Raw genomic sequence first — 1,047,724 nt, forward strand, 5'->3', positions numbered from 1 at the left:
CCCGGGACAGTTGATCCCCCGGACAGTTGATCCCCAGGACTGTTGACATACTTAAATGTGCAGTCGGCTTATGGAACATACACACTATACCTACCTACACATAATGTAACTGTATGTAATAGTGTCCCCTAAGGGGTATTCAGAGAAAATATACCGCCGAATAACAAAGGATGACATACTTCTATTTGCAGTCGACTTTGATAAAATATACTTTAGTTTAACATTTTTAGAATACATAGCGTCAATTACTGAGTTTGTGCTCATCGCAAAAATTTGTCCTTTCTTACGAATAGTTCACAATAGTCCCAACTGAACCGAGCTAGTGGGATTCGGGTATCCGGGGAATGTTGTGAGAATAAAGGGAGTGAGGATAGGAAGCAATTTAAAAAAATTATGTTTGAGAAGGACCTCGTCACCAAACACGACTGCCATTTAGAGTATTTCTAAGGACGGTTGTTTCTGTGTTCTGTTATTATATTGTATTGGCCAGTTGTTTTACAAAACTGAAATGATGAAAGAATTTGAATAGAACATTCACAGAACTTGAAAATTTACTTTGAAATTTGATGAATTGTTCAATTTCTGTGAAACAACCCGTCCTAAATGGTGTTCTTTCACAGGGCGATAAAGTATCTACCAATTAACTCACCCCAACTCAAACATCACGGGACCCACCTCGTCACTTAAGGGTTAAAGACATAAAAATAACCTATAAATAAATATACACAGCCTACATGGATATATATTTTTTTACATTTAAATAATTAATTTTAACTCTTGACAGGCCAAGATGCCAAACCAAACGTCTGTAACCAAGTGGGTCTTCCGACAATCCCATGCAATTTTCGTCTTATGGGCTTTTAAACTAGAAATCCCAATAATTCAGTCAATTATTAATGGTAACTTATGTATTTGCGCAGAAATACGTAAAATGCTAAAATGTTAGTCAAGTATTTAAGCTAATATAAGGAGGATAGTAATTTTGGGTACTACCTACTCCCCCACATGGCTGTGGGATAGTTAAAATCATTTTATGTACCAAACTTTTGTTTTTTTTTCAAATTTATTATTTCAACTAAAATTTATTATTTCAAACTCTATTTTTAATGTTACTAACTTTAATTTGTCGAACTTCATTTTAAATTTGGGTTTTTTCAATAATATTATCATTCAATTTTTAAAAAAATCTGCTGGGTTATTATTATTACACGTTAAAGCTATTTCATCTTCTGCATTGTGACGAAGGAAATCGAAATAATTAATAATATTATTAATAATAATAAAACTTTTTTACATTAAACTATTGACTATAAATTGAATAGTAATGTTATGAAGTAAAAGAAAAAATTTAAATTAAAAGTACCCTTGTCAATTTTTGTGAAATCCTCTCTGCATATCTCAACCATAGTGGAAATACAAAAAAAATATTCTAAGTAGTGTCCAAGGGATTAACTGTTAGAGAGATCAAATTTCGGGGGGATTAACTGACCAGGGGATCAACAGTCTATCTAACGTCATAGAATCGTGTTTTTCATAACCGTAGAATGAAAATTAACATGGTTATTCTTGTCAATAATACATGACAGAGAGTCAGGCGTTTTGCTGCAAAAAGCAAGATCAAGCTCAACTGCGCTGAGAAACCTTCAGGAAACGTATAATAGGAACGTAGGATGTGAATACATCAATGAAAGGTTATGTGTCACCTAATGAGAAGTGTTTTTACTTTCGAAGTTCCCTGAGCAGATTCGCTTGGACGATATTTATTTACGTTGGTTGTTTTGCCAACTTTAAGTGTACAGGTCAATTTTTTAGTCCAACAGTCAGATCTGCCAGGATGAATAATAATGTACGAAGAAAATATCGTAGACTGAAGGTATATTCGGGAGTGAAGAAATGAGGTCAATACAAATTTGGAATGCTTGCACCGAAATATCCGATTTAAATGTTGCAACCCAAGAATAATAAACTGTACAGACGAGAATCTATGTCATCCTGGAATCTAAGACAGGAAATGTGGTGTCAGTTCAACATTCCCAAGAATTTATTTTTTAAAGTTTTAATGAGCCCTCTATAAAGTATATTATATTAAATATTAATATAAATTCATTGGACCGTATTCAGATGCTAGATAAAGGAATCAATGTCTTTTTTCAAGCAACAAAAGTCAATATAATGGTTACCATTATTGCGACCATATGCAGGTCTCTTAAACTATTTTATTTCGGCCTTAAATTTTAGGGGGTCAGAAGATTCTTACTAACATGTTAGCAATTATATCACAAACAGTGTTATTACGGACCGACGCCTAGAACGTATTTTGCAGTTACATCCACCAATCATTTACAGTATTCCTAAAAACCGTTATCAGAATTTTATTCAATTGATAATCTACCGTGCATGTGAAAACATAACTAATATAGAAACTGACATAAAGTAGGTAATGGAAATATATATACATTGTTTTATACGGTCAAAGAGGGTTGTTTATCTGTTTTCAAAACTTGAAATTTCTCATTGAATTTCGGAGTATTTCCAAAGTGTTTTAAATGGATACCCATTTCTTCTTTTTGAAAATGTCGTAAAAACAAATAACGTTTTAAGTAACTAGATAAAATTACGTTTAAGATTTTGTATTTATAATATACTTTGATAATAATGTATAAATTGGAATATTTTAATTTCAAACATGAAAAAAGCTGAAAAAAAACGTAAGTATTTTTACTCTTAACGTCGAAAAACTGTATAGAATGCGAAATTTTGAATACACATTCCTTTTATATAGGGAACCTGCAAGAAAAATGTCACCTCATTTTTTATCAAAAACAAAAAATCAGATTTTCAATTCTTTGTTAGCGCAATACAAACGTTAATTTATATTTACCTACAAAGTACATACAGTACTTATGTTATTAAAAAGTACCATTATCATAAAATTATTATATAATTCACGCGGTTACAGTCAAGTAAAAAATAATATGTCAGAAACAACCTTACTTTATCAAGACGGGAATTTCACGAAACAACGTTGTCAGTTCTTTCGAAGCTGTGTTAAAGATATATTTTATTAGTACCAACTCGAATTTATACTTTTACAGTCTTTGTACATTGTGTAACAAGAGCACCGTTAAACGATTGTAAAGTATGTAAAAGTAAAAGGAACATATGATACCGTCTAACATTATGATACAAATAATCTTGGTTCAAATACTTATATATTTTCACATTTAATCTTTTAACGTCTTGTTCATATGGTACATAACTCCGTGATATCTATGATTATGTTGAATTTGGGTTACATGCACACTTATGGAAAGAAATATTTTAACAGGTGAGTACTTAGGTACTTACTTCTACTTATTTTCTGGCGTCTATTTGTGCCAATCTCTAAATTTTTCACTTACTAACCTTCCTCTTGTCTTGCTCCTTCAATTCTCGCTAGCATGACAAAACACCTCATCAATTGGGATACCATAATCCTACTGGCTCTGGACAGTTGGGACTCTAGTGCGGTATTTAAATAAAGTAAAATAAACTGAAATTTGCTTCGAATATAAACAAAAAAAAACTGTCAGAATAGTTTCCGCTAATAAATCATTCAAAGAAAAAAACATTAATGTTTCCGGTATAATTTTGGGACTATTTCTGTCAGTCAGGGCTTGAAATATTCATAATTTAATTTCTATTTCAATCACCTAGGAAAACTCGCAAAATGTGAGACTGTCATACTTATTTTGAAGGATCCATTCCAATTATTTAATGCCGGAGAAAGATTAGTAACTGCCCGCTGAGAAATTTATAACGGATAGAAGGCATCTTAAATGTTTTTATCGAATATTGGACGTCCATTTTTCAGAGTTATTGCGGGATTAAAACGATAAACATTTATTTATTTTTCAAGGTAGATAGGAAAAATACCGTACATAGCTTTCAGGATGTAATCGTAGATTTTTGGATGATGTGGAAATCATACATTCTTCATTCTTTGTTCATAACCATAACCTTTTTAATGCAATGGCGGAACACGTTTTCACAAATTTGGAAGTACGAAAAAAAAAACATAGCACCGCTTACGAATGAATAGCTATATGAATGAGCAGCTAAATTATGTCCACTCGTCACTTATCACGGGCTTTGTACCAGTAACGAATCTTCTCTCTTTTACTCCAAAGAAAGTAGACAGGGATATAAAAGGGAAGAATATAGGGCAGTATAAAAAAAAGTAGAAGAGGTAGTAGAAGTGGGGGTAGGTAGAAAAGTAGAGAGAAACTAGAACGAGAAGTAGATAGAAAATAGAAGGTGGGAAGTAGAAAGGCAAGTAAAAAAGTAAGTAAAAAAGTAAGTAAATAGGGGGGGGAAGTAGAAGGGGAAGTAGAAGAGTTCATAGGGATAGGGAAGTAGAAATTAAATAAGATAGGGAAGTAGAAGGAGAAGTAGAAGGGGAGGTAGAAAAGGAAGTAGAAGGGAAGTAGAAGGGGGAAAAGATGGGAAAATTGATAGAAAAGTAGAAGGAGAAGTAAAATAGAAAAAATACTATGTAATTAAAAGGGAAAGAAGAGAGGAAAGTATACGGGAAAAATGATAGGGGAGATGAAGGGAAAGTAAATAGGGACCTAAGAGGGCTAGTAGATGGGGACGTAGATATGGAAGTAGAAGCAGAAGTAGATAAGGAAGTAGAAGGGAAAGTAAAAGAGGAGGTAGATAAGAAAATAGTTGGAGAGTAGATAGGGAAGTAGAAGGGGAAGTAGAAAGGTAAGAAGTAAGGAAGTAGATAGGGAAATAAAAGGGATACTACACTAATACACACAGTCCTTTTTGTGGGTTGCTTGGGCAACTATAATTGATTAAAATTGCAACATTCATCCTATAATTTTTGCTATAATATTGTTTTTGTAATCAAAAGTTTTATTATTTCTCGAGCTGGTCGGTGCTGTGCCTTGACATTTCAGCTAAATAAAAGTGCGAAATGTAATAAAGCTCCCAAAATTTCCATATTTATTAACTGTTATGTTGACGGTCTCCATGGTCGAGGGGTAAGACTCTTGGCTCCGGAGTTCACGGGCTCAAATCCCGCCGTGCGCAGGTAATTTTTTTATTTTTTATTTCTGTTACTTGAGAACTTGTTCAATAAAAATAATAAATAGTATATTTACGACGCGTTCCAGAGTGGAACATACTCTCAGTATCGCCTTAGTGTAGGACCACCATTCGGAATTGAAACGTTTTATGATATGGTTTTCGTGTTTAGTGACCAGATCTGAATATCCAGGTACTTCCCCACGTCATCTTCCCCATCTTCTAACCCTCCTTACTTCCTTCAGCCTCACAACATACTCCAATTGGGGATGCTATAGTGTCACAGACACCAGACAGTTGGGAGCAGTTGGGTTTCTTGTGTGGAATTCACATAAAAAACTAGCTGTAACAAACGTATGTCGGTGATTGCCTTTTGACGATGAACGTGGTGATGGATGTTGGAATGTGAAAGAAGGTAAAAAAAGCCTGTAAGCGTGTTCGAAAGTCTACACATTTTTAACCACTATTCAAACCCTTTTCCATCCCGGGGCCTTTAGGGAGCCAAGGAGGAGTGACGAGGAGAGATGAGTCTCTCTTCCCTTTTGGGACCTTCAGGGAACCAAGGGGGATTGGAGAGGAGAAATGAGACCTGGGAATAAACATTGTGGAACCAGAAGACATAGCCAAATATCCAAAAACAACCCAGGTGAACTTTATAAAAGGGACCGGGTGATTGTTAAATGAATGAGGTAAAATGGGAGAAAGCAGAAAGGGCCTATGGCCTAAGTGCTCACGGGAACTATATGTAAACCGTCTCCGCTATAAAAAAACAACATTCAGTTTGTGCTTATTATTACTGATTACTATCGGAATATATATTTAATTGTATCAGTCGGGAAGGAAACAGCAAAACACTACATTAACAGGCAAATCGTTAGCGTTATTTGATTTTTGCTGGTAAGTGTTGAGAAACTGACGTAACAGCATTTCCAGCGATATTATAATATGTTGGAAAACTGGTAACAAGTTCGTGGAATATAGGTAATGGACCTCTGCCTTAGAGTTGTTCAACCTTAAAATTGTTACGGTGTAATTAACTGCTAACACTCATTATTTCTAAAAACTCGACAGTCAATCAACGATAGTGGGTGCCTACAATTCTATTGGCCGGTTTCAAAAAATGCAACATCTTGATAAAGTGATAATGAGAATAATATTTATTTTTATTTTTTCACGTGTTTGTGCATCGGGCGTTTTATGCCGTAATAATTTCTCATCTCTCACGTCCATATACATATCAACCAGAAACCCTGTGCACTGTAGGTATATGTGTTTTTATTCATAACTTAATTAATCAACTCAGAAATCTCTTATCAAAGGAGTGTTATTGAAGTGAAACTTCTTTACGCGCGTCATGCAATTTCGAGGACCGGAGTAAAACCGACTCATAACCGTCACGAAAAACCGTGATCATTTCGCTATAGGAGCCTAGCTAATATTATATACCTAGTTTAGGTCACTCTCCAAACTCAGCTTCGCGGTATATAGGCAGAGCGCCCGACTGTCGTCGTGAAGAACCGAGGTTCGATCCCCGCTTTAACTATTTTTTTTTTCTTTTTGTGATTTTTTTAATACGAGGAAAAGTGATAAAATGCTTTCGTGCTGCGAATTTTAGATATTTTGACTATATGATATTTTGGTCGAAATATAGCTTACAAATCGAGTCGGTAGAGTCGCTCGGTATTTTGATTAATTATCTTGATTTTGAATCATTAAAATTACTAATCAAGGCCGATAACGCGACTAATTACCCTCGCAGACGTGCGTGACAAGTTTTTTTAGTAAAAAACACAGCCGTAAGTGAGTTTTTCAAAATTTAGAAATGTTTTTCAAATTCAGACTCCATACGGGTATGAGACTGTTAAAACACGATAGATCTTTTCCAAAACGGACAAATATACGGAAATATTTTGAAAAACGACAGATATGACTTCACACTGCCGATATATCTTCAATTCGACCCTTTATAAAGCGTTAACGAGACTTTATGTGATATTATTCATTTGCCGTGTTTGAAAACGAAAATTTGCGCAAGACAAGTCAATTGAGGAGTACACATTGTATACGCGGTTCTCGTCGCGCGAGATACCTCTCCTCGCGGTCTAGAGGCAGAGCGTTCGACACTCGTTATGCAGGACCCGTGTTCGAATCCCATATTTTTATAACTTTTAATTTTTTTTTATCACATGCTTCTTATAAATATGTCAATAGACAGAAAAAAAGAGAGAATGAAATAAAAAGAGAGAGAGAAGAATACTAAAAGTTTCACTTCCGTCGTGCCACACCTTGCCACACACTGTATTTTTTTTAACGCTTTATACGTACACGACGTAAATTTAAGAATTAGGTAGGGATGTTTCATCACCGTCACACTTTGGTTGACGATAAGCACCATTATGAGTTTTTAACATTTCATCGGTCTCTGTTAAATGTAATGGACGTCGTTTAACGATGTCTGTTCAATGTTTAAAATTTGAAATGGCGCTGATCGTCGATTTGATCATTAATCAAATGCGACGGAGTTTTAAACAGCCTAACATAAGAAATTGAAAAACTTAAAATAAAAACAGTATAATTTTATATTTATGTTGATACTTTGCAGTAACACAAGTCTGCGTTGAAAACCGCGCCAATAAATTGTCTCCACGCTTCTGCGTCAATCAATTAGTCTGTGGTTTATAGTATTTATTTCTCCAGCGATAGTAGTTCCAGTTACGTACTAAATTTAATTCAAAATATTGAATGCTGATCTGCGTTCCCCGAGAGGCCTGGATTAGTGCCAGACATCTCCGCGATTCCCGCAGATTGTAAATCAGTAGGATGTTTAGTATAAAATGAAAGTATTTCACCTAAGTTAATAAATATATCCTACAGATAGAGGACCAAAAATATGACGTCAGCCTTATTTGTCTAAGATAAATGAGATTCTAAATTTTTTGACAGAAATTCTTATTTGAGAGATATCTTGCGTTACCGGAAAATCAATATTTTTTCTAAAACCTTGAGAAATCTTTTATTTTAATTTTAAGTTGTAAGCTCAAGAAGAAGATTTTAGTCATTAATGGTTTTATATACCAGACCAGTTAGTGGCAGAGTTGGCATCGCATCTGGTTCACACGCATGCATCGTGAGTAAAATTGATTGGCTGACTGAATCCTCCACCACAAGACAAACAACATATTGCACATACTATAGTGGTAGGAGATTTTCAAATTATTGAGAAGTTATTCATAATGTTTGTCAAAAAAGTAAAGACAAATTATTTATTTGCGCCCGTATATACGCAATATGAATATGAATAAATAGTTTTTCTCCGTAAAAAAACTCAATTCTTAAGACAGGCATACGAATACAATATTGTATTGAATCATCCATATAATAATGCATTTGTGTGCCTTTCTCGAAACACTCGAGTTATGTTTACGGGCCTAACTAATAATTTGTCTTAATATTTTAAAGCAATACCTTGCAAAAAGCGTATTTTAATATAATTTAATTAATTAGCGCCATCTATGAACACATAGAATATAACTAGCGTCGCGTTCAACCTTAAGGGAAACGTAACATACGAACGAACATACTTTTAAAAACTTAATTCCTTCAAGAAAAGATACAATAGTACAATTGGTGATTCAATCCGATATTGTATTTGTATCCATTTCTAGAAAAAAATTGATTTTTTATACGGACAAAAATATTCATCTGTATTCATATGGCGTTTTTACGGGCGCAAAAAATAATTCGTACTACTATTTGAAAGCATAACTTGCAAACAGTGTATTTTCATTAAATAATTTAATTGACGTCATCTATGATTTATAGAAAATTAACCTAGCTAAAAATTGACCGATGAGTGCTATTAAAATTTATTTGATGTAGTGTGTTATATTTCACACATAGTTAATGTTAATTAATATTTAAACAGTATAACTACGTTCCAGGGTGGTTGGTAGAACTCATTGCGGCGTGGTCGCCCTAAAATCGAAACTTTGCTTGAAATGGCTTCTTTTAGGGGTGCTTTATGACAGGATTTGATAAGCCAGGTACTACCAAAACTTCTTCTTCACCTCCAACTATCTTTAGACACCATACCACAATTAGGAAATAAAATACCCCATTTAGGAAATAAAATACCCCAATTGGGAAATAAAATACCTCAATTGGGAAATAAAATACCCCAAATGAGAAATAACCCATCAACCACGCACTGGCAATCTGGACTCCTGTGAGGTAGGCATATAGTAAAAATGTTTTTCGACAACGAAACGCTAAACGTTTAAAATTTAGAGGCATATTATATTACCGCTTATTATTTCAGCACTTGAGCCTGGTTCCGAACTCAGCGCTTGGGTTATTGATTAAAGTGGGTCGGGCGACGTAGTGGATGCATGCTTAGCACCCATTCAAACGCTGAGGCATCTCAGGAGGAGGGATGTGAAGCATTATCTACAATGTCAAGGGAGTTTGACGACCGTTTTGAGAACTGACATTAAAAGACCTAATACTGGGTTTAAGATTACACAATTTTATTTTTAGAAATTTCCATCTCTAAAATCGTTTTTTTGGTGTTTTTCCCCTGGACTTTTTTAACAATTGGAGATTTTTTGTTTCTCTTCCATAAAATTGCAATATACCTACATCGTTCATAATATAATACAACACCAGGTAAGTTTAGATTTTCACGGCCATAAGCATTTTTGTTGTTTGTTTTTGGGGTGTTATGCCGTGTTGTGCTAACTCCTTCTTTAGCCGACGTTTCGGACAGCGTTGCTTGGTGTTCCGTTCTATCTGCCAACCCCTGCGGGGAAACGGCGTGATGGTTAGTTAGTTAGATAATATTATTTTAGGCGCATCTTGTTTGATTTCTGCTGAACCGTCATGGTGCACATCTATTCTGCTGAACCGTCATGGTGCTCATCTATTCTGCTGAACTGTCATGGTGCACATCTATTCTGCTGAACCGTCATGGTGCTCATCTATTCTGCTGAACTGTCATGGTGCACATCTATTCTGCTGAACCGTCATGGTGCTCATCTATTCTGCTGAACTGTCATGGTGCACATCTATTCTGCTGAACCGTCATGGTGCTCATCTATTCTGCTGAACCGTCATGGTGCTCATCTATTCTGCTGAACTGTCATGGTGCACATCTATTCTGATGAACTGTCATGGTGCACATCTACTTAGACCTGTAGATATTATTACTCTTTCAAATTTGGAAGGGTAAATACTCTCTTCATCGCCCTTCACCAATATTCCTCTTCCTCATCCTTCTTTTCTCTCCTTTCAGATGACATTATTCCACTGGCTCTCGACATTTGCGAGCAGTATTGTGCGGTATTCAATACCTTGATTTTTTTTTTAATATGTTATATTTTCCAAAAGTGGGAACATCTAAAACTTTGAAGTAGTTCATTTTGTGAGTAAGCATGTGTGTGGTTACATTTTCTTATATAATACTAATAATATTTGGATAATTTTTATAGCGCCGTTTTTGTGCAAAAACATCTCAAGGGCGCTGTACAAGTATATAATACATTTCTACCATGTTATTACTAATTTTGTATAGAGATAATAGACAGTACAATACTTACCTGGTAGGTCACTTGAGATTACTCAATTAATACAATTAAAAAATGTATCACGTAATAAAGTCAACATTTTTTTATACTGAACTTTGTAGAATGAAAATAATAAACTTTTTTTCAATATTTACTAAATTGCTCAGTGGCTATTAAACAAAAATAACCACCTTTGTTTACAACAACATTTTTAGTAAAATTTATCACGTAAAACCTCTATTTTAATAAATTTACAAAAATTGATCAATTAAATTTCATCATTAGTTATGTGATGAAAAAAAAATTAAATCACTCGATATATTTGAAGCTGTACGTTTTGGACACTTCATGTTATTTACATAAATAGTAGCATTCAGCGGCGTAGAATAGCTGTGCCAGTGGGAATCTCGAAGAATATTTTCCTAGATCTGTGTAAAAAAGTGTTCTTGGGAATAAATCAAATTTCATAAATCAGCATTTTCTAAAAGATGACAAATAAAAATGATTTTTTATTCTTGGTTGGGTATGGGAATACATACAAAATTTCACGGTTGTGAAGAATATTTATTTTCTGATACGGAAGTTGTAGGATTTTTTTAGGCGTCACGTCGCGTCGTAACACGTCATCATCAGTTCAACGAAATTTCTGTCAATACATGAGATATAAGTCTGTTCAAGGCAATTGCTCTCCCAGTGTGGTAAATACTCTCAGTATTGCCCTTGGGATACGCCACCGTCCAACATCAACACATTGCTTGAAATGTCTTTAACCACATTTGGACATTTGGTGGCCAGATTTGAATAGCCCTCTATACTACTCCCTAACCTTCCTATGGCCGATTCTTTATTTTTCTTCAGCATTACAATATACCCTAATTGTAATGCCATATTGCCAATGGCTCCAGATAATGGGATAGCAGTTGAAACTCTTATGCGCCAATCACAAAAAAAAAATATTTCATTTTTTCCTCAATAACACAAATAATTTATGTAGGCGTGGTGAAGGTTAATTTCATGGGACAAATTAGTTCACAAAAAATCCGGATGCATCGACCAACTCTTAAATTTTAAATTGGAACCTAGAGTGGTTTATCGACATAGTGCACTATAGAGCTTTTAAATATAAATAAACAAATGTTTAATAAAGTTATTTTTCTTGTGATTCTCTTCAAAAACCTTTCAATTACTTACAAGTTTGCAATTCCTTCCACTATGATGCGCATATTGTCCCACTCCGTCTGACAACAAAAATATTTTTCTAAACAACATTGCGCAATGTTGCGAAGGGGGTGTGGCAAGGGACAATACATATTTGGTCTAATGTTACCGATGCAAAATTCAAGGTTGCGCAAAAGTCCTCACACGATTTCTTAAGTCAGTAACTTCGTAAACAAATGGTTTTTGTTATTTTTTTTAATGTGTATTATTAAAAAAATTTTTTTTTGAGTTTTTCAAAATTTCATGCAGACAGTGAACTTCTTCTTGTTTTAAAGGTAAAGTGTGCAAAATTTCTCTCGATGTCTCGGAATAAAAGTACATACCACTTTCTACAAATATATAGCTAGATTCTTATTTCCGATTTTTTTTTCTCCATTGTTATATCTATTTTCTTCTATATTCTTTCTTCTATTCTATAGTTAGTATCTACTACCTGCATTTTATATATTCATGTACTTGCATAACAAACGTGATTTACTTATAATAAAATGTTTACATTGTAACCCAAATAAATAGTCTACTCGCCAAAGTATATAATCATTTTCAAGACCATTTTTGTTTTAAATGATAAAAATAAAAGTTAAAAAAAAAAATATCGAAAACACACTTTTTTTTTGTATTAGGCAATTCACCCTAAAAAGAGTGCTATGTGGAAAACACACTTTTAGCTTAGACTTTTCTAAAATTCAGATCGATTTCAAATTCACATGTTTTCTTCGGTTTTTTTACTAAACCTAATAGTAGGTTTCACAAATTACGGTCCAGCATTCCAGAAGCTGAACCAGAATTGAGTTAGAATTTTCTACTCGTTTACTTGCAGAAGGTGGCCTGACCTCAGTGGCGTGTTTTGCTCTACGATCAAAGCTTGACTGTGTAGTTTTCAAGTTCAGGTTAGAACATTGTGGATTGAATATATATTTTTACATGACCGCTGATTATTGTGGCCACCTGAATAAATGGGTATAGTTTATTGTTTCATTTTTCTTGAGGTTGGGGGAGCTTTTCAACCTTTATGAAAAGCACGCCACTGCCCGAACTACTGCTTGCCGGTTATTCTAGCTTGTGAACTTATTTTTAAACGTGAAAACTTTCGTCAGTCAAGCTTCAACTAAAATGTCTTTGTAGAAGAATGTTTAGTTAGAAAACTGTTAATTATTTCAAGAGAGTTTTACTGAATTCATTCGTTAAGTAATGCTTCTTTTGATTGAAAAAGTTTGTTTTTAAATCAGTTATTTAAAAGAAAACAGTTATCGTTGATTTTTAATGATCATTAATTTTCTACCTCTTTTGGATTTCCTTTAAAAACTATATTATTCAGTATAACATTTGGATAACTACAAGCATCAATATCTGACGCTGGTGGCCTCGGTCCATCATAAACCTAATTAAGGCATTTTAATTTTTTTATAACTTGTATGAGCAGTCGATTATAATTCAGTAGTCACTGAGTGAGACACAACTAAAGCAGTTCCAGTAAACTAACTCAATTTCTGCATTATTACAAATTGATTCTAACTCAACATGCCACTAACGTCTCTGCCGTACACTCTCTTTGTTGACAATTTGTAATTTGAGAAATGTATTTGTCACTAGTTCAGTTTGTGAATATAAAGTGGTGTAAGAACCTTCTATTTTCTAATATTAAAAACAAATTACAATGTAGTTATGTATGTGTTTGTTTATGTAGATAATCTCAACCTATCTCAAAAAATACTTAGCTCTCGGTCTCTCATAGCGTTTCCTCTATAGATCGTTATTAAATAACTAAGTTCGTTATTACTAACAAAATTTTAGAACTATGCCTTCGCAAATAAAATGATCAAATAAATATAATGAAAAAAAAATTTCATTCCGTTTTTAGATAGTAGAAATTGTACGGTATAAAATTACAAATAAAAAAGAAGAAAAACAAAAATCGTTCGATAGATTTTGATATTAAATGAATCAAACCTTTTCATCCAACCATCTAATCCACAGACCAAGGCAATTGCAAGAAGATTGAACGGGGCAGGGATTAGGTAATCAAATTTGAAAGATTCGTTTTTTCCATATCTTCAAAGACAATTTCGCTGCAAAATTCTATTTCTTTTAGAAAACGAAGAGTAATTTATCTGCTGATTTAAATGGTAAAGGGTATCTGAAAGTTGAACGAGTTTTTATTGAATTTGATTAAGAGGGGAGAAAAATTACTATTCAATCAACGTCTACAAAAATAAAACTCTATGAAAAAAAGCTCTGTGACGCAGCGAAATATTTTTAAATCTTCCAAAAAAATAGTATTCCAGAGGGACAGGGAAGAAAAAGTAAGAAAGTACCTGGAAATTCAGATATGATATTCAAACACGGCTAAAGCCAGCAAGTAACTTCCTATATGCTGCCATACATAATTCAAATTTAAATATGATAAAGTAGTCATTTTCATTTCTGAAGAAGACAGGAGAAAAAATTTGTATGTGGTTTGATTTTGTCATGGATTCGCACTGAAATTTCAGCACCAGCAAAGGATCTTTCAAATATGCATTCAACGGATTTTTTGCTAAGTATTTTTATGTCAACTTATTTTTGATGTTGCATTTTAACACATCAGTAGTCCAGCTTTGAAATAAATATTAAATTTAAAAAAAATCGGCAATAAGCCGCATTGCGCGTTCCATATTTAAAATTAATGTAAAAACACGCATGATAATATTTATAAATCGGGGCAAATGTTTAAACATCTGCCGTGATGTCTTCATCTAAACTGTAATGCTGTCCGAAATGTTGGCTAAAGGAGGAGGTAGCGCAACACGGCATAGTACCCCCAAATAAACCACTATCATATTTATTATTAATTATTCTCGTATAACCGCGGAAGCCACGTAGTTAATATTAGTAAAATTAAATAATATACGAAGACCGTGCTTAGAGAAAAAAGTGTCAAAGATAAAATGAACGTAATGCCTATTGAGAATGGTGATTACTACCCTTATCAATTGCTCGTCACTTCTCTTTTCACATTTGCGATCAGGCTGAAATCATTTTCACATTACCTTATAATATTAAATTCCTCTCTGACGTCCCTTACCCTCATTTCCCATCATAAAACGATGTGTTTGGGTTCCCGGAGCCAATATGGGTAGCCACGTCTATTGGGAAAATCGGTTCGTTCACATGACAAGACCGTACGGATGAGAGCTTCGACGACCCTGTTTTATTGGATATTTTAGAGATATTTTATCAGCCACGATGTGAAAATGATTGGTATCGTGAAACAATTACTGACATTGAATATCTGATGTATTGTCAGCCGTGAGTGATTATTTAGGATGATTGTTTGTATACAAATGTACAGTTTTATTCAGAGGTTGATGAAAATTTACACACTTGACCTTCAACACAAGAGGAAAGTCGCTGTATAAATTGAATTATGAAAAATTTTGTATGAAACCTTAGGAACGTCGAGATGTTCCGCTAGATATATGAATAAAATGTTGACGATTGCATCGTCATAAGTTACTGTTTTATTTAATTCTAGATTTAGTCTGTCTATGCATCACTCAAAACAGCTCAAAAATTTTTTAAACTATTTTTTCACGGTCGATGTGTAATTGTTTACCCTCATTAGAATAATCTTAAGCAATAATAACGTAATAACAATGTTAAAAATCTTTAAGCTTCTGATATATTAGTATATATTAACTACTATTGACGACTATAGTCGGAATGATTAAAAGGCTATTTCATTTGTATTTTTTGTTAAATAATAAATTCAGTAAACACGTCCGAGTAATAAACGGTTGTGAATATGTTTACATTTACCTACCATGAAAATGATTTAGTGATAGTATAATATTTGTGAAATCATGATTTTTAATTAAAACAATGACCTTCGATGGCCGTTAAAGACTTTGGTCTACGAATCCAGAGGTCAAGGGCTCAATTCCGAAGTGCGCAAGCAATTTATTAAATAATTTGTGTTGTTTCGCAAATAATTCATTGGAAATAATATGTTATATATTTGCGGCACGTTCCAGAGTGGAAGGTACTCTTGTATCGCCCTGATGAAATATAATGTTTTATATTTTCGGCACTTCCCAGAGTGGAAGGTACTCATGTATCGCCCTGATGAAATAATATGTTGTATTTTTGCGGCACGTTCCAGAGTCGAAGGTAGTTTTGTATCGCCTTGGTGAAAAACACCCATTTAGAATTGAAACGTTGCTTAAAATGGCTTTAGATGTGTTTAGTGAGCAAATTCTGATAGACGGATACTACCTCCTTATCTCCATCCCCTCCCAACTACCTTTGGCCGCACACCATACTCCGATTATTGGGAATGCCATCTCACTGGATCCAGACGGATGGAAGCAGTTGTGACTTTTGTGCATCATTCACATAAAACAAAAAATGAGATTTATGGGTTCTAGAGCTCATAAGACACTTATCTGCATATAATTGAATGTAAATTTTAATGGGTGTTTACGAAATTCAAAATATATACTATGCTGTCTCTCCCATCTACCACTAGAGGCGCAGCTAGATATCTGGCCTCTCATACAAGCGATGTTGCATCAACTATAGGTTAAACCTAGTCTCACATGAGAGATATATCCTCACAATGCATAATATGGGCTTAACCTATATCATATATTATGATATAGGCCCAGAGCATGAATATTATGATGTATATCTCCCCTCATAACGGTATATGAAATAGGCCAAACCTACATATATTATGAGGTTATATCTGTCGTGTGTGCCTAGCTTAACTTGGTTTCATGCTTTGCGCTTCCACGCGATTCCGCCCAACTTGTTAATCATTTATCTCGTTGATCCAACGGGCTTAAGGCGGCACTAAGCCTCTTGGTTCCTCTTGGCTGCCGCTGAAATACGAAAATAGTCTACTGGTTCCCCGCCCTTCGTGAGCTGTGTCCTACTCTTAGCTATTCGTTTATTGTAATTAATTAGATCTATTAGTTTCGATTGTTTGCTTTGCTATGCAAAATGCAAATTTCAATGTCACGAAAGCAATATTGACTATAAAGCAATAAACTGTAATAATTGTCAATCAACAAGCTCTGGTAAAACAGCTTCTTTTGCCTGAATCATCTAGACTCTAAACCAAGGCTGCCCAACCCCAGGCCCGCGGGCCACATTGTGGCCCGCGAACGAATTATAAGTGGCCCGCGTGAACCATTTTCAAAAAACTTGCCAATTTGAAAAAGTGTCGCGGGCCCGCGGTAAAACAAACAATGCAGCCTGCGCGCGGTCACCAGTGTTGCCAACGAAGGCGATTTATCGCTATTTAGGCTACTCAGAACGAGAATCAGCGACGAAAAAATCTAACCCGTTGAACTTACTTTTTAAACAAAAATACACCAGTTTTTGATATAATATTGCGTCCGAAATGGAATCTTGTAGCCACCCCTCCCCCCATGGAATTCGAAAAATTGCTGTGGGGAATCACATATGATGTTTTTGGATGCGCGGAATTTTTTCTCAGCGAAGTTCCGTAACAACCCCCCCCCCCTATGGATTTCAAATATTTTGTGGGGAGCACTCATTTTGAATTTTTGTGGGGAATTATGTTTTATAGAAATTCTCTCACAACCCCCCCCCCCCCCTCCCATGGAAATAGAAACTGTCAGGTATTCAGTGGCCCGCCAGTGATTCAAAATCGTCAATTTCGCCCAACTGTTAAAAAGGTTGGGCAGCCTTGCTCTAAACCAATGTTACGATAATTTATCAGCTGAAATCATTAGGCTTATATTTATTTCTATAAGTTTTACAAACATTACGACACAACACAAGATTTCTGAAAAAAATACTCGTGTTTGTGGTTACAAGTTAAAACGTAATTCCGGATTATTTTTTGTAGGGATGAAATGATCAATGATTCTTATGCTCCATAGTTAAAGATAACAAGAATCTTCATGCTGAATAAATATGCGGATTTTTGTGAAAAATACTTTATCTTACTACAAGTAAAAGTTTCTGATTTTGATTTCATCAATAAAACCGTATAAAATAACAAATTCTCAAATTCCCTCGAGATGCGAAAATTCACTATCTAAACCCGACCGCTGGCAAAGTTAGCTTTGCCTTTTGCAGTTTTTTTCTGTACGCTTTATATTTTACTTTTTTAATGTATTTGTTATTTGATTTCAGATCACTTTTTTCATTACTTTTAAATTACTAAACAAAACAGATTTACTTCCATCTAAACGTAATTTGATTGAACTCTCATGCGATTATCGATTAAAAAATTCTAAGCTGTCATTGTTTTCATTAATAAATATATTGCACATAATAAATCATACACATATAAATCGGTAAACGGGTTTTATAACATTTGATTTTATTACTCTAAATTATGCGTTTTTCAATACAAAATTTATGACTGCCATTTATCAATGCATTATTACTAGCTGAAGTCCCCGGCGTTGCCCGGGTTTTACTTGAAAACAGAGTTTTGAAATTAGGGACAGTAATTTTTCTCTTATTTCGTACGTAAAGTGTGCAAAATTTCATCAAGAAGCATCAACACTCTGCTATGGCGGGAAAAGGAGATGGGGTGGTGTTTCCACTTGTTGTGAAGGGCAAGTGTGCCAAATTTTATCTCGGAATAAAACTGTAGATTTGTATAAAAATCAATTATACAAATATCTCCTTTATATAAATAGATAGATGGATAATATTACACAAAACAATCACTTTGTATGAATAAAAGTAAAGCGTTATTTAACATAATGCATTGTTTCGATTTTTCATTTATATTTTCAATAAAACAATTTTCAAATTTACAAAAAAAAGGTTTATTTGTGAACAAGTTCTGCTATGTAATAATCAATACGCGTGGCAGCTGTTCTGCCCTCTGAAGACATCATCAAACTGCGGCGAAGCCACTTACAGGCGTTATTTATATTATTTCCATATAGGTAGGTACTTAAAATGAATATATTTCATTTTTATTGCCGAGTAAAATATCAGAAAATGGTTATTATTGTCTTGTTTAAATTTGAATAAAGGACGTTAAAGTAAATAAATAAGAAACATACCTCTAAGAGTGGCAAGCGAAATATATTTTTTGTTCATTTATCAAACTAGCTCTTGGAATTTTTTGAATTTTTATTGATTTCCAGCTACTTTAAAAGACTGGGCTTACTGCTTTTATTTTGTATATCTTACCTGAGTTGGGTGATTATTATCATTGAGTGAATAATTTTTATCTAGGAGATGTTTGGCAAATTCTGTCTGTATTGATTGTGTAATTGAGACTATTCCAAAGTTTCTCTTGTACGCATGCACCTCCATACACATTAATGTATTTTTATGCCCACAACTGCAATCTCTCGTCTGCGGGCGCCCTAAATTATTTTTTTTAGTATCTTTAATTGGGGTGCTTCTATGGCCAAATTTGGTCTTTTCTGATGGCCAGGGTAGAGAAAAAAATTCGGAAAAAATATACCTCTTTGAACGTAATAGGCCATTTAGTTTTACATCTCGGATTTATTATTCCGTATTGTGATTTATTACATTTTCTTATGCATGTGTGAAGATAATACTTTCACGCATTAATTTATTACCCTAAACGTGAATGTAACCACATTTATAGCAATAAGCGTGAATGCCGTATAAATTTTGTGCTTTTAGTACGTGTTTTTATAACGACAAAAAACATTTACATTCTATTATACAATACAAAAATAATAAACGAAAACAGCACGCACGCATGAGGAAAATTGTAATTCTGTTATATTAAAAATAATATTTCTTGACTTTGGCATAAAGTATCAAAAGCTGTCCCGCAGGGGTGGAAATATTTATTTTTGAATCTTAGTATTGAATATTCACCATTAACAAAAATATCAGTAACATCCCTTTTCGTCGAAGTTTTGCATTGTAGCTTATGTGATAAAATTATTAAAGACGCTTTGCTCCATTGTTGTCTATACATAAAAAAATGTGAAGGAGTGTTTTTTTTCTTTTCTTCTGAATTCCATATTATTCAAAGCATATTTACATTCTTCCTTCTGCAAATCTATGCTTATTGGAACAGCGCCTCCATACCTGAACCTGAACTCTGGTTTTTGAAGTTTTTTATGTTGCCCTTTGAAGATTCTCGAAGCATCTATTGATAAAGTCTTTTTCTTGCATAATGAACCACGTCGGCTGAGTAGTCATTTATGTGGTACACAAACCAATACAAGTTAAAATCCGTATTCATAAAAAAGTAGGTACCTACACCTTAAAATAATATAAATTAATGCTAGCGATCTTCAGTTTATTAGTTTAACAACCACTTATAAACACATCAATCTAGTGATGAAGATAAATTCACCAGGGACAGTATAATTGCGTATCAGTCCAAATTATAACATTGCTGGGACTACAATATATGGAATATGACACAATATAAATTCCTTTTTAAAGATTTTTTTTTGCATTAACCTCACATAGGTGGCCCTGTGGAGAATAATTTTTCCCAGGGCCTACGTCATCTTTGGAGATTCTGTGTTTATGGTCTTTTTTAAGAAAAGGAAGAAGAAGATGTTCTAGAAGGTAAAAGGTATGTGGGTTGAGTAGGAATCTAGGGATCAGCGTGTCCAGGATTGACGGACGTACGAATATATCCCTCTCACTGCGGCGCAAGGCGATGGGTCGAGAGACCAGTTGAAGAGATCAGAGGGTCACATCAAACCAGCCTCTCCCGATCTATCATGCCACGCAGCTGGTAGGCAGGAGCATCCTGAACACACTTTATCCGATGAACCCGTGCACCCCTGCTAAATTATCAAACGTCTCGAACCGCCTGGAGTGACCTATGTTGGGGGTGTTGGTTATCCAATAAATGGTTCCCGGGTCAACTGTACAAATTGTTTAAATCACTAATTAAAACACACAGGACAACCTAAGTACTTATTATTCCTATAATGTGAAATATTTGGGGTTGTAATAACCTCACAACATTCTTGATGGACAATTCAATACAATTTTTACCATTTACAAATATTATTACATATCTACTGCTGCTACTATTTACTTTGCTTGGTATTTCCCACCCCGTTAAAGATAAAAGCAGATAGCTTGTTGGCTAGTTAAAATGAACTTGAATGTTTTAAAGTAGTTTTGAGTCGCATTTGGCAATATAAGTAGGTTCATATTGGTTTTTCGAACAACTCTGGCTCGGATCTCCGGGTTGGGATGCTAATATTTCAACAAAGGAGACTCCACGGTCATATATATATAAATATGTATACAGTCAGATGTAGTAGATGTGCAATCGTAATGGTCAATTGGTGCCAAGCCCATTTATCTCGCCATTCAAATATCGCCACATTGGCTGTTGGAATCAAGGATCATATTGGTATGCCAATACGATTAATATCAACCGTTTCAATAGTTTTGAAGTATATAGAACTGTAATGGAACATTAAATGACTAAATGGTGCATGCGAATGCTTGAAGAAAATAACCTAAAAAAAGATTTCAATGGAAGCAACTATTATTGCCGATACTATTTGTCATTGGTGCAAATATTTATTTATATGAATACCGCACAAGAGTCACAACCCTCTAGAGACAGTGAGACAATGGCATCCCCAATCGGGGTATGTTGTGAGGCTGAAGCTAGTGAGGGGAGAAAGCAGGAGATGGGGAAGAAATAAGTGAAAACTGGCTATTTAGATATGGTAATCAAATACGGCTAAAGCCATTTCAAGTAACGTTTCAATTCTGAATAATGGTCTTAAACTATGTTTATACTGAGTATATTCCCCTCTAGAACTTGCCACAAATATACCTTTTATTATGTAAATGATTAAATTGTGAAGTGACATAAATCAAATAAAATAAAATTTACTTACGCACGCCGGGATTTGAACCCGCCGAGACCTTAAGATTGCTAGTCAAAAGCCTTACCCATTGACCACCGAGTCCGTCAATACTAAGCATGCACATTAAATGAATGTTTCGCTTTTAAAAGAAAATAATGTTTTTGGACCATTGACAAGATCCTTTGTATTGGCAGTTATGCCAAATAATTTGTCATAATTCATATTTTTTTGCCTAACTTCATATCACGTAAATAACGTATCTTCATATATATATTATGGCTTGTGTGTATATTTATCTGATTATTTACCACGCCAAAACTAATGTTTAAAATATAATAACATTGAAAAAAACTATCTAGATACGGTCGTTCATATTATAATTATCGTAGGGCCCCACCTTGTTTACAACCAAACAAAAATATTTTTATATAAGCCGCATGAACACCACACATTTGAACTATAGAACGGTAAACTTTTCAATTAATTTTTAATCTTCTTTTCATCAGTTAGTTGTTAAGTCCCTAAGATTATTAAAATATTTCTTTCGTTGAACCGTTGATTCCGTACGAGTTAGCGTTGCACAAATAATAATGTAGTAAATCTAATCTGAACAAGTAAATAATGAAATTTCAACATTGGTAGAAAGGCAATTTAAAGTCTTTGTATCGACGTTAAAATAAAACCCCACAAACAGACCTTAAACAAATATGTTCCGACTAATGGGACCTTACTCAAACTAAATGCTACCCTTAGATTTAATATGTTCTTATTTGTGCGGCGTTGAGTTTTATTCACAGCCAGTAATGATTTATTCGAAAAATAACAAGTAAGAAACAAACATTCCCTGAAACCACTTTATTTCTCCGGAACTTTAGATAGGCGGCTATTTCCCAGTGCTCATGTTACATACAAACACAAGAAACCACCATTGAAGAGAATTCACTTTTAGAACGTTTCGCTATTGTAAAACGAGAGTTATAATATTATTTTTTACTAAATTTTAGCTGAAAAGACTGTTCTTTGCCTGATAAAAATCTCACCTTCCGAAAGTTATATCATAGTTATCTCAAACAAAATTATGTTTTTGAATGTTTTAAAATAATTAACAGTTTTCTCTGTGTGGTTGAACCATATAGTAATGAAATATAATATGTCAGTTGGTTTGGCCATAGAATAAAGAATAAACACTTTATCAAAAATTAAGATGTTTAGATATAGTTAAAACTGGTTAGCAACTATTATAATTTTAAAATAATGTTGTCTTATGTAAATTGCTTAGTTAAAAAAAACTTTTTTCATATTGGCAATTTATTAAGTCCGTTGTTACGGAGCAGTCAGACTTCATTAAATATTGTATACATACATAATATTATCATCGTATGAAGGTATCGGTAATTATGGTGTGTAAATAATTTCGGAAATGTTGTGTTTTTTTGCGAAACTGGATGATCTTTGTGAGGTGTTTTTTAAGTACCGCAAAGGCTCATCTTGTTTACAGTATTAATGCTTGTAAAGGGACATGATATGCCATGCATAAATAAAACATTTATATTTTCTTCGAAAAATATACACAAAGCTTACGATATTTTTATATACGTCTGTCAGAGGTATTTTTCATAATTGAATTGGATTTATTATATTATTCTGATGTGGAAGTATATACCCCCCGAAACACAAACCGTTCTTCAATATTTTTTCAGACACAATACAGAAAAAGCTCTTAAAGCGAACTCATCCCCTTGAAACAACTATACCTCAGTAAAAATGACAAATTCCAAATATGTTGGAATTTAATACAAATGATTCTATTATTAGTGAAGCAAAAAATGATTCCAAGTTATTAAAAAAACGTGTACTACCCCTTTACCTTTAGCGTAAATGTTTATGATATATATATATATATATATTGTAGATTTTCTAACCTAAAGCTCACCTCAGACGTTTTCTTCTTGACATGTGAGCAATGTTATAATTTTTTTTAACTAAAGTATTAATATTGGCGGGTGGACCATACTGAATATGTATTCAAATAAACGGTTTTGACAGTATGATAATTCTTTTAAGAAACGAATACAAATACATTATTGAATTGAATCATCAAAACAATATTGTATTTGTATTCGTTTCTTGAAAGAATTGAGTTTTGATATGAACAACACTATTTATTAATGTTCAAATCCTTATGGTACACCTGCCGAAAAACGATAAATTCATGTTAATATTTTAAAGATAACATGTAAATGTGTGTTTTTGTTCCAAAATATTTTAATTTGCGCAATCTATGAACGCGAAAAATATAGATTATATTACTTTTAAACTTCATATTTGTAGCGATGAGCTACTAGAATATTCGGGAATCGGGCATCGAAGGTACTGCGCATCTACCTACTCGCTGGATTATTCTCAATGCACGCGCACCTATAAAATCGGCTAGGCAAGTGAGCAATCTGCGAGCCCTGCGAGCGCCCGCTGTCAACTGATCGGCCGCTCGTCTGGCTCTCGCGCCACGCCCCGGCTTCTACCTCACCGCTCCGTCATCAGCTACGGACTCACTTACTACGCCTGGCGCTGCTCAAACCTTAAAGGGAAGGCTACGGATAATCATCAACTCCGAGGGATTAGATCAGCGCCCTGGCCTTGGATATCATCCCTTTCCTGCGCTCCCCAAGCGCCGAGACTCTGCGACATCTTCGCCGGTCTGCGCCTTGGCCTGGCGATATCTTCTTCGGCCTGATTCTCCCGCGCATCTGCCGACTAGGTCAATTACAACTTCGGCTATCCTGCGCTTCACACTACAGTACCCAGAAGACTCAACGTCTTCGCGAGTGCTGAATACATGCACATATTTATCCAGAATCGATTTGAAATAGTTTCATCATTTAACAATTTTACTAACAAAGCATTGACTTGAAAATGTTTCTGTGTAAATATTGACACAAAACGGTAATGCTTCTAATTTCTTGGATATTTTAAATTGAAAAGCGAGTACATTTAATTGTTTAATAAGCCCCAAAATTAAGATAATTAATTTTATTCAAAGCTTTTCTTGCTTTTATAGATTATAATCGAAAAACTTTGGAAGAAGAAAAATCGTGTTTCCAAGCTTTTTATGAAACTGGGATTAATGATTACATAACTTCATTATTTCGAGCGAGAATTGTATGTTCTTTTGAATATTGTTTTCATAAGATATGTTTTTCCCCTTTTTAAAGTTGTGTAAGCCTGAATGAGTTGTTTATTGGGAAAAGTTTTAAAATTCTGGGGCCACCTCGAACCTTCTGCAATAAAATATGATTTTATGACTCCCTTATCTGGTTAATTTCCCCTCAAATGCACTAAAATTATAAAATGTGTTGCGACCCCGTCAGTAATGAAAGGGAATAATAAATCATAATAATAAAAAGTGTAGGCCATGCCGATTCGAAGGTCGCGGGTTCAAATTCCGGCGTGCGCAAGTAAATTTTATTTGCTTATTTTGTGTTCTTTCAAAATTTATTAATTTAAATTAATATATATTAGACTTGCGGTACGTTCCAGAGTGGAAAATACTCTTAGTATCACCCTGGTGTAATATTACTATTCGGAATAGAAACGTTGTTTGAAATGGCTTTAGCCATGTTTGGTGACCAGATCTGAATATTCAGGTATTTCCCACCTTCCTCTTCCCCATCTCCTTCTCCTTCCCACTACCTTCAGCCTCACAACATACCCCAAATGGGGACGTCATAGTGTTACTGACTCCAGACAATTTCTTTTCTTCACAAATCCTACAATTATAATATCCTGTGAGTCTGCGCTAGTAATCAATAATTATCAATGTGTAATATTCAAAATAAATAGGCTACGGGATAAAGGGAACCGCTTCTTATTAAAATCTTTTAGCTAATTCCTAAATAAAAGTAATCAATAGTTTTATTATATCAATGAGGCAGGACATCAAGATCTGTCATTAAACATTTCATCGTTTAAACAAAGTCTCTAACTTAATAATGTTGTTTTCTTTCAAATTATATTATTTATTTAACTTGAGGCTAACTTTCAGTTGTACACTTTTTTTCTTATGATTGAAAATGTGTATTATATTAATATATGTGATATTCCGTTTTCTGGTGTGTTATTTACTTACTTTGAATAGCTTCTCTATCATTATTCTGAAACATTGTACTGTGTACGCGGCTGTTCACTTCAATTGATTGCGGGCCGCTGGAATTGTAGTTCGTCTGTTGTTGATTTTAATTAAAGTTTCCACCATTGTGATTAACGAATTAATTTACTGTCGGGGATATCACGTCTGTTATTTTATAAGCCCATACAAATTACTGAAAACTTCACAGGCTCGAAAAAGTAGTTATTATGATTTTAATCTAAAAATCATACGTCACGAATATTTGGTAACAATAATAATAACCAAAAATAAACGAATGTTCCAAATGTAGGTATCAATCAAAGAGATAAAGCTGTGCTTTAAACAAAAGTTATTAATAACTGTTCGGTAATGTTTTGAGGGAAAATAAACCATTTGAAACTGGATTTTTGTTTCGTCATCACTAAGCTGACGGAATTGTCCAAGCATAAAACCGAGTTTCGTATTAGAAAATGAATATTGATAATTGCATCTTTTTGTTTTCATATTTTCTATTGCTCATGAGTAAATGCGTAGCTATGTCCTACTCATTCTCACTATTTGAAAACGTTCTATTTTTGATAACGATCAAAATGTCTGTTGTATGTGAAAAAAAAATCGTGCCGAAGTTAATAGCAATTAACTGGCAATAATCGTTTGGCTGTTCGCATTGGTAAATGAATGCGTTCTCGCCTTACAAATAGATCTCGATCAGTTCGTGCTGATTAGGAAACGTAATGAATAGGTTGAAGGAAATTGAAAGAAATTGGTTGAAGTTCCACATATATTATTATAATAACCTAACCTTAAACTTACCCATTAACCTGATTAATATAAAACGAATTGGAGACGTCGTGGAGTAGTCTCGAATTTGAAAAGATTTTAGCAATTTTTTATGGAGTCTACGAACATAAATACAATAATAATAAATATCTTTCATTAAGTGTACCCAAAGTCAAATAATCTCACAAAAAAATGTGGAATACTCCTATTAAAAGTACTATAAAATGTACTACCATTAAAATACCAATTCAGTTTCAGTGTGATATTGTAAAAATAAAATATTTTTAAAGCTCTTGTTAAGTTAATACAGAAAATTAATTATTCTGTACCAACCAATTACTTATGAATATTACTGTTGAAGTATTATAATTCAATTCTAAAACCACGGTTAAATATGTGTGCTCGCTTCTAGGCGAGATGAGATTTAATTATTTTAGCTGCTAACCAGAAATAAAGTATTGATTGCTTATCCAGCTGGGTTGAAAGAAGTAATTCACAATTTTATATAGCACTTCTATCTCTGTCTAGATTTATAAATAAACCGGGTGGGTATCTGAAAGCCTCCCTGTTTCTGAAAGTACCTCTGTTGTATTTTTTCAAATGTCTAAATTCTTAAGCATTGTAGAGATAGGAATGAAATCTTGGCAATTTGGAATAAAATGTGCTTCTCTTTTTTAGTTTTTTTTATTCCTGTTTTATGTTATTTGACGTAAAACTCGATTTATTAAAATGATATTTCCAATATGGAAAATACGTACAAAATAATCATTAAATCATATAAAACAGGTAGAGAAACACATAAAGACGTTTTTGGTCCTACAGAGACTTGATCTGGGTTATTTTTGTGTCGTATAACTTTAAGGAACTACCATCGAAGCAATCTTCAGACCTGCCGTATTTCCGGCTACGTATTTTTTACCCCGACAGTACATATCGGGGTTTTATTTTGCTTTGAACCCTTAGCTACATTAATAAAAGTGAATATGTAAATAATTTGAAATACTAAATATTTAGAACACGGAAGGTCTGAAGGTAAGTTCAATAGTTCAATTGATTAGGGTGTACGCCCAAAAATCAAGAGGCCCTGAGTTCAAGTCATTGCCGTACCAATTATCATTTTTGTTTGAGTAAACATAATATTTGGTCTAATCTTTGAACAGAGCCACCCGGACCAATAGTCAGCTCACCGCGACCTCTCAGCCAACAGTCTCCTTTGCCGGAGATAGAGGAAGAGGACGACTTCGAGGAATCCCCTTCGGACGAAACTCCGACCCCATCCTGCAGATCCAATAAGAGTTCGAGTGGGAGCAACAGCCAACCGTCAACGCGTACGACCAGTGCCAATCCGAACAAAAAGCGAGCGTTCTTATCCGGTAGTGTCTTTTCAAATTCGCCTTCGCCCATCAAGCTGTGCACCACCTCCTCTACCAAGTGTAGGAAGGATCGGAGCAACGGGCGGCAGACCAGATCTGTACAGTCGAGTGTCTCCAGTGAGGGTAGCGGAGAAGGTGCCACTAGGGGGGGACAGCCGAAGATGCAGGCGGAGCAGGGCAGTATAGGAGAGTTGCAGAAGTATCATGGAAGATACCTGAAGAACAGAAGACACACGCTCGCGAATGTCCGGTAAGTACACCTTTATCATTTTAAAATTTACACCTATGTATTTTTATCAAATTATCGTAGGTACTAGATGCTTTTAGAACTTTCTGGAACCAGTGTAACTAAGATGTTACTATTAATTTTACTGTTAGTAAATATTATCAGAATCGGAGGCCACTTGATAACTGAGAAGACTGTAAAATCAATGACAGCCGTGGGTGTGGGTGCGCTTCAGTCACGGAAAGTTTTGACGGTTTCTGGAAAAAAAATATTAAGGTATTTTATAATTTAAAACTAAAAGCTGAAAATGAAAAGGATGAAGAAATATTATTTAACCTATGGTGTTAACGTCTCACCAATAGTCGAATAACCAATGATAATCCTAATAAATTTAAAAATGACTTGAATACGGCCAGAGGAATAAGGAAAAATGGTAGCACAATTATAGGCCTGAAGCGCGCTCTACACTCGCGGCGCGAACGGCCGCGAAGGCTGCGAAACACGAGTGTGGATCTTGTTCACGCCTTCGCAATCTTCGCATTCGCGCTTCGCGCCATTCCCCAATTTTTGTCAGTTTTTTGGTCCGCGACAAAGGGTTTGCGGCGAACAAGACTGAAGCTTTGCGAATGTGGATGTACACAGTTCACGCGCGGATCGCGGCTTATATTCACGGCGTGAATTCACGGCGCGACTTCGCGCGCGAGTGTAGAGCCAGCTTATGGTCTGAGTGCTTACGGGAGTAATAGAAAACGAATTGTTCGTGAATTTTGACGTGTAGTTGACATGAGATTTCCTGCAAATTTATCTATAAAATGATATTACATTTGTGGTAAAATCAATGAAAAGTATTATTATCGTTTACAACACAAAACTAATGAATAAATATAATCATTTTTTATAAAACTAATTGAATCTCGAGTTAGTGATCAATAATGATAAAATTTAATTAAAACATTTCCCGGTTTATTTGTTTTCGATCGTAATTCAATTTATGTCTTTTGGTTTCATGTAATTTACTAACCGCATTTCAGTTGGATTAAAATATTATTTTAGACTTTGAAATGGAACCGATTATTCAGAAACATAAAAATTTTATTATTCGGGAAACGTTTTATTTGAGTTAAATGACATTGAATTATTTTAAAATTAAGTTATTATTTCACAATGGACACATATCAGCGAATATTGAACTTGTTTGGGAAGGTTCATTTCAAATTTTCGAATGCAAAGAGTTGAGATGAAAAAATAAAGGGATTTAGTTTTAGGAATCGCAAGTCCTTCAAATGTGTATTGATCTGAAAATATCCTAACACATTTCTTGAAGTTTGATTGTTGTAATTTGAAGAAAATAAAATTATTAACGAGTTTGTAAACCGACTCTTTTAAACACAACTGAAAAGGTTGAGTTGATTTTCAAAACTGCTTTAGATTTTTTTATCAATACAAGCCTTAGTTACCACAACGTTTCATCAAGCATTATTTAATTTCTTGAACACACAATTCTTAATACAAAAATATATAGTGATATTACATAACATGTTACAAATTGAAATTTCTCTTCTAGATTTTTGATCTGTAACTATAAGCCATGTTTTGACAATGTAAGCCAATTGAACACGCAGCGAACTTCGTTTAATTTTAAAAAGACATTTAAATTCTTTCGTTCTGTTTGAGGAACATCATTCGCAGTTTGAGTTCAACCCTTACTACAAATATCTAATAACGTCTATTTCTCAAGTGTTCCCGGCCGGTTACTGCTCTTGCCAAGTATTAGGATTCCTACTAGTTATTGGTAGATGGTATTTTTTTCTGAAGCGAAATGAAACTAACCACATAATCTTGCTTATCCCTTATTAAGAATTCATTCCAAGTATTGGGATTTCAACTAGCTATCAGTAGATGGTATTTTTTCCTGAAGCGAAAAGAAACTAACCACATAATCTTGCTTATTCCCTACTAAGAATTCTTTCCAAGTCTTAGGATTCTTACTAGCCATCAGTAGATGGTATTTTTTCCTAAAGAAAAATGAAACTAAGCATATAATCTTGTTTATTCCTTATTAATGAAATGTTATTGTCTTTTCGATGCTATTTGTGTTTGTTTTCGATTCACCGATGAAATAATTTGTGTTGCATTAATCAATGAATTTGGGCTTATTACGCTTAATTTCGATGGTGTGATAAATTCCCTGGAAACTTGAATGGAAAGCTGTGATAAAAGATAACATAATACTATCTTATCTCATTAAGTGCTTGAAAATGATTTAAGCTTTTATTTTCAAATAGTAGCTTATCATTATTATTATCGTGTACAAAAAATAAAATAACTTCTGGAATCACGATAAGATTTTGAAGATTACCCAGCCACATAGTGATTTATTTCTCAATAAAACGGTTACACACTAATATATTATGGAGAAGATAAAAGTAAGTATAAAAGGATCATGGGGGCAGTTTTAATATTTTAAGCATGCGTCAAAAGATAGTTGCTGTGCTGTCTGTAAATGAATAGTATCCTAGATTCGGTGTAGAAACAGGTAGTACTTTTGATAGATTATCCTACTAATTGTAATCTTTAGAGCACAGGTATCGGGTTGGAATGCGGTCCTTGTTCTACCTTTATTACAATGGAAGATTCTCCAAAGAACCAGCGTCATTGATCCCTTTGGCACCGGTGCATAATTGGTAAACACGCCAAACACGCGACCAATATGTGTAGACGGTAGACATTTGTCACAGGTCGTTGCAAAGACTTGTTCTTGAGTTTAAAAGCTCAGCTGCGGAACGATTTGCCAGCCTCTGTGTTTCCTTCCTGCAACAACATGGGTGTCTTCAAGACCCAGATTCTCTCCTTTCTTCCTACAAAAGATCCTCCAAACAGCATCCCCAAAGATAACATAGGCCCTGAAAGAAATTTACACATTATTATTATAAAACCGATCACGTGAATTGGCAATGCATACGCCCATTGACCATTTAAGGCGAAACTCACATAATTATTGAATCACCCTGATTACAGCGCTATGTCCCAGGATTTTTTTTGCTTGACCCATATTAACGACAAATTTTCAAAATATTCTTCGGTTCTAGCCACTTTCAGTCTTCAGTTTTTCTATTCAGTTCCTATCTTCTTCCACACAGTCTTCCTCGGTCTACCTCTGTCTACCTCTGTGGCTCCATGTCGTTTTCATTTATCAATGATTTTCGGAATTCTTTTCACGTGACCATCGCAATCTTTGGGACCTTCAGCATCATACGTCAGTTTCCCACTAAACACAGGTTGATTTTATAGTTATTATATTTTTTTTTAAATAAAAATTTTGAGTTGTCGCTACCTTCTAAACACAAACTTTACACTGAGTGCTACCACTAAATAAAATAACTGTCAAGCGAAAAATAAAATATCCTCTATCTTCAACATAACTCTCAAATTAATGTCAGTAATAAACAGAAAATAACTTTCGCGTTAAAGTCTCGAGCTGCGCAAATTCAACACGAATAAAATTCGGATAGTTTATTTCTCATTCATTCAATTTGCGGAATCATGTTGACACAGGAATTGAGAATTCCATCAACATCGCCAACGCAATCAATGGAGCCATGTAATATCTGAGTCCTCAGTCACGCGTTTCGCCTTCGATCCAAAACATTATTGATTGGAAAGAATACACCAAGGACTTAGATAAAAATAAACTCCCGCCGCGCGGCTCGGTGTGGTGATAGAATATTTAGATCACGACCATCAAAAATAAATAAATTGTATTCTCCAGGAATTATTCGTCCAATTATTTAATATATGCGTGAGGTAAATTAGTTGGTGGGTAAGTTGTTGTGATTATTTATTGATATCGGAGAGCATATTTTAGAAATCTTTATTTATGAAACCGCCTTGTTTGTCTGTGTCTACAAACTCTCAAAAATGAGCTTTGGCGGTCTGCAATTTTCATTTCTAGGTCAACGCTACTATCATTTCAACTGTATTTGAGCTGTAGAGATGCAAAACAGGATCTGGATTTCTACTGGTTTTGTTACATTCACAAAGAGTAAATATAAAAGGTACATAATTTAATTTTTTTTCTAAAAATATCAATTGTTTATAATTATTTTTACTTTTGACATAAAATGTTACGTAACCTTTTATATTCAGAGTGCTCCGAACAGTTTTTTGTCCAGATTTCGAGTATTGCTCCACGACTCATTCTTACTCCACGACTCATTCTAACAAGAGTTTCAAAATGTTTTTTTTTTCTAGGAAAAATGAGATAATACGCCAAATTTCTTGTTCCATATTTTTCAATTGCATAAATAGAAAAAAATGTTTTAAAAACTAGTGTTGAACTCGCGGGAAACCGGGTAGTAAAAGCTAGTTTATTTAAACTTTTCAGAAACTCATCATCACAAAATATTTCACACCGCAGTATGGTAACTAGATATCCAGTTTATAACACGATGATAAATCTGGTGGAGCACTTAGGTACAATATTATGTATGGCTAGTAAATTTAATTAAACGTATTAATGCTTAGCTTGTTGGCGTCCAATCAAATGCGAAACACTCATATTGTATTATATTACATGCGTTACTACCCGGCTTCGCCCAGGAAGTTATTTTTTTCTCTAGGTCAATTTAAAAAATCCTGAAAAAAAAAGTTTTCTGTTTTTGTATAGGTTAACTTCTGAACATTCATTGCAAAACTTCAGTTGTAACATAGTAAGGACGGGTTGTTTCACAGAATTTGAACAATTCTTCAAATTTCAACGTTAATTTTCAAGTTCTGTTATTGTATTATTATAGGTCATTTGCTTTACAGAAATGAAATTAAAACAGAAAATTAATCGAACTTTCACATAACTTGAAAAACAACTTGATGAATTTTTCAAATTCTGTGAAACAACTCGTCATAACAGTCATAGAAGAAATAACAATCTATTCAGTTGCAAGAGTAAATTCATTTGATCTGGATATACTTTTTAAATTATCAATTTATTATTATTATTAACTACATATTTTTTATTTTATCCTCTTTTCGTCTTAATCGCTTCATTGTTTGCTTCAAGTAGTATCTTTTTTCTTAACTACATTAATACTTTTTTTTTTTAAAGAAGGACAAACATTCTCGGGTTATGAATAACCGTACAATATTTGAAAATCTCCTACTACCACCACAGTAAGCGGATAATGTTGTTTTTGTTATGATGGAGGACTTAGCCAGTCGAGGAATTGAATACACTATGCCTGGGTGGGACCCAAACGCGATATAAACTCAGCCACCGGCCGGTTACAATTGTTTTTTATTTTATTTTTATTTTACTTAATACAATACACAATAGTCCCTGAGGGACTATTTGAATAATGTCCCTTGGGGCCTGTGTCGTCTTCGGAGATGCTATGTGGAGGGTCTTTTTAGGAGAGGAAGGAGTGAACAAGGGTCTTGAAGAAACACAGAGGCCGGCAAATCGTTCCACAGCCGAGAAAATGTTAACGGTGACCAAATGTTGTTTTATGTATATATATATATATATATATATATATATACTATGATGATGTAATAACCTAATATACAACAATACTTTATCTAAACCATGCTAACACCTCAGCACAGGTGGTCCTATGAGGTGTTTTCACAAAACAGTACGTTTTCAAACCATTTACATGATTATTTTAGACTTTTTTACCATGTTTCATATAAGGATTTTTTTTACTTGCACTTATCATTTATTCAACACGATCGTATAAAAATATTACAAAAATACATAATAAAATATGCCTACAACATGTCACATCAAAGCTCCAACGCTGTTTTGTATTATGTATTATATTAGGTATTGTTATATTGTCTGTTCAGAGCGGTGCGACTGAGTAGGGACGCCATATATTTATACGATTTCGATTTTGACATGAATTTGAACATTTCAGGACTCCTCTTTTACGATCATATATACTCGAAACAATAAATATTTGATCACATCGTATTATTGAGTAATGATGGTATAGATTTGAATAATTCATCACTGGTCGAGGTTGGGAGAGGTTGGGAGAGGTTCGGAGAGGTTGGGAGAGGTTGGAAAATAAAAGGCATCCCACTAAACTAATCCCTCCCTTAACACAATTCCAGATATTGATTTTTCATTCAAGAGTTTGTTTCTTTATTAATTGTGAGTTTGAGGATTCTTTTGAAATATGGCCAACGCAAATGTTATGAGGCGTTGTAACAGGTTCCCAAGAACTCAACTCTAACTTTTTTCGTAACTGTTTTTTTGCTGTTGTATGTGATAAAAAAATATTGTTTCTTTTAGGTCAACAAATTATTCAATATGTTTCCATAGGACAAGAAATTATTGAATATTTCCGTAGGTCAACAAATTATTCAATAAATTTCCGTAGGTCAAAAAATTATTCAATATATTTCTATAGGTCAAAAAATTATTCAATATATTTCCTCCAATTTTTCTACTGTTTTTTATTTGTGTGCCATCTTCATTGTTAGTAGCCAAACTTCTATTGGAGGAATTAATTTTTTTATTATTATAATTTTTCCTTCGGAAATTAAATAAGTATTCTATAAGGCCCATAAAGAAAGTATTTACTTTGGACTATTTAATTACATTGGCGTTATTATGGCTTCCGTCTGACGGTAAAGATGGCGTAAATAAAGCTTAAGTACGCAGTAAATAATTTCCCAAAATAGCGCCGAATTTATTATTTAAGGTTTATTTTAAGCCTACTTATAAATATTATAGTTAATATTAATATCACATTATTCTCTTAAAAGGATTTGATGTGCTGTCAGTAAAAAGTTATTTAAAAAATCCAAAACAATAATGACAGCATCCGAAGGGTAGTCTACCCATTAATATGAGTGAGGAGATTGCGGGTTCAATCCCCAAACAGCGCGCATGGAGAAAAATAAGTACGGATTTTTTTATCAAGATACTGGTTCGACCATGTACGGTGTACCATGTATGACATGTGCGTGACCATTTTATAATAATATACTAGTCATCGGAATATATCTGAACACGTATTCACGCAGGTGTCCTTCTCCGAATAAATATTATATTATTATTTTTAAGAACACGGGTTCCAGCTTCCCCATAATATATTCGTGCTTTACTGATAGTTTGTTATGAAAATTTCCAAATCATTCGTTATGGGCCTCCAGTCCCGTTTTTAACAGGAAACGAATAATTTGACCAGATTTTTTGTTTATGAATAATATTTCATATCATTAAGTTTTATCCGTGCAGTAATGTAACAAGGCCGTGGAGCTTTTTTGCACATATTCAGGCGACATCAGTATGGGTGTTATGTGTGTATTGTGGTGATTTATTTTTGGGGTATTATGCCGTGTTGCGTTACTTCCTTCTTTAGCCAACGTTTTGGACAGCATAACAGTATCCATTATCAGGGCAGATGTGACAACTAACGTATGCATTACTGTAATTATGGGTGTTGTTATTTTGTTTACACAAGTTTATGGTAGCTTTATAAGCGTTCAAGAAGAAAACTGAAGATGGTTTGAAAATGAGTGAGCGATACGAACAATAGAGGGAGCGCGCTTATGTTAAAAATGATTATTACGCATATATGACTGTTGTGAAAATAGTTTAAACAAAAAACGTGACTTATTTAAAATGGTGTAAAATCTCCTGATATCTGAAAAGTAGCATTTATGGAATTTGTTTTGTGAATCTGGAATTTTTTTTTTTTTTAATATTTAGAAGCATATTTGGAGCAAGGAAATTTCATATTATTACTTCTTTTACTCGATTTTAGAGGTCATCTTAAAAATAACAGATATATTTTTAGGAGCTTAAAAAATGCATGGTATATTTTTGTAGATATTCGTAATGCAGAGTTGAAATAGATCCCAAAAAAAGCTTTACAAGGTGCGTTTCGAAATAAATATCTTATATACTACTAAAAAATATTTGATTTCTCCATAAACAAGCAACCATACGTTATTGGGAATGTTGAACAAAATTATATAATATTAATGTGAACTATCGAAATTGAATCTAACAAACTTTGTCATCTGACTCATGTAATAGCAGTGATTCGTTGGGCGTTGATGATATTTTTGTTCCAAACTTTGTAAGTGCGGTCGAATAATTTATGGGTGTGCTCCATTTAATTATAAAAATAAGAGATTTATTTATTTTTCTCTGTTTACTATAGCGTGTTTGATTTGTGTTTCCCTGAAAAGCTGCGATAGTTGTCCGTATCACCTACGTGTGACATCATCTTAAGGCGAAGCTTATTGCCAAATCACTATTTTGATTAATCTTTATAACAAATTGGTGTACATTATGAATACAAAAAAATATGTTGTAGATAAATTGAAGGTTTTACTATCGTTTCGCTTGAGTAGAATACAAATATATATATAAATTACTCAAAAAAAATATAAATGAAAACTACTAAAAAATATTTTTTTTCAATATCTGAACGCATTAACGAAACAACTTTAAAAAAATATAGTATTAAAGCTAAGAAGATCTGTGACAGTTTCACTCGATTAACTTTCTTGCTTTCTTATAAAATTATTTACAAAATAAATAAAATCCAGTTTGCTGTATGAAATCAAACGTTTCTAGACTCCGTTTGTCAAGCGATTTTAATTCCTAATACCTACGATATAAGGTATACCAAGAATATACACATTTTTGGCTTGTAGCTTCCTCTTAAGTATTATACAGGCATAAAAAAGGAAAAATGAATAAAAAATTAACGTATTAAAAAAAATGGTTTCCTCATTAGGTGATTTTTAACCTGTACTGTACTAACAAAATGGAAATAGCCAATCATATTTATTGGTTCCTTGTATTTTATTCTTGTCGGCAGGTTCACGTTTTTAAGATAATTATTATTAATTTTTATATTATATGAATATTTTTTTTTGAATGACCAAAAACTATCCTATAACATTTTTATTTGATTCCCAACTTTTTTTTCAATACAAAAATATTTTTCCACTCAAGAATATTGGTTTTGGGTTTCAACTTTATTTCCTAAAGATTACCTTAAAACGTTAGAATTCCGAAAAAAATCATACGTCTTTTTTACAAATTAATCGACTACGGATATAGCTGACTTTTTATAAATTAGTCCAATTCGATAACAATGGAAATAAGAGGCCTACATTTCGCAATGTGTTCTTCTTTTATACCGGATTATTTTACTAATTGAAAAAACCTTTCGGTCCTGATTAATAACTGTTATTTGGTTACTAAATTTACCACTTAAAAAAAAAAAAAAATTTAACACGAAAATAAAAGTGAGTTCCCTGTTTATTGAGACTCGAAAAATTAAGACTTTAAAAAAATATATATTCTAACACAAAAATGAAAATGGACCCTCAATAATTTAATATTTATGACAATTTATGTCCTTGATGCAATTGACAATTGCTAATTGATCATTTAAGGAGGCAATGGTAGCAGTTGAAGATTGGGACTTCCGATTGACAGGGGGAATGGTGGGTATTTTGATTAAGTATTGACAATCGCCATTGACGCAGCGCGTGGTTTGACCGTTACGCTGTACGATTAATAATCGTTCGGATCAATCGAGCCCTTGCATATATCGTATCTGCCTAATTCTGCTACCAGCGTAAAGACAAAATAGATTACTGAAAGTTATTTTCAAATTTAAGCTCAATCGGCCAATTGGTCATTGAGATATTTTGGTCGTCGATTTGTGTAAAAAAAACTGCCTTTCAAGTTTTTTGTATGATTTGTTGAGACTTAAATGAAATTATTGATACTCACCATTCAAATCTTGGCCATGAAAAGTTTCTAACTCTCTTTCTAAACTTGGTTTTTTGTCAGATTGGGATTCTCAAAACTTCTGAGTGGGAGCGCACATATTATGCATCTCGGCTGCGCTCCTCGGCCATATTTCTTATAAATTCAATAACTAAGCTTAATTTATGTATATCAGTTGTGGGTTTGGACAGGCGTAACAAAGTATACAGTAGGTATAATAAAATCTACAGCATTCAAAACGATTTTGTAAAATTCCTGCACAACAATAAGGTCTTAGGACGTATTATGTGAAAAATTGGCACTCTATTCTCGTATTGATCGTGATTTTATGACCGTATTCTTCACAAGAGGGTGTGCCAACTGCCTTTAAACGGCATTATGTTTGTAACTCAATCTAGTAAATGATATCAAAATTTGCTACGACCGGTATACTCTCAAAACTGCCTTGAAGTATATGTCTTTCACAGTGTAACAGATTGCCGTACGAATACGATCCATAGAAAACACTTTCGATATTTTTTATTTAATTTTTAATTCATATCATTTCAAAAAATGAAAATTCTTAATTGATAATGGATAAAAATCAAATTTTATAAATGAGGTGAAAAAAGATTGATTCTTAAATCTAAAAAATATTGTTGTTTTAAATTATAGTAATGAACTTTAATTTAATGTCGTGCGATTAGTGAGCAATATTTTTTGTCAATCCGTATTTTGCCGATATGAATAGATAAAGCGTAGACAGCTAAAAATGAATTACTACCTTTTTAAAAAAAAAACTTAACATCGCATTAAATAGTTAAAAGTTCTGATTTTATGTATTTTTTGATGATAATGCTGAAAAAAAAACTAAATTCGACGAAAAATTAAAAATGATCTCAACAACAGCGCCACCAGTTGCAACCATCCATACACATTCACAAAATTTCATTGAAATCGGTTAGGCGGTTTCGGAGATTAGCGTGACACGTAATTTTTATATATTTAGATATATATTATTTTATGTGATGCGAATATTTTGATATAAGTATTTTGGAATGCTAATACATGATCTACAAATGCTCATCCACAAAAACAATATTTCAACCACTTTAATTCCAAAATACTTTGGACACTGCGTCAAGAGAGCTGAATTGATAAATATCCACGAAGTTAAATGTGTATTTATCGCTAAAGATTATGTATTAGTATCTCGACATGGTTTGTTACATAATATAACACGAAGGAAACTCAAAGGAATTGAGAAAAATAAACTTAATTTGAATTATTATTTTTCGGAATAACTTATTGAGTAAAACCTCAAATTATAATATTTAAATACTGAAGACAATATTAGTGATTTTTTCAAACGAAAATCTGAAACAGAAAAATCAGAAAAGGAAACGGTCTCATCTGGGACTCGAACCCAGGACCCTTGTCTTTCCGGGACAATGCTCTACCAACTGCGCTAATGGGACCCTATCCTATTCGGTCACTTTTAACTGTATCATACTTCGAATAAGAACTACCAACGTTGTCTTCATTTTTTCACCGCACATTTTTATTGGCAACTATCTTTATGTATGATCGCAAGATTCAACCCGAACTAAATGCAATCCTAGACAGCGTTTTTCTGATTTTTCTGTTTCAGATTTTCGTTTGAAAAAATCACTAATATTGTCTTCAGTATTTAAACTTAATTCGGTTTAATTAAGCCTTAAGTTACGCATGCCAGCCCCTTGAATTAAATTCTCTGTAAGAAACAGGTCTTAAATTTTGTAAAATAACCCCCACTTTGTTCCAAGTAAATTAATGGACTAAATATAACTTTAATTTTCTTTATTTATTATATTTATGGTGTCCGGAAACTTATGTAAAAAATAATACACAAAATCTGTAAAAAATATTAAAAAATAAACTTTTTAATACATTTTGAGTAATTTTGTGATGTTACTTTTTGATTTGAGCTTTCGTTTTCAAGAAAATCGGGACCGAAATTGGATTTTTTTACGTCAAATTTGAGAAAAATCAGTTACTACACGGTTACTTTCAGCTGTTAATTGTCTTTTAAAATGCGTGAATCGTAGACCCGACTTCAATGTTTACTGACCCTACATAAAAATGTTGAAACGTTAAAAAATTGAATTGCTCAGATCGATTTCTTTTGTTCCCGCTTGTACCTCTAGTTTCCAAACACAAAGCTTCTTTTCATTTTCAGTGTGCACCTTTTACAATCAAAAATTGTTTTCAATTTTGTGCTTGAAATTAAGCATTTAAAACAAGGAAAAACCTTTTGGGGGATTGTAAAATAAATACTTATCTAACAATAACGTAATACCTTTTAAATTTTTTTAATACTTGCTTAATGCGTTTTGTTATTATTTTATTTTACCCCTATTAAGAGTTTTGATCCAAGATCTTAGTACAAAACATTGTAAGATTTATTAATAGAAAAAAGGCATTCAATAATCACTACATTATTTATTAAGCTTGGATCCTGCCTGAACTCTTAAATGATTTATTTCTTTGAATGAACCGTTTGAAAATGGAAAGGAATTGTCAAGCGTTTACACTTGCTCTATTTCTTTTATATTTGACATAACAATATGCCTTTCACACGGCTCTATTATAAGGCCGAAAACGAAAATTGAAGTTGATTCAACATTGGGTTTCTTTTTCTATCGGGCGTTATATTCAATAAAAAAACCTGCTCTCATCAGTCTATAATCTTTTATCCATTTTACTGATCTATTTCTAGAATAGGTAAAGTAGCAATGCGCCATAACGGAAATTAAAAATTATTAAGCAACAATTTGATTTTTAACCTAAAATTTTAATTTAGTTAGTTCTCCCATCGAAGGTCGACAATTACTACAATAATTACAATTTGGAGAGAGCTTTATAGAGCTGTACCTAATTGATATATATTTAAAAAAAAACAACAACAAAAAAATCTTAAAATTTCAGCGTTTGCGGTGCCGTGAATTTTTACATGAATTTTGTTATTTTTAAACTAAATAATTTTTGACGAGAACGCGAAATTTGCAATTTTCGGCAAAATAACTCGAAAGTAAGCATTTTTTTGAGGATTTTCTGACAATTGAAAATAGGATAATTGCAATCTAAATATTTATTTGTCAATGCATTTGACCTGCTTAAACGGCCATAAACTAGAACGCAGCTGACTTCACGTGGGAAACGCCGCTTACTATTAAAAAATGGCACTTATTTCCATAAAATACCCAAAAGTTAAGGCTGAAAAATAGCATAACTTTTCCCTAATTCGAAAAACGAGAATTTCGCCAAAAATAACACGAACTTTTTAAGGTGTTTCGTAATTTTGTATCGATTTTAAACTGGTATTTGAGTTAGACGTTCCATTTTGGAAGATAGTTACATCTTAAAAAGGATTAAGTGCAATCCTCTCCAGCGTAAATAAGTCTGTACTGGTTAGATTTGTATGCTTCAGCGGTCGTCAGGCGCAACTAACGGCTCTAAGCTGGTACGGGATGGAATAAAACTCTTCTTTGAAACGAGCAACAAACCAGCCCAAGCCACCTACCTAAGGGATAAAAGCCTGGATGAATTAAATAATACATTAAAAAAATGTACAGAATTTTTGTGTACTTATGTTCTAGTTTTAAAAAAATGCTATCGAAAACGTTGACAAATATATTTCAGTGCAATCCACAATTTTGGAGAATGTTGTGAAACTGAGTGACATGAGGTCCTAGCTAATCAAATCCTGCCAAAACAATGAAAAATCTTGTTCATTTGACCGAGGAACAGTACTTTTTAATTTAAATTCAAAGAAAATCATTTGAATATATGTTGAAATTACCGTATTATCCGCATTTTCCTAAAGCCAACGATCTACTTCTTTACAACATAGCTCCAAGTAACTACTTGTTATTATAATTTTATGATTGGCCATGGACCAAACTTTCGTATAATTCATTTAGCTATAGGTAAAACAAAAATCGGTTATTATGTGTATGGTATTCGTTATTGCATCAAATGAGAGGATACTATTATTTAAGTTCAACGCACTTAACGATCAACAATCAGGTCGGCCAGGGGAATACTAAATTGTCGAAGAGCTTTCATGAATGTTTTGATTCGAACAGAATAGTGAATATCATGACAAATATTAAATTGGGTGTAAAAAAAATTCGGGTTGTTAAATTCGCGTGTATCTTTGACCTTTTCCACTGAGCTTGAAGTAGTAGAAAAACTTGTAAAGAAAACTTGTGGGTATTTTTAGACGATTTACCCGATATTGAACCATATTTAGCGATCATGCTTAGCAGTTAAAAGGTGATTTTATTGATCAATGATCAAAGTTTCCTTTCTGATAGGTTTTCCTAGAAACATTATGTTTATGTTTAGTATCTGGATATGCACAACCAGGTATCTCAAATATTTCCTGTTCTCACTTCTTTTATCGTCTTTCTAGAGATTTCAAAGCCTTACTGGCTCCGAGGTGCTATCGGAAATTTTGTGCGGCAACAAGCATCTAGAAAATTAGGTATAAAATAATTTTTTGTTTGATTATTGAAAGGATATTAACAATTCTCAAAGAATATGAAAATAGAAGACACAGAAAATCGTAAGATTTTGTTGTGACTGAAACTCGAAAAGGGGTCATTTTCTTTCTCAGGGGTTTTAATAATTTTCTTAATCAACCAAGATGTTTAAATTTAGCTGTTTTTAAAAACAGTTTTCTTAAGTAGTCCGTTTCGGTTAAACGTATCCACGAACATTTACGCAACAGATACATAAATATATGTATACAGCTCTGAAAAGAGTAAATTGATTGGGTGAGAATTTACTTTTGCATGATGGATTTTCTCGGTCAAATAGATTTGCCTTATCAAATAATAATTACTGTTAGAAAGGCTTAGCGAAAAGTTGATGTATTATGTACGACCGGATTTACTTAAATTACTAAACAAGATTTAATCAGGAACTTCAAGGCGTTTATCTGGAGGATTTTCATTAATTCTGAAATGTATATTTGTGTTTTTTTACAATAACTACTAAGAAACGATAGAATTAAGAAATAACTAAAAGATCATTCCTTTTACAATTTTGTAGAAGTTCGCTCTAAAATATCATCTGGTGTTTCTACAGGATATCATTAATTGTACTGTATATATAGTGCGATTAAGAACGAGTGGCGTTTTTTAAGAAAATATTAATTTAAAAAAGTTAAATTTTGGGTACCTTCTTTAAAATACAGCCGTCAATTATCGACATTCATACTTTTTATTTATATGCTAAATTTGTAATTAACTACTAGTTATTGCCCATTAGTTTTAAGGGTTATGATATGTAGGTAAGCAATTTACTATAAACTTTTATTTATTCTTTATATAATTTATGTAGGCACATAATATAAGCCGCGTACTTAGTAAAATATATTTAGTAAGGTATATTCTTGATACTGAGACAATTTTTGGCCAGATATCATACATCTGCCTCATCGGTGTAATGTTTTACAATATAATGTAAGAAAAATATAACGATGATGTAAACGTCCGCCCTCCGGCGTGGTTTCCAGTTTCCGCGTTTTCTATTATATTAATTTTGATATTTTCCATTTGTCTTACTGTTATCTTATTTTTCATTCAATTTGTTATACCTACATTTCTTTATTAATATGTTTATATTTATTTTTAGTATTAATCTCACTTTTTCATAGGCAAAAGATTTTTGACTAGTTTTTTTTTATATATTGTACAACGCCTATGAAACGACACGCTAGCTCACTAGGTAATATTGCCTTTATCGCATGATTGGTTTCTCCAAGACCCATTCTTATTAAAAAAAATATCCTTTGCAGATCATCATTGGATGAATAATGTCCTTAGTGAAACTCCGGGGTATTCTAAGTAGTATTTTCTATTTCTATTCTAAGTAGTATTCCACAAAAAAATGATTTCCATCCCATCTTACCAAATTATGTTCGAGTTTTCGATTTATTAAAATAGTTCGAAAAAGCAGAAAGCAAATACAAAATAATAATGGTTATATCAGTTCATTTCCAACATAATTTTTTTAAATATGAAGATTATCAAAGCCAGTCTGAAAATGTTCCAAGACGTGTTACTAAATTTGACGACATTGCATTTTGCAACATTAAAAATCAATATTATTTTTAACAGAAGCAAGGATATTATTGTATTTGGTGCATTATTTACACTAGTTGCTTTTATCCTGTGTTTCGCCTGAATCACTCGCACGCCATTAAACCGAGTACTGACTGTAGATCATATCAGCCGAGTACTCAGCGGAATGCACTGACCGATTGGAGAGCTAGTGTAAAACCGAGTTAAGTATGCAGGTGGAAGGGGTACTCATTCGACGGAGTCATTAGGCCTTGCTTCTATCCTGTGTCTCGTGTGAATCACTCGCACGCCACTAAACCGACTACTGACTGTAGATCATATCAGCCGAGTACTCAGCCGAATGCACTGACCGATTGGAGAGTCAGTGAAATACCGAGTTGAGTATGCAGGTGGAAGGGGTACTCATTCGACGGAGTCATTAGGCCTTGCTTCTATCCTGTGTCTCGTGTGAATCACTCGCACGCCACTAAACCGACTACTGACTGTAGATCATATCAGCCGAGTACTCAGCCGAATGCACTGACCGATTGGAGAGTCAGTGAAATACCGAGTTGAGTATGCAGGTGGAAGGGGTACTTATTCGATGGAGTCATTAGGCCTTGCTTCTATCCTGTGTCTCGTGTGAATCACTCGCACGCCACTAAACCGACTACTGACTGTAGATCATATCAGCCGAATGCAATGACCGATTGGAGAGCTAGTGTAAAACTGAGTTAAGTATGCAGGTGGAAGGGGTACTCATTCGACGGAGTCATTAGGCCTTGCTTCTATCCTGTGTCTCGCCTGCAAAATACACAAAAAGTAAACATATTTTCATTTCAGAAACTAATAAATTTTTTTCATGGAAATCAAAAAAGATTTGGAAACCAAATAAAAAAAGAATAACCTAGCTACATTTAGAGGTTATACGTGGAAATATATTAAACCGTAGTATACATATTAATGTAGTATTTACTATGAGCATATGTGCATTTTCAAACAATAAAACACTATCACAACGTAAACAACGGATGCATGTCTTATGGGAAACTATGAATGACTAGGAGTTATAGGTTCAACGACAACGTTGTCAAACTGACTATATATAACATGACTAGGAATGGAGTCGGCTTTGGATTAACCCATTTATCGTTAAAATATAATAAAATGTTTCTTTTTTTAATGCTGTCCGCGCATTGTTAATTCACGATTCAGAAAGGTTACAGCATCTAGGATCATGAATCAAACTCTTTCCCTTCTCTTTAAAATAAATCAAGACTGTTAGATAAAACGATGGGACAACGATTGCATGTCGGATGCAAAGGTCAAGTTATCTTTTACGTCATACGATTAAAAACTTCCTAAACAATTGTTTTTTAATTACGATTTTATTGATTTGTACGTTTTTATTGTTCTTTGACGTTCAAGTACTACAAACATTAATATTAATACAGCATTGCAAGTAATTCAATTACCCGTAACAAAGCCATTCGAATTTAAACACACAGATGCTTTGAAAAATATTTACATTTATAACAAAGTAAAAATATAAAGAATTTCAAAAGTATACGTAATTAAGTTTCCACAACTCTAGCGGACTCTTGCTTAAAAGTTAAGAAACATGAGACTTCGTATCCCTGCAAAGAATATGTTGTATTACAAAAAAAAGGATATTTTGTCTACAGCGATGTATATGTTTTAATACTATATAATAATATTAAAGCTGTATTAGTATGGTAAAGATATTTCACTCAGTCTATTATAAAATTGTTCATAAATACGATAATGTACATTATTTGTACGTATGTGCTGCGCAATCCTCTATAATATTTATTAGATTCGGTAAAAAATAATTTTGTGTTACGGTAATTAATCAAAAACGGTAGTTTTAAAAAGAAAACTAAAAACTCCACTTCATTCATAAATACGAAAATTCAAGAAATAACAGCTAAAACATGTCCAAGAAACAACTACGTAACTACGAATACAATATTTGAACAAAAATACTCTTATACTGTACTAAACTATTTGAACAAAATCCGACTCTCATTCAAAAATCACAGCAACATTAAAATATTTAAAGCTCAAAAAGCTGAATACAAAACGAAGGGACATCAGATATATACGCCAAATACAGACTCCACTAAACAACATAACTTTTTTTCAGGAAAACACTACATAACTCCACTTGTTACACAAAAGGCAATAGGAAAACGTTTAATAGTATAATTAATTTTTATATATTTTAAACATAGGGGAATATATGTAGATGCGATTTGAGATTTTCACTACTAAAAGTATAATAGCGAATTATTTTTGGGGTATCATGCCATCAGATTATATCAGACAGTGTTCAGATCATAAACTGTTCATCATCAGGGCAGACGTATAAACGAAGATTGTGGTGAAGGGCGTGCGTTCGGTATGTAGATTTGTAGATATAATTCAAATAACCAAATAAAATAAAATTCAATGTTCCAATCCCCTGAGAGCTAGTATTACGGTATAATTTAAAATGGTTTTCTGCATTTAGTTACTTATTTAGGACTTCAGGAACAAATCCAAATTAATGGCCGGTTGCTGTATTTTTGTCGTTGTTCCGAAGACAGTCACGTTTGGAATGGATGCATGGATTTTGAAGGGCTGCTGTAGGAATGAATGTATCAATGCGGGTCCTGAAGAGGTCCGGATTTTATGAAGGAGGAACAATAGAAGCCGGTAGCACGTTTCACATATACAAACCGACTTACACAAAAACGAGTGGAAGAAAAGACCCGTTCTCATGAGGCCAACATCAACTGTGACTGGATGTTATATTGCTCAAGCCCAGAGGTGGGTCCAAAATTTGTGTGGCTAAACAAATAAATCTTACTTGAGATTTGAACTGGATTTGCAGCTGCTCAGTATTGAAGAATCTACAGACAATATAAATATACAAGAATAAAATATCATATTATTATGCTGGGTTCTTCGTCAGAGTGCATATCAGAACAAAGATCTGTGTATAATAGATATCAGGACAGGCTTTTTTATTTTTATGTGACACCTCACAAGAGAGCCCCTGACTGTATATCGCCACCCGGTTGGGCAGCGTTGCGAGGCGGGTTAAGAAAGGTGCTGTGGGAAGAGATTTATTAATGTGGGTCTTTAATAGGCCCTTATTTTATGAAGGAGCCAAAACAAAACGAAGGAGGAGAAAACAGATGCCTGTAACTCGTTCCACATTCGAGCCGCTCACATAAAAACGAGTCGAAGAAGGGGCCCGTTCTCATGAAGTCAACATCAACTGTGAACGGGTGCTCCGCTCATGTACGTCGAGTTTCATGCACGTGCACCGGTGCACTGGGGATCAATGCTGCTAGCTCCTTAGAACAGGCTCCATTAAAATACTTGTAGAACAGACTCACAATTCCCACATTGCGTCTGTGCATTAGAGATGGCAATCGGTCTGTTACCAATGGATTGTCAATCAGACTGACTGACCTCCTTTGCACAGAATCAAGTATGTTTATCAAATATTGTGGGGCTCCAGCCCAGAGGTGGCTCTTAAATTCAATTACTGGGCGAACTTGAGATTTGTATAGGATGCCCAGTTTCATGTGCGCCAGATTTACTCTGGCTTCTATAGAACCCCGATACTTGAGCCGGTCAGATATACTTACCAGAAAGCACTTCAATGGTGTCTTTAAAGAGCTTACTCAGGTTGTTGCAAGTAATTTAGGTTCATGAAGAGAAGCTATGGGTCGGTGAAAATACAACAAATGTTGCGTATTCGGTTTAATTTAACAAACCTTGACTTTTAGTCGTATCTTGCTAAGCCTGATAAAACTACTTTGAAGTTGTAAACTATATATAAGTTTTTTGGGGAATCTACTGAAGAAGGGGATGTAAATAATTAAAAAATATATTAAATTGGTTAGGTTATCGAGAATTAACTATTTTAATCAATATTTAGTATTTTAAATGTAAATATCGCACACCAGTCCTATCTGCTCCCAACCGTACAGCTATGTTTCAATTTTGAATGCTGGTCTCACACCAGGGCTATGCTGTGACTATATTCCACACAAGAAACGTGCCACAAATATACCTTTTATATTTTTTAATGTATAATTTGTGAAATAACACAAATTAATCAAATAAAATTTATTTGAACACTCCGGGATTTGAACACGCGATCTTCAGATTGAGCCTTACCCTTCGACCACGTTGGCCGTCAATGTTTAAATGAGCTTCGCGATATAGGTACACTGGATATAATAGGATAAAAACAAACTCCAATAATAATAATTTATGAAGTTGAAATACTTAAATTCCTTGTTGTGAGATATTTTTAGTCCCAGGGAATATTGTATACAATTTTGTTTAACCCTCTCGAACACGAGATACTCATATGAGGCCACAAAATTAGTCATATTTGGTAAGTTGCCATTTGATGATTCCAAAGATTTTTTGAAATACAACTGTGCCATAGACCATTTTAGATCTTTTTTCAGATACATTGATATTCCAAAAACTCACCACTATATGAAAACTTTAACCCATGTTGATTTTTAATTTCATTGTCAAAGTTTTTGTTGTTTTTTCTTCGTTTTATTTTTCTCCTTTGTACAACATACAATAAAGTATTAAAATTAGACCATTATAAACTGCAACTAAATACATGTATTTGCGTGTTATGTGTGAAATTATGAGATCAAATATTTTTTCGGTTTTATATTGGTATCTTTGCAAAAACTATTCGACCTCAAATGAGGTCTATGTGTTCCAAGGGATGCCAATATCAACCAATAATATGCAGTGGGCAGTGGTTATTGAAAATATTTGAAGGTTTGTTATTTTTAATTATATTTTATATAATTTCTATAGTACAGGCCTAAAATGAGTTTATGAATTCATAAGGATTGAAATCTCGATGAATGTCTAACTTTGATTTTGCCAGATTGTAATTCTGGGCCGGAAAACGATCATCGGTGATGGTGTACATACATAATATATGAAATAGTTCACGGCAAAAAATCAGAGTCTTTTTATTTTCACCACAATCGAAAAGTTGCACAGTGGTTGCATATAAAAGCATCAGTTATAATGCGCACTAACAGGTTGCGTGGTGCGGCAACTAAATAAAATAAATAAATTAAGAGGTAACCTCGAGGTTCTTTTTATTTCTCTGGCAATTTCGTGATTCAATATAACAGTAACTTGATGGATTGACAATAATCTTGTCCACTTGTTTTAATTTTTACTGGTGTTCAGCCAAATCTATAAAGCTAAGAGGTGGTCCAGGCAAGGTACGGCTAAGATAGACATATATTATGTTGAAATATACAAATACATGGGAGGAGTTAATCTGATGGACTCTTTGATATGCCTGTATCCACATCGAATACGCCACAGGAGATAGTATTTCGGATTTTTTTTCTACCTTCTCAATGTCGCAATAGTAAACTATTATATTTTATGTCGAATGAACGCCAACAACGAGCCATTAGACGTATTAGATTTCAATTTATCTCTTGCTTCATCTCTCGTATACGCTGGATGCAGTTATTCAGTAAAAAAAAGGTAGTCGAACATCCGACAGCCCAATAGGTGGCAAGAAAAAAATGGGAATTTAGGCTCGCTGAAAAAGTTGAGCTTAGACGAGATGTAGGGGCTTATTGGCTGAAAAAACTGACAAGTCATACAATGCTTCCAAATATGATCTTAAGTCTTGTAAAAAGGAGAAAATATATAATTTTCTCGAATATTTTGAAGATCTTCATGCACGCCGCTAAACCACTTTTATGAACGTGTGTTTTTAAGATTTTTAGATTCTCAAATATATTATTTACTTGAAAGATGCAATAAATTAATTTTTATGCCAAAGTTATAGCTCCTGTACCCTTTGATCACTTTAAACCTCATTGGAGCCCGTACATGTAATTACTTTGTAATAAAGATCCTAAAACATTTGAATTTAACCATATTTAATAATTCATGTTCGAGAGGGTTAAAAACGGTTCCACTACCCCGACGACAATACATTCCGTCCAATTATGGTGGTACCCGGAATCAAAAGAATTTCCAGGATCATTTACATTCTTTTTAGTGGAAAAATAAATGTCGACATCTCGTCAGATGTCTGTATTGTTTGCTCCAGTCGGCGTTTGCAAACAGATCTGACGAATTCAAAGTGTTTTGGCGTTCCATAATGTCAACTTTTTAAAATAAATTTATTTATTTCTTTAGGTACTTAATAATAATGATAACCTAAGCGCGCTGTAAAAAATTATAAGCCACAATTCCTCATTGTACTCATTTTTGTACGCTGTATTACATATTTATTTCGTCGCTGGAGATACTTTTTATTTGTTTTCTAGTAGAAGAAAGATTTTTAGAATGACAGTGTTATCCGTTTGAAAAAAGGTCGGATAAGCTCATTCAAGCTTGAAAGATAACAATAAACAAGCAACGTCAAACAACAAAAGTAATAATAAAAAGAAAATCAAATATGCCGAATATTTGTTTTCACAATGAAATTCTTCAAAAATCGATGAGCAAAGTATTGAATAACGCACAAGTCTTAAATATTGCTTAGGATTTGGTTACTAACCCTACAAGCCTTAAAAGCTCGAAAAATCGCTAGAGAAACAGCGATTCTGTATTCAATATTAAGGCGTACTAGACTGAAACAAAGTTCGTTATAGCGCAGCTTTATGAGGACAATATTATATATATTATGTTTATTTTACAATAGATGATTTGAGCAAAGTTAAATCTTCTTATGAATAAAAAAAATAAACAAATTCTGGAGCAATCAATTCCAAATAAGACTCTGCATTTAAATATCTGCTAACGTATTTTAACATACTTTCCTTGAGTAACTACTGAATAAGTTTTTAATGTCTTAAAAAGGCCTTTTTTATTTTTGAAGATAATCTCTATTTGGGTGCCGAGTTGAAAAATTAAATATATTGAATTCTTTCGTGGAAAAGAAATACCAATTTATGCTCGGAAAAAAAAATCTGGTTCTGTTATTTATCATGTAAAAGGTATGAAAAAAACACTGTGTTTATTTGCTACTTAACGCAGTTGTCGATATTTGTTTACTTTTCTTTTAAATGATAATAATTTAAAAAAAAAACACATTTATTTGTCAATAGATAAATTACATAACATATTTCTAAATCATTCTTGGCTTTATAACATTGACAAAAGGGTTACTGCTCAGCTGTACATTCTGGACCCGGAATGCAGCTGATTTTTATGAATAATTAAAATAAATTAACAATTCTGATTAAATTGAAAAATTATCTTTGTAATGAAATTCAAATAAAAAACATAATCAGAATATCATTGACACGAATTGGTAGGTATCCCTTTCAACAGACGTTTATAAATAAATGTCTGTCAACTGTGTAGTAGTGCGGCTGACTGCAGTTAACGACCAGTCGCTGCAGAGTTTCTTTAAGCGCTGCAACGATAACGATAATCGAATGGACAGTGGAAATTCATTCCAAGTTTTGATGTGGAATAGCTGTAACTACACTCAAATACAGCAGTTTTGTCTAGGGAGAACGTGAAAATGGTCTCTTTGGCGTGTACTGTGTAAAACACTGCAGTCTGTCAAACAGATAGGCAGGAACCTTCGAATTCATCAAACTGTACACATGACCCATTTAACAATAAATATTAATAAAACCGGCTACATGATCCTAAGCTCACCTAAAATAATAATACCGTCGCATGAACCTTTACAAATAGAAGAAAGGGACCTCCTAATCCTAGAGAGCGAAAAATGCCTTGGCTTACATATTGATAAACATCTGTCATTTAAACAATACGTACAAAAATTGTAAGCAAAAATCATCCCGCTAATTGGTGTATTTGGTAAAATTGCCCATCTGCTACCAACAGATGTTAAGAGGGGCTTATACTTTAGTTTAATCCAGTCCCATCTAAATTATTTAATAGAAATATGGGGAACCACATACATAACATACCTAAATGATTTACAAACACTACAGAATAAAGTTATTAAAAAAACTCTTCAATTTTAACCCGGACACTCCCACAAAAAAACCTTATCAGGAAATGAAACTCTTGAAAATAAGAAAATTGTTCGAATACAACATATGCCTCCTAATCTACATAATCCGAAATGGACTTATACACACAAACACAACATTTAAGCAAACGTACACGAACATTATACTATGCAACATAACAAATTGTTCACAAATACTGTAAGGACTGAAAGTGGCAAAAGAGGCATTGGCCACGAGGGTGTACAAATATACAATCTCCTTCCAGGTAACCTTAAAACGGAGAGTATAAATGTATTAAAAAAAAACTTTTTAATCTTAAGTTATCAGAACAAAATCAGAAAACTTCTCGTATGTACTTATTTAAGTTAAGAAAGTGAAATGTAAAATTTCTTTTAACTTAATAAATAAATAAATCATAAGTTAATGTAAATTCTAACTTCCTTCCGTTCGAAATATTATTAAGTAGGTAAATAGCAATATGGGACAAATTTATTTTGGATACTTCGCACTTTTTTTTCAATAATATTGGACCATGTACCATGTCTCTTCATAGTCCAATATTGTTTTATTTAATACTTTCGCTTACTCCTATAAATTAATACAACTAACTAACTAACTAACCATCTCGCCGTTTCCCCACAAGGGTAGGCGGAGAGGACGAACCGCCAAACAACTCGGTCTTGGCACACACTTCTTGCCTCATTCACATTCATAAATCGGCTCATACATACTCTTCTATTATTCTGATTTTTGCCATGGCCCGACTCGAGTATCTAATTCACTTGATCACGCCATGTCTTCTCGGGCTCATTCGCATTCGCATGATATATTCTCTTTACACTCCTTTCTTCACACATTCGCTTTACATTCCCAAACCATCTAAGCGTCCTTTTCTTAATATTACGCATTAAGCTTACATAAGCCTTGCACTCTTTGCGGATCTCCACATTTCTCACACGATCATACATGGTATTAGTACACACACGCCTCAGGGATCTCATTTCAACAGCATTCAGTATACTTTAATCCTTTCTGTGCCGGTTCCATGCCTCACTTCCATACATCAGGGTAGGTACCAGTACTCCATTGTGGACTGCTAACTTCGCTTCTTTGGACAAACATAGTTTTTAATATTAGCTCGCCCCCTTTATCACTTGTATATACATAGGTATCTATCTACCTTTCTAACCGTCTTCAGTAATCTTCATATTTTTTTAACGCTTATAACGGAGCCTTAAAGCCAATCATATATAAGTAAAGTTAATTATTAAAAATAAATTAATTTGCACTCGCGAGGGTTATCCGTTTATAGATTCACAAGGAGCAAGATCAGAAGCATATTTGGTTTGGTTCGGAAAAAATAATTTTTACGGTACTTCCATAAATGTAGTAACTTTGTGCTGTAAATATACTCACGAAAAACAAGTCGGTTAGATCAGGGTGGGGTACATACTAGAGGATATTCATTAAAGTTAGCATTTATATACTTCATATATGCTCCCAATTATGAAATTAATAATTAAGCAGCCAAAGGGGCAACGCAAAGTCTATGAAATCAATTATTGTTACTATAATGGTGTATTCAATTATATTGCGATCAAAGTATCAGCAATTTTAACGGCATTACTGTTTCCTAGAATGATATTATCCGTGAATGAAATTATTATTATGATTATTTTCGCCAGAAAACTCGAACTTCGTTTTTAAAAATTAATTCATGCGCCAAGTAATTAATTGCGCAATTATAAAAAAAAACAAAAGAAATATGTCGCCCGGATCTTATCGAAAAAACAATACAGAAGCGACGAAGTATGTTTGTTTATTTAAAGTAACTACGTACGTTCACGGCAAAGGGCCAAAAAAATATTGTTTTTGTTTTTAATATTGCCTGGCGCAGGTAATATTTTTTATAATGAATGTGGCTGGGGTTTCCTTATCGAAATAGTGATAATAATATCATTATTGCTATTTCGGTATTATTATTAATAACTGGTTGAATGACATCATAGGGGCTAATCCATTGATGGGAATGATCGAATACACTATGCAAGTCACAATTGATTTCATACACTTTATTTTCATAGTTTTGCTTAATTTCATTATTTATTCATAAGCTGAGAGCGGCCGAAATTGATTGAAGCATGGGTTAGCCAATGATCAATCCGTTCTTATTTCTTATGTCATGAAACGCTTTATAAAACTGAATTACTCTATAAAAAATTATTTTGTGTTTGCGGAACTCTGGAATATTTCAGAATTCACTTAAGTAAATTGCAATGCGACCTTGTAAAAAGTGGTGGAGTTAAAATTATAACTTTTTCATTAATTGGCTGAGCTACAAGCCCTGACTGTTGGAATATTAAAGCAGTCTACAATAATGAAAAAACCTGTGTCACTTATGACCATATGTGACATTGCTGGAATGGAAACAGATTGAAGTGTTTCTTTAGGTTGCTGTCATATCCCTTCGATAATAATTTATTCTTTGTCAGTTTCGAATACATACTCTCAGTATCACCCTGGTGAAAGATCACCATTCACAATTGAAACGTTTCTTGAAACGGCATAATTCATGTTTGGATATATCTCATATTCAAGTCATATACTTCGCCATCTTCCTTTTCCTCGTCTTATTCCCGTAATCACTACCATAAACCATACAAAAAACTCTTATTTTTCGAGTCTCATAATTAATCAAGCTTCGCAGGGAATTTGGACTTTTCTTAAACTAAGTTTAAGAAAAGTCTTGTTCGGACCAAAAATCCATGTTAATAATATAGTGGATTGTTGTCGACCATATAACTTTACCGTACTTCATAACTAAAAATAGAAAATTCCCCGACTGCACGAACCGAAATAAATATGTGAAAGCATACCCAAGCTCGTAAATTCAAATAAACTTAATTTTATTTCCCATTTCAGACACATATAAAACTTCGTTTTTACGAACGTGCTTAGCTAAAGTAACCCAAAAAAATTAAGAATTTATTCATTTTTTAGTTAATTTATTAATGCCCGATCTTATTCCCCACAGTAAATCGGCTAATTTTAATGCAATGACACGGCAATTTTAATAGCGGTTTGAAAATCTATTGAGCATGCTACGTCGCACCCCCCAGTGTGTGTGGTTCTGCGAAGTGCATACCAATAATAGGATTCTTGGCATTGATGTATTATACTAGATTATCCCTGTCTAGTTAAATTCATTTAAAAATGACACCACATGGCGTACGTCACAAATATGGAGAGGAACTTAACAACCCAACTCTGTTTAAACTCTTTGTACAAGTACACATCTTCGGATCTACCGGATCTGCCCTGATGATGGACACTGCAACGCTGTCCGAAACGTCGGCTAAAGAAGGAGTTAGCGCAACACGACATAACACCCCAAAAACAAACAACAAAAATGCTTTTGGCCGTGAAAATCTAAAAACTTACCTCTTTGTACAAGCGTTCAAACTCGTAAGCGAAACCGAGGAACAGCGTTCATATTGTAACCGAGGTGTTGTTGTAATTTGAATACAAAGCCGTCACCAAACCAATTTTTTTTGCTAAACCAGGTCTGAATCAAGTAAAGGACTAATAAATAACACAAAATGATTTTTATTTTCACATTTTTACTTGAACCATAACGGGAAACGTACACATATTTACTATTGAGCAGAAGTTTTATGAATTTAAAAAAATTATTTATATAAAATAGTATATAATTATCAAAGAAAGCGTTTACTTTGTGGCTTGACACTTTAATAAAATTAAAAGTTATTTTGTTTTTAACCACTTTGTTAGGTTTATAAGACAGCATTATAGAAAACTAGTCTAGGTACAAACATTAATTATGTACAAAATTTAATATTAAAATAAAGCGAGAGAAATCATATTAGACGAGGACAGGGCTTCAGAGAGGGTGTTGTGGGGTGGGACAAGGGAGGGTGGGGGTTACATGGTTATAATATTAATTTATTTATGCCAATTAAAAAAGCTTTTACATTGTATTTTTTGTTGTTGTGTCAGTTTCCTTTTTTCGAATATAGACACAACTTTACATATCTACGGAAAAAACTATGATTGTACCTTCCTTCCCAGGGACTGGAGTCAACCACGCCAACAACCTTGTCAAATGCATACCGATTGGGTAGGACTGACATTTATTTCTTATATTAACTGCTGTAATGTCATACGATTTAAGAGAAATTCCTATTCGGTTTATTTTTGTGGTGCTATTTTTGTGAAATATATAGATGGTGCTTAATCAAAGCTAGACAATAACAACCAGTAATTAAAATAACCTTTCTCAGATTAAGCAACGATACTTAATTTGTAGGTATATTAAATTCTCTCTTCCACACAGCATGCTCAGAGATTATAAAGGACCTGAAGGAAATTGCAGTCTAAACGTTTGGGATGAAAATGATTTGAGCACACATGGTTTCCTGATGATGGTACGGTCAACGTGTTCCGACATCGTGATAATTAATGAATTCGAAATTTATTAAAAATTTAACAGGAAACCTGTTAATTCATTCGTTTAGGGCCTGCAATCCCTTTTTTAAATAAATTAGTGAAACTCTGATCCGACATCGTGATAATTAATGTATTTGAAAATTACTAAAAGTTCAACCAGAAACCTGTTCATTCATTCGTTTAAGGCAGCAATCCGTTTTTTTTAAATAAATTAGCAAATACTTCTTTCCGTATTTGTAACTCTACAATAAATAATAAATATTACCCAGTTATTTTCACATAATTGAATCTGGATTGCTTATATCCATTTCTCAACTTTTTTTCGGTTTGTAGGGAAACCTAAGCGAAAATAAGACATTTTAAGAATAATTATCGGAATATATATAGAAAATACTTATTAACCAAACCAAAAGTGTGTTCGGGTTATTTTTCAATGGATAGGTATGCCGGGTCTAGTCTAATATTAGTCTATGATTCTTGGTAATAATGTTACATGTAACAACGTTCCCTGTCAAAATATTCCCAGTAAAAGTGTACCCAGTTAAAATAACTAACGTAGTAATTAACGAATTCTAACATAACATATTAATACATTTATTTATTGTTATTATGTAATCAATTTGAGTTCTTTCCACCGTGGAACTAGGAACTATATTAACTAGGAACGTTTTGGTGAGGAACCTTTATGATCGGGCACATTTTGGTAAAGAATATTTTAACATGGGATATTTTTACTGGGAACATTTTGACTGGTTTGGATTATTGATTTGGAGAATAGAGCTTTATGTGTATTTAAATTAGTGAGGGGTTATTATTCATTACATGAAAAGCTTTATTAGCTGGTAAACTACCCAGGACACTTATTTCTAACAGTTATAAGACAAGATTATTTGACTACGATAGAATATACGAGTATTCAGAGAGCTAGTTTTCAGGATAATAAATTTGGGTTTAATTGAAAAATAACTTTAATACCCATATAAAGTGATTTGTTTTGGGGGTATTATGCCGTGTTGCGCTACCTCCTTCTTTAGCCAACGTTTCAAACAGCATTGCAGTATCTATCATCAGGGAAGATGTGTGATGGACACTGCAATGCTGTCCGAAACGTTGGCGAAATAAGGAGGTAGCCCAACACTGCATAATACTCCAAAAACAAATCACTTTAATACTTTTGACCCTGAAAATTTAAAATCATACTTCAAAACCCATTATTTTTGTACAATCGAACTAGCTTAAATTATAGAATTTCTTTGAGAGACTATGGAACATTTAAAATATTCCAGGAGAGAAAGTATTATATTTGAATGAATAAGTCTCTTTGGAAAACCACATAATGTTTTATATATTCGGAACTTCCTCTAACACTGAAATAAATAAAAGAAATAAAAAAAATACACGAGAAACAAGGAAAAGAGCTCAGGAATAAATTCCTTCCACTGTGAAAATAATATCTTCTATAAACTAAAAAGTACCATATTTATATTGAATATATCACGGACTCAGTGGTCGAGGGGTAAGGCTATCGACTTGCAAGCTGGAGATCACGAGTTAAAATCCCGGCGTGCCCAAGTAAATTTTGTTTGATTTGTGGTATTTCACAACTATTACTCATTGAAAATAACATGTAGTATATTTGCGGCACGTTACAGAGTTGAAGATACTTTCAGTAGCGCCCTGGTGTAAGACCACCATACAGAATTGAAACGTTGTTTGAAATGGCTTAAGCCATGTTATTTAACCAGTTCTGAATAGCCAGTTACTTCCCCACTTCCCTCTTCCATCAATATTAATTAGTTCTTGACTTGGATATTTAAATGAAGAAGGCATTTTTGTAATATAGTTTTGATAAATGTGGAAAATGGGTTGTACAACCAAGAAATCGTGATGTAACACAGGACTATTACGAATAGGGAACACAGTAGGTACCTACACACGTTCACATAAATAGAAATAGCAATAATGTGGGTTAGTTTCTTTTTACTTCTGCTATATAGGTACTAATATTGTGAACATTACGTCGTAGAAGAGATTCCTCGAAGGTTTTTAAGGGGGAGTGAAGGATTTCATGATTCAGAATGGTAAATATTAGAACCTGAAAAGATTTAATCATGTGTGCGTGGGGGCAAAAAACCAAAACTTTTTATGAATACCTAGTAGTTCTGTAAACAGAAGATTTCGCGTTCAAAAAAGTATGTTTCTACATGAATCTGATGTCACGTGTAATAATAACTAAACGGCAAAACTTGTTTATAAAAAAACAATTTTTTTATAACTTGAATAAAAATATGGTGGAATATTTAAAAGAAAAACTTTAAATTAAAAAGGAGTTCTACAAATCAAACGTAAAATAAGAAATTGGGTACTTTCCAATGCAGGCGTCTTGAGTGGAAAAAAAATAATACCTTTGGTACATAAAATTACCTTAAAATATGATATTTAAAAGTTAATAAAAATAATATATATTTGTAAGACATGCATATTCATGTAATGCACCTGTACTAAAATGCTCTTTGAAGTGACACCCTTTTACCTCTGAACCATCTTGGCGTTGCCAAAGTCATTTTAAATAATAGCATCGCCCTACATTTTTTATTTTTTGTCGGACGTTAGTTAGTTAGGAAGTTAGTCGACAATTCGATGATATTATGAACCGTTTTACGTAGACATGTGATTTATTTAAACAGCTCTGTAATATTAAAGGTTACTCATTCATGCATGACCATATCTGTTTAAAAAATGTTTTTAAAATTTACAAAAAAATGTCTACTAATGCCAATATACAGCATGTCCTCCATTTCTTCATATACATGAAGAAGAACCCACTTAAAATAAATCTAAAGTAGAACGAAATACTTTCTACACAGCAAAATGGGATAAGACGGCGATCAAATACGAAATGTGCAGCTTTTGACTTCAATCCGACGACGTTTCGCGATTTTCCAGCAGAAATATTGGGTGAAATAAGGAATTGTTTTATCTTTTTTCTTCTTTCAGACTTGACATTCTATCCCACCAATCTGAACCTGTTCCCGGAGACACAGTCTGCGACGGCTGTAAATATGTAATGCCAGTTTCCGTTAAGGCATTTATAACAATAGAAGGAAATGAAATTTTATTTTGTTAGAAATTTTTAGTATGTTAGGTATCCAGATTTTACCAACCAAAAAGATTTAACCAGGTACTTCCCAATACTCTTCTTCCTTTCTCGCTCCAGAACGATGGAAACATATGAACGCCTATTTTAGCCCACTGACCCAAATGTGTCGACTGTATAATAAGTTCTAGTGTACTGAAGTAGATATTTTTGTCGATAATTTATTTGGATTCAGAAAAAAAATTCTGCTATTGTTAAATAATATGTTGTACTGTTTATATTATGTATTACTTACGTCTCTTACTTTTCTGTAATATTTGAATTTCATATATATTTTTATTTATGAATTTTAATTTTAATTTGTTTTATATTTCAATCTTTATTTAGGTAAATGAAAATTAATGTGTCCTATGGCTGAGTAGATTTTGGTAATTATTGTACCTATTTGTATGTTAACTGATTTTTATAACTGGATTGTTATCACGTAAGTGAGATCGTCTGTAAAAACCAGTATAAATAAATAAATAAACTGCGGTTTAAATGCAACGAATCCACCCATATTTCGCCGTTTTTTCCATATTTTAGGTTTTATAAATTTGGCACATTATGACAAGCAATAATTTGCCAAAAAACGTTCAAGTGATTAAGTGAGCTAAATGAAATTTTAAACTTTTTTCCAACCACGTAATGAATTTTTATAATGACGCACGTAATGATCAGAGAATTTTTCAATTTTTTTGTTGTAACATTGAATTAAGCCTTTTGTTAAGTGTAATTGTGTTCTCCCCCACGCAGCGTAACAGTTACTTTTAGGCGTACACAAAAATGTACTTTTTAGACCATTTTATCATATATTTACGTTAAGGCTTCCCTTTGGTGCAATAATAATTATACTAAAGTCACAAAATTGTAAGTGGTATCAATTTGAAAAGACCTTTCCGTAGGGAAGTATTATTGTATTTAAAAAACGGTGGTTTGTTTTTTTAATCGTTATTTAGTTGCTCAAATAGGTGGGTACTTATATAAAAATCGCAACCAGGAATGCGATTTATGTCCCTTAAATTAGAAGTAAAAGATTTCGACATGAACAATTTTTCTTTGAGATAAATAATTTTTGAAGTCAGTTGAACTTTTATTTTAAAATTATTTTCCGTGTAACAAGAACCATTTTTATCGTTTTGAACTAATTGTAATAAAACGTTAAAGCTCTCTGTCTTGATTCATATCAGATTCTGAAATCAATTTGCCGGAAGGAAAGTTGGCTGGGAAGTAAAGCTCCCTGGAAAGTTCTTATTTTAGAAAATGGTATTCATATTTCTTACAAAATGATAAATTCGCGATTGAGGCAGAGACAGCTCGTGACTGAAATTACCAGCAGTGCATTTCACTTTTAAATGTACCTAATATATAATATAAGTTTATCAAATTTACTAAAGGGTTTCTGCAATTTATTCACTCTACTAAGGTACAGTTGTAAAATAATTGAAAAAATAATATTGCAGAGTCAGTGTTCGCAAAATCATCTCGATACGCAATTTAACGTTGAAAATCTCGCGTTTAAATTCACCACGCACGAGTGCCAATATGTGAATGTTGTAGCACTAACATTGTAACATTCCTAAACGAATTCCTTTCAGACGCATTGGATTACGCATAACCAAAGTAGTGGAAAATTCAAGCACCACTTTGGTTCATTCATGTGCATGAGTTGATAGTGCACGGGATGAATTATATATCTGCACTACTCCAACACGTAATCCGTCGCTATGAGTGTAATTCGTTTTGATCATGTCACCGATTTGGTGGGCCAAGCTGTCTCGATACCGCCCGATGGTGTCCCCGTGTATTATGGTAAAATGAGGTTTTGTGAACAAAGAAATATGCACGACTCGTTTGCGTTTGCGCGTTTGTAATAGAATACCATAGGATAGCTCAAATAATGACCCGGCGGGAATTATGTCTAGAGCACAATTTGGATATCGATTACTGGGGCACAGTATCGTTGTACGTTTTGTGAAGAGAAGACTGAAGACGAGCAGTGCAATGCATAAATGCAGATATTAAGAAACCGCCCCTGGTTGAGGTAGAGAAACCTGAGATCTTATTGTTGGATTATTTCTTCTATTCCGCGTTTCGATTATTTTATCTCTTAAATCCGGACTCAAATTTGTAAGGTTGAATTTGATGATAATGGGTCATGGCGTTTCGTTACTTCAGTAAGTTTCAGTTAGTGTTTGCAATGTTTTATTTAAAAAAAAAGAAATATATTCATATTTGTGTTACCTTTGATTGATTATTATCTACTTCTGTTTTGTTTTATTCTATTTTGTCTTAACTGCATCTTTAACTACATTTTATGTAGTCTTCTTTTCTTTCACAAAACTACATATTAACCTATTATGTATACATTACTGCCGCCATGGATGGAACCATAGCATCCTCCTTAAGTACCTCAAGGAGAATGATGTGTTTTTACTTATGACGTCATAATAATACTTCCCAATACATGCAAACACCTTAGCATAGGTTGCCCCAGTGAGGTATTAACAAAAAATATGTAAAATGAATATAAAATAGAATAGAAATAAATACATAAGAGCGTCTGTGACCCGTGGCGTACGAGCGGCATGGATTTGATTTTTTTTATAAATCTTCGATTTTATTCCGAGACTGATGAAATTTTGCACACTTGACCTAAAAGCAATATAGAGGTTACTGTCACAAAACGAGTCTAGAATAATATTATGATACATCATCTAGACAAATAAAAAAATACTTGAGAATGTCATTATGTTACAAAATACAAAATATAAAGTACGGTTAACCACTAGCTATCCACGATTCGTCGGCACACTACGAGTACAAACGTCAAAAAAATCCATGCTTTCTCAGTATATTAACGGTGAACTCACAGAAATTTGTCATCTGTCAATATCCTCAATTCATTTGGCCAGGTAGGAACTTAACATTTCTGCACAATCTATCTACCAAAGATAGCATATAGCATTTTATTTATAATTTACAACCTCCTTCGCTCCACTATTGTCCATCAGACACGTAAACCTTCATTGGTAAACTTTACTATGTTTAGGTGATGTGAATAAAAAAAACAGCTAGAAAAGCTGTGAGTCGTAGTTTAAGCCTTAAAACCATTTCCTCGTAGATGAAGGTTTATCGAAGAGAGACGTATTAATAAATGATTCAGTGCGCGTCGGAGCCACCCTTGAGAATTCTACTTCTACCTTATTAAATGAAGAAATATGATAGAATTGGATTATTTTCAAAATAACGTTTTGAAATAGCGAACTGAGTAGGCGTAATAAATCAGAGTACGCGATAGAGGCGTAAAGGCAAAGGTCAATACGTTTTGGGGTGACTTATTTGAGAGTATAAATTTCATTTTTTGGTACATTAGAGACGACACGTGTAAATTTTACTTACTCCCCAAGTCCAACAGCGATTATAACAATGTATATATTTAATTATTGTTATTGGAACAACTTTTTGTTGATTTTTGAACATTATATCCAGCAATGTAATATTCCGTTAAAGAAGAAGATAATACCAATAACTGTAAATGAATCATGAAACAGAACAAGACACAAAAAAACGTGTGAGGTATTGTAATTAAGTGTGCGGTTAGGTTTTATCCAGATCTTTAATTGGGAACAGATATTTTTTTATTTATTTTTATATTGTACAACAGATTGTTAATTCAATTACAGTACAATCTTCTCATTCTGACGCTGTTAACATCTGGGAATATAATTGTACAAAAAAAAGTTTAAATTTTTTTTAAATTTATTGTTTTTGTGTTTAATTCGTAGAACTCCATTTAATTTTTATAAATTTAATTTAGATAAAATTTGATAATATTATTATTAAGTTCTGCAAGTGTTTTAGTTTTTTATTATTGTGACAGCTGTTTCGGCTTACAAGGCCATTTTCAAACTGTGGTTAGTCCACATTGAGACGACGTATTTAAACTATTTCAAATGTAAATTTTGAAGGTGCATACATTGATTTATTACTGGTTAAACCGATGACATGATCTATTGTTGGTTAAACCAATCTATGTTTTCCCCTCAGTAAATGGTAATGAGTTCTTAATTATTTACTAATGACTTTATTGCTATGAACCATTTGGGTGCATTATACTGCTTGGGTTTTGTGAAAATACTGAGAAGTGGTGAGTACATTATTTTCCGTACTTTATTACCAAATTTAACACTAATTAATAAAGTACGGAAAATAATTTACTCACCACTTCTCAGTATTTTCACAAAACCCAAGCAGTAAAATGACCCTCCTACCTCAATTGTAAAGCGCCCCTGAGGTGATATCTCACAAAAGCGGCGCTATACAAATTGTCCAATAAATAAATACATTTTGACGGCGAAAACAAGGGCTTGCAGCGAGGGAGGCGAAGATGTCACGAGGCTAAAGCGCAGGACGGCGAAGTGGTCGCCAAGCCTAGGCGCAACTCTTAGTTCCCGCGGGGTACACTTAGTGTTGCAGTGCTGAGGACTAAGAGACTAAGTCAATCCGTGAGAAATATTTGGGATGCAGGCGAATTTTCAAGTTATTGTTTTATAAAATAATCTTTTAATTACTGTCTGTATCTGTGTTTTCTCCTTAAATAAATAAATAAATAAAGAGAAGACGTCACTGGGCTGTCTGGAAATGATAATGCTGCGTAGATGTTTCTTTACCGAATGCTGAAATGTTCCGCGTGTAATCAGTGACATGTCGCCACAGATATATATATATTATAGAGATTCCAGGAAAAGTAAAATATTAAGGGTAGATACATAAAAAAAATCTTTACTCTCTGAAAAATTTTTGAATGACACAAATCGACGGCCAATTTTAAAACTTTTCGTTGTATGTTAAAACTTAGAATTCGATGCAGGGGTCAGCAGAGAAGAAAGGTTGCCACATAACTCTATCTTGGCACACAGTTCTTCCATTATGCATTGATTTAAAAAAAAAAACCATTTTAATTTTAAGCTGCGGAAATTTATAACAGAATTCGCCAGAAATTTGTAAAAAATAACGAACAACGCATTATAAGCATTTAGATGATTCGATTGAATTAATTGACGACAACGACGTGTATGCTAACAAGTTGAATTGGACGCGATAAAGCCAGATTATATGGGGCGCTTCCGCTTGCCGGGGATGAAGCATGGTAGCTAGAAATACCAGAAAGGCCTGAAATACCTACTCGTACATAAACCGCTATTGATCCTGAATAGGTGGCGGCGGTTTCATCAGTGCCTAAATTATTTTAGTACAAAGGTCATGCTCAGTGACCTGGATTTGCGATTTGGGGAGAACTACACCAACCTTTAGCAAACATTAAATAATAATTTCCACCTTTACCGGCGGCGGGTACCTGTTTCTAAACCAGTATGATGATGAGTTCTATGACGAGTCCTCGCATCACCACCCTGAAATGAAACTTAGCTTCAAATGGCTTTAGTTGCGTTTGGCGACCAAATATAAATAGCTAGGTACCTCTCCACCTTCATCTCCTCCTCCTCCCCATCTTCATTAGTGGTAGATACTTTCAGTCTTGCCCCGGTGATGGACCATTATGCAGAATCGAAACGTTACTTTGAATGTTACTTTGAATCGTCTTCATTTTCTACATTCATTCTTGAATTGTATAATTTAAAAATAAACAAAAAAATACTGATTTTATTTTATCTGACATTTTCACAATATTGTATGATCTAAAACCGAGTTAACTGTATGTAAATTGCCATCTCAACACAGGCGTTACACACCTAGTGAGATGGGCAATACGTCACTATTGTAACTAAATGTAATATTGCAATAAAATAAATAAATAAATAATGGCTTTGGTCGTGTTTTGTTACCAGATCTGAATAGCCAGGTACTTTTCAAACTCTCTCTCTCTCTCTCCAATATCTAAAATTAACACAAAAATAACAATAAATATAATTGTAAAATTTGTATAGCGTCGTTGTCATAGTGAATCGTCCCAAGGGCGCAGTAATATTAATAGTAACGAATTTTCTATATTATGAAATAATCTTCTAGGACCACTCAGCCGTTTTTATTGAACGGTTATTTGGCATATTGTTACAACCGTTCTTACCATTTCTGAATTTCATCCATAAATGAACAGTAAATGTCTCCGTTTGTTTTAAAATAAAGGCATGTAAAAGCCATATTGTTTTTCAATTATAGAGTGATCGTTTTCCACACAAATTAACGATATTATTAATTATTGTATCAAGGGATCGTTTTAATTTATGTTCGTGTGTTGTCATGTGAGTATATGTCTAGAAGCAGGAGTATGAATTCCCCACATCTCCGACATTTCTCATTACTGCTATCCGGCTTTACGGAAACGGAGCAGAAAAGTTGTGCTGGCTTAGAAATTCAAGTTAAAAAACATCTCGCCATTTCTTTAACCTTAGAACTCGCCGTTTGTGAGTTTTTTCGCTCCAGTTAAACATATTTTGTGCTTAAGTTTAATGTATTCCGGTTTGATATAACAGAATCAGAGATATTTTTTTATGTTTGATGTATACTGTTACCTCTATCAATTTCACGTGAAATGTACTCTAAGAATTTCTCGAGTTTTTTTACAAACGCAGTAATCTCACTTTCACATAAGCCAGTTATGCGATACGCCATCGTCAGATGTGCTCATTATAATAATATTATTCCAAAGACCGTTATATAATAAACAGACAAAGCTCGTAATGGAATTTTTTTTATTGCTTTTCCGTTCATTCCTTATCCGCTTTATTCCTCTATTAAGCTTTTAACGTTGTTGTTCGTATCCCCATAAAACTGAACAAAAGATTTCTGAAAGCTGTTAAAGATTTGCTATTAATGCAGGTGTCGATTGCTAGATTTGCACTCGCTTATCGGTGGAAGATGTGGGAAAGAAAAGCGCGGCTCACAGTATGCCGGCTTACATTTTATTAATTATTCAGCGTTATTATCCTCGTTGAATAATTGTTTTATGGTATTATGGTTACTAGAAAAGATGGTACACTAAAAAATCGAAACAATACAATCCATAGAGAAGTCATTTTCACGTTCCTCTTTGAATTGAAGGAGTCATTAGCTGTGACAAATTCTAACATATACTCTATTCCTCATCACAAGTTGAGGTATTTTAAATAAAGTTGATATTTACTTATTTATTTATTCACTTTCCGGAAATCGACATATCTTTAAAACGCGTAAAATAGCATATAATTTAATAGAAGACACGGAAAATCCGACCAAAATCGAGTCGTGTCGTACGTTTTCAATTCATGTCATTTTTAAATTGAAAAATGAGACAACTCCTCCCTATCTGTATGCTTTCCCTGCGGGAAGTCTCGAAGTAGTAAGAATGTAGGAAATATCACGCTCCTTGTGGTATGTTATTATCGATGTATACAAACATAATACCGATTTCAGTTTGAAACCGTATTGCCATGTCAACTAGCATTGGTTTACGACCGCTGGTTCTTGAACCAGTTGTGTAGAAATTTCTTTCCGTTTTGCAAAATAGGCATTATCGTGAATTACATTATTTTTAAACATACAAAAACTTATTGAAAGCATTTTAAATATAATTTTTTCCACATATTTTCTTGAATTTGTGTGCTCTGCATTTACTGGTTATAGGTATACGGCTTAGAATCGATTGTGTAGCATAAATGTGCAACAATTAAAAAGCAGTAGTTTATGCTAACAGATTTTTTAATACCTAAAACAGTTGGCGATTCTTTTTTCACTGGTACGATGGTATAAAAATGATCAAGAATTATTCTACAATACCATTTTGTACCAATTCATAATATCTTGATGAAAAAATCTGATCTCACACCTGAATCAAAAGCTTTACGACCTGTTCACGGTTGACAGATATATATTATGATAGTAAATTCATTGATTCAAACCTAAATAATTACTTAGTATATTACAAGCATGTCCACAAGCAGAAATGTATATTTTATTTACTAGACGGACGCCATCAAGTGAAACAAATTCTTGTTCGGAAAATCGAAAAAACAGTGGAAATAATTTAAACACGTGAAAAATCGGTTAACACAAAAGAATATTATTATGATTCTGACAAAATGCTATATAATTTCATACCTTTTGCTCGGGCCAGTTATTGTTGCAAAGTATTTGGTTCTGTTGTTTCCCACCCGCGTTCCGCGCCTTTTACCTACATGAGTCAGTTGTTTAAGTAACCGCGCCGCAAGTACAACCGCTTTCCGCATAACCTATCTTGAGTTATTAAAACCACCGCACCGCGCTATAAACGGCAAATGTTATACCGCAAAGAACGCCGTGAAAAGTGCATAAAAATAGCAATCTATAACGCATTGAACCATTTCGCAAATCCAATATCACTATTCCCTTTCCTTGACCTCCTCAAATACTAACAATTACCTTACCGGTGATTAAAGCAGAGCAAAGTGGAAGGTGCCGACAGCTAGGAGATATTGGTAAGTCAATCAAACAATATCACAAATACCGCAATTACAGTCCAATCACGCCGCAACATTTGGTCCTATTCGAGTCGCATTATTTAAATTGAGAATTACATTTTGGTAATTCTAGAACCATATTTGTTCCTATTCAATCGCAAATTACATTCATTTTGTGTAAGAATTCAGTTAGCAATACTCGTCCGCTATTTGAAATTACATGCCTAGGTATAGGTACTCCTTGATATCTTGGGTAATTAAATTATTTATCGATGTTGTTGTAGCAAATTTATTCGGTGCAAATCGCAAAGATACTACAGTGTAATATATTCGTCTATATGTATTAATGCCAACCTAAGTACGTACGTAAACATCGCTTTGAGTATCGCTCAATATATTTAATTATTTGGAAAATAACTTCTCCACTATAATTCGTCAGTACAAATTGTCGCCCAGTACACTTGTGTTTCTTGCGCATTATTTTATTAATAATTAAATTTTTAGTTTGCAAATAATTCTAAAAATGGAAGACAAACTAAAAAGACAATTAGTTTTACTAAAAGGTAAAAGAGATATTATTCTAAAAAGGGTTCAAAATTTAGTTTTGCTTGCAAATAATTTGCCAATCAATTTCGAAGCGTCACGCTCAGGTGAAGCATTTATGTCCGAATCTGAAAGTATTTTAGAAATTAAAAATAAATTTGAATTAATTATTGATCAAATTAACGAGAATACTCTTACGTCAGACCTGAATTCCGAACCAGATTATTCAAGCTGGGAACAGTTTGAAGAATTATACACACGTATTATTCGCGCACGAAATAATTTAAAACCAAATTTAGCTACAAAACCGCAAACATCTACATCTGCGTGTGCTGCTACGACTAATAATAATAATTTTATTAAGTTACCCGCTATAGAATTACCTACGTTTGATGGACGGATGGAAAATTGGCACCTATTTTATGAAACATTCAAAACAAATGTTCATTTAAATTCACAACTATCCGATTCGCAACGCGTACAATATTTAATTGGAAAATTAACTGGAACCGCGAAAAATGTTACGTCAGGTTTAGTGCCAACTGGAGACACATATAAAATAATCTGGGATACGCTAGTCAATAAATATCAAGATAAGCGATCTCTTGCCACTTATTACCTGAATAACATATTTCATTCAAAAACCGTAGCTCACAACGCAAACAATCTGACAGTTTTTATAGAAAAATATTCAGCATCTATCGCCGCTTTAAAACAATTGGGAATAGAAGACCTTTCGGATTTTATATTACTACAATGCGCTTTGCAGAAGTTAGAGTCGCAAACTGCACAAGCATTTGAGCTCTCAGTTCGAGAAATTGAGATTCCCACCTGCAAGCAATTGGTGTCGTTTGTGCAAGATCAGGTCAAAATTCTGCAACGAACTTCAACAACTCGTGGACCTAACACCGCCAACACACATTCAACCAGTTCCGGTGGAACTGGCCGCACAGCTCAACTCCGCACACATCATACTTACACGAGTACGCAATCAAAATGCCTTTATTGTCAAAATGAGAACCACACGCAACTGTACACTTGTACACAATTTTTAAAATTATCACCAAAGGAAAGGTTTTCCTTCGCAAAGGAAAAATCTTTGTGTTTTAATTGCTTGAGCCCGCAACATACATCTACAAAATGTAAATCAAAAGGCACTTGTCACTTGTTGTACAACTTATCACTCTCATCTGGAACATTTGCTGATTCATGGAAAATTTCATATATTCGACCCATTTTTAAGTCCGGGAACAAGTCAAACATTGAAAATTACAGACCAATATCAATTATATATTGTATTTCAAAAATATTTGAGTCGATAATTACAAAGAAAATCACTCCTATATTCAAAAATGTTCTGATTGATGAACAGCATGGATTTAGATCGGCGAAATCTACAACAACTAATTTATTGTCCTTTACAAATACCATTGTTAAAGCCTTGGAAGACAACACTCAGGTTGACGTACTCTATACTGATTTCTCCAAAGCCTTTGATAAAGTAAATCACTCGATTCTCATGGCCAAACTTTATGCTATAGGCATTAGAAACCCGTTGTTATCATTCTTTCGCTCTTACTTGAGCGATAGAAAACAAAGGGTTAAAATAAACAACTTTGAATCCTTTAACATTGACGTAACGTCCGGCGTTCCCCAAGGAGCTCATTTGGCCCCGCTTCTCTTCAACCTTTTTATTAACGATATCACCAAAGTTTTTTCTCATACACGCTTCTGGCTTTTTGCGGATGATAATAAGATTCTTCAGATAATTAAATCCTACCTTGACTGCTTACATTTTCAACGTGATATTGACTCGTTTAATAATTGGTGCAAAATAAACTGCATGGAACTTAATGTTGATAAATGTAAAATTTTGTCCTTTTATAGAACCAAAAAACCTATTCAGTTTGATTATAAATTAAACAATGTTTGTTTATCTACTGTAACATCTATCAAGGATCTTGGGGTCACTCTAGTGACCCCAAGAAACTTAGGTCAAACTTTCTTTCCGTGAGCACATTAACAACATTGTTAACAAATCACTTAAACTACTTGGCTTCGTTCATAGAATAACCTCTGACTTTAAACATATAAGTACCCTTAAAACTCTTTACTGCTCGTTAGTTCGCCCTCACCTTGAATACGCTAGTGTTATTTGGTCTCCTTTCTATGCTGTCCACATCTGTCACATAGAATCCGTACAACATCGCTTCCTACGAGGAATCGCTTGGAGGTTGGGTCTTGAAAGAGGAGAGTACTCATATGATGAAGTTGAACAAATTTTAAACATTTCTTCTTTGGAGAAACGTAGAAGGGACACTGATCTGATTTGCATATTCAAGATTATCAATGGTATTACAGACTCACCTGCTTTGTTGCAACTTATCCAATTCAACATCCCTTCCCGTAGACTCCGAAATAATGAATTGCTGTTCGTCAATCAACATTCTACCAATTATGGATACCATTCTCCTTTGTCCAGAATGTCGAGACTTGTCAACTCACTGTCAAGTCAAAGCATTGAATTTTGTGGTATATGCCTAAATGACTTTCGACAGTCAATACGCAATGTCTAATTTCTAATGCCCTTTGAACCATCTTCATGCTTTGACTTATTATTATCTCCCATTCTTACTTTTATATTATTATTGTCATTGTTATTGTCTTCGCTCCTCATTTATATATGCCCTCCTTTCACTGTCATCTCTGTTTATAAAACTTATTCGTGTAATTAATATGTTGTTAATGGACTATTTGTCCGTAAATAAATAAATAAATAAATAAATAAGTGTCATGGCAAGCACCATACTTTTCTTCATTTTGATAAACCCAATCAAGCAAACGCCTCCACATCCAATGGAAAAACTCAACCTAACGATGCAGAACCGCCGATATGTACTATGTCAGCAACCACGCGACAAGGGGCAACCACTGAAGTTCTTGCTACCGCCAAAGTTCACACTGTTGATCGAAACGGTGAAGAGAATACCGTCCGCTGTCTTCTAGACCCAGGCTCACAAAAACATTATATAACTTCACAATGTTGTGAAAAATTAGGCCTGGCAGTCAGTTCAGGAACGCGCTTCGCAGTCCAGGGTTTAGGTGGCAAAACGCAATCAATAAGAGGAAGTGTCACATTGACAATTCAATCTAGGATTGATCCCTACTTCAAATACTCCATAACCGCTCTAGTTTTAGAAAAAATTACCGCTCATTTACCTACTTGCAAGGTGGACTTGACGTCATATAAATTTATAAATGTTCCGCTGGCAGACGACACCTGGTCAATGCCAGGCCCAATCGATTTGCTAATTGGCGTCAGTCTGTTCTCTCAACTGTTGCTACCAAATAAGATAATCACCCCCGGTTTTCCAGTCGCGATTCAAACCACATTAGGTTATGTTTTTATGGGTGACGCCCCAGTAAATTCTCAACCAAACACCGCATTAACTTTCTGCGCTACGCACGAAATTGAGAACTTAATGCAAAAATTCTGGGAAATCGAAGATATTGGTTTGGAACCAGTTCACAGCCTGGAAGAAAAAGAAGCTGAAGACATTTTTAAAGGCACCACAACTCGCCTCGAGGACGGTTCTTATAAAGTGGCTTTGCCATTCAAAAGCAACCCTTGTGACTTAGGTGATTCATTGCAAGCTGCTCAAAATCGGTTTTATGCACTAGAAAGAAAATTTAATCATCTGCCAGAACTAAAACCGCTTTATGATGAAGTGATAAGAGAACATATTCATAAAGGTTATCTGTCCCAGGTGGAAGCCTTACCGTCAGAAAACGCATACTACATCCCGCATCACGCAGTTAGGCGTGAAGATAAAATGAAAACAAAGGTGAGAGTGGTTCTGGACGCAAGCGCAAAGAGAAAAACTGGTTTATCTTTGAACGATATTTTACACACGGGACCAAGCCTACAGAATGATTTATTTTGCATTCTTCTGAATTTACGCCTTTTTCCTATCGCAATATACGCAGACGTTCGTCAAATGTATTTATGTATAAATGTTCGCAAAGAAGATCGTCGTTATCAACGAATTTTATATAGATTCGATCCGCAAAAGCCGCTTCAGGCTTACCAATACAATTGCGTAACATTCGGTCTTAAATGTGGTCCGTTCTTAGCCCTTCGAGCAATCAAACAATTAATGTTAGATGAAGGCGCTCGCTTCCCTCTTGCAAAGGATATTATTAATAGAGATGTTTATGTAGACGACATCGCTAGCTCTGCTTTAAATGAGCAAGAAGCTATCCGCGCGGCTGAAGAGTTGATTGAGCTCTTCCAGTCAGGAGGTTTTCAACTCGCTAAGTGGGCATCCAATTCCAGCACAGTTTTAGAAAACGTTCCATTGGAACTTCGCCTGTCGCAAAGTGTAACTTTCGATAATGATGCATCGCTAAAAATCCTTGGGCTACGATGGCATCCTTCGGATGACATTTTCGCATTTGAAGTTACTCCAGACAATCGAACTTGTACGAAACGCAATATTTTATCATCTGTCGCTAGACTCTTTGACGTGATGGGTCTGGTAGCACCTATAATTGTAAATCCCACCCGCAAGCATATCACAACAGTGGCAGCAGTTCAACGCGGAATTGCCGTCAATATCGTCGATTCGTATTCAACGTCATATAGGAGTCACGGAAGGATGCACGTTAATACTTGTTGGATTTGCGGATGCCAGCGAAAAGGCATATGGAGGAGTGGTATACGCTCATGTGACCACTCCTGATAACCGAATTAAGGTTCAATTAGTTTGCGCAAAATCAAAGGTAGCAGTAAAGTTACAGGCAAAAGATTCGACTGTAACTTTAAGTTGGATTCATTCATCACCTCACCGCTGGCAAACCTTTGTTGCCAATCGTGTAGCAAAAATACACGAAAATTTAAACAGTAGTCATTTTTATCATGTCGCAGGTGCTGATAACCCTAGCGACTGCCTGTCAAGAGGTATGCTACCATCGCAATTGATAGCAAATGACATTTGGTGGAATGGTCCAAAATGGCTTTGCCAGCCGCATTTCGAGTGGCCTATTTCACCATTTAAGCACGCAAATTCAGAACAGTTACCGGAATTGAAACCCAATCAGTATGAACAGCCAACTACTTTTGGCTTGTGCTCTCGTGTAGCTGATCCACCCGAAATGAAACCTAAAACCGATAATCGCCTCAAAACAATCGTGTCACCTTTATTATGCACATTGGCTTCTCGCATTCATTCGTGGTCGAAATTGATTCGAATTGTCATTTACGTGTTTCGCTTCACTAGGAAATTGCCGCGTAAATTTGAGTTAAGCCATATTGACATTGCAGAAATCGCTATTATAAAGGCAGTTCAGCAAGTACATTTTTCCGATGATATGAAGTCAGTGAACGACGGCAAGAAAGTACGGCAAGTTCTTGCTAAATTAAATCCATTTATTCAGGACGGTCTCCTAAGAGTAGGAGGCAGATTGAGAAACGCCGAACTTGAATTTGATAGTCGTCATCCTATTTTATTACCCGCTCATGATCATATAGCTGATTTAATAGTAGATTATTACCACACTAAGAACTTGCATACGGGACCCACCTTACTTATGTCTCTGTTGAGGCAAAGGTTTTGGATACTTTCTTCGCGCAATTTGATTCGGAAACGCGTGCATCAGTGCAATACATGCTTTAAAGTCAATCCCAAACCGCAATTCCCAATAATGGGAGATTTACCCGCTTGCCGCGTCCGCGAAGCTAAGGCCTTTATGCACACGGGGGTCGACTACGCTGGGCCGCTTCAAATAATCCAGCATAGACGTCGGGGTGTTAGAAGCCAAAAGGCATACATTTGCTTATTTATCTGTCTGGTGACCCGCGCGGTTCACATTGAACTCGCTTCAGACCTCTCGACCGAAGTCTTTCTCAACGCGTTCAAACGTTTTCTATCCCGTCGAGGGCCTGTAAATGTAATGTATTCTGATAATGGGACAAATTTCGTAGGAGCTAAATCGCATTTGAAGGCTTTATTCGAACTTTTAGAGTCACCGGACTACAAGAAAGAATTCTCAGAAAATTTGTTGGAAAACCGTATCGAGTGGAAGATGAATCCTCCACAAGCACCCCACTTCGGTGGGATCTGGGAGAGTAACATTAAGTGCATTAAATATTACTTAAATAAAGTTGTGGGTACATCTCTTCTCACGTACGAAGAGATGCAAACGGTTCTTCATCAGATTAAAGCTATTCTAAATTCACGCCCATTATCAGTGCTCAGCGTTACCGATGTTTCGGCTCCATTGCCTTTAACACCCGCGCATTTTTTAACGCTCACTCCATTACAATCTTTACCCGCTGCTGATTTGTCAGATGCGCCAGTAAATTTGCTGCAACGAAAACATCTTGTCGATCGTCTCGTCCAGACTTTCTGGAATCGATGGCGAATGGAGTATCTGAACACGCTGCAATCGCGTCAGAAATGGAATACAAATTCGAATCCAATAACGAAAGGCACCGTAGTAATAATTAAGAGTGACAATATCGCACCACTACAATGGCCTATTGGCGTAGTGGTAAACGTCCACCCCGGCGTAGATGGGGTGATCCGCGTTGCGGACGTTAAGACTAACTCCGGAACATATCGCAGGGCAGTCGTTAAACTCTGTCCCCTGCCTACACAATAACTTTAACGTTATCTTAGATTTAGTTAATTTAGAATTTAGTTCTACCGCGGGTTCAGTATTGTTTATTGAATCCTTTCATAACGTGTTTCTTTTGTTGCATTAGTGACTTTGACCATTGGTCAAGGCGGGGGGCATGCTCGGGCCAGTTATTGTTGCAAAGTATTTGGTTCTGTTGTTTCCCACCCGCGTTCTGCGCCTTTTACCTACATGAGTCAGTTGTTTAAGTAACCGCGCCGCAAGTACAACCGCTTTCCGCATAACCTATCTTGAGTTATTAAAACCACCGCGCCGCGCTATAGACGGCAAATGTTATACCGCAAAGAACGCCGTGAAAAGTGCATAAAAATAGCAATCTATAACGCATTGAACCATTTCGCAAATCCAATATCACTATTCCCTTTCCTTGACCTCCTCAAATACTAACAATTACCTTACCGGTGATTAAAGCAGAGCAAAGTGGAAGGTGCCGACAGCTAGGAGATATTGGTAAGTCAATCAAACAATATCACAAATACCGCAATTACAGTCCAATCACGCCGCAACACCTTTCTTTTTTCTCGTGAAACAAATGCCGCTAGCCGGGTCCATATGTATTATATTACGGTATCTCGGAAGCACAACAAAATGTTCCTGGAATTGCGAGTAACATAGAAATACATTGATTAAATAACAATACATTATAATGAAAGAAATATTTGTAAATAGATGAAGCAAAAAGTATCCATAGGGAGGTATGTATTTGGTGTTTCACCCTATTGACCCAACCCTGCGGGAATATGCAAGTTGGTTAGTTTTTGTAGATCTCCCTCAATTCAAGTTATTAGTTTGGAATTTTATTTTTATTTTTGTGGTTAGAACACTATAGTATATATTGGATGAAATGTTCTTCCCGTATTTTATAAAATAACATCACCAAACAAGAAACAGTAACATGTCAAACTCAAATAAAATCTCTGTTCAATTTATTTTATTTTCCTCAAAACCGAACATTTGGAGCTACGTGATATATACCGCCGTAAAGTATACTAATTTTATTTTCCCCAAGACCGAACATTTGGAGCTACATGGGTTTCTATGTACCACGGTAAAGTATATTTTTTTTATTTTTTATTTTTTAAAAAGAAAGACAAACATTCCCAGGTTACGAATAACCCAACAATGTTTGAAAATCTCCTACTACCACCACAGAAAGCCGAAAATGTTGCTTGTGTTGTGATGGAGGACTTAGCCAGCCGAGGAATCGAACACGCGACGCTCGGGTGAGACCCAAGCGCTATGCCCACTCAACCACTGACCGGTCAAACGTCGAACATTTGGAGCTACGTGATATATACCGCCGTAAAGTATATCAATTTTATTTCCCCCAAGACCGAACATTTGGAGCTACATGGGTTGCTTTGTACCGCGGTAAAGTATATAAATTTTATTTTACCCAAGACCGAACATTTGGAGCTACATGGCTTGCTATATACCGCCGTAAAGTATATTAATTTTATTTTCCCCAAGACCGAAAATTTGGTGCTACATGGTTTGCTATATACCGCCGAAAGTATATTCATTTTTGTCGACAGCATTATATTATGTTTATATGAAAATAGTGGTTACGGTAAAAAAAATTATGAGTATTCTACTTTTTGCAACGTTGCTTCATATGCGCCTTTCGCTCGAATCACAGCATAAAGCTTATAAGAGAAGTAGTTCTGAGTATTTTATATTAAAAATAAAGTTAGATAGAGGATTTTTGTGATACTTTCTTGTCTTCAATATTGCATTACAATATATTGAGGTATGTAAAATGTGCTACATATTCCTTATTTTTGAAGTTGTCGTTAAAAGAAATATCATTTAAGAAACAAGATAAAATTTTCTTCAAAATGTTTGTATTTGAAATAAACACTGGTATTTCTAAAAAATAAATTATTAATATCAAACATGAAAATGTTAGCAAAAAAAATTATCAAGGCATTTTGAAAGATTTGTCCATAATCTTAAAAGAATTCTATATTAAATTATCGAAGGAAGCAAACACTTTATGGCTTGACATTATTACACAAATGAAAGAATATCTTCTTATATAACATTCTTATATTTTTAAAGATGTTTCCTTTCTCCCTGGGTAATTCCCACCCCTCCCCGACCCCACTACCTACTCCGCTGCCCTGATGCTCTCTCCCTCACATTTATATACTTTCTCTTTCTTTATTGTTTACTTAATAATCTTCCTCTATATTATATTTTAGTTTATATTTGTACTGTCCTGATGAAGGTTGAGTTCAACCGAAACCGGTCGACGTATATAAATTTAATAAAGTGGTTTAAAACAAAGATATTCTTTCATTTGTGTAAGAATTCTATATTTATAAACCACATCCCTTTTGTATAGGTAATTAGTAAGAAAATTGTCACTTCACTTGTTATGCTTTTTGTACAATAAAAAGAAACTGTCAGCGAAAGAATACCGCCAATATATAGGTAAGAACTTCCATGTAATCCATGTAATTAGGTACAAATATCTTAAACAAACTGAGAAGAATAATTAATAATAATTTTTTCTTTCCAATGATGAAAAAAATCATATTTATTAGCAATACAGAAAAATACATTTACCTGGTCTGTCCTTTAGCGCCTCCTATGGAATATGATGTTAGTGGCTAGTAACAAATAAAACCCCTTTTATTTTTAAATGTTTTATTTTTGTAGTTATTATGAAAGACTTAAACTTTGTGGAGACTAAATGAGATAAAATTACAAATTGAAACGAAATAAGGAAGATAGTTAAATAGAATAAATATGTATTCCCAGGTTACGAATATCCTTACAATTTTAAAAAATCTTCTATAACCATCACAGTAAGCGGAAAAAAATTACATATGCCTTGATGGAGACAGACGAGAAATTAAACTCACTACGCGCGATGCCAACTTAGCGACTGATCGGTCAGTGTCATAATATGTATGTTATTTTTATCTAGGTACTAATATAGAAAAATAATTATGTAGAAACGTGATTTGCGGTAAATTCCAGAGTAGTGTGTTTGGTGACCAGATTGGAATAACCAGATACTCACCTACCTTTCTTTTCCACATCTCCTTCCCTCCTCCGTTCCTTTTAGCCTCGCAAAATTGTCTCGGGACCGTTATGATCAGACTTGAGATAATACTGCTATGCATCGGTAACAAGATAACTCCATCCGTTTAAAAATACTGCCACACCTTTCGAGGAGGTGGTTGGAATATCACGCACTACCTATTTAATATTCCATTACGTGATTTTAGTATACTGTAATTTCACAAGAAGCATATTGGTTGTGTCTTGGAAGCACGTCAGACTGCGCGCATAGATATACTTTGGCCACAAAATGAATGATTACAAATTTAATTTGGGATATATTGAATGGAAAACGTGTTATGAAGTGTCAACAATATTATTCAATCCTGAAACGTGCAACTCCTCGGTTCTGCCTTGTATTGTGGCAATGTGTTAGAAATATCAACATAATTTGAATGTTTTTGAATATTTATGAGTTTGGTGGTTGGTGTACTTGAATCTTTAATCCTAGTTGTGTACTAATATTCGTATTTCAAGAGTAGATTTGACTGGTAAATGAATTTCAGCTGTATTTCAAAATACTGGGTCGTTTTGATGATAAATTACCACCTTTCATCCCCAGGAGCTCACGCGTTTTCTAAAACTTTCAATATAATTCTCCGGATTTCCAGTTATAACCCATAACGGTACAAAAATGGTCGTTTTTATTATTCCTACCATTACGACACGGCAACGCCACAAATAAAGCATTAAACGTACGTTCTTCACCCCAAAAATGCTGCAGATTTTTCTTACACACTAAATAATATAGTAAGAAAGATTTGTTGAAAATGAGATAAACGATGTACGACATGTACGTATGTCTGTTTCCAAAAAAAAAAAGCAATCATTATCATACGTTTGTGAGAGAGATAAAAGCGCCCAATGATTTTTGTTAAACTGTTTTCATTCAATACAAGGTGTTTTAAATGCTTCAATCAATAAGATAAATAATAATAATAATAACATTTATTTGTCAATAGATTATTACATTTTTTATGTACAAAAAACTAATCGGTAAGAAAATAGAAAGGAAAAAATAAAACAAATCGTAATAGTAATTTATTTTTATTTTATGTTAAGCATTTTGTTACAGAAGTTATTCCATAATTAGTTATCTAACTACTCCATTCAAACGTGAGTCCAGTTTATACTATAAATCATTATAGCTCTTAAATTCTAAATATTCCGTGATGTGCCCGAATTCAAAATATATAACAACTACAGCTCTGAATAGTCTTTGAAGAGGCCTTTATGTGCACTCTTATATTTCTTGTGATTAAGGCCCGTAGTAAGCGTTCAAAGATGGTTTGAAAGAGAGATATGTAAATACGAATGTTAAAGAGAGCGCGCTAATATAAAAAAAAAAACGATAAAAAAATCTATTGAATGCAAAAGCAAATTAGCAATAGATTGTGAATGTTTGTTTGTTTTTTTATTTACTCTATTTGTTTTCTGTTGCTTTTGTTTTTTGGATCATATATTGATCTGTATGTTTTGTTTTTGATATCTCTTTTTTTGCCTTTACTCACGTTTTGCTATTTATATTTTTTTGTTAATACATAGTGTATAATGACACTTAAAATGTGCACGATGTGAACATTTTTAAGTGGACTGTTGACATTATACGTTTTTTGCAGCGCTTATCTTATTAAGCTAACTGAAAATGTTCCTAAACAATAAATAAATAATAAATAAATAAATAATAACTAAGCGAAAATGGTAAAAAATATTTAATAAAAATATAAGTTTGAAATGGCGCAAAAAATCTCACGACAAATGCTAAAGTTGCATTTAAAGATACACTTTACATGCCTATAATAAAATAATAATAATAATTGGATGACTTGTATAGCGCCGTTTTCGTGCAAAATCACCTCAAGGGCGCACATATTAAATAACAGAACCAAAGAGGTTTTAAATAATTTTCGGACTTACTGTGCGATTTTTTCAAAAAATCTCACGACAAATGCTTAAGTTCCATTTAAAGATACACTTTCCATGCCTTTCCATGCCATGCTTTCCATTTCCATATTAAATAACAGAACCAAACATGTTTTAAATAATTTTTGCACTTACTGTGCGATTTTTTTCTATCGAGAGAATTTCATATGATTGACGTTTCGGCAAAACAAATGTAATTAAAGCTTCAAAAATATTTTTTTTTTCAACTTAAAAACTTAAAGAGTTTACGAGAAACTTGTTATTAATTGGTAGAAATTGGTTATGCGGAGGCTTAAGGCGTTGCTTTGAGATACGGAGCGCGACAAAACATCATTCACGATGTTAAAGTAATCATTCATGACCTATTTAAAAGATTTTTAAAAATATGAAGGAGTAAAATAAAAATAAACAGTACTTGTGCCCATGCCTCTATTTTTTATAAGCACGAAAGCAAATGTAAGTTATGTTATGGGCCTTCAGCATTTTCAGCAGTATAATACGTATGATACCCACTTAAAAATAAGTCCACCTACGTTTTCTCTGAACTACGGAATTCACCGACCACTTTGAAATTCCAACATTTTACCAAGACAAACGATACGAATGAGATGAGGGACTCGAGATTTCTTTCCCCCGAAAAATGTTTGCAGATGTGTTTTAATAATGCAACACAAGAACACACGAGTCGTTCTTATTCAAAATGGCCGAGAAAAACAAAAACATTAGGAAACACGCCAGTCCGAGATATATTTTCTTTTCGTGCTTGAGAACGTATCCAATAAATCAATGGGTACAACTGCGCAGCAGTGGGAAATATTATAATAAGCTTCTCTTTAATCGAGCTTGCTTGGTTATGGTGCATAACATGATAAAAAAAACTGCATACATAGCTGCAGTTTCTCTCTGTGTTGCGTTCTAACTAATTTATATCAGTTGAATATATTAGAAACAATGGAATAAATTAATCAAGATAAGATGCAAAGTTTCAGTTGCATCAGCACTATGAATTTATACGTCACTTTAAAACAAAACTCGATTACTATTCTACACTATAAACTTTGCTTGTCTGAAACGCTAAATTTTAAACGTTAAATTTACACTGAAATTTCTAGATCAACACAAGAATACACATGCTTTTCAAGGCAGCGTAATGTAAATTTGACTTTATGCACACCTGATGTGGCAAGCAATCTATTACCTGCGAAGGGGCTAATTATATAATAATAAATTGCCTTAAAAATAAAATAACTAGCTATTTCTATTGTTTTGAAGTTAAGTGATCCAAAAAATAAGTTCAATGCTGAAATATCTTCTTAAATAATTGCAAGTTCACGTTGTGGCATCATTTAACTTTAATGAAAAATAAACTTTGTATATACCACTATTTAAACAAAATAATTGACATGTTTGGAAACCTGTTTAAAAACAACAAAAAAACTTCATTTGTTTTAATAATAATAATTATTCTATAATATATCAACCACATTTTGGAAACAAATCAATCATTTGATTCAAATACAGAATTACAATTTTACATTCGAATTCAATGGGTTTATAATTAGATAATTATGAAATTTCGGAAAATTAGAAAAAGTGTCAATTAAATATTTTTAAAAACCAAATGTTTTTTTTTTTAATTAGGCGCCTCTAAAATTTATTTTCACATTAAATTTTATGTTGATAATGATTTATTCTTTATTTATATTTAGTTTTTTTATTTACTCCTTGTGTTGTGTTAATTTTTAAAAGTACATAAAGGCAATAATTACTTATTGAATAAAAAAATAATTAATTATTCATGAAATTGTGTTTTTTTTTTAATTACTACTAATGAATTGCATCTCATTTTAATATTTTTGTTTATAGCTACTTATTTGTCTATACTTGTTTGTCTATTCTTATATTTGTTAAGTTTCGTTTATTACATTTTATACTGACAAATAAACCATTGGTTTCGAAACTTGTTGATTATTTTATTAACTTGTGGTGTATACAAAGTTATTTGTTTTCATTATATTGTAAATTCTTGCCATAAATGAAAATGAAATGATCTTTTTTTCTGAAATAAAAATCCGTTTTTAAGATGTGTTTTAGTTTTCGTTCAATAATTATCTTCCGGGATCTTTATAGATTACATATTTTTGAAGTTTGAAAGTAAATCTTTATTTAATTTTTTACTTAATTTTAGTGACAAAATCTGAGGCGAAGCCGGAATATAGTTATAAAGCTAATGTGTACTCATTTACCAACAACAATAATTGCGGTTTAAAATTTTTTTATCAAATCATTTCGCCAATTATTTTTAGAGAAAAAATATTTTAACTTACCTACTGTTTAATGTTTAGTTACGTCAAATATGCGATGAAATTGTCTCTTTATTTTTTTTTTCATTTTTATTACAATATATATTTTTACATATGTACCATTAGAATTTTTTGTTTGAAAATCGCTGAAATATTCACTGTTGCTTGTTTATTTTCCGTCCTTTATTATTTTTCGCTACAAAATAAGCGCCATCCTAATGGATTTTGTATTCACGTCCATGATGCAGAATCGCTTTATTGAAAACCTTGAATCAATTTTATGTTTCAACGGTACATATTTATTTACAAAACAAAATGAGAATATCGTATTGGGTTTTTTCTTATACACTTATTTTTGTTATTGATTAATTATTACAGCTCACTTAGATCCATGTTATAAAAAAACTGTAACTTTAGTTTTGTCTGTAACATAGATTCAATGAACTCTGGAAAATTTTCATTGAATTTAAGTTTCATTTTTTAAATAAAAACCGATTATTCAGACAAGCGATAAATTAGGTACCTATAATCATAAAATAATTTTATTTTTATTAATTGCAAGAATTCTTCTGAAATTTTCCAAGCAAATCATTCTTTCAAATCTGACATATCTAACATCGTAATGCGATATCATTTAATAACGGATTCAAAATACGGAGACCATATGAAACCCTTGTTTACAGAATCCTGGAACACAGCTCCATTATTTGGGCACTTCTGAACCAAACCATATCCTAGAAATAAAAAAGTACAAAAGAGGTTTCTGCGTTATCTGTACGTGAGAGAACATACGTACTATCCATTCCTGTATCCATCCTCAGGAATGCTTGATTTAAACACCTTAGAAGCATGCCGAAAAATATTTTGTAGGTAAATTGTATAAAAACTGGAACTATACTTAATCCACCTATATAGGGATACATAAGTGAATTCATTTTTCATTCAATTTATTGTTTTCGCTGTGTTATTTTAAAGCTCGATCCTGTATTGTGCTTTTAGGCATTTTATAAATACTTTGAGTTTCACAAATTCTCCAATTAAAATATCCCGTGACTATTGACTGATCTGTGCTAGTGTGATTAGTAAAAACTTTAATTTAATATTATTTAAAAACACTTTGTGTCACACAACTTAAAACATATTTTCTTCAAAGCTTTTCATTTATGGCAGTTCAATCAAAATATGGGTTGTGCAGTTTGAGGAATTTGGTTTCGTTTTGAACTTCGAGTAATAGTGAGTAATGGTAATAACCAAGTAATGAACTTGAATTAAATTAATATCCGTTGTTGTTTTAATTTATTCCAAATTCAAATTTAAAATAAAAAAAATTAACTACTAAATATGTAAGTACATTACATTGAATTTTACGTTTGTTTTCGTGAATGAATGCAAATATTGGATGTGGAAATTAACGCACTTCCCGATATGCGATCAAGCTGACCCTCAGAAGATATACTCGTTGTCGATGATAATGCAATACATAAATATTGGTAGCAATCACGTATACACACGCGGACATAATATTACAGCAGATAATATACGCAATAAGTATCGGTTTTGTTATTCGGTATTCGGATCGGTTCAATCCTCAGTCAAACCAAATTACCCTTTGAAAGGTGATTTATTGATGAGTTGATTTTTTTATTGTTTCTTTAATATATTTTATTATAATCTGTTACTAACTTTTTATTTTGATTTTACTCTTATTTTTAATCTAGACATGTACCCACCTGTATATTTTGTTCCTTTCGTATTTTTTTTGTATTACATATACACTAACTTGTATTATGTAAACTTGTATTATGTAAAAACCAGTCTGAAGATGGCCCTAACCGGCTGAAACCGGTCACGGTCAAATAAAAACAATTGGAAAAAAGTTTAAAATTGTGTTCTTATAATATATATTTATGTAAAAACCCCTAAGTGTAGTAAAAAAATTATATAAAATAGACATCCAAAATACTTCATAAAAGCTGCTATGAAAGTGTGCGCAGTTTCGTAATAAAAATGAGTGACCTCGTGTATTGGCAGCTTTATTTATCTCACACTATTTTTTCCAAACAACCAGTTGTAAGCTCAAAGCATCGGTACATAAACAAGATTCTCGCATTCATGCTCCCGATGACGCACTCCAATCTGTTAGCGGCAATAAAATAATTAGGTTATATTTAATCTTCTGAGAGCAATGTCACTGCGACGTCACGTCTATAAATGCATTGGTTAATGAAATGTTTCTGGCAACCAGATTAATTCAGATATATTTGCAGTGAGAGTTCAGCTACTTATAGTACATACCTACGTACTTAATGCAGAAACCAAAGCCAAAAGTAGCTGTAATTTTGATCGAAATTGCAGCGTAGTGCATTATAGTGGGCCGATTGTTTTCTTTACAATTCCATTGCGTGCTAGTAACCAAAAATTGTATTTGTATCATAACATAAAAAAATTCCTGAAAATTTTTTTTTATCAGTTTCAATTGCAAAGTTTGTAGCATAAAATATAATATAATAATAAATTCAAACATTTTTTCACAGTCCTCACTAGTAAGTATTTCCGGCGGCCTGTAGTTTTTAAACTTTTGTATTTAGTTTCAAGTTTTCTTTACATCGTCTTCATAATGCTGTGTAAGTTGAATATCAATTTGTTCACTAACCATGTTTTCACTTCTCTGTCCAAAAGTTGACTTCAAACTGGGAGTAACTACTCGTAGTATATTTTGGTGTATTGCTCTGGTTAAGTATTTGTGTTGAGCAGTGGAGTGCTATATAGTTATGTTTTTTTTGTATTTTAGATAAAATATTTTGTGAATAAATAGTTTGTACATTGTAGACATGAAAGTTTTTATCTATTTTGTCGGATTTCTAACAGGAACTTTCAGAATTGTCTTTAGTACTCCTTTTTGGGCTATGTTGAGCAGCTCGGTGTATGTGCTCAAGGCAGACCCCCAACCAGTTATTCCCTACTCTATTAGTGATTTAAACAAAGCGTATTACACAAGTTTAATGTCGTATTTAAAATATTTGGAATGTGTGTGAAAATATGAAAAATATAAGATTTTTCCAGTCTCTTTATAAAATATTCTGGAAAATTTAAATAATGTTTATTTATGAGATTTTGTTTAGTAAAATCTTTAGCTTTGCTAGATACAACTACCATTTTTTAATTTTAATTTTATATGACACTAATATCTTCATCTTTTACGGTTCTCTCCAAGATTTAGGACAGGTATCTGGTCGAGCTGGTGTGACATTCGTGTTATGATATTAACATAATACGAATAAAACAACACAAGTATCTACCAGATATGAACTCATAAAAGAAAAGACCTGGGATACAGTAATTGGATTATTTTGTGTGGTCAAAAGTACAAAACGAAAGGACTTACAAATATTATAAAAGCACGGTAGTTGGAAAACATGTATACTTCGTTCTACCAGGATCTCTTTCTGGACGCATGTTATCGCTAAATAACACATACAATACCGTTAACATAACCAATGCAATGATAACATATTTTGCTCGTAAAAATATTTCACTTGACCATTTAAAAGCAATTGGTTGTGATGGGTAATACAGGAATAACTAACTGGTAGTGTGACTTAAACGATGGATAAACATTTAATTCGTCCAGTACAGTGGCTGTTCTGAATTTTTATTAAGACATTTGAAAAGTTCCACTTAATACGTTGGATAGTACAGCAACTGCACTTCGGCTTTTCATAATTACTGTTATAATCTGCCAGTATAATAATTTTTAAAAATAAATGTGGAGTACACGACCGATTTCCTGAATTCTAAGGCACCGATTACAAATACTTAATTGATATAATCAACAGTTTCCAGCAGATGTTGTTATCCTGATCTTGCCATAAGAAACTCAGAAATCCAGAGTGGTGTCACAAGCACCGTGGCTTACTCCATCGTGTCGTATCATACGACCTTCTTTTGGTAGTATAACGCCATCAGAAAATTTAGCCACGATTGTCATGAGGGCATACGTTCCATGTGGCATGAAGGCATGTGGTCTGATATGAAACTACTTGAGTCGTTTACATGATCACGATTATTTTTACGTTTGCCCTGCTTAATTGTTTAATATGGTGGCAAACCATTCTCCCTATTTTCCGGATGGATTAAAAATTTATAATACTATCTGTGATAAAGCAAAATGCTTACTACGATCATCCTGAAAATGTACTCTTGACGATGATAACCGATGAATCGCCTACCACCAAAGAACTTTGGATTAAGCGTTTATTGAGAGCCAGAGATTTAGCCCATCGCTCCACGGGTCTGTAGGCAATTGACTTAAACCGAGTGCTGTAAGACTCTGCGCAGAAAATTAAGTTCCTTAAAGTAAGGTAACGGTCTTCAGAGCACTTTCGCGTGAAACTTTTCTGCGCAGGATCTGACAGTACTTGGTTTTTATCGATTGCTTACCAATTCGTGTGACGAGGGGCTTTGTTGTCCCGGAGAGGACATTTAAAGTGCCGTAATAGAATTTTGATGCACAAACATACATTGAAATAATATCTTGGCAAGATCACATATCCACGCTAATCACATATCCATCCATTTCGAAAGATGGAACGAAAGACGAATTACAGGTATACCTAACATCAGAAGTAAGCTCTTTTTTCATTCAATTTGACAGGTTACCTTGTTACACATATATGGTTGAACGTTGTGTGAAAGTTGTGACTGAATCATCTTAGAAAGTGTGGCAAGAAGAACAGGAAAACTATTAAAAAGTCAAAAATTGAAACATAACGTTCTTTTATACATTTATTTAATTGAAAACATTTATTCATTCTTTATGACTCGATTCTTAGTGTTGTAACTGTTTTCGATTGTAAAATATTTTTTATTGTAATTACCTCGCTTTCCTCATATGCTTCTTGGAAATAATTCACAAAAATCGTTTTTTAACAAATTTTCAAATCCCTTGGGGAATCTAAGAACGATATCAGTAATTCCTTTTATTTTATTTTTTATATCATTAAAGACCTAAGACAACTTTTTATCGGTAGCGCGTATTGAAATAGCACCTTTTTCGCCATAATTTAGCGGCTCGCACTGTTATTGAACACACCTTTTTTTAAAGGGTTTAAATTAGTGCTCAAGTTGTTAGTAGTGTTTCTGTGAACAGTGTAGACCTAATTTTCTGTTATTTAAAAATCACTACAAAAATTTCCTATGAAATCTTTATATAAGTAGGTGGCTACTTAAAAACCTTTCTATTTAATTACTAGCCACAAATATTTTCATAAGATTTTTTTTAAATAAGTACTTATACAGTTTGTTCAAACAAATGTCACATAAATAACAATCCTTTTTTAGAACCTTTTCATGCCGGTAAGCACAATGATATTGATTATTACGATTTGACAGCACTTAGTAGAAAAATGATAGTGCAAAAAAGGTAGAATCCGACACGGCTACCATCTTGAACCGGAACCGGAACGTAACAAACAAATTTACACATAAGTGATATGCCAAATGGTCGAGTTAAAATAGGACTTCACTTCTCTCAGTAAATTAAGAACACTGTTTAATATTTAATTATTTTAATACTTCATAACATTATAACAAAATGTCATTTAAAGATTGCAAAAATAAAATAATACATGTTGTCGGTATATGACGTGAATATTATTACATAACAATAATTAATTTGTTTTCTTGTTCACCGTGTTGTCTGAAGTCAAATAAACTGGTGAGTTAGCTACTATGTGGAGCATATTATTTTTCATGACTGTTGTTGATAGTATCTCGAAGATAGTATCGGGGTTGAATATTTAGCTTAAGTGCTAGAAAATACACAAAAGGATTTATGAGACCTGAGAAAACAACGCGGCCAGAAATAAACGCGCGAGTATGAGAAGCGTGTATTATCGTTTGTGCTAGAAATACACCTGATCTATGATCCTAAATGGCTCCAGTCCGATATGCAGCGGGCCTTCTAGCTTTGTGAATCGTAATTGTGTTGATCCTACATTTAGCCCGACCATGCCAACCAACAACTTGAATAATCATTCGCCCTGGAATCGTGGATTCAGGGACATTTATTGCGACAGTGCTCGGTTTTATTAATCTCCAATCCCGTTGTAATAATTTTGTGAAACTAGGTTGACCATGTCAACACGATTCATTATTTACAGGACATGTGACATTAGATACTCTGTATCAAAGAAAATGCAGAGATGAGATGGTATTTTCGCGTTCAGGCGAGCATTTTTGACATTAAATCAAAAGGCAACGTACATGAATACAAACCAATTAGGTGTTTTAAACGAGTTCAGCCTTTTGCGTCATCATAAAATAATGGTTTCACGTGTAGTGTGTAAATTCTCATTAAAACACGTTGATTTTTAACAAATAAAACCAATTGAAAGATGATGTTAATCTTAAATTTATTAAATTATTCTTTGAAATTCATCAGTCTTGGGATTCATAATTATAATTTAATCACGTAATTATCAAAATATTACGATAGCTTGTTTTTAAACGCTTATAGTTCATTTATCGTTAAAGAATAAGATGATACTAATACATTAATAACATAATAAACAACTACAAGATACAGAAAATAAAAATTTAACGGTCACAACTAGGAATCGAACCCAGAAGCTCATGACTTACAGCGACAGGCGTTATGGTTAGACTTATTTAAAACAAGTATTGTCCTGTATGAATACATAGTGATATTTTACAAGACACCTTAGATAAATATTTTCTTTTTTTCAGCGTTAACTGAGAAGTTAACAAAGTTCTAATAAAGGATAACTTTAATAATGCGAAATTCCAAATACATTATGCAAAAACCGACAAATATTACAGCACGTGTTCACAGTGGTATTCACAGAGATGGAATGATATTTTGTGAGTTATGATCCCAATTGCTTAGCGCCTAAAGTGTACCTACAAAGTTAAAGTTATTCATAGCGTTAGTTTAATTAAATTGTCTGCATTGCCTAAAACAACTATTGGATATGACATGGACGGCTTACAACACGTTGAAAGGAACTTGGTGAAAGATTTGGAAAATTTCCACAAAACTCAATTAACTTGCATCAACCACTGCGGTATTTAATTTTCCAGCCGTTACCGGGAAATAGCATTTCCACTTATTATGACCCAAGCGTTGACTTCGGAATTTAAATCCTACTAACCTCGAGAAGAGCACGAAATATAAAGTCGAAGGCGCCTTTCAATTTCTTGCTAAGGAAAACCGATGTTAAATATCGCTTCACCGGGTCAATGCAGAGTTTTTTTTAAATTATATGAAAAATTCATTGTTTTGTTATTGATCACTTTGCCAAACCAAAGCAAACAACAGTTGTTACTTTTATTGATCTTATCACACCATGCAGAATTATAACATGGTTTATGGCTGCGTTTAAAAAGAGTAGGTGAAATAAAAGTTCTGTTAACGGGTGTTACACAAACATGAGTTTGTGTAGGTTTTATTGGATTTAAAATTTTCGTTGGAAATAAACAAATTACTTACATATTTGATCTATTACTCGTACATGTATTTTCCTGCAATAGCGGCACAAGAGCACTTCAATAGTACTCTGCACGAGAAACAATTAAACAAATAAACAAAAAGAAAGCTTAAACAAATGGAAAATTAAAAACTTGTTATCTAAAGAAATGTTCCTTTAGCACCTTTGATTTGGAAATAAAACGCATGCAGTTATTCATAAAACGTGATTTTTATCCATATTTTTTTTTTTCCCATTATTTTTGGCTTTCACCCTTCAAGGGTGTTCTTGGCCATCATTTAAAATTATTGAGAAATGAAAGGTGAATTTAAATATTAATTTTATTTAAATAGGCAAATTTCAAAATTATAATAAAAATTGGAGTCGAGTTCAGACTTATTATGTTGATACGTGATAAAATTACGAACTTTTACCGCTAATTTTATTTATATCTAAGCGTAAGTTTATAATTTTAATGGCAATTTGACAAATAAACAAGTAGAAATGAGTTATGAAACCTAATATTGGATTTTTACCATGAGTTGACATATTTTAAAAAATTAGATAACGTAATAACAACGTAATGTTTGTAATTAAAATCCAAATGCCTAATAATTGCGTATAATAAAGATGAACAAAATTACACACGGACCTTTTTTATATTTTGTCAATTGGGTACAAGTCATTTAATTAATAATCTTTTCATCAACTTTTAAAGCAATATTTTATAAGCTTGGGAAAGTTTTGCGTCAAACTCAACTTGTTAACGCATTAGAGGAAACATAATTTTTTAAACTTTTTTTAATGTTTCCTTTAAAGCTACACTTTTGGCAAAACGAAATAAGCTTTATCATGCGTACACATGTAGAACACTGCTTAGAGTAAGTAAGTTTACCTTTTGCAAATTATTTTCTATAAAAAAAACAACTCCACGTATTGTTTTTTTTTTAATCTAATAATTAAGGCAAAACACAATTATTATTAAAATTAGTTATTCAAAATTATGTATCCTTGGTTTGAAAATAATATCGATAAGAAATATTGTAGGGTTCCATGATAACTCAACACAATGACAATTCAACACACTTTTAAAAAGTGATTCAAGTCATTAGAAACGATGAAATTTTTTTTCTTAACCTAACCTTCACTTTCCATGACTTTATATAACTTTTTAAAGATGTGATGAATTATCATTGTTATGATTTATCCGGTCACCATATTGTAGATATTTTAATTAAAGAATTCGAAATAATCAAACATTTTTTTGATAATTAAGTCTTTAAAAAAGTATCAAGCCTATGAAAACTGTTTTATAGTTTAAAATCTTCTACTCATTATCCTCTTTTGGTGGTGGTTTTATTGTATAATTGACAAATTAAGTTCTTTACTTCTGAATTTCGCATAGTAAAATAAAATACACATTTTGCGTTGTTTTTTTCTTGTATAAATCAAAACTAACGACTGATATTGAGCAGAACTTACATAAGGAGTATTAATTTTAGCGGCAATTCCAAATTTTACACGACGTTGTAGTCGCCTGTAAGTGTAATTCACTGTATGAAAAAAAACGGCAAACAAAAGCTAGCAAAACGTACTACAACTTTTAACTGTAAAACAGTCACCCCCTCCATCGTGAGCCAAAAGGGACGAAATTGTAATCGAATTACTAAACGGAACAAAGAAAATATTCCTCGATTTTATTGCATGTGGTTTTTTAAGTACAGTCAGCAGTCTTTTATACACAGTCAGTTGTATAAAAGACTGCTCTTGTAGATGTGTTACACATAAATATATCGTTATATACTATTTTTTCACGTCATTTTATATTTATTTAGTGCTGTACACCTGTTTTCGTGAATATTTTAAATAATTATTGAAATTACCCGTTTGAAGGAGTTTTAGATGTGTGTATTATTTAGATCTTATAAATTCAATGAGTTAATAGTAAAAACATTTTACTCATTGAAAATGGCTTGCATTCCGTTTATTTATACCAAATTTTATATATAAATTTAAAAATGTAAAATCTGATCCTATATTATGTATATATATTATATAAAGTGAATTCAATGTAGACGATGAATGTGAGTTATTTGTGAATTATTTTGTAAAAGTATGTTTCACTCTGCTTGGCTCTCATATTGTTAATTAAAATTACTATTTAATCTATGGATTCTCCGAAAGTTCAGCGTGTGTTTTGTAAAAGCTGTTTTATTGCTGTCTGTCGTGAAACTGAGTCTGTTTTCTAAACAGATTTTATTTTTGTATGGATATGAACTTTTATGTTCATATAATCCACGTGTTCGTTAGTTTCAGTGCGTCACGATATTTTTACTGTTTCTAAAAACAGGAATTTCAATTAGGGTGGTACTATTTCAAGAGACATATATTATATTATATATTAACTCCTGGTTAAAAAAAGTTAAAATGTAACTTTCAGGTGTAGTTTTAACCTTGTGTGTGTATTATTATGTAAGCCTTTTATAATATTGTGATTTACTGGTAATGGCTTCATAAAAAAATCTGTAATTGAATTAGAATAAAATTGTTCTTCAATTTTGTAAATACGTTTGATTAACATATCATATTTTTAGCGAGTGTCTCAAATCCATATAATTTCAATATATTATATATTAACCCCTGGTTAAAAAAAGTTAAAATGTTACTTTCAGCTGTAGTTTTAACCTTGTGTGTGTATTAGTATGTAAGCCTTTTATAATATTGTGATTTACTGGTAATGGCTTCATAAAAAATCTGGAATAGAATTAGAATAAAATTGTTCTTCAATTTTGTAAATACGTTTGATTAACATATCAATTTTTCAGCGAGTGTCTCAAATCCGTATAATTTCAATAAATTTAAAGTTAGATGTTTTGTAGCATTCTAAATCAACGCATTGTTCTAAGAGTACCACCTGCTTAGGAACCACTTTAATTAAACAGGTGGAAAATCTGTACGGCCAACCTTGAATATCAATGAATGGAAAGCAAAATGATACAGATTTTCGTGTCTATCTCTTTACATATGTACGTAGGTATTTACCTACAAAATTCCAAATTATCATTTTACTGTACTTGCGCATCGTTGAATTCAACTTTTTTCTGTAAGTGAAGAAATACCTAAATGCATCTATTAATCACTTCAAAATTGGAAAATAAATTAAATAGGTCATTAGAAATAGAATAAAAGATATCATTGAAGAATAAGATAATACAAATTAATCTAAACGAAGCAGAATACGACACAGAAAATTTAAAAAAAAGATTATGTTCTCAACTAGAAAAGACTCTGTTGGTTGATGTGGTTGAAACTATTAAAAAATCCATTAATTTGACGGTTATTATACTGCCAGGTATATTTTCCAACGTTTCTTCTTCCCATCTCTTTCCATTCCCCTTTCTTTTCAGTCACACAACATACCACAAAATGGATATGCCATTATTCCACTGCCTCCGGAGAGTCAGGAATATTTGTGTATTTACATAAAAATTAAAAAAAAAACGTCAATTTGATTTGGTTGCGAGAAAATGCCGCCTGGCAAAAAGCCTGTCTCTTTTAAAGTATCTAATAAAGTTTTCACAAAAAAATAAGAACAAATGATAAAATTGATTGATCTCTAAAAAAATACTTGGAAACTATGTTGTAATTCTATTTCCAACATTTAAGCCAGCCTTATAGAATATGGCAGCTGATGGCATTCATAATTTATTTATCAATGTATTGATCGCCCTTAGGACTTTTATAGAGATAATTTAAGTCGAATAAGAATTAAGTCTCGCTGAGGTAGACTTGTCAAATATAATAAGTGTACCATGGAGACAGACAGTGTAGACGTCGATTGATACCACCCAGAAGTGGGCCAGCATCAATGGAGTGGAAGAAAAGTGCTTAGGATGAAAGGGAGTTTTCACTGATCATGCAACTCGGCAACTGTCACGGGTTATATATATTTGACATTCCTTCTTCCGTATTTTCAAATAAATTCTTCTCGTATGCCAGCTTTTAATTTCAACACAGTAGGTGTATCAGCTACTATTACAAAATAGGATCACAAAACGAAATTCACTTATTATTAGCGACATTACTGGGTACATTGCATATTATATTTTTTTTTTTTTTTTTTTTTTTTACAGTGAATACCTCACAAGAGTCCCAACTGCTCCCGTCTGGAGCCAGTGAGACTATGGCATCCCCAATTGGGGGATGTTGTGAGGCTGAAGGTAAGTGGGGAAGGGAAAGAGGAAGGTGGGGAAGTACCTGGCTATTCAGATCTAGTCACTAAACACGGCAAAAGCCATTTGGAGCAACGTTTCAATTCTGAATGGTGGTCTTACACCAGGGCGATACTGGTAGTATCTTCCACTCTGGAACGTGCCGCAAATATACTATATATTATTTTAATTAATTAATTGTGAAATAACACAAATTAATCAAATAAAATTTATTTGCGCACGCCGGGTTCGAACCCGCGACCTTCGGAATGGCAGTCCAATGCGTTACCACTGGACTATGCCGGCCGTCAAAACAACGTAGAACGTAGAGTGTAAACATACAATGCAACGTAGGTAGTGAACACCAACTTCCAGAAACTGATAAAAAAATATAAATATAAATATTATATAAAACTGATTTAAAACTAACCATTACGCCGTTTCACCGCAGGAATAGAAAGAGTGGACTGCCGAACAACTCGATCTTGTTTTCCCTAAATTCGTAAAAGTGCGAATATCTCGAAAACTACCGACTTTTTTCTGAGGTCATCTTGAGAAATTCTGATTAGTTGTGAGCTGGTTTATTACCCCTTGAAAGTTGGGCATCAAAATTTGGGACACGTTCTATATATGTATATTTTTTATGGGATATGTTGTGATGCTGAAGATTGTGAGGAGAGAAATGAGATTGAGAAGAGGAAGGTGGGGAATTTCCTGGCTATTCAGATCTGGTCACCAAGCACGGCTTACGCAATTTCAAGCAACGTTTCAATACTGAATGTTGGTCTTACACCAGGGCTACACCGAGAGTATATTCTACTCTGTAACGCAAATATACCTTCTATTATTTTAAATAATTTTATCATAAAATAACACAACTTAAAAAGAAAATTTATTTTTGGAGGCCCTGAGGAAAATAATTTACCTCAGGGCCTATGTCATCTTTTGTGATGAGGAGAGTCTTTTTTAAAGGAAAGGAAGAATAGAAAGATAAGTAAGGTAAAGGGTGTGAGGGTTGAGTAGGAATGTAGGGATCAGTTTGTCCATGAGTATGAATATAAATATGAATTTATCCCTCCCACCGGGGCGCATGGCGACGGGTCGAGAGCTCAGTTGGAAAGGTCAAAGGGTCTCCCCAAACCAGCCTCTCCCGATCAACACGCTACGCAGCTGGGGGGTAGGCCCATCCTGAAAACACCTCACCCGATGATTTTGGAACATATTTGGATCTCATTGTTAAAAATATAATTAAATATTAAAAAGTATTTAATTTTCAACGTGTTTATTTTTTTTATTTATTTTTCGTTTTATAAAATAAATCAAAAGCCCGTGCTATTTCTAATTTAAACTGTCTCAAAAATAGCATATTTTTCAGTTAAATGGATAAAAATTTATTGTATTAATTTATTTATATTTATAATAAATTTAAAAAAAGAAAGCTCACATTTTTTTATAAAATTCAACGCTAAAAATTACTCCGCTGTTTTTACACAAAATTAAAAAAACTAAAAACTTTTTATTAATAAATATCTCAAAGTAAGCACAACTTATTAAGAATATATTCAAAACGCTTCATTAGAATTCTGTAAGAATATATTATTATGCCACCTTCACGTTTATTGAATTATTTATTCAAAATTCAGGCCTCTGGCATATTAAGAGTTATATTTAATAATAAAAAAGCTCTCAGAAAGCCAGGGAATATTTGTTTATTTTCGTTTCTTAATAAACACCAAATGAAAGGAATATTTCAGAACGTATCCAAAAACTAAAAACTGTTTTTAAAAGGTGATGAAATATTTCATTTTTGAAATGTATTTTTTTTTAATGCACACACAAAAAAGTTTTCAAAAAGTCCACCTTACACTGTTTTTCTAAACACTGAACTAAAATTAATGATGACAAAAAACACGTATTTTAATATATTCTAAACATTATAGTCAGCTCGATTTTTGTCACTTGATATAAAAATAAACAGTAAAAAAATCACAAAATTTCCTCATTTTTTCTCAAATTGCGGTCGGAATCTTTGGTATGATAAAAATGTATATTTTAATTAACCTCTGGTTACCTTCTATATTTGAATATAAAGCTTATTGTTTTCTCTTTTTAACACCGCCTAGTTCATATTTCTTACGATGACGGTATAGGAAACACCACGATTTCTATAAAACCAAGGGGCCTACTCTGTATCTTTCGGGTCAACAAACCAGTAAGTTCGTGGTTTAACCTTTCCTTGCCGGTACTGTCAACTGAGTGAACATCGTCTCTAATTAATAAAATATCTCTCTAAATATATTTAATACAGAGTTTAAATTTTAGGTATTCCTCCGCACTACATTTATGTATTGCATTAAGTAATTACAATATATAAATATTTACCGAGTGTATAGCACAAGAGAACGAGGAATTTTTGAATACCGTAAGGGAAGGGTTAATACGGGTTTGTGATTTGGCTAAACCGGCGGCAGAAAAGTTTCGAAATATCAGATGGTTGTTCAACAAAGCGAACAAATTAGCCTGATGAGTTAATAAATATTGATCTGAGAGCTATTTAATTAAAATAACTCAAAATTAAGTTTTCTTTATTTATCGTATTCGATAATATGATAGCTAGTAGACAAAATATGATTATTCTGAAAAACGAAGTTTTACATTCATGTTTTATAAATTTCTAGTAGATATAGAGTCTCTGGTTCCCTTGAATTTGTTTTTCCATAATTGTATGAAAATTCAATGGATGCACTCTTGGGGTAACATTTCCGTCGACTACCTGTGATATTTTTGTAAAGGGGAATTTAAGTCATTAAAAACTTTTTTAGTCACATAAATCAAATAATCAATAATATTACCAATACGTCCAAGGGTAATAGTGGCAATATCAACAACTCTGGCCGCTAGGGGCGCAGGTGTGGCATATTGACTTTGACATGGCGGCAGATTGCATTTATTTAGTACTACTAGTAGCGACTTTGTGTGCAATAAACGGATGTGATAATTACAAACAACAAAAATAATTCAAGTAATTTTTCAGGATGCCAAAAAAACATTGTCAGATAAGTTTGTTATATTTACTACGAGTTCGTTAAATCTTTACAAATATTAAAGTATTTTAAGGTAAATTCAGAAAAGCTGTGTTTGTTGAGTTCCATATAGCATTCTGTGCTCATGTTAATAAATCATCGTCAATGATGATGTTCTGATATTAGCATTGAAAATGTTAAATATATTAACATATAATAAGTTTTTAAACATTCAAAGAATTTTATTACCTTTCTGAATCATCAATAACAGAGTTAATAGCTGCTTTAATATTTTTATGTGTGAGAAAAAAAGCAGTAACTTCGTATGTGGGTTATCTAATTATTTCGTTTCCGATTTCTATAATTTACTAACGTAAAACACAGAATATGTTACACATAAAATCTATTAAAATTTCATGTTCCCGAGACAAAATTTTCATTAACACCCACGACTTTATTACAGTTTATATTATATAAACGTATCTACCTTTATCGAATATCTATTTTTTTATAATATTCTTATAATAGCCTTCCTCTCTCAAAATTGCAGCTCTTCTGGTCTCAACTTAATAATATTATTATAAACAGATTTCACTTTATTGGGCGGTGTGCAAATTTTCTTTCCTTCGTTTTCCCCATCATTCCCTTCACCATCTCAACGTTCACTAAAATGGTGGACACAGTACCTGTGGCTCTTGGCGATTATTTTACGGTAGTTTGTTTCTTGCAGTTTTTTGGATACGACCGCCCCGGGAACCATTCATTAGATAACATCCCTGCCAAGAGTCACTTCAAGTGGTTCGCTAAGTTTTATAAATTAGAAATCAGTAAGTTAGTTGAGTTGATCATGTGTCATTTGTCCAAGTCTTGGCAGCGGATGAATCAGCATGGGATGAATTCATACGTCCATCACTTCTGAATTATTGACCCCCACATTTCCACCCACCTATCATACCTTTTTCTTTCCCAAAACTTCCAATCCTTCTAAAAAGACCCTCCACACAGCATCTCTAAGGGTTCTTCTTTAAAATCTTTACTTTTTTTCAAATTCATTTCACAATTCACATATTTTAAAATGAATAAAAAAGGTGGCATGGACCTTGAGGTAAAATTATTTTCCCCGTGACCTGTGGAGCTTATGTAAAAAAATATCTAAAAATTATATAAAAAAATCAAAATTAGAAAATTTTATGATGACTATGTTTTTCTTCATTCTTAGAGATCTCCAACCCTGAATCTAGCATCAGCAGCAATCATACCACTGGACTACAAAGGAACTTTCAATTGTAAAAAAATGTATCATTACCTTCTTCCGACATTCTCACAAAGCAATGGCTGTTTTTGTTGCCGTCATAACGAGTACCTAGAACGTAAAAATCGATATTGTGAACTTAATATGTAAAGCTCAACAAATTGTATAGTTACGTAGGTACATACATTTGAAAAGGAGACTCCTGTCGGTGTAAGTACATCTTCGAGCGTAAAGAAAATCGATCCCACCGTGCAAGAATATATGGTCTAAAATCGCGTAGCTATTAAAGGCAACTTTGGGTTTTCGGGTCGATGAGATAGGTAGAACAAGGAGAATACTTTAGCTGCCATCGTTGCCCGTGGGAGCGCACTTTGGGTGAGCGTTCTGGCCGAACGAGGGGCCTATGACGTCATGCCGCGAACTTCAGAATTCCTTCAAATCTACTGGATGAGGAATATAATATTATTATTATATATATTATACATTGGGCGGGAATAAGGTGCATTCAGAATGATACGTGCTCAGCCGGTTGCACCTGTGCTGAGGAGGAGTGCCGGCAGATTAGATCGGTTACAGATGATTAGGTATACCCACGTTATATCATAATTACAAAGATAACCTACAAGTCAATTATTAAAAAATTTTAAGCCCGCCATTTCCCAAAATGGAATAGGTACTTGTCTTATTGTAATTGATAAGATAATTTAAAAAATTACAATACCGCTATTCGTCTGTTTTTTTATTGATAGCTTAGTAGCTCATGATGGAAATTACATATAGAGCTGATAATGGTTATGGCGACCTAGAAAACCAAATAAAAAAATAACAAATTTCATAATGCCAGAACTCACCGTAGGATGGCGGTTAGTGGGACTCGCAGACAGATTATCTGCTTTGTAAGTAGTTAATTTAAGGGTGATTGGAGGTGTCACAGGTCATCATTGTATTACATTTAAAATGTGTGACCTTGAGACAGTTAATATCTTTATTCCCTTATGTGTCTACAAAGTATATTAGTCTCTATCCATATCAAAATAGAAACCCCGTTTATTTCAATCTGTATTGCATGTTTGCAATGCACTAATCCACGTTTAATTTATCTCCCCCATATATTTTTCACAAATTATCATTTGTAAAAAAAAACATTTTCACTTACTCTGGCTTCCAACCAATCTCTTTGCCACATTCTTTCTAACGATAGTCACTTTTAAAATGTGCTTCCCCTACCAAAACCTACCTGTCAAAAGCAAACCCCTTTTTTGTAAAATTTAAAAATAGAACACTTCCAAAGCATTAAGAAAATTTACGTACCCAAAAGAAAGTACCCACTAGTTTCAAACTTGGCAGATTATTAAAATATTACCCTTTGTCATACTGCCTCCGTGGTCGAGGGGTAAATCTCTCGACTAACAATCGTCATGTAGCGGGTTCAAATTCTGGCGTGTGAAAATAAATTGTATTTGATTAATGTGAGTTATTTCACAACATACGTAAACAATATATAGTATGTTTTAGAACATTTTTTTTCACTTCTAGAGTGGAAGAAACCACCACAATTCAGAATTTAAACTGCTTGAAATGGCTTTAGCTATGTTTGCAGATCAGATTTGTATATTCGTGTACTTCCTCATCGTCTTCTTTCTTTGCCCCCCCCTCACTACCTTCAACTTAACAACATACCCCAATTGGGGGTGACATAGTATCACTAGCTCAAGGCGGTTTGAACTATTGTGCGGTATTAGCATGTAAAAAAATCCGATTTTCATAAAATAGGTATTCCATACACGTAGAAAAGTGAGCAGTGCTAATTAGTCTGCTAAAAACATTTAAGAATCTCTTAAATTTTTTGGTAATCCGGTTAAAAACGAGATTGCAGACTGTTTGCTGAAAAACTTTTAGTAATTTCGTAATAAGAATGATATGGTGATGTACTAGAAGTTTAACAGGAAACCTATCAATTCATTAGTTAAGGGCCTTCAATCCCATTTTAACTGGATTGCGAATAATTTGAAGAGATTCTTAATAAATGAGCAATATTTTTACTAGTAATTTCCTCGTGTACGTCATGAATTACACAATTATTTCCTTTTAATTTTCATATAAAAATGTTAATCTCATAACAACCACATATCTATCAGTTTATTTTTCTCTTTCTTCAGTGACAACAACACATAATAAATTCAAACGTCTTTTGTTTTTGTTATTATGTGTATTTCCCACTCCACATTTTAACCCCCACCATCCAACAGTTTTATTAATTTAATTTCATTGCGAATCTGTGTACAAACGTTTAAGTAGTATGTACATCGATGGATAAGCATAATCATGAATAAGGATTTGAACAAATACATTAGTAAGATTTTGAATAACTTTAAGATGTTTACTTACATATTGAGTAGGAACACACGGACGTGATGAAAGCACTTCGGTATTTCAATAATATAGCAGAAATCTGTATTCTGAATAACCATACTTTCCCACTGAAATGAATTTCCCACCACCTTTTCGATTTCAGAGTAAATGCCACTTTTTCAGCTCTAAACCTATTTCATTTCATTTTTAAAATAACAAAGATATTCATTAATTTCAAAATTAAACAATTTTTTTTTAATCAAGCCGCAATAACAAAGTTTTATTAACAAATTGTTATGTCTGAAACGCAAATATAAATTTCATTCCAATATTATTGATTTTTTTTCACCTGAAAACAATGAAAATATATATATCTCTACGCTACCTAGTGAGAAATGAAATATTCAACAATAACTTACCTACAAACAAAGAGTTTTTTTTTTTACCAATAATTTATTATATCAAAAAAAATTAAATATCTTGTAAAACATAATAAAAATGGTTTGACTGGTTATTGAAGCGTCCTACCTAGGAACTGGAGTTGGCAACTCGAACTTGCCGAGTGACGATCGGAAAGGACCGACATTTATTTTGAATATTAACTGCCGTAAACTCTTAAAATCATAATTCTAAAATTTAACAATTATAATGATACATCCCAAAGTGTCTGCTTCATATCAACTTTTCCTTATCTGTGGTGTGTATTTACTACATATTGCTTCTAATAACTTTAATAACTCTATAAATATAATAAATTCTGGGTTAAGATTTTAGGTATTCTTCCGTTATACATTTATGCACTGAATTGAAAAATAATATTTTACATAGTTTTTAAATTCAATTAAAAAGAGATTTTTGTTAAAAATCGGAAACAAATACACCATAAAATCAACCATGTGATACTGCTACGCGAAGAGTGTGCGAGGAAATGACACGCTATTGATGACCCGCTTTAGTTCGCTACGCGGGAACATGAGAAATCCACACGTCCGCAGTTGTATTTTGATTTAGACCATCGATACCTACGACCGCACAGCTGTGTGTATGCCAGCCGCCAGCTGCCAGCCAGTCGGATACGGACCGTCTTTAGATGTGAACCCCTCGCTTTTTTAGCATCTGCCGTTGGTTTTTTCATGTTTTCAGCAATTAAGTTACAATTATTATCACTTTTGGTATAAAATATAATAAACATAAGCGATTAGCTATGAATATTCATATTTTTCCGATATTAAATGGCTTATTTTGAGATGTTTATTGACTACACAGCACAAAGGTTTAAAAATACGTTATTATTAGAAATTGGATATTATAACTGTAGGATTTGTGAAACAAAACATATTTTTAAAAGAAAATAAATAATTTTTTTGAAAAATTGTGACGTCTATCCAATAATATTATAAAAATACAAGACACGTTATATTCATACTGATAGATATAAACATGTAGTTAAGTAAAACCATGCACGTTGTCTTAATAACATATCTTCACTATATTCATTCAATTAGGCATCTGTCAAGCATTTGAACCAAAGTAACACGCACTTCGAAAGAGAATTATTAATTCATAAAATGATTTCGTTATTTACTTTCAAGTAAGTTCCAATAATGTTTAAAATTAAATGTAGGTTGAAGTTCGATGGTATTACGCTTAAGCAGAAGTATTTCACATTACTTACTCACCCATGCACCAACCTACCGAAATTAGTATGTTTAGTAATAAATAGTGTTCATAAAATAAATTAATTTTTTCCATAATTTTGCGATCGATTTTCAGAATAACATGGATTTTGCATTATAATGAAAACATTTTAGTAATTAACCACTTGCAGAACAATCGATATTTTTTACAGCTTAAATTTATTTGGGTACAGCTTTAATCCTACCTCCCTCTAAAGAAACCTCATACATTCAAGTGCCAATAAATTTAGCTCAATACAAAATTACGTAACTTTGATGATTAGAAACTAAAGACCGTTCCTAAATTGCTTCTAGGATTAAGTTGATTGATTTTTGGAGTAATAAGCTGTGTTGAGTAACCGTCTCATTGTTGAGTCGCCGTTTCGGACCGATTTGTGTCCAACATCTACCAAGGTGATGGACACTGCAAGGATGCTCGAAAAAATGACTCACGAAGAATGGGGAGCGCTACGCGGCTCATTACCCTAAAAATCGAATCGACACGAGAATCTTAAATAACGTCTGCTTCCAGATTGTAGAATACAATTTTATACACTCTTGAATACTTAAAACTGTTAACGTATTAAATCGTATATTTGTAAATAATCTGTTAAATTTTAGCTCCTCCTGAACGGCCGACCCGAATACATGAGATCTAACACCATTATGAAAGTTATATATACTCTTAGTATCGCCACGTTAAAAGACCAACGTTCACGAGAAAACTTACTGACATGATATACTGTTCATTAATTAAAAATTTTGGTCAAATTATTCGTCTTCCTGTTAAAAATAGAACTGCGGTCCTATAACGAATGAATTGAAAGAGTTCGTAACAAATTATCAGTCAAAAGCAAATGTTTTATGCTGACGGCGAAACACGTGTTCATACAAATACAGATATTGATACTGACGTTGTATTGTATCATGCGGTCATGATGTCTATTTGGAATAGAACACGTATTCTCGATTAATCTCTCACTTTGTTAAAAGGATCATTTATAGTGAAATATTGCGCTTGAAAGGGCGTTAGCCGTGTTTGGTGACCCGATCTGAAAATTGAGTTACTTCCCAACCTTCTTCTTTCCGGCTACCTTCAGCCACACAATATACCCCAATTATGGATGGCATAGTCTCCTTTGGCTCAGGATAGTAGGGAGCATTTCGAACGTCGTCTATACATATGTGGATGCCAACAGATTTGGCCCCGATAAATACGCCAACTTGCTTTTCGAGTTAATAATTCCTGGGAGTGCTATACTTGAGTCACTATTGTATGTTTTCTAAATACCTAGGTATTTATGTAATATGACAATACCAACGTTTTATTTTTTCTCTTTTCATTTTTTTTTCTCTAAAATAAGTAATATGGTAGGTTTTTGTAGATTTGACATCAAAATAATACATCGTTTACTTATTTTAGATACTAAACAAGGAAATTCTTGCCACATGACCGGTCTTCGATCATCTGACTTCGTTGTATTTCGGAAAACCCCACCACTCGTGTTTTTGTTATGTTTCTTTTCCTTTACATAGTAACTTTGGGCGGTTTGAGCCAGTTAAAGATGGTTTGCGTGTTTCATCATTTATTTTAAACAGTTTTCCTGCTGAGCAATATATTTCACACCGCCCGTATTTCTCTGCTTTAAAACGAGTGTTGTTCTGTATTATTTTAACCTATTAATTTCGTATGGTCACATTAGCTTATAGGCGCTAATCATCGTTCTGTTTTTTCTTGCCGAAAATTTAAAAAAAAAAATCAGCCGCTAAATAACTTTTTCAAAATTTATTTTAAAACTTTAATATATATTTTTTAATTGTTTTAATTGAGGATTGAAAGTTCCTACCCAGTAACTAGAGTCAACAACTCTACCAAACTCGCCTCTACCAAATACCGATCGGGTAGGAGTTTCATGTTCATAATTGCTGTACAACGGGTCTATATTTATTGTTTCTTTACATTGTATTTTTTTTGCGTTAGAATTTTTAACTTCACTAAAAGAAGCCTGTGTTGAGGTTAATAATTTTACAAAATAATATAAATACAATATTGTTAAGTTAACTTTTCTACGAATTGGGTACCTACATGGTACCTATTAATCTGATTCCAGCCAATTCACTACAGTATAATGTAGTAAAAATGGTGACCATGATATATATTCATATTTAATTGCAAGAAAAAATATAAAAAAATATTATTTTAAAAATAATTAAAATTAAATTCATCATTAAGACATAAATATAATATCCAAATTCCTCTATTTTCTGCACAACAAATACAAAATTATTATATTTACAAAGGAATAAAATATTTTAATAGTCTTCCCGAAGAGTTAAAAAAAAATAACAGAATTGTTATTATTATTTAATAAAAAAGTGTAATAATTTTAAAAACAACGTTATCAAAATGCAGAAACTTAATTTCAAACCATATTTATATTTTATAATGTTCTCACGTCCTGCATTATTATGTACTCTATGATATACTTTTTATTCCTACACCAAACTCAAGAACTAGTTCTATTCATTTGTGTAGAAATACAAAATACGTATATTTCACTATTTGTTATACATATAAAAAATATAATAAAATAAAATAGTGGCGTAATAACGTCAACGCCTCGTTTCACTGTTGACATTGATTTTCGTTTTTATAATATGTTAATTTTATTCGTTTCCCTGATTGTCCATTCGGTTTTATTTGAGTCCGCTTCTCTTATTCTCTTTATGTTGTTTTAAATGTAGGTATTTATACAAAATATAAGCATTGTATTCCCAATCCATTTTGAGGCTTCTTGTATTAAAGCTAATTTTGCCATGGAATTTTAATCACTTCGATCTACCCACTCAATTTCAACCATTCTGTGTTCAGCAAATTATATTCGCGTAGTTGGTAGTCGTATTTAAGTTTGCATTTATTGTCGATACATGAAACAAAATATATCGTTGAAAGTCTTCACCAAAATCTTAGTTACAGCATCACAATCTCCACACTTAAGTAAGACTATGGGCAGACCTAAAATTTCACTTTGACCCCCACCACACGAAAATAGTAGAAGCGAATGAATGGCTAACAGATAACTAAGATTTCAAATATCATGGGATGATGTCCTTGGTTAGACGAGGTTAAGCTTTGGTTGTCAAGGTACGTGAAAGGATATAAATTGCTATTGTATCGGGCATAAATCGTGGGTACAGCTGATGTGTCAATTATAATGATTGTATTTGTTATGGTGACGTATGAACGTCAGACTGACCTACTGTCTGCCGTTTACTCGTGATGGTTTCGAAGTAGATAAATTCTAAAATTTTTTTTTTTACTTCTCTAAATATGACAAAATCAATAGTTTTTCTTTAAAAATCGATATCGATAAATAAATATTACCTTCAACTGTCTACGTTTACTATAGTCCGATAATTGAGGATCGTTTTTAAAATATCCACGAAAGTAGTTATTGTGGTTCAGTCTTATAATTATTGCTTAAAAATAATTTAATAATTACTCATTTACGTTATTTACCTACCTAATTATTTGACTAAAATATATGTTATTAGATGTTTCGAAATGGAAAATTTTCTATTAAACTAAAACAGTTAAATAAAAACAATTTTTAAAATCTGAATAAGCCATTTTATTGATACATATATAAATAATAAGAATTAAAAAAAAACTCTTTTAAGGGGACTACATTACGACTATCTTACGACTTCTGATAATGGTCGTAATTAATCGTGTCTTTTTGCTTTTCCTCAGAAGATGAATGTGTACGACGGTGTTTAACCGCCTACATTTCATTATTGTATCAAAATGAATGAAAAATAGATACTTTTGGAGTTTCCACTTAAAATCCATATGTGTAGTGAAATAATACGGCTAACCACGTGAAATACATACATCACGAAGTTACACCTCTCAGCGACGCACGCTTGCATGGGAGCGCCTCCCTCGTTACGCAATCATTAACGTTTTAGGATAGGTACCAAGAACAATAAGCTATTAAGGCCGTTACAGACAAAGGATATAATATATAAAAATATATGGGAGCGTGGTTATTGCACAATATCGCTCGCCATACAATCCATTCATATAACATTAAATATTCCCTCCCTAAACACAAGTTATTCACAATTAGGAAGGTGTTAATTAAATTAACAACTTAGAACTGTTTTTTTTTAATTGCTTAGATGTCTTGCATTTTCGTTTTGTATTATTTTATTTCATTTTATATAACCTAATCGTTGATAATTACTTATGGTAACTTTAAATAATATTAATCTCTTTTTTGTTCGAAAATATAAGAATTCTATTTCAATAAACGAAAAAAAACATTAAAAGAAATACATGAATATATTATAATAAATACGTAGAGGCGTGACCTAGATTATATTCCTTGATCTGCTACTCGAGCGAATGTTGTATTAAATAATGTATCTTTCCCCCTTTCTGCGGTACAGTCTAGGGTTAGGAGTCATACCACGCTCCTCTCCAACCATTAAGTGCTCCACTCCCCCATCAACCTGTGTCAGACCACGATATTCGCATCAAGTGTCTTTTCGGACGTAACCTACGGCAGGAGATGGGGCACATCAATTGGGTAGCTACCGCGGAATATTATTTCTTTGTACGGGATCTGTCACCTTGACAGCTCACAGCCGCATGATCACACCAGCTCCCTAATTGATCTGAGCCATCATATTCATCGCTTGGGTAGCAGATCACGGCATATCATCACCACGCCAACACTTATAACATATAATCTAATTTAGTTTGTCAGGTCTTAATGGAATTGTTTGGCGAGTCACACCCAAAAAACGATTGATGCGTAAGTCATAGTGTGACAGTGCCATTGAATTGAATAGCATCCGTGTGTGGCTGGAACATAATAAAATCTATATTGTACACGCCTACTTATATTAACATATTATATTCGCCGTGTGTAACTACCTTTAGGCGTGCGTATGTTGCGCGACCTTATAACTGTATAATTATTGCTATCGTAAGTGGTTTGACCCCCAGCGGGGAGATAAAGGTTAAATCCACATGGTCTTATGTAAACAAACAAAGGTTATTATGAAACCAGAAAAAATAAATGTTTACCAAATAATTTACTTGTAAGATAAACAAAAATATCCGGATTAAGAATATTTGAAAATCTCCAACTACCATAACCATCACGATAAGCGTAATGTATTGCTTGTGCAATGATGATGGACTTAGCTAGGACATGAGCTCACCACGCATGGTGGGAACTCAGCTGCTGACCAGAATTTCTAATAATAATATATTTTTAAATTTTAGTTTTATCTAATATCGCTCTTACATTACCTGTTAAATATCGGTTTATTTAAATTCATTAAAATCTCTACTTTTCTCTTTGCTATTTAGATTACCGCCCTCTTCAAAGCATTTTGATTTGGCCATGAATTAATTAATACACGAGTAAAATTTCGTCAATTTCATCGCAAAATTATAATTTTCTTTAAGCAGCTTTAACGAAAAGTATAACAAGTTGTTTTAACACGCGTCGTTAACATCTATTTTTTTTAAGAACACGCTGGAAAAATAAACTGTTGACAGCGGCGCTGTAGAAATCTGGCAGGGGCTATGATGAACACACATTTATACCGTATTTACAATAAAAAATTATAACTGAATAATGAAGTAGACCACATCTGCCATCGGTTTTTCTCTTTGATGTTTTTTTTAAGTGGGTAATTTGTAGTACAGCCGTAGCATGCTTAAGTACTTTTATGAATATTAATCGTATAAGATTATATTGTTAGAATTTTATTGGAAAATTTACTTATTAATTTCGTTGAACACGAGATAAGATTTTCCAAACAATCAATTTATTGGATTCACACATCTTATGTTTGCATAAATTATGAGATTTGAGTGGTGGCGTCAAGAAATATGCGTTGTTTTTTTAATATGATATTATCAATGGACCCAAAATACTGGACGTTATTTCTTACTATGAACACTGACGGCCGGTATAGTCCAGTGGTAACGCATTGGACTGCCATTCCGAAGGTCGCGGGTTCGAACCCGGCGTGCGCAAATAAATTTTATTTGATTAATTTGTGTTATTTCACAATTAATTAATTAAAATAATATATAGTATATTTGCGGCACGTTCCAGAGTGGAAGATACTACCAGTATCGCCCTGGTGTAAGACCACCATTCAGAATTGAAACGTTGCTCCAAATGGCTTTAGCCGTGTTTAGTGACTAGATCTGAATAGCCAGGTACTTCCCCACCTTCCTCTTTCCCTTCCCCACTTACCTTCAGCCTCACAACATCCCCCAATTGGGGATGCCATAGTCTCACTGGCTCCATACGGGAGCAGTTGGGACTCTTGTGAGGTATTCACTATAAAAAAAAAAAAAAAAAAAAAAAAACTGAACCATTGCCTCTCAAAAGGTTGTTAGATGGATTATTTTTCCAATTTTTTTCCACAAAAAGATTTCACAACTAACTGTTGAAACGATGACCACATTAAACTAACCGGTTAGGTGCTTACCAACCTTCCTCTTCTTATCCTTTTCCCTTCCTGATTCCTTTCTGCTTCAAAACGTACCTCTATTGAGAATGCTATATTCCCGCTGGCTCCGGACAGTTTGGACTTTTGTGCTGTATTAACATAAAATAAATTTAAACAAATCTTACTTTCTAGTATTACCATTTCTGATACGAGGTGGTAATATGGTATTTACCAAACCACTGCTACGAAATTATTAGCAAATCATCGATAATTCCCAAAACTACCAAACCGCTTTCAGGTTTGATATTATTAACCACATCAAATAACACCACGAGCATCTTCTTCACAGGACCGCAGAAACGTTCCAGAAGAGTATTTTTTGGTTTCTAGTTCGATGATGAGCTGATGATAATGCGAGATGTGTTTAAATATTATTAGCCACATCAAATAACACCACGAGCATCTTATTCACAGAACCGGAAAAACGTTCCAGAAGAGTATTTTTATGATTCTAGTTTGGCGATGAACTGATCATAATGCGAGATGTATTTAAAAATTATTGGCCACATCAAATAACACCACGAGCATCTTATTTACAGGACCGGAAAAACGTTCCAGAAGAGTATTTTTAAGATTCTAGTTCAGTGACGAACTGATGATAATGCGAGATGTGTTTAAAAATTATTCGCCACACCAAATAACACCACGAGCATTCTTCTCAGGACCGCAGAAACGTTCCAGAAGAGTATTTTTTAGATTCTAGTTCGGTGATGAACTGATGATAATGCGAGATGTGTTTAAACATTATTAGCTACATCAAATAACACCACGAGCAATCTTCTTCACAGGAACGCAGAAACGTTACAGAAGAGTATTTTTGAGATTCTAGTTCGGTTATGAACTGATGATAATGCGAGATGTGTTTAAACATTATTAGCCACATCAAATAACACCACAAGCATCTTCTTCACAGGACCGCAGAAACGTTCCAGAAGAGTATTTTTTAGACTCTAGTTCGGTTATGAACTGATGATAATGCGTGATGTGTATTTATATTACTATCCAAATTAAGTAACACAACAAGTTACTTCTTCACAGCACATCAGAAACATTCCAAAAGTATTTATTTTAGATTTTAGTCCGGTGGTGAACTGATGTTAATGTGAGATGTGTGTCTATATTATTAGCCACATCAAATAAGACTGAGAGTAACTTCTGCAAAAGCGCGATCAAAACGCAAAGGTGAATATGAACTGATAATAATGTAAGATGTGTGTTTATAATGTTAAGCCACGTCAAGCAACGCCTCGCGTTACTCCTTGGGACAACCGCAGAGATGATACCAAAACATGAAGGTGTTTCGTTCCGGAAGAGTATTTTCGATTGTAGTCTGGTGATGAACTGATGATAATACGATATGAATGTTTATAATATTATTAGCCACTCTCGCCACGGTGGTTCTGCGAGCACACTACTCATTGACCTTCACCGGTGGCATCTATAATGGCGCATTTCCTGTTCTTTATTGGCTCTTTATTATCAAATAAAGTGGCCCACAGACCTTCATTCCGAACCGATCGCTTGAAACTGAAGCCGCTTTGACTTGATACATGCATCATCCATCGCAAGAGAGAAAAATTGCAATAAATGCAGCCTAATTTAATAAATTGAGAAAGTGGGTATTTGAACCCAGGGGCATCCATTCCAAAGATAATCAGTGTAAGAATTTTTCTTTCTCTCAACTAACGAAACGACCTTCGTAGGGTTGTGTTTTATGCAATTGGCATTGAATCGGAAGGTCGTGGGTTTGATTCCCACACTGTGTTAAAATACGTATGTATTTTTTTAAATTTATGCATTGATTTGTGATGTCAGTGGGTACGATTGATAGACCTTTCGAAAATGTATTTACGGTGGTGGTAAGCAAAATTGACACAGACATTATTATAAAAACATATATTATAATTTCTATATCCACGTTTTTTTCTCCAGTATAATTAACAAACACTTTCTATGTTATTTTTAAATATTTTTTTTGTAATTTAAAATTTACTAAAATTGTTTGTAGTTTTATATTTTTTGTAAATAAATAATAAAAAATAAAATAAAAAGTCATCCTATTTTTCTTGTTTAATTTTTTGATAGCTTACTAGATATTTTCTGTTTTAAAATGCGTGTTAAAGCCCGGCTGGGCGTAAAACCAAATAAAATAAAAAATTTTTTTTTTTTTTTTTGACACGAACGACCGAACAACTTAATTACCACGTAAAATGTGCAAAAAACTCTTTTTCCTTAGGCGTTAATATGCACATAGTTTGATTAATTTTTTTTATTTTTTTTTATTTTTATTATTTATATTGGCTTTCACCCATTAAGAGTGATCTTGGCCATACATTACAAAATTTTTCTTATTAATAAATACAACAAATTACAGGATAAAATTGACATGATTGACAAAACAACATTGATAAAGCAACATAACATAACATAACGTAACATAAATAAACCAAACATAAATATAACATAACATAAACATAAACATAACATAACATAAGCATAACATAACATAAACATAACATCATCATCAAGTTATACCTATCATAACATATTAGGTGTACATAATCTGTCTATGCCATTTTGTCCAAGCAAGAAAACTTAATAACAAAAATATGAAATGGTCTTCATTTGGTACGTTAGTGAATTTCTCGGGCTTGAATATTGTCAACTATTATACCACATATCCTGACGACGAACATTTCTTTTCATTGTAAATGAGACTTAAGTGATTTTACTGCGCATTCTGTCAGTTAAACAAAAATCCATCTAGTTTCATCAGATCAGTATATATCGGATGTGTATATTGTGTATGGGACGCTTTAGAACTTTACTTTTACCGCTTCACTGGCCGGCGATAAAGATCACTGAATAGTGACGTGGGTGGTCACTTTTATGGATGCGTCGATAAAGATTTTTATTGATTTTCACAAAAGTCTGATAAGACTTTCATTCAGCTGTAAAATATACTGTAATTTTTAGGTATACCTAATATTTTTTTCATTTCAACCATTCTAAAAGATGAACCCAAGATTGAACTTAAAAATGTTTTATTTTGATTGGTACATAATTAAAATACTCAATCTTATGTGTTAGAAAAACAATATTTTATTTCAGATCTTCCGTTATCCGGGCTGCTGACATAATAACTATTCAGCAATCGCATTAAACCTACTAAAATTATAATTAAGTGTTTTTTGATTTCAATATTAAAATAATAGCCTAATAGGTTTTTAAACGTAACACGCATTTTAGGTAAATTTCACATTACCAGGGTCCCTTAAAAAGTTTCAGAATCTTAGATATTTTATTATATTCTGATTTTACCAAGTAACAATTTTATTTTTATACCACACCTGACAAGAATTTTTCTAATGAAAAATTGAAAATGTGTGACCAAACGTCATGTTCACAAATAAATTTCTTGTAGTAGACCCTACAAGAAATTTAAAACTGCACTCAGAACGCTAGAATGGTTTCCCTTGAGTTGCCTCTACAACTTGCGTTTACTGAAAATCATTTAAAAAAAGTTACGTTCAAAACACAAGATTGGTAACTCTGCCTAAAAGTCCACGAGCTTATGTAATCGTTGTGCGCGGAATAAGCAACTGGTTTTCCTCTAAGTTTTCCAGCATTTGCTGTGAAATTAGAATTTAAACTTGATGGATTTAAATTTCCCGCCCTTTTGTAGGAACTCTAACTTGACCTTGTTGTAGGTAGAATATATGTACTCCTTTTCTCTTCTGTGACATTGCAAAGCGAGTGTATAACAAATGTACTTCTTATTAGTTAATAAAAGCAAATCATACAGAATGAGAGTTTATTTCTGTTTAAATCATTAGGTTATGGGCCCAAATAGCCCAGAGGCATTCAGTGAAAGTTTTTTCTAATAAACTAGCAGTGAAAAAAGGACTATTAGTAAAACATAACCTCCGCAGTGAAAACATAACCTCTACTCCAAAAAAAAAAAAAACAAAATAGTGACTTTCTCGAATCATATTCCAAAGTGTTTTCGTGTTTGAAACTATGCGACATGGCAATTCGCAGTGAAAACCTACCTACAACACGAGGAATTGTGGGATTGTATTAAAACAGCTGACACATTTACAGTGATTGATACGAAAAAAGACACAAAAGCAAAAACAAAAATTATTCTTCTTGTCGATCCTATTAATTATGTACACATAGAAGAAGAAAGTACGGCAAAAGGAGTATGGGATAAATTGGCAGCGGCATTTGATGATTCCGGGTTGACACGCCGGGTTGGTCTTCTGCGTGATTTGTGTAATACCTCGCTCAGTGCATGTAAAAGTATTGAAGAATATGTGAGCAAAATAATGTCGACAGCTCACAAGCTCCGCAATATTGGCTTCAAAGTGGACGATGAGTGGCTCGGGACTTTGCTGCTCTCCGGTCTGCCCGACTCATATCAGCCAATGATTATAGCAATTGAAAGCTCTGGAACGAAGATAACTGCAGATTCTGTTAAAGCAAAATTGTTGCAAGATGTGAGAAATTATGAAAACAACACAACAGCCTTCGCAGTAAATAAAAGGTTTCATAACAATGACAAGAAACAAACCAAGGGTCCGAGATGTTATTCCTGTAACAAATATGGCCACAAGAGCCCTGAATGTAAATCAAAACCCAAAAACAAGGTACAGAAACCTACCTCATCCTATGCTGCTGTGTTTATCGCATCGTCTAATTATGATGACGCCTGGTACATAGACTCAGGCGCCTCAGCTCATATGACGAAGAACAAGAATCTCTTTCAAAAGGAATCAACTCCTGTAATAAAGAACATTAGAGTTGCAGACAATAAAGTGTTATCTGTGCAAAGCTCGGGAGAAGTGAGTTTAGATGTTTATAATGACAAAGGCCAAGAAAATAAGATTCTATTTACAAATGTTCTACATGTCCATGGACTAGCAACTAACCTGCTATCTGTGAGTCAAATTATTCGAAATGGTGGCCAAGTAAAATTTGATAACTCTGGCTGTGTCATCTTGAACAGCAAGCATCAAATAGTAGCAACTGCAAATATTGTTAACAACATGTACCGGCTGAACATGCCTGGAGGGCATGCTCACATGACTAATGTTGAAGAACAAAATGCTTACCTGTGGCACCAAAGAATGGGGCATCTGAATTTTCACAGTTTAATGAAAATGGCTGAAAATACTAAACATGTAACTTTTCTAAACAAAATAGAAAATCTGACATGTATAATAGGGCGGAGTGAAACAACTTTTTTTCAAATTTCGTGTTTCCTATATTACCAATGGGTGCCTTGGTAGTACCCTATAAAGTACACAAAATATCATCAAATTCCAACTTCATCTTCAGGTGGCGCACTGACCCTAAAGTTCTACAAAAAAATGTGTTTTTTCAGATTTTGTTAGTAAACAAGCACATCATCTAATCCAGCTTAAACGTCACGAAATGTATTTTAGTTTTAGCCATCTAACATACCCCTCTTCTCCCCACCCTTTGACACTATTTTGCGTAACAACAGCTGCAGTCAATCATTAATTAACAGACATTAGCGCGGAGTGCACGTTCGTTGGAACAACTGCTAAAACTTGATTGTGATTTCTTTGAAATATGCCTAAAACAAGAAAAAATTCAATGTGTTCTATGTTTGGTGGCCCAGAAAAATTAAAAGACAATGTGTTGCCAACTTATTCGGATGTAATAAAGTATTATTTGTGGATTAGAATGACTTGCAGTGGTTATCAAATGGAAAAGATCCTCTCTGAAAGATATATGTGAAATAATTGCAATTGATCTAATTACGTTGTGGAATAAAGCGTCTATTCCTATTGTAACTGAACGTCAAATTGTAACTAAACTAGCCCGGTATTATCACAAGTACAAATGCTTAAAGAAATGTCGAGTACCTAAAAAGAAAACTGAATTTTATGAAGAGGCAACCAAAAATCTCTTTGATATTGCTGTTTGCAAGTGCATTTGTGTCGATTTTTGTAAATGTTTAGTGAAAATACCCAAAAAAGAGCTAGAATTCCTGCAAGATCAGAGAAGTAGACGCAAAATGTATGTATATCGGCTCAAAAGATAAAGTGGCAACCAAGGCTTTGGAGCGTAGGCAATTACGACTGATGAGGCAAAATAAATTACTTTCTAAAAAAGACTGTTGAAAAACCTCTGAGCCCCTCACCAGAGACTTCAGAGACCTCGGATGAAAGTGTAAGATTATCAGACAGCAATCAAGATCCAGACTTTTATACACTTTTTCCGGCATACTCCACGCCATCCACATCGAAATCACAAACAAATCAGATGAGGCATCGATCAAAAAAATCTTGCCACTACCTGTGACAGGACTGGTGTCTCCGACAGATCAGCATCAACCATTGCCAGTGCAGTTCTTCAAGATATTGGTTTTATTTCTAAACAAGATTTCTCAAAAGTAATAGATAGAAGTAAATTACGACGCGAGCGCCGAAAAGTTCGAGAAGAGTTGCAAAGAAGGCAGATTTCGAGCTTCGGGAGTTGTGACGGTAAAATAAGTGGGTTATATTTTGATGGTCGGAAAGACAAGACCATTATGCAGGAAAAACATGATAACAAGTAACCACAGGAGAACCATTACTGAAGAACATATTGTTTTGTTCTCCGAGCCAGATTCTCAGTACATTGGCCACGTCGCGCCTCCTTCAGGAACCGCTAATTCTATTGAGGATTCAATTGTAGAATTTTTAAATTTGCACTTCGGAGATTTATCAACCATTGTAGCCATTGGATGCGATGGAACGGCTCTAAACACGGGCTTCAAGAATGGAACAAACGCATTGATTGAAAGACATTTAAATAGACCATTACACTGGTTTATATGTTTGTTGCATGCCAACGAATTACAACTGCGTCATCTTTTTAATACTTTGGATGGCAGTACTTCAGGTCCCAATACGTTCGCAGGAGTCATTGAAAAGATGTTACAGCACTGTGAAGACCTCCCTGTGGTGAAATTTGATAAAATTAAGTCTTACCCGATATCGACGTGAAAATTCTAAGCAATGATCAAAAATATCTGTATGAAATTTGTCAAGCTGTAACACAAGGCAGCGTAAAAACTGATTTGGCTAATAAGCAACCAGAAAAACTGGCACACTCTCGTTGGCTAACCTGTGCAAATAGAATATTGAGACTATATGTAGCAACAAAATTTCCAACTCATAGTCTGGTTGAGATTGCTACGTTTGTGATAAAAGTGTATGCGCCAATATGGTTCACCATAAAAACAAAACCTTCATGTAAAGATGGTCCGAAACATGTCCTTAGTATGATAAAAAGACGCTCCTATTTAAATAGGAACTCTTTCTTCGCTCATTCTGAAAATATTTTATTAGCGATGCTACAAGACGAAAGACAGCATATAAAAGAATTAGCAGTAAGAACAATTCTTAAAGCCCGACAAAATGCAAAGGAGAACAATGTAAGGACATTCTTGACTCCAAAACTAAACTTCGAAGCCAACGATTATTATGATTTGATAAACTGGAAGACAAAAAAAATATTCGAGCCACCATTCACAAAAAAATACGGTGACAGTGAATTATGGGACAAAATTATGAGCGAAGATATAAATATCCGGATTGAAAATTTACCCTGTCACACACAGGCTTTCGAGAGAGGTGTGAAGCTGGTCACTGAAGCAAGCTTGGCTGTTTGCGGAAGAACAGCACGCGATGGATATATTCGAGCAAGAATAAAATCGAGAAAAGAAATGCCGAAATTCGAAACAAAATTACACTTTTCCTCTGGAATTCAGGTAGCTACCCCATACGCATACGACATGACTGAAGGCTGAAATGATTAAAAAGTATATATTTTCTTAATGTTATTTATATTTTAATGCAAATAATAATGTTAAAAAAATTTATATATAAAGATGCAAAAGTCGGTCATTTTGAATACATGTAGGATAACAAAAGATTTTTTAAATATTTATGTTGAGGGATCAGTAGGATTTATAGGCCCTGTTAGAAGTTCTACCGAGCCGAACCCTCTGATATGAAAATATCTGGAGACGGTGAATTTTTTTTTCCCATTTGATATCTGGTGATTTGACGTGTTGTTGTTCTTGTATTGTTTTGTATTTATTTTACTTATATAATGCACTTACATTGTGTTGATTGACTAGCTGATCATTTGTGGAAAAGTGAGTGGAAGGGTTAAGTTTTTCCTTTGGGGAAGACTTAACCCGGACAACTAAATCGGAAGTTTAAAAAAAAAATAAATAATAATTTTGTTTTAAATTTTTAAAAAATTTCTAGAATCGATCATTTTTTCAAAATTTCAGGTCCTCTGCGCCACCTGAAGATCATATGTCAAAAAAAAATAAAAAATATTTTTCAACAGCTATTTATCTACAGCAACATTAAATGATATAGGGTTTTTGAAATTCGAAGAAAAAAATTTTTCGACCTCTTTCACTCCGGGCTAATGTATAACCTGCAAGGAAGGTAAACAGACACGATTACCTTTTAAAAGTGAAGGATCAAAGGTTAGCAAACCCCTAGAATTGATTCACTCTGACATATGTAGGTCAATGGAAACCCAATCTCTTGGTGGTGCAAGATACTTTATAACTTTTCTCGATGACTACTCAAAGAAAATTTTTGTATACTTCCTCCACAACAAATCTGAAGCTCTTGGAAAATTTAAAGAATTTAAACAAGAAGTTGAGAATCAACTGGATACTCATATAAAGATTCTTCGGACAGACAATGGCCTAGAATATGATAACAAAAATTTTTCCGATTTCCTGAAAAGTGCTGGAATCATACACCAGACAACCACACCATACACACCTGAACAGAATGGTACAGCGGAACGCATGAATAGAACACTGGTGGAAAGAGCAAAGTGTATGCTTCTCAATGCTGAACTGCCAAAGTTATATTGGGCTGATGCAATACACACTGCCTCTTATATCATCAATCGTTCTCCAACGAGATCCTTCTTGTTCAAAACTCCCATGGAAAAATGGTTTGGCTTGAAACCAAATGTGAATCATATGCGTATATTTGGATGTGAGGCAATGGTTCACCTGCCTAAAGAAAAGCGCAAGAAATGGGATCCAAAAGTACAAAAGATGATCTTCATCGGATACTGTGACCACACAAAAGGTTATAGATTCATACTGCCGAATTCCAGAAAAGTAATAAAAAGTAGAGATGCTACATTTCTTGAATCTTCTGTGAAAAGAGACTTTGTTCCTTTAGAATTATCCATGAACAAAATTGAAACAGAAGAGGAAAGTTCAAAAGATGAAGATTGTGCCTCAGAAAGTTCAAATGAATCTGTAAAAGAAAACAAATCCACTTCTGGCCAGTGGCGGCCAGCTAATATGTGCTCCCGAGCGCCGAACAACCAACAAGATTTCCGACATGACTAATCACAATACGAAACTCGGTTCGGTTATAATATCTCATTCAAAAGGTACCTACTTATTAAGCGCGCTTATCTTGCAGACCGACTTTGACTTGTGCCTTTGTTCGTAGCAGTTCGTTTTCGATTGCGATCCAAAATTTAACTGCTTTGTCGCATATTCTGTGGAACAATCGAAAGCGTGGGTACATACCAGTTCATACTATTCTTTGCAAATAATACCACATCAAGGACGGCGTTCGGGGTTTTACCACCACATCAGAAGGAACGGTTTATTCAGTAGACAGTTAAACTAAAACGCGTATGTTTGATATTATTGTCGATATCGTGGTTTCAATTTACGATCTGCTATTTTTCAGCGAATGTTCCGCTTCTTCGATACAAGCATACAGGATAAAACATGTCATTAAGAGATGAGTGATGGTCAGATTACTTATTATCAGTTTAGTCAGTACTCGCCGTTGCCGGGCATTGTATTGTCTGTTGAATTTAAAACTTTTCTTACTCTGCGAAAGTTTTGAAGTTTAATTGCAGGTTATATCGATCTTGTATATCAATTATTAATAAGGCATATCAATTGCAGGTTATACTAATTTATGATTACTTTTGTGTTTGTTCAAAGTTTAAATTAAGAATGAGTTTGAATGTGGAATACATTAAGAACAATAGGTCGAGTTTTGAAAACAAAGTGATAATAAAAAATGCCGGTCCACCTAAAACCTGAACTGATAATAAAACAAGAGTGAAAATCTGGATCGAAGAAGTTTAGTTTACTCGATCATTTAACAAAACAATGTATAACAAAGCTTCGTAGCTCTGTGCATGTGATCAATTGAATAGTTTATTTTGTTTTACGTGTTTAATTTACGATGTTGATTCAGTTTGGAAAATCAGCGGTGTTACTGATGTAACTCACCTTTCTGAAAAAATCAAAAAACATAATTCTTGTCATTTACATTTACAAAAAGTTTTGAGCTTAAAGGTTTTAGGAAAAGTTGACATCAGAATGCAATTGGATTCAGGCTACCGTGCCTAAGTTAAACACCATAATGAGCTATTTAATAAAAATCGATACAGGTCAAATTTCCCAGAACATGATTTCAAAGTGACGCTTAAAACTTCCTAAATAAAGTTCAGTAAAAGGTGAACTCTGTGCAATTTACGCCCGCGACGATTTTTCAAAAGCTAACGGCGTTTTATCAATTTTACAACTTTTTTATAGTACTTGATTATTAGAAGACTTTCCCGAGACTGTGAAATTACTAAAACTTTTGTCCACCATTCATGACCTTTGGAATGACCTCGGTTGAAAGCTAAAGATGTTTCTCAACGTTAAAAAGAATAAAATCTTATTAAACACGTTGAGCCAGGACAGACTGAACGCACTATCAGTGTTAAGCATTGATAGAGGTCTTCGCTAAACAAAAGGAGCAGAGAATAGAACTTCTTTATAAATAGGTATGTACCTTTATTTAATTTATTTTATGACTTAATGTTGTAATCCGGTGAACCCCCACATATTTTGACCACCGGCCGCCACTGCTTCTGACAGTGAATACATACCAGACACCAGTATTGAATCACCTGAAGTAAGTAGTGTGAAATTGAGACCTAGAAACAAAAACAAAAACTTGCCTGAAGAAAGTACTTACCTATGTTCATTTATTCCTGATGTTCCGGAAACATATGAAGAAGCAATTAATTCAGAAAATAAAGAAAAATGGATAAAATCAATTGATGAAGATTGTTACATTAGCGCCTGATAACGTAACTTATAGTTATAAGTTGTTACATTAGCATTCCAGCCATGTAATATGCTACGGGTGAGTACACAGCTGAGCTGGTACTCCAATCTCCAGGGTGTGGATTATATATAGTCAATTTCCCAAATGAAACAAGTCTCTTGGTATGAGTGTTTATTTTACAGGTATTACAGGTAATACAGGTTATCAAACAGTTCTACAAAGGTACATGGCTGTTTAAGGCCTAACGTGATACTTAGGCAATCTATTGACTCTAAGGGCTCTGATTGGCAAAGGTATAATAATAGCTCACGTGTAGATTACGGCGGATGCGGTGAGACGGTCGGCAGGGGCCATAGGCAGGGGCCTAGGCAGGGTGCAGGACGGAAGCCGAAGGACTGCCACGTGGGCACGCCACGCTGGACGACAAAGGGGACGCCAGGGCGGCGGCGGGAGGCGCAGAGACGATGGAGCAGGGCGGGGGCACTGATTGGAGGGCCAAGGGGCTCTTCACGACCCGGCTGTGGTGGGCCGCGGTGTCTGGGCCGTAGACTGCATGGGGCGGATCCGACGTGGACCGAGACATGACCCAGTTATTATAATGTAACGGGCTGGTGGCCATCGGCAGATGGAGACAGGACACAGCTCTATAACAAGTGGGCTGTGGTTTCGGGGGTCCTTTTGAAGCTGAGAACTTGTACTCGAGCAGCGGCCCGCGAGATGAAACAACACTCCCGAACCATATTTACGGCGTCACAGATTTGAGCGGCAAAAGTTAACTCGGAACCAACACAGCATGTTGCAATCCACGCGCTTCCCAGGGAACTGACGCGTGGGTAGCTGGCCGCGAGTACTTGACCTGCTTTGGTCGCTCGCGGGGGGGGGCTTGTCCCACTCTTTGGCGCGTGCCTCATGCCCTTATAAGGACACGTTTTGCATCTTAGCCATATGATTGGTTGTAGGTACTTATAGGCCTACGTGACCACTATCAGGTCGGAGACATCGCGGATGTACGTGTATGTATTGGTGTTCACCCGATTGTAGACATGCCGAGATGCGTATATATTAGTGTGTTTACACGCTCTAGGTGCATGTTTGATTTCCGGCAACGCGTGAGCATATACTTAACTTTGCAGTTAGCTCTTGCAAGCTTTGTGCAAACATAACACTACCCTCCTTGTCGATGAAACAAGATCCCAGGCAACGTGGCTGAAGCAGGGCAACGTCCTCTTGTTTGCCGTACGAGAGGTACAAAGCTACCTTATTTCACAAAGATTTAAACACTCCCTAACGAGCCAAAACAAAAATTTAACTACCTGAGAGCCAAGTTGAACAATCCTAACAAGTACACTGAACAAGGGTTGCCAAACCTCTTTCAAAAATAATTGCAGAAATGATCTCCAAGGCGCGATACAAAACACGCTATGATTTACATACACAACTTTTTTCCAAACAAAAGAAAACACATGGCCTTCTTCCCAAACAGAAAAGAATACATACGATTTTTCCAAACAGAAAAGACTACACATCACCTTCTTTCCAAACAAAAAGAATACACCTGGCTTCCTTTTTTTTTTCTTAAAAAAAAGACAATACCAAAACAACCAATGTAGCATACAATGTGGTATTACCGAATGGATGTACACAATTTACCACCAGGCCTACACTTTCCATCAAACCACAAAAGAAGAACAATTAACAATGTTCACAATTGTACAATGTTATACAAAATGATATTCTGGTTAGAGAATATTATACGCTTATGCGATTGACCAAAATCAACCCATATTTCGCGTTTTTTACAATGAAATTCTTAAACTAGACATGTTTTTTTTATACACAAAATTCCTGTTATGGAATGTGTACGCTGATTATATCATGCGATTGATCGAAATCAACCCATATTTGCGTCTTTAACAATGAAATTCTTGACACTATACAACACAAGTATCAATACACATGTTATGTTATTTCATATTATCCATTGATAATTTTGAAAAACGGAAAACAACAAAAATTCTACTCAAGATTTTAACAATATATTCTCATTTAGTCATGGTTTGTCTGGTTGCTAATAATTCTTAGGCATATAGACCAATCCTCTCGTATCGCATATTGATTATACAGGTCAACGCTACCAAGACCTACCATGTAATTAATTATAAGGCTAATATTATCCTATGACATTTAACGATTTATTTCCTATAAACCGTACAGCGCTGTACCAGGTGTTAACAAGAAACACCAGCACGTCGTAACGAAAACGTTCGACAAAATTTTCAGAACACTCATAAAGTGTTCTCACCAAATGACCAGACAAAACCCAAAATGACCTTAAGTGCAATTATTAACCCAATTCATTGGTTAAGATTCAATAATGTCCCAAAATGACATAAATATGCAACCACCATTTGTCCTTAATGACCAACAATTTTAGATTTCCAAATCTAAGACATAATTACGTTATCTTTACAAAAACTATTTCTTCTTACCGGGTATATATTATAATTCATCTTCCTATGAGAACATACACACCACACTTGACATGGCGTAACACATATTACAATTACACAATTTTATTTCGTCTCAACTTTATGAAGGACTTTACACGCTGGTTTTTTTTCATTGATACCGAGGCAATCAAATACGTGTTTACAATTAAAAAAAATTTACACCATAATTGACATGGCATAACATATAATACAATTACACAATTTTATTTCGTCTCAACTTTATGAAGGACTTTACACGCTGGTTTTTTTTTTATTGATACCGAGGCAATCGAATACGTGTTTACAAAAAAAAATTCACACCATAATTGACATGGTGTAGCATATAATACAAAAACACAATTTTATTTTGTCTCAACTTTATGAAGGACTTTACACGCTGGTTTTTTACCATATTGATACCGAGGCAATCAATTACGTGTTTACAAGAAATTACAATACACAACCCATAACTAATTAATAATTAGTTAGGGAACAATTACACAATTATAATTTACAAACATATTACATACCACTCAACAACTACTGTGTGTGATAATTCAATTTCTGTTATATAAGACTTATTCGAGTCTTTTTAATTTAAAAATCGAGAACTACATAATCCGATTTCTAGAGATTGACTTCCTTAAAAATAACGACACGTATTCACTACGCAAGAAGGAGAAGAGAAAAAAAATTCCAGAAAAAAAACAAATAATTGGTATGTAACCAATTAAATACAAAAACATTTGACATAATTTTCTATATAAGAGAATGTCTGAACAAAAACCACATACGGGGTTTCTCATTTGAACTATACAATTTATAACACAAGATATTTGAGTTATATTTACAAAATGGGTTCCTAATCTACCACTGATAACTTTAAGTGATGAAGAACGAAATCATCACTTCAAAAGTACAGGACATTTCTTACGCCGTTTCCTGTCAACGAAAAGAAGATTATATTTACAAATATAACCTTAATTTGTACTAAAAATTGGTATATATTCTTAGTACAATAATTCCACGAAATATAAATTAAGTTTATTTTTCGGTCCCGGGCAGGATATTGAATACTTAAGGCGGTTTTTTCCTTACTAACATAAAAAAAATTCCACTAAAACTTAAGGTTCTTGAATTTAACCCTCAATCAATGTAACGTGTCGTGTTTCGTAACGAAATATATACAAAAATGTATATTTTTAAATATAATTTTATATAACTTATGTAGTTACTTCATAACTACAACTTATATCTCCTATATCACAATACTGACTTACTGTGATATAAATGTCTGAGTTTTGATTTATTGTTATTATTACTTTAAAACGAGTTATAGTTATGGAAGAGAGAGATGAAAAGAGAGGAAAAAAAAAAAAATTATATATTGTATTTCTATAAGATGTCTGCTAGCTAGTCAGAATCTCACAGAAACATAATAAAATAAACAGAGTGGCTACTATGTCAGCCAAAATAAATGCACTCAAAGATTCATGACGTCTTTGAGTTATAAACATTGGATGACACATAGCACCTCGTTTATTTAAATAATATTATTAGAAATGCACGAAATATGTATTATAGTTTACGTATTATATCGCCTTAAACTGGGTGCGAGAATAAACAAATATATGTAACAACATGAAAGCGGCGACCTTTGACGAATTCATATTTATTATTATTATGCGTAAATATTGTCTGTTGCGACGCGGGAATGGATCCTTTGTCGGTATTTTTAATAGTCGTGAATTATTAAGATATATCAAGTTACTGCTCGTAGCGTGTTTTATTTTTGACCAAACATTTATTTTCTGTGTAATATTTTTCTGTTGCGAGTTTTTATTCTGATCAATGATTTTATTTTCTGTAATATAACAACAAATTCAGCCCGATTAGTGACACGTATTAAGTGACATTGTTACCTAGTTTTATTATGTCTTTAATGTGAAACCTTCCTACAGTTTTTCCGTTTAAATCTTCTAGCTGGTACACCGTGCTAGAGATTTTTTGTTTCACCCGATTTTCTACAAAACGAGGCGCTAGTTTATTTGAGAAGTACGTCCCAGCTTTCGACTGTGCAAAGTTACGCCTCCATACGATGTCACCAATTCCGTAAGAAGCCAACTTGTGTCTTGTATTGTACCGAGCGGCACTCTGTTTATATGCTTCCGCCATAGAATCACTCACTTTGTCATAAATAGCTATTAGTTCTTGTAATTTTTCCGCGTATTCTGCTACTGTATCTGGTTGTTCGTCATTTCGACTACCAGACGAGATACGCCAATGTGAAGTTCCGTGTACTGTCTTCTCGAACCCGTGCATAAGAAAAAATGGGGTGAAACCAGTCGTAAGATTGACAGTATTGTTTATCGCCGCTTGAACCGTTTTGACGTGTTTTGACCACTGACGGTGATCATTGCCTACTAGAATAGCCAATGTAGTACCGATTGTTTGGTTATAGCGTTCCACTACATTATTCATAGGCGTATAGAATGTGTTGTAATAAATATCTGGGACGCCGTACTGAGATAAGAAGGCTTTAAAGGTGTTTGATATGAACTGTCGACCGTTGTCCATTATCAGTGTTCTAGGGACAGAGATTGGTAAGAAAATATTATATTCTAAAACTTCTATTATGGCTTTAGCCGTAGCATGGCGTAGTGGGAATAACCAACAGTATTTAGTGAAAACGTCTACCACACTTAGAATGTGAAAGTTACCGTCATAACCCTTCGGGTATGGACCTATCAAATCTATGCTTAAACTCTGCATTGGTCGGTCGACGTTCTTGGGATGCGACATGTACCCTAAAGCTGGTTTCGTTGAATGTTTATAAGCCTTACAAGTATTACAACGAGACACTAACTTCTTCACATCATTATACATACCGGGCCAAAAATTTCTTAATGATAATTTTTTAAAGGTTTTAAACACGCCTGGATGTATTGACGTGGAAGAATCATGACAATCCGATATTATAGCTTGCCGATCTTCTACAGGGGACACTAATTTCCATTCGTAATCTTCTTGTAAAGAAAAATCAGCTTTGCAATGTTTAAACAACTTATTTTCTTTTATCAGGAAGTTAGGACAATTTTGTGGGGTATCAACGCATTTTTTATAAAGTTCTGTGTACCATTTGTCTTTAGTATTAGGCGCGCTTAATAATGAGTCTAGCTGAGTAATTTCTATACGTGAAAGTGCGTCCGGTACTATATGCAGAGAACCTTTACGGTGAATAATATTAAAATCGAATTGAGACAAACGAGTTGCCCATCTGGCAAGTCTTCCTGAAGGATTTTCTAGTGACATCAACCACCTTAAACTCGAGTGGTCTGTGACTACTGTGAACTTTGACCCTTCTACGTATGAACGAAAGTTGTACACGGCGTCAAGAATGGCTAATAATTCGCGCTCTGTGGTGCTATAATTTTTTTCCGCTTTTGATAATACTCTCGAGTAATATGCTACAGGGTGTTCTGCGTCTTCGAACTGTTGAGAGAGACATGCTCCGATTGCAAAATTTGAGCTATCGCATTGTATTATAAAAGGTAATTTAAAATCAGGACAACTTAATACCGGTGCCGAGATCAATGCATTCTTCAAAGTGGTAAATGACTTTTCTACTTCATAATTCCATGTATAATTAGGTAGGTTCTTCTTACCCCCAGTTATATGAGTTAAAGGTGCGGCAATGTTTGAAAAATTGTCAATAAAACGTCTGTAATAACTACACAAACCTAAGAATGATTTCACCTGTTTTGTATTCTGAGGACGGGGAAAATTCTTAATAGTTTCAATTTTCGCCGGGTCTGTGCGGAGACCTTCCCTGTCTATAACAAAACCTAAGTATTTTAGTCTTGATTTACAAAATTCAGATTTCTCTATATTTAATGTTAATCCCGCATTCTTAAGTATACCACATACTTTTTTAAGAAGTTCAATGTGTTCTTCAAAAGTTTGCGAAATAATAATTAAGTCATCTAAATATGCAAAAAGGTTTGGTTCAAATTCTGGACCGAAAAGAGTGTCTACCAGACGTTGTAACTCACTTGGAGCATTTCGTAAACCAAAAGGAAGTCTTACAAACATAAATGTACCTCTACCTGGTACTACAAAACTGGTTTTTTCGCGTGACGACATGTGTAATGGAATCTGCCAGAAGGCTTTAAGTAAGTCTAGCGATGTTATGAAATTTGCATGACGAAGATTGTCCAAAATACGATGCACATTTGGAAGTGGGTAAACCTGGGCTTTGGTAGCCATATTAAGTCGTCTACTATCAAGGCAAAACCTTGCAGTTCCATCCTTCTTGGGTACCAGTATCACTGGATTTGACCAAGGAGATTTACTTTTTACGATCACGCCTAATTCTAACATTTTGTCAACTTCGTTTTCTAGCTGCTTCAACCTCACAGGAGATAAGGGGTAATAGCGTTGTTTAATTGGTAAACCTTCGGTTTCAATAACATGTTCGATTAAATTCGTTTTACCCAAACCGCGTTTAGCAAAAGATATGGATTGAAATTCCTCCATTACATCACTAAGTGATTTCATTTGTTCCGGTGTAAGATCGTTTTTAGATTTTACAACATTAACCTCTGAGATAGAAGTGTACGAAATATTTTTTTCCGACGTGAATAAATTCGGAGCAATGTTAAATTTCTTCCAGAAATCGATACCTAAAATGATTTTTTGACCCAGTGAGGGAATTATTACGAACTCTATAGTTTGTGATATACCATTATAAGTTATTGGAAGTGATATTTTTCCCAACACTTCCTGTCTCTTGTTATCTGCCGTTGTAATTAACAAGTTGCAGGGTGACAACGTATAAGAAGAGAAATGTTTGTGTAAATCGCCTCCAATACAAGACAAAGATGCTCCCGAATCTAATAAACCTGATAACATTCGATTTTTGACATAAAATGTTACATGCGGGCGACCATCACCGCTGCAAGTTACATTCCAAGCTTCTAGGGAATCAGTATACGAAAATAATTTTACATAATTTAGCCAGTCATTCCATTCTTTTTTCCTAGTGTTTAAAGATGGCTTTGAATTAGAATGACCGTCTACCAGTTTTTTTGATTCCTATTACATTGAAACGGGGGTGGTTTTGACAAATCCGGCATAACATTTGCTCTGTTGTCATCCGGCTTTTTCCATCGCGGGCTACGGCGCGGGACACTACTATTGCTAACTGCATTACAATATTTTGCAAAATGGCCATTTTGATTGCATCTGAAACAAGCACGGTTAGCTAAGTCAGTCGACCTTTGTGTAATCATTGCTAACTGAGAGTTTTTATTCTGGCCAAACAATCTATTTTTGTTACGTAGTTGAGAATTATCATGATGAGTTTCATCCATGAGCTCACAACTTTTAACTAAATCGTTACAAGAGCTAGGTGCATTGTACGAGAAAAGTTTATTATATTTGTGTAATAAACCATTTTTAACTGTTAAAGCCAAGTCTTCCTCGGACAATGGAGATGTTAATTTATTATTCAAAGACGACATTAAATTTACATATTGTCTAACAGATACATTATATAACTGTTTGTAATGGTGTAATTTAGATTTAATTCTGGAATCACCTTCGAGAATTTTAGAGCCCGAGGCAGTATCGGTCTCAACATAACTCGAGACGGAATTGAATTTAATCTTGTCCATCTCGTCACATAACGACTGCAATTCCGTAACATTAGAGATTTCACGACCGATTTTTAATTGCGCATATACCGGCAGGAGACCTTTTGTGATTAATGATAGAAGTTCCGATTCCGGAAGAGGTATATTTAGTTTAGAATTTATCGCTAATGCCTCCAGAATGTAGTCTGACGCCCTCTCATGAACTTTCTGACTTAAATTAAATAACTTCGACTTCTCAGTTATTTGGAATGACGGGTTTTCAAATCTTTTTAAAAAAGCTATCTTAATTTCTTCCCATTTCAGGTTAGTCTTAAAAATTTTCCTGTAAAATAATAAAGCGGAACCGGTCAGCAAGTCAATGAACCCTCTAGCTAGGTCTTCCCAATCCACGCCTCTGGCATATTGTAACTCAGTAACTCTATCCAAAAAAACACGAACGTCCGTATTGCCATCAAAAGAAATTTTCCAGTTCGTTAAATTACTGATTTTCTTCTCGACGTATCTTAAATTGGTTCTATCAACGTTATGGTGCACCACAATCGGGTTTATCACATCGTGGGAACCGGAACTGCTTGTTTTAGGTGTCGTACTAACTTCTGGCGAACTTAAGGAAATAATTGGAGTTTCTGTGTTCAAATTAAGAGATGCATTATATGCCACACATTGTTCTCTTAGAGATGACACGGCCCTTTTTGGAACAATCCCTCTTTCTATTAACCATTTTTTAATTGATGACGCCGTCGCTTTTTCAAAATTTAAAATTCTACCACTATTGGGAGGATCCATGATTTAATAATGGGAACGACCGGTAAAGTCTATGGATCTTAATTTAAAAACAACCAATACGATATTTATTAAAGAATGTGAAATAAACAATAACTGTATTTAATCCTATCGCAAATTGACACTTGGAAGTTCTTTATAGTATTTGAATTATTTCAACTTATTATAATGAAACAGATAAGCAAAGCTTAACCTGACAAAAAGAATTATTTCTATACGAAACAATTAAATTGCATTTCAAAATTGAAATAACACCTCTATCTCTTGGAAACAACCACATTTAATGTTTATTACGCCGTAATTTCTCGTATTTGTTTATTGCGTATTTAGAAATTGGAACTGCGCATTACGTACATGCGTAACCCGGCGGACAAAGCGCGTATTACTACGTATGTGTACCGGTCGACGGAACAAACACTCCCGGATCAGAAATGAATTATTACACACAGCTGTGGATAAAAACATTAATAGACAAGAATATTACAGTAACACATTACAAGAAAAGACACATTCCATCGGGTAATTGACTATCCAGTTGTGGCGCCAGTGTTACATTAGCGCCTGATAACGTAACTTATAGTTATAAGTTGTTACATTAGCATTCCAGCCATGTAATATGCTACGGGTGAGTACACAGCTGAGCTGGTACTCCAATCTCCAGGGTGTGGATTATATATAGTCAATTTCCCAAATGAAACAAGTCTCTTGGTATGAGTGTTTATTTTACAGGTATTACAGGTAATACAGGTTATCAAACAGTTCTACAAAGGTACATGGCTGTTTAAGGCCTAACGTGATACTTAGGCAATCTATTGACTCTAAGGGCTCTGATTGGCAAAGGTATAATAATAGCTCACGTGTAGATTACGGCGGATGCGGTGAGACGGTCGGCAGGGGCCATAGGCAGGGGCCTAGGCAGGGTGCAGGACGGAAGCCGAAGGACTGCCACGTGGGCACGCCACGCTGGACGACAAAGGGGACGCCAGGGCGGCGGCGGGAGGCGCAGAGACGATGGAGCAGGGCGGGGGCACTGATTGGAGGGCCAAGGGGCTCTTCACGACCCGGCTGTGGTGGGCCGCGGTGTCTGGGCCGTAGACTGCATGGGGCGGATCCGACGTGGACCGAGACATGACCCAGTTATTATAATGTAACGGGCTGGTGGCCATCGGCAGATGGAGACAGGACACAGCTCTATAACAAGTGGGCTGTGGTTTCGGGGGTCCTTTTGAAGCTGAGAACTTGTACTCGAGCAGCGGCCCGCGAGATGAAACAACACTCCCGAACCATATTTACGGCGTCACAGATTTGAGCGGCAAAAGTTAACTCGGAACCAACACAGCATGTTGCAATCCACGCGCTTCCCAGGGAACTGACGCGTGGGTAGCTGGCCGCGAGTACTTGACCTGCTTTGGTCGCTCGCGGGGGGGGGCTTGTCCCACTCTTTGGCGCGTGCCTCATGCCCTTATAAGGACACGTTTTGCATCTTAGCCATATGATTGGTTGTAGGTACTTATAGGCCTACGTGACCACTATCAGGTCGGAGACATCGCGGATGTACGTGTATGTATTGGTGTTCACCCGATTGTAGACATGCCGAGATGCGTATATATTAGTGTGTTTACACGCTCTAGGTGCATGTTTGATTTCCGGCAACGCGTGAGCATATACTTAACTTTGCAGTTAGCTCTTGCAAGCTTTGTGCAAACATAACAAGATGCACATAAGAAGAATGAAACCTGGATATTGATAGAAAAACCTCCAAATGCCAAAGTGATAGGATGCAAATGGGTGTTCGGAATAAAGGAGGAGTCAACGAGTCCACGGTTCAAGGCACGACTTTCGATTTGCACAAACAGCAGGTATCGACTACACCGAAACCTTTGCACCAACTGTAAGGTATGATTCGATACGTTTATTATTATCCATGGCTGTCCAGTATAACCTTAAAATCATCCAACTTGACATCAAAACCGCATTCGTATACGGTGAGCTTGAAGAGACTATATTAATGACTCCACCTGAAGGTCTGCCTAGTGAAGGCAATATGGTATGTAAGCTCAACAAGTCTCTGTATGGCTTGAAGCAATCTCCCCGTTGCTAGAATAAGAAGTTTGACTCGATTTTAAAGAAATTTGGTTTCGTCAACAGCAAAGCTGATCAATGTGTTTATTTTGGTCAAGTCAATTGTTACAATAAAACACACTGGAATGCCGTGATGAAAATCTTCAAATATCTGAAAGATACAAAAGAGTGCGGACTGTATTACTCATCCACATCACAGCCACTAGTAGTGACTGGTTATAGTGATGCTGACTATGCCAATGATCCTGATACAAGACGTTCAATCACGGGCTATGTTTTCATCAAAAATGGAGCAGCTGTAACATGGTCTAGCCAAAGACAACAAACAGTTGCCCTGTCAACAACAGAAGCAGAATTTATGGCAGCCTGTGCTGCAACCAAAGAAGCTATGTGGATAAAACAGCTGTTATGTGATATTCAGGAATATAAACAAGATACAATGTGCTTACATTTAGACAGTCAAAGTGCGATCAGTGTTATCAAAAATGTAAACTTCCATAAACGCTGTAAACATATCGACATCAAGTACCACTTTGTTAAAGAAAAATATTATCAAAAAATTATTGATCTAAAATTTGTAAGTAGTGATAATCAATATGCAGATATATTTACCAAAGCATTGCCAAAGGATAAATTTCAATTTTTAAGATCTAAACTTGGAATGCACAATTAAAAACTCTACAAATAATATTATGTAAGAATTCTTAACAGCAGCGTGTACAAATGTTAACTAAACCAGGCAATTTGGCTGTCCTAAAACGGGAAAATTTCCTAGTTGGACAGCCAAAGCTTCCTTAATATGTATGTAATTATTTGTATCTAATAAATAAATAAATAAATAAATAAAATAAATAAATTTTGAAAGTTGTATAATATCTAGTTTCAGAGGGTAATTAATATCCAGATATTTTTTTTTAATATTATAAGGCTCGAATTTAGAGGGAGTGATGGATTTAAATTTCCCGCCCTTTTGTAGTAACTCTAACTTGACCTTGTTGTAGGTAGAATATATGTACTCCTTTTCTCTTCTGTGACATTGCAAAGCGAGTGTATAACAAATGTACTTCTTATCAGTTAATAAAAGCAAATCATACAAAATGAGAGTTTATTTCTGTTTAAATCATTAAAACTCGAATGGTTTTTTCAGATATTAAGAAATAAAAGGGGATGATGGATCGTCTATCTATTTGTATCTAAACTGCTTTCTAGTAATCTAGGTGCATTTGTAAGTACATGTCAACTAAGTAATGTCTTACTGTGGGTTTTGTAATACAAAAAGAAGAAAGAAAGAAAAGAAGAAAAGAGAATTTATTATTATACTCTTTTTGTGGTCAGCAGGCCGCACCAAAAGAGTTTGTGGGTCACACCAAAAAGTCTCGCGGATCGATGGTTCCCACCCCTGAAATAAGCCATCAAAGAACTAAGGTAATCGCAAAGATTCTGTATGATTGATGAGTGATTTCTACATATTAAGCTATTTATTTTTCGAAGAATAGTTCTTCTAAAGGTATGTTGTGATGATTTAATTCACAAATAAAAGTTAAATGTCTTTATTAACATCCTTCATTAGATACAACTCTTCATGATTTGTTACTTCCACACGATTTTGGTTTGCCCTTCCACACCATGCCTTTTAACCCCTTTCCCAATGTTGAAACATATTTTTAAAACTTTTGTATACGACTCTTCCTTATAAAGAAAGCGCTGTTCCTTAAACCTTTAGATTTTGTATCTTAAAAAGTTGTGTAAACAAGGTAAGACTACGATCAGAACAAAGCATAATAGTATAAAAATGAATACATCGTTTGGAAAACTTTTGTATGTATTCCTGGCTCCTAAGTTGTATAATGGGTTCAAGCAGCAATGCAGTAAGGTTAAAACAGGCTCTCTTCAAATACACATTACTGTATGGTTGATAGAATGTGGCAGAATTAAATCGGAAAGCTTCCTGAAAGAAATTATTGTCTGACTGAAGAAAGACCATTAAGTAAATTCATTCCGACTTTATCCCTATATTTTATTATTTTTGTATATTTATTATCATTTGTATTACGATATATGTTCAAAATTGTATTATTGTTTTTATATGTTTTTTATATTTTCTTATTTATGTTACCACCATAATACGGGTATGAGTAAAAAAGTTTAAAAAAATACTTCAATTCACAAGCTGCTTACATTATTGAAGCATTTCGCGATTAGATCTTGGACAGTCAAGCTTGGCAGCTCCCCTGTAGTAGGTACCTACTAAAAATACTTCGCTAAATAATAGTTGCTGTTCAGTCCATTCAAGGATTCAAGACCTTCCTTGCCATTGCCAGTAGTACCAATTTGATGCTAAAAAAATATATCGTTAATTTTATTTAATATATAGGAAATTTTATTTTCGATGTAGAAAGTTCGTACTGGGGAGGATGGGTGACAATTCCGAAAGTGTCTTAGAGATAAAGATCTGTGAGCCACTTCCAAAGTTATTGGAATTTTATGCTTTATTTCGTAAGTAAAGCACGATTTTTATGTTTTATTTATGATATAAAATAAAATCAATTCAAAACAAAATTGTCTCTGAATCATGAAATCACTCTGAGGCGCCAAATGAAGTTTAGTATTAACAGCTTGTTAACATTTTTGTTGAACGCAATATAAAACAAAAATTCATACTTTTTTGGAAAAATATTTATGATCTCGTAAAGTATTGTGTATAAACAGTGCATTGGCAAATTTCCCTTTATTTTAAGATTTAAAGACTAGGCACCCCTGTCATACAAATTCTGTTTATGATTTAAGGCTATAATTTATTTTACATACATTGTAACCTCTCTTTCTGATCAATAGTCATTTTTGAGAGAGGGGGAGGGGGAGAGGTTAAAACGGATGTATCAGCGGTATGCCTTTAGCACGTGATCTAATCATTCCCTTCACTCAGCTAGCTAAAACGGTGCGACTTTTGGGCATATAGTGGTTGCGAATATAGACTCCATTAATTATAGTTCCTTGGTGACAGTCGAAACTAGTTCTGACGAGAAATGATGTAGTCGTGGCTGTGAATATTCAACATTAGAAATTTAATTATTATGTTGACTATATTTGAAGGCTTTCATTTCCAATTGAAACAACTTTATACTCGTATATGTTTGTTTGAAAATTAGTAAAATGAATAATTATTAAGTAAAACACTGCTACTTGGAGATGATTTGAGCTTTTCACGGTAAAAAGTATTAACGTGATTATATATTTGGTTTTTATGGCGTGCTGCGCTTCCTCCTTCTCTAGCGAATGTTTCTTACAACGTTACAGAGTTTTTACCAGGGCAGATGGGTAAAGGAGAAAACGAAATACATTATAATAACCCGAAAACTTAATAAGTTATACATAATACGTAATAACACTGTTCCTTTGTTCGCATTGCATTATTCATAAGAACACCCCGACGGACTCCTTTTAATTAAAAACTCCGCATGATATGAATGTTAAAATGAATTAATTAAGTATATTTACAAATGCTTTCCACGAAAACTGCTAATCTTCACAGACGTTTCGTAAATTAGATGGCTTGGACATGTACTAGAATATGAATTTCAAAAGCCCGACTTCCACTTACAATGCTGGCGGCATTTCTAAAGAAAAGTCGACCAGTGGGCGTCCGACGAGCAAATCCGCCGAGCAAATCCGCCAACGGCAACACAATCGCGGACATCCGGACATTCGAGCGGCGAGCATCTGACATTACAGTGATGGTATGTCTAGGGAAATTTCCTTAGATCTAGAGAAAAAAAATAGGAAAGGGAAAAAGAAAATTTAGGGAAATTAACACATTTTTGTTTTTGATCAAAATTCTTCAGCCAATCATTGGAAAAATGCAAAATTCTGAAACTATAAAATTCACCTCATACAAGGTCATTCTGAAATCTAGGGAAAAAAAATATTGGGCATACCGTATGACGTCATGCTCATCGACTGCAAATGAGGTCATACTCGGCGAGCTGATCAGTTGCTACTAAGCCTTGATTAAAGGTATATCCCATCAAAACCGTGGTTTTAACATATCCCCTATTTTTCGACAAAAAAACATTATGAGTTCCATTCTCTCTCACATTTTTTAACTGGTTCTATGCCAATAACTCCCATGGGTAGACCAAAGCTCTTGGCGGCAAATGTGTTAAAACTTACGTGCTTGACTCCCCAGATTGTGTTTTCTGTCGTCTAGAAGTCGGAACTTTAGATCATACATATATTGTTTCCCCTTTTTAAACAAATATCATCTTTCCTACCATTTAAATCAAATTATCATTTTACGATTTCCTTCTTTCTCTCTTTATAATTGGAAATGATGGCCTAGACCTTAAGTACCTGAAGGGTGAAAGTTGGAATCATAGAAAAAAAACTCGGAGGCTGCACCAGGAAAGATGTCTGAAATGAACAGGGGCAGCTCAAGCAGTCCAGGACAAGACGTTTTGTCGAAGTGGTCCCCGGACCGAATTGAATAAAGAAAAAAAGAGATGGTGAGATTTTAATGAAAACACTCAACACTAAGATAAATCAATTGCGTACAGAGATCGGGGTAAACAAATGTATCTTTTTAAATTAAATCAAAAAGAATGGAAATTAATTTTTTTATTACAATCTATTCCAAATTATTCATTATATTACAAATTAATTATTTTATGATAAATCATTTATCATATTACAACTTATTTATTATATTACAAATTATTTATTATATTAAAAAATAATAACAATACTATTTATAATATATTATTCCCAGTAAGAAAAAAGAACAAATTTCGTGAAAGAAAACATTAATTAACATTATTTAAATAAAACAGACTTATTTGTACATTAGAAAACGAATTTAATGAACTATTTGTCGTGGCGGAATTTGGTTTGTGGCGCCACATGTGAATGCTAACTTTTGCGGGGTAAACTAGACATGGTTGGGCTCAGCCATGCCGTGCCTATTACCTACCACTATTTGCATATTTATCGTAGAAAACCGCGAGGTTTAATTTCATTCTAGGATCCTTATCCTGATTCCTAAAGCTTCAGGAAAGCTTTTTCAAAACGATGCGTTTTCCTTTAATTTTTTAAAATTCGAGATGGGTTGAAGTTGCGTCGACCGCTTGTCTGTTTTCCGATCAGAATTTTAAAATCAATATTCTTCACAATGAATATCTAAATATCTGAAATATGTGAATATGTGGATATCTGAAATTCGGAATCTGAGAATATGATACAGCTGAAAGAATTTTAACGAGACTGTTAAAATAGTTCGGTTTATTGTCTTCGATTTTGTCTCCGCCAAAGTATTGGCCAGTAATATGTGTTGCATTCACAGCATCATCGTAAATTACCTGGATTTATCCCACATTCCTGGAATTTCGATCGATCTAAGAATCTAATTTTACTGTCTAACAAAGCACTCGCTTCGAAGAAATAAATATTATTCAAATCCGTCAGAAAATCTGTATTCAAATTATGAATAGCTGTAAAAAATGATTGTGTAAATTAGTGAGTTTCCGTATTTCGAAAGTGCGTAACGTACCATTGGGTTTCGTAATCAATCTCTCAGTAATTGCTGTAAGCTGGGTGTGCCATGTGGGGCTAATTGAATCAAAATTTTACTATGTTACGCACAAACCAACCAACCACCGTCGGTTTAAAAAAATAAATCAATTCGTTTAAATTATTTACGAAATAACAAATTATCTATTCCAATTCATTTCTAAGAAGCCTAGAAATGCTTTGTAACACGAGAAGATTTTTTAACGAACTCTACAAGATTTTCAGCATAAAATAATTTCAAAGAACCATATCCAACATTAAAAGCATTTCAAATTATGTGTCAATATATTACATAATATTTACTAATCATTAGTTTTAGTTTCGTCTTGCACTAGTAATAATAAAGTTGAGATAAAGGCACTGAAAACTTTTGCGAAATTAAAAAAAAAACGTTGTTTGTCTCACTCAGAATATTAACTATTTATATTTATTAGAAATTAAGGAGCAAATGGTAAAAAAATACATCATGTTTATTTTTGCAACATGTTACGTACGGAAATATTTTTTCATGCGAAAAGCACGGAAAGCAGTCAAATCATTTTTGTTTACATTATCTTAACACAGAAGGCCACGAGTAAAATAAAAACCCTCAGAGCCATGTCATCTTTGGGGATGCTGTGTGAAGAGTCTTTTTCTATAAAGAAAGAAGAACAGGTGGGTAATAATCCTGGGATCTGTGTGTCCATGAGTAATGTATAAATCAATCCATTCCACCGCGATGCAAGGTGTTGGGTCGAGATAGTCCAGCGGGATAGGACAAAGGGTATATCTCATTCGGCCTCTCATCTGTTGATAAATAACGATTTAGCAAAAAGTCGAACTTTGCATGCTGTGGGTTGGTTGGTTACTGCATAAGCTGGTCAATTTATTGATGCTAATGAGAATTGTGTGTTTGGTGAATTATTTTTTTCTCCCACGGAACTGACAGGGGGTGCAGTTAAAATAGTATGTCAAAGAGTAAAAAACTGCAAACATCATCGGTTCGTGTAGTTGTAACACGGAAAAAAAATTAATATTAATAATTTTTGAGTTTGGCAGCCACATTTGATCTGGAGCACCCAGACCAGTAGGTCTGGCACGGACGATCAATAAAGCTCTATATTGACTAAATTTTTCATCTATAATTACTTAGCGATATTTGCGAGCACGGGTGACAATTGATAAGAAATGTTCGAACCGCCGTTAGAAAAATATATAGCGCGGTCTCCATAGCATTAGATAAGCTTCGGTGAACTGTAAATATACACATATTTACAATAATCTCGTTCGTTATTCAAAATAACTGGCTTATTTATAAACTTGGTTGCACAAACGAAGTTCTTAGAATTGAAAGAAGTCGTATACGTCGCGATTTGAATCTGTTCAGGCCAATAATGCTACATTAGTTCGGGCTTGCAGAAGCGAAATTTGTTCCAATCTCATTAACTTATTAACTGTTTGTTTAAAATGCCTCTGTCAAAAAGTATATGCGAACCTCCAATGCACATTAAGGTTAGTACATCAATTCAAAAGTGTCAATTTATTAATATTTTTACATAACCGTATGACGTTTGACGTTTCGGAATGTCAATTCAGATATACTACCTCCAGTGTGGCCAGCGCATATCAATTTCTTATTTATTGCATTATCATTACCAGTTTGGCTATCAACAGCGTGACCGTGTTCGGGGAATCAGTGTAAAATCAGCGGTAGTTACACCTATTGATCCGATATTGTAAAGTTATCGATTTCACTGATTCTCTTATCTCATTTTTCTTAAAGTCTTAATTACTATTTCTGGTGTAGATATTTGATTTGATAAGTTGTGTGACACAACCCGCGAAACCATGTTGAAATAATATGTTTTTTTATTTTTCTTTGTATTTGTATTAATATGACTGTTTTCTTTGTTTCAGGTAAGTGTTCAGGTGTTTGGTAAAAATCAAAATTTGTATCCATCGGTGAAGGGTAAGATAAAAACTAATTGGTTTAATTGGTCCTACTTTTATAAGACTATACAATATACCTACTTAAGATATACCTCCACTTTTTAAAGGTGTGTTGAATCATCATTTTGATGAGTTATTTGGTCACCATTTTTAGCCATTTTTTTGGTAAACAAAAGTATTCATCGAAAAAACTGAAATAGAATAAACATGACCGGAACGGTTATAGTAATAATTTACGTACTATGTCATAAAAGGTGAAACAGAATAAATTGATCTGATAATTTGAGACTAACCCAATTTCAGTGATGATTTAAAAGCTTAAATTTTGAATGATTAAGCTAATGTGAACTGACATTCATTGGTTCCGTCCACACAAAGTGCTGAGCTGATTTCAACTAGCAAAAGGACAAAAAGTGCTCCGGCCTTCCCATCGATCGTCAAGAATTTATTAACTACTGACTTTTATTTATTAGACCGGTCAGTGGTTGAGTGGGCATAGCGCTTGGGTCTCACCCGAGCGTCGCGTGTTCGATTCCTCGGCTGGCTAAGTCCTCCATCACAACACAAGCAACATTTTCGGCTTTCTGTGGTGGTAGTAGGAAATTTTCAAACATTGGTGGGTTATTCATAACCCGGGAATGTTTGTCTTTCTTTAAAAAACTGAGCGAGAACTTGCTATTTCTCGCGGCTCAGCGCGTTGTGTGGGCGCCGCGCGTAATGTGGACCATACCATTAAATTCCAAACTTGTATTACTGATATTGAGTAACTTGACATAAGCAATGAGATGAATACTAGCCAAAATTCAATTTTTTACATTAGCTCTACACAGGAGAGATCTTGAGGGATGATCTGTGGAGGGTTTCTTTACAAAAAGGAAGAATATGAAGTTCTGGAAAGGAAAAGGTATGAGGGGTGGGTAGGAATCTGGGGATCAGTGTGTCCAGGAGTGTTTTCTTAGGAGAATCTTTACCTCCAACTCCGGTGCAGGCGATGTTTAGATAGAGTCCGGCCTTAAAGGCGTTCCTCAACCAGTTTCATAAACCCGGGCCCCCGACTAAGTCACCAAACATAACGAACCGTTTTTGGCGACCTGTGGCAGAGATTTTGGCTCTCCAATAAATGGTTCCCGGGAAGGCGTTACCCTTAGCCACCTCCTAAATTGTAAAAGAGTTATCCCACCATAACCATGGTTTCACAAACTCCCACCACGTAAACTAAACACACTGTAAACTTCAAGCACTCGTTTTTTTCCGAAAAATCAGTTGGATTATAATCAGTTGTTCCAATTATCTTACTATTTATTTATATTTTGTTTTACAATACAGAGTATTGAAGTAAACCCTATAATATTCAGTTCTAATAAGTCCTAATTATAAAGTCGATAACAATAAAACGTTAGTTTTTAAGATTTTAACTTATTAATTCCTTGCTATCAAATCTATTCCAATATAAAACATGCATCCAAGAAGGAAGTCAACTGATTAAAAGTTATCTTTGGTATTGCAAGGTGTATAAAATAATTCCATATAAGGAACGAGCCGGGGACAAGGTTGCAGTGTTCCCCATCGCGCAATTTATTAGGTTAACTTGGAGGAACTTTATTTCCTAGTTTTATATCGTGGCGCAAGGTGCACTTAACTCTACCGGGAATTTAAATACATCTCGCAGGTGGCACTAAACCGTTTATTTGGATATTCATACAATGTTGTTTAATTTCATCTGAGTTCTTTAACTGCAATGTCGGTGCATCACAAATGTTTTTAAGGTGTTGTAACAGCATATTATTCAAAATAGTGTGTGGTTAAAAAGGATTGTCATGCAATACTGTTCGTGAAAAGAATCAGATTAATTTGTTTATCCTCTAACTACCCCTTCCTCTTGGTTCGCCTTTCGTTCCAACACCTAAATATGAATCAGTATGGCTGCCAGCATTCTACTCTAGTTAATTTTATATGTTATATTGTAATATAATAATGCCGAGAAAGGGTCCTTCGAAAACATGTCGATAATTATATTAAATTGGCTGAAGTGTCGGAGCTTTCAAAACCACATGTAAAGTTATGTAGATAGTAATTTTAATTTTATTTTGAACATTAAGCGTGCAAAAAATCCTTGAGAAGTATCACAATTCTGTTTTAGGGGATGGGAAAGGGAATGGGGTGATCCTTCGAAATCTCATATAGACAGTCTTCGTCTTGTTTAGAAAGTCAAGAGTGCAAAATTTCATCGGTCTAGAAATGAAACTGTAAAATTGTAAAAATCAAATCTATGTCACCCGCTACACAAATATTTAACTCTTCATTTAGGAAAAGGTTTTAAAAACGTTCTAAATTTTATAATAAACATATTTGTGTTGAGGATAGAGTTTAATCTGCTGTTTCGTGAATATCAATTAAAATGTGAGGACTTTTCCGCTTTAGATAATCCTTTACGTTGGTTTTGAAAACGGTTCTTCTATTAGCTTCATTGCGGTCCTGTACTGCCTGTTATAAGTGCAAAAGGCGTCCTCTTTAAATAGGTTTTATGCCCAATGGCGCTGTAGCTTTATGCGAATTTTAAATTACCTGCTTTATTCAGCCGGCATTATTTTCAAGTAAACAATGTTACCCAGAGTTAGACATAATAATTATAAAGTTTTTCAAGCTTGCGTTTAAAGTTAGGTAATATGCATAACAATGTGTTTAATATCTTATAAGTATCTCTACCTACGAATTCAGCTTATCTCAATACTACCGGAGCTCATGAACATTTGAAATCACCTGCTTTATTCAGTCTTTCTCCGTTCTGTGCAAAACCTGCAAATACGTAAGCTACGTGACGTTCTCGAAGTTTTATTATACATTGTATTAAAATTGAATATATGTATGTTAAACAAGGTGACACGCCGAACACACTGTATTAAATTTTGTACTATGGATTCAAAATCAATCACGATATTTTACTTACCCGATGTGGAAATCTCATTAATTATGGTTCGAAACATATTTTTGTTTATGTTTATTCAGGAACAACTTTTTTGTTTTTTTTTTTTAAATTTATTTTGAAGGCTGTACCCATCAATGTAATATAAATGAACCCAAAACTCTTGTCATACTTTAGTTAATATTCTTCTTATTCCTAGTTGTGACCGATATCTTTTTTGTATCTTTTTTGCATCTTTTTCTGTTTCATGTTTCATTTATGTTTTTGTTTAAAATATAAATAATTAGCAAAATGGAACAGTTTTTATATTAGTGTAATATTTATTATAAACGTTTTAATATCCTATGTTTTGTAACAAATAGAGATAATGACATCCTCACTGGGATCTCCCATGCAGAGGTTATTATTTACATCTTATTTAAAAATATAGTTGTATGAATAAAATTAAGTAATTATATGTATTGCGTAGTGTTTTTTATAAAATAATTATAAATATATTACATGGTGTTTTTAATGCAGTTTTCGGTTTCAATCTGTATTTGGTGACAATAAATTTTCTATTTCTTATCTCACTATCTTGTGTATCTAGCTTTTTATTTGAGGTTTAAATGTTATGATATTGTTGTGAGTTTTTAATGAGAGCGGGATTTTGTTGTAGAGTTTATTACCACATTATTTTTTTCCCAAATGCTGTATTTGTAGTTGCTTGTTAAATATGTATGTTATGTATGTAAAATAGTAAGTTTTTTGTATATCCTTTTTGAGTATCTGCTATAGGTTAAAAAACGTGGTTCGCTACGTTTGATGACTTAGCAGTAGTGCCCTGGTTCAGGGGATGAGGTTTTTCTAGATATTGACGATAGATGCCACCAAATGCCGATTTATACTTTAGATCTCTGAATAGTATAAAATAAAGTCGCTCTCCGTGTCTGTCTGTTTGTGCGCTTAGTTCTTCTAAACTACGCATCGGATTTTGATAAGGTTTTCATTATCATTTTAAAAATAATTTCAAAAGGTTTATTTATTAAAAAAATGGATATTATATTTATAGAAAGGAGAATGTATAAGTCGATGTGTACCAAAGAATTCAAAACCTCAATACTTTACTCCAAATCATTGGCATCCCCGAGTAACGCCGGGTACACGTCAGCTAGTACAGAATAAAAAAGAAAAAATTATGCAGAAATAATTATTTTGAATGAATCGTCTCGTAATCCTGGTAAAAGGAGACCACCTGTGACATCAATGCTTATTTAATGTTATCAAATGTTCTCTCTCTTACCGTGAAAAATCGATATCGTTTTCGTTACCGTTTATCAATGTATATTTTTTTCATTCTAAAAAATGTTGGCTGTATTTTATTAAAGGCATTATTGTTTTGTTAAATGGGCATTTAATAAATAACAACGCAAAGTTTTTAAAAACTAATAATCATGAGATTAATAATAAATTGTAACAAAATTTTATTTAACTTAGGTTAGTCACAATAAATTTATCGCGTGTTCGCTTAAGAGAATCTAACAATAAATTGTATTTTAGATAAATCTACTGGTTAGGGTCTTACCCTCCCCTTGGCCTTCTCTCTCATTCCCTGGATATAAATGCTCAGTTACACTAAACGACTTTGGAGAAAATATTACCTCCCAACCACCTTCTGGACGTCTTAAACCCCCAGTCTCTACCAAATTTTGCATACGTACGCGTCGTTACTCTTTGGGACTTGCGCAAACCAATGGCTAAAATTCTGATTCAGGTTTGTTAAGAACCGAAAAGAACCAATGTCAGATATAGATACTATTTTTTTGCGATTTCGCCTCTAAATTGGATTATCTTCCAAATTCTATAAGATTCTTTCAATTTTGAGAAAGTATTTTTAGATAATCTGAGGCCAATCAAATTACAAAATCATCTGTTATTCAAACTCTTGGCATGACCCAAAGATATTAGAAGAACGAGATGTGCTATGAGCAGTTGTGAAATTGTTGTGCCCAGTGTCGCCGGTTTTGTTCACCAATACTACTGCACACCTTCGCTTACGCTAAGGTATCCGCACTAATAGGTACATAGAACAGATTTCTGTGCGTACACGTCCCGATACCGTTCAAAGTACCCTAATTAGGTAGTACTCCGCCTACGGTCCGGCGGACAACATAGCATATCTCGTTCTTCTAATATCTTTGGCATGACCCGACTACCATTTGACGGCCTCCGTGGTCATTCAAATCCTGGAAGAAATGTAACGGAAATGTATGCAAGTAAATTTTGTTTGATTCATTTGTAATTTACTAATTTAAAATAGTTTATAGTATATTTGCGACATGTTCCAGAGTGAAAGATACTCTTAGTATCGATCTGTTGTAGGACCACCATTCAGAATTGAAACGTTGCTTGAAATGGATTTGGCCGTGTTTTATGACCAGATCTGAATGGCCAGGTACTTATCCATCTTATTCTTTCCATCTCCTTCCCCTCCCAACTACCTTCAGGCTTACAACATACCCCAAGAGAAGATACCATAGTCTCACTGGCTCCAGGCGGTTGGGAGCAGTTGGGACTCTTCTGCGGTTTCAAATATGAAAAAAATGGTGTTATCATGGGTTCATCTTATGCATCTTATTTTTACAGAATCAATTAATCTAATTTCATTATTTATCTGCCACGCCAGTCCGTCCCATACTGCCATAATACCTGATATAAATGACCATCTATCTATTTTATATCTGAGCTGCATCTGAATCATTGACAACGTCTTTCGTGAAAACCAGTCGACGACCTTTGTGGCATAAGTGATGTGGGTTCAGTTGATGACCTCTGTGACAGAGTGGTAAGCCCTTACTCTGGCTATGATGATCTGAAATTCGGTAGGTAAAAAAAATAAGTTTTAGGGCTTTTGTTCGATAGTATATATGTATATACAAAGAAGCGCCAATTTTCGTGTAAAATTCGATTATTTTTCATTTGAGTAAACTGAAAAAAACACTCCAAAATTCGATTCGATTGTTTTTAAAACTGGCGAAGTAATTTAATCATTAATCAGTCAGTGACCCATTTTTATGTTAGTTTTAGGTAAAGAACAGAGAAAAATATGACTAATATAATTCTAAGAGACAAATAATATAAGTAAGGCATGTATACAAATTTGATAGTAAAATAATATCGTAAATAGAAGAAAAAATATTTCAGGACATGAAAAATGTTATTTTCAACGTATTTCCTAAAATTCAATCATAACCCTTTTATTCAAGAGGTCTTTGTTACGACTTCCTTTTCATCCGTAAACCTCTTACTGAAGAAAAATTCAATTAGTCTTGTTAAAAAAAATCTTTTGATATCGGAAGTGTGTTCAAAATATACTGCAAACTATACATTATATAAAATACACTGCGAACTATACATTATTCAATTCAATTTAGGTTAACTATTATGATATTATGAACCAATTTTCGCTCAAAACAACTCTTAATCCATTTGATACCTAAACCATTCTAAAAATATTTTTCTTCTTTACTGTACGGATTATTTTAAATATGAAAATAAATCACTTTGGAAACACCATAATTTAATAAAAACTATCAACCACAATTATATAAAGTGATTTATTTTATTTAATCAAAATGGCGCCACAAAGTGAATTTTAGATTATTGAAAAAATAATATTTATTTATTTATTTATTTATTGTTTGTAAATATTACATAATACAATTAATGAACTTAAAATGTCCAACTAGGCGATTGCCCGTTTTAGGACATTCCAATATGATAATGTTTTTACATGTAAAATTATAGTAAATTATAGTGTTGACTATTCTGTTGTTAAAAAAAATACATATGTATATTCATATTCTAGAATACTTTCAGTTATATCACGACATATTTTACTATTGTTTAGCTGACATAATAAACTAAAGAAATATTAATAGATAAAAACAAGAAAATGAATTTGAAAATGAAACTGAATTGAAGAAATTCTGTTGGTAAAGTAATACAAATGTATATTCATAATCTAGTATACTTTCAGTTATACCACGACATTTTTTTTTTTTTTTTTACTATTGTTTAGCTGATATAATAAACTAAAGAAATATTAAAAGATAAAACAAGGAAATGAAAAATAACAAAAAATAAAAAATGAAAGTAAAGAAGGAACTTTTCCTTTAAGGAAAAATATCACGAAGAATTGAACAATTTTCGAACTTTCTTTATGTAAAAATACAGTTCCTGTAATGCTAATATAATACCAATATAAGTTAAAATGTAAAGAAGAATGTAAAGAAAACAAAATTTACAATTCAATTACTGTTTTTTAGCATATTCTCGCATTCAGCTCTCCCCAAGACCAGAAGCCAATTGTTTACCTGCATACGCAGAATATTAGTACTCTTTGCCTTCCATGCATCAGGTATGAGATTGAGCAGTTTAGGGCCTAAGTATGAGAATTGTCTCTGTGCTAAAGATGAGGAAGTGGTGGGCGGAACTGTTGGGTTTTTTTTTGCATGTCTTGTATTATGACAGTGGTTTACGGAAGCTAAGTAGTGCCTCTGTTTTTGAGTATGTAATATGATTTTCCTCATATATAATTGTCTTACATCAAGAACACGAAACTCTGCGAACAATGAATCGCTGGGGTACCTGAAAGGTTTTTTCAGTATGACTCTTATAAGCGATTTCTGGGATTTAGCTAAGGGATCGAGTATGGTTTTAGCACAACCTCCCCAACCTAAGGAAGCATAGTCTAGTATGGAATTGCACATTGCAAAGTAAATTCGTTTCAAATCATTTAGACATAGAATATTTCTTATTGCTATAAACAGATGTGTAAGTTTCCTGACCTTTGTGGAAGTAAAGGCTATGTGTCCCATCTCAGAAATTTATCAATGATAATTCCTAGGTATCTTATATTGTCCACACATTCTAAGGTATTGCATTTACATGTAATAGTGTCGTAACAATGGTGTATTCTAATGTTAATAATTTATTGTGGTTGACCCGCTTGAGTTGAACTGAAGCAGATGAATTTCGTTTTATCCGAGTTTAGAGTGAGGAGATTACTATCTAGCCACTGTTTAACTTTGTTTATGCCAAATTCAGCTTTAATGCAAGACTCATTCCAGGTTTTGCCTTCGAATAAAAGTACTGTATCGTCAGCAAATGTAATAATGTGGTCTGCAAATGAAGTATTACATAAGTCATTTATATAAACATTAAACAATATGGGACCTAGTGTACTTCCTTGCGGTACGCCATATTTAATATTGGCTGGATCACTTAGAGTACCGTTAATATCCACTCTTTGGCTCCTGTTTTCTAGGTAACTAACAAACCACTTGAAAATTTGACCCTGTATCCCAATTCGCTGTAGTTTATTCAGCAGAATTTTGTGCGAGAAAGTGTCGAACGCTTTAGCTAGATCTAAAAAAAGTGCAATGCATTTATTACCTTTATCTAGATTATTAGAGATGATTTTTGTCAAATTAGCGATGGCGTTTTCAGTGCTTAAACCTTTGCGAAAGCCGAATTGTCTACTAGAAAGGATGTTGTTATTTTCGAGATAGAGGATGAGACGGTTCTTTATAATTTTCTCCATAATTTTAGAGACAGAGTTGAGCAAGGAAACAGGCCGGTAATTATGTATCAGTGATTTGTCCCCACTTTTATGCAGTAAAATGACGATTGACTGCTTTAAATGGTTAGGGAATTTCCCTGATTTAAAGCTTAGATTCGCAATGAACGCAATCGGTATGGCTATGTATACTTTAATGATTTTTAGAAGATTTGATGAAATCTTATCGGGACCACATGCATTTGATGACTTAAGGTCGTCAATTATCTTCATGACTTCGTTAGTTGAAGTTGTGATTGAGTCTATTTTGTGACCGATCCTAGGGATAGTTAAATTGGCGAGAGCGGTTTCTGATTTCTTACACTTATCGAGAATTTTTTTCGCAAGTGTGTCACCCACAGATGAAAAGTAACTGTTTGCAAAGTTTGCCATATCTTTGGGGACTTCAGAGTTTGATGTGTTAATGTATAGCGATTTTATTTCAGAAGATTTATTGATTTTGGATTTGGTTATGTTGCGAAAGGTATCCCAAAAACGTTTTGGATTGCAGTTGTTTTCGTAAATGAGTTTTTTATAATAATTTTCTTTCGCCGATGTAATTAATTTCTTACACAAATTCTATTGTAATAAAATAAAATATATAACTAGTAATCAAATGAATATACTTGCCCTAACATGGGTATCGTTTGGACGAGCTGGAGGCAAACCACGTGACCATATTTTTGGCACCAGGAGGTTGGAGAATGTTTTGACGATGACATCAGTCGTACATTGACCACCGAAGAGCTTACTTACATTGAAATAACTAGAGCATGCACAGAAACGTATAGTTCGTTAAAGTAAGGCGAAGGTTTGTAGCGCTCTACATTGTGGGACTTTTCTGCGCAGGATCAGAATATCTTCTCTTAAACGTATATGGTGTGCCAACGCTTAAATTGAGTGCGGTGGCTAAATTAAAACTCATTTGTAAAAGTGTCTAACTGTAACTACAGTAAGAATATATTAAATTTTGTAAACAAGCCCGAAATTTAGTTAACCCGATTTGGGATACGTAGTTAACTTTATACACAGCCAACAATTTAGGCGAAATTTTAAAATGGACTAGTAATTTGTAAGCAGATTTTATTTTAGAAGACCGAATGGTTATATTACAATGCGAGTTGCCTGTATACTGTCAGATTCACTTATTGACAAATTACCGAAAGTAGAACGGTCACGACGCCTCCCGTTGGTTTGTTTCCTTTTCCCCCGATTAGCTCGTCTAATAATCTAAACGTCAATGACTCATGCTTAATTATTTACAGGAGGGAGACTGTTGTGTTCCTCAGGTCGCAACCAGGTACAGGCAAGTATTTTGAAATTAAAAAAATCAATACTACATATTGACACATTAAAAATGATGGATGTTATGAAAATTGTTTACTGAAGGAATATGTCATTGAGGAAGAAGATAATACTAATAAATAAAACGAAACACGAAACAGAACAAGATATGGAAAAACAAAATGATTACGGTCACAACTAGAAATTGAACCCAGGATCTCTTGTCTTACCGGGACAAATTGATTATTTATATATTTTGATATTTTTCTTGGATTTTTCTTGTCATTTGTAATTTTTAAAGATAATTTTAAGTTATGATAAATCGCTTTCAGAACGTTTTGGAGAGAGTTTGCTTACTTTCTTTGGGGCCGACTCCTTTGTTGATATTCTGGATCCGGGATCATTAATTAAAAATAATATAATTTTTAGCAGCAATCTTCATTTTATGACAATATTCTAAAAAATTAAATTGCAATCATTTGTAAATTAATTTATTTTATTTTAATAAATATTACATACCCGGGATCGATGAAGAACTAGACGCCATTTTTAAAAATATTTTTTTCAAAACTTCGGAATGCTTTTAAATAATAGTATGCTGAAAAAAATGTGCAAAGCACTTAAAATAATAGCACACAAGTACCAGCGAGAGGTCAAACGTAAAGTCTTCGTTTTAGTATCTTCTGAGTTTTTCGTTTTCATACTAGAAATGTGAAAATGAAGACGACTATCTTCGATGACTTACGTACGAGCTCTCAATGGGACTAGTATACATATATTTTCGAAATTAATTGATAGCATCGTAAATACTTTGATAATAAAGTAAAGAAATACTATAACTGAGGGGCAATATAGTCAGTATCATCAGGTTCTTAAAACGTTATTTTCCAACTTCAAGTAAGAAATAGTGTAGTTGAAGCAGAAAAGACAGTCGAACGGTGAGTTTTGGCGTTAGGAAAGTTTCGAGTTAAACGCAACTTAATTCTTTCATTTTATAGCCAAAAACCTACACCGCCTTAAAAAAGAAAAAAATTAAATATTGATTGTTCTGAACGTAAAGATATTTAGTCATTCGGATTGATAATCTCTTCTTTTTTATTTATAAAAAATCAGCCTGCTTAAATACATCTTACTTTTTGTGCCCGCAAAACTCGGAAAGTAATCGAACGATATCAAAAAAAAAGAAAATTTCAAAACGTGTTTTTATGTATGCCAGGAGTATTTGGAGAGTGGTTAGGAGAAGTCGGGGATACATAAAGCAAAATCTCTGCACTGGAATGAGATACGAAGTCGAATTATAGTCGACGTAATGTAGTTTTTTAACAGTAACATTGTGGTATATAGTAGTTGGTTGTGCGCAACTCTTTCGTACGCAATTGTGCGGGGGGTTGCGGTATTGCGGATGCGATATAGACTAAGCCAAACAAGAACGAATTGAATTGCCTTAGTGTTTGCAAGAGGAAAATGAGTAGGAAAGGCCAAAGACTTACCCTGGTCTCGTTCTCTTTAAGCCGCTGGTTTTTTTCTCTTATCAGTTTGCATACAATTAACATTAACACTTAACACAAAACAAAAACACAGTGACATTCACTGCGGCGGGTAAAAATGTACTGGACGATTGTGCTCCAAAATAATCACAGCCGAGTTCAAACATATGCGGGTTTCAATATGACACGAAATGTTGGCGGGTAAGATGCAACGATAACAACTGATAACAATACTCCTTGTCTCTGGCTCGGATCACGGAAAGGGGACAAGGGGCAAAGGGGGGTGAAGGGTACACATTTAAGGCTATTCAATTTTAAACCTAACGCGCAACTATCCCCCCCGCCTTGAAAGGGTGCGAAATCACCCCTTTTAAAACCGCATTGTCATGGCATTTATCATATAAACAAATTAACATAACCTACAGTTATCCTAAATTTCCTAACCTACATTGACTAAACCTAATGCTACTAGACTACTATTGAGTTGGCAAAGGGTATAGCCGTATTACTGGGCGAATATAAGATCCCAGCACTGTTCTGACACGAGCAACACGAATTACTCCATCTTTTGCGGGGAAAACTTCTTCAATAATAGCTAACGGCCAATATAATGGTGGGGCGTTTTCAGTTCCCACTATTACTACTAAGCCGACCTTTACTGGATTAGTAGGAGTATTCCATTTTGGACGTACTTGCAAAGTATGCAAGTAATCTAATCTCCATCGCTTCAAGAATGATTGAATTAATTTATCGAGTAAATCATGACGCGATAGAAGGTTTAAATTATCCTTCTGGATTTCCATGGCGGGCAGGTGTTTTAAGGGAGTTGTCGTCAAGAAGTGAGCTGGCGTTAACGCAAGGGGCTCGGAGGGGTCTGAAGAGAGCGTTCTACACAATGGCCTCGTATTCAGAATGGTTTCTACTTGTGCAAGTACTGTAGTTGCCTCTTCAAACGATAGAATCTGATCTCCTATTACCCGAAAAAGATGAGTCTTCATACTTTTAATATTGGATTCCCAATTTCCTCCAAAGTGGGGTGCTATTGGCGCATTCAAATGCCAGCTTATTCTATTATTGGCCAAAATACTTGCGAATTCTTCACCAAAATGTGAAGATGACGAAAATGCGTGCAATTCATTCAATTTTCTCTTGGCTCCTACAAAGTTAGTTCCGTTGTCTGAGTATAAATTTGACACAGGACCACGCCTAGAAAGAAATCGTTTGAATGCGTTCAGAAAAAAATCGGTGCTCAAACTTGACGCCAATTCAAGGTGTATAGCTCTTGTTGTCAAACACACGAATAAGCAAATATACGCCTTTTGAGAACGAATTCCACGTCCACGTGATACGGTTACCCTTAAAGGCCCGGCAAAGTCTATACCCACATGCGTAAATGGTTTTATAGACTGAATGACACGACAATCTCTATGATCCGCCATTAAAGGTGCAATTGTTTTAGGGCGTAGCCGAAAACACGAATTGCATTTATGTACTCGATTTCGAATCAAACTACGGGCTGACAGTATCCAATATTTTTGCCTCAAAATAGACATTAATAATGCGGGACCCGAGTGACAATGAATTTTATGATAATGATCAACCAACAAATTTAAAACGTGATCCTTTCGCGGGAGAACTATTGGGTGCTTTTGATCATAATTTAAATCCGAATTAACTAAACGACCTCCCAACCTTATGATTCCGTCATTCAAGAACGGTCTCAAACGTTGAAATACGGGTTTACACGTCTTTCCTTGTTGTAGATTTATCAATTCCCCGGGAAAGTACGCTCGTTGTATTTCGCGCAATATTTTAAGCTCAACGAACTCTAAATCTGACCCACGTATATATTTTCGATATGGCAACACCTTAAGAAAACGAAATACGTAAACCAAACATCGTAATAATTTATTCCACGAGGAAAAGCGCTTTGACAGGGTTAGAATATCATATTCTTCTAAACCAGAAGTCATTACTAACGAAATAGACTTCTGTTCGGGTGGTTCTGTGACCATGTTGACATCAAATGTGGTAATGGGCCACCGTTCAGGCCTAAATTTCATCCACGGTGGGCCATGAAACCATAGCGGGTGATCTAAAATTTGATTGGGGGTAAGCCCTCGTAACAGACAATCAGCGGGATTATCTGTGCCTGCTATATGATTAAAACAGGTAGCCGATAATTCAGATTGAATTTTAGCAACTCTATTAGCCACGAATGTCCCCCAACGGTGCGGAGAAGACTGAATCCAACAAAGTGCTACAGTGGAATCAGTAAATGCGTATATATTTTCAATTTTCAAGCGTTTTTCTAAGGTTTCTACTACGTTATGCATTAATTTTGCAAGTATTAATGCAGCGCAAAGTTCTAATCGTGCGAGAGAAACAATTTTCACAGGAGAAACCTTCGATTTTGCACAAGCAACATGTACTGAAATTGTTTCATGATTTTGGACATGGAAATACACTATACCTCCATATGCCTTTTCGCTGGCATCTGCGAAACCAACAATGGTTACGATGCTACTGGACGTGATGCCAGTATGGCGCGGAATTTGTATTCTATTCAGTGAGGAAAGTTCCTCACAGAATTGCGTCCATATCCTTACAATATCGTCGGGAGGCTCATCATCCCAATCGCATTTGTGTAGCCACAATTGTTTAATTAAAAGCTTGGCATATAAAACGACAGGCGCGATGAAGCCCATAATATCCCATATTTTTGCGACACAATACAATATATTTCGTTTTGTACAACCTGTTTTAGGTGTAGAAGTGACGAACGAGAATAAATCGGAATTTGGTGACCAGTATAAGCCCAATATTTTATGCATGCTTACTTCATCAAATTCCTTTATCGCTGATAAGCGATGCGAATCTGGAATAGATTCCAGAACATTTTGCGAATTGCTGGTCCACTTGACAAGGTCAAATTGGCCAGTCTTCAATAATGCGATTAACTGAGAGGACGTTTCCTTTGCACCCTCTTCAGTTTCCATACTATATACAAAATCATCCATATATAAAAATTCTTCAATAATTTTCTTAGCCTCAGGAAAAGCTTCTCCTTCATCGGAGGCCAATTGCCTGATAGTGCGTAAAGCTTGAAATGGGCTGGATGTAAGACCAAAACAAACGCGGTTAAACTCATAAGTTTTAATATCTTCGCTGGGCGAGAAGCGATACAAGATTCGTTGATATCTCCGATCACTATCTTTCACTCCTATACACAAAAACATTTTGCGTATATCAGCTGAAAGAGCTATTGGGAATACACGAAAATTCATAATTATATTAAATAAATTTCCCTGTAAATTTTCCCCAATATATAAAATATTATTCAATGACACGGAAGTGCTTGTTTTTGCGCTAGCGTCCAGGACTATTCTCAAACTGGTCGTGATTTTATCCTCTCGTACAACTCCATGGTGCGGAATTATGTATGAAGGCATCTCATTTCCTTCATTTGAAGTGCTGAGAGTCAAATAATCCTTCTCTAAATATTCATTGATAATATTATTATAAGCTTTTCTTAATTTTGGAGAGGCTTCCAATTTACGTTCAAGGCATAAAAAACGTTTCTTTGCCATTGCAAATGAATCCCCAAGGGTTGAAACATCCCCTTTAAATGGCAAAGTTACTATATATCTTCCATTTTCAGGGTCTCTTGTGGTTGTTCTTTGATATATTTCCTCACATTCACGATCTTCAGGACTTTTAATAGACGGTACGTTTACCTCTTCTAATTCCCAAAATCTTTTGAGAAAAATATCATCTGGTTCTTCTAGCATGGCACAACAAGATACGCTAACATTATCCTCAACCCGAGTTGGTGCTGATCCCAAAATAACGTATCCTAGAACTGTTTCTAAAGCATGCAGATTATGCCTCTGAAAAGGGTCTTGAACCCTTTTTGACAACAGGAGATGCGGGAAGAGCTGGGCTCCTAGCAACATGTCAATTTCTCCTGGTTCTCCATATGACTCATCCGCCAACGGTAAGTCATTCAAATATGACAATGAAGGTACATCAACTTTGGCGGTAGGTAAGCGCTCTGTAACTTTATTCACAATCAATGAAGTAATGTTATAATTTATTGCTCGATTGAAACGAGAGTAAATTTCGGTCTGTATGGAGCCTGTAATGGGCTTAGACGATCCTCCAATACCCTTAACGGTGGAACAAGACGGGCGTTGATATTCAAAAAATCCTAATTTTCTACAACAATCCCGAGTAATAAAATTGCTTTGAGATGCGCTGTCCAATAAACACCTAACGAGATGTTCATTTCCCTGTGCGTCTATTATTCCCACTCGTGCGGTAGCCAGCAATACAGTACAATGAGTCTTTAGATTATGAGATCGAACAGTTGAAAAAGTACACAAAGCTACATCAGAATTGGAGCAGCCCGGTTTTGGATCATTCAATTGATCAGCTTTCTGGTTTTCAATTCTTTGGGCATTTTGAGAGTCTGACTGCCCCTTGTGTGATGCACCCTGTTCTTCAAAATGTAACATTGTATGATGAAACTTGTCATTACACTTATGACAATTTTGATATGAATTGCAAGTCCTAGCCTTATGTCTATCACTAAGGCACCTAAAACAGAATCCCTTGCTTTTGATAAAATTGAACCGTTCCCTTACAGTCAATTTTTTAAATTCTGAACATTTAAACAAATTTCCATGCGATAGATTATTGCAAAGTAAACATTTAATAGGCTGACGATTTTCCTCACTACCAGCGCTCATATAGGCTTGCGTCGATCTTTGTGACCGTTTTAACGTTTCACTTTTATTTTCCACCGATTTCCTTGAAGAACCGGTTCTTTGCAAGATCTTAACTTGTTCACGCACAAATTTCACCAAGTCTTCAAACGAGGGGAATTCATTTTCCCGATTGTATGTTTCGAATCCTTTCACCGAGTCCATATCAAGTTTTTTCAATGCAATGTGTAAGAAAATAAAGTCACACAAATTATCTAAATTTACATTTTTAACGGCTGCCACAGCTGACGCAAAATGATCAATGAAGGAATCCAGATTATTAATATTTGCAACAGCAAAGGATTTAAAATCCAAAATTTGATCGATGTATGCAGAAGATATTACTCTTTTGTCGTTATATTTATTGATCAACGAGTTAAAAATAATTTCGTAATTTTCCGGCGATAAAATGATCCCGGCGAACGTTGATTTAACACGGTTACTAATTTTTCCCAACAAATAATATAACTTTTCTGAATTCGAAAGTGTATCGTTATTGTGTACGGTGTTAATAAAACTTGAATAAAATATGGGCCAATTTTTTATTTCCCCATCGAAATATGCCAATTCAATCGGTGGGAGTTTTACACTACATTTTTTCTGTTCACTAACCACCCGCGAAGTGTTTTCCCGATTTAACGATATTTTTCTTTTGATATGTCCGTACATATCGTCGAACTTGAACCATCTTTCAAAATCAGGTTCAAAGTTTGAATCGATTTCCAAATTTAATATATTTATTTGTTGAGATATGTCCTCATACTTACTTCTAGTCAAGTCTAGAGTTTCAACTAACGAAAGAAACTCCTCTAGAATACTCAAGTCGGAAATTTTATTTGATAGTTCAAATAACTTAGTAAGACGTGCATCTAACGCATCTCGCTGAGCCGTCAGTAATCTCAACTTTTTTTCTTTAGTGGCCATTATGTATTTAGCAATAAATAATTAACCCAAATAATTAATTATAATTTAAATAACGCTATAATTTAATTAACGCTAGCGTAATTGATCAAAGTAAACAATTCTTCTGATATGTGTTTCCAAATTAAACTCAATAACAACTGAATATTATTATTCTGTTTACTATCTATTATTAGCGGTCGTTAATACATACCTAAGTACTTAACGCTAGCGAAGTATGTACTCGTATTAGAATTGAGTATTGAATACAAGTACCTACTTAGAATACGATTCCTTGCGTTAAACCAGGTACCTACATACACGATTAAATTATTGTCAACCTATAATTTGCCACGAGGAATTAAATGTAATTCGTTTTTAATATAGCTATTTGACGAACTAAATTTTAACTCATTTATAATGCAAATGCCATGATTTTGGTACAAATAATGATTATTGCAATTGCGAACGAAAGTAATACAATATAATCCGGTTCGAAATTGGACCAATTTGATGGTTGTGCGCAACTCTTTCGTACGCAATTGTGCGGGGGGTTGCGGTATTGCGGATGCGATATAGACTAAGCCAAACAAGAACGAATTGAATTGCCTTAGTGTTTGCAAGAGGAAAATGAGTAGGAAAGGCCAAAGACTTACCCTGGTCTCGTTCTCCTTAAGCCGCTGGTTTTTTTCTCTTATCAGTTTGCATACAATTAACATTAACACTTAACACAAAACAAAAACACAGTGACATTCACTGCGGCGGGTAAAAATGTTTCACTGGACGATTGTGCTCCAAAATAATCACTGCCGAGTTCAAACATATGCGGGTTTCAATATGACACGAAATGTTGGCGGGTAAGATGCAACGATAACAACTGATAACAATACTCCTTGTCTCTGGCCCGGATCACGGAAAGGGGACAAGGGGCAAAGGGGGGTGAAGGGTACACATTTAAGGCTATTCAATTTTAAACCTAACGCGCAACTAGTAGTGAATGGTGAAAGAAGTCAGAGACGCCCTAGAAAGACATTAGCAATAGCGAAGTATTACGGGGTCTACTATTTATCTATAATTAAATCAATCATCAACAGATTCCACCAATCTTTTAATTAAAATGTGAAAACTTATTTTTAAAATTGCCTTTGCCTTCCAGCTTATCCAACATTATATTATACGAATTTGAAATTCAGATTATTAGATATTTCAATGGAACTTTGGAAAGTAAATAATTCTTTTTTTTTAAAGCGGAGACGGTTGACACGTAGTTCCCGTGAGCACTTAGGCCATAGACCCATTGTGCTGTCCCCCATTTTACCTCAATCTTTTAACAACAACCCTAGTTCCTTTAATAAAGTTCACCAGGGTTGTCATTGGGTATGTGGCTATGTCTTCTGGTTCTACTGTATGTCTCCCCAGGTATCTGAGCCTAGTTCCCACCAGGGCAGGACATTGGCACAATAGGTGAATTGGAGTCTATTCATCTTCTTCACATTTCCTGCATCTGTTTTCCACTCCCAATATTTGCAAGTGTCTTCTTAGATGGCAGTGTCCTGTTAGTAGTCCTACCAGTTCCCTCAGCGAGTTTCTGTCCATATCGAGTAGTTTCTTGGTTCTTCTAGGATCTGGTTCTTTTATGAGTACTTTGGATTCTCTCATTCCAGGTGCCCTCTCCCATTCATTGCGGTGCTGGGATTTGACCCAATTATAAATATCTAATTTTGTGAGGCAAGCTGCTACTCCTACGGCAGGCTCGGATCATACAAATGGTGCTTTCGTTTCTTGCTAGTTCGTCAGCCCACTCGTTGCCCTCAATACCTTTATTTCCTGGTACCCAGATTGGGGTTATTTTATTGATGGTAACGAGTTTTTTAAGAACAGTCCTGCATACCATCACCAGTCTGGAGTCACATCGGTTACTTCCCAGTGCCATTATGGCTGCCTGGCTATCAGAACATATGCTTATGTTTTTATTCCTGTACCCAATATGTATATTCTCCTGTGCGCAGGCCAAGATGGCTTTCATATTTTTTTTTTGAAACACAGTACAGTGTGTTCCTAGAGGTATACTGAGTTTCCTCTTGGATTTCTGCAGACAAACTCCGGCCCCTGTTCCCTCCTCCATCTTGGACCCATCTGTGAACCAGATTAGTTCCTGTTTGGAGGTAGGACCTTAAACCGTGTCCCATTTGTCCCTTGTGACATAACGAAGTACTTATTTTAAGTTATTAGTTAAAAAAATTTTTTAACATAATATAAGAACAAAACCAAATGACATTTTTTGTTTATGAACTACTGGCCGAGTGGCAATCGTCACTATTATTAAATGCTAATTTTCCAACAGTGGCTTTCTTTACAGTCTTCTGTATTTTCTTCGCTTCTTTTTCTTAACTTCTGGAATCGATAGTAATTTTAAGACATTACGAGGTAAGACATCGGAATGGTATGTTGATATTTTGGCAGCATCCCGCTTTCCATGTGACCTCAAGCTGATTTGAGAAGCATGAGAGGGTTCTTGTGGACTTTGAGAATTCAGAAGACATTTAATTTTTCTTGTTTTGCTTTTTGACGATCACAAACCAAATTCTTTTTCTAAGTACTTCTTCCGACTTCAATCCATTTTCTGTGAAATATTAATAAAAACGAAGCCATGTTTTTCTTAAGTAAACTATCCTCAAGAATTGTAAAACTGTTTTTCTTCAATAAATGTTTTATATGTACAAAAACACACTTCCATGTTGCAGCACAATTTAACTTTGATGTGCCCTTTACTTGTAGAATCTCCAAAATATCCAAACGATAGATTGTAGGTACATGCTCTGTAAAAGACAAATGAGTAACTTTGAGCAAACAAATTTTATAAGATATTATACATAAAGAATGGTTTAATATGAAACTATAGTTTGGGTGGTACAAATTGGTACACGATTTTGAAAGTTTAATCAAACTTTGGCAAATAATTGTAAATATTGATACTTTTTTCACGATTTTTAATTAATAATGAAAGTAATGTTCAATGTTTTGAGAATATTTTTTAACGTAAATAAAAACATCGTTGAAATCTTTTTGTCTAGCTAGTTTCCTCTAAGGGGACCATAGTGCGACAGTCCAATTTTAAAGTTGTTCCTTTCTCCCCATGCAACCCCCACCCTTTCCCTACCCCTCTACCGACCCTTCCACCAGCCTGTCTTTAATGCTCTTCCCCTCTCGCACGTGCCTTCTCTTTTTCGCGCTTACCTTGTAATTGTCCTCTATATTTTAATTTAGTTTATATTTCCATGTCACGAAGAAAGTTGAGTGCAAACAAAACCGGTCGACCTATGTAAGTAACTCAATAAAGTAATTTATAACAAGATTTTTTTAAATTTATTTATTTTATATCAAGCCGCAAACTGTTTGTTTTCTTTGATAGTAAATAAAATGGTATTTTAAAATCATCTTTGTATCAGTTAAAAGACAAATTTTTGCTTCGTGAAATAATATTTTATAGTGTCCCTTTTACATTAAAAAGCGTTGATTATTTTTCTGTAATGGCTAGAAACAATTTTGTTTATCATACTTATACGAATACGCCCTTATTTGGTTACCTGTTATATAATATTTTGCTTAGGTATTATTCTATATTTCATTCTAAATCGTAAAGTTGCTTTACGTAGTATTAGTTTGTTAGCTAAGCAAAATGTTATTACTTCAAAGGACCTGAGGTTGAAGGTTAAATATCTCCCAGGAGGCTTATGTATTCTTAATGCCCTTTCATTGTAAAATCTTGCTCCAGGCGATAAGGAATAGCTTAATAACATGATTTATGAACCTTCGTTTAACTTAAAATTACAATTTACCTTAATATAACATAAAATATTTTGAGAGAGATGACTGAAATAGTACTAGTGCGAAACTAAACTTTGGTTTTATTACCACATTAACAAATAAGTACTTTTTATTTCTACCAGGGATTAAATCAGTCAATCAGTAATCTGTCTTTACTGAATTATCACTGCCAACTACGGAGGCATTTATCATAATATTTTCAAATATAATTTTCGCATATTATTATTATAAGCGATATTATTTGTGATTCAACAATTGTGAATTGGAGGGAATTCATTTTTCCTTTTTTAAAATAATTCTTATTAAAAAGGATAGACAGCTGAAAGTTAATATTTACTGGAATTCCGGTAGAAAATACTTGAAAGGGGTTCACGTCTAACGAGAACTTGAGGAGAATAATAAAATTGTTGATTGCTATATGTACGTCATTTAATATAGTAATACCGGCAGAACTTGGAAAAGGATCAATATCAGGAAAATTATATTTGATATTTTGCTTTACTGAAAAGTTAGTTGTGCACATTATTTAAACTGATAGTGGTTTGACTGGTCTAATAACTGAAAGGTGATTTTTTTTTCAAGGGTGTATGCGAATTATGATTACTTACCCCTCCTTTCTTTATAGGTAGTAAGAGATTTTCAAATATTGTCAGGTTATTCGTAACCCGGGAATTTTTGTCTTTCTTTTATTAAAAAAAAAAATAAAAAAATAAAAATTTCGATCACGTTCAAACTATTATTAGTTTTGTTAAGTGATAATAATGAAACTAACTTGACTTTGGCTTAGTGTTCTGTGAATCAGTGTGCTTGGGTTCTCCGTCAATAATAATATTTTGTTCATATCCCTTGTGAAGTAATTATGTTACTTTACTCCAATCTGTAGTGTTTGTTCTGTTAATGAAGAGTTGCTGAGATACTCTGAGACGAGTTTCGTATTAGATGAAGAGAGAGAAGTTGTTACATTTACATGAAATGCACCCCCTTACTTGCACATTAAGTAACATCTAAATATTTTAAAAATACGTAAATATTTTTTTCACAAATACCAACAATAAATACTGTATCGAACATGAAAACACGAATTTATTGCATTTAATATTATAAAATTTACGAGTTGAAAAATGCACCACAATAATCGGTTACTAGGCGAATCGAGCCGGAGAAAAATCAAAATATTGACAAACCAGTCGCTGTGCGAAATTATTATTCTCACCTAAAAACACCTGCGTCTGAATCGAAAACAAGTTGTGGTAAAGATATTGACGTCACAAGAGGGCTTGCTAGAGAAATTATAAATAGCTAAAAACACTACAATATTCGGTCAGTCAAATTTCAAAAATTAACACGAGTGGATGGAAAACCTCCAGTTAAAACGCGATCTGTTAATTATAATTATAAATTCCCGAGTGTTAACTGAAATCTGTAGTTGCTTCTGTTCCTCCATCACGGCACAATCATTTTAAAGATTACAACTATTTCTAACGAGCTGTTTACGGCCGGCACTCTATCAGCTGAGCCAGATGCATCTGTCATCATTACAAAAATGGGGCGTCTCCGTGTGCCGGCTCTTATAATCAAACCACTGAACTGCCCACTGCCGGTGATTACCTAGAGGCTGGCCAATCCCTGGTGCATTAATGTTGACAAACTCGAGGCTGATAAATTCCTCCTGGCTACCGACTGAACCAGCCACAGATGCTGACAACCTAAAGGCTGACGAATATCTGCTGGCTACCGGCTGAACTGCCCACTGCCGGTGATCACCTAGAGGCTGGCCAATCCCTGCTGCATTGATGATAACCTAGTAGCTGACCAATTCTTCCTGGCTACCAACTGAATTGGCCATTGATGCTGAAAACCTAGAAGCCGGCCAATTCTTCCTGGCTACCAACTGAATTAGCCATTGATGCTGAAAACCTAGAGGCTGGCCAATTCTTCCTGGCTACCAACTGAATTGGCCATTGATGCTGAAACCCTAGAAGCTGGCCAATTCTTCCTGGCTACCAACTGAATTAGCCATTGATGCTGAAAACCTAGAGGCTGTTCAATTCTTCCTGGCTACCAACTGAATTAGCCATTGATGCTGAAACCCTAGAAGACGGCCAATTCTTCCTGGCTACCAACTGAATTAGCCATTGATACTGAAAACCTAGAAGCCGGCCAATTCTTCCTGGCTACCGACTAAATTAGCCATTGATGCTGAAAACCATCATGCTTAAAATGATAATTTGTACAGTTTACTATAATGACTCTGATATAAATATTTTTTTTGAACAACTTGAACTATTATTAAACAAAATTTGCAAAAACAACAAAAAACAAATAATACTCTGCGGTGACTTAAATATTGATACAAGCTACAAGAACAAAAACGCAGATTCACTCAAAAACACACTAAAATCTCACAACATACGCTTGATTATTGATAAACCTACTCGTATACAAGGAAATAAAAAAAGTATAATTGATCATATAGGTACAAATATATCAAAAAGCTCTTACACATGGGAAGTCATAGAATTAGCTGTATCAGATCATATGGCACAGTTAATGCACGTAAAAACAGAATATAATATAAACCAAACGTGGTATACAAAAAAACAATTATTTAACACAGAAAACACAAACATTTTTAACAATTACTTATCGTGTATATGTTGGGAACCACTGAAATCCTTTGAATCCATTAATGACAGCTACGAATACTTCATTAATGAAATAAATAGTGGTATGAAGCTTTGTTTTCCCTTTAAACAGTATAAATATCCCCAAAAACGCAAAATAAATTGGGTAACGACTGGTATTAAGATATCTATTAAACAAAAAAGACATCTGTACATGAAACAAAAAAATACAAATGACCTCACAATCATAAACAATTACAAACAATACAAAAAAATTCTCAGTAAAGTAAAACAGGTAGCTAAACGGAATTACAATAGTAAACGAATTCAAAACGCGCAAAATAAAACCAAAACATCGTGGAACATAATAAAAGAGAACTCAAATAATTCTAATTCTAAAAGTAAACCAAAAATCTGTCTTAAAATAAATGATAACCTGGTATCAGAACCAAAAAACATTGCAAATGAATTTAACATTTTCTTTGCACCACCGCCACCACCACAAAACACATCTCTACATTCACAATCTGCCAAAACAGTCAAAAACAAACAGTCGCGATCATTCTTTATAACGCCTGTAAACAGGGAGGAAATTATTAAAATCATCGTAAAACTGAAAAATAAAAGCAGTGTCGGCACTGACAAAATCCCTATAAAAATTATAAAAGCATGTGCAGAAGCGTTAAGTTACCCGTTGGAAATATTAATTAACAAATCTTTTGAATCAGGAACCTTCCCAGAACAATTAAAACAATCTATTATTGTACCTTTGTATAAGAAGGGTCCTAAACAGGAAATCTCAAACTACAGACCGATATCCTTATTACCAAACTTTTCAAAAATATTTGAAAGAGCCATGTACAATCGCATTTATAACTTTCTCGAAAACTTTGAGATAATATGTCCACAACAATTTGGATTCCGTAAAGGCCGTTCAACAACACAGGCAGTTTTCAATTTTTTGAACAAAATTCTAGAAAATATTAATATTAGTAAAAAAACTGTAGGTATCTTTCTCGACCTCTCAAAAGCATTCGACAATGTTGATCATGAGCTTCTTCTAACTAAACTTGAACATGTGGGTATTAGAGGTCTAGCATTAAAATGGTTTGAATCGTACTTAAAAAATCGTCAGCAGAAAGTTCAAATTTCAAATATCAATGAAAAAATGGTCCAGTACATGGTAGAATCTAAATGGAGAACAATAAACAAGGGTGTGCCACAAGGAAGCATTCTTGGGCCTCTCCTCTTCCTTATCTATATAAACGAACTTCCAATAATTGCTGGCACAGAATGTTCAATGTTTGCTGATGACACCGCTTTGTTGTTTGAATGTAATGGAGACGTTGACGAATTTAACAAACAAGTTAACGAGACTTGCCAATTAATTGCAAACTGGCTGTTATCGCAACACCTATCACTCAACACAAACAAAACCCAAATTTTAAAATTTTGTCCAGTGCAAGCTACACCGATAAATATAAATGTAAACATTAATAATAATATTATCGAACCTTCCCAAACCTGTTCACTACTGGGAATGGAATTAGATATAAACATAAACTGGAAAGAACATGTCTCAAAAATTGTAGCAAAAATCAGTAGTTTTTCTTATGTTCTGGGTACCTTAAGAAAAATATTAAACACCGAATCAGTAATAGCCGCATACTATGGTTATGTATACTCAATAATAAAATACGGTATTATTTTTTGGGGAAACTCGGTAAACGCTAAAGATGTTTTCATCATACAAAAGAGATGCATAAGAAAAATTACAAACTCTGATCGTTTAGACTCATGTAGACCTATGTTTAAAAATCTGAAAATACTGACAGTCACAGACATATATATATTGGAGTTATGCATGTTAGTGCGATCATCTACAGACAAGTTCCCACTAAAAAACTCAACACATAAATACGCTACAAGGCTCACAGAAAACTTACTAATACCAAAAGCAAACAAAACAATATTCCAAAAAGGACCATACTACATGGCCATTAAAGTATATAACAACCTTCCACATAACATTAAACAAATACAAGATACACACAAATTCAAAACGTTACTAAACACTTTCCTTGTTAATAAATGTCACTACACGTTGAGTGAATACCTCACGTAAATGAAACACCTATTTTTATTGGTATATATATTTGTATTTTTTTTATTTTTTCATTGGTATATTGTTATTTTATGTGTATAAACATTGTAATTAAATAAATGTGGTTAGCTGGAAGAAATGGGGTCTACCCATAAGCTATACCTTTTGTAATTTTAATTTTACAATAAATAATTTTTGATTTGATTTGATTTGAAAAAAAAAAAAAAACCTAGAAGCCGGCCAATTCTTCCTAGCTACCAACTAAATTAGCCATTGATGCTGAAAACCTAGAAGCCGGCCAATTCTTCCTGGCTACCAACTGAATTAGCCATTGATGCTGAAACCCTAGAAGCCGGCCAATTCTTCCTGGCTACCAACTGAATTAGCCATTGATGCTGAAAACCTAGAGGCTGGCCAATTCTTCCTGGCTACCAACTGAATTAGCCATTGATGCTGAAAACCTAGAAGCCGGCCAATTCTTCCTGGCTACTGACTGAATTAGCCATTGATGCTGAAACCCTAGAAGCCGGCCAATTCTTCCTGGCTACCAACTGAATTAGCCATTGATGCTGAACACCTAGAGGCTGGCCAATTCTTCCTGGCTACCGACTAAATTAGCCATTGATGCTGACAACCTAGAAGCTGGCCGATTCCTGCTGGCTACCAATTGAACTGGCCACTGCTGCAGCAGTCGCCCACGCCATTTACTGTATCGTATGGCGCAATGATGCACAATGTGCTCCAATCTGAAATTATCGCTGAAAAGATTCCGGTTGTATCAGTTTTCTATCTGTGTTTTAAATCCCAGTTGTATTGAAATACATATAACTTTTTCTTGTGAATTGGGCTGGCTGTAAAAAATAGGAAGTACCTATAAGCTACACCCCTTTGTATGTTTTGTATACCAATACAATACTTGTAATTAAAATGTGAATTTCGATTCGAATCGTCTTTCTTTTATGATGGTTTGGATAGAACACCTCACGGTGTTTTACTTAAATCATTACCCAGGTTGAGGACTGATATGTGCCGGTGCTTATTATTTACAGTCTTTTCTTGTGCAGGCAAACACGTCCCGTACAAATACCATAAATTGACCCACTATAATATTAAAATAAATTTTAAATAGATTAATTTTGTTTTTGGAAAAAACGAGTAAATTTGACATTAGGATTAAAGAACATGTGAGATGACTTATTTTAATATACTAAATAATGAAATGGACACATGTCAAAACTATTTGCGATTTATTTTAATTAAGTAAAAAAATTACGTTTATTGTAATTCTTCAAAAAACAAAATGTCTAAAACGTGTTTAATGATCAAGAAATACAAATATTTTGAATGTTTTTTTTTTGCAAAAATATTATGATAAGCATTTTCAGGTTGGTGCACATAAAAAATGTTATTTCAATTATTATGTGACACAAAACTGCATTATTTGTAATACCTGTTCCTGTTTTTCAGGGTGGGCCGTCATTATTTAATTCGCCGATATTATTCTCTCAAGGGTAGCAAAAGTTTGGTTTGACTATTTGGATTATAAACTCATTTTCAGTTTTCAGTTTTCTAGTATGATAAACTAGAAGTTTCCACAAAATTTTCACGGATGCTCAAACTGTCTAATCACCGGCCGCTAACAAAATTTAAAACTTAAAACTGAATTCTAATGTTCTCCAAAAGACATTCCCAGAACTTGTACATTTTGTCAATTGGTTACGTAGAATTTTAGGTATTTAATATAATGTGATGTTGTGAGTTGTCCGTAAATAATTGTATAATTTTAATAGGTAAAAAAAGTATGGTATTGAACGATTTGCACTGGGGTAGAGTACTAAAAGTGATACGAAATTCAATTGCATAACTTTTAAGCAGTGTCGGCTTGTGACTTTGAGTTTACTGGAGTGCTTTCAGAAAATCGTTTTTAGTATAAAACATCGGTGCTGCGCACTGCCTTACTAAATTCTTCATTCGAATAAAAAATATGAATAGTGTCGAAATTTTCAAACATAGCACTCCATCACACTCAAAAGTCACGCCACTACTTTTAAGACCCCTGACGAATCCAATTTCATTAAAAATAAGTTTTCGCCCCCCCATACTGCATACAGACTGATGTGACTACTAGCTGTAGCTAGGTATAAACGTGCTAGACATACTGCATTTTTTAAACTTGTTCTCCTTCAATGTCCACTATGAACAGATACATCCGTGGGTCGGACATATCAACATTATTTGTTTCAGATAGATAGTTTGTTTAGCGCACGCTATTCTCGTTGCACAGAAATTCTATTAGTTTCGTGTAACATTAATTTAGAAATGTACGTTTTAATGTCAGTCAGTGTGGATTTGCCCCACTTTACCTATATAAGGGAAGTTTGGTAACGTATGTGTAATAACAGAGTAAATCACTTGAAAGTAAATAAGTGTCCATTTAAAAAAAGTCTCTACAAAAGATATTGATTTCTTCTTGTGTTTGTTAATACATAAAAAATAAAAGATTCTAAAGAATTGAATTTTAAAACTATAAACAAATAGCTTACGTAAACTCAAAAATGTTTGTCATTCTTTATGAAAAACCGAAACACACTTTACAACAGAGCTCTTAGCAGCAGGACTACACCGCAAACACTCCAAATGTTACAACACGATGCCCGCAAATAGCGTAGCAAGTACTGAAATATAATAAAAAGTTAAAAATGTAATAAAATGTATTTACCTCAGAACAGGTTACACTTAGTGAAAAATATTAAATTATATAGCGAACTATCGTAAATACTTAGGTTACATTGAATACAACTGTTAACAATATTTCAATGAACGCCGATTTATCGGCACTGAAACTCTCCAATGTTATGTTCCACATTTTCTTCTTCAGTTTACATATTTATTTGTATAAAACCCGCGGGTCACAAAAGCAATTTTCCTCGATTGTTTACCATTGGCTCTGAAAGTTCTCTTCACAACACTTTGAATACATGACACACGTAGTCATGAAAGTACAAAAGACGTGAAAGTTAATTAATTTCATTATAAATTGTACAATATAAGGGTATTCAAAATCCAATTATTAAGAAATCATGGTCAAAAAAGCCCGCCATTAGATAAAAAAAAAAAAAAAAAAAAGGTAGAAAATAAACTTAACTTCAATATTAAAAAATGCGTTGTTATGACTTATAGTCGTTCACAAAATCCGGTATTCTGCCAGTATAGAATGAATGGTGAAGTACTTACACGAGTAAACATCATCAAGGACCTTGGGGTGATCTTTGATCCCAAGCTGACATTTTCAAACCACATAGTCCATCTTACCTCGGCTTGCTCCAAAACTCTTGGTTTTGTAATTAGAACTTGCAAACAATTCAATAACATAGAAGCAATGACCTCCATGTTCAACGGAGTGGTCAGAAGCAAGCTGGAGTACGCCAGTACTGTCTGGATACCTTATCAACTTAAATACATAAATATGATTGAACAAATTAAAAAAAATATTCCTAAGGTATGTTTACATGCGATCATACGGAATATATCCGAAATTCATGCATCACGTGGAACTGCTAAAGGAGACAAATTACCAAAGCCTGGAGACTAGGCGTAATGCCGGACTCATGGTATTTGAATTAAAGTTACTAAAAAACCTTATCGATTGCCCATATCTCCTGTCATGCTGTGGATTATTCGTTCCTGATAAATACTGTCGAAATCGTAGCCACGACCTATTCTGTATACCGCAGGGTCGGACAGATGTCATTGCCCAACATAGCATGACAAGAGGTATGACCTTGCTAAATGCCCTACCAGCGGATATAGATGTGTTTAATATCACTATACCATGTTTTAAAAAATATATGTAAATGTATTGTTAGTTTTAATAAAATTGTACCATAATTGGACTTACCTGTCTGTCGTACAATAATAAAAAATAAAAAATAAAAATAAAAATAAAAAAATACAAAGTGCTCATACGAGAATAAAAACACCAGGAATTCCTTGCAAAAGCCATGATTATTTATTAGGCTTCCAAATTGTCCGTGATTTGAATTTTTGTTTATTTTTTTCATATTTCTTAATACATAAAAAACACGTGTCACTGTGTTCGTACACGCTTATCTTAGACACCGCCCAACCGATTTCAATTAAATTTTATGACTGTTTCCAGCTTGAAACATAGGATAGTTTTGGACCCAATAGGAGGCGCTATTGTCGAGATCTAAAAAAAAATTCTCGATTTTTATTTTCAGATTTCTCATACAAAAACTTTTATCACATATTTTAACTTCCCTACGTAGAAGGTGATCTGAGGCAGGACAGCGTCTTATATTATAAAATGCATTCCAAATGGTTAAGTAAAATTCTAACTGGTTTCTAATCTTAACATGCAAAAATTCTACCATTTGTTGTTATCCAATACCAAATTGTTATTATCAGTGCTAGGAGGGTAGAAATGTTTATATAGTAGAAGAAGTCAGAGAGGCCCGATGAATACTCGCAATATCTCTGCATCGTATTAAGATTCGGAGTTGATGTCGATGTAAAGTAGTTTTTTAATAGTAACATTGTGGTATACAGTAGTGAATGGTGAAAGAAGTCAGAGGCGCCTGAGAAAGAAATTAGAAATAGTGAAGTAGGATCTAATGGTATAACTATATATTACGATAATATTTCAAAGGTAAGCATGAAAAAAATATTAATTCTTACTTACGTATTTTCACTTATTTAAATTAAATTAATTAATTACATGTGATAACATGACGAAACCCGTCATCACAGTGTAAATAAGCATAATATTCATTTTTTGTATGTTTTCCGATTCAAAAGTCACGCCACTACTTTTAAGACCCCTGACGAATCCAATTTCATTAAAAATAAGTTTTCGCCCCCCCATACTGCATACAGACTGATGTGACTACTAGCTGTAGCTAGGTATAAACGTGCTAGACATACTGCATTTTTTAAACTTGTTCTCCTTCAATGTCCACTATGAACAGATACATCCGTGGGTCGGACATATCAACATTATTTGTTTCAGATAGATAGTTTGTTTAGCGCACGCTATTCTCGTTGCACAGAAATTCTATTAGTTTCGTGTAACATTAATTTAGAAATGTACGTTTTAATGTCAGTCAGTGTGGATTTGCCCCACTTTACCTATATAAGGGAAGTTTGGTAACGTATGTGTAATAACAGAGTAAATCACTTGAAAGTAAATAAGTGTCCATTTAAAAAAAGTCTCTACAAAAGATATTGATTTCTTCTTGTGTTTGTTAATACATAAAAAATAAAAGATTCTAAAGAATTGAATTTTAAAACTATAAACAAATAGCTTACGTAAACTCAAAAATGTTTGTCATTCTTTATGAAAAACCGAAACACACTTTACAACAGAGCTCTTAGCAGCAGGACTACACCGCAAACACTCCAAATGTTACAACACGATGCCCGCAAATAGCGTAGCAAGTACTGAAATATAATAAAAAGTTAAAAATGTAATAAAATGTATTTACCTCAGAACAGGTTACACTTAGTGAAAAATATTAAATTATATAGCGAACTATCGTAAATACTTAGGTTACATTGAATACAACTGTTAACAATATTTCAATGAACGCCGATTTATCGGCACTGAAACTCTCCAATGTTATGTTCCACATTTTCTTCTTCAGTTTACATATTTATTTGTATAAAACCCGCGGGTCACAAAAGCAATTTTCCTCGATTGTTTACCATTGGCTCTGAAAGTTCTCTTCACAACACTTTGAATACATGACACACGTAGTCATGAAAGTACAAAAGACGTGAAAGTTAATTAATTTCATTATAAATTGTACAATATAAGGGTATTCAAAATCCAATTATTAAGAAATCATGGTCAAAAAAGCCCGCCATTAGATAAAAAAAAAAAAAAAAAAAAAGGTAGAAAATAAACTTAACTTCAATATTAAAAAATGCGTTGTTATGACTTATAGTCGTTCACAAAATCCGGTATTCTGCCAGTATAGAATGAATGGTGAAGTACTTACACGAGTAAACATCATCAAGGACCTTGGGGTGATCTTTGATCCCAAGCTGACATTTTCAAACCACATAGTCCATCTTACCTCGGCTTGCTCCAAAACTCTTGGTTTTGTAATTAGAACTTGCAAACAATTCAATAACATAGAAGCAATGACCTCCATGTTCAACGGAGTGGTCAGAAGCAAGCTGGAGTACGCCAGTACTGTCTGGATACCTTATCAACTTAAATACATAAATATGATTGAACAAATTAAAAAAAATATTCCTAAGGTATGTTTACATGCGATCATACGGAATATATCCGAAATTCATGCATCACGTGGAACTGCTAAAGGAGACAAATTACCAAAGCCTGGAGACTAGGCGTAATGCCGGACTCATGGTATTTGAATTAAAGTTACTAAAAAACCTTATCGATTGCCCATATCTCCTGTCATGCTGTGGATTATTCGTTCCTGATAAATACTGTCGAAATCGTAGCCACGACCTATTCTGTATACCGCAGGGTCGGACAGATGTCATTGCCCAACATAGCATGACAAGAGGTATGACCTTGCTAAATGCCCTACCAGCGGATATAGATGTGTTTAATATCACTATACCATGTTTTAAAAAATATATGTACATGTATTTTTAGTTTTAATAAAATTGTACCATAATTGGACTTACCTGTCTGTCGTACAATAATAAAAAAAAAAATAAAAAAAAAATACAAAGTGCTCATACGAGAATAAAAACACCAGGAATTCCTTGCAAAAGCCATGATTATTTATTAGGCTTCCAAATTGTCCGTGATTTGAATTTTTGTTTATTTTTTTCATATTTCTTAATACATTAATTTTTTATTTCTTATTGACCGGTCAGTGGTTGAGTGGGCATAGCGCTTGGGTCTCACCCGAGCGTCGCGTGTTCGATTCTTCGGCTGGCTAAGTCCTCCATCACAACACAAGCAACATTTTCGGCTTTCGGTGGTGGTAGTAGGAGATTTTCAAACATTGTTGGGTTATCCGTGACCCGGGAATGTTTGTCTTTCTTTTAAAAAAAAAAAAAAATAAATAAAAAACACGTGTCACTGTGTTCGTACACGCTAATCTTAGACACCGCCCAACCGATTTCAATTAAATTTTATGACTGTTTCCAGCTTGAAACATAGGATAGTTTTGGACCCAATAGGAGGCGCTATTGTCGAGATCTAAAAAAAAAATTCTCGATTTTTATTTTCAGATTTCTCATACAAAAACTTTTATCACATATTTTAACTTCCCTACGTAGAAGGTGATCTGAGGCAGGACAGCGTCTTATATTATAAAATGCATTCCAAGTGGTTAAGTAAAATTCTAACTGGTTTCTAATCTTAACATGCAAAAATTCTACCTACGCATATTTGTGCTCGCAAAATCGTAATGTAGTCAACCGATGTCATTGAAAATTTCAGTTGTTGTTATTATCAGTGCTAGGAGGGTAGAAATGTTTATATAGTAGAAGAAGTCAGGGAGGCCCGATGAATACTCGCAATATCTCTGCATCGTATTAAGATTCGGAGTTGATGTCGATGTAAAGTAGTTTTTTAACAGTAACATTGTGGTATACAGTAGTGAATGGTGAAAGAAGTCAGAGGCGCCTGAGAAAGAAATTAGAAATAGTGAAGTAGGATCTAATGGTATAACTATATATTACGATAATATTTCAAAGGTAAGCATGAAAAAAATATTAATTCTTACTTACGTATTTTCACTTAATTAAATTAAATTAATTAATTACATGTGATCACATGACGAAACCCGTCATCACAGTGTAACTAAGCATAATATTCATTTTTTGTATGTTTTCCGATGTTTTGTAATGCAGTACATGTTATGTAATAATAATAATATAATAACATTCAACAGTATAACACTTGAAATTAAAATTGAGGAAAACAAAAATAAATTCACACGCAAAATTACAAAATGGATTAAAGAACAAAAAATACAATATTACCAAAATTTCATAGCATAAAATAAAAAAAAAACCTACAGGTTACACAAGATTATATTTTAAATGTATTATGTAGATTATAGTTTTATATTATAAAATGAAGGCCTCAGCACGGGAAAGCCACCCATTGAAGCCAACATTACTAGATAACTTTGAAATGTAAAAAAATATTGTACAAAAATAAAAAAAATGTCTTCTTAAAGTTATTATTTATTTATTTTATTTTCTCTCTTTTAAAATTAGGTTGTAAGCTTAGTTTTTTTAGTAAGTAAGTTTGTGTTGTGATAGATGAAAAGATTATCAATTGCATAGCGAAGATATATTTACTAGAATGTTAAATTTTCTTCACTATTTGAATTTTTTTTAATTATGCTGTTTTTATTCCAAAATGGTCTTCAATTTTTGATACCTTTCATTAATTTCCGGATATGCATACTTGTTGCTTTGTATTGAAATATCTATATTCTGATTTCCTCACCTTTGGAAAGATGAACAACCTCAGTAAAATCAGGTCAGATAGACAAACTCGATCATTTTACAAAATTTGTATTAAGTTGACTGTAAAAAATCTCATTTGTCTGCAAAAAATGCTGTGTTATATTAGTATGTTATGTATGTATGTTTGATTTATCATTAAAAATATTTTTTTAATTGAACGAAATGTTATATTTCAGGGCGGTTTATGTTTTCCTGAAGCAATTAAATAATATCGATGGAACCATTATTTCCAATGCATCTGCGTGTAAACAGGTACTGAAAAGGTACAACTCGTAATCAAATAAAAGACAGTAGACTTGATAAACTTCTTGGTTTTACAAGAATTACTTACTTTACTATTTTTGCGAGCAGGCCAGAGGACCTGTTGCCTATTGAAACAGATTTAATATCTCGACGTATGCGGTAGAAAGCGCCCAAGATGGCTGCCGCACGCACAGTAGAGATGTCTGAATTATTAATCGTCAGTATCAGTATGGTTTTAGTCACTGAACAGGCAATTCCTAGAAATGTGACCAATACCTTCCCATCAACATAATATATTCGTGCTTTTAGTAAAAATCTTCGTACTTTAAAATTGATTCATTAAGTGTACGAAGGCATCATGCAAATGCTCTATTCCTATATAAATTAATTAATAATAATATTCAATGCCCAGAGTTGCTAAATAATATTAAATTTAATGTGCCTGCACGTCACGGTCTTCTATCCTGTTTAAAATCGATCAAAGCAAAACGAACTGTAGACAAAATTCTTGCCTGAACAGAATATGTAATAATTACAATAACATATCGTCGCATTAATTCGTAGACTGCGTAACTCCAAATTTTTCGAAAATACGTTTTTAATGCCATCTGGTGTTAAAATTAGACCCGCATCGACTAGTAAAACTCGAAAATTAAAAAAAAATTAACCTTTTAGATAAACACAAATTAGAAAACTGCGTAAAATTATGGTGCCATTTTTACTCGCGAATACTTCGTAACTCCTTAATTCAGTATTGGCCGGTGAGCCGTGCACGCTGGTTGTGTTTTCGACTGAGGAAATTTATTTACGGTGTAATAGTTTTACCGTGAAATTAACTGAGATAAGTTGATTAATCAATTTTGAGCATTTTATAACCTTAATTTTAATTGTGAAGTCACGAATAGTGTTTTGTATCTGTAGTCTACACTGACGTCTTCTGCACCGTGTGACGCTCTGCCGTAGCTCTCTTGTTTTATGTGCCTCTGCGGTTTCGTAAATACCTAATAGGTCCTTGTTCTGTGATTATCTCTTCTTCAAGGTCACCATCTCTTTGCAAGTGGATCTCCTCCTGATGCATATTCGGATCCGGTTCTTCACTGTCCTCTTCAAACAAATCCAAAATATTTACGGTGGAACGTGCGGCAATTCCATCTCGTCTCTCCTCAGACACAGTCCGTTCTCTGTCAGGCATCTTCCGCGGGTCAAGCACATGTCTTGGTATGCCATCTACTTCGATGTTGTTGACTGAAGTAAGTCCTGTCACCCTTCCATGCACGATGTGCATCTCCCATCTACTGATTTAACCGCAAGAAGATCGCCCACTTAGAGCTCAGTCAATACTTCTTCCTCTATATTCACTTGCGCAGAAGGGTGTCTCCACGAGTGTGAAGTGTGAACTATACTAGACAGCGCAATACCTCTATCATCCTGACTTTTTGCAGCCAAAGATTGTACCGAAACACTGCCTGCAGGGGATCGCTTCCACTTCTGGCTACAGTTCTCTTTATTGTTTGATGATGTCGTTCAACTATACCGTTTCCAGCTGGTCGGTATGCCGCGCAAAATCTTTGACAAACATTCCATCTCTTACACTTATCTGTAACACTGTAGGAACAAAATGCAGTACCATTGTCCATGAGAACTACTTTGGGCGGGCCTCTTTCCCGAAACACTTCTTCCAAATGTCTGATAATCGAAGCTGCATTATCTGACTCGATTTCCCGCCACACGGCAAATCTAATTGGACCGCAATCGATAAATGTGAGTAAACATTTCCTACCGAAATGAGTAACATCAACTGCCAAGCAACTCCAGGTTGTCACAACATTAAGATTACCCGCTTCATGGGATGATGGTGGAGGGTCAATTGTCCTGCATTGTACGCAGGAACGCACGCATCTATCGACGTCCTTTCTTCTCGCCTCGGGATCGACCAGCCGGGCAAGATGAAGCGTTCACTTTACTCCAAAGTGATGCTGAGCATGAAGAGTTTCTACGCTTAAAACACATGTTTGCTCACCAGTTCCACTTTCAAGTCTCTCCCGCCTATCTTCACACTCTGAGGAGTCTCTTTTACAACGTTTTCTGTCATGGCTACTCTTTGCCCGGGTCTTGCAAACCCTAGTAAGTACATCAGTTTTATTTCTACAGGACAACAAGGGTGATCGACAATGTCAGATCAAATTCTTCTACTATCTCCTTCATCAACTCCAAGCGTCACTTAACGATCATCTCTGACACGACTATTCCCGGTCAGTGTAGATCTCACCCAGCACAAAACCGTCGCCGAATCTGTAATGATCTCCAGAGTTTGAAGATTTCACTTGAGAGTCAGATTTAATCCCTTAAGGAAGGAAAAGTACCAGCATTTACAAGACTTAAAACAGACATTAGAAAAGGATTACCACTCCTTTAACGATAACCTTCCGCATCATTAAAATCATTAAAATGCATCTAAATAGACTGCCTCGACATACACATACATTGTTGTGTTTTATTTTGTAAATGTCAAATTCCTATCTCCCAAATTTTCCGCTAGGTTGTTCATAAAACTGTTCGCAGAAAAGTATGTATTTTTTGTAAAATGCGTATTTCCATTCTCGGTTTTTACGTAAACTTCCTAACTCCGATTTGAAATAGAAAGCCTTAACTTACAAAAGTTTAATGATTGAAAATAAATTTCCAAATATATTATTTGTTCGAAACATAAATAAAATAAATAAATAATAATGGTTATGGTTAGGATATGATTTATATGCACAATATTGTTTGTATTCTTATGGTTACCAATGTATCGATAATCCTTTATTTTATATAAATTTTAGTTTTTTTTTTCCCCTTTATTTTTATTATTTTTGTTGTATTATTTTGTTCTATTATTTTATACAATTCTTTTATTTTATATAATTATAACTTCACATTTCTCATGAATTTAATTATTTCTTCTAATGCTGTCTTACGTAAAGTCACAAGGAGGAAATCTGTAATTGGTTTTATTTTGGCTATTTCACTTATGTACAATCTGTAAAAATATAAACTGTTGATTTCCCAAAAAATGAATAAGTAAATAAATAAATAAATAAAAAATAGAAGGACATTCCATGATTCACTCCATTGTACCTACGTAAAATGCAATCTTTGTGCAAAATGGTATTTTTCTCCTTTTTTGTCTTTCCTGTATTATTAGTAGAGTAATCTTGCATTTGTCACATCTAATGAAAGGATCAATGTATTAATCTTCTTTTATGTAATGTACAATTCGACAACTTTTCAACGAAAAATAGAAAATAATAAAACCACACAAGTATGAAGTGACAGACATGTCTTCCTCGGGGTGCTTGACATCTTCTCCTATTCTTTCCTACGTCATATATATTTATTTTTCCACCCCTTTCTTCTTTCACCACATACGCCTCATTCTACCACATATAAGTATTTGATTCGCTTAATTGTTTCATGTCTTTTACGGAAGTTCCTGATTTTTCGAACCTTTATATACAAATAAAGTTATTTAAAAATAAACTATAATAATTGAACTACGCTTACGTTAAAAGTTTTAAAATTGTCTTTATCGTGCCCTAAATCAGTGCTCCGCAACCGGTGTGCCGTGGCACACTGGTGTGCCGTGAGCCGGACAAAGGTGTGCCGCGGTCAAATTTAATGTATTTGACATTTTACATAATTTCGTTATGTATTTAATACACAATGACAAATTATTTTTCATAATATTGTCTTTTTTTCAAAATAGAGAATAGAATATTTATTATAAATAAATAATTTTTCAATGTTCCTCCAGGCCTGGTTCCAACTTTTGAAAACTGCAATGTGCTTTGTACACACCATGGTCGCACCAAATTAGTCGTACACAGAGAAAAATTACCCTTATGAGCGTCTCTAAAAACCCATGCCCATGCGCATGCGTTATACCGCATTTGCACGCGTTACATCACGTTATGATCACGTTCACTCGTCCGTCATTCCTTATTAACGATAATTACTATTAATTGTGTGTGGTTAGCGTTCTTCGTGTGATACATATTTAGTTTTATACACCTTTAAATATGGATAAAAGATCCAGAAGACTATTTTAAATATACATTTCCGACGAGGCAATCGTAACACTACTTCCATTTTCAACGACATATTTATGTGAGCAAAGTTCCAAGAACTTCGGGTGGCGCTGTTCGAAAATCGAGCCAAATATAAAACTTTTGTGTTCATTGAAATAAGCGCAGATATCACATTAATTTATTATTATTTTAAAACAATTATTAAGATTGCGTAAAAATAAATATGTTATAGTTATATGAATGTATACTTTTCAAATAAAAAACAAAAAATATTGTTAAATTTGTGTATCAATTTATACCTATATATTTTAGCTTTTGGTGTGCCGCGGAATTCTAGAAAGAATTTTGTTGTGTCGTGTCGTAGTTACGTAGTAGTAGAAAAGGTTGCGGAGCACTGCCTTTAATCACTTGAAATGTAAAAATCATATAAAAGTTCACCAGGGCGGGCGTTCCCAAATACACAAACTCATTCACTTGATCCACGGCTGAAAATTGAATTTTTCATGAAAATTAACTTTATATACACATACATAGTTTAATAGTTTGTGCTCAGCAAATATTTCATTTTGTCACTAATTTACTCGAAACCCCAACTCGAAACTGCTAAACACGAATAAGGAGTATCAATGTTTAACACGTGATATATCACAGGTCGCAACTGATCCCAAAACAGTGAGTGACCCACATCAAATAACGTTTTTGTTATAATTATCATCGTTTCTGACATAAATCAGAATATAATATGACGCAGTTTTGATAGAAGAATGTCCTCGAAAATCTAGCACGGGGTCAAATTCAACAAAAAATCCAATCCCATTTTTTTGTTGACTGCTACATTTATTATTGTCCTAATTAATTATTAGGACAACAATAAAACACAGTAATTAATATTTTTTTTTTTCATTCTACCTTCTTTGTGTTGAAAATTTTTTTTTGGTTTGATGTATTGAAAATTTTTTGTACGGCTAATTAAATATTCATGTTTTTTTACATAAACCCCACATAGTAGGTACTTCGAAAATAATTTACCTCAGGGCTTATGTCATATTTTGGGATGCATTGTGGAGGGTCTTTTATTAAGAAGATGAAGGATTAAGGATGAAGGATGATTATGGGAAGGTACGAGGTATGAGTGCTGGGTAGGAATCTAATGATTAGTGTGTCCAGGAGTGACGGACATATGAATATATTCCTCCAAACGCGGCGCAAGGCGGTGGGTCGAGAGACCAGTTGGAGAAGTTAAAGGGTCTCGACAAACCAGCCTCTCCCGATCTGGCATGCCACGCAGGAGTGAGCAGGGGTGTAATGAACACACCACACCCGATGAACCCGTGCACCCCTGCTAAACACTAAACGTAGCAAACCATATGGTGACCTATGTTGGAGGTGTTGGTTATCCAATAAATAGTTCCCGGGGCGGTGGTACCCAAAACCGCTTCTTATATAGGTATTAGAAAGAAATAAAAGAAAAATAATACATATAAATGAATGATAAGTCCATTATTATTTTAAAATTACCTTTTACTTCGATAAGTAAAAGGTAATGCCACGTTGAGCGATTTAAAGGCCATTCTAAAAGGTTGGTTGGCCCAGAAGCATGGAAAATACACCCAATAAACCTGCTGGAAAACAAAACTAGGTGCCTATTTCCTCGGTTAAAATAATGTGTGAGCATTAATGAAATCAATTGTTTATTTTTTTTACTTTGTATTAATAAATTGCATATTACTAAATGGTCTTGTTTTCTTATATCTTGCCGAATAATCATTATAGTTATGAACGTGCCAATAATATAACGTAACCAATAATATTTTAGTAAAAATAAAATCATAAGAGGAAAAGTTTTGTAATATTTTTATCATACAAATTAAATTTCGATGTATATATAAATATCATTATTTTAATATATCGGTATTTTATCATCAAAGCCCTCCTGCTGGGATTACCACACATATTTAAACATGATTGTTCTTATAAATGCCCAATATTCTCGTAAGTAATTACGGAACTTTTTGAATTAAAACCACGTAGCAGCCTCTTTTTATTTTCATTTTTAGTATACAAGAGGGAAACACGACATGTGAAAGCGTAACATCAATTGATATATGTGTAACATAGAAAGCATCATAAGAACGAAACGATGTACCCATTCGTTAGTTTGTATGAAATTGAATGTCTGATATTTTCTGGAAAGATTTTAATAATCCTAATCCCTTTTGAGTTGTTTTTATCCTATGGTAATATGTATGGTTATGAACCTTGGAAGTTTATAGGTCATGTAACAGATTGGTTTTGTGTACAAACCGAAAGTTTCCCTATTTCTCTTATGTAGCTACTTTCCAACTAAACTACATTGATTTTAAAGTGAAATAGTGTAGATTTCTGTGACTGATTTCTGATTTCGGGTTATTAATTTAAAAATAATCCTCAATTTTTATAAATTGTTTTACCCATTTTTGATAAAAATTCTAATTCTAGAATTTGCCTATACAAAAGCAGTCTCAGATGGGATCCTTCAAGAATTCCTGAAATATTATGAATAACTTAGAAGAACTTTTTCGCTTTCAACTACTTGACCTATTTTTGTGACATCGGATTATATTATTTTTCTCAGAAGGTCACGATTAATCTGGATACAGTAAGTACTTTATATAATAAGCATCCCGATACAGAAGCCGTTCAATCTTGGATTTATCACCAGCGTTTGAGATTTTTTTGCACTTACTGTATTGATAAATCGGACCAAAGTAGAAGCTTAACTGATGTGTTATCACAGATTATCATTTCAGTAGAAATGTCAGTTTCAATTCATGGAAGTTTGATTGTATGTCATAAGCTGGTTGTACTGAAATTCAAACAAAAAGAAGAAACCCCCACAAAATCTCTATATTTGCATCTATTCAAGCCACAATGAGTGTATAATTAGCTTTGAACGGGCTACTTTAGTATAAATAATAAGTATCTTGACTTATTTAAACTTATTACTAATTTTGTGTTTAATTTTAAACATGCATGTGATGAAAAACATTGTCACTGGTAAATTAGTTCAAATAAAATGAAATAATATCTAATCATATCTCAGCTCATATCATCAGGTGATAACATTTTAGTGCGATGATAAACTTCAGGCACATAGCCAAATAAAATACTGCTAAAAATAATACATATTTCCTGGCTGGACTTCTGTTATATTTCGCCAGATATAATATATCAAAACATGCTCATGTAGAATGCAATGATCAAAAGGTATTTTGTCATTCGTCTCATCGAGATGCTTCCGCAATTTTCGGCTAACGAACCGAAATCATTTCTGTAAGCAAACCCAATTAATTGCAAACACATTTTTTACATAATATTATGTTGGTTTTGTGATGGTTCAGGATAGGGGTATCCAACGTCTGTTGGTGGTGGGCTAGGTGAAAAATATTTTTGGTTTCGGGAGCAAAAAACAGATAGAAGAATATGACGAAGTTGAGATTTGCATCGTACATACTATGTATTCTTTAAAACAGTTTGGTAACACCCTCTCTGTTTCGTTAAATTGGGTAGGGGTTATGAGTAACTTCTTCGTCATTTTTTTATTCCTTTTTGTGTAAAATTTTTTGAATTATTGGTGAAAAGGATTATATCTGGCATGGTGAACGAAACATTCTTAAAATATCTCCAATTTACAATTTTGTTCTATAACGAATGTATTATTTATGAACATGACAGAAAGGAATGAACACATGATGAGTTAGAGACATACCGATCACTCAACAAAGTAAACAAGTACGTAATTTTTTTAATGAGCGCGAATTTCAAAAGCCATTATAAGCACATATGTCCTGATAAGTTTAAAACGGTTTAAAAGGTTTTAAGGGTCATAGCAAATATCGTTTTTAAAGCTTAATATATTTATTTTTTAAGAAGAAGGTAATACTAACAAACTAAACGAAACGTGGATTAGAACACAAAATAGAAAAATAAAAAGGTAACGGTCTCAATTGGCTATTGAAACCGGGATCTCTGATTTACTAGGACAACGCCAACTATTTCAAATATTTTTTTCCAAATTTTTGGCTGCTATCTTTTTGAATAGTTACAGATTTCTAAAGAATTTCCTTGTAACATATATGGTGTTTCGGATAAATATATTCGAGTTTTATTAATATGGGATATGTATTGAGTTTTTTTAGAAGTCTTTAAATTTTATTGGGATAACATTTCTTTTAATAACTTTGAAGGTTATTCCTACTCATCAATGTAATATACCACTAATATTATTCCCGTTACCCCTGTAAGACAGAGATCCTAACTCTTTGCACACTCTCTATTTGAGAGTTTTTTAGATTATTTCATTTTCTGTTTCATGTTTCACTTAGATTTATTATCTACTTATGAGATTATCTACTTCATCAATGATATATTACGTTGGTGGATAAAACATTCAAAAGTTATTAAAATAATAGTTACTTTCTGAAAACGGAGTGTTTCGTTTATTATTATAAAATCTCTATCCTATCCGTGTTGTTAAACTAGTGTAGCGATGCTACGAGGTTTATCTAGAAAACTCTAGACGCAATGCGAAGCGGTCGGCGTTTCTACATTCCTACCTACGGCCTACAAGTACTTGCCGCTGAGAGAACTACCTAAGTCAATACATTGGGAGTTTGGCTAGGTACATTTCGCGCATTCGCTAGAAAGTTCTAGCCATTTGCCTAGGCGTACTCCCAGTACGATAGAAGAATCGAGATTGCACGAACAACCTCCAGTTTACCAGCGGTCTCGCGTAGTTACCACCGCCGTCGGCTGGACTATATAAATAGGCCTGACGCAGCGAGCAGTCAGTCAGTCATTAGTCGTTCAACAATTTGCAAGTATCACGAGTGTAAACCTGCGCACCTCCGCTGCGCACAGGACGATACACCCGGCTTTGCACGGTTCATCCACGAACTCCAACGGGATCATCTCAGCACCCTGGCCCCAGCATTTCTGGCCAGCGCTATATCGGATCATCACAGCGCCCTGGTTCCAGCACATCTGACCAGCGATAAATAAACCCACCTAGACCCCGCGGCATGCTCGCCGGTCTATGCATCTCCCGCACAACTGCCGACCAGATCTTCATAATTGGTCCTGAAATCAAATCATATACCGGATCCTGACTCAATAAAAACACTGTGACCTTCACGACTTCTTTCATTGTGTATCCTCATCAGATCCCCAAACTAGTAATATTTATAATTATAGTAGTGTTTTTTATTAAAAAACATATAATACTAATTGTTATGCGTTGCATTGGAACAACGACATAAAACAGTAGAACGTAGATGACTCTCGATATTTATACTTTAATTTATCGCTATCATCAACTAGAATATTGTTTATTTACTTAAATGATTGATTGACAAGTAGCCACGGGGCATGGATCAAAGTAAGTTTTTGCTCTCCAATCTGTCAAGTCTCTGTTGATAATACTTTATCCCAAAAGTTTCCCGTTTTGGGTTAAATGTTACGGAGAAACTTGACCGATTTAGGGATGGAGGATGTATTGATGGCAAACACCGTACGCCTGAGGTTTGAACGAGTAGAGAACCCTCATCACAAAGTTATTTTATTAACACTAAGGGTTGATGATGCATGTTAAATAGTTGGGAATATTAATGAAATGTATTAAAACGTAAGTACTATTCTTGAAGACATGTTCCCAGAAAGAAAACACTTTGTGGTGATACTCGTATATAAAATAATAACGCATTAATTTTTATGGCACCCAGACTTTGCTTTGGCTCAAACTTCATCACGCTCGATGCATCGCAATGACTTATATATGGCAATAATAGATACCTAAATATTTATAAAAAATTAAATTTTATTTTATTTGCTATGTCACATCCATTCTTGCAAAAATTTTAATTGTAGAAATGTTCTTTTTTTTAATTACATGAATATATAAATCCGTTCAGAAAGTTTAAAATCGATTGGTATTTTTTCTTTTTGTTAGTAAATTAATTACATATTGATAAGATTTCTGTCGCAAATCGAGAAATGGGTACTGGAAAAAGTAAGATTATATGCATAAATTGAAAAAATTACCTTGTCCATGTCAGTTTAGTAACAACAAGAACTAAACAAATTTAGCTGAGTAGAATTCTGCGAATGTTGGCTTTAATATCACAGTTATTCGAGTTGGGAAGATATTTTGTGAAGGGTGGGTTGCTTTCCAAATTCGAGGAATATGGGCACATAACTGCTTTGATAGAATTGTACAGTAGATTAGTTAATAATTTATATTACCTCTATTGGAATGCTACTACCCCATCTTACCTTTAACAGTAATCCATATTATTGCTTATGCAGAATAAGATGGGACAACTGACTACATTTTACCATTTTTTTTATTTTCTCCCCAATTTATAAATGCTGTTAAGAGGGTTAAATAAAGAGGAAAGGCTTAGTTTAAAGAGAAGATAATAATAGATGGTCGGAAAGTTCATCACAACATGATTTTATAAAATAAATGTTTAGATTTAATGTACCTAGGTAACAAAAAAAATAAGGATAAAACTAGATCAATGCATTAAAAAATGAATGCTTGCTCTAACTTTGATAATTATTTTCCCTATCCCGCCATGCTCTAAATACGCAAGTAACATTATTTATTCATCCGATGAGCAATGTATTTTTACCCTTTTGGTTGGGCAATGTTGCCTAGTCAGACTATATAAGAGTTGTGGGCTATTAAACTATTTTTAGATGAAGGCATGTGTCAATATGTTGTATATGTGTATATAATAGGATAGCCCGTTTGCTCGTACAGTACCAACGATGGCAAGTCCTTTTTCCTTCAGAATTCTGGCCAAATCAAGTGACAGTGAGAAAAGTTATGGCAACATACTGTTCGGCCGGTATAGCGATACTTATCGACTAAATCCAACACCACTTGTGAACTTTGATTCACTTCACGATCAGCATCTGGAAGATTTTCGGTGTAAATTTTACCTCAGAGCGGGTAGTTGGTATCCGAATTGCAGACCCGCCAGATCTTGACGCCATATGCCATGGCCTGTCCAGGACATGTGGTACAGTCCTTGAAGTTTTTGCCTTAATTTTTTTCACTCTACCAACTAAACGTAAACTCATCGGCAATTGCATCACTCCACGCAGTTTGCCGAGTTGTAAAGTTTATTGGATACTGCTAGCCTAAAAATCAATGGGAAAAAAATATCACTGATATAATAAGATTGTCTGAAACGATACTGCTACGGTATTCCTGATTTTCAAAAGAGGCAGGCCTGACAGTTTATAGAGATAGTGTTTGCATAATGTGACTCAGTGAAGGTTGGCGTCATCATGCGGGTGTATGCGGTTTTTATTGAGATTTCTTGTACTGGACTTCTGTAGTAGAAGTGTAAGTCTTTCACAAAAGACTAAGTCGAAAGAAACACTGGTTTGGGGAATGTAAAATGTCGAAGAGGAGTTTTGAACGATAAATTGAATTAAGTGGTGCTCAAAATATAAATGTCGCATTGTCGAATTTTCCAACAGTGTCGTTATATTGAAAATATAATATAATGAATAAAGTTTGCTTTATATTAAAATTTAACTTTAACATAAAATATAATAATTATGTGATGCTAGGAAATGATAATAATAATAATTAGGATCATCGTCATCGGTGAATTTTTTTTCCCATTTGATCTCTGGTGAGTTGACGTGTTGTTGTTCCTGTATTGTTTTTTATTTATTTTACTTATATAATGCACTTGCAAAGTGTTGATTGACTAGCTGATCATTTGTGGAAAATTGAGTGGAAGGGTTTAGTTTTTCCTATGGGGAAGATTTAACCCAGACAACAAAATCGGAAGCATAACAAAAAAAAGGATCATCATAAATTAAAAACATAAATAAATCTGTAGCCTCTCTGTAATGGGCTGGATTTTGATGATTAATTCCCATTTATGTCGTTAAATAGATTACAGGGATGTGCCACCGTACTGAGCTGGGAGGATAATGTTTCCCTGAATAAAATATGCGTAATTTCCTGTCTCAGCGCACAGGAATCAATGTAGCAAAAGTTACTCAGCCCTTGGTAGCCTTTCTCATAATTTATTTAATTCCCGTACAAAAGACGGTCTGTGAGGGTATAATATACGCTGCCAAAAAGCTCGAGAGCCTGATATAATACAAACTAAAGTTTTTAAAGTCTGCCCAGATTCACTTTGCTCTTAGTAATACAGAATGTATTACCAAATCAAACCTCGCAGATAAAAGTCAAGTATTCGAAATTAGTTACGTGAAACTGAATATGAATTGTTTGACTCTGAGTGAGATGTAAATATTGGCAGAGATGAAACACTGATCTGCTGTGAAACCGATATGATCTCCGAAGTAAAGAACGTATCACTAACTGTTCGCTGGGTACAAGGAGTTCCCATTTCACAATTCCTCTTAATCTTCTGTTTCCCGTTTCGGTTTTTCCTTTCTTTTTTATCGTTTCTTTTGATAAAGCGCGTTCGTATACAGAACAACAACGAAATAAAATATATTTATTCAATCACTCTAGCTGGAAGCTTTCAAACTTTATTTTCCTTACTGAGGAGATTGAAAAGAAAAATAAAAGTATGAATAAGTTACAAAGAGTGCTCCACCATACAAAGTACAAGGGAGTCTGAGAAGTATTTTAGCTACATTTCTTAAAAAAATAGTATTGGATACAATTAGTGCATTTTTTTCTATGTAATTATCTGTTTATCCCCGAATGAAGGTGAAGCGCAATACCATACGATTGCACGGTAAATAAATTTGTTGCAATGAATATTAGTATTAGATAAAAAAGTTAATATCAATAGGTAGGTACATAGTAGTAAAAATGTTTCAGCCAATGACGTTGCAATTTGTATGGGCTTGTTATTGTCACAAAGTGAAAACTTAATGTGGAAATTAAGCAAGACTTTTAATATGTTTCGAGAAAATTCTCACTTCAAACATCGTTTCTGGACAAAGATACACATTCAAACAATATGTGCGCAAGAACGAAATAAATGCGGCGTTTTTGTATTTAAAAGTTGCGTTAAATTAAGCATAAGACAAGTTAAGCATACTCGTTTTTGCTAAGACGATTACGCCGTACGAGACTAACAGCAGGTTGTCCTTTTTATACTTACGTGTTGCTACGTTCATTGTCTCGCTTTCTCTAATGGCACTTAAAATCTTCGGGATACATCGATACAAATGTATTATTGTTAAAATGTCATCTGCGTGTATTTGCGAACGAAATGTTATTCTTTGGCTTTAACTGGTGTTTGCCGAGTAAGGCAAACATTTTTTCATCACACACGAAGACATTTTGGCATTCTTAATGCAATTTACTTAGAGGTATCATTTAAGTTATAACTGTGAAATCGGAAGTAGACAATTAACGTTTTTTTTGCTTGCCACTTTGAGAGCTTTATTAAAAAGTCTTTGATTTAGTACATTCACTGGGCTGGTTCCACTAGACCGCAATAATTATCATCTAATCCAGTCATATATAACAAAATAGCTAGCCATTCACGGACTGCGTGTCCATACTGTAACTAAGTGAATGCGTATGCGGTGCGGAGCGGGGCGGAGCAAACGGTATGACATTTTTGCGCGAATCAAATGCGGGGTGCAAAAAATAATAATGATTGTCTATTGAGTAGGTAATACATTAACAGCCTTACTTATATAAAAATCACTTCACAACTGTTAAACTATGTTTTTCTTCTACATTGTACAAAGACTTTACAATTTATAATTAAAAATGATCCCCAACATTAATTTTTTTATTTTTTTATTACGTACAATATTTTTTACAATTCAGGTTTTCCAGTAATGTAGGCCTCACTAGGTGGCTTGCCCGTGCTGAGGCCTTCATTGCATTTTCGCAGACTGGCGTATTTGTAATACTCATTACATGACAGTTTTGATTTGTGGTTTGAGATGTGTGATTTAAAGCATGTTTTTGTTCATAATTCAGATTATATTTAGACTAACTTTAGTAAGACCGTAAGTATATTTTAAGTTTGATTTTTTTTTAATTCTTGTTAATTTTGTACTTTAGTCCATCATCAATCTTTCTTCAACACAACAGAAGATTAAAACCACCAGAAGCTGAAAATTGCAACGCGGAAGCGGGCGGTGGGTACCTACATTCGACAGCGTTGTCGCTTCGCTTTATATCGCTAAACACCGCTTCGCAATCGACCTCGTCTACGTAAGCTCTACAATAAAGAACTATATTTTTTTATCAGAACAGAATTTTATCAATTTTATTAATAGGATTATTAAATTAGGTTTTCCACCAGAGAGCAAATTAAAAAGCTACTGAAATACCGGTCCTTGGTGTAACGACTGTGTGACTGACGTCTAAACTTTTCAAATCTATTAAAAGTCACATCGATTCCATTATTCTGCAGAATGATCGTGATTCTCTTGTCAAATGATCGGAATTGAACAATTCAAGCCCCAATCGTGTCAATCGTAGCCGTGGACTTCGTGCGCAGCTATCTGTGGCTCGCTTTAACTGCATGAATGTTACTTATTGTTTTAGAAACGTTTGCGCCTTGGTCCAAAACCGCAACCGCAGACATTTAGGATCTGCAACTAGATACTTTTTTGTTAAAACCCAGCAGTTGCAGACAAAGTAAACTTTTAATGTAAGGAATAAACATGCGCAAAAAAGACTACTATGCGATTTGCATACATGTATTCCAATTTTACTGATGAAACCTTCTATTTACCAACTTTTATTATTCATTAACGAATTTCTATTCAACATTGGTTCTAATGAAACATGGGGGGAACACTACGGTTCTTCATTTGGATATACCCGAAAAACTGTAAATAATATTTATAATTTTTAAATTACTAAATTACATCATGGACTCCCCTCAAATGTTAAATGTTATAAATATCCATGTCCCTGTAAAATCTACTCGATTTCACTTTATTTGAATATATTGTGACAATCATAGATAGCATCGAAACAAAGATATATATATATATATATATGGGAAAAGAGGGGAAAAAGTTGGGAAAAGGTTGAAAGCGGAGAAGTCCTGGCTATTAAAATCCGGTCACCAAACTCGTCCAAAGTCATTCCAAGCAAGGTTTCATTTCTGAATGGTGTTCTTAAACCTGGGCGATAACGAGAGAATTTTCCATTCAGAAACGTACCACATATATAAAGTATATTATTTTAATAGAGTATTTTGTGAAATAAAACAAATTAAACAGTTAAAATGTTCTTGCCCACGCCGGGATTTGAACTCGCGATTTCCAGATTTGCTAGTCGAAAACCATTATTGAATAAATGTAAAAAAAAAATAAGAAAAATAATTACCGGAATTTATAGATAACTTTTACACTAGACTTTTGAAACACTAGGCTTATGTTGTTGGTCGAACTATGGATTGCGTTTTCTTTTCTTGTGGAATAAAACGTCAGATAGAAATACTATCAGAACTATAGTTTAACTTTTTCATTCACTGTAAATTATGTCGTTTTTACTTACTGGGGTATGTTTTGAGATGGGAGAAACGTATACTATATTCTTCTTCTTCGCTAATTAATCGCGTCTACAACACATACCAACTACGGAAAATTACCACAGTTGTACATTTTATATGAATCATTGCTAACATACAAAATAATTTTTTCATCGTTTTTTAAATTATTTTAAAACCACTTAATTTTATTAATAGTCAATAAATTCAATTCGTAAGCGTGTAATTCATAATATCAAACATTCTCTTCATCGCCACAGACTTTCTTCCGATTTATAATTTTTTGGTTGTTATTACCCACATTACCTAAAATCATTATAATCATTCTCATCCCGGACGAAATTACTAAGATATTGAATGGACGTACGTAAAAGTATCTACTTTAACTGTACAATTAATAAACCTACCTTATCACTTGTAATAAAATGTACCGTGTAAAACGCAGCGTGTACCTACGTCAAAGCCATTATTTTTTTATTATTTTAAAACGTCTGTAGTTTTTATTCTGTGTCACTTTGTAAATGTAAATAAAATTCTTATTCAAAATAAACCTCACATAAGAAGCCTTGAAGAAAATAATTTCTCTCAAGGTCTATGTCATCTTTTGGGATGTGGTGTGGAGTTCCTTTTTTACGAAAAGGAAGGAGAGGGAGTTTTGGGAAGGTAAAAAATATCTGAAACATCGAGTCAGTAATCACCGCGTACTAGGGATACGTATACTCAATGATAAAATACGGAATAGTTTTTTGGGGAAACTCAGTAAACGCCAAAGATGTTTTTATCATCCAAAAGAGGTGCCTACCAAAAATTACAAACTCACCGGGAGTCATGTAGACCAATTTTCAAAAATCTCAAACTTCTGACAGTGACGGACATATATATAATGGAGTTATGCCTGTTAGTACGATCATCTTCAGAAAAGTTCCCACAAAAAACTCAACACATAAACACTTCACAAGGTTCACAGAAAATTTTTTAATCCCTAAAGCAAACAAAACTATTTTTCAAAAAGGACCACACTACATGGCCATTAAAGTATATAACAACCTTCCACGTAGCATCAAACAAATAACCGACATACTTAAATTTAAATCAACACTAAAAACATTTTTTTAAAAACAAATGTCACTACACCTTAAATGAATACCTTAAATAAATTAAATACCTCTGTTTTTTTATGCATTTGTTTTTTTCATTATTTTCAGTTTCATTATTTACATGCATCTGTTAACATGTAATTGTTGGGTTATGTAATATAATGTGTATTTGTTGGGTTAGCTGGAAGAAATAGAATAACACCTATAAGCTATACCCTTTGTACTCTTTTTGTGCAATAAATATTTTTTTGAATTTTGAATTTTGGTAAAAGGTATGAGGGTTGGATAGAAATCTAGGGATGAGTGAGGCCAGGAGTGACGGAAATATGAATATATCCCTCCCACTTTGGCCAAGGTAATGGGCCGAGAGACAAGTTGGAGAGGTCAAAGGGTATCCCCAAACCAGCCTCTTGATTCAGCATGCCACGCAGCCGGTGAGCTGGCGCACCCTGAATACATCTCACACGATCAACCCGAGCACCCCTTCTAAAGAACTAAATGTAGAAAACACCTTGGGATGACTTACGGTGACTTTGGTTGTCTAATAAATGGCTCCCCAGGTAGCGGTACCTAAAGCACCTTCCCCAATTGTAATTTGTACTCGTAATATCCTCTAAATAAATTAACACTTATCGGCAAAAGTCCAAAACATACGCGTTCACGAGTTTTTTATAATTTTTCACAACCTTTTGGCAAATGCTTAAATTAGGTTAGCTATGAAATTTTCGAACATGTTAGAAGGAACCTGCATTCAACGCAGGTTCAGACAGACTCGTCATAATTTCACCATTTGTGTTAGTCAATGCAAGGATTTACAGGTAAAATCCGAACAAAACAGTAAACTTTATAACAGTGGCACTTGTTATTTGGCTGGCTTACTATAATGAAACATGGTGGTCGGCTATCTGTTTCTGTAATCCACCATGATTCGTGCTAAATGAAGAAGATAAATCTAATAGTTTGATAACAAATACGAAATTTTCATGAAGTTAAACATTACATTTCTTTGCTATTTAAAAACTTTTTGTAGGGTAAAAAGTAAGTTTTCCGATAAGAGATTTTTTATCCGTCGGTTTAATATTGTCAATTGAAAATTTATTTAGTTTCGTACCATGATTCCTAATCCTTTCCAATCCTTTCAAGGTAGATATTGAGAATTTGGAATGTGTAAAATTTACAGCCTATGCAAATCATTAGATGTATGGTTTAATAACAAAAATTCAGATATTTCCACAGGTAGATATATTATGCATATATTGAGTAAAAGTAATTTGCGAAACATGAAAACCGCATTAGCACGTAACCGGTGGGGTGCATTGCTAATTAGAATAATGGTATTTCTCCGAAGGAAGAAAAGCTTTAAAAATATATTTCAAGCAGAATATTAGATTAGCATTTTATTCTCTTATCCGGAATAAAGTTGGTAACTTGGTGCTTCGGCACGTAAAAACCACAAAGTTTTCGGGAAAATTTGTTTTGAAAGGTTCTCATAACAATGCGCAGTTCTTATCGACACTCGCAAGAAATACTTGCAGACTTTTCAGCTTTGTAGAAGATTTTGAATTTTATTAAAAATAATAATTACCATGCTGTGTCTCTGTTTATATATGTAACACGGGTTCAGTGAATTCTAGAACTGGGATTTTATATTTATTTTAAAAATTGGAATTAATTTGGGAACGATTCAGACAAGCTGAATTAAGTAACAAGTGGGTACCGACCATAATTAAATAATAAAATAAAATAATTTCAATGGTGTGTACGTTTCTGTACCTCTGTGTTTGTTTGTAACTCGACTTCAGTAAACTGTAGAAATGGCATTTACTTTGCATTTCAAAATTCGAACTGATTTTGGGAACGATTCAGAAGAGCGATAAAGTAGGTAACAAACTTAGTAAATTCTGTATTTGAAATGTGTTTTTTTTTTGTTCAAATTGTAATTGTTTAGTTGTAGTTGTAATTTTTCCAGTTAGAGCCAAATATTTTTTTTATGTAAAACACATTTACTTTCACAAATTCTTCAATGATAATATTGCGTGATATATAAATACAATTTTTGTAGTTTATATTGAGCTAAGTCAAAACGATCAATTTTTTTCGGTGTTTAGTTTAAATGCATATGTGTTATTTTATTAAGTCTAGCTGCATATCATTCCTGATGAGTAATTACAACATAAAAACTACTTATTTTCTTATAATCATTCATGTGTACGGTTTTAACTTCCTTAATATTTAAAAAAAATTGACAAAATCAAAAACATAGAACTGTTCACCGCATAAAGATATTTAAATGTACAACTTATTTCCCGGTGAAATAAAAAAATAAGCGTGTTTAGAGAAAATGTAAAAATTATGCAAGTAAATAAATAAAATTGAGGAAAGGCTATTTTAATTTCTATTGTGTTATATCTTGTTAATATCCTGTATTTATCTATGTAAAAAAATATTTTTTTCAAATATTAAATAATAATAAAAAAATAAAATAAAATAAAATATATAGTAGTAACAAGCAAAGTAAAAATGTATGTTTAAATTAGACCACATGAAGTGGAATAATTTTAAGTATAATGTAAAAAAATATTCCGTTTCCAATTAATTGTTTTTATTTGTGATTACCGCACAAGAGTCAAAAATGCTACCAACGATCTTGATACAATGGGATTATGGCATCCTCGTTAGGGTGGTGTGTTGTGAGGATGAAGAGAGTGGTGAGGAGAAGGGGGTGGAGAAACGGAAGGTTGGGTTAGGTTAGGTTCCTACTGGCCTACTGGCTCTTCCGATCTTCCGATCGTCAATACGATATTGATGGAATCCATCATCTATGGTGAGTTATTCATATTAGCGAACACGGTCAGAATGTGATTACGACAGCCGGTAGACAACAGCCGGTGCTTTTAGCGTAGCCGCCAAGGTGTCGGATAATCTGTCAGTATGCACAACTTCTTGGATAATATAGTTCATTATTCAAAATAACAAAATTCATGAATGGACGTGAAGTAACTAAGCTCTTAGAATTGAAAGAAATCGTATACACGATCCACAGACTTGATTAATTCATCTGACACACGATTAATTGATTCCGTTCCAACTCCGAGAAACAAGAGTCGTTGGCTTGGCCTAAGACCTCATGAACTAATTGATTACCTTTTTAGTGTCAAAAAATCATGCGGACTGCCAATGTAAATTAAAGTTATTATTTCAATTCGACATTGTCAATTTATATTTTTACTTTAACGTGGCCGTCTGACGTTTAGGAATTAAATACGAGCGCAAGTATTGCCAGCGAATGTCGATTTAAATTATTAATTACTACCCGTCAGTAGGAAATTGGTTTAAAATCATCGGTAGTTAAGTCTAACGATTCGATATCGTTAAGTTATCGATTTTATATGCTAGACCCACTGGTCACCAAACGCTACTAAAGCCATGTCAAGCAACCAACCGATTCTGAATACTGAGAGTATCCACCACTTTGTGAGGTTATTTAAGAATCATGTTTAAATCTTAGCTATATAGTTGTCTTTTCTTAATATTTTGTCTGTAAATGTAATTAAAATCCTCATCAAAAGCACTGTTAATATTCATCAACCATCTCTATCTTCTGTTTTAAATAATAGTAAATTAAAATCATTCGCTGTTCAGTCTGACAGAAAATAATCACATTGCGTCGCGATTAAATTCTTGGTATTTTCGCTATGTTAAATAAAGTCATTCGTTACAAAAGGGTGTTGTTAATTTTCCAGAAGCTCCTGAATGGAATAGCCTTATGACAAAAAATAGTAGGTAATTAGTTTGTCAGAGGGGTAGGTTATTTCTTCCTTCTTTTTTTAATGAGAATACTGCACAAGAGTCCCTACTGCTCCTAAGAGTCCAAAGTTAATGAACCTATGGAATCCCAAACTTGGCACCTTTGTAGCGTATTATATACTCGTACGTTCAAACTTAAGTGAAGTTACTGTTCAAACGGCGACAGAAATAATGTCAGAAAAAAAATCTTTAAAACTTATTTTGTTTCCGTCTCAAAGAGATTACGATTTTTTTATGTAAGTTTCATCAAAGTTTCCAAAGCCCTAGTGATAGCGTTTATAATATAATGTTGTCGTGTTTGATCAAAAAAAAAAATTACGGAGGTCGCTTGGTTTAGGGCAGCCACTATATCTATAGGTACCTACTACGGTATTAGATAAGGTTTTCAATAAAGAATTCCTTTTAAAATAAACTGATTAATTTCTTAAAAGGATTTTGTGTAAGGGTCAGGTAATATTTTTGTTAGGCCTCAGATATTTTTAAATATTTTTCATGACAATTTTTTCAACCAGTCAATGTTTTTGATTATCCAGAAAGTCGAACACGATTATGTTATTAGCAAAGATAATTTCAAATTAAAAACCAAAATCGCCAATCTCTAATTTTCATGAGTGCATTAATAATATTTGTAAAAGAGCGGTAGATACTCTCAGTATCGCCCTGTTGAAAGACCACCATTCAGAACTTACTTTATATCACTTTAGCCTTGCTTGGGGATCCGATCTGCAGCCAAATACTTCCCTTCCTTCCTCTTACCTTCCTTCAGTTTCACAACATACTCTAATCGGGTATGCCATAGTCGCACTGGCTCCGGGCAGTTGGTACTCTTTTCCGGTATTACAACCAGAGCAATGAAAAGGTTTAATCTTCCGAATTGATTATTCCTGCACGGTCAGTGGACAGATAATATTGCAACCCCTAAAAGCCATCACTGAATTATTCGTGTGAAGCTCTCCCAGAAGACGCGGAGCTTTTAAAGTCAAAGAAAAAAGATTTTGTAATAGTTCTATAAACATTTATTTAGAATCCATAAGATAAAATTACATTAAATTTTTCTGGTCCTCTGCTATGCTTATGATAACCATGTAATTGTCACTTAAGTATCTACTATGTAAATATCGATTATTATCTCACAAAATGATACTAGTTTTGTGGTAGCGTAAGCATTTGACTTTGAATGTGTGGTTATTAGGAATTGCTGGTTCGTATTCAACATTTATTTGTTTAATATGTGAACGTTACAAAGTCTGGGAGTTTTGTGGTAGTTTGGAGATCAGGTGGAGGCACGAAATGAAAGGCGGTGTCGTGAAGGTCACAGTGTTTATTGAGTTGTCATGCCGTGATGAAGAGTTGACGTAGGAAAGATAAATTCACCGGATGCTGGCTGTGATGACAGGTCAAGCGCGGGTCAGTGAGTCGACGCCGGGCGCTGGTGACCGGGACTCGATGACTGTCAGGCACTGGCGATCTGGGGAATCAATACTCCAGTGCTGACGGGAAAGGCCGAAGGTGCGGCGGACCTTGTAGACGGTTGAGCGGGAGCTGCGTAGACCAGTGAAGATGCTGCGTGTTCTCGTGGTGGTCATGATGCGTAGATGAAGCGCTGGTCAGAGAAGCTGGAACCAGGGCGCTGTAATCCGTGTAGCGCTGGCCAGGGATGGCGATCTGGGCCAAAGCGCTAAGATGATGTCCCGATAGAGTCTATGATTGTACGGGCGAAGCCGGGTATATTGTCCGTTTGCGGGGGGCGCGGGACACACCGATCGTCACTCGTGAGATTTGTCCACTGACGGCAGATTGATGACTGACTGACTGACTCGCTGCGTCGGGCTTATTTATACTGTTCGGCCGGTGGCAACAGTAGGTAGATGAATGGCAACTAAATCGAAGCCACTCGCTCAGTCTGGGCCTTTCGCGAAGTTTCGGCGGCGCGGCAATTATGCATAGGCGGTAGACTCGAACCTTCTGGCGAGTTGTCGTAGTGTGCCAGACCGACTGCGACGTAGGTAGGTTGCTTTGTTTTGATTTCGGCTGCAAGTACGTACCTGTAAGTATGTACCTAAGTAGCGTCGAGCTGTCTATTATTAATGAGACATTCTGGATGTTCTCTTGACGCTACAGTAGTAATGGACTGCAATGGGTTTAAAAAAATCGTTTGAAGGTTACAGAAATACCGCTAAGAATATGCTTAAACATGGCCTCCTCTTATTTCACCGTAATTTTATGAAAATCGCATAAATGCAAATATTCTGGCTCAGTTTGTATGAAAAAATGCACTGCACTGGAAATAACGCATCTTGGGTTCAGGCATTAAGCCAAGCCCATCTCGAGTCCAACTTACATAATGAAAACACAGTGTCACTGAATTCTTACCTTTATTTACATCGCGAGTGATTCCGACAGAAGCCGTTCTAGCATTCAAGTGAAAACCACATCGCTCGCATTTCCAAAATGCCGCCGTGCATCGCTCCCAGCGCCATATTTTGGTCACTGCATCCGTGTCCAGCTGATGCGATCTGCGTTACCAAATTCTAAGTTACTTTTGACCTTCCCATAATGTTACGGTGGGATTAAGTGGCAACAAATAAAATTAAGGATGGGTTTATTATCTAGAAATAAAAAAATATTTAAGAATACTAAAATGTATAGCCACAAAAAAGACATAATAAAAAAGAAATTAATTAACATCCTACTATTAAATCTGTCTGGCAAAGGGCTTGCATAGGTAAAATGAAGGTGTGATACCAGTTCGTTCTTGATGCGAAGTAGTAGATTCCGGTTCTTCACAGCAACTGTCCCAGTTTATAATTTATCCAAAAAATAAAACTGTACTCCAAAAGGATCCCTTTTAACCAATCAGGATTGGTAGATGTCATCCGACTCCATCAATCCAATGGTCAATGCTCCATATACAAAACTAATGCTCACGAAATTGGCGAATGTGTTCGTCGAACCTTAGCCAAGAGAAATGCTCGCTGCTCTGGGCTGGTGATCAAAGAATGGCCACTACTTCCAATGCAAATCACAGATTCTTGCTCCCTCAGGTTTGGCAACTCTCCAAGTCAAAATTCCAGGGCTGTCAATTTGACCAATAGCAAAATGACAATGTGTAGGTACTTAAAAGTCCCACACACCAAGACCATAGATGCGATGTAAGTAAAATGATGCACACACCTTGTTACAAGTTTATAGGTAACAATACAGTGTACTCGTGTTTAACTGTTATGAAACATGACAGAGAGAGAGTTAATTCATTCCCGTAGCGTCCTTAACTTAGGGCATTCTATTTATGTGAATTCTGCCAATATGTTCTTAATTAAATGTGTTTTGTTTATGTAACCTTGAAAGAACTTCCAATCTACTAAGGTTTAAGCTACAAACCCTGAGGGCGCATGAGCCCATGCTTCTACCATCTTGACCTAGCAAAACCATGTTCGTCCCCAGCGGGGGTGCCCATTCAAAACCATGCCACCCACGGGCGCCCCCTTCATAACTGACGATTGGTACTGGTAATATTACTGATTCCCAAGACCATAAATTTAAACTCCTAGACTCGTCAGATTTGTCAAATATTTTAGATTGAACTACATTATGAAAGTGTTTTGCAAAAAGCTTGAGTTCTGTTTCCATAAATTTTGTGTTTCATATTTTTTTACTATTGAAGTATAAAAATAACGGGTTACCTTTCATGCAAAACTTTTTTTTAATTCTTTGTTCATTATTACTGCATAGCAATGTGCCTTACAAGGATAAAAGGTTGGTAAGTGAATTAAAATTTTTCATTGAAATTATAAAGAAAGAGTAAAAATTATTAATTATAATTTTTTTTTTTTTGGTAGACTAATGTTGAAGACAAGATTTTTTCAGCATAGCACAAAGGGTAACAATTATTTTATAAGCAATAATTATTAGCCTGAAATACTCATCCACATTGAAAAATCTCCTGATAAAAGATACATCCCGTTGGCGTCATGTATCTTTTATCAGGAGATTTTTCAATGTGGATGAGTGTTTCAGGCTAATAATTATTGCTTATAAAATAAAAATTATTGATAATATGTTACATATCATTCTTATTTACTAATTTATTTACCCAGTTAGTAGAAATATATTCTCGGGTCTAACTGGGCAACTAGTGAATAATAAAGGTGTATATACATGAATTACCATCTAAAATATTAAACATATTGGACAATAAAAGAATCAGTAATAATAAACACAAAAGAATATAATAGTTAATTTATGGAATGATTTTTTTACTATTCAAATATTGTATAATAAATCCGAAATCTGTTTTCTGAAGAAGCACACACCCGCCTTCGAACAGTGAAGGAAGAAAAGCATATTCATTAAATAAATGAAACTTTTCTACCTGGAATGCCATCTCCATACGCCATGCCAATGCCATAATATGCTAGGGAGATGGAAAAGTTGCATATTTAATTGCCAAAAATAGGACAAGAAGCCAAACCTTTTTTCCTGATTTTGGATTTTCCTGACAGCAGTGAACAATGATCTCGTATATCAATTTTCACTTTATTTCATATACGAAAAATTCAACCCTTAAAACTCTTAACTCAGGAGTAGTTTCTGGTTAGATTTTTCCTTCGAATAAAGTATTGAAGGTGCTTCGCAGGTAATGCTTTCAGAATTGGAAAGTATAGCATTACCATAACAGATGTGTGCATTCCTGGATTGAAGTTTTTCCTTCTTAAAGGGATGGAAAACCCAACTTGTAGCAACCATCGGGTAAAAATGTCTAAGACTCTTGGTCAATGTACGATTTTTTTAACATACCCTTCCAAGATCCTGAAGCTCTTCCATATGTTTTTTTATTTCTGTATCCAGTTCGTGAAGTATATTGCAAACACTTTGAAAAACACACAAACCCACAGATTTCACTCTTCACTTTCTGAAGTTAATACTTTACGGTGCCTTTTGAAGTTAACTTCGATAACTCAAACCTAAGCTTGACCCGGTTGGGTTTCGATTGAATCTAGTTGCCGAGTGCATTCTACACAAACTGAAAGCCATGCAATGTGAAAGCTTTCTCATTTGTATATTTAAGTATTTGTATAACACAAACCATTCAATTGCGATGTGGAAACAGAATGTTATCTCCATTATTTGCGATGAACGTATTGTATTTCCTTAATAATCCACAAACTTGTGATTCACATTGATTATCTTGAATTTGAATGATTAATTTATTTAATTATTTCACACTTAAAAAGCAGTTAATATAATGATTGCAATTTTATGTTGGTGTTTTATTTGTAACAATAATATATAACATCTATTGTATTGTTTTGTGTTAATACTATCAGACGTTGGCGAATGCCAATATAAGTTACATAAGACTACTAGCCATTAACTTCCACTTTTTACCAAAAGGAATATTATTTTTGAAAAGTTGAAAATTAACGTTATTGTGGCTTCATTTAAAAATAAATATTTGGAATTTTAAAAGCAGCACTGTCAAAGGAAATTGAGAGATTTCTGTACAATTTATTTATGAATCCACTTCGCCAGATAAAGTCAGATTTCTTACGGTCCCTGAGTGGAAAATACTTCAACGTTTCAGTAAAGAACAATAACTTTAATTCAAAGTCCAAAAAAAACAAACGAAATTCTTATCCTAGTTCACGTTTAAGCTTTAAAATATTAATGTTTATAATAATATAATACTAAATGATTTCAGTAAATAGCCAAAATGCGTAATTTAAACAAACCCAATGATTTCATTTTGTGGTCTCACTTCAATAAATTCTGAATTATTTTCATTGAGTGGATTTCTTACCTTTGACAAACCAAAGATAATAATTAGTATATTTCTCCGTAGAATCAGTTCTGCTTTCGATTAAATGACAGTCGATTATTAGTAATTCTGCTTATGGTGTAGATAAACCGTTTAACATTTACTGTTATAGGAATAAAAAAAGTAATTTTGTAATAAAAAAACAAAAATGTTCAACATAATCTTTAGGCCGTGTTTCTTTCATTAACTTCATACTCACGGACCGCGCCAAGCACTTGAGCATCTAACCATTTTAAATAATTAAGCATTCACATATAGTGCGTGAAATCAATTATTGTTCATAAAATGGATATATTTGGCCCCTCTTATTAAACGATCAGCTCTTTTGACATATCATTGTTTCATACAATGATTTTACTTTCATTTGGAAATTCAAGCTGCGGAATTAATAAAAAATATTGGCTGCGCCAAGCAATCATCAGCACATTTATAAAAAAAGCTAAGCGAATATATTATCGGTCATGAATTATTTAATATGTAGCTACTTTACTGAAACAAATAATATACCTTTCTTGTAAACATAATTGAATTATTTATTTGCAAGTTGGGAGTGGCTAGGTGCGTTGCACGGACATCATGAGAACGTGAGTACGTGAGGCACCCGATTTATTTCCGGACTATTTGAATTTTTTTGATAGTTTCCCTAAGTAAAGCGTAATGTCTGCCCCTGTGTCTCCAAAGGAGACCAAGTACCTTAAATATTATATATACAAGTACAGTATCCTTTTACTTTCATATCACGCTATGTCCGCGTTCGCCCATTACCAGTAACATTATCCCATACACAGTTGACTTTTAAATTTTCCATCCGTAGGCAAAACTCAAAAAAATTAAACCGACTTGATGCGGAGCACAAAGTGAGACAAGATGAGCTATTTCACATACGATCTCGCCCTTGTGTTCCTTCGGGTAGTCTCGTTGAGAGTGCAGACGAGGCATTACTTTATTATCATTTATCCAAACTAGAAAACCTTACCTAATATTACCTGACCGTTCCGGGTCCTTTTTGGGATCAAAACACAGCATTTTAATTTGCTCTAAGTATTTCTTGACTGTACATACTTGTCGTTGTTGCTTTTATTATTCATTAAATTATTGCTAAAATTGATTGATTTTAATATATCATCTATTTTACTTAAATAGCTTCCTTTGTCGATTGTCACATTGGTAAATGTTATATTGCATAATACACTGAGACGTAATTAATAACTGTAATGTTTAAACACAAAACATACATTGAAAGCTTTATTAGGTGTCTTAATAGTAAACAAACGAGCAGAAGATGCAATGCAGACCACATATTTTGTTTTCTTACCGCAAAAAGCATTAATTCCTATGGTACCGGTGCAACAGCCTCTGCAATTTTGGCACTGATGCAATAGCTAGACTCCGCAACTTTGGTACTGGTGAATAGGCTCTACAACTTTTTGTACTGGTGGAACAGGCTCTGCAACTTTGGTACATGTTCAACAGCTAAGCTCTGCAATTTTGGTACTGGTGCGACAGCTAGGCTCTGCAACTTTGGTACTGGTGCAACGGCTAGACTCTGCAACTTTGGCACTGGTGCGACAGCTAGGCTCTGAAACTTTGGTACTGGTGGAACAGCTAGACTCTGCAACTTTGGCACTGATGCAACAACTAAGCTCTGCAACTTTGGTACTGGTGCAATAGGCTCTGCAACTTTGTTACAGGTGCAATTGCGAACATCTTCGTTCTTCAGATAATATCTCTTTTAGACCCAGTTTCTGTGGTTCCTCTTCTTACAGAGGTTCTTCACAGAGTATCCAGAAACATGTAGCAGAAGACATGAGAGAAACCTTTAGTCTCGGGTGTAGATACAATAATATTGTTTTAATAATGCTAATAATAAATTTTTTAATCGTTTTGATCAATTTTGATAGTAAAATGTGAGAAAGTAGTTTCTTTCGAAGTATTTTACCGTGACATTCTTAGTTGATATGATAAAGTAATAATAAAAGTAATTCTTGTAATAAAGCTACCACCCACGTAGTTCTGTAACCCAGCAAAATGTACGAAAATCTTTGATTTATACGTTGTGTCTGGGGGTAAAGTACATTTTCTTCGATAAGTGATTCTACATTTCTACGTAAAGTAAAAAAATGTGTATATATATATCGAAATTTTATTCCATTCCACAGAAAAATTAAAAACTATATCTTAAAATTAAAAAGTTAAAAATTATATTAAAAAAAAAATTGGATTTAAAAAAAAAGTCATTCATCGTTTTCACTTACGCTAATCAAGTTGAATCACCTCCCGAAGTTAGTTCACATTATCTTCGGACGCATCAAAACCGTGATAAATGTTTTAAATTTCATTAGCAAAAATGATGAATCACTGAACAAAACAAAATGAAATTTTCAACTTTTCGGTACACAAACCTACAATTAACATTTCACTGTTTTACGCACTGGTATGAAAATATCTACATATTTTGGTGAATATGTAGATATATTCTGTAAACCAAAACAATTTTTTTTGTACGGGTAAATGTTCAAAGGTGATTAATAATCTAGCCAGAGGGTTCGAACTAAGCTTTTATTAGGAAATCTTTTGTTCCGAATTAAAGTCAATTAATTGTATACGCAGATGTTCTACTTTAAAATAAATCCCCTCCCGAACGTATATCTTTGTCTCTCTTATTATTTTATGTATAGTAAGAGAGACAAAGATATATACCCCTGCGTCATATATTATTATTAATTTCAACCCAATTTGTCGGTTTCCAGTAATAAACAGAATTGTATATTTTGTCTACCCACAATAAATTATGTTAAAATACGCAATAATACTTCCTCAATATAGTAATTCAAAAAGCTCTCCTTCAGGGTTATATTAGTTTTCTATATTCCAGTAAATTTATTTACAAAGTAATTTAATAGATAAACCACAAGAATATTCTACTGCATATGAAATGAAAGAAATCAATGCTCGGTATGTCATGTCGATGAGTCTACTTTAATATAATATATTTTGTGCATCTTACAATATCGAACCGACCAGTTTTTAACTGAGTTTTTGGTATTCATTAATCAATAACTAAGATTTGTATCTATTTGTGAAATTTTCGGCCGCACAATAAAAATTTTCACAGGTTTAATATATATACCTGCGTATATATATTATTTTCAGTGGCATAAATATCGCTCAGGTCCGAATGGACTTAAAAATAACATTTTAATCACTGATTATTTATCATAAATAATTGACCCGGAAAAATTCATGGGATATTAAAATTGCAGCATGTTTGAAGCTGAGAGTAATTATAAAATATTTTCCTCCGATAAATGAACACCGTTAGTAACTTTAAAACATTCGAAAAGTCAATTTTCGGCAGATTGAGATATTTCAAAACAAAAATTCACATATTGACTTATTATTAAAAATTTGAATCACAGACAGCTTAAATTAGGATTGGTGATGATAAACTAAATACAATTTGAATTTTATTGATTGTTTTCTTTTCAATTTGTTATTGCTGCTCAAAAACGAAAGCGTTTTCGTTATTATAAATATTTCCAAATATTTTATGTTCAAGGGTTAATGTCGAAAATCGCTTTGTAACATCATCGACGATTAAACTCGGCAAGTAGATTTAAAAAAAAAAAGAATGAATTTTTATTATCTTTGTGAGATTATAGTTTTTATTTGGACTAAGCGGCTTTAACGAGTGCAATCAAAACATCATTTACCTATTTTAAGAGGAAGCTACAAGCCAAAAATGTGTATATTTTCGGTATACCTTATATTGTAGATAATAGGCATTAAAATCGCTTGACAAACGGAGTCTAGAAACGTTCGATTTCAAGCACAAAACTGGTTTTTATTTATTTTGTAAATAATTTTATAAGAGAGCAAAAAGTTAATCAAGTGAAACTGTCACAGATAATCTTAGCTATAATACTGTATTTTTTTTAATTTGTTCTCGTTGTGACGTTTCTATTGAAAAAAAAATTTGTAGCTTACATTTATATTTTTTATTGAGTAATTTATTTTATTATTTGTATTCTACTCAAAAAAAACGATAGGAAAACTTCAATTTATTCAAATAATATTTGATAGTATTCATAATGTACACCAATTCTTTATAAAGATTAATTAAAATATTAATTTGGCATTGAGCTTCGCCTTAATATGTAGAGACATATATGCTCCGGCAAAATATTTTTGTAGCACGTCTTAATTTCCTTAACCTGAAATATTAGCAAAAATCCTTAGCATTATTTAAGTTTTCACAAGTACATTTTATTAATTAAAAAAAACAAATCTGAAAATAAATTCGGTCGCAGGAAGTATTAAAGACTGGCTGACGTCACTGGTTTCTCGGTCTCATAAATAAGCGCAGTGAGTTTAGTCGTTCGTTTCATTAATTTTTATGAATTAATGAAAGTAAATCTTGGAAACTCTCCACTAAATAAATTCAAGTACTACCGGTTTTCCGTGGAATGGGGTTGTTATTTTTCTATTATTTATTTATCTTATGATGTTTTAGTATTTTTCTATCGGTATGTTAAACTCTTTATAGTTTTTTAAATGTCTTTGTGGCTTATTTGTACCTTTGTAGTTTATTAATTTCATGCTTTTAGGCCTTAAAATCTCAATTAATATACTTAGTATTTCCATGAGTTTTATATTGTTTCAATAGTTGAATACCCGATAGTTGATACTTTCTGTTTTTAGGTTGAGTGTTATGAATAAGTATTTAACAAGTATGGTGTACAAAATGCTGGTTTAGTTAGTTGTATGAAGTAATTCAATTGATGAAGAAATCTAACAGAACTCTACGTGAATGATCTTAAAGCAGTAGTGTGAACATTTCGGATAATATCTGATGTACACTAATATTTGGGCAGAAAAATAACATGGATACTTTGTGCTGTCGTCTGAAAATTTAATTGAAACTAATTAGTTTTGTATGTACAAAGATCTATTGCACTTTAAGTCAAGGCAATATATGCGTGAAAAAATATACAATTTTACCACTATTCGCCTTTGTTGGAAGGCTTCTTCACTCCAATTATAGTGAACTCAAGTGAAGGAGTCGTCGGGTCTGATTTCCCGTCCTGTTTTGTGGGTAACTTCCCTTCCTTAATTCCTTACCTTCTTTAATTTCTTCCTTATCTTCTTTAATCATATCTCTTTCCCACAAGCTGTAAAATGTAGCTATTAAAAAAATTGAAAACATTTCACAAAAAACATATTAATCTTTTTTACCTAACGCCAAAGAATTTCATAATTTTTTCTGGAGAAATGTTTCAGATATATTATGGTATTCAATGGAGGCCAACTATTTGTTGAATTTCATTAATATAAATGTATATTAATATTAATATAAATGTATATTAATATTAATATAAATGAAATTCAACTAATAGTTGGCCTCCATTGAATACCTTAATATATCTGAAACATTTCTCCAGAAAAATTATGGAGAAATGTTTCAGATATATTATGGTATTCAATGGAGGCCAACTATTTGTTGAATTTCATTTATATAAATCAAGGATTCCAAGAAACTGGGCGTCTTATGGGGCTAACAGATTCTTTAATAGTAACCAGCTGCTAGCCCTATGCAAATCTCAAGTACGCTCAACAATGGAATTTGGGAGCCACCTCTGGCTGGATCCCTACATAATTGATAAACCTACTTGATTCTGTGCAAAAGAGGGCGGTCCGTGTGATTGTAAATCCATTGTTTACAAGCCTTTTGCCATCTCTAATGCATGTACAAATGGGCGTCTGTTCTAAAGGTATTTTAATGGAGCCTGCTCTAAAGAGCTAGTACCATTGATCCCCAGTGAACCGGTGCACTAGTGTGAAACTTGACGTACACGAGCGGAACACTCGTTCACAGTTGAAGTTGGCTCGTACGTGGAATGATCTAGCGGTATCTGTGTATTGTTAACCAAACCCTTCCTACAGTTAAGGTAGGCTTTAATATCAGGTTGCGACATACACTGTACGGAAGCTCTCGTGAAGAAAATAAAAATAAAAGCTCATGGATCAGGTTTCTTATCGAGTCCTGAATAATATTATAAAAAATATGTTTTTATTTGTTGGTATTTAGCAGTAACTTTGTGGCTTGACACATCGAAGAAAATAAAACAATTACTTTTTTGATAACCGTGAATTTTTATTTATTTTATTTTCTTAAAAAATTTAAAATTTTTTATAAAATAAACAAAATGTCGTAGTTATAAACAAAGCAATTGTTTTATTTTCATGAATAATTTTGTTAATTGAAAAAAAACGTGCTCACTTTTTCACCAATCCTTAACACAATTACAACCAAAGTAATCATAATTTTCTGCTCGCCGCTTTGATTTAATAATGTAAATTATTCTGCTAATAAATGTTATATTTTTTCTTAATATTAAGCACAGAAAAATACAAAATATCCCCACATATTACATTATAGCAAGTGAGTGGATTTTTACAATATGCAGTTTTATCCCATTAATTGGCGTCAGCGATCTGATTAAACACGTCTGGGAAATTTGGCCTAGGGCCCGTGGGGTGAGTAAAGCAATTATAAAACTAATGAAATCAGCGGTAACAGGTAAGCGGCTAAAATTGAGGTAAATTTACCCTTTCGGAACTAGATGGGTCGCGCCTTTCAGTGTGCACTTTACTAATGACTATGACTGGCTGGTTACCACCACAGATGTATATCGCTTAGCCAAATAATATTATCTTTTATCAGTATGAACGCGTGACGGGTTAAACGCGACGTTCGTTTTAATCTATCCATTCAGAGATGGCGTTAGTAGAATTTTTTTTAATAATATACGCTTTTTGCAAGTTATGCTTTACAATATCAAAAACTCATTTTTTTCAAGGGAAGTATACAAATAAAATATTGGATTAAAGTAATTGAGTTTTTGTACCGACAAAACTATTGATTCGTATTAATATTGCGTATGTATGGGCGCATCAAATAATCAATTTAATGACTTGTATTTTGATAAAAATAATTAAATTAACCCCATCTATGAAATTGTAGATTATAACGAACGTCGTGTTTAACTTTAACATAAAAATTTCCGTTTATTTTATGACGATTTTTATGTAGCCATTTTATTATAATATACTAGTATCGCCTTGATGAAACACCACGATTAAGAGTTGAAACGTTGCTTGTAATGACTTTATCCGTTTTTAACAACAAATTATAGCCGAAATTTAACACGATATCAATGTCAATGGCACACCACATTGTATTATTTGTACTTACTGATTGAATGCAGTTCCGATATCAAGAGACAGAACTAAATACAAATTTTGAAGATTACCTCCTGAATTAATATATTTCTATCAAAATTTTTACGACTGGATGAAACGGGTTTAATTTGCGTTTAATTTTAACAATCATTAATAATTCTGACGTCCTCGTTATGGGAAGCACAATCATTCAATTGAATTTTGGCAGCAATGTGGCGAGGTCCACATAATCTTTATGACATAATTCTTGAATATACAGCGTTGCAAGTATAAATATGAAAAAGATTGTGATGGAATTACTCATTAATTTGCCCATTTACAAGACGTTGATATTTCTGTTGCTCAAAACAAAAATAATATTTGTTTGGCCTGTTGTCCAAATCTTAGAATGTATTATGTCAAATAGTGGCTAGACAAAATGTTTGTTTGGCCTGTTGTCCAAATCTTAGAATGTATTATGACAAATAGTAGCTATAAAATTGTTTGTTTGGCCTGTTGTCCAAATCTTTGAATGTATTATGTCAAATGGTGGCTAGACAATTGAATTGTAAGTGATACTGTAAATCAGAGTATCGAAGGAAAGTTTCTAATACAATTCTTAGTCAAAGTTTTTTTGGGAGGGTGTTTGTTATTTTTGTGATTTTGTTCACTTCATTTTGCTGCAAGTTATACAATTATGTATATAATATGCAATTAAAAAAAATTACGACATGTGACATAAAACATTTTTTATATCCCTGTATAAAAAAATACATATGAATTGAAGCGTTTATCAAAAAACACTATCATCCTCCTCAATATTTTTTTTCCTCTATTTTTATCAGGTCAGTGCTTTGAGGGTTCGGTTTATAACTATGAAAAGGTATAATTCTTAATGAAGTAAAACACGTTGAAATTTCTCCAGGAGATTAGTTTTACAGGGAATAATTTTTTTAATTAAGAACAAAGAAAATGAGATTTGACCAGAGATCCGCGTATAACTATGTGGTGACTACATTCCATTGTAAGCGTGAAGAAACCTTCAATAACCGAAATAATGCTAGCGAGACTATAAGCAACAATGTAACAACAGAATATTTAAAAAAAAAAATTTATAATATATTTTTCTTTGTTTCAGGTAAGTGTCAGACGTTCCGGTAGATATGTTATTCTCCATTCGCATCCAAAAGGTAAGTTTTTTGCCGTTGAAGTATTGTATGGAGCTCTTAAAAACGTTAATGAAAGCTGAATTGTGCAATAGCGAGCAATTCCTGTATTTAATGCGAACTTTAGAGTCCAGCCGACACACTATGGTTTTACCAGTATGGGAGCATTGGAAACAATTCAAAATTTCAAATTACAGGGACCACTAAATTTTGTTGCTATATCTTGACGACACATCCTAGCGCATCTTTCCCCCCACCACCGAACTCGGCAAAATGTTTCGTCGCTGCGTACCACGTCAGTAAAGATCGGCTTCCCGAGCAGGCAAGACGTTTGTGTGAAAGTGCAACATTTATAATACAATATATAGGGAGTGATAACTTTGTATAACGCTTGCTGGCATATTTTTTTCAACATGGATCCAATACCTTCAGGTATGTACTAAATACGGAATGTTTTTTTTTTTCATTTTCTAATGTGACAAATTTGCGATATATTTTTTAAAAATATCTGGTGAAATTTGAAAAAAAATACGATAAATTCTTAAACAGTTAAGGTTATAGTTACATATTTCCTAGAATTTCGTAAAAGTGCTGATACACTTTTGTAGCTAAACTATTTTAGAATCATATTAAGGAAAAAAATCTTGCTACTTTTATGCCCCTTTTCGGTCCAGTAATTTTTCCATAATTTACTTACTATTAAATTTTTGTGCTTCATAAATATTATTTTTGTCACAGGTTCGGTTTCAAGGGATTTGTTCCTGAGACAAAAGGAGTTATTTGACATACTGATGAATTCAAAGTGCCAACAGATGGACAGACGATTTTTATATTTGAAAAAAAAACTTATAAACCTCACCAATTGCCCTAAAGAAGGGTTGGATAAACTCGGTAAAAAGATCGCGGGCTTCAAATTTCGCTTTAAAACAAGATGGATAATTGCTCTTCGAATTAATGCTAAATTTGTGATGCAAAATAAAAAATGGATTGAGACGCCTATCAGTTTTACATTATATGGGAAACAACATAGAAGCGGTCGCCCGGAAATACAATTTGAACAGAGTTCTGACCGATCCAAACGCTTAAAAACTAAAGATCTTCGGAAAAATTCACCTCTTTCTCATTTGGCGTTTGCAACAAAAATGAATTTGAGAGCTTCTGGACAACCGGTTGCATCAAAATTATTAGAAGACATCATTCGTTCACCTAGGCTTGCATCTAAGTACAGACATTCTAGTGCATCTAAGTACAGACAAGTACGAAGTATTCGAAGATACTCACTCTAGACGGATGTCTGGGGAGGAAGCCCTCTCAACCATGGTGGAAGCCAAGCTTACAAAGCACCAGTACAGTGTCATAAGATCCAAAGATCCTGAAAGGTTTCCACCATACAATATAGTACTTGAAGCAAAAAAAGCGTGCTATCCAAAAAAAGAAGACTTAACAATCACTGCTACATCTGAAGAAGTAACTGTTCAAGCTCTTTTGAATCACACTTCTGAACGTGTGATCAATGTGCAAAAAGAAATCATTTGTGGTTTAAAAAGTAAACAATCAAAAAATTTGCGGTTGATTTCAAAGTGGGGCTTTGATGGCAGTTCAGGGCATAGTTCTTACAAACAGATGTTCATTGGGACGCAAGCGGATGCGGATGATTCAAGCGTTTTTATATCTTCGATCGTAACCATACGTTTAGTATGCGGGAACTCTGACAATACAAACGTTGTGTGGCAGAATCCTCGCCCATCGTCCACCAGATATTGCCGCCCAATTAAGATAAGCTTTGCCAAAGAGTCGACACAACTTGCGATTGCTGAAAAGAATAGAATAAGTTAACTTGAACAAATAAAAAATCTTACGAGTTCACCCGTGGCACTTAATGGAAAAATTATAATGGTGTCGCATGAACTCATCTTAACAATGGTTGATGAGAAAATTTGTAACGCCTTGACAGATACAGCTTCTACACAACGTTGCTACATTTGTGGTGCCAGTTCTAAAGAGTTTAATTCTATAGATAAAATGTTAACAAGACCACATAAACCTTCAACCTTAGAGTTTGGTTTGTCAGTGTTACACTGTTGGATTAGACTGTTCGAATGTCTTTTGCATGTGGGTTATAAACTTCCAATAAAAAAAATGGCAAGCCCGAAATCAAGACAAGGAAATTGTGGCGAAACATAAAGCCAATATACAAAAGGAATTCAAAAATCGAATGGGGTTAATAGTCGATCAGCCTAAGCCTGGTTTTGGAAATTCCAATGACGGCAATACAGCCAGGCGATTTTTCCGCAACGCAGATTTGGCATCAGAGATCACAGGCGTAGATAAAAAAATTATAGAAAGAATGCATGTCATTTTAGTAACAATATCAAGTGGTTACGACATTAATATTGACAATTTAATGAAGTTTTCTCTAAGTATTTCGTTAAATTGTATGCGTGGTATTATATGCCCCCTACTGTGCATAAGTTATTAATCCACGGGCCAGACGTAATATCGAATGCATTGCTGCCGATTGGCCGATTATCAGAAGAGGCTCAGGAAGCTCGGAACAAAGATTTTAAAAAATATCGCGAAAACTATTCTCGAAAATGTTCTCGAGAGAAATTTAATGAAGATATTTTTAATTTAATGTTAGTAACATCTGACCCTGTCATAGCTAGTTACAGGAAACTCCCAAAAAAACAGTTAAATCGTTTTCCTAAGGAAGTTTACGACTTAATAATTCCTCCGAATATTCATTCTTCAAGTATTTTTAACACCGATGATGATGATGATGATGATGATTGTTCATCGTCTGCATCAGAATGTTAAAAAGAAAAATTAAACATTACTCGGCCTGTATTTTCCAAGGATGTGGACTTTTATATTTTTAATTTAATTTTATCATTTTAAATTTTATATTTTTGTTAATAAAATGCAGAAATCACAGTAAAACTTACTAAAACCGAATATTTTTATTTTTTTTACCCATACCAAAAAATAATATCACCTTTTATTTCCTGTAAATCCGTTCTGTGAATTGTTTCCAAGTTTTGGGGTATTTGGAACCACTGTGGCGACATGTGGGAACAACGTGTTTATTTTACCTGTATTAAGTTGGAAGGTGCTCGTGTCTTGTTTTGCATGTCATTATGACATGATCGTTAAAAACTCTAAACGAGAACAGGGGGCCCACTCTGTATCTTTCGGGTTAACAAACCAGTAATTTCGTAGTTTAACCTTTCCTTGCCGGTCCTATTAACTGAGTGAACATCGTCTCTAATTAATAAAATATCTCTGTAAATATGCTAAACACAGAGTTCAAATTTTAGGCATTCTTCCGCAATACACATAATAATTAATACGGGTTTGTGACGTGGCTAAAACGATCGAAAGATACAGAGTAGGCCCCCAGGTCGTTTTCCTTTCCTTGCCAGTGCTGTCAACAGATTTGAAATGTCATTAATTATTTCATTTTCATTGTAAATATAGTAAACACAGATTTCATATTTTTCGCTATTCGATAAAACAATGAAGTGTTTGATTTCAGATTTTCACCTATCTTAGTGTTTATTTTTAGTGTATTATGCCGTGTCGTGCTACCTTCTTCTTTAGCTAACGTTTCGGAAAGAATTACAGTGTCCATCATCAGGGCAGGTTTGTGTAAGATGACAGAGAGGTGTGTCTGCTTATGTATGTAGATGTTATACCTTGTCGTCAACTCCAATCCTCTAAGAACTGGTACATTAAATATGGTTGAAGTTAAAGAAGGTTAAAATTAAATAAGATTTTTTTCCTTTAGTTTTGATGTAACCGTCATCTATCATAACACATCTTCCTTGATGATGAATACTGTAATGCTGTCCAAAACGCTGGCTAAAGAAAGAGGAAACGCAACAAGGCATAGTACCTAAATATAATTTTTTTAAATTTATTACTTATTATTCTTCGCTCTTAAAAAGGTTAAATAAAGGTTGTCTCATACTCGTGTGCTCAATCACTACATATACATCTCACAGCGATTATATTTTTTCTTTACTTATTTCTTTCTTCCATGATAAAACTTATTATTCGAATATCTAATTTATAATAACAAAAAATATTCTAAGATTAAAAATGTTTTGTTTTTTACTAAAAAATTAGACTTTAATAATTTATAAGATATAATTATTAGCCTGAAACACCAATATAAATTGAATATCAGAAGGCTGCGGGTTCAATTCCCGTCGGCAGCTAGTATTTTTTCTTGGATTTTTTAAAAATTTATGTAGCTGTTTCAGGCTATTAAGTAATGCTTATGAATAATATGTTTACCTTTGTGCTTTGCATCAAAAAATATTGTCTCTTATAATAAAATAAAACATTTATATATTTAGTTTATGATAAAATATTAATTATATTTTATTTAAATAGCTCTGCTAAAAAAATGTGTTCTATAATTCGTTCCAATATATTCGAGAATTATTTAACCAAGTACTATTAAAATTTCCATGAAATTTCGGTAGCTGTTGCATATTCCGCTACATAGCCGAGACTCACACCTCTTTTCTTCAAAGGGAGGCTTAACGCCATCTGTGGACCAATAGTAATACCATTTGAACGAAGAGTTTGGAAAGATTACGTTGTAGAACTAAAGGCGTGGGGAAAATATTTCCCATAATTTTCTTCTGGAGAGCTTTCCATTTTCTAAAAGCTTTACCTTTTTGTCGCAAGATGGCTAAATGGATAGAAACAGCGAAAAATATTTTTAATTTAAAAGCCAGGGCAAATAACGAATAATTTTGTAATGGCAGTTTTGTGAAGCAGAATGTAATTAAAAAATATTTGCCCCGTGAACATTTCCAATTTAAAAACAAATATTATCAATTTTATTTCTTTCGAATGAACACCGTTGGTAAATATTGTTAGTTAAAAATCATTACTGATCAACATTTAGACCGGTTATTCTTTTACCGTGTGTCAAACAATACAAAAGAAAAACACATTTCAAATAATGAATTATTAATAAATAAAATACTATTGGTAATTAATTTATTGATTGTCTGATATTGTTTACATTGATGAGTTCGAATTTTGAAAAATAAAGTTCATTGAACTTGAATTATTTAATGCATTACTCAGGAATACAATTTAAAATTACGCACGCAACCATGCACCGACAGCAGAAATTAACACACTATGAGCGGGAATGGTATTTTTACCAGCGCGGCCGACTGGTGCTTATCGGCGGGACGGGTAAAAATACCCTTTACGCCGGCTCCACTTCAAAGGCGAGGAAGGAAAATTATTATTATTATTTCCCGTGACTATTTAATCTAAACGCTTGAAGACATTACAAACTACACACACATATAACAAAAAAAGATAAGCCGTTGTTTCTTTTATGTACACACATACTCTTGCAATAATTAGGCAATTTTATCGTGTTAAATTTCAAAGATTGTTTTTTAGTTGTACTGGGAATATGAGTACCTATTATATTTTTATGACGTGTTATAAATTCATTGGACCTCTCTTATGAGATAATCCCGAGGATGTTATTACAATAATCATTTCCTGAATGACTTTTCCCGGCACTCGTTACTTGTGAAGAGTGGCGCTAATATACACGTGCTTTAGTTATGATATACAGAATTACAAAACAGACGTGTTTTTTTAGTGGAATTTATTTAATTGATATTTTCTTTTACCCTTCAAAATGTCTTCAGATAATAACGAAAGTCACGAGGAAATATTCGCCGATAATTTGTCTTCTCATTCTGGTGAAGATTTAGCTGAAGCGATATATTTTTGCGCTATTCGCGAAAAACACCCGCTATAGGCTAGAGTCTATTGTTTGAAGCGCCCGACTACAATGTGTTAATATATTGAATAATTAATTTGATAGAAATCCTTAATCGTATTATTATTTTATATGGGCCTGGAAACCGACGTATTCTAGCTTCCAATATTTATTTACAATTTAAGAGTTGTTTTCAAATTGAAGAAGTAGATAATACTAATAAATCTAAATTAAACATGAAACAAAACAAGAAGCAGAAAAATAAAAAAAGGTGGACGGTCCTAACTGGGAATCGAAAACTGGACCTCTGTCTTACCAGGGCAAAGTGAATTTGATTTATGACACTGACAAAATTACTTTTAATTATAAGGTTCCAATAGGCCATGCCAGATTGGGAAAGACTGGTCAGGGGAGACCGTTTGACCTCATTAACTGGTCTCTCGACTCTCGAACCATCGCCTTGCGCCACAGTGCGAGAGATATATTTATAAGTCCATCATTTGTCACAACTGATCCCTTGATTCCCATCCAACCCTCATTCCTTTTTCATTCTCAGAACTTCCATTCCTTCTTTTCCTTAAAAAATACCCTATAGACAGTATCCCAAATGATGACATAGGCCCTGAAGAAAATTATTTACATTAATATTAAACGCGACGTACTTTATAATATACGCGTTCATAGTTGGCGTTTATTTGATTAAAATACACTTTTTTCAAGTTATTACTTAAAATATTAAGACGCATTATTTGTTTGCGCCCGAATATACGCAATTTCTTCCGTATAAAAACACTATTTTTTCAAATACAATTTGGATTGAATACGCCTTTCTCGAAAGAATTGAGTTTTAAAACGAACTAAAGTATTTATTCATATTCCTATTTCATATGTACGGGGGCAAACAATATTAATATTGCAAGGCCATATCTTGCAAAAAGCGTATTTGAATAAAACGATTGAATTAACGCCATCTATGAACATGTTCAATATAACAAGTGTCGTGTTTAACCTTAAGGCCTCCTGTGTGGGATTAATGTTAAAAAATGAACCTTCAAAATTTATCTAGTTTAAGAAAAGTTGTTCCATTAAAAAGTTGATTTATAAATTTATTACCGTAAATATTTTTCAGTGTCAACATATTTCACCCTATTTATCTTATATTAGTGCTGACGCAATTTTTTTAAAATTTCCATAAAGTTGATAAAATCAGAATCTTTCTTAACAGAGAGATGTCAGAATATTTTTTTCATGTTTTAAAGAGATATTTACGCCTTAAAAATCTAACCAACGTATTCAGTACTGCGTTGTGACTTTGCACCGTAGAACGTAAGGGTGGGGTTTTAATTTAAAACGAGAAAATGCTCTTACGCCGGGATGTGGCGGTTTTTCGAATGGCTTTGACAACGGGCATAAAGAAAAACCTTGGCCCATAAAACAGAATTGAAAGAAGGTTCATAGCACATCTATTTTCACCAAAATGTTGAAAGCCTCACAATTATTTAAAAAAATGCTTTTCTTTGTTCGATTGATATCCATAAAATAATAGTGAAATTGCATTTCTTGGGAAATGTCAAACATCATACAATCGGTAGGCGGCAACATTTTTTTAATGCCAAATTTAAAAGCTGTTTGTTTTTACATAATTTTTCCAAGAATAAGATATTTTTGTAACGCTCAATAAGCTGGCACCAAACAATAGCAAAATGATAAATTTTTTTCTTTTAAAAAACACACTTAATTTCCAAACATGATATAATTGACAGGTCAATAATTTTTATAAATGCCAGATATAAAAACAGTAATTTTTCCAATAAGTAGCTGTTGGTAAATTATAGGGAGTTTACATCTCCTGAAAATAATTACAACATTACTTGTACCTAAATTCATGTGAGACTGGTATCACTGTGAGCCTGCGCGTGATACCTCGCGCGGCACATAATTTATTCTGTTTCCAGCGGTCTAGCCGTCGGTTTAGCCCTAAATCTCCTCCAGCGTACGCGATCTGTTTTGTTCATAAAATTATTTTTACGAGAGTTTTGTTAAAATAAAAACTAAATTGGAAATATCCGAATTCTCAATATTACACACCGAGAGTAATCACGCAACCTTGGATTATGCGGATTGGAGAACCACAGAATCATTCCGCCAACAACCCATTTAAATTGGCGATAATCACAATCTTCCAAACTGTTTTGTTACAAAAACCACGCACCACCCGTTAATGTTTTTTTTTACAAATGTTTATTTAATTCAATCAATTACCTGCGCCATAGAATCTATCGATTTATATTCCGAATATCAAATATTTACGCACAATATATATAGATATCGCAGGCACGTTTCCGATGTAGTTCCATTTGGAAAATAATTTAAGTTTCTCAAGATGAAAAGAAGATGATGCTGTAATAAAAGACCATGCATCAAATTTACCTTTTTGAACAGCTCTTGAATCAGAAATAAGAAAAAAAAAATAAAGTTTAAAATTCGATGTAAAATAGTCGATCATTAAAACAAAAGTCAAAATCACAAAAATGACTCAAGTCTATCAAAATCAAAATAACGTGAAAATTTTAGATATTCCTTTTACGAATATTTTATCCATCTCTCAATGTGATATTGTTACATAATTATTTCTGCGGAAAATTTCCATTTTCCAACGTTGAAGTAAAGTAGATTCACCACGTAGTCGGTTTTCAGCTATTGAAATTTCTTGTATGAGTCACTTAGAAATGTGAACTATGGATATGGAGTACGGGGTAACGGGTTGGGGTCTGCCTTGAGCACTCACACAGAGCGCCTCAACATAGCCCAAAAGGAGTACAAAAGACAACTATAAAAGTTCCGGTTAGAATGCGGACAGAAGGAATATTTAAAAACTTCCAAGTCTTCCATGTAAAAAATATAAAAACATATTTTGCTTAAAATTTAAAAAAATATATATCTGAATACTCCACTGCCCAACATAAACACGCCACTAGAGCAATAAGCCAAAATATTCTGGTTGCTCTTAGTTAGAATACATCATTTGGACAGGAAATAAAAAAATTAAACGAAAATACTTGGTTTTAAGTCACTTTATTGGTAAATTTTATTGTCTTCCGGTTTCGGTACCTCCGTACCATCATCAGGACAGTTATAAAAATTATGATATTAAATACAGAAGAACACACATATATATATACACATATTACCAAAAAAGAAAGAGACAGTATACTAGAGGGGGACAGAGTATCAGTTTTGGGAGGGAGGTGGGGGAGGAGAGTGTGGGATAAGTGAAGTAATGGGGAACATACTTATAATTGGGCTGACAGTTAAATTTAATTGGATATAAATGATTTCAACCTTTGAATTTACCGATTTTTTTTATTTTCAAAGCTTCTAAATTTTTTAGTGTAAAATCTATTCGATTTTTATATAGTACTTCAATTCCGGTATCACGGTTAAAAGTATGGTCGCGATACAGGAATTAAATTAAAGTAAGTATTACCCTTAACGAGAATCGTCATTTTGACCATCGTATATTGAATCGTGGATGCAAATAGACCCAGCATTAAAGACTATCTTTTCTTTTTGTTCTATAGTAAGAGTAGGTTACCCTTTTCATGATGTATCGTTCAAATCATGTCATTGTGTTACGCACCAAAACACTCCCCTAATAGTGTACTCCTCGTACGCGTTCGCACTTTTATTGTCAAACAAAGATTTACGTGTCGTAGGCACTAAGGGTTGCAATTAGTCCGGGGTGTTGGCAGCCGATTATGTACATAGCGCTTGATGGGCGAAACGTGTCTGTGAAGTAATGTCTGCATTATCGAAACACTCGTCAAGACACTCACGCGTGTCCTTCGGGAGCGACCCGTCATTAGAAAAAAACGACTATTTTACAAAAAGAGACAATTTTCTATGTAACCTAAAATAAAACAATCAATACGATTTTGTTGTTTGTTTTTGGGGTGTTATGCCGTGTTGCGCTAACTCCTTCTTTAGCCGACGTTTCGGACAGCGTTGCAGTGTCCATCATCAGGGCAGATCCGGTAGATCCGAAGATGTGTAACAAATGAAACGTCGGCTAAAAAAGCAGTTAGCGCAACACGGCATAACACCCCAAAAACAAACAACAAAAATGCTTTTGGCCGTGAGAATCTAAAAACTTACCTGAATACGATTTTGATTCGTAAATGAAATTATTTTAATGCCAAACCATTTATTTTTTCTTTCCGCAATATTTCACAAAGAGAAATAACTCTATAACCATAAAACCTAATCTTACCTTTGCAAGAAGTAGATAATTGTTTGTTTTTCTAAACATTTAAAAAACGATGATAATAACAAAAAAATTGTTATTTCTTAATTGATAGTTGTGTTCGTACTTAAATTTACAAAAGGAAACTTTTATTAATTTAAAATATTTACAATTCCTGTGAGGCAGTCTAACCTAACAGGCAAGCCTTCCCAGGGGCTTTGGCAGTGTTAAGTTATCTTTGCACCTTACATACATATTGTGTGCAATGTATAAACACTTCCACTAAGACTTAGTTGGTTTAAATTGCCACCAGACATTAACCTACTCGTAATAAATATTAGGTGTATGTATTTATGTATTTTTATTATATTATGAAGGATTAATAAAAAAGGCCATCTAATAATCTCTGATACAGAGGCTAAAAAATATGTGTCCACGTTGAGTTGGTTACAATGCACAGGTACAATCAGAACAAATAAAGTAAGGCAGGCACATTACGATACCTGCACGAGTTGGGCCAGATCTTAGCACGCTAGGTGCTTTCAGTGTTCAAGCTCAGATAGGGCATTTACTTTGGAGTCTTAAAGGATCGTGACTAGACCTTAGTCGGGAATTAGGAATGTCTCAAATTACCCAAATAAAATATTGTATACGATGCAGTCAATTTTAAAGGAAAACGATTCTCTCTGTCGTAAAATTTACATTGTTAAACTAGAGGCACATGATGGGAAGGAAAAAAGGGTAGAAACTTACAGATCGCCTTCCATGGGGTTCAGTGGTGCCTTCACGCATTGATATTGTGGCATCAGTTGGAGGGTCTCAAATTTGAATTAAGGCCAAATAAGACCCCAAAAAATATCAGTTATGGGCGTTTCCGACCATTGTTTTTAAGAGTTGACGCCCTTACAGTGAGAGGAGCTAGAGACCGCAACATTTCATTTACGCGCCATTAGCACACAGTGTGACATGGTTCGATTTCACACGGACAAGTTTTATAAATATAAATTTCAAATGATAATAATAATTATGATTATTTTTGGCATAAGTTAATGAATCGCATAATTTGCATGGTGTTTTGAAATTCGTTATATCTACGTACAGTATATATTCATCTGCAACGTGTATGAGTGCCAAATAATCATAAATCACAAATCCTTTTTTGTTTATTATTTTTTTTCTTGCTAGAGCAATCTCGATGAGTTAAAAAACTCATTGTAGGACGGAAGGAACTTACAATACGTAGGTGGGATTTAATAAGTTGAATTTAACATTGGTATTTTGATGTCGAAATTATAAGTTTCACATACGAAACAGTACAAAAATATAATATTTTTTACGAATAAGACTTTTACATAAAAAATAGTTTTAACATTACAGTTAATTTTACATCTCAGATTTTAGATTTAATTCATTTTCTTTTTTTTCTTGCTAAAGCAATCCGGATGAGTTACATAACTTATTGTAGAACGGGAAGAACTTACAATACATAGGTTGGAGTTAATGGGTAAAATTTTATATCAGTATTTTGCTAAAAAAATTATAAGTTTTTGATCTTCGGCGACGCCCGCCCAGACCTTCACCGTCCAATGCTTTGTTTTTCTTGAAGTGGAAAAAAAATGCTGTCGGAAACCAAAATGAAATATCATCAAAGAGATTTACTATTACTTCGTTAAATTTTACATTAAATTTGAAAATCATTTTACCCTAAGTGCAGTAACTAAGAAGATAATTGTAAAATTCTATCTACAATAAATGATCTAACAATCTACACGATTGTAAAATTTTCAAATTGAATAAATCCTTTTAAAATTCGAATGACTTAAGGTGCTTTACAGGTAATATATGTCTAATTGTCTGTATGGTGAAAAACTTTCGATGTAGAATTTTTGTTTTATGGAAAAAAAACTTTCCAATTTCTAAAATTTTATGCCGGTTACTTTGTGAAATTTCTTATTCTATTGCAGACCAGTGTGAATGCTTGAAAAATCAGCTCCAATTTTGCAATTTAAAGTAAAGAATTTTTTTGTTTAACTATTATATTAGGTAAAGACAGGTATCTACTTTATGACATGTCTGAATTCTTCACAATACGTTACAATTTTTCAATACTTAAAAATTGGCGTGACTTCCAGTCAAATAACAATATGTAAAAAGTAAATGTGTACATTATTTAAATACTTTTTATATGAAAACAAGTTAACAGTTTTATACAATTACAAATAACAATCATACATAAGAGCGGATCTATTTAATGAAAAATATATTTAAGAACAATATTTAACTATTAAAAAAAGAAACTTAAGAATTAAAATAAATTGTACAAAAGAAACTGTATCGAACGTCATCAGCATCATCAATATAAAATGTACATCAATTATAAAAAACACAACAAAATGCCATCATATTTACCACTGTCGAAAACTATGTAAAACCTTCCATAAAACTAATGTTGATAAACCTGCCTTACATATAGGTAACTCATGTTTAAAAACCTGCCCTGCCGTTTAACGGTAAATTTTATCGCTCGGACCTAAAAGGCAGTTGTCTCGCTTCAACTCAAGCAACCATCTTACTCTGGCTAGGCAGCCGCTGATTGGCTAAGCACAAAACCTGCTTGAACGGCCCACGTGTATCCAAGAGATTTGTAAAAAAATACAAATTTGCAAGCCCTTCCTGTAATAATAGGAAACAATGTTAACTAAATAATTATATACAAAGATACTTATATGTTAATTAAATAAGCTCGAATAGAAATAAAATATGTTACACGTAAGATAATTATGTAATCAGCGAAACTCTGAAAATGTTACAGAGATTTGACCACTTATCTTGTAGAATATGTCTTATTATAACTAAATAAACAATATTGCGACGATGTGGTTTTGGCAGGGCGACAGAGGCAGATAAGGTCTAATATTATAAAATATTCCTATATTTCTGAGATAAACAGATTTTATCCTACAAACGTGGCGAGCTTCATAGCAAGAAAAAAGCAAGCTCGTTACGGGAATTTCATAATACAATCAAGGGTCGGAGGCGCGGTCCTATAGAATCTTATAAAGGCGCCGCAAAAACCGGTCCCTGCCCATTCCGCCATAAGCCCTGGACCGAGCAACACCTACCGCTGTCCGCTCTGCCTGACCCGCTTCGCTACCTGAGACCAACACGCTGCGTTTGATTTCAACCCGGTTCCCCCCCCCGCTCCACTTCCGCTGTCTACTGCAACTGCCTGCTGCTGAGCTCGCTGCTCACCGACAAGCCAACGACGCCCCGACGTCGCGGCGCCTCTGCCTCGGGCTTCACTGAGCCTTCCCAACAGCCAGCCTCGGAGAGGGGATCTGCCACTGCCTACTGAACCAGCCAGCGCCCCGCAGAGCCGTTACCGACTGAGCCTGGAAGGATACAAGAAGTTGCACCCGCAATAAAAACCAACCGCTTTTATAAAAGCGTTCTTTTCAATATGCAAATTACAAATGTCGAATATATCGTCTTTCTCAAGACGCATTCATTGAGGCAAACATATTACAATAGTCGATATTCCCTGGATCGAGGGGACTGAACGTTGCCGACTGAGCCAGCCCGCCTGCCAGCCCGCCTGCCAGCCAGTCCCGGAGAGCCTTCCCTCCAGCGTGCGGTCCTGCTCACTGGCCCCGATGTCACAGAGCCGTTACTGACTGAGCCTGGAGGGATACAAGAAGTTGCACCCGCAATAAAAACCAACCGCTTTTATAAAAGCGTTCTTTTCAAAAGCAAATTACAAATTTCGAATATATCGTCTTTCTCAAGACGCATTCATTGAGGCAAACATATTATAATAGTCGATATTCCCTGCATTTTTATGATATTTTAAATAACTCTGTAATGGTTCAAATGAAATACCTCAAGTGCTTTATTTGAATCATTACACAGGACAAAGGTAAATGTGTGCCGGTGCTTATATTTTACAGTTTTTTCTTGTGCAGGCAAACACGTCCCGTACAGAAACTGTATTCTAATTTTTTTAATAAATATCCAAATTTCTCTGAAACGTGACCACTGTGCACATTCAAATTACAAATTATTTCTAAAAAATAATGTATTCTTTTATGTTGGTGAAACATACAAAAAACCTTTACTTATGTGTGGAAGAAGTCATATAATAAAAAAAAAAACACTAATAGATTTAAAAGTAATCGTTTGATTAAATAAAAAAAAATACGTAAAAGATGTCACTGTACATACGAGCTGGGAGTCGCACAACCTTTACGGCTGAAGCTGTGGCCATGACTGAAGTAAAAGGCAAGTACTTGAGGACCTGCAGACAAATACAGTTACGTGCGCCGCGAGTATTGAAGTAACGTACAGCAGAGTTTGTTTTAGCGGGACAGAAATTGGATATTTCCGAGTGGTATAGTTTAATTAATTCTTATGAATACATTTATAAAATCTCAATTTTTTCTAGAGGGATTCCTCGGGAAGTAACTAATTCATCATCTACAAAAATAAAAACTGTTGCTTCCCGCTCATCTTATATTTGAAAAACGTTTTATAAAATTTGATAACCGTTTTACAGTGATATTTAATGATAAGGTCCTATTTTTATTAATCTTAAATATAAATAACTTGCATCCCTGGGAATCCCTCTAGAAATATTTAAGAATTTAGTAATACGTACATCAGAAATAATTAAAATGTGAGCGTCGGGGCAAATCCCGTTATTAGGGTACTGTGTCACCTTAACAAACAATAACTGTAAGAAACATACATGTAATTTTAATTTAAAGGTTATTAATACAAAAATAGTAAAAAAAACATACAAATAACGACAGTTTTATTTTATGTTTCCATGATGAAGTACCATCAAATTTAAAATATGTATCCCTAGTACATCGTTGCTGTTCTGACTCAACGTCGAATCTACAAAAACATGTTTTCTTAGACGATGAAAGAACCTGTATGTTTTCCTTATTTTAATTAAATTTAAAGGTATTTAACATAGAATCCAGTTTTTAACACAGATTTATGCTTTTTTTAACTGAAGAATGTGAATATTTCCAAATAACAAAATAATCCGATATTTTGAAATATTTAATGAGATGTGTAAGAATTAAATAATACGCGTATTGTAGGTATATATATTTTAAATCTCGAATAGCCGGGTAGTAACTTATAGTCTTTACTATAAAACCAATATTAGGGATGCTGCACCCAAAAAATAACGTAAATATTTTGAAAATCTTATGTTTTCTTATTAAATATGACAACGTAAGCAATTTCTACGGAAGAAGATGATTCTGGTTTCTAAAGCCGAGCGGTAGAATTCGTGTAATCTTTTCGGAGATCATGAACGTGTTTTACTCGAGTTGCGTACTCTATGTGATTTTTATGTCAAAAGTTTGTCAACAATACAAGTAAGACGTATTCAGTCAGATGATGACTAAGGAAATACGTCTATTTAAGGATCTAAGTCAATTTAAGGATATAAGTCAATTTAAAGAAAAAATCGTTTTGACTAGCGAATTTTCATCACACATGTAAGATATGAAAGAATATGTAGGTGTTCACAGAACGGGATATTAATTTGTAAGTAGCACTTATTTTCACCCACGAATATATCAATGACAAAGATGACGTTATGATGTAATTCCAGATGATTTGTTTCGATCAGTTTCCTCTTTTTCCCAAATTGTAAAATTTAAATTAAATTAAATTTTTAATCAAAATATAATATATTACGAACAAAGGTAATTTAAACTTTATCATTTAAAAATATTTCTCCTAATATTTATAATTCTGTCAGTAAACTATACTTTCAAGGCTCACACCAAATTTTTCAGAAGGACATTTAATATATTTTGACGAGCTTTTCACCAACATTTTTATCATAATATATTTACTAATGAAATAGACAAAGGTGTTGTTAACTATCTCATTTAAGATAGTATGCCAGATTTTGTACAGTCGGGATAGTTTTATTTGTGGCAACGTTGTGTAGCAACAGAAAGCATTGCCACAGCTTGCGGGAAAGCTGTATTTGTTTTGAACTCTCTCGGAGTTTTATGTGCCTGTTATTGCTGGCACAGTGATGGGTATCTTATTATTTGAATAGATTATCAGAAGAAGTAATATTCAGTATTTCATTCACGGTTTAATTTTTGGTAAAGAAATTATTGTGTCGAATTCGAACACTAAATGTACTTGGAAACCACTTTTTCAACGTAAAACTGCACGAGAGTCCCAACTGCTTTCATCCGTCTGGAGCCAGTGAGACCATGGCATCCCCAATTGTGTTATGTTGTGAGGCTGAAAGTAGTGAGAAGCGGAAGAGAATGGGCAAGAGGAAGGAAGGGGAAATACCTGGCTATTCAGACCTAGTCAACAAACACGGCCAAAGCTATTTCAAGCAATGTTTTAATTCAGAATGGTGGTCTTAGAATATGGTGATACTGAGAGTATCTTCCACCCAGGAACGTGGAGCAAATATACCCCTATTATTTTTAATTTTGTGAAATAGCACAAATTAATTAAATTAAATTTACTTACGCACGCCGCTAATTGAACCTGTGACTTCCGGCTTGCTAGTTGAGAGCCTTACCATCATAGGCCATCATAATCACTGATCAATACTGATTTCGGCCCCCAAAGATACTGGTGATTTCCACAAATGATTTGAATTAATAAGAAGTTGGTTAACAGGGTTTTGTTCGTATAAACAATATGTTGCAATAATTTTTTATAATATTATCGATTTGATTAATGTTTTGTCATTGCAGTTAAAAGAAAAACTAATAAGTTTTTTCGCAATTTTACAGTAGCCAACCCCAGATTGACTGCACGTGTACGTTTATTTGCACATGATTTTTAGAGATCTTTGAGTTAACAGTATAAAAAAGCCAAAAAAATAGTATCTCAAGGTACATTGGCAGGTGTTTTGAATTATTGGGTTCTCTGGCCAAATGAACTCGTGTCGAATGATTGATGCTAAAAATAATGCAGATGTCATATCTAGGACATGGTAAATTGCAATAAATTATATCACATTGGACAAATTTTACAGGAAAACAGATACACTGAGCCTGTGCCCGCAGACCGGAAATGGAAAGTGGACATGCGATAGTTCACATAAAGTTTTTTTCATCCAACGACGGTGGATTATGTTATATAGAAACTATTTAACCCACAAATCGATAAGCTTAAATAGTCGTATTTGAATGTTAGCAGAATTTAAAAAAAAACATATTAAATCACTGTGTTAAAAATAGTACAATTTGGTTTGTTTAAATATTCTATATATTTAAGTAGCACTATTTATTGCGTGTATTCTAAATCTTAATTATTTCGACAAAAAAGTTAGATTTCGTAAATAAGATGGTTTTTGCAAACTAAAAAATATATTTTTTCAAAGTTCTTCAAAATTCATACTTCGTATGGCTTAGATTTTTCGTTGGGTGGTTTCGCTGGTATTAAGGACATGTGCCTAGTTTGGTAGTCAAGAGAGCACAATAACAATTACTAAAAAATAATTCAGTTACAATTTGAATTTGCGTCATCAGCATCGGCGCTACAGCCTTCGGAAAGTTCTATAAAACGATAACTGCTTTTTATCACTATACTGTTGTAAATGTGACTGCATTACCATTTTCTAATGAAATATTATTCATTCAGAATATATCTGACCACATCTTCATAGTAAGTCGCCTTGTGCGAATAAATATAATGGACGAAATGCGAAATTATTATTATTTTAATGAACACTTGAACATTTTAATGTTCCGACTTCCTCATAACATATTCGTGCTGTACTGTTATTTTGTTATGAAATTTCATTGTTCATTTGTAAAGTCCCGTTTTTAACAAGAAAACGAATAATTTTACCAGATTTTAAATAAATTAACAATATTTCATATCAGTAAGTTTTTTCCGTGTCCGCTCCTGCTCCTGCCGCTCTCCCCACACCAACCCTTACAATCCCATACGCCCCAAGCTATTTACAACAATTCCACAATACACCATGTACATTATATTCACTATGGCAATATTATCCTCGAACATGTTCGATGTTGTAGTACATATTTGAATTTTAGATACTTGTCAATTCATACACGTGCAAGCTCAATGATAAGGTTGAGATGCTTTATGATCAACCTGTTAAATGTTATATTACTTTATCGTTAAAGTTTTATTGTGAATTTTGTACAACAGCTCAAATAAAATATGTTTTTTTCATAAAATGAAGCAGATACTTTATGATGTGACATACTTAATAAAAACAAAATAAACCGCTTTTCTTTTATACTTAATGCCGACCGGGTTTCGCAACAACCATTTTTGAAGATATTGTTTCATTTGGTTTTTTTTTGGTTGTTTAATCTAATGTCAATCTATTTTTAGTAAAAACAACCAATCTTTCTAAGCTAATAAGCAAAAAAATCTGTTTGTGTTTCTCACTAACCTTTCCGTTACCAACAGGTACCTACACAAAATCTTCGGGTACATAAAATTTCTGAATTTAATATAATTTATAAAATTTCAAATTCTAAATGAAGACTGTTTAGTTGTTGTTGTTTTTCTATATATTTCTGCAAAACCAACAAACTGGGGATTTTTTTGTGTTTTATACACTTTTCATATGAATATATTTTTTTTCTTTTTCTTTATTAATTATCATCTAGTGGCCGACCGAAACTAGATTTTCAACCGAAGCCGAGACAGAAACCATTTTTTAGCAGAAACCAAAAGTTTGGCTTCTGTTCAAGTTTAGGCCGAAACCGAGACGGGAACTGAAACTTTTTTTAAATTTATTTTTATTATTCTATAGGTGTTATGCACTAAAATGCACAGTTAAATGGAACGCATCAATTCAATGAGTACAAAAATTTGTTCAGTTCTAGCTCTTTTTGGTTTCATTGTTAAGTAACCGTACTTCAATGTAGATTATACGTACTTAAACTTTAAATAAATTAAAAAAAAACACGAAAGATCTCAGAACTATTGAATAAAGTTAGCAAATCAATCCAGTATTTTTTATATCTCAGACGAAAACTAATTATTATTTAAACGATGAACTTCGACAATCATGAATAATATTTTAAAAAGACTAACATATTCAACTTTGAACTTTTAAACAATTTTCGATATGACAGATTCTCTTAAAATAATATTGAAGTTATTCTGGCGCAGTGGTTACAAACCGGTGTTCCATGGCCATAGGTGGTCTAATGTTTTACATATTTATTTATTTATGTTACATATTTATTTAAGAAAAAAAAAAAAAACTGAAAATTATTTATTCCACGTAAAGTGCCTAACTAACTAAAGAGCATAGTGTTTAATTTTCAATATCACAGGTCTATTTCACGTTAATTAAAGTATATTTTCTAAATAAATTTTGAAGGTATTAATAATTAAAACCGCCCAGCAATCTTTTTGAATTTGATGAATTATTTAAACCACTTAATAAATTCATAATTTTTCCTAATTAAACCACTAACAAATTCGCTGAAAACATTTTAATATTTTGATATGTCAAATAGCACGTCTAAATAAACCATAAATTATTAATTTTATAATATCTTTCATCGTCTAATGTAATCTACTTGTGCAAACATTTTCTTTGAATAAATGTCTCTGATGTTTTTTTTAATTAGCAACGTCCGTGGTTTTTCAGAGATCCTTCAAACCGTTATTTTTAAATGAGTTTTTGCGGTAATTTGAATTCTTACAAAATTAAAATACGACGTGAAATTTCAGTCGAGTTGAAGTGCATTTCATTGTATTGTATAAATATAACCATACAACACAATTTTCGGGATATACAGTAGACTCCCGCTTTACAGAAATAATCTAGTAATAATAATTATTCTAGGTACGATTCTCCTGAAAAACATTTCAAAACTTACTTGACTTTTATAAACACTTTTAGACACATTAACCTCGCGGATGCCACGCTTTTTTAATCGGTGTGTAAACCAACTTTAAAAACAATAATATTTGACAAGACAAAATATTTCACCAACAAATGTATTTATAATGTCTCGACGTCATCTAGTGGGAAATTTAGCACTTACAAAGCTTTTACACTTTTTTTACTTTTTCCTACAAAAATAAAGGTGTTTGTTTGCATTTGCTAAAATATAATAAGAAGTAATTTTTAATTGAAGTACTAGTACATATTGAATTATTTGGCGTGTTGGAAATAAGCCGACGTGGCTCAGTGGTCTAGAGCACCTGACCGGACATCAGAAGGTGCGGGTTCAATTCTCGTTGGCGGAATTTATTTCTACTCGGGAGATATTTTCAATTTGGATAGATATTTCAGGCGACTAGTTATTGCTTATAATAATTTGTTATCCTTTGTGCTATGCATAAAAAACCATGTCTTATTAACATTTTTTTATCATCAAAAAATAATAAACGATTATGTTGCATATTATAATATGATTATTATATTTTTTTTCCAATTTTTAGTTTTATTTTTAAATAAAATACAAAACTAATACAAAGAAATATAATGAAATTTAGTTATCTTAAAGAACTTCCCGGTTTCGTTATTTGAATCGTTTCGCCGAGATTCTGCTGTATAATATTCACCAGTTTGCACTCGGCAGTGGAAACGAATCTATTTCCATAATACTATGGATATGCCGCTTCTCCTAGAAAGGTACCGAGCATAGAATATACGAATCCAATAAAATTTTATGTGAATACGTATGTAGCATAGCGTCAGCAAAATTTGCGGGCCGCATAGTGAAAGACTTTTAAGAAGATGGAAAATGAATAAAGTTAAGGTAAGCGCACAGTTGGCTTTCTATTTGTATTCGAACACTATAATAGTTAGACTTTTATTGTTAGTTTATTCTTTCTTCAAAACTAGCTATACATTTAAAATGAGTATTGCTTATTACATTTATTTAAAATGAGGGGTATTTCTCAGAACAATTTAAAATCTCCACTATAATACCAATTCACAAATCGGGTGACACGCACATATTAGACAATTACAGACCGATCTCCTTAGTTTCAAACCTTTCAAAAATATTTGAAAAATGTATCAAAAATAGAGTTATGAAACACCTAGAACAAAACAATATTCTGTCCGAAAATCAATATGGCTTCAGAAGTAAATTAAGCACTGAAGATGCAATATTCGACCTTACAAAATTTATACACATCTGTTGATCAAAATAAAAAAGTCTAGCTATATTTTTAGACTTAAGAAAAGCGTTTGATACTGTAAATCACAATCTAATCATAAACAAAGTTAATCAAATAGGTTTAAAAAAAGATACAATAAAAATTCTCACTAACTATCTCAAAGACAGATTACAAAAAACAAAAATAGGGAATTTTTATAGCACAGAAACAGTGATAAAAAATGGAGTACCACAGGGGACTGTGCTTGGCCCAATTCTGTTTCTAATATATATTAATGATTTATGTAATGTTGTAATCCCTGGTAAAATTGTATCTTACGGTGATGATACAGCAATAATAGTAAATAGAAAATCCTGGCCTGAAACCTCTTTAAATGCAAAAAAATGTATTTCATATGTCTTATCATGGCTAACCTGTAAAAGACTTTTCTTTAACTATAGTAAAACATTTTACCAAACTTTTCATAAAAACAGTAAAAAAAACCTCCCAATAACCTTAAAATTAGATTACATAATGCTAACTGTAGTAAAGTAACATGCACCTTTTGCTTTGAACTTGGAAAAATCGAAAAGATCAAATATTTAGGTATATATATTGACACAAATTTAAACTGGCAACCAAAAATTAATTACACCGTTTCTAAATTAAGATATCTGACGTACATATTTTATAGACTTAAGGAAGTACTCAATGTTGACAAATTGAAAATGATTTATTTTTCTCTAGTGCAATCCTCAATTATGTACGGTATATTAGGATGGGGTGGCGCACTAGATACATTTATAAAACCACTACAAATAGTACAAAATCATATTATCAAGGTTATATAGGTATAATAAAAACAGGACATTTTCGACTGATCAATTGTACAAGGAATCTCAACTATTCAATCTCCGTAAACTATTTTTACTTCAAAGCCTGAAATATGTCTTGAAAAACCAAAACAAATTTCAAAAATATGAACCCAAAATCAACTTTAGAAGAAATCATGTATTTTATACCCCACAAACCAATACCAAACTAATGCAAACTCACAGTAGCTTTATTGGACCTATCACTTTTAATCTATTACCAAAAAACATTCAAGTAACAACTAAACTAGCGCAATACCAAAAAGAATTAAATTTGTGGCTGTACAATGCAAATGTTGAAGCATTATTGATTTAATTTTTACTTTTTCTATTTTTCTATTTGTTTCTGTATATTTACTATTATTTTATTTTGTGTTCTTTTACTTCATATATATTATCTTATAATCTTTATTTTTACTTTGATTTATTTTTAATATGCACCTATTGCACAATCTTTTAGACTAACTTTAATTATAATCCAACCGTTTTTCTTTATATGCTTACTGTTATTTTTAGGTATAAAAATATAATGTATACCTACACTTATATTACCCACGCACAGGCTGCGCCTTAGTGGGTTCCCTTTCTTATTATTATAAAACTGTAATGTCAAATGTATAAATTGGGAAAAAATAAAGGAAATAAAAAATAATTAAAAATCCCTTCAAATTATTGATAATCCGGTTTAAAACGAGATTGCACGTCTTTAACGAATGAATTAACAAGTTTCTGATAAATTTTAAAGTGTTCCGACATTATGTTAATGAAATATAGAAGTTTACTGAAAAGCTACTTCTTGCACTATGGACATAAATTCCGATTGTACGAGGAATTTTTTTTATTATGATTTCTTCAAACAAATAGAAAATTATATTGCGGGTCATTTTGTTTTTCGGCCATAACTAGTAAATATGATGTGTATTGATTTTTTTATGAATTCAGTGTAAAATTTGGCTTTCTTACAAAATCAAATGTTTTGAATTTTTCGATTAAAAGACATTATTTATGAAGAACATATCTTTGTACCTTAAAAAAAATTGTCGTTGTATTTTTTATGAATGATTGCTAAATTTAAATAAGTTACCACTGTGAGTAAATATGATTTCGTTAAGGCGAAATCTCATGCGATTAATATTAAAATACTCCGATATTCCCGAGAAGTTTGAGTAAAATGTCGTGAACGAAATTAAATTTTCTTCGCTTATATTGTTTAATATTTCTACCAACTACCCCCGAGCCAATTGGGGGTACTTTGCAAGCAACGTCATATTTAATATAGTGTATGGAAATGGGCTCAAATGCCGAATTTAATTAATTAAATGAAATTAATATTTCTGGTAAAAACGGAATCCTTTTTCATGGATGGGGGATGGAGGGCTACCACACCATATAATTCCCTTGATTGTACCGGGAATCGTTTCTGAGTTTTAGCGGCACGCATATTATACACTTACTTTTATAATATATACTGATTATAACTAGATAACAAGCCGAATCAGCAAAGGCAAGTAAGGCATGTAAGTTATAGGTAAAAACCTTTTGAAAAAGATAAATGATATGAGGTAACTACTCTTCTCTGGGTCCTGGGCGGCGTGGTGGGCGACGGATTTACCTGGACATACCCACAAGCTCGTCTCGGACTGTGGCACAGGCGATATGAGTGTAACTGTAGAAATCCAAACGGTCCAGCTTTGCTGAACGTAACTACGTGACCTCAGGTACAATCTTATTACGCACACGAAGGGTCAGGGAGCGGGTGAGCGGGATGCTAGAAGAGCTTGAAAGGAGTCGGTCTCTCATTGGCCGCTGCGCAAGGCGGAATAGTGGGTGTACCCCTCTTTTCGGACAATTCCGTTGTTCGCTGATAGGGTCTGTGGGTCTTATGCCTGCTTTAAACTCTCGGCCCGAAATTTCCGGAGGTGAAAGCTCGAGTGTTTCAATTTAATTTTTTTTACTCTTATAACGCGCAGGTGTTGCTTATATTGTGATTGGTTGGGCACTTGTAGTGATGGCGTTTGCCCATTAGTTGTACATCAAACACGCAATTATCCCCTTCAGGGTGATGTTTTGCCTCGCGTCTATGATTAGAGCACAAACCCCGTTTGAAACCGAGCAACCGGTGTGAAGAGAGTGAACGGGTCGTCTCACTAAGGGAGTTTAAACCAGAATCTAGTCTTAGGCTAGGTATACGTATACGTATACGCTAGTCTATTCCTTGACGCAATCTATCCACTTTTGTCTTCATTGTGCTCTCCCTTAAGGATAAACTTTTCAAGTGCACAATAGTCAATATTTGCGGGTGTCTGAAGAAGAGAGCCTTTTGTGTTCATGATGAATACGGTCAGATTTTTTAACCTTTTATGCAAAATTGGCATTCATGCAGGTTGCTGTTTTATAAAACATACACTAAATTGTGCGGGCTGATATTACATAAGAATTTGATTCGGCTTTTTACATTTTATTCGGACACACTTTTAATTCTAGACGTTGCTATTTATGGAGACCTTTTCATGGGAGGATGCTCATGGAGAACGATACTTCTATAAAATTTCTTAAATTATCAGCTTTAGTTTGTAGTAGTTTACCTAGCCCAATACTTAAACAGTGTACTCGTACTATCCCAGAAATGATTTGAGATTTTCTTGGCCAAAAGTATTATGGTAATATATTTTTGTGTACAGTGTCCATCGTCAGGGCAGATGTGTAATCAATTACACATTATTAACTCATCTACCCTGATGATGGACGCTGTAATGATGTCCGATACGTTGGCTAAAGAAGGCGTAACACCACATAATGCCCCAAAAATATGTCACCGAGGACCGGGTGTTTTAAAAACTTTCTATTATCACCAATCGCATATTTTTTGTCATTTAAAAAGGGTTTTTCTTTGTGTCGATGTCTCCTGGGGATTATTCATAAAAATGTGGATAAACTCAACCTCTTCGAATGTCGGTGCTCAAAATAAATATTTTTGATGGATGTTCCCGATATTCAAGTTTGACCCACTTTTGTAAATCGGTGTGTAAACGGGATGCACTTTGTAACTAATTTACAACAAGCCATTGAAACGAAATGGAGCAACAGACATGGGAGGAGTGTTACGGACACTGTAAATAAATACAATCGGGGATTTTAAGCCATTCAACGCTTTATTTAATTATCACCGTAATAAATTCTTTTTCTTAGAATAGGTAACTAAATTATAATGTTTTATTTTTGAGGTATTGTGCCGTATTGCATTACATCCTTCGTTAACCAACGTTTTGGACAGAATTACTGTTCCCATCATCAGGGCAGATGTGTAGTCACATGCAGTGATAGATTAGATATCTACCCTGATGATAGACACACTGTAATGCCGTCCGAAATGTTTGCTAAAGAAGGAGGTAGCGCAACACGGCATAAAACACGACAAATAAATAAATTTTATACTTTAGGCAGTGAAAATCTCAAATCATATTTAGTGTATCTTTAATGTTCATCGGTATAACAAATAATGGCAAACCAAAATTACAATTTTTAACGGTTTGGATAAAAATTACATTGAATTTTTCAAGTGGTTTTAAATTCAAAATTTTAGTCTCTTTTCAAATTTGTACATATGCTTACTTTTAAATTATTTTGAAGATATTGAGTACCTACGTACATGTAAAATAAACCTACTTTTAAATTTTATGTTTTCCTAATGATATACAAATTAACATAAAAAAACACATAATTTAGTAATTGCAAACGAAAATCTAAAACAGAAAAATCAGAAAAAGATACGGTCACATCTAGGATTCGAACCCAGGATCCTTGCCTTGCCGGGGCCCGCTCTACCAACTGAGCTAATGGGACCCTATCTCATTCGGTCACATTTAACTGTATCATACTTCGAATAAGAACTACCAACATTGTCTTCATTTTTTCACCGCACATTTTTTACTGGCAACCATCTTTTTGTATGATCGCAAGATTCAACCCGAACCAAATGCAATCTAGACAGCGTCTTTTAGATAAACCTTTCTTATTATATTAATTTTAATGTGGGACATCTATTGACTTTTCTGCAAGTCTAGGATGAATTGTTGACTTTGGTTAAATTTACTCAATTTCGTCGATAAAGTTTAGTTTTTATATTACGAGTATGTAGGTATTGTAATAAACGTGTGACTGAAGTCTTGATAAAATTGTTGTGAAAGCCAAACAACTGTGCATATAAAATAGAACGCATGATTGTCCGTTCTCTCTTTTTTACCACCTGTTATCTGAGATAATATCCATATAGTTAATTTGATGCGTTCTACTGACTATTATTCTGCCATCCCAATAAGAATTTAAAGGGCCATTCTAAAGAAGGCAAGAAATTACATGTATCTACAATAAATTTATTGACCATGATATTATTCCGGAAATAACACGCGGCTAAAAAGGTTACAGGTAGAGATAAAGCTTAAATGTTTGCTATAACACTATTTCGTGGCTAATACATACAATAAATCTACCAGTGAAACTGCGCTGAACCTTGAGTACTCCCCAATTAATGATGCTTTATCGTGCAATGCAATTATTACACTCGACGGGAGTCACAGACTAATTAATTGGAATTATGATTACAAAATTATTACGGTAGTATGGTGTATGTTTTGATAAATATTACGAGTATCGTGAACAAATGACTTACGCTGGAAAATAAATCAAATTTCTGGATAGTCATATGTTTTCAAACCATTCACAATAAATAATTTGAATTTTTTTTAAATGAAACCAAATCACTATAACAAAGTTTTCTTTGCACTGTTTTGCAGAAATTATCAGTCAAGAACCAACAATTTGGACTTTTGGGATGTGTTGTGCATCTTCATACTTCTTAAGTGAACCCTTAGGAGGCGAAACTCTGCAATTACAGTGTTGAAGAATTGTGCCCAAGCATATCACGAAACACTGCACTTGCAGTGTCAACCTTATATATTCATTTAACCTTAGGATATTATTTCTATTGGGTTTGTTAAATACAAACATGAAATTGTCGCTTTATCAGGTATTGTATTGTCTCCATGTTGAACCTAAGAAAAATTTACTTTTATTTATTGAATATTCTTGCCGGCTATTGCTATGCAAGGCATTCCCCTTCTGCGTGACTTTTTTACAATACACTGCACATATTTTGCTCCGATGATGAACACTGTAAGGCTATCCAAAATATTAGATAAGTAGGAGGAAGCGCCGTTCAGCCCGATACCACAATTGTTAAACAGCGTAATACAATTTTTGGCTGTGATATTTATAGAGATCATAATTTCTCAGTTGGCACTATTTCGTCGGATTGTTTTGATATTGATCGATAAATTACTTGTCCGTATTTATTTATTTATTTATTTATTTATTTATTTATTTATTTGGAAAAGTTGACAGCAAATCTTTAATTATATAATGATACAATAATAATATTATTAATTATGCCAATTATGAACTTTCCACTGATGAATATTTAATGGTATACAATGTCATGGAAATGTTCTCTTAAATTAATTTCTTTTTTAGTTAGAAAATATTAAAATAAAGGAGGGTGGGGGGGAGGAGGGGGAAATATAGGATAAGGATTAAGAGGCAAAGGACGGGAATATATAGGAATTGAACTTCTAGTTTGAGTTTTGTTGAGTTTTTGTTTTATGTCGCGTAAAGTCGAGTTAAATATGTCAATATGATTATAATTTAAGTTAAAAGAGTGTGTGGATCTGTAGATAAATGAGTTTTGTTTGGAATTCGTCTTACAATGAGGGAGATTAAAAGTAAGCGACTGTCTGCTGTTGCGATTGGGAACATGGAATAATAGGCGTTGAAGAAGATCAGGACTATCGATTAAATTGTGTGTAATTTTGAATAACATTACCGAATCTGCTATATTTCTACGGAAAATTAACGTCTGTATATTGAAGAACTTTTCAGAGTCTTCATTACTGATATGAGATCGAAAAGAGCGGAAATTAAGGTACCTTAAAAATCTATTTTGAACACTTTCAATTCTATTTTTATGTATTGCATAGCCTGGGTTCCACACTTGTGATGCGTATTCAAGGATACTACGAACGTATGAGAAATACAGTGTTTTGAAAGTAGCAATGTCTTTGAATTGTTTACAGGAACGGATTATGAAACCCAGCATAGAAGATGCGTTAGTGACTACGTGGTCAATATGTTTATTGAAATTCAGTTTACTATCAAGTATAACCCCAAGGTCCTTAATTTCTGATTTGGTAGATAAAGGTTGATGATTAATTGAGTATTCGTGTATAAATATGTTTTTGTTTCTAGTAAAGCGTACGATGAAGCATTTGGATATATTTAATTCCAGACAATGGGCATTAACATACGCGTTTAAACGTTGTAAATCCTTTTGCAGCTTGTGACAGTCTTCGATTGATTTTATAGGTGAGAAGATTTTCATGTCATCGGCATATAGGATGGTCTGCGAGTGTAAGAAGCAGTGACCAATATCATTGATATAGATATTAAATAGTAACGGTCCTAACAGGCTGCCTTGAGGAACTCCCGATGTTACAGCAACAGAGTCGGATTTAAATCCAGCAACCACTACTATTTGACTACGGTTGGAGATATAAGAAGAGAGCCAACGATAAAGATTGCCGTGAATACCAATCTTTAAAAGCTTGTTCAACAAGGTTGAGTGATCGACCTTGTCAAACGCCTTACTATAGTCGGTATAGACAGTGTCCACTTGTATTCTGTTATCCAAATTATCCTGCAGGTACTCTGTGAAGGTTAAAAGATTTGTGGTTGTAGATTTACCACTAATGAAACCTATCTTGATAAACTAACTAACTAACTAACCAACCTTCACGCCGCTTCCCCGTAGGGATAGACAGAGGACGGACCACCAAAAAACTCCGTTTTGGCACACACTCCTTGCCTCATTCATACATCGTCTCGTACTTATTCTTCTATTATTTTGACTCTTGACATAGCCCGGCTCAAGTATATGATTCACTTGGTTGCGTCATGTTTTCCTCAGGCGTACTTCTTCTACCATTCACGTGTTCATAATATACTGATAATAAAATACTTAATAAACTCTTCGAAAGTACAGATTGGTATTTTTTAGACAATACATTTTTATTTAAAGATAATCTTGAAACTTTTTACTCCACCATAAACACGGCTATCGAAAAAATACGTCCTCCCAACTCAAATCAAACCATCAAAGTTTCCCAAATGGTTTAATAATGACTAAAAGCACATAAATTTCAAGAACAGCAACTCTATCTCAGACAACAAAATGTTTCACAAATATAGAAATGACTGTAAAATACTCGCTAGTAAATTATATTAAACACACATACTTAACACGGAAAAGTCTATTTAATCAGAAATTCACTAAGAACAATAAACCCTGCCTACCTACATAAACGTATTTTGAAGTGAAAAGTAGTAGTGACCCTGATGACATTGTTAACTTCTTTGTTGATTTCTTCAAAAATGTTTACGAAGAAGACAACCCAAATGATCAAATTCCATCTTTTTAATCGAAGGAATCGGTTCATATTCCTGCTTTTCATAAAAATCTTTCTGATGTTTTACGCAAAATATGATCACTCGACATAAAGAATAAAGCGGGCTCTGGCTAAGTTACTCCTGCTTTTTTAATTCATTGTGTATCAATCCTCGCCAACAACTATGTCAAATATTTAACCAATCACTGTATTCTGGCTGCTTTCCTGATCAATGGAAAATCTGTCTGTATTTAAAAAAGTCGATACTCTTGATGTTATGAATTACCGACCCATTTGCATAGTCTTTAAAACCCCTAAATTTTTTGGTAAACTTATGCTTGATAGAATCTCTATACATATTAATAACATCATTGTACCTAATCTACATAGCTTTATGCCGGGCGGATCCACTCTAACAAATTCTTCTTTATATGGACATTTTATATCATCTTCACTTGGAAATAAATCCCAAGTCGACTCAATGACTTCGTAAAAGCATTTGACAAAGTAAACTATACAAGTCTTCTCAATAAACTTAGCAAAATTTAAATAGTTGTTAAGTTATGAGAATGGATAAAGTATATAATTAAAATTTACAGAAAACAATTTTAAACAAATTTACAGTAAATATAATTCTTCTATTTGGTCCCCTCACTTTAAAACCTACTCGAATTCCATTGAAAAAATCATAATTAACTTTTAACTCGGTCTACCAATAGAAACGATAAATGACAACCACTTGAAGAATGAATTAAATTTATTAAAACTCTATGTTAGAAGACTTGTTTCTGTGTAGTTATTATTATAATTGTTGATGGACTTGTAGACAGCCCTGATTTATTGAGCCTAATCACCTTCCACATACCAACTAGAATTACTCAAAAGAAATTGTTTTTTATTACAACAACAATATCAGGACTGAATTATTTAGATGCTTACTTGTAGCTATATTACAAGCAGTTGGCAATAATTTTGCAGAAATTGTAGATGTGTTCAACTGCACGGAATAAAGTTACAAGAAGGCTACAGAAACATACTTCAATAATATAATTAACTAGGCTTAGATTAGAATACTATTCTTCTACATTGAATGTCTGGATAACTAATAGCAAACTTTTATTTCTTGATTACGGTTTCACAAACCTATTATGTACATCAAATGTTTGTAAAAAGCCCGTATGTGCGTTGAGTATGTAAATAAATAAATATATTCTTCTTACACTCCTGTCTTAGTTAATTCGCTCTACATGCCCATTCTTTCGTCCCTTTCATCTCTGTATCATGATAAAAGTTTAAATTTGAAAAAAGTACGTCTTCTACAAAACAATACATGAAACGTCAAAGACAATTTTTTGTCAAAATCATTAATGTTTTTTTTTTGTTTTTAATATATCTTCCAAACAACATCATCATTAATACTTAACTGGTTTACCTACATATTTCAAAGTACATGTGCGGGTTTAATTGGACATGAATTCAATTATATAGTGTAAACATGGTATTTGGTATTTTTAAAATTTATTGTTATATTTTAGTTTACACCAAGTGATAAAATTATTCAATAATAAGGTTATTCATATAATAACACACAGGTGTAAAAGAAGGCACACTTTTTTTGATATGGACTCATTAATTTATTATTTTTTAATAAAATATTTGAAATTCGAAATTGCTTCTCCTTTTATAACATAAAATCATTTATTTTATCTTAGTTGATAACGAGAGAAAAATAACGATCATCGATCATTCTTTGAATACAAGACATAACTTAAAAAAATAGGAAGTTACAAACAAAGTTTGCAAGTTGCAAGCATACTGTAGTGAACTTTACATAATATTTCACATTTTGTGCAGATAATGTTAGTTTTATATTTATTTTTTGAGGGAAAAATTTACACTTTGGGTGTACGTGGGTCAAATCTGACCTGAGAGAGGACGTAATTCCGAAAATACAAGTACATAGACTGGACGCGCGTGAACCTACATTACACTGTTCTGTGGCATTACGTGCGACTGAAGAATACTTTGGCGTGGCATATGCGAATGTTGAGTTACAGCATCATAGTTTTGTCAGGGTCTATTTTTATGTAAAGTTTTAATATAATCTTTACTCAAATTAAAATGCCAATAACACCACGCCACGGAGATTGAGCCAATTATTGTGTAATGTATTATATTCTACAAAGTTATACAACGAAGGCTGGAATCTGAGAAAATACTTTTTTAACCTTTTCCAAAATATATAGCAGGTGGTTTTGTTCCTAATTATCTCTGGCTTGTACGTCCCGGGGCAAGTAAATGTTCAGGTGGATTTTGTGGGAAGGATAGGCGGCCATGCGGCAAGCTTACAGTCTGTCAAAATAAATAAGACGAAAATGAAGGGCGCCGCCATCCTTTAATGGTTTTAAATGGCAACGCCGAGTTGGTTGAACAGAAAAGTAATGTCATTTAAAAAAAGTTGGTTATGATCGAAATGAATATTTTTGTCGTGAATATCAAACAGTGTTCATAAATTACTGATAATTTGAGGAATTTAAGAAAAAAATAATAGTTGAACTTGTAGGTGATTTTTTATACTTAAAGTTTTGAAAAGCACATACTATCACATAAGACATTTATTGGATGTTTTTTTTAAACTATATGAACAGCGCGCACTTTTGGCAATAAAAAAATAAAAACGTTGAGAAAATTTAAGGAATGTAATTTTTCTCGCCCAGTCAACATTTCAGATTCGGATGTCAAACATAACCTCACATTTGAACCTAAAAAAAATATATTTTATAATTGGTGTTACTTGAACTTGAAATAATAATAAAAAAGTTCCATTATATTAAATTTCTAGGTTTTCTTGACACACTGTACATTTATTTCGGGTACTTTTTTAAGAGCAACATTGAACCTTATTAAGCCCGGGTATTATCCGACATTTTAATGTTTCGGGTTCCATGCAAAGTCATTTTCCGCGTAATGCGCGGAGTTTGCGTTGCTGGGCTACATTTTCATCGCATAAAAAATTTCCCACATTTTTTTATTGTACCGAGTACTCAGAGAAGTAATTTTGTTTTTCGTCATCATAAAGGGTAAATAAGACAATTAATAATTTAGTAAAGATAACCTCACTTTAATAAATTTCAAACCATCATGATTAATTCAAATCGCAAAAGAAAAAGACAAGTACCAATTTTTAACTGAAAACCTAACTTGACTTAAAAATATTTTTTCATGCCCAAAATTAAAAATACTTGATTTGCCCATTATTATTATACTTACCACGGAAAAGCTTTCTTGAATCTATTACCTGAAGATATTAGAAGTAAAAATGACAATATACAAACATTGAACACAGTGAAAAAATATTTTAAGTACAAACTTATCAAAAAAACATATAATATTACTATTTTTTTACTTTCTCACTGCAATGTACTCACTACAACACGCATTACCTATCATATTATTAATTACTTATACTAATAGCTACAATAACGTACTGTACACTTCTCTTCCAAACACAACTTAACGCTTCTATGGAAGAGCAGTTTTCAAATCTCTTTATATATAGAAACCCAATGAAAATATAATTTTGTGTGTTATTACATTATTTCTGGAATAAAAAAAATAAAAAAATAATACGTATTATATTATTTTACTAAACAATTCAATTGGGTATGTTTTGTTTAAAAAAATATAATAAAATTCAGTCTTTGGCTGTATCCGTAATCCGACTCCATCTTATGTTTTTTCAGAATGTAAGCGTAATTTTTTATAGGATGTATGTATATGTTAAGTGATGTACATAGTTACATGTGTATTGTGTATCCACAATTAATAACAGAACAAGAATATCTTACTTTATGGCTACTCGGTACAAAATGTTAATAGGTAGGTACATAGTAGCTAACTTTTTGCGTTAATTTGCATATTCCATGTTCATTTTTAATTATTATTTGTTTTTACTGGCAATAAATAACCTTAATGAAGTCAGCAATCCAACCAATTACCATTTTAGTGAGATTTATAAATCCACGAAAAAACTCAAGTATATTTTAGCTACCTACCTATTTTCATGGTTTTGTGATTTGCTTGCCTTTTATAGCGCTCTTGAGCTAATAAATTTCCTGAAAATATGGCCCTACGAAAAAATTCCTAGCGTTTTCATCTTAGAGGCATTTGAGTGGACCATACCTTAATATACTTACACTACGGGTATTTCTATATCGAGTAATAGTTTAACGTTGTCTGGGGAAAGAGTAATTAAAATCGATAAGCATATACGGGCGAGAGAAGGTATAACACATATAGGTAAGCATATAAAAATATATTTTGCTGAGCTGAAATTATTCGCAACCAATCGCTCTTGTAATTGAGGTTCATCAAAAAAGGTTAAAAAATGGGTACCGGAATTATTGAAATATCGTTTATTTAAAAGTGGTTAATGTTTATTTATTTTTTCTTAATGTTCTCCATAAAACGGTAACACAACAATATAATATCGAGAAGGTTATAAATTTGAGGTAATAGTAAAAAAATAAAGGCCATGGGGGCTGTTTTACTATTTTGTGATATTATTGTTAAACATTGGAAATTTCGATGGTCAATGCAGAATCTTTAAGCAGTTGAACCCGCTCTGTTGTTAATTGGCGCCTTCTGATAAGCAAAAGTCTTCATGGGAAATTCATGGGATCTCCCACGAACGTACTTGTTAGGCACATATAAGTGAACCTCTTTCAAAATAGGTAGATAAAGTTAGGTTCCAGAGATTATTTAAAAAAGGGTTGAAATTTAAATATATTTGGGTGGGCTAACAAGGTGTGGATATCGAGCATTCCTGGTAAGAAAAAAGATGGATACCGACATAGATAGTTTGTATATTTCCTCAAATCAATCACCGGTCAATCTCGTTTTTGATTAAAAAATCACATCGAACAAGAGTGGCTTCTTTTACAATTTTTTTTAATTTTCGTGAAATCCCAAAAATGTTATATGTATGAGAAATTTCGTCGAATGCCAAAAAACGAATTACACAACATTATTCTGACTACATAATAATATATAGTCTTATTCGAAATTCAGACAAAAGCAGGTATTCTACTTAAATAAGTTTATTGAGTTAGATAAAAGTGTATATAAAGCATGTTACACAAAAGTAGATAAGTTGAAAACTCTATGGATATTCAAATACTTTTTACATACGAATTTGCTCTCCTCGTGCCTCTTTAAGTAATCGACAGCATTTTTAACATAATTTTATAAAACCACCCATGTGCCACACGCCTGGGATCGGGATCAGGGTCGTCTCTAACCGATAAGCAAGAAACCTAGCCTAAGGGCTGTACTTTCGAGGGGTGGCAAATTTAAGTAAAAACGCCTTTACAAAAGTACTTTTACTTCCAAACCAGTGAAGATGCAATGCGATAAATTTTTGAAAACAGATTTTTTAAGACAAATTGTTAACAGTATGAAGTATCAAAGAAATGCAAACAAACCATAATGAATTTTGTAGACTACTAAATTTTAAAGATTATCTATATCTACTGCTTAAAAAGTAGTGTAAAATTTCGTTTAATTTGTTGGTGTTTCACTGGGTATAAATTGTTTCCCCTTTTTATCAAAGGCCAGATTTTATAATCATAATCATAATATAATAATAATCTTATCAGAGCACGAATGATCAATTTTTGGAAATATTTAATTCATATTAAATAATGTCTAAAGTATAAAATTTACGTTTAGATAGATAAATCATTTTCAGTTGCATGTAATGTTGTTCGATAAATACCGAACCAAGTACACATATAAACAGTATATTTAACCCTCCTACAACCAATTCTTAACTCATGTTGAAAGAGAAAGGGGCCTTTTTGGCCCGGAGCTCTGTATGCCATTATTTCAAAAAGTCAGTATATTTAATATGTATTTTACAATTAACTCAAAAGATGCAAGTTTCAAGTAGTAATATTTGAAATAACATTCAATATCAACGAGATCCAGCTTACTAAAAATTGTTAAAACTTATTAAAACGGAGAAAGTTACTAGTATGGAATATTGCTAATTTATTTAAAAAATTGTAAATTAATCGTAATCCGGTTATATACGGGATTGCAGGTCATTAACGTGTGAATTGATAGGTTTCCTAAAAAACTATATAAACACGGGTTCATAAAAATCCTAATATTTCAAATTCAAGTCCATGAACACGTGTTCCAGCATATTGGGAATGTACTAAAAGTTTTCAGAAAACTCACTGCAATCCCGTTTTTAACCGGATTAAGAATAATTTGAAGAGATTTTAAATAAATAAGCAATAATTGTTTTTCTCCATTCATTCTTATCCGTGCTCATTTTTAATCGTGTCCTACTTAATAATAATTGTTAGGGTAGATACAAAAAAAAAAAATATAATTTCCTAAAATTTATTCTTTAAATTTAAAATAATAATATAACACATCTCAAGCGTTAAAAATCAACAAAAGGCGTTCTAAAAATCGTAATTTCTAGGGTAAAGCAGTATATCAAAGTCATTTGCTATAAAATTGTGAAATATAATTTGCAAAAAAAATATATGTATATATTAATCAAAGTTATGCATTAAAATATTAAGACGAACTATTTGTTTGCTCCCGTACAAACGCAATAAGAATAGATTAGTTCGTATAAAACTCATTTACTATCAAGGTGGACATACGAATACAATATTGTATAGGTGATTAAATCTAATATAGTATTTGCATAGGCTTTTCTTCGGAAAAAAATATTGCGTATGTACGGGCGCAATCAAATAATTCGTCTTATTTTTTTAAAGCATAACTTGCACTGGGTGGATTTTATTAAATTAATTAAATGAACGCCCTCTATTAGCGCATAGATAATAACGTACGTCGCGTTTAACCTTAAGTGGTGCGATAATCTCATCATTAAATGTCATATTCAGTTGTATCATTTTTTTACAGCCTGGTGTTTACAAATTCGCTGATAGCTTTTACTGTTTGCGTAAATAAACTAAACGAAACATCCATGGAAGATAAATAGGTACGATTTGAAGAAATAATTTCATTCCATTGGCAAAAAATATAAATGAAGAGATTAGATACCTCAATGAGAAAAGACGTCTGTGGAACTCAAAAAAATGTATTCTTCAGATTCTCTATAATGTGGTTTTTCGTGATCAAATTAATTATAAATTCTCTATTTTATTGTATTAAATAATGCCTGATTTTTTTACATGGTCAAAAGACGACACTGTGTCTATGAATGGCCCTGGTTTAACCCTCATGTCGTGTAATAGGATGTTTTCAAGTAATCCTATGCCGAAAAATAATTTTGTTTGTGGTGGTGCTACGTGCGGGAACTTTTTTGGAAAAACACGTTAGTATTTTTTAATCTGTATTATTATTTACAATATATGTATATACTGTGAGCATATTCAGAGGAACTGGACGGACAGTAAAACAAGGAAAAAATAGTTATAAATGTTTTGTTTTGGTTGATTTGTTTGTACCTACGCCCAAACTTACATAAAATAGTTACAAATCATAATTTAACTATTAAATTTTATAACATTATAAGTATGAAATTGCTATTTTAACACTGTTACGGGAAATACAAAATACCGGCCCAGAATGAGGTTTTGCAAACTAAGCTGTGATGGCCTTTGACACTGAAAAGCATTTTTATTTTCTTTCTTTTTTGTCATACATTTCAAATAGAGATGATAAAACATGCGTGAAACTCGAAACATAACGACTCAACTAATGAGGAATTAATTTCTAAGGTTAAATAGAATTAATATTGATGGTAAAATGTTAAAATTGCCCTGTTGTGAGATTCTAAATGGTGAATTGAAATGGCTTTAGCCGAGTTTGATAACCAGATATGAATATCCAGGTACTTCTCCACCTTTCTCTTTCCCATCTTTCTCTTTTCCATCTCTTTTCCCTCTCCACTACCTTCAACCTCACAATGTACCCCAATTGGGGATGCCTTAGTCTCACTGGCTCAAGACGGTTGGAAGCAGTTCAGATTCTTGTGTGGTTTCACAAAAATTTTTTTTAAAGTTGTATGAGTGTTCGGTTATCGCCTTTTTAACCCCTAAAGTGGTGATTTTCTACGTAGGCTAGGACACAGGTGAGTGGTGTCATGAGTTATGATAGTAATATGTCAAATTTGAGGGGAAGAAACTGCCGAAGGGTGGCACGGAAAGTTCGCCCCTGGAACAAAATGTTGAATTTAATTTTTGCTACTTTTTCACTTCAACACAGACATGCTATTCGTTATATGAAATGCATGAAAATTTAAACAGAAATATTAATTTTGTGGAATGCAAATGCATTTGAATGGAATGCATTTCTATCCAACCGTCTTTTTTGCAGTGCTTCATTATTGCAAGTAATAATTTACCAACTCAAAAAAGCACATTATATTTTCGATTATAGTGCTCGTGTTTCGTACCTTGTAAATGGGTCTTAACCAGGATGGGTGTAGTTCAATTTTTAGCTACGATTAAGATGCAAGCATTAAAAATGCTAAAAACCTCCTTATGTCGATATTTTCCATCCACAACAAAAAAAAATCTAAAAATTTCTAATGTCAAGTTTTTTTTGCTTAAGACTTAAATGCAGATCAAAACAATTTTCTTCTTTTATTTACGGTATAAGAACCTTTAGATACGCTGAATAAAGGCTTTAGGAATCAAAATATAAACTAATAATTGTTTGTGAAAAAATGTTAAATGCTTTGAAAATCTGCTATTTCTGAATATTGGTTACCTAAGCTGTTTACTGTGCGTGTTACAGGGATCTTTAAAGAATTGTTATTTACACTATTGTCGCAGTGAAAGAGTTAAAAAAATGAAATCTTTTACTCTAAGTGATACGAAATAAGAGCTTTGATTTGTATAATGAATAACAAGATAAATCAATAATTCAAAATAGAAATGAAATTTAATTCATATTTTTAATAAAGCCTGATATTATTTTTGATGATCAATTTAGAATGAAATAGACCCATCGGAAGAATATTTTCAATGAGATGCACTATGAACAATAGACTCGTACGTAGTTTATATCATAAATCGTCCAAAAAACGAATTATTTATTCCGGTCTCAACACTGTGGAGTCGGTACATTAAACGGAGTTGAGTGCAATCGAGCGGAGTGAGCGATATCGAGAAATGAATTCAGAATTTATATGTTTGGCTTCTGACGTCTTTCCCGAGTGTGAAATAAAGTTGGCGTTCTTATTACCACTGCCTCAACTTCCAATTCAAAGCTTTCACAGAATTTTGCCAACGTACCTACCGAATCCGCTAGCAATATGAGATAGATACTTAACGAAAACAATGTTTTTTTCATCTTTAGATAATAAGTACGGTTTCTTTGAATGAAATAATGATTCCATGTTTTATATTCAATATGGATTTACTATCCGTAAATAACATGTATTTACATCATTTTCAAACCACAATCACGGCTTACCTCTAACCAAGCTCAAAACTTGCTAACCCCACTGTTGTCAAGTACCTTTCCAACTTTGTTTTCATTACAGTAATCCATTAGTCAAAGGGATTTGCTTTGTTTGGCATGCGTTATATTTGGAAGTTATTCAATATCGAGAAGTTTCTTCTAAGAAATTAAATAAACGAACAAAATAATAAAGCGCTATTGTAGTTATAACATTATCAGCGAGGGGCTCAATCCTGATTTGTTTGTATTTGTGATTTTTAATATATTTGTACTTGCCATACTTGATTTTTAATATATGAATCTGTATCAACTGAAACTGGTCATGCTCCATTATTTTTCCACTAAGTCTACACTTTCCATGGTCTGCCCATGTTTTGATTCTACTAAAAACCTACTTGGTTTTAATTATTTGGTGTCTTGTAATCTATTTTTCCCACATGAACTATCGAAGTCTTTGGGACTTACCAAACGGTATTACGATGGTTGGTGTGCAATTTGAGGTAATTATGTTTAGATCGAAGGACCGTCTGATAATGAAAGTTTGCGTGTGAGTAAACCACTACACGTATGAGAAATATATCACAAAGGAAAGCTTTCGGTACCGGTCACAAACAGTTTTACACGTTCTGTCGCGTCTCGAGATCTGATGAATGCAGCGGATCGCGGTAGTTTTGTTCTGCGGAAAGCGGCTGACGAACTGCCGAGTAGTGAGATATGGACAAGAGACGATAGGTAGATTTTTATTATAATATTCAATTACAACGGTTATGTAATTATATGTAAATGAGAAGTGTAATGCGTAAATGAAGTATCCAATGGCTTCATGTTCACTATGTTCTCAATTGTTTTGTAAAATTCTGCAAAATACACAGTCTGCACAGTAAAAATATCAAGTATTTGAATTCAATAGCACTAATTTGATTTTTATTAATATTGGTTTAATTGGTCTACATTGTTCACTAAATAAATTTTTGGTTGTTTTCCTGAAAATTTCACATAAATGCCAAAAGATCGAGATGAAGGCATCATTTTTTTTTAACTATCCATATTTTTTAATACGGCTTCATTACATTTTACTAACATTAAATAAACGAACGCTTCGCTCGCAACCCTTATAAACTTACGAGTTAAAACAATATCCTAATACTACCTAAGGGAATGTAAAATCTAATGATGCTTGTGTTCAACATTTTACAAGACGAAAACCTTCCGAGAAATTACTCTTTGGCCATTTTATGTTTTAATTAAAATTATGTTAACGTTGTTTATTTGAGACAAATACACTTTATGTGGTTCAAATCTTAACTTATTTAGTAACTATTTCTAAAGTAACCGTGTTGCATGGTACATTATTCCATATCCTTATAGTTCTATTGGGCATTGTACCATATACATACAGTCTAAAAAGTATATAGTGAATATTTAATTATGATTCAATAATTATATTAATACTATGATTAAATCGAAAAATGGATTAGCTCGTACTTTTTAGAATTTTTTTAGAAATTAATTTAAGCGAATGGGTGACTGAAGGGAAAACACACTGCAAGCAAGAAAATGTTGATTTTAGGTTATTTTGAGATCATAGTTAATTATCATGTAAAATTGCCCATATACGTAGTTAAAGCTAGATATAGGGATAGTTAATATCGATTACAATACGTTTAAGGAGTTCCTGTAAATAATTTTTACAGCGTTTTTTCAAAGGAAATTTTTAAAACAAAATTCATTAAACAGGTACCTAGAGCTTTTGCATCAAATGACATCACCAATACTTGAATAATCGTGTTGAAATTCTCATAAAATAGAAACCTCTACAACAGGGGTCACCAATTACTTTCATACATATCCGTCGCGGTCCGGAAGGGAAAAAGCTTAACAACCTCTCCCCCCCGGCTTGGAAATTGAAATAATAAACTGTAATATTTAAAAATGTGTAGATACAATATCGATGAAAGAATAAAACGAATGGGTTCCGGGACATTATTTTATTAACTAATAAACAAATGTTATGAATAAAAAGAAGTTTAAAGAGAAAAATGACATTTTTTGCTTTGGACTAGCCGTCTTATGTTTGGACTATCCGTCTGAAGTTTGTGAAGGCTATTGTTATTAAATCTTAGAGATGTTAATCGGTAAGTCTGCTCTGGAATTTATTTTTAATGAAGTTTATCTTGGAAAATGATGCTTCACAAACATACGTTGACCCAAACAAAGTAAGAAGTTTCAAGGCTATTCCTTTTAATTCTGGATATTTATTACCACAAACAAATTTTATCTAAAACTCTTGACTAGAAACATCCTGTTTTTGGTGTTTAAAAGTTGTATTTTCTTGGAAATCGATCATTTCCATCTGGAGAGCAGCTTTATTACCCTCGAAAATATTTGCACCTTAATTGCTTCATTCATCACCGGGATGCAGTGAGTAAATGTTACTGAGGATTTCGACGACATTCTCAATTTTCTTAAAATCTGTGAATCTATTTTGTGCGGACCTGTTAACACAAAGTCCGCACAAAATAAGTCGGCGGTCCGGATCCGGACCGCGGTCCGCCATTTGGTGATCCCTGCTCTACAATATTCAGAAAGCTGTCATTTACAATTGCATTTATTTTTTAAATCAAATTTATAATACAATTGTGTACGTTCATTTTAAATCTATTTTTCAGGATTCCTGACTGTCTCATTGTTGTATTAGATTTTTCATCTTGTTTGCCTCAAAAACCAATTTGTATTCTGAATTTGTGATATTTTATACACATCATATCTGAGATAACAATTCACAATCCCAAAATGGTACTCCGATCTAAACCTCACTTTTCTTTTTTTTCACCTAACATGTAGACATGCAGGTAAATCCAGATATGTAGGTGCGGCAGGACCACCTACCTGAAAAGGATGCACTCCAATGATGAAAAAATGAAAAAAATTACATTCGGTAAAACATAATAGTAAAATTGAGTGAAAAGTTCAGAACTTTAATTTTTACTGTCTTCTTCTTTTTTATTTCTTTTTCTTGTCATTTGTATAAGGTTTGTATCCAGTAAAGATTTTTTTCTAATAAAACATATTAATGTTACGTAAAATAAGTATCGACTTGGTATAAGACAACCATCTAGAATTGAAAAATTGCTTGAAATGGCTTTGGACGTGTTTTGTGACCAGATCTGAATAGCCAGGTACTTTTATATTTTCTTCTTCCCTATTTTCCTCTCATCCCCATTACCTTTAACCTCACAATAAACCCCAAATGTGGATGCCATAGTCACTGACTACAGGCGGTTGGGAGCAGTTGGGACTCTTGTACAGTTTCACATATTTTGTTTTGTTTAGATGGTAATAGCAATAAGGCCAAATGAGCCGCAGTACTAGTTAGTTAGACACATGAAAAGGTATTGTTATAAGCCCTAGCTAGTTAGAGGATTACGAAAGAATCCATAAAATCAAATATATAAAAAAGATTCTAACTTGTAGTGTAATTTTTAAAATAGTGTCGATTTAGGAATGAGAGGAATTCACTGGGCTTGCATTCTAGAGTGGGTAATGTAGTAGTTATACACTCCAATAAAACATATGGATTTAGAGAAAACTTTGTTTTCCTGTTGTCTATCCATTGAAAAAAAGTGCCCGTTTTCCTTTGTGATCTAAAATCTACAGTGTAATTCAAAACCTTCTCTATTTGAACTACAAATTAAGCTAACATGTTTCCAGTAATACGACCCTTGCAGGGCTAATTCCTCTTTCATTGAAAAGCTGTGGATATATTCATATATAATCGAAATAACCTGGTGGAAAACATTTTATTTTCTTCAGTCTTTCGACGACGTAAAGCCATGTAATACTGTGAAAACTTGAAACTAAAAGATACCTTGATATTAAATATATATTGGTAATTAATTAATTAAAACGGGACAGTATCCTGAAATAAAGTCGGAATACTAACGATGACGTAAGTGAAAAAGCCATATACAAGAATAAGCAATGCGCGCCTTGGTGTATTGGACAGACCAAATGTTGAAGTCAACCTTGCAAATCTTTAAAATAAAGTACGAATCTTAACAACATAAGTGAACAAGTCGTGTCAAAAAATTTTCGGTTCGTGGCACGGCGTTATGGACGGACCTAAGAATGGTAAAATTTGCTTTAGCAGGCCAAGAAAAATTGATCTTCCCGTGGGGTATATTTTAATTATATCTGATGAGCGTATTACTTAAAACTCAGATATTTATTTCGGGAACTAACTAATTCATCGTCTATAAAAATAAAATTTAGTGCTTACTGCTAATTTATAGTTGAATAATGTTTTATAAAATTTACGATGCATTTTTCCTTTAACCATAAATATAAATAACTTACATCCGCAATTACCGTTCTAAAAAATATATTTTATCATTACGAATTGGTTGGAATTAATTAAAATGGGAGCCTCGGGTAAACCCTCTTTATTAGAGTGTCGCTTAATACCTAAAGGTATATCCTAAAGGTTTATCATTTCGTTTTCAGTGGAATTTATAAACATAACTATAAAGTAAAGGAAATGGTGAGGGGGAGGTAATGAGCAAGAAAAAAGGTTGGGAAGTAGTATATGCATCAGCTAAAAACGTATAGATTTTATTTGATATCGGGTTCTGTCAGTAGCATCCCTGCTGTTCAGTATTCAACGTGCATACGGTCGCTTGTCCCCCTCGCACACTGAAGAAATACCGATAGGAGTGTATTTATTGTGGGTATGTGCGTATGTCCGAAGTGAGCTCAGTTTTTCCTTACCACTCGTGAAATCGATCTAAGTTAATGGATTTATAGTACATAAAGATCTCACATTATGCTATCTGTGGAGTGCGTGAGGAACAATAATCAGAATTAACCTAATTCAGAGGGTGGTTTATTATAAGTAATATATACTCGTATGTACAAATTATTTTACAAATTTTAAGATCAAGATAAATTATTCACGATGTAGATATACACACGGTATACAAGAAAGTAGACAAGGTGAAGAAATGAAACTCGTCCAAATCTATATTCGCGAATGCCATTGTAAATATTGACGAAATACGCATCTATGTTCATTCAGCGATATTTGCAAGCACGGTCAGAATATGATTCCGACAGTCGGTTCACAAAAAGCTAAAAGTCAATATTCACAACTTTTTAGATAATTTCGTTCGTTATACAAAATAACTAACTTATTAATGAATGGAGGTGAAATAACTAGGCTCCTAGAGTTAAAAAAATCATGTACAAGATCCATAGACTTAATGAAATCACCTAAGATGCGATCAATATATTCCGTTCCAGCTTCGAGAGACAAAATATGTTAGTTTTGACTAATAACCACATCAACTAATTAACTCTATGTTTAACGTCAAAAAGTATGTGCAGACATCCAATATTCATTTAAGTTGGAATTTCAATTCGAAATTGTCAATTTATTTAACCTGCAGACAAGCAGCCATGTGGCAGCTTCGTGGGACTATCTATACATTGTCTTAAAAAAAAATAATAATTGTAAAATTTTCAGTCAATAAAGAATATATTAACATGAAAAAAAAAAAGAAGTTTTTTATCTTTTAGGTAGCTGTCTGATATTTAGGAATGTCAGCTCACAGAGAAATGCGCCAGTATATATCGAGTCTGATTTAATGCGTTACCACCATCGGTCTGAATATCTTAACTATGCTCTGGAAATCAGTATAAAATCATCAGTAGTTACACTTCTCGATCCGATGTTATAAAGTTTTTGAGTTCACTGTGCTAGACCCCAAGGAGCGCCTAAAAAACATTTTCAATTATCGAAATTCTTTCGTGAATAGTTAATCAATTTAGTCTGCCTGTCTCGGGCCCATGAGTCCATAGGTAGTATGTGTAATGGTGACCACCGTTTTTTGTAGATCATACAACTAAGGATTGTCTATTCAGTACCTCCGATTCTCGCGATCGATTCCCCTTGGCGCGGCTGCGATGTCTTCGTTCCGGGTAAGCCGCGTCACCGGGAATAAAAAATGGATAAACTTCTTTCTACGGCTGTAAAAAGTGCTCTTTACCGCGTACCTTTAGCGTACCACTGTCTCGGAAGATCTTCTTGGCAGCTTTTCACAAAGATCAGCCTAATTATGGGCTCGAGTGTTGCCAAAGAAAATTAGAACAAACATCTTGTTTTATGCAGCAATTTTGCTATCTATATCGTTTAAATTAATGTATGAAAGCTTTTGGCATTTAAGGTTAAACGCAACGTTCGTTGTATTCTACGTGTTCACAGATGGCGTTAATTAATTAATTTTGTTTAAATACGCTTTGCAAGGTATTGCTTTACAGTATTAAGACAAATTATTTGTTTGCGCCCTCATATACGCAATATGAATATGAATAAATAGTTTTGTCTATATAAAAACTCAATTCTATCGAGAAAGGCATACAAATACAATATTGGATTGAATCATCGGTAAAATATTGTATTTGTGTGCCTTTCTCGAAAGAATTAAGTCTTTAAACGAACAAAACTATTGATTCATATTCATATTGCGTATATACGGGCGCAAACAAATGATTTGTCTTAATATTGTAAAGCAATACCTTGCAAAAGCGTATTTAAACAAAATTAATTAATTAACGCCATCTGTGAACACGTAGAATACAACGAGCGTTGCGTTTAACCTTAAGAAGTTCATAATAATGTGGTAATGGTAGGTAAATCCGTGAATAAAGGAATGGTACATATCTGTTATAAAAATATTACATATTCAGAAAACTTTTCAAAAATACCTGAATTCATCATTATGTTGTTACCCACGGGTATTTATATTAACACTTGCTTTGAGCGAAAAATCTTTGCGCAAAACGCACACAACAGCGTTATACAATTGCTTTTGCTGTCTAGGTTTTGAGTTTTACCATGCCTTACTAGTTTTTCTTTTCTTGGAGTTTGAAATATATAAAAATTATTGAAATGTGCACCGTAATCGCTTAATTTTTCGGTCGTTTTTCCATCTTTTTTCAGCGAAATGATTTTTTGTGATATATTGTAATAAAGTTGAGTATTTAAGATATAGATGGCGCTAGTCATAAAGCTTACTCCAGAGTCCGACAGATGTCACTAGAGTGTAACAATTACTTGTGTGATGAGATTGACAGGGAACAAGCTTCTCGAACCAGAGAATTACCAACCCTCTGGTAATGAACAGTGTAGCTAAATCCAGACCTATTATTTATAACGTAAATAAACACAATTATAAGTAGAACCTTTTAATTTTTAACAAAGAGTTCCCAACACTTTAATCTGCAAAGTAAGGCAGATAAAACCCTATAATACATAATATGTATTTAAATCTAGTACATTTAAATAAAAACAACGCGGATTACGTCAGGTATCTATAATAAATCAGCGATCCCGATTTTTAAAATGACAACTTTCATTCATACGGAGTGTTTGATTGCAAAATTAGCGCGTATTGAAAAGTCAAGAGTAACAAAGTTATTTAGTTTTCACTATTTAGGTACTGCAGCTTTCTGTTTATATTGAAATATATTACTAAGTTGTATCAATTAATTTATTTATTTACTAACGGGTCAAGTCCAATTAAAACATTACATATAACGAAGTTAATAAAACATAAATGTTACATTAAAAAATGCGGTGACAAAAATATGGCACAAAAACAATAAAGATAATTTCAAGTCAAGACAAGATTAAGGTTTCGATGGAGTTCACGACTTCAGCCATAGCAATACAAAATAATACTTGCGTAATAACTGACAAAAGTCATTTAGGCTAACACCAAAAAGTTCAAGGTCCTGACTTGAGTTGATATGTCTGGACATTTTGGACATTTGTGAATGATATCCATAATTTGTGGAGTTATTTCTGAGTTAAAATTATGTCCTTGGGAATATGTTGAAATCATGTTGCTGAAATTTATTATCGCACTCCCCAAAAACTATAACCATGTGACCAACCTCGAGGTATTTCGAAGGTAGAAACTAATGATCCATTATTTTGGGGTTTTATCGCGAATTCATGTCCTAAATCAATATTCAGGAATTACTAGTAAAAGTTCTTATGGATAGTTTTAAAAAAACAAATTCACGCACACGGAACAAAAATTGGAAAATTTATTGGTATATTTGGAAAAATTATTCAAATCTTGATAAATATTATCCGTATATTTTGTGCTTCTTGAAGAAAGTTTTTCGTAATCAAACGTGCAAAGTAAATTAGTTAGAAAATAAAAGTAAATTGAAAGTTAAAACGTGAGGGTATACGTATACGGAGTGAGTGATTAAAAATCCAATATTGATACAAGCTTTTTTCACCACGATGGCATGTAGTTGAAATATTACAAAATTTGTACAATTTACTCTTTGTGTGATCGATGACTGTAAACTTTATGTTGAATACCCATGTTTACCTTTAAAGGCGACGTAAGGCTCTAATCATGAGGGTTTGCTCGACGCTCACATTTTGATTATTTCTGATAAACGCATTGCTAAAATCTCAAATGTTTCAAGAGGGATCCCTACAGATGTAAGATATTTAAATTTAAGATTGATAAAAACAAGACCTTATCATCAAAATATTTTATGTAAAATTTTATAAAACGTTTTTCAATTATAAAAAATAAGCACCAAATTTTATTTTTCGAGAAGATGAATTAGTATCTTCCCAAGGGATCCCTCTAAAAACATTTAACATTTTAGTAATACGTTCATCAGAAAAAAATAAAATAAACCCCACGTTAAGATCGATTTTCTAGACCTGCTAGGGCAAAGTCGACCGTATTGCGTCGGGCCGCACGCCGAATATTGTTTTTACATGACTTCATCACTTATGTCGTTAAGATTCCCACTTTATTTTACAGATTTGATAGGGAAAATTCAACCGCGGGAATATCGAACGTGAAAGTCTGTTATTATGTATTCAAATAATATGAATACATAAAATACATCATTTAAAATGCTAGGATAGATAAAACCTCATCACAGGTTGCTCAAATTAACACCTGTGAGTTGGACGACCTCCTTTTCCAGAACAAAATCATAATATTAATATGGAATTTAAGACAAAAACCTAATAGATCGCCGTAAAAATCGAATACAATAGCGAAGCGAAGACATCTCTATCGAGACATTACAACAGTCAGTCCCCTCCATGTGCCTGTCCTTATTGAAAGCTGCGTCACCTGCCACAGCCACCGTTAACGTCCTGAACAACTGAACCGGACCGCCCGCTACTTGACTACGTGCAACGAGCTACCTGCCAGCACTCCGATAGCTGATATAGCAAAGGCTTTTCGGAAAACACAGTAGTATTGAAAAAAATTCTCTACTTTTTGCAAATTGGGTTGACTGTAAGTAATAGGAAGTACCTGTAGGCTATACTTTTTTGTACTTTCTGTAACAAGTACAAAAATGTATTTACAATGTGAATTTTAATTTGAACATCTTTAATTTTACAGGGTTTTCTAATAAGAGGTGTTATTTTGAATAGCCCGTTATTTCGGTAGATGTTACTTTTGAAGCTGTCATTTTTTAACGTTTGACAAGTAAAAACTACGTCATTAATAAAAATGGAACGATACACGCTTCAACAATGCATTGAAATTATTTAAATTCACTTGAGTGAATCAAATGGAAATCATCTTGAGTGATGAGGCCCATTTCCACCTTGGTGGCTTCGTCAACAAACGAAATTGTCGCATCTGGGGCTCGGAAAACCCAAGAGTTATTGTTGAAAAGCCTATCTATCTTCAACGTGTGACTGTTTGGTGCGGTTTATTGTCCGGCGGAGTCATTGGACCTTACTTTTTTAAAAATGAGGCTGGAGAAACAGTTACGGTGAATGGATTGCGCTATCGAGAGATGATGAATGATTTTTTATGGTCGGAGTTGGATGGTATTGATCTGGACAACGTTTACTTTTAGCAAAACGGCGCTACGTGCCACACAAGCAACGAAATCATTGATCTTTTACGATTGAATATCAAAATAACACATCTTATTTGAAAACCTTGTATAATGATTTGGAAAGAACGCCTCAAGATGTTTTATTTAAATCATTACACAGGTCGACTGTTGATGTGTGCCGGTGCTTATTATTTACAGTTTTTATCTTGTACAGGCCCAATCGTCTCGCACAGCAGGTCTGTCTAATACACCAGTTTTGTGCACGGCTGCTTCATTTACGTCGTTAAGTTGCTGGCTTTATTTTAGGGTATGATTTCGTCTTAATGTGTTTGAATAAAGCTCTACGGACACTGACTAATTTTGGAGCAATTAATTGGTTTAGATTTTTTTGATAATTATAAGTGTATATTCAACTGTATTATATTGGACAAGGAAAAAAAAACTGCATTGCATTATGTAGTTATGTAAGATGCAAAAAATATATATTTCTTTAACAATAAATAATAAATAAATAAATCCACTTACTTAATTTCTGACCGTCAAAGGTGTTAACCTATCGTGACCATCTTCAGACTCGTATTTAATCTGTCGCATATATACAGAATATTTGGGGAAGGCAGATGTGATAAGGAAGGATATTACTAAAATTATATGGGTTTTCCCATCTTCGTTGATAATTTCGTCACAGTAAAGTTCTTTGTTCTGTTATTTGTATTAACTTTAAACATTGTTTTACAACACAGGCTTAGTCTTAATCCTAAAAACTATAATGTAAGCAATAAATTTACAATTTGAAGTAACAATGAACGAAAATAAACTTCATACTTTGTTAATATTATTTATTATTTATTTTAATAATTTGGCGGTCAAAAAAGCCTAATCACTTGACTGCACATGCGTATAAAACATGATTTATATAAATATATTTTTATACTGTTAATGAAACTTTTAGGTAGGTACTATTTCTGTACAATGCTGTGCCGGTCTCACGGTTGGTCTTGTTTTAATACGATGTCGGTACAATAGATGTTTGAAACAATAATACTATATCTCTATTCCAGTTCAGACGGTTAATATATTACTTATGTGAATAGTATGAATAGTGCTAAGAAAATTAGATGCAATGAAATAATAAAAAAAGACTACCTCTACCAAATTATTAATATTGTGAAACTAGCTGACGTGTACCCGGCATTGTTCTACTTTTCTATATTTTCAATAAATATAATATTCATATATTAAATATATAAACCTTCTGGAAAAAAATCGAAATGATATCGAACTTCCTATCAAACTCTATTGCATAGTTTAGAAGAACTAGGCCCACAAACAGACAGACGCGGCTAGTGACTTTGTTTTATACTATTGAGAGATAGCGATGTATTGTCGCGATGTTGGAACACGTGTTAGTAATAAATCTTTTCGTATTTCGTCATCATATATTATCTGGTTATTTAGCAGGTAAATAAACACGAGTTCTATTATATTATTACGAATTTACTAAAAGTTCCGTAATCCCGTTTTTAGTTCACTATGATCTAGGGTGTTCCGGTATGTTCTCGAACGTTCCAGACTATTCCCGAACATTTTGCAACATTCCAGATTGTTCTGGGATGTTCTAGGAGTTTTGAGGAATGCTCTCAAATTGTCTGGACTGTATTGAGAGAATTTTCTCGAGGGCAAAACTTCCAGCCCTTATATCTTCAAAAGCACACCCGTCAGGGAAAAACGGGAACTTTCTTTATGGATGGAGGATAGAGGGCTACCACGCCATATACCACCCTTGATCATACCGGGACAGGTTTCTGAGTTTTAGTGGCACGCAAATTGTACACTTAATTCTATAATATTTTGATTACTATAGAAATACCGTCGAGTAACTTATATTAAGTTTCAATCAACTGATTAATCAACCATTATTTTATTTTTAAATGAAACCATACCAGTTATTTCTTCTTTAACGATACCATAATATACCTAACTACCTTTTCACGACGTACTAGATTTGACGGAAAACATTATGCTGCGTATATATTTGCGAACCGAGCGCCAGCCGAACTACGACTTATAGAAAAAGAAAGCGACCGAAAGCGGTGTTTTGCACCATTTGAGGTTACTTCCTTCATGTCGTAATTCGTGGTTCTGTACCACGCAAAAAAATTACATACTCATATTTACGAGAATTTTTAGTAAAACATTAAAAGGTAATCAAAGCTCACGAGTAATTCACAAATATTGCTTTCATAATTTTTTTCTATATATGTAAAATATTGTCTATAATCTATTTATTCATACAATATGAAAATATGACATATTTAATTTTTGATAAAAAAATTTTTTCCAAAATATTCGTTTAGTAATTAGTTCTGCCTTTTCTACAAAAAAGTGAATGTAGTCATTTTTTACTTTAATCGTATTTTCTTAGATATCCATTGTTGTTCAACAATTGCTTGATACTTTAACATTTGTCTTTCTCTTGCGTCGCACGCCTCTCGGAGTCTGGACGAAGCTATTGATGCACCTGTAACGTGCTGATTGCAAACTTTTCGATAAAGTTATTATTTCTTGACCTCATTATCTTATCTATTTGAATATGTATACATGTTGTAGAACGTATTGTATATATTTTTTAACGGATTAAAATTATTGAATCTTTTATTATTCGCTCCCGTAAAATAATCATTTTGTGACATATTCTCAAAAGTGGTATTTGATTTTTCAAAATAGAGTTTTTTTTTAAATCGCGCCATCAGTGAACGAACAGTTTATTAATAATTTTAAGTTCACGCTACGCGACCTTTTCCAAACAATACTTTAATTTGGATTTGAGGACAAAATACTTAAAAATACAACAAAACTGAAAAGATACTTTTTAATCAATAGGTATAGCAAATATTTTATTTTATTATTTTTGTCATAAATTATAAAATGTAGGCCATTAAAAAATTCAATTAATCAGGACTTTAGAGGTACCGTAGACAATTTTTTGTGTGATATTGGTAAAAATACAAAATAAAATGTGGATTTTTTTGGAAATTTTAAATTTATGTAACAATTTATGTAACAAATTTATGTAATCGATGGTTTGTAATTTACATTTCGGCCTTTAAAAATGCTTTTTTTAAACATCTAAATTTTATATTCTGTGTAACTATATAAATAAATATGTTTTTTACGTTAACCTCACACTGAAGGCGCTGAAGAAAACGCCTCTTTGGGCATATGTGTGGAGGGTATTTTTGAGGAAAAGAAGAAGAGAAAGTTCTGGGACGGAAAAAGTATGTGGGTTGGCTAGGAATTTAGGAGTAACGGACGTAGAATCCATCCCTCCTGATGTGGTGTAAAACGACGGGTTGAGAGAGACCAGCTGGAAAGATAAAAAGCATCTCCCCAAACCGGCCTCTCAGGTTTACAATTACTTTTAAAAAAGTCAAAAGTTTCCTCAAAATCATGCGAAATGGATTTTTTTATGGCCTATACCATCATGATCGAAAACACGAATAAATAAAGTAGCAAATACCCGTATTAAATATTTGCTTTGATAAAAAGTATAATTTTTAGTTTTGTTGGGTATTTTGGTCTCAAATTCTAATTTAAATTTTGTATGAAAAAAGGCAGCGCAGCCGTTCCTCTTAAGGCTTTAAATTTGAGTGAAATATTTTCAATTGGTCAAAATCAACTGATTATTAGCTTTTCTTTAATTTATCAACATTAGTTTGGCAAAGTTTTTCTTTAGTGGTTCTAAGAATCATCACATAAAGTATCGAAAAATCAATTTTCCAAGAGTTAAAAACCGAATGGCCATTTTCGAAGTAAACAAAATCCTAATTTTCCTTATAAGAGTGCTGAGATGTATTTTTCTTGTATAAGAATAAACATATAATTTAAGATTTTCATGGCCTAAAATACTACGGTGATTTATTTTTGGGGTATTATGCCGTGATACCAACACGGCAGCCCAAAAAATAAATAATTATCAAGAATAAGCACAGCTCAAAGGGTAACAATTATTTTATAAGCAATAATTATTAGCCTGAAGCACTCATCCACATTGAAAAATCTCCTGATAAAAGATACATGACGCCAACGGGACTCGAACCCGTGTCCTTTCGATTTCCGGTGACAGATCTGACCACTGAGCTATGACGGCTTATCTCTTATCCGCGAAATAATTCAATATATACTAGTGTTTCATTCAACAATTACTGCTTGTTACATTTGTTCACCTGAAACAACTGACTTTATTTTAAATGAGAAAGGCATTGTAAGTGCTCACTCTCTCACTAGATGGCGTCGAGACAAATTGTCTACATTTTTTGGTAAAGATACTAGAACTTGTCAAATATTATTTTTTTTTTGTGTGAACTAATGATTGATTTTTCAATGTAGACGAGTGCTTCAGGCTAATAATTATTGCTTATAAAATAATTGTTACCCTTTGTGTTATGCATAAAAAATCTTGTCTTAAACATTAGTTTACCAAAAAAAAAAAATAATAAGAATAAGCACGTTGAAAATTATAATACATTACCCCAATTTTGAATTGAGCAGGGAATTAAAAAAAATAGCTAAACTAGGTGAGATTAGATATAATAGGTATAGTCTATCTAAAAAACCTTTCGAAGTCCATTAGCGAAGAAGACGAGTTTCACCGATATCCATTTTCGAATAATTAAGTTTGACAGTTGGCCGGCCTGCTTTAGTATACTATGAAATTGGTTAGATAAATTAAGATCGTTAGATTTGGATAGACTAAGCGAGGTTAAAGTTAGGTTAGGAGAGATAAAAATCTTGTATTTTGGGGTTGGGTACTTATAATAGAGTACTTCCTGAGTCACGAGTTAAGACGCACACAGTTTCGTCGCGCGTATTTTGTTAACGAATAATAATAATAAATATGTCTAATAAGCAAAGCATCGCAGTACTGGATGATTGCTACACGCAACTATCGTCAATGAAAACTAAAAATCTCGAACAGGAGCGAATAATTCGGCAATTATCGAATGAAATAATCACTCAAAATAATATCATTTCGCGGCTCGTTACGAGTATTGAAGTCTTTCGGAGTACCTACAGTGCGAATGACAAGGTGATTACAACGCGATCGAAAACAAAAATCAACCAAAATTCAAACTCAGGTGAGAATATTGATACCATCTCTCTCACACCTGCAGTCAGCCAGCCTCGTTTGGCAAACAGCAGTGAACCAGTTACCGTTTCCCCTGCGCCCGCCCCCGCCTCCGAGTCGGTTACACCGGCTGAGAGCAGCGGCGTTAACGTCAAGCAAACCCCCCGCACCGAGCCGCCCTCCTGCCCATTGTTATCATACAGTGCCGCCTTACGCAATAAAAACAAAATTTTAGTCGTAGGAACCAATGACTCGAGTAAGATTAAAGTAATACCCAAACAAAAATTTATTATCGTTTCACGCTTAGATCCCGACACGACGACGGAGGAAGTCATTTCCCATGTCAAAACGAATACAGCTCTCAGCTGTAATGCTGAAAAGTTTATGGCGTTTTCTAAAGAATACTCATCCTTTAAAATAGGAGTCGACGAGCAGAACATAGATTTACTACTAAAAGAAGAACTATGGCCCCGAGGAGTGGTTGTCCGTCATTTTAGATATTATAATAAACGCATTTCAGGTCAAGAAAACGCGAAAAAGCCGACCGAATCAAAATGACTGCTACTATACCAGAACGTGCGAGGACTCAGGTCTAAGATGAATCAATTTCTAGAAAATGTTCTTAACCAAGAACATAAATTCATCGTGATTACGGAGTCTTGGCTAAACGATTCGATATTTAACGCGCAAATTTTCGACAGCAGATACACAGTTTTCCGAAAAGACAGAAGCACTCAACAAACACGAGGTGGTGGACTACTGCTCGCTTTACTAAACGAAGAAAACATGCGAGCCGAACGACTTTCCCATCTGGAAACGGGAGACGAAAATTTATGGGTCAAAGTCACAATTCAAGGCTTATGTTTATTTATTTGTTCTGTTTATATCCCACCCAGTTCAAAAACGCATATTTACACGACTTTTTTCGAAACTTTAATTAGTAACTTAACTTACCTTGTTGATAAAAAAATCTTAGTGATTGGTGATTTTAACATTAATTCTTCACAAAATCCACGTGCAGTGAACACTGAGCTTTTATATGTTATGGAACTTTTTCAATTGAAGCAGTTTAATACAGTACTTAACTCATGTAATCGTACTTTGGATCTAGTATTAAGTAACTTTAGTATGTTTACAAAAAAATCCGATTTCTGTCTTGTTCAAGAAGATAATTATCACCCGACACTTGTGTCAGAAATTAGTCTTGATCATGACAGACCGTTGAAAAGTCGTTGTTTACATTCAGAAAATAACTTTCGTGGTTGGAATTTCCGCAAAGGAGACTTTGAGAAGCTGTACAGCCAATTGCGTGACCACAATTGGCTGGCTATCTTGGAGATCTCCGATGTTGACGAAGCAGTTAAGTACTTCTACGATACCCTATACGCGTATTTTGACAAATGTTTTCTAAGAAAAAAAGCGCCGCGAAATGAAAACTATCCTAGATGGTTTTCGCGTGAGATTATCGGGGACATAAAGACGAAGCTTGTATACCATCGACGGTGGAAACGATCAGGTTTGGATAGTGAACACGAGTTATTCAAATCCTATCGTACAAAAATTAAACATAGCATTTCAATAGCACACAAAAAATATATTGTGGAGGTAGAGAATAATGTTAAACACGATCCAAAGTCATTTTGGAAATATGTTTCTGACAAAAAAAATGACAGAGGCCTCTTAAACCATATTATTCTGAATGATTGTACTTACAAAGGAACTGACGTACCGGAAGCTTTCGCAAAATATTTCCAATCTGTCTATAATCCAGAAAAAGCTGATTTTGATTCTTACGTACCAGGACAGATTGGATTGACAAAAGCTCAAAACATATCTATAGAAAACGTTAATAACATGGATTTCAGTTTAGCAATAAGAAAATTGAAACCAAAAACATCATTTGGCCCTGATTTCATTCCACCCTTCGTCATTAAGGGTTGTTCTGAACCACTGTCTAATCCACTTCTACATATATTTAATCTTACGATTAAAAACGGAATTTTTCCTAAACTGTGGAAGCTGTCAAAAGTTACCCCTCTACATAAAGATGGTGACAAGTGTCAGGCAACCAATTACCGTCCTATAGCAATTCTTTCCGCACCTGCCAAGTTATTCGAAATAATTATTCATAAATATGTATATGCCAAGGTTGAACCATTCTTGATCGAACAACAACACGGATTTCGACGTGGCCGTTCAACCACTACAAACTTGATGGCATATACTGATTACGTGGCGAGAGCGCTCGATAATAATGAGCAAGTTGACACGTCATACCATGACTTTGCGAAAGCTTTCGATAAGGTTGATCACTTAGTGCTCTTAAGTAGGCTTGAAGAAATTGGTTTTTCCGAAAACTTAATTAAACTCTTTGCTAACTATTTAAAAGAAAGGGAACAATTCGTTTCCTATGGTGGTTTTAACTCTAACGCGTATCCTACAAACTCTGGTGTGCCGCAGGGTTCCAATTTAGGACCCTTATTGTTTCTAATTTTTATAAATAATATTCGGGGAAAAATCAAATTCGTCCGTTTTTTACTTTTTGCAGATGATATTAAACTGTTCTTAAGAATAAGATCATTAGAAGACTGTAAAAAGCTCCAGGAAGATATAAATGCAATTATTGACTGGAGTATTGACAGCAAACTCGGTTTCAACTTCCAAAAATGCTCAGTTATGTGTTTTACGAGGTCACAAAAGATCGTATATTTTAATTACAAAATGAAAGATACATCACTAAAGCATACGGTGACTTATAAGGACTTAGGAATTGTGTATGACGCTCGCTTAACATTTCACGCTCACATTGAAAAGATCTGTAAATCAGCTACAAGAATGTTAGGTTTTGTCATACACAATTCAAAGGAACTGACAAACCTTGCAGTCATTAGGCTGCTTTACTTTAGCTTAGTGCGTAGCATTCTCGAGAGTGGATCTCAGGTATGGGGGCCAGAGGACACTGTCTATGTACTAATGGTCGAGAAAATTCAAAAGAAATTTTTACGATACCTCTATATGAGAGAGTTTGGTTTTTACCCATGGCTGTTTCCAACAGCATTTATCTCGGGAATGCTGAATATCTGCAGCCTTAGTTCCAGACGGGACGTCGCATTATTGATGATGGCTTACAAGCTTCTGAATGGTTTAGTATCAATTCCAGACATTCTGTCAAAAATAGGACTTTATGTCCCGGATAATTTCACGAGAGGCCGCCAACACAGGCTTTTAATTCTTCCCAGGTCCAGAACTAACTTACCAATGGTGATGCCCCTGGGAAGACTCACTAGGTTAATTAACTCCCTTCCAGCTAACTTGGATATTTTCCATATGTCCTACAACGACTTTAAGCGCAAAATATTGTATTTGTTTTAACTGTATACTTATGTATAATTTTTTTTCCATATTTTGTTTACCGCTTTTGCATATGTTTTAACTGTATACTTATGTATAAAATTTTCTTCAATAATTTGTTTACCGCTTTTGCAATGTATTGGTTTTTGTACTGTTTTTGCAAATAAATAAAATAAATAAATAAATAAATAAATAAAATAAATAAATAATTTGTATGTTTATCTTTCCAGTAATAATTCCAAAAGAGTCTCTAATTCAACAAAACATCCGTGGATAATTTATTTTATGCAATTTGTGTACCGCCGCCCGAATACCATTTATTGGATAACCAACACCTCCGCCACATGTCACCTCAAGTGGTTTGCTACGTTTGGTGATTTAGCAGGGGTGCCTGGGTTCATCAGGTGAGGTGTGTTCAAAATGCGCCTACCCATCAGCCTATCCAACCCTTACCTTTTACCTTAACAGAACTTTCTGTCTTTCCTTTCTTTAAAAATAACCTCCATACAGCACCTCCAAAGTTGACATAGGCCCTGAGAAAAATTATTTTCCTCATGGCCTCCTGTGTGGGGTTAATGAAAATAAATATATTTTTAGTATTTGTTTGCCCAGTTTGCCCAGTACTAACTGAAGCCACAATGTCTAAGGGCTCGGCCGTCTGACCGTCCTTTCCTTAAGTCAAGTCCATTGTTCGATCCCTTCCCGCGTGGTGGCTGCAATTTAGTTTTTAAATAAAAGTTTATGAACTTTTGCATTCTTTATCCAAATATGGTTATTAAAAGCTTGAACGCATGCAATTTTTTCGGTGCAAATAACAGTATTTTTATGGAATGATTGCTTCTATTGTGATCAAGCAATTTTATGGTAATTTTTGTATTTTAGTTTATTTAATTTACGCTAAATAACCAAAAAAAGGTTCTCGTGCGTAAAAAACTCATCAGTAAAACATATCGCGTGCTGAACATTTGATGAGGTATAACATCACACAAGCTTATACTTTCGTATAAAATGTCCAGTTTTAATAGGCAGATTTTATTCTAACTACTATAAAAATCTATCATACTACTCTGTAATGCATATGAAATCATGGCTGTTCGAAATATTGTACTGTCTCTCAGAGCGCCGTTTGAACTTCTATTTCTGTAACATGGATATAAAGGTTATAAGAAAGACAAAGAGGTTTCAACGGAGCTATCAGCGGTATGTCTTTACACGCGAGGCGTGCGGTATCGCTACTTTAGCAATATCTATTCTAGTGAAATCGTCTTGAATTGATTATGCCCCAATGTGAAACTCAAATGAACACGAACGTAGAATCGCAAAAATAAATTAGATGATATTGTAAAAAAATCTGATGTCTTACTTTTCGTTTTTATTACGTTTTAGAGACGGTACCAATATTTTTTAATTATTTTTATATCGACTTCATCAAATTCGTCAACTTCAATAGCACAGATGTAACCTTCTTGACTCTGGACTCAAATTATGAATTAGAAACCTTTCGTGGGAACAATATTTTTTTCTCAATTATAATAAAACTTTTATGCATATCATTAATGAGTAGCACGGGTAAGCCACCCAGTGAGGCTAACATTACTGGATAACTCTGAAATGTAAAAAATATTGTACCAAAAAAAAATTTATTTATTTTTATTTTTATGTGAAATCCCATTAAAGTCCCAACTATCCCCAACCGTCTGGATCCATTGACACTATGGCAGAACCAATTGGGGTATGTTTTGAGGCTGAAGATAGTAAGGTAAGAGAAGGAGATAGGGTGGAAAATGTGGAGATTTACTTATCTATTCAGATCCGGTCACCATACACGGCCAAAGCCATTTCAAGCAACGTTTCAATTTTGAATGATAGTCTTACACCAGGGCGTTACTGAAAGTATCTTTCACTCTAGAACGTACCTCAAATATGCTATACATCGAGAGCCTTACCCCTCAACAACGCAGGCCGCCGTTTATATGAGTAATAATTAGTACATTTATACTGCTTCTACTGCCTTTAGCTATGTTTTGTGATGAATCTAATCTTAATCTGGATTCTGAGGTACTTTCCAAACAACCTATTTCTATCCTCAACGCTTTCTGAACGGAGTTCCGCTAGCAAAAAATGAAAGTCTCTGGCACTGTTTTCCGTGCAGTCCGAACTCTTGTGCGGTATATTATGAAGACAATAAACAAAAAAAATATTTCAAAAATTATGAATGACAGAAAATGTGTGGTTTTTGTGTATTATTTTACCGGTCCTTTTACACAGTTTTCACAGACCTTTTCTGTCACAAATAGTTTCTTGAATCACAGTTAATCGAAATGCCAGAAAAAATACGACAACATTAAATGATTTCCAATGTTTCCCACGTTGGTTTTCCCGATATACTTAAATAATCTTTATTTTTCTTGAGGCTTCTTTCAAACATTTTTCTATAAGCTCTTTAACTTCTAGTGGATTCCTTTTATCTGGTTTCTTCTTAGCACTCGATATTTTCAATCTTTGATTACGGCAAACGACATTGCTACCTACCAAGACTTTGTTGTATATTTCACCTCATATTGCGACATTAAAGGTTATGTGATTTCTTCCGAAAAATCACAACTTTTATCAAAAAACGTATATTTTTTTTATATACTAATATTTTACTCTACGTTCTGAAATAAGTTAATCGTTCTTTAAATACCAACCGAAGTACAATCAATTTTTTATTTATTTTTATATTATATACATTTGAAAAATGTTTTATTTGTCCAACTAGAAATTTTCGTATAAATACACATTTACACGGGTGAACTAAACATAAGTTATAATCTTGGCGTTTAAAGATGGTGCTAATTACAATGTTTAAAAAAAAAACGTTGTGCCCAACATATTTGAAAAAACTTGCGGGTGCACAAACTAGTATGAGCCTATTTTTTTCTTCAGAATTCCATGTGATGCTAGTAACAAAAAGTTGTATTTATATCTATAAAAATTCTATGTGGTCCTTGTAACGAAAAGTTGTTTTTGTATCTAAAACAATTTCATGTGGTGTGAGTAACGAAAATATGTCTTGCTATCGAAAAGAATTCTATGTTATGCTAGTAACAAAAAGTTGTCTTTGTATCTAAAACAATTCCATGTGGTGCTTGTAACGAAAAATGTCTTCGCATCTAAAACATCAAAATAATAAAGTTTTAAAATAATATCTTTAAGCTCCGAGGGTTCTTTTAAGTTTTAGAAAATATTCTTAATAATCGATGTTTTCAGTCTCTTTGCAAAATATTCCAGTTCAGTTAAACGATGTTTATTTATGAGATCTTGTTCATAATCTATAGTTTCGGTAAATACAACTACCATTTATTATTCTTGTATTTACATGCCACTAAACACGTCCGCCCGCAGTAACCAACCCTGCTATTGCCTGTATTTGCGTTAGTCGACCAAGGCTACTAAGACGCTGCCTCTCCGATGATCATCAGATTTCCATATTTTACAGTTCTCTCCAAGATCTATGAAATATGACAAGTATCGGGTCAAGTTGGTGTAGCAATCGCTCCTGCCGTCTCCTGATTTCAACATAACCACAAAGACTAATACAAATAAAGTAATAGACAAAAATAGACTGCGTGGCGCATAATTACCTACCCGATCTAAATACATGAAAACAGAGACTTTGGATAAAGTAAGTGGATTCTTGGATAAAAATGACACAAATATCATACAAAAGCATGGTGGTTGAAAAAAACATGTCTATCATTAATCGTATAATCAGACTCTTATTTTTTGACACATGTTTCTCCTAGGTCAGGTACTTAAACAAGGTACAGTAGCATAAACAAGGCAATAATAGCATTTTTTGCTTATCAAAACATTTCACTTAACCAATTAAATGCAATTGGTCGTGAAGGTTAATACAGGAATAACTTGTTGTGTGATTCAAACGATGGAGAAGTGGCTGTACAGTGTATGTTTTTTCTTTTTTATAGTACAACTATTGCACACTTTTCTGCTCTTGATAATTATTTAAATTTTTTTCCAGTGGAACACTTTTTTAAAAATAGATGTGGAGTTCACGACCGACGTCCTGTATTCTTATTTAAGCACCGATAAAGAAAACTTGCTTGATATTTTCAAAACCGTTTCCAGTGGACTTATTATCCTAATCTTGTCATGAGTATAAAAGTGGTGTCACAAGCATGGTGGTTTACTCCATCGAGTCGTATCCTACGACTTTATATTGGAAGCGTAATACCATCATAAAATTTGGTCATAATACCATGTTTGTCATAAGGGCATACGTTCCTGCATATGTGGTTTGAGTCGTTCAAAGATGGAGCAAGGCATATTTTCAATTTGATAAACCATTCTCATCCTAAAAATGTACTCTTGGTGATGATAACCGATGAATCGCCTACCACCAAAGAATTCAGTGAGGAATTTTTCTGCGCATGGTCTTTCAGCAATTGGTTCATTTCGATTGCTTACCGATCCATTGGATGACGGGCTTAGTTATCCCGGAGAGAAAATTTAAAGTGCCGTCATAGAATATTGATGCACAAACCTACCTTTATATGATATCGTGGCAAGACATATCTTTCTATTTTGAAAGATGTAACGAAATAAGAACTAAATGAATGCCTAACATCAGAAGTCAGTTCCATTTCCATCAAATTTGACAGGTTGCCATATTAAACACAGTCAGGTGAACTTGTGTAAAGGTTGTGACAGAATATGTGTGGCAAGAATAACAGGGATGGCATTATTACTACCAACATAAACTCTTGGAAAAATACGCCAAAAATTGTAACATGCGATATTTCATATCGAAATAATTGATAATATATTTTTTTTTTTTTAACTTCCGATTTATTTGTCCGGGTTAAGTCTTCCCCAAAGGAAAAACTTAACCCTTCCACTCACTTTTCCACAAATGATCATCTAGTCAATCAACATTATGTAAGTGCATTATATAAGCAAAATAAATACAAAACAATACAAGAACAACACGTCAACTCACCAGAGATCAAATGGGAAAATAATTCACCGACTCCAGATATTTTCATATCAGAGGGTTCGGCTCGGTAGAACTTCTAACAGGGCCTATAAATCCTACTGATCCCTCAACATAAATATTTAAAAAATCTTTTGTTATCCTACATGTATTCAAAATGACCGACTTTTGCATCTTTATATATAATTTTTTTGATAGATCTAATACGCCTAAATTTTTAATTAGAGAGCTAGGTATAATGCCAGTAGCCGAAATAACGAATGGTAATATTTTTATAGTCTGAGAATGCCAAATTCTTTTTATTTCATTTCCTAAATCTGTGTATTTTCTTATTTTTTCACTAACAGATTTTTGAATATTACAGGAATTTGGAATGGCGACATCAATGATATAAGTTATTTTTTTAATTTTGTTTTGTAAAACTATATCGGGTCTATTATGACTAATCGCTCGATCTGTTAGTAAAGTTTTATCATAATATATTTTGTAAAATTCGTTTTCTAAAAATGAATTTGGTTCGTATTCATAATATGGTACTACATTACGGCAGTCAATCAAGTTATGTTTAATTACCAAATTTTGGTGAATTATTTTTAAAACTTGATTGTGCCTAAATGTATACTCGGACGGTGCTAATATAGAACATCCCGATATAATATGTTCTATAGTTTCCGGAAAAGCCAAACATTTTCTACACAAATCATCAATTTGATTTGTATCTTTGATTATATGCTTTCTATAATGCTTATATATTATAATTATATTATGCTTTCTATATATATAATTTCTATCTTTCTATATTTTTCTATGCATTCTGCAATAGTAATACTAATAATTATTGTGAATACAATTGTTTTTTTTATTATAAAAATAAATAGTTATTTTAATTTGTAGTTATTTAATTATATCTTTTCTCACATGTTACTAACTAATTTGCAAACGCTTGGAGGAACCGAAGGATGATAATTTTAATTAACTTAAATTTTTTTTATTAATTTTTAAGACTCATGACAACTTTTTATTACTAGCACTTATTGAAATAAGACAAAAAAAATTTCACCATACTATTGCGGCCCGCTCCAACACAAATGGAATATGAATATGAATAAATAGTTTTGTCCTTATAAACTGAATTATTTCCAGAAAGGAATACAAATACAATATTGTATTGATCACCAATACAATAGTTAGAGCCATCTATGAAAGTGAAGATTATATTTTGTGATTCCAAAATACTATGTTACGATCTCATTATAGAATTCCGTTTCTTTTGGATTGCCTGGGTTAGTTAAAAAAATTCTTAACCCCCATATTTTCATTTCATTTTCAAAATCCGGGATAACACAGCCTCTTCGGGCATTTGTAACTCTAAGTTACTTTGGGAGATTTCAAAAACATAAAATGAACAGTTTCTATTTTACTTGCGTGTTTATACATTTTTTGAAAAAATCGATTCATGGAAATGTAATGATAATGGTAACATTTAAATGCGTTGTTGCGATGTAGGACGCACGTAGGTACTACATTTTAATATCAGAACAATAGAAAACGATAAACACCTACTAATAGCAATTAAAGAAAAGTTCAATGTAAAAATACCAAAATGATGAAACCATCTTTTTAATTAATTATAAATTTTAATATTCATAATTACAAACACTATATATTCTTAATCTTGATGCTCACCACTCTTCTAGACACAAGCGCCAGCTTCTATAGAAGATTAATATTAAAAAATCAAAAGCAGTGAAAACTAATTGAATGAATTATTTTAGTTAACATTATTGATTTTATTCTGTAATACTATTATACTGTAAATTGATTAATTATTTAATAAATAAATACATTGTCAATTAATAATTTTGCGTTTATAAAACAAATTTAATTAGCAAAATCAAGCTAGAAAAGTTGTCTGATTCATTAAAAGAAATATTGACGACGACGCTTTATTTTTTTGTTTTTTGTGTGAAACGGCACAAGAGTTCCAACTGCTTCCAACCGTCTGAAGCCAGTTATATTATGGAATCCCCAATTGGAGTATGTTGTGAGGCTTTAGGAAGTGGGATATGAAGAAGAAGAAGGTGAAAAAGTACCTGGCTATTTAGATCTGGTCACCTGGTGTAAGACATTCAAGCCATGTCTTACACCAGGGCGACACTGAAAGTATCTTCCGCTCTGGAACGTGTCGAAAATATACCATGCATTTTTTTAAATGAGTAAGTTGTGAAATAACTCAAATTAATCAAATAAAATTTACTTGCGCACACCGGGATTTGAACCCGCGACCTCCAGCTTGCTAGTCGAGAGCCTTACCCTTCGACCTCGGAGGCCTATTCGCCAATCTCAAATCACTATTATCACGTTCAACAAGATTTCTTTCAGAACGGATAATACCAGATAAGTGCGTCATTGTGTTACAATCACAATCCTGTCAAAGTCAGTCGGCAAAAAAATGAAATGAATGGTAAACCCCAAAGGCGAAAGTGACGTTTTGTTTATTGGGCGTTTAATTCGGAGCGGATGGGAAGCTCGTTACTTTTGATTATAGATTGTTGGATTCTCTTGCAGTAGTTTGAATGTAACGGTCGGTTTGCTTGTAGCGGGGAAACACACCGGAATGGCTGCTCAGTGAGGCCGCGACGCTCCTTCCGGTCGCAGGCTCCGCGGGAACGGTCGCCATGTTGTTTTTCTCGCTCGAATGTCCGAAACACGCGGGAAAATAATTTTATCAAAATTCAAACTTAGATTTGCCGGTACGTTATCAAATTAATATGTCTATGAATTAAACACAAACTACGCCAGTCATTTTTATAGTTGTAAAATATATTATGTAAAAGTTGTACGTGAGTTATAATTGGTTACATTTGCTACAAATGTATTGTTTTCGGTTACCACATTGCTTTTGTCATGCATTGTGTTTTGTGATGTTTGGTGTAACCGTGAAAAGAAAGTGAATGTGAAGATATATTTAAGTCGTGTTAAAAAATCTTTATATTGGATTATTTTAAGGTAAGGTCAGAAAAATATTCTACGTCATGCTTTTTTAGGCATATTCTATACGTGAGAATTATTAGAAGACTGATAAAAACACAAATTACGTCAATTTTCCCTACTACAAACATTATCGGTTATCTGTAAAATTTGATTTTATTACGAGAATAATTACAATCGTTGCCAAAATATTTACCTACCAACGAAAGATTTTTGTAAATAATTCCTTAAATTTTGCAACAAGTTATTTTTAATCCTATATAGAGTTGTGTGATATAAATATGCTTTTGCAAATACATTTATTTGATCGAAACATTTTTTCTCACAAACAGTATAACACATGTGTTAAACTGTTGTACTCCGTAAATTATTAAATAACGTAAATTATTAAATAACGCTTGGTTTTGGCTTGATTAGGTACCACAAGAAACAACTATTTACTTTGGTGGTTAAAGATGCATTAGAAATATTATTCAAATAATATTCAGAACGTGTTTAACCAACGATATTTGTCATTTTTGATTTTGTTAGTATGATGTGACGTTTTTCGGAAGGTTTCGCGTCAATTTAAATAGGGCTAATTATTTAAATAACTCAAACTTAGAAGGTAATATACTGTTTTGTACATGCTTTTTCATCTTCCCCGTAACTGTCTCTTGTTCGAATTAAATTGAAACGAAGTGTTATTTCAATTATTTGGGCGTTTTTATTTATTTATTGTTTAGGAACATTCAAAATCATTAAATAAGCGCTGCAAAAAAACGTATATGTCAACAGTCCACTTAAAAATGTTCACATCATGCACAGTTTAAGTGTCATTATACACTATGTATTAACAAAAAAAAATATAAACAGAAGTAAGTGAAGTACGGAAAACTTACCAAAAATATCATGTTTTATTTCATCGATACAAACCTAAAACATAAGAATAAATAATGTAAATACAACATAAAAAGTGATTATATTAAAATACTTAAATCATAAAGAAAAACTGTAATTGTTAGAATTTACCAGGCAATCTGGTAATGAAACAAAAAATTAATTTATGTAAATTCGCGTTCCACCGTTCTACTGGTTGTTTCGACTTGAGAACAACAAAACGTGCCAGAAGTACCAAAATTACATGCATAAACATGAACATTAACAAAAATATGCAACGTTCAACACGCCGTAATGAAGTTTTACAACCGCACGGTTTTCTTGTTATAAAGAGACACGCCGCGTTGAGGAATAAAGGTAAGATATAAATTGGCTGTGCTGTTAAAATTTTCGCCTCGCTCTGAACACTTACTTACCTATCTCTAATTATTCTGACACCACTCGTCAAAGTGATTCTTCTCTGAAAGGATGAGAAACAATGGTCTAATTAGCCACCACTCGGTAAAATAAGTTCACTAGAAGAATAATATAACTAGCATTGTCTGCGGTACTCGGAAGTGAGCACTTCATTTTAAGACCGGCCAGAAAAAAAACTGTGAATATTAACTACCTTAAAATTCATGCGGTTAGTATTTGGACAGTTCGTGATAGTCCAATTTGAGGCTGGCAGTCGTTCTTAGACTAAATTTCTTAAACATACTCATTCAATTTTTGTTTACTCGCATTATATCTGAGTTATAAAAATAAAGAACATGTCATGCTTTTTGTAAAATAGCGCTAGATTCACAAAAAACGTGGATTAAATCATAATTAGCTTTATCCGTGCATATTGCCGAATACAATAACAATACGTTTTCTCTTTGAAAGCATTTGGTTCAGCAAATACATTCACGCCTTTGTTGGTCTAATAATGTCAGATATGATTATATTTGTTGCATTACTTAAAATTAATTCTTATCGGTTTAGGATTATTATGCAATTTTATCTCGTTTCGCGTGAATCGCAGCTTGTATTATTAAACGATGTAACGGGTCACCGTTATGATTTCAAATGGACACAGCTAGGCACCAGCCTCTACTGATCGTATCGCAGTTAACAGAAAACTGTGTCTATTTAAAGGCATACCGCTGATAGCTCCGCTGCAATCTCTCACTCTTTCGAGCGAATGACTGAGCTCTCGGTGGAAGGAACGTATTGAGGTTGGTGCAATAATGTAATGCATTCTAAAAGGGACAACTTATATTGAAAAACATAAGTTGATAGTCTAATTTTATTTGCACAAGCCTTTGTGCGTTCTGTTTCACAAGCTCGGTCAAACGAATATTATATTCAGGCTTATACTAGTTTGCTATGTATATGGGCTGCTGTGTACTTGATTCGGCATAATTAAAACCAGTTTGCATTCCCTGTTTAGTGTAAGGCTTGCGAATAATGATGTTTAGAACGGTTCTAAGCAATTGAATGCCAATTGTGAATAATTTTAAGTACTGAAGCGGGCCATAAGTACCTAGTCGCTTATCAGCGCATAAACAAACCTGGCTAATAAAATGTGCTAAGGAATTTTAATAGTAAGTACTCGTACATGATAATATCTTAGCGAAGGTACTTATATGACTCCAAATAAAATAGCAAAAGAAAAAATAAATCAGTCGGCATCAAGATCTGTTATATGATAGTCAAAAGGTGCCGCTTTCAACTTCTAGATAATTTTTACTATCACTCGTAAATCTTCATCAGATCGTATCATTCATAAAAATTACGACTACCTACATATCTAACAAAAACACTGAAGTGATAAGAACTAGAAATGTTGTACCTAAAATTTAATAATGGTTCAAAAACACATTGAAAAATGAAATAGACAATATTTCAACACGACCCGGTCCCACGCTGACATTAAAGGCGCGACAGTTACCTTTTACAGCTAATGTGAAAGGAAATTGGCATCTTCCTAGTCTTGGACGGACACGGAACGCAAACTGTTCGCGCAGAAGAGGCGTGACGTTATTTACCTGTGAAAGGTTGAATTTTTAGAATTCTATTATGGATTGTTCGATTTTACAATTGTTACGACATTATAATATTAGTATCAAATTATTCAACCAGTGCGTAAATTGACATTTTCATGAACGAAAAACATAAAAACACAATTTTTATTTTTCTTATAATCTACAATATTAGACGAAACAAGTTATAATACGTGGATATTAATAAAATCTGCAAAATGAAACATAAAATAATTAAACTTATCGTAGGTCATCTACATGATCACTAAATACGGTTTAACACACACAGGGTCCGGAAATTGGTGGTACAAGCGAAATATCTGAATCTACAGAGCGAACCCACAAAACTTTTCATTTTCGATCTGAGCATTTCGATTTTTTATTAATTTCTTAACTGCAACAAATGATTAAAAAAACAATTAGCCAGATGTGTTTTAAAATAGTACTTGTCCTTAAAATTCCATCTCCGGACTTGATTTACTTGAAAGTGAAAACTCAAAGTTATACTGCAACATCGACCACAATAATCAGTTTCCCGCTTGTACCACTAGTTTCCTGACACCGTATATTAAAATGATTTACATTTATGATAATGATTCAGCCAAGATTTCTGATATTGAACTGGTTAAATACCGAAACATTATAATTTTAACTAGTAGTTCTGTGAAACATCTTGATTACTCCGACTCAACAGTCGCACCGCTCATGTACCTTGACAGGATCCGGTCAATCACGGAACTCACAAACAAATTTACAGACAGACAAAATGCAAAGCGGTAGAGTCAAAACAGGATTTGCTTCTCTTAGTCAAAAATATATATCTTCTGGTTAAAAAGGTTTTTTTAATGAGGTGAACATTTTCATTGATATGTTACTAGCATTTTATCACCATCTCTCATACCTATATTGATTTATATCATTAGAATCGTGAAACATAGAAGATATTTGAAAGTGAATAGATATATATAATATATATATATATCTATTCACTTTCAAATATTTTCTATGTTTCACGATTCTAATGATATATTATTTTGTATATATTATATACAAAAACACAGACCGCCTTCTATGTAGACCGCATTTTATATAAACCTCATTTTATGTAGACTGTATTTTATATAGACCTCATTTTATGTAGACTGTATTTTATATATACCTTATTTTATATAGACTGTATTTTATATAGACCTCATTTTATGTAGACTGTATTTTATATATACCTCATTTTATATAGACTGTATTTTATATAGACCTCATTTTATGCAGACTGCCTTTTGTCTGTTGTTGGATATTTTATGATATTGACACACATAAAATACATGCGCAAGTGACATCCATCGTAGATATTGTTTTGACGTTTCATTTGATATCGATCATTTCAGCAGATTGTGATTATTGTTCAGAACGATAAAACATAAGTAAAAATGCGACCAGTGCCGTTCTATACTCTTAAAACTTCCTTGAAGTATATGTCTTTCACAGTTTGATAGATTACCGTATGAATACGATCCATAGAAAACACTTCCGATAAACATTTTTTTCTTAATTTTTTTTTCATCTCATATTCAAGTGTTATAAATAAAATGTCAATTCTTAACTGATAATTAATAAAAATCAAATGTTATAAATGAGGTAAATGAAGATTGATTCTTTACAATAGTGTTGTTTTAAATTGTAGTAATGAATTTTAATTGAAATTTTTAATTTGTGAACAATATTTTTTGTTAATTTTCTTTTGCCAATATAAATACATAAACATGAATTACGACCTTAAAGAAATCATTAAAATCGCTTAAATAAATATTGAGGGGGGCGTAGAGAAGTTAAAATGTGTAGTTGTATGTATTTTTGGATGATAAAGCTGAACAAAAAAATTATCGTTGAAAAAATTAAAAGAAAATAATTTAGATCTCAACAACAACGCCACATATCGGGTACAAAATTATCTTACGTTTGGGCGGTTTCGGAGATTAGCGTGTACGAACACAGTGACACGTGATTTATATATATATATATATTTCAGTGAAATTTTGTTAATGTGTATAGTTGGTTTCAGCTTGAAACGTAGGATAATTTTGTACCCGATATGTGGCGTATATAATATATATGTAATAAATATATTTTGATAGCGTACGTGGCTATGACATCTTGCTCGTATTATATAATTCACATTCTTAAAAAGTATATATTTTAATGCTAAATAAACTAGAAGAACATCGATAGCACAATTTTCGTAATTGTAAAATTCTTTCGGAAATTTTTATTTTTCCAAACAAGGTCACAACAATTTAAAATGATTGTAAGCGTGTTGTGAAGCCATCTTCGACGAAATTGACAATTTAAATTCATTTTTCGAAATATGGTAGGGTATTTAAAATATCTGTATTTTATGCCACGTCTGAAATGTTAGAGTTTGCATTTGGATTATTCCGCATACTTATGTTATGGCAGATACACAAAACATAGTAACAGAACAATAGAAAGGTATCCCCAAAGCCGAAACCCGTAAACTGAAATCCCGAACTTTCCAAATTATCGTATTTTTGTAAACCTTTTTCTGAGACTCAAATTGGGTCAGAACACGTTTCAATTCATTTTAAAGATACAAAATAAACATCATACCTAGTTATCCCAACATGTCTTCCATTGATATGCTTGGTGTAACTCTAAGCGGCCAGATTAGGCCCTGGGGGTTCCATCGAAGCCATAATGAAGTCGGAGCTTGGCGTACTGTACAGTAGGCTGGAGTGACATTGCAAAAATCAAAGTCCTCATTGTAATACTCGTAGTAAAAAAAATACCTATATAGCATTATTATAAAAAAAATCTATTTAAATGTCTTTATACGGCAACTTGTCGAATTATGAATGGATAATCATAAATTTAGAATTTTTTTCACGAAATAAGTCAAAAGTGTCAAAAATTACTGAAAATATTATGTTCTTAAAATGTAAGTAAGTACCTTGATTTAACATTTGTACGTGTTATAAAACCCTTTTTTTAGATTTGCCTGCATAATATTGATTGAAAAGATTTTTGAAGTGAAACTTCTTTACGCGCGTCATGCAATTTCGAGGACCGGAGTAAAACCGACTCATGACCGAAACGAAAATGCGGGACCACCGATTAAAGTTCATTTGATCTAGTCAAAGTTTTGAAGTAACATATAAATGCTTCTTAGCTCATCCCGACAACTGGCGTTGGTGGTGTAATGGTCAGCATAGATGCCTTCCAAGCAGTTGATCCGAGTTCGATTCTCGGCCATCGCACATTATTTTTTTGTTTTTAACGCCTTTTTCATTCAATATCTTATTTTTTAGTAGGTCAGAACATTTTTTAAAAGAAAATAATATTGCAAAATAATAAAAACACTTATCTCACTGTGATAAAACATTACTCCGCTAGAGCGCGCTTTGCGTTATTGTGTTGGATTAAAATTATTATCTAATCCGTATATTATGATAATTGTATTACATTTATTTAATTAATTTATTTATTTTGATAATATGTAATAATTTACAGAAAAAAAAATTAAAACTATCTCCCTCTGATAAAATATCCGTTCGCTAGAGCGCACTACGCGATCTTGTGTGGGATTCTATTTCTGTACATTGTACATTATTTTTAAAAATATATTATATTTTGGGTGTGATGTAGGTAACATTATAAAACATAACAAGCTCTCATATTTTCAGAACCTACATAATATAATCAATTTATGCGGCTTTGCTTACAGTTGGTGCTCAGCGTGGTTGGCTTTCAATCAGTTAAGCGAGGTTCGATTCTCGGCTGTGGCATTTTTGAAGTGAAACCTTGTTGAGGTGGGGGAGCCGCTCACGAACGTTCTCTCTCTTCTCTTCTTTCCTCTCTCTCAGACACCAGCGAACTGCGCCACGCCAAGCATCAGCTGAAACTAGAAGTTTCACTTCTGTCTTGCGTAGGCTTGACACACCCACTTTTTTTTTTTCGGAGCTTCTTCTGAAATATTTAGGATAAATTTAGCGAAGTTACGATTTTCTTTGGATTTTTTGGGCCAAGAAGATGCTTAAAACATTATTATCAAAGTTTTTTTTAAAACATAAACGCAAAGAGGCATTCAAATTTCGTTGTTTGTAGGTGGATAAATGGCAAAACATTATTACAAAAATACAACTGCTGCTATGAATAAAAGCTACTATGAAACAGAAAAGTCTAAACATTTCACTAATAATTAGTTTTCATACCTTTTTTGTATTGATAAGTAGCATTCTGTTTCAAATAAATTAATATTTGCCTTAAATTTATAGTTGGGCGAATAAATTCATTTCTGACTACAGGCCTAACTATAGACAGTGATTTCTCTGCATTTTAAACTAATTAAGTTCACATTTAAACTGCTGAATGTGGCAGGGAACCTGGGATATAAAATGTTGAACCTTTATTAATTACATTTGTTCCAATAATCTGCTGTAGGTTGTCATAACTAATGATCAGTGTAATAGACTTTCTGGTGTTTTTACCTCACATTCCTGCCAGATAATCTTTAAAGCACATGCGTCAGGTAGGTATTCTGTCCTTGTTATAGCGGTATTACAATGGAAGATGCTCCGGTGAACTAGCGTCATTGATTCATACCGCACCAGGTGCACAGTCAGGAAACGCGCAAAACGCGCGCCCAACATTCTAATTGCATAAGGTTGACGTTTGTCAATTGAGAACGGGTCTTGAGTTCAACAGCTCGGCTGTTGAACGATTTGCTGGAATCTGTGTTCCTCCCTCCTACAACATAGATCTCTCCGATCCCATGTTCCCTTATTTATTAAATACCTTCCACACAGCATTCCCAAATGAAGTTAACCTAAAAATAAATGTTGGATTTGCGTTGATTATTAAGGTATCGGTTTTTTTTTTACGTTCGGTCTTTCAAAAATGCATTGAGCTTGCGTATTTTTAAGTCGATGTTGTAACTTAGCAAGCGAATTGAACGCAATGTGACTACGGGGCGGTGGCGATGAAATGCCTCGACTCGCGTGCCGCTGGCGCGAGCAATTCAAAGGTAGCCCGCGGGGGGCGACGCTCGTGGATGACAACGTGCCGACTTTTGAGAATCTAGAATTCAAGGTGCTCATTTTTACGATAGTTTACTGAAGCAGGGTTAAATATATTTTTTGTGATTACGTATTGTTTGATAGCATATAAAAGAATAATTATTTATTAACACCATTTTTAGTGACTTTTAAAATACATGAATAGTAAAAATTATAAACTGCCTCAGTAACAACCTTTTGTATTTGTTGTGTGATAAATTGAAGATGTCCACTGACTGTAATTATGTCCCTCCATAAATATTATAGGTAGTGAGGAATTCGCATGGTATTTAGTCACAGAATTTCTGCACTGAAATAAATCACTATTTCTAGTTTTGACGGCCGGCATAGTCCAGTGGTAACGCATTGGACTGCCATTCCGAAGGACGCGGGTTCGAACCCGGCGTGCGCAAATAAATTTTATTTGATTAATTTGTGTTATTTCACAATTTATTAATTAAAATAATATATAGTATATTTGCGGCACGTTCCAGAGTGGAAGATACTACCAGTATCGCCCTGGTGTAAGACCACCATTCAGAATTGAAACGTTGCTCCAAATGGCTTTAGCCGTGTTTAGTGACTAGATCTGAATAGCCAGGTACTTCCCCACCTTCCTCTTTCCCTTCCCCACTTACCTTCAGCCTCACAACATCCCCCAATTGGGGATGCCATAGTCTCACTGGCTCCAGAGGGGAGCAGTTGGGACTCTTGTGAGGTATTCACTATAAAAAAAATAAAAAAAATGGAATCCGAAAGCTTATCAACGCAAGCAATTCTGGACAAATTCATCGTTTAGTTAATTGTAAATAGAAAAACCAAGTCAGTGAAAATTGGTTTTGATTTAAATTCATTTTAAAAAGTGTTGTATTGCAACAAAATTGCTGGAATACTCATTTTGAATATTAGGAAAAAAAATCTACTCTTTCAATAGTTTGGTTTGAATATTATAATTTGGGTTACAGACGGAAGAATTGTGCTCTAACAAAGGCAAAATAAAAATAAATTGATTCACTTAATATTAGTTATAAGCATTTGTTTAAAATCTCCGTTATTTGGTTGACGAATTAAATATTTTATTGATTATTATCTATTTTATGATGAATGAAATACTTACATAAGAAATGAATTACATAAGAGTTTATGTAAGTAAATATTTTTTCAATAGAAATGTATGAACGCATAAAGGAAACAACTTTTAAAAAATACAGTTTTATAGCTATGATTATCTGTGACAGTTTCACTTGATTAACTTTTTTGCTTTCTTATAAAATTATTTACACAATAACTAAAAAGCAGTTTTTTTGCTTGAAATCGAACGTTTCTAAACTCCGTTTGTCAAGCAATTTTAATGCCTATTACCTTCGATATAAGGTATACCAAGATTATACACATTTTTGACCTGTAGTTTTTTCTTAAAACTATTAAATTTTTGCTTAAAAACTATTTAAGTACTTGCTAATTTGTGATTATACTACCCATACAAAGGTAAATATTTACTCGGTTTCCATAAATGCTTTTTGTTTTATATTTATTTGTTTTGTACTGATGTAAAAAACTGTATGTACATACTTACCCATGTAGAAATAATCTCAGCGGCAGAACGATCAATAATAATATGTATACACTAGCTGACATCTAATATGATTGGATATTATTAGATGTCAGCTAGTCTATACAATAATAATATGTATACACTAGCTGACATCTAATATGATTGGATATTATTAGATGTCAGCTAGTCTATACAATAATAATATGTATACACTAGCTGACATCTAATATGATTGGATATTATTAGATGTCAGCTAGTGTATACAATAATAATATGTATACACTAGCTGACATCTAATATGATTGGATATTATTAGATGTCAGCTAGTCTATACAATAATAATATGTATACACTAGCTGACATCTAATATGATTGGATATTATTAGATGTCAGCTAGTGTATACAATAATAATATGTATACACTAGCTGACATCTAATATGATTGGATATTATTCAACATGTGTCTTCTCGATATTTCCATAAAAAAGTGACAATATTAGGAAAAAGTAAGATATTCAGAGAAGGTTCCAACAACTTGTTCCTCAACTTTTAAAGGGTTGTAAATAACTTCGCGTTTTCTAATAAATCCCTCACATCGTTTTTCTCCTGTTGAACTTTTCGATTAGTACCTACCTATATACTTGAAGTTTGAAAACTCGCTCCGCATTACCCCAAGCAATAATAATATTTTCCACGTTTCTTGTAATATTAGGACGCATAATTTGGCTGGAAGGTTTTTTCATTTTTTTGGAGGAGTAAGTCATGAAACTTGTCGTATTAATCTGGCCAATTTATACAGGGTATCCGGGGTAAAGTGCACAAACATCAGGAGGTGATTCTACATGATAGTATAGAGGGGAATAATATGTGTTTGGAATTCAGTTGGATAAAGGGAAAATTGTAAATGGGAACACTGTAGCATCACACCTGAATTACTGCACAAGTGTAATTTTTTTGAGCAGTAAAACACAACATAATAGAATGGAAATAATTCAGAACGAAGGCATCAGGTCTATATTGTGCTGTAGCAGATACACTAGGATAAAAAAAAACAATGCAACGCTTACTCAACCTTCTAAGTGTGTGGAAAAGTTTACCCTAGTACCCTAGTATATGTAAAATATATTTGTTAAAAAATAAAATGTTGCCAGATTATATGTTTAAAAGTGTTAGTATTAATAGTAGAGTCCGTGGCAATCCTACGAGAAGCTGCAACCATTTTAGGCTTCCTTGGACAAATTTATCTGCAACATAAAACAATATTTTTTAAGGGTTTTAATATTTTCAATATCAAAGAAACTAATAGTAGATGTTAAAAAAATAAAAATGCAGCTTTTTGTGTTTTAAAAGTCCAAATATTAGGTCGTAGGCAATATAATATTATTATAGTAGTTTTAAAATAGGTCTGTATTAGATATAACATTTTATAGTTAAATAAAATATACAAAAAAACATATATTGTGTAAGTTATTTTTTTTCTTCTTTAGTTTATAATAAGTTGTATTATTTTAGTGATATAAATATTTAATTATAATTTATGTTTTATATATAATAACCTCTTGAAGTTTGTGCACTTTACCCTTGGATACCCTGTAAAATTTGGCTTGTTTTGCAATTTTTTTAAAATAAAGACAGGCACTCCCGGGTTACGAATAACCGGATACTATTTGAAAATCTCCTACTACCACCACAGTAAGCGGAAAATGTTGCTTGTGTTGTGGTGGAGGATTTAGCCAGCCGAGGAATTGAACACACTACGCCTGGGTGGGACCGAAATGCGATGTCAACTGAGCCACCGACCGGTCAATTTGTACTAAGATATTTATATTGTTGGATGTTATGAACTATTAAACTTTTAATTATTGCAAAATAATACTTAAGAATGCACCTACACAAATACACATAACTATCAAAACGTCGTAGCACTTGTAGTAGGTGGATCATTATTCAACGATTTCAGCAATCACAGCACTTCATATGCAATAATAAACAAATAAAATAATACTTTGGGAATCTCCCTACAGTCTAAATTTAAAAGAAGACATAAATTGATGCAGCTGCGATCTTTAAAAAGGTTTTAAGCACCGGGATGACTCACAGTAAGTTTAAAAAAGCGCAATTTCAGTCCAAGTGCAAGCTCAATTTTAACCTTAAAAAAACGGTGTTTTTAAATTAGTGGTATTTTCCGAGAACACAATATTATGTTTAAACTGTTTATTATCTAATGCTTCTTAAGAAAGTTAAGTAGGCGAGTCAAAAGGCAATTGTTTCGTGCTTGTGAAATTTATGCATCAAAATGGCCGTTTGTTAAATTCTAGAAATAACACAAAATCTAATTCACAGATGAAAATTTAAAAAAAAAAATAAAAAAGGGAAAAAAAGAAATTTTTGTTGTCTCTTTTGTAAAACAAACTGTCAAACTAGAATGTGAAGAATTCAAAGACAAAGAGAATAGCTTAGTGTTGACGTAGTAATGAGTTTATAGTTCTGCTTGAATGAATTTCTACAAAGTATTGCTAAACTATACATTTTCATTACAATTTTTTTTATAATCGGAAAAAAACTTGAACAATCATTCTGGGTGCGAAATGAAGAAGTCTGAAAAAGTTGATTCATAGTTTCACATTTTTTGAGGAAAAAATATATTCCTACTATGGTCTTTCGTAAAACAAAGTGACTTGTATTATTATACAATTAATTAAAAAAAACAATGCAAGGAGAAAAAGTTGAGGGAACTAATTCAATTGGAATAATTTTGATTAATTTCGCGAATAGAATTTCTAATGATATATCTTTCTATTATATTTGCGTGTAATTTACTTGAACTTCTTTGAAACCTACTTGTGAATAATTTAAGAAAGAAAAATAATATTGCAATCAAAGAGACGAATATCGGAAAATCATGAGCTTCCTTCCGTTCTGATAAAGTAATCGTCATTCGATTTTCTTAAAGTATCGAAACTGTGTTTCATTTCGATAAAGCACACTTTTCAACAAGCCTACCTTCATCCTCAGTCGATTACACCCCACTTCCACGGGTTGCTCATCCTTGTATGAAATCGCATCAATTTGAGACCGGCCTTACCTGAATATTTGATGGCGGCACGTGAGAATCTGTCACCGGCCACACGATGTGGTCCCCAAACCTACTGATTACCCGTGGCTACTGGTTCAGTCGCAAGTGTTTTATTTCGCATGAAAGGTAATTTATTATCATTCGGGTCTCCGAGCTGGGATAATAATTAAATAAAACCCCGGTTATCTTGGTGGAAGTGCGTACTAGGTATCTCAGTGGGTATATTTTCTTCTGTAGGCAGTGATGAAACCCAGCGGTTTTCTAAGGGTTTGCGGAAACCTTTTGTTCGAAATGAAAAAAATCCCGGAAGCTCATTTTAAAATATTTATAAACGGACTCTCGCTTGCCAGAAAGCTGTTGAAAATGAACTATTTCAATTTACACACCTAACTGTATCGACAGACCAACATAGTAACAAACGGACGATTTTTTTAGCAAAGGTAAATAAAGTAAGAACACCTTGACTTCAATAAATAACTGTGTTTGCAATCAGTAGGGCATTTTATTCATTAGTATGGTTCATTAATGTATTCCATCCAATCACATTGTGCTCTAGCCTCATATATATATATAAGCAGTGTTGAGAGACGTATCTGACTTAATTTAGCCAATGATTAGTCGACGATTACTCGGCTGAGAGACTGGTCGACATGCGAAAGGTTTTTATTGTTATATTTAATTTTTGAAGACAATATTAGAGATTCCTAAACAAAAATCTGAAACAGAAAAATCAGAAAAAGACACGGTCATATCTAGAACGCGTTTAGGAATCGCTAATATTGTCTTCAATAATTAAATATTACAATTTGAGGCATTACTCGCAAAGTTATTCCAAAAAATACATTTTTATTGTTGTTTCTTTTTGGAAAGAGAATGTCACCGGAGACCATAACTAAGTTAGAATTTTCAAGACATAACCAGTGAGTCCTGTCAAGTAGTATCAGGAAACACTGGTTATGTCCATCCGCTCACGAGGCAACTGAAAAAAAACCAGTTGGCAACTCAAGTTGCTATCCTATTTATTCGACGGTCCGCACAAAGCGACGCAATCAGTCACTTGCAACTCCAGTTGCACATATATATGGCAGTTTTCAAGAAATTCGCTATTTTTTCATTCAGATTGTCCAAGCAGGAAAACATTAAATTTGTTCAGCAGGTTGAAAATGATTACGATGTATTTATGATTATTAAAAAAATGGCGGCTTCATCATCACTTGATTCTGCGGATATTTTTTAACGCAATATGATAGTGATAGATGAAAGCCGAAGTGTTCTTCTTTATTGAATGGTTAAACAAGCATTGATAATTATTGAAATCATTAACTTGAGTTGCGCCGTGAAAAAGCTCGATTGCCAACCAGTTTCAGTTTAGTTTCAGTTGCCCTATGAGCGTGAAGTCAGGTATGTCGCTTAACACCCCGTATACACATAGCCCGAATACCTCGTAGACACTTTTATGATAAATTCCACCCGGTTAAAATTATATCTATACAACAATCTAGTTGCCTGGCATATTAAGACAGTATGATTATATGCATTTTAAGTTTAACGTTATATGTTAGTATTCCTCCAAATGGTTTTTGTAACAATATTTATTGGTTGACAGCACTTTGTACAAATAACCTGGCACAAAGTTTAAATTCTACTTCATATTTTGACTTTGCTTGGTACAGGTGTAAACTGTTCACCTCGGATATAAAACTCACTCGCCGTATTTCTTTGTTGAAAAATACGAAACTTTAGTGCAATTAGAAAAAACAATTAACATTTTTTAAGAATCCGAAAATTTCTCTAATTTGAAAATGTATTCACAGTTACACGCTGTTCTAAAATTAAAATCCATTAAATTGATATTTTTTAACAAAAGGATTATCCAACAAACTTATTTTATGATGAATTTAAAGTAGGTATAAAATATTATGATGTAGTAAGGAAAATACATAAATAAAAAAACATGTTTTTTTAACTTAAGGTTGCTCACGAAAAAAACACGTTTCCCATCACTTAATAGTAACACCTCATTATTTGCACATCATTATGCATCGAGTAAAGAGCAAACTAGAAGCGCCTTCAGTATAAATTTGAATAGAAACGAGTATGCCACTGACGTAGTGCCTTTTGGTTCCAAACCATTTAGCACGCAGTCTGTCTCTCTGACTTCTGAAATTGTATATCACCATCCTATTTGGACTTCATGGAAACAAAGTTTTATGTGGAAATATCAGCCCAAATAGATATTTTATTTGGATTACGGAACACGCCCACTGGACACTTCTTGTGTTATTCTATATTCTATGATTATAATATCAAGACAAAAAATATTTAAACGGCCCACCTGTCAAAATAAGAACAATTAAAGACGATAAATGCCTAGTAAAATATATTGAAGACAAATTCAATGTATAAAAAGAATTAACTGCATTACCTTTATCTAAAACTTTTCTACCAAATTATAGTGATTTATTTTTGGGGTACTATAGGGCTGATGATGGACACTGTAATGCTGTACAAAACGTTTGCTTAAGAATTAGGTAGCGCAACATGGCATAATACCCCAAAAATATATCACTGTAATACTTTTGGCTCTAAAATCTGAAATCATATATTTCCTACCAAAGATTGAATTTGGTATCTTCTTAATGTATATGACAACTTAAAAATTAACTGCGTTACTCTTATCCAAAACTTTCCTACCAGAGATAAAATAAGGTATCTTCTCAATATTATATGAAAATTAAAGATGTCTGTAATTAATTAAAGCCTACATAATTAAGATCCAATAATACTATTTGTCATAATAATTACTTCTCTTTCACAAGCGTTTGCTTTTATGGGAGATTTATAAAAAATTATAATTTTTAATATTATTAAGTATTTAATTGAAATCTACGTATTTAATTTTAATTTAAATTTAAAGCAACGGGAGCGTTCTGCTATATAATCAATTTCAGCCTGAGCGCTAGGAAATTTTTAAGTGTTTATTTGGAAATCTCCTACCCTCTTTCAATAAATTATATCTTCAAATTTTAATATTGAGAAATAAAAACTGATTATAATGCTAGAGAGCCGCATTGAATGCACCTACATTTGATTGTTTATCTTATATGTTTATGATTCGTGAAAAAAGTATTAAAAAATCGTTAAATTTATAAAGCGTGTATTTTGCTTATTATTTACATTAAAATTGCCGTTTGTAGTGCCTACTTGGAGCAATATTAAATATAATGACTTTGGTATATTATCTGTGGCCTAGTTGATAAGCACTGCTATAAATTTAAATTCTAACATCAATTATTTTATTAGGATTTATAAGATAAAAATATTTCAATATTTTCGGTTCATGGAATGTCAATAGCAAATAAGTCAGAAGAGATGCCAGACACCTTTTATTAGAATGTGAAACTGGTAAATTAATTTTATTAATAATCGAAGATTATAAGGGAGCTTATAAAATAATTCCAATAAATGTTTTAAAATATATCTTCAAATTGCCCATATTTTGATCAGCATGAGCTCGCGGTTGTTTGCGAATTGAGCAAAATATGGCCACATAAGGTTCTGCGGTTATAAGTCATGTTACATTTTGGAAAGTAGCATTTTTATATTTAAAAGTTATAGATAAAAAAATACATAAAAAACCTTATTTAACTGTAACTAACCGATCCAGTTTTAATGGAACTTGGTTCGAATTTTCAACATTTCCTGATTTTTTTCCCTTTATTCTCTTCAGCAGTCTGCGATCGGACTAAGCGCATATAACCAATGGGGCAATAAATCCTTATCATGGAATCTCTAAGCAAGTTTTTATCATACCATTACACGAAATATTATGATTGCATATTTGAGTTGAATAAATGCAAAGGTGACATTTTCCAAAAGCACAACATTTTGCAAAAACTTCTTGGTAAAATTCCACATAAAAATTTTGAAATTGACTTTGGAACACTAATTTTAATACCAAGTAAATAATTAGTGATTAAAATAATATAGATTATTATAAGTTTAAATTAACAGACATATTCTGGAGCGAGGCAACTTACGCAGGGTGAGAGGCGTGTTTGTTTCTCCATTATTAATGTATGTCAAGTACTGGGTGAGATTTATTATGATGCATTTATTTTACAGGTCAGAAAGCCGCTTTTGTGTATATATTTGTAAATAAAAATATGATTATCGTCCCGTAAAACAATGTGAAAATTCCTTATCCGGCCTTTTATCGGTAGATCGTTTGTTAATTAAAAATAACACGGGTTTTGTTGGGAAGTTGTAAATATCTTCATACATTGTGTCACTAAATAATTAAATGCATTTAGATGACAAATTATCTAATATAGTTACTGATTTTATTTAGGTTTTATATCAAACCTATATATCACTTACTTTTCAGATGCCATGGAAACCTCGTGAAATTCAGTGATTAATAAAAATATATTTTGTCCGGTTTTCCGAAGAAAGAGCTATTAAACCTGTAAAGTCAAATTATTGGCTTTTGTAATCAGCATGGTGTCATAGAAATCATTGTATGTCATTTACTGTCATGGTGAGAAATACGAACTAAACAGTGCAATAAAAGTTAACCACAGGAGAATGTATACCTCTACAAAACCAATGGTTCCGACCTCGATTAAAGAAAAAAAAGTATTTTTTTTATTAATTATTTTTATGTGAAACGGAAAAAAAATTAAGAAAAACAGAAATAATTTTTTTACAAGTAGCTTTATATTTTATCATTTATTTGTTTAACAAAATATTTTTTTTGTTATTAGTAGTTTAAGTTCAGTGTTTAGATGAAAACACTTAAGGTGAACCATTATTAAAACATTATATCTGTTTAAAAAAAATTAACATGTTTATTCCTAATTATAACATTTGAAAGCGTATTTTATCACCTTACCAAAACAGTTTATAGTTTTCCGTTAAATCCAGAAATATTCCGTCTATTTGGATTTTAATTCGAAGCGGAAATTCACACAAATTGTCTGACTTCTGACAGCGTCTTTGAAAAATAACCATCACTATGCCGGAGGTTTGAGGTGTCAAAGAATATTCACTTCAATTTAAAATTTATGTTTTTTTATTATACAGAAATTCAAATAGAGTATTATGTATTGTTTGAGATACTTGTATTATTAAATGTATCATTATGTGGAATGAATAATAATTTACTATTACAAAATCGAAACTCTTGTGATTTTAGTACTTTTACTTAAATTTGCTCTGCTCGTGTGGATTGTTAAAAAATAATTATTTTTTGCACAAAATGACAGCACAAAAATATCATTGCTTTTGATACGTAATGTGATATTACATCAGACATGTCCATTCATCAAGATCAAAAGCAAAAAATATGTTACTTAGTTAATATTGGGTTATGAAAAACCTGTGTAACTATGTATGTCGAATTTAATTCTATCGAAAGAAGTTTTATAAGCTCTATTATATACATCCTATATTGGTAGTCAGCATAGCGAATTCCTGTTTTAACTCGACCATTTTGCATTTGGTCTCTCTGTAAATTTGTTCGTACGTTCCGTTTCAAGATGGTGGCTTTAATGGTTCGGTTAAGATCATTTTTTCAAATGTGAAATCGTGGTATTTATTTGGAGTTTTTTTATTTCATTTTTGTTTTACTGAAGATAATTTGTATTGAGGTAGTGACGTTTCTTTGCACAAATTGTATAATTATAAATATCATTTTTTAATGTTTCAAAAGATATAATATGGTTTATAGTTAAATAAGTAGGTATTTAATTACTTACTAACAAGTGTTATGATTTCAGAGAAAAAAAATGGTTTTGATTTATTAAACAAACGAAAATTAGAGTATTTTTTTTGTTTTTTCTACTGTTCACAGAACTTCATATTTATTTAGTACAAAACACATATTATGTGATCTTTATTCCCTGAACTGGTTAAAAAAATCACGTTCTATCCATTTCTTAATATAATTTAAATTTTATTCCCGAGCGAAGGAGTTAAAATATTATAGGGTATATGGTTAAACACTTTTTGTTGAAGTCTGGTCAATTCGAGTTTTCGAGTCTGTTATGAAATCAGTTGGGCTTTACCGTTAACTTTTTACTATTGTATCAAATGTTGCAGGATAAAGAAAAGTAAATCATTATGACATAAGTCTTACGGCCAATACGCTTACTCGGTATGTACGGTATACGATAAAGTAATGTGAAGTTTTCTCGTAACATTTTTCCAAATCAGGATCCTTGCTGGCTGGCTGGGTGGGTGTGAGGGGTATGAGGTTTCCCTGAACAGGAATTGATCGCGTGCTCCGTCCTGCTCTCGCCACTGTTCATCTCGTTCTCGGCTGGCAAAACGAAAGCTTTCAAAGTTTTCCAATATGGAGAATGCTCATGCTGAAAAAATGCACGACCTTGCTCATTTTTCATTTAATCTCGCCGCCAAATTAGATCGCAAAACCGATTTGATTTCGCAGGCTTACGAGATAAGTGGTTAAAATTCATTGTTAGATTCGTGAAATGAAAATTTTTCCTTTTAACTACAGTCTTCCTAAATGGATGGTGCTGTGATTGTTGTGTAAATGATTTTAACTGGCAACAATAAAACGGCTACTAGGAAACAGATACAACATCAAACGGTGTTAAGGAATTCATTACTCTTGTTTGAAATTAATTTTAAATTAAATATCAAGAAGTAATTTATAATATATTTAACCGAAATAACCACGTGGTTAAAAAAATAATTACAAAAGCTTCAAGATATATTGAGTAAAATATTTTTTCATGTCAACTTCCATCGATCAGATTCAGATGTGATAGATAACCTCACATTTGGATTTACTTTAATTTGTTTTTAAATCGGTGTTGCCACAGTAATTAAAAGATTAAATTTTATTCTATTTCTTGAATTCGTGGTAGAGGTACTGTACATTGGTACCTACTGATATTATGTCGTAGAGATTATGAAAATTATGATTTTTTCTCACCATGAAAAAAACTGAACCCAACCAAGACGTTACGCAGCATTTCGAAATTGGCATTTAAGCTATCAATAATTTGATAACAATAATATAATAAAGTAATGTGGTAATTTTTATAATTATTCTATTTTTATTAATTTTTTGTCTAAACCCCGAATATAGAAGTACTTAAATAAATAGATAAAATGAAAATTTTAAAAATCTGTAAATGAAATAATATTAGCAAAACACCATATTTCCGGTAATACGGTTTCAAAATTTTATTATATGCACAGATGTGGGTGAGCGGAAAATTCCAAAATTAATTTGGGCTCTCATCTTAGTCTATACTATCGAGTAACAATTATGATACCTACTTTAAATCATAAAAAATAAATCATGTAGGTGATAGGTTAATAAATCAGATTGGGTACCGTGGACGATCAAACTAACGAAATCCAGTGCAACCAACCACCGCCACAGTGGGCGAGATGTTATCGAGCTCTGAACAATGCGGAGGGAAATAACATTATTTTTAATAGAAGTTTGTAGGATTCTTAAATACAATAACTTTTCAAATAATCTTTATTTACATGCTTATAATATTATCAAAAAATAAAATTTCTATTAAATGTGAAATAACTCTCTCGCTGAGGGTACTCATTAAAATTTTATGTAGGTATCGTATCGCTTTGCGGGAACGTATTTAATTAATTAAGATCTATATCATGCAATTAATTTCATACCAATACACGTTCTTTGTAACTTTTGTGGTTTTGCAAACATAACACATTTTTATCTTGATTAATTGCTGGGTTTTCATGTCGCGTTGTGCTTCCATCTTCTTTAGCCAACGTTTCGCACAACTGTACAATTACGACATGATAACCCAAAAATTAATCACCATAATATTTTTGGCCGTGAAATAATCAAATCATATAAATGATATAATAATAATAATTTTTATTTCAGGATGTGGGGAGGTTAGTTCAATCCCACACGTCCCATATAGATATTCACATTTTTGTAGAAAAAAAAATAAATGCAAAAATATATGAAAAAAAAATAAAATTTTGCAATTAAGGACAACTACGAGTATGTAGGTCGTGGTCTTGAGTGAGCTTGGGTCCAGCGCTCACTGAGGAGTGGCGCTTGGTGCTGGTAGGCTGCGGTCACCACCGTGTTGTTGGAGGCTAGTAGCGTCATCTTGGCTCTAGTGATCCAGCATAACTCACCGTTTTCAATAATTTTATTGCATGCAACTTTTTTCGACATTAGTAAAGTAATAAGCTTTCAAATGATGCTCCCTACACATGAATTCAAAGTGGAATCTCCATACCAATATCTATTGGTATGGATTGCTATGGATGGATATGCTATTGGTATACAAATCATGAAAATTAAACAAAAGAGAATTTTAATTAAACGTAATTTTATTATTAAACATCGGTTACGCTACATTCTTTGCAATAGTTCCTTCCCTTTACCAATAGCCAATTCTGAATATTTTTTAGAAAAAGATGTCCAGTTTCCGCTTATCTGGTATCTATATTGAGTGAATTGAATATCTTGGAAGCATTATATAAGAAAATTGTTGCTGGACAAATGCTGTTTTTGTTGGAGGAATTACACATTTTAGGTGTGACGAGTAACGCGTATGAATATTATTAGAAAAGTCTTAATGTATAATTGACGAATATCTAGGATTATAATTATTTTGAAAAGTGGCTCTGATGGGTGTGACGGGTGACATTTGAATATTATCCTTAGCAATAGTATTTGAGTTAAAATAAAGGGACGGAGAATTGAAGATGCACAACCTCCCCATCCCACAATCCCAGTTAGCAATTAGCAGGTAGCAATTGCTTGAAAGAGTGCAAAGTAGACACATTTTAATGTTTTTAGGTTAAGGATAGATCTGAAAATGAGTATTTTTGTAGTATAATTGATATGTGACTCCCAGCGCAGTTGATCATCTATAATAACACATAAGTACTTGATTTCGTTAGCTATTTTTATGTTCTCGCATGAGCAATTATTGTGAGGTGACGTAGGCATGGTGAGATCTTGTGAGCATGAATGGATGGTAAGTTTTTGACAGTTTTGAGGGAGATTGGGCTTACGTATGGAAAAAAGTATGTATTTTGTTTTATCAATATTGAGAGTGAGGAGGTTTGCATCTAGCCATTGTTTTACTTTATTTATTCCATAGTTTTTCATCTTCAAACACGATAACCGTATCATCGTCAAATGATAGTATAGTGCCACCAGTATCTAAATTGCATAGTGTGTTAATATATATAAGAAAGAAAAGTGGGCCTAAAAACTGCTTTGGGAAACACCATAGATGATTGGTAAACTAGTACTTCTATGTTTGTTATTTGTTTTGGGGTGTTATGTCGTGTTGCGCCTATTTAGCCAACGTTTCGGACATCATTGCAGTGTCTATCTTCAGGGCAGATGTGTTATTTAATAACACAAATTAACACATATTATAACACACATTAACACATATTATATAATAACACTTCTGACTTGATGATGGAGACTGCAATGCTGTCCAAAACGTTGGCTAAAGAAGGAGTTAGTGCAACACGGCATAACACTCCAAAAACAAATAACAAAAATACTTTTGGCCGTGAAAATCTTAAATCATATTAGTACTTCTATGCTCTTTGGCGGAGTTGATGATAGTTGACTGTATATATTATGTTTATGTTGTATAATCATCAGCATATTTATATAATCCCATTTGCTGTATTTGGTTATAAGTTTGTCTATTTCATATTTCTGTATAAAAAAATACTACTGATTTTTAAAAAATCTGTTTTGTTTGTCTGTTTTTGCACTTAGTTCTTCTAAAATACGCAATGGATTTTGATAGGGTTTTTACTAGCACTTAGAGAATTTCTTTCGAAAGGTTTATAGAATGCATGAATTTTATATTTATAGAAAGTAGATAAAAGTCGATGTTTTGTAATTAAGTCGTAAAAAATACTTTTGGCGCTTACATTGCTAATGCTGGCTAAACCTTATGAGATACATCAAAATAATGTACTACGGAATTGTATATCTTGAAAAGGCCTACAGAATTTTTTGGTATATGTCTATATCCTAAGGATAACTCACAGCAACGCCGTGTACAAATCAGCTAGTAATAAATATGTCAAAGATAATATGGCTATTAACAGTTGTAATAAATACCAAATAAAAAATATTGATGTTGCATCTGATTTTTTTTTATTAAAATTTTTGGATGAAGATTTTTCAGTATGGGGAAACTTTTAATTAAACTTTTCATAAAAGACAAGTTATGGGAAAATTCTTAACTCAATTTAGTCAAATAAAATGGATTGGTTTTAGACAACCCACTCATGACATTATTTCTAACACCGGGAATGATGTATTGTTGTAATATATTGCCATGGTCAGAGATTAGATAACATACGGCACTAAATTTCATTGGCGTGCAGTGACTGTTCAATATTCGAGAACAAAATGATTTTGGTAGGTATTCTTAAATCTTTTTATTTTAAATTATGAACTGAAAGAGAAATTCATTTCTTATTACAGTTGGTATGATTCCTGGTTTAGCAGCACATATTGATGATTTATTAATCATTATATTAACACGTTGTTTTGTAACTAGTCATATTTAATTATAATTAAAAAATATACTATAATTTCTTCACCTTCACGAGGTTAGATACCAACTCAACTGTCGTTTAAAGACGAGTCACGTTTACTAGAATAGTTAGCTCCCTAAAAGCCTTGAAATTACTCAGAAGTATTGTTTTGCTGTCAATTAATTAGTCTTCGGTTGGGTAGGGACAAGATTAATTAAGTATACTTAGCCTTATTATCACAAAAACGCTTTATAGATTTTTTAAATAATATTTGTATTGCATCAACAACAAGCTCTGTGGTGAACTTTTTTTATTTTTTTTTTTTTTTTATTTATTGAAACATATAAACAAGGTTACAATTTTTTTAACAATATAAACAAAAATATATCAATCACTCTCCTAATAAAGCAGCTGCTTGTGTTTAGGAGAGGACAACAAAAATATTTTTACATTTGTTTAAATTAAACAAAAAAAATATTAGTAATAAAACAAAAAATAACACAAAAAATAACAATAAAAGTAATAAAAATATAGGTTAGTTAATAAATGATTCAAAGAATTTAAAAGGCAAAAACATATTTCTAAACAATAAGTAAAGTTATGAGGTGGTACAAGAGTATTTTAATTTAATTTTTTTTTTATATTTTTCGTACTTTTCTTCCGATCGTATATCAAGGGGTAATTTATTAAATAATTTTACACCCTTGAATATATAGTGATGTTGTGCTGTTGTGGTTCGTGCTAGTGGCACGGTTAGTCCTCCAACAGATATTATTCTTTTGCTAATATTCAATTGTGGTAAATTATTTTGACTAAAGAAATCTTTATGTATTTGTAGGAGTGCAATTTTGTCATAAATTTTTGTAAGTGGGGGAACCGGGAAATCTTGAAAAACATTTATAGTTGGGTAGTAATATGGCTTTTTTAAGATGATTTTTATTAGTATTTTTTGAATAGTTTCCAGTGGGAGTAGGGATGATTTATATGCACCCCCCCAAGCCACGATTCCATATTGTAGGACAGAGTGCGCCAATGCATAATAAATATCTTTTAGTATTTTTAATGATACAATATTTCTTAGTCTAAAAAATATATAGATTAGTTTTCTCATTCTGTCTACTGTGGAATTTATTTGACTTTTCCATTTAATGTTATTATCAATAATTATTCCAAGATATTTTATTTCTTTTTTACTACTAATGTTTATACAGTTTGAATTACAGGGTGCGAATTTAAGGAGGCAATTTCTTTCGTGAATTTTTATGTTTAGATTTACATTTGAGTTATTCCCTGTTAGGCTATAAGGTATAAAATGGGTTTTTTCGACATTCAGTGTCAATAAATTTTCGTCAAACCATAGTTTAACGATATTTATTGCATTATTAGCTGATACTACGACCTCATTCCATGAATTTCCTTCAATAGTTATAACTGTATCATCTGCGTAAGATATGATGTTTCCAATGATTGGGAGTTGAAAAAGTTCATTAACATATAATATAAAAAGTAAAGGTCCCAAAACAGTTCCTTGTGGAATTCCAAAATCTATATTTTCTATTTCACTTAATTCGTTGTTTACTTTAACCTGTTGAGTTCTTTGATAGAGATAACTTTTTAACCATGTTTTAGCTTTGCCAGTAATTCCTATATTATTTACTTTATTAATTAATTTTGAATGTGAGACACTATCAAAAGCTTTACTGAGGTCAATGAATATACTTAAGCATTTTTTGCCTCTATCTAATGTTTTGTAAATAATCTTAGTTAATTCTGCAATTGCGTCTTGTGTGCTAAGTTTATCTCTAAAACCGTATTGACTAGGGTTAATACTTTTTTGGTTATCTGTATAATCAGTAATTTGTTTTTTTATTACTTTTTCGTGTATTTTTGCAATGTTGGATAATAAGGATATTGGGCGGTAATTGTTTACTTCTTTTGGATCTCCGGATTTATATACTGGGATTATAATGGCTTTTTTGTAGTTAGACGGGAATATTCCGTGTTTAGTACTTACATTAATTATATGCGTAATCGGTTTGGTTAGAAAATTGCAGTATTTTTTCAAGATTTCTGTAGTTATACCGTCGTATCCTGGCGCACTACCATTTTTAAGTGATTGTATTATGTTTTCAATATTTTTTTCTGAAGTCGGTTTAAAATTTGAAAGATTGCTATTTGTTATTTTATCTTCATGTATGTCATCAGGTTGATAATTTTGGTCAATTTTATATGCAAGTTTTTGACCGACGGTAGCGAAAAATTTGTTGAAAATATTTGCGCACATTTTTGGTTCACGGATAGCATTTATGTTAGTTCCATTATTGTTTATGACATTTATTGTAGACTTATTTTTATTATTTTTATTCATTATTTCATTTATAGTGTTCCATGTTTTTTTAGGGTTTTCTTTTGTGAGGATTATTTTCTCCCTGTAATATTTTTCTTTTGTGTCTTTGATAATTTTAATGAGTTTGTTCCGGAATATTTTGTATTCGTTTTTTACTTGGCTACTGGTAGGGTTTTTTTTTGTGTCTATGAAAAGTTTTTCTTTTTTCCGGATAGATATGAGTAATCCTTGCGTAATCCATGGTTTGATTTGCCTTAATTTAGAACTTGGTTGATTATTTATAAAGGTTGTACAGTCTGCGATATGAGCATTTAAAGTTTCTTCAAAGAAGTTTGCGCACATGTCTGGGTTTTGGCAATTTAGTATTGAGGACCAAGATTCGTTACTTAATTTATTGTTTAATTTTACATTGTTCAATTTGGAAATTATGTTAATATTTTTTCTAGAGTCATTTAATCCTAAGTTTTTATTGAAATCATAAATAAAAATATTTGTATGGTGATCTGTTATATCATTTTTCCATATAATAGATTTAATTTTTTCTGTGTGTTTAATATTGCTCCATATGTGGTCCAGGCATGATGGCGATTGGTTTGCAAATTCTCTTGTGAAATTATTTACACATGATATAAAGTTCATTTCATTCATAGCATTTATATAATCTAATTTATTTTTACAGTGGTTATTAGGACCAATATTAATATTTAAATCACCTATTACGATACAATTTAGATGGTTTTTGTTACATAGTATTTTTTTTAATTCTTCTATAAATAAAGGTACATCAGAACTGTGTGTTCGATATATTGCGATTATATTGAATGGCATATTATTTAAAACAAAATTTAATGACAAACAGTTTGCTTTGCATATGTGTATTTCGGTAATATTGATATCAGTAATTTTTTCTTTAGCGTATACTACAATTCCACTATTTTTATTAATCTGATAATTTGTATTGTAATTTTTGTAGTTTGGGATGATTGGTATATTTATGTTTGCATGTATGTGCGCCTCGGATAGTATTATGAAATCTGGCTGTGAACATAATGTATTTAGGGATACCAAAAGTTCATCCATGTTTTTATTTATACTTCTAATGTTTAGGTGCAAGATTGTTAGTCTATTTATTATATTGTCATAGATCTTATTGCATTCACTGGCTGCTTCACATACGTATTCTTCTATATTTAGATTTTTATCAATTTCGCTTAAGTTAAAATTTTCCATTGTATTTATTTAGGTGTGATAAAATATGTATATAAAATTCTACGAGTAAATGAATAAGTAATAATGCTCATAATTAGTGTAACACTATTCTTGCTCGATTTCAGTTCATATCTAAAATTGTAGGTTTTGATTTTTTCTATAAGATTTATTTTATGTCTAGATAATACTCGGAGACATAGTGAGTGTTTGTTTAATTGACAGAAATAATTAATTTGATTCGTTCTTCTTTTTATAATAATTACAATAAAAAAAAGCGTTTGTAAGAATATATCAATAGTACAAGTGAACATATAGTGTAGAGATTTATTGCATATAGAATATTGGCAGCATGATATATGGATTAGTAATGTATATAATAATAATTTTGACAAATTAATATATCTATAATTAGACTTTAGTATTCTGTAATTTACTAGCATTCGATAAATGCAGTTGTGGATTGTTATTGTATTTTCTATTTTCTGGTAGGAATATACAAATGTAGAACGTAGATGTAATGAATTGTAAAAATAAACATAAAAGTGTAGTAAGTAGAGATGTGTTATCATGAAGAAAATATTTAGGTTTTTTATCTTATATATAGAGAATGATTTAAATTTTTTGGTTTTAAATACATATATCCTGACTTTAAAGTATGTAGAATGATGAAAGATTTGTCGGTTTTTTAATGTATAGACTATATTATTATTATTTTTTATAGCTTGTGGATATTCAAAAGTACATGCGTATTTGTAAGACATTGAGAATAGATATGAAATATTTTTATAGACATCTTTAAAATTTATAACAATATTCCAGTTTTTGTTCCGTGAGAGCAAGTATTTTTTTGTAATATTGACAGTTCGTTTGATTATGGACATTTTTTTTTAAATTGTTAGTATCATTTTTGAATATTTCTTAGAATTTTCAGTTTTAATAGTAAGTATACTTGTTTTATATACTGGAGATTGATAGGGAACATCATGTTTTTTTAAAGAATATGTCATAGCATTATTAATTTTGTTAGTTTTTAAAATTTTGAAAGTGCAGGTACATGCATAATATATTGACAATAAACATGAGTTACTATGAAAAATATACCTTGAATCCAAATTAGTATTCAATTTTCTGTTGTGCGAATGCCAGCATTTTTTTATAATATAAACAGTTGGTTTTATCATTCGCATTATGATTGGTAGGAAATGACAGTTGAAACCTGTCATTTTGAAAAGTGCAGTTTACACACCTCGGTTGATTTGTTGAGGCACATTCTTTGAACAAGTGAGCAGCACCACAGTGCGAGCAGGAAGGCGAATTGTTTTTCTCTTTCTGGTTGCAGTTTCTTGATGTATGTCCGTAACGTAGACAGAAGTAGCATTGTATTACTGGGCAGGCGTCGCCAACCGTAACTCGCTGGTAGCCAATGTTTATTTTTTCTTTATTTAATAGAATCTTCCTGGTTGTGCTGTCTACTTCTACTATGTAGTTAGCGGTGTCATTGTATTTGTTTTTAATTATTGCTTTTATGTTAAAAATAGAATTTTTTTCTGTTTCTTGCGTTACAATTTTGATATCCTCATTTTTGTTCAAGATATCGTCAGTAAAATCTTCTTTGATAAAGTCGTTGAAAATTCCCTTGAATATCATTGTTGGTTTTTTCTTTGTTAATTCTTTGCAGTCAATATCATGTAGATCTTTAGTAATTAAAGTTTGTAGTTTTTTAGCGTCTTCTTTATTAACACAATCGATTACAATTCGATTTTGGGAGATTTTTTTAATGCCTTCAATGCATATTCCTAATTGGCTGGTTTTAAAGTGCCTTTGAATTTTATTTTGTATTTCTGTTGATGTATCTTTATTTTTTGGAGTAATTAAGATACTGTACTTGTTTTTTATATTTTTTTGTTTTTTTATATCAGCAGGTTGATTATTCTCCAGAAAGCCCATTTTGGTAGCAACAAGGCTTATATTCCCTAGCAGTTCTGTGAGTTTTGGTGACAATTTCCCCATTTGTTCTTTTGTAAACTTATTGCTTGGGTCCATTATAGTATTTTGTAAGGAATTTATAATTTGGTTTGCCGCAGAGATGAAAGAAAAGGTGTCACTGGTGTCCATGGTACTGCTTCGAAATGTAGAGCGGTAAAAGGTTTAGCGGCCCTGCGTGGACGATGTTGGTCGGCGGTCGAACGTCGTAGCACGTACACACACACACACACAAACTGAGTTCAACACTGGCCTATTACCGAGTAAATCGCTGTTTATCAAATGTTTTGAGAGCAAACTTTTTTTTCAAAAATTCGGATTTAGGTTATTACAGATGTACTAGTACAGCTTGACACTTCTTTACTACACTGCTACTGCAATTCCGCATATATTAGTGCACTATTTTTTGTCAAATACGTTTAGAATATTTACTTGTTTGATTTTAAACAGGAACGAAATTCACAGCGTGTTTCTGTACAGCGGTATTATTGTTGTCGATAAACTTTGTGGCGATTCACACAAAATCTTTATTTGATATAAGAATTCATTTGTATCAGTCTCCATTTATATTTAATAGCCTTCCAAAACATATTAAGTCATTTTATATTATCCGTGTGCACTTAAAAAAAATATTAAATTATTTGTGTTATCCGAGGATTTTTTTTTTTTTTTCAAAATTGTCTTTTTTAAATTGGTGGCATAACATTTTTTCCTCCCTGTCCTTTTCAAATTAATCGCATACTATATAACACTTGTTTCTACTTTTCATCTTTGTCCTTTTTTAAACTAATTGCGAAATATATTATTTACAATCAAATATCAACACATGATCACCCTGCATATTGACTACATTATCGAATTAGCATACTTCAACTTTAGGTACCCGTTACTTCTAAGAAACGTAAATGCAACAATATTATTCTTTCAATATATTGTTTTGTGTTATTTATATAATTTTATAAAATTATTAACCTAACCACAGGTTGTGGTAGTGAGGTTAAAAATTGAAATGTAAAAAAATAATACCCTTTGAAGAAACAATAAACAAAACAAATAGTTTAGAGACAGCGAGTGTTTCTATATTTTACAATAATTAATGTTTCACTGTCTTCGTTTCTGATTTGTTGCTCTATTGACGACAAATGTATCCCATTTTCAATTGATCTAGATACGCTAAGTATCGTCTCATTGTCTTGATGAAATAACATATTCAATTCACCAATGGTGCTACCTGTGTATGTTAACACCTCTTAGAGTGTTCATTTGTTGTAATTTTTATAGCCATCAATTTTCGATCCTTACGGACAAAATGAAATAGTTTGTTGCAGTACGTAATGACCGTAGGTAGTTGGGCTCATACATTTTGCGCTGATATGCTTGTATAACCAAAAATTTTGACTGCAAATTGTGCATTAATATAATTTTTAAGACTATGTCATTTTTCCATATTTCGGGAATGTCATTTTATACAGTAACATGTTTTCCGTCGATTATAAAGAACCTTTTATACATTTCAAAAAATTTGATCTGGACAATTAGTTAATATATGAAAAACAAAATTTATTTCTCAAAAATCTGTACTGAATTATGAACTAAAACATAAACGTATTTCCTTTAACTAGCCATTGGAAATAATATCTAGATAAAGTCGAAAACATTCGTCATCAGTGTTGGATTTATTTGACTAGTTGAACTTCGCGACGTTGCCCGGGCTTTAGATAGAGTTTTTAGAAATAAGATGTATACAGTAATTTTCCTCTTATTTTTAACATCAAGGAAGCAAAGGTTTAGAAGAAGTATAGAAATTCTGATTTAAGGGATGGGAAAAGAGGGTGGGCATGGTTTTTAAGTCTCATGTAGACTGTTCCCTACCTCTTATTTTGAAGGCCAAGTTTGCAAATTTCTCCAAAAGGTGTCAATAAATCATATTGCAACATATTACTTATTGTTTTGGCTGTCAAAATCGTGACAGAGAAAATAATAATTATTTTAATCATAATAATGTAAATTTGGATTCATATAACGAGAAACCACAACATAGAAATTAGTCATAGAAGAATAACATTTTAAGTGATTACAATACAAAACCATAAAAACATAGACAGATAGATAAAGTTTCATGCACACAATCAATGGATATTATTACTATATTTTGATCTCTTAACCATTTTTTAAAAATCAGTGGTACAATTGGATTCTCTTTCTATATGCATCTTTCTACATGCATTGGCATCTTATTAAATATAGTAGTTACATGATAAGTGAGTGTTCGTTGCCCGTTTGGTTTTTGTTAACTTAATATTTGGCTCTTCTTATGAAAAAGTCTGCCGACTCCTTCCTGTGCAAGGGTGATGTGTTCAACAGACATTTTTGGCAGATACATGCAACTGGTATTAAATATTACACGATCCCTACAAATAAATTCGGTAAATATTGCTATAAGCTGCAAACCACAACATTCACATTAAACGTCCATTGTGGTAACATTATTTCTAATCGGCGGCGCTATGTGCAATGTGTTTTTATCCACGGAAAAGATATGGCTGACTTCTGGAATATTACAATAAACATTGGTGGGTACTATCTACAAATTATTAATGCTATAATGTATATTTTCTCAAAATGAACCTACACACTTTTTTATATGTTTTGTACAGTTTTGGATTGGAAACATTTTGCTTGTGGTATTATTTTGATATGATGTGTCGCCATGTATTTCTACGTCTTATCTCATTAATTTAGGAGAGTGAATAATTAAGCTTATCTATATGCGCAGGAATCCAATTTCCACAATCCTAATACCTACCGTGATTCTCCATCCATGCGTTTTGTCATTTGTATTGAATAAATATTAGGTAAGTTACACCAAACGTTAGTAAGAAAGAGCACCCACGTACATGAGTGAACAAAAGACAAACTTCGCATAATGTTGAATACTCCGACTTGACAGCTCAAAATCCTCCTGTACTCTCAAACATGGCTACAATATTGACACCATTGACCGGACACGGAATACACAAACAAATTTACACGAAATGCAAAGCGGTCGAGTCAAAACAGGACTTCGCCACGCCCAGTAAATTCAACGTTGTTAGCCCAATAAAATATTGTAATGTTATTATTATAATAACATTACAATAATATACATAACGAGAATTGTTGAATACCGGTTAAATTTATGGTAAATAGATGTGGTAAAAAGGTTGGGCGCGTTAGCCATACTTGTTTTGTATCAGGGTTGGTATTTCTACAAAAAACGTGATGTTTGTTATTCTAACACTCCTAGTAATTATATTATTTTCGTTGAATGTCCCCATCTATGACTAATCGAAATGAAAACCAACTGCATCGGCTTCATTAATCTTCAGCATTTTGATTACTTCCGCATTAGAAACACAATTTTGAAATAGCCTCCATAGAGTCAATAATTCCTCCCCTACGTTCAAATGAAATTGCATCCGAAAACATCACATTTGTCTGCATTGTTTTAAAAGGTAAACGTACGGTTGTATCTACAAGTAGTTTTAATAACGTTTATATGTAGTGACTAATGAATTTACCACAGAATAAAGAAGGACATATTACGTGGATATTCTATTTAATTTCATACCGTAAACCCACAAATATAAAACATCTTTTCAGAGACGCTGTTCTTAATTCTTACTTGAATTTACGATTTATTGATGTCTGTTGTATAATAACCTTACTTGCTGTTACGTTATCAAAAATAAATAATAATATGTCCGTTCAACATATTATAGAACGTCACATAAATGAGTTGGAAGCAAAATATAATATGAAAGGTAAAGCCTAAGGCAAGTTAAGATATGTCAGTTCTTTACAACATTATTAGAAAAGTTTTTGAAGGAATGCTTATTTAAATCATTTTTTTTTAAATCATGAAAACAGAAGACACAATAAAGGTAGAACATACATTCAATAAGATACAATTTATTATAATATTTCTTTATAACATGCTTCTGAAAACGCCTGAATATAGGAAAATATACAACCATTGTTGAATTATAATTTTTAATTCACGATGTCTCAATATTTATTTGAGTTTTGCATTTTATAAGCAATGCAATATGCTTGGTAAATTTTAATATCCGTTTGAGTTTTGGATTTGTATAATTTTAAAACAAAAAAGTTGTGGGTCGTAACGTAGTAATAGTAAGACACTAATTTTGGTGGATACCGGCAATTAGTAAGTATTCACACGTTAATATAAGTATTCATAAGCTTGAAACATACTTGTATTTACATAGCGACAGATTAATTAAGCGGTGTTTTTATTTGTTTATTCCCGTCTTAAATACGTCACTATATTTGTACCTAATGAGTTGTTATTAACGATCTTGATTGCTGGCCATTATCATTTGCATTTGAATTATTATAGTACGTCAATTATTTGACTTGTGTCCAATCAACTACAAGTACGAACTAATTATAATGAACGTGCGATACGTGCATACTACGCAAGATGCAAATGGATTATTCTGACAGAATAACAGATCAGCACTTCTGAATGCAATGATTCTATGCTAATTTTACGGCAGCAAGAAACGCAAAAAATATGAGCAGGTTTTCTACCTACAGGTATGTAAATAATTTACGGCGGGTGACATTAGATAATCTATTTGAATTTTTTACATTAATATTTATCATAATAATCAAATAAATTTCATCCTACCGAGCAGGCAGCCGGCAGTTATAAACGACAAAATACATTTACAAAAAGTAGATAGAAAAATTAAAATGTTAAGGTCGAAATAAGAGAATATAAGGAAAAATGTTAGAATTATTATGAGAATTACTTGTATAATTATAAGAATTACTTTCTTATAATTATTCAAGTAATTCTCATTTTTTTTTATGCTTCCGATTTTGTTGTAAGGGTTAAATCTTCCCCATAGGAAAAACTAAACCCTTCCACTCACTTTTCTACAAATGATCAGCTAGTCAATCAACACAATGCAAGTGCATTATATAAGTAAAATAAATACAAAACAATACAAGAACAACAACACGTCAACTCACCAGAGATCAAATGGGAAAAAACATTCACCGACTCCAGATATTTTCATATCAGAGGGTTCGGCTCGGTGGAACTTCTAACAGGGCCTATAAATCCTACTGATCCCTCAACATAAATATTTGAAAAATCTTTCGTTATCCTACATGTATTCAAAATGACCGACTTTTGCATCTTTATATATAAATTTTTTGATAGATCTAATACGCCTAAATTTTTAATGAGAGAGCTAGGTATAATGCCAGTAGCCGAAATAACGAACGGTTATATTTTTATAGTCTGAGATGCCAAATTCTTTTAATCTCATTTCCTAAATCTGTGTATGTTCTTATTTTTTCATTAACAGATTTTTCTTATTTTTTCATTAACAGATTAAATAATTATTATAAGAATTACTTGAATTATAAGATTTACAACAAAACCGTAAATAACAGAAATTGAATTGAATAATATCACGTTTGTTTTAGATAGTAATTATTTTGAAATACTTATTGAATTTCAACAATATAATAAATACCGATGAGAAAACCACATTTCAAACACTTTACAATGGCGCCCTTTATTGTGAAGTTCGTGAATGAGGCCTTTTAGTTTCCCTATTTTTTGTTTATTTCTCTGTTGTCATTGGGGACGCTGTGTGGAGGATAGTTTTAAGAAGTGTGAGGGATTTGGATTTATGACGAACTGAGTTTTATACTTAACATTGGTTACCAAACTGCCCTAAGGACCTATTGCTTCCTATAATAAAAGTTTTGATTAACTTCTGCTTAAATGTATCCCATTAGTAAACATACACATAACAATTCTATTGATTTACCAATATGTGTGTCATAGTTTGGTAATTAAATACTTTTCTCTAATTATATGTATTTTGAAACCATAAATCGATGATAACTACAAGGTAACAATCAGGTGTGGTTGAATTCAAATTGCATTCGTATTGACTCAGTGCTACGTGAAGCATTTCGCTTTGTAGGCACCTATATTGTAATTGTGTCGTAGTTTGGACCGATACATACCCTGCCTAATTTATACAAACAATAATTAGTACTGCCAATATTGATTTTCAACTACGTACCATAATTTATCAACTTTTCAGTTGACAACATCAACAAGTATTTATAGTAAGCACTATCACTGTTTAATATCGACTGATGATCAAAATTATATTAAATCAAGACTACTTCATAATCTACTATATATCACCTGCTTGTAAATACGTAATTCGTAAAATTACATAAACTCATTACGTTTCTAGATTATTTTTATGCCAGGCACGTAAAACTAAAATTAGATATACTTGAGACGGATTGTTCCGGAGAATTTGAACAATTCATCAAATTCAAAGTTCATTTTTGGGTTCTGTGAAAGATTTTTTCAAGTTTTGTTATTTTTATTTTTATTTTTTTGTTTATTATATAAGTACATTTTTGTTTATTTGTTAAAATATATGATCAAATATTTCAAGACCAAGTTTTTTTTTCAGTTCTATCAAGCAACTAGCCTGTAATGATATAATAACAGAACTTGAATAGGACTCCCACAGAACCCGAATATCAACATTGAAATTTGATGAATTATTCAAATTCTCCGAAACAACCCGACCTTAAACTAATTATTTGAGGGAGTGGGTACATATGGCAAAAATGAGTAGACTGATTGGATATGGCCTTTATTTGACTTTCCATGCCCACGCCTAGAGATACCTTAAAAACCTTACGGCGCGCCTTGTATTCTCAATTCATTTCGTCTTCGATTTCTGTTCACCAAGCCCACTCCGATTTAAATGTAAATTCTTGTGATACTTCGTTAATTCTTAAACTTTTCCTAGCTAAAAAGGTAGAAGATATTATTAACAGGATAATTTATACATATATTTGACTTTACTTCGTAATTGTATCGACAGGTGAATAATTTTAAATATTTGAAACTTTGAAGGTCATTGCCACGTGTTCAGCGAAAAATTGGGTCAATTGAAAGTTCGGGGTGTGACTTTTCGAATTGATGTTGAAGACTGAGAATTTTGGTAATGGCCCCTGAGGGCGCAGTTTGATATCGATTTTTCCCATTTCTCGAAGGTTTTCTATTCTATTCAGTACGCTGCTTTCCATAACAAGAGGAAAACAAATACATTATAAGGAAGATTTTTCGGGTCTGCGTATGCGGTTTCGTCATCTAATTGATTATTCTAAGCTGGCGTGGCATCTTTTTCAACAGATATCAGAAAGTGTCGCATATTTTGGATATCAGCTATAAAATTCCGATATTATTTCAGTCTTCCTAACCCTAAACGTTTAACTCTAAAGCGACAGAAAGATAATCTCGGAATTAAACGGTTATTCATGTTTCAGGTGATTTTTTCCAGAACACTTTTTTCAGGCGTACGGAATAATACTTTCAAGTATTGATAAACCTGAAGAAGCTTCAACAGATTGTCGATATTGCTATTTCTAATACATGATTGAGAAAAAACATCTCACTGTAAATAAATGTGGAAAATAACTTTAATGGTTTTGGTAGATAGTAATTACTAATTATCGACGATTTAGCTCCAGTCTGGATTTATTGTACTTCGTTAATCATGTTCATTATTGTCCATTTAATGATTTATAGTGCACATGCTCTGTACCAATTGAACGTTTATACGTCTAAGATGTTATTCATGAATACAAGTACCTCTGAAATTTAGGATGTTATTGACTATGGAACGTAAAACACTAAATTAATCCTAGCTTCAACGTTGAGTTCATGACATTTTAATAGATTTTTTTTGTCTAAAATTTCAAGTTTAACGCAAAAGAAATACAAAGATAATACAAGATATTTGAGAAAAAACTAAATCTGTTGACAATTTTGCGTATACAAAGATAATACAAGATATTTGAGGAAAAAACTAAATTTGTTTACAATTATGCGTGAAATGAAGCCTTGTTTCAAACATATTACATTTTTACCACTTATCAAATAGAAAAGTCATTGCTTGGGTTGGTTATTGAATTGATCAGTGTCTATAGGTTTACGAGGAAAGTCTTACCCTCTCGCATACTGAAAGGAATTCTATGCTGAAACGACCTTTTTAGTTCTGTTTTAAGCTAGCGTATTGTATGTAACTAAGTTTTGCATATGTTTTTTTCAGATTGACCGCAATATTTGCATATCAAAGCATTCGAAATACTCTTGGAATAACATCTCACATAGAATTGTAACTTTGTAATTCATCTCTTTGTATTCTGCTGAAGTAAGGCTAGACCAGGCTTTTCACAAACAAGAGAAGATTAATAAGCCACCCTTACAGAATCTGAGTTAAACTGATATTTATTTTTACATTAAGGATATTCAAAACTTAATTTCCGACGACTAGGCGAAGTGAATTCAAAAACAAGTACATTACTATGCGTACCATCGCGGGTTACGGACTGAGGCGTAGGTGGAAAAATTATCTGGAGTTTTTTTGTAATGAAACATTCTCTATGATTACTAATAATTATTTTTGTTGTAGATTGTGGAAACATCATTATTCGACTGTAAAAACTAAGAAAAGAAAGCCTTTGTTAGCTGGACAATGACTTTTGAAATGGGGAGGGAAAATTTATTTATTTCATTTTATTTTATCTTTTTTAAAATTAATTTATTTTGTTTATTTAAATTTATTAATTGTTTTTTCTCCGCTGCTCAAAAATATTAAACATAAGGAAGATTCTATTTCCCAGCAAACAACATTATTTTTTTTATGTTTTAAATCTTTTTGGATCTAGTTTCTACACCTAGCTAAAGCATTTTCAACTCCAAAGGTGAACTCTCTATTGGAAGTATGTTACACATTGGAAGCATGTGCAAACATTATGTTGCGTTTTGTGCCGTTTGCGGTTGCTTCATTCCTTTATCATAATTCATGGTTTAACTCGCGCCTCGCTTCGAAAATCCATACGCAAAATTAGCTCATATATTGCATATTAAAAAAAATGCGGTTCATCGTAATTAGAACCCCAGACTTCTGAGCTCTGAACCAAGTATATTGCCGCGATACGTAGTGGTAGTTGAGTATTAATGTAGGTAAGACTCTAAAGAGAAGGTACTTTAAAGAATTAAGTGAACAGAAATAAAAATAACATTAGGAAAACAAAATCCTACACTGGAAAATACTAATAAATAATTGAAAATTCTAGTCAACAACAGTAAGTATTAAAATATTTTCTGTCATTTTTAAATTGTAAGTTAATCATTTTATTTATTAAGCTAGAGTTTGAGAAGAACTGCAAAACTGTTATGAGGTTTTTTTGAGACTTTTTATTGCTTTCGCGGCCTGTGTCATTTGTCACAATTTTCAATTGTAACCAGTCATCCAATTGTTCACATCTTGATATACAATTAAGGTCGATTGCCATTCTCGTGATTGATGTTCTCGACTGCGGTGTTCCGGGTCACTGAAAATGCGAGAATAAGAATGACTGGAAAATCCAACTTTCTCCAGAATGAATAAAAAAGGCTCCCGGCTGAAAAAGTCAAGTTTCTCCGAAGCTTTGCAGCCAAAGCTTCGGGGGAAATTTAATTAGCCACCGAAATGATTTAAAAGTCAAAGACTGATCATTGAAAAGAGAATAATAATAACTTATTCCGCCCCAAACCGAGTAACAGAAATTATGTTATTATTTGAAACGGATGCTGGCGAGTTTAAATAAACTCTTATAATGTAGATTCTTATAATGGTATTTTTTTTATATTACTTATTTCAAAAACTTTTCTGATTAATTTCTTCTTCGGCTCTCATCCCCTCAAAGCTGGCAGTTCTCACCAAAAAATGTAGACAATTTGTCTCGACGCCATCTAATGAGAGAGTTAGCACTTACAATGCCTTTTTCATATAAAATAAAGTTGGTTGTTTTCAGGTGAAAAAATGTAACAAACAGTAATTGTTGAATGAAACACTAGTATATATTGAATCATTTCGCGGATAAGAAATAAGCCGCCATAGCTCAGTGGCCAGAGCTGTCGACCGGAAATCGAAAGGACACGGTTTCAAGTCCCGTTGGCGTCGTGTATCTTTTATCAGGAGATTTTTCAATGTGGATGAGTGTTTCAGGCTAATAATTATTGGTTATAAAAATAATTGTTACCCTTTGTGCTATGCATAAAAAAATCTTGTCTTAAACATTAGTTTACCAAAAAATAATAATTACTTTTCATGCCCATCTCATCCATGGGGCACAGCTGATTATTTTTCCTTGCCAAGAATGCCTATATTGATAAATATATGTACGTAAGTGCATATTTACCCCTAGGGCAATAATAATTTGAAATTACTGGAAATGTCTTTTTTTAACTTGATAATTTTTCTTTTCGTTACTAAAGACAAAGGGATATTTTTTCCCACAAATCATAAATCGACTTGGCTCTACGTGGTGATTTGTAACCCACCCTTGCGGACAGTATATAATTATTTATTCGTAACAATAAAGTATATAACTTACTGACAAGTGTTTGTCCTGACAAAAATAATAATTTTCAAGTTATTCAGAACTAATTATGGTAATTCTCAATGTAAACTATCCTGATTATTTCATATACAAAATATGTTCGCTTTTCTTTAGTGTTTTTATTCATTTATATTTTAACATGTTCGCATCATTTCATAGTCGCGTAGAGGTGGGTATGACTATCGTCAATGGCAATTATTCCAACAATAAAGTTTTATCAAAATAACGGTTAGAATTATATCACGGTGCTTTATTTAAGCATAATGATATTAAAACAAATGTGTGTAACTATAGTTTATTACAGAAAATACGCAGGGGTACACGATAATATTACAGAGAATAAAGGAAAAAAGTTATAATTCATTCCATTTATGGAGAAGTTTATTGTTGGTCCTCCTGTCTCCAGGGGGTCATGAAGAAGAACTCCGTCGGAAGTCATGGCAGTGACAATAAATTAACCCACCTACTATATATATGATGTTTTCAAGTAGAAAAGTTTTTTTTCCGCTCTCATACGAAAAAGAAATGAATTAAGGTGGGTGGCAGGTGAGGAATAAACTTATATGAAATTATATCCATAACTTTAATATAAACTCTGCACATTTAATAGAAACTAATATGCAGATCTTTATTCGGTGACCAGATAAATCATCAAAATGATAATTCATCAAATCTTTAAAAAGTTATATAAAGTCATGGAAAGTGATGAAACAAAAACTTTATTAACTGGGTTAAGTAGGTTAGGTAAGGTTAGGTTTAATTTATTTTTTCATCGTTCCTAATGACTTTATATCATTTTTCTAAGGTGTGTTGAATTGTCACTGTATTGAGTTATCATGGAACCCTTTTTTCATCACATAAACAATATTTTCGGAAAATTTCAGTAAATTTGGCAATGTTTTTTTTACGATGAATTTCGAGGCGTTAATGTTTTAATTTCGAATGTAAAGTCTTCGTGTTGAGTCGTTACGTTCCTCGACTACGAATCCGGAGGTCACATTTACATACATTTTATTTTAATGACTCGTGTTAGTAGACATCTTTTTGATTCAAAATAATATACATATAGTACGTATATTCGCTGCACGTTTCAGAGTGGTAGATACCTTTAGTATCACTCTGGGAAAACAAAACACCATTCAGAATCGAAATTTTGTTTGAAATGGTTTTAACCATGTTCGGTGACCAGATTTTAAAAGCCAGGTGCTTCCTCGTCATTCTATTTTACCATTTCCTTACCCTCCCCACTATCATCAGCTTCACAACATACTTAAATTGAAAATGCCATAATCTCACCGGCTTCAGACGGTTGGGATCAGTTGCAACTCTTGCGCGGTACCTACTGACATAAAAATCTGATTGGAATTGTTTTTGTCGTATTTGATTTTTGATTTTCAAAGTATTATCGTTAATTATTTATTTTTGGGCATAATAAGCGAACGATTAATTACTGTGAGGTTTTGCATGTTTCTTTTCCTATAATCATAGATTAAAGAAGACAACTAGAAGTTCCCTCCGTACAAATTTGAATGGAAATAAATGTTCCAATACCTTTTGGTTCTAGACCATTCAGTACTCAGTCTGTCTTTCCTACACTTGCCCACAAAGTACTTAATAAGGTATATTTATCTTTATTCTATGCGAGACGCCTTTAGTTTAGTAGTGTAACGAAAGCCGATCAAAGGTTCGCCACTGCCAATGTCAATCAAATCCCCGATAAGTCTTTAGATTTTCCAGATCAAAGCAGTGTCATTTAATGAACAAAATAAAGACCAAAGAGGAGTTCATAAACAAATGGCCGGAAAAGGGAGAAAAATAAAGGGCCTAAGAATAATATTTGGATCATTTGACGCGGATGAGAAAAGCAGTCTGGGATGAAAAAAGAAGGGAGAGGAGATGGCACAAGGGCAACCGGGCACAACACTTCAAATAAACTCAACAGTGCTCAAATGGGCTTGGCTTACTAGACCAGTATGAATTTACCGCTTGGCGGGATCAGACTGTTCCTTCATAAACCATAAAGTGCGTTTGTTACGCGTCATCTATGAAATGAGGTGGTAGAGATGGAATTATTTTTCACGTGGAAGTATTTTTACTGTTGATTTTTATTAAAAAAACCCTCTCGTTTCCGCAAATAGTTTCTGTTTCACGTTTCGGGTAGCTGATTACTTTGGAGTACATGATACAACAATGTTCTACAATATTGGGCATTGAAGAATGTTACATTATACCTCTCAATTGCGTAAAATTGGTTTGTCAGCTGGGACATTGTTACTTCAAAGGGGCGACATACCGTGTTGATTTTAATATTTCTTTTCATCGCTAGATGTCACTTACAATTACATAAATTAAATCAAAGAAACACATTTTCAAAGTACCCCACACTTCATACTTCGTCATCCCAAGCTAGCGACGAAAGTCTTGTAGATACGTCCACCTCCTTTCCCTTCTTTCCTCAATGGTCTATCCTGACATTCCGAGGACTTATCTGTATCATATTATAATAATTATCGTAATACATTTTTGTGTTATCATATCGTGCTGCGGTTTCTCCTTCTTTAGGCAATGGATGTCGGATGTCGGATATTGGATGTCATTACAATTGAGTTGCGATTGTCATCTGCCCTGATAATGGGCAAAGAAGAAGGAAGCGCGACAACCAAAAAGTTATTCACGATAGAACTTTTATCCCTGAAAATCTCAAGTCATATCTAACCATGTAATAATAGCACTTAGAACAAAATTGTATATTATTCCGGTCGAAATTGAAACATAAAAAAAAAACAAACTAGCTTTCAAAAACAAATAAAAACTGGATCAAGTCAACAGGAAGATATTTCATAAAAAAACAAACTGGAAACTGATGAATAACATAAACACGCACCATAAACAAAACTAACAAAAACACCACATTAAATTTGTTTATTTTTGTTACTAAAATCACAATAGAATAATTTAAAACAATATTTTTTGTAATACGTAGACTCAGAAAAGGAAGTATATCTAGTGAGTATGTACTACATGTCGTCCTAGACGCTATTGCGTCATAGACTCGTCGACCTGGAACTAGTCGGGGAGGCCCAAGAAATACATGGCACGATCAAGTGAATCAGATACTTGAATCGGACCATGTCAAGAGTCCGAATAATAGAAGAGTATGTATGAGACCATGTATGAATGTGAATGTGGGACGGAGTGTGTGCCAAGACGGAGTCCTCTTTTCTTACTCCTGCCGTGAAACGGTGTGATGGTTAGTTAGTAAGAGTCCCATACAGCATATTAAATATTTGTATTTCTTTTTCAAAATAATTAATACATATGTTACCAAAATAAATGTATAATGTGCGTGCCGCTAAAACTCAGAAACGAGTCCCGTTACGATCAAGTGAGTCATATGGTGTGGTAGCCTTCTATCTCCCATCTATGAAGAAGTTTCCCGTTTTTACCTGAAGGGCGTGCTTTCGAAAATATAAGGGCTCGAAGTTTCACCCTCCAGAAATTTCTGGTATAATCCAGAACACTCGAGAGTATTCGAGAGCATTCCATAACGTTCCAGAATATTCCAGAACATCCCGGAATATTCTGGAATATTCTACTAAAAACGGGATTACGGGCTATTTCCTGATAAACTTTTACTAAATTCGTAATCGTGACAATTCATTGATATCTCTAAATAGTATAAAATAAAGTCACTATCCGCGTCTGTCTGCTTATACGCTTAGTTCTTTTAAACTATGCAACGGAGTTTAATAGGGTTTTCACTCTCATTCAGAAATTGTTTTCGAAGGTTTATAAATATAGTAAATGGATATTATATTTACTGAAATCAGAGAAAAGCGGAGCAACGCCGGGTACACGTCACCTATTATATTATTGAAAAAAAAACTTTGATCATTGGCACAAAAATCAGATGCTTCTTGTAGTAATATCTTTAAACAAAATATTTCATTGCAACAAACAGTTATCATTATCTATAAAATTATCTATTGCAACAAATGACCAGATTTACCAAACTCATGTTCGAATGATAATATTATTTCATGCATTACATTGCAACAAATGACCAGATTGACCAAGCTCATGTTCGAAGGATAATATTATTTCATGCATTACATTGCAACAAATGACCAGATTGACCAAGCTCATGTTCGAAGGATAATATTATTTCATGCATTACAACAAATGACCAGATTGACCAAGCTCGTTTTTGAATGAAAAAACGTTTTCGAAAAGGTGGAATTAAATCTCGCCGAAAATAGGCCTTGTTTTATTGTAAAATCTCCTAAACCAAAGCATCTCTTTGCTGGACAATGTAAAGCCTGGGCAACTAGATTAGAGGTAGAGCGATGTTGTAAGCCAGGCTAAGAAAGAGGATGTCAAGGGGATTTGTTGATGCAGATTTTTGAAAGGTTTTCTGGCAAAACCGTTTTCCGGGCAAAGTCAAATCGTCGGTGTAGCGCAAGAAGTCATTAAGTTTCATTCAGAGAAAATATAAAGTCATTAACACCCATACAACAACGCATAGTCTGCCTCGGAACAGTAATGCATAGACAAGAGGACTGTGTAATAAACTACTGTACTTTGTATTGTAAAAACAAAAAAAAATGTAAGCAACCTGATAATTTCGGTTTAAATAAATTACACTTTAACAATTAATGACCTATTCTCCTAAAACAGCTATTCTTAAGACAAAAGCGTACAGATATGGTCTTTTTCTCAAAGTTTCATTAAAAATAATCAATAATTTAATATGTTGAAATACCCTTTATGTCTAATATTATAACTTATCCATCCGCAGGAATATATGTACGCATGTAAAACCATAAGTAGAAATAATTGTGTCCATACTTACACTTTTTTACGAATTTAGTGCAGTAAATTATCATTTAAATACTTTAGACCAGTTAATAGCTGAGCGGACAATTGCGTCGGGTTCTGATCCAGGCGTTGTTAGTTAAACTCATCTGTTGGCTAAGTCCTCCATCATTCCACAAGTAACCTTTTCTACTAATAATAATGGTAGTAAGAGTAAGTTTTAAAAAATTGTCATGTTACTTGTATCCCGAAAAGTTTGTCTTAAAAAAAAACACTAAATAGAATGATAAACTAGCTCTACATCAAATTACTACAAAACTTGTGGGCCACATACTGTGCATTTATTGTGTTTTAAATTCAATTATCCAATATTAAAACAATAGTATAGCTTAGCAACGGGGAGCGGGCTCGCACAAGCCCTTTGGATGCATATGTTTTTGTTAATAATTTAGAAATTAAGATTTTTAATAGCTGTACGTTTTTACTAAAAATGCAGATTATTGCAAAAAATATGTTCATAAAATATTTTGTATTTGGTTAGGTATAGAAAGATAATTCAATATGTTCTTAAACCTTCCGAATAAATTACTTAAAAATATTCAATTCACACTAGAAAAGGGAAAAGATAAGAGTTTGAATTTCTAAGATTTAAATTTAGCTTTAATACCAGTTCAATATGTTCCGTAACGATACAAATGCTGATATTTATTTCAAAGAAAATTTACATTGGATGATACATTTTGAATGTTATTTCTACCGTCATGCTAGGAATGCCACTGTGTTATGGCATGTGAATATTACAGACTGAAGAATTTAATAAAATTCATAATATTTATACAATTCCGATTCAGTTAATATTTTATGCGATAGATAATTAACTAAACATTGACAAGTGCTATTTTTTATATGAATTAAGTCAATTGAGAAATGTGACAAATGTGTGAAGGGAGATTAGAGGGTTAAAGTGTAGAATGTATGGGTGTTGTAGTTAAAATGTATTTCAGATGTTAGGATCCATAGAGTTATTTGTGTTTTTAAAGTATGGCGTGGAGTTTCTTTTTTTGGGATATCAGGGAGAAGGTTAAAGTTTTTGGTAGCTAGGTAAGTAAATTATCTTTGTGCTGATGAAGTATAAGGTTAAAGTACATTATAGTGTCGGAGGTTACATTTCTATTTAATTTAATTCATCTTATCATTCCTTTTCCCAAGAACTCGCGGCTTCTCACTCTATGATTGATAGATTAATTACGATTTCTACGTAAGTTATTAATTACAAATTCTGAATTAAAACTCATAAAACAAATATCAATTAATAATGGCTATTTAGCTAAATTGATAGATGAAACACTTTCAAACGGTATATTTAGCCTATGTCTAAAGACAGAAATAAACATTGGCATAGAATTCTATTTGTTGATGTCAAAACGTCAAAAATAATAAGTAAAAATATTCCAAATATTCAACCGGCATTTTATATGAATAACCAAACTTAACCGATCTTTCCCTTCTAATGACATTATAATTACTAATTCAAATAAACTTTCTCCTCTCTCTCTCCCCTTTTCCCCATCCCTCCACCAACCACATTCCGAAGGTGATCGAAATTTAATTAATAATTTTAGTGTGTATTTTATTTACTCCTGATGAAACAAACATCATTTGCGAAACATGTAAAATAAATAAAATAAACATTAAAAAAAACAAAAGGACAGTTCAACCATGAATATCTCGGAGTTAAATTTTTTAACTCATTACCAGAAAAAATTAGAAACATGAATGCAAATACAAACGAATTCAAAAGCCAACTTAAAAAGTATTCCGAACAGTTGAACTGAATCGTACCAAATATAAACCAATATAACAACACCCCCATACACACAAGCCCTGCTTATTTATGGGGGTACATCAAATACTAATATTATGTATTTAATAACTTTACTATATTGTGTAATTATATTATGTAATTCGTGTATCTTTTTTTTACTAAAAAAAAAATGTAGGTGTATATAAAAATAAAGTGATGTAAACAAAGTTATTTGTCTTTTTAATAAAAAAAGTTTAGTAAAGTTTGATGAAATGGAAGGAATCACGTAGAAATAAATATGACCGTGAAAGATATAATCAGTAAATGAAGCTTCAGCGCCGCGCCTAGTTTTACATAATTTACTTCAGACCGCGCTACACACCTCGGTTTCTATTGGAATAATAAAACGCTATTAAATTCTTTCAATTTCTTCCGCGTCTGCTTTTACAACATACCCCGCACTGGAGTGATAACAATCATTTACCATTGTATACATTTACCATTTAATATTAATTTGTACTATTCCTCAAAATATTAATATTGAAATTTATGAAATTACTCACTGTGGTTAAAAGCCAATGAATCCACTTAGATTTCACTTTTTATTCCATATTTTTAGGTTCTCTAAAATTGGCACTTTATGGCAAATCGATCTCATAAAACTTTTTTGCAAACTTAGCATAATAAATAATAAACCAAAAACCGAGTGGATAGTGTGATTCATATAAAAAAACAAAAATATATTTTTTTAATATGTTTCATCTTGCGTTTACTGTATTGTAACAGCCATAACAATAGCCCAATTAATGTCTATTGTATTATCTTGAACGATTACAAATAGCGTAATATTTATTAATTTTGATTTTTCAGCTTTTTTTCTATCTGATAATATTTAAATGCTGTTAATAAGTTGAATTATTATACTTTCGTATATATAATCACAAAATAATAACAGGATTTAGAGAATTGTATTTGTTTTTTAAACTTACAAATGTGACAAAAATTTTATTTGTGTTGTCGTCATTTGAATTTATGTACGCCACGGAACAAGCTTCTGATTCGTAACATCTTCCTTTTTCTCACGGACGAGACATGCAGGAACCTACCTATTATAACGTTACAACGGAGCTTTCAGCAGCAGGAATATATACCATAATGTGATGAAATAATTACATGGTGGATGCCTTTTTTAACAAAACTGATTGTATATGTGTAAAAATATAAAGTGAATTTTGTTTGTAATGTTATTGTCAATACATTTATATCACCTTATCAAACTGAATAAGTAGGTAATTGTGGAAACCGCAAGCCGGTCACATGTTTGTACAATCAAATTTGTTGATAAAATTTTAATATTCCCACCTACTTACATACGATACCAATCGCATGATTAACTTAATGTAGGTTAATTATATTTTTTTATAGGTTACATTAAAATTTTAGCAATTAACATCTAATAAAATAATAAATAATTTTTTTACATTTTATTTATCTGTACCACATGGCCTGGACAGACCATCGCATATGGCATTAAGTTCTGGTGGGTCTGCGATTCGGATATCAACTACCCGCTCAGAGGTCAAATTTACACCGGAAAACTTCCAGATGCTGATCGCGACGTGAATCAAGGTGCACGAGTGGTGTTAGATTTAATTTATTAGTACCTATCACTATACTGACTGAACAGTATACTGCGATAACTTTTTTACGTCACTCGACTCGTCACTCGCCAGAATTCTCATGGAAAAAAGGACTTACCATCGTTGGTACTTGACGCGAAAATAGGTTGTCCCATTGACATATTCAATGTAACTTGCACAGCTGCCTTTATCTAAAACTAGTTTAATAAACACCACTTGTATAGCCAGGCCAGGCCACATTGCCTATCCGTAGGATAAAAGTACACTGCCCATCGGAGAGTTAATGACCTACATTTCTTTTTGATGCAAACTTTGTAAGACGCTCTGATGGGAAGGTATTCCGTAAGAACGGTATCGATCGAGTAATTTATCAAGATGACGGGAACGAGACAAAGGAACAGACATCCACATGGCTGAAAAGTCAATTACTCTTTTTGTCTACACAGTTTTTCCCCTTCCTTTTTTCTCCCTTGGTGATTAAGGCACTGGAGGGATGGTTTCTTCACAAGAAAACCACCCTGTTTTGTGTGAATTAGTGGTAGGTCTGTACGTGGGGCTATAAAAGCTATTTGGTTCGTGTTAACGTCCCGTTCTTATATGCCGAGCATCATAAAGTATCAATTTCCCCGTTGTTGAATGAGGACTAACTAACGATCTAGAAATTTTCAGGTTGGGATAGGAAGAGTTAATGTAATGTCACTAAGCTCTGTCTTAGCAAATACTTCTTGGTTTATTTACATTAATCCAAAATCTTCGCTTAGCCTTACATATTATGCTCGTATAATATTATGTTTTCCTGAGTTCATTATTCCATTTTTTTCTTCGTTCATCCACTCTCCATGCCTTACGTTATTTTCTTGCAGAGGCATTGCTTAATTTTAGAATCACCATATCGACAATTCGGTGATATTATTGGTGAAGTATTTTTACGCAAATACTTCTAATTTCAAGTGGAATCCACATTTAGAATACTTTTGTAATTACTCTGCTTATTTCAAAACTGATTAAACTGGCACCAATGGAACTGCATCGTGAAATTCTAGCCTCGCTTCTTTCGAAAACTGTTTGTATTCAAAAGACCACTCCGTACAGTTAACTAAGAATATATTTTTTATTATTTAATCATTGAAGACAATATTAACGAATCACAATCGAAATATGAGAAATAGAAATGACGGAAAAAGTTTCAGTTGCATCTAGGAATGGAACCCAGGACTTCTTCATCTTGACTTGTAGAAAAATCAATAGATGTCGCACATAAAAATAAAAATTGATGTATTTATCCTATACACTATGTAGATTGCATTTAGTTCGGATATAATCGAGATGTTAGAAGCTCTCAGTAGAAGTATGATACAGTTAAAAATTACTTCAGTTGATATGGTCGAATCAGCGCAGTGGTTAAAGCACTTTCCCAAGGAAGGAAGAGATCTTGAGATCAATTCCTATACGAGTACGTGACTGAATCTTTTTTGTTTCACAACTTTCATTTGAGAGTCGTTAATATCGTCTTCCGTGGTTAAATAAAACAACTTAAGGTTTTACTCAATAAGTTATTAGACTATAAATTTCTTGTTAAATTACTTTACTTATATGTTTATCCTTATGAACTTTATGAAAAACATAATATTTATTTAAAATTGTAAATTTGAACAAGTCAGAACAAATAATTTATAAAAATTTCAGCGATGTGCTCATCAAATAGAGTGAACCAACTCCTTCTGCAGAGGGCATTATGTACCTACCTATGTAGTCCTTATTTGGTCAATGACTATGAAAAGATTTTCAATTATTGAAATTACTCATGTTTTCCATTATACCACCAACAAACTCATCTTAAAACGATTTTTATCTTGACAGATTCTCAAATGAATTCAATCTGACGATTTTCAGATTAAATTCGAGATATCGCGGATAGATAATTATAATGTTGGTTAATTCAAAAACAATGAGGCAACTTGAATAGCTTGCTCCGTGACGAAGCGTGCTTGTGTATGGGACTAGGCAGGCCTTAAGCATTCCACTTCATTTTGAGCTGATTTTACGATATGGCCGGAACGCCCTGAATGCCTCAAACGCTCGGAATGGATGCCCCGACCGCGGAAAAAGACAACACTTACGTCAAGAATACGTGACGTCACAGTTAACCGATAATCTTGGCATTAAGTTAAAGGACCTTGAGTCGTTTCATCGCTGTTTTAAGTGAATTATAAAATCTTGTTTTAGCAAGTGTAAAACGTTAAAATGGAGAACATTTTATGGAATGATGTGGAGGACCCATGCTAAAAATCGTACATCACTCGAAATTACATATTTTATCATCAGTAAAAAAGAGATAGACATGACCAATCTTGCAGATTTTGACAAACCACACATCTGGCAACCAGGATTTCAAGGTATTTTTTGAGGATATTCAACATTTAAAAATATTTTGTGGAACATGCGAAGGACGTTCGGAAAAGGTCGTAATTCAGATTTCATTTTGATAAATGCTAAATCCATGTTATTTTATTAAATACGTAATTTTTTTTCCTGTTAGAAACTTTATGTTTACCGTATTGCATTATAATATTTTCATTATTTCGACTTAAAAAATAGTTACACTCCACCTTAGCCCATTTCAAAGTTTTATCAAGGATCTTTCAAAATTAATTTATCGATCATCTTTCATTCATCTTACGTTCAACGTTGGTCTTGTAAATCCAGCCTGGAGCTTAGTTTATCACCATTTTAACCAAACAAGCGCCATGGTATTAAGTCAAGTTTTTCCCTGCTCTGACTTTACGTGCCGCGAAATATTTACACCACGGTTTTTGTGTAATACTTATAGAATTAAATTATACTAATTAGCGTTCCATGATAACTCAACACAGTGACAATTCAACACACTTTTAAAAAGTGATGTAAAGTCATTAGAAACGATAAAAATTTTTTTAAACCTAACCTTACCTAACCTACTTAACCCAGTTAATAAAGTTTTTGTTTCATCACTTTCCATGACTTTATATAACTTTTTAAAGAGGTGATGAATTATCATTGTGATGATTTATCCGGCCACCACCAATTAGAAACCAATTGATCGTTTTTCGTCATACATATATAAGATTCGGAAAATTGCCTTAAATTTGCTACTGTTTTTTAAACGATCAATTTTGAGGCAATAAAAATTCAATTTTTATCTGACGTCCTCCATGGTTAAGTGTTTACAATTCTCGGCTACGAATACGGAAGTTCAAATTCCGTTGTGCGCGATATATTTTATTGAATTAATTTGTGTCATTTCACTTATTTCCATTAAAATATCATAAATTATTTATTTTTGCTGTACGATTGCTATACGAGTGGTAGATACTTTCACTAACGCCTTGGTGAACCTTCAGTACCAAAAAATTTCTAAATATTGCTAAAGCTATATCAACAACTTTTGGTGACCAGATCTCAACAGCCTCTCTTCCTCACCACCCTCCGCCTTACAACGTATCCCTGTTGGGATACCATTATCCCACTGGCTCCAGACTGTTGGGAATTTTTTGAGGTATTCGCATAAAAAAACCTGTCGGTCTTGTATTCAATAAAATTGGATTTTCTAAATTTAAGCTTTAATTTTAATGAAAAAAATTCTTCATTTTAAAATTATATGATTCCTTCAAAAATGTTCTTCCCAATACGAAAATCTAATCACGGTGATGACGTGTAAATAATCTACAACCCTACGTTGTATCTTTTGGGTTAAGAAACCAGTAAGTTCGTGGTGTAACCTTTTCTTTAACTGAGTGGACATCGTCTCTAATTACTATAATTTTTCTGTAATTATACTAAACAGTTCATATTTTGAGTATTCCTCAGCAATACATCTATGTATTGAATGAAATGATTACAATGTTTAATTATTTACAGAGCGTACAGCACGGTGCATGAGGATTTTTTAACACCCAGTAAGGGAAGGATTAATGAGGGTATGTGACGTGGCTAAATTAGCGCTACGGACATTTTGAAAGATACAGACTAAGCCCTCAATTAATATTAATATGTTAAGACCATTGCTAGAATTTGTGACGTCATCATAATGGTAAAATTTCATAAGCAATAGTTTGTATATTTGTCGATCGATTTTGTCAATCTATGCAAACGATAAGGTTATATTGATTCTACCTTTAGATAATAAAATTGTGATAGATTTTTCAACGTTTTTTCGCTGTAATGTTTATCTTAGCGGATAAATTAAACCACCGCCCATTTTTTTAGGACGAATGCGCTCGGAAATATTCACTTATGTAACATATAATATTCATGTTATATAACAATTTTCGATACGGTAGCCAAACCAATATTATGATACGTAGGTATGCACGCGGTAAATTTTGTAATGAGCCGTAATCAGAAACAATTGAACATTATTGTCATTTTATTAGTGCTTCGCTCTGTATATGGACGACGATTGCCTTTCAAGAATTGTATTTATTGGCTGCGTCTTGTCACCTAATCACTTGAGTAAAGTGCGCCACAATAAATCACTTAAATCTATAAAAGTACCTACGTTCTATCAATGCTAATTGAAGAATATCTACATCAAAGATGTGTGCATAGAGTAGGACGACGGGTGTGAAACATTTCTTATGTGGTTCGTCTAAACTTCGGCCCTAGATATGATCTGGACGGTAGCAGTACCGACCCGTGGGGGCGTAGGTAAGATTTAAGGGGGGGGTTGCGGCTTTGAGGGCCAATGGTGGAGAGGGGGGGCAGTGAAAAGCATCAAGGGAATTGAAAAAATTACGAAAACCAACAAACAGTCGTGGGTACATCATTGCAATAATCTTGCATACGAACCGTTCATTTATTTATTACACTGAATAGTATTATTTTACGGATTAACAGTATTTTTTGTATGGTTAATATTTTTCAAATTTTTGAAGCGTGTATAAATACCGAGAGAAAATATTATTTTCAATTTAGAAGTACATCATTCCTGGTTTACACGCTACTAACCGGTTGGTTGTGATAATGCAAAACATATAGTGGTCTTCTCCTTGCAAACATGTAGAAATTATTTTTAGTTTTGTTGTGTAGAATTGCGGCGGTTCGTCACATTGGATGGACAAGGTTCTGCAATTTTTTTCTTTTTCTTTTTGTCTTGCAAATCTGTAGCAGTTCGTTTACTTTGGTTGGTGAAGGTTCTGTTTTTTTTTTACTTTTTTGTCACGTCGGCAGAACATGCGGAGCTGCACCGGTCATTTTTGTTCGATAGGGTTCTATCTTTGCCTTACCCCGTTCTGTTGTGATATGATGTGTCAAAGTTTGTAGAGACGAGTCCTATATTTAATAATCTATGATTTTGAGGTTCATATGCCATACTTTATAATTTATTTTTCATCAAACTTTATTTGCCTTGGATTTTACAGTTCTTGTTTCCTTACAAATACTCCGGTGAGTCCAAATCGGGAGTTGAAACATCACTGGCAGACGTTATTCTTAATACGTATCGGAAACTACTTGAAGTCTGTTTATATGTTGGGATAGGACGAAGCTTTTAAGTTAAAACGTATATTTACGTTAAGTACATACGAGTAGTTAGTAAATTTGAATTAAAAACAGCGTTTTTGAAAAAATAAACATATCCTTTGGAAAAAAAAAATCATGTCAACTTTCACCAAACATTTCCAAATTTAAAATCGACGGGCCCCAATAAAGTAGGATAACAGTAAATCATGTTTTCTGCATAATTTCATACAAAAAAAACGATATGTCCGCTCCGCTCCCGTAGGTAACAATTTTGCAGGCAAACTACTTTACGTAGGGCCCAACGACTTGAAATTAATGACAGTAATGACATTAACCCATCCCGCCTGAGCGGCGACAATTTTATTATTAATCCCCTGCGTTTAACAAGTCACAGCATCCTAGTGGCGATACTTTATCCCTCGTGGCTGTACCAAGGCTATTACGCAAATAAGCAGATTCGTCGTCATGTTAGCTGATTATTTTTCCTCACATTTAAATTTTTTTTTTTACCATCTTTTACATTTTTTAGTACATTTTAGTAATGTTGGTCTCACTCGTTAGATATAGATTTCACGCATGGATTCTGATTTCAGTGTCAGAAGTAAGTTTATAATATAATATTTACAATGAAGAAAAAAATGTGGACAGTATAACAAGCAAACGAAAATATTTAATTATGTTAGTAAAAAAATGGTTCCATGATAACTCAACACAGTAACAATTCAACACACTTTTAAAAACTGATATAAAGTCATTCAAAATGATGAAATTTTTTTTTTAACCTAACCTAACCTAACCTACTTAACCCAGTTAATAAAGTGTTTGATTTATCACTTTCCATGACTTTATATAATTTTTAAAGATGGAATGATTTATCCGGTCACAAAAAAAATATACCTACTAGCGCAGACCCGTGAAAATCACGTGGTGTCGTCTATGAATTTTTTTTTTTTAAATTTTTGTTTTAAATGTTTTTTTTAAGGATAAAGTAAAAATACTAAGTACATTTTATTGTAAGAACATGAATATAGCTATTATTATTTTTTTAAATGTTGAGTATGTAATAACATCTGAAATTATCTTGTTTAATTAATGGCATTCGGCCTCTTCCGCTATTCTCCACTATCTCAGGTTCATCATCATTTGCCTACATTCCTCAGTTCTTCCTCTGAATACAGGCTTTCAGACAGCCGGCCCACCTCTGGGTATCTCTAGGTACTCGTTATTTATTCTCATATTGATTTCTTTTTAATAAGTAGTCTGCATTATATTACCGCTACTTACCTAAAATAAGATAAGATCATAGTTTAAAAAAATGATATTTATACTTCACCATCATGCAACATCAGTATTAAGTGGAAATTGATACGCTGTAGGTTGATATAAGCTGAATTTAAAACTTAATACGTTGAATAAAGCTAACGAAATAAGGCTTTTCTGCGAGTCCCAAGATAAAAACTTTTTACTTTCACGTGAGGTAGAAAGTAAAAAATAGCTAAGACTTAATATTGGTAGACAGTTCACGACGTTAAATTTCATGGAAATCGAGCTACGCATTTAGGTTTTATTTACATTGTGAGAAAAACGAATTGGGTCACTTATCAAAACCACGCCACGCGTAAAAATATGCTTGGAAATAATTTTCACGTACTTTTCCTTATGTAAGATATTCTCAAAAATGGTAATTAGAATCATTCAGTTACAAAAAATCCTTTATTTTTTGACAAGATAAGCCTATTGGGTTAACTTCCCCTGAAGCACTCAAAAATGAATTGTCTACAGAGCATAATTAAAGTACACGTTAAATGGAATAAATGTTTTACTGAAAAAATCGCGTATGAAAAAAATGAGAGGCTTCTTTTTGATGTAATGTGCTATGACGTAAAACAGGTTAACATAACATATTTGGATAGCTCTATATATCAGCAGCTGAATCAGTAGCAAAATTAAAAGGGTTTGTTTTAAATGGTTTAAACAAAGAACAAATAAATTGTTTTTTTCAGAATCATAAATTAAACTATTTCAAAGAAACATGTTGAAAGAAAAGACCGAATTGTAAAAGTTCGATAGACACGTCCCAACTACTTACCTATCTCTACTTCGACAGTAATATTCTTTTCTCATCTTCCTCTTTGCCTTGTGTTTGTCGTTCCTTTTAAACTACCTGTAAAAATAAAAGAAATTCCTTTTTACTGTGATGGGTGGTTGTTCCCAAATTATGCATAATTTTTCTACCTTCACAAAGTCAAAAATATTTAACACCGTATTTTCTGTAAACACTTTTTCCAGTTCCAACATTCTTTAATCATAATCTTGTTGAATTTGGATCCATGCCAATTTTGTGACATACCTCTCAAAATAATTTACAAATAAGCCGAAAATTTAATTAAGGAATTTATATATATATATATTTTTTTTATAGTGAATACCTCACAAGAGTCCCAACTGCTCCCGTCTGGAGCCAGTGAGACTATGGCATCCCCAATTGGGGGATGTTTTGAGGCTGAAGGTAAGTGGGGAAGGGAGAGAGGAAGGTATATGTAGTGATACAATATTTAAGTCGCATATTCAAAATCAACATTTTAAGTGTACTCACGGAATCCTTACTGAATTGTGTTCTACATCAGTAATTTCAGTAGGCACCTAACCTGGATTAAATTTACATTTCATGGTAGTGAAATGACGTGGTTTTAAAATAAAACAAAACCAAAAATACCCTTCACATATTTTCCTTATATAAATAATATAAGTTTTTGGAGAAGTGAGTCAAATGGCTGACTTTATCGGGTGGACTGATACGTTATTACGAGTTGATCGTTCAAACGAAAGTAGACCATGGTGTTAATGTTCATAAAGCTCGGAAACAGGGTTGAAGACATAATTCATTAAATGTAAAAGAGAATGTGTTTGTGAAATGACGTGTATTAAAATAGGTATCTGTAAAGAAGGAATCTGATGATAAACTTAGGCAGCAGAAGATCTCGAACGGTAAAATAAAATAATTATCACAAATAATTAATTAAATATATGCCTTATGCAAAAACAAAACAACTACTTAATTACAATGCCCGGGTTCATTTTGATATAAGTGTCAATATAATAAGATATGTAAATAATTAACGGTCAATAATAAAAATCAAAACAACATAAGTTAATAGACGTTCAAAATAATATTATTAAAAATATATTATTTCTCCCTCTGCTGTCTACCTATATATACTCTATAACGCTGTTTTAGCAATTAGTTATTATTATATCGTAAAAGCTTGATTTAAGCGAAACATGTAGATAAAAGTAAAATAATAAAAGTTCGTTTTACTAATAAAAAATCACTTCACAGCCGTTAAACGTTGTTTTTGTTACACATTGTACAAAGACCTTACACTTTCTTTTTTATAAATCTTGCATATTTCAGACTAATGCGCGTGTACGATTACGCATGCCTGTCTGCAATATCAGGTTCCCCTAGGTTCAGGTTTTGTTTTGTGATTTGTGATTAAAATCATATTTTTGTTAATAGTTTCTTGTCTAATGACCAATTGAGAATTATATTAGTATAATTTAATATATTTACTAATATTTCTTGTTATTTTTCGAGAGTTTTTATATTTATATTGTGAATATAGTTTTATGTTATTGGAAAAAGCGAAGTTATTTCGGACTTCATAATTTTCAATTAGCCATTACCGCGTGAATTTAATGAAAGTTCAAAGAAATTGATGTTTTTGATAACATGAATGCCTTATGCACGTGAATGAAAATATAAATTTTTCAAAATCCACATTATTGTGACAAAATGGATCCAAAATTTCAGATTTTTATGGTTATTCTCTGGGAATTCTTATTATAATTTTTAATTATATGGACGATATAAAAAGTTAAGTGACAGATATCTTTCATATTCCTTAAATACAAGGACTGTGATTTTTAATAAGTTAACTCTCTGTTTTTTTTTAACAATTTTTTTTTATTACAAATGTTTATGTTAAGCTATTTTTAAATTTTTTTCATATTTTAAATAAAAAATATTGCAATTTTCAAACATCGAACTATACTTCAAATACAAAAATCTAATTTTTTTAGGACATCTTCGAAATGAAGAAAATATATATTTTAAATGAGTTCCAATCGCATATCAAAACCGACGATACCCTGGGTATCCCAAAAAGAGAGAAACGCAGGAAATCTCCCATAAAAAAATTAATTTACTCATTTTTATTACAAATCATTGATAACTGGCATTAAAACTCACAATTAATATCATTCAATACATTAGAACACATTTAAAAATACTTTTTAGATTTTTAATTACGACAATTTATTTAATTCTTCGTGTGATATTATGACAATATTAGAAAAATAAATGAATAGAGTGATAAGAGAATAAATGCACACTACATTAAATAATAGTAAAAAAACGTTTATTGAGCACTTACACGTGCGTCATTGGTATAATCACATAATATTCTTGATCAAATCAAGCTTTTTTCAATCGTTTCTACTCATCATTTTGTAGGTATGTAAAATTAGTCAGATTTTCTGAAGGACGAGTTTTCAGATATCTCTGAACTCTATTGAGCTCTTAATCCGCCTAAGTTTAGTAGGGAGTTTACTTAAAGTTATGGAGATTTCTATTTCAAACCTATATAAGATCTGCGTTTTGGTTCCCTAAAACTTCCATTAGCTGATGACGTTGGTAATCAATGTTGACTGTCCTAAATTTGCACTCTCGGGAAATTACATTTCAGTTCACAGTTAAATCTCGGTGAAAGATCTCCATTCAAATTCGAAACATTGCGCGCTGCTCGAATTAACTTTAGTCGGTTTTAGAGACCAGATCTGTATAGCGAGATACTTTTCAATTTTTCTCTTCTACATTTCTTTCCCTTCCCCACTTCCTCAAATCTCGTAACACCCACCACAAGAAACAATTTTCCTAACAGCCTTTTCATTGAAATGCTTTATATGAATCTAAGTGACCAGCTCAGGCCTGAATGCTTCATCGAAAATAGAGTTAAATTAACCTCTCAAAAACCGGGCGTACTACACTGGGCCCGTGGATAATTTAATAACATATAACTGCCGACTCTGTACAAATCTCAAGTGCACCGCACTAATGAATACCCTCGATAAAAGGGGCCGTCCGTTTAATAAACGCCTTGCAATCTTTGGATCACAAACGTCAGGTGCGAATGCTGTCCTTATTCTTACGATATTTTACCGGAAGGTGCTCTGAGGAACTGGCATTATTAATCACCTTAGCACCGGTGAACAGTCGGTAAATATACCAAACGCGCGGCCAAAATGTGTACACGGTTGACATTTGTCACGTGAGAACGGGCCGCTTCGTTTTGTGTTCAACAGCTCGGCTGTTGATTTGCCGGTCTTCGTGTTTCCCCTACAAAATGGGTATTTTCAAAATCCAGGTTTACTTCTTTCTGTCTTTCAAAAGACTCTAAAGACAGCATCCACAAAAAAGATATAGATCCTGAGGAAAATTATTTCTCTCGGTGCCTCCTGCGTGGAGTAAAAATATAAACAAATAAGTCAGCCTGAGTTTCTTAAAATTTCAATGAAATTGAACTTCAAGTTTTTTTTGTTAAGAATTAAGGGCGGTTTTCAACCTCTAGGTACGGTGTGGAACTATGTCTAACTAGCGATACTTCAAAAGCTCTCTTTTCATGCATAATTTATGTGATCATTTTTTAGATTTTTTATCCTTAGGAATGTCTACCAACTGAAAATAGTAATGTTTGCGTTTCTCTAAAAGAAACAAAAGGTTTGATAGCAACAGTTTATAGATAAAATTGTTTGAAACTAATTTCGTAGGAAGACTCTTACCACCCCTCTCTTATTTCGTAAGAATTTTAACTCGATTGCACTATCTCCAAATGGAATTCTATAATATGACTGACTTAAAATCATCTAAGTTTTGGCACTTAGTTCTGCTTTTAATTATCACCGAGCTTAACAAAGGACGTAGCCCCTCGCCGCACCTAGCACAAGTTCGAAGTGCTTACCCTCATTCCTACCCCGGTTCACTTTTCATTAAAACGGTCTATCCCCTCTTTGAGACCCTCCTGGATTGGACTTAATCTTGCTATGTCGTCAGCAAGTGGTAAGGACTTGGTCTTTGTATTTTTTACAATCACAATGTGATTTAGTCCACGCAGTGGGAAGGATAAGTATAAGAAGGTATGTATCTGTGAGGTCAATTGTCAAAATAAATTCATCAAAATCCTATCGTACCAATCTTTCTGTACTTTTTATTTGTATACGGATTTATTTAAATTATATATGAGTATGAGATTTTAAAAATGTGTATAATAATTTATTGGAAAATTATTAAAGAAGTAAAATTCGTAAAAGAAATTATAAAACACATGCAGAAGAGTTATAAAAGCTAACATTCATATTTATTTATGAGCTGTGTAATTATATCTTTCTTGTTACTAATTTCCGTGCAGTTGACACAACGTCTACCATTTCTAAGAAATTATTGCTTACTGCATGCTATCTGACTTTGTCCTGATATTGTTTTGGAATTAAAAATAATTTTTGACGGAGTATTTCTAGATGGTATATGGAAGGTAATTAATTAGGCTAAGTGAATAAGGTCTGTTTAAAATAGCATTAATAATTTTAAAAATAAAAGTCTTATCTTAACCAAGTCTTTTAATTTTAATTATCTCATCAAGTGATTGTGATTTATGGTTTCTATAGGTGACCGAGTAGAGGTTGAGTGCATGAACAAGAGTTTTTGCGGGTTAGTATTTATACATATGTACAAATGATATATTTTCATTTAAGTATCCCTTTTTAGTTTTTCACACCTTATTTTTTTCAGACCTGAATCAAAACTGGAATGTGTAGAACATATTTGACGTTTGATGAAAATATTATATCATATTGAGTTTTTTGACAAATTTTGGTTTCAGAGGGCGTGTTTCACATAAATATAAAAATTTGTAAAAGAATATAATATTTTAATATTGAAAATAATAAAAATAAATATCTTCAGAACTTACATTTAAAAAAACTGGTCGAGATTGAACACAAAAATCACATTTCGAACATCGTGCAAAGCCAGTTATAACAGAAATTGAAAAACCAAAACCACCAATTTTTGTTCGCTCTAGATAGAGAGTGTTTTCAAATATACATACGGTCCAACAGTCATCTGAACACGCTAGAAATTATTTGGATAACATTTAGACTCGAATTTTAGTAAGAATACAAAAGGTCGAAGTTCATTATATATTATTCGTAGAATATCGTAATCACCACGTGTTCGTTGACAAATCAAAACAGATTACGCCCCCGTTTGTGCCATTCACCAAATCCGGTGGTAACCAATCACAAAAACGTGTGGATATAATTGTTTTTTCCCAGAAATCTACGCTGACGTTTTGGAATAAACTTATCATTCGTTAATTTCAAAGAACGTTGAGTCTCAGAGTCTTGTAAATAAGATTGATGAGCATGAACTTTTAAAAATGGAACAGATTAGAAGATTGTACAGGGTAACAGAAAAGTATATACGTTCATACACAACACATATTATACCTAAGCAATAGTTCTGGGAGATATTCCATCCGGAACTGAAGCCGGTAACAAGAAAACTTTTGTTTCGTGCTGCAGGCTTTATTTCACGTTAGTGAGCCAGCCCAAAGGACACGTTGCAATGTTCCAGGATACCTCTAATCGAGTGAAACCCTTTTTGAGTTTTGAAGCTGCCTGACTGTACTCTGGAAATAGTCGGAAAACTTTAGAAATACCACTCTAGAACCCGAAATGAATTCATTCTTGGTTTGAGAACTTGAGTTTGCTTTGAACACTTAATAACATCACCGAAGCTTTCGAGATCGTATTTGATCCCAACCTGAATTTTCTCTCAATATTTATGTTTCGCTTTCGTTATAATATCTAGTGGAATAGTAGACCTAGTCATCTTTAGTCGATGCAATTCAGCTATCGTTGCCTTAGATATTTGTATTTGTATTAACCTCTACAGGACAAAGAGTTGGACTAGTTACTGTCGTACTAAGTAAAATGGAATATCTATTTTTTGTTAAATTGCAATTCTAACACAAAGATATTTTCTATAAAATAGTTTAATACATTTATAATTGCAATATTTGATGATAACGAACTGATTTCAATTGTATTGTTTAATCAATGTTAACAAAACATGAGCATTCCAAGATATGTAAGTACATAAGAGGATTTATTAAATGTTTTTGTACCAAATTTATTTTTTAGAATGATTCATCATAAAGTTAATTAAAAAAATATATATTTGATTAAAACCAAGAAAATAAAACATCGCATAAGTCACAAATATGGTTAAAATAAGTCTGCGATATACCTACGACCAATTTTATTTTCAATATTCATATTCGTTAATGATAATGTAAACAGGTGTATTTCGTAGACAAACTTCTTCGTGGCTATCAAGTTTTATTTGTATAACTCCTTTTTAATTGTTGGTTTTTCTTTTATAAATTCAATAACATTATAATGAAACTTTAAAAAAAGTTTATTTATTAACAAGTTCTGCTGTGTAAATGTTAATACGCGTGACAGCTGTTTCGCCCTCTAAATGCATATCAAATTATAAAATGAAATACACTTATTTATATCATTTATACAGGGTGATCCGGGGGGTAGGTGCAGTAACTTCGGGAGTTGATTTCTACATGATGGTAAAAGTAAAAAAGATAAATAACTTCGAAATTCCAATTTTTATTTTCCATCCATTTTTTTTCAAAATAATTATTTAAAACAAAATAATTATTAACATCGCAAAAGCGATACAAAAAAATTCACAAAAATACACTAAGCAAAATAAATATGTACAGTTACACGTAGGACCAAAAGGTTTACAATTACGTAGATATTGTTAAGGATTAAATGGTACTTAGTGCTTAAACTTACCGAAGGGTATGTGAAAAATATCCACATTTCCTGCTAGGCAGTTAATTATCCCGGTGGCATTAGCATTGATAAGTTAGTTCTGTACCTGAGAAGGATCATAAGCCTGTGTTGGCACTATTATCCGGGACTCAAGAAGTGTGCAGATACCCAGGATTCCCGAGATAAATGCTGTTGAAAGCAGCCATAGGTAAAAACCAAACTCTCCCATGTAAAGGTATTATAAAAATTTCGTTTGATTTTTTGCCACCATTAGTACACAGATGTTGTCCTCTGGCCCCCATGCCTGAGATCCACTCTATGGAATGCTACGCCCTTAGTTGAAGAGTAAAGCAGCCTTATAAGTGCAAGGTTGTCAACTCCTTTCAATTGTGGAAAAACCACAAATCTGCGTGGCTGATTTGCAGATCTTTTCAATATAATCTAAGTAAAAGAACAGCTGAGCAAAAAACTAACATATACATTTTTTTGCACTTAGGCGATATGTAGAATTACTAAACGATGTTAACGTGAACCGCAGTAGATACTGCGGAATCATTATAGTAAATTTTACTAACCCTTAAATCCGTACATTATGCTCGTTTTAGAAAATAAGTAAACACTATTTAGCATATTGTAGATACCGCAGCTGTAAAAAAATGACATCTGCAAAACGCTAAAATGGTTTCGTTAAAATTTGTTTAATACTTTCGAGGTAGATAACTATTTTTTCTTAGTAGGGTAAAATACTCTACTGTATCGTAAACAGAATTTGGTTCTGTACAACAATTTCCATTCTTGAGCTGGTAAAGCATATGTCACGCGTAGAGTCAGATTTCCACTAGGCGTAAGGGGTACAGTTATAGGTTGTTGTGTAAGAAGGGGCAGGGTAATGTTGCCAATGTTGGTATTGTGGCTACGCTCCGGCTTACATGTAGCACGTCGCCCATGTTAAGCTTACTCAGACGGCGCGCGGCACGGGAAACTGGTGAATGTAGGGCTTTAGAAAGGTATTCATAATTACAGGTCTTGAAGAGGCCCTAATTAAATATTGTAAAACAGGGAAAACAGATGCCGGTAGCTCGTTCCACCTTCGAGCTGACTATACACAAACTAAAGTTGAAGAAACGACCCGTTCTCATACAGCGAACATCAACTGTAAACGGGTGTTCCACTATTGTCCGTCGGGTTTCGCGTACGTGCACCGGTGCACAGGGGATCAATACTGCAAGCTCCTCAGGATAGGTTACCTTGAAGTACCTGTAAAACATACTCAACATTGCGTCTGTGCATTAGAGATGCCGATTAGTCTGTTAACAACGAATTGTCATGTATGCACATAATCAGGTAGGTTTGTCAAGTATCTGGTGGCTACCACTGAATTTAATTCTTTACTTTGTTAAAAAATTAAGTTTTTGAAACCAGTGGCATTTTTTGGTAATTTTATGAGGAACTGAATAATGTAATTATTTAATTTCAACAAGAAGTTACGTTACATTACGCCAACGCGGAAAAACTACACTTATTGTATTGGTTTAAGTAGGTATCTAGTAATGACCCCAGTAAATAAAAGGTGCCTTTAAACTGCAAAAACTGGTGTTTTGAGTAATGCTTGACTTCGGTAATGCCATAATCATATTTAATGGTGGCACGAAGCTCTATCTCGTACATACATCTGTTTAAGAGATACAGTCGGGCATATCAGTTTTTTTATTTTTTTTATTTTTTTTTTATTTAGTAGCTATATTATACATTTTTTTAACATTTTTATAAGAATATATATATAAAAAATAGATGTTGATTATATTCATAGTCCTCCTCACTAGGAGATCCTTTGCTGAGGGGGACTAGGTTTTGGATAAGTTATTCAGCGACTTCTATGGTATGACTCCATGTTTTGGGTAAGGGTTTCCAGAAACTTCTACGACGATGTTTTAAATATGCTAGTAAGTTCTTTTTCCGGTAATTCCTTAAGCCAAGATTTAATGTTCTTAATGCAGTTGTTTTTTGTTTTGATTTGTTTGATACTAAGTGGGAGTTTGTTATATACCTTTACTGCTAAAAATTCAGAGCTTCTTTGTCCAAAGGTAGAGTTACACTTTGGTATAGTTAGTATCTCTGTTTGTTTGGCTCTGGTTTTATGAGTATGTGAGGTGTTTTCCTGAGAATTATTTTTGAGGTGTTGTACCAAAATGTTTTTGGCATAGATTTTCTGTATGCTTGGAACGTCAAATTGTTTAAAAATTTCTGTTGTTGACGTCCTTATAGGAACCTTTAGTATGGTCTTTATGATGCAATTCTGAGTTACCTTCAGCTGTTTTATATGTTTTGATACTGCTGAGCCCCATCCTATTATTCCATATTCCAATTTGGAGTGGCATAAAGCATAGTAAACTCTCTTTAAATCCCTAGCTGACAAAATGTTCCGTAATTTTTTGAAGAAGTAGATGAGTTTAGTTAACTTTTTTGAAGTTCGATCAATGTGTGAATCCCAGTGTAGTTTATCGTTAATTTCAATACCAAGATATTTTTTGCTTTTGGTTTGAGTTATAATCGAGCAGGAACATTGAGGAAATTTTTTTTGACATTCATGTAGTTTGAGTATATGCTCATTCATTGGTTGTCCTCTTTTGTTTTTGGAGAAAATTAAATATTTGGTTTTATTCACATTTAATGTAAGGTAGTTTGCTTTAAGCCAGTTTTGAAGAACAGTTAGGCCATGTTCAGCCTCCTTATATGTGCTTGTCCAATCTTGTTCATGGAATAAAATTACAGTGTCATCTGCAAAGCTCATTATGTTTCCTTTGATGGGAAGATTCATAAGGTCATTTATGTAAATTAGAAATAGTATAGGTCCTAATACGCTTCCCTGGGGGACACCGTACTTAATTGGTAGAGTTTTGCTCCTTCTTTTACCAATTTGTACAAATTGTTCTTTTCCCGTTAAGTAAGTTCTAAGTAGGTTTAGGGTTGTTTCGGTTATTCCATTTTTTTTTAGTTTTAAATACAGTATTTCGTGGTCAATGGTATCGAAAGCTTTTTGAAGATCAATGAAAACTGCTAGGCATTTTTTGCATTGCAAGCATACAGTTTAGCATATGAGCAAAACTATGTTTTTGTAGACAGGCCCCTGCGATCCTAAGCCCACAAAGTAAAGGCGAGTATGAAAACCAAAAAAAATACGTTTGGATTTTTTCAATTGGATAATTTAAGTGTGGTTATTGTTATACATAAAAAGAAAACAAGAATGTAACTCTACCACAATCATTGATTATATAATATTAAAAAAAATATATAAATATGATTGCCAAAATAATGTCAATAAATTGCTTTGTGTACAAATGCATTTTTGTAAAATTATTAGCACTTACGATGATGTTAGCTAACTTCAGAACAATAAATAAATCTTAATATATAAAAATTCAGCCTTCGTGTGTTTGTACTCGTAAAACTCGAAAAGTAGTCAACCGATGTTGCTGAAAATTTCAAAACTTGTTGTTATTAGTCCCAGGAATGTTTAAATAGTAATTTTGATGGTAAACGAAGTCGGGGATACTCAAAGAGTATCTACTCGGGGAGTCAAATTAAATTCGATTTAATGTAGTTTTTCAACAATAATATTTTGGTATACAGTATTGAATGGTGGAAGAAGTTGGAGACGTCCGAGAAAGATATTAGCAATAGCGAAGTACTGTGGCGTCCACCAGTATTATATAAGTACGATTTGATTTATTTTTATTTATTTATTTCATTCAAAAAACAGTTTTTACATAAAAAGCATGCTCTGCACATCTCACTAGGGCATTCCTGTATCAAGATGTGCAGCTTTACAATAATATCATTTAAAAAAATACATATATGTAAATTTAAAATAATAACAACATTAAATTAAATTTAAACCAAAAAAGAAAAGTTTATGACACGGACGTTTCGAGACCGGTAGACAAAAATAAACAAAATTTTAGTAACAAATGTATGAAAAAATAAAAACAATATGTCAACAAAAGAAGCATTATTAAGTAAGTTGGCAACAATAATATTTGTTCAGACTTTAGCCAAGAATCAAATCAACATGCCACATGTATCTGTATTGAGTAATTGAAATATCCGACAGATGTCTCCCCTAAATAATTGGGCAATAATTGTGATTATATATACACCAATACATTCAAATGAATTAGTTTATAAATAGGTTTGCAAGCCCATTCTCTTCCTCTTCTCTCTCTAAATAACGGATCAATAACAACCATGAAATAATTAAGGAATTCGAGGGTCATTTTTTGTTACCAGTGATGTGTGTTCTGAAGAATAAAACTTATCAATTATTTTCTTGGTATCATTAATTTAACGAGGCCATTTACTATAACATATGGTCCAATCGAGCCGCATCGTGCACCAGAAAGCCGAAATATGAACCAGCAAAAAACCAAGAAGATGCAGATCATCATCAGATAAGTATCTCAACGCCATCCTATCAAAACTGTGACCGAATCCCGAATCCTTCCTATTTCAAATTATCCCAAATGAAATATTTAAATATGCAACAAAGATTATTGTTGTTTTTGATTTTTCAGTTGCATAAAATTTTAATAGCTACCTACATTGCAAATTGATACGATTATTGTTAAATGAGCATCTCAATTGTAAGAGTTTTGTCATTGGATTTATTTAATTAAAAATAATTCACGCGAATATTCAAATTTACCGGGTAAAATCTCGCTACAAAATAATTTCAGCGAATTTCTGATTTAAAAAGTTGTCAGTGGTGAGTGGTTCAGTGGTTGTTCTGATTTAAAAGGTTGTCAGCCCTGGCACTAACAAGCATTTTTGCTAACAACGCCGTGTTTTCATTCGTAAACTGTCAGTTGTTTGAGGTTAAAAGTTAAATTGTTTATTATTTACCACTAAAGATGGAAAAGTTAAAGCAGTTAATCAACAAGCGTGGAGTTTTGAAAGCGAAATTGACAAGGTTTAATGATATTTTAAAGACACTCGATAAAACGGAACTAGAATTACGTTATCAAAAGGTCGAAAAATTGTTAGATGACTTTGAAAAAATTCAATCTCAAATCGAAGAACTTTCGGATGACGAGGCAGAACACGTAAGTCAACGTGAATCCTTTGAAAATCAATATTTCTCTGTACTTGCATTAGCAAAAGGTTTATTGAATTCAGTAAATCATGAAAAATGTGAAATTAAATTACCAACTTTGAAACTTATTGAATTTCATGGTGAAATTACTGAGTATGCTAAATTCGCTGAGACCTTTAAAGTACTGGTTCATGAAAATAATACGTTAAACAAGTCTCAAAAATTCTTTTATTTACAATCGTGCCTTAAAAAAGACGCAGCTAAATTGATTGCCTCCTTGACCATATCGCACGACAATTACGAATCTGCGTGGCAGATACTGCAGGAACGTTACGCGAATAAAAAAATAATAGTTCATAGGCATGTTGCATCTTTATTTCAGTTAAAAGATATGAAACAAGAATGTCCAGTCGCGTTAAGGCATATTATTGATCAGGCTAATATAAATTTAGAAGCGTTAAAAAATCTAGGATTACATGTTGATTCCTGGGACGCGATTATGATATATTTAATATCTAATAAATTAGATGGATCAACTCGTAGATTTTGGGAAGAGCAGCCAATAGATGGTGCACTCCCAACTTTGAAAGAATTTATTACATGTCTAACCAAACGTGTTGAGGTACTGGAGTTCACAAATTTGCAAGAAAAAAGGCCTACCTACAAGAATGTTACAACACGTGATGATCGCAAGAAAGATTTGTCTGTCTCATTGATAGCAACCAAACACGGATGCATCCTATGTAAAGAAAATCATCCAGTGTATTATTGTAAAAAATTTCTCAAATTAAATATCCAGGGAAGATTAGAATTTTTAAGAAAGGCCCGAGCCTGTTTCAAATGTTTGAGGGTAGGACATTTTACACAAGATTGCAAAAATAAATTCAAATGTAAAATCTGTGCAAGTGATCAACATAATACTTTGATACATGTTAATGAATTAAATAGTGAAAACACAAATGAAGAGGCACACAGCTCGACATCAGTGGCAAATCATACGGTGTTAAATAAAAATGAAAAGATAATTTTATTATCTACAGCGATCGTGAATATCGTAGGTAGCGACAACCGTTTACACAAAGCGAGGGTATTATTGGATTCAGGCGCCCAATCGAATTTCATAAGAGAGAGTTTTGCAAAAAAATTAAAATTAAAAACAGAAAAAATAAATATGCCGGTGTCTGGAATACAAAATCGCATCACACATATCAATCGAAGAGTTACAATTGACATGTTAGCAGTGAATAGTGATTATAATAAGAAAATTTCTTGTTTAGTATTGCAGGCTATAACAACCGACCTACCCCAAATGACCTTCAGGAAACAAGAGTTGAAGATCCCATCTGGCTTGCAACTAGCGGATAAGGATTTCAATGTCACGTCTCCAATTGACATCCTGTTGGGTGCGGAAGTTTTTTGGGAAATAATGAATAATGATCGAATACGCTTAACGGAGGGCGGGCCAACTATTCAAAGGACTGAACTCGGTTGGATTGTTTCCGGAGCGATCGACATCATCACTAAAACAAGGCCAGTATCAATTAATTGTAATCTAGCCATTAATAAAATAGGTAACCAGATGGAAAGATTCTGGAAACTAGAAGAGGTGGATGCCATGAAACCTCAGAATTTTGAAGAAAAGGCTTGCGAAGTCAACTTTACAGAGTGTCATAGTAGAGACACGGAGGGCAGATTTACGGTAGCCTTACCAACCCGCCCTTGTATAGACCAACTAGGGAGTTCTTTGTCAATGGCTGAAAAAAGGTTTCATACATTGGAAAGAAAATTTTCCACCAATAAAGAATTGAAATGTCAATATAGCATGTTTATGAGAGAATATTTACAATTGGGTCATATGGAAGAGTGCCAAAAATCCGAATGCGATGCGAGATCATATTTTTTACCACATCATGCGGTGATGAAGGAGTCAAGCACCACTACTAAAGTTCGCGTGGTGTTCGATGGATCGGCAAAAACATCTTCTGGTATTTCCCTTAATGATGCTCTGATGGTCGGACCTAACATACAAAAGGATTTAAATATGCAAATTTTACATTTCAGAAAACATCCTGTAGTCATAACTGCGGACATAGAGAAAATGTACCGTCAGATAAACGTGCAGGAAAGCGACCGCAATCTACAGAAAATTGTTTGGCGCTTTTCACAGGATGAGGATTTGAAGCATTACAAGCTAAGGACAGTGACTTATGGATTAGGACCGTCATCTTTCCTGGCGACAAGATGCCTGAAGCAAATAGGTATTGAAAATAGACTTTCATTTCCTATAGCAAGCAATGTCATTGAAAATGACTTTTACATGGACGACCTATTAACGGGAGGAAATGACGTCGAATCGTGCCACCTTCTAAAACAACAGATAATCAGTTTACTAAAATCTGCAGGGATGAATCTAAGAAAATGGAGATCGAACGTGGCAGAATTATCTTCCGAACCAGGTGAGGATATGCAAGGATTGATATCTAAAGAACCCCAAGAAGAAAAAATACTAGGATTAATCTGGAACAGTGAGTTTGATTACTTTTCATATGTAGTGAAAAAACCAGTATGTACCGTACAAAGCAAACGGCGGATATTGTCAAGTATCGCCTCAACGTTCGATCCTTTAGGACTGCTAGGACCAGTAACGGTTGTAGCAAAACTAATTATGCAGAGATTATGGATATCTAAGACTTCCTGGGACGAAGAAATACCCGAGGGAATATTAAAAGATTGGGAAAATTACATGAAAAATTTATCTCAAATAAACCTGTTGAAAATAAAGAGAAGAATCTTGTGGGGTCAAAACAGCCTACAAATCCATGGTTTTTGCGACGCATCAGAAAAGGCCTACGGAGCCTGTGCGTATCTAGTATCCAGGGACGCCGAGGGTAAGATGCACTCTCAGTTAATATCTTCCAGGTCCAGGATAGCGCCATTAAAAAACATATCCCTGCCAAAATTGGAACTTTGTGGTGCGGTGCTGTTAACGAAATTATTAAAAAACATCAAAGAAGCGCTCAACATGGTTGAGGTGGATACATACTACTGGTGTGACTCTACCATCGCACTATGCTGGATAAGAGGACAGCCAGCTAGATGGAATACCTTTGTGGCCAACAGGGTTGCCGAGATACAAGAGGCCGGCGATCCCGCCCATTGGCGACATGTTTCATCGCAGGAAAACGCCGCTGATATTTTATCAAGAGGAGTTACAGCAAACAAACTATTACAAGCAGATATTTGGTGGAAGGGTCCGGATTGGCTAATAAGAGAGGCCGATCACTGGCCGAAGCCAGAAAATTCCTGTATAAATCCTCCAGAGATAAAAACCAAGGCGGTATGCGTGTCTACTAATGTCACGGAGTGGGACATCTTTTCAAAATTTTCCTCTCTCAACAAGCTAAAGAGAGTAACTGCATATATATTGCGTTTCTTTAATAATTGTAACACAAAAAACTGTAAATTAACCGGGAGGTTAAGCGTGCCGGAGCTGGACAATACATTGCATCGTCTAATAGCAATAATTCAACGCTACCATTTTAAGGATGAGTTCAGGGCTTTGAGTAATAAATGTTCACTGGATAAACGTAGCGTTATTTTGTCGCTTAATCCATTTATAAATAATGGATTAATTTGTGTCGGGGGCAGGCTAACAAAGGCGAAACATTTATCATACCAGCAACGACACCCAATAATTTTACCAAAAAATAATAAGTTAACAGAATTAATTATTCGACATCTTCATTATGTACATTTACATGCAGGGACACAAACTTTGTTATCTCTAGTGAGATTACAGTTCTGGCCGATTGCCGGAAAAACCACTGTTAAGCAAATATTACATAAATGTATAGTATGTTTCAGAAAAAATCCAGTAACCAGTCAAGTTATCATGGGTGACTTGCCGGAAAACAGAATAACACCTAGCAGGCCGTTCGAGGTTACCGGGATTGATTACGCAGGTCCTATCATGATGAAAAGCGGTATCACCAGGAAGGCTCCATTGGTGAAATCTTATTTATGCATTTTTGTTTGTTTCTCAACGAAAGCTGTGCATTTGGAACTGGTAACAGACCTCACCACTGACAACTTTTTAAATTGTTTAAAACGTTTCATTGCGCGGAGGGGCAAACCCTTTAAAATATATTCAGATAATGCGACCAATTTTAAGGGAGCATATAATCAACTGAGAGAATTGTATGATAAGTTAAAGAAATCTGATGACAAGATTCAAAAATATTTAGCTGATTTGTCAATACTGTGGGGATTTATTCCACCACGGTCACCGAATTTCGCTGGACTCTGGGAAGCAGCAGTGAAATCCGCCAAATATCATTTAAAAAGAATAACCGATAATTCAAGTTTAACCTTTGAACAATTATATACTTTATTGTGTCAGGTAGAATGCTGTTTAAATTCACGTCCGCTCACTCCTCTGTCCAACGATCCGACTGACCTGAATCCTTTGACTCCAAATCATTTCCTGATTGGCGGAGGGATAGCTTCTATCTCTGAGAAGGATGTTCGGGAGATACAATATAATCGATTGAATCAATATCAAAAATTAAATGCACTGATTCAAACATTTTGGTGCAGGTGGAAACTGGAATATCTTGCAGAATTACAAAGACGTACCAAATGGAAGGAAGACAAGGGCCTCAGGACTGTTGAAAGGGACGACATGGTCATACTAAAGGAGGACAACCTGCCGCCTAATATGTGGAAACTAGCCAGGATCCTAGCTACTCACCCTGGAGCTGACGGGAAAGTGCGGGTGGTTACCCTCAAAACCGCACAAGGAACATTTAAGAGACCTATCAGCAAAATATGTTTATTACCCATGGAAAGGGATTCAAGCATTGCTACAGGGACGCCCGATGTACCCCCCGGACTGAATAAATAAGTTCCTGCAGTCATAAAAAGGAGAAGAATTAGCAACCTACCTGAAGGATGACCTTGGACCATCAAAATTTTGCTAGCAGTCATAAGACGGAGAAGAATTAGCAACCTACCTGAAGGATGACCTAGGAACATCGAATTAACTTGTTCATATTATGATTCTCTTATTTTAGAATTTTTTGTTCATATTCATCTCATGATTGTTTTTCAAATTAATTTGTCCATATTTATATTATGTTTATTTTTCAAATTATTTTTGTTTATATTATGGTTATTTTTAAAAAATTATTTTTTGTTTATGTGTAAAAAAAATAAATTCTTCCGTCCCCTGGCAGCATGTTCAGACTTTAGCCAAGAATCAAATCAACATGCCACATGTATCTGTATTGAGTAATTGAAATATCCGACAGATGTCTCCCCTAAATAATTGGGCAATAATTGTGATTATATATACACCAATACATTCAAATGAATTAGTTTATAAATAGGTTTGCAAGCCCATTCTCTTCCTCTTCTCTCTCTAAATAACGGATCAATAACAACCATGAAATAATTAAGGAATTCGAGGGTCATTTTTTGTTACCAGTGATGTGTGTTCTGAAGAATAAAACTTATCAATTATTTTCTTGGTATCATTAATTTAACGAGGCCATTTACTATAACAATATTCTTCTGTTAACTAAAGTACAAGGTACCTGTGCTGGCTTATCAGACACAAGCATAGGGTAACCATACTAACAATTACAACATGGATAGTATGAATAATAGATTATAAGAAAAAATAAAAATAACTAAATAAAAATTGGTAAATAATAACCGATAGGTAAGTAGATAATATTATAATAAAAAGTAAGTAAGTAAATAATTTAGCTGGTCAATAATTAAAGTAAATATTAATACGATAATTAAGTAGATAATAATAATAATAAGTAACATAATAATATATAACCAAAAGTTATTTTAGAAGTAAATAAGCACATGCGCAGTAAGTAAATAAGGATTGTATCGAAACAGAGCTTCCACAAGGAATTATGATATAAGCGACAACATGGGTGATCCAAAATCATCACTCTCAGCTAGTACGGAGATTTTGACCATTTTCTTGAACGAATTTAACGTACCTATAGTTTTTATATTTTCTCCAAGCATATTATATAGCAACGGAGCTTTATATGAAAAACTCCTTTGTCCGAAGGATGTTCTGGTATACACCGGCTGATACATTAAAAAAGAACCTTTGATATGTATGTATCTAAATTGTAAAAGTTAAATAATTTTTAGAACTGTTAAGGTTTGTGAATTAGTAAAAAAACTTGTTTTTTTTAGTTTTGTTTTCCCGCTCGATACCAGATGGAACACTGTGAGGCGTAGGTTGAGGTGAACCCTTTTAACCAGCGACCAACTCATTTAGTGTTCACGTTCGTCAGGAATATTTTCGTTACTATTTTTCTATTCATTGTACAGTTTCAATCCATTTGAATTCACATAATGCATAAGCTTTATACATAATATTTATGTAATGTATGTACACGGTGTTTAGAAACTCGCAGTACTATCGAGAATTCGGTGAATCTACCTCATATTTGGAGTCAATTTTTAAGTAAAACTTTTTTTGATATGGGCCTTTATTTTTGAGTAAATAAAATGTACACAACTGCCGACCCTGTACAAATCGCAAGTACACCCCACTGTCAAATTTGGAAACCACCTCTGGTCTAGAGCCCCAAAATACCTGAAAAAACCCTTGACTCTGTGTAGAATTGGGCGGTCCATTTGATAGATTCCCCTATCTAAACAAGCGGATTACAATCGTTAGAGCACAGGGTAGTTATGCTGTCCTTGTTCTACCGTTATTACAATTATTGATGCTCCGAGGAACTAGCATCAATGAACCCTTTAGCACAGGTGCATATTTAGGAAACACGTCAAACACGCGCCCAATTTATGTACTTGGTTGACATTTGTCACACGAGAATGGGTTGCTTCTACGACTTGTTCTTGAGTTCAACAGCTCGGCTATGGAAAGATTTACAGGCCTTCTACAACGTGGTTCAAGACCCATGTTCACTCCTTCCTCTCCTCAAAAAAACCCCCTACCCAGTATTTCTAGGAATGACATAGGCCTCGAGCAAAATCATTCATCTCAGGGCCTCCTGCGTGAAGTTAATTTTAAAAAAAAGATGTCTCCTTCTTTTCTGGTGCCCTGAAGGGCTGTGTTATATCCTATCCAATTTTCACACTTTTTTCCAGCCCCTAAAATCTGCAGTGTAACTGAACAAGTTCCAGTTACATATGTTTTGATGTCACAACCACGAAGTGTGGCTTCTCTTTCTACTACATACGTATTCTATCCATCTTCTTCAAGTACAAGAGTATGCTTTACTTGTGAGTGAAAGTCATATAAAATGATTCGTATAAATTTATTTTCAAATAAATATGTATTACTGTCTTTCGTGCATTGAATATAAGGATATATGTTTCTTATAATATAAAACAGAATCAATCGTTAATTTTAAATGAATTATTGGAACAATGTTTAAAATATTTAAACCACATGAAATAGATAAACGCTTCGAAGGGTAAACGATAAGGTTACGTCAGATATTTCGAAGGATGTCTAACTCGGCCATCGAACCACTTTTTAAATTTTTGAAAATTTTGTTTAAAAACTAGGTACCGTTTCAACTTTTATTTTTATCAGCAAAGATTTGAACCCGAATTAAATTGCAAATTTAGACAGAATTAAGGTTTGAAGAGTGGTAGATAATCTCAGTATGGAGCCTTGAGCCCTGGTTAAAGGCCACCCTTCATCATTGAAACACTACTCAAAATGACTCCAGTTAAGTTAAGTCATCAGATCAGACTAACCAGGTTCTTTGCAACCTTTCCCTACTTCTTCTCTCGCCTTTCCACACTCCCTTCAGTCTCACAGCTGGCTTCGAAGAGTTGGTTATATCAGAAATCTTGAGCGGTATTAACATACAAAAATCTTATTTTTATTTAACATGACATAATATTTAGAAGTATATTTTTTATATTTCCTCTTTCGTTTCAATATCGAGCGTGATTTTGAAAAGAAATCTTATTTAAATCGTAAATTGGTGACTCGTAAAGGGAATATTTTGCGTTAATCGTTCGCTCTAACGGCTCCCTCGCGTCTGAAATCCCAAGGGGAAGGTTGGAAGGGGAATCGATCCTTCGACCGTCTGGTCTGTAATCTAAAACACACCCTCTAACCCCGTACTATATGCGTGACCAAGAGATTTATAAGAAACTAGCACAATTTACAAAAACCTGTAAAATAATTATTGTGGATTTGATAAAGATGAAATATATACATAGACGGAAGACGAGTACTTCTAAATAATAATATTGTTTGCTTCAGTGGAAGAGAACGTTTTATGAATTGTATGCTCTGTCTGTAAGTATAACACGATTACAGCATATTTCGCAATTATGTTTTATTTTAATTGTCATAAATAAATGTACGCCTATAAGACATTGAATTTTTTTTAAATAAGTTAATACCTAGTTCAGAAATTTCGTATTCAAAATTGATGAAAATCTCGTGCTTTTCGGCTTAGATTGGCTTAAAAACATCCGAGCAAATTTAGGAAAAAATCATTAGTTTAGGAGATATTGGAACTTTTGAACTGTGAATGTCTAGAAAAACGACACCATAGACCATTTCTTCGAGTGCCACAGCTATAAAATTCCATAATTCTATTTTTTTATTAGGCAAACCCTGATTCAGCTTGGTATTGATAACAGTTCAAAATCAAACTGAAAGTGCGTTATGTATTTGGAAATAAATAATTTAACAGATTGATTATTTAAACTTTGTTATTAGTTAACTCCGACTAAACTAATTGTTAAAAAAATTACCACGCTAACCTGGAAACATGGATATTTCAAAAAAACTATACTGAGAATATCTTTCACTCTGAAAGAATGAAAAAATTGCCTAGAAAGATTTTTTTATTTTTAGTGATTTTTTGCACGTACCACTGATAGTGCCTTCTAAAGGTTAATATCTGCCCAAACAACAGTTGGAATAGCACAGTACAAAGTAAGAAATTACCTTATTTGATCAATGACTCAGCGTACGTACCTCTCTGTTGCCTGCCCCTACTATAGAATGTATCGATACAGTGTGACGTTCTCGCCCGGGTACCTTTGATTCAGAAGGTCGCAAGTCGCCCCTCTACTAGCAAGCAATATCAGCCCGCGTAGCGCCGACACTACGGCGTAGAGCGCTTTGCAGCCCGCGGCTTGTGGCCCGTAGTAAGGCGGCGCGGCGGTAGAGCTTCGCGGCGCCAAGGACGCGGGTATGGATCGCCAAGTGGTTCGCGTCACGTGGTCCGCGCGGGTCACGGTCAAAGATTAACCCGATACGTGTCGCGGAGAACGTAATGGCGTTAAATTAGTTGAATTACAATATTATTTTTAACCAGTTATAATTTAAATCAGAAGTGCTAATCGTTTACATGTTACTCAATTGATTTTATTTTGAAGATGGTTACTACCCGGTTTCGTCCAAGTTCAATTTATTTTCTTATTTTAAAATTATTACGTAAGTTAGTAATTGACATTTTGTTACAGTTTAAATATATTTTTCATCATAAAACATAAAATAAACTTTTGTTTTCATATGGTCAAAATTGCGTTTTTTTTTGTTTTGACATTTGTTTCCTGCAATAAAAAAAATGTTGAACGTTAGAGGTATTAATATTTGTGATTATAATATAAAATAAAGTTTATGAAGTTTGTGTTAAATATGCTATAAAAATAATAGGAATGTTTGTTTACCAAGAAATGATATGCTATTCTCTTTTTATGTTAGCCTTTCTTCTGAAAGCGAGTTGCAGGAAACGGATGCGTTTAGTGAAATAGAGGTACAGCATCTCTCTCATTTGTTCTCCTCTCTTCTCCTACCCCAGCCCCTAACCTCCTACCGCCTGCCACCCAAGCGCGAGTTTTCTCATCTAGAAGAGAGGGATATTATGGGATTATCATCCTTAAAATCCTTCGTTAAAAATATGTCGGTGAAAAATAGAAAAAGAGATAAAAAATTCTTTGAAACTTGCAACTTATTACTATAATATGCTTCAAAAGAGTGGCAGTATGAATTATGATCGCTTTCTAGAGTAAAAAAATTCCAAATCGTTAAGACTAGTTTTCCTTTGTTCATACGGGATTAACACGTGATTGATTTGTATTAATTTAGGATTGCTACGCTTTTGATACAATATTTAAAATAGTTGGTAATAAAATTGATAGTAAGGTAATGAGACTTACGTTGGATTGAAACCGAATTTTTACACGATTGATACACGATTTATACAAGGACTGATACTGAGTTGATACAGGGTTGATTTATGTTGGCACTTTTAATGTAAGTAGTTTAAATAAATAGGTTTTTCTTGTGATTTCATTCACGATCATAACCATTATCACATCCGTTTTGAATTGTCGAAAATGCTAAAATTATTTCACTTAATCTAGAAATTAAATTACTTCATTTTTTAAATATATCAGGGTGTTTTTTGACATTTGGCCTTTATTTGAAAGAACCACAAATTAGCTTTTTCTGTTCTTGGTTTTATTACAATTTCGAACAGGATTAAAATTAGTTCTAGATATATAGTATTCATAGCTTGGGGTGTAGAGTAGGTATGTACATTGAAAATTTGATAACAAAATCTACACTTTCTATCAAAATGCTCTATATTTGTTGACTAGCTTTTAATTTATGTACAGTAAAATCAAGTTCAATTAATTTATTCCATGATTTGTTGGAGTGCGTCAACGATTGGATGATAAATGTTTCACTAAGGCAAAGCAATTAAAATGTTATTATTTAACGTCTATTATGTCGTAATTGCTACTACTTCTTTAATGCGTTCCGAAGAATTATGTTTTTCTTTCCAGCGACAATTCAGAAAGTCGAAATGCGTCAGTTGTACAAATATACACTGCTCGAGCCCCCTAAATATTAGGTTTGAGGTGGAAACGTTAGCCATTAATGAGAGCTATTTGTCAAAAACGTTTTGCTTTGCTTCTAGCTTTTTTCATAAAAAATCCAATCCTCATAACGATTCGATTGTAAAATAAAATAAAATATTTAATCAAAAATATTTACAAAAATTGATTCACTTCTGTCAAGCATTATACAGTTTCACTATCTTTACTATTATAGAATATTAATTAAGTTAAAAAATGAGACATAATATTTCAACGCCAACTCGTTTCAAAAGAAGAATTAATAAAATCTGAATTTACTCAATTCAATTGCACGTAGGTAAATCTACGTTTAAACCCTGAACTAACTTACCTTACAAACCGATGCTAATATTTAATTTGTTTCTATAGGTTAACGGAAATAACTTTTCATTGTTTTTTAACAATATTATTTGCACTTTGGTTATTTTCTGGTACAGAATGGAGGCTCTTACTGATCTAATCAAATGAATTTTTAATTTTTCATATATCAATATTAAAAAGGTGTCAGCCGGCCGACCACATTAATTTACTCAACTATAGCAAAAAAATTCGTAATTCCCTTTCTTTGAAATAATGAAAGGTTATTATTAAAACTTCCCATCACGAATGCGCGTGTTCAGCACAATATTTGGCATGAATCTTAATCTAGACTGTTTTATGAGAGGTAAACATACAAACATAGGAATTACTTGGAACATTAACATGTTATAAGATTTTGTTTTCGACCGTGGATCAATAAAATTTCATAACAAACACGAAAATGTAAAAGTGGCGTCAACCCTGGTGTATGGCAGTGAGACATTTAATAGCGTAAGGAGGACAAAATTAAACTGAATACAGTGAAAATCATATCACATATTAAGAATGGGAAATTCTGAAAGAGATGCTAAGATGGTTTGAACATAATGAGCCTTGTATTATACATCGGAGGTCCAAAATGCCCAGGAAGATGTGTCACCATTGATATTATCTTTTTTAAATCTAACCAAGTTAGACCAGACACTTTTTTTTGAGTATTGTCAAAATGATACCAAATTTCACTATGTGTACTGTGTATATAGGTGTAACATTGACAACTCCAGCAAATAATAGATGAAATGTTTTTGTTCAGACGTAAGTGCTTTCAAACAAAGTATTGTATTCCATAATACTAAACTTAAATAAGATGTCTTTAATGGTCTTAAAGTCTTCCACATTGGAGTAGCTAACGGATCCAACCATCTTGAAAAGTCGAGTTTATCTGGTAAGATTTGCAGTAAATGACAAATCCTCCATTAAATCCCTGATTAAAAGCAGACGTAGAAATAGGTAAATTAAATAATAAACCCGAGCACTTAGTAAAAAAAAAGTTGTGTAAGATTACCCGGTTTCAAGTTTAAATCTAAATTTATCAATTATTAAATTAGCATACGTTTTCCACCCTTACTGTTCGCAACATTACGTAGCACTTTTAGGTACATTTGTCAGTCAAAAATTTATTAAAATAATTGATTCAGCTCCACCATAATCACGAACTATTAGGACGGGTTGTTTCGGAAAATTTGAACAATTCATCAAATTTCAACGTTCATTTTCAAGTTCTGTGAAAGATTTTTTCAAGTTCTGTTTTTATTTCAGTTTTTTCAAGCAACTAGCCTACAATGATATAATAACAGAACTTGAATAGGACTTTCACAGAACCCCAAAAATGAACGTTGAAATTTGATGAATTGTTCAAATTCTCCGAAACAACCCGTCCTTAATATCTTCACTGATGAAGGCCTCGCGAAGCCTTTTCTTCTCACTCTCCTCAGTTCAATACATTACGTTGTGGATTAGGCTGGTATTATAGGGATCTTGAGCCCTTTGGCTTCTATTAAAGACAATTTAATGTCAGGATAATAAGACCCGGTCGTAAAGGAATACTGACTTCGTGCAGCATTCTATTACTTCTCTGACGACTTGGATTATGATTCATTGCGCTGAAACCTCCCATAAATTAAGGCTTGCTTCCTCGGCTTGTTCACATCTAGTAGGAGTAGGTATAATTTGTAGAAAGTATATCTGTTAGCAGTTTTTTTTGCACTAACCCCACATCCCTGAGGAAAATAATTTCCCTAAGAGCTTATGCCGTATTGTGGGATACTGTATGGAGGTTTTTTTTAAGGAGAGGAACTTATGGGAATGAAAAAGGTATGAGTGTTGGATAGGAATCTAGAGGTGAGTGTGTTCAGGAGTGACAGACTGCTGGAAGGCAGCCGCATCCGCCGCTAAGACCTGGACATACCTCATCCTATGGACCCGGGCAATCCTGCCAAGTCACCAAACTTAGCGATATTATATTTATTTTACTACACTGTCCCGGTAAGATAAGAAATCCTGGGTTCGATACCTAGTTGTGACCGTTTTCTTTATTTGTGTCTTGTTCTGTTTCATGTTTGGTTTAGATTTATCGGTATTATCTTTTTCTTCAATGATAAATGTTTATTTCGTTTAAGATCAAATAAATTAGTCGGCTCCCAGGATTGCATGACTGGCCAAGGTCTTTCAGTCATGCGATTGTGTTTACCTTCGACACCAATCAGGAAAACCGGCACGAGAATTAGAACAAAGTGTGGCAATGGGCTTTTAAGAAAATTACGACACCTACGCATTTTGAATTATTTTCACTGCGTAGTTACTGTGTAAGATTACACAATTTTTGAAACGTGTAACAACTTGTAAAAACGCCATCGCAGCGCAGATTGGAATGGAGCGGTTTTTTAATTACACATTTTTCAAGTGTTCTCAAATTAATGTGCATTTCTATTTAAGAAATATTTAATATTATTTTGTGAGTTTCCAATGAATTGGCATTCAATAATCTTAATTTTATTTATATCTAATATAAATCAACAAAATAAAATGATGAAATTTTGCACACATGATCTTCAAAACAAGATAAGAGTGACTGTCTGTGTAGATGGTAAAAAACACCTTTTCCCATTCCTTTAAGCAGAATTATGATACTTCTTGATGTAATTTTTAAGGTTGACCTACCTTTTAATAAAGCAATGAAGTATTATATAAGCATTCTAAAATATTTATTGTTTTGGTGTTTAATTCATAGAACTCCATTTAATTTTTTTAAATAAATTAAAAAAAAATCAAATTTAATAATGTTATAATAATTATTAAGTTCTGCAAGTATTTCTGTTATTTTTACAGTTTTTAATGTGACTGTTTCGGCTTTTGAGGCCATTATCAAACTATACTACATTATCTAAAATAGTGTAATACAATAAAATCATAAGCCGCTTGTCTCACTGGGGCATTATAGAAATAAAAAGAATTCATATTAACTTGATATTAACTTGATATTAACTTGATATTAACTTGATATCATATAAATCTACAAAAATAAACACTTAATACAATTGTTATTCAAACTAAAATTACAGTAGGGCAGTACGTTTATAGTTTGCCACAATAACATTTTACAGAACACTAAATAGGTATTACAAAGTTAAATGTGGAAAAAACAAAATATTTAGTAAAACCAATTTACACATGATAGTTATTAATAATAATACGAAAGCGAAGAAGAAAAATACCTTCATCCTTTAACATCCCAATAAAACACCATCTCACGGATTAATATCCTTTATGTACTATTTTATCAAACTGTAGAACTTCTTTCCACCTAATCTGAAACAATGAACAAACATAGAAAAAACCGATCACAGAATGGATATGAACTAAAGGTACAAAATATTTCAAATAGATACTAACCCCAAACCAAACATAACACAGGTCATGTTAATTAGCATGTATATTATGTTTTTAGTTCTACTAAATAGATTATTTGTTAATGTTTTTTCTTGCAGTGATCATCATCTACTTCTGTTTTATTTTATTCTATTTCGTCTTAACTGTATCTTTAAGTACACTTTTTGTAGTATTCTTTTCTGTCACGAAATTATGTGTATGTAATATGTAATGATGAAGCTACTATTAACCTATTATGTATACATTACTGCCGCTATCCCGTATCCCTTAAGTACCTCAAGGACGAAGATGTGTTTTTACTTATAACGGCATAATGACACTTTCCCAATATATGCAAACAACTTTTTTCTAGTGAGGTATTAACAAAACAATATATTAACTTTTTATAAAAAAAATAGGAATTAACAAATAAATATATTAAGTTTGCCTATACTTTATTTCGCATCTCTAGTTTGCTTGCACATTCGATTTGAACTCGTAAGTAGCAGTTACATTTTGAAATTTGTAACGGCTTATTTGAAGATTTTTTATTTATTTAATAATTTTATTTAAAAGTTTACAATGTATAATAATATTTGCTAACAATAATGATATATAAAAATTAGTTTTCACATTTTTTTTTTAGTTACTCTTTTATGGAAGCAGACGCTTGTGTTTAAAAGAGATGCTGAATATCGACATGAACATTATTTATGTAAGTATTCTTATTAATAATTTAAGGAGTTAAGAACATTAAAAATATAAATGTTTATCAACAATGTAAAATTTGACAATTAATAACGTTACATTATTTATTTGACGAATTTCGTTTTTTTGATTTTTTTACATTGAAATGTTCTTTGATCGCTTTTAGTAGGGTTTTGTCGTCTTCGATTTTTCTTATATTATCAGGTAGGTTATTAAAGTATTTTTTGATGTTGTGCAAATGAGGTGTTACATTTTTGTATTGGAAATATATGTTTTTGACGAGTACGTCTTTCAGTTGAAAAACTGTGATTTTGTTTTTCTTTTATTATTTGAATTATTATGTTTTTTCAAAATCAATTGTATGCCCGATTTTCATTTTTTAGGTTATGAAATCTAGATACTATTGGGGAGTGACCATATGCATTAAGTTAGAGTTTTTACATAGAGCCGACTGAGATGTTAATAATATCGTGTTTGGCTAATAAATTTAAATTAAATAAAGTAATTCGTGACTAAAGTCTTGGTTTGAAACTCCGATATGCAGCAAATCAGTCTACATTTTTACCTTATGTCTCTCTCCTAGATATAACATGCTTTAATTAACTACTTGATGAAACATTTAGTCATTTTCAATAACAAGTATTCACCACGCCCGCCAGTGGCGCCAAATGGTTTATAGGTCGCATTCAAGTTTTACGGTCTAAGAAACAAGTTTACGAGATGTGAAATCAGTACACCTATTTCTGAGTTTTAGTGGTTGTAATTATTTCAAGCTGAGTCATTTATAAATTTTGCACCGACGTCATGCATTTGATATTCACGAAATTATTTTTAAAATGTCTTCATATTGGAAATGGAACAAAATAATATATGAAAATAATTTTTGTTTTTTAGGATGGTGATATATGTAGTGCGTAAGCTTGCCGCATTAAAATAAATGCTAAATCAGCAAAAACAATATTTAAGAAAATATGAGAAAAAAATCCTTTTCATAATTTTCATAGTCATATTGTTAGTAAGGCTGGGTTTACACTTGTAAGTAAAATTTACGACTTTCGTAAATTTTTGATAAGTTACTTACAGGATCGCTTACATATGCATCCAACTTATCGTAAATAATGCTCACGGAAGTTGTTCAGAAGTTTAATTTACGAACTTCTCACAGAGACCGCTACACCAGTAATTCTATTTTTGGTAAGATGGCTTCCTGACAACAACGCGTTGCCGCCGACTTTGACAGCTGTCAGTTAGTAATATTTGATAACAGGGATTTGTTTATTTACGGTTCAATCATGGATCCCCATATAATACCCATTTCCGCACACAACGGATTGCCGCTGCAATAATATGCACAAATTAGTCAAACAAAAACGTAAGGGCCCGCAGAGTGTTGGATTAGGATTTGGCTTCAAAGAAGAAGTACTAATGGGGCTTTCCTTCGTTTAACCGCAGAATTAAGAATTGAGGATCAACAACAATTCTTTAATTTTGTCCAAATGACAGCAACTGCCTTCGAATACATATTGGAAAGGATTGGACCGCTAATTAAAAAGAATGATACTCGTTTTCGGAATGCTATTTCACCAGCTGAAAAATTAATGAGCTTTCTGAGGCGTATGTGTGTAACACCATGTACGATCGTGTGAGAAATGCGGAGATCTGCAAAGAATGCAAGGCTGATGTAAGCGTAATGAGTAAGATCAAGAAAGAGACGCTTAGATGGTTTGGGCATGTAGAGCGAATGAGCGAAGAAAGGGGTGGAAGTAGAATATACGATGCAAATGTAAATGGTAGCAGAAGTCGGGGACTCCCGAGGAAGACATGGCACGACCAAGTGAGTCGGGCCATGTCAAGAGTCAGAATAATAGAATAGTATGTATCAGACGATGTATGAATGTGAATGAGGCAAAAAGTGTGTGCCAAGACCGAGTTGTTTGGCGGTCCGTCCTCTCAGCCTACCCCTGCGGGGAAATGGCCTGATGGTTAGTTAGTTAGTTAGAAAAGTAATGGTGACTCTTCGATTTTTGGCGTCAGGTAATGTTTTCTATGTATTCTAATATTGCATTTTTGTATGCATTCATTGGAGATATTAATTTATTGTGAAGTTTGATAGCTGATCCATCAGTTCGTGAAGTCGAATACATAAGTTGAATACTAGAATCATTACCACACATTTACACAGGCATTTTTTAAACATGACATTGTGTTAATGATAAATAATGTTATGTTGGTCTCCATAGATTATTGCAGTGTATTATTTCATAAAGCTGTTCATGGCGACAAGTAAACAAGTCCCGAGGAGCAACGGCAGAAAGACCGAATCTTACTGTCAGTGTTGCAGATTTCTGTTTTACCATCCCGAAAGTGACGTCAAAACTTACGATAAGCCTCTCAACTTATCAATCTGTTTTGATAAGCTGTGAGAGAGCCGTAAATTCCCGCTTGAGCGATTAGATCTGTCAAAAACTTACGTAAAAAAAACTTCTGTAACATGGTATAAATTACGGTAAGTGACTTATGGTGTCGTTTACATTGGTAAATTTGTCGTAAGTCGCTTACGTGAGCAACGTACAGGAAAAAAACTTACAATTGTAAAGGCACCCTAAGTTCATGCTTAATGCATCTCTGTAGTCAAAATATATTAAACATACCAATTTAGGTTATAGGTTATAGGTGCATGCGTGAAAAATATTCCCATTTATTCTTGCGTAGTGCGTAAAATTATTCAAGGTGATTCAACTTTAAATTTTCAAAATTTAAACTGAAGTAAACACCAAAATTGTGCAGTTAATTAACAATTCCTTATTTAAATATGTATTCCTTTTATTTAAATGTTTTGATGCTAGATGGATGTCGTAATTTTTCATGTATACTAATATTCAAAATTATTATTCTTTTTCAATTCAATGATTCTGAGGCAAATAGTTTTTTCATAAATACTTTAATTAGTTTTATAAATCCTAGAATAATTATATTGTATATCATATCTCGTTACTTTTCGAAAGTATGCGCTAGTATCTACATAATATATATAACTTGTTACACAAAATGATTCACAACTATGGAATTGTTACACTTATCGATTTATTCCTCGTGTCCCTTCATTTACTTGAATTTCAAAATAACAGAATAACTTAATAATTAAGTAAGAATGTGTTTTTTTTTATCTTCAGATTTATACTGCTCTTATATTAGAAGCATTCGCTTGTTGATGGAAGAAAGTGTGAATTTGAATAAAAATATCAGTTTTACAATACATTTTGGCATAAGCATAATTTTGTTAAATAGTATATATTTAATGGAAACAAAACTGTTCGAATTAAGTATTTAAATAAATGTATTTATACGAGTAGTAATCGTTACATCGTAATTATGATTATAAAATTAAAAGGCAAATATGTTTACGTATTTAAAGGGACGATTTTTTTATATATATTTTTGAAGATAAATAGATTATTACAGAATTATTTGTATGATTTTCGGGTGGAAATATGGAAGCAGTTTTTTTGTTAACGATCTCTAAAACATCTTTGATAGAGTTCAATATTTGTACTTTATCAATAATGCTTCTGATATTGTCTGGTAATTTATTAAAGAATTCTTTTCTTGGTGTGTATCATGGTGTTGGGTAAAATACATAAGTGCTTCGCTTAGAAGTCTTGTACGATTTTCAGTTATGAATGATTATTTATCTTTTTCTTTTATAATTTTAATAATTTGAATTTATGTCAAATATTTTTTTAATAATAATAAGATTTTTTATTCATATTATAATTTTTATTCCCATATTATGTATGAGAACTTTGACTTCTTCGAATATGCGTTGAGCGGAGAAGTCTGGAGGTTTTTTTTATGAGACTTTTTTATTATTATTTTTTTTAATGATAAACTAACGTTTATCAGACAAGGTTTTATGCATAGCATAGAGATCTGTATCCATCAGAGCACCTGACCGGACATCAGAAGGCACGGGTTCAATTCCCGTTGGCGGCATTTATTTTTACTCGGGAGATATTTTCAACTTGTATTAGTATTTCGGATGAATAATTATTGATTATAATTATTTGTTTACATTTTTATTTTGTGTTTTTGAACAATTGATATCGACTAGTTTAGCAGCTCCTAAACTGATAATGGCTTATTGTAGAATACTCTACTAAAGCGTAATATATTAAGTAGAGGACTATCGCTCGTTTATTGTCTGCTCATTTATTGAAGTCTTCAAGGGATTTGCCAACTCAAGATTTTTTTTTAAATTTCCTGAAGCATCTTTTAGGTATCGCTCTTTCCCAATTTACAGTTTGGACAGCGCCACGATGATCGCTTTTCGAAAGAAAGTTTCTTGTATGATTCTACTTTGTTCCTACCGCATTGGAAATGGAATCTTTTGCAGCAGATAGTGCACTGCGGTGCATCAGTAGTGGCATCATCACATGTAAGGCACTCTATAATGGTTTGTGATTCCTTTGTACTATGATAGGAACCGAGCTCGAAATGAGTGCGGAGCGGCCGCCTTACAGCTGAATTAATGAGGAATAGTGTGAGAACTTTGCAGATGCCCGTATTTTATAATGTGTATTTGTATTCACTTTAATCACAATCTGTTGTTTTTAATCTTAAGGCGATGCACTACGTCTTGTAATATTTTAAATTGAGCCGCTATCAATAACAACCCTTGCGTAGATGGCTGTGAGGTTTAAATTCCCGCTTAACACCATGCGCCTGTTTTGATTTGTGCAAGAAAAAAACATGGCCAAAAAGTACCTTTTATTTTATTTTGTGGATGTTCAGGCATAATATTTTTTTTTCGATACCTAATTTGCCTCATTATACAATAAAATAATTACCGAAAATGGGTTCGTAAGTACGAGATTTTGAACTTTAAAGCGGTTTTCATAGGCTTTATACATTATTTTTTTCTGGGCTTATAAAAAGACTTATCTAAAAAATACTCGATTATTTCAAAGGCCAAGATGTATTCTACTCGCATTATTTAATTAAAGCATCTGAAACATTTCTAGGCGACAAAATTTTCAAACCTAAAACACATGATTTTGCATTAATACGTATGGCATCGCCTTAACTACAGTTAGTTAGTTAGTAATCTGCACAATTCAATATTATTTCCTATATTTCACTATTATTTGTCAAGAGGATTCATTAAAAAAAACATATGTTATTGTTGTAATTGTGAACCTTAAAAATTTATTTACTTTTATTATTGGTACTGTACTTTCGTTTTCAAATTATGCACCTTTAAATAAGAATTTTGTATTTTTGAAACTTAAACATGTAATATAAAAGCTCCCCTAACGCTTCTGCAGGAAATAAATACATTGGGAGAAAATAATTCTCTTACTGAATCACAACTTGGTATATTTCTTTGCAAGTAGCGAGTGAGTTAATCATGTTAATTAGCTTCTAAAACATGAATTAATTTAGTCTTCGTTCAGAGTGCTAACTCTGGTCTACCGATACCCACTTAACGCGAGTCAAATGACTTCATTTTTAAGGTTTTTCACCCGAAGAAAACTTACTGATAAAGAAATATAGCTTATTTATTAAAAAACCACTTCAAATTATTCGGTATTCTGCTAAAATATGATTGCTGGATAGTAACGAATGAATGATAGGTATACTAATAAACTATTAGTAAAATACCAACGAATTTTCAGGATGTCGAACACGTGTTCGTAAAAATCCTAACATTTTCGCATTTCGTAATGATACATCATTAGAGCAAACTTAGGTGCAAAAACACTTGCTCCGAAAAACTAAAAGTTTTTTCAAGCAGTCCAACGATTTTAACCGGATTACCAATAATTCGAAGAGATTTTTAATAAATGGTAATACTCATTTTTCTCCGTACTGTATTTCTATATATCTTTTTTCTATCAGTGTGCCAGAAAATTTGAATTTATTCTCACATTTTTGGTCATTTTGTGCGTGAGTAGTGTATTATCTGTAAACAATAATTACTGTTGCCTAGCACGAGGTAAAGAGGTAGCATTGAACTGTACTGTTTGTAGATTTGACTTTTTAATTTACTTTTGCAACGTGAGTTTTGGGTCCAGGGTGATTCTCAGGTATTTAAATTAGTTCATAACACGTTTTGCCCATTGGAACAGATTGATATTTAGGGACCGTTTACTTGATAATAATATTTTGGCCGGTGTTTTTTTCAACTTTCACAATTTTTAACGGTTATTCATCATTTGTGAGCAATATCATCATAAAATTGGATGTGAACAATGAACATGCATAAGCATATGTAGGTATGTTTTTGAAAAAAAGGCGGATGAGTCCTCAAGTATTTGTTGTAGGTATATCAAACTGTTTACTTCGGTTCAAGTAAACAGTATCTTACATAATCTTTAAAATTAAAATTCGTTATTTGTGAAAAAAGCTGTGCAAAAGTTTGAAGGTCACTATTTTGTTGGAAAACGACTTTAAACAACAAACGATGATTTTTTTCGATGATGTCAACGTTTCAAAGGGTAAGGCTAGTTGAATTATGATCTAACGATGGGCACAAGGATTATATTATCTGCTTTTGAATATAATGGGTTGAATAGTCTCTGGTTGAATGATCGCAAAATTCGTAAATAATTATCTACAAACATACTTTACGTAAATGAAGAAAGTAAAAAAGAAAAAAAAATCTAATTTACTAAGAATTTAACAAAAAATGTTATCCTAGCTAATTTAAGCTATTTAAAAAATATTAAATAAATTCGTAAGTTTTCAAATGGGTATTTCGGCAATGTTGTTGTTGTTGGCAACAACGACAATCTTTTATAAAATGAATATGCTTAAATATAATTTTCATTGATTTATTATTTCTACATAAAATTGTTGTTTCTACATAAGTGTTGCATTTGATTATTCAGAATTGCTTGCACTGATAAGCTTTCAGATTCCGTTATGTAATACTCGAAGTCGGATTTATTTCAGTGGGGAAATTCTGGGAAAACAACACCATAGGTATTCCCCATTGCCCATAAAACTTATGGACGAAAATAATTAAACCAAGTCAGTGGTCATCTTTAATTTATCATTTAACAAATACAAACGATTGTTATTGAGACAGCGCAGTTATTTATTAAACATATGTAATAAATTAATGTATTATTTTTACTATTGATATGTAAAAGCACCTAAAAGGGCGTTAATAAATAAATAAAATCCTTGAAATTTCAGTAGTGACGCACAACAAACAAAAACACTCAGCATCGCACGAAACTTTCCCGGGAAGATGACAAGGTTATCTTCAAAATTCGTATGTTTTCGCCTATTCCATTCGTTTTGTTATTCAGGAGGCTACGAAGGAGGTAATCGAATTTTCAGGACGTGGCGAGAGCATCCCTCTCGTGCGTCTCCCGCGGTCACTGTGACCCGTGGGGTAGGTTCATTCCTTTGTTCTGAATACTAAACCAGAAGGATGGGGTCTTTGTCGCCTTCGACGCTAAAAGCGCCCGAACCTTTTCAAATTAGCTTTTCAATCGCTGGGAAGTTTTTAACTGTTGGGATACCAACAATAATAAATTTGGCACAATGATGAATGGTTATGACGATACTTTATTTGATTTTGGGAAAGTTGCTTTTATGTGGTTTCATATGAAATCTATAGTCTGTGCAAAAAGTTTTAATCTTTCCATGAACACAAATTATCCGTCGTGCAAACGTTAAAACGTCGTAATAATTATCAAAATAAAATTTATGATTGGAATATAATATATGTAATACAAAATAAATATTTATCTTAAATAGAAAACACGGTAAATCATTGGCGTGACTTTAACATAAAATCGTAACAATGCTAAGAAACATGTATTCACATTATTAATTCAGTTGACCGCAATAATCAGCGGTGTGCAACATGTCATAATAACCCAATAATTAAAAAATATTTATTTATTTTTTAGAAAAAATTTTAGAATTTTCTGTTTTTTTTCGTAATTATTTTCAGTAAATACTCAAGCGAACCTTTTTTAGTATTACATAGTTTTAATTGTCATACTTAAGATTTAATTATCAGTCAGCTACTCAAATATTGTAATGTACCAGAAAACAATTTAAGTGACTAAATTTCTTAATTCAAGTGTTAAGTAGTAGAATTAAGTATAATACCATAATTCTGTTTCCATAAAAAAGGGCAAAAGTCAAAAGAATAAATAATGTCATGGAGACATTGGAATCTCAATTCCGTCTCCTGTTTGCGAAGAACAGAATCTAAAAATTCTTTTACGCACAAAAAATCCAAGAAAATGTTTTATTCCCTCTAGCTGCAAACGATCTGGTCACGTAAAGCACCCGACGTCTTTCACGTGGTTTCTTTTGGACAAATTAATAAAATCTTCTTTGAAATTCGGGCCGCAGACAAAAAAGAAATAGAATATTCGGTTGACATCAATGGAAAGGTGTTAATCTAATTGGAATACTTTGATAAATGTTTAAGAATCTTGGATAGTATTTTGTGGATGATTAGTTGGTTTTGTTTGTGTTAAAACGTGACTTATGTTCTAATTATCTACCTTTTTGAAAACTACCGACCTTTTAATCTAATGACAATTGGCTGGTGTGAAGAAACTGTACCATTAATAACTTGTATAATATAGTCTCCATACGTCTATATTAAGTTCGATTTTAAATGTATATTGAACAGAACGGATATTGTGTAGTGAGTCGGGTTGCGCACATGATATGTAAATAACCATTGATGTCAAAAAACGACCTGGTTACCAAAAAAAAAAAAAAAAATATAGAGTAAAAAAAAGAAAATAACGAAGAAAGTGAGAAAGGTTTTTTTTGTTTATGTTCCTCAGGAAGAACGCTGGTATTGAAAGGGTTAAGCCATTAAGGTTGATGGTTAGTAAACTCGTCTAGGAAATTTCCATAATCCTGCCCTATAAAATTTTCACCTGCTTGCAAATCTTATGATTTCAGAGGAAATTTAAGTTTTAATGCATAAAATAAGAGAAACTTGGAAACATACTTTATTGCGCGCGAGGTCTACTGGTCACAGAACTACTAGTAGTTAATATCTAAATAGTATAAAACAATGTCACTATCAACGTCTGTCTGTTAGTGGCCTTAGTTCTTCTCAATCACGCAACGGATTTTGTCAGGATTTTCACCATCATTTTCGAAAATTTCTTCCTGAAGGTTTACACATATTATATATAAATTCAGTAGAGAAAACTATATGTTTTGTAATCAAGCCGTAAAAAATATGTTAGGGCGCTTACATTGCTAACGCTAGCTAAAACTTATGAGATACATCAAAATAATGTAGTACGGAATTGTATATCTTAAAAAGGCCTACAAAAAAATCCTCGTTGGAATATGTCCCCTAAGGATAACCCCCAGCAAGGCAGGGTATACGTAAAATACACAAGACAAATCAATGAAAGTTAAAATTTATTAAATGATCTGAGTTGGCAGGTACTTACTGAAATAAATTCATGCATTACATATTGAAAATTTTAAAAGACCTACTATTTATGATGTTCATTGGCATAATAAAGTCAATATGAACCGAGTCGTGTTTATTATTTCTGAGAAGGTTTAACGAGACATTCGAAATGTTTTCCACGACTTTATGAACATCTTTAGGAAGCATTAAATCAAATTCCATGGAAGATGTTTACTTAATAAAGATAAAATTCTGCGATTTAGAACATTATTAACTAAAATCAACTAAGAATATTGTAATGTTTGTATAATTATTCACTTGGAGGAATAATATTATTATTCACATCATTCCTTTAATTAAGAATATTGAAGAATTAATAATACATACTAATTTATGGTTCACGACATTCAAAGCCGATTCAAGTGAAAATGCGATATTTCTTCGAATCTCTTATACATACGAGCAGTGGCGGCTCGTGACTTTTGAGTGTGAGAGAGTGCTTAGTTTCAAAAATTATCGATGATTTTTACCAAAGAAAGATTATTTTTCGAAAATTAGGTGTTTTGTGTGAAAATTTTCAGGAAATTTCAGTTAAGATATAAATATATATATGAATCAGACTTGCAAGCATATAAATATATTCAATGATATAATAATATATCTGTTCAGAGTAAGAGAACAATATATACATTTTATACAACGTGTCCGAAACTAGTGGTTAAAGCGATAAACAGTTAATTCTACATCAAATGTGGAATCCAGAAAAACAATCTAAACTTTTTTTTTTGGCAACTAAAGGGTGCAAAACTTTTGGAGACTGGTCTACTCTTCGACGCATTTTAAATGATAATAAATACCGGTGACAGTAACCCTGTAGCAACCGATTTAAAAAAAATTTTACCTCTAAATTCCGACATTGGATTCGATTTACTTGAAAATGGTAACTCAAATAAAAAAAAAATCACCACAAAATCGCCTCTAAGGACGGGTTGTTTCAGAAAATTTGAACAATTCTACAAATTTCATAGTTAATTTTCAAGCTCTGTAAAACTAATTTTCAAGTTCTGCCATTATATCAGTTCTGTCAAGTATTGATATAATGATATAAAATATTGATACAATATTGCCCTATTGTAATATAATAACAGAACTTTAATATGAATTTCACGGAACCCGAAAATGAACGTTTTTTGTAATTTGATGAAATGGTGAAATTCTCCACCCTCCAAATCCACCCTCGAGATTAGTTAGACTCAAGAATTTAACGTATCTTAGAAAGAAAACTAAACTTATAACTATATTTTTATTTATGAGGGATGAGATAGCTTCATTTAAATAGTGGATATATAACTACATACGCAAATAAAATAAAGTTGTAAAACTCATATAGACAAAATTTCGAAAGTTTGGTTTTGATTCTCGTAATTTCCTGTACTGTTCCAAGTTCTTAACAGCATTTACGTTAATCGCCATAAAATAGCAGCTGCGCAGCTTCTGTCGCCTTAGAATCCCCATGAGATTAATCTCATTCATATTTCATCTTACCTGAGACCTTTCCTTAGGGAATAGAAGGTTATGTTTTCAGTTTTCAGTGCATAATATATTTTTTTCTGAATAACACGTGCGTACGTATGCTATTTTTAATCACATTCATTTTAAGTATTTCCTTCCTTTTTACTAGTACAAACTAATGTAATACTTAATGCAGCACTTAAATTTAATGAAGCACATTTATTTTATACCTATTCGTTACATCAGCTATCTCAAAGGTATCCTCCGAATCAGATTTGAGGCAACAGAGCAATATTTTGTTGATGGTCTGCTCATGCGCACCAAATAAGCCTGGGTTGACCCTCGGAAGGGCATCTGAAACAATATGTTGTACGGTGTTCGTTCACCCTCTCTGCTCCATGGGTGCCTATGTGGTGGTGACGGTGTATGTTGTACTTCCTACAAGTGCCCCATTGTGTGGGAGAGATTCCTGGTAGGATCAATAGAAAATGACTTGTTTCCGAAGTGAATCAGACTTGCAAGCGAACAAATCATTGTGCAACTCACAGCCGAATACAAAGTCCGTGCAATTCAACGAGGTTATTTTTTCAATATCCTTGGCTTAACATTTTGTTGACTTTTTGAACAGAAGACAATAATTATCTTTAATCATTAATATTGTTTTTAATATCACAAAATCTAGATGTGATTTGAGATTTTCACCGCCAAAGTATTATAATGGTTTTTGGGGTATTATGCCGTATTGCGCTAAATCATTCTTTAGCTAACGTTTCGGACAGCATAACAGTGTTCATCCGGGCAGATGTTTCATGTGTCACACATCTGCCCTGATGATGGACACTGTAATGATTTTTGAAACGTTGGCTAAAGAAGGAGGTGGCGCAACAATACTTAAAAAATAAATCACTAAATATAGATCGAAAAAAAGGTTTTTTAAATACGGCACTACATTTCAGCTAATGTATAAAGAATTTTCCCACAGGAGTGAAATTGTTTTATGGAATGAAAAGTAGCCTGTATCACTTCCCAGTCCTCCAACTACCTTTATATACAAAATCACGTCCATCGGTTGCTCCGTTGCGTCGTGTAACAAGGACAAACAAACGAACAAATTTTCGCATTTGTAATATTAGTCAGAACAACATACGATTACCACGATACGGACGCAGGCCTAGACGATATTCGAGCGAATATATGAAAAATACATACATAAATAAAAATCGGTCATGTTTATCCGAGATACTATCTAGGTTACAAACTAATTATTTTCGTTGAAAAATATTTTGAGTTATACAATAATGTAAAAGAAACGATGTGTTATGTAACGTGTAGTTAAAAAAAGTTTCAGTTGTACAAATATTACGTGCAGTTAACAAAAGCCGTTTAAAAAAAATTGTCGTATAATAGTTAAGTTTCAATGGTCGAGTGGATAAGGACTTTCTGCCGGAAATACAGAGATTCTTGGTTCGGTTCCCAGTTGAGACCGTCACCTTCTTATTTTCTGTGTCTTATTCATTTTCACGTTTCATTTAGACTTGTTTGTATTATCTTCTTCTTCAAAGACAAAAAAAATTGTGTAGAACTTTATCATCGACTGATTTAATAGTAACTGTAAGACATTGTGAACCTTGCCTAACTTCTACCATCACATCCTTTTATGCTATTGTAACTATTTTTTGTTACATTTTATATATTTTGTTGTTTTGTAATCACATAAGTGAATACCTATTATAATTTGTTCAGTTATTGTATTATATTTCATCATGCGTTTTAAATAAATTGTAAACCGTTGGTTCTCAAAACAAAATTACATTAAAAAGTTGACATTGACGTAATCGTCATGTATGCCGTTTTGTCATGTAACAGTTATACCTGCTTTTTAAAACAAGTATTGAATAATAAATTGTAATGCTAACCAACTCTCACAATCGCCATAGTCGTTAAACTCAAGCGCTAACAAGCCATCACACCATTTTCTCGTAGGGGGTAGGTAAAGAGAATCACCATCACAGAAGTCTATGCTGGCATATGCTCCTTGCCTCATTCTTGCCTCGTATTATGTTATACCGACTCATGCCATGTCTTGCCAGGTCGCTCCAGACTGACTGTTTTATTAGTTATTTCGTCGTATAATTCTCTACTGACAATTATTTTTCTGCCCATCCTCTGCACATTGCAATAATCTTCTCTCCCTAATTAATAAAATTAGTAGTTGTTCACAGTATTCTTCGCGTGATGTTGATTCTTACTACTTGACAGTCGCAACGCTCATGCGCAATGACTGAATAAACACGTAAGAGTACCGTCGCCCCGGGAACCATTTATTGGATAACCAACAGTTTTGCCATTGGTCACCTCAAGTGATTCGCTACATTTTAGTGGGAGAGGCCGGTTTGGGATGATTCTTTAACCTGGCCAGGTGGTCTCTCACAATCATCGTCTTGTACCGCCATAAGAGGGATGGAATCATACGTCCAACACTCACGGACACACTTACCCCTAGATTCCTACTCACCCCTCAAACCCTTTTCCCAGATCTTCCTCTCCTTCCTTTCCTTAAAAAGAATCTTCACTTAACATCCCCAAAGATGACATAAGCCCCGAGGGAAATTATTTTCCTGAGGGCCTTCTATCCTTCTATGTGGGGTTAATGTTAATAAAATAAATCATCTTGACAGGATATACCAGACACGGAACACACAAACAAATTTACGGACATAAAATGCAAAGTGGTCGAGTGCTCAGTCAATAACTAAAGTAACCATCAAAGTAGTGTGGGTTTTTAGTACCTATTTTTTGAAAAAGAATTCCTACTGTTTTGGTCCGTTTATTATTTCAAAAGTCAAAGATGTTATTAATCACGTACTTACTTGAAAAATGTTATTACTCTTCTTACAAGCTTTCATCTCGGATAAGATACCTCTGAATTCCCAAGATATCCGAACTCTTCAAGGGGTACATTTTCGTTCATCTCATTCTTTGGTAACTAGAACTAAGAATAAAATATTCTAAGTCGCCAAGTATATAATGGATGCCGCCTTGCTAAGATAAGCTTCCACACTTTTATCTGGAGCCAAAGAAGGCTTTCTATGCCACGAGATTTATTCACTGACTATTTCATTTAAATAATAATATTATCTCTCCAAAGGCTGTTCTTACCATTTGCAAGAAAACGTATTTGCATTTGATGAAGAATGAAAAATCTTACATTGACAATTGATGTTGATGTTTAAATTCAGAGTTCAACATGAATTCAATTCAAAAAGGTTCTCACCCTATTTAAGCGTACAAGTTGAGATTTTTTACTTCAGTTTTTTAGGTTCACACGTTTTTTTTGTTTTTTTTGGTTTTTTGATAATGGAGGAAATATCGTTAAGATGTTTGTGTGTTAAAACCATATAAAATCAAAATCTCGATGTAAAAATGCCAGTTCAACAAAAAAAGGGGAAAACGAATTACTTCATTCAAAGTGTATTTCAAATAAAATATTCCAAATGGAAATGAATATTATCTTAATTGGCATTGAAAAACGTGATTCTAAATAGTTTACTGTAAATTCGTCTCGAAAAGGTAGTAAATTGGTAAATCTCTAATAATTTTTGTGGAATTCAAATTTTATTCATTCGACTTTTATCGGAGCATTCTGTCCATTGACTATCTACAACCTTTCGGATAATTTTTTTTTAAATGTGTTATTTAATTAAATGTAAATTTGTTGATCTAACGTGTCATACTATAAGATTCATTATATTACTGTAGTTTTCGTTAAGTTGCTGAAATCTTGGAATTAATGATGCACTGCGGGTATTTTGGGATTAACGATGGTGCCAACATTCTATTTTAACGCTAATTTATTTTCCTCAGGCTAGTGCAAAACCGAGCCATTTGTTTTTTTAATACCTGTCTACATGTTTAAACCAATAACAAAAATAACTCAATGTGAACGCGTGTTTTTGCAGTGTCAATTCTGGAATTTTTTTCAACAATGTTTTCAGATTAAAGCTGTATGAAAATGCAATGTACATATTACTATGAATACTTGACCCTTAGTTTTAAATTAATAATACAAATTTTCAATTGTTTTCTTTATTATTGAGTAAATAAAATAAAATAATTAATTGAAAAATTTGTGATTTTGCTCCCAAACAAAACAGTAATGACGTGTTTGGAATAAGGTCAAAACCATTTCATTTGTGAAAGAACTTAATTTTTTGAACGGATTAAACTATAATCACACTGGGAATTTTCACCATAAATCTTAAATATGGCTTTTTTCATATCATGTATTTAATACGCAAGCTCAATAAAAATCCAGTTGATTGAAAATTTCCTTATTTATTGAAGTTTCTTACAATATGGAAAAAGTGATTTTTTTACACCCACGGACCACAAATTCGCCTTTTTAATCCATTTTTCATCCCATTTTTTATCCCTTTTTTATCCCTTTTTATACCTTTTTTATCACCTTTTTATCCCTTTTTGGCCCTTTTTATCCCTTTTTTATCCAATTTTTATCCCTTTTTTATCTCTTTTTAATCCCTTTTCTTTTTACCCTTTTTTATTACGTTTTTTAAACCCTTGACTCAAACTCGGACGTGGATATCACAATGCTAAAACCTTGTCGTAGAAACATGGTTGAACATATCTAATTTTTATTAAATATTACTCAGAAGCGTCCCGTTAATGTTTGCTCGCTTTGCTTTACGGTTTTCAAAATTATTATAAACGGCTTTTATTAATTGCACGTAACATAACACATCGTTTCCTTTACATGATTTTACAAATGAAACTTTGATGTTTTTCAACGAATCGTAAATTTTTCACGTAATTAACGAATCAAAAAATAGTCTTAAGGTTTTCTAAGCTAAGGTGACATAATTAAATATAAATTTACGACATATTATTTTTTGCAATTTTTCAACTAAACTTTATTTTTTATAATGCTTTCGTCGAAAGTTTGATTATGCCAATTAACAATGTTCAAATATTTAAAAACAGAAAATTCGTCATCTGTACTTACTAGATTAAGAGCAACCATACTAAAGGACGAATTACACCAGCCAAATGCTTGGCTGAGTTACGCACTTTGTTACTCGGTCGAACAACTTGTTGGAAGGTAGATATGATCACAATATGTAGAAGAGACAGTGGGCGACTGTGATAAGTTTAAAGTGCTGATAACATGGTTTCGCGATGGAGGTAAAAGAGAGAAATTATTTTTATATAACAACAAATCCTAAAATATTTAAATGTTTAACATTTTCATTTTTCTCTCTTTCGCTGACTTAATTCCTCTGTTTGCACTGACCGAGTGGAGAGCGAGTGAACCGAGTTGAGTATGTAGGTGAGTATATACTTACTCGACCGAGTCATTGGACCATGTTTCTATCTTGCCTGATTCACTCGCCCGCTACTAGGCCAAGGACTGTCTGTACGGATGACAACAGCCGAGCACTCGGAAGGTGTAATTCAGGTTATAGGCGTGAACTGTAATCTACTCACAGGAAAGAAAGCTTTGATAAATGAGTCATAGCTTATTTTTTCCAAACTACCGCATTCAAAGTTGAAATACTAACCGATAAGTTCAATCATGATACATGGTTATTTAGTTTCCTTGAAATTCATCGTGTTCAACCATGATCTTCGAACAATTTGCATCACATTTTATATAATGCAGAAATACGGAGATATGAAAATCTCTCAAAAAAATCCTTAGTTGAGTAGCTGGAAAAACTGGCGGTTCCTTTTGATATTTGCGCATCAAATATTTGATTACAGATGGAAATTGGGTAGCCAATTTTTCAGTCATTTTTGCCTCATTTTGCTTGCCAACCTAACCCGAACCTTTTCGGGGATCTATTTATCAGGAATATTGTATTTATAAAAGTGATTAAAGGAAACGAAAACTCATTTATATGGAGACATATCTTTTTAAAGTTCAACCACCTTAAGTGAAATGGCTGTCAAATGGTATTACTAACAAAAGTACTAAGTGTTAAGAATAAATATGTTTTCATATCACATATTTGATTTGTGATTAACATGTGTATTTGAGACTATAAAAAATATGGATATTTTGAGCGCCAATTCGAAAAAAGCTGACTTAACGCTTTTGCGTTGGCGAAAACTAACCTTGTAATTCAAGAAAAATAATTTTGAAATGTGCGTTTATTTTTGTGCTTACGAATTCGTTGAACCAACACATCCATAAAGACTATGTCACCGAGTGGAAGCTACTTGCTGGAACCAAATGCTTTTGAAAACATTTCAAGTGCGGTTGTGATTGAATAAACAGTGTTTATCTTTCTTTTCGGTCATCATAGTCCAGATATTTGAAATAACATATGAAATACATTTACCGACATACGCAGTGCTCTGTGCAGTGATAAGTGATTAGTTTGTGGATTGAACGAAGCACGTTTATTAATAATAATTAATTCTTAATATCTGCTCTTCGTTTGTTGTACATTCATTGTTTTAAAAGTATAAATTTGTTGATTGTGGTTTATGTCATCCTGATGAAGTGAAGATTCTTCCACATAATTTTATCTCAAATCGCGATATGAAGGCGTAAACAAAAGTCTTCAATCTAATAATTTGTATGGATGGTACTTATTTAATTGTTCAAGAGTTTCATTAACTTTTCGTGCGTGTGTGAGGTTTGTTGAAATATTGTGCATTCTTTCGATTACGTATTTAGATTCATTATCTCACAAATTAAATGATTTTGATGTGGATGGCTGGGTAGATTATTATTTTCGGAACACAGTAAAGTAGCTATATTAAAAAGTTTTATATAATACCATATTAAAGATTATTCTTAAATAACAAATTCATTTTAAAAATACTTCCTTATCGCGAATGCTATCAATGCATAATTCAAGTCTCTTCTTACAAATTATTTTGTTAATTGTGGTTATTGTTTAAACGATTGCTTCATTATAAAATTAAGAAAACTATCTTCTAAAACATATGATTTCCAAATCAACTCAAAATCAGATTAATAAGTTTGAAATTAACTGACGTAAGCAAATATTGAATAACAATTGATAATAATAATATTGAAACAAATAATATTTCATTTTTCGTGTAGAGATCATTTTCTGTTTTCATGTAGAGGTACCTAACAATTGAAATTTATTTTTACACGGCATTGTTTTATGATGAAGACGATGAAGCAACAACAACAAAACTAATATTTTATTTTCTCATGGCGTACCACAATAATTAGGGGTGTCATAATCCTACTGACTAATAACTGGTAGGCTACAACATTTAAATAATTTCGAAGTTCGGCCGCCATTCTTTAATTATTATTTACTAAGGATTATTGTATGATTAATGATCTGAAGATTTAGAATGTATGGTTTTCAATAATCACATTTCTGCCGAAGATTACGGATGCACGTTTTGCAATAGTCACGTTTCTGATGAAGATTCAGGATGCACGGTTTTCAATACTCACATTTCTGCCGAAGATTCAGGATTCACGGTTTTCAATAGTTACAATTCTGCCGAAGATTCAGGATGCACGGTTTGCAATACTCACAATTCTGCCGAAGATTCAGGATTCACGGTTTGCAATAGTCACATTTCTGCCAAAGATTCAGGATGCACGGTTTGCAATACTCACATTTCATCGAAAAGCATTTTGTATGTAAGATTAAAATTATACCTTTTCGGCTTTTACTCCCCAATTCGGTGACTCAGTAAACGTGCGCTTTAAAAGCATTTGTTTGCCATGGTGGGTGGACAAGGGTGGCGGGTAGGGTTTACTGTTAGCATTGCCTGGAGCGAGGTGGCCGGATATTCAGGTGGTCACTGGTCAGGTGGTCAGATGGCGGTAAAGTGGTCGCGATAGGGACTGTTTGCACTGGATCGCCGAGTTAGCTGACGCGTAAAACGTAGCTTCCGGACTATAATCCTATATATTATATCCTCTACTTAAAGTACAGAGATGTTAGAGCCACTAAATGTGTGCTATTTTGCTGTATGACATTAAAGAGAAGTGATGACATTCTGGTGTTTTATTATCTTAAGTAATATAAAACATATTTTTATTTATGCGAAGCGATAAAACTCTAGAACGTTGAGCTCTTGCATCAGAAAAGTTGAACAAATTTTTCTGTGTAACATTAAAAGTCGTAGCTTTTACGTCGTGATCATGGATATTTGCAATTTCCGTTTATCTGTGAATAATTATAATCAGTTAAATGTTTACCGATTGCTTCTTCAACATTTTTAGTTATTTATTAATAAAACCTGTTTTAGTCAAGCGATGTCGGATAACTTCTATTATTATCTATGATTTATCTTAAAAATTCATTTTTCTAAAAATTAGTATTTTGATGTTTGTGGTATAATAAACAAAAATAACAAGATAATATTCCAATTATTTCATAGCATCATAACATCAAAAACATGCATTGTAGTAACTAATTGCATATCTACGAGTACCTACCTAATAAGTAGGTACGTTCTCTCTAAGATTTTGAGAGCATCAAAACGTCTCCCCAGTCAGCGTCCGCTTTTGTCTCTGACATAGTTCAGATAAGAATCTCGCTTGGAGTGTGGCAAATGAAATGTTATCTAGACTAGTATTCTTATGAGAGTTTTGGCTCTTAAGTACACTATTTAGGTACTTGTTATTCCTTGGTTTAAAGGCTTTTTGAGGTTTTGTTTTGTTCTTTATAAAATGCGTAAGATAGAGGCTTTATGGGCTCACCACTGATATGTAGCTCAATTATTGTGACCTCTCAAAATTGTAGAGTGCTAGATACTTTCAGTATCTCCCTTTTGAAAGTCCACCATACGGAAAATAAACAGTGCTTGAAGTAGCTATAGCCGTGTTTGGTGATCAGATTCAAATTGCCAAGTATTTCCCAACCCACCTATCCCTCGTCGCTTCCCCTCTCACACCGTTTAGCCTCATGGCATACACCGATAATTAGGGATGTCATAGTCCCACTGACTAATGAGTAGTTTGGACTTTTATGCTGTATGTACATAAAAAAAATCTGAAGTTAGAACGAATCTCTCAGCGGCAAGACGCTGTTACTATATGGCAAGAAAACATTTGTTTTAAATTTTCATGAATACATATTATTTATTTATTTATTTATTCAAAACAAAAAGTATTAATCCACTTTCACTTTCCTTGTTTTTAATCCCAAAGAAAAATGACATCTCGCGTTAGAACACGGAAAACTAATCACAATGTAAAAAATGTTTACATCAATATTCTACTTTTGTATAAAAATTGAAAATATCATACTGCACTCTGGTCTTAAACTCACATGTGAATGCGCAGTAGGTAGTAAACGAAATCATTTTTTTGTGTTTCATATTAAAATTTTTAAAATCCTCGTAATACAACCCGTTTTACTTAGCAATACTCATATCAGAAAAGGAGTAGGTACGTTTGTTTCCGTTGTTAATATCAAACTTAATTTCAACAACTGCTGGCCCAGAGCGTCCTATGGGTCTAACATGGCCACTATGATAAAGATTTTATACATAATGTCGGCTATCGGCGATAGTTCTTATTACTTACTTGTTCGTGAGCAGTCATGCTAGGGAAAGTTATCGACTAACGTGCTAAAGTTACCATAATTTTAGAAAAAATCCACAATATATCTAACGGCTATCTTTGACGGCCGGCATAGTCCAGTGGTAACGCATTGGACTGCCATTCCGAAGGTCGCGGGTTCGAACCCGGCGTGCGCAAATAAATTTTATTTGATTAATTTGTGTTATTTCACAATTAATTAATTAAAATAATATATAGTATATTTGCGGCACGTTCCAGAGTGGAAGATACTACCAGTATCGCCCTGGTGTAAGACCACCATTCAGAATTGAAACGTTGCTCCAAATGGCTTTAGCCGTGTTTAGTGACTAGATCTGAATAGCCAGGTACTTCCCCACCTTCCTCTTTCCCTTCCCCACTTACCTTCAGCCTCACAACATCCCCCAATTGGGGATGCCATAGACTCACTGGCTCCAGACGGGAGCAGTTGGGACTCTTGTGAGGTATTCACTATAAAAAAAATAAATAAAAATATGTGGCCGTGTTGGGACTCCCACCTTTCCCACCGTTGATAGTTATCTAAACTACAGTTTAACATTACCTGAAGGGCGCTGTATATTAGGGTGGAGTGACGTTGTATGGGACTTTTTTTTTTAAAGATGCCAGTACTGTAATAGCAAAATATAACACCTCTTTCGTCTAAAAAAATCAACTCGATCGAAACGTTCCTTTATTCAACAACCAGCACATTTATATTTAGAAAAAAATTGTATGAAAAAAGTCGCTGAAAACTCTGCCAAGCATTATAAACAAGCGATATTCATAGCAAAAATACAATTTTATTAGGGGTTTTATAGCTAATAAGGTGCATAACACATGTGAAAATAAAAATAAAATTACCATAGTTTCAAGGCGGGGTCTATTTTTGGTTTTTTGAAGAGGATTAATGATTTTTTATTGTTTTTTTCGTGTTTTTGAGAAACTTGTTTTTTTTATTTAATAAAATACTTTAACAAAGAGAATTTTTTTAAACATTATCGAAGTTTTATAATATTTATCGTGTTTTGAAATGAGATTTGGTGTGAAATTCGGGCATTATATGCCTAGATTTTATTGTCGCCCGAATGAATCCATCTCTTGCTTCAGGCCCAACAGTAGACAACGATGCCTGGGTAACTAATTTGATGCACCTCTCGACTGCTTGAGTGTGGCAGGGAAATCTGGCAAATTCAATACTGTCCTTTTCTTCACCGAAATTATTTATCATTTTGACTAGGTCATCATTACTGATTTCGGATAGTATCGGTGGCGGTGTAACTTCGCATTCCTGCCAGTTGATAATATCGTAATATTTACTTGCTGAAAAGTTTATTGTTGGAATAATAAAGTCTCTAACAACAGATGGACTCGGACATCTATCTCGCGCCTTTAATATTCGTCTCAAACCCAATTCTCTTACAAAAAGGTTGTCATCCATTATCATGGATAGTAGCAGATTTTCCGGGTGGCAAAAATAGGCGTTTCTTTGAATTACTGGATTAATTATATCTCGTAGATCGGTGCTCAAATATCGGGTGAGTTTTATTATAGTAAAAACATGTAATGCCCCATCTTTACACGACGGGTGCCTCTTTATCTCAAACCATGTCGGAGCATATGCTTTAACAACATATTCAGCAAGAATTTTTAGGTTCACTGAAGGGGTAGATGTTCCTATATATAATCGAAGTATTGAGTTTGCTGTCGTCAACCAGCGTGAGTGACAAATACTACCTGGATGACGGTTTGCTAAATTTGGTGGGCAGTGACCTGTTGTAACTGCAAAACATATTTCGTACAAGTATTTTTGGTCCGTGCTCAAATTTTTCAATTCCTCTGCGTTGAGTTTGTGCATCACAAAGTGTATTGGTGAATAATTTATAACGGTGTTTTCAGAGCTGCTTGAAAGAAGTTTTCCAATAGGTCCTGAAAACCCTTTAGGTCCTGTTGTAGCACCATCTAAGTGTTGAAACAAGTGGCGAAGGGGAAGTTCGTTTGCATGCAGCTGACAGATAAACCATTGTAACGGATGACCTAATTCCAATTCCATGAATCTAATAGTTCCATTTCTTTTGCCTGTATTGATAGCAGTCCCATCACATCCAATCGCTGATAAATCATTCAAATTAAAACCGTTCACTTTTAAATGGTGTAACATGCTGTTTGCGATGTTTTTGCCAGTTCCTGATGATGGTGTAACATGTCCAACATATTGAGACCCCGGCTCAGATAAAATGGAATAATGTTCTTCTGAAATCGTTCTCCGATGATATCTATCCCCTATTTTTTCCTGAGACAGTGTTTTATCCTTCCTTCCATCGAAATATAGACCTCGAATTTTTGTTGACTCCGACGACATCTGCCATGTTTTGATTAAAGAAGTGCGACACGTTTGTCTAGCTCGTCTGAGTTTGCTCCTATCAATCACCATTTTAGAGTCGTCTTCGGTTACTATGCCAAAATCTTGTAATGTAGCACTTGCAACAGCTGATGCCGACCTGTCTGACAAACCATACTGATCGCAGATTCTGGCCAAAGTGGGGAGTTTTAACATCATACGGGAATTTTCTGGAGGTTGCGAAGAATGTGAAGAAAATGATTGGTTTTCATCAAAAAGGGGTTGACGTGGTTTTGTCGCTGATGCTGTAGATGAGCTGACCTTCGAAGCAAGTTCAGATAAACGAGCTTGCATCCTCATTTTCCGATGTAATTTTTTTGTTGTGTCGGTGTCTATTGCTCCCAGCATCATTTTTCTCGAGGATCTTTGATCTTCAAGGAATGCTTGTTCTTTGGTGGGTACCTTGCGCGTCTTTTCGCAGGAACACATATTAAGATTGTTACATTTGCATGAAGCAATATCGAAAAGTTTATTCATTTTGATTTTATAAGAATTTAACTTAACATAATAATGCACACTTTTTTTTGGCCAATTTTTAAGTTTTAAGTATTCGTTATAATGATCTTGGATCAGTTTCATCACTCGATTGTGTGAAACAATGGGAATAGAAGCGCGCTTCCAAATTCCTTCAACAATTGCAGATATAACACTTTTTATTTCGAATACTGACGGTTTTTTTGTAGAGTTAAGATTACGCTCATATCGTAAGAACAAATAATGTTTAATCACTTCTGAGACAGTAGGTAACACTTGAGAGTTCATTTCAGTTGGTGCCCCGAATATTGGACATAAAATTTTGCTTCTCGTGTAATTTGCATTCATTTTCACAACAATTTATATGTGTTAAAATTTAATCGGACAAGGATTCTAACACGTCTACGGTCAGCGGTAGCCGAAACGAAACTAGATGCAAGTCGCATCTAGTTTCTGCGACGAAACAATAGGAGCGAAATTATCCCCCCCACCTCCACAGCGCTCACAAACTCACTAGTTTAAGAGCAATTTATACAGTGTTTTTTTTTTATAAAACATGTAATGTTCAATAAGGTAAATGCAATTAAAAGTAATGGATATTATTTTATATTTTTGAGACTGTACTCAGATTTTGGGAAAAAAAGGCTAAATTTACGTTTTTTACGTTACGAAATCGCTAGGTTGTTGAATGAAGACATAAGTTTAGATTTTTTAAAGTATTTTTACAAGAATATGAATGACATGAAGCATCTTTTGGCAGCTATTACAATACCGAGATTTGATTTTTGCAATGTCACTCCACCCTACTGTATATATGTTTATCCGCAGTAGAAAAGACCTTACCTTTAAAATAATCAAAATGTCTTTCCGTTATCGATTGAACTGTTGAAAATATGTATATTTGTAGATTGCTATCTAAAAAAGATAGTAGTGGAGAGGGGAAATATTTACGAATGTAGAAAAAATTTATAACTCAAGTTCACTCAATAAGAAGTAGTGTCTCTTTGGAGGTCGGAGAGTGGTGAATGTGACACTGTGGTTCATTTGCCGATGGAGTAGTGCCCCGTGAAGATAGCGTCATCACGAGGAGTCCGGAGCGCGGCCACCGTGGCCGGGATGAACCAACTCCGGGTCCCCGAGCTGCGGCTGGGCGGACTGCCCTGCCCGCCCGCGGGGGGCCCACCTACCCTAGGCGGGTCTACTAGACGCAGGCACTCTTGGATTTGTGGGTAAGTCGTCATTTGACAACTTAATTGTTATCCACACAAGCAAACGCAATACTTCTCTTAACCACTTGTGGGTAAGTTATTATTTTATCTCCAAACCAATGCGCAATCGATTGTTAGAAGTTATTATTATTTACCAGTTTTATAGCTCTCCATAGTGACTAAATCAAATTTACTCCAAACCACTGTGTTAGGATTGTGGGAAAGGCACTTGCCAGTTTAGAAGTGATCCGTTGTTACTCAAGCAAACCCAAAACATCATGCCACTTGAATTGTACATATTTGGATTAGTTAACAATATATAAATTGTCAGTTTAATGGATATCCAAATAATCTCCAATAAAAGAATCTCTCAAAGAATCTCCAATAAACAGTTTGGATTTGTAGGTAAATATTTATTTACCAGCTAAATGGTCATATCCATGGTTAGAGGTGCAAATTCCTCCATACCATCGTATTTGGATTGTCGAGAAGTTATGATTTACCAGTTTAACGGTTTTTCACGGTTGAGGGACGAGTGTATTAATAACTTCACACCACAAAATTTTGGTTGTTGATGAGATATTTTTTTGTATTTTTTCGGCACCAACAATTTCTTGACGTTTTGTTTTTGAAAAGTTTTATTTTACATTGTTTATTTATTACTTTTGTATGTTTGCGAATTGTACCATTCTAACGGTTATCCATGGTTGAGTGTAAGTTTATTTAAAATTTAATGGTTGTCTGTGGTTGAATATCTGAGCAACTCGAGGCTACACTGTATTGGATTTGTGAGCCGCCATTCACCATTTCATATGAGATTATCCCTACTTTCACTACACTTTTTATTTACAATATGAAGTACAAAAACGTGTTTCAAAAAGTGTTCTTATTTAATATTGGGTAGCGGAGAGGCGACGAGACGTGTTCGAGATATACATTTTGCGAGATTTGTTTATTCTAGATGTAAGGCTTGTTTAGGTATAGTATATTCCAATAGTGGGTTATTTGTACATGCGTTATCGGCTTTTTATTCAACTTTGAGAAAAGAATTACTCGATCTCTGAACACATTCTGTGTTCCTAAAAGCAACACTAAGCACTCAAATGTTCGGTATTCGATTCATCTATCCGGCTTAGTTAAAACCATACCTTCAAATATTAAAATGGAAACACACAAACTGTCTTCGGCTTAGTGCCAATAAATTGACCTAGATTTAACTGCTTGTTAACTAAGTTTAACTATGTTTTATAATAAAAATGAAAAAAACCTTTAAAATTATAATTTATAAAAATCCACCGCATAAATTTGAGCATGTATCAAAGACATCGATTTATTTAACATGCACTTCTCAAAATTCGTAATATATTAAAAAAATAACATTCCATCAAATATGTATTCTAGAAAAGGTAGTTTTCATTTATTTTTTACATAAAATTTCCTTCCTTTTTGCTCAGTACTTAGTTTGAATTGAATCAAATCATTTTCTCTTAATTTTATTATTACCCATTTTTTAAATATAAACCTAGGTAGTATTTCATAATTATACTTTTTGTGGCTACTTCATCAAAACTCTTTTATATTATATTATTTGTGACGAATCAAATTTCGTCACAAATAAATTTGAACGTTAAACTAAGTATGTCCCGCAGTGTGCGCCCAGAGACAAAGAAAGTGTTGACAGACGGGGGTTGTAAAGAAAGAAGTGAGAAGTGCGGGGTAGGGCGACAGGTCCTACGAGCTCAAGAAAGAAAGACAGTATATAGGGAGACAGGAGAGAGACGAGCTAGTTAGGAAGAGGTTCCTAAGAAACAAAGAAAGTGAGTTGTACAAAGTGGACAATCGATATCGCCGGTTAAACTAAAAAGTGAAATGGACATTACTAAAAGAGGATAATAAACGAACGTATTGTAAAGTGCTGTTGCGATTTAAAGTGTCAACCAAACATTGCAAAACTAACAGTTCGACGGATAGTGCTGCAAAGTGCCGATGTATCTTGTGAACATTAAATGGTGATAAACCAAAATAATAAACACTGCGCGCCACCCACTGCCTACCGCCACAACCCCATTGTTGCATTCGGACGACACCGCGCCTGGAAACGCCCCCGCGGAACACAGAAGATTCTACGAAGTTGGTTGTATCCGACCCATATGACAATTAGTTAAGATTTAGATGTAAGTAGACATAAGCATAATTTAGATTTAGTATTAAGATTTGAAAAACCTAATTAAAATCGAGACTTATAATTATTACATGTTCTTAATTAAATTCACCTCCCTAGTCCACACCCAAGCAACCCGAATTGGTGAGAAAGCAGAGTATACGGCTGAAGAGGTAATTATATAACAGCAATATATTTAACTATGATTATGAGCTAGATGCCGGAGGAGAAGTTAACGTGTTATTGTCACAATGGCGCCCAATGTGAAGCGGTTTTAGATATTTTACTATATCTATCACTAATGTTATTGACATTCCTAAAACCCATCCCTGAAAACAAGGTAAATATTTGCATGTTCTTATTATATTTAATCTTCTGCACTGTTTCTCGCCCTTATCATGTTTTGTCTCGAATTACCTACCGTTATTTGGGTGTTTCGTTTTTTTTGTACAGCGTAAACAAATGTACTGTGATAAGTCAAATGCTATGCGTCTCATGTCAAGTGCTATTTTTTGTCAGGGGGCAGTTAAATCATTATAAAACAAACTAGGCGGTTTGACACATTTGGGACTGTAGGTACCTGAAGATCGTTAACCCTCTCGTCACCGATCGATATTTTCTGAAATGTTATATTTTATAGGACACAAGTAAGATAAAATAGTTAAAAGCTTTAAAATTTTTCAATAGTAAGGTATTTAGGATTACCGCTATTTGCGACATAAAATAGATCATCATAATGTCTTCCGTTAGCTACGAATCAAATACGAAGGAGATCCATGACCCGAACGGTCTCTCCAAGGAAGATCTGATCGCCGAATTGAAAATCAGAAATTTAACCCCCCAGAAAACCATCCGAAAAATGAGGCAACAAGCGATAAAATTTAATCAAAATATACCAAAAATTACAAAAGAGGACCAGGAAATAGAAGATTTCCCAAAAGCGGTATCAAAAATCGTGATTAAAGAGACAAAATACATTAATTTGAGTACACTTCTGATTAAATACAATGGCAAAACATGCGTACGAGATTTCATTCAAAGATTAGAAGAAATCAGCTCTGCCCGAGGATTTTCAGAAACTGACATCACTCAGGGGTTTGTTGAGTTAGTTGAAGGGGTCGCTCTTATTTGGTACAGAACTATTAAATCTTCGGAACTGACATGGGAAAACTTGAAGACCAAACTGTTAAAGCAATTTGAAAGAGCCGATTCACAAATTACTGCGCGTTTGAAGCTGTACGATTCACGTCAGGCAGACGAAGAAAGCGCTGCGGAGTTTGTGCTAATTACGCAAGCTAAAAACTATCGCCTCGACAACCCGTTATCTGAGTCGGAACTTATATACATTTTGAAAAAGGGTTTACACTCAGCATATGCCGGCACTGTAGCGGGAGCACGCGTCAATAATATAGACGAGTTGGTGCAGGTGTGCAATGATCTCGAAACATTCTCTCCTAACCTTAAAGAAAGAAGAGGATTGCCAAGGGCGGGCATATATTCACAGAGAACGGATATAGCACCACGTAGAGAAAGAGTTTCACAGACGTACGGATCAGCACCACCACGTGCAAACTGGAGGAGAGGGGAGAATAGTCCGAAGTGCTATAACTGCGATGAAGTAGGCCACATTAGCAGGGAATGTAGAAAACCGAAGAGAAATTCGTACAGGACTACCAATGCACCCCGCTACGAGTTACAAGCTCTGGAGTTCAGAGAGTCGGTGCCAGTCAGTGCAACCTCTTGTGAAGTGACCCAAGAGATCATAAAAAACGAGTAACCGATCGGCCCGGAGCAGCACAAGCCGATCGGGAGTGGAAAAGCTGGCTAGAATTCGTGAGGCTGTTTTATTTAAATGCAAGATGTGAACCTATACGGTGCATCAAAGGAAATGATAACCGTCCTCATGTTGATATCGAAATAGATGGGAAAAAATTTACAGGACTGTTAGACAGCGGAGCCTCAGTAAATTGCATGAATGGTAGTACTTATCAGAGTTTGAACATTAACAAATACCAGAAGAGTGAATCGCACCATAAGATATTTACCGCTGACGGAAAACAACAAAGAAATGACGGATGCATTACACTTCCTGTCTCATGTGAAGGCGTTACCAAATTATTGACATTTTACATTGTCCCCACATTAACTACCAAACTTATCTTGGGAGTAGATTTTTGGGTTGATTTCGACGTTGCACCTAACCTTTTTAAGCATATTAAGTGCACGTCAGATGAAAATGCGATTGATACCGTGGCGCAGAGTCAAAATGGAGTCGACTTAACACCGGATCAGGCAAGGAGGATGATGTTGATTACTGAAAAAGCGCGAAACATTTCATTTGAAGAGAAGGGACTAGGACGTACACATCTTATTGCACATTCGATTCAGACTGAGGGACCGCCCATCAAGCAAAGATACTTCCCACTATCACCGGTCAGACAAAAACAATTGGAGGAAGAATTAGAAGGAATGCTAAAGATGGGGGTGGTTCAACCATCGCGTTCACCATGGTCGAGTCCTGTTGTGATGGTGGCCAAGAAAGATGGATCTACACGACTGTGCCTTGATTCTAGATTGCTCAACTCCGTTACCCGTCGTGATTCCTACCCACTTCCACACACTAAGCAAATCCTTGATAACCTGCGCAACGCAAAATACATATCATCAATAGACTTATCAAAAGCCTACTGGCAAATACCACTCACCCCAGAGTCAAGGGAAAAAACCGCGTTTGTAGTACCAAGGAGGGGATTGTTCGAGTTCAAGCGCATGCCATTTGGCCTAAAAAATGCTGGGGCTGAATTACAAAGGCTGTCAGATCAGTTGTTTGGACCTCAGTGGGATGATCACGTTTTCTGTTTCGTAGACGACCTCATAATCGTTTCACCCGACTTTGAACATCACGAGCAACTACTACACAAAACCATCGATCGGATCAATGAAGCGGGATTAACTATTAATCTGGGCAAATCCGAATTCTGTAAAAAAGAACTGCGTTTTTTAGGTTACTTGGTAGATGCTAACGGACTTAAAACGGACCCAGCTAAGATAAAAAGTGTACAAAATTATCCTACACCCAAAAATTCAAAACAATTAAAGGGTTTCCTTGGCCTTTGTGGCTATTACAGGAGATTTATCAAAAATTTCTCTACTATAGCGTCACCATTGACTAAAATAACGGGTGCTAAAAATGGAAAAACTAAGTTTAAGTGGACTGATGAAACCGAGAATGCGTTTCAAGCACTAAAAAATACGCTAACGTCCGCACCGATCTTGCGATGCCCCGACTTCGAGAAACCGTTCTCCATACATACGGATGCCAGTAACTTAGGAATAGGAGGAGTGTTGACTCAGATCTTTGAGGACGGAGAACACCCTATAAGTTACTATTCTAGATCCCTAAATAAACACGAAGAAAATTATGGTACCACCGAAAAAGAATTGCTTGCTGCATTGGACTCGGTATTTCATTTTAGATCCTATGTAGATGGCAAGGAATTTACATTGGTCACTGATCATTCGAGTCTTAAATGGCTGCACAGCCTACAAAATCCATCTGGCCGATTGGCTCGATGGGCCACCAGACTTTCTCAATATGAATTTAAAGTTATACATCGGAAAGGATCCCAACATATTGTGCCCGACGCTTTATCTCGGATGGAAGTCGGCGAGATAAAAGAAAAGTCGTCTCAGAAAAACGAAGATTGTTGGTACACGGATTTATATGAAAAATGTTTAAATGATCCGGCTGCAAATTTACGTTATCGTATTGAGAAAGACATTCTTTACTATAATGTTGAAAGTGAAACCCCCTTGACGGGAAATTTCGAGTGGAAAAGGGTTGTACCCTATGCTAAACGAGAAGAAGCGATAAGAGAATGTCATGATTCTCCTACAATAGGTCACCCGGGAACATTTAAAACATTTAAGAAAGCTCGATTGCGATTTCATTGGCCAGGGATGTACAGAGATATTAAAAAATATGTTAGAAAATGCGGAACCTGCAAGGCGTACAAACCATCAACAGGGTCGCCTTTAGGTCAAATGTCCACTCCGAAGTCAGTCAGCGCCCCCATGGAAATGATTTCCATAGATTTAGTTGGCCCATTACCTCGCAGCCGGTCTGGACACTCGTATATATTGAGTTGCATCGACGTATTTACAAAGTACTGTTGGTTGTTTCCCCTACGTAAAGCTACCTCCGCGGCCATCATAAAGTGTTTGGAATTTGGTATATTCTTACCATTAGGGACTCCGAGAGTGCTACAAATGGACAATGGGAAGCAATTTATATCTCGAGAGTTGAAAGAATTCACGAGAAAATACAATGTACCTATTTTGTTCTACAACGCATACTACGCTCCTCAATCAAATGTAGTTGAAGCTTACAATAAGACAATTGAGACGACACTAAGCATAATGATCAAGGAGGATCAGCGGGCGTGGACCTCTCACTTGCCAATGGTACAGACTTCAATGAATAACACGGTAAATTTTTCCACCGGATTTACACCGTATTTTCTATTTCACGGCAGAGAACAAATGCTGAACGGAGGTTTTCACCCGCAGAGTAATAATGTGACATCAGAATCTAAAACTGGCCTTAGAATAAACGATACACAATTCTATGGATCATCCTTAAAGGAACTCCAAACTGTTTTCGATATAGTGCGGGATAATTTGCTGGTAGCTTTCCAACGAAATGCAGGTGCATACAACTTACGTAGAAGAAAAGTAATTTATAAGCCGGGGGACGTCGTGTGGAGAAAAAATTTCGTGCACTCTGATGCTGCTGCATACTTTTCAAGTAAATTAGCTCCAAGATTCATCCAAAACGTAGTAAAAGAAAAAATTTCCGACGTCTTATATCTTCTAGCGGATACAAACGGAAAGGAGACAGGTAGATACCACATTAAGGATCTAGTGAAATCGGAGCTACCCACGATTGTGATGTGACACGGTGGAGATCGGAAAATAGGTTAGAGTAAGTTATATATATTTAGTCCATTTTTACACTTAAGTTTTGGCTAGATTAAATTTCCATTTTATATTTCAACATGTTGTAACGTACAACGCGATACTCTGTAATATCTCACTGTAAAAATAGAACAACCGCGAAGATGATACAAAAGGATTTTGTAGCGCATTCATATCGTGCAAGTTAGTAAAAATTTGCTGTGTATGAACGGCATAAGAATAACAATGTATTTTCTATATGTCATTCGGAGAAATTCATTTTCATACCACAATTTCGATCAATTTTATGTGTTCGGTAAAAATCCGATAATTAAAAATTGATGGCGGAAGGCGACCGGTAGAGAGGGGAGAGAAAGGGTTAGGCGCATTCACTTAACGCGATTTGAGAAAAACAAATATCTTCGTTCGGCGAAACCGTACATTATCTTGTATCTAAAGTCTCGCAATGTTTCGGATAGTAGTCTGCGCAGATGAGAAAATAAAAGGGCGCGTGCGAATGTGATGACGAACTGCGTTAGTTACGAATTGGAGCACTTACCACCGACACGATTTGTGAGGTACAAATACTTACGTTTGATGAACTTAGTATGAGAGTACCTAAATGTCTCCATATCTAAAAAGTAATCTGCGTGCGTGATAAAAGACCGGTGTTGGTAGAGGTGCGTCCACAAGTTAAAAAATGTGAAATGCGAACGGAGCACTGAACGTTCCACGATTTGAGTGGTACAAATATGCATGTTTGACGAAATTACTATGAGAGTACCTAAATGTCTCCATATCTGAATAGTCTGCATACGTGATAAAAGACCGGTAGTTGTAGAAGTGCATCCACAAGCGAAAATACGAAAGCGAGCACTGAACGTTCCATGATTTGAGTGGAACAAATACGCGCGTTCGTTGAAATTAGTATGTGTGTACCTAAACGTCTCCATATCTGAAAAGAATTCTGCGCGCGTGATAAAAGGCCGTAAAATATGTAAAAGTGCGAAATATTTAAATAAAATGGGATGATGCATTGAAGCATTGGCCAGCAGGGATGATAAAATGTGACATGTTGAGGTTGCATCTTAAAAGCGGTTGAATGAGAGACAGAGTATCCGGTTTTGGTGGTTTCTCCGTGTAATAGAAACTATCTGGCGCTCAAATTTCCATTGTGTATCACGTCGGGAGATACACTACAACTCTGTTACCATATCTTGTTTAGTTTTTTATCATTCATTTCATTTCAGATGTACTATGTATGTACGCCAGATTTCTTGTTTTTGTTATCGAAGATGTAGGCGTTAATAGATTAAGGTAAATGAGGAGTGAATAAAGATTAGTAACGGCCTCTTTTGCAAAGTACAACTAAGGTTTAGGTTTAAGTGATCAACGTGTATTGATAAGGAGTTATGCGTATGTAAGTATGGAATTCTATTATACTTCAGACATGCCAGCAGAACTGAGGGGAGATTAAACTGAAGTGGTAGATATGAATTCCCAACTCCTTCCCTATCCTGATTCTTTGAAAATTTTATGTTGTCATTAATAATATTGTCACTAATAATGTTTTCATAATAAATATTATCATTAGTTTTTTTTTGTCATAAAGAGTTTTGTAAACAAACAGTGAAAGGTTCATATCTTCAAGTGTCTGGAGAGGATTAGATCGCTTGGTTAAAATAAAAAAAGTGTTTATGTTAGTCGAGGTGTTAGTATTCATAGTTGATTTTAATGTGTTTTATTGTCACTTTTATTGTTTTCATGTTATTTTATATTGAGAGGCTAAATGTTTTGACTTGAGTTTTGTTGTGGGTTTGAAAGAGCGTATAGCGAAAAGGATTGTCGTTGAAAATGAGATATGATGAAAAAGAAAAAAAATGATGAGGATAAGTAATGATAAGAAATGTTAAATTTAGAATATTGCATTGTTTATAATTCAAAATTTACCATGTTTAGAGTTAAGAAGGTTGTCATATGGGAAAAGGGAAATAGTAAATTATGTTTGTAGGAAACCATAATTTTCTTTTGTAACGAAGGGGGTGTTGTGACGAATCAAATTTCGTCACAAATAAATTTGAACGTTAAACTAAGTATGTCCCGCAGTGTGCGCCCAGAGACAAAGAAAGTGTTGACAGACGGGGGTTGTAAAGAAAGAAGTGAGAAGTGCGGGGTAGGGCGACAGGTCCTACGAGCTCAAGAAAGAAAGACAGTATATAGGGAGACAGGAGAGAGACGAGCTAGTTAGGAAGAGGTTCCTAAGAAACAAAGAAAGTGAGTTGTACAAAGTGGACAATCGATATCGCCGGTTAAACTAAAAAGTGAAATGGACATTACTAAAAGAGGATAATAAACGAACGTATTGTAAAGTGCTGTTGCGATTTAAAGTGTCAACCAAACATTGCAAAACTAACAGTTCAACGGATAGTGCTGCAAAGTGCCGATGTATCTTGTGAACATTAAATGGTGATAAACCAAAATAATAAACACTGCGCGCCACCCACTGCCCACCGCCACAACCCCATTGTTGCATTCGGACGACACCGCGCCTGGAAACGCCCCCGCGGAACACAGAAGATTCTACGAAGTTGGTTGTATCCGACCCATATGACAATTAGTTAAGATTTAGATGTAAGTAGACATAAGCATAATTTAGATTTAGTATTAAGATTTGAAAAACCTAATTAAAATCGAGACTTATAATTATTACATGTTCTTAATTAAATTCACCTCCCTAGTCCACACCCAAGCAACCCGAATTGGTGAGAAAGCAGAGTATACGGCTGAAGAGGTAATTATATAACAGCAATATATTTAACTATGATTATGAGCTAGATGCCGGAGGAGAAGTTAACGTGTTATTGTCACATATTCCATTTAATTTTTTGTTTTCAATTTTAAATGTAGTTAACACTTTCAAAAATGTATAAACACTATAAAACGCAAATAAATAAAAAAAAACTTATGTGGTAAAATCTTCACACAGCGTACGTCAGAATATACATTCTAAATACTGGAATAAAACAAGTATTTCTTGAACAACGAGGTATTATATTATGGCAAATAGCAAAATGTCAAATAGATTCTAAGAATAACAGATAATTTGCTTGGTTGTCAAATTCCTCAACCCCATTAGTCCCAGGAATTTCTCCTGAAATTTTCCATTATTTTTCCTGTTTCCATCATTATTTTCCTAATCACATTATTTTCCAACTCTATTAGCCGTTCAATCAATTTATTTTTCGGGATCTGTTTTGACTTTGTTGTAAAGCTTTTTTTGCTTTCAGGATATGAAATGTTTCTTAGGTCTCAGAATAACTGTTCAAAAAGGGTTAATATTTTAATTTTGTGATAAGTATGTCATTTTATTTATGTGTTGAATCGCATTTTGCGTTTTACAAGTATTCAATATAATTTTCAAATATATTACACTATACAAAGGCAGACAAGATACTGAAAACACTATATTGGGCATATTTAATCAATTACATGCTTACAATCAATGGATACCAGTGTATTTGTAAACAATATCAATATAGAAAATCTTGATCCATTGACCACTGGTTTAACTTTCTTTATTTAAGTTGTGCAGGTTAATTCGCTTTTTATATCCATTGGTTTCTTATAAAATATTGAAGGCACAGATAAGTAAATATCCGTTGGCCGTATTTATTAGTAAGTTTTGGAAAGGACATGCCTTCATTTTGATTAAATCTTCTAAGATCTCATCGTATTGTGGGTGTGATCTACCTTTTGCTTATACAGGGTGTATCGGCACGTACCCGACAAACTTTAACCAGCTATTCCTTAGCATATTTGGAGTAAAAAATCTTATGTGCACTTTGCTGTCCGGTAACGTTTTTTTTTAATAAAAAATTTATTATTCATATTTTCACCACATGTCACCACTGTTTTATCCTTTGATAAAGTTTGAAAACCCATCTGGCAAATATTTTATTCGAATTCCGTTGAATAATGCACGTGTGTACCTATATTGGCGCACGTTTACAGTCACAACGAAATAGCACGGCACCATTCGTCTCATTTTTAACTATTATTATTTAGTGTGTGCGAAAGAGCGAAGACGCTGTTTGACACACTTGCTTATAACAGCTGTTTAACACGAAACGCAATGCCAATGACAGTGATGTAGTGTGGAAATTTTAAATTTTTTTGTTTTTAATTGAAAAAAAAAATGCTACCGGACAGCAAAGTGCCCATAATATTTTTTACTCCAAATGTGCTAAGGAATAGCTGGTTAAAGTTTGTCGGGTTAGTGCCGATACACCCTGTATATGGAATCCGACATTAGGATTTGACATTTAATTTAAAACCATAATATCCCACGAACAGATAAAATATTAACTGACTCATATAATAATTTTATATCTCTTCTTCGTGCATAAATACTTTTGCTTACCAAAAGATTAGACATTGAGTTTGAATGTAACTATATTTGTCTTGCTTGAGTTTCTTCAAGACGTTATTCCGTATCTGATAGTCTATTCCGCTAGTGACAAACAGATTATGTTTAAGGTACTTATAGGCATGAAATATTTAATTTTGCAAATTCACCCCGCTATAGCTCGTAGACGTTTACAAATACTACTTACGTGAGTATCCCATTTCATGTGCGTGTCTACAGTTATCCCCAAACATTCATTCGTCAATACCAATTTAATGGTTCCACTTTTATAGGGCTGTGTAAAATTGTACATACACTAAATTTTATGCGACTTTTATTGTTGAATTTAGTTTTTTTTTTTTTTTTTAATTTATGCATCGTTTGACCATTTCTGTAAAGAAAAGAAATCATGCTGCATGAGATAATTCTTCATGTGATACGAAACCCGAAATGTGCAAAATATATGGTTTATATAACGGGGATTTACGGGGAAAAGTGCAACATTTTCCACTTATTATAATATAATGTAATTTAGTAAGAGTTTTTTCAAATAGTCAGGTTATTCGTAACCCGAAATACGTGCTTTTCTTTAAAATAAACCTTTAATGTTCTCCAAAAATTTCTGAATATATTTACATATTAAATGACATTTTTACGCTTACCGTAGTTTACCTAAGACCATTATCATCGAAAACACTGAAACATGTGCTTACCAAGTACGAATTCAATTTTTTTTTATTGTCTGTAACCTCTGAAAACATCCATTGAACTTTTAATGTGAATACGGCATTCCCTATATCTCAACTTTTCATTGGTGGAGGCATTTGTTACTTTTCTGTTTGTTCATTTTTTGCACTGCGAGTTCCTTTGTCTGGGGAACTCACGCTTCAAGAGTTTTCTTCTTTGCCAATGGGAAGGTGCTTGACATTTTTAGCTGGTCAATATACGTGGGTAGTACCTACTGCTATTGTTTAATGGTCACCGCAAAGGACTTGGAAGTTTCATTAAGTTTTTCATCACATTAATATTCGGCGAGGTGAACTTAACTGCAAATAATTATAATAACTATATTAATTTCATTTCATCAAGAGTTAGAATATTGAAGATTATTTATTGGGCTAATAATGAAGATGTAAACATATTAATGAAACAAGAATCGTGAGTCAATATAGAATTGTATGGCGGCTGTGACGACATTCTGCCTACCCCTTCGAAAACGGTATGAATGTGGTACAAGACTTGTATGAGAGGAACGAAATGAAAGCGAGACATTTGTAGGTATTTAAAGGTATGAATTGTTTTCTGATCTCTACATTATCACAATGCCACCCGAGATAATAAATATTTACATTGTAATAATTACAATCTATTCACTATTATTCCATCATCTCAATATTATATTAAAACAGTGCAGTCGGTTTGTTATGAAATAGCTTTTTAATGTGTGTTATAATCTATACCTATGTACCTATTGATGATCTTTATCTAATGATCTAAATTTAGCAGAACTATTTCAAAAGCATTATAACTGAATATTAAATAAGAATATAACTAAATATTTGTCTCTAGATCATGTTGTTTTTGTAGTTTCTAGTCTCATAAGACTGCCACTGGAGCGCTTTGCGACAATTTTTTGCAAGTATTGCGCAATATCTTAGTAGTACCTCTAGGTACATCCTAGAGTACTTATTGAGTCTAAAATATGGAATAAACTGTGAAATCTAGGTGGATTCACTGGCTATAAACCGCAGTAATCATTTCATATTGTTTCTTTACTAATATTTTGAGGAATGATGTTAATTGTATCGAATGGCTGAATTGATTGCGCAACACTAAGCGCTCCAGTGGAGACTGATTAAGCTAAAAGTTTAAAAATTTTAAAATAAGCATTTTAAAAAGCATGGTATTTTTTAGTGTTCGAAGTACATAAATGAAAAGAATAATAAACGAGAAATATATATTATAAATTTTTGTTTTATTGTTAAAATAACACATCTGTTAAATATTTCACTAAGTAAAAGTAGCATGTAGTATTGCTTGTTAATAAAAAAATAGGTTGAAAAACCTGGTGCGTAGGACCGACGTCACCAAAGATGTAAGTCAAATTCACGTCACAAGTGGCGGATTAATCGTCAAATGATAATTCGAGCAGTAAAATATACCAAAGCCGACAATCCCTGGAATATAACTCGTTAAGAGAAGAGACGACTATTTACCAGAAACATATCCCCAATTATACGACAAAGATTATCTTAATTACTATCGTAAAATCTAAGCAGTTGTAGGTATAGTCTCCTTAGAATTATCATCCGATTTCACTTGCGGCTGTGATACAGTTCTTTGGAAAACTTATTCTGGAACGGGTTCATAAAAACATGATAACAGAAGATAACCGGAGAGATTTAAAGATAAATGTGTTTGCACATAACGTTTTTTTTGTTTTTAAGCAAGTGACACCACCAGTTATAAGTACAAGAAAATTTAATTAGTATTATTTTGAATTATTATTAAAGTTGAATGCAGTTCATAGTCTGCTCTTTTAATTTTACAAAACTTAAATTTCGCATTCTGTAATATAATTGTAAAATTACATCGTTGTATACGATAATAGAAAGCACGTACAGATCTTTAAAGTATTATTACTACTATGGATTTATTTAAATAGTTCATTATTTTCCCTTATGGTGGTATATAAGGATTCTAAAGATCCGAATAGAATATTATGTACCTTACGTTTTCAATAAAACTTCTTTATTTTATCACTTTAGAAATGAATGACTTCCTGTTTCTGTTATTTTGTCACACATCTTCGTTCTGATGAACTGTGCTCCAACATTATTTGTAAATGATTCTTATATTTAAAAAAAGCAATCGATTATTAATAAGAATGCATTATCGTAACATATTCAACGCATTTTCCAACACTCGGGAAATAACATAGCGAAAACAGAAAGTAAACAGATTAACGCATGAGGGTGCCTTTTACAAACTCTGCAAGCGGGTTTTATGTAAGGGCATGTCACCGTAGTTTTTCTACTTGAATATGGGGATAGACTACGTCAGAATTTACACAATGTTCTTGAAAAATATAAATGGTGGGTATACTGGGTTTACAATATAAAGTATTGAAATTCCTTTCCATTTTCATTAAATAAATCGTACAATCTAAACTATATTATTAATGTTAACATTCTGATAGATACTTTATAAATATTTTACGTCTTATTTCTGTTATTTTTTCAATTTTATTTAGTACAGTTTATTTAGAATTTTACAACCACCAGACTAGGCGCATGTCCGTATTATGACGGTCCAATTATATGATACGACTTTCTTCTTACCGTAGATACGTATATAAGTAGTGACTTTTTTCTGTGTTCGTTTTATGTAATATATGTTTGCACCAACTAGGTTCCTAGTGTACGCTAAAACTTTTTACTTATCGTTGGATGGGATTATCTCAAAAAGTCTTAGAATCTACCAAAATTTTGCTAACATAATGTAAAATGATTACATTAATGAGTATTCTGAAAATTTGGACAGTAGAGTTCTGTAAATATTATTAAAAATTCGACTTTTTTCATCTTTGTTAATTTTAAACATGAATATTATGTTTTAAATTTGTTATGCCTTTATTTTATTGTCAACCTCAGGTATTAATTTTGCAGTTGTCTCCAGAATAGATTATTTGAGTTTTTTACGGCAAAACTAAGTGAGTAGCACACAATATACCATATTAACACGAGTAACAATAACCTAATTCGTTACAATAAAAGTTGAAAGAAAATATTTTCTGTAAGAAAACAAAAAAATATATTTTTTAATTTGATGTTGCGTCAAGATGGACGAAAAAATAATTCGACTTTTAAACTACTATTGCAAAAGCTGTTTTTATGGGTGCCATCTTGTTTTCATAGTGGAAATGTGAGTTGATATCACAAGTAGGTGTAGATTAGATCAATAACTTGATTTTTCCAAAAGTGGGGGTTAGACCGCTTTTGCGCTTAAGGCTTCATTTGGTCTTGATGTCGTTCTGATTTCAGGAGAGATGTTGAAATCCATGTCTGGAGGTAAAAGGTTCTCATAATTGGCCACCCAATTCTCCCCCCACATGTTTGCTTGTCCGCCCTCTTCTCTAATCTTGATTGACTACATAAATCCTCCAACGCCGTAAAAATAAATACAGGTTTTCTACTTTACAGGGTGTCCGGGGGTAATGTGCAAGTGTGAAACTTTGGAGGTGATTCTATATGATGGTAGAAGTAAAAAAGATAAACTTTTTTCTAAATTCCATAGTAGAATATTTTCCAATTCAAACAATTCAACTTTTGTACCTAAAAACAACATTAAAATGTTGAAATTTTCTAGAAAAAGTTAATTTCTCCTTTTTACTAGCACTATCATGTAGAATCAAATCCCAATGTTTGTGGACTTTCCCTCGAACATTCTGCATTCGTTATGTAGTTCTTGTAAAGAAAGCAAATGTTATGTTGGATTTTTGTGCCAATTGTAATAGAAAAGGTATTTTTTCACGTGTCGTTCCATTATTAAAAAGGTGACTTATACACGGTAATAGTATAATCGTTTTAATTTCCTAATAAACATTAAACACACATGTTATTCAATACAATCTTGTATAATATTATCAATCAGCAAGGGGTAGTTTCAAAACTCAGCTTTTTTTATAATTTCCCGCCCACGCGTTATTTTCTAAATGTTAGTTGTTTAACAACACTCCGCCCTAGCGACCAAATTCTTCTAAAAGTACTACGTAATTTAATATTGAATCAAAGATCTAACCTTATCTCCATAAAAAAAACTACTAGAGGAAACACTTCGATAACTTAGAAGCCCTAGAAATTAACTAATCCCTTGACAATGAGTCTATTATCAATAAACAAATAAATAACTACAGTCCCATCTTAGATACGTTCCCATTCACCGATCGTTTTATCTCCTCCCCCCACAGCTCACTAATCTCTATTCATGCCTCCACCCCCACTACAATACTTAATAATATATGTTCACCCATTATTTTGTAAAGTTATGTTAGTATATATTTTGCCCTGAGAAAAGAACCGTTATTCCAAAACCGGTCGGCTTTGAAAATAAAACTTTAAAACGATGTTTAAATGTACATAAAGTAAAAAAACTGCACTTGACTTTTGGGGTTACATCATCAATCTTCAATTGTATCTTTAAATTACGCATTATTTAAAAATAAAAATAAAAATTTTTGGAATAACTTGAAGTAAAAACTCAAATTTTAATATTTAATCTTTGAAGACAATATTAACGATTAACGAAAAAATAGGTCAGCGGTAGCAGCGATTCGGCAAGGCTAAGGTCCTGGGTTCAACTCCTAGATGCGATTAATTATTTTGGTCGAAATGGCGGATGGCCGGTTCACATTTTGTGTAGGTATTTTGATTGTTAGATTGTATATGATTACGAATCGGACTTAATCGAGCGACATTTGTGACAGATGTGTATCGCTCTATTGCTTGTTGTCAACGAATACTATATCTGTCTACAACATAAATGTCAAAGCACAATGATATTTGATGCCATTTGCAAAAATTATGGCACATTAACATTATGACATTACTTTTGCCCCACTTTGTATTAACTTCGTGTAATATGTAATCTGTTGTAATTGGACATGGTCCGTCAACAAATAAATAAATATTATATCTTAATAAGGTCTACTCTTCGATTTAAATCTTTTTTTTTTAGATCATAGATCGACTTACTTACACATCAGAGTTATAGAAATATTTTTTTTATAATTGCTCAAAATGGCGATTAATCTCATACGGTTGCAGTACAACTTCAACAAGAGAAACCGCAACAACAACAAATCCGATAGCGAATGGATGCATGTTCCACGTCACCTATACGTATAATATGTGTACAGCAAAACAATGCCTTAGAGGTGCTTTCAATATTACGACCCTGACAAAGACCATGCCTCAGTGAATGTAGAAGCTTTGGCATGTTCACACTATTCAACTACAAATTACTACAAGTTAATTGCTTCAGTTCATGCAACACCAGGAATAATAGTATAATGACGGTGCCATTAATATATTCCTAATTTGAGTAAAATAACCTTGTTTGGAGATCACTGAGAATATAACTTCATGAATTGACCAACTTGGACCTTCCTCAGGGTTTCATAAAAAAATTATGTAACTCCGGGTTTGTCTAACAAACTCTTTAAATAAAAACTCCGGAGTCAACAAAACACCGTGGACTTTATTTTTATGGTAAACAGCAACTATCTCTGATTGTTATTAAGTCTCAATCTCAGCATTATTGATAGCTATACGCCTTCTATGTGTAATCACTTAAGAGGATATACCTAATATTTTAGGTAATAGGCATTAAAATCGCTTGACAAACGGAGTCTAAAAACGTTCGATTTCAAGAAAAAAACTGGTTTTTATTTATATTGTAAATAATTTTATAAAAAAGCAAAAAAGTTGATCAAGTGAAACTGTCACAGATACCTAAACTTAGCTATAATACTGTATTTTAGTTGTTTCCTTTACTCATTATTACATTCTGTTGAAAAAAAATTTTAGTAGTTTACATTTATATTTTTATTTAGTAATTTTTATTTATTCGTATTCTACTCAAGCGAAACGATAGGAAAACCTTCAATTTATCTAAAGCATATTGATATTCATAATGTAAACTTATTCGTTTTAAAGATTAATCAAAATAGTGATTTAGCATTAAGCTTCGCCTAAATTAATATCTAGAATATCACACATACTGAAATAATTACATTGCATAGGAAGCATAGAAGATAAAGAGGGAACATCAACTTTTGTGGGGGGCGAGGGAGAGGTAGCTAAGAGAGAGGGTGTGTAATCAACTACGTGTTCCGAAACGTTCCCCTTCCCGTTCTCTACACCCGCTCTTACTCGCCCTCTCTTACCTATCTCTTCTCTCGCTCCCGCCCCACCAAAGCTGATGATCCCTCTCCATCGTCTACGTTTCCTATGCACCTGATTCCGTAATTATTTTTGTATGTTTTTATGAAACTTTAAGGAAGGTTCAGGCGGAACCAAAACCGGTAGGTTAAAATATTATGATACATACTTAATAATGTGGTCTACAAACAGAAGTTATTTTATTCAATTTATAATTAATATGTATTCCCACAAAGTAATTGTCGCATGTGAAAGTTTAACTATTTATCTTGGCTTTAAAACATATCTGATGTCTGAGATGCAAAAAATCATTAACGTTGTGTATGATAGTCAGCCGAATACATTGAGTGAGGTATGTCCTGGTCTTTGCAGTGAATGCACCTGTCTACCAGTAGTGCGGCAGACTGGAGCGGAAGAGGCCACTTTGGGGAGACCCTTTGTCCTCTCTAGCTGGTCTCTCTTAATCGTCATCTTGCACCGCAACAGGAGGGATGGATTCATAGATTTCTACCCACATCTCAAACCCTATTCCTTCCCAAAACTTCATCTTTTTAACTGAGGAAATATATTTTCTTCAGGGCCTCCTGTGTGGGATTAATGTTAAAAAAACATATTAATTTCACAGAAGTTTATTTTTTTGGAAATACGAGGGCCACGTTATTCTTTTCAGCTATGCTTTTAAAATAAGTTTTTCAGCTACGAGATAATAATTAGTTATGTCTGTAGCGATCGACGAGATTCATCTAGAATGTCTCGCTAAAGGTAAACAATACGAGCTACCTGTCTACGGGCTACCGACGCGACGTCTAGAACTACCTACGACTAGTTGGTCTAGCACATTATGCGCATTCGCTAGAAGATTCTAGCCTATTGTCTAGGCATAATTCCAGTGCCATCAAAACTACCAGGAGAATCGAAAAATAATCCTTGCATAAATAGTATAAAAAGCAAAAAATACAGTATTGAATAATCCTTGGTAAGTGCGAGAGTACTTGAAATGACATTCCTTCTGACAAAAAACCAAATTGTGCTGATAATTCAATGTAGCGCTTTCAAATCAAATGGAAAATTATATTCAAAGACATTTCAAGGTTTTATAATGTAAAATGTCATTTCAGTACGTCACTAGAAACAGGGGAGGGTGGGTCAAGTAAATTCTCACGATAATAACATGACGATGGTGTTACATGAGTTTTTCTTAATATTTTCACAACGGCCTGTTATTATTTAGGGGTGTTTTTTTATTATTATTTAAATTTATAAATATTTTAGGAAACAAAAAAAATTATACCATTTTTTTCTTATGGGAGGCATTTATGCACGAAGGTTGTAGGTAAAGGAGTTATGCGTTTTTTGTATTAGAACAATATAAGTCTGAGGAAAAAATATTTGAAGAATTCTGTAAACTTGTTCTATAACATTAAATGTCTCAAACTTTTTTATTATACTTTTTTATTGATGGAGCTCCACTTTACTCTGTTTAAAAATTCAAGAGAACATATTTGATGTTTGATGCTTTTGTGTTCCGTTTAAATCTCTGGTAAAGGCTAAGATATTAATTGTAGTATGAAAAGACTTATTACGCAACTAATTCTTATTTAACTTACTAGGGAATTGGTAAGATATACACGACATAGTTTACGAGGACCCACTTTAAAAGGTTTATTTTCTTTCAACTAAAACCATGCAAACATACCCGTCAGCTTTTAGTTCATGGTTTATGCAGAGTGCATTCAATTCTTTCAAGTAGTACACTGGATATACAATCCGGATTTTCTATTCAAAAACTTTTCCTCTCGATAAATATATTGGTGGGCTTACATTTCCTGAGTGAGCCATGCAAACCCTTAGTATATATTTTTAATTTAAGGAATTTAAAATTATTCATGACGTATATTTGAAACAATATAATATTACCGATCACAATGTGGTATAAGTACTTATACTTATACTTGTGTGTGCTGCGCTTTCATACTAATATTTGTTCACGTCGCATTTTCCTTATTTCTATTATCTATGGCGGTATCAAAAAAAAAATTACCCACCAAAATAAGGGGACCACTCTCGTCACATTGTTGCCCCAGGTACCTCTCTCCGCCCTTTCTTAATATAATAGGAATTTCACCTGTATATCGAACAACCTTGACAATAATGAACAACATTTTGTAAAGGTTAAACGATTGTCCGAACAAGTTTGGCTCCCTGGTTTGGGGTGTTTACTTTGTCTTTTGTATAAAAACACGTCTCGAACAAAATTTTACGTTGCTTGGTTTTTGTTTATTGGGGTCATTTATCTAATTAGATAGCGAACGCTGATTGACTGTGAATTTATTTTCAGCGTAATACGGATTTGTAATCAATTTTAGAATGATTATTATATTTTATTTTATTAATAAATAAAAACACTAATGTATCGGTACCCTGTACCCTTTTGGGCTTTGTACCCTTTGGATAAAAAAAAAGTGGTCTTTCATCCTATTTCAAGGGTGACCGCTCCAACCCGGCCAACTACCGCCCCATCGAAATCACATCCATTCTATCCAAGGTGATGGAAAGTGCCTACTATAGTCTGGAGCCCCATAATACATGAAAAAACCCTTGATTAATTAACCCCCCTATTTTAGCAATTGCAATATTTAGAGCAAAAGCGTCCACATATGCATACGGTTGAAATTTGTCACATGAGATCGGGTCGCTTCTACGACTCGTTCGTAAGTTCAACAGCTCGGCTGTGGAACGAGTTGCCGGCCCATGTATTTCCTCCCTCCTACAATATGGGTCGCTTCAAGACCAATGTTCACTCCTTCCTCACCTAAAACAACCCTCCACACAGCTTCCCCAAAGACGACATAGGCCTCTGTGCGAAGTTAATGTAAAAAAATATCGATGTATTTTGGACATGCATGTGAATTTTATCTATCTATCTTTTTGGAGATATTGATGAAATATCTGAATTCTTTCTATCAGAAAATGAATTTCATTAAAATGTCTGAGTAGAAGGTTCTCACGTAAACTTACGACATCATTTTTCTTTCAAATGGGTTATTAAATTTCTATGAATTTTATTTTGTGTTTTTATCCCTCTCATTTGTTGGCGACCGCTGTTCCTTTTTTATTTATTTATTTACTAACGCCGATTATAGCGGCTTTTACAAAAGAATAACATTTTTTTTTACTTATTATAAATACAGAATATACATAGATAAAAAAAATATAAATACAAAATACATAAAAGAGAACAATATAAATGGTTATTATAAATATAATGCAACAATGTGTATATATAAATATATAAACAATTAATTTACAATAAATCCCGGATAAACTAATACTTTAAAACTGTATTTGGTTATATTCAATCAGAGAAGCGCTGACATACAGTTTTAATTAAGTGGTGTTTGTATGAGGATAAACTAGCAATGTTTATAGATTCATCCAAAACATATTTATTACCAAGTACATGTAGGCGATTCATTATGGAATTGAGTTCAGCGTTAGATCCTGTATTGTTGCAGTGATAGGGTAATTTGAAACGAACTGATCGACTAGGTACACGGAAACATATTAGCGAAAGAAGTTCAGGGGAGTTCAACAGGTTGGTAACGATTTTAAATAAATAAAATAGGTCAAAACAAATTCTTCTTTTACCAACAACGTCATTCAGTCTAACCGAATTTCTTACTGCTATCTCAGTCGTGCTGCGTAGTCAGACATATCCCACTGGTAGAGATTTTAACGGTAATATCAGTCATAAAAAGACAAGACCAGTGTAATGGCGGTTATATAACGTGGGTAACGTGACATGAACACTACGTATTAGCAGTCATTCTTATTTATATAATTTGTATGTATGATGCTGGAAAACGGAACATTCAAAATATGGAAAACAGGCAATATTGATAAGAAAAAAGTTTTGGACTGACAGGGAAGAAGATTGAAGTAATACGGAAATTGTCGCAAAAAAAAGAATAGAAGAGAAAACTCCACCCAGCTCGAGATTAAGCGCATGCAATAAAGATAAATACAACGCGGAACTCAAGATATGATTATCGAAAGATCTTCAATATTTCGTCTTATTTCTTAGTCTTCTACACATTTTCCACGAGGAAAAAAAGGTTTACGACAAAATAGTCCCACTTTCAAAATTTTGAGGCAGAAAATGGGGAAGGTAGAAAGAAATGTGGAAAAAAGTTTTATTATGGTAAAAGTGATTTTTTTTTTGGGTTTTATGCCGTATTGCGCGTCTTTCTTTAGCCAACATTTCCGACAGTGTCCAACATCAGGGCGTGTTAACGATACTAAATACTACTATAAACGCTACGTTTAAATATTATAGTATTTATTAAAACTCTGGGTTTTAAACATAGCCATCGATAGCTAAACGCATTTAGAGCAGTGTTTAATTTCTAATGACTGCTTTTAACCTTTTAAAATTTTGTTATTGCTTTTAATAACTGGCGAACTCCTTCTCGACTATTACCAACAACAGAAACCAGTGGTACAACTTATTTTAATAATATTCGACATATTGATACGATCATTCTTAAATGCAATATTACTTTAATTACTAACAAAAGTGAAATTAACTTTTAAAATATATTTTTTTTTTAGTTCTGCGAACAATAAGAATTTTGGAAATATTTTTTCTTGCATTACTTAACCGTGCGTTATTTTTATCTAAAAACAAAATTTGTATCTCAAAATCATTATTTAAAAAAATGGAAGACATTACAAATTTATTAGATAACATCTCACAGATTCCATGTACCGAAAAAAATAGTGCTGTAGAAGTTCGACAAATCTTAAATCAATCAAACTTAAAAATATTTTCCATTAATATCAGATCAATTAATAAAAATTTCAATGAACTCCTTATACTACTCACAGACCTTGATTCAGATTTTGACTTACTTATCCTGACCGAATGCTGGATCAAAGATAACTTTATTCCAAAAACTATAAAAGACTATAATCAATACAGCACACAGAATAATAAATCTCAAAATGATGGCGTAATCATTTACATCAAAAATCACATACAACACTCTGTTGAAGAAATCTCAATCACAAATTCAAATTGTCTTAAACTCGAAATAGAAAATAGTGTAACGATATTATCTATATACCGATCACTGAGTGCGTCTAATATAACACCATTCCTAAACTCACTTGACAAATCCTTATCGTGTATGAGTGATCGTGAAAATGTTCTAATTATTGGTGACCTTAATATTAATATCATAAATACGATGCATCCCCAAGCAAATGACTACATGAACTTACTAACTCTACAAGGTTTTATTCCAGCTATTACGGCCCCCACTCGGGTATCAGAATTATGCGTCAGTTGCATTGACCATGTTTTTGCTAAATGTAAATTGAATACCGAATCTCTCGTATACCAATGCATGGTTACAGACCACTACGCCACTATCACCTCCCTTTCACATGCTATTAAAAAATTACCTGCATCGAAAATACCCACGAAGAAAATTTGCTATGACACTCTTTTTAAACTGGTCTCCAAGGAAAACTGGTCAAATTTTTATAAACTCATCGACCCAAACATAGCGTGCGAATTTCTTATCGACACCATACATAACCATTTGAAAAGTTCCATATCCAACACTAACGACAAACAAAGTAGTCGCAAAATTAAACTTAAGCCTTGGATAACAAATGGCATCCTACACTGTATTCACAAGCGTAATAAACTTCACAAATTTTGTAAAAACAACCCTAATAATCACGAATCTCTCCTATTTTACAAACGTTACAGAAATGCATGTAAAAAAATAATCTGCAGAGCTAGAGACGAATATTATAGGAAACAGATCAAGGAAGCTGCCAATGACAATAAACAAATCTGGAATATTGTCAAAGAGATCTGCTATACCAACAAAACTACCGCAATTATAAATAAAATTACCATTGCAGACCAAACACTAGATACAAAAAATCATTAAAAAAAATCGCAAATCATTTCAATAAATTCTTCTCCACAGTCGGATCAGACTAAGCTAATAGTATTTTAGATAAAAACGGAAAGACAGAATATAACCTTGCAAATAATATATCGATTGAAAATCTTTGTTATGATCCATTTAATCTCACTCCTACCACAGAACAAGAAATCACTGAAATCATTTCATCACTCAAAAACACACATTCAACTGGAATCGACAATATATCCACTAAATTGATCAAACACCTCAAACCAATCATCACAAAGCCCCTTGAACATGTAATAAATCTAAACTTTCAAACTGGCCTCTTCCCGAATTCTTTAAAACACTCAACAATTATTCCTATCTATAAATCAGGGGACAGATCATCAGTGAATAACTATAGACCAATATCCTTGCTGAGTCCGATATCAAATCACAAATAGGCTCCTCAGAACAATACATATTTTCCTAAATATAAGAAACATATATAAAATAAAACAATTGAAAACAATATATTTTGCACTATGCCAATCAATAATAGAATATGGAATAATTGCTTGGGGAGGAGCAACAAACGCAGCTATCACTCAAATAGAAATCGCACAGAAAACGATATTAAAGGTAATACTCAAAAAACATAAACTAACCGACACAGACCAAATATTTAAAAGCTGTGACGTACTTGATATACGCCAATTATATGTTAAAACACTACTAAACTACATTTTCGACCAAAAAAACAAACCCCAACAAACACAAAATATCGCTAATAGACCGGTCAGACAAGCGTACAAAGAAAACATAAAAACTCCGACGGTAAACACTACCTTTGGACAAAGACACCATAAATACCACGCCATTAAAGCATTCAACAGTCTTCCACTTGAAACAAAAATTGAGGAAAATAAAAATAAATTCAAACACAAAATAAAAAAAAATGGATTAAAGAACAAAAAGATAATATTACCAAAATTCTATGACATAAAATAATAAAACATATATGACCGGTCAGTGGTTGAGTGGGCATAGCGCTTGGGTCTCACCCGAGCGTCGCGTGTTCGATTCCTCGGCTGGCTAAGTCCTCCATCACAACACAAGCAACATTTTCGGCTTTCTGTGGTGGTAGTAGGAGATTTTCAAACATTGTTGGGTTATTCGTAACCTGGGAATGTTTGTCTTTCTTTTTAAAAAAAAAAAAATAAATAAAAAATAAAAAAAATATACACGCAACACAAAAAAAAATATAAAACACGCAACACGCACAAACACATAAATTATTATAAATGCCGATTTACATTCTCTTTTAATATTTTTCTTTTAGTGTGATAATTATATTTTAATTTTTAATCTTTATTTTTAATTTAAATTTATCTTTATTTTAATGTTGTTTTTCTTTTTTTTAAATGTATAAATTCTTATATTATAAAATGGGGGCCTCAGCACGGGTAAACAACGCACGCAAAGTCACTACTCCTCAAAACTGTCCTAATCTTATCATTCACTCATGCCCACAAAATAATATTTCCCCTACGCCTCTCCTCAATAATTGCTCATGCACCAACCTAAAAAAATCCGACCAAATTAAATATCTAGGGGTTTTTATAGATGATCAACTACGTTGGGAGGATCATGTCAATTTCACAACAAAAAGACTCCGCAAATTGTGCTATATATTTCTCTCTCTCAGATCAATCCTGAACCTTCAAACAATGAGATGCATATATTTTGCACTTTTCCAATCAATAGCTACATACGGTATCGTGGGATGGGGAGGCTGTGCAGCTTCAATTATTAATCCCATGATCTTAATTCAAAAACTGCTACTAAGGATTATATTAAAATGTCACCCATCTCACCCTTCAGACACACTTTTAAAAAAATTCGCAATCCTAGACATTAGACAATTATACGTTAAGACAATTCTTATACACATAAGGAAAAATGATTTAACACTCAAAACTCAACACAATATTTGCACCCGCTACTCATCACACCAAAATTGTAAAATTCTTCCAACAAAAACAGCCTTCGCCCAGCGACATTTCTCTTATATAGCGCCTAAAATGTTCAACTTACTGAGTATTGATATTAAGACATCGAAAACTGATGATCTTTATGCCATTAGTGTACAGAACTGGTTATTTGCTCAAGGAATGAAATATTATAAAGAATACCTTACAACTTAATAGTGTTCTTATTTTTCGAGTAAAAATTTTATCTCTAAATTAACTTTCAACAAAAACTCTATATTACGCTGATTTTATTTTTATTTTTATTTCTATTATCCCTAGCATTATCTATTATTTTTATTTGTATCCTACCATATTTTTATTTTTATCTTTATGTTTACAAGATTCACCTACTCCAATTCCTTTCCTGTATGTGACCATGTACATAATATTATATATTCAGTATTGGTTATTTATGAAGGGAAAGAACTATTTTAAAGAATACCGGACATCATTAAATAAGTTCATTTGCTTTCTTATTCTTTTTTTTTCATTTCAATTCTGTTTAAAATTTCTTTTTAAATAATTATTTAATTTATCTTTATTTTCATCGGTTTCTTATTTTCAGTTAAACCTATTTAACCTTTACCTATTTTAAAACTGTATGAATCATGTATTACATTTATATAATTATACACAAATTTCGACTACCATAATACGGACATGTGTCTAGTGTGGTAGTCGAAAAGCATGTAAAAAAACCTATATCCAAATATATTTTTATGAATAAAAAAAAAACCATGAGATTGTGGAAATATATTTTACTTAAGGGCTTCTTCAAGATCCGCATTAAGAATCCCTTCCTACAGCACCCATTTTAACCAGTTTTGTTGGAATTATTATTTCTTTGTCTACACTGTATAGACAAAGTATAGTGCATAAAAAAAAACATTTTAATTCTCTCATAAAACAGTTCATTGGAATAATATCTTGGTATCAAAATAAAGTCTATAAAGTTAATCAATTTGAAAGTTTAAAATAACCATCGTTGTTTTTCTTCTGTTAGCCGGTTCTTTGAAATTGGCATGATAATAATAATTTTCCTTGAAGGACTTTGTTAGTTTTCTCTTTGTTGTATATTGGACGATTGTTTTATGAATATATTATAATTAAAAGTTGACTGTGGCTTTACTGAACCTTAACATCGTGTTTGTTGCCCTTCAGGAGGCGAGGCCATGATAAAACAATCGGATTTTGAAATGTAGTGTTTGATTTCGTAATCTGCGTTAATTAGGGTTTAAATTATCACCTTTGAAGTTATTTGTGGGAGGATTTTAAGGGTAATAATATAACATGTTTCTGACAGATATTCAAGGCAAAACAAAGCTTACGGATTTCGACCATTGACCTTTAAATTCATCACAATGGCTGCAGGCTTTTTCCATATGAAAATGAAAGCTTCTCATTACGAACATATTTGTTTTCTTATTCAGATTTTTGAAAACATTTTGGAACTAACTTTAATGTTAAGATGAGCTAATATATCATTCGGATCAAAAATTATTTTTCAAACCCCTCGGGTTAATTTGTTCGCCTTTGGGAACAGCTGATTTAGGTCTCATAGAAATCGTTGTATCTCCCTTTTTGCCATGGTGAGAAATATGATCTAAACGGTGTTAGAAAGAGAAAACCTAGCAATTTATATTCAAATCAAGAAAATAACTACAGACGAATTAAATAGTGTACAATTTGAAATAAATTAAACCCTTCAAATTTTTTGATAATTATTTTTATATGAAACAACAAAAATGTGAGCTGACAATAACGTATGTAATACATTTGCATAATAAAATGTGTGGGCAATTTAAAAAAAATGTTTGTTTTCAATATTCCTTAAATTGTGTTTATTTCAAATAATAAAGTTTGAATTTGTATTTCATCACCTTTTAAAAACAGTTTTAATTTTCGGATAATTTTAGAAAAATTCCATTTATTTGGATTTTATTTCAAAGCTGAAGTTTCTGTGAGAATATGCCTGAGGGATTAAATAAAAAAATAAATCGTCAATACGTTCATTTAAATATGCATGTAGGTATATCTGATTACGGAATTGAATGCGTAATGCACCGTACGTAACCCTATCAAATATGAATAGAAAAAAACGATCTAAACCTAGAAAATAAATCAGTATCAATGACGGCCAACAAAGCGAAGCTACTAATCAACCATTATAAACTACCATGCATATTATATACTGATGTGATATTTTTCAAAAGTCCCAAGATACTTCAATATTTTCTAGTTGACACATTTATTAAAACAGCATAAAAAGATAAACTTATCATCTAAAATTGATTTTTTTTTAAACTGTTTTTTTCTGTGTATTTTGTATATTATACTATCAAACAAAAAAAGAAAAAAAACTCGTCCATAATAACATATATTTCCGTGTCTATACCAGGTGGTAGGGTAGATATTAAAATTAGGGAGGTCGGCTGAAGGGGCTGTTCAGAAACGGAGACGATTTAAAGTTTACCAGTAAATTGGTTCCATAAGGGTGGAAAACGAGCGCAGCCCAGGTGCTTACCCTTTTGCCTCGGGGCCAATAAATAATCAACATTTCCCTTCAGGGTAATGAAATGAATATGAATACGGAGTAAAGTATTGAAATTATTTTCGCGGCTGCCTACCTACCGCTTTTGGTTCGGCGATGCCAAAAATATGATGTTCGTTTCACGTGAAATCAAGAACAATTTTCTGAAAATAAATTAATGTTGCTAGAATAATAAAAAAACATAATTTTTCTCTTCTATTTTACTCTTTCTGAAGTCGTCATCATTAGAATCGAGGGGAGCAGTGTCCAGGATTTTTCATCGGGTGATCCTACCGTTTTTATTTCTGGAATATTATTTCTTACGATAAGTTTTTTTTTGGAATCGGTTCTTCTTTCCTTGAAGTGTGACCAAAGGATTGTTTCATATTTTGAAGACAGGTTTATATGTCATTCGCAGTACTTTACACCCTTCCATACGATTTATATCTTTAACTGACAATACTATTTTACTGTTCATTTTCTGTTGACTTCCAGGAATCCTTAATGTCGGTAAGATAAATAACTATTTTCTTCATCTTCACATGCGACTTATTTAAAAATTTAAGTTTATTGATATTGTCAATAAAATTAAAGAATGAGTTTTATTGGCACACGTTGCACTTTATTCATGTACTCACATTACTTGTAGGTAATTTTGCATAATATAGACATAATGTTCAAATATTTATATTTTCAATTTACGTAATATTTGTGGAACGGAATATTCTTCGTAAGTGTATTACGAAAATTTCTTCGAATTCATTTCAACAGGGAAATGACAACATGTCTCAGCTTTTATTTTTTAATGCCTACCTACTTACACCCATATTAGAGATACACGAAAAACGCAAAATCAGGAATAATTGATTCCCACTATCATTCATATTTTTTATGTCCCCGATGACTTCTCTAGAGCTTTTTATTTTTCCAAGAGGCAGAAAGATCGTGTCTTTTGGGAGAATGACTACACTCTTAAACCACCTTTTCTGACGTAATCATTTTTTAGTTAAACTTCATGACTCTAAGATTGCAATATTTTTTTACGTCTGCCTGTCAACTATTGTAACAAATATATTAATTGTCATTGACGTAAAAAATGTTATTTTTATCATTTTGTGAAGTTAAAAAACGATTTTTTCACGATAAATAAATATCTATTCTCGAAAACTTTTGTTAAGTTATTAACATCGCTGAATATTTTCGTAAATACTCTTATGTGTGTATGTTTCGCGAGAATTTTTTCGCTAAGTTATTATATATTATTCTAAAATAAACTATAATTTTTTAACTTAAATATCTCATCCTACCCGATTAACCTACAGCCACCAAGCTTCGACAAACATTAAATATACGAAGAATAAAATACATTGCAAAAATCAAAAAATATGTTTGACAAGTTAAAAGCAAAATAACTTATCCAGATTAGATATTTTTTTATGAATTATAATGTTTCCACCAACCGTTTTATCTCTGAAATTTACTAATTGATTTTTCTCTTTTTTTGTTTCAGGTAAGTCTAAACAAATAATAATGGTGTTGCACTGACTTCATTCTACATACACGCTGGAAGTTCATGTATTCAGAAAAGCTGTAAGTTACAATTAAAAATAATTAAAAATCCTACTTTTATAGTATTTACAGATGTAATCATACGTAATAACATATTCGTTAGCATAAATGATGAAAAAACGGAAGTAGATATTGAATAAAAGCGTCGGGAACTCGCAGCGGAAAGTAGCAAAACTATTGCCTTGGATACGTTTTCCCAAAGTTCGTAGACGAGACGCAAACCTTTAGCGGTTATCACAACGATTCCTTCGTCAGTACTCCTCGATTAAATATATATCAATTTGCCCTGTAAGAAATACGTCTTAGTAAACAGTTTGTTGTAAAAGGTCCAAAAATTTGTTGTTTTTATTCCTTTGAAGAATTCTTTATTTTTTATTCCTATTCGATTGATGATAACACGTGGGCTTTACCTGCGGGCAAATGCGTAATTTGCCAAACAGGTGTCGTATTTTTCACGAATGCGGCAGTAAATGTTATGCTTCAAGTGGGTTATTGAAATTATAAATAATCTTACTTATTTCCGTGCATTTACCAATATTTTGAATAATAAGTAACAATTCTACGTTTAAATTAAATGTGGGTTGTCATGCAATTTATTCAGTAAATTGTACAAATTTATAGCGATCACCTGCGCAATAAAATTGTTTTACGTCAGCCAGTTCTGAAACAGGGTACCTGCCTATTTCGGGCGTGTTGCCTACGCCTCTGAAAATGTGAGTCTTGTAGTGAGTACATCATCCTTGGAGACATATATTTTTGGTAGACATTTGTATTCATTTTCGAAAAAAAGTTTATTTCCCCAATTTAATGTGTTGAAGGAATTCTCGACGATTCAGAATTTATTATTTTACATAAAATGACACAAATATTTTTTCGATTTTTAATTTCAAAAAAGAGATTTATTAGTAATTTTTAAACACCGTGGTACACATTTTCTTTTAGTGTTCTGTATAATATGTGAAAATGAATTTTCTTCATTTTTTTACCCATTAAATTGTGTAGTTCTCACTTTTTAGGAATGATTTTTGTTATCGTAATGTTTGGAAATTTTTTTGTCATTTCCCAAAATTGATACACCAGGTCCACTTTGCTAACTATTAATATTGGGGTTTAAAGGGAAGCGCGGGTTCAAAATTTATCACGAAATCAAATTATGATCAAATATAGTGCATTCTACAAAATTGAATTGTGTACGAACTGTTGGGTAAATTGCTTTTAATACATAAGATCTGAATACATGATGGGAGTACAACATTGCGAACCATCTAGTTATTAACTTTAAAAAAAATTAAGTTTTACAAATTATGAAAAATTCATCCTTAAAAATTCTTATACTTAACATTTCGTTAATCAAATCCGTTTGTTACGCTGTTATTTTACAATATTACAATCTTTTCATATTTTGCTCATCTATTTAGAACTTTCTATGAGAAATTTCTTCTAATGTATTCTCGTTTAAATAACCGCCCAAAGCAATTCACTTTTATGATTTCATTTCAATTTAATATTTAAAAAGAAACATATTTCTTCTCCTGGTGATTCAGTTTCTTCCAATATCTCTTTCATTCCCATTCCGTATTCGATATAACCGAATTCCATCCAATACCGTTCATCTCGTTTCCAATCATTTATCCGTTTCCTTAACCCTCTTATAAAAGAGTAAATTTAAATCAGCAAAAAATAAATACTTTGTTTGCATTCCTTAACAGAACCACTTTTTAATATTACATACCCAAATAAAATTTAGTGTGTATATAATCTAATTTTTCTGCTAGAAAACTCAACTTGATTTTGTTAGATATTCTGCTTTTCTAACATAAATAATAAGTAATTGCACCCCAATATACTATGGTATGGGTACCGGCGTTCCGAGAACCATTCATTGGATAACCAACACCTTTGCTATAGTCCATCTCAAGTGTTTCGCAATGTTTGTTGACTTAGCAGGGGTTCCCGTGTTTATGGGGTGAGGATTGTCTATCTTTGCGGCGATCCTGAGAGAGATCATCTTACTTCTCATCTCTCTCTGACACCCAGATTCCTACCCACCCCTCAAACATTTTTCCTTCCCAGATCTTTTTCTTCTTCCGCTCCTTCTTTTCCTCAAAAAACCCACCATACAGCTACCCCAAAGATGATAGGCCCTCAGTAAAATTATTTTCATCAGGGCCTCCTGTGTGGAGCTTATGCCGCACTTAAATCATAAACAAATACTATGTTATTGCGTTATTGGCCACACGATTTACTTTTATAAAATCTACTAAATCCATGTCAAGAAACGCTTCAATTCTGAATTTTAATCTCTACTGAGAGTATTTTCCACTCTAAAACGTGTCGCAAATATACTATATATTATTTCTAATTAATAATAATTTGTGAAACAAAATCAATAAAATAAAAGTTACTAGTGCACGCCGGGATTTTAACCCCCGACCTCTAAATTCATGGCCGGGAGATTTACGAATGGACCGCGGAGGCCGTCAAACCTGTATGTTATGTAATTTATAAATACATGCGATTTGTGAGAAATAAGACCGAGAAAGGTCGATTTCCATTGAAAAAAATTCTTTATCTCTAGTTTTTTTAAATTTATTTTAAGTAAGATATCGTCTCCAAATAAAACATTTGATTTGGGTAGATCTTGCATTCATATCCTGAGTTTTCAATTCGAAATTCAGCATGCGTAATTTTTTTTAAATAATTTTTAACTTAATAATGTACAGTACTTAGACATATTTCTTACACATATTTCTTCTGCAATGCTTAGTGACCAGATTGCAAAAATGATTGCTTGTGCAGTTAAAATAAATATTGGAATATAAACTGACACGGTTCCATTTAGTTTTTACCCTTCTATCCGAGGGTTAATTCGAGATCGGGCACGCTCCGGTCCCAAATAGACGCTGGACCAAAATAGCGGTGGCACTGAGTCAAAAATGTCGGGGACACAACGCGCGAGACTAATTATAAAAAAAACATTCATCTCGCTCTATAAACCCACACAGAGGTGTGCCTGTTCTGATCTGTGTCCAATTAAAGGTTTTATATCGAATCACAAATATCTTGAGATTGAAGCCAGGTGAAACTAACTATCCTTCACATTAGTCGATGAAAACAATCACAGAAGTATAATCATGTATTTCTGAGAAGTAGACTTCGTGTCCAAAAAAGTATATTTCTAATTGTCTGTATTTATTTATTAACTCGGAACAAAATTTTCGTCTGAAATCATAAGATTTGTAATCAGTTACTTAAACGCCTACTTACTCAATTATATACCATAAATGTTTTTCTTAAGATTTATTTTAATTTCAAATAGGGAATTGTACAAATTGTCCAAGGAAATGTCATCTCAATTACAATTCTTTTTTCGCCAGGCCGGTAAGTACCTAACATAATATTAACTATTCCGATTTGACAGCTCGTAATAGGAACCACACTCTGGGGGAATAAAAAGGTACACGAAGAAAAATGAGTATTACTGATTTATTATTATACTTCAAAATGAAATTTATTTATTTATTAACAGCTAATGCATTTAGTTCTTGATTCATTGAATTTCCAGCATCCATACTACTTTCTGTGTCGTTCAGCTTTCCCATTTCACACAAACGTGTTGCTCAAATACTAAAAACACCTATTTGCTCCAATAATTCAATGTTTTGTAGGTAATCATTATCATTTGTTAACATACGTATTTTTTCTGTCTTTGTTGGGAACTATTGCTTGAAATGGCTTTGGTCGTGTTTGGTTACAACTCTGAATCCCCACCTTCCTCCAACCAATCTCCTTCCCTCACCACTACCTTCAGTTTCACAACATGTCCCAATTGGGGGTGCCATAGTCTCACTGGCTCTAGACGGTTGGGAGCAGTTGGGACTCTCGTGCGATTTCAGATTAAAATAAAGCTGAAAATATTAGAAAACTTCCTACTACCTTCACAAAATGTTGCCTGAGGGATGATGGAGGACTTAGATATCAGCTGATAGAACACGCGACCCCTGAATGGGAATCTGATGCGTCTATTCCGGTCATCATGTATATCATGGTTTTAAATGATTCTTATTTGGGTTTCTTCAAAAAAGTAATTGGGATACAATCATTGTCAATTTCTTTCAAAATCGTATGAATCATTCTGCACAAAGAGAATTGTTTCATGTACCTACCTCAGACATTTTTCTTTCGTCAATTTTTCTTTCCTTTATTTTTGTGTTGACTGCTATCTGTCACAACAACGGTATCCTAATAAGACTTGAATTGTTGCCAATTTTAAATATTATTTTGCAGTTTATTTCACGTTTTCTATGTGTACCTATGGAATCCTTTTGTGGGTTATTCGCGGCGTTATGACATGTTCCAGGTAGCCTATCGCAAGCATGCTCCATTACATCTGTCAATAAAAAAATCAGGGAAGCTTGAAATTGACTATAAACGTTCATTGCGACTATCTCAAATTGCCATTCGGCGCGATGAAACATCAAAGCCAAACCAGTTAATATGATTCAATTGCTGGAACAATGACCTTAATTTGCATCAAAGAGTGTGTTTTGTGCTAGAAAATAGTATTTTTTTTTACATTAGCTCCACAGAGAAAAATAATGCCCCTCAGGACCGATGTCATATTTGGGGATGCTGTGTGAAGTTCTGGGAAGGAAAAGGTATGAGGAGTGGGTAGGAATCTGGGGATCAGTATTAGGAGTGACGAATGTATGAATTCACCCCTCCCGCTGTGGTGCAAGGCGATGTTCTGAGAAAGTCCTGCTGCAGAGGTAAAAAGGTCACCCTCAACCAGTCTCTCCCGATCTGTCACCAAAACCTTGAAAAACTTTACCATATAATGTATGGACATAATTTATGCACATAATTTGCATATTCAATAATCTTTAGCGACTCAAGCGATGGCTACCCAAATTTAGGTAGATGATTTTTATGAATTAAAATCTCTAAATAGTATAAAATAAAATCGCTATAGTTCGTAGTATAGCGCTTAGTTCTTCTAAACTACGCAACAAATTTTGATAGAGTTTTCACTATCATTCAGAGAATTTCTTCCGGAAGGTTTATATATATATATTTTTTAAAGAAAGACATACATTCCCGGGTTACGGATAACCTGACAATATTTGAAAATCTCCTACTACCACCACAGTAAGCGGAAAATATTGCGTGTGTTGTAAAAGAGGACTTAGCCAGCCGAGGAATTGAACACATTTCGCCTGGGTTGGGCCCAAAAGCGATGCCAACTCAGCCAATTAATACATATCAGTTGCTTTTTTGTGTACGGGTGCAGAGTTTATGGAAAGTAAATTAATCCTCCTCTTTTTATCTAACATTGTATCGTCTCGTGCAGACTATACCTATTAATGAAACAAACAAAAAATCGTGTGGCTGGGGATTGAACCTACCCAGAAATTGGACTTGAAAATTTCCCAACTTCACCAAATCCCGATCTGATAGGACCGGAATTTGTTTCGCAAATTAACTGCTGTATAGCCATCCGGTTTCAAAGAAATGCGTGTGTTTCTGCGAGTGTATTTGTGATTGGTTATTTTCTGCCTTCAATATTTTCATTAAAAACAAAAAATTAAATTAATTTTTTTGTTCTTGTTTTTTTGTTTTGTTTTGACGACATTATTATTTAATTACTATTTAGACGTCACGCGTCGACTAGGTTGCGCTTGTACCTTTTACTCATGCTTCAGCAAAATCAGCAAAAATCAGCTTTGGCAAAAATATATATGCCCATTATATGTATTACTAGTAGTTAAAAACCCGCTCCGCGGGTTTTTGCTGCTAGGCCCTGCGGGCGGCACTTGGTTGGGCTGTGCCCAGTTTAAGTGATACTAACAACAGTTACATTTAATAGATAGATATTAGGTCATTCACAGAGAGAGGGTGAGTATATATTGTTAAAACACGGAACAGGAAGGAGTTAATGAATAATAACATGCTAAATTTAGGCATAATGAGAATGACAGTTGTTTGAATAAATGAAATTTTACGTATTTGTGATGGATTATTTCAAATGAAACACTATTATTGACTACATGTCTACAACTGATATTAACTGTTATGGTACCTAATATAATTTGCTCATAGGAGACTTGCAGTGCTTAAATATTTGTTACAACCGTCAATGTCTATAAGTTGAATCAATATCGTATAGTTTGTCACAACAATTAAAGATAGTTACAACAAAGTTGACTGAAATAATAGATTATTACATATTGATTAATTGTACCCGTGTTTATGGATAAAAGGAGGGTAATTGTGCGATGTGATTAGCAGTCGGTTTAATTAAAAGGTGTGAATTTTACTCCAACTGGTGGTAATTCTTTACCTAAAACTGTTACTGTATCTAATAAAGTTTAAAGTTAGATTATATATACACCTTCATCAGGAGAGCAAAAATCTATATATAAAGGTAGATTATTATAATATAGCGCCCCTGAGGTGATATCTCACAAAAGCGGCGCTATGCAAATTGTCCAATTAATAAATAAATATAATGTTTACATTTTATTATGTACGTATGCATTGATATACAATGGAAATAAATAAACTAATGTTATCCGATTAAAATTTATTTTATTAAAAAACAAATAACTTTTTTAACTTCACTTTATTTTATACAACCAATACATGTTTCATGAACGAAGTATACACCGAAGTCAAAAATTAAATATAGATTACAATTGGAAAAAAGAAGTGGAAGGAGGGGGGGATGGGTAAGAGTAGGCTGGGTTTATAAGAATTAGGAATTAAAATATGAAAGACCAGTTAAGTGGGAAAGTATTTAAAAGAGAGTTTATACAAAAAAATTCTTGTTAATTACATCTACTTTTATAAACATGTTCTCTTATTTCTAAAATTTCGAAATTATTTATTTGTGATGCTTTATATCCTGTGTGAAGTATTTTAAGACCTGAAAAAAAAATTTGCATATAACCATAAAACAATATATTCATAAGACAAATAACATTTAATAACGGTTATTCTAATAAATTGATAGTTGAAATACTAAATAAAATAATTAAACATATTATCTTCAAACGGTATTTTTACCCTATTTCTTAAGATATAAATAAACAATGGCGTAGAATTCTTTTTTTTTTTTTTTTTATATTTACTCCACACAGGAGGCCCTGAAGAAAATAATTTCCCTCAGGGCCTATGTCATCTTTGGGGATGCTGTGTGGAGGGTCTTTTTGTGGAGAGGAAGGAGTGAACATGGGTCTTGAAGAGTCCCATGTTGTAGGAGGGAGGAAACACAGAGGCCGGCAGTTCGTTCCACAGACGAGCTGTTGAACTTAAGAACGAATCATAGAAGCGACCCGTTCTCATGTGACAAGTGTCAACTGTGTACAAATGTTGGGCGCGCGTTTGGCGTGTATCCCGACTACGCACCGGTGCCGAAGGGATCAATGACGCTAGTTCCTCAGAGCATCTTCCATTGTAATACCGATAGAACAAGGACAGCATACCTACCTGACGCCTGTGCTCTAAAGATTGCAGTCCGTTTGTTAAGATTGGGGAATCTATCAAACGGACCGCCCGTTTCTGCACAGAGTCAAGGGTTTTTTTCAGGTATTTTGGGGCTCCAGACCAGAGATGGCTGCCAAATTCGACAGTAGGGCGCACTTGCGATTTGTACAGGGTGAGCAGTTGTGTACTATTAAAGTATCTGCGGGCCCTGTACAGTACGCCCAGCTTCTGAGAGGCCAACTTTACTCTAGCTTCGATGGAGCCCCCGTACCTGAGCTGGTCACTTATAGTTACACCAAGCATATCAATGGAAGGCCTGTTCGGAAGATTGCTTCCGTTGAAGGAGACTAGATTATCATTTGGATCCCTTTTAGACGTAATCAGACAGGATTGGGTCTTTGAAACATTAAATTCGACGAGATTATTTTTACCCCAGGAGGAAATACTCTCGAGATAACCGTCCATTCTCTGCTTCAAAGCCCTCCGAGCCGTTGGAGTTTGTGTGCCCTTTGGGGGCTTGTCAAACAAAAAGCTATCATGAACTGTACTGTCATCCGCGTAACAATGAATCGGTGCACATGTCAAAAGGTCATTGATGTGCAACAAAAACAAAGTCGGAGACAGAACCGATCCCTGTGGGACGCCAGCATTTATGGAGTGCGAGGAAGAGGTGAAACCGTCAGCAACCGCCTGAATCGACCTATCCCTTAAAAAGTCAGCAATCCACGTACACAGGGATGCGGGAAGTCCGTAAGAATGCAATTTGTTGACAAGTCCTCGGTGCCAGACCCGGTCAAAGGCCTTGGATATGTCTAGTGCGACCGTTTGGGTCTCACCGTGACGTTCCAGGCACCGCCCCCAAACATGCGTCACATACGCGAGAAGATCACCGCACGAGCGGTTCCGCCGGAATCCGTATTGACGGTCGTTGATAATTTTGTTCTTCTCGAGGTATGTGAGCAGTTTGTCGTTGATCACACGTTCCATCACTTTGGACAGAACTGATGTGATCGCTATGGGGCGGTAGTTGGCCGGGTTGGAGCGGTCACCTTTCTTGGGAATAGGGTGAATTACCGCTTTTTTCTAACCAGAGGGCACAGTGCCACACTTCAGGGACATTTTGAAGAGCTTTGTCAAAACTGGAACTATTTCCGCAGCACACCTCTGCAATACCAGGGCAGGTATTCCATCAGGTCCACTAGCTTTGTTAACATCGAGCCCCCGTATGACGTGGAGTACATCCCGATGCCGGATCCTCAGCTTTTTCATATAGAAGCCGCAGTGAGGAACCGACGGCGGAACAGCACCCCCGTCGTCGAGGGTCGAGTTTTCCGCAAACATTTTCCCTAAAAGGTTTGCCTTTTCGGTGGCGGTGTTTGCTAGTGAGCCTGTTGAGTTCTGTTTGTGAATAACGACACTTCTAAAATTATATATATAAACATTCCTGGTACTATTCAACCGGCGTTTTACACTAATAACAGAATGAATAAATATATTCTTAATAATAAAGATGGCGAAAATCAAACAAAAAAATTGGGCTGGATTGTAATTTATTTTACAAAGGTAGAACAAATAGAAACTTTGAAGTCAGAACTAAAAAAACATCTCAGGGTTCTAAATGGAAATAGTGAATCTGAGTTTGCAAATCATCTTTTGAATCACACTTTCGATAAAAATTCAGGTCTTAAAATACTTCACTCAGGATTAAAGCATCGCAAATAAATAATTTTGAAATTAGAAAACATGTCAATATAAAATCAGATATAATTAATAAGCAAAAAAAATTATAAATAATAATGAAAAATGCCATTGCAAAGTTGAAATAAACTTCCAGAAGAAATCATATTATTAAACGCTTGATGTTCAAGTAATTTTGCATATTTAAATATACTCTCCAGTCATTTGATTCGTTTCTTCACCGCCAGAGGTGCGCTCTGTCGACCCCTATAGCCGCGATGCGTATCGGGTATCGGCCATATTGAATTAACGCGTGCGTTTTTCGTCAAACGTCAAACGTAATCACGTAATTGTGGATAATTTTCACAGTAATGTAATTAATCCAATGGATTATGAACTTTCTAAGACATATTTTCTTCGATATTATCCAAAAGTTGTATGAGCAGAAACGATATTTTTGAAGAAATATCGTATTACATGTGGCGATTCTATTTCAGTATGAAATCGTGTCTTAATTTTTAAAGTCTTATTTAAACACAATTTGAATTTGACCAATCACAGGGCCTACATCGTCCAGACGCTGGAGTTTTAATACTATCAGATGATCAATATTTTTTTAAATTTTTTTTATTAAAATTATAAAAAAAAGATACAAATTGGTAATACGTTACACAACATTTTTAATTAACTAATTTAATTACCCAGTTGGTGGACAAATTATTTAGGGTCTAACTGGAGAGCTTGTCTGTTTTCTAAAACTTAAAAAATAATAAAGGTACAATATTATTTAAAACAACATAATTAATAACTTTGTAAACACCATTTTTGTTATTTAATTTGAAGTATTATGTCACATCACAAAATATCTACTTCATATAATGAACATATCGATATAATTGCTTAAAAAGTAGGTACAGTTACAAACATTTTTCAGTAAGTATCTAAAATATAAGAAATATTGAACATTAAATGAATAAGTGAAAATAGCAACCGAATTTATCTGAAAATCATCAGTAAAACATAAATCAGTCTGTTGGTTTTGGAAATATTACTTTTTTAAAGATGGAATAGCTAAAAAAATATAAATATATATTTTTTTGTAAACTTTTCTGTCTTACATTTACTTTTTTAAATTTTTCTCTGAAATAATTTTACGCATTTTTTACAAAAAAACTCGTGAAAAATATCAAATAATCAGTTCTATCCATTTTTACTATATGGAATGCAATATATCATTGCTATAAAGCACATCATGTAAATAACATTGCCATTCGATGATTTGTTTCATTGACTTGGAAATTCACAAAAAGCGAAAGCTTTGCAAATCTCTTGACGCCGGAGTAAATTGTGTTCGATCATTTTTATTTATTTACCAGACAGACATTTGATAGAAGTTGTGTTTTTTTTAATTTCCCCCCTTTGATAATCTTCTATAAAAACTGGTTACTGGGCCTAAGTTCTTTACCAAATTAACTCTGATTTTCTTACACAAAAGTGAATATGTATTGTTTTCTTAATCTTCCCTATAATTAATATAGATTCCATTAATTAACTTTGTGTTAATTACAGACAGCAGTTTACATAAATCACACAGACAAAGGGCCCATTGAAAGCTCATCATTTGGTTTGCTTATCTTCGATCTAAGAATCTAGCTAAGTAGGTCTCTGGCTGACTTACCTTCTATGACGAAATGTAGTGCAATACTCTTCTAACTAAAACACTATTAGAAATAATAGGAACGTATTAATAATATCTATTAAATATAAGATATTTATTAATTTCTTCACAGTTATCGAGCTTCGTGGTCTGACTCAGAGCACAAACGTCACGGTTAAAAATCTCGGTGCTGTGCAAATAAAAACGTATTTAAAATAAATTACTGTAATTTATTTCATACTAGGTACTATTTTGAAATTTTTATACTATCCCGATCTTACTTTGACTAATCTAATAAAAACAAAATTTCAAAATGAAAAGTCTCTTTAGCTAAACAAATTCAGTGCAACATATTTGTTTTTTTTTAGATTTTATTTATGAAAATGTTTAAAAAAAAATTAATTTAATTTTTTTGTATTTTTTATTTTATTTTTTAATTTTTTAAATATTCAATAATATTGTTATTGGGTTTATAAAAACAGTTTATTTTTAAACAAGTTCTGCTGTGTAATTATTATTAAGCGTGACAGCTGTTTCGCCCTCTGAAGGCATTATCAAACTGTCTTGTCTGTCTGGACAGTTTGATAATGCCTTCAGAGGGCAAAACAGCTGTCACGCGTAATAATAATTACACAGCAGAACTTGTTTAAAAATAAACTGTTTTTATTAACCCAATAACAATATTATTGAATATATAAAAAAATAAAATTAAAATGGAGTTCTACAAATTAAACTTAATAACAATAAATTAAATTTTTTTAATTTTCAAAAATGTTTTAAAAAAAATACCATTCTGAAGATGGCTTTAACGAGCTGAAACCGGTTACGGTCAATAAAATTAAAGTGGAAAAAAGTTTCATATTTGTTTTATTGTATTAACATAATAAAAAATGTAATATAATTTATTTCGGACACATTAATATATTACAAAAATGTAATATAATTTGTTATCGGGGAAAAACAGCAACTAAAAGCAAATTGTGTATTTTTGAATGAGAAATATGTACATATGAATAGTGATTTTCACCGCTAAAATTATTGTGGTGACATATTTTTGGGTAATTATTAGCTAACGTTAAGAACGTTAACGTTAACGTTATTATTAGAAAATATTAATTTTTAAGTTAGATGAATCGATTGCATCTAATAACTCTGTGTGACAAGAGAATTATTTCAGACCTGGTTGCATTACATAGAGTCATTAACAACTTAATTGACAGCCCTGCCGTCATTGCCACTATTAAATTTCATGTACCTGCTAGGAGCAAAAGACAAAATTTAACATTTTCAAAAATCTTTACTATAAGCACGATGATGATTCTGCCGATGAAATTGAATAAAAGCCTAAATTAATAATTATTTTTATAATAATTATTGTCAATCTATTCAAAAAAAGTGGGTGTGTCAAGCCTACGCAAGACAGAAGTGAAACTTCTAACTTCAGCTGATGCTTGGCGTGGCGCAGTTCGCTGGTGGTGAGAGAGAGGAAAGAAGAGAAGAGAGAGAACGTTCGTGAGCGGCTCCCCCACCTCAACAAGGTTTCACTTCAAAAATGCCACAGCCGAGAATCGAACCTCGCTTAACTGATTGAAAGCCAACCACGCTGAGCACCAACTGTAAGCAAAGCCGCATAAATTGATTATATTATGTAGGTTCTGAAAATATGAGAGCTTGTTATGTTTTATAATGTTACCTACATCACACCCAAAATATAATATATTTTTAAAAATAATGTACAATGTACAGAAATAGAATCCCACACAAGATCGCGTAGTGCGCTCTAGCGAACGGATATTTTATCAGAGGGAGATAGTTTTAATTTTTTTTTCTGTAAATTATTACATATTATCAAAATAAATAAATTAATTAAATAAATGTAATACAATTATCATAATATACGGATTAGATAATAATTTTAATCCAACACAATAACGCAAAGCGCGCTCTAGCGGAGTAATGTTTTATCACAGTGAGATAAGTGTTTTTATTATTTTGCAATATTATTTTCTTTTAAAAAATGTTCTGACCTACTAAAAAATAAGATATTGAATGAAAAAGGCGTTAAAAACAAAAAAATAATGTGCGATGGCCGAGAATCGAACTCGGATCAACTGCTTGGAAGGCAACTATGCTGACCATTACACCACCAACGCCAGTTGTCGGGATGAGCTAAGAAGCATTTATATGTTACTTCAAAACTTTGACTAGATCAAATGAACTTTAATCGGTGGTGGGGGTACCCGCATTTTCGTTTCGGTCATGAGTCGGTTTTACTCCGGTCCTCGAAATTGCATGACGCGCGTAAAGAAGTTTCACTTCAAAAAATAAAAACATTATAATAAAAGTTTTATTTTAGTAAATTTAATTTGCTGCTTAAACTAATCGTATGTCCTGTTTTATGTACCTCATATAAACCTTAAATTCAAACATTAAGGTAAGTCCAATTTTTTTTCTTTGTATTTTGTGTATGCTAAAATAAAGATGGCATCAAATTGTATTCGTAATTTTTTAAAGTTTTTACACCTTCAAATAATATTTCAAACGCAAAATGACTGCTTAAATGAGATATATCTCTATAGCCCAAAATAGTACTTGAGTATTTTTTAAATAGACAATCATTATATTAATATCAAGTTACTTGACTAATGAATCACGATACTAAATTCTCAGTAAAAGTATAAATGCTATGATGGAGTAAGTATAAATTTGGAACTGTGGAACATACGAGTTCTTGAAGTGAAGGATTGGAAAAGCAATTGCGGAACAAAAAAATCCTTCGTACAGACTTATAGCAAAACAAGGTCCCGCATTCTCGAAAAATATATATGTTTATCCAACACTGTCAGGATATGTTACATCAATCTATGTTATTTTCGCAAATATGTACAGACACGGGCAAATGATTAATGAGAGGTAGAGCCCTTCACATTTCGCAGTCCCCAGATATATTATTGGCGCGACATGCCTTACTGGATGTACCCACGTCGACATAATAAGAAACTATTACGTTATGTTTAAAAGGAATACTGTAATGACCCTAACCCAAATTACTTGGTAGAGAATTCTTAGAGAAATACAAGAAGTGTCACATGGTCGAGAAAAAAAATATGTTCATCCGCTTTCCAAACTAATTCCAAACATCTATCTGCCCATCTGTCAACGACACATCACCACACTGAGAACCGAGACAGTGAAAAACCCATTACTATTAGAAGACATTCATATGATATATGGAATACAGATATAGATATATTCACATCGCCCTTGAGGTTATTTAAAAAAAGCGCAATTCAAATCAGCCAAATATTATTATTAATATAATACAAATTATTATGTTTGTATATATTTTTTTTTTCATTTGTTCTCAGCTAACTTTCTAATATTTGTTTACTATTTAACCTCGGAATCGCTATTTGTGTAAATTTATCACTTTTCAATCAGTAGATTTTGTTCTGAAAGCAATATCCGCGTATTGATATAAATTAATTTGATGTAATGCTGTGTAGCTTCTGCTAACAGATTTTACCAGAGATTTAGCACAATTTTTTGACGGCAGTTGAATTAATAAATTTAAAACCGATGTACTTAAAGTAGCGAGCTAAAAATATCTGCAGTGACCTAAAAATTTATGACAGGAAAGACGTACAGATTTCGTAGTTTGCTGTTAGAGAGTTTTTTTTGCTGCTTTACAAGTAAGATTCCATTTTAAATACGGATCTGCAAAACTTGTGGAATACGAATTTTTGTAAATGAAACAGTTTATTTAAAAAATTTATTAATACATTCTTTTATAAACCTCATCCACACTATTAGAAGTAAATAAATGTCAACTATTGCATTTATTATATTGTTGATGAATGCAATTTGTTAGTAAATATTATACCTATAAGTAGTTGAAAAAGTTTTCAACAGAGTATTATTAGGTAATTTTTGTTCGTTTCACGTAAAAAATCCTTTATAAATAAGCGTTATTTCAATCTATGGTTTAAAATTTGTATAAGTAATTGTTTGGGAATTACTATCAAGAATATTTTATGCAATTATTTGGAATTTTTTAAAACCCTTTAAAACCCTTCGTAAAACAGCTGCCAGAGCTTTTGTTCGAGTGATGACTTCGAGTCATTTGACTTGTGTCGTGATCCAACCTATACCTACCTACAAATATCTTCTTCTGTAATGTTGGACAGCACTCAACAATACGTAGAATGCGGTACGCATGCGTCAAGTTCATGATTGAAGTGGCTTCCTGCATCTCAAAATATTGTATCGTTTAGACTTGCTTAAATTGCTTCCTTATCAACATACTTTAATTTTGATCATTGATAGCCAGTGAAACTTTGTAATGGAAGGCGGCTAGTTTTATTCCTGGGGGGTTACGTAATAATTCAGTTTTTGAATTCAGTAAACCAAAAACTTTAACTGCTACTTCCTGGGTCGGGTTGTTCAAAGTTGATCGTGAATATATGTGTATAATTTTTTTTTTAATAGAAACCGCACAAGAATCCCAACTTCTCCCAACCGTCTGGAGCCAGTGAGACTATGGCATCCCCAATTGGGATATGTTATGAGGCTGAATGTAGTGGTAAGGCGAATGAGATGAGGAAGAGAAAGGTTGCAAAGTACCTGGCTATTGAGATCTGGTCACGAAACACGGTAAATATTAAACTATTTTTAAGCTGTTTCAATTCTGAATAAAGGCAATACTTAGAGTAGCTTCCACTCTGTAAAATAACACAAATTAATCAAATAAAATTTACTCTCGCATACCGGGATTTAAACCCGTGACCTCCAGCTTGCTAGTCGACAGCTTTATCATACACTATCAATGCAGACTAATATGGTGCTAAAATATAAATAAAAAACTTCAAAAAAAAAAAAGATTTTTCTGTTATGTTTGCACGTTCGTATTCTCACTTTCACGAAATCATCAATGTTTACGGAATAATATATTTTTTTCTTGTAACATTGTATTAAATTAAATTGTATGTTCTGATTAGTTTTATTAATTAGTGGTGAAAAATAACTTGTTTTAAGACAAAAGTTTTGTTTTTCATTCCAAAAGTGGCTGGTGAATTTCTTCATGTAAAGAGGCTAAATTAATTTATAAATCATTTTCCGTGTCTTTCAAATGAAATAAATGAAAACATATTTCTTTCGTAAACTGCCGCACTATTTTATCGAACATGTTAAAAAAATTGTAAAATGCGTCGTTCCTATAATAAATAAATAATGTCAATTTTTTGAGCTGCACAAACATATTGCACATTCATTTTAAGTATTTACATTGTAGGTACAATTGTGTAGTTTTTGTAAATTAAGGTGATCTATAGATGGTTGGTATTTATTTAACTTATTTACCTTTATATTTCGTAATACGTAAAAATGAATGAAATATCTATGTAAGCAGGTAGGTTGGTACTTACCCAACCTTACTCTTGCCTTTTTCCTTCTGTTCCTCTTCCATTCTCATAAAATCTCCTAAAACGGAGATATTATATTATTCAGTAGCTGGAGCCGGGCATTACGGTGTAACATAAAAATATCGATCTCACTATTCCAATGATAATTGGTTCAGACTGCCATTTATATTTCAAAGATCAATGACTAAATAAAATATAAACACTAAAAGACAGTTGTATTTTTCTTTGCCAAACTAATTGCGCCGACGCATTTCGATTGTCAAGCTGAAAAAACGCCCCGGGTTGATACGCTTAAGAGATGAAATTAATATTCTGTGAATTCTTCTCTCATCGTTTTGATATCATTTTATACGTCAGATTCAGGTATTTAAGTCTCAAAAATTTACAGAATTCTGTATTGTCGTTGATAAAGATTTTAATATACTAGCTGAAGTCTGCGGCGTTACTCGGACAATTTTTTATATTAAAATAGATAGAAAAAAGATTTTAGTGATGGATAAATGTCAAACATGTTTTGCGTCACGCTGGGAAGAAGGTTTCTTTAATGATGAACTTAGAAATAATTCTAATAATAGGGGTTCTCAGAAAGCATCTTCAAAGGTAACTCTTATATTGTCCCGAAGTACCGTAACTGACATATTAATGTTGGATGTTTTTATTTAACTCCAAACAACGTTAAACAGTAAATATAAAAATAATTCCAATATGGACGGTGTTTGGACGTGCGATCAATATTAAGATCTTTCATTTTGCTCAGCATAAATTTCAAAAGAGGTATGAAATACCGGAGAAGGGTTTATATCACTTTACATATTTTTGTCGGGAAACTATATCTTAATAAACGTATAATTTATATCTTTCTTATTCTTATCTCAATATTTACTTCGCGTTTGAGAGCAATTGTATTTCGTAATAAATCTCACTTGGAGGTTCACCGTTACAGAAAATATTTTATATTATTATAAAATATTCATCATTTCACCCAATTTATTTTCATCGGCGCTACAGCCCTTTTATTATGCTTCTCTCTGCCTTTGTGTCATATGCCTTATTATGCCTCTGTTTGACTCCACACAGTTGGCTTCTTATAAAACCTCCATCCTGCAGGCTTATAGTAAAAAACCTATTTGGCTGTATACTATATTCCATTCTTGTTACATGTATTTTCCAGCAGAGCGGTACTTGTTATGAAAATGTTGCAACCGACGACTAAACAATATACTCTTCCGGCTAATTTCTTCGCTTTTGGGAATAATGAAAATGCTTTTGTCATGGTGAAAAATACATAATGATCTTAAATTCATTAAATTCAAACCACATAAGAATTAAAAAAGTGCACCACGTTATCAAAGGTTATGACCGCAATTCGAGAAAAAAATTGTGATTTTTTTGTAAATTATTTTTGTATCCAACTATAAAAATTGAGGATCATAAAACGTTGTACAATAAAATATGTGTATGTTTTTTTTTTACTATCAGAAATTGTAGTTAGGGTGAGCTAATTTTATTATTAGTATGTTTACATTTAAAAAAAATATAATTTTAAAAATATATGTTTATTTCTAAAAATAACTTTTTAAAGTGTCCATTCAAAAACGTTTTTAGTTTTCGGATTAAATCGGAAATATTCAATTTATTTGGATTTTATTACAAAACAGAAATGTACACACATCCTGACAGGATATATGCCAGAGGCTTAAGGGGTAAATGTTTGTAGTTGTACATCTCGATTTGCTAGACGTATTTTTGTTAAGGCTCCAATGATTTGCCGTAGGGTTATCATTTTTAAAAAAAACGTCTGGATGTGTAACGTTCTTCTCAAAATGTATAGTTCTTTGGTGTTAATACAACATGTAAAATAAGTTTTATTTATTTAATGAAGTCATCTTGGAATGAAAATTTTATACTGGCACCTTTTTGCTTCCAATATAGCCGGAGTGTCTAAATATTAGCAATATGTTGATACCACATCGTCCTACCATATCACAATATTATGTCTGTCATTAATTGCCATGAAGTGTGGATATTTCACTGACGATGTGAACACTGAACATGCCGTGAGGTCGGCAGCCAAGCGCGCATGCAAACACAAATAATATCCGGGCGATTCCTGCAATGACTCGATCTCCGAAACATATCTGAAAAATTGTCAAAGTCTGCACTGAAAGCCGTCGCTAGCTTTCCCACGCACCACTCCTCGATTCACGCATACCTGCTCCACATTTTCACGAACTAATTCTGTCGCGCGATTATTTCACTCTGATATGAAGTTGGTCGCGCGTTTCTTTGATATTAAAATGCGCTTTTGCTGGTCGTAACAGTCATAATAGTACCCTGTCACAATATTTAACATCAAAGTTGTGAACCTTTCTCGAGTGCATCCATTATCCAAAGTGTTTTTGAAGAAAGTGACGTAACAAAATGTATAAAGCGATGTTATTCACTTAGTTTCGAGTTTATCGGTTGTGTCCTTAAGTTGTGCAAATAAACTTTCGAACAGATTTGATGCTTGGATGTTTTATGGGCGTACGCCGTTTTTATGATTTCTCAATACAGTGAACCCGGTTATTTATACTTGTGCGAGTATTTCGTGAGAAGAAAGTGTTTCAAGATGAGAGTGTATTAGACATTATAATGAGATAAAACTCTTTGATTCAAAATAATTAATTTAAAACGCAATCAATAATAGTGAAAACATCAAAATATGGTATAAAATTAAAACTCGTTGCTTTGTTCGAATTTTCGCCGATACTCTAAAATGTAGTGTTAAAAAAAGTTTGAATTTTATTTTATATTTAATATTTTATTTGTGCGCCAATGACATTATTTATTACTACTTTTAAAAATAATTATCTTCATTAGGGAATTTAATGTATTCCAATACATGTGTTTTGAATGATACTGTCAACTTGTTTTGACATGAATGATAATAATACGTCTTACAGACTTTAAAATTTAAAACATTTAAAATAAAAATCGTTCCAAAATTCTTTTGTTGACAATCGAATAAAACCAATATGGCGTCCAGCGAAAAGAATCCCGGTGATAAAGCAGCGCTCGTCCGCACCCCTTCGGAAGAACTGGAGGAAAGCTTTGGAAAGATTTCGCTACCCGACGCGGTGCGACGCAGGTTTGAGTCTCCGCTAAAGATCGGAGACCCGCTGGCCGAGTTTCAGCTATCGGCCGCTATGAGTCGCCGAGTCGCTAGAAGGCGCCGCGGGTGGACCGTTGTCGTGGGACCTGAAATTCGGTAAATTTTTTACAATTTTCCACAGATGCTTCCATTTTATTTAAATAATTTATAATTTATAACTTTATAATTTTGTGTTTTTTATATTCTGCCTATCAATGGAGACATTATATTTTCCCATGAAACATGAAAATGGTGGATTGTTGGATACTTTCTAATAAAACTGGGTTGTGTGTTGGGTTGTTTCGCAGTACCGGCTAACCACATATAAAAATGTCTTTGAATTTCTAATGATATCATTTGGAATTATAAAAATGTTTTTCTTGACTTTTTACCGGAAATGGTACCACCATTTTCCAACTAACTTTTCTTAATAAGCCAAATATTTTTATAAATGTTAGTAAAAATCTTTAACGCTGTTTCCAAAAAGCCACTAGGAAAACAATCTCTTTTGTTCAATAATGTATATTTTGAGATCAACATAATAAATTTTGAAATTAATGTTTTCAAAATTCAAAAAAATATTTACTGCAAAAAAAGTGTACAAAGGGTATAGCTTATAGGTTACATGCTTTTTCTTCCAGCTAACCCAACAAATACACATTATATTACATAACCCAACAATTACATGTTAACAAATGCATGTAAATAAAAAATAAAAAAAACAGACGTTTTTAATTTATGTAAGGTATTCATTTAAGGTGTGGTGACATTTGTTTAAAAGAAATGTTTTTAGTGTTGATTTAAATTTAAGTATGTCGGTTATTTGTTTGATGCTACGTGGAAGGTTGTTATATACTTTAATGGCCATGTAGTGTGGTCCTTTTTGAAAAATAGTTTTGTTTGCTTTTGGGATTAATAAGTTTCCTGTGAACCTTGTAGCGTGTTTATGTGTTGAGTTTTTTTGTGGGAACTTTTCTGGAGATGATAGTACTAACAGGCATAACTCCATTATATATATGTCCGTCACTGTCAGAAGCTTAAGATTTTTAAAAATTGGTCTACTAGAATCCCGGTGATCAAAGTTTTTAATTTTTCGTAGGCGCCTCTTTTGGATGATAAAAACATCTTTGACGTTTACTGAGTTACCCCAAAAAAGTATTCCGTATTTTATCATTGAGTATATAGGAATATTAATTATAATATATATTATACAGTATATATTATATATTTAAATAAATTAATTCATCGAGTTTTAGTCTTGTACTGACTAAAGTGATATTTTCATATCAGATTGCCTGCAAACAGGCGTCAGAGGTAAAAGTGATATTAATATTGCCTACCAACAGGCGCTACAAAATAAATCTTCATAAACAAATACCACAGACATCAGCTGACAACTTCTGCCAAGTGATATTAAACTACAATAAATCCTAAATGGCTGACCCCCCTTGTACCCCACCAGGTGTTAAAGATCCCTTCAAAAAATCGGGAACTACGCCAAGATCACCAATAATCCGAAGCCATAGCAGCCCAGAACTTAAGTCTCCAATACAAACCCGAGCTGAAAGCAAAAAAGTAGTGGACAAACAACAAAAGAAGGGAATTAAGACCAAACCAGCACTAAGCAAAGGACAAATGCCCGCGTCAACCAGCTTGACCACCGTTGTACCTTCTCAATTTGATATGCTAGTCGAGAAAATGGAAAAAGAAATGTCAACTAAACTGGAAGCCTTTAAATTGTCGATTATAAAAAAAAATGACGATGATAACCTAGAAAGTAGAAACTCGAGAGATCTTATCAGCAGACAATATGACAATCTTATGGCTAAAATGGAAACCATCACTAAATTGGTTGAGTAACTGAAAAATACACTTGTCGAAAAGGACAATCAAATAAAGTGCCTGGAAAACAAATTGTCGGAAGTAGATCAAAGACCACAAGGTGCCTGGAATACGGTTGCTGCTACCCACTCTCAGTCAAGTAGCCAATTTCCCCGCTTGCCACCTATAACAAGGAACAATGCTCCTCCTGGCCCTGCTAGACCTTCAGTTTTAGTTTTTCCAGCTGAAAATTCACAGTCCACCTCTGAAGCTACCCTAAAAACACTTAAAACTGCCATAAATCCTGCCACCCTGGGCATTCAAGTGACGGGGTTGCGTGAGTTAAAAAGTGGTGGGGTGTTAATCCACCCTAGCACTTCAGCCGAAGCGAAAAAATTGGCAAATGCTCCAGCGCTATCTGAAGCGGGCCTAAAAGCAACCATCGCCCCAAACCGCCTCCCTCGCATTGCTATCCACGACCTTCCTCAAAATATTTCGCCTGATGAAATTATAAGTGCCGTCCATCATCAATCCACCAACGATACAGGTCTATCTTTAGAACGTTTAAAGGAGAATATGACCTTTTCTCATAAATCTGGCCCCCGCACAGGAAATTGCATCCACATTTTCAGAGTTCCTCCATCTGTGCGCCACTCGTTGATATCTCGCACTAAACTTGCCATTGATTGGCAGCTACACCGGGTAAGAGACTGGGTAGATAGTTTGAAGTGTGGCCACTGTCAACTGTATGGTCACATTGCGTCGAAGTGCCAAGCAGACTTACCCACCTGTCCTCACTGTGCCAAAGTTGGCCACAATCGAGATGCCTGCCCCAAAAAGGAGAAATCTCCTGTATGTGCCACCTGTACTTTCTTTAGAAAACCGGCTTCCCACAACACTGGAGCTCAAGACTGCCCCGCCCGCCAAGCTGCAGAGAGACGTGAACTTTCTAGGACAAATTTTTTAGGTTGAACCTAAACAATCATTCCGTGAAAAATTCTTTCTCGACGTACTACCAAAATGTCCTTGGCCTAAATACAAAACTAAACACTATTCGCTGTAACGTCAATGTATGTCATTATGACTTCTTATTCTTTACCGAAACATGGCTCTCTGATAATGTCGCATCTGCTGAACTTGGACTGTTTGATTATAATATTTTTCGCAGTGACCGTTCAACTACTTCTGGGAAGTCAAAAGGAGGTGGAGTGATGATATGTGTAAACAAAAAATACCCTTGCCATATTCTAGAATCATCCAACAATGTTTGTGATCAATTATTCTTGTGTGTTCTATTTGGCACCAAAAAGCTTGTACTTGGTTGTGTTTACATTCCCCCGTCTTCCTCGTTAGAAGTCTACAAGTCACATACTGCTTTAGTTGAGCATGTATCTAGAAACGCTAGTTCATTGTTTATTTGTGGTGATTATAATTTGCCTAAAATATTGTGGCTAAATGACAATAAAGGTGTCAACACTCTAACTAGTAATCTTTCCTCACAAGCTATTGAAATTGTTAATTGTTTTGCCTATTTGAATATGTTTCAAGTAAATGCTGTCACTAACTGTTTGGGTTCTTGCCTGGATTTAATTTTCACTAGTATACAAAATGTCATAGTAAGTGAAGCTGATATCTCCTTATTACCAATTGATAGATATCATCCACCTCTCTCGATTAACATCTCAAATTTTTTCAAACTCGCTTCATTGAAACCAAATGTCTCATATCACTACAAATTTCTCGATGGTGACTATTCAAATTTTAACAATTATCTTTCTCAGATTAACTGGTCAACACTATTTTTAAATTCTGATATTAATGACGCTGTATATAAATTTAATGAATGTTTATCACGTGCTATTGATCTGTTTATTCCTAAGGGATTATACTGTCAACCCAAGTTTCCAAATTGGTTTAGCTCGACACTTAAACAATTAATAATTGAACAAAAGAAAACCCATAAGTTATTTAAAGTGACTGGAAACTTAAACTTTTATCAAAAATTCTCTCAGCTAAGGGAATTGTCCAAAATTGAATCAGCCAAGTGCTATAAATCCTTTGTTGAAGATACAGAGTCAAAACTACTCAAAAATCCTAAACAATTTTGGCAATTTGTTGCGCAAAAGCGTGCTGATAATGATCTCCCCTCAAGTATGTATTTTAATGAAACTCATGCTACTAATGGAAATGACATCGCCAACCTTTTTGCTAAACATTTCTCCTCTGTATATTCTGATGCGTCATGCACCATCCCTCCACTTAACTATGACCAAAATATTGACTTGAATGATTGCCAAATATCACTTGTAGAGGTATACCAAGCCTTAAATAATCTTTCTCATAAAAAAACTTCCGGACCTGATGGCATTCCAGAAATCTTACTAAAAGAATGTAAATATACTTTAGCTAACCCAATTTGTATGTTGTACAACTTATCACTATCATCTGGAACTTTTGCAGACTCATGGAAAATTTCGTATATTCGACCCATTTTCAAGTCTGGGAACAAATCAAATATTGGAAATTACAGACCAATATCAATTATATCTAATATTCCGAAAATATTTGAATCAATAATTACAAAGAAAATCACTCCTATTTTCAAAAATGTTCTTATTGAGGAACAGCATGGATTTAGATCAGCGAAATCTACAACAACTAATTTACTGTCTTTTACAAACATCATTGTTAAAGCTTTAGAAGACAACTCTCAGGCTGATGTCCTTTACACCGACTTCTCTAAAGCCTTTGACAAAGTAAATCACTCAATACTCATGGCCAAACTTTATGCTTTAGGTATTAGAAACCCTATGTTATCATTTTTTCAATCTTACTTGAGTGACAGAAAACAAAGAGTTAAAATAAATAACTTTGAATCCTTTAACATTGATGTAACGTCCGGTGTTCCCCAAGGAGCCCATTTGGCACCGCTTCTTTTTAACCTTTTTATTAACGACTTAACTAAAGTTTTTTCGCACACACGCTTCTGGCTTTTTGCTGATGATAATAAGATCCTTAAGATAATTAAATCCTTTCATGACTGTTTACTATTTCAACTTGATATTGATTCATTTAACGATTGGTGCAAACTAAACTGCTTGGAACTCAATGTTGATAAATGTAAAGTTTTGTCCTTTTACAGAGCCAATAAACCTATTCAGTTTGAGTATAAACTAAATGGTGCTTGTCTATCAACTGCCAAATCCATCAAGGACCTTGGGGTCACTCTTGATTGCAATCTCTCTTTTCGAAATCATATAAATAACATCGTAAATAAATCACTTAAGCTACTCGGGTTCATTCATAGAATTACCTCAGACTTTAAACATATAAGAACACTTAAAACTCTATATTGTTCGTTGGTTCGTCCTCACCTTGAATATGCCAGTGTCATTTGGTCTCCTTTCTATGCTGTCCACATTAGTCACATCGAATCTGTCCAACATCGCTTCCTACGGCGAATTGCTTGGAGGTTAGGACTTGAAAGAGGCGATTACTCATATGAGGAAATTGAACAGACTTTAAACCTATCTTCATTAGAAAAACGTAGAAAAGACTCCGATCTAATTTGCATATTTAAAATAATCAACAGTATAACCGACTCACCTGAACTGCTACAACTCATTCAATTCAACACCCCATCCCGTAGACTCCGAAATAATGAATTGTTGTTCCTCAATCACCATTCAACTAACTATGGGTACCATTCTTCTTTGTCTAGAATGTCGAGACTTGTAAACTCAAGTCAGAGCATTGAATTTTTTGGTGTAAGTCTAAATGACTTCCAAAAAGCGATACGTAATGTGTAATTTTTCACAACTTAATCGTTATTGATGCTATGACTTGTAGTTATTTTCTATATGAACATTTTCTATTTTACATTGTCTTTGCCCTTCACATTCATGTACTCTCCATTCACTGTCATCTATGTTTTCTTATTCGTGTCAATATTATGGTTTTAATGGACATATTGTCCGTAAATTAATAAATAAATAAATAAATATTATATTTCTTTCATAATACCGAAAATTTTCAGTCGTAACAACCATTATGGTATTAATATTTAATATGAACGATATTAATACCATATTAATAATTAATATGAAAAGCGCATATTTCCAAACCAACAATGTGAAAGTTTTATCATTTTTGACAACACAACTTTTTGAGGTTCTCGTAAAAAATTTCTGCATTTTCTATCTCGAACAGAAGCTCGCATATCAAAATAATCCTGGTTACAAAACACAGGTAGATTAACATTGGAGCATAAATCACCATGCATGTATTATTATATTTATTTTGCTCATCTGATAACGGCCAGATATTGAAAAACACAACGATACTGACGTAATGTATTTTTGTGGTGAATGGGGTTATTATAAACTTGATTTATAAATATTTATTTCAATCTTTCCTATTAGAGAATTACACAACGCACACTGTAATTAATTATTACTCAACAAGATATCATAGTTCTGCAAAGTACTTAGTATTTTAGCAAAAATTGAATACACTATTATAAATAATAAAACTGATGTACTAAATAAATCTCGCTGGCAAACCCTGGTGCTATCCCAGAAAACGGGAAGCAAATAATAGCGATGCGTATTTTGTAAAACGCCTTTCAGTTTTTGATCGGTTTTATATATTGTTAGAATATCGCAAAAACAAAAATCTGCCTTTTTTTCTACCTTTTTGGATCAAGTCAAAACATTTTCAAGCTGTCCCGAGCACTAAAGCTTATATAAAAAACGCTGTAAATATAAATAACCTCAGTAAATTGCGAAAACTAGCCTCAGAATGATTGAAATAAAAGAGTACTACGGGATGAAAAACGGGCGGGAAATGAAATCAGAATGATACAAATAGAACAAAAAACTCCTCGGATAAATCAAAAACTGGGGAAATTGGCAAAACAAAACTCAATTTGTCAAGCGTGTCAATCAATTAGTTTATTTCCATTGATATGTGTCATGTGGTGCAGGCATTTTACTCAAAATAGGAAAAAGTTAATTTCTACCAGATCATTCCGGATGCTTGATCCGCGTGTAATTAAATGACGTTGCGGAAAGTGGGTATAAATAAATGACATTTAGCAATTGAGCAATTACACATATCATTTTGTGGAACACACTGGCAGTAGAGACCACTTATTTTATATCGAAACGTTGCTTCGATTGGCTTTGACTATGTTCAATAACCAGATGTTATCATATTATATCACATGTAAGTTCTTATCAACCTTCCATTTTTCTAGCGCTCACTTCTCCTATCTCAAAGATCAATAATCAAAATTCAATTTGGTAGGCGGGAATGGGTACCGACGCCCTGGGAACCGTTTATTGGATGACCAACACCTCTGCCACAGGTCACCCCAAGTGGTTCGCTACGTTTGGTGACTTAGCAGGGGTGCCCGGGTTCATGGGTTAAGGTTTGCCCGGGTCTTGGTGGCGGGTGCGTCGCCCCTTCTGCGTGGCGGGCCGGTTGGGAGATGCTGGTTGAGGGAGACCCTTTACAACCGGTTACCGCTGTCCGGGCCGCTCGATAGTACAGGGGCCCGACCATCAGGCTCACGACTAAGGGTGGGCTGCCCCATCAGCGAGTGAAAAAACCCCGCCACTGCTGTTGTGCCGGTTCGTGACCGGAGGGGACCCAGCAGCAGCGTTTGGGGGCGCATTGGATGCCCTCTCCAGCCGGACTCTCCCAGCCTATCGCCTAGCACCGCAGTGGGTGGGCTGGAACCAAACGCTCATCACTCCTGGACAGCCTGAACCCCAGATTCCTACCCACCCCTCATACCTTTCCTTTCCAGACCTTTCCTTTCACCTCCTACCCTTACAAAAAAAAAAAACTTAAAATTCATGAACATACAACACAACAATTTTAACATCGTTACAGCGGCGAGTAGCAGGCGTCCCCGGTGCGGGCCAAAACTGTTGGTAAATTTTGCCAACATTCGCGGCCTGCACACAAATTTAAATTCCGTCTATCACCATCTTTTGTCCCAACGTCCCAACCTTCTTTTCCTATCCGAAACTCAGATAGCCGAGCCGCCAGACTCCTCCTATCTAGACTGCCCGGGCTTTACCCTTGCAAGCAAGTTCCGACTCAAAGGAGGAGTCTGCCTCTATAGTCGAGCTGACGTCAACTGTGTACGAGTATTGAGTCTCGAAAACTCCAGATTCGACGTAATGTGGGTGCGCGTCAATCTTGCCAGTACGGCAAGATTCTACGCATGTCTGTTCCGCTCACCGAACCATAGCGAATCAGACACTTCCGAACTCTTCAAACATTTGAGCGATACTATTGATGATCTCTTGCCCCGCTACCCTTCGGCCGAGTTTGTTGTTCTGGGGGACTTCAATGTTCATAACGAACCATGGTTGAAGTTCTCAGACCCAATGGACTCGGCTGGCCGACAGGCGGAATCCTTTGCCATTTGCTACGGATTAAAGCAATTGGTTCAGGAGCCTACAAGGGTTCCTGATGTCCAGACTCACCGCTCCAATCTGTTAGACCTATTCTTAACTACTGTGCCACACGGTTATAAGATTGACGTCACAGCGCCTCTGGGATCATCTGACCACTGCCTAGTGACGACATCAATCCCCGTTAGCCTCAGACCAACCAATGAGAGGCTGAGGAGAAAAGTGTGGCACTACAGGTCAGCAGATTGGTTCGGTATGCGGGCCCATTTCAACGCTTTTCTGTGGTCAGCTGTTTGTTTTCGGACTTCGGAACCTCCAAGATGTGCCCAGGAGATTGGTGAAGTCATCAAATCGGCGATGGATGGCTTCATACAATCGACTACTAAAGAAACTGGTGTGGGCTCAAAGCCGTGGTTCAGTCGACAATGCTCCGAAGCAGTTCGACGAAAAAACGCGGCTTACCGAGCCTACAACACATCTTGAACGCCCGAAAGCAGATCAGCATACAACAAATCGGCAAAGGAATGCAAGAGAATCATCAATAGGTCGAAATTCGAACACGACCTGCAGATCAGCAAAAAGCTGGCTGCCTGCCCGCATGGCAGCAGAGCATTCTGGTCGCTTGCGGGCTCAATAGGTCGAAATTTTTGCAAACCCAGTTTGCCACCTCTTACCAGACCTGACGGCTCACTAGCAAACACCGCCACCGAAAAGGCTAACCTATTAGGTAAAATGTTTGCGGAAAATTCGACCCTCGACGACGGAGGTGCTGTTCCACCGTCGGTTCCTCACTGCGGCTTCTATATGAAAAAGCTGAGGATCCGGCATCGGGATGTACTCCACGTCATACGGGGGCTCGATGTTAACAAAGCTAGTGGACCTGATGGAGTACCTGCCCTGGTATTGCAGAGGTGTGCTGCGGAAATAGTTCCAGTTTTGACAAAGCTCTTCAAAATGTCCCTTAAGTGTGGCACTGTGCTCTCTGGTTGGAAAAAAGCGGTCATTCACCCTATTCCCAAGAAAGGCGACCGCTCCAACCCGGCCAACTACCACCCCATAACGATCACATCAGTTCTGTCCAAAGTGATGGAACGTGTGATCAACGACAAACTGCTCACATACCTCGAGAAGAACAAAATTATCAACGACCGTCAATACGGATTCCGGCGGAACCCCTCGTGCGGTGATCTTCTCGCGTATGTGACGCATGTTTGGGGGCGGTGCCTGGAACGTCATGGTGAGACCCAAACGGTCGCACTAGACATATCCAAGGCCTTTGACCGGGTCTGGCACCGAGGACTTGTCAACAAATTGCATTCTTACGGACTTCCCGCATCCCTGTGTACGTGGATTGCTGACTTTTTAAGGGATAGACCTCTTCCTCGCACTCCATACCTCGCATTCCTCGGATTCACCTCTTCCTCGCACTCCATAAATGCTGGCGTCCCACAGGGATCGGTTCTGTCTCCGACTTTGTTTTTGTTGCACATCAATGACCTTTTGACATGTGCACCGATTCATTGTTACGCGGATGACAGTACAGTTCATGATAGCTTTTTGTTTGACAGGCCCCCAAAGGGCACACAAACTCCAACGGCTCGGAGGGCTTTGAAGCAGAGAATGGACGGTTATCTCGAGAGTATTTCCTCCTGGGGTAAAAATAATCTCGTCGAATTTAATGTTTCAAAGACCCAATCCTGTCTGATTACGTCTAAAAGGGATCCAAATGATAATCTAGTCTCCTTCAACGGAAGCAATCTTCTGAACAGGCCTTCCATTGATATGCTTGGTATAACTATAAGTGACAAGCTCATATACGGGGGCTCCATCGAAGCCAGAGTAAAGTTAGCCTCTCAGAAGCTGGGCGTACTGTACAGGGCCCGCAGATACTTTAATAGTACACAACTGCTGACCCTGTACAAATCGCAAGTGCGCCCTACTGTCGAATTTGGCAGCCATCTCTGGTCCGGAGCCCCTAAATACCTGAAAAAAAACCCTTGACTCTTGGCGAAAACGGGCGGTCCGTTTGATAGATTCCCCAATCTTAACAAACGGACTGCAATCTTTAGAGCACAGGCGTCAGGTAGGTATGCTGTCCTTGTTCTAACGGTATTACAATGGAAGATGCTCTGTGGAACTAGCGTCATTGATCCCTTCGGCACCGGTGCGTAGTCGGGATACACGCCAAACGCGCGCCCAACATTTGTACACAGTTGACACTTGTCACATGAGAACGGGTCGCTTCTACGATTCGTTCTTAAGTTCAATAGCTCGGCTGTGGAATGAACTGCCGGCCTCTGTGTTTCCTCCCTCCTACAACATGGGACTCTTCAAGACCCATTTTCACTCCTTCTCTCCACAAAAAGACCCTCCACACAGCATCCCCAAAGATGACATAGGCCCTGAGGGAAATTATTTTCTTCAGAGCCTCCTGTGTGGAGTTAATATAAAAAAAAATTATTAAAAAAAATACCCAAATATGGATGCCTCAGACTACGAGCAGAAGATGGTATATTAGTACCAAAGAGAGGTCGTACATATGTCATCGACGAAAAATCTTTCTTCTCGTACGTATTGTTTGAAAACTAAAAAGACCACGTACTAAAACGTCGACGCCATAGGCGACCTCTCTTTGGGACTACCAAAGTTAAGTAGTTAGGATTGTTAGGAAGCGAATCGCCAGCCTTCCAACTCAAGTAAAAAGAGTTCACCATAATTCTACTAATGTAGTAGGTATTTACGTAGGATGTAAGCAATGACATGGTTATTCGGGCATGTAATAATCTGACGTTCTTACACGCTCTTATCGTAAAAACATCGTATTTATTTACGCAGGCGAAAATTTTCAATCTGGCTTCTCATACATGTAAAAATGACTGATATCGCTTATCCACAACAGCTCTCACAAAATACGCTGTAACGATTTAAAGATAATAATAATTATAAAACAAACTCAGTTAGCCAACTTATATCTATCGTACAATGTATAATATACATTATACGCCACAAATCACAATGAGAATGTTTCACCAGAGCTTTATTTTTATATAAACTCGAGAAAGATGTTAAAAGATTAACGGTTGTGCTCTGATTTGTGTTTTTTTTTCTCGAAATCGGTGAATCTTTCCCGATGACGTCTGTCTGGATTCTGGATTTGTATTAATGGTACAGACGAGATGCTGCGATGGCCGAGATGAAGCGAGATGGGACGGGAGAGAGCTGCTTAAAGGGACAGGTGCTTTTCAGAGGAATTTCTGAAAGCGTGCCAGCGATCCTAGCCGGTTATTTTGGCATCGCTCACTATTTCCTAATTCCCTGTACAACTATCGATTTACGTTTTGACCTTAGATTAATTTTCCTGGCGACTGTAAGATTTGAAACATGTCTTACACTATTTGTTTTTTTTAAAATTATGTTTATCTAAGCTTGATCATAAAATAAGATATAAACTTACTTACATGAACTACTAAACAAAAAAAGGAAAATAACTGTGTTTTCCGTTATGACCTTTATTTCAGTTACCTAGTGACTGACTATAAGGATTCAAATATATGTGGCACGCTCTAAAGAGATAATAATAAATTATTTTATAACCTTGAATGTAAAATAATAGACTTCTGAAATGAATCTAACGAAATAAAAATTGTTCTTTCGTTCTGAACTTAGTTTCATTTACCTGGTGACTTATAGATTTGTTGACATCGATGACGATACAGTACATCTAGACATGTTTTGTCTCACCGAATTATGATAACATATAGCAGGTAAGAAAAACTCTTATGCTTACAGTAAATTCTTAATTAAAACATTATTCATGTACGACAAAGATAGAAAAAATAAACGTCTATGAATGAAATAAACGATAAACCAAACCAAAATAAAATATTTTTGCGCAAGCCGCAATTTGAACCATCGACCTCCTAATTGCTAGGCGAAAGCCTTACCCTTCAACCATGGAGGCTGTCAATACAGATAAGGTTTACAAGATGTTTTGCTCAATTTGATGTTTATCGTTCAGAAGAACAATTGTATGTTAATCAATTATACTACCTAAAACTATATGTTAAGAAATACAAGCCAAAAAAAAATAATGAAATTTTAAAAAATAAACTTAAAATACATTTTACCTAAAATTAATGTTGGATGTTTAGTAAAAACAATTTATGAATAAATGCACATTTTATTTTTTTTCATTTTCTGAATTTTTTGTATGTATGTTCACGGTAGTATTCCCAAACATAATAGTGCTACTTTCCTAAACACGATAAATTCTCAATTAGAGTAGTATTAATAAATAAAAATATAAATCTATTCTTTCACTGTTATAATTAAATATGAAATGTCACTAAGCCATGTAAAAACCCAATAGGGCTAGATAAAGAGATTTGAATGAAAAATGTTAAACATTATTATTTAACAGGTACCACACACATTAATAATTTAAATTGACTGATTGCAATGATGTCGAACGGATGATAAAGCATTAATAGCATTAGACTGGCTCGTACCACATAACGTGCAACGCACCGTAATTGTGATTACACCGTGACCGCATAGCATTATGTGCACCGTACAATAAACACGTAATTAATGCGTTCCGGCATGTGTTCTGTGGAATCGGCAAACAGTAACCCGCCACTTGTGACGTGAATTTGACTTACGTCTTTAGTGACGCCAGTCCTACGGGGTTTTCAACCCAAGATTTTACAAATAAGCAATACTCCATGCTACTTTTACTTGGTTCCCTTTAAAAATTATGTGTTTTTTAACAATGAAACAAAGGTATATCATAAATAACATCTCATTTATTAATTTTTACACTTATGTAGTTGGGACACTAAAAATCACTTTAATTAATTAGTTTTTTTTATGGTTATTTTAAAATATCAATCATCATCCTTCAAACCAAACAAACAAAACAATATACTCATCGAAAATTATTCTTCTTCAAGAGCCTAGCAGCTAATTCATGTTGGCATTACATGCTCTAGACACAAATATTTCTTACAATGGTAGCAATCTATGTATTTCGATTTAACAATAATCATGCTATCAAAATAAATACATAAACTTATAAGAAAGTGAAAATTCAAAATTCAGATTTAACGTACTATTGTACATAATGTTTTCTCTTTAATTTTATAATAACTATAAACATATATTATACTTTGGTACTTGAAATATAGTAATGGTTTTATATTACCCACACTCAGGCAGTGCCTTAGTGGGTTTTCATTTCTTGTGTATACAATTTGGTAATATATATTATGTTATTAGTTACTGTCTATTATTTTGTATAATATATGTAAAGAAATGAAAATAAATAAAGTTTCTGTGATCCTAGCTTCACGCACCGAGTTGGTGCCAAAACTCCCAAGACCTTTCTTCGGTACCGTCGGCGCGGGGTGGACTAATGGTGGGGGACACGCGATGAGGAAAGTACACGAAATCACAACTCAATTCCATATCAGGTAAAAAAGTTCGACTTTTTCGAATTACCTGGTCTTTTAGACATTTACGTCACCAATGGCGATAAGCACTATTGGCTGTTGTCAAAGTGTGTTAAGTTAAGTTAAGCATGTGAACTTTACTGTTCTCCGCTTTAGTAATATTAACTAGCAGTTAAAAACCCTGCGGGCGGCTCTTAGTTGGGTTTCACCCACTTTAAGTGATATTAACAACAGTTACATTTAATAGATAGATATTAGGACATTCACAGAGAGAGGGTGAGTATATCGCACCTCCGGTGCTAAACTGTCACTTATGCAAATAATGTTATTTTTCAGGGGAAGCGTTTGAAAATTCGACATCCTATTATAATGTATAGTTCTTCTTGTCTAAAAAATGAACTGGTAATTATTTAAACTACAACTTTAAACTTCATATCAAAGTAAAAGCAAACGTCTCACAACTTTGTAATAAAAAAATATAAACATTTTAAATTTACAACCCTCCCAGAAGTGACATTATGGCACTAGAAAACAATTTACCAGGCAATTATGTCATAACAATCAAAACACGATATCATACTTTTCTAAAGTTTTATTAATTAAAATATCAAAGCAGTATAACAAACTTTCTTAATTCTACATATAGAACTTTACTATTAATCAGACTTTTTAATCTCAGTCTTCTTACCATTTTACGAACGGTTTTCAGCGATGTTTCATATTAAATCAGTCATTGGTCACGTATGGTTCCTATTTAAATACTATAATTACGCAATTAACAACAGTATCAAACAAATACAATTTCTTTTACTTATTATTATTATTTGAATAAGCATTAATTTTGTACTAATTGGGTACTCTTAAAAATACAAAAACCTTAATTTTATTGTCACATTCCCAGGAAAATCAGGTAGTCTTTAACGATGTGGTTTCAATAAACTTGTTTTCCCTGCAAGTGGAAATGTGACTTTATAGAATGTTAGAAGCACAAAAAATTAAATGATATCATTATAGAAACTTTCATAGTATCTTGGTATGATATTTGCCTCCACTAATTGCAATAAATCACGCTTTTTGCGTTCTGTAATTGGTATTTTTGAAGTGTATGCTTGCTTGAAGTGAATGTCATCTATTCTTTGGGCGTTGCCTCTACTTCCGCGTAAATTTTTTCCTCTTGGTTGAATTATAGCTTTTGCTTCCTCCCAGTTTTCAGTTTTGTAAGTTGTTCGATATTGGTAATTTTCACAATTCTTTGTGAATTTAATGCATTTAATATCACCAGTTTTGATTACATCTCCGTTTAAATTTTTGCTATATTGAACTTCATGTTTTCCTCAAGTGACTTCAAATCAAAGAAATCATCGTAATTCATTTCTTTTACAACAAATGGTTTACCAGTCTTCTTCGCCCCACGAATCAGGAACATTATCACAATTGTTAATCGAACGAAAACTTTATACCATAAAACATAAGGGTTGGGGAAACAATGTCACTACGTACACAAGTATCTTTATTATTTCATGTCACAACCAACTTAAGTGTCTTTATTGCTCCAAAATCATAAAAATGAATTGTCATAATTACCTTAGTGGCGTTGTAGCTCCAGGAGACTGCTATTCGTGCGGGGTGCCGCGCACAACTAACCAATCAAACGTTGTTTCTCCCAGTGGAGGTTAGATTTGCACCAAAACCATAACGACATAACTACCCTCACGCGGAAATTATACGCACTACACAAACGACGATGACACACCAAGTAAAGAGGTACATTAGTTATTTTTTCTCATACTTAGATCAATTTTGACAAAACTTTCATAAGTGACAGTTTAGCACCGGAGGTGCGAATTATATATTGTTAAAATACGGAACAGGAAGGAGTTAATTAATAATAACATGCTAAATTTACGCATAATAAGAATGACAGTTGTTTGAATAAATGAAATTTTACGTATTTGTGATGGATTATTTCAAATGAAACACTATTATTGACTACATGTCTACAACTGATATTAACTGTTGTCGTACCTAATATAATAAGCTCATAGGAGACTTGCTGTGCTTAAATATGTGTTACAACCGTCAATATCTATAAGTTGAATCAATATCGTTTAGTTTGTCACAATTAAAGATAGTTATAACAAAGTCGGATTATCTATGGTTATATATGGTTGCTAACAGCTTATTTTGACAGCTCCCGTTTGAAACATTAAAAGTATTGTTTTTACAAAAAAATACATGTGAACAAGTTAAGTTTTGTCAGTGTTCAATAAATAATTACCACATGGTACAATCGATAATCCAACTGTCCGTACATTGTCTTCATTGTGAACATAAAGAAACAAGTCCATTGTGAACATACATACATTTATTTTTATTTTTTATTATTTATTGAAACATATAAACAAGGTTACAATTTTATGACAATATAAACACCAATATTTCAATCACTCTCCTAATAAAGCAGCTGCTTGTGTTTAGGAGAGGACAACAAAATATTTTTACATTTGTTTAAATTAAACTAAAAATATTTGTAATTTAACAAAAGATAACAATAAAAGTAATAAAAATATTGGTTAGTTAATAGATGATTCAAAGAACTGAAAAGGCAAAAACATATTTCTGAACAATAAGTAAAGTTATGAGGTGGTACAAGAGTATTCTAATTTTTTTTTTTTTTTCGTAGTTTTCTTCCGATCGTATATCAAGGGGTAATTATTAAATAATTTTACACCCTTGAATATATAGTGATGCTGTGCTGTTGTGGTTCGTGCTAGTGGCACGGTTAGTCCTCCAACAGATATTATTCTTTTGCTAATATTCAATTGTGGTAAATTATTTTTACTAAAGAAATCTTTATGTATTTGTAGAAGTGCAATTTTGTCATAAATTTTTGTAAGTGGGGGAACCGGGAAATCTTGAAAAACATTTATAGTTGGGTAGTAATATCGCTTTTTTAAGATGATTTTTATTAATATTTTTTGAATAGTTTCCAATGGGAGTAGGGATGATTTATATGCACCCCCCCAAGCCACGATTCCATATTGTAGTACAGAGTGCGCAAGTGCATAATAAATATATTTTAGTATTTTTAATGATACAATATTTCTTAGTCTAAAAAATATATAGATCAGTTTTCTCATTCTGTCTACTGTGGAATTTATTTGACTTTTCCATTTGATGTTATTATCAATAATTATTCCAAGATATTTTATTTCTTCTTTACTACTAATTTTTATACAGTTTAAGTTACAGGGTGCGATTCTAAGGAGGCAATTTCTTTCGTGAATTTTTATGTTTAGATTTACATTTGAGATATTCCCTGTTAGGCTATAAGGTATAAAATGGGTTTTTTCGACATTTAGTGTCAATAAGTTTTCGTCAAACCATAGTTTAACGATATTTATGGCATTATTAGCTGATACTTCGACCTCATTCCAAGAATTTCCTTCAATAGTTATCACTGTATCATCTGCGTAAGATATAATGTTTCCAATGATTGGGAGTTCAAAAAGTTCATTTACATATAACATAAATAGTAAAGGTCCCAAAACAGTTCCTTGTGGAATTCCAAAATCTATATTTTCTATTTCACTTAATTCGTTGTTTACTTTAACCTCTTGAGTTCTTTGATAGAGATAACTTTTTAACCATGTTTTAGCTTTGCCAGTAATTCATATATTATTTAGTTTATTAATTAATTTTGAATGTGAGACACTATCAAAAGCTTTACGGAGGTCAATAAATATACTAAAGCACTTTTTGCCTCTATCTAATGTTTTATAAATAAGCTTAGTTAATTCTGCAATTGCGTTTTGTGTGCTAAGTTTATCTCTGAAACCGTATTGACTAGGGTTAATACATTTTTGGTTATCTGTATAATCAGTAATTTGTTTTTTTATTACTTTTTCGTGTATTTTTGCAATGTTGGATAATAAGGATATTGGGCGGTAATTGTTTACTTCTTTTGAGTCTCCGGATTTGTATACTGGGATTATAATGGCTTTTTTGTAGTTAGACGGGAATATTCCGTATTTAGTACTTACATTAATTATATGCGTAATCGGTTTGGTTAGAAAATTGCAGTATTTTTTCAAGATTTCTGTAGTTATACCGTCGTATCCTGGCGCACTACCATTTTTAAGTGATTGTATTATGTTTTCAATATTTTTTTCTGTAGTCGGTTTAAAAATTGAAAGATTGCTATTTGTTATTTTATCTTCATGTATGTCATCAGGTTGATAATTTTGGTCAATTTTATATGCAAGTTTTTGACCGACGGTAGCGAAAATTTTGTTGAAAATATTTGCGCACATTTTTGGTTCACGGATAGCATTTATTTTAGTTCCATTATTGTTTATGACATTTATTGTAGACTTATTTTTATTCATTATTTCATTTATAGTGTTCCATGTTTTTTTAGGGTTTTCCTTTGTGAGGATTATTTTCTCCCTGTAATATTTTTCTTTTGTGTCTTTGATAATTTTAATGAGTTTGTTCCGGAATATTTTGTAATTGTTTTTTACTTGGCTATTGGTAGGATAACATACAGTGTTAAAGCAGTTCTGCGTACCATAAACAATAATACTTATATTACGACTATTAAAATTTGGTGTGGGGTATTATTGAACACACAACAACAATGCCACTAGAAAACACTCGCTCGAAATCAAAAAATAATATGATTGCATCTCCGAGTCCCTTGCCAATGGAGATTAATCAGACTCTTTTTGATTATATAGACCTTAAATTTTCTGACCTCAAAAAAGAAATGTTCAAAAAAATTGAACAAGAAACGGCTGAAACAAAAAAGCTACAGATTTAATTGCACACAAATACGATAAAATACTATCCAAATTAAATGAACTGGCAGGTATAAAAACAGAAGTTGAAAAAATTAATAAAGACCTCTCTAGAATAAACAATATGGATATTCGGCTTGCTGAAATAGAGCAAAATAACTTGTCGAACCAAATCAAAATCTCTGGAGTAGACGACAATAAAAACGAAAACCTGGTTTAAACGGTAAAGGACATTGCCAATAAGCTAGGCATTGAAATCAATAATGAAGACTTTTCAGACATTTATCGCGTTCCTAACCGTCGTCAAGGTTTTCCGAAAAAAATCATTTTTAAATTCAACAATTCCAGCATTCAAACTCGACTTAACTTCCTTGCAGCAAAGAACAAAACTAAGAAACTAAGCTCAGCCTTGTACATCGGTGAAGTGTTATCTGCATTCAACAAGGACTTGTTATGGAAGACCAAAAAGCGAGCCCAGGAATTAAACCACCAATATACCTGGTTCAAAAATGGGAAAGTTTTTACAAGGAAGACAACCGAATCTAAATTAGTAAACATAAAACACGAAAGAGATTTACTAACAATTTAAAACCTAACTTTACCATCGACATGCATAATTTACTCAAAATGGATACCGATCTGGATAAATTCACAAACCATCTACTTGAAAATGAAACTGTCACTTCAAACACGAGCAACATAAAACTGTGTCTAAAAAATAACTTGAAAATAATTCACCAAAATATAAGAAGCATCAATAAAAACTTCGAAGGATTTCTTATAAACATAAAACAATTAAATATTGAATTTGATATTATGATCCTAAAAGAATGTTGGATTAAAAATTCTTACACGCCAAAAAATATAGAAGGCTACTATTGCATCAATACTTCATATAATATTAAACAAAATGATGGAATTGTAGTTTACGTTAAAAACAATCTGAAAACTACTACCAAAGAAATTAAAATCAATGAATCCAATTGTCTACACTTACAAACTACTTCAGGGATTAATATATTAGCTATTTATAGATCCCCATCCGCACCCAATATTACTAACTTCCTTACTGCACTTGAAACTTTGTTATTTAAACTAAAAAACTGTAGTACGCTGTTTGTAATTGGAGACACAAACATAAATATTCTAAAAAATGGTCATCCTCAAAGAGATGATTACCTCAATACAATAAGCTACTACGGTCTTGTTAGTTACATCAACAAACCTACTAGAGTCACTGAAGAAACTCTTTCTTGCATCGACCATATAATAGGTAGAACTAAACTACCCATAAATACTATATTATATGAATCCACAGTAACAGACCACTACTCTACAATATTGGAAGTCGAAAATGAAAATAAAAGAAAAGGTGAAACCGTGAATGTACCAATCATAAAAAAAAAGAATCGACTGGAATACAATTGTACTCAACATAAAAGAAGAAAAATGGGAACATTTGTACACAATTACCGATAGTGATACGCCATGGAATTATTTCACCAATTTTATCCAAAACCAAATAAATCTACACACCAATCTCATAGAGCTACCGAAGAAAAAAAATACAATCACAAAACCATGGATTACACCTGGACTATTAAAATGTATTAGGAAAAGAGACACCATACACAAAGAAGTCAGAAATGATCCAAATAATTACTTACTTACTACATTCTACAAGAAATATAGAAATATATGTACCAAACTTATTAAACATGCAAAGAATAAATACTACTCAAGAAAAATTATGGAATGTAATAAAGACTCCAGAAAGATTAGGCAAATTCTTAATGAGATAACTTATGCAAAATAATTTAAAGGTCAAATTGAGGAACTCACAATTGATACTCATAGTGTGACTTTTGACTCGGACCCGAAGACAATTGCCGATCATGCAAATACCTTTTTTACAAACTTGGATAGACATGGATAAACATGGATCGAAACTAGCTGGTAAAACAAAAGAAATCATCAACTGCAGCTTTAAAATGCCATCATCAGATGATCTCCTAAAAGAAACTTTAAAAAAATTCTCTCTTAAAGAGGTATTAATCGAGGATATAAGCAAAGAAATAGACTCACTGAAAGAGAGGACATCACCTGGATATGACAAAATTCCAAGCCAACTATTAAAATTGCTGAAATCTCATATAACCTTTACCCTTTAATTTCTAATCAATAAGAGCTTCTCTCAAGGTTGTTTCCCTAATGTATTAAAGCAAGGTATTATCACTCCAATTTTTAAAGGTGGAAAAAAACTAAAATTACTAATTATAGACCAATTTGTGTTCTAAGTGCACTCTCAAAAATTGTTGAAGGACTACTAAGAGATCAACTGACTACTTACCTTGACTCTAGTAAAATATAATCAGCAAACCAGTTTGGTTTTCGCAAAAATTTATCAACCTCCGATGCCATCGCCAACGTTACAGACTTCATAATAAGTAATGTAGACAAAGGAAATAAATGTTTAGCAATTTTCCTAGATCTTGCAAAGGCTTTTGACACTGTGAATCATAAAATACTTTTAGATAAACTTAAGAGGATAGGATTATCAGACTCAGTCCTGCAATTATTCTGTAGTTATCTAACAGATCGAACGCAATGCGTTAAAATAAACAGTACCTATAGTCGTCCTCAAAAAACGGTCTGTGGCGTCCCACAAGGTAGCATTCTAGGACCCCTATTATTCTTAATATATATTAATGATCTATGCAACCTGCAAATTTGTGGACAAATAACAACTTTTGCCGATGATACTGTTTTACTATTTTATGCTAAATCTTGGGATGAAGTCTATAAAACGGCAGAAAATGGCCTTCGTATTGTTAAAAATTGGCTTGATGCTCACATACTAACCTTGAATACAGACAAAACAAAAATTTTAACATTTCGAATATCAAATAAGCTCATACCGTCGCAACAAAGCCTCAAACTGCACAGCTGCAACCCCGTAATAACCCCATGTACTTGTCCTTCTATAAATAGAGTTGATACTATTTAATATCTTGGTATTAAAATAGACGATCTTCTTAAATGGAATGTACATGTTGCAAACCTAACGACAAAACTGAGGAAACTCATCTATTTCTTTAAAAATGTTAGGGATATTTTAAATAAAAAACAACGGAAACAAGTTTACTGTGCTCTTGTTCAATCGTCTCTTGAATATGGTATTGTCAGTTGGGGTAGTGCCACACTTACTTGTCTGGAGCCATTAGCAAAGATTCAAAAAATAATTCTGAAGGTTATTCGAAAAGTCCCATTAAGAACAAATATTGATTTTATTTTTAAGACACTAAGGACGGGTTGTTTCGGGGGATTTGAACAATTCATCAAATTTCAATGTCGGTTTCCGGGTTCTGTGAAAGTCCTATTAAAGTTCTGTTATTATATCAGCATAGGGTAGTTGATTGACAGAACTGAAATAAAAACAGAACTTGAAAAAATCTTTCACAGAACCTGAAAATTATCTTTGAAATTTGAAGAATTGTTCAAATTCTCCGAAACAACCCGTCCTTAATGTTCCAAACCTGAAAAAATTATATCCAAAAAATATCCTGCTTCATCAATTTAAAAATACCCATATGAATGAAGAACGAACAAGCACTAGAGCCTTCACAGAGATATTCACATGTAAAATCTTTTAACATCCCAGTTTGTCAAAATTCTTATGGACAAAAAAGCTTAAAATACAATGCTATTAAGCTATTCAATTCTCTACCTATTGACATTAGAAATACACAAATCAAAACTTTATTTAAAAATAAAATCATTGATTACCTCCAATAAAAATATACATTGAACTATTTCATAACATACTAAAAATTGTGCCTACTGTGTATATATGTATAATACGCCTATTGGTCAAACAGAAACTTTATTAATTAATTACAAAAAATTATTATTGCTTCGCTTCCACTCTCTACATTCATTCTTGAATTGTATAATTTAAAAAAAAAAACAAAAAATACTGATTTTATTTTATTATCAACCACTATGTAAATTGCCATCTCAACACAGGCGTTCCACACCTAGTGAGATGGGCAATACGTCACTATAAAAGTATAATAAAAATAAAAGTGTGCTAATAAAAAAAAATTAAAAAAAGTTGACTTGAATAATAGATTATTACATATTGATTAATTGTACCCGTGTTTATGAATAAAAGGAGGGTAATTGTGCGATGAGATAAGCAGTCGGTTTAATTAAAAGGTGTTAATTTTACTCCAACTGGTGGTAATTCTTTACCCACAACTGTTACTGTATCTAATAAAGTTTAAAATTAGATTATATATACACTTTCATCAGGAGAGTAAAAATCTATATATAAAAGTAGATAATTACAATATAGCGCCCCTGAGGTGATATCTCACAAAAGCGGCGCTATGCAAATTGTCCAATAAATAAATGAATATAATGTTCACATTTTATTGTGTATACACCGAAGTCAAAAATTAAATATAGATTGCAATTGGGAAAGAAGAAGTAGAAGGAGGGGGGAGGGGTAAGAGTAGGCTGGGTTTATAAGAATGAGGAATTACAATATCGTTAGACGGGAAAGACCAGTTAAGTGGGAAAATATTTAAAAGAGAGTTTATAAAAAAAATTCTTGTTAATTATATCTGCTTTTATATTAAAATGTTTCCTCATTTCTAAAATTTCAAAATTATTTATAGTGAAGTATTTTAAGACCTGAAAAAAAACATAGCATATAACTATAAAACAATATATTCATAAGACAAATAGCATTTAATAACGGTTATTCTAATAAATTGATAGTTGAAATACTAAATAAAAAAATTAAACATATTCTCTTAGAATTCTGTTTGTGGGTAACGATACTTCTATAATTATACATAAAAACAATCCTGGTACTATTCAACTGGCGTTTTACACTAATAACAATGGAGAAATATAGTATTAATAATAAAGATAGCAAAATTCAAACAAAAAAATCAGGAGTTTAAAAACTCAATTGGGATGATTGTAATTTCTTTTACAAAGGTAGAACCAATAGAAACTTTGAAGTCAGAACTAAAGAATATCGCAGGACTCTAAATGGAAATAGTGAATCTGAGTTTGCAAATCATCTTTTGAATAATGATCACACTTTCGATAAAAATTCAGGTCTTAAAATACTTCACTCAGGATATAAAGCATCGCAAATAAATAATTTTGAAATTTTAGAAATTAGAAAACATGTCAATATAAAATCAGATATAATTAATAAGCAAAAAAAATATAAATAATAATGAAAAATGCCATTACAAAGTGATAAGCTTCCAGAAGAAATCTTCTTATTAAACGCTTGTTAATGGTAAGTAGTCAAGTATTGTGAGCTGCATATTTAAATATTCGCGCCAGTCATTTGATTCGTTCTTATACCGCCAGAGGTGCGCTCTGTCGGCCATCTATAGCCGTGCGTATCGGCCATATTGAAGGAATGCGTGATTTTTTATAAACGTCAAACATATTCACGTAACTGTGGATAATTTTCTATGAACTTTCTAAAACATATTTTCTTCGATATTATCCAAAAATTATATGAGCAGAAACGATGCTTTTGAAGAAATCTCTTATTATTATGAGGCGACCCTATTTTAGTATGAAATCGTGTCTTAATTTTCAAGTTAGCGGAATTTACCCGAAACAGACAATTTCAATTTGACCAATCAGAGGGCCTACATCGTCCAGACGCTAGGACAATAATACTATCAGATAATAACCAAATAATTTTAATAATTTTCAAAAAAAATTTATATAAAGATGCAAAAGTCGGTCATTTTGAATACATGTAGGATAACGAAAGATTTTTTAAATATTTATGTTGAGGGATCAGTAGAATTTATAGACCCTGTTAGGAGTTCTACCGAGCCGAACACTCTGATATGAAAATATCTGGGGTCGGTGAATTATTTTCCCATTTGATTTCTTGTTGGTTGACGTGTTTTTCTTGTATTGTTTTGTATTTATTTTCCTTATATAATGCACTTGCATAATGTTGATTGACTAGATGATCATTTGTAGAAAAGTGTGTGGAAGGGTTTAGTTTTTCCTATGGGGAAAATTTATCCCGGACATAAAATAGAAAAAGATATAAAAATAATATGTACTATAAAACATCTTAAATCAGTTAAAATAATAATTCTTACACGTATACTATTACACATCATAGAAACAGTGAAAAAAATAAGATTCTTATCTCTTATATTGAAATCATGAAAATAATTTCCACAATGTAATGTAAAGGTAATTTTTCCTCTTCTAATCTACTAATGTTATGAATTTTATTTTTATGTATTTGTGTTACCTACATAAAATAAACTAAACTTATCAATTTGACCTTCCTGAAACGGGAAACATTCCAGTTCGACAGTCAATGTTTCATTATTCTGTGATTGAATTGTTTATTACCTAATCAATAAATATTTTTTTGACTGAGTAGCTTAGAAAGAGGACGGGTTGTTAAAGTCGTTTTACGACCCTCCTCCATCGCTCCTTACTCAACTTAGGGATCGCAAGTCGCAATCTTTCAAAAGATTTGTCACATATACGAAAAATTATTGTAATTTCAAGGTATAATCAAGTGTTACATTCACCTACATACGCGTACCTCCTAATAAACTAAGATAATAATAATAATGGTATAATTCTTATAGCGCCACAACGTATTAAGGGTTCCAAGGCTCTAAATTTATTATTTGCAAACAGATACCGAAAAAACATACTTACCTGGCAGGTCATTTCAGATAAACACACTTTAGTTGATAATCTTCAGTTAATATAATAAGCCCTAATGAAGCTTGAGATGGGTGAAACCCGACCTCGACCCCCCTCAGGTCGAAATCTACCCCCGGGTGTTGATGTATATCACCTTAGGAATTACTGCTTTACACTAACGAATAAATTTACGAAAAAAATTTGCAAATCCACGATTCAATCACTCAATCGCCATAAATCGAAAATTCATCCTTAACCACCATTAAAAAAAAGTTTTCTATCAATTTCCATATTCTAATTAATACTGTATGTATATTCGCAAAATACTTTATAATGAACACCTTAGTCGACTGGATGAGTTAAATATAATGTTGAATTTTCGTTTATGGCGATATTCAGCTTAAATCTAATGATTTATGAATTAGATAGCGTGTGGATAAAGTGTGGAGGACTGAGACACGCCGGTTGCTGCGTTTCCTTTCCCCTTAAGATACATAATATTATTCACAACATCCTCTCAATTTGCATAGGCATCGCTTAAATATTTATGGTAAGCCCAAATCATAATCCGTTAATGACGAATATTAGCAATAGACGTACAATATGGAGGACAATTAGAACAGAAAAAGCACAGTAGAACCGTTAATGCTCAAATCAAGCTCAACCAGCTGAACGATGGATGTCCTTATTTAGGTCTCATCGCTCTCTAGGCCTTGTAGTCCAGTCAGCCTGTGTTTTTATATGTAACTAAATAGTATAAAGCTAATTTTTTCCCCATCGACTACTACCATTTAGACAAGTGTTTAGAAAAAAGTCCCCGCCCCTACCCCCCTTGCTTCCCCCCCTGTGCCCCCCCAAACATGAAAAGTGTAAGGGTTTCGTAAATCGCGTCTATCTCAATTATTAAACAACATATCGGATTGAAATTTTTTTTATTCTCTTTGTTGTAACATTTTCTACAAAAAAAGTTCAGTTAACTTTCGTCGTAACTTTTACCGTTTGTTTGTAATTCGTATGATAAGGTAAAAATTTGTATATTTTTTGGCACATAATTTTATATTTTGTCACAGAACTTTTCAGGCCGACATTTTATGAAAAAATATTTCCTACAAAAATTGTAGCCCCTATTATTACCTTTAAAATGATATAAAATAGTACTTACTTTGTTGGAGATCCAACGAGATTATCATGGCGGGTTCGGTCGAGGTGGGGCCGGCCGGCGCGGCGTTGCAATGCAGATATTGTTGTATAGTGATAGTGTTTTTTATCTTCAAGGTACACTATTGCATTTTCCATAAATAAAACTAATCGAGTCTCGGTGAAACCTAAATTCCCCACTTTTTAAATTTGTTTCAAATAATAATAAGTCCTTGTATACAGCGAAAATAGGTATTTTAAATAGTTTTTGGTTTGAAAATGCATGTAATATTTTTTAAAGATGTTATTTTAGAACAAAATAATTGCGGTATCTTAATTTGATCATATCCTAAACTTCCATGAGAGGTTCTTCATTTTCCTCGACTTCAACCAAAGTTACATTGCTGCATGATCCACCACAGTTCCCGCACATTTCTGTGCAATCAAGTGATGCTTTAAAGCAGCTACAATTATTTTTGCAAGCCTTTTTGCAGTTGCAGGAAACTAAGTTTATAACTTCTTCAGGTGCCGGTGGTTTTTTTGAGTGCACTGGGTACAGCATGTTGTCTGTTAAAATCCATCCCCAGTCCGTAGCGCTGATTTCCTTATCTCCAATCCATTTTTGAATCTGATAGTATGTTCGATAGGCGTGTTGTTCAGCAGCATCAGATGTTGGAGGGAGGGACGCCATTTTAAATTTGGATTTTAATGACATTTTTGCAACAGCTTTAAGGTACATTGAATATCTACTGTCATTCAGACTTGCAGACCTTGTGCATCCATATAGTTTCAAGACAAAAGCCTCTCCTACCTCTTTGAGAATATTTTTGTCTGCCTGTTTTTCATAAAACTGTAAAACTTTTGTGCGGAGATCATTTGATGAACTTAGCAATTTGTACGCGTTAATTTTGCCTTTGCCGAATAAATAAGATGTGGTATCACATCCTGTGATAGCATGCAAAAATAATACCACATCTTTCATATCACCAATCTCTTCACGAATCTTGCTGATGTCATACGTTGATGGTGTGCCAGAGGGTTTGTGAAAGAATAGTTGCAAATTGTGACACTGTGGTAGCCCTAACAATAGAACGAAAAGATCAGTATCCTGTCCGACAACAACTACAGGCCTCCCACTTTGAATCTGGGAGACATCTATTGCTCTTCCGACCACTTTAGTATCTGCATCTTCCTCCGCCACAATGGTTGGAATGTTTGCTTCATTAAGCTTCTGAGAGAGCTGTTCAATAAGCTGGCTTTTGTTTTTTGGATTTGCCAAAAATTCATTTTGCTTCACAGAGCATTCCATATTAACGTTGAATTTCATTTCTAGAGATGTTTTTTTACTTCTCCGCATATGTTCGACCCCTTTTGTGGTGGGATAGTCAGGATACCCATCAAACACAACATGACAATCTTTCCCATACCGTTTCATTACAGTATCAACATACTTCTCTATGATGCTGCTATATGTTACTTTGTCAGGCCAAATAACACTGTGCAAAAGATACCCTCCATCTACTACATATATTTTTGGGGGCAAATTTTTAAAAACTTCGTTGCTAACTGTCCACTTTTCAAATATTTTCATAAGACTTGATTTAGTTCCCTTTCTTATCATTTTATTGTTTTCAAATAAAGACAAAGGGTATGGGCTAAGTTCATAGTTGAAGTATTGTTTGAGATTATTTGTTCCTTGAGACATACATATAACCCTATTAAACAGCTGATCAGGATTAATTGGCACTTCTTCAGATCTCACATTTATACCACTTACTACGGAGCCTATAGTTTTAACTTTATTTTTTCTTTTCAATTTAACATCTGCAAAATTATTTCCTTCGATGTCTTTCAAGCATTTCATTCCTACATCATACGCTTCATCGCAGTTTACACCCGAACTTGTCACTACTAGACCAGAGGATAAAGAAATTAAATCGTTGCTCTGTCGGAAAGGATTATGGATACGCAGCCACCCGAGAAATTTATTAATATCTTGCAAGTCCCTTTCTCTTCTACTGCATCTAAGTTCAGTGTGCTGTTCGTTAAACTGAGTCAAGCAGCCAGAGAACTTCTCGAAAGCCTCACAAATTTTTAGGGATGCAGGAGCGCAAGCAATGAACTTGGTTAGCGTCCTCTCGCTTAATCCTCGTCCATGAGTAAGGCCACCTATGGATTTTGATGATCGCATTAATGTCTGCTCTATGGTCATGTCCGTCCAGATACCGGTAAAAAATCCATCTGTACGCCGAACTGTAAAAAAACCTTTATTGACGAACCTTTCGAAGTCTTCATTTGACATCTTCGATTGTAGACTCAACATTTGTTGTAAGTATATATGTGCGGATTTGGCGTAGAGCAAATGTCCAGCAGCATGGAAATACGGTATCATTTGCTTGACTGTATTAATGTGCAAATTCCAATCGCCGATTCTCTCTGCCAGAATAAAATCTAGAGCCAAATTCACCAATTTAAACTCTTGTAGCCACAGTTTTGAAGTTCTACTAGTTTTAACCAAATCTTCATACACTTCTTCTAGTCTTGTCATTATTTCATTTGTTTTACACTCACTCATGGCGTCTTCAACAGTTGTTTGTTTGTTAATTGTTTGGATATGAATATCATTAAAGTCGTTTGTAATCATTTCTTTAAGAGATGAACATTCCTCGAATAGCAGTAACATCAAAGCTGCCTGGGTCATCATGTGAGCTCTATAAGACCTTGCGTAAGCATGTCCTGACATAAGGTGAGGAATCGTTGATTTTCCATAAACAGAGGTCCACATTTCTTCGATTCCACTACCTTCCATAAACTTTCCTAAGCAACCAAGGAAACTCATTAGAAGATGGAATCCGCCTAGTCTGACGATTACTCCAGATATTTCACTTTCTGTAGAAGAACTTGCAACAATGTCTACTGCTTTCAGGAAAAGTGGTTGGTCAAAAGTGACAATACACGGCTGGCCAGCTAACTTGCTCTCTTTAGAAGCGTAACTAAGGGCAGAATAAATAGCAGTCGGATTTCCTGGATCTATGTTTATAAAAGGCAAAGCCAGTACATAAGATGGTTCAAAGTTTTGTCTACCATCGTAACAGTTTCGCATGTATGCAGACCATCCAGGTAGTGAAACTGGCACAAAAGCAAAACTACATAACCAAAGCATGTTACGAGCTGAGACTAAGCATTGAGTGGGCATATTTTCAGAAATGTTTTCTATTGTTAAAGACTTTAAGCCACTTTTCGCCTTTTTAGTATACATTAAAACTGGGACATTGAATTTACCTTCAAAGTCGCATGTCTTAACACGTGGAACTCGGACATCACTCGACACAGCTGTTTTTGGAGTTACGCACTGTATGCCTCCGAGAGCGTGAAATGTGTCTTTACCGTCAAGAGTTCTTAAGTTGATATCAATATTGTCAAATACAAATTGGAAAAAAATCCTTTCCTCAATTTGGGGCCCACCTGCTTTTAACAGCGATTGTAAGTACATTTCTGTCTCATAGTATGACGTTGAACATCCCAGAGATGAACAAATGTCTATTAAATGTTTAGAGCCATACCGTCTAGATAAGTATAATCCAAAAGCAGACTGGACAGGTGATTGAAAAGACCTAGGCCTACACAGTTTTAATATCATGTGATTTATGGTAGTCCTCTTTCGTTTTACGTCCATACTTTCGTCTGAAGTTTGCCTTCTTCTCTTCGTTAGATCGTTTAAAAACAAATCTAGAAGTTGTGGAACAACATCTTTCCCGCCTGACCTTATATCTTCAACACTGGGGTAAGTCGAGTCATCATACACTTGATTTTGAATTTCTTGTCTTATCAAAGCTGCTGCTGTAGAAACGATTCTCCTAATCTCATCATCTTTATTGCTTTTCTTTTGAGAGTACCAAGTTTCAGACAAAACCTTGCCCGCCCCATCTCTTAAACAAACGATGGAGGATTTATGTTTTATGTTTGTAATAAGAAGTCTTTCACCAAAGTGCCTAAGTAATAGAGTTTTGAAGTAGTTAATTTCATAAACCTGGTCTCTGCCTGACACACTTTTCATCAATTGCAAAAGGTCAGAAATACTATGCTGGCAATCATCGTTTTCCTCAATGAAATCACAAACTTTTATGAATGATTCTTTTAATAAATCGTCAACTGGTCTACCACGACCTGCGTACGTACTGGATGATTGAGTGGGTTGTTTCGAAAACCTAGCATAACAGTCGGAATGATAACGCCCCTCAGCAGCTACGAGGTCTACAACTCCTTCTAGCCTGGACCTAACCAAATCACCCCAATCATCATTCCTATTTTCAATATATTTAGATATAGTTTGTTTTATAGTTAAAGTATGAACTAAATGGACCGCTTTCCTATATTCTGTTGGAGTCTTTATATTTACCACCGCATCCATTCCACAAAATAAGCAATTCACTTTTAAATTAAACTTCTGAGAATTAGACCTACATTTTATAGGCGCACTGTTTGATTCAAAATCTTCAACGTTTTTGGAGCTCGCTATGTAAGCTTTTATTGAAATACTGCGGGTATACACTTTACGGCATTCTTTGTGTATACTGACTGTCGGAAGAGTTTCGAATTTACACTGTAGGCCGTCCTTCCTTTGAAGGCTAGATTCGATTAAAGTTTTAATCCCCTTAGAAGTAACTGTAACATTTTGACTTACAGATAAAGGTTCATTGCAAATAACACATGACTCGCCCTCCATTTTGTTTCACAAAAACAAACACAAACCGTAAAACACAAACCATAAAACACAATCACTGCGAAACACGGACTCTCGCGACGCGACCCTTTCTGTCTGGCGGGTTTCCGTAACTGACCTATTTATGGCCTTGACATCAGTCACTCTGCATGCAACAACTCGAAACCCCCTCCTCGAGGCCAGTACACTCTGATGTCACATCCCGACTTTCACGGTTGATATTTGGCGTTTTCTAGCCATAAAGTACACATTAAAATATATTATTTTAAAGGTAATAACAGGGGCTACAACTTTTGTATGAAATATTTTTTCATAAAATGTCGGCCTGAAAAGTTCTGTGACAAAATATAAAATTATGTGCCAAAAAATATACAAATTTTTACCTTATCATACGAATTACAAACAAACGGTAAAAGTTACGACGAAAGTTAACGGAACTTTTTTTGTAGAAAATGTTACATCAAAGAGAATAAAAAAAATTTCAATCCGATATGTTGTTTAATAATTGAGATAGACGCGATTTACGAAACCCTTACACTTTTCATGTTTGGGGGGGCACAGGGGGGGAAGCAAGGGGGGTAGGGGCGGGGACTTTTTTCTAAACACTTGTCTAAATGGTAGTAGTCGATGGGGAAAAAATTAGCTTTATACTATTTAGTTGGTCTAAATGGTGTTCTACGACACAGGCTGACTGGACTATTGAGCCATGGCAGCCTAAATTTAGCGAGACAGTTTTTGCCAATATATAAAATTAAAAAAAAATCTAAAGTCTGCGAATATAGGATAAACCATAACATATAGGTGGATTTATTTGCTTTAAATTATACAAATAGGCAAATTTATTGTGATATTTTAATCTTGATTCGGTTATTGTACATGATCACAATTATAAACAGAAGTACACATTACAAGATGAACTTCTCAAATAAATAGAATACATATTTCATATTGTTATGTAAAAATTTAAATCAACTGATAATGCAATATTTACTTCTTGTTATTCTTTACAAATGTATTTCATTATATTTATATATTGTATAACTTAACTTTTTCCATGGATGTGCAAATAGTGCCGAAATTAAAATAATTTGGGATGTAATTTTTTTTAAGACCCGACTATGGTGTGCCATGTTCATGATACTAACATTAAAATTGACTTAAAACCAAACACCAAAGAATATATTTTCCAAAAACTAACATAGTTATTTACTTTTTGTGATTACTGAAAAATAAAATCTACTTATTTTAAGATCTCACACCTGTCGTAAATAGATGGCAAACTAAATTACTTATTTATTATACTTATGATATATTTTTAAATTTTTTTCATTACAAAAAAATAATATCGATGCAATAAAAGATCTCACACCAAACGTTATAGATAGATGCGGAACTAAATTATAGCAATAGATATTTACTATCGGCTTCCTAGCTATCAAATAATTAGTAATAACTGATGGAGTAATACTTTTGTGTTTGCAGAAAAATAATATCGATGCATGCAATCTCACAGATCACAGATGCGATAAATAGATAGACTACGATGTATTCTACAACGTTAAAGAATTTATTACAACCAACAGCACGGGAAATTCTAGTGGAGAAAACATTATGAAATACAATTATGTTCAAAAATAAATAAACGATGTTAGATTACAAAAAAATAAGTCGATGCATTTGAAGATCTCACGCCAGATGTTAAAGGTAGATGCTGAAGTAAATTATAGCATTAAATGTCTATTTTACACTTTAGTCAATAACCTACTCGAAAATACTATGGCCGCATTTTGAAGATCTCACATCAGATGTTTTAGATAGATTCTGAAGTAAAAACAGAATTAAACTATTTCACTATAAGAATAAATAAATAATATTTTGAAAATGTTTCATTATGTAATGGGCTAAACCGTTGACCTCCCATACAGCCTATAACCTACAACCTGCAACCTACAGCCTATATTTCTACGGTAGTCTCACTGCTAGCTCTATGCTTGGATCAATAAGTTTGCCCACCTCCCAGGGCGCTTAAACAGTAGTAACAATAATAGCGGAGTGCATTAGGATTTGGCTTGGAACATTATGACAGGTGTGACTTCATTAAAATCAATATTTTCAATGTTAAATTCAGCACTCGGTGGTGAGTCAAAAAAGCAAATAAATATTTGAATTTTATGTGTTGAGCCAAATGGCGCCTGGACAGCTTTAATTTTGGCGCCTTTCTAATTGTAAGAAGAAAAAAATTGTTTCGCTTGTTGCGTAGTTTATTACCTTCCCATGAGGTATTGTTTTAATTACGGCTACGTTTTGACCTGCAAGGGCCTGAAATACAGTGTTTCCTTGCACGGAGGCATAATGACGGCAAAGGTTGGCTGCTTTGGGTTTTGAAAACTTTTGCAACTCAAATGTAAACAAAAAATACTTTGTTCGTTTGATTAGGTATTTATATTCCAAATCCTCTCGTTTATTACGACATTTACAAATTACGAAGCCATGACGCATTGCTTTAGCATAAGGCCTCCGTGGTCGACGGGTAAGGCTCTCGACTAGCAAGCTGGAGAGACCACCATTTAGAATTTATTGCAATGATAATAATTGCTTGAAATGGCTTTCGCCCTGTTTGGTGACCACATCTGAATAGCCAGGTACTCTCCCACCTTCTTCTCCTTCCCCTCCCCTCTACCTTAAGCCTCACAACATACCCCAATCGGTGATGCCATAGTCTCACTGGCTCCAGAAGGAAGGTTTAACACTCTTACGCAATATGCAAATTTTCTTATTAAATTATTAAAAATCTTCAAACGTGGTACATAGAGGAAGTACCTACCAACAATTATAACCTGATGGAACACTGAATATTTTTAATATCAATTTTAAATAAAATAACATTTTTTCTACACACTATAACAATTTTCAAATCCATAATTTAATTAGAAAACCCCAAAGTTTTATTAATGCTCATTATTTTGAATATTGCCAAAGTTGAAACGATTTTTTCAAAACAAATCCATTCTTTTCAGATTTGACTTTTTTCCAAATATAAGAAAAAATATGCATTTTATATTGAATGCATTCGTAATGTGAGCAAAAGCTGTAAATAGCTAGTTCCAAGAATCGACTCATATCGGAGAAGGAAAACTACAAGATTGTGCAAGCATATTCTTCGCTAAGGCCGGGAACGTTGGAAAAGTGTATTTTTTCTGCACCGAGAAAAATTCGAATTGCTGATTTCCCGTTTCGTAATGAACTATGAGTACATTCATAACATATCGGAACTCGTGTATGCAGCTGCGTTAGTCCTGATAATACGCAATGACAATATAGAAAATTTTTTAATTTTTATGAACACGTGTTCCGACATCACGATAAAACATTCGTTTTTTACTGAAAGTTTATTAGAAAACTTATTAATTTTTTACGATTGCGATTAATTTTAAGAGATTCTTAATAAATTATTAATATTTTAAATCAAGTTTTCTCCGTGTGTGTGTGGAAAAGGTAGAAATATTTTGAATATGGTAGAAGGTTCATTTTAACTAGTTTTCTCTGCGGCATGGCAATGAGAAAGTAGAGGGTAGTTTGCCATGGGAAGCGGCGGCCTACGAGGAAGGCCGTAACTCACTTGTCTTGCAATTTATTTGCATTGTCGTGTCACTGCAGTGCTGGTATAAAACAAGAAGGCTGTTGGAAAGGGCTGTTAAAGCGGCAGGGGACTAAAACCCAGACAACTTAAGAAGATATATTGTTAGCCTTAACACGTAGAATCTAATACACGGTTCATGTGAAATTTATTTATCCTGTACTTTAAAATATATTTTTTTTAATATTTGTGCTTTATTTACTATCGCCCTCAGAAATTTAAAACGTCAATGCAGAATGCAAGTGAAACAAGATACATTGATAGGTGTGTGTGTACTGTGAGCGCTAAAACACACCACATTCGGGTCGAAGAAATGGATTATATCCTCTCCCTGCCTAATGAAAACTTGTAATCTGCAGGATCGTACCGCCCCAACCAATATACAAAGTATTCTGCGCTTGTTTACTCACCAGCTTTGGTTGTCTTGATGTGGATTAAAATTTAGCCCGCACTGTGGTAATGTTAAGATATATTGGATCACAAGTCACGAAATGACTAGTCACGTTAAAACACCAATCACTTCACAAGTACAGCGATCGTCACATGCAATGATTATGTTTTCCATAGCGTTAACGGTGGATTATACCAGTAGTTACTGATAGGGAACTTTAAATATGTAATACTCAACATTTAAACGTTAGTCTATACTCGCTGAATTATCACGTCGTGAGAAGGCTGAAGCTCTTTGCCGGCGGCGATGATTCGTACAATAATGCACAGACCCAAGCTATAGGTTTGGGTCGTAGCTCTGTCATTAGCAGGGAGCAGAACGAAGCTAGCGTGAACTGATGTGCGTTACGAAACATAATATTATATTGTGTAGGTGTACATAACATAACTATATAAAAATAAAAGTAATACTATGATTAACATCGAATCCAAATAATAAGACCTGATACCATAAATTAAAGCGAAACATATAATATAACAGTAGGTATGTACATACATATACGCATACAGTTGTTTGTCTGTTACAAACCTGTAAAACAGAAAACCATTCACTCGTAAGGTTAAAAGGTATAATAATAAGTACCTATAATCTAATTTTAATTTGTTTCTATTATATAGAACTAATAGTAGGTACTTGTTTTCGTACGGCATTAAATAAATAGTGCTTTTTTTTGCTAAGATCTATAATTTTTATATTGAGAGTATACTGTGGTATATAGTTAGATCCGCTAAGTATAATTCTGGTGAAACATCACCATTTGGAATCGAAATGTTGCTCGATATGACTTCAGTCATGCTTAGTAATTACTGTCAGATGTAAATTGTAAGGTAATTCCCAACCTTCGTCTTCCATCTCTTTCTACCTCCTTCTTCCTTTCTCCCCCATCTCTTCGTGATTAAGAATAGAACAGTCCCATTGGCTCCGAACAGTTGAGACTTTTGTGTGGTATTCAGATTTATTATTTTTAAACCCTTTAGCATTTTTTACCATTTTTATGGCGTTTTCAATGTTAAGCGTTTATTTAAACGTATTTCTATTACACCTTGCCAAACTGTCCGGAGACAATGAAACTGTGTCACATTGTCATGTGGACAGATATGAAAAGATTTTATAGGTGAATTTCATTTCATTTCGTTGCTTTGAAACATTCATACATATATTAATGTAAGAATTATGCGAACGAAAACAGGTTCTTACTCGATTTCGCGATTTTTTTCCTAAACGTAAATGTCACAGCCCAGACAAGGGAGCACTATTAAAAATTCAAATGCGTTTTTGCAATCGCACCAGTTCAGTTATGAATGCCATCCTGTAACCTTTTCATGGATACGTTTTTGCTGTATTTCCACGATTCCTAGTAATGTCCATATATTATAACTGTAATATAAGTTAGGCGTAATCATTTCCGTGTAGACATCACATGTTCCATGATTGTCTTACTTTGTTGTCCACGAGAATGCTCCCATTTCACATTCCGTGTAGAAACTCCATTTCATTACCTGGCCTGGAAGTTGGCTTATCGTGATAACTAAGTTTCGTGTCGAGCGGAATATAAAGGTTAATATAGGATATTGAGATAGGAAAGCAAAACATGAAAGTCTAAATCACCGAACAGATATATTTTTAGCCTTTTCTTATGTTTTTATGTGAATACCGCACAACTGCTGAATAGTGAATAGTCCCAACTGCTCCCAACCGAGACTATGACATCCCCGATTGGGGTATGTTGTAAGACTGACGATAGTTGAGGGGAGGGAAAAGAGATGGGGTAGAGGAGGGTGGGGAAGGACCTGGATATTCTAATCTGGTCATCAAACACAGTTAAAACCATTTAAAGCAACGTTTCAATTCTGAATGGTGGTCTTACATTAGGGCGATACTGAGAGTATCTTCTACTCTGGGATGTGCCGCATTATACTATATATTATTTTATAAAATGTAAAATAACACAAATTCATCGTATAAAATATAGATTGTCCGCCTGCCCACAACGGGTTCAAAGTAAATTAGTAGTCACATACAGATTTATAAACTTATCTGATCAGGAAATAATTAATGCTGCAGAAGTACAGAGGAGGAGCAAAATAACGAACGTATTACAATATCTGTAATAGCAGCACCTTATACTTTATTGTTAAGTTTTGTCCGTGTGTAGATAGTATTTTAAGAACGCTTTGTTGAAAGCTCTCCCACACAGGTATTCAGATATATTAGGGTTTTAAGCAGGCACACAAAAAAGATTTGAGTCTCTTTTTGCATGCAAGAAAGTCACAAACGACGTGTGAAATAATTCTACTTTTAGTCATCCCGACTGGTATATATTTAAGAACCGTTATGAAAACGGTAAAAAATTACCACAAATTGTTGTCATTAATTATGTTTATGTGATTCGTGTAAACACACATGTTTTTTAATCTAACTAAATGAAAATACGGTGTGACTAATAATGCTGTTTATTTTCACGAGTTAATATTTTTGGCGCACGTATCTGCCAAACATTAAGCAGTCGACTTAAAGCACATTAATACCCACGTAATTGTAAACTATATGCCGCCACACGTAGAGTGGGAGTTTTGATTATTTACCTACAATTCAAATCATCACGTTAATTTCAACCGCCGCGCCGCCAATTAAATGAGTACCGCAATCAGATTTAAAATGCTTAAAAGACGAAAATATGGGTTTTTGTACAAAAGAATTAAACAATTACATATGTAGGCATTTTAGAGAGACCCTTCACCATGACTCAAAATAGGATTCTTTTACATAAAATGACTAAGTTTTGAATGTTGATGAGTTTCATTGTGAAACATTAGGCTGAGACGTGTACAAAGGGTGGCCAATTTAAGTTTCCCAGAGTAATCCCAGAGAGGAAGAAATGCCACAGGAAGTTAATGAATTACATCAAAGAGTAGACTAGCTAGGCCAAAATAAACTTGATATATAAGTTAAAACGTGTAACAGATGGCAGTAAGGAATTCATATTTCTGGTCGCCCGACATCAGACATAAGAAAATGATCAACTACTACAAAACTAAATATGATTCCGGTCTCGGAAATCTACAACAATAAAAAAACTACAACAAGACGATAATTTATTCCGCTAAACGAAAATGTGTCATGTATTAGGCACACAGAAATTGTTTATGATGCTCTGGGGTAAGAGCCGGGGGGACAGAAGCTTATTCCAGGAATCATAAACAAGCTTTAAAGAATGAGCCAGGGGCGAGCTTTGACAGCGATATCCTCCAAAGTATTTACTCTAAAAATAAGTTCTCGTTGAGGCCATTCTTGCTGCATATAATAATAAAGTTAACTTTTACTGCAACAGCAGGAGACTTGCTAGTAGGAGCGAGTAAGAGGCGGATTGGGAAATTTAATCTACCCACCATATGGTGCGACAGTCTCCGGAGTAAAGTTTGTCTAATAGTAAAGAAATATTTAGGTTTTTGACACTACCCAGCTGCGATTTGGAAATGATATCATATTTATTTACAATGAACACGGGTGGAGGCCAATATCACCGAATAGTCGGAACAACGCGCAACGTTAAAAACATTTTTTCATACCTATGTGAGTTGGAATTGAAAAATCGAGGGGATCTGAACCTGTCACTACCATAGTTCAAATTTCAGTGAGGCAATAATGTTTGGTTTGTGCGATTATCAAATTTTCTAAATTAATTTACATCCTACCAACATTAAATTGCTTATAGATAAATGTCATCCTGTCCTGAAAAAGTCCTGTTAAATGCATATACTTACAGGATTTTCCAATAAGAGGTTTTGTTTTGAATAGCCCGCTATTTCCGTAGATGTTACTTTTGAAGCTGCCATTTTTTAACATTTAACAAGTAGAAACTATTTTGTTAATAGAAATGGAACGATACACGCTTCAACAACGCATTTAAATTGTTAAAATTCACTTGAGTGAATCAAATGCAAATCATCTTGAGTGATGAGGCCCATTTTCACATCGGTGGCTTCTCCAACAAGCGAAATTGTCGCATCTGGGGCTCGGAAAACCCAAGAATTATTGTTGAAAAGCCTCTCTATCCTCAACGTGTGACTGTTTGGTACGGTTTATGGTCCGGCGGAGTCATTGGACCTTACTTTTTCGAAAATGACGCTGGAGTAACAGTTACGGTGAATCGATTGCGCTATCGAGATATGATCAATGATTTTTTATGGCCGGAATTCGATGGTTTTGATTTAGACAACGTTTACTTTCAACAAGACGGCGCTACGTGCCACACAAGCAACAAAACCATTGATCTTTTACGATTGAATATCAAAATAACACCTCTTATTGGAAAACTCATATGATAAGCACATGTATTGTGTCTTATTATTAATTATTTAATTGATGAAAGTGCGCGTTTTCTTCACCTGGTTTTTATTTTTATTTAATATTTCATAAATAGCTTCAATGAAATATTTCGAAAATACACAACAAAATCGTTTCCATGCAATAAAATTAAATTTCTATGTTTCAAAAATAACAAGTTCGAATACAAGATTTCATTACAATTAGGTGAGATATAATTATAAAAATAAATAATAAAAATAATTAGTTGCGCGTGAGGTTTAAAATTGAATAGCCTTAAATGTGTACCCTTCACCCCCCTTTGCCCCTTGTCCCCTTTCCTTGATCCGGGCCCAGAGACAAGGAGTATTGTTATCAGTGTTATCGTTGCATCTTACCCGCGAACATTTCGTGTCATATTGAAACCCGCATATGTTTGAACTCGGCTGTGATTATTTGGAGCACAATCGTCCAGTGAAACGTTTTTACCCGCCGCAGTGAATTTCACTGTGTTTTTGTTTGTGTTAAGTGAGTGAATGTTAATTGTATGCAAACTGATAAGAGAACAGAACCAGCGGCATAAGGAGAACGAGACCAGGGTAAGTCTTTTGGCCTTTCCTACTCATTTTCCTCTTGCAAAACACTAAGGCAATTCAATTCGTTTTTATTTGTCTTAGTCTATATCGCATTCGCATTACCGCAACCCCCCGCACAATTGCGTACGAAAGATTTCCGCACAATCATCAAATTGGTCCTTCGAGCCGGATTATATTGTATTACTTTCGTTCGCAATTGCAATCTATAATCATTATTTGTACCAAAATCATGGCATTTGCATTATAAATGGGTTAAAATTAAGTCCGTCAAATAGTTATATTAAAAACGAATTACATTTAATTCCTCGTGGCAAATTATAGGTTGACAATAATTTAATCGTGTATGTAGGTACCTGGTTTAACGCAAGGAATCGTATTGTGTAAGTAGGTACTTGTATTCAATACTGAATTTTAATAATACGAGTACATACTTCGCTAGCGTTAAGTACGTAGGTATGTATTAACGACCGCTAATAATAGTTGGTAAACAAGAATAATAATAATTCAGTTGTTATTGAGTTTAATTTGGAAACACTTATCAGAAGAATTGTTTACTTTAATCAATTACGCTAGCGTTAATTAAATTATAGCGTTATTTAAATTATAATTAATTATTTGGGTTAATTATTTATTGCTAAATACATAATGGCTACTAAAGAAAAAAAGTTGAAACTACTGACGGCTCAGCGAGATGCGTTAGATGCACGTCTTACTAAGTTATTTGAACTATCAAATAAAATTTCCGACTTGAGTATTCTAGAGGAGTTTCTTTCGTTAGTTGAAACTCTAGACTTGACTAGAAGTAAGTATGAGGACATATCTCAACAAATAAATATATTAAATTTGGAAATCGATTCAAACTTTGAACCTGATTTTGAAAGATGGTTCAAGTTCGACGATATGTACGGACATATCAAAAGAAAAATATCATTAAATCGGGAAAACACTTCGCGGGTGGTTAGTAAACAGAAAAAATGTAGTGTAAAACTCCCACCGATTGAATTGGCATATTTCGATGGGGAAATAAAAAATTGGCCCATATTTTATTCAAGTTTTATTAACACCGTACACAATAACGATACACTTTCGAATTCAGAAAAGTTATATTTTTTGTTGGGAAAAATCAGTAACCGTGTTAAATCAACGTTCGCCGGGATCATTTTATCGCCGGAAAATTACGAAATTATTTTTAACTCGTTGATCGATAAATATAACGACAAAAGAGTAATATCTTCTGCATACATCGATCAAATTTTGGATTTTAAATCCTTTGCTGTTGCAAATATTAATAATCTGGAATCCTTTATTGATCATTTTGCGTCAGCTGTGGCAGCCGTTAAAAATGTAAATTTAGATAATTTGTGTGACTTTATTTTCTTACACATTGCATTGAAAAAACTTGATATGGACTCGGTGAAAGGATTCGAAACATACAATCGGGAAAATGAATTCCCCTCGTTTGAAGACTTGGTGAAATTTGTGCGTGAACAAGTTAAGATCTTGCAAAGAACCGGTTCTTCAAGGAAATCGGTGGAAAATAAAAGTGAAACGTTAAAACGGTCACAAAGATCGACGCAAGCCTATATGAGTGCTGGCAGTGAGGAAAATCGTCAGCCTATTAAATGTTTACTTTGCAATAATCTATCGCATGGAAATTTGTTTAAATGTTCAGAATTTAAAAAATTGACTGTAAGGGAACGGTTCAATTTTATCAAAAGCAAGGGATTCTGTTTTAGGTGCCTTAGTGATAGACATAAGGCTAGGACTAGGACTAGGCAATTCAAATCAAAATTGTCATAAGTGTAATGACAAGTTTCATCATACAATGTTACATTTTGAAAAACAGGGTGCATCACACAAGGGGCAGTCAGACTCTCAAAATGCCCAAAGAATTGAAAACCAGAAAGCTGATCAATTGAATGATCCAAAACCGGGCTGCTCCAATTCTGATGTAGCTTTGTGTACTTTTTCAACTGTTCGATCTAAAGACTCATTGTACTGTATTGCTGGCTACCGCACGAGTGGGAATAATAGACGCACAGGGAAATGAACATCTCGTTAGGTGTTTATTGGACAGCGCATCTCAGAGCAATTTTATTACTCGGGATTGTTGTAGAAAATTAGGATTTTTTGAATATCAACGCCCGTCTTGTTCCACCGTTAAGGGTATTGGAGGATCGTCTAAGCCCATTACAGGCTCCATACAGACCGAAATTTACTCTCGTTTCAATCGAGCAATAAATTATAACATTACTTCATTGATTGTGAATAAAGTTACAGAGCGCTTACCTACCGCCAAAGTTGATGTACCTTCATTGTCATATTTGAATGACTTACCGTTGGCGGATGAGTCATATGGAGAACCAGGAGAAATTGACATGTTGCTAGGAGCCCAGCTCTTCCCGCATCTCTTGTTGTCAAAAAGGGTTCAAGACCCTTTTCAGAGGCATAATCTGCATGCTTTAGAAACGGTTCTAGGATACGTTATTTTGGGATCAGCACCAATTCGGGTTGAGGATAATTTTAGCGTATCTTGTTGTGCCATGCTAGAAGAACCAGATGATATTTGTCTCAAAAGATTTGGGAATTAGAAGAGGTAAACGTACCGTCTATTAAAAGTCCTGAAGATCGTGAATGTGAGGAAATATATCAAAGAACAACCACAAGAGACCCTGAAAATGGAAGATATATAGTAACTTTGCCATTTAAAGGGGATGTTTCAACCCTTGGGGATTCATTTGCAATGGCAAAGAAACGTTTTTTATGTCTTGAACGTAAATTGGAAGCCTCTCCAAAATTAAGAGAAGCTTATAATAATATTATCAATGAATATTTAGAGAAGGATTATTTGACTCTCAGCACTTCAAATGAAGGAAATGAGATGCCTTCATACATAATTCCGCACCATGGAGTTGTACGAGAGGATAAAATCACGACCAGTTTGAGAATAGTCCTGGACGCTAGCGCAAAAACAAGCACTTCCGTGTCATTGAATAATATTTTATATAGTGGGGAAAATTTACAGGGAAATTTATTTAATATAATTATGAATTTTCGTGTATTCCCAATAGCTCTTTCAGCTGATATACGCAAAATGTTTTTGTGTATAGGAGTGAAAGATAGTGATCGGAGATATCAACGAATCTTGTATCGCTTCTCGCCCAGCGAAGATATTAAAACTTATGAGTTTAACCGCGTTTGTTTTGGTCTTACATCCAGCCCATTTCAAGCTTTACGCACTATCAGGCAATTGGCCTCCGATGAAGGAGAAGCTTTTCCTGAGGCTAAGAAAATTATTGAAGAATTTTTATATATGGATGATTTTGTATATAGTATGGAAACTGAAGAGGGTGCAAAGGAAACGTCCTCTCAGTTAATCGCATTATTGAAGACTGGCCAATTTGACCTTGTCAAGTGGACCAGCAATTCGCAAAATGTTCTGGAATCTATTCCAGATTCGCATCGCTTATCAGCGATAAAGGAATTTGATGAAGTAAGCATGCATAAAATATTGGGCTTATACTGGTCACCAAATTCCGATTTATTCTCGTTCGTCACTTCTACACCTAAAACAGGTTGTACAAAACGAACTATATTGTCTTGTGTCGCAAAAATATGGAATATTATGGGCTTCATCGCGCCTGTCGTTTTATATGCCAAGCTTTTAATTAAACAATTGTGGCTACACAAATGCGATTGGGATGATGAGCCTCCCGACGATATTGTAAGGATATGGACGCAATTCTGTGAGGAACTTTCCTCACTGAATAGAATACAAATTCCGCGTCATACTGGCATCACGTCCAGTAGCATCGTAACCATTGTTGGTTTCGCAGATGCCAGCGAAAAGGCATATGGAGGTATAGTGTATTTCCATGTCCAAAATCATGAAGCAATTTCAGTACATGTTGCTTGTGCAAAATCGAAGGTTTCTCCTGTAAAAATTGTTTCTCTCGCACGATTAGAACTTTGCGCTGCATTAATACTTGCAAAATTAATGCATAACGTAATAGAAACCTTAGAAAAACGCTTGAAAATTGAAAATATATACGCATTTACTGATTCCACTGTAGCACTTTGTTGGATTCAGTCTTCTCCGCACCGTTGGGGGACATTCGTGGCTAATAGAGTTGCTAAAATTCAATTTGAATTATCAGCTACCTGTTTTAATCATATCGCAGGCACAGATAATCCCGCTGATTGTCTGTCACGAGGGCTTACCCCCAATCAGATTTTAGATCACCCGCTATGGTTTCATGGCCCACCGTGGATGAAATTTAGGCCTGAACGGTGGCCCATTACCACATTTGATGTCAACATGGTCACAGAACCACCCGAACAGAAGTCTATTTCGTTAGTAATGACTTCTGGTTTAGAAGAATATAGAATATGATATATGATTCTAACCCTGTCAAAGCGCTTTTCCTCGTGGAATAAATTATTAAGATGTTTGGTTTACGTATTTCGTTTTCTTAAGGTGTTGCCATATCGAAAATATATACGTGGGTCAGATTTAGAGTTCGTTGAGCTTAAAATATTGCGCGAAATACAACGAGCGTACTTTCCCGGGGAATTGATAAATCTACAACAAGGAAAGACGTGTAAACCCGTATTTCAACGTTTGAGACCGTTCTTGAATGACGGAATCATAAGGTTGGGAGGTCGTTTAGTTAATTCGGATTTAAATTATGATCAAAAGCACCCCATAGTTCTCCCGCGAAAGGATCACGTTTTAAATTTGTTGGTTGATCATTATCATAAAATTCATAGTCACTCGGGTCCCGCATTATTAATGTCTATTTTGAGGCAAAAATATTGGATACTGTCAGCCCGTAGTTTAATTCGAAATCGAGTACATAAATGCAATTCGTGTTTTCGGCTACGCCCTAAAACAATTGCACCTTTAATGGCGGATCATAGAGATTGTCGTGTCATTCAGTCTATAAAACCATTTACGCATGTGGGTATAGACTTTTCCGGGCCTTTAAGGGTAACTGTATCACGCGGACGTGGAATTCGTTCTCAAAAGGCGTATATTTGTTTATTTGTGTGTTTGACAACAAGAGCTATACACCTTGAATTGGCATCAAGTTTGAGCACCGAATGTTTTCTGAACGCATTCAAACGATTTCTTTCTAGGCGTGGTCCTGTGTCAAATTTATACTCAGACAACGGAACTAACTTTGTAGGAGCCAAGAGAAAATTGAATGAATTGCACGCATTTTCGTCATCTTCACATTTTGGTGAAGAATTCGCAAGTATTTTGGCCAATAATAGAATAAGCTGGCATTTGAATGCGCCAATAGCACCCCACTTTGGAGGAAATTGGGAATCCAATATTAAAAGTATGAAGACTCATCTTTTTCGGGTAATAGGAGATCAGATTCTATCGTTTGAAGAGGCAACTACAGTACTTGCACAAGTAGAAACCATTCTGAATACGAGGCCATTGTGTAGAACGCTCTCTTCAGACCCCTCCGAGCCCCTTGCGTTAACGCCAGCTCACTTCTTGACGACAACTCCCTTAAAACACCTGCCCGCCATGGAAATCGAGAAGGATAATTTGAACCTTCTATCGCGTCATGATTTACTCGATAAATTAATTCAATCATTCTGGAAGCGATGGAGATTAGATTACTTGCATACTTTGCAAGTACGTCCAAAATGGAATACTCCTACTAATCCAGTAAAGGTCGGCTTAGTAGTAATGGTGGGAACTGAAAACGCCCCACCATTACATTGGCCGTTAGCTATTATTGATGAAGTTTTCCCCGCAAAAGATGGAGTAATTCGTGTTGCTCGTGTCAGAACAGTGCTGGGATCTTATATTCGCCCAGTAATACGGCTATACCCTTTGCCAACTCAATAGTAGTCTAGTAGCATTAGGTTTAGTCAATGTAGGTTAGGAAATTTAGGATAACTGTAGGTTATGTTAATTTGTTTATATGATAAATGCCATGACAATGCGGTTTTAAAAGGGGTGATTTCGCACCCTTTCAAGGCGGGGGGGATAGTTGCGCGTGAGGTTTAAAATTGAATAGCCTTAAATGTGTACCCTTCACCCCCCTTTGCCCCTTGTCCCCTTTTCTTGATCCGGGCCCAGAGACAAGGAGTATTGTTATCAGTGTTATCGTTGCATCTTACCCGCGAACATTTCGTGTCATATTGAAACCCGCATATGTTTGAACTCGGCTGTGATTATTTGGAGCACAATCGTCCAGTGAAACGTTTTTACCCGCCGCAGTGAATTTCACTGTGTTTTTGTTTGTGTTAAGTGAGTGAATGTTAATTGTATGCAAACTGATAAGAGAACAGAACCAGCGGCTTAAGGAGAACGAGACCAGGGTAAGTCTTTTGGCCTTTCCTACTCATTTTCCTCTTGCAAAACACTAAGGCAATTCAATTCGTTTTTATTTGTCTTAGTATATATCGCATCCGCATTACCGCAACCCCCCGCACAATTGCGTACGAAAGATTTCCGCACAACCAATAATAATATTTTCAAATATTCACTTGAACCGCTGAATAGACATATTAAACACATACCTTCAAATAGAAGTGACTTACATGTACGGGCAAATCTTTGGACACGTTTTCAAAAGATGACACGATTGAATATGGGCACACTGATTGTATTGGATAAAATATACTTGATAAAATATACTTCCAGATTCGTAGTAGAAAGCCTTACCCCATGACCACGGAGGCCGGCAAAATAGTCTATTGAGGCATACAATAATTATCCGTCCGTTTTTTTTGAAGTTACAACCCGGAATATCCCGCTTCTCCTTCCCATCATTTTATTTTAACATTTCAAAATCAAAATTTCGGTTCCACCAGAATAAATCAACCACTAACCAGTCATCCGAATAGACTCTAGGTAATTTTGTAACTTGCCCAAAGGGTTTGTGGCCTTTGGCTCGATTCATTAATGGCCAAACTCGACCACTTATTTATGGTCAGCGCATACTCAAAGCTTTTAACCAAAATTCGAAAAAAGTTTTTTTAATTCAACGTGTCTCCCAGTTAAAAATTAAAATGATATTTTAGTATGAAAGGTTATTTAAACTGTTAAAATGTTTATATATTAATCTTGTAAATATAAATAATGCCGAGTAGTAACTTTAAAACCATATATCTAGAAGTAATAAATATATAGAAGTTTGCTCGACGCTCACTTTTTAATTATTTTCGATAAACGTATTACTAAAATCTCAAATGTTCCCAGAGGGATCCCTACTGATGTAATTTATTCATATTTAAGATTAATAAAAACTGTAACTTAATATTAAAATATTTATTTATGTATTACTTAATGTTTGAATATTTTATAAAACGTTTTTCAACTTTAAATTAGCTGTTAGCACCAGATTTTATTTTTGTAGACGATGAATTAGTAACTTCCCGAGGGATCCCTCTAGAAACATTTGAGATTTTAGCAATACGTTCATAAGAAATAATTAAAATAAACCCCACGAAAGATCGATTTTCTAGACCTGCTAGAGCAAAGTCGACCGTAGGTCTGTCCATTACGCCTAGCCACGCGTTGAGTTTTGTTTTTACTCAACTTTATCACTAATGTCGTCAAGTTTGATAGTGCGTCTTAATTTTGTGTGCACGGCTGCTTCACTTGCGTCGTTAACATTCTGGCTTTATTTTAGAGTATTGTCTCGTCTTAATTGCTTTCCAATACATGGCAGACAACTTAGCTTTTAATCTATAGGATAAATAACGCCTGTACGTGCTCAGATGCGTGATCTTGCAAAAAATGCTTATAAAATATTGTCGACATGACGTTATGGTGATCTATTATCCTTTTTTGTTTGAGACAATTATTTATAAATGCTCAAAAAACACACAATCAAACTAAAAATCATTCAGTTATTCACATTACTTTGAATGCTGATTGCAATCAAATGCAATTTCATTACAAGCCAATAATATGCATTATTTACGATTGTTTTTTTTTTATCGGTCTTATTTGTTTCTGAATTACACGTAAAATGATTGCTTATGAATTATACCACCACTATAGCTACTACCCACGACAAAGATGAGGTTGAAACGTGGCAATTATGAATTCCAAAAGTTCTAATAACAATACCTAACCGCAAACGAACTCTTCAAGTCTGGAATCACCGCAGCAGTCAATTTAACCCTCAGTCTGCCTGTTTTTTCTTGTAGCGTTTTTCATATTCCATTGCTTTAAGTCTTGTACACATTGACAAAGCTTTTATATTTACTCGTTCGGCTGAGTTTCTGTACCTCCAGAAAATATGCCTGGCGATCAGAATGACTGCTATACGTAAGCACTTGTAATGAAACACTGTTTTCAGATGCGCGAGCATTCTGGTTGATTATCATTGCGCCGCGACAGTTCACGGCACAAAACACAGCAAAGGACTTAGTGGAAATCGGGGGTTGAGTGAAAAAAAAATTAGAATAAAATAAAAATACATAAAAAGAGTTTGATATTATTTGCGAGATTGTAAATCGAATCAGTTAATAAAATTAAAGAAACAGTCAGAATGAAAGAAGAGCACGCATGAGATGATCAATGAATGAAACAAGGATTGTGTACCACGATGTACAGCGGTATGCCGTCTAATTTCATCCGGCTACACCTGCGACGAAATGACGTGTGATTCATTAAATTAGTTAGTCCAATATTATATTGTATGTAATTTTGCAGAAAATATAGGTATACATGATTTAATGCATTGTTTCAAGAATCAAAGCTTTTACTCTAAATAAATATTCTGTTTTTAAAGGAAAAGTGCACAAAGTGCATGTTATATTTTTTTTACTTCACAAATTGTCTACTATTATACTAAAATGATTTAAAATTTATTTTACACGTTCTAACTTGCTGTCGAATTTGCGAGTGCCGGTCATTGCCATTTAGAAGGCACCACCCTAATCCTCCCCTGGTGCTAAAGGCGTTGTAACCATGTTGCAATTAATTTACTTAACGACTTATTAAGTTCGCTTGCCTTCTATTTACGCAGAGCTTTGAACTTGCGTATAATGCTGGGGAGGTTATACAAAATAATATTGTGTGCATCTAACGGAGAACGTGCAAGCATTATGATAACTTTGTATCGCAGGAAACCTGCTTATCGACTAAGTTCACATTTTCACCACAAAAGTTAGCCTTACTGATACGGAAAAGAGCTAATTATAATGTCAATTATTTCAAATTATATCACACGATATTGTCCATCCATAATTCTAGGTATTTCAAAGAAAGTTTCAAATTAAGCACCACAGGATTGAACATGTAATAGATACATTTCATTGCAATCTACAGTTTACAAAACCTCCCCTGAAATGCAGTCAAAAAAATTATTCCATTTAATTTTATGATTGAAATTCATGTTAAAATCAAAATCAATTCTTTGAAGGTTTGTAATACCGAATTATTTATTCGTTAAATGCAAACTTTTTACAGGGTTTACAATAAGAGTTGTTATTTTGAATAGCCCGCTATTTCGGTAGATGTTACTTTTGAAGCTGTGATTTTTTGACATTTGACAAGTAGAAACTACGATATTAATAAAAATGGAACGATACACGCTTCAACAACGCATTGGAATTATTAAAATTCACTCACTGAATCAAATGCAAATCATCGTGAGTGATGAGGCCCATTTCTACCTCGGTGGCTTCGTCAACAAGTAAAATTTTCGCATCTGGGGCTCGGAAAACCGGAAGAAAGAGTTATTGTTGAAGAGCCTCTTGATCCTCAACGTGTGACTGTTTGGTGCGGTTTATAGTCTGGCGGAGTTATTGGACCTTACTTTTTCGAAAATGAGGCTGGACCAACAGTTACGGTGAATGGATTGCGTTATCGAGAGATGATTAATGATTTTTTATGGCTGGAATTGGATGGTATTGATCTGGACAACGTTTACTTTCAACAAGACGGCGCTACGTGCCACAAAAGCAATGAAACCATTGATCTTTTACGATCGAATATCAAAATAACACCTCTTATTGGAAAACCCTGTATTAAATCAGCTATTTTAAGTTATAAAAATGTAAGATTTTTGTCACAATATAGAAAAAATATTCTTGTGGTTGATGTTGTTTTTTTTTAAATATCGTTTTTGTATTATAGAAGTAGGAACCTAGATAGTAAACTATTGAAACAAAAAATATTCTGTAATCATGACAGGCATAGCCATATTTTACAACGTAATTTATTTACCGAGTAATGATTTTGGCTATCAGGCTATAATGCTGGCCCGTGCCACGACTGCCAAAATATATTTTTAGACGCGCATTAGTAGTAAAATTATTCTTTCTTATAAATTTATTTAATCCCTAACTCTTCTATTATTCTATAAATAGGTACAGTCCATCGTCCACGTATCCATTATAATTTTATATTTTTTAATTTTTAATGATTGCCTCGGATATTTGTGCAATATTTCTGGATACACCGTGGTGAACATTATCAGAGCGAGAATAAAATCTTATTCCACGCGGAAGGTGACACATCATTAAAGGTATTCATTCTCACATACCTACTCATATGTATGCTTCTACTCGGTGTTCATGTCTTTTATAAAAGGGAGGGGTTTTACAACATGTCATGGATAAGCCGCCTGCTTGAAGTATCAGGGGAATAAATACCTTATTTCAATATTATTCTTAGCAGGGTGGCGCTAGTACGTATAATAGTTAGGAAAATATATAGCTCTTGCGATTTTTGCTCCAACGAGTATGACGCTTTAGGAGGAATACAATATTGACATCAGTCACTAAATTCAATCAGTCATGTGCATTAGTCAATATTGATACCAAGTCAGGTTCGTTGAAACGGACAGTATTATATATTTTTCGGAGTATTACTATTCAAATCCTGTAATAAATATCGTTCAGCCTAAATACCTCGAAACCCATTGGTTAATTTTATGATGTATTGGACGTTAATGACAATTTTCATTCGGTGGTCGTATTTTTTTAAAAGTATGTCTATCTGAAATTCGATTTTGTTTTCTTAATTGACTGAATGGATGATGTGGTATCTTGGAAGTGAAAATAATCCCACTTTCCGACTTCTGGTCGAACTGAAACTCAACAGATGGACTAGTTATTGATGACAACTTTAATACACCTTTGAGACGTTTATGACATACAGTGCTATTCCACACGCTAAATTATAAAACAAATGCTGTATCTGATTTGCCAATTAACCGAGCTCTTCATACTCTAAATAATATTTGTCATAACTCTAACATTGAAATTTTTTTGGATTCACTGCCCAAATTCAAACGTGGCATCATGTTAATAATTTAAACTGTTCAATGCGCATACATACAGACTCACACACACACACACACACAAACACTCACCCTCACATTACACACGTCACACGTACACACACCTATATACTACATACGTCGCCTGGTAGTTAAGGAATAAACATACCACTTAGCGGACATTACAAGGAAACATATCATAGGTACTAAACATGAAATATCTTATTCCTGTATATTGTTTCATCTCTATAAATGATGTACTGTTTGTTTCTATAATATGAAATAAAATAAAATAAAATGACAATGCATTTTATATATATATTTTAGTGGCATTCATGCATACACCAACTATACAAATATACAGCAGTTAATATTCAAGATAAATGTCGGCACCATCCAATTAGAATTTGGCTTAGGTGTTAGCGATGTTGACTTCAGTCCCTGGGGCGGAAGGTTCAATTGTCAGAGAAATCAAAAAAAAAATTGAATACTTATGTCTTTAAAATAAAATAGATTAGTAATCGGTTGATTTTTTTGGGAATTTGATCAAAATTTAAAATTAGTTTTTTTCAATTTTTTATATGGAAAGATTTTTGGATTTCCTCAAGTCAATTAAAACAAGTGTCATTGTTTGTCAAATGGTAAAATATACCTTCTATTTTTCTTACGTGCTTTCGAATTTAAACAGAAGCATTTAATTCAAATTTTTGGAATTTCTTGCGAAAAATGCCTTAATATTTTTGCTTACTAGCGCGTCAATGTTGTTCATTTTTTATTATTAAATACTAAATCATTTATCCAACTTATCGCATCGATAAAGTTTTATTTTAATAAACAACGAAAACAACCATCATCCCGACCTTCGTGTTCTCATATAAGCGGAGGAGATTGATGCGATATTGTGAAATAATTTTGAAATATAATTTTCCATGCCCAAATATTGGGCAAATAATATTATACACAAATAATCGAAATCTTCTTCCCAGGTACTTATTCTGCATGCCTGGTGTCATTAACAAAAGACAAAAATGTTTATCCTTCCTAGTTACGCAAAATTAAGTAATAATCTAACAAAAAATTCAATAGCTTCAAAAATACGATTCGACCATTGACTTTTAAGAACTCATTTGATTTGGGGTATTACTTTTTATGGAAAAAAGGCTTGGTTCAATAGAAAATTTAATTCGTTTTAAGTCATGTTGTTTTTGCTTGGAAGGCAATTAAATTTCAACCTCTTAAAATGTACCAATAAATACTACAAACATTTTCAAAATAATCGATAAGTGTATTAGTTTCAAGGAAATATTAGATAGCCCTGCGTGTTAACCGTCAGTTATTTGCTGGATTTATACCTGCTGTGGTGTTAACGAAATTCTCAAAGTTATGGCAATCTAAACCATGAATTCAAAAATTTTTCGCTATGAATATTTTCGCCGTTTTAATTATTTTTTATCGTTTTGATATGGAGAAAGATTAAGACTTGGCCATCACATTATGATTCGACTTTGTTCTCGGATTATTAGAGTTCATTGAATTTGAGAAATCAATAATATTAAATTATGTGGGACTAGATGATTAGCCATCATGGCGACCCCCTTTGTAAATGAATTTTGCAGTGGGATGTTTTCTGAATAAAAAATGTTAATTCACAGTCTTTCTCACGGTAGTTAATATTGCGGCTAATGGATCCGAAACTGGAAACATGAATTGAGGAAACGACAAAGTAATTAAAAGGATACGAAATGTAATTATGTTTTTTGGAATTTGATGATAGTATGTGTAAGGAATGAAACAAGATATGGAAAGAAGGAAAACAGGATGACCAATCACTTACCAAGAAGGAGTACATAACGCAATATTACTAAAAATATATTTACTTTCAATTCAACACCCGATTATCCGTGTTTTTATTAACCAGTAACTAATTAGTTTCTGTTTTGTTTTGCAGGTAAGTGAAGCAGTGAAGTTATTACGGGTGATCGATCTGTGGCGCTTTGACTCGTGTTGGCCCTGTAAGTATATGCAACTTGTAAAAGTACCTACTTCCCATTTGTGTACTTTCATTGGAAACCTCACCAGTTGGTTTCTAGTTCCTACTATTATCGTTTTGATTAAACTACATTGAATTTAAATCACTTATGTTATCTTATATAAACGATAATTAACTTGAACGTTGGCATCTACTAAAATGGATAAACTTTATAATAATATACTCTTGACTTGCACTTTCCATCATAATATATAAGAATCTGTTTAACTTTTGACGGGTTTTGAAATCCTGTAGCAGGTAATGCTGCGTACCATAAAGGTAGTAGCTACCCTTCTATTACCTGGTATCTCCTCTGACGTCCTGGTATCTCTAGGAAACCGTAATGGCGGTTTCAAGCGACAGGCGACGCTTAAAAGTTTTATCGCTTAATTGAGATACAGCTTGACATTTTAACGGATGATGAAAATATTCCCTTAGATATTAAATACGGAAAAATACCTTGTGATCCCACAAAGGCCAATGAAAATAATCCAAAAATGCCAGGTGAATTTCATAAAGACAGAATTTCGTCTTAAAATTGAATTTTGTTTTTGTTGGTGTATCTTCCATAGGCAGCCTTTGCATTATTCATTGATTTAACGTTGGCATTATAATACATTATGTTAGAGTAAGAACATACATTTACTTATTCTTCCTTCATTAGCATTAAGGCTGTGTTTTTCGGGATGATGTTATGTTTATTGGAAAATTCTGAATCATTTGAGATGTATTCTAAAAGCTGTTTAAAATTAATTTTCTTGGAAATACCAAAAATTGTTTGTTTGTAATTTATCTTGATCCTTGACTTTTCTATCTATTTTCCGGTTTAAATATTCAATTATAATAGAATCAATAATTCATACTAGTAGTCCTGTGAACTGTCAAAAAGTTCACGTTCAAAAAAATTGTTTCTTATTATCACTTTAAACCAAAATTTCCAAGTGTGTAATTAAATACTTACCTACTCAATAATAAATCATGCATTTAACATAAATGTAACTTTTTTAACATTTTAAATGAGGAATTATACAATTTGTCGAAAGAAACGTCACTTTTACGATAAAAATTCTTTTTTTTAAACTTTTTTCAGAAAGGTAGGTACTATAATAATAATGAAAAAAATGCGAAAAAATAAACTTTTCTGAACTACAGTAAAGTAGTTGGACTCCTAGTCGAAGTCAAGGTTCCATGATAAATCAACACAATGACAATTCAACACACCTTTAAAAAGTGATATAAAGTCATAAGAAAAGATGAAATTTTTTTTTAACCTAACCTTACCTAACCTAATCTAACCTAACCCAACCTACTTAACCCAGTTAATAAAGTTTTTATTTCATCACTTTCCATGACTTTATATAACTTTTTAAAGATGTGATGAATTATGAATCATTTTGATGATTTATCCGGTCACCACCAGTTATGTGTCAAAAAGATCATTGTTTTAATTACAAATATACTTCCCCTTTTTAACCCCGCTTTCCATCCAAGATAAAATCGTCGACCGATTTTAATGCCGGAAGCTTATGTCTTAGAGAAATCAGGCCAAGTGAACGAAGATAAAGATAATTGGAAAAGAAGATATAAAAAAGTTACACGAGATTGTTAATTGTTTTTTATATAATAATGGAGGATGCTTCTTTCTACGAAAATTACAAGAAGAAACTGAAAATGTTTTCTGCCCGTTTTCAACATAATTTACATTTACGTTTTATAATCAATGTTTGCGGGTATTAATTATTTTTATAAAAATACTTTTATAAAAAACACAAATTTATTTCTTCAGATTTTAGTTCTCTTAAGATTTTAAGTGTCACAATGATTTTATTGTTATTAAAAATAGAATGGAGAACATTTCATTAAAATGTATGTGAAGGGTTGTACACGCGAAGGGTTGAATTCTGTATGTAATTTATGTTGGAATTTGATATTTTAAAAGAGAACATTGCTGCAAGCTCTGGCACAAATGACACAACATGTTTCACACGGCACCGACATTACATCAACAACGCTTTTGGAACCAGCGCAGATTGTTTGTGGGGTTGTCTGAATAATTTTCCAGCGATAGCCATCACTTGACATTAGCGACACGCGATTTGTTTGAGACTATTTGCTTGTTGACTTTACTAGATTCAAATTCCGTTTAAAGGTTCTAACTAAAACCTGGTGGGTTTCAGGATGATTTTAATTTATGCATTGCACAAGGCTATCTAATCCATTAATTTATTCATTTACACCGTTAAGAGAAAGCTTATAATCTATGTTTATGAATAAATGAACGTTTGAAAAAACCTTTGAATACTAAAGGAACAGTATTAACTTTGCAGTAGGGACTTTTACATAACCATAGTCCTTCCTTTTACAAAGTAAAAAAAATGGCGGTTTTAAATATGAAAACGTTATAAAAATATGTTTCATCTCAGTAAATGAATAATATATTGCATGTACGTACTTGAAATGCTCGATTAAATGCTGTTCGTAAGAATAACATGGTTATTTTTCATTATTCGTATATGACCATGAGAAAAATGATTCGGAAAGTATTCGAAATTTCAAATCGTTATAACCCTGAAAAATTGTTAAAACACATATTATCACGCCATCATTTTTTAATCGTCTACATTTCACGATATTTGATACTGTTTTTTCAGATGCTTAAGATATCAATTTCATTTAAGGGTTGAAAGCCAAATTTTCTGTTTGGTGATATTTTTCATGTCACTTAGAAACAAAGTGTTTTGACCAAGCGATAAATTAACATTATAAAATGTCACGGTTTCGTTAATTAAATTTATCGGTGGAGGGTAAATCTAGGACTCCTGTAATTGCCGATTCTCACGGTCTGATCTTAGATAACCTACTTCGGTAGATTATTAATTGAGTTTAACAGTGAACCTTGCAACCAAAACCAACATCCATCGATTTTAAACGTTGTCGCTTGGGCAGTCATTCGACGAACTCAGCTTTTATGCAAGCTTCTTTATTTAAAGGTTTATTGTTCAACTTCTATTCAATTTTACTATAGTTGTCTTAATCCAATGTTGAGGGGCGGTTTATGAGCCTGACCATTCTAATAGCTTTATTTTAATTTTATTATGCGATCTGGCGTAAAAAATGAATTCTTTGCGGTGGATTTTATTCAGTTTGTTCTTTTGATTTCAGTGCTCGGTGCAAATTGGTCGATAAACTTTCAATTCTCAGAGCGTATTTAATTTTGTTTCCTTCGATTCGGATCTATCGGAATTGCCTTTTAGTTAATAAGTATATTCCCAGTAACATGAACATGAATTCGTACAAAAAAGCTATGTTTTGAATTTAGGTGGAGTATCTGCATATAATTAAGGTGTAATTAACTATTTCGAAGCATTTATTTTGAACACGAAGGTTTTCAATTTCTGAAAGAATTGATTACTCCCAGAATGGTAGATACTCTCAAAAAGCCATGTTTTTTTTAATAAATTTTTCCTTAAAATATTTTTTCACAGTGTTCAATGTTTGGATTTTGTCATTAATGCTTCTTGTTTCTTCAGGTAATCGATTGAAGAAAGCTCTTCCGTGGTTAGTATAATAATAATGGGCAAATGCAGTATTTTTAATTTTGGGCATAAAATATATTTAAGTCAAGTTTTTAGTCAAAAATTAATACTTGTCTTTTTCTTTTACGATTTGAATTAATCACTGTGGTTTGAATATTATTAAAGTGAGGTTATCTGTAGTATAAATAATTGTCTTATTTTACCCTTCATGATGACGAAAAACAAAATAACTCGAGTCTTTTTTACTGAGGACGTTCCTGATGGCTTTGAATAAATAGCTTTTTTTTAAAAATGTTATTATTTAAATAATTAATAAGTTCAGTCCGTTTTTTAAATTTGTACCCCTAGGTAAGTTATGTGGTCAACGTTTACATTAGGTTTTCCAATAAGGTACAATTATTACATTGCCGATTTAAGTGATGGGATTAATAAAATTTAAGTAGAAAATAATGATAATACTAGAGTTGATGACAAATTTCGAACACATATAAGTGGGTTGCAACACAAAAGATTGTTTTATAAATATCAACATATTATCATTACAATTAAAGAAAAAGCATTATTGTGTATCTGACGATCCGATGCATTGTGCGCATTATGTAATTTCCTGTAATTTTGTTGCCGGACAGACCGGAAAATTCAATCGGAATATTTCCCACTTGATCGCTCTGATTAATGTCAAACGTAAAAAAATATTTAAAACTACAAATTAACAACAAAAAAACGTTAAGAAATATTTAAATCAATTAATAAAGTGAAATGGTTTCTATATTAAATACCCAACATACAACATTGCTTATTGTTTTTTTCGATACGCGATCACGCGTAGTACTAATGATATTCAAACTGGATGCTAATTTTCTGTTTCAATGTCTGCGTGAATACCAGAATTACCTCTGGCCAGAGTATCTACGCTTTTAGTGCAACACGCCAAAATCGTGAATAACGTATTATCAAAAGTCTAGATCTCTTTAGGTTACAGAGGCTCAAAGAACAGTCCGAAGGCGTGCCTAACTTTTTCATTAAAATATTTATTTATTACAAAATAATAGAACATTTCAAATCATAACAGTAGACAAGGCTAGTGTTTATGGGGGGAGTAAGTATATAGACAAATAAAATAATGCGTAAATGGCAATGTCTAAACAATATTCAAAGCCTTATTAAATAACTACAAACGTATTTCAACATACAAATTAACATAATTCAAAATTAAAACTAAGAATTGTACACAATTTCAGCGAATTAGTATCATAACAATAGCCAAAGTAAAAGAAAAATATTGCTAGATGATATATATATATGGTTGTATATTAAGGGTATATATTAAGGGTACAATAAATCACTATCCAATTTCAGGGAGTTCATTTGCCTTTTGAATTGTTCATATTTCAAAGTTTCGGTTTCATTAACTTTTTTTTTTGACAATAATATATTGCACCATCTCACACCTAAATACAAGTAGTGGTGCTTAGCCATTGTCGTTCTTAGCATTGTGATGACTGTTAAGCCATTTGTTTTATTACAGTTGATTTTATTTGGTTTTACGCCCAGCCAAGCTTTTACATGCATTTAAAAATAGAATATATCTAGAAAGCTACTTTTGAATATATTGCTCATACTGCTTTCTAAGTGGTGATTTTTATTGATGAAATTTATATAAATAGTTGCAAGATAATATTGTTTATTCTGACTTTGAAATATGAGATCGACAAATATGAATTTTAATAAATAGCTCCCAATGGTCAAGTTGGTTAAGACGTCTGTCCCGGTAAGACAAGTCAAATAGCTCCCAATGGTCAAGTTGGTTAAGACGTCTGTCCCGGTAAGACAAGTTAAATAGCTCCCAATGGTCAAGTTGGTTAAGACGTCTGTCCCGGTAAGACAAGTTAAATAGCTCCCAATGGTCAAGTTGGTTAAGACGTCTGTCCCGGTAAGACAAGTTAAATCTCCGAAAGTTCTTCATCGATTGCTTTAATATTTTGACACAACGTTGCATTTATATACGCGTGTCTCTTTATATACCTATATTATATAGATATCACCTGTTACATCTGTGTGTAAAAATATGCTTTTTATCACTTATATATAAGTCGATAGTTTGATATTTCGTCAGGGCTGCCAGATTTAAAAACAGGTGTTACGATAGATTTTTTATAACTTGTGGGAATATTCCACTATTCAAACTTATATTTAAAATGTGTATAATTGGAGTACTTAATAAATTGCTATACCGCTTCAATATTATTACTGTGACTCCATCAAATCCTGGTGCAGATCCATCTTTAAATTATTTTATTTCATTTATGGTCGAAAAACCCAGAGGTTATTTTGTTAATTTTTTATTGATCGGTGTGGCTAAGTTTTATCCGACGTTAGAAATAATCCTGAAAGTATTTTATTCTAATAACCCCATTTCTTTCTTTATGAAGCGTCCTTTGGTATATTTGCTATCTGGAGTATGCAGGAAGACGAAACAAATTAGGTTTATTAATAGTTACAAGGAATGACGCAGCATCTAAATTCGCTTTAATGATTTAAATCGCGTGAATCGTGAGAGTTCAAATGTGACTGATTTATGGAATTTGAATTTAATATCTGTTTTTGATTTAAGAGGGGGTGGAGAAATAACTATTATACCAGGTAAAGCTGTAACGGCGGTTTATCAATTAACTGAAGATGACGTCATGTAACTTAAAATTATAAATTATTCTTATGAAGTAATTAGTCCTAGTGAATTTAGCTATTGTACGTGGTTTTAAATTATTTTTTATCTAATAGAAGTATCTAGGACCACCAATAAAGTTATTTTACCTTGAACCCTATTAAAAGTTTCTGTTTTAACATTAACATAATGTATTTAATCTGTAAATGCATTTATCTCAGCTCTGACCGCCTCATTTATTGTAGTGATTTGAAAAAATGTATGTCCGCTCGAACAATTTTTGGAATATTATGTTTTTTTTTCAAAAAGGTTTTGAGCGATCGCTTGCCATTATGTGTCAAATTTTTAGAACCTAAAAATTGGGATAAGCGGTATAATCTAGAAGGATTTATTGGCTTTAAATCGCAGTAAGCAATTATATATGTTTCAATATTAATATTTTTAGAAATGGTCATTAAATAAAATGCTAAATGTGTATATTTGACATTTATCGCTTATGTGGCAGATGGTTCAAAAAACCTTTAAGAATTTTAAATTGTATATTCGAAATGGTTTTTTATCATGATTAAGACTTTTTTAAATGTCACATACTAATAAATACCCATAAAGGTATAGAAAGGGAAAAGCCAGAAAGACTAAAAAGGCTACAAGTTTACGATTCAGAAACGCTACTAAACGAGCTGAAGGGATATTTATGTACCTGCAGTACGTTATGTACTCGGTTGTAGTTTCTAGTTGAATCCGTGTAAAATGTTTTCTCTCTTTGTTTTGTTCTGCACAATATGACTGAAGCTTCGGGAACTTTCTTCATGGGAGGCAAATTGTCGTTGGCAAAGTTTCTCGTTAGTCAGCGCGAGTTTTACCGTCTGCTTCCGCGCTGGTCACCGTTTAGTCCCATTGAACCTAATTAAACATTTATTAAAGCCGTCAGATTGCGCGGTGCGAATCCAAGCTGTCGGAATATTTTCCTTCCTCTATCTCGTTCCCTCTCTCATTATATCGTGATTATTCTCGATCCACCCACAATGTTTTAAAGTTTTATTGTCTGAATCACTCGCTATATCTATTTATCCTCTATCCCAGTATTCGCAGCCACCGTGTTTATGTTCTTCCTCGCATACCCAATAAATCAACTCGTAAAAGTGTAAACTGAATATTTGTATTATTACTGGCGACGTTCTTTGAGGCTCTGAGTAGAATTCGCTTCGGGTATGCAGTCGCATACGCATACTTATTTTTATCTTAATTGGCAGTAAGAGGGCTTTAAAAAACGCATAAAATGGCTTTAAAAATGTCGTTAAAAACAAACAAGCGGTAAATTTGACATTTACGAATGCATATTTTACTTTGATACTTATTAGTTTTAGTCTTGCTGGGTGAAAGCTTAAATAACTTTTTTTTTCATTTTTAAAACAAATTTGAAGAAATAATTAACTTTTTAATAATATATAAAAATTCAGCCTTTGTTTGCGCTCGCAAAACTTGAAAGGTAGTCGACCGATATCGCTAAAAAATTCAAAGTTTGATCTTATTAGTACCAGCATTATTTAGAGCGTGGTATGAATGGTAGAAGAAATCGGAGACGCCCGAGAAAGAAAATAGCAATAGCGAAACATTGCGAGGTCCACTAGTTATAATTATCGAAGTCAGAATATGGCACTTTCGAATACAGTACTCACAAAGAAGCGTTGCTTATAACGTACATATATGGCGTGTCCCTAACTCGAATAATTGTAAAAACTTATTTACTTCATTCAAATTTGAAAAAATTATACCACAAACGTTGAACATCCATTTCGCTTTAAAAAATAAGCAGATGAAAGCAAGACAAAACGCTGTTTCTCAGTGAAGTTTCGCAAGGATATCACTGTTGTAAGTGCATACATATGCACCATAGCACAATACATAATTCTAAAAGCGTATTGCTTGGATCAACTCGTACTATGCGGTCTAAAGCAGAAATTCGAATTGAATCGATTATAGAAATCTTATTTGATCTTAAATACTTGCTTAATAAACATTAAAAATTTTCTTTACAAGATAATAATGATTAGAAATATTTGATATTGTTTAGGAGAAATTTTCTGGATAGGTAGCGAAACGTCTCGAAATAGTCGTGATGAATACGCCCGTGCGCACTTACTAGAAGTTTCTGAAATTGATTTCAATGCATTTTCAAATTTTAAATCGTCTGCATGATTGGAACTACTGAAACGTCGCATGCACTCTTAGATGAATTAAAACGAAAGGATAGGTTACCGAGCCAATGCGCGTTTTTTCAAAGGACCGGATCTAGTTTAAATAATTGAGATTTATGTACTGCATTTATTATCGCGTTCGTTCGTTAGACAAGTTGTCACTAGTTACTTCAACAGACACGTCTATCTAGGCTTTTTGTGTAAAAAATGCCTTCCCGCGCTTTTGAGACGTGCAAAAATCATTCCCGACCAAAAAAAAAACTCTCATGGAGTTTCTTTCCATGTAGATATACACAAATCTCTTATTATTTCAATAAATACAATTATTCGTAAAGGTTTTAACTACCCGAAAGCGGTAAAAAAAATAAGAAGCACAATCTACTAGCAGTTGGTCGTCTAATACAGCGTTCCGTACTTTTGAGTAAGCGAATAAGTAATATCTTGTCATCTCAGTCATACTCGTGATTTAGAATATAGTATTTGCCGCAACTGTTAAGTACATAAACGATTCTCGGTCCGATATATATTTCATTCATACACACGTACTCTTCGAGTGTCTATATTTGTAACATTCAAAGAATGTTCGAATATTAAGAATTTACTGGAAACATGGGAGTATTTGTTACTTGACTATTCTGTATTTATGTACAACATGTGGTAGCAGCAATTATCTGGCAAATCTTAAATAACAACGCATAGCCGTTAATCATTAAAACCAGTAAACAGAAGGTTTTCTCAACACAAAAACCTAATTTTATTATGTACTAACACACTGTAATTCAATTCAAAATGTGAAAATCAATTATTGGATAAGTAAATTTGGATGGATTTATAAGACTTCATCAATAAGCCTAACTAGTACCCATTATGAAGCTGGATATTCTTCGTTTCAAGCAGCGTATTCATTTGGTTACAATGAAACAGGCAATGATTGAATTATTACGAATGAATTATTGTCTTTGAGAATAACTTTCAATGTTCAGTTGACGGCAATTCTAAATAATTGCGACCAAGTACTTTTTATGGTCATTACTGCCCTCACAATTCAGTTCGTTTCTCAATATCCATTTTTTGTTTTCTGAACCGGCGCGGTATTGTAAAATGAAACCAGGGGCGCGCTACAATATTTTTAAATACAGCTATTTTAATTTCGGATTTGTTTTCTCTATTGAATGAATGAATGAAGTGGAATCTTAAAAGTGAAAATTAACCCAGTTCCCGACATCCGGTCGAGCTAAAACTCGGCAGATATACTCGTTGTCGATGACAATGCAATCTATCAATAATTGGTTGCACTCACGCACACACGCGCATACACGCATTTTTATGAAATTCGATTATATTGTATTTAATTAATTTAAATTTACAGCATTTCGGTACTATCCAAATATAATTTGATTTAGGTGTTAGCGTTGTTGACTCCAGTCCCTGGGGGAGAAGGTTCTATCATCAATAAAACCAAAATAAAAATAAAAAGTTTTAAGCGAGTTCAAGTTCACAGCAGTTAAGAGTCAGTCCATCTTCTGTTTCTATCCTCGGTCAATCCAAATATATGTTTAATAATAATAATTGGATGACATGTATAGCGCCGTTTTTGTGCAAAATCACCTCAAGGGCGCTGTACAAACTTATAATACGTTTCTCCAATCTATGAATACAAATAGATGTATTTTAGTAAAAAAGTCATTTTTTAGAAAGTGATTTTTTCAATTTCAAGATCCCTGAGATTTTAACTTTTACAAAGTCTAATATTAAAGATGAATCATTAAATATCAATCCGCTTTTCACACTTTTGTAATTCGAAAATATTTCTAACCCGATTAGTTTTTAATTAGTTCTATAATTATTTCCCGTCTCAGGTAGCATCAGCAGGTAGTCATTATTAAAGATTTACCATTCGAAACAAAACTTTCATTTCCATTACAGCCCTAAATTTCAATTACGCTTTGATTACTAACCTCGCTGTATTCTATGTGTCAGGTTTCAAAAAATAATTGGAGGTTTAAGTACAATTTGCTAAAATAAATTGACAGGAAATGTTTAAATATTTAAAATATCTCAATTGCTTAGTGAATAATTAATGTCAAAAATCTGTATAAATAGAATTCTCGTTTATTTATTAAATAAGGATATACATCATCGCCGTAGAGTGAAAGTCACTAACAAATTGAGTTTTGAGATAATGGGAGTTTTTTGGTTACAATTGTGAATGTATTTTAAGGATGGTAAGTTTTTAGATTCTCACGGCCAAAAGCATTTTTGTTGTTAGTTTTTGGGGTGTTATGCCGTGTTGCGCTAACTCCTTCTTTATCCGACGTTTCGGACAGCGTTGCAGTGTCCATCATCAGGGCCGATCCGGTAGATCTTCACATCTTCGGATCTACCGGATCTGCCCTGATGATGGACACTGCAACGCTGTCCGAAACGTCGGCTAAAGAAGAGTCGGCTAAAGAAGCTAAAGAGGCTCAAATGAAGTGAGTTGCGTTGCGCGAACAACAGGGAATAAAATACCTCCACAGTTTAACAACAAAAATCCTGTAAAATCTAAAGAATAACATTTAAACCAACATATTAAACAAAAGATAGAATCAGTGGAGTGAATCAGTGAATTCCAAAAACAAATAATAGTCCCTTTAACAGCATAAAAACCCTGGTACAATAATACTTAACCTAAAAGTTGAGCGGTCAACTGTAAGTCAACGACTATACCTTAAAAATAAAAGTGAAACCAGCGAATATAATATCACATGAATATAGTGTTAATTAGACATTAATCAAGTGATATGTATGCGGAAAAAATATCACTTTAAACCGAATCTAATATAATAATAATATTATAATTAATCTACCTACTTAGTGCAGTTAACACCTGTCAAAATATCTCCCGATCTTTAGTTTAAATTGAAGTCATTTAACGTATAAAAAAAAAAACTTTAATAGTGAATAATCAAAGTTTAATACATAAAAGAGTGAATTTCAAATAAACAATAATAAAAATTCAAAAACTTTACTCAACAAACCTAACGGTCTTCCGATATCTAATTTGTCAACACCATTGTTTTCAGTTTAAAATAGTGCAAAAACAAAAAAAAACAACAGTAGAAATGAACAAAACAGTGTTTCCCTGATAAATTCAACATAAATAAAATAAAATAACAATTAAAAACTTTATCTAACTACCCTAAAACTGATCAAGAACATTATCTAGTGTCAAATAGTGTTTCATATATTAAATAGATCGCAAAAAGTGATTCTCAAAGCAAAATCCATGTGATCTTAAATTATATTCTGATACATTCAACAACAATATAAAAAAGAAAATCATAAATCATTCGTTATAATTTAAATAATTATTTATAATTTGTCGTACTACACCATCTATCGACAAATGGACCAAGCGAAACCAGTCACCTACCGAGCAATATCTTTCAAAAACTAGAAGTAAACCAATAGATGTCACTACAGTGTTAATTTAATATATGTTTACTACTGTTATTAAATAAATCAATTACCATTATCAAATAAAATCAAGAAACCTCGCATAAAAGACAAATATACAGAAACCGAATAAATAAATACATTATTACAATAAACGTAAATAATAACAAAAATGGACTGCTATAGTTGCGATAATATTATTAGTCCAAACAAGAGCATAAAATGCAGCATATGCTTAAATGCATTTCATTACACCTGCATAAATAGCACCGCAGAAAAATTTAAAAAAATGTCAAAAACACTCAGAGACAACTGGAAATGCAAAGAATGTAAAACATTGGATCCTAAAACTCAATCACAATCCAATTACACTCCTTCTTCTAGTAAGAACTTTCGGCCTTCCGACTCAACACACACTGAAAACCCAGAAAATATGAATTACATTATAAATTACATCGACAAAAAATTCGATGAAATGAAAACAGTGATTTTAAACAAGATAGAAACGGAATCTGCGGACAATAAAAAATCGCTTCAATTTATAAGCGACCAATACGATACATTAATAAAATCTATTGAAAAAATTCCACAGTTAGAAAAAGAAATATCTGAAATAAAAAATGAACTAGAACAAAAAAACATAGAATTCAATAGTATTTTAGTAAAAACAACAGAAATGGAACAGGCGACACTGGAAGAGTATCTCGAAATATCAGGTATCCAAAATAATGATCCTAAAATGACAAAAAACATAATAAAGGAAATAACTGCTGCGTGCGGAGTTCAAACTGAAGACACAGAAATTTCGAATATAAATCACATCCAAGATCGCCGACCAAACCACCCACCGAAAATAACTTTCAAATTAAATAACAAAAATAAAAGGGATGCCATACTATCATCAAGAAAAGGTCTCACCACGGAGGCAATACACCAGCCCGGAAAACAAAACATTTACATTGGAGAAGTAATGACGCCATATTACAAGCAACTAATGTGGAAATTAAAAAACCATGCAAAAATAATTAACTACAAATTTGTATGGTTTCGAAGAGGCCATCTATTAACCAGGAAGACCCCGGAAGGCAAAATTTTCAATATTAAACATTGTAATGACATTAACAAACTAACATAAACACAACTCCACACGTAAATACACTTCACATCATATACTTTCACAATTAATCACCAACATGGCGGATTACATGGAATATACAGACTCGGACAACCAACACTACTGTGTAAGTACAAACGATGTTAATATATGGACAAACATCACAAAAGAAAAAAATAGAATCAAAATATTACACCAAAACATTAGGTCAATTAATAAAAATTTTGATGAATTTACGATATACCTACAACAGCTTGATAATAATTTTGATATAATTGTGCTGACAGAATGCTGGTTGAACGATAAATATGTACCAAAAACAATAGAAAACTATAACACACACCACACAAAAAAACACAAAAATCAAAATGATGGCATAGTCATATACATCAATGATAAAATAAATACAATCGTCAAAGAAGTACTCATAATAGACTCCAACTGCATACACATAGCATATGATAAAGAAACGTGTATTCTTGCGATGTACAGATCTCCATCCAAAAACGACATCACACATTTCCTAACTGCACTTAACAATACTTTAAAAGAAATCAACAAAAATAAAAATATCATCATCATTGGAGATCTAAACATAAACATCTTACAAAACGGACACCCACAAAACATAGAATACCTAACACTACTAGCACAGCATGGACTGGAGCCAACGATAAAGATTCCAACACGAGTCACACAAAACACAAAAACTTGTATAGATCATATAATGATCAAAACAAAACTAAAAACCAAAACCGTAGTACTTGAAAGCACTATCACAGATCACTACATGAATATGATAGCAATAGACACCGAAAACACAAAACCCAACCAAGACAAAATATTCACAAAAAAAATAATTAACTACTCAAACTTGAAAGAAAAACTCAAACAAATAGACTGGAGTACAATATACCAAATAGAGAACGTGGAGGAGGCCTGGGATAAATTTCATAACATGTTAGCACAAGAAATAAATAAAAACACTATCATAAAACAAGTAAAACTCACACACAAAGCTAAAAAAATTAAACTATGGATAACACAGGGAATATTAAACTGTATTCGTAAACGAGACAAAATTCACAAACAAATTAAATATACACCCTACGACATGGAACAACTTAACTACTATAAAAGATATAGAAACATCTGCACCAAAATTATTAGAGTGGCTAAGGAATTATATTATGGCGAAAAACTTAAAAAAGAAAAAAATAACCCAAAGGAATTATGGAAAATATTAAAAGAAGTCACATACACACAAAAATACAAACAGAAAAATACTATTGAAAATCTAAATATTAACTCCAAAAAATTAGATGTCAATACAAATACAGAAACTATAGCAAACCATGTGAATAACTTCTTTGCAAATATAGGAAAAGTTTTAGCGAACCGTAAATTGCATAACACAAACACACTAACACAAACAAATAGATCAAATATCAATAAAAAACCGACACAACACAGATTTACAATAAAAACAACCTCGGAAGAGGAAATTAACAAAATAATAAACACATTAAAAAACCGAATTGCTCCTGGATTAGATGAGATAACAACGGATTGCATTAAGATATTAAAAAATGAAATTTTGAAACCTATAACACACTTAATAAACCTTAGTATAACACACTCCTGCTTTCCTAGTACTCTTAAAAAAGGACTAGTTATCCCCATTTATAAATCCGGAGACAAAATGGAAATAACTAACTATAGACCAATCACTCTGTTAAACTCGCTATCAAAGATTTTCGAAAGAGTATTAAAAAACCAAATTATAAAATACCTTGAAGAAAACAAATTAATCTCGGATAACCAATATGGATTTAGAGACAAAATAGGCACAAAAGAAGCTTTAGCATGTACAGTAGATTATATACATAGCAACTTAGATCAAGGGTACAAATGCATAGCGATATATCTAGATTTAGCTAAAGCCTTTGACTCAATCTGCCACAATTCACTTTTTAAAAAATTAGAAAACATGGGTATCAAAGGCAAGGAACTTCAACTATTTAAAAGTTATATGAGTAACAGAACTCAACAAGTCAAAATTAACAACCATACTAGTAAACCACTGCCGATTACATATGGAGTTCCACAAGGAAGCATACTAGGCCCGTTCTTTTTACTATTTACATAAATGAACTTTGCAGCATGAAAATAGACGGTGAAATAGTTAGCTATGCTGATGACACAGTTTTACTTTTCAAATCTAAGGATTGGAATAATGTATATAACATAGCGAATTTGGGAATCTCGCAAGTGAAAACATGGCTAGACTCAAACATACTTACACTTAACATATCAAAGACAAAATTCACAACATACAGTATAAATAGCACGGGACAGCCAAAAAACAATACAAACACCATAAAAATACACGAATTTTTAAACACCAACATCTGCGATTGCCCTCCTCTAGAAAAAACAGAACAAATAAAGTATCTAGGAATCGTAATTGACCATAACCTTAGATGGATACCTCACATCAAACATATCACAAATAAACTTCTCAAAACAATCCACATTTTCCTTAACATAAGAAACATATATAAAATAAAACAATTGAAAACAATATATTTTGCACTCTGCCAATCAATAATAGAATATGGAATTATTGCTTGGGGAGGAGCAACAAACTCGGCTATCAATTACATAGAAACCGCACAGAAAACGATCTTAAAGGTAATACTAAAAAAACATAGACTGACCGATACAGACCAAATATTCAACAGCTGTGACGTACTAGATATACGCCAATTATACGTTAAAACACTACTAAACTACATTTTTAACAAAAAAAAAAAATTTCAACATACACAAAATAACACTAACAGACCAGTTAGACAAGCGTACAAAGAAAACATTAAAACTCCAACAGTAAATTCAACATTTGGACAAAGACACTACCAATACCATGCTATAAAAGCTTTCATCAGTCTAAAAATTGAAATTAAAATTGAGGAAAATAAAAATAAATTCACACACAAAATTACAAAATGGATTAAACAACAAAAAAGACAATATTACCAAAATGTCATAGCATAAAATAAAAATAAAACCTACACGTAACACACAAAACCAACATAAACACACATCACTCATAAACACACAAGATTATTTTCATTGTATGATTTTTTTAATTTTAAATGTATTATTATGTATTTTTATTTTTAATTTTAAATTTATTATTTTCTTTTCAAATTTACTATCTTCTCTTTAAATGTAATATGTAGATAAGATTTTCATATTATAAAATGAAGGCCTCAGCACGGGCAAGCCACCCAGTGAGGCCTACATTACTGGAAAACATAAATTGTAACAAAATAATGTACCAAATAAAAAAAAAAAAAAAAAAAAGGAGTTAGCGCAACACGGCATAACACCCCAAAAACAAACAACAAAAAAGTATTTTAAGGATGATTAAAAAAGTTTGATTTTGTAATCATCGTTTCATTCAACTGTTTTTAAATCTTAGAATATTGTTATTGTACGACCAGATCCTTAAATTGCCAAAGTAAATTAAAAAAATACGATTAATGGTTAATAATACCGGTTTTCTTTGAGTTTAAATATAAGTGATTTTTGTGCGTAAAGTCAGCAAGTGATTTCAGTGTTGTAGTTTTTAGATTATTTGAGTAAGCGAGAGCGTATAATAACTAATGGTACTAAGCTGGGTTATGTTCTCGATATGTTTAATTAAGTTGCTTAGCAATATAGTGCGCAAATAACTGTTAATTTTCTTATTAAATAGGTCAAATAATATATTTGATTACGAAGTTGATAGTTCGTATATGCGATAAATATCTCAGAGATTTGGAGACTTAGGAAATAAAATTTAAAAAATCCGAAACTGTGCTGTTGGGGATTTACATTTATGACATAAATCGATTTAGGGATTTTTTATGCAGTTATGGACTTTACCTATAGAAACGGGGTTCAAAATTAAGTAATTTACTTTGACAAATCTCACTCATTTTTTACCAAAAATGCAAGTTACTTTTCGCTCTACTGTGACGATATACTAGATTATCGTTCGTAACAACCTTCACAAAAAAACTTCTTGAACAGCTAGAAAGATGTGACTGAGAGCATGGAAGTGAATATTAAATGAGTTAGTCATATTGCGAAATAAGAAGAAGATCGATGGTGCCAAGAACTTATCAGCTGGAGACGGTGGGATACAGATATGAACTGTACATATGGAGAACTGTAACAAGATGGCCTGACGGGAATACAGCCTCAATCTATATGAATGTTTTGTACCCATTGAAGGTGCCTTTTGGCCAATAATACACTAACAAAAACATAACATTGTGAATTTAAATCAATAGTGAGGTTATGTTGGAATCAAAACATATATTATATAACGTGTGTATTTATTACGTCTATATTACATCAAACTGGATCAATGCATAACAAACAAAGGCCAAAACCTATCGCAATAACATATGAACTACACATAGAGAACATGTTATGGTGAAATGTCTTATACATAACATTTTGTGAAATGATTATTATACACGTTGTCACATTTTGCCTGTTAATTATGTGACATATATTTTTTAAATAAACCCAATTAATGAATAAAAAACATAAATAATTTGTTGTAGGTACCTCAATTCTATCCACTCCATTGTGAGTGGCATGTTTTCTGCTTTTTTTCAGTGAGAATATTCGTGATAACAAAACACTTTGAAATGAGAGCGGATAGCCAATCAAATCTTCAAATGGACAAATAAATTTGGTATCTAATTTGTTTTAATTACAATCAGTTCTTGTTTCGTGAAAAATTTGGAAATTTAAAAAAAAAAATTATATTTAAAAAAAAATATATACATATATATACATCGAAAAATATTGTTTTACAGATTTTTATCAATCTTGGCACATCTCAGTCCAAGTTTTCGAATAAAGCCCCGCAAATTACTGATTATGAAATCCAAATAATTTAAAAAACAGAGCATTTGGAAAAAAAATGTTGGTAATCTTCGTTTCTCATTATTGAATCTGAAAATAGCAGAGATTAAATGTTTTCAGAAATCGTCTCTCCAAAACAATAAGGTAAAGAAATAAAATGAGTTAGAATTAAATACTTACTCGTCAAAGTGTTTTTTTTTTGTGAAAAGCCATTTAAAAAAGTCAAGTGTTTTTTAAACTTCAAAATGAAGAAATTAAGTGCCCACTTACCTAATCACCTCCCCTACCTTTAAGAAACCAAGGAATAAATAGGAAGCCGTAACAAATTCTTTATTTTTATTCTGGTGCGGGTAATTTTATTCAAAATCTATGACCCAATTTACATAACCTGCAGTTAACAGACTGGGGATCGTGATAGAAGTATAAGTCATTATAAAAAGATCGATCCGATGCAGGACGTGTGCAGAAATAGGTTATCGACAAAAAACCATCGATAGTTTCCCAATAAATCTAGACCGAATAAAAATTTCTTTTTTGAATTTCGGTTTTAGTTTGTGATTTAGGACAGAAACAGATTAACTATTAAACTAGATTGCTGTCCTGTTTGGAATCTCAAAATCACTTGTTTTCAAAGTGTTAAAATGTTCAAAATGTCAAGAAGAAGTATCAACATTCTGCTTTAAGTGGTGGGAAAATGGGATAGAGTGGTAGATAGAAAGGTGGTAGTGGTAAACTAGTCACTTTTCTATTGTTTTAAAGGTCATGTGTTCAAAATTTCATCAAACTTGAAATTATACTGTTGATTTGTGTAAAAAAATCAAACCCATCCGCCCGCCCGACTCCATATATATATATTAATAAGAGTGCCTACGTATATATTATATATATTATATGTATACGTAGGTACGTTGATAGGTAAGTCACTAGTTTTAAATCAGTATTAGTTCTAGTTCTTTTGTACAGCTCCCTTGGGGTGATTTTACACGAAAACGGCGCTATCTAAAGTAGCCAAATATTATAATAATATATTGTTTATTATTATATATAAATATATTTGTACTTTTTATTTTTTTTTTATAAATTAGAAAAAATGTAATTTTGGTGTATTTCCCAACTACCACACTAGGTTCATCCCTGTATTATGGTAGTCGTTCATGATTTATGTAAGAATAACAATAATAAAACATAACAGAAAAGGAAATAGTTATGGTCAAACAAAAAATTTAAAAAAAGCTTATTATTATAGAAACCACATTACGACTAAAAATAAAGATAAAACTAAATAAAAGATAGAGTTTAATTTTTATTAAATATATTATGAATTTTTACAGATTTTTAGGAAGGCAGCGCACACAATCGCGAAGATTTCTTAGAATTGGCAGAATTTGAGTATTATTCTGTTACTGTAACGTATTTCTATCTGAAATAAAATACCCTCTGTACCAGGATGGTTTTACGGAATTATCACTGAATATATTAAGTATGTGTTCTGTTACAACTCTTAGTGAAATTGATAGCAGAATACAATAAACCCTCAGTTTATTAACGTGTACAAAGATGTAAATCTTGCGAAATTCAAGTCACATAACTTTGAAGCGAACACGTCCCACATATTGGAATTTTACTCATGGATGTAGCGAATAAACATCCATTTAACTGATATTATACACATTATTAATACAATATTAATTTCCCGAATAGGTACACAAAGATTTTTGATGTAATTTTCTTAAGAACGAAAAACGGAATAAAGAATCTATAATACTAGCGTCTAAGGAAGGGAAGGCTGTTAAACATACACGTAACAACTCTATTAGCTGTGTGGAAACAAAATGAAGGCTTTTCAAATATACAGCCCTTGGCGTTATTGATACTATTTAATGTAACGAATGTGTGCCTGACTCGTATCTCTTCGTCATCACCCGTCATCAGAGATAAAATATTGTATAAATTACTGTCAATTGATTATTATTCCGTCATCCCAAAATTACAATAAACCCTTAAATTTAACGCCATCGCACAAAAGGCAAAGAATTTTCATTTAATATTCCGATCTTAATGTCCTTCGAGTAGAAAATTCACCCTGGGCCGTCATTTTTATTAGTTTAGGTGTTGAAGGCTTTTTGTGCGAGGATCAAACACCAAAGGAAGGGTAGTCTTGAACCAAAGAAAACCATTCGTCCCATTACGCGTGACTGCTGGCAAATAAACCGGTGACAAGAAGACTCAGAGAAGCGTTAAAAATAATGGTTTACAGTAATAGGTATACACGTTTAATATAAGATTGAGACGTTTTATAAAATGGTAGGAAAAATGTTTGGGCTTTGAAATTTACATCTGAAACCATTAGAAACTTTTTTAACAATTACCTATGCATCTCAATGAAAAATGACTTACTTTAGTGAATTAAATAATGTAACAAAACATACGGAAACAAAGTTCCACTAACCAGGCGACTGCTCAAATTACTGAGCTAGCACTGCAACCTACAGTCTTTCCGTGTTCTTTTTCTATTTTCTGTGTATTACAAAATGTAATCTTAGAACATTTGTATTGAATACTAGCTGTACAGTTAGTCTGTGCTGATAGAGAACAAGAGCGTGAGTTGCGTTTACGTCCAAGAGATGGCGCTGTTTTTAAAAAAGCATGTGTTTACCTGTCACAGGTGACATCTATATAAAATCACGTGTCACTGTGTTCGTACACACTAATCTCCGAAACCGCCAAACCGATTTCAATGAAATTTTGTGAATGTGTATGGTTAGTTCCAGCTTGAAACATACGATAATTTTAGACGTTTGTCGAGATCTAATTTTTTCAAACAAATTTTGTTTTTTTTGTCTTATCTAAAAATAGATACAACCACAAATTTTATTTATTTATATCTACATTTTGGATATTTTTTTATCTTTTTGACCGCAAATTTTCTGAACATTAAAGTGTAAGGGGCTAATGATAAAATAAAGTTGTAAAGTAATATGATAAAAGATAATACAATTTTATCGGAAAACACAATGTTGAACGATTAAAAATCACTAGGCTTCGAGAAAAGCTTTTTATGTTTAGTTCTAAGAACCGTTGGCACACATGACGGAAATGTTATTTTTGATCTCATTTGTAAACACTATAACAATAATGTTTATAATAAATACATTAATTGGCAGTGTGAGAAAATTATAGCTTTGAACTAAAGAAAATATATTAAATTTTAAAAATAACTAACACTTGAGAAAGAAAAACGATAACCCCAGTTCTGCATGAAAATTATTTCATAATTTTTAAGTAGTGAAGTCCTGTTTCAACTCGACCATTTGGCATTTCATCTGTCTATAAATGACTTTCACAAGATAGCTAACTTTGACTAGGTGGCTAACTTGGACGGAACTTTCCGATGTTATGGTACCTACCTGACTAAAAATAGTTAGAAAAAATAATTGTCATTGAGATATTGACGTTTCTTTGGAAAAAATGTATCATTTCTCAATTGAAAATTTAAAAAAATGTTTCCTAAAATATTATATGGTTTATAGTTAACCTTTAACTATGGACGTGAAAAAAAAATCACACTCCCATGGACGTCGGGTCACACAGACCCCTTCATAAAATTCTTCTAAATTCAAACCTGGACCAATCTGACTTTAGCAAGGAGTTTATATGTATAAAGTATTTATAAATAAAATATTGAATAATAAAAAATAATCAACTTTTATTCATATTTTAATAATTATCTCCAAATTTAACTAACCTAGTCAGTTTTCAGTCTTAATTGACTTGAGATCATATTAAGGCTCCTTAATTATAGTAGGTATTACAAAAATCAAAATCAATAATTTTTCCTAGCTAATAAAAGAAACAGTAACAAAAAGTCATAAAAAATTTCTGAAAGAAATAAAATAAAAATTCTCACAAGGATCAAACTTATGTAAAATTACTGGCACTCAGAACATAGAGGCTTGGAACACTGAAGACAAACTGGCTTCTTGCAGTTAATACAGGCATGGGTTGTCTGTCTAGAGAGCTTTGATGGGCAAAATCTACATCTTTTACGATTTTAAGGACCAACTTCTTCAGCCTGTATTGCCGCTGGGGGCACATCTGCACCTAATATTCGAGTAATTGTCGACCTCAATTTTCTAGGCAACTTTGTGCATAAAACTCGTCTTTGAGCATGTGGCAGGATTAGAGACCGCGCTAAAGTTTTCAAAAAATCACCTATTTCTATTTTCTTTTCCTGTTCCTGATTGAACAAGACATAAGCATTTACTCCACTTAAATCTAGAACAAATTAAAAAAGTTTGTAATACTAAAATGTAAGAAAATTATAGTAGACGGGTCACATAGGCCCGAGTATATTTGTATGGAAATTATAGTCAACGGGTCTCCCAGGCCCTGATCAAATTTTAAATGATTATTACTCACGTAATAAGTGCCGGATGACGCGACCTTCTCCCTCCTTGGTCATAACACAACTAAAACTGAAGCTACTGAGACGCGCGGGAATGGCGCGCGCGGGGAAGGTGTTTATTCCGAGAAATTGAAGAAGGGGTTGGGCCTCTGAGACCCGACGTCCATAGTTAAAGGTTAAGTGGGTACATAATTAAGTACCTACTTAAAAAGAGAAAATTTTAATTGTGATCTATTAAATAAGATGAAATTAGAAACAGAGGTTCATTGTTCACAAACTACTTGTTTATTAATATGTCATATTTTTTCACTGTTCATTCATAAACCAACACCTACTCTTAGCTTTCCGTTTTGTATCTCTGAGATTAAAATAAATTGATTTAAATATCAGTTGACATTAAAAAAGTTCATTGGCAGTAAATAATTCCCTACCAATACACTACACGCGTGTAGTGAGACTTAAATAATTCATAATTAATTCATCATCTTACGACAATGAAATTTTACGAAATTGTGGTAACAACATTGAAAGTTCTGCAGATTATGTGTTTGCTTCAGTGAAATCCGTAATCTTACAACAATGAAATTGTACGGAATTGTGGCAGCAACATTAAGAGTTATGTATATTATGTGTTTGCTACGGTGAAATCCTTAATCTTACAGTAATGAAATTGTAAAGAATTGTGGTAACAACACTGAAAGTTCTGTAGATTATGTATTCGCTTCAGTAATCTTACAACCCCTGAAATTGTACGGAATTTTATCAACAACGTTGAAAGTTCTGTAGATTATGTTTTTTGTATAGTTAAATCCGTAATCTAACAACAATGAAATTGTAAGGAATTGTGGAAACAACACTGAAAGTTATGTAGATTATGTGTTTGCTTCAGTGATATTGTACGTTGAAAATTCTGTAGATTTTGTGGGGATTAATAGCGTTTTTTCTTCAATGAAATAATTATTCTAATATTTTCAATAAGAATGTTGACTTTATATGTATGTAAATTAATCAAATTAGCAAACCAACAAAGTGTCAAATATAGAATGTATTGTTATGCTGTTAGTTATTTAACATTCTTTACTAAATAGCTCCATAAAAATAGTCCAATAAAACTATAAATATCAACGAATACTCCGAGAACATGAAGTACAATTATAAAATAGAAAAGTTATAAAAAAATATAAAACACAAATTGTGCACTTAGAAACGGGTCTTATATCACGGGATTGTAAAATCTCAACTAGCAAAGTGCCCACTTGAACTTTGAAAGCTTGGTGAGCCTTTTCTGATTACTAAGTTGGTAACTTACGGTCCGAAATATTTTGTTCAGCCGAGCACGTTGGCATTTTAATGCATTCCACCTTGGAACCTCTACTTTATTTGAGTTGAGCTTACAAAATATTTGTTTTATGTACAGATGTAGCAGCATTCAGCGATGTATTTTATTAAAATGTTATACAAGGCGGCATACTAAGCAAAAAGTCATATGTTTATTATAAGTCCTTTTTCGTTATATTAAATTTAGGCTACGATTTGTGCAATGTTCACCTTGCGGACTACAACCCTGGGTATCGATTCTCCAATCCAGGCCGCTAGCGATCGCCTCAAAAGTAGATACATTGGTCGACCTTCTTAATGTTGAGTCTCCTCGAAGGTACGTGGAATGACTTCGTCGAGCATCGAGGCCTAAAACACTGTTGTAACACCGCAGAACTGCACTCATGTCAGTCACGCAAGTCTCGAAGTTTTGAGATATCTTCCTTATCATTAATCTACCTCTATTACAACAGACATGTCGGATAGAATTTCGCTTTTTTTCAGTCATCCGATAAATAGTTTCTGCATAACTTACCAAATTCACACTAATATATTCTGATGCCAGTAGTTCGGAATGACAAAGTGCAATCAAAAGTACATTTATTTAGATGTGAAATTTAGTATACATATATAAAGGAAAGTGTCTGTTTGCAGCAGGCGGCGTGGATTTAATTTGTATCCAAATCTACGGCTTAATTCCGAAGTTGATGAAATTTTACAAGCTTTACCTACAAAACAATAGGTTACTGTCTTTATTAAATTTTCAAAAATTCTACGTGAAGCCTATGTAATGCCAGGGAATTAAGCTGGTATTTAATGCATGTGTTTTAGCTTAGAGAAGAGTCGCATATCTCTGGTAAATAAAAAGCAATGTCTTGTGAAATACATGTCATTACAAACATACTGCTTTACGAAAGCATATTATATTTTGTATTGTCCATTGTCCGTGAATGCTATATTGTATTTTATTGTGCCAAAGTCTATATAACCTCAAAAATAAAATGAAGCTAAGTAATCGTTGATTCAACTTTTGCAGGATTCTGACGGAAGATTCAAAAGATACCTGACGATGAGTTATTATTTATAATTTAAGATTATTTATTTATTAATTAAAGATTAGTAAAAAGACATGGAATATAATAAAATAATCTTTAATTTAGATGGAAAAAAAAAATTGAATGATTTTTTTTTCGACTTCTGTTCAACACTTTTATCGCAATAATTACGCTGTGTAGTACATTGAGATGTTCAACTCATTTGTCATCGACGTTTGTTTTAAAAGTGTATGAAAATAGATACTAGGAAGTATTATTTGCTGCTCCGTATTTTACAAAATATGTATGTTACACATCATTTACTTAGTTGCAAAGAATATAATAATACTACCAATGTATGCACGTAGACCCGAGAGAACGTTGCTAGGCATATGTGATTTCTATTCGAGGTGCAAATAGGTAATTCAAAATATTTTTGAATTATGACATCAAGTATTGTAGCGCCCTTCGTGGCAGCAGGACGCGTCCTAACGCTTCCTCCAACCGCTTTGTGTTTTTTTAGTATTTTCAAGGGAAATGAGGCAACATCCCTTTGAAATTATTTTTAAAATCAATCCATCAACATTTGAACTTAAATAAAAATAAACTTAATAATTATTAGAACTTTATAATATGTGATTTGAGTGCAGTGTTTTAAAGTGAATATTCTGAAATTTGCTAAAAAATATCGGACTTTCGAAACGAACGGCGACCGGTAAATGCACTCCAGATGTTTTCAACAAAATTCTCGGAAACTGGGCAAGCTTGGACACTGGCAAGTTTTTTACTAAGCCCAGGGCAATTTATTACCCAACCGTCGCTTTTTATTGCGGACAGAATGCACCACTTCAACAATTACCAGGAACAGGATTACATGGAGATAAATGATGGACTTGCCAAACGTCACAGCGGTGCTGCCAGGGTCTCTTATCTATGTGAGGTGTCAGCGCTTTATTAGCAGCAGATACATACCTGGACGCTGTTGTTGGACGCGGTGGACTCTCTTACTGCAGCAGCTGGTCCAGTTCCTTCACCACTTAGGATTCTTGCTGCAGAGTCTCCATCTTCTATCTTCGTAGAACGTCACAGCGGTGCTGTCAAGGTCTGGTATCTGTGAGAGGATAGTGTGTCAGCGCTTTATTAGCAGCAGACACATACCTGGACGGATGACGAACCTCGTGCTGGCACTGTTGGTGGACGCGGTGGACTCTTTCGCTGCAGCAGCTGGACCAGTTTCTTCACCACCTGGGATTCTTGCTGCAGAGTCTCCATCTTCTATCTTCGTGTCAGCTGTTCCTTTACTTCATTTTACTTAACTTAACTTCACTCTATTTTTGTAATATTTATATTTTCTGTAATACCTGCATCAACTGTAAAGCGCCCCTGAGGTGATATCTCACAAAAGCGGCGCTATACAAATTATCCAATAATAAAAAAATAATGTGAAATATGTATTTTGAAGAGTTTAATCGCATAATTAGCCTAATTTTTCACATTTTTCTCTGAAACAAGATACAGAAGCGTGACAAATATTAATTTATTCTTAATCTATACTCCCACCTGGCTTGGCAGTTAGTTGTTTCAGGAAAATATACAGATGCAACTTTTGCCTCGAATATCTCTGTGGTTCTAGAATTTTGAATTTCTTCGGATCGTTAATATTTTTTTACAAAGACAAATGCGAATCTACATTAAGCAATGTGAATCATCAACTGATGCATGAAATCAGACGTTTTTCTTCTAATGTGTTAGTTGCAGTAGTAATGTAGTAGTATTTATTTGGGAGTTCGTACGCGAGTAGCGGGGAAATCGTACATATTCGTGCATCATCGCAGTTTTCCGGCCGCCCCGAAACGCCACGGTAGACCCGGTACCGGCCCGCTGGCGCTGGCAGCTCGCTCGGCGCGCGCCAACGTCAAGTCAGTCTTCTACCAACAGCCGCAAGCGCCGCTGATTCGTTTTCCTACTAATAATATTCAAAAGCTGCGCATTCGCTTCGAACGTAGTTGTGTGCCGGTTGCCGTCCCGCCAAAAGTAAGGCTAACTTCATGTTGTTTGAATCTTAACTCTCGAACATTCCCGAAGTAGGTGGCATAGTGTTTTCTAACTTGGTTTAATCGTTTTATTTTTTTTTTCAAACGGTTAGCGGACAACTTCGCGACGGATTTTTTTCTGTTTGAAGTGCGACCGATTTAGATGTCACCAAGCCAGTGCCTGTGGACAGTCTCGCTTGGAGCGAACGCATTTCGCTAGTTCGAGTTATAATTATTTCCGTGAAAACGTTCCTTTCCTTTCAAATTTGTGAATCTGTGAGTTTATTTTTTTGTGTGAAATATAGTACTTTGGAGTGCTTAAAATAGTAACAAACGGAAAACAGAGTGTTGGGTTAGTTCAAAGCGTATTTTATATTACTTGTAGGAAAAGGAACAAGGAAAACGGGGATCCCACTAGAAACTATTCTCACAATGATGTATTTATGTTTAACCGTAGAATAACTAGGTAATATGACACCATTTAAAACGTTACAAAGTTTTGTACGACACACTAGAAGTTATTAAAATAAATAAAGTTCGCCACCTTTATCAAGCGGATCAAAGGGGTCTAGAAATTATTCTTTCAGCGTCGAGCGTGATAGATAAAATAGTTATCCGTGGAATTTTTCAGCATTTGGTCGCATTTGAATGATTAAAACCGAATTCAGTAAATTTACCGGATTACTAGTTACTATTATTTGTTAATTTGAAATTTCTCGTTGAAGCTTTGGTTAATGCGTCAATTACGTACGCATGTCAATTATGTACAGGTACCAACTTGTCACAAAATACCCTCGTAATAATGCTCGACATGATCATAATGAATCCTAATAATCATTATTAATTATAATCCGGGATTATTTAATGCTGGCTTATAAAATATTAAACCATTAAATCGTATGCTAACGAATAATTACAACACGTTATATTTTATTACCCAAGCAAATATTGTATTAGCTCAATCAGCAAAAACATGGCAAAAGGTAGTATTATATACTTCCAGTCATTAAAAATGCTCACTAATATACTTCGTAGCTAAGCCGTGCGAATCCTTAATAAGTAATGCAAGCAATTTAGCGCTGAACATTTATTTATTCGGGAAAAACGAGACATTTGGTTCCTCCGAGCTTGGTAGAGCTCCTTTTTACGGTAAATTAAACTTCATGCAAGTTTTTCGTAACCTTACATCTTCTCCCGAAAACTATAAACAGTTTTTAGTTGAATATTAATAATACCTTGACGACCTAAACACGTTGGATGTGCCGCAAATGGCGCTCACAGCTTGCGACTCTTTTAAGTCTTGAGATTCTATTTTCCATGGCGGTTTAGATACCAGAAGTCGAGCCAGCATTCCGTTCTATTATTGTATTGTATCTCTCGCTCGGAGAACAATGTGTAACTTAGAGTTCCACGTATTTCCACAATTGTTTCGCCAATTCCACTGTTTCCTGGCGTTATGTGAGGCGGAGGAAACGACCAACCATAAATAACGCCGTGTTAAAATAGACGCGGTAATTACTAGTAATTGGTGTTAGTTTTGTTTCGCTAAGACGAAGTAAATATTGTAATCTTTGCACATCTCACAAAACTATCTACATACACTCACACTATCGTCATAATTTTTTTTATCAACCCACTTTAATCGAGAGATGACTAATTTTGGCGACGTTCTCTCGCTTGAAAAAAGCCACTTTTTCTGCACCCTTTGTCTTTTTAAAGCAATCTTTATATTAAATCAACATATAATAATAAGAATCCGGCAACTTATACATCTTCTATGTTTCTAAAGAAAATATAATCCCCTAAAACAACCCTGTTTTTTTTAAAAACTTGAATTCAATATTTGTATCAATGATCAAAAGGCTTTTATAAATTGAAAAAAAAAACATAATTTTCCACTCGAATTATTCAAATCATAGCTGTTTTATCTTCAATATTACTTTTTATAATTTAATAAGTTAACTTCATTTTATTTGAAAAGTATGAAAACAAACTCGGAAATGTTTATCAACTCCAATCACTGCTGGGATGTTCTAGAGAGCCTTGGGGCACCGGCAGAATTCTAAGGAATTGTAGTTTCTAGATCTATAGTGTCACGTCCCACGTATCTCATGTGCCAGTATAGTGTCCTGAACTAAAATGCCCTAAGGTACTCCGCAGAGGATTCCACCTCATCACTATAATTTAACTATAAAGCAGAAAACCTCAATTCTACTGCACACTCGAGTGTTGAGCTGGAATTAAATTATCAAAGCTTGTTTCATCTACATTTTCTAGATCAACCAAACTGTTTCATTTCGAAATGACATTTCAATCATGAGCTTGGTACATTCGAAATGTCCTTTTATTATAAATTATGGTTTCCACATGGGTTTAGTAGAAAAATAGTTACTCTTAGATTGAAAACACTATAAACGGTGTTAATGAAGAAAAATATTACTAATTACCTTAAACCAATTCCCGTACAGAGTTTAAACTGGTAGAGTAAAATAGTTTTACTATACAAATGGCGAATACGATAAAAAAATCTGTATGGTGAAATCTGTGCAAATATTTGATTCATTTTATCCTAACAAATAGTAGCTGTCGATACTATTATCAAAGTGATGATGCTAAACCATCTCAAGTTACCTCATGTAGCTGCCTATTTAAAGTAATATCTAGTCTGATAACTTCATAATATTATTATGTACATAGATATAGAGATAGAGATCGCATTCGTGATATGATTTAGATTATTTCTATTGTTATTTCAGTTAGAAAATAAAAATACTTAGCACAATTATCACTACCATTAATACTTTGTCCACAAAATTTCGTTTCACAGTGTTGACATTAGTAATTCGTACAGCTTATCACTGAATTTAAAAGTACGGGTAATAAAATTCAACTTCAATATAATATGATTTATTCAGTTCAATCATTTCTTGTATAAATTGTATATACTTTCGTGTGTATTTATTAAAGTGAATTCCGATAATATTTTTAATAAATTTATATTTTTCTAATGGTGTATTACGACAATCGAAAGTATATTTGCTTTACCTTTTAAATAATTAAAAGTGAATTACATTCATGTTTTTTTTTCCTTTTTCTTTTTACGAGAAAAATAAAGTTTCAATAGCAATATTATAGTATACACATTTCTAAGGCCATTGTGATAAAAATGCCTTTTGGGGTTTATCCAAATAAATTACTCATATTCAAATCTATAATAAATACCCTTTGTATTCGTAATATTTTGTTGGTATTCTATTCAAGAGTTTATTTTCCAATATCAACCTATTAGGCATATTATTAAATCGCTAATGCTGTTATATTCATACAATTGATATCCTATACAGAATTTATGAAATATTGTTAAACTTTTCTTAGCTAGCTAACAGTTCGAATCTCGGAATATAATGCTCCCAGTACATAAAGTGTTTGAAAAACATTTTTATTTTAAAGAAATAGAAACTATGATTTCGCTAGAGAAATTAACATTTTCGTCGAGCAGTAGTCACCTTCGCTCTTTACATAACGTCTAAACATATGTAATAAGATGAAATATATTTTTCATAGAACAGCTTTATGAACCTTTGATATGATCTCTTCTGCAGAGTTGGGAAAGTCTTTCGATGTATTGAGAGTTTTGAAAATGGCTACAAATGCGACATACTTATGCACACATACGTATATCACATGTTTACAAGTTGAAATAAATTTCTCAATTAGTGATTATTATTTACTAACTAGCAGTGCCGTGATATTTTGTCTGGTAAAGGTATTTTTTTTTTATTGTTTTCCGTTTGAACATTTTTTTAAACAAAATATATTTGTAATTGACCTGGGTAAAACAATGTTTTCATATTTTCGCAGAAAAAAAGTTGAATGTGAAAAACCTTTGTTTTCTTTTCGCAATAAGTGGTAGCAATTTTTTGAAAAAAGCATACCTTTATCTGTAAACCTCATCATTTACTGAAAACCGTAACAGAATGTCAGAGCATTTATATTCCAACGGAGGTTTTTTTTTATTTAGAGTAATTAATTTTATTTCTACCTTCGTTGGTTTTGCTTCTTTATTCAAAATTTTATTTTTCTTTTATCTGAGAGATGAAACGATTTCACTAACCTTTGTTATCGCCGTAGAAAAGTAATCCCAAGATTTTCATAATATTTCCCGCATTATTTTAATGAGAAAACGTATAAACGGAGAATCTCTAAATAGCACAAAATAAAGTCGCTATCCGTGTCTGTCTGTCTAAACGCTTAGTTCTTCTAAACTGCGCAACTAATTTTGACAGAGTTTTCAATTTCTTCCGGAAGGTTTATGTTTATAAAACATGGATATTATTTTTATAGAAAGTAAAGAAAAGTCTTGCAATTCCGGGTACACATCAGCTAGCGATATACTAAAAACAAGTATGGTTCATGTTTTGACGTCACAGATAGAAAACAATTTATGACGAAGCAAGTCTAATAATTCATGAATACACGTACGAGCACCGATAAAATAAGTATAGATACTCGACGCCGAAAATAATGTATCTTCTTATCAACAGCGGTCTAAAATATTTCACGTGCAAACAGTACCGCTTTACACGCCGAGAAATTCACTCGAACACCTGTATAAATCTTTGTGATATAGTTCGTTTGACGTGGATGCTTATTTTCAGCAGTAAATCCTTTATTTTTTTACGTTTTGTGTGATCACTTACAATCAGTTTGTGCAACAACGCGAGAATTATTGTTGGTTCTTAGAGTACAAACATTATACGAAAAGTAATGTTGTTTATATACTTAATTGTGAAAAATTACCATCGCTTTCATCGATTTGATGAAATAGAACACACGATTTAATTAATTAAGCGCGTATCCCAGGGCGATTTTCCAGTAAAATATAATCAATGCTTTGTAATATTAAGAAGCCACTTTACCCGAAGAATCCATATTTATCTCGCGATGAAATGAACGTTTAACTCATGATACATTTCAGCGTATCGTATTAGGGTCCAATGTTGTTCACGTAGGTAACTTCTCCTAACACAGCCCTAGGGAACTGAGTATAAGAAACTTCTATAATATGAGACAAACCTGAGTAGTAAAGTTGCTAAAATCTCCCGAGGTCAATTTCTTGGTGAACATTGCTATTGATGATGTGATCATTAATGGTCTTTAAGAAAATACTAAATTCCCAATAAATACATTACTAATAAATACATTAAATTTTAAACAGCTGTTATACAACCATCAATGTGTGGTAAATAATTGTATATCAGTTGTGTTAAATTAAAAAAAACGTGTATTATTAGTAAGGTGTGTTTAATTGTGTTTTTAAATGGGGAAAATATATTTTTTGTCATCAATTTGGTGAGTTGCTTTATTTGAATATTCATATTATCTTTTACTTGATAATATTCAGAAATCACGTTCTGTTATTTTGCATTCTTACATATTGAAGAACAATTAGCTATCTAGTAAACTACGCTAACCAATTTTTTAAAATGTTGTAGTAAACTATCACCAATCTAATTTTTAAATCAACATTGAGATATTTCGAGATATATATATATCTCTCGAAATATCTATTTATGTGTATTCTTATCGCTGTTTGACCTAAACGTTTAATGATATCTATACGATGTGAAGGCTACGTAACACAGATATGAATCCGGAATTCGTTACGAATCAATGCAATTTCCATTTTTTTCAGGTTACACAATTTATCTTTTGAGTGAAGATAATTTTTAACATGCTTTAGAACGTTTTAATTTACGATTGAAGTTTGTTTAGTTAGTATTGGCGTTGAATATTTTATATGTATTCTTACAAATTTTAATATTATTTCGTGAGTATCGTGTTAAAAATAATTGAAATTACGCAAAATACATTACGTAAAGAACTCTATTCGGCAGATACGTATTATCAAAGGAGAAAATTTTCGTTCGCTGTATAAATAATTCACCGTTACTCGACGTAGCAGAAAAATATTAAGGAGATGTGATGAATTCACTTAGATGTTGAAATTTCTACGTTTTTTAAGACATTTTGCAGGGTACTTCTAAGACCGACGGAAACTTTAAAGCATTTCGAGATCTACTAAAAGGTATAATATGAAATAAAATGTGACTAAAGCTACATTTTTGACTTTCTTCGACCTTTTGATGGGTTATCTGGGCCAATATTTACATAAATTATGCCGATTTTTTCCTTTAAGGTCAAACTTAAGCGCTCATAAGCTTTACACATGGTGTTACGTGTAAACATATGAATGTGTACACGTATACATCCTCCTAAATTATACGTTTCAGCATCTTGGCAGTAGATTGATAGAGTGGTGGTAGATTCAAACATATTTTTTGTCTTTTTATAGAGTTAGTAAAAATGAACTTTTATAATCGTTTCGTCTCTACGACCTTTTTTGTGCCCATGTGAACACAAATGAGTCAAATTAAGTTTGATGGACCACTTTAAACGATCAGCTGATAAACTGAATCTTTTACTAAAAGCAGGTTTATATTATATCTCAGCAACACCATCTATACATCTACACATCTATACATCTACATTAATTTAAATGTATCTATACATCTACATTAATTTAAATGTATCTATACATCTACATTAATTTAAATGTATCTATACATCTACATTAATTCAAATGTATCTATACATCTACATTAATTTAAATGTATCTATACATCTACATTAATTTAAATGTATCTATACATCTACATTAATTTAAATGTATCTTTACATCTACATTAATTTAAATGTATCTATACATCTACATTAATTTAAATGTATCTATACATCTACATTAATTTAAATGTATCTATACATCTACATTAATTTAAATGTATCTATACATCTACATTAATTTAAATGTATCTTTACATCTACATTAATTTAAATGTATCTATACATCTACATTAATTTAAATGTATCTATACATCTACATTAATTTAAATGTATCTATACATCTACATTAATTCAAATGTATCTATACATCTACATTAATTTAAATGTATCTATACATCTACATTAATTTAAATGTATCTTTACATCTACATTAATTTAAATGTATCTATACATCTACATTAATTTAAATGTATCTATACATCTACATTAATTTAAATGTATCTATACATCTACATTAATTCAAATGTATCTATACATCTACATTAATTTAAATGTATATATACATCTACATTAATTTAAATGTATCTATACATCTACATTAATTTAAATGTATCTATACATCTATATTAATTTAAATGTATCTATACATCTACATTAATTTAAATGTATCTATACATCTACATTAATTTAAATGTATCTATACATCTACATTAATTTAAATGTTAGTTTGTTCAAAATTTTTAGTCTCCGAAAGTTAATCACCGATTGCTTTGAAATTTTGACACAACGTTCCTTTTAAATTATATATATCCAATATATAGTTGTCTCTTGTGGCAGGAAACCACGCTTTTTTAAAAAACAGCGCCATCTGTTGGACGTAAAAGCAAAACGCGCTATTGTATCTATACCTGCACAGACAGAGTGAGCCACAATAACGCGTGGCGGGGAACAGCTAGTATTTTATAATAATGTTGTTCCACCTTTTCAAAGTTATGTGGCTAGATTTAATAACGCCTTGATGCATACCAACACATAAATTTCCAGGGTTGTAAAGGGTTGTAAGACAACCCCTCGCTTTGTATCCCGAAAGATAAGCCTTTGCTTTTTCCTTCGCACTCTGAGTTTATCTTTTATTTAAGCCAGAAAATGACTCGACTCTCCCCATAACACAAATCGCGGGCGAAAGCACAAATCCAGATAAACGCCAATTTTTTTATATTTTCTTCACATTTTCAAGTACTAAAGCTACACCCAATTTCCTCCGAAACACTGTTAATATTTTTGAAAATGTACCAGTGGGGATAATCATTTAGATAAATTTTTGGAAAATACTCTATAAACAGTGAATCAATTTAGACTATAGTGATAAATACTCTCTTGAACCATCGCATATGTTAAGATTGCAGTAGTAAATACCAATGACTAAATAAAATACGACAAATACTTTCTTGTAATAGTAATAAGTTTACAGTGGAAAACACTTTTTAATTAGCGAATTTCTTGCAGTGGTAAGTAAATACTCTCTTGAAACAGCGCATCGTTAAGTTTACAGTGAAAAACCCTTTTTGAAATGCATCTCTTAAGATTGCAGTGCTTTTTTTCTTGAAACAGCGCATCTGTTAATATGACATTGGTAAATAGTAATGGCTTAATAAAATACCTAAATACCTTCTTAAAACAGCACATGTGTTTAGTTTACAGTGGAAACTACTTTTTTGAGATAGCGCATCTCTTAATATTATAGTGGTAAATATTGTATCGAAACAGCGCATCTGTTAAAATTATATTGGTAAATACCAATTACTAAATAAAATACGGTAAATGCCTTTCTTGAAACAGCGCATATATTAAGTTTACAGTGGAACATATTCTTTTGAAATAGCGCATCTCTTAAGATTACAGTGGTAAACACTCTCTTGACACAGCGCATCTGTTAAGATTACAGTGGTAAACACTCTCTTGACACAGCGCATCTGTTAAGATTACAGTGGTAAACACTCTCTTGACACAACGCATCTGTTAAGATTACAGTGGTAAACACTCTCTTGACACAGCGCATCTGTTAAGATTACAGTGGTAAATACTCTCTTGACACAGCGCATCTGTTAAGATTACAGTGGTAAACACTCTCTTGACACAGCGCATGTGTTAAGATTACAGTGGTAAATACTCTCTTGACACAGCGCATATCTTAATATTACAGTAGTAAATAAAATAAATATTAGTAATTATTTCTAAAGATTAAACTAAAATTCATAATAATTTTGAATCGTATCATTATTTCAAATTTCAATTGGGGTTGGAGAATTAGACATTTTAGTAAACGAAATGAATGTGTTATTTAGGGATGAAAGCGAAAACAAATAAACCAAAGTATTTATAAAACGTACATTTGAAGAGAATTAATATATAACCGAACACCCAGTTATCTTTTAGCCCCTTCTGTTTGCTTTGAAGCCTGGCCAATTCAAATACAGCAGAATTGTTTGTTGTGGACTTTTGTCTTACCTCGCATTTATTAGTTGAATTATACTTTAACAAAAAAAGTATATAATTAAAATAGGTGTGGTATAATCCACCAAAATAATTATATGCGAGTTCTACTTAGGTTTGCTCATGATATGAAAAAATCTGAAATGTCCAGCAGACACACGAAATAAATCCGTTTCTGTGCTAAAAATATTTATTTTTTGACTCAGTGTTGTGGTCACTTTACATGAATTTTGGAAGATAGCCACGAACTTTTTGTAAACTCAAGAATGCTTTGAGTTCGTAAAGAAATAAAACCAGGAACGCCAGTTGTCCGCGAGACGAGACGAGAGATCAAGGAGTAGATTACGCGTTGAGGACTAAACACACTGAATATACTGGAATTTATAATTTTTTTAAAGTTGGAAATATTTATTTATGTTGTTGTTGGATTGTACGACGGTTCTGCTACTTTACCCACCGATTTCTCTGATAAGCTTATCCTTTGAACCACTAAAATTCATTTACCTGTCTAGGCAGAAAAACACGTATTACATTATGATTGAAATAAAACTATGTTAATTCTTTACAAACATGCTTGGAAATTTCATGTTGTGATATGCATTTATCACATTGAGGTAAGGTTAACAATTTTACTACTACCCAGAGGCGGCTCGTGACAGAATTTGCCAGCAGTGCATTTCACAAATTATGTTAACATGTAAAATAGGAAAATAAAGTGATTTAAAGGGAACTACATACCCAGTACAAATAATTCATTTGTAGAGAAAATCCATTCGTCGCTCTTTCATTTGAGAAAATTCTTCAATTACAAGATTATTAAAGTCTGGTATAGACGATATCAAACTTTTTTCGATGCTCATCATTGATAAAGCATTGAGACGATCTTGGGACATAGTATTCCTCAAAAATGTTTTTACACGTTTCAACGTAGAAAACACCTTTCGCACTCGACAGTTGTCATCGGAATAGTACAAATTATTTTTAACAGTTTCACTATTTCACTAAAACACTCCACCAAGTTACACTTGTAAAATAATTGTAAAATTGATATTGCTCCGTCAGCATTCGCAAAATCATCTCTAGTTTGTTGGGATTAAATGAACTTCGGTTAATTTTGATAAAATCAATGTTAACCGCGATTTTTTCATTAGCACTCATTTTTAAAAAGCTTTTTGCAGAGCAAAACTCGTAAAAACCGTTAAAACGTCGCGTCAATCGCCAATAATGAATACTGTCAAGTTTGCAAATATGTAGATCGCGCCGGTAACGCTAGAATATTATAACATTGTTAATTAGTTCGAAATCTGTCAATACTAACTAATGCATTCCAAACGTTTTACGCATGTTTAAGGTTTTTGATATATATCAGGATGTTTCGGCGCATGCGCCGATAATGCACCGACCAGCTTCTATCTCCACTGCTCTAACACATCAACAGCCGTTATGGGTCTCTACCTGTCTCGCTCATTTCACCGTTCCGACCTCTAGAGACAGTGCCCATAGAAGGTACATGGCATGTCTCGGGCAAAGCCGAAAATGCACGGGTTGATATATTACACTGTTTTTCGCATGCGCGGGAGTCTAGTACAAACTTTGATTGGTAAGAATAATATAATGATCTGGCGTGAATTCTTCGTGAGTGGATATACGAATTTACATTTCTAACGTTTATCGATGTTTGGCAGTGCAGTGCACAAATGCACTAAGGCAGGGACCGCCTCTGCTATTACCTACAGTATTTTTTGCTCGTTAAAATAAATTCTGTACCACCATAAATTGTGTAGTTAGCAAACTGGTATACGGATTTTGCTGGTGTTTGCAGTTAGAAACTACAGGTCTTCAGTTCTTAATCAAAACAGTAGCAAAGGTAGATATTAATTTAACTCAGCACCGTTACTCATGTGATAGTTGCTAACTCGAACGACTTTCCGACTCCGGGTAAATTTTCTCGTCGCTTCGAGAAAATTTCAAGATGGGTTATGAACCCCGCCAGTCATAAAATAATGAGGTCATTGAAACCTTTCTTTTAAAACTGTAAGAACTTTATTTCTCCTAAATATCAACAGAACCAATATCAGCACAACTTACTTACCTTACTTATTTTAGGTTGTTATATCGATATAAGAACAATTATAATATTAAAGTAGTACCTAACTATGTAACAAGAGATAACATTTTACGAAGGGTAAGTTAACCCGTTCATGATTCAAAATAATACGGGTTTAGAAGAGCTCACTTAATTAAAACAAAGGCAAATTCTTGAGAGTGTGTAATTATTTAGTAGGTTAACTCGGGTGTCTTCATAAGTTATGTATTTTCATTTTAACCTTCATAACCTCAAATCCCTTGTGTTTCCCGAATACGAATGCTTCAGTGCGATCAAAGCTTTGTCCCGCTGAATGACTATTATACCCGGGGACTTGGATAATATTAAACACCTCTAAACTCTAAACGTCTAAACGATTGGAAACGGTTAACGGTATATAGAATATTGTGGTGGTAGGTCTCACCTTAATTAGAATACCCTGGGAATAATCAGAATCAATCAATCAATCTTCGAAGTGGAAATTACACTGATGCTTACATAATGTAAACATTTTAAGTCACGCTTGCCTAAGAAATGTTATTTAAAAAAACTCGTGTCGTTGCTGTTGCCTGAACGTTAAAAATGAATATCGTTATTAAAAATTATCGAATATTTCCATACAAAAAGTGTACGGTATTTAATTAAATTATTTGATCTTTGAACTTAATTATCCTCGCATTTTTTGGAACGACAATTACTCAGAGAGGTGTACAATACGAGTTCATACCAAGGATATTATAATTAACGGTTGCGCAAAAGCAATTAGCTTGACGGAAAATGCTCTAATTTTTGCAAATGGCATCTTATAGTGTTCACGAATATAAGAATTGTTAAACAGATGCAGAATACATTTTGACAAACCATGAATCACTATAGACACTCATCAAGAACGTGGAATAATTGAGTTATAATTATAATTTTAATTTACAAACAAAATTTCTCGCATGGAAATCGAGTCTTTTGCCGCTACCTCGTATTATTTTTATTTACAGACAAATTTTCTGTTTGGAAATCTTTTTTTTATTTTTGTATATTGGAATTTTTTTTATACATACAGGTACATATATAATTATACAAAATATAAGGCAGTAACGAAAAAATCCCACAAAGGCGAAACCTGTGCGTGGGCATTATAGTGGTGGTTACATTATCTATGGTTTAAATGAAAAAAGAAATATGAATAAAGAAAAAAAATATAGTACACATAGTTATTTTTGCGTATTTAATTAAAAAAACACTTTAAAAAGAAGTTACATTTTTTTTTAAATTTAGAAGGTAACATATTGTCATATATCATTCGTATATAATTTATAGAAACAATTCTCTCACTTCCAGATACTTTTTTACCCAGCTTTTGAATAGAATAGAATAATCGAATCGAATTAAGACTTTTGCCGCCACCTTGTATTATTTTTGTTTTTTTTTTTTTTATTTTGACGGCCGGCATAGTCCAGTGGTAACGCATTGGACTGCCATTCCGAAGGTCGCGGGTTCGAACCCGGCGTGCGCAAATAAATTTTATTTGATTAATTTGTGTTATTTCACAATTAATTAATTAAAATAATATATAGTATATTTGCGGCACGTTCCAGAGTGGAAGATACTACCAGTATCGCCCTGGTGTAAGACCACCATTCAGAATTGAAACGTTGCTCCAAATGGCTTTAGCCGTGTTTAGTGACTAGATCTGAATAGCCAGGTACTTCCCCACCTTCCTCTTCCCCTTCCCCACTTACCTTCAGCCTCACAACATCCCCCAATTGGGGATGCCATAGTCTCACTGGCTCCAGACGGGAGCAGTTGGGACTCTTGTGAGGTATTCACTATAAAAAAAAAAAATTTACAAACCAAATTTCTTTTTGGAAATCGAATTAAGTCTTTGCCGCTACCTCGTATTATTTTTATTTACAAATAAAAGTTCTGTTCGGAAATCGAATGAAGACTTTTGCCGCTACCTTGTATTATTTTTATTTACAAAGTGTCTGTTTGGAAATCCAGTAAATTTTTTTGCGGCCACCTCGTATTATTTTTATTTACAAAGTTTTTGTTTGAAAATCGAATTAAGACTTGCCGCTACCTCGCATTATTATTTTTCTTTATTTTGACATTTAAAACCTGATAAACTTTGTTCGTAGTTTTGAAAGCTGGGATTTACATTTACTATAGTTTGTATGTAAAATGGAACATTTTAACATATTTTCAAAATAATGATGATCGTAGATTAACAGTTAAATAAATATTATGTAAAAAGGTATGAGTATAATTAATACATACAAGTAGGTATCAATGAAAAGTAAAGTTGTATCTATAGATTATGATATTATACAAATTGTCAATAGTCATCAAAGCTATTTATTGTTTATTTCATATTTTGGGTACAATGTAGTTTAGAGTTTAAACCGTATTTATTGGTACCTTTCAAAACCATCAATCCTCTATTATAGTAAATCTTGTATAATGCTGAAGGTAAATTTTTCCATTGCAAATATATTTTTCGTTTCCGGATTTTAATGGTTCAATGTACTAATGGTTTGTTCTCTGGGATTTTTAAATTTATCCTAACCTTCACCAAGTCTGGCTAATTTTATGGGGTGACTTAGATAACCCAAAATTGCTTTCGGGTAAAGGATATAAGAAGCATCCCCCAATAAAATAAACAACCCAACACACAAAAAAAACACCTTTATATTATTATTTAATTCATGGAAGTATACAAAGTGTATTATTAGAACTGACTGCAGAAGTTTTTAAAATAATTTACTGTGGATTTTTTCCGCATCGCTTTTCAAAGGTAATTCTATGAGCTTTGTGAAAATTGCTGATGTAATTCCGGGTAAATGGCTGCGAGATTGGCGCAGCATCGAATTACCTGCATATTCCAGGACAATATACCGTGAACTTTGAAACAACGAGTTCTTTCAACGTCTAAAGTGTACAATTTATTTAATTAAACTTTATTTCCAATATTTCCGAAATTGTTGGTGAAAACACCAATAATAATTATCTCAAACTAAAACTAGCTGTTGCGTTAGGGCAGCCAATTAACGTTGCAAATTTACTTAGTCTATTGAACATTATTTTGTTTTGTCATTATTTAAATAGATTTTTAAATGTATATTGTCATACATATTTCATTATTGATGTTTTTAAATCTATCGATATAAATATATATGTAAATGTTCGTTTTTTCAAAATCTTAAATCTCCGAAAGTTCTACACCGATTGCTTTAAAATGTTGACACAACGTTGTATTAAAATTTTGACACAACGTTGTATTAAAATTTTGACACAACGTTGTATTAAAATTTTGACACAAAGTTGTATTAAAATTTTGACACAACGTTGTATTAAAATTTTGACACAACGTTGTATTAAAATTTTGACACAACGTTGTATTAAAATTTTGACACAACGTTGTATTAAAATACGCACGTGTTTTTATATTATATAGATGTAAACTGCGACACGTAAAAACAAGTTTTTTTTTAAAACAGAGCTATCTGTTGGTCAAATTTCTTGTTTTTTAAAACAGCGCCATCTGTTGGACGTAAAAGCAATACGCACTATTATTTATTTATCTGCACAGACAGACTGAGCCACAACAGCGCGTGGCGGGGTACAGCAAGTACATAATAATTTTATGAAATTCGGTAAAAATGATACTTCTGTCAAAGGTACTCCATGACAGGATTTTAAATTGATTCATTTCAATCTAGCTGTATTTCTCAAATTATGCCACGCTTATATTTTTTTCTTTTGATGTAATAAAAATATATTTATTCTTCAAAGATATTATGTTTGCATATTACTTAATTTCGTTAAATTAACAAGAACTTAATCTCTTATCAAACGTTTTTGAGTATCAGTACTTAGTACAAGTTATTTACAATATTTTAATTTCCTAACACGCCTTAACGGGGCTTTATTGAAGCGGAGAGAAAAACCGCACTATTGCAAACCACGCTTAAGCGCTGATAAATTTGCAGTCAGATTTGAAAAATTGTGGAGAAAAATGTTTTTATTATTCAAAAAGACTTATAGCACCACATTATTCATTCTCAAGCTCAAGTTTTGGTTTGAAAACCTTACCTTTTTGCCTCTCAAAAACTCACGAATGCCAGGGAGCAATTATTTTATCTTACACGATTTTCACCTGAAATAATTGAATCGGATTTCAAATTGGTATACTCAAAACGCTTTACGACGAATACTTACTTTTTGGCCCGATTGGATTTACTAATTTTTTTCATATTAATTTTTAATTTATTGAGGTTTTTACGTAAATTTCACTATAAACATAAAACTTTTTTGCTTTCGAAAAAAACACTATTTTATGCTGAAGACGAATATATTTTTTTAATGTATATTGTATATAAATATTTTGCTGCTAATATATTGATAATTTTTTCCTTTTTTGTACGAATAAAACATTTTAAATATATCATAGTTTATCCGTTATCAACCATGCTGACATTTCAAACGATATTTTCTCACAAGCTTTTGTACTCGGGGCATTTAATACAAGTACTCGAGAGCAGCTACGATTCTGTCAATAAAATATGTTTGATTAAGTGACAACTCAACGCTACAATCCTTTTAAGAAATAATGTTTTACTTCTCTCCATTACCCTTCATAAGAAAATAAAATGTCTTTTTGTTCAAAAGATTTCAATTTTTTAGAAAAACTAAAATCATTCAATTATTTCCCAGCTGCTAAACGAATAGACAACTGTTTTTGATTGCTAGATTTGAAATGCTAAGCCCGTGAAGTTGCTTAAATTAATTTAATGAATTATTTGAAAGCCTCGCTGGATTAATAAACCATAATAAAGTTGAAAATCTTCCCGTTCAGTTTATTCTTATTGGTGTGAATAAGTAAGTAAAAAAAAATAATAAGTACCTGACGTCTTTATTAAAACGAAATCGTTTGTGTCCAATTTTTCTTTCAGTTTATTTCAGGAAAGGTGGTTTATTCGCATGCTAATTTAATCATTGAGAGTTAAAAGCAAATAGGATTTTTTTATTAGCTTTCTTTCGAGAAACAAAGAAAAACATTTATAGTATGCCAAGGGCATAAGGTTTAATTTTTAATGTCTTATCAGATTTTTGTGTTGTACTTAATAGGTGGATGTTTTAAATGGAGTCGTATCATGTTTCATGGATTAGGAAAGGATAAATCGGTCACAATCCAAACAACACATACATAATAAACACATAAACATTTTTACGCACCTACTTCGTTTACGTTTTTGTAATTAACACACACTATTTTATGTTTTCATCTTTTATATCAATATTTTTCCACGTTCTAGATTAAAAAACTACTCCAGAATCAATCATCAATCGTTAAATTGTAAACCTCAAACTTCAAATAAAAATGTCTGACAAAATTTCAAACTCGACCGAGCTGGTCCAGCAGACGATGAATTCGGTGTTGCAGTCACAGACCGAACAGAAGAAGGTTTCCATCGAAGCTCGCCAAGAGTTCAAACAGTCCTTCCAGAGCAGCTATGAGGAAGAGTGGGAAGAAGAAACTCACATCGACGAGTTCGGAAACGAGTCCACAGTTCGCAAAGAACAGTCTAGCGAATCTCAGGAGTCCAGCAAGAGTGCGAAGGTTCAGGTCAAGGCTTCAGGACTCAATGCCGAGCAGGTCCAAGCCTTGACTCAGGCCTCCAATGAACTGGGAAACACCCTAGCCGGCCAGGACAACCTCGCACTACAGGACAAGTCGGGAGAGTAACATAACATCCAATAAAAGATGACGTTTAAGGCAGTAATTCACTATTTTATTATTACTGCGTAGATTAACTCCTGTCTTGTGTTTTCGATGTTGTGTATTACGCATGCCTCATTTAAGCCATAATTTCCATGTTGTGATAACATTAACCCATCTTGCATTGACTTGTAATATCTTACGAGAATCTAACGATTCAGTTTACTACACTTACGTCCTTTATATATAAATGAGTTTGCTTAAATGTTTTTAAGTGTACATAGTAATCCATGTAGATTGAGTGGTGGCCAAATACTCTAGCTATGTATATTATAGTGATCAGTGGAAGTTTCGAGAACAACTTACAATTTACCTTTACGCACATTATCAACTCATTCATACATTACATTACATTTACATACCAACATCAGACAAACACATAACATTATAGAAATATTGTAAATATTATTTGTATTTTTGAAATTTTTAACATTTCAAACATCAAAATCTTAGTTGATGGGTAAAAGAGTAATGCTATTTTTCTGTCTCCTTTTCCTATACATTCTAAACATAAAATATCTAACGCTCTGTTTAACGCTTTTAACTTTTCTTATTGGGGTCAGTGAATTAATTCCCCAGGTTTAAATTAAAACCCAAAATAAAATAATGTGCAACCCCCTGACGTGTTAAGTACCACGCACTCGCAATAATTGCTTGGCTTTTAATTACAGTGTTGTAAATGAAGTGTAAAAAAAATCTGACGTGAAAATAAATGTTTGTTTTTTTTTTTCAGGCAGATACGATTACTTAAATTTTAGCAATAAAAGCAATACTATTAATATTTCAATTTAAAAACTGAAACACCTATCGAATATTTAAAAAATAAACATGGTTATTTTTTGATGTTGTGCTGAAACATTTTTTTAACATAAATAAAATTATAATATAATTCATCCACCAATATGGAAGAGGAAGATGAAACTCAGCTACGGGAGGGAAAAGTGACTTCACATAGCGTGGTCAAACAGAAATCCACCAAAGTTCAAGCCCATGTCACTACTTTTTCCAGTAGTTCGACTCAAAAAAGCTCATCGAGTTTCTCATCCATGAAAAGATCTCTTCAGTCATTATTAAATGAAGGTGACGATACTCGTGAAGTTTTACAAAAAGATTTACTAAAATCACAATTAAATTTTTCAACCCAGTCCAGTCAAAGCAGTCAGAAATCGAGCGTATCAGAAAACGTCTCCAGATCTTCATCACAAACTGTGTGCAGAGGAACAAGTCAGATCGACGACGAGAAAGGTGAAATAATACCAACATGTCAAATCATCACCCACCAAGCTTCTAATGAATCCGAGGAATCGACTGAAACTATTTCTGAGACTGATGCAAATGGCAAAAAGATAACAAAGGTCTATTATGAAGGTTCAGCGGGAGGTCAAAATAAATCTGACTATCAAAAGGAAACAGGTGGCGTTGTTTCCACCTCCAGATTTTCTGACCACCGCTTCTCCGCTAAACTAGGCCTTTTTTCTCGAAGCGGCACTTCTAGCTCAAGTCAAGAAGAATATGAACCAGAAATTAAATTATTTGGTCAAAAAACAGTCAGTTCCTCCGGTCAATATCTCACTGCTGGGCGCGTTGAAACGGCAAAATCAATGGAAAGTCTTAGAATTGCAAAAGAAAGTTCTTCCAACACACTCAGTGTTAATTCTGAGAAGACGTTGCATTCACATAGAGGGTCATTCCTGACGACAAGTGAAAGAGACGTTCGCAAAGTATTGACTGCTGGTACTGAGAACAGAAGCTTCGAAAGTTATGATCGTGATATGAGACTTAAAAGAAGGGCTTTATCTGGAGAAGAAATGGGTGGTTCGCTCAATGTAGAAGATGGACAAATAACAGCTGAAAGGAGAAGAGGATTATTTGCTGGAGTTGAAAGAAGACTTACTCCACAACACCTGAGTCTTCCACCTTCAGGAGGGCCATTCTTTGGGATGGGCACTTCGCAAGATAGTACGAGGAAACTCATGATTCTAAGTCCACATAGTCCACACACAACTCCTGACCTGCTCAACTTCTGCCAACCGATGATGAGCATCAAAGGTCGAAGAAAAAAGGGAATGGTGCTGCCTAAACTGATTCTTCCAAGGAGCGATTCGGAAGCTTCTGAAGTCTTCTTTGATCATCGATTTATAGAGTGAGTTAAATCATTTTTATAACTTTTCAGTTTTCTAGACTAATTAGTAATTAATAATGTGTAAATAATCTCACTTTTTCTGATTCAAAGTGGCGTGGGCTCTGACGACGTCCGAACTCGTCCGTAGCATATCTCTTTTTCAATAATTTTTCACGAAGGAATTGTTAATTCTGCAAAATATTATACAATATTGGTTATAACATTCTATGAATCGACCTTTTTGGTCAATATTACACGGAATCATTTTATTTATTTATGTAGATACAATATTTTTCTTCGGAAATTCCCTTTGAAGTATTAGAATAACAAAAGCCTTTAATTTTTTTCTATTGTGAAGAGTTACAAAATCAATTTTTATTAATTTAAATAAATATTAATAACTTTTTATACACCACTATTTAATGAAAAATGATCAAAATGTTTCAAAACAAATGGTTTTTTCGTCAAGATAAACTTATAATGAAAATAAGCAACATAGGAATAGACAAATAGTACTCAAAGACAAAAATGTTACAATGAGCGGTGATTAATTATTTATTATTTTAAAAGTAAATTAAATTAAATAAATCTAACTATATTAATGTGCACTTATTTTTCAATACTTGTTTGCCTATCCTTAATTTGTTAATTTTCATTATATGTACTTACATTCTGACAAAGAAACCAATGGTTTTCAAACACGTAGAACCTTTTTTTATTAAATAGTGGTGAATATAGGGTTTTTTATTTTTTTTAAATGACAAATTTATTTTGCTATTATTAAAAAACGAACGTTATTATTTTTTTAGTAGATAAAATTAATCTATTTTTTTTTATTTTTATAAGAATAAAAAGTTATTTTTCATATTTGTTTCTATTTTTTGAGTTAATGTGATGTTTATAGCTTGGCGGGGAAAAAGTGGTAAAATGTTAAATTTTTTTTTCATTTATTCAAAAGCGTTCCAGAGCACCTTTGATTCACAGAATCGTTCATGAAAAATTCTTTCACTCTGACGAGCCAAAACCAATTTCACATTCCCTCTGGCGCTAGACAAAGAGCATGATATTGTTACAATGTTGTGGAATTCTACAAAAATATTGTTTCTCCAAAATTATTTCTGAAATTTATTTAAAACAAATTAATTCTTCAAATTTAATATTCTCAAACAAAGAAACTTGGTTCGTCTCGAAACTCGATTTTAATAGACAACGAATGAAAACAATATACCACGGAAAACAGGGAAAATGTTTAGTAAATGTAGTCTGAAAAAAGTTTGTTGTTTTTCGAAACAACATCATATATCGTGTTATCATTTTGGTTATATTGAATGTATTATTTTTTATCTTATTTTCCATGTCTTTCCGAAGAAGACATGGCTTGATCAAGTGAATCAGATACTCGAGTCGGGTCATGTCAAGAGTCAGAATAATAGAAGAGTATGTATGAGACGATGTATGAATGTGAATGAGGCATGAAGTTTGTGCCAAGACCAAGTTGTTTGGCGGTCCGTCTTTTCTGCCTTCCCCTGCGGGGAAACGGCGTGATGGTTAGTTAGTTAGTTTCCACAGCAAATTTGTTTAAAATCACAGAGAGCTCTGCCGATGTGAAATTTTTACAGCTTTTTATGTTTGGAATTTTCAGTTTTATATTAGCCATCAGGATGCTTTTGATGCCTTGACTCAAACGAAGTTTTGAAGTAAAATAAGTAAAGCCAATACGCAAAACCGTTTTCAGTCTAAAACGATGAATATTAAAATGCGCTGCCAGAAACCATACAAAATACACTGTTAAATTTATTCAATATAGATTGTGAGTATAAAATTTAGTGTTAGTAAGTTAGAGTTAGTAAACTTATATGTATAAATAAGTAAAATAAAATAAGAATGCAGACGACAATTTAGTAGACACACACAGCGTAAACTGTACCGTTCCGTACTTCATGACTCCAGCATGTGTATTTGTGCATGTTAAAATACAATCAAAGCATATTTAATCGTCTCTACCAACATACACAATATCTACATGCTAAAGGTATCAATTTCTTATTAAACCATAATTTGAAACGTCATTCCCCTTATACATGAATTTACCTTGAAATGGCATAAGACAATAAATCGACTTAGGTTTCATGGAAAATAGACGTTTCGATTATAAATGGAAAGGCTTGTCAATTATTTGTCAATAGTTTACATTATTTATTTTGTAACGCCCTTTTTCGGGCTTTTACATGTGAATATAAAGAAATATATATTTGAATTGCTTCATTAATAACATTTTAAATTTGTTTAGATAAATTGAAGATGCCTACTGACTTGGTATAATTGTTTCCCTCCATTAGTATCCTGGGCAAAGAGTGTTCAGAATGGGATGTTCAGAATGGGATCAAAGACGACATAAAGTTTTTCTAGAACTATATTAGGTCACAAAAAGTTAACCCAACCTCACCAACATGCTTGATTGAGGAAGGCGTAACTTTTACTAACCCTGACACAATTGTTAATAATTTTGCTGACCATTTTCATTCCGTTTATAGTCAAATAACCCCGAAACTTGAAACCAATATCCCAACAGCATCACCATGGAACGTTGGAGATATCTTACTCGGATTGACCAACATCCAGTAAATAGAAGCTTGTATCCGGAATACTCGGCCGGACGGTAATCCTCCTTCAATAATTATAAAAATCTCTCCAAATATCTGTGTATCCTTTGCGTACATATTTAATCTCTGCATCATGTCTTTCACATTTCCACAGTGTTGGAAACTAACGAGGGTCAGCCCCATTCACAAAGCTGATGAAAAGACTGACGTCAACAATTCCAAAAAAATTTGAAATGATTATCTGTGATAAAATCAGTCCACAAATCACGCCTTTCTTAAGAGGTAATCAACATGGATTCTTACCGATAAAATCAACGGTAACCAACTTACTCTCTTTCTCTCGACGGGTAGCATAAAGCCTAGACTGTAGGCATCAGACGGACGTAATCTACACGGACTTCGCAAAGGCATTTGACCGAGTAGATCACGATATTCTAATAAGAAAGATGCATAAAATAGGTTTTAATCAACCCTTACTGACATTTTTTGCGCCATATTTAAAAGTCAGTATGTAAATGTAAATGGATACGACTTCCATAAGTTTGCAGCTCTGTCAGGAATTCCTCAAGGATCGAATCTCGGTCCTATGTTATTCCTTATTCTGATAGATGACATTCAGGACTGCATACGTCACAGCTCATGTCTACTATTCTCGGATGACATGAAACTGATGAAGGAAATCGAATCAGATGATGATTATTCAAAACTGCAGGCCGACCTCGATTCAATCATGATATGGTCGGTAGAAAATAAACTTAATTTCAATATAAAAAATGCGTTGTTATGACTTATAGTCGTTCACAAAATCCGCTATTATGCCAGTATAGAATTAATGGTGAAGTACTAACACGCGTAAACATCATCAAGGACCTTGGGGTGATCTTTGATCCCAACTCTTGGTTTTGTAATTAGATCTTGCAAACAATTCAATAACATAGAAGCAATGACCGCCATGTTCAACGGAGTGGTCAGAAGCAAGCTGGAGTACGCCAGCACTGTCTGGATACCTTATCAACTTAAATACATAAATATGATTGAACAAATTCAAAAAAAAATCCTAAGGTATGTTTACATGCGATCATACGGAATATATCCGAAATTCATGCATCACGTGGAACTGTCAAAGGAGACAAATTACCAAAGCCTGGAGACCAGGCAAAGGCGTAGTGCCGGACTCGTGGTATTTTAATTAAAGTAACTAAAAAACCTTATCGATTGTCTATATCTCCTGTCATGCTGTGGCTTATTCGTTCCTGATAAATACTGTCGAAATCGTAGCCACGACCTATTCTGCATACCGCAGGGTCGGACAGATGTCATTGCCCAACATAGCATGACAAGAGGTATGACCTTGCTAAATACCTTACCAGCGGATATAGATGTGTTTAATATCACTAGTAGTACAGAAATAAATAGAAAAATAAAATAAAATAAAAAATACATATGGTTGTTAGTCCTAGAATTTCTAAACCGAAATAAATCCTTTTATCAATTCTAGCAATACCGGACTATCAACTAAATCATTTAGAATTTTATATAGAAATACCAAGTCAGTGAAAATTCTTCTGTTTGACAATTATAACAGTAGGTATGTTTTATTTATTAAATCAATTGGTTTTTCTAATTTTCTCATTATGAAATTGTATTTGATGACCGGTCAACGGATTAGTTGGAACCCAGAGTGGTAGCTCAAGCGTCGTGAGTTCAATTATTTTTCTGGCTGAGTCTTCCATCACGAGCAACATTTTATGCTTACTGGGGTAGTGGGAGAAAATATTTTTAGGTTATTTTCAAAAAAAAATTTTTACCGAAGAGTCTTCGTATTGCATTTTTTTTAAAATTCTTTAAGGCCATCTTCGCGAAGATTACAATCATATTTCAGGGGTGAGAATAATGAGGTAACTAGCCACGGGGAAGTGCAAAGCATCATTGCAGAACCGGGCGAACTACGAAAGAAATGCCATATATTGTACCCTTCATTATTGGAAAAGACCGAAATAATGTGTTTTCTATTTGTTCGGTGTTTTTGCCGAACATAATCGGAGTAGGACCACAATAACAACATTCGCATACAAATATTCTTCCCAATTTACGGTTTTTAAATATTTTGACCGTATTACTTGCCACTATTTCAATTTGGGAGGTGGGAATTCCGGGTTTATTGGATAATCAACACAGCCGTCATTGGTTCACTACGTTTCGTGACTTAGCAGGGGTGCCCGGGTTCTTGGGGTGAGGTTTGTCTAAGTCTAGGCGGCGGATGCGTTTGCCCACCTACTGCGTGGTGGGTCGGATACGGAGATACTGGTTGACGGATACCTTTTGACCTCTCCAGCCGGACTCTCTCGACCTATCGCCTTGCACCGCAGTGGGAGGGATGAATTACGTCACTCCTGGAAACATTGATTCGCAGATTCCTACACACTCCTGATACCTTTTTTCCTTCCCAGAACTTCGTCTCCCTTCCCTAAAAAAACCCTCCACACAGCATCCTCAAAGATTACATAGGCCCTAAGGGATTTTTTTGTTCAGGGCCTTCTGTGTGGAGCAAATGTAAATAAAATACTACTTCTTGCTCTATTTAACTGTCAAATGCAAATATTTTATATGGTATACTGGTAAACCATCACGCCGTTTCCCCGCAGGAGTAGGCAGAGAGGACGGACCGCCAAACAACTCGGTCTTGGCACAAACTTCTTGCCTCATTCACATTCATACATCGTCTCATACATACTCTTCTATTATTCTGACCCTTGACATGGCCCGATTCGAGTATCTGATTCACTTGATCGTCCCATGTCTTCCTCGGGCGTTCCCGACTTCTGCTACCATTCGCATTTGCATCATATATCCTCCTTACACTCCTATCTTCGCTCATTCGCTCTACATGCCCAAACCATCTAAGGGTCTCTTTCTTAATGTTACTCATTACGCTTACATCAGCCTTGCACTCTTTGCGGATCTCCACATTCCTCACACGATCAAACATGGTTTTACCACACATGCGCCTCAGGGATCTCAATTTAACAGCATTCAATCTACTTTCATCCTTTCTTTGCCAATTCCATTCCTCATTTCCATACATCAAGGTAGGTACCAGTACTCCGTTGTGGACGTTGTTCCATACCCACATTCATATTTATTTCCATACCCGATCCCTGTGGAAACACTTTGCTTTACACAATCATTGTTTTCATTCTTAACGATTTCATACAGATTTGCAGATGTAGTATAGAGATACCATCAAAGAAAAAATAAAATGGTCACGCCTTTAAAAAACAAGAAATCATTTTTATAAAAGTGTCTATCACAAAATGTAAAATAAATAATAAAAAATTTATGCGAAATATCAATACTGAACAGAAACACCCCTTCAAATCAGTAATAAAAAAACACAGTCTCGTCAACCCATAATCTTTTTAACATTATTTCTATATATTCTGAAATAACCACGCAACATTTTCACGTAACACGTAAAACAACGACTAATGTCAGATATTGCGCCCAAACTGAACGAAAATCGGTATCACATATAGAAAATTAAAGCTATTTTCCTTGCTACAAAAGTTTGGAAAGAAACATAGAAACACAATTCCTGTGTAGGTGAACTCTATAATATTTTACACCGCTAGTAGGAATCTTTAGCTGGGCGACTCTACGGATGTTGTAAAAAATTGACTAACGATGATGCATAATAACTTAATAGCTAACTGATACTATGACCTTTTTTGTGATGTGCCTACATGTTCGCCAATTTTTTTGCAGCAAAAATGAATAACCTCTCTCTTTGACGTCCTCTCGTAGAGTATATTGTTCGATAGACTTCTTATATAATAAAAAGTATTTTTATTTATTTTAAAAATAAATAATAATATGGGGATTCCACATCGTTGATGTTGTATTTAGAATTAAATTATGTTAATATTTTTTACACAATTAAAAAAAAAAAAATAACATATTATATTCACCCCCGAGGTATTGAAAAACATTTTGTCGATAAAACCTTATTTTATTTTGTGATAAAAAAATTGAAAGTGTCTAAACATTGCATCGAAAACAGCGTGCGGAATTTCGCTCTTAACAAATTTGGTATGTCTTTAAAACGTTGCGAATAAGCTTCATATATCTTGATCGTAAAAACCATAAATTTATCATATAGGTAGAAGTTTTGGGCTTATGTTCAATCCATTTCGCGTTTATTGAAATGAGGTCTGCGAAATTGTTTGTAGGCTAGGAGTTGCGAGTACAAAATAAATATGAGTACAAGTTCGCATGTACACACATAAAAGGTAGGTACTTACGTAAAATATGGGCAAAACTCGCTTTCGTTTGAGAGAGAGAAAAATAATATATGCAAATAAAGAGCAATGTACTGATGTGTGTGCCATATAGACTACTAGACGTATTTAGATGAAAATGTCAAAGTTTTTTCTTACTATTACCAGGAGTTTTTAGAGATTGTTTGATTGGTAAAAGAAGTTGGGGACATTCAAGGAAGACTTAACGTATTATATCTGCACTAAAATGAGATTCGGAATGGTATAAAAGTCAATATACTCAATATGGTTTTTCTAATAGTAACAATATGGCATACATTCATGAATGATTGAAGAAGTCTGAAGGAAGAAACAAATACTTAAAGATAAAAAATTTCAAATCTTTACAATAATATAATTTTGACCTCAAAATTCACCCAATTTTCAGGTACACTAGAATTCACAACCTCAAAATTTAACTATAGATTACTCATAACCCCAAGCAACGCCGGGTACATGTTAGCTAGTATATAATATATATAAGCCTTTTCTAGAGCTGTCAGTTATATTATTTTTAATAGTTTTGAGACACTGAGATTCTCACATTGATATAAGTAAGCAGTGAGTTCATAGGTAAGCCGTTACGTCCATTACCCATATCAGTCAGAGAGTTTACAAATGCAAACATAATGATATGGATATTTTACCAATCGCGTATGTAGCTTACATATTTTTCGTGCTAGATTTTCTGCTGACGTCTTCGGCGTTTTGCCATTCGCTTTTTATAGTGATAAATTTTTTTGCCGTTCCGGTTTTTCGTCGATCGCCTTAGCGTCGAGTGTTGATTACACCTATTTGCATGTTGTGTCACTGCGGTGTAAATTGGTTTTCCAGGAACGATTTTCAATTCTTCTCGTTTCGATTGACACATACGCGACTGATGGACGTCAAAGAGGAATTGTGCAAAGACGAACGTCGTGACATCATTTCCGTGTCTGCTGAACACTGAAAAAATTTGCTGTGTAATAAGGCGGGATGTTATTTTCAGACATTTTATAAGTTTATAAAAATGTTGCTGAAAAACTAGGAGCATAATAAGTTCTATGACATTTCGCTAAACGTCGCCCAAGACGTTGAAGTTAAGGTAACTTCGGTTTTAATTTCTCCATGGAATAAACTTCCAGAAAAAGTTGTCGCTCCACACTTGAGCCAAAGTGAAACTTAAGAAAAAAAAACTTTTACCGTTAATTGTGTTTAAGACTGAATTTCCCCTCGCCTCGGGGTGTAATTAATCCATAGTTCGACGATTCTCGTGGCAGAAAGGTGAGAAGCATCAGCCCCACGTTCAGAGGTCATCGATTCAAAACCCGACAATATTCAACAGACAAGAGTTTCTGTCCATTGGTTCTATAGTAGAAAACACTCCCCTGAGAGCCCATGAATTAACCAACACGCGTTGCTTAAACTATATTTTTAAATTTGATTTGAATATCTTTCAACCTTTCTTTTCCCACTTTACATAACTTTCCAATGTACACCCTTCTCACAATTTCCGGTATGGGTACCTGGGTCCCACTGACTATTTAATGTAGATTTTTTAAATGCATTTTATTCCGTCTTTAACATCAACCATTCAGAATTAAGTATTCGGAATTCAATCTCCCCTAGCAAAGAGTAAGAAGAAAGTTTCTGGGGCCATGAAACATAATACCAAAATAATTTACCACATTAATTCAGCGAGATTTATTACTCGTCTTAAAGTGCCTCTGTCCTCTTTCAATGGAGGTAGAGGAAATTCAGGGACGACCTTGAACTACTTTGGGAGGAAATCCAATAATGCTGGATATGAAATGGTGTATTTTACCGAGGGCAATACTGGAAGTCACCACAAAGATGCCCATACAACGAAATACAATCACCTCAATGGGTAGATACAAACACGCTATTGCCGGTTTACTATACTAAGCAGCACGCGAAATACTATTTATCCACATTCCACGTAACTTGAAAACTTATAAACTACCGGAGCAGAATCAATCAATTTTAGATAATTGCAAAAGTTTCTTTAATATAATTTTTTTTACAGGTTATCAAATAAGTCATCTAAATCATCACATTTCGTTCGTTTAATTGGTGGAATTTGGGAAATTCAATACTATTTTGATTATTACGCAGACGCTATTTGTAACAGCAAACCTCACAAATGAGTTTCACCGTTTGTTACTGTGCAACTTTTCGTATTTCATTTAAATTCAAATTAAACTTTTTTTAGTTATTTATATCATGAGCTATAAAATTTGTGCCTTTTAAGTAACTTTACGAACGTGATTTACTTAATCACATATACATTATTGAATAATAATATATCATAGTATTTAGGCAAAACTTAACTAAAAAGACAACTAAAAACTAAAACCTTTTTATTTTTATCGGATGTTTTGGAAACATTTTTCCGCAGGAGATACACTTTTATAATATATTATGTCAAATGTGTAAATCAAATGTTTTTCATATTTAAACCGTATTCATATTTTTCTAATCTATTTTAAATTTACGTTTTATTATCTTAATACTTTTTTAAACAATTATTAAGATTAAGGTTTCGATTGATTTCTGTACCTATTTTTAAAGTTTGCATTGATTCTTTTTTTTTTATATTTGTTTAATTTATTTTTAAGAAAATAAATAATAAAAATATTTATGTAATTATGACATCACTGTATTTTACAAAACATTACATTTATTCCATGATTTTTATGCAATATATGATCATTTTTTAAATGAATTTCCTCTATTTTTTTATAGATTTTTATTTTAAATTTTTCAAATTTTGCATTTTTATTCATATTTTGTTATGATTTTTTCTTCACTTTTGAATAATTTCCCGTTAGACATTTTAATAATTTTTAAATTTGGAACAAACGTAGTAAGGCAGGTGACATACTTCAATTTGTATTATGTCAACATACGGCCGGGTTGCTGGCAATAATTAAGAAAATGATAATATGGACAACAAAAAGTGCCCTTTTTCATGTAGCGCTAACCACAGCTCACAGCAATAACTAGCTCGACGAAACCGTCATCAGTCAGCCAGTTAATAGATTGTGTCATTATAGGTTGAAATTGAATAATAAATGTGGTTGATTATTTGTTGACAAAAAATGAACGTTTCCTTACAAAAAATATGTAATAATTTATTTACAAAATAGTAGGATGACAACCACTTTTATTGAAAAACACACGTTTTCATAATTTATCGCTGTATAACGTTAGGTCTTGCTTTTATAGTAACGATATGGGCGGCGTTAAAGGTTACTATGTCGGTGTACGTTTTTTTGTTTACCGATGCTAACAAAAGAAAAGGATTTACATACTCATAATTATGTACATGTAGAGTAGTTGAATGATGTTTTGTTTTAAATTTGCATGAAATAGCCACAGCTAAGTTTTTACTGTATATACTCGTATATATATATCGTTTGAATTCTGTGAGTTGCAATAATTTATTTTTTCTTTATTATTTAAAAATAACTGGCTTTGCTCGCGTGGTACTAGGAAAAATTACGGTATAAATGATTTTCCCACAGGAACCGAATGTTTTTCCGGCTTCAAAAACACTTCTCAGTCCTCCATCTACTCCTATGAAAAAAATGCGTCGATCGGTGTCTCCGTTGCAACGTGAAAGAACGATAAACAAAACAAACGAACAAACTTTCGCATAAATAATATTACTTAAAATGGTTATTTGAATTACATATACTTGAACTAATAGATGCGCAATGGAATAAAGAATGAAAATATCAGATACTTTTATACTCTTTTTACACAGATGACTTTTAAAAATACTTTGAAACGGATAGGCTTGTACTCGATGAGTCATTTTTTGACCTGTTTAAATAACTTAATTTCGCAGAGCAACGTTCTTTTAAATATCACCCTTAGTACCTACGCAGAGAGCAGACAAGCCCGTACCTGCCGCTGACAGTTTGTTGAAAATGGGCTCTCTATATATTTTTTAGGGATTTACCTGGAACCACTCTTCCACTTTCATCCTGAAAATAATATCTTAATATTTATATAATACATATACACTTACTTTTTTATGGACAGATGAGGGTAAAGTTACCTTAATAATCTGGGTTTTGTCAGATCTACCTTCATTTTTTCAAATTCGAATTGGACAATTTCGACCTTGATATCTTATTGTGACCCTCACGGTTACGGACCCATTTAATGAATAACCCGCGGAATGGGGCATGTTGGAAAATGGCAATTTTTACTTGGCTCTCTCTCTTTGCCTGTGACCAAACTTTGCACGTGATAAATTTCCCTCATTTTTCTCAGTATGTGATATAACGAATTTCACTTTTTCGGTGGTATGAAAAACGCTTCCTACGGAAAATTTGGAAACTTATAACGAGGCTTCTTTAAAAATATCTTATTCAATATTGTAATTTGCAATCATATTTTTATACGTACTTGAAGCGATAGATAAATTTATTATATTAAATGTATTTTGTATTTAATGACTTTCGTTGCCGAATGATAAGACTTAAATATATGATATTATACACATATTCACAAAGTTAAAAATATATTTTTTTCAAGTCGCTCAATGGATGATTAGTGCTTTTAATTTTAATTTAATTTTAAGAAAATGTGATACGAAGAGCTATCCGTTCCATATATGTCTACTTATGTCGTACTGCCGACATTCTAAGTGTACCCGGTTTATGACGATTTTTTGCTGACAAATGAGTTAACCCGCAAAAAAAAGATTGAAGACCGTGTTAGTATTTTTTTATTAATCCTTCAAGTTATCGATCTTCTGGTCTTGTAGGTTTAATTAGAAGGAATTGGTAGGAATTAGATTGAGAACCTAGGGGGAGAAGAGTATCTAGAGAGTTTCTGAGAGATGATAGATCAATCAATCTATATTGACGCATTCAGTTCAAGGTGAAAAGGCGGCCCCTCTCATTGGGTTTACTCAAGATCGAGAATAAAAATGAATTTGAGTAACTTATAAATATATACTTAAAGCTCCTCATTAACGACACGTTATTCGCGTTTTAATTATATACCTCCATAGGGAGTACCAACTAGCAAAATTACTCATAGTTGCTTGTGAACTGATAATTAACAATCAATATAATAAGAAAATTCAATTAGGTATATACATGGGGTTAAGACTGTTAAGAGATATATCTGAATTAACTTACTGGTGTTGAAAAAAAAATATCAGGTAATAATAATACGTCAGGTATGTCTCTTAATACTCTGTATCATTTAATGAAAATGAAATATGAACATTCCCAGGTAATTAGGTAGTGAATTCCCTGAAAATGTGGTGCTGCCATCAAAAAGCGAAAACTGTTTCTTGACCTCAAACCACCGGGTGCTTTTGATTGAACCCGACTTTTTGGACAACTCAGCCACTAACTGAAAATATTATTTTCATTTTATGTAACCCGTGGTTTCGGTAATTTTATCCAAGTATTTTCCGTATTAACTCGGGGACTGCGAGCACCGAATTTTCCCTCGATTTCTCGAATTTGCTTCACCTTTCATTTTTCTGGAATCTGGAATATTCCTCATTTGCATATGCATCGTTTCATTCGTACGAATATTTTTCGCCAGATTTTCTCTGAAGCGAATCACACCTCGCTAAGCGGCTTTCCTATTTGAATATAAAAAACTACTGAATTTTTGCGCGTCTACTGTATTAGATAGTATATTTTTCAACCGCCTACAGAATATGAAAAGGGGTTTCTAAAAAACATAACTGAATAAATATTATGACCCAAATATTCTGTTATCTTTTCGAGACGCTGCTTTTTTATCGCTAGTCTTGAAGAGGCCAACCAGGAAAAAAAGATGCTCGCAGCTCGTTTTCCACACCGCAAGAATTTTTTTTTAAGAATAGTCGTAGAATAGGGCGCTCTCATGCTACCTACTAATAGAATAGTCGTATAAACGGGCGCTCTTATGCTACCTACTAATAGAATAGTCGTAGAAACGGGCGCTCTCATGCTACCTACTAATAGAATAGTCGTAGAAACGGGCGCTCTCATGCTACCTACTAATAGAAAAGTCGTAGAAACGGGCGCTTTCATGCTATCTACTAATAGAATAGTCGTAGAAACGGGCGCTCTCGTGCTACCCACTAATAGAATAGTCGTAGAAACGGGCGCTCTCATGCTACCTACTAATAGAATAGTCGTAGAAACGGGCGCTCTCATGCTACCTACTAATAGAATAGTCGTAGAAACGGGCGCTCTCATGCTACCTACTAATAGAATAGTCGTAGAAACGGGTGCTTTCATGCTACCTACTAATAAAATAGTCGTAGAAACGGGCGCTCTCATGCTACCTACTAATAGAATAGTCGTAGAAACGGGCGCTCTTGTGCTACCTACTAATAGAATAGTCGTAGAAACGGGCGCTCTCATGCTACCTACTAATAGAATAGTCGTAGAAACGGGCGCTTTCATGCTACCTACTAATAGAATAGTCGTAGAAACGGGCGCTCTCGTGCTACCTACTAATAGAATAGTCGTAGAAATGGGCGCTCTCATGCTACCTACTAATAGAATAGTCGTAGAAACGGGCGCTCTCATGCTACCTACTAATAGAATAGTCGTAGAAACGGGCGCTCTCATGCTACCTACTAATAGAATAGTCGTAGAAACGGGCGCTCTCATGCTACCTACTAATAGAATAGTCGTAGAAACGGGCGCTCTCATGCTACCTACTAATAGAATAGTCGTAGAAACGGGCGCTCTTGTGCTACCTACTAATAGAATAGTCGTAGAAACGGGCGCGCTCATGCTACCTACTAATAGAATAGTCGTAGAAACGGGCGCCCTCATGCTACCTACTAATAGAATAGTCGTAGAAACGGGTGCTCTCATGCTACCTACTAATAGAATAGTCGTAGAATCGGGCACTCTCATGCTACCTACTAATAGAATAGTTGTAGAAACGGGCGCTCTCATGCTACCTACTAATAGAATAGTCGTAGAAAGGGGCGCTCTCATGCTACCTACTAATAGAATAGTCGTAGAAACGGGCGCTCTCATGCTACCTACTAATAGAATAGTCGTAGAAACGGGCGCTCTCATGCTACCTACTAATAGAATAGTCGTAGAAACGGGCGCTCTCATGCTACCTACTAATAGAATAGTCGTAGAAACAGGCGCTCTTGTGCTACCTACTAATAGAATAGTCGTAGAAACGGGCGCTCTCATGCTACCTACTAATAGAATAGTCGTAGAAACGGGCGCTCTCATGCTACCTACTAATAGAATAGTCGTAGAAACGGGCGCTCTCATGCTACCTACTAATAGAATAGTCGTAGAAACGGGTGCTTTCATGCTACCTACTAATAAAATAGTCGTAGAAACGGGCGCTCTCATGCTACCTACTAATAGAATAGTCGTAGAATCGGGCACTCTCTTGCCACCTACTAATAGAATAGTCGTAGAAACGGGCGCTCTCATGCTACCTACTAATAGAATAGTCGTAGAAACGGGCGCTTTCATGCTACCTACTAATAGAATAGTCGTAGAAACGGGCGCTCTCATGCTACCTACTAATAGAATAGTCGTAGAAACGGGTGCTCTCATGCTACCTACTAATAGAATAGTCGTAGAAACGGGTGCTTTCATGCTACCTAATAATAGAATAGTCGTAGAAACGGGCACTCTCATGCCACCTACTAATAGAATAGTCGTAGAATCGGGCGCTCTCATGCTACCTACTAATAGAATAGTCGTAGAAACGGGCGCTCTCATGCTACCTACTAATAGAATAGTCGTAGAATCGGGCACTCTCATGCTACCTACAAGAACTTTAAACGAGTATCATGCTATCTCTAGCCGAGTTTCAATCATGCATAAACGATACGTGTCAGACGTGAAGAATAATAAGCATAGTTCGATGAATTTAATAATAATTGGAGTCAGTCTGTTCAATATCGTGTCGTGCCGTTGTGTCGTGGAAATTCCCACGATATGACAAACAATGTGAAATGCGAAACATTAATTAACGCTATATTGGTTTAATCCGAAACATTTATATTTTTTTTGGATTTTGTATTTGTATTTGTATACACTTAATTGCTTTAACTTCGCTTCATTCTCCAACAGTATTTGTATTTGTGGGATAGCAGTTTGTATGTACCATAATATATTATGGTAAATATTTGGTTGTGGAACCTTCTATGAATTGAACAGCTCCATTAAAGATTGTATCAGTGCATGTTTCGCCTGCCTCCCAATAGCGCACAACCGGGTGGCGATATAGTCACCCGGGGTGTATGTACAGTCGTACATGCTACAGAAAGGGGAGGTCTGGTGAGATGTCACAAAAGAAAAAAAAAGAAAAAATTATATAGGTGCCCTCTGTAAAATCAGTTAATTCTACTACTTCTTCATCGTGTTCTGCCGACATAAAAGATTGAACAGCATCTCGGAAAGCTGACCCCTCGAAACCCCAACCTGAAAAAAAATATTTTGTTCTGTTGCCAACCTCATTCCTCAGATATGTATATTGTGTACAAGGTACTTCAGATTGATAGTTTTGAAAATGTTCTATCTACGCATTCTTGTCATGACCCCTATATGATAGTAATTTGGTACATCCAGGAAATTTTCAAAACGTGACGAATAACCCCAGAATTCAGAGACTTTTGCTTTATTTTCTGTTGCCTTTGTCAGGCTTTACGATTCCATCCCTAACGCAAGAAAATGTTGCATTCATCCATTCACAAACATGAGTAGCTATTTGAGATGTTTTCCATTCGTAAGTCGCACACTAAAAGGTTGTTATTTAAGTTTCTACTCCGCTCTGAGGGATTTCTTTTGGGACGGGGATTTTCAGGTTTAGGGCGCAAAGACGGAAAGATTTCAGAAATGAGACAATCTCAAGGCACAAGCACGTATTACGAAGTGTATCCCAAAATGTTTTAATTAGGAGGTCTGGTGACAAAATTCAGACAATATTGATTTTATCTTTAGATATCTAAATTTGAGACATTGGGTTTATTGGATTGATTTAAGTAACATCTTTAACAAAACCTGTACATTCTTTCAAGCTTTTAAATGAATGGGAAAAAAAGAAAATTTGTTACGATTGCTGATAAATCCTTAGGGTTTTCGAAAGAGAAATCCAGTTCAGACGCCATTGGCATCATTATTATCCAACGATTTTGCTTTTACGGTCAAGCTACATTACTTTGACAAGACGCCTTAGGCATCCTTATCTTACGCTATTTCGATTGCTCGATCCTCTGTAGGCCCATTTTTATCTTACACAGCTTCTGCATCAATTCTCCCTCGTTTCGTCTGACGAGCTGGACTTATCATCTCTGGATATTATATAATATTAAAAATCTAGTTATCAATACATTTTTTCTGCTTACATCCAGAACATATGTCCACATCATCTCATAAGGATTTTCAATCATTTTAGTTGTTGGCTGGTATGTGAATATTTAGTATGTATCCGAATTACTAAAGTAAAATTCCCGGAGAAAAATGAGTATTGCTGATTCAAGTAATAGAAATAAGTTTTTTCCGTGTAATCATATTTTTAGTAGGTTCGTAGTTGATTGTTTTAGTAATAATTATAATAAATCAAGTTCTTCTGTAAACACAACTATTATTGTTTGTAGAAACTCATTTACATTAGTGTAGATATCTGTTAAATTCATTTAATTTCCTCTCTTTAAGAGGTATCTTTGGATATTATATTTTAGGTCACGAAATAATATAAACTTCCTACATACATTTTTGGATGAATTATTCCCGGATTATATATGTTGAATTATTTATTTGTTTTTCTTACATTTCAAATATGATCATATATCTAAACTCGTTTACATAAAAAAGATTAATGAAATTAAGCCCTTGCTTGAAAACAAAATAACTAAACAATTCAAATATTCCATAAAATTCAATATCCTTTATTCAAACATGAATAAGTAAAAGGATTTGTTATGTAGGTATTCAAAGTCGTTGAGTGAGTCCCTTTGTTTTGATTTGTGATCGTTCCCGTTTGATTTTATCCATCTGAACGACTTAATTTAATTTTGAGTAGATTTAATCCTGATTAGAATCCTTTGATAGGAACAACTTTGTGCGTATTCCGCGTATCAAACAATATCCCATGCTTAGATTAATTATAATAATAGGATAATTTAACTATGCGGCATTTGGTGAACAGGTTTAGTTAGAATAGCTTCATTATCCTGAGATCGTTTATCAATTATGTTTTTGTAGTTTGTGGTTATTTGACAAAGTAATATAAAATGTTTTTTTGAAGTTAATTAATTTGTTGTGTTCTACCACACTGATAAGTGATAACTTAACTGAGGAAATAAAAATACAATATTGAGGCAACTAAAACAATGAACGTCGACTTGTGTGGAAAAAAAATTCATCAGTGGGACACAGAAAAACCTTAAACAATATGTTCTGATGAGATTAAAGCTACAACTAGATATGTGTGGGAGACAAAAGAAAAAAGGCCAAAAGTTTTTACTCACTTTCGGACGCTTACGTCCTACGATGGACGGACAAAAGCTAAAAAATATGTTTTTAAGCTGAGACCATGATTGTGCGTATTTTCATTGGAGTCTTTCATTCCAACTTCGCTTTTTTTATCGAAACCTTTTAAAATGTTCAGTTATACATTTCAAAATGTTTTTATATAATCCAGGAATCCGATTAACGCGCAATACAATACGCGCAAATTACCATTGGCATTTTTTTCTATTAGTAAGGAACACTTGTGATGAATAACGAATAAACTTTCGATCCTATCAAAACGTTTAAACCCTTTTTTTAAATTATACGGCTATTCAGGGCGTGCGATTTGATGCGTTGTTTATTAATATTTTAATTGGAAACTTTATTATTTGATTAAAAACGATTATATAGAATCGATTATTAAAATTCTACTACATGGGAATAAAATCAAATAATTGTACGCTTTATAACTATTTCGTCTACTGAAAAGTATTTTAAAGGTGTAGTTAAATTTCAATTGATATTCATGAAAATAAACACAAAAACACTATTTAAAAACACCTTTCGACGTGTTTATATGAATAATAGAATGGTTTTATTTTGGGTATAGGTACTACAAACTATTAATTAAAATATGAATTGTCGATTTCCCAAATATAAATAAATGAACGTACATTATATATATATAATTTAACTTTGTTAGTTGAGGTACAAACGAAATTAAAAAAAATCTTGGAAAATTACAGTCTTGAACATGCAAATCATTATATTGATTTATTTTTGGGGTACTATACCGGGTTGCGTTCCCTCCTTCTTTAGCCGACGTTTTGGACAGTTTTCATAATAACAAATACATTTTTTATGATCGTTTATCCAAAAAAATAAATAATAACTCATTTTTTTAAAGTCAACTAAAGATTCCCGCCAATTTGTAATCATACACTTTACAGCCTAGCTAAAAAAAACCACTTCACATTCGTTTAACGGTGTTTTTGTTGCACACTACAACAAAAACACCGTAAAAGCGAGTAGTATTTTAGAAACTAGATAAAAGTACCTATTAGTTTTTGTATTCGAAATATACTTTAATGTTAAAAAAGTGCAATATTTTAATTTCAATCATGAAAAAGTTGAAAATACTTACAACAACATTTTTAATCAAAACGTCGCCAAATTTCAGAGAATTCAACTAAAAAAAATCATTTTATTTATATAGTTTTGCACTTCACTTTTCATCTCGTTCATATCAAAAAAAATTGTCACTGGATAAGCAATGTATATATCTTATGTGTTTTTCCATGAATTATTTTATATCAGTTTTTTAACGTTTCAATTAGTAAGGTTTTCACACACACGGTCATTTCAATTGAATAAAATTTTCACCCCGTTTTTTAGTAAGACCGTAATATTTCTTAATATCCTGGAGTAACAGATTATACTGAATTATCAGCCCTTAGAGGTTTGGAACGCGCAACACGATATCGCATCTGCCTAAATAAACATATAATATTTACTATATGGCTAATAATTCACGACTAGAACCATGCAGAATAACAGATGATACTTGTTTGTATTATAATTCACGAATAATCAAGTGCATCAGTTGTTGATACTTATTCATATTACTACTAAAAACACGCGTGATAAAATTTTATGCGTTTCCAAATATTATTATGAGAACCAAAATCCCAAATCACGGTATAAAATAAATGAGGTCAGCAAATCACCATAGCGAAGTTCCAGAAGTACGAATTTCCAGAATTTTATTTGTAAATCATATTATCGAGATTCGTGATGTGGATAAATAATGTAAGTACCTAGTTTTGAAAGCTTTTAACGTCTCGCTCACTCTCACTGCGACCCTCAGGATTTGTGACATCCGATCCCTTTTCTCATTCTGTGTGCGAATCTCCAGGGATACAAAAATCTTCTCATCCAGAACTAATTTCACCTTACCTCCCAATACGCAGATTCAATACGTCTCTCGAAGAACTCATGTAAAGTACTAGAATTGTGTACCTTCGTTGATAATGTGCTGACATCGCGAAGGTTGTGTAATTCAGTCCTACACTCACACATGTCGACAAAATCAAGTATTGTTTTGACAGTGAGATGATTTAATTGGATAGGAAGGATAGGTACCTAATATAGCCATAGGTGTTGGTATGATAAGTACTTAAAATGGAAAACAAAATATCAACTTGTCTGTATATAGTATCATTTATTCATAATGTATACCTACAGGTGTCTGGGGATAAAGGGAACTTACTTTGGCAGGTGATTCTACATGGTGGTAGATGTAAAAAAAATAAACAACCTTTTCGAAACTTCATATTTTTCTAGTTTAGATTTACTAGTATCGCTTAGAATTTCATTGAATTCACGTAATTATCGTTTATAATTAAGATTTATTTGTATTTCTTAAAATTTTCAAAATGTATAACTATATCGGACGTGTGGTATTGCACTTACCTCCCCACATCCTGGAATAAAATAATTATTTTAATATTTACCCTCGAACACCTTTACATATATTAATGGATCTATAAATAAACTAGATATGCCCCGCCACGCGCTGCTGTGGCTCAGTCTGTATGTTGCCTTTAAGTCCAACAGATGGCGCTGTTTTTCAAATAAAGCATTTTTGTCCATCTATATAATATAGGTAAATAAAAACAAAAGCGTATTCAAATGCAACGTTGTTGTTTAGAAATTTGAAAGCAATCGATAAAGAACTTTCGGAGATTTAAGATTTTTAACAAACGAAAATTTACATAGATTATTGTTTGTAAAAAATACACGAACAATAGATAAAAGATAAAATCTTTGTGGTGGAGTATTTTATATGCATATTAACATTTAAGAATATATTTTCACAATTATAATCATTAAAAATGATTACCCTAAGAAACATAGCCTGATTTAATAAAACGATTTAATAAATAAGTCGTTTGTAGGCTCAGTGCTTTGTGTAATCTCAAACTTAAAGAATAATCACCTGTTTACAATTTGCTTCACAGTTTTTAGTCGAACAATTTATTATTATTCTTTTATTAATAAACTCATTATTTTTTATATTTTTCCTTCACTTAAAAGTATAAAAATTTGCAAGTGGTTTTTCTTGTTAATAATTTAATACTAATGTATTTTTTTTCTTTTTTTCAGGTGAGTACTGTCAAATATCAACATCTTCAACACCCCTTCAAGGAATCGGAACAAAGGTTTATGAACAATCATTAGACTACATACTATAATTTAAATCAATACATCTGTGATATATTTCGTCGCAAACCCATGAATCTCAAAGTAAACTAGAAATTATCGTATATCTTGCCTTTTAAACGTTAAGAACTATATTAATAATAAAATATTCCCTAGTCATAACCAAATTAATTAAGTGATTGATATTTTTATTATAATTTTTTTAATGATTATTGTATTTTTTTGTTTCAAAATATACCTTTCTTGTTTGTAGCTTCAAATATTTTTTTGTCAGAAAAATGAAACTTTATAGAAAAACAGATTATTTATCATTATATTTAGAGTGACAATATCCATGAGTCGATGAAGAAATCATTGAAATATTATTAAATAAATAATGATTTTTTACAAATTATATGTTGGTGTTTAATTTTATATAACACAATATTAGTTTTCCATGGAAACATGAACATCTTTATAAACGTTAAAATGTGAAACTGATAAACGTCACATAACTAAACATTGTCTGGGTTTAGTACCTAACTTGTTTTCGATCTGCAGCCTGCAATAAGAATATTTTTTGCAATCAGATTCGTACCAGAGATATAACATTTTACTATACAGTTTATAAAAGACTCAACACATCATCGCCGTGATTGGACAAGGTTCGAATGACATTTTTTTTCAAAAATGACCTTTGAATACAAAACCATTTCTGAAGTCAAAATAATATTCAGACTCGTCTAAATTGAATATTCGTATGTATGACGAAGTTGTATGGACGAGCTTTAAAAAAAGCATCTATTTATTTTATTATTTTGAACCTTTTGCAATTACCATTTTGTTTGTATCTGACAGTTAATCGTTGTTACCAGGCGCAGTGTTGTGCGTCACTTGAGTTGGATATGGTTCTAACTTCATCTTACCGTGTTCTGAGGTGTCAAATGAACTCTCATAATCTATGGAAAGTTTTTGATTTTGATGTAAAATCTTCTGCAAAGTATTTTAGCTAAACATATTTTGAAGGAAAATATTTAAATAGGGCATGCCTTAGAATGGTATTAGGGAAATAATGTAGTTGAAACCTTGTGCAATGAATAATTATGCTCTAACTGGTTTCATATGATTATATCTGCATGTTTTGGTATGTTCTAAAATGGTAAGTATATGTCATATTTACTTATATTAAACTAAAATAATTTACGCAAGATTCAAGCTAAAAAAAGAGATTGGTAAATAGATAAAAAATAAATCGTTTTTGCAAACTTTGACACATCATATCTTAAAACGAGCTAAAGTGAAGTTAGAACCCTGTCCAACTAAGGTGACGAAATGTCCTTAAAAAAGATTGAGCACAAAGTATTATTTAACCTTTAAATATATGCGTCTACATACGCGAAACCTTTTTTATCCCATATGTAACCTTACATATATTTTTGTTTTGTTCTTTATAGCTTTTGCAAAGTACTGATTTTCACGTTTTTTTAGAAAAAAATATGATATGGATACTTTGGATAAGTGGTGAATATAATATATCTATTAACTTAAATATCTCCCTGTTTGTCTTGATAAAAACTCACTAACAGTGGCTTTTAGCTTCTTGAAATTTGCACAGCCTTTTTAGGCGTGAAATTTCTGAGCCACCACAACTTTTTATTCGAAAAGTTGTAACCATTCATTTAACTAATGTTAAACAAAGCGACGCCATATTATTTGCTATATATCTCAAGCAAAGCTGGGTTCTAAAGCTAGTTCTTTTATTAACTACTAGCCTGATTCCCCAACGTTGTTACGGCTTCACTTTGAGTTTAGAGTTTTTTGCAGTATTATGTAGACAGTCACAAGACATCCTCTTATTTTGAAGATCAAGTATGTAAAGTGTGCAAAATCAACCTCGGATTTGAACCGTACATTTGTACACATATCAAATTCACGCCGCCCGCCTGCCCGTCACAAACAGGCACTCTCATTTATATATTATGTTACGATACAATACAACACAAACACCATAAAAATACACGAATGTTTTAAACACCAACATCTGCGATTGCCCTCCTCTAGAAAAAACAGAACAAATAAAGTATCTAGGAATTGTAATTGACCATAACCTTAGATTGATACCTCACATCAAACAAATCACAAATAAACTTCTCAAAACAATACACATTTTCCTAAACATAAGAAACATATATAAAATAAAACAATTGAAAACAATATATTTTGCACTTTGCCAATCGATAATAGAATATGGAATTATTGCTTGGGGAGGAGCAACAAACTCGGCTATCAATTACATAGAAACCGCACAGAAAATGATCTTAAAGGTAATACTAAAAAAACATAGACTGACTAATACAGACCAAATATTCAACAGCTGTGATTTACTAGATATACGCCAATTATACGTTAAAACACTACTAAACTACATTTTTGACAAAAAAAATAAATTTGAACATACACAAAATAACACTAACAGACCAGTTAGACAAGCGTACAAAGAAAACATAAAAACTCCGACAATAAATTCAAGCTTTGGACAAAGACACTACCAATACCATGCTATAAAAGCTTTCAACAGTATAAAACTTGAAATTAAAATTGAGGAAAATAAAAATAAATTCACACACAAAATTACAAAATGGATTAAAGAACAAAAAAGACAATATTACCAAAATGTCATAGCATAAAATAAAAATAAAACCTTCACGTAACACACAAAACCAATATAAACACACATCACTCACAAACACACAAGATTATTTTCAATGTATTATTTTTTAATTTTAAATACATTATTATGTATTATGTATTTTTAATTTCAAATGTTTTATTTTCTCTTTAAACGTATTATGTATATTATATTTTCATATTGTAAAATGAAGGCCTCAGCACGGGCAAGCCACCCAGTGAGGCCTACATTACTGGAAAACTTAAAATGTAAAAAATATTGTACCAAATAAAATAAAATAAAATATATACGCGATCCAAACTGCCGAACTGCCAAACTACCAAACTGCCGAACTGAATTTCAACGAATGCAAAAGGAACGAAGCAACTGCAAGCGGCGTTTCGCGCCATTTGCGGTTTCTCGTTCCTTTCCCGTAATTTGTGGCTCGGTTTGCAAATGTACAAGTATCTTATGAAAGTAAAAACTCACACTTTTCGGAGTTGATTAGCCTGTGTTCATGATTTCAAATAACCTATAATAAATTGTTTATTTTAAAAAAAAAGTACGTTAGAGAAGTGGATTTGTTTCCACTATTCATTTTTTTCTTTTGCTTTCAATTTTCATTTCAAACATTCAGATATAATTTTGCTTTTTTGATTTCACAATTGCAAAACATTTTATGAGTTAGGTTTTTCGAAGTGAACACTTCTGGAGCAGACTTTTGAAATCGAAAAGAATTCAATCTGTTTTCACCGGTGATTAAAAAACCCTTGAAATTTAATAGCCAAATATATATTTATATATATATTATTTTTATTGACTATCGTTGTAAAGCTGAAGGTAGTGGGGGGAGGATTTTTGGGAGAGAAAAGTGGAAAAATGCCTCGCCATTCAGGTCTGTTCAAAGTTTTAATCTTTTATCAGGGCGACGATGAGAGTATCTTCCATTCTACGCGGAGAAAAATGAGTATTCTGATTTATTAAAATACTGTTGGATACGGGATTTCAAGCCGTTTCCTAGTAACATTCTAAAACATTTATAATATATCGGAAAACGTGATCCTGCACCTGCGTTTGTCCTGATAATATACAATGATGAAACGCGAAAAAATTAGAATTTTTATGAACACGTAATAACACTTTCGTGTTTTACTGAGAGTTTATTAGGAAACCTATCAATTCGTTAAAGGCGCGCAATCCCGTTTCGAATCGGATTACGGGTCATTTGAAGTGATTCTTAATAAATTAATAATATTTTTATCTCCGTGTAAAACGTGCCACAAATATACTACATAGGTACTTCCGCTTTGTGAATATGGACTGGAAATAAGTCGAAAATATTACTGCGCAGATTTTCAATAAAATCTCGGTTCAAATGTACATAAGACCATCGAAAGAGAGCAATAAATATTCAGAATGAGTTAAAACATTTCGAATATACTTTAGCTGCCTCTACATAAATCTTTCTGATGAATTAATTATCAGGGAGGGAATTCTCACTATCCCGCTTTTTAAAATAATACTTGAAATTTAACATAATCATGTACCTATTTAATAATTCAAAGTAATTTCTCTTTATAATAATAAGGTATTTTCGTGATTTGTTTTTGAACAAGTAAATAAAAAAAACGCTCTCTTTTGGTATTTTTCCGATGTAATTATTTTAATGATATTATTTTTTTTAATTTGATTCTACTGTAGGGGATAATTTTTAATGGTTTTAAAATAATTGTCCTTCCTTCCTTTCAAATCTATTGCTTACTTTAACAATATGACAAAACAAGACAGTTGGCTTTTCTCCTGACAAATATCCATAAAGTGAACTACTAAAGAGACTTATATGAATAATAAAGTAATGTGGAAAGGCAAAAATGATGTCAGTAAAAAGCCTCAAACAATCAAATAATACCTTGATTTATTAGCTAGGAAATATCACTGTTTGTTATTTACTGATTTGTTTCAATTCTACGCCATCACGAATCCAAATAGAAAAACACTCAAGGCAGTAACATGTTATTCAAATCAGAAAATATATTCAAAGAGAACCATTAGTCGTAAGAACAAGTACATAATGATTCGGAAATTTTCCTGGAAAATGTAACATTTTGTCTTTTCAAAGGATAACATTTTCGTTAATTATACCATTTTGTTTATCTTACGCAGTGTTGGAATCATTCAAATTGAAGCGTATTACAAAAATGTTGAAAATGGTTCAAATAAATATTATACAAGTAGGTTAATTCTAAATGGTAAGATGAAAACCGAATGTGTGATGATTATATTATATAAATGAAATTATTGATGTTGTAGCTGAAACGATTTTTTTTTCGAAAATTTAATTTTTGTATAAAATTTTCAGGAAATTTCAGTTTGGCTGTGCGCCGCAAGGATTTCCTGAAAATCTTCATACAAAAATCGAATTATCAAAAAAATTACAAATCTTATTCAGCTACAACAACATCAATAATGCCATTTATTGTAATATTAGCACTCTAGTACACCCAAAAGTCAAGAGTCGCCACTGATTATAAATGTGTAAAGATTATCAAATATGATTATAGTGTATTCAACTTTTTAATATTAATTTAGCAAAAAATGTGAACATGATTATTCGTGTATTAGTATTTTAACCAGCTTGAACTGAAACTGTTTTTTTTTTTATTATTTGACTGCATAATGTCGAAATAATAATTCAGGGTGTCTGGGGGTAAAGTGCACTAACTTGGTGAGGGTGATCTTGTACATGATTGTAGAAGTGGAAAAGATAAAAAAATTTTGAAATTCCACCGTTTTTAGTTTAAAAATTTGAATTGTTTGTATGGGAAAATAAATATTCTTCTATGGAATTTTTTTTTTATGTTGGAATTTTTTTATAAGTGATTTATCTTTCTTACTTCTACCATCATGTAGAATCACCTCCCTAATTCGTTAGACCCATTGTTTCCTTACACTATTTATGTGCGCAAACCTAAAAAGTTTTGAGAAAGTCCCAACTGTTTTCAACCGTCTGGAGTCAGTGAGTTGATGGCCTTCCCAAAAGGGAAATGTTTATTTATTTTGCAAAAACTACAAACAAACCAATACATCGCAAAAGCGATAAAGAAAATTACAAAAAAATATTCGGCATAATAACACATAAACATATATAATCCAAGTGAGAAAAAAAGATTTCACGTAGGTACACAAAGTTTAAACTTAAATAATAATTCATGCTTAAATTCTTTGTGGGACAAGAGGAAAATATCCACATTTCCTGCGAGGCAGTTTATCAATCTAGTCTTCCAGGGGCATCATCACCGTTGGTAAGTTAGTTCTGCACATGTGATGGATCAAAATCCCGTGTCGGCAGCCTCGCGTCTAATTAACCGAGACATTTTATCCTAATTTAGCCAGAATGACTGCTATTGATAGCAAACCGTTCAGAAGCTTATAAACCATCAGTAGTAATGCGACATCCCTCCTAGAACTAAACCCAGCATTCCCGAGAAAATGCTGTTGAAAAATGAACTCAGAGACGAAGAAAAGAGAACTCACTACATGAGTTCATTGTAGAGGTATCATAAAAAATATTTTGAATTTTTTCGACCATTAGTACATAGACGAGGCTGTAGGTAGTGGATGGATAGAGAAAATGGTCATCAAACACGTCTAAAGCCGTTTCAAGCAACTTTTAGATTCTGAATGGTGGTCTTTCACAGGGGAGATACAGTATTTACCACTCGAGAACGTGCCACAAATATAATATACTTTATCTTGTACTATCTATCTACCTATCTTAAATATATTTATTAAAGAAAAATTTCTGTGGAGGTTACGGACATTTGTTTGATTGTGCGACGTTTGTTTGATTTTCATACAAATCTACAGTTTTGTTCCGAGATTAGTTTTGCACACTTGACCTTCGAAACAAGAGGAAGGTTGTTGCCTGATTTTGAAAAGCTTTGTATAAAGCCCGGGCAACGCCGGGAACTTTCTAGTTGTAAACTAATTAAATTAAGTAACACAAATGCTAGTTTTTCTTTCCCTTAACCCCCTTATGCCTAGATACTAGTTTTATAATTTATTCCTTGTTAGTTTAATTTCACCGTGAATATGATGCATGTTTCTGAAATGTTAACATATAAAACTATTTAAGTAAACAATTGCTGTAAATTATCCTTAGATGAATTAAAAGGGAAATTATCCGTGTTTTTTAAAGTTTTTTCAAAATCGGTCACACTCAATAGCACGGTTCATAGTACAACAGACGAAATAGATGACACGGGCTCCAGGGAGGGAGATCATCTCGGGGCGTATATAATACATTACCTCCGAAAAGGCATCGTTAGGGGATGAACCCACCCTGTAGCTAAGTTTTTATCATAAAATTATTCGAGTTCAAAACGACAGTTAAAACTTACATATTTACGGAATAACATTGTAATTGTTTAACAGCTTAATAATATGTTATTTTATTAATGTGTTTTCGGGGAATCGCTGGTTTTAACATAGTTATAGTATTTTGAAATATTACTATAACTTTGAATTTACTATAAATTATAATTACAGCATAATCGTTCATGAATTGTGACAACAACCATACCTACTCTAATTTGTAAGGATACTTACACTTCACTGTACGTACACGGACCCGACTGTGAAATCCGACATCGAAATCTGACCCGACATTGAACTCTGACCCGACTTTGAACTCCAAACTGAATGCGAACCCCGACCCGACTGCGAACCCCGACCAGACTGCTAACCCCGACTGTTTAGACCAGTGGTCGGCAGACCGCGGCTCTTTGGATCATCACAATTATTTTCCACCTCTACTCAACCGGCCTTATGAGATGGAACCGCCGAACGAACTTTGACTTGATCGGTATAAGCGTTGCCAACTCAGCTCATACTGCAGTTTATAGTGCAATTCTAATATCTTTGATACTGCAATTGTAACGCAATATCTATTGAACGCTTCACTAGGAACTTTAGAATGTTTTGGGTCGCAGTTTTCTTACCCTTGTCTAAGGAATCGGTTATATCGGTGTTTGTGTCAGTTAGTTAAACAAATAATTTTAGTGAAAGATAAGATAATTATAAATTATGATACAAATGTATATAGTTTCATTCAATATATTAACCGACTTTAAAAAAAGGGTTCCTGTAAATCGTCTTATTGCTGATAATTGGATCTTTTGATCAATAAGTTTGCTGACCACTGGTTAAGATTAATTGCCTTCGTTTTTTATTTGGATAAATGTATAGGTACAGTGCCTACAGTTATGATAAAATAGATCTATTGTTAAATTATTTCATAATAAAATAGCTCTCAGTAAATTAACTTGTACGTAAAACGTATATACCAGTTATTTGATATTAAATGACCTTTCCATGGGAGCAAAAACAATTAATTTCGATACCTGAGTACGCTAACTTTGTGAAGGAATCATAAAGTTTATTATTGATGATCGTATTTCCAGGGTATCGTTAAACTCCACACTGATTTATAATGTTTTCAAATTCAGGTAAACAGCACCAGCGAGGGGTACGATAATAATGAGAAAACAAATCAAAGCACATTTGCACAAAACAGAATTTGCGTAAACCAAAAGAGGAAATTCAAGCGAAATAGGTTGGGTTGTTGTGGTGAAATAGACTGAATTGTTTTGATTCATAACAACTATTTGAGGGGATGTTTATTATTGACATTACCGCGGAAATGATTCCAAGTCCAAAGAGCGCCTTTGAATTACGTAAATTTATAATGTAAGGTTAATGCAAAATTTTATAACTTTTGGATGGATTTAAACATCATCAAATTTAAATCATTATTTTATTTAGTTCCTGCGAGTATATCGATTATAATAAAGCCAATTATTTAAAGTTTTCTTCCATACCACATTCTATTCAAATGGTGTGGAGTACAATAAAAAAAAAAATCATTGAAATCAGTTGACTTTTGCAAACAGTCCCCGGCCACACTTTCCATCATCACACACCTACTAGCCTGCTAGTACATCCTCTAACGGACTAGCCTACTAGTCTGTTAGAGGATTGGCGAATTCCATTTTTAAAACACCTACCCATAATCTTTCAAAATCATTAACTTCTTCTTCTTTATTCTTATTCTATGTGAATAAAGGCAATATTCGTATGTGTGTGCCATAGACTCATAAATTAATCAACCGATTTCATGAAAATTTCAAAGTTGGTTTTTATTGGTGCCAAGAGTGTTTAGAGAGTTCGACTCGTAGAAAAATTCGGGAAATCCCGAGAAAGACTCAAAACTTTACTCCAAACCATTTATAACCCTAGAGGCAGAGCTAGTAATTTTAAGGAATAAGGTTAACAGATATTGATTTGTTCGTTAAGTTTATTTTACGGTCAGATGTTCAAACTGCAAAATGAGTTATTTGAAACAATTTTAAATGGATCATATGGTTATGCACCTATACGTATTTATGGATATACCTACAACCTACATTCTTATCTTTTTACATTAAATTCAACTACGTCGCAATAATTGCAATTGTGACTCAAGAAACAACTTTCGTACTTGCAAATAACTATCTTTTATTTATTTTCATGCAAAGCAGGTACTTTGCGATGTCACATTATAATTTGAAATAAAACATTATCTTTGTGTAAGAAGCTACGGTAGTGGCGAAACCTGGTTGGCGATAAGTATTAAAACAATATAAGCTACTTTTACAAAGTGATTATTTTATTTATTTATTTATTGCATCTCGCTATACATAAATCCTTTTTTTCTCCAAAAAATCAACCTCACTAGGACTAAGCCTGTATTTAGGTTAACAATTTACATTTGAGTGAAGCAAACATGGACAAACATCACTACATACAAACATAAAATATTTCAAAAAGAAAGAAAAAAATATGTATTTGATGAATTACCAGATGGGTAATTTGACAGTATATTGAAACAATATTTGAGCCATAACTACTTATTAATCATTATTTCCAAGAAGAAACAAGTAGATAATAAAGACAGCTAGGGTGAAATTCAGTTTTTAGCAACTGTGACTTATATAAACTTATAAAAAAAGGTAAAGAAGACAAAATATTAAGACAATCGTCTGTCAATACAAAAGTCTTTATTAACTTTTAAATTTAAGTAATGAATTGGTAAACCTAATACAATTTGAAAGAATATTAAACATAAGTGGTGCCTGATATAAATAATTTATTTGAGCAAAATAAATTTTAGTATATACCGCCACAAAGTTCAATGTAGAGCCAATTCTAGTTCACGCGTTTGTTGTGTTCTTGCAGCAATTTTTATATTGATAAACAATCGACAAAGTATTTGAGTGATATGTGGCTGTTTTATACGGTGGCCGGATAAATAATCACATTGATAAAATTCATCACATCTTTAAAAATTTATATAAAGTCGTGGAAAGTTATGAAACAAAAACTTTATTAACTGGGTTAAGTTGGTTAGGTAAGGTTAGATAAAAAAAAAATTTCATCGTTTCTAATGACGTTAAATCATTTTTAAAAGTGTGTTGAATTGTCACTGTGTTGAGTTATCATGGAACCGTTTTATATACATAGTATTACATTCCTTATTAAGTAAGTTGGATGGATAGCAGAATTTTTTTTGTACATTTTTTTTTTTTTTTTTAATATTTTTATTTATTTTATAAAATACAGTATAATGTTTAAATTTACATAGTAAGAACATATTTCAATAAAAATTAACATGTTTACCTTTACAAGAGTTTAAAACTCGTGTGTATATTTTTAAGGATCAATTTTTGAGTGACATGATTCCTAGCATACAATGTTAAAGAAAGTCGTGATTAGACTAAGGCAAAATAGACAGTTTTTAATTTCTCTTTGTCCAATATGTCTTGAAGTTCTTTAAAAATAAATGTGATTCTCCAGATATTATTTGTAAACATTTTTTATGGTCATTCCATCTTAAAAATTAATCTATCTTTACACCTCGATACATGTTTCTGTCTACACTTTCCAAAGGGTGGCAATTACAATTCTGCATACATTTATGTAACGAATTTCAGGAGGCTGACTTTTTTTATTATATACTAAATGTCACATATTTAGTTTCTAATATATTATAAGTCAAGATGTTATTATTCAGCCAACTCTTCAATTTTTTTTTTTTTTTTTTTTATTAAGGAGAAAAAACAGATACAGATATCAATTGACAAAAATATATACGAATCATCAACTAGAGAATTCACCTGCATCCAAACTATTTCTCACGAATTAACTTAAACAGCAGTTAAAAACATTTACAAATATTTTCACTTATAAATATGGGAAAAATATATACATAAGAATATTATTTTACAAATAGAGATATGAAAGAAATGCGCAATATCCTTTTAAGAATTTACAAATTATTTTTAAAAAAATTTAGTGGGTAAAACAAAAAAATATATATATAAATAGATAAACAATGTTAAACAGAAATTAAAAAAATATATAAATATATTTAAACGAAGTATGTCTAAGTTGTTTACTTTGAACTTTGTAGGAAAACAGTCTTCATTTTTCTACTAAAAGTAGTGCGTGTATCAAAAAATAAGTCAGAGTCCTTGAGGTTTTGATTCTGATTAAGTGATTCGCACATTCTTCTGATTGGATCCCTGACACCAGCATTTGTACGCGTCCTGCTAATGTGGAATAAGTCGTTAAGCCTTGTTACTCTGGGTGGTACTTTGAAGTTTATCAATTTCAGTAAGTCGGGACAGTCAATAATGTTGTTACAGATTTTATACAGAGTCATGAGATCAAGGTATGTTCGCCGGTTAGATAGAGTGGAGACGTTATAACTCGAGAGCATATTTATGTACCCGCGTTTGGGTGCGCTCATTCTGTAATTGAGGCATCGCAGAAATTTCTTTTGAATACTTTCAATATTTTCTTTATAGATATCGTAAAGTGGATTCCATATGGAGGTGCAGTATTCAAGTTGAGAACGGACCAAAGTGTGGTAAAGAAGAAGATATGTTTCAGGTTTTCGAAATTCACGGCTGTTTCTGATGACTGATGATACTCTTAATCTAATAGCATCTCTCCAGGTTTTACCCTCAAATATTAAAGCAGTATTGTCTGCAAAACTAACAATGTTACATAGAATATCTAAATTACACAAACCATTAATGGTGATAAAGAACAATATTGGTCCAGGCACACTACCTTGCGGAACCCCAAAAGAGATTGGTTTGCTATTGCTTAAATGATTATTTATCTCTATATTAACAGAAGAAAAATAAACGACCTAACCTTTTTATTAAAATTATTGAACTCTAAATTCGATTGTTGTGAACTCCTGCATTTAATAAATCTACACATACCTACACGAACAACTAGGCAAATATCAATATTTTACATACATACATCTCATTTCAACTATAGTTTTCACTCTGCAATACAACGTTTACACAGTCTTGGTAACAAATACTTAAATAATATAAATTTATTTGACAATAATTTGAACTTGGCCAACTTTAAACGGAGTATGTGCGAACTATTTTTACCTAATTTGTAAACTATTGTTATACTTTCTCATTATCATTATGGTTGATTTTGTGGATTTTGGCAGATTTTATATTTTTCGTCTCACTTACTCTATCCATACCTATATTTTTTAAATTCTTATATTTTATGTAACATATTTTGTCAACTCTGATATTTTTTTATGTAACCTGTATTTTGTTAACACTGATTTTTTTTTTAATATTTAATCTGTATAACTAAAAAGTAAAGATGTACATTATTATAGGTAAAAGCCCTATGGGCGTTTAAATAAATAAAATAAAAATTAAAATAAAATAAATAAAATCTCCACTTGTTGCATTCTTCACTTAGATAGGATGTGACAGATGTTAACAGTACAACCCAATGCTGTACTGTTAATGCCAAGAGAAGATTTTTTTGAGGAGTAATCCATGGGAATCCGTATCAAATGCCTTTGATAGATCTAAAAATAGAGCTCAAGCTTTGTTTCCATAATCCAAGGTACTAGTGACTTAGGAAAATACCTTCATGCTGCATCCCTCGTTATATTATATTATCTCTGAAACCGGACTGATTGCTAGAGAATATATTATATGTTTCTAAGAATGATACCAATCTCGACTTAGCCAATCTCTCTACTACTTGTAACATATTTATTTATTTAAAGATCTATTTCGAAACTTTGTGAGTCAATCAATAACCTAAGTACTCTAAGTAGGTAAGTACATCGGTATAATTCTGCCGCGGTAACAAAAAACACAGCGTCATCCTTGAGACTCTCAAGGCAGATATTGTGTTTTTATTTACCAGGGTAAAATTGTCAAGAGTCTCAATTAAAATGGGATTGATTTGCCAATTAAATATTGCGTTTGTAGCCTTTGTTGAAAGGATTGAGTTTTTATACGGACAAAACTATTTATATTAAGTATGTACAGGCGCAAACAAACAATTCATCTAAATATTTTAATAAAACGTCATTTTTCTTAAAATAATTTAAATAGCGCCCTCTATGAACGAGCAGTTTGTGAATAATTTTAATTTTGCCCCAAAGATACTGAAATAAACCTCCTTATTGTTTTTGAATTACTTCTTATAGGTACATAATTTTGTGTCGAGCCGATTCATTCACTAGTAAATTGAATTGTAAAGATTCCAATGTATTTGAATAAATACATTCTATAAGATTCCTGCACATTTAATTATTGTATTATTCGGTAGGACTTGTGGATATAGCATGTTGGTACATATACATTATACGACTTATTACTTGAGATTGAATCGACCCGAATAACTGATGAAAGGTTTTGTTAGGTTCAATTCCTCTACTATCCAATAATATATTTTTATTAAATTTATTTGCAATGTATACCAGACAGAGGGTTAAATAAAAAATAAATAAATACAAAGAAAAAACATAATAGAAGAAATAAGAAAGTGCCAACCGTCCTAAAACGATGTAAAAATAAAACAATAGTTAGGTACTCTTATACAACAACACCAAAAAAACAGGAGACAATAAAGTTTAGGTCGAGTGAAGTTAAGTGAAAGCAAGAGTTTCAAGAAATTTAGTTTATGGGAGGTTATCGCTAAATATGTCCGAAATTTTTTCACTACGGTGGATGTTCTATTTTTACCGACACATTTGCACATGAAGATAAGTTAAGCTTTAGAAAGGAAATTTTCGGTATTTTTTAGTAGATGATGATTGACAGTGATTTTTTTTTTTGTTTTAGCCAAAAAGGAAGATTCTACATGGTTATTTAAAATTTTGATAAAAAATCTTATGTCAGTTTTGTCACGATGTTCATTTAATTGTTCATGAAATCTATCATGCTAAGCATAAAGAGTACATGTCAAAAACAACAACTTTTCAGCTTATTTTGCGATTGAGTAACAAAATTAAATGCCTATTTTTAATTGAAATATATTTTTGAGATTTTTTTTAACCTAAGTTATTGTCCCAGAGATTGAAAAAATGAACAAATCTAAACTCTTTTGACTTGGACTCTTTATACATAGCATAAAAAATTCTCATTCTCAATTATTTTTTGTTGGATTTTATTGTGTCTCATAAAGTTCATTGTATTAAGTCAATTATTTTTTTATTTTCAGATGCTCTTGTGAATTGTAAAAAAATGTTTTATTCACATTATTATTTTACTTTATGTCCGGGTTAAATCTTCCCAACAGGAAAAACTAAACCCTTCCACACACTTTTCCACAAATGATCATCCAGTCAATCCACATTATGTAAGTGCATTATATAAGCAAAATAAATACAAAACAATACATGAACAACAAGTCACCAGAGATCAAATGGGAAAATAATTCACCGACTCCAGATATTTTCATAATAGAGGGTTCGGCTTGGTAGAACTCCTAACTGGACCGATACCTCAATATAAATATTTTAAAAAATCTTTCGTAATCCTACATGTATTTTAAATGACTGATTTTTGCATTTTTATAAAAAAATTCTGTGACAGATCTAATACGCCTAAATTTTGAATGAGAAAGCTAGGTAAAATGCCAGTAGCCGAATTAACAATTGCAATATTTTTATAGTCTGAGAATACCAAATTCTTTTAATCTCATTTCCTAAATCTGTGTATTTTATTACTTTTTCAGAAACAGATTTTTGAATATTACAGGAATTTGTAATAACGATATCAATGAAATATGATATTTTTTAATTTTTGTCATGTTAAACAATATCCGGTCTATTATGACTAATCGTTCGGTCTGTTAGTATAGTTTTATCATAATATATAATATGGTACTTTATTACGGCAGTCAAGCAAGTTATGTTTAATTACCAAACTTTGGTGAATTATTTTTAAAACTTAATTATGTCTAAATGTATACTCGGACGGTGCTAATACAGAACATTCCGTTATAATATGTTCTATAGTTTCCGGAAAAGATCCGGATCATCATTTTGATTTGTATTTTTGATTATATGCTTCCTATAATTTGTAGTATTAATTACTCTATACTGAATGGCAAGTATAAATCAATAATTATTATTAAATAAATATTTAAAAATTTTAATTAAACTTCCGATTTAGTTGTCCGGGTTAAATCTTCCCCAAAGGAAAAAGTTAACCCTTCCACTCACTTTTCCACAAATGATCATCTAGTCAATCAACATTATGTAAGTGCATTATATAAGCAAAATAAATACAAAACAATACAAGAACAACACGTCAAATCACCAGAGATCAAATGGGAAAATAATTCACCGACTCCAGATATTTTCATATCAGAGGGTTCGGCTCGGTAGAACTTCTAACAGGGCCTATAAATCCTACTGATCCCTCAACATAAACATTTAAAAAATCTTTTGTTATCCTACATGTATTCAAAATGACCGACTTTTGCATCTTTATATATAAATTTTTTGATAGATCTAATACGCCTAAATTTTTAATTAGAGAGCTAGGTATAATGCCAGTAGCCGAAATAACGAATGGTAATATTTTTATAGTCTGAGAATGCCAAATTCTTTTTATTTCATTTCCTAAATCTGTGTATTTTCTTATTTTTTCACTAACAGATTTTTGAATATTACAGGAATTTGGAATAGCGACATCAATGATATAAGTTATTTGTTTTATTTTGTCATGTAAAACTATATCGGGTCTATTATGACTAATCGCTCGGTCTGTTAGTATAGTTTTATCATAATATATTTTATAAAATTCGTTTTCGAAAAATGAATTTGGTTCGTATTCATAATATGGTACTACATTACGGCAGTCAATCAAGTTATGTTTAATTACCAAATTTTGGTGAATTATTTTTAAAACTTGGTTGTGTCTAAATGTATACTCGGACGGTGCTAATATAGAACATCCCGATATAATATGTTCTATAGTTTCCGGAAAAGCCAAACATTTTTTACACAAATCATCAATTTGATTTGTATCTTTGATTAAAAAAAAAATAATAAATCCATAATTATTATTATTAAAGGAAATAATGGTAAATGATGATAATATGAGTTTTTTTAAATTACTATGTTGTTAGGTTATTCGCAACCCGGCAATATTACATTTTTTTAAAAGAAACTGTGAAATATTGTCATATTTTGACACAGAGGGCAAATGCAGTTGTAAAATCTTTCACGAACAAAACGGATGTTTGAAGTGCGACGTTGGTGGAAAACGGAGAAAAAAATCCGTGTATTCCATTAGGAGCTAGCATAATTAAAATGAAAAAAAACTCCTAACTCAGTCAGTTGGCCTTTGTTTGTAAACCTACTCAGTGCTTGCTACCTAGAAACTCGTATCTGTTCGTTTTCCAACTGCATACATTTGCTGTCCTCAGTTTAATAAATGTAAACAAGTCCCGGGAACATAATAAACACGTTCCGACTGATAATAATTATAATTCCCACCATTACTGAAGTCAGCTTACAAGTTACAATGTTTGCACGTTTGATATTGTATTATCTGTACGTAAATAACATGGGCAATTAATAACTACATTTCTTCTATGTGTGCGTTTCTGCAGAAACCTTGAAGAATTAGTTAGTTATAAGTTTATAAGGATATTTTAGAACCTCTGAGAAAACTAACTATAAACACTAATCGTCAAGAAGCGTATAATATCTGTGTTGACACCGTTGTGTAACGCTACCCGTTATGCAACGGCATGTTTTTACAGTGATTTTAATATTTTAATTACATTTTCTTGACCTGTAGTTACCATTTACTCAGAGGTGGTGAAATACGCCCTAAATAGTACATCTTTTTCAATCTTGCTGTATAGGTCAAATTAAGTGGTTCTTAGAACATATTGGGAGTAGATACACAGCGTTCTTGAGTTAAATCAATATGGTAAGTTTGAAAAAATGATGATACGGGTCTAAAATAATTATTTTCGCTTGTCCGCTCGTCTCGTCGCGTAAATTTCTTTATATTCCGTACAAAGCCTGATAAAGGTGAGCTTATCTTTCCACGGATTTATTCTGTTTAATGCGCATAGGTTTTATATATATAAGAAGCACATCTAGCATGTCCTTTGCATGAAAAATTCATTATATTATCTTCCGGGCTTTCTTGCAAAATGTGTAAAAAAAATATTACAGAGCATATGCAACAATATTGTTAGCTTGTGTGTTGGCCAATCCAACAAAAGAATAAGCAAAGAAGTGGGATTCACCATAGCAGCTAAGTTTACAACCTACGAGTATTTGCATAGAGATTTTAGAGTTTGGACTATGCAAACGTTCTCCAATGTGATAACGTTAATCTCTTTCACACATAGTTATTCAGTTGCAGACTTTCACATTTGTTTCTGATTAGAATTATCGTAATGTTTATTTATCCTTCTACTGAAGCGCGTTCACATATTAATAGGCAATTGGTTATTATTTACAATTTTAGAGTTTCTTACTCTTTCATTCTGTCTTACGTCTCAAACAATCTTTTCAAGGGAATGGCATGTTGTTATATTGTGCATAATATAAAGGTAAGAGCAAATTTAAACATGTCGCGTTTTCAAGACCAGGAAATGTTAAATTCAATGTTACTGCCCTTTTTATTGTCCTAATTCCTTCAAATAATTAAAGTGCTAATGGCAAAGTGATGAAATCCTTAACGTTCTTGGTGCTAGAAAATGTTATATTTTTGAATCCCACTGGTGCCACTGGTCCCACTTCGTATTGCGCCTGTGCTGGACATGAAACTATGTGCGTTTTTGGCTCATACTGATGGCCAGTGTTTAGTTGTTAAAGAAACTAGAACAAAGGTAGCTGTTCTGAGCGTATATTATCGTAATTTCCCCTATCCAAATGTAACATCAGGGGGAGAACGTCTGTGAATATTCGACCGAACTGAACACTAAGTTTAACATCGCCTGGGAATTGCTCATACACATTGAGTATATTAGGGCAGTGGAACTTATAATAGTTTCAGCACCCGACTACCAATTGGACCAAAATCGTAACTTGTAATTTGTTGAACAGTTTTTGACCTATTGAGTCGCCAGTCGATAAAATATTCTTCAATGACCTTTGTGCCATGTTTGAGAGCTTCTCTTGTGGCATTGAGGGGTTTGGTTTGGGATCTGATAGCGACATCATCAGCATAGGTAAGCTTTCTGCCTCTAGTTTAGGTCGCGTACTGTGATCAATAGCGTCGTCAAGTTTTATGCAAGGCCGCTCTTTGAACTAAAAAGATTTTAAGTAGGCACTAAACTGTGGTAGTGAACTCATAAAAGTTATTAAAAAAAAAGGAAAATTGTGTAAAAGCTTCTACCGTAACGTATTCTTTTGAGCTAGTAAAGTGAAATGTTTCAATTAATATATTATGTTCTTTATGAGTATTAACAAAAAACAAATGTCTACCCGAAGCTTTGTTCTTCACAATACTAAACGTACAATTCACATACAAAAATGTCTTGAAAATACTTTGAATACCGTCATGTAATTATTTATCTAATGAATATGTTTTAACAAAGCTTTCTCCAATCATACGAATTTCACAAAAATTCCTTTTATCTGAATATAAATAATAATACTTTCATGATTATTTATCTAAAAGTCTCTGTTTAAATAATTTCAGTTATTCTTATTCCTTTGCTGTACATTTTCGGTTTAATTTAAATGAGTATTCAACCTACGGCTCGCGGGCCTGACCCAGCTCACCGGCCAGAATTATTATCCGTTCCTCAGGCGAAATACAACATCTACTCAGCCCGCGGTAGTACGGAAATAATTCTTGTGATATTTAGAATGCGAAATTTATACTTACTCTCTTACATCTCTTCTCTAAATAGTATAACAAGTCGCTATCCGCATGTGCCTAAGTTCTTCTGTGCGTGCTTAGTTCTTCTAAAGTATGCAATGAATTTTGATAGGGTTTTCACTATTATTTCATTCTGAAGGCTTGATATATATTACATGAATATTTTTTAAAAGTATAAAAAAGTCTCCGATCAAAGCAATACACGTCAGTTAGTTTATTTGGTATAAAAAATAAAATTTAAAGTACATGGATAATGAAGACTGGAATATCTGATTTTGTATAATTGGTGTATTGAAATAAAGTAATTGTAATGTTGGGCATAATGTGGGTATTAATTACTATTCTATTATATTATATTCTAATCAGTGCTAGTTGCTAGAGTAATATTATGAAATTCCCACATTTCAGTATATTATGTGCAAATAAAGAAAGAAAATCCTACAACATTGAGAGAGAGAGTAATCCATCAATCTGTTAAATTATTACTAATAACAAATAATAAATATATTCACTGTCAAAGATGAAAAACAATGATTTTTTCTTGATTTTCTTTAATTCTGATGAAATTAATCAAACATTATCACAATCAATTTAATTGAACTTTGTAACGCTTAAAGCTTGAAAGGTTTTATGTGAATTAGCGACAACCCTTATCTTTCAAATCGGGATAAAAATATACCACAGCTCTAGGAATTGTATCTGCATTGTTGAAACATGGTATGGATGTACTAAATTTAGCAAAGTCCTCAATTTTAATACTTATAATATATGCAGTCCTGATTACATAACCTTATTGATTTTCATTTACTTACGAGAGCTACTCGTTCTTAAATCATATTCAAATGTAATAATAGTTGGACTGAGCATTTCAAACAAATTGCTTGTTAGGTACATTACATACATATTTACATGAAGTTTTTAATAGATAAGCAGAGGTAGCGGATCTTTTTAATTGCACGGAAGGAAGGTTTGAGAAGGCTATATACTTTTTTTTTTTTCATCAGTATAAATTTAACCAAAGTGAACTTATACGTGTTGCATGTACTTGTATATATCAGATATTTCTTTTATGTCCTTCGAGAGCTTGTGTTCATATTATATTTTCTTGTGCGATCTAATGCTACATTTTTTTGTTTTTTTTTTAACGCTTTTTAATCTGTGAAATGCAATCATTGTTTATGGTATATTTTTACCGTTGATATTAAATAAATAAATAAAAATTATGTGTTGAACCACCGTCAGTTTAAGAAGCCTTCGTCGAAAACTGAGAATTAGTTAGGCTGACCTGCTTTACTTTTGTAATGTGTACTGGCTTCGTCAAAAGAATGCTAAAAACAGTGCGCACACTTTGGTAGTAAAAGCTCTAGGCACGCTTTCGTGTTTTGCAATGTGAATGCCACAGAATTCTGCCATCTCGTATGGTTTTCACGTCTAGAATTTCTAGTGGAGTGAGCATTCCACTTAAACAACCTCAAATTGCAGCTCGATGGAATTGAAATTATAAATATTTAAATTTATCAAAAAAAAAAATTTCATATATTAATGTCGCTAGCCTAATGATAGTGGAGGAGGGATGGACATAGGAAAGATGAAATTCGTGAAGGACCTGACTATTCAGATATGGTTACCAAACACGGTTAAAACCATTTCAAGCAACATTCGATTCTGAATATTGGTATTTCACCAGGGTGATACTGAGAATATTCACCACTCCTGACATGTTTCTCTTTTGGTCGAATGCACGAGGAGACGAAATCAAATAAATCGTTTTTTTTTAAATTAACCCCAACGGGAGATCCATGGGACAATAATTACCCTCAAAACATATGTTATTTCTGGGGATGTTGAGTGGAGGGTCTTTTTAAGGAAAGTAGAGAAGGGAAGTTCTGGGAAGGAAAATAAATAAAGGGTGGGTAGGAATTTGGGGTCAATGTGTCCAGGAGTTACGGACGTAAGAATCTACCCATTCTAACTCGGTCAGCCTTGCAAAGTCACCAAACATATCGAACCACTTGGGGTGACCTATGGCAGAAGTGTTGGTTATTCAATTAATGGTTCCCGGGGCGGCGGTACTTAAACCCGTTTCTCAAATTAAGTAATTTTTTATTCTAAATCATAATTGTGGTATGTACAGTAGGTAGATTTGAAAAATGTTTTCGTTTTTTTGAATACATCTATTTTAATTTAACTTATATTTTCGGTACTGAATGAATGCAAATCTTGGAAGCGCAAATTAACCCACTTCCTGACCTCTGAACGAATTGAAACTCGTAAGATACACGCTTTCTATCAACTATCTGTGGTAACAATGTACACACTCGGACATTATATGCATTTTTCTAAAATCGGATGGCATTACAGCAGTTAATATACGAAAAAAAACTCGGTCCTACCCGATCAGCATTTGACGAGGTTGCCGAAAGTTGTTGTCTACAGTTCCTGGGTTAGAATCTTCTATCCTCTTTCAAAACAATAATTTCTTTTTAAAGATGAAAAAGGCTTTTTAATTTGAACGTATATATTCATTTCCGGCAAAATAACATCCCATGTTCATCCGATTGACCTTTTTTATTCCATATTTCCTCTCTCTGTATGTTTCTCCTCCTATTTCTCCTAATGGAATAAGGCGATACCTTTGTAAAGCCTCTAGCTCCTCTGTAATATCGTTATACACCATACTTTAAAGAAATCCCAGTTTACTTTGTCATCCAAAACCAACATTTAACTCTCTAATATGGTTACTAGGTAATATAATATGTATTCAAGGCGTAACAGCACATTCCCGAAGGATTTTAACCGATGATTCTATATCATTTTTGGAGTAAAGATCAAATCGTAAAAAAAAAGTTTTTTTACTATAATACGAGTACATCTATTTTAAATGTTTTTATTTTTTTTACTGTGGATTGTATCCTTCCCAGGGACTGGGGTCATCTGCGCTAACAACTTCCCCAAATGCCGATCGGGTATGACCAACATTAATTACCTGCCGAGTTGCAGCTCGATTAGATGCTGGAAACTGGATTAATTTCCGCTCCAAGATTTGCATTTTCATTCTCGAAAAAATATTCAAATAAATTTATTTAAAAATGTAGATGTAATTTTGCTGATTGACGATATTTTCTTTCAATTAAATACAAAATAAAAATATTATACAGCCTATTATCACTATACGCACTTCGTCTCGTTGCAGCAGCATGGTAAGAGATGAGACAAAGCGCGTACCACGTGATGTGTTGCGACATGTAATGTATTTTTTTTAATCGACAGACAGAAAATTAGCATTTACGTTTTTTACTCCAAATATGCTCAAGAATCACTGCTTAAAATCCTTCGGGTACGTGCTGTTACCTATATTAAGTCTGTACCTACATTAAGCGTACATATGCATATATGTACCTGTATGTGTTCCTATATAAAGTTATTTATTAATTGTTATCTCCACTTATTATTAATTGTGCTATCCATGATGAATCTATTGTAAACTGAATATGAAAACATAATATTAATTTAATTTGAGTTTTCAGCTCAGTTGCCCTGGTGAAATGTCAAGCGCAATAAGGCATAATACCCCAAATATCAATCACAAAAAACAGTAGATGTATTTAATATTATAGTTTTAGATCGTAACTTAAACTATTAATTTAATTTTAGTAAGGAAATCGTCAGTAAAAATGCTTATTTCAAACCAGATGTAAAAAAATAACGTGACAAGAAGAAAATTTTAATAATCCTTCTATAAAATTAACAGATTTTTCACTAAGGCGTTGGAATTAAATTCGCCGTTGGAAATTGCCAGAAGTTTCAAATTATTTTCAATTAGGTGTACAATAACTTTTGAAGTATTCATAACAGAACGCTGTGCAAAATAATTTACACTGTCGCAAAATATTCTTAAAAGAAGAATTAATTTCTTGCCAGTTGACAACTAACAAAACAAACTAATTTATGTTGTGTTGTCTGTCTGTGCGTGATTTTAACTCTGGTTCAATGAACTTGTGCCGATTTTAAGTGTCGTTTTCATAACTAAAACTATTTGTATGCCTATAATGTTATATTTTACAAAAGAAAATTATTTTATTTATATATTTGGAATGTGTAAACCTGATTTTTCTCGGGTCTGCCCTAGTACCGTAATGATAATTGGTTTCACCACCCGGCCTCGCCTATAATGTGGACTTTTAGTTGTATTTATTTAATATATTCATGAAAAACCCTGAAACCTTAACTAGTTGAAAAATACTTACAATATGGCGTTGTCGTGTTTTATTGAGATAGTTATATTGAATTTCAATGCTCCGTTTAAAATATTCACGTTTACGGTATATTACGGTACCACTCCGTACACACAATGCTACAAAAAAATAAAGTAGATACTGGACAAGTTTAGTTTTATAGTAACATAGGTAGTATAGCGTAAATCAGAATATATTTTTTCACAAGGTAGTTCTTACCATAAAATGGCTCACATTTTCACCACCGCCCGCTACTTTATTTTTTTTTTATTTTAAATTTTTTTTTGTGTTTTTATTTTAATGTTGGATTGTTTCAATTATACCATAACAAATGTTTCATGAAAATTTTTTTTTAGTATCATAAAAAATGTTTCATGAGATTTTTTTTGTAAAGTATTATGTAGTGTAAAGTAAGAATGCGTTGTATTGTAAATTAGGCTATAAGTTCCTGGCGTTGCCCGGCCATTACACAGAATTTTATGTTAGGTTTCGAAAGTGGCAGTAAAACTGGGAAAATAATGGTGGGGAAGTACCTACTGGGCTATTCAAATTTGGTAACAAACGTAGGTAAATTTAAGTGTTGAGTAAATAATTTATAGTGATAGTGATAAAATAAATAAATAATTAATGCCTTTATGTACCTTTCGTAATTTGTCCAATGCAAGTAAATATAGGTATAATAAATGGTTTTTAAATTACATTTATTTAAACGGAATTTTTGTTTTCGAATAACAGAAGATAATGATTTGGTACCTACGTGATGATTTTGCAAAAGACTGACTTGTAAATACACATTTTTTATATTTGTGTCGGGTTGATGCCTCTAGCCAAGTATAATGTCAGGTTGATGCCTTTAACCAAGTAATACGTCGGTTCGATGCCTCTAGCCAAGTATTATACCATGTATTGAAACCTACTGTGGTAGCTAATTTCAATTACATATTGCCATAATTGACAGCTATCATTTTACATCTAAATTGATTGCATAATTAGCGTTAATTGATTCTGGATATACCTAGTGATGGTTTAAGCGTAATTAATCCAGATAATACGGCTGTTCGTAAATGTAATCACTTCCAAATTTTTTTGCTTTATTGTTAATTTTCTTGTTTTACCAAAACCTCAATGTTTTTTATTGAACTTTATTTCTTACATTACATTGTTGATACTGTTCCTGTCTCGCTAAAAAATACAATCCGCATCAAACCACTGGAAAAACTTACTTTTATATATGTTTTAATTTAATTGTTGATGTTTGATTTATCCATGAGATTTGAAGACTAATTTAAATTTAGAAAAAATATAATAATTTTACACAAATACTACCAAAATTTTGAGTAAGTTTAATTTCAAACATTTAATTTCAATATTTTAAGTGCCCTTACCATATAATTTCTTCTTTCGTGGTAGTTAATCATTTTGTAACTCTTCTATTTTTATTGACTTTTAAGAAAATTTTTGTGCCAAAAATTTACGTTGATTTTCGTTAGTTTTACCGGTTTGATTATTTGTTAACATTGATTCTTTGATTAAGGTTTTCCACTGATTTTCTAAAACTTGCACTGAAAAAAAGGTATTTTAATTAAATACAAATAGACCCCGGTTTATAGGAATTCTTAAAGGGTCATCATGTTAAATTTCATGAACTGGTCTTATTAGATGCCAAATTTGAAAAGTTTTTAGTGCCACATTAAATAACTGAATTTTGTTACTAATATTAGCTTCATTATTATTATAGTACAACTGTTCTGAAAAAATCATCTTTCCCAAAAATATTCGTTAAATCAAGTTTCCAGTTGAATGGCTTATTTAAAAAAAAAAATACCATAATACATCTATTTTTTTATTAAAAATATATACGTTTATATTTTTTTTTTGTTTTACTGGGGATTGAACTTTCTCCCCAGGGACTGGAATCAACCGCGCTAACAACTGAGTCAAATCCTGACTGGGTAGAAATGAAATTAATTTTGTATTTTAACAACTGTAACGTCATCTAACTTCAGAGAAATACATACATATCCACCATTTGATAAAATTCAATGTCATCGACAACAAGTCTATCCGCCGTGTTTCCAAGCGATCGGCTGTCGGAAAATGGGTTAATTTCCACATCCAATATTTGCATTCATTTGTTCACGAAAAGAAAATCGAAATAAATGTTTTTAAAATCAATAAAAAAGCAATAAACAGTAAAACTAACTTAGAAAAATTGATTATTCCGGCTTTAGGAGAAACTAATACTGTTACGTTGTCGCCATGGCGATCAGCGTCGCGAAATTAATCTGTAAAACAATTTTTTAAATGTCACAGACTATTTTTACTAACCGATGCGGTATGTAATGACATTTTCAATAAAAATAAACTGTTTTTTTTTTATAAATTGAATATTTATTTTGTTGAATACATAAAAGAAAAAAGTTAAAAAATCTAAAACGACTTTTTATTTGTATTTTTACTTTGATATCTTTGCCTATTCGAAAACGCCAAACCCTCCCACGTTAAATTTCAAGAATAGCCTATTTTTAATATAACCTATCCGTTCCGAGGTTTATTATTTAATACATACATGTCATATGACGTAGACTTACAATTCTGTACCGATCACATGCAGAGACCATTATTACATCGCCATATTGCGAATAGTGATTGAATCTATTTTTGTAACCTGAGAAAACTCTGTTCTGTCATTATTGATGTATTGGAGCTTGTTTACATATCATTTTTATTAGAATAGATTCAATTGTTAAACTTGTATAAATTGTATATGCAGGGTCAGTGCTAGGAAGGATAAGGCCTACCTAAAATGAGACCCCGTCCACCAAATAGCGTAAGACAGGGATGCCTGGAGCCTGGAAGCGACTTTGTTTCAATGGATCCCCTTTCCGAATGCGAAAGGGGAATGGAAATGATGATAGTATCATTAATAAAAGTAAACAGGCTGTAAAAAGTAACCGTCGATCAGGTCGACCTTTTTTGACGTTAAGCCGAGAAAACCAACCGCCATGTCCGTACTTTGCCATCTCCGTGTTTAATTCTAGAAATTCTCGAAGCTGGTAGAAATTTTCAATATTTAATTGTATTATTAAAAAGAACATACCATTTAATTTAGATGCCTGCTATGATTATGTTAGGATTTCTTTACCTCAAATAACTCAGCGGTTCCAATAGGACTTCTTTGGCTCAAATAAATCACGGATTGCGGTAGGATTCCTTTACCTCAAATAACTAAGCAATTACATTAGGATTTCTTTACCTAAAATAATTCAGCAATTACGTTGGAATTTATCTACCTCAAATCACTCAGCAATTACTTTAGAATTTCATTACCTCAAATAACTCTTTTTGTGCAGGTTTTTTAAGTCCATCAAACAAATTTTAGGCTTGAATTACTGACGGTACTACAAACAAAATTTCCATTAATTTTCGTCTCAAAAAATAAGGAAAAGCCAAAAGTGTTGTTATGTATGTTAACTTTTATAAATAAAAAATGATTTACTTAAAAACAATAATCACTTCGTTTTAACCACTTTAGTTATTTAGAGGCAGCCGATTTATTCCATGAAATTATGATAAAGGACCATCGGAGGACTTTAAGTAAGTAATAAATTCTCGGAGTTTGTTAATCATTTAATGTAGACAAATCATCATCATATAAATCAGAAAATCTTTAGGAATCATCCTCCGCTAAATTTGTTCTATTTTAATAACCCCCCCCCCCCCGATCGTATCTAAATAATAAAAGTGGTTAAAAGTAAGTTTTTTTTTATCAAAAAAGGGTTTTATAAAAATAATTTTTTATATATTTTTTTATTAAAATTGTGCCACAAAATAAGTTTGCTGTATTTGAAAAAAAATAAATTTTACCACAGGATTGATTATTTCTATTAACTGTTAAAAAACTACCCCCTGAAATGATTAATGTTTGTAATCCAATTTTCTCTACGAAAAGAACCAAACAATTTGTAGGTATGACAAATCATGAAATCGTTTTTATCCCCTGGTTCAGAAGAAATATGAAACGGCAATACAAAATGCTATAAAATCAAATGCTATAATCCAAGTACCTTGGGGCTTAACATTCAAGCGATTACTGGCAGAACGGAGAAATCGATTGTAATAAATAAGTATGTAATAAGGATAGCAGAAATACCCATAAGTGTCAACAATAAGTAGATTTAAGTCAGTTTATCGTTCTAAGCTTGTGTTATGACAGGGATGGGAAGATTTTCAAGTGCAAAGAGAGAAGTTGTCGAGAAAATTGGATAACAAATGAATAACAGAGCCATTTAATGAGAGAAGGGAGACGAGATTGGCTAGATCATTTTTGATAAAAAATAAACCGACATCCTGGGGGGCAAACACTTTTTTAATGTACGAAAAATGACGTCCTAAATTCTGTGTCAAATGTTCTTTTAAAATCATATTAGATATTTTATTAATTTATTTACAGGAATGCCTCATGGAATGGCTTATCATTTTTATTTTTGTTGTGAAGAACCCTTATTTAGCTGAAAAATAATAAAACTCTAGAATATTTTCGTATTTAACGATTTTTATAAACGTGTAAACACATTATTTGGTAAGACGGTAAAATTTACAAGAACATTGTTTTGCAAGAAACAAGTTAGTTATTACGAAAATAGTGTCAGTCGGCGCAAGGTGGACCGCTCGGCATTTTAGGTGGCACGCGGTTAGAGGAGGTGAAATTGGAGTTAGTGACTGAAAAGCCGCAAACGCCTAAGCAAAGAGCCACACGCGGCTCGCAAGCTGCGGTCTGCTTTCTCCTGTGTTCGGACATCAAACTTGAATATTTAACGATATAGTACTATCGAGGGTCTGGTTGCCGAATTGAGATTATTGAGAAACATGAACTAATATACTGATAAAATTAGGACTAAAACTAAATTCAGAGCGTGTTTAAAAACGATTTTCTATCAGAAAATCTGAAAACTTTGGGAAAACCGTATTTCAGAGATATCTCGTAATATAATTTATTTATTTACCGCTGCGCGATGTGTTCATTAAATATCGTAAGAATTCAAGGCTGATGTAAGCGTAGTGAGTAAGATTAAGAAAGGGACGCTTAGATGGAATAATCGAAGAAAAGAGTGTAAGAAGAATATATTCCGTGAATGTGAATTGTAGAAAAAGTCGAGGACACCCGAGCAAGCGTGGCACGACCAAGTTAACCAGATACCTGAGTCGGGCCATGTCAAGAGTCAGAATAACAGAAAGGAATGTATGAAGGTGAATGAAACAAGGAGTGTGTGCCAATACAGAGTTTTTTGGTGGATCGTCCTCTCTGCCTACCTGCGGCGGAACGGCGTGATGGTTACTTAACATTTTCTCAGTAGACACTGTAAATACAATGTTTTCGTTATAAATTTTCACATGTAGCTAACATTTCGTGGATTCACATAATTATAATAATTAAAATAACTTTGTTTATAATACCAATTTATTGTTATTATGTAATATACAAGACCAACATATTCCGGATCACCCTGGACCTTATTGAGGTTTATATAAAAACATATTTGTATGACAAACTGCCAAACAAGCACTAATGTATACAATTATTCGATTAAATACAAAATTATGTCTATCAACGTTTTTGTTACATTTTTAAAAGCCTCTATTTTTTAATAAAATAAGTTCTTTAAGGAATTAAGCTATAGTTTAGATATTTCGTATCTTTTAAATAGCTGAAATGAATCAGGCGTTGCTCGAAGACTTTTCTCTACTTTCTATAATACGATATAATATGTATGTTTTAATTCTCGTATAATATGTATGTTTTAAATTCATAATCCTTCAGGAAGAAATTCTCGAAAAAAGGTGTTGGTGAAAATTCTATCAAAATCCATTGCGTAGTTTAGAAAAACTAAGCGCGTAAAGAGACAGACGCGGGTAGCGTCTTTATTACATACTTGATATACTTTATATTTAGAGAAGTGCCCTTGAGTTATAAACGCGTTTTTCTACGTCAAACTTTTATTATTTTTAATACAGTGGGATGTGGTAAGAAAACAAATCAATTTAAATTATTTATTCGAGCAATCCAAACAAAGATATGAATATTTTGAAGCATTTGTGACCAATGTTGAAGTAATGCTTCACCGACACTATACATCAATAATGTTCTTACTAAGATCAGAGAGTTGATGGTGGCTATCTAGAGATTCTAGAGGGATACATTTTTCAGCAATTCGGTAGTATCCGGAGTCACCTGCGTTGTGCAGCAACGAGGTGACTGCGGGGAACTGATGAAGTAAAAGTTCTCGAAGAAAGTGCTATGCGGGCTGAACGAGTACACAATCCCACAATGCTAAGTCCCTGTTTGTTTACTAATTCCGCATACAGTTCAAGGAAACTTAGGAGAGAGAAAAGGTAGTCTTTACCTTGTGAAGATTCCTTGTGCACTGTAGTTTATAGATATACATCTATCACCGTTTCACAACACGAACTGTTTTATGACCATACACAACAATAATTGTATATTAACTTGAGGCTGATAATGTGTACTATTTTACGAACTTTTCATGAGATTAATTACATTCATTATTACGAAAGGTAAAAATAGGCAACTATGTGAGACGACGACAAAATTCGAACACAAAAACAACAGACAGTTGCTGTTGGCTTCTTTTTTCAAATATCATTCAAGACTTTTAGAAAATGGAACAAAACAAGAGAAAAGGCAATTTAGGTAGGAACTAGATTATAGGAATAATCATAAAAGTGTTTCACTAATAAACATCTTTTTTTATTCTCCGTTTTCAGGCTAGTAGGAAAGAGATTGTAAATGTGTATACCCTCAAGGCCTGTGCTTCTTTTATCACCTCCAGTATTTACTGTATTAGTATTTAATTTATTGTGTTTTCTTGTATAGTGTTGTGTTCGTGTATATTAAGTCCATTTTAAATTATGTAGCTAAAGAGCAATCAAATTATATTCGTTTAATTTTTTTAAATTTTCAATACGTTAATTTCTTGGAATAGTTCGTGAGGGTATCGATATAGTTGGTTCGTGAGGGTATAAATGATGTGTGTGTTATGGATTGAAAAATTTACTTTGCGACTTGTCATAATTACAAGAAGGTCCATTCTTAAAACTGGTAGAGCAATAATTATTCATATACAGTGGTTTCAAACAGACTTGTATTTTTATATTGGTGTAAATATAATTCCTCACTACCTGATATCAGCACCTGACCGGTAATCAGAAGACTGCGGGTTGAATTCCCGTCGGCGGCTTTTTTTTCCTCGGAAGATTTTTTTCAATTTATAAAGGCTAATTGCTAATTATTTCTTAAAAATAATACATTATCTTTTGTGATATGCATAAAAACCTCTTACTCTTAAAGGTTAGTTAATCATTAAACATAAAAATATAATTCCGTTGATGGTAAATTGTTTTGTAAATTTTATGTTAAAGTCTCATAATCATTGAGCTCTCATTTCGCTTCTGCCTTTAGCGAAATGCTTCAATGCCCATTATATTTCCTTTCAATAATAATTACCCATTCCTACAAGAAGATAAAAGATCCTTCACGTGAATTGACTTAGATTCTTAATTAGCATAATAATAAATATTATGATTTTGTTGTTTTTCGTTGGCGTGGAAATATGCGGACTTATACTAACGTATCATGTAGGAACCTTTAATAATACTCGTATACAGTATAATATATCACTCATTAGATATTAGTTTTTATTACCCAGCTTATAATCTACCGGTGTAAAGTCGATTAACGCATCAGTGAAGGGCACATTATTACATACTTATTTTTTTTTATCATTACGCTGTTTTAACGTAAAAAAATGCCAGCGAATGATTATGAAAATAAGTTATGCACACGTGTTTTAAAATTCGACTAAATCAAGCGATTTTTCAACAACTGGTTGTTTAAAATATTTTTTTTCAATGCATAAAATTATACAGGGTGTTGATGCAAGTACTTAACTTATTTTAACCAGTTATTCCTGAAATTATTTGGCATAAAAAATTTAAGTGACATTTTTGCTACCGGTGACTTTTTGATATATTTTTTTTTCATAAACATTTTTTTATAAAAGAGTCTTTTAGATGTCACTTAGCCGAATAACCGCCAAATCCCTCACATTGACTGTCCAATTCCTCCGGATTTTTATGTTTTTTGCTACCAAAAAAGTCACCGGAGACCAAAATTTTATTGAAATGTTTTGCTCCAAATAACGCAGGTATCACTGGTTAAAATAAGTCAAGTACGTCCCTTAACACCCTTCAATATAAAAAAAAATATGTTTATTTTTTCAGTTTCGTTAAATGAGTAGCTCAGAACGTTTTCCTAACATTATTTGCGGGCTTTTATGCACGTTATTCATGTATTTAGTAGAAGAAAAAACACGTTTTCATATTTGCATGTCATTCACATTGAATAGCAACTTAAAAATCTGCCGCCTTATTACGTTAGTTGATATGTAAGCTTCAAAGGCCCAAGGTCAGCTGCGACTTTATAAGAGAGAAAATTTGCCTAGATTGAGAAAATGAAAAATAATCACGTACATGTTTACTCGAAAAATCCATTGTATTGAAATTGATTGAAAGTGACCATAACTAATGTACTTACATTCTAAAATCGTTTAATAAATAGTGGGAAAAATCCAAAGTTTATGTCATGTCGCCAGAAATACATAATTCCCGAGTAAAGTGGTCTTCCGTAAATGAAAAAGGTATGTGTGCACAAATGCGTCTTGTAATAAGTAATACTTGTATGACGATAGTAATATGTATGATGCGTCTTCACTATATAATCATCTTGAGGCGCCAGATGCGTCTTGTAATAAGTAATAATTTTATGACGATAGTAATATGTATGATGCGTCTTCACTATATAATCATCTTGAGGCGCCAGATGCGTCTTGTAATAAGTAATAATTTTATGACGATAGTAATATGTATGACTCGTCTTCACTATATAATCATCTTGAGGTGCCAGATGCATCTTGTAATAAGTAATAATTGTATGACGACAGTAATATGTATGACGCATCTTCACTTTATAATCGTCTCGACGCGTCAGATGCGTCTTATATTTTTGAATACATATCTCCATAATACATAATTTTCACAGCTTTTCCGTTTAGAATTTCAATTTCATCGTCAACTTTTTCAGCTATCAGCCTCATTGTCATCACGATGTTCATATGATTGCCATCGCATGAGACAAGACGTCATATTTTTCAATCGATCAATTAGAAAACAGATATCGGAGAACCTAGGGCGAAGTCGGGTAGTAACTAAAAAAACCGTTCGAATTGGCGAAGATATTTTCATCAAAATAATCACTTTCATTAAAAATATAAATACCACGTTTATTCATTGAGTAGGTCGATAATCCGGTAGGTAGGACACTCGACTAGCAGATGTTCACAGTAGCCTGACTGACTCTTTGGTAAGTTATGCATAATTTAAATGACTGTAGGTACCTACTATAAATTTAAGGGTCGAAAGCTTTAAAAAACAGCAATAAAAGTAAATAATTCAGTAAGTAAAACCGTCGATAAAACCATCTGTATTTGTTTTACCCTCCGTATCCACCTTATTTAAAGCCAATTATCATAATGCCCATAAAGCGTTCACCTTCCGCGTTTTTTTATTATACTAACAGGGTTGCGAGAACAATTCAAGCGCTGTTTTGTGTAATCAATCACCAAATGAGTTTTGAATTTTGGGAAAAGGAAATATAAAATTCTTCAGCAGCTCTCAATTGTTGATGTTCTACTAACACAGTCTGCAGCAAAAATCGACCTGTATATCCAAGTAGATAAGAATATTTCTCTTAATAATAGATTGCAGAATCCAGCAGATACCGAGGATACTGGTAGAAGTATGGATATGATTGATCGAAAGATATTAATACTTACGACCTGCTTCGCAATAACAATAATTATTGTGGCGCAGCCACTGCCCTTTTAAAAAACTGCCCTTTTTTAGCGGAACAAAAACTATGTAAAAAATGCACGTTTTACCGAAAACGATGAAAAAATGCACGTTGCAAATTTTAAAACTAGAAATTAACAAAAATTATTGGATGCTAGGTCTACTGTTCACAGAACTACTAGTTTCTGCTAAAAAATTCTGCAGACATTTCGTGTCGGAAAGATATAGTTAACGACTGTACTTTGACTGATGTTTGGTCCGATATGCGTAATGTCTTAGGAACGTGCATAGTATGTTAATACACAAAAACTGCTAAAATATTGAGATTTAAAAACCACACCCTAATAACAGGCAACGTGAGGGAGAGATTGAATCATGTGTGTCAAAATGGGATAGATAAGAATTTTAGGTATTGTTCGAAGCAGTCGTATAATACCAGTCTTTGAGTAGACCATAATTTTTTTCAATGTTTATATTATTTTTTTGCAACCAGAATCCAATTCTACACAGTATTTGGCTTCAAAAAAGAAAAAAAAAACTGTTAAAAAGTTCTTCTTTATCATTTGAAGAACACATTTTAAAACTTTTCGGAGAACTAAAATTATAATTTATTGAATTTTCCAATTTAATGATGGTGTACACGTGTCGTCTCTTTCCCGTTATTAACTCTTCAGTACATTCATCACATCTGTCCAGTTTGCAAATTTTTATTTTTATTTCAAATGCGCTATGTACATCTTATTTTTGAATTTTCCGTAAAAACCAATACTGTTTTAGAAACTAGATAATAAGTTTCTTTCGGGTGAATGCATTTGAAATAAAGATGACTATTTCTAAATAATTAAATTTTAATATCAAACGTGTAAAATCTTGTCAAAAACGCTAACGACATTTTTACTTAATGTTTTACACCAATCATATAAAAATTGAGAGAACTCGATATTTTTAAAACACATTCGTTTTATTTGGGAAATTTGGAATAAAACTGTACCTTCACTTTTCTCTGGTTCGTATAATAATAAATAATTTTTAAAGTTAAACCGATGGTTACGATAGCAGCGCGAAATTTGAATTATTCATTTTGACTATTTTTGGGTTTTTATTAATGGATTCCAGTATAAATATTTGGAGCAAACTGGAAAGAATTATTATTTATCTTTCTAACATCAAAATATTAGTATTTTCGCATGATAGAAAAAAAAGATAACAATACTTTCATAAAATATACACACACGGGCATATTTGACCATTCAATTTCGGCCATAAAAAATCATTAATCATCTCTCGATAGCGCAATCCATTCACCGTAACTGTTGCTCTAGCCTCATTTTCTAAAAAGTAAGGTTCAATGACTCCGCCGGACCACAAACCGCACCAAACAGTCACACATTGAAAATAGAAAGGCTTTTCAATAATAACTCTTTGGTTTTCCGAGCCCTATATGCGACAATTTTGCTTGTTGACCAAGCCGCCGAGGTGAAAATGGGCCTCATCACTAAAGATGATTTGCATTTGATTTACTCAAGTGAATTTTAATAATTTCAATGCGTCGTTGAAGCGTGTATCGTTCCATTTTGATTAGTGGCGTAGTTTCTTTTTGTCAAATGTCAAAAAATAACAGCTTTAAAAGTAACATCTACCGAAATAGCGGGCTATTCAGAATAACACCTCTTATTGGAAAACCCTGTATTGTATAATCATGCCTTCCTACAGGGCCACTCAAACCTGCATCTTTAAATCCTAACGCTGTTCAATCCCTTTATTGTAACTTTAGTCAATGGCAGAATTAATCCTTCGGGATTTGTGACTGTCCTTTATAAATTTTCGGTCCATCTCTGGTGGTGTTACAACATCTCAACTTCGATATAACGGATGTCACAAATTAAGGGATTATTTCTTGTTAATCCGACTGTCTCCATATGTAAGCATTTTTTAACATTTTCTCCACAACGGAGTATCCCAAGCCAGTGGGACTATGATATCCCAAATGAGGTGAAATACAAAAGGTATCCATCCCCAAAAGTGGGGCGAAAAGGAATGAGGGATAGATGCGCAAATAAACGCGGCTCATTTATTTGAAGCATCCAACTTTTTGATTCTCAATTTATTGTTGTCTTTACCATAGCAATATGGCTAGTATCTGGTTTATGTACTGTTAGATTTTCTATGATAACTATGAGGTATCTGCTTTGCAGTAAAGATTAAAAGTTGTTTACTTTGTAAAATTCTACTAATACCCTGCAGTCTTCAAAAGTCTTCTTCTTCCTAGCACTATCCCAACTCATTGCCTAGGTAGGCTGTTGGGGTCGGCTCTTCTCGTTCTCAGGTTATAGCTTCTTCGGTTCTGAGTGTCGCTTTCATCTAGGCCGTTTCTTTGTAGGATTTTGGAGCATTGGGTCATCCAGGAGTTCTTTGGTCTACCTCTGGATGACTGTCTTTGAAGCTCTATAGACATTGCCTGCTTCACTGTGTGGTCTGGTGGTCTCCGTCTTATGTGCCCATACCATCTTAACTGTCGTTCCTCTAGCTTACTGTTTATGTCAGTGACACCCAGGCTACCACGAATGCGTGAGCTTTTAATTTTATCTTCAAAAGTATTTACCACAAAACACTTCCGATAGCAAATCGCAGAGGTTGGCAACCAATTGACGTTATTAAATACGTCTTTTGACAGATTAATCATTTTACACAGAGCTTTCATAAATAAATCAGGTCTGGTGGAAAATAATTACACAACGACGCATAGCGGTCCCCCCTAGTATAGAGTTGCGGAAATATCCGAATGAACTTGTTTGTCAGTATATGAAACGATTTTAACAACAACAAAAAATTCGAATGAATTACTTGATGAAAATGGATGAAAAAAATCAGTATTATATCACTGAAGAAGAAGAAAATGAAAAACATGAAACAGAACAAGACATAATAATAATAAGACAAAAATAAAAGATAACGGTCACAACTTGGAATCCAACCCAGGATCTCTTGTCTCACCGGGAAAGGCGTCTTTAACCATTCGACCATTGGGACTCATTTATTAAACGTCAAATTTGTTGATCTCATATTTCAAATTCAGAATTAAGAATATCATTTGCCACTATTTTTCCCATATTTTTGGCATCTACCTTGTTAATTGGAAACAAAGTTTCTAATCAAATTGGTTTGTAACCTAGAAAGTGTCTCAGATAAACATTTCCGGTTTTTATTTATAAAAGTCTAAATGAATATTCAGAAACAACTTTTTTATTTAACATAACTATTAAAACGTGGTGTATGCAAAGTTTTTAATTTCATAAAGTAATTTTGCAACTATCAAAGAAGTATTTATTCAAAGTCAAGGTTTCCTATATAAATAAGAATCACATATGTTTATCCGAGTTACAATAAAAGACATAATAAGCCCGGGCATTACCGGGACCTCAGCTAATTAAAAAAATAATTAGGGATTTAAATGGTTTATTCTTTTAATGTAATTTTTTTTGGAACTTCGGAAAAAAATTACAGGCTAAGCGAAATATCAAGTATTTAACTTATTAATTAAAAATAGCTCAAAGGAAGTATCTCCTCCAACTCTCACGTATTTTCTGTAATTATTGGTTTACTCGTTTTGAAAGGTTTAGCCCAATCTTCTAACTTGTAAGAATTTCGTGGAATAAATTAAAGTTCTATGTGAAAGCACAACTTTTCAAACACCCAATTAAAATAGTGTACACATTTACACAGTAACCAGAGTCTTGTGCTTAACCAAGCATACAAAATGCATGGCGGAGAAATCTTTGAATGCTCATCGCATTGCTTGCCAATGTTTTTTAAATGAAAAAAAAAACCAACAAACAGATTGTAATGCGTATTTACGCTGACAAACATAATTCATGAAATTCTTCAAGTTATTCTTAAAATCTGTTGTTTTCCAGTAAATAAAACTTTGTGGAAATCTTATCCTCCTGTCTAAACACAAAACACTTAAATGATTCTATTGTTCAATTATTATTATGTGCTTTGAAAATCTTTTGAAGATGAAAACTCACAAAATACTTATCGTGAAGTTGAATTCCTAGATTTACAACAGTTAAATTATGTTTTCAGCAATTTCAATTTCACTTTGTGACGTTATTTTAATATGAATAAAATAAATAATTTTTGATTCGCTATTTAATCAAAAAGGCTTGACATGTTTCCAAAGCAATGAGCAATAAGCTCGTTCAATTCTCCGAGTCTTGAACGAGCTGAAAGTCGACAAAGCCAGTGGGCCGGACGGAATACCTGCCTTGGTCCTCAAGAGGTGTTCTGCAGAAATGACTCCAGTGCTCGCGAAATTATTTAGGCTCTCTCTCAAAGGTGGAAAGGTGCCAGATCTTTGGAAAAGGGCAATCGTCCACCCAATTCCAAAAAAGGGGGACCGTTCCGACCCTTCTAACTACCGCCCCATAGCCATCACTTCCATACTCTCGAAGGTATTAGAAAGGGTGGTTAACAACAAATTGCTCACATATCTCGAGAATAACAATATCCTAAGCGATCGGCAATATGGATTTCGTCGAAACCGATCGTGTGGCGATCTACTCGGATATGTAACGCATATTTGGGGGCGGTACATGGAACGTTTTGGTGAAACCCAAACCGTTGGGTTGGATATCTCCAAAGCCTTTGACAGAGTCTGGCACCGGGCGCTTATCGGGAAATTACCATCGTATGGGATCCACCCAACCCTGCATAGTTGGATTGCGGACTTTCTGAGGGGAAGAACAATTCAAACCGTGGTTGACGGCTCTTCTTCCTCACCGCACCAAATCAATGCGGGGGTGCCACAAGGATCTGTGCTGTCTCCGACGCTGTTTTTATTGCACATCAACGATCTCGTTGAATGTGCACCAATTCACTGCTACGCTGATGACAGCACCGTTCACGAGGGTTATCTTTTTGACAGGCCCCCTTCCATCTATGATGTCCGAACAGCTCGGGAAGTTTTGAAGCGAAAAATTGACCACCATATAGAGATGGTTCGTGCCTGGGGTAAGGCCAACTTGGTCAGTTTCAACGTCTCAAAAACCCAAGCGTGTCTGATTTCGGCAAAGAGGGAGATCAATGACTGTCTGGTGCAATTTGATGGGAGCACTCTCCCCAATAAAGACTCCATTGAAATGCTTGGAGTTACTATATCAGACCAGCTCAAGTATCGGGGATCCATAGAAGCCCGAGTAAATCAGGCCTCCAAAAAGTTGGGCGTCTTGTACAGGGCTAGGAGATTCTTCAGAGAACAAAATAACTGATTCTATAGAGAGCAAAATAACTGAAAAGTAGGAATACAAAAATTATTATGACACGTGTAAATTTTGTAAGCTTCGTTGCCGTATTTAGAACGAAGCACTTTTACTACAAAAAAAACTTGTTGAACATATATCCTGCTTGATGTTTAAACCTGTGATAGTGTGACAAGATTCGTATTCAATACGTGTATGGGTACCACACTTAAAGGGGATATGAAAAATTGATTCACCCTCACGTAGTACATTCGACGCTCACATCACCCCTAATATAGATTAATCACTTTTGGCGGCACTGAAATTCATCATCATTGACAACGTGGCGACCATTATCGCGGAACGCAGACATTAAGGTCAGACGTAAGTGGCCACTGTTGTCTAATGGTCTCAACTGTGGGTGCTTTGAACACCGAGTTTTGTTGAGGACTGTAAAATTGTGCAAGAAGCGTTGTAAGCGACACAAAATCTTGATTATAAAAACAAACCTAACTTTACATGTGATTTACACATTATCTGATTTACATGTATATTGAACGAAATATAATGCAGTGATTTATAACACGGAAGCCTTTGCCGCCAAATCCATATGTTCGTTTTTATTCGTGAATTCAGCGGCTTTGACGTCACGCGCGCGCCCGATGATATTTCCAGAATCTTAACGACTTAAGTGAAGCAACCGTGCACAAAAAATTGCGACGCGCGGACCTGGTGTGTTGGACAGACGTGCGGTTGAATTTGCCTTATCAAATCTCTGAAATAAAGTAGAAATCTTAACACCATACTCGTATGTGATGAATTCATGCAAACACAATATTCAGGTGTAATGGACGGACCCACAGTCGACTTTTCCCTAGCAGGCCTGGAAAATTAATCTTTGTTATTTTAAATATTGAAGACAATATTAGTGATTTCTAAACGAAAATCTGAAACAGAAACATCAGAAAAGGAAACGGTCACATCTGGGACTCGAACCCAGGACCCTTGTCTTTCCGGGACAGTGCTCTACCAACTGAGCTAATGGGACCCTATTCCCCTCGGTCACTTTTAACTCTATCATACTTCGAATAAGAACAACTAACATTGTCTTCATTTTTTCACCGCACATTTTTATTGGCAACTATCTTTATGTTAGTTGTTCTTATTCGAAGTATGATACAGTTAAAAGTGACCGAGGGGAATAGGGTCCCATTAGCTCAGTTGGTAGAGCACTGTCCCAGAAAGACAAGGGTCCTGGGTTCGAGTCCCAGATGTGACCGTTTCCTTTTCTGATTTTTCTGTTTCAGATTTTCGTTTAGAAATCACTAATATTGTCTTCAATATTTAAATATTACAATTTGAGGTTTTACTCAATAAATTAATTCCGAAAAAAAAAAAATAAAAAAAAACTTTGTTATTTTATTTATTTTTGATAAACGTATTACTAAAATCTCAAATGTTTCTAAGGGATCCCTTGGATAGTTACTAAGTCATCGTGTAGAAAAATAAAATCTTATTCTTACCTCTAATTTTATAGTTCAAAAACGTTTTATAAATTTTCAAACCGTTTTATATAAAATATGTCAATGGTTCCTGTTGTTATTAATCCTTATTATAAATAACTTACATCCGTAGAGATCTCTATAAAAACACTTGGGATTTTAGTAATACTTTCACCATAAATAATTCAAATGTGAGCGTCGAGCATACCCCCGTCATTAGAGTCTTATGTGTCGCCTTAAGACGTTGTAGCTAGTGGGAACCATTTTAGAGTGAGTGGTTTTAGATTGTTTTTGAAATCAATTAATGGAAATATTTTAATTAGTGCTTTTTAGTACGATAATCATAATCGTCAAAATAAACTTTAATATTTCGAAACATTTTTAACGGAATTCATGATTTGTGAAACACATTAAAGACGTTGTATTTTATTTATTTAAATAGTATTAGAACATCAATGGTTTGATTTTTTTTCTTCTTTTTTACATTAACCCCACACAGGGGGCCCTAACTGTCTGCAATACCGCTGGCATTGTTGGTAAAATTGCAAAAATATAAACCTAACCTAACCTTATCTAACATAACTTAACCCTTTGATAATTCGGAAGGCAGGTTTGGGAGCCGCCGCCCCTGGAACCATTTATTGGATATTTTCCATAGATCACCCGATGGTGATTTAGCAGGAATGCCTGGGTTTGTCGGCTGAGGTGTGTTCAGGATGCGCCTGCCTATCAACTCTGTGGCTTGCCAGATCGGGAGAGGCTGGTTTGAGCCTTTTACCCTTACCTTTTTGAGCATTTTTCCTTTCCAACTGTTCTCTCGACCGTCCGTCACTCCTGGATACAATGATCACTAGATCATTACCATCAGAGAACTTCTTCTCCTTCCTTTCCTTAAAAAATACCTTCACACAGCATCCCAAAAGATGAAATAGGCCGTGAGGGAAATTATTTTCCTTAGGGCTTTCTGTGAACAATATATACAATATACGATATAGATAAAAACATAAAAATTTTCCTTAGGGCTTTCTGTGAACAATATATACAATACACGAATATAGATAAAAACATATCGATATATATGTACACTTCACACTTCAAATTAAAATCATTTTGTAATAAATACACTTTTGGATGCCAATTGGTTTGACGGTCTTTAATTATGATTTTTGTGCCTGAAATCTGAAAAAAAACTATATTATTATTATTTATTTAGTAGCCATTACTGTAGTACAGCATTACAGCCATTATACTAGATATTAGGAACCATGCTGAAAGAACCTATAGTCCTACCGATGGTAATATTTATTTAGCAGCGATTACTATATAGTACAGCACTACAGTCTTCATGGCTATTAGGAACCATGCTAAATCAACCTATAATACTACTGATGGAAATATTTATTTTGTGGCGATTCCTGTAGTACAGCACCACAGCCATTATAACTTTTAGAAACCATGCTGAAACAACCAATAATTCTACTGAAGGAATTTTTTTTAAAACGTTGCTGTAAGTTCGATAGAAAATGCCTACATAATTATGACTTAAGTATTTAAGAGTCCTGTAATGTATCTTTGGCGGAATTATATTACTTGGGAGAACTTTAATGATGTGTTAGTTTTTTAAGCTAGGAAAAACTTGTAATTGTTAGAATGACGAATATTAGAACCAATAATTTATATTTGTTGAATTTGTTTGACAATCAACTTTAGCAATCAAATACATTCTATCACACTATTAATAGAATGCTTCTTTTGTTGCGTTTATATAAATCTATCTTTATCAAAAACATGTTTTTTTGATTATTTTTCGTGCGCTTGGGGTGGCTTTTCGACCTTTGGGAAAAGTCTTGAAGGGAAAGCCTCGAAGGATTGAATTGCTTTTACGTTTGTTCTATTTCCGGACATAAACTTTTATGTGGTGAAAATATTAAGAATTTTTGTTGTAAACCCCTAAAATAAGCTTTCTTTAAAAAAAATCCTTTTCAAAAAGGGTTTTAAAATATTTGTTCGCTACGCAAGATTCTGAAAACACCCTTAATTAAATAGTAAACTTTATTTTGTAGAAAACACTTATGGTTTAACCTGCGGGTTGGAAAGGAAGATTTTCTATTTTTTTCTATGAATTAATAATTTCTTGCTGAATTCCGTAATTTTTTCAAGTATTTTAAATGTTCTATATCGTCATTATGAATATGTCGTAAAAATTTATATCATTTTAGTAACTTGATAAAATTTCTTTTTAGATTTCTGTTTACAAAATATATTTTAATATTTAAAAATTTGCAAAATTTTAATTTCAAATACGAAAAAAGTTGAAAAATAGCTTACCACATACATTTTTAATCTCGACGTTGAAAAATTACATTGAATTTGAATTAAAAAAAAAGTTTAGATAAACAAAAACCAAAAGCGAAATTTTGAACCAACTGCACAACTAAAACGTTTATTTCTTCGATACATGTTTACAAACACGTGCATTAGGGATTTACGTGATAAAAAAACATCACACATGCACACACACAATGCAGTTCTTATAAAATTAAGACTAAAAAAAAAAATTCTCAAAAAGTTAATCGTAGTGAGGCTAATAATTTATAACATAATTTACATAAGAAGAGTGTCTGTGGCAGGCATGCGGGCAGAGCGCGGCCTGGCCTTGATTTTTATTCAATTTCACAGGTTATTCCGAGATTGATAAAATTTTGCCTTCATTCAAAAAATAAGGTTACAACACCGGGATTTCAGCTAGATAAAAATAATAATTTGGGATTTTAATTGTTTATTATTGCAAAGTCATTTTTCTTGAAAAAAAAATACTGGTATTCAAACCTTTGAGCGTAATACCAAGTATTTAACTTATAAATTAAATATAATTCACTCGAAAGAAGTATCTTCTCCAATTCTCACGTGTTTTCTGTAATTATTATTTTAGCTTCATTTAAGGTTTATCCTAATCTTCTATTAATATTTTAATCCGGAGACAGAAACTTTCCCGATCAGTGATTTATTAATTACACCAACCGCAGATTTTTTATCATGAAAAACGATTTCGAACCCTAAAAATAATTTCGTAATTCTGTCGTCTTCTTCTATCATTGCGGTAATGTTTATCTTGGTTACATCCGTGTATTATGTAGTGCTATCATCTAACAGCTTAGAAGTAATTTAAAACTTGCAAAAACTTTGAGCCCTTTGCATAGAAGGGTTAACCCATTTTTCGAATTTGTTTTTGTCTTTTGAGTCATTGGAAAGGGTTGTGATAGGCATATTCGATTACCAACATTCTTTTTATGAACCCCCTAGGAACTCTTCAGAGCTTTTGGTTTTATTTTGTGTTACAAGTCTTAAATAGGTATAAAACAGAAAATTCGCTTACCCTGGCAGCAAAAACTTTTAAATTGTGGGATTTGACGAGAAGGAGTTTTAACAGCGTTTTCTGTTTAAAATTTCTAGATTACCTAAATCAATTTTTCTTTCGCAGCGTTTCAAACATTTGCTATGCAGTTTTTTAAATACACATAATTTTTATTTCATTTGTACATGGTGAGTTAGTAAGTAATTCGAATAAATGTGACTTCTTATTTTAAGCAAGGCCGGGTATGTTTATTTTTGACGTTTAACCAATCTAATTGAAATTATTTGAACATTAGTACAAGTTTTTATCCAAATTAGTAAAATAAGTAAATTTAAAATATTTTTTGTCGTATGGAGAATTGAATTCATTTACAAATCTCTACCAAGGTGCGCTGAAATTAGTACTATAAAGAAAACTACATTTACTCAAATTTTGCCAAATAAATTTAATTTCCAAAATGTACTCCCATTTAAGTACGTGAAGTTATTTTTATAAATGCCAACATTAACGCCAATTTGACCCTTGATTAAGGCCCATAAAATGGAGAGAAAACACGGCCTGTGTGCGGGGCTAAAAGCTGTGTTTTACCCCATTTTTCATTATTTGAGCCTTTTGTCCGTGGAGAATGGAAATTCAGTAGGTATTCCTCTGTGTGCTTGAAACGTGAGTAAAGTCAAGCTCATTAAATAAAAATTCCAGGTAAACCAATTTCATAACCCATTTTCATGGTTGAAATACTTTATAGTCAAACCTTCGCAAAATAAATTAAATTTTTTCAAATGTTTGTTTTTGTAAAATGGATGCAGGGATGTAGACTGTATTTAAAATAATCATTAAGCGTTAAAATTTTATGTTTTTCAGGAATTTAAGTCGAAATGTGGCTTTCATCATAGCCTTGAAACTATATTTATTTGCTTTTAAATGTTTCGCGCAAAATTATTTATCGAAATATTGATAAAATTTATTTACCTTTTGATTGATATTGAAAAATCTCCATGGCTCACGATGGATATTAGAATGAAAGCTAATAATACTTTTGTCAAAATACAAAATATTATTTAAATTTATTTAGGTAACATGGGTAATGGAGATATTTTAAATAGACCATTCACCTGGTGGCTTGTTAAAATTCAAATTGAACTGAAAATATATAAGCTTTTACAGCTTAAAATATTTTATATTTATTGTAAAATAAATAATACTTTTGCTATTTTCAAACAGAAATTCAATTTTATGAGGGAAAAAGAAAACAGACTAAAAAAATATATAATTTTGAAAAGAATACTGATCCACAAAATGTTGTTGCTACGAGTATGCGCTTTAAAAATGTGGATATGTATTTTTATTTTGTAAAAAGCGCCATATGTTGCTTGTATTTTTCTTTAAAGCAGATCTCCCTTGTTTATATTCTACCACAACCATAATTGTTCAGTGGTGAAGATAATCATTTTAAACAAATTTTCAGAAATTTCCAACACTTTTCTGCAAACGTGAGAGAGTTCGTTTAAGGATTTGTTTTTATCAATTCAAGATTCTTGATATTATTATGATTGTTACTGACGTAGGAAGAAAATAAAACATTCATGTTAAGTAGTAGTACATTTCTATATTTCGAAGTTGCGATGTTTCTATGGTCTGAAATTTAATTAGAAGAGTATTTTCTTATCAAGATATTTACAAAAGATAAACTTCATTTTTTTGAATAAGGAGAGATACTAGGCGGAACATACAACTTCGTTTTTAAACCTGCACAGTATTTTTCTGTATCTCTTTGCGTAAAACTTGAATCTTCAATAGAGTTCTATTGGGTATTTTATTGTTTTCGAGTACTTATAATTCCCACATGTACGAGAAAAGAAAATAATAGATATTTCATTTATTAAATTGGTGCTACTTTTACTAAAAATGATTTGGGAATTTGTGAAAAGCGTTCCTTAGTAATTCAATGACTTCAGGACACTTTTATATCTTGGAGTTGTAGGTAGCTTTTACCAATAAAGTTAGGAATGTCATTTGATATATTATAACTCTGAGCAAATTAAATACAGAATAACCGGCGCCGTCTCTATAAGGTTTATACCATCCAAAATATTTCGTCGCATGCCTGATATCTGTTTAGTAATTTCACGTGAAGCAACTATAGTCTAATAAAAAATACAGAATATTTCTCCGATTGCAGAGTTAGCAATTTCCAAATTCGGAAGTGAAGTCAGCCCACACTAAATAATCACCAGCGGGGTTTATTACTACTAGCCTAAGTTACAAAAGTTTTAAAAAATGAAAAACACTACATCTTCAAAGGAAAACAATAATGCCGTAACCGTTACTACCTGCGAAAATGATGTTTGTAAACCACTCCATATTTTTTATGTCCTGATTTATTTGGGTCCCCGTGGCTTAATAACGGTAATTCTACTACCTTTGCTTTAAAAGTAACATAGTTTTTCACTCTGGCGTCAAAAATGTTTTTTTCAATAGGTAGGAGAAATTTCTTTCCTCTAACGATTTGTTCACAAAATTCGCCTTTAGGGTCTAGGTTTATTACCCTTTAAATAATTCATAATCTGCGCTTTGATACGATCATTGTACTGTTAAAAATTAATATAGGGCATCGTTTTGTTTGTGTAAAGTTTTAATGATTTGTTAAACTAGTAGTTGTGTGAACAGTAAACTTCGCATAACGTTGATTATTCCGACTTGATAGCTCGCAACAGTTAAAACGCTCGTGCGCTCTAACGGAATAAAAATGTACTATCCAACACGGCTACCATCTTTACAGGAACACACAAACAAAATTTCAGGTAGACATTCAAAGTGGTCGTGTTAAAAATAGCTTTACACCACTCATTCAACAAAACAAAATGATTACAAAAAGAGGTACCGAAATTTCAAAGGAACACGAGTAAATAAAGTCTTTAATTTAAAAAAATGGGTGAGAAATGATCACAAAAATGTCTGTGTTTTTGAAGTGACGCTCAATCATTAATTAAACCATTAGAAACAAGATATTCATCACGATAATCAAAGGTAAAGTATAGCGACATATCGCATCAAAGAAATCATTAGTTTCTGGACGTTGTTAATGCTATGAATACACTAATAAAAACAAGTAAATAATCAATAAAACTGTCCACGCTTTAAATAGCATTAATAACTTCAAGGAACTAATAATTTCTTTGATGCAGTACGTCGCTATACTTTACCTTTGATTATCCCGATGAAAAGTATTAGAAGCAGATTTAAGTCTGTCAGTGTATGTCATGGAATGCTAAAACTCTTCGTAGCTGGCTGCTTTGCCAATCAAGATTAGCATTGGCTATCGTGTCGAAGAGGGTTTGCGTTCCACCAAGAGACATGCATCACTGTTCCCTCTGACAGGTTTAGTGCATCAGAGACGTGTTTACGAGGTGATGCACGGATATTTAACGATGAAGATGAAATGGAATAATGAATTCAAATTACTGCCTTGCATTTAAATTCTCCCGTATGGCTCGAGGATAAATTGCTTCTGGGCTATTTTGAGCAACCTATAAATAATACGCCTGTTGATCGTGAATCATTTATTTAATATCATTTCGAACGCCATCGATCATAATTTCAGTCCCAAATAACATAGAAAAGTTTGCTTGAAATGTCTTTAGCCGTATTTTATAACCTTATCTGAATGACCAGGTACTTTCCCACCTTTGTCTTCCCCGTCTCCTTCCCTTGTTCACTGCATTCAGCCTCACAGCATACAATACTTAATTTGGGATGCCATAGTTTCACTGGCTTCACGGAATTGGGAGCACAAGAGTTCCTGTGCGGTTTAAAGTTAATACACCCATTTAGTTTGAATATTAAACTTAATAGTGTTTAATGAAAATATAAGAATGATAATCTTTGTTTAAACCACTATTTTAATAAAATTATCGTTATTTTTAAGAACCAAAATACCATTTAAAGAATAAAATAATAAGATTATCGTAAGTAGGTACTTTTTGGTTCTAAAACATGTATAGAATTTTTTACAGATACTGATTCAAACTGGTAATGCATTCACCAAATTATATTATTTTTGGCGTATTTCAAAGCGCTATAAAACAACCAAAGCAGGAAATTAAAAATTCTGAATTGGCTTTATGAAATATGTTCTCTTAAACGAAGGGCACTTAAAACTGGCAGATACAAAAACTGCAATAGCTTTTGTAATGCAAGCACTCGTTGGTAGACAACATACCATTCTGCAGTAAAAACAGTGCTGAGATATAGTGGTTCTGCACGCTACTCCAAATACAAGCCTACTTATATATTGATAGTGACGTTTCAACCCACAAACACAATTCACGATGTGGGTACCTTAGTCGAGCTTGGGTTTCCCTTAGCATTCTACGGTAACCAAGTTAATAATTAAAATTGAAGTTTACCGGAAGTCGGATCGTACGTCTTCACTTGTAGACACCTCAGATCGACCACCGCTAACCGCAGTAATACTGCTACTAGGATAGTTAAAACAATTTTGTAAAAATCTTTAGATTAGCTGAATTTAATTTTTTTTACTAGGAAAAATATACATAAATAACGTACACAAGCTTCATAATTAACACGTTCACTAGGTTCGACGCTATGCGGTATTAAAAAGTATTTTTAATTTAAATATTAAATACGAATAATCTTAATTTTAGCTGGCTGAATGAAAGCATAAATAAAGCACACAAGCTTTATAATAATTAACACGTGCACTAATTTCTTGAAAAATGTTTTCTACTTTGAATGTTTTCTCTTGACTGTATAATTTAAAACGTAATTTTACATAAGCTTAATTAATTTTTTTGTGACCAGCTCTACAAGATGTGAAAATTCAGTTGACGATAAATTTAATTTAAAAAATTTGTCGGAGGATTAATTTCTCACCGAGATAAATTAAACTCACAACTGTGAAATTTTGATATTAATAATTTAACGTCATTAGCTTCGAACGAAGCATGTTCCTTCACTGTTCAGTTCCTGTTCTGTTGAACGTTATTAAATTAACGTATCAAGAAATACATTAACATTTTTTACACCTTTTAACACATTTGATAGCAATTCAACATTTTGCAAGCACACCAAACATGATGAATCAACAAGACTATTCACGATTTTGTATAAGAATAGGGCACCAGAATTTTTTCTGCGTTTATATAAAGCGTCAAACCGATGATCGCTAAAGCGATACGATAGGTGTTTAATAAATTTGAATTGGATATTTTCGATATGATGTTTGATATTTAGGATTCCAAATGAGATAGTATAGTGAGTGAGTATAATGTGAATGAAGCAAGGAACATGTATATTCTCCACCATTATAAATATAAGATAAAAAGTGATGTAGTTTGTTCTCAGTCCTCCTCACTAGGTATTCCTGTTCCGAGGCGGACTGTAGTTTGTTGTATTTGTGTTGATCATGATTTTCTCATCTTCTAATTTGTTGGTTCCCACAAAATATAAAATAAATTGAGAAAAAAGTATTTATGTTTGTTGTCTGTAGGTTGCGTTTTCGTAAAATACAAAACTTACTTGAGATGAGAAGGAAGAGCAAATCTATTTTTAATGTAAGCTCAGCGCACACCAAAAGCTGGAGTATCCACAGTTAGGACAATTGCTTTGAAACCATTTTTCTCTGCCGTTTGAATTAACCCTTTAGTCACCTCCCTGAAATAAAATAAAACATAAAAAATACGAAAGAAAAGGTTAACTATTAGCTCCGTGCCGTTAATATGAGTTGTATCAACGTATGTATGATACTGTTAAATATGACCGTAAGTTTTTCTGATTTTTCTATTTCAAATTATCATTTAAAAATCGCTAATATTGTTTGCAATAATCAAAAAAATTGTAATATACTACGATTTTTTTTTAACAGTTAAATTGTGTCCCATTAGCTCAGTTAGTAGAGCAGCGCCCCGGTAAGACGACGATCCTGGGTTCAAGTTCTAGATGATTGTATCTTTTTCTGATTTTTAGTTTCAAATTTTAATTTGAAAACCGCTAATATTGTCTTCAATAATTAAATTAAGTTTTACTCGTAAGTTTTTCAAAAAAAGATAAAAATCAATTTTTATGATGCTTTTATTTATTTGATAATTTTTTTTATAATAATAACTAATTCAATGTTACAATTTAAGGTTTTACTCAATAAGTTCTTCAATAAAAAAAACTTTTCATGATAATTTTATATATTTTTTTTATTATAACAACGAATTAATAACCTCTCATTATAATATTTTCTTCATAGGTCAATTTTTCAATTTGTCCCTCCTTGACTATTTTTAAATTTCTTAATTTTCATTATAAAATGTATATTCTGACGAAGAAAAAAATGGTTTTGAAATATGTCGATCTTTTTTGATGAAATAGTGGTGAATACAAAATCTTTACATAATTAAAATGACGCCATAAAATAATTTTGCAATTATTGAAAATTTAATATATTTTAGGTGTTTGAAGAAGTTCGATTTCATCAAAGGGAAAATTGACAATACATCTGGCACACCGGACACACCCACAGTCCACTTGTATCAGTTGTTTATCTTCTTAGCGATATCTAAGATGAAATTGTTAACGTTTTAACAATTTTGTGGCATTGTTCAACTTATGAACGACGATGGTTCAATTCATTGACTGTTGAAAGTAAATCAACTTTTTAAAATTTTATATATCTGTGTATAATTATTAATTGTCTGGCTAAATAATGCTTCCAGGTGATCTTACTCAATCTTTTGCTTAATAAATTCTGGGACAAGGTGTAATATTACTTCATGTATCATTAGAATTGGTGTCTGAGTTAATGAATATTTAATTCAAGATTTAAGATTATGTTACTCTTCGAAAGATTTATTAGTGCGTGTGTCAGTGCAGTCTATTTTAGGCCGGTTCAAAAAATTGTTTCACTTTAAATGTTCCCTTGGAGTATATTTGATAATACTTAAGGTGCCTTGGAACTGGTATTTTCAGTGTTTTTAAATGTAAAAAAAATAAAATTAATGTAATAATGATGGCATGTAGATTTTAGTATGCCATAAAGATTTAGAATATGCCATTTTTGATTTTCTGAAAAAACATTACATTATATGTGCCGAGAGCGTTTGTGACATCACATAGGTCAACATTGGTCTTGGAAACCAGTAGCGTTACATTCACGATAGCCAAATTCTAAAACTTTGACAATTCGTGTTATTAGAATATTTTTAAAATCAATAATAATAATTATTAAAATTTAACATTTTTAGATCAGAACCAGAAAATAAACTCTTAATCATCCACACATTTTTAATAAAAGGGATTTGTGAAAATACCTTACTACGTTTCTATTTTACAACCTTGTTATGTTATCATTGAAAGTAGAACGACATAGCACACAACTTTTCCTGGAAGGATTCATTGATTCTCCCCCTCCTTTCATCGATAATTCTCAGATGGAACCACGGAGTGATATATTTTCAGTCGCACGTTGAGTTGGGGCTCTTATTTAGAGAAAGGAAACGTTCAAAGACCATTTGCATTGAACCTTTTTCTATGTAAATCATACCCGAGAATAAACGTGTTGAGCTTGCCGAAGGATAGATAGCATGAAAAGAAAATATTGAATGCCAAAGGGTTGTACCTTAAAATAACCTTTTGAATGTCTTGACGTGATGGCCAAAAATTATTAATTGTCGGAATTCTTAAAATAAATGTTTTTGCATAAATCCATTAAAAGCCGTTTCGAAAAAAGCTTCGTTTAATATAATATATCTTGGAAACAATTTAAATTTTTCTAAACGATTATGTTTAAAAAATGTGGAAAAAACACTGTGCTGAATTTAATGAGCCGAGTACTAAAAAAATTCATATCAAAAATTCTAATGTACTTCAAAATTATATTTACGGGGGAAATCTTTGTCGGGCGCCATTTTTTTAGGGACATGTTCGTTGGCTTTATGTAACCTTTTTTATTTTTAAATATATCCAGAATTGTAAAATATTATTAAGTCCCAGATTCATTTCTGAGGACCTTTGAGAATTAAATAATTACTATTGTAGTTCATTGATGAACGTATCATTAGCTGACCTTTTTAGAGCAGAATAACAGTCAGAAAAAACAAAATAAATAAGAACTATGTACACAATACAACTAACTGAAGCAATACACTGAGATCAAATCTTTATTTTTATATTAGAGTTTCAAATCACAACAAAATATTGTTTTATAATAATTTATTGAAATATCGACTTCGGTTTGATAAAAACCTTTAAGTCACAAAATGAAAACTGCAGGAGACAATAAACACTATAACGATATTGTAAAATATTTATAGAATATTATAAAAATGTAAGCATAAATTTAGTCTTCAATGTAAAAAAATGCCTCAATCAGCAAAAAAATATCACGTTGATCTTTGATGGATACTCTATATGAAACCACTGAAAAGTAACATTCTTAAAAGAAGGTTGCATTAAGTTTTTTTTCCAAAACACAGTCAAAATGTAGGCCTCAGAACAAATATCTAGGGAGGACTATAACAAAAACAACAAAATTTTAACTCTTTCAAAGTAAAAAATAAATATAAAAAAAAAACAATAAAATAAAATGTCATTATGAACGTTAAAAATACTTTTTTAGAACTTAGATATCGAGTTAGTATATTTTACCTGTACCCATCATTTTTTTGGTGTACAGAAATCATCTAAAACAAAGGTTTTTTCCTCTTTGTTATTTATATGGATGTGAAATCTGTCTCTTTATATAATATTTTATTTTTCAAACGAAAGTCGGTTACTATGGAGCGGCCTGAGAGTTCATTATTTTATCTGTCTATTTGATGTCATTCTCATGCGAGCTTTTCAGTCAGAAGGCAATCTATCATGTTGAATAACCTCCGAACCACAACGTGACTCTACGTTTAATGAGAAAACCGCGGCTATCCGTAGTGAAAGAAAAACTTTCACAAAGGCTTGACGTTTACCTAACCCTAACGATCAAATAGTATTAATCATCTGCCACATTTGGTTTAAAAACTAAGACTTTGGGGAAAATAAGTTAAAATTTCACCCAGATATACCAAAGCATTTACCAAAAGTATGTTAAATTATACTTTTTCCAAGCTTTAAATAATAAAAAAAGATAGTAAAAAAATTAAAGAAAGACATTCATTTTAGAGACACGGATAACCTGACAACATTTGAAAATCTCTTTCTACAATCACTATTAGCAGAAAATGTTGCTTGTTGAACAACGGAAAATTTAGTTAGTATTGGAATATACCGAACCCACGATGGGGAACCCGACGCATTCGTTCACTAACCGGTCTCTAATAAAAATTCTTAAATCAAATCAAAAAAATAATCAAAAATTTTTTTTTTTGTTTGATAAATTTTCAAGTACATTTGTAATGTATATACATTATAACGTATATACATTTATAATGTACTATGCCTCTCGCTAGGAAATCCCGTATTGAGATATCAACACAAACAGTCATAAAACGAACAGTTATTTATTATCATTAGCTTATTCATTCGCTAAACTATGTAGGTGGAGAATTGGCGAGTTTTGTTACATCATTTGTTTGAGAATGGTTAAATTGAAATAGGTCCTTATGCGTAGTTTGTCGAGTAGGTACTCTCAAATTCACCAGACCAAGAAGTTTGCAACAGTCGAGTTCTGCATATACAGATTATACAATTTTGAAAACGTAGGTCGCCTATCTTACGCCGATCCTCAAGTGTATGTATTTTTGAGGTATTAAATAAAAAAGTTTAGTTGTTATATTCTCTTAATAGTGTAATTGATGGTGAAAACCCAATCGAAATCCATTGCGTAATTTAGAAGAACTAATCGCACAAACGGATAGCGACATTATTTTATACTATTTAGAGATATGCAAATATATAGATAGCTAATAAGAATAATACAATTTCCATGACAGGAAGTGAATTACAGTTTTTAATGATTCTTAGCACAAATCCTAAGCTTTTCATACTAATGTTTGAAATGTGATTTACTTATTAGGTGTAAAAATTCAAGCTTTTCATAAAAACAAGGTCTCTGATTTTAGTTAATATCTCCAGTTGCATATGGTGTATCGGGTATTGGAGATTTATTTTGACGAAAATTTATTGATTTACATTACACACCGATTATGCATTTCTTGATAATTTGATTGAAGCTCTTGGCAATCGGGTTCTTTGTAAAAGTATTATGAGATCAGCAACGAGTATAAATTTGATAAAAAGAGTACGAAATTAATTGATAATTAACTCTCCGTAGTAAGCGTTCTCTTAAGGCTCCGTAGTAAGCGTTCAAAGATGGTTTGAAAGGGAGATATGTAAATACTAATGTTAGAGGGAGCGCGCTAATACTAAAAAAAACTAAAATAATTACGTGAAAATATTTAATAAAACGCGACTCAGTTTAAATCAAGATTCACTGTGAATTTTTCATTCCTATAACACATTAAATAACAGAACAAAACGTGTTTTTAATAATTTCTGAAACTAATATTTAGGAAATTTCATTTAATTTCTGTTTCGACTTTAAAATTTTGTAGATATTATGTTAAAAAATAACATATATTCTTTTAGGATGTGTTATAGAGAAACATGTTATAAATCCGTCGAAATTCTGAATATGGGGCTTAAACTTTTCTGAAGTTTGTTTGCCTGGAATTATTAAACCAGACCGATTAAGATTAATACATTATTGGAACGCTGTTATTTCGGATGTGTTGATACAAAATTTGACGGACCTTTGAAAATAATTAACTTACAGCCCTTGGAAGATATTTTTTTATGTTTTGCATATGGAGCATAACAGAAAAATGTTTCTCAGATGAAAACATTTTTGAATTTTCGAGGAATCATTTCTGATCAAAAAATGACAAATAAAAATGTTTTGGTCAGTATTTTGTTATTTAAATGATTTCCTACCAGAATTTTTGCTGTAAGCGTCATTTTCGGTAGATTAGCTTAGGTTTAAATATTAAATTTTGAAACATATTTTATTACAATCAATTCTAAATTCTGACCAACAAAAAAACTTTAAATAACGATCCATCAAAAATCCAAAAAAGGTTTACTTACTGATATTTTCATTTAATAATATGGGAAATACCTTCACATTCAGCACCATTATTGAAATTAATGTATTTACTTCTTAAAAACCTCCGTTTCGCGCTCTAAGTTTGTGATTTATACAAGTCTATCTAAGTTTCTATCTAAATTAAGCCGGCTAAATTTAGTTAATCCACGACGGGCACACCGCTTTACCTGGTTATCCCCTGCCATACGTCAAATTCCACTGCACTAATCGGTAGCCGGAATACTAGTACCTAATGTATTTTATTCCCAGTGGACTTAAATTAATAGTGTGCAAACTTCATTTTTATGCACGATAAAAAATGTTGAAATATATAGGTTTGGTCAGTCGGGGAATCTAGTATTTTTGTTCTACTAGGATGAAAATATTATTTGTTTTATGTTTTGCATGTAATTATAAAGCTCAGTAAAAATAAATGTTTTTTTCTGGCAATATACTATTATGTTGGTTCTTACTTGAATTTCTCAGCTTTAGCTTTGGATCAGGCGGCTCTGCCACCTGGCGACAAAAGTTGTAGCTAATATTTCTAAAGTTCGTTTTAATTTCGCTAGTAGACCAGAGATGTCGCTTTTGCGGAAAACCTGGAAAATCAGGTTTGGTTCTCCGCTAATAAAATAAAAATAATTCCTTTTGAAATAATAAATTTTATTTTCACGTCTAATGAAGAAAACAAAAATGTTATACTTATGTGTTATTATTATTTCGTGCTTGAATTATAAATTTTAAAAGGATTTAATTAACTGTTTGTATTTTTCTTTTCTTTCAGGTGAGTATGAACTCCAACTTCAACATTTCCTTTTCAAACACCTAACTTCTCTTCTGCAGGGTTCGGATCTTGGTATGTTTGAACACTTTTTTTATTTATTGGGTGCCAGTTTTTATTTGGAAGAAAGTAAAAACTTGCAACAAAATATTCTTTCCGAGGGAAATATCTTTACGTTCTTGAGTCTTTGTTATTAATAGGTGATTTTATTTTTAATAGTTTTTTATATTTTCTTTCAATCATCTGGTTATTTACAAGGTTTTGAAAAAAAAACGAATTATATGGATTTTTGTGTTTGCGGTAATATTATTTATATATGAAACACCTTTTAAAATGTTGTTGGCGATTGTTTTTTTTTTGTAATTATATTTAGTTTTATGTTAACATTATGTGTGTTCTTCATCTGAACACATCCACTAGTTAGTGAAATCCCAACCGTCTGGAGCTAGTGAGACTATGGCAACACAATAATTGTGTTATGTTGTGAAACTGAAGGTAGAAGAAGGAGGTGGGGAAGGAGAAGGTGGAAAGTATCTGGCTATTCATATCTGGTCACCTAACACGATCAAAGCCATTTCAAACAATGTTTCGGTTTTGAATGATGTTTCTCACCAGGGTGATACTAAAAGTACGTACCACTCTGAAACGTTACGCAAATATACTAAATAATATTATTATCAATTAATAAATTGTGATATAACACAAATTAATATTTAAAAAAATTTGCGCATGCTGGGATTTGAACCTGCAAACTCTCCGGATTTGTAGCCGAGGAAAATAACTACTCAACCACGGAGGCCGCCTTGCTTGGAATATCTTTCATTCTTATATTTTAGTGTACAAAAAAACGGTAGTGTATTTAGTTAAGCAATTGAGTATATTTCGCAGCTGTGTATTTACCCATAAATCATATAACTTTACCTATAGAGAAGTACAAAGAACATTTCAGAATAAATATTTAAAATTTCGATGTCCCCTGCAATATATTCAACGGACGTCCATTTACCTGAGTTTAATGTTTAGTAAGTTTGAGCATTACGCAAACTTTGAAATCTCCCCAAATCACCGCTAGGGGTGGGTTATTTGAAATCAACTACCCTTTAATATAGCAGCCAGTCACTAGCAACTAGGTACGCGTTATAACTTTAAAATAGAAAGCCAATATCGCTCCCAGTTCATTCGTTTGGAATTCATGACCCAAAGCGAGTTTTGCATGTAGGTAAGGCACACACTATCGACTACGAATATCAAGTTTCTCTGGTAGCTCTTTAGCACCCGCCCGGAAATGTAACATTACCCGACACTGTAAACGAATTTACCACTCCTATACATTTAGTCATTTTTGATTAGGTCTCTCTAGTTTGATGGGAGGGTTTTCCAATAAGTGAGTGAAGTATCCGTTAGGGTAGCAACGCGTAAAAGTAAAGTTACCGCAAGGGTGACAACCGTACTGGAACTATTATCAACCTTCGCTCCTCCACACGTTAGGAATATGACACTTTGTAAAAGGGACATTTTCAATAGTTTTTAGCATTGATTTTATCACTGCCACTCTCTAAAATAAAACAGTCAAGTCAATATATCAGCAAAAATATAATATAACATAAGGTACTGCTTACATTATTAAGCTCGAAACGTTTTTTTAACGGAACTTTTGTTTCGTTTTGACCATTGTTTAAAAAGCTACCTAGAATTTTGCGGAATTGCGAAGCCTGACAGATATTCATATTGCTTATTGCTTATTGCTTATTGCCTATTGCCTATTGCCCGCTGCCGCAACCAAAGCAGCGCCAGCGATGGGATATTATAATTGCTGCTACCAATCTCTTGCTAGTATTTCTCCCCTTCCCTTTACTAGTAATCCGTTTTGGCGCCCAGCGGTAGGGAGTGTGGGGGACGCCCCGCGCATGCGCCGATAAATCGACCCCAAGGTAATGGTACTCTTCGTACGCCGGGACCGGCCTCTTTACCCCATGGCCCCTTTCAAAAATGCAACTTGTAGGCATTCTTCGGGCAAATTGGAGACACCGCATAAAAAACCACATCCAACCCTTTGATGTGAAAAAATAAATCAGTTTTTAATATGCATTTTTCATGATGTGGTTGCTTTGAATAAAATCAGAAGTACATGCACAAGTTTTCGGTACTTTCCGCTAAGACTCAATTATTTTCCTGAGAAGTCCTGCTGCTCGCTATGGAAGCTTTTATTTTTCGACTCTATGTATTTTCAATGAATTTGGTAAACGCTTCACGTATTTTTGCACATAGGGTGGTTTTATCTCTCTGGGGTGGTTTTCTTCTTTTGAAAGTTTATTTGCTTCGGGTAAATAATACCACTAATATAAAAGAAAAAAGAATGCGGTATCAATTAAAATCTCTAGCTCTACCAACAATGAAGTTCCTCGGTTTGTTGTAATATTTTTCATCAGAAAAAAACACACTTTAATAGAAATTGTTGACGTTTATGCTTACGACACGAAAATTATTTACTATATCAACAGTTCAAAATATCTATCGCGTGAGATCATAAGTTTTTTGTTTGATACCTGTTATATTTTTACTAGCGCTACAGTTTTATGGTGCACTGTTTTGGCTCAATGGATGGTTTTAATTAGGTTTTAAGGCTGCTTGACACTAGGATGCAAAATATTATCGAATATCGAAACACTGGAATAGCAACACTACAAACCTGGAAAAATCAATTTATCTATGTAATATGGTTTTCCACTGGAGCAATTTTCGGCATATTTTTAGGTTTTAAAAATATTAAACAAACTGTGAAATCTAGGTCAATTTGTTAGCTTTAAGACACAGTAAGCAGTTTTATATGTTTTTATGTTAATATTTTGAGAAATAGTATAAATTAAATCACGTGGTAAATCACACCAACCGCTCGAGTGGTTAACTATTCCGCCCATTCATCGAAATTATTACGAGTATTGGCCATTACAAGTTCACATAGAATGCATCTTGAGATTCTCAATACGTTTTCTATGTCTCGTCCAGCCTGGAGTTTACTTTATGAGTATTATGTTTGCGAAATAATACGTATCAGTGCCCGGTGAAGTTTGTCCAGGTTTTAGCGGCGGCTGCGTCCAGCAGCTCTCTGAGTTTCTCCAGTAGCTCGTGATTATTTGAGAAGCATATCTAAATAAGCAAAGGTATATTTTTGGTGTAAAATATTCTTATTTTGAATTCAATATTTGAAATAAAATTATATTCGAATCAATATATATATATTCAAATTAATTTCTTCATGCTTAAGAAAATATCCACTTTGAGATGCTTGGTATTTAATTTCCGTTGACAGCATTAATAAACTCGTAGAAATAGTTCTACTTTATTTACTTACTTTACTGTGATTTAAAAATATATTATTTATATTTGAATTATTAATTATCAACTCTTGCTAAAAAATAACAAGTATGTTATGGTGGTTTATTTTTTTGATTGAATAGTATATTTTGTGACGAATTCCGTATACAGGTGTGCTAAGTGCTTCCAGCCAGAAGTTTTTCAACTTTGTTGTCAAAAAAGATGTTACCATTTACATGGGATTGACTATTATTTTAATAAGATAATAACATACACTACGTAAATAAGTTCAAATAATTAGTATTTATTACTATTATTATTCGCATTTTATTAAATTATGTTGTACCATATGAGTGGTGACATCTTTTTGGACAACTCTGTATTGTGTTTACGGCAATGAAATCATGATCAGTATCGCTGTAAACACTACGCTACACTACGCTACACTACGTAAATAAGTTCAAATAATTAGTATTTATTACTATTATTATTCGCATTTTATTAAATTATGTTGTACCATATGAGTGGTGACATCTTTTTGGACAACTCTGTATTGTGTTTACGGCAATGAAATCATGATCAGTATCGCTGTATTACTGAAAACAATTATTCAAAAAGGAAAAGAATTGAAAAAAGGTTTATTTTGTCCATAGTTCAATTGTTTGAAAAAAAATTATATCCTGTTTCGAACCTTTTATTTAACTTGAGTTAAGCGTTATTTAGGGTATTATATTATTTTTAACAATAAGATATTTACAAACTCCATAACATATATTTCCATTGGCGTAAAAATTTCTGACAAAATTTCCATGTATCTAAATTTTATATAGTCACTGGATATAAACAATTTTTGTTTACTTCCGTTAAGTTGAAATAATTTTTTTTGCTCATTTTATTTTAATAAAAATTTATTGCGTGCCTGCGATTAAATTATGTGTTCATTAAATACATAGATAATAATAATAACTATCCATACTAAATAAGGCAGAGAAGTATTCTTAAACATCTCCTTTCTCGTTAAAAAGATTATAGCGTTTTCAGGTCACAATGCATCCAGTTAAATTCTCCAATAACAAGAGCGGCGCATATCGCAGGTATTCATCTGTCCCCTTGGGAGGCTCTATTGTCATTAAGGGTTTTTGTAAATTATACCCTCAGTTCCCACTCTCCGGCCCTTTGGGCATCGTCTGGCCGCTAACAAAAGAGGCTTGCGAGGACCCCGCCATGTCACTCTGTGATGTCAGCGTTCGAGTGGACCAATCATGTTAGGTGGATAAAATTAGTATTGAATTATGATTGCTTCTTTTTTGATGGACTGAAATAATACAGAAGGATACTAATATTATTAGACATATTGTTACTATAGATCGTTCAAGTTATATTTATATATATGTTTTCAATATATATTCAATATATATATTTATTTTTTTACATTTTTACAAAAATATGTATATTTACATATATGTATAATAGATATTGATTATATTAGTAATCCTCCGCACTAGGAGATCCTGTGTTGAGGGGGAATATGTTTTGGAAGTTTTCAGCGACTTCTATGGTTCGACTTCATGTTTTGGGTATGGTTTTCCAGAAACTTCTACGACGATGTTTTAAATATGCTATTAAGTTCTTTCTCCGGTAGTTCCTTAAGCCAAGATGTAATGTCCTTAATGTAGTTATTTTTGGTTTTGAATTGTATGTTACTAAGTGGGAGTTTCTTATATACCTTTAATGCTAAAAATACATAGCTTCTTTGTCCAAAGGTAGAGTTACAATTTGGTATATTTAGTATCTCTTTTTTTGCTCTGGTTTTATGAGTATGTAAAATGTTTGGCTGTAAATCATTTTTGAGGTGATGGACCAGAATGTTTTTGGTATTGATTTTCTGCATACTTGGAAAGTCAATGTGTTTAAAAATTTATGTTGTTGACGTCCTTATGGAAACTTTTAGCATGGTCTTTATGATGCAATTCTGAGTTACCTTCAGTTGTTTCACGTGTTTTGATTAATATTAATAATAATAAATTAGCCCTCTCGCACTTATTTCAATCCAAAAATAACAACACCAAATTAATTAATTTCATAATACAACTGTCCATCTCATTCTTTTTCCGATCTTACAACTGCAAGATAATTCACTTTATTTTTGATTAAATATTTTGTTTCGGTGTTAATTTTAAGGTTGATAAGTCCTGTCTTAATAATTCTTGGTTTCATTTTTAGATTTTTACAGTTTTCTTTTTTTGTGGTAAATTGATTGCTTGTTTCAAAATAACTGAACATGAATAGTTGGACCTGAAATGGATTTTCGATATTAGAGATTTAGATTTTTTAAGATTTTGAATTTAGAAGATTATGTTATTAATAAGGATAAGTGTTTTTACTTTAAGACATTTATTTTTATTATGTAGTAAAATAGTTGCGACTTACCGGTACGGTTCTGCGCATCGAACGGCATGATCTAGGTGCGCCATCATTTCATCCAATTTCAGAAAAATGGTTCTGTCTGCGTCCCTTTTTTGTGTGCGTTTTTTTGTTCATGTGTGGAGAGCGTGTGTGTGCGCGTCTGTGAATGCCAACAAAATTTTAAAAAAATGCATTGTCATCAACAACGGGAAAATCTGCTGAATTTCAGCTGGGTAGAATTTCGGGAAGTGGGATAATTTTCTCTTCCAAGATTTGCATTAATTCTCGAAAACAAAAATGAAATTCAAAAGAATTTATTTAAAAAATCGACCCACAAAAAGAGTGTTGAACTAAAATTTATTTTACTAACAGAATTTCTTTTTGGTTTGACTGAGGATTAAACCTTCCTCCATACGGACTGGCTCTTAACTGCTGTGAACTTTTAAGTGCCTTTTAAAACAAAAAATAATATAAAATCTAAACAATATTGGTCGAATTCAGGACGTATTTCACTGAGACAAACTGATACCTCCAAAATTATTACAATTAACAATGTCCTGGATCTAGATCGAGAAAAACGTAAATTAATATGACTAATGATACAAGTGATTTTATCGAGTGCTTCGTCACTAGATTCGACACAACATCGCCAGTTTCATGAGTGATTATTATATCGCATGTTTCATCATAAGTTTCATTGTATCATGATAAAATCATCGCTGATTTTATCACAGGTTTCATCGCTGAATTCATAACTGGATTAATAATAATATATAAATATATATATATATATATTTTTTTTTTTTACAATATTTGATAATACGCACAAAACAACACAAATTAAGGTCATTATTAGTTTCTTAGAACAGGCACTGCTTATAGAGAAACTAATTCTGATTGCTTTCTTAACTGGGCCATAATGTATTCACGCCGGTATTGCAGATTTTCCTCACCGTACATTTTACTTGAAAATATCACTATGCATATATCCAATATACATGTATCATTATTTTGCCTAATACGTAACTTATAAATAAATAAAAAATATATATATATGTATATATATATATATATATATATATATATATATATATATATATTTGGTTTTTATTGAGGGTTGAACCTTCTTCCCCAGCAATTAGTCTAGGGTCAACCGCCCTAACAACTGAGACAAATCGGGTAGGGCAGAAATTTATTTCGAATATAAACTGCTGTAATGTCATCCAATTTGCGTGTATATCCGTGAACAACGAGTTTCAGCTCTATCGGATTTCAAGAAGTGGGTTAATTTTCACTTCCAACATTTGTATGCAATTCGCAATCATGAAACAAACATATGTAGGTAAAAAAACAAAACCCTTCTTTGTAGTGAAATTATTGCGAATTTGAGGTAGATTATACAAGAGTCTCAGGGTAAAGTTCACAAACTTTTTAGAAATTCGAATTTATTGAAAAATTTTAAAATTGATGAAAATTATTTCGAACGAAAGTTCTTTTTTCCACACGAACAATTCTATTGTTTTACCTTAAAGCCTTGAAGTTTCTAAAGGAATTGTATATATACGCCATTTACTCCCGCACTCCCTTATTGTTTTATTTTTATTAGTACCCGTTTTATCGTGATTTATTTTAGATAGTTCATGCAATGTTCGTCATCAGGACAAATACTGAGTATGGACCGTAACGTTGTAAAAAACGTTGGCTGAAGAATGATGAAACGCAACATGGCAAAACACACAAAAATAATTTATGATAATGCTTTTACCGTGAAAATCTAAAAATATCTGCGTACATTTTATTTATCTTTACTAAATGACGGGGTGCCTCTATTTCTCAAATAATGAGGATTTTTCTTTATAAATATCGCACACGAGTCCAAACTGCCCGCACTGCTAGCGTGATTGTGGCATCCTTGATAAGGTTATATTGTGAGTTGGAAGAATGTGGGGAATGAAGGAGATAGGGAAATCCAAGGCTAGGAAGTACTTGGTTGCGTGGTTATTGGGAAATCGAAGCAGTGGAACCTCGGTTGCGATCGAGTAAAACCTTTGTTCTGACACCGTGGGCACGGGTTTTGAACCCGGTGGCTTATATAATAAAAATAATAATAAATTTAAAAGTTCATGTTTGTTCTTCATTTCATTGAAGTATTCTCACAGTATCGCCTTTGTAGGAAGCCACTATTCAGAAGTTTTAATTTAAATGGATGCATTCATTTAGCAATTATGGTTAGTCAAAGTCTTTTCCCGCAAGCCCGTTTCCTTCCTTCTCAATTCGATGAAAAAAATTTGTAATATTAGATCTCTCCGATTCCAAACCAATTCTAAATATTATATGTTTACTCTATCAGAAGTTATTAATTATTTACGATGACGAATGACCTAAAGTAAAATATTCTCTTCATTGGAATTTTCTATGAAAAAATAAACTTGTCGTTAAATTATTCAGAAGAAAAGAGAGAATACTTCCTACTGATCTTACTCAATTTTATATTTTTATGTAAAAATATGAAGTCAGAGATAGTGGTTCGGTTCTCGGATATTTCGGATGCTTGTTCCTTTTTCTCTCGGTGGTTTATTTGTACTTGGTCCTAAAATTTAGGCGGTTTCAAACGCACATAAAAGCGCGCGCTGGAAAGTAAAGCTCCCGGATGCTGACGACCAAGATGGCGTCTCTTGTAGTTCATCGTTTTTCCGCTAGGCGCGAACACTAGCTCGCTAAGTTGTTCTCAATAGTGACGGGCCCACACGCCGGGATAAATACCGCCCCAGTACGGACATGTGGAGTAAGGTTGTGTTCGTGACGTGTGAGTGGTTGTATTATCATGTTATTTGCATACCCCAGCTGCGTTATCACCAATAAACGCAGGCGATTCAATCATGTATACATCGCTCCAGCGGTGTGTTCAATTTTAGCGCCGCCAGGTGACGGAACACGCCCGCTGGCTTTTGCCTAAGTGCCATGCCTCAAAACAATGCAGCTGCTTCGTGACATTTAAAAGCAAGTAACCAATAGTTTTCCACGTACTAACCAACAAACTACCGTTTAAATAACGAATCAAGAATCACTAGTGTTGCCCTGATCACGTGTTTTGCTTTGATCGGCGTTTAAATGTACAGTTAAAGTGCTTTTTTATTTGTTTTTCACGCCGAATATTCCGATTTCCATGGCTCAAGTAACTTCATTGTTGTCAGTATATCGCAGTGACGTCATAGAAAACTCGTACATGCATTGCTCTAAATTTCCTTGCGGCAATTGTTAAGTGACTTGAAGTAATTTTTATTATTACGTATTAAGGACAAGTATATGAATAATTACACGTCTTTACATTCTATCATATATATAATTATGTAGATTGCTTTGAGCAGTACTGAAATATTATGTTTTGGGAATACCTAGTACATAACCTAGAATATTTGTACACTTAAATATTTTCATCGAGTATTATATAGCATTTTAAAAAGTTTCGATAGGATAAATTGTTTGCTATAATACACTATTCTTTGTACCGATAATGTGTCATGATTTTGAACTCTTTTTCGGCGACTTATCGCTTTTACATGTGAATTGCCATGTGTCCTCTTCTTATACTATTTCGGTGTTCAACAGTTAAAAAAGAATATCATAGGTGATTAGCTTTTTATACATCATTTTTAAATGTTTCGAATGCATTTTTTTTGTTGAAACCGATTGTGGTATCGCTTATGTGAATTTTGTAGATACAAAAAAACTTTAGATTATGAAAGCAGTTCGTTCGTTCGTTAGTTCTTCCTTTTGCTCCCTGCAAAGTATGAGAAGCTACTTATACGTGTAACCTATATTTGAAACTGGATACGTCAAATTAAAAATTACGGCCTCTAGTATGTGAATATTCTTCAGAAAAAACTTTTTTGGTTGTTATGTAAAATATTGTTGGAAAATATTTTCGATAAATTGAATTAATACTTATGGTTTTTAATATAAACAAAATCTATGCAATTAAAATCTACTGTAAAATAAATTTTAATAGGTTCGATAGATTATTATTGATTTGTTTTTTTCTTTCTTGCTTCTAATTTTATTAGTTCGCTTTATCTCGATTAAATCCTCTGAAAATAACCTAGTTTATGTAGGGTGGTTGGTTGACTGGTTGGTTAGTTAGGTGTTTCATTGAACCAATGTACCCCTAGCGTGCTGTTGACCCCGCTGCCTACGTCACTACCGCCTTACCTCCATCCTCCCCGCACTGCCAACCAACTACCTCAGACCCCGCCCGCTACTCTTAACACTAGACTTACTGAAAGCCCAACTTCAGCTGGCACAGTTTTTAAAACGTTAGGAGCGATAATATCTTTGAAATGATTTTTTTCCATTTATTTATTTTCTTCAATTTTAGTATTAACCGCTCCCGACTTTTAGAAGCCACTAAGATTGTGACATTCCCATTTGGGGTTTATTTTGCGGCTGAAGGAAGTGAAGGTGGAAGTAGATATGGAAGAGGAAGTTGGGGAATGATTATATAATGTATTATATTTCATTTAACAATTTCCGGCACATTCTTGATCTGTACATTCTTTCAGTATAGCTTTCATGGAACACCGCCATTCAGGTATAGCTTTAACCTTTTTGAGTGACCAGATATGATTAGCCAAGCAGGTATATTCTCACCAATTCACCAATCTCTTCAGCCATACAAAATACCACAGAGAATGCTATAGTTCATCTGGATTCGGACAATCGGAAATCTTGTGCGGTATTCACATCTAAAAAGGTCTGTAATAATAATAACAGTTACAAAGACAAACAAGTATATTATTGTATTACAATAAGCTTTCAGATGTTATGTTCGCAAATTTATTGTAGTAATAATATATTATTACAGTTGTGCAATGAAATATTTTTATTATTTGTATATTAGCCATTAAATTTACTGTTACGCATTTATAATCTCGGAATGGACAACAGATAATTCGTTTTGTATTTTTTATTGTTGTCTGGTTTAACGCATTGATTTTTTTACCTTCTGGTCTGCTGATGGTCATTTTCCGGACGTTTGATTTTCAATATTTTTTTTTATAAATCTTTTTTCTTGAAAAAAAAAATAATTACCAATGAATGAAAACCGTGGGAATTTGAATAGGTATGATGGCAATTTTCGGAATGGCCTTGGGATTCCTATCCAAAGTTGAAAAGTAATCAACTGCTTGTCCCGCTGATTTTCTGCTTTATAGTTGATTAAAGCATAAATTGCAATCCAACTGTACTTTCTTGACTCATCGCCTTGCGCTGCAGCGGGAGGGATAGATCAATCGTCCGTAATTCCTGGACACACTGATCCTCAGATTTCTACCCACCCCTTATACTTTTTTCCTTTTTAAAAATTCATCCCCTTAAATAGACCGTCCACACAGCATCCCGAAATATGACATAGCATATATAGTATAATATATATTGAAGTTTGCACATTTCACGCCAATTCTGAATACTACCAACTATTTTTCTATCATTAACTTGTCTCATTCATCTTTGATGAATGTCTGTTTTGCTGTCATCAACTTGTCTCATTCATCTTCAATGAATGTCTATTTTTCTCTCATCAACTTGTCTCATTCGTCTTCGATGAATGTCTGTTTTGCTGTCATCAACTTGTCTCATTCATCTTTGAAGAGTTTCTATTTTTTTTAATTTTAGCCGTCTTTTCAGTCACATCGAATTATTGAATATAATTTTAACCACTTTCAACGGATTATATACAACATAGATACAAAAGGGAGTTATTGGCGACTTTTTACTATAGCAAGATTTTTTTAAGCGTTAACGTGCTTTAGCAAACCCGTCCATAATATCTGAAATATACAGCTGTTACTTCTTCGTTGGTTCGTATTTTAGCGAGATTTATACCAACCGTTAACATGCAATCATAAACGTGACGCAGGCATCATCTTATCAGTGTAACACTTCGCTATCATCCATTAATTCGGTAGCTACAATATTTGTATTAAGCCAATTCGATTAAATATGTTTAATTTACTGCCAATACTTTCGTAGTGACATATTTTAGAAGTGTATAAAATCTTGTAGTTCTTTGTCGTGAAGAGAAGAAAATAAAATCATACTTATTTTATGAAAATTTAGATCGTGTATGATTTGAATATAGTAACGAAACATGATTTTTGCATTTAAAGTAGCCTTGAATGACAAGGCAAAAAGCGTAATCATTTGTAAGAATTATAAAAATCACCATTCCTGGACAAAAACTATGTTTAAATGTCAGAATTGTATGTTACACGTTGCGTAGTTTTAGGAACGTTATTCAGGAGACCTGTTTAAGGAAAAAGTTCAGTCTTAATGAGGGTCCGTCTAGAGCAGGGGTGGGAAACCTTTTCGCCGTCCGGGGCCATTTAAGTGTTTGTAGTATCACCCGCGGGCCGCACTTATAACTTGAGATTGAATCTTAGTGCGAGTGATGATTAGCTATGATTAGCCCCAGCTATGATTAAAACTGCACCCAGCACATGAAAACGGTTTCTTGTGATTTTTGCAGCACACAATCTGCATTTTGGATAATATAACTCGTTACCACCGAACATGATAACGTTCTCCTTCAAAATGCAGATGAATTCTCAACTGGGATTTATCGATACATTTCAAACACAAAACTGATTTTAACTAAGAGTTGCCTCCTTGTGCGAGTTTCTAATTGTAATTTAAACTACATTCAGAACACAAAAATGGTTACCTTCGGTTTTTGCAACACATAGTCTGTAACTAGAATTTTAAAACTGACCCTCAAATACGAGAATGGTTTCCTTCTTAAATACGTTTGAAGATAAACCCACAACTGTAATTTTATCTGTAAGCGAGTCTCTATTCAATAGTAGTAATATGGATCGCCTATCTACTTGTGTAATTTTTTTAACTCATTTTTTGTGGTCAGCAGGTCGCCCCAAAAGTGCTCGTGGGCCGCACTCTAAAGCCTGTCTAGAGAGTTGGAAGTGTGATTCATTTGTAATACCGATTAAAAATCATGAGATATTATAATTGTACGGTTTGTGAAGTCGACAGCATTTATGAAATATTTACCTCAGGATCATGGCTTTTTAATATTTTCAATTTTATTTGTAATATTATAATTATATTTTTTGTTGACAAATTAAATAGATGCTCAGAAATTTACCTTTAGAAAGAACACCGTTATTAAACTTTAAAAATAAGAAGTGATTCAAATTTAGACCTTTTAGAAAACTAAACAAAACAAATACACATTTCAAATGAAATAATATTAACTCAAAAATCAGTTCTAGTTTTGAAAATGACATTTAGTTCAAAGCAAATTTGAGCACGAGAATATTTCACATCAGGCACATATCATAGCCAACCGAAATCAAATCTCCGTTATCAAAAGTAGGTAATCATTATTTTAATTTTCTAAATGCGCGGTTTTATCTTTTTCTGGTACTGTAATCATTTTTTACCAAGAATTTTAATTCCTATCATTAATTTGTTATTTTTCGCTTGTAAAATAATAAACAGATCATCTCTATTACTCCCTTCAATAAATATTTTGTACCAAATAAAACGTGGACCCAAAAGTAACCGGAATTCTCTTCTGGAAGATGGGCCTTTTCTAATAAACTTAAACCTACTTAGGGAGAGTTTTATGAAACCTTCTGCATTATAAACTAAATCCGAAAGTGGCAAATTACACTAGCATATTAACTTCTGCATTAGTAGGCTAGTGAGCTTTTCCGCTTTCGGTTATAGTCCACTAGCCTATTAACTTCAGCATTAGTAGACTAGTGTACTTTGCCGTTTTCGGCTTCAGTCCACTAGTTTGATAACTTCTGCATTAATAGGCTAGAGACGTTGCTGCTTTCGGTTTCAGGCAACTTCCTAGCCCATTAACTTCTGCGTTAGTAGACTAGTGGACTTTGCCGCTTTCACCTTTAGGCCACTAGCCTATTTACTTCTGCTTTAGTAGGCTAGTGGACTTTGCCGCTTTTACCTTCAGGCCACTAGCCTATTTACTTCTGCTTTAGTAGGCTAGTGCCTTTTGCCTTAATAATTTTTTTGGTAAGACTCTTTACGAGTTTTTCCCGATTTTTTTAATGGCTGATTTTCACAAGATTTTCTATTTTCGCCAAATAGTATAATTATTCTTCCCGTTAGGATAAAAATAGTTGTAATGATGCAAAAATTTAGTGGACACCGGCGTCAGACCATTGATAACGTCGTGGTTATGATGAAAGTTGTTTGACGGGTCGTGGAGTTTTTTAGTTTTTTTTTATTCAAAGATTGAAGAAGCTTACTCGACAAAAAGGTGAGATACTCTTTCACTACCACAATGCACTTACCCGCACCGTCCTGAGTTTTCTATTATTTGTGACCAGAAACAGCACATCCTCCACGCTCCAAACTACCAATTTTACTTTGATTACGACCAGAGCCACGAATTTTACTCCTTAAAAGTTAAACTTTATGGCGACATAAAAACGTGAAAAAAATATCAGAGGAATCACAAAATGGCATCTTATCAGTTCGAAAACTGTTCATTGCACCAAAAAAATATGACTAAGGGTGACCGAAGTATCAATATGTTAAATAGATATTTGATCCCCCCACGTACATTCGTGAAAGCATAATTTTCAATTTTTAAACCATTATTTTGATTGCAGATAAATAATGCGGTACTTAGTTATAACCTTTAGTATAGAACTAAGTTATTATTTTGTTAGATGTATGAAGTATTTGAGTAAGAAAGGATTTTTCTTATCCAAGATTATTTAAATAAGTTTCTTTAAGAAAGAACTTTTCTACGTCAAGAGCGCCCTCCTTTTAAAAACCGACGAAGTTAAGATAGCAGGCAATGGAAAAATAAAAGGTCCTACAGATAATATAGATCGAGTAAATACGTATTGCTTCGAGTCGCTAGCGGACTTACTTATTTCGTTTCGTTTTCACATATCTTTGGGGAATACTAATATTGGAAAGGAATTAATAATTTGTTTTGTACATGCATACAGATGATTTGACTAATTGAATAAACAATCAAATGCATATTTACAATAAATGCTTTTTCATCATCAAACTTTTTTGTTTGTTTGATTGATCATATTGAAAATTAGAGGAGAGTGTCAATGAAATGGACATTTATTGAACCAAACGTTTGCTATCTACCATATATATCCATACACCTTTTCTTAAAACCTGTTGGTAGCCCTGACGTTATACTAGCATAATATTGTTTGACTTGTTCGCTTTTTTTAAGCATCCGATTCTGATATCATCATGCATCAAAACTAAAAATATTTGCAAATCTTCGGAATTTTTAGTTATAAACTAATTTGAAACTAAAATCACTGTGTTTTATGAATCGGACAATTTTTTGCGTAGTGAAATGGACGTCCATTTCGCCACAAATTTGATGGCCGATTAAGTACACTAATTTTCTGAGCAATCTCGACAGATACTCTCGAAAAAAGCTTTTGGAGATGATGGAAGCAACTGCCAAAAAAACAAAAAGGTAAACCGAAAGATATTAACTGCAAAAAATATTAATTAAATTAGTATTGAAACCAAAAACCTAAAGCAGAGAATGCTAAAATGTTATGTGTGGTCGGTCTTGTTGTATGGATGTGAAACATGGACCTTGAAAGTAAATACCATGAACAGGTTAGAGGCTTTTGAAATGTAGCTTCACCGGAGAATACTCAAAGTCCCATGGACCGACATGATCACCAACACAGAAATTCTCAGGCGGGCTAGAGCAGAGAGAGAACTGCTTAGATTAATAAAAATCAGGAAAATTTCATATCTGGGTCATGTACTTCGAGGGGAGAAGTATCACTTGCTCCAGTTAATATTGAAAGGCAAGATAGAGGGTTGCAGAGGGCCTGGTAGGAGACAAATGTTTTGGCTGCGAAATATACGAGAGTTGACCGGCATTAGAAGTGTGGAGGAGCTTTTCCGGGCAGCGCAAGACAAAGAGACATTTTCTAGAGCCAACGTCGGAGGGACCTGATACGGCACATAAAGAAGAAGAAGTAGTAGTAAAACCCTACATTGAATCTAGTACTGATGAATTCAGCATAGATATTCCTTTGAATGATTCTGAGGATAGTGACGTTATCTACTATTGTGTTATTATCTACTATTATTTGAAATGGCTTAAGCCGTGTTTGGTGACCAGATCAATAGCCAGATACTCTCTATCTTCGTCTTTCCCATCTCATTTACCTCCCCACAATCTTAAGCCTCACAGCATACCTCAATAGGGGATGCCACAGTCTCACTAGCTCCAGACGGTTGGGACCAGTTGGGACTCTTGTACGATATTCAAATAAAAATATATGGTTGCCAATGAGTATTTTCTAATAAGATACTCACAAGAGATATTCAAATTCCCCACAAAAGTTTCCTTATCTCCAAAATGAAACAAAATTGTATTCAAATTGGTGTTTATTTTTTATTATCTAAATATTTTCGTATTTTCTCTTCTGTTCAGGCCTTAAAAATAGACTTTTTGAAAATTTGATGTAAAAGGCAATGAAAATTAGTACGTTCTTACAATTATTTTTTCAATATGGTTGGATAATCAGAAAATGCCCAGAATCCTCGCATTTTCTTCACATAAAGCTTTTTTCCAAATGTTTGTGGCTCTCACCCATCAAGGGTGTTCTAGGCCATTATTTCAAAATATGCAGAGAGGGAAGGTGAATTTATAAATCAATTTTGTTTAAATTGGCAAACTTCAAAATTATATTAACGATTGGAGACGAATTCAGACTTGGAAGAGATGAGATGTTGAAAGAAGAGGAGGAAATTTTAGATAATGCTTTATAGAAAAGAGAGACAGTTAAAAAATATGTGATCTAAAGTTCCTACTTCTAGACCACAGAATGTACGATCTGATGAGCCAAGCGCGTAAATTTTAAAAAGGTGAGAAGAAACCACGGTTTTTATGTGATAGTCTTTTGTATTGAGGCATAGCAGGCTCCCTTGTATTGACCAGCAATTTGCTAATACTCTGACCAAACATTGCGGGATCTATCTTTCAAGATGAAAACTATGTCAAATATTGGAATGTGATTTACGAAGGTAATAATTAGGGTTATATGCTCCTTGTTTTGTTAAGGAATCTACAATTTTATTACCCACGATCCAAACACGTCCAGGAATCCGAATCAGAGTTACGGTTTTACCACAGCTTTGAATGGAGGCTGTCAGCACTTGAATAAGGCATACATAGTGATCATCAGGCTGAACAAGAGGACTGGATTTAAGTTTTTGGAGGGAACTGAGAGAATCAGAGAGAACGAGTTCAAAATTATTTTTGGTTATATATTTGAGAGATTCAATTACGGCAATGTACTCCGCTTAAAATATTGAAAATTGGTGTGAAATTGAATGAAATATTTTGTCACTGGATTTATTGTGATAAACCTTAATACCTTTATCAAAGTCTAGAGATTTGGAGCCATCAGTACATAAAATAAAGGAGTTGTGCCATTTAGATGAAATTATGTCATTCAACATATTATTGACAGTCCGGGCCCGGAGATTGTAATGTCTTTTAAGGATGCCGATCACTTCTCAAATTGTCGGGGATAGGGTGACGTGATAAATATTTTTGTTTTGTTTTTGGAATGTTTTGCTGTGTTGCGCTAACTCCTTTTTTAGCGGACAACGTTACAGTGTCCATCGTCAGGCACATCTGACCTGATGATGGACACTGTAACGTTGGCTAAAAAAGGAGTTAGCGCAACACGGCATAACACCCCAAAGCAAATAAAAAATACACTTTTGCCGTGAAAATCTTAAATCATATATTTTAATTTGTATAAGGGAAGAAGATCATTTTGTATAATTCGAGAATCTGAGGGTGACTGAAAATTTTTACAGATGGCAGGAAGAGGGTTGGTTCGAGCTCTGATTGTAGTACATGAATATGTTGAGTGGTTGAACAGTGCGACTCTGGTGATATCTTGATGACATTTAGAATTTAAACATTTAAAAATAAATTTGTCAGAAAATAGTTGCGGCCTTACATAAAGAGGGAGATCAGAACATTCTACTTGAAAGGAATTGATGAGCGATGATTGCATCGCTCCAGTTAATATTCGCAAAGATTTGGATTGAATTTTGTCTAATTTATAAGTACAATTTTTGATACAGTACTAAAAAGTAGGCAGACATAGTCGAGATGGCTTCAAATGAACGCGTTGTAAAGCAACTTAATACAAGTATGGTGAGCACCCCACCAAACGTTAGTTAATGGTCTGATGATATTTAAAAAATTTCGCATTTAGAAATATGAATATGGGAAGACTATTTAAGTTTCCTATAAAACGTTACTCCCAAAAGTTTAACTTCAGAAGCGTTAGGTATTGGACAGTTTGAACGGGCGGATTTTTATGACGGTTTGAGAAGGTGGTACACTGACTCTTCTGAACTGAAAGTTAAAGACCATTTAAAGCGAGCCATATAAAAAGGGCATCAATGGCTTCATTCAAATATTTGACAACGAGTGAGATGTTTTTGGATAAAAAGAAGAATACTTTATCATCTGCGGACTCACATTTACTTGAGGAGAAAGATTTACATGCATATCGTATATTTATGTATTATACAATAAGAGTGATAATACATGGTCTCGAGGCAAATCTTTCCAAATTAATCTACTTTGAGGAGTAATATTTGGTAGCTCAATGAAAAAATTTCTATCCAGGAATACATTTATAATAGATTGGATGAGCATGGGGTTAGACCAATGCTTAAAAAAATAATTTTTCTAGGATTGGGGTGTAAATATAATCAAATTCGTCTTCTATGTTTATAAAGACTGCAAGAAATACTTCCTGGTTGGAACATACATCTCTCTAAAAACAATTCTTGAAAAATCTAATAAATTCTCCACAATTTGGGGAATTCTCCAGGAATTGGAAACCCCTGATGTAGATATTATATAATATAGATATATAACTCACGTAGGTATACTGGTTGTGATGAATCAGCAGATTCAGTTGTGCTAGACAAACGGTGTGTTTTAACGTGATGGTGAATTATCCGTTTTAAAATTACAATTTATAAAATATACATATAATATAATTTATTAAAACTTATATAATCAGCCTTTGTTGATATCTATGTGAATAAATTTTTAAGCAAAAATATTTTTCACTGAAGTTCTTATGGTAATAATGCAATAAGGAACCAATTCAATTCTCTTTCAAATTGTATATTCTGCAGTTATCTGTTGCAAATATAAATAAAATACAAATGATTAAAGAAAAATGTCCGTTTCGTCGACACTCTCCCCTATATCCGATTTCATCGTCATGAATGTATTAGTTGAAAAATCTTTAAGGTTAAACGTAAATTACGTTAAAATCTACTCGTTCACAGATGGCGTTTATTTGTTTTTTTTTTTAAATATACCTTTGCATTTTATGTTTTAAAATATCTAGAATAATTATTTATTTTACGCCCGTACATACGAAATATGAATATGAATAAATAAAAACTCAATTAGTTCAAGAAAGGTATACAAATACAATATCGTATCGGTGATTCAATCTTATATAGTATTTATATTCTTTTCTTGAAAGAGTTGAGTTTTTCTAAACAAAATTTGATAAAACTATTTATTCATATTGCATAGGTACTGGCGCAAACTTATATAGAAATTTTAATATTTTAAAGCATAACTACCGCCATTTATGAATGCGTAGATAATAACGTTCCTTACTTTTATGAGTAGTCTAAAGGGAGTTAGTTCATAAAAGTGGTGTTAATCTATAATCATGTCTAATTATGCAACTGGTAATCGTTGTGGAATGCCATATTAAGAATTTATGATTATAAATTCCTTGAACTTATTTATTTTGGACCAGACCGGTGGAACCTTGCAATATACGTATCATCCGACTGATAAAATTTCCTTTAAGCCCTTCATTCCACTGAGTCGGTATCGGTACCGAATCGAGAAAAACAGGAGATCTTGCGCAGTAAAGTCAAGCTCAATACGGTTTGCAGCGCAGCCATTGTGGAACTTTTCTGCCCCGTGCCTAATGTTCTTGTCGATTCGGTACCGATACCGACCCAGTCGGACGACAGTTAAATGTAAAAATTTAAATTAGGCTCTTTAAATAAATGAGCAGATTCAAGATATATATTAAAATCACAAATTCATTTAAACGTGTAATCACTTTATATTCTTGGACAACAAATATTTTTCCAAACAACCAATAACACCATTTAAAACTACTAACTTTCAAAGCAATAAAATACTTGAGTTTTTTTCTCGGTACGTAATAAATATCCACTCAAACCCAAAATTGTTTTCCATTTTAAGATTTCATTGGAAAGTCTAGCCAATTTCATTAAAACAGCGGAACAGAAGAGGATTTCTTTGTTTCATTCATTTTACAAACGGTGGAATGCGGTTTGTCTTTGTCTAATTATGTCGAGTTCACTTTAGGAGAGCTTTTATGCTGTAACATCAAAGTATGAACCGCCCGCCCCGCGGGCCCGTCCACTGCGCATTACCCAGTGCCCACCGTGGCTATAGGAATATTATGATACGAAATAAGTAAACGACTTGTTAAAGAAATTAACTGGCGTATTATTATTAAAGATGACCTCATTTTTTAGTCTGACACGATGACAACGTGATGTGCGTTTTGTTGTGATATTCATAAATATTTCGCATAATTTATAAAGCAAACTGTTTAAATCAGCTTCAAAGTTATTTTTATCACTTAATATTTTTTACGATAACTAAAGCAATCGTTCACCTAAATAGTACTTAAATACCTTGATGATTAGTAAACATGCGCCAGAATGTGATGTTGTCGTTTCGAATTATTATGAATTATTACTTTGATTTTGAATGGGCACCAATAAAGATATTTTTTGTGGCAGAATGCAAAATCATTATACAATACCTACAACCTACTAGTTGTAAGAGGATTAAGGGCACTAACTTCAGATGGTATGACTTTCAATTTTCATTGTTTATTATCTATACATTTTTTTTCCCTCCTAGCAATAAATATTAATTACCTGAAAAATAAATAAAAAACTAAAAAAGTCATTTATCTTTTTTACTATCATGTAGAAATTTCTTCCTAAATCAGTATTTTACCCCGCAAATGATTCAACCAGAAAAAAACATAAAACCTTGAAGTTTCGAAAAAGCTTTTTACTTGTATTATCATGTAAAATCACCTACTGAAGTTAGCACATTTTACCCCCATATACCATGTTTATATTTTTTTAACAGGTTAGGTGAGGTTAGTATTTATTCTTATTACTACCTTATTAATAGATTTTTTTCCAATATTAGCTTTTATTAAAGTGTTATTTTGTTACTGGATTATTATTTTTGTTATTTTAAAAAATATCTGAATATCCGAGCTAATGATATTACAAAGTGGAAAAAAAACAATGGATTAATCAATCTGTCTTATAATAATATGATCTACTATCTATCTTCTATATTTCTTATATCTACTAATATCATAGGCATCCAAATTGTGTATGATTTATATAAATATGGATACATGTGGCGGGTGAGAGGATATCGGGTCGAAGTTTTTTTTTACTCTTTATGCAAATCTACAGTTTTATTCCGAGATTGATGAAATTTTGCACGCTTGATTTTAAAAAAAGAGCAAGGTCACTGTCGAAGTCTGATTTCAAAAAACTCTGTGTAAAGCCCGGGCAACACCGGAGACTTAAGTTAGTAAAAATTGTAAATTTCCGCCCAACTTTTGTAAATTATTTTGCTTTGAAATGAAATAAAAGACATTAATAATTTTTATTTAAATTTCGTGATAAACAGACATCGACATGATAATACCACCACGAAATCACAATTTTATGCAAAGTTTTCGAATCAAAGAATCAAATCAGAACTGAACCACATCAACAAAATCTTGAAGCTTGGAACTAATTTGAATGGTGAAACTAGAAAAAAAAATTAAACCGTGAACAAAATCCTCATTAATAATATTAAAACAGTACATAAACCCTTATAAAATGTGTTAAGCGTCTGAGTAACATTTTCACAAGACTGCTTTGAATATGAGTGACATTCGCATAAAACCTGTGTAAAGAGTAATATGTCCCGCCAATATGTTTTTTCGTAATAAGATTGCCGAAAAATTGCTGAGTTTCGCGATTGACTGCGACTGGCAAAAAAGTGCCCCGTTTTCCGATAGAATAATGTGAAGCAGAAGAAGATGGGACAGGATTGGTGCGTCCGGAGGAAGAGGAAGCGTGTGGGCAGCGGGGGAGGGGGAGGGGGCTCTCTCAGAGTCGGGACCACGCACCCGTAAGCAAATATTTACCATTATTAATATTACATTATTGACTAGTGACCCGAAAGGGTTAACCTTATTAGCATTTAGTGTAGCGTGTGCATTATGTTTGAATTTCAGTCAAAGTTTGATTCCCATTACTATTTTTTTTAGTTTCAGTTTCTATATCAATTTCAGTTTCAACAAATTTAATACAGCACTATTTTATTTTATTTTTTATTGATATAAAAGTACATTCATAACAATTTACACCTTTTCCTAGTAATTACTGATTTGTGGTAGGTATATTGAATTATAAATTACGGGATGATGTGTGTAGTATCTAATAATAATTGTTTAATTTAGCCGAAGAGAGTCGTGAGAGCAATACTCTGTCTAACAAATTATTATAAGCATTAATTACCCGCCTGAAATATCCATGCAAATTGAAAACATCTCCCGAGTAAAAATAAATGCCGCCGACGGGAATTGAACTCGCACCTTCTGATGTCTGGTCAGGCGCTCTGGATCACTGAGCTACGTCGGCTTATTCCCAACCCTCCAAATAATTCAATATGTACAAGTACCTACTTCGATAGAAGTACTTCATTTCGTTGACATTTTGAAAAGCTTCTTCGAAATTGGAGCTATTTCTGCAGCGCACCTCTGCGATACCAGGGCAGGTATTTCGTCAGGCCTTCTAGCTTTACTAACATCAAGCCCTCGTAAGACCTGGAGTACATACCGATGCCAGATCTTTAGCTTTTTTCATATAGAAACCGCAGTGAAGAATCGACGGCGGAACAGGACCTCGATCATCGAGGATCGAGTTTTCCGCAAACATTTCACCTAATAAGTTGGCCTTTTGGTGACGGTGTTTGCTAGTGAGCAAGGAGATATGGTAAGAGGTGGTAGACTGGCTTTGAGCCCGCAAGTGACGAGAACGCTCTGCTGACATGTGGGCAGATAGCCAGATTTTTGCTGATCTTTAGGTCGTGCTCGAATTTTGACCTGTTCACGATTCTCTTGCCTTATTACCATTTTGTAATAAGCTGATCTGTTTTCAACGTTTGAGATGTATTATAGGCCCGGTAAGCAGCATTTATTATCGAATTGCTTCGGAGCATTGTCGACTGAAACACGGCTTTGAGCCCACACTAGTTTCATTAACAGAGAATCGTATGAAGCCATCGATCGCGTATGTGATGACTTCACCAATCTTCTGGGCACATCTGGAAGGATCTAAAGTCTGAAAACAGACAGCTGATCACGGGAAAGCATTAAAATGTGTCCACAGATCAAACCAATCTGCTGACCCATAGTGCCACAGTTTTTTCTTCAGCCTATCATTTGGTGATCTGAAGTTAACAGGGTCATCACCAGGCAGTAGTCAGACGATCATAAAGGCACTGTGACCTCAATCCTGTATCCGTGTGGCATAAGGAAGCCTTTGTAGGCTCCTGAACTATTTGTTCCAATCTGTGGCAAAATGCAAAGTATCCCGCCTGTTGTCCAACCGAGTCTGTTGATCCGGAGAACTTCAACTATGGTTTGTTATGAACATTGAAGTCCCCCAGAACTACAAACTCGGAGGGTAGCGGGGCAAGAGATCATCAATAGTATTTCTCAGATGTTTGAATAGCTAGAATTCTTACCGTACTGGCAAATCTGACGCGTACCCAAATTACGTCAAATCTCGAGTTTTCCAGATGCAACAGCCACACACAATTGATGTCAGCTCGGATAAAGAGATATACTTCTCCTTTGAGTCTGAACATGCCTATGAGGGTGATGCTCGGGTAGTTCAAATAGGAAGGGTCCATAGGCTTGGCTATCTACATTGTGAGAAAAGGTGACGGAGAGCGAAATTAAAATTTGTATGCAGGCCGTGAATTTTCATTAACAGTTTTGACCCACGGATTTACAATGCAAAAAAATACGGTGGTTGGAGGAAAAATCTCCATCTTTGGTGTAGGGGCCCTACCACTGGGCGACGGCCTGGACGACTTTGTGTTTTCTGATTTCCGGTAGCGCTCACTCGTCCCGGCTATTCTGTGGCGCATCAAAGCAGCGAATCCATGCACTTTTCCTTCTGGGACCATCTGCGAAGCGCTGCATTGCCAAGGGAGGACAAACAGCGGCCTGTATACGTGGATATAAGTGTGTGTGTGTGGGTGTGTGTGTGAGTTTGTTTGTAGGTGTGCGAAGTGGTGATCTAAATAAATAAAGCCATAGATCTGCGCATTTAACAGCATATATCATTTACATGATACTCCTTTAAAATGTTGGCAGTAATCCGAGAAAAATTTGATTTTAGAGTTGTAGACTTTAGAACAAAAGTATTCAAGGTATAAAGAATGAGAAGCACGGTTAATTTGCGTTTTAATTTGTTTTGTAACTAAGCGTTTAGAATAGAATTTTATTGCATGTATGTCTCAAAGGTATGTTAAACATAATTAGGGACAGCAGTTCAGCATAATCGATGTATTTTTTTAAAAATTCTATGTAGAAATGTTGACTACTAGCTACTATTTGCTGTGTTGCAAATATCGAAATGTTTATTGAAAGTAAAAGAAGGAAGGATTTTGAAGGTAAGTTATTTAATTTTTTTTTTTTTTTAATACGGTTTAAACTTATAATTATTTATTTTTCGAGTATTATGCCGTGTTTGCTTCCTTCTTATTCAGCCAACGTTTCGGACATCATTACTGTGTCTATTATAAGGGTAAATGTTCTATTACGGATACAAGGTAGACGTTTTATTTATTGAAAAATAGTACATTACAAATATATCATAACCCGACCATGTCACTAGGGAATTCCTGTGTCGAAGAGTGCAGCGTTTATTATTTTCATTTATTTATTTATAAGGCGTAGATGGTTTACATATAGTTCCCGTGATACCATAGGCCCATTGTGGTATTTCCCATTTTACCTCATTCATTTAGCAGTCATCCGGTCCTTTTTATAAAGTTGCTATGACATCTGGTTCCACAATGTGTCTTCCCAGAACTATCCTTTCCAATCCTCCATTGGTTCCCTAAAGACCCCACGAGGGAAGAGAGCCTCATCTCTCTTATCCACTCCCGTTTGGTTCCCTGAAGGCCCCATAAGAGAAGAGTTCACGGAATCTCTTCGCTCCACTCATCATTAGTTCCCTGAAGGTCCCACGAGGGAAGAGGGCCTTACCTCTCCTCTACGCCCCTCCTTGGTTCCCCAAAGGCCCCATGGGGGAAGAGACCACTCCCCGTTGGTTTCCTGAAGGCCCCACGAGGGAAGAGAGTCTCATCTCTCCTCTCCAGTCCTATTTGGTTCTATGAAAGCCCCACGACAGAAGAGTTAACTACTCCTTGGTTCCCTGAAGGTCCCACGATGGAAGAGAGCCTCATCTCTCCTCTCCACTCCCTTGTGCAGCTTTACAATTATAGTAAATAATAACAAAATACCTGTGAACTTAACATAATATTGAAAATATAAGCCTACAAAATTATTACCTAAATAAATACTACAGTTATTCAAACTAAAATTTCAGCTGGGCAGTATGTTTAAAGTTGGCAACAATAACATTCTTCTGACAAAATTTTATATATCAGGGTAACAGTTTCGGCTTATCAACCACGATCAAAGGATAACCATACTGATCGATGTATTATTTCCTTATATCGTACAGGGTGTCCAGGGGTAAAGTGCACACACTTTGGAAGGTGATTGTACATATTATTTATACGTAAAAAATAAACTTTTTCAAAATTTCAACGTTTTAAGGTACTTTTCAGTTTTCAGTTGACTTGCTTGTATTGAGAAAATAATATTCTCAATAAAAGCAAGAAGAAGAGAACACACACACACGGAGAACACACGGAGAAGACTCACTGATATAAAATATTGCTAATTTATTATAAATATCTTCCAATTATTCGTAATCCTGTTAAAACAGTACTGCAGGCCCTTAACGAAAGAATTGATTAGTTTAATTTTAAAAAAATGTTAGAAAGAAAGTATTTACTCGACGACACAACACGTGTTCATAAAAATCATCACATTTTCGCAGTTTCGTCATTATATATTAACAGGGCAAACGCAGGTGCATTAGGAAATTACTTGCTGTCCCGTTTTTAACAGGATTTTAATAAATCAGCAATACTTATTTTTCTCCGTGCAGAATTTCGAATAAATTGATTTGTCTTTTTTTACTTCGACCATCGTGTAGAAGAATAACCTGCCGAAGTTTGTTCACTTTTACCCCGGACACCCTGTATACTCCAAAACATTCGTACAATTTTTTTCACTAAAATATATACTTCTTTTTGGCTGAATAAAGTAATTAGAGTTTATTTATATTTAAAAGCCTTGGCACGGCGTACCACAGTAATAATATTGATTGCTTAAAATTCTGTTCTGTAAAATTACATCGTAATACCACATTCAATGAGTTTTAGAAAAAAATTATCCAAATTTTAAAATTATATTTCCTAGCGAAAAAAGCTGTGTACGTGAATTCGATCATCCTTTCGATCCCATATTCTCAGGAATTTCACTTATTTTTCAAGCATTCTCTATCTTCCGAATAAGCCATTCTGTATGTCTGCCAAAGAATTCAAACTACACGTGGATTTTTATTTATTATTATTTTTCTTTATTCTATTATTATTTATAAAAACAGTTTATTTTTAAACAAGTTGTGCTATGGTATTATTACTACGCGTGACAGCTGTTTTGAATGCCTTCAGAGGGCGAAACAGCTGTCACGCATAATAATAATTACACAGCAGAACTTGTTTAAAAATAAACTGTTTTTATAAATCTAATAATAATATTTGAATATATAAAAAATAAAAATTAATATGGAGTTCTACAAATTAAACTTGATAACAATAAATAGCTACGTTAAATAGACTTAAGACTATACTAACTAGGTTAAATAGACTTAAATTATATTTTTTAGTTACTATGGGTAGGTGAGGATATTTGCGGTTATCTTTAGTCCGATCAATTTGTTTATTTAGCAACGGACTATGTCCAATTACAATATAAAACATATTATACGAAGCTTATAAGAGGAAAAAAAGATTGAATAAATTTGCAATTATAACCAAAATAGGGCACAGAAACAATAAAGGTAAAGTCAAGTATATACGGGAACAGGGTGTTTATGGAGTTGACGCCTTCTGCACGTCAATACAAACTACTTCGATTATTTGCATAATGACAAAACATAAAAACAAAAATTATTATGAGGAAGCTACAAGCCAAAAATTTGTCTATTTTTGGTATACCTTATATAGTAGGTAATAGGAATTAAAATCGCTTGACAAACGGAGTCTACAAGCATACGATTTCAAGCACAAAACCGGTTTTTATTTATTTTGTAAATAATTTTATAAGAAAGCAAAAAGGTTAATCACCAAAAAGGCATAAGATTATCAAATCATCTTAGCTATAATACTGTATTTTTTTAAAGTTTTTTCCTTTATTCGTTCATAAATATCTATTGAAAAAATATTTTTTTAGTATTTTAGTAGTTTACATTTATATTAATTATTAAGTAATTTAATTTATTTGTATTCTACTGAAGCGAAACGATAGGAAAACCTTCAATTTATCTAAATTATATATTTTGGTATTCATAATGTACACCAATTTGTTATAAAGATTAATCAAAATAGTCATTTGGCATTAAGCTTCGCCTTAAGACTTATACCAAAAAATTCAAGGCCCTGACTTGAGTTGAACAGTCAGGCCATTCTGGACATTGTTGAATAGTATCCATAAGTCGCGGAGAATTGATTGACGAAAGGCAATTCATTATCTACGAGTCTTGGGGAAAGGATATTGAAATGGATGAGTAGCAACAAAGTAGGAAATAATTTTCAAAATGCAGATGACATCAAAGTTTTTCTTACGTTTTACGATGATATGCAAATTCGATATGATTAGTAAGAACATTGCGATAATTGCTTTATTATGATTATATAATTTTGTATTATCGTTCACGCAATTAGATTTGCATCAAACAACCCACACTTAGGATTGTGTGTATGTGCACATGCGTATACTTCTTCCAATAATGCCCTTGCGACACGTCACTGCGGAACAGCCTTTTGTCTTGCTTATGCATCCCTACTTGTTTTTTTTATCGATAAATGACAACAGGTGTATCGTAAAGTTTTTATAGTTATTCTGAAAGTATTGCATTTAGTTCTATTTATTCCATTTGTCGGATTTTTCTTTTCTGAAGTCAAATAAATAGTATGAAATTTGCATTATGCATATACTAATTTTTCAACTAAATTCTTGTTAAGATACCTATGACTAAGATGCATTTCAAAAGTTTTTACTAAATTATATACTTTTTTGTTTGAGCATGGAGGAAAGAAGGGAGATCGCATTAGGGCAACTGGGCACAACACATCAAACTAACTTAACTGGGCACAATTGGGCGTGGCTTACTACTCCGCATGAGGAGACTGTTTCTTCACAAATTATGAAGTGCGTTCGTTAGTGTAAACGATGAAATTCAGTGTGAAATTTTGTAAAAACCATGCAGGAAGAAAGTTTAAAACTAAAGTTGGCATTATTTTTCACGTGGAAGTATTTTTCCTTTGTTTTTTTTTTAAATAATAAATTGCTCGTTTACACCACGTATTTCTGATGTGGTAGCCGACTCACAATCGCTTAGCATTCGTTTGATATACTGTGTTGATTTTATTTCATTACATCCACTTGGCTAAAATATTCACCGAGCTTAACAGAAATCCAGAAATCAATTCCGATACTTCACCTCATACTCCTCTAGCTGATACTAAATATCGTACCACAATTGTTCAAGAATTCATTTAAAAATAATAAGCTCTGCAAAAAAGTTTTATTATAATTGTGCATTAAAAGGGTTATTTAAAAAAAATAAATTAAAACTTGTATTTTTTACAATAAACACAAAAATTATTACGTGATGCACTCTGAAAGATTACTGTGTAAATGCGTTTCCTCAACACAAAGAGGCATAATTTATACGTGGTTTCAACAATTACCTGTTGATGATACCAATCATTTAGATTTACTTTCCGAGTCAAACGGAAATGATTCCAATGTCGAAAACGATAAATTAATGAAAATTTATCTTATTTTTGTTAATATCAATATGTACCTTTAATTGATTATTTGTTTTCGCTTATGTCTAGGAAGTGTAAGAATTTTAAATGAAACAAAATTGTAGGAGTTTTAGGATATTGTGTGGATTCATAAAAAAAATGTTATTTCCTTTGGGCAGATTTTAAAATCTTTAATTGCCGAGATAAATTAAATTTTGGAATTTTTATGTTGTATTGGGATCTCATTGATAAATTAGTTTCAATTTTCTCTGCAGATTTAGATAATTGAGGTTTTTGTGTGGACATCTTCTACTTTTGATACTTCGAATATTGTAAAGAGTGTTTCGGCTGGGAATGTGGAGGTTTTTGTGTAGATATCTTCTACATTTGGTACTTTGATTATTGTAAAGAGTATTTTGGTCGGAAATGTGGAGGTTTTTGTGTAGATATCTTCTACTTTTTGTACTTTGAATGTTGTAAAGAGTGTTTTGGTTGGAAATGTGGAGGTTTTTGTGCAGATATCGTCTACTTTTGATACTTTGAATGTTGTAATTTTTTTTTTAGTCAGCACTTCGGCAAATCCTACAAATCATAAAGAGTAGATAATATAGTTTTGGTGATTTATCTGTAGTACTGTTTTAGTTTATATTTCATTTTATGTTTCTGTTACTTGTTTTAATGATATTGTTTCGTATTTTGTTTATCAGTTTTACATTACTACTTGTTGTATGACATAAATTCTGTTCTTGTAATCTATATAAAAACCCAGCTGGGCTTAAAAACGAGTAAACGAAAATGTTGAATTTACTAAGTACTTACTCATATTTAGGTACCTAAATATTATTGTTCGACTTGTATTATGTTTGTCGAAGCCCTACGGGTGTTCAATAAACAAGATGAAATGAAATAAAAAAGACGATGAGTGTAAAACAGTATGAATATTTATAAGGTGAAACTTTGATGTTCACTTTTAATTAAAGTGTTTGTATGCTTCGCCGAAAAGACCCTTTTAATATCAGTATATTCTACCTGTCATTATTTACATAAAAAAGAATTTTTATTTTAATCGTAAACGTCATTTATATACCCTACTGGTGGAATATTATCAAAAAAACGCTAATTGATAAAAATAATCAATTATTTCTTGTAATGGGTAAATTGAAGCTTGCCATTATTATATTTATTTGTATCCAAAATAATGATTACTGTGTTAGGGGCAAGCTCAATGTTATTGCGTAGTCTATTTGTTCAAAGTCTTAAAAACGGTCTGCTTTATCACAAATAAAATACAACTTTAACTGCTTTGAAAAGAATTGTTTTACTATCTCATCAGCATCAATAATTGACAATAGACTTAAACAAGATAATCACGTAGACAGAGGGTCGGTCAGCGACAGTCATCACATCACGCAGGTGAGAGTAAACGTGCTCGCCGCTAGGTCGGAAGGTGTAGAGGCAGAGCAGTCCGGATCAGGTTCGCTGTTGCCGTTCACCTGTGCACTGTGCACTGTGCACCGGTACTATACTGTATATCGTACTGTACTGTGTAGTGGTGTACTGGTGGAGACAGGTTCCCACGTTGGCCGCACGGCGCTGCAGGCGCACGCAACAACTGGTATCTGGTATGACAGCCCGGCCGGTCGCGTACGGTCTCATGCCGTAGTCGGTAAATGCCGTCTAACCGGCTCGCACGTACAACCAGCTACAAAATCGATATCTCTAACATTGTTCCAAAAAGACTACATAACCTCCAAAAAGAACCGCGCTACTTAAATAAGCGTAGCTTTAATCCGTGTCGCTCAAGATGGACGGTTTCCCGCCGAGTTCACGCACCGCAAGTGTTATTTGACATTCGTGCAAATATTCTCCCGTGAATAATATTCGTAAATAATCCACTCATAAATGTCAGTGAGTGATCTTGATTGTGGGCAATGCGAGAGCCGTGAACAGTGCGTGGCTTAACGTGAATTCGTATGGGGTGCGAGACGGGGGGTGGGAAAGCGCCGAGCGGCCCCCGCGTGTCTACGCCGGCGGCCAATCAGGTGGCGAGCACTTTTCCAAAATGGCCGCCACAACATGGCGGACGCAATTAAGGGTTTTCAGCGCGCGAAACATTCGCAAGGGTTTGTGTGAGATCGTTTTCTTTTCAACCCCTAGTCGAGACTAGGGGATATTTATCATAAGCCTATTAACACGTGACTTCGAGGAGACGACAAACAAACATGCCCTACAAACACGCTTTCTTATTGACAAAATTATTACCAAAATCAATTGTGTGTACCTGCAGTGTTTACAAATCAATTTTTACCATTTCAAACTTGCAAAAAATATTTGTTGGGTTTCAGTTTCGATTGAAATTGTTCAAAGTGTGTAAAACCGAGTTCCACTCGCTTCATTGACTGAATAAGCAACAATATTTTCACTCTCAACATTGTTTTAAAAGTAAATGTATTGTTTTAATGTTTATTATGGTTTTGCCAACATAACAACACCTCTTAACATATTCTAGCGAGAGTATGACATTAAAACTAAAAGCTTTTAAATATAGTTTTGTAACTACGATAAATTTTATGATATAGCATTGGCTTCAATTAATAGCGTTCTATTGTCGTGTTGAAGTGATGTGGGTTTCTTTTTTATCTTAACGCTAATTCAAACGCTGGAACTACGTAAAACAATAATTTTATATGGAAATATCATGCGGGGACACAGCAGAAGTTGCTTTGAATATTAATTATTGATCTAATTAAGTCAATAATACTGTTAGAATTGTGCAATATATACTGGTAAATTATTACTTACCGATATGGTTGACTGGCGTATTTCTTATAATCATATATATTATATAAAAAATCAACCTGCGTATGTTTGCGTTCGCAATACTCGTAGTCGACCGAAATCGCTGAAAATTTCAAAGTTTGTTGTTTTTAGTGCCAGGAATGCCCTAGGAATGCTTTACGCACTATCTCTGCAACGGAATAAGATACGGAGTCGATTTCAAGTCTATGGAATATAGTTTCTTAACAGTAACAATGTGGTATACAGTAGCGAGTGGTGGAAAAAGTCGGAGACGCCTATGAAAGACATTAACTTCTATAACTTTCTCGCAAAACAAACTCGTTTTTAATGAACCAACATTTATCTTGTTATAAACTGAATCTCCTTTCAATTGGGCCTTTAAGTCAAGGTTTTTTACTTGAGATAAAAAGTTTCTTCGGTAAATCGAGCAATCGATATAACTCATCACTTTGTGAATTACGTTTTCAGTTTTTACTATAATGATTGGGTACTATATTTATACATACTTTCTTGATACTAAGGTGATCGAATAAGTATGTATTTTAGTTTGTTGAAAATATTTAATTGCCGATGTTGGGTTGCGATTATGATGAACTATTATTTTTAATGTACGCGGAAAGACTAAATTCAAAGTAATGGATATTATTTTAGGAATGGTTTCATTTTCAGAGCTTTAATGGATATTATTTTAGGAATGGTTTAATTTTCAGAGTTTTAATGATATTAATTACTACTAATTAGTGATACCGTATCCGTCCATTGCAAGGAATCTGATTAGGAAGGCAATCCAATAAACCGTGATGGTTCAATTATGTGATTATAAATTTTATAACCGGATTTTTTGAACGGAGTTATTCACTTGAAAAAAGACCCACAAGTCTTACGAAACAGTCGGTTGAGTGGGACGAATCTATATTTGTACATAAATTATGCATATTCTCGATTTAATGAGCACGCTTTTTCAAAACCATATGCGAGATTTACATTTGCAAATAACTCATTATTGATTATGTAAAATCTAACGATTGTGACACGATTAACGAAATATATACGAGAAGTGGTTCAAATGGATTAGTGTCTTCTAAAAAACTTGCCTTCTCAAGTTTCTGCTTTTATGAATAATTAAGAAATATTCGAGCGTATCGTCAACGATTGCATTGTTGTAGAGTATTATTCTGCCCTTGAAACGTGTTACACTTATTGTTGGTCTTGCTTGCCAAAAATCTAATACAATCTCTCGCTTCAACTATCCAATCGATAATTTATTTACTGTTGTGTTGCATAATTACAAATATCGATTCCATTCATTTGATAAATTGTTTTTTTGCGGTCTTCGCGTCAGTGTCGGCACTTAAAAGAAGTAATGTAGTAGCAATCAATCAATTAGTAAATACTATAATATATATAAATTATTCAGAAACGCCAATCTATTCAATTTAGATTTTTTTCTTCTCTGTAAGCTAGGATTATGCTTCAGAGTAATTTAATAATTTTTTTAGTTGACGCTATCGGGCATATACAGTAGCTTTGAAGCTTTGTAGGTCATTCAAAAATTACCGAAAAAATTTCTGATGCTGCTTAAGAACAATAACACATTAAAAACACCAGCCGAACCACGAATTATGGGAAAGGATTTGCTGTTGCTTCGTTCCTTTCCTATAATACAAATACGTGAGTAATGTGGTTCCTATCATATTTTATCTCGTAAAAGACAAATACAAACACATATTTTAGATTAAAAAAAATGTAATTAGAAGATGTGTATATATGACAACATTTGACTAAGTTTTTATATTATGTATATATATACTCGTATATATAAATATATCTTAATAATGTGATGTCAACGATAGTTAATATAGCAAAAAATATTTAAATTTGTAATTATTCTAAACAATAAAAAATAATTTCAAAAAATCTCAAATAGTGGTATGTTATCAAATGGGTTAATCTCGATGTAAAATACTCAGTTTTTCTTGCCGAGCCAACAGTATTTTTCTCTCTCGTCAGATATTATAATATCATATTGTCTCTGTCCGCTGCATGCAAAGTATAAATTAAAGAAAATTGTTCCTTGTGGTGATGACAAATCATCCGTTGTCTTAATAATTACGTGTGACTTCACTACACATTTCCGCGACAGTAATGATCGGCGGATCGGCGGATCGGCGGATCGGCGGTGCGTTCGACGCTCCGCTCGACGCTCGACTCTCGTTAGTGCCGCGCAAAGCATGCCATGCGCCGCACTGTGCTATACGCTGATTAGGCTATTAGCAATTAGTACGCTAGGTTATACGATGGGTTATACGCCGTGCTGTACGCTATGCTGTACGCTATGCTGTATACATTCTATAAGCTACGCTGTGCTGTCGCTGTGCATTCGAGACGAAGGACACTATGCCGTCTCTAATTGCTATTTCGACTTCACTCCGATTGTACGTATCTCTGTTTCACGTGCCAAGAGCAAATCCAAGACCGTGGTTAATTGGGATTTTGCGCAGCGCTTGTTTACCGAACACCACCAACGTGAGTGAGCTATACTAAATTCGATCGATAATATTTTATACAATCTAAAAATATTCATGAACGTCTTTACGGATGTTTTTTTCGTAACGAAACTCGTACGCAAACATCATGTGAAAATCATTTGGATTTGTCTTATTTTTTTTGCCGCGGACACGTGACTTAAAAAAACCATTTTTACGATGAATTGTAAATAATTAGTGACTAAAAATTAAAAGATTTCTTTGATAATGCTTTAGTTTTTTTTCTTTAGATGCTTAGTAAAATTTGGCAAGATAACACAAAATATTATTTTGCTACGTTATTAAAATAAATATGAGTATTGTTTCTAATAGTTGGGGGAAAATTTTTAATTTCAAAGAGTAGATAGGCTACCTTCAAAGTACCTGTGTATTTCTGTATTGCGTTGAAGAGTTTCAGGTTATATCAAGTTAGATAATAAGATTTGTCAAAGTTACATAAAGTAATCTTAACACTTTGACACCAAGGAAGAAAACAGATCAGTCGTTTCCATTTTATCGGAGAAAACATGGTTTTATTTTAGATAGAAGATATCCTTAGAATAAAAGAAGAATGAAGTTTTAACACTTAACTGTTATAAATGTTTTTTAACAACGTACACGGTATACTTGGGTCTAATTGGACCCGTATGGTATAGTTGAATTATGTATTGAATCATTGAATTTGGTAATTTTTACTACTTTTTTATTTGTATTTTCATTAATTGTAATATTATATATTACACCAAGTGATAAAATAATCAAATAATAAAGTTATCCACATATTGAAATACAGGTATTCAAGAGGACAAACTTATTAATTTGGACTCATTAAGTTATTATTATTATTTTAAACTCAAAATTACTTCTCCTCTAAACTAAAATTAAGACATCTCGATTCATAAAATCAATGATTATTTCTTAGAAAGAGACAAAATTACAATCATCCTTCGTCATTTTTTATACTTAATATAAAAAAGCATTCTTTGAATGTGAGTCCAAACATTAAAAAATAGAAAGTTACAAGCAATATTTTAGCATGTTGCAAGCATACTACAGTGAAATGTTCTTAATATTTCACATTTCATGCAGACAATGTTGGTTTTGGTAAAAATTTACGCTTAAAGTTACATGGGTCGAATCTGACCCGAGAGAGGACGTAACTCCCAAAATAAATGTTGCACTGAACGCGCGGACACCTACATTGGCCTATTTTGAACTATGTTTACCAGTTAAGTGTTAAGAAGATTCCATGATAGATCTGAAAGAGTTTAAGACAAGGTAAAGTTTTCCGGTACCCAATGTTTCTAATAACTTCCGCAAGTTGCCATAAGACGCATGTAAACACACCCTAACATATCTGACCCATCTAAAGTTCTAAAGGTCATATTATTATGTCTTACTTCTGTGGTCCTTATTTTTTTCATAGATTTTTTCCCCTGAAATTGGGAAGTTTCGTAATTCTGGTAATATGGACATGCGCTGTAGAGAAAAATAAAAGGGATGGTGAAAATCTATGTTTTTCGGCTATAGATAATGCAAAACCACGATAAGGTAAAACCACGATAAATACTTATCAAATTGACATCGTTGTAGATAATAATCCCTTTTAAACCGATTTTCTTTCAAACGACATTCAGTTGCACTTGGTGCGCAATAATTTTTTGTACTTTCAAATACTCAATAAAAAATAAAACCTAAAGTCGTTTGAAAATGAATTATTTTTTCAATAAAAGTAGATAAAATTGAAATTTGTTTATTAAAAACTATCTTGTCTAAATATCCACAGCATTCCGCTGGCATTTCTCAAATGTGGAATTCATCAAAACAAGATTTGCCTCTTTGATATGAAGCACGTGAGATTTTGGATCACCTCTTGAGAAATATTTAAATTCTTTAACACAAACCAAGCGAGGTGTATGATGATCTCTTGAGAAATATTTAAATCCTTTTACTCAAACCAAGTGAGATGGTGGATGATCTCTTGAGAAATATTTAAATTCTTTGACACAAAGCACGCGAGATGTTGGATGATCTCTTGAGAAATATTTAAATTCTTTGACACAAAGCACGCGAGATGTTGGATGATCTCTTGACAAATATTTAAATTCTTTGACACAAAGCACGCGAGATGTTGGATGATCTTTTAATAAATATTTTAATTCTTTGACACAAAGCACACGAGATGTTGAACGATCTCTTGAAAAATATTTAAATTCATTGTTTCAAATACTAAGCCTTTAGTAGGGGGGTATGGTGGCTGGTTATTTCAAATGTTCCCGACTTTTGAGATTACCCCACTAAAAAAACACTGATTATTACTTCTGCGCTGCGGGAGGGCCATAGGATTTTACCGCTTTACTATAATAGTTTGTTAGGGAACATATTCCTAACCAGTGGTATAATCACATCAGGTGTTTGGCAGATTGCCCCATTTTGCTGCATCTAAGTTTTGTTGTCGTAAATCCAATTCAATTGTCAGCGTAGGGTTGATCAGTGTATCTTCAAAGTAGTCGAATCCTAGCACATCTTTGTGTCAGGATCTTCTTCACTCCTCTTGCTCCATGTTCATCTTTTTTTTCTTACTTTGGATTGAACCGATCCCCTCTGACTTCTTGATCAAAGATTTAATGCATTTTTAACACTGATAAAGATGTAATTATTGTAAGCAGAAATGAGTACGAATCAGGCTCCGAATAATCCCAAAGGAATTATGTTATGTTTGAAAAACTGTTTTACACAGAAAACGCGTTGTTGCTCCGTAAAGCGTTCGAAAGCGAAACAATTTCCAAGAACCTAACTTTTGGATGATGTTAACCGCGCACCTCTCCCCAGACCAGTTTCCCCAAATTTCCAGTCAAGTTCAAAAAAGTCCAGTTTCTTATGTCAAAAGTACAAAACTTATGGCGCATCCTTTTGTTAATATTATGTTCCTCACCGATTAAATGAAAATTTCCCTACCGACGAAATGAAACTAGACTATTCAAAGCCCGCACATGATAAAAAAATACGTAGACCACACACCACACAATATGTTGGTCGTCAATGATGTAATGCTATTTAATAATTTTCAATATTGTCATGCATAATATTTTTGAATAGTTTGTAACTATGAGTTAATAATAGTTAATAATAATTAATATATATAATAATAATAATAATAATAATAGATAACTTAGAAAGATTAATTAGAACTACGCTAACAAAGTTTAATTGCCATCATCCAAATTCAGCTATAGAACGAGTTAATTTACCTAGAAATTTAGGAGGTAGAGGTATAGTCAAAATAACTTCTTTGAAACATAATCAGGTAGAAATGCTAAGAACTTTTTTCCATAGGAAAGCTCATAGCTCAGAAATGCACAAAATAATTTGCAAGGCAGATAGAAATATTACACCTTTAAATTTATACGATGAGAATGCCAACATTTTTATAAATCCCAACCAGGAATTATTAGATTCCTGGTCAAATAAAATTTTACACGCAAAACACTTCAATTATCTCAACCAAACGTATGTTGACAAAATTAAGTCAAACAAATGGTTGAGTATTGGAGAGTTGAGCGCAGAAATAGAAGGATTTATGCTTGCAATTCAGGATAGAGTCATTAATACTAAAAATTATAGAAAGCATATAATCAAAGATACAAATCAAATTGATGATTTGTGTAGAAAATGTTTGGCTTTTCCGGAAACTATAGAACATATTATATCGGGATGTTCTATATTAGCACCGTCCGAGTATACATTTAGGCACAATCAAGTTTTAAAAATAATTCACCAAAATTTGGTAATTAAACATAACTTGATTGACTGCCGTAATGTAGTACCATATTATGAATACGAACCAAATTCATTTTTAGAAAACAAATTTTATAAAATATATTATGATAAAACTATACTAACAGACCGAGCGATTAGTCATAATAGACCCGATATAGTTTTACATGACAAAATTAAAAAAATAACTTATATCATTGATGTTGCTATTCCAAATTCCTGTAATATTCAAAAATCTGTTAGTGAAAAAATAAGAAAATACACAGATTTAGGAAATGAAATAAAAAGAATTTGGCATTCTCAGACTATAAAAATATTACCATTCGTTATTTCGGCTACTGGCATTATACCTAGCTCTCTAATTAAAAATTTAGGCGTATTAGATCTATCAAAAAATTTATATATAAAGATGCAAAAGTCGGTCATTTTGAATACATGTAGGATAACAAAAGATTTTTTAAATATTTATGTTGAGGGATCAGTAGGATTTATAGGCCCTGTTAGAAGTTCTACCGAGCCGAACCCTCTGATATGAAAATATCTGGAGACGGTGAATTTTTTTTTTCCCATTTGATATCTGGTGATTTGACGTGTTGTTGTTCTTGTATTGTTTTGTATTTATTTTTACTTATATAATGCACTTACATAGTGTTGATTGACTAGCTGATCATTTGTGGAAAAGTGAGTGGAAGGGTTAAGTTTTTCCTTTGGGGAAGACTTAACCCGGACAACTAAATCGGATGTTTAAAAAAAAAAAAAATTAATATTATTAACTAACTGAATAGTTTGTAACTATGAGTTAATAATAGTTAATAATAATAATAATAATAATAATAATTAAAATAGTAATACCGGGCATTTCAATTAAAAGAGGAATTTTTCAAGGAGACTCATTGAGTCCTCTTTGGTTTTGTTTAGCATTGAATCCTCTATCTAAAATGTTAATTAAAAGCAAGTTTGGAATAAAAGTTAAGGGTAATACAAGGGAGAGTAGTACAATTTCGCATTTATTATATATGGATGACATAAAATTATTTTCGAATTCTGAACAAAATTTAGAGAAAATGATCGAGGTAGTTAAAAACTTTTCAGATGATATCAAAATGACTTTTGGTTTAGATAAATGTAGAACGATCCATATAGAGAAAGGCAAAATTGTAGATGGGGACGAGAGTATATTTAGAAATTTCCAAATTACTAGTATGAAAAGGGATGAGGTTTATAAGTATTTAGGATACCCACAATCAAATAGATTAGACCATAGTAGTATTAAAAATGATATTAGGATTAAATTTCACAATAGGATCAGGAAAATTTTAAAATGCAATCTATCTGCTAAAAATTTAGTAAAAGCAATAAATACTTGGGCAATACCTCTATTAACGTACTCATTTGGCATAATTAAATGGTCTGATACAGATTTAGATAACTTAGAAAGATTAATTAGAACTACGCTAACAAAGTTTAATTGCCATCATCCAAATTCAGCTATAGAACGAGTTAATTTACCTAGAAATTTAGGAGGTAGAGGTATAGTCAAAATAACTTCTTTGAAACATAATCAGGTAGAAATGCTAAGAACTTTTTTCCATAGGAAAGCTCATAGCTCAGAAATGCACAAAATAATTTGCAAGGCAGATAGAAATATTACACCTTTAAATTTATACGATGAGAATGCCAACATTTTTATAAATCCCAACCAGGAATTATTAGATTCCTGGTCAAATAAAATTTTACACGCAAAACACTTCAATTATCTCAACCAAACGTATGTTGACAAAATTTCGTCAAACAAATGGTTGAGTATTGGAGAGTTGAGCGCAGAAATAGAAGGATTTATGCTTGCCATTCAGGATAGAGTCATTAATACTAAAAATTATAGAAAGCATATAATCAAAGATACAAATCAAATTGATGATTTGTGTAGGAAATGTTTGGCTTTTCCGGAAACTATAGAACATATTATATCTGGATGTTCTATATTAGCACCGTCCGAGTATACATTTAGGCACAATCAAGTTTTAAAAATAATTCACCAAAATTTGGTAATTAAACATAACTTGATTGACTGCCGTAATATAGTACCATACTATGAATACGAACCAAATTCATTTTTAGAAAACGAATTTTATAAAATATATTATGATAAAACTATACTAACAGACCGAGCGATTAGTCATAATAGACCCGATATAGTTTTACATGACAAAATTAAAAAAATAACTTATATCATTGATGTCGCTATTCCAAATTCCTGTAACATTCAAAAATCTGTTAATGAAAAAATTAGAAAATACACAGATTTAGGAAACGAAATAAAAAGAATTTGGCATTCTCAGACTATAAAAATATTACCATTCGTTATTTCGGCTACTGGCATTATACCTAGCTCTCTCATTAAAAATTTAGGCGTATTAGATCTATCAAAAAATTTATATATAAAGATGCAAAAGTCGGTCATTTTGAATACATGTAGGATAACGAAAGATTTTTTAAATATTTATGTTGAGGGATCAGTAGGATTTATAGGCCCTGTTAGAAGTACTACCGAGCCGAACCCTCTGATATGAAAATATCTGGAGACGGTGAATTTTTTTTTCCCATTTGATCTCTGGTGAGTTGACGTGTTGTTGTTCTTGTATTGTTTTGTATTTATTTTGCTTATATAATGCACTTACATAATGTTGATTGACTAGATGATCATTTGTGGAAAAGTGAGTGGAAGGGTTAAGTTTTTCCTTTGGGGAAGATTTAACCCGGACAACTAAATCGAAATTTTAAAAAAAAAATATAATTATTGCTTAGCAACGCTAGTTTAGGCATATACTTTGCATTTGCTCTCTGATTATTTTTTGTAATATCAGATAGAAAAGAATTAGCTTTGATCCCAAAAAATATAAATATTTAAAGAAGAGTATATCAGATAACGCATTAAATAAACTGCCAGTAAGCCATAGGATATTTAGGTAAATAAATAGGATTTAAAAAAAAAATTATTTGAGGACCCCAGTAACCAAGGTAAACAACAATATTTGACATTCATTTGAAAAAAATAAAAATATATTTTTATGTTGATAACGTTTTTCTGGAATATAATATATCATAGATTCGTAATGTTGAAAGGTAGTTGAATTAGAAATTATAGATTTGTTATGTCGAAAGGTAGTTTGATTAGAATATTTAATTTGGTCACATTGAAAATTATTTATTGATTTGGTTACTGGAATGTAGTAGTAAAGATACAATCATCTCCAAGTTGTTTTGCAAAATGACAACAATGTCATTTGCAACCAACGTAGATGAACAGGGGATTATTATGTCATCTGTACAGATGGACATGGATAGTCTAAGACCCCAAAAAACAAAAGCAGGTATTCCTAGACAGCGTATGAAATGGACGAACGATGTCAATATGTTCATTGTTCGTTCATATTTTTATGTAACCAAAGTAGAAACAGATATGTTGTTATATAGGAAAAAATTACATTTACTTTTCTCACAAAATTATCCGATTGCCCAGGTAAGCGAACAAAGATTAGCAGACCAAAAGCGAGCTATTTTCAAAAATAATTTAATTTCTGTAGTCACATTAGAACAGATTAAAAGAGAAGTAGCAGATGGATTGCAAAGGGGAAATAATTTAGAACAAATTAACACAAGTAACAATGTCATATCAGATGCATTGAATGTGGATAGTTTGGATAATATTCTGGTCGAAATGTCCAATGATATTACAGTAGATTCAAATAACTTAGCCGTTATTTATAATCTTAGGGAAATCAACATTGCAAATTTAAACTTTGTTGATGAAAATGTAGTAGAATTAGCTAACTTACTTCATAATAATATAAACAGATATATAGATGTAGAGCCAACAGTTAGACCAAAATTACCGAAATTGCATACGTCAAAGAAATTATCTAAATTAATTTTTGAATTAAATAACATAATTTTACCAAAAATCATATTTGACGAAATTAGTTTTTTAGATCTTCATACAATAGTATACGCTAGTGCGATTACTGTTTGTAATAAGTTAGGAATTAAATTATCATCCTCTGACGATAGATCATATAGTTATAGTAAACCAGAATGGCAGATCAGATTAGAAAATGATGTAGTATTTTTAAGAAGTAACATAGCTAGAGTAATAGAATATAAAAATGGAAATAGAAGTAGGAAAATTTTGAGACATGTAGATGAAATTGGTAGAAAATTTGGTTATAACATTGATAGTCATAATAATGAAAATATAATCAATGATTTATTGGATTTATTAAAACAAAAATTAGGCGTAAAAGCTAGTAGATTAAAAAGATATAATTATACGTATAATAAAAAAAATAATAATAGATTATTTCAGAAAAATGAAAAAATATTTTATTCCAAACTTGACGGTAAACAAAATATTATTTCGAATAATAATATTCCGTTACCATCTGAATCAGATATGCGCGATTTTTGGACTAAAATTTGGAGTAAAGATATAAAACATAACGAGTCAACTCCATGGATAGAAAATGAAGAACTCAATTTTTCAGGTATTGAACAAATGAGTTTTTCTAATATATCGGTTGAATTGTTAACCAAAATTATTAAAAATACTCATAATTGGAAAGCCACGGGTTGCGATTGGATACATAATTTTTGGTACAAACGTCTGACTACTTTACATCCTCTTTTGGCAAAAAATCTTTCAAAATTTGTCAGTCAACCTCAAAATTTTCCAAATTTTCTAACTAAGGGTATTACTTATATGTTACCCAAAAGCGAAAATATTAATAATCCTTCTCAGTACAGACCCATTACATGTTTACCGACAATATACAAAATTTTAACCTCTTGTTTAACAGATTTAATATATACTCATTTAGATGAAAAAAATATTTTATCTGAACAACAAAAAGGTTGTCGCAGAAAACATATGGGATGTAAAGAACAATTAGTTATCGATTCTGTAATTCTAAAACAGATTCAAACTCGAAAACGTAATTTACATACTTGCTATATAGACTACCAAAAGGCTTTCGATAGTGTCCCGCACTCGTGGCTGATCAAAGTATTAAAAATATATAAAATTAACCCCATTATTATTAGCTTTTTGGAAAATATTATGTCCTTTTGGAATACCAATTTACTTATCAATTTAAAAGGTAAGAAAATAGTAATACCGGGCATTTCAATTAAAAGAGGGATTTTTCAAGGAGACTCATTGAGTCCTCTTTGGTTTTGCTTAGCATTGAATCCTCTATCTAAAATGTTAATTAAAAGCAAGTTTGGAATAAAAGTTAAGGGTAATACAAGGGAGAGTAGTACAATTTCGCATTTATTATTTATGGATGATATAAAATTATTTTCAAATTCTGAACAAAATTTAGAGAAAATGATCGAGGTAGTTAAAAACTTTTCAGATGATATCAAAATGACATTTGGTTTAGATAAATGTAGAACGATCCATATAGAGAAAGGCAAAATTGTAGATGGGGACGAGAGTATATTTAGAAATTTCCAAATTACTAGTATGAAAAGGGATGAGGTTTATAAGTATTTAGGATACCCACAATCAAATAGATTAGACCATAGTAGTATTAAAAATGATATTAGGATTAAATTTCAAACTAGGATAAGGAAAATTTTAAAATGCAATCTATCTGCTAAAAATTTAGTAAAAGCAATAAATACTTGGGCAAAACCTCTATTAACGTACTCATTTGGCATAATTAAATGGTCTAATACAGATTTAGATAACTTAGAAAGATTAATTAGAACTACGCTAACAAAGTTTAATTGCCATCATCCAAATTCAGCTATAGAACGAGTTAATTTACCTAGAAATTTAGGAGGTAGAGGTATAGTCAAAATAACTTCTTTGAAACATAATCAGGTAGAAATGCTAAGAACTTTTTTCCATAGGAAAGCTCATAGCTCAGAAATGCACGAAATAATTTGCAAGGCAGATAGAAATATTACACCTTTAAATTTATACGATGAGAATGCCAACATTTTTATAAATCCCAATCAGGAATTATTAGATTCCTGGTCAAATAAAATTTTACACGCAAAACACTTCAATTATCTCAACCAAACGTATGTTGACAAAATTAAGTCAAACAAATGGTTGAGTATTGGAGAGTTGAGCGCAGAAATAGAAGGATTTATGCTTGCAATTCAGGATAGAGTCATTAATACTAAAAATTATAGAAAGCATATAATCAAAGATACAAATCAAATTGATGATTTGTGTAGAAAATGTTTGGCTTTTCCGGAAACTATAGAACATATTATATCGGGATGTTCTATATTAGCACCGTCCGAGTATACATTTAGGCACAATCAAGTTTTAAAAATAATTCACCAAAATTTGGTAATTAAACATAACTTGATTGACTGCCGTAATGTAGTACCATATTATGAATACGAACCAAATTCATTTTTAGAAAACGAATTTTATAAAATATATTATGATAAAACTATACTAACAGACCGAGCGATTAGTCATAATAGACCCGATATAGTTTTACATGACAAAATTAAAAAAATAACTTATATCATTGATGTTGCTATTCCAAATTCCTGTAATATTCAAAAATCTGTTAGTGAAAAAATAAGAAAATACACAGATTTAGGAAATGAAATAAAAAGAATTTGGCATTCTCAGACTATAAAAATATTACCATTCGTTATTTCGGCTACTGGCATTATACCTAGCTCTCTAATTAAAAATTTAGGCGTATTAGATCTATCAAAAAATTTATATATAAAGATGCAAAAGTCGGTCATTTTGAATACATGTAGGATAACAAAAGATTTTTTAAATATTTATGTTGAGGGATCAGTAGGATTTATAGGCCCTGTTAGAAGTTCTACCGAGCCGAACCCTCTGATATGAAAATATCTGGAGACGGTGAATTTTTTTTCCCATTTGATATCTGGTGATTTGACGTGTTGTTGTTCTTGTATTGTTTTGTATTTATTTTACTTATATAATGCACTTACATAGTGTTGATTGACTAGCTGATCATTTGTGGAAAAGTGAGTGGAAGGGTTAAGTTTTTCCTTTGGGGAAGACTTAACCCGGACAACTAAATCGGAAGTAAAAAGAATATTATTAACTAATAGTTACAAACTATTCAAAAATATTATGCATGACAATATTGAAAATTATTAAATAGCATTACATCATTGACGACCAACATATTGTGTGGTGTGTGGTCTACGTATTTTTTTATCATGTGCGGGCTTTGAATAGTCTAGTTTCATTTCGTCGGTAGGGAAATTTTCATTTAATCGGTGAGGAACATAATATTAACAAAAGGATGCGCCATAAGTTTTGTACTTTTGACATATTGCACGTCTGCGAAACTCAATGGACACGAGTGGAACAACCGTTCACAGTTTATGATGGTGTAATGAGAACGGGTCGTTTCTTCGACTATTTTTTTTATGTTAATTAGCTTACGTGTGAAACGAGCTATCGGCACGGCGTCTGTTTTTCCTCCTTCTTATAATCCGGGCCCCTTCAAGACCCACATTAATAAATCTCTTCCTACAGTCAATACCTTAGCCCGCCTAACTACCCCATATTAAAAAAAATATATATTTGTATTTTCTCCCAACCTTCAGGATCCAGTGAGGCTATGGCATCCCCAATTGGAGTATGTTGTGGGGCTGAAGGTAGTCGGGAGGGGAATGAGATGGGGAAGTACCTAGCTATTCAAATCTGGTCCCCAAACAAGGCCAATGCCATTTCGAGCAACGTTTCAATTCTGAGCGGTGGTCTTACACCAGGGCGATATATTATTTTAAATGATTAATGAGTTATTTGTGAAATAACACAAATTAATCAAATAAAATTTTCTTGCGCACGTCGGGATTTGAACCCGCTACTTCCAGCATGCCAGTTAAGAGCCTTACCCCTCTACCTCGGAGGCCTTCTAAACGATCTAATACCTATTTACATGTATACAAAAATATATAAATAAAACCTACACGTAACACACAAAACCAATATAAACACACATCACTCACAAACACACAAGATTTATTTACATTGTATTATTTTTTTAACTTTAAATGTTATATTATGTATTTCATATTTTTAATTTTTAATTTATTATTTTCTTTTTAAATTTGTTATTTTCTCTTTAAATGTAATATGTAGATTAGATTTTCATATTATAAAATGAAGGCCTCAGCACGGGCAAGCCACCCAGTGAGGCCTACATTACTGGAAAACATAAATTGTAAAAAATAATGTACCAAATAAAATAAATAAATACATATGATATTAGCCTATATATATATACATAATATAATAAACACTTAAATACAATTGTTTTATATTATACCACCGGTAAATAAATGAAAATTTAAAGTATAAAACGATAATGTATTACCTACTGTCGATATTTGCGTAAAAAAAACTTTTTACGTTATTAATATTCCTCTTGCATAATAATATATTGAAACCTTTTTCATTGTACGAATACTCTTTTGTATATTGTCATCTCATTACTTCTAGACAAAGGAATGTTTAGTATTCATGTGCAAGTTATTATTCGAAAAGTTTTTTACATACCAATGAAAATAGAAAACAAAGTGATTTTCATCGAGAATGATTGCGGAACACATTTTAATTGTTAGAATTCGTTATTTTTCTTATTTAAAAGATTTCACAGAATTCTTCAGTTTTTTTAAGTATTATAATAAATGACAGATCAAAAGGGTTCCATGATAACTCAACACACTGACAATTCAACACACCTTTAAAAAGTGATATAAAGTCATTAGAAACGATTAAAAAAATAAATTAAACCTAACCTATCCTAACCTACTTAACCCAGTTAATAATGTTTTTGTTTCATCACTTTCCATGACTTTATATTACTTTTTAAAGATATGATTTTGATGATTTATCCGGTCACCGTGAAAAGGTATGACATGGTATTTTTGCGTTAAATTATTGAAAACACAAGACATTCGTTAGGTTTTTTTTTTATTAGGGTGCTTGATGGCCTCTATCGTCGAGGGGTAAGGCTCTCGACTAGTAAGCTGTAGGTCACGGGTTCAGGTCTCGGCGTGCGCAAGTAAATTTTAATTGATTAATTTGTGTTATTTAACATATTACTCATTTAAAATAAAATAAAGTATATTTTCGGCACGTTCCAGAGTGGAAGATACTCCTAGTATTGTCTTGGTGTGAGACCATCAATCAGAATTGAAACTTTGCTTGAAATGGCTTTGGCCGTGTTTGGTGACCAGACCTGAATAGCCAGGTACTTCCCCACCTTCCTCTTTCCAATCTCCTATCCCTCCCAACTACCTTCAGCCTCGCAACATACCCTAATTGGGAATGCTCACTGGTTCCAGGTGGGCTCTTGTGCAGTTACACATAATTTTTTTTATTTAGTTTTTTAAATCATTATTTTGAATTTCCATCATTCTCTTGTTTGAAACGTCGCCACTTACAATTAGGTAAGTACGTTGTAATGTATTATTGTGATGAAATATGAGGACTTTATCGTAGGTAATAGATACCGTTACAATATTGTATTGACTATTCATTTTCATATTCAGATATTTTAAAGAGATATTGAATATCGTTTGATCATCTTTAATTTCCGATAATACATTTTGAATGCTTTGAAACTGGTACAGGATATAAAATGTAAGTACCTACGCGGGTTGAAATCATCTCTCCACTCTTTATTCGGTGATGTATATAACATCCTTAGCAATCTTTGGCAATATATACATGTAGGTACTAAATTTAATATGTCGAAACACGTCGAATCCTGAAATCCGTGAAAGGCGGCTCATGTTGAGGAGAATCAAATAAATCTAGAAGACAGTTCTTTTCAATCAGATTTTTCATGTATTCTTCTGCCATTGAAATTTCCGATATTGATCTGGCCACATGATATAATATTATTTATTGAATAAAGTAATTTAATTATTAAGTAAAATTTAATGTGCGAATATGTGCAGACCTTAAGAATTGAAATGTTAAGAATAATGTTACATTAGCGCCTGATAACGTAACTTATAGTTATAAGTTGTTACATTAGCATTCCAGCCAAGTAATATGCTATATATGAGTGAGTACACAAGCTGAGCTTGTACTCCAATCTTCAGGGTGTGGATTTATATATAGTCAATTTCCCAAATGAAACAAGTCTCTTGATATGAGTTTTTATTGTACAGGTAATACAGGTAATACAGGTTATCAAACAGATCTACAAAAGGTACATAGCTCTTTAAGGCCTGACTTGTTTCTAGCAATCTATTGACTCTAAGGGCTCTGATTGACAAAGGTATAATATTAGCTCACGTGTACTTTACGGTGGATGCGGTGAGACGGTCAGCAGGTGCCATAGGCAGGGGCCTAGGACGGAAGCCGAAGGACTGCCACCGGGGCACGCCACGCTGGACGACAAAGGACGCCAGAGCGGCGGCTGGAGGCGCGGAGACGATGGAGCAGGGCGGGGGCACTGGTTGGAGGGCCAAGGGGCTCCCCACAAACAGGCTGGAGCGGCAGACGCCCAGGACTGAGGCAGGGGTCTATGAGTTCACTGTTCTCAGCCTGGCGTGGACGGTAGGAAGGGCGGCCGGCATCAACAGGCGAGGAAGAGCTGGAGCACGGGTCGGTTCGCCAAGGGGTTCTTCACGACCCGGCTGTGGTGAGCAGAGGTGTCTGGGCCGTAGACAGCATGTGGCCCGGACGGAGGAGACATGACCCAATTATATAATGTTACGTGCTGGTGGGCCTCAGGCAGAGGGAGACATGACACAGCTCTACAATGTAATGGTGCTGGTGATTCGGGGGATCCCTTTGAAGTGGAGAACTGGTACTCGAGAGGCGACACGCAAGGTGAAACAATTCCGCCGGTCCATTTTTACGGCGTCACAGATTTGAGCGGCAAAAGTTAACTCGGAACCAACACAGCATGTTGCAATCCGCGCGCTTCCCAGGGAACTGAGGCGTGGGTAGCTGGCCGCGAGTACTTGACCTGCTTTAGTCGCTCGCGGGGGGGGCTTGTCCCACTCTTTGGCGCGTGCCCCATGCCCTTATAAGGACACGTTTTGCATCTTAGCCATATGATTGGTTGTAGGTACTTATAGGCCTACGTGACCAATATCAGGTCGGAGACATCGCGGATGTACGTGTATGTATTGGTGTTCACCCGATTGTAGACATGCCGAGATGCGTATATACTAGTGTGTTTACACGCTCTGGGTGTATGATCGAATTCCGGCAACGCGTGAGCATATACTTAACTTTGCAGTTAGCTCTTGCAAGCTTTGTGCAAACATAACACTACCCTCCTTGTCGATGAAACAAGATCCCAGGCAACGTGGCTGAAGCAGGGCAACGTCCTCTTGTTTGCCGTACGAGAGGTACAAAGCTACCTCATTTCACAAAGATTTAAACACTCCCTAACGAGCCAAAACAAAAATTTAACTACCTGAGAGCCAAGTTGAACAATCCTAACAAGTACACTGAACAAGGGTTGCCAAACCTCTTTCAAAAATAATTGCAGAAATGATCTCCAAGGCGCGATACAAAACACGCTATGATTTACATACACAACTTTTTTCCAAACAAAAGAAAACACATGGCCTTCTTCCCAAACAGAAAAGAATACATACGATTTTTCCAAACAGAAAAGACTACACATCACCTTCTTTCCAAACAAAAAGAATACACCTGGCTTCCTTTTTTTTTTCTTAAAAAAAAGACAATACCAAAACAACCAATGTAGCATACAATGTGGTATTACCGAATGGATGTACACAATTTACCACCAGGCCTACACTTTCCATCAAACCACAAAAGAAGAACAATTAACAATGTTCACAATTGTACAATGTTATACAAAATGATATTCTGGTTAGAGAATATTATACGCTTATGCGATTGACCAAAATCAACCCATATTTCGCGTTTTTTACAATGAAATTCTTAAACTAGACATGTTTTTTTTATACACAAAATTCCTGTTATGGAATGTGTACGCTGATTATATCATGCGATTGATCGAAATCAACCCATATTTGCGTCTTTAACAATGAAATTCTTGACACTATACAACACAAGTATCAATACACATGTTATGTTATTTCTTATTATCCATTGATAATTTTGAAAAACGGAAAACAACAAAAATTCTACTCAAGATTTTAACAATATATTCTCATTTAGTCATGGTTTGTCTGGTTGCTAATAATTCTTAGGCATATAGACCAATCCTCTCGTATCGCATATTGATTATACAGGTCAACGCTACCAAGACCTACCATGTAATTAATTATAAGGCTAATATTATCCTATGACATTTAACGATTTATTTCCTATAAACCGTACAGCGCTGTACCAGGTGTTAACAAGAAACACCAGCACGTCGTAACGAAAACGTTCGACAAAATTTTCAGAACACTCATAAAGTGTTCTCACCAAATGACCAGACAAAACCCAAAATGACCTTAAGTGCAATTATTAACCCAATTCATTGGTTAAGATTCAATAATGTCCCAAAATGACATAAATATGCAACCACCATTTGTCCTTAATGACCAACAATTTTAGATTTCCAAATCTAAGACATAATTACGTTATCTTTACAAAAACTATTTCTTCTTACCGGGTATATATTATAATTCATCTTCCTATGAGAACATACACACCGCACTTGACATGGCGTAACACATATTACAATTACACAATTTTATTTCGTCTCAACTTTATGAAGGACTTTACACGCTGGTTTTTTTTTATTGATACCGAGGCAATCAAATACGTGTTTACAACAAAAAAAAATTTACACCATAATTGACATGGCATAACATATAATACAATTACACAATTTTATTTCGTCTCAACTTTATGAAGGACTTTACACGCTATTTCTTTTTATTGATACCGAGGCAATCAAATACGTGTTTACAAAAAAAAATTCACACCATAATTGACATGGTGTAGCATATAATACAAAAACACAATTTTATTTTGTCTCAACTTTATGAAGGACTTTACACGCTGGTTTTTTACCATATTGATACCGAGGCAATCAATTACGTGTTTACAAGAAATTACAATACACAACCCATAACTAATTAATAATTAGTTAGGGAACAATTACACAATTTTAATTTACAAACATATTACATACCACTCAACAACTACTGTGTGTGATAATTCAATTTCTGTTATATAAGACTTATTCGAGTCTTTTTAATTTAAAAATCGAGAACTACATAATCCGATTTCTAGAGATTGACTTCCTTAAAAATAACGACACGTATTCACTGCGCAAGAAGGAGAAAAGAAAAAAAATTCCAGAAAAAAAAACAAATAATTGGTATGTAACCAATTAAATACAAAAACATTTGACATAATTTTCTATATAAGAGAATGTCTGAACAAAAACCACATACGGGGTTTCTCATTTGAACTATACAATTTATAACACAAGATATTTGAGTTATATTTACAAAATGGGTTCCTAATCTACCACTGATAACTTTAAGTGATGAAGAACGAAATCATCACTTCAAAAGTACAGGACATTTCTTACGCCGTTTCCTGTCAACGAAAAGAAGATTATATATACAAATATAACCTTAATTTGTACTAAAAATTGGTATATATTCTTAGTACAATAATTCCACGAAATATAAATTAAGTTTATTTTTCGGTCCCGGGCAGGATATTGAATGCTTAAGGCGGTTTTTTCCTTACTATAATAAAAAAATTCCACTAAAACTTAAGGTTCTTGAATTTAACCCTCAATCAATGTAACGTGTCGTGTTTCGTAACGAAATATATACAAAAATGTATATTTTTAAATATAATTTTATATAACTTATGTAGTTATCTCATAACTACAACTTATATCTTCTATATCACATAAAAGTGTCTGAGTTTTGATTTATTGTTATTATTACTTTAAAACGAGTTATAGTTATGGAAGAGATAGGTGAAAAGAGAGAGAGAAAAAAAAAAATTATATTGTATTTCTATAAGATGTCTGCTAGCTAGTCAGAATCTCACAGAAACATAATAGAATAAACAGAGTGGCTACTATGCCAGCCAATAATAGATGTACTCAAAGATTCATGACGTCTTTGAGTTATAAACATTGGATGACACATAGCACCTTGTTTATTTAAATAATATTATTAGAAATGCACGAAATATGTATTATAGTTTACATAATATATCGCATTAAACTGGGTGCGAGAATGAAATATACGTATCAACATGAAAGCGGCGACCTTTGACGAATTCATATTTATTATTATTATGCGTAAATATTGTCTGTTGCGACGCGGGAATGGATCCTTTGTCGGTATTTTAATAGTCGTGAATTATTAAGATATATCAAGTTACTGCTCGTAGCGTGTTTTATTTTTGACCAAACATTTATTTTCTGTGTAATATTTTTCTGTTGCGAGTTTTTATTCTGTTCAATGATTTTATTTTCTGTAATATAACAACAAATTCAGCCCGATTAGTGACACGTATTAAGTGACATTGTTACCTAGTTTTATTATGTCTTTAATGTGAAACCTTCCTACAGTTTTTCCGTTTAAATCTTCTAGCTGGTACACCGTGCTAGAGATTTTTTGTTTCACCCGATTTTCTACAAAACGAGGCGCTAGTTTATTTGAGAAGTACGTCCCAGCTTTCGATTGTGCAAAGTTACGTCTCCATACGATGTCACCAATTCCGTAAGAAGCCAACTTGTGTCTTGTATTGTACCGAGCGGCACTCTGTTTATATGCTTCCGCCATAGAATCACTCACTTTGTCATAAATAGCTATTAGTTCTTGTAATTTTTCCGCGTATTCTGCTACTGTATCTGGTTGTTCGTCATTTCGACTACCAGACGAGATACGCCAATGTGAAGTTCCGTGTACTGTCTTCTCGAACCCGTGCATAAGAAAAAATGGGGTGAAACCAGTCGTAAGATTGACAGTATTGTTTATCGCCGCTTGAACCGTTTTGACGTGTTTTGACCACTGACGGTGATCATTGCCTACTAGAATAGCCAATGTAGTACCGATTGTTTGGTTATAGCGTTCCACTACATTATTCATAGGCGTATAGAATGTGTTGTAATAAATATCTGGGACGCCGTACTGAGATAAGAAGGCTTTAAAGGTGTTTGATATGAACTGTCGACCGTTGTCCATTATCAGTGTTCTAGGGACAGAGATTGGTAAGAAAATATTATATTCTAAAACTTCTATTATGGCTTTAGCCGTAGCATGGCGTAGTGGGAATAACCAACAGTATTTAGTGAAAACGTCTACCACACTTAGAATGTGAAAGTTACCGTCATAACCCTTCGGGTATGGACCTATCAAATCTATGCTTAAACTCTGCATTGGTCGGTCGACGTTCTTGGGATGCGACATGTACCCTAAAGCTGGTTTCGTTGAATGTTTATAAGCCTTACAAGTATTACAACGAGACACTAACTTCTTCACATCATTATACATACCGGGCCAAAAATTTCTTAATGATAATTTTTTAAAGGTTTTAAACACGCCTGGATGTATTGACGTGGAAGAATCATGACAATCCGATATTATAGCTTGCCGGTCTTCTACAGGGGACACTAATTTCCATTCGTAATCTTCTTGTAAAGAAAAATCAGCTTTGCAATGTTTAAACAACTTATTTTCTTGTATCAGGAAGTTAGGACAATTTTGTGGGGTATCAACGCATTTTTTATAAAGTTCTGTGTACCATTTGTCTTTAGTATTAGGCGCGCTTAATAATGAGTCTAGCTGAGTAATTTCTATACGTGAAAGTGCGTCCGGTACTATATGCAGAGAACCTTTACGGTGAATAATATTAAAATCGAATTGAGACAAACGAGTTGCCCATCTGGCAAGTCTTCCTGAAGGATTTTCTAGTGACATCAACCACCTTAAACTCGAGTGGTCTGTGACTACTGTGAACTTCGACCCTTCGACGTATGAACGAAAGTTGTACACGGCGTCAAGAATGGCTAATAATTCGCGCTCTGTGGTGCTATAATTTTTTTCCGCTTTTGATAATACTCTCGAGTAATATGCTACAGGGTGTTCTGCGTCTTCGAACTGTTGAGAGAGACATGCTCCGATTGCAAAATTTGAGCTATCGCATTGTATTATAAAAGGTAATTTAAAATCAGGACAACTTAATACCGGTGCCGAGATCAATGCATTCTTCAAGGTGGAAAATGACTTTTCTACTTCATCATTCCATGTATAATTAGGTAGGTTCTTCTTACCCCCAGTTATATGAGTTAAAGGTGCGGCAATGTTTGAAAAATTGTCAATAAAACGTCTGTAATAACTACATAAACCTAAGAATGATTTCACCTGTTTTGTATTCTGAGGACGGGGAAAATTCTTAATAGTTTCAATTTTCGCCGGGTCTGTGCGGAGACCTTCCCTGTCTATAACAAAACCTAAGTATTTTAGTCTTGATTTACAAAATTCAGATTTCTCTATATTTAATGTTAATCCCGCATTCTTAAGTATACCACATACTTTTTTAAGAAGTTCAATGTGTTCTTCAAAAGTTTGCGAAATAATAATTAAGTCATCTAAATATGCAAAAAGGTTTGGTTCAAATTCTGGACCGAAAAGAGTGTCTACCAGACGTTGTAACTCACTTGGAGCATTTCGTAAACCAAAAGGAAGTCTTACAAACATAAATGTACCTCTACCTGGTACTACAAAACTGGTTTTTTCGCGTGACGACATGTGTAATGGAATCTGCCAGAAGGCTTTAAGTAAGTCTAGCGATGTTATGAAATTTGCATGACGAAGATTGTCCAAAATACGATGCACATTTGGAAGTGGGTAAACCTGGGCTTTGGTAGCCATATTAAGTCGTCTACTATCAAGGCAAAACCTTGCAGTTCCATCCTTCTTGGGTACCAGTATCACTGGATTTGACCAAGGAGATTTACTTTTTACGATCACGCCTAATTCTAACATTTTGTCAACTTCGTTTTCTAGCTGCTTCAACCTCACAGGAGATAAGGGGTAATAGCGTTGTTTAATTGGTAAACCTTCGGTTTCAATAACATGTTCGATTAAATTCGTTTTACCCAAACCGCGTTTAGCAAAAGATATGGATTGAAATTCCTCCATTACATCACTAAGTGATTTCATTTGTTCCGGTGTAAGATCGTTTTTAGATTTTACAACATTAACCTCTGAGATAGAAGTGTACGAAATATTTTGTTCCGACGTGAATAAATTCGGAGCAATGTTAAATTTCTTCCAGAAATCGATACCTAAAATGATTTTTTGACCCAGTGAGGGAATTATTACGAACTCTATAGTTTGTGATATACCATTATAAGTTATTGGAAGTGATATTTTTCCCAACACTTCCTGTCTCTTGTTATCTGCCGTTGTAATTAACAAGTTGCAGGGTGACAACGTATAAGAAGAGAAATGTTTGTGTAAATCGCCTCCAATACAAGACAAAGATGCTCCCGAATCTAATAAACCTGATAACATTCGATTTTTGACATAAAATGTTACATGCGGGCGACCATCACCGCTGCAAGTTACATTCCAAGCTTCTAGGGAATCAGTATACGAAAATAATTTTACATAATTTAGCCAGTCATTCCATTCTTTTTTCCTAGTGTTTAAAGATGGCTTTGAATTAGAATGACCGTCTACCAGTTTTTTTGATTCCTATTACATTGAAACGGGGGTGGTTTTGACAAATCCGGCATAACATTTGCTCTGTTGTCATCCGGCTTTTTCCATCGCGGGCTACGGCGCGGGACACTACTATTGCTAACTGCATTACAATATTTTGCAAAATGGCCATTTTGATTGCATCTGAAACAAGCACGGTTAGCTAAGTCAGTCGACCTTTGTGTAATCATTGCTAACTGAGAGTTTTTATTCTGGCCAAACAATCTATTTTTGTTACGTAGTTGAGAATTATCATGATGAGTTTCATCCATGAGCTCACAACTTTTAACTAAATCGTTACAAGAGCTAGGTGCATTGTACGAGAAAAGTTTATTATATTTGTGTAATAAACCATTTTTAACTGTTAAAGCCAAGTCTTCCTCGGACAATGGAGATGTTAATTTATTATTCAAAGACGACATTAAATTTACATATTGTCTAACAGATACATTATATAACTGTTTGTAATGGTGTAATTTAGATTTAATTCTGGAATCACCTTCGAGAATTTTAGAGCCCGAGGCAGTATCGGTCTCAACATAACTCGAGACGGAATTGAATTTAATCTTGTCCATCTCGTCACATAACGACTGCAATTCCGTAACATTAGAGATTTCACGACCGATTTTTAATTGCGCATATACCGGCAGGAGACCTTTTGTGATTAATGATAGAAGTTCCGATTCCGGAAGAGGTATATTTAGTTTAGAATTTATCGCTAATGCCTCCAGAATGTAGTCTGACGCCCTCTCATGAACTTTCTGACTTAAATTAAATAACTTCGACTTCTCAGTTATTTGGAATGACGGGTTTTCAAATCTTTTTAAAAAAGCTATCTTAATTTCTTCCCATTTCAGGTTAGTCTTAAAAATTTTCCTGTAAAATAATAAAGCGGAACCGGTCAGCAAGTCAATGAACCCTCTAGCTAGGTCTTCCCAATCCACGCCTCTGGCATATTGTAACTCAGTAACTCTATCCAAAAAAACACGAACGTCCGTATTGCCATCAAAGGAAATTTTCCAATTATTTAAATTAACGATTTTCTTTTCGACGTATCTTAAATTGGTTCTATCAACGTTATGGTGCACCACAATCGGGTTTATCACATCGTGGGAACCGGAACTGCTTGTTTTAGGTGTCGTACTAACTTCTGGCGAACTTAAGGAAATAATTGGAGTTTCTGTGTTCAAATTAAGAGATGCATTATATGCCACACATTGTTCTCTTAGAGATGACACGGCTCTTTTTGGAACAATCCCTCTTTCTATTAACCATTTTTTAATTGATGACGCCGTCGCTTTTTCAAAATTTAAAATTCTACCAATATTGTGAGGATCCATGGTTTAATAATGGGAACGACCGGTAAAGTCTATGGATCTTAATTTAAAAACAACCAATACGATATTTATTAAAGAACGTGAATTAAAACAATAACTGAATTTAATCCTATCGCAAATTGACACTTGGAAGTTCTTTATAGTATTTGAATTATTTCAACTTATTATAATGAAACAGATAAGCAAAGCTTAACCTGACAAAAAGAATCATTTCTATATGAAACAATTAAATTGCATTTCAAAATTGAAATAACACCTCTATCTCTTGGAAACAACCACATTTAATGTTTATTACGCCGTAATTTCTCGTTGGTTTATTGCGTATTTAGAAATTGGAACTGCGCATTACGACTACCGACGGCACCTATATACTGCGTACGTGTACCGGGCGACGGAACAAACACTCCCGGATCAGAAATGAATTATAACACACAGCTGTGGATAAAAACATTAATACACAAGAATATTACAGTAACACATAACAAGAAAAGACACATTCCATCGGGTAATTGACTATCCAGGTTGGGCGTCCAGTGTTACATTAGCCCTTATTAACGTAACTTATAGTTATAAGTTGTTACATTAGCATTCCAGCCAAGTAATATGCTATATATGAGTGAGTACACAAGCTGAGCTTGTACTCCAATCTTCAGGGTGTGGATTTATATATAGTCAATTTCCCAAATGAAACAAGTCTCTTGATATGAGTTTTTATTGTACAGGTAATACAGGTAATACAGGTTATCAAACAGATCTACAAAAGGTACATAGCTCTTTAAGGCCTGACTTGTTTCTAGCAATCTATTGACTCTAAGGGCTCTGATTGACAAAGGTATAATATTAGCTCACGTGTACTTTACGGTGGATGCGGTGAGACGGTCAGCAGGTGCCATAGGCAGGGGCCTAGGACGGAAGCCGAAGGACTGCCACCGGGGCACGCCACGCTGGACGACAAAGGACGCCAGAGCGGCGGCTGGAGGCGCGGAGACGATGGAGCAGGGCGGGGGCACTGGTTGGAGGGCCAAGGGGCTCCCCACAAACAGGCTGGAGCGGCAGACGCCCAGGACTGAGGCAGGGGTCTATGAGTTCACTGTTCTCAGCCTGGCGTGGACGGTAGGAAGGGCGGCCGGCATCAACAGGCGAGGAAGAGCTGGAGCACGGGTCGGTTCGCCAAGGGGTTCTTCACGACCCGGCTGTGGTGAGCAGAGGTGTCTGGGCCGTAGACAGCATGTGGCCCGGACGGAGGAGACATGACCCAATTATATAATGTTACGTGCTGGTGGGCCTCAGGCAGAGGGAGACATGACACAGCTCTACAATGTAATGGTGCTGGTGATTCGGGGGATCCCTTTGAAGTGGAGAACTGGTACTCGAGAGGCGACACGCAAGGTGAAACAATTCCGCCGGTCCATTTTTACGGCGTCACAGATTTGAGCGGCAAAAGTTAACTCGGAACCAACACAGCATGTTGCAATCCGCGCGCTTCCCAGGGAACTGAGGCGTGGGTAGCTGGCCGCGAGTACTTGACCTGCTTTAGTCGCTCGCGGGGGGGGCTTGTCCCACTCTTTGGCGCGTGCCCCATGCCCTTATAAGGACACGTTTTGCATCTTAGCCATATGATTGGTTGTAGGTACTTATAGGCCTACGTGACCAATATCAGGTCGGAGACATCGCGGATGTACGTGTATGTATTGGTGTTCACCCGATTGTAGACATGCCGAGATGCGTATATACTAGTGTGTTTACACGCTCTGGGTGTATGATCGAATTCCGGCAACGCGTGAGCATATACTTAACTTTGCAGTTAGCTCTTGCAAGCTTTGTGCAAACATAACAATAACATTTATAATAATAGAGATTAGGAATTTAATAAAAATACCCACTGAACTGTAATAAATATTTTTCTGTAAATTCAAGTATGAAAAATATAATATAACTTTTCGACCCACTCAGAATCAAAACATAGCTTGATATGGCTTTAGGCTATGAGTATAAGGTGACAAGATCTGAGTACCAGGGAACCTCTCTTTATCTTTACAGTAGATCCTTTGACTTCAGGCTGTTGATTGTGTTGAAATACTTATACGTTTTCACATAAAAGGCGATTCACAATCTTATCTCCACGTATGAGATGCTACGCAATGTTATGAATGGAAGTCGATTTATAATATTATTATTGTCAATACTAATCTGAATAGACAAAATATTGAAAAAAAAACGTGAAGTTTTTTTTACTATAATACATATATGTTTATTAATAGATGTATTTATTTGGTTTGACTGAGGATCGAACAATTCTCACTTATACAGGGACTGGTTCTAACTGAAGTAAAATTTTAAAAAGTCTTCTTAAGCTAGCCAAATGACTATCGTTCGTCAGTAAGCAAAGTCTAAAATTATAAACGATTTTGAAAACTTTATAAGCAGGTACATCTCTTTTATCATATCTCTTAAATATGAAATATAACACACTCGCACAAGTTTTGAAATAAAAATACGTATTTAGAGAAAAACATTCTCGTATTACCTTCTTACTGTCACGAACATAATAAAGAAAGATCTATTCCGTGCGTAAAGAGTACATGAATACCTCCATACTAAGCCCGGTATATCAGTTATGTTTAAGATCGGCTTTGTTGGAATGTCTTGCTTAGCGTGGTTAGCATAGATATCACCAATATTACACGAAATGTCGGCAATTTTAAAAAAGTAACGTATTTATTTTTTTATTTGCAAAAGCAAAGCTACTAAAATTTCGATCTTTCAACGAACGCAGTTAATTTTTACGCGGGTTGAATTCACGAGTTAATTTTCACTTCACCCACTTTAGCTAGTGTTATAGGTAATTTTTTTTTTGCTAGAGTCAATGCACCATTTGTGAAATTATAATGAACCAACATCTAAAAACAAACTGTTCTCACATTGAACCTTTTAAAATCCGACTATTTTAAATTGATTATCAATTATTAAAATCATCGGATTACCTCATCTATCGATGAATAAAACTTTCCATACTGATAATGTTAGTAAATTTACGTAAACTTTAGTGAGATGAAAGTATGCAATTTTAACATGTGTCACGGCTAACGCCCTGGCTTCTAAAAATCGAACTACTTTTTCGGTTTATTAAGAAATAAAGGTCCGATTTAGTATGCTTAAATTTGAGCGAGGAATGTCGTACATAGCGAGGATACAGACCAACTGATATACCAGGCCAAAGTAGTAAGACTTCGAGCAGGCAAGTAAACTGGTATCGGATCCGCCAGCTTGGGACAAGAAACGCAGAGATTGCACCATTTAGTATATCGAGTATAATTAAATCATATCTCAGCTGCCGGCTTACTCCATTTATAGAAGCAATGTATTTTTCGGTTCCATGCTAACTCAACACAGTGACTATTCAACAGACTTTTAAAAAGTGATATACTTAAAGTAATTACAAAAGATGAAAAAAAAAAATTTTTTAACCTAACCTAACCTAATCTAACCTACTTAACCCAGTTAATAAAGTTTTTGTTTCATCACTTTCCATGACTTTATATAACTTTTTAAAGATGTGATGAATTATCATTTTGATGATTTATCCGGTCACCGTATTTTTACCGACCTACATTCAAACTATAACTACTTTTGTGGTTCTCAGTACGGATAGCATAGGTAGACCAAGTAAAACCAGGCGCGTAAACTGTGTATACATTTTAAACTAGGAATTTTCGTAAAGCGAAATGAACGAACTACATATTATTTATTATTACGAGTTTCTCGTCTTTGTTAAATATATTTCTTAAACTTCTGCTTACAACAGTAATATACGAGGGAACGCTAACTATGTTATAGAATATCCTTATATTTAGCGAAGAATTACTCAATTATTTTTTTTACGGAGCGTTCGCCGTTATTTTTCCCTAATATTTTTATTACTTTTAAGAAACGCAGAACAAAAGACTTCATAAATAAAATACAGAAACTTCAATATACAAACCAAAGATTACAACCAAAGATATTAGGTTACAACTGTCAGTTTATTATAAAATTTCTAATTTTGATGACATCCTTTTCTATGCAATCAAATCTAAGTTTTTAGGATAAATTACTGGATTTAGCATTCAATTTCCGAAATTATTGACTGCCAATTAAAGCCAATGAATTGACCGTTTATCCCATATAATTAGGCTCTATAAATTTGGCACATTATGGCAAGCGATCTCTGAAAACGTTTTTTGCAAACTTGCCATAATTTACCAAAAATCACTCGACTGGATAATATTTTCACCCCGATTAATAATTATTTTTACTTTGTTTTGTAGATTTTTTGAGGTCTACAAATTTCTATTTCATAAAACGTACTTATATTTTTTAAATGTGGCGTGCTTGTTGTGTACAAAATTAGAAAGTCTCTAGGCACAAGTAAATTAATGTGTGCAAGATATATTTGTAAATTTCTTCCACTACAAAGCAACTTAAAAAAACGATATCCATTGAAATTAATGCAATGTCATAGCTGAGGAGAATTATTATTTTTGGTTTTCAGTATCAAATAAATGAAATAATAAATAAAAATGTATCATTCTGTCATAAAAAATAGTACCAATAATAATAGTAGTATGGTACCCCGATACACCAAACCTGCAATTTAGTGTTTGAATCACGTTCGCTTGCAATAAATAGCGGAGAAGGCCGCTAGCGGATTAAATTAAAGAAAACGATATTATAAGTAAATAATATCAAAAAGGTTACGGATCTGATGGTTACCGTGTCCCTTTTAACCGAAATATGGTCTAATGCGTGTAACCTTATATTTATTTAGCATTTTAAACGTGTTTTTATGGGTTTTTGTCTTACAAAAAAATATGTGTTATCATTTACTTGTTCAGGTTTATCATTGTTAGCTACCTGGAACCTTTTTTTATTATTTGTTTTTGGGGTGTTATGCCGTGTTGCGCTAACTCCTTCTTTAGCCAACGTTTCGGACAGCATTGCAGTGTCCATCATCAAGGCAGATGTGTTATTTGGCGTGAAAATCTTAAATCATATTTACCTGGAACCTATTTATTTATTTATATATACGCCTAAAAAGGCTTTTACATAAAAGTGATACATGATGTAGTGTACATAGGAGAATATCTGTATTATACAGGAGATACTGACAGTAAATAGATGTAATCCACTGTGAAGTATGTACAAAAATCACAATTGTAAAATTTTGATTAGACGTTTATTGAGAAAATATTAAAAAATGATGAAAAAAAAGAAAACTAAATTAAAAAAAACTAAATATGAAGTAAAAGTAATATAAGTAAAACGTAAGAGTAACATAAAGTAAAAAAGAAATTACAACAACACAACATATAAGACAAATCATTAAAACTAATTTACCAACGCTACTCTAATTTGTAGGATTCGACAAAGTGTTGATATAGGTAGATTATGCTTAATTCTATAAATGGAGTCAATAAATAAATCCATAGCACCCCCATACTTGTTACACAGATCATGCATCCTATTGGTCAGTGAGTGTGTCTGATAGTTGGTCGTGTATGTATTGCAGAAGAATGTTATATTTTGTCCTGTATTCCTAGTCGGCAAATTGAGTTTAATAGTGGCAACGATGGCAGGTCTATCAAATAAGTTGTAAATGACTCTGTGTGAATAATCATTTATTATTGTTGTCGCTTCTTCAAATCATTTAATTTTTATTATCATATTGATTAAATAGTAGTCTATTCAATGTTATTTATTTTAATTAAATTATTTTTTATGTTTTACTTTCCTACACTACCCATGCCCATGCGGGATATTTGTATTTTCTCATTCAAAATTAAAGAAAGCAATTACAATACGTGAAATAATTGGATGCGTAACTGAATTTTGTAGATTAACTAGTAATTCCTAGCTTTATGAAAATGTCATTACATATCATTATGTAATCTAAAGGTACGAACAGATTAAAAAACATGTTCAATGAAAGCTCGTTAATATATATTTTTCTTAAGTGACAATTTACATTTATTGATAATTTTGCAAAATTTAAGCAACTATAAGTTACAAAATTATATATTATCAATCCGAAGAAAATAATTGCATTATAAATTAAATCAATATTTTTATTACCAGCCCATCTTACATTCAACTACAGAAATACATTTTTCAATTAGAGCAGACTTATTCTTATTAGATAAATATGATTCAAACTGCCTTAATCTGAAAACTAGTTAAGCTACGTTTTGCTCATCGAATAATACAGGATTTTAAGCAGGTGAGCTAACGAAAATCTGAGCAAAGTTAAAGATACAGTTTCCAGGGTTTTTAGTTGTATTATTTCTCACTTTTAATGAGAGGATTATAAATTTGACATAAGATGGGATTAGATAATATTATAAAGTTGAACAAATTTCTTTGCCACCGAAGAAAGAGTGAGATTTGACTGTAATAAAAATAAAAACGCATTGAAGTTCCTAAAGCACTGAATTATAATTTATTGAAAAGGCCAAGGCCAAAACACGCTAACCCCTTTTTAAAGTTTTAAATTTTATACACTGTTGCCAAAAAATACCAAGGCTTTCTTCGAATGTATTCCAGAGAGCTGTCATTTTTTTGATGTTGGCTCTGTCTTGCATTTTTCTTTTTAAATTAATGTTTTTTTGACTTTCAAAAATAAATTTTTAAATACTATTTCTGCTCCCTGCATGAGATGTAATATTTGTTGAATACTCTAAAAAAGTAACGTTGGTAAATATTTTATCAGAGTAATGTGTAGATTAAGAGGTTACTAACTTAACATATTTTGCAGTACCTAGTATTTAGATAGTGTATTCAGTAGTCTGTACGTATGTTTGTAGTCGGCGCGTATTATGTTTAGAGCTCCCTTATTTAAAATGTCAAAGCTTTCATTTATCAAGACATTTAAGAAACATGCGTGCGTGGTATTATGATTGAGAGGTGGGAAAAGGCTAATAATGTAAGTTATAACTAGGTGTAGCCTACGTAGAATAACCTATATCCTTGTTTCCCACTGATGGAATAAAACTCTCTGAAAATGCATTATTTCATTAGAGCATTAAAATACAAAGAACTAACGTAAATATTTTATGGGTAGGTATTATGATCCAAACAATTTTTAGTTAATGTTTAAATGGAACTGTAATAAAATTGAGAAAAATATTTCAGGACTTATTTTCATAAATTACTTCAGGCATGGTTTCAAACATAATTTTTCACGCCGTGTTTTTAAAACAGTTGAAAATATTTCATATGGGATTATGATATCATGTTATTTTGGAAATTTATATTAGCAAAATAATTGTGTTAATTTATTTTTTGTATTGATGTTGAGTGTGGTGGAATTCGTATTAAATCTTCGAATAGATAGCTTCTTCGAATCGCTGATCTATATAATAATGTTGTAATGGTGTTGAAGTTGGCAAGGAAATAAATATATCTATTGAAAATTTCGTGTTTGTGGGGGATAAACGTCTCTTCTTAGTATGTTTCTAAGAAAGGAATGAAATATTTTGAATAAAGATCTCGCCAGGCTTATAAAATATAGCCCGTTAAAATCTTTATTCAAAATATATATATACAGTTTCAGCGGTGTTTGTAGCAAAATACACAAAAAAGCGGCAAATGAAACATTGTAAAGTGCTATTACATAAAAATTGAAAGACATTTTGCTATGTTAATTCAAGTAAGTAGATAGATAGGTAAAAATTACCAATTTAAAAATCACGATAAAACATAATAAAACAGTGAAGCAAATACAATGCATTTAACAAACTTTCTTATGAATGAAAGATATAATTAATTCGAATGAGTATCAATTTACATAAAAAATTAAAAAGAGTCTTCGAGTTCATCACTAATGTTATGCCCAGGAGAAAGGAAAGAGGCTAAAGGAAAACGGTTAGCACTGGAAATGGAGTGGTCCCCGCTTCCAAGGTAACGATGCTGGCGCTCGTGTTCATGATATGGGCATTATTCAGAGAACTGATGACGACGAACCGTGACCGATCCCCCAGTCCGGACCCCGGCCGGGACAGCGTGAGTCCCCGGCCCAACGGGCACGCGGTGGGGCTCTCCGGGTCTCCCAGCCACGAGCTGGGCTCGCCTAACCTCGAGTCGGGCCATCACCCTCCCTCCAGCCCTGGCTCGCCCGCACCCTCGCCCGACGATGGGCCCAGCTACCACCGCATGCGCAAGTCCCGCGAGAACAGCGACTTCTCCACGGTGTCGAGCTTCACCACTTCATCCAACAGCGGGAGCGCAGTCACCACGGGCAGCTATGGCAGCGCTCCCTCGGGCACGGAAGAACCTCACAGGAGGTATTGCAGACTCAACAATAATCGTGCGCGAGACGTTCTACGGCATTTGTATCCCGGATAAGAATGTAGCGTATATTACACACATAACACATTTTGGAATTGAATTACGGAGAGTTTGGTTACCTAATAAGGCTTAAACTCTTTTTAAAACACATCTCATTTTTATGAAAGTTTTGAAGTTACAAAAAAAAAATAATCACTGTTTTGTTTACATTCTTTATCTGAGAACGTTTTGAAGATAATTAAATTTGCTATGAAATAATTTCATGATCCTTATTCCTTTGTATAATTAATGAAGTAGCTAAACAAAGGGCTGTGATTCATTAAAAAATTTGCTTCGCGTGACCATTCTCATTCCGTGCAATTGGCCTATTGCATGTGAACTTAATCAGCTGTATAAATAATACGAACGCACACTTTAATAGAGAACGTGATTCGTCTTGCGTCAGTGAAAAACTTTATATGTCTCTAACCGACAGTTTTTTCTCATAAATTTGTACGAGTTACCAACAAAAAAAAACTATGTTACTTTTATTGCACATTAAATAATAATGAATGGTCAAATACGTAATACAAATTACAATCATTGCTTATTCATTGCTTTTAAGTTTCTTTCGTGAAACCTAATCCACCCACTACACGCGGTATTACGTGACTGCCGGCTTAATGTGATTTAAGTTGGATGAGACAGTATTTATTGCCGGCCAAAAAAGTCGCGAAGTCATACAAAAGTTCAAATGTTTTCACCATATTTGTTTCTGATATCCGCAAGTCTACCTAACAATAGACACACAAACATCGTCATAAAAATGATGTGTAGAATTATATTATTAATATTGTTGCAGACTAGCGCAGACCCCTGATAAATCACGGGATATTATAATTAAAGGATTTGTATAGCTGAAATTAACAATTAAAGCCAAATATTAAAAATATAACAATTAAAATAAAATATAAATTTTCCATGGCTAAAAATCGAACCCGATCAACTGCTTGTAATGCAATTATGCTGACCATTTATTACACTATCAACTATTTTAAGAACGGTGGTATACCTAGATAAAAACATTATTTGTACTGGAAATAATAAGAATAACTTATTTTTAAATTTTAGAATGTTACGTACGTAATCTAATCATAATCGAAATTACATTGTTTTTAATAACATGTTGCAAAATAGCATTACGTACTCATCTGCAGCATCGGTTATTTATATTGTAATTCGAGCTCAGTGACGTCCCTGTGGGATTCTCTATGCTGTTTTAATAGTAAGACTTGTTTTTCTTTCTATTCCCCATAGATAGAAAACCTTTGTTATGACAGCATGATTTTAAACCAAAATCATTCTATAAATAACTTTAAAAAACACTTTCAGAGCTTTTAGAACACGTATATACTTTGTTTATAGGTACCTGCTAGCGAGACTATAACTCCTAAACCCAACTTGGTAATTATAGCCTAAAATAAATATTGAGTATCTCAGTATTAAATTTCAGTAAACACACAAACTAATTTTCAATCAAAGCCATTAAGAATCTCAAAATTCTTTTGTAAATCAACATCACAAAACGTTGAAAACGTTATCACTATCTATTCAGTTATATTTGTAACCTACCGTTTTTGGAAATTTATTCAAAACAATATAACTTGAATAAATTAAAAATAATTGTTTCCACTCTCGGCGATATCATCTTTGGTCAAAAAAAATGTATGTATTAATTACCTGACCCATATTATTCCCCGAAATTTCTACAAAACAAAATTATCATTACAATTATTTTTAAACGCCGGGATACAAATGCCGTCTCGTGGTACGTGGTAGCGTGCAAATGTCTCGCGCACTAGCACGGAGAGTGAACAGTGTCTTGTGCAGGTTCTCGGAAGGAGCGTCGCGACGCGTCGAGGCGGGGCGGCGACGCTCCAACGCGCGCGGCGCCGCCCGACGCTACATCCGCAGAGGACTGCCCCTGGCGGACAGAAGGAGAACTACGGGAAGGTAAACATAAAACAAAACGTTCATACTTGTTATGTTCTTATCTAAATTAGACATTAACTGCAATCGTACTACAACTGTCGTACGTTGTTTGGTATTGTGATGTAAGCGTGTTGATGAGTTTATGATCATGCAAAGGTTGTTACATTTGAAATATTTTGAAATTTATAAATACATTTAAATGTGTATTTGTACATACTTTGTATTTCTAAAAAATATTACTTTCTTAATCACCCACGAATGGTTATAAATCCAATGTGCGCGAGACAGTGTTCTCTAAAATAATCGTTCGGCCTTAGAGATTTTTTGTTTATGATTAACATTGATGTAATTAGACATTCGTCAATGATCAGTAAGTAATGATACGTGTATTATCTAAAAACCTTTTCCAGACAAGACTAAGTAGTTTGACACAAGATAGTCAACTTAGTCTGGTACGGGTTCTTATCTTTTAATAACTTAATCATCTGCCTAGACGACTTCACGGAATTGATCTTTGCCTCGGACAACAATGAATATCAGTAAAGAAGTTTCATTAACCTCCGCCATATACGAATAAACTGAAAAGGCGATAATTTAAAAAATAATTTAAATATGCATTTAGATATTGACGAATGCAATCATAATGCAGAGTAAACTTACCAGTGTTCTGGAGAATTCGTTTATTTATTCCGAATAAAAAATTTGAACTTTTGTTTTTCGTCGAAGCGTGTCAAAATAAAACATTTTCTCAAAATTCTCAATGCTTGAATATCTATGAATCACGTAAGCACACAGATACCAGCAACTGTGTGGATTCTCTGTGGATCTTTTATTCCGTATTCACAAAACTCGAAAGTATTATCTTTCGCGCATTCGCCCTCAGATCCCGAATGCTATGAATGGATTTGACAACAGCACCCAACGAACAAAAAACGATTTTAATGCTCTCGGGTATAATGCGCAGAATAGCGAATATACCCATACCATAATATACCCATATTGCGAATCGATTGAATTGTTTTTATGCTATCCAGAACTTTTTAGCATATCACATTTTTTACAACTGAAGCCGAATCGCGCATTAAGACGGGTTGTTTCATAGAATTTGAACAATTCATCACATTTCAAATTTTTATGAATTGTTCAAATTCTGTGGAATTTCTTAATTAATTTTCAAATTCTGTAAAAATTCTGTTATTATTTCATTTTTGTGAAACAACAGTAATAATATAACATCAAAATTTGAATAGAACCTTTACAGAACCGTGTTAACCATGATATTTTACTGAGGAAAATGTTTAAACTAGGCTTCGACCTACCAACACTAAACTTTTTCTCATCATATTTAAAATCCAGAAACCAATTTGTTTCGGCAAATGGACGTAATTCGAAAAAATTCTCAGCGAAATATTCCTCAAGGGTCTAACCTTGTACCGCTGTTGTTTCTAATACTAATAAATGACATCCAAAATTATGTTAAGAATAGTAAATTTCTACTGTTTGCAGATGACCTTAAAATTCTAATGGAAATAAGCTCCCAACAAGATTGTCTTAAAATGCAAGCTGATCAGGATGCACTATCTGAATGGTCGTTGATAAACAAATTAGATTTCAATACAAAAAAATGTGTCACTATGTCTTACACTCGTTCTCGAAATCCTATACTTTACGATTATAAGATAAAGGGCGAAACACTACCACGTGTAAATTCCGTAAAGGATCTCGGTGTCGTCTTTGATCCCGAACTGAAATTCTCTGGCCATATATCGCAGTTCACTCAGTCTTGCTACAAACTTCTTTGTTTCGTCATTAGGACATGCAAGCAGTTTAATAACCAAGATGCTATGTTAGCATTATTCGATGGCATACTTAGAAGCAAGCTGGAGTATGCGAGCGTTGTTTGGGCACCGTACCACCAGAAGTACATTGAAATGATAGAGCAAATCCAGAAAAAATTCCTCGGGTATGTCTATATGCGGACGCATGGAACCTATCCTAGGTTCATGCACCATATCGACTTACTTGAGGAAACTAATTCTGTGAGTCTGGAAACTAGGCGGAAAGGAAGTCTAGCCATTATATCTTTCAAAATTTGGATCAATTTTATTGATAGCCCATTCCTCTTGGGATGCTATAATTTATATGTACCAGACCACTACAGCCGAAGTCAATACCATGACTTATTCAGAGTACCAAAAGTCAAAACCGACGTCCTGGCAAAGCATAGCATGACGAGGGGAGTTGTGCTGTTGAACGAACTAGCAAAGAATTAGGATGTAAGTGACTGTTCTCTAAATGACCTAAAACAATTATTGAAGAGTCACTTAACCAAATGCTGATATGATGTAAAATTGTACTGTATGTTAAATTGTACTGGAATGAATGTTCTGTTGTACAGTAAATAAATAAAGAAAATAAATAAATAAAAAAATAAAAAAATTTAAAAAAAAGAACTTGAAAATTAACTTTTAAATTTGATGAATTGTGCAAATTCTGTGAAACATTTTCTTTTTGCTATGTAAACATTAAAAACTCTGTAGTAAATCATGCAGTAAATCGTGTAAAAAATTAAATGGTTCAAAATGGCGATCTTAATCAATAAATAAATAAATACGTGGTGTAGATAGTAAGATATGGAATAAACCAATTTACTTTCTCCATATTAATGACAATGACGGCCTCCGTGGTCGAGGGGTTAGGCTCTCGACTAGTAAGCTGGAGGTCGCGGGTTCAAATCCCTACAGCGCGCAAGTAAATTTTATTCGAGTAATTTGTGTTATTGCACAAATCTTTTAAAATAATATATCGTGTATTTGCGGCACGTTAAATGAGTGAAAGATACTCTCAGTATCGCCCTGATGTAAGACCACCATTTCGAATTGATATATTGCTTGAAATGGCTTTGACCATGTTTGGTGACAATATCTTAATAGCCAGATACTTCCCCACCTTCCCCATCTCCCTCCCCTCTATTACCCAATATGTTTTTATTCATCGGCTGTAAAGAAATTACAGCAGTTTGTATCTTTTCAAACTCTTTGACAACATAATCTTTTGCAATGGTTTTGTTGATGAGTCGGTTTTCGGCTTTATGGATCGTCAACAAAATGAATGGAAGCGTTTTCAGCAAGGAAGCGGCTTTTAAATAAAATCGTGTTTGACGGAGCGCGGAAAGTGAATCTCCCGACAGTAATGGGTAATGGCATACACGACAAATAATAATAATAATAATACAACATTTAGCGGACGTCCTTTATATAATTCCCGCAAGGCACGTGAAAAGGCCGGATATTGCAGGAAGTGGAGGCAGAGCTGCGCCGTCGGATCAATTGACGTAAAAGGCGGAAAACAAACCAGCATTTTACTAGTAACTGTGAGGAAGCGGAATAAATCCTTTTATTTCCACTGCATTAGAATCGTTACAATATAAATGATTCCGTTAGTGATTGTTACATTTTTGAGTAAACCGTGAAAAAACGTCGTGGTCTGAATTCTTGACAAATCGGTTCATATTTTGAAAATGACAATTAAAATATTTTTCTGTTCAAAATACTGTTTTATAGTTAGGTACTTTATCGCATCTCTGAATTCTTCACACAGTCGGTTCCAATTTCGAAAATAACACTTAAATTCAAAACAAATTTGAGTTTATTGAACTAGAATTAAACACAACCGAAATTATTAGTAATTTGATGATTAATTGTTATTTATTTGATTATATTTAAATTCTAATTCAATGAACTAAATACTAATTATTTTTAAGTAATGTAAGAGACAAGTTTTTTTATGAATAGTAAAAAGGATAACAAATTATTATCACTAAAAATTATTAGCGTGAAACACCCATACAAATTGAAAAAATATTTCGCCGACGGCAATTGAAAACGCAACCTTCTAATTGCTCGTCAGCTGATCTGCTATTACGTTAAGTCGGCTTATTCTAAGCCCGCCAAAAATTCAATATGTATTAGTATTTTTCATTTCATTGCTTATTAGATGTTTTCACCTAAAAACAACCAACTTTATTTATGTCGGAAAAGTATTGTTAATGCTAAAACTCTTTCTAGATGGCGTTGAGACATCTTTTTTTTTCGAAATATTCTGACTTGTCAAATATTATTATTTTTAACTATTCGGAAATATTTGCAAGGCAAGATTTTTTATGATAAATATTTGTATAAATACTAATGATGCTTCATTTTGTTACAATAAAGTGAGAAGAAGCGGAATATAAGTTTTACAGCACAAGAATCGCAGGTCAATAAATGATTCCGTTAACGCTTGTTATTAGTTCTGTTTGTACCAATATTTAACGAAATTATTAACATATATTGAAAGTCGGCCGCCCGCTTCATTTGTAACTAGAGGCTCGAATAGGACTCACTCACTGACTTGATACAGGGTACACGCGTTTGAGAACATTCCAGCAGTCGTAAGGAGGTAGATGCGGCGCGCTTTCGCCGCTTATCTCGTTCTAAATGCGATGCGCGTTGCACAAATCGTTGTTCCATAACTTTCTAGTAGCTTACCGCTACATAATATTAAGTTCCGTTAATGCGTTAATGCTATACAAATAAGAATAACATATATTTATATAATGGTATATTTTTTGCCATTATTAAAGTACCTTCAAACATATTATAGCAAAATCAAACTGCGTAATCGTCACGAGAAGATAAGTGGTTGAGTTAAATATTGCAGGACATAAATATTGTCATAAGCAGTAATTTGTATTTTTGGTAAAACTTACCACTAGGTGCTAGCTTCATTTCTCATTAGAAATAATACATGATAATTTTGGTTCATGACACTTTTAAATTCATCCTACGAAACTGATCAATTATCACAAACTCTTTAATTGAATTATATCAATTTTCCTAATCAACTTTACTTAATAATGGTGAACATTTTTAAATAAAGTAATCTGTAAAAACAAATGTACGCTGTTTAAAGAACTGTCCAATTTTGTATGCGTATTTCACTGTACTTACCTAATTGAAATTTCAACTCAAATTTGCTGGAAACCGATAATTTAATTTAACGGATAACAGAGTTTCATAGATATTTGGCCACTAATACGAGGGTCATCCAGAAAGTAAGGTTACAACATTTATGTAGGACCAAAAAATGCTTGTATTTAATTTAAATTCACAGAATACTACAGAAATATAATAAACTATTTTCCAACGTAATCGCCTACATAAATATTTTTATAGTATGGGTACCAGCTTTTGTATGCCAATATCATAGACCTTCGTCGTCAGCTCTTTCATCCACTTCACAGGTTCCTCGGCCTGCTGATCGTTGGAAAATAGTTTACCACCAAAAAAATCCTTTAGTTCTATGATAAGGTGATCTTCCGACGGCTCCAAGTCGGGTGAATGAGACTGGGTGACAATATCCCTTCCAAACGATGTCATGAACCTGTGAAACTCGCACGATGTGGGGCCTGGCGTGTTCATGCAGAAGTGTTGAAAATGGTAAATGGCGTTGTTCTGCAGTCCTGAATAGATCTTCGGATCTCGCACGGACAGAAGGTGGCGGGAACGCGCGACGTCACTTCATCGAAAGAATTTACTGTGAATGAACAAAATGGCCGAAAAGTACACGGGACCAAACAAACTGACCGTTAGGATTCTCTCTATACGCCAGGTGCAACAACTTTTACACAAATTTTTACCCTGGCCTCGGGAGCCTTTGTGACCTTACTTTCTGGATTGTCCTCGTATATGAGCATTTATCAAACTTAATAGTCGGCGATGTGAAACTGTTAAGTTAGTTTCTTTCTGATTTACATAAAAACATATTTATTTATTGTTTTTTTGGCCCCTTTTCTTATACATTTTGCGGCATTTTGAAGCAAATCTGGCTGTTTTTCCAGTTTCATATTTTTGAAATAATTTCTAGGAATAGTCCACATTAATTCAGGGCTTCATGAATCCCAAGAAATGCCAGGCACGGATGCTACCTCCTTGGTAAAGCTCTGTGCTTAAAAAGAGAAAATTGAAACCCTGAAAAGTTCTCCGATTTTTTTGCCTACGATAATTGCTACAATGGTTTTTTACAGAGAAGGTGTAATCAAAACATAAATTTTTGGTTTGCTTTTTGATAAATCTTAGCCAAGAACTAATTAGGTACTCACGTCTTAAAAAATAACTTAGGTTTTGTAAAAGAATGGTTAATATGATTGCGCGTTTTGCAAGAAAATTGGTGTTTGCGTTCAATATAATATAATATAATATTACGTCTGAGATAATGAGGGACATGCAAATAAAACATATTTCACAAAGGGGATGACAACACGCAACGTGAGAGACATTTTTGGTTGAATATTTCAGCATTTAGGTACTTCGTCCTTGAATGTGAAATAAGCGTCATTCAAAAGTCTTCTAATAATGTTATTTTTATTGATGTGTGGCTTGATTGAAAACAATATCAACCAATCAATACACGAAGTAGGTACGGTACTATTATATTATATTAAACTGTTCAACTTTAAAAATTCATATTAATTAGATAATTTAATATTGTGATTATTTGTATCGGCCTCCGTGGTCGAGGAGTAAGGTTCTCGACCAGCAAGCTGGAAGTCGCGGGTTGGCTTCGCTAGAGTCTTATTTATCCTTCGGCCATGGTGGCCGTGAGCTTGGTTATAATTAAGCATTCCAGGATACATAATAACAACTAGCATATTAAAGATTTTATGAACCGACACGTCTAGTGAAATATAAATCATCAGAATGATTCTCAATAGAGACGAGAATAAAATTAAGTTGCGAAATAAAAGTTTTTGTGAAATCTTTGTCGTTAATGTATTTAAACCACCACAAAAATAAGAACGGCGAAAATTTTTTAATCTCCCTTTTTCTAGCGTATTTTTTTAGCGTACTCTGTTGAAACATACAAAAAGTTTATTTGCACTTCCACAGTGGTATACCCTCCGTACGACCATATAGGTAATACTTTTATCCAGGATGCACGCAGGGGTTATGCAATAATATAATCCTATTGGCATACCATACCAAAAATGTACATAAAATAAAATAATCAATATTAGTTCACACAAAAAAAGATAAATAAAAAGATGTGAAGGTATCGTATGTGTATTTTGTTTTATTACTAAATAGGAAAAATAATGTTAATAATATTTACAATTCCCTGGTAAGTTCCTCTTTTTTGTAAAGGTGCCTTTAATTTATTGTTATTATTAGAGCCTTTCGGGAATTGCATAGTTTGCACCACAAGTTGTCCGCTGTCTGCCTCATTGTAGCATAAAAACAATTTACTCTAACAGATGTAAACAGTTCGCATGCACTACAAGACCTCCGTAACTGAAACAATTATCTATAAGTGTTGTATTAAACTTTTGTGGCATTCCATTGTGCATGGGTATATGAAGTGCATACTAGCTTACGTGCACCCAGAGTTGTACGGGGTTGTGAATGATTTGGAGTAAAGTTTTGATTCTACAATAAACATCGACTTAGACGGGGTGTTCACTATCATTTAAAGAATTTCTTCCGGGTGGTTTATATATATATATAAAACATGCATATAATTATTTTATAATTATTATTTCATCTTTACTAGAAACAAAAACATATTTATACACGAATACTCAATTAATCATCAACATCTATCTACCAAATCAGAAATTAAGGACCTTGGGGTTATATTTGATAGTAAACTGAATTTCAATAAACATATTGACCACGTAGTCACTAACGCATCTTCTATGCTGGGTTTCATAATCCGTTTCTGTAAACAATTCAAAGATATTACTACCTTCAAAACACTGTATTTCTCATACGTTCGTAGTATCCTTGAATACGCCAAGTGTGGAACCCAGGCTATGCAATACATAAAAATAGTATTGAAAGTGTTCAAAATAGATTTTTAAGGTACCTTAATTTCCGCTCTTTTCGATCTCATATTAGTAATGAAGACTCTGCAAAGTTCTTCAATATACAGACTTTAACTTTCCGAAGAAATATAGCAGATTCGGTAATGTTATTTAAAATTACACACAATTTAATCGATAGTCCTGATCTTCTTCAACGCCTATTATTCCATGTTCCCAATCGCAACAGCAGACAGTCGCTTACTTTTAATCTCCCTCATTGTAAGACCAATTCCAAACAAAACTCATTTATCTACAGATCTACACATTCATTTAACTTAAATTATTACCATATTGACATTTTTAACTCGACTTTACGAACATAAAACAAAAACTCAATAATCAACAAAACTCAAACCAGAAGTTCAATTCCTATATATTCCCGTCCTTTGCCTCTTAATCCTTATCCTATATTTCCCCCTCCTCCCCCCCCCCACCCTCCTTTATTTTAATATTTTCTAAATAAACAAGAAATTAATTTAAGAGAACATCTCTATGACATTGTACACCTTACCATTAAATATTCATCAGTGGAAAGTTCATAATTGGCATAATTAACTATATTATTATTGTATCGTTGTATAATCAAAGATTGGCTGTCAACATTTCCTAAAATGTATAAATATAAATAAATAAATAAATTATAGAAAGTAGAGAAAAGTCTTTTTTTTGTAATGGAGAAATAAAAATAATATTTTTCGGTGCTTGCATTGGTAACGCTGGCTAAACCTTATGAGATACCTACATCAAAATAATGTACTACGAAATCGTATATCTTTAAAAGGCCTACAGAAAAATTCAGAGTAGTACATGTCTATCTCCTAAGGATAACCCACAGTTATCATTTTTTATATTTTGCATATGTGATGGGTTATTTGCGAAGCTATTTTGCAATCAAATATTAATACTTTTCCAATTAAATATGTTCGTTGGGCATTTAAATTAAGATTGCCCCAACAACATATCATTTAAATGAATATCTCTGAAGATAACACTTCAGAAGCTTATTTGACCGATATAGTTTTCATATATAATCCTTATCTAATTACTTATATTAATTACATTTGTCTATAAATGTAGATAAACATTATTTTAATATCTTGGAAGATATCGCGATTTAAAAAATCATTCGCTACAAAATGGTCGGCCGCACGCACAAATGCAGGCGCCTCTGTAAGAATAGGTACAATGTCTGTTTTCTGTGAATATTGCTCTGCAAATGGAAGGATGTATCTAAAGGTATATGTTGCTTACAGGGAAAAGTAAAATTAGTGGATATTCTTCCTCCATCCGAACCACTACACTCTATTCTGACGGGTAATCATCCTAAATGTAAATAATAAGGAAGTTGAGTGAAAAATATTTTGACTTATAAAAAATATGTTCATGTAGATCAAAAAATATCGATTCTAAATATATAAATATATTTCTATATTATTATTCTTGGAATTAGTTAAACGTTCTTGAAAAAGCATTCAAAAGCAATAGACTGTATACGCTCCACGATTGGTCGAAAGAATTCTGTCGTCACATGTGTCGTGACTTGTACGTACAACGGAACACCTATGGTGCATCTCTTTCTATTACATGAGAGATGGTCGGTTTAGATGAGAGAGGTGTATAGGCCAAAGGTTTATTTGGGTTTGTCAAATATATGTACGTATTTGTTATTATTATTATATGAAATGGATTTCTAAAGATACATATTCGTATAGTGCTTTATAATAATATGTTGTTTATTGCATAACTTAGATGTTTTTATTATTATACATGTCACATAGCATGTGATACACTTCAGGCCGCCGGCCGCTCAGAAAAGTCTCACAGTGAACTGGGCTGTAAACCGTTATTTTACTTTTGGTCTCTACTTTTCTGCGCGGTGGTCCTGAATTCGCGCGGGGAACGTCAACAAGTAGCGACGGCAATACCGTACCGGGCGTGAAAAGCAAATATTCTAACTTAAAATATTAATTTAACTATGAAATCTTAATCAATTTTCTTTTTTTTTAATAACATCAATTATAATAGACGGTTAACATTGGTAAAAAAATTACTGGAATTCCTTGTTGAAGAATTAAAATTTTTTCCATACATAATGCTTAAGCGACGTGGTTTTCACAGTTCTAATGACGTCACACTACACCCCGCCTGTTACCGCTCGGATTCCGCTCGTTTTGGCGGGCTTAATAAAATTTAAACTTTGAGAATTAATTTAACTATGAAAACAAACTTTAAAAAAAAAAAAAAATACCAGTATTTAAGTTTGAATGCGAACATTGATAAAAAAAAATTAAAAAAATGGACTCAACTTCCTTATTCATGCGCAATAAACGCAGATATAACAACGAATTTGAATGTTTTATGCCTATATTTAATAAACTTACATCAAGTATATCAAGTGGGGTAAGTATATTATTTGGCAGGGAGGTTGCTACCATATCGGCCAGATCATCATAAATATAATCAAATCTATTTTTCTCAGATCCAGAAACACAAGCATCAACGAGGTGCAACAGTATCATACAGCCAATACATAGTTGTTTGGTAAGATCTCTATAAGATATGTTACATTCCCGTAACAACTACCACACAGTAAAAACTGCTATCGAGACCGTTTCACCAGGCACACCAGACTTCAATGTCGTAATCCCTGCAAATACGGTGCCTGTTGTTGGACACAGCGGTCGTTATAATGCCCCATCCACAAGTGAAGTTACAGTTGTGATGGCTGGTCAACAATTTGATAAAAGAGTATTGTGTTGCGCAGCCGTGACAATTTGCAAAAAATATCAGAGTTTGCACAGATCTCATGATAGCTTACAGTATCCTTTGATTATATGTCGGGGAAAAGACGAATACGCCATTAATGTTTCTCAAATTGATCAGACTAATTGGTATTTTTAAAAATAAACATCTACACTTATTGAGCAAAACATCAAAATTTTTATGTTTCTATCAATGGATATTATATTAATAACCCTTAAACGAAAAATGTAGAATAGAAAAATCATAAATAGTTACGGGCGCATCTATGATTTGAACCCAAGACCTCAGCCTTGCCGGGGCTTTGCTCTTCCACTTAGCCAATCTGACCCTATCCCCTTCGGTCATATTTAACTGTTTCATACAGTCATACTTTCCAGGCCGTTCAACTCTATAACAAAATCCCGAAGGAAATTGCTGTGATAGAAAATATTAATAAGTTCAAAAATGAATTAAGAAAATATGTCTATCTCAATTATTAATGTTTCTTTTTTTTGTGACTTTAGTGAAATATTTAAAGAAAGATTATGTTTGCCAAACAATGTACATGTTTATATGTTTATAAAACTATTAGCACACACGAAGATGTGAGCTAACTTAAGATTAATAAATAAATAAATAAATACTTCGACTAAGAACTACCAATATACCTTAATTTTTTAGTTGAGGCTGATGTCTTTGGTTCAATTTCCGCATGCCACCGACTATTTTTCTAATCTTCTTTCATATATTTTTTGTTTGAGAGCTGTCCATATTGTCTTCAATGGTTATTTATTTATTTAAGATATACCAAAACATCAAAATACTTCACATGATAAGTTTTGCGAGTTAGCTATTTCAAAGACCTTCTTATTCTCGTATTCGTCTAAATTTACATTATTCATAAAATAGTGTATCACAGATACCTCGTAGTCTTGTACGTACTTCAAGATGACACGTGCGCCTGCTCAGGTAGAGTACTCAACAAATTAGCGAAGACACAAAGGCGGTTTGTGTTAGCGCCGTATTAAAACGAATAAATGTGTCTGAAACTCCTGTATACAATAATTAGTCCTCCCTCAGAATACATATGTAACAGAATCATAAAAATATATAAAAAATAACAAATTGCCCTGAATTGGTAATGTAATTTCATTTGTGTCATTGAAGATTGATAGTACCTATCTGAATAAAAATCAAAAATACCTCCATAAGTTTTAAGTTTGCGTTCAGTTATAAAAAAATAGTTAGTTAACTAATTCATGCAGGAGGCCTTGAGAAAAAAAAATTCCCTCAGGGCATTATGTCATCTTTGGGAATACTGTGTGGAGAGTTTTTTTGCGCATAGGAAGGAGAGGTCGTTCTGTAAAGGAAAAAGGTACGAGGGGTGGCCAGGACTCTGGGGTCGGAGTGTCTAGGAAATACATATGATTCATGGCACTGGGACGAGAGAGTCCAGCTTGAGAGGTAGAAGGGTCTTCCTCAACCAGCTTCTCCCGATCTGGCTCGCCAAGCAGCTAGTTAGCAGACGCATCCGACACTAAGACCCACACAAACCTCACCCCATCAACCCGGTTAACCCTGTCAAGTCACCAAACGTAGCGATCCATTTGGGGTGTCCTATGTCAGAGGTGTCGGTTATCTAATATACGGTTCCCGGGGCGGCGGTATACCCACACCCGCCTCACAAATTGAATAATAATTTACTATATTAAAGGAGTGAGTAAATACTAAACTTTTGTACTATTGTACTTATCTCATTGTGTAATTATCTACATAAACATACACGAAATAATCTATTTTGTTTTCAGATTTCAACCTATTTCACTTTAAGACCGCTGTGTTAAAATAATATTATCAATGACTCCGTTTTATTTTGGTCTCTAATCAAAAGTACTTTGATATTATTTATATAATATAATAACGCTTTCAAATATACTTGAAACGCTTAAGGCGATGCACCACCTCGGGTAACATTTAGAATTTGGCTGCTCGCAATAACACACCTTGTGCAAGCGGCGATATGGTTTATATTTCCGCTTACCAGCCGCTTGTTTTGATTTACGAAAAAAAAATATATCGCCAAAAATATGTTGTTTTTTTTCTAAGTTCAGACACAAATATATAGATACTTTCCAGGGCTTAAAAAAGACTTTATTTCAAGGGCCAAGATGTGTTCTGCACAAAGCATCTAAAATATTTCTAAGAAACTAGATGTTCAAACCAAACACTCATGATTTTGTATTACTTCGTAGTGCTTCCCCTTAATTAAAGTTTCGAACGAACCATTTACCTCATAGCTGCAATCTGCTTTTTTAAATAACGAGCTCTGAATCAATCCGGACAAAAAGAGGCATCTGTACCTACTGCTTATTTTGTTATTTAGTGAATCGAAATTGGTTTTTCAACTGTGAACTAAATTTCAACATCAATAATTGCCTTCTAATTTCCTTTAATTGCGATATTCATTGACTGGAAGGTACCAAAATTAATAAATTTAAACAAGAATGGAGTCATGTCTTTCGTTGTTGACAAATGTTTTCTTTGTAGCCATTAGTGGAATGAAAGACATGAAATTTTTTTTTTCATTACTAGCACCCGTTGAACTGCCAAAGCTGTTAGTCAGCAGGTAAATTTAACAATATTAATAATAATGCTAAAGCACACCTACAACGAGAAGATAAAATATAGAAAACAGATAAAGAAGAATAAAATTTCAAGTGACTACAAAATATAAAGGCATAAAATACATAGACATGTAGATATAACACAAGCAACATACTCATATACATACATAAACTCAAAGGCACATAACTTACTTAAGATCACTTTTAGGCATATTTATACAAGTACATGCATGAAACCAATGGAAACTAATGTAGTTTTAAACAATACAAATATTAAAAAAAAACGTTATCTATTACTAGCTATATTTTTAGGTTTTTTTTTTAGTTCAGTGGTGGTGCAGGTTGATTTGCTTTTTACATCCATTTGCATCTTATTAAATATAGAAGGTACAAGATAAGCGAATGTTCCTTTGCGGTACCTATTTATTAGTAATTTTTGTAATAGACATACCTTCATTTTGTCCAAATTTTATGTTGTGGGTGTGATTTTTTCTACTTTTTCTTCATATATGGAATCCTACAACAGGTTTTAGCATTCAATTTAAAACCATAATATCTCTATATTAACTGACTCGTATAGTAATGTTATATCTCGTATTTGCGCATTAACACTTTTGCTTACTAAAAACTTAGTTATAGAGTTTTGGATTATTTTAATGTAGCCTATATTTTTCTTGTACGAGTTTTCTTAAGACGTTATTCCGTATCTACATAGTAAATTTTGCTAGTGACAAATAGGTTATTTTTAACGTACTTATGAAATTATTAATTTTGTTGATTCGCCCCACGATAGCTCGTCGACGTTTGCAAATATTACTTTATTATCCCATTTCATGCCGAGAATCGACCCCTGTGGAACTCCTGATGACATATATTTAGCCTAGATATAAGCTTGGAAGAGTTTAACTTTAATTCGTCTATTTTTTTTTAATTTTTGAGAAGTTTTAGTAATTTTTCCATATTTCTTATCGCTTCTAATATATATATATAAAATAGTTTCCTCGGATCAATAGGATCAAAGTTTAAGAGTTGTATATGAATAAAACCAGAATATGTTTTTTTATTATTATTATTGGGTTCTTGATTTATGTAATTGGTAAGTAAATCTTGTAGTAACATTTCTGTGTTTGTGTTTTTTTTATCTGTTTTGGTTGCGATAAATAATGCAAAAACATTGTTGGTATTTTATTAAATTCACGGAAATGTATTTTCTAGATTTTTTTAGAATAGCTAGCAGTATAATAATTGGTCTATAATTTTCTATTTCAGTGTGTTTTCCTCCTTTGCATATTAGCCTAAAAATACAACATTTAAGTTTATTATATTATTTTAACTAAGACAAGATTTCATTAATTAAATGGGTAATTACCGGACATAGAAGAGTAATTTGCTTTTTTATGTAACTATTCTACGTAAAATAAATAAGTATATAAGTAATAAGGTATGATTTGAGATTTTCACGTCAAAACGTAATATAGTGGTTTATTTTTGGGGTATTATGCCGTGTTGCGCTACTTTCTTCTTTAACCGACGTTACGGACAGCATTGCAGTGTCCATCATCGGGGCAGATGTGTAATCTAAGGTTGTGGAGAAATATGTGCTTATTTATGAAGATACCGTGTTGTCAACACCAATCCTTTAAGAGCTGTCATTAACGTATAAGTTTACAGTGGTTTTCTGCGTTTAGTTCTGGTGTGGCCGTTAATTACCGGATACCAAGAACTACTGAGATTAGCTCCATCGTCTCTATTAATATTAACGGGATTATTATTAATTTAAATTGCCTCCGTAATCAGATATGCTCTATATGTTTTGGGTCTCCCCATGACTTCAGGAACAAATCTATTGAGTAAATTACGTGGAAAAATAACTATTTTTTAAATATTTTATTGTAATACATATGTAAATACAATTTAAAGGTATTCATTGTATCCACTTTGGGTGTCAGATAAACGAAGATTTTTAGTACTGATTTTATCATTATATTTCTGAGAAACGAGTTTTTTTTAATGTTTACAGATAAACCTTTGTTATTAATGCTTGTATTATTTATCCTTTAATCAATAACAAAAAGCTGATTTGTGTAATCAGGTTTAGTGATTAAGATTATGAACTATGAATGTATCAATACATTGTATTTTATATATTTTATTTATTGAATACATAGATATACGAATTGTCAAACACCCAATGAAAAAACAAGATTTAAATACAATACCATTAAGTTATTCAACTCCCTACCTAGTTACTGCATTAGCTCTCTGCCAATCCCTACTAGCTTACGGCATTATAATCTGGGGTGGTTGTGAACAATCTACCATCGAATCTCTTCTAAAAGCCCAAAAAATGGTAATACGTGTCATTAACAAGCGACCCACAAGATACCTCTCCACTCGATTCCTCATAGAGTATAAGGTCTTAAACATACGACAACTCCACCTAAAATTTTTGCTAATACATTTCCTGTTCAAATATAAAAACAAAACTCTTTTAAAACACAACTACACCACCAAAACAATAACTAAAGGTCACTACAAAGTACCTTCACTACACACCACGTCAACTCAAAGACAATTTTTCTTCCTAGCTCCTAAAATCTTTAACCTTATCCCTGAAAACCTAAAAACCGTGAGTCAACCCCATTCCTTTATAAAACAAATTACGAAATGGATCCTTACACACGGAATACATTACAACTACAATACCCATTCATTCTACACTCTATCAATTTAATCACCTTTCAGACAAAACATAATATATTCTTATTCCCTACCTTAGCGGTATAGTGTGTACATAATTAATTAGTGTGATCTATTTACTAATAATTTCTCAAATTTTTCATCTTCTTATAATTCTCTTACTTCTCCATTCTCTTCTTGCAACCCAAACTAGCTTTACATAATTTTTCTTATTTTTCTTTTTCATATTATAGTAATCTATAGATTCTGTTCAAATTGTAAAATTCAGCCGCCATAACACAGGGTCATCCCTAGCATGGAGGGTGAAATATCACAAAAACCATATGTACCCTCTTCGTCTTGTATTAATAAAATAAATAAATATTATAAATACCCAAATAAAAAGTTTCTTCTGTTTGTCTTTTACATATAATGCACTTATAATGACTTAGCATAGCATCCATTCCTACACATTGTTATCTCACTACAGGCGTTTCATACCTAGTGCGATAGACAGTACAGTGTATATTTTATTTTATTTAAAAGATGTTTGATAAAAACATCATTATTACTTAGGTTTCTGCTTTTAAAAAATTGTTTTTAATTTACACCATAACCCTACAGTGGGTTAAATTATGTTGGTGCTTATGGAAAAGACCCTGAATTAATTAAAAAAATATTTTTTCTATTTTAATGAAGAGGAAAGAAAAAAAAATTGTTGGTTTACTCAACTATTTGGCATTAAACAAATCAATTAGCTTAGTTCTTGTTTTTTACGGCAATTTAGAATTATCAAAAACAAGTCATTTTTAGAAAACGTCGTGTTTCTTCATAGGTATCTATCTTTTTTTTTTTTTATAGGGAATACCTCACAAGAGTCCCAACTGCTCCCGTCTGGAGCCAGTGAGACTATGGCATCCCCAATTGGGGGATGTTGTGAGGCTGAAGGTAAGTGGGGAAGGGAAAGAGGAAGGTGGGGAAGTACCTGGCTATTCAGATCTAGTCACTAAACACGGCTAAAGCCATTTGGAGCAACGTTTCAATTCTGAATGGTGGTCTTACACCAGGGCGATACTGGTAGTATCTTCCACTCTGGAACGTGCCGCAAATATACTATATATTATTTTAATTAATTAATTGTGAAATAACACAAATTAATCAAATAAAATTTATTTGCGCACGCCGGGTTCGAACCCGCGACCTTCGGAATGGCAGTCCAATGCGTTACCACTGGACTATGCCGGCCGTCAATCTAGACCAAGGCTGCCCAACCTTTTTAACAGTTGGGCCAAATTGACGATTTTGAATCACTGGCGGGCCACTGAATACCTGACGGTTCCTATTTCCATGGGGGGGGGGTTGTTAGAGAATTTCTATTCCTCACAAAAAAAAATCAAAATGAGTGCTCCCCACCAAATATTTGAAATCCATGGGGGGGGGGGGTTGTTACAAGATTCCATTTCGGACGCAAAAGATGCTATATCAAAATCGGTGTATTTTTGTTTAAAAAGTAAGTTCAACAGGTTAGATTTTTTCGTTGCTGATTCTCGGTCTGAGTAGACCAAATAGCGATAAATCGCCTTCGTTGGCAACACTGGTGACCGCGCGCAAGCGGCATTGTTTGTTTTACAGCAGGCCCGCGACACTTTTTCAAATTGGCGGATTGGCGGGTTTTTTGAAAATGGTTCACGCGGGCCACTTATAATTCGTTCGCGGGCCACATTATGGCCCGCGGGCCTGGGGTTGGGCAGCCTTGATCTAGACTATACTTATTATATACTTATACGTACATAACTGTTTACAGGTATGTACAATTGGGCATGTGTAGCAAAACTCATATTTAGAAGATAATGTAAAGAATTTGCTTTTAGTTAATAGTAAAAACAATAATAAGTGTAGCCTAGATTAAAAATAGGTAAGTATAAAGAATATTTTGACGTAATTAAAGATGCACGAAATTTAATAACCATTCAGTCCACGCTTTCGCCAGACTCCCTTTCCTTACATACCTTAAGCTAGGAGATTTAAGTGTAGAATTTTAGGCTTAGAGCTTTAGGCTTTGAGCTTTTTACTATATGTTATTAATACACTCATGCTTGTACCTGTGGGTAGCTCACATGTATAAAAATTACCAATGTGACAACACATTTGCATGTATTGAACACGACAGTCTGGACCAATATTTTCTTTTCTAGTCAAATCTCTATTAAAGTGTGCTAAATATAGTTTCCTACGTATTTATTTCACTGGGAAATAAGCCGTACATTTGAATGGCTTTACTCGTATATGCTAAACGATTTGGTGTTTTTGATTTGTTCATTTTTTTAGTCTAGTGTATTATTTCTGTCTTATATGGTGTATGTGTAAGTCTTTGTTGTAATGCAGTTTGTCTCAAAGTAAAAAAAATCTTTTTTCGGTAGTAAAAAAAAATTCAACTCAGCAGATAAAGTTTTAATAAATGAAACTTTATAAAAAAATATTTATTTAATACTCATTATATATCATCTCTTAAGCGTTTTCTGTGATGATTTTGTGTTTATTAGGCTCCAAAATTTATTTCATTGCTCTATTCTTGATAATTTTTAGTTTTTTTAAAGTTACCTACCTTATTACTAAGAATGAAAATACTACAACAGTAGTCTATGCGTAGTGCAAAAATTGTTCTAAAAAATTAGTTTTTTATCGAAATTTCTCTTAATTCTTCCGAGGAAAGACGTCTTCGTAGTCTTAGCCATTTTTTTCATTAATATAATCAGCACGTTCTTCAAGATTAATTTTCTTTAAGTGAAAAAATATAACTGGAGTGCGTAATGACATTTACATATTTTCTCGAAATAAGCTCAGAACTCGCTTGTTACGCTCACTGTATCCAAAGCTGGGAATTTTCCGACATCTTTCTAGTGATAATTATTTTCTTTTGAAAATTATGATAGATCTCCATCATTAAAATCTACTATCTGTATTTTGCTTTCCTTATTATTCCTAATGTGTGAAGTTTTGAAAGGCGTCTTGAATTCTAGTAAATTTTAACTACTGAAAGTTGGCATACAAACTACGAGCTTTTATCGAGGGTAGGTTCAACTTCTTCTGTTTAACGATCGTAACGGTCAATAATAGCTTTACCCCTTACTGTGCTACGCCTTAATATCTGGTTTATTTCGTGTAGACTAGTCGTTTCTACTGCAGATGTTCCCAAACTTGGACAAGTGTTTTTCTTACATTAACTCCACACAGGATACCCTGATGGAAAAAAAATCACTTAGACCCAATATCATCTTTGGGGATGCTGTGTGGTGGGTTTTTTTAGGGAAAGAAAGGAGATAAAGTTCTGGGTAGGAAAAAGGTATGAGGGGTGGGTAGGAATCTGATGGTCAAAGTGTTCATGAGTGACTAACGCATGAATCAATCCTTCCCACTGCGGCGCTAAACGATGGGTCGAGAGAGAGTCCGGCTGGAGAGGTCAAAACGTCTCCGTCAACAAGTCCCTCCCAATCCGACCCAACACGCAGGTGGGCAGACGTGTGTTTTTCTTCAATTATAATTATACCAAATTTTTTCGAAATGAAAATTTTATCACAGTTGTTTTTATAGCATACCAAAGTGTTCAAATCTTGTCCTTCACCTCTCCCACCTCTTCTCTGATGCGCTGATTATTTTAACTTTACGTATGTATGTTCTTAGGATAGTTTATAATAATAGTACCCTGAAGGCGGTTACGATATAGCTGAAGGTAGTTGACATCTATTTATAATGTCGAGCCACAAAGCGATTGCTTTCTTCGATAATCCTTATTTTCTTTTTGGATTAACTATTTCTTTTTTGGTAAAGTACCAACATAAATTACAAAACTTTTAAAATTATTAGCTTTTATTTCGATAATCTGTTTTTATTCTTATTTGATTTTTTAAAATATAATGTTATCATTTATGTTATTTATTTGCGTTTTTTACGAGTATTACGCGATTCGACATGATAGCTCTATTTTGGGTAATTTACTCCTATCGTTTATGTATTTATACTTCATTGTATTATAATTTTATATAAAAATTGCCACCCTTATTAGTTGGTGTGGCAACTCTATTTTTAGGTGAGTGAAACTTTCGTACGTTTTGTGCTATGTTATATGTAGTTTCATCATTTCAAGAAAACGAATATATTCTAAAGTTAAAATGTAAAGTTTGTTTTTGTACATAGAAAATAAATAATTCGTCTTGCGCAACGTCTGTAACTTTTTTTTAATAATTTGCTTATTCCATACGTTTACAATTTATGAAGAATCTATTTTTACAAATAAAAATCTTAATTGACCATCAAAATAATCTTGTACAAAAAATAACTATTTGAAAGGATCTTCCCCCAAGACTCCATAATGTTATTCCTCTCTCCATACGTATTCTGGCAATCTGATATTCCCCCTCAAGTTAAAATCATTGTGTTTTCAGATTACATAGCTTTCAATTCATTATCCTAAATTGCCCGCTTTTGATACAACCCTCGATACGGGGTTGTTATGGCCATATTGCCTTTTACAAGAAAATTGTCGAAACATGGTTTATTTGAAATTAAATGAATTATGAAATATGACGTAATGAAAAATAAAGAGCTGTACATAGAGGTAGGTATACTAATTGTAAATGTAATTTCATATACGTAAATACTTTATTCTAATTTGCAAAAAATGTATCGACTTGGTGATGATCGAAACTTTGCTGGAAATGATTTTAGTTTACCATCTTGTTCTGAATTGTCTGGTTTATATAAACCTACCCTTTTTCCATTTTCTCCTCCATATTATTAAACCCCATAAAAACCCTAAAATGCGTTTACCACGCTTCGGACATATAGCGTGCTAGTTTTTTGTATCACCCGGAAATTATTTTTCGTTTTCAAATGTTCGGAAGATAAAAGTTCTCCTTGTAAATGAAACATATGCTTTTATTTTTGTGTTCGATTACTATACTTTGGATAATGTATCAAGGGAATTACAAAAATGTACACATTTTTTTTATGTTTTGCAGTAGCAAATTTCACAGTCTAACTGTCATTTACATATCGCGCTTTGCTAATTGCCTAGTTAGTATTAAATACGGGTATGATTGAACCGCTGTACACCTCATTAAATAACTTTATATCTACTAACCCGCACAAGAAGGAATAAATAAGCACTTTTGAATACATTCATACAATTGAACGACATTTTAAAATTATTGCGTTTTTTGTTTAAACTTAATAATTATTTTATTGAAGGTTCGTTCCACTCTTACAAAATCTTTTATATAAGATACCGAGCGATAATACCTAGTGTTCTTTCATTTTTATGTATTCTAATTGAACATTCTATTTTTATTTTATTCGTCATTTCTGTATATTTTAAATATTTTAAGTTATTTAACGTTTCTCGCTTTTTTCGGACATGATTTGCTCTTAATAAAGGTTGTAAAAAGACGTACATAAAATTATAAATCAGAATTCTTCATATACCTATTTTGAATCTTTAAAGATATTTTTTTGTAATGAAAAAAATATTAAAATCTAGTTATCTATCTAATTATCTTTAAGAAGTCTTTGCTTAAAGACCGACAAACATTCCTGGGTTAAGAATAACCTGGCGATGTTTGAAAATTTTCTACTACCACCATAAAAAGCTGAAAATGTTGCTTGTGTCGTGATTGAGGACTTTACCAGCCGATGAATTGAACATACGACGCATGAGTGGGACCCAAACGCAATGCCACCTCTGCCACTGACCAGTAATTTCAGGCGTTATAGCTTGTGTCCTATGTAAGATTTTAAGGTTTCGTTAGTGTTCATAATTTATTGATGAACCTATAAAATGGTCTTCAAAAATCAACAATACATAAAATTTTGGAGAAAATTAGATTTTTTTTTAAATACGCAAGTTTTTAAGAAATGCGGAGGGCGCACCAGGGTTGTTAATTAAATAGGCAACTGCATTCAGTTGACATTAAATGCGAAGGGCGCAATACCAGGGTTGTTAATTAAATAGGCAACTGCATTCAGTTGATATTAAATGCGAAGGGCGCAATACCAGGGTTGTTCTTGCATTCAGTTGATATTAACTCATCTTTATTTTTTTCAGTGTGCTTAAGCAATTGGGTTCATAAATCCCTACTTAAAAACATTATTCTGTTGTTGCAATAAAATATGTACAACACAATTAAAACATTATTTCCTTTCCATTTATTCCTTGCATATTTATCTATTATATTGTGAGTGAATAGTAAATTACTACAAAGTATATAGCTTCGAATAATCTCCCCCGTCAGAGGAAACTTTGTCGGATTGCAATTAAAAAAGTTTTATTAGAATCACGGAACGTGTTGAGATAGACGGAAGATCTTAGTGTGGAAATATAAACAACTCTCGCTTTGTAAGAATCTGTGTTATTAGTTTAAAGTTACAATTTGCAATTCTGGGAGGGACTTAAAGGAACACCTACTAGATTTTTTACGTATACTAGTGATAATAGACCATTTTTCAATTATTTAGAACAATCAACTCATTTTGTCGTCTTTCGTTTTAAATAAATAAAATCAACCAATTTACGTTTTCTAAATATCATAGACAATAAATTTTTTATGGTGAGAAAATGTATTATACAAGTAGGTACATTATATTAATGGATTCTGTAAATCTCTTTTTACATCCCTATTTATTAATATATTATGCAAGTAGGTATATTATATTAATGGATTCTGTAAATCTCTTTTAACATCCCCATTTATTAATATTTTATATGCTTTAGGTTGTCATGATTCATAATATTAGCTGAATTTATAGTGAAATTTAAAAAAAATCAGCTGTGATAAACAGCATCCAGTCGATTTTCATAAATGGTCGTATTTCATTTCTCTTATTGGACAGGTTTAATATTTAAGTTCATTTCTTTAGTATTGAATGGTATTGAACATGAATGGGTAAAAATCTATGAAAGATTCTTGTAAAAGTTTTGTCAATTTGACAATATTATTCATCAAACCTCTTATTTCTACTTTTGTGAATAGGATTATTAAGGGTTTTTTATTGTTATTTAAGCGAACAAAATATTTTTATTGTTTTGTCGATTCATTAACACCTGCCTTAATTATGCTTCTGATTGACTCTAGAGTATATATTTTTTAATTTTTAACTCTTTTTATATGACCATGGGGCTTTTTACATTGTGTAGGTAAATTTAAAATTTTATACATAATGGTATTTAACAATGGTTCCAAAAATAATCTTACGTTGTTTCGGTTTACAATTCGTAAAAGATAGTAATTATTACAAACTGACATTTTCTGAAATTTTTTTGAAATGAAAAATTCAAGAATTTTTTTATATTAAGAATGTCAATATCATTGGTATATTCATTTGATAAACTATGTCGGCGAGGAATTGGCTAGTTGGCTACATATTTTTTTTGTGATTTTTGAGGAAACATCAAACAATTTTTTAACGACAATATCGATGTGCCCAAACTAAAGCAAACCCATTCCTTCACTTAAAATTGGAGTAGTGCTAGTGATTGAGAAATTACTATAACGTTAGTGAGTGGATATGTAAACACCGTTATAATAATATAATAAAATCGTTACCTGTATCTATATCTTTGGAGCAAGTTGATAAGTTTCGTGTACTAAGGATATAAGTAAGATACCAGAAGGATAGGTTACAAGGACAGCGATAGAAGTGTGAATGCAGGTATTCCAATTAATGAATGGGTAGAAAACGAGGCTAATAGTTTTATAAGTGACAGTGAGGTGCACAGAAAAAAGTTTGATAATCCCATCGATGGATGGAACGGCTGTCATCTTTTAAAAAACTGTGCAGAACTTACGTAAGAGTTAAACAGATGGCAGGATCTTGTGAACGATTCCATGATAACTCTACACAGTTACAAGTCAGCACACTTTTAAAAAGTGATATAAATTCATTAGAAACGAGGAAAAAAAATTTGAACCTAACCTAACCTAACCTACTTAACCCAGTTAATAAAGTTTTTGTTTCATCACTTTCCATGACTTTATATAAATTTTTAAAGTTGTGATGAATTATCATTGTGATGATTTATCCGGTCACCGTTGTGAACATGACCGTGAACCAAGCTAAAGTGTTCCTCATTTATGGTAAAACTTATATATTTCATTGACCGGTCTGAGACCTACGAGTTGATATGTCTTATTGAAAATTAGCGATAGCCATTTAATTTCAAATTGGTTTAGACCACACTACAAAGTATCCAGAGTACACGTGTGTTTATTTCAGTTTCAAATTTTAAAAAATACGTGTTTTGTAAAGCATTTATTAAGATTATTCACTTTGCAAACAGATTTTTCGTAGGAAATTTATATTACTTATTTTATCTAAGATGGATAAAAATATTCAAAGTAATTTCGCTGCTTTACATCCTACAATTAACCTTGAATATTCTTTTTTTTTTGTATTTCTTTGGCATTCACTATGTAACAATTTCTAGACATTTTTTGTTTTTAATGAGTTTTATTAATTCACAATGTACATTTGTTACGTATAAATTTTTATAAAATTAGCGACCGGTTTCGACACGTCCGTGTCATTAACTAGCTATTTTAAAACTAAATTTTTAAGTGCAGAAATATGGGGTTTTATTTAGTTTGGTTCTTTGGTGGGAGGGGATTTGTGGGAGGGGGAGGGGGTTGAGAGGGAAGTGGAGGGAGGAGTCAAAATAACGGGGAACATTGTCAATAGAGGTGATTTGCAAGGTGCTATTATTTTATTTACTATATTAATGCTTGAATTAATTTTTTTGTTGATTTCTAATGTTTCTAATGCGCACAAATTAAAATATTTATTAACGTTAGAATGTTTAAACTTAGTTTTATCCCGGTTGAAGCTATGGCCTGTCTCTATCAAATGATTAGCGAACTCGGAGAAATTATTATTTTTTAAACATAGTTCGTGTTCCCTAATTCTGGTTTTGAAATTTCTTGTAGTCATACCTACATACTGGGAGTTACAATCATTACACTCTAAAGTGTATATCCCATTTTTATCTAATTTATTTGAAACATCCTTGTTATTAATTAAGTTTTTTATTTTAGAATAGACAAAGTTAATAACGTTGAAATACTTGCTGCTGACACGGATCAAGCCCTTTTCAAATGCCCAGACTCCATTAAACATAAATCTTCTGAACTCATCAAAAAACACCTTAAAAATAAAAATAATAATAACAATATTTCCTCCAAAAATACTGAAAAACAAACCTTAAACAACATCAAAAAAACCATAAAAGAAAATAATCTAACTCTAACCAAAGCCGACAAAGGAAATACCATAGTGATTTTGAACAAAATAGACTACGTTAATAAAGTAGAAGATTTTTTAAAAAGTGATAATTTTTCAACTCTTCTAAAAGACCCTACAAAGAAATTTCAAGAAGATGTCAAGAAGACAATCAAAAGCTGCCCTTTACTATGTGGTGAACCTAAATATAATCATCTAGTATTAACTAATCCACAGCCTCCTAAACTATATGGTTTAGCGAAAATTCACAAACCAAATATCCCCATTAGACCTGTTGTTCCTGCATATTCTAGCCCCAACTATAATATATGTTCTAAATTTGTATCTTTATTCAAATCTAATAATTTATTCAGATCACATCGTTCAATTAAAAACAGTTTGGAGTTAATAAATAAAATCAAAGACTTAGACATACCTAGCAACAGTAAATTAGTGTCCTTTGACGTTGTTAATCTTTTCCCAAGCATTCCCACAAATGAATGTAAAAACCTAATTGTAAACATTTTAAATAATTCCCATTTAGATCGAACCATTGTGAAGGAAATGTCCACTTTCTTAGAAATTTGTACCAATCAAAACTACTTCACCTTTAATGATAAATTGTATAAACAACATAATGGTCTCCCAATGGGAAATCCCGCTTCTCCTTTGTTTGCTGAAATATTTATGGATTCCTTTGAAAACAAACTTTTCGAATGTGGACTTTCCCTTTTAGCTAATGTATTTGTTTGGTATAGATATGTTGATGACATTTTTGTAATTTGGACAGGTAGCAACAGACAATTAGACAATTTTCTCACTTTTATTAATAACATTCACCAAAATATAAAATTTACACTGGAACATAACGATAATAACAATTTAAATTTTTTAGACTTAAACATCAGTTTAGATAATAATAAGTGTGTTTTTAACATCTATAGAAAACCTACACACACTGACTGTGTTATACCTTCTACTTCAAATCATCCTTTGTCCCATAAACTCGCCTCCTTCAACTCAATGATACATCGAGCCATTAATGTCCCTTTAAATATTGAGAATTTCGATAATGAAATTAACATTATAAAACAAATAGCTATAAACAACGGATATAAACCTGACATAATTAATCGTTTAGTTAATAAGAAACAAACCAAAATATTTTCTAAAAAGTACATTTATAGTGGTGATAATAACACTAAATCTAGTAAAAATCTAATATATAAAAAACTTCTTTATACAGGCGACTTGTCCTTAAAAATATCCCGCATGTTACCAGTTAATATTTCGACAGCTTTTTACACCAATTCTAAAATAAAAAACTTAATTAATAACAAGGATGTTTCAAATAAATTAGATAAAAATGGGATATACACTTTAGAGTGTAATGATTGTAACTCCCAGTATGTAGGTATGACTACAAGAAATTTCAAAACCAGAATTAGGGAACACGAACTATGTTTAAAAAAAAAAAATAATAATTTCTCCGAGTTCGCTAATCATTTGATAGAGACAGGCCATAGCTTCAACCGGGATAAAACTAAGTTTAAACATTCTAACGTTAATAAATATTTTAATTTGTGCGCATTAGAAACATTAGAAATCAACAAAAAAATTAATTCAAGCATTAATATAGTAAATAAAATAATAGCACCTTGCAAATCACCTCTATTGACAATGTTCCCCGTTATTTTGACTCCTCCCTCCACTTCCCTCTCAACCCCCTCCCCCTCCCTCAAATCCCCTCCCACCAAAGAACCAAACTAAATAAAACCCCATATTTCTGCACTTAAAAATTTAGTTTTAAAATAGCTAGTTAATGACACGGACGTGTCGAAACCGGTCGCTAATTTTATAAAAATTTATACGTAACAAATGTACATTGTGAATTAATAAAACTCATTAAAAACAAAAAATTGAATATTCTTATATATTTTATTTACACATTGCACTTAACAGTATGTTGTGTGCGCTAGGCCATCATTATGTCATGTGTGGCAAAACCACCCGTGAAATATTGCAAATATGACAACCCGATATGAAAGCGTGATTACCAGATTAAGAAAAGTTTGAAAACGTATCTCACTGGGTGGACTAAGAAAAATTCTGACGATCTTCATTTAAAAAATCCAAAATACCCTCAAACTCTCTTCGTGAAAGTCCAGCTTTGCAATTTCTGATTAATGTTTTACAAAGATTGATGTTGGTCCTTCTCGACGGATTTCCAATGTTCACGTCAGTGGTGACTGGCGACTGGGACCATCTGTTTTCCGATGAGATTATTTCCTAATTTCTTGTCTTATGTCATTTTGCAGCGAAACAAAAGCTCTAAGTTAAATAAAGTCGCTGCTTTAAACACATTTTCATTAAACGTGAGTGGTTACATTATTGAAGGAATGCAAGTAAGCATGAATTTCGCCTTGGCTACATTCACTGCGAGGCTTGTCTTCAGTGCACCAACTTTCTCAATCTCATTGAAAGCTGCTTTCAGGCAGGTTCCGATCTGGCCACTGTATCTTTATCATATACCTATCCATATACGCTATACGGATTTACGGCAGCTAAGACGATGGAAAGTGTGTCTCTGTATTTGTAATGCAATATATAAAAATCTTATAAAAAAAGAAAGCGAAGAACATAAAATGAACGACATAAAGATCTTGTCTTTAGCCTCTGAATTAATGAAGAAAAATTAAATGATTCTTTTGTTTAAAATTCTCGTTGAAAAAAACACTAATATATCTTAAATAATTAAATATTACAATTTTAATTTTAACGCATTAAGCTATTTCCTAAATTGAGTACGATGCTTCCAATATATTTCATAATGATACGAACTTTGTAGTTAATGAATTTTGTAGTTTGATCTTAAATATAGATTTTTTCCCGTTGCGAAGCGTATATCCCAAATAAAGCTCTGTTAGAAATATACCATTTACCATATATATATTTCCGATTTGCGAGGCGGCTTTAGGTACCTCCGCCCCGGGAAACATTTATTGGATAACCAACACCTCTGCCATAGGTCATCCCTGGTGGCAAGCTAGGTTCGGTGATTTAGCAGGAGTGCCAGGGTTATATATTCATACTTCCGTCACTCCTGGACACCCGGATCTCTAGATTCTTACCCACCACTCATACCGTTTCCTTCCCAGAACATCCTCTCCTTCTTTTCCTTATATAGACCCTTCACACAGCATCCCCAAAGATGACATAGGCCCTGAGGGATATTATTTTGTTCAGGGCCTTCTGTGTGGGGTTAAGGTAATAAAAATAATGTATTTCTGTATTTTTATCTTAAATACAGGGTTTTCCAATAAGAGGTATTATTTTGAATAGCACGCTATTTCGGTAGATGTTACTTTTGAAGCTGTCATTTTTAAATATTTAACAAGTAAAAACTATGTCATTAATAACAATGGAACGATACATGCTTCAACAACGCATTGAAATTATTAAAATTCACTTGAGTGAATCAAATGCAAATCATCTTGAGTGATGAGGCCCATTTCCAACTCGGTGGCTTCGTCAACAAGCAAAATTGTCGCATCTGGGGCTCGGAAAACCCAAGAGTTATTGTTGAAAAGCCTTTCTATCCTCAACCTGTGACTGTTTGGTGCGGTTTATAGTTCGGCGGAGTCATTGGACCTTACTTTTCGAAAATGAGGCTGGAGCAACAGTTACGGTGAATGGATTACGCTATTGTGAGATGATTAATGATTTTTTTATGGCTGAAATTGAATGTTATTAATCTGGACAGTGTTTATTTTCAACAAAACGGTGCTACGTGCCACACAAGCAATGAAACCATTGATCTTTTACGATTGAAAATCAAAATAACACCTCTTATTGGAAAATCATGTACACAATTATTTCGTCTGCGACGCTTTCCTGTCAATGTACGTCACCTATTATATTTCAGCATTTTCTAGTTTGATCTTAAATAAAGGAAAATTTCACCTTCGGCACTTTTGTGTTGCCACGTGATTCTAATATATTTCAGAACGATACCAACTCCTTAATCTTGTCGTATGTTAATGTTAATTACGGAATTATAGATCCGCATATATTTAATCACCTATTGCCTTATTGAACATAAAGTTGACATAACATAGACCGAAAAGTAGGCGAAAATTAATACTTTCAAAAACATAATATTACCACGCTATAACTGTCAATTGCCCTTCTTTCACTTCATACTTATATAGTACAAGTACCTATGAACTTTTCACTTATTTACCAAAACCATTTACTTTAGATTATTTTGTCTTACCCATGCCTACTGTGCTGAGAGGCATTATATCAAAACCTCCGAAATCACAAGGCCGGTACACTGAATCATATTAGCCTCCTAACTTTTATGAGTACCCCAAAAAAATTATTTAAATTAACTAAAACATTTTAAGATTTTTACTGAATAATAACAAATAAAAACGATTTTATTTGTAAAATCCCATACAAATTAGAAGGCTGCTTTGAATGATTGTCCCGGCCTTGTGATCTATGCGGTTTTGATTGTACACACTCACAGTACATATTGAACATTGCAAACATCTCCAAGCTCTATAAAAAAAAATTTCACACGTACGCTGGTTGTACGCTGCTAATCGTTACACTAGCCCGGTTGTGAGCGACGCGAGGTTATATTTTTGGGTATTACAAAATTTTGAAATTAAATTTATTTGACAACGTGTATAAACAAAACTACTGGCCTCCTGCAAAAAAAAAACATATTGTTATGCCTCAAATATAGCTATGTACTGGGGGTAGCCCGGTACAATGACATAAGTCACAAAATACGTTTTTTTAGTAAATGAATATTTTATTGAAATTATACTGCATGTTTTACTCTAACAACATAATTCAAAAGTCGCCGTTGAGAGGTCCATACTGAGAATATTCACAATCACATAATATATTTTGCAATTGACAAAAGGGGGAAATAAACACAAAAGTCAGACTTATGTTATTGGGAACTGATCTTTTGTTTGTAGCTGACAATGTTACCTATGTGAATTATTTTTTTATGGCCATTCTATTATCTGTCATTAATTGTCATTAAGGTTTCTAGCACAGTGATATCGATAACTTTACAATATTGGATCGATAGGCGTAACTACCGATGATTTTTTACCGATTTCTCGGGCACGATCGCACTATTGATATGCAGACTGATGTTGATTATGCAATAAATCGGAATCGATATACGCTGGCAACATTGGCGCATCTCTCTATAAATTGACATTCCTAAACGTAAGACGGCTACTTTAAATTTTAAAATACTAATAATTTGACAATTTCGAATTGAAATATTTACTTAAATATTCATTGGCATTCTGCAAATACTTTTCGACACTAAAAAGGGAGTAATTACTTCACTAGGTCATTAACGGCCGTTGTTCCCAACATTTTGAACGATCAATCTCAGGGTCCGATCAGCCAAGTGATTTATTCAGTAACATTCGATTCGCCTGTTTCCAAAACATCTTTACTGTTGATTATCTTAAGTGGCCATGCCCACTTTCATAGACAATAAAATGACATCAAAGTTAAAACTTTCAATGCTAAATTAACATTGAAGAATTAATTGTTGTATTTATTATTAATGCATATATTTTTTTAAGTACTGTAATACGTAAACCGATATTTAATATTTAAGCGTATGAAATATGTTAAAAATAAAGTATTAGCTTGACTTTAATGCCACCGTGCCTTGGCCTCGCAAATATGTTTCACTCTGTTGACACTTTTTATAAGTAGTTATTTACTGAGGAAGCTTAATCCAGTAGTTTGGCTTCCTTAAATTGGTTGATCACTCAGTTGTCACTTTTCCGTTGGAAAGAGCATAGTTGTGCGTTTGAGCAGTGTTGAGCCAAAATTTCGGCTCAGTAGTTGATCAGTAGGATTGGGAAGAACGGCCGTTAGTCATAACTGTCAACTTTTGTTGATCTTGGAAGCCGCTCTAAAAGTAGCGGCTTTTGTCTACCGACTGTCAGGATCACATTCCTACCGTGCTCGCATATATAGCTATCTGACCATAGATGATGGATATCATCAATATCATATTGACATAGGGCTGTATCTATCGTCCATGCTAAACCTCCAGGGAGTATAAATCCGATTCAGATTTGGAACCGAAGAGAAGAAACGGTAATCTCCATGGTTTATGACGATGCATCTATATTTTTGTCACGTGTGGCGTGAGGCAATCGCTGGACGTGGTACAAATCCAATTGCTACGTGTTTATATAAACATATGCATAACTTACCTGCTACTATCCGAAGAGTGTTTTTATATTGCCATTTATGGGAGTAAGAATACGAACTCTTTATCGTCTTTCAAATAATCATAATAATAAATAATATTAAAAAAAAAACAATTTATGTGCCTTTTTTATTTTTTTCGTGAGCACTTACTTTAAACTTCCTCCTGAAAAGTGAGAAATTTTGACATATGTGATTGTTCCCCGTGCATAGATTTATTGTAGTGGATTTGATTTATTTTAAAACAAGTAGATATTTATTTAAATCTAGTCAATGGTGACCGGACAATTCATCACAATGATAATTCATCACAACTTTAAAAATTTATATAAAGACATGGACAGTGATGAAACAAAAACTTTATTAACTGGGTTAAGTAGGTTAGGTTTGGTTTAAAAAATATTTCATCGTTTCTAATGACTTTATATCACTTTTTAAGTGTGTTGAATTGTCACTGTGTTGAGTTATCATGGAACCCTAGTCAATACAAGCATACCAAGTATATCCATGCTGCTCTTCGGAATATATATCGTATTCTAACCTCCATTGGGAATATTATAATATTACTTGCGACATGCCAAAATTCCAATGGGTGTTTATGTTTATTATGACAATTGATTAAGAAAACAAACTGAAAATTAAAACCTTGTTCAAATGAATGCTCGGTAAAACATTTATTACTAAACTTCGATTATCCGGATTCTAAAAATACGAAAATTCACAAAAAAATGAACTACGCAATTTGGCGATTTCGATGGGAATTATATTCGATAGAAATTATTCGTAGTTTTAAACAAAAACCTATAATTGAATCTCTGGAAAAAACTGTTTGTAAACATATAATTTAATATTATGTGTAAACATGTAAAGTAGATAAATTATTTTTCGAAAGTATTGATCAGATTGTTTATCTTCATGATTATACGATTTTTTTGTTATCCGGACCATATGATTAATCCCCAATTTGTCCGGATGATCGAGGTTCTACTGTATTCAAATCAACAAAATGCTAATATGTGTTATTTTCCTTTCCAGTTTCGATGTGGAGAATGGGTCGGGCGTGGGGGGGCGCAGCCCCTTGGAGGGTGCTGCCTCGCCCTCCGCGGGTCTGGTGCTGCAGAACCTCCCGCAGCGGCGCGAGAGTTTCCTCTACAGGTCCGACAGCGACTTCGAGATGTCGCCCAAGTCCATGTCTCGGAACAGCTCCATCGCGAGCGAAAGGTGAGTTTCTCGGATGTGCTGTAGCGGTTAGCAAGGGCGCAAACCTTTTTAAAAGATTTATGTCTAATCGTCTTTGTGCACCCTTATTATGTTATGAACTAAGAAATTTTCCCGAAATATATTAATCATTTTAATTAAACGACCCTTTAAAAATAATGCTTATACCTAGGATATTCATTAGATAAGATTTTTTTGTTTTAACAGTATTTTTATTTTATAATTAACTCACTTAAATACGATTTATCTAGGTTAATTATGTAAAGAAATTTTATTGATGCATTTTTGATGAAGGCTTTAAAAATATATTTTAATCGGGGGTTTATTTTTATTATTTCTTTATTTTTTAAATTTCACTTTTGTTGAAAAATTTGATTCCAAAAGTTAAAAAAAAAAACAAATCCAAACAGTGCATTTCTGTGTCGAGATGAGTGGATGTACGACATAAATTGTTTTATATCAATTTACTGATATATCATTGTATATTTTTCGATAACTCACTAGATATTATTTATTTTTTAAATCCGTTTGAAATCTCGGCTGGACGTAAAACCAAATAAAATAAAAATAAATTTGTTTTTAAAACATTTTCAGTTTGAAATTATTTTTAAATCATTTAAAGTTAAGTTCAGTGCCGATAAATAGGTGTTTATTGAAATATATTTTTTTTTTAGTTTCATACAAAAAAAAACAACAATTATATAATTATAAAGATTTTATAGAGCATTAATAATAATAATATTTGAATGATTTAGGCGCTGTACAAACATGTAAAATATTTCTACAATGATCCACTTACTTTCAGGTTTTTCTTTATTATAACATCATGCGAACTTTTCCTCTCATTTCAAGTTGTTTATTACTTAAATCGTGAATTTTGAGATGAGCTTCTATTTACATTAACTGTTTATAAAAAACTGTCCGTTAAATAATAGGCACTTTAAAACTATCAATTTAAAATTTATGATTCTGCAAAACCATTAATTTATTTTTTATTGAAGTACTTTTTTGATATAAAGTACTTTTATTTATTTATTTGGTTTTCAGTTACAGTGTATGTAATTCATAATTATTACAAATTTATTTTGCTACGGAACGCGCTTTACTATTATTTTATTGTCGGGTGCCTGTGAACCATTTTCCGAAGCTCCGGTGAAGTTAATAAAATCGTGATACTTTTCAGCCTTCAACAAAAGGTATGAATCCTTGCTAAAAATCCCGACAAATTAATAACTGTAGTGATCGCTAGGTGTCCGGAAAATGGTAAATGGTGAAAATTCACATAAAATGGTGTTGAAAATGTCTTAATATTCAATGATAACAATATCGGTTGAAAAGGAAATTTAGTTTTGTTATCATAAAAGACCTTGATAAATTTTCATTATAAAGGTATTGAAATTGCCATAAAGATTATCTAATATACAGTGTTTTCCAATAGGAGGTGTTATTTTAATATTCAATCGTAAAAGATCAATGGTTTCGTTGCTTGTGTGGCACGTAGCGCCGTCTCGTTGAAAGTAAACGTTGTCCAGATCAATACCATCCAATTCGGGCCAAAAATCATTAATCATCTCTCGATTCATCGCGCATTCACGGTAACTGTTACTCCAGCCTCATTTTCGAAAAAGGAAGGTCCAATGACTCCGCGCCGGACCATAAACCGCACCAAACAATCACACGTCAAAGATAGAGAGGCTTTTCAATAATAACTCTTGGGTTTTCCGAGCCCCAGATGCGACAATTTTGCTTGTTGACGAAGCCACCGAGGTGAAATTTTAATAATTTCAATGCGTTGTTGAAGCGTTTATCGTTCCATTTTTATTAATGGAACGTAGTTTCTACTTGTCAAATGCCAAAAAATGACATCTTCAAAAGTAACATCCACCAAAATAGCGGGCTATTCAAAATAACACCTCTTATTGGTAAAACCCTGTAGAAAAATTTACATGAAATACCTAAATCTTGGCTTTTATGTTCGAATAAAATCTTACCGAAAACATTTTTTTTCAATAATTCCAGTGTCCACTTCTAACACGACCTGTAGGACTATTTTTCAATTGCAGTTTTGTAAATCCCACGTAAAGAGTAAAGCCTCTTCTGTACAGTACACGTGTCAGAATTGAATATTACGTGCTCTCTGGGAAGCGGATGAAAGTGTTTACATAGGCAGGATCAAGTTTACCCCTAAGACCTTTAGTATCTTGTAATAGGCCACAGTATACTATTATAATATGCAGTTGTTTGCAATATCACGGTACCTACGAAAGCAGTGTGTAAATTATTAGGTACATAACACTTGTAATATTACAAAACTCTAATATATAATCCAAGCAAAAAGGAGAACTCTTTTGTGGAATACTTTAACCGTGTTTTTGCCGCGGTTTGCATGCCTTCGAATAGCAAAACGGTGTCATGATTGTATGAAATCATATTGTTCGTAAGCAGAAATTAACGTTTTTTGTCGATGCCATAAAGTAATTTTACTTGCATACTTACATGTATCCCAACAAGTTCATATGATTATCTATTACGTCAAACGATATATAAGTAGTTTCGTATATTCATTTTTGTTTACTTTTCCGCTTTGTTTGTAGATTGCAGAATATCGGATTGAATGAGAGGGGGATATTTGATAGGCTTTCATAATTTTATTTATTACATTACTTCATTTCGCAAATCCTGTTAAAGTGGCAGATACTCTTTGATCTCTGTATCACTTAAGTTATATTTTCGAGTGTGTATAAATGATAAAGCTCCTTTTGAATAGTTAAATGTGTATTAATTTTTATTTGATATTTCTCTTTTTTAATTGCTTTCTTTTTCCGATGGATGGTTGCAATCACACTTCGAGGCTGACGGTTTGAATAAATGATCTTATAGTGCATACCTGAGTTTGACTGCCTCCTATTTCATTTATTTAACGACCATAAGGGCGTTAACATGCAGTTGGAACAACTTTAACGTGGAAATAATTTTGAGAAATACGAAAAAAATAATTAGAATAAAATTATAAAAAAGTACATGCAACAAATAAGAATACAAGAACAAAAAAAATATAGTTATCAGATATGTTTACAAAAAACAAAAGAAGGTTTAAGAATAGGGTTGTTTTAAATATCATTACGATCCGCCAAATTTCCCAAGACATTCGTTATGTCAATATCACCTAAGTTTTGATTTCCCATGATGTGAAACCGCTGTAACGGGGAATGAGCTAAGTAGTTGGGTTTAGGTATGCTGCAGTAGATTAGTGTATTTTGTCGTGTTGTTTTTGAAGGTATGTATATTATTGCCGTGGGTGTATGTATTTTGTTTTACTTTCAGACGTCGCATCGGTTTGAACAGTGATCTTATACTGAATGAATGAGTTTATTGTCTCCGTTTGTATCTCTTCGAGAGATTCGGTTTGAAGATCTTATACTGAATGAATTAGTTTATTGTCTCCATTTGTATCTCTTCGAGACATTCGGTTTGAAGATCTTATACTGAATGAATTAGTTTATTGTCTCCATTTGTATCTCTTCGAGACATTCGGTTTGAAGATCTTATACTGAATGAATTAGTTTATTGTCGCCATTAATATTTCTTTGAGACTTTCAGTTTGAACAGTGATTCTCTACTAAATGGATGATTTTTTTACCGCCGTTTGTGTTTCTTCAAGACTGTCGGTTTAAACAGTGATCTTATACTTAATGGATGAATTTAATTGTCGATTTTTTTCTAATGGGTCTAATGCAAGGCTGCCCAACCTTTTTAACAGTTGGGCGAAATCGACGATTTAAAAATCACTGGCGGGCCACTAAATACTGACGGTTCCTATTTTTGTTACCTAAGCTTTTTAAAGTCTTGTTTTATACAAAAAACAAGTAAACATATTGAAATTTTATTGCCGTTTATCAAAATAATAAAATAAATAGCTTCTACTGCCAAATAACGAAACAAAATTTTATGTAGCAAAAATCTAAATCCAAGTAATTTGTACAATCAATGTGATTTCTGACATTGTTTTTTTTTTCAATAATTCTCCTATGTTAGGAGTCAGTACAGATAATAATTATAATAACATGACATTTATATAGCACAGTTTAGTGTCATTTCACTTCAAGTGCGCTAGATGTTGTCAGTAGCAACAACTCAGACATATGTTGATCAGTTAGAGATGTGAGGTATTTATCTTTTAGATAATTAAGATTAGAAACAAACTTTTTACAAACATACGTTCATCCAAAACTACTTAAAAATTGAAAGGCCAGGTTAGTTATAGCGGGAAAGTCTTCTTTTGGCACCAATTTCCAGACATCTCAAAATTCTTCTGAAGAACTTTGTAACTTTGAAAATATTTTTTCTGCAAAAAGGTTTTTTAGTGCAGAATGATTTTGCAGTTCAGTGAGTTCCAACTGGATATTGTCAGGATAACTAATTATTTCAGTCAAACTGATTGTGAAAGGATTAACAAAAAAAAATTGTACTTTGTTTAGTCCTGGAATCTGCTTTCAAACAACTGTAATAAGCATCTACTTTTAATCTCTCTCTGTCTATCATATAATATGTTCTGATTTCTGATATCTATGGTCTGTCACTTTCCGAGCGGAATAGCTAAACACGTGATCGCACGCAAGCTGCATTGTTTGTTTTACAGCGGGTGCGCGACACTTTTTCAAATTGGCGGGTTTTTTGAAAATGGTTCACGCGGGCCACTTATTATTCGTTCACGGGCCACAATATGCCCCGCGGGCCTGGGGTTGGGCAGCCTTGGTCTAATGCTATGTTCGTTGGACTTCCCCAAACCTACGCCATATTACGCTACGTATAAACGGAACAAAATTTCTGCGAGTCGAGCCGCGTATTATGGGAAAGGAAAAAAGCAATCGCAAATGGCGTGAAACGCTGCTTGCGGTTGCTTTATTTCTTCTCGTAATTCGTGACACGGCTCGCGGAAATTTCGCTCTGTTTATTCACACCCTTACATGATAATAGATTGCGCACTAAAAAAAATATAATTCACACAAAAAATAAGCACTTACAGTTTTTACAGTTAATGCTCCTTCATCAACTGTCAAAATCATTGGAGAAAACGTTTCTTGGGGCTCAATAACATCAATGTTCATCCATAGAAGGTGCTGCAAAAATAAAAATAAAAAGATTTCTCAATCTGCACATTAATCTTTGAAATTTCGTCTAAGCGTCATGGCCATTAATCGTACTAAGCTGTCTTGGGTTACTATTTTGACTTCGATAAGCATCTCTTGATGTAAAATGTAACGCATTGGAACAACAAAACCTAGTGTTCGTTACAATAATATCCATACAATATAATATCGATGCGGTCAGCTGTAGTAAATATCGATACTACAGTTGACAGCATCGATATTTTAATGTGGATCGATATTATTGTAACGAACACGCGTTAATGCGTTACAGATTGAATTTTTAATGGGAAACTGTACTTATTTATTTATTGGATGATTTGTATAGCGCCGTTTTTATGAGATGTCACCTCAGGGGCGCTTAATTAATGCAGGTATTAGAAAAAATATATATTAATATTACAAAAATAAATTAAAATTAAGTTAAATAAAATGAAGTACAGAAACAGGTGACACGAAGAGAATTTGCAACAAGAATCCTAGGTGGTGAGGAAACTTGCTTGCCCATATTTTACTTCAGGTTTAAGAATAATTGAATAAAATTACTGATTTAACACCTTAAAATCGCTCTTAAGTCCGATAGATGCTTGGGGAAAAATGTGGATGAAATAGTTTTGTTATGAAAAAAAAAATCACAAAAAAGTAATCCGTAACTTATTGTGTTCGTATAAGTTTTTTTTTCATTTTCTAACATATTAATGAGAAGTCAATACACTTGTAAACAAACTGCTATATTGAATTTACGTCAAATATAACCTTCGTTAAAATCTGCGCGTGCATAAATGACGCTTATTTTATTTAAATGGACTTTTTTCGATTATGCTCTAAAATATTAGGACGAAATATTTTAGAGCATTATCGAAAAATTGCAATTTGAATCAAAATAAATAATTTGGTCCAAAAAAATGCTCAATTCTTTCATCAAAGACATACAAATACAGTATTGGATTGAATCACCGATACAATATTGTATTTACATGCCTTTCTTGAATGAATTAAGGTTTTACACGGAAAAAACTATTTATTCACATTCAAATCAAGTACGTTCAAACGCAAAAAATAATTCGTCCTAATATTTTAAAGTATACCTTGCGTAAAGTGTATTTTCATAAAATAATTAAATTTACGCCATCTATGAACGCATATATTAAAACGAACGTTACGTTTTTCCTTAGCATGCAAGTAGTTCCTAAATGATTTAATAAAAAATTCTCGAATCTACGACTACATGAAAGTCATATTACAAAAAAAATTTCTGGATAAACAATCCACGTCCTGTTTATCCTAAAATTCTTAAACTTACAATTTAAAAATATGTTTTACTAATCAATGGTACATATACTATACAATTATGACCAATTTAAATTGAACCAGATAAGGTTATACAAAATATAGAAATGAAATACATTTAAAACAATTACACACTATAAGGTACTTACCTACTAATAATTCTTCAAAAAAAAATAGTGGGAAAAACCCAATGAATATGTGGAAAACACTTAAGTCTCTAGTGAAAAATGACTGTGAAGATATAGAAAATGGTACCACATTCTCGTAAGAATTGATTGGAGAAAAGAGAACGCCAATAAGTTTGTTGCAAGATTAAAAGGAATTTACAAAAACATTCCTCGATACAACGCAATTTTTAATTTTAAATTCGAAATTCAATTGGAAAATAGATGATCAGAAATTATAAAGAACAATATCGAACATCAAATCGAAGCCCAGCGAAGACGGGCATTCATAGTGTAAAAAATGCATTTTACCTGTAATAGTAAAATGCTTCCATAGTTAAACGATTCAGAAACGAGAAAATTTCCCGGATTATTGAAACTTTTGGTGATACCATTTCAAAGATGTCGAACACAAAAAGTGTGAAGCCTTTGACCTGTTAACATGTTACCAAAATATGAACAAGTAATGGAATACATAATTAAATCTTAACATGAAAATTACTTGGAAAATAATAGCAACCTTTGTGGAGAGCAATCTAACTAAATTAAAACTAGTATAGGTATTTGTTGCGGTATTTTTAGATTTTATTAAACAATTAAGAATTTTGGAGTAAAGCAGAAAGAATTGGAATGATTTAATAACGATGTATTATTAGACACCAAACAACGAATATGACAACGAATATTACTCAAGTACAACATACACTCAGATAAGAGTGTACATGTAAAAGAAACTAAGTTTTATTACTGTGAAGCCCACACGATAATTACCCACCTCAAAACAGAATTCGTCTAGTGAGGCGGGTAAAGAAAACCATGTAATAAAAATCACAGTAAAATAACCTCTCTGGATACCGGCACTAAAACTGAAATTGAATACATATATTTGTATACCTTGATAGGAATGGTGTAATCAACCCAAAACGAATATAAATTACAATTAAGATTTCAATATATGGACATGAGACGAGAAATGCAAAACAAATTAGATTGACAGCAACGAAAAAATCAAGCATCCAAAAATCTCATATATCCTGGCAGTCCAAATATCGTCAAATATACTTACTTCGGTTAGTTAGTCGTGAGTGAAATCTGGTCAAATTAACTCAAATTTGCCTTGAATTTGAGTGTCATTTCCAAAATTGGAACTGATTGTTTGATTTGAGGAAAATATAGACAATCCCGTGATTTTAGCGCAAGTATTATCATAAAATTCCGGAAGAAATTTCTGCGATCAAAATATGCTTAATTTTAAGTAAGAAATAAAACTAATTATAATGTCTGCCATTATATTTTATGTTATGATATATAAAGATATTACTTACATTTTTTTCGATGTTGACTTACATGTTTGCCAAATATCAATGTTTTATATTTATGTTTGTAAATTATTAGCACACGCCCATGATGTGAGCTACATTGGGCCTAGTGAGCTAACTCAAGACAAATAAATAAAAAATAAAAAATCCAATTTCCATAATGGTTTAACAAACTAATTACAGAGCCAGTTCTCATTAACCCTTCTGACAAATTATCCAATAAAACAAATTTCCAATATATATTTTGGTACTTCGGGTGAAATTATTAAAAGTGAAATATAGGGCCATTACCTACTCGTACCTCCCAGGTACAGAATACAAACTATAAAAATAAGACAAATGTGGAAGTAAAGATCGTCAAATAAACACATTATTATTCCGAATACCCAATATTGATATAATATTATAGTATTTACGATGCCGACATTGACGTTGGTTTTGAAGATTGATTACCTACCCGTTATAGTCAGACCATCGCAACGGACGCAACCAGCAAAAACATGCCAAGCGATTGAATGGTAAAATCAGGCTTCTGAGTGCAAGGGGGAGTATTTCATTCCGCCGGTCATAATTTCCCCATTTCGGTATTTAACGTTTTGCCAAAGTTCAACTTTACTTTCGGAGTGACACATCCTCGTGTGGGCTTCTGGTAAGGGCTGTTGATATAGCTCTGTCTTGCTTGTGGCTGTGCAAGGGATAGGGGTTGTTATATCACCGTCCCGCTCCGCCCAGGTGGATCGATCGGGAATAAAAGGTCCCAGCCAACCGGGCCGCGTCCCGCTACAGAAACGTCTCGGCTCGAGGAGGATCCTCCCAAGTAAAACAGCTTCTGATAATCTGCTAAAATGAAGCCACTAAGCACAAAAACCGAATTTTATTTTATTCGGACCTCACTTCAAAGGCAGAATGAGTCTATATTTTTACTGTGGTGATTAAATTATCAAAGTAAAGCGCACTCGGGCTGAATGACAAAAAAATATTCTGTTGTTAATGAATTTTATTCCAATGTATTGTTTACTGTAATCAAAATTCCAAACGATTACTGCCAAAGTCACTTGAAAGCATAATTAAATAAAAAATCTTATTTTTTCCCTCACATGGTCCACGAAGAACATTCATTGTTTTAATGATTTAATTATGTACTACAGCTGTTCATCGTATCATTATTTATAAGGTAAATTATTACCTTATAATATAATAATTCGTTCTCTGCACGCGAGTTTTGCGTATGTGATAGAATACAACCAAATATTTTCTAATGGTATTTCAAAGAAATCCCTTTCGAAGAAGATGGGATCGTCGTGGGAGTTCTAATAGAATATTCCCTGTACCGCTTATGGATAACTCTGGTACATATTAATATATTGTATGAAATCCATTTATTATCTCCTCATCTGAAGCTAAGTTCAAAGATTTCTGCGAAGGTTCTGACGTAAAATAGATTACCTATTATAGTATTATTTCTTTTTCGTTGAATATCGCAAAATTGCAAATGCATCTTTTATTATTTCGACGCGTAACATTTTAATGGCATTATGTCATATGAGATGTATGTATATTTTTCAGGCTTTCAAAAATAATAATATGTACAAATTTTCCGTTTGTAACTGGAAATTTTGAATAATTATTATTTTTTTACAACGGCTAGTCGAAAATGTGGTTAATTTATAATTTAAACAAATAGGGGTAAAATACTTCCAGTGTAGGTTGCTGGATATTTTAAAATGAAAAAAAATCATGAAAATAATCAATTATTTTATCCATAAGCGGTTTGTGAGTATTTTTAATATTTGTCTGTGGTATCGCACACCTGCTTACCTGCCTTGTGTGCAAAGTGTACCTGCTAGTGAAATGGCTACGCGAAAATAATCGGTCACGAAAAAACTTCAGGTTCATCGGTTTTATGGGACCGGTAAATAACCGAAATAAAACGGTCATTTTTATGAAATAATGGATCTATGAAATACTTTGTCACTATAGTACTCTTAATTTTTTTTCGGAGATTTCTCTTAATTTAGTGCACAAATCTCTAATGCCATAGAATCATTAAGATGTAGAATAACAAAAGAAATGCGATATGGGCGTGTTTCGTTATCCAAAAATCTAACATATATATACGGGCCTTTAATTTACAACGAAAAACTGTGCTTCGTAATCATCATGAAATTATTGTTATATACGATATCAGGCATATGTGTAAGAAAGACAGAGCGCGTGCTAAATTGACTAAAAGCCAATAAATGGAAGGCTTTTCTTGCGTGTATTATCTATTCAGTGTGTAATACTTTTATTATTTGTACAAGCTTCAAAATATCTTGAATTGTAATGTTGAAAGTTTCGTGCTTTAAAAGTTATCTTCTCATACTTAATATTTAATTTAATATCCTAAATAGATACTCGCCTTTTCTTTCCGTAACTTCTCCGTACATTTTTAAGGTAAACTTTTTGACAAATATTTTTATTTTAAAACCTAATATTTCAAATAGGACCGTATATCCTCCTTAACTAGCTTATAACTGTTTCATGCTACATTTTTTCTTCATTAATGTAATAACACTCTATTAAGGAAGCTTTCTTGTACCTTTACATATTTTCTAATCGTAAGGCGTGCGCGGTAATAAATACATTTTATTTAAGTTTAGTTTTAAAAAATGAGCAATAATTTCACGATACGCTATTTTCTTTAAAACTGTATTTTGTGCTTCCGAGGATGAAAGGCAAGTCCAAGTGTCATGCATACCTACGATAAAATTACATGTCATGATATATTATTACCTATAACAACGTATACATGTAACGCCTTCAAGGCGTGAATAAATACATATATGGTATTCATGTTCTTTCATTTTATTTGTGTACCCTTAATGTGAATAATTTAACAATATACTAAATAAATCAACATTTAAGGTTTTTGAATGCGAACTTACCAATTTTCTCGTTTCAAAAACAATCTTTATGTTTCATCCGATACCCAATAGTCTCTGTGTCAACAGAGTAGTCGTTTATTTTCCAACGCTTTCCAAACAAGCAGTTTGCGTCATGAAAGGTATCGATAAATCCGGATCAAATAACATTACTTTAATCCCCTATGTTAATGTTAATATTGTACCGACGAACTAGTGGAAATCGTAGTAATATGTGGTAGGTTTGTATTATATAGTTAGAAGGAAATAAGTTTGTGTAAATCTTCTCTTCTTCTTTATTTTCTTTCTTGCAGATTCAGAGAGGCGGAGGCTGTTCAAGTGGACCGATCGTATGTACCTAATCTGTTTAACTCACATCAGTTTGTGTGAACTTATCCGAAGTAGTTTAGTCTAGTTATTCATCCTTGCCTGTTGCCTGGTCTGGCCTGCCCGCTGAACTGTTTCTAGTAGTGAACACTTTCCTCAGCACTTTTACTGTAGCTCCTAAGCATTATAGTTTTTGTCATGCATTGAATTGATCCGTTTCGTTTTACCTCTCGCCCCTCTGCCGCTCCTCTGGGTACTTCACACTTCTGCCTTTGCAACCGCCACCATATATTACCACCATTATGTCATCCTGCTTGTTATTTCTAATTTTCAAACAGGTCATAGTGGAATTCCATTTTAATATGATATTTATCCATTCAAAATCTTTATAACTTTTTTCCACTTGTTTATTTTTGATCGTACCGGTTTCACCTAACAACGTGGAAACAGTATAAAAAGTTATGAAGGTTTTTTTATAATAAAAAATCATATTCGTTTTGCTTGCTTTTCAGTTCATTTTACACCTATTTTAAGCAATGTTTGCTGACGCAACATTCATTGTTCATTTAAACAAACGATTTTTATTAAAACGCGTACTGGATTATGCTGTGGATCATTTCATTTGCTTTTCATTATTATATGGCTGAATAGATAATATTGTAATATATTATTTAAAAAAATTTACGATCTATTCGTAAAAATTAGAGTCTTTTAATTTTCTTGAGCTAATTAATTTTCCTTGAGATGTATTTCTTAAGCGTGGTTTTTCCAGAGGAACATATATTTCTTTCTTGTAAATAAGCGGGGACTTGAATAATATAGCTTTATCGTGAATTTAATCAGCAACTCTCTTGATGAAAGACATTTCATCGGTACAAAAGATTTAGTTTATTTTTATCGTAGTTTTTAAATGTAATACACTGAGAATTATGATTTATTAAAATAATATTAAAACGTGATGGCAATCTATTTCCTGATAAAATATGAGTCCATTTAGAATATATCGGAACACGTGTTCATGCAGATGTGTTTTCCGGATAAATGTAATGACGGAATGCGAAAATATTGGCATTTTTATGAATATTTGTTGCGTCATCCTCATTACACTTTAGCGTTTAACTGACACTTTGTTAGAAAAAGTGTCTATTCATTCGTTAAAGGCGTGCAGTCCCGTTTTTAGCAGGAATAAAAATAATTTGTACAGATTTTGAATAAATTAGCAATATTTTACATCAGTATAATTATCCGTGTATAATAAAGGGTTTTATTTTATAGTATATTAATGAGGTGAAGTTGAAGAAATTGAAAAAGTAGTATAATTTAATCTAAACTCTATATATATAATTTCTTGTCCATCACGGCACGCGCCACGCGATGCCACATTCTTGACTATGTTGCCTCTTCCACAAGTGTTCCTTATCGGTTCCTGTCCTTGGTCAGTGGTTATTCGTTTCCAGGTCCCAGGCCTTTCAAACCGCTCCAGTCGTAATCCAAACAGTTAGTCCTACTCCTCTTTGTGATGCCCAATTATTTTGGTCAATTTGTTGTTCATTCTTCTGTTATTCTTTCAACTTTTTCGATCCTGCGTAGACTTTTATGTACCTACGTTTAGAGCACACTAATAATACGCTAAGTGCCAGGTTTATTTTTACTACAGCGTAGATCCAAATAGTTTTCTTCACATTTTGGGCTTAAATACTGCATATTTATTATGTTGGTGTTTAGTTGGGCTCCATATACAAGAACCGTGAGTATTTATATCTGAGCTTCTTTGACTCTCTCCTTATTTTTGATTATCGATTCCAGTAGTTATTTAACACAGTAGGCGGATTTAGCGTCCTTAGTCCTGTTTAGCCTAAGATTAGAATCTGATTAAGTAAAATATCAACCCCACGTGTATTATACATTTCTTGTTGGCCTAAGGTGGATTTTCTGTTCGTTCTTCTGATCCAGTGAGATAAATATAAAAACGCGTTACATTCATACTAATCGAACAAAAACATGGCACGTTTATGTTTCTAGATTGAAATCGAATAACGAAACGCACGATAAAAGAATATCCACAACAAATTTGTATGGGTGAATTGAATGGCTGCAAATAACATACGTTGCTAAATGAATGGAACGCACTAGAAAGAGATTCAAAGTCGTTCAAAGAATATGTGTACGGGTTAAATGGCTATATTATTATGAACGTCCCCTTTTTGTCTTGCCTCTTCGCGACAGCATTTGCGAACTTAAAGCGGCCCACTGACGGGCGAGCATGCCCGCGGCAAGCATGATGTCACACGCGACCGACGAGCATTTTTGTATCGACGTCATGTTCAGATTGCTCACCACGTACATGCTCGTCCGTCAGTGGCCGCTTTTACCCTCATTCTTGACGAACAAGCGTAGTAGAATACGGCGTACTTTCACTAGGTTGTCCTTCATACTCTTATGTGTTCATGCGTTCGCTTTCTCACTTTATTTTATTCGAAAAGCATTTTGAATAATTGTATTTATTTAAATAATAAAAGATTTTTGATTACCATTGGAAAAAAACTCCATCAGATTTGTTTTTGCTCGAGAATGATTTGTGCACATCTCAAAAGCCAAGGAAGGCATTTTTTTCACAAAAAAGAGGTGGAAGCGACGTGTTTGTGGCAGTCGGTGACAACTTTTCTGACCAGTTAATCCACTGGACCTAGTTCAATGCAATCACGCGCGTTGTCTCAGTAACCTATCTTCCCTTTCAATTCATCCAAGTTCTGATCACGTGTTCTTATCACTGGTCTTGTTCACGTGTTCTGATCACGTGTCCTTATCGTATTTTTGTTGTATTTATTTGAAATATTAATGAGAAGACTCGTGAGCACAACTTTAACAATCAGCATTGTATTTCATAAATATGAAAACATTCTTAATACCAAGTTCCATTCCCACTTGATTGTGAATGGCTGGTTGCAACACACCCGTGTGACGTATAATCCGCAGATGTTATATTAGCTAAAATTTCTCATGCTTTCATCTCTCCGACAGATGACGATAACGTTTATCGATTTCATATTTTTGTAATATTTCATAAACTTATTCTGTAATATCTCCGGAGAGTTTATTTTTTAAAGGCAGATATAAAAAATGTTGAATTTTTCACTAAAGTTTTGACGGAACCTTTTGTGATAATGACAAATATGAAACTTTATAAGAAGAGTTTTTAATGTCGAAAATAAAGTAACCATTATTATTATTTACTTTCAACTAGTATCTAGTCCTGAAAACAAATTTGTACATTAAGTCTACCGGTATGATTTGGTGCTGTAATTATTGAAAGCAGAACTTATTTTTGTAATTTATATAAGTAGATGATGTATTTACACGAGAACCATTTCTAAACTGTTATTGAAATGTACATACTTCCCGTGCTTGTTGACTTAATTGAAAGTTTAAACTATTTGTTATTTAATATGCATTTTTAGTTTATATATAACCTTAATTATTTAGGAATGCCTAATGAAAACAAATATTACCCATCAAAAATTTTCGGCTGCTATTTTGTTTTGTTATAGGCTATGACTACTTGTTACCCAACACTCAGTTACCACCGAGATGATTATTTCATGTTTATTATCAGTCTTACTTCATCCAACGAATCTTTATCATGTTCGTACGAAGTGTGATAAGTTAATTAACATCAAATATAGAGGGCGTTTTATTAGTCATTAACAAGAAATAAAATTATAACGGAAAGCCTTTCAGACAAGAGGTGTGATGTTAGTCAGATAAAAAAAATACAGTGTGTGGCAAGCCTACGCACGACGGAAGTGAAACTTTTAGTATTCTTCTCTCTCTTTTTTCATTTCATTCTCTCTTTTTTTCTGTCTATTGACATATTTATAAGTAAAAAAACAAATCTTTGATAAAAAAAATTAAAAGTTATAAAAATATGGGATTGGAACCCGGGTCCTGCATAACGAGTGTCGAACGCTCTGCCTCTAGACCGCGAGGAGAGATATTTTGCGCGACGTGGCGTTATCGGCCTTCATTATTAATTTTAATGATTCAAAATAAAAATAATTAATCAAAATACCGAACGACTCTACCGGCACGATTTGTAAGCTATATTTCTACCAAAATATCATATAGGTACCGTAAAGTAAATTAAATTTAAATTAACAAATTTATCTAATTTTTTACTACATTATTGCAAATCGTTGATAAAAAAAATTAAAAATTTTATAAATATATGGGATTCGAACCCGGGTCCTGCATAACGAGTGTCGAACGCTCTGCCTCTAGACCGCGGTTATTACGTATTCGACCAAAATATCATATAGTCAAAATATCTAAAAGTCGCAGCACGAGAGCATTTTATCACTTTAAAAAAATTATTATTAAAAAAATCACAAAAAGAAAAAAAAAATTGTTAAAGTGGGGATCGAATCTCGGTTCTTCACGACGACAATCGGGCGCTTTGCCTCTAGACCGCGAAGCTGAGTTTGGAGAGCGACCGAAAGTAGGTATATAATATTGGCTAGGCTCCTATAGCGAAATGATCACGGTTTTTGATGACGGTCATGAGTTGATTTTACTCCGGTCCTCGAAATTGCATAACGCGCGTAAAGAAGTTTCACTTCAAAAATTCAATTTCTTTTATCACGAGAGATTTTTACATTTAATATTTTGACCGTTTTCGGCAAAAACGTTTTTGTCAATCACATAATTTCTTAGCTTACTTCAAAATTAACAAATGGATGCATTTCATATTGAATGGAAATGATCCATTTATATGATTGAACGCGATGAAATATACGCGACCAAAGGTTTTTTTTATTAGCACAGTTTTATAGTAAAATTATTTTAAAGTAAAATTCCACAGAGTAAGGAATAGACAGATCTGCCCATGAGGGCGAGGGGAACAAACCAAGTTGCGAGGAGCAGGAGTAATGGGCGCGTCCCTGTCAGTAATTTGTAAATAAATTAATCAGACAGTATACAGGCACCTCACATCGTAACATCACCACTAATAAAATCTGCCTACGAATTACTAGTTCTTTTTACAATGGCGCGCAAATTTATAGCTGCGTTAAAAACTTAGTTACATAACCCAAATCGGGTAAACAAATTTCCGGGCTTGTTTTAAAAAAATATATTTTTTTTACACTATTTAGTTTTATAAATGTGTTATAATTTACCCACTGCACTCAATTTTTAGCGTCGCTACGCCAGGCGATTTGTTTAAGAACGAACATTCAGATCCTTTGTAGAAAAGTCAAACAACGGACTGCGATTCAAACCGTTGCCTTACTATAGTGAACTTTACTTTTCTGCACAAGGTCTGGTTACTTTAATGTTTCGGCTCAAATTCTTAAACTCTTCGGCTTTTAACGTACGACTGATGTCAAAGATTATTCAAAGCATGCTCGAAACCTCATGGTGCCAAAATATGGTCACGTGGTTTGTCTTCAGCTCGTCAAAATTGTACCCGGATTTCATGTTTGAGCAAATCTATCTCTTCTGACGTCAGTTGTAAAATTCAGTTAGAAAATTGTATTTTCTCACACAACAATTACATTCACATAATTTGTATCAAAATTTAGATTCAGAAAAGATTTTTTTTAAATCACCCTCTTTTTCGAGAATCGACAAAAAAAATCCCGTTTCACGTTTCTACGCGGTATTGCTGAAGTTGAAAATATTCCTGAGCGTTGTACTCAACACAACACTAAACCTTCCTACGAGACGTATCCATCAAATCTTGGAATTTTGTTGTATATTTTAGTATCAGTTACATATTTATATTTACGTATAGGTCCTCACTATCAGTAAAGTAACAAGCCTACTTTGGCTTTGTTGACAAAGAAGGCAATTCTCTTTAACGAAATTACTAATGGAAAGTTAGTCCTGCGGGTAGGAACCCTAAAAATTTTACAGTTTCGCTGCTTGAGGTCAAAAGATGGGAAGAATAACGTAAAACAGTTTTATAGTGTACTTTATTAATAAAAAATGCAACTCTCCTTTCCGAAATGACCAAAGACAAGTTAGTCCTACGAGCCTAATAGAAAGAATAAAGTAAACGGTTTTTTTTTTGAAAGTTTGACTTCCGAACAATTTTGCGAATTTTGGAGTAACCTTTTAAAAACGTGTAACTAAACTAAACGCGTAACGCGTGTCTAGGAATTGGCAGAGACATGGACGAACCTTTTTCATTATAGAATTTGCGTGTGCAACCAATCGATCAGCTGTACCTACTTTGGAATTGCTTGTGTATTTATTTATTATTTTTTTAATATAAAACATTGATATTACAAGAATTTCAACAAAAAAAGGACTCAGGCAAAACTGCCACAACGCAGCTTGTCTGCAGCTTCTACCATTTTTCTTTAATTTAATAAATATAGCATAATCATTCGGTTGGTAAATTTAATTTCCCGACAGTGTTTATATGTAATGCACATATAATATTGTAGATATCTCAAATTCAAACACATTTTTATAATGTTTACCTCCTATTAAGTTAAGTATCAGTGTCATTGATATTAGTTTGGTAAATTTTGTATCTCGAATTTAAATAAAACAATTGGGCGAGCTCTTTTTAAAATTGTTTGAGTCAATAACAATGGCATCCACAGTGAAAAACTGTAAAGATTACACCTTTAAAGCAGTTCCCGGTGAGATGCCGGGAAAAATTATAAGGCGTTAGATCATATAATTTCTCGGTCTCGTAATTTACGGCATTGCCACCAATATACTCATTTTTATGTTTTCATTTTAGGTAATTTAATATTATCGCTATAGCTGAATTATTTGATTACCTTTTACCTAAATTATATACTAAAGTTTATTTATTTATACGTTAGTATCGACATTCTGATTAATATTCTTATACATAATAATCAAATTTGTAGGCTGTCCAAAATGTTAATTTCTCGCCTTTTCACGAAATTACCACTACGTGATTACATTGTATTTAGGTATTAAATAAAAAAACAAGTGAAATTTTCCTTCATTATATTACCCAACTCACAATCAGTATTTCACACGCACACGTATTACAAGTACAACACATCTTATTTTAGCTAATTGTATGTTTAGATATTTCATCGAATGAATCGTAAAATTCACAGAAATTAATGGTTAAATAATAAATAGTTAGATAGTTCTAGTCAGTTTAAATTTTACAAACTATTTTTTTAAATATGGTTTTAAATATTAGCGGTACAAAAAAATATTATATTTATTTATCAACTTTACTTATAGGCCAGTGCAATTAGCGCCAAAAAAGGGGTCGCGATCGAAGTAATTCCGGTAGTCCCAATTTTTTTATATGTTATGTAAACTGATACCCTGATGTAAAATCTGAGTTTCCGACCTTGGCGCACCTGTGCTCGCGCCGCCATTTAAAAAAAACTGGCCGAAATCGGGCCAAAATCTAGTTTTTCCCAAATACCTCATTTCCAATGCAAATTTTGGCTAAAGTATTTTAACAAGTATGATAGAACATAAAATAAACTACAACTTTTGTTAAACAAATTTCTTCTATCTCTAATAGGTACCGAGGTAGAAAGTCGTGAAGGTGCGTATATTTTTGAAAAAACAAGTTTTATGCGCGACTAGGTTTGGTTTTTTATAAATACCTCGTTTCCAGTGGAATTTCATGAAAATTTACATTTGATACCAATTATGTAGAACATAAAATTTCAAAAAAATCTGTGCAGTTTTTATGTTTATATTGTTTTTTTTACCGATATAAAGAATAAACAAATCTAGGTATGTACGCACAGAAAATCTATCACGGTTTATTATCACGTTATTAGATTTATGTTTGCATTTTTAAATACATACATCTATAAATTTACTAGAGGACACTTCGGTATGGGGGGGTTACCCCCCCACCCTTCTACTCCTCCCCTCCGGTTCCCTTCAGTTGCCGCGTGTCACGTCTTGAGCCTGGAGCGGAGCTTCACAGCGTCAGTGTCACAGCAGCGTTCAGTTCGAAATGATTCAGTGCAATCGAGTATGAAAGATTTACAAAAGAAGGCTACTTTACGATTTGACGGTCTCATAAATTTTGGTCAGGGATTTGGTCTGACATGACCATCAAACGAACTCTGATGAGATCGATGAAAACATCTGGAGGTTTGACCCAAGGACGGGGAATCACAGACAGTTCCATCCTTCGTTAAACTGCTGGATTCGTTTATCTGCATAACATTTGTGAGGGTATCGAGTCATTCTGTGGGATTGAATCAGGAACGTCAGAGCAACATGTAGAGATGAGAACTACAAGAATTAAGAGGGATGATCGAGACGTTCAAACTCTCATTGATTGGTTTGCTTGCCATGAACCATTTCCTAAAACAAACGTGATTATGTCTATTAGCAGTGGCACAATCGGGGATAGCAAAGTCACTTGTCACGTGGCTGAAAAGATGGGGAAATTAGCTATGTCTAAAGTTATCAACAAGAACTTTGGAAACCTACGTTTTTCTTGCGGCGGTGACCAGCAGTGTCAAAAATCAGGGTGTGACTATGGCAATAGATCCATTAATGCTATTCCATCATATGTGTATTGCCAAAAGGTCTGAAAGTGAACTTAAAGAATATTTTCAATATGAACTCTCTCCTGTACCATTGTCTCTTTTCTCAAAGGAAGGCATGCGCAAAGGAACGAAGTCTAAATTTTATTCATCATTCAACCCTCTACCAAATAATACAGAACTGGGAAGCAGTAAAATACACGTAATTGATGGAGGATATTTACTGCACAAAGTTGTATGGGGTCGTGCTCAACCTTTTTCAGTAATTTTCCAGCAATATGTCAGGTATGTACAAAATCATTATGGATCCAATGCAGTAGTGGTTATCGATGGATACCCAGATTCTATGGAAAAGAAAAGCACTAAAGGGGTGGAAAGAGCACGGCGTGCCAGAGTTACAACTTCTGCTGAAGTTTTGTTTTTTGAAAGCATGCACCCACAAGTGCCACAGGAAAAGTTTCTTGGAAATGAGAAGAACAAGTCTCGTTTTATTTCCCTACTCAGAACCTCATTTGCACGATCCCACATAACGATAGTACAAGCTGAAGAGGATGCTGACGTTCTCATAGTGAACACAGCAAATTCGTTGTCATCTCAACATGATGTAGTCATAACCGTTGGTCAGGATATTGATCTGCTGGTACTCCTCACAGCTCTCTCACCTCCCAACGTATATTACCAAAAAGTTGGAAAAGGTAAATCACCTAACGCGTTGTACTCGAACAAATGTTTTAAACACATTGAAATAGTTGAGAACATTTTATTCCTTCATGCCATAAGTGGATGCGATACAACTGGAGCTCCGTTTGGTCAAGACAAACACAAATTTTGTAATATTCTTCTCAAGAACCACTCAGTGAATGAACTTGTTCGTGTATTTCAAGATCCAAAATCAAAGACAGAAACAATCACTTTGCCGAACAACTATTTGCACTTTTGTATGGCGGCAACGAGAAATCAAATTTGGAAAATTTAAGGTACATAATTTTTGTCGAAGGAGTAAAAAAGAACAAATTCAATTTATCCAGGCTACCACCCACCAAAGATGCAGCAGCAACACGCTTCGAGAACATACTTGCAAGTGCAGACTTGGCTTGGTAACGATAAAGATCCGACTGAATGGGTGGGTGGTGGAAAAAGGATGGTTGGGTTACTTACTCCAGTAACAATGTTGAAGGAAGCTGCACCTCAGGCCTTGCTGAACTTCATATCATGTCAATGTAAAAAAGGTTGCGCTGGAAAGTGCACCTGCAGAAAGTCGGGTTTGAAATGTTCCCTACTCTGCATTCATTGCAATGGCAACTCCTGCGAGAATGCTGTAGAAGCCTTCGTTGATGACGATGACGAGGAATATGATGACCCAGTCACCACAAATTTGGGTGATAAGACAGATGAAGAAGCTATTCAGGGTCAGAAGTAAGAAACTATAGTCAAGGGCTCGTACTTCTGTCTAAACTGATCTAGCATTTATTTTATTTTTTGTTATGCTGACAACTTAACTAATTAAGAAAAGAATGTCAATAAATGTTAATTTTACGAAAATACCAATTTTTTATCTTTTTTATGTACCTTATCATCTTAATTGTATCAATAATCTTAAATGTATGTTGTATTACGTTGATAGGCATGTCAGACCAAGCTGCGAGCACAAATGTAGTGGCTTGGCATATTTTGGTGGTCTTCCCATTGGGAATGTATGGCGACCGATATGCTGAAATAGTCTATCTACTATATTTATAGCTAGGTCTGACACAGGCATGACGATTGTTGTCAACGTATATGTTCTTAGAACAATAATTGTTAAAGAAAAATAAAATCAAGGAATGCCAAGTTTAAAACACCTAACCTCAGTTTCAATTTTTGGCCTGGTTTTGGTGGATTAGAGTTTGGATACGTAATAGAGATAAAAAATATAAATTATATACCTATTTCTTTAACAAAATTTTATTTTCTACAAAATTATTATCAATAAATTTTTCACAAAATTGTACTGGAAACGAGGTATTTATAAAAAACCAAACCTAGTCGCGCAAAAAACTTTTTTTTTCTAAAATATACGTACCTTTACGACTTTCTACCTCGGTACCTATTAGAGATAGAAGAAATTTGTTTCTACAAAAGTTGTAGGTTATTTTATGTTCTATTATACTTGTTAACGTATTTTAGCCGAAATTTGCATTGGAAATGAGATATTTGGGAAAAACTAGATTTTGGCCCGATTTCGGCCAGTTTTTTAAAAATGGCGGCGCGAGCACAGGTGCGCCAAGGTCGGAAACTCAGATTTTACATCAGGGGATCAGTTTATATAACATATAAAAAAATTGGGACTACCGGAATTACTTCGATCGCGAATCGCTAATTGAACTGGCCTATTATTACGCGCGCATTGCAGCATCCTTCAAAAACGAGAAGTAATAATAAGAATTGAAATAAGACGCGTATGACTTATGAAGACTTTATTGCAATAGGTTTATTAACTTAGTAAATACAATCTTAAAATTGAAGACTTCTTTATATGTTTGTATATTTTTATTATGTACGTCTTTTTTCAACGTGTTTCACAAATAGAAAGTCATTCTTTAAATATTTTGCTTATTTTATCTTGTAATATAACAATATTTCCCACCTGTTATGTTACAGTAAAGTCGTTGTAAAAAGTTCGCTAAAATACTTACGCTTATATTGAAATCTACTACTGTCACGCAAATATACACTTAAAGTGTTCGTGTAAACTCAAGTATTTTTGAGAAACATGCGATTATTTCATAATATTTAAGACATGTGATCTCTTTGGCGTGTATTGAATTAGGTACATCACAATATAATTCTCTACTACTATAAAGAAACAAAACGATTTAGTAATAATTGTGACGCTTTGCAAGTATTATATTTTTGTGTCACGAGTGAGCCATGAAATAGGCATTCATAGCAGCCGGTTATCTGTGTACCATATTAAAGCGCCAGTAAGCTCTCATTGATAATATGTGCTAGTTGATATGAGGATGAGCAACTCCTCTTGAGAGAGATTATATTTTATCTTGACGGGCTGTGGCAGGCAAATGAGTTTATATCTTTTCATTCCCAAAAAACATTACATTTTGATTGAAGGAATACATCTAGGTGGCTGGTCTTCGCTAGAACTACTGGTGTGGCGATGTGTGAAAATAAATAAAATTCAATTTAGTGCAAATTGGACAATCATAACACTAGTAACACCACGTTTATATAGAGTACATGCATGCTTCACCGGACTCGGAAAAATACGTTATTTTACTCCATTCATTTTTAATCGCTTGTGTGAGTAAACTATACATAACATATTTTTTTATTTAAGAACCTTTATCAAAGTTATTTTTTCTATCTAGATTTTAGATAAGTAGGAACCAACACAAGTTTTAGTGTATATTTATTCAGTACTTGGTAATTATTAAATAAAGAATGTTACTCTTTACAATTTTAAACAAAATAGGTGTACATTTTTTTTAACAACGTCTGGTCTATTTGTCAAATTAATTCTATTATGACGTTAGTTTAGTGATCGACATCGAAATTTCATTCCGTCCACAAATAAATTTTAACGTTTTTATGCCACAACAATACTTTCATAATGTCCATTCCGAATCTGGAATCAAATTATGTGTTAGACGTATTTATAAAAAAACTAAAACTACTGAAAACTGACTGTGGCTTGAAAGAAAATATCGAAATATGTGTTTATTTTCAACTCACTGATCAAATATTATTTGATATCGGAACACCCCAAGGAACTCCGGGTACAAATCATTTTCAAGTTCACAAAGGGATGTCTTGTTTGTTTTCTTTATCGCAATCTTCAATAGAAAATGCCAAATCCTTTTCTTTGAACATTAACTTGAGTGTGAACAAGCTAGGGGCAGATTGTGTTCCATCTCAACCCATTGGAACGACAAGTATAGATTTGGCTGAAAAGTTTACTGCACTCAACAAAGGGGAAAAGGTGAAGCCATTGCAGGGGATTTACTCAATAAGGGATTCGGACAATCATGAGGTTGCGAACTTGGATTTAATCATCAGAGTGTCTAAGCTGAACAAAGTTGTACTGAGCAAATTCACCATGATTGGAAGTTCGAACTCTTTTGTATTGAGAGGAGCAGGTCAAAAGAACTCCTGTTTCACACATTTTTTCGACGATTCAACTCAAACACCGAAGAATAAACTGAAATTAGCCGAATGTGTTCAACAAGAAAGTAATTCGAAAACATAATAAACCGTGAAAATTTCAAACTAACAATATTTTACAGTTACTTAATACCTTTGTGAATCAATATTAGGGAATTGTGTGTTTGTGACAAAATTTAAATATGGTTTGTTTAAGTTATCTGTAATTATTAATACGCCTACAGGAACCGCGACATTGTAGGAGATGTTTTACCAATCAATAGAATCATATTGATAAATTGAATAGACAATATGTAAAGTGTCTCAAATATAGGAGACATCTTGTTTTGCTTTTTGTAATATCAGAGTATATTCGGATACACAATAATTATATAATAATAATAATGTTCCTTGCCAAGCATCACTGAGAAACAGCATTACATCTTGTTCATGTATATTTATAGTTTTAGCGAGAAAGAGTTAACAAGTGTCCATTCAAATATAATATATAATATATTTGAAAAAAAATTAACAAATAAATATTATTCTTTAAAAAAATTACTGGAACTTTCTTTTTCGAGTCGAAAGACAAGTTTGAAGCATTTTGTAAGCAAGTAATACAAATGCGTAAGTACTCGGTTCGGGTAAACTCTGATTGCAATACCTATATAAAGAGATGTTACCAGAAACGCTTATTAGCGGAAAAGCAATCGATTATTGTAAAGATTTTCATACACAACATTTCCCAGCACGTATTTTTTTATCAACGTCCCATGGGTAAATTATTTTACATCAACAACACCCAGCAATAAATATAGAAAAACATAACTTACGAAGGGGTACCCAAAAGAAACAGAACTGATGTCGTGGAAGGCTTAGTTTCTGTAGAACCGGGTTCTGCCGGTAGAACCGATTACAGCTACCACTCTCCAGTCAGTATGCCACGCAATACGCTGTAGAATTCGTCCTGTTGGCTGGTGTGAATTTTTTGGTGATGGTTGTTTTGTGTGCTCCTCGTTTTCGCGATGGCTGATTTTCGTGAATAGCGCGCGGCCGTGAAGTTTTGAAAACTGGCACAGAAACTCTTGAAATAAAAACGGCTTACTAGGATGATGATACGGGGAAAACTCAAATTTGAAAACCATAAATGTTTGTGGTTCTCAAATAAAGAACAAACTCTGAATGGATGACTCCTAAAAAACAAATCAGCATTGTCTTGATGTTTGACCTTACTTGACGAGTTTTTTTGGGGCGAGTAGAAATCAATAAATAGCAATCCTGTGGAGTCTTCCATAGGATTGTCGCTTTGTTTCAGGATCTTATCCATAGCACCACGATTGGTCACCTGTGACGATCTTGGATAAAAAGTTTGGATCGTTTGGGACTGTTCACGAAATTCAGCCATCTCAAAAACGACGAGCACACAAAACGACAAGCACAAAAAACAACAGTCAACAAAAATGTACACCAGCCGAAAGGATGACTTCTGCAGGGCAGTGCTTGGCGTACTAACTGGGGAAAGGTTCTACACGGTTCTACCGGCAGAACCTAGTACTTAGCTCCCGGCAACATCAGTTCGGTTTCTTTTGGATACTCCTTCATATCTACTTAGTCTACTTACATGGTTTTGCTTGCGGTCCTGAAACCATCACTGCATCGGAACAATTTGTATTCCTGAAATTGATGGATTGTTTTCAAATAATTGGAAAATCATTAAATCCTGTTTTGGATAAGTAAAATGAAATAAAAACTTAACTACGGCCAAAGTAATACTAGTCTCAAATAGGTATTAAAAAGACAATTTCTACGACAATTCTTTGTTCGCCGCAGACCTCATCCACTTCCCTTGATAATGTATTGCTGTAAAGGTAGGTGGCGTCGTAAGTTCTCAGGGGTCATAAAAGAAATAACTTTATTTATTCTAAAAGTGTCAATCGTTAGTAAAGATTTATATTTTGAAGCAGATGGCCCACGCAAACCTGTCCCCCTGTGCTAGTTTAAACCCCAAAGAGTCGTGAGGATTGTAAGGAAGTTTTATAAGACTACAGGAGAACCTGAATATATAATATGTGTGTAGGATAATTCGGTTACGAAAGAACGGTGGTCCAACATTAATATATCTCCGAATTGTGCTTATATGTATGACTATAATTTAAAAATTAAGGAAAATGTTGTTTTGTGGGGAAGATCGTTATTGGATTTCTTTTAAAATTGCTAAATTTTTCAAAGCCTGAAGGCGTAATGACGTGTGCTTTGAATTGATCCAGGCACAATCCCTAAAACGACATCATTATAATATGTACATATTGAAAAGCTTCAGAATATGCAGGTTCTCATCGCCATTCTCTTTTTGGTATTTTTCTAAGATTATGATAAACATTGCAGCAATTTATTATTGCTCATTATGAAATCTACGACCTTTAACTAAGAAGACAACGGTAATTATTTTGGTTTTAGTTAAAGCGTTTTATTGGAGAAATAGTGGGTTATACGAGTAAAAAAGGTAATACCACTAGTTTTAGGTGAAGCGTTCTATTGAAGAAATAGTGGGTAATAAACAAGGTAATATCATTAGTTTTAGTGAAAGCGTTCTATTGAAGAAATAGTGGTTAATAAACAAGGTAATATCACTAGTTTTCCCGTTTTGATTATATCATTATCTTTAAAAGTGATTTATTTTCTACAATAAATTCAGGAAATCCAATACCCGGATAGCCAAGGTCAGGTTAATCGCGATTCTACTGTAGTTTGATACACTTGCTTGTTCTTCACTACAGAGAGCATATTTTATTTGTCACTTGTTGCAGAATAGTCGACGACTGGAGTCGATAATGGTGTTCGCCGTTTGTTATTTGGTACGTCAGTGTTCGAAATTTTGTATTATATGACTTATTATTTATAATGGTCAAACGATGACAGTAGAGGAATGTTGAATTATATATCTAGATATTAACCACTCGGAACATTAGAACGTCAAAAGACGTAAATATGATAATAGCGGTCAAGACATTAGTACGTCTTTTCACGTAAACGCGCGAGATTTTACAAAAATCGATTTATTTCCATCACTAGTATACGGATTGCCATGATTTAAAAAACAGAGTATCGATAATGAATAACGCTACGCGTCTGCAAGAATATCTATGGAATTTCGAGGTGCATTATCTAAGTCGATTGGACTTGTCATCTTGTTCGTTCATAATTTATTGCGTTTTTAAATAATTTATCAAAAATATTTTAGTTTGGACGGTTAATATTTTGAGGTGACTAATAGTTTTTAATTATATTTCTTCAATATATAAAGTGTTATTTCTTTATGATACTCAGAAAATAGTACATTTTTCACAGCTTTGAAATAATGGTCAGCGATTTTTACATATTTTTGACGTTTTCAGAAAATGTATATTTAGAAACGCAAATATTTACGTATAACAAAACAATACGATAGTGAATTTCATAATCTTTCCAAAACATTTTTTAGAATGAGGCTACGTTTCCCAAAACGTGAGTTATGAAGCTTTTAACAAAACTCGTGAATAACACAAAAATTTTCGCGTTTTGACAGTTCGCAAAGGAACACAAAGTAAATAAAAGTCCTTTTCTGAGAGGTTAAGGAAAAGGTGCTAACAAATATATCAAGTTTTGCCGAGAGTAATTAATATAATGTATTAAATTCTTAAGTTTAATATTCCTTAAAATATAAAAAGGTCATGGTTCCACGTTGTGATTCCACGGTTCGACATTTTCAAATCTAGTAAAAATAATCAGCTTATATTTAATAGAGGTTTTGATATCAAAAGCACTATTATTATCCTTATATTATAAAATACAAAAATATTCTTTTCAGACACCAAACTATTGAAATTTACAAGGAAAACAATTTAAACAAAACCATCTGAGAGAGTATCTATATAAGTATTTATTCAATTAATTTAATTAAAGTTGTTAAAACAGTTTGAAGTCATTGCTTTACATGGTTTAAGAACGCAGGCTAATTAAATACTTCGTTTCTAAACTCATAAATAAATTCCTCAATATATTTTGATGGTTAAACAACTCAATTTCCAAAATATCAGAAAATTCTCGTATTGTGGAAATATAATGTTTTTGTTTACATTAATTATAATAATGCAGATTTAAATTATAACATTGCATTAACCTCTAGTCACAGTAACTGGGTACTGGAGTATGCAATGTAATTTAACATAATGTGCGGTCATGTATGAATATTTAGTTTATTTTCGTGAAACAGAGCTATGTTTGTGCTTGCACGAATGAAACCATTCAAACTCAAATGAAAATACTAACTTTCTGCCTTTGTGTGGGAAATGTCTTTTTTTCTTATTGTGTATTTTTTTACAAACACAAAGATTTACTTCATTTTATTTCTAAAAATAAAATTCTTTAATAACAACACAAATTAATGTAATGCATTATACTTCAGTGATTAATTAAATATATCAACACAACGCTAAGGAAACATGCGATGAGCACAACGGTAAAACATTTTATCCATCGAACGATCAATTTATTATCAGATTTTTCTTTGTCCCGTGAGTTTGTCCGTGACGTAAATAATAAAAGCTTCCAAACAATTAAGTAAGCGTTTCTGCTGATAATCGAAGATATCTCCTAAATTAACTGAAACATTTCATCATTCCATCACTTTGTTATCCTTCCATTGTCAGCGAATTATTATTAGCATATGGGTGATTTCATTTATACAAACTATAAAAATCTTTGGAACAATACTTAAATAGAACAACTCAACATTTGAAACATAAAAATAACTCCCAACATTCTCAAGTACCGAATCTAGGTACCTTCTTCCCCTAAATCAAAGTCATGTACATATACATACTCAACAATTCAAAAAGTTGTTTCTTAATTCTGACCTCTTGGGAAAATAATTTTTAGAAGGAAAATTGATTGATTAATTTATTTTCTTCAATCATCAATATTTATTTATTACCCAATTCACAGTCTAATGCATAATGCGAAAGCTTTTTTAATTGCTTTCATAATAAGCAATTTTTTTTTAATATCGGCTAGAAGAAATTTGTTCTTTAATGAATGTATTATTACCAGTTTTTTATTCAAGCTAAAAAGGCGATAGCAATAATAATAAAAATAAACTGGAAAATTATACCATATAATCTGGCAAATAAAACAAATTAGACCAGTTTTTTTACTATCACCTATAAATGTTATATTATTTGAATACTTTTAAAAATAACGTACGTGATTCAATATCTTTGAAAAATTATTTACTTACTGACCGTGAAAATAAAATTACAGTTTTTTATAACATCGGGTATTCGGATTTTGGAGTTACATTAGAGATCTGTTCCAATTTTACAAAATTCATCTCCAGTACTAAGTCTACCCTTCGTATAAATATATATATATATATATATATTTATAACTGAAAAAACGGTACCCACTCGCACCTCAGTCAGATGAGAAAACTTTATTTTCTCAATCAAAGCAAGGAGACCCAACAAACGCTCAAAAAATAACATAGAAGAGTAAAAACATCTTACGGAGCGATATTTCGTCAAATCCCGAGTTTTTTTTATTGTTAAAATCGCTGGCAAAAACAGAATTTTCATAAATAAAAGTTTCGTGCGAAATCTACCCTGGCTATTCCACAGCATTCAAATCTACCCTGGCTGTTCCACAGCATTCAAAACTACCCTGGCTATTCCACCGCATTCAAATCTATAGAGATATTTTTTTAATTATTCCTTATAACCCAAGCCGCACGAATATTCCACTTTCCCGGCTGATTTTAACTTTCTGTCAAAGGAACCGTAGCATAATATTGTGTAACGCCCCGCGAAGGCGAGAGCGGCGCGGCGCTAGACGGCTGGCCCGCTCGCTCCCGCCCATCGGCCGCCCGCTCCGTTCCGTTCATGTTCAGCCTCAGTTCCTCTCCGGTTCTGCTCCCCTGATAACGTGAACGGTATAACTCCACTGACATATCACTGAATTGGCCGCGCCGGTGTGATTCCTAATTTATCAATCAACAAGTAATCCATATATTATTTTTAGAAACCGTCGAATTTTTTTTTCGCGTGATCGTTCAATTGAACGAGCAATTTCCAATGGTGGTTTTTATAAAATACGCGAATTAGTATTTGCTAGCCGATTTAAAGTTCATATATTATAGTGCGAGCATATGTTTTAAAAGTAGTTTTTTTTTTAAATCTTAATCATAAGTTAGTATCTTGCTCTTAATAATATATTAAATTATAAAGTGGGTGAAGTCAAGTGAAATAACATTAACATCATTATTTTAGAAGTCCCCAAAGTGAACTTAACATAATTCAATTCGTATAATAGTGAACATCACAAAAATTAGTATCGAGATCAATATTATTAATTGATAAATGTTCGGTGTCATCAGCTGTGTGCAATAAGATGCGATGAAATAATAATTAATAAGTTGGCTCCTTTATCTGGATACGTTATTGCACCTGGAATGGTCGAGGTGCGGGTGTATTAATTCGATGCTTTAACCGTGTCATAAGTGAATGTGTCAAACTGGCCGACCCAGCGGATGGAAGTCCCCCCCTCTACCCCTCCTCCTTATTCCAATACTGCAAGCGGCCCTCCTCCAAATCCTGCGTGTCCGCCCCGAGCAGCTTCCAGATCTCCCCAGACTCCCCTTCGCCACGCAATCTCCACGCGAGCCTGAGGAGCTTGCAAAGTAGCCTAGGTTGTTCCGTCCGTAATGCCGGTACGATGGTCACGATCGCGCCAAGTGAAGACAGATGCGTCACATTCAGGGCCGAGGTGCCGCCGCTAGAAGTGCCCGAGACGGAGCCTGAGCTGGTTCCGAAAGAGGACTCGAGCCCCGGCAGCCCGTGCGCCGGCTGCCCGCTGGACACGAGTGACTGTTCTGCGTGCCGCCTGGACGCCAGCACGTGCTCATCCAGCAGCGCGAGCCCGCCCGCCTCGCCCCTCGTGTACCGCGGCGCGCTCAGCAGGACCTCTCTGGGCAACTGTTCCTCGCCCTCGCTGCTGTCAGCCATGGCCGGGGCGGGCGGGGGGGCGGCCGCCGCGCCGCCTCCCGCTCCCGCTGCCAAGCTCCCACGCACTCTGAGCACGAGCGTCTTGAGAATCAAGCACAGATCGAGCTTTTGGGACAAATTCTGGGATGATCGGACAAAGCGGTATAAGTAAGTTCAAAAATCAAATCATTAACCAATATTATGGGCGATGGGCGAGAATGATCCTGTATCTACTAGAAACAACTAGCTTTAGTTTATTATTATCATATCGACCTCAGTTTGATCAGACTTCATCGGCATCAAATGTTGGACTCGGCATTACGGCATTAAATTAAAATTAATTAGTATCAGTGCTAATGTAATTCATATTTAGCGTGTAATAAAACAAAAATATTTCAACACATAAAAGCAACATTTCAATGTGGAGTGTTACGAGTATGCAAATTGCACGACAATTACGTTTATTTCATTTTGCATCTGTATGAATGCTTCTATTCTATCTTCTTCTATAAGTTCTATAAGTACATTTATTAGCAACTTCAAAGCACACGCACACATTTATTATGGTAGTCGCTTCGTAAAAAAATACTTCAAAATAATAAAATACTACATAGTTAAAGGTTAACAAAATAAAATTACAGATTTTACAAATGTATTACAATTCAGAGTGAATAGATCCAGACGTCTTGTAAATGTGAAGGGTAGTTTTTATTTTATTTTTTTAAATCCCGTCCGAGTGCGGCTTAAAGCGCGATTGTAGTGTCATCTATCGAAATCGTATTGATTCACTTAGTTAAGGTATGACAGGAGACAGAACGAGAGCTGTCAAATTCATTTTATTTAGTGCGACGTAGAAAATGCCAGCTAGTGATTAAATTGCGATTCGAACAACCCTAGATTCCTAATTTTGGAATTTTATTTATTTATTTTATTTATTTATTTAATTCAAAAAACAGTTTTTACATAAAAAGCATACTCTGCACATCTCACTAGGGCATTCCTGTATCAAGATGTGCAGAATTGATTGAAGAACATGACCAAGCTGAAGCTTGCCGATAGGAGGGAATATCTGTCCTAGACTTTGATTCTATAGCTTCTGAAAGCTAAGAAGTTGTCAGTTGCTATGAAGTGGCCTGCGAGACATGAGGATTGTAAATACAACTCTTTTGGTATATCTCAAAAGAGTAAGTAATTTGGCAGCGCAACTAACTGCTTACTTCCACGAACTTTCATGAACAATTATGAAATTTCCCTTTAAAATAAAAATCGCCTTCCATCTCTCCACATATGAAAACTATGATCAAGAAATCCCTAACGAGTGAAAGCCGGAAACATTAATAAAAAGGGAAAATTATTTTTCTTTTGAACATTATGTTATTATCTCTTAAACGGTATTATAATATGCACCTATATTATCTGAACCACCTTCATTTTCGTGTTTCAACCGCTAGTGGACAAAATTTGAAACCTAATAATTCATATCAAAATTCTCAAAACACATCGTATTAGTTATGTACTACTATTAACAGTCGCCAGGAAGAGGACGAATTTGATAAATCATTTTTTTTTAAATAAACATCGAAGTTAATATACTATACGAGTATATATTCAAGTGTTTATATTTTTCACCTCAACGGTCACTGGCCGATGTGAGTCATAAGATAGTCACTACTTGACAGTGACCTCGCTGTTGACTATTTTCGTAGTAAAATTATGCGTATCGAAGGCCAGTGAACAAAGTACACAAAAATTTTAGTGAAAATCAATTTATCATCCACTGTCGAATCTTTGGCAGTTTTTTTCAAATATTGGATTAATGTGTCATTTTTATAAATTATTTTTAACTCTGCAATATTTTATGGAATTTCGGGAATCCTTCCACAAAGAACTGTCAGGTTATTCTCTGTATTTTCGGATTGTCGCTATACTAAAAGTGTGTGGGTGTTAAACGAGGCGGATTGACGTTTAGCTGACAATCATTATTTTACATTTTTTTGCACAAGCTGATTTTGCTTGGGTAGATAGCAAAATATACACGTTTAAATTCTAAAGCGAGACTGATGCGTGTTCTATTTTAAGAGATCAATAGTTTGCTGAATGTTTAATGGAAAACGAAAGTCCTTCGGAAAATATTCAAGAAGTTTGCATATATTTAGTTTGTTTTTCATAAGCCTGCTGACATCCTGCTTTGGAAGTGAGGTTCTCTCAAATGTTAGAGTATATTCGATTCTGCAGCTACTGCTTCTGCTCTAAACCATTTAATTTTGTTTGGGAAGCCCTCACTCCATACCGGTTTGGCATTTATCATCTATCATTTCAATCATCTTCCCCCTTAAGTTTTGAGATTAACGTTAACGTCTGTTAACTTTATATTGATCCTTATCCTATAATTGAAATTTCTTTCCTGCAGGGAGACATCCTGAATGACTCTGTGTGTTGGCCTTTTTGTGACATAACGTATTTGGTGAAATTTATATAGGTACATATGTATGTATATTTGTATATCAAATTATTATTTTTAAATTTTAATTAGCACTATTTTCATGACAGTTTTCTTAATTACTACGCGGTCTCGAACAGCGTTACAGTGTCCATCATCAGGGCAGATGATTGATACTGTAATGCGGCGTGACACAGCGTAACAACCCAAAAATCAATCACGATAATACTTTTTAAAATGAAAATCCCGAATCACGTCAATGCTGTTTTCCTCGTACTGCCTGCCGATTTTGTTTTTCATCAATTATCATGCCAGGACCAGTGAACTTCAGTGTCCCAGCTCTGACCTCATTAATTAAGTACATGAGAGTATCTGCACACGAGTAACTTAACTTATTCGAACAATGTTTTGCACAAATCCACAACATGAAAGGTCTCTGCAAGTTCAAACCAAAACGTTGAGGATGTGCACTCGTAGATGAACAATATTGCGAACTGCATTCTGTAACCACCAAAATAATTATTTCCTGTTTTCTCCACTAATACCACTTTCAAATGTTATATAAAATTTCTCTTACGCTCACCGATGTCGTGGGTATACATTTTATTTTATTCATAAATTCAATTTAACGGTGTTAGGAATGTATAATATGATAAAATAACGGCATTTAAAATAAGACCAAAATGAAACAAAAAGTATGAATATTTTTTATTATATAATATAAAACAGTTCTGATCAAGTGCGTTTGCTCAAAGCTACAAAAAGGGTAATTATGACATACTACATAGGTTTACATTTAAACATGGATATATGCGTTAATAATGGAAAGTGATTGAATTTCAACTACTGAAATCAAAAAGGAAGTAAATAAAAAACAATTTTCTTATATATATTAATATACCTTCAAGATAATAAGTGTTGCTCTATGAAATATAAAATATGTCCGGAGATTGAGTAATTTTGAATAGAATATCTGTAATTGATATTTTGTAATATTTACGGGCTATCAATAAAATTATGATTAATTATCTTATAATATTCCTATCAACAGTCGATTGCGACATGTTTTTCGTATCTGCTCCGTTTGTCATTTTATATAAAATATATAGAATTACTAAAACAAATTCAAAATGGCTTTTTAGGTATCTTTATGTATGCATATCTTTGGTCTGCATGGTGAGTACCCACTGTTTGTGCATCACATGGATTGCTCTCTGAAAAGACCTACGAAAGCATCCAATCTGGGAGGAATGGGGCCTTTTTAGTAACAGCATTTAATAAAATAAACTCTTTTATTGACAGTCCTCCCGGAATGCTATAAATTGTATGTATAGAAAAACTACCACCAGTGCCGAACCCGCGACTTTCTCTATATTCCTCATGGCAGAACGGACGTTCTGACCTAGCATAGCATCAAGAGAGATATAGTGCTGCTAAATAAAGTCTCTAGGTCTCTTGACATTTTCAGCATTGGGCTTGAAGGTTTTAAGATGTCGATATGTAAATTATGATATGTGTATTGTAATAGGATAATGTAAATCTGTAATACACATTATCAAAAAAAAATATTTATTTATATATGTATATATATTTGTGTGTATATAAATATATTTCTTAATTATTTTAGCAGTCATGTAATTTGTGATTAAATCTTCTACAGCATTTCCAAATTTAATCGAACTTTATGTACATTTACAAAACATAAAAGTATAATGTCATTCAATATTTATCAAATATACACAATATTTATGTCAAATGCAGTGCGTTCTAAAGTCAAACATTCGGCATAATAAATTGGGCTATTTATTATACTGTAAATAGTTTTGAAACATAATGTTCTTGTGGTAGCTAAAAACGACATAATATTTCTTCATAACTAATAAAATGTCCAAATAACACTCACATATTCAGTTTTTTTTTTAGTTTTCAATTTGCTATGCTTTGAAAACAATCACGGATCTCGTCGTTCTGCGCTAGTCGATACGTTTTTTTTAATCTATTTACATGATTTTCCAGATCCTAAAGTTTTCAGTATGTATTTTTGATCACATCATCTTGTTGTAGGGATATTAAGTACCTTATCTAATCTCCTTCCGAAATGTCTAATCTTCAGATAGCTTGTCCAGATGTTTATTTAGGTAATAATCATAACTGATATTGATCAAAAATATTGTTTGTGATATATCAACAAAGAAGCACTTACATATATGTGTAATGTAGCTTAGGTAGTAACTGCTTGTATATTATGGTCATGCGCACATGCACGCTGTTCCCGCTGATAACATGTTTATGCGCGGTGAGTTATTATTTCGACATTAGTTTCTGCGATAAGGATTATTATAACTAGTATCCAAAATGTTAAGCCCGATACACTGTTAGGCCAGCGCCACACTTGACGGAAATTCCGTCGCGTAACTTCCGCGGGAGTCAATCCGTTACCATACGTTGCAGCCACACTGAATATTTAGTGGCGGATTATCAGTCGACTGCCAACGTTTATACGGTGTGGTTGTAATGGATCCGATAGAAGTGATAGGTATTTATGAGGCATTAGAAGAAGAAAGAAAAAGAAAGCGTAAATATTGGGTTCATCCCATAAATACTCTGTACATAAATACGACTAGAAATTGGGCAATTTCATCCCTTTTATATGCAACTAAGACATTATCCAGATAAAGCATTTGAATATTATCGAATGTCCATACAATCATTTGATGTATTGCTGAATTTAACGAAGGACTATATTACCAAGCAAAATACAAAACTTAGAACGGCTATATCTCCCGAAGAAAGGCTGACCGTTACATAATTTCTCGCTGTTTTGTTTCTATTTCACTATCCCAATTGTCGTAAAATAATTTTGCAATCTCTTCCCATGCTCGTCTATTTGCCGTTCTATCCGGCTTTTCTCTAGAGTCCCAAAGGCAAACTCTATTTTGCACTTCGATAATAAATCATTCAATGTCGAACATCCTGTGCGTGCGTCGTCGCCACGTGTTATCCGCCGAATGTGGCGCGATGCATACAAATACTTGGAATGCGACGTTGCAGATCTTCCGCCGACGGAAGATAGGTGCGCGGAGGACGGAGCAGACGCGAGAGTCGGCGGTCCGCCACGTAGCGACCGATCGTCCGCGACGGAACGACCGATCTTCCGCGTAGTGTGCCCGCTATTTGTAATTTATATGCAATTACATGTATCGGCGTTCCGTCGCGAAAGATCCGCGACGGAATTTCCGTCAAGTGTGGCGCTGGCCTTAAGACCACACAAAACCGACCGACTGCCCGAATTCAGTGGAATTATAGTAGTCTTAATACTGGTTAATATTGTATGACAAAAATGGAATAGAGCGAGATCAAGAATTTGCAGATAAAGATGGCGAGAATTGAATTATTTTGACCAGATTTGGTCACCCAATGCTTCAAGGTTATTAGTTATTATTTATCTTCCATACTGGACAACGCGGATTCCTTTTTTTATTATGAGCCTTCGACGTCAAAAATATATCGTTTAAAATAATAGTAACGGTGAAAATCAATTATAAGAATTAGTTAATATTTTATAGTCCGTTCAGTAAAAAGATGATTTTATTAAACTATCACGCCTTGCGCGCTTAGCAAATCTATTTTGAATACTATGATAAGTTTTTATCTGTTCGTTTGTTGTAATTTGCAACACAGAAAAAACACAATGAAAACATTCTTATTATGAAATTGTTTATTAAAAAACTATACTAATAAATATTTGACTATACTCAAACATTGTTAAAACATTTCCTGCATTTTACATTTGCAAAACAACAAAAACATGAAATGTATAAAAAAATTGTGTCATTCTCAAAGCGCATGGACAACTGTACCCAGTTATTCACTAATTCATGAACTGCTCACATTTTGATATTTTAATAGGTCCTTGCTGGATTGATCAATGCTATATTGTGACGGCATGATACACATTGCGACCAATACACTGGAATCGCTAATCTCTATTTACTCGTTCTTGTGTGAACATCTAATAAAGACTAATAATTCTTATTTGTTCTCGTAAAAAAAGGTGAATGGTTTTGGACGGACCAATCCGACAGCCAAAAATAGATTTTTGAAAGGCAGAAATCTTTCCTTTTCAAGTAAATTGAATAGATTTTATGGTCAATTCAATAATCAATGTTACGTATTTTCCCGGCCTTCTGTTTTCCAGAATCACGGGTGTGTACATTTTCTTTTATGAATATTAGATAGACTTTTATGTACGGTTAGTAGTTTTTTTTATATCTTCTATACCTATATTTTATGATTCTATGATAACTCAACACAGTGATAATTCAACACACTTTTAAGAAGTGATATAAAGTCATTAGAAACGATGAAATTTTTTTTAACCTAATCTTACCTAACCTACATAACCCAGTGAATAAAGTTTTTGCTTCATCACTTTCCATGACTCAATATAACTTTTTAAAGACGTGATGAATAATCATTATGATGATTTATCCGGTTACTATATTTAATAAATATAAATGTTTTAAGTTGTTACAATCTCTTTGCTCTCAGTAGAAGGATTTTGTAATAAGGCCTCATCACGGGCAATCCTCCCAGTGAGGCCTTCATTACTGGAAAACTTAGAATGAAAAAAATATTGTACCAAATAAAAAAAATATATATCAATATCACGGTATCTTTTAATTCAAATTAAAACATTGTTTAAAATACTGCACTTTTTATTGATGAGAACAGTGATGTTTAGAAAATTCACAAGAAATAAAATCATTTTATAAAATTTATCATAAGGTTAGTTTTATAGAAGGAATTCCTGTACAGATATCAAACGAAATTACCAAAGAAAACCTAAGAAGCATTATTTTGTCTAGCACAATAAATACATTTAAAAAGGTAATTGTGTTTACGAACAGGACCTAAACATAATAATATTACCTTTATTTGATAGTTGTGGCCAGTTTGATGTTCCGAATACGAACAAAAGACTATTCTAAACTATTAATTGAATTTCATATTTATGATTACAACCGGGAGAGCTATCTGTTACGATACTTATAATGTCTCACGTACTCCCACCCATACTTCTACCGCCCACTTGAAGAATATCATCATAACCGGTGCGCTCAATGAGTCGTAGATCATTCCACCGCCAAACAAAGCTTTGCGAAAAGTGACCATTCAAAGATATGTCACTAATCTTGCAGCTAAGGAAGTTGTACAACCAGGATGTAGCGTTTAAACACTAATCGGGACCTGGAGTTAAGCTATTTTTACAATCAGAATCAATTACTCCTGCAATAAAATGAAAATTGCTTCCCGGAACCATCTCGACAGATCCTTTTGCAATCCGTCTAGTAAACACCATGCACACCAGACTCCGACTCCAACACTGTAGCTCTCATTTTCAACCCGGCTCGGGCGTTAGTGATGTGGGGTATGACAAACCCCAACGAAATGTTTTTGCAAAAATCTCTGAGATGGCTTGAACGTTTCATGTGCAATTTCCTATAACGTTCACCGTCAAGCGAAAACTTGTTTTTTGTTATCATTATACAGGTATAATGGTTACAAAAAAGGGTGTAAAGTGTACTTTCTTAGGGAGGTGATTCTTCATGATAGTAGAAGTGAAAAGATAAATAACTTTTTTGTAAATTCCAATGATTATTTTCAAATACAAAAATATTTTTCCATAGAAGGATATTTATTTTCCGGTACAAATAATTTATCTTTTTTACCTTAAAACGTTGGAATTTCTAAAAAAGTTCTAAAACTTTTTTACTTGTACTATTATGTAGAATACCCTTCCCAAAGTTATCGCACTTTACCCCCGTACACACTGCATGTAATTATAACTTATGAATAATATTTACGAAAAGTGTTAAAAAATAAATATTTTTGAAGAAATAAGTGGCAGAATTTTTTGAACCCCTCCTCGCCAACGGCGGCAGATTTTCCACCTCAGGTGCCGGGTTAAATTACAGAAACCGGTTATTTATTTATTTACTTTCCCAAAGTATTTTTTATTGATTAAAAGTGATACATTAAATCATAGGTATACAGTGTATAAGAATAAAATCTATATTATGTAGGAAATGAAGGTAGATTTGACCGGTCGGTGGCCAAGTTGACATCGCATTTGGGTCCCACCCGGGCGTAGTGTGTTCAATTCCGCGGCTGGCTAAGTCCTCCATCACAACACAAGCAACATCTTCAGCTTACTGTGGTGGTAGTAGAAAATTTTCAAATACTGTCAGGTTATTCGTAACCCGGGAATGTTTGTCATTCTTTTAAGAATAAAAATAAATTAATTATAAAGTAGGAACAAAATGGTGTAATATTAGTACACAAATGTAGCAGAAGTGATACCACCGAAATTTCAAGAACAATAAGCATACAATGAAAAATAATTCAATAAAAATACACTACAAAGAAACATATAATAGTAAATAATTTTATGTTTTAACCTTATATTTCAGTAAAATTAAAATATTTAAAGATTCAAAATATTCACAGAACAATATTTATTAACAAGTCTACGAATTATCCGTATGGAAGAGTTAGAACGGGTTGTTTCGGAAAATTTGAAAAATTCATCAAATTTCAACGTTCATTTTCGGTTTCTATGAAATTCTTATTGAAGTTCTGTTATTATATCATTATAGGCTGGTTCCTTGATAGAACTGAAAAAAAAACAGAACTTGAAAAATCTTTCACAGAACTTGAAAATGAACGTTGGAATTTGATGAATTGTTCAAACTCTCCGGAACAACCCTTCCTTAGAGTTGATGCTAGTTATTCAAGAAATGGAACTATATTCTTATAACCTTTGGTTAACCTTAAGTGATATTTCTATGACGGTAAAGAAGCTTCTACTGTTCGTTATTAATCGACAATTTTCTGCAGAATTTCCCATTTTCTATTGAAAATAAAAAGAAAAAATGAACATATGAATCCGTTCATTTTTATGAATACTACAAAAATCAAACAGATTGTAGCCTGATTAATGTTTATTAATTACATGATTAAATGTGTTAATATTCTTATCGATGTTATCAAAATTACCGCGTACCGATATCTGACAATGAAGACATTTGGTCGAACTAGATCTTCTGCACGTCCATAATTAAGATCAAATCAAAATCAGAGTGTTGAATGGGAAATTTTGGAGATAAGATTTTTCGTAAAATTCATTTCAAATCCGCTTAGATTATAGACTTGTTGTGACTTTAGAGATTGTTATATTTTAGACCTTGTCTATATGTTTTTAGTCATAATTATTATTTATTTTCCTGCCTATATTTTTATTTGGCGTGATTGAATAATATTCGGTATGATTTGGTATAATATTCTAATTGAGGACTAGGCTACAAAAAGAGCAAATTTGCAAAAATCTCACAAAAGTTACGAGCGCTTAAAAGTTTTTAAGACTATGCCAAACTTTTTTGAATCTGTACATCAAAATAACGTTTAATTGTGCTTTATTTATTTGGTTATAATTGTAAAATTCTTGTAAATTTTTTAATGAGAGTCTTTTGTGTTAATTCAGTTCAATTCAAAAAATATATTCTATTATTGCAGATATTTATTTTCCATTCGAATAATGTTTATTTTAAAATTGGATAGCAATAAAAATGGGTAATTCTTCCAATCAATGGACGTGAGTATATGCCTTGAGAAATACCATCTCTTGCTAACAATTTCTAGATGCTAGAGTTAAAATTTTTGACAGAGATTTTTAATTTATTTTGCATTAACAAGTTTTAGCGGTCGTTTATCTGCATATGAAGTTAAAGATTTTAACTTCAATGGTTGGTATTTTGTATTATACGTGAGAATAACCGTTAAATATTCCGAATGGACTTATTTAATTTATATGTAAGATTATATTTTGAAATCTGAATTACTTCTGGGGATCTTGTTGCACATTTTAGCTAGCATTCCTGATCAATTTATTAACAAACCAACTGCATGAATGCAAAACTAAACATAAAAACTTGCCTTTTTCTGTCTTAAATTAAGAAACTTTTCAAATTATTTCTATAAAAAACTAATTTAAAATCTGATGAAGAAATGTAACTTTAAAATATTTACGTAAGTGAAATATTGCTCTCTAGGCAACCTTCCCAATTATATTTGAATTAAAATTAATATTTTGAACTCTGCCAGTATCACTTACGTCTGGAGATCAAACTATAATAAAATAAAATAAATATCTGAAATGTTTTATTCATATTATTTTGAAAAATTCAATTTAACGTAAAATTTTACAAATAGCTAACGTATGCATAAAAAATATTTGATTCTTGCAAAATGATGTGTTTTTAAAGCCATTTTTAATTTATTTAATTGGTTTTATACAATTTTTCCAACGATTTTTGTCAGGAGCTTTAAAAACATTATACCTACATTACATAAAAGTCAACAATAAATGTGTGTTGTCAAAAAAGAGAAAAGATGCGTGAAGAAGAAGTGGATATTCGTTTGACATTTAATTTTGCCATATTACTGGGTTGACTAATTCATAGAAGGACACAATTCAGAAAGTATTATTATGTTTATTTCTTACATTTGGGAAAATCAACCTTCATCAAAATTCAATATAAATTGTTTATCGTTCAGAAGTTTGACATTTTATATAAAGCAAAATAGTACATATAAATTTCAAAATTAAAAACTTTTATAAATGCGTCACTCACAAGTGTATAAATTATAGATCTAATTAATGTTCCTTGATTCTAGTTTAGATTTGGTGCATACATCTTTTTATAACGAGTTTGAATTATCTTCCTTCCAGTACAAGTAGAAACGGAAACTGTCATTACGTATTCAGTGTTCAGTATAATACTGTTATTTGAATAATGAAGTGGCTACTTACTGGCGAGCTGTATGAAATCCTAGAAACAGCTCGAATTCCGTGTTATTTCTGCTCCCACGTGGAACCAGTAAGTTGTCTACACCAGTTGATGGTTGAAAAACTGAAATGAATAAGAATAGTGAATTTTATTTAAATTGAAACAGAAATTCGAGGGAAGATTTTAGATTTGTTTTTAAATTGTCCTGTCTACAATAGCCCTAACCTTTTCTTTCAGAAGAGTAATAACCGATTTATTTACAGCCTAACCAATCCTTGAAAATAAATATTTCACGAGAAGCTGTTCGATAGCCTGTTGTTTAAACGAATGGAGGTTGATTTTATTTTTATATAGGTATGACTAAGCGTTCAGGTAGTTACAAAAATTATTTATAATATACTTTCAATTTGTTTGAGTTGATTGTGAACGGAAACTTTATTTAACTATGCCTTTAATTTGAGTGAATTGCTGATTCTTCCGACCTATTTATATAATTTGTGTAATTTGTTAGGGAGTTTTGATTGGACACAACTTTGTTATTAATTATGATACAACAATTGTTCACTCTAACCTAAATCAACAATTGAACCAAACCCACTAACGGATAAACTATACCGATTATCAAATAAAACATAACACCTTACGACTCTAAGATCCTAAACACCCATTGAAATTTTTTATGAGCTCATAAAAATATTTTATTCAATCAGCAGAAGTAAAGAAAAATTGAGGTCACTTCTGGCACATGTTTTTCGTTCTATTACTCTTAGGTATATACGTTAATTTCAATGTTATATTTTTTTAAAAGATAAATGTAAGTTCCATCCATTGTGCTTATAACTCAGAAAAAATATCATGAACACGATAATCGCGTATACTAACATACAGAAGACAGGTATTACTTTAAACTTGTTTGTTTTATTCTGGACTGGGGTTAGACTGTTAGACGCCTCACTTGGGTAAGGGTACAATATACCCTTTTTCATCAGATATGATTGTTTTGACAGACCTGCGACTGAGTATACCTTAAATACAAATTTCTTTGCGTGGAGCATTGTTAATCTGAACACCTGACTCATCCATGTAAAATATTCCATCTGGTCTTGACAGAACGTCATTTTCATGCAAAATTATAATTGGAACATCTTGTTCTCCCTACTCATCCCTTTGGCGCGAACAACAGGCTATTCTGCTCGCTATTCGAATGTTCAAGCGAAAATTTCATTATGAAAAGGATAGAGTCTTACGTATGGTTTACATACCGTGCCCTCTTTCTTGTAAAAATTGTACAGCATGTTTGATTATTCAGAGGTCTTAACAGAAAATTTTTCAATAGGTATTTCTGAACAGAGAAAATACATGCATCTCTAATCTTTCACATGCTGGAGATTTGTTAAACAAGACTTCTTTTAGATGTATTGCTTTTAGCAATACGGTAAAACTTTACTTGATTTTCATGTTCTATTTTTTTTACTCACGCAACCGACTCACTGTACACAACCTGAGGGGAAAGTCTAAGGACGGGTTGTTTCGGAGAATTTGAACAATTCATCAAATTTCAACGTTCATTTTCGGGTTCTGTGAAAGTCCTATTCAAGTTCTGTTATTATATCATTGTAGGCTAGTTGCTTGACAAAACTGAAATAAAAAAGAACTTGAAAAAATCTTTCACAGAACTTGAAAATGAACGTTAAAATTTGATGAATTGTTCAAATTCTCCGAAACAACCCGTCCTAACATTATCTTTGAGATAGATAATATCACCTCAAAAGATTCGTATAACAACTAGCATTTATATTTAAAATAGCAGTCAGTCACATCTAGGTTAACATAATTCTGTCAAAAAATTACAGTTTCATAAAATCTCTTCAAACACTTATTTCTTCAAAATATTTACTTACAAGCATCATACTGTGCACCGTACGCCAACGTTGCGGTATGTCATTTAAGTTCGTTGAATTGTTGTTTTTTTTTCGGAAACATTATGTCCGAAGCTTATATTCTTCTGAAGAATAAAATTATCCGCTCTTTTACTCCGTAGTACCATGCAAACGTTGCTTTTTTCCGTTGTAATTCAATGAATATAATAAGTGTTTAATTTGTATAGCGCCATTTTTGAGAAAAATCACAACACAGGCGACGTACAATTACAATTTCCTAGGCTCACTCTTTTTATACATTTAGTTATTTACAATGTCACGGATTGTGAATGTGAAAGGTTTCTGCCTTTATGGATAAGACTTGACTCTAAATTCTGTCAAGTCTGTGATCATTTTTAAATCACGTGGCACTACATTTCAGGCTTTAGGTCCTGGCATTTTGGTTCCAATAGCTGATGGTAACATGAATATAAAAGCAAATAATAAAATATCAAAAATGATGTAATATGTTATCATTAAATTTATTCTCAGTGAGTTCGTCGAGATATCAGCGATCATCGTCGTAAAAGCGTGATTCACGCAAAAACATTTGATTTCAAAGCTGAGCCTTGGTACTCCACATACTCAACCCATCCGGTGCTAGCTGAGTAGGAGCCCTCCAGTCTATCGACCTATCTAACCATAAATCTCTCATTGAAAGCACGAATAATAATTATGATAAACGAATAATAATTACACCCATTTCGTATTTGAACAAAGTAACAACACAAGAACGTTCGAGGCTTATATTTTTTTTATATATAATTTTTTTTGCATTCCGATTATAGGAATGTATAAATGAATAGATTATATTATTGAAACCATAATATATATGTTATATATGTATGGCGCATATAGTTCGCATATATGGCGGGAATAAAATAAAATTCGAAAATATTATTTTACCTTTCTGAAATATCTGTGCCTTCTTATAAAGACAAACAATTCATTTATGATAAAATATTCCATAAAATTATCTGTCTGTATATTATATTTCGTTAAGTTTATTTCAATTAAGTCTAGCTTACGTTGCTGTATATGTCTGTTGGAGTAATTGATTGCGAAATCCGAAAAACATGTAAAAATATGTTCTGAATTCTGCTCGATGCATTGATTTGATAAATAAATTGTTTTATTTATATGTTCTACTTTTATTCAGTTCAGACTTTATTGAATTTGCTTCCTGGTACATCAACGTAATGGAATTTCATGTAGGATTCAGCTTCACGCAGACTGCATACTATAATTGGAATTCTTTCACGTGTTTTCCTTTCGTAAAATATCATTAACTGACTGCCTTCAAAAAGAAAAAAAGTATTACGGTGACGGGGCATTCCAACTATATTTTTCCACTAATAAATTAGTTTAGTTAGTTTTTATCTTTACGTAATTTTTTTTTCACAAATTTTGATTATTTTTACTTACTGTAACAATATTGCGACTAACGTTTCGTGTGAAAGGGACAACAATGTGGATACTAAATAGAAATAATAAAGAAGGACACGAGAAATGTAACGTAGGCGTGTTTTGTTATCAAAAAGTCTGTCTGATCGGGTCTTAAATTTCATATTCAGTCTCTCAAATTAAATTAAATTACAAATTCAAAAACAAATTGAATGGCAATATACGATGTCAAGCAGTGTAAGAGAGACAAATTATGCAATATCTATTGCCTGTCTCGATCTAATAGTTGCAAGGTACTATGTTATTTTACAAAATTGGTTTCCATTCAAATCTGCAAGGAAAGCAATTCAAATCTGCAACGACTATTCGAAGGTATGTGAATTTTCTATTCAGTGGTAAAATATAAGATAGTGCCAGGTTGTCCAGTTGCTCTTGGTTGTCACCTATGATCCGTTTGTGTTAATTATGGTTTTGACCACTATACCGCCATTACAGTTAATTCTTTATGTAATAAACCATCATACAGGAAGACGTGGAATTAAGGTAAATTCGGGATATCTAGGATCCGAGCCGGCCGTAGGAGTAGCAGCTTGTCACCCAAAATTACATATTGATAGGTGGGTCAAATCCCAGCACAGCGAAAAATGGGAGAGGGCACCTGGAATGAGACAATCCAAAGTATTCATAAAAGGACCAGACCCTAGACGAACCGAGAAACTACTCGATATCGACAGAAACTCGCTGAGGGAACTGTTAGGACTACTAACGAGACACTGCCATCTCATCTCATGCAGATATTAGGAATCGAAAACACCAATAGATACAGGAAATGTGAAGAGGATGAAGAGACTCCAATTCTCCTATTGTGCCAATGTCCTGCCCTGGTGGGAACTAGGCTCAGATACCTGTGGAGACATACAGTAGAACTGGAAGACATAGCCCCATACCCAATAACAACCCTAGTGGACTTTATTAAAAAAACTTTATTAACTCTGTTGTTGTTAAATGATTGATGTAAAATGGGGGATAGCGCAATGGGCCTATGGCCTAAGTGCTCACGGGAACTACGTGTAAACCGTCTCCGCCCTTTAAAAATAAAAATAGGAAAATTCAATATTATTAAAAAAATTTTACCTCGATGTCAATTCATGTTTGCATTTTTATTAAACTATTCCAAAAACAATGATTTGCATTAGTTTTCTTCCCTTCCTCCGACTACCAAATAAAATTTCAACATTCTAAAAGATCAAAAACATTCTCATCGTTTTATGAAATTATTTAACAACCGAATAACTAATCGATTGTGTAAGTAATTAAATTTTCCTTTTTTTTAATTTAGATTCTCAAACCAGCAACCATTTTGTAAGAGTGACTGGTAAACAGAAAATTTGGCAATGGCTCTTGTTATTGATGCCGAATTATGTTATAATATCTGACGTTTAAAATCTAAAAAAATTAAACGACAGGTCACAAGGCAAAACGTCGTACCTACTTGATTTGGCGGGTCTCGTGATTATCAGTCGGCGCCTTGTGATTATTTTGGCACAGAAAGTCACTCGTTTTTAGCATGCGAATGTTAAGATTCATTCCATATTTTAGTTATATTTACATACATATACAGTTCAACATAAAATTATGATAAAATGGTAGTTAGTAACTTCACCCCACTTTCATATTTTCCATATTATTCAGCAATATGGAAAAAATGGAATTCACAATAATAAATCGTCTTATTTTTAACGGTAAATTTATGTTTCAAAGGGGAAATAACATTACGAGATGAAAACAATTAAATTTCTCTAAAAATTCTAGAAGGGTGTGTAAATTTCACCGTTTTAAAGTTTTACTGCTTTAGATATCATAGATTTTCTGCTTTTTTCGCTTAAAATTATTGCGTTGTATTTCATTTTAGTAAGTATTTTAAGTTTTGATAAACAAAATTTTCCGCAATGATCCTGAAACAAAGCTATTTATTTTTCTAATAACAATTCCTCCACCGGAATTCATAATATATATTAACACGTAACAAAGTACATGGCAACCATGCAAAATTGTTGATGTCTATAATATAGGTGTTCTCAACTCGATTATTCTGGGTAATTTATTACAAAATCGTGGAAGCAACTTGTAATTCAAATAGCCTATCAACTATATAGGATCTAGGCTGGCGCTTTATATTTATTTCTAAATTAGGTAGGTACCTTAATCGTACTCAAAATGACTTTACAGGCGGACTAAGACAGTTCCTTTGGGTTCCCTTTATTAAATACTAACTAACCTTCACTTTACAATTTATTACATTATTTTTTCTCAGCGTCTATTGAATTTTCCAGAAAACATGACTAGCAGACTCATCCTTGTAAAACAAGCGAATTAATTAGAAGATCTGGTAGTTAGTGACAGTAATCACATTTTAACAAGCCATCTTCCAACAGTTTTTGTTCATAAACTCCTTCTATTAAAATAGAGTTACGTCAAACATTTCCGGCACGATCAATTATCTTATAATCTACTTAAAATATTAACCATCGTTTCGGTATTTTCAGATGATTTTATGTTCGGATTTTATAATCTTAACAGCAGATGAAACGTTAATAGGATACTGGATGAAACTCGAATTTGTAAGGCAAAATCTTATTATTGAACACTATTTCCATTTCCATAAATAACTTTTAACTATAAACATAGACCTGTGCTTTTATGAGTTCACTCAATTCTATCGAGATTCTTCAATTTTATTAGAATTCATATGAAAAATATGGCCACTATTTGACGATTAAAAAATCGACGAGTGAATAATTTTACAAGTTGTTTACATTTACAACTAAGTAGATGCCAGTATTAAAATCTTCACAAATACGACGCATGAGAATGTTTTTTTGTTCTTTTGGTCTTGGTTTCCGAAGTATGCATTTACATACTTTAAAAGATGATGTTGTTCTTTGTTAATATTATAATGCTATTTTTATTCTAGTATTATAAGTAAACTAGTCATAGCGAGAGCTCATCATCGACGTTCGTGCTCTTCCTTCTAACGCGTTTTGTTTGAAAACGAAAAAGACAAAACACACCCGAACGATGACGTCACGTACGATCTCTCACTGGGACTAGTATAGTTGCATATATTATTACAATAATAACTAAACAGAACCACATAATATGTGCATATGCAGAGCAATATTTTAAATTTAGCAATAACTGTACTGACGTAGCCCACTTTCCTAGGTGGTTTACAGTTTAGCGGTCTTACTAACCGTGGTGAAAATTTTATTCAATTAATAAACAACCATGTACGCTAATACCTTACTAATTGAAACAGAAAACAGAAACTGACGTAAAATATTTCATGGCAAGATACATAAGATGTATACATTGCTTATCCAGTTAAAGGGGGTTGTTTATCTGCTGTATAAACTTCAAATAATTTATTTATTTATTTCACGCCTATTAAGGCTTTTACATACATGTATATAAAAAATATTAACGATTTTATACATGAAAATAGTGCAGGCGACTATTTAAAACAATTGCAAAAAAATAACTATAAAGTCAAAATATCAATGAACTTGATCTACACAGCATGCAGGCACAAAACATAAAAAATCTAAAATATTTTTTTCTGTTTCAGTTTACAAAATTATTATGTGTTAGTCAAATCAAATTAAATACCTTTATTAAAATATTCCACTACTTGATGAAAAAAACTTCAATAGGGTATGGTTATATATTTAAATTGATATACTAAATATATCAACAACATCGTAGTATTTTTTTCCTAGCTGTTGAATCCGTCGCATAGGAGTGTGATATTGTGACGTTGAAATAGAATTGTTACAATAATATGGTAGGTACTGTCTTGTAACCGACCTGCTGTGATAAAATATTATAATTACAATTTCCAGAGAATAACTAAAAAATCAGACATTTTGGATACATTTTTGTCATCAATATAAACGTTAGATTGTAATATTTTTATTTAAATATACGTACATAAGGCATTTGTGTTATTAAACATCATAACTTTCGTGGATGTTTTATTGAATTCACGCGGTAAAAATCAAGTAAAAAATAGTGAGTAGGATATAACTTCGCTTTTCTCAATAAGATTTTAATCAATACGTCATTTTGAATGGATTAACACTGACAAAAAATAATATTAAATAAATTGAATTATTCTAATATAACATTGAATTTGTCATTAGAATAAAAACTATTATTAAAAACATTATTTCAATCACACGTGTGATTAAATGCATTCGCGAAGGACTAATAATTAAAATATTCCGATACATGTTTATTGGTTATAATTCTAACTAAACAGTGTGCATTATTTATACAGTGTGTACAAAACAAACACTGTTTAACGAATAAGAAGTGGTTTTTCTAAGGCTGTAATGTTGAGTTTGGTCTTTTGAAACTAATAAATTAATTTTTCGAAGAATAGTTCTTCTAAAGGTAGGTTTTTGCTTTGTGATGATGTAATTGATGAATTAATTCCAATTACTTTGTTTTCACTACTTTATTAATCAATTAGATATAAAGTTACTATTATGTAATTTATTAAGTTTGGTTGATGAACAGGTTTTGAGCCAGGTGAAAATTATTTTAGAGGAGTTGTTAGACTCCAGTGATTTTCTACTAACATTGAAAACTCTGTTTTAAATATTTATTTTCATTATTATTTATTTGTGTGCTATCCTAATCTCACAAAATTGCAGCCTTACTAATAAAAAAACACTTCACCTTTAAACGGTGATTTGTTTCACATTTAGGTTCGAGTACCTAATAATAATAAAAAACCCTAAACTCTATTTTTTAAATCCGGCAACATCGCATCGACAATGAAATCACGCATGCGCATTAGTATTTATTTTTTCTGTTGAGATGTATGAGGGTGATATTTTTTAATGTCTGTAATATACTCAAAATGTGTTTTTTCACAAAATGATGAATTTACTATTATATTCATATAATTTAATATATATACAACATATTTGTGTTATTTTTCGTTAGTTTTAGTCAAAAGCACGTTGTAAAATTTTACTTTTATTTGAAATGAGGTTAAACGTTATACCAACATTCATGAATTTTATGGTCCTTATTTTATTAGAACTTCAATAAAGTGATTTTTTTAATAACCTTAATGCCTGATGCACATTTTGGTAATCATGTATCGAAGAAATAAACTTTCTAAGATGTGCATGGAATTCGTTCAAAATTTCAGTTTTTGCTGTTGTTTTTTTCTGGGAAATAAAAGAAATTAAAAAAATATATATATTGCATGAATGAGGTGAAAAGTGAAGTGAAAGTTTTCTTGCAAATTCCTTAAAAAAAAGGACTGTGTTTTTTTAATTCTGAAAATTTTTTCGACGTTTTGATTTAAATTGCTTGCTATGAGTTTATCTTTTCAACTTGTTTTATGTTTAAAACTAATATATTGCAATTTTTCAATGTTTTAAATACAAAAATCTAAAAGGTAATTAGTAATCTGATAGGTTAAGGTAGTTATCTAGTTTCTAAAATGGTATTTGCTTATACAACATCTTCAAAATTCCTTGGAAAAATTGCGAAAAGCATTATTATTATTCCAAATTTATACAATAGATAAACAACCAGAAAACAATAAAGTTTTCGGACTATTTTAGTAAGGCTGTTATTTATAAAGAACTACTTAAAAGACGAAGCCACGCCTGACTCCCACGCTGCATACCTACTTTTAATAATGAATTTCAAAATTCCGTGTTCATTTATAAATTCATTCATTTTCATTCCCCTCTCAGCGGTAGGGATTCCGCCACCGCCAGCTTGGCTTCTCCTTTCTACTAAATTCCCTCCAGCAACCTTATAATATTATTAAAAATAGGTACTTCCCCATACTGCAATTTGAGCCCTTATAAAAGGTTCCCATGAAATCCTATAATCTCGAGAATGATTTTTCCCCGCGTAATATCGTTTCTTATACTTCACTCCCACACAGGACCTCTCCTTGAAATTTATTTTAGAAAGGTGGGAATATTTCGCTAATGCTGGACTGGAGTTAAATCAAATGATCCCCAATTCGTCTTTTTTACAAAATCTTTTTTGTTTTCACCTGCCACATTTATTTCTTTATTTCATCCCTCTTGATTCTGTCGACCTCTTGTCACTTATCTTGGCGTACTTTAATTTAAAATTTTAAATAATCTAGTGCCTAGTGCCTAGTGTCTAGTGCCTATTGTCGACTGCAGCTCCTCTGAGAGTTGGAAAGACGCCCGGGGTCCCGGTAATTGTATCCTAAAATATATCAAAGCGTAATGTTATTCAATTCTATCTGAACGAACGCAAAGTGTCTTTAAGCATCCCAATTTACACATACAATCAAAAATTGTAACGCTGTTTATGCAGCAACATATTAAACAGCCGTGCAAAAATATTGAGCGGCAATATCAACAACATTTGTCCTCCGAGAGGTGCAAATAACAATTAGAGAGGTAAATTAAAGACATCTTCTCTACACGTTTAGTCTTATAAATACAAAAACACTGCCTCAAGCATGATTATAAGTACCTATGAACAATTGTAACTTAACACGAACAACAAAAATATTTTCAAAGCCTTGAATATATTTCGCATTTGTCACGACGCATAATTTTTCTTTTGTCGATCTTACTGTAGTAAATTATTGTTAATAGTATAATAAAGCTTCACGCCAGATTTTTAAATTGTGTGTTTTCTTTAATGTGAGTTATTTGAATATTTTATTGCGATGTAATTACAATTATTACCGATTGGCACAAACCCAAAGAATCGTTTTGAAAACCTTATGAAATTTAATTATAATAAATAGTCGTCGTTATGCCTAAGGGAACCAAATGAATATTTTAGGCATTTTAAATGTATTCATGTAAAAATATTCCTCACTTTGCAACAAATAAGCAATCATTTTTCAGATTTTTTGGTACAAAAATAAATAGTTTTCCTTTTGTATAACACACTGAGAAATAGAGAACACACCTTTTGCATAACACACTGAGAATGAGAAATAAAATGAAATTATTATGCAAAGCCGAACCATCGACAAAATAAATATCAAGTACAAATCCTTTACAGTTTTTTGCTGGGTTTTCAATTATTAACAATATAGCACAGAAAATATTTTATTTTTCATTAGGTTATATACTATGTTGGGAATTATTTGTACCTAAATGAAAATCGTAAAGAAAAAAATGTTTCTAGTTAATTTGTCTATATGCTTAAATATATAATAAAACTAAATATGTATTTGGGTAAAAAATTGCATTAAGAACGAAATACATATTTACTTTAGAAAACAAATCTTTTGTTTGTCATTTATTTAAACATATTTGCGGTAGCTGAAGAAAGTTTTTTTTATAATTTTCATTTACTTACAAATAATGTTCTTCAAATAGTTTCTAAATCATGAAAAATCAATATCTTTAAGGCGTTATTATTTTTATTTTATAAATAAAAAAAACTTATTACTACCCAAAAACGTCCTTTTCCATAGTTTTATTTTTTATGTAGTATTTAAAGTACATAAATGGAGCAATATATATACATTAAATTTACAAAATTACGTATTACTATATGTGGTGTGTGGTAGGTTTTGTTTGTCAAACAAATGATACTCCGAAATGGATTTCGTTTATTATTACCCGAGTACAAGTGTACGGATATGTGTTTACTAGCTTACAGCTGAGATGTGTGAGAGAGACCTACCTACTACATCGGCTTTTATATGTCTGTTACCTATCTCACTCATTATATACTGACATAGTTAAACACATTACTTATTAATATCTACTAAAAGAACCATGCTGCAGTTGTGTCCCTTAAACAAACAAAAAATACCCACTTTTATACAATTCTGTATTTATTAAAAGGAACCAATTGTTTATTTTACTTGTGGATTCGATAATTTTTTTTTCTTTACGTAAAAATACACCAAAATCTTTGCAAATTTCTGATATCCAAATTCTTCTCTGACATCTCGGAAAACCTTTGAAAACGATCATATCCATTTCATATTTTTTTTTGTATAACACCCAACACTCTTTGATTTAACCAATGATATTATAAAAATACAAAACATGTTATATTCATACACATAAATAAAGCACCTTTTGTGACGAAGGATATCCACTCCAAGAAAATGTGCGTTCGAATGGAATAGCCATATGAACGGCCCTTTGATATGATATGACTTTGGAAACCGCATGCTTTTCCTCAGTGGCGTATCTTCTCTTTTATTTATTCATCGAAGGATTTAATCGTGACTTTTGTCATTTTTCAATTACCTACCAAGAATTATACAAATTTTTCTCATGATCATTATTAGTATTACCTGCAGTTTTGGGCTATTCGCGATGAAAGTATTTTCAGAAACAATTTTTTTGGTGAATAATGGAGAATTTTTTTTACTTAAAGCGAGATGTTGGAATCGAGCCAAGTACAATAACTACCAGCTTTCTTCTCGGAAACCTCAAGTCCGTGGTATATTGGAGAGCCTTTAAAAAGGTTTTAGTTATGTTGCGTTGTGCATTCACCCTTGAGAAAAGATTTCAGTACAGTGCCAGGTTTACTTGTCGGTGAAGAATTTGAAATCGTTATTCGTTTATTTTTTTTATTAAAACTACACTAAATAAATACAAATTGATTTCAATGTTCAGTTTTGGATAATATAATAAAGTAAATCATAAAATCGATTCTTTGGCGTACGTAATAAAATAACGCTATGCTTGCGGTGAACACGTCGTGTTGGTAATAAACAAATTGTTTACGGATGGATAGTAATCCATTCGTAAACAATTTGTGCTAGACCTTTGTCCCACAAGCTTGTAAGTATTGTGGATGATTTTAATCAATAGATGATATTGATTTCTTATTCTTTCGAAAACATTTGCGATTGATGTTAAAATTCTACAAAATATAATTGTGTTACCTGAGTCAGCACCCCGCATGAAAAACAACATTTTTTTCAATGCAAACATTCCTGGTGATATTTTTCATCACTTAACAAAGGGAGTATTCTTTTAGGAATTGAGTTTGAGTTGATGTGCCAGCAGATATTTGTGTTTTGAGTGTTCCGCTCGTGGCCTTGCAGCATGCATATTTGACCATCAGAGAAACATTCACCTCTCAAATCAATTACTGTAACACTGAGTGACTTGTTCTATTGTCAGAAATATCAAAATGTTATTTTATTACAGTGTTTAATTTTTAAATTTTCTGATAGCAGATTCGTGAATTAATGAATATGTTTGTTGTATTCCTTGAAAGCTGCGAGTAGAAACGAGATCGTGAGCTGCATTTACTTAAGAAATTGTAGCAGACCATTTAAATTTCTTATCGCTCTATTGGCTTCCATTGGCGAGCTTTTGGTGGGATAGATATAGATACAGAAGGGCACAGTATAAGAGTTTAGCAGTATGATTTTTTATCGTGTGTAGATTTTTGATAAACCAAGCTTCTAGTGCCACTTTATCTATGAGAGCTTTATACCACCTACCTGTGATTGAACAACATAATGCAGCATGAATATTGCCAAGAAATTTATTATTCTTTTCATTAAATATTAATGTATTCAAATAACTTATTAGATAACTCGGTTTAGATTAAATATTTGAATGTCAATATCACTCCCGATCAAGTGTCTTCCAATTGAAGTATTTGAATATCAATTCATATTCAAGTCAGATGCTCAAAAGTTGAGATAGATAGAAGTAGACTGTTCAGAATTGAATTCCCATCAATTTTCTATTAAAACTAAAAAAATAATTTTTAAACTATCACGACAAAGATGGTTTTAATATTGACTAGCCGATTTAACAAACACCACTTAAGTATGCACGAGAAAATTATTCAGAAATTCGAGCATTTCAAACATCCATCACTGTATTTGTATAACTGCACTTCTCCCTTCTGTTTCTTGTTTTCGTGCTTTTTCCCAACCATTGTAAATCATATTCTCCGGGCAGGCAGGCCGGCGCCACCCGCAACCTCCCCGTAGAAGCTTTCCGATCTATCGTCACAGCCAACCCAAATCTCGTTGGAGTTTTATTCCCAGCCCCACTGATAACTACAGGGTTTTCCAATAAGAAGTGTTATTTTGATAGTCAATCGTAAAAGATCAATGGTTTCGTTGCTTGTGTGGCACGTAGCGCCGTCTTATTGAAATTAAACGTTGTCAAGATCAATACCACCCAATTCAGGCCATAAATCATTAATCATCTCTCGATAGCGCAATCCATTCACCGTAACTGTTGCTCCAGTCTCATTTTCGAAAAAGTAAGGTCCAATGACTCCACCGGACCATAAACCGCACCAAACAGTCACACGTTGAGGATAAAGAGGCTTTTGAACAATAACTCTTGGGTTTTCCGAGCCCCAAATGTGACAATTTTGCTTGTTGACGAAGCCACCGAGGTGGAAATGGGCCTCATCACTCAAGATGATTTGCATTTGATTCACTCAAGTGAATTTTAATAATTTCAATGCGTTGTTGAAGCGTTTATCGTTCCATTTTTATTAATGGCGTAGTTTCTACTTGTCAAGTGTTAAAAAATGACAGCTTCAAAAGTAACATCTACTGAAATAGGGGGCTATTCAAAATAACACCTCTTATTGGAAAACTCTGTATATTCACTTCACTTCCTCAATGCTCCGTTAGGAAATAAAACCTCCACCGAAACACTACACTTGTTTTTTTATGAAACAAATGGTGGGCACCTGGGAAATTTACAAATATCAAAGCAAAACGACGTGAAAAAAAATCAGAACTATAAAGATATCACCCTTATACCCTTTTTAAACGTTTTGTATTGTGTTGCGCTGTTTACGTGGAAAGCGCTTTATGGTAGATATATGTACATACACAATATTGTATTTATAATTGTCTTTTCATAACAATGATGGACTATTTACATTTTCAATAAATTTAGCTGTGCTTTTTTATAAATTATTTTATATGTATATAGAGTATTCATGTTTGTAAGTATAGTACATATAGCTTATACATATTTTAAGACAAACGTTTAAAGACTCGATCTTACTCTAAAATATCTGTTTTACCCAGCGTCTCTTTCACTGTTCTTTGAATCTATTGACAAATATTGATTTAAATTTTAAATTTTGGTACCATTTTACATTATAATGTATATATAATATTTTTTATGTGTAATATCTTTTTAAAATGAATTCCTTTATTTCAGCGTTACTACCATTAACCTACTTTCTACTTGTTTTCATTGCACGCACGCCAAATTAATTCTATAACCATTAAGTAATATTCTAGTAACTTCCAGACAAATAATGTATACATGTTGGTAAAAGCTTCCATTAAATTATACAAGTCTGATTGTTACGAATTTCAAATATTTTGAATTTGACTTAAAATAATTTATTTTAGTTCATGTGTTGCCTTATAGTCAATTTGGGAGGCGGGTATGGGTACCGCCACCTCGAGAACCATGTTTTGGATAACCAACACCTCCGCCATAGATCATCAACACCTCCGCCATAGATCACCAACACCTCCGCCATAGATCACCAACACCTCCGCCATAGATCACCAACACCTCCGCCATAGATCACCAACACCTCCGCCATAGATCACCAACACCTCCGCCATAGATCACTAACACCTCCGCCATAGATCACCAACACCTCCGCCATAGATCACCAACACCTCCGCCATAGATCACCAACACCTCCGCCATAGATCACCACACAGTCCACACAGCATCAAAAAAATGCCCTGAGGAAAAATATTATCCACAGTGTCTCCTTTGTGGGGTTAATGTAAAAAAAATGATTTGGTATTCTGCTCGCTTTCTTCCCTGAATTAAGAAAAAAAATCCCTGCAAAGCTATTTCTCGAATATTTTCTATTTTCAGAAGAGCTTACTTGCCCGTATTCAATTCGCAAACTTAATTGAAATCCTAAAAACACAATTAAACTTTGAAGAAGTAGGAATGAAAAGAAAATGCTTATTAGAGTTTATGAGAAGATTGTGCAAATATATTTCGATTGCTTTTCAAAGTCACGAATGTTTTTATGACTATAATGAGGGTGCTCAAGTTCACAGACCTACTCATTGCATTCAATAGTATAAATCAAATAATATAGCGAAGTCACAATAATAACAATCCCACTATCACTGATCAATGGCAGCTGGTGGCTTTAATTATTGTGAGATGGCATAGTTTGAAAAAGTATCGATTAAAAAATTATCGTTGGAAATAAAATGTTAGGTTTTTGATCGAGTACATTGTATTTTAAATGAAGCGCAATTTTTTTAATTTATTTTTTTATTGATACGTGATTTAGAGAGTACATGTGTTTTTTTTGTGATATTGGCCCTGTGTTATGGTGGGTGAATTTTACAGTTTGCGGGCATAGAATCTATACATTACTATAATATAAAATGGAGAAATAAGAAAAATTATGTATAGCTAGTTTGGGAATTAAGTTAGAGAATTATAAGATGAAAAATTTGAGAAATTATTAGTAAATAGATCACACTAATTAATTATGTTCATACTAAATCGTTTGAAAATACATGTATGCAAGAATTGAAAGAGGAGGGATTGGGCGCGAATTTGAATAATTTGAAAGTATGTTGCCTGTTGTATGCTGATGATGCGGTGCTGATTTCTAATAGTATAGATGATCTACAGTCTCTCGTGTCTAGGATGAACAAAGTATTTTTTATTTTATTTTTTTATATTAACTCCACACAGGAGGCCCTGAAGAAAATAATTTCCCTCAGGGCCTATGTCATCTTTGGGGATGCTGTGTGCAGGGTCTTTTTGTGGAGAGGAAGGAGTGAACATGGGTCTTGAAGAGTCCTATGTTGTAGGAGGGAGGAAACACAGAAGCCGGCAGTTCGTTCCACAGCCGAGCTGTTGAACTTAAGAACGAATCGTAGAAGCGACCCGTTCTCATGTCACAAATGTCAACCGTGTACAAATGTTGGGCGCGCGTTTGGCGTGTATCCCGACTACGCACCGGTGCCGAAGGGATCAATGACGCTAGTTCCTCAGAGCATCTTCCATTGTAATAACGATAGAACAAGGACAGCATATATACCCTATACCCTTTCGATGTCTACGGTGTCCGTATAATTATTATTTGTTTCCAGTATTTGAGACATTGGCTAGAAATAAGCTAATCTGTTGAAAACAATTTTAAATAATCAACTTTTTACAATAATTTACCTATTTACCCAAAATAAAACAATTACCTATTTACATGGGCATGTAGTTCCCTGAAACGTGTAGTGCAAAAATACATTCTACACTACATATGGCTAATGGATTTTCTGAAAAATATTTGCAATCTCTGCTGTTATTTTCCCAAACACGCGTTTTTATTCAAAATATCGTATCGTCATTCCCCCGTTCATATGCCGCAAATTTAATTTTCAATCGGAATAAATTTCCAATTTTACATGCAAATTGAAAACATGCATTTTCTTTCATGTTAGAAAATATTGCAGAGGGTGTGTTTATTTTTTTCCCTCTTGTTTGCATAGCGCCAATCCATACCATTCGAAATTCTAATTATCAGTTGATACAACTATTTTCGAAATTCGAATCGAGTTTAGAGTATGTGTTGACGTCATAAGTCGGGTTTGAACAGTTGAGCCACAATATCTTATCGTTGTTAATTAGGTACTATGGGAGTCGTAAATGGATCAAACATCCGCGTACGTGACCCAAACCATGCGTGTTTGGGGGAAACGTCACCAGACATAGTGGCGCCCAAACTAAAGCGCCTCCCCCATACGAAATCAGGTCAACGGCCCAGTGGCCCAGTGGGCAGATCTCTAGCCGCTAGCCGTTAGCCGGATAAAAACAATCGAATGTTTACATGGAGTAGCGCATTGCCGTGCGGTAGTTCATCTTGCAGTATGCATTTGGGGAGATGTTTACAGTGACTACACCGACGATTTCATTACTATTTTTATGTTTAATAGGACAGATGTTGACGGTTACTACAGGGTTTTTCAATAAGAGGTGTTATTTTGATATTCAATCGTAAAAGATCAATGGTTTTGTTCCTTGTGTGGCACGTTGCGTTTGTTTGTTGAAAGTAAACGTTTTCCAGATCAATACCAATTCCGGCCATAAAAAATTTCAGCCTCATTTTCGAAAAAGTAAGGAACAATGACTCCGCCGGACCATAAACCGCACCAAACAGTCACACGTTGAGGATAGAGAGGCTTTTCAACAATAACTCTTGGGTTTTCCGAGCCCCAGATGCGACAATTTTGCTTGCTGACGAAGCCACCGAGGTGGAAATGGGCCTCATCACTCAAGATGATTGGCATTTGATTCACTCAAGTGAATTTTAATAATTTTAATGCGTTGTTGAAGCATGTATCGTTCCATTTTTATTAATGGCGTAGTTTCTACTTGTCAAATGTTAAAAAATGACAGCTTCAAAAGTAACATCTACTCAAATAGCAGGCTATTCAAAATAACACCTTTTATTGGAAAACCCTTTACATATACTAATACTCAGAGGTTTATTACTATTTTATTATTTATCTTCTTACTTTTATCTAATTTTCTTACCCGTAGAAACTTGGGTCGTCCAACTAGACTTATCATTTTTGTGTTCCAGTTTTGCAGGTTTATTTTTCTTACTTTGTGAATATTGTCCGTTTTTTGTGTTTGTTATTTTTCGTAAAATAAAATAAAAAATAAGTTTAATCAAAATTAGAAGATTATAAATTAAGAGTAACAACTGCTCTCGTCTGGAGTCAGTGAGGCTATGGCATCCTCAATTGGCTGAAGGCTGAATTGAGGCTGAAGGTAGCGGGTAAGGTAGAAGATGAGGAAGAGGTAGGTGAGGAATTACATGAGTATTCGAATCTAAAAAGGCTAAAGTAATTTGAAGCCATGGTTGTTTTGATCCGAAAATTGATTTTTGTAATTGTAAAAAAAAATATGATAAACTGATGTTGATAAATTTAATCACTGTAAACTAACCTGCGTTGATGTATTTTTACTGTTTTATCTTTGAACCCAACGTGCCTACTACTTCTACTAGTGCCTGGGTTTTATTGATTTTATTCCTCAAATTCGAGAAAAAGTAGGTTCCTCCTTACACAATATCTGCAAGCGTAGACAAAAGACTCCAATCATTGTTTTGTTCTTGAAATCTTATACTCATTTTTTTTTTGCTAAAGGCACTAATACATTTTTACAAGACAAGGTTTTCATGCAAAGCACAAAAGATAACATATCCTTGTAAATAATTATTAAATGCTGCCGACGGGAATTGATGAGGTTTTCATGCAAAGCACAAAGGATAACAAATCATTAAAAGCAATTATTAAATACCGCCGACGAGAATTTAATCCGTACCTTGGACTTGTAAAAACTTTCACCTGACCGGCAAGCAGAAGGTGCGGGCTCAATTCCCGTCGGCAGCATTTATTTTTTCTCCGAAGATTTTTTCAATTGTTTTAGGCTAATAATTATTGGTTAGTTATTTTACATGCAACATAAAACCATTTGCGCCATTATAATTTTTCTGTAATATCTATCTGTACATGGGTGGGTATATATTATGGCAAGGATACTCTTATTGCTTTAATACTTTTTACCATAACTAAACAATCCGTTGTTGTTGAAAATTGTAACATGTGTATATTATTATTCCGTGAAAATTATTTTATTAAGAATGTAGATAATCACTTGAAAACAAATAACGATGTCGAATCGTTACAAATATTCACCAGTATTTCATTCCATACCTTACAAAAACAACAAAATCAATCACGTTATATAACTTTCCTGTCACATAAATAAGATATGCTGCGAGATTTGTAAGCAATAAAATACACTTAAAATTATAATGATTATTTAGTTACACCACGAAGGCCAGGCGGCTTGCATTGACGTCATGGAAATGTGTCCCGACTTCGGGTCATTGCTCCAATTCTTCCAGTAGGCCTAGCCTCCTAAATGTTGGCACCACGTGACTGTTTCCGGAAACTTGCTCTAGGGGTGGAAAGGGATAAGACAGCGGAGCGGGGTGGTATGGCGGGGCGGGGGTAGGGGTAGCTCGCCCCATAACGCTTGCCTACAACCATTCATCTTGCTTTGGATTTATGACTCGGTTATTCATTGTATCAAGGAGACAAATGTATTCATGGTTTGTGAAGTTGTAGCCTGTTTCAAAGCTCTACCGGATCTATGACAGTACAGCTAGTAGATCTCTCATGAGGTGTACACATTTTTTAACAAGAAAAGCATTTTGTTTAAAGCATTATCGATTTATTTAAACCGTCGTAGCAGTATCGCGGGGTGTCAATAAACATGCCCTTTACTTGTGATTTTGAAAATTACAATCAGAAAGGATACAATCGGAATGCCGCATAAGACTGCTTCCAACCGTCTGGAGCCTTTGAGACTATGACACCCCCATTTGGGTTATTTTGTGAAACTGAAGATAGTTGGAAGGGGGGAGGAGATTAGGAATAGGAAAGGATGAAAGTGCCTGGCTATTCAGATCTAATCACCAAACACCGTTGAAGCCATTTTAAGCAAAGTTTAGGTTCTAAATGGTGGTCTTTCACTAGAGCGATACTGACAGTACATTGCACTCTGAAGTAACTGAGAATTATTACAATTCTTCAATGCGGAAATAAATATCATTACCTACCTCTGATCATAAATCATAACGTCGTATGAATTCCAATTAATATTAGATATTTAATTTTGAATGCGCTTCATCGGTGCGTGAGAAAATGTCTAGGGCTATAATAATTTGCATATGGAAACGTCATCACTCATCAGTTATGAATACTATTTGCGAAGCGAATGCAGTGATTTGTGCAACTAGTGAATGTAAATTGTTAGCTTATTCAATATGCAAACTCGTACTTGCAAAGTGCATATCCAGCGGGTATTGAGTGGAATTATAATTCTCACGAGCATATACAACGTCAATAGGCAGGTATGGGTACCTATATAGGTATATACCTATACTTGGACGTTCATAAAAATAAATTTCTGTTGAAGAAGTGTTTTCGATGAATAACTGCGGAAAAGTTACTACCATTAATATGATGGCCTGTGCATTTAAAATAAGAAATTGTGGGTTCGATTCCTTGTTTATGAGTTTAATTTTTTATTTGCTTTACAGCTTTAAAATTATTTTAGTGGTTTTGCAGCTGCTGTTGTAAAAATAACACAATTTATGCAAACTATAAATTTGAGTCTCTAATATTTTTCATTCGCGAAAGGCTATTTAAACTTAGAAACTATATCAAATTTCTTATTACACGACATTTTTTTTATTTACACTGAACAACGTCTTTTAACTTATTTAGTTATAAAATCTAGCTTTTTCATTTGAATTCAATGTTATTCACTCCCTTCTCAAAAGATGACCCCGATGAGGAGGCCAAGAGGGATGTAATTTCATTGGTGCCTTTGCATGTGGTGTAAACGTATCAATAATGGCTCGGGATACTACAAAAATATATTATTTACTTATTGAAGAGTAGCTGACGTGTACCCGGAGTTTCTCGGAGAATTATAAATAGTTTGGAGTAAGGTTTTGAGGTGTTGAGGCCTTTTTAAGATATACAATTCCGTAGTACATTATGCCAGCGTTAGCAAAGTAAGGGCCGAAAATATTTTTTTACGATTTTTTTCTACTTCCTATAAATATAATTTCCAAATATTATATATACAAACTTCACTCTCTAAAGAAACCCTCTAAATGATAGTGTAAACCCTATCTAATTAAAGATAATATTAGCAATTCTTAAAGGAAGTTTTGGAACCGAAAAATATTCGGTCTCATCTTTGTTTGTTTTTGAATCTTTATTTAGATGTACGCAAATTTTTTCATACATCTAGTAGGAAAATATAAAAAATACAAAAAATAACAATTACATTTTAAGAGAAAAAGATAAATACACAAAATTATATTATATAAGATATCTAGGTGACTAAAATAATATTGGTGAGTATGTTCAACAATCAAAAATTATTTTTTACATATAAAGCGCACATGTCCTACGAAAAGTGCTAAGGCTTGAGGCTTCCTTTGTGACATTTGGTAGGTTATTTTAAAGTTTTTGCCCTTTATAAAACGCGCTGTTTTGTGTGCATGAAAGTTTAGTTTTGGGAAGCCTAAAATCTCTGCGTCTTCTCGTAGGATAATTGTGAACATTTTCATGGTACATAACATTTCTTTCATTCCTTAACATTTAGCATCTGGGACTGGAACCCAGGGTATTCGCCTTGCCTAGAACCCTGGCAAGGCCAAGGCCCTGGGTTACAGTCCTAGATGCGACCGTATATTTTTCTAATTTGAATCGCTAATAATATCTTCTGTAATTAAATATAACAATTTGATGTTTTCCTCATTAATTATTCAAAAAAAATATTTGTATATATTATGTACAAATTTATTAGAACGTATTGTCTTGTTTATCGGTGTTCTATGCCCACAACAACGTGCCTTCAGTCTGTACTGTACGAGGGACCGAAGTGTGTCACTACATTTACATAACCCAGTGACTGTATCGGTAACATTCCTACCGTCCAACAATAGATTTGCGACTGGTTAAATTTAACTGCAACATTTAAGTCGCACTGTGTCACTACGCCTACGTCATGTTTCAACACGCTTCTTGACAACACGATATTTTTTATATAAATATATTTTTAAGAGTAGGTACATATTAGTTTTTTTAAATAATATTCCCGTTTAAAAAATAAATGCAGATTGGCTACTGACTCTTTATCCAGCTTCATGTTTATGCCAAAAATAAGGGACTAAGGTCCGAACAGGGTTACCAAGTTCGGAGAGCATTGTCTAAATCCGGACGCACGGCAATCCTGGCTGACTGAAGAAATTTTGCAATACGTGAGATATATACAAATTACGACACATCTCACCATCTGAGCTGGCTTATTTTAAAATTCTATTTTTTTAACTACTGTCGTGTGAGTATTTACCCATTGCTTATCGGGACGCATTTTCTCTTAGTCTAAAACTAAGCTAATTTTCTTTTTTTTTACTGGTTGAGTCTTCTTAGCTGGAATATATTTGCTTGTGATTATGGCATCTCGAACTCGAACCAAATCTAGAATGTGAATTAGGTGACCTTAATCTGTTTATATGACGCTAATGTACGATTTTAGAGCCGCTAACTGTACATTAATCAATATACCTGCCCTTATATAATCTAGATGTGAACTGTGGGTAGTTTTTTCGCCCACTACCAGTCATACTAAATACGTCACAACATTGGATTCTCGCTCGCTAATCGCACTGCCCACCGCTTCCCGCTGTAAACATATTTACGCATCAAAATTATCGATTATTCAACGCTAAGAAAACTTAGATTCAATTTTATAAAGTGCATAGAATCGAGCAAAATAAGACGCAGAATACAGTAATTGAGCTTTTTCATGTTATTGTGGAGGTCTTGGGTCTGGGTCATTCATTGCAGTTCCATTTGCACAATCAAGCATACCCGCATTTCTTTCTCTTTTAAAATCGTTGACTATTATCGTCTGATCGATTTAATTAATCTTTCAGTATTTTTCGTACCACAAAGCAGAGCTACATGGCTAGACATTCCGGAATAATCTAACATAATTAGTACACTAAATGAGTGACGAGCTGTATGAGAACGTTATTTATGGAGCTATTACAGAACATGGGAGAAAAAAGAACCCGTCGACGGCTTACATCCATTATCGATTACCGTGGTGAACCTAACGAGTAAAACTGCATTCAACCTGCCGGGCAATGCAGGTTAATTGGTGTGATTTATATATAGAAACAATATCTTGACCATGTGCATAAGTACGCCATAAGTGTAATGTTTTGGCACGCGATGGGGTTGTCGAACTGCGCTTCCGCCAAATCGTGCTGGGGTCAACCCTGGGCTCCTATTGATCTTTTGCTACAACCGATTAAGAAAGTTTAAACTAAATATTTTTTCTGTTTTAACTCGACCGCTTTACATTTCGTCTGTATGTTAATTTGTGCATGCGTTCCGTTTTAGAAAATCTGCTGCATCCTCTTTATTATTGAAGCAAACGTTACTTTGACTAACCGGCTAACTTTGACTATGATTCACTAATTCTTTTTTCAAATCTAAAATTGTCGTGTTTATTTGGACTTTTTTATTCGCATTTTTTTACCATAAAGAAGGCGACACAATACGCTATGCGCATCATGGCTTGGCCTATTTCAGCGTATCGCTCGCTATACACTACCTATGGGAATGTATGGCGAGCGATATGCTGAAATAGGCCAAGCCCCGCAAATATATCGTGGTCTGTCACAGACTTTATGGTTATAAAGCATCTCCCGATTCGGCACGCCATGCAGCAGGCTCATCCTGTACACACCTCACCAGATGAACACGGGCACCCATTTGCAATTTACAAAACGTAGCGAATCACTTGGGTTGAGCTACGGCAGAGGTGTTGGTTATCCAATAAATGGTTCCAGGAGCGGTGGTATCCAAATCAACGTCCTAAATTTCTATTGTCTGCCAGATAAAAATTCACTATTGCTTTTCACGTCTTCACTATTCACTTATCCATTTGTACTGTTTAAGTATGAATGCAAATTAATAAAATCGATCTTCTATGCAAATAACACAATAATACCCATTTTATATCTTCGTTTTTCTGCGTAACTACCGTCTGACGGTGATTTATATAATGGGATATTTTCACAAACTATGAATACCGTTAAAATGTGTGGCAGATTTAAAGTTTATTTATATGATTCTGATTATCGTACTAAAAATATGTTCATAATTATTGATTTCAAAAACGATCTAAAACTGCACATTCTGAAACTGGCTACAAGGTCATTATAACATAGAATACGGCAATGTCTGGTAAGTAGGCTGTCACTTTAGTCGCCCACGAAAACACTAATAAAATCGAATACGTCGCTTTGGCGATAAATTGATTAAAATTGTTATGGAATTTTTGTTATTTGTTTTTGGGGTATTATGCCGTGTTGCGCTAACTCCTTCTTTAGCCAACGTTTCGGACAGCATTGCAGTGTCCATCATCAGGGCAGATGTGTTATTTACATATCTATATATACATATTTATATATACAAATAACACATCTGCCCTGATGGTGGACACTGCAATGCTGTCCGAAACGTTGGCTAAAGAAGGAGTTAGCGCAACACGGCATAATACCCCAAAAACAAATAACAAAAATACTTTTGGCCGTGAAAATCTTAAATCATATTTGTTATGGAATATTTATTGGTCAACATAAAAATACATTTACTATTGTAATTATTTTCGACAGTAAAAAACAGTGAAAATACCCAATTGTTCTTTGTAAAAGTTGGCTTGTTAACACTTTCCAGTTTTTCCACTTGTTTTAGAAATGGTGTTTAGGTCGCTTTCTACTCTTGTGCCTTCATCCCAGTAAAATCTAAATATCCCCGGTGTGCATTGTGCAGTGTAAAGTGTGCAGTGTGGGGATGCTCACGCGGTATGTAAATGCCAAGTTATTTTAATGACTCCTCAAGCCAATGTGGGATGGTCATTAAACGCATCTCCGCTGACTTTCATTAATCGGGATCAAGAGAGTACTTGTAATGTTAGCCATCTGGGTCATGGCTCTTATTCATATTTATGAAACATTTTAATTGCCAATACAATTCTGCTCGTGTATAATGTATATAGGTTAGGGTGTCCCAGGACATAAGGAAGATTTTTTTTCATGAATTTAAATATGCATACCCTCTTATTTTATTTCATTTGATCCCAATAACTCACATAATAAATATTATTTTGATTAAACACCGGCAACCCGTGCCGACTTGATGCCAAATATATGGTACAGAGTTAATATGGAAGGATTTTCAACTTTCATTTTTGTCGGTTTAAAAATGCACAAATTTTCAATTATGTAGTATTTCATATTTAAAAATGGTTTATTGATTAAATTTTTTCTTCATAGTTTGTTTTTTACAGTCAGGATAAATCTTCCGGTGTTCCTGAACGCATGGTAACAAAAATTATTTTTGTTCCTCTTCGACCGTGAGATTAAGCCATGAAAATCTTGTATTAACTTAACAGTTCTTTCAGCTGTATTATTCACTACCCTCAGCGGCGACACCTTCTTTCTGACTTCTTGATACGAAGCATTATTTGACCACATCGTAGGTAATGCGTTAAGAAAACTGGCATCTGTTTTCAGACGATCAAACAAATACTTGCTCCTGACTGAAATGAAGTCGTAAATATTTTTCTCTGAAACAAAAGTCACTAAATTATGATATGAACAAAAACATCAATACAAAACATAATTTAAACTACTTAATAAACTTACCATACAATTTACCATCAAGATCTTCCTTCGATGGGATGTAACGTTTGTCATGGGTTGATAAATTATTTTTTTTGAAATTTCGAGCATTTTTATTTTAGTTGTTTGATCCACAGCGTCGTCAAACGGCGATAAAATAGATCCTTCATCGGTCAAATACCATAACTGCTTACTGAACAGAAATAAAGCTGCCATTCAGATGTTTTCATCCATTTTTTCTTAAGCCTTCATCGATTTCAAAAAGCACAAGTCCTGGTAAGGTGCTTTAACTGCTATAATATATTGTAACCATGGCTTAACATAGGATGTTACTCTGAACAGGCAAACTTCTAAAAGTGCCGCCTTATCCTTACCTGTAATTTCAAATTGCGCACAAATAAATGATATTTTCAAGGAATAAAGCGCCTTTGCCATCCATCGAGCACCTGGAGGCCGAATCTTAAATTTTCTGGCTGTATCTCCTCCTAAAACTATCACACAGAGCTCTAAAAACTCTCAATAGTCATTCCCAAGTATTTTTGTTGTCAGTGCAGTACGGTAAAAGTCAAGCAAATCATCGATTTCGGAAGCGGTTAGGTGCAATGTGAGATTTTCTCTGTAGCACTGAATTTTATCGGGATCAACATTTTTACAGTTACCTCGAAACTTTTTGAAGAGTGGTATGTCAGGGCTTGTAGTCACTTGACTGATTTTTACTTCAAACACAGCTTTTAATATCAACTATGGCCATATTTGGTATATATTGACAGTTAAATTCACTTTCCGGATATTGTAGAACAAAACTTCAAGAACTTGTTGTAGATGGCAGTTTAGAACAGGATATTTGGTGTTTTACGACTCCTAAAAATATACTCTTTTTAGAAGTGCGTAAATCTAACAACATCTTGCCTGAACGAGTGATTTTCGTTTACTAACAAAATAGCAAGTTACTACAAGCTCATCAACACGTTTGCTCGCTGGCGTCTTAATGTACAAGTACTGACATCTTTCGATGCAAGTCGGCACGGGTTGCAGTTGTCCAAAGTAAACGAAATTTTTTTTTAAGAGTTTTGTCATTATTAAAACAAAATTAGAGGGTATGCGTTCAAAAATAACAACTTTAATTTTTTTGGGACACCCTAATATAGGTAGTTACAATAATAGTTCCATAGTAACGTTGAGTAAGTGTCTGTACGTATGGTACCTTTTACAAAAGTATGCGTATTAGATTGTAGTGCTTATATTCATTTAATCAAAAGTCCTTACCTAATAGTCCTTGCAGTCACCATGTTGTTTTGGTGTTGGCAAACTACTGCCGGGTACCGGGTTGCAACCGGTCGGTTATTTCAATTTATTTAAGTGGCACAGTGACAGCCGGTCAGTTTTCGTCATAGATGCCTGCGTTTGAGCCCAAATTCGAATACCTACATACGATGGAACATTGAATGTCATCTTTGGACATGCTGTGTGTAGTTTTTTTTTGCTCAAAAAGAAACTCCACACAGCATCAAGACCTTTTATACATGTACCCCATACCAGCAGTGAAGAAATTAATTAGGCAAAATAAAACAAACACTTAGTTTTAAACCACTTTATTTCGAGTTATATTAGTCGACCGGTTTCGATTGGACTCAATCTTCTTCAGGACAATTAAATTTAATTATTAAAATATAATTATATTTTACTGTTCTGAAGAAGATTGAGTCCAATCGAAACCGGTCGACTAATATAACTCGAAATAAAGTGGTTTAAAACTAAGTGTTTGTTTCATTTTGTATAATGTCAAGCCACAAAGTGTTTGCTTTCTTCGATAAATTAATTAGAGACTATGTCATCTTTTGACATACTGTGTGGAGTTTCTTTTTGAGCAAATGAAGGCACTAACCTGGGTTTTGAAGAGATCCAATGTTCTTGTGAGACCCGTACCGCCACCCAGCAAATGATTCCACAACCGAGCTGTTGAACCCAAGAACGAGTCGTAGAAACCCCCCATTCGCATGTGATAAATGACAACTAATGTTTCCCGACTGTGCACCGGAGCTGAAGGGATCAATGACGCCAGTTCCTCGGAGCATCTTCCATTTAAATACTAGTAGAACTAGAACAGTATTTCCACCGAACGCTTAAGCTCTAAAGCACGGGTTCCCAACCTGCGGGTTCCAACCCAAAGTATATCCGTTGTGTCATCGCACCGACCGATATAGTAAACAAAAAAAGAACGTTTTCCTTTTTTAAATACGTCAAAGGTAATTATATATCATTTCACTTGATTAATTATATTAAATTAAGGTGACCATTCGTACTAGTTTCACCAGAAAGTACTGAAACGTACATATCCAAAGTTACCCTGAATTAGGTTTTATCATACCCACGATATTATTCACGATAATGCAAGATCGTGCTTATTATTTGAAGCAAACTTACCTCATTGGCGTAGCTACTATGATAACACGAAATGCTGAATTGAAAATAACCTCAAAATGATTTTTTTGTGTTCGTTTTTTTTTGTTAAAAATTTTAAATCCCCGAAATTTCTTCACCGATTGCTTTAAAATTTTGACAAAGCGTTGCATTCGAATACGCGTTTGTTTTTAAATACCTATCTTAATATATAATAACCACGTGTCACTAATATGTATGGTTGGTTCCAATTTGAAACATAGGATAGTTTTGGACCCGATAGGGTGGCGCTGTTGTCGAGATCAAAATTATTTATCCAAAGTTTTTTTTTCATTTTTATCACCCAAAAATACATACAATCACAAATTTACTTCAAGTCTGTTTACATAGTATAGAACGGTACTGGTCACTTATTTTTTATCGTATCTACTTAACAATAATCAAAATCTGCTGAAATGATCAATATCAAATGAAACCTCAAAACAATATCTACGATCAGAGGCGGATTTGCCCTTAGGCCTATGTAGGCCCGGGCCTAGGGCGGCCAGATATTAGGGGCGGCCAATCGTGACAAAAAAGTCACAGATAATAACAAGAAATTACTTCCTAAGTACCTATATTCCTTATCAGCAGAACTAAAAAAACGACTGGGTGCTTACAAATCACTTTATAATAAATTAAATTTTATTACTCAATTGACCAAACTAAGCCCGTCTGAAGTCGAAGAAAAGGCAAAATCATTGCAAATGATTTATTCTAGTGATTTAGAAGCCCATTTTTCAGAAGAATGTCTCCATTTTCGTGCTCACTGCAGTGTGAAAAATAAGGATCGAAACAATGCTGTCAGTTTGTTAAAATGGTTACGAACTGAAGATCTTCAAACCATTTATCCAAACGTGGATATTGCTCTTCGAATGTGTGTGTGTACTCCCGCCAGTAACTGTTCTGGAGAACGATGATTTTCTTGTTTACGACGTGTAAAAAATTATTTACGCACAACAATGGCAGAGCAAAGGCTGAAAAATCTTGCTTTGCTTAACATAGAAGCAGATTTTTTAAGGAAATTGGGTTGCGAAGATCTTATTAATGATTTTGCTGCACTTAAGTGCAGACGAGAGTTGTAACTGCCAGATTTTTGTTTTGAGTTCAGTTTTTTTTTATGTTAGATAATGCTTTACGTAAATTTTTTACCAACGTTTTAATTTGTATTTTAAGTTTAGTTATTATATTCGAATAACTTTTTATCCAGCCCGTATCTGGCAACCCTAATTGTAACTGTGAAACACTTATATATTATTGTATGAGAATAAACCTGAAACTAGTTAAATAAATTAAACCTAAAACTGTTTTAAATGTTTTATTCAAATCCTTGAAACCTTAGAAAGTATTACAAACTAGCAGCTATTATAGTTAACTAAATTTCTGAATCGATTTCGATAAAAGTTGTCAATAAAGTAAATTCATTATGTAGTCTATAGTCTATATCAGGGGTCTCCAAACAACGGCCCGCCAATGTCATCAATACGGCCTGCGACAATCGACAATTATACAGTAATTGAACTAGCGAATTTAGCAAGCGTATTTTGTTACATTAATTCCACACAGGAGGCTTTGAGGAAAATATTTTCCCTCACGACCTATGTCATCTTAGGTGATGCTGTGTGGATGGTCTTTTTAAGGAAGGGAAGGATAGGAAGTTCTGAAAAGGAAAATGTATGAGGGGTGGGTAGGAATCTGGGGATTAGTGTGTCCAGGAGTGACATACGTATGAATACATCCCTCCAACTGCGGTGCAAGGCGATGGTTCAAGATAGTCCGGCTGGAAAGGTCAAAAGGCCTCCCTCACCCAGTCTCTCTCGATCCGGCCCGCCACGCAGCAGGTGGGCAGACGTATCCGCCGCCAAGACCTGGACAAATCTCACCCCATGAACCATGAATGATAATGGCAGGAAAATTAAAACGGTTTTGACCCTAGGAACTTACTGAAAAGTTTGGATACTCCTGGTCAATATGATGGGTACTGAGAAAGGGGCGGCTACATGGTCTGGGGCCTAGGGCGGCCAAGACTGCAAATCCGCCTCTGTCTACGATGGATGTCACTTGCGCTTGTATTCTGTGTACCTATGTCAAATGTATAATATATCAGAAAATAGATACTAGGCGGTATACATAAAATGAGCTCCATATAAAATCCGGTCTACATAGAAGGCGATCTGTGGCAGGACAAAGTCTGCCCGGGTCCACTAATATTATATATATGTTACCTGTTATAGGTCAAAATATGTTCTTTTTTAAACTGCGCCATCTGTTGGATGTAAAAACAAATCGCGCTATTATTTATCTACCTGCACAGACATACTGAGCCACAGCAACGCTTGGTGGGGTACATCTATTTTAATAATATAAATGTATACAAAAAAATATGTATGAATAAATTTAACATGTTCGATAATTCAAAACACATATTTTGGTTTATTTTGTATTTTAATCCGGGCCTCTTCAAGACACGTATTAATAAATACTTTCCTACAGCCCCTACCTTAACCCGCCTCAAAAGGCTGCCCAAACGGGTGGTGACATAGCTTCCCTGCCACTGTACAGATAGGGGCGCTCTTATGAGGAGTCTCCTAAAATAATGTGTTGACACAAAATGCTACATGGAACTAAGACAGATTTGCTAAATTATCCTTAATTTTTAATAATTATATTTCATGTTTTAATCCACATTTTACGTAATCAAGAACATTTTATTTTATAGGATTTAAAGAGATCATTTTACCAACCTGTCAACCTTTTTTGGCATCTTGAAAAATGACTTTGGAGTGTTTTTGTGGTTTGTTCGTAAACTGAACCACGGAACCCACTTTTTTAATTATCAATATTGATTAAAATACAAATTAGAAAGCCCAAAACGCCGCCACCAAATTCTAAATAAATTAGATTTTCTGCCATTGAAAGGAATATAGCTCCGTCTAGCGGTTAGAGTTGTTAAAATTGCCACTATTTCTCTGGAGTTGGATGTATTATTACTATGATAGGGTATTTGGTTCATCTAAGCATCTGTCAAGCATTTAAACAAAACCAACATGCATTTCGAATAAAGAATTTTTAATTCCATAATGTTAGTACCTACTTTACCGTATTCAAGTTCATTCAAGTTCATTGAACTTGAATAATGTTACGTACAAGTATTACGCGGGAATTATTAATTACTTACTTATCAATACACCAACAACCGAAATTAGTTTGTTTAACAATCGTATAAGCTTGTTAATAGTAAAATAAAGCCACCTTATCGTATTGAATTTGATTTTATATTTTAAGGAATTGTTAACAAATTAAATTATCATTTTGTTGTGCGTGACAATTGATTTTTTAAAGCGGCGCGACGCTACCCCGGTTTGCTTTTCGCCGGGACTGTCCCGGACCGACGCGACGCGCGACGGCGGCGCGGTGCAGTTGTAGATATCCAGCTGGTCTCTGCTAGTTCGATTAGAGACACTTGTATAAAACCTATCTTAATTTCTCTCTATCTGTATTTATAACTTATTACAAACCGATGTAGAATTTTTTCAAAAAGTTTGAATCTTAACCACCATGCAACCTCTATGCAAGATCCCAACCTAAAGACAAGTGTTTCCAGTATCCTATTGCTGCCAACTGCCGAATAAAGGTGGTCCATCATAGCTGTTTCCATGACAGATGCGGTAAAAAGCCCTTATCAGAATCATTTGTAAACTGGTCATTCTTCTCAGCGGTGAAAAGAAAACTTTCCATAGATAAAGTTTTCAAAATTGAATGGAAGTGAAAAGAATAAGCGATTTTGGCTGTGTACCTGAATACACAATTTCGGGTAGACTTGGGATTTTAACAAAAGAACTGGGGTCTCCGCAGAATACAAAGGATATTAAGCCACAAGAAAACCTGCATAATAAGAGGGTCTCAATTCTAGAGACTCTTGCCTACAAATAATATATCCTCATCGTCAAATATTTATAAAACTTGTTTGTTTTCCACACCTTAAGATTGGCGTTGTTTTTTTCCTAACTTTGTTCTTTTTATAATCATTCTCAAAATAATTCTGTTTTGGAGTTTTTCTTTTGATTACTATTTGCTTAAAGTGCGTCCGCTCCAAGTCGAGAGCCGTCTTTCATTCCGTATTCAGGACACAATTTTGCGGGTTTCCATGGTAAAAATTGAAGGATCGTCATTGTCAAATAAAATTTTAATGTGATCTCGATAACCTCCTGCCAAAATGACGAACTCTTTTAGAGCTTGAAAAAAATTTTGAAAAATTTTTCAATTTGATTAAATTTTTTGCTAAAACCTCCGCAGTCACGTACATATTAGTTTGGGAGAGCTTTTAAAAATCCTTTTTCATATTGGTTCATTAATTCTTTCGAAATCCAAAATTATTATTGCTGTTGGTAATTTATGGTTTTTGTGATTTTTAATGTTGGTACTACCAAAAATATTAATTTATAAATTTGTCTACTATAACCTGGTGTAAGTAGGTTAGAGTAGTAATATCATTATTGTTTGTAAATAGTTAAAGCATTTATTTTCCACAAACGATTGTGTCGATAATCATTAAAATTAAGTACCATATCAGAAACTGGAAACTCTTTATCGTATCTTATGCCTTTATCCCTTTGTGTCTCGGAAACCCTGAACTTATAAATAAATTGAACACTTTATATAATTTAATTCCATTTGTTAGCAGACACTGATGATTCCTAAAGGGGCTACAAGCCGGTAGCCATTAGGGTAATGTTGGGCCATTTAATCTCATACTAAATAATCTTACAACTGTTTACAAGGGTTGATTACGTTTTCAGTACTGAATCATTGCAATCTGCCAACGTTTTCACAATTACTGATATTGTGTCACAATGGAGTAGGGATATTTCTGTAATTTAATCGCTTGTTGATTGAGTCATTTTGCATAAATTATCAACTGATTTTTGCCCTCCAATAGTGCACGCATATAAATTGATGATTCATTATGTATTGTATTCAGTATTATCGATGGTAATTTGGCATGAAAACAGTCTCGGAGTAAATAGGCCAAATAAATCAATTTGCCAAAACAACTTGCTGGCAATGTTTTGAAAGTGAACTAAACTAATTTAGGAGTCGTAGCGCGAATATTAATATTTCTTTCAAGGCTGTGGTTTCTACTGGTAAGACGTGGGTGCTGAAACAGAATTCGTGGCGTAGGGCTCTACGCAGTTGACTTTGGTTCGGAAGATTCCAGATTCCGTAGGGAAAACACATTTTTTTAGAAGCCACAATTTATTAAAATTTGGAATCGGCAGTATCCTGGAAGATATAAAGGGTGTAACAGCACCGACCAAAGGATTTTTGGAGTATTTGATGTTCGATGATATTTTTTTTCAATTATTTTTTTCCATCACACGTCGCAACTGAGTGGTTGGGTGCAGTCAGCACGGGTCACGCGATATGCACTTCGTCTCGTTACAGCAGCACGGTAACAGGGGACAGAGAGCGCGGATCATGTGATCCCATCGCCATGCATAGCACTGTGATCAACTTTATTTTTAGAAACAACCGCTTTGAAGGTTATACCTATCGATATAATACATCATTGAAGAAGAAAATCATAATAATACATTTAAACGAAACAAGAAACAGAACAAGACGCAGAAAATAAAAAGATAAGGGATTTTTTTTTGTTTTTCGTTTAGAAACACAGTTTTTACACCTTTTGATTCATGATTATTCTTTATTAATTTAAAAAATATATATTTTTTCATTAATACAATAATTACGTAATTTTTAAATAATTTTAAATTTGATTTAATTTTGAATTTGCTATTGTTAAAGAGGGTCTTACTTTGGATTGAAAGGGTCCTGTGAAAAATAGTTTCTCCGTTTGGATCCTCCGCTCCAAAAGCTGCAAATGCTCCTCCAGCAAGCTTTGTGCTTTAGGCTGTTCATCATTCCTTCTATTGGTACCAAAGATCCAGCCCTAGTGTATGAAAAGCAGCTCCATAACATCTTCTTTACAGGATGTTTAACCGTCTGGTCAATACGAGCCGCAGTAATTTTATGGTTATTGTCAAGCATTTTCTCGATAATGTGATAACTATTTTAGGGCCTCGTCCTTTAGGTCGGTAAAGTATCGACAAAAATTGAGTGCGGTCTTGTATTGGGGCCTGCAAACAATGCAAACGGGTAGGGCGGCGTGAGGGAACGATGCGATGTACTGCCCGTACCAGCGGTACCAGGTTGCAGTGGGCGCTCGATATTTATCGGGACACCGCCGATTCCACGTAATGAACTTCTGATTACCATTTATACCAATTACATTTATTTTAGTTAAAAATCATAAATATTCTAAAGAATTTAGTAGTTTGACACATTAGTTTACGCGTCATTCGACCGTCTCCTCGATCTCTCATCAAATTATAACTTATATTGCTATATTAAATTATCTGTTACAATAGAACCCAAGAGTCAATTTGACAATGATAAGATATCGGCATTCAGCGTAAAGACGGTAAATGCGAAACAGTAATCTACAATACCGACAATTTTCTAAGGTTCAAGCTACATAGCTAATCTGCCGTTTATAGAGATCATGCAACATACATCGAGCAATGTGTCTAGCATCTTTACAGCACTCGGTTTTTCTCTATTCCTTACCGATCCTTGGGACGAGGCTTTAAGACTGATTAGCCTGTTAATTTATCCGATCTGAACTCTATATATAATACGAATAGAATACGTAAATTGTATTGCATGACCAGGAGAAAAATGATGGAAACAGTAATTTAGGTCGGGAGGCCTAGTTCGTGTCTTTCAAAATATCCATACTGCCGGTTTAACCACGTCAAAAACCCGTATTAACCCTTCTCTTAAGGTGTTAAAAAATTACTCTTGCCCTGGAGCCATACACTCGGTAAATATTTATGTACTGTAATTATTTCATGCAATACATATATGTATTGCGGAGGAATGCCTAAATATGAACTCTGTTTTAAGTATATTTACAGTGGTATTTCAGTAATTAGAGACGATGTTCACTCAGTTGAAAGGACCGGCAAGGAATGGTTAAACCACGAACTTGGTTGGAATGGTTTGTTAACCCGAAAGATATAGAGTAGGCCCCCTGATTTTGATGAATGACAAGAAATTTTCTCAACAAATTTTGAGAAAACTCATAGAAATGATAGATTATTTGCCGAAACGAGTGCAGTCCATTATCAATAAATAAAACTTTGATTAAATGTCAACTGCAACATAATATTTTAATAAAAAATTATTATGTCAATAAAATAAATTATGTTTACCCACACGCACAATACCGTATCTCCTATAGCTCACACGTTATCTCTTATTTCAATGCACCAGGGTAGTATCGATGTAGTATTTGGTAAACTTTATGGTTACATGTACTTGACCTTTAAATATCTCTATTCATATTTTTGTACCACAAGGACATGAGCATGCATAACGTCCTAAACTTCTTACGCTGACACTGCATTTTGAGATCACGTTTTATTTTATAAGTGTTTTGTATTGTCATTAGATGTTGATATAGTGTTGCATATCATTGTACATTGAGATTTTTAGTTTTATCTAATATATTGATCAGTTTGAGCGTCGATACACTGTAAAATTTTATGTGCCTCTAGTGCCATACAAAAATAACTTTACTGCGGTCATAAAGGACAGTTAAATATAAACTGTAACTTATTGTTCATTGTTCTACGAGTATTACTGTAATTTAGCATTGCGATTGTAAGCTAATAGACCTCGGAATGATTTCATCCATTGTATTTTATAATATTGTGTTATTCAATGTTGTTCAATGTGCTTCTTGTCTTCTGTAAAATTAATTAAATTTAAGTATTATAACACTGCGAGTTCAATATAAAGTTTAATTGGAATTCTAACTACTTATCGTCACTTATGATCGGAATTTGTATCCACCTAATATTGTTTTTCCATATATAATTTGTTGTGTGTATCGTGAGTTATATTTTTGGTTATTTTCAAATCTCATTGTGAATATTTTCTTTGTTTTTCAGTCATGGAGAGGATCTCATCGTCACGCCGTTCGCCCAGGTGTTAGCTAGTCTCAGGAGTGTTCGAAATAACTTCCTCAACCTTACCAATGTGCCCACGGCTAAGTAAGTACCACTTTTTTAACAAACGAGAATACATTACAAATTTTCCAAAATTTAAAAACTCTCAAAATACTTAATTTATTTACAAAAATATTGATAAAAATTCTTATGTTCTTCCATATATCTCTAACCAGCCATAATATTAGTCACATATTAAAATATTTCTTTAAAATATTAAAATAAATCTTTTATAGATTTTAATTATTTAGACATTATAATGATTTTTATTGAGGTATTTTTTAATAACTTTTTAAAATAAGACATAATTATTTATATATATATATATATATATATATATCTACCCAATTCGGTAACTATGAAATTTATTCCTCAAATCTATTGAAAAGTTTTGCACCTTTCCAATCAACTCAATTATTATTTTATTATAACTCATTTATACAATTACACTTTCCAAATGTTTACTTCCTAACTTTAAAAAGTAAGGAAGTAAACATTTGGAAATATTATTATTGTTGTTGGCATTCGCTTCGGGAAACTTTTTTACCTAGTATTTTGTATCGAAACGCCTGGCAGATTGCTGTCTACTATTAAAGTAACATTGGTGCTATGCCTATTGCAGATCCCGGCGCTCATCAGGCGCAGCGGCCACGGCAACACCGCAGCCTAGAAACTTGGCACCTGGAGGTAAATAACTCTTTTATTTTATTTATACCAATGTTTTAATTACTTTAATTAAAGTTTTTAACAATAACTATCACCCTTAATTATCTTCCTGGAAGCTTTTGGCTATGACTGTGAAAACTAATATTCTGATGGTAAAGCGACATCTAACGACTTTTTCTTAAAGCCTCTTGATCATAAAAAAAAAAAAAAAAAATTTCTCGCGGAAACAAAGTTTACCCTTATTAAATCTTTTCGAGCAACGCCTGTGACCCTATCAACCTTTCGTAGTGCTATCATAACCCTAACACATAATTTTAATGCAACAGAACCCTTTTCATATGGATTTTTTTTTAATTGACACTTAAATTGTGGGCTTTACCGCAAGATGGGAACAATTATTTTAGGCAAGATACTCGTATATTAGAATCGTTTTAACTTCTCAAGCGCCAAATTACCCATCGAATACTAAAAATTTGTATCATTGAGTGCCAGCGTATTGGTAAACTGAAAACAATGCTTTCTTTTTTTGTGAGATTTTTAGCCTCGGCACGCTACAGAAGTATTATGCTGTAGTGGTTCGCGCCATTTGCGGTCGATTTGTTCCTTTCCCATGATTCGTTTTCAGCTCGCAAATGGAAGCTCGGCATTTCAAAGGCTGTATGTATTCTTGCCTGTATAAGTGGTGTATCATAGGACTAACTGCAGGATGTGAGGGAATAACAAGCGGGTGTGCACAGATAAATTCAAACGTGAGCTGATACAAATGATTGCCTATACGGCGCTTTTATCTGTTCGAAACGGAGTGGTCTGAAGCTAATGTGTCATGGGTTCAATTCAAGCTACAATTTGTTGATTTTTCTAATTGTCTGTTTACCCGATTTTTACAAAACCTTACCTTAACCTTACACCTTTCATTGTTTTTATTTGTTACTACGTGCTCCCGCTGTCTGGCTGAGGTGAATGGGAAATACAGGGTTTTCCTAGAAGAGGTGTTATTTTGATATTCAATCGTAAAAGATCAATGGTTTCGTTGTTTGTGTGGCACGTAGCGCCGTCTTGTTAAAATTAAACGTTGTCCAGATCAATACCATCCAATTCCGGCCATAAAAAATCATTAATCATCTCTCAATAGCGATCCATTCAACGTAACTGTTGCTCCAGCCTCATTTTCGAAAAATTAAGGTCCAATGACTCCGCCGGACCATAAACCGCACCAAACATTCACACCTCAAAGATAAAGAGGCTTTTCAACAATAACTCTTGGGTTTTCCGAGCCCCAGATGCGACATTTTTTCTTGTTTACGAAGCCACCGAGGTGGAAATGGACCTCATCACTCAAGATGATTTGCATTTGAATCACTCAAGTGAGTTTTAATAATTTCAATGCGTTGTTGAAGCGTGTATCGTTCCATTTTTATTAATGGTGTAGTTTCTACTTGTCAAATGTCAAAAAATTACAGCTTCAAAAGTAACATCTACCGAAATAGCGGGCTGTTCAAAATAACACCTCTTATTGGAAAACCCTGTATTTTATTCAAATAAAATGCGTTAACAACATATTAAATCTTTTTTCGCAAAATCTATTGATTAATAGTTTATTTAAAGTTTTGTTTTGTAAAAAAGCTTTTCGAACAGTACTATCTTAGGCGACGTTGTAAGTTAGTTGTGAGTTAGGAATGAATAAATTGTTTAAAGAGAGTTAGGTATTTGTTAATTTTGTTCAATTTAATTATTGCCCGATTTATATTTACAATTTACTACCGGGAAACCCCATCAGAAAGACAACGAAGATGAATAACTTCATTAAATCTGTAATCATTATCTCCATTCTTGATATAGTAATTAATGCAAACAATGGTTTGCCTGGGACATATTCCTAATTTAACCTCTTGGCTAGTGGCAATTAGGAAGTTCAATAATTTACCTCACCTCTCTCTCTCTCTCTCTCTCTCTCTCTCTCTCTAAATTATAACTAGAATAAGATCTAAATTATAACTAGAATAAGATAAAAAATTTAAAACATTTTCATCCAAATTTAAGGTCAAAGTTGATGAAGTTTTTTTGTTAATATTAAGTAAGATGGAGTCTTAAGAAAAATACAAAAAATCAAAACCAGCAGTTATTTATCAGCTAGGTTGTTTAATTGTAACCCTTGTTTGTTGTTGTCCTGAACATATGATAATAATTAATATTTAACTAAGTTTCGATGAACTTTTTTGCTACGTGTTTTGCTGATGGAAAAGGGGTTTGGATTTAAAAAAACACAACCTTTTACAGTACTTCTATCCAGTATCTACCTAGAAATTCGAATCAATTAACTGAATTTAGATAAATAACTGACTTACATTAATAAATTCTGAGCAGTTTGCTCTGAAGCTTTTTCCGTACACTTTATTATCGAGTAATTCTAAATTTAGTTCTGTTAATACTTAACAAGTACAAATACATAACAAGATTTCAAATTGCAGCATCGTCGATGTGGCGAATAGTTTTGCAACATAGTATTATGTTTGCGCAGATTAAAACGACCCTGCCCTAATGAATGCACTCTAATCACTCAGCTCTAATTAGTTTCAAGTAGGGAGGTGATTTTCGTTATTACATAATTTTATACTACATACACACACTCACACACACAACTACGTAAGATGTCGCCTAATGTATGTTTACTATTCTTAAACTGAGTGTTAGGTATTTCTCAACCTCAACAGAGAATTGTCAGAGGTAAATTGTCAGTTGTCAGAGGTAGACCTTCATACAAGTTTGTCTTGGAACACAGTACTTGCTTCTTTATCGTTAATGTCTCTTTTTTGCATCCGGGAATATTACCCGGCATAATTAATACTACTTCTCATTTACACTGATCCATTCGATGTGATCTAATACTATTTTCTCCATTAAGGCTAGTTGAAGACTATTCTTAGTTAACACCAAAACACTATTTTCAATCCAACTTCCAGGGGTAAATTATCTTTGCAAAAACTCCTATCGAATAAATAGCTTAACCATTTAGTAAACCAAGCCTCCCCATTAATTACGTATATTGTGATAATAATGAGCACGCAGCATTCTACTGATACGCTTATATCTGATTTCACAATAATTTAAAAGCATTTTAGTTGTTTGAAATTCCAAATTAGTTAATCCTTTCTTCTTTCCAATTAAGAATCCAATTGATCCTTAAATTGGTTTATATTAGTAGAATCGATGACATGTTGTGGAGGTTTGTTCCACGCATCCACTACTCTATTTGCAAGTAATTGTTTCCTAGAATTGGATGTTTATTGGATGAAAGGTGTTTTACTATTTTTTTATTATCTTTAGAGATGATTTCTTGGATTTCTGGGTAATGTACATATAAATTTTTGAATGTCTCAATCATGTCACCCTTTTTTTCTTTCTTTTAACGTTGGTAATTTTAGTTCCTTGAGTCCTTCTACATATTGCCGGTCTTTCAAAGCTCTTAGTATGTTTGTATATCGTCACTGTACTCTTTTTAACACATTTAAATCTTTTGCAAAATATGGACTCCATATTTGGAAAGCATGTTCCGTGATTTTTAACATTATTTCCGGTCTAAGGTCTAGGAAGGCTTCCCTAATTAAATATGTTATCGAATTTGCTCTTTTGACAATCCCAGCGATATGCGGTTCCCATGTCAAGTGTTCTGATATGATAATTCATAGGCCTTGTTGTAACGTTACCGATTTTAGGGGTGTTCCATTAAGTTTATATGCAAGTATATGAGATGGTTATTGAACGAGCTTTGGAAATAGCCCGTAACCACCGACCCAGCAAATGGTTGATCAGCAAATGTTTTTTTGTACGTGTAATCTTTTTGAAATGAGCGAAAACGAGAGTACCTAACGCTCCGCCTGTCTAACTGAGAAATTTCCTGTGTTGAGACTGGTGTACACCTTCATCTGCCAAACCGGAAATCAAATATGAAACGTTTCAAAGCTTGTTTACATCTGTTCAAATATTTTGATGAGACTACACTTGAGTACTGAGGCTATATAATGTTGTAGATCTAAATTGTGTAGTTTACTGGCTCCTCCGATGTATCAGCTAATCATATGCAAAAATAAATCAAATGATTTATCCAAGGCATGAGGGACATTAGGGTCACATCCAAACGTCGCGGGCTCAATTTTCTACAAATCTTAACGGCAAACGCAGCTTTAAATTATTGATTTAAGAAGGATTCATATGTTGTCAGGTTTGGCTACTGTTGCTGATTCTTGGGCTGATTATGATGCAAAAATATGCAATTTTAGTAGGGTTTTTAACAAAACTTTTTTTTTCCCTACCGAGAAAATACAGGGTCTATAAGTCTATAATAGCCAGGTAACATTTTAAACATCCATATGAGATAAAAATAGTTAGGCGCATATGACGCCGTTCTATTTGTATAAAGAACATTAACTTAAAATTCAGTAAATTTAAATGATTCTCCACTTCATGGAAAATTAGAATCTAGAAAATGAAAAAAAAGGTCTTCGTAAACCATAAATGTTTTTCTTTGTCATTTTTTAATTTAAAAAAATATATGTATTTTTTAGTATTTGATGGTATAAATTTGATGGTTACATAGTTTATTATAAAAATGATTCAATTAGTTGGGTTGATTCAGAAATCTCAGGTGCATTCATTTCATTACGTCAGCGCTCACTATTCAATACTTTTGCAGCATCGAATATCAAGCAATTAGATTTTCTGCTTAGTAGGTTTTTATTTTCATCTTTCAAGTTTTTTTAGTGAGTGTTATTTACGGTAGGGGGTAATTTACAGCAGTGAGATACAATTCTAAAATAAAAGGTTCAAGGATCAAAGTCGTCAGTAACTGAGTTGACAAATGCGTCGGGTAACCATCCAGGTGTCATGGATTCAATTCCTCGGCTAGTATGTCCTCTACCATTGAACAATCAACATCTTCGCATGTAATGATGGTAGTAGAAATATTATGAGGTTTTTTTTAACCTGGGAATATTTATATTTTCTTTTAAAAATTTGGTGGCTTTTTCTACCAATAACCTTTGGTTAGTTTGATGGCTTTGTAAAAAATGTATGTTTAAACTCCTTTACCATCCTACCACAATATTTTTTCCCAGGCAATGTCATGTTTTTAATACTGATTTTTTTAATTTGTTTCTTCTTCATAGATGACGCCTACATGAAACTTGCCTTGGAGACGATGGAGGAGTTGGACTGGTGTTTGGACCAACTTGAGGCGATCCAGACTCACAGATCTGTATCGGACATGGCGTCGCTCAAGGTAGGGTCTTACAAACACCCCATTTTCTGTTTCATTTGAAGACCACCGGGAAGAAAAAGAATGTCAATTCAAACAAGTTTGCATAAATCGGAATTTAATGTTTAAAAGTTAGAATTTTCACCGAAATTTATTGTTAACGCTTTTCTCGCCAACATCAATATTGACTTGTGTGTATATGCGCGCGGACGCTCGTGTCTTGCCTGCCACAAATAGACAAATAAACCGTCATTGTTTTTTTACAAAGATGGTTCTGGTTAAACCAATTTTGAAGTATGAAAGGTACACGGTAATGCCACTAGATGGCATTGTTACTTCAATTTGGTATTTAACCGACATTCCTTCTTTTCTCCCGTGTATTCATTTGATGTTCACTTTCAGCATTGAATTGGTTGAAGATTTGAGGTATCCCCTTCTTATAAGTAAAAAATATACATCCCTTTATTGAACGCCCAGTAGGGCTTTTAGAAACATAAAATAAGTCATATTTTACATAATGCAGCAATATAATGTATATCGGTACATTTAATAGATATACAGTACGGTACAATAAATATTTATGTTACAAACATAATATGGAAATACATATCAGTTTCCTTCACAACTAATTATTTTTCTATGATGCAGGACGGAGAGGTGTTGAATATATTAAAAAAGGTCTGTATATGTATTGTGTAGTTATAAAATTGAAGGTTACATCCAAAAACGTCTTCTTTGAGGTGAATGTCATTAATGTGATGCGATGTGTACTTATATAAGATTGAAGGGTTACATCCAAAACAATTTTTCTAAGAAGTGAATGTCACAAATGCGATGCGATGTGTACTTGTATAAAATTGAAGGTTACATCCAAAAAAGTCTTCTTAGAGGTGAATGTCATAAACGTGATACGATGTGCACTTATATAAGATTAAAGGGTTACATCCAAAACAATTTTTCTAAGAAGTGAATGTCACAAATTCGATGCGATGTGTACTTGTATAAAATTGAAGGTTACATCCAAAAAAGTCTTCTTAGAGGTGAATGTCATAAACGTGATGCGATGTGCACTTATATAAGATTGAAGGGTTTCATCCAAAAACAACTTCTTCGAGATGAATGACATAAATGTGATAATAGATCACACTGTAGTCATAATATGTATAGTGATAGCTACGACTACCGTAAGAAAAACGAACCTTTAAAATATTTTAAAGGATAATTTTTTAAATTTCATCTTTTTCTGTATTTTTTTTATAATTTAGGTAATGATTTTCAATTATTGAATGCCATACCTGAACTGTAAACACAACACACAATCCACCTTTAAACATAAAGCAATCTGGGCAAATGCTATCTCCTCACAAGAAAAAGAAAATAAAATCATTTTCCAATTTGTAGGTGTTTTAAACGTTTAACTCCACGGTATAACCACAAGTTTTACTATTTAAAAAAATATATTGGAAAGTGTCCACTCAAATATACTGCAGTCATAAGCAAAGGGCAGCTAGCAATTTGATTGAAACTTTTCACATATTATAATAAAAAGTTCACCAGAATGTGCCTTTTGTAGAAGAGGGCCTCCGTAAGAAGAGGGTACCAGAAGAAAAATACTATAACAAAATAATCGATTCAATGAAATGTATAGCTTCACCATAGAATAAAGAATATTAATAAGTTGAACCGTCCAAAAAGTATATATCTATATTTTGAACCATGGTAAAAATTAGCTGAGCATCGCGAGAGATTCATACAATTGTGTATACTCGTATACATTCGTATATTATTGATATAGTCTTTATTGGTCTAGGTCAGAGGTTCCCAAAGTGGTCTATATCGACCCCCAGGGGTCGATATCGGCATGCTGGGGGTCTATGTCAGCGAGAAAAAAATTTGGGGGTCCACGAGATTCAACTGGGGGTACATACGAGCGGACCCTCATTTACCTCAAGTCAACATTTAGGTTAAAAAAATATATTCGTTTATTATTGATATAATATACGAATACGTTTCCATCTGTAGAACCTACCTGATTTTAACCAACCGCGGACTGGCAGTAGTTGGAATATTTTATTGGTTGCTTCTACGAAAGCAATGTACGTATGATAATATCCTAAAATTATATTAATAAATGGATTAAGCCTCCAGATTCTGCACTTACGAAGCTTAAAAATAATCTAGCTTAGTTTTTGTACTCCAAAATTGTTTATCGTTTGTGAAAAAGACATTTAAAATACTTTATCATGGTATCGTAAATTATTTCTGAGGCGTGATTAAGTTGATAGAAGGCTACTAAAGATAATATTTGCACACTAACTTACCTCAATTAAAAAATAATAAAATTTTAAGAATCTCAGTATTTAACCACGTACTGTTGTAGTTATAGACATGAAAACATTCTGTTGACATTTGTTCATTTTTATTGTAATTGGGAATAACTTTCATATGAATCATCGCATTTTGTTGTTTACATAGTTTGACTACGGAATTCCTTTCGCTAAATATAAAAGAAAACTCATCAAATGGGAAATGCCCTAATTCCAATTTACACTTTGTTTTTCTTTGGGTTAGCTTTTAGCCAAGTGACGATGAGTAGTTGATTTTTGTAATGAGTTTTCAGATTAAGATTGTTTAATTCGATATCTGTTTATATTAAATTTATCTAAAACTTTTAAGCCTTAAATCCTTCGAGGACTTTGAATTTTACTGAATGTACTAAATTATTTATGCGATTACTAGAAGTTACTACCCGGCCTCAATTTAGTTTTTTTAATCTATTCTTTTTTTCTTAGTCTACAATAAAAATCCGTTTGGCGGCTTGTATTATTTTTGACATTTGAACATATATTTAAAAACTGTACAGCTCACAATGAAAATAGTCGCTGAGTTTTAGAATATACACACAGAACCGACACAAGAAGGACTCAACATTTGAAAGATTTCTCGGCTCCAAATATCACATAAACTTATTTTTCACCAGTTTTTAAAGGTGACCGGATAAATCATCACAATGATAATTCCTCACATCTTTAAAAAGTTATATAAATTCATGGAAAGTGAAGAAACAAAAACTTTATGAACTGGGTTAAGTAGGTTAGGTTAGGTTAGGTTGGGTTAGGTTAAAAAAAATTTCATCGTTTCTAATGACTTTATATCACTTTTTAAAAGTGTGTTGAATTGGCACTGTGTTGAGTTATCTTGGAACCGTTTTTAAATATCTCGTGTTTTCTAAAGGTCTTATCGTTTATTCCAAAAGTGACATAATATATCAATCAATAAAGAGCTGTTATAATTTTAACTCGCAGGTTTGTCTGCGTTTTTTCCAGACAGTTTGACGACGTTATTGTTTAAAGTTTTCTTGAATTTGTTTGAGCCACCCTAGAATGTTCTGATTACATCTTGAGTCTCTCATTTTTGTGCTGAGGTAGAATGGTCTATAAATCAGACGAAGCCAGAAGCGGAATTGTGTACTTAATTTAGAAGACAAAGCTGCGTCCTTCGTGCGACGTTATTTCTTAGAACTCTACTGTCTTGTAAATTTTTAAAGTAAGATCATATTGCGTAAATATGAGATGATATCTCATGGCAATATTGTCATTTTTTAAATTAAACGCAGATTTCTTTCTTTATTGAGATTTAGATGTTGCCCTCTTTTTTACACATTGTGTGCGTGTTTTAAACCACGTAGGCCTTAGAACTTCAATAGTTTATTCATAAACGGCTCTCTTTCCAGAACAGTTTAATTCTTGGAATTACCAGTAGTTTTAGCTCATAGACTAGTTGCTTAAGGACTTCCTAGAAATTATCATTTAAACATGATTTTTATTGGAAAAACTAGTTTTACCTTAAGCGTTCGATGCTAAGGCTACTCACATTTTTAATTACTTCCAACAATGAATAATTCATCTGAACAAAACAGCAACAAAGCATTTTTTGTTTTATTTATCTAAAACATGTTAATCTCTTATTTATGATATATTTAATTTATAATGTATTTACCATGTCACCGATGCGCGAGTGGTATATAGCCATTCTGTATGTATTTTAATAACGATACCCTTAGGCAATCCAGACCAATGACTGATATCAGTATTACTTATATGCAAAGTTAATCTGTTGCGAAATTATATTTGCTAGTGAAGTAAAACTTACTGGTGCATATCAATGTGATACCTGCAATCAACATGGTTAGGTATTTTATCTATTGCAAAATCTAATTAATCAATATTTTTACTTACTGCAGTTATAAGTGTTTGAGGTTCATTGCACCTCACAATCAACTAATATGGCACTGATCCAAATGGATTCAAACAAAATAAAAAATTTCAGGGGTTATTAAAAATCTAACCCAATGAAAAAAAAACAAAATCGAAATTCTAGCCTTTATTGGTCTAGGTCAGAGGTTCCCAAAGTGGCCTATATGGACCCCCAGGAGTCGAAATCGGCATGCTGGGGGTCTATGTCAGCGAGAAGAAAATTTGGAGGTCCACGAAATTCAAATGGAGGTACATACGAGCGGACCCTCATTTACCTCAAGTCAACATTTAGGAGTTCTGTAAATGACACAATGACAGACCTAGCTCAAATATAATAGACTTAGAAATTACTTATTTGATATTTTTATTTTTATACTGCGTAAAGTTGTTAATTGAGTTATATAAATAGAGTCTACGTTCCTTTTCTCGTCAGAATAAATACATTCAAGCAAAACATTGCACATTGGAAGCCGCGAATTTTTCTAGTTCCCCCAACTCGTTTTTGAAAAACGTCCAGGGTAATAATGACGTTCAACATTTAAATGCACTTCACACAGACTTCAAAACTAAGTTTGAGGACATTTTGACCATGGAAATGCAACGTTGAAGAATCGGATATCATGTGACAAGAAGAGCTAACCGGAATAAGCACTGACAAAGAACTTAAGGGGCAGTTCTGTAGGGCTAGCTACAGAAAGAAATTCCCGTTGCTTATCCTGCTTCATTTTCATTTAGTGTAATACCTCACAAGGGTGCCCCTGTCTGCACAATGTAAAGACAGAGCAACTTCACCGCCACCCGGTTGTTGGGCAGGAAAGGAAAGGGAATATTTTTACTAAAAAAATAAATGATTATCACATGGGACGTTAATAGTTTTAGGAAAATTCAATATTCGGCAGGCAGGGGGTCTACGGAAAAAAAAAATTGGCAAGTGGTCTACGAGGCAAAAAGTTTGGGAACCTCTGGTCTAGGTAATCAACTACTAATAATGCAGGTTTTTAAAATAAGCTATATCATGACTATCCATTATCAATATACAGGCTTTGAAACATGGAAATGAATAGTTTTGCCTTAATTTTTTAACAAAACGTTGATATTTAAATGTATTATTTTACACTTCGTCTGGTCATAATTATTTATCAATTTTGACTCACGCATAGTTACACAAAATAACAATCAATTATTATTGGTGATAAATATTTTTTCGTCAATTCGTACGATAGGTAGGTATTTATTATTTCTCAAAATCTTTAATCACGCCTAGGAATAAAAATAATATTATCATTAATATTTTAATCTTACTGAAGTACCGCAAATAGCGATACATTTGAGAAATTCATAAAATAAATAATCCGAGTTTATATATTTAATTTAAAAATGTCGATTTCTGCTGAATTATTAGCCGACATCTATTTGAAATGATAAGGTTTGGATAGGTTAGGTAAGATTGGGATAAGTTTTTTTATTTATTTTTATTTTTTTATTAAGGAGAAAAAACAGATACAGATATCAATTGACAAAAATATATACGAAACATCAACTAGAGAATTCACCTGCATCCAAACTATTTCTCACGAATTAACTTAAACAGCAGTTAAAAACATTTACAAATATTTTCACTTATAAATATGGGAAAAATATATGCATAAGAATATTATTTTACAAATAGAGATATGAAAGAAATGCGCAATATCCTTTTAAGAATTTACAAATTATTTTTAAAAAAAATTAGAGGGTAAAACAAAAAAAAAATATATATAAATAGATAAACAATGTTAAACAGAAATTAAAAAAATATATAAATATATTTAAACGAAGTATGTCTAAGTTGTTTACTTTGAACTTTGTAGGAAAACCGTCTTCATTTTTCTACTAAAAGTTAAGGGTTAAGTTAGGTTTTAAAAATGATTACGGACGGTACAGTATTACTACCTGACCTAGCAAGGTTCAAAAAAGATTGCGGATAAACCAAAAGTATTGTAGGGTAAATTATAGGGAGTATGCATCTCCACATTCTTGTGAGGCTGGTATCACTGTGATACCTCGCGCGGCAAATAATTCATTCTATCTCCAGTGGTCTAGCCGCCGGTTTAGCCCTAAAATCTCCTCTAACGTACGCGATATGTTTTGTTCATAAAATTATTGTAACGTGAGTTTTGTTAAAATAAAAACTAAATTGGAGATATCCGAATTCTCATTTTTGCACACCGAGAGTAATCACGAAACTTTGGATTCTGCGGATTGGAGAACCACAACAACCCATTAAAATTGGTGATAATCCTAATCGTACAAAGAATCTATAAATACTATTTTGTCTTATATCAATTCGACACACAAATAATATTGTATACCTACACATTATCTGTGGCTTGCTTCTAAAAGGGCCAGTGTAATTTTTTTTAATCTCACGAGGTCTATGTATAATTGCTTTTTTCGATTTTCTAGTGTAACATCTGATAATCGATATATCCTTTCTCGAAAGTTTATTTTAGAAATCGGGAGATTTCGAGGCAAAATCGAAAAAATATGTATCGACAACTGTCATTGGCTCTTTTAGAAGCAAGCCACAGATCATGCCCACAATATGTAAATGCATATTTTAACATTTTTCCTAAATTATTCACTTTCACAGCTTATATATGCTCCACCGCAAAATAATTTCAGATTAAATTAATAACAAAATGGCGTCGCAAAGACCAATTGAATGGTAATTTCCGGATCCTTCCGGGTGGCAGTTTCCTGTAATGGCAACAGGACGAAGTACCGTAAATGGTTTTGCTGATAGGGTTATGGAAACTTCTCCGGATAAAAACGGGAACAGCGGGACCTGAAGATGCTAATTGTAAAACTTTGACAAGTAAACAAACCTCGGTGTTTATAATAACTGTTTTTGTTTTCATTGGAAGGAAACTATTGGTTAACCTCTGCCATCGCACAAATGAAACCATTGACATATTTATTCACTATTTCTTGTAGACATCACATTTTATATAATATGCAAAATATAAAACAATATTAATTATAAACAGGGTTTGCATGTGTATTCAAATGGCCATAATGGTCGCTATTAATTTATTATTATTAAGTAGATATATAGCCTGTTATAAGGAATTCATATTTTGGAAGGTATCAAAATATTGAGTTGAGTCGTAACTTGTCTTGTTTTTATATTTTTTCTTATTTTTTTAATGTATTGTCCATTGGTTCCCGATATTAGTACTTGTGTGAGGTTAGAAAAAAGAAATGTAAAATAAGTTATGTTTTTCAGCAGTTTTCGGTTTACTTTTTTCCCAGGTCAATAAGCCTTTTGGTTTATTTTTAACGAAGAATTTTTTGTACATGTTTAGTTGAAAATAGGTTAGTGTTTAATTAAAAGAGTTACACGGCCGAAAATGTATTTTCGTAAATTTAAGTTATCCAAAACATTTCTTAAGGCAGCATTGTTTAAATGATAACTCCCTCCGTAGTATAGGTATCGGAAGGAATGTTGGTGCTAACACAGTACTAATTCAAATGTATTGCTTGTATTCAACATGACTCTTGTTATTCGACTTGAAAAAAAATTCAATGAAATTGAAAAAAGAACGTTTTTAACACTCATCCGGCAGCATAATTGTATAAAACTTGCCGGCGGCATAGTCACAATTATGCCTTTATGTATAATATCACAATTGTGCCTTGATATAGTATTTTGTATGAAAAATCTCAATTTATTTTAGTGTTGTTATGTCTGCCGAGACAATGTAAGACTAGGAAAAGAATTACACCTATGCCAACTGTTAACGATGTAAAACAGCTTACCACCTATCTATGTGTTACGTACGTACTCACATCATAACCGAAACTCTCCCGTGAAGAATGACGGGAAAGTTTGAATTTTTGACAGATGGGTTTCAGTTTTGAACAATTAAAATAGTTATAGGTAGTTAATCACTTGTCTCAATTCTTCACACATTCTGTTCCGATTTTGTAAATTACTCTTAAATTCAAAGCAATTCGGAGTTCATTGAACAAGAGTAACACGGACCGACACACAACCGAAATGAGTATTTTATTTATTTTACTTTGCGGAATATATTATGGGACGTATGCATTTGCAAACCGAAAAGGAAGCCGAGCCACGAATTACGGAAAGGGAATGAAGCAACTGCAAGCGGCGTTTCGCGCCATTTGCTGTTGCTTCGTTCCTTTCGAATAAATTGAGGTTCATTTCGGCAGTTCGACTTGCGTATGTAAACGTTACTTTATATTTTTGTTTTGTTTTAACTGTTAATGAAAATACACATTTTCGATCATTATTTATCTATTTTAAATATGGCGTTTACAAAAAAAATTCACGTGTCGTTACGTGTTTTCTGAACAAAGAAACTGAAATTGACGGAGACTGAAAATCGTATTATTTTCTGCGTTTTTATGGTTGTTTTTCACAATAAAATATTGATGTTGCTATTTTTATAATTACGTTTTCAAGTCAATTCGATTTCGTAAAAATAATGTTCGGGAGAATGAAGAGGGTAAATGGAATTATTTTGTTTCTGTAGTAATGGATAATTTTAATTCCATTTATTTAACTAACAAAAACATCTAATTTTTTTTCATTTTCCTTCGATATATAAAATAACAGGTAAAACTAGTTGAATTGTAAGCGGAACTACCTTTTATATTCATCATATTTGCAAATGATTGAAATAAATATTTATCCCAATACTAGAAATTCATTCCATGAAAACTTTCACAGAAATTTTGTAATATACATGTCTTCTCGTTTCTGAAAAACTTTAAAAAAAAATTTATCTATTTTTATATCCGCTGTTAAATAAATAGTTTTTATTCATTCTCGATCAGTTTCGTTTTTGCACTCCATATGTATAAAATGTTAAAAACTTTAATACGATCACATAATTTACTATACGTAAGTAAAATCGTCGATTGTGAACATCATCCCTCATATTCATTAGTGAACATCAAAAAGAACACACGAGTAGGTACCAAAGTATCAGAATTGCTTACCTACGTCTTATACGCCAGATCAGCCTTCGTATAGTAAGGCCCTAAGCCCGTTAAGATCTTTTAACCATACGTACGCCGAGTAATAATAAATTTTGCACTATGGTTAAGTGAGTAACATAAGTATAATGGAATTGTGAATCTTTTATTTGATTGAACTTCGAACTATTTACTATAAAACTGTTTAATATTTTCTTATAATCTACAAGGCCATTACAACGTGATGTAAGCGAATCAACATCACTCTATCACTCAGACAGATTAAAAAATTGATATGGGTACTTAGATAATATAAATAACTATGTTAAATTACATAAAACAGTAGATATCAAACTGATAAATTAAGGATTTTCTAAATTAAACAATTCGTTGAAATGTCAACAACACGGTGTGATAAGATTGGTATACTTATATCAATAAGGTATGATTTGCTACAGGAACCTTCATCATGTGTTCCACATGCCAGTAAATATTGTCCTATTTTAAAAAAATGATAAATGTAGAAGGGTTGTATAATACTCGTACATCTGCCCTTTGTGATTTCACCCCTATATAAAGTAGAATATATGATGTGAATATACAACTTCAACCCTGTTGTTGTTTAGCAAACATTGTTGATACTCACATAAAATGGCTGTGAGGAGCGTATCCAAAATAAAATGTTTAATGTTTATATTTGTATGTTTTGCAAATAATATCTACGCAAACGGGGGTTTTACATAATAGTAGGTGTGTATCTTTTAAAATGAATGAATTAAGTACCCACAGCAATGATTAAGTTAATTAAACAATGCAGCCAAAACCAAAATAAAACTACGGACGGATTGTTTCGAAGAATTTAAAAATCATCGAATTTTAAAGTTAATATTCAAGTTCTGTAAAAGTCCTATTCGCGCTCTGTTACTATCTTAGGATTGTGAAACAACCGGCCAATGATGACATAATAACAGAACTTGAATAGTATTTAGTATTGAAACTAGGAAATCGAAAACTTGTGATCTTTTTACCATTAGTTTCAGAAATGGTTATTTGCAAAGGGAAGGAATTACAATAAGGTTGGTTTATTCACGTGCAATTTACTTAACTGAGAAACCAATTATAGATTTCCTCGTTATTCTAATACATTGTGTTTAATAAAACAGTGCATTTAACAATTAACAATTATTACATACAATTTATATAATTACATAAAAAAATTATTTAACTGAGAAACCAATTATAGATTTCCTTACTATGCTAATACATTGTATTTGATAAAACAGTATATTTAACAATTAACAATTATTACATATAGTATATAGAATTACATAAACAAATTTACTTAACTAATAAATCAATTATAGATTTCCTCACTATGCTAATAAATTTTATTTAAGAAAACAGTGTATTTAAAAATTAACTATTATTACATTATGTATAAATGGCATAAATAAATTTTTACTACCATAATACGGGTATGTGCCTAGTTTGGTAATCGAAAATGTAAAAAACCATATGCAAAGTCTTATATTACGACTAATCAAAAAAAAAGGAATTAAAAATTTTACTTTGCGATTTGATGAATTGTTCAAATTCTGTGAAACAATTTACTCTAAATGTAATAAAATAAATTATAAAAATAATAATAATAAAAGAAAAAGCATAAGTTAGCAGAAAGGGTAGGTTCATTATTAAAAATTATAATGTTTACTGTGGAAACGTGAGTTAATATTATGGAACTATTATGGTTTATATCTAATATATCTTATTCAACGTGTTGTTAGTTAATATCTAAGAATGTGTGTAAATATTTTTATCAAATAAGTTTTTTTTTATTAGTCCTATTTACAGTGCTTTTCTTCGGTGGGTATCTGCTTTGTGGTTATATAGATAAATTGGGGAGCGACTCTTTTAAATCAATTTAAAGTCAATATAGTTCGAAAATATTTATTTATTTTAAACAATAATACCACTTTGCAAAAGTAACTTATGAGAATCAGGGAGGCTGGAATTATGTGACTAATAATTTCTCATCTCAGTCTTGATTTCAGCATCAAAACATGCTGTTGGAAGATATTGACCACATAACAATCTATCCATGATTCTTTCGTTTGTATAGAAATATTATTTTCCGTCGAACCTACTCAATACTCATTTGAAATGTGTAGGATTTTGCAACCCTCCCCACTTTCTGTAATAAAGAAATATTATAATCTTTATTTGCATAACACCAGCGAATAAATCTTGAAAAACTCTGTGGGTAGGTATATACCAATTTCCTATTTACCTCCGAAGGAAATCACAACGCAATAAAATGGAATAAAAGTCACATCTTCAGAAAAAAACTTCGCGTCTCATTTTATATTTTATGTCTCGAGTTATTCTTTGTTTCAGGTGTACAAAAGCTTGACAAAGAGCGCTACCGATTGAAATTTCTTTATTGAAAGCTCTTTGTGTTCAATGTTTGCTCAAGTGTTTAGCGACCACCAACAATGACTATGAGTTTGTATCAGTGCTAAAGTTTATCCAAAAAAATGTTGAAGAAGTTCTCGATATATTTATGTAGATTTTAAGTAGGTTCACAAAACAATGAATCACAATATATAAACACCGATACTCTTCTGAAAACTGGAACAGAATTAATTAATAATAAGGTTTTCCATTGTTATCTTTTATCTCGTGCATCTGTTGTTTTTCTGTCCTCTACTGTTCTCCGAAACTGCGGAAGTGTATTCAGGAAAATTCATATCTTTAAATGCAAACAACATCTGCTGATGAGAAAGTCATCCAAAAATAATGCGGTTGAGTAAACGATTTGCAGGGAAATACTAGACACGCGAGATGAAGGAATTTATAAAAATAATATGAACCCACACCCGCCTTTAATCAGGAAGAAATGTTTTTAATAATTCCTAAATAAACCGCTCTTTACCAAATTATTCTGAAGAAAACATCATAAAAAATAAACGAGGGTCAAATAAATACGATGCCGCTGCCTCGGCTAGATTGCGAAATAACAGACCTTTCGGCAAATAACGTGTTACAAAAAATGTTATTTTTGCGTTGCTTCCGGGAAGAGCAGATATACGTATATTTTTTAATATATATAAAAAAATTACAGTAAAAACCTATTACAATCATAACAAATTGCAATCATAACAAATTACAAAATTCAATTTATTTTGTTGATATTACACCGAGTTTTATTTTTGTAATTAAACAACGTTTAAAAATCGTTCACCTGTGAACTCATTGAAATCAAGGTTGTTAGGATGAGCACTCCAGACACAAAAAAATGTATGATTTATTTTTAGTCTTCCCTATTTTCCGCTATATATACGATGTGATGTGGACGTACATACTTCATGAATAATCTACTTTATAATTAATTACAAGAATTAAGTAATCACCCATAAAATCGTATCGATAAACACGCCTCCAATTTCACCAACCAATTTTATACCAATTTATTGATTGATTTTTAGAGCTGTATCGACCTTTATTCGATTATTTTAGCACATCAGACCTTGATTAAAAAAAGATAAATCTTTTTCCTCAAGTTTCCAATCTTTTTCAGCCCATATGAAAGTACTCTGTATTTATGTCGAGATCTATTTATTTTCTCAACGATAAATCATTTTCATACGTTCCATCAAATCAAATCAGTATCGGTTTTTAGTAAAATTGTGACCTAAAATGTAAGCCTTATTTTTTACGTTATATAAAATTAATGTTTTTCATACAAATCTCATTCGTATGGTATTTTGAAAATAAATAAAAAAAATCCCTTCTAAAATATAGTATTTATCATTCATGTGAAAAGCTTTGCAGACCTAATTGAATTAATATTTTCAATGAACAGAAAACCTAATTAAGCGTTGAAAGCAATTTGTAAGTAAACTTTAATAATCAGTTTTATAATCAAAATTTCTAATTAACTGAAATGATATCTCTTCCAGTTTAAAGCCTTCTTTGGTGTGAAAGTACCTACCTATCTACGGTCTATTTTGTTTGCCAAAATTCTAGCGTTTTTCTTGCAGCTAAGGTAAAAATCTCCCTTTTTGATTGGATATAAGATGCTTCCAATTAAAGTCTCTTAATCAAGGGATGATTTTCTTCACAGATTCTGGGATGTTTTTTATCCTTGTTTATTTTTTTCATAGGGGAGCTTTTCATTTCTTTGGAAAGTTTACTGTTAAATTGCGGTAGATATTTCTTGAAAATTGATCAGAATCATCCGATATTCAGGATTTGTATTTAATTACTATTTTGTTAATGATTTCTTCTTGTATTTTTATAAAACCGTTCCTAAGGTCTTTACGGTGATAAATAACTAGGCATTTCAAATGTGGATACATGTATTATCAAATGTATCTACTAAAACATTGTAATATTTTAGCGATTTGGGATTTCATTTTGGGATTTTATATTGCAAATTCATTAGAATAGAAACAGTAAGAATATTTGTATTTTTCCGAGCACCCAAATTACGACTTGGGAAACAGAAAGGTTTTACTGAAAAAATTTTTGCTTTGATCCGTTGAACAGATGTGTGTTAACGCGTCCTGGGAAATCCCAACATGTTTATCCCGTCCACGGCAAACAGTTTTACAACAAACAAGTCATTAATTAAACTTCAGCTAATCAAACTTAATACATTATTTTTAACCGTCTTAGCTGATTTATTTCTCACTTTCATTAAACTCGCACTAAAATAAATCTAAAGTAGGTAACTATACAGTAGCGATGAGTCGCTAACGAGCGAGCCGCACAATTGAGCTAGCTCTTTTTAGCCGTATTCGTACAACTCCCGGTAAACCGTACCCGGCTCGATTGAACGGTGACTCTTTTTTTAGGAGATATTTTAGAAAAATAGTGCCATTAGAATTATCAATATAATTCTTTATTACATAATAAGAGACGTGAACGGTATCTGACAGCTGTATCGTGGGAGCCGTATCGTGGGAGCCGTACCGGGCGAGGCGTATCGGGTGAGAACGCTATGCTCTCTGCTCATACGCCCTGATCTCACGGCTCCCGTTCAATTGAGCCGTCATTCAATTGATCCGTCGTTCAATTGAACCGTCGTTCAATTCAGTCGACTCTTTGAGTCGTACGAAAAGATTGAGCTGGTACCATGACTCCCGCTCTTAAGAGTCATGACCCATTGCTACTACGCAGTGTATATTTTATGTTCTTTCTTATTATTACGAAACGTTTAGGCTGAATTTCAAGAAATGTTTGGAAATCATGTTATGTGTAAAAACTGAAGCCTTTAATCTTTTTCGATTGGGAATCTTGTGTTTTTTGCTCCCAATCAGTGGAAAAGTATCTAACAATGATTAGGTTATGAATTATGAATCATAAAAATAACCAGGTACAGTCCTAACATTGGTTCAATACATTTCGAATTATAACACTTATAAACTGACACAATTTTTTTGTATTTCAAAATATAAGTCCTTTGGAATAACCATTTTTATGTAGAAGCATACTTCAAAAAGCGTACGGCGAGAGGTTTTATGACTCAGTGTTCATCATAAATGTAATAATTTGATATGATTCATGGATATATTGGAAAATAATGCATATGTCCTTGTTATCCAATGATTGATAAGCGTTGTTGTTATTACATATTATTTCCACGGAATATTTGACCTATGTGAAAACATTTTCTTCCATAATATATATAGTATATCCTTGATCTAAACAACACATTACTCATCAATAATTTATCAATGAATATTATTAATTTGACTTATTTGACACAAATAACACTTTTTGTTGAATGCAATACAAGCAAAAGGTCACTATTTCATTTTAAGTAAGTTAACAACGAACTTTCTTTAGTTCGTTGTTTTGCTCCGAGTAAAAACGAGGACAACGAGGATGTTTTATATTCAACGAGTATCTTCTAAAACATGATTTTTTCGTTAATGATATTATATTTATGGAATACTTTTAATTCATCCAAGCTCTGTTGAATAAAAAAAACACTTGATTGATTGTTTATAGTTGAATTGCGTTTTTTTTGGAATGCACGCTAAGAAGTAATCTTTCAAGAATTTCAATAAAAACAACCATAAAAATATTTGACTTCATCAGAGTTCCTGACTTAATGCGTACATAATTTGAAACAAACTATCAATATTTACATTTTTATAGTTTTGTTTTCACAATATTAAATTGTTTTTCTAAAACGCATTACTATTGTTGTGTCAGAGCAATTATATGTTTTCTAATATGTTATATTATGATTGATTTATTTTTGATTACCTACCTATCTTACCTTAAGTACTTAAATACCTATCACACATTGAGTGCCTATCATGATTCATTATTAATAATATTTTATTTAATGATAAAACAAAATGATATTATAGCGTCAATAACAAAGTTAGATGGTTGATGTAATAATGATATAATGGATTACTTCCCTCAAGAACAACAAACGCACATCCGTATGTAAGGATGCATACTCATACACAAAATGCATACTTAAACATACCATTAATATCCTTTTTATATGAGTATTGCACAAGAATTCCAACCGTCTGGAGCCAGTCAGGCTATGGCATTCCCAATCGGGGTATGTTGTAAGGCTGAAAGTACTGGGGAAGGGAAAGAAGTTGTTCAGATCTTGTCACCAAATTCGGATAAATAGAAATTTTAAATAGTGGTTTTCAACAGTGCGATTTAAACATATCTACCACACTGAAACATGTTGTATATATAATATAATAATAATTGAATAACTTGTATAGCGCCGTTTTGGTGAATTACCACCTAAGGGCGCTGTAAATGGCTCCAAGAATCGGTACAATCTGTTTGTATTTCAGAAGAATGTCTGTGCCGGATGCGACAGCGTGCTAGACAACGGGTAGGCGACGATTCTTAAATAGATTATTCCATGTTTGATGAAATTTTGCACACTTGACCTTCAAAACAAGGGAAAGGTCACTGTCTGCGTCTGATTTCTAAAAGCTATGTGTAAAGCTCAAGCAACGCCGGGGAATTAATCTAATATCAATATATAATTTACTTTCGCATTTTGGGATTTAATGGATAAAATGTATTAAATCAATTCCGGATGCGTTCGTAACCATTCGTGGAACATAGCAAGTGCCAAAACAGCATTATGAGTTAGAAAAGTGTTTCTATGTGTCTAAGGTTATTTACATGTTACTTAGAGCTATTGTTATCTACGAGAGTGCAACCTAGACCCTGATTTACCGGTGTCAAATGAATCAACTTGATTAAAAGAACAAGGTCCTTAATACATCGTAGCCGCTATTATGATCTGAAATTGCTTTGCCCTTCCCAGCTTGAGTTCATTGCGTTGGCGATCTGCACTGAACTTGAATAATAAACATACCTAACTGTGTTATAACTAGGCTTGGTTTACTCGCGTTACGTAACGTAATACATAGTAAATAACTTGACATAGAATTATATGCTTTTTCAAATATTATTACCTAACCACTTGATCTTTAAGACTTTGCATACAAATTTAAATAAAAACTCCTTAACTGCGAAAAACTCGGCAGGTTATCAAGAGTATTAGACATAGGATTATATGCTTTTTAAAATATTATGAGCTAACTACATAATCTTTAAGACTTTGCATACAAATTTAAATAAAAAAACTTCTTACCTGCGAAAAACTCCCCAGGTTACCAACAGTAAATCAAAACTATATGTTCCTTTTACCACCCTTTCTTAAAAATTGTTAAAATTGTATCAATTTTTAGCTATTTCAGTTGAACATGAATATTTTGGACAATTTTCTGTTCACATCGTATATATAGTTAGTGTCTGGCATTATCAGTGGATATTTGCATGCAAATTTCGTCATTTTTGTTGTATATAATCCGATGTCCAGTAATTTATTTACTGATTACTAACCCTCATTTGGAAGCTTTTACATATGAATAGTAAAAACTAAGCAGCAATTATTATACAATACTAAGCATGCCTGAGCCTCAGTAACAATTTTTGTATTTATATAAATTTGAAATGTTTGTGTATATTTGTTAGGTTAAGAAATATTTTAAATGTGAAAATAATCAAAAATATGTACTATGCCCTTGTTCACTCTTTGCTTATCTACGGAATCATAGGCTCGGGAGGATCCTATAAAAACAATAGAAACTCTGAAAAAGTTTCACAAATAATCATAAAAGTAATACTAAAAAAAATCTACCTTCTCAACAGAATCACTTTTTAAATAGTTTCCATTACCAAATGTCGATGACATATTTAAACAAGCTTCCATTATAAAAATGTGCAAAGAAAAAAATAACAAAGAGTTCCAAGAATTTTACAAACTAATGAGAAATGGAAATCAATTTATTACACCTAATTTTAAAATAACACAGATGCAAAACCATTATATTTACCGAGCCATAAAAAACTACTATAGTCTCCCTTTTAAACTGCGCTGTATTGTCAATCAGAACAAATAATTGAAATTAAAAATAAAAAAACTTAAAGTAAACATTACTTTAAAAAAATAATATTCTATACAAAAATATTATTATAACATAAAACGTATGTAAGAATCGTTGCTCCTTTATCAGACACAAGAACTCCTCTTTTCTGATAAGGTATACATAACCAATGATGATCTAAAATGTAATATTGTAAAATATTTATGTATTCCTTATATTACAGTAAAAAAATTGTTATGTGATAAATTGAAGATGTCCACTGACTTGGTATGATTATTTTCCTCCATAAGTATTATCGGCAATGAGGAGAACATATTGTAGTTAGTCCCAGAATTTCTCCACTGAAATAAATCCCGTCTTCTAGTATTGCGTAGTGGAATCCAAAAACTTCAATGCAAGCAATTCAGGACTATCAAACGCACCATAGTTGTTCCAAATTGAAAGCGAGCTCATTAGAGTTACTGGTATACTAACAGAACTTGAATTGGACTTTTGCAGAACCCGAAAATAAACTAAATTTAAATTAATTTAATTTTAATTTTGCTGAATTGTTCAAATTCTGTGAAACAACCCATCCTTAGAATTGGCATTTAACGGGAACTTTCAACTGTCAAAATAACAAAATGGCGCCGAACTAACATTTGATGACTTTGTCACACGTGAATTTCTGCTAAAATGTTTTAATAATATTCTTAATATTCTATTTTTTTTATATATTTACGCAGAAAAAATTTACAGTTCATCTACTTGATATTAAATCTTTAATAATTTATCTGTTTTCCCAATAAATAAATAAATTATCCAACGAAACAAATCAAACATTAGTTATTTAATTTTACTTTATGAAAAAAATGGATTTCCACGTATTAAACACGATAACAATATATACTCGTACATATACAAAATGTTGACAGGTACGAGGGAAATGTTTAGGATTTTATTTTCCTTATACAAACGTCACGCTTTATAGAAGGTCAGAATCGGAGATAAATAATTCTTCATTATATTCTGATTTTCAGGAATATTCTGACTACTTCAAATCCATGGTCTTATCACTCGGGCTTTCAATTTCATTTATAATAGGCTGTCGCTGAAACTTTTATTAAATTTTGAATTAATAAGCGTCCCCTCCCCTCTCCTACCCGTGCTGTTATATTTCTAACCGCGTTCCGCGCAGAAAAGCAATTCTCCCGCCTGCAAAGGCACCACTATTTCGTATAATTTCATATTTACGACTAAACCTATTTCTCGGCTTGCGGACTATTTTACACACTCGGTGCGCTGGGGCCTCTATTTTGTAAAAGGAACTTTTAAAACGTCACTGTAATTTAATATGCTTGAAGCCCAGGTTCCCGTGGAACTCATTACCGTTTTAACGACTGCGTGTATGATTTTTTCTGTGTACAGTATACCAATTCATTAATAAATACTTTAATCGTCTCTAATAATAATTGTGTAATTTGTTTTGCGCCGTTTTTGTGAAAAATCGCCTCAAGGGCGCTGAAACGCTCCATAAATTTCTTTGTTCGTTAAAAATGTTATTTTCTCTGCAAATCAATCTAAAATTTATGTGTCAGTTCATTATATTATGCTCGTGAATTATTAACCCTTAATTTTTCTGCCCTATCATACGTAGGGAGGATGGGGATACTTTAGAAATACAAATCGTCCCACATGGTTAGATTTTCTACGTTAGATATTCTCTTACAATCTCTGCTTCCTCGTGAAATTAAATATATGATGCCAGTTTTATCCCAACTCCTAGCGCTGCACACAACAACTACACATAAAACTGGCTATCGGAAGAGCCAATCTTCTTCTAGTTTAATCCTCCATCATGGCACAAACATTTTTTATTTTTTTATTTTTCACTGATTCTTTTCTCTCGTTTATTTCATCAAAAAGAGCTAGCCCAAATGTGCGGCTCGATCTTGAACGGTTCATCGTTGGTACGAGTTCTTCGTGAGAATATATCGTTTTTGTGTAAGGGCCCGTTCCCACTTCCGTTTTCAAATCGGGGGCGGGTCCCGTTTTAAAAACGGATGGCCAATGGCCCTGTTCACACTACCGTTTTAAAAACGGACCATACTCTACGAAAAAAAATAATTGTCGATTCAACAAAAACATGTTATTTGCTCATTCTTCAGTAATGGTGCGCAATGGACGACGATGAAGCTCTTGTTGTCATGTTGTACTTATTAAAAAGAAGGAAAAAAAGTGAAAAGAAAATTTTGGGTACACCCAATCATAGCCGAATGATTTTCTGTAGGAATTTTCCAAGTGTTAATTGGTGAGTTGAGAAGTGATGAACTAAAGTTCTTTAATTATTTTAGAATAATAATGATTGGATTATTTATATAGCGCCGTTTTCACCATGAAAAATCACCTCAAGGGCGCTTAATGGCTTAAGAGAATGTCTATCACTTCCTTTAACCATCTACTGGAATGAGTTTCAGAGAGCTTAACATATCAAAATACAAAATTGAGAAAGTGCATTTGTCCTGAAGAAAGGCTATCGATATTTTAAAGTAAGAAAACAATAACAACTCAAATATTTTTTATTATGTGTTTATTAAACTAATACGCTCTTCCGTGCATCTCATTAAAGATTTAAAATTTTAAAAAAGTAAACTTAAAAAAATAAAAATAAAAATTTTGATGTACAAAAGTTGTGTACACCGAGTGTTTTGTTTTTATTTAGTTAAAGATAAAATATTACCATACTCTTTCTTCGACCAGTGGTATTAAATTTTCGGGATTTTTTTCCTTATCCATTATTGTAGTTTTGATTTATTTACTTAACAAAATAACAAAATACAAGCACGCAGCGTGCCTGCTTCCTTGCGACAGGGAGCGGGCGGGGAGGGGTCGGGGTTTGGCGGGGACTCTGCCGGAACGACTGGACGACAAGTGTGAACAGCTCCATACAACACTATGAGCGAGCGTGTTCCGACACGATTTGAAAACGGACGCGCTGCGTAGGCGAGCCATCCGACAAAAAATGTCGGATCCGTTTTCAAATCGTGTCGGACAAGTGTGAACAGCTCCATACATCCACTACAGCCACTAGGGCATCCGTTTTGAAAACGGGACCCGCCCCCGATTTGAAAACGGAAGTGGGAACGGGCCCTAAGTTGACTCGTACATGGAACGAGATATCGTCGTCTGTTTTTCCTTCTTCATATAAACCTAGCCTCTTCAAGACCGGCATTAATAAATTCCTCCCTACTACATCACTAGCTCAACCCGCCTCATAACGCTGCCCAACCGGATGGCTATTTAGTTCCCTAACTAAAATTATTGTACGTCGGCGGAATTCAAATATGTACCTATTATCAGGTTATTCTCTATTCAAGCATGTTTTTCTTGGAAAAAAATATCGCTCAATATTAAAGAACCCGTTGAAAAATGCATTTGTTGCATCAACAAAGGCTAACAGGGAGGCAAACGCTTACCCCTATATATGGGGTATTGAAATATTCCTTCCATTATAACTCTCGTTTCTAAGTGCTTCGACCGTTCTGAATCCTCCTTTAGAAAGGTACGTTAGTGATTGAACTATGTAACTACCATAATAATTTAACCTCGAAACGATATATCAAGTATCTGCTAATGGAAATATACCATTTTAGTCAGAAGGCTCGCTTTAAACATACAACGGAAATACCTCCTTAAAACTTTTTCTATATGTTTTCAAGAGCACGAATAAGATGAGATCACTTTAAAACCTTTACGTACCAGAAGGTGAAAAATACATGCGTTCTGAAGGGGGTTATTAGGGCCCCCATAAATTCGACCATGTCACTCAATATTCTTTTTGCCTTTTCCAGTATCACTCACATATTAGTTATTACCTGCAGTTTTAATCGGACACAGTGCCGGTCCTAAGCTAAACGCCGCCTGGCGCGAACTAGTGAAAACAGGTAGACGCCTAGACGATCAGTGATCAATCTCTAATTATTATAAAATGAAGTCGCTATCCCTGTCTGCCTGTTTGTGCACTTAGTTCTTCTAAACTAGACCATTTATAAAAAAAAATTCCAAAAGGTTTATATATAATACATGCATATTATACCAATGTTTTTCAATCAAGCCGTAAAAAATATTTTTTCGGGCCCTTACATTTCTAACGATGGCTAAACCTTATGAGATTCATCAAAATAATGTTCTACGGAATTGTATATCTTCTAAGGATAACTCCCAGCAACGCAGGGTAGATGTCAGCTAGTCGATAATATTCGGGTGATTTGAATTTTTGTGTAGCGCCATTTTTACGAAAAATAATCGTGAGGGCAATGTGTTAGGACTGTTAGCTGCAGGTATTATCAGTGCCTTGGCAATTCGGCGCCCGGAGTGGACTGCTCCAATTGCGCCCGCGTAGGTCCGGCCCCGACCGGACATCACCCAACAGTTTTAAAGGAAAAAATTTTAAAGGGTTTTGGAAACGGGGGAGAGAAAAATTTCATCGGAATTTGATAATAATTTTTTATATTATATATTTTTCTATTATTTATCTTAGTCAATTGTAACGGAATAATTTTGTTATAATGAAGCTCGACTACCGAATAGTTTTTTCCTGGAATTGCCAAAATTTTAGAGGGTGTAATACATGTGACAAAACACAACTTAGACGTCGCACAAAACTTTATTTTGGGGTAACTTTACTACCCCCTTCGAAACGGGGGTGTAATAACAAATTTTCGGTTTTGACCTTACATATTTTCACATAAGAATATCAAATTTCCTCTCGTTTTAAAATATACTAGTATTCTACTCATTATTTTATAAAAGGTTGCTTCCATATCGTCATCCCACTTCGTGCCATAGCTCTGTAACTTTTGATACATGTTTATTTATCTATTTTAAAAATAGTTTCGGAAAAGTTCTCAGAGTCTTCCGTTCGCCAAAAACCTATAACGAACATGGTCGGTTTGATTTTATGTTCATTCAATGTCTTAATAGATGCTTTGTTGAAGATTCTATATATTATAATGTATGTACGTTCTGCTTTAATGATACGTTTTATTTTAAATCTGATAATTTATCGATTTTATATTATTAATATTTTGCTTCAGAATCTGCTATTTCAAATTTTGCTTCGAATTAAATTTTACAGTTAACGAGCACGAAACATGTAAACATACTTTAATGTGCATTAAATGTGTTCGTGCGTATCCTATAATTTATATAATGTAATTATATTCACCCGGACTTAGCTAGCTGTAGACTAGCTTCTTGGCGGTAATATTAGGACGGGTTGTTTCGGAGAATTTGAACAATTCTTCAAATTTCAACGTTCGTTTTCGGGTTCTGTGAAAGTCCTTTTCAAGTTCTGTTTTTATTTAATTTATAGGCTAGTTGTTTGAAAGAACTAAAATAAAAACAGAACATGAAAATGAATTTTGAAATTTGATGAATTTATCAAATTCTCCGAAACAACCCGTCCTAATATTACCGCCGAACTGTTTTCCTTTGAAACCGTCTTTTGCAACACCGTGGGTCATAATCAAAGCTTAGCGTTTAGATTTTTAAGTTAGTTAAAAAGTTAACTGATAAGTTGATAAGCCTGCAACAAAGCAGAGTAAAATTCTTTCTCTCCACCTTGCAACGATTTGATGCTGAAAAGCACCTTCGTTTGCATTAAAGAGGAGTCGATGCCTCTGGCGGATTAATCTAGGAACAAAGAAAATATTTTTATAAACATTATAATATATTCAATGGAGAAATGTGTCGGGTCTACAGATTGCCACGGTAGCTTTGAGGTTAAAACAGATACCTAGATAGCGTAATTTCTGGTTTCGTACCCTTCATCGTGTGTTTTCCTATGGTAATATTGTTCCGGACGTCCCGCACGGAGAAAACCTACTGATATAAAATATTGCTAATTTATTAAAAATCTCTTCAAATTATTCATATTCCTGTTAAAAACGGGACTGCACGCCTTTAACAAATTAAGTGACATATTTCCTAATAAACTATCAGTAAAACACGAATTAAGTTATGGCGACGTCGGAATACGTGTTCATAGAAATTGTAATATTTTCGCTTTTCGTCATTATATAATTACAGGATAAACGCAGCTGCATGAACACGTGTTCCAATAAACTATGGAAGGACAAATATTTTCCAAGGAAATGGCCTGCTGTCACCTTTTTAACAGGATTTTAATAAATCAGCAATACTCATTTTTCTCCTGGCGGTTTCAATCTATTTTTGTTCTTCCTTCACCATTGCTTAAGCAACAATTTCCTGTGATCATTTATAAATTATCGTTTTATGCGTAACCCTATAATATCTGTAGTTCTTATTTTGTGCGTTACCCGGGAGTAATTGTAATTCTTTATTTATTTCGTGCGTAACCCGGGAATATTCACAATTCTTTATTTATTTCGTGCATAACCCGGAATTATTTGTTGTTTTTATTTATTCCGTGCATAACCTGAGAATTTATGTCGTTTAATATTTATTTTCATACCACCTAATCAAACAAATAATGTGTCTTACTATTTTTTTTATGCGAGATATAAATACTTGTAAACAACATCTGCTCGGTTCTTTTTTACTCTTTGAATAAAGCGAGCATAATAAATATTTAACTACTGAATCACTTACGATGTATACTTGTAACTATGGAAGTATAGTGAGGAATATGCACTTGTAACTTTTACGACTTATGACGGTAAATAAATTTTACCAAGAGTATAAAATATTTAAGGGGGTCTCAGGACAAAATTACGCGAACGTGTATTTAACGTACCAATAAATTACACACAGATGATATTACACGAGGAGAGAATAACAACTATTTGAATTACATCTACAGGAATTTCACACGACAAAAAATGTATTTTAAGTGGGTGTTGTTTTTAGTTTAGTCAATCGTGACAACTTTTAATGTATGATTTTTTAGAGAAGTAGAATTAAATTTTAGACAAAGCCTGTTTTGGTGGTGTATAAATACTGCATAATTATTACCTATGCAATACTTAGATACATATTGTGTTAACGGGGTGAGCGCCATTGCGAGAGCGCAAGACGTAGATTATAGTTTAGTATGTATACTATAGTATTTACATAGTTAAAGTGTAGTTGGAATGTTTCATCGGGGGATAAGTGGATTTCTCCTACCTTTATAGTGCTGACATCAGCTCCCATATATATGCATCTCTGAACTTCCAACAGTTCGCTTATGCAATATGTGAAGCGTAGATAACGTTATGGACGATTAAACGAGAATGATTTTGCAGACTCCCTGGTAACAATGTCCATAGAAGTTTAGTTTGTGTATGAAAAAAAATATTATAGGTCAGAATTTGTAAGATTGACTGCTCGGTTTTCTGCGATATTAATTAAGTTATTACTAAAAACATCAGAACAAAAATATGATAAATTTCTAGTAAAACGAATTGGTTTTATCAACCAAACTTAAATTAAACACCAATTCTATGTAAAAAAAAAAAAACAACTGCATTATCTTGATCAAAAACCAATGGCTTTTCTACTAAATGTTTGGATTATGTTCTAAATTTGTTTACAAAATTAAAATGTTTATTACTACTTTCAAAACTAACTAATTAACATCGAATTATACTAATCATCGTGATGCCCACTCCTCTTCTAAATCCAAGTTTTCACTTCTAAGGAACAGGAAATTAACAAATTTCAGTATTTTAAACAGTGAAATTTTTAACCCTCCGATGAGCATTGTACTTTTACCAGTTTGTATGGGCAATGTATGTAAGTTCTGGTCTGTTCAGACCATATAAGAGGTGTGGGCTATCAAATTAGTTTTATATAATGAGAGGTGAGCAAATAGTGTGTATCAATGTGTCAATATGTTGTATATGTGTGTATAACGGGACAAACATCCTGCTTGCGCGTACAGTACCAACGATGGCAAGTACTTTTTCCACCAGAATTCTGGCTAAGTTGAGTGACATAAAAAAGTTATCGCGGTATACTGTTTAGCCGGTATAGCGTTACTTGTCAACTAAATCCAACCACACTTGTGCACCTTGATTCGCTTCACGATCAGCATCTGGATGTTTTCCGATGTAAATTTGACCTCTAAGCGGGTAGTTGGTATCTAAATCGCAGACCCAACTTGACCTTGATACCATATGCGATGGCCTGTCCAGGCCATGTGTTAGAATCCTTGAAGTTTTTGTCGTAATTTTTTTTTTCTACCAATTAAACGCAAACTCATCCGCAATAGCAACATTCGACGCATATCGCCGAGTTGTATAGTACATGGCTAAAATTTGACGGAAAAAATCACATTTGAAAATAAAAATGGCCTAGCCAGGCCACATTGCCCACCGGAGGGTTAAATCATGTTAAAAAAAATTAAATTAACGTTTTTATTAATCAAAATTTCAAGTTAGCGCAATCCCACGCAGTCCATAATGAAAATAGTTTCATACCTAAGTACAAAATTTGTACTTTCACTAATTTCATACATTTTCACAATCATTTATAATTTTAAAAATAAGATGGTATCAAATCATATTCGTACATGGTCTCATACATACTATTCTGGTATTCTGATACCTGAAAAACCTGAAAAGACTCAATGTCTTGATTTATGATAGTTCCACGGTCTTGTTTCACCAGGACGTGTCATTCACGTCCGCGTCATATAATATTCTCCTGCCTCTCTTTTTCCATTAATCCCTTCTACTTTCCAGTCCAGAAGATCCCTTTCTGATAATTTGACAGTTTAATCTCCAAATTTAGCCAAAATAAAAAGGATTTTGCTAACTCAAAAATATGTGCCCTTACCTAAAATTCACAGTTCACTTAATACTGCTTTACTACTTTACTGTATTTATTGTTATCAATTTTAATTAGCAGAACTTCATTTTGTACGCGATACAGCTGGCACGTGTAGTAATAATAATAATAATAACAACTACACAGTAGAACTTGTTTACAAATAACTATTTTTATAAATTGAAAAGGATATTATTGAATATATAAAAACTTAAAATTAATAGTTTTTACTGCTTCAATCAAAACAGGTTTCTGCTTGGTCCTTAGGCGCGGTTTTCGAATCTTTAATTAATTAACCCCAACTCCTTAACTCCTCTTCCATTTTTAATTTATTCTCTAGTATGCTAAAGTGGTTATGTGTCTCTTTGGCCTTGCGAAGCGTCGATAACCCTCCTGGGGGAAATTTCCGCATTTACAGTACGTTTAAGCCCACAAATACATTAACAAGACAATAAGGTCTTCTAACCGCACCTACGCTTTAGGGCCGCCCCTACCTCTGGCTTCCGATCGATTTTGGTTGGAGACGGTACAGATTAACCTCAACGTAATATATTATAGCTCCAGCACCCCTAATTTAAATCTGAATACATCGATTAGTATAGCTGACATATAATGCGCATTATGCCTGAAACACACCTGGTAAGAGCTCAGTGCTTTCGGCCGAGTGCTCAGCTGATATGACTATTACAGTCAGTACTCGGCCTAGTAGCAGGCGAGTCATTCAGGTGAGACAGTGAATAGAAGCAAGGAACAAGGACTCGGTCGAGTAAGAACCCCCTTCACCTGCATACTCAACTCGGCGCTTCACCCGCTCTCCACGCGGTCAGTGCAAACAGCCGAAGTAAAAGAAAAACATTAAAATATAGAATTTTTATGTGTTGTTTGTTGTTGTAAAACTCTCTTATTTTTTCTCTTTTTCCTACGTCGCGAAACCATGCGCACTGCCTCTTCTACATCACTACTCTCCAATAAGTCGCTCGGCCGAGTAACAAAGCCAGTGTGTTGGCCGATCATTTGGCAGGTGTAATTTGGCCTTGGATGTAGTTCAGCCTTAATTAATAGAGAGTTGTAAGGATATGGGTAGGGGAAAATTGTTAAGTACCTGTGAAATCAGATCTGGTCACTCAACATGGTCAAAGCCATTTCATGGTGATCTTTCACCTGGACGTTACTGGGAGTATCAACCACGCTGGATATCAGTAGATAAAATGTATCATCAGTTAACATATATTACAGTAGGTGTAACGCAAATAAAGGACAGTATATTTACTACATATTCCTACTACCCGGGTTTCAAATCCGCCGCCTAGGATCTCAACTGCTGATACTTATCTGCTGACCGATTGACTCCTTCAAAATAACGGCTAATTTCCGCCAAACAAGGTTTTTCGCATATCTACATGCTTAACATGGCTTTGAATAAGAATCCAATGTCTACTTTTGTAGGTTAAGCACTTTGACGGTGCCACCTGAGACCTCTAGTAAGGCACGCGGTCAAGGCTGTTTCTGACTACCAACTATTATATTATTCAATGTCACAGAACGATACTACTACTGGCTACATATCTACAATTAATTTTCAATACAACAACGATATATTTATTTACCATGAAATAAATGCGTAATGTGTCAAAACTATAAAAAAAGAGTCTCAACTGCTCCCCACTGTTTGGAACCAGTAAGACTATTGGGGTATGTAGTGAGGCTGAAGGTAGTGGGGACGGGAAGGAAATGAAAAAGAGGAAGGTCGGGAAGTTTCTGACTATTTAAATCTTTTCACCAAATACACCAATTTCAAGCGACGTTTCAATTTTGAATGGTGGACTTAGACTAGGGCGGATACTGAGAGTGTCTTCTACTCTGCAACGTACCACAAAGGTACTATATATTATTTTAAATGAGTAATTTGTGAAAGATTACAGATTAATTGAATAGATTAAAACCAGAGATTTTTGGCTTGCTAGTCAAGAGCCTTTCCCATCGACCACGGAGAAAAATTATTAATGTGTGAAATCATTTTCCATGATTTTCTAAAAAGAGATCACTCGATTTATGCAGCATTTGTTGAAGAAAAAAATTATTGTGATTCATCAGAATAATATATTTTTGCCTAACCCTTCGGGTATTTTTGTGCCTTTTAGTACACATTAAATCGTAGCAGTAGTATTTTGTGCCCTTTACAGCACAAACTGAGACTCCCGTGAAACGTAGATACTCATAGGAGTCGTTTTTTCCCCTTTTGTATTACGTTGAGATATGTGAAGTGTTATAAAATGGTACCACCACACAACAATAATTATTGTTTATTTTTTATTGCGGTATTTTAAGTAGGTACCTACATAGTTATCTATGTCCTAATACAATCCTTATATCATATACATATAATTATAGCAACACATTTAAAATTAATCAATCACATATTTTCGTAATTTAATTTTAAATGTTTTTATGTTTTCTTCTGATTTTATTTCTTCTGGTAGCTCTCCAAATATCTTCAACGCTCCGTACATCAATGACTTTTGACTCTGTGTTTTTTTCCTGAAGGGGAGTCTCAATTCATTTCTTTTCCTCGTCTCATGTGTGTGTTTGTTCTGTAGTTTATCATTTTTTCTTAGGAATTCACTAGACGAATGGCCATTGATTATCTTGTAGATTCAAAATATGGTATTAAAGTAAATAATTTGTTTATATGACAAGATATTTAACTCCTTCAACATGTTCTTAATTTTTGTGTATCTATTTTTCTTCAATATGGTTCTCATTGCTCTATTTTGTAGAATTATCATTTGTTTCATTAAACCGTCGTTGGATAAGAATAGAATGCTGCTACAGTAATTTATGTGTGGTACAATAATTATTAAAACCAACCAAAATATTAAAATTTATTTCAAATAGTCGTCAACAGCCATTGCTTGCACGTTTGTGAAAGATTTGTCAAAGTTCGTGATTTTTTATTAATATTTTTTATCGTTATAACACGTTTGTTTAATTGAATATGATTTTTTAGTTTCATATAAAGTGTTTTTTTTTTTACTATTTCCAAGAAAAAATTCAACCGGTAAGCGATATTAAAAAAAGTCCTTTTTTTTTAAAACCAAATTGAAATATTTTTAACTACATATTTTCGTTTTGAATATTTTAATCTGAAAAAGTATTTCATCTGCTTTAAAAACAGTATTTCATTTTGGGATGCGTTGAAAATAGCGAATCTGTTTTATCGATGTCAACCAGGAATATTTCCAAATAAATCATGAATCAATGAAGTATCCAAAGGGTATTAACGGTAAAAATTAAATATATCAATACAATTGTTAATGGAACACAATGTATCGATACCTACACAGACAACTATGTTTGAAAAGTAAACGTACAGATCGATACACGTCACTTGTTTCAATCTTCGAACCAATTCAATTATTTAATAAAATTTGACCAAATTTAGTCCCGTGTTGGTACGTACCATTGCAACTTAATTACTTATATCCATTTAACTTGTGTGTACCGTTCCAATATCCACATCAGACCTCGAGAATTTCCCTGTTCGTACACCGTTCGATAGCATTGATGAAATGAATTTTATTTAATAAGTCAGTAGGATATACAATAACAAGAGGGAAGTTTCTTGTAGAAATTATTAATTATCTTTCGGTAGCTAAATATGCAAGTTAATGTAAATGTAAGTTACGTGGTTTATTGTGACGCACGAGAAATTGGCAAATATCATATATAAGGTGATACAAGCGGCGGATTGTCTAATCAAGTAAATATAAGACGTATTATAGAAGCTATTCGCGATTAAAACTTAGTTTCTTTTATAACTGTCTCCTTGGTTGAGTAGTTACGATACGCCACGAATCCTGAGGCCACGGGTTCAAAGCCCGACGTGCGCAATTAAATTTATTTGATTAATTTGTGTTATTTAAAATAATATACACGGCGTCCGAAAACTACGAAGTACGATTTTTTTGTCGTTAGTCGAATTTGAAAAACAATTGTTGCTAGAAATCAATATCAACTGTTTTATATAACTTTAAATGCGTCTAAGCGTAGACCGTTTGTAACCTTTCAGTTGCCGGAAAAAGTCCCAAAAAAGTTTTTTTGGGTGCCTCTATGTGATTTATTAGATGTAGATTTCCCAGTTTCCCTGGTACACTATGTACAACTCCAGTGCGTAGTATATTCGCGGCACGTTCCAGAATGGTAGATCCTTTCAGTATAGCCTTGTTGGAAGACAACCATTCAGAATCGAATGGTTGAAAAGGCTTTAGTCATTGCTTCATGTATATATCATATGTACTCCACCTTCCTCTCCCCATCGTCTTTCCCTCCTTACCTATTCATCCTCACAACTCACAACATAACCCAATTGGCGATGCCATAGTCTCACTGACTACAGACGTTTGGGAGCAGTTGGAAATCATGTGCGGTGCTTTTATAATTTTTAATTTTAATAATTGAAACGCAATCTATTTAATAAAACCATCTGTTAGTGGTATTAAGTAATAAGAACAAATGAGCCGCAGTACTAACCAGTTAGAAAACATGAAGGGTGTCTGAATAAGCCCCAGCTAGTTGAAGGATTAAGAATTCGTAAAATCAAAAAAAGCCTGAATTCTTGTTTACATTTTTGCTCTACAAAGCAGTGAGTGGTTAGACGCTGTTTAACCATTCTGTTTGTTCGGTTCATAATAAAAATCGTGGAGATATTTTAGTGCAAACACAATATTGCGGAGTAGAACAATATTCGTGCCGTAAAAATTATGTACAGGACGAACAATATTTTTTATATACTATCTAAGCATTCGATTTAATAATATTTTTTGTAAATACTCTCTACGCATTCGATTTAACAATATTGTTTTTATATACTATATTATAAGCATTCGATTTGACAAGATTTTTTATCATACTATTTTACTGACACTGAAAGGCGATTTTTTTAAATGTGAAAACCGGCTAAGGGTCCCAATTAATCAGTACTATAGGCACCTATTTGTGAGGCTGAATAAATTGAGGAAGGGAAGGAAATGGGGAAGAAAAATTAAGCAGTACCTGACTAATATCTAATCTGGTCACCAAAAACGGCTTGAGACATTTCAATCAACGTTTCATTTCTGAATGGTGGACTACTACTACTCACTAGGGCAATACTGAGAGTATCTTCCAGTTTTAGTTAAAGTGATGCACTACGTAAAGTAATTTTTTCTTTTTTTACTTATTGAAGATAATATTAGCGATTCCTGAACAAAATTTTGAAACAGATAAAGATGACCCTCGCCTTGCCAGGGCACGTTTTTTTTTTGTTTTAAAATTTAATCCCTAAGAAATATTATGCAAAGTAAATATGTAATATATGTTTTTTTATGTCAAAAAATACTTCCCTAATTGAGAATAACTCGCGTTTAATAGATGCTCTTATTAAATTCTGCAAATAGAACACATCATTGACCTTTTAAATAATCGAGCATTTTTTTTATAAAATAACAATTTTTATAAGCCATGAAAAAATTAAAATACAGGCCTATAAAAACTGCTATCGAGTCCAAAATCTCAAACTTACAAACTTGTGATTATATTGTATAATGTGAAAAATTAAATTCTTCCGAAAATTATATTAAAATATTTAAATATAAGTATTTTACGATTATTTTTTGGCTGATTTGTGTAGCGCCGTTTTCGTGAAACATCACCTTGAGGGACGGCTGGTGTTAAGCGGGAATTTAAACTTTATCGACATCTACATAAGGAGAGTTATTGCTAACAGCCCGATTCCAAGTGTTTAGTACATTGGTTTAGTTGTTTTTACAACAGCGTTTACCTAATTTGGTCATCACTCTACTGTGTCTATCTGTGTGTTGTTTCATAGAATTTTCGTATTTTAAAGCTTTCAACATATATACGTTAATGCTTTATAGGTAGGTATCTATATCACAAATGTTTTGAAAGTTGATAAAAGAAGTTCTTCTAATGAAACTTTTCAAATCCAATGGAAAAGAGAAAGCGGAACTGTTTACTAAATACTTAATTTAAGGAGATTCATCTCAAAAGGCTCATTTATTCAAAGGATCCACTTTGATTTGATTTGCACTGATTTGGTCATAAAATAATTCATTTTGTTCGTCGGCTCATTTTTTTCCCATAAAATATATTGCAATCCCTGTATGTTTTTAGAGAAAATGTGAGGTTTTGTGAAAGATAGGTGCCTAGCTTAAAATAATTTTGCTTACCCAATATGGAAATCGTTGTTAGGTTTGAAGGAAGTAGGAGAGAGGAAGAATAACTTGGAATATCATTCACTAACCGGATTTTTCCATCAACTTTGGCAGCTAACCTCACGGCCGCCAACCAACATATTCTTACATGTAAAACATTTTTATTATTATAAAGGATTGTATCTTAGAGATTGTGTTACAGAGGTTTCCTTCACGTGCTTAGAGTTGTGGAGGACATTTTTTAAGGATTAATTAATTCAATAACACTCACTTACATTCGATTATATACTTTATATATATACATAACACGCTATTAAATCTTATTAAGTGTATAAATAAAATTTGTAATATTATTATCTGTGTGAATTAAATATATAAACGCATATTATGTATGATAGGTAATTTTGAAAATACAGTTTTTTTCTGTATATTCTCTAAAAATCTTACGATTATGAAGGTATTTTTGTTTTTTTTTTTACATTGACGGGTAAATTTAAAATGTACCATTTTCGATTTGCTGCCAAAACGGCTTGTTCGTTTTTATTCGTGCATTTGGTGGAGTTGACGTCACGCCGGGCAACTATTCATAGTTATTAAAAATACCCCATTGTGTTTGTAGGTATTTATCGGAATAAAAATTTATCTAAAATAAATTTGAAATGATATTCTCGTACACCCTTTGTTGCATTGTGCTCGGTTGAGGTTAGTATTGCAGAAGCGTTCATTATTCAAGAGCTTTTTATAGAATGTACGGACCTTCAGAAGAAAATTTAAGTATTTACATTATAATATGAATGAACCAACGTATAGATATTTCATTTTTCCTGTATGCCTTTTTGAACACATTCCCTATGTATATAATAAAGTGTGTAATGTATATTTATAATGTTGAGGAGGCACTTTTATCCGCCAACACGAAATAGTTATTTTTCTACCATGTTGGCGGATTTACTAAAGAAAATAATAATATTTTTGCCACAGTGGCTCAAAGCTTGTAAATATACCGAAACAAAAAAATTGCGATAAATTACTGAAAAACCATTATTTTACGTAATTTGTTTAATTCTCAAAAATATCTCCTAAAACTAAACACATTTATAAAATCTTCTTAAACTAAACATGTGTTGGAAATAAGCTGACGTAGCTAAGTGGTTTAGAGCACCTGACCGGCAATCAGAAGGTTGCGTGTTCAATTCCCGTCGGCGGCATATATTTTTACTCGTAAGATATTTTCAATCCATATGGGTATTTCAGGTGAATAATTATTGCTTATAATAATTTGTTTGTCTTTATTGCTTAAAATAATGTTCTTATAATACTTTGTTTGTAATAGTTTGTCTAGTCTATGATTATTCATAGGACAGATTATGGTAGAAAAATATTATAAATTTTGTACAGCGCCCTTGAAGTGATCTTTCCCAAAACGGCGCTATCCAAATCATTCAAATATTATCATTATTATTTAGATATTTAAACCCATAATATTAACTGCGCTTAATAATATACATATATATCAACTATTAAAAAGTAAAGCCTTGCCCACCGAAATATACATATTGCAGCTTTAAAGTAATTAATCCAAGGAGTTTAAATATTTATCTTCTTTGAATTTGACTTTCGAAATTCTATGACCGTGTTGTTTCGGCTGAAATTCAGCCACATTTTTATTATTTGTTAAAAACTTCATTTTTTAGCTCAGTCTTAGGACGGGTTGTTTCGGAGAATCTGAACAATTCATCAAATTTCAACGTTCATTTTCAAGTTCTGTGAAAGATTTTTTCAAGTTCTGTTTTTATTTCAGTTTTGTCAAGCAACTAGCCTACAATGATATAAAAACAGAACTTGAATAAGTCTTTCACAGAACCCGAAAATGAACGTTGAAATTTGATGAATTGTTCAAATTCTCCGAAACAACCCGTCCTTACATTTGAACTGAAGCTTTGGTTAAACATTTCAAATTGTTTCATTCAATCATAAATAATATTTGTAATTAATTATGTTTTGCAAAATATAAATTCTGTTTAATGAAGACTTTAACTTTTAAACCATATATCGAATGACTTTATACGAATTAAAAAAACAATTAAATGTGTTTTTAATCTATGACCATCGTAGCAGATTTGATAACACTGTATAAAATGGTACTATTGTATTCGATACAAAGAGAAAAAATATGTGTATCCCAAAAAGGGCGACCCTCATCGAGATTGTTATGAAGCAAGAAATAAAAATACTACTATTTTTAGTTTGTAGGCGCTGTAGAATCATATGTGAGGCGGTTTCTGTTTCAATTTAGAGGTTAGGGTCCGTCCTAATTCCCGCCATCCCAAATGTACCGTTTGGCGCCACTCAAGAAGAAGACTCCTGGGGGTAGAGGTATTGTCGGTATGGGTAGAAGGTTATATTTAGCTGGTCACATCCCCATGTACTCGCAGACCCTCCACGATGAAAGGTTTATGATTTCACCACATTAGGCTTCATGCGTGCAGAATCTCATAAAGGTTAACAATATCAGGATCTTGTTCTATGGTGTATTTGGAGACGGTTATATTATAATGATCATTTCAAATTAATCTCCATATTATTATGAAATGATGTTTTTCACACCTAAATCGACTTAAATTACCCACCTTTCTTTTCATGTGTGAAGCAAGGTTTATTTTCAAGCTTAGTGCTAACTGATTATGGTTTTACCTTTAATATACATTAAGGCGATAGCTCTACATAATTTAGTTTTTCAATAGTAGCTAAGCTTTTGAAATACAAATATTAAATTCTTACACGGAGAAAACCTACTGACATTTAATATTCTGGTCAAATCATTCGTTTTCCTGTTATAAACGGGACTAGAGGCCTATAACGAATGATTTGATGAATTTCATAACAAACTATCAGTAAAGCACGAATAAGTATGAACACGTGTTCTTCAAAATAATAATATTTTCGCTTCTCGTCTATTGTATTTATTCGGAAAAGGCTACCTGCGTTTAACACGTATTCAAATGTATTTTGAATTAGAAATATTTTATTAGGAAATGGTCACGCATTCACATTTTAACAGTGTCTCCGTTTACCGTCAATTATTGGATAATAAAGATATTGTTTGGGTGGGAGCCGTTAGGAAGAGTTATTTTGCATTATTCACATTTTTTTTAAATTCATCCCAGAGAAATTCTTCAAATTTTATAAATTCATTTTATATAATTTATAAGTTTAATACGGAACAGCTGTGATGCGTAATGATAATTACACAGCAACCTTTTATAATAAATTTAAAAATAATATTATTGAATAATTATATGAATTGAATTCATAAAAGATTTTTTTTTAATTTAAATGGAGTTCAAATTAAACAGGATATCAATAAATATAGAAATTCATAAATTTGAGGAGCAGAATTTTTTCTGGGTTTTTTTTTTAAATACGATAAAAATAAAACTTTTTTTTAAAAAGAATCAAAAACATTGTGACTTGACATTTTAAATAAATTAAACGAAAATACTTGGTTTTAAGTCACTTTATTGACATATTTTACTGTCAATAACAGACCTGATGATGTTATGGAGGTACAAAAACCGGAAGACAGTAAAATATATCAATAAAGTGACCAAGTATTTTTTTTCATTCATTTAACTAATTTTCCTCTGAAAATATTTGCTTTGATGATATATACACGACGTGATAAATTATTCATTCAAACTTTACTATTCACCAGACTTCGAAGACTTAATCATGTCTTCGAAGTCTTCAATTAAAAACAGGCCATAAAAATTCATAACGTTTATGAACGACATAAATGTTTTTTAAATAATCCATATATTATCATTTTCCCCTATTTTCCGTGGCAGTATTTTGATAGATTCACTTGAATAAAAATTCTAATCCGAGTTCGTCACTCAAAGGAAAATAGATTGAGTAGCAAAACGTACGCAAATTAATGGTAGGGACGCACACTCGTTTTTGCATTCAAATATGTATATTTACACTTACATTTACTTACTTCTTACCTTTACTGACGAGTTGTCTCGGAGAATATATCAAATTCCTAAAATTTGTAAGTAAATTTTCAAGTTCCGTGAAAGATTTTTTCAAGTTCTGTTGTTGTTTCAGTTATATTTAAACAACTAGTCTATAATAATATAATAACAAAACTTGAAAATTAACGTTGAAATTTGATGAATTGTTCAAATTCATAAAATTTCTGTAAAAATTCTGTTCAAGTGCTATTGTTATTTCATCATGGGCTGGTTTTTTTACTGCACCTTAATTTTAAAAAGTTAAAATTTCTTGAAACTTTAAATTTTAACTTTTCGAATTCTGTTCGGATAGATCCTCAAACTGCAATTAATGTGCATTAATTACTAATCAAATTCTTATCTTGGTGCACTTAAATCAGAGCGTTTGGATTTGTACTCTATATGTGAAATTTTACTTAGTTGAATGAGTACCTCCGTTATTTTTTTCAGTTTTATTTATTTATATAGATAAGAAAATACTGCGCAATTTTCTGTCGCATCAAAAGTTTGATATCCATTCCCTCGGGTATTATTAAATTGTGGATTTTTTATTCTCGAGAGCTTCGCTCATCATCTCTTTTGAACCCTCTTTAAAAAAAGTAAAGAAGGCTCACGGACCCTCTGGCCGACGTAAATCACATCCACCTCCCCTGCCCCTGGAGGGCCGCGGAGGGACATTTGAATACCTCAAGAGGGCTGAAGACGGCGCGGAGGCTTTAGCGCAGGGGTTTCAAATTGGCGGTCCGCGGACCCATTCGATCCGGCCCTCATTAGTCTCAAAATTCTTAACCTTATCTTGACATTACTTTTATATTCAAAATTCGCGTGATGCGAATAATATGTAGCTTTGTTTAAGTTTTTTGAATATACTTCATCTAGTTTAAGCGAGGGTGCAATAACATTATTGCAGGTATACTAACATATTTTTATTTGTAACGCTGAGCAATTTTTATATACGTATTCATTTTTATAGCCGTGCTTCATATAAAATATTACTAATTTATTAAGAATCTCTTAAAATATTTCGTAATCCGTTTAAAACGGGCCTTTATTATAGGCCTTTAACGAATGAATTTATAGGTTTCCTAATAAACTTTCACGACACGCTTCCACTTTAGATTTCCTAATAAACTCTAAGTAAAACACGGATGAACATAACTACTTGAAATTCTAGATGGCTATTTTATTTTGATAAGATGTGAAAAAATTCTTATCTTGTTCATACTTTTATGAGAGCAGTTTTCTTCATTTTAAATAAATAATTTTGAATTGTGATACACTTGTATACCTTAAAAATATTAAACTACCTAAACAAAACAAATCTTAACAAAGCGTGCAGCTAATTTCTTAAATAGATTTTTGTTCCACACCAAATTTTTTTTATTCACCAATAAAATATTAGAAACTTTGCCACCAGCCACTCGTTGAATGATTTTGTTAAAAATAAGTTGGTTGTTGTGATTGCCAGAAATAATTTTTGATAAAAGGCCATTTTTAAAAGTTAAGGGTAAATCACGTCCCTGAAGTAAAACAATTCTACCAAAATAGTCTTAACCTTAGAAACTAAACATGAAGTTTTGCTTAGAAGATTGAGAAGTATTCACTAAAAATGAGGTAGTCAAGTACAAAATGGTCGGGCGCGCGGTATTTGTTTGTTTACCTCAGCGGGCCGCACGAACTTTGAGTTTGAGACCTCGGCTCTAGTGGAAAGGACTTACTTCAAACTCAAGATCAACTCCTAAAGAAATTTTAGTTCACGTTTTCACCAGGAACGCTAAATCAATACTTATCGTGATAAAATTATTATGAATATCAGTGACCCGATGAAAACGTGATAAAAATATTTAGTGTTCTAAAATATGTTTTTAAAAACCAATTTATTAACTTTTATCATAATAATTTTGTTCTTTAAGAGGAAGCTACAATCCAAACATGTGTATATTCTTGATTTACCTTATATTGTAGGTAATAGGCATTAAAATCGCTCGACAAACGGAGTCTATAAATGTTCGATTTCAAGCACAAAACTGGTTTTTATTTATTTTGTAAATAATTTTATAAGAAAGCAAAAAAGTTAATCAGGTCAAACTGTCACAGATAATCTTAACTATAATACTGTATTTTTTAAAAGTTGTTTCCTTTACGCGTTCATATATTTCTATTGAAAAAATATTATTTTTAGTACTTTTCATTTATATTTTTTATTAAGTAATTTATTTTTTTATTTGTATTCTACTCAAGCTAAACGATAGGAAAACCTTCAATTTATCTATAGCATATTTTTTGGTATTCATAATGTACACCATTTTGTTATAAAGATTAATCAAAGTAGTGATTTAGCAAGTAGTTTATACAATGAACTCCTTCGCAATTCCGTTCGAAATATTTTTTTTTAAAAGTGTTTTCCAAAGCTTCATAATTTTTTTTTCTATTTTTATGAGATTTCTTGAAGTATTTTTAGAACACAGTCATTTTCAAAATGAGCTGTAAGTTTTTAAATAATATGCAACTATGAGTGAAATATCCTGGTTGACAAAGTAAAATGTTTTCCTGTTTGATTAACTCTTTGTGCAATTTTGGGAGAAATTCTGTACATACGATAAACAACCGTAGTCTTTTAGGGATAAATACTCGAGGTTTATCCCAGCCTCAACCGGTATCATAAAAGTAACGCTTTTTGTGTTACGGTGAGAAATATGATTTCAATAGTGTTAGAAAAATAGGATACCGCGCTTATGATTTGCATTAAAAAAAATTCATAAACGCTTCTAGAGAAATTTAAATAATTCTTCGAAACAATATTTAGGACTTGAAAAATATTTGTCAAGGCTTTCAAATTTTTAAATAAATAAAACAAAATTTTAAATAAAATGGGACGATAACTTTAATAATGGCTTTGTCTAATCATTTTTTTCGTTAACAGTAGTAATTACAGTTTATACGATAAAAACCACCGCTAAGTAACTTTATCTTTGTTTGCGTTCAAAATTATAATATTTTTAATTGTAAGTGTTTAGTTGTAAAACTAAAATCTGAAATAGCTTTTTATCTGCTTCCAAGAAAATTATTTTATTTTGAAATACTTTCAAAAACAGTGAATTTATATGGAATCAAATATAATGTGAAAATATTTTCCGCGAAATCTGTTCTCTTAAGATTAGTAAATTGCATAATTTGAAAGGCTTTAAGAGTTGAAAGTTAAAAATCACACTCATAAAATGTATACATGGATGTATTTAGACTAACAGACTTTATAAATTATTTGTTGAAAGAGAAAAACGACGAGAGTTATCGGCAAGAATCTAAATCCCGAGCTAAGCCGGGTATGAAAACTAGTTTCTAATAAAATTAAAATATGAAGAAGATTTGATTTTTTGGGTTTATTAATATTTGAGGAGCCTCGCAGAAGCGTTGCCAACACAACGCCTGAAAAATTATGTTTTCCGATCATGCTGTTAACAATTTTAAAGGCGAAACCGAAAGACAAATCAAGTCGAATCGTATTCGTATCATTTATCACATGGATGCAAATCTAATGTATAATGTTTATTGTTGTATTCTTAATTGGGTCTTGATGTTTTATGAACCAGATTTTAAAAGTTCAATTTTAAGTTATTCAGATTTTACATTAATTGATAATAAAAATTACAGTTGTGTGTCTGTAACTCCGGTTCGACGAACTTTAGCACTGGGATCTGATTTGAATTTAAGTTTCATTTTCAAGACCTGTTCTTTTGAACAAATTTAGACAAACAATATAGTACCCACCTATAATACAATATTTTAACGTAAAATTATTTTAACTATGTATTTCAAAATTGTAATATGTAGGAGTTTCAGAATATTGCAGCCACCGGAATTTCATCCGGGCGACTGTTCTAACCTATCTCAGAATATTGCATTTTTGTTAATTTTTTATTGCATCATTATATTTTTTCCGAACTGCAATTTTTCTTTTGCAATACTAATAAAATTATGATGGCTTCACGAGACAAACATATTCAAGTTTTAAAGAATTGTTACATTTCTACAGGTTAGATTAAGTCATTTTTTTATCGTTTTTTTATGTCTTATCTTGTCTAAATGTTTGCATGTTCCTTCTGAAAAAAGAAAAAAAAACAATATTTTTGCAGGCTTCATTGTTTTTGTTAGTGATTTTTTTAGTGTAAACGTTTGTTAATTATGTTAATTAACTGACGTAATAAAATAATAACCACTAGAGGCAGTCACTAGTTTCTACTGACCTATGAAGATCATAATTTTAAAAGTAAACAATTAAAAAATGTAGCTAATCGTTTGAGTAAATTTATCTAACACGCGAATATAACCAGTTTCATAAGTCATTTTTTCTGAACTCAGTGTCATATTATTATTGTTATTTTAAGGAATTACTGTTGAAGATACAACTTATTAATTTACTATCTTACTAACGTCATGAGCATGGGATGATAATTTTTTTCAACAGTGACATAATTAAGAATTGTAAAATACTGAATTGTAAATATTTAATTATGATACCGTGAAACATAATATTGAATATAATTAAAGATATTTAATTTCGCACGTTCACAGTGTAGTCGATAATAAAATGAAATGATAGTGTTTTCAGGTTTACTTAATTCAAACCACAGAGGCATATATCATGCACCCGCAACTAAACTGCCGTAAGTTAAAATATGTTAACTGAGATAGTGAAATTAGATGTTTTGCTTCCTCTGATGTGATTTTTTACGAAAACGGCGCTTTACAAATTATCCAAATATTATTATTATAGGTAATGGGTTCTATGACAAGTCAGACAAAAAATGCCTAAGAATCAAACCTATTTAACTTAGTTCATCACTTCGATTAAAAGTTTTCTGATTTGTCAGGTTAACGTATGGACACTATCAGTACCGCCCTGGTGAAAGACTACAACAATCTAAAATCTTCCCTCCCGTAGGACCGTCAGCCTCATAACATACCATAATCGGAGTCTCATTGGTTAGTTTTTGATTGGGAGCAGTTGGGACTCTAACACAAAAAAAATGTATTACGGCACGAATCAAGTTGTTTATACCAACAAAACACTTATTTATCACCAGCACCATTATTTATTTTAATTCTCATATTAAAATAAGATCTATTGCAAAAAGACTTCAGTTTGTTTACTGTAGTAGCTATGTTAGTATGAGATCTGGCATTTTTGCTGAATGTTCTCTAAGGGTGAGATCTACTATAAAACTGTGATACTTTTTTTACTCATGGCAGCGTAGTTGCAAAATAGCATTTTTGCGGTGGGAGTATTTTGGTATATAATTTTATCGAAAAAATCATAGTATTTTTTTTTAAATATGACACAATTTCGTCTAATCATGAAAATATGTTTTACTTCGGTGGCCTGATAACTATAATCATCCTAACTAATCTAGCTAACAGTGTGTCCCCGTTACGAGTGTGGTAACAGTACACAGCGTAATCAAATTGTTATCAAGTATTGCCCAGATGGAAATTATAAATGCTAACAAAATTTTACTGATAAACATGTTTATTTCAAAATGTTGCATTAGTTTTAAAATACTCAGTTACCCATATCTATTACAATGTAGATGGAAGTCTCTCATAGTTACACCATAAATAAAATATATAGTTTTTAGGAACTTATAAATCGTTCTTATTAAGAATAAGGAATATTATAGATGATCTTATTATAGATGCCATAAGAATTTATTATTATTATTATTATTATTATTATTTAATTTTACATGATGAAAAGTTAACCCAAAATCCCATTAACAAAACAGAAAAATATGGCCTCCGTAGTTGAGGGGCAAGGCTCTCGACTACCAATTGGATTGGGTTCAAATCCCGGAGTGCGCAAGTAAATTTTATTTGATGAATTTGGTTATTTCACAATTTATTGATTAAAAAATAATATATTGTACACTTGCGATACGTTCCAGAGTAGAAGATACTCTCAGTATCGCCCTAGTGTAAAATCGCCATTCAGAATTGAAACGTTGCTTGAAAAGGCTTTAGTCGTGTTTGGTAACCAAGTACTCCCTCACTTTCCTCTTCCCCAGTTATTTCCTCTCCTCACTACCTTACTAGCCTCACAACATCCCCCAAATGGCGATGCCATAGTCTCACTGGCTCCAGATGGTTGGGAGCAGTTTAAGAAAGCTTTGGCTTCGCGATATTTGAACAGGCTTTGCTTACTGGAATTTATTAGTCAACACAAATGTGTTAAGCTAGCAATTTCATTTCCATGTGAAGCTTTGAAATATTCGTTTTCTCCCAAAAAGTACCATAGCAAAACCATCCTGTTTATTCAGCGATTTTCAGTTCAAGTCTTTTTGGAGATAGATGCCATAAAAAATAGTTCCTTATATTTAACATTTAACTTTGTTAACATTTATGAAGCATTGAACAGAAACCCACAAGTGTAATAAATGGACCTTTATTAAAATAAAATATTTGTTAAATAGCCTGTCTCGACGCAGGATATTCCCGTGATACGTCCACACTTAAAAATATTTGTAAACCTTACTTATGCACATTGATATATGATACTTAACTATTATTATGAATTGTAGTGTTATAACACTGCTAGAACTTTAAAAGGATATTTAAAGAAAATTCCTAGTAATAACGCGCAAAAAATATTGATGTTGCATAATATTTTACAAAAACAATTCCATCGTCTTTTTGCGCAAAACTAAAATCTCCCCACCTTTAAATTGAATTTGTCGGTTTTATAATTTATAGGCAAAATACCCACTCATCGAGAAAATGCGCAGCATGAATTTTTACAGAAATAATAAAAAACGATTTTTAATTACAAAGCCTTCTATATATAGTTATTGTTGCTGCCCAGAGCCTCTTTAAAGTATCTTCACATAGTTTAATCTTGTTTAAATTAGGTATATGGAAATTGAAAATGACCGGTCACTTTATGACTCCGTTTGGTACTCAATTTTTTTTTTCTTTTTTTAAATAACAAAAAAAAATTTAGATGTGGTTTTATTTGTTCCTACGTTTTAGTCATATACAGAGTCAAAGCCGTAGCTGTACGGAACTTCAAAAGTGAGAACAGAAGTTTCACAACATACTCAGTTGGCATCCCCAACTGGAGTATGTTGTGAGACTGAAGATAATGTGGAGGGGAAGAAGATGGGGAAGAAGAAGGTGGGGAAGTACCTGGCTATTCAGATCTGGTCACCGAACACGGCCAAAGCCATTTCAATCAAGCAATACTGAGATTATCTTCCACTCTTGAACATCACTCAAATATACTATATATTATTTTAAATGGGTAATTTGTGAGAAAACACAAATTAATAAAATAAAATTTACTTGCTTATTGTAGCTAGTCGTGAACCTTACTCTTCGACCATGGAGACCGTCAAAATATAGCGGATATAATAGGTGATTAAGGGCAATAGGAATTTTGGGTAATACGGTCACTAAACAAATCATGTAGAATCATTTCTATGAATAATTGTGTTTTATCACCAGGGCGATACTGACAAATTTTTCCACTCTGACACCTAACGATAAATATAATTATTATTAATAAATTCTTTCATCAAAAACAGCATGTCCAACAATCGTCACTATCAAATATCAATATTGATATTCTGCATAGCAATGTATAATCGTAATTATAATGTTTAACCGGGAATCCCGCAAAACTGATAAACTTCCCGGTTGGAAGCTAACATCTAACCGTGCATAGACAGATAGACAGATGACAATGTTAAGAGATGTAGTTGAGTAGACAGAGTGGATATAGTCACTGTCAAATAATCAAACAAAATAACTATGTATTATTAACTATCCATTATTCTTAGTATTTTCAAAGTGTTGTCAGCGTCTCTCGTCAATCAATTTCATCTCATCATATTTTCGGTTTATCAGAATCACATTTAGCATCCGTTCTTCAAAACATCAAAACATGGAGCTCACTCTTCGATGCCTCGATACATATTACCTAAGAATTTTTCAGTATTCTAGTTAATTCTAGTTCGTTCAATTTTAACAAACGGGTTCTCGCATAAGAAATGTTGATGTTATTTTTATCTTTGATGTTATTTTTTTTAATGAGAATTTTAATAAGTTTTTTCGACCACACTTTTAATAATAACCTGCATTTTCCTGGAAAACGCGTTTATTACAGGAAGATTTTAACATCATTATAATGTTTTTTCCGATTTACTGGAAAAATACGGAAAATTGAATTACGAATTATGGAAATTTGCTCATAAATAAGCAAAAGTTTAATTTTCAAAATCTTATATTGTGAACTTCGTAAGTTGAAGGTTTGAATAAATATTTGTACGACACACGATTTTAGCAATCTAATTTATAGTAGTTAAACCTTTAAATATTAGGAAACCAAATTCATATAATGTTTGGGACCAAAATTGGTCTTCTAATAATTAAATTTATAAATAAAATTAAAAACTAATATTTAAGAAAAAAATTGGCGATTTTAAATGTATATTTTTTCTGATTTTACTGTTTCAAATTTTCCTTAAAGAATCATTAATATTGTCTTCAATAATAAAATATTACAAATTGAGGTTTTTACTCATTAAGTTATACCAAAAATAAAAATTAATAACGTTCATACTTACCAAAGCGTCCAAAATTCTTATCATGTCTAAACAGTATAAATTTATACTGTTTATACATATATTATAATTTTATACATCAACTGAACATCAAAGTTACTAGTGTTAAAAATAAAAATGTGTATTTATCTCTCTTATATACAATGTTAATTATTATATTTTCATTACAATTGCGTTATCGTATTTGAAGCATATTTTTCAATCGTGAAAACAGATGATTCTGTTTATAAATTATCAGATATTTATAACTCACAACAGCAGATTCTTTAAATTAATTGTGTTTATTTATTTTATCGTTTAATGGCAATACTGTTCTCAATTTTAGCTCAAGAATTTAATTATTTGATTAAAAAATATTTTATTGACATGATAGTAGGGTAATGTTTTTCTTGCTTAAGGCATTTCTTTTTTTGTAGCCTAACTAAGAATCACACAAAATATTATCAATAGTAATAAAACATTATATCCTCATTTAGATATTCTTTTATCGCACGTGATACCTTTTATCATCTTGTACCGAAATATACAATAAAAAATCAAGGCGAAAAGAAGAAGGCCATCTAATGAATTCATTATCAACCTTTCACACAATACGATAGAATCAAAACATTTTAAACAAGACCGGGAGATAAGAGTAGCATTCAAAATGTCCCTTGGCAACACGATACTATATTTCTTATCGGTTACAAGAAGTCTTTTATGCTGTTTTTAATCTTGTCAAGTTACGTATCAAAATATGTAATTGACTTTGAACCATAAAAACTCACTGAAAAGATTTCAGATTGCGTTCAATTTCATGCGGAAGTTATTCTGTTGTTTCTGATATTTATCTAATTTCATCTGATCTTAGTATCTTAAGTGCCAAGTAGTTATCTTACACGTGCTATGCACCAGCAAGCTGAAGTTAATCGGTACTAAAACAGGCCCAGGTGTCAATGTTTTAAAGGTTTATTTGTTGAACTGTCTGACCAATGACTCTTATAATACATTATTTTTAATTGATTCTTAAAGGATCGTCCGGGAAGTCAACGTACGCTGAACGTACCGACCTTCGAGGGAACGAATGTGCAATTGATATAAATAAATATGATAGGTCAAATGTTTTACATGGTCAGTAATCAGCATTGTGCTCCTTGACAAGTTCATATATCGCCATAACAGTTCAACTCATCTGACGAGTGTAATCATTATTTCGTTCTTTGTTTAACGACCAGTCCAGATTTTTTCAAATAAACTTCGGATTAATTTCAAGATAACCTTACAATCGTAAATATATGCCCCCTGCACGGCATTATGTATAAAGTAAACTGTCAATATTGCTTTTGTGATGTTATTTTATTTGAGATACGGGCGAATAATTTTAAAGAAGACACTTTTGAATGTATTTGTGCACACCGTTAGTTTCGGAAGTTTCAAAAATGTTTATCGAACTACCCCGCAAATGCCCAAAGATACTGACTGGGTGCTTAGCGACGTTTATAAATTCGACAATGTTATTTTATGTTTTTTTGTTGTTTTTAGTTACCCAAGAAAAACAAAAATATTTGTTTATATCAGTACACGAATAGGCAAGCAAGGATTTCTTTAATATAATGATTTACCTGTAAGTCCGAAGCAATACCAATTAGTCGATTGACTGATTAGTTCATCAGATTATCTTTCGCTAGAAAAAAGTGTCGTGTATTATTGGGTTTCTATATATCATAATTTCCGCTTCTTGATTAACTTGACTGAATCATTCTATATTTATCCTCATAATATGAATACAGATGAATTGGAAAAATGATGACTATACTACTTTAAAAAAAAATTATTCCCTTCAAAGGATACGGCTTAATGATGTTTTTACCTAGGTAATTTGATATAGGTACCTACAGTACCTGTATATTATGACCAGATTTAGACGAGATAGATTTATTCACGCGGAATCTGTTGATATTGATATTGGCGATCGATTTTATACTCCTTGCCTTGTATGTGTTCAGTTCACGGGCCAAATCCGAGCGACTGATATAGGGTTTATGGAGAAACCACCATCATTGCTTCTCCGAACGGGTATGGGCGAGCGCGGACCAGCTGCTAACATACGCCTAAATCTAAACGCGCGGATGAAAACGCATCATCTGAACGTATCTTAATGCCTCACTGCGAAAATATTCGACGAAACTTGTTCCGAAGAAGTGAGGAAATCCAAGACCAAGAGCTACTAAGAACTCTTGTTTCGCGTAGTTGTTGCTTTGATTACTTTCGGTTATTCAGTGTCATTTGCCCATTATTAGTAGGTTTGTCATCTACTCCTTAATCCCCTCGAGCTCGGGAATTGGTGAAGCAACGCGAGAAACAGTAAGGCAAGACGAGCGCGTCTGATAAACTCTCGCGCTGGGGCTCCCACTATTGTCTTGCCGAAAGGGTATTTGAGATACCCTTGACCAGCGGTTTCAATCCGTGTATAACCTTGTTGAACTGTTGTGGCCCTTTTCTTATGAATGAACATGTCGATCGGGTAGCAGTCGTAGTCCGGTTCATTTTTGAGAATTATTTTCTCAATAATTGTGTACACGTCCGTAAGCAATATCCAACCGCGTCAAGCTTTAAAGAATCGTCGATCGGAACGGAAGTAAACATATTTCAGCCCTCTTGTTCATTCGCGATAAACAAAAAAAGAAAACCTATGACCCGAAAATTTTTTTTGCGCTATCTTTTTGACAATGAATCCTGCTAATTTTAACGGAAATATATTTTTGTTACAAAGAACCAGCACGATTCAATATTGAAACACGTGTCTTTCCGATATGATAGCTAGCGCCTCTTGCGGAACTACGTCATATCTGATAATCGATCTCCATCCCTTACCTCCCCCCCACCTCGAACCACCCTCGGCAGCGCCACCCTTCTCCGAATAAGCTACCAAGACCACGCAAGTCCCAGCCGCTACCCCCATTCCCGTCCCGCTGAGTTGAGCGGGGTTCCAAGTAAACAAGCAGCATTCTAAACGTATTCTCCCTTTTCGTTCGTGGGTCTGTTTTCCTCTACTGGGATACAATTTCCTCACCAGGTTAAGAATATTCAGCACATGTCATGGCCGCGGATCCTTGGCATGGAATTAGTGTCCCTTCCATCATCGGATTTCTGTGACGTCAGCAACGTACCCAAGAACTACTCACATAATTGTACTATTGCAGCTATGCTGTAGTTTTTATTGGTTTCCTCTTTGTGATCTCTTTGCACTTTGAAATAATTATCCTACGAATTCCACAACGGCAGACAGGGATACTAAGTACTGGTACATATCTTAACAACAAGCAAAAGCTCTTTTCTCCTTAACCGTAAATTTTATTGAAATTGCTCTCTTTTAATTGGCACGAATTTCTGCTACTTCGTCAGTAGTTAAAAATCCTTTTTTTCATTTAAACCAGATCACAAGATGGAATTCATTTAATGTCGTCAAAATAACATGTAGTAAAGCAAAATAGTTATGCAAAAATATCATTTTGGCATGTGCCTATACAGGTGTTAAGGGAAGTAATGACAGTTAACCAGTGGTTCTTGAAATTATTTAGAGAAAAAAAATTTGGTCTCTAACGTTTTGATCCCCGGTTACATCAGTTTTAATATTCTTCTGATGAAGGAATGGTAGTTCTGAAAACGGTTGATTGTTATTAAAATAAAGTGGCTAAAAACAAATAAATGTGTTTCTATTGTAAATTAAGATGTGTGTTTTTGTTTCAGCTAGGTATTTTTATTTTATAAGATCTACAAAATAAGCACGAAAACATTTTGAATTCAAAGTTGGTAATTATTATAGATGTATAACAAATCCGAAAATAATATATTCATTCGTAATATTCTTCCTCTGCCCAATTAATATTATTCATTATATTAACGGAATATATACTATTTTTCAATTTCTCGTAATAAAAATAAATTAAACTAAATTAGACCGCTATAAAAATTACAGTAATATTTCAATTTATCTGCTTTATGTTGAAATCTGAAATAAATAACTTGCTAAACGTCGAACCTATTAGAGATTTTCTCAAAAATTCACAATAAATACATAATTTTTTTTGGAAACGCATTGAACAGTTTGTGAACTTCACGTGCAAATCATAAGATATTTCCTCTCAAATCGTAAAATTTGTAAGTAGGTACTTAAATACCTAACTGCTTATTTATAAACCATGAATATTTTACTTGATATTTTTTGTATTTCAAAGAAGGAATTACACAATTCGTAAAAGAAATCACCATCTCAATGATAATTCTTTTTTTTAAATTTTCCTCGGGCCGGTAAGTACCATTATATTAATTAAAACGATATGACATCTCGTAGTAGGAACCACGGTCGTGCGAACTCTAGCGAGATAAAAAGATATTATATCTCAAGGCCACCATCTTGAACCGGAACCGGAACGTAACGAACAAAATTACAGACAAATTAAATACCAAATGTTCGAGTTAAAAAAGAAATTCGCTGCGGTCAGTCAGCAATTACAAAGGTCATGTGAAAAATACAAATATTTATCTCTCCATACATTGCTTATACCCTACCAAAAACCTTAGTAATGAATTACATTGTCCGAATGGTTTAACCTTTATGTCTGTCTTCGCCTATCTACTAATCAATCTGCCTCTCATAAATATTGTTGGACTGTAACGTCTTTCCAGTAAAATGTATATCCCACTTTTCTATTAGTTTTCCAATCAAAAGTCTTCTGTCTATATTATTTACCGGCGCACGCATCAATAATTTACTTAAAGTTTTTTTCACATTTTTTTTATAAGAAAAATATTCCCTGGTTACAAATTACCTGACAATATTTGAAAATCTCTTACTTCCACCACAGTAAGCGGATAAACACATTATCTCATTCTTTTTCTCTGAGTTTAATTTTTATTAAAAATATCTTCATAATTTTAGTCTCAACGTGTTATAACATTTAGGATGGGTTGTTTCACAGAATTTTAACAATTCATCAAAGTTAATTTTCAAGTTCTATAAAGGTTTTATTCAAGTTCTGTTATTGTGTCATCATTGGTCAATCTTTTCACTGAACTGAAATAATAACAGAACTCGAAAATAATCTTTTAAACTCGATGAATTGTTCAAATTCTGTGAAACAACCCGTCCTTATAATACATATCACAACTGTCGCAATTAAATTATGCATCTTTTGGGATAGTATGTTCAAATAAATACTTTACTAATGTTACCTCATCCCACAATAGATCAAATTTCTATAAGGTCTAACATTTCATCTGTGTGTTCTCTTAACAAATGAATCAATAGTTTTCCTAATAATTTTTCACGACACAAGGTTTGCATACTATCACGACGCCGGAACACGTGTTCATAAAAATCCCAATATTTTCGCATTTCGTCTTTTTATATTATCAAGACAAAGGCAGGTGCATGAACACGTATTCCGATGTATTAAGAAGTTACTAAAAATTTATCGAGAAACGACTTACAATCCCGTTTTAACCGGATTACCAATAATTTGAAGAGATTCTTAATAAATTAGCAATTTAATTTTTCTCCATGTACATTCTCCACGGAGGAAATCACGTGCCTTCAAGTATGCACAAAACCATTGTTTCTAATCGTAATCAATAATCAATCACCTGATGAAGGTTTTTCTTAGACGCAACTGCACTTGAAATTAGTTTAAAAAATGCTTACATTCAATGTTTCAATTTTCCTTTGCTTTTTCCGGCATTGCATCATTGAAAATGCAATTTGTTGCATGGCGGGGAAATCAAAGTGCCTCAAGGCAAATATTATTCAGGTAACCTTATCCTCCTGTGACTGTCACGTATTTAAAATTATTAAAATGAGTAATTTAGTTATTTAGTCATATAATAACCTGGCAATGGTTCTAATACTATACGGATTTTCAAGATTTCCTGAAATCAAAGTTTTCTTCATGGTAGAAAGCAATTACAACGCGTCTTTCCTTAAGTAGATTAAATTAAACAAAGCATTGCAAGAAGTTTTAAGCACGTTATACACAAGTAACGCAATTTATAACGCGTGGCCTTTCTCACGATATCGCTCGCCATAAAATCTCGTACAGTTGTCACAGACGGGTAATATATTGTTGTAATATTTGTAGGCGTGGCCTAGATGGCTTATATTCCTCAATCTGCTCTCCGAGCGATATGCTTGATATTTATAATATATCCCATCTCCTTATCGCACCATGCCAGGCTCCAGCTGCTTTGCAAAACGTTTTTAGTTTGTTACACAGTGGCAACACAACATATCAATACAAAGTGCCCAAAATCCCATTTAGTCGCTACAACACGTAATAAAAAATATTATAATATTTGTGCGAGTGGTCTCGATTATATTACTTGATCTGTTAGCTGATCCATCTGTTGTTATTCATATATCCTCTTCTCCTCACAACTGTGTCCGGCTCCAGTTGCTCCTTATCGGTTACAAGTATTATGTATAAAAAAATACATAAAATAGTTTCGTGTTGTAAGTGATTATGCAAATTATTAAGATACCTGCGTCAAAAAGCGGTTTGTATTTTCTTATATATTTAAATAACTTATCCTCACAAAAAGTTAAATAATGGAATAACCCGACTAAAGCCGCAATGGATAGGTAAATAAATTCTTAGAAAACCAATAGAAAACACAATACGATTTACTTCTTCAGTGAAGACGTTTGGCTTTGAGCTCAGGGATTTTGGGTTAGATATAATAGCACGGTGCAAACATGTTATATATAGGTTAACAATAAAGCAACAGACCACCTAGATTTTAATGGTTTTCAGTATTTCGATTTGAAAAGAGACCATTTTTAAAATCTCTAAATAGTTCTCGCCATCCGCGTCTGTCTGTATGTGCGCTTAGTTTTTCTACGCAACTTATTTTGATAAAGTTTTCAATTTAATTTAAAGAATTTCTTGTTGAAGGTTTATATATATATAATACGTATGTATTATTTATATAGAAAGTAGAGAAAAGTCGATGCTTTGTAATCAAGTAGAAAAAAGATTATTTTCGGGCTCTTACATTGCTAACACTGGCTAAAAATAATGTAGTATATCTTATAAAGGTCTACAGAAAATTCAGTGATGGTATATTCAAAAAAAAAATTTTGCACAAAAAGAGTACAAAAGGTATAACTTATAGGTTACATCCTATTTCTTCCAGCTAACCCAACAAATACACACTATATCACATAACCCAACAATTACATGTTAATAAATAAATATAAATAAATAACAGTAAATAAAAAATAAAAAAACATAGGTATTTAATTCATGTAAGGTATTCATTCAAGGTGTAGTGACATTTGTTTAAAAGAAATGTTTTTAGTGTTGATTTAAATTTAAGTGTGTCGGTTATTTGTTTGATGCTACGTGGAAGGTTGTTATATATTTTAATGGCCATGTAGTGTGGTCCTTTTTGAAAAATAGTTTTGTTTGCTTTTGGGATTAATAGGTTTTCTGTGAACCTTGTAGCGTGTTTACGTGTTGAGTTTTTTTGTGGGAACTTTTCTGGAGATGATCGTACTAACAGGCATAACTCCATTATATATATATATATGTCCGTCACTGTCAGAAGTTTAAAATTTTTAAAAATTGGTCTACATGAATCCCGGTGATCAGAGTTTGTAATTTTTCGTACGCACCTCTTTTGGATGACAAAAACATCTTTGGCGTTTACTGAGTTTCCCCAAAAAACTATTCCTGTCTATCTTCTAAGGATAACCCTGAGCAATCCCGGGTACGGGTACACGACAGCTAGTAATGAATAATTTATTTTTGGAAAGTAACATTATTTGTTGAACGAATTAATTGTCTGAGCTACCGGTAAATATCTAAACTAAATAAAGTGAGATATAGCCAACATAGCAACAGACTAGTATAAGAACAACCTACTGTTGTAAGTCATCGCGAACAGCGTTTCGTATTCGTCTTAGACGGCCGGCGTGGTCTAGTGGTATACGCTTTTGACTACAGATCCGAAGGTCGCGGGTTCGAACCCGGCGTGCGCAAATAAATTTTATTTGATTAATTTGTGTTATTTCACAATTAATTAATTTAAAATAATATATAGTATATTTGCGGCACGTTCCAGAGTGGAAGATACTCTCAGTATCGCCCTGGTGTAAGACCACCATTCAGAATTGAAACGTTGCTTGAAATGGCTTTAGCCGTGTTTGGTGACCAGATCTGAATAGCCAGGTACTTCCCCACCTTCCTCTTCCCCATCTCCCTCCCCTCCCCAATACCCTCAGCCTTACAACATACCCCAATTGGGGATGCCATAGTCTCACTGGCTCCAGACGGGAGCAGTTGGGACTCTTGTGCGGTATTACTGTAAAAAAAAAAAAAAAAAAAAAGACCGCCGTCCACTGGGTCGATAGGCAATCGACATAAACCGATTGCTAATTTTGTTAGACAATAGCTTGTCTGTTTGTACTGTAATGTCATTGATATGTATAGACATTTTCATATGCGTAATTTTATTTGTGAAAATATTAAAGAGATCTTCAAAGGCCGTAAATTAAAAAGTCATTGTCCTTTCTGTAGCAGTTTGGGGTGAAGTCATTCGGGCAAGGGGGTTAAAATAATTTTCTTTTGTTTTTGAAATGTTTGTTATCGGTGGACAGAATTGGTAATGAATATATTTAAGCCAGAAAAATTGGAACCGAGGTAGTCATAACGTTCGCTAAAAAAACATAATCGTATAATTGGACCTGGAACTTAGAACGTATGACACAGAAAGGTTACAGTTAGATTAGTGTTTCTGGGATTTTTGGTTATTTGCTAGTTCCACGGGAAATCCGTTTGATTTCAACATTGTATTTTCTCACGTAAGTAACTCAATCTTGGCCCCAATAAAAAAACTACAGCTTACCGTCTGTTATATTAGTGGAACCAATATATCACAAAATACTCATATAAAAGTGACAAAACAGATCACAAAATACGTATTTGAAAGTTACGAAATATCACAAAATACTTATATGAAAGTGATGAAATAGCTCACGAAATACGTATTTGAAAGCGACGAAAAAGATCACAAAGTACCTATATGAAAGTGACGAAATAGATCACAAAATACGTGTATGAAAGTGACGAAATAGATCATAAAATACGATTATGAAGGTAACAAAATAGATTATAAAACACGAATATAAAAGTGACGAAAACTAAAAAATAATGACAGTAAGTGATGTAAATGATTTTTGATGTGTACATTTTCTCCAGTCTTCAATTCATTCAGCTAAGAATCTCTTACTTTTTTGTCCGAGTTTAATTTTTTGTACAAATATGTCTCATGATTACAGAACGGTGAGACATATTTTATGAATCATTCCAACGCAAGTGAGTTTCTCCGACTCAGCACCAAATTAGTCATTTGGATCTCATGTTAAGTTCTTTATTTTATTATTACGGGACAAATAAAACAATATATTTATTGTTTTTCCGGAAATACATATGATTCCAATTCTCAAAATCAATAAATAAATAAATAGACGTCCAATCTCGCGACAATTTTGACAATTGGAAAATCACTGCCAACTAATTCATTGTACAATAGAAAACAAAACTTTTAGAACAACATGGCTTGAACCAAAAAAAAGCACACATAATAAAAAATCATGTTATGTATGTTAGTACATTAATTAAATAATATTATATGGCCATTATATTATCACTGTTGTCAAGATTTTACCAAGTATCTAACGAGCAAGTTGATAAGTTATATAAAAGATCTTTGGGTTCAGAAAGATTAACAGACTCGTGAAGTTTTAAATGTAATTTGTCTACGTGACATGTTACAGGATTTACAAACAATTATCTTTCCTACTAGAGGCACATGGCAATTACGCTATGGTAATGAATATTATTCTATGGCAGTGGATTGTTGCTTATTATCTCATGCGTAAAACTCGCGTGTAATATGTACAGCGAGTATAATTTATAAGTCTGCAAAAGGCATCCTACCATTGCTTTTTGTCAATTGTTATGGTCAGTTTAGCCAATCTCCAATTAGTAAACATGTTGTTTTTAACGTTACAAGGTGGTCCTATCCTATCCCAATGATGGAAAATATAAATCAGTAACTCTGCTTCTCTGTAAGCTTGTTTTGATTTATTGTTTCTTTTTCACAATTATGACAATAATACCAACATTAGTTGTCTTATCTGAATGGATTTCAGTCATATTGCTTTTTAATGAATTATATTTTTAAAGCCTAAAAATATATATTCAGATTCAACAGCAGACGTCGATTCTGACGAGGTATTGGATATAGGTACAAGAAGGTTAGTCGTGAAAATAATAAAATGTTTAAAAAAAACACTCACACAACCTCCTTGGAGTCGTTTTTCACCGCTTGCAGCATTATTACCGAGTAATTTTGAGAGATTGACAACTATGCTGTGTGGTTATCTGATTCAAAATTATGTGGTGCTCTTTACACCTGAAATATGACCTGTATATAGTTGGATAACAAAAACGTGCTTTAAAAATACTGGTATTTAAGTGTTGAATAATATTGAAAAAATAAATTAGTGAAAAGTTAATGGAGTTCCTCGTTCAGTATCTAAACTTTTCAGTTGAACATACGTTGAGTATTCGCATTAATTATAGTCAATTAATATAATGATCATGCAAGTAATCATGTTTCTGATGTGATTAAGATTAAAAATATTCCACCTGTTCGTGGTTTAGTTGTGATTAATATTATGTTTTATAATTTAAAGCAATTTGTGGAAACCTCTAAGCCACGGGATCTTATACAGGTCGGACCTACGGTCACATAGAGTTAATGAAAATAATAACATGCACGTGATCATCTTTTTGTCGTGATCAAGGTTCAAAAGTAAAGCACCTAAGCATGGATTACTTGTTTAATAATTGGAGGAAATCTGACTCTAAGCAACGATAACCACGATAGGATTCTTAGGACGGGTTGTTTCGGAGAATTTTAACAATTCATCAAATTTCAACGTTCATTTTCAAGTTCTGTGAAAGATTTTTTCAAGTTCTGTTTTAATTTCAGTTTTGTGAAGCAACTAGCCTATAAAGATATAATAATAGAACTTGAATAGGACTTTCACAGAACCCGGAAATGAACGTTGAAATTTGATGAATTGTTCAAATTCTCCGAAACAACCCGTCCTTAGAGTCAACACGATGATTAAGCAATAATATTGATTAAACTCGTTGCTAGCCATGAAAAATTACAAGATTTTACTTGACTTTCATAGTTCTACTTTTAAAAATGGCATGCGAAAATAATCCATTATCAAATATATTATATTTACTTACTTAATTACTTGTTTGTATTAAAAAAATATTCTTTTTTATTTTTATTTTTTGAATAACTTGAGTAAAACCTCAAATTTTAAAATTCAATAATTGAAGACCAAAGGAGATTAACTCAGTTGGTAGAGCGGCACCCCATCAAGGCGAGAGTCGTGGGTTTAAGTCCTAGATGCGACCGTATCCTTTTCTGATTTTTCTGTATCAAATTTTCGTTTAAGAATCGCTAATATTGTCTTCAATAAATAAATTTTCTTTTTTTAATTTATAATTTTCTTAAAAACAACCAACAGTGTCAATGAAAAGTTCTCGCTTAGACAAAACGGACATACTCACAAAGAAAATCACGTTGCACGGTAATCTTCTTTCCGTCAAACTCCGCTGGTAATTTATGTTGATGCATCAATTATCCGTTTTAATTTTCCTTAAAGATTTACCCAGCATATATGTTTAATGCCCTTTGGAATACCTTTTATCTGTATCTGTATATCTGTGTTGTACCAGAAAACTTCCAAGGTTTTAAATATTATCCTCAATTAGTACGTTAACATTTTAGACATAATCTGTTTTCTAGAATTTTCAATGCAATGACTTCCACGCTATAGTTATTCATTTAATGACAAAGGAAGAAAGATCTTTAATTCTTTTAAATCCACTGTCCAAATTTGGATTATCTTTTATCATTTACGTATTTATAAAATATTTTATGCAACCCTGTAAATGTACAATTTTATATAAAATTAGGAAATATTACAATTCCATTTTTTGAAAAATTAAACATAATTTTTTACAATTAAAATAATTTTCTGTTTAGATTATAAGTGGGTAATTACTGTATCACCAATATGAATTTTACTCACAATCAATTCCGATTCTGAAAATGACGCGTAAATTCAAAGCAAATCCGAGTTCCAGACACATAAGCTAAATTAGTATTTTTGATGATAATATCGAACAATATTTGTAATTAATAGGTATAAAACATGTGAAGCTTACGTAGTTTACACTGGGTGGATACTAACTCTCCGATCTGTACGCTTGTAATTAGGCTGCATTAACTATCCCGCAGCCAAGTGGGGGAGTAGGTTGTACCCAAAATTACTATCATCCGTATATTAGCTTAAATACTTGACATATCATTTTAGTATTTTACGTATTACTTCATAAGTTACCATTAATAATTGACTGAATAATTGGGATTTCTATAGTTTAAGAGCCCATAAGACAGAAAAATATATGGGGTCGTCGGAAGACCCATATGGTTACAGACGTTTTGTTTGGCATCTCGGCCTGTCAAGAGTTAATCAACAAAAAACTAAGTTAATTATAAATAGTTATTTTTTAATTTTTATTTTACTTTATTTGGGAAACAAAATAATAATTTTGGTTTTGCGTCTATCTGTGGCTCATGTTCAATAAACTCAAGAATTCGGATGTGCTTCGAATTTAAGTTTTATTTTCAAAATTGGAATTGATTGTATGAAAATTGATTTGTCTACTTTTATCCAGCTTCTGTTTACTTCACAAATATTAAAGTCGTGATAACATTTAGAAAATGAGTGTATTTTCCAATAGAGTGATTACTTTATTCGCCAATTTTAAAAGTTTTAAAATTAAATTTTATTAAAGTCGTGATAACATTTAGAAAATAAGTGTATTTTCCAGAGGGTGATTACTTTTTTCGCAAATTTTATACAAGGGGTAAAGTGCACTAACTTAACTGGAGGATGATAGTACAAGTAAAAAAGCATAATCTATTTTTGAAATTCCTTCGCTTTAAGGTAGTTTTCTGGTGAAGTAGTATCGTGTGTATGGAAGAAAACAACCTAACGACGAAAAAAGTTTTTGGTCTTTTTTACTTTACCCGTAAATTATATTATATTGATTGAACTAGCCGCCTTTCTATGAAAAACCACAAAATAGATCAATACTTTCATCGAATAACATCCTTTTCTGAGATTAGTTTTGGAATTTATTGTGGGATGTATTTCCCCACCAAGCAAGTGCGCAATTATTTAATCTAATCACTCAACATGTTAAAGCTTTCCAGAATTATCTTTAGTTAGTTGACGTAATTGTCGAACGGACGTTCTGTTCTAGTCCTAATTTTGAGTTGACTTTAGCTATGAAAAATAAAATTTCGTACAAATCATGAAGATTTTTTTATAGATATGTGATTTTTGTAGTTTTATCTGTGCTCTAAATTTTATGTTGTTCCGGTGGAAAATGAAGGGATAAAAGATAAGTATTGCAATTTTGTACGGCTTTAATTTACTTCCTTTTTTTAATTTTACGCTTTTTTATTGAAAAATTCTTCATTCCTTTGTTGAGACTGATAAAAATGAAATCTGTAGGTTGACGCGTATTGATTTAAACATGCAATTTCCATAATAGGAAAAGGAGCTAAGAAAAATCCATGCCAATCAACTGCGAAGACAATATTATGTCGACTTGGTTTTCCCATATAAATTATTAAATCACTAAGAAATAAATTTAAATAAAGTGAAAACGGGTATTATTGAATTAACTACTAAATTTGTGTAAACATCATATCTAAGTGTTTTTATTATATAGGTTATCTTGAAAATTTTACATTAGAAGTCTACTTGAAATAAAAAATTTAATTGTTCACAGTTTTTCGGTGAAAAATAAGGCTTTATATAATGTATTTATAGAATTATCCTAATGCGTGGGTCTTTAGCACGAACGATCTCAAAATAATTATAAATTACACCAATTTCTTCAAAAATACAATTTATTGAGGATCAATTCACTATTGCAATCTAAAAAACAATAGGTCTGGAAAGCCATAGAAACTGTTAATCACGTTGCGGTTGTCCCGTATTTATCTATTTGTCTAATTTGCTGTATTTCACGGGACTTGAAATATGTTTAAATAAACTTTATCGCCATGAAACTGATTCACAGTTTTGCAAAATGTTGGTTGCCAAATGGTTGGCGAATTTTTTCGTATTGTTTACAAACAACTTCATGCAATCTCTTTTTGCCATTTCTGCGAGGTTTCACCTAAGGATGGCTGTGGTCATAATGCCACATTCAGCTTTTTTGTAATAGATAATGCTTGTAGATCTCTACCACCTTGAGCCTGTGCAACTATGATATTTCCGAATATAGTCAAACTGTGAAACACAATGATATGTGCAGGATAATAGGAAGAATAGATAATAATTAAGTATTGGAACATTTTGGACGAATTATTTCCATTTCATGATAGGTACCTAGGAAAAATAAAACATTTCACGAGGAAAACTCACGATTGATATAAAAATAACAGTGACCAATTTATCAGTAGGTAACACTCAGGATTCGTTTTCATCAATCGGGTTAGTTCCAGTCTCTATCCAAATATATCTAAATTTGTTTTTAAACGTGACATAAATAACGTTAACTCTTCAAATAAATATAATAAATACATCATTTAAATTGCTTCTACAATGATAGTCGCGTGCCATTTGTCGTGTAGGTACTAGCTGAAACTTACAATCATAGTCATTACTTATTGTCGACCTCCACGCTTATCAATCTCTTCATAATATTATATCGCACACTTAATACTTTCTTTGAAGTATCGACGTTGAGTAATAATGCCAATATTACGTATTGCTGAGAGAGCTCTCTGTTCTATGAGTGCTTGCTCACCGTGTGGTGGCACTCGTCTGTCTATTTTGCCTTTGAAACTTCATAAATTACACTTCATAAAACTTTAATTGGAGAGCGAAACTTTGCCATTGTGTTATTAATGGATTTTTAATCACATTTTTCGCCCTTAGGTTGGCTGCCTAAATAATTCGATTTATCTTTGCCCTTAGCTGTATACCCTTTGTAGCCTTTTATGAGAGGTATCCCTTAGCTAGAAAAACCCTCGCCGAGAACAAAGGCACTGTTGACGAGGTGTCGATTGGAAAACAGTGGACGGCGGGCTTGCTCTTTTATTTTTTTATTTAAATATCTCTGTTCCTTAGTCTGAATTTTTGTTTGTATCTACGGTTACTGTGAATAAGAGTTCAAACTGCCCGGAGAGAGAGAAATTATGGCGAAATCGTTTAAGGAATGTTTATTTAACATTATCCTAACACATGAGGCCCCGAGGAAAACAATTTCTCTCGGGGCCTATGTCATCTTTGGGGATGCAGTTTGGAGGGCGTTTTTAAGAAAAGGAAGGAGAGGAAGTTCTGGGTAGAAAAAAGGCATGAAGGTTGTGTAGGAATCCGGTCGTAAGTGTGTCCAAGAGTGACGGAAGTACCTATGAATACATCCCTCTCACTGTGGTGCAAGGCGATGGATCGTGATTCCTCAGCTGGAGAGGTCAAATGGTCTCCCTCAATCGGCTTCTCCCGATCTGGCCCACCACGCAATCGGTAGACAGACGCATTTGCCGTCAAAACCTGAACAAACCTCACTCCATGAACCCGGTCGCCTCTGCTAAGTCACCAAACTTAGCGAACAACTTGGGGACCTACGGCAGAGGTGAAAAAGGGGGAGAAAGAAAATGATTGTTTGGAAATTCGTGGATATTCAGATGCGTTCATTAAATCTAAAACCTTTTTTTTATTCAAGTTTAATTTGTAGAATAATAATGATAATAACTGGACAGTTTGATAATGCCTCCAGAGGGCGAAACAACTGCCACGCGTAATAATAATTACACAACAGAACTTGTTTAAAAATAAACTGTTTTTATAAATATAATAATAATATTATTGAATATATTAAAAATAAATCCAAAACCATTTAAGCAATGTTTAGATTTTGAAACATTTTCTAGTGTAGCAGAGCGTACTAATAATTTGTTCCATTCTGTAACGGGGTGTAAAAATATATTTTTAATTGAAATTCGTACGTGATTTAACGATATTCACTGTTCCATTGCCCGCATCAGGTTACAAACCCGCAAAATCTAGGTGCGGAGCAAATGAGTTTACCCCTTTGCCACGGAGGTCGTCAATTAACCTACTTCATACCCACTGTCTTGTGTGGTACCATTGCATAATTTACTTCTGCATGTGATTTATTAATATTACCGAGGGATTGCGTGATGTTCAAAGTATATAGCTGCATTAATTATTTATTTAAATCCTATCAAATCCTCCTTTGGAAATTTTAATCCTACTAGCACTCTCTTTAATCACGTGCATTATTAAAATGCTTTCCATAGAAAAATAGTGCTGGCAACATTTCGAGATGTTTTCGTATTTCGCTGAGTCGGTCTATTGTTTCGAAATCAACGCAGCATTCATGTTGATTGATCGCGTTAAATAAAGCATACGTTAAAAATAAAAGATCCTGATTTGGTCACGCGAGAATAATCCCACACTTATGAATAAACCAACCTAATAACACCTTTCATTTTACGTGACCATTTTAAGAATGCTTGTGGGATGTGTGTTATAATATTGTGTTAATTTCCCCTACAACCAAACTGGATATGTACACTCATATATTTATAATCTATACCTTCCATATGCAACATTTGTTGTACCACCTATAAAGGCCTTAGCCGTGTATAATATTGGAAGGTGTATTTTACAATCTTTTGAACTAATACATTAAAAATGACTAAAAAATTACTTAATTATAATATCTACAATACTTGTAGAAAACTCGTTCAAAATTTCAAAATTATTTACTCTTTTTTCCCTTTCAGGATTTCAAATGATAATAAACTCTTTTAGGTATGTCCTAATTTGCTAAAATACAGGTAGGCACTTAATTTTACCAACACCTGATCTACAATATCTAAATAGTATAAAACAAAGTCACCATCCGTGTTTGTCTGTTTGTGTGCTTAGTTCTTCTAAACTACGCAACGGATTTTGATAGTGTTTTCACTATCATTTAAAGAATTTTTTCCGGAAGGTATAAATATATTTATATATAATACATGCATATTATATTTATAGAAAATAGAAAAAAGTTGACGTTTTGTAATCAATTCGTAAAAATATATTTTCGGGCTCTTACATTGCTAACTCTGATGAGATCATCACGACCTCAAAACTTTACTCCGAACCTTAAGTCCCCGAGAAAAGGTGGGTACACGTCAGCTAATATATAAATATTTTTCAAAAAATGCTTCTACTTATTGCATTCCTAACATCATCGTTATATTTCATAATTAGTGCAAGTTAATCATATTATATCTCTTGTACCGAAAAAATATAATGCAAGCGAGATTTATTATGAATAGATTTTATAACAAATATAATTTAATTTTTTTAATTGTTTTGTAATTTTTTAAATTGTTTTTCTTGTAGGCATGCTTATCCTTCCTTTTTTTGAACATTTTATTTCATATTTTTCTTTCTATACTTTGTAATTTTATATGTCTTACAGTATCACTGTAACTACAGTTTTTGTTTCTTATATTAACAATCACTCCTTTCTTAAAACAGAAGCGCCAGCTTATACTCGTATTAGTAAAGAATGTAAAAATGCACAAAAAAAAGTTTTTTTTAAATACTTCGTAATTGGACTTGAATACTTTCGCTAGATATATCTGCAATATATACAATATAGAAGGGAAGGCTTTACCTCCAAGCAGTTAATTAACAATGTTTATGTTGACTTTGAGCTGCTGAAAAGACCCGTAAATTATTCAAAGTTCCTTCAAAACATCTTTTTATATCGCTGAAAACTTCATCAGTTCGCAAATACCGAAAATGTTTATTTTTCTATGATAAACGCACAACTAATCAACCTTGTCAAATTAACTTCCACCAGCAATCAATATCTTCCACTAACATAAATGTATTGTAATACGAGTAACTCCCACATGATGCATGTAATGTATTTTATTATTGTGTATAAAATCTGTAAACGCACTGAAATAAATAATGTTATGACGTGTATCTCAGATAATGCTCGATAAATTATTTATAATTATTATTGATTTCATTTTTATTCCGAGCGTTTCTTTGTAGAATGACATATAATTATTTGTTCAACAATCATATAGGATATAGGTATAATATTATGTTTACGTTTAAATACGTTTTTAGTGAAAATATCAATTGGTTGTTTTATTTTTTATTTGTTTAATTATTCACTATCACGAGCACTTATGTTTACTTTACGCATAAGGAATTTTGGATGCCTAACTCCTTCAGGTCAGGTGATTCTACCACATTCCGTTCATGGTACAGAGACTACAGAGTGGTCTTAAAATGACCTCTTTATCTTTCGGCTTTAAGTAGGAATCCGAAATCACAAAAAAAGTCAGAAATACTTCGAAAATAGCATTTAAAGATATTCTGTTAAAATTAATCCTTGTATTTGTGGTTTCCTTCAAAAAATATTGTTAACGTCTTTAAGCAATCCCTGTTTATAATTTCAGCGGTATTTGAGATTCCACTTGAGGTGGAATCATAAATTATATGTGGACGTTAAATTATATGTTATAGGTGGACGATAAATTATATGTTTTATTTAGAAGCCAACAAATGGAGGTTTTGGGGACGGTAAATTAACGTAGTCATCAATTCAAATATGAAAATCTCTCCGCGTAGGAAGTTATTATTGCGAGAAGGACTAAGGTAAGGTACTAAAGAAAATCAATACTTTAAGAACAAAACATATGCGAACTGTTTCCACAACAGATAAAGGACTATTTTAGGATCCTTTACATCAAGGCTGCCCAACATTTTTAACAGTTGGGCGAAATTGACGATTTTGAATCACTGGCGGGCCACTGAATACCTGACGGTTCCTATTTCCATGGGGGGTGGGGTTGTTAGAGAATTTCTATAAAACATAATTCCCCACAAAAAAAAAATCCGCGCACCCAAAAACATCATATGTGATTCCCCACAACAATTTTTCGAATTCCATGGGGGGGGGGGGTGGCTACAAGATTCCATTTCTGACGCATATCAAAAACCGGTGTATTTTTGTTTAAAAAGTAAGTTCAACAGGTTAGATTTTTTCGTCGCTGATTCTCGTTCTGAGTAGCCTAAATAGCGATAAATCGCCTTCGTTGGCAACACTGGTGACCGCGCGCAAGCTGCATTGTTTGTTTTACCGCGGGCCCGCTACACTTTTTCAAATTGGCGGATTGGCGGGTTTTTTGAAAATGGTTCATGCGGGCCACTTATAATTCGTTCGCGGGCCACATTGTGGCCCGCGGGCCTGGGGTTGGGCAGCCTTGCTTTACATCAAATAGGTCCCCTAATGTTGCCCTTTTTGTATTATTGGAACCTGTTAGGAACCTTTTTTTTAAATGGTTCTCTCTTGTGCTACTTAATTTTGCAGATTTTGTAAATTAATTCTAACATTTTATATTTATTTTTCCTATCGGTAACATAATATTATAATATGAATACAATGTTACAAAAACATGTAATGAAACATCATTTGTTATGAAAATAATAGCTATCATAGAAAACAATACTTTTTCTCGACAATACGAAAATAATTATTATATCGTCTTTTATTTGAGTGGCATTAGACAAACAATATTTATTTTCAGTAAGTACCAACTTCCATACATATTGGTAGTTACATAATATATGTGTTGATAATCAATTCTCGCTGTTATTAAAATAATGCCACAAAAGTCTTTATCTTAGATTAAAATAATATTTATTAAAAGAGATTTATTGTACAATGTACCACAATACCCATTATTCATTTTTTTTAACTAATTAAGTAAATATTAACGAATTAAGCCATTGTACGTATAAACATTGACTCATTGGCACGAAATGTGTTAAAGTTTTGTCGTTATAAAAGGAGATTTTTAAAGTAATTTGCCATGCCTTCCATTCGTGATTCATATTACTAGTGACGCACGTTGGCTGAACCGTAGAAATGTTTTGTTCACAGCGTTGAGATAAATTCATTATGTATGTTGTTTCGCATTAATTGACCTACGAGAGAAAATCATTTAAAAGAAAAGTTAACAAAATAACTTTGCACGGAGAAAACTATAAATATATATTTATTTTTCGGAATAACTTAATTGAGTAAAACCTCAAATTGTAATATTTAATTATTGAAGACAATATTAGCGATTTCTAAACGAAAATCTGAAACAGAAAAATTAGAAAAGGATACGGTCACATCTAGGATTCGAACCCAGGACCCTTGTCTTTCCGGGACACCGCTCTACCAACTGAGCTAATGGGACCCTATCCCTCTCGGTCACTTTTGACTGTATCATACTTCGAATAAGAACTACCAACATTGTCTTCATTTTTTCACCGCACATTATTATTGGCAACTATCTTTATGATAGGGTCCCATTAGCTCAGTTGGTAGAGCGGTGTCCCGGAAAGACAAGGGTCCTGGGTTCGTGTCCTAGATGTGACCGTATCCTTTTCTGATTTTTCTGTTTCAGATTTTCGTTTAGAAATCTCTAATATTGTCTTCAATAATTATAAATATATAGACGATAAAATATATTGCTAATTTTTTAAATATCTCTTAATTTTTTTCGTATTTCTGTTTAAAACGGAATTGTAGGCCATTAACGAATGAACACGTGTTCCGATATTATTACGATTTTACCAACACTTTATCAGGAAGCGGCTTCCAGTTCCATTTTTAACAGGATGACTAATAAGTTGAAGAAATTTTAAATAAATCAACATTAGGTACTCGTTTTTCTCCGTGTGCAATTGATTTAAATGTTATATAACGCGTTGTAAAGGTAGATTTTACCAGATAGTCTTCTAGATCCTCAAACATCCGGGATTATCCTCTCTTCTCCCTGAAATGAGCTAGTAAAACGTGCAATTATCACCATCATTACAACATTGCATTTGCATATTTGCTGTATGAAAAATTATCGCATTTGCTGTTAGTACGTATTTTTATTTCAATATTTTGCACAGAAATTCACTGTGCTTGTGTTGGCAGCTCATTCCGAATGAAAACTATTATTTTCTGTCATCATTGGCGGGCTTTCACCTTGTTTCATAATCATTTTACAATACTGTTACTCAAACATGTTTGAGAATTCATAACTAAAATAATAATACTCTTAATGTGTTTGTATCTTTGTTTGTTCCATTGAAGTCTCGCAAGCGAGACACTAAGCGATGTTTTTTTTTGGTAAACGCTTCGCTTCAAAATGTCTAAGTTATCGCAACTATTTTCAACGAATAATCATTTTTGATCCTTTGAAGTATTCATTGAGTAAAACAACAAGGCTCATTCATTATTCTTTAGTGGTAAGATTAATAATTGGAAAACTTTTCTGCTAAAAAATTCATTCACTGGTACGATAATAACCTCTTTGTTTTTGCACACAATGTCAAAGTGGAAAAATCAAATCGTATAAAAGTTCCTTTTGTTTTCAAGTTACGTCGGAGAACTGTTGTTTCGATCAGAACACCTTCGGACGTCGTTATCTTACGCTAGTTCTATGTTCTCGAACCGCTGCAAACTCCTACCAAAACCTCCGCATCCCCCAAATCTTTAGCAACTTTGTCTGAGACTACATCTGAGTTATATCTTCACTCCGTGCCCATTTATGAAGAGCATTAAATATTGTCAATAGTACTCTTGTTTAGTCTCAGATACAAGAGAAAGGATATCAATTTATTTTTCGTTGAAAAATAATCATTTTTTACCCTTGAGGGGATTTTCGCGAAAAACGGCACTGTAAAAATAATAATGTTTTAATAGGTCGTACATAAGTACGCGAGATTATCTGAATCCTTGAAAATAATATCTGGCATCAAGTCCAATGCTACCTTTTTATACCGAATAATTATGGTTTATTAAAAAAAAAAAGGTCATAGAAATAATTAATTTAGCCAAGCTACAAAGAGAAGGTTAACCTCTGATTTTCGACCCCGAGAAAGCGTTTTATTAGTGTTTTAACCCCGCGAGTTTCATAAATATCTTACTATAATATGTAATTGGATTTACACGGTAAATCTAATATTATTGTCCAAGGTACCACTGTCTATTGTGATTTGCGTACATTAACCCCACTTTACGAACATTTTTGTTTGTTTTCCTACGTACAAAAATATCTCATTTTTAAAAAGCCTTTACTACCACGACTTTGTGACCGTTAAAATAATTTACGTCTAAAAATAATGATTGCAATTCTGTGGTTTATATTCCGTTGTTGTTGTTAATGTTTTTTATTCGGATTTGTTACGACTTCGTTCACAAAGGCACCGGAGATTTGATTTAGACCGAAATGATTTTTAAAAACATGTGAAACTTTGCGTGTTAACTGTTGTATATAATATTTTAATTTTTAATGTAATTCATTATAATTTTAATATTTAAAATGTTGTAAATTTTTTTTATAAAATTTCAAAGTGCTTCACGTGCAATAATATTATTTACGAAAGCATAATTGAACCTGTTTTTCGCTAATTTAATGAATATTAATAAAAAAAACTTTTTTAATAATAATTTTTGCAAAATAACCGCACTTGTATTTTTTAATTAGTTCTCCGTTAAAATGGACTCCCCTTCAAAAGCGGTAGAAGGCGTGGGTTTGTTCATCACACTGCCACAGCTTCGATCGATTAGTGAAAATTCGCGTTTCACATCAAACGCCCGGGATTCTTGAACCGTAATACGTACCTTCATATACCGACTCGGTTTAGCCCTCCCGGGCTTTCATTTTAATCCTGTAATTTTATCAATTAGATTTTCCATTTTCACATACAGACGCTGAACTCTGATCTATTCTATGCTCGGATACCATACTATAGACATGAAAGCGTTCTTTTGACGTTGCTAGATCATTATGTTCTGATTGGCAAGGCCAGGTAGAATGATCTTGCTAGGAGTATCTGCCAAAGGAAAAGTAATCATATTTGTTACTATCTTCTGACGGGATACACTACGTATTAATGTCTAACAACTAAAGCGTGTTATCAAATAATGTATTAATTCATCCAAGTATTTTTGTGATGGTTTCGTATGTTGCATGTTTTAAATGAAAATTTACTATCCTTTTTTTCTGTGTGTCATGAATTTTCCCTTTATGTCATGTTGAAACTCTATTTGTCTACGTGCTTCATCCTCTGCTAGTTTGCCATTTTGGTTCACGTATGATTCACAAGCCTATAAATCAACAGGACATTTCCCCTTTGAGCCAACTCAAATAAATTTTCTACTTAACGTAATGTATTACCTCGCTGTAAGTAGATGAAGTCACGCAGAATAGCTGTAGTATGTCTCTCTCTGAATTTCTGTTTTATCTTGCCTTCCACTTTAAAAACTACCACCGTCATTCTATAGTATAATGTATCAATCATTCGTTCGTCGTGTTATCTAGGAAACATCATAGGCTGCGCAGTTATCTTAATCTTCATTCATAATTCAACTTGTAAATCCATATCATCACGCAAGGCCGTGTAGCTTTCTTTGAAGGTTGCTAAAGGGAGCTATGAACCTTAATACTGGCATCGAGCATATCTTCTCTTAAGCCACGAGACTTATTTTTAAACTGTTTATCCGTGCATTCACCAGAGACGTGTTGTGACTTTTTTCTTGATTTCCGTAATGTTACTATAATAAATTATCGTGTGGTTTTTTATGCACCCGAAAAGATTCATTTAAAATACGTCATTTTGCGCCGAAAACTAAAAAAAAATTTTAGCCATCCTGAAAAGTAATTTTCACACTGATTTTTTTTCCAAAAAAAAGTTTAAATTAAGCATAATTATTTTTTTTACGGAAGTGTTTTCCGATTTAAAATTTCTCACTGGAATAATTCTTTCGGAACATTGGAAAAAATCGTGACATGGAATTGTCGCTGTCCGTGATTGAATTATTCACCGGTTAACGATAATGCGTTCTTACTCATCGATTTTGTATCACTTTGAAAAATCACCAGATGCTTTTGTATTTTACGAAGACCTTACATGGTAAACTCAAATAATAAACCTTTATCGGAACGAACTTAACGAATCGGTGATTCCATTAAATGTTTGATTCTGGCTTCTATTGCGTACCCTTAATCTGTCAAAATAAAGAAAAAAACATATTTCTGATGTTCGAGAAAATCCCAGAAATTACATAAAGAAAATAATACATAAACAACTTATTATATTGGCCTCTCCGAAATACCAATCAATTATTTTTCAGAAGTTCTCAAATCAAAGGAATGCAATTTTTTTCTGGAAATTTCATAAATATACATTTCTTTGTCGTTTTATCTAACCAACAAATAGAATGAATATATTTGATAAATAGCTGAACAAAAGAAAAAATTAACGGACGGTGGTATTAAAGTATTCAATTATAAATGTTTTAGATCAATGCGGCTGGCTGAAATTATGTAGTTTCTAAAAAGATTTATGTAAAATATTAATATTCAAGTTCTATCCACTGAAATTGGATTTCTTCCAAGTAGTTAAAGTTCAGATCGGAGTGTTAAATATTCAAAACCAATAATTTTCTTCGAAAACATAAAAACTTATTTATCAGAAAGGTATTTTGATCAACCAATTTCGGATAACGTGAGGCTGGCGCCAGGTTCTTAATTTTATTCCTTGCTAATCTTACAAAAACTATTTTTAAACTAGAGGTTAATATGCTAGTTCAGAGATGTTTTTCACCCACTTTGAAATAACTGCCTAATAATATGCACGATACGAGATATACCTATGTAAGATTATAATCGACATAAAAGAAGAAAAAAATTGGAAAGTCTTGAAAAAACGATTTTAAAAAACAAAATATTGAATGATATAAATGACGATTCAAAATGTGAAGTGCATAATATATATAAACGGTATTACAGTCGTAATAGAACAAAAGCCTGTTCTTCTTATATATGTACGGTGAAATTAGAGAAATCTTCAGGACTTTGGTTGTGTCGCGTATAAACAGTACAAATTTAACGCGAGCCGAACCAAGAATTATGGAAAATGAAAGAAGCAACCGCAAGCGGCATAAATTTATTCTGTGTAATATTACAGTTGTTTCTGGTTATAACTTGAGAAGGTTTTCCGGATTGAAATAGTTTAATAACCAAAGACTGTGAATTTTAGTTTCACCAAATTCTAATAATTTATTTTTCTTGTTTGCGCAGTTAGAACCTGCCTTTTGAATGCAGTATTGATTTTAACTGAAACGATCATATTGATCATATAATTGTATACTAAACAAAGCAGAAAAATACATTACACAAGATAATAAATTGCGAATTCTTAAGCAGTTTCAAGGTTCGTCATCAACTTTTATATAAAAGTTACACAAGTGTTGGAACAAAATTTAATATTTTCTTTAATTTCCAGTTTAACAATAAGTTTCCAAACCAGAAAACGTTTATATATATTATAATGATCTACCAAATCATGAAAAAACAAGTAAATATTAACATTTTCCAACTATACTCGGCAATAAGACGAAAATATAACAGCCGTTTTAAAGGTCGTTCATTATATTCACTTGAGTAAATAACATTTCCTATATTGGCGAACCATTAAAGCAAGCACAAGTGGTTATTTCTACAAAATTCTTATATCTGCCATACATCATAATGTTATGCATATTACGACATTATTTGAAAAGAACCAATATTATAAAATATTATCGGTTTATATTGAAGGTAAAATAATATTTGCAGTTTATGTTAAATATGATGCGGTTATGTTAAATTATGAATCAATTATTTTATTTGGTAATTGATCAAATAGGATTAATAATTAAATAACATGTGATCTGCTGAACTGATTTTATCAATTATTGATGTATTGAACATTTGCTGTTGTTATATATGTGAGGCAATTAATCATATTATTGTGATAATGATTACTGATGGACTACCCGGATTTGCCCGAGGTAAAAAAATATTTACCGTTAGATAAATGAACATTTGAAATCTCTAATACTCGAGATAAAAGCAGGTGCCAAACCTAAACTTACAAATTCTATAAAGAAAATTATGTAAATATATTGTTGCAAGAGCTTATCACTCGGCAGTGTTTGCTGATTCATTAATGGAACATACAGGTTTTCTACTTTATAGTTAAGATTAGTTGTTTGATTTTTTTAGTAGAAGAATTGGTACACTAGCACTCATTTAGTAAATTATTTTATTAAAGTGTTTATCTGTTATCTTTTTCATGTTTATTGATTAATAAATAACTTGTATGTATGATTCATTGAGTTGAAACATAGTGAACGGTTATTTACTAACCAATATATTTTTTTTATTATTTTCTACTACTAAAAAAGCTCACTTCATTATAGTGCATAAGGTGCAAAAGGTATTTAAAATATAAAAAGTAGTTTATTACTAACATAAATATCGCATAACTGCATAATAATTCTTGAACAATTTGTTATTGTCTTGCCGACGAGGAACACGTGACGCTATCGGCATATAAATTTGAATAATTAGTAATTAACCATTCACGTTGAGATTATAGTAACGCTAAACCTGCACTTACAAGGTAATTGTAATATTTTCTCATAAAACGCACACAAGTGACTAGTTGTGACGCATTATCATGCTCCAATAATAAAAATATTAATATGTCGCCGAACTGAAAAGTTCGCAAATTGATTCACGCGTCCCACGCCGATGTTCGTTTCGGATTTATATTCGAACGGCGTAGACCCGAAATGGATAACCGCATAATTTAATACCAGTAAATGGGACATTTGATATTTTCCTTCGGGCTTGCATGACGAGACGGCGAAATCAATTCAACACCTTCGAGGTTTTTATACATATTTCTCTCGGCGATGGTAACTGTAACTGAGAAGGCGAAAGTGAGGTAGATATGGTAGTCTCGCTGGTGCTCGGTCTGTTTTTTGTATATGACTTTCGTGAAGGACGCGAGGCGAATCGTCTCATTACAAGGGTTGTGGTGCGGATGAGGTATTGGTAATAGGCAAATGCTGCCACTAAGCAACCAATGAGAAGCCAAGCAACGACGACTCCATACGAGAGTGAAGAGAAAGCACTCGGTCCTGCGGGCAAGATATTGTTAAATGGCTCGGCGAGATTCCATTCAATTTATTTAGTTTTGTATAGTGAGGCAGGTTATGTCCAATTTAAAAAATGCTATTGCATGTCATTTCTTCATTACTGTTTCATAAACATATTTTTTCCATTACTCTTCCTGTCTAAAACTAAACACTAAATTGTAAATTACTCAGCTATAAAGAAAACCTAAACGCGTAATTTTTTTAATATATATTGTGTAAAAAAATATTACTTTAAAATAGTATGTTTACAGGATGTACTTTAAGTGATTCTTAAAATTATTTGGAGGTAAAAATGTTATGTAAATTTTGGTCTCCGGTGACATTTTCACTACAAATAACCTCAGAAGTCGCTGGTTTAAGAGAGAATATATTCCTATTATTTTTTCTTTATCAATTAAATTGATTCCATATTATTTTTTAAGGTTTCAATACTGAATAATCTAAATCACACAATATATTGTTATACATCACTCTCTCGTGCTACTACAATGATGGATATTTGAATGTTGAGTACTTGCAGTTTCACGTAATGTATTTTATTTCTTACCGATCATTTCCCGGTTTGTGACAGGGAACCTAGAATCTGAACTCGAAAATATCTCTATTCATAAATAGTTCACGTTTCCTATTTCCAGCGGCATACCTCTAATGATCATGACAAAATGACTGTCATTGGTGACGAAATTAGTCACGAGGAGACATTCCGAGCGAGGGCGGAAAAGTGACGCCGTACGCCTGTGGCGCCGCGCACCGCATTCCAATAATGAAAATTCAGAAATTAAAAACATGCCACGTCACACGTTGCCATGCGTCGGCGATCAGCGGTTTTACGATCTTACTATCAGCCAACTTCAGTTTGCGGTATCGTACAGGCAGGTTCAAGGTATAATATTCTTGCATCACAGGATCACGAGCAATCAATACTCTGACGCGTATTTTCTTTGAAAATTACTCTTTTCAGTATTCACTAACCCATCTTAGTTTAGGTATTATGTAGATTTGCGAGATGGTGTATGATTTGTTTTGCACGGAGACAACTGTGATTAACTGCTTATTTTCACAAATAATCAATATACATATGTACGGTATTAATTAACTAACGCATTATTTTTACCACTCATGTGTGATGTGATTTTCTTCACGTTTGTACATTTTTTTCTTTATTGTGGTGAAATTGATCCTTATTGGTACTTGTAAAGAGATGATGAATTCGCAAGCACCTCGCGTTCTTGTTGCTTGTTATTCAATTGAAGACATCGCTTGAATTCAATTGCACGTGACATCTCAAACGTCGTGTAACAAATTACAATTTTTCTTCTTTGTCATCGTGTATTGCCATGCAATTTGTATTATTTCAATGCTAAGGTCAGCCCACCATCTGGTTATAGGATTAGATAGATGTATGTGAATAATGCGAATATCACTAACTGATTACTGCACAGTGCACATTGTAACTTTAACTGGGTCATGTAACACTATTGCATTTGTTGAGAATATTCACGGTCAGAACATTAGTAGCTTGTTTAATAACTCGGAGGTATTGTGTCTACACATTTTTGGTATCGGTATAATTGATGCGTATTTAACTTATGTTTTTGTTTTGAATCGCTAAGAGACGTTTAAGCAACCGCACTAAGTACGTTTTGGTCTTATTATAAATAATACCACCAATAGCCAAAATCAAAGGAAATAACAATAAAAAATTTAATACCGTAATATTATTAAGTCAAATTCAACCGGCTCGAATTTTCGTTCTCCGTGTCTTAGTAAAATTGACAGCCTCCGTGGTCTAGGGGTAAAGCTCTCGACTAGAAAGCTAAAGGTCGCGGGTTCAAATCCGCGTGCGCAACTAAAATTTATTTGATTAATTTGTGTTATTTAACAAATTCTTCTTCCCAACGTAGAAGATACTCTCTGTGTCACTCTGGTGTAAGACCACCATTAACCATTAAAATGTTGCTTGAAATGGCTTTGGCCGTGTTTGATGATCAGATCTGAATAGCCACGTAATCCTCCACCTTCCTCTTCCCCTCCCCACTAGATTCAGCCCCACAACATACTCCAATTGGGGATGTCATATTCTCACTGGTTCCAGACAGTTGGGAGCAGTTGGGAATCTTGTGCGTTTTAAGATTTAAAAAAAAATTTGAGTGCCTGCGAATTGCATCTCGTCAACCGAAAAATGTTTCCTGGGTCTTCAGTTAATCTACACGCGCAGAACGTTAATGTTGACTATTGCATTGAAATTTCTCAAAAACATGAATGGCGTTCACCAATGCCTCGGAACTCTTTGGCGAGGTGTAAATATACGAAGAAACAATACTTTTTTGTCGCGCCGAGACCACTCAAGTTTAAAATTCGCACACAAATCACTCTAGCAGGTTGGTATAAGCTTCAAATGTGTCTTAAAATCATTTCTTAGCTCCGGACTTTTTAAGTAAAGATCCGAGGCACACTCTCGAAGCCCAGATTCATGACAGCATGCGTCTCCCTAGGGTCTCCTGCTCTCAACCACCCTCTTCAATGTCTACACACATGATATTTCACTCATGGAAAGCCAACATTCTTATAAAGCCTTCTAAGCCGATGACTTCACCATTATGACTCGATACAGTTCCCTCAGGATGATAACGCTTTGCTTACAACACAACATAAACGGACTCCAAGACTGGTATCAAATGGCGTATCGACGTGAACCCTTCGAAGAGCGCTGCTATATTCTTCTCACAAAACTGCGCAGCTGTTACAGCGCCCCTAAGGGTCACATCTATATGTACGGCCAAGCCGTACCCTGGTAAAACAACGTTAAATACCTTGGAGTCACACTCGACAAAAAAGACTTACCTAGCTCACACACATCAAACCTGCAATTAAAAAAAACACGCAGCTGCAGCCCTTTAACCACTTCTACATTACAACAGTCAAACATTACTACAGAACAAAGATACCTACGCTGCCCCAATTTGGGCGACAAGCAACACTAAGAGACCTGAAACTATCTGGTGTGACGTAGAGGATAGACTAGCACTGACAATATTTTTGGCGTACCATCCATTTTCGTCAATACAATTCGTCACTACTAATGTTTTATAAAAGTATGTATGTAACTTTAAAATATGTCAATCAATGTATTTATTTGCTGCGCACCTTCGTGCTTAGTCAGGTCATTGATAACGAACACGTAATCAAAAGCACAGTTATTATAAATAATATCAAATAAATCTAATTTTAAACTTATCGCTTAATAACTGCTTTGTTGTTTTCTGCCTTCAAACATATATTTTTGTTTTCAAAATAACGCTAAGTTATTTTGAAAACAAAAATAGAACGTATTTTCGTTGCATAGGGTGTCCTATTGTTTTCCTTTGAGAATAGCATTAAAAACGCGATGAAGTAATGTCATGTGTTGGGGTTTATAGTGTGTGGAAAATAAAGCCAGTCTTCTTAATTTTTATGACCTCATCATTCCAGCAAAACAGTCGAAGTAAATCACTGGCTCAATGAGTACTGTCAACTTTAAATTAGCATTTAATTGGTGCTCCATGTTAGTATTATTTCCTGCTTATCGTAGCGACGCGACGCCACGCTGAGAGCGAAAATTGATCGAAGCCACTCCTCAAAATTCAGAGCAGCGATGTTCTATTCATTAAAGATGTTTAAATCTCCTCGCTGGAGTGTTGCCAGCATCTTGTAAATATTTTCAGAATGTCAGAATTTAAGTTTTCCGCCGTTGTGTGGCGCCACTGCTTTAGATACACAGGCCTGGAAGCTGAAAACATAAACCAAACGATTTCCTTGTTTTCCACAACCTTGATATTTGCGTACTCAATAAGTATCAGAAAATATTTTCAAAATTTAATAGATTCGGAAAAATTATTATCAAATCTACTTAAAACTGGTTTCAAATAATGAATTATTGCATGATGCAATGACTGAATTACATATATTACCTATCGTTACTCGTGGGTCACTGACGTCGCCCGAGTTTTAACACTTTCATGGCGTCTTTTTGACAGTTAATCATATTAAAACTAATTTGCTCATCTCATAGATAAACGGCATTGCAAGCTAAAAATAAGTGCAGTGATAAAGAAATTATGTACAGAAAATCTGTTCATATTTCAGGATGCTGTAGATAAGTGAAAGCAAAAAATTTCATGATGTTGATTCAGAAAATTTTGAGTTTTTGTCGAGGCCCAAATCATAAATAAAAAAATTAACAAAGCAAATGAAAGTTATTTTATAAATCAATGAAGCTTAAAATCGTGATTATATTTTGGGGTGATCGGTGCATAGATACTATAGTTACACACAATAAAAATAACATAAAATTAGAGCCTTACTAGAAACATTTTTATCAGTAATTTTACTTTTAAGTTTTATTTTTACAACCGTTTACCATACATGAACGGTTGTTTATCAATTGTGTAAAATTTTAAACATATTTATAAGTATGGTGGTAAAAGTTTAGTGTAAACTTAACTTATACACAGTGTCCGGAAACTCGTAGTTAACTGGTGAATGAATTTGGAGTCGATTTTGTGGTATAATTGATTTTTTCGTTAGTTCGTAGTTTTAGGTAAAAATTTGAAAAAAAATGGTCGCTTAGGGGTTAATGTCAGCTGCTTAGTATCTTTTAAAATGCGTCGATGCGTAGTAGTGTTTTAAACCATTAGTTGCCAATATAAAGGAAAAAGTTTAAAGAAAAATCGAAATGCTTAAATCGAAAAAAACTGTTTTTTTTGGGGCTTTCTATGTGATTACCAGTTTCCCGCTTGTACTACGAGTTTCTGGACACCGTTTATAGATGCACCTGATAAATACATATACTGTCGAATAGGTACCTACTTCTTTTTTTTCAGTGATTAGACATTTCTCACAAAATATTATCTACTTCGATGTGTTTAATACTGACGTTAACGAACTTGACAATATATTAGCCAACGTATAATATTTTATATGAATTGATAATGCTGAATCATTTTAACTCACAAATTTTTTTTGTCTTTGACAAACCTAAGATTAATTTAATATTTGAAAAAGCTTCTGTCCTACCCTTATAATCCTATGATAATGTATGTAAATACATATTTATTCCATTTGAAGACACAAAGACTTGTATTAAAATAAATAAAATGTACATATTACTGTATTACATACGAGCCCAATCAGGTATTCAACTCAAATTCAAGTCTCCTTTTCAATTAACATATCTCGCTAGAAAATTACTCGGAGTGAAATGGAACTTGGTTTTGATTATTCTTATCATTTCCCGTGTCACCTTTCAAATATTCTATACCACAAATATCTTAACCGTTTCTGATTACAGCCCTGGGAAACGCTTTTGAATGTTAGGTGTGACGTTTCATCAAGAACCATATTATTTATTGTTTTTGTGTTTAATTCGTAGAACTCCATTTAATTTTTTTATAAATTTAATTTAGATTAAATTTGATAATATTATTATTAAGTTCTGCAAGTGTTTTAGTTTTTTATTATTGTGACAGCTGTTTCGGCTTACAAGACAGTTTGAAAATGGCCTTGTAAGCCGAAACAGCTGTCACAATAATAAAAAACTAAAACACTTGCAGAACTTAATAATAATATTATCAAATTTAATCTAAATTAAATTTATAAAAAAAAAAAAAAAAAAAAAAAAAAAAAAAAAAAAAAAAAAAAAAAAAAAAAAGAACCATATTATTGTAAAGCCTTTTATTGTAAATTACAGGTGTTGTTCCTCTGTGTTTTCAAGTTCATAACTTGAACAAAAAGGGAACTTACTTAGCGCTCACACAGTCAATGATATAATATATTAAATTTTAAAATGTTATTATGATTTGTATGCGCAGTACGCGAATTACACCCGAACTTTTCAACTTAAAATTAAATGCTTAGGCTACTGTGCTATAGATTTTATAATAAGTGGTGGAACTTGCGAGTGTTTCGTCGCGTATCCTGCGATGACAATTAAATGCTTAGACTACAGTTCTATAGAGTTTATAATAAGTGACAGAACTTGCGAGTGTTTCGCCGCATATCCTGTGATGACAATTAAATGCTTAGACTACTGTGCTAAAGAGTTTATAATAAGTGGCGGAACTTGCGAGTGCTTCACCATACATCCTGTGATGACAAGTAAAATATTTTATTTTTGGAACATAAAATCCTGGGCCAGTTAAATCAAATTTTATTAAAGCGCTAATCAACGCCATTTATTTTTATTATGATATCAAGTCCACGTTAAGCTAAGGACGGGTTGTTTCGGAAAATTTGAACAATTCATCAAATTTCAACGTTCATTTTCGAGTTCTGTGAAAGTCCTATTCAAGTTCTGTTTTTATATCATTATAGGCTAGTTGCTTGACAAAACTGAAATAAAAACAGAACTTGAAAAAATCTTTCACAGAACTTGAAAATGAAAATTGAAGTTTGATGAATTGTTCAAATTCTCTGAAACAACCCGTCCTTAGACTCTCTGCTGTCAAGCAAAAGAACATGGCCGTTACTTTTGTCAGTTCAAAAACTGAAATAGGCCTAGAATCTGAATTTAATTGGGATCATTCAATTTTTAAAAAGCCGTGTATTGGCGTATCGTTGACAGTGCTTTATTTGAATATAAGTGAAACAACTGGCCCTTAGGACATTAGGTAACAAATATACAACGTTTATTAACGGAAAGTACTCGTATTTCGTCAGATATTATTTTTATTGTTTTCATTTTTAAAAAGGGCACGAATTAAAGCTACTTCAATTGACAAGGGACGGTATTTACCAAAAAATACATGATGAATTTTAAAAGTATGTACCTAGGTAAATTTAAAACATCATCAAGAACCGAGAAACCAAAATCAGATTAAAATATCACTCTAAACTGTCTTGTGTCTAAATAAGTATCATTTGCTCACATGTGAATATCTGTTTACGTTGATTAATACTACCTGATTATTGTTTAAAATTTCCTAAAAGCCAATTTAAATTTTCAATTTTTATGGGTATTTCTCAAATAATTTTAATTGTAAAAAGCAGAGAGGTTTATTGTATTAATGATCGAAAAACATTTTTCCTGCCGTGTTGGAGCGTTTTAATTTCGTTTGGTTTGTACAGATGTGTAATTTACATCCTTTTAAATGGAACATTCTCGTCACAGATGTTTTATTATTACTCTGAAAACGTATCCATTATGGGTCTGATAATATCGTATAATTTTCTGTATTGGAAATTTTCGAGCTTTTATCAGAATTGCGATGGTAAAAAAAAACCCGAAGCGAATTAATTATTCCATTTTATTATCCCTTTGATTTCGCTTTTTTTCAAATAATCTTCGGGCCAAGGATAAATTTTATTAGGGAAGTATTGCTAAATTAATTAAGGTTTTTGGATTATTAATTCAAACCATAAATGTATTATTTTGAGGAAATTTGTAGAGCTCTACGGCTTATTTAATTGTTCGCGTTTAATGGAAATTTGGAACTTGTGTAATTTCTTGCCAACTATTAACTTAATCATAATAGTTTTTTCTTGGATTGTTTGAAACACAGCGTCGTATATTTTAACATTGTTGGGAGGATAATGTATCTTTATCTTAATATATAAAATATTAGCCCGGTTATGTTTGCGCTCGCAAAACTCGAAAAGTAGTCGACCGATTTCGCTAAAAATTTTTAAGTTTGTTTTTATTAGTACCATAAGTGTTTAAAGATTGTTTTGAATGGTATAAGAAGTTGGAGACGCCCGAGGAATGCGTAACCCAATATCTCTGCACTAGAATGAGATACGGAGTCGAATTATAGTCGATTTAATGAAGTTTTTTAACAGTCACATTCCGGAGAACAGTAGTGAATGGTGGACAAAGTTGGAGACGCCCGAGAAAGCAATTAGCAGTAGCGAAGCATTGCGGAGTTAACTAGTACATATATAAAATGAATTAATTTTTCACCAATTAAAAATTAAATCTATTGTATATGAAATATCATGTGGATGTATTTTTTACGTACTTTGAAAACTAACATTAATGTTTCCTACCTAATCTGAAATATTTAGAATTGTAAATCTTTAATTAATTCATTTTCCACTTTATTTCCAAGCATTTTCTTTGATTTAACTTCAATGATTTAAAATAAAAAAATTGTTTACATCAAAATATTTTTCACCATAAACTCAAGTTTAAAATAACATGCTTAAATAAATCAGTGATCACCCGTCGCCTTTGTGAGCTATTTTAAATATATAATTAACGGTCCTAATTAGGAAAATATTCCCTTTTGATGTAGAAATGGAATGGTGTACGGTTGCAAAACATGTAACTTACAAGTTAATAAAACAGATCAATTAAAACATTTTATTTATAGGCAAAGGATTACGAATACTACTTTAAAAAATATCTGCAAAATGCATGATTCACTTACATTACGTCAAGTAAATACATTTAAATGTACATGAACATTTAATCGATCTGAATGATATTTTGTTCTCGCTTACAATGGCCTCATTACCCACGCTTTTTACGAAATATTGTTCCTCACGATGGATATAACTTTGTGAACATAGAATATTTGATTGTTCTTTGTATTCCCGATGAACAAATAACCCTTTTATAAGCCCTTTTCATGACGGCAAATCTCATCGTTAGCTCAAAATTATGATGTCTTCTGAAAACAGGTAAAAATACATTTTTACTGTTTTTTTTTCAGATTCAATTTATGTTATAACACAATACCAAAAAAAATATGTAGGGTCTCAAGTCTCAAGTGCAATAGTTCGTTTAATTTCCAGCCTTTAATGACTGAATTTACACAGTACATTTTACTACAAGTTAAAATAAAAATATGCATATTTTAATATTTTATTACGTATGTGTTGATAATTTCGTAGGTGTGAGTAGTGATAGGAAAGAATACTAAATAGGAAGAAGATGTGTGGAACAGTTTTTTTTTATGATATCATTAAAGTTGTGTATTTTCATATTATATAAGATAAAATTCTTTGAAGTCTTTTTAAATGCCATTCTGATATTTGAGTATGAACTTCGTTGGAAATGAAAGAACTAGTGTAGAGCCGATAGCAACAGTGTTTTTGTTTACGTTATTTGGTAGATTTTAACTCTGGGATTGGAAAATATCCTCCCACCCGTTATGCTGGGAATAAAATATTAAAAAACCTGGAAATATTTCAAATGTGGTGTAAGAGTCTTTTATGGGGTGCAGTGGAAAGTTTCCTAGCATTTGATGCAATATTCCTATGATTGAGATCCGTGCAAGATTCAAGGTGGAACTATCGAACAACCGCAGTTCAAGGAAAGTCTTCGGGTTGAAGTTGAAGGATGTGGGAAGAAAAGGTAAATATGGTAAAGGATGGGATACTTGGTTACTAAAAATTACTACAGCCTTTTGAAACTATAGTTGTCTCTAATCGGGGCGATACAGATAAAGTAAATAAAAGTAGTACCAATCAAAATGTTAAAAGCAGATTTTTTTTGATTTAATCTTTTTTACTACCTAGTATAGGTACGACGACTCTCTCTATTAGCTAAAATTATTAATTATTTATTTATTTTCAATTCACTTTAATTTATGCACTTCTTGTGAATGCATAAGAACTAGCAAATATTTCCAGAGCCGGTTTCGCAAGTCGACGACTCCATAGTGAAAGAATTCAATTAACTGTGGATTCTGTAATTTTGTATATAAATATGTAAGTAGTAACATGTAGTCGTTTCAATTGCTTCAAAATATTAATCGGTTTTTCGCGTCAATGTTATCACGACGTGGTTAATCTCCAAAATCAAAGTTAATTTTAGTTTACGTTCCATGGCAATCTGTCTATAGCGGTCCATGGAAGAATACACATGATTTTCGGTCGAAGAATGCTTTCGCAAGTGTGTTCATTGACGTGCCGAAATAAAGCAAGAAGCGTCTGTAAACAAATACTTGATAGGTATCTTGACAGACGCAATTTACTGCCATTTAATAAGCACCGCGTGAGGATATTCAAATAGATCAAGGATTTACGCATTAAGAAGGGATAGTATGCAATAAAAAATATTTACTCTCATAAATACCTATTTTGCTTAGGGATATCATTTTTCTAGAAATTATGAATTTCAATAAATATTTACTATTTGATTGTTTTTACAATAGGTGAATCAAGTAAATAATAACAGAAGGATCGAGTAGCCTTGTAGAATGTTACATTACCTATTTAATATAAATAAATGAAATATTTTATAATGTTTTCACTATATTATATATTATTCAATGATTCTTACTTGTGTAGAATATGCATTTCCTACCTACGCAGTTAAATGGGACCAAACATAAATATTATGTCTCTTATCTTATTTTTGTTTATATTCTTTGTGATAATACCGCACAAGGTCCCAATTTCGAAAAGGAATTTTAGTTATGTACGAAGAGGCGAAAATAAGGTAAAGAGGTAGGTAAATGGATAGTTGTGGTCTATCTACCTAAGTTGTTCAGACCTGGTCACAAACATGTCAAGCAAGGTTTTCATTTTCAACAGGGCATTCATTACTGAGACTATTTTACACTCTGAAACGAGGTGAAAATTACCCATTTATTTATTAATTAATCTTTTTTTAAACGGGTACCGACACCGCAACCTCCGGGACCAGAGTAAAGGTCGTTAACATCATTATAATATCTTTATTTCGAGACACATCTAATTATAGTGATTGTATCAAGAGTATGAGTGTATTGTTGTTAGTTTCCGATGCTAACTGCGTAACCTTAGGCCGCTGACTTTCCAGAGAAAGTGAGATCAAAGACAATAATAATTATTCCTGGCAGCCAAGCGCATCTACGCGTAGACAGCTCCTTGTAATTTCAATTAATTTTCGGGGAAAATTTCGCTTTGTCTTTCAATTGAACGATGATAGTATTTAATTGCATGTCAAATCGTAGGATATCGTTTACTTTGTACATTATCCTTCACATCAAACCCCAATGTTTGGCCATGTTTGTTTTTACCTCGTTCAGAATGTTTATTTTACAGCGGAGTGATGGCCTTCAATTCAGTACGAAAAATGCCCAACGAATCTAAACTACTAAACACTCAAAATATAAAAAGACTAGTGAAACTTTCAACTTTTGTGATATTCGTTGACAGTCATTTTAACAAGTAATCGCTAAACGCCCTTGGAGACATTTCTCTCAAAATCTGAGTTATTCAAATTATTATATTATTACTAAGGACGGATTGTTTCGGAGAATTTGAACAATTCATCAAACTTCTACGTTCATTTTCGGGTTTTGTGAAAGTCTTTTACTGTTATTATATCATTACAGGCTAGTTGCTCGACAGAACTGAAATAATAACAGAACTTGAAAAAATCTTTCACAGAACTTGCAATTAACTTTTAAATTTGAAGAATTGTTCAAATTTTCAGAAACAAGCCATCCTAAGAATTTTTTAGTATATTCGATTATTTTTTCAGTCCATCGCGTCTGGGAATTTTTTCCAGTAATTTCAATTGGATTTGAATTATTTGTTCTTAGGTTAGGTTATATTTCTAAATAAATCCTTCTTAAAATTCATCTAATTTTGATTAAAAATAAATCAGAGTCTTCCCTGAAATTCACCTTATTCAGGTTCACCCTGTACACTTTTCTGCTAATTTTATGAACCTTAACATTGCGATCTATCTCAGAACGTTCGGTTTTCTTTCTAATTTGACTATTTTGACACCCCGAGTCAGACCTTTCTTCCAGGAACCAGGATATTGTTTAAAATTGCTGAAGTTTTCCCGTGAAAACCCGTTTGAATGATATGATTCACATGAATAGAAAGATTGTAGTTTCCCGTTATTTGGCGTGCGGCGCGTCTCGACGTATCGTATATAAACGTGACAAACCCCGTCTCATCTGGCTATTGTGTGAATTTGCAGATGCCCACGTAGCTTTATAGATTTTCTTCTCGGAAATCTAATTTGCGCTTGGATTTTCAGTTCTTGCAGATGCTGTCTTCGGGCCAAGACGTCCTTCTGCTTACTTACAACTTCGTGCTCTATTTGAGTTCGAGGAAACGCTTCATTTATCTGTTGATGTTCATGTACGCCGATACGTTATATTATATTCGTACGAACAGTATCTACGGAATAGCTTAATTCGCAAATTTGCATCGATGTGACGTCAAAATGACAGCTGCGTACAAATTTTCCAATTTTCTAAACAAAGATTTCTGGATAGTATTTGTATACCTAAGTAGTCTTCAAATACAACGTTTTTTGATGGAAAAATGTATCCTGCTTCCTGAACACAGTTTAGTTAGACAGTTTAGTGGAAAATGAGAAAAGTAACGAATACATTTAAACCTAAAAATAATAATCATACTGACTACTCTCAAGAGATATATTATGTTACCGCAATGGCATCTACAGGGTTTTCCAATAAGAGGTGTTATTTTGAATAGCCCACTATTTCGGTAGATGTTACTTTTGAAGCTGTCATTTTTTGATATTTTACAAGTAAAAACTACGTCATTAATAAAAATTGAACGATGCACGCTTCGACAAAGTATTGAAATTATTAAAATTCACTTCAGTGAATCAAATGCAAATCATCTTGAGTGATGAGGCCCATTTCCACCTCGGTGACCCTAGTTACATTCAAAATGAGCATTTGATTTATATTTTTGAAAGATCAGTGTTTTCATCAAGTTATGATTCTGTACTTTTTTAATGCACACAATGTGATTAATCATTAATGTGCCCCTTCTAACGATATAACTTTTAGGTCAAAAGGTAGAATGATGTAAAATGATTATGTTTTAAAGAGAAATCCGGATCGGGTAATTATTCCTTTCAAAATTTCGTTGCGAAATGTAAAATTTTCGGGGGGCTTATATCTTTTATAAATGAAAGAAAAGAATACGTTTTAATTATAATTATAATTATCACAATTTGATTTACAAATATTTTTGTTTTCAAGCAATCCGGCAAGATTTCTTAGATTTCCACAAACGTTGGCCTGACTTTTCTCCATTATGAAACAAGTGATAATCCCTGGCAACGTCAAATGCTTTCACCCAAGGTTCGTAGAAAATATGTTTAACTTTCATCTACACTTTTCCGAATTTAATTAAAGTTACAAAGTTTTCTCAATCATTATTGAAGATAAGACGTTTTGTTAAATATTACGAATATTTCACCAAATCGTTCCAAATATGTTAAATTTAAGATAAAGTATTATCTCTTTAATTTTTTTAGTCTTTTTAATTTTTTTACTATGGGTATAAAAACTATTAAATCTTATGCATTTTTATTTTCATTAACTCCTCAGGCCAATTTGTTCGGTTTTGAGAACGAACAGTTATTACCCTTTTAGTCAATTTGTTCACTTTTCGGGATAGCTCTTATGATCTGATAGAAATCGATGTGTCTATATGAAATGACAAAAAAGTGAGGTTGCAGTAATATTTATAATAGATTAATAATAATATAAAAAATGTTTTTATTTCATTATCAGTAATTTTCGGTCAATGTTTAGACGAAAAACGTAAGGTGAGACATTTTTTTAAACTTTATTAGGTTTGGTTTCAAAATATGAATATTTCGAAAATTTATGTTTATTTTTAATAATAAAATTGGAGAGCGTATTTCATCAGCTTCCAATAACAATTTTTGGTTTTCGGATACGTTCAGAAATAATCAATTTATTTTCATTTTATTAAGAAGCGAAATGCACACAAATTCTGACAGAATCTTTAAGAAATATAACGGTCAATATGCCAGAAGTGGTATTTTCAGAGCATCAAAGCATAGTAAAAATATATACAATTTTTTCTTTTGTCTTGATATTGAGTTGACTTAATTACTTGTAATGTACAACCCCTTTAAATCTTCACCAAAGTTGTCCGAAATTAAGTGTTTTTTTTCTATCCTCTTGTCCGCGTGGGTCCCCGGCCCGCGAGCGTATATAAGGAGGCGTTCGTTCGGCCTACGGCTAGTCTCGTGGAGAACGTTACAGAGGAGTGATCCGCAAGCGTTGACTTTTCACGCGGCGTACTCCGGAACATTTAAAATATTCGTGATAAAAAAACATTTGGCGCATATAAGCGAGGTGCTCTATAAGGGAAGGAGGTGCGACATTTTATTTTAAAGTTCGTTTACTCGCGTGCGAATCGTCACACAGCCAAAGTGAAAGGATTTTGGTTCGACATCTATCGAGTGCTGTATAGAAAGTAGTTGTTGACCGTTTTGTATTATAAAACTGTGATAAAGTTCATCGTACTTTGAAAGTATTAGTTATACATCTAAGTGAAAAGCAAAAGTACAATTTGTTTATTTCCAAAAATATCTGTGATATTATTAAGGTATGATTTATTTTACATCTTCAAAATGAAATATTTAAATTCTTAAATATATTTTATCTTTTGTCAGATAAGATACCTTTGTTTTTCTTTTAACAATATAATCTATATTTTGATACAGTAGCATGTTTCTCCTATTGAGTTGAATTATGTGCAGCTTCTCCTAGGTTGCGTGATTAATTGACATGTTTACAAGACAGAAATCACTACGTGACAAAGACAACGGAATATCTCTGGGAATAATCCTAAAGCGCCTGCGCCTATTGTACCCCCAATAATGGTCGAAGGCTTTACCAAACTTGCATAACCTAAATTCGAGATAAAGTCGTTTTGTTCACTTACGATTCATTAAATGTACATTTCAGTCAAACAATCCATTTGACATTGCGAAGGGTAAATTCTTATATTGAAATGATACATAGAAAATCTAGCCGGCCTCGAGTAGGTACTCAAATGATGGCAACTGTATGTTGTTAAAGTAATTAAACTAAGTGTCTATTTATTGAGAAAATGGATGATACTACACTCTGTAATACGGCAAGTCTCATGGTACCTATCTATAACATTTGAATTTAACTACAAAGAAGGTTTTATTTACTGCTTTTGCCTCCAACGACTCAATCGCGTTATAATATCAAGTCACCCTTTGAAATTATTTGTAGACTACACTTATGCACCTTTTGCTAGTAAAGTAATTACCGTTAATTTGTATGTTTATATTCTCTGAATTATTTTTAGTAGGTAATAAGATTCAAAACTTCTCCTCTTACATATGCAAAATACATAATTTGTATTTTAGTATCTAATTCTAAACCGAAAAGTGGTGATGACAATGACAATTATATCAGCCTGCTGTGTAAATACATTAAGCAGATATATAATTAACCATTAATATTCAGAATTCTTACTCGTCGTAAGAACTGCTTACATGCCTTGAAACGGACCAAAACTCTTAGATAACCTGAGCTTCCCAAATGTTCTTGAAATATGTTGTTTTTAATCGTGTTTATTTAAAATAAAAAGTTGCCATAGCTTGATCGTCTGTGGAATCCAGACATTTTCTCGTAACTCCGCAGACATTTGTATAAATTAAGCCTGAGGTCTTACAACGGCGCCATTGGAGAAATCAAACCAGTTTATAATACATCTAATCAAACGGATCTGTACTTATATTTGTGCAAACCGAACAGCATCCAACTTCATCTTGAAGGCACGAGGCGGCAGGCACTGTAGCAAATTCGGACTGCACAACTGTACAGAGTACGAAAGTACGGCATACTGTGATGTTCAATGTACAACTATATAAAGGTGTTTTCTCAGAGGTTCAATCGAATTGCAAATCAACACTTTATTTTAATTTCTAAACTCGAGAATTAGATAAAGAGACAAACCTTTGATTGAACAACCTTACCACCTAATAACGAGGTTATTTTGCCAATGTGTGTATGGTCTACTCTTTTTAAATATCTCGTTAGTTCTTTCATTCAAATTTTCATTTTTAACACCTTGAAACGTGAGGAACCACTTATATTGCGTTAATTACACAATCATTGACGAGACTTATAAAAAATGACATTTTGCATCGCTTAATGGGTCAAGTCCCTGAATCACCGCAAATATGAGTTGCAAAGTCGTTGAAATGTATGACTGTTTTTATTACTCAATAATTACTATTTTTCAACAGTCATAAATGTATAATTCATGGAGATAACCCGACTTGACCAGAGGTAGGTACTATTAAACAGTCAACCTCAGTTTTTTTAAGTAACCGCAAAAAAATGCGTAGTTCTCTATATTTTTCGTACAGTTTGTGACGCAGAACGATAGAGGAAAATTCACCCCAGTCTACTATTGCTGACGTCACTCTCCCCTACACGCGTCACGGGACTCACCCCACTGAGAACGGCGAATGCCGCACCGGCCAAATTATACTTTATATTTCATCGACACCCATTTCAATCCTTAGTGACGTTTATTCTAGCTATTCGCTTCTTTTCATAAGCTTATTTTGTATTTTCTCTTTTTACACCGACACATTTATCATTCATCTTAGAGGTGAAAAGTGAGAAGTGAGAACACATAATAACAATGTTTTATTTTAAAATTTCGAATGTATGTTTCTTTCCTTTGGTATACTTTTAGATCTCATTTCCACCCGATGGTTGATGAGCTTGTTTTCAAGCCTCTTGTGAATACAAATGTAATCAAGCGACATGAATTTGGGGACGTACGTAGATGTTTTTGGGGTTCTAAATTCTAAAATATGTTTTAGTGGTAAACAACTAGAAGGAAACACAAATTAAATATTTCAATATAAAAACAACTCCCACCAATATCTGTTTATATCATTAATCATTAGTACCTAATACTGTACCTGGCAAATACCCAAGTGCGTCGAGATTTAACAAAACAGCTCAGTTATCAACTTTGTTTTTCTATTGTCTACAATATACCCCACGCAGATCGGAATGTACTCTGCTTAATTGGGTGATTTATTTACAAAAATTTGTATTTTCAAGCCATTTCTTCATTAGGATTATAGATAGGTAGATTTATGTGGAGCAGTGTCCCATTTACTCTGGTATTCAAGCCACTATGAGGTGTGGTATCCAATTACAATATGGCCTCCGTGCTATTTTATCCATTGCATTACTTGATTATTTTATAACGAGTGGGATGAAAATTTAGATATTATAATGATCAGAAATTAATATTGAGGATACAAGGCGTGGTAATCGCGCAGTTCAGTTTGTCGGTAACCTCGTCCTAAATATTTTTTTTGCGTGCCTACCTCCTCTAGCCCGATTAGCTCAAATTTGTGCCAATTAATTTTCATAAATATCTTTTATCAAAAAGTTACATTGAAATTAAAACTACCGATTTTTTTAGTTGCGTTTTCGAAGGTTGCAAAACAAGTTTTGAATTAGTATTTCAATTATTCATAGGTCTCATAAGCATGCCTTTAAAAAAACACGCACCGGAAACACAGTGTGTCAAATCATACCTACAAACAAACGGAAGTTGGTTAAAAATTCTTTTTAGTAAGTATCTATGGGATTACGAGTAAATTCAAATTGCCTCTTATTGAATAAGGAATTTTAGTGATTCAATTAAAATAAAACTTTTAACAAACAACCTTTGATAATTTGACTTAAGACCCCGCATTTTGAATTTCTACCGATGTATTACATATTTCCCTTGACTAATTTAAGTTTTTAAGCTCTTAAAAATATATACGCTATTTTCTAAGTTAAATCTTTATGCGTTTGCCGAGTCGAATAAGTAATTATATGAAATTCCCTAGATAGAAAAAAATGTGTACTCCAAAAATTAAAATAAATGGTTTTCTTATTTAAGATTTTATTAGTATGAAAAATATCATTGTGTTTCTTTAAATAGGTAAAGCTGTTTAAAATATTTTCGCTTAGGCGCATTAATTATTATTTGTTTATACTAGCGCGCTCCCTCTAACATCCAAATATGCAAATCTTCTTTTCAAACTATCTTCTGTTTGAACGCTTACTATGAAGCCTTAAGCTACGTTTGTTTCTGCAGGTATTACATATTTTGTTAGGTGATTTAGTACCACCACACAACGGATATCAACATATGACCTTTCGGCACTGTGGCAACGAGTTTGTTTGTTTGGTCTCACGCCCCTACCGGTTTTACAAAAAGTTATTATAGCATTAGCGAATTAGAGGGAGAAATAATGATTGAATCACTTTCTCTGACGTCATGCGCCTCCCTTGCCTGTATACTGGTGCTATGGTGTGGGCACAATGACGTATACACCTCACCCCCCCCCCACACTATCACTTACCCCATACTTCTGTTTCCTAACACCCCATCCAGGCAAAAATATCAAATTTGGCTATGTCTGTATTGATTTAAATTTGAACATAAAAATGAGAGCTCTAATTCCAATTTTCTCCTTGGAGAATTGCTCCAAAGTTAAGTCGATATTAATTTAAGATATTTTTAATTTTCTGTTTTCATGTTTACGTTGTTAAAATATTTCTCGAGGGAAAAATCCGTTCTAAAAATGGATTCAATCCACGACCATGAAAGTTTAGCATTTAACCTTTGGGAGAAAATATCAGCGAGTCGGGGTACTTAGTATTTTATTTCACAGAGCACGTCAGTGTTGTACCTTAATCCAATCGTCCACACTTTGAAAACTCTGTAGAGGCTCCTTGAGCGACGTTTTCTTGGGAGATAACGATCGTATCTGACATAAGTTATGTATAGAATTCGTACAAGACCTCCGGCAATCTAAAAATTCGAAAACTTTCCATTACGTATGAAAAAAAATTCAGTAGGTTTCTTCAATAATACGTATTCGTGTTCACATGTAATTATCGCAAGCGTTGAAGTAGTTTATTTGTAACTTCCAAGGCGGAATTCTATTTTTTCATCCACTTATGGACAGGCCGGGTTAAAAGCCGCTTAGGTGCATGTCAGTCTCGATGTGGCCTAGACCCAAAATATGTCTAAAGTAGCTAGTCTTTAAATAGCATTTCTTCAACACATTGTTATATCCGTTTATTCAGTGACACACCCGTTTCAATTAGTAATTCGTCTATTTTTAAGTTTGTGGCTTAGGTTAAAGAAAAACTAATTTTAACTGGATACTTCAAATACCTACCAATCAGTGGGCGCTAAAGGTCGAATATATTGTTACTAATTGGTGCGGCTTATTACGTTGACAAAAAAAAATATATGTATTCATAATCAATTCATGGCGTTCTGACTTATTTTTTAAAGTTTGATGATTATCTTATCTGTTTGCGTTGACTTATAATTATGACGGATCTAAAGTTGTTAACGCTTGAGCTCACCTTCTGCAATATAATAAATAATATAAGTTGCTTTCAGGTAGGTATACATAGAACAATTCCCGAAAATCTTTTAACTCGTATAACAGGGAGGAGAGATTCAATGGGGAAATCCTATTGATTCTTGATGGAGACTCTCTTCATTATCGCGATCTTCAACCACTACCTAAAATTTATTAGAAAATAGTGGCCACGCAATGCTTCGCTGTTGCTAATGTCTTTTTCGGTCGTGTCTAACTTCTTCCACCATTCACCGTTGTGTACATTACTATTACTATTAAAAAACTACATTACATAGACTTTAATTCAACCCCGTATCTCATTCCGGTGCGGAGATTGCGTTAACTATTCCTCGGGCGTTCCCGACTTCTCATACCACTCTCTAAACACTCCCGGCACTAATAAGAACAAACTATGAAATTTTCAGCGATATTGGTCCACTACTTTTCGAGTTTTGCGAGCGCAAACATACGCAAGCTGAATTTTCGGTGACATATCATCAAAATAAATCAGGATAAATCATCAAAATGCATCACATATTTAAAAAGTTATATAAAGTCATGGAAAGTGATGAAATAAAAAAAATTTAACTGGGTTAAGTAGGTTAGGTTGGGTTAGATTAGGTTAGGTTTTAATTTTATATTTTTTCATCGTTTTGAATGATAATGACTTTATATTACTTTTTAAATGTGTGTTGAATAGTCACTGTGTTGAGTTATCATGGAACCGAATTTTTTGTGTATTAATATATTTTTAAATTTGAAATCTAAAAATTTAATTAAAAAAATATTATTTTTAATATCTATCAAAAAAGTGACATTGGTTAAATAAAAATTCGATTCGTTGTACTGTTTTACAAACCGTTCAAAATAGATCTGTAAGATTAAAATCGAATTAAATTAAATAAAATAAAAATCCCTAAATTTATTAACCAACCTCTTTTAATCTAGAAATTACAATGCTTCAAATTAACCCACCTAATAAACAATATGAACGAAAATGATAACTGTTCGAGGGATAAAACATATATTTTATGTACTTTCAAAATACGAAAGTTTCAGATTCATACAATTTTGATCACAATCAATAACAGTTAGTACCTATTTGTTTCCATACAAAAAATATGTACAGCTTGTTGCTTTAGCAATAAATTATTGCCAGTGTAACGCTAAAATAAGTAACTATCTGTTATTTTAATTCATTCGAGCACATCGACCATTGAGCTGGTGGCCGAGTGACAAGGTCTACTTTATATCAATAGTATATCTACACTATTGTAAAAAGTACCTATAGCTAATTCACTTACAGCATTTTAAGCACAGGAAAGGAGTAATAATAACATAAAAAACTTGTTTACATCATTAAATTTAGTAATAATTACATAGTCATTATCAATAACAACATCATAATCTATAAATACTATTATGTTTGTATGTAATTAATTTATTTTTAAATATGATTGGTATTCTATTTTTTACAATCTTTATGTATGAGATAATGTTATTTTAGGATTGCGTTTTTGCTTGAAGCAATGAATGCTCTCCGACATCGGCTAGTTTTTCACTTCTTCGGAATATCACAACAATTCTGTTTCATTCTGTTACATCGGTAGTTTATGAGAAAGAGTGAGATGTTACAATCAAGTTATCACTGGTAAGTCTATAACAGATGCACCTACAACCCATATTCGTGTGAAACTGGATAGCAATAAATTATAAACAACTCGTTTTAAGTACTAAACAACCAAATACCTAAGTTATTTTTTTATAAAGAATTTCACGTAGGCCAAAGTTGAAATGGTTTAAAAACATAACATAGATAGTTTTTTTTATCAGGTTTGCATTATTTAACATTTTGGAAAATATGTAGATATCAATAGTAAAGGCACATTCAAATGCTAATCAATACCAGAATCTAAGGAATCTTAACTCATGCAAATGAAGAGATTATTTACACGCTAAAATATGTCATGCAAATATGACGATGTTATTATGAATACATTATAGAGTCATGAGATATTTTCACTGGTAATCCAAACCCAAAATTTTCCGTCACTTAAAAAACTTATATTATTAACATAATTAGTTTTATTTTGAAAAGACTGTGTTTTTGAATAACACAACCGAAGTAGTGAGTATCGACTTTAATACCAATATTATAAAATGTTAGTTTCATTCGTGACTCGGCTAAAAATAACAATTGATATTTAAGTCTCGAAGATCTTCCGTCGAGGAATTTTGAGCGTGGGGGCATCTTGTCCCTAAAAGGAATCAGGTTTTTACAATAACAAGCCCTAGTCACCTCTAAGTATTCTCTCGTATACTTACATAGAACATACTCTATCACATGCCTATCTATATAATACTTTATTGGAATATAGATCCATAGCAAAAAATCTATTTAATTTGATTTCTGAAGCAAAAAACTCTTGAGCTGTGAGCTTTAATTGCCTAAATTGCTGTGTCTGAAACTTCGTAGCTAACGCTACTACTTTCATCTCTCCAAGTCATTTTCCTTGTGAGATATGAAGCTTTGAAAAACGCTTCGACTGAAACAAAAAAAAAACTCACTCGAGTTAGTTTTATGCAACAAGGATTTTGTCATATCATTTTTTTGCGTGTAGTAAGTAGCCTTTATTATTTACTCAAAAGAGAGTTTTTATTTTTACACCTTACCACTACATGATACCTAGGTAGTTAGGTAGCTAGAATCGCACGCGCAGTTTTCAGTTGATTTACCAAAAACGGATGATCTTGTGGGTAGTCAATACCAACACCCCCTCAAGCCCAAACAAAATGATATGTTTTGATTTTAAATCAAACTCAAAATGTTTTGTTCAAAGTCAGGATAAAGTACCTGTAATATAATATACCCTTTCTTATTGCGACCTATTTTATCTGAAGTAGCCAACAACCTCATAAATAATAATAATATCTCTACTTATAAGAAACGTTGCTTTTGGTAAATATACTGATAAATAAGGTATTATATCTTAAGCTCAGATAACTAATTAAGCTAATTGGAGGACTTTCAATTTGACTGACGGTATTAGTGATTTTATCTTTTCGGAAAATACAAATAAATGTTTTTCTTGGTTGGTTTTCACAATTGGTTTCATATAGATTCAGTATTAGCATCATAGACTTGCAAGGAAACTAAGACCTCAATTCATTGATTTATCAGGATCGGATACTTTTCCAGTTTGTTTATTCAATCATTATTATTGACAAGTAGTAAGTATGTGTCATGTTCCTGTTACAAGGGTATTGTATCATCAAAACACTCGTTTATCTAACATTCTAATAAGAAATATAAATATTGATCTGCGTCAGGTGGTTATGAATAATAGAAAAAATAACGTATAGGGTAATTGTTAGGCTCGTGCATATAAAAAAAAATGTTTTAAAGCCTTTGCGGTCACAGTTGCTCATCAGTTGCAAGAAAAATTACAACTTGTGGTTGAAGAATGGTGTCTCAAAACATACTATATTGGACACCTCTACTAATTTGTTGCACTATTACTACCGTAGTAATTTGGTTTGTCATTTGTTTAAGACACGTTGTAAAAAAAATATTTTATCAGTAATCGAGTTACAACCAATTATTTTATCTTCAGCCATGTAGGCGGTCTCATTGTCATATAATATTATCATAGTTGATATTTTAAGCAGTCTATAAATACGTGATTATCTTTGTTAAGAGTTATAATTAAATTAAAAATGTTGCTTAATCCCATCAGGTTGTGTTATGAGACATATTTAATCAATAGGGGCGTATTTGAAGGAAAACACTTGTAATTGCTTTAGATAGCACATAGTTATTCAAATTATCTTTTCAATCACATTCGCCAATATAATGATAAGATTGATCCCTTACACAAGGCGCATATGGTGTTTGCGACGAAGTAGGTAATATAAAATCATTTTAATAAATGATGGTAGTTAATACCTTCAGATTTGCTTGTTCGTATATTATATTCTAGATATCAGTATAATTTATATCAAAAATATTATACACTTAATGTTTGTTAGTGGGTACATAATTCTAATAATAATACCTATGATATGGAGTTTTTGTCGTAGGTACTAATAGAAATCCTCCCACGTCCTACATAGTATGATTGCTTACCAAACTACAAAGAGAACTAAAGAGAACAAACCAGAAAAAGTATTCCGCTCCACACTCATTGTTAATAGTCTCATAAATCTCTTTTATTTATGGGTCATATTTTATATAATATTAGACATATTTGTAACAGCACATCTTGCAAATGTCCGTTATGTGTGTGCACGGGGCATATCTGATTAACTAATGATGTTGAAAACTCCAGAAATCTTAATATTTAAAAATTCAACCTCCGCGTGTTTCCGCTCGCAAAACCAGAAAAGTAGTCAACCGATATCGCTGAAATTTTGTTCATATTAGTGCCAGGAGTGTTTAAAGAGTAGTTTAAATGGTAGAAGACGTTGGGGACGCCCAAGTAATAAAGCAATATTTCTCCACTGGAATGAGGAGTCGAATTAAAATCGATGTAATATAGTTTTTTAACAGTAGCATTGTGGTATAGAGTAGTGAATGGTGCAAGAAGTCGGAAATGTCCTATAAAGACATTAGCAATAGCATAGCATACCGGGGTCCACTATCAAATTATACTTTAATTTTAACTACGTGTACAGGTCTTAACAGATATTCCAAAAAAATCAGGATCTATCTATTTTAGGGTTCATTACTTTTCTGCCAACAAATTCCGTACTGAAATGAACTCGTTTGGACGGACAATGCACTTTTAATGAACTGCGAATTATTTACTTTCATTGGCAACTACCTGTTTAATTCCGCAATCGATTTGCATATTTCCTGTACCCATATATCGTATAATGTAATGTACGCCGATAAGTGTTATGTTTACGTTCCGTTACGTTGCCCGGGCTTAGATTCTAGCGAGTAGTGCGACTCAGTTCGTAAAAAAATAGCTAGAACTAGCGTTGATATCTCAAGTGGGTATGCTTATTGTGGCTTACCTATTTATCATTGTATAAATAAATAACAGCGTCGCACCGAAGTGAGAGCTTTAATTGTACCTGATAAAGGCACAAGTGTTTATCTACTGTATCACAGACACTTTCAACTCACAGTCTACCCGGGCCTCGAAGCCAGCGGTTCCATTGGAATATTACTAACGCGCAAAAAGTGTATTTTCAAATACTGTGACCAAAACATTTAAGTTTCTCAAAATAACTATAAACTTTCTGTGTTTCATTTTACGCTCGGATTAATTCAAATAAACGTGATTCCTGTCTTGTGCTCAACGAATGTGTATTTAATCCGGAGAAACATTTATTGTCCATTATTGCAATTGAAAAGTTAGGCATGTCTCAGTATGGTTCACGTAGCAGCGTGTTCCATAGACCAGACTTAAATTTCAATACCCATCTCACCATAAAGTTCGTCTCCCAAACAGAGTGTACAAAATAGACGCGTAAGAAGATCTCCATCACCAGCCACATCTACAGTTCACCTGAAGACCCTGAAAGATTACAATGAAAGCTTCGGTGGCCAACGACGATATTGTGGTGTCTGCAGCTAACGAAGGTTCTCTAATGGCGGAAATGGATACAGAGGCTTGGATGGCCGCCTACCAGGAACAGGAAGCAGCGCTGGTGGACCTCACTTGCTTCGTTGCCGCCCTACAGGTCATTATCTCTTTCAACTGAACAGACAAACATTACACGTTTATACGTATTTCTTTTTAGTTTCTTCGAATATTGTACGCACAAACGTGTGGAAGATACCTCTTCGTTTTATTAGAAAAACATTAAACGGCTCCTAATGAAATATTAATGGGCATTTTGCCGTCGGCTTCAGAGCTTCATATCTACTTCACGGTGGAAACAACCATTTACTTTGCAATATCGCCATTAATCTAACCAATGTTTATTAACATCTTCGCATTGTTCGTGTAAAACGATTATTATAATATTTATATTGCACTCGTCAATTTCCTACTTCGCTCTGTTCTGGACTCGCAAAGAACAAATAATATTTTATTTTCGATTTAACTTTTTATGTGACGAGGTGGTAATGGTGTTTTGATTATGATTGAAGGTGTAAATAGATTCAACAAAAATATACCGAACTGATTCCATTTCGGTTTTACGCAGAATTTTCTGCCGTCAATCAAAAGCCTTTCATAACGTGCTCATGATGTACCTTCAGTAAAATGCAAAAATCTCTTGTTCATTGCCGTTCAAACCTAATACCGCGAATACTTATTAAGCGGGTTTTTATGGAGTTTTACAAACAAACAAACAATTTGCATAAGGCAAATTACCCTACCCAGTGTTTTATAAGGCCAGAATTAGTTATGTATTTCCGAATCATCGAGGTGAGCTATTGACGGAGGTTCGTTCACCCACTGACTACTTTCATTATGTTTATTAGGTATTTATACTACTTCATGTCAGTGAACCATCGTGTACATGCATTTACTTGTTTACTTCCAACTTGCATACACCTCAAATCTTCAAACCAAACTGTATTTACCTGTTTATGTTTTTTCTTGAAGTGTCCCATACAATTTTCTTCTATGTTCTAACACAACCATAGTAGAGAACAAGTTAACTTTAATTTCAGGCGTCACCGGAAGCATGCAAACAACTCTCCGCAATAGCGCATGTTTACTTTAAACGTGTTCTGTCGATAATTACAAACTATAAGATTTTTTTGCAATAACTTATATCAGTATAAATTCATTTTAATATGTGTAAGCACCCGGTTATAAGAATTGCAATTTTGATCTATTCATAAACACACATTAATACGTCCTTTAATATAGAGCACAATAGCTGTTATCGCTATTTCTTGTACCTACTTTTCAAGTTTTCTTAAATTTTAAATTCCTTCATGTTGCTTTATCAGATGAATACCGGATTATCTCATACCATAACCGCTTGTTTGTAGTCCAATAATTGCCTGTATACTGTACAAGTGGGTATTTTATATTTACATATTATTATAATAAAACCTAACCTGCGTCACAGTTCATAAAACAGTCTGATAATCGTATCACGAGATTAAAATCTATCTATATGACATGTGCTAAATGTATTAATAATTTATGGTGTTGTGTCGGTCGCAATAATCCTCTTATTATTTTTAAAATGTTAATCTTTTAAGGACGCTTACTGTGTTTTGTAGGTTGTTAACAATATATTTTTATCTTCCGCAGTTCAAACGCATGCTAAACAAGGAGCTTAGCCATTTCTCAGAGTCCAGCAAATCTGGAAACCAAATCTCGGAGTACATCTGTTCTACCTTCTTAGGTGAGTTTCAACAAATTACCTTTCGTCGGTTCATTGTTACATCTTCTTTCTGGTTATGATTAGGATCTACCAGTTTAATTAGACCTACTGCTGTTGTTTCCGTTAATCCCGACTGCCTCAGTGACAAAAATGACTATATCTGTAATTGCAATAGTTCATAATTATTATTGTATTGATAGCCTCAACAAAAGATTATCGTGTCTGATAAGAATTGAGATACAATCCGAGATTATCCTAAATAATGAAGTTATCGAAATATCTAACTTCGTTCTGGATCAATATTAGACACTTCAAAATAATTATTTATCTCGTTAATTGTGCTCTTTAACCTGTGGAACGCCGATGGGTCCCTGGAGAACATTCAAGCATTCTAATGTGATTCTTATGAAAATAATTTTCGATATGATTTTGACCATAATGCTTAGAAAAGTATATGAAAACAATCAGCATCGTTTGGACTAATTATTTTTTTTTGTTTTATGCTCCGGCCTTCAACAGGTTAAAGCCTACGAAATAATGGTATTATTTTATTAATTTAAGATCCATAATATTTTATTTTGTTCAGAGCTTTGGATTTTGATTACAAATTATAATTTCTTATTTATTTCCCCGAGGAAATTCATAAATAAATACTTTCGCTAACTAATTATCTTCACTAATAAAACAACCTTAGCTTCGGAGAGTTAAAATATCAATTAATAAAACACACAGATTAACAATTCGTGTTTATTTATGATAAACGTGTTTTTATCAATTATGCGGGACTTAATAAAATGTTATAAAAATATCATGATTATGCTGTACATTAAATAAATCGTATTTTGCGTTTATCACTAGAACTATCCAGTTTTTTCTGGTTTGTACGTAAAAATACTTACATATTTTATGTGACCGTAAAAAAGGTATGTCTACTATTGGGTCCACCTTACCTAAGAAATGAGCATACTTTTATCACTTTCGATTTCGTTTACATAAAGTTTATCAAATTATATTATTATTGATTTCAATGAAAGAACCAAATATTTTAATTTCGAAATCATGCACTAAATTATTATTATGAGTACAGTTATATTATGTATTAAGATTGGACCAAAGATTTTTCAAATGAAATTTAAAAATCATAAAAAACAACTTTTTCATTAATTAAATTTAATTATTTATTATTATTTGTACCAACCATCCAAAGATATTCATTTTCAAGTAAAGTTCAACCAATTTGACTATTTTATCCAGTGGCGGCCCGTGACTTTTGCGTACAATAGAGTACTAATATTACAAAAATGGCATTATTGATGTTGTAGCCGAAAACGATTTTTTTTTCGAAAATTCAATTTTTTGTATGATATCTTAATTAAATTTCAGTTTGGCCGCACGGATTTTCTGAAAATCTTCGTACAAAAAATCGAATTTCAAAAAAAAAAAATTTCAACTACAACATCAATAAATGTCATTTTTTTAATACATATTAGCGCTCTTGTACACCCAAAACTCGCGAGCCGCCACTGAATTTGTATTTACCTATATACATGAACCTAAAAAGCCTTTTTATGTCCATGACTATCACATTACTTTGTTTCTTTTTTCATTGCTTATGTCGTTCGTTGAGTAACGGTTCTACTCATGGTGTAGTTAGTAACTTCTCTATCTAAAAATTTTGTCATTTCGCGTTCTAGGAATTTATTACGTGCTCATTAATTTTAAATAAAATATGGATCGCTTTAGTAATGAGAAAGATTAAGGCATTATTTCTAATATGTATCATATCGAATTAGTGTACTACTTACAATTAAAAATGATAATTTGTTAAACAGAAGGTTTACTCATTGCTGGATTTATAATGGTTGATGTATGTAATACCTTTTTGACTCATCGTACGTCACTATTGCTAAAATCGACACTGTTCTCTCTGTAGGTATTTACATAACGCTAATTAGAACAAGCGGATGCTCACAGCCATATTATTATAAATTACCTACGCTTTTTTCCTTGTCATCTATCTCCAGTTTTTATGATAAACGGTATGTTAAACAGTGTCCTATTTTTACAGATAAACAACAAGAACTTGACATCCCATCACTGCACGTCGAAGATGCAGGCGAAAGGGTCAAACAGAAAAAAGACAGGCCTCGCCATGCAACGGCCTCCAGTACTATGTCACAGGTTAGTTTCTAATGAAGTCGACAAAAGTAAAAAGTGCAAGAACAGCAAAATTTTCTCGCTTTAGGCGTTATTATTTAAAACTGCTTCTCGTTGCATACTCTTTGTTTACCAATCTTTTTATCACAAAAATGTTTAGGTAAGAACTTGGATTCACAAAGTTGCCAGATGTCAGACGTGGCAACAAATATTTTCTCTCTTTTTATTACGATTTTGACGTTTGCTGTCAAAATGTTTTTCACGTATGTCGATTGGTGCAAATAATACAATTTGTTTTTATCAGTCTTATATGTTTAATTCAAGTCGTATTGTTTTATTAAAATTAGATGACTAAAAATAATAACCGATGTGAAACATAACTGAGCATTATGTCAATTTGCGATATATCTGTTGTCATCCTCAGTCGGCTATGCCGATTCGAGATAAAACTATTTCCTAAGGTAAAATCGCTATTTACTTGTTATAAAATCGACTCAAGCTGAAAACTTGTTCTTTAGCACGAGCCGCTTGTAATTCATCCGGATAAAACTGGTTTCAGTTCCTCTACTTCAACCAGTTTATCTTCTGTTTATTTCTTCACTGATTGCCAAAAGCTATCTGTTGTGCCACAGAATTTTAGGAAGGTACATTTGCACATTACCAGAAGCTCAATGTTTTTATTCATTGCCGTTGAAATCATTTTTCACGTAATAATCATACATTTCATTTATACTTTATATCTGTTTATTTTAATTGAACCATTAACGGGCTTTCATACTTACTATTATTAATCTTCGTTCTTAGAAATTATTGAATGAATTCAGAGGATAATAAAGTCAAAGAAACATAAAATGCAAACATGTTTATTTGATTATATTATTTCTATTTTGAAGCGGAAATATAGTAAACTAGCCGGCGCCTCGAAAGATAAATCAATTTCGATAAACAATCTGAATTTGAGCTTGACCATCTGAAAACATGTGTTTTGCATATTTTTGCACATTGCGGTATTACAATATTTAATATAAACATTTGCTTTCAACCAGTTCCTACTTAAATAATTATCACTATTGTGTGAAAAAAAATTGCTATATTCGTTTGCATAAAAAGTATGAAGTTATTCTGGCTCTTCATTCGTGATGATAAATGTGCGGGAATTGAAAGCAGAAGTCTAGGTAATTTTATCATCTTATTCAAATAAACGGCTCAGTTTGTCAAATAGACTGTTATCTACATAGTTCTTGCGTAGGAACAAGTCTTGTAGTGTGACGTACTAATTGAGTATTGTTTACTTGCAGATATCCGGTGTGAAGCGAGCCCTGACGCACACCAACAGCTTCACTGGGGAGAAGCTCCCGCGTCACGGAGTGGAGAGCTCCAACGAGGAGGAACTGACGCACGTACTGGACAGTGTGGACCGATGGGGTATTGACATCTTCCGCGTTGGCGACCTCACCAGCAACCGCCCCCTCACCTGCATCGCTTACACTGCCTTCACGGTACATATTTACTTATCTTATACAACACCTTGAAAAAAAATCTTCTGCTATCACTTTTTCTTTATCTTTTGGCCTCCGCCATTCCAAGTACTTATGCTTAAATCTTTTCTATTTTCAGACCCGGGAATTGCTGAAAAGTTTGATGATCCCCTCCAAGACATTCATCACCTTTATGATGACTCTGGAGGACCACTATATAAAGGATAATCCTTTCCACAACTCCCTGCATGCAGCCGACGTCACGCAGAGCACACACGTCCTACTGAACACGCCGGCTCTGGAGTCCGTGTTCACTCCTCTGGAAGTGTGTGCCGCTCTGTTTGCTGCCACCATTCACGATGTAGACCACCCCGGTCTCACCAATCAGTTCCTGATCAACTCCAGCTCCGAACTGGCCCTTATGTATAATGACGAATCGGTGCTAGAGAACCACCACCTGGCCGTCGCTTTCAAGCTCCTTCAGAACGAAGGTTGCGACATCTTCATCAACTTCAACAAAAAGCAACGCCAAACGCTACGCAAAATGGTGATAGACATGGTGTTATCGACAGACATGTCTAAGCACATGAGCCTGCTGGCGGACCTTAAAACAATGGTTGAAACTAAGAAAGTGGCCGGGTCCGGAGTTCTGCTCCTGGACAACTATACAGACAGGATACAGGTGCTAGAAAACTTGGTGCACTGCGCTGACCTGAGCAACCCCACCAAGCCTCTGCCGCTATACAAGAGGTGGGTGGCGCTTCTCATGGAGGAGTTCTTCCAACAAGGTGACCGCGAGCTGGAGCAGAAGATGGACATCAGTCCCATGTGCGACAGGCAGAATGCCACCATTGAGAAATCACAGGTTGGTTCATATTCATATCCCATCTTGCAACATTCATTTTGTCACTTGCTCATACTTTCTCTGGCTTTAGTCCAGGAATAGAAAGGTAGTGTATTATTAACGACATTCGTTTGTATTGTTTCCAGGTTGGTTTCATAGACTACATTGTGCATCCCCTGTGGGAGACATGGGCAGACCTCGTTCACCCAGACGCCCAGGACATCCTGGACACCCTGGAAGAGAACAGGGACTGGTATCAGAGCATGATCCCGCCGTCACCGCCGCCCGCACCCATTGATGAGCCTCCACTATCCGACAGGCCGGATAGTCGGCTGGACAAAATAAGATTTCAGGTAGATACAGTTGATATTGTGAGAAGGCGAAGGCGTAGGCGTGAATGTGATGAATGGAATGGTTCTGTAACTAATATCCGTGTTTGCTTGCAGGTGACTCTTGAAGAAGGAGAGGGCTCGGAAGGAGAGGGTGGGATGTGACGGAGGTTGCTGGGCCTCTGTAAGAAACTGACGGAAAAAGTCCAGGGCTGGTGGCGCCTCAGGCAATGAACAGCATTCTATGAAAGAAGCCATGCCATGCTATGTTATGTATGGGGCAACTTTGTACTTGATTGTTTCATTATTATTACGCTGCTCTCTCTTGCCATGTAGGTAGGTAACTGTTTTCTAGTGTGTTGGGGCAGTGCCCCGTGTGGCCGACAGAAAAAGCTAAAACCCACTTTCTTATGGACGCGTTGATGATGATAGCTTTTCTATGTAGTCGTAATTTAATAAATGTGTGATATGTTTTATTTCTCTCAAATGTTGTATAAAATATTGGATGTCACATTTGATTGGAGATTATGCTTGGAAAGTTGGCCGGTGCCATTGAGAGTGTTTTGCTGATATAAATTTATCAAGCGGTTTGGAATAGCTAAGAATGTTAACAAAAATTTAAATTAATATTTATTTGACAAGACATAGTGTAAGTGTTTAAAAATTTAACTCAGTGTTTGTTGTTAATCCTATTCTAATTTGTATTCTCCATGTTCCTTTTTCTTCTTGAATATATCACCATACAAATATGTATTTCAGTTGAACTGAAACAAAGGCAGGTCCTGTTATTTTAGTCCGCTATTTATTTTTCATAAATTACAATTATTATCTTTGACATTGAAATAGAAGGATGTAATCTCATAAGCTGTAAAGTCTTGTATCAGTCGTCCATGTGGGCCCTGAGCGATCACTTATTGTAAGACAACACTGAAGTAGTGCACAAGATTCACATTATCGGTTGGTTGCCTTATGTTCCTGCGAACACACATTCGCAAGAACAAGAACACAATCTCATTAGAAACTGTATGTTCTTCAGTGTTGTCCATTTGGTTACCACCAAGATCAAAGTGTTCCTGTAATAAATAAGTAACCCTTATGATTTCACAGATTATCATAGATACTCTATCTTAATGTATATTTCATGAACCACTCACTTTACTTCTGGATAGAGTTGTAAGGCCCCATATCCATTACCAGACACCATGCTGCACAATACGTACATTCATTAACTGTCATACAGTAGAGCCTTCTTTACTTCTGGGTAACTGTGAGGCCCGTAGCTATTGCCAGACACCAAACACCTTGTTGCACACCATATTCATAAACTGTGGTGGCACATTCTTTACTTGAGGATAGAGTTGTGGACCCCGTAGACATCACCAGACAACATGCTGCACCATGTTACACCAATGTACCACAAGACAATTAAATTATTCTTTACTTCTCGATAGTTGTGAGGCCCAGTAGCTGTTACCAAACTTTGCTGCACAACACATTCATTTACCTTCAGACAATTACATAAATCATAGTTCTTCACATCTGGATTTAGTTTTGAGGCCCTTAGGCATTACCAAACATTGCTGCACAATATATTCATTTACCTTCAGACCGACCATTACATGCATCACGGTTCTTCACGTCTGGATGTAGTTGTGAGGCCCTTAGGCATTACCAGACAATTACATTATTGGTTACATCTGCATATTTTAAGTAATCATTTCCTTACTTACAACAAAGATTGAATGACTGAATGTACATTACATAGAAATAACATTTGATCATCGCCAAATCTCAACTTTTCTGTATGTATTAATGCGAGTAAAGAGTTAAGGAGAGTTAATTCGATCTGCAGTGCTGGACATTGCGCATTGGATTTTCTTGAAAATGAAAATAGTATTTAATTAGTTGTAATGATCAATGTGTCTAGAGTTAACATGATATGGATTAAAGCAGGGTGTTTCACCAGATAATGAAGTTAGTCTTACGAAATGAGATATTAACACTGTTTTATCTGTTTTAACAATTCTCAATTTTGACCTGAAGCACTTTTCGAATTTCATGCAATTAACATGAAAGAAAACTGAAGTTATGCACTTTTCAATTTGCCAAATTTGAAAACCTGGCGGATATGTATTATAAATATTTGCATATTTTGTTTGAAATCGTAAACACATTTTAAGTAAATCTCATTTGTAATAGAATGATTAATGTATTTAGTCCTTCCAACAGATAAAGTGGTAAGAAAACCAAAAACCTAGATAAACCTTACTAATCACGATATAACCAAAAAGATAGCTGTATCTACAATACATACATAGCATCCTTAACAAAATAAACATATATCTTGCGTGTGATGACATTCTGCTGATGTTTTCTGTTTTAGGTAGTCCAATACAAAGAATTTAATTGTTTAAAATGTGTATATCAATAGTGTATAGAGAAACTTCCAGTGTCCACAGAACTTACCATTTGTTGCTAGTTTGGGTGTTGAGTACCAACCCGGTAGTGGACTTGAGCAGAGCCGAGCCGAGCCACCCCGGAGCTTTGTAGCAAGCAAGCAAGCCCGTAGTTTCTGTTATCTGTTATTGTTACTATTACTACATATTACTATTACTGTTCACCCACAGTGTTTGCGTAAACTACTCTATTCGTTCATTACATTGATGTTTGTTATTCTTTACTATTGTTTCAATCAATCAATCAAATTGCTTTCCATGTGAAGCAAAAGCTTTTCATAGTTTGTTTTTCAATTAATATACAAAGGTTATTTCGATATGTGAATGAAATCATCAAAAAATACAATAATCTAAATTATTCTGTGTCTATTTATTTATAACCTTCTCCAAAATTTCACTTTTTTATGTTTCTAACTCATACAGATGAAGATTCAAAAAACTACAAGTACATAACCACCAAGCTGCCAAATACATTCGGTATTCCATCAATGGTATTATCTCTTAAACTTTTTGGAGATACGGCCACAACATGTCTACCTAATTTTGACAACCACTTTTATTGTAAACCGGAGGGTTCTTAAAATACTGAGTGATAAAACATTTGCCATTTCAAACACACCCCTTGAACTCGCAATGAGAATATGTGTATATTCACAATGAGTTTAGAGTTTTACAAGTATACAAAGTCACCTGAATTCTCAGATTGTTTATCCAGAAGTTAGTATTGGTTTTTCTACCTGAATCGTCAATTAATGACGACAAGAGTCTTAGATCGAATGAAATAAAATTAGATATGTTGGCTGTCTTTTGGGATGTTCAGCTGTGAGCCTCAACTAATCATACTTCACTCTCTTGGGGAGTATAGGGAATTTCTTCTGGTTTAATGATATTTATAGATGTAAAGAGATTATGGAGCACTAAGCTCTGATGAACATTATGAATCCGTTGAGTGACATAGATTAGTCTATTTGGACGAGTATACAATAATCTCACATTTACAGAATCCTTTGGAAGTATACTTTAGGTTAGGTTTTTTATTAAGGTAGGTAATCCACAAGAGCTCTATGGTGGTTGACGGAATGCTAGAAGAAGAAAATGTTGTTATTTGGAAAGGAACTCACTTACAATAGAAAATAGTTACCACATAAAACTGCCTCAATAAGGGAAAGGAAGTAAGGAACACCTTTTAACTAACGTGAAATCCACGAGAGTGCTTTGGACACATGGCAGGGCAGGGAGGGTCTAGTCACGGTAGAACTAGTCTAGTCCTGGTGAGAAAGCGAGTATCGGGAAGCAAGAAGCAGGAAGCGAGAAGCAGCCGGAGCGGAAAATGGGAAGCACGAAGTAGTGAGAAGCACTGAGCAGTGCGAAGCTGGAAACGATAAGCAGTTAGCAAGAAGCAGCCAGAGGAAGTAAGCAAAAAATTAGCTATATTTGGAAACTGGAAGCGAGAAGCAAGAAGCAGAGGGAAGCAACAACAGGAACTGGAAGCGAGAAGAAATGGGAAACAAAAATTATCGAAAGAAACGAAAACTAATGCTCAATCAATTCCTTTATTCCTGCCCATCCGACATTCCAATATTGGCTTATTAGGTTGCCATGTATACCGGTCAATTAACTCCCACCTCCTTCCCATCCTCAGAGCATGTGTTCCGAGTCCTAACAAATCAGTGCCCACTAGTGTACCAGTCTCACCAGGACAGGAGTGCTCGTGGCTGGGTTGGTACAATTGTATTTTATCTTGTGTAAAGAAAACACATCGAAAATTCATTTTTCAATATAATTAAACTTAAATATTGTTTATTTAAGTTAAATATAATATTTAACTTAAATATTTTAAAACATAATTAATGCGGTGCTTCAGATTTTACCTTTTTAAACCCTTTAAGGACCGCGCCAAGTATACTCAGGCGGCTATTATGTGCGGAAATTCCCACACCCGAGATAATTCAGACAAACTTTTCCTGCAGGAAACACCACTCCTTAATATACTCTTTTTTATGTATAATATTTTTAGGTTTTTTTTTAGTTCTGTGCTTATCAGGCATTATTAGTTTTTAATAGACTTTCAGCCCAATTTTGGTCCCGTATTGGCTACGGTGACCGGATAAATCATCACAATGATAATTCATCACATCTTTAAAAGGTTATATAAAGTCATGGAAAGTGATGAAACAAAAACTTTACTAACTGGGTTAGGTAGGTTAGGTTAGGTTAGGTTTAAAAAAAAAATTTAATCGTTTTTAATGACTTTGTATCACTTTTTAAAAGTGTGTTGAATTGTCACAGTGTTGACTTATCATGGAACCATTGGCTAGATATGTTCAATAAATAAAATTCATTAATTAAAAATGTGTTTTTTTCATTTTTTAATAATTACTGAAGGGTTTAACAACCTTCGATATTCGCAGTTGAGTTGTCGCTAATGACAACCTTATGTGATTCTCGACAAGCAATTTGTTTCTTGTTTTGGATTTCAAATTAACAAGTTATTGATGAAAATCAACTTTTACAAGAGATAAATGTAAAACTGAATGGTATTAAAATTCGAAAGGCATGGTAACTTTTGGATATTGCTGAAATACAGCGCATCAGAATTGATACAGCATTATTTTAACAAATATGTTACGAGCTAAGGAATCGTTCCGCGAATCCAAGAATTCACACTGATTAAAAATTAATATTATTACTATAAAATCTTCTTTTTTTACTGTTTCGGGCGGCGAACCCACAGAAAACCCTTCGCAACTCCATTTATGGTACTTTATAAGATATTTTAATTATGTACCAGGTGAAGCATTTTTCACAATTTAGCTTATAATCAGTTTGTGGCTTAAAAATGAGTTTAAATAATATAAAATTTTGAGATACGAGGTTTAAATACGATGACAATATGTCATTTTGTATTTTCCAAGTTTTATTTTAAATCCCATCTTATGCAATGGCAATGACCATCAGCCGCAGCACTAAGCGTATTCCATATTGATCAATATCAGGTCCCTGATTTGATGTTTGAAATTTGCCAACGTCTTCTGAAGTGTGTAGCACTGGTTTGCTAATGTTGCTTCCATTACACACTGGACACTCCAGCCACCACCATTTGCAGTCCCACAACCAATGGGCGTTAACCGCCCGCACGCACTGCAATTAAACATAGCGGTTTTGGAATATTGCAGAAAAGTTCATGATGGTACTTTTTTTTATATTAACTCCACACAGGAGGCCAGGGGGGTATAACTCCGAGAAAAAAGTGGGTCAGAAAAAAAGACACGGTAATATCTATGGCTGACTTGTGACGTATATTTTCCACAAACCAGTGCGCACTTCATGCATGTTTATAGGCCGCTGTCATTGGCCGATTTTAGGCTAGCCAATGGGGTTGGCTCCGAATGAGAATTATATTGTCTATGGTTACGCCTTTTTTATAGTTTCTATCCTAGTCGATGGTGAGTATGTCGTGTAGTGACGTATATTTTTCAGTTACAGACTTTTATCTATGGCAAACTTTAGGACCCATGGGCTCAGTACGAAAAACCCGAAGATATTGATCTAGTGAGTGGTTCATTTATGCAGGAGGCCCTGAAGAAAATAATTTCCCTCGGGGCCTATGTCATCTTTGGGGATGCTGTGTGGAGGGTCTTTTTGTGGAGAGGAAGGAGTGAACATGGGTCTTGAAGAGTCCCATGTTGTAGGAGGGAGGAAACACAGAGGCCGGCAGTTCGTTCCACAGCCGAGCTGTTGAACTTAAGAACAAATCGTAGAAGCGACCCGTTCTCATGTGACAAATGTCAACTGTGTACAAATGTTGGGCGCGCGTTTGGCGTGTATCCCGACTACGCACCGGTGCCGAAGGGATCAATGACGCTAGTTCCTCCGAGCATCTTCCATTGTAATACCGATAGAACAAGGACAGCATACCTACCTGACGCCTGTTCTCTAAAGATTGCAGTCCGTCTGTTAAGATTGGGGAATCTATCAAACGGACCGCCCGTTTTTGCACAGAGTCAAGGGTTTTTTTCAGGTATTTAGGGGCTCCGGACCAGAGATGGCTGCCAAATTCGACAGTAGGGAGCACTTGCGATTTGTACAGGGTCAGCAGTTGAAATAGAATTAAGAAGCTGAAATAGAATTAAGTAAAAACGCCAGCCGCAGTGCATGTTTGTAAGCGGTTTGGCGTTTTCAGCTATTCCAAAGCCGTTGCGTTTAATCAAGTGCGTGCGATCAGTTAGTGGTAAGTTAAAATTTGTTTGATAACCTCCGTGACAGAGTGGTAAGATCCTTATTTAGGAACTAGAGGTCGCCGGTCGGAAGTCCGGTATCTTTTGCACAAAGAATCAAAATAAAATAAATATGCAAAACCTACATTTGCACTTCGTTCCAGAGTGGAAAATACTCTTTGGTTTGTTTACGGCTCTGTGCTATTGTGGCTCCTGTGCGTTATCCCATAATAACAAAAAAAAAAATTTTATCGATTTAAAACTTACTGTGAAAAAATAATACGGTGACATCTGTGTTTTTCCACACAAAATATATTTATTCAATAGAGAGTAAATCAAAGAGTAAACAATGTGCATTCAATAACAATATTTAAAAAATTTAAAAACAAACATTTATAAAATCATCATTAGCGATTTCTTCTTCCACTACCACGATTTGACAATATCTTATTTAACCTTTCATGCATCTTAGTAGCCAGTTTTATAGTACACACTGATTCCAAGTCCCCTTCAAGGTGCACATCCAAGATTTTATATTTACTTTTAGTTATAGCTTCGGGAATATTTTCAAAGGTGGTGTCATATTCTGAGCACAACTCGCACTGGTACCACTCGTGGGATGGATATGATTTTGTATCAGATATTTCCTTACTACAGTTACTACTTGAATCAGAACTTTGGCGGTCTCTGTCACTATCTTCGGAATAAGCCGTATCTGAACATCTCATTGAACACACTAATCTGTAAATAAAAACAAACAATATTATGATTTTTAGTGAATATTATAGATATACTTGTACACCTGTATTACTAAACACAAAATCAACATAGGCAACAACGTGAAATAAAATAATGAATATTAAAAAGATCGTGTCAACTTATTACAGTTATTATTAATGCATTATTCTAAAATACAGAAGTTTGGAATATCAAACCTTAAAATACGGGAATGTACAAACCATGGCAACCATGGTACTGTCGATGTTTTAGCATTTTTCTGAGAAATCGTTTTTTTTTTACCTGTTTCCTTTAGTATTTTTATCAAAAATTAAAAATATTAGAAACTTGTAAGAAAATGACAAAACAGCCAAATGGAAATCAACCGGGAACTGGTTCCATGTCAGTTTCCGGAATCGGTTTCAACCATAATAGATCAGGTAAAATACTGCACTATCTTTGGTCGAAATGGATTTCACCAATTTCGAAAGTAAAAGAGTAGGATTTGATCACTTTTTGATAAATACAATTTTTCACTATTCCAAAATTGTTATAATATCAACCAAGCTTAAATGTTTATAAACTAACCAAAAGTTTTAACTTGTTTTCAGGTAAAATATAAGTATTTAACAACTTTTTAAAGTAAATGTTGTAATGTTACGTAAAAATTTTGATAGAGGTTAAATAATAATAATATTTATTGGATTTGACCACTTTAATTCTAAGCTAAAGCTTATTGCTATTCAAAAAACTGTAAAAGAGACCGGCTTCAGATTAAATGAAGCCAACTCGAATTACATATGTTTGCGTTTGCATTTCATACACTTCAAATGAATGAATGTACATTCGAAGAAGTGAATGAATTATCCTGGCCAACAGATTATGTTACTACAGTGTCTAAAAACATTTCATTTCGAATCCCTATTTAACACTTATCAATAAAGATAGTTGGTTGATAACTTTAGTCAGGGCCGGCCCTAAGCCAAACTGCGCGTGGTGCGGTAAAATTTTGGCACCCCTTGTCTAAACCAGTGGATGCCTAGGCGCTAGGTAGTAGGTATTAGGTAGATGATCACTGTAATCAATAATATTTGGATGATTGTATGTTTATGTAGAGCCGTTTCATGCAAATAATAATAATCTCAATTGCGATGTGTTAGATATTATCCGTGCCTTGGCAATTCAGCGCCCGTAGCGGACTGCTCCGATTGCGCCCGCATAGGGCCGGCCCTGACTTCAGTGATTAAGACAGTGTCCTTGGGCATAAAGAACTGGAGGCACACAGCAGGACTCTAAGGGGGTGTTTCATGTTGATAGCTTATTCATAGGTTACATTTATTTATTTATAAAGTCCGAGTTTACTATTCGCTAGGAACCTATGCATAGTGGCTATATTTCGGATAAGTTAGCCGAGTTTTGTACCTATTGAGAGTATTTATTTGTTTATTTATTAATATACGTTATCCTATCGATCAAGAAGACAGCGAAATACCGCCCAAAGGTTATAGCACCGACGATAATAAAATAAAGGAATGAAGAATTTATTACACTCACACAAATTTCTGATAATCACGAACTTTTGACGAACGTCGTTTTTTCATTTTTATTGGGGGTACAGAAGATGATCGGGAAGAACTTCTAAAACAAATAAAAGACTTCATTATTTACAAATATTTCGTTATTTACCTGGAAAGTAATATAAATTAACCATTAACATCAAGAACACCCTAACCAGGGGCCCTACTCTGTATCTTTCGGGTTAAGACTAAAAAATAAATAAAATAAATAATAAACTCATACATACAAATACAGAACTCATTAAAACGTCCCAAGTACACACACACTTTACACGGCAACACGATAAAATACATTTAAACACCATACATACTCATTATGGCAAGCAATCCATTGGTTACGAGGGAAGCAACATATACAATTGCCTCCCAGACGAAATTAAAAATGAAAAAAGTATAGGTACATTTAAAAAAAAATTGCTCAGTTTTATGCTCAATCAACAAAACAATGAAAGTGAATAATATCAGTGTGTAATATATTTATGTGTAATATATATGTTATTTCTAGTTAAATAAGTGAAAAATGTAATTTTCTTTTATCCAGAATAAAAAAAAAAAAAAAATAAAATAAAAGACCAGTAAATTCGGGGTTTAACCTTTACTTGCCGGTGCTGTCAACTGAGTGAACATCGTCTATAAATAATAAAATATCTCGGTAAATATACTAAACATAAGGTTCAAATTTTTTGGTATTCCTCAGCAATACATTTAAGTATTGCATTAAGTAATTACAATACATAAATATGTACTGAGTGTATAGCACCGGAAGACGAGGAATTTTTTAACACTATAAGGGAAGGGTTAATACGGGTTTGTGAAGTGGGTAAACCGGCGTCAGGAAAGTTTCGAAAGATACAGAGTAGGCCCCCTGTTGGTTACATATGAGAATGAAAAATTTGTGATAATGTATTTTTGCACTAAGCAGGGTTAAAACCCTATTGACACAAAGTTAAATGTGTGAAGCATTTTAATAGACACAAAAGACAACCAAAATAAAGGAATATTTAAAAAATGACACTACAGCAGTTGTAAGGAACATTGTGTAATACATTTTTGAAAACCAAACATGGAAGACAATGATGATAACAAAGAAAATTATGAAATATCTGTTTTACTCCCATATTTTTTTATGTTTAATAATTTATCAACTTGTGAGTAAAACTGCTTATCTACAATAACGCAAAGATATTAACACTGTAAATATCTTCTGCTTGCAGGAGGTTTTACATGTAAAAACCTCCTAAGTTCGATTTTAGAAACTCAAAATCAAAACATTTCAGTATCAGAAAAATTGGATTTCCCAAAATGAAATGTCAGACAAAATATGAATATGCCTACAATAAATGGTATAACTACTTGAGCAGTTGGGGTATTTACAAAATAATTGCCTTGAGTGATTGCCGGATATTTCTAGGCATTCGGTTTTGGATTTGACAGCGTTCATTATAAAATCATACCTCCGAATATTAATAGATAAACATATAAACTGCTTACTATGGTTAAAAGCCAATGAATTCAACTATATTTCATTGTTTATCACATATTTGTAGGTTTTACAGTTGAGCGGAAATTTAAAAATAAATTGACATAAATTCTAAAAAATCGTCCACCTAAATTTAAGCAGCCATTGCTCAAGGCCTAGAGCGATGAGACCTGAATATGGGTAGCCATCGTTTAAGGCCTAGAGCAATGAGACCTAAATATGGTTAGCAATCGTTCGACTGGATAATGTACCTATTTATATTTTGATGAATTACAATCAGAAAAATATTATTTTATTTCGGGCTAATTACAGCGACCTTGATTTTTCAGAAAAACAGCACTAAATGAATTATCCAATTATTATTATTTTTAATTTAATTATTATTTTTAATTATTTTTATAAAAAATTGTAGTGTTTTAATTGTCTTGTAGGGTAACTTATAGGGAGTTCACATCTCCCGAAAATAACAATAATATTTACAGTTCCCCACATTCACGTGCGATTGGTAACATTACAACCTCGCTCGTGATGCCTTACGGGGAAATCATTTCTTTCTCTCTCCTGTGGTCTCAGCCGCCGGTTTAGCCCTAAATCCCCTCTAACGTACGCAATTTGCTTTGTTCATAATAATTGTAAACTGAGTTTGTTAAAATAAAAACTGAATTTAAAATATTCGAATTCTGATTTTACACACCGAGAGTAATCATGCAACCATGGATTCTGCGGATTGGAGAACCACAGAACCATCCAGCCAACAATCCATTTAAATTGGCGATAATCACAATCCTCCAAAGTCTCTTGAAATTTTTGATAATCTGAACTTTGAAAGTTTTACACACCATAAGTTTACAGTGTTATTTGTTTTTCCTTGGTATGTTTATGAATTCGAAAAATGACATTTCTTATAGGTTCATACATGTTTTATTTGTTACAGTAGTAGTTGGAATAACCTTAGTTCTTAAAAGATTAAAAATAATATGAAAATTATAACCTACTTTGCACTGTACAATTATGGCCATGGCTAGTTTTTATTCATTTGGTTTAACTTGTGTGAGAAACAACAAAATTCCGATTTAGTCTCAAAGTACTTCTATGCAGTCAATTTAATCGGCTTTTCTGTTGAGATATCAAAAGGAATGAGTATCGAATTTTAATAATGATTTATCAAAAAGAGTAAAGTAAAGATAATCAACATAATTATAAGAACCTACATAAATTTATACTGAGAATAATATAATACAGTCGATTGTGCTTAATTGGTACAAAGGTTTATCGGGACAGCCGGTTATTTAGGCCAAAACCCAAGAAACAGAAACCAAATAAAGAAACTAATACTCATTTACTTCGGTTTTCTGAGACACCGTAATTGGCATAAATTCTGATCTGAGGTTGATGCAATAAAAGTAAATGATGTAAGCTAATTTTAGTTAAGAATTGTTGACGTGCAGTATGCGGCGCGGGTGAAGGGAGGGGAGAACATGCGCCGCGTAACGGAAGTTCCGAGTTCATTCGGCAGTTTCCGGTAGACTTCACTCCTGCCGGCTGTTTGCCGCGTGTTGACATTCATCAACGTAAAGTTGTTAAGTTCGCAGAGTACTGCCGCAAGTCATTTTTTGGATTACTGTTACATATTATAATATGTAACTATTTGTTCAGGATGTTTTTTGTTATTCGTACCAATCTTTGACTATTTCAGTTTTACTATTCATAACATAGGTACCTATAGTTAGAACATAATTATTTTTCTCTAATAAGTTTTTTTTAAAAATTTAATTATGCTTTGAAAACACATTCAAGAGAACACTAATAAATGTAATATTATGTAAACATACCATCGACCAACTAATCAATGATACATACATATAAAAAACTCCATAAACAATAATTTTGTGTTTTTTTTTACCTATCTTAAACATCGTTTATTAGGTACAGCCGCTTATTTGGGTCAAAATGTTCAGGCCCAATGTGTCCCAATTAAGCAGAATCGACTGTATATATAATATTCCAATTTTTTGGTGTTTTAAATTCACAGTGGATGACATATGGTAACATTCTATAGGGTAAAAATAGTAACAATCACAAGAAACATAGTCAATCATTTAAGTATACATACAGTGTGTTTCTGGGAGAATGACAAACTGGGTTTTGGTGTTTGCGTAATGCACATCTACTTGTATCAACTGAATTATTGGATGGAGTTGATAGAGGAGGAAAATGTCTAGAATCCTTCTTCTTTAGTGATTTTCCATTGAAATTTGTTTGATTAAAGTCCGTTTTGTCATTTGAATTTGGAAGTCCACTATCTCTTGTTCCATTGTACAGATCAATACCGTTAGAAAATGTTTCTCTTCGGTTGTCAGAATTTGGCCACTTGTTATTTGAGACAGGGAGGCCTGTTGTTTCTCTTCTGCTGGAAGATCTTTGTTGAAAATTTTCAATTGGTTGCTGACTATTTTTTTTCCTGTTGGAAATTGACTTACTTCTTTTAGGCATCGGTGGCATCGATTGAGAACTATTTCTCCTATCGTTAAAAGCTGGTAAATTACTGTCTCTTCTGTTACTTGATATTGACTGACCAGTTTCTTGTTTATCATTAGAATTTGACAGGGCACTATGTCTTCTACTATTGTCGATAATAATTCTTGTATCACTAGGATATGGCTGTTCAATATCATTTCTCATACCGTTGGAAATATCTCCATTATTAATGTTTTCTCCACCATTAGATATTGGTTTCCTTATGTCTCTTCTATCATAAGACAATGATTGACTGTTACCTCCCGCACCATTCGAAAGTTGTTGACCACTGGCACTTCTACCATTCGAAGATATTCTACGATGATTTCTTCTTGCATTACAAATTTTAAAGTTATTAATTAAGAGTTCATGAAATAAAAATATATTACTTTGACTAGAACAGCCAATTATCAGAGATACATACAAAAGCCTAGCCTTAGATATAAACCTTAAACATATCATGGTAAACACAGATTACAATATTTATATTAATATGATGGGTGCAAAGACATCCATGTCATGTTTGTAATAATATAATGCAACCCAAATCACAATACATATAATACTAACTGTTGATACTTACAGTTTATTTCTTGGAGAGTGGCAGACTGGTTTTTGGTGCATCGGTGACTTGTCTCTTTGATTACATGTGCATTTATTTTTACGTCTGTCTGGGTAAGGAGGGGATGTATCATATTGATTATCACTTGAAGAATCCTTTTTATGTTTTCTGCCATTAGACATTAATGGAGCATTGTCAGTTTCTCTGTCAGAACTTGGTATCTCACTATTTCTTCTATCAGCAGGGGCTGGACGAATATTGTCACTTCTATCATAAGAAGTTGTCGGTTGAGCGCTAGTTCTTCTACTGTTAATAATATGTTGATCACTATTGTTTTGCCCTTCAGAAATTAATTTTTGATCATTACTTTTTCCACGGGAAGATTTCTCATCGATCTTCTTTATAGTTGCTTTATTTACTATTTCTATTTTTGGAGCCAGAATTCCCTAAAATATGTAAATTAATCATAATACAATCTGCTATAAATAAAGTGTGGCAGGATTCATTCACAGAGATAAAGACATAATAGCTTACTGGAAACAAGCAGGCTGGTTTCATGAGCAGATCAATTTGGGACGAAATACAGACTTCAGGCGGATAAAGCAAATCCTCAAGGATTCCAACATATGTGGCAAGAATTCTGCCTTGACCTTTTTTATAGCCATTTGGCCACTGCAACAACTCGCAACGTACCATTTCTCTAGCTAAAACCAATTCATTGAAAAACAAGTCGCAAAATGTTAACAGGTAGAATCTATGAAAATAATATTCCTTGTTTGTGCAATACCTGGCTGATTAAATGACTATGCATATCTTGAGCTGGTTTAAAAAATTAAAGTATGCTTTACACTACATTACAATGAAACATGCTTGAAGTTTAGTTTTTTCAGTCCCTCGAAGACTTCATTAAAAAAAATAGCCCAATTTATCCCGCTTAGGAAGATTTTTTTTTAGTCCCTTTGAATAAGGTTTTCCCGCTTAGGAAGATTGTTTTTTAGTCCCTTTGAAAACTTATTGAGAGTTTTACACATTTTGGCAAAAGTCAGTAGTTCGAAACTCTAACTGACCAAGCTATGCAGTTTAAAAACGCCATATGGTACAAAAATGAGATAGATTAACTATTTTTCTCAGTTCCTGTAAAATCACAAAAATGTTCCATGTCCCGTGACTTCTTCATTGACTAACCATCACGCTATTTCTCTACATGGGTAGGAAGAGAGGGTTGACTACCAAAAAACCTAGCCTTGGCTCACACTACTTGCTTCATTCACATTCATACATTATTTCATACAATTATTTATGAATGATTATGTTAAAAAAATATTGAAAAGTGTTGAGAAAAATATAGCAGAAAATCAAAAAAATAGTGCTAAAAATATATCTACCTAAGACATCGTGCACTTTTGATTCTGAATCAATATTTTTGAATGTTTTTGTAAAATTAAATGATGTGTTAAAGATCAGAGGAAATATGGGCGTCACCGCTGCAGTTCTGGACCTGCTTCCCAGCATCTTAAGAGATAGAGAGACAAGTCCATTTGGACACAGCCAGACTCCAGGACAATTGATCTGAAAGATTAAAATACATATATTATTATTGACATAGGAACTTACCTAATACAAATGACAAAATGTATTACTTATATACTAGAGCTTTATTTTAAAAGCTTGCAAATGTTTATAAGAGTGCAGCCAAGATAATGATTTACAAAACTAAACTATAAAAACTTCAATGTTTCATGGGTGCCATAGCTAACAGCTTGGCTGTACATAAAAAGAAACTATTTTTTTTTATTATATGGACATTTTATAAGGTGAATAGGAATTATCTGTAAAGTATCTTATTTATTTATTCATTCTTAACAGTAAATAAATAATTGCACAGCATTCAAGTGTACATTAAAGAAAGATAAATATTCCCAAGCTATGAATAAACTGAGAATATTTGAATTCCTCGTACTTACTTACTACCATCATCATGAGCGGAAAATGTTGATTGTACAATGATGGAGGACTTGCTAGCAGAAGAAGCAGAGGATTGAATCCAGGACGCCTAAATTGAAACCAGATGCTTTGGATCGCTCAACCAACTCACTATTTCTACAGCGTAAGTTACGTACAATTGTGACGACTTTTAGTCTGTTTATTATTACATTACATTAATGGAAAAGAAAATGACTTACCAATCGCACTACTAAATCTACTGTCAATATATAGTCACTTTTAGACATTAAACTGAAAACACTCAAAAGCCATAACACACAAAATTATATTACACAGAACTTTAAAAAATACATTAAACTGTTAACAAAGTTCATTTTAATAAATAGATAATAAAACCAATGTCAATAAATATTATTACGTCCACTGTCAAATAAATTTCCTGACAAAAGCGTGTTATGCTAACGTCAGACCGTAAGTCAAAACAAAACGTTGTCGTGGAAACGATGTCGATATATTTGCGGGTAATTTTATTTCAGGCGTCGTAGTTCATATACATATTTTATATGATGTTTCGGGGGAAGTACCTTGCTGGTTATCAAAACATCAGCTATAATAATTATTAATCAATAATCGTTACAATTGTGTTCAAAAATTCTTATCTTAGCTTGTGTTGTGTTATGTTATACCAGTGGTTCTCTAAACAGTAATGTTGATTATTCCGATTTGAAGGCTGGTATCCCTCGTGCGAACTCTGGCGGAGTAAAAAGATACTATCCAACACGGCTACCATCTTGACAGGATTGACCGGACACGGAACACACAAACAAATTTACAGACGGGTGAAATGCAAAGCGCTTGAGTTAATGTAAGACTTCGCTGCGATCAGTCAATTATGTAAACTTTGCTCCCAACTTCCAACTAACCAATAACTACGAGTACCAGGATCTATTTCTCAAAATAATTTTAATCAATAATGTAATCTATTACAAATTTACAGATTTAAAAAAAGATCACTGCATGTTTGTGACACAAGATGATTTTCTACTAATTTCGGAGTTTAATATTCGTACCTACAAGTTTTCCTAGAATTGTACAAAAATCGCCGATAAAATTTCACCTCTTATTAGGTACCAACATTTTTTTAACATTAGCTCCACACAGGAGGCCATTCAGGACCTATGTCATCTTTGGGGATGCTGTGTGAATGGTCTTTATAAGGAAAGGATGGAGAGCCAGTTCTGGGAAGGCAAAATCTGGAGTCAATGGGTCCAGGAGTGACGGAAATATGAATGCATCCCTTCAAGGCGATGGATGCTGGAGAGGTCAAATAGTCTCCCTCTACCGGCCTGCCACGCAATAAGTGGGCAGAATCATCAGCCGCCAAGACGTAGACAAAACTCACCCCATGAATCCGGCACCCTGCTAAGTCATCAAACATAACGTCACTTGGGGGTGACCCAGGGCCGGCCCTATGCGGGCGCTCAGGGCGCCGAATTTTCAATGGCCAAGGCGCTGATAATACCTGATAAAACGGCGCTACACATACATACAATTCATTCAAGTATGTTTAATTACAGTGTTCAATATACTAATACTGTTACTCTAAGGACGGGTTTTTCAAAGAATTTGAATAATTCATCAAATTTCAAGGTTGATTTTCCTGTTCTGTGAATGTTCTTTTCAAGTTATATAATTATTTCAGTTTTGGAGTGAAACAACTGACCAACAATGATATAATAACAGAACTTGAATAGAACCTTCGCAGAACTTGAAATTTGATAAATTGTTCAAATTCTGTGAAAAAACCCACCTCGGCGTCTACTGATTTTGACAAGGGGCGCCAAAACTTCACTCGCTAACTTATTTTTGTATATTGGTACTTACGCGATTTTAATATATTTTCGACTGCGCTAGAATTCTAAATATTATGCCCAGTTTACAGTCGAAGTAAAAACTTATTTTTGTATATTGGTACTAAGTAAAAAGTCGAAGTAAAAACTGGATATTTTTTTATTATTATTGTCATTTCCAAGTAAGATTTTTCAATTTTTATTTGCCAAATCAAACGAAAACTTTTTAATTACATAAATTGACTAATCACAATATTACGTAGGTATTTTCTAAAAAAATCCGAGGAACACAAAAGAATTTTAAGTATGTATAACAATTAAAATGTTACATTTCAGAAGAAATAGCAGTCACAAATGTGGAAGCATTACTGAAAAATTAATATTTTCCTTACGGTCAGAGTGATTTGACACAAATAACTTTACTGTTTCCAGCGAATGACATTCGATTACTTTAATCACGGTTTTCTTAGAAATATATCGCTGTAAGCAGACTGAAAATGCATCCGTAGGCTGGGTTCTTAATTTACCCAACACATTGCGTGTCACGGACAGCTAGTAATCAAACCTAAGTGCATGCACTTGAATATTACATTAATGCGCAAAATGCATTATTTACTCGGTCATGCAGAACGCGGAAAAGTAACTCTGTAATGTTACAGAGACAGAGACACTGGCCAATTTTTTCAAATTAGCGTAACATTTCAATATATTAATTATAAACATTAAAATTTTCGCAACACATCTTCAATCACATATTTTCGATTAGTAATAGCCTAGACTAGGGGCTCCCAAACTTTTCCAAGTCGTGTCACAATTAGAAAAGCTTTGCACGGGAATGAGGACCTTTACAGCTTTTGCACTTAGAATCGGATACTCATTTTCGACTGTTACGTAAAACTCCGTCAAATCCCAACAAGCGTATTTTGTTTGTAGGCTGTTGTCGCTCGAGTAATCAATTAGATTTTCTCCTTCTTGCGTAGTAAAATCTTGTGGAGCTTGAGCACGGCATGGATCTTGGATCCACACAAACTTCTCCACTTGGATTTCTGCAAAGTACTTTGCAAATCAGTCAGTTAACTGTGATAGGTGCTCTGTGAAAAGGTTCAGCAAGTTATGTGAAACCTTTACTCCACTATGGCCAATGTACTGTTGCAATATTGGAAAGCAATCTCTGCTTCCATTATCACTCATTTTTCTCTTCCACACTTGTAGTTTTTTTTCCCGAATGATGAAATCTTCTCTACAAGCTTAATTATGTGCAGGTTATGGCCATAGAAGACATTAAGTTTTTTCGAATATGTCGCACAAGTATGCCAGTTTCAGCAGAAAGTCTTCATCCACGAAATTGTTGGCGTTCCCATGATCATCTTCTTCCAGGAAAGTGTGAATTTCTTATCGCAGTTCAAACGTACGAGATAGTACATTGGCACTTGAGAGCTATCGCTAGCTATAGTAGTACAAAAGGGAGATGTGCTCGGCTCCCAAATCCTCACATAGTTTTTTGAAAAATCTTGCTTTAAGTGGTCTAGTTTTTATGTAGTTTACCGCATTCTAGGACGAGATTCAGTGGCAGAATCAGCAATTTCGATGCGAGTGGTTCTCTGTGGATGATGCAATGGGTCCACAGAGCATCAGGGGCTTTGCTGCGAATCAGCCCTTGTAATCCTCCATAGCAACCAGACATTGATCGATCATCATCAGTGCACACACCGATGCACTTTTTCCACTCGAAATTATTTTCCGTCATAAACGTGTCAAGGATGTCGAACAGATCATGAGCCTTAGCACCTCCATTAATGCTTTTATAGAAAAGAAGATCTTCAACAATAGTACTACCATCAAGGAAACGTACATAGCAGACGTGAGACGTCCATCCTTGTTGCTATCCGTGGCCTCATCTAGTTGCAGTCCAAATTCACTTCCTATAATTTTTTCTAGCAATTAATCATTCAGATCCTGAGCCATGTGCTGAATTCTTCGATTAGTGGTTTTTTCGACAAAGGAATCTTCGAAAGCAGTTTCCCCGCAGATTATCCGATCATTATATTAAACATGTCCACAGCAGCCGGTAAAACCAGTTCCTCGGTAATAATGGGAACAACTCATATGATCTCATAGAAATCGTTCTATCTCCCTTACTATCATAGTGAGAAATGTAATCTAAACGGTGTAAGAAAGATAAAACACCACGCTTTATACTTAAACCTAGAAGTTAACCACAAAAGAATAAAATCTGCAGCTTTATGAAACCAAGGATTCCGAACACAATTGAAACAAAAATTGTGAAATTTTTTATTACTATATTATTTTTACACAAACGACAAAAAATTGAGGTGACAATAACGTTCGCAATACATAATAAGCCGCTTTGTTGCTTGTTGGTACGGAAAGGCCATTTCTCCACTTACTTCTGGTTTGATGTTTGTGTTCGGCTGTTTTCATTTTGTTTTTATTTTTATGAACATGGATTACTATTTTTTTATATAACACTGTCGGACATCTAGTACATTAAATTCCTTGAAGAGAGCGTCGCTCGAATATCTAAAAGGTTTCTTCATAATAACATGTAAAATAGATTTCGGTGCCTTCAATAACGGTTTAATGTTGTTCTTCCTGTACCTCCCGACCCAATGAAATCGTAGGTTATGATTGAGTTACACAGCCCGTAGTATACGTTTTTTAATTCTTGTTTTTTTTTTAAATTTCCCGTAATGAAATAAATATGTGAATCAGTATGCGCAATCTTTTAGCTACATTTTCAATCTGGTTCATCCATTTGAGGTTATTATCAATTATAACGCCTAAATATTTAATAAATTTAATACACTCGAGGGTTTCACACTTACATGGAGAGTTATTATTTTCAAATTTACAGTTAGTTTTATGTATTGTAAGGCGGTGAGGTGTTTGGGGTTGCCCTGCAATAGTAGAACTGAATGTTAGGTTTTTAATTTTTGATACGTTTAATGTAAGCAAATTGCTGTCTAGCCATTATTTCACTCTGTTTAAGGTGGTGTGTTTCCTTCCAATCGTCTCCTGCAAACAATATAAGGGTATCATCTGCGAACGTAATAATTTTCCCATCTATATGTTATTTTATTGCAAATTGGAAATACTCCTACCATCCCTTCTGTCAAAATAGAGTCCTAAGGATTTAAAAAAATTGTTACGTTTTACAAAATCTCCTTTTTTAATATCCGCGGATTTATTACCACTTCAACCTTCAAAACTTCTCAGTGTGAATTAATTTGAATGAATACATCCAGCCATCAATATAATGGTGGAATTTAAATAAATGACTCCGGGAATGGCCCCATGAGGTCCAATGAGAACGTGATTAAGAGTGATTATTGCGATAACTAGATATGATCTCGGCATTTTAAATTAAGAATGAGATCATTGTAATTGGGACAGACTAGACCGCATATCAATACCATATTTAGGCCTAGGCAAGCTAGGCAGCTGCCGAGGGTGAGGGCATCCGATGAGGACAAAACTCTAAAGACTGCGTAGTTTTTATATTTTGCACAAACTTACACGACTTAACCCCCCGTCGGGCGCAGCCGGCCTCAGAGGCCAGCGAAAGACATTTTTTCCCTCTCCAATTCTCAAAGGCGGCCCCCCGCCCCTTCCCTCATTTTACTCGCCTAACTTTAGGAACCTCACACGGCGCCCGTTTTTAGTCAGTCGTCGGTCTTTACGCAGCTCACTTACACCTTCCCTGGCTTCACAGACCGCCTGCGCCCGATTGCGTCACAATTTTGAAGGTTTTTAATTTTGAGTTTTTTAAGCATATTTTTATGTGCAGTTGTTCATTATACTTAATTATGCCTGTTCTGTATGAAATTCATCAGTATCTTGAGAAATACGTGCTGTATTGGACCCTGGCCTTTCAGGCAGGGTGCGCCCGATTGAATTATAATTTCAGTTTTTATCTTTTCTGGAATGTTATATACATATTTTTCTGCCGAAATAGCTACAAAATATGATCTCTCTCAACGCAATGATGTTGATGATATGGTGAAGTTTCTTCTCGGTGATGATGCTTCAGAAGATCCAGCTTTGGTTGAAGATTTAGGCGATGAGAGCGATATCGGACAACTAGCTCGGCGAAGTCTGAATACAAGTGGAATGCCGATTCAGTTGAAAATTCGCTTGAAAAGGTTTTTTTCTCACGAGAAAAAAAAACCCACATTCCCTACAACACCTCCCAAAAGGCGAAAGTGTGGAATATGCGTCTTTCAATTAGGATTTAGGAGGATGACGAATTACGAATGTTTAGGTTGTCATCAACCGATCTGTTTACTCCACGTAAACGCGCTGTGCCAAACTTGTTTTTCGGATGCTGATTTGGGAACCTTATCGTCCGTATCTGGCTACGGCTGCAGTCAATAGAGACTACCACCTACCTTACCTTTAAATTTGTATTACTTTAAAACTTTTATTACTTTTATGGAGCTCGGTTTGACCAATTATTTTGAACACTGTTTTCGAAAAATTGTTTAGTTTTATTTTAGATTATGGTTGGTAATATTTAATAAACTGGTTATTCTGTGTTATATTTGGTTTAATTCCTTTCTATAGATCCTAGTAAAGACTACCCGACAAGTATTTTGTATTAGAATTAATATAGTGAAAGATGGGGGCTAAAATATATATAGGTGGCCTCTCAGGCCGGGTGCGCCCGATTTCGGTTCGCCCATAGGTGCGCCCAAAGATATTAGGTTCTTCTAATATCTTTGGGTGCGCCTGACGGAGGGTTAAAAATGTTAAACATATACTGAAATAAGTTTTAAATAAGAACGCTTCCAGTAGGAACCAGTACACATATGAACGAAATTACTCACGAAAAAAATTACAGAAACTGGAATTACACGTGTTTTATGTATACATTTTAGAGTGTTTGTGTGTGCTAAATAAATGTCACGTTTGAAAAAAAAAACAAAGTTCGGCTAGGATAAGTTTTTTGACTTGTATAATTCCAGTAGGTGTAATTTGAGATGTAATTCTCTTCAAGTTGTGTGTAATTCTGGCAGTGTTGGTAATATTGGTACTTACATGAAAATCACGCCTGTGTAAGTTCGTCACGTGACCTAACCGTTCTTGGCCTGTGTCTTCCATGGGGTTATACAGATTATTGAATAGATCAAAAATCTCAATCAATGGGTCATTCCTAGACTGCTGTGACTGGAACTTACCGAATTATATCAATAATGCGATCTTAGAGCTATTACAGTCAACATAATGGCACAAAATAATGTAGGTACTTTTGGTTAGCAAAAACCAACTAAAATATTGGGAAGAATTTATCTGTACCATACGTTGAAACATTTTGACTGGCACTGTTTTAATAAATTCGAATCCTCCAAGTGTTCAATACAATGCAGTAGCGGCTGGGAACCTTTTTATTATAAATTTTGAACCCTTACCTATTTTATGTTAATGCTCTTTGAAGAGAAATGTTTTTTTTTAACACAAGAAGAAATATTGTCACTCCAAAAACGCTCGAACTGTAAAATAAGTCCCAGCTTTTAATTCATGGAGGCTGTAAAGCTGTGCACACTTCCCAAATAAGAAGATGCAGGATAAACTACAACAAATCTATGAGCAAAAGTGTAGGTAATTTTATGAATATTACTTTTTGGACAAGCTCAGTTTTACACTTTGTGTTAGTTTTATGGACTGCACAAGAGCACGCACGCAAATACAACTTTATACTATAATTTAATCTGCAAATCAAATAATTATAAGCAATAATTAGTCGCCTGAAATATCAATGCAAATTGAAAATATCTCCCGAGTAAAAATAAAAGCCGCCAACGGGAATCGAACCCGTGCCTTATGTCCGGTGCTGTGAAACCACTGAGCAATGTCGGCTTATTTTTCACGCATCGCATCCAAATTATAAATTTTACAACCGAATAAGAGTTAAATCAAACATTAATTCTTTACTCCATCGCATAAACCACAAATAGTTGAAACCCCACCTGGGATTTCCACGAACGAATTAGAATAATGTTGTATGGAATAGCATTATCCATACAGGGCCGGCCCTATGCGGGCGCAATTGGAGCAGTCCGCTCCGGGCGCCGAATTGTCAAGATGCTGATGGTACTTACATGATAATACATCTAATGCTACGTATACATACGAGAGCCGAACTGCTGAACTGAACCTTATGGGGAATGAACGAAACAACCGCAAATGGCGTAAAACGTTGCTTGCAGCTTCGTTTCTTTCCCGTAATTCGTAGCTCGTGTACATACTATAATAGTCCCAACACATCAAAAAATCAAAAAAAAATCATCACAAAAATACAAATCATCCGAATATTATTGATTAATTAATTCATTAATTAATTCATTCTTACGTAAATGTAAATAAGACAAAATACATGCATATAGGCAGAACAAATACGCACGAGGAACCAAAGGTTTCTATAAATGGAGAAATCATAAAAAAGTGGAAGAAATTAAATATCTAGGTGTTATTATAGACTCAAAATTGAACTTCTCAAAAAATGCAGACTATACAATTAAAAAAATTGCAAAAAAAATATCATTTCTTGGTAGAATCAGAAACAAAGTAAATAAAGAAACATGCCAGATAATATACAATACAATTATATCACCACACTTTAATTACTGTTCAAGTATTCTTTTTCTCTGCAATAAAGAGAAAATGAAAAAAATGCAAATACTGCAAAATCAAGCAATGCGAATAATACTTAAGCGCAACATATACACACGGATAAGAGACATGATAAAGGAGCTGAATATTTTGACGGTGAAGCAAACTGTGTATTTGAATGTACTTATTTTTATACATAAAATTAACTTAGGGATGATGTCTAAGGAACTGAAAAGAAAAATAAATTACAATAACGAGATACACGGACACGGGACGAGAAAATCTAAGCAAATTAGATTGCCAACAAGAAAAAAAACAAGCACCCAAAAATCTCTGATGTACCAGGCCGTTCAACTCTATAACAAAATCCCGAAGGAAATTGCTGTGATAGAAAATATTAATAAGTTCAAAAATGAATTAAGAAAATATGTCTATCTCAATTATTAATGTTTCTTTTTTTGTGACTTTAGTGAAATATTTAAAGAAAGATTATGTTTGCCAAACAATGTACATGTTTATATGTTTATAAAACTATTAGCACACACGAAGATGTGAGCTAACTTAAGATTAATAAATAAATAATAAATAAATTCATTCATTTTACTCCCATCATGCGCCGTTTAGCTTATGGCTGACCCTGTATCCACAGTTTCTCTAGCATTTTACGGTGAATTATTTGGGGTTTTACCAAAGATATTAGAAGAACGAGATATGCTATGTTGGCCGCCGGACCGTAGCCAGAGTACTACCTAATTAGGGTACTTTGAACGGTATCGGGACGTGTACGCACAGAAATCTGTTCTATGTTTTAGTGCGGATACCTTAGCGCAAGCGAAGGTGTGCAGTAGTATTGGTGAACAAAACCGGCGACACTCGGCAAAACAATTCCACTCAGTACGAACTGCGCATAGCACATCTCGTTCTTCTAATATCTTTGGGTTTTACCAACATTATCGCAAGGCGACAAGAATGGCCATATCGCATTATTTAGTTCATAAATTGTTTATCAAACTAACTTTTCCCAGAGGTTAAAAGCGACGCTAGTTATAATCTATGTGATCGTAGATGGCGTTAATTAATTTATTTTATTAAAATACGCCATATGCAAGGTATTGCTTTACAATCATTGATGTGTTGTATTTAGTCTATGTTTACAATATTAAGAAAAAAAAATGTTTGCGACAATAAATACGCAATATGAATATGAATAAATAGTTTCGTCAGTATATAAACTCTATTCTTTCAAGGAAGGCATACAAATAAAATATTGGATTGAATCATCGGTACAATATTGGATTTGTATCCCTTTCAGGAAATAATTAAGATTACAAACGAACAAAACTATTTATTCATATTTACATTGCGTATGTACGGTCGCAAACAAATAATTTGTCTTAATATTGTAAACCAATACCATGCAAAGAGAGTATTTTAATAAAATTAATTAATTAGCGCCATCTATGACGAACGTCGCCTTTAACCTTAATACTAATCGGTTTTATAGGCATTATCCTACTATTTCCATTAGGACAGAAACCATTCCGTCTTCCGTGTTAGATAACAGACTCATGTATTTATTTATTTATTTTCAACAATATGCGCCCACTTACGTAATATTAGAGACGTATTCATACTAATGGATTTTACAGGGGTGTATTACAAACGTTTAGCCATTCGACGATACGCCAGTTCGAAGTTCGAATATGCTACAAATCTTTTACGGAAGAGCCATTTGGCTCGAAGCCATTTGACTGATTCCAAATGGCGGTCCAAATTAGGGATACGCACAGGGCCGGCCCTGAGCCAAACTACCTGGCTATTCGGATCTGCTCACAAAACACGAGCAAAGTCATTTCAAGACATTTTTCAATTCTGAATGTTAGTCTTATACCAGGGCGATAATGTGAGTAAATTCCACTCTGGAACTTGCCGCAAATCTTAATATATAAAAATCACGTGTCACTGTGTTCGTACACGCTAATCTCCGAAACCGCCCAACCGATTTCAATGAAATTTTGTGAATGCGTATGGTTGGTTCGGGCTTGAAAAATAGGATAGTTTTGAACCTGATAGGTGTCGCTGTTGTCGAGATCTAAAAATAAGAAATTCAGATTTGCATCCAAAAATACAAACAACCACAAATTTTAACTTCCCTGCATGGAAGGCAGTCTGTGGCAGGAAAACGTCTGCCGGGGCCCACTAGTATACTATACATTATTTTCAAATGAGTAATTTGAGAATAACACAAATTAATCAAATAAAATTTACTTGCGCACGAAGGGATTTGAACCCGCGACCTCCAATTTGCTAGTCGAGAGCCTTACCTTCGTCCACAGAGTTGGTGGTCCTGAATGGATTATAGCTAAGGGATGTATTTATTAATGTTTTAAAGCCTTATTGGGCTTTTACAAAAAGATCATAAAATAAATTTAAAACAACATGTAACATACATTAAAAAATAGATTGATAAAATAAGGTATAAAATACAATAAACTTATTGTACAATAAAGTTACTATCACACTTACTATAAAAACTTGAAATTTGTATACGTGCAGTAAAAATTAAAATTTAAAGGTATTGTGAATAATTAAGCATGTCATGCCTACATTATGATTAAATATAAATAGAATCTCAAATAGTACGGCATAGTCGGGTACTATTGGATCGGGGATTTTCCACATAGGGCCTAGCCGATATAGGTACTGCGTTTTGGCTCGGATCGATGGATTTTGGAGTCGCTGAATATCAAGCGTAGCCTGCAGAGCCACCCCGAGCTATCTGAGTTTCCCCACACATGACGGAGGCTCGGTGCGTTGGCTCGTTGGTTCTGCCGTGGGTGTCTAGCTTTAACCCGATTCACGAAAAAAGGAGCGCCACTAGACGCCGAACAAGATTATAAAAAGTTTTTTCGAAAATCTGCCAAATCATTAGAAATTGACGATTATGGTGTTTCGGCGTAATGGGTTGGTAACCTTCATCGACTAATATTTAAACAAATCCGTATGTCACACTAAGAACTCTCGAACTGTGAGCTGTGATTTTTTCTTGGTGAAAGCAAAACTACAGGGTTTTCCAATAAGAGGTGTTATTTTGATATCCAATCGTAAAAGATCATTTCGTTGCTTGTGTGGCACGTAGCGCCGTCTTGTTGAAAGTAAACGTTGTCCAGATCAATACCATCCAATTCCGGCCATAAAAAATCATTAATCATCTCTCGATAGCGCAATCCATTCACCTTAACTGCTTTGCTTTTGCTTTGCTCCAGCCTCATTTTCGAAAAAATAAGGTCCAATGACTCCGCTGGACCATAAACCGCACAAAACAGTCACACGTTGAGGATAGAGAGGCTTTTCAACAATAATTCTTGGGTTTTCCGAGCCCCAGATGCGACAATTTTGCTTGTTGACGAAGCCACCGAGGTGGAAATGGGCCTCATCACTCAAGATGATTTGCATTTGATTCACTCAAGTGAATTTTAATAATTTCGTGTGAAGCGTGTATCGTTCCATTTTTATTAATGGCGTAGTTTCTACTTGTCAAATGTCATAAAATGACAGCTTCAAAAGTAACATCCACTGAAATAGCGGGCTATTCAAAATAACACCTCTTGTTGGAAAATCCTGTATTTTAGCTCGCAAAATTATTTTCATCAAGAGCTATGGATCTTTGAAATTACGATTAAACTTAAAGAAAATACAAAATTGTCTGTTCCACATTTTCCAATTAGAATGAATCATTACATCGGACGTGATAGACATATTGTGTTTAATGAATTTCAAAAAATATCTAAAAAGCTGAATAATAAATAAATAAAATAATAAAGCTGAATAATAAAGCTGAAAATAGCTAAATATCTAAAAAACTGATGAGACTTGTGTTTGTTCCTTTAAAAATAATAAGTTCTCGCATTCTTACGATGACACATCTTTGATAAAATCCTTAACATTTATCCCCGAAGAAGTCTGGAAACCAGGCAATTAATTTTAAAGAATGTTTGTCCTTATCGGGCATTTTAAAATAATGTTCTTTGTTCAACTCTATCTCGTGCAGTCCTGCGAAAGATTAGGATGTTCACCAATATTAAAATAATTACCCCAAAAACACATGTGAAAAAAATTAAATTTTGCCGAATAAATTGATATGTGACAGCTACAAGCAGTCATTCCTCATCCGATTACTATCGGAAAAAGAAAAAAAAAAACTTTTCCCGAATACTTTCGGGAAAAGTTTTTGTTTTAATTTGAGTACCGCACATGAGTCCCAACTGCTCCCAACCATCTGGAATCAGCGAGACTATTGCAACCCCAGTTGGGGTTCGTTCTGCGGCTTTCTTTATTCCAGAAACTAATTACATCATGTTTGTATATTACTAGCAGAGATGTGCAAAATGGGTACCCAAAACCATTTGAAATGCAAAATGGAAATGGGTCAAAACTTTTCCATTTGAAAATGCAAAATGCAAAATGGTTTTTAGAAAAGCATTTCAAATGCAAAATGCAAAATACCTATTTTCAAAATGCATTGAAAATGCAAAATGGATTCTCAGGTCAAACAATTAAGATAATTATAGAATTTTTAAACAATTTTGTCATATATTTTGTCAATAATGGACATCAATGTAAAACAAACATATTACATGATGGTAAATCCAAAAACACCACGACTACAGATTATGAAACCACAAAAAATTTGCGCGGGACTAATGTTGCCAACGTAAAAACATAGAAACTGCTATCTAACATTTAATATTACAGCGTCATGGCCCCATGTTCAGTATTTGAATCAGTATTTTTTGTAATGGTATCACTCAATTGCCAGGGCTCCTGCCAGGGAGCAACTTGACAAATGTAAATTATCTAGCGAGGTTGAGTATAGATAGTAGGAAGAATGTTGCAAAAAATCATTTAAAATGGAAAATGCATTGAGAAAAGCATTTAAAATGCAAAATGCAAAATGGTTTTTAGAAAAGCATTTAAAATGCAAAATGGAAAATACCCATTTTGCATTTCCATTTGAAATGGATTTATTTGAAATAAAGCACATCTCTGATTACTAGTAGTATATTTTACTTACATATCCTACTTCTCTTAATCCTGCTTAAAATACATAATGTAATATCTACAATAATATAATATACACTCCTCTTCCAAACACAAGCTAATGCTTTTCTGGAAGAGTAGTATTAAATATTGTCATTCTTAATTGTAAACCTTATTACTAATATGTACTTTTTCCTGTAGTAAATAAAAAAATAAATTAAAAAAATATATATTAATAATATAATATAACATTATTAAAGTTATACATTTTGTATCAACTTTAATAACCATCATACTTATCATGCACAGTAATGACAATTATGCACAGAACATACATTTATTGCAGGTCACTCACCTGTGAACACAGCTTACCGCACTTCAACACCTGTGATAATTCCAGTCCTGAAATTTACCTTTTATTTTTTATTTAATGCATTCCTAATTTAATAAACAAATGTTTTGAAATGCTAGATGCAAATGAGATTTCACTACCGGATCTCATATAGGTACCTACCTACTACCTATACAAGGCACGAGGTGCAGAGCGGACGTTATGAAAATTTTATTGTCTGCCCGTTTTATCTTTGAAGATGTCGCGCGGAGGTTTTTGGAGAAAAAAAACTTGAATCTTGAAAAAAACAATGTTATAGGAATTGGAATGTCTATATTATAATATAATACATCCTCTATAGGATATATAGATATATCCTCTATGGTTGTAGGAGGGATAAAAATAATATTATTTTCGGGGCTTTTACATGAGAATATTAAGAAATATACATTATTTATTGTACATAACTGAATTGCTTCATTAACAACATTTTATATTTTTTTAAACATAAATTTAAGATGTCCACTGACTTGTATATAATTGTTTCCCTCCATTAGTATTCTGGGCAAAGAGGAATACATATGGTAGTTAGTCCCAGATTTTCTGCACTGAAATAAATCCTGACTTCTAGTATTACGTTGTGGAATCCGAAAGCTTATCAATTCTAGCAATACCGGACTATCAACTAAATCATTTAGAATTTTATATAGAAATACCAAGTCAGTGAAAATTCTGTCTGCCAATTTGAGCATATTCATATAATTTAACAAAGTGTTGGAGATCAACATAATTACTGGAATACCCATTTTAAAATTTACAAAACGTAATAATTTGTTTTGTATTCTTTCAACAGTTTGTACCTACATGTATATTATAATGTGGGTTCCAGGCAGGAGAATTGTACTCATGTTGACTTCTTACATAGGCAAAATATAAGAATTTGATACACTTTATATTGTTAAAATTTCTCGTTAGCCTATTTATAAATCCAAACAGTTTTAAGCTATTATTATAGATTTCTGTTATGTGGTTAATAAATGGAAGATTTGATTGAAAAGTGATACCTAAGTCTTTGATTTGTGTTAATGTTTCAAGAGCATTGTTATCAATGTTGTAATCGAAAATCACTGGATTTTTTATTCGATAAAATTTAACTATTTGACATTTTGAGATATTTAAGTAAAGTCTATTTTCATTACACCAAATTAACAATTTGTTGATATTGTCTTGAAGAATGTTGCAATGGTAAATATTTTGAATGGTTCTATAAATTTTGAGGTCATCAGCAAAAAGTAAGATAGATACATCATGAAATAATTTTGTAAGATCATTTATAAACAAGATAAATAAGATTGGGCCAAGGTGTGAACCCTGTGAAACTCCACTTGTGGCATCAATTTTTTCCGACAGGGAAGATTTTATTCTAACAATTTTTTTTCTTGCAGTAAGATAGCTTTAAAACCAGGCTAATATACTGCCACGTATACCAAGCTTTCCTAATTTCCAAATGAGAATTTTATGGGAAACTTTATCAAAGGCTTTACTAAAGTCAGTATAGACAGAGTCTACTTGTTATTTTTCTTTAAAAGCATTCTACATTCTACATTATTTGATAAATATTGTTGGGATATTATCCGGTCATGAAGATTTGTGGAGATTAGTCATCGAACTACGGTAGTGGATAGTCGTGCTCTGTGTTTGACGAATTGCCTACCTGCTGTCGCGGACTTCGTACAGATAAGAAATTATTGTTACATTTTTGTTTTCTATTATTTGTTTGTTATATTTAGGTTTTGAAATTCGTGTGTACAGTCAATCAAATAGACTGTATTATTGTTTTTTTTTGTTAATTAATTTATAAATATGGAGGAAGATGAAGATCGACCTCCTGACCCCGAGTCCATATTTAATATTGGAGATGAGTATGAATCGGATGTTTCTATAATACTCCCTTCCAGAAAACGAAGACCATCGCTCTGTCTTAATGTACCTCCCAAAATTAAACCTTCGCAATCCGATCAAACCTCAAACCCTAAGGAAATTCGTAAGGATACCATATTATCAGAATCTAAAAATACTGAACTAAGTTATTCCCCATCCTCCTCGGCTCCATTCATTGTCAATGTCCAAAGTACTGAACAAGGAAAAATTATTCATCCTCTGGATTTCGGGAAATTCATTTTTAGTTCAAAAAACAATAACCTTGGCATAGTTAACGGATCTATTAAGCCGGAAGGCCGCTATAAGTTATCCCTAGAATTTAAATCCGCAAACTTTGCAAATGAATTTGTCCAAAAAATTGATACGCTTTCACACCACAAATTTAAAGCTTATATTCCAACTTACAACCTTACTAGAATGGGCCGAGTGAGAGGTATACCAACCGATCTCTCAGAATCTGAAATTGTTGATGCACTTAATGATTCTCAAGTGACCCCTAAGGTTTTAAAAGCACGTAGATTAAATTACAAAGATACATCTAATGGAACCACTACATGGAAACCCTCACAATCGGTTGTTATTACTTTTGAAGGCCAAACTTTGCCATCTCGGGTATTTATTTATTACAACGCACTCCCTGTGGAAGTATATAAATTCCCGACGATACAGTGTTTTAACTGCTGCCGTTTCGGACACTCTAAACCCATATGTCGTTCCCCTCCACGTTGTTTTCATTGCGGAGAGGACCACCCCTTTGATCTTTGCCAAAAATCATCGAATGATCCACGTTGCATTAACTGCAAGGGAAATCATACAGCGGTTAGTGTGGCCTGTCCAGAATTGACCAGACAAAGGAATATTAAACAATCAATGGCTTCAGACAACATTTCCTATTTCCAGGCATCAAAATTATTCCCACCTGCAATAAAATCGTTTGCAGAGGTAACATCTACCTCAATTCCTTGCAATCTATCTTACTCTAAATCTCCTCCATCATCTTCTCACAGGGAAACAATTTTTATACCACTAAAACCAAAACCAAAATTTATTGCTTCTATTGATAAAAATCAACATAATGATATTTTGTTTAACCCAAATGGGAATTATAAATCTCAGACACTCAATGGGAGTGCTTTAAATAGTTCCCAATCTTCCCCTAATTTAGGGAAAGTGGTGAATGAAAATTCTGCTTTCATTCAGACTTTAATTACCCTCTTAATTTCTATTCTTTCAAACAACAATAATATACCGTCCAACGCTGCCGATTGCATTAAATCTTTACTATCCTGTCTTCCTAATGTCTCCGAAACTGAACAGAATTCTTCAGTGGAATATCAGAAGTCTAATCTGTAATAAATTTGAACTTGTAAAATTACTCGATGAACATGAAATTTCAGTTGCCGCTATTTCTGAAACGTGGTTTAAACCCTCGTATCTATTTAAGATTTCGGGATATAATTGTCTTAGACATGATAGACTGGATGGTAAAGGTGGCGCTGCCTTAATCATCCATGACTCTATCCCTTTCAAACCAATCATGTTTCATACTCTCTCTAACAATTTTCAGATAGTAGCAGCTGTTGTATGTGATATTACAATACTATCAATATATGTCCCTCCCTCCACTATTTTTGATGAAAACGAATGGTCATCATTTATGTCTCAGATCCGTCCCCCGTATATGTTACTGGGCGACTTTAACGCTCATTCTACCTCTTGGGGTAGTGAATTAACGAATCGTTCTGGCCGTAATCTTTTAGATTTTATTGATTCCCATAATTTATGTATTTTAAACGACGGATCTCCAACCCGATTCACCCCCCCTCAACAAAGGAAAAGTGTTGTTGATTTATCTCTCTGTTCATCTTCGGTGATACGTAAATGTTCTTGGAACATACTTAAAGACCCCCTTTCCAGTGATCATTTCCCTATTATAATCCTCTTTCACTATCTAACCACCTCGCATTCCTTTACAATTAACAATAATTTTAAATTTAAAACGAAAGATGCGAACTGGAGATTTTTTTCTTCTGTATTAGACTCTCTTGTTCACTCTGTAAAATCTTCTCTTGGGAACATCAGAACTCAATGTGAATTATTTCCTAGTATAGTTATAAAAGCAGCAGAAAAATCCATTCCAAAGCGTAAAGTTAACATTAAAACTAAACATTCGACTCCGTGGTGGGACGAAGAATGCACTCGTGCTGTTAACTCTAGAAAAGAAGCAGTTTCCATTTACCGCAAATGCATGTCTTTTGAAAATTTCTTATCAGTAAAACGCGTCCAATCAGAAACTAAACGTATTTTGAAAAATAAAAAGCGGTCTGGATGGCGAAAATTTTGTGAAAACTTGTCTCCTGAAACTCCCCAGTCATCTGTTTGGACTAATTTAAAAAAATTCGGTTCGTCATATGCTCCGGAGCGTACCAAACATATTCCGGAGGAAATTATTATAGGTTTTGCTGATAAGATTGCCCCTCCTTCAGTTGCCAGATGTGAAGAAATGCCTTCTTTTATTTCATATCCATCTCACTCTAACTGGCTAGACTCTCCTTTCTTAGTTAGTGAACTAAAACGAGTAATTAAATCTCTTTCTGACTCTTCTCCGGGTCCTGATGGAATATTATATAGCTTCTTTAAAGCATTCTCCGACATGTCGGTTGAATATTTCTTATCCTTAATTAATAACATGTTTGAAACAGGATTTATTCCGGATGTCTGGAAAGTTCAAAAAATCCTCCCGGTTTTAAAACCAGGGAAAAATCCGTCCGAAGTCTCATCCTATCGTCCTATTGCTCTTTCGTCGTGTTTAATTAAAGTAGTGGAACATTTGATAAAGAACAGATTAGAATGGTTTGTTGAAAATCACAGTATTATCCCTCCTAATCAATACGGCTTTCGGAAAAAGAAATCTACTATGGATAATTTAAGTTTGTTAACAACAGATATCCGTACTTCTCAATCCCTTAACTCTTGTACATTGGCCACATTTCTAGATCTTTCTTCAGCTTACGACGATGTATTAATTGATGTTTTGAAGGAAAAATTAATTAAAATAAAAATCCCTATAAAATTAGTTCAATTTATTATCAACTTGCTAACAGACAGATCCATTATTATCCACTCTTCCTCAAACATATTGAAGCGCAAACTTTGGAAAGGGCTACCCCAGGGGTCTGTAATCAGTCCATTATTATTTAATATTTATATTAGTGATTTAGACATTGTAATCCCTTCGTCTATTAAGCGACTTTATTTTGCGGACGATTTTCTCATATATTTATCTCACAAAAATTTATCACATGCTGCGAAGGAATTAAATTTGGCCTTACATAATATTAAAGTTTGGATGTTGACAAATGGAATGAATTTAGCTACCTCTAAAACCAAGGTAGTGGCTTTTACTCGCAAAAGAAAACTGCCTCACTTTACAGTCTCTTTTGATAATTTCCCCCTTCAAATCGTTAAGCAAATAAAATTTCTTGGCCTGCTTTTGGACCATAAGCTTTCCTGGCTCCCGCATATTCAGAACGTTTCTGCTAAGTGTGAAAAGGGGCTTAATATGATGCGAGCTGTTTCCAGAGTATGGTGGGGATCCCATCCTACTACTCTTAAACTAATGTATAATTCCCTCGTTCGAAGTCACTTGGATTATGGCACATTTCTTTTCGACCCACTTCCTAAATATCTGGATAAGAAACTTGAAAGAATCCAATCAAAAGGGCTCAGAATGATTATTGGGGCAATGCAATCTTCTCCAATTAATGCTCTTCAGATAGAATGTGTAGATCCTCCCTTATTTTTGAGAAGACAATACCTCGCGGATAGATATATCTTCAAAGCGTTATCTTTATCGCGTCACTCATTGGAACAGAGTCTCGATCGTTTGTTCAGTATTTTGAATAACAGAAGGAGGGTAATAGATAGAGATCGGTTCCCTCTCTTATTAAAAAGTTTTCTATCATTTAGATCTCTGTCTTCTAACCTTCAAAATCTACAAGATGATCCAATCCTTCCTATTTACAGTACCCCGTTTAATGCTATTAATTTTATCCCAAACGTAATAATTACTGACTTCCGGACGAACATTTTATCATCAGCTAATAACTTTCAAAATGTTGAAGAACATTTTAAAAACTTTATATTTTCAAAGTTTCCTGGATTTTCCCTCATATACACAGATGGTTCCAAATCCGACCACAAAGAATGTGGCGCATCGGTATATATTCCTGAATTCAATGTTAATCTGTCTTATAAATTGCCTAAAGAAATTTCCATATTTACTGCAGAATGCTTCGCAATTGAACAAGCTTTAATTCAAATCCAACTCCTCAATATTCGTCGAGCCTTACTGTGTACTGACTCTCTAAGTGCAGTATTAAAAATTTCCTCTAATATCGTTCGAAGTCCAGAAGACTATGTTATTTGTAATATTAAAAAAATCCTCGATTCTTTAAACGAATCTATGTTTGAGACAATACTGGTTTGGGTGCCTGGCCATCTAGGAATTGAGGGTAACGAGCAAGCTGATTCTCTCGCTAAACTTGGAACTGTATCTGGTTCTATTCCTTTAGATTTTAAAATTCCTGTCTCTGACGTCTTCTCTATTCTTAAATCCAACATGTCTCGTTCCTGGGAAGAAAATTGGACAATCACGAAAACTCAAACTGGATCTTTCTATGCTGGAATACAAAATCATATTCCAAGTAAACCCTGGTTCCACGGAATAAAAAAGTCCAAAAGATTTATTTCCTGTATCTCGAGAATGAGAATTGGCCACTGCTCTATTGCAACTCATTTGTTTAAAATTCGGGTACTCGAAAGTTCATTATGCCAGTGTGGTGTGGAGGATGAGACTCTTGACCATGTCTTCTTCAATTGTAAAAACCATTCTTCTTTCAAAGGCATGTATCGATTGCTTATTAAAATCACCCACCAGTCTCCCCTTAGTATTCCATATTTGCTGTCTCTCAACAACTCTCGCGTATATTCTATTCTTTATAAGTTTATAGATTTGAATGACTTTAATATATGATATGTCCAGTCCCCTTATAGATAATTCACATCAGTTTAACCATATATCTTAACCCAATCGGCACAAAGCACTCTCTTTAGGGTGAATTGCCTAATACAAAAAAAAAAAAAAAAAGATTTGTGGATATCTAAGTATTTAACTTTAGTAATAACATTAGAAAGACTTATGGTACACTGTGAAATATCAAGTGTGTCATCTAGAGTTGTTGTTGGAACGGGAGCATTATTAGAATCTGTTGAATAAACACTTTTTAAGGTGAAACCAAATAACGTACCTATACTTAGGATTGTGTGCAGCCAGTATTTTATTTATTTTATTTGGTTTATTTAGTAAAACCAACAGATTTTTTACATTATTAAATAATCTTATACAAAATACATATAATATCTAATGATAGGTTTTCACTTAAAAATTTAATTATAATAACAAACTAAGGGTCCAGTACCCGTGGGCAAAAAAATATTTACAGAAAATACTAAATAAAGTAAAAATAACATCGGATATAATAACACAAGTAAATTACAATACATCAATTTTATCCTCACACAACACCAATAATCACCAATATATGTATAATGTATATACCTACAACCAAACTGAACAGATGTTTGTAAAATGAAACACTTGTAACTGGACAGGGTTCATATCAACAACATGATAACTTGCAATTAATTATTATTTAATAATAGCAAAGGTATCTTTTTTAAATGTTCCAAAACTACACGAAAATATGTCAATATAATTAAAAAAATTATTGTATAGGGTACAAGCTCTGAATATAAAAGCGTTTTGTCTGAGATTAGTAGAACATTTTTGAAGATGAAAAAGTGATTTATCTCTAGTTCTAAAGCTCGGGACTCTAAAATTAATCTCAGACAAAAGGGGCGAACAATCAATAAGGCCATTGATAATTTTATAGAGATATATTATATCTGCGGAGTCTCTTCTAGTTTTTAATGGCTTTAGTCCATAATATTCCTTTGAGCTGTTAATCCCGTGGTTACCAATATTCATCTTAAAATTTAAATGATTGACAAATTTTTTTTGGATGGCTTCAATGCGCTTTATATAAATATTATATTGAGGATTCCATATGGGAGAAGCAAATTCAAGATGACTGCGAACATAAGAAAAATACAATATTTTAAGTGTTTGAATATTATTGAATTCTTTTCCAATGCGGAATAAGAATCCTAACATTCTAAGGGCTTTCTTCACAATCATATCAACATGCGCCTCGAATGTAAGTTTACTGTCAAGCAGAACACCTAGGTCACGAATTTGTGTAACTAAGTATTAGTGCATAATAAAAATGGTATGCACATCCGACAGTGATATCACTGAGAAACATCCTTTTGTGTCGCTTAGTAATGGTAATGAGAAAGAGACGAGTATAGGTGGACTATGATTGTAGTATTAATAAAGACAGGTCGGTGGCCGAGTTGTCATAGCGTTTAGGTCCCATCCAGGCATATTGTGTTCAATTCCTCGGCATTCGGGTCCTCCATCACAACACAAGCAACATTTTCCGCTTACTGTGGTGGCAGCAGGAGATTTTCAAATATTGTCAGGTTATTAGTAACCCGTGAATGTTTGTCCATCTGAAAAGAATAAAATAATAACACTGCATAATTTTTGTAAAAGATTTATACTGGAAATGTTGTAGACATATGATTATTACTACTCATTATGTACTTATAATATTTATAAATAATGATAAGTATGTAAAAGCTCAATGGCCGTCTAAAAAATAAAATTAAAATTAAATTTTGTGCTGTAAACTGCACCTGCTCTCAACACAGGATTTCCTAGTAAGACAAACATACACCATCCATGTAATAGTAGGTATAATGTCTAATTTGTATGTAATGTAGGCAATTTAATGACGTTACAATATATACAGACGCGCTGTAGAAATATCAAAGTGACAATCAAAAAGTACGCCAATTGTAGTACTTTCGATTTCGTAGATTTAGTACTAAACTGTAACGCGACCCGTAAGATTGTGTACTGGTTGTTAATATTATGAGATTAATTCGGCTGTAGATAAAACAAAACTGACAAAAACGGAAGAAGATTTGATTTCTTATGAAAGATACTATAAGTTTACACTTTTACATTACAGGTGGCGTTTGTGATAAGTAAAGACATGGTATTTTGAGCATATATAACACTACCTCTAAGTAAATTGCCCTCGTGTGAAATAAATAATAAAAGCCAAGGAATGACATTTAATTTGTACAAACAGTCAAATTACGTTATATTTTAAATTATTATATATAAATAATACAGTTATTTCCAAAGATTTTTTTGCGTCAATTTATGCAAGGCAGTCTTGAGTAGAAGTCTGGGCCCACAATATTTAAATTACGAAGTCCTGTCGCCAACTAAACTTCACTATTTAATATAGTCTAATCACTCTTTTTATTTGTATCCTTGCTTTAAAACGACGTGCATTTGCAAACTCTCGTTGCTCTATTATGACACTGACGTAATCACCTAAAAATCCGTCAGGTAGTATTTGACGCAACTTCTGTTTTATTTATCTTTGTCAAACACGAGCAACGTTTGAATTAAGAATTTACTGGTAAAGTAAGAGTTTTTCTTAGGTATTTTGTAACGTCATTGAGGTACGTATAATGTTTTGGAATAAATAAACAACTTTGATCGAATTTGAATAAGTATTCTAAACGTTTTTTCCTTCTTTTTTGCAGTTTAATAATATGTAAAAAAAAAACTTTCTTCATTTCACTGTCATTTTCTATTCTGAAGTTGAATAACAAGTTCTTGCATACATCATGCATGCAAGAAATGCATCTGTGTCAATGTGTTTGGGTCAACTCTTGTTGAGAGTTGAGACACCTGTAAGTGTAGGTACATTTTTATTGTATTTTTTACGCCAAGGATGTCATCGTGTTATGGTGGATCAGATTTTGCAATTTGTTTCAGAATTGTCCTGATGGGTATTTCAATTACTCGTAAAAACGGTCTGTTCTCATGGGTAATACCCATTACCCATTACGTATAATAAATATGCGTTTGCCGACACCGATGCTGACTAAACCAAGAATTTTCCATCGAATGCTGATAAAACAAACAAATCAATCTCACCTGGCTTTTATGTTCAATAAGTAGGTACAACACGTTAGTTTGTATGGGGAATCTATTACCAATATATATTTCACCTACGGCTAAGCAAGGGCGAACAAGAATCAAGAATAGGGCACACTAATGGAAATGTCCGAATATATTATTGGGTAAAATCACAAATGATTCCATTCACTTTATTTTGCCCTTTTGACGACGTAATTATTTATATTTGGTATTTGTTGGGAATCGTGCAACGAATAGCTAATGCCTTCCATATAGATTTGAATGCCAGCCAATGCCGTCACCAATTTATTTATTTATTTATTCATGTCCTCCATAAAACAGATATGCACCAATATATTACTGAGAGGTACAATAATATGTTAGTAAGTTTGACTATTAGGTTGAGACAGTCATCAATCACCATTTTTTATTTTTTTTTTTATTTGGTACAATATTTTTTTACATTTCAATGTTTTCCACTCACTGGGTGGCTTGCCCGTGCTGAGGCCTTCATTTTATAATATGAAAATATAATCTAAATACAATCATTGCATACTCTGTCTCTCTTACACTTCCTGACATTGTATTAATTTCTGAATTTGGAAACTAATGTATTCACAACATTTATCGTGTCAATGTAGACAAATTTTAGGGTTCACTAAACAGGAACCCTGTCGAAAATAATTTCCACTAGGGACTATGATGTCATCTTTGGGGATATTGTGTAGTGATTCTTCCTTATGTGGGATATTTTGAAAAGCACATTGCAGTCATATGATAAGGTTTGCTTGCTACATTTTGGTAATAACGAGATCATGTCGGCAGACATTACAATAAGTATTTATTAAAATAGTCACGAACATCTCAAGATATCGGCAGGAAATGACAATACCCACCATGTCAAACGTTACTTTCAATGATAAAAGAATTTTAAAACGCGACTGAATAGACAAGTGACCTTCTTCGCAGATGCAAGAATATTTTTCTGCTATATTTAGACGAACAAAAAACATTAGAATCAGACAAATGTCTACAGTATATTGGGAAGATATACATTATATGTTAGGAAGGACCTAAAGAGGACCATAAAAGAATTAATTGTTTCACACTCGGAAAAATTTTACGCCGGCCTAGACGGACATGAAAATCCTACTATTAACACTATCGGTCAATACAACGAGAATGAAATTACCAAACATAAAAGACCTAAAGTAATCCATTGCAAGGAGTAGGCCATTAAGCATATAAAATTATATAAATCCTGTCCCAAGTCGCAGTATTGTTTTAAGTTTAAGTAAACCTTCCACGTAAAACTTCAATAGAAAATTCCAAATTAATAATTCTGCTATAGTCCGTAAGCTCATTGTTCAGGAACTCTGTAAATAAATAATAACCAAGTCCAAGTCATGTGGCGAGGACCATACAAAAACAATCTAAACTTAGTAAGAGTTTCGCAAAGAATCATCATAAAAGTAATAATCAAAAAAAAATCTACCTTGTCAACAAAATCTCCTTTTAAAATGTTTCCTGTAGGTACCAAATGTCCATGACATATTTAAGCAAGCTTCCATTATTAGAGTGTCTAAAGTAAAAATATCAAAGAATATTAAGAATTCTACAACCTACTGCTAATACACCCAATTTTAAACCAACACAATTTCAAAACCAGTATATTTAACGAGCCATAAAAATTACAATCATATCCCTTCTGAATTGCACTATATTATGAAGCAATCGAAACAAATAAATAAAATTAAACAATTTAAAAAAAACTTATACCATAAAAATTTATTTTTTATACAAAACATTATAACATGTAAGTAAGAATATGACTATGAAGAATAATGGACCAAAAATATAATATATTTTTTTATATGTATGTACAAATGTAACCTCAATGAAATCCATATAAGTGAAATACTGTTATTTTGCATTGACTAATCACCACCCATAAAACACCTATTTAATTACACCAGTTTTTTGTAAAAAGTCTACTTTATTGTAAAAAAATGTATATTGTGTGTTACAATAAAATGATACGAATAAAATCACAATCCTACGCCTCGTAAAGATAAGAACTGGCTAATAGTACCTACAGTGGTTATCAACATGTCGTACCTATTATTAGAGTTCAAATATTTATGTAAACCTTATAAAGAAATTTCACACAAAAATAAAATATTTTTTATTTATATTGATAGTAAGTACTACGCTTACTAATAAACAGTGTAATATGGTGAAAATAAACTCCAACTTCAGTTTTTACTGGAAATACTATCAAAAGCTGTGCTACAAATCGTTCAAATTTCATTTTTGCGATAAATTAGTCCTCAAACAGCTCTCTTCGAAGGTGGAAATGAGGAAATTTTTAAAATATCTGAATCTGTTAAACTAGTTTGTACGTAGGTAAATATATACCTACTTATACCTGCGAAGTCTGATACTCGTATTCAATATAACTTCTTTTCTAAATTCATGAACCCACATTACATAATATTGGTTTAATTTTTTGTATTTCTTTCTTACTGCGAGTATTTTGATTGTATGTATGGATGGCCTAGCGCACACATGCACACAAGTGTAGTTTTAATATATTTTTATTTTTATGTGACACAAGAGCGCCTCTGTCTGTACAGTGTAAGGCAGCGGTGTGACGCGGGTTAAGGTTGGGGCTGTAGGGAGGGCTTAATTAATGCGGGTCTTGAAGATGTCCGGATTATATGAATGAGCGGCCCGTTCTCATGAAGCCAACATCAACTGTGAACGAGTGTTCCGATCGTGTAAGCCGAGTTTCACGCACGGGCACCGATGCTCCGGGATCAATGCTGCTAGCTCCTAGTCATTAAAATACCCGTAGAACAAACTCGGCATGCCCACATTTCGTCTATGCATTAGAGATGACAGTCGGTTTGTTAATAATGGATTGTCAATCAAACGCACCGCCGTCATTTGTACAAAATCAAGTAGGTTTATCATAATACTTGTATTGTGGGGCTCCAGCCCAGAGGTGGCTCCCAAATTCAGTTGTTGGGCGTAAAGGAGATTTGTATAGGATTAGCAGTGGGTTACTATTGAAGAATCTGCCAGATCTGTACAAGACGCTCAGTTTCTTGGAAGCCAGATTTACTCGGGCTCTATAGAGGCACGATACTTAAGCCGGTCTGATATACTTACTACGGTTTGAAATGTTCTTCCTTTGAGAAAGTCCGCAATCCAAATATGAAGGGTTGGATGGATCCATACTATGCTAACAAAATTAAAATAATGATTAAAAACAATTTCGTGGTTACCCCACTTCGTAAATTTATGTTTCATGGAAAATTTAAATTACTTATTTCATCTAGAGTGGATTAAATGCGGATATTTATACTAATTTTTTTGCTTTACATCTTATAATTAACCTGGAGTATTCTTAAGAATTAAATTTTCAAAATGCACATAACACGTGTGTGCGCTAGGCCATCGATATGACCTTGTACATACAACATATATAATATCTAATAATATAAGCGCCATTGGTCCACAGAGCACTAGTTTAGAATGGGTGGCCTAATAGACTGACGTTGCGCTAACGAGGCTAGTGAAATAGCTGTAGAAGAGAAACGCAGCCTTACCACACTTCTCCTTTCATTCGTGGAATTAACCTTATGACCCTACCTACTTACTGCGGAGATACATTCTCAGAAAATCTGTTGTTGCATCTAAACACCGCCCAGAGGTGGCTGCCAAGCTCGCTCATTATGATTGCACAAATATGTAAATCAGTGGTATCAAATCAATCAAATGTAATAATGTAAATCTGTGGTAGTACTCCTGCACAAATCCACAGCCGCGCTCGATTAAAAACATTGAAACATACTACCATCATACTAACCGGAGCAATTCAATCATCCAAAGGGGTTAATTTTTTTAAGGAATGTCCTCTTGTATTTATATTTTTTGAATAACTTGAGTAAAATATCAAATTGTAATAATTAATTATTGGAGATAATAGGTTAATAATACAGTTGAATCCGGACATCGTGCGTTGTAACAACTACCGAGTTTTACAAATCTCGTTAGAAATCACATCAATTTTGGATAGGGGGACAAACATCAGAATTTTTTTGGGAAATACACAGATGAGGTTGTATTTCTCGGTAACCCTCAAAGTCAAACAGTCCAAACAGTCCGTTGCTTTTGACCATAAGTAAAATACTCTAGAGTAAAAATAGATAAATTATTACCTTCTCCAGAAAAAAATTGACAGATTTAGTCTTTATGAAAAAAGTATGAAGCTACGAAACGTATTTCCATCCTAGATTATAGATAATATATTAATTACGGTGAAAACGTGGACCCACAAGAGCAACCAAAAATGGTGATCCTTGACCTATAAGCTCATAAGCTTACCAGAAGCGTGAGAGTCAACCGATGTGGGATTGGTTGTATATCTTGCTTTATTGTTAACTTAGCACAGGATGACAGATTCAGGGTGGTTCGAGTGCCTTTGGGCAGAAGCAGTTTTTAATAATATTGCTAATTATTTAAAACCTGTCCAAAACGAGATGGCAGGCCATTTCCTAACAAACCATTAGTACATGACGAAAATGACGAAATGCGAAAATATTACAATTTTTATGAACACGTGTTCCGACATCCCCATAACGCATTTGTGTTTTACTGATAGTTTGTTAGGAAATCAACTCGACCACCACAACACAGGCATGTGCCTAATATGGTGGTCGAAAAATTCTCTACGACTATAAACAATGAATTGAATAAAAAAAAAATTGAAAACTCGCAATTCATTCGTTAACTTCTGAAAAACTGTTCGTGCACCAGTGACAAGAATTTTTTCCCGACGACAAACCGTTCATGCGCTGCTGGCACTGGAATTTCACCCTAGCTGGAATTTATTGAAATGCGATTTAAACCTGTATGCCATGAGAAAGTGCATACAATTTTTAACAGAGTAGTTTCCACTTGAAACACTCTAGAGTTCATTTTTCATTTCCCTCAAAAAGGGTCTGGTGTTAGAGTTAAAGGTTAAAGGGTCTCTTTTTCAACCAAAATACGAATAATTTGATCACAGTTTTAATAAATTGGCAAATATTTATATCTGTGAGTTTTCTCCATGTAATTTATGTAAAAAGCTATTAGTTAATCTAGTATCTACCTTGCTAGTAGATACTAGGTAATATATTATTATGTCCCCCAAAATAGAGTCGGCTCTCTGACCGCTGCACCAAATTGTAATATACCTTCAAATAACAACAAATATACAACTTCTCATAAAGCTGAGTTTATCACAACATTATCTCAGTTTTTATGATCCGATGATCGGATGAAATGACAAGAAGTGTGTACTAATTAATACTTAAGCAAAACTCTTGGAGCGAAATACGCATGATATTGCATATACAGAAGGCTTTGCATGTCAATCAATTAAGCGAACGTTCAATTAAAAAAATAAATCTTAAAACGCTCGATCATTGATAATAATTTTGATAAATTAATACTAATTATTATCCACCTCATAGAACATGTATAATCTTAACGGGTAATTTATTGTTTGGTGTTTATGATATGTTTTCCTTGTCCAGTAATAGCTGTATTATTTACAATTTAATTTGTAGGTAAACATGTCTACCATATAATCTTTATGATCCCTCCGACTAATGAATATTATCTCATATGGAGTTAAAAAACCCATAGGTGGAGCAAGTGGATATCGTCAATAAATCTTATAAATTATTATCTGTAATCTCCAGTGACGTGCTTGTAGTGTGTAGGTATCAAATTAGGTGGTGGGTAATTAATTTGTTAGGAACGTAGCAGGTGCCGTAATTATTTTCAATTCGATGACCAATATCCAGTGAACGACCCGTTTTTTCTGGATACTTTCTTGGATAATTATCAAAAACAATGAACAATAAGTTATTGCATAAAAAGTATTTAAATTTTTGTAACTTTCTGGTTTTTTAACCCAGTTAATATCTGTTTCCCAAGAACACACCATATACCTAAATAAACGGTGTTAATCTCAAGTGACATACCAGGTAAGTATGGTACTGTGTGTAAATAAATGATAATAATAACATATGTACATTCTAGCAACACGTTCATCAATCAAATGCATTGTACATATAGCTTTGTATTAGTGATCGACGAACCGGTGAAAGCAATCTGTTAGCCATAAATTGATAATAGTTTGACTAGTCTATAGTTAGTAATAACATGGATCATTGTAGAAATGTATTATATATTTATACAGCGCCCTTGAGGTGATTTTGCACATACACCGCGATATATAAATCATCCTAATATTATTATTATACCTAACTCAAATACTTAACAGTCCCAATTTTAATCCAGTGGGAGTTTGACGTCTCTATTTGAGGTATAATGTTATAGCTGGTTGTTGAAATCACTTCCAAAGTTTCTTCAAGCAATGGTGGTCTTTCATCGGTGATACTGTGAGTATCTTCCACTATATCAAATAAGATAAAACCTCAATAACTTGATACGAAGAAAACTTACTGATATTGCTAATTTATTAAGAATTGGAAAAACTGGACTGCAGGCCTGTAGCTAATGAATTGACAGGTTTTCTAATAAACTATTAGTAAAACACGAATGTTTTATGGCGATGTAGGAACACGTGTTCATAAACGTTCTAAAATTTTTGCATTTCGTCTTTGTGTATTATTAGGTCAGAATCAGGTGCGTGAATAGTGAACATGTGTTCCGATATATTATGAATGTACGAGGTATAAGTTTATTAGGAAACTGCATATTATATTTTAATAAATCATGAATACTATTTTCCTCCGTGCACAAAATGGCTTATGTCATCGAAAAAATATAGTGTCCCATTGATGTATGAGTCCCAACTGCTCCCAACCGCCAATGAGATCATGTCATCCCCAATTGGGGCATGTTGTAAGACTGTATGTAGGGGAAGTAGATGGGGAAGAGGAAAGTAAGGGAGTACCTAGCTATTCAGATCTGGTCATGGTCAAAACTACTTCAAGCAACGTTTCAATTCCGAATGGTGGTCTTACACCATGACGATACTGAAAGTATCTTCCACTCTGAAACGCGCCGCAAATATGTATTATTTTAAATAAGTAAATTGTGAAAAAAAAAAATTAATCAAATAAATTTTACTTGCGCACGCCGGGATTTGAACCGGTGACCTTCAGCTTGCTAGTCGAGACCTGCATTTTATAAAAAAATCAATAAAATGAAAGAAAATTTTTGTTATCTTTACTTTGTCTGGACATTATATTGTTGGATGATAGAAACCAGTTTTGAACAACCTGTTAATATCTACATAAAATTACAATACTAACAGTAAATAATTTTTATGGGTTTTTTCTGTTCTTGTGCATCGTCATCACGTGTGGTCTAAATCGGAATTTCTTTAAGGGCCAGTTGTTTCGCAGAAATTCAAATGTAGCATTGTCATCAAATGGCCATTCTGCGCAATTTTATTTTTGTGACAGATGAAAGGTTATTATTACTATGTAAGTTAGTTTCATGTTGGTCACCTCTGTGTAGGTGTCCGTAGAAGGTATATCATGTTTCGTGTTCGTTCAAGACATCAACCCCTTTTTGCAAATGGCCTGCTTTAAAACTTGGTCATGAGATGTGAGATGTGAAGGAATTCCATTTTATCCCAACCGTTTTCTCAGAAGCCACATCTCGAATGCTTCGATTCTCTCGATTACCTCCTTTTTAAATCGATCAACTCCGGATAGCCAGGTGGATCACACATATAGATAGTAGTGCTAGAGTGACGTCGTATCAAAAAACTTCCTTCTCACACGTCTTATGTGAAAACGAAAAAAACAAATGATACTTGCGTCACATACAACCTCTCGCTAAATAGTTTATGGAGGTGGTACAAAAAAATCTAAAGAAAGACAAACATTCCCGGTTTACGAATAACCTGACAATATTTAATTTGAACAATTGCTGTTTCCGTTATAAGCGGAAAATGCGCTTGCAACGATGGAGGACTTGACCAGCCGAGCAATCGAAACCCATGACGCCTTATGGGAACCCGCCGCATTTGTCAACTCGGCTTCTAATTCCCAACTATTAAATAGAGCCTGGTCTAGGGGTAAGGCTGTTGACTGCGAATCGGGAGGTCACCTGTTCAAATCCCGGTAAATTAAATAATTTGTGTTGTTTCACAATGATATTCCAAAATACAAGATATTCTCAGGAAGAACACCATTCAGAATTATTGAAACGTTGCTTGTAGTGGCTTTAGCCGTATTTGGTGACCAGATCTGAATAGTTAAGTAGATATGAAGATACTTCCCCACCTACTTTTTACTCATCTCGGGGATGCCATGGTCTCACTGGTTACAGAAGGTTAGGAGTAGTTAGGACTCCTGTGCGGTATTCACATAAAAAAAAAGAAATTGTATCAAATGGTCTTGTCTGGGTTCCCGACAAAAAAAACTGCGCGGAATAAACTTACTTTTAAAATATTTCGAATTTATTAAAAATCTTTTCAGATTATCCGTAATCAGGTTAAAAATAAATTGATAGGTTTCCTAATAAACTTTCAGTAAAACACGAACGTGTTATCGCGACGTCGTAACACGTGTTAATAAAAAATATAATATTTTCATCATTGAGGTATACAAATTATATAGTATATATCCTTGTGTGAAATTTGGTCTTTTGTTTTCTATTTTTCAGGCAATCTTCTCAAATATTTAATTTCGGATTTTAAGATGTTCCTGTCTATTGTTTCAAAAGCACGTTGGAAATCAAAAAACACGCTATTGTACAATTTGTTTGGTCCATGCTTATTTTCCGTTCATTAATTACATAATTTGCGGATAATTCGCATGAATATTTGTTTCTAAAACCAGATTGCTGACAAACAGTTGCAGTCAGGTAGGTATGCTATACTTCAAGGAAGTATCGTCCTTGATCTCTTCGACACCGGTGCATAGTCAGGAAACACGACAAACGCGCGTCCAACATACGAGTATGTACACGGTTTACATTTGTCACATGATAACGGTTTACTTCTACGACTGGTTCTTGAGTTCTTTCTCATGTTGAGTGTTTCCTCATGTTCAATCCTTCCTCTCTCCACACAGCATTCCCAAAGATGGTATAGTCCCTAAGGGAAAAAAATTCCTCGGGTCGTCCTGTGTGGAGTTAATGTAAAAAAAACCATTTATAATTCCTTGAGAGTACTCCACATCTTCCTAAGATCATTTTGTGAAACTATTTCCCTCAACTCTGAATATATTATTTTTGGTAAGTTTGATTTCTTTACCATAAATATTTCTTAGTTGTTTTTGTAATGTTCCCATCTATTTTCTGTAAATTGTAGTTTACAAGCTTTTTACTATACTACATTTCTTTGTTTTTGCAGTTGGCATGAGGATTTTGAACACCATATTTATTTGTGACTTTTATGGAAATCTTAGTCATCATCATAAGCTTGTCAACTGATGTTTTCAGATTTTCAATTAATTCTTCAGCTTTTCATATAAATATCTTCCGTCTTCACTGCTCCATTTCATTTGATGCATTGTCATAAACATTTTATCTTTACTATAAAATCTCTTATCTCTGTGTTTTGTTTCTCTCCTACCTTTTGGTCCTGAACTGCTGTGTTTAATTGTTGTAACAACGGTTTCATGATCCGACCTTTTAGGTTAATCTACAACCTTAACTGACAAGTAGAAATAAGTAAGTCGATAAGCTTTTTAGAATTTAAACCTAATCTTGTATTATCTGTAACCAGCTGTTTCTATCCAAGGCAATTTATTATGTTTTGAGTCTTTTGCTTTGTGTACTTGGTTTCATCATGAAATATTTTATTTTTAAATTTTTACTTCATCAACTTTCGCCGCCGCTGACTTGCTTATCTCACTAGACAGAAAACAAAAAGGTAATATATATTTTAATCGCATGGGTTTACGTACCAGAACCGTGCTCACTTGTTAATGGACGAATGACAAGCAAATTATTATTTTTGTCTCTTGCGACACTTTGCTGACATACATCATACTTATGTACTTACAGGATTAATAAAGCCTTCTCATGGTGCATTGTGTCTCGGTGTTAATAAATACTCGTTAGTATATAGAATGATGATGGTATCAGGTCGCAGATAATTAAACAGGATATGTCAAATAATTAATCGAAATATTCTCGAACAAGAACCAGATTTTCTTCACATATCGAAATCAAGATCAATTACAATGACATTACAATTAAAATAGACACATTATAGTCTCACATAATTAACTCAAAGTGTGGCAAGTAACAAACACTCTTTATGTTTCCAGTAAATTCTTCAAATAATTCAAACTTTGTTCATGTCAATACATTTAAAGAATATGTTTGTGTGAGCGTAATTAAAATGGGACCGAGCTGCGTTTACGTACTTAAAAGTGGCCACGAATACTTCATTCTACATCAAGTGTGTGACTGAGATGTTAAGATATGCTTACTCGCTTACACTAAGATGAATACGACCAGTAGGTTGTCCTTCTTATACTTTATTATATTTTTACACATTTATCGGGCTAAAAGCCTTTTGAATAATTGTACATGTTTAAATAATAAGTGATTTGTGTATTTACGAATGGAAAGAAACTCAATGGGATCTGTCCTTTTAGGCATTTTGTCACAAAACAGAGCCTGTAGCAACATGTTTGTGGCAGCTTGGGACAGCTTGGCTGACGGACGAACTTATGTGCGATACTGAAAATGCAGTAAGTTTCAAGTATGTCCACTGGACCTAGTTCGGTGAGACCACACGCGTTGTCTAAGTAACCTGTCTTCACTTTTTATTACATCTAATTTAATCAAACATGATTCGGTTTTTCATATGTTTGTTACTTGTACATTGACTGACTTTTATTAACTTTATGTTATTTTTGTTTTAATGTCACTAGATATAAGTCTTAGATGTCACTAGTTTTTTTAAATATATTTATACAGCGCCCTTGAGGTGAGATTTTACGAAAACGGCGCTAAATAAATAAGCCAAATATTATTATTATTTTACCTCGGCACCTACTGTCTATAATTTAACAAAGTCTTCAGGGCCAACCCTGAGCCAATCAGCGCCTGGCGCTAGTAAAAACCTCAAGGGCGCTGAAAGAGGTATAAGGTATTATCAGCGCCTTGGTTCTTCACTTTTCGGCTCCTTATCAATTCTCAAATCCAGACCGCTCGTAATCGCCATCGAAAGTACATACATTGCTTGATGTTCTTATTCTTGAGTGTCGTCGAATGTTCACACATACATAAGCCTAACGTCAAAAGTGGAATGGCTTCGTCGAGAATAGAGGCCCAGAGGCCCTAAATGTCTATCTTATGCTACTTATACGTATGCGGGCCGAATTGCCGAGCAGAACCTCAACTAATGGGAAAATGAGGAAGCAGCCGCAAATGGCGCGAAACGCCGCTTGCAATTCCTTTGTTTCTTTTCCGTAATTTATTTTATTTTATTTATTTATCGTTTCTTTACATTGTATCATTTTTTAAGTTAGAATTTTTAACCTCAGTAGGACAAGCCTGTGTTGAGGTTAATAATTTTACAAAATAATAGCACAAAGATTATATATAAAGATAACAATATTGTTACATTGACGTTTCTAAGAATTGGATACCTACAATTATTGGCTCGGTTCGCCATTCGGTTCGCAAATTTATACGCACCAATCACATAGACACACAATTTACCTCACTTCCTCCCTTGACGAAATGTTTTTCATTTGACTACTAGATTGACTACCCGACCCCAGAAATGATTGAAATTTTTTTTCTTATTTTTCGACAGTTAGAAAATTTGATATTTCAAACCGTTACACATCATTATTCGTTGATAGCTGATATAATTTGCAATCTTCAAAATGTCTTTTAATTGTAGACCGAAAACGTTGTGCAAGTTTCATATTTTCAAATCAATTCATCGTTCCAGAGGTCCTGCTGCTTTTGACAAACGAATGTGTAGTAAGTACTTTTTAAGAATGTGCAATTGATCAGCCTGGGGCTTAGGGTCACACTACGTAAAAGTTAGTAAATTGCAATTGCCAACAAATTCGTGTTTATTTTTATGCGTCAATTTCCAATCGTGTATTATTTACACTTTTTTAATTTATTTATTTTTAACAAGTAAACAAATTATTTTACGGTAGGTTGAAAAGTTTGACTGTCCAACTAGGATATTCACGTTTTAGGACAGTCAAATTGACGATCTTAATTCATATTACATAATATTGCATGAAAAAAGAAAGACGTACAACATATAAATAAATAAATATACCATAACAAATGCAGTGCACTGTGAAGTGCAGATTGGGAAAGTTTGTCTTAAATACTTTTCACTTTTGTTTTCGTTAATGAATGAATGAATGCAAATCTTAGAAGCGGAAATTAACCCACTTCCCGATTGATCTGAAACTCGGCAGATTAACTTGTTGTCGAAGACAATGCTTTCTATCAACTTTTGGTGGCACTCACTTACACATACGCGTACGTATAGGCTTTACTCTAAAATTGGAAGACATTACAGCATATACTAAATAAATGTCAGCCCCACAAATTAACCCACTTCCCGGCATCCGATCTACCTGAAACTCGACAAATAGACTCGTTGTTGATGACAATGCATTCTATCAATATGGCCATCACGTACATACATGCTGACATATAAGCATTTCTCTGAGATCAGATGAGAATACTGCAGTTAATACACTAAATAAATGTCGGTTCTACCTGATCGGCTTTTGGCGAGGTCGGTAGAGTTATGTCAACAAAATCACATGAAACGGGCAGTCGCCAAGTAGGTGATTTAATGTATCACATGTAAATAAATGTTATAATGTATAATCACGTATTTTATAAATAATAAAAGTTACTGTGTAGGAAGGTTAAAACCTCTTTTTGAAAGAGATTTTAGAATATATGTATTGTAGTAAAAACTGTTGTTTGATTGCTTTTATGGGTTGATTTTATTTTTTTATTTACTTGATATTAAACTTACCTTGTGTCTGCGTCAATCGAAAATGCACACTTTACCAGAAAGACTCACTGAAAAATACGTCGTGAAAATACAAAAATTTGAAATGCTAAAATATGAATATATTTTTTTATAGTATTTTTTTTCATAAAATACCTCTGGTAAGTGCAATTTTTCTGACCTTCGTGCATAATAAGTGTACCTACCCATAATAATCAGACACGAGGCAAATTCACAAAGACCTACGCCCAATGAAACCCGTTCGTTGGTTCCGCTGAAATTCTCCTCTTCGGAGATAATTAAAACTGAAAACAATCTGCATATTTAGCCAGTTTTTTCGAGTTTGAGATAATAGCTCACATAATGACAGAAATAATTGATTTTAATGGTTCAAATGCTACCGGGCTTGCGGCACACGCAATTAACTCTCGGTCATTTTATCAAGGAACGTTTAATTGGATGCCTTCAAATTATAGGAAGCGACGGAGGACTCATTATTAACGGTTGTTTTTACTTTTTTTGCTGTCTGCGCTTTTCACTAACCACATTGTGCGTATTCCCGTATCCGTGTCATTATTGCATACTTACTACGAACTATTATTATCATAATTTCCAATGCATTCAGTAGAATTTATTGTAAGTTGTAAGCAATCCTGACACTGGCGATTGGAGGATCTACTGAAGCGCCTCTCCAAATCTTTTTTTTTCATTCTGTTTTTTTGTTTGTTTTAGTTTTTCAGCCGAAACTGAAACCGAATTTTAGCTTCTTCCAACGATTAGGTTATATATAAAAAGAAATAAAATAATATAAAACTAAAATGCAAGTTCTAAGCTGCAACGACACCTCCTTAATTGAGAATAACTCGTATTTAGGAAGGGAGTGTTTTTTAAAGTATTTATCATTAATTCATTTTGAAAATACTAAGCATATAAAATTTAAAATTATTAACATATGTGTACATAATAACAGATAAAAATATTGTTTTTTTTTATTTAATATGCAAAAATAAATAAAATATTTTAAAGAAAATAATTTAATTTCTTTTGAATTCCCGTGTATATGTATACAAATATGTTGAACACTGAATTTTGTATACAAAAATACTAAATAAACAAATTAGTTTGAGTTTGAGGAAAAGTGTATTTTAAGTTTATTCTTTATATTTTCCAAATTTTTTTCTGCTTGTATTTTTTTTCTATTATTTCCATAGTGGCCCTAGGAGGAAAAGTCGTGTAAAAGTAAACCAACGGTATGCAAAATAAGTTACGCAATGTTTTGCCTTTTTTAGTGTCGAGCTATAATTCTAGGAATTTTAGCACTAGATTTTCCTTGTTATTGCAGTGTAAAATAAAATTAAGTTTTCACAGTAAAAATATTATGTACCTACATATAAATAAACCTTATCGGGGTAGGGAGACCGGGGAAAGTTGTACCAATTTTACTTTATCCTTTCTCTGCGAATTGGTACAAGCTTTATAAAGAAAATAAATAATCATTCTCAATGGCAGATAATTTAGTTGTCTACCAAATTCTATTATTAGTATTTATTGAATGCTTATAGAAATTAAACTATAAACGCATAAACATATCGGGGGAAATGCTGCAGCTGACCCTGAACTTGGGGTCAGTTGTACCAGTAACGGAATTTTAATGAAATCACAATTTTAATAATTTTGGCGAGGAAAAACATATGTTTTATTAGTTTTTAACATTGCTATTCAAAAATACAATTATATTTAACATAATACACAGTATATCTGACCTCAAGAAAAATCTTATTGAATTCGTCAATTGAAAAGTGTTATCACGAACCTTGATTTAATAAAATAAAAAAACAAATATATGTTAACACCATGGCTTGTTTCAATCTCAATAAAAAAGGGAGAAAACAAGTTTTTTTCAAAAAAACAATAAATGTTTTTTTACAATAAAAATAGAAATTTTGTAATTTTTCAAAAAATTATTTTTATCAAAATAAGTTTATTAAAACATCACTTTAAAAATTATTTTTGTTTTTGAACGAACAAACATAATACAAAAAGGGTTTAGACACTAAAAGTGACGGGCGGAGATGCACTTGACAATATAAGGCTTGGAAGCCGTTCTCTTGGAAGGCGTCAATTATACCGTTACAAACATCCGCGGTAAATCGGTACAACCATCCCCGAACGGTCCGTGCACGGTCTTGAACGGTAGTGCCAAAGTGCCAAGTAAGGTAAAATAAAACTAAATCAAAATACAAGAAAAATGATAAATGACGCAAAACGTGTACCTACTAGATAATAACATTGAACTTGACTAGTTCGTGCTCTATGCGTAATTTGAATTAGATTCACTGCGTCAATATTTGCGTAGACACATAAAAAAACGTCACACAGAAATTAAATTCATTTTATCCAGTTTGGAGCGCGTTATCAATCCACTTGACATCGACATTGAACTCTTGCGTAAAAGTCATTAAAATATTACCCAAAGAGCCACTTACATTAAGTTTTTTTTTGTTTAGTAAAAGTCATACAATAGATTCAGAAGATTTTTTAAGGCAGTTGGAAATACATGCAAGAGGCTCATAAAGAAGTGGATGTTTTAATGTTTCATTTAAATAATTCAACTATTTCTAGAACAAGCTTATCAAATAATTTAATATTATGTCATTCATATTGTGGATAAAGAAGTTTTTGGCAGTGACATTAAAAAGCGGGAAATGACTATTGTTATTAGTAGAATAATGTAAATCTCAAAATCTATAGATACATAACCTGCAATACTGCGTACATTTTCATTTTTATTTGTTGTAAAACAGCACGTTTTTGGTGTTTTGTGCAACCTGGAGAAATGAATTTTCTTAAATTCTTTAGGTTAAAAATCTCGTGCATGCATAGTGCCAACTAAATGTATTTATTTGATGTCAATCGTAAAACAGCACGTTTGTTGCGTTTTCTATAGCATACGTGTTAAACGGCATTCACGGATTTTTCATTAGAAATTAGAATCAAATATAATCAAACATTCTGAAATAGTTATTAATATTTTGATAATTATAATTCTTTTTTGTTTCGTTCGTTTTAAGAAGTTTAATTTTGAGACAAAACCAGTAGAAGACTAGGAGAGTGGTTAGTTTTTTTTTCAAAAATAACTTGGACACAATTTCCCAAATGAATTCACTCATTGAACTCATCTGTAAAGCATAACGGAAAACCTATATTTTGAGCGTAACTTCAAAAGCTCCATATTGTATAAAATACCTTGGTCAAATATGACACTGTAAATAAAGCAGCATGTGCGAAATATTGTATGAAATAAAAAATATGTTTTGTGCATGCATTGAAATACAGAGAGTATTTTTATTGGTAATTATTTTTTATTAATTATACGCTAGCTTGTGTACGTATGGTTTTTTTGGAAGTCAAACAAATTCCAAAGTTATGTGTTATAATATATTTTCTATCGTGAGTTGTGCGACCGTAGAAGACTTATATAAATTAGTGTCACCAACGCGGCTTTTTTTCGACTTTTCACCACCATCTGACGTTTGTATTTTCCATCTTAATTTTCCCTATTTTGATTAGTTTCTAGTCCGTTTAGTCTAGTTTTTGTATATTGATATTGTCGGTTGTTTGCGCAGACATAGCATACAAAAAAGGTATTGATTCATGTATGAATGTCTAACGTATATTTTGTCATAAATGTTTTGGAGGTTAAATTCGGTTAACACCCTGAATTGCATTTTTTTCATTGTAATCCAATGTACTGCTTCATAAATCTCAATTGACCCGTGTTTGACAAATAAATGCGACAAGCTTTTACAGTTTTTCATGTTCATATTAAGAAATTTTACACATTTTTAATTTCTCTGAGATTTGGGATATTATTTTTTTAGCGTTCGTTTAGACAATATTAAATTTATACGCTAAGTAGGTTGAGTTTAATGGTTTTTTCAGTGTGTGCTTAGTGAGGAATTGGTAATTTTGTTTTTTGGCTGTACTGTAGCATAGCGAATGTTGAGCGACCACAGCTGGAATAATACAAAAACAAGCGATCAATGACCTTACCTAGGTGGATTAGAACATTTCAGACCTGTAGGTAGGAAGGCTGAACGCTGGCATTGCGTCTAGAGAGTTCCCGCATTGGCGATCATTCCAGAATATTCTCGTAGCATCGCTACATTACAATTAAATTTTTAATGATAATCAGAAAAATAAACTTGATAATGTGACTGCATGACCATTTCCTTATTAAATATTAGTCATTCAGAATATATCTGAACACGTGTTCAACGCGGGTTATATTGTCCGAATAAATACCATGTACCACATGCGAATATTATTATTTTGAAGCACACGTATTCCGACTTCATCAAAACACATTCGTGCTTTACAGATAATTTGTTATAAAATTTTTAAAATCATTCGTTTTAGGATTCTAGTCCCGTTTTTAACAGCAAAACGAATAATCTGGCCAGATTCTTAATAAAGTAACAATATTTAATATCAGAAAGTTTCCACAAAAAAACGTTATAATATGAAATATCCAAGTTTTTTTTATCAGTATATAGTATTATAAACTTCTAGGAATATTATCTGTTCAGTGAACCCATTAGAAAATATCTGCATTACCCACATTGCCAAACATTCTGATACCTTGATGACTGGATTGTAATATTTTATACGTTATGCTGTCGTTGAAAGATTAGGTAAATATACTTAATATACAAGATACACTGACTATTTGGTTTCGTTTTATCGCAGTAACCAGCTTGGGGGCCTATAATATTCCTTAATGTTATGGTATAACATAAGACAACCTATTTTTCAGACGATGTATGGTGTACGAATATGAACAAAGAAAGGATAAATGTGTGTGGGCCAAGACAGAATTTTGCTGCGTTCGACCCTCTCTAAGTATGCTTATTTATCTAGGCAGATAATTAATACTAGTAAAACTACATATTGTGTGTCTAAGGTATTAGGTTACTGGAAAAAGTCTTTCTTTTTAACTCTAACAGACTAACTCATTATCCACAAAAAATAATTTAAAATGTTATTACAAAACCCTACTGGATCATGTATTTGATATTTATATATTTATTAATGTCATTATGGGCTTTTACAAAAATAGTTAACAAGTAATACAATTGTGTTAGGTACATAGTTTACAATAAATAATGATTTATGATTAAACGAAGGTAAATTAAAATTAATAGTGTGGATTATGGAAAGAAAAATAGGTATTAAGAAAGATAGAAATTTAAAAATAAATGTGTATTCACTACGGAATCGTGAATTCATGCATCTCAGTAAAATGAGTAAAAAGATTTCGTTTTATAACTAATACGGAATATTTAAACATGTCTACAATATTCTTATATGTATAGTATCATTATATATAATGGAATTATGGCGTGAAAATACGGTCTTCGGGAAAACTCGATTGCATAAAACTAAAGGCCATTTGTTTCACAGAATTTGAACAATTAATCAAATATAAAAGTTAATTTTCAAGTTTTGTGGAAGTTCTGTTAAAGTTCTTGTTACGGTTAAACCGTGTCAGGCGTCGAACGTTACATCTAATGTAACAGGGGGCTTAAATACCACAGAAGTGTGTGAAATGTTGAGTAGAAATTGGGATAAAATGTGTACTAGATATAAATGTCAGGGCTTATTTGAGGTGTGTAATTTAATTGGACGTATATGACTCATAGACCCCAGTTGGTTGCATCGGGCTGAATACTTATTTATAATTTAGGATCAAAACGGGCGCCACAGGACTCATGAGGAATCCGGGACCTTCAGTTCAGTAGAGCTACGGCCCTTGCTCCCAGGACACTTTTTCTAGTCAATGTAGAATGAAAGTATCAAAGAGAAAAAGAGTGTCAAATCTTGTCTGAATTATAATTAATTAATGGGATTATAATTACATGTGTGGAATACAACAATACAAAGTAGACACACTCCACGGATACTGCTACGCTAGATATTAAATTAATAATTTACCGGTCTAGCAAATAGTAGTTTTGAGGAAAACAAAAATAAATTCAGACACAAAATTACAAAGTGGATTAAAGAACAAAAAAGACAATTTCACCAAAATTTCATAACATAAAATAAAAAAACCTACACGTAACACACAAAACCAATATAAAACACACATCACTCACAAACACACAAGATTATATTTTAAATATATTATTTTCTCTTTAAATGTATTATGTAGATACTGGATAACTCTGAAATGTAAAAAAAAATTTCACCAAAATAAAAAAAAACTTTAATCGGGACTGGTAGGAATTAAAAATCTTAAAGCGTATATTTTCGTCACCAATACTATTTATTTTCAAAACATGATGTTATTATTTCAGTTCTGTAGAACAACTGACCCATAATAATATAATTACAGAACATGAAAATGAACTACCAAATTTCATGAATTGTTTAAATTCTGTAAAGCAACTGGCCCTAGGAGTGAGCCCTGTAGTTCGGTAGAACGAAGTTTCCTGTGTCTGAAAACTAAAACCTATAAATGAGAATCATTCGGAACAGTTAAAACTCAAAACCTTAAATTAAAAAAAGAACATCATTCTAATCATTGTTCTTTTAAAAAAAATAATAAATTAAAACCATTTTTCGTAATGAAGTAAAGCCACAAATCTCAAATGCGTAGTGTATCTTTCTACAGATTGAGTTACGTCACTAAAACTATTATCTTCCCAGTCCCCTGTATAAGACCTTCTGAATAAATTGAAGTATTCTTATGACATGTAGATACTGACTACTGATAAGTTTTCTGATTACTTGTATATTTTTTGCTTAAACTTGTATGTGTTTAGACTGAAATGTTCACAATTGCGAGGATTTGCATAGTAAAAGATAAAAAAAAAACACAAGTAACAGCTCACATACTTCTTCTTTATCTGTAATTGTGTGAATTAATATGATAAAATAAGTTTATTTACATTCAAATAATATGTACTCAACACTCATTGCGGTCGACAAATGTTCTGCGTAAAAAAACGATTGAAGTTCCGAAAGGAAAACAGTGAGTTATGTTTAACCCTGAACCTCAACTGATATTTTTTTACCAGTCAATAAAAACTAAAATTTTAGGAAAACTTGTTCATAAATGTTATTTTTTATATTATTCATTAATTTAATTTAGGATAATCCACAGTTTACAATATATTTGGTTTATATGTACAATTGACTTAACTGAGAAACCAATTATTCCTTATTATACTACCAAATTATGTATTTAAAAAATAAATAGTATAGGTATTACATATACTATATATAATTACAAACAAGATATACGAGTACTCTATAATAAATCATTGTACAACAAACCATACTCTTACAAATTAGGGCGAGGGATGCTATGGTTATTTCACCCCGCCCGCGCCTCTCTGGCTGACAGCTGTGATCCCTGAGAGGAATGTCACAGCTATGACGACCGACAGAAGGTCATGATAGAAAGTTAAGTTACCTAACTTTGATTACCTCTGATGCGACGCTTCGTAAATCGTCGGCTACGGAGATCTACGAGTACTAAGCCAGAGAGAGAAAATACTCAATGAAACCCTTTTGGTAGAACAAAGGGTTAAAGGTTCCGTTGGGAAGGTGTAACCTATTTCCTCAGCGAGCCCATTGATTGGTTGTAAAAGTTTATTACACTGTCTTACTATTTTGTTGCAAATTGATTGTACCAAAAATAAATACTAACTCTGTTTACCAAATTGTATATTACTTATGAATGCACTTTTAATATGTTATGCGTCTTCATAAATAAATTTACGTTTACCTAACAGGAGGTACCTACTCAAAGCGTTAATTAACAGTAATTAGTACGTACTTACCTTATACTAGGTTCATGTTTACATAATTGAATATTAATAAGAAGCGATAAGGTAAGCGTGTTTGAAAATCAGTGGGAGGTCTGGATTTTTTAAAAATAATATATATATATATATATAATATATATAACTTTTAATAAAATAACTCATATTATTTAAAAATTCTCGTTTCTTAAAACACAGTTGCGCTTCCATCCGATGGTCAACTGGACACATGTGCATACCGCACGTGGCTCGACCTAGCAGCTAATCCCAAGTGTTCAGTTTGTAGTGCAGTGATTTACGATGTTTACTTTGTTATGCAATGCATAATATAAACACTACTATTGTGTATAATAGGGCAACACTATTAATTTTTAAAAATAAACGTGTATTGTTGGACCCTCTGGTTGCCGCAAAAGTAACCTTGTACAACCTTGTGCGTGACCCAAATGTGAAAGCTAGGTACCGGGGTTGTCGTGGAGGACAAAACAGGAAAAAATATCTATGCAAGAAGGAACAAGACTTTAAAACTAACAATAACTCTAATAATATTAACTCTCTATTAGAACAGGGTATTCAAGTGGTCATACCAACTGACAAACGGAGCGTCCTAGCTTCTGAAGCCCTACGCGATTCTGATAAATGTGACAATCTGAACTTGAATAAAATTCGATCAGAACGACATGCGAATTTTAGAAGCAGACGGCTTGCGGTGGGTTCCTGGAATGCACGTTCTCTGAACAACAAGTTAGAGGAGGTGGATGATGTTTTTAAAGATCAAAAACTCCACATACTCACCATCACAGAAAGCTGGCATGAAAACAGTGAATCTTATTCAATCAAAAGACTTCAAGCTCTTGGGTATGTCGTTCTGGAGCAGGCTCGACCCAGAGCTACGGAACACTCTAATAGTATATCACACGTAAATCATGGGGGTGTCGTGATAATAGCCCGACAAGGACTGCGGCTTACCAGGGTCGAAAATGGCACATTCAGTACATTTGAGTACATTGGCTGCCGTGTTTCTTCTGCGGGATCGTCATTTATACTATTAACGCTGTACCGACCCGGTTCGAAAACGATCTGTGTAGAATTTTTTAAGGAGTTTTTGCGTTTTTTGGAATGGGCAGTGGGTCTTTCCGAAACTCTCATCATCACGGGTGATATAAATATTCACCTCGAGCGCGAGACATCACCCAACGCTATCAAATTCATTGACCTACTGGATAGTTTTGGACTCCGGCAATGGGTCAACGAACCAACTCATGATGCTGGTGGAATTATAGACATTTTTGTATCCATGTGTAGTAGCCCACCACTGACCGCTAAAGTCTGTGATATAGGCTTATCAGATCATCGACTTGTCCGCACCGAAATTCATTTCAACCCGCCAAAAGTGTCCTATAAAACAATAGAATCGAGGGAATGGCGTAAATTTAATTTCGAAAATTTCCTTGAAGATCTCAAAAATTCTTCTCTATGCATAGAAAGCAACTGGGAAATTAAGACGACGACAGATCTAATCGAGGAGTATAACACCACTCTTTCAAACTTATTAATAAAATATGCTCCAACCACCTCGAAAACGCGGAAAGTTCGAAAGTCTGACGGCTGGTTCGACGAAGAGTGCCGAAGCCAGAAAAGGCGAATGAGGAAACTAGAGAGGTCATATAGAAGAAACCCAGATGTTACTACACGAGATCAGTGGATAAATGCTCAAAATGAGTACAGAAGCAAAATAAGTGCCAAAAGATCCGATTATTGGATCAATAAAATTGACTCTGAGCGGAAAAATCCACGACGTCTCTGGAACTCGGTCAAAACTATCATCGCTGGTAATACTGTTCCAACTGCTACAGAAATTACACCGCAGGCCTTTTCTAAGTTTTTCTGTGAAAAAATAGAAACCATACGCGCCTCCACATCTTCTGCCCCTCCGCCAAGATTTACAGCCAATTCCACAAAGATACTGTCATCTTTTGAACCTACAACGCTGGAAGAAGTAGGAAAGTTGATCCTTAGTTCGCCAAACAAACAATGTACTCTTGACCCTATCCCAACGTGGCTTCTCAAGAAATGTTGCAACGTGTTATCCCCTTTCCTGGTTCACATGTTTAATAAGTCCCTAAGCACAGGTGACTTCCCGGAGCCACTTAAGTCTGCTGTAGTTACCCCAATTATTAAAAAACCACAGCTTGATGCCGACAACCTGGGTAATTATCGACCTGTATCAAATCTGCCTTTCGTAGCTAAACTACTAGAAAAAATTGTGGCTTCTCAAATAATCTCCCACTTAAATCTTAATAAATTAATCACAAATCATCAATCTGCATATAGGAGGTTCCACTCAACAGAAACCGGATTACTTCGTGTCCTGTCAGATATAACCCTTGCCATAGAGTCAGGTAAGTTAGCACTTATTTCACTTTTGGATATGAGCGCTGCATTTGATACCATTGACCACGACTTTCTCATTAAGAGACTAGAAGTAACGTTTGGCTTACATTCTAACATCAAATATTGGCTAGAATCCTATCTATCCAATCGCTCGCAAGCAGTAAAGGTTGGAAATAAACAGTCCAACTTCTCAAAACTCTCTTCAGGGGTACCCCAGGGATCCGTTTTGGGTCCACTTCTCTTCATTCTTTTTACAAATGACGTCGCAAAAATTATCGAGTCATTTGGCCTTTTATCTCACTGTTATGCTGACGATCAGCAAATATACTTTTACTGCTCACCAAATGAGATCGACGGCCTAAAAATTCGCACAGCTGAGTGTCTAGAAGCAATCAATCTCTGGATGTCCTCAAATAAACTTAAGCTAAATCCTTCAAAAACGGAGTTTCTCTGGGCAGCCACACATAGACGCCAACATTTAATAGAAAACTCACCAATCGCTATTTCCGGCAACGACGTAACTGCTAAAACAACCGTCAAACTTCTGGGAGTTTATCTGGATTCAGACCTTTCTTTAAAAAGTCAGGTAAATAAGACCGTTAGCACGGGGTTCTTCTACCTTAGACAACTTAAGTCAGTTCGTAGAAACCTTTCAACAGAGGCAACTAAATTACTTGTGAACTCATATATAGTATCACGTCTTGACTATTGCAACGGCATTTATGCAAATCTTCCTAAATGCGAAACTGATAAACTACAATCAGTGTTCAACGCCGCAGCAAGGCTTATCACCGGGGTACCCAAGTTTTCGCACATTTCGGAACACCTCCGAAATCTTCACTGGCTGAAGTGTCCTGAAAGGATCCAGTACAAGCTATGCTGGATGGTGTTTAAAGCTATCAACGAAATGGCGCCACCGTATATTACTGAGCTATGCATTCCGGAAAATACTGGTCTAAGGCAGTCAACTCTTAGATCAGCGACATCATCTGCAATTGGAAGGTTGAAAGAGCCTAAGCGAAATCCGAACACTAAGTTTGGTGATCGTGCATTCGGAGTATCCGGCCCCAAGGCTTGGAATAAACTTCCTATGGAATTGAGATGTATAACCAGCCCAACAGAATTTAGATCCAAACTAAAAACTCACTTTTTCAGACACTCATTTCCATAAATCCGTCATTCTATCCAAATATTTCATTTTTTTCATTTTTTTATACCGTAATTGTTACATTATCTAGCGATTCCGTTCATTCAATTTTGCTATTGACTTGCCTACCAGTGGACAATGGACAATATCAGCGGGAACATAACAAGTTAATCGGTTTAATTGTTGGCAGATGAATCATCTAAATGCGTTTAAGATTGGCGATTGATTGATTTTATTCATTAATTTAATTCATTTAACATATAATATATCCAGCTAACAATAAATCCACCCTAATATAATAGAACTTCCTTCTTCTTCTGGCGTTAGTAAGATTAAATTGTTAATTTTAATTTTAGTTGTAAGTTGCCAAATATGTAAATACTGGTGTATATGTCGTTAAGATAGTAGTTATAGGCCTTAGTCGTAAGTCACTAGATATAAGTCTTAGAGATAAGTCAGTAGTTCTAGTATTAAATATTTAAGAAATATATTTGTACAGCGCCCTTGAGGTGATTTCTCACGAAAACGGCGCTATATAAATTAGCCAAATATTATTATTATACGCATTCTCTTTTTCATTGTTTATTTATTTTCCACGAAATAACTTATATAACACCTATAATATAGTTGGAAAGCCACATGCTCTAGCACTCTTGTGGCCCTATTCATAAATTATTGTAATTATGCATGGCTACATGGGGATTTCCGCTCGCCTTACCACAAACTACACAACGAAGTACAATAATTATTCGCTAATGAGGCAGAGATAGGGCCCGCCTCCCAAAGCAGTGAGTTCATGTAGGCGGAGGAGGGTAGCAAAGTTACATGGAACGGTAACTAGTATGGTCGCGCGTTGTTTAGTTTGAGGCACGCCTCAAACAACGAACACTTCCAAAGTAGAACCGACCATTTACAATTAGCTTTAGTGACAAAGTTTTGTTTCAGTTTTTAATGTGTGATCTAGGTACGTGGCAGCACCCGTGGTAGTAAGGCTCATATTAGGATACATTTAGTATGGCGAATTTGCAGTTTGTGTTTGTGTTGATCATGTTTGCGCATTATTTTTATTATACTGTACGTAGATAATAGTTTGCTTTTTTTATTTATAGTTAGGTGTGGGTATCTATTACATATAATACTTTTGATAGTAAAAAAAAATTTTGTGCCTCCCCACTTTTCAAGCCCACAAACCGCCACTGTCGGATTTATAGTTGAGACTCGGCGAGACCATCCGAGGAGACCCGAGCGCAAGAGTAGCAAGTAGTCGCGCTCGCTTTGCCTCGCCGTCTCTGAGATTTTCGTGGCTTGGCCTATTTCAGCATATACATTCCAGTCATACATTCCCAATAGTAGTGTATAGTGAACATGAAATACGTTAAACCATGAGGCGTATAGCGAAATGTATCGCATACCTTAAACAAGGGTAAAAAGTATTACGGGGGGTGTAGAAAATCCTTTATTTACCCTTTAAACTTTTAAAAATTATTTTCCTTTTTTTATGATTGCTGGAATACCAGTCATAATTCTCATTCCCATATTCTCAGGAACTCTGTGAACTTAGGTTTTATTTGCATTGGGAATGATTAAGTTTTCTTAGAAGCTTGTTGCACGTTTTTTTCCGGAAATTGTTTTACCGTGAGAATAATTCCGATGATAGTAATAAAATAATCTAATACGCTTAATTCAGGATGTATTTATATTAGTCCTGTAAGTATTCTTTAAATAGGTAGACATGCATTCATATTGGGAGAGCAGTACGTGTATATTTTTTTTCAAAAAGCTGCAGTAGACATGAAAGGATATTATACTAAAATAAGAATTCCAGAAATACGAATTTGAATAATTCTTCAAAATTTGAAATTGTTTTTCAAGTTCTGTGAAAGTTCTATTAAAGTTCTGTTATTATTTCAGATTCGTAGTCAGATCAGAGACCGTCAGCAGGACTTCAGAATGATAATAATAAAAACACGGATTTCAATCGCGATAAAAATGATTATCTTTGGATTAGATTGGACAAACTAATTGAATGATTAGCAGTGATTAGATTATATCTTATTTTTAGATAAAAATATTTTTAAATTACTATGTATATACTATCGTAGATCCGTAAAAATCACGGGATATTATAATTGTAGGATTAGTGATTAGTATTATAGCGACTATTTAAACATTGTAAATACAAAATATGATGTTAAATATATGTATAGTAAGTTGTATTTCTTAGCCCTCCTCACTAGGGTGATCTGTGCTGAGGCGGACTAAAGTTATTTTTTTCTGTTTTATTAGTTTTCTATGTCGTTTTTAATGTTTTGTTCAGAGTTTTTTCATTAACCTCATTCAGCCAAATTTTTATTCTTGATTTGTAATCATTAAAATTTTCTATTTGCTTCATATCAGGGGGAAAGATATTGCGGAGTTCCGTCGCAAAATAAATATAATTTCTTTGCCCGAATGCATTTCAAATTCCTACATTATCAATGAACATCCTGAGTAAACTTGAAAAATCCTGTTTTAAAAAATTTAAATAAAAGAAGTTGATAATTGATATGAAATTTAAACTTAAAACAAAGAATTATTAGTTAAATTAATGAAAAAACATTTTTCTGAACATAGGTGGGTACCTACTTTATCGCTTGTCTGAATTCAAAAAATCATTAGTTCCAATTTTTTAAAAAGTTGTAAGTTTCCAAGAAATTGATTTCAATATACAGGAACCATTACAATAATTTATTATAAATTAGTGATGAAAATCACTGTCCAAAATAAGAAAATAACATCATAACAATATAAAGATTCATTAATAAATAAATAAATAGCTTTAAAGTTAGGATTTGTGCCCCGTCAAAATGGGCCTGATTAGTAGTAAAAGTCTAGAGGGATTCAATACAATTACAGTACAATTTTAAACCAGATGACGTTACAATAGTTTTCAAGGTGACCGGATAAATCATCAAAATGATAATTCATCACATCTTTAAAAATTTATATAAAGTCATGGAAAGTGATGAAATAAAAGTTAAAATTTTTGTTTCATCGTTTCTAATGACTTTATATCACTTTTTAAAGGTGTGTTGAATTTTCGGGTTCCTACTATAGAGCAACTTGACGAACATAAATATCTAACACATACAGATTTAAAAAAGCAGCTGAAATTTCGGCCCACAATCTCTCCACAAAGTTCAGTAATAATATAACAAACTAACAGCGCTACGATCGAGATCGGGTGGAATGACATCAGGAGGGGGGGAGTTTTGATTTTTATTATTTTATTATCACTTTTCAAAATCCGTTTATTAATTTATTATAAGAATAACGATAAAAAAACTCATACAAGTTGTGCTGCATTAACATATTTTTTTAAATCACTAATTATTCACCGGAGTTACTTATTTGGTTAGCAATAAAAGTTAAATTTTCTAATGTGTTTACGTATTAATCGTTGGTTAGTTCAAAATCAAAATTAATACAATAAATTAATAAGTTTTCTTATTTCTTTTTTTAAATATAAAACACTTTCATTTATTATAATATTTAGAATAACATTATAAAGTTGCATGGCCAAATGTCCCCGTAGCCAGTTACAATGTGTTTATGGTTTATTGTTTTTTTCCTTGTCGGGAATGTTTGTATTTCTCGTTCCGTGACTGTACAAGTAGGTAGGTATATTATAATTATATTCCTTTGGCGTCATCATGTCATTGTTTGCGCACTGTAATAACCAACTACAGTAACTAGTTTTCTCAACTGTCGTGATAAGGAACCTTACCTGTGTATGTTTGTTGCATTTTTCCTTCATTCATGGACATTAGTCAGAAACAAAAACCTAATTGAACAAAGGTGCCAAGGAGCTGATAATTTCCTAACACAGCGCCCTTCAGGTTTTTAATGGCGCCAGGCGCCGCCGTTTGGCTGATGGCCGCCCCAGAGCAAATAATAATAATAATAATATTTTAAGATTTTTATGGCGCCGTTTTCGTGAAAAATCAAAGTTATTATTTAAAACCGGAATTCAAGATACATTACTTAATTGTTTGATATTTTTATGGGTTGAGAGGAAGGATGAAAATTACTTATCTGCTTATCCAGAATATTTTTTTTATTAATTATGTACGGGTGGAGAGGGGAGGGGGGGGCAAAAACACAAAATCTCTATTTTTAAAGCAAATGTGACACGTTCAGTGCCAGATTCAGATATTTAAGGAAGGGGGAGAGGGGGGGGGGAAACACAAAATCTCTATTTTTATCGTAAATGTGACAAGTTCAGTGCCAGATTCAGATATTTAACGCGTTGTCTCGGTCATGGCCGGACTTCCGCTTAGGCCCGAGAGGCCCCGGCCAAGGGTTCCAACCTTTGGTTGGGGCCCCCGCTAGGGTCTAATGTTTATTTTATTTTTAGCATTAAATCCTCGCAGGAAGCCTTGATAAGAAATAAATTGCTTTTAAGGCTAAATTCATAACCGGCGGTACTATGAAAATGGTACGCATTGGAAAATAATACATCAAATTATCCATAGGACCACAATGTAGGAGGAACCCCCAGCTAGGTGCCAAAATTATACAGATTGAAGACAAATAACGTGGAAAAAAATATTTTATATTTTTGTGAGCGGAAAATGAAGCTTGTGCAATGATGGAGGACTTGCAGGGGCTTGAGTCGCGACGCCTGGATGGGAATCAGATACATTTATCCACTCGGCTACTAACCGATTAAGCTGATATTTTAAAAGGTTCCATTTTAAACAATACTAAAATATTTCCGTTCAAGAAAATTCTAAAGGATTTCCGCCTAAATATTGTTGGGATGCTGACTCTCCGAAAATAGAAAATGAAAACATTTATTAATTTGTCGTTCGATCTCAAAAGGTTTTCGCCTGCGGCGCTTTTTCTATGTGTTTTTTAATAAAATCCTTCATATTCAACTCCCTTCACCCACACCACATACCTATCCCAATTGGGAGTATCGTGGAAAAAAATTCACCGGCGGTCCTTCTCCGTGTCTTTGTGAGCGTTTTAACTAATTTTCTTAATATTTAATTTTTTATTTGGGTACAATATATTACATTTCATAGTACAATCCAGTAATGTTGGTCTCACAGAGTGGCTTACCCGTGCTGAGGCCTAGCATATAGAAGCATTTCTATATGCTAGGCTATTTATAGTTGAACTTTCCAAATGCAAAATAATATTTTTATGTGCTTTCAAAGGGGGGCCTCAAACTTAGTATGCCCATGGGCACCTTTACGGCTTACGACGGACCTGTTCAAAGGGGGGCCTCAAACTTAGTATGCCCATGGGCACCTTTACGGCTTACGACGGACCTGTTCAAAGGGGGGCCTCAAACTTAGTATGCCCATGGGCACCTTTACGGCTTACGACGGACCTGTTCAAAGGGGGGCCTCAAACTTAGTATGCCCATGGGCACCTTTACGGCTTACGACGGACCTGTTCAAAGGGGGGCCTCAAACTTAGTATGCCCATGGGCACCTTTACGGCTTACGACGGACCTGTTCAAAGGGGGGCCTCAAACTTAGTATGCCCATGGGCACCTTTACGGCTTACGACGGACCTGTTCAAAGGGGGGCCTCAAACTTAGTATGCCCATGGGCACCTTTACGGCTTACGACGGACCTGTTCAAAGGGGGGCCTCAAACTTAGTATGCCCATGGGCACCTTTACGGCTTACGACGGACCTGTTCAAAGGGGGGCCTCAAACTTAGTATGCCCATGGGCACCTTTACGGCTTACGACGGACCTGTTCATAACCCCGAGCTACGCCGGGTACACATCAGCTTTTATGTAAATATTTCTAGTTTATTCTGACTACTTCTTTGTACCTTCTCTAAAAAAAGTAAGCTGCCTCCCTAGCTTGGAAGCTGGCGACGCCCCTGCATACAATTAGATACTAGACTGATTTGTTTACAATAGAATATAGATGACAGATCTAAGATTTTTTGTATTTTTGTAATCCCCTTAAAGTTATAGTACCAATTTACATGCTCATTAAATTGATGCGTTTATTTAATTTTGCACACCATCTTTAATGAATTCTTACAGTTTAACACAAAAACGCCTAATATCGGGATATGGGTGTTTTTTAGAAGTATTTAAAATAAGTTTCGAAAGAGAAACCGAAATTCTGTTTTGGCTGAAAATCGGACTCTAAACATTCGGTCGGACTCTAAAAATTAACATAATCATAAGTATTTAAACCAAATATATTTAGTAATTAATAATGTTTAATTATTTTATTTACATGTGCTCTTGTGTTTAGCGGGTTGAACGAGCCGCCCATGAGCCGCCAAAGGGTCACGCACGTTATTTTTTTGAGGTTCTATTAGCAAGCAATTAGCAAATAGATGTCAAATCGCAGTTATAAGAGTAGTAAAAGCAACACTAAAATAATCGGCGCCGTTCGAGAGGTGCGTTGATCTTCTGACCTTTTCCTTAACGCATTCGTTTACCCTACTACTGGCTGAAGAGTAAGTTGTGTGGATTTCAAACCGACCGCTAAGCCAAGAGCGAAGTGACGTTTGTACATTTCATCATTCGGATTTTGAATATCGCGGCGTGAGCTTGCGCGCAGCGCTCTGTTTGACATTTCATAGTAAATAAATAATTATTATGTTCTAGTATTTCTGTAAAACTTTGAATGCTATTTTGTTTTAATTTGGAAAGTTAACGTGATATTCCACTTTTGTAAGTATTTTTTGTTGGTATTCGTATTCACACAATGGGTGTTTAAATTTTTTTAATGGTATTGTGCAGATATGTGTGATTTACTATTATTATTGACGTTAGGTTACGTTGTTATCGTAATTCTGACTATAATAGAAGTGTATATCGTGTTTTAACTCTGTTTCTTCTATTTGATTTGATTTTACTGATTTTTTTAAAAATATTTTATTCAGACATTTTTCCTGTAATTATTGCACTTTTTAAAATGACTTTTCTCGGTCTGTTTGGCAAAAATGGTTTCGCAATCGAAGTTATTTTTTATTTATAATCATAGTGTACTTCACTTGGAACTTTCCTGTTACGTAGTGTTAGCAAAATTCATATTCACCGAATCATAAAATTAACTCTACAAACATCGTTTTATATCATAATGATAGTGTACAAACTCATTTTACTGAAATGGTATATTAGGGGGTGGCTTTCAATTTTTCTCACTTTATCGAAGAGAGTTGAATCTTTCTGACAAATATATAAATTTTGATAATATTTATATTATATCAAAGCTTTCGTTTAAAATACATACCACTATTATTATATTTCTTTGGGCTTTGTGTGTTTTCTAGCCTGAGATCCTAGGCCCTAGGGCTATTTAAGAACTTGTTTGCAATGATGCAATATTCTTACAATCTTCCACCACCCTTTCATCTTTTCTTCCTCTGCAATAAATGCAGTTATCATGCATGATGTTTTTTAACCGGTTCAGCGCCAATCACTCCCATGGGCAGACCAATCATAATGTCATTTTAATGGTAAAAGCTCCTGGCAGCATAGATTTAAAGTGTTAACATATGTTTGTATTCTCAATGTGACACTAGTCAAACATAACTGACTTGAAGCTTGTACCAAATCTAAATGCTGTAAATATCGTATTGTTAAATAATATTTTTTCTGCTAGTTCAACCACCATTTAAATTTTGTATCTAACTTTATTCACCATGAAGCTTATTTTAAGTACCTACTTAATATTCTCATGTAATATTTATATACTAATTTTGCATATTAGTAATTGACATCCCCCTAGCAATGGAGAGTGGGGTGTGCTGCCAGTGTTTTATTGCAGGGTCATACAAATTAAAATTTGATTTACAAATGTTGTAGGATTCTATAAAGAACATACCTACAGACAAACATTCAATTTTACTCATAGCCTCCACCATTAAAATCATCACTGACAGTTGGTATATATTTACAAAAAATATATATTTTGACAACTAACTAGTTTATGGACTGTGAAATCAACATACCTACATATTATTGTTTTTATTTATTGAATGCATTGGCATTCCTTCATATACTCTATCTTCCCTGTACCTTCTCGTCTGTATATCCTTTTACCAACTGATTTATGCTTGTTATAATGTCGCTCAGATAGCAGAAATGAATATTATAAATATAATAATTAGCACTTGACGGTAATGCGGCATACTTCATTAATTTTGTTTTACCTGTGTGATATTTATTGATAGTGCAAGTGGAATCAGCCAATTTATCTATATATGTATTTGTATATATCCCCGTGTCCTAGAAATTCTTCTGTAAAGTCGAGTTTAATTTGAAGACATAAGTATGATTATATCTCAGTGCGACCCTTTTCATTAAATATTCAGAAAATAATGACACGCTTATTACGCACATTTTATTTTAAAATCACTTTTTATCAGTAAGAAAATAATGATTAGGAAATATTTAAGTTTCTAGAAATTAAAATTACTCCATTTTAGTTGCTATTTCGTAAAAAAAAGACATTTTTTCTTCCCGCCATGTTTGACATAATAATATTAAAAAAAATTTTTTTAAATATTTTTTATCAAACCCAAACTAACAACCTAATAACCTATTTTAGGATCATACGTTCATATTTTGGATTAAATTAGACAAGTAAAAACTAACTTTAAAACTTTGACATCAATAACAATGACCGGCAAGTGAACAATCGATTTTAATTTTAACAAAATATGTTTTAAAATGCGATATTTTCCATTTCTGGAAACTGAAATAAGTACTTTATTATCTTACTACTACAAAATTGTTTTTAAAATAAACATGAGTATATTTTATATATATGTATATAAAATATACCTATTTTCTGTATATTTACGCATTTGTCTTTCTCTACAACACATATCTTCAGCATTTGTTCAATATTTATACAACACCTGGTGTTTTCAAGTGTCATTAAACTAATCATTAAAATATAGACAGTTCATAAATGTTATTAGGGTTGTGTGATATGATAAGAAAACAAGTTATAAAACTGGTAAATGCCTTTAAAATAATAACACCCAAAGACACTCATAATTTTTTTTAATTGAATCAGTACAGACAATGTTAATAATTTGGATTTGGTAAAATAGTATTTAAATTAAAAAATATAACCAACTATAAAAATCTTTATATATATATATTTATTCTACTTCATTCAATCGAATTATTCATTATAATAAAGAGTAATTACTAATAATTGTTTATTTATTTCTGCAAGAATTGATCTATTTTTATGGGTTCCATGATAACTCCTCAAAATGACAATTCAACACACCTATTAAAAGTGCTAAACGTTACGAAAAGTGAAGAAACAAAAACTAGGTTAAATAGTTACATATGTAACTTTTTGTTTCATCACTTTTCATAACTTTATAGCACTTTTTATAGGTGTGTTTTTTTGATGAGTTATATAGTCACCATTTTTATGAGGGCAGTGAATTTTGACATATTTACACCAAAATATATTAATTTCAATCACCTATTGTATGAAAAATAATATTATTTAAAACCTACATAAGTTTTATCTCAACTGCACTCCCACCAACATTATTATCTTCTAAATTAACCACTGAATGGTTATTGTACTATGTATGTTGCTTGTAACATTTTAATATGCCTCCAATTATTCTTATTAGCTAATTACCCTAATCCAGCTTCATTAAAAAATATCACACTTTTGATAAAATCGAATCTTGATGAAATTATTACATTCCTGAAATATTGGATAATAATTTTAATCTGTCACTCCCATACTGATTAATTTTGATGTGTAATAAATTGAATTAATTTTTACTGTCAATTGTTTGTTTTATTGCTTAATTTAATGTCTATTTAATTGTGAGCTTATATTCAATTATACCTTCATAGGTAGTCATACATTGATCATTCCTTTGTATTTCTCTTTCATTAATCCTCATAGCCTGAGAGAGCCGATTTATCGTCATACCTATAAGACCGTGTTAAATTATGAAGCGCTTCACAGCGCCGATCTGTAACAGAAAACTTTGATATAATGTAAATCATATTATAAAATAAAATCACATGACTAAATTCTGTAAGACCAGTGGCGGCTTGTACTCACAAAAATGGGTAGTGCCCTAAAAATAAGGCCAATCTATCCCTACGTCAGGTCAGATAAACCTTCAGCGGTTAAAGATACTAGCAATTAAGTAAACTAAAGTGGCGCCATCTCACCGAAGAGTATAAGAGGTATTGGCGAGCGCCGTTCACGTCGACATCCACGCTCTGCGCATATAGATAATTGATGTTCCCGGGTGACATTTCTCTATGAGCGATATGGACTTCGCTTGCACCATGTGACTTATGACACGTGATACAAAGAACGAAAACTCGAGCCGGTTGAATTTAACTCAATACTTAATAGTATTACTTTTATTACTCTTATTTGCTTTGATTTTCCATGATATTATTATCGGTTGATAATTATTATTTTTGGAATGACTGAAATTTTGAGAGTGCGTTGCTCCATCGCTCCTTAGAGCTAGCCACCACTGTGTAAGACCCTGTGCAAAAATGTTCCATGCTGAAATTTTTATTAAGGTCTTACAGCGGTTTATGTCGATTGCTTACTGACCTGTGAGACAACAGGCCTAATAAATTATTTTGCATCTAATAAATAATATATTTACGTTTTTTAAGCTGAAAAATGGTTGTCAGCGAATGGGTTAACATAAAAAAATTTTAATCTTGCAGAGCAGTGAACATAGAAACTGTCCCGTTTAAAAAACATAATGTATAAATTTGATATTTGAAGATGTTTGCAACGAAAGGTTATTCAACTTGTTGCATTGGCATTTAACATTCGGGCTTCATCTCCAGAATAATCATCCAGTCATCATCATGGTAGTTGGCAAATCCGTCAATCATCAGTTTTGCAATAGCATAGGTATATCACATGAAACGAGGACCCAAATCTCATTAAGCATACTTGACCGCACTCAACGTGAATTGCATTCTTGACTTTCACTCTTGCAAATTAGCTGTGAGCGAATGCTATGAACATCGTGAGATTATTTACTATGGAATTTCGATTGATCAAAACTTTATTTGGAATAGTCAAAATATTGTTTTTACATAATCACATATTTTTTCAGTAGTAATTATGAAAGTATTATTCACGAAGAGTCACAGGATATAAATTGACTTGCCAGGATGAAAACTGAGAGACTTCTGACAGAAGCACATTTCGCTTATAGAATAAAAATAATTGCCTAGTTATAGATAGATACTTTATAGCTTGCCTTGATTTTTTTGAATTTGGACCATTTTTTTAATAATTTATCAACTCATCGGTTCCATTTTTGAAAATGTCACATATGCGCCCACGAGGAAATTAATCTAACAATCTCACTACTTTGCAGAGAGAATAATATAACACCACACGCCTGTGTCCTGGCATACCTTGCTGCATTATTCGAGTTCATACATCTTCTCATACATTCCTTCTCGTCTATTATAGATTCTTGGCATGTGTTTGATAACTTTCCGTCACTTAATTGTGCCTGGTCATCCTGAGTTTAGCCAATCGTGTGCATTACGAATAAAATATTATTATTAAAATTTTGATTAATTAACTTTTAATATTACGTAACAACTCTGATAACCTAATGTTTAATAAACATGATATAAATGACCTTCAAAGCAAATTAATGCATTTGAATTAACTGTAATTTTTTTACCATTTTTAATATTTATCCAATCTATTTGATTTTCACTTTTGTTTTCGGTAATGAATAAATGCAAATCTTGGAAGCGGAAATTAACTCAATTTCCGACATCCGATCGAGCTGAAACTCGGCAGATTTACTTGATGTCAATGACGATACATTCTATCAACTTTTGGTGGCAATCACGTATACACATGCGGACATATACGCATTTCTCTGAATTCTGCAGTAAATATATGAAATAAATGTCGGTCCTACCCAATTTGGGATTTGGTTCAGTTGTTAGCGCGGTTGACTCCAGTCCCCGGGGAGGAAGGTTCAATCCTCAGTCATACCAAAATAATGTATATTTTTAAATATTAAATATTAACAAAAGATATTATATGGTTAAATTTAAATTTAAATTGTTTAAATTTTGGACAATTTAAACAATTCATCAAATTTCAACATTCATTTTCGGGTTCTGTGAAAGTCCTGTTCAAGTTTTGTTTTTATATCATTGTAGGCTAGTTGCTTTACAGAACTGAAAAAAAAAACAGAACTTGAAAAAATCTTTCGCAGAACGTGAAAATAAATGTTGAAATTTAAAGAATTAATACTTTTATGTATTATAATGACAACAATATTATATTGACAACAATATTGAACCGGGATCTTAATTACTAAGAAATAATACGTTTTTGTATATTCTATTAAATTCTTTGGGTCTTTTGATAATAATAATAATAATAATAATTGGATAACTTGTATAGCACCGTTTTTGTGAAAAACCATCTCAAGGGCACTATAATTTGCAATAATTACTGTCAGCCTTATCACTTCATTAAAATAAAACTGTCAAAACTTCTACTTATCTTGTCAATTGATTTCGTCACCGACTTACTACCTTTTGGTTCTTGCCCATTTAGCAAGCGCTGTCTCTCTTATACTGCCTGACATAATATATTGCCATTACATTTGATCAAAATGATAAATTCATATTGATGATAAACGAATTTTGATATTTGAAATGTAGGCAAAGAATGGTCAGACTTTTCAATCACAAAACATATCAACATCGCATTTCTTGTGTTCTTCTTTATTTTCATAGTGGAATTCTAATTGTAATTAGTAATAAATAGCGCCATAGAATTCATTATTCTATGACTACCACAGACTCGTGATAAATCATGGGATATTATTTTTCCAATATTGAAAGTCAAAATTAAAATAATTTTAACTTTCAAAAAAAGTAATTTTAATTTTGAAAATGACAATACGTTCAAAGCAAAATTCAGTTTATTTGAACCACGTTTCATGTAGTAATAACACACATCACAGACAGCCAAAATTAGTATTTTTGAGTTATTTTTATGTTGGATGTGTAAAATTATTTTTTAAGGTTTTTTCAGGACTTTCTCACCAAGCCATTTTTGAATATTTTTAGTAACGCTCTTCAAATTTAACATTCAAATACGTACTCCATTTTATCAATTAAATAAAAATAAATTGTTTTCAATCTTGATCTGCAATTTGATTTAATGAAAGTTAATGAATAGATTATATTCTTCGCAGTAGACGAATTCCTGTGATATTAACTAATTTAGTATGAATTCCCCTCCCCCGTAGGTTTGCTAACTCGACGCAAACCCTCTTCCTACTTATCTCAATATGCATCCAGATTACATGACATTAACTCCTTGCGCAGTTCTTATATCACTTCCTTTGCTTGGCAAGACTGCTATTAAATCTTCTGTAAATAAATTTATATCAAGTGTTAGATGCTCTTATTCTGTTGTATAAACCACCATTCAGAATCCTTACACTGTTTGAAATGGCTTTAATCATGTTTAGTAACCAGAACTGAACAGACAGGTATTTCCCAACCTTCCTCTTTCCCATCTTCTTCCTATCCCCAGTTCTTTCAACTTCATAACATTCTCCATTTTGGGGAATGCTATATTCCATATACTCGGTATTCACATAAAAATTATTTTTTCTTGTGTGAATGTTGCCATTTTCAGCATGCATCATACACCCCATTTAGTCATTAGCACACTTCGGTTGGGAAAGGTAGTTCTACCCGTTCGGTCGATTGATGCTTAACGCCGGGAAGGGTAGTTCTATCTTTTCCGCCAGCCTCGTATTTAAAGAAAGCAGGTATGGACAAATATTGATAGGCGGACCGTTATAAACATGTTACAAGGTTAATTGAGTTGCATTTCATAATGTTCGATTTTCGTTTAATACTTTTATAGCTTGGATATGCAGAGTTACTAAGTAGAAATTTTTATTAAAATATTTTAAGTATTTTCGAAGCTATAGCTATTTAAAACAAATTACAGAAATTCGTGCAGGACCTCTATTTTCGCCCGGAGACAACGTAGCGCCAACGCATAAAATACCCGCCAGAACTGTGTTAATACATTAAATCGTCTCAAGCAAGTGGCAATATTTGATTAAGGCAGTGGTTCAGCTAAGGCCAATTAAACATTATGAATTCTATACTAGATTGTCCATTTAGTATGTACCACTATAGTTCAAGGATGATTCTTTTCGCTAATTTAAGGTCAACTTTAATTTATTGCCTGCATACATTGTTCGGTGAATTGTATATAATGTTAATTTAGTTCATACAAGACTTGAAAAATCTTCTACATTTTGATATACATATTATCTAATAAACTTCAGCAATAAAGATACATTTCTAACTTTTTTATAAAGATAAAATTCTAACTTCAGCAATAAAGACACAATTCTAACTTTTTATAAAGACAATTCTAAATTTTTTATAAAAATACATTTCTAACTTCAGCAATAAAAATAAAATTCAATTTTTTTTATAAAGATACAAATCTAACGTATTTCATCATAATTTTTCTAATAAGTAGTGTACAATAATTTGTAGTGTTCAATCATAAGTAATTATCACAACTGACCTGATAAACTGGTAGAATGTATTGTGGGCGCGTTTGTGTGCCGGAAGTAAGGTTAATTTTATCTTAATTTCAATAAAATTGATCTAACATTTTAAAATATTGAAACACTTTCTTGAAAAAATAATCAATTTCATTGGCCTGTCTAGAAGCCAACGAGTCGACAAGTTTTATGTAAATTCAGTCTTCTTTCAAATCGGTATCAATCACACCTACTTATATTGATTTGCTGTTCTGTGAAAATAATCATAATTTTTTTTTTATATTTTGTTAAACTGTATTTTAAATAAAATCTACTTGTTCTTTTTTAATTTTCAATATGGGAAAAGTTATTAATACAACAAATAATATTTATTTTTTAACAAAATTATTTATCTGAACTGCCCTGCTTCTAAAATTCGAAGTACAAGTGTTCTCAATGTGACTCAAATAGAATAAAACTGAGATCACAAATGTCAACGTTCAGACGAATTCTCCTCCTATCCACAGTCCCAGTAGGTCGGTCTCGTCTGATGTAGTTTAGTTGTAGACCGTCTGGAATTCAGGCCCAGAACTTGTCTTGTCTGTCCCACCAACCATTTACAATACTGCCGGTGGCTCTCGACTGCAGATCGTATACGGGCACATTTTTTTGTCTCATAAATTCTGTGCTTTAATCGCAATCAATGATCTACTTTAATGCAGGGCTGTCCCAACATTAAATTTAAAAAAATATATTTTTATTTAAGACAATGTTGTGGGTTCGATGCAGACACATTAATAACCTACTTTATAAAATTAAAACCTTGTTTGGAATTTTTTTGATGGCTTTTCTTTTTACTTACGAAAAGTAATATATTTTGGTAATATTTATAGCCAGCAACAAGCGTTAATAAAATAGCTAACGTTAATGGCATGAGCAGTCTTTCTTAGACTTTTGGCCTATCGAAAGAATACCTTTCTTCAAAAAGAATCTATTACCCTTTTATTTATTAGATAGGTACCTAGTATTATTATAGGTGTTGTAGTAATTCATTTACAAATAGCAATATTCATTTTTAAATTAATATACTATTATTTCTATATTTATTATTAAAAGAAGTAAAACACAATAGTTCTTACTTATAACACAATACTTGAGGTGATACACAAAAAAATAGCGCTGCAAAAATTGGCAAGTTTTATTGGTAATAAATATTTATATTTATTTTTCGGAATAACTTTATTGAGTAAAACCTCAAATTGTAATATTTAAATATTGAAGACAATATTAGTTATTTCTAAATGAAAATCTGAAACAGAAAAATCAGAAAAGGATACGGTCACATCTAGACAAGGGTCCTGGGTTCGTGTCCTAGATGTGACCGTATCCTTTTCTGATTTTTCTGTTTCAGATTTTCGTTTAGAAATCACTAATATTGTCTTCAATATTTATATGGATAGAATCCCAAGTTCTTATTTGTAGGTAAATGGGGGTTTGCATTATTGACAAGACTATAATAATAAATGAAAATTGCAATATTTTTTGGTTTAAATAAAAGTGTTGTGCCCTAGAAGTTAACATTTGAATGTAAGTCAGTTCACTGGGCAACCTTACTTTGGTTAGTGTTGTTAGTATGGACATAATAACATGAACTAGTTTCAGAGGATTACTATTAAAAAAACTTGTCTCTTACCTTGCATATTGGAGGTCAAGTTAAATGAACCATTTCAGATCCATGTAATTACTAAAGTAACTTATTGTTGGTCAATATTTTAGATTTAATAATAACTTTAAGTTTTTTATTGCATAAATCTATGCAATTTTTTTGTTTTGGTTTAATTTGTTTTGTTTTAATTTATTGAATAATTCGACAGTTATGTAATGGCATGTTATAATTACTTTCAAACTTTTTTATTATTTATTTTAATGCATTTTTATAATAACTTTAAGTTTTTTATTGCATAAATCTATGCAATTTTTTAATTGCACTTTGTTTTTTTTGTTTTGGTTTAATTTATTGTATAATTCGACACAATTTCATAGTTACTTTTGTTTTTTGTCTACAGTTTATTTTTAATGTACTCTTTCGTCACATGCATATAATATGCTTTTTAAACTAGGAAATTAATTGGTTATTTGAAATTGTGCAATTAATTTGAATATTAATGTCATTTCTTGTTTCTGTCCTAAGGTTTTCAAATTGATTTTATTCAAATTTTGCACAGTTAAAAATTTGTGCCACGCTAAAAAAAATGCAATGGAATTAAGGCAGGACATCAATTTTAATAATCTTATGATGGAACCGCATTCTGACCAATTTCATTCAGGGCAATTAATTTCTAAGTTTTCCAAGCCTATATGTATAAAAATATCCGTTTGAATGTTAAAACTAGATTTGATGGAACCTATTCTTGATTTAATTGAACGATATGTTCAAATGATAGTTATCGTGACAGATCACTTCCATTTGTTATCCCGAAGCGGTTGCTTAATTGATAGCATGTCTGAAAATATAATTGATCCGCTTTTTATGATTCACTGATAGAAAAATCTGCTCAGTCATCTCGTCTTCGTGTGGCATACCGTATCTTGAAATAAAACTTAATTGAATATGATTAAATTGACATGCCTACCTACTTCTAGATTATTATTTTATTTTATTTATTGTTTTACCGCATTACAGTTTTCGGAGCTAGGGGAATTATGAACTTTCCCTCGGTAGAATATTGTCAGGTTGAAGTAAGGGGCGGAAAGGATGTTGTATGTGGACATCACGGCAGTTGGGTTATAAGTTGCCCCATACGCTGATATCACAACAGTTATCTTGCTAACACAGGGGCATTTAAAGAGTTAACATAGCTATCACTAGAGCAACATTGAGATTATCACTTCCGTAAAATTAATGTTTCATCATGCATTTTTATTTATTGCTTTCTTTAGAATTGCTTTTCATTGTTACATACTACATTTTTATATTGTGATTATCGTACACAGTACATTAACAACTATTTCGACAGTATTTAGGCTATAATTCATTCCTAACTATAAAAATCTTTTTACGGCTACACATTGCAAGTAGAAAAATAAATTCACATTATGTTGTAATATGAAAAAAACGAATAAATATATGTTTGCATTAGTTTGATGAGAGCATGTGTCCATTATGCGCTGTTTTCTGAAAGCATGCATTGAATCCTTGATTATTACATAAACAACTACAAACATGGTTGCATATAAACAAAAAGAAAGTGAAAAATGTTTTGTTATGGCATATGTACTACTTAATGAATAACACACGCATGCAGCCTTATTTTATTTAAACACGCTTTGTTTCCATTAGAATAATAATAGATTGTGATGTATGTAATATCTGCCTTTTTATATATATATATATATAAAACTAAAAACTAACTAACCTTCACGCCGTTTCCCCGCAGGGGTAGGCAGAGAGGACGGACCGCCAAACAACTCAGTCTTGGCACACACTCCTTGCCTCATTCACATTCATACATTGTCTCATACATACTCTTCTATTGTTCTGACTCTTGACATGGCCCGACTCAAGTATCTGATTCACTTGGTCGTGCCATGTCTTCCTCGGGCGTCCCCGACTTCTGCTACCATTCACATTTGCATCGTATATTCTCCTTACACTCCTTTCTTCGCTCATTCGCTCTACATGCCCAAACCATCTAAGTGTCCCTTTCTTGATCTTACTCATTACGCTTACATCAGCCTTGCACTCTTTGCGGATATCCACATTCCTCACACCATCATACATGGTTTTACCACACATACGCCTCAGGGATCTCATTTCAACAGCATTCAATCTACTTTCATCCTTTCTTTGCCAGTTCCATGCCTCACTTCCATACATCAGGGTAGGTACCAGCACTCCATTGTGGACTGCTAACTTCGCTTCTTTGGACAATTTTTTGTTAGCGCCAACTGCGTTCAGTCCTCCATTAATGGAGTTACCTGCATTTACTCTTCTTTCAATATCTCTGTCAGCCTTCCCATCTCTCGTAAACATGCTTCCTAAATACGCAAATTCATCCACCTGCTCCAAGTATTCCTCATTCACAGCTATATTTCACACTGTTTTCGTACTTTCTCTTTCAAACACCATTACTTTAGACCAGTGATTCCCAAAGTGGTCTATATCGACCCCCAGGGGTCTATGACAACCTGCAAGGGGTCTACGTCAGCGAAAAAAAAAATTGGGGGTCCATGAAATGAAAATGGGGGTCCACGATAGTGGATCTCAACATACACTGATAGTACCTATTTACTTACACTTAACCGACACTAAAGGTGAATCAATATTTCATGTTTGAAGGATTACTTCATTGAAAAAGCAATCCCTTTATCAAATATAATGTCAGTAGCTACAGATGGAGCACCTGCCATGGTTGGACGTTATCGTGGATTTATAAGCTATTTAAAACAAAATGTGCCAGGGGTGTTAGCAATACATTGGTGTCATCCATCAACAACATTTAGTTGCTAAAAATTTGAGTGTTAGATTACATGAATCTCTTCAATTAGTCATTGATGCAGTAAACCGAATCCGAAGCAACGCGTTGAATACGCGGTTATTTGCGCAGTTGTGAGAAAAAAATGACGAACACTTTCATCAATTACTCCTTCACACTGAAGTACGCTGGCTGTCGAAAGGCTTATGTTTGACAAGATTTTTTGCACTTTTTGAGACTATTTTAGAATTTCTGGATACTAAAGATAAAATTTTAAAAGACAATTTAATGAAGTGGAAAACAGTCATCGCCTATTTAACAGATTTGTTTACAAAATTTAGTATGGTTAATTTGCAGTTACAAGGCGACAGTCTAAATTTCATTAAAACAAAGTCCATCTTATCCGCGTTTCTTGCCAGAGTTAAACTAATGAAGCAAAATATTGGACGGGGCGAATTTTCCCAGTTCCCCAATTTGTCACAGACAAACTGCCAAGAAGACGACGTTTCAACCTACGTTCAACATTTAAATGCCCTATATTCAGATTTTGAAACTAGGTTTGAGGATGTTTTGACAATGGTAATACCACCGTGGATAATTAACCCATATGGTGACATAGAAGAAACGAATGTCATAAAACAAAAGGAACTGACTGAAATAAGTACAAACGAAGAACTTAAGGTTCAGTTTAAGCACGGATATCAGCACTTCTGGCTGCAAAAAAACATACCCGTTACTTATCCCGTATTATGGAATATAGCGAGGAAATTTTTAATTTCCTTTCCATCGTCATACCTAGTGGAAAGGGGGTTTAGCGCTGTTACCAATCTCCTAACGAAAAAAAGAAACAGACTGGACATCATTAGCCGAGGAGACTTAAGATTAAACCTTACAAAATTGGCGCCAAATGTTGATAATTTATTATTAACGCATCAGGTTCATCCTTCCCACTAAAAACATTTACTTATTGCTTAGTTTATTTTATATTACGTTTATTTTATATAACAGATAATAGTTTTAATTTAAATTCAATTAATAAATGTATAAAACTGAACATGTGTTTTTACTTTAAGTTTTTAACAATAAACTTCACTACAGTTAGAAATTTACAAAAAATCAATATCAGGTAAGTAGGGGGTCTACCAAAAACAGAAAAACATGACAAGGGGTCTACGACACAAAAAAGTTTGGGAACCTCTGCTTTAGACTTACTTACATTCATCATTAACTCATTCTTCACGCATACTTCGTTCATCCTAATAAAAAATATATATATGCCTTTACACTTTCAGTACTGCCATATGCATAGACATCTTGTTTGAATTAACTTAAAATAAGTGAACATCCACCATGTAAGAATTTTTGTTGAACAAGATTGGCCGTCTTGGTTGTTAGTGCCTGGCCTTTATTCGGAAAGGTGATGGTTGATGACACTGAACTACCATAAATTCCACAATGGATCATAGATTAAACTATTTATTATTCTTATCTTATCTAGGGTACATACTTTTTTATTAATTTTTTTCGTTTTACTCTAAAAAATATTCTTAATCGTAATAACATTTTTATCTGTTGTTTTTTCCTATAATATGCAAAGGATTATTACTCAGTTGATAACTTATAAACATAATATTGTTGCATGTTTACAGTACGCAGTTCTTTTGATATCTATAGTTTCTCCACATTTTATTTATCTCTTTTATCTTACATACCAACTAATCTCAAATACCTGTTGAACCTACTATTTTTTTCCAATCAGGAATACCCAATCCATAGGTTCTGCTTGGTTCTGCTAATGTTCCGCTTGAAATATAAATTTTAACTAACTTGGTTTTGAGTCATGAATTCAGAACACGAGATACAAATCATGCCATGTTGAACTTCAATGCTTTGAATTATTTATTCTCCTGACAAAAGGTGTTATTTTATTTTTATCTTTGACTCTTTAAAAATAGAACACACAAAAAAACATACCCGTTACTTATCCCGTATTATGGAATATAGCGAGGAAATTTTTAATTTCCTTTCCATCGTCATACCTAGTGGAAAGGGGGTTTAGCGCTGTTACCAATCTCCTAACGAAAAAAAGAAACAGACTGGACATCATTAGCCGAGGAGACTTAAGATTAAACCTTACAAAATTGACGCCAAATGTTGATAATTTATTATTAACGCATCAGGTTCATCCTTCCCACTAAAAACATTTACTTATTGCTTAGTTTATTTTATATTACGTTTATTTTATATAACAGATAATAGTTTTAATTTAAATTCAATTAATAAATGTATAAAACTGAACATGTGTTTTTACTTTAAGTTTTTAACAATAAACTTCACTACAGTTAGAAATTTACAAAAAATCAATATCAGGTAAGTAGGGGGTCTACCAAAAACAGAAAAACATGACAAGGGGTCTACGACACAAAAAAGTTTGGGAACCTCTGCTTTAGACTTACTTACATTCATCATTAACTCATTCTTCACGCATACTTCGTTCATCCTAATAAAAAATATATATATGCCTTTACACTTTCAGTACTGCCATATGCATAGACATCTTGTTTGAATTAACTTAAAATAAGTGAACATCCACCATGTAAAAATTTTTGTTGAACAAGATTGGCCGTCTTGGTTGTTAGTGCCTGGCCTTTATTCGGAAAGGTGATGGTTGATGACACTGAACTACCATAAATTCCACAATGGATCATAGATTAAACTATTTATTATTCTTATCTTATCTAGGGTACATACTTTTTTATTAATTTTTTTCGTTTTACTCTAAAAAATATTCTTAATCGTAATAACATTTTTATCTGTTGTTTTTTCCTATAATATGCAAAGGATTATTACTCAGTTGATAACTTATAAACATAATATTGTTGCATGTTTACAGTACGCAGTTCTTTTGATATCTATAGTTTCTCCACATTTTATTTATCTCTTTTATCTTACATACCAACTAATCTCAAATACCTGTTGAACCTACTATTTTTTTCCAATCAGGAATACCCAATCCATAGGTTCTGCTTGGTTCTGCTAATGTTCCGCTTGAAATATAAATTTTAACTAACTTGGTTTTGAGTCATGAATTCAGAACACGAGATACAAATCATGCCATGTTGAACTTCAATGCTTTGAATTATTTATTCTCCTGACAAAAGGTGTTATTTTATTTTTATCTTTGACTCTTTAAAAATAGAACACATTTAAATATGAAAGAAATTATCTCAAAGGTATTAACTAGGTACTAAAAAGTTACAGTTGCTATTGGTGGCATTGCTAGTGTAGATTTTGATAATACAAAATCTATGATTCTAAAAAAAAGTTTGTTTGTTTGTTAGTTCCTCCATTCTTCCTCCTTTGGCCGCAAAGTGAAGTGTGTCAAGCTGTAAAACTTAACGCCAGAACAGGACGATATGAATGCGATATCATAAATATGTACATATATGCAATTAGATACAAAAAATACAACATTTTAATATTATGGTATTGGAAAATGTGTTTCAGTGATTTTGTTATTTGTTATATGTTATATCCTCACATTATTTCAATGCCAAGGTTGCCCAAAGGTAGTTTTGACAAGTTGTCCTTAACCTACAGCCTTCCTTTCATGTGATATTCAAATCCAACTTACCATAAATACTTTGTGAAACCAGTTATTGGCTTAAATTCAAATTGCAGGGTGGTAAATATTATCACATTCAAAGATAGTTATAAAGTCAATATGATATAGTTTTGTTAATTTAATATCTTTGCTAACAATACCACGGCCACCACGGGTAATATAATATCATTGATTCTAGTAATTATGTAGGCCACTTTCTCACGATCTCGATTTCATCAATACATTATAATACTTACTCAGCTTTGACTCTTAGCTAGTGGTCTCATATTTGACTCCTGAACTCCAAAAAGTATTTATCGGAATATAGAACATAGAAAGAATGGCTGTGAATTGAGTGCAACTGATTTATATTTTGTTACATATTTTTATGTTCATTAAATCTAATCGTTACTGCTGACACAAAATGATAGAATCTATGTAGGCAGTGAAATAAATTACATAATATCATTATGACATTATAATTTTCCACTTCCGTAAAAACTGCGTTTGTATTTTTATAATTTTCTCCTTTTGTAGACATTCCCATTGTCCGCTTTTAATATATTTGAACAAATATATTGTCTGTCATGTTTCTTTGTACCAGATGAATATTAACATGAATATCATGCATTTTTTAAACAGTTGTCCTATTCTGTATGTTAAGTGTTACAAAAATAGCACCTCGCTGCGGTTGACTAACTCTTAGGACGGGTTGTTTCACAGAATTTGAATAATTCGTCAAATATCAAATTTAATATTCAAATTCTGTGAAAATCCTATTCAAGTTCTGTTACTATTCAAATACTGTGAAACAACCAGCCCGTGGTGAAATAATAATAAAGCTTGAAAAGAACTATCACAGAACTTGAATTTTAACTGTGAAATTTGATGAAATGTTCAAATACTGTGAAACAACCAGCCCGTGGTGAAATAATAATAAAGCTTGAAAAGAACTATCACAGAACTTGAATTTTAACTGTGAAATTTGATGAAATGTTCAAATACTCTGAAACAACCGGCCCGTGGTGAATAATAATAGAGCTTGAAAAGAACTATCACAGAACTTGAATTTTAACTGTGAAATTTGATGAAATGTTCAAATTCTGTGAAACAACCCTTCCTCCTTGTTAAATTATTAACATACTTATATTATAATAATAATAATATTTGGATGATTTGTATAGCGCCGTTTTTGTGCAAAATCACCTCAAGGTCGCTGTTCTGTCTGTCGTTGAATTTTGACTAATATCTCATTTGAAAAGAAATGAGACATTTTTAAGATTGCGAAACAGTGTGAAAATGGCATAAACATCATTAGATTTTTCCTAGAATTTATATGTTTACCAATTTACAAAATATTGTTCTTTTATTACCTATTATACTATTCTACTTGTTATTAACGATTGTATTTTTGTTCCAGGTGATAACAGAATATAAATCTAAAAGACCTGTACAATGGCTTCATTACCGAGAATGTATAAACATTTAAAATACTCATCTGTGTTATTACTTTTATTTTTTATTCAATCTGGTAATTATTCTTTATACTTTTAAACGTTTGTATGTGGTTCTAGTTTTTTATGTCTGAAAAAAGCATAATTAACACATGTTCAATTTATGTCTTGCTATAAATCTTAAATTTGTAAGAAATTATTATTGCTTTTGTTAACCTTTTGGTTAATGAGTTTTGACGAACGTAACTGTAAGTTTTTTTTGCTGTCATTAATTTTTTTAATATATCATCACAGATTAACTAATAATAATCTTATATTTTGCATAAAAACGTCATCGCCATTAATCCACGCAAATAAACAAAAAAAACTGATAATGAGAAATGAACTGACAAATATTGTCACTAAATATAACAGCTTTTGAATTTTAGCCACTTCCGCACCGTTTCGGTCGTACTCACGGAGAGATCAATATAAAATTTTATTTATTGTGTTTGGGAATTTTAGCCACGGCCGCACCGTTTGGGCCGTACCCACGGAGGGTTAATATTAAATTGTATTTGGGAATTTTAGCCACGGCCGCACCGTTTGGGCCGTACCCACGGAGGGTTAATATTAAATTGTATTTGGGAATTTTAGCCACGGCCGCACCGTTTGGGCCGTACCCACGGAGGGTTAATATTAAATTGTATTTGGGAATTTTAGCCACGGCCGCACCGTTTGGGCCGTACCCACGGAGGGTTAATATTAAATTGTATTTGGGAATTTTAGCCACGGCCGCACCGTTTGGGCCGTACCCACGGAGGGTTAATATTAAATTGTATTTGGGAATTTTAGCCACGGCCGCACCGTTTGGGCCGTACCCACGGAGGGTTAATATTAAATTGTATTTGGGAATTTTAGCCACGGCCGCACCGTTTGGGCCGTACCCACGGAGGGTTAATATTAAATTGTATTTGGGAATTTTAGCCACGGCCGCACCGTTTGGGCCGTACCCACGGAGGGTTAATATTAAATTGTATTTGGGAATTTTAGCCACGGCAGCACCATTTCGTCCATACTCACAGAGAGGTCAATATTAAATTTTATTTATTGTATTTGGGAATTTTAGCCACGGCCGCACCGTTTGGGCCATACTCACGGAGAGCTTAAATTAAATTATATTTGGGAATTCAATTATTTTATGAAAATCTTTTAACAATTTAATTGGGATATTAGATTTATTTTGGTATCTTTTTAATATTCAATTTGCTTTTTTCACTTTTCAGCTTTACAAGCAGACCAAACTAAGACAATCGAATTTTCATCTAAAGAACTCAAAATTTTGGTAGATGGAACTGAATTTTTTGATGTTGTAACAAAGTAAGTTTTATTCTGTTCATTATTAATTTATAATATGTGTAGAACAAATAATATTTATTTATTATAATTTTTAACTGCTTATAAGTCTCCTGAACATCTTTATTTTAAAATTAATCTTATAAAGTTTTTTTTTTAGCAATATTCCACCCATTTTGACATAAGTCACATAATTTATGATTTTTTTCTTCAATTGCTTTATCCCTTCATATAGCCCCTACCTTAACCCACCCCACGACGTTGCCCAACTGGGTGACGAAATAGTTCCTCTGTCTTTACACTGTATAGACATTTTCTTGTAAGGTATAACATTTTTTTTTTAAATTGATAATTAATAAATAGCAATTTAGCATTAATTTTTTTTTCTAACACCTTTGCAGGAAAGGCTGTTTAATTAGTATTTTTCATCTATTTATAATTATAATTTTGTTCCATTGCATTTCTTCACTTCTCATTAGCATAGATACTTGATCCTAATTTATATACAAACATGTCACAACCTATTGAATATCGTAATACCGTTTGAATAAATTTAAATCAATATATACAGCAGTTTCCAAGAGTAGTAGATACTTTCAGTATCGCCCTGATAAAAGACCACCATTCAGAGCGAAACTTTGCTTGAAATGGCTTTACTTTATAAATACATCTTTTTGAAATTCACTTTTGTTTTTGGGAATGAATTTTTTTTTTTTTTTTTTTTTTTTGATTATTATTTTATTTATTCACATTTAAACCCGCTAAACTACTTATGTAGTTTGTCAGCAAATGAATGAAATAAATGCAAATATTGGAAGTGGAAATTAACCCACTTCCCGATTGATCTGAAACTCGGCAAATTGACTTGTTGTCGAAGACAATGTATTCTATCAATGTCTCAGTCACGTACATACATGCTGACATATACACATTTCTCTGAAATCAGATGAGATTACTGCATTTAATATACTAAATAAATTTCGGTTCTACCCGATCGGCATTTGGCAAGGTTGATAGTGCGGTTGACTCCAGTCCTTGCGAAGAAAGGTACAATCCTCAATCAAACCAAAAAAAAACTAATTTTAAGTTTTGGAAGACATTTTAAAATAATGTATTTATTATGTAATATGATTTACGATTTTCACAGCCAAAAGTATTTTTGTCATTTGTTTTTGGGGTGTTATGCCGTTTTGCGCTAACTCCTTCTTTAGCCAACGTTTCGGACAACGTTACAGTGTCCATCATCAGGGCAGATGTGAAACGTTGGCTAAAGAAGGAGTTAGCGCAATACGGCATAACACCCCAAAAACAAATTTTAAAAAAGTACTTATTATAGTTGATTTTTTCACATTGAGATATTAAATTGTGTTTCCAGATAGTTATTTTCATACAAGATGGTAATTTCTTGTATAAATGATTTACCTACACAAGCCTTTTTTTTTTTTCCAATTTTTTTGTTCTGAAAAATATCGGGACTATATATATCAGAAAAATATGCATGCCACTGCTTAGAATATATATGAATACCTACTAGTTTATGACATATCTATATATTCTTTTAGCTGGGAGATTAAACTCCTATTAATAAAACACCTAATACGCTTGTTCATTATTTAGTTAAAAATCATTCTGAAAATATCTACATATTTAATTTTTCTGTAAAAGTATTTATATACTTGCCCTTTGCAGATTTCACATTGGATATTGTGATTGTAACAAAATTAGTGGCTTTAAATCATTCCGCAAACATTTTTACATACTACAATATAATAGTAGGTGTGTATCTGCTTGCCCTTTGCAAATTTCACATCGCATCTTGTGATTTTAGCAAAATAGTGGCTTTATTATTCCGAAAACTTTTATGTATATGTACCATATAATAATAGGTATGTGTGCTTGCCCTTTGCAATTTTTGGATATACATATTTATGTAACATTATTTAAATCACTTTGGATCTTGTGAAAATACTGTGGCCAAATTATAATTTTTTTTTTAATGTGACACTTCACAAGAGCACCCCTGTCTGTAAAGTGTAAAGATAGGGGAACTATGTCACCACCCGGCTGGGCAGCGTTTTGAGGTAGGTTAAGGTGGGAGCTGTAAGAAGGGATTTATTAATGCGGGTCTTGAAGAGGTCCAGATTATTATGCGAAGGCGGAAAACCAGATATTATTAGAGAATATCTCGGCCAAAAGTATTATAGTCTTTGATATTTGGGTTATTATGCCATGTTTCACTTCCTCCTTCTTTAGCCAACGTTTCAGACAGCCTTGGCTAAAGGGGGAAAAGGTGCAACATGGCATAATACCCCAAAATCAATCACTTTAAAATTTTGACATATTATTTTGAATCACAAGCTTGTGATAATGACTAAAATTAGGAAATACCTAAATATTATTTTATTTATTTTTAATCTCATAGGATCTTATGATTGTAGCAAAATGATGACATTTTTACATATTATTTTGAATGACATCGGTATCACGACTGACAAAATTACCACACTACTATTACACAACTATTTCCACATTGTCATAATCGTGTATTAATAACATCAATTTGAATTTCCAGCGGCGATTTGAATGGGTACATTTTGAAGTTCTATGAGCAGCATGATGAAATGGTCCAACTGTTTCCTCCCTTCCTCAATCTATCTGACTCGGCCATCACACCGACAAATGAGTCACGGGCACACCAAGTGTGTATTTTGGGTGTTAACCCGGGTCACTTGGACATCATTGCCAACGTGACACCGTATGGCGTTATACCGTTAGTGTATTTATTTATTTCTTTATGATGCAACTTACAACACGATTCGCTACATTGAATGGAGAGTGGCACGATTAACAAATATATTAATACTTGTAGCAGCAAAAAGTGTTCGATGTACAGTCAAACCCACATATAAAGTTTGACTCTTAGTAAATTAAAACATTTGACAAACCTTATAGGAGAGTTTCACTGTATATCCATATTTTTTAACGATTTGAGTGATCAACATTTTCTTGAGGTTGAATAAGCAAGCATATAAATTGGGCAAAATAATTTCTGTAGAGGTATCGGCTGCAGCCTTGTCTCATTCTGTTAAACCTTGAGGTAATAATTAATCTCGCATGTAATTGATTTCTAGCCAGATTGGTTTACGTATTTCATAAAGTCATGTAGTGCATAAAAATCTTTTAAAAAATTTATCATAAATTTTTATAGTCGAAATAAACTAAATAATGATCAGTACTACTATATATTAGAAAATCTGTTTATATGTCCCCACTGAAACTCCATTCTGAGTTCTGGCATTATGAAATTTGCAAAGCTTTTTCTGACTTGATTTTTGAGAACAATGGAATATTTTCAGCTTATTAAGCATTTATTTCCCTCTAAAAGTATGGAGCTGTGAAATGTTCTTTATCGAAATTACTGTTTATTCCACATTTTTCAATTGTCGTCCGAAAGAGTGTTGAAATCTACTTACGAAATTTAATTGAAATTAACTCCAGGGCGAAACTGAGCAAAGCTAAACTTTTATATGATAATCTGCTTCCAATTACTATGCTACTCTTAAAATACCTGTTTTTTCTTAACTTATGAATAAGAATGATTTCAAAGTGCATAAATACATTCCAATTAAGATCGGCATTTACGTAGAGTAAACTGCATGTACCTTACTCCTAATAATGCTTGTCATTATTTGTTGAGTCGTTACAATTTACGATAATTCGTTTCAGAGCAATTGATCTCTTTAGCTTTGATTAGTTCGGTGGCAGTTTATTGCCTTCAATAGAACGGGTCAATACACTGAACTTTTACTTTTGTTTATTGGTTCTTTGTAACGGTCTCCCGTTTGCACTACATTGTAACCTACTAAAATATCTGCATGATATATTATCTCTATTTAGAACGATGGCTTGTTAGATAATCAGAATCCATTGTATGTGATTAAAGTAATTTAAAATTGAGAGCATAAGGGCATGTATTGGCATGTGCGCTAGCGTGGCTTATAGATTTAAGTAATTGATTCTAATTAAATTGTAAAGAAGTCAAATTACCATATTCTTTGAGTATATATGAATTAATAATAAGATAATCCCATGCTACTCTACTGGCCCAGTTTATTATAAATTTTACAATTACTTTGTTCTGTTTTGTCTTCAATTAATATTGCAATATATTATCTACCAGTCTTTTGGATAAGTATTGGGAATTTTTTTCCGGAGAATGTTCCATTACATTTTCTGTGATGTCTGATTTATTGTTGAGTTATTATCAAGTGTGAAAAGCATTTTTCACTAAGATTACAGGTAACACTGTTAGATACGCGACTAATCTTGAGTTTGGTACAATATAATTGCATGCAAGGTGTAAAACTGTTACAAGTACAAAAATTTATTTTATTTTAATGTTAAACAACTGTGTGTATTTGGAATGGGCTTGAGGGTTTATAAAAACACATTTAGATTTTTGTTATCTTTATTAATTAAAGATGTTAAAATTCAATGTAATTTTTATATACCATCTAAAACAAGTCAAATACAGTTTTGTTACATCGACATCAGAAAATGTTATTATTTACACTTACTACAAATTCACACTCAGTCAAAAAATTTATTCAAAAGGTGAAAATTAATCTTAAAATGTATTATTTATTATACTTAAGTTTTAGTACGATTTACTGAATACAATGTTTCTTTTTTTAGGGTGGATAACCTGTACATTAAAGTGACCGTATTGCATTCAAATGCCATCTACCACATTTCCTATGTTATGGGTTGGGTGTACTTCCTTGCTTGGTCTATTTCCTTCTACCCACAGATTTGGGTGAACTATAAAAGAAAAAGTGTAGTTGGATTGAACTTTGACTTTATCGGATTGAACATTGTGGGTTTCATGTTATATTCCATCTTCAACTTGGGTCTCTTTTACATTCCAGAAATACAGGTGAGTAACTTTTGTCTATTTATAAAATGTCTCATTGAACTTTCCTTTAGGTCGGCAACATATTGCGCTTACGCATCATGGCTTAGTATATTTCAGCATATCGCCCGCCATACACTACCACTGCGAATGCATGGCGAGCGATACGCTGAAATAGACCAAGCCAAGAAAATATAGCGTGGTCTGTCACAGGTTTTATGCAGAGTATTCATACATAATATTGCCGTATGAATGCATTACCAACACAAATCTATTATATAGATTTTAGAATCAACATTTGAACAAAATAAATAAGGCACGCATTATTTTTTTTTCTTCTCATCTTTCATTAAATATCCAATTCTTAAGCTAATAAAACAGTATTAATATTGTGCATTAAAGTTATTTTATAGATAGAATTTGTCTTGTTTGTTTTAGGATGAGTACTTCAACAGATATCCTCGTGGGTTAAATCCCGTGCAAGTGAATGACATCTTCTTTGCCCTGCACGCCGTTTTTGCCACCCTTGTTGTTATAATACAGTGCAGATATTATGAGGTAAATATAAATATTTAACAATATTCCAAAAAGTGATATACAATTGGTTTCAGTTTGAAGATGAGTCATTATTTAATAATAATAATTTAAAGCCAAATATTTTAATGTAATTTTTTTTTCGGAATGTGGAGAAGTTAGTGCAATCCCACACATTCCATAAAATATAAACACTCAATAATATTTATTTCTTTAATCCAGTATGTTAAATATATTTAACCTGCTGGGCTTTCGACCGCCGTGACAAGGTGTCCGGGGGGTAAAGTGCAGTAACTTCCGGGGGTAATTCTACATGATATATTTACAAGTGAAAAAGATGGATAACTTTTTTCGAAATTCCAATGTATTTCCCATCCAATAATATTTTTCCATAGATATTTTGACATAAAAACAATTATTAAACTTTTGTTCGCCAGCGTATACTTAAGGGTACTACTAAAAAATGAATTCTCTGAATATAACTAGCTATTCTGGGGAAACTATTTATGGTAGATTTAATACTATTTTTATAAATATATTTATACATATCACCATCTAGTAAGATGACACAATTTACAAAAATGTAATTTTGATAAAAACGAGGAACTTATTACGAAAATAAAATCAGCTGGCACGCGGTGAATATTTAACGCCGGCAATCCAGAAGTTAAACATTGGAATTTAAATAAAAAGCTATTTATCTTTTTTACTTGTGCTTGCTATTATGTAGAATCACCCGAACTTACTGCACTTTACAGTGCGACACCCTATATTGTAAGTAATATAAAAGTATTGTTGGTCTCGGTGGATTATTTTATAAGTTGATAATTTCTTTGTACCTTGAAAAATGTATGCACAGCTGTGAGGAACGTAAACAAGTACCTACTCAATCCTATTATAATGCAATCCGCTTTTCTTTGATGAAAAATTGTTTTATGTCTTTCGGCAAACAATTTATCATGCAATTCTTTTATTTTTACATTAACTTGTCAGTTGTGTACATGCAGCAAAACCATGTTTTTAATAGTGTATCATTAAGTAATAAAAGGCTTCTGCAGAGATAGGCTAATTTACTGCTATTACAGTTGAGAACTGAGCCTATCTGAGATATAAAGATGATTGTATTAATTTAAAGGGCTTAGGATAATATTTTAGGTTATTTGTATTTTATTTGGCATTGTATGACTAATACCGACCTTCGTGGCAAAGCGGTAACATTACGGGTTTGAAACCTAGCATGGTGCAAATATAAAAGCATTCATTTTATTAGTTTTTTATAAAACCAATTTGGTCTCAAGAAGTTGTTGAAAAAAGTGGGAAAAAAGATCAATAATTGTGTAGGTATGTAGTATTTCCCCACCATTCAGAATCAAAATGTTGTATAAATGGCTAAACCTTTATTTATTAAATAGATCTGCAGTTACTTTTCTTTTTCTCCGTTTTCTTTCCCTCTACAATTTTATTTTATCTCGTGACGTCCACCAACATAATATGTTAAGCCTTTGCTTTACTGTTCAGCTATTGCTTGATACTTGCTTGCATTCGTCTAGGTTAGGGGTCAGCAGACTTTCTAGTGAGAAGTGTCAAATATTAAGTAAACAAAATCCAACATTTTCGTACAGCTGAAACAAAGCGCCAAGACTGCTAAAGCAATACGTAAAATGCTATAATATTCATACTGATATGATTGAATAAATCCAACACTGTTAACAAACATTTTCATGAGTAGCTTTACTCGTTGACGGCATCTAGCCATTATTTCCAATGGCTAGTTTTATTTTGGTACAGTACATTTGCGAGCACACAAATAGAGAATATGCATTGCAATTGTGCCGTTAGAATTCTTTTTGCAGCCATGTATAGTGCTTTTCTAATGAGGCTGCGGAGTGGAGGTGAAGCTGAAGTTGAAGAGCCGCAAATGCCTAAGAAAAGTGGCTTGCGGCCTTCCGAACCCTGATCTAGATCATGCGTCACAAGCGTAGCGTTGTCAGGACAGGGCTGTTGACTTAGATGGTGATGGATTTGGAGTGAATATCACTGTCCTGTATTTATTTATTTTTATTTGCTGAAAGTATTCTAACCATATACATTCAAATTGATAGACCAGCCAGTCAGGGAAAGGGGAACAAACCCATTTGCACGGAGCGCCAGAGGCGGCGTGGCTGCCTCTCTTTCTGTGATTTGTCAATAAATGAATCTGACAGTATACAGGAAATTCGCATTGTAATATCACTATTCAGTCCTAGAAAATAAAATTTTGCCCTTCGAATTACCAGTCCTTTTTACAATGGCGCGCAAGTTGCTCGCTGCGTTAAATACTTAACTACAAATTCCAAATCGGGTAAACAAAATTTCGGGCTTGTTTCCAAAATTGAATGTTTTGTTTCAATATTTAGACGTTGTTTATATTTTGACGGCCGGCATAGTCCAGTGGTAACGCATTGGACTGCCATTCCGAAGGTCGCGGGCTCGAACCCGGCGTGCGCAAATAAATTTTATTTGATTAATTTGTGTTATTTCACAATTAATTAATTAAAATAATATATAGTATATTTGCGGCACGTTCCAGAGTGGAAGATACTACCAGTATCGCCCTGGTGTAAGACCACCATTCAGAATTGAAACGTTGCTCCAAATGGCTTTAGCCGTGTTTAGTGACTAGATCTGAATAGCCAGGTACTTCCCCACCTTCCTCTTTCTCTTCCCCACTTACCTTCAGCCTCACAACATCCCCCAATTGGGGATGCCATAGTCTCACTGGCTCCAGACGGGAGCAGTTGGGACTCTTGTGAGGTATTCACTATAAAAAAAAAAAAATTTAAAAAAAGTTGTAATTAAATTGTTTAAATGTGTTGTAATTTTTCCACCTCACTCATTTTTAGCCTCGCTACGCCAGGCTGTTAGTTTAAAAATGAACATTCAGATCATGCGTCGAAACGTCCCGTAATGTTTTGCGCTATATACCTTTGCCTTACTTTAGCGAACTTCACTTTTCTGCGCAGTGTCTGGTTATTTCAATGTGCGTTCTTCGGCGGTCAATGTACGACTGATGTCATAGTTTATTCAAAGCAATCTCGAACCCTCCTGGTGCTAAAAATATGGTCATGTAGTTTGCCTCCAGCTCATCGAAATGATTTCAAAATTTCAAATCAGATTTTAACAAGTTAGAACAAGTCTATCAATTTAGATGTCAATGATTCTAACTATTTTGTTTGTATTGTTTTCAGAGCGATAATCAAAGAATGTCCAATGTGGCCAGAGTGATCCTGGGTATATTTACTGTTGTGATAGTGGTATCTGCTATTTTGGCAGGCACAGACGTCCTTCATTGGTTGGACTTCCTATACATCTGCAGCTACGTTAAGCTGACTATTACTCTCATTAAATATGTTCCACAGGTACAAATAAAAATTATTTACTCTTAAAATCACATTGATTATGCGTTATTCATCATTATGTATATCATTGTAATAGAACAGGAAATTGTTTTTTTTCTTTTCAATTTGTTTATACATCTACCATCCAACGAACAATGTGAATCACACAATATTAATGAAGTATGTTGTACAAATCAATTTATAACGACAGTGGAACTAGTCATAATATTTTACAAAATATGCAAAATATTAGATGGTTGACTATATTACTGAAACACTTGACAGTACCTAATAATAATAGCACATTATTACTTGTAAAGGCTTGTGTAAGATTCTTATCTTAGTGACACTTATGATTTATTTGAAAAGTATGTATAATGCACCATTTAGAGTTTAAAAACTGATTATGCACACTGTTCTCTACACATGCTCAATCAAGTTTAGCACTCGGGAACCCCATGAGGAAAACCATATCAGGGAAAAATATATACTTTTTCTCTCGACTCTAAAGAAGTTAATACCTGCATACATATTTACATTGTTTTTTTTTTTGTTCTTGTTGCTGTTGCTAGAAATCTAATAAAGATTTAAAAGTTACAATATTTCAGCACGGAATTACACATTTTTGTGGTATTCTCAAAAGCATTGTTTTATAACTAAAGTCCCATTCTGAATTTGCATGTTCAATACAATCGTATTACAATATATCCTGTTGTACAATATCTTAAATTTGTTGTGTTTTTTGTTGAACAAACCTCGATTATTTTGAAAGATTATTGTATAATTCCTATTGTGTCATTATTACAAGTCAGACTTGCAATTTATTATAGTTTTTTTATAGTACGTTATATGTATATATTTTGCAGATTTTTTTTTTACATATTTTGTCTGACAAAAGAAATAGAGCGGAAATACTGGCCGTCTGTGTCTGAGCGAGCAAAACTCTGAAACTGTGACCTCTGGCATCTTAAATTTGCATTTGGTCAACCTAACTATATATATGTATATATCGCATCATAAGCTATGGAGATTTTAAATGTCCATGTCAATGTTCTATTGTATGTTCTACATTTTTCAACTGTTCACAAATCTAATAATTGACTTGCGTAAGAGTAGTAATAGTTAATCGTAAAATTGAGTGATGTTTTGATTGACACTGTGCTTTCTATTTATTTAATAAATACACCTGTTAAAATTCTTGGTATGTGACTTGACTTGTCAAGATAAATGTGTGAAATTTTGTATAATAAGCACATTTCAAATAAAGAATAAATATACGTCTCTTTTAAAATAGATAGGTGCTTTATCGCTTTTCAGAATTTGAAAAGATTCTTTATATATAACTTTCTTCACACATAAATTAGTTCCAATTTTGAAAATGGCACAGACACGCAAGTAAATTATATAGTTTAACCTCCTCACTGCTACGGGACCATATATGTCGTGAATGTACCATGCCCTCAATGCTACACACATCTATATGTGTGCGTACATTTTCTTAGAAAATGGATGTCTTAAAAAGTGCAGCGTACAACTGTTAACCTTTAAATATCAGGAACATAATGAAAAGGTAAATATTTATGTAAATCGATAATTAGTTTCAGCTATTTAGGAGGAGGGTATGGGTACCGCCGCCCCGGGAACCATTTATTGGATAACCAACGCCTCTGCTATAGTAAACCCCAAGTGGTTCGCTACGTTTGGTGACTTAACAGGGGTGCCCGGGATCACGGGGTGAGGTTTGTTCGGTTCTTGGCGACAGATGCGTCAGCCCGCCAACTGCGTGGCAGGCCGGATAGGGAGAGCCTGGTTGAGGGAGACCTTTTGACCTCTCCAGCAGAACTGTCTCAGAACCTCACTTTGCACCTCAGTGGGAGGGATGGTTTCGTAAAACCGTCACTCCTGGATACACTGACCCCTAGATTCCTACCAACACTCATACCTTTTTCATTCCCAGAACTTCCTCCCCTTGGTTTCCTGAAAAGATCCTGCTTCCCCAAAGATGATCTGAAGGGAATTATTTTTCTCAGGGCCTCCTGTGGTGAACCTAATGTAAAAATAAAAGCAATTGTTATATTCATAAAAGTGACATATTTCCAGGGTTACATGAATTACAAAAGAAAGTCCACAGTCGGCTGGAGTATTGGCAACATATTCTTGGACTTTACAGGCGGAATCTTGAGCATGTTGCAGATGATATTGAATGCCTATAACTATAATGATTGGATTTCCATTTTCGGAGACCCGACCAAGTTTGGCTTGGGATTGTTCTCGGTCATTTTCGATATATTCTTCATCATTCAGCACTACGTCCTCTACAGGTATGTCATGTTTTTTAATAAGTTTTATCTAAGTATCAGTTTTGGAGTGAGCTTTAATAAAATAAAGTATTTTTTTTAGCAATTTCCAAACAGTTTATATTTACATTGTACATATTAAACAACCATCTTAATAAATCAGTCTGATATTAAAACTGTGATATTCAATTGAAGAAGCGAGTGGATTAAAATGTTATTTTACCATTTTTCAAAAACTATTGTTCTTGCGTGGATGAATGCAAAAACAAAATCAAAGAAGAGTTATAGATACTCTGTGAATTGCCCTAGTGAAAGACCACTATTCAACATCGAAACATTGCTTGAAATGGCTTTATCCATGTTTGTTGACCAAATCGGAATAGTCTTTTCTTACCCACTCCCTTTAGCCCTACAACACACCCCAATTGGGGTTGCCAAAGTTCTATTGGCTTCAGACAGTTGGGAGCAGTTGGGGCTGTTGTGCAGTATATAAATTAAATTTAAAAAAAAATTGTATTTCAACTTTCACCTAACGCCATTTAAACTTTGAAATCTTTGACGTACCTATTGTTGTTTTGATATCCCTAATTTATAAAAAAATTATAAACATTTCAATTTTCTTATAACTTAATCTACTCATATCTTCAATTGTTTCAAAATTCACTTTTTAATTTATTATATCCACTGTTGATGGATGTTTAGGTACTTTTTATGTATACACCACAGTGTAAACGCTACAGTGTAAATGTAAACATTTTTAATACAGCTGAACAAAATATTGCAGACAGTAATGTAAATTTAACTACCATGATTTGCCACAAATTAATTTACATTTCCTTGGTGTCAAAACAGGTGTTTTCTGCAACTGTTCAATCTTTTTTGCTGTCTGAAATATGTTTAATATTTGGGCGAGTTTAGATTTGGGTGGGATTAGTGGAAGTGGATAGTGTTGGCCAGAATTGAAAAATTCTATTAAAAAATATTGAGAACAAAAAACAATTTAGAAATATATAATTCTTCGAACTCAAGACATGATTTTTTATTTTACTAAAAAACACAAACATTTTGTTTGTATGAAATACGACACCCCAGTAAATTTTTTTTTTTAAATATATTAAATTTTATTCCTGAAAAAAAAAAATCCAAATATTTCTTAAATATTGTTGATTTGTATTTTATTTATTTGAGATTTTATTCTTATTTATTCTGTTTGTCTCCGTGAGTTATTTATTTACATTCATTTCTGTCTGTCTCCGTGAGTTATTATTCACATTCATTTCTGTCTGTCTCTGTGAGTTATTATTCAAATTCATTTCTGTCTGTCTCCGTGAGATATTATTCACATTAATTTCATAATAATTCTAAATGTTTTCATTTCATTTTAATTGATTATTTTAATAATCTAAATGCTTCTACTGAATTTCAGGCAGCCAGCACAAAAAATGCTTTAGTTCCAGTAACACTTGGAAACTATTAAAAAATCCATAGAAATCAAAAAATAGTCTCCCTATTGTCTCATCACTTGTGTGCGCATCTCCGTTTACCGTAATGGATTTTGATGCACGCAACTGTTATTACAACTGTTGCCGCAACTAAAGTCTTTTGTGTGTGGCCTGCCTTATTATTTCGATTATTGAATAGTTGATATTTTAAATGGATTTTTTGATTATGGCCATCACTTGAACTGGTCTGAGTGGAGTGATTGCTTTGCTTAGTAGATGTAGAATTTCTTATTTTGTGTATTGAACTACATATGTTAATGCTCTATAAATGTAGATGGAGCAGCAATTCACATATATTTTCCCGTAGTTACACAGATTATTTCTTCCTGGATATGTATTTTTAATGATGTTAAATAATAAAATATTAATATGTCCATTTGAGTGAGCTTTGGCCGGTTTTTCCTGTGTATTTTTATTATTTTATGCATTACTTTTTAGGGGTGCTGACAAGATTATTGATCTCAACGGTAAAATATAATGACATGCCATCGCTAGTGAATATTATTTCATCAGATAAAAATGTTTCTGCATATTATTGTCGGTGTTAACAGAACCGAAGACCAAACCATCAGAGAGTGTTGTTACTTTAATATTGTTCCAGTTTGGGCCAAATTCACCCACCTAGAAATTGAATATGAACTCCGATTTGTATGTTTTCAAAGTTAATCTATTATTGAAATGTACATTAGTTATAACTAAAGATGACTTTATATACTACAAATCTGACTTGACCTTTCTTTTGTCTTTCAAATTGAAATTTTTGGCAAGTTTTTACTAAACTGGGACAATATGATTATTGCATAAATATAAAACTAGTATAAATTAGGTTGTAGATGTTACTTAATGAATGACGTACCTTTGGAGTATATTGAAACTTTTTTATATAATTATTGACGGCATGATCAAACTAGGTAAGCATATTATAGGATGGAACTGATTGAACGAAGGGATGAATCTTTAGTTACTACTAATTTAGCTGAAATCTATTTTTAGCTCCTTATATTGATTTTACCTTTACTTATTAGAAAGAGGGCAGCAAAGACAATGCTTTCAAGTTGATATGTTGTTAAGGTTACACATAATACAATTTATAATCTTCACATTCATAAATGGTGCTAATCAAAATATTAAAAAACGAAAAAATTATGTTTTAAAATATTAAGATGAACTTTTTGTAGGCGTGTGTACATACGGATTACGAATAAATAGTTTTTCAAATTCATATTCCATGCGAACTCCCTCCAACAAAAATTCTTATTAATATTTTAAAACACAACATGCGAAACGTGTTTTTTTATAAATATTTTAATTAGTGCCATCTATGAACGCGAAGATTATAAATTTTGATATGTTCTACCTTAATAGTATTATTATATAATTAAATTACGATAAGTATTATTTTTTTTATATTAAGTACCGGCATAGTATTTTTTATTAAAAATTAATCATTTGAGGGTTGCTTTAGATCTTCCCTGCCTAGCCATGCTACTCCTAATAAGCACGTTATATACATTTTTGTGATAATATTTAATATTTAGGTAATTCTGTAATAAATTAGTGCATTTCAAAAGGAGGAAAGTTGTTTTCCATGTTGGTAATTGTTCAAATCTATTTCTCTTTACTCTGTTGTACTTATGTAAATTTTATATTATTATTTAGGTAAGTTCTATTATTATTTTTTTTAAGTTATGTCTACCCTATTTTATTTTTAATATTTTGTACCAAGAAAACATATCACAATTTCGAAGTATTAAATTACTAGTATGATGATTCTCAGCATAAAATATGTAATTCTATTTATAATAGCATTTAATGTAGGTCACGGTTTGACAGTATCTATTAGATTATAATAATGTTTTTTTATGAAAATATGTAGTGCGGATGATAATCTGTTGCTATACATTTTACTATTATCCTAAGCCTTTATGAGCCTTATCAATATGAATATTTATTTATCAAGAAAGAAGTATCTTTATTTATAACAGTTACTGTTAACAATAGTTAATGGTTACAGTTTTAGTTGAATTACAATATTTTGTTAACTTCTCATGCCCCAAAAGTATCCCACCAATATGCAAAATGTGTATCCATTGAGTGCCAGTGTTGCCGATTGGCAATGTCAAAATCTACATTCTTATTGTGGGATTTTGTATCTAAAAAAATTTCCAACAAAATGATAATCACATATCTTCTGGTTTTCGTTTCGTAAACAGTTCAACTTCTCTCAAGTGTGCGAAGTTATTGGTGAAAGGGAAGAATTTTTTCCGATTTTCAAAGCCATATAACTAAATATATTATAAAAACTTCAAGAAGTTTTCGTAGTTCTTTATTATATATTTTTTTATTATGTAACGTGGAAACAAATCATCACTCTGAATATACTTAGTAGCTATTCTAGGGAAGCTACTTATTTACAGATGTGTAGATTGTTTCATAAACATATAAACACATTACATATCTGGTAAGATGGCACAATTTACAAAAACATAATTTTGAACAAACAAGTAAGTTCTTTCGAAAATAGACTGAGCCGGTGCACGGCGGACACTCGGCACACTACAGAGGTGTTAGGTGGCGGGAGCTCGGAGTTCCAAAGGTTAAGTTTATAGTAGCAGTTGAGTTAATAGACTCAGCCGGTGCACGGCGGACACTCGACACACTACAGAGGTGTTAGGTGGCGGGAGCTCGGAGTTCCAAAGGTTAAGTTTATAGTAGCAGTTGAGTTAATAGACTCAGCCGGTGCACGGCGGACACTCGACACACTACAGAGGTGTTAGGTGGCGGGAGCTCGGAGTTCCAAAGGTTAAGTTTATAGTAGCAGTTGAGTTAATAGACTCAGCCGGTGCACGGCGGACACTCGACACACTACAGAGGTGTTAGGTGGCGGGAGCTCGGAGTTCCAAAGGTTAAGTTTATAGTAGCAGTTGAGTTAATAGACTCAGCCGGTGCACGGCGGACACTCGACACACTACAGAGGTGTTAGGTGGCGGGAGCTCGGAGTTCCAAAGGTTAAGTTTATAGTAGCAGTTGAGTTAATAGACTCAGCCGGTGCACGGCGGACACTCGACACACTACAGAGGTGTTAGGTGGCGGGAGCTCGGAGTTCCAAAGGTTAAGTTTATAGTAGCAGTTGAGTTAATAGACTCAGCCGGTGCACGGCGGACACTCGACACACTACAGAGGTGTTAGGTGGCGGGAGCTCGGAGTTCCAAAGGTTAAGTTTATAGTAGCAGTTGAGTTAATAGACTCAGCCGGTGCACGGCGGACACTCGACACACTACAGAGGTGTTAGGTGGCGGGAGCTCGGAGTTCCAAAGGTTAAGTTTATAGTAGCAGTTGAGTTAATCGGGACCATAAAAATTTACTTACCATTAATTATTGAATTCTTGACTGGTCAGTGGTTATTTTTTATTAATTCCAACTCTGCCGTGTTCAACTAACGTCACCATCTTTCTAAACTAACGGCATATTTATACTTTGATAGCTCTAGGTGAGATTACTCTTTCATTAAAAGTATTCAAGGTCCAAATTATTCCTGAACAATTCAGTGATCAAAGTCTTTCCTGAATCCTTTAAAATATTGAACCTTTCCAATATTTAACATGATGATCTTCGGATTATAATGATCTTTTTTCTCTACCAATGCCATGATATATTCTAATTTTAACTTTAGTTTTAATCTATTTTTGTATTTAAAATAGGTTTTGTAGGTGGTATGATTCTAAGGTGTCCTAGGATGTGTTTTTTTTTCAGATTGCTCCACTAGAATATAGTTTTTTTTAATAATGCAGCACTAATTTACCAAATTTAAATCTATTATTTATTTTGTATGAATGTGTTTGAATTAAATTTTGGCCGATTAAATGTACATAACAATCTGCTTATTATTGACTAACTATGATTTATACTGATATGAAGAAACTAATATATTCAGGTGTCAGGTATTTTTTTGGTCCAAAATAATTCGTACAATACTTTACTTGAAGCAATTACAACCTTAGCCCATCTTCCCATCAAATTGACATAAACCGAGTGCTCTAAGACCCAGAGCAGAAAAGTCCCACAATGGACTAAGCTGCAGACCGTTACGGTACTTTAGCAAACTTTATTTTTCTGCGCAGAGTCTTATTGCAATCGGTTTATTTCGATTCCTTACGGATCCATGGTAGGTTGGCCTTAGATCTTGACTTACCTCTTGCATTTGAAACCATATTGATAATAACGTTGACCTTCCATATTTCGTTCATCATATGATTGAGTGAATACAAATAGTCAGACGTCCATAATTATTTTACTATCCTTATATTTATGAATGTAGTTTTACGTTTTTTATGGAGCTTAATGTTATGTACATGATATAATAAATAAATTAAAAATTAATCATACTTTTTATTTGATTTCTTTCATATTTTGTGTTTTTCATTGCATGTACCATAACATCCGTAGGTACATAATATATTACATATTACCATGCATTTCCTATCAAATCATTGAAATTAAATGGAGACAATTGTGCCGATAATTTTTTTAAAGACAAGAAACATGTTTATCCAATTTATTACAACAGTTGCTATTTGTAAGGTTCATCTGATAGTTTCAATAGAAAAACAGTGAAACCCAACAAAAGTCGTGACAAAACCTACTGGCTTATCATTTCTCTTATCTAATAGATAATATTTCAATGTCATTTTTCTATCTACTTTATTTGGCGAAACTAACCAACCATATTTTAAAAATTGCTATTAACACCTGCAAATTAGTGTGCATATTTGCTTCTCAAATTACTTTATTTTTTGTTGATTGATTTGTGATTTGGACTAAATAAATTCAAATAAATAAAAAAAAAATCGTTTGATATGCGCAAGCTAACTAACATTGGATTTTGGCCTTTAATAATAATAACAAAAAAAAATTGCTTAACAACCCCCCCCCCCCCCCCCCTGCCAGCATATTCATTTCCAAAAATTCCTCTTCAATTTATAGTACCATGAGTATGTAGTTAATTTTTTAGTTGCACTACCTTCTAATAGTATTTTTCTGTAACTGTGGCGGGTTATGACGGTATGTAAATTTTATTTTTGTTGAAAAGTGTTTGCCTCATTATTTCTTTAATTTGATTCTTTTTTATTTCATTGTGATGGTATGCATGTAAGTTTCAGTATTGTTTATAATATTCATTTTAATGCTACCTACACACCAATTACACATTTGACTTTGAGTAGGGAGGTTGCAGGTTCGATTCCTACTGCGGTGCAATAATACAAAGTTTTTTTTTTTGTTCTTTTCATAAATATTAAATTTTAACATTACCAGTCTGTAATTGAAAAGTTCCTTCAACCATCTAAATGCCTTTATAGCTGTTCTAAAGAATTTGATTATTCATTTAATTTTTTCACTGGATCAATGGTACAAAGTAAAATCAACTGTTTGAATATGTCTTCTAAATCAATTTTTAAGCTACTGTAAGTTTTTTTTTCAGAAAAAAGAATAATTATACCGAGAAAGAAACGGAAGTTTTCGGTCAAAATTTTAAGAATGAAGATAAACCCTTTTTGTTTAGTTTAACTGATTTTGAATCATAAGAGACATAATAATATGTTAAATGTACCATCTATGGTTCTTTATTATAAGTTCTATCCTTTATATTACATAGGGTAACTATTATTTTATGTGTTACAAAATGTACAGAGTTGTTTTTGTATTTTGTCAAATAAAATAAAAGTACACTACCTTGGAAAAATCTGCAGAGGCGATCAACAACAGGGAGTCAAACCAGCAGACAAATCAAGTCTTCGTCAGTTTTTTTTTTTTCACAATTAATTGCATGTTATTTTAATAAATCATTGAACATATAGTGTTGTTTTTATTTAATTCTTTGTATTGTATTATTTGTTAACTTTACATGACCTTATAGTAAGGCCGTAATAAAATAAATAAAGTACATTGGAATGCTATGAAAATGTTTGTAGTTTACCTTGATATTATATAATATTAGCGCAGTTGTTTTGTATAAACAAATACATCAAGTATGCAGATTATTGTTTTTGGTAACATTTGGTATTTAGTTGCATAGTACATAGAAAAGTATTGCACAGTATGGTTAATTTATCATTAGGGTAAAATGAATTATCAAACCTAATAAAAACAAACTTTTTTAGCAACGTGTTTATTAACCTCTCCTCTCGTCCGAATAAATAAAGTCCCAAAAGAGAATGGATGCATCTGGGCGCCCTACTACTAAAATAAAAAAATTAGTTTTTTTCTCGTAAAAGCCGGTGGTTGACGAGTACTAAAACCCACTCAGTTTTATTAGGCTTGTTCTTTTTTTAATTTGTTTACATATTTTACAAGATTTTTATTAGTTAAAATCTATGTTATTATATATAAAAAATAAACAAAAAAATTGATTGGCCCACTCCCCACGAGTGATTAAGTTTGCAAAAACTCACTTGCGGAGAGATTAATTAACTTTCTTTGTGCCTTTGCGTTTTGCAACCACTCTATACACGTTGTTCGGGAACTCATAGTACAAACGGGAAACTGATGAATCTACATCACATCGAGAACCCAAAAAAGTTTTTTTTTCGATCCAATTATTTAGTTTTTATTTATTTATTTAATTATTATTTTTTAAATAGTCGATATTAAACCCTAGCTAACAATTTTTCAAATTTTACTTTGAATTTCCAAATTCAGAATACTTGAAAATAAAGTTATACCACAAAATCGACTCAAAATGAGATGTAGATTCACCAGTTTCCCGCTTGTACTACGAGCTTCCAGACACCGTGTATAAGCAGCCTTTGCTATATTGACTGCCGTAGTGCGCTCTAAAGCTATGTCCACTGTATGTGGGTTTGTCTCATTGAGGTACAACTTTAATTACGGCAGCGCTGTTTTCATATTTTGTTGGATGTGTCATAAAATAAAATTGCTTACGTAACCTCAGACAAACATTTAATCAGGCCTTTTTTTAAAATATGATTCATTATTAAAAAAACAATTTTTTACTGTTATTTTGAGAAAAATCACTTCTTTGTCACCCTAAAAGTATCCGAAAACAGTAATCTTTTTTTCTGAAGTTTGAGAACCTTTGAAATTCGCATACTAGCGCCATCTATTAAAATTGTCAAGAATTTTTTTGTCATGCCTTTGAACAAACTTTTCAATAATGAATAATACCTAACGTAACATTTTCTACTGAACTTCTTTTGTTTGAATAAACTGTAAACATCACCATAATAAACTGTTATTAGTCATTATTTTTAAACTGTATTCGTTATTTAATAATAAGTTATTATTGAAAACTACATCAAATAGGTTTTTTATTTTTATGTATTTATTTATTGGCTCGCCAACAGAATACATCACATAATTTTTACAGTAATTTACATTTATACATGGTTATAATGATGTTTCTAATTATAGGTGAGCACAACATTCATCTCAATATTCTTAGGTTAAGATATTAGCAGAATAACAGCAGTTTCAATTGGATAACATCACTTTTTCTCATTGTCATTATTGATACCCACTCCACGTTTAAATGTAAATCTAGAAAATATTCCAAAAACACACTAAGGACGGGTTGTTTCGGAGAATTTTAACAATTCATCAAATTCATAATTCATACAATGATATAATAACAGAACTTGAATAGGACTTTCACAGAACCCGAAAATGAACGTTGAAATTTGATAAATTGTTCAAATTCTCCGAAACAACCCGTCCTAAGGATGGGTTGTTTCGCAGAATTTGAACAATTCATCAAATTTCAACATTCAATTTCGGGTTCTGTGAAAGTCCTATTGAAGTTCTATTATTATACCATTACAGGCTAGTTGCTTGATAGAACTGAGATAAAAACAGAACTTGAAAAAATCTTTCACAGAACTTGAAAATTAACGTTGAAATTTGAAGAATTGTTCAAATTCTCCAAAACAACCCGTCCTTATTGTATTTAAAGTAGTTGTGTTTTATCAGAACTGCTTATAATACGATTGTTACGTATTTTTTTGTTTTTATTTGGTCTTAAAATTTTTATGTCATTACTTTATTGGTCATGTATATAAACAATTCCTATAACTGTAAAATATGAATATACAGGGTATTTATTGTTTTTGTGTTTAATTCGTAGAACTCCATTTAATTTTTTTATAAATTTAATTTAGATTAAATTTGATAATATTATTATTAAGTTCTGCAAGTGTTTTAGTTTTTTATTATTGTGACAGCTGTTTCGGCTTACAAGGCCATTTTCAAACTGTGGTTAGTCCACATTGAGACGACGTTTTTATACTATTTCAAATGTAAATTTTGAAGGTGCATACATTGATTTATTACTGGTTACACCGATGACATGATCTATTGTTGGTTAAACCAATCTATGTTTTCCCCTCAGTAAATGGTAATGGGTTCTTAATTATTTACTAATGACTTTATTGCTATGAATTATTTGGGTGCATTATACTGCTTGGGTTTTGTGAAAATACTAAGAAGTGGTGAGTAAATTATTTTCCGTACTTTATTAATTAGTGTTAAATTTGGGTCATTCGTTCGTTTATTGATTTCTAATTGTTCAAGTAAATTTAATCTAATGCCCTTTTTTTCTATATGCAATGGTTTAGGACCCTTGTTGTTAAGTGGGGTATGATTATTCACCAAGAGATGTTCTGCGAATTTTGAGGATGTGTTTTTATTATTATAACATCGTATATGTTCTTGGAATCTAGTTGAGAATGCCCTCCCCGTTTGTCCGATGTAAGTGGCGTTACAATCGGCGTGGTCACATTTTAATTCATATATGCCACTGTTATTGAGTATAGGGATTTTACTTTTAGAGTTTTTAAGGCTTGTTCCTAAATTATTGTTTGTTCGAAAAGCTATATTTAAACCACATTTTTTAATTTCTTTTGCAATTTTTTCAGATATTGGGCCGAGGAATTCGAGACATGCAAATTTTTCTATATTTTTGTTATTTACCGGATATATTAAATTGATTTTATTTTTATATTTCTTATTTTTTATTATTTTTTCAATGTTATTTGCCTCATAGCCGTTATTAATCGCGATCGTTTTTATCGTTTCCTTTTCTTTTACATAAGCTTTATTGTCTAAGGGAATGTTAATGAGTCTATGTACCATTGAATGGTACGCTGATAATTTATGAGACCAAGGATGATTTGAATTTGAATTTATTGTTGTATCTGTAAAAGTTGGTTTTCTAAATATTTCAAAGGTATGTTTATTATTACTTTTACCAATTGTCAGATCTAAAAAGTTTATTTTACCTTCAATCTCATGTTCAACTGTGAAGCAGATTTTATTATTAACGGTGTTGGCCCAATTAGTAAAGATATCTAACTGTCGGTTGGTACCATTCCTCAAGTCATTAGTAAATAATTAAGAACCCATTACCATTTACTGAGGGGAAAACATAGATTGGTTTAACCAACAATAGATCATGTCATCGGTGTAACCAGTAATAAATCAATGTATGCACCTTCATTTGAAATAGTATAAAAACGTCGTCTCAATGTGGACTAACCGCAGTTTGAAAATGGCCTTGTAAGCCGAAACAGCTGTCACAATAATAAAAAACTAAAACACTTGCAGAACTTAATAATAATATTATCAAATTTAATCTAAATTAAATTTATAAAAAAAAAAAAAAAAAAAAAATATACAGGGTGTCCGGAAACTCGTAGTACAAGCGGGAAACTGGTGAATCTACATCACATTTGGAGTCGATTTTGTAGTATTTTTTTTTTGATTTGAGCTTTCGTTATCGAGTAAATCGAGTTAGAAGTTGATTTTTTTTTTTTTTTTTATCAAATTCTTATAAATTATTACTGAAGATCAAAGTACCCAACTAATTAAAACTATTTGAAAGTAAAACAAATGAAGAATCTCGGATTTGAAGCATTATTTTGAAATCACCCTTCATTTAATCCGGTGTAATCATAAAATATTTCTGCTCTGCAGGGTTAAAACATCTGTTGTTCAACCCTAAACACCAGAAAAAACTTTAACCCTAAAATAGCCGAAAATTATTTTTTTTTGTTTTTTTTTTTTTTTTGTGAAAATGCTCAAATCAAAAAACTTTATGTTTATTTGGGTTCCCCATGTGGTGTAGATTCTCCAGTTTCCCGCTTGTACTACGAGTTTCCGGACACCGTGTATAAATACTGTTTATAACGCAAATGTATAAAATTTAAAAAAATAAAAAACTTGGGAAACCTAAAGGTTTCTAACGTGGCAAAACTATTTTGAGCACTTTTTTATGTAGTCATTCTTTTAAGTTTTCACTTATATTATGTACTTGATAAATAATAATATTATCTACCTATTTCCAGAGTTATCTAGACTTCCAGAATTATTAGTATTACTATTCTTTATATTTATTTTTCATATATTTCTCTCTTTCCTTTCAGGGATGCTGAACCATATCAGGAAATACCCGGAGACGATTCTGGCGAGGAAGCTACTGAAATCGAATCGGCAGCGGTGGCATCATGAGATACCTCCAGGAATGGCATCACAAGATGACAACCTCCGTGTCGCAGCGGCCTACGCATTAGACCCTGAGTCTGAATGCGCATGTTCAATCACATTGAACCCCAAAATACGCATATTAATATGAAATTCTCATTTGATAAATTATGAGCTATCGATGTTTAGTTTGATGGGCCTTATTAAAATGGCTCGACATCTGTCATCAGGGACATTAATAAGTGTAAAATTAGTTCTATTATATTGCATTGTGTTTGTATTATTATAATATTATGTGGAAATTATGGGAATTTGTGTACCGCACAAGTGTCGCAACCGTTTGGATCCAGTGAGACTATGGCTTCGCCAAATGGGTTATGTTTTGAGGCTGAAGGTAAGACGAAGGTGGGGAAGTACCTGGCTATTCAGATCTAGTCATCAAACACGGCTGAAGCCATTTCAAGCAATGTTTCAATTCTGAATGGAGGTCTTTCACCAGGGCGATACTGATAGTTTCTTCCTCTATGGAAGAATGTAATGTGAAGAAAGACAAAAGCAAACCACTCTTAGGAATAATTATATTTTACCAGGATAATTTTATAAATTTATTTTCTTGTTGCAAACAATAATGCATGTTGCTTTATTTTTTGACAGTTAAATTGTACACTGCGAAGGGCCATATGAAGATAATAATTAAAAAAATATTACGATGAAAAAATGTTACAATACTCAAAATATAACAGTGATTGATATTAAAAAAAAAAACAGTTAATGGAGTCTGTACAATTAACAACAAAGATCTCAAATAATTCCATTTTATTTTTGATACTTATTTGTTTGAATGCAATACTAAAAAAATTAGTTAAAGCGTCTTAATATTTAACGAAGATCTCAAATAATTCCAGTTCATTGGTTGTATTTGTTTGTATGTAATAATAAAAAAGTACAATTGAAATTTGGACTTGAATACATAGTCATTAATTTGAACCAATGAATTTAATTTAGTTTTACATCTCATTTAGGTAAGTAATTTTTTTTAACAATTTTAGAGTGACTGTTTTTCCAATGTGAATGCCTCCAACAGCGGAATGTTGCTACAACCATATTGTGCAACATGTTGATGTGAATGCCTCCAACAGGGGAATGTTGCTACAACCATATTGTGCAACATTTTGATGTGAATGCCTCCAACAGCGGAATATTGCTACAACCGTATTGTGCAACATTTTGATGTGAATGCCTCAAACAGGGGAATGTTGCTACAACCATATTGTGCAACATGTTGATGTGAATGCCTCCAACAGGGGAATGTTGCTACAACCATATTGTGCAACATTTTGATGTGAATGCCTCCAACAGCGGAATATTGCTACAACCGTATTGTGCAACATTTTGATGTGAATGCCTCCAACAGGGGAATGTTGCTACAACCATATTGTGCAAAATTTTGATGTGAATGTCTCCAACAGGGGAATGTTACTACAACCATAATGTGCATCATTTTGACTCGTGTTTGGCCTAATATTGTAAATGGGCATTTTCGTCAAAATTTGGACACATTCTGTTACTTTTAAGTTTCTACCAATACTGGATTACCAAAAGTCAGGTTTCGTTTTTCAGTGCAGAATGTATTGAACTAACTACAATAATATTATCTACTCCCCATTTCCCAGAATACTAATGGAGGGTAGTAATGTGGATTCTTCAGTGAACATCTTAAATTTATCACTTAATAAATACAAAAGATTGTTGCTGTGTCACTAAATGTGGTCATCTAATGGAACTAATGGATTCTTTACCAGGTGTGTTTAACTTGTTTTTTTTCACTGTTGGTCCAAAACCTTCCATGTAGCATCAAACAAATAACCGACATACTTAAATTTAAATTATCACTAAAAACATTTCTTTTAAACAAATGTCACGACACCTTAAATGAATAACTTACATAAATTAAATACCTCTGTATTTTATTTTTTATTTACTTACATTTGTTAACATGTAATTGTTGGTTATGTAATATAATGTGTATTTGTTGGGTTAGCTGGAAGAAATAGGATGTAACCTATAAGCTATACCCTTTGTACTCTGTATTTTTGTGTAATAAATATTTTTTTTCAATATTGAATTTTGAAAAATTTATGTAAAAACAATATTTTCCAAAATATATTATGCAAGTTATTTAAGTCAGAACAAAATTAATCTTACAACTAAAATTAAATACAAAATTAGACTTCGTTTTTGATTGTAGAAATGGGACATGGTAAAAGCATGTTTTCTTTTGAATATTAATTTAAAAATAAATCCAGGTTCGACAGTTATATTGAACTGACAACATAAATTAAATTAATAAATTTGCGTGTTAAAAATATATAACTTCCAATATTGTATAATACATGACTGTGATATGTTAAAATGTTAAGTTTATATGTACATACCTAGTATGTACATATAAACTTAACATTTTTATAAACAATTTTCGTCTTATTTCTTATACCATAGAAGTAGGCATATTCTTATTTTCTTACAACAGGCTTATACCTACCAACTATCATGTTTCCATTTGATTTTTGCTTGCTTTTATATGTCAAATGGTGAATGTTATATTATTGCTTTTACTATTCTATACTTATAATATTTACAATATTTTTTATATAAACTATGTAAAATATATATGTAAAATGACAGACCGAACGCCCTCGATTTAACAGGCCACGATAACCATCTATATTTTGTTAACAATACATATTCTTATTTTTGTACAACAGGTTTATACCTAAAAATAATTATTGTATGCATTTACTATATACTTGCTGTTATAATATGTCAAATGGATATGGTTATATGTATTATTACTGTTACTATTGTGAACTTACAATCTTCAGAATATTTTTTTTTATGAACTATGTATGTAAAAGCCCAATTGGCATATAAATAAATAATCCAATGAAAATCGTGGGAATTCGAAAATGCCCATACTTATTATGGCCGATGTTTTTTTGTATGTCAACTGCTTTAATGTGTCCAATTTCATAGCAATGCGTATATGTCCGCGTGTGTGTACGTGATTGCCACCAAAAGTTGATGGAATGCATTGTCATCGACATCGAGCCTATCTGCCGAGTTTCAGCTCGATCGGATGTTGGGAAGTGAATTTTTTTCACTTCCAAGATTTGTATTCATAAATTCAAATAGATGTATTTAATAACCAATCAAAATCGTGCGACATGACAAAAATGCAATGTACAAACTTTGACGAAAATGCCCAAATAGTACCATAGTAAATAATAACACAATGATTCGGATGTGATGAAGTATGTACATACCACTGTGGAAAGAGTCGTATTGTCTTTATTGTATTTTTTTTATTTGTACACATGAAAATCTCATATCAATTGAATGTTTTTATTCAACTCTCCTTGGGATTCTAACTCACTACAGCCCAGTTTCAAGGATTCTATAATAATTTCATTTTAGCAGATCCTGTTACATTTAACTTCAATGTTTATATGATTACATACGTACCTACATGTATTTTAGTTATTTTATTTTATTATGTATTTTAGCACCTATGTTTTCAATCACTAATATTTTAATTTTACAACTATAAAAAAATTACTGTTTTGATAAAATATCGAGCATATATTTGTGAAGTGTTGGGTTATTTATTGAAATATAATAATGCATTGTGGTTTTACAATCAAAATACTGAATTTAACCAATTAAATGTATAAAATATTATCTACGTTGTTATTGTTTTTTTTTTAGCAATTTCTGTAGTTTGAAATTAATGAGTCAGAGTAACCAATTTAATTGTTTTGCCTATGATGATAATAAATTTTTTATCTTACCACAGTATTTGAGCAATCACCAAATATTGTATTATTTTTTTAACCTTTAACTACCTGGTGGAATGTAAGGCCCTTTCATAATAATCATTTATTTTTATTAAAGGTACAGTTATATTTTTACAATACAAGGTTTTTATGCAGAGCACAAAGATAACAAATTATTATAAGCAATAATTATTAGCCTTAAACACAAACATAAATTGAAAAAAATCTTCCGAGAACAAAATAAATGTCGCCGACGGGAATTGAACCCTCACCTTCTGATTGGCGGTCAGGTGCTCTGTGCTACGTCAGCCTAATTGATATAAAAGATAATTTTATACAAAACAATCTCTTTCAGTTGAAAATCAAATTCACAAACACTTCCGGCGGGAAGCGTAGTTCTACCTTTTACGCCGGTCCTACTACAAATGGCTGGAAAGGCGTTGATGTCCGATAATTCTATGTGAATATTATATAACAATCTTTTGAGGGTCCCAACTACAAATATATATATATGTGTATAAACAATGTGATACAAATCTACCATTTTCTTATATTTTTGTTTCTTGTGTGGAAGAATATTTAATCAAAAAAAACTATACTAAACCCGTAGAATGGGTAATAAATCCTAGCACTTATGGCACTGAAAATGCGGAAATCGTTCTTTATTGTAATGATTTGGGCGAAAATGAAAACCAATTTTTTTGTAATGTAACAAAATACATTATTTTTTTTTACACATAAATCATCACTAAATGGCCCATAACTTCGGTTTATGGAGTTTTATTACAAAGTATGCTTTAATTTCAGAGACTACTTTTATAGTCTGGGTGTGGTGACTAGTGTGCAAAATAAAAATTTCAAACATACATATGTTTATTATTTTCAAAGATATAGCGGTAAAGCAAAATCCATTTCGCAAATGGGACCATATTTTCTTCCACTTGAAGTATATTAATGGCCCAAATAAATCAGTAAGTAGGGGTAAAATAGGTATTGATTGCCCACTTAAATGAAATTCAGGATTCGAATGGGTGCAGGTTTGGTCCTGTCTACCATAATGCAAAAAATGAATATTTTTATTAATTACCTATCAAATCCTTGATAATAATTAAATGAAATAAAAATTGTTCTTCTTAAATGAACAAAAAAAGATAGTTAAATGTATGGTGATTGCCCACTTGTTCATAGTGATTCCCATAATAATGTCAGTGATTACCCGCTTTAGTGATTCAATAAAAATTGTTAATAAAACAACCTGAAGAAGGTACACACCTATTTATTTTGTTTTATTTATCAATAATAATATTGGGAAATTGAAAAAACTTCAAAGCTCTTCACAAAATCTGAAATTACTTTTCAAAAATATTGCTATTTCTATCGATGTGGCAGTTTGTGGATTCACGTTGAAGTAATAGAGATGTCTGTTGACATTTACACATGTATTATGTGAGTGAGAAAAGGGCAATCAAAGTGAGAGTTGTGGGCAATCATAGTTTAATTTACCTATTCGAAAGTTTATAGATACTTACCCCCTTACTAATAAATGTGTTTTAAATTGTACACAGCTGATAAACAACCATTTACCATAAATTAATTTCTCGAGGGCCGATTCTTAATTTTCAGAGCTTTCCAACTGATTCCATTTTCATAATTACTTTTTTTTGCAAAATTTTATTTTAGTAAATTGTTCCATCTTACCAGATAAAGTGTTTATATATTTATAAAAATAGTATATAATCTACTGTATGTAGTTTCCACAGAATAGCTAGTTATATTCAAAGAAATGTTTTTTAATAGTATCCTTTCATGCCCTGCACACGATCTGACTTGCAGAACCCAATATATCGGGTTTCTGCGAGTGGGATCATGTGTAGGCTTATTATTATTCCCTTTGTTACTTTATGTCTGGGTTAAATCTTCCCTACAGGTAAAACTAAACCCTTCCACACACTTTTCCACAAATGATCATCTAGTCAATCCACATTATGCAAGTGGAATTATCCACATTATATAAGCATTATAAATACAAAACAATATAAGATCAACAACACTTCAACTCACCAGAGATCAAATGGGAAAATAATTCATCGACTCCAGATATTTTCATATCAGAGGGTTCGGCTCGGTAGAACTCCTAACTGGACCTATAAATCCTACTGATCCCTCCATATAAATATTTAAAAAGTCTTTCGTAATCCTACATGTACCTATTTAATATGACGGATTTTCGCATTTTTATATATAAATTCTTTGATAGATCTAATATGCATAAATTTTGAATAAGAGAGCTAGGTATAATGCCAGTAGCCGAAATAACAAATGGTAATATTTTTATCGTCTGAGAATGGAGTCGGTGAATTATTTTCCCATTTGATCTCTGGTGAGTTGACGTGTTGTTCTTGTATTGTTTTGTATTTATTTTGCTTATATAATGCACTTGCATAATGTGTATTGACTAGATGATCATTTGTGGAAAAGTATGTGGAAGGGTTTAGTTTTTCCTATGGGGAAGATTTAACCCGGACATAAAGATATTTTCACTGTCTACCGGTTTCGGTACCTCCATACCATCATCAGGACTGTTATAAAAATAATGCTATCAAATATAGAAGTAGACATGTATAACATATATTATCAAGAAAGAAAGGGACTGTATACTAGAGTGGAACAGTGCATCAGTTGTGGGAGAGAGGGAGGGGGAGGGGAGTGTTTGATAGATAAGTTTAAATAATATAGCCATAAACTCAATTAAAATCAATGAAGACATCACCTACAAATATCTTTCATCCATTGACATTAACAAAGGACCTGGTTTAGATAGTTTGCCTGGTATCTTCATACGTAATTGTAGTAAATATATCACTATTCCGGTCAGCGCAATTTTCAAAAAATCATTAAGTGATGGAACGTTTCCTCATAAGTGGAAATCTGCCGTAATAACTCCCATTTATAAAAAAGGCGATAAACATGACGTTACAAACTATAGACCTATCTCTCAACTTCCTATCTTAAGTAAAATTCTTGAAAAAATCGTTTACGACCAACTTTACCCGACTATCGCTACAGCAATTACACCCAACCAACACGGATTCATGAAAAACCGGTCTACTACATCTAACCTGGTCCTATTTGTCAACTATTTGCACAGCAATATGGACGAAAGGGTACAGGTCGATGCTATGTACACCGATTTTTCAAAGGCCTTCGACCGCGTTATTCACTCAATTCTTTTAAATAAACTTACTCGTCTTGGAATACACGGTGACTTATTTAGATGGATTAAGTCATACATTAGTAATCGTAGTCAAATTATCTCAATAAATGGTGTCTTATCCAAAATAATCAACGCAACCTCGGGCGTTCCTCAGGGTTCTCACCTTGGTCCGCTTTTCTTTAACATATACTTAAACGACATAGGCTCATGTTTCCAACACTCAAAATTTTTAATGTTTGCAGATGATATGAAAATTTATAAAACGGTCATCTCTCTATCGGACTGTAGAGAGCTACAAAGTGACTTAGACAGGCTCTGCAACTATTGCACTGTTAATTATTTGGACCTCAATGTTTCGAAATGCCACACCATGTCCTTCACCAGAAACAAGCATATAATTAACTTTCCCTATTCACTCCGCGATGAACCCGTGATCTCAAAAAGCGAATGTAAAGACCTTGGAGTCTACGTAGACAGTAAACTTATATTTAATACGCACATTTCTTCAATCACTACCAGATCTTACAAAATGTTAGGTTTCGTACTGCGTCTGAGTAAATTATTTAAAAATCCTCGTACGCTAGTAATGCTTTATTCCTCACTAGTCAGAAGTACACTGGAATATGCATCGCCTGTCTGGAATCCCAAATACACTTACTATGTCAATAATATAGAGCGCATACAAAATAAATTCATTAAGTACCTAGGTTATAAATACAACAATAATTATATCTGCACTCTCCAATCCCTGAAATCCAGGCGAACGGTAGCTGACATGACTTTTCTCCATAAAATAATACACAACGAAATAGACTGCTCAGAACTTCTATCCCAAATAAATTTTAACACCCCATTTAAAAGAACTCGACACACCAACCTTTTTTACACAACTAGTAATAATACAAACGCTGCAGCCAATTCCCCTATTTCTCGTATCCTTCAAACATTCAACTCAATTCAAACAAGCACAAACACCGATATATTTTTTGATTCTCTCCCTCTATATAAGAAAAACTTTTTTAGCACACTGAATTCGCCCACATAACACATACAACCACACACAGACACACATGCACACGTACACACACACAAACACTCACACACACCTCTCTCCTTCCCCAGCACACTAATTTAACTTAACTTAAAAATGTAACTTAACCGTAAAATGTATAATATACCTCATATGCATATATGTCAGCAACATGTCATTGGTACCAATTATTGTACTAACTTTTATAATTTTGTAACTATTGTCATCTATGTAATTATGTACTGTTTGTTTCTGCAATAAACAAAATAAATAAAAAAAAATAAAAAAAAATAAATAAGTGAAATAATGGGGAACATACTTAGAATTGGGCTAAAGGTTAAATTTAATTGGTTATTAATGATTTCAACCTTTGAATTTACCGATTTTTTTTTATTTCCTAAGCTTCTAAATTGTTAAGGACGGGTTATTTTGGAGAATTTGAACAATTCATCAAATTTCAATGTTCATTTTCCAGTTCTGTGAAAGATTTTTTCAAGTTCTGTTTTAATTTCACTTTTGTCAAGCAACTAGCCTACAATGATATAATAACAGAAGTTGAATAGGACTTTCACAGAACCCGGAAATGAACATTGAAATTTGATGAATTGTTCAAATTCGCCGAAACAACCCGTCCTAAGTCTTAAACCTATTCCATTTTCGTGAAGGACTTTAATTCCCATATCATGGTTAAATGTATGATTTTTATTAATTAATTAATTTTTCATTTATTTAACTCTTTGCACGCGGCCGTATCAACTGTTGTTACGGCAAAAAGTCTATACTCACACGCGGCTGTATCAACAGTTGATACGGCAACATTGACGGCCGATATTCCCGCTCTTTTTCGTCATAAATGTATTTCTTGCTCACTTGGACATTTGTAGAACTATCACGATGCTGACATCTACAAGAATTTCTAAAAAATAAAATTGTATTTCATAAAAAAATATCGATAACCAAGTGCGCCTCTTCGCGCCTTTTAGTCCTTTAGTTTACATTTTTGTCAACGGATGGCGTTAGTACTAGTTTGTCATTCACAACTTTTCATAACTAAGAATGATAAGTGATCATGGTGTCCCACTTGTGTTTATAAACACAGTGGCCTAAGTACACACACACCGAGAGTGGTTTATTTATGACGCCAAGTGAATGGCGGGACCACATTCAAAAGATACGGTACGTTTTTGTATGAATTTTTATGTTTTTGTTTTTATAAACATCTAAGAGTGTTGACACACGAGGATTTGTTTTCATATTGTGGAGAATAATCTGTTCTGTCTATATAGTCCAATAAATCATGCCAGAATGCTATAATTTGACATTTAATTGCATGCATAGGTATTTGAAAATATGTACCGCGTACGGGTATAGATAAAACGAAGCAAATTAACGCGTTCAAAAGGTTAAAATGTCAAGTCACAATGTGTTTGCTTCTTTTGAAAAATGAATAATAATTTGGTTGGAGCTTCAACTTGTTGAGTTCTGCAGGTCTGATCGTGTGTAGGGCCTAATAAGGATACGCTGGCGTTCAAGAGTTTAATGGTTGTTTATCAGTTGTGTAAAATTTAAAACACGTTTATTAGTAAGTCCCATGGTAAGTATAAAAGATTAATGGTTTTTAGTGCAATCAGTTGCAATACCATGATGTCATAAGAAAAAGGTTAAAATACCACAATATTGATAATATAGATAGGTGGGTATTTCCCATCAAAATATTAGTTATTATTGGGCTCGTAAGTAGCTTTTATCAATGTGGTTTACCAAAACGAATTTCAAATAAAAACAAAAATGTCTGTGGTCATTGCATAACAATTTATTAGTATATAAATGCACAAAATTATTTTTTTTACTTATATTGTTTTTGAGACCTTCGACTCAGATTAAACTATTAAAATGACTACCAAAATAGCAGTGGTAAGTGTTTTACTTCTATTAATCATTCATTCATTAACCGGTCAGTGGCTGAGTTCGCATTTCGTCTGGGTCCCATCCATGCGTCTTGAGTTCAACTCCTTGGCCGGCTAAGTCCTACATCACGACACAAACAACATTTTTCACTTACTGTGGTAGTAGTAGTAGTAGGAGATTTTAAATATACAGGGTGTATCGGCACGTACCCGACAAATTTTAACCAGCTATTCCTTAGCACATTTGGAGTAAAAAATGTTATGGGCACTTTGCTGTCCGGTAACATTTTTTTTCAATTAAAAACAATAAATGATTAAAAAATCCACACTCTGTCACTGTCATTGGCATTGTTTCTCGTGTTCAACAGCTGTTATTAGCAAGTGTGTCAAAAAGCGTGTTCGCTCTTTCATACACACTAAATAATAATAGCTAAAAATGAGACGAATGGTGCCATGCCATTTCGTTGTGATCGTAAAAGCGCGCTAATGTAGGTATGTACGTATATTATTCAACGAAACTCGAATAAAATATTGCCAGGTGGGTTTTCAAACTTTGAAAAAGGATAAAGCAGTGGTGACATGTGGTGAAAATATGAATAGTAAATTTTTTATTAAAAAAAAATGTTCCCGGACAGCAAAGTGCCCATAACACTTTTTACTCCAAATGTGCTAAGGAATAGCTGGTTAAAGTTTGTCGGGTACGTGCCGATACACCCTGTATTGTCTGGTTATTCGTAACCCGGAATTATTTTTCTTTCTTTTTTTATTTAATTGTTTATATATTAAATTCCTTCTTTTACTAACCATAGTAGGTATACTTTTCATTTAAAAGACTGAATGGTACATTAAGTAGTGAACAACCACTTTATATTTGATTTAAACCAACCATTTGAGCAAATCATTGTACCTTCTGCAGGGCAGAAATATACTTTTTTTTCGTAGTAAAGTCATCCCCTTGGAATTGGAAAAAAAGGTTCCATCTAACTCATTATAGACTTTAGAAGAAGCTACTTTAGAGCTCATTATTTCATATGTAACATCGCCGTGTCAGATAGAACTTTGTTTGCATTAAATAGTGTCTCCTGCGACACTGTTTGCAGTTTGCACAAACATACGTCTCATACAAAAATGTGTATAGATACGTCCCCATTTTGTATTTTTGCTCAAACATTTGGTTCTATGTTTGTGCAAACAGTGTAGCAGGAGACACGACCTTACAAGAAGTCGATGTGTTAAATTAAGTAAATTTACTGCCTCATGGAAATTGCTTTTGAAAATAAGCAAAAAAAGTTATGTTACCTTTTTTAGGTTTGTTCTTACTGTTCTTGTTCTTACCAGGTGACTGGCGCCAACAAAGGCATTGGTTTTGGAATCGTAAAGGGATTGTGTGCGAGGTTTCCCGGAATCGTTTACCTGACCGCTCGTAATGCCTCCAAAGGTGAAGCCGCTGTCAACAAACTCCATGAGGTAATTACAATTATCATGTTATCTTTTTCCACTTATCTTAATCGGGTTTGAGACTCATCACCTCGACAAGGTGCCTCCAGGCGTTCCTGTCCTAGTAGGCCCAGCCTCTCCTTGCACAGCTCATGCTTGCACAAAGTTGCTTCTCCCAACCTTCTCCACCAGACGTCTTCTCTCTGAAATCACACTCAGTATTTTCAATGGAATTCTTTATTCTGGTTTTCTTAATACTTGACCAAGCCACCTGAATTGTGACTTTCCTCTGAAGAGTATAAGGGGTTCAATATTAAGCCCATTTCGGATCGTCGAGCTTCTTATTCAATTTCATTTTGTAACTCCTGCTGCTCCTCTTAAAAGTACAAATTTTATTATTTGAAATGGAGAATGCCGTAACATCAATTATACCAGTGTTCTCATTAGCTTTAAAGAATCATAAATTAAATTCTACACTACATAATCCCCCATAATTATAAATGCCGTGTAAGTATAATGCGGCGCATAAGGTTGGAACAGTGAAAAACTTGACTTATTATCACAGCGTTTGCACGGTTGAAACGGACTTACACCAGGCTTAAGGCAGGCTTTTCCGTACTGACGCCTAACCGGCGTATAAGAATCAAATAAGTAAGACGGGTGTTTTAGGGATATTCTATTTCTAATTTTTCAATGTATTCCTGTTTCTAGCTTGGATGTTTTCCAAATTTCCACCAGCTGGATATTTCTGATCGTCAGAGCGTGCTGAGATTTAAGAATTATATTCTGGCCACCCACGGAGGAATTGACCTTCTCATCAACAATGCTGGAGTTCAGTTCTACGTGAGTATTGATTTTCAATTGACATTCACTTGAAGGTAATTATATATTCTAATCAAACTTCAAATCACACCAAAGTCGCCATCATTTAGCTGATAGATATTTTAATGTTTCAAGCGTTTCTGCATTGTTATTAATAAAAATACCCAATAGATTTACAGCCATCTGAACTGACAATACAGGCATTGTTTGAACCCCCCAAAAACACAAAAATATGTGAGGCAAGCAAATATGTAATCTCTTTGTGTGAAATTATTTGTAGAAACCGTACGACGAACCGTTGCTGGCCATCTCGGAGAAGACGATCCGCGGCAACTACGGTAACCTGCGGGACACATGTGAAGACCTATTTCCAGCCATGAGGCCAGACGGCCGCGTCATCAACACGTCAAGCGGCTTCGGCCACCTGTCCATGATCCCCGGGGAGAACATCCGCACCGCCCTGGCCAACCCCAACCTTACCCTTCGCCAGCTGAACAACTTGGTGGATGAGTTTATTAAGTATGTTTAGAATGTTACAATGAGGAACTCCTATTTGTTGTGTCGATTTTAAGTGTGTCGTTCCACTTAAATACGATTCCGTGCTCAGACGAATGGACTTCGATTCATTGGACTCATCGACTTAGTTGCTAAGCTCTTTTCCTCTGTTCTTCGTTCCTCCTGCAGGTGCACTGGGGTTTTTTTGATTCCTGAAGGAAAAATCCCACATGTTGTCTCAGATTCAAAATCCTCATCGTTCCTTTATACAGTACAGATGTCCAGAGAAAAGGAACATTCCCCTCCGAAATAAACCAAAGCACAATCGCTCAAACGGTATGTTGTAACTTGATTTTTTATCAGCCAATAGGAAGCCTGGAAGGAACGCATCACAAGAACTTAACAAATGAACTTGGTGTACTAGTAGCCGTAAGCTTCTAAAAACGTAAGGAAAGCCGACAAAGTTTGTGACAAACGTGTTGTCATAATTTGAATGCATAGATCCTCTTAGAAGAAATTTAACATATTTTTTCAATTGTTTTCTTTTAATACGCTGATTCGAATCTATTGTTGGCATATAAATTTTAAAAATTCACATCTGATTAAATTGTTAACAATAATGTCCGCTGTGACCCCTAGCTAAAATATTATAACTGCTTCAATTTTGTTTTTGAAAAATGATCTTCATAAAGCTAGTATGTAATAAGGCAAATTTTCCATGCAGACCAACAAAAAGTAAAAAGCAATGCTTCTGCAAACTTCTCAAATTACAAAATCTCCTTTTTTGTCAACAGCTCAGTGCGTAAGGGAACCAACGTTGCTGACGGATGGGGTGATGATCCATACAAGGTGTCCAAGGTGGTTCTGACAGCCCTGACGTTTGTCCAGCAGAGGTACCTGGCCCGCTCCACCAATATCAAAGTCAATGCTGTCAATCCTGGGTAAGTTAACTTGCTTGTTTTATTTATATTTTTTTAAAGATGATAATGTATTTCATTGTAAGCAGTTAACTCCTCAGGATTCTGGCATATTCTGTCAGAAGGTCGGAGTATTTCCTCTTTGTAATAAAATCCAAATAAATGGAATAATAATAATAAATAAATAATAATTCTGAATGTGTTCGAAAACTAAAAACTGTTTTTGATAGGTGATGAAATACGCTTCAAAATATATAAATAAAACAAATAACTAACATAAAAAAGTTTTAAAATGGCTCACCTTATATTTTTTCGTCTAACACTGACCTTAAATTACTGATAATGAAAAAGACACATTGTATTAGACAAATGTATATAAAAATAATTATTAAAAGTATTCACAAACTTTCATAATTTTTTTTTAAATTGCGGTTGTAACCTTTGGTTTCGTAGAGGTGTACATTTTAATTCTTCTGTGGTTAACATTTAAATTTGAATATGAAGCGTAGTGTTTTCTCTTTCTAACACCGTTTAGATCATATTTGTAACAATGACAGCAAGGGAGGCACAATGGTTTTTATGAGGATCATATGAGCTGTTCCCAAAAGCGGAACAAATTAGCCTGAGGGGTTAAATTCATTCCAAATTCATTCAATTTATTCCAAGTTAAATTCATTCCAAATTCATTCCAAGTTTGAAGAATATTATAAAATTCAAAATCTTGACAACCTCCTTTGCAGGGTGGTAACTCCTCGGTTCTGAACATTGAGGGTTAAATGAAATTTCATTTATTTATTAAATATAATAATATACAGTATAAATTTAGTACTTAATACTGCCAGTATATAGAACTGAAACATTTCTTCAAACAGCTTTAGCTGTGTTTATTTAATAGATCTGAATTGCCAGATACTTTCTAACCTTCCTCCTCTTTTCTCCTACCCCTCACATAAAACATAGTCTTTACCCTTATTCGGCACTGAACTGTCAAAATGTTCATTAAGGCAAGTATATATTTACTGCATTGTATTAACTATACTGTCATTAAGGAACTCCAGTCCCCTTTTTTTTTTTTTGTCAATAATGACATTCTAACCTAAATCCCAGTAATTTTTGTTGTTGTTATAGTTATTTATAATAATTAAATAATTTTTTAATTTTTTGGATTTCCCAAAATGGCATTAAATCTATGGACGTGACGTGTGACATCACCAGTCATCAGTCTCAACAAGCCTACTTTTCAACCGGCGCTGTATTTTGTATGGGAGTCGAGGCGTTTTTTTATTCTTTAGATTACTTTTAACATTGAAGAATATTAGGTAAAATTTTAGCATCTCGTCACTAATGTAGGAAACCAAAATGCAAACATACATCCATGACCGCACCTGATATACAATTTACCGGTGTTTATAAACCTGCATTACTACAAAAAAAAGTCAGTGTAGACCATAGATATATTACTCACATAGACAGGTTGTGATGTCAGAATCAGCAGATTCAGTTATACCAACCAAATGGTGTATTTTAATGTGATAGTGTTTTAATAGTTTTTAAATGATTTATAAATGTATTCAGAATTGGCATTTATTGAAATACAATATTTTTCACTGGATTTCCTTATCGTCTCAATTGACAGTATAGTTAATCTCAGTCTTTTCATCATTGGGATGAAACGGATTAAAACTACAGGAGTGTAATAAACCTAAACTATTGCCGTGACTATAAATGTAGTGTGATGAAATGTAACATGTTAATGTATTGTTACATATTCTCCAGTTACAATTCTCTCCTTCTTCCAGCTATGTGAACACCGACATGACCAAGGGACAGGGGATCCTAACCATCGACCAGGGAGCCGAACCGGCCCTGTACCTGGCCTTGGACGCCCCTGACTCTGTGAAGGGATCTCTGCTGTGGGCCAACAAGCAGATTGTCAGCTGGACTGGACCATTCCCAGAAGTTTAAGTTAAAATTACTTACAAATTTCCAATGATTACATATTTTTATTTTTTAATAAAGTTTGAATATTATTATTTGTTTTTTTTTTATGTTTCAAATATTACAAAATAAGGAATTAAGTTTAAAAAAATAATTATATACTGCATCAAACAATTGTTTGTTGATGTCTTTGGTGGTCTAGTATGATACTTGATAGTAGGTTGGTAGTTACATTATAAATAATATGTACATAATATTATTAATGATGAGGAGTTTTGATTACAGCGATTTATTTTGGGGATATTATGCCGTAACGTTTAACGTTTCGGACAGCGTTACCGTGTCCTTCATCAGGGCAGATGTGTCTACCCTGCCATACACATCTGTCCTGATGACGGACACTGTAATGCTGTCGGAAACATTGGCTAAAGAAGGAGGTAACGCAACATTGCTTAACACCCCAAAAATAAATCACCATAATTCTTTTGGCCGTGAAAATCTCGAATCATATCGGTTTTTGATTAATTTGAAATTTAATGAAAATGTGTTGTTTGAAACCACACTTTCACCAAAGAGCTAACAATTTAGGTAACCAACAGATTTTTTACATCTATAAATAATAAAGAATACAAATAAAATGTAATGACAGATTTTCACACAAACATTAAATTATAACAAAAAACTAAGGGTCCAGTTCTCGTGGGCTAAAATATTTAGAAAAATTCAAAATTGTAAATATTAGATAAATAATAAAATAAGATATAAGAACACAAATAAATGATAATAAATAAAAGAAATTATCTTCCCTACACTACCAACAGCAATAATCACCAATATATATCTACAACTAAACTGAACAAATGTTTATAAAATGAATGGCATGCATTAGGTAGATAATGAATATACCAAAATTTAAAACTGCTTTAGGAACTATAAGGGCCCGTTTCCACTTCCGTTTTCAAATCGGAGGCGGGTCCCGTTTTAAAAACGGATGCTTTACGGCCCTGTTCACACTTCCGTTTTAAAAACGGATCCGTTTTAAAACCGGATCATACTCTACGAAAACAAATAATTGTCGATTCAACTAAAACATTTTATTTGCTCATTCTTCAGTAATGGTGCGCAATGGACGACGATGAAGCTCTTGTTGTCATGTGGTACTTATTAAAAAGAAGAAAAAAAAAGGGAAAAGAAAATTTTGGGTACACCCAATCATAGCTGAAAGATTTTCTGTAGGAATTTTCCAAGTGTTAATTGGTGAGTTGAGAAGTGATGAACTAAAGTTCTTTAATTATTTTAGAATATTAATGATTGAATTATTTATATAGCGCCGTTTTCACCGTGAGAAAATCACCTTAAGAGAATGTCTATCACTTCCTTCCATCTACTGGAATGAGTTTCTGAGAGCTTAACATATCAAAATACAAAATTGAGAGAGTGCATTTGTCCTGAAGAAAGTCTATCGATATTTTAAAGTAAAACAATAACAACTAAAATATTTTTTATTATGTGTTTATTAAACTAATACGATCTTCCGTGCATCGTGCATCTCATTAAAGCTTTAAAATTTTAAAAAAAAGTAAACTTTAAAAAATTTAAAATATAAATTTTGATATACAAAAGTTGTGTACACCAAGTGTTTTGTTTTTATTTAGTTAAAAATAAAATATTACTATACTCTTTCTTCGACCAGTGGTATTAAATTTTCGGGATTTATTTCCTTATCCATTATTGTAGTTTTGATTTATTTACTTAACAAAATAACCAAATACAAGCACGCAGCGTGCCTGCTTCCTTGCGACTGGGAGCGGGCGGGGAGGGGTTGGGGTGTGGTGGGGACTCTGCCGGAACGACTAGACGACAAGTGTGAACAGCTCCATACAAAACTATGAGCGAGCATGTTCCGACACGATTTGAAAACGGACGCGCTGCGCTGGCGATCCATCCGACAAAAAATGTCGGATCCGTTTTCAAATCGTGTCGGACAAGTGTGAACAGCTCCATACATCCACTACAGCCACTAGGGCATCCGTTTTTAAAACGGGACCCGCCTCCGTTTTTAAAACGGAAGTGGGAACGGGCCCTAAGTGTAACGTTGTGTAATGTTGTTGGCCACATTTTTTTATTTTTTCAAAAATATGTTATCATTTATAAAATGTGCCAACTCCACTCCACTGGCAAATTCCTCACTCCCGCCACTGCTCATTTGTATACCGTTTCGGACAAAATTGCCCTGGTTGTTGATTCTGGTGTTACCTCTTCAAGACCAGCTGGCCCTGCCTAGGAAAACCGCCAAACGCCAGAAGCGAGCAGAGACGACAGCACACCCAGTGCCCAACATTCACCGAGCACCGGGTGCGGGAGGCAGATTGCAATAATTTGTACAACTATCACTATCATCGGCCGTAAAAGAGCATTCCCATCGGTTGAAGACACGGTTTGGACCCGGCGCCCAAATCTACAGTCTTGTGCGGACTCCTGTCCAGTACAATAAGTACTTGTTTACTAAGATCTACAATAATGAATTTTAAAAAGAAATAAATATCCAACGTAGAGAAGCAATTGCAAAATTTATTAGTTTTTATTATCAATTATTATTATTGTAATCATTATTAATAAATTATGGTAGCAGAAGTCGGGGACGCCCGAGGAAGACATGGCACGATCAAGTGAATCAGAATCTTGAGTTGCTTGGCGATGTCAAGAGTCAGAATAATAGAAGAGTATGTATGTGTGTGAATGAGGCAAGGAGTGTTTGTCAAGACCGAGTTGTTTGGCGGTACGTCCTCTCTGCCTACCACTGCGGAGAACGGCGTGATGGTTAGTTTGTTTAGAAAAAAACAATCCTTATTAAATACAATTCTAGTTCGCCTCAGTACAGGATCCACCAGTGAGGAGGACTAAGACAAATCTTAATATTTATATTTTATCCTCACCATCGATTATTATGTAATAAATTATGATATTGGAACCCGTAGCGGTCCTTTCCTTAGTCTTTAACAAAGATATTGTAATACAAGGAGAAATGCTGTAAAGTATTTTTACTATGGAACTGTATGTGACCGATTTTGTTAACCAATACTATTGCATGCCTTCGCTTACGCCAAAGTGTCCACCCATAAATAAACCTCTCTCTGTGTCCACCCTTTCAAAACCCGCACATGAAACATGCCAATTACGTTGACACTAAACTAGTACAGATTCCCGTGCCTACACGTTCCAACAGCGTTCATCATTAGCAATTTGAGCAATTCTTTCAAATAAAGACGGGTAGGAATTGCAAGAAACAAATCGGTATAAAAATCGACATTTTAATTGAATTTTTCAACTTTATCTTTCATTTGATAAAAAGTCATGGAGCTTTTACATTGGGTAGATTGAAATGCTTACAATTTTGTACATAATAGTTATAAACAATGGTTACAAAAATATTTTTTACATTACAGTCGTTTACAATCGGATTAAATAAAAAATAATAATTACAAACTAAAATTATCAGAAATAATATCTTCTTAAAAGTATGTTTTGAACTAATAATTATTGGTATATTCATTTGTTAAACTATGTAGACAAGGAATTGGTGAGTTTGCTACATAATTTGTTTGTGAATGATGACAATGAAATGGGTCCTTGCACTTAGTGTGTCGAGTAGGTATTTCGTGAACTTGCTGAAGTACCCGGAGCTTTACACAGAGTTTTTCGAAATCACAAACATTTCTCAAACTTTTGTCTGACATATTCATAGGCTTTAAACTAGAATAGAATAGAAGTGAAGGGTTTGCAAAAATTTTTAATCCGGCAGTATATTTGGTTTTAATGGTACATCCTGATATTAAACCGAGTCGTCAGATCTCTGACTCTGGGTCGGAGCTATCAACCAACAATAATTGTAGATCTGCATTTATCATATTTCTTTTTTGAGTGCATTTATGATATCTGTTATTGATTTAAATTTCTTCTGATATCCCCTTTTGGTCGCTAAGACGTTTTATGTAGAATTTTTGAGATCCATTTAATTTTTTTTTTAAATTTCAATGAATAACTGCAACTTTTTTCTTCAATTGTTGGTTTTTGCGCTGCAACTGAAGTGAGCAAATAGAGATTGCAGGTCCACTTGAGAGTTGTAAATAACAACAACAAAAATATTGGTTAAAATAGTGGAAACTTGTGCAACCGTGGAGAAAACATATTTATTCTTCTCATCTAACCAAAAATTCTAAAAATATTCTTTATTAAAATACATAGAAACCACACAGAATTATAAATAAGTGGTAGTTTGAATGTATGAACAGCCCATACAATAAGTCTACAAATTTTTGTTACTGGTATAAAATCATTTTGGTCAAAGTGAGACGAGCAAATGATATTATGGCAAGTGGGAAAGCAGTTCCCTTTCTTCCCGTTGTGTAAATCCATTTTGCTTTAATTTTTCCTTCCTTTGGAAATCTGAAATAATGATACTCTAAGTTGTGACACATAAAAACTGAGATAAATTCCGGGTAAGCCTCGCCTCCCCTAACTGTGGGTAGGGTGGGCTAATGGGTGGCCGATCCCGGTTGGCATAATAAGAAGTGGCGAAGAAGTGAAAATATGGATATAAAACTTAAGAATATTATTGTATTTGTTAAGTTTAGGATTAGTTTACGAGAGTTCGGCCAAATGTATTACAAAATAAAAAAAAGTGGGTGTGTCAAGCCTACGCAAGACAGAAGTGAAACTTCTAGTTTCAGCTGATGCTTGGCGTGGCGCAGTTCGCTGGTGTCTGAGAGAGAGGAAAGAAGAGAAGAGAGAGAACGTTCGTGAGCGGCTCCCCCACCTCAACAAGGTTTCACTTCAAAAATGCCACAGCCGAGAATCGAACCTCGCTTAACTGATTGAAAGCCAACCACGCTGAGTACCAACTGTAAGCAAAGCCGCATAAATTGATTATATTATGTAGGTTCTGAAAATATGAGAGCTTGTTATGTTTTATAATGTTACCTACATCACACCCAAAATATAATATATTTTTAAAAATAATGTACAATGTACAGAAATAGAATCCCACACAAGATCGCGTAGTGCGCTCTAGCGAACGGATATTTTATCAGAGGGAGATAGTTTTAATTTTTTTTTCTGTAAATTATTACATATTATCAAAATAAATAAATTAATTAAATAAATGTAATACAATTATCATAATATACGGATTAGATAATAATTTTAATCCAACACAATAACGCAAAGCGCGCTCTAGCGGAGTAATGTTTTATCACAGTGAGATAAGTGTTTTTATTATTTTGCAATATTATTTTCTTTTAAAAAATGTTCTGACCTACTAAAAAATAAGATATTGAATGAAAAAGGCGTTAAAAACAAAAAAATAATGTGCGATGGCCGAGAATCGAACTCGGATCAACTGCTTGGAAGGCAACTATGCTGACCATTACACCACCAACGCCAGTTGTCGGGATGAGCTAAGAAGCATTTATATGTTACTTCAAAACTTTGACTAGATCAAATGAACTTTAATCGGTGGTGGGGGTACCCGCATTTTCGTTTCGGTCATGAGTCGGTTTTACTCCGGTCCTCGAAATTGCATGACGCGCGTAAAGAAGTTTCACTTCAATAATACTGCTAGAAAGACCGGTCTCTCTTAAGCATAATAATTAGTTAAGCAATAATGTAAGTTTAATTTTTAAAAAGATATTTACGCTTCCCCTGAATATGCTGCTACCTCCATACTTTACTGTTGGGAAGTAAGAGCTTCATAGATGCACGCACAGATGGCAGTGCATAGAGCTTGCGTGGAAGTCCGCAAGATGGAGCCAGTGGCCAGTTGTCGCCAGGGCCAGTGGGTAGGTATGGGGTAGGTTCTCAGAGAAACTTACTGTTTCAGATTCCAATTAGCAAGCTTCTTGTTAGGTCGACTATCGTGTTACCATTATTATTACAAGGAGTAATAATAAATCCCTGATTAATCTAAAAGAACCATTAAATTATAAACTCCTTCCAAGACGAGTTGGAGACTTGTTTGTACGAACACAACATTTTCCATTGTATCTTTGTTTTTGGTTTTAATAAACATGCTGCAAGAAAGTAGTTTGGGTCGGGCGAAAGGTCGTGAAGAGGAGCGTTTTATGAATAATGGTGTCACCGGCTTACGCAACCATAGCCGACGATACAACACGCGAAATATTCGTCCATCACTCCATTGGACCAAGGAGGGGTTGTCCGCAATAAATACAGGTACGCCCCTTTGCCAATCAGTAAGCTAGGACTTCAGACTCTACTCAACACTCGCCAACTGCTCTCTTCACGATTCTACGCCCTGCCTTACTGCTTTCTGCCTGTTTCTACACTGGAACTTGTTTGACTCTGCACTTCCTTGGACCCCGTCTTCTCTAGCCCTTGGATACCTGACCGTAGAAGCGAACTTGCACCCCGGGACCAGGCTCATTATAAGCACGGACCTTGCAGCTACTGAGGACTGACCGGCCCCCTTTATTACGATCCATGTGAGAGATATGAGAACGTCCCTTACAGTTCCCATCCACATGTACCTATGACTCACTGGGATTGACTGGGTCAATTTGAGAAAGTTTTCACCATCAACAGGTAAGAAACCTGTCACGGCTTCCACCTAGAGACCTCGCCCAGGGGGACGGCGTGCCACCATTTAGTCGAGCAGATGTTGAAATCATAATTAAGGGTTTGGGTCCGAAGAAGGCACCGGGATTTGACAGATTGAACGGCATAATAGCGAAGAATGTTTAGATCCACGCTAAAGAGGAGCTTTGGAAGAGAAGTGTTGGAAACGTGCTTGCGTAGAGGAGTATTCCCTACAGAATGGAAGAAAGGTGTGCTCCGGATTATACCAAAGGGGAACAACAAGCCGAGAACAGATATCGGAGCCTACAGACCCATCACTTTACTTCCAATCTTAGGTAAAATACTGGAAAAAATCATCAAACATAGGCTCCGTCTCACCCTGTCTCCACCCTGCGACCGCCAATTTGGGTTCGTCCCCGGTAAGTCCACTGAGCACGCCATTAAGTATGCGCTTGAATGGGTGAGGGTTTGTACCAAGAAGTATGTAATTGGAATATTTTTGGACATCTCGGGTGCCTTCGATCATGCGTGGTGGCCGATGATTTTAACTAAGTTGAAAAGTCGTAATTGCCCGCCTTTACTGTTCAATATTATTAGTGATTATTTACGTAACAGAAAGGTTATTGTGATGTATGGTGATTTTTTCATCATACGTGACGTTAACATGGGCTGTCCACAAGGGTCAGTCCTCGGGCCTGACCTGTGGAACATCCTTTTTGACGACTCCTCTAGGTTACCCTTGCCTGAAGGATGCATATCGGTCGACTACGCAGATGATAAGTTTCTTTTGGTCTCAGGGGACAGCAGAAAGGAAGTGGAGAGTAAAGCAGAAGAGGGTCTGCGTGAAATTCTTGAATGGGGTAAGAGAAACAGGCTGAACTTCGCTCCCCATAAGACCGTGGGACTCTTGATGAAGGGTTTGCTCAGTCGTGCCAGAAACCCTTCCATCAGAATGGGAGGCTCCACTATTCGTTTCGTTGAAAGCACCAGGTATTTAGGCATCACTTTAGATAGATCTTCTTCGTTCCTAGTGCACGTCAAGAGCATTTCTAGCAGGGCCCAGGCCCTATTCTTGAAATTGAGAAGGCTCTCAACGGCTGAGTGGGGATTGCGGACTCCGGCACTTCGCCTCATATATAGGGGTGTTTACGTGACGCATGTCTCGTATGCCGCTTCTGTGTGGGAGCACCGGCTGGATAATGCATTAATCCACTTGGCCCTCAAGCGGGGCCAACGGACTCCCCTGTTGGCGCTTTAGGGTGTGGCTAATGATGCATTACCGGTTCTGGCTGGTACACTGCCGATTGATTTGGAAATTAGGGAAGTTTTGACAAAAAAGGCATTGACAAGAGGTAGGGCTGCTGTCCACCTGGGAGTCGAACTGAAACCCGATGGAGCGGTGTCCCTTCCTGGCTTATTGAAAGCCATGCGAGATAGAACGCTGAGTGTATGGCAAGAGCGATGGGATAGGTCGACGAAGGGTAGATTGACTTTCTCTTTCTTCCCTTCAGTTAAAAGCAGAATGGAAGGAGCGCACATAAAACTGGATCACTATATGACGCAAATGGTGTCCGGTCATGGGGAGCTCAGGGGGCGGCTACATAGTCTTGCCTTGTCTCCTCATCCGAACTGTTCATGTGGTGACACTAACCAGACAGCCGAGCACATTCTGTGGCGCTGCGAGTTGATGAAGGATGCCCGAGAGGAAATGTTGGATGGCTTCAGAGGAATTACAAGACCGGCATGAAATGCCGATCTCGTGTTGAACAGAGAGAATTTTGAATGCTTCAAAAAGTTTGTTATGTCCTGGGTAGAGAGATGGCCTGTGCTTAGAGTTGCTGATTTAGATTAAAATCATCTTTGTTTCAGGTGCCAAGCGTATTGTTCCTGTCACTCCACGGTTACTCCTCTATAACAACTTTAAAATTGTTTATGCGCGATTGCTTTGTGTTTTATTTTTATTTTTATATAATCATTGGTTTTACTTTCTTTGTCTTATCCATGATCGCAATGCATTTATTATTTTATTTGTTTGTTTTATTATTTTTTACTCATTTATTGTGTATATTGGCTTTTTACACCGTTTTTGCCCGTTCTTTACACTGTTTATTTATGCACATTCTTCCTTTTACTTTTGAATTTGGGCCTTATTTATTAGGAACGCGTTGATAATGATAATACTGTTTCTTTTTGTGTTTTTAGCTCTTTAAATTAATTTATTAATACTATGTTCATCTTTTTTTCCCTTCTTTTTTTTCTATTATGAACGGTCAATTTGTTGTTGATCACAACTTATTTTCTACGTTTGTTATTTGCCTTTTTATTTGTTACTAACAAATTGGTTTATGATTAGGTTGTCGAACTGAACTCTATCGTACTGTGTTGTTCATTTCCCCACCATGGGGGCGGATAGACCCTGTTCCTGCATCCAGTAAGGTGACATTAATCCGGTGCGGCTGTCCCACGAACCACGGGTGCCTCCCCCGGCATCATAAGCTGGCCTGGGGAATGTTTACGCGAGCCCGGTCCCCTTCCGTCCTGCCTCCGGTGACCTGAGGCTCATTTCATTCCCTAGGGTCTTTGGGAGTATCTCCCCCCCCCCTGCCCCCATTTACATTTCTTCGAGGGTACTCTCGGAAAACTGGCTAAGGGACGCAGGTGCTTGGGATCGTTGTGGCCAGGCCGCTTGCCATGCTCATTTTTGCCGGGACTGCCCCGTGATAGTGGGGTAAACTGCCCTCGATACGCGGCTTGTATATTTTTATGTTTCAATCGTATTTCCACTTGTAAATATTGTTCTCCTTATTTATTATTTAATTTTAGATGCCAAACCACCAGGCGAACACATTTCAGATGTGTTATTATTTTGTGTTACTATTAATGTAAGTATGCATACATTATTTCGTACTAACAATCATGCATGCAGGGACATTGGAGGGTCTAGAATCGTTTTAAAATAAATTTAGCTTCTTTTTACAAACAAAATTAGAGTCCTGACGTGTGCGGCTAAGGAGGTTAAGTAACAATCAGTTTCCTCACACAGCCGTCGGAAAAGGGTGGGTCCCCTCCAATAATGGGTCAATTTGAAGAATTTCCACAGCTGTACTGAGTTTTAAGGGCCGGTTGCGACGGAAACCGGCCTTGAAATTTCGATTTACGCGGAAATATATTGTATGTTTACGAATTTACCTAGAATATTTATGTTTAAATAGTCGGTCGCGACGGTAATCGGCTGCAAGAATTTTATTTACGCAGAAATGCATGATATTTTTACGAATTTACTTCGAATGCTGAAATTGTAGTGCCGGTTGCGAAGATAATTCATCAAATTTCAAAGTATACATTCAAGTTCTGTAATTATTTCATCATGCGCCGGTTGTTTCTCAGTTCTTGGGTTATAATTTTTAAATTTGATTACTTGTTCTAATTCTGTGAACAAAACCCGTCCTTGTGGTATGAATAACCATGTTATGCACTAAAACTTAATAATACACAGGTATACTGTACACATTAATATTTCATGAATAAAAAAATAAATAAAAAAAATTATATTATTCAGAATCAATTTGTTTGACTAAAATGACTTGTTCGACACCACTTTATAGAGTACATCCATTAATATATGAACCTGGACACCACTCTATTGAGTGTATATATTAATATATGAACCTGGACACCACTTTATTGAGTGTATATATTAAAATATGAACCTGGACACCACTTTATTGAGTGTATACATATATTAATATATGAACCTGGACACCACTTTATTGAGTGTATATATTAATATATGAACCTGGACACCACTTTATTGAGTGTATATATTAAAATATGAACCTGGACACCACTTTATTGAGTGTATATATTAATATATGAACCTGGACACCACTTTATTGAGTATGTATCCCATAATCAGGCTTATTTTAATTGAAATAAATAAATATATTAAATTTTTACGGGATATTAATGATATTATAATAATGACATACGACTTAATTCACGATTATTTTTGGCTCTATTGCAAAAAATGTGTCTTATTCACAAGGTGATTTTATTAAACAAGGTTAAATACTTTTACTCAGCAACCGTGCCCCAAACAAACCCCAGCTTGGGAACTGCTGCCCTAGACTGTTAGATTATTTATTTATTTATTAACGCCCTTTTGGCCTTTTACATAACAATTATAAATTAAAATGAAAACAACAGTACAACATAAATAAACAAAAGATTCAAATTAAAGCAAATACTAGAAATTAAAATTTATTAAAATATAAAGATTTTGTGAATATTTAAGCGTATGCATAAATTAGATGATTGTTAAACTTAAAACTTTAAAACTTTACATAATATTTCACATTCTGTGCAGATAATGTTAGTTTTATTGTCCTTTTTTTAGGGAAAAATTTAGACTTAAGGTGTATATGGATCAAATCTGACCCGAGAGAGGACGTAACTCCTAAAATAACAGTTGACACTGGACGCGCATACACTTGCTGTGACAAGGCGATTGAGGGATACTGGGCACGAGATGTGTGAATATTGTCACGTCTGAAGTCCCGGTTGATGTCCCGTCTGATGAGCATGGACCCTTGTCAATCACCAGGGCTATTATGGGGCTAAAGCAAGCAGGCATAATGTGTAAAAAACATTGAAGAACCTTGTTCATGTTGTCACGTCTGATGAGCAGGTTACGCCGGGTAGAGATTCGTCAGATGGATTGCGCGAGGCCATCCTCAATTAATCAGCATCCATTGAACGTTTAACGGAACAATTATGATTCATCTTTGTGTCACCTCGACAGCATGCTTGGTAATCCAGTGTAATCTCCAAGGAATTTCGCTTCACAAATAAAACCATTTTTTACTTTCAAACAAACGATTGTATATTTTCATCTCTTCAAGCCACAACACTCGAACAAGCACAGGCCGATCTCACACAGGAGTCGAAACGTTGGTTTTATGTTTTGTAAATTTAAACGGAAAGTCTCCGAAGGATATTAAGTTCAAGGTATCCGCGCGATCTTTTTCATTATTTTCCATATCACCTTTCTCGCCCAAAAACCACCCGCCCCGCGGAATCGTCGTCTCGCGTATTGTTCCCGTAATGTCCCGATCTAAATCTACCCGCGTTATTTTTGCCCGCCCGTCCAACCGCTCGCAGGGCAGCCACCCGAAAAAACTCTCAACAAAACAATAATCGGGCACTACCCTGGCAATCCAAACTTGCACAATTCTTTGACGTTACAATTCCCCGCAACCCCCGGAAATTTTACGCCGCGAAGTGAAGTAAAATTACCTTAAAATAAAAACAAAAAAAAAACCCACGCGAATACCTTTCTATCCCGCACATGTACACAAAAGACAAAGCTAGTAGAAATAAATAAGTTTTTACAGAAAACCATAAAACTAAACAAGTTATAAACCAAGAAAACGAAAAGAGAAAACCAATTCGCAGATTGGTGTTGCACAACCGATATTATTATCAATATTTACATGGGGATTGTACCTTCACTTTTATATCTCTAATTATGAGATTCGCAAACACTTACTCACTTATCGAGAGACAATCTCTCTGAGACACCAGTGAGTATGGAGAACTCAAGCTCCCACTTTATTCTTGAAGAAGAAAACAAAACACATATATATATTTTTAACAGAAAATAAATAAAGTAACTACATAAACTCTCTTTCTCTCCCTATGTTTATATAAAACAAATTTACCATTCTAAGATAAAAACTTGAAACAATAGAACTTAACAAAATAAAAATCCACCAAATCTCTAAGAGATCTTCACTAAATCAATTACAAAATTGATGTAAAAAAATGTTCAGAGCAGGGTTTACATAACTTAATGCCAAGAATTTTAGATGAGGTTTTACAATCAGAAGATAAACCCCTCTATCGTGGTTGAATCAAGGTTTACATATAAAAAATACCTAGCATATTCTCTTCGAATGAACATTGCTTGCTCAAGAAATATGACTAAGGAAGTAGCCTAGATGGCATTCTAACAAAAATTTCACTTACCATGTAAGCAAAGAGTCGAAATTTCTTGGACAAACAAAATATAATTGGTGTTCAACTATGTGCTTTAGATAATTGACACAGGTTACGAGGTGTACGAGCACAATTCAAGAGATCGACACTTGTACTACAAAATTTACAGCATAACACTGGTACTAGCAATGAGATACTTATGCATATATTACTTATAACTAACCAAATTGTACTTATGACTAACAAAACTGTACAAAGACACACTCTTACGTAGCAGAGGTAAAGTGATAATATCCAGACGGAATTATGTAATAGGTTAGCACGCCAAAGCAGTATGTACTTCCCTTTGTTTGAAACAACACAATTTGAGAATTTCCTTAAGAAACTAAGACTTAAAAATATATATATTAAACTAAATATATTTAACCATAAAACTAGTACATTGAACAACTAAAATAGAAATTACATAATCTTGTGTATGAAAAATTGCTCAATTCTTTCACACACAAAAAAATAAGAATCCTTCTTTCCAAGTCCCCTGGAGACTCTTTGGATACTAATAAAACTTCGATACTTGACAAAAGTATAAGAAAACTCCAATGAACTTGTGGAAGAAGGGTTCAGACCATAGGATAATGACAACCAAACTTATGTCCATTATGCTGACGGAACGTACCAATGTGTGTGTGTGCGTGTGTGCGTCGCACTAATAAGCTCACAACAGTAAGAAGACGAATCGTCTCATTTAAAATGAAAATTACTCAAAACGTAAATAAGAATAAATCTCAGTAAAGTTTAAGTGATAATAAAGAATTAAGACCTAAACTATGTAAATTAATGGGCGCCACTGATCACTAGGATCAGAGAAACATCTTTTGTGAAGATGTTCCTATTCTAGTCCAACGAGGATAAAAAAGAAATCTATCATCAGTACACTAGAATTTTGCGTTTATTCCAAGCACAAGTCCTGAAGGTACCAAACTTCAGAACACGTGACCGGAACAAACACATAAAGAAGGGAATGAAGCAGCATGAAGGGTTGGTAGTCCTTTACACTATTTCATTGGCTTCCTATGATATACTAAACTAAACCTAATCTAAACGAACTATGTCCTTAACATGAAAATTTCCTACTACCTTGCCTTGCATGTCTGCAAGGGTATACACTAAATTAGAAACTTTGTTTTTGATAACGTTTCGCACAAACCTCGGAGCCAATTTGTGCGAAAAAAAATTGGGTCCACTCGATTGGACAAAATTTTTCCTCCACACCACATCTCCAACTTCATAATTTACCGACTTCCTACGTAAATTATAATGTTGAGCATTTTTCCTATAAGCCTGCAACAAGGCCTCCGAAACTTTATTGTAAATCGGAGCCAAGTCCTCTAATTTCTTAGCAAAACTATCTCTTGATTCCTCTAAATTCGAATCCGCACCGCTAGAGGAGATCAAATTTTTATGAAAATTGCCATCAATTATTTGTTCACGCCCGTGCATTAAAAAAAAAGGTGTGTAACCTGTCGCGAAGTTAACCGTATTGTTAAGTGCTGACTGTATTTGTGGCAGAAACCTAGACCAATTACGTTGGTCGGACTCGGTCAAAATAGACAGTGTAGTACCTATCGTTTGGTTATAACGTTCTACGACGTTATTTTGTGGCGTGTAGTAAGCATTATAGAAAGGTGCCGGAACATTATAGTCAGACAGTATTTTTTTAAATTCATTAGATATAAATTGTTTGCCATTGTCGCAAACAAATGTTTGTGGGACCCCATGAATGAGAAAAATGTACTGCTCTACATTTTTAACAATGCTTTTTGTGGTAGCGTTCCTAAGTGGGAAAATCCATGTGTATTTTGAAAACACGTCTACGACTGACAAAATATATGTGAATCCGGAATAACTTCTTGGCAGTGGACCGACAAGGTCAATAGACAGCATTTGCATAGGTCTTGTGACTATTTTCGGGTTGGTAGAAATGCCTGCCGGCGGAGCAGTATTAATTTTATGTGCCTTACACGTTTTACATCTATTAACAAAAATTTTGACGTCATTATACAACCCTGGCCAAAAATAATGAAGTTGAACCTTTTTGTAAGTTCTAAAAACTCCTGGATGACAGGAAATATCCGACTCATGTTCTTTAGATAGAACAGCGCTACGGTCCTCGAAAGGAACAACAAGCTTCCAAGCTGTGTCCTCCTGCAGATCGAAACGAGACTTACTGTGACGAAACAGTTTATTATCTTTAATTTGAAAATTGGTAAAACGTTGTGGATTTGATTTACAATTAGAAAATAAGGTAGTATACCAAGTATCTGTACTCATGGGAACGGAGTCAATAGTAGAGATCAAGGAAACGTCTTTACGTGAAAGAACGTCCGGAACCGTATTTAATTTACCCTTCCTGTGTATAACGTCAAAAGAATACTGTGACAAACGAGTAGACCAGCGAGCAAGTCTACCTGTTGGATTAGATAGTGATACTAACCATTGTAAACTAGAATGGTCCGTTACCACAGTGAAATGGGCGCCTTCTATGTAGGGCCTGAAGTGGTTGACCGAATCCAACACTGCTAGGAGTTCGCGCTCCGTCACGCCGTAGTTTCGTTCATGCACATTAAGACACCTAGAAAAAAATGAAACAGGGTGCTCTTCTCCATCAAATACCTGAGTAAGTACTCCTCCAATTCCCACGTTACTCGCGTCGCAGTGTATCGTGAAAGGAAGCGAAAAATCCGGACAATTAATAACTGGGGCAGAAGTCAACGCTTTCTTTAATTTCTTAAAAGAGACCTCTGCTTCAGGAGACCAAGCAAAATTACTAATCCCCTTCCTTGAACCAGTGAGCTTTGTTAAGGGAGCCGCAATGGTTGAAAAATCCTTTATGAATCTCCTATAATACCCGCACAGGCCAATGAAAGCTTTTACCTGTTTAGAATTTTTTGGAATGGGGTAAGTACGAATGCATTCCAACTTGACTGGATCTGTGCGAAGACCTTTCGCATCCACTATATAACCGAGGTATTTTAATTCATCCTTACAAAACTCACATTTTTTTAAATTGACAGTCAAGCCTGCTTCTTTCAGACGTAAGAAAACCCTATTCAATTGTTCTAAATGAGAATCGATATCTTCGGAAATTATAATTAGATCATCTAAATAACAAAAAACGTTTTCGTCGAACTCTGGACCAAAAAGTGCATCTACAAGACGCTGAAGTTCACTAGGAGCGTTTTTTAACCCAAACGGCATCCTAACGAATTCAAACAGGCCATGTCCAGGTACTACGAAAGCCGTTTTGCAGCAAGAATCCTTATGTAAAGGGATCTGCCAGAAACTTTTCGATAAGTCAATGGAGGATATAAAACGTGCACCACGTAGGTTGTCTAAGATACGCGAAATATATGGCAGTGGGTACGAATCCCTTGTAGTGACGCTGTTAAGCTTTCTGGAGTCCAAGCAGAACCTTGCAGAACCATCCTTCTTAGGGACGATCAAAACCGGATTCGACCAAGCCGAACGTGAACGGCGAACAACACCTAATTCAAGCATTTCCTTAAGTTGAGAGTCAAGTTGTTGTTGACGCGTTTGAGACAAGGGGTAATACCGTTGCTTAATGGGATCTCCTGTCGTATTAATTTTGTGCTGAACTAAATGAGTTCGACCCAATCCACATTTTTCAAAAGAAATTGTCTTAAATTTATCTATAACAATATTTAGCCTACGATTGTCTTGAGAGGACAGTAGGGAAGCTGACATGATTTTGCGAATTTCACCTATAGTATTCTCAACATCACGACCACTGTTGGCTTTTGAAAACAACTGAGGAGCGATGTCAAACTGTTTCCAAAAGTCGACTCCCAAAACAATCACAGGTGAAAGAGACGGAATAACAAAAAAGGTAATATATTTCTTAATATTATTATAAGTAACAAGTACCCGCATAGTACCAATTACATTTTGACGTACCCCATCAGCGGTGGTAACGTACGATTCTAACTTATCTAGACTAAACCCTAAACTAATAAAGAAGTTGTAAAGAGAACCGCCAAAACAACTGACAGTCGCACCACTGTCCAACAGACCCGAAAAGACAAGATTTTGAATAGAAATATTCGCATGAGGTCTGATGTCCTGTCCAGAACTAGCCATGGGCATGCATGCGTCCATGTCACGCCCGAAGAACCGGTTACTGGAGCTATCAACTAAGGGTGATGATCTCCTGGCATCCTTGCTAGCAGGACGCAGAGGATCACACGCTAGTTTTTTGGGTTTGTGCGAGCGGAGTCATCTTTACGTTTACCAGAATTTCTCTGAGATTCAGAGTTCCATAGCCTACAAAATTGTTTTGTATGACCTTGCCCCTTACAATAAAAACAATATAAAGTTTTTCTATTATTAGAAGAAGAAGATGAAGTATGAGTTGAAGAAGAGGAAGTTGCTTGAGAAGAAGTGAAATGCGGTAAGGGTTTATCTACTGAGAGCTTTTCAAATCTCCTACACACATTTACCAAAGAAGTTAAGTCCTTTTCTGCAAAATATGCGATAGCCAAGGCATATTTAGGTAACAGACTATCAGAAACTAGGTCTACCAACTGTTCCTCCGTAAGTGGAACGTTTAATCTGAGATTAGTTAATTTAATGTCCTCGACGTAATCCACAACACTTTGATTAAATTTTTGTTTCATTGCGAATAAGGCTTTTAGGGCCTCTGTTTGGTTAATATAACGGTCAAAACGTGCTATGAGGTGATTTCTCAACTCAGGCCAAGATAAAGAATCTTTATAAATTGTCCGATACCAAGACAGAGCTCTCCCCTCCAGAAGATCAGCAAAGGAAATCACAACCGATGACAGTTCTATATGACGGCATCTAGATAACTCTTCCACACGTTGTATAAAATCCCTAACATCAGAAGAACCCGAAAATTTAATACCCCAAGAATGTACGGACGTATTTGTATTTGCAGATTGATAATAATTATTATTAACTATGTTTGTAGTCTGATTCGCATTATCACTATTGCCTTCATTTTGTTGTGAAGAATCACTACCGGATTGTTTAAAGCTCTTATTATACATACGAGCCTGTTCCCGCATAGCTGATAATGTACTTTCTGGAGTGATATTCACTTCAGAAAGCATTTGTATCATTTCCTCCTTTGTAGGTCCGTTTATATTAGAAATCGCCATTTTGATTGTAATGAAAAAACAAAATTTTGAGAAATTTTTCAAAAAAAAAAAATTATTTAAAAAACAATACCTCTGAAATTTAAAAAAAACAGTCTGGTACACTAACACGTTACCGCAAGTCGTAACAAATGTGTTCAAGTTCTTTATAAGTGTATAGCTCGCATTTACAAATGTAATGACATATCAAATGATCGACAATAATAAACATTATCGCTGTCACTATGTTCAAACAATATTAACTGACAGGTCCGTGTTACCAGTCGAACAAAACAACGGTACAAGAATATCAATTCAGTAGTTAATTTAAAAAAATAAATATTTCGAGCAAATGAGCGAACGAAGCTAGTTCACGTCAAAATTGTACACCGTCTACCGAGCAAAACATCAATGTAAAGCGAACGAAGCCACAACGCAACCACAATGCACACACATAGGTACTTCGTAATGCACATCATATCTATACATTAAGCATATTATCAGAGAATTTATACATTAAAAATGATTAAATTACAATTTTTAATCTTAAATTTGATACGATAGAGAATATCCCCTTGCCATAGGCTTAAATACGAGCACCTAAAGTTGTTTTAAAACTTTATTTACGTTGGAGCGCCAATGTCACGTCTGAAGTCCCGGTTGATGTCCCGTCTGATGAGCATGGACCCTTGTCAATCACCAGGGCTATTATGGGGCTAAAGCAAGCAGGCATAATGTGTAAAAAACATTGAAGAACCTTGTTCATGTTGTCACGTCTGATGAGCAGGTTACGCCGGGTAGAGATTCGTCAGATGGATTGCGCGAGGCCATCCTCAATTAATCAGCATCCATTGAACGTTTAACGGAACAATTATGATTCATCTTTGTGTCACCTCGACAGCATGCTTGGTAATCCAGTGTAATCTCCAAGGAATTTCGCTTCACAAATAAAACCATTTTTTACTTTCAAACAAACGATTGTATATTTTCATCTCTTCAAGCCACAACACTCGAACAAGCACAGGCCGATCTCACACAGGAGTCGAAACGTTGGTTTTATGTTTTGTAAATTTAAACGGAAAGTCTCCGAAGGATATTAAGTTCAAGGTATCCGCGCGATCTTTTTCATTATTTTCCATATCACCTTTCTCGCCCAAAAACCACCCGCCCCGCGGAATCGTCGTCTCGCGTATTGTTCCCGTAATGTCCCGATCTAAATCTACCCGCGTTATTTTTGCCCGCCCGTCCAACCGCTCGCAGGGCAGCCACCCGAAAAAACTCTCAACAAAACAATAATCGGGCACTACCCTGGCAATCCAAACTTGCACAATTCTTTGACGTTACAATATGTACCACTGTACCATAGGTTTGTCCGGGTCTATTTCAACCCATATACAGCAGTTAAGTGTTATATTAGCAGATATGTGCTTTATTTCAAATAAATCCATTTCAAATGGAAATGCAAAATGCAAAATGGGTATTTTCCATTTTGCATTTTAAATGCTTTTCTAAAAACCATTTTGCATTTTGCATTTTAAATGCTTTTCTCAATGCATTTTCCATTTTAAATGCTTTTTTGCAACATTCTTCCTACTATCTCCACTCATCTTTTTTTCATAAGCCCCAAATATCAGTTGGTCCTCAACCTCGCTATGAGAGATAATTTATATTTGTCAAGTTGCTCCCTGGTAGGAGCCCTGGCAATTGAGTGATACCATTACAAAAAATACTGATTCAAATACTGAACATGGGGCCATGACGCTGTAATATTAAATGTTAGATAGCAGTTTCTATGTTTTTACGTTCGCAACATTAGTCTGTAGTGTCATAATCTGTAGTCGTAGTGTTTTTGGATTTACCATCATGTAATATGTTTGTTCTACATTGATGTCCATTATTAAATGCCAACATTGTTTAAAAATTCTATAATTTCTTCTAACTCAGCAAACTTATTTTGTGGCACCATTTTAATTAAAAATTAATAAAATACTTCGTTTTAACCACTTTTATTGTTTATTACCAACATGTTTCATGAGCAACGCTCACTTCTTCAGGGTTTTTAATTATTTAATTAGATTAAAAACCCTGAAGAAGTGAGCGTTGCTCATGAAACATGTTGGTAATAAACAATAAAAGTGGTTAAAACGAAGTATTTTATTAATTTTTAATTCTATAATTGTTTTGATTGTTTGACCCGAGAAACCATTTTGCATTTTCAATGCATTTTGATAATGGGTATTTTGCATTTTGCATTTGAAATGCTTTTCTAAAAACCATTTTGCATTTTGCATTTTCAAATGGAAAAGTTTTGACCCATTTCCATTTTGCATTTCAAATGGTTTTGGGTACCCATTTTGCACATCTCTGTATATTAGTATAAAAACCAAATCGCCTGATGAACAGTCTTGATTTTTTAACAATTTATCGCCGAGAATAAACCTATATCGCAAAAAGGGGGGTCAATTTTATTGACACTTAAAATTCTTTTCGTGACAATAATTGGCAGTTTCATTTATTAGTTTTATTACGTGACATATTTTCTGACGCCGTCGAATTGATTCGATGAAAAAATCGCGACAAAAATACACATTTTTTATCAGCGGAATTGCGTCAGTCGCCAAGAGAGGGCAAGATTGAATTGAATTGTTTGTTGACAATTTACTAACCTATATTTATACGAGATATTCTCTGATTGGTTCAATCGAAGAGGTTTGGAGGCTCGAATTGGGGTGTGTCCATCACCAATATGTCTATGGCATCACTAAAACAAACAAAAAAATTATACATGCGTAGAGCTGTCGTCATTTCGTACCCACATAATGCGCACAAAGTGTAATGGCAGTAGTTTGGTTTTAATGCGTACTAAATAATTATTTGAATTGTGAATAAATAAATTCGTAATTCATCATAAATATTTTTATTGCGTAGTTCTGTCATGCAGTGACCTTTGAGGGGTCTCTGGAAAGTATTTACTTTTTTATAGAGCGGAGACGGTTTACATATAGTTCCCATGATCACAGGCCATAGGTCCATTGTGATATTACCTATTTTACCCCATTCCTTTGAAAGTCACCCAGTCCCTTTTATAAAGTTCACCAGGGTTGTCATTGGATGTTAGGCTATGTCTACTGGTTCAACTACTCGTTCTACTGGACAATTCACAAGCGAATGCCAAACTCTGTCTGCAGTTTGATGGAAAAAATATTTACCGTCACCCCTATCCCCGCTATCTTGGAGTTACTTTGGACAGGAGCTAGAACTACCGGCAAACACATGGAAACAGTGGGTAAAAAAACTAGGACAATGCTTAACTTAGTTAGCTATCTGGAACTAGTTGGGGATGCGACGCCAACACGCTCAGAACAGCATCCATTGCCCTGGTTTTCTCAACGGCTGAATACTGTGCCCCAGTATGGGCTGGAAGCGCCCACACTTCCATGTTAGACGTTCAGCTTAATACCACAATGCGAACCATCAGCGGGACTTTATAATCTACTCCTCTCCCTTGGCTCCTCTATCAGGCGAGAAATTGCAACAATATAGAACAGTTTATAATAGAAGAACACTGAGGGAATAAAAGCGCAATACCTGCTTGCACGAAGATGTCATCTCCCACCCGACATGCCGCTTGAAGTTCCGAAAGCCCTTCTGGGCGGAAGGAGAGAGGCTCCTCCGATTACCTCTCACCCCAGAAGATAGGTGGCAAACGGCCAACGTGGGAAATGCCCATCTTATACAGGACCCCACCGAGAGACAGCCTGGGTTCTCATTGCCTCGCAAAACCTGGTCCGCCATCAATAGGTTAAGATGCTCCCATAGCTTCTGTGCCCACATGATGCACAGATGGGGCCGTAAAGAGTCGGCGATGTGTGAATGTGGTGCGGTGCAGACCACCGAACATGTGGTCAACGAATGCCCGCTCCATTAATTCCCCGGCGGGATTGATGAGGTTCACATGGCGACGCCTGAGGCCCTAGACTGGCTCGCAGACCTAGATGTCCCTCTCTGAACCCCCCACCATACAAAAGAAGAAGAAGACTGTTTCCACAATGTGTCATTCCAGGCCTCATCTCTCCTCTCCACTCCCCTTTGGTTCTCCGAAGGCCCTACAATGGAAGAGTTCACGGAGGTGACCTCAATTATCCTCTCCACTCCTCCTTGGTTCCCCGAAGGCTCCACGACGGAAGAGTTCACTCCCCCTTTATTCCCTGAAGGACGCAAAGGGGAAGAGTTCACGGAGGTGGCCTCAACTCTTGGCCTCTCCACTCCTCTTGGTTTCCTGAAGTCCCCTTGTCCTAGGTTCCCAGAAGGCTCCACGACGGAACTCTCTAGTAAAGGGTTTTTAAATGCCCACTAATGATTAATTAAAAATAAGTTAATTCCAAATATTTCTGGCTTTCACCCTTGAAAGGTGTTCTAGACCATAATTTCCATTAAAGAGAGAGAGGAAGTGAATTTATGTTTTAATTTTATTAAAATGGACCAAATTCATACTTGTATTGAGGATTGGAGTCGAGTTCAGACCTTGAAAGGATGAGGTGTCGAACGGAGGGGAGGCAATAAAACAAGTTAAACAATAAAATACAAGTTTAATAGTAGCACATTCTTAAGTTTCAGTCTTGTAATTGCTTCACTTTATAATGATTATTGGGAAGAAAACATATTATAAGAAAGCAGAAAATCATCATAATTACCATAGTGAAGTTGTGCAGTGCTCTAACGGAGTGACCCTCTAACTAAAGGTTTCCGGAAACTATTTAATTTAAAATATATATTTTCAAATCTGTTGTTGAACAAATAAATATTAATTCTCTTAGTGAAGGTTTTTTTAAATGACGGCTAATATACTATTTAAAAATTATTCAATAGTGAAACGTTTTATATAAAAATAATTATGGCTAAGCTAACTAGACAACTTAAACTAATCGGTGCTATCAAGTTTGCCTAAAATTAGGCGCAATGGGGAATACCCACTGCGCTTCGATATAATTTTTGCGTTTTACAGATCTTCTCGTCATGTAAAAAATAGTTGACTGAGCGTAGCAAAGCCCTGTTTTAACTCGACCGTTTCGCAGTTCGTCTGTCTCCTTTCAATTCTGTTTTCGAAAATCTGCCGCAATCACTTTATTATTCAAGCAAGCCTTACTTTGACTAGATGGCTAACTTTGTCTCTGGTTTGGTATAGAATAATATATCCAGCGGAGGAATTAAACTCACACTGAGAATAATGGGGAATGCCTATTTATTATTTAAGGATGGGTTGTTTCAAAGAATTCATAAACATTTCAACGTTCATTTTCGGGTTCTGTAAAAGTCCTATTAAAGTTCTGTTGTTATATCGTTACAAGCCAGTTACTTAACAAAACTGAAATAATAACAGAACTCGAAAAGATCTTTCACAGAACTTGAAAAATAACTTGGATATTTGAAGAATTGTTCCAATTCTCTGAAACAACCTGTCCTTAAAATTATTGGTAATACTGTTAAAAACGGGACTGCAAGCCACTTCCTTATAAATTGGTTCATAATAATATCGGAACACGTGTTCATCCAGCTGCTTTTGTCTTAATTTTTAATTTTGTCTTTTATATGAAATGTAAAAGTGTTCGGACATCGTGTAAAGTATTGGTATTTTACTTAAAGTTTATCAGGATACTTATCAACTCGTTCGTTAATGGCCTACAATTCCGTTTTTAACAGGAATACGAATAATTTTATCAGGAAGTTTTGTACGTGCACGAAACCTGGATGGGACCCAGACGCGATGACAACTCAGACACTGACCGTAAACGGCTTAAACGTAAAAGTTAGGTACTTAATCGTGGATGAATCAGCAGTTTTGGTGGTTTTCGAGGAAAATTAATCTGTGTGGGTATTAAAAATTATGATTAAAATTGTTGGGTGCCAGAGGTTGAAGGTTTTTGAAATTTAGATTATAGTCAAAGAAAAATTGAGCTGAACAATTATTAATCTTATGTAAAATTAATGATTAAAACAGAATCGGCGGAGATATGAGAATGGAGTTCGGTTTATTCTGTTCTGCTGTATACAAGCACGGTTGTGGTGTTTTGTACGAAGGGCATGAAGTGAACCTATTGCATTGGCACGGTAGAATAATCTAGATATCGCCTTTTTTCTATCAAAACAACAATAATTAATAAACATCCAATGTTATAGTGAAAGGACCAAAACAAGGCGTGTGGGCATCTACAAAGTTATACAATTAATTACATAAATATTATTTCACGATGGCAATCTCGGCGTGTTGTGATCATGTCAATAAAAGAAATTAAAAAAATTATCTCAAAGGCGACGCCAGAGACAGATTGTCATCTCAGAATATGATATCGGGAAGTTAATATCATTCTTAATATAATGAGTAATCATCAAATGATTACCACTTGCTACGTTAAACATTATATTACCAAAAGATTAGTGCAATTGACAGAGCTATTGCTTGCTGATGTCAAAAGCTGTGCATGCACGAGTACAAGATGATTAATAAAATTACATTAATAAATCATTATCTTATCACGTATATTGTGATTAGTAGGCACCTACTATAATTTGATGTTCATGTAATGTCAATTAGTTATGTGGGTTCTTTTATTTTTAATAAATACAGTTTAACATATACAATGTGGGGAAAAAGTAATGTCATAATGTGAATGTGCCATGATTTTTCCAAATGGCATCAAATGTTATTGTGCTGTGACATTTATGTTGTAGACGGATAGAGATTTAGTTGACGACAAGCAAAGTTACGATACACACCTGAAGAACGCGGAATTATTGTTACTACTTATTTGACCAATTTCCGGTCTGTTGTTTTAACGCAGGTGGGGCAAAAGTAATGTCGTAATGTGAATTGACTGCCATTTTGTTAGAAATTAAAAAATGGGCCCTGTTTTCACGGAAAGTTAATTTGAAGGTTTGCACGAGATGCTCAGCCAAACGCTCAATTTTATGCAGGACGGCGAACAAAGTTAAAACCACAGACCGGAAATTGGTCAAATGAGCAGTAACAATAATTCCGCGTTCTTCGGGTATGTATCATTATATTACTTGTTGACAACTAGATATCTATCGTTCTACAGCATAATTGTCAAAGCACAATGACATTTGAAGCCATTTGCAAAAATTATGGCACATTCACATTATGACACTACTTTTGCCCCACCTTGTAGTATTTGACAAGAATTGATGGCGCTGCGATATTTTAAAAGGTTTTATACGGCAACACCCATGATGGCTCCTAGGAAAATGAATGAAAGTTAAAAAAAAAACACACAAGTTGAAATTTTTTACTAAAGCGGTGTTAAATTAGTAGTACTTTCCGAAAGGAGATTTTTATTTTAAAGAAAGACAAACATTCCCGGGTTACGAATAACCTGACAATATTTGAAAATCTCCTACTACCACCACAGAAAGCGGAAAATGTTGCTTGTGTTGTGATGGAGGACTTAGCCAGCCGAGGAATTGAACACACTACGCCTGGGTGGGACTCAAGCGTGATGTCAACTCGGCCACCGACCATTTTACATCATATTCTAAAAAAATTAAAACATTATCATTATTTAACGCGTTGCAATGAAGATAAATTACAAGAGAGGCAATTTTTATAAATCTAAAATTTGTGTATCAAAACAGCCACGACGTTAAACCAAAGTTAAACAAAACGAACTTCAAACTCAAATATAAAGATATTTGAATTTAAAGTCCAAATTTCAAAGAACATGTGAGGAGCTCGGTCTTTCCATATTAACGAAAAATAATTAGTAGGTACCAGAAGAGTATGTATGCATATTCTTCTGTTATTCCGACTCTTGACATGGGCCGACTCAAGTATGAAAATAACGTTCTAGCTGAAAATCGTTGCATTGATCTGAAACCTCCAAACAGATAGCTGCTCAAATTTGGGAGAGAGGGAGATGCAAACAGATTTCTGCTTTTCAACTATTCACCCAAGGAAATAATTGGCATAAAAAACAGATTTAAAAATATCCATATGAAAATATTTTTTGTCATTACAGACTATTTCACATTAGCTCCACACAGGTGTCCGAGAGGGAAAAAAATCGCTCAGGGTCTATGACATCTTTGGGGATGCTATGTGGAGGATTTTTTAGGAAAAGGAAGGGGAGAAAGTTATGGGTAGGAAAAAAGGTAAGGGTTTGGTAGGAATTTGGGGGTCAATGGGTCCAGGAGTGACCGACCTATGAATCCATCCCTCTTACTGCGGTGCAAAGGATGGGTCGAGAAAGAGTACGGCTGGAGAGGTCAAAAGGTCTCCCTCAACCAGTGTCTCCCGATTCGACCCGCTAAGACCTAGACAAACCTCAGACCATGATGCCAGGCACCCCTACTAAGTCACCAAACGTAGCGAACCAGTTGAGTTGACTTATGGCGAGGGTGTTGGTTATCCAATAAAGGGTTCCCGGGGCTGCGGTACCCACACCTGCGTCCAAATTGATGGACTGTTTAGAAATTCTAGTTTTTGAGGTACTAAGCGATAGGCTATTTTTTAAAATTTGCTCTTGTAGGGAAGTTAAAAGATTTTTTAAAAGATTTTTTTTTATATTGAAAAAAATGCAACAAAAGCGTCTCTGGTGAGAAAATCATGATCCTTAGGTGTTTCACCTGAAGATCATGATTTGAATAAACGCCATTTTTATATTGAAATATTTCAGGAAAGCTTTTAAATAAACTTTTTTATAATGTATTGTACACAATATTCTCATTTTTCTTATTTACCTAATGTAGGCCTTGGTAGTACGTGATTATTACGATTATTTAATTTGTTCTCGTAGTGGAAAAATATAATATACGTAAATAATATGAAAATTATGTGACAAATAACTAGTTAGTGGGCACGTACATCTCTCGGTATGCGATAAGTAGGAATCGATGACTAACTAACATGAATTATAAATTACAAGCATCATTAATAATTCACTATTACTTGCTAATGAACTTAACATTTAAACTCGTGGATTTGAAATATAACGTTATCTATGTAGTTTTGAGATAAATCAGCATTTAAAATAAATCAAAACATTTTATTATAAATGGCAATTAATATATAATTAAAATTTTTTGGTTTTCCCAACATGGTGCCTAAATTTATTGTGTGTGAGCGAGTAATTCACACCTCGCTATACCAAATAGCTCAACACGGCTAATTACCCCTTA

General features: G+C 33.4%; 7 protein-coding genes across 18 annotated transcripts; 6 read left to right on the plus strand and 1 right to left on the minus strand.

Moving 5' to 3' along the window:
* The first annotated feature begins 272,748 nt into the window (after window positions 1–272,748).
* On the plus strand, window positions 272,749–895,686 carry dnc (phosphodiesterase dunce). 5 transcript variants are annotated; one of them, XM_089651420.1, is made up of 14 exons: window positions 635,385–635,831; window positions 669,447–670,182; window positions 672,056–672,178; window positions 704,675–704,860; window positions 715,995–716,030; window positions 783,084–783,185; window positions 783,763–783,827; window positions 788,969–789,081; window positions 887,992–888,085; window positions 890,133–890,245; window positions 891,520–891,720; window positions 891,839–892,564; window positions 892,690–892,896; window positions 892,990–895,686. In XM_089651420.1, the coding sequence occupies exons 2-14, from the start codon at window positions 669,806–669,808 to the stop codon at window positions 893,035–893,037; spliced, it is 2,391 nt and encodes a 796-aa protein (XP_089507546.1). In that variant the 5' UTR covers window positions 635,385–635,831; window positions 669,447–669,805; the 3' UTR covers window positions 893,038–895,686. The 5 variants fall into 5 exon arrangements, with proteins under 5 accessions (XP_089507583.1, XP_089507574.1, XP_089507564.1 ...); XM_089651457.1 differs by lacking the exons at window positions 635,385–635,831; window positions 669,447–670,182; window positions 672,056–672,178 and adding exons at window positions 272,749–272,854; window positions 379,659–379,980; XM_089651448.1 differs by lacking the exons at window positions 635,385–635,831; window positions 669,447–670,182; window positions 672,056–672,178 and adding exons at window positions 272,823–273,110; window positions 379,659–379,980.
* LOC149426430 (uncharacterized) lies at window positions 339,804–345,605 on the plus strand. 5 transcript variants are annotated; one of them, XR_016305782.1, is made up of 3 exons: window positions 339,804–340,058; window positions 341,326–344,054; window positions 344,645–345,605. XR_016305782.1 is itself a non-coding variant. In XM_089651392.1 (2 exons), exons 1-2 carry the CDS (start codon window positions 340,000–340,002, stop codon window positions 344,949–344,951), a joined length of 366 nt encoding a protein of 121 aa, XP_089507518.1. In that variant the 5' UTR covers window positions 339,804–339,999; the 3' UTR covers window positions 344,952–345,605. The 5 variants fall into 5 exon arrangements, 1 of the variants encoding a protein (XP_089507518.1); XR_016305781.1 differs by having other exon boundaries at window positions 341,326–341,578; window positions 342,110–345,605; XR_016305780.1 differs by having other exon boundaries at window positions 341,326–345,605.
* LOC149426431 (uncharacterized) lies at window positions 526,407–527,743 on the plus strand. Its single transcript, XM_089651484.1, has 2 exons — window positions 526,407–526,870; window positions 527,604–527,743. The coding sequence occupies exon 1, from the start codon at window positions 526,472–526,474 to the stop codon at window positions 526,835–526,837; it is 366 nt and encodes a 121-aa protein (XP_089507610.1). The 5' UTR covers window positions 526,407–526,471; the 3' UTR covers window positions 526,838–526,870; window positions 527,604–527,743.
* On the plus strand, window positions 527,754–549,924 carry LOC149426432 (uncharacterized). The gene is made up of 2 exons (XM_089651470.1): window positions 527,754–529,013; window positions 549,546–549,924. Exons 1-2 carry the CDS (start codon window positions 527,773–527,775, stop codon window positions 549,547–549,549), a joined length of 1,245 nt encoding a protein of 414 aa, XP_089507596.1. The 5' UTR covers window positions 527,754–527,772; the 3' UTR covers window positions 549,550–549,924.
* Window positions 895,687–899,880: 4,194 nt separating the features above from the next.
* On the minus strand, window positions 899,881–908,768 carry LOC149426433 (uncharacterized). Of its 2 annotated transcripts, none has more exons than XM_089636933.1 (6): window positions 908,582–908,768; window positions 907,784–907,967; window positions 906,933–907,102; window positions 906,420–906,844; window positions 901,817–901,897; window positions 899,881–900,286 (listed from the first exon to the last, which is right to left on the minus strand). In XM_089636933.1, the coding sequence occupies exons 1-6, from the start codon at window positions 908,627–908,629 to the stop codon at window positions 899,953–899,955; spliced, it is 1,242 nt and encodes a 413-aa protein (XP_089493059.1). In that variant the 5' UTR covers window positions 908,630–908,768; the 3' UTR covers window positions 899,881–899,952. The 2 variants fall into 2 exon arrangements, with proteins under 2 accessions (XP_089493059.1, XP_089493058.1); XM_089636932.1 differs by having other exon boundaries at window positions 901,817–901,900.
* A 54,420-nt stretch (window positions 908,769–963,188) lies between these two features.
* On the plus strand, window positions 963,189–1,007,246 carry Ctns (lysosomal cystine transporter cystinosin). Of its 3 annotated transcripts, none has more exons than XM_089651506.1 (9): window positions 963,189–963,328; window positions 980,696–980,806; window positions 981,995–982,088; window positions 984,637–984,834; window positions 986,760–987,000; window positions 987,415–987,534; window positions 990,738–990,908; window positions 992,988–993,208; window positions 1,005,120–1,007,246. In XM_089651506.1, the coding sequence occupies exons 2-9, from the start codon at window positions 980,731–980,733 to the stop codon at window positions 1,005,202–1,005,204; spliced, it is 1,206 nt and encodes a 401-aa protein (XP_089507632.1). In that variant the 5' UTR covers window positions 963,189–963,328; window positions 980,696–980,730; the 3' UTR covers window positions 1,005,205–1,007,246. The 3 variants fall into 3 exon arrangements, with proteins under 3 accessions (XP_089507632.1, XP_089507624.1, XP_089507640.1); XM_089651498.1 differs by lacking the exon at window positions 1,005,120–1,007,246 and adding an exon at window positions 1,000,166–1,000,784; XM_089651514.1 differs by lacking the exon at window positions 1,005,120–1,007,246 and adding an exon at window positions 995,125–996,248.
* Window positions 1,007,247–1,015,098: 7,852 nt separating this feature from the next.
* On the plus strand, window positions 1,015,099–1,020,862 carry LOC149426435 (carbonyl reductase [NADPH] 3-like). Its single transcript, XM_089636934.1, has 6 exons — window positions 1,015,099–1,015,168; window positions 1,016,500–1,016,628; window positions 1,017,310–1,017,441; window positions 1,017,701–1,017,939; window positions 1,018,710–1,018,856; window positions 1,020,632–1,020,862. Exons 1-6 carry the CDS (start codon window positions 1,015,148–1,015,150, stop codon window positions 1,020,795–1,020,797), a joined length of 834 nt encoding a protein of 277 aa, XP_089493060.1. The 5' UTR covers window positions 1,015,099–1,015,147; the 3' UTR covers window positions 1,020,798–1,020,862.
* The last annotated feature ends 26,862 nt before the right edge of the window (window positions 1,020,863–1,047,724 follow it).

Source organism: Hesperophylax consimilis, chromosome 1, assembly GCF_061612785.1.
Source record: "Hesperophylax consimilis isolate HC1 chromosome 1, BYU_Hcon_1.0, whole genome shotgun sequence".
NCBI lineage: Eukaryota > Metazoa > Arthropoda > Insecta > Trichoptera > Limnephilidae > Hesperophylax > Hesperophylax consimilis.

Bases quoted from the DNA above. Each gene is read 5' to 3' on its own strand.
- LOC149426430 (XM_089651392.1), top strand. From the start codon at position 340,000: ATGACTTTGAAAAAATTCAATCTCAAATCGAAGAACTTTCGGATGACG. The intron at 340,059-344,644 runs GTAAGTCAACGT...ATTTTGGTGCAG, and splicing joins CGGATGACGAGGCAGAACAC to GTGGAAACTGGAATATCTTG.
- LOC149426431 (XM_089651484.1), top strand. From the start codon at position 526,472: ATGTCTGACAAAATTTCAAACTCGACCGAGCTGGTCCAGCAGACGATG.
- LOC149426432 (XM_089651470.1), top strand. From the start codon at position 527,773: ATGGAAGAGGAAGATGAAACTCAGCTACGGGAGGGAAAAGTGACTTCA.
- dnc (XM_089651420.1), top strand. From the start codon at position 669,806: ATGCTGGCGCTCGTGTTCATGATATGGGCATTATTCAGAGAACTGATG. The intron at 789,082-887,991 runs GTAGGGTCTTAC...TATCTTCCGCAG, and splicing joins CGGACATGGCGTCGCTCAAG to TTCAAACGCATGCTAAACAA. The intron at 892,565-892,689 runs GTTGGTTCATAT...TATTGTTTCCAG, and splicing joins CCACCATTGAGAAATCACAG to GTTGGTTTCATAGACTACAT.
- LOC149426433 (XM_089636932.1), bottom strand. From the start codon at position 908,629: ATGTCTAAAAGTGACTATATATTGACAGTAGATTTAGTAGTGCGATTG. The intron at 907,968-908,581 runs GTAAGTCATTTT...TTAATCTTTCAG, and splicing joins TAGATTTAGTAGTGCGATTG to ATCAATTGTCCTGGAGTCTG. The intron at 900,287-901,816 runs GTGAGTGTAATA...TTTTATTTACAG, and splicing joins CGTGATTATCAGAAATTTGT to ATTAGTGTGTTCAATGAGAT.
- Ctns (XM_089651498.1), top strand. From the start codon at position 980,731: ATGGCTTCATTACCGAGAATGTATAAACATTTAAAATACTCATCTGTG. The intron at 984,835-986,759 runs GTTAGTGTATTT...TTCTTTTTTTAG, and splicing joins ACACCGTATGGCGTTATACC to GGTGGATAACCTGTACATTA. The intron at 987,535-990,737 runs GTAAATATAAAT...TATTGTTTTCAG, and splicing joins TACAGTGCAGATATTATGAG to AGCGATAATCAAAGAATGTC.
- LOC149426435 (XM_089636934.1), top strand. From the start codon at position 1,015,148: ATGACTACCAAAATAGCAGTG. The intron at 1,017,940-1,018,709 runs GTATGTTTAGAA...TTTTGTCAACAG, and splicing joins TTGGTGGATGAGTTTATTAA to CTCAGTGCGTAAGGGAACCA. The intron at 1,018,857-1,020,631 runs GTAAGTTAACTT...TCCTTCTTCCAG, and splicing joins GTCAATGCTGTCAATCCTGG to CTATGTGAACACCGACATGA.